This window comes from Hemitrygon akajei, chromosome 10 (genome assembly GCF_048418815.1).
Source record: "Hemitrygon akajei chromosome 10, sHemAka1.3, whole genome shotgun sequence".
In the NCBI taxonomy this organism is placed as follows: domain Eukaryota; kingdom Metazoa; phylum Chordata; class Chondrichthyes; order Myliobatiformes; family Dasyatidae; genus Hemitrygon; species Hemitrygon akajei.
In genome coordinates this window covers 155,008,468-156,138,170 of record NC_133133.1, presented here as the reverse complement: position 1 = coordinate 156,138,170, position 1,129,703 = coordinate 155,008,468, and the positions used below count along the sequence as shown (strand labels likewise).

Here is a 1,129,703-nt window from a genome sequence, read left to right as displayed (position 1 = left end):
ACATTTGCCCATGTGTGAGCATTAATGTCATCCTGCAGGGCCTCGGTCTCCAGTGCCCATGCCATTTGATCAAGACCTATCAGTATGATTTTTTAAAAAGGTACATAAGTTCCTCACTGCAGTCCCAGCAGAGAATGCTGCACTGTTACCATCTATCAGAAGGTGAAACGCTGACAGAACATTACTGCCAAATAGGCACAACAGGTACAATCCGTCTGGGTGACTTCAATGCCAGGGTAGAAAAAATGCACAAGTTCAAGAATTTAGGTATTAGTCATTTTATACAAAGCCAACAAGGTCAAACTGCAGTCATCTATATTCAGTATTAATTTTAACAACTTAAGTAAATTTGTTTTCTCTGATCAGAACTGACCAGTTTTTCTGTAGGATATCCATGTGTAATATTGGTATAGCTTTTTACTCTTCACCAGCATGACCTGACCCACTGGCATTTCTCGCAGCTCTGCATTTCACAAGTTTTCTATTTATATCATATTTATCTATAATAGCTAAACTGTAAAGAATAATTTGTTATTCTCTGTTTATCTCTGTCTTCCAAGGAAATAAATAACTTAAGCAGCTTATTATCATGGCAAGCCTGATCTCGCCCCTTAAGAGATAATCCTTTAATTCAATCCATCCTACTACCTCCACCCCACCTTCTTTGCAACCTAAAGTTAACATGTCTGCTTTCTTTTCTGACAAAATGTCTTCAGCCTAAAGCATATACTTTGTTTCTCTTTCCACAGTTGCTTGCTGACCTATTGAGTGTTTCCAGTTTATAATTGCATCTAATAGTAAATCCAGTGAAAGGAAAGTTCCAACACTGGTTTTGGGAAAATAAGTTTCCTGCAGCAGGGTGCACAACAAGTGTATGTTAGATGTTCCTTGATGATTATGTGTACATGTATGCATTCATAAATAGTCCAGTTATGTGAAGGTGCTGTGGCATTATATCCTACACACACACCTGGGTTCCTGAAGAACTTGATCCATATTTCTTTGAAAAAATCCCATTAAATATAAGAATTTTCCAATGCCACTCGAATGGTTGTTTTCGAATTCTAGAACATTGAATAAGTTCAGAGAGATAGACAAACTGGCAGGAGAAAAAAACAACTTATGCTATTTCCTTCACAAGTTCCAACTTTGCTCTTTTATTAACAAGAGAAAATCTGCAAATGCTGGAAATCCAAGCAACACACACAAAATGCTGGAGGAACTTAGCAGGCCAGGCAGCATCCATGGAAAAGAGTATAGTTGACATTTCGGCTGAGACCCTTTGGCAGGACACTACAGTCGAAGTTTCAGGCCAAGGCCCTTTCACAGGACTGAAGCTGTTCTTTTACTTTTGTTTTAAACCAAAATTGATAATTTTATGCATAAAATTAAAATAACTGATATCATTAAGGTCATAGATAAATCTGTTAAGATTTGAATTAGGGAAAGTAAACAATCTGTTTAAATTTGCCTTAAAACAGTTTTTAAAATGCTTAATCACTTTAGTTTTTGTGATGTAGAAATTGGTTTATAGATATTAGATTTTGTATATCAATGTTGATCCCTTTCATTATTGAAATACAAAATAAAGAAAACTGGTGAAATGGAAAACAATTGTTTTTCATCATTCCAACTTCTCTGAAATTAAAGAAATCAGGTTTTCAAAAAGGGCTTTAAGGCATCTTTCACTTGTATACAATGTGGCACCTTTAAGCATCATGGTATACAAATAGAAAGATGTGAACAATGTAATTGAACACAATTTCACTTCAAATGTGGAGCATGATAAGAGTCCAGCCGGAGGGCAACAATACTGCTTTGACATAGTACACTGCAGGTCTAGTCCAGGCAATGCAATGAAGGAAGTCCTGGCTATTTTCTCAATTAGTTTTTGTTCTTCAAGAGGTGTCCCAAATAAGTGGCTACTCCAATTAACCAATGGCCCAATTAACAGGAATCCACAGTACAGTATTAGCTTTCAGAATGCTCCAGAGCTCTTTACAACCAAGGAAGTAGATTGAAAGTGTAGATAAGGTTCAGCACAAATCTTTTTCAGGCTGTGCCCAGCAATTTCATGGAGATGACTATAAAAATGATCAGATCATCCCTATCATGTTGAATGCAGGAAGCAATTTAGCCAGGGAATCACAATAATCACTGTCGACTCCTTTCAAAAAAGGGGAAACTTCCTTCAACTGGGAATACAGTAGAAGACTCGGTTTAACTTTCATAAAAGTCTGATTGGCCAAACCCATCAGCATGGCAATGGCTACAGCCTAAAATTTTGTACACAAGTCACAGGAGTAGAGCTTTAACCATTCTACCTTTTGAATGAGTACCTAGAGGAAAAACTCCCAAACAGGAACATTGTTTAGGAGTCAATGCATAGCATTACGTACTAATCAAACATGAAATGAACACTCTCCACAGCTCTGAGAGGACATGACAACATTCTTCTATATAGTTCAGCTATTGTACTGGTACCCTCCAGGATTCAGTCAATGCACAGTGCTAGTATGTTTACCTCTCAAACAATACAGTGTACTAACATACAAACTGAAGCAAAAGGGTTGCTAATGAACCTTTCTAAATCAATACAAACTGTGCATCTTTGTTTTTGCAACTGTTAAGCTCAATGTGAATATGTCTATTAACAGTAAGGAATTACATACATAACTTATCTTAGCCACTGTAAATGGTCCTGTTCAAGCAATGCTTATTTTTGTTCAGTCATAGTTTAAAAGCAACAACAAAAATCACATAATACAGTTAGATGCATCTGTACATAAAGATGATAGCATTCTAGATTTTCCAGGTATATTTAAATAAATACAATACAATGTCTTGAGCAGGACAATTGGTACTGCTTTCATTATTGTCACTGTACCAAGATACAGTGGAAAGTTTTTTTCTGCATACCATCTAGTCAGATCATGCCAGTCACAAGAACATCAAGCAGCAAATAGAAAAACAGGATGGAGCATATAGTGTTGTAGCTACAAAGAAAATGCATTGGAGGTAAACAAATTAAGTGCAAAGGCCACATCGAGGTTTTTTGGGAAATCAAGAGTTCAAAAGGAGACAAATTGAATGCTAAACACGAGAAAATCTGCAAATGCTGGAAATCCAAAGAAACACACACAAAATGCTGGAGGAACTCAACAGGCCAGGCACATCTGTAGAAAAGAGTAAACAACGTTTCTTACCGATATCCTGCATCAGGATTCATAGAAACATAAAAAACCAACAGCACAATACAGGCCCTTCGGCCCACAATGCTGTGAACATGTACTTACTTTAGAAATTACATAAGGTTACCCATAGCCCTCTATTTTTCTAAGCTCCATGTACCTATCCAGGAGCCTCTTAAAAGACCCTGTCGTATCCACCTCTACCACTGCTGCCGGCAGCCCATTCCACGCACTCACCACTCTCTGCATAAAAAACTTACCCCTGACATCTCTTCTGTACCTACTTCCAAGCACCTAAAACTGTGCGCTCTCATGTTAGCCAATTCAGCGCTGGGAAAAAGCCTCTGACTATCCACACGATCAATGCCTCTCATCCTCTTATACACCTCTATCAGGTCACCTCTCATCCTCCGACGCTCCAAGGAAAAAAGGCCGAGTTCACTCAACCTATTCTCATAAGGCACGCTCCCCAATCCAGACAACAACCTCGTTATTCTCCTCTGCATCCTTTCTATAGTTTCCAGATCCTTCCTGTAGTGAGGCGACTAGAACTGAGCACAGTACTCCAAGTGGGGTCTGACCAGGGTCCTAGATAACTGGAACATTACCTCTTGCCTCTTGAACTCAATCCCACGATTAATGAAGGCCAATGCTCCGTATGCCTTCTTAACCACACAGTCAACCTGCGCAGAAGCTTTGAGCATCCTATGGTCTCGAACCTCAAGGTCCCTCTGATCCTCCACACTGCCAACAGTCTTACCATTAATACTATATTCTGCCATTATATTTGACCTTCTAAAATGAACCACCTCATACTTATCTGGGTTGAACTCCATCTGCCACTTCTCAGCCCAGTTTTGCATCCTATCAAGGTCCCACTGTACCTCTGACAGCCCTCCACACTATCCACAACACCCACGACCTTTGTGTCATCAGCAAACTTACTAACTGATCCCTCCACTTCCTCATCCAGGTCGCAAAGAAATCGCAAAAAAATCGCAAAGAAAAGGGATCCCAGAACAGATCTCTGAGGCACAACACTGGTCACAGACCTCTATGCAGAATATGACCCATCTACAACCACTCTTTGACTTCTGTGAGCAAGCCAATTCTGGATCCACAAAGCAATGTCCCCTCGGATCCCATGCCTCCTTTCTTTCTCAATAAGCCTTGCATGGGGTACCTTATCAACTGCCTTGCTGAAATCCATATACACTACATCTACTGCTCTTCCTTCATCAACGTGTTTAGTCACATCCTCAAAAAATTCAATCAAGCTCGTAAGGCACGACCTGCCTTTGACAAAACCATGCTGACTATCCCTAATCATATTATGCCTCTCCAAATGTTCATAAATCCTGCCTCTCAGGATCTTCTCCATCAACTTACCAACCACTGAGGTAAGACTCACTGGTCTATAATTTCCTGGACTATCTCTACTCCCTTTCTTGAATAAGGGAACAACATCCACAACCCTCCAATCCTCTGGAACCTCTCCCGTCCCCATTGATGATGCAAAGATCATTGCCAGAGGCTCAGCAATCTCTTCCCACACCTCCCACAGTAGCCTGGGGTACATCTCATCCAGTCCCGGCGACTTATCCAACTTGATGCTTTCCAAAAGCTCCAGCACATCCTCTTTCTTAATGTCTGTATGCTCAAGCTTTTCAATCCACTGTAAGTCATCCCTACAATCGCCAAGATCCTTTTCCACAGTGAATACTGAAGTATTATATTATTGTTATATTATTACTGAGTTAAGTATTGTATGTAATGAGTTTTTGCTACAACAAGTGTATGGGACATTGGAAAAAAAATGTTGAATTTCCCCATGGGGATGAATAAAGTATCTATCTATCTATCTATTCATTAAGTACCTCTGCTATCTCTTCCGGTTCCTTATGCACTTTTCCACTGTCACACTTGATTGGTTGTATTCTCTCAAGTCTTATCCTCTTGCTCTTCACATACTTGTAGAATGCCTTGGGGTTTTCTTTAATACTGCTTGCCAACACCTTCTGGCTCTCCTAATTTCATTTTTAAGATCCTTCCTGCTAGCCTTATAACCTTCTAGATCTTTATCATTACCTAGCTTTTTGAACCTTTTGTAAGCTTTTCTTCTTGACTAGATTTTCAACAGCCTTTGTACGCCATGGTTCCTGTACCCTACTATCCTTTTCCTGCCTCATTGGAATGTACCTATGCAGAACTCCACGCAGATATCTCCAAACATTTGCCACATTTTGCTGTACATTTCCCTGAGAACATCTGATCCCAATTTATGCTTCCAAGTTCCTGCCTGATAGCTTCATATTTTCCCTTACTCCAATTAAACACTTTCCTAACTCATCTGTTTCTATCCCTCTCCAAAGCTATGGTAAAGGAAATAGAATTGTGATCACTGTCTCCAAACTACTCTCCCATTGTGAGACCTGACACCTGACCAGGTTCATGTTCCAATACCAGATCAAGTACAGCCTCTCCTCTTGTAGGCTTATCTACATATTGTGTCAGGAAACCTTCCTGAACACACCTAACAAACTCCACCCCGTCTAAACCCCTCACTCTAGGGAGATGCCAATCAATATTTGGGAAATTAAAATCTCCCACCACGACAACCCTGGTGGGAGCAAAGACCAATACCAGTAGTTCACTCTCCACAGTTTTTGCACGGAAGTGCATTCCATCAGCATGTGGGAGTCTCAATACAATGGTTCTGGAAAGAATTCTTAGGGATAGGATTTATGAGCATTTGAAATACCATGGCCTAATTACAGAGGGCCAGCATGACTTTGTGTGGGGCAAGTCATTTCCTACTAACTCAATTGACTTATTTGACAAGGTGGTGAGGGTGAATGATTAAGGTCGAGCTGTGGATGTCGTTTACGTGGATTTAAGTAAGGCATTTGACAAGGTCTCTCATCATTTGAAAATGATTCCAGGATTGAATGGCTTGTCATATGAAGAGTGTTTGATGGCTCTGAGCCTGTATTCATTGGAATTCAGAAGAATGAGGGGTGACATCGAAACCTATTGAATGGTGAAAGGCCTTGATCGAGTGAATGTGGGAGAGGATGTTTCCTTTGGTGAGGCAGTTTAAGACCAGAGGACACACTCAGAATAGAGGAGCATCTTTTTTAGAACAGAGATGAGGAGGAATTTCTTTAGCCAGAGAGTGGTGAATCTGTGGAATTCTTTGCCACATGTGGCTGTGGAGGCCAAGTCTTTATATATATTTAAGGCAGAGGTTGATTGATTTTTGATTGAGATTGATTGGGATTTTTGATTTTGAAGGGATTGGGGCTGAGAGGAAAATTGGATCAGCCATGATGAGATAACGGAGCAGACCTGGTGGGGCAAAAGGCCTAATTCTGCTCTTATGATCTTATTGGAGGCTCATTCGAAAGATTGTGATGTATGGGATCCATGGTGAACTGGTTGTTTGGATTCAGAAATGGCTTACAGACAAAACGTAGTGATTGAAGGGATTTATTCTAGCTGGAAGCCTGCGATTAGTGGTGTTTTGCAAGGATCTCTGCTGTGACCCCCGCTGTTTGTGATGTATATAAGTGAAAATGTAGATAGGTGAGCAAGTAAGTTAGCAAATGGAACAGAGATTGGTGGTGTTGTGGATAGCGTAGATGCCCGGCAAAGAATACACTGGGATAAAGACACAAGAAATTCTGCAGATGCTGGAAATCTAAAGCAACACTTACAAAATGCTGAAGGAACTCAGGAGGTCAGGTGGCATCTCTGGAAAATAATGAACAGTCAGTGTTTCAGGTTGAGGTTCTCCTTCAGAACCAGTAAGTGAGGGGGAAGATGCCAGAATAAAAAGGTGGGGGGGGGGGGGGGGGGGGAGAAGGAGGATAGCTAGAAGGTGATGGATTAAGCCAGAAGGGTAGGAAAGATAAAGGGTTGGTGATGAAAGAATCTGATAGGAGAGGAGAGTGGACCACAGGAGAAAGGGGAGGAGGAGGAGCACCATGGGGAGGTGATAGGCAGATAAGAAGAGGTAGGAGGCCAGAGTGGGGAATCGAAGAGGGAAAGAGGAGGGGATTTTTTTTAACCAGAAGGAATTAATATTCATGCCATCAGATTGGAGGGTATCCAGGTGGAATAAAAGGTGTTGCTCCTCCAACCTTCACACGGCACAGCCAGATCCATCAGGAACTGTTAAGAGATGTTTAGGTAGGCACATGAATGTGAGGGAAATGGAAGGGTTTGAATATTGTGTAGGCAGAAGACATTAGTTTAGTTGGCCATTTGATTGCTAATTTAATGGGTAGGTTCAACATTATGGGCCAAATGGCCAGCTTGTGAGCTGTACTGTTCTATGTCCTATCACGCATCCTCTGTGATCTTTCTACAACCTTTCACGCTGTTACAAGAACCAATGTGTCTGTATCATCTGCAATTCTTTTAATTTTCAACCTGAGATGGATTTGCTTTTTCCTACTCTTCAATAACCAGTTCTCAATCCATGCTAATATAATAAGCCGATTTTCTCCTGCACTAACTTTCAACAGCATTCTGTGGGACCCTGTCAAATGCTTTGAAAGTTTAAACACAGTAGATCCACTGGTTCTCCAATAGATCAAATTTCAAATAAATTTATTATCAAAATATGTACATGTCACAAATACTAGCCAGAAATTCATCTCTGTGCAGGCATTCACAGTAGAACAAAGAAATACAATAGAAGCTGTGGAAATTTACACATAAACACTGACAGGACAACCAATGTGCAAGAGAAGACAAACTGTGCAAATAAGTAAATAAAACTGAGAAAATAAGTTGTAGAAACCTAGAAAGTGAGTCCAGGGGTTGTATTCGGTAAACAGTTCAATATTGTGGCGAGTGAAGTTGTCCACGTTGCTTCAAGAAGCTGAATTATACAATTTCTTTTTCATAAATCCACAATGACTTTGTTCAGTCCTTTTATTCTTTTCTAGATGTTCTTTATTAAGTCCTTATTCTGAATTCCAGCAAATTTCCCACCATCAATTTTAGGCAAATAGGTTAATCTCTTTCCCCCTTCTTTAACTACTAACATCACCTTTAGTATCTTCAAGCTGCAGGAGCTATTCTACAACCTTTTGACTGTGTGGTGATGATAACTCATGTACGTGCATTCAAAGATTTAAGATTCAAAGTGCATGTATTATCAAAGTGTGTATGCAATATGCAACCCTGAAACTCATCTTCCCACAGACAGTCACAAAACAAAGAAGTATGGAACCCACCTGTTCAAGAAAAATGTCAAACACCAAATCCCCCCTCCTCCCCCCACGTACAAAAAAATCACGCAAATGACAACAAAAAAAAGAGTGAAAACACAGAATATAAAACACCAGTTATAAAATCAAAAGGCATATTTCAGTTCAGTTCAGTTTAGTGCTCATTATCTGCAGGCAGCCTCAATTCAAAAGTCGCCCTAAAGTAGTAACAAAAAAATGCAACCAGACCTACAATTAGAAATAGAACACATCACAAAAACTGAATGGGAGTCCACATGTGACTAAACTTTGCTCTAGCACCATCCGCCGACCGCATCTCTATAGTCACCCTTTTAAAATTCTGGGATTCAGATTATTGCATCCTTTAGAATTTAGCATTTTTAAAGCCTCGTTAACTTACCTCATACCCTTTCTTCCCCACTGATTTATGTCAGATCCTTATTCTCTAGAGCCCTCATTTTTTGGCAGTTTTTTTTGTCTTCTTCCCTCAAGACAAACAACAAGTGTTTATATAAATTCTTTTCTTTCTTCTTCATTCTAAACTCTCAGATGTCTGAGTGAGAGGATCCACATCTGCTCCCACTAACCATTTCTTTTAAGCAGGCCGATCACAGCTCCAGCAGATCATTTATTTTTCTCATCAATTTACCTCACATTTCTCTTCCTTTTTTTATACAGCTTTCCCAAAAAAACTACTCTTCAAAATCAGATCATTCTAATGTGTGCCTGTTTTGCTCTGTATTATTGCAATCTACTGCTGTTGTAGTTTATTCTGTTTCACATATGACTATGTAACCATTCCTTCCTCTCCTCTTGGCATACAGTAATCTGCACTTTACTGTCTATTTCAATAATTATTTTCACTTCAAAAATTCTTGCAGTAAGTCTTTCTTGACAAGTGGTGATTTCACAAGCCCTAGCTCCCCAGATATCTGGACGATTAATATCAGGAAGAACATTTATCCAATGTAAACACATGAGACTCTGCAGATGCTGGAAATCCAGAGTAACACAAACACACACAAACGCTGGAGGAACTCAGCAGGCCAGGCAGCATCTATGGAAATGAATTGAGACATTCATGGTATGCATATCTGCTGCAAATTGATCCACATATTAGTTTAATATCAAAGCTTGGCTGGGGTCCATAGTTTTTGGAGTTCATTTTCCTTGTAATTTCACAGCACCAGAGGAAGCTATGCTTTGAAATGAAAATTAACCCAAAACACAATATTGCCTTTTTAACAGCAGTAGTGAAGGAGTGGCATTGTTTTAAAAAAATAATTTGATTTACATTGTTTGGGTATGCTGAATAAATAATCACAATCCTTTTAAACTCACCTGTAGGCTTGTCTATTTACTAATAAATACCTTCTCCACTGCACAAAGCTTCATATTAGCTTAAAACCTTTGTATTCAGCAACTGGAAAAAGCAAAACTTGCTTTCTAAAGTTTCAGTTGAAAATCTTCAACAGTTAATCAATATGTTAAAGTATAAAAAGCTTAACATTAATCATTTGAACATTTCAGATAAATAAGGTATTTTAACCAAAAATGCTGACCTGTGTTTGGTGAGAAATATATAGGAATTAAACAATTTGTGTACATTTTCAATACCACATATAGATTTTCTGCTGTATGGATTCACCATGAAAATTCACAACAGGCCGATGTCATTTATCACAATTTCTGAAGAACACTTTCTATTGTGCTGGAAAGATAACGTTTTAAACATTAATATTTACTTATTTATTGAGCTACAGTGCAAAGTAGGCCACTCTGGCCCTTTGAGGCCCACGGACCAGCAAACCCCCCCCCCCCACCCCCGAATTAACCTAATCATGAGACAATTTGCAACAACCCAATTAACCTATCAACCGGTAGGTATGTCTTTGGACTGTGGGAGGAAACTGGAACACCTGGAGGAGGCACACGTGGTCACGGGGAGAACATACAAAATCCTTGCAGACAGGGGCAGGAATTGAACCTTGGTCACTGAAACTGTGATGCGTTGCGCCAACCATGCTATCCTCGTGCTCTCAATTCCCAAAATATGATGCACCAAAATAAGTGAACTCGCAACATTCTAAAAGCATTATAACTAGAATGGTAGTGCAGAAGAAAATCAAAGATCAACTTACATGTCTCTTTGCTTGTGGGCAATCGATAGAGAGAACTGGTTTGGACTGCACAAAATCTATTTGTTTCTTAGTGCATACTTAGTGAACTTGGATGCATAGGTTGTCAAAGTTAAGATTCCAAGTCTCTTTCTTAAAAATCTATTGGAAATCTATGAGGAGTTTTGTGTTCCTAACAGCAAATTCCACAGAGGTTTTCTTGCTTTGCCCCCGTCTGTGACTTGTACCAGTGTGCCACAATGAAATAGCTCCCTCTGCTGACTCTGCATGCCTAACCTCATTTTGGTTTCGGAAAGAAACACTTTTTTTTGCACATTGAGCTAAAGTCTTCCACGGAACTGCATTGTACCCAGCAGAGTTCAAAATGATTCTCTGACATAATTAATCTGTACTCAAATCTTTCATTAACTTGAAGCATGAACAAAAATAATCACGTGCAACATGAGAAGTTTCAGTTTAAAGGAGGTTGTGGTACAGCTGTGTTTTGTTATCAATTTTACTGCATTTAAAACACTGCAGAACTATAATACAAACTGCATCCCAATGCATCATTTTTAGTTCTAAGAAAGCCTTAAATTAGAAGATTTTAGACTTGTGCCTTCATAAAACTTTTTGTTTTCATTATTTTTCTCACTGGGTTTACTCTTAATTTGATCATAATTTGTGCATTTTAAAACATTATAATATGATTTTAGGTGAATGAACTTACAGGTTTTTTCAACAAACCTACTGACCTCTACTATAACTAATGTCTTAAAATTTTTTTATTACAAAATGCTTTCCCATATTAGAAACTACACAACATGCTTCTTGCCTTTATTGTCCTTATCTATGTATCTATAATTAATGGAACTAGTGCAGAATCTATTGTTTGCATTTCACAGCTGAAGAGACATTTATACCTGTAAACTGAGATAGCAGCTTCCATTCACATGACAAAACAGAAAAGGGAATTACCACCTATTATTGTCTAAGCTATGTCAAGTCATGTCAAGTTTATTGGCATTTAACAACATTCATGTATATAATGTATATGCAGTAATCATAAGGGTATATAGAAATGAGACAACGTTTCTTCGAACCAGGGTGTAAAACACAATAGTACACATAACACACATAACAGACAATAACTTATGAAGGTAAGGATAAAATCTACAGATGAATCACACATAAATAACTAGCTAAAGTGCATTAGTATTAAATACTGTAAGGTATAGAACATATTAACCAGTGACACCGAATACAATGCAGCCAGGAGTTCAGAAGCCTAATGGCCTGGGGGAAGAAACTGTTTCTCTTCCTGACTGTTCCTGTTTTTATGCGTTGTCTTCTGTCTGACGGTAAGAAATCAAAGAAGATGCTGGATGGATTGGGGGGGGGGGATCTTTAATAATATTAAGGGCCCTGCATATGTGGCACTCTTGATAAATGTCCCTGATGGATGGTAGGGAGACCCTTATGATCCTCTCACAGCCCTTTATAGGCACTTCTGGTCCGATGCTCGGCTGCCCCCATACCAGATGGAGATACAACTTGTCAGGATGCTCTCGATGGTACTCCTGTAAAACACAGTTAAGATGGGGCTGGGAGCCTTGCTTGCCTCAATCTTCTTAGGAAGTGGAGATGCTGCTGTGCCTTCTTGTTCAGGGACCAGGTGAGGTCACCCGTGATGTAAACTCCAGAACTTAGTGTACTTAACTCTCCCTCTGGACATCTTAATGTACATCTCTCCACAGTGAAGCAAGGGCCATGTTAAATATGAATATATATTTGGTGTTTTATTTTTCTTATACATTTTCTCCAGATACTTTGTTGAGACCTTGGAGGGGTGTAGAAGAGGTTTACCAGGACGCTGCCTGGTTTAAAGGGCATGTACTAACATGAGAGGCTGGACAAACTTGGGTTGTTTTCATTGGAGCAGAGGAGGCTGAGGGGAGATCTGACAGACGTTTATAAGATTATGAGGGAGTATATGTTCCCCAGGGGTTGAAATTTCTAATACCAGAGGACATGCGTTGAAGGTGAGATGGGGTAGGTTTAAAGAGGATGTGAGAAGTAAGTGTTGTGGATGCCTGGAATGTGCTGCCTGGTTGGGTTAAAGAGGCAAATACATTAGATAGATAGATAGATAGATAGATACTTTATTCATCCCCATGGGGAAATTCAACTTTTTTTCCAATGTCCCATACACTTGTTGTAGCAAAACTAATTACATACAATACTTAACTCAGTAAAAAATATGATATGCATCTAAATCACTATCTCAAAAAGCATTAATAATAGCTTTTAAAAAGTTCTTAAGTCCTGGCGGTAGAATTGTAAAGCCTAATGGCATTGGGGAGTATTGATCTCTTCATCCTGTCTGAGGAGCATTGCATCGATAGTAACCTGTCGCTGAAACTGCTTCTCTGTCTCTGGATGGTGCTATGTAGAGGATGTTCAGAGTTATCCATAATTGACCGTAGCCTACTCAGCGCCCTTCGCTCAGCTACCGATGTTAAACTCTCCAGTACTTTGCCCACGACAGAGCCCGCCTTCCTTACCAGCTTATTAAGACGTGAGGCGTCCCTCTTCTTAATGCTTCCTCCCCAACACGCCACCACAAAGAAGAGGGCGCTCTCCACAACTGACCTATAGAACATCTTCAGCATCTCACTACAGACATTGAATGACGCCAACCTTCTTAGGAAGTACAGTCGACTCTGTGCCTTCTGCACAAGGCATCTGTGTTGGCAGTCCAGTCTAGCTTCTCGTCTAACTGTACTCCCAGATACTTGTAGGTCTTAACCTGCTCCACACATTCTCCATTAATGATCACTGGCTCCATATGAGGCCTAGATCTCCTAAAGTCCACCACCATCTCCTTAGTCTTGGTGATATTGAGATGCATTAGAAGCATTTAAGAGATGTTTGGATAGGCACATGAATGTGAGGAAGATGGAGGGATACGGATAGGTAAGACGGATTCGTTTTTGGGTGTTTTTAATTTACTTTTTAGCTAATTCAGCACAATATTGTGGGCTGAAGGGCCTGTTCCAGAGCTGTACTCTTCTATGTTTTATACTGGAAGATTAATTCTTCTTGGACATGGTGACTTTGGCATTGTACACACAGCAAACGAGCAAAGGTGTCTTTAGACAACAAAAACAAAATTAAACTAAGCCATTTGTCATGAATAACGTTATGGGTAGTGTTGATCACAGTGCTAACAAGGTAGATTAATCCTGCTCAACGATAATCAATTTGAGTTCCATCTGGGCCACGTGTCTCAGCTGAGGTCAGGCTCAACGTGAACAAAGAACTGAACTCCAGTTGTCAGGTGCGAGTGACTATGCTGGTTAAGGTCACATTTGTCAAATTGTATCTTCACAAAATGCTGATAAAATAATATTCATGGGGAAATGTCTCCCATAGCTGTTGTACCTAGCAAAAAGAGAGAAAAGAGAAGGCCTATGGGATGCTAGGCTTCATTAACAGGGGGATTGAGTTCAAGAGTAGAGAGGTCATGTTGCAATCTACAAATCTCTGGTGAGACTGCACTTAGAGTATTGTGTTCAATTCTGGTCACCTCATTATAGGAAGGATGTGGAAGCTATGGAGAGGGTGCAGAGGAGATTTACCAGGATGTTGCCTGGTTTGGAGAACAAGTAATATGAAGCAAGGTTAGCAGAGCTGGGACTTTTCTCTTTGGAGAGTAGAAGGATGAGAGGGGACTTGATAGAGGTCTACAAGATTATGAGAGGCATAAATAGGGTGGATAGTCAGTACCTGTTTCCCAGGGCACCAATAGCAAACACCAGAAGGCATATGTACAAAATTAAGGGAGGGAAGTTTAGGGGAGACATCAGGGGTAAATTTATTACACAGAGGGTTGTGAGTACCTGGAATGATGGTGGTGGAGGCTAAAACATTAGGGGTATTTAAGAGCCTCTTGGACAGGCACATGGATGAAAGAAAAATGGAGGGTTATGGAGTAGTGTGGGTTTAGTACCTTTTTTTAAAGGATTATTTGGGTCGGCACAACATGGAGGGCTGAAGGGTTGTAGTATTGTGCTGTAGTGTTCTATGGTTCTATGGTTCTATAACTGTGATCATTGATGGCCAAGTTTATGAGTAAGGTATCTGGGCATTCAAATCTGCTCTGTTGTTCTATAATATCTTGGCTGAGTTTTTAATTCTGCAATATGCAAGTGAAGGCAATGAACTGCTTTAGTGAAACAGTGGATGAGCTAACTGGTCCACTGTACTTTGAAAAATAATTCAAAGACCCCAGTGGAATTTGTAGAACTTAAATTCCATCAATTACATAGACATGGTCATTAGTGCTAGTTTGCAACACAATCCCATTTGGTTCCTAATGCTCTTGGAGAGGAAATTGGCCATCCAGACCCAGACTGGTGTTTGGTAACTCAAAGTCCACCACTGTGGTTGTCTCTGAAAAGTTGTAAGTTGTATGTGAGCTTAAAACGCCAAGTGGTAGAGAATCCTAAACGGACACAAGGAAAGAATAAAACCGGATGGCACCTAAATCAAATGAGGCACCAAATTCAGATCCGGCAAAATCATTTCCATTTCAGACAAACTTGCAAGGTCGTCATCACGAACATCTGGGGAATGGTGTGCCTAAATTAGGAAAGGCAGTCGACCATCTATCTGGCATAACCAACCTTACAGAATCATATGTAACTGATGCCATTTTGGACTCTTCCTGCTCTGTCTCATTAAATGTAAGCTCATTCGAGGGGTGGCACGGTGGTCCACAGGTGGGTAGGAACAGCTCGAGAAAGCCTCAGCAGTTAAGGCACCCTGAGGTTTAATGGCTTTCATGGACTATTGCAAAAGGCAGTGGGAGTTGGTAAGTATTTTTAGGCATATGAGTCTGTAGTTTTAATTTGTGCGTTCTGGCATCAAACCAAATCATAAATAATTGCATATGTACATTACTTCACTTGGTGTGGGCTAAAAGCAATTAAGATATAAATCAGAGTGGGTGAGATGTCATTCATTATAAAACAAATTTCTCTTCAGTGTAGGGAAAAAAAAATCACAGCAAAATAAAACTACCCATGAGAGTGTTATTGCTAATGTTAGTGCATTTCCCGTCAGCAGTAACTATTGAAAATGGAACATGTTGGCATTATTGTTTCAGCTTGATATAAATTTATAAAGGCTAAGAAAGAAGGCTCTCCTGATTTAGTCATTCTGCAAACATCCTGAAATCAATCAGAAGCAATAGTGTTTGCTGAATGGTAATTTACTTTTTAGTAGAGGAAGTTTATATGAAAAATAGTCCTATTTTGTTGAACATCAGCACTTTTATGCACAAGCACAAGATTGCTGTGATGATATCAAACATACCCTGCCTACTGGTTACATTAGTCTATTACTAAATTACAGCTCAACATAAACAACTTGGATTTATACAGTGTTTTTATGTAGCAAAGCATCTATGAGCTTCACATGTACATAATAGAAGAGGTTTGACGTTTGGCAAAGAAAGTGTATTATGTTAGAAATCCTGAGACTTGAGTTAACAATAGGTTTTGCAATGTATTTGTGACTTCACATTGCCAAAGTCTTCAGGAAAAGCTGGGAAAATGATATAAAGTGCCAGTTTTCTCAAGCTACATCCACATAGTCAAAATAAATGTGTATTTATTGATTTAAACAACTGGTTGGATCTTCAGATGTTGAACATTTGCAGTAAAGCATCTCTTATTTGGCGGAATCTACTTAATTTAGCTGGAAATAGCCATCCATGTGTTAAAGTCAAGGTGCTGTGCATGTATTGGCACTTAACCTTGGAAATAAATACAAAAGAAATATATTTTTCTGTTAAGTTACACAGCACAGTCACTATATCCCTCTCCATTAGGATGAGTTTGCTTTATGCTGGCATCATCTTTAAGACCCTGAACAGCGTCATGGCAAATGCAGGAGCTGGAAGTTGACTGGTACCGTGTGCAGTAGACACTTCGACTGGCCGTACAAAGAATAAGTAACTGGGGAGACATTAAATGCTGTTTCATGAAGTGTCAGCAGCGGCTGAGTTGGCAACTCTCTTATCTCTGGACAAGGAGAGAACGGGTTCAGATTCCACTCCAGATAGAGCCAATCAGGTGGATGCCGAGAGTTTCTTCTCCATCAAAGCTGCTGCCTTCTGGTTGAGGCTTCAAACTGGGCTGCCATCTACTCTCTAAGATGTATGTGAAATATCCCATGGGATTAGTCTGCAGTACAGGAAAACTAATCCCGAGATCCTGGCCGATAGTTACCCCTGAATCAATGTCACCAAATCAGAGTATCTAGTCACTTTCCTAAGTCTGGGAGTCTGTGTGGATACTTTAATTTATTGGCTCTAAAATATTTTTTAGTTATCATCAGGTTGTGAAGGACATTATGTAAAGGCAAGTCCGTCCTTTAGAATTGGCCAGGAGACGTTTTGAATAGTTAAATAGATTAGACTGATGAGACAAATGGATACAAATAGAAGTGTGTCATAAGTCCTAATGGTATGATTTGTTCTGAATATACGTGTTGGACCAGGTTTTGCTGGAGCAGGTCATTAGACGCAGTTGATTGTTTGGATTTTAAAGATTTTTTTTCCAGCAATGATCAAGACCTGGAGACAACAGTTCATTGCCTTCAACAAAAGTTACACATTGCCTGAATAAACAGGGGGATAAAAGGACCATTAGACCATGCAAGTTCAATGCTGATTCAGATACACAAAAAATAATTAGAAGGGGATAAAAACTGGATTAAGGGCGAAGAAAAGGAAGACCAAGAGGATTGCCATCATCATCATCACCTGCCATGTCATATGACATAGGTGATCATGGTCTAATTTTTCTACGGAAGGGGTTTGCCATTGCATTGTTCTGGGCAGAAGAGGATAACTTCTTGAAAAGTGGTATAATTTGATAAACTGATGGAGGTGGTCTGTATTTCACAGGGCGTGGCCTCCTCACTGGAAGCTGCTTGACGAATAGCATTCAAATCCTGTAAAATCTGGTCCAAGTTCAACTCAGTTGATTCATATTCTATTGTATAATTTCACAGTGACAGGAACAAAAAGTTCTGTGTGGTGGAAATCACAGAAATTCAACAGAATTATTTGGCCATTTGACAACATTATTCAATTAAACAATTAACTTCTACAATTCATTCTTTAACCAGCATTCACACTGTACATATTTATCCATTATGTATCAGCACTTCCAAAAACACAGATCTTCTTTCAGGGTTTGAACACCTGTGGAGGCAATTGGTGGTTGTGAATCATCTGTGTAATGATACAGAAAAGAGCTTTTCGAACGGTCAGCTGCTACTATTGGTTTCACAAGTCAGCCAAGTTAGGAAACAGATCACATTATAGTTTATTTTTAAGTCCTGATCTTTCAAACAAGATTAGAGGATTGTAATATTCTGTAAATTGGAGTTTGTAATCAAGGTCTCACACCATCTGGTGAGGATTTCCATTTCTGTCATAATCGGCCATGCTTACAGAATGAGCCAGTTGATGAAATCCTGCATTGGTCTATGTCGACAGGGTGATAACAACCTGAAAATTGGGTTGGAAAATTCACAGCCTTGTTAATATTAACATTTATGTTTATGTCCACAACTGGTCCCCAACCACTTCACTGCCGATGAAGTACAATGGATTCTGATTAACTGTTTCATCAGTTAATTGGGGCAGCAATTTATTTGAGCTAACTCTTAAAGAACAAAACCTAACTGAGAAAATACCGGGATTCCCTTCATTTATTTGGGACACTATGCTGCTTAATTGGGACAGAAGACTGTTGCCAAACAGAATCTAACTCGTGTCAGTCACATGCAGTGTGTGGCTGATAGACTCTACACCCTGTTTAGAGTTTTTGCAATATGTGTGTGCACATGTGTTCAAAAAGCAGTGATTTTTACTGATAGTTGGTGAGAAATAAGCAGTAAGACAATTCAGAACTGTTTTGTTCATTGTGTTTTCAAGTATTCAAGCTTGGAAATGCCAGTAACATCCAAGGGTGAAATGAAACAATTTCACAACTTCAATAAGTTAGGCACGACAAAGAATTTGAAGGCATTGACAATCATCTTGAATGTTACAGTGCAAATAAAGATTTGAAGGATGCAATCATTGAAAGAATTTATGAAGACAGTTCATTATCTACACTAGGTGTCTGCACTGATTATGTTCATTTACAGTCAGAAGAGTGTGACAGTGTGCAGATACACTGGATGAACTCCTCCATTGATAGTAATTGGGAATAAATACGGTTTTATAGTCCTGTAGGAGTACTGATAGTGTTCTAATTTGTTCTGTATTTCATTTATATACATAATTTGTTACATATTTAAATGGTAGTTTGTCTTTTTTTTATACCTTTTTAACGATTTCTATGAAACTTCAACTATTTGGAGCAGCTGCTTTATTGGGCCAAAATGTAACGGTCCTGATGTGTCCCAGTTAACTGGAATCCACCGCATATTTAAATATGTAGTTGTTGATATAGTGTGTAAAATGCAGTGGGTAACAACATCACCCATCATCCTAACAACAGCATTCATTTCACCCAAACACAAATGAAAACAAGTCCAAACACGAGGAAATCTCCAGATGCTGTAAATTCAAACAACACACTCAAAATGCTGGTGGAACACAGCAGGCCAGGCAGCATCTATAGGAAGAAGCACTGTCGACGTTTCGGGCCGAGAAACGAGAAACAAAGGGTCTCAGCCCGAACCGTCGACAGTGCTTCTTTCTATAGATGCTGCCTGGCCTGCTGTGTTCCACCAGCATTTTGTGTGTGTTGCTTGAAAACAAGTCCAATTCAGTTTGAGGATCCAACAGGTGGATGGTTTGTGGGTAAACTTTTTATTAATATTAACTGACCTTCCGCACACTAGATGGTGCAGTTCCAAATCAGTAACATATTCAGTGCCTGTACAGCGGGCAACACAGCATCCTGGTGACCTGAGATTATTACATTTCCTCACATACTAGTTAAAGGTAATCAGAAATCCACGTCAGCAACAAAACTAGAAAAAGGACAGCATCAACTTAGGGGAAGGTCAGTTTTGGTCTACCACTCACAACCAAACAAATAATATTTCCTTTCATTATAATAAATTCATAGTTCTATCCTTTTTGATAGCTTCCTTGCCTGCTGAGAATGAGATGATTCATTTTAAGCCAGTAGTGAGCGGCATCTCCTCTTTAGATGTAACCTCCTCTTTGCTAACATTAACACAGGAGAAGATGAAGGAACTCCTGGTCAAGCTCATACTCATCTTGTTGACCAGATGTTTTTCACACAAAATAATCAACTAGAGGAACCACAAATGAGACTGCTTCTGAAAATGTTATCCCTTATGGACCAAGAAGTGTCTATTTTGAAATGCAGTTAAATGCTCTACATTTTCCCCTCCGTCTTCTCTCTTTTTCCATTCCCCGTTCCGGTTCCATTCTCACAGCTGCCCATCACCTCTTTCTGTTGCTCCTCCTCTCTTCCTTCCTTCTATGGTCCACTGGCATCGTCTGTCAGGTTCCCACTTCAGCCCTTTACTTCATCTACCAGCTTCTTACTTCGTCTACCCTCCACCACCCAGCCACCAGTATGTTTAGCTTCTGGTTGTAAAAGTAAGTCAGTCTTCAGTTCCTAAAATGTAAATGGAAAGCAGTAATCAGCTTGAAGTTGAAAAAATATTGTCTTTCAAACAGCTTTGAAGAGACTCTGTAGAAAGTTACTGCACCTGGTTTACTGCCTCTCAAGAATGCAGTAAAAGACAATGGGTTGTTTAATTTGGCTTGCTCCAAAATAAACCAGATGACTAAATTAAATAGTTTAAGGAAGCTTGCAAACCAGATGGATAATATAATTTAGCATCTTAAATAGTTGATGTGTTTAATGTTGGGAGCTAACTCAAGGAAGTTATTTCCACAGCATTAAGCTGAAATCTATGTCTGCATAATGCTTTTAGACCACTTGTGTTAAAAGGGTATCTGAGGAAATATTGTAGGTTTCTGCAAATAGAATGAAGAGAGGCATTTTATGTTTGATGAAACCAATGTAATTCCCTGGTTAAGATTTCTATTGCTATGCTGTAGGCATTTCATTTTAGCAGTTTTCTGCAAAAGCAGTGTGTCCCGCTGGTAGAATATTTAGGTTTTGGCTAAAGCTAAGAAGACCTGCTGTCCAACTTAGGAATGTTGTGTCAACCGATCAGGATGATGGGATCTGATGAAAGTTCTAGAGAGAGAGTGGGGCAGAGAGAGATTTGTGCCGAAGTTCAGACTGTGGTGGGTGCTTTCATGCAGACCAAGAGTTTGACGCTGTGTGTAACATTATACACTGCTTTGGAAGAGACAAGCTCCAATGCTTAGGTGCACATTTAGACCAGTTTAACTGTAATGGGCCCTATTTTTTTTTCTCTCTTTTAATAACTGTTTGATAAAGCTGAAATTGGTAAATATACTTACTTTTTTAATTGTATGCGGTGTATGACCTGTTATTTCTTGCCGACCGATAATTGTGGGTGGGCAGAATTTACACAGCATTCACTCAAATCGGGGTCTCTTTAATTGGAACATCGTTGCATTCCTGTTTGGTTGCACTCCAAGTCCTACTGACCGTAGACATGTATAGTTTATGAAAGGTGGCCTTCTCACTGCTGAGTTACGTGGCTGTTAGCAGAGCTAGATAATGAGCCGAGTTTGCATATGAGCCCAGTGAGAGGGTTACATTTGTAGGGACCATTGTCCAGGGATTTCAGATGCTCTGTGACTGGCGCTTTAGAGTTGATTAAGTGGTTTGTGTGTTTCAGTCTCTGTTTAAAGCAGTGTTGGGGAAAGTGATTAAGGTACTCTATTATTAAGAATTAAGGTTTCATGTGACTCAAAGAGATTATTCGAATTCCCAATAAACTACTGCTGAGGGAGCTGAGTTCTGTAAAGGTGTTAAGGAAAATTATGCTGATTGAATGGCGTTTTGACAAATCAGCTGGTAAGGATGTTGTGTTCATCTAGACTAGCAGTGACACGACTGAAGTTTCTCTCCCTGATATGTTAGGAGACTGGAGATGTGGGACCATAATTTTAGAGACGGGGGCAGAAGGTAGCTGAGGGCGAATACTCTATGACAAGTTGTTCTCATTTCTGTGAAGTGAGAAAAAGGAGACGTTTCGTGTGAAATGTCTAATGGGTCCTTCAGCTGCTGATTTAAATTCTGAACCATTTTTGGCCATCGCATCAGTGGCTGATAAATGCCAAATACCTGATAAATACCTGTTGAGAGCCGAAGTTATCTGGAGTTAAGCTCACACCTGATGGGGAAGAAGAATATGAGGCTTGAGCTGAGCAGACATCTCAGATACTGGATGAATGGCAGTGCTCAGATAATATGAAAAAACAGAGACCGGCAGAGAGTTTGAAGGGTCTGGCAGCTGGTACGGTGAGGTTCCTAAAAGCAGAAAACCCATTAGCCAGGCCAGCTAATTACTTGCATGCTCTGAAAGATTCTTTTGGCATTGCAGAAAGTGCAGGATGTTGTTTAGGCATACATTCCCGGAGGAAGGAGAGAAGTTGCCTACATTTTCAGGCTGGAGAAACTGCCGCATTGTTTGTGCCACACAGGGGCATTCAGCTGTCTGAAAGAAATTGCTTGAAGATGGAGAAAGTTGTGAAGGGCACGCTGTCACATGACATGATTGCTTTACGTATTTCAATGCCCCGCATGATACGCCCTCCTCCATATTTTACCAACTTACTCAGAGAAGTTAGAGAAGAGGAAAACGAGATTGAGAGGTGGAACGTTTCCAAAAATTGAGTGATGTCGTCAGTTGTCGCCTCTGCTGCTAAAGTGACCCCTGATGCCACAGAGACAGAGCTTTTGAGGAATCAAGTAGAAAACCTTTGAGCTGAGCTGATTCAATGATGTCTGCTAATGTTCCAGCTAAACGTGATATGCCCATTGGGAAACCCACCCCACCTGTAGGTCTTACGATGCAGAGGAATACTGCTGACAAGGGTCTCTTGACTAGAGAGGCGACTGGTATTTTCTATTACAATTATGGAGAAGATGGACATTTCAAGCGAGACTGTGAGGGTCAAGAAAATCTTTGAAGAGTAAGTCAGCGGTTGATCAAACAGAGAAGAAAAGGGGCCAAACTATGGAGGGACACAGCAAAGGAACGGGCGGGCATTTCAGAGAGGATACGTTCCAATCAGTGTCTCAAAAGAAATACTAAAATATAAAAAAACTATTTCTGAAGGTTTAGTGGGACCAAGCTTTGATATATTCATATGGACTGAAGGTATTTATGCTTGAGCCATACTTGACACAGGTTCTCAAGTTACTTTGCATCTTTGGGAAGAGGACCAACAAAGTCCATATTAACATGGACAAGCCATTGCTCAGGGACCTCAAAAGGTGCCAATGGCGCCTAAACATGATGGTTAATTTTTGCCTGTTGGCACTCCACACAGGCTGCAGTCCAATCATGCCTATCCTTTCTACGGCCATACCAGACAAATTTTAGTGCAACCAGTTTCTGTGAGGCCTTCCAGCTTGGATGCGAGAGGACACGTTTGTGTCAAGAACAGTCCATCTCCAATTTGTGGGCATGACGGGGCGAGGGCATCCGGTTGAGACATCGCAGAAAGAAACCCCAGCTTCCCCGAACTTAAGGCCTGCGTGTTTGGATCATGTTGGGATCACCAATGTAGGTTTCTACAAATAAAACAAAATGAGACAGTTTATGTTTACTGAAACCCGTAACACATTTTATTGAACTCCAAAACCTACGCACAAAAGCACATTAAATATCCTTACATAACAATGTCATTGTGTCAGACCATCCTCTTAAAGCAAAACCCCAACTAAATGTCAGTGGTTGTGAGTTATGTACATCTCTCCCCATTACATTACCCTACAACACCATATGTGTGTGCAGTCATACAGGTGGTAGACAAGGAGCATAAATGTACAGACCAGTTCAAGCTTATAAAGAGTAGGGTCAAGCAATGTGAAAAACACTGAATGAACTAGAATCCATTCCTCCAGTTTCGATTTCTGCGACGGACAATTTGCTCCTCTGCATCATTGGCATGTCTTTTTAGTTTATAGGAATTGTACCTGTGTCTTGGGAAGGGGCTTGTGTCTTGGGGGGAGGGCTCATGTCTTGTGAGGGGGGTTGTGATTTGGAAATGTTTAAGATAGGAATCTTTTGAGTTTTAAATGTGTTTTAAGAATGTTGCTTGGATTTAAATGTGTATCGGTGAACGTAAATGAACTGTGTTTTAATCTACTTTGTAAGCTGGAAGTATCTTCTGCTTGGTAGGGAGAGGGACCAATTTGAATAGAGGGTTTTGGCAGCTCAACTCACCAAGGAGAATAAACCGGGAAGTAAACTAGCCTTTGAAGATTGGATCGTTACAGTATCATCTCCCTTTGGTGAGAGACCTCCTGGCTATTTATATCCGATAGGGCTTAAGTTCTTCGTTTGAGCTTAGAGTTTTGTGGGCAGCATCCCAAAATTACAGTATTCCTTCCCCTCCCCCACCTTCTTACTCTGGCTTCCTTTCCAGTTCTGAAGGGTCATGGTCAGAAAAATTGACTGTTTACCCTCTTCCATATATGCCGCCTGACCTGTTGAGTTCCTCCAATTCTTTGTGTGTTGCCCCTTCTGCTTTGCAGCTTTTAAAACCGGAATAACACCAAGCTCTGTCTTTACCAACTCGAAATGTACTCTGCCTCTTAACAGCCAAATTGATGCCTATCTGGAAGAAGCATTCAAGTAGTCAAATACGAAACAAGTATTTTACATCTCAACTCTATCTCCTGTCGTCTTTTTCATTTTCTTTTTGCAGTATGAACTGTCCCTTCCACCAACCTAATTGAAGCTAGGTTGACATGAAGCTGTGTATAAGCACTCAATTTCGTTCTTGCTGAGAAATCAAGCAAATTCTGTAATAGTGATGCTGTTTCCATTGTCTTTCACTGGTATCTCTTGTTCACTGTGTGCATCAATGGCTATTCACATCAATTGTCACTTCCCCTATTAAAAACTTCCGTCAGAGCAAATACTATCCACTGAGAGTGTGTAATTATGATGATCATAGGCATTTTTCCCAGAAATATATTTACAAATATCCACATTCAAGAAAGTTTTGTCAGGGAATTAAAATCAGGAGCTGCAGGACAGAAATAGGCCCTTCAGCCCATCAAGTCTGCACTGACCACCAACCACCTAATTGTACTGATCTTTCATTAATCCCTTTATTTTCATTCTCCCCACATTCCCAATATTAACCACACTAATCTACACACTAGGGACAATTTGCAGTTGCTAAGTAACCTACCAACCTGCATAACTTTGGGATGTGGGAGGGGAACCCACGTTGTCACAAGAAGAAGGTGCAAACTCAGAGACATTACCCAAGTTCAGGATAGAACCTGCATCACTGAATGCTCCATGAACGCTTTGTGGCAACAATACCCGAAAAATGAAAGTGTGTTCACAAATAATAAAAAAAAAGATTTCGATTTGTGGATCAAATGCACACAAAGTATTTTTATTTGCAGACATTTTAACAGAATTCCAGCTGGTTTGTTCCACAAAATAATCACTTTAACTTAATTGTTTAATTAAGAAATGTTTAAAATATGCTCATTTTTCTTTCTTTTGTTACGTAAGACCTGCAGAAAATACTCATTTTTCATTAAGTCTTAAAAAAATTGACATTTGAAAGAGAGAGCGAATTGTGCATTTCACAAGAGTGAACCTGTTCCACTTTGACAAAATTAACTATTCCCTTTATCCGATGGAAAATTCAGTCCTCAAAAATAATTTTAGTTTTGCAGCAAGTATGTTCAAAAAAGGAAGCGGGCTATTGAAGCCATTCACAAGAGGAGGTTGAGCGGCTGGTAGAATGGTGCGAGCATAACAACTTGAATCTTAACAGACCAAAGAAATGACTGTGGACTTTAGAAGGTGCAGGCTGACCACCCCTCCCTGCACGGACAATACAACGATCCTCTGCGGAGAGAGTCCTGGTCCCTCACTGCACCTCCTTGGTCAAGAAAGCACAGCGGCGTCTCCACTTCCAAAGGAGATTGAGGAAAGTGAGGCAGATGAGGCAACCCCTCACTCACCACGCCCAAACCTAACCAATTTTTACAGGAGCACCATCACGAGTGCCCTGACCAGCTGCATCACTGTCTGGTACAGGAGATACAAGGCGTCTGACCGCAAGCCCCTACAATAGTTAGCAAGGGCTGCTGAGAGGATCATCAGGGTCTCTCTTGTGGCCTTCAAAGATATTTATCAGGAGCTGGGCTTTTAGCATTGTCAATGACCCCTCCCATCTGTCCAGCAGTCTCTTTGACCCCCTTCCATCAGGCAGAAGGAACCATTGCATTAGGGCGAGAATTGATAGGATAGGAAACAACTTCTTAGCCCCAGACGGTAGACGACTGAACCCCCCCCCCCCCCCCGCCATCACCCAGGTTTTATCAATCATGAAGCACCAGTGTTTACTTTTTAATAAATACGCCATATTATTTGTTAGTTTGCTAGTGGTAATATTACTTTATGTGTTATGTGTGTGAGTTATATGCATTGTGTTGTGTACCTTGGTCTGGAGGAACATTGTTTCATTTGGCATTTTACAAGTATACATTTGAATGACAATAAATTAAACTTGAACGCCGAGCAACACACACAAGTGCTGGAGGAACTCAGCAGGCCAGGCAGCATCTTTGGAAAAAAGCACAGTCAGCGTCTTGGGCCGAAATCTTTCGGCAGGACTCACTTGAAATACTATTTTTATTGGATCACAGTTGGAACTAAAAAGTGGAGGAGTTAATTTTAATGATTACCAACAAGGTAAGGCTGATTTGGAAGCAATCAGATCTCTAGATATTAGTAACTGGAGTTCAGTACTTTGTTGACTGTACAGGACCTGGTTTCTGTGTGATACACACTTTCCTTAACAATGATGCCACTTCATTTTGATTTAGACCAGATCATTTAATTTATTATCATCTTCACACCTCCATACTTGTGGCCAGTAGGTTTCATTTGCTTACAATCTCAGCAAGTAAGCTGCAGAGAGTGGTAAAATCAGTCAGCTCCATCATGGATAGTAGCCTCCATTGTACCCAAGACATCTTCAAGGAGCAGTGCCTCTAAAAGGCAGCACCCATCGTTAAGGACCCCACCATCCAGGCATGCCCTCTTCTCTTTGTTACCATCAGGCAGGAGGTACAGAAGCCTGAAAGCACACACTCAGTGATTCAGGGACAGCTTCTTCCCCTCTGCCATCAGATTTCCGAGTGGACATTGAACCCATGAACACTACCTCACTAATTTATGTTGTTGCACTACTTATTTAATTTAATTATTTGACTCTATATATACACATTATTTATATTTACTGTAATTCAGTTTTTCCCTATATTATCATGTATTGCATTGTACTGCTGCCACAAAACTAACAAACTTCACGACATGTGCTGGTGATATTAAACCCGTTTCTGACTCTGATTCTATAACCCGGATTAAAGTTTCACATTGCGTTCCACCAACAACATCAGATCCAAGCAGCAATCTTCTCACTAAAACAGAACCCGAGACTTAACTCATGACACAAGGAGGAGAAGCAAGTCCTGTCCGATGGGAACTAATGCCCTCATGATAACTACCTACTCTGCTGTCCCACTCAACAACTGCAGACATCCCACCACTCCCAGAAGTTCCGGGAGTCTCCCGCATATAGATAGCGGCTCCATGATGCCTACAAGTTATATACAATATCCCAGAAATCAATTTTTTAGAGTGAGTGAGCAAGAGGGAGAGAGAGACAGACAGACAGCCAGAGTGAGTGACAGACATAGTGAGAGAGTGACAGAGAGAGCATCCTGATTGGTCTCTCTTTGTGCTAAGTAGACCAATCAGTTTTCTCTGTGGGCGGGCTTTACAGTCGACCTCTGTCTCTCTTTCATTGTCCGTCAGTTCAGTTTAGTGTCCTGCAGCGCCATGGCAGAGTGTTCCAAAAACAGAAAATATAAAACGTACTTCACCCCAGACTACACTAAAGTGTACCCCTGCCTAATAGGGGTCAAAAATAATGAGAGTGTTGCCCGCTGCACTGTTTGCAACAGTGACTTTTCTATTGCTCATGGTGGGTTAAATGACTGTAAAAGACATGTTGAGGTGAGTTTAACAGGTGTCATTCGTTCATTACCATAACTAACATTATTTAAACTAGCTGGCTAGCTGCTAAGGAGCTACTCCATTGACATCCTACGTGATGAGGCCAAACTCCCTGTAGACTTGCTTAAAGTTGTAATAGAATAAAAACACCACTCCATCATATAATATAATTAGCATTTAGCTATTATCATTGAGACTGCCAACAAAATACTCAATAAGGAATATATATATATTTGTGTGCGTGTGTAAATAGTTTGAAAATGTGATCAAATATATTGTTGTGCTCCTTCATAATCAAATGTCCTGTATACAAACACCCTTGGTGGTCGACCGGGGTGGGGGGGGAATATGGGGTTGCGGGGGGCGGAGGTGGTGCTACCTCCCTGAAATGGGTTTTTGCTGGGTGAGATGTCTGCAACTGCCACGTTTGGGGCAAGATGCAGCTTAAAATTAATATCAGCTTGTTCTTAACCAAATATGACCATTGAGACAACAAGTATTTGTTGCGGGGGGGGGGGGGGGGAAGGAATTCATCCAGTGTGGCCACTTAGGCTCTGGTTTCTGCCTTAGGTTGAATATCTTTCCCCTTAGATCAGGTGATCATAAGAACAGAAAGCGGACTACAACCTTGTCATGGGGTTTGAAGGCTTGCATGCCTCAGTGACCTGGAGAGCTATGTTGGCTGGAGTCAGGGCCTTGTATAGGGTGACCCCTGCAAAACAGGTCAAAGGGTAGATGTCATACTAAACGTGGTCCACCTGCCCTCCGGATATGGGGGCTCAGCTCAGGGCTAACTAATGTGACTGGTTATACCAAATTGTTACAGAAACGGCAATGAAGAATCCTTCTGTATCTGTGTATGATGGTATGAACAGACAGAGATGGAGGATCTTCATTGCTGCCCTAAGTTCCAGTGACATAGCAGACAGTAAGTAAATAAAAACAGCAAGGATTGACTAGAATGTTCTATAAAATTCTCTTCCTTCAGCATTTACGTGTTAACATATTTTTCTTCAAATTTAAACAAATCACAAACCTTTTCACAGAAATATTATTGAGCCAAGCCTTAGATTTTTTAAATTTATAAGTACCGGTAGTATTTTTTCATTACAATATTGATGAGCAAACGCTTGCCAGTGTAAAATACATAGGTGTATTTTGCAACAAAATATACTTTTTCAGGAAGGTGAAATGAAGCTTCATTCAGCATTTTCTCGCTTGACCTCTCAATCATTAAGAAGCCTAAGGTTTACTCCGTGTTCTGGTGGTTCTGTTTCTATTAAACTGCCAGGCTTCCGGCTTCCTATCAGGACCCCACCCTTGCTCTGATTTGAATCACCTCTCCTCCAGTTGTTCTCCTTTGCAAATTATCTCCTCCATTCCTTCCCATCAGAAAGCTCACATTTGATTTCACTCTCCCTGAAAAACTCCCTTGCACCTAATTATCCCACTCACATCACAGAATTGGATTTGGATGCTCAACTTTGTACACACGAGCCATATCAAGCAAGCTATACATTAAGGAATATACTGTAAGCCATATACTCAAGATCTAGTGGCCTTCCTTCAGAAACAAGGAACGTATTTTGAAGGAAGAAAGAGTAATATGCCTAAAGAAAGGGAGAAGTTAAACTTTGTTTTCCTACTGGAATAAAGGTTCTGCAATAACAGTATCATTTCTGGTAGCCTAGAACTTCTCGTGGAAATAAAATTGCCACTGTATGTAAATACAGGCATAGCACTAGATACTAGATGAAGCAAGAAGCCTTCAAAATGGAACGAGTGAAAAAAGCAGATGGAGAGAGTAAGCAATTTAAGGTTGACAATATACTGATTGAGAGAAGTAAGTATGCTGCTTTAGCCAATCTTGCTTGGAGGAAAAAAGTCACAAAAATGTAGATAAACATTTGACAAATTCTGATGCTTCTAAGATGTACCAGCGACACGCTCAAAATTGCAAGAAGAAGAAACAGGGGAGAAGTTCAAAATCTGAGCAAGGAATTTGGAAAGCGAACATGAAAACAAATGCGTGCGTAAGTTCGGGGTGAATGTGTCAAGCATGTTTAGAATCTGAATTACAGAATTAATTTACTCTTCCTTATGCAAATAAATACCCGGTAGTCAAATAAGGATGTGCAGGTATGGTTGGGAAGTACAGGATACAAGCAGGCCCAATCTGCAAAGGAACTTCATTTTCTTGAGTTGAGTTAAAAGTGGTAGCTTCTGACATAACTCCGGGCAAATCCAGTTTCTTGGCAACAACATGCAATATATTGAAACTACGAATGTTATGCAGTTCAGATACATTTGAGTTAATTGCTCAAGTCATTGCAATTTTGTAGCCCAATTATTCAATGAATAGGCAAGTTTTATGTTGTGGTTCCAGTCATTAGATATAAAGATTATTAATATTTTTTAAAAAGTGTTGTGAAAATGAAATAACATTGCCTATAATATTGATGCTAGAAATTTAACATTTTCCAAAGCAAAACACAAAATGTTGGAGGCACTCAGCAGGTCAGGCAACATATATAAAAATGAATAAACAATTGACATTTCAGGCCAAGACCCTACTGTAGGACTGGACAGAAAGTGGGAAAACAACAGAATAAAAAGGTGGGGGTGATGGAAAGGGGGATAGCTAGAAAGTGATAGGTGAATCCAGGTGGGTAGGAAAAGCAAAGGGCTGGTAGATGAAAGAATTGGGTAGGAGAGGAGAGTGGACAGTAGGAGAAAGGAGGAAGGAGCCCAGGGGAGCTGGTAGGCAGGTGAGAAGAGGTAAGGGACAAGGGTGGGAAATAGAAGAAGAGGGGAGGAGGAGAGAATTTTTTTTAACCGGAAGAAGAAATCAATATTCATGTCATCAGGTTGGAGGCTACCCAGAGAGAATACAAGGTGTTGCTCCTCCACCCCGAGAGTGGCCTCATCGTGCACAAGAGACTGACATGTCGGAACAGTAATGGGAATTGGAAATATAATGTTCGGCCACCGGGAAGTTCCAACATTTTCCAGTTTCCATGCAGCCTTTGCACAAGCATACCTGCTTCAAAATATCTTTATAAAATAGGTATGGTTTTGCTTGTCAGAAGTCCGTGAAATGGGTCTCATAAATGTAAACAAAAAGAATTGCTTGCACATTGAAATATCGGTTACTTTGCCCGAAGTTCTGTGTGGTCTAGACTTCAGAGCAGATGTGTCAGAAGGAAAATAAATCACCACGAACGCTTCTCAGGATAAGGATGCAGGTGATGGAAAAGCATGTGGTGCTATACCACAGCTATGCAAGCGGGGGTAATTATAATGTCAATGGCAGTCTTTCCCTGTGGGAGAGTTACTTAACAATTCATATGCTGAATAGTGGTCTGCATCAGTAGCACAGACTGAAAGACAACGCGAAGACAATCCAGGATTAGAACGGACTTCTTTTACCTTTGGCAAGGAAGAGATTTGAATGGCTTGTGAGTATCGAATGGCAGCTTCTTTGTTCATTCGCTGACCCCACATCCTTTCAACACAACCCAAAACTAGAGTAGCGCTAAAAAACTGGGACAGACAAAAGTTACAATTCAGCCCCCTGTAAGTGAAAACGAGTAACAGTGCCGAGCCCCTCCCTGAGTCTTCACATAGTCCAATGCACAGCATTGACAATAATGAGTTTCACTTTGAAAGGAGTAACATTTAGGCTGAGGGTTGGGATGAGTGAAATCAGAAATTACTGGATTTGGAGAAAATCCTCTCCAGGACCAAAAAGAAAACAGAACTGCAAACAAAGATTCAAAGTACATTTATTATGAAAGTTTGTATGCAGTATACAACCCTGAGATTCGACTTCCCACAGACAAGCACAAAATGAAGAAACACCATAGAACCTGTTCAAAGAAAACAAAACACCCAGCATACAAAAAAAAAACAAATTGTGCAAACGCAAAAAACGAGCAGTATATTAAACATCAAACCACAGAGTCCCTGAAATAGTCGAGGAATGTTCAGTTTCGTTCAGTTCAATTTAGCACTGTGTCGTTCGTTGACTACAGGCCACAGAGCTAGTCAGCCCCAACCAGAATCGCACAAAATAGCAATAAAAAATAGGAGAAACCAGAAACAGATATAACACGAACTGCAGAGTCTTCTAAAAATGAGTGCAATCCACAAACCGTGCCGATCAAAACTTGCCCAAGTCCCCTGCACCTACCTCCGGCAACAGTGGGCAAGAGAGAGAGGGAGACTCGTCAAATGCAGGTAGAAAATGCTGAAAAGCTGCTCGCATTTCGCTCTCGTCCTCTTAATTTCGATCTTGCTGGATGCTTTAATCGGCGAGTTGGTCGAGAATTGGAGCCGATCTCGGGTTCACACTCTGCCATTAGGATGCACGCTCCATTCCCAACCTCACTATCAACCAGGCCAAATTCCCTCAGACGTAGCAAAAGTGCCAGGTTGCTCAGCTGGCCCAAAAACACACTATCAAAATGTAAATTGCAGGATCCAGTCGCACACAGATTAGTAGTAGAAGTATATTAAGAGAAGTATTCACAGCAAAAAACAAACTCACAATAAACCAAAAATTGAAAACATAAAATTATCCTCAAAGAAAAGCCGAGCTGCACAGTGATCAGCTATAAACTGAATGACAATACATCACAAAGTAGAGAACAATAAACCACAAACTTCACAGAAACGAAGCCATACCATACAGAAATAAAGCACATGCTGAATGGTAATAAAGTACAACCTGCTGGGCAAAAAAAACATCGGAAACTGAATGTCCATAAATTGCAAGTTTTCCAATAAAAAGAAAGCACAGCAATAAAGGACAACCTGCTCTGCAAATGTAACGTCTTCAAGTTGCACAGAGATTCTGGAGAAAAGTGTGCCATAGTAATAAACTACAAATACTGTTATATAACACAAAGTAAAGAGCAATAAATTAAAATGAAAACAGCAACACTCTAGACCCTCAACAGCAATAGACAAAGTGCAAAACAATAAACAAACTGCGGAACAGTAATATCATCAACCACAGAGTAATAAGCCACCAAATATACAGTAATAAAACTATATCTGCACTGTAATAAATTGTATACCACACTGTAATTAAACACCATCTCTGGAGTAATAAATAACCACCATTTGCAGTCATAACCCAGTTATATAATAATTAGCTAAATAGTAAAATCACCAGTTCAGCTGTATTAAATCACTGGCTGAACACTAATAAACCACCAGCCCCACAGTAATAAACTTCCACCCATAGGGTAATGAGTCACCATCTGCACAGAAATACCAGTTGAGTGATAAATCACTAGCCACACAGTAATAAATCATCTGCACAATAATAAATCACCAGATGCATATTCACTACTCACCAACCAAAACATGGTATAAGCCACCAGCTATAGTATTATTGTCTTCATCGGGAGCTGGACAGGTTTGTAACTCCACTCTTTGGTGAGCTGGGCTCTGAGTTATCTCGGCCATCTGCTCTGCTGCAGGCCCCTCAGGCCTCCGCAGTCCATCTGAGCTGATGGCTGTGAGGGTCAAGTGAAGGATGTGTCCTTTATCGTTGTCATGTTGTTGAGTGCCTGGACCTAGGTATTTGAGAGTTCTTAATTTCATGGAGGAAGAAAGGATGAGTTGGAGAGGAAGGCAGGAAATGAATTTTTAAACAGTGGAAGATCAGAAAGCATTGTGAGATTGAGAGATTGTGAGAAACAAAAAAAGATTGGATAAGAACAACATCACTTTGAATGATCTCTGTACCATTTGTGACCACAGAGTCTGTGTTTTCTGTTCAAATGATTGCCGACACCCCCTCGAGGCTGCTGAGCCACCCTGTCCTGCCACCGTCTCCCGACCCCACCAATGATGTTCTGACAATTCCCCTGCAGTTCAGGAGAGGAATATCAGAAACTGTGCTGAAAGTGTGCGTATAATATTCTTGTTCTCATTGAAAACTGGGAGAGTGAGCAAACAGTGAGACCTGGAATACGGATGAGGGGTGGGACACATGGATGTTAGGAGGGACTGTTGACCGGCAGAGCCATCGGTAGGTGAGTGGCAAAGATACGTGATTGCAATGACTCCGTTGCTGTGAGGTGAGATTTTCCGAAGTATTCACTGCAATGACTCTTCTTGTATATGTCCAAAATAGATTAAAAAGAAAAACTATTTTTTTCCAGGAATTTATATCACTTGGTGCACAAGCAATATTGCAAACAAAGTAAGTCCCTATATAAAAATAAAATGGTATTAGTTGAGGGTTCTATTTTAAAAAGCCTGTGAAATCTCAGGTCCCCTTGCAGACACTCACCTGCCATACTGACAGTGAAACCTGCTGGGGACCATACTCTGACCATACCATGTGCTGATCGTTCTGTCCTCATACAGCAGATGGACTTGTATGCAAAACAAGTAAAATGGTACTTCAAGAGTGTTACCCACATGAAAAGATCAGTGAATATTATGTTAATCTTCATGGTTAATGGTATTTTAAAACTTAATGAACCATGTTCTCCTGGTTTTGTAGAGTTGCACTGAGCCATGTCAGGAATTGCCTTCTCTCTAATGTTCAGAGGCTCATAGAAATAAGAAGCACAAATTCTGTTGTTGCCATGTAAGTGTAGCCCATGGCACTGAAACACCATCACAAGTGGGAAAGGTATTGATCTTCATAAGCCATCCGATATCATATTCCTCCAGGGTGCAAGCTGCTCTGTACAGTTTGCACGCATGGTATACTTGTAGATCCAGGACAAGAACCTACTAGGATGTGATGGACAGAGGAGGAAATTAATGATACAAGAGGAGGTGTTGCCAAGGAAACTCTCATCTTTCAGTACTGGTGCTGCTCTGCAGTGAGAACCAAAGACAACTCTGAGGCACAGGTGAACAACTTCAGCCAGAAGCACCAACTGGACAATCCCTCAGTTTCCTCCTGACATCCCATTTTCATTTTTAAAATCTTTTTATTGGTACAAAATCTTCTACAGCTATAAAATGATACAAAACTTCAACAGATTAATATGTATACCATTAATAAAGCTGAAGGGAAAAAAAAGCTGATCGTAATATATAAAAATGGAAATTTCTTTTTCAATGAGCATTTTGGGGGAAACACACCAATAACTGCATGCTGTGGCCTAGGTACATGAATATTGGTTACAACAGTAAGTCAATAGGTACAGATTACTGTGGCAAGAGCCTCGCCTCCTGAAATCTCAAGTATTTTGCATTATCCACAGGACACAAATCACAAATGTGATGGGGTAAGTGTGTGACTTCACCTTAAGGTGGCAGCATACGTCTTTAAGGGCCCTCACCATCCGGGAAATGCCCTCTTGTTACCGGGGGAGGAGGTACCAGAGCCCAAAGACCCACTCTCAATGTTTTAGGAACAGCTTCTTCGCCTCTGCATTCAGATTTCTGAGCAGTCCATGAACTCATGAGCACCGTTTATTTATTTATTGCAATTTTTTATGACTTGCACTGAACTGGTGCACAAAACAACAAATTTCACAACATATGCCAGTGATAATAAACCTGATTCTGATTTGGAATAAACCCCACTGCATGGTCTGGCAAGAGCGCACTAGTACCATAAGAGAGGTTCACAAACCACCTCCAAATACCTGACAATGCTGCTGCCGTATGTCAAAATGCAACTGGGTACAATTTCTCCTGATGGCCGTCGCTCGGGATAGCTTGGGATATTCACATAATAACATTGAACAATATCAGAAATTTTGTCTGCCATTTTTTAAGCTTAGAAGTCCAAATGTTATGTAGGCCTTGCTGCTCACAGGCACGTCACTGGCAGAGTTGTGGGATATCCAGGGCCATGATGAAATGGATATGCTTAGAATTCGGTAGCTGTTCAGTATCACGATTATCCACCTTTAAATTGCAGAATTCTAAATCTCTTCTGTCTGCAGCAACACCATAGAAAGTATTCTCATTGAAAATATGTCTCCACCAGGACAGTGTAGTAGCCATTCCTCCACCTATAACAATTTACAGTAGAGGATGTAATTTGAACTGTTGCATCTATTCCTACTAATGTTGTCCTCTGACACTTAGGCTGAGATAGGTAAATTAGTTAACATGAGGTCATGCAAACTTATGCCAATGACAACTTTCTTCCTGTTCTTCACAATTGTGCAACGTGATATTTTACTTCCATCTTAGAGCCCCGATTAAACAGCTCATCTAAAATTAAACACCTCTTACAGTGCAGTTCTCCCCTGGAGTAGTGCACTAGACTAACACCCTACATTTTATGCTTGAAAGAGCAAAGTATGACTTGAATCCATAGCCTTCTGACTTAGAGGCAAGATGATATCAACTAGTACTAGAACTGAAACTCCTTAGTGAGTGACTGGGCTTATTAAAATGGGTGCAAAGTAAATATGGTTGCTATGTTACAAGTTGACATTGTAAATTTTTAGCAAATGATAGATAATAATGTATTTTTTAAAGTTTCCAAATACCGTGCACAGCATATTTGCTTGAATAATTGTGCCGGCTGGAATTCACAAATCAAATACTTGAATCTATGCTTAATCATTCATAATAAGATGGCCATGATGTTGCATTTATGAGCAATATTTCAAAGTGACAGTCAGGAATTCACAACATTTATGTCTTTAATGAGATAGAAAATGGTTTAGAAACCATCATGGAGGAGAAAAAAAACAATTAACAGCAAGAGATCAGAAACAAGAGGGTGATCGATATGAGTGCAGATAGAGAAGGTGGATCAGATGCAGATTTCTGCTCTCATTATTAAACCTGCAATGATCAGATTATAAATATCCACTGATATTAAACGGAAAGACCTTGAGGTTGCTTATAGGACTAAAGGAAGAAACTGGTACTAAGTGGATGGGTTCTAAAGGTCTGTGGTGCAAATGAAAAATCTTTAGACTACAGAGTTAGTAATACACAAGTTGTTGCTTCGTATGGCAGGCGTTCACACTTCTGATTGTTTTTTGTCAAGCCGCTCCTCCAGCTCATGGCCACATAGATGGACCGCGGTAAAGCCGTCTCAGATCTTGGTGAGAGTGCATGTTTGGACCAGGTGGAGGACATCCTGGGTGGGGGCACCACAGGAGAAAGTTGGGGTTTGTCAGAAGCCCCATCGGTGTAGTGTTTGCACTGTCTTGGCATGTCGACTTCTGAGTCTATTTGTGGCTATTCACTTGGCATGATCCATGATGAAGTGTGGCCCAGGAGGGGCGTATGCGAGTCTGTCCATTCAGGAGCCGTGATTGGATCGGTCTTCGTCTGGCACCTCGCACACAGACGTTCCAGCATGGGTGGCCCTGAGTTGGCATCACCTGATGGAGTCCTTGAAGCACACAAGCCTCCACAGGACGTCAACATGTTGATCTAGGTCATGGAGGAATACACAAGTAAAGCTGAAAATATGCAGTCCTAATAAATGGACAATGAACACCTGGTTCATAGAGGGTTGAAGGCCCCAAATACAGTATTAACAACTGAAAATGCTGGACATGTTGGCAGTTCAGGCCAACGTAAGGATAGTTACTGTATTGGAATCAATGACATTTGACAGGACAAGCAGAGTGAGAAAATGAGCAGGTTTGATACATAAAGTGCTGTAGGGACTCAGTAGGTCAGGCAATGGAAATGAACAAACAGTTGAAATTTTGGGGCAAGACCCTTCTTCAGAACTGGAAAGGAAGGGGGAAGATGCCAGAATAAAAAGGTGGGGGTGGGGAAGAAGGATAGCTAGCAGGTGATAGGTGAAGCCTGGTGGGTGGGAAAGGTGAAGGGCTGGAGATGAAGGAATCTGATAGGAGAGTTGAGCAGACCATAGGAGAAAGGAAATGAGGAGAGGCACCAGGGGAAGGTGATAGGCAAGTGAGAAGAGGCAAGAGAATAGCGTCGGGAATAGAAAAAGAATGTAGCGGGGAGGGATTTTTTTTTAATCCAGAAGGAGAAATCGACATTCATGCCATCAGATTGGAGGATACCCAGACGGAGTACAAGATGTTGCTCTTCCACCCGGAGCACGTTTGCTGCTGCAGTGAGAATGGGAGGCCAGAAAAGGGGGAATATCATGGTATACTGGAGACCAAGGTTGTTCGGGGAAACCACGGCTGTCGTTTGAAGAAATAACGTGTATCAAGGATGAAGGGGAAGCGGTGGATGTATTTTCAGAATGAAATCTGAAAAACACTACATCAAAAGATTAAGGGTGTAGAGGTAATTTATTTGCTTGGATAGAAAATTGGCAGGAAATAAACACAATGAATCTTCTGGCTGCCAAGATGTAATGAGTGCTGTGCCTTAGGGATTGGTATTGGGGGCTCACATTCTACAACATACAATTGAAAGCACTATAGATATACTTGTTGAAATTTCTGATAACACAAATATAGACAGAAAAGTAATATGAAAAGGACATACATGAACTACAGAGATATGGATATACTGAGTGGGTGACTAAAGACCTGACAAATGGACTATAATGTAGAAAAATGTGAAATTGGTTCCTTTTGGCAAGAAAAAGAAAAGCATATTATCTGAATAGAATTGTATAACACAGGAATAGCCATTTTGCCTGCAATGTTGTGCCAAACCAATTAAATATCTAACTAAACTCAGCTGTTCTGCCTACACAATGTCCATATCCCTCCATTCTCTGCAGATTTATATGCCTATTTGAGAGTCTTTTAAATGACTCAGTCATACTTGCCTCCTCTACTACACCTGACAACATATCCCAGACACCCCCACACATCTCCATTGAATTTACCCCCCTTACCTTAAATGCACACCCTATAGTATTGGACATCTGAATCTTGGAAAATTGATACTGGCTGTCTACTCTATCTATGTCCCTCATAATTTTATACATTTCCATCAGATCTCCTATCAGCCTCCACCACTCCAGGGAAAACAGCTCAAGTCTCTCTTTATAAAGCATGATCTCTAATCTAGAGAGCATCTTGGTAAACCTCGATATCTTTCTTATATTGGGGCAATCAGAAGTGAATGCAATACTCTAGATGCAACCTAGCCAGTATTTTATGAAGCTGCAACATAGCTTCAATATTCTCCAACTCAATGCCTTCATTACCACCCAGTCAGCCTATTTAGCCACTTAAAGGGAGAAACAGACTTGGACCCCAAGATACCTCTGTGTATCATCAGCATTAAGGATCCTGCCACTAACTGTGTAGCTACTCTTTATATTTGAACATTTGATCCCCTAAAGTACAATAACTCACACCCGCTAGGGTTAAATTTCCTCTGCCATTCCTCTATCCTTCATTGCACCTGATCTATAACCTGCTGTATCCTTTGGCAGCTTCTGAACTATCCACAACACTTCCAAACTTTATATCCCATACAGACTTACTACCCATCCTTCCATGTACCCAACCAAGTTATTAAAATGTACAAAAAACAACTGAGGTCACAGTATGGATCCCTGAAGAAAACCTCTGGCCATGGACCTCCAGCTAGATAAGTCCCATTGACTACTACCCTCTGACGTCAATGGGCAAGGTAATTCTGAATCTAAAGCAGCCAAGTTACAGTGGATCCTCTGCAGCTTCATCTGCTGGATGGAACTACCAATGAGGGACGGAAATGATGAGGAATTGAAAAGCTCTGAGATGCAGAAGGATCTCGAAATCCAAGGGCATAATTTGCAAAGGGCTAGCATGCAGGTGCAGCAAATAATCGGGAAACAAAACAGAATGGCATTTACTGTGAAGGGAAATGTATGCAAAAATAGAAGTGTGTTATGTTTCAACTAAAAAAGACATCGGTGATGCCATCTGAATAATGCAAACAGAACCGATTTCCTTATTTACGTAGTTAATACACTGGAAACAGGTCAGTTGAGGAATACTAAACTAATACGTGATTTAGATAGATTGTCTAATGAGGAAAAGTTGGAAAGGCAATACTTTCATCTACTGAAGTTTAGAAGTAGGAGGTAGGATTTGATTGAAATATAAGTGATGCACCATCAATAACTCTGAGACGTGAGTTAAGGTAGGCTTTTATTGGCTGGAAGAAAGCACAAGAAGCAAGTGACCATCACACAACATCCTGGAGACTGAGGAAGGGTCTGTGCCTCCAATCGCCTTTATACCGGGGTCTGTGGGAGGAGCCACAGGAGCAGTCAGCGGGGGGGCGTGTCCAGACAGGTATATGTAGTTCACCACAATAAGATCCTGAGGGATACTGACAGAATTGATGTTGAAAGGATGTTTTCCCTTATAAGAGAATGCAGAATCAGGGGTCACTCTTTAAAAGGAGCAAAATTAACTATGGTTCGTGAAGCCTTTTGTGTCTAGAAAACCAGCCATTCTTTCCAAATATATCCAGTCACTGACTGAAAAAAAAAATTCTCTTGTCCTGAGTTTGTGATCTTGTTGTTCTAAATATCCATCCCAACACTCCTCAGCTGGGGTAAACATCCTCTCTGCCTCCAACATATCATGTCTTCTCAGAATTTGTACATTTCATTAATATCTATTCTCATTCTTTGAAACTCTGGTGAATACAGAAGTAGTGAACACAGTCTCTCCTGTCTTGATGGTCCCTATTGTATCCTTATTTCTGGAGGAATTTCTTATAATAAAGGGCAATGTACCATTTACATTCCTAACTGCTTCTTGGCCTTGTTGGCTTTCAGTGGCCTGTGTACAAAGATTTGACTGAGTGCCAATCAGGTTGGAATTTTCTCAACCATTCAAATCTAAAAAGTGCTGGCCCTCCACTTTTCAATACATAAAGCTCCAACTTCTGTGCTTGGCCTCCAGACATCACATTCACTTTAGTTTGCCTTTGGGAGACGCTTTTTCATTTGTGTAGGTCTTTCAACATCACTGAGGTCTTCTCTAACGGTAGTTTAGAAAACAGTCTGTTGTAGTCAGCCTCTGAAATTATTGGCAAAGTTGACCTTTTGTCCAGTTACATTTTCAGTTTTACACCAGACACATCTATTGTGATCCATATGATTTTGCGATCTGCTTCAGTAATACTATGCAGTTCTAGGCACAACAGCTCACCTTTGTCAGAGTCTGTTGTCTGATTCAGTTTCACATTTGGTCACCTTATGCACTTGCTTAGTTTTGTGTTTGAAACTTCTCACTAAGGGGAGTCATTGCTCTAAAAGGAGTAGATCCATACATTACATCCACAAATTTCTTTTTACATACAGTATATTTCCCAATGCATCACCATTTGATATTTTACATTTTTCCCCTCTTCCAGAGTAGATAACTTCATGTATCTTCCTGTTGTACTGCAACTACCATGTATTCGCTCACTTAATCAATCTCCCTAAATCACCTTGATTTCTCTTTGCATCTTCCACACAACTTAACAAAATCATATTGTAAATTGCTCGGGCCCAAGCCTTGAACCCTGGATCCCTTAGAAACTCCATTAGTTATTGCCTGCAAACCCGAGAAGCACCCACTTAGTCCTACCATTGTTTTCTGTCTGCCGACCAATCCACGTCATTATCTGTATTAAGATCCAAAAGTAAAAGAATTACCAATTTAAGACAGAGATGAGATATTCGTAGGGCTCTGAATCTCCAGAACAGTCTCCCTTAAAGTGGAAGCAGAGTCTTTGAATATTTTCAGTGCAGAGGTAAATACAGTGCCTTGAAAACATATTCAGCCCCCACAACTATTTTCACATTTTACTGCCTCACCTCCTAAATTTAAATATCGTGGCGAGCATTTGGTCCATGATGATAAATGAAAAAAAGTTTATTTAACTCATCTGCCATTTTTAGCGCAACAAGCACAAATACAGACCAGGTGTGATGACGCGGGGAGAGAACTGCTCAGTCTCATATAGATGGGGCAGGTGATGATCACACACCCTAGTTACAGTCAGGATGACTCACAAACACACAAGTGAATAACTGTATAACCCAAGCTAAAATGTAGCAGTAAATGAACTTGAACATCCCACCATAAACCCACAAATACATTTTAAAACAAGAACAATAAATAGAGATGGCCACCAGGAATGCTGTGGCAAGCTGTCAACTACACGCCGCCCCCCCCACCCCCGCCACATCTGACGTGCCACACCGCCCACATCTGAAGGGTCAGCCATCCCCAGCAACCCCAGGGTCCACAACAAGGTCCAAAAGTCCTGGTGATGGTCGACACTGCTGCTTGGGGTGCTGGAACCCACTCCTCCCCCGGGGAGGCACTGTTTGGAGAGGCAAGAGGCCTAGAGTGTCACTTCCTTCCATCAGCCTCATTGGATCAGTGGTTGCCAATGGCTGATTTGGTGCCAGCCGATCCCAGTGCAGCACGACAGTCCACTGCTCAGGCAACTGCCCCTGCTATACCACATCAGAGAGGGTGGCAAGCTGCAATGCCAGGGAGTAGCTGAAGTGCTCCACCAGTGGATCACGATGTGGGTGAAGGAGGGTTGGTCCGCTTGTCAGTGATTCCTAGCCACCCGCAGACCACACCTAGCACCTGCGCCTCGAAGTTACAGTCTGGTCACTATGGAGTTCTTCAGGGGCACCAAGAACTTCTCCAAGAGAGTCTCAGTGGTGATGGTGGCGCTCTGGTCCGGGACCACGTATGCCTCTGGCCACTTAGTGAAATAGCCACAAGAATGTGGTGGTTCCCAGCATCAGGGCGGGGAAGGGGGCCCAGGATGTCCACTCCCTGTGCCCCTTCAGGACCCCACTAGGTACTGCTGCATTAGTGACTAAACTGGTGGCCCGGCCGCTTCTGGAATATGGGGCCTGGGCCACGGCCAAGAGCTCCCGGCCCAGCACATTGTGGCTCAGCGTGCAGCTGAATCACGCCACAGCACGTTCTCCTTGGTCCCCTTCCTCTGACAGCACTGCGCCGAGTCCGCTTTGCTAGCATCTGTATCAGCAATGAAGAGGCATGCCGCAGTACAGGAAAGGCTCCACAGCCTGCCTGCACCCAGGCCGGTAGAAACATCTGAGCTGCTTGCCCAATGTCTCCACAACCCCGAAATGGCCCACCGCCACCAACCCGTGCTCCGAACGCAGCACCACGGCGCGGAGCTCCCGGGGGCCACCAGCTGCAGGAGGTGACTGTCGCCAACAGGAAGCTGCCACTGGAACAGCAACCCGTCGTGCACCAGCAGTGTGCCCCACTGAGAGTATAGGGCTTTAGTCTCTGGATCCAGAGACCTCCTCTCTCCTCTGCTCCCCTCCCAATCTCAGCCATCCCGTACCCCGGGTCAGCTCAGGATCAATCACCTCCTCACTGCTGGTAGTCCATGGTGGAGAGATCAGCCGCCACCACCGCTTACCCCCAGCTCCACTCCTCGAGGCGGCAGCAGTAGCGACACTCGGTGGTCTCGCAGGGACGGCGAGAGAGGGCAACGGTGTTGCTGTGGTGTTGTATCTAAAAATCATAATCCTGGAGAGCCTCCAACCACCGCCCCAGCTGCCCCTCGGGATGGCGGAAGCTCAACGTGGTCTGTGTGAAGCAGGAACCGTCGGCTGAAGAGGTAGGGACGGAAGTGGCAGAGGGGCCTAGGCCATGGCCAAGAGCTCCCGGCGGGCAACACAATGTGGCTGAATTACGCCACAACGCGTTCTCCTTGCTCCCCCTCCTGTGACAGCACTGTGCTGAGCCCACTTTGTCAACAATGAAGAGGCACGCTGGATCGGGGTACACCGGCAATGGGGTCTGGGTGAGCGTAGCTCGGAGCCGATCTGAGGCAGCATCGCAGGTGTCTGGCCTGTAGAAGGCCTCCCCTTCTTGGTGAGCTGGTGCAGGGATATAGATGATACAGCGGGCTCTGTGAACGTGGCTGCGGCATTACGCAGGCCAAATGGCATTATTCAAAAGTGCCACAGCCCTTGAGTAATGGTGAAGGCAGTTTTGGGCCGGGCTTCTGGGGCCAGTAGCCACTGTGGAGATAGAGAGAGCCGAACCTGCGATACAGACCACGGCATCATCGATTTGGTGCAGCGGGTAAGAGCCCTTCAGGGTCACGGTGTTGAGACGAGAGCAGTCTATGCAGATTCGCCTCCAATTTCTTTCTTTCTGACTAACGCCACTGGGCAGCCCACAGGCTGAAGGAGGGCTTAGTGATGCCAGCCGCTGTCATCTCTTTGATCCGCTGCTCCACTGCCTGCCATTTGGCAAGGGCCAGGCAATGGAACTGTAGGCAGATAGGCCGGGTGTTAATGTGGTGTTAGACCAACCCCGTGCATCTGAAGTCCTCGTCCCTGGCTGCAGGGATGTCAAGTGCTGGTCCAGGAGGGCTTTCAGCCTCTGGTGCTGCTCCCGATCCAAACCCCCGCTGCTCCGCAGTCCTGCTGGAAGGTGCCGCGGCAGTGCTGCCGATGTCATCTCACCACACCCGGATATGACCCAAGTGCGGAGTGAGAGACACCGCAGCCGGTCGATAGATCACAAAACTTTAATGCAAACAGTGTGAAAGGGAAAATAAAAAATAAACACTAGGCCAAACAGGGCCTTTAACTAAAACTCTCAAATGGGAAACGAAGCCTACACTGTGGCTGAAAAAGAACACCTGATTATTAAATGAGTACCGCTAGTCTTCAGAGTCAGTTGACTCGACAGTCCAATTTCTCAGGCAAGGCCGATGCAAACAAAAGCTGAGCTCTGTCCAAGTCTCGACAAGCACTACGACGACAAGTATGGAGTTAAGTATCCTGATTAAATAATTAGCTGACACGTGCAAATTCACAAGCACAGTTGCCGTATCTACTGCGCTGCCAAATCCGTGGCTGTGACTGTCATCACGCGGTGCTGATGATGGGCACAGTGAGCTGCTCTGGGGTGGCCAGTGGTGGTTGTTGCTGCATCTGCCTGGTCCGCTTCTTGGAGCTGCCCCACCAGAGAACCACAGCTTCAGCACCGAGTTGGAGTGTTGCATCCAGCACATCCACATGGGCTCCCCAGCGGAACAGCAGGTCCAGGTCAGTGATGCAGAAATCCCGACCTCGGCTAGCCACACCGCGCTGTGTTTTTCTCCACTGCAATGCACAGCCGCCTCTTCCCTCGCATCGACAGTCACTGCTGACCACCGTTGTCGTCCACCCAGCCGGGGATGGCTAGTCCATGCCGGGGAGGACACTTGGACGGATGACGTTGATAGTTCACCCTGCGTCCACCAGTGCACGGCATCTGATGCCCTCCACCATGAGGTCCACGTACAAGCCTTGCTCTTCACCCAAATGCCCAGGAGGGTGGAGGGATGAAGTAAAGAGCAGGGAAGATAATTAGAGAAAGAGATACAGAGCTGGAGAAGGGGGAGTCCAATAGGAGAAGACAGAAGGCCATGGAAGAAAGAAAAGTGGTGAAGAACACCAGAGGGAGGCAATGGGCAGGCAAGGAGATAAGGTGAGAGAGGAAAAGGGGATGGGTCATCCCTCCCCCTCCAGGTATCACCTATCACCTTGTGTTTCTCTCTGCCCTCCTCCACCTTTTAAATCTACTCCTCATCTTTTTTTCTCCACTCCTGCCAAAGGGTTTCAGCCTGAAGCGTCAACTGTACTTTTTCTCCATAGATGCTACCTGGCCTGCTGAGTTCCTCCAGCATTTTGTATGTGTGTTGCTTGGATTTCCAGTATCTGCAGATTTTCTCTTGTTTATAAATATATTGTTTGATTAAGAATTGCTTGTTTGTTTAAATAATTAATTATGGGTTATATGTAAATGTACTTGAATAGCGTATGCCACCACATCATACATGCGCATCTCACTTAAAGTAAAAATGAAGTTAGCTACCTTACAAAGAAAATCAAAATGTACGTACACGAGTTACCCTAGCTCCCTGTTTTCCTTTAATTAGTTTAATATTTTAGAGTTACAAAACAAATGTATCGACAAGTTTTAAAGGAACCCGATATGACCTGTTGAAGCACAGCGAGACGTTTGAGTTAAAAACAAAATCGCAGCACTTTCCTTCTTCTTCAGAAGAGGAGAAACAGGCTCATAAACAGTGAGTACCGGGTGATGACAATAATAATTTTTTAAAGAGCGGAAATGGTTGGCTACATCGGAAAGATAGATGCATTCGATTGCACAAAAGATAACTGGCTGTTGCATATGGAAAGAATTGAGCAGTATTTCGAAGCAAATGAAATAGCCAATCAAAAGCAAGTGCCAATTTTGCTGAGTCCATTGAATTTGAAGGCATACAGTTGTTATGCCGTCGGCCCCCTCCTTTGTGAGAATCGCAAGAACCCTAGTCAAGGGGGGGTCAACTGACCCAAAAGAGGAAGAGACGTACTAAATAGACACAGGAAAATGGGAGAGAGAGAGAGAGAGAGACCACGTTCTCCCAAGAAGCAGAATAAAGGTGACATTGACTATTGTCTCATGGAGACCACGTGAAAAGCCCTCGGGCAAAGTGGGCTGGTTGAGAGAGAGATCGCATTACCTGCAACTTGATTGACACCTGCGATCCCGTGAAGAAGTATAAAGGAGGGTCTGAGGGGGGGGAACCCTCAGACGCACCCAGGAGACACCAAGGAAGCACGATATCGATTCCCTTGGGAGTGGGAAGCCATTTTGAAGGAAGCCACGTGCGTTAGATTCCGACTTTTGAATCTGTGGCTAGAACCAACGAAAGACTGCTTTTAACTAACAACGGGGAAGCCTGCTCCCCTGATTCCAAGGATTTGCTCTGCAAAGACAACGGGCAAGTGTTCATCTTTTCTAAATCATCTCTTTCTCTCTACAACGTGAAAACCCCAGCGGTTCCCAAAAGGGAAAAGCCTGCAAACTTCTGAGTGACTCTTTATATTTCAATTGGACTCAGTATTACCCCTAGACAACTATAGAGCTTATTTCTGATTGATTATGGTTACACCGGTGTTTTAGATTGAGTTTTGACGATGTATATGATCTGAATGTTTTGTATTAACCATACGTTTGTGCCCTTTTTGAATAAAACGTTTGAAAATAGTAGCATCCGACTCAGCTGATCCCGCTATCTTTGCTGGTAAGTTACCTGGTTACGGGGTTACGTAACACAGTCTGCATAGAAATTTACCTGCTCCAACCAAACCAGCTGGAGTGAGCTTTGCTGATATGAAAGTAATGCAGGAACAGTCAGTACAGAAGCCATTGTTGATTGCATTACGCTTTAGGTTTCAAAAGTGGAATCAAAAGGAAGGGGAGTTCATTTCAGTGTAAGTGGCTGAATTGAAGAAGTTGCCTGAGCATTGTCAGTTCAGTGATGGGCTTAATGATGCCCTGAGAGGTAATTTAGGTTGTGGAATCATAAAAGAGAGCATTCAAAAACAGCCCTAAATGAAGCAGAACTTACTTTTGAAAGAGCAGTTGAGCAGTTCAATGGAAACAGCAGACAGAGATGCAATTGGGTTGCAATCAGAAATGAAAGTGAGTGTGAACAAAATTGTGACATCTAAACAGAAACCAGCCTGGCCAAACAAATTGTGATAGTGGCTCACACACACCAGACCAATGCTGGTTTAAAGGGGATACTTGCAGAAAATGCAACAAAGAGCATCTCAGGAATACAAAAGTAAATGGACTGCACAGGACAGATAAAAAGATAAAAAGTCAATTTGCAGTTTCAGAAAAGCACTAATCTGCATGCAGCTGATGAAAAATCTGACAATGATGAGAATGATGCAGGACTGAGTAGCCTTGAGATTTAAATTGTGAAAACTGACAAGTGTCAAACAATATGGTTTACACTAGAAGTCATTAGCAAATTAATTAAAATGGAATTAGACACTGGCTCATCTGTTTCAGTCATTCTACAAAATGAGTTTGAATGGCAGTTCAAAGATATTGAACTGAAGCCTGCAGATATCCAGCTAAGAACTTATACTGGAGAAAAGATAACCACTGTGGGAATGACATTTGTAACAGTGAAATACAACAACCAACAAGCCACATTGGTAAAAATAGTAGGGCCAACATTGTGGGGTCGTGATTGGCTGAGACAACTACAACTTGATTGGAGATCCATCCACCATTTGCATGCCACATTCCCTGCAATAGGTATGAAGTTTTGCAAAGCTGTCCAGTTCCTTATACCATCCATGATAAAGTAGCCAGTGAGCTAGATCGCATGGAGGCTGAAGGAATTCTTTTCAAGTCTGAGAGGAACCCATAGTCAAGAAGAATGGGTCTGTCAGGATCTATGGAAAATTCTAAGGTCACCATCAACCCAGTACAGACAGTAGATTAGTACCCACTGCCCAGAATAGAGAATATCTTTGCACATCTTTCTGAAGGAAAACACTTCAGCAAAGTGGAGAGCTGAGGCCGACCTACATATAGAAATGGAAGAAGAGTCCAACATGTTTCTCACCATAAACGCACACTAAAAGTTTAGTTTTTGGAGTCGCGTCTGCATCCCCACTCTGGCAGAAAGCCATGAACCAGGTGTTGCAAGGCTGCCCAGCCTCTCAATGTTACCTGGATAACATTATTGTTACCAGAAAGGATAACAAGAAGCATCTCCAGAATCTCAAGGCAGTGTTAAAAAGGTTAGCAGATTGGGCTCAGAGCACAATGCAACAAGTGTGAATTCTTTAAACCAAGCATCACTTACTGTGGTCACACCATCGAAGCACAAGATTTACACAAGTGTGCTGAAAAAATATCAAGCAACGGTGGAAGCCCCAAGGCCAAAGGACATGTCAGAGTTGCGGAGCTTTCTATGATTTGTCAATTACTATCCAGGTTCCTGCCAAACCTGGCTGTTGTGCTCCACCTCTTGAACCCATTACAACAGCTCAGGAAGAAATGGCAATGGACAAAGCAGTGTGAGGTGGCTTTCCAAACTTCAAACTCAGACAGTGTATGCACACATTATGATCCACTATGTCCAATCAAGCTTGCCATACACTGTTCAGGATGCCAAAACTTCCAGAAGAAAGGTGACGAGAGCTGTCAGAACCACTTCCTACAACCACCATGGAAGTGGCCCCAGAGGCTGAGATTGTTTCACAGCCACAAGTATCTCCTGCCAAGCAGAATGGCCCCCCCCACCCCTTGTCAGGAAAGCTGTTATCCCACAAGAGTCAGAAATCCTTCACAGCGATTAAATTTTTAGGCCTGAATGGGGCAATTTAAAATTTACTATGCTGTGAATGTCATTATAGTAGCTGTATTACTGTATATGAGTTGGCGCGTGGCCTAGTGGGCAAGGCTTCAGACTAGTAACCTGAAGGTCACTGGTTCGAGCCTCAGCTGAGGTAGCGTGTTTGTGTCCTTGAGCAAGGCACTTAACAACACATTGCTCTGCGACGTCACTGGTGCCAAGCTGCCCTTCCCTTGGACAACATCGGTGGTGTGGAGAGGGGAAGGCCTGCAGCTTGGGCAACTGCCGGTCTCCCATACAACCCTGCCCAGCCCGTGCCCTGGAAACTCCAGGTGCAGATCCATGGTCTCTCGAGACCAACGGATGCCACCACAATGTAATTACTGTATATAAGTTGAGATGCAAACTTTATTGAATTAGAGTTCATAGCTATGCAGGGAGGAGTGTTGTGTCTTTAATATTTCAGTAATATTTGAGTAATATTGTAAATATATTGTTTAATTAAGCATTGTTTAAATAATTCATAATGGGTTATATGTAAAAGTACGTGAATGGCATACGTTATCATGCCGCCACGTCAAATGTGTATGCCTGTCTTAAAGTAATAACAAAGTTAGAAATGGTAAAAAAATGAAACTAGCATACATAAGTTATCTCAGCTTCGTGTTTTCCTTTTAATTAGTTTAGGGTTTTGGCATTACAAAGCATAAAAGAAAAGATGAGGTATGAAATTAAAAACATATTAAAATTGTGCTATTATTTCATTGCAATCTCATACTGAATGAATGGGGGCTATTGTGGTTGCTCTGACAACCATGAGTATAATTAGTCTTGATAAATGAAAGACAAATCAGATGCACACAGCTATGCATTTTGTTGAGGTATATTTTGGGTGACAATACAAACGCTGATGGAGGTTCTCCAGCTTGAAAGATTTGCATATTTTAGTAAATATTGTTATTTAAGCAAAGCCTTTGAAGAAAAAATGTATCAGATTATGACTTAACATAAAGCAGCATGGTGTCATGCTGATCTACTTATTTTTTTGACCGATGCTATTAAAGACATCAATAACTAGCTTAGGAGGGATGTCTCATTGTGCAAAAAATCTGAAATGTGGTTTGCCATCTTTCTTATCAGTTCAAACTGGAGGTGATTATTTTTGAGCCTGACCTTGAAAATAATCAAAATGTAACTAAAGTGCAAACTGATAAAGCCAACTGATGCATGATTAAATTAATTGGCTCAATAAGCTTTCTACTTATCAGTACAAAGAATGTAACTTCTGTGCAGTCTCCACTGTGGTTTGCAAAAAAGTCTCCTGCAAAGAAATGAGGATGGATCTTGAACTTGATATTCATTACCAAATATAATATTGGACCAGATTTTTTGTTTGAAGTAACTGTAAGGCAAATGTAATCACTGTAATTTACATGTAACATACAGTAACTCATTTAGAGGTAGTGTCATGGGGGAATACAAATCTTGCTGTCTGAGTCGCCCCGATTTTAGCTTTGAAATAGTAAGGGCTTGTTATCTGACCTCATTGAAATACAGTAAACATACATAGCTTTTTTAAAAATATTATTTACTACATATCACTTTTTTTGGCAAGGCCAACATTATTGTTTGCCTCCCATTCCCCTCAAGTTAAGAGGCATAGTAGAACAGAGTTAGAAAGAATATTGCCATATTTCCATTGTCAATAGACAATAGACAATAGGTGCAGAAGTAGACCATTCGGCCCTTCGAGCCTTCACCGCCATTTTGAGATCATGGCTGATCATCTACTATCAATACCCGGTTCCTGCCTTGTCCCCATATCCCTTGATTCCCCTATCCATAAGATACCTATCTAGCTCCTTCTTGAAAGCATCCAGAGAATTGGCCTCCACTACCTTCCGAGGCAGTGCATTCCAGACCCCCACAACTCTCTGGGAGAAGAAGTTTTTCCTTAACTCTGTCCTAAATGACCTACCCCTTATTCTCAAACCATGCCCTCTGGTACTGGACTCTCCCAGCATCTGGAACATATTTCCTGCCTCTATCTTGTCCAATCCCTTAATAATCTTATATGTTTCAATCAGATCCCCTCTCAATCTCTTTAATTCCAGCGTGTACAAGCCCAGTCTCTCTAACCTCTCTGCATAAGACAGTCCAGACATCCCAGGAATTAACCTTGTGAATCTACGCTGCACTTCCTCTACAGCCAGAATGTCCTTCCTTAACCCTGGAGACCAAAACTGTACACAATACTCCAGGTGTGGTCTCACCAGGGCTCTGTACAAATGCAAGAGGATTTCCTTGCTCTTGTACTCAATTCCCTTTGTAATAAAGGCCAACATTCCATTCGCCTTCTTCACTGCCTGCTGCACTTGCTCATTCACCTTCAGTGACTGATGAACAAGGGCTCCTAGATCTCTTTGTATTTCTCCCTTACCTAACTCTACACCGTTCAGATAATAATCTGCCTTCCTGTTCTTACTCCCAAAGTGGATAACCTCACACTTATTCACATTAAACGCCATCTGCCAAGTATCTGCCCACTCACCCAGCCTATCCAAGTCACCCTGAATTCTCCTAACATCCTCATCACATGTCACACTGCCACTCAGCTTAGTATCATCAGCAAACTTGCTGATGTTATTCTCAATGCCTTCATCTAAATTGTTGACATAAATTGTAAACAGCTGTGGTCCCAATACCGAACCCTGTGGCACCCCACTAGTCACCACCTGCCATTCCGAGAAACACCCATTCAGCGCTACCCTTTGCTTTCTATCTGCCAACCAGTTTTCTATCCATGTCAATGTCTTCCCCCCGATGCCATGAGCTTTGATTTTACCCACCAATCTCCTATGTGGGACCTTATCAAATGCCTTCTGAAAATCGAGGTACACTACATCCACTGGATCTCCCCCGTCTAACTTCCTGGTTACATCCTCGAAAAACTCCAACAGATTAGTCAAGCATGATTTACCCTTGGTAAATCCATGCTGGCTCGGCCCAATCCTATCACTGCTATCTAGATATGCCACTATTTCATCCTTAATAAAGGACTCTAGCATCTTCCCCACCACCGATGTCAGGCTGACAGGTCGATAGTTCTCTGTTTTCTCCCTCCCTCCTTTCTTAAAAAGTGGGATAACATTAGCCATTCTCCAATCCTCAGGAACTGATCCTGAATCTATGGAACATTGGAAAATGATTACCAATGCATCCGCAATTTCCAGGGCCACCTCCTTTAGTACCCTAGGATGCAGACCATCTGAACTTGGGGATTTGTCAGCCTTCAAAATTCTGTAATTCCCTATCCTTGAGCATAAGGATCTGGACATTTATCGAACATTGCATTCATAAGCGTAAGGGTGTCGGTTTTAAAGCAGGTAAGAAAAGTAACTAAGTAGCTTAGGGAGAGAATTTCAGACCCGGGGACTGACTAGCTGAAAGCACATTTGTCAGTGGTGTAGCAATTGAAAACTGGGTGATGCAAGGGGCTGGAATTAAAGGATATAGTTATCTTAGAGAGTTACAAAGCTGAAGGAAGGCTTCAAACCAAAACAGGACCAAGCACACTGAGGGATGTGACACAAAGCCGAGCACTTTAAAGTGCAGTGTCTACCCTGCAGGGTAGTCGAGTTCACTCAGAGTAGAGATCAATAGATTTCTGAGCATTACTAAAGGGTATCAAGGGACATGGGCACAGTCTAGAAAAATGGAGCCAATCTAGAAGATCATCTTTGATCTTGATGAATTGTAGAGCAGACTCTAAAAGACAAGTGGCTTACCCTTGCTCCTAATTCTTAACCAATTTTGTAAATTAAGTCATTACTTTTCACCAGACATACAAGTGGCTCATTAAAAATAGAGAATTGTCATTCAAAGGTCTTCCAGGGGTATTATTTGAGCTGAAGAGAGTGAAGCAAATTCTGCTACCTGCTGAAGGCAACGCTGATGATGTGGTCTGAACCATTGCCTCTATCAGTTGGTATTCAAATATTAGAATATTCTCACCAGTAATACTGCTTTGATTTAATAGTACAACAATTCAATATCATATAATTTACTTTTGGTTTTGTAAGATAAAAATATTTCATAATCAAACAATAGTAACTTAGTATTCGTGTCAAAGTACAGTATACCCATTCTGCTGACTAACAACAATTTCTCCATTATGAGTGACTGGCAATAGATATTCAAATCTGGTTCTAACAACATGCGGTGAATAGGTAGATAAATTACCCATTAATTTCAAATTATAGTTTATGCTTAAAAAATAAATTGTGATTGAAATTATTATAATAATGACCAGGAATCCTTATGTATAAATGTCAACAGAAAGATGTGCTTTAGTGACAAGCATGATTTCATAACTCTTACCTTAGCACTTGAAGTGACCTTAAGTACCTCTACTAAATAGGATTTAAAGTGACTTGCATCTGAACTACATTTAGAAAGAAAACAATATTTTCCTTATACATTTATTAGGCTAGATTTGCAAGGCCAGATTTATTACCAATCTCCAACAGTTTTTGCAAAGGTGGTGTTGAATGTGGTGTTATTTTTATGCTGCATTAGTAAATTTTTAAAGAATACAACATGTATTTCATCTTTTAGATTGGATGTGGTCCCAAATGATTCCAGTACCTTGGATGTGGTGATAAAGGTATACATATATGTGTCTGTTCTTCGTCATGCAGTGGTGGGTTCAGTACATCTAATTACATGATTCAAGAGATACCATTCAAATTTACAATTGCAATGAGCTGGAAGTATTGTTGATGACATTTTGAGAACATTTGCGTTCAACTCAGAACTTTGCCATTGAATATTAATCCAGTGCGCACAATCTCTACATGCTATATCTTGACCCAAATCAGGCTCCCAGGTTAATCCTGCACTTGGTTAGGAGATAGTAAATGCTAGCATTGGATCCAGTGTGCAAGCTAACCAGTGTTGGAAACATAAAGTATGTTGAAATCAATAGTAATGCCCAATACATTTAGTTACTCAATAAACACACTCAAAATGCTGGTGGAACGCAGCAGGCCAGGCAGCATCTATAGGGAGAAGCGCTATCGACGTATCAGGCTGAGACCCTTCGTCAGGACATGGGCACAGTCTAGAAAAACGGAGCCAGTCTAGAAGATCATCTATGATTGTGATGAATTGTGAGTCCTGACGAAGGGTCTCGGCCCAAAACGTCGACAGCGCTTCTCCCTATAGACGCTGCCTGGCCTGCTGCGTTCCACCAGCATTTTGTGTGTGTTGCTTGAATTTCCAGCATCTGCAGATTTCCTCGTGTTTGCCTAGTTAATCAATACTTTATTTCCAAACCATAATGGCAGCAGACACATACTGTATAACTTCATGCTATTTGACATTAAATTTGATTAATTAATATTAAATTGCAGGATTTTCCCTGTTCAATTCCATTATGAAAAATGGCTTTGCAGGTTTGAAAGGTAAATGACGGGATCCATTGATGACAAATGGGGATAAAAAGGGAAAGCTGGCTACAGATACTGGTGAACTTGGTTAGGAGATTATCTGAACTGCTAAATGCATGGGAAAAATGTTTCATTGACTGCTAACTATGAATCAGTCCATGGAGATTGTGGTACATCAGACATCTATAGTCCATTGCACAGGTCAAGAAGTTAATAAAGTAATTGAACAATATTTCAACTTGATTAATATATCATCTGAGACAACTTGCTGCAAAATGAGAATTTTCTCATAGAGTGAGAGCTGTAAATGTGTATTTTGAAGAATATAAATCAAAGCAACTTTAAAGAGACAGCTCTTGCAAAGGATATTAAACAGTCTGATCTGCTTGAGTTAATAAGATCATCATGATTTTCGCAGAATAGAACAATTAAGTTAGAAAGGTCAGGAGTTAGTGTTGAAAGTAGGATCAGGGGAGAAAGACCTTTTGCTTGAAGGTGTCAACTGTGGACAACCTCCAATGCAAGCAACACCAGAAGAACTTAAACAATGCCTTCATTGTTGGGGCAATAACCCCACAGAGCAAAATACAAGAGGAATAGAGCAGAATGTGTGCAAAACACAACTATTTCACTGTCATGATCTATCTGGATTGCACGTAAATGGAAGCTTTCCTCTGTGTCTCAGGTTGTGTGACAATACTAAACCAATACCAACTTACCGGGCGGGCCATGTACAATTCATAACAATTCTGAGTGTCAGAGCATTTTTTGGAGTGAGCACATGAAGCAAATAATTTCAACAACTGACTTCAGCCACTAGTCTTCAGTTTCGAATATAAAATGTGGAAAATTCAAGTATGAAAAAAGTGGAATTTTTTAAACTTGTGCGACGGCTTGGGAACGGCAAGCTTGTGCAGCACAGGTCGAAAGATGCGATTAAATATTCCCATTTCAGCCTCATAGAGCTGAGAATCACAAATGCTTCCAAGGTCTGTACAGGTAATAAAAATGTCTTAGTGCGATTGAATAAACTATTGCTGCTTAAAACTGATGGAAACAATGTCGATTGTGGCTGTACTTCTCACTGGATTCCACATAGGAAATGTGGCTGCAGGTACGGGATACAGGTGCATTTAAGGAAATGGGGTTTTAAACTCCCAATACCAACTATCTTGCTGGCAAACGTACAGTCTCTAGTAAATAAAATCAAAGATCTCAGAACAAAAGCGCTGTATCAGAGGAACGTTAGGACCACATGTGTCTTTTGTTTAATGGAATCTTGGTTAACCCCTTCCATGCTTGATGCAGCAATTCAGATTGACGGGTTCACTACACCCTGTCAGGTTAGGGCTGTCGAGTCTCTCAAAAGCAGAGGTGAAGGTGTTGATCAACTCTTCTTGGTGCACAAATGTATCAGTGCTGTCCCAACTCTGCTCACCAGACCTGGAATATCTCGCAATTAAGTACCAGCCACGAGAGATTTCTGCGATCATTTTTGTACTGGTGTACCTTTCACCTCAGGCCAATGTCAAACAGGTTCAGGTGGTCTGAGCCATGTGGTCAACAGGCATGAAACAGCACACCCTAATGCCTTCACCATCATTTTAACCAGGAGGAAACAATACACTGGACACTGTTACACCATTATCAAGAATGCCTACCATGCTATTCCATGCCCACACTTCAGAAAGCATATTCACCCGGCAGTATTTCTACTCCCTGGGTATAGGCAGAGACTGAAGACTGCAGCAGCAGTATTGGGGACCAAGAAGGTATGGCCAAGGGAAGCACAGGAGCACTTACAGGACTGTTTTGAATCAGTGGACTGGACTGGATTCAGGGATTCATCTTCAAATGTGGACAAGTATGCCGCAGTTGTTACTGACTTCATCTAAACCTGTGTGGATGAGTGCGTGCCTATAAAAATTTGCTGTATATTCCCAAGCCAAAAGCTGTGGATCAACCAAGAAGTACGTTGTCTGCTGAGGACTAGATCTGTGGCATTTAATATCTGGTGACCCAGGTCTGTACAGGAAAACCAGGTATGACTTGTATGACTCATTTCAAGGGCAATGAGACAATTCTGTGTGAGGTTGGAGGCAACATCGGCAGGGTTTGCAAGACATCGCTGCCTACCAGGCGAAATCCAATAGCATGAATGGCAGCAATACTTCACTACCAGATGAGCTCAATGTCTTCTATGCCCGCTTTCAAAGGGAGAATATAACTACAGCTGTGAATATCCCTGCTATACCTGATGACCCTGTGATCTCTGTCTCAGAGGCTGATGTTAGACTGTCTTTAAAGAGGGTGAACCCTCATAAGGCAGAACATCCCGATGGAGTACCTGGTAAGGCTCTGAAAACCTGTGCCAACCAATTGGCGGGAGTATTCAAGGACATTTTCAACCTCTCACTGCTACGGTTGGAAGTTCCCACTGCTTCAAAAAGGGAACAATTATACCAGTGCCTTTCTGACTATCACCCAGTAGCACTCACATCTACAGTGATGAAATACTTTGAGATGTTGGTAGCCTGAACTCCTGCCTCAGCCAGGACCTGGACCCACTGCAATTTGCATATCGCCACAATAGGTCTATGGCAGACGTAATCTCAATGGCTCTCCACACGGCTTTAGACCATCTGGACAACACAAACACCTACGTCAGGATGCTGTTCATCGACTATAGCTCAGCATTTAATACCATCATTCCCACAGTCCTGTTCAATAAGCTACAGGACCTGGGAATCTGTACCTTCCTCTGCAATTGGATCCTCGACTTCCTAACTGGAAGACCACAATCTGTGCAGATTGGTGATAATATCTTCTCCTCGCTAACAATCAACACTGACACACATCAGGGATGTGTGCTTAGCCTACAGCTCTACTCCATCTAGACCCATGACTGTGTGGCTAGGCATAGCTCGAATACCATCTATAAATTTGCTGATGATACAACCATTGTTGGTAGAATCTCAGATGGAGATGAGAGGACATACAGGAGCAAGGTATAGCAGCTATTTGAGTGGTGTCGCAGCAACAACCTTATAATGTCAGTAAGAAAAGGTAAGACGAGGGAACATGAACTAATCCTCAGAGGAATGGGATCTGAAGTGGAGAGTATGTGTAATTTCCTGGGTGTCAAGATCTCTTAGGATCCTACCTGGTCCCAACATATTGACACAGCTATAAAGAAGGCAAGACAGCAGCTGTATTTCATTAGGAGTTTGAAGAGATTTGGTTTGTCAACTAAAATAGACAAAAACTTGTAAAGATGTACAATGGAGAGCATTCTGACAGACTGCATCACTGTTTGATGTGTGTGGGGGAGGGGCAGCCTACAGCACAGAACTGAAAGAAGCTATAGAAAGTTATAAAATTAGTCAGCTTCATCTTGGGTACTATCCTCTGTAGTATCCAAGACATCTTCAAGAGCTATGTCTCAGAAAGGCAACATCCATTATTAAGGACCCCCATCACCCATAGCATGCCCTTGTCTCATTGTTACCATCAGGAAGGAGATACAGAAGCCTGAAGGCACACACTCAGTGATTCAGGAACAGCTTCTTCCCCTCTGCCATATGATTCCTAAATGGACGTTGAACCCATGAACACTACCTCAATCCTCAAAGAGTGGTGTCCGGATTTCCACATTTAATCACTTAATTGGCTGCACCAGATGTTGGAATAGCATTGGAGCATTATCAATACATCACAGGTTTCTGACCAATAATGGAGCAGATGTATTTTCAATGTAATTTTTTATTTGCCCAAGTGTCATCTCGCCCATGTGTAGAAAACTCTGATCTCAAACCTCTGCTGCCTTACAGCTATACCCATGCGTGGGGAAGGCTTCGGGAGTAAACCCTGAGGGAAAAATCTGGAGCTGGAGTCCCTAAAGCAGTCCTACATTGAATTCAATGTTGACTGGCAACTCTTGTGATGCTGCTGGTACCAAACTGTATCATTTTCTGCCGTTCCTTGAGATTCATCAGATGTGTGGAGAGGGGGAGCTTTCTACATGGGCAACAGCTTGCTCTCCACATTGTACTGCCCTGGCTTGCGTATCTAGACAGTTAGGACGCAATGTCCATGGTCAATTCTGACCAACAGAGTCCCACATCCTCACAGAATGTTCAGACGTGTACCCTGAAGCAGAGTAATAATCTCTATGGTTCAAAGGTTCATTAAAAACAAGAGAATGGCAGGATGAGCAGATCTGATTGGTGTTGCCGGGGCAGCAGGTCAGTGAAAGACTTTGCTCAAATTCTGGCATCACTGGGTGGTAGGAAACAGATAGACATGAACATAAAACTGGACTTCATCCAGCGCTGAAAGAAGAACAATTGGCCTGGTTAAAGGGGGAGTAGACTCCACTCTGGAGACCAGCGCAGAGCATGTGAACAAAGATTATGGTCAAAGGTCAGAGGTTAGTAGGGGCAGTGTAGCGTCCATAGTCGCAAACATGAGGAAATCTGCAGGTGCTGGAAATTCGAGCAACACACACAAAATGCTGGTGGAAAGCAGCAGGCCAGGCAGCATCTAAAGGAAGAAGCACTGTCGACATTTTGGGCCGAGATCCTTCGTCATGACTAACTGAAAGAAAAGATAGTAAGAGATTTGAAAGTAGGAGGGGGAGGGGAAAATGCAAAATGATAGGAGAACCCCCCCCCCACCTCAACTTACAAATCTCTTACTATCTTTTCTTTCAGTTAGTCCTGACGAAGGGTCTCAGCCCAAAATGTCGACTGTACTTCTTCTTATAGATGCTGTCTGGCCTGCTGTGTTCCACCGGCATTTTGTGTGTGTTGATAGCATCCATAGTATTATGTTTGTTCTTAGTAAAGACAAGCAGTGTGAGTAAAACTAACACGTACTTATTTACAGTGAGGACAAGAGGAACCCTATCCCCAGTGGCGTGGCAGGAAGCTGGGATGAGGGCAGACATACACGAAATGGAAGAGATGCAGATGAGGGCAGTGTTGATGGTGAAGGAAAGAAAAGCCTCATCCTGAGAGCAGATGCAGCAGAGACAGAGGAATTGAGAGATGGGGATGGCCTTTTTTACAAGAAACAGGGTGGGAAAAGTTATAGCACATGTAACCGAATGGGAAGAGGTCTGTGATGCACCATCAATAACTCTCGGAGACGTGAGGCGAAATATAGGCTTTTATTCGCTGGAAGAGAGCAGTCAGCAGCAAGAGATCCCCACACGACATCCTGGAGACTGAGGGAGGAGCCGTGCCTCCAATCGCCTTTATACAGGGGTCTGTGGGAGGAGCCACAGGAGCAGTCAGCAGGGTAAATGTAGTTCACCACAGTCTGCCCTCACCACATCCTGTTCCTCTTCTCCTCACCTACCACCCCACCAGCCTCCACATCCAGCACATAATTCTTCATAACTTCTGCCATCTCAGTGGGAACCCACCACCAAGCACATCTTTCCCTCCCACCTCCTCCCCACCACTATTTTTTGCTTTCCGCAGGAATCGCTCCCTGTGCGCCTCCCTTGTCCATTCATGGTCGAGTATACTTGGCCTTTTCACCTTGGAGTGACGGAGGATGAGAGGTGACCTAATAGAGGTGCATAAGATGATGGGAGGCATTGATTGTGTGGATAGCCAGAGGCTTTTTCCCAGGGCTGAAACGGCTAACACACGGGGGCATAATTTTAAAGTGCTTGAAAATAGATACCGAGGGGATGCCAGGGGTAATTTTTTCACACAGAGAGTGGTGGGTGTGTGGAATGCACTGCCGGTGGCGGTGATGGAAGCAGATACGATAGGGGCTTTTAAGAGCCTCTTAGATAGGTACATGGAGCTTAGAGGGCTATGTGCTAGGGAAATTCTAGGCAGAGTAGGTTACATGGTTGGCACAACATTGTGGGCTGAAGGGCCTGTAATGTGCTGTAAATTTCTATGTTCTACGTTCTACATTCATCCCTCCCCACTGATCTCCTTCCTGGCACTATCCTTGCAAGTGGAACAAGTGCTACACCTACCCCTACACCTCCTCCCATACCACCATTCAGGACCCCAAACAGTCCTTCCAGGTGGGGCAACACTTCACCTGTGATTCTGTTGGGGTGCTCCCAGTGTGGCCTCCTGTATGCAGGTGAGACCCGACGCAGATTGGGGGAACACTTGACCGAGCACCTATGCTCCGTCTGCCAGAAAAGTGGGATCTCCCAGTGGCCACCCATTTTAGAACCATAGAACGTTACAGCACAGAATCAGGTCTTTCAGCCCTTCTTGGCTGTGCTGAACCATTTTTCTGCCTAGTCCCACTGACCTGCACCTGGCCCATATCCCTCCATACACATAGAACATTTTAATTCCACTTCCCATTCCCATTCCGACATGTCAGTCCACGGCCTCCTCTACTGTCGCAATGAGGCCACATTCAGGTTGGAGGAGCAACACTTTATTTTCCAGATTCAAATACATCATAAAGGGGATGCAGTCCCCAGAAATGTTATCAATACAATGCTAGTGGTACAATAAGTAGTTTTTAATTCATTCAATAAAAGGTGAAAGGCTAATACCATAAAGATAGACAATGCAGTGGAGACAGTGGAAGAATATTTTATGATCCATAATGTTGATTATTTGTGAGGAAGAAAGAAGATTATTCACCAGTCAAGCATAATAATTTAGAACATCATTTGCAAATGTAGTCACCACAGGTTTGCTGCTGAAGAGATTCATGCAGGGAGTTTTGGGGTAACATTTCATTTGAGGTGTATAATGAGGATACCGATCCTCAGAGATGAAGGAAACTGCATCAAAATGTCCGCCAAAGATTACTTTCCAATGAGTTTATTCACAGACTGCTTCACTGTACATTTTTGCATGCATAACATTTCATGCAGATTAATAAAAAGGGATGAAATCTAAAAAAATACTGTCAACACAGGTCTTAAAATATAATTATGAGATTCAGTCTTTTTCAGTGATAGAAATGTTTAATTTTTAAAGAAGTTATGTCATATGGTCGTATCTAAGGTACTTAATATATAACATTTTCAAGCCAGGATTCATTAATGTTACTAATCACAGAATAAAACGATCAATTCACAAAATAAATTAAGTAATAGAACCATGCATCATAATGTAGTATTTCGGACATTTTTTTCTTAATACAACAGATTTTTTCACATTCGCATTGTTCAAGAATTAAATCCTGTGTCAGTTAACTGTATCATCACTGGTTCAGCAAGTAGAAAAACTAACAGATTCAATAGTTGATGAATTCTTCTCAAACAAGAGATTGCCTTTTTCACTGCAATATGCTAACTCCTATATGGAGCATTGCTTTGGGGAAATTCGTGCTCTATAATTCAATCCATTTCTTCCTGTAGTTGACAGCTGCTATTCATTTCATTGATTCCAGTCTTGTAAGGCTGTTTGCATATGAACATAATAGGTTGGCTTGCACAGTTCCATTTATCATGTAATTCACAAAACATACTCTGCATAAGATTCAAGAATCTTCCAGAGCTCCAGCAAGCATTGTTTGAATCACATTAGGTACACTCTGAGGCACCTTTCATGTGATGTAATTTTTTTCATCAGTCTCTTTAAAAAATTAGCAGTAAACTTGAACAGTGCTTGCAATTTCTTTTGGTCATTATGGATTTTAGTTGTGAGGTAGTCCAGTTACATCGCTATTGTTTGATTCTTTCGAGAAATTGAAGTGATCCATCACGAGAATCTTGATTTCTTTAACCTGTTTCCCTTCTGCTGTTATCTTTGCCAGAATGTAATCAAGCTGGTCATCCATCCTCACTGGGGAAAAAAAAAACAGAGGTAATGTTGCTGTTCTAGTTTCTATTAATCAAATTTAACTTGCTTTCATTAAGTCGAGCTAGCTATAAAAAATGATGCATAATCCAAGTATGATTGTCACCTAAAGTGAAATCCTGCTTCGGTAAAAATACACTTTGGAGATTTCACATTGCCAGGCAATTGAAATAGGAGAGCAGGTCTGAAATTAGCACAGGAACCTTATCTTAACATTGAACTTAGGCCTCTGCTCATTTCATGGCAACCGGCAAAGCCCTTTGAAAAACAAAGCACTGACCAACTTAGCAGCAGCACCTAGCTCTTGTACAGATCAGCATTAGACCTCCAGATTCAGGACTTTATTTTAACACTATCTTGAACCTATAAATCAGGCCATGAAAATTAAATTCCATTATCTTTCAGTTCATATGGAATTGTGAAAACAGATAGATCATTCCAATGAACAATTCCTCTTTTCCCACCAACTATGCACTTTTTAGGATCTTAGTCATCTGTGTATTGATCATCGTACTCACAAATTATTGATTATCTTTGTCACAGTGTCTTTAAACCTTTCCTAAGTACTGCATCCACCCAGAATCCTCCTCAAAGTATGATCCACTCTTCTTCTACAAATTGCTAGGTCCAATTCTGGCTAATTGCTCTGGTAGCATTTCATCCTCCACCCAGGAATTGTTGATACTATACCATCTCCAAGGAAGCATTTTTTTAATCTAAGTAAGGAGACCTAAAATGTATACATTCTAAGTATGGCCTGTCCAGTGGAAGTAAGATTTCCTACTCTTCAAATCCAATAAAGGCCAACATTCAAAATTCAAAGTAAATTTATTATAAAAGTATATATACCAGGGGTGATTGATAAGTTCGTGGACTAAGGTAGAAGGAGTCAATTTTAGAAAACCTAGCACATTTATTTTTCAACAAAGTCCCTTCCTACACTTAGTCCAGCGGTCGTGGAGCATATGGATCTTGGACCTCCAGAAAGTGTCCACAGCAGGGGTGATTGATAAGTTCGTAGCCTAAGGTAAAAGAAGATGAGTTATACAGCTCTTGTTACATGCACGCGCAGTTCAACTCTTTGAGTAATTATGCAGAAAGTTTGAAGTTAATAACTCATCTTCTTCTACCTTAGGCCATGAACTTATCAATCACCCCTTGTAAGTCACTATATACCACCCTGAGATTCATTTTCTTCCAGGCATTCCCAGTAGAATCAATGAAGAACTGCACATAACAAACAACCAAAGTGCAAAACACAACAAATTGTGAAAATACTTTAGAAAAACTAGACTATAATAATATGTAAGCAATGAATATTAAGAACATGAGTTGTGGTGTCCTTGAAAGTGAGTCCATAGGTTGTAGAATCAGTTCAGTATTGGGGTGAGTGAGTGACGTTAACCCCTCTGGTTCAAGAGCCTGATGGTTGTGGACAGCTCACAAAACATTCATTACTGCCTTAGTTAATTGTACCTACATGTTAACTTTGCTTTGCACTGGGATGCCTAGACATGTCCAGATAACAACTTTTATCAGTCTCGCAACATTTTACATTTTTAACTGTTGCCTATTGCTTAAATAGATTTTGTTTTTCTACTAAAGTTGATAAATTAGCATTTCCAGATGTTATACTGCACCAGCCGTTTTCTACCCATTCATCCCACTTTGTTCACCAATCATCTTGTCTATGTCTTCTCAACTTACTTTTCCACTTATCTCACACTGCACTCTGCCCTTCATCTAACACATTAATATAGCTCATACCTTCTGAAGTTCAAAGTTCAAAGTAAGATTTATTATCAGAGTACATACATTTCACCACATATAACCCTGAGATTCTTTTTCTGCGGGCATACTTAGCAAATCTATAGAACAGTGACTGGAAATAGGATCTGTAAATTGTAAACAAACTGTGCAAATGCAGATAAAAAATGAATAGCAATAAATAATGAGCATGAAATAACAAGATAAAAGAGTCTTTGAATGAGTGTAGTTATCCCCTTTTGTTCAAGAGCCTGATGGTTGAGGGGTAGTAACTGTTCTTGAAGTGTTCTGAGGTCCCAACACTGATTCTAAATGCAGCCCACTTGTTACAGCTTTCTAACCTGCCTCTTACTTAATATGATAGATAGATAGATAGATAGATACTTTATTCATCCCCATGGGGAAATTCAACTTGTTGTAGCAAAAACTAATTACATACAATACTTAACTCAGTAAAAAATATGATATGCATCTAAATCACTATCTCAAAAAGCATTAATAATAGCTTTTAAAAAGTTCTTAAGTCCTGGCGGTAGAATTGTAAAGCCTAATGGCATTGGGGAGTATTTACCTCTTCATCCTGTCTGAGGAGCATTGCATCGATAGTAACCTGTCACTGAAACTGCTTCTCTGTCTCTGGATGGTGCTATGTAGAGGATGTTCAGAGTTATCCATAATTGACCGTAGCCTACTCAGCGCCCTTCGCTCAGCTACCGATGTTAAACTCTCCAGTACTTTGCCCACGACAGAGCCCGCCTTCCTTACCAGCTTATTAAGACGTGAGGCGTCCCTCTTCTTAATGCTTCCTCCCCAACACACCACCACAAAGAAGAGGGCGCTCTCCACAACTGACCTATAGAACATCTTCAGCATCTCACTACAGACATTGAATGACGCCAACCTTCTAAGGAAGTACAGTCGACTCTGTGCCTTCCTGCACAAGGCATCTGTGTTGGCAGTCCAGTCTAGCTTCTCGTCTAACTGCACTCCCAGATACTTGTAGGTCTTAACCTGCTCCACACATTCTCCATTAATGATCACTGGCTCCATATGAGGCCTAGATCTCCTAAAGTCCACCACCATCTCCTTGGTCTTGGTGATATTGAGACGCAGGTAGTTTGAGTTGCACCATATCACAAAGTCCTGTATCAGTTTCCTATACTCCTCCTCCTGTCCATTCCTGACACACCCCACTATGTTTTCTGTCCATCAACTACTCTGTCCATTAATATGTTTTCCTCAGGCCCCTATGTGTCTCCTTGTTGAAAGATGTCTAGAAATTCAAATGTGTCATATCTACTCTGCTCCACAAGTCCTCAAAGAACTCTGACAAAATATTACATTTCCCTTTCATGAAACCATTTGACTCTGAAATGGATTCCAACATTTCTTGTTATTAGGGTAACCCTGTAATGTCTTGTTTTCTCTCTCCTTTCTTGAAAACAGTATTAAATTTGCCTTTTGCCAGTTCACCGGACCTCCCAAAATCTGAGGAATTTTAGATCACCTGGACTCTTTTAGAACTCCAGGACAAAGGGTATCAAATCGAAGGAACTTGTCCAACCTTAGTACCACTAGTTTGCTTAATACTTTGTTGCTACTGATAGAGTTTTAAGTTCCTCATAGTCATTTGCCCAAAGCCTTACATTTTTGGAATATTATGTACTTAGTGTCTTCTACTGTGAAGAAAGAATTTATTTAATGTCACACTTCTTAATTTTACATTATTCATTCTTGTGTCTCAGTTGTAAGGGGCCTTTGTGAGTTGTAAGGGGTTCTACGAGTCTGTGGTGGCCAGTGCTATCATGTTTACTGTTCTGTGCTGGGGCAACAGGCTGAGGGTAGCAGACACCAACAGAATCAACAAACTCATTCGTAAGGCCAGTGATGTTGTGGGGGTGGAACTGGACTCTCTGACGGTGGTGTCTGAAAAGAGGATGCTGTCCAAGTTGCATTCCATCTTGGACAATGACTCCCATCCACTCCATAATGTACTGGTTAGGCACAGGAGTACATTCAGCCAGAGACTCATTCCACTGAGATGTAACACTGAGCGTCATAGGAAGTCATTTCTGCCTGTGGCCATCAAACTTTACAACTCCTCCCTCGGAGTGTCAGACACCCTGAGCCAATAGGCTGGTCCTGGACTTATTTCCACTTGGCATGATTAACTTATTATTATTTAATTATTTATGGTTTTATATTGCTATATTTCTTCACTATTCTTGGTTGGTGCGGCTGTAATGAAACCCATTTTCCCTCGGGATCAATAAAGTATGTCTGTCTGTCTGTCTGTCTTTTACACTCCTTTTTATGTACTTGTCAGAAGCTGATACAACCCACTTTATTATTTTTATAGTTTATTCTCAAATACTGATGCAGACAGTCCACCCTGCAAAAACTCATTTCAGGAAGGTAGCACTCCCACCCCCTGGTCGACCTCCAAGGGTGTATGTAATACTTTGTTTAGTGACTTTGTCTAACCTATAAACCAAGTTGGGTATGTGCAGAAAATGTGACATTAAAATATGTAATTATATTATATTATATTATCATGGAGTTGTCTTTTTATTCTATAACAACTTTAAGCAAGTCTACAGGGAATTTGGCCTCATCACATAGGACATCAATAGAGTAGCTCCTTAGCTACTTAGTTTAAATAACGTTAGCTATGCTAATGAATGAATGACACCCGTTAAACTCACCTCAACATGACTTTTACATTTTAACCCACCATGGGCAATAGAAAAGTCCCTGTTGCAAACAGCGCAGCGAGCAACACTGTCATTATTTTTGAGGTCGACTGTAAAGCCCGCCCACAGAGAAAACTGATAGGTCTACTTAGCAGGAAGAGAGACCAATCAGGATGCTCTCTCTCGCTCTCGCTCTTCCTCGCCCTCTCCCTCTCAAAAAAATCGATTTTCAGGATATTGTATATAATTTGCGGGCATCAGGGGGCCGCTGTTAATATGCGGGAGACTCCCGGAACTTCTTTTTTATTTATTTATTAAATTTTAGAAATTACAAAGAATAAATGTGATATAAAATGGTAAGAAAAATAATATTAACCCTCCCCCCCTTAACCCTTATCTAAAGAAAGAAAAAAAAAGGAAAGAAGAGAAAGATTGCCTGGATATCGGAGGATCCCCACATGCTCCATGGAGTTCAAAATAATTTTAATATTTATTTTTACTTTCCCCCATTACTTTATAATTTTATCTTCAAAGGACCTATGTATTTAATCCTATCTTTTGTAAGTATGGGAACCAAATTTTCAAAAATATATCATATTCATTTCTTAGATTGTACGTAATTTTTTCAAGTGGAATACAACTATATATTTCATTATTCCAACGATCCATAGTTAAATATAAATCAGATTTCCAAGTAACTGCGATAACTTTTTTGGCTACTGCCAGTGCAATTTTTATAAATTTTTTCTGATACTTATTCAGTTTAAGTTTCGGTATTGTCCCTTCAATGTCTCCTAATAAAAATAATAGTGGACTATGTGGGAGTTGTACTCCAGTAATTTGTTCCAATAAAAGTCTTAAATTTATCCAAAATGGTTGAATTTTAAAACAAGACCAAGTAGAATGTAAAAAAGTACCAATTTCTTGATTACATCGAAAACATTGGTCAGACATATTTGAATTTAATCTATTTATTTTCTGTGGTGTTATATACCGGTATAATTGATGTAAAAAATTATATTGTATTAATCTAAGTCGAACATTTATTGTATTTCTCATACTATCAGAACATAATCTTGACCAGTTTTTTCCATCAATTTTAACATTCAAATCAGATTCCCATTTTTGTCTTGATTTATGAATTCCTGATTTAATTGTCTGTTTTTGAATCAAATTATAGATACAAGATGTAATTTTTTTATTTTTTCCTTTCTGAATTAATATTTCTATTTCACTAGGTTTTGGTATCAACATTGTTTGACCCAGCTTTTCTCATAAATTGAAAATAACAGAAAAGAGTGTTATTTGATATTTTATATTTATTTTTTAATTGATCAAACGACATCAATATACCTCCTTCAAAACAATCACCTATATATTTAATCCCCTTTTGGAATCAATTATGTAAAAGTTTATTATCCATTGTAAAAGGAATAAGCCTATTTTGAATTAAAGTTCTTTTTGCTAATAAAGATTTCTTTATCTCATCGTCCATATTTACCTTATTCCATAAATCAATCAGGTGTCTTAATATAGGAGATTCTTTTTTTCCCCGTATCCATTTGGATTCCCATTTATATATAAAATCTTCTGGTATGTTTTCTCCTATCTTATCTAGTTCTATTCTAATCCATGCCGGTTTCTCTTCATCAAAAAAAGACGCAATAAATCTAAGTTGATTTGCTTTATAATAATTCTTAAAATTTGGAAGTTGTAACCCTCCTAAATCAAATTTACATGTCAATTTTTCCAATGATATTCTTGACATCTTTCCTTTCCAAAGAAATTTCCTTACATATTTATTCAGTTCTTGAAAAAACTTCTGAGGTAATTGTATTGGTAAAGTTTGAAATAAATATTGCAATCTAGGAAATATATTCATTTTTACAGCATAAACTCTACCTATTAATGTTATTGGTAACATCATCCATTTATCAAGATCCTCTTTTATTTTTTTTAATAATGGCAAATAATTTTGTTTATATAAATTTTTTACATCATTATCAACTCTAATACCTAAATATTTTATCCCATTTATTGACCATCGAAATTGAGTTACTAATTGACATTGATTATAATTTCCTTTGGTAAGGGGTAAAATTTCACTTTTATCCCAATTTACTTTATACCCTGATACTTTCCCATATTCTTCCAATCTAAAAGATAATCTTTGCAAAGATTGCAATGGGTTTGTTAAATAAATCAAAACATCATCAGCAAATAAATTAATCTTATATTCTTCTTGATTAACTCTAAAACCCCCAATGTCTGAATCTGTTCTAATTAATTCAGCTAATGGTTCTATTGCCAATACAAATAAAGCAGGTGATAATGGGCAGCCTTGTCTAGTTGACCTCGTTAAGCAAAATGGTGTTGAAATCTGACCATTTGTAACTACTTTAGCTTGAGGATTAGTATTTAAAGTTTTAATCCATTGTATAAAAGATTTTCCTAACTCATATTTTTCCAATACCTTAAATAAAAAATCCCATTCCAATCTATCAAATGCTTTTTCTGCATCCAAAGCAACTGCCACACTCATTTCCTCTCTTTTTTGTGCCAAATGAATTATACTAAGTAACCGGGTTATATTATCCATTGATTGTTTTTAATAAAACCTGTTTGGTCCATATGTATTAATTTTGGTAAATATTTAGATATTCTATTAGATAAAATTTTTGCTAGTATTTTATAATCTGTATTCAACAAAGAAATAGGCCTATATGATGTTGGTTTTAAAGGATCTCTTTTTTTTTGGCAATACAGTTATGATCGCTGTTAAAAAGATTGTGGGAGTTTATGCATTCTTTCCACTTGGTATATTAATTCCATAAAAGAAGGAATTAATAAATCTTTAAATTTTTTATAAAATTCAGGAGGAAAACCATCTTCTCCTGGGGATTTATTACTCTGAAGTGATCCTAAAGCTTCTTCAACCTCTTTTAATGTAAAGGGCATATCTAATCCTTTCTGTTCTTCCAAATTTAATTTTGGAAGGGTTATTTGTGATAAAAATGTATCTATCTCAGCAATCTTATTTTGTGATTCTGACTGATATAGTTCAGTATAAAATTTTTTTAAAGTTTCATTAATTTCTAAAGGCTTATAAGTAACCTTATTTACACTTGTTCTAATTGCATTTATTGTTTTAGAAGCCTGTTCTGTTTTCAACTGCCAAGCAAGAATTTTATGTGATCTTTCACCTAATTCGTAATATTTCTGTTTAGTTCTCATAATTACTTTTTCTGTATGATATGTCTGGAGTATATTATATTGTAGTTTTTTATTAACAAGTTGTCTTTGTTTTTCTTCTGTCATATATCTTTGAGATTCTTTTTCTAACTTTATGATATCTTTTTCCAATTGATCTATTTCTGCTGCATATTCCTTCTTAATTTTAGATGAATAACTTATAATCTGACCCCTTAAATATGCTTTCATTGCTTCCCATAATACAATTTTATCCTCAACTGAATGTAGATTTATATCCAAAAAAAATTGAATTTGTTTTCATAAAATCACAAAAATCTTGACGTTTTAATAAAATTGAATTAAATCTCCATCTATAGATCGATTCCTCCTTATCCATCATTATCATTGTCATTATCAAAGGGGAATGATCTGACAGTATTCTTGCCTTATATTCCACACTTTTCACTCTATCTTGAATATTTTTTGATAATAAAAAAAATCAATCCTTGAGTAAGTTTTATGTCTATTTGAATAAAATGAATAATCTCTTTCTCTTGGATTAATTTTTCTCCATATATCAATCAGGTTTAAATCTTTCATTAATGATAAAGTTAGTTTTGTTACTTTTGATTTTGTAACAACTTTAGTTGACCTATCCAAAACTGGATCTAAACAAAAATTAAAATCTCCACCTATTAATATTTTATCATGTGCATCAGCCAAGTTCAAAAAAACTTCTTGTATGAATTTTGCATCATTTTCATTTGGTGCATAAATGTTCATAAAAGTCCATAATTCTGAAAAAATTTGACAATGTATAATCACATATCTCCCCACAGAATCAATTATTACATTTTGTATTTTAATTGGTAAAGATTTATTAACCAAAATTGCAACTCCTCTCGATTTTGAATTAAATGAAGCTGCAATGACATTTCCAACCCAATCTCTCTTTAATTTCTTATGTTCTGTTTCTGTTAAATGTGTTTCTTGTAAAAAAAAAAGCTATATCTCCTTTCATTTTCTTAATATATGTTAAAACTCTTTTTCTTTTACTCCCGGAACTTCTGGGAGAGGTGGGATATCTGCTGATGATTTTTCCTTAATTATAGTTATCCTTTAGTTTCTAAAATTCTTCCAATCCATAGAGCTAGGGTGCCTAATATATACTGTATATATTGCTAGGGTGCCTAAGACTTTTGCACGGTACTGTATATAGTTCAAATGTCTGCACTGTATTATTCCTAGTATCGAGTTTTCCCAACCTGTCTTGGGTAACTCATTCTTCCTTCCAATGGAATTAATTTCGTTTAAGCTTGCAATATGGGCAAGGAAATCTCCCCCTCCTCACAACTTCTTCATGTTGAACAGGTCATGAAAATACACGGGCACCTCACATACTCTGGGGGACTTCTGTGAGCATTGCCATTTGTATCATCATCATCATCTGCAAAAGATATGCACCACACACACAGCATCTCGTAACAATTCCCACCCAGATCCTTACCCTCCCTCAGCTTCTCCTAAGCCTACAATTGCTAGCACCACTGCTGCTACCTCACCACTATCTTTAGGGCAGGAAAGGTAATAAATGCTGGCCTTGCCAAAGACCCCTAAAACTAAAGTGAAAGTGAATGTGAAATTTTTGTTATGAACATGCTTCCTCAAATTATTAATAATTTCTATCTCATTACGCATAACCAGATCTGAAATAACCTCCTCCTTTGTTGTATCCACAATGTATTTTTCTCAAAAACATTTTAGAAATTTGTCCTCAACTAAGTTGATTTGGCCATTCTTACCCATGATTCCTGCACCTTCTCTGTTACACGTACCATTATCTCTTGGCTGATATTCTCAGAAACTACAGAGTAACTGTTAGTGGGATTATAGACTTACTCACTGAGGGGAAAATATACCTCTCTGAAAACAATCCACCAGATCTCGGTCTCAATTGGACAACCATTATTGTTCAACAGTCACCCCTGGTTCTAGATTCTCCAACATGAAGATGTATTCCCTCCACATTCACTCTGTCAGGGAGGCTCTGGACCTGAAATGATTCAATCAAGACAGTGTGTAATTTTGTGCAAATGCAAGCTGAACCTGTCCAACCTTTCCCCATAGGACAGCCTTCACATTCCAGGTCTCAGCAGGGTAAATGTCTCTGAACTTCTAACATACATTACCATTGTTCCTCAAGTAGGAAACCCATATAAACTATTGCACTACTCCTCTTGACCACAAGAGGAGTCACATTCATAATAATACCATTATTCTGATTACTGTATTGTTGTCTTTTCTGTAATTGTTTAAATTTTAATCCTCTCTACAGCTGCCCTCTCCCCCACCCCACCACACACACACAGTCCCACCAATCCAATGTTTAGTTTAACCTCTCAGAACTAAACTACTTCAGCATAAATAAATGAAACATCCGTTTACAGTGGCAACTTCATTTAAAATACCATTTCATTAAATTGAATCTATTCCAAATCTTAAAGAAGGTGATAATATATTGCTCTATTGGCCAGGTGCTTAGCTTGCCTTGAACAAGAGCATTTCAAGGGAGCCTGATTTCAGAAGGAAGTGAATCACTGAAGATAGGGTTTGAGGTTCCCTTAGAATTAAAGTAAAACATTTGTCCTTGGTCTTCAGAATAATTGCTTCAAATACTTGCCTTCAGCTGTTTTTTTTTAAATCAGATACCAATAATGACAGTAGTAGCTTGATATTAATTCAGAGCTCATCTGGGCAGGACATGACATGTATACATTGTCTTGGTGTCTGCTCGTGGTACAGCAAATATTTTACACATACTTGAGGGTCCAAGGGAGCCTGAATGAAGCAACCAACAATGCTGATCCTGTGCAGGTATCCCAAAATGCAAAACACTCACCAATAAAAATGATAGCAATAGCAGCAAGTACGAAGCTCACCAGCAGCAACAATATTACTACCGCAAGTAGCAACTTTTTCTTTAGCTTTGAGGGAGAACACTGATGAACGTTTTCTGTGGATTTAATTGTTGCAGGATCTGAGGGAAAAAAATAAAATGTCACTGAATAAACAATCAAGATTCATGTTATTGCCCCTTTTTCAATTTAATCATACTTTTCTTCTTTTTTTCTGACTATCTGCAGTTATCCAAGATGTTCATAAACAAATTGTCTATAATAGAATGACACCGAACTCTTCTTCCATTGCCTCCATCTTCAAACCTACTTCTTTGTTAAGAATTCCCTGTTGTGGTAGTTAATGGGTGGATCCCAGGCCACTCAGTTAGCCGCTTCCACGTGGGAGGAGTTGACATTCAGTAAAAGCAGTGTTATCAATGAAGTTCGGTTGAATAGCCTGCATGCTGCCATGCCGGTGTGCACTCTGCACTCTCCCTCATTAAGGAACCCACCACGCGCTGATGACCCCTTCTCCCAATTCCAACCCTCCTCCTTTTCTTGGGTACCCCACTCTAGATCTTCTCATCTCTAACTGTTGGTGAGACATCAACCAGCTTGGCTTCAGTGCTCCTCTCTCCTCTTCAAACCTTATCCCCTCTGAATGCACTGCCCTGCACTCTGTCCACACCAATCCCAAACTGACCATCAAACCTGTAGAAAAAGGGGATGTATTGTAGTGTGGATTGACTTCTACCTTGTTTGGGACAGTTAGCAATTCTCAGATACCTTCTCTTACTTACCCCTTGTAAAGGACGCCACACAGGACCACCAGGACATTGTCTCCAACACCAACACCTTCTCTTTTGGCTCCTCCCACTTTCTCCAAACTCAAGCTGTAGTCTTTTGTACTCACATGGGCCCAACTATGCCTGCCTTTTTGTTGGCTTTGTGGAGGAGTCCATGTTCTAAGCCTTCCCTGGTAATGTTCCCCAGATCTTTCTGTGCTACATTGATGACTGCATTGATGCAGCTTCCTGCACCCATGCTGAGCCTGTCCATTTCATCAACTTTGTCTCCACCTTCCACCCTGCCCTTAAATTCATCTTGTTCATTTCTGACCTTTCTCGATCTTGTATCCATCTCTGCAGACAAACTGTCAACTGATAATTTTATAAACCCACTGATCCCCATGGCTATCTTGACCATGTCTCTTCCCACCCTGTCACCCTGTCCCGTTTCTCAGATCTGTAGTCTTCACCGCATCTGTTCCCAGATGAAGCTTTCCTTCCAGGACATCAGAGGTCCTCCATCTTCAAAGAACAGGATTTCCCTTCCTCCACAATCAATGCTGCCCTCACCCGCATCTCCACCATTTCTCAGACATCTGCGTTCACCCCATCTTCCCACCAACTTAACAGGGAAAGAGGTCCTCTCGTCCTCACCTACCAACCCATGAACCTCTGCATCCAACACATCATTCCCCACAACTTCTGCCATCTTCAACCAAACACACCTCTACCTAACAGCCTGGCCCACACGACCCTGTTTCTGCAGGATCACTCCATCCATGATTTTCTCTTTTCGTCCCTCCCCACTAACCTCCCTCCCAGCACTTAACCCTGCAAGCAACCTAAGTGATACACATGCCCATTCACCTCCTCCCTCACCTCCATTTAGGACCCCAAACAGTCCCTTCAGGTGAGGCAACACTTCACCTGCGAATCTGTTGGGGTCACCTACTGTATCTGGTGCTGCCGATTCAGCTTCCTCTACATTGATGAGACCCAATATAATTTGGGGGATCACTTTATCAAGCACCTCCGCTCCATCCACAAAAGCAGAGTGTCCCGGTGGCCAACCATTTTAATTCCTATCCACTCCCATTCCGACATATTGATCCATGGCCTCCTCTTGTGCACGATGAGGCCACTCTCAGACTGGAGGAGCATCTTCTCATATTCCGTCTTGGTAGCCTGCAACCTGATAGCTTGAACATCAATTTCTCTAACTTCTGGTAACTTTTTCCTCCCTCCTTCCCTCTTCTTCAATTCTCCACTCTGGCCTCCTACCTGTTCTCCTCATCTGCCTATCACCTGATGACCCTCCTCCTTCCTCTTCTCCCATCCTCCATTCCTTCCCTATTACATACCTGCTTCTCCAGCCCTTTGCCTTTTCCACCTATCACCTCCCAGCTTCTTACTTCATCCCCCCCCTCCTCCTCCACCAACCTAGCTTCACCCAATCACCTTCGAGCTGTCCTCCTTCCCTTCCCAAACCCACCACCCCCCACATTTTTATTCTGGCATCTCCCCCTTCCTTTCCAGGCCTGATGAAGGGTCTCGGCCCAAAACATTGACTGTTTATTCATTTCCATAAACGCTGCCTAACCTTCTGATTTCCTCCACCATTTTGTGCGTGTTGCTCTAGATTTTCAGTATCTGCAAAATCTTGTGTGTTTATAATAGAACTTTGTACTCTCTGTAACTAATTCAATATGACAGAAGTTTGCCCAAAACTTAAGACTTCATGGCTATCTTCACCTGGTTACCCCTCCTTTTATACCCGCCCAATGTGTGGAAATAATATTCTGTGATTCTCAGATGTGAAGCTGTCTGCTTTGCCATTCTATGCATGATGAGAAATGAAATTATAGCCACCGGTGACATCACCAAACTAGTCATTTATCAAGTCAAGTCAAGTCAAGTCACTTTTTGTTGTAATTCGACCATAACAGTAAAAACGAGACAACGTTTTTCAGGACCGTGGTGCTACATGAATCAGTACAAAAACTACACTGAACTACGTAAAAACACCACAGAAAAAAAACTACACTAGACTACAGACCTACCCAGGACTGCATAAAGTGCACAAAACAGTGCAGGCATTACAATAAATAATAAACAAGACAATAGGCACTGTAGAGGGCAGTAAGTTGGTGTCAGTCCAGGCTCTGGGTGTTGAGGAGTCTGATGGCTTGGGGGAAGAAACTGTTACATAGTCTGGTTGTGAGAGCCTGAATGCTTCAGAGCCTTTTCCCAGATGGCAGAAGAGAGAAGAGTTTGTATGAGGGCTGCGTGGGGTCCTTCATAATGCTGTTTGCTTTGCAGATGCAGCGTGTAGTGTAAATATCCGTAATGGCGGGAAGAGAGACCCCGATGATCTTCTCAGCTGACCTCACTATCCGCTGCAGGATCTTGTGATCCGAGATGGTGCAATTTCCAAACCAGGCAGTGATGCAGCTGCTCAGGATGTTCTCAATCTAATTCCTGTAGAATGTGATGAGGATGGGGAGGTGGGAGATGGACTTTCCTCAGCCTTCGCAGAAAGTAGAGACGCTGCTGGGCTTTCTTTGCTATGGAGCTGGTGTTGAGGGACCAGGTGAGATTCTCCACCAGGTGAACACCAAGGAATTTGCTGCTGCTAACGATCTCTACCGAGGAGCCATTGATGTCCAGCAGGGAGTGGTCGCTCCATGCCCTCCTGAAGTCAACAACCATCTCTTTTGTTTTGTTCACATTCAAAGACAGATTGTTGACTCTGCACCAGTCCGTTAGCTGCTGCAGCTCCTCTCTGTAAGCTGACTCATTGTTCTTGCTGATGAGACGCACCACAGTCGTGTCATCGGCGAACTTGATGATGTGGTTCGAGCTGTGTGTTGCAGCACAGTCGTGGGTCAGCAGAGTGAACAGCAGTGGACTGAGCACGCAACCCTGGGGGGCCCCTGTGCTCAGTGTGATGGTGTTGGAGATGCTGCTTCCGATCCGGACTGACTGAGGTCTCCCAGTCAGGAAGTCTAGTATCCAGTTGCAGAGGGAGGTGCTCAGACCCAGTAGGCTCAGCTTTCCAATCAGTTTCTGAGGAATGATTGTGTTGAATGCTGGACTGGTCTATGAACAGCATTCGAATGTACATTATAGACAATAGACAATAGACAGTAGGTGCAGGAGTAGGCCATTCGGCCCTTCTAGCCAGCAGCGCCATTCACTGTGATCATGGCTGATCATACACAATCAGTACCCCGTTCCTGCCCTCTCCCCATATCCCTTGACCCCACTATCTATAAGAGCTCTATCTAACTCTCTCTTGAATGCATCCAGAGACTTGGCCTCCACTGCCTTCTGGGGCAGAGCATTCCACATATCCACCACTCTCTGGGTGAAAAAGTTTTTCCACATCTCTGTTCTAAATGGCCTACTCCTTATTCTTAAACTGTGGCCTCTAGTTCTGGACTCACCCATCAGCGGGAACATGCTTCCTGCCTCCAGTGTGTCCAATCCCTTAATAATCTTATATGTTTCAATCGGATCACCTCTCATCCTTCTAAATTCCAGTGTATACAAGCCCAGTCGCTCCAATCTTTCAACATATGACAGTCCCGCCATTCCGGGAATTAACCTTGTGAACCTACGCTGCACTCCCTCAATAGCAAGAATGTCCTTCCTCAAATTTGGAGACCAAAACTGCACACAATACTCCAGGTGGGGTCTCACCAGGGCCCTGTACAGCTGCAGAAGGACCTCTTTACTCCTGTACTCAATTCCTCTTGTTATAAAAGCCAGCATGCCATTAGCTTTCTTCACTGCCTGCTGTACCTGCATGCTTGCTCTCATTGACTGATGTACATGACGTTCATTAAAGTTGTAATCATGAAGTGCTGGGCATTTGCCAATAATGTCACTGGCTTCATTAGTTCTGGCATGGAAATTAGTTTTCATATTTAAGTAAAATATCACAAAAGCTTTTGTCACCAGAATGGGAATTATGGATATGTGAAACGGGTGGATCAGCTGCAATAAATATTCACTAGTTTCTGTCATGATATGTTTAGAATTATACTTGAAGCTATCATTCAAGCTTGGTAGTCCTCAAGAAAGCAAGGAGAATGAGGAGCATTTAACAAGAGACAAATACAGTTTCCATCATCATGGATTTTTCCTAACATCTCCATTAAGAATTTTAATAAGATAAAACTGTTATACCTTTCATTCGTGGATGAATATGATGTATTATTACAGCCCATATAATTCAACATTGCAACAGACGGTTTTTGCAATTTCCATAAAACTAGAATGTTTATGTTTATAAATGAAGAGTTGATTGTCTATATATCTACATATAAGTTCAAATATCTGTCTTTTCTTTATCCCAATGCATCCGACTATATTAAAAAATAGTGAACTGTGAGTGAAAGGGTTTTTGCAGCTTTTTTTAGCCTAATAATTTAGTAATAACAATTCAAATAAGATAACCAATTTCTATCAATCTCTCACAGTATCTCACAAGCTGAAACCCAATATTTCTGTTTCTAATACCTTTTTTCTCTCATAAAGTGGAGTTCAAAAAATGCAGTGGAAGTGTTTCAGGAGGACAGGGTTAGCATGAAACCGGTTGTTCCAAAAGGGGAACCTACCGAATGTTGTAAGGACTAGATAGGGTGGATATGGAGAGGATGTTTCCTATGGTGGGGGTGTCCAGAACTAGAGGGCACAGCTTCAAAATTGAGGGGCGACACTTGAGGTAAGGAGGAATTTTTTTAGCCAAAGGGTAGTAAATCTGCGGAATACACTGCCACAGACAGCTGTGGAGGTCAAGACTGTGGGTATACTTAAAGTGAAAATTGATCGTTTCCTGATTGGTCAGGGCATGAAAGGTTATAGCAAGCAGGCAGGTGTATAGGGTTGAGTGGGATCCTGGATCAGCCATGATCGAATGGTTGAGCATACTCAATGGGCTGAATGGCCTAATTCTGCTCCTATGTCTTATGGTCTTATAGGAAGAAAAGTAGGGAGATAGCCAAAGAATTTCACAAGAAATTATGCATGGGCTAGTGATAGGAATCACAATTAAAACAAAATCAGAGGGATTAACTTTATACTGTAGGTGGGGAATCTTGGCCTGCCATAAGCTAATACTGTATTAGAAATCTTACTGTGGATTTCTGTGATAATTTTTCTCTCCAGTCATTTGACATGCAGAGTGTAACTGCTTTAACCAATATAATTCCCCTGCAGCAAAATTTCCTCTTGAAGAGCCAAATATTTATTAAATATACTGCGCAAAATAAAATTAGTTGGTGCTGTTTCCTTTACAGCAGAACATTTTCCATATCAACTTGAAAGAAAAGTTGGACTCTGTATGGGGTTCTTCTTTTATGTTTGATGTTGATATTTGATTATTTGATATGTCAGCTGATTTTAATTGCTCTCATATATGTTTAAAAGCTACAGTAATTGATAGATGTAGCAATGGGACCGTTTGGGAATTTTTTTAGTTAAACAGCGATTAAACATCGATTCGAGCTGAATTTTATTCTGCAATTACTCCCTGTCTGTCCAATATTTACTTGAGCAGTGCTCGGTGCTGTTCACTGTGAAGCATCTCTTTTTCATATTTCCATAACCTTTTAACTTGGCCAGCAATCATTTCAATAAAGAGGAAGAATGTTCTATTCTAATAACATTAGGAAAATATGCAAGAAACCTCAGTACTACTGAATAAGACAGGCTCAATATATCACCAAGAATCTAAATTCCTTAAACAGTCTGATTCTTAAATACCTTGCATAATAAAATGGATGCACAAGCTGTGATTCAACAACATCTCTGAGAATGGCATTGAGATGAGTTTGTTTGAAGAGCTGCACATTTTGGGTGGTGAGGTGGAAAGAAGTCTTTACCGAAGGAGATGTAAGGTGCTCCTTCCATCTGCTAGCCTGCGGGTCACCCTCGAACAAAGTGCAGCACCTGGTTAGCTCCCACACCGATCAAAGTCATGTGAAACCATGGGAGCTGGTGGTGGATGGCCATATGGGCAGCTCCTGCATATCACCATCCCGATTACGCCAGGCAGACAATCTCTGAAGAGTATTGATCATGGCTGGGGCTCCTGTCTTGTAAAAACACAGCCCAGAAGGAGGCAATGACAAACCACAAGGAAATCTGCAGATGCTGGAAATTCAAACAACACACACAAAATGCTGGTGGAACACAGCAGGCCAGGCAGCATCTATAGGGAGAAGCACTGTTGACATTTCTGGCCGAGACCCTTCGTCAGGACAAACCACTTCAGCAGAAAATTTGCCAAAAGCAATCACGGTCATGAAAGAGAAAAAAATAAAAGCAACAGCAGAAGGGGGTCTTAGAACTCCTCAGATTAAAAACAGATGGAAGACCACGATCACCAATGTCGTACGACATGGCGCATAATGATAACCATGATGACACTGTTAAGGCATTGAGATTGTAAACTGCATTTTGCATTTTAGGTGGGGCAAAACATCTGATTTTCTGCATGTTAATTATTTCATCTCTTTTGAAGCAATGACCAAAACACAGAAGTTAAAAATGATTTTTATTTAAGAGGAGTAACTGTGACACATACCAGTTTCGGGTTGCTTCTTTTGCTCGTTATCATTCAATAATCCCCTGGTGGATGCTTCGATATTTTCAGCAGCGCTCTCACATTCCTCTGAATCTAGGAGAGTTTTACACAGCAATAATTTGACAGCAGCCAACAGATTTATATGTCATTAACTTGAATGATTTATAGAGAACTATTGTAGGAAGGCTTACTAAAGGGATAAGCAAATTAATTGAATGGCTTTGTTGTTTCTAGTAGACTGAACAGCATTTCTCATCCAATTTCTTGGCAGGGTTTCAATGAAAAGAGGAATGACATTTTATGTTCTTTTCAGGGGAATTAAGATATTTTTGTGTAATATTGGTGCTGCATGCACTTAATTCTCAGGCATTGTCAACAGAAAGGGTCCAGTGTAACAGAAAGATGGGGTTTACTGCAATCCATAACCAGCTGAACAAAGCACTTCAAAATTTTTGAGCAAACACGAGGAAATCTGCAGATGCTGGAAATTCAAACAACAACACACACAAAATGCTGGTGGAACACAGCAGGCCAGGCGGCATCTATAGGGAGAAGCCTAGTCCTGACGAAGGGTCTCGGCCCAAAACGTCGACAGCGCTTCTCCTTACAGATGCTGCCTGGCCTGCTGTGCTCCACCAGCATTTTGTGTGTGTTGTTGTCAAAATTTTTGAAGTCAGTGCCACTGGACATTAGTCATTGAGGCAGGTTACCGTTGCCATCTTGGTCACCAGGATGAGGGTGACTATCTTGAAGCCTGCAGGGACGGAGGGACGGTAGATTGTTCCAGAGTTATGAGTTTATTTAAAGAGCTACACTGCTAAATGTTGAAGATGTTTGTCAGAACCTCTGTTAAATGGGCTGCACAGTCCATCAGCACCCTACCAGGCATCTATTCAGGCCCTGCAGCTGTAGATGGGTTGACCCTGGCTACTATCTTCTTCACATCAGTTGTGGCCGGACAGAGTGCCTGCTCAGTGGATCGGGCAGAGAAAGTGACATGAGGTATGCTTGCTTGCAGAGCCCAAGATATTGTGTATAATAGTTGGGACTCCATGCAGACGGAATTCGCCAGAGTGTTGCCTGTAGTTCTAAGGAGAGATCAGACAGGCAGTGTTCATTCTCACCAAAATGTGGGAGACTGAAGGATGACATTAAAGAGATTTATAACATTATGAGGGCTAGAGATAGGACAGATAGCCAGTGTCCTGTTTTTTCAATGCAGGGGAATTTAGAATGGGAGGAAAGGCATCGGGAGATACAGTTCAGGTAAGCAAATTGGAATCATATAGATAGGCATCATTATTGACAAGGGTGAGTAAAAAGGACACATTTCTGTTCTGTGTGTCCCTATGATTCAATGAATTTAAGGGATCAGCCATCCTCCAGTTTTTTTTTTTGTCTCTGGGAACATCTTTATATAACAGCAAACCATAGACGGTATATCAAAAGCTGGTTGAATGTTTGAGGGAAGAGAACTGAGTCTGGTCCTAATCTGATCAAAGTTCCTTTTCAGGTATGCTTCCAAGCTAGATAACTGTGCTGCGGCTGAGAGTGAAAACTTAGCTTCATAAAGGTTTACAATGCCGAAGGCCAATCAGCCCATCACGTCTGCATTGTCACCTTTTGAAGTATATTTAGAATATTTACCCTTTAGTTCCCATCATAACAATTTTTCGGACCTGTAATTGTATCAACTGTAGAATTCCAAACATGATCACAAAATGGCAGATTTTGCATCATAACAACATCCAGCTTTCCAAGACACAATAGAACAAATTATTCCTGAAATAAGATTAATATGGGAAATGCAATAACAATTTGCTTAAAGCAAAATTCATGACTGGACAACCATTGAAGAGTGCAACAAAATTGTCTGCAACCAGCTGAGAGATCAAACTAAATATCTCATCTGAAGGAGCTGTGTTTGAAAGCGCAGCTCTTCTCCTTCATTCCCTTGAAGGATTGATCAGTCCTGATTTTGTTCTCTGGGGAACACAGACAGTGCAGATTGGAAACAACATCTCCCCCTCGCTGACAATCAACTCAAGCGCACCTCAAGGATGAATGCTTAGCCTGCTGCTCTACTCTCACAATACTCTTGACTGTGTGGCTAGACACAGCACCAATATCATCTATAAACTCACCACTGACACAACTGCTGTTGGCAGAATCTTAGATGGTGATGAGGAGTTGCACAGGAGGGAGAGTGATCAGCTGGTTGAGTAGTATCACGCAGCAACCTTGCCCTCAGTGTCAGTAAGACAAGGAGTTGATTGTGGACTTCAGGAAGGAGAAGTCAGGAGAGCACACACCACTCCTCATTGGCAGGTCATCATCTCCAATGATCTATCTGGGGCCAATATATTGACTCATATTGAGTTCATATCGAGTTCCAATAAGGCGTGACAGCGGCTATATTTCATTAGGAGTTTGAGGAGATTTAGTATGTCACCGACTTTTTACAGATGTACTATGGAGAGCATTCTGATCAGTTTTATTAACACATGGTGGGGAGGCTCCAATGCACAAAATTGGAAAAGCTGCAGAGGGTTTTCAGCTCAGTCATCTCGATCCTGGGTACTAGCTACCCTACCATAATGGTTATCTTCAGAAGGCTATGCCTCAAGAAGGTAGCATCCATCAATATGGAACCTCACTACCCAGAACATGCCCCCTTCCCATTACTAACATCAGGGAGTAAGTACAGGAGCCTGAAGACACGCATTCAACATTTTAGGAACAATTATTCCCCTTTGCCATCAGATTTCTGAATGCTTCATGAACCCAGGAACACTACCTCATTCTTTTGCATTACTTGCCTTTTCATATTTCTTAATGCAACTTACAGTACTTTATGTATTGCACTGTGTTGTTGCCACAAAAATAACAAATTTCATGGCATGTGCGTGATGATAAACCTGATTCTGACGTGGGTGTCTATTGTGGACTGAAAGTAGGAAGAGGGCAGGGAGAGGAGAATCACAGTTGGGAAAAGGAAAAGGGAGAGTGGTGGGGAGCAGGAAGCACCAGAAAGACATTCTGCAATGATCAATAAATCAATTGTTTGGTATAAAATGACCTTGCCTGTTGTCTCAGGGCTGGATGTGTCTGCACCCACACGCCCACCCCCCACATCCCTGGTACTCTTTCTCTGCTATCTATCCCACACCCCTCCCTTGGTTCCACCCTCATCACTCCCAACAGCATTTGCTCCTGCCAGATTTACAAACTTCCTCTCCGCTTCATATTGACAAATACAGCACTGTGCAAAAGCCTTAGGCACCCTAGCTATATACGTGACCAAGAATTTTGCACAGTACTATATATCAGTGATAATAAAACTGATTCTGATTCAGAAATTCAACTTTGGTTTTGTGGAGTAAACACTCAAAAAGTAGCTGCGCATTAAAATCTACTTTGGATATTGGAACCAAAGCATAAGCTGCTACTATATTACTGCATTGAATACAATTTCTTATTGCGGACTTCAGAAAGGGTAAGACAAGGGAATGCACATCAGTACTCGTAAGGGATCAGAAGTGGAGAGAGTGAGCAATTTCAAGCTCCTGGGTGTCAATATCTCTGAGGATCAAACTTGGACCCACATATTGATGAAGCTATAAAGAAGGCAAGTGTGGTGAACTACATATACCTGTCTGGACACGCCCCCCTGCTGACTGCTCCTGTGGCTCCTCCCACAGACCCCGGTATAAAGGCGATTGGGGGCACAGGCCCTTCCTCAGTCTCCAGGATGTCGTGTGATGGTCACTTGCTGCTTGTGCTTTCTTCCAGCCATTAAAAGCCTACCTTAACTCACGTCTCCGAGAGTTATTGATGGTGCAAGACAGCAGCTATGTTTCATTAGGAGCCTGGGGAGATTTGATATGTCACCAAAACACTCACAAATTTCTACGGATGTACTGCGGAGAGCATCACTGTCTGGTGTGGGGAGGGGGTGGGGTGTTGGGGCTACTGCACAAGATAGAAGTAAGCTGCAGAGAGTTGTAAAACTAGCCCACTCCATCATGGACACCAGGTCATCTTCAAGGAGCAATGCCTCAGAAAGAACAGCATCCATCATTAAGGACCTCCACCACCTAGGAGATGCCCTCTTCTCATTGCTACCATCAGGAAGGAGGTACAGTAGTCTGAACAGTTCAGGAACAGCTTCTTCCCCTCTGTCATCAGATTTCTAAATGGACATTGAAGCTATGAACACTACTTCACTACATTTTTTATTTCTTATTTTTTGCACTACTTATTTAACTATTATATATATACTCAGTGTAATTCATAGTTGTTCTTTTTTCTCTCTATTATCATGTATTGCATTGTACTGTTGTTGCACTTAACAAATTTCACGACATATGCCAGTGATATTAAACCTGATTCTGATTCTAGCAGGCAACCAAGCACAAATTTCTACCCTATAAGCCTCTGAATTGGGATTTGATCTCTCATGACCTACCAAATGAGTTGAGAGTTCTTTCAACTGAGCTTACACTGGGCAGTATGAAAACACTTAAGAAGATTTTTTTCAGTAATACTTACTTAAAATTGGCCCATAGGGGTCATCACAAGTATTTGTTCTGTGCAAGTTATTAATCGAGTCAACCACATAGAGTTTGCTGTCTCCATCTAAGTCAAAATCTGTTAAGTCCTTGAAACCGTTCTGCATTTTCATCTGGTGGAAAGAAGAAACTTGTATAGTATATTAATTTATAAATCTTGAGCGGTTTATTCGATTTAATACTTTGGATTTATTAAGCACATTATGTATGACTTGTAGAAAGATTCTTCTACACAAAATAATATTGAGGGGGCAACCAAGTTTCAATTAAACTTGTCAACCTGGTGTCCACAACCTTAACACAAAAAAAAGGAAACAGACTTATTTTCAAATTTAGTCAAATATACGATACCCAAAAGGCACAAAGTAGGTAACCCCAATTTCATTAACTAAATAGCAGGACGGAAGTTAAATACTTTCTAGATCAGTTGTGTTCTAAATGATCAGGACTGATGAAGGGTCTTGGCCCGAAATGTTGACAATTTACGCTTTTCCATGGATGCTGCCTGGCCTGCTGAGTTCCTCCAGCATTTTGTGTGTGTCACTTGGATTTCCAGCATCTACAGATTTTCTCAGGTTTGTGGTATTTAAGGCAGAGGTTGATAGATTCTTGATTGGTCAGGGCATGAAGGGATATGGGGAGAAGGCAGGAGATTAGGGCTGAGAGGGAAATGGAACAGCCATGATGAAATGCTGAAGCAGACTCGATACGTCAAATGGCCTAATTCTGCTCCTATATCTTACCGTCTTATTTTGTTCTTCAGTACCTCTTGTGCTCATTGTAAAAGTACTAGAGATTCTCTCCAACTGGTGTGGAGAATAGGTTTTTATCTGAGAGTTCCAATCATACATCAACAGTCACCAGAAGCCCTTGTGAAGCTTCTGAGGGAGGACTACACTCTACAATTCATAACAAACAACAAAAGCAATAAAAAAATCCTACCTGGAAAATTATACAAAAATAACTGCTTTATTAATAGTCTTCACACCTTATCCTTCTTGGCCAAACTTGTTCATTCTCTTAAGGCAGGAAGCTGAGCACATTTTGTCCCTATCCACCATCATGGTATCAGACTTAAATGGGAATACCTGTATACATCTACCTCTGACGTGTAAAATCTGGGACATATGACTGTACTAGTGTGGCCACCAATTAGTTCTGTGCTCCAGAGTTCTACAGGAGCTGGCCTATGCCCACCTAAATGCCATGATAAATTTTGAACTTTGAACCTGTATTGTCTATCATGTATTATATAGTGATTGTGTTGGCGCGTGGCCAAGTGGTTAAGGTGTTGATCTAGTGATCTGAAGGTCACTAGTTCGAGCCTTGGCTGAGGCTGCACGTGTGTCCTTGGGCAAGGCACTTAACCACACATTGGTCTGCGACGACACTGGTGCCAAGCTGTATGGGTCCTAATGCCCTTCCCTTGGACAACATCGGTGGCGTGGAGAGGGGAGACTTGCAGCTTGGGCAACTGCCGGTCTTCCATACAACCCTGCCCAGGCTTGCGCCTTGAAAACTTTCCAAGGCACAAATCCATGGTCGATCGAGACTAACGGAGGCCTACATACACATATAGTGATCAACCTATGCCCACCAGCTTTGTGCTTCAGTATTAAATTACAGTACCTTTGTTCGTTGATTTAGTATCCTGCTGTTCTTTAAGGATGTGACTCCAGAAATATATAAGTGAGGTATGGTGTGCTTGGATTTACTACTACTACTTTATTGTCACCAAACAATTGGTACTAGAGCGTACAATCATCACAACGATATTTGATTTTGCGCTTCGCACTCCCTGAAGTACAAATCAAAGAAACTATAATAAAAATTTAAATTATAAATCAAAATTAGAAAATAGAAAAGGGAAAGTAAGGTAGTGCAAGTCAGGTCCGGATATTTGGAAGGTACGGTCCAGATCTGGGTCAGGATCCGTTCAGCAGTCTTATCACAGTTGGAAAGAAGTTGTTCCCAAATCTGGGCGTACGAATCTTCAAGCTCCTGAACCTTCTCCCGGAGGGAAGAGGGACAAAAAGTGTGTTGGCTGGGTGGGTTGTGTCCTTGATTATCCTAGCAGCACTGCTCTGACAGTGTGTGGTGTAAAGTGAGTCCAAGGATGGAAGATTGGTTTGTGGATTGGCCAGGTGGAAGAGGAGGAAGGCTGATTTGGAAAATAGCGGCTGGTGGGTGACAGGTAGAAACAGATGAGGAGAGATTAAATTAAGGGTGGGGGTGGAAGGAGACAAACAAATGTTGTTGGGGAGGGAGGGGTGCTGAAAAGTGCGAAGTGGACACACAGGAGATGCAGATGGGTGGAAACTGGTAAGGAAAGTGATAAGTGAAATCAGTTAAGGAAAGGATAACAAACAGGTGGAACCTGTTGGGTTTGTACAGTAAGGATGTGATACCCAGTGGATTAAATGTGTGGGTGATGGGCAGATGGAACCAGGTTGGTGAGGCAAAACGACACGGATTCATTCATATTCTTCTGCCCAAATCAGTAGGGTGTCCTTCAGCAAGATCCACAGGGTCCTTGATGCCAACCAGAGATGTTGAGAACAAGAGATGTTTGCATCAACATCCCATTGGTTTACATAAATATTAAAGATTTTAGAGTAATTTCCAACATTTGTAAAGGAGGACTGAAATATATATGCAGGAGAGCTAGTATTTCAGCATGACATCAAAAACCTTGATAAACTTCTGTAGATGTGGAATGGAAAGTGTATTGACTGACTGCATGATGGCCTGGTATGGGAACAGCAATGCCTTTGAGTGGAAAATCCCACAAAAGGTAGTGGATTTGGCCCAGTACATCACAAGTAAAGCCCTCCCAACTACTGAGCACATCTACATGAAACGCTGTCATAGGAAAGCAGCTCACCACCCAGGCCATGCTCTTTTCTTGCTGCTGCCATCAGGTGGAAGGTGCAAGTGCCTCAGGACTCACATTGGCAGGTTCAAAGACAGTTACTACCCCTCAACAATCAGGCTCTTGAACAAAAGAGGATAACTACACTCATTTGTGTTCCCACAACCAATGATCTCACTAAAAGGATTCTTGTTATTTCATGCTGTCATTATTTATCGCTATTTATTTATACTTGCACTTGCACAGTTTGTTGTCTTCTATGCTCTTGCTCTTGACGGTTACGATTCTATAGATTTGCTGAGTATGCCCACAGGAAAAAGAATCTCGCGGTTGTATGTGGTGACATTTGTGTACTCTGATAAGTTTTACTTTCAACTTTGATTTTACTTTGAACTTTCTAATTATATACAAACTGTGTTTAAAGCTGTATATGCTTGCAGTGTTTATATCTTGTGCACATGTCTCCTCCTGTTTCATGCCACCCCCACCCCCACTCTTTTAAGGGTTGATCCTCGAGTCAGGTATTTCTAATGCAGATGAGGTACTTGTAGAGAGTACCAGTGCTGAAGCTAAAGCCTGCAGATCTGATTTTCTATACGTGAAAATTAATGGTTTTTAATCTGGTAAGGCAGGCTTGAAAACATCTTTCTGAGGCCAAACTGTTGGAGTGTGGACCCTACAAATCCCAAGATCTCATGCTTTACTGGCAAATAAAAATAAATTTGATACAAGCATACATTGTCAATTTTTAAAAAAAATATACTTTTAACACCTGTGCCATTTTTTAATCATTTATGTTTCTATGTTGCTTATTTCAAAAGGACTCTTTCGTCATTTTCCATCTACTGAACACAGCGTGTATCTTTCTGTTATCACCATTGCATCTTCAGTAGCAGTTACATATGCTGCATTAAATTAAAACATTGTCTGCATTAAGTACCTGATATTCAATATGTACAGTAAGTAGGCATATGAAACCAAAACTGAAGTTTATTATGAGACCATTGGTTTCCATACAATCAGACTATATATATCAGCTATTCTTATGTATTGACGACCACACTCATGTTACTTGTCCAGTGTGTTTTATAGGATTGCTTTTATATTTATATTTATTGTGTTTTTTATGCTGCATCTGATCCAGAGTAGCAATCGTTTTGTTCTCCTTTATACTTGCGTACTGAAGAGCGACAATAAACAATCTTACATAGAATAGTACAGCACAGTACAGGCCCTTCGGCCCACAATGTTGCGCCGACACTTAAACCCTGCCTCCCATTTAACCCCCCATCTTAAATTCCTCTATATACCTCTCTAGTAGTCTCTTAAATTTCACTAGTGTATCTGCCTCCACCACTGACTCAGGTAGTGCATTCCACGCACTAACCACTCTCTGAGTAAAAAACCTTCCTGTAATATCCCCTTTGAACTTCCCGCCCCTTACCTTAAAGCCATGTCCTCTTGTATTGAGCAGTGGTGCCCTGGGGAAGAGGCGCCTGCTGTCCACTCTGTCTATTCCTCTTAATATCTTGTACACCTCTATCATGTCTCCTCTCATCCTCCTTTTCTCCAAAGAGTACAGCCCTAGCCCCCTTAATCTCTGATCATAATGCATACACTCTAAACCAGGCAGCATCCTGGTAAATCTCCTCTGTACCTTTTGCAATGCTTCCACATCCTTCCTATAGTGAGGAAACCAGAACTGGACACAGTACTCCAAGTGTGGCCTAACCAGAGTTTTATAGAGCTGCATCATTACCTCGCGACCCTTAAACTCTATCCCTCGACTCGGCTAACCCCCCATAAGCTTTCTTAACTACCCTATCTACCTGTGAGGCAACTTTCAGGGATCTGTGGACATGTACCCCCAGATCCCTCTGCTCCTCTACACTACCAAGTATCCTGCCATTTACTTTGTACTCTGCCTTGGAGTTTGTCCTTCCAAAGTGTACCACCTCACACTTCTCTGGGTTAAACTCCATCTGCCACTTCTCAGCCCAATCTTGATCTTGAATCTTTAAAAAAAATCATTATTAGATCTAACCATCTTCTTAACAATGAAAACATCCTCACAGTTGTTCTAAAAACAATAAACATTTTTTTCCATGAAGATCATCATGGTATTAAGTTAATAACTGAAAGTAAATCAAGTTGTCATTTTTTAAATGACCTGAATGACTACCAGTAACTCAATTCCATTTGATTCAGCAGTGTCCAGCAACTACGCGTACCACTAACTTTGATCCAAATGAATTTCTATTCTTTAATTATACTTAATAATACTTTAATTATAGTTTGCAGAAATAATGAGTGTCCCAATTAAGAACACTCAAATGTATGTCATCAAATGTTTCCTGCTGATGCCAGCAGTAAAAGTTTGAGCTTAACTCGACCAGCTCTCATCTTTTGGTCTAAAATGATGAAGTCAATTAACACATTCAGTGATAAAGCGCAACCAGTGACTGTCTCTTTATAACCAAAAGTGAATAAATAGCATAAAGCTGTTAGCTGATTAGATTTTCAAACCAGCTATAGAGTTGTTACGAGTTCCGAAAATAATTTAATATTTTAAAATAAATAAAATTATCCTGCTCTAATTTCACCACCAATGCCAGAATCTCTGCTCTAAATTATATGCTTCAAGATTTTTTTTACTTCACTAATTAATTAATTTTGGTTAATTGATATCACACTGAATAACATTACACCAAATTCTCAAGTCACCGTTTAGTCTCCATGAGTTACGTGAAGGGTTATTGTAAAGCAAGTGCCTTAATTTTAGCAGTTGTTGCTGTTGCCCACTGCCACCAAAAATAAAATCTACTTACCAGGCTTTATTACAAATCGAGTAGAATTCTGTGAAGCATAAATTAAGCCACCGGGCTATTGAATGTTTTCACAGAGAAATTAGCAAGTTCAGATAATATTTTAGTTTGAACAGTGTAGTGCTTGAGCTTTGTCGAAGATTAATTTATCCCTTTCCTGAGGCAAGATTATTCTGGACAAGCCGTGAGCTTCAGTCTATCCTCACAACCTAAATATAGTTCCAACCAGTGAGTACTCGGATTTCCAGTTTAAGATATCTAATCTGATGTAGGAGTATTGACTAAGAACCATTTTTATAACATAGATCTGAGTACAACTCCTCTCTGTACATTTTCTCATTTGAAAGGATTTAAGACTAATTTCTTTAATGGTTATACCCCATTGCCTTCCTTTATCTAAAATGAAAATTTGTGAAGCACTAACAGCCCGATGTTATTTATACACAGAGGCACAAATCTGTGGATCTTTACTTAAAGGAAACATTAACCTTTCAATCTTGTTGATTGGCTCCAAAAATGATTAGAAATGGTTCTTTAACCTGCATTTACAGAAATATCCCCAAGGCTGATTTTGATGTAGATTATCAAGGAAGTCATTGAAAATATGTAAAGATACAAACTACTCAGAGATGATCAAAGCAGACCATATAGATGAAATCCAGCCTTATCATTTTATTAGTCTCACATAAGATTGTAACAGTTGAGGTTGGATAAATCTCAGTCAGCTTTTCATACATAAACCGCCAAACCTAGGCTGCAATGCATTTGCAAAACCAAAGCCAAAGTAAAATTATTATCAAAGTACATGTATGTCACCATATACTATAGAACACTACGGCACAGTACAGGCCCTTCAGCCTTCCATGTTGTGCCGACAAATATTGAGATTCATTTTCTTGCAGGAATTTACAGGAATATAACGAAATAAAATTTATGAAAAATTATACCCAGAGACTGCCAAAAGACCAATGGGCGAGTAAAGGGAAATTTTTGCAAATAATAAATAAATAAATAAATATTGAGAACATGAATTGTAGAGTCCTTGAGTCTCTTGGTTGAATGTAGGTTGAAGATCAGCAGGATCTTCAAAAAACCAAGAGCTAAAGCTGTTTTGATATATATATATATATATATACACAATGAAATGTGCATATGTGATAAACACCTTGGAAAAGTCACTTTGGGGTCAGGGTATGGCCATGGTGAATCAGCAATAAAGTATTATTAAGAATGTTCTCACGTAAAGTATTTCAAATGCTCTTAAGGATCAAGTTATCCATATCTAAGCCCTAAACATCAACTGTGCATTCCCAGCCATAGATGCTGCCTCACCTGTTGAACTCCTCCAGCTCATTGTCTGTATTGCTCTAGGTTTGCTCTATATTGCTCTTCGTCTGACGAAGGGTCTCGGCCCGAAACGTTGACAGTGCTTCTCCTTATAGATGCACTGCTGTGTTCCACCAGCATTTTGTGTGTGTTTTTGAATTTCCAGCATCTGCAGATTTCCTCGTGTTTGCGTCCTTTTCAAGGCAGTTTGTCCACCTTTGGTCCCCACCTGGCACTCAGATCTCATCTGTGGCTCCCCATAGCTGTTTGCATGCGACAGCGGCCACACTCCAGGCAACGACTTCGACAAGCCAGCTAGACCAGGTGAGGGTAGCCGACATGTCTCAAACCCTCGGTGAGATAGGGAGTTGTCTATCTCTGCATTTGAAGACAGACTCCGGCGGATTGAGTGGATGAGACCAATGGTAGGTCCAACAGTCAAGAAGACGGTCTCTGCAAGCGTCGTGGAACGCATAGAGCACAAGAAGACACAGAAAACGTCCTGGTCATCCACTGCGCCTAGTCCCATCTCCAGCCATCTCGACTCATGTCTTGCCACTGGATCCAGATGGGAATTGAACGCTGCACAACTCTCCCTCACTTAAATCCAAATCACGTGCTAGTCTCGACGCCACCGTGGTGTCGAGGTCTTCATTGACAACAATGGATGAACCAAGATGTTGTTATACCTGCCTGTTACATTTGGGAATTGTTGAATGTTGTCCTACACTGAATCTGAGTACTGGGGAGGTGCACCTGGCACTACTCCTGTCAAACACTCCAGGTCAGTCTACTGAGTAGCTGCATTGGAGATGATCCTGCAAATGTTTGGGAACTGAACCTTTCTTTGCCTTAAGAAGCAGTTTGACTTTAAATTGGTCTCCAGAGACACCCAAGGGGCATGAGAGGTCCTGTCCTTGAAATGCTTGTGAGAAGGCAAATTTGAGGTCGGGGCTTTGCATTTTGTAAAAGATGTCATCAAACTTATGATTTAATTTTTGAAATCAGTTAAAATTGATGTAAATATTAAAAATTGATATTTTAAATAATAGTATATAATTTTCAATAATGTTAAGATATAAAAAAATTTTAAATAGGGAAAAACACAGAAAACAAAATAACAGCCTCCTCTTTGCCTCGTAATCTACAAGTCTGATCATCATAGAATCAATGGGGTCTGACTGATGCAAAATCTGAGAGTCAGTTCTTTACTGCGATGACAGGAAATCCTAGCAAGACTGAGCTTTGCACCTGGACTCCAGTGGTAGATGTGACAAGAGGGCTGTATCTATCACCAAATCTGCCAAAATCCACACTCACATCTTACTCATTCTGTATATTGTTGCTTGGATGATATGTTAGCAATAACGTGGGATCCTGCCACTCAATGTTAAAGCATTTAAATCAAAGTTCAGAACTGTGTGTCACCAGGACAATTATCACTTGGTGTTTTAGTGGAAGGATTGGCATAGAGCATTCACTGTGTTCACCCAGCGCCACAGGAGACCAAATGCTTGGCCAGCCTTTATTTAAAATGCAAAGCAAATATCAACACTAATCACACTTCCCTTTAGCTAATTTGGTGTTGTTTATAGATCATCTACCTCTGAAAAGGGTTGTGCACTTCTCACATGGAAAACATTGGAGCTTGTTTTGAGTGTAACTTGTGTCCAGTGTCAGGTATTGTTATGGGTGTATGCTATGGAGGTGAAAAATGAAGAAGCTATCCTGTCCCAAAGGAGTGTTGAATCCTCTTATAGAGGCACTGTGAGTGGAAAACTTTTTGTTTGTTTCGTGGATCAAAAGTTCCCATGTACTTCAGTTTCTCCAGGGGATGAAAGTCTCTCCAATTAGTCACTTAATTGTGTGAAATAACACATGGTAATTGCAGCCTGTTAAACTACCAATTTGTGTGTCCCATCATTAACCTAATCCCTCTATTGTCTGGATTCACAGTTCACCGAGAAAGCAGGAAATAATAAGACATAAAAGAAAAACTATAGTGCTATGGATAAGAAAATTAAAAAGAAGTTAAGCACAAAAGGTGGAATCCCCAAATAATGATTTTTTTGCATTATGATACAAATTTAGTACTTTTGGATCAGCTGAGAATGAATATAGTTGCAGTTTGTTTGGTATACACACCTTTTGGGCAGCAAATGCTTGTGGCGTATCACTTACAAACGTCAATGAAATTACAGAGGGTACCTAGAACAGTTAAACTGGATTTTCTCTCATTCATTGTGTCTGGTCTAATGCTAAATCAGCAAAGAGTATTTATGGCAAAAATTCTCCATGCAGCACAAATGTTATACAGTGAATTCTATTTAACTGGGCCACCAGTTAATCAGGGCAGCTGCTTATTTGGGACAACACCTAAAGAACAAAAACTGGACGTCTCTTCATTTATTTGTGACACTACGCTGGGTGATTGAGACACGAGACTGTTGCTGAACAGTTTCTAACTAGCATCAGTCATGTGCACTTTTTTGGTCGTTAGAAACTATACCATTAGAGCGAAGTTTTTTTTAAAAAAAGCATCAGTTGCATGTGTTAGTGATCAAAAAGCAGTATTTTTCTCACTATAGTTGGCGAGAAATAATCACTAAGACAATTCATAATTGTTTTGCTCACTGTGGTTTCAAGCAGCGATGCCAGAAACGGCTAGGACTGAAAACAAAATGATTTCATTACTCTAACGAACAAGAGAAAATCTGCAGATGCTGGAAATCCAAGCAACACACACAAAATACTGGAGGGATTCAGTAGGCCAGGCAGCATCTAAGGAAAAATGTACAGTCGACGGTTCCGGACAAGACCCTTCTGCAGCACTGGGAAAAAAACGAGTAAATTTGAAAAGTGGGGGGAAGGGGAGAGAAACACAAGGCGGTAGATGAAACCGGATGGGGGAGGAATGAAGAGCTAGGAAGTTGGTGAAAATGAGGCTTTTCACATTCCCCATCCCCTTTTCCCTCTCTCACCTTATCTCCTTGCCTGCCCACCACCTACCTCTGGTCCCCCTCTCCTCTTTTCTTTCTTCCATAGCCTTTTGTCCTCTCCTATCAGACTCCCCCCCCCTTCTCTAGCCCTGTATCTCTTTCACCAATCAACTTCCCAGCTCTTTACTCCTCCCACTCCCAGTTTTACCTATCACCTTGTGTTTCTCCATCATCTTTATTTCTCCAGTCCTTCTGAAGGGTCTCAGCCCATAAAGCCAACTGTACTTTTTCCATAGGTGCTGCCTGGCCTGCATTTTGTGTTCATTACTTTAACAATTTAGTACTAGTATGAAGAATTTGAAGGTATTGGCAATCATCTTGAATATTACAATGAACATTAAGATTTGGAGTACACTTCCTTTGCTAACTATTAGGAACTAACATAGTTTTATAGTACGGTAGTATTGGTAGTGCTCTAATTTGTTCTGTATTTAATTCACATACATAATTTGCTACTCAGTTTGTCTTTTTTTATACCTTTTTAAACTACTTCCATGAAACTGCAGCTAATTGGGGCAGCCGCTTCATTGGTCCAAAACATACTGATCCCGCTGTGCCCCAATCAAATGGAATCTAGATTTTTTAAAAATTAGAATTTTTCTTACATCTCACTACAAGAGGGAATACAATTCTTTATGTTGCATCTGTCAATATGTAAAAGCAGTATGGAAGGGGAATGTGGGAGGATATTCCCAAACACTAAGATTGTAAGAATCAACTGCATATACCAATGAAAATTTTCATATGCAGTACAGGAGACAACCAAAGTCTAAAGCTTTGTTCCCACCAATTGATCCACGTGCTGACTGTTCAACGGGATCACAGTGGTCTGGAGCTTCTACTTCAAGTGCATTTGGCAATCGAAGTTAAAACTTAAGAAAGATTTCTTTTTGTTTAAAAGCAACAGCGTGCAAAATTACTTTCTTCATTAGTTCTCTCACTTCTCACCTCTAGTGACATATACAACTCTGTTGCTGAAAAATTGCATATTGTTTTAATTCAATAAAGTATTCATGGTATTTGCACCCCAGATTAGCTCATTAAATGCAATGTACGATTAATATAGCACCTTTAATGCAACAGTTATTGGATGAGGAAAAAATTCCAGATTATACCACTGAAGGAGATTACAGATCAGTAAGGGATGAAACCCCAAGGGATCATTTAAAATTGCAGCACAACTGACTGGAAGCCAAAGGAGATCACCAAGCACAAGGCTATGTGGAACAGAGATTGACACAAGTGATGGATTGAACAGCAAGCCTTTAAGCACATTTAGGTAGAGTGGAAGAACCTAATAGAAAATCAATGGAAAGTTCAAGTTGATGGTAATAAACGTGTGCTTCAGCACCGATTAGTTGAGGCAGGGTTGGAGAGAAGCAGAGTTAATTGTGAAAGGATGCAGACTTGAATATGCAGTGAATGTAAACTACAACACCTATGGTACAAGCAGTCAGGTTCACTTTCAGCCAAATACCATTAACTGGAGGGGAGAGAATTGCACAGGGACATGGACAAGTCTTTGGTGTTTTTGATTACATGACTGGACTGCACTTTTAGCATTTCTGCACTGTGTAGTGACATAATTTGACAAAACAGAAATATTGTCATCAAGATGAGATAGAGCTGAATATCATCAGTGCACTTTTTGGTTGATATTGAGATTGATGACAAGTATAAGGGGCTTAAGAATAGATTCTAAGCCAGGGCTCGGCAACCTTTTTGCCTCTGTGGGCCGGGTCGTGTATTAATGAGTGGACGGTGGGCCAAATTAATGCCATAAAAAAACATATGGGAATTATCCATTTAAATACATTTAGTTATATTTTGCCTCAAATTAATAAATAACGCATGCTAGAAAACCCCACAGGCCATAGGTTGCCTACCCATTCTAAGCAATCGTTAAAGGCCAACACCATGTATATGTAAGACTGATCAGACTGACGTCTTTATATGGTTAAGAATGAAGGGTAGTTTACTATGTTAACATATGTCCCTCATAACTTTGATACAGACTTCCAAATCATGTTTTCACAGCTAAAGCAGTTTGGAATCAAACATTTCAGGAAAAATGAACAGTTCATGAGACAGTAAGTGCTTGAGGTAAAGGATGCTAGAGTCTTTCATTACTATGAAACATGATTATCAAGTTTTGTAAAAGCTCTCCAGAAAACAACCCAAATAACTAGAAGATACAACAACCATGTTGTAATTTAACTAATAATCTTGTTCTTTTTAAATGTTGTAACAAAGCTTAGAAGAATAGTGATAGGGTGAAAGTAGAAAGCAAATGAAGAAAGCAAGGAAAAGGCATAAACGGTGTGTGAAATGTTAGTCCATCAATGCTTTGAACATAAAATACACAAGAAAGTAAGGTGTTGGACCTATTCAGGAATGAAAAGCTTTTCAGCTTCTTAGCCGAAGCTGGGAAAAAAAAACAGAATAGCCTCTTCACTTTTGCCATTAGATTTCTCAATATTCCATGAACCCAACCTCATTATTTTTGTTGACACCATTTGTAATTTATAAATTGTCATTGCTAAAAGTTTTTTTTTATATAAACACACATAACATCAGTAATAAATTATTCCAATCTGTCTGGAAGCAGAGCTGGTAAAATTCAGAATGAGCACTTTGCAAATGTGTGCACAAAAAGAGGAATGATGTTGCTAGATCATGTGAACTATTGTGAAATATTGGTTGTGGCAAACAGAAAGGGGTTTAGCGTATTTGAAGGTGAACAATTAACTGTTGTTGAAAGAAACAAGGCAGGTAATATTAGATGTTCATTTCACTCCTTCCTGGTGCAGGAGAAATGCTAACCGTCACTTACAAAGGGAGAAAGGGAAACACCAAATAATTCCAAATAGTTTACTTTCAGTAAGCAAATTATAGGAATCAATTCTAAAATAGTATTCATTTTCACTTAGAAAGACAGACTAGTCATATTTGGCACGGTCTAACTATTGATCAAACTGGAGGTCATCAAGGTAAATCAATGACTGCAGTATATTTGATCTGGTCTAAGTAGATTTGACAAGACTTCAGTTAAGACCCCACATAAGCTAATCTCAGGGGTTTCAGTAGTCAAATTGGCTCAGTCACAAGAATCAAGGGCTTAAGATTGACAGATATATTTACAACTGGAAAGCTGTCAATGAAGTTCCACAGTGCTCAGTACCAATTACTATGGATTTTGCTCATACAAAGAGAATTACATTGGAATTTAAGGTGAGGGGATATATGGAGGCAGGGTTTAAGGGTTGGCACATCACTGTGGGCCAAAGAGCCTGTACTGTGCGTACTATTCTATGCTTTAACTGTGTTCTAAATTGTTTATGCACTTTTCCACCTGTAGAATACTTGGTACTATCTGCTCAAGTAAAATGCATCTTCCCTTAAAAGTGCTAATGCTCCAGAGGATCCTGATGAAGCAGCTAGCTAGTTCACATTAGTGTGACTAGCCAACCTAGTACCTGGAGAAAGAAGCAAAACTGAAGAGGTCTAGACAGACAGATTCTTAGAGAAGTTTTAGTCTCCATTGTCAAGAATTTGCCCATCCATTTTGGGGCACCATGGTAGCTTAGAGGTTTGCATGATGCTATTACAGCTTGGGCATTCCAGAGTTCAGAGTTTGCATGCTCTCCCTATAACTGTGTGGGTTTCCTCTGGTGTTCCTGTTTCCTCCCACAGTCCAAAGACAACAGGTTATATTATTATTATTCTGCGATTAGGCTGGGGTTAAATAGGTGGGTGGGTTGCTGGGCAATGTGGCTCGTTGGGCCAGAAGAGCCTATTGCTGAGATTTTGCTGTCATTTATTGCCACTAGAGCAGGCTTCCCAACCTTTATGCCATGGACTGCTACAGACCGAAGTGTCTATGGATCCCAGGCTGGGAGCAAAAGCAGTATGAAAGGTGACGTGCAAGCCACAGATTTACTATTGCAGCTACCATTCTCCTCCATAGGAAGACAGTACACTTCATATTGAGGACAAGTTAGGTTAATTTGTTTCCAAGACCATGTAAATAGAATTTTGCTTTATTCTGAAATGAAATAAAGAGGATACCTTTTGCACCATATTAGTTTGTTTGCGAGAATATGGCAAGTGCACGTGATCCAATTGATTCACTGCACAATCGTCTGCAAGCACACCTGCTACACGCCAAGCTGCACAGCATGTACTGTTACTAACATGACTCAGTAAAATGTTTAATCCTACTGCTCTGCTGCAATTCTTGCTCCACACACTATCTTTGTTCCAAGACATGTCCTGCATGGCATGTCATTTTCTACACAAGCGTTTTAAAACATTAACACACGGATTCCAATAACTGCACACTTCCAGAGCCAAATTCCCCAATTTATTGCAAAAATTGATTAGAACAAACATTAGCTATTACATTTGGACATGAAACTAATTGTAGCATTATACAGTACCAACAGTAAATGAGTTACAGATATTTACCTACGTCAATTAAAATCACATACAATTAAGTAGCATCATTAAGCTGTGCAAATTTACAAAATAAATAAACCCAGATCTGGGTAGATAGTTAGAAGTAATTGGAAAATTATTATGACCAGATAAATACTTAAAAAGGGACGGGGGAAAGATTGATTCTCTCCCATTTGCTACACAAACAGATCAAGTATAATAGCTACACACCGCTCACAGATAAACACTTTTTGAATTTGGCAGGAATTTATATATATTCTCCAATGTCTGCTCTCTTGTCACGGAATTTGTTCCTGGCCTTCGTTCTAGCCTTGCAAATAGCAGAGTTGTAAAAGTGCTGAAAAACAGCAAATAAAAGAGCTGTAAAGCCTGTAATTGTTAGCTTTAAAAACAGTCAACACTGCATAAGTAGTATTGTTCAATATCAAATTATTACACTGATCCCAGCAATATGATTAGAAAATTTGCACACCACCTTCCACTCAAATGCTGACCTCGCAATTTCCATTTCCCCAAAGAACATTAATTGTTTGTCTTCTCATATTAAGACCTGGCCTTACCCGTTCAACTCGAGAAGTCTTGGTTGCTTTAAGAGTAGCAGCATCAAGCAAGAGTGGAGGTCCCAATTCAAAGACACTGCGCACAAATTCATTAGCCTGTTAAAGAGAAGTAGCTGTTAATTATTCCAAAATGGTTCGACCCAAGAACAATTCTTATAATCTGTACTGCAGCAATTCAAGTATATCTACATTCCATTCGTTCTCGTAAAACAGCTCCAAACACATGATACATCTAGTGAATGAATACAGCAGCAAAAAATTCTAGTATGCTTAAAAAGCCAGCACATCCTTCCCCAGTTCTATGAACTCCAAAAATAAGAGGTTCAGACAGAAACTATACAACTTTGACTCAAACTATACAAATATGCAGTCAATTGAGTTCTAAAACAGCTCAAAGTGCTGAGTCATAATGCTTTGAAAAGAATGTCACATCTGTGCCATTTCATTTGCAATTAGAAGGACTTCAACTCTGGTCATAGTCCAAAGTCCATAACTTCCACAATTCCATTCCTATCTTAACTGTGCAGTCAAGCTGCATACTTAACATCTTCCTTCTCTAAACGGGTCAAAAGCAATTTTTCATCTTCCCTTGCATGGCTTCCTGCAATAGTTTAACAGAAAGGTCATTAAGAATTACTATGGACTTCTGCCAAGCTCAAATAGCTAGTCAGTTTCCCGATGTCAGACATGCAGAGACAAGGAGAATCAATTTTAGTTAAAAAGAATGATACATGGAATATACCGCTCGAAGCAATGGCAGAGTAATACACAAAAAGTTGGAGGTACTCAGATCAGGCAGTATCTATGGAGGGGATTAAATAGCTGCCTTTTTTTTTTTAAAACCAAGAACCATACATCAGTTTTTTTGTCTTTGAGATTCATTTTTTTTACTTTAAAAGGTTGCAGTAATGAGCTGAATTTCTGCCAATTATTATTTTTAAAAAAGGCAATTTAATAACTAAAGACTGGATGAACAATATACAGTTGGCCCTCCTTATCTGCAGATTCAACCAACCGTGGATCGGGAAAACCCGGAAGTTCTCTCTCCAGCACTCATTGTTTGAGCATGTACAGACTATTTTTTCTTGTCATTATTCCCTAAACAATACAGTATAACAACTATTTACATAGCATTTACATTGTATTAGGTATTATAAGTAATCTAGAAATGACTTAAAAGTACAGGCAGTCCCCGGGTTATGAATGAGTTCCGTTCCCGAGTTCGTCTTTAAGTCGGAATTGAGGTCGGAACAAGTACATCCGATATTATTTTGCGTCAGTTAGTCAAACGTTCTTCTTAGTATATAGTACATATTTTACCTTTCTATGCCAATAAAACATTTAAGAAACATACGCATTTCAATAATTTAACCACTGCATTGCTTAGTAGCTTTCATCGGGGCCTTTCACATGCTCCATTAAAATTGTTCCGATCGTTGACCGACTGTAGCCTAACGCTTTTCCAATGACCGATGACGTTTCACCTCTTTCCAATTGCTTTAATTTTTCCACCTTATTTTCAATTGCAATCGTGATTATTTTTGTGAACAGAAATACTGCGGATTCAGAGCCTGCCGCCAGGTCCTATTGTCCTCTGCACGGAGACATGTTAAATAAAGTCCGGGGTTCCACTGGGTCCTAAAGACCACCGACTGCACTGATACATGTTAAATAAGGGACTTGAGCATCTGCGAATTTTGGTATCCGCGGGGGGGTCCCGGAACCAATACCCCTGCGGATAAGGAGGGCCGATTCCAAATACACCCAACCTACTGCACACAATTCTTACACCTCCATTAATTTTATATATAAGTGCCTCCTATTTGTGCTCCAAAAGGTAAATAAAATGCAGAAATATTGTTTCATTATATAGACATCTACTCACTTTACTCAGGTTTATTCAAAACTAAAACTGAGCAATTTGCACTCAAAAGCTGCAGTACTGGAGCTCATGTTTGAATTATGCCACGACCAGTTTCTGGTGTCTGAACAACATTTCAGTAATATGGAGGGAAGTGCTAGAAAAATCAATTTCAGTTATCAAACCACCCAGTATTTTCATCCTTAAAAACAATTTCTGTGGTAAAAGCCTACAGTAGCAGGCACTGCAGATTTTGTCTTTTAACTCAGGAAGTCCATTGCACTTCAGCATTTTCCTGCAGTAATTGCCTATCAACTGTCTAATCTCTGTGTTCAAGTTTGCAACATGCAAATTTAAAAAGGAAAAAAACTCCATTTATGTTTATTTGTGCAAAGTGGCTACCGTGCATACTCCCAAAAAAAAAAATTGGCTGTCCTAAAAACAATGCAATTATAAGTTAACACACACAAAATTCTAGAGGAACTCAACAGGCCAGGCAGCATTTACAGAAAAAGAGTAAACAGTCCACATTTTGGACAGAGACCCTTCACTAATCGACTGTTTACTGTTTTCCATTGATACTGCCTGGCCTGCCCAGTTCCTCCAGCATTTTGTGTGCATTATTTTGATCTCCAGCATCTGAAGATTTTCTCGTTTGCAATTACAAGTTATATCTTTGCTCATTTGAAACCTGCTAACCTGTAGATGGAATCTTACACCAGATGCAAGTAGCTCTTTGAAGGTTTCATATGTACGTCTTTTCACCCATGTATCAATATACATGCATTCTGGACCAAATGTAATAGTTTCAGGATCAAAGTCCCCATCCTATAAAAAACAAAAAAAATAAATAAATTGAAACAACTTGCAACATTTTGGGAGGTTGTAACGTAGACGTGCATGGCAAATTCCCAGTTTTAAGTTCAGAATTTTCAGAAAATACATAGGGCAGGAACTTAGTCAGCTTAATTGAGCATTTACATTATCTGTATAAGACAGACATCAAGTGCGAAAGTAGTTAGTCACTGATTATAATAGAGATAACCAGGATGTTACCAAAATGTGAACATTTTGTGGGGAGATTACTTTTACATAGACAGCAGTTTTCTTTAAGTTTCCACCTGTAAAAATACTCAGCGTCCAATGACATTTACTTCTAACAAAATAACAGCTTGGAAATATGTACATGCTATTTGTTTACTATGGTTACCGGATAGGAAGCACAAAAGTTAATTCAGCGCTAATATTGTTAGATAATCCATTGAAAAGCACTCTGCAGCGGATAATTGCATTCAAGTTGTAAAGCTTTCACCATTTAATACGCTTGGTAAGCCCATGAAATTAGGTTAGTGCCCAACTAGAAAATTTTTATTAAAGTGTTTAAGGATGCGTTCCACTACTGTTGAGATCATTTCTGGTACAGCACCATTCTTTGACAAATGTCTTTTTAACAACTGGAAAAGCATCCAACTCTTAACTACCACAAAGAAAGTTTTGGTAAATTTTAATTTCAGGAACCCTGGTGCTTGCATTCAATAATAAAACAAATTCTCTGCTGCCAAATAATTTAAACGCAAGTCCAAACCCCATAGATTTTTGCAAATTCTGAGAATTTTACTTAATATTGCAAAATAAGAACCACCAACCAAATGCTTTCCAAATCAGATTAAATAATTGTGAAATTAGAAAAGTTGAATAATATAAATAAAGGCAAATTCAATAATCAAAGTGGAATGGAGAAGATAGAAAGTTAGACGAAAACCAAGTTAAAAATCCCCAATAATTCAAATTTAAACTAAATGAGATACCATGTTTTTATTAATTCAATTTTAGTATCCGAGACTTTGATAATAAATTTGATATTTGCATGCAATCAATTTTCCATCTAGTTCATGCAAAGGAAATACAGAAAATTAAGACAGTAAAATTCCATTTTTATGAAGTGGTAGAACATTATTGCCACTGTTGAATAACTGAATATCTTTTCATTATTTGTTATGGAATTTGTACATGTAAGTATGACCCTCAATAGCAAATTCTAACTCACTCCTTAAAATTCCATGAGAAAATGACAAAACTCCAGAAAAAACATGGAACATTACAAGAAATATTTTAACTATTTAGTGAGAATATTACCTTTTACTGTAGATACTGTGCACTATTTAATGTGCTAGATAACGATAGACAAATAGAGTCTCTTAATATTGATGCTGATCACAGAACTAGCACTAATACCAACCCAATTCAAACTATAAATTTGACAAGTAGTGATTGTCAGAGCACAGGACAAGATAAGTCACAAAACAGACAAAGTATGAAATCTGCACCATGTGGTATAGGATTATGAAATGCATTCTCAAAAAAAAACCTCTGCTGCCCCAAATTAGAAATTCCACCAGTATGAGCTTAATTTCAGAAACAGTCATATCCTGGTTTCCTCTACTTTGTTTATAGAAATTTTTATTATTGCAGAATAAGAAACTAAAGGAAGGAGGCTGAATTAAGGAGAAATCCAAAGTTGTCATGAGTGGAAAGATGAAATTTCAAAGCCAGAAAATGAACATTTGAAAAATAAATTTACACGTGAAAAATAATTGCATTAACAATTCCAGAATTATTACCTCTACAGTCTTCAAGACATCTCTAAATACAGACCGCTGTTTCTTCCTGTCTGTTTTGGCTCGATACTTGTTACTATCTGTAGCCAGACATTTCAACTTGCAACAAAGAAGCTCCATATCTTCAAACTCAAAGTCCTGTATGGAGATATTCAACCATTAGAAAGACTTACAGTAAGGACCCTACCATTTCTGTTATAAATACTTAATGATTTAGTTATTATACAGCAATACACAATGAACTACAGAAAAAATTATTCTTGAAAGATTTTGCATCATACTGAATGATTTTTTTTAAAAAAAAGCTTTTTTGATTCAGAGTATCAAATGAGGGAACTAGAAGTGAATGCATAATTCCTGGCACTGCCATTTAGATTACGATAGTGAAGGGCAACATTTTATGGTCCATTAAGGCAAGGATAATTCAAAACGCCCAAAGCCAATTGTGCCATTCCAGCTCTTTGAAACTGCAATCCATACAAGACCCACACCCACCATTCTATGATGACACCGAATCCCACTAGTAGATTACCTTTTCATACAATGCTAGATAGGGACCAAAATTTGGACTAGGCTCACAACCTAACAGGGCATGACATGGTTTCTGGGCAGACCACTCCCTGTTAATAAGCATGGTTTGAATCTAATCAGAAGGAAGCTTTCTCCCTATGTCCACACAGAAACTCATTTGATGTGTCACACATGATTTCCAGCAATTCAAGAACACATTGCCTGCGAGGAAAGTGGGGGCTCCCACCCTAACATCAAATATTGTAACCAAGCAGCTCTGTCCTGCTGGGCCCTGTACAGATGACAAAAGCAGATGACAAAGGGTAGCTCTGACCAGCAAAAACACCATAGGATAATAGGCTTTCAATATTACAAGCTTTTTATGATTCTTTGGAAAAAAAATCAAACACCTGAAGATTATTTCACTTAAGACTAAGTGATTTAGGTATTAGTTAATCCAATTATTTTACCAAAGTCCATAGTTGATGACTAAGAGATAGAGAAAACACTTGCTTACATCATAGATATCCCTGGCCAATTCAAATAAAAGTGCCATTGTCTCTCCAGCAGCAATTCTCATATCCACGTCACCACATGAAAGAAGACAAGGAAGTTTGGGCAAATGGCTGAAATGGAAATAAAATGAGGCATTATCTTCAACAAACTAGAAATAAAAGTATCACAAACTAGATGGACAATAATAAAATTATTAATGTCATGTTTTAAATCTTTAAGATTTAAACAGTTTAACAGTTAAAGCAGTTTTGCTGGAAGATTAGCTTCCAATTTAAAATATAACCACAATTTAGAATAATGGCTTACAAGATTTACAATTTCAGTGCATAAAAACAATTCTATCACAATCCCAAATCTCATTAGCATCATTCAAATTAAAACATCCAAAAAAACCACATTTTATGGATTTTAACCAATTAACCAGAAGCTAGTATCCCCAATCTAGTGTGTGTTATCCAAGTCAAAAAAAAGCTTTCAAAAATCATTCTGCTAGAAAGCAATTAAGACATATCAACTATACATACATTTCAAATACTTTCTTCATCAATGAAGCTGGACAAATAGTTATCAGTAGTGTCCATGCTACTAATGTAGTGATATCCAATTGTGTTGTTTGGACACCAATTGTCTTATCCTGCTTCTGGTAAGATGCTGTAAAGATGCTCTCAAGGTAGGTCATTGTTAAATGCAGATCCTATTTTTTAAAAAAAGAGAAAACTATTAGTTTTAGACTTCAGTTCTGAATTTACATTCATTCTTAAAATAATCACCATGCTCACCTCAATATCATCAGCTGCAACGTAGCAACAAATAGCCAAACTTGTAGCACACTTGAAGCAAAGCAAAATTGTGTTAATATCAAAATAGTCAATTATTTCAATAAATCTTTAAGAACAAACTCTACCTACAGCTCTCCGTGACTGTACACAGACTGATTTGTCAGTAAGGATGGTCTTGAAAATGGGCCTCAGACTTTTGAAGACCTCTTCACTTTCAATGCTAGATCCCAGCTGAATGCAAAGAAGAGAAGCAACTTGGGCGGCAACACATTGTTCTTCACTTTTCCCTTTTTGTGAAAAGAGGAAAAAAACTGACTGGTAATTGATTTATAGAACAGTTGTTTCAAAAAAATTGTTCATCAAGTTAACATTATATGGACAGCTAAATTTAAATAAACTAATTGAAACATATGTATTGCATCAATACATACAAAACCAAAAATCAAGCAATATCAGAACAATTCAGCAAAGCAATACAATTGGACTTGGCATTCTAAATTCAAACACATTCAACAAATAGACCATTATTGTTCCAAGATCATCAACAATCAAGATGGGATTAGCTTAAGCAATGAGGAAACAAGATCTCCAATGTACCTTTCTTCAGACAGCGCTCAATACTGTCTGTTAGAGTCACCCTTCTTTCGAGGATAAAGTCATAAAGGAGTTTGGAAGAGAAAGCAGATTTCAATCCTTCGAGAGCAGATAGTCTGACCTTTGCACTGTAGATGCAAACATGCATTAGTTAAACATATTTTTAAAGAGATTCATCCAACAAGATCAGCAATTCCCATTCCATTAACAAATACTACTTGTACCACCAAACTCAGCTGTACAAAAAGAATTCATGTACTTCACCATAATTTGACAATTTTTAATAGAAAGGTAACAGGTTATCTTCGTGACACAAGTGAAAACCATGTATTTATCAACTGACAAAAATTATCAATAATCCAAAATGTTAGACTATTACAAATTTGAATGTCGTACTACTTAATGTAATCGTTTGGAAAGGCATTCATAGTCTAAAAGAAAAAGAGAAGTCTTTTGAAGATATGGGGAAATAATGTTTACCCCTCCACAATTTGATGTTGAAACTTAAGAGCTGGTATACTTCATTAATTATTCCTCTTCTGCTTATGGCCTTGTCATGGTGTCACAGCAATGTATCCACTGAATCTCACTAACTTCATTCAGGAGATGGGGGGGGGGGGTTAGAGAGAGAGAGAGAGAGAGAGAAGAGGAGAAAGTAGAAGCCCATTTCTTTTCAACTTCTTCCCTGGCAAATCCAATTGGCATCTAACACAATAATGAATATACAGCTCATGTTTAAGTGCCTCTGCAGCATAAAGGGGAAAAAAGAACTACTGAGTAACATCTATTTCAACTCCAAAATTGATGACTAAATCATGGTTATAAAACAATGTCTATCAAAAGAACAGTTTTTGAAGCATAGACAGTATAGTATAGATCTGAATTACCTTTTATCAAGAGTGCTGTCAATAAATCCTCTCAATTTATAGTCATAATCCTCTTGGCTTGCTTCTTCATCAAGATCTTCAACAGCTGAAAGAGATCACCTGTTTAGTCATTTGGGTCATTTAAAAATTATCTGCATTAGACAAATATGTTGAATGCATGTGTAAGATGGCCGCAATGTTTTACAATTATTGCCTCTTTTGTGTTAACTGCAAAATTTTCAATCAAAACAATTTGAGACCCACTGGGGTTGCCTCCACATTCTCAATGGAGGAGATCCAAGTGGACCAATGTTAATATACAAAATTAGAAAACTGGTTAAATTTTTTTTAAGTTGGCTCAAAAATTTAGTTCAAGTTATTAATTTGAAACTTTGTTTCAAACTGCAAGTTACATTGTCAGCATCTCAGTTATAATTGCAACAGTCATTGACAAAGATCAAGAAACAAGTAAACCCCTAGCGGTGGAGAGCTTTGGAAACTACAGGCCTAACATAACGAGTTCATAAATTATGCAAGGTGATGCTATGCAAGGAAAGCAGGTCTCAAATCCTTATTTTCCTTTGGGTGAATCAGTAGCCCTAACAACCTGTTCCACAGGTGGTAGTTAATAAAGCAATTTTGCCAATCTTGTGACTGGATTTAGTCAGTTCATGTACACCTCATTCTGAGAAAAAAAATAAACAGGAGTGTTCAGGGTCCAGAAAATCCAGTTACCAGATTTTAAAATCTACAGAGACAGGAGTTTCATAGACGTACTAGTGAGAATTCAATGGCACCTTACTTTGATCCGTTTCTGTACTATCATCAGCCAAGCTGGTAGGATCACTGAAACTGCTGCAGTGGCTCATGGTTTCAATGGATGCATCTTCATCGCTGAATGGCTGCACTGCTCGGTGCTGTCTACCTGTCAGGAGGAAATGGAAGTGATCAAGAATTGTTGCATCTACTTCAGTTGATGCTGGGTAGAAAAACAAACACACTACATTTTTATAAATTTCATCAAGTCAAATTTTATCCAACATAATACCAGAAAACCCATTTTCCTGCATTATTAAAAGCAAATAAACTCAATGCGACCTTTTTCAGACGCTGCTGTCTTCCAGTCAAACTACACAATATTGTATCAGATTACAAGAAATTACAAAACCCATATGCCATTACAAAACCTCAATTCTTGCAAATTAACATTTCTTAAACAGAAATGTCCCAATCCATTTTAATCAGACATCAATTCCTGGTACTTAAACACTTAAAAAAGTGTAGCTAAAATAACTTTCTGGGTCATGAAATGTTTGAGGTGAGCCTAGGGCAGAAGCGTCACATAAAGCAGTACAACACAAACAGAAACCTTAAGCCCACCATATTTGTGCAATGCTGCCAATCTAAACTAATCCATTTGTCTGCACATGGTCCATCATCCCAGTTCATTCACATGTCAACTAAATGCTCCTTAACATTGCTATTTTATACGCTTCTGTCATCCCCCTAGCAGGGCATTCCAGAAGCCTACCAGTCTTCTAAAAAAAACACAACTTGCCCTGTACATCTGCTCGAAGCATTCCCCTCCCCTCACCAGCTTTTGCCCTCTAGTGTTTGAGATTTCCACTTTGGGAAAAGGGCCACTTACTCAATCTGCTTGCAGTTTACACACCAATCCAAGGGAAAATACAGATGTTAAGTATTTAAAGATCTTGCCAACTTCCCATGGCTCCCTACAGAAACACCTCCCCAGGTTTTCTTGTACTTATGCACAATGCTTCGGGGTTCTACTTAATCCTCCTTTCTAAAGACATTCTGCAGCCCCCTTTAATCCTCTAATGCTCAAGTTTTTCCTGCTTTCTCATATTCCCAAGGCCTTCAGATTTCAACCCCCCCGACTAAACTTCAAATGATTGTCATCTAAACTGCCTGAAACGTAAGGACTGATTTATACTTGAGTGTCGCATCTACACCATACCCTATGCTATAGGGTGACATGCACCTCCCCAAAAAAGTACCTCACTTGTTGCAGCGATGCAGACCGCAACAACTGTAATTGGTCCACTTGCTAGCATCGCATTTCCTCCAACGCATTGCCAGTTGCTTCTTCTCCGACATGTCTGTACACCGATGCAAAATAGATAAACCAAATTGTCAAATCTACCTGCCGACATGTGGAAACATTTGACATGCATTTCCTCGTCCATGTCTCTCACAAAGTAACTCACAGTGGCATAGAAACCCCATGGCCAACTAGCGTTTTGGCGCACACCAACGCATGCTCACTACGGCGTAGAGCTACGCAGAAGTGAAAACCAGGGCTACGGCGTAGCCTATACGCACAAGTATAAACTGCCATGCTCATCTTTCATCCACACAGGAACACACTCAACCTGATCTCTAACCAGCTGGCCTTTAAAAGACTCCAACACATCAGATGTGGATTTACCCGAAGCCTCTCCCAATCTACTGCCCCCATGTTTGTGCACTGTAATTAGTGTACCCCCAACTAAACACTACCTCCTCCTACCACAAAAGGTCCAGTCTTATCCTTATCCATAACTATATCAAAATTAAGGAATTGTTACTTATCAAAATGATCAACTACCTGACAAGGATCATATCCCAATATAATCTCCACCTTCAAGTATTTCTTCAAAGATAACTTTCATAAACCTTCTTAAAGCAAAGCCCCAAATGATTCATAAATTCTGCTCAAACTCCAATTAAAGTTAGAAAACAAATTCCAGTCCCAAACATGAGCACATAAACCAGAAGGACATTACACCATAAAACCAAGGGAACAACTTGCAAAGGAACTGATCTGGCCTCAAGAAGTAGTACAGTAGTTTGTATGAACATCACTGCCTGTACACAAGCTGTGTTTTTATATATATTATTTCCAGCACCGGCTCATTTGTATTCAATATGAAGTACAGGCAGTCCCTGGGTTACAAATGAGTTCTGTTCCTGAGTCTGTCTTTAAGTCAGATTTGTACACAAGTCGAAACAAGTACATCCGGTATTATTTAGCGTCAAATGTTCGTCTTAGTATATAGTATATATTATACCTTTCTATGCATATAAAACACTTAAACGTATGTATTCCAATAATTAAACCACTGCGTTGCTTAGTAATAATTGTAGCTTTCATCAGGGCAGGGCCTTTCACATGCTCCATTATTCTCACTTTATCCTTTAAAATTGTTCCAGTCATTGACCGACTGTAGCCTAATGTTTTTCCAATAACAGATGTTTCACCTCTTTCAAAACGCTTTACTACTTCCACTTTATTTTCAATCACGATCGCTTCCCGTAAATGGAACAGAAACGCTGCGGGCAGCGGGCCTCGAGCTCTGCTGGGTCCCAAGGACCACCGCACTGAATTCCCCGGATCCTAAAGTCCATTGCACTGAGACAGGTTAAATGGGACAAGCGGGGGCTGTGCTGGGTTTGGGTATTTGATCCTCCACAATATTCTGCATGGGAATTTAAACTGGAGGTAGCAGTGTTTTTTTTTACGAGGTTGAACTGCGAGCTCGAAGTCAACCCAGCACAGATGGAGAGCGTGCTCGGAAGCAGTCTATAACTGGATCGAACTCGGGAACCTCCATTTTCAAGCCTGGCGCTGATCTCACCGCACCACCAGCCAACCGGAATGGTCTACTTCTGCACCTATTGTCTATAAGTGTTTAAACCGTGTCTTGATTAAACTTGTCCTGATGGAATTTTGTGGCTTCTGTTGGCACTCTAGTTCTGACCATCTCTGGAGACTGGCAGAGTGAGCTGTTATTTCTATCCCCCACCTGTTTACCCTTGCTGCTAAACAGTTAATTTGTGACATGTGGAAAAGTTTTTGTCCAGCTCTCAAAAGAAAGAACCCTGATAACACTTGAGTCCTCATATAGCACATTTCCTTCCAGCAGGGAGACTAGAACTCTGCATTGTATTCAGTACCAGTTTTGCAAGGTACTTACTTACAATAAGACATTAATTGTAATAAAGCTCAACCTACAGTTGCCCTTCCAAATGGCTACTCTACTTGCATGCTAACTTCATTGTTTATTATCACCATTTGCAATAACACGTTGACAGGGAAAAACTTATAGCAGCATCACAGTGATCTGTGCAACACCAAGATACCCTAGTCTAAACACAAACACTTCAATATCTCAGAATTTAAAAACTGATTTGTCCGCATTATCTTCCATTGGCAACATACTTACCTAGTTATTTTGACCACTTAATCTTCTTGTATTTCTTCCAACCCATGCTGCCACCAGCTTTGTACCACCATTACTCTTGCCTTATACACATTTGGTCCCATCATCTCAGTCAACCATAAAAATTTTAAACAGTTGTCATCCAGCATTAAACACAAAGTACACTGCAGATGCTGTGGTCAAATCAACACATACAAATAAGCTGGATGAACTCAGCAGGTCAGGCAGCATCCGTTGAAATGAGCAGTCAACGTGACAATAGACCTTGACCTTTCTTGACAATAGACTTCACCAGTTCCCCAACACCACCACACTCCTCTGGTTGGCAGAACTGATACTCACACTTAATAACTTCCCTTTTGGCTCTTCCCACTTTCTTCAGACCAAGGGTGTAGCTATGGGCACTCACAGGGGCCCCAGCTATGCCTGCCTCTTCATGGGTTATGTGGAATAGTCTATGCTCCAAATCGATACTGGTACTGCTCCCCAACTTTTCCTTTGCTACACTGACGACTACATTGGTGTTGCTTCCTGCACCCATGCTGAGCTCGTCAATTTCATTGACTTTGCCTCTAACTTTCACCCAGCCCTCAAATTCACTTGGTACATCTTGGACACTTCTCTCCCCTTTCTCCATCTCTCGGTCTCCATCTCTGGAGATAGACTGTCCACTGACATCTTCTATAAACCCACTGACTCCCATAACTACCTTGATTATACCTCTTCAGACCCTGCCAAATGTAAAAATGCTATTCCCTATTCCCAGTTCCTCCGTCTCTGCTGCATCTGTTCCCAGGATGAGGCTTTCCATTCCAGGACATCCCAAATGTCTTCTTTAAGAATCGTGGTTTCCTTTCTGCCGTCATCAAAGATGCCCTCACCCGCATCCTCTCCATTTCCCACACTTCGGCCCTCACCCTATCCTCCCGTCACCACAACAGGAACCGTGTTCCCCTTGTCCTCACCTACCACCCCACCAGCCTCCGGATCCAGCATATTATCCTCCACAACTTCCGCCACCTTCAACAGGACCCCACCACTAAGGACAACTTTCCCTCCGCGACTGCCTGGTCCACACGTCCCTCCCCACAGATCTCCCACCTGGTACTTATCCCTGTAAGCGCAAGTGCTACACCTGTCCCTACACCTCCTCTCTTATCACCATTCAGGGCCCCAAACAGTCCTTCCAGGTGAGGCAACACTTCACTTGTGAGTCTGTTGGAGTAATCTATTGCATCCGCGCGGCCTCCTCTACATCGGTGAGGCCCGATGCAGATTGGGGGACCACTTCATCGAGCACCTCCGCTCCGTCCGCAACAACAGACAGGATCTCCCGGTTGCGACCCACTTCAACTCTGCTTCACATTCCCATTCAGATATGTCCATATATGGCCTCCTCTACTGCCATGATGAGGCCAAACTCAGGTTGGAGGAGTATACTGTCTAGGTAGTCTCCAGCCCCTTGGTATGAACATCGAATTCTCCAACTTCCGGTAATTCCTTCCCTCTCCCTTCCCCCATCCCACTTTCCTCTGCCTCCTCTTCTAGCTGCCTATCACCTCTCTCATGATTCTGCCTTCTTCTACTACCCATAGTGCTTTCCCCTTAGATTCTTTCTTCACCTCTCCTGTCTATCCCCTCCCTGCTTCCCCTCCCCCACCCCTTGATCTTTCCTCTGATTGGTTTTCCACCCTCCACCCACCTTCTTTCTGAGGCCCCTGCCCCCTCCTTCTTCAGCCCTGACGAAGGGTCTCGGCCCGAAACACTGACGGCTCATTTCAACGGATGCTGCCCGAACTGCTGAGTTCATCCAGCTTGTTTGTATGTGTCCATCCAGCATTGATTCTCACAACTCATTAAAGTTTCACCAACCTAATATTGCCTACTACTTGCACTTTGTCCTCTAACACTTAATCAATGGCAAGTATTTTACTTTCAACTATACACTGTAATTTTAATAACCTGCACAGTTGCTTACCAAAGGCCTTTTCAAGGACCATTTTGTTGAATTTCCCCATGGGGATGAATAAAGTATCTATCTATCTAACTTGCTTCTCTTCGACTACAAACCTCAAAAATCAAACTACTTCTGAGATAATGTTCCTTTCTGCCGAGGTTGTTGAATGCTTCCACTTTACTATGAACATTTCACTCAATGCTGGTGTAGGTCTACCTTCAGGCGATTTTAAAAACATCTGTACACCTTTAATGGGGTTCAGACATTTTCACGGAGTAAGCAGTTGGACACTAGCCCTGCTTTTCCCCAAGGGCTTGTAAGGATGGGTAAAGAAAGCTAACAAATACATGACAAGTTGAGTTCAAAGCAATCTGATTTATTGAAATTCAGTAAGAGAAACATTCATTTCAATACCAATTGCAAAAAACAATTCACACAAAATGCTGGAGGTGTTGCTTGAATTTCCAGCATCTGCAGATTTTTCAGCAATCTGTGATTGCCTTGCAAAAAGTAATTTTTCTTTACAATACTTCAAAACTCCGTTCACTTATTAAAAAAATTAGATGTTTGTTAATATTTTATTAGAATTGGTTAAAATTTCACCTGAACCACGCCAATGTTATTTACCCTGATCAACCCATCATTCAGCTTAAGGTCGTAACTTTATCCCTCTCTTGGCCTAGTCAGGGGCATGTCGAATTCGCCTGATGAACTGTAGTCATTTTAAAAGAATTAAATGTGGGTTTAAAACTAGCTGTAACTGACTGATCGCCAGTGAAAGTGCCTAGGGAAGAGTCATTACCATGTGGAGTAACCATTACCCGCCCTGAAAGCGCCTACAATTGCCACATCCTTGCTTACATCAGCAAGGTTCGTGCCTCAGGGCCCTAACCCGAATATATACAGCGTCCAGCCACCGTGGAGCCAGGCACTTTGACCGGGTGGGCCCACATGTGGCCTGTTAGGCGGTGAATAGCCGCCGGTCGCACCATTGTCTGCCCGCCACTCGACAGGCGCCTGCTGACTCCGCTCGGCACGCCGGGAGTTGTAGTACGACCGCACCCATCCTCCCAATTAACACCGGCGCACCGTTTAAAATGAACTACAAAGACCAGAACCCATTGCTCCAGCACGCTTACTCAACATGTCCCTTCCGCTGCTCTTACCTCCACCGCCTCCCTTGTTGTTCCGCTTCTTGGATTTCGGCATTTTCCCGATTCCTTCCCCGGGAATGGCAAACGCTGCAGACGGCTACTATCCCCTCAGAATTACCGATCAGCCGATTGAAGAACACTTTTTACTGTAACGTCTTTCAGGAACCAGATGTAAATCACCAAACGGCAATAAAAAATAATAAATAATCCCAGTAGACAACGACGAACCAAAACGACTCATTTTACCACTGCATTAACTAGAGTCAGCGTAAGAGTGCCACGTCGCCTTTTATATGGCCGTGGTGACGCACGGCGCACGTAAAACGCAGGGCGAGGGGCGATGTCGGGTTTAGCCAATCAGCGCAAGGCTGTGATTCTCCGCCAGCCAGTTGGCGTCAGAGACACGTTGGCGGAAAAGAGAATGGGAATGAGTGGCGGCGAGCGTGGGAGAGTCGTGTCATTGTGCTGACCTCCCGATAGTAGTACGTGACTCAACAAATTAAGGGGGTAATTTGCAGATTTTCGCCCACTTAACGTATTAGATTAAAACGTGGAGACATTTCTCTAAAGCTGGGTAACTATAATGTCAAGTGAAGTATGGTACAAAGTGGAGCAAAGCTATATCGGCTGTTCGTATAACTAATAATGTATTCGCAAAAAGTACGTTAACTATTAACAGAGTTCCCGTTACTAAAGATCAAATGCTCCGGACTGAGTTATCAGTAATGTGGATTAGAAGGTACGAAATAAACTTAATTCTGAATTAAGATTTTATTAATCACCAGTAAAATAATCTTGACATCGTTTAATCGTTAAGAAAAATAATAAGACAACTTCATTCCTCCAGAGAAGTGGGCCATTGGGCCGGGGAATTGATGACCCCCTTCTGCAGACTGAGGAAACATTTTTTTATTCTTTCTTACTTCTCTTGTAATGTTTGTATATCTGTGCGCTTGTAATGCTACTGTGATACTGTAATTTCCTTTGGGATCAATAAAGTATCTATCTAACCATCTAAAAAAATACCAGCTGTCTTTACAAGGAGTTATTTTTGTAATTGAATGTCAAAATGATTTACTAAAGAATCTCAGCCATTCAAGTCAGTGAGATTTTTACTTACTTACTCACCCATTCGTTCCAGCCAGTGTAACAAAGCTAATTTTAAACATATGCTGCAGTTTTTGTATTACACAAATAGAAGCTTGAAAACAGATTAATAGTAAACTAAAAATGGCATTTATGCAAACCATGATGAACAGTTAATGATCGCTGAAGCAAGTGACCATGACTTTTAAACTATATTTGAGAGAAAAAAAATAGCTTATGTGTTTTGTATGAATCAACTGCCTTCAAAACTTGGACTTCTGCAACTGGATCCTCATTGGGAGACCACAGTCATTATAGATCTGTAATAGTAACTCCTCCTCTCTGACAATTAATGTAGGCACACCTCAAGGATGTGTCCTTAGCCCACTGTTCTACTGTCTCTATACTCATAACTGTGTGGCTAGACACATCTATAAATTTGCCAATAACACCACTGCTTTTGGCAGAATCTCAGACAGCAACAAGGAGTTACACAGAAGTAAGACCATATGGGGAGGAAGTACAGGAGCCTGAAGACCCATATTTAATGTTTAAACAGCGTCTTCCTTTCTGGCATCAGATTTCAGAACTGTCCATGAAACCATGAACAATATTTTCTAATTCCTCTTTTGTAATACCTACTTATTTTTGTAACTTATAGTAAATTTTACATCCCCCACTGTATTGCTGTTGCAAAACAACAAACTTCATGGCATATTTCAGTGATAATAAACCTGATTCTGATTATACATAACAATGTAGAAACTAAAATGGAAAGCATATTTAGGGAGGTGGCCGCACCACAATTTAAGCATATGATGGCAAAAAAAAAAGGACCGGGTAATCAGAGTCAACCTCACTCTCCCAACAGATTTCCATTCTGAATGCAGTTGGCTGCAGTGTGGCATTGCCATTAACTCAACTGTCTGTGTGTAGAATAAGCGAGGGAAGTTTCAAAAGCTTGGAGAAGACAGGCATGTCTGTGGCCATGGATGTAACTCCAGGATGCTATGTTACCTCTCCAGTCCCAGGGCAAGATTTACCACTGACCAGCTGCTGAGATTCCTGAGCAGGAAGGGAGGAACACCTACTGGGTCCATATTGGTACCAAAATCATAAGCAGAAAAGGGAGGAGGAAAGAGACTGATAAGCAGGTCCCCAAGCGTAGTAAACTAAAAATTATTCCTAGTGCCATGAGCCGAGGAAGGAGGATGCAGCAAATGAATTCAAAGCTGGAGAGATGGTACAGGGGGGAGGGCTTTAGATTACTGAAGCACTGGATCTGCTTCTGGGGTGGGTGAGCGTGTGCAAATCAGGTCGCACTGCAGCAAGGCTGGAACCCATACCCTTGCAGGGGGTAGGGCTAGGAGCCTAACGTTAGTGAGGACAGTTTATACCAATTTAGTGGAACGGGAACCTCAAAGGGAAATCAGGAAGGAGCGTGGAATAGTGAAGTTAGAAAAGTAGTAAGCAAGATAAATGACCAGGAAAGACAAAACTAAATTGCAAAGGGAGACTCACACAGAAAAATATTGAGACAACCACACTAAAGGTTCCGCATCCAAATCCTCCCATTATTAACTACAACTAATAGCACATTTATAAGTAAATTAGTATGATCTAATGCCATTAACAAAAAAACCTAGCTGCAGAGTGACCGAAGCTAGGAGTTGGAAGTTCCAGGTTGTTTGCATGTAGGAAGAACGTGCCAAAGGTAAAAAGAATGGTGGAGCATTAAGGGCGATCAGTGCAGTAGTGGAAAGTGATCATGGCAGGACAGATCATGATTTAAACAGAATCAATTTAGGCTGAGATAACAATAAAGGGCACAGGACAATAGGAGGCCAATGATAGCAATATCTGACATAGCATAGATCACAAATTTGTTACAGGAAGTATACAGTAATCCAGAGCCAGGGTCCCTAAGTCAGTTTGATGTTTTCAACCTCACTCTGACAAGCTGTATTGGCGCTTGCCCTTCCCTTGGACTACGTCAATGACGTGGAGAGGGGGAACCCACTGCATGGGTAACACCTGGTTCTTCAAATCTTCCCGCCCAGGCTTGCACCCTGGAGAGGACCACCAGAGGCGCAAACCCATGATCCCCTGGAATCAATGGCTGCCTACTACTGCAGTAATCATGGGAGACTTCAACCCTCATATATGATAGATCAAATTATCTGGAAGATGAAACCATAAATGTAGAGGAACCAGCTGGGGAAAAGGTTATCCTGGAACCCAGTTTGTGCAATGAGAGAAGTTTAATCGATTTTTTTTTGCCAAGGTGCCTTTGAGGAAAGGTAACTATAATATGGTGGAATTTTACACTGAGTTTGAAAGGAATGTAATTCAAAGCAAAACTGGAGTTTTACAGCTGTAGGTAGGAGAGGAGAATTGATTGCGACAGAATATTGGAACGTATATGGTGGATAGGCAAAGCTTTACACAAAAATATAGCATAACATGCCAATTACAATATTCCTTTAAGGCACAAATTCCCAAAAGGAAAATATATTCATCCATGAATAACAAGAGAAATTAATATGATGTTGAGACAAAGAAAGAGTCTTACAAAGTTAACAGAAACAGGTGTAGGCTAGAGGATTGGGCCTGGTTTAGAACTCAGCAGTGGAGAGCAAAGAAACTGATAAAGGATAGCTGGTGGATTAACAATACATGTAAAATAAGAAATAAGAACTTTAATAAGTATGCAAAAATGTAAAAACTGGTGAGGTCAAAGTGGACTCTTAGAGATTGGGGCAGGAGAATTGTAATGAGGTATTAGGAAGGAACATGAGGGAATTTTTAAGAAGTACTCGAGTTGTTGGAGATTAGATGGTGGTAATCCTTAAAGATTCAATGATCTGCATCCAAAAGTTTTGAAAGAGATGGTGGATCCACTCATTACGATCTTGCGAAGTTTGTAGATTCTGAACTTAGAATTGTGTTGTCACATTTGTTACCCTCCTAACCGTGGGAAGAAATTCAGAATCTACAAAACTTTACAAGATCAAGGTGTGGGGAGTTTTGCGTGCCTCAGGCTTGAGAAAGTGTAGACGCTGCTGTGCCTTGATTAATAAGAAGGTGCTGTGGGTCAGGTTAGATCCTCTGTTTTGAGCACACTAAAGAACTTTGTGCTCTTCACTCTCACTACGGCACTACGGCAGAGCCATCGACGTGCAATGGAGAGCGGTCGACCTGCACCCTCAGGAGATCTCTTTTGTCCACGTAGAGACTCAGGTGGTTGTTCTCACAATATTTGACATATATATTGTTGCCAGTGAGGAACTTGATAACGTGCTTTGAGCTGAATCTGGCAGTGCAGTCATGCCAGCTGAACACACAGCCCTGGGGGCCACCAGTGCTCAGTGTGACGCAGCTCGAGACACTGCTGTCAACCCGGAGTGACCGGGGTCTTTTTGTCAAGAAGTTCAAGATCCAGTTACTGAAAGGGGCGTTGAGTCCCAACAAGGCCAGTTTACCCACGAGCTTCTGAGGGATGATCATGCTAAACGCCCAGCTGAAGTCTATGGACAATGTCCTGGCATTTGAGGCATTGTTTTCTAGGTGGGACAGGACAGAGTGAAGGGCCGAAGCTACGGCATCATCAGTGGACCTGTTTGAGTGATACGTGAGTGCATGAGCACAGTAGCTGGAGAGATTGCAGAGGCATTAACAATGATCTTTCAAGAATCGATGCATTCGGATGGCTGGATAATTGCAAATGTTACTCCGCTATTTAAGAAGGGCGGGAGGCAGCAGAAAGGAACCTATAGACTTGTTAGCCTGACATCAGTGGTTGAGAAGTTGTTGCAGTCGATTGTTAGGGTTGAGATTATAGAGTATCTGGAGGCACATGACAAGACAGGCCAAAGCCAGCATGGTTACTTGAAAGGAAAACCCTGCCTGACTAACCTATTGCAATATTTTGAGGAAATTACAAGCAGGGTAGACAAAGGAGATGCAGTAGATCTGGTGTACTTGGATTTTCAGAAGGCCTTTGACAAGGTGCACATGAGGCTGCTTAGCAAAATCAGAGCCCATGGAATTACAGGGGAGTTACTAGCACGGGTGGAGCATTGGCTGATCGGCTGAAAACAGAGTGGGAATAAAGGGATCCTATTCTGGTTGGCTGCCAGTTCCCAGTGGAGTTCCACAAGGGTCGGTGTTGGGACCACTGCTTTTTACGATGTACGTCAATGATTTGGACTATGCTATTAATTGATTCATGGCTAAATGATACAAAGATAGGTGGAGGAACGGGTAGAGTTGAGGAACCAGAAAACCTGCAGAGAGACTTAGATAGTTTAGAAGAATGGGTAAAGAAGTGGCAAATGAAATACAATGTTGGAAAGTGTATGGTCATGCTCTTTGGTGGAAGAAATATAAACTGGCAGACTATTATTTAGATGGAGAGAGAATTCAAAATGCAGAGATGCATAGGGACTTGGGAGTCCTCATGCAGGATACCCTAAAGATTAACCTCCAGGTTGAGTCGGTGGTGAAGAATGTTGGCATTCATTTTTAGAGGCATAGAATATAAGAGCAGGGATGTGATGATGAGGCTCTATAAGGCACTCGTGAGACCACACTTGGAGTATTGTGTGCAGTTTTGGCATCCTTATGAGGAACATCTGGCAGCTCTTGGGCTATATTCCCTGGAGTTCAGGAGAATGAGGGGGGATCTCCTAGAAATATTCTGAATGTTAAAAGGCCCAAACAGATTAGATATGGCAAAGTTATTTCCCATGGTAGGGGAGTCTAGGACAAGAGCAAGGAGATGGTGGTGGACTTTAGGAGACCTAGGCCTCATATGGAGCCAGTGATCATTAATGGAGAATGTGTGGAGCAGGTTAAGACCTACAAGTATCTGGGAGTACAGTTAGATGAGAAGCTAGACTGGACTGCCAACACAGATGCCTTGTGCAGGAAGGCACAGAGTCGACTGTACTTCCTTAGAAGGTTGGCGTCATTCAATGTCTGTAGTGAGATGCTGAAGATGTTCTATAGGTCAGTTGTGGAGAGCGCCCTCTTCTTTGTGGTGGCGTGTTGGGGAGGCAGCATTAAGAAGAGGGACGCCTCACGTCTTAATAAGCTGGTAAGGAAGGCGGGCTCTGTCGTGGGCAAAGTACTGGAGAGTATAACATCGGTAGCTGAGCGAAGGGCGCTGAGTAGGCTACGGTCAATTATGGATAACCCTGAACATCCTCTACATAGCACCATCCAGAGACAGAGAAGCAGTTTCAGCGACAGGTTACTATCGATGCAATGCTCCTCAGACAGGATGAAGAGGTCAATACTCCCCAATGCCATTAGGCTTTACAATTCAACCGCCAGGAGTAAGATATGTTAAAGTGCCGGGGTTGATTGTATTTAATGTATCTAAGTAAACTACTTAAGAACTTTTTAAAAGCTATTATTAATGCTTTTTGAGAGAGTGATTTAGATGCATATCATATTTTTACTGAGTTAAGTATTGTATGTAATTAGTTTTGCTAAAACAAGTGTATGGGACATTGGAAAAAAATGTTGAATTTCCCCATGGGGATGAATAAAGTATCTATCTATCTATCTATCTATCTATCTAAGAGGGCACAACTTCAGGATTGAAGGACGTCCATTTAGAACAGAGATGTGGAGAAATTACTTCAGTCAGAGGCTGGTAAATCTGTGGAATTTGTTGCCACGAGCAGCTGTGGAGGCCAAGTCATTGGGTGCATTTAAGGCAGAAATAGATAGGTTCTTGATTAACCACGGCATCAAAGGGTATGGAGGAGAAAGCAGGGGAGTGGGGATGACTGGAAGAATTGGATCAGCCCATGATTTAATGGCGGAGCAGACTCGATTTTCCAAATGGCTTACTTCTGCTTCTATGTCTTACGGTCTTATAAATTTTGTTTTTTTTTATCAACAGTTGTGCACTTAGAGTCTTCAGTTGTGACTTCTAAAATAGAGATTTTCACCAGGGTACTACAGCCAATGCAAGATGATAAATGCTGTACTGTGTGGCTATCATGCACTTTGGCAGCACATTGTAATGCAGAGAATCAGCTCTTGGTTGATTCACAAGGGTACCTGGGTTGTAATCACACACAAATTACACAACTATATCTTTACTGGCAGTAATTACTATCTGCTGTAAAGGATCTGTTTAGCAATTGTACAGTTCCTGCTCTGTTTCTCAGTAGTGAGCTCTATCCCAATTAACTGGCTATTCTCCTGTGCTGTGTTCACACTACTGCCTCCCACTAATTTATTCTCGGGAGTACGGATGGGCTCGTTTATCCAAAACTCCAAGGCAACTGACCGAACCAATAAACATGTACCGGGAAAGGAAAGGTGATAAACAATCGGCATCTCTCTGTTCAACCCCAGCGTTACCTCTCTCGCACAGTCAGATAAGCAAAGGTGAGGCAGTTCCACATGAAATCTCCGAGGAAACCGTTCATTCAGGAAAAGGTAAGATGAATATTGTGAATAAAGTCTTATGGCATTACAGTCTGAAGTGTGAATGATATTTGTTAACGTTTCCACTTCACGTGTACTCAGGTCAGGCGCTGTGTGAAAAGGAACACTGTATAGCATTAAAACATACTGTAAAGAGATGGGACATGTTTCATGTGATGCGTGTGTATAAGTAATGTGTCTGGTGCACCGCATATTAATTAAATCCTAAAGATGCAGGAGAGGCCTCCTGGAGTCAATCAATATAATATTTGCAAACATTAATTCAAATTAACATGTGATTCACAGCTCAGAATTGCGAAAATCACTCACTTACACTATCAATTCTAAAATCATTTATGTCGGTGAGATATAGATTTTCAGGGTATTGAAGTTGCACTTCAACCATTGCAAAAATTGATCTGTAGAAATTAAATGATGCCTTGCAAATACAGCAAAACAACTTGTAAATAAACTAATAATACTTTTGCGCGCTATGCAAATCGTTAAACTGGTGAAGGTGTTAAACGCCTGTAGGATTAGATTAGATTAGATTAGATTCAACTTTATTGTCATTGTGCCGAGTACAGATACAAAGCCAATGAAATGCAGTTAGCATCTAACCAGAAATGCAAAGAATAGTGTTATTTACAAAATAACTGCAAATTTAAAGTAAGTGCTACAGCACACAAATAGAAAAGTACTGAGACAGTACACTATGGGTGCAATACTGCTTAGTGCTGTGATGTGAGGTTCAGCAGGGTCACAGCCTCGGAGGAAGCTCTTCCTGTGCCTGCTGGTGCGGGAGCGGAGGCTCCTGTAGCGCCTACCGGATGGTAGGGGAGCAAAAAGTCCATGGTTAGGGTGAGATGCATCCTTGATAATGCTTTTCGCCCTGCCTAGGCAGCGTTTATGGTAGATGTTCTCAATGGTGGGCAACTGGGTGCCGATACTCCACTGGGCAGTTTTCACCACCCGCTGGAGTGCTTTGCAGTCCAATACAGGACAATTACCATTCCACACTGAGATGCAGTTGATGAGTATGCTCTCAATGGTACAGCAGTAAAAGTCCATCAGTATCCTGGGACCGAGGTGAGCTTTCTTGATGCTCTGCAGGAAATAAAGGCACTGTTGCGCCTTTTTGATCAGGATGGAGGAGTTCAGGGACCAGGTGAGATCCTCGGAAATGTGGACACCAAGGAATGTGAAGCTTGATACACGCTCCACTACAGCTCTGTTGATGTAGATGGGGACGTGAGTGCGGCTCGCAGCATGCCTGAAGTTCACAATGATCTCCTTGGTCTTCTGGGTGTTAAGGGCCAGGTTGTTGTCGGCACACCACGCCAGGTGCTAGACCTCATCTCTGTAGGCCGTCTCATCATCCCCTCTGATCAGGCCAACCACTGTGGTGTCGTCTGCGAACTTGATTATGGAGTTAGAACCATGTACAGGAACGCAGTCATAGGTGAAAAGGGAGTACAGAAGAGGGCTCAGCACACAGCCTTGAGGCACACCGGTATTCAGGGTGAGAATGCAGGAGGAGAGGTTGTCTAACTTAACAGATTAGGGTCTGTTAGTCAGAAAGTCCAAGGTCCAATTGCAGAGGGACGAGCTGATACCAAGCTGGCGAAGTTTGGTGATCAGCTTGGAGGGAGTCACAGTATTGAATGCTGAACTAAAGTCAATGAACAGCATTCTGTCGTAAGAGTTGGGGCTGTCCAGGTGGGTCAGGGCAGAGTGAAGTGCCATGGAGATGGCATCCCCTGTTGACCTGTTGGTGCGATAGGATGAACAATATTTGAGAAATGCAAAGCTTTTAAAATAATATTAACGATGGTTAGATATGTAGGTAAGAGAATAAACCTCATTTAAGATAGATAATTTGTATGCCAACCTAATAACAGAAAGTGGGAATTGGAAAGAATGAATTAATCATTTAATGACAAATCTGCAGATGCTGGAAATCTAAGCAACACGCATAAAATGCTGGAGGAACTCAGCAGGCCAGGTAGCATCTATGGAAAAGATTAAACAGTCGACGTTTCGGGTCAAGGCCATTCATCAGGAATCTAGCTGATGAGTCCTGATGAAGGGTCTCGAACTGAAAAGTCCTCTATTTACTCTTTTCCATAGATGCTGTCTGGCCTGCTGAGTTCCCCTTGCATATGTTGCTAATCATTTAATGATTTCTCTCTGTGGAACCATGCTGTGAAACTTCTGATGTACGACATGGAAATATTGTTTGGATTGTTTTCCTAGTGTTACGAACCCCGTAACTGGGTCACTTACCAGCAAAGATGGAGACATCCGTTGAAATCTGATGATACTATTTTTAACAGTATTTATTAGTAAAAATACACAAAAATAATATCAATGCAAATATACAGATAATATACGTCGTCAATACTAAATCTAAAAGTGCAGGTATAATAATAATCAATAAGAAATAAGCTCTATCGTTGTCTAGGGGATAATGTATTGTCCGATGGAAATATAAAGTTCACTCAGTTCATGCAGGCTGCAGCCTTTGGGGGACCGCTGTGTTTCAATTGTTGGAGAGAGAGAGAGATTTGGCAAAAACTTGCCGGCTTTCCTTTATGATTTCCATCCGTCAGGAGTCTCGTCGTGGCCGTTCACTTGTGACCTCTCCTTTAGCTAAACCGTTCTTCCGTGATGAGCCCGCCACCCTGGCAAGGGAGGACGCACACGAGCCCCCACCGGCTTTTGCTATAAAACGCTGTCACGGGATTTCTAGCGTTTCTCCTGGTGCATCTAAAGGGGTTGTTCCCCAGACCCCTCTTTTATCCTTACTCACGAGGTCTCAGATGTCAATCAGGTTGGGATGATGCAATCCCTCAACCAGACCACTCTGGTTGTCCCCTGAGGGGCTTCAATGAATAGTACAGTACTCAATACACAATTCCATCTCCAAGAGACAATGGCCATTATCAGTGGTTCCGTTCCGCTGATGTCAGGACACATTCCCCCTGGTTGTGTATTCCGTGTGTCTCTCTCTCATTTCCTGGGTCTCAGACCCGAAATAATAGCGATCTTGCGATTCTCAAAAAGGAGGGGGGCGACTTTGTATCCTTCGGCCCCTCAGAGTTGCTTCACATTCATAACACTAGGTCAGTCTAAAAGGTGTGGTTTTTGGAAGATAAACACATGTTTTGGTTTCTAAAATGGATGCATTGTCCAAAATTCATTAAAATGAGACTGTACAAGTTTTGTCATAATATCTTTTGCAGAGTGAATGAAGCCTTTACGTAAGTAAACTACTGTATATGGAAACTAAAACTCGGTCGGAAAATTGAATAATGATGGGGAGTGGAGCAACAAAATCACGGGCAAATCAACCACAGGCTAGCCCTGAAGCTATTGAAAGTAACCAGGCGTCACCCTACTGCTCCAGTGAAAGTTTGCACAGAGCAGGGTCTGATGCTAAAAGCATCGTGCAGAAGTATGAACAGTCAGACGAGCATCAAGACCCAGTAAGGCAAGACAAGTACGATGCAGAAGAAGATGAAGAACAAGAAGAAATTGAACATTTATGCCAAAGTATTACAGAAACATCTCAAAATGTAAATAAAGTCTAAAGATACACAAAATTACGGACCTTCAACCGAATGGAAATGGTCCAACATTTGCATTCTGGTATTAATTCACCTCGCCCCTTCATCAAATCTCACCAATACATCCCTCTATTCCTTTACTGCAGCTTTCTCTAGTTCAACAAATCTATGTTGCTTTCTGCAGGTTTTCTCTACATTTATCAACAGCAAGTCAACAATAAAGACATTTCATGTCTTTTATGATAACCGTGCAGTGTGGCACTGTAGCGTAGTGATTAACACAATGCTTTACAGTACTGGCAACAATGCGGGTTCGATTCCTACTGCTGCCGGTAAAGAGTTTGTACATTGTCTCTGTGCCATGGGTTTCCTCCAGTGCTGGTAATTGTCCCATGATTTCTGGGTGGTACAACTGGATAAACATTAGAGAAACCTGACCAGGTGCCTTTGATTCTCCATGGATCAGCCATGCCAGTCAGAGGAATATGCAGCAGGAAACAGGCCTTTCAACCCAGCATATCCATGCCCCCATCCACACTAAGCCCATTTGCCTGAATCAGGTCCATTTTCTTCTAAACCTTTACTATTGTCTAAACCTGTCTAAATGTTCCTTAAACATATTGATTGTATCTGACTCCACCAGCTCCCCTGGCAGCATATTCTAGATTGCAACCACTCTCTATGTAGTAAAAAAAAACTCACCCTCAAGTCACCTTTAAAACTCCTTCTTTTATCATAACCTATGCCCTCTTTTGTATTGATACCATGGGAAAAAGATTCTGATCATCTACTCTATCTAGACCTATTAAAATTTCATATACCTTTGCGAGGTGACCACCTTGCCTTCCTTTGTTCCAGGGAAAACAAGCCTAGCCTATTCAATATCTTCCTGTAATTGAAGTCCTCCCATCCCAGGCAACAACCCGGTGAATCTCCTGTGTACTTTCTCCAGTGCAATCACATCTTCCTACAGTGTGAAAATCAGAAATGCTCACAATCCTCCAGTGTTTTGTAAAGTTTCGACACAATCTCCTGTTTTTTATTTCTTGACCTATAAGAGCAAGCATGATATTTGCATTCTTGACCACCCAATCTACTATGTTGTCACTTAGAGGGAACATTTGACTCAGAGCTCTAAGGAATGCTGATGAATAGAGGAAGAATGGGGTTCAAATCCGATTCACCTGTTCTTACGTTAATCTGCATTCCTTACTGCCCAACTATTTACTGTATTTGACTTACCTTTGTTTGACTTCCCAATATGCACATCAGCCAATGCTCCGTTTAGCTTTATATCTGATCTCCATCATTCTATAGCCTAGACCTTCCACTCTAACCACAGCCACAACAGCTTTTTGTTTAGTTTGGAATTAATATTTATTGATGAAATTATTATCTCAATTAATTGCATCATTTAACATCTAGAAATCAAAATCTACTGAATAAAGAGAAATAACAGTAATCAGTAGCAAAAGCACAAATATCACTTACCCTGAATATTTGCTTTGTATAGGCTACCAACGGACAATGTTGAATAAAGCAGTGCAGGGTGAAAACTAGCCACCCTTTCTTCAAAAGCGTTTATACTCCAATATTCTTCAAAATAAGTTGTTTACTGGGTTCTCAGAGTATTTCCATGACATAAACAATTGAAAAGTACCAGAATATTCAGAAGTAACTCTTCATTAAATTGAAAGAACAGAAAATGAGTGCAAACTGTAAAATACCACTAATAACTTTATTTTAAGAAGTTGCAAAATATTGCAAGACTATTTAAAAATTATCATATAAACATGTTTTGAATACGAAAGAGAATTTAATTGCCGAAATTTACAGTAGAAAAGCTGGCCATTCTGCACAGAACATTTACTTTCTCAACTCCGAGGAAGTTCAGAACTCCCCATGTGCCTTTCATGGAATCCAACAGTGGAACATGAACTAAGCCTGTTCTGCCTGGGGATGCAGCTTATCCTGCTGTAAAATATTTCTCTGTGATATGCAGGTTAGAACTAGTTTCACTAGTTTCACCAGAAAGCAGGTTTGGGAGGTAAACGAATGGAGCGTTTGGGTTACTCGGCATTCCAAGATAACTCGAGGTTATTATTTTCATATATATACATATGATCGCATATTTTTACGACTATGATCACTAGAGATTCCGCAGATGCTGGACTTCAGAGCCACACACACACACAAAATGCTGGAGGAACTCAGCAGGTCAGGTAACATCTATGAATAAGCAGTTGATGTTTTGTGTCAAAACCCTTCATCAGTACTAAAAAGTAAGAACGCCCATCGTTGTCTGTAAGGAGTTTGTCCATTCTCCCCATGACCGTGTGTGTTTCCTCACGCAGTCCAGAGACGTACCAGTTAGTAGGTTAATTGGCTATTGTAAATTGTTCTGTAATAGGCTCAGATTAAATCATGGGTTTGTTGGGCGGCATGACTCAAACGACAGGAAGGGACTACGCCACACTGTGGCTCAATAAATGAATAAATAAGGTTGGGGGAGGGGAAGGAGTGCAAACTGGAAGGTGAGAGATGAAACCAGGTGGGTGAGAGAGAGGGGGGATGAAATAAGAAGCTGAGAGGTGATAGGTGGAAAAACTAAAGGGTTGGAGAAGAAGGAATCCGATAGGAGAGGAGAGTGGACCATTGGAAAAAGGGAAGGAGGAGAGGCACCAGAGGGAGGGGATAGGCAGGTGAGGAAAAGAGGTAAGTGGGGAGCCAGAGTGGGGAAATGAAGAAGAGAGAAGGGGGAGGGGGAAATATTACCAGAAGTTGGAGAAATCGATGTTCATGCCATCAGGTTAGAGGCTACCTAGGATGTTGCTCCTCCAATCTGAGAGTGACTTTCTTGATTCCCCCACTAGGGCCCCTTTCTTACCTCTCCTCCTTACCTGCCAATCACCTCCCCGGTGCCCCTTCTCCTTCCATTTCTTCCATTGTCCACTCTCCCCTCCTTTCAGATTCCTTCTTCTCCAGCCCTTTAACTTTCTTCACCTATCATATATTTATAACGCGAGAATCACTTCTATTTAATTCCCATTCAAGCATTTGTTTCTAATTTTGTTGAAGTTTCCTTTTTCTGAACCAACTGGGTTGACCATATCATTTGAGAATTTTATTCATGAAGATGGAACTCTTCACACGTGCATCATGCAGGATAACAACAGGCTTTACTTCGATGAAATAAAGGTGGGAAATTTATTTTTAAGTTCAGATCTGTATTTTATTGGTATATAAAGGTACTTAATCAAGCCATGTAAATACGTATACCCCTCATTTGTAGATGTTTTATAAAAACCATTGTATTGATCAGAATATTTGAGCGTCTAAATACTTAGACACATATTTTAAGCACATGCCATAATTCCATCAGATAAACCTTATGCTTATGAAAGGAAGGAAAACAGCAGATGTTTAGTCTTTTTTTTCAAGTATTTGCTTTTAAATAATGTAATCATATCTTTACGGTTGGTCAGAAGAAGAAAGTATTTTTAATTCATTTTCGCTGTCATTTTTAGAATGGAGTTCTTGCAAATTTGAGAATGAGTGAAAGTGAATCTTAGATTAACATAAAATTTTTCCATATTTAGATAAAGTACAAGATCTGATGAACATTGGCAAGGGGAAAAGAACTCTCTACTATTCAGAACCTGCATCAAGCCTTGAACAAATTTGTAATACTATCCACACGAGTAAAAATTATGGGATGCATGCAGCTGCTACAAACTTAAATACACATATCTTGTTATATGCGGAAAAATAAACACTCATATGTGTATTCTGCACCTAAAAAGTTGTTTTTTTTTTAACAGGGATTTGTGCCATTTCCAGAAAAGTGGTATAAACATGGGAAATTTATCGACATATTGCAGGAGGTAGGCAATAGGAGTGAATGTAATTTTAATGTTATATTTATAGTAGTAGGTTGTACATCAAGCAAGGATTAATTATGAGCAAAGTATACCCTACATGCAAATGGCAGCACTTTTTTCAGTAAAATTAGTAAATGCTGCACTTGCAATTCCATTATCCTTTGTGTTTTATATTGGTCTCCTTCAGGTTTTCAGTGGTTTTGTTCTTGTGGCTGATTGGTGGGTGGGTGATCTGTTAATGTTTTTGTTAGTAAACTGGGGTTGGGGCTTTTTCTGAGTGGGGGGTGGGGATTGTTATTGTCACTGTTTTTTTCAGCAGGTAGGGGTTGGGGATTTGTTACTATTGTCGCTGATTTTTTCTGTGGGGAGGGGTTGAGGATTTGTTGCTATTGTCATTGTATTTTTCTTTGCAGAGGGGTTGGGAATTTGTTGCTATTATCACTGTTTTTTTCCTGCAGGGAGGGGTTGAGAATTTGTTGCTATTGTCAATGTTTTTTCTCTGTATGGAAGGGTTGGGGATGGGTTACTATTGTTGTGGTATTTTCTGCAGGGAGAGGTTTGGAATTTGTTGCTATTATCGCTGTTTTTCTGCAGGAAGGGACTGGGAATTTGTTGCTATTGTTGCTGTTTTTTCTGCAGGGAGGGGTTAGGAATTTGTTGCTATTGTCGCTGTTTTTTTCTTTGCAGAGGGGTTGAGAATTTATTGCTATTGTTGCTGTTTTTCTACAGGGAGGGGTTGGGGAATTGTTGCTATTGTCACTGTTTTTCTGTGGGGGAGGAGTTGGGGGATTTTGGGGTTTGCAAGTTTTGTTTCTTTTCCTGTGGGGGGGGGGGGGTGTCTTTTCTTTTGACAACTCCTGTGGTCTTTCTGTATTTCAATGCTATCGGGAGAAGATGAATATCGGAGTTGTATTGTGCATGCACACTAGACAATAAAATGTATCTTTGAATTGAAAATGCGGTAAGGTTTAGCTTCGTTTGTTACGTTACGTCGAAACGTGCAGTGAAATGTGTCTTTTGCATCAACAACCAACACCCCTTGAAGACGTGCCACAAGTGTCACCATGCTTCTGACACCAGCGTAGCATACTCACAACTTACTGACCCTCACTGATGTCTCTTTCGGAATCTGAGAGGAAACCGGAGCACCCGAAGGAAACCCATCCTTACAGACTCCGATGGGAAATGAGCCCTAATTTTCCTGTCACTGGCACTGTAAAGTGTTATGCTAGTCTCCATGCTGTTGTGCCTTTCAAGTGTCTCCAATAATAAAAAGCAATATGAATATTAATGGAATAATTGTTATAAAATTTGCATTGCTAAACTTACAGAAAATAATCTGATTATTCAATATAGTGAAATTGAAACAATAATTCAATATACTGCATATTTAAAACTTATTAAATGTTGTTACCACATGTTGTGACATATGAATACAGGAAGAGTGAATACAGGAATTCAGAATTTCTCTTGTGAAAGCACTAGTAGTAAATCGAGAAGAACAATTTGGACAATGTTGGCAAATCTGTGAGGGCTTATACCTCTGTTTTTCTAGCATCCATTCAGATCTGAAGCATACTGGAAATATAACATGCTTATCTGAAGGTGGATGGGTGAAGCGATTCAAAATAGAAAAATGGGATTTGTCATCTCACACATTCCCTAACATTTATTCCTTTGCACAATTCGACACAAGCAATACTAATGTTTTAAAGGTGTCTATTGGTCTAATGGACAACAGTCGTTTTTCAGCACAGTTTCAGTAGGGCAAGTGTTTGCAACTTGTTTAAGTGTATATTCAAAGGACAAAAAAATCTGGCATCTTATTTTGTTCTTCTGCATTCTCATCCACAATGGTCTGTGGAAATTTTTAAACCTTCTTCCTCAATGCAGGCATTCTTGTGGTATGGAACCAGTTTTTGGACATACCCTAAATATTTCAAATACTTTGATTTTGGGGAATGCTTCAGTTTTAAAGAATTGTATTTATAATGAACTTCTTATCACCTAGGGGCATTTTAAAACACTTTCCATTTGACAGGCACTTGTTATTGAAAAACAGTCAAGTGGATAGCCAAGCTACATACACAAAATGCTGGAGGAACTCAGCAAGCCAGGCAGCATCTTTGGAAAAGAGTAAACAATCAATGTTTCGAGCTGAGGCCCTTCATCAATGTCCAGCATTTTGTGTGTGTTGCTTGTATTTCCAGCACCTGAAAGTTTTCTCGTTTGAAAGTGGATAGCTAACGTGCAACCAGCAATACGCTACAAACATCAATGCGGCCAATTTGCTTTTATGCCAATCATGTCCCTTAGGATTTGGTTAAAACAATTTTGGGAGATTATAGATCAGAGGCAGTAAAACGAGGAAAGAAGAAACGTGGGTAGATAACAAGGTGAAAAGAAATTATCAAAATAAAGTAGTATAAGGCCTTGGGGAGAGCTTAAGGTAAGAATTTGACGGTGGAGAGAAAGGAGCTGTTTCTAAATCATTGAGTGTGGGTCGTCAGGCTTCTGCACCTCCTCCCTGATGGAAGTAATGAGAAAAATTTATGTCCCATATGTTGAGGGTCCTTAATCATAGATAACTGCCTATTTGAGGCACTGACCCTTGAATATGTCCTTGATGGTGGGGTATTTGCCCATGACGGAGCTGACTGGGTCCATTTGGAAAATTTACAATGATGTTGCTAAGACTTGAGGATCTGACATAGGAAAGGTTGAATAGGTTAGGACTTTATTCCCTAGAGCATAGGAGAATGGGGGGAGATTTCATAGAGGTATACAAAATTATGAGAGGTAGAGATAGGGTACATGCAAACAGGCTTTTTCCACTGAAGTTGGATGAGACCAGGACTAGAGGTCATGGGTTAAGGGTGAAAGGTGAGCTGGTTAGGGCAACACTAGGAGGAACTTCTTCACTCAGAGAATGGTGAGAGTGTGGAGCAAGCTGCCAGTGGAAGTGGTAGATTTGGGTTCAATTTCAAAATTTAAAAAGAAATTTAGATAGGTACATGGATGGGAAGGGTATGGACGCCTAAGGTCCAGGTGCAAGTCAATGGAACTAGGCAGATTAATAGCTTGTCATGGGTTAGATGGACCAAAGGGCCTCTTTCTGTGCTGTAGAGTTCTATGACTATAGTGAGATCTTGAGTGGGTGATGAGAGGAATTAGAGAATGTTGCATGAACTACAACTTACTGGATTATTGTTCATTCAATCTTACACAATTCATTGAGTGTTTGAGTCTAATGAAGGAAGTGTTTGAAAAGTTAACTTCTATGATATGGTGATGAACTTAGTAACCAGAAAGGGAAAGATGCTATAGAGTTTGACAATGGCTTTGAAGAAGGAAAAGTGACTTTGGTATCAAAAATGACGAACAAGTGAACTTAGTCGTGATTTGAGCCGGAAATTAACATTCTACAACTTTTTTCTCGGCTGAAATGGCAGCTGGGGCAATTTGATGGAATGAAAACAAGAAATACTAATGTGCTATGGATGACAAAGAACAATGCTTCAGTTTTGTTAACCTTCAGCTTGCTTGATTCATTAACAATTTACCAAAAGATGGAGAGTTGAGAATGCAGTAAAACTTTTAGGATATTGGAGAAGGCAGCAATGTAACTCCAAATTGTCAGGGTACACCTGGGAGCTAACCCTGCCCTGTAATTCCTGACGATGCAGCTCTAGGGTAGAGTGCAGAGACACAATATCCCAGGATGAATCCTTGAGCCACTTGGGAAAATACCTTGTCGGAAGAGGATGAGACATTGCTGGATCAGGATAAGTAGAATTAGAAGATAGCTGTGCTTCAGAAGAGAACAAAAAGTAAAATAATAAGAGGCAAGGAAATCAAAAAGGAGAGAATGGAACTACGTACCTTTTGTTCAGATCAAAAGTCCTTTGACTATTGCCATTGGTCTTTTCTAGGATGCTGCTTAATTCCCAGCATTTTTCTATTTCTGTTTGTCTAGTGTGGATTTGCTACTATGTGTGACTCAGCAATGAAATTACACAGGCTTGAATGAAGAGTAGTATGAAAGCAGAGAGGTGATGGCTAAAACAAAGTTCCACATTTTAGGCACTTTCTTTGTGAACAAATTGAGAAGTATAGAAATAAATGGGGCTGAGGTCCATAGCCGTGTTTGTGACATTGGAAAGATTGACAAGGCATACGTAGTCATGGAACACTGTAAGGATATCTCATAAATATGTGTCAAGGTTCATGGTAAAGTGTGCTGTGTACAATATGCACTCAGATAGAATACAGGGATTCATAACTCTCCCCTACAATTTTTAGACCATAAAATACCCTGCCACTACTGAGGTCTTTTCAGTAGGACGGCAAACTTTACTGTTCTGCTTATTGTTTACTGTTTACCCATGATGCACGTTACTGCATGCATTTTGAATTATATTTTATTAACTTATTTTTAGTATAATAGTTTGGTTTCTGTGCTGTGTGTGATATATGTAGTGTGGGTGCATTGTGGTTTGGAGGAATGTTGTTTCATTTGAGTGAGTGTGTGTAAATATAGATACACCACACACACACACACACACACACACACACACACACACACACACACAGATGACAATAAACTTGAACTTGAAAGTTAAAGATTGGAAATTATTTTGGAGACACTTCTACTCTTAACAACCAAACTATGAACCAAGTAAATTAACAGATCTGTTTTATTGATAGTATAGGTATTTAAATATATTTTTTAGTGATACAGCACGCCAACAGGCCCTGCTGGCCTAACGAGCCCGCATCGCTCAATTACACCCATGTGACCAATTAACCAACTAAGCTGTGCATCTTTGGAATATGGGAGGAAACTGGATTACCCAGAGGAAACTCACATGGTCCATGGGGAGAACATACAAACTCCTTACAGACAACAGTAGAATTGAACCTGGCACTGGTGCTTTAATCGCGTCACGCTAACTGCTACACTGCTGTGCCGCCCCATGATTTTATATTTATTCACACTTCTGATCTTCATGCATTTAAACATATTTGCACTTGAAATTCCAAAATTAGGTCATTTATGCAAAAATATTTTATTGCAGATTCCGACGTGTTCATTTGATAATGAGAGCGGTCCAAACCAGGATGAACTAACTATTACAGATGATGAACGTGCTGGAGGTCTATGGGTTCCAGGGAAAGGAATGGTCACCACATACATATTTGAAGTAAAATTATACCTATTTCATGAATCTTAATAATATTGAAATGTTGAAGACTAGAAATTGAATAAATATAATCTGTTTATCCAAATGAAAGCATCTGGTGTATTAATATTTTATGCTTCCCAAAGGAGAGAACAAAAGTTTGTAAATACTTTGACACAGATTGTGGAGCCTGGCTTATCTTGCCATTGCAGTGGGAAATGAATTTGGATTTCATCAAAAAACGTGTAGAACAAGTTCAGGTGAGCAACACTTTATGATTTATTGATGACTTAATAACTTAAAAGTGAACTGTAATCTGTAGTACCTGCTGTTGTTCCCATTGTGCTGCTATTTTAAGAAATGAGCATACTCAACTAAAAATGTTACTTTCAAAATAGTAAGTTATTTATTTTATTTAAAGATAGAGCATCAGCAGTAGAATTGAATCTGGGTTGCTGGAGCTGTAATGGTGTTATGCTAAGTACTATGTTACCATGCTGCCAGATCATACATAGTCTGAGGGACAAAATATCTACAGTATACATGTTTGTCACTTAATTTTTTTTGAAAAATAAATTTTCAGGGAGTTAGTGCAAGCTTGTCTTTGAAACCACACTGCAAAGTTACATTTTTTTACTTATTTTGAACTTGATTCTTGTGAGTGATTAATGTTCATCTGATAATATTTAGACAGAAAGCAAAAGAGGAAGGGAAGCCTACATCAGTTTGAAAGTAAGGTTTAGTTCTTTGGAAACCAGATGTAGGTAAATTTCAGTAAGTGTTGTCCTTTTCTATTTCAGGAAGACTTTTGAAATTGTACCTTATGTGCACTTAGCTCTTGAGGGAAGCTCTCGGTGTAAGTTCAAATCTAGCTATGCAACATGAGATATTAAAATGGAGTATTACTAAATAAAGTTAATTGAACTGTACATCAGAAATGAGTATAAGAGCCTTTGCTGTTTTTGGTGACTATATGTTGCCTGGAAATGGTAGTAGTAACTTTGCGGAAAGTGTGTGTAAAAGGGAGATTAGAGGGCAGGTAGTCAAACAATAGGGACAAGGCATAGTTACTGTATATAAATAAATTAGAAACACTGAAATTGAAAGCGACATATAGCACAAAGTGGAAAAAAATTATATGGAGATAAAAAAGGGGGAAATGGAAATGTCAGTCACAGATCTATGTTTGCAAATGAGACCACTGATGTTTGTAAAATATCAGATGGTGACGAGAAGGTGCATAGGAGAGAGATAGTTGGTTGGTGTGAGATAGATGCTTGAGTGCTGTTACAACACCTGCCTCAAATTCAGGGTCACCAAGACCAAGGAACTGACTATGGGCTTCAGAAAGAGGAAGGTGGGAGGACACACAATGTTCCCCCTTAACGGGTCAGCAGGGGAAAGGTGGGCAGCTATAAGTTCCTGGAAAACTGCATCTCAGAGGATCTGTTTTGGGTCCAACACATTGATGGAATCATGAAGAAGGTACACCAACCTGTAGCTATACTTCATTAGGAGGCTGAGGAGATTTGGTATGTCACCAAGGACTCTAGCAAACTGTGGAGAGCATTCTGACTGGTGTGGTAGTGCCATCGAAATGGATTGTAAGAGGTTTCAGAAGAACGCAGTCTCAGCCAGCTCCATCACGGGCACAAGCCTCCCCACCATTGAGGACATCTTCAAAGTGCAGTGTCTCAAGGAGGCGGTTTCTATCATTAAGAAATCACACCATTTTCTCATTACTATCATAAGGGAGGAAGACCCATACTCAACATGTAGGAACTGTTTTTTACTCTCTGACATCAGATTACTGAATGGTCCACGAACCCATGAACACCACCTTGGTATTCGTCTTTAGCACTATTTATTTATTTTTTATTGTAACTTACAGTAATTTGCCGTGCCTGCACTTGACTGCTGCAATAAAACAACAAATTTCATGACTTATGTCAGTGACTATAAACCGGAATCTGATTCTAACCAATCTACTATATTCTAAAAGTCAAAAAGAAAACAACTGGAGATGTTTGAAATCTGAAACAAAACCAATCAATGAAATAAGCATTTGAATCAGGAGCAGGAACCCTTACTTTTTAACAATGACACTGTAGACTGGAGGCCCATGACCCATTCCTCGTCAGGGGATCAGAGGTGGAAGGGGTCACCAACTTTAAATTCCTTGGAGTTATCATTTCAAAGGATCTGACCAGGATCCAGCTCGTAAGTGGTATTACAAAGAAGACATGGTAGTGTCTTTATTTTCTTAGAAGTTTGCACAGATTCGCACGTCATCTAAAACTTTGACAAACTTCCACGGATGTGTGGTGGAGTGCATTCTGACTGGTTGCATCACAGCCTAGTATGGGAACATCAATGCCCTGGAAACACTTACAAGTAGTGGATACAGCCCGGTCCATCACAGGTAAAGCCCTCCCCACCATTGAGCACATTTACAAGGAGCACTGTTGCAGGAAAGTCTTGGCTCTGCCACATCAAATTCCAATTCGGCTTGGCTCTTAAATCGATCAAGCCTTGGAAATTTCCACACCTCACCTTGGCTCCACTTCTGATTGCCTCCAAATTCGCTCCAGCAACTCCAGGTCAGACATGCTGCAACCATCCTGCCCCAGCAAGGCTCCAGTCACATTGCAAAAATGCCACATCATACAGATTCTGCTCGGCTCTGACAGAAAAGCCACAGACCACTGTTGGCAGTAATTGTTTACCAGAAAAAATATGAATCACTAAGTATTTATTTGGTTTTTTTTTGCTTCATCGGCCACCAGCAAGTTGTCGCTCAAACCAGTAAGTGGCAGCATCTTAAACTGAAAGGAGATTGAAGAACAGAAAAGTCAGGCTGTATATTCATAAGCATTTATAGATAGAAGGACTGTTTTAAAAAAGCATAGTTAAAATAGGGATCCTGAATTTTATAAATAAATGAATAGGGTATGAAAGCAAATGGTTCATTGTATCTGCGAAACACTGGATTGACCACAATAAGGGCAATGCATTCAGGTCAGGTTAGAGAAGCCCCTGGGGAGGATGAAGAACAAATGCAGCAGACCGAGTAAAGCTCATAAAATCATACGGAAAGAGAAACAGAATTATTGTTTCAAATCCACGACCTTTCATCAGAAAAAAGTTTCAAGGAATTGGGGGATGGAGGAAGGAAGGCTGGAGAGCTTTGGCTGATTGAGGATGTTTGTTATTTAGAAATGACACTGAGCAGAAAGTTGCTGTTGCGACTCCACTCGGCCTGCCTTCTCGTTGCCATCTGAAATTCTGCCCACAACATGGTGTCGTCAGTGAATTTATAGATGGCACTTGAGCTGTGCTTCCCACACGGTCCCGAGTGCAGAGAGAATAGAGCAGTAGGCTAAGCACACATCCTTGAGGTGCACTTGTGTTGATTGTCAGTGAGGAGGAGATGTTGTCATCAAAATGGACAGGCTGTGGTCTCACACTGAGGAATTCAGAAACCTGTTGCAGAGGGAGGTACAGAGGCCCAGCTTTTCAATTGATACTAAGGGGATGGTGGTGTGGAATGCTGAGCTGCCATGGATAAAGAGCAGCCTGACACAGGTATTGCTGACGTCCAGGAGGTCCAACACCCAGTGGAGAGCTAGTGAGATTGCATCCACTGTAGACCTGTTGTGGCTGTAGGCAAATTGCAGAGGGTCTAGGTCCTTGCTAGCAGTAGTTAATTCTAACCATGACCGACCTCTAAAAGCACTTCATCTCAGTAGATGTGAGTGCTACTGGGCAATAGTCATTGAGGCAGTTCACCCTGCTCTTCCTGGGCACTGGTATGATTGATGCCCTTTTGAAACAGGTGGGAATCTTTGACTGAACTATGAGAGATTAAAGATACCCTTGAACACTCCAGGCAGTTGGTCAGCACAGGTTTTCAGTACACTTCAAAGTACATCATCAGGGCCTGATGCCATGTGAGGGTTTCACCCTCTTGAATGATGTTTTAATGTCAGCCTTCAACACAGAGATCACAGGGTCACCACATACTGTGAGGATATTCTCCCTCTTGCAGCATGCGTAAAAGATGTTAAGCTTATTGGGGAGTGAAGTATCACATCTGATTATACTGTTAACTTTTGCCTTATGTGAAGTAATGACATTCGAACCTTGTTATAGCTGATGTGCATTCAATTGTGACTTTCTTCGCACAAAACTGCCTTTTCTTTGGTGCCAAGTTTGAGAGAGTTCATGAAGGTGGAAAGACTAGAAAAAAAAGTCTTGTTCTTAGAAGAGAAAGATGAGAGTTGATAGATTGAGACATTTAAAATTGTGATGGTTTGGACAAAGAAATGAAAGGAAATGATCTGTTTTGGTAGAAAAGTCAAATGGTATTGTTTTAAATTGCTTGGCAATCAAGGATAACATGAATAGAATTTTTTTCTGTTAGAAAGTGCTCCTGAACTTAAGTTCACTGCCTCAGTAATGTTTGTCTTTTTCATAATGGCTTTTCCTGTAAAACACTCTGGGATATGTTCCTATTAACATATAAAAACAGCATTTTCTGTTCATTAACTTTACTTGAAGTAATATCTTCCTGGGGATTTGATTTTCATGTCAGAAGACGGGCTTCCAGTCTGTAGTAGCTTTGCCCAGAAGGCAAATTTGTAAAAAAAAAAACACCCCTCAATTATTGTCACATATTTAAATCCTTGTCATAGTTGCATGTATTATAGCAATATCAGCTTATTATAAAAATGTTTCAAATTCAATACAAAATAAAATAATGACACATTTTGGCCTTTATTGAAACTTGAGGGGAACCTGCAAATGGTGGCATTTCCTCGCACGTGTGATCAGAGTTTTCAGGTTTGGGACTTGCCACTGGAATGATCCAGGCAAGCAACTGCAAAGAATTGAAGGGAGACAAAGCAAAGAAACTAGATGGAAAAAAGACCATCAAACACCCAAGGGGGAGGGGGGAGGGTGGGGGAAAATCAGAGCCGAGTAATCATTGCAGAACAGTGAGCAGAACTGGCCTGTCCTTCGCCTCTGGTCTCGACACTCTGACCTTTTCAATCTCGCCCAGCGTTTAAATCCTCGTATTGTTCCTCACTCTCGGACAGCTCTGGGGCCTAGAGCCTGTCAGGGTGATTTGGCCTGCATCCTACCTTTCCAGTTTGGCCCAGTGTTTAAATTGATCAGACATCAGGACTTCTCTCGCTCCCGCTTTTGACTGCCTCGAGCATTCCTCGCCTCCAAAGATCTCCCATCCAAGGCCATGGCAATGAACCACTGGTTGAGATGCAAAAAAAAAAAAAAAAAAAAGGGAATTTCAATCTTGTGGCCAGTTAGAGGTCTATAAAATTCTGCACTGGGGTCAATAAGGGCAATGCAAGGACCACCACGCTGGAGGGAGCTGAACTGGGAGTGAGGCCAGCAACCGTTACAGCTTGATGTTCCTGGGAGTTTCCCAGCAGGTTGGGACAAGAGGTCTGGCCTCTCCACAGTAAATGCAGCACCTCTCCCTCTTTGTCTCTTTCGGCTTGTGAGAGCCTGGTCCAGAAGTTGGGATCGGCAGCAGTCAAGGAGGAGTCCTAGCCTGGGGAATAGGAGAGGACGGAGGAGAGTCAGAGGGAAGAGTCTCTTTGGAATAATCCCCTTCATCTTCAATTCCAGTGGGAATTTGAATGGCTGTAACTTGAAGGCCAAGGAACATTATACCAGGAATCCGCAGCATACTTTGGGGTTACCCTCCATCTCTTGGGAGCTGGTAGGTGCAGCAATCCCTCACAAGTGTTGAGGGTCACTAGCTTGAACATGCTTAGAACTGGCAGCCACTTCAGCTGAACTCAGATCCTGCTTACCAGAATCAGAGAGTTTCTGGAGAGAACACAAGAAATAGGAGCAAGAGTAGGCCATCTGGCCTGTTGAGCCTGCTCTGCCATCCAATAAGATCATGGCTGATCTGGCCACGGACTCATCTCCACCTACCTGCCTTTTCCTCAGAACCCTTAATCCCCCTACTATGCAAAAATCTATCCAAACTGGTCTTAAGTTCCTCCTCATCTCCGTCCTAAATCTATTCCCCCGAATCTTGAGGCTATGTCCCCAAGTTCTAGTCTCACCTACCAGTGGAAACAACTTTCCTGCCTCTTATCTATCCCTTTCATAATTTTGTGTTTCTACAAGATCTCCTCATTCTTCTGAATTCTAGTGAGTACAGTTCTAGGCGATTCAATCTCTCCTCATAGTCTAACCTGCTCATCTCTGGAATCAACCTGGTGAATCTCCTCTGCACAACCTCCAAAGTCAGTATATCCTTCTTCAAGAAAGGAGACCAGCACTGCACACAGTACTCCAGGTACAGCCTCAACAGTACTCTTTACAGTTACAGCATAACCCCCCCCCCCACTCTTAAATTCAATTCCTCTAGCAATGAAGGCCAACATTCCATTTGCCTTCTTGATAGCCTGCTGCACCTGGCAACCAACCTGAGAGAGGTGAGCATCTCCTGAAGTATGCCTGCAAGTGCCTCCTGGTAGATCAATTTGGTTCATGATGGCTCAATCGTGCTGTAATGAGAGAAATCACAAACAGTAATAATACAAATGGCTCTCCTACAATTCTTCTTCTGACTTTAAATAGCAACTGGCAGTCCACCTTAAGGGTACATTACCACCTCCAATTGAATTGGAGTGTGGTGTAGAGAATTGGGAATTAAAACCCCAAGTATTTCATTACCAAATGAAACTAAATTACCCAAAAAACCCTATAGATTTTAAATATTGAAAGACAATATTGTGAATTAAAGTCACTTCCATAACTTAAAGTTTTTAAATGAAAACTGTCAACTCCCAAAGCTAGTAGTACAGCCCACATTTGCTTTCTTTCAACCTTATACACTTCACATTGTAAAAGAATTGTTCAACTGTTTCATAACAATGACAAAAACCTGCACATCCCAGAGTGCTGTTTTCTAACAAGGTATAAAGAATAGAATGCCCAATTCTAAGACCTCCTACAATTAGTAGCATGAGGCCTTTAAGTACAGACTTTCCATGAAGGAATATGGCAGGCAATTATTGGCAGTGTGAGTCTTAAAGGGACAGCAGCAGCACACCATACTCTGGGGGAATTGAAGCACCAAAACCTGGATGCCTGCTGCTGTTGTTCAGCCAGGACCATGACATTTTTCCATTATATTGTTGTTCTATGTCTTGTAGTGCAAAGGCATTGTGTGGTCAGGAGTTGAATCATTATGCATAGCCAGATCATGTCTCCCTCATAGTGTTGCATAGGATAGGTCTTCCAGTTTCGTCATGAGTCCCCAGATGTTCATTGGGAAGCCTTTTCAAGGTAATCTGGTCTTTGAGTGAGTTTGCTGCATCTGGACCAGATTTTTTAACTTAATAATTTTGGTACACTTGAGTGCCTTGCTAGGCCACACTGGAGAGCATTTAAGAGTTAACTATATTGGTGTGATCTGGAGACACATATACTAAATTAGTGAACCAAGTGAAAATTTGTGGCAATCCTGTAGTTTTCTGTTCATAGTTATGAAGATTAATTGTTTTTTTTACAGTTGCAAATTACTAATTTCCTCAGCTACCATTCAGGATATTGAACTTGTGTCTCTGGAGTCCGTTGATGGCGAGAAAACACATTATACTTTGGGTACTTTGAAATTTAATTTAAAACAATGCAGCCTTAGAACCTTACTCTAGGTTGGCCAAGAATAGTAAAATGCTTTAACGTGAGACAAATGAGCTCTCATCAAATCAATACTAATGAAATTGTCATAATTCTTATTTCAGGAAAGACTTCCAAGCCTGTCTGATCACCGAGAAGTTACTGCAGCCCTCAGACAATGCAACTATGATGCAGATGAAGTAATTTCCATTTTTTTAGCTATCTTTGGGGATATTCTGTTAATACCATTCAAAAGCCAAAGGGACTACAAAGATGAAAATGGCTACCGGTAAATAAAAGCTGCTGTCCTTAATTATAATCAAAGATGTTCTCTGTGCATAATATTCAATATGCAGATATCAGTCCATTGAATTCAACTATTATTGTTCTGTTCTCGTAAAATTTCTGTAAAGGATTTGAAGAAGACTATTAATTTAATGAAGATTTTTAATATTTGGTAGTTAAGTTACCATATTGAAAACATATTTACTTTTTCCATTAGAAACATTGAAATATTTTGTTTCTTATAGGGTTCACAATTTATGTATCATTTTGCATTAATAATTTGAATTTCAATTCAGTTGAGCTACCTAAAGAGCAATCATTGACAACATTTATGTGGGTTTAAGAATCTTCATAGTTGAAAAATCATTGAACAAGTATTCCTTTCTTGCCAATTTTCATATAGCTTTAAAGCACTATAATTTTTTTTGCTAAAATGTAGTTCTGGTATTTCTATTGCTAGCTCATACACATTACTATACCTAAACATTTGTCCTCAATCATTTTCTAAACCAAACCGAGAATTTGGCTTCTGTCTATGCTACAAAAATGTAAGGCTGATCTGAAATTGATATGTCTAGTACAGATGCCAATAGGCTATTTAATTACAACCATGGAGACATAGAACACTACAGCATAGAAGGAGGCTCTTTGACCCATCTAGTCAGGGCTGAACTGTTACTCTGCCTATCAACCCACATCTGGACCATAGCCCTCCATACCCCTCCCATAAATTGGAATAATTTCTTCTGCTTTAATCTCAGATTACATGATTGGCTTTATGCTAAGTTTGGACTATTTGGGATGAGCTTGGTAAAAGCTGGTCCAAACTGAAAACATCATCCATGCACTCGGATGTAATTGTGTTCTGTGGAGGCTGGTAAAACCAGGACTTTAGCCCTCATCACCAATTTATGATAAGGAAGCGGTGAAGATACAGAAGGGGAAGATGTGGGGAAAGAGCAGCATAAAGAAGTAGCAGAGCCAGAACAGACTCAACTATAAATACACCCAGCTGTCAGAATTCATCCAGGGATTAGTTTGCAAGACCAATCCTGCCCATCCTTGTACACTACCCTCCTCAGTTCTGCTATCAGAATGCCATCCTGTACTAAAACCCTTACACTCAATTGACGACATACTTAGCACCAACGCCAAATTTAGAGAGAAGATTTGCTGTTTTAGCACCCGTGTGACCAATTTGTCTTGCAAGCTCACTGTTACAGATATGTCAGTGGCTACACCTTGGCAGATGGGAGTACTTTCAGCTCTTTAGACAGAGACGGCAGGTTATTTGAAGAAGCTGTCAGCCTTCAGAGCATATTTTCTGGCTGCAGAGATGTACTGTTGGCAGGGGCGGGGCGGGAAACAGATATGTCCATTCAGCCATGTGGCATTATAATGTACACAGTTCGAGTGTGTGTCAAGTCTGACTAATTGGTGATTCCTGAAAGAGGTCCTGAGCATTCTGTATGGCTGTGCAGAAGTAAAATGGAGGAGTTTTACTCCGATTGGCCTACTCCTGCTCCTATCTCTTATGTTCTTATGAGTAATGCGAAGCTTTGAAAGCCCCCAACAACACTTGGTCCCGACACCGAGATGGCAGTGACACTGCATCTCCAGACACTGGTCTTCTGAACACTTCATAGAGGGCTAATGAGCTGCTGTAAGCGGCTGCAGCTCTTTGTGTAACGTGTCCGTGAGATGCAAGTGATAAGCTAAGGTGAGAAGAAACTTTCTGTGACATCTTTGTTTTACCCGGCCACTTGCTTCATTATGAACTTTCTACCCTTCCCATGAAGGTCAGCATGTCCTCATTCACAGTGGAGAGGGAATGCAGGTTGATACAACCTTTTTCAGGTGCTGTCTTTTTTGTTCATGCTTGGGCAATCTCCTTTTGCCAGTGGGAAGCTAATGAGCTAGTGAAAGCTTATGGCTCATTTACGTAAGAGGGTTGCAAAGTTATACAATATACCTAGCTTCATTTGCAGGGTGAGAACATTCGAGAGGATGTTTCCCATCATGGAAAAAGCTTGAACTATGTTGCATGTTGCTGAACAAATGTCACTCCCCTCTTTAAAAAGGGAGGGAGGCAAAAGCCAGGAAATTATGGACCAGATATCCTGATTTCAGTGGTTGGCAAAAAGTTAATTTCATTTTTAAAGGTGCAGTTATGGAGGCACATGATAAAATAGGTTGAAGTCAGCATCCTTTCCTTAAGGGGAAATCTTGCCTGACCAATGTGTTGGAATTCCTTGAGAAATTGACGGGTGGGATAGACAAAGGAGAGTTAGATAGATAGATAGATAGATACTTTATTCATCCCCATGGGGAAATTCAACATTTTTTCCAATGTCCCATACACTTGTTGTAGCAAAACTAATTACATACAATACTTAACTCAGTAAAAATATGATATGCATCTAAATCACTCTCTCAAAAAGCATTAATAATAGCTTTTAAAAAGTTCTTAAGTAGTTTACTTAGATACATTAAATACAATCAACCCCGGCACTTTAACATATCTTACTCCTGGCGGTTGAATTGTAAAGCCTAATGGCATTGGTGAGTATTGACCTCTTCATCCTGTCTGAGGAGCATTGCATCGATAGCAACCTGTCGCTGAAACTGCTTCTCTGTCTCTGGATGGTGCTATGTAGAGGATGTTCAGGGTTTTCCATAATTGACCGTAGCCTACTCAGTGCCCTTCGCTCAGCTACCGATGTTATACTCTCCAGTACTTTGCCCACGACAGAGCCCGCCTTCCTTACCAGCTTATTAAGACGTGAGGCGTCCCTCTTCTTAATGCTGCCTCCCCAACATGCCACCACAAAGAAGAGGGCGCTCTCCACAACTGACCTATAGAACATCTTCAGCATCTCACTACAGACATTGAATGACGCCAACCTTCTAAGGAAGTACAGTCGACTCTGTGCCTTCCTGCACAAGGCATCTGTGTTGGCAGTCCAGTCTAGCTTCTCGTCTAACTGTACTCCCAGATACTTGTAGGTCTTAACCTGCTCCACACATTCTCCATTAATGATCACTGGCTCCATATGAGGCCTAGATCTCCTAAAGTCCACCACCATCTCCTTGGTCTTGGTGATATTGAGACGCAGGTAGTTTGAGTTGCACCATATCACAAAGTCCTGTATCAGTTTCCTATACTCCTCCTCCTGTCCATTCCTGACACACCCCACTATGGCCGTGTCGTCAGCGAACTTCTGCACATGGCAGGACTCCAAATTATATTGGAAGTCTGATGTGTACAGGGTGAACAGGACCGGAGAGAGCACGGTCCCTTGCGGCGCTCCTGTGCTGCTGACCACCATGTCAGACCTACAGTCTCCCAACCGCACATACTGAGGTCTATCTGTCAAGTAGTCCACTATACAATCCACCATGTGAGAGTCTACTCCCATCTCCGTTAGTTTGTGCCTTAAGATCTTGGGCTGGATGGTGTTAAAGGCACTAGAGAAGTCCAGGAATGTAATCCTCACAGCACCACTGACCCCATCTAGGTGAGAGAGGGATTTGTGCAGCAAATATGTGATAGCATCCTCCACTCCCACCTTCTCCTTATACGCAAACTGAAGAGGATCCCGGGCGTGCCTGGTTTGTGGCCTCAGATTCTGTATTATCAGCCGCTCCATGGTCTTCATCACGTGCAACGTCAAGGCAACAGGTCTGAAGTCATTCAACTCCTTTGGTTGTGGTTTCTTCGGTACTGGGACAATACAGGATGTTTTCCACTGTCTGGGTACTCTCCTCTGCTCCAGGCTCATGTTGAAGATGCGCTGTAGTGGTTCTCCCAGCTCAGTCGCACAGGCCCTCAGTAATCGTGGGGAAACTCCATCCGGTCCTGCCGCCTTGCTGGTACAGATCTTCCTCAGTTGACCTTCCACCTGTGCAGTCGTAATCCTGGGCGTGGGCAAGGTCTCCCGTGAGTGGCTATTTTCCTGTGAGGGAAGTAAGCCTGGTGTGGAGTTCTGCGGTGAGGATGAGATTGTGCTGTTGAACCTATTGAAGAAGTTGTTCAGCTGGTTCACTTTCTCCACATCTCCACTTATGTTTGCCCCCCGCTTTGCACCGCATCCGGTGATGATCTTCATCCCATCCCACACCTCCTTCATGCTTTTTTTCTGCAGCTTTTGTTCTAGCTTCCTCCTATACTGCTCCTTTGCCCCCCTTATCTGTACTCTGAGTCCCTTCTGAACTCTTTTAAGCTCCAACCGATCACCATCTTTAAAGGCCCTCTTCTTCTGGTTTAGGAGGCCTTTGATGTGACTAGTGATCCAGGGCTTATTATTGGGATAGCAGCGAACAGTGAATGTTGTGTACTTGAATTTTCAGAAGGCCTTTGACAAGGTGCCAAACATGAGGCTGCAAAACAAGATAAGAGCCTGTGGTATTACAGGAAAGATACTAGCATGCATAGAAGATTGGCTGACTGGCAGAAGGCAAAGAGTGGGAATAAAGGGCTGCTCTGACTAGTGGTGCTCTATAGGGTTTGGAGTTGGGACACTACTTTTAATGTTATATGTTAATAGTCCAGATGACAGAATTGATGGCTTTGTGGCCTGTGGATGATATGAAGATAGGTCGAGGAGCAGGTAGGGTTGAGGAAGTAGGGAGTCTGCAGAAAAGCTGGACAGATTAGGAGAAAGGGCAAAGAGTGTCAGATAAAGTATAGTGTTCGGTCATGCACTTTGGTCGCAGAAATAAAGGCATAGACTACTTTCAAAACAGGGAGTGAATTTGGAAACCAGAGCTGTAAAGCAACTTGGGAGTCCTAGTGGTGAACTTGCAGATTGAGTCAGTAGTAAAGAGAGCAAATGCAATGTTAGCATTCATTTCGAGAGGACTTGCAAAAGCAAAGATGTAATGCTGAGGCTTTATAAGGCATTGGTCAGACCACATTTGTGAGCAGTTTTGCGCCCGATATCTAAGAAAAGATTTGTTGGTGCTTAAGAGGTTTCAGAAGAGGTTATGAAAAAGATCCTGGTGATGAAAGTGTTAATGTATGAGGGACATTTGACGGTTCAGGGCCTGTACTTGCTGGAATTGAGAAGAATGAGGGTGGAACTCTTGAATATTGAAAGACCGAGATAGAGTGCACATGGAGAGGAGTTTTCCAGATCTGGGAGAGTCCAGAGGGCACAGCCTCAGAATCAAAGGACAGAGATGAGGAGGAATTTCCTTAGCTAGAGGGAGTTGAACCTGTGGAATTCTTTGCTACAGAGGCTGTGTAGGCCAAATCATTGAATATGCTTAAAGTGGAGGCTGATAGGCTCTTGATTATAAAGATGTCAAAGGTTATGAGGGGAAGACAGGAGTATAGGATTGAGAGGGAAATGAGTCTTAATCAAATGGTGAGCAGTCTCAATGGGCCAGTTGGCCTAATTTTTCTCCTATGTCTTATAGTCTAAAAAGAGAATGCCCACTAAAGTAGATGAGAGAATTCCTTCTCTTAGAGGACCTTGGCTCTCTGTAATTCATGATCCCACACATGTAGATGTGGAAACTGAATGGTTGGACATAGAGGATTTAAGGTTATGGAATACAGATGGCAATGTAGAGCTGAGGACAACATTGCATCACCCATGATCTCATTGAATGGCTGAGCAAGCTCAAGGGCTTGCATAGCAACTGTTCCTTACAGGAGCTGGATGACCATGCGTATACTGTGTAAAGGCTGGACCACAGCTAGAATACCATGCAATGTTCTTATGATTAAACTGTATGAAGGGTGCAATCGAGAAACAGCAGAGATAAAAACATAAAATAGTGCAAGTACTGAGCAGTGCTGGTATCTATGGTGGATTAAGCAGGATTACATCAGAACTGGAAATTCTGAAAACTTATTATTTAAACTGCAGGGAGAAACTGAGAAAATAGTTAATGAACATGAGAGGGTGGAGACCAAAGAGAGAGGATGATACTGGAGGATTGGAGGAAGAATGGAGCAGAGACACCTAAACAAAATAAATGAAAATTCCAAATGTTGTGAAATACAGAAAGCAGTATTTGCTGGAAATATGTAATGTAGGAGAGGTCTAGGAAATCCCAGGTAATCAGGCAACTCTTCAGTTACATTCAAACTGACCAGGGACTGAAAACTAAAGTGCTGCAAATGATGGATATCTGAAACAGAAGCAGGAAGCACTGGAAATACTGTTCAGACCAGTCAGTATCATGGAGGGGACAACAGAACCAATTCCACCCCCCCCCCCCGGAAAGATTTGAAATGACAATTTCTTTCCTCCTCCCTCACCACAGGTAGTAACCAATCTGCCAAGCACCATCAGAATTCCCTCTTATAGCACAAATGCCCAGTTCAGTCTCAAACTGAAACAGCTTGTTATCTGAAATTGTTAAATTAGGTGTTAAACACCGAAGGCTGAAGGATGCCTCGAGTAAATCTGATATCATTCTACAAGATTACGTTGGAGTGGTGTAAGAGGACAGAGTGGGAGCAGCATGGACACAAGCACCTGGAAGCTTGCTTTACTCTGGCCAGCTGAATGAGGATGTTCTGCAAAATCATCATCCAGCCCGCATTTGTTTTTTCCCAGCACTCTGAGTTCAGTTCATTGAATGGGAAGAGGTGCACTTGAAATGCTGTTTTGCCTGTTTGTGTTCCTGGACACTGAAAAGGAGGAGATGCCATCTTGGACAATGTCTCCCATCCACTCCATAATGTACTGGTTAGGCACAGGAGTACATTCAGCCAGAGACTCATTCCACTGAGCGTCATAGGAAGTCATTCCTGCCTGTGGTCATCAAACTTTACAACTCCTCCCTCGGAGTGTCAGACACCCTGAGCCAATAGGCTGGTCCTGGACTTATTTCCACTTGGCATGATTAACTTATTATTTAATTATTTATGGTTTTATATTGCTATATTTCTACACTATTCTTGGTTGGTGCGACTATAATGAAACCGAATTTCCCTCAGGATCAATAAAGTATGTCTGTCTGTCTGACTCCTGTGGATGTGTGGGAAGGTGCCATGAGAAGATGTTGGTGGCAATAGATGAATGAACTTAGGAGTTACAGAAGGAATGCTTCATTTGGAATGCTGCAACAGAAAGAGAGGATGAGTCCAGTGATGACTTTATTTTTAACTTGGTGGGAACTATGGAGGATGACGCACTGAATGTGGAGAATGGTGGGATAGAGATTACGAAAAGGAAACACTTTCCTTGTTCTGGGTGGAAAAACATGTGTGGGAGTAGAAGTGGGAGAAAAGAAACAGGCACCGTTCAACCCCCTTCCCCTTTCCCAGTGCCCATTCCATAATATTAGTGCAGGATGTCCTATTAATGTCTTTTCCAAAAAAAATTGTTTGGGAAGGAGTAGACTCAACGCTAAATCTATTCATTTCTCATTACTCTTTGGACACATTATTCTGAAGTTCTAAAAGTTCTTCACTGTTTGCAGAATGATACATTATTGCTTTGCACAATGCAGATGGCTTTTAATTGGAGACAGTGACATCCAGGCCCAAAGAGTTACACCGCCAATAAGTTAGATAAGTCTGTAGGGATAACACATCATCTTAGTGTAGCTGTGAATACATTCAGGGAACTGCCTAACCATCTGTGCAAGTATTACCATACTGCACTGAATACAACTGCATCAAGGGATATGAAGATCAGGCAGGAAAATGAGCTTGGGATTGAAGGCCAGACGTAATTTTAATGAATGACAGAGGAGTTTTGGACCATTATCTTTTGGACTTATCTCACACCTTTGATAACATTGATATTTACTATTAAAATGTCTATTATATAGAATTGCTGAAAAGACAACTAAAGCAATGAGAATAAATACAAAGAAAACAATTATGGATGCAAATGTTTCTGCCAGAGGTCTGATAGCGCTCACTATTAATAAGGCAGAGCTCCAAAGCAATTTCAAGTGTGAGACACAAGAGAATTTAAATGCAGATGCAGAAATATTGTCGTTGAAGAGACTCCATTCTGTTGTTGGTTTCTGAAGAACTGCATTCCATCTCAGACGCTAGGAGCAACACAATATCCCTGTACATGCACACAGATATAAAGTAAAGGTGAAAGCCCTGTAAAGGACAGTGTTTTATTTCAGTCTCATACATTAGCATCTTGCAGCACGTATTATAAGCAAAATTAAATGTGCAAGGGGATATTTAACAATGATCACTTTAATGACACAATTAATATTGGGTTTAAATGCAGTCTCAATACATTTGTTTATGTTTCAATGTAAAGTTCGTGTGATTAATAATAGCTTATTTTATTTATTCTAAGCCATTTGATAGAAAGGGATATAATCATTGACAACCTACGACAGAAACTGGAACAAAGTAACACAACAGTGGAAAACCTCCATGAGAAAATCAGAGAGTTGTTGGAGGACAATTGTCAACAATCTGAAATGATTCAGCACCTTAACAGAAAAATATCAGAGCTGGAGGTTAATCATAAGGAAGCTCTTGACAGAATCGCAGCTTTGCAAAAAATATGTGGGACCTACAATTCTGTCTCGATAACACCTGGTTCATATATGGAGCCAAAGCGATTACTGGAACTTCATAAATGCACTCGTGAATTAAGTATTTCCAACAGACATCTTAGATCTATGCTAAATCATAAAATTTCAGAAATCAGTCAAACCTTAAATAAAATTATGGATCCTGTGCTAAAACTGAAAAATACTGAAGCAGCATTAACTCAAGAAACTGAAGACCTAAGGTCTTTATATAAGAAGGAAGCTCTGGAAAAAAAGTTGCTTTATAACAAACTCCAGGAGATTTGTGGAAACGTAAAAGTATTTTGTCGCTGTAGGCAAGATTCAGAGGCTCAGACCATACTGGATTTTCCTTCAGAAAACGAGATCACAGTTAATCAAAATGGAAATGTGAAAAGATTTTCCTTTCATAAAGTTTATCCTCCTTACACCACTCAGGTAAATATTCAAATTATAAAATGTGAATCATTCCCAATGGATTTCTACTCCTATCAAATGTCTTTGTTTTTAGTATTTAATTTGGGTACGCTGCCATTATAGTCATGGTCTTGAATACAGCCATTCGATAAATCAAGGTACCAACTCGGCTCTTGGCACTATGGCCACTCAATAATGCCAAATACCAATAATATGTGAAACTTGCAAAATTCAACTTTTATATACCATCAATATCTTTCAAATCTGGAAATGGAAGAAATTTACTAAAATACCATTTTCTGTTTTATGTTACTTATAAATATGGAAAATAAGTAGTGTACTTAAAGATTTTTAGCAAACATAGATATAAAAATTAAATGTAATGATATCAACAATTAACTTATTCTATTGTTTTCTAAGCTATTGACATGTGAAAACCTATTTTAGAAATAAATTTTCTAAAAGCATTCACTTAAAGTTAAGTTCAAAGTAAATTTATTATCAAAATACATGTATTTAACCGTATATAATCCTGAGATTCATTTTCTTGCAGACATTCGCAGTAAATAGAAGAAACGCAATAGAATCAGTGAAAGACCACCCCCCCAACAGGACAGTCAAACAACCAATTTACAAAAGTCCTCAAACTATGCAAATTTACAAAAATAATAAATAAATAAATAAATAAATAAATAGATAAACAAACAAACAAACAAACAATAAGTATTGAGAGCATGAGATGAAGAGTCCTTGAAAGTGAGTTCTAGTTGAGTGATGGGGCAAGAGCCTGATGGTTGAGGGGAATAACTGTTCCTGAACCCGATGCTGTAGGTCCTCAGGCTCCTCTACCTTCTGCCTGATGGTAGCAATGAGCAGGGTGTATGGCCTGGATGTTGGGGTCCTTGATGATGAATGCTCCTTTTCTGCGACAGTGCTTTGTGTAGATGTGGTATATTCTGTGACTGTTCAATAGCTGAACTGAAAGACATAACTTGTTGTCAATAAAACACACACAAAAAGATTTCATCGGTTTCTTTAGAGTAGAATCTATGAACTAGAATCTACTATCAATGAACTTTGTGTTCTTAGAATCCAAACTAATTCCAATTCTCTTTTGTTAGTTAGATAAATATTTTTGTATTCAATATCCATTATTAATGTTTATTTTTAAAATTAAAATCATTAAATGCAATAATATTTTACTGAAGTGTTATTATCACTTTAATGAGAAGATCATCAGGGTCTCTCTTCCCACCATTACGGACATTTACACTACACACTGCATCCACAAAGCAAACAGCATTATGAAGGACCCTAAGCACCCCTCATACAATCTCTTCTCCCTCCTGCCGTCTGGGAAAAGGCACCGAAGCATTCGAGCTCTCACGACCAGACTATGTAACAGTTTCTTCCCCGAAGCTATCAGACTCCTCAATACCCACAGCCTGGACTGACGCCTTACTGCCCTATTGACTTGTTTATTATTTATTGTAATGCCTGCACTGTTTTGTGCACTTTATGCAGTCCTGGGTAGGTCTGTAGTCTAGTGTAGTTTTTTTTCTGTGTTGCTTTTTTACATAGTTCAGTCTAGTTTTTGTACTGTGTCATGTAACACCATGGTTCTGAAAAACGTTGTCTCATTTTTACTATGTATTGTACCAGCAGTTATGGTCGAAATGACAATAAAAGTGACTTGACTTGACTTGACTAGTCAGTTTAGTTCACTCATTAGTTCAGTCACATCTGCTGGACTCCTGACATACAGAAAATTGGATCACTAAAAGATATCCATAATAGTGTAATGTCTTGTTGCTATCATGCTGTATACTTATGCAATGAGAAGGATCTAGTACCTGAAGAGGTAACATTGATTATTTTGCTTAATGTATTCATTTCTTGTTGAAATACATTAGGACCAAGTGTTTGAAGGGACACAACCCATCATTACATCTTGTGCAGACGGCTACAATATCTGCATTGTTGCCTATGGTCAAACAGGCTCAGGAAAGACCTACACAATGATGGGAAATGAAGGTGATCCTGGAGTGAACATAAGGTCAGCACCACCAAAGCACTTTATCGTGCAAAAACTGGGTGAATTAAGTTAATGTTATTTTTCCATGGAGAATCTTGCACTTGTAAAGATGAAATGACTCGTTCACACTTCATTTTACATAAGTACATACGCTTCAACTGGGTAACATTAAAACCTTCTGTTCATTTACTTTAGATCAATCGGGGAACTTCTTCGAATATGTCAGCAAAGAAAAAGTATCAGGTATACTATAAAGGTAAATATCATTTAAATGTTTTACTTTTAAAATATGAGTTAAAAATTTTATGAGACACTGATTTCTTCAAAGCTGTTAATTGAAGTGCTATAGTGAATCTAATTGAGGAAGTATGTATTTGCCCCATACACCATACAGGAATGGAATTTCCAATGAAGTAAGACCTGAACCACACAGACCATAAGATTATGCAGCTTTTGATCTGACTCATTTAACAGTCGGATAATCAAAAACTATAATCGAACAAATGTGCAAGGACAAAAAAAAACTTACCTATTTTTCATATTTAGTATTTTTATGAGTTTATAATGTTTATAATTGTTATTTCATCTGTTCTTGGAATTTGTTCAGCTAATCTTTCGCCAGATCGGACCAAACGGGGAATGTTTAGGAAACGAGAAAAGGAACTGAATCATTACCAATATCGCAGAAAAAATTGAAGTTGTTTAAGCTTTTTGAAAAAAATTTTGTAGAATATGAAGGTCTACAGTTTAGCTCAGAAGACAAATGTTCATTCAGTCCAGATGGAACCACAACAGACAACTATGTAGGTGTTCTTGTAAAGATGAAGTGACTCGTTCACACTTCATTTTACATAAATACACACGCTTAAGCTGGTTAACATTGGATATACTTATCCCATCTCTGATCTCGATGTTAGTCAACTCATATTGAGATCAGAACATCCCTATACATTGCGTGCCTTGAATTATACAATTGTGTATTTATGGATGAAACTAGTTTAGGCCCAGCCAGCAGGCATACACTCAAGTTCTGAGGCTGTATTGTAGAGTACAAAAAAAACACAGAAAAAAACTACACTAGACTACAGACCTACCCAGGACTGCATAAAGTGCACAAAACACTGCAGGCATTATAATAAATAAGAAACAATTCAATAGGGCAGTAAGGCGTCAGTCTGGGCTCTGGGTATTGAGGAGTCTGATAGCTTGGGGGAAGAAACTGTTACATAGTCTGGTCGTGAGAGCCCCGAATGTTACTATAAATTTGTTGGGTATTGTTAATCCAGCCAGGATATCATTTATCTGGGTCTTGTTGAGGTTGTGTCTTATTTGGCCAATCACCTAGCTGCTCACATCCACAAATTTAAGGTCATTTAAGTGACTACGGTACTTGATATTCAAGTGTCCCTTTATCACCAAAATCAACTGGTTGGTTGCTAGGGCCCACAATGCCTTCAGCTCTGCAGCTTCTCACATCAGATCTGATCCTCTTCCATTAATTATTTTAACTTCTCTTTCAGGGAACCTATCCATATCAGGATCCTTGCAGGTCTATCTCATTCACTTTGGATGTCCCAGTACCTGATCCAATTCTAAGTCATACATAAAATTGAGCTAATGTCAGTGGTGGTATTGTTAACAACTCTTCCCAGTGGTGTTCATTGTCTCTGGAGGATTATATGCACCAATCTTTGATTTACTGTAGCTTCCCTGTCATTAAACCACGTGAGAGACCCTAAGATTCAAGATCCATGGTTGTTTAAAGTCAATTCCATACACAAGTGTAAAGGAGAACAAAATAATTGCTACCATGGATCTGATGAAGCACAAAAAAAACTCACAATAAGATAAAGAACACAATAATACCAAGATACAATAAATATAAATACTTAACATTGCTTATACAGTCCTGTGCAAAAGTCCTAGGTACATGTAAAAGAATTCTGTAAAGCAAAGATGCTTTCCAAAATAATGAAATAAAAAGTTTCTAAATATCAAATTTATTTATAAAGAGCAGTAAACAGTAAAAAAGACCTAAATCAAATCAATATTTGGTGTGACCACCCTTTGCATTTACAACTGCATCAATTCTCTTTGGTACACTGTTGTGCAGTTTTATAAGAAAATCAGTTGGTGGGTTGTTCCAAACATCTTGGAGACTTGCCACAGTTCTTCTGCAAACAAACTTTGACTATCTTGCTTGCTTCTCTCTTTCTTAGTAATTCCAGACAGCCTCGATGATTTTGAGAGGCCATACCATCAGAACCACATAAAAAATCTAGGGTGCCTAAGACTTTTGTACAATACTGTATATTTACATAGATTGATTGTAGATACATAGAGTGACAGTAGGTACAGGAGTCCCCCTGGGTCTGCTTCTCTGTCTCTTTCTCCTATGGTCCACTTTCCTCTCCTATCAGATTCCTTCTTCTCCAGCCTTTCCTACCCATGTGGCTTCACCTGTCACTTCCATGCTAGCCTCCTTCCCCTCCTCCCACCCTTTCACTCTGGCATCTTCCCCTTTCCCCTTTCCTTCTCAGTCCTGAAGAATAGCCTTGGCCTGAAATGTTGATTAGTTATTCATTTCCATGGATGCTGCCTGACCTGCTGAGTTCCTCCAGCACTCTTTGTTGCATAGGAGTGTCTATACAAAGGGCAACTCTGACAGGAGTAAGTTATATTGAGAATTATGGATACAATTTTGTATTTTACATTCTCATAAAGTTGTACCACTCTTCCCAAAACAACGCTCAACTTTCAGTCTTATCATCTACTGGGGTCATTCTGGAGATCACTTACAATCACCGGCTCGTAAATTTGGGATGTGCTCTTGGGATAAGTGGAGCCAATACACAGATAATCTTGTATATCTTCCTTAACTAATTCCCTAACAGTCAAGATGGCAACCCCCTTCCCTGTTACATCTGATTTTAAGAACTGTATCTGTCTATTGCTACTGGGGGTAAGCTGGACCCGTGGTCATAGCTGTATCTCACTATCTTTTTGCCTGGTCACAGTTAGGGATTATAGAAAACACAGCAGAATATTCATACCTGATCCTGTCATCCCCCACGTCTTACTATTCATCTCAAAACCAAAGCAGTATTACTTGCAGTCCATTATCCAGTCTTGGTTGTAGAGCCATCTCTTTGCTCTGTGCCAATCAGTTCTGTTTCTTGAGTAGTGTAGGCAATATTGGTAGTTCTCCAAGCTTCCATGGTATTTATTTCCATAGATTTGTGAATCTATGACCAATGCTCCTCTGAGCATAAGTTGCAGAAACTTGTAAGATTAGTCTGCTCTGTCATGGGTCACCAGTCTTTGTAGTATCCAAGGTATCTTTAAGAAGCAGTGCCTCTTAATGGTGTCCATCATTAAGAAGCCCCACCACTCAGGACATGCCCTCTTCACACTGTTACTGTTTGGACAGAAGTACAGAAGCCTGAAGGCATGCACTCAGCGATTCAGGAACAGCTTCTCCCCCTCTGCCATCTAATTTCTGAATTGACATTGAACCCATGAACACTACCTCATTACTCTCTTTTTAAATTTCTGTTATTTTGCACTGCTTATTTTAACTTTTTTATAGAGATATATACACTTAATGTAACTTAGTCTTTTTCTCTGTATTTATTTATCATGTATTTTATTGTACTGTTGCTATAAAGTTAACAAATTTCACAACATAGGCTGATATGAAATCTGATTCTGTGCCCACTGTGGCTGTCCCTTCAGTCAGTTTCACTGCTTGTTTCATCATTCATATCCATATTGTTTCAAAATCAGCCTCTCTATGAATTAGGTATCAAAGCCTGACTATTTGAAAAATCATTTTTTACTGCATTAACCATTTAACGAGATGCTGTGCTTAAGTAACTACAAATGTCTGTAACCCACTCCTCAGTACAAGATGGTCCGTAGTTTGTTACATTCCCTGCAAGCAATTGCACTGCAGGAGTGTGATGGAATACTCGCCGCTTGTTTGGATGAATGCCGCTTCAACAACACTCACAACATAGAGGACATAATCTATCTACCCTATCTACAACCATTTAGTCACTCCACCACTGATCCCACAGTCCATACCACCTTCAGGATACACAGCAACTCTGGCACCCCATCTACTGCATGTTATCATTTGGCTTTCATTGTCAAGAATACTAACTTTTTCAATCAAAGGTAATTAATTACTGATTCTTAAACCAACTTAAACTTTTGAAGTCGGACTAATATCCATCGGCAACTTAATCCAAGAAATGTCCCACACTTATCAAAATATTGTTACATCATTCTTTTTTTTATATTTCTAAGCTAAAAACAACCTTTTCTTTTGGACTGGCGGTTTTTCTCAAAGCATCCAATTAACTTTCATGCCATACAAGTGACAAGCAATAATGATATCCAACAAGATATCCAACAAAGGCAGGATTGGATGATGCAGGTCCTGGGGTTCAGGTGTTTTAAAAGGAATAGGATGGGAGGTAGAAAGGGAGGGGGAGTGGCATTGCTGGTCAGGGATAGTATCACGGCTATAGAAAGGGAGGACGCTGCAGAAGGAGTGCCCATGGAGTCAGTCTGGGTGGAAGTCAGAAATAGGAAGGGATCAATCACTGTGCTGGGAGTAGCCTATAGGCCCCCAAATAGCCCTTGGGATACCGAGGAGCAGATAAGCAGGCAGATTTTAGAATGGAGCAGGAAATACAGGGTAGTAGTTATGGGTGATTTCAATTTCCCTCATATTGACTGGCACCTCCTGAGTGCAAGAGGGATAGATGGGGCTGAATTTGTCAGGTGTGTTCAAGAAGGATTCCTGATACAGTATGTGGACTGGCTGATGAGAGGAGAGGCTATACTGGATCTAGTTCTGGGTAATGAACCCCCTCTTGGTGGGGGAGCATTTTGGTGAGAGTGACCACAACTCCCTTCGCTTCAGCATAGCTATGGAAAGGGATAAAATCAGACGAAATGGTAAAGTGCTTAACTGGGGAAGGGCTAACTTTGAAGGGATGAGGCAGGAACTAGCGAGAGTAAATTGGAAACAGATGTTCAAAGGGGAAAGCACAGAAGTAAAGTGGGAGAAGTTTAGGGACCACCTGAGCTGGGTTCAGGTTAGGTTTGTCCCACTGAGGCAAGAAAAAAATGGTAGGAAAAGGGAACCATGGCTGACGAAACATGTGAGGCAACTCGTCAAGAGGAAAAAGGAAGCATATGTTAGATATAAGAAGCAAGAAGTAGGAGGGGCTTATGAGAAATATAAGGTAGCCAGGAAGGAGCTAAAGAAAGGACTTAGGAGAGCTCAAAGGGGGCATAAGAAGGCCTTGGGATGTAGGATTAAGGAGAACCCCAAGGCGTTCTATGCGTATGTGAAGAATAGGAGGATGACGAGAAGGAAGGTGGGACTGCTAAAAGATAAAGAGGGCAACATGTGCCTGGAGGCGGAGGAGGTTGGGGAGGTCCTAAATGAATACTTTGCTTCAGTATTCACAAGTGAAAAGGATCTTGATCAGGATGAGGTCGAAGTAGAGCAGGCCTGTGTGCTGGACAGTGTGGAGATTAAGGAAGAAGAAGTGCTGGATCTTCTTAAAAACATTAAGATTGATAAATCTCCAGGGCCGGATATGATACACCCCAGGTTGTTGTGGGAATTGAGAGAAGAGATTGCGAGAGCAATAGCCATGATCTTTGAATCCTCTTTGGCTGCAGGGGAAGTGCCGGAGGACTGGAGAATGGCAAATGTAGTTCCCTTGTTTAAAAAAGGTAATAGGGAGAAACCTGGGAACTATAGACCTGTGAGTCTTACGTCAGTGGTATGCAAACTACTGGAAAGGATTCTTAAGGATAGGATCTATGAGCATTTCGAGAAGTACAGTCTACTCATGAATAGTCAACATAGCTTTGTGAAGGGAAGATCTTGCCTCACGAACCTGATTGAGTTTTTTGAAGAGCTAACAAAAGAAATTGATGAGGGTAGGGCAGTGGATGTGGTCTACATGGACTTTAGCAAAGCATTTGACAAGGTCCCTCATGAGAGACTCATCCAGAAAGTCATGAGGCATGGGATCAGTGGAACCTTGGCTGTTTGGATTAAAAATTGGCTTATAAGTGACCTGGATGTAAAGGCAGAAGGATGGGTGAGTAAGTTTGCGGATGACACGAAGATTGGAGGAGTTGTGGACGGAGCTGTAGGTGGTCGAGGGTTACAAAAGGATATAGACAGGCTGCAGAGTTGGGCAGAAAAATGGCAGATGGCGTTCAATCCGGACAAGTGTGAGGTGATGCATTTTGGAAGGACAAACCAGAAGACTGAGTACAGGATTAATGGTCAGTTACTTAAGAGTGTGGATGAACAAAGGGATCTTGGGGTTCAAATCCATACATCCCTCAAGGTCACCGCACAGGTTGATAGGGTAGTTAAGAAGGCCTATGGGATGCTAGGCTTCATTAACAGGGAGATTGAGTTCAAGAGTAGAGAGGTCATGTTGCAACTCTACAAATCTCTGGTGAGACTGCACTTAGAATATTGTGTTCAATTCTGGTCACCTCATTATAGGAAGGATGTGGAAGCTATGGAGAGGATGCAGAGGAGATTTACCAAGATGTTGCCTGGATTGGAGAACAAGTCATATGAAGCAAGGTTAGCAGAGCTGGGACTTTTCTCTTTGGAGCGTAGAAGAATGAGAGGGGCCTTGATAGAGGTCTACAAGATTATGAGAGGCATAGATAGGGTGGATAGTCAGTACCTGTTTCCCAGAGCACCAATAGCAAACACCAGAGGGAATATGTACAAAATTAAGGGAGGGAAGTTTAGGGGAGACATCAGGGGTAAGTTTTTTTACACAGAGGGTTGTGAGTGTCTGGAATGACTTCCCAGGGATGGTGGTGGAGGCTAAAACATTAGGGGTATTTAAGAGCCTCTTGGACAGGCACATGGATGAAAGAAAAATGGAAGGTTATGGGGTAGTGTGAGTTCAGTACTTTTGTTTTTAAGGATTATATGGGTTGGCACAACATGGAGGGCTGAAGGGCCTGTACTGTGCTGTAGTGTTCTATGGTTTAAGAGGGAGTCTAGCTATTATGGTATGGACCTTCATGGCATCAGCCTCAGGGTTGACCATGGATGTTGCATTTTAGCTGAGCTGTCTAGATACACAAGCTTGGGCAATACAACATGAAGAGCAAGCTGTTGCCCATGTAGCAAGCTCCCTCTCCCCACACATCTGATGAACCCAAAGGAACGGCAGAGACTGATACCAAAGGCATTGCAGGAGTTGCCCATCAGGCTGAACTCAACGTTGGAGATGTTGCCTTAGAGGCTCCAGCTCCAGATTCTTCCCTTGGTGTTTACTCTTGAAGCCTTCCCCATGAGTGAGTATATCTGCAAGACAGCAGGGGTTTGATGTCAACTATTACACCTTGACAGTCAATGGCATTGACATCTCTGAATCAATAAGACATAGGAAAAGAATTAGGCCACTTGCCTCATTGAGTCTGCTCCACCATTCCATCATAATTTAACAAATTATATTTTCCCTTCAACCCCATTCTCCTGCCTTTTCCCCATAACCTTTGACACCATTAATCAAGAACCTATCACCCTCCACTTTAAATGTACCAAATGACTCAGCCTCCACCGCTGTCTGTGGCAATGAATTCCACAGATTTACCACTCTCAGGCTAAAGAAATTCCTTCCCATCTCTGTTCTTAAGGGAACTCCTTTTATTCTGAGTTTGTGCCTTCTGGTCTAGAACTCTCCCACTATTAGAAACATCATCTCAATGGACATTCTAGCCCTTTCAACATTTGTAGGTTTCAATGGGACCACCCCCCCCCCCCAATCTTCTAATCGCCAGTGAGTACAGGCCCAGAGCCATCAACTGCTCCTCAAATGCTAACCCTTTCATTCCTGAGATCATTCTTGTAAACCTCCCCTGGAACTTCTCCAATGCCAGCACATCTTTTCTTAGACAGGGGGCTCCAAATTCAAGTCAAGTCAAGTCAACTTTTATTGTCATTTCGACCATAACTGCTGGTACAGTGCATAGTAAAAATGAGACAACGTTTTTCAGGACCATGGTGTTACATGACACAGTACAAAAACTAGACTGAACTAATAGACTAATAAAAAAAAAACAGAGAAAGCTACACTGGACTGCATAAAGTGCACAAAAACAGTGCAGGCATTACAATAAATAATAAACAGGACAGTAGAGCAAGGTGTCAGTCCAGGCTTCGGGTATTGAGGAGTCTGATAGCTTGGGGGAAGAAACTGTTATATAGTCTCACACAATACTCACAATTGCTCACAATACTCCAAATGCAACCTGACCATTTCATTAGAATGCCTCAGCATTAAATCCTTCCTCTTACAGTACATTCTAGTCCTCTCAACATGAAAGTTAACTTTGTATTTGCCTTCTTTACAACCAACTCAACCTGGAAGATAACCTTTAGGGAATTCTGCACTGGAAACTCCCAAGTCTCTTTGCACCTCTGATTTCTGAATTTGTTTCCCATTTAGAACATAGTCTACACCTTTATTCCTTCTACCAAAGTGCATGACCATACACTTCCCTACGCTGCATTCCATCTGCCACTTCTTTGCCGATTCTCTTAATCTGTCCCAATTCTTCTGCAGTCCCCTGCTTCCTCAACTCAACTTGCTTCTCCAGCTATCTTTGTATTAACTGCAAACCTGGCTACAAAACTCTGCCATAGATGGATAAGGGAGGTAAAAGCATAGGAATATCCTTGCAATTTTGGAAATAGCTCACCAAGCCGTACATCAACCTGAGTTGGAAAGATATCACCATTCCTTCACCATTACTGGGTCAAAATCCTGAAACTTCCTCCCTAAGGACACGGTGGTATATACCTGCACCTCAAGTAGTACAGCAGTTCAAGAAAGCCGCTCGCCACCACTTTCTTAAGGGCAGTAATGACAGGCAGTTAATTGCTGGTTCAACCTGCAAAGCCCATATCCCTTGAATAAATTAATAAAAAGACCTCAAGAGACTGCAAGGTAAGAGGAAATTCTTAAGGTTTACCCTGGATGAGTGTAGTGGAACTTAAGGTATCCATGTAATCAAAATTTTGACAAAGGAGGCCCTCATAATGTGATAGAATGTACACTAGGTATGAGGTCTTTATATTCACCTTTTAGTTTGCAATCTTTTGATTTTGCAGGTATCCATGTTGGAAATATATAATGAGGCAGTACAAGATCTTTTGTCAAATCAGCCACGTGCTCAATTGGAAGTAATGACCCAGGGAAGAACTGTTGCTATCCCAGGATTAACAGAGATTGAAGTGAAAACTGAAAGTGACATCAAAAATGTAATGCAGCTTGGAAGCAAAAACAGAACAGTTGCATCCACAAAGATGAACTCTGAGAGGTACTGCCCATCTAAAATAAACGAGTTGACTATAATATCTGATACCAAAATGACAGAATATCTAAGGCCCAGGCATGAGTAATGTGATTGTTGGTAGTGATGGGAGTAGGGTAAAGTTACTGTCCAAACTTACTTTGTCACAGTCCTTCTGCAGAATTTGGCTGTCTCACTTCCTTCTGTCTTTCCAGATAATTCCAGACAGCTTCGATGATGTTGAAATCAGTGCACTGTGGAGACCATACTTCCTGAAACCATATAAAAAACCTAGGTTGCCTTAGACTTTTGCAGAGTAATGTGTATGTACAGAGATTGATTATGGATACATAAAGTGGCACTAGGTTAAGGAGTCCAATCACAAACGAGAGAAAATCTGCAGATGCTGGAAATCCAAGCAACACACACAAAATGCTGGAGGAGCTCAGCACGCCAGGCAGCATCTATGGAAAAGAGTATTGTCAATATTTCAGACTGAAACCCTTTGGCAGGACTGGAGAAAAAGAGCCGAGGAGTAGATTTAAATGTGGTGGTGGTGAAGTGGTGGGGGGGGAGAAACATGAGGTGATAGGTGAAACCTCAAAAGGGAGGGATGAGGTACAGAGCTTGGAAGTTGATAAGTGAAAGTGACAGAAGGACATGAAAGAAAGAAAAGGGGGAAGGAGCACCAGAGGGACTCAGTGGCAAGGAGATAAGGTGAGAGAAGGAAAAGGCAATGGGAAATGGTGAAGGAATGGTAGGGCATTATCAGAAGTTTGAGAAATCGATGTTCATGCCATGAGGTTGGAGGCTACCCAAATGAAATACAAGAAGTTGTTCCTCAAACCTAAGTGTGGCCTTATCACAACAGTGTAGGAGGCCATGGATAGACATATCAGAATGGGAATGGGAAGTGGAATTAAAATGGGTGGCCAGTCTCCCAGTCTACGTCAGGTCTCACCAATAGGAGAGTCTATAGGAGTGTCAATACCTAAGGTGACTCTGACAGGAATAAGTTTTATTGAGAATTATGGATACAATTTTGGGAGTTGCAAGTTTGCTATGTCTTATAACAAACAACAATTAACTCAGAGTGGATCAAAAGTTGGTATGTATTTTGCTATAGATTCCAGCATCTGTAGTCACTTGAGTCTCTAGTCTGGTATCTTAAAGTGATAGAATAGAGGGTTAGTATGTACCAATGCCGTGTACTTAAAGAGGTGCCATAATAAGAAGGCTTTTATTTCTCACTTTCTTCCGTTTACCCAAATGCATCAGGACTTGTCATAGCAGGATTAGTTATAAGATCACCACAGAAAACCAAGATCAGGTTTACTATCACCAGCATATGTAATGAAATTTGTTGTTTTTGCTGCTGCAATACATAATAGAGAAAAAAGTGAATTACAGTAAATATATGTATAACAATTAAATAAGTAGTGCAAAAATAAAAACTTCAGAAATGAAATCAGATGGCAGAGGGGAAGAAGCTGTTCCTGAATCATTGAGTGTGTGCCTTCAGGCTCCTGTACCTCCTCCCTGATGGTAGCAAAGAGAACAAGGCATGACCTGAGTGATGGGGGTCTGTAATGATTGACGCTGCCTTTTTGAGGCATTGGTCTTTGAAGATGTCCTGGGTAATGCAGAGCTAAGTGCAAATGATGGAGCTGACTAAGTTTACAACTCACTGCAGCTTATGACAATCCTGCGCAGTATCCCCCCCCCCCACCCCCAAATACCAGATCGTATAATACCAGTTATAAAGCTCTGCATGGTACATCTGTAGAAATTTGCAAGTGCCTTTGGTAACATACCAAATTTCCTCACAACATACAAGATCTACATTTTAGAAAACTCGAAAACTTGTGTATTTTTCTTTGGTCTCCAGCTCACGCTCTCACCTGATTCTCATGCTCTGGGTGAATGGAGTGGATAGCTATTCTGGGGCTAAATACCACGGCACACTCACACTATGTGACCTGGCAGGGTCAGAACAAATCTCCCAGACAGAAGCAGCTGGTCAGAGGCTTGTAGAGGCAGCTGCTATTAACAAATCCCTGGCTGCACTTGGACAGGTAAGCTCCTTTACTATTTCTTAGAATGTTATAACATTGCTTGGCAACAACTTTCTAAAATGCTGCTCACCTGATTGGATGCCTTGGATTTACTCTTTTGATCAAATGTTCATAAAATTAAAAAATGGAGTGGAGTTTTTAGATTCTAATTTAGAATTCTTTATAAAGGCAATGTAAGTTACAGTACTTTTCAGTAGTTCAAGTTTAACTGTCATTCAAACATACAGATGTACACAGCTAAACGAAACAGTGTTTCTCTGGGGCCGAAGTGCAAAACATAGTACATACTGTCACACGTAGCACACAGCATATATAGACACGATAGCACATACAGTCAAAAAATAATATCAGTTTAAGTCACTGAATGGGATGGCTTGAAGATTGTTGGTGCATGGGATGTTGTCCTGGAGCCATGTTTCCGCATGAACAAGCACAGCACAGTTCCTCATCTCGCACTGAGTCAGCCGCAGGTGAAGGCAAACCAGCTGGTCTCATGATGGGCCAGCCACAGCTGAAAGCAACCTTGCTTTTCTTCTAGAGAGCAAACACTGGAGAGCAGCACTGGCGGGAAAGCTGCCTTGTAGGGGCCAATCCCCAACCCAGAATGGATTCCAGTGAGCCTGCCACACATTTGTTCTCTCTCACATTGCCCCCTGCATCTCCTCCCCTGGGTGATTTTAACAGGTAACAGTGCAGCATGGGGGCCTGGACCATACAAAACTGAGGCCACAAAGCTCCCTTGCTGTCAGTCTCTCCAATGAATCAATGAAATAGACTGGCAGTACTTGGTGTAACCGAAGCCCATCAGGGTCTTGCAATCACAAGAAAAGTTATGTCCATTCTCTATGTTTCTATTAGTAGGAGAGTTTAAGGTCTGAGAGCACAGTTTCTGAATAAAGGAACGCCTTTTGAGAACTGAGACGGGGAGGAATTTGTTCATTCAGAGGGCGTAGTATCTGTGGAATTTGTTGCCATGGAGGTGACAGAATATGCTTTAAAGCCCAAGTTCTGAGAGAGTGTGAGATGGTGAAGCCGATCAACTGTTCACTGATTTTTAATAGGAACTGTGCAGAAATAAAGGGGAAAAACGATAAATGCCAGGCCAACAGCCTGTTAATGAGAATTTCCAATCTAAAGCTAACACCGGTATAGCGGCTCGGCAGTAGTAGTTAAACACTAAACAAATACCGCTTATGAACAGTATCACTCTGAACAGTACCTGTAGTCTTATTTCCCAGAACAGTAAACAGGGCGCGTTAACATCACTCTGCTTTTGGTCAAGTCTCGACCACAGTGAAAGGAAGGCAGTTAAATGCCACAACAATGAAACACTAATTGGCTGGAACGTGCATACCCACCAGTGTGATTGCTGAACCAGGTCTGCCTCCCGCCTGTGGCAGAGTCTGTGGTGTGACAGGGACCACTCCCCCCCCACCCAGGCACCAAAGACCTGTACTTGCCGGAAGTCTCGGATGAGAGACTTGCCTCAGATTTCATGGGCCGGAACCCAAGAATATCCCTCAGGGTCATGCCCCTCCCAATCCGCGAAATACTGGATCCTGCCCCGCACACAGCGAGATGACAGGAGACGCCGCATAGAGGGGAGCTTAGGGCGAGCAATGGAGTGGGCAGCTTTGGTGAATCGGTCCACAACCACTTGAATGGTAGTGTTTCCATCAGACAAGGGCAGAGCAGTGGTGAAATCACCATGAGGTAGGACCAGGGGCATTGAGGCGCAGAGAGAGGAGAGAGCAGACCTGTAGGGCACTAATGTATCATCTTGTTCTGGGCACATGTGTCAGAGGCAAAGTCGTGAACGTGCTCGACCCCCAAAATCAACTCGAAAAATTCCAGGGTGTGTTACATTCTTGGATGTCCAACCAGATGGGAGGAGTGACCCCATTCCAACACTGAGGCGCAGAATAGCAGGGACAAACAGCCAGATGAGCTGCCTCTCACCTGAGCCTGGTGAGTGATCCTCACCTCTGCCTCCATTCCCCAAATCAGCAGAGCAGCAATGCGCGAGTGAGGAAAGACTGGCGTCGAACTGCCGGGAGAGAGCAGCGGCCTTGGTACAGTATTGCTGCCCGGACGGTAGGTGCCGGTGAGGAAGAGCCTCTTGGCATCGCAAACGTAGGAGAGGTTCTTGTGATCTGTTCATACCAAAAGGGGGGTGCTCTACCCTCTCCGGCCAGTGTTGCCATGTTTCCTGGGCCTCCACGACAACCAGAGGTCCTCGGCTCCCGACATTGTAATTACACTCGGCAGGAGTCAAGTGACGGGAAGTAAAAGCGCTGGCGTGCGGCTGATTCTCCCCAGGAGAGCGCCGGGAGAGTACAGCTCCAATGCCGATGTCTGATGCTTCCACCTCGACAGGAAATGGGTCTGGCTGAAGCAGGGCCGGGGCAGTGGTGAAGCATTGCTTTAGTTCCGAGAGTGCTTCACTTATCCAAAGGAATCCTGCAGAGATCATCTTGGGGGCCGCGATGGAACTGAAGTGGCGATACAGTAAAAGATTGCAACGCATGAAACACCGTACCTGTTTGACCATAGATGGTTAAGGTTACCAACGGCGACTGAGAGTAAAAAGGCATCATCTACAACCTTCATTCTTCACTCACAGTGAGTCAAAGAACAAATCACACAGCAAGTCATGAATCACTTGTCATTTAAGGGCTTTTGCTGAGATGTCAATTTCATTGCAGGTAGGAGCACTGGTAAAGACCTGCAGCATCTGTAACCAGCTACTTCCACTCTACTTGCTTCCCCCCCACCCCCCCACCATCATAATTTACCCGTTTTTTAGATCCATGATCTCCGCAGCGGTGGCAGCCATGTCAAGTTGGTTTGAAGTAAAATACCCTGCTTTCCTCTGCAAATATGATGGTACTGAGCACATAGTAAACAGATAACTTTTGGCAGTACGGATGTAATTGGCAGTGAATCACTGTAACAATGTCCTAAAGCAGGAAATCTTCCAATTTTGCGTATGTTTTGGTGACACTTAACTTGTAGTAGGAGGCATTTCCTATACAAAAATAGGTAAAAATCCAATTACTAGACCATGTTCCCCTGAATGCAAAATTAGATGTAGTCTGCAAAAGTATCACCTTGACAACTCACAGTTTTATCGTGTTGCTTTCTATCACCTACATTGATATGGAACCTGGTCAAATGCACAACAGAATATTTTGGTAATGAAATGTGATGCTGCAAAAGAACATTGTAGTGTCAACATATTGATCCTATTTGAATGTTTTAGTTTAATTTTTTATACTGATTGGCCTTATCTCAAATAATTATGAGGCAGCCTACAGGGAAGAAGTCATCACCCTACACAGTGGTGTCAAGAAAACAACCTCTTTCCTCAATGTCGCAACAACAAAGGAGCTGGTTGTGGACTATGGGAGGAATGGAGACAGGCTAACCCCTATCGACATCAATGGATCTGGGGTTGACAGGGTGAACAGCTTTAAGTTCCTTGGCATAAACATCCCCGAGGATCTCACATGGTCTGTACATATCGGCTGTGTGGTGAAAAAAGGCACAACAGTGCCTCTTTCACCTCAGACAGTTGAAAAAGTTTGGTGTGGGGCCCCCAAATCCCAAGAACATTCTACAGGGGCACAATTGAGAGCATCCTGACTGGCTGCATCACTGCCTGATTTGGGAACTGCCATTCAATTGCAGGACTCTGCAGAGAGTGGCGTGGACAGCCCAGGCATCTGTAGATGTGAACTTCCCACTATTCAGGACATTTACAAAGACAGGTGTGTAAAAAGGGCCTGAAGGATCATTGGGGATCCTGGTCACCCCAAACACAATCTGTTCCAGCTGCTATCATCCGGGAAATAGTACCACAGCCTGAAAGCCAGAACCAACAGGCTCCGGGACAGCTTCTTCCACCAGGCCATCAGACTGATTAACTCATGCTGACACAACTATGTTATATTGACTATCCTGTTGTATATACTATTTATTATAAATTACTATATAGTGCTTATTTGGATGGAGAGATGACATAAAGATTTTTACTCCTCATGTACATGAAGGATGTAAGTAATAAAGTCAGTTCAATTTTCCTCTCATCTTTGTAGGTTCTTGTGGCCTTGAAGAATAATGCACTTCATATACCATTCAAAAACTCCAAACTTACACGTTTACTTCAGCCAGCTTTCAGTAGGGATGCCAAGGTAATAGGTTCATTATCTTTAATTTTATTGAATAATGTATATTAACATTCTTCTGTTCCTTTTACTTATGTTAAAAACCCTGGAAAATTAAGGAATTGATAATTTAATCGGGCTGCCCTCATGAAAATGATTCTGGGATTGAAAAGTTTGTCATGTGAGGACAGTTTGATGGTTCTGGGCCTCTATGCACTGGAATTCAGAAGAATGAGGGGTGACCCCCCATTGAAACCAATTGAATGTTGAAAGGCCTCGATAGAATGGACGATGAGAGGATGTTTCCTATAGTGGGGAAGTCCAAGACCAGAGGGCACAGCCTCAAAATAGAGGGGTGTTCTTTTAGAATGGAGATAAGGAGGACATTCTTCAGCCAGAGAGTAGTGAAACTGTAAAATTCTTTGTCATAGATGGCTGTGGATGTCAATTCATTGGGTATAATTAAGACAGAGATTGAAAGATTCTTGATTGGTCAGGGCATGAAGGAATATAGGGAGAAGGCAGGAGATTGGGGCTGAGAGGGAAAATGAATCGGCCATGATGAAACGGCAGAGCAGACTTGATGGGCCAAATGGCTTAATTCTGCTCCTATATCTTATGTGCTTTCACTATGTTTCTACTAAAAGTTTGGTGTAAAATAGTGAATTTAAGACTTATAGCTAAAGATGGCTGCCTGGGCAGTCAAGGAAGATGCACTCTGATTGGTCTGATAATAAATTAACTATGGGCCTTGATCAGTTAGTTTGAAAATAACTAGAAATGAAATGTCAACATTAATAATTTCAACAGCAATTAAAAGACAATCAGGGAACACTTCCATTGTGTAAATTCACTTTTAACTCAGAATGTTTTGGAATTTATAGGTAGTTCATATAATATATGTCTACAGAAAGCATACAGTGCTTATAAAAAATATTCAGTCCCCTTGGAGTTTTCATGTTTTATTGTTTTACAACATTGATTCACAATGGATTTAATTTGACTTTTTGGAATCTGATCGACAGAAAAAGATTTTTTTTATGTCAAGGTGAAAACAGTCTCCCCCCCCCCCCCACCCTTTAAAATGACACTTAAAATCATCACTGGTGTAGCCAATTGGTTTTAGAAATCACATAATTAGTTAAATGGAGATCTGTTTTTGGAGACCTATGTGCAGTGAAGGTGTTTCAACTGATTGAAGTAAAAATACACCTGTACCTGGAAGGTCCAAATGTTGGTGGATCAGTATCCTGGCAAAAACCACACCATGAAGACAATTTTCCAAGCAACTCCATGAAAAGGTTATTAAAAAGCACAAGTCAGGAGATGGATACAAGAAAATTTCCAAGTCATTGAATATCCCTTGGAGTATGGTTAAGACCATAAAGCATAGGAGCATAATTGGACCATTTGGCCCATTGAGTCTGCTCTGCCATTCAACCATGGCTCATTCTTTTTACCCCTCCTTACCCCACTCCTTCGCCTTCTCCCCATAACCTTTGATGCTGTGTCCAATCAAGAACCTATCAAGCTCTGCCTCAAATAGACTCAATGACTTGGCCTCCACAGCTGCCTGTGGTAACAAATTCCACAAATTCACCACCATCTAGCTAATGAAATTTCTCTGCATCTTTGTTTTAAGTGGACACCCTGCTATCCTGAGGCTGTGCCCTCTTGTCCTAGACTCCCCCATTATGGGAAACATCCTTTCCACATCTACTAAGACTAGGCCTTTCAACACTCAAAAGGTTTCAATAAGATCCCCTCCGTGTGCTTCTAAATTCCAGCGAGTACAGGCCCAGAGTTAAAAAACGTTCCTTATATGATCCTTTCATTCTCAGAATCATCCTTGTGAACCTCCTCTGAACTCTCTTCAACGCCAGCACATCTTTTCTTAAATGTGGAGCCCAACCCTGTTCACAATACTCAAGGTGAGGCTTGCTAGTGGATTATAAAAACCTCAGTATCACATCCCTGCTCTTGTATTCTGGACTTCTTGAAATAAATACTAACTTTGCTTTTGCCTTCCTCACCACTGACTCAACCTGTTAATTAACCTTTACGATATTCTGCCAAGGACTCCCAAAATCCCTTTGCATCTCAGATTTCTGGATTTTCTCCCCGTTTAGAAAATAGTCTGCACTTTCACTTATTCACCAAAGTGCATGACCATGCTTTTTTCAACATTATTATTTGTTTGCCATTTTCTTGCCCATTCTCCTAATCTGCCTAAGTCCTTCTGTAGCCTACCTGTTTCCTCAACACTACCTGCCTCCCTACCAGTCTTTGTATCATCTGTAAACTTGGCAAGAAAGCCATCTATTCCATCATCTATATCATTGATATACAGCATAAAAAGATGTGGTCCTAACGCTGACCCCTGTGGAACACCATTAGTCACTGGCAGCCAATCAGAAAAGGATCCTTTTATTCTCACTCATGACCTCCTATCAATCAGCCAATGCTCTAACCATGCCAGTAGCTTTTCTGTAATACACTGGGGTCAGGATAACTGGTCTATAATTTCCTTTCTGCTGCCTTCCTCCTTTCTTAAAGAGTGGAGTAACATTTCCAGCTTTCCGGCCCTCTAGCATGATGCTTGAGTCCTCTGATTTTTGAAAGATCATTACAAGTGCCTCCATAATCTCAATTGCAACCTCTTTCAGAACCCTAGGGTGCAGTTCATCTGGTCCGGGTGATTTAAGTAACCTTACATCTTTCAGCTTTTTGAGCACCTTCTCCCTTGTAATCGTAACTGTACTCACTTCTCTTCCCTCTCACCCTTCAACGTCTGGCACACTGCTAGTGTCTTCCACAGTGAATACTAATGCAAAATACTCATTTAGTTCTGCTATTGAAGTCAATCATCAAGAAATGGAAAGAATATGGCACAGCTGTAAATCTGCCTAGAGCAGGCTGTCCTCAAAAACTGAGTGAACATGCAAGAAGGGGATGAGTGAGGGAGGCCTATGACAGCTCTGGAGCAGTTACAAGCTTCAGTGGCTGAGATGGGAGAGACTGTGTATACAACTGTTGCCCAGGTACTTCATCAAGTCGGAGCTTTATGGAGAGTGGCAAAGTGAAAGACGCTGCTGGAGGAAAAAACTCTTATGAGATCTTGGCTAGAGTTTGCCAGAAGGCATGTGGGAGATTTTGAAGTCAGCTGGAAGAAGGTTCTATGGTCTGATGAAACCAAAATTGAGCTTTTTGTCCACCAGACCAGGTGCTATGTCTGGCACAAGCCGAACACCACACATATCATCAAAAACACACTATCCCTACCGTGAAGCACGGTGGTGGCTGCATCATGCAGGGGGGATGCTTCACTGCAGCAGGCCCTGGAAGGCTTGTGAAGGTAGAGAGTAAAATGAATGCAGCAAAATACAGGGAGATCCTAGAGGAGAACCTGATGCAGTCTGCAAGAGAACCGCGACTTGGGATAAGATTTGTTTTTCAGCAAGACAATGACCCCAAAGCTGCACCGGAATGGCTTAAAAACAAGGAAGTTAATGTCCTGGAGTGGCCCAAGTCAGAGTCCAGACCTCAATACAATTGAGAATTTGTGGCTGGACTTGAAAAGAGCTGTTCACTCACAATCCCCATGCAATCTGACAGAGCTTGAGCAGTTTTATAAAGAGGAATGGAGAAAAATTGCAGTGTCTAGATGTGCAAAGCTGCTAGAGACCTAACCACACAGACTCAAGGCTGTAATTGCTGTCAAAGGTGCATCTACTAAATACTGACTTGAAGGGTAGTCAATTGTAGTCAATACTTATGTAATCAATTGTATTGTGCTTTAAATTTTCACCTTGATGTGAAAAAGTCTTTCTCTGTTGATCGTGTCAGAAAAAAGCCAAATTAAATCTATTCTCGTTCAATGTTGCAAAACAATAAAACATGAAAACTTCTGGGGGAGGTGGGTGAATACTTTTTATAGGCATTGTATGGTTTGACCGATCAAGAGCAAAAATATTGAGCTACAACATATTGATAACTAGCTGACATGTTGACAGAGAACTGATCGTGAGTTGTATTGTGTGTCTATTTCTGGACTACTCTGTCAGCTCTGCGGCATGGAAGATGAGGCCTGGTGCAAGCCACAGAGTCTGGGAACAAATCCTTCAAGTCATCATAACCATGCTCACTACTGTCTAAACTTAGTATCCACTTTTCTAGTACTTGACTTGTACTCTTTTCTGTCATTGACATATCTGTGGTCATCTCAGAACTTATTAAATATTGCCAAAGTACCTGCTTCACCACCCACTCAGCCAGTACCTTCCAGATTTCAAACAACCTCTGGATTTACCATAAAAATCGTCCTCCAATGCTCTCCCAATCTCCTACCACTAAACCTTTGCCCGCTGGACACCTCTGTTAAGTGAAAAGTTTCTCATCATGTATTTTTCTCATAATTTTGTATACCACAGTCAAGTTCCTCCTCAGTTTTTTCTGTTTCAAAGGAAGCAAACCCAGCCCAACTAGTCTCGCCTCATAGATGAATTGCTTCAACTCAAGGACTATCTGGATGAATCTCCTCTGCATTCTCTCCAATACAGTCAACTTCTTCCTGTGGTGCAGAACTGCACATGATACTCAAGGATGACTTAATTTAAATGTTATATGCTTACATAATAACATCTTTGCTTTGATACTTTAGGCCCTCGAGTGATATCTTTTGTCTGCCTTCTTAATCCCCTATCTGCTATCTTCAGGGATCCTTGAAGATGGTCCCTCTGTTTCCCAGTAGTTCCCGAGATCCTTTCATCGTGTATATCCTAACCCCATCCCAAAATCCAAAATTTCCCATTTATTGGATTAAATTCCATTTGTATTGTTCTGCCGATCTTACCAACGCATCAATAACATTCTGTAGCTAAAGATGTGCATTTATGTTTGTAGTATCAGTTTTATATCTCCTTGAATAAATCTATATTTTTCATTTATTTAATTTATTAATCATCAGAGGCAAATGGAAATAGTGGAATTAACTTCAGATGGCACTTATGAATAGAAATATTGAAAAAAATGAGAATGAATGCAATGCTAGGATATAGATTGATTGAATGGGCTAAACCTTGGTAACTGGCATTTAATTTAGGAAAGTGTAAGGTCCTACACTTCAGAAGGAGGAATCAAAGGATGGACTACTCTCTGAGTATGCAAATGAATAAAGTTGCATTCTCATGCACAAGAAAATAAAAGTTACCCTACCTCTGTTTCTGTAAGTGAAAGAGTCTTGAACAAGGGGACATAGTGACAAGATAAGGGGGTCACTCATTTGAAAATCAGAAGGGAACTTCCTTTTGCAGAGTGCAGTGAATTCCTGGAATTACCTACTTTACGGGTCTGATGAGGCCAGAGCACCAGAGCTCCTTAATACATTTTTGAAAGAGCATGTAATTCAGAGCTATATGGACCTGGCCTGTGGCAGATCAGCCATGATAATATTGAATGATGGGACAGGCTTAAGGAACACAGTGACCTAATCATTTTGCTTTTCTCTTCTTTATAATTAAGGCACTTAAGGCAGAGATAGATAGGTTCTTGATTAGCCAGGGCATCAAAGGGTATGGGAAGAAAGCAGGGGAGTGGGGATGACTGGAAGAATTGGATCAGCCCATGATTGAATGGCAGAGCAGACTCAATGGGCCAAATGGCCTCCTTCTGCTCCTATATCTTATGGTCTTGTTATTCTGTTGTATCTCCTTAAACTCTGCATCATTTGATATACTCAGAACAGTTCATTTATAAACCAATCAAGGCCGCAATGATTTTTCTTCCAGCTGTGGGAGACCATCACGACAGTCCCTGCCTCTTTTTCCTTGTGTCTCGGTGATATATAAAGTGTTCCCACACATCTTATTGTTCCTCTGCTTTCCTTATTTTCAGATGTAGAAAGAGAATTAGTGTTACGCATTGCCTGATATTGAGCAAGAATGTCTTCAAGCTGAGCATTGAGGTCAAAACTGTACTTTGGTTGACTAAAAGTTCTATAATCTTTTCATAAGATGCATTGTATTTCCAGCCAGTTAAATAACTTTCACTAAGTAAGAACATACTTCAGGTTCAGAGTCTTTTTTCCCCAGGGTGGAAATGTCTAATACCAGAGAGCATAGCTTTAAGGCAAGTGGGTAAAGTTTAAAGAAAATATGTGAGTCAAGCTTTAAACAGAAACTGGTAGGAGCCTGGAAGACACAGCTGGGGGTAAGGGTTTGATAGAAACGGATATGAAAACCACATTTAAGAGGATTTTTGAGAGGTAAATGAACAAGCAGGGAAGGGAACAATATTGTGCAGGCACGTGGAATTAATTTAATTTAGCATTATTTAGCTTAGAAATTGTGTGCTGAAGTGCCAAATCAATGTGCCTTAAACTGATAATTAGAAACTACAGTGAACTTGTACAATGTTAACCCAAATTGACCTAGTACTTGACAGATTGTGTTTTGAGTCCCATACTCCATTCATCATCATTACTTAATTCCAATACATGTCTGTATTTTTAGCACATTGCCTGCATTGTTAAACCTATAGTTTTTCTTAGACTCAAATTTTCCAGTGTTTTACTTGCTGTTTTTTCCAAAGTGCATTCTCGACAAACCACTTATCTGAAACTGCACGGTTGCCACGAGGTTTTGTTCTTCTATCACCCATGAACTCATTGATTGCATCTCTCACTGGATAAAATTCAAATTCAAGGCATTTAAACTCTTTTCTCTTGTTTTCTAGTTTGTATTCTGTCCCTTAATCTTAAAATTGCAGTAAATCCAGTGCTCCTTCCATTGCTTTAGCTGTGGCACAACTCTCAACAATCTCAAGTTTTCTAAAATCTTTTGTTCAATTGCACCTTCCCTCCTTCACTAATTGTATTCCCAACTTTATAAGCCTACTTACAGCTTTTTGGTTATCCCCCGACTTCCACTTGGTATCTTATGTGAAAATCATTCTTCTGTTTTCTGTGCTATCAATATACAAGATTCTAGCTACCACAGATCCGCCCCTGGCCAGATTTCAGTTCTTGGACATAAGGGATTATAAAGATCGTAGTTCATTTATAGTGTCAAGCCAGAAAAGTTGTAGTAAAAAGTCAAACTGTGATAATTAGACTCTAGGTGTTTGGAATCAAACACAATATTCCTCAACACAGACAAAATGCTGGAGGAACTCAGCAGGCCAGGCAGCACCTATGGAAAAGAGTGAAGTCCTGCTGAAGGGTCTCGGCCTGAAGCATCAACTTTACTCTTTTACATAGATGCTTCTTGGCCTGCTGAGTTCCTCCAGCATTTTGTGTGTGGTGCTTGGATTTCCAGCATCTGCGGATTTTCTCGTTTGTGACAATGTTTGTCAGGTATATTTATACTCTTTACTGCTCTTTCATTTAAGATTGTGATTGATAATTTTTATTTTTACACTTCAGGTCTGCATTTTTATCAATGTTAATTCAAACATTGAGAATTTGGGAGAAACTTTGAGAACACTTCAGTTTGGGTCCTCAGTTCAGCAAGTGAGTCTTGGAAAAATCATACAGAACTGCCAAGCCCAGCAGCTGAAATAAATTGCAGAGCTCTTAATGGAAACCTGGATGGATTAAGTGCATCAAAATAACTTATAAATTGCTTGTAATTCATAAATAGCATAGGTAGAATAATAAAGAAATTTGCAGTACTACCTGTTTTTTGTTGACACTTGTAGGCCATTATGTGTTGAATCATAACGGGTTATAAATAGAATTTTCTTCAAGGACGGTGATGATTGATTTCAAAACAAACAATACTGACAAAATCCATGACCTTAATTTATTTATAAAAATATCCAGAAACAACTACCACAATATCAGAAGAACTGATGAATTTCACCAAATGGCCTCTGTACACACAAGCCCATTCCACATGTTCAATGTGTCGTCATGCCTACTGCAAAAGCAATACCAAAACATTTTCTTTTCAGCCTAACTAACTTGGGACAAAACAATAATTGTACAAATTGTTGAGATATGCAGGTTAATCCAATTTGAAGTAATTGGGTGGGAACACAGGCTGCATGTCACGTTATCTCTAGGTCAACATCGAGACAGCGAGACACAAATTGCAAAAACACATGCGCATGTTGCTATGGATCAGGGCATTTTATTGGCGACATACATGAGGTGTCACCTCATGTAGGATTGAAACAAAAGAAGAGCATTGCATTTGACAAAATGACTGTTTTAGTATTGCTGAACCAGTGGTTAGTTTTGCAGTCTCTGATTAAATGGTGAGTGTAACTGAAATACATTTCATCCATTTATCAGAAACGGATTAGCATGTAGCACATTCATTAAGCTTGTCATATTCTAAACCATAGATGCACGGCTGTGAGCTCAAATCCTGAGAGAGTGATTCAATTAAACTAGAATTGAGCAAGATTTACTAACAGTATTTGTGGCTGCATCACAATCTGAATCACAGATATTCTTCAGGGTGGTAAATCTGCCATCCTTACCTATACTAAAGCTATATATGATTCCAGGACTAGCAATGTGATTGATGTGTATCTGTCTGTTCAGGTCAGGGATATTGAACAAAGGTGGTACTTGTGACATTAACATACTATGAGTGGAAAATATTGAATATTCCAATTACCTAAGTACTGAAAAATACTACTCAAAAGCACTTTGAGCTGTTTAATGCACCGTAATTCAATGGTAATATATTCGAATTCAAGTATCTGTAATTGTAGTTTACATTGTGAATATTAAATGTAGCACTGAAAGTCAGCTTCTTTCCTATACAGTGTCTTGTCCTGGTTCCATGGATATTGGAATCAATCTGAGATATTTCCCAAAAGATCTGCACGTATAAAATACTTAAGAAGGTGAGGTTGAAAGACATCATCCCAGTTAACTCTCTCAAGCCATTTACTTCAACTTTATATTTTATTCTCCATTATTTGTGGTAGATTTAGTAATAACCCAAATTGGAGGTGTTTTGGGAACTCACACCCCTCTTTACAGCAGTGGCACCATAGTGTAAGCAGTTTTTAAGCTCATGAGAGTGCACATCTTCCACAAACTCTCATGGTCCCAGATCACATCATGCACAATCAGGAAAGGTCACCAATGCCTGTACTTTTTGAGGAAGCTGAAGGGATCTGGACTATGCGAATTGGTATTTATGAACTTCTACAGATGCACAGTAGAGAGCACCCTAACAAGCTGCATCACTGCATGATATAGAAACTCTACTCTGGTGAACGGAGGCTCTACAACAGATAGTCAAAACGGCCCAGCGCATCACCAGCTTCAGTTAACATATATACAGAAAGAGGCCAGTGTCATCATGAAGGATCGCACCCACCCTGCTCATGGTCTGTCTGTCCCACTCCCAACAGGGAGGAGGCTACATAGCATCCACACCAGGACCACCACTCGTGAAGTTACTTTCCTCAAGCAGTGAGGCTGATCAACACCTCCACCCACTAACCCACCACCAACCACAACTACTTTATCACTTACTCTCAGTCACATTATGTACAGACACTCACGTATGAGTGTCACTTTATGGACATGCAATCAACCTATGTATATAAGCTATCTTATGCATTTATATTTATTGTATTTTATTATTAGTGTGTCTTTTATTGTTTTTTTTCGGCCACTGTATCAGATCCGGAGTAATAATTATTTTGTTCTCCTTTACACTTTGTGTTCTGAAAATAACATTAAGCAATTTTAAATTTTGAACTTTCCAATACTATTAGCATTTACTGCACTAGGTGGCAGTCTATTCTTTGAATTTATGATAGTGGTATCAATCATTTCTTAAATTTAGTTTAAATATTTATTGTCCTGCGGAAGGAGTACACAGAGTAGCTGACCTTTTTAATTTAAAGCTTTCTTAAATTTTAATGCAGTATAGCTCAAGCTCTTAATATAGTTATTAATAAGGAAGAACCTTTTGCAGTGTGCATTTTTAGTCCAAAGCATATATTAAGTAATAATTTTCTTAAAATTTTGTTTTCAGTCATTCTATGTTTTCAAATTGTAGAAATTTGATGAATTCATTGGCTATTTCTTTGTGGTCCAATGTTTTTCGGCAAACAACCTGAAAAGATGCAATTTAAGACATTATACTGATCAGTAAAGACATCATGCAATAGCCCGAGCCACAGAATTTCACACTGGATCAGACCACGTTTTCAGTACTGACTTATGTTGAAAGGTGATGGTGTTGGAGAAGTGAAGAGATGGGTTGCAATTCAAATGAGTGGACTAATCGGACCTGAATGAATTTTGTAGTAAGGGCAAAACAACTAGCAAACTGCAAGGCTTATTGGTACTACCTGAGTTAACTTTCGTTCTCCAAATGGGTTTTGTCCTCCACTTCTCCTGATTTTTGTAGATTCATGTCTCAATGTTGCACAACATGTTTTTTTATCTGGAAACGTACATTAAAAGGCAGTTTAGATCAGCCAACAACTAACAGCATCAGCAGAAAGCTCATAGGTGTCACTTGGCCAAGATCATGCAGTTTTTGGTCCTCTTCAGACGAGCATTTTGAAGGTATCAGCAGCTACTGCGGAGTTACATGGGTGTAAAATGGACCAGGAAAGCAGACTGCTACAGGATGAAGGTATTATTACAGCTGCCTGGAAAGCTTCCATACCCCTGTGAGAGCATCTTTGCATTTGCATAGCAGGTTTTTGTCAATAGTATAAAACTTTTGCAAAAATTCCCAGATGGCCTGGATGTGCTTTGACTGTCAAGGGTAAAATTGTGTACTGTGTACCTGGAGGAAGTCAACAAAGTTTAACATCCTGGTAACTCATCAGCCATTTTATTTGTTAGCTGCCCGGTGTAAACGTCTCACTGAACTCTGGGATGAAGCAGTAACAATAGGCAGCAATGTCCTTTGGTATTTTTGGTTAAGCTAGACCTTCAAGGTTCAGCAGACAGCAAACCTTGTTCTGATGCAATGGATATGTGCATTTGTTTGAAATGATATATGGAACTGCTTGAGACCGTGACTTTAGGCAGTAATCTATTATTTGTGAAATTGTGGCTTATGAGCAGCTATCACAAAAGTTTGCAGTTACTTAATATAAGTAAATAATGTCATGCAAAATTAAATTTTACTTACTCTTAACTATAAAATTTACAACGCTATCTGACACAGGATGATTGTGCTGTAGGCTTTATTAAAATACAAAAACATAAGAAAGTAGCAGCAAGTGTATGCTATTTTATTTATCAAACCTGGCCCCACTCTGATCTCAACTGTGCAAGTTCTCCATAGATGCTCCTCAGACAGGATGAAGAGATCAATACTCCCCAATGCCATTCGGCTTTACAATTCAACCGCCAGGGGTAAGATATGTTAAAGTGCCGGGGTTAGGACTGAGCTTAAGTTACCATTCAATGTATTTTAGTAAACTATTTAAGAACTTTTTAAAAGCTATTTATTAATGCTTTTTGAGAGGGTGATTTTAGATGCATATCATATTATACTGAGTTAAGTATTGTATGTAATTAGTTTTGCTACAATAAGTGTATGGGACATTGGGAAAAATGTTGAATTTCCCCATGGGGATGAATAAAGTATCTATCTATCTATCTAGTCCGCAATTCCTTGATCTTTAAAAAAACTCCTTTCTAAATATCCCCAATTAGATAAATTAGCCTCAGCAACCCTCTCAGTTTTAGATGACTACCCCCTAATCTGGTAAATATATCCCATTTAAGATTCTCCAGTTAGTGGAAGCATCTCAACACCTACTCTTACAAGAACAACCCCCCCCCACCCCCACAAGTTTCAGTAAGATCAGCTCTCATTCTTTTAAAGTCCAAACAAATGGCTCTATTTTCATTTTCTTCAGTTGATTTTGAACACACATCTCATCACAGACTTACCTGATGAAACTTTTTAGCCTGCTTCCAATGCTAGTATATGCTTCTTTAAATAGAGATCACAACTATGCACAGCAATGCAAAACACTGAAATCACGACAGACACAAGGCTTGTTTTTCCTCCAAGTTTTTTTTAATTCAAAATAAATTTAAAAATCACTGCTAACTTTATGTATTAACTGTGATGTAACCTTTCAGGCAAGCACACTATCAGGTCCGATTTGTTAAATGTGGAAGACAAGATTTTAAATGGCAATTTTTAAAAAAATAAAAAGCTGGGATCAACAAATGGTAAAGTAGAGAATTCATTATCTTTTTTAATACCACATTTTTGGAACTGTAGTAAGAACACTTCAATAATGACAAAAGCACCACTTAAAAAATTATCTCAGACTAGGAGACAAATATATAAAATATAACATTATAGGGCTTAAAATATTTACTTTTACCAAATCTTTGTGGTCAATTCACACTCTGGGATAATATTCCCATTAATTATTTCTGGTTTCCATTACAGAATGCCACAGTAGAACTCAGGGTGTCACAACACAATTTGAGTACTTTTCCAACTGCAATAAAAATGACAATAATATTTTTATTACAATATAATAGATATCCATCTTAAAAAGCAGTACTGATTGACCTTTCAGGAAGAAAAGCTCCAATGATGTTAACTTCCTCACTGCTATTTCAGAACACTCCTGTAAAACGCTACACTGCATTTTTACTCCTGTTTTCTTGTGAATGTGTCAAGTATAAACCCAGCAGATGAGAATTTATACAGGTGTGCTAAGCAATAATTTCAAAATGAGATTAGAGGCTGAATTAACCTCATTTAAAAAACTATAAAAATTAAGGTAGCATTCTATTGTTTAATGTAACTCTAGTTAATTCAAGCAGCTGTTTAAAGTCTATAATTAATGTTTATGTATTATAGTCAAAGTTTATAAGATGAATTTATAGTTTGAACAGTTTATAGTCATAGAAACAAGGTTTTGACCCAAAACATTGACATTTCCTTTTTTTCCAAACAATTACTGCTCAACCAATACTTCTGTTTCATTGACTACACAAAAGCCTTTGACACAGTGAAACACCAGGTCATCATGAAAATGCTTAAAGATATTAATATCGATGAAAAAATCTAAGAATAATCAGGAACCTCTACTGGCAACAAAGTGCAGCCATACGGATAGACAATGAGATTGGTGAGTATCAGCCAATAAAGCGAGGAGTCAGACAGGGTAGTGTTCTATCACCAGACCTGCTTTCCCTGTACAGTGAAAACATCATGAGAACCATACAAAACCTACCTGGAATAAGTATAGGAGGACACAATATCAACAACCTCCGCTATGCGGATGATATAGTACTGATAGCAAACAGTGAAGTAAATTTACAGAAACTAGGATCTACCATCAACACAGAGAGCGAAAGACTTGGCCTAACCTTAAACAAAAAGAAAACTGAAGTAATGGTAATATCAAAGAAACCTAATATCCCAAACTGTAGGATCGTATTGGAAAATGAAATCCTGAAACAAGTTCACAACTTCAAGGACCTTGGATCAGGGGTAACATCTGATGGCAAATATGAAACAACATAAAAGCAAGAATAGCAATGGCAAGAACAGCATTTACAGAAATGAGAAACATCCTAACAAACAAGAAAGTAGCAATTGACATCTGCCTTAGAACTCACAGCTTCTACATTCTTCCTATATTGATGTATGGCTGCGAGTCATGGACCATCACAAATACAATGGAAAAAAGAATCAATGCAACAGAGACGTGGTTCTTCAGAAGAATGCTATGCATATCATATACGGACAGGATAACCAATGAAGAAGTTCTACAGAGAACAAAAATCAGAAAACAGCAATCAAAATTCTTTGGACACATCATGCAAAGAGAGACATTAGAACATTTAGTTGCAACTGGAAAGCTGGAAGGAAAAAGAAGCAGAAGAAGACAGAGAATGAGAATGGTAGATGGATTAACATCATGGTTAGAAACAGGGGAGGCAGCAACTACAATTCGGAGGGTCAGGGACCGTGATGGATGGAGAGACATGATCGCCCATGCCGAACGGCAAGGCACCTGATCTACTACTACTACTGAAGCTGCAAAATTTGTCTAGCACATTTTTTGTTACTTTAGGAATATGTTCTAGTATGAAGTAAACAGCTCAAAGAAGCAGTAATTTAAATTTGAAAATTTCCAGTTTTAGATTCTAGTCTTAATGAGTCTCTTTTACATTCCCACATTTTAGAATCAAGTTTTGGACAATCTGTTTTAAGTCCTATCCTTCTGTTAGTTCTGATCTTAAATTGGAAAAGAGGTGAATTCCAACCGCTTTTCACATGATATGCTAATGATTTAGATGACAGATTTGATGGTTTTGTAGCCAAGTTTGCAGACAATGCAATGGGAGGTGGAAGGGCAGGTAGTGTTGAGGAAACAGGGAGGCTGCAGGAGGACTTAGAAAATTGGTAGAATGGGCAAAGAAGTGGTAGATGGAATATAATGAAGGGAAGTGTATGGTCATACACTCTGCTGGAAAGAATGAAGGCGTAGACTATTTTCTAAACAGAGAGAAAATTCAAAAATCTGAAGTGCAAAGGGACTTGTGCTGAATTCCCTAAAGGTTATGTTGCAGGTTGATAAGGAAGGCAAATGCAATGTTAGCATTCATTTTCAGAGGACTAGAATACAAGAGCAAAGATGTGATGCTGAAGCTTTATGTGGCATTGATCAGACCACACTTGCGAGTATGGTGTGAGCATTTTTGAGTCTCTTATCTAAGAGAAGATATGCTAGCATTAGAGAGGGTCCAGAGGAGTTTAATGAAAATTATTCCAGGAATGAAAGGGTTAATGCATGAGGTGTGTTTGATGCCTCTGGACCCATTCTCACTGGAGTTTAGAAGAATGAGGGAGGATCTCATTGAATCCTATTGAATAATGAAAGGCCTGGAGTAGATGTGGTTAGAATATTTCCTACAGAGGTCGAGTGTAGGACCAGGGGGCACAGCCTCAGAACAGAGAGATGTCCATTTTGAACAGAAATGAAATGGAATCTCTTTAGCCAGAGTGTGGTGAATCTGTGGAACTCATTGTCACACACGGCTTTTGAAGCCAAGTCATTATATTTAAAATGGGGGTTGATAAGTTCTTGGTTAGTCAAGGTATTCAAAGGTTACGGGAAGAAGGCAGGCAAATGGGTTTGAGAGGGATAGTAAATCAGCCATAATGGAATGGCGGAGCAGCCAAATTAGACTGACAGACCTAATTCTGCTCTTATGTTTGATGGTCTTAAATGAGATTAGAATTGCATGTTCCATCAGGAAGCTTAGCTGCAAAGGGTAGAGAAGGACTGGTTGCATTTAATGCTTTTCACAAAGCTTTTAAGAGAAGGTATGCAGGTGCACTGATATTAAAGAACAGGATACTACCTTAAATATGTAGTAGATGTGGTTAGGATGATAAGTATGATAACTTGTCATTAGGTAAAATGCAAGGGAAAAGTACTACAGGGGCTGGCCAGGATAGGATTGACATGAGAATGCAGGGAATAGAGTCCTTCCACCATTTCAAGCATGGCATTGAGTTTTCTTTAAAGATTGTCTGCATGAACAGAATCATTTTATATGACACAAAATATTTTAGATAAGTTACATGGGGTCATGTGGGATTATTTTAATCCTCCCCATATACATTAACATATCATGTTCAATGGTGAGGGACAATGGACTGGGACTTCCTAAGCTTGAAGTTCCGATCCCCACAGAAATAATGAGGAAGTTGGACAGATTTTGGTCTCCCTCTACAGGTGTTAATGTGGAATATATAATTCTCAGATATATGAGAATCTTACTTAATGATGCCAATTTAGAAGTTCTTTTAACTCCAACTGGCTTTGATAGAAATTTCAACGTTGAAAAGCAGGGAGTTTGATACCTGGGCCTACCACATCAAGGAACATGGCTGAGTTTGCACAATTATTGGGAACAGGTTTTATTCTTCTTATATAAAGGGGGGAATTAGATCCCAGATAATGGCTTATGTGATTTGTGGGAATAGCAACGTTAATGAGATTTTTCTTTCAAGTTTCAAGAACTGCACTTTGAGGAACCATTGATATTTTAAAGTTCGTTTTTTGATGAACTCCTAAAGCAGTGGTGATTGTAATTTGTAAATAAAAAATTTGTGATTTTCAGTTTATAGTCTTTTGTGATGTTTTAATCTGGATAATATAGTTTTAAAATCTTTAATTCTCCAACACATTAAATAACCAGAACAATATTATTATTAACCAAATGGTTTGAACACTGCTGTTGCTCCTATTGGGGCTCTTCACATGACTGAATTCTTCCCATTATACATATATTTTTAAAAATATGTTTATTGTTTCTTGCATTCCATCTTCTCATAGTACACGTAGACAAACTTGTGTAAAAACTTGAGAGGGATAGCTATGCATCTACCATTGGTATCATTCATAAAAATAGTGACTTTTTAATTTGCTGGATGAGGGAGGGTGATTACTGGCTCCTGCTGCCGCAGTTGACTTAGAATACTGCTTTGCTTTAGTGCTTGCAAATCCGAAATGTCTTCTGCAACAACAGGAATGTCTATTGTTTGGTTGTCAGCCGTAGTTTCATTCTCACAGTCAGATAAAGAGCAAAGCAAAGCATCATTTTCATATGTAGGAAAATAATACCTGAAGATAGAAATAATAAATAATTTAATCTTAACAATTTTATAATAATAGCCCTAAGCATATGTAAATTCATTTTATCTATACTTTTGAGGCCACATGCACTGTGCAGAGGGAAATAATGCAAATAAAGGCCTAGGAGGCCAAGTGTATTACCACTTCAATGACACATCACAGAAAACCAGAGAGAAGTTTTAGATGTCTGGTCAATTTAATCTAACATACAGCCTTGAAGTCAACATAATTTTGTTTTTAAACATGCAGAGAAAGTTGATAACAGAAATGGAACAGAATTATTATGCACATTTTTTTCTGAAATCACCAAGTTGCTGGAGCACTTTGTCAACTTCAGCGCTGTACAAGAATGGTGCTCCTTGGCACCTACTGCAACAGGTTTAACTTATTGTCAAATGAGCCTGACTTAAGAAGAAGATCAATTTTGCAGTGAATGTCTCCAAATGAAATTACTGTTATGCAAAAAAGTGCTAAATGCTGCACCATTACTTTTATGAAAATTTTAATCACAGATATATAATGTCCTGGAAGAACTCCAGCAAAGACAGATACAATCTGACTCTTCTGCATCATGTCAATTCTATTCTAAAGCTAAATCTTCTAAATAATACTTAATGCTCATTAGCTCTTACTGCAGTCTCAGATACTTTTGCAAAGGTTACAGATCTTCAATTTTAATTCACTGCTGGTAAATTTAAGATTTTTACATATTCTAGTGATTGGACAGTAGCATAGCAGCATAATGTTTTACAGTGGCAGCAACCTAGGTTCAATTCCGTCGCTGTCTGTAAGGAGTTCGTATGTCTTCCCTGTGACCTCATGGATTTAACCCGGATGCACCCACATTACAAAGATGTAAGGGTTAGCATTAGTAAGTTGTGATGCTGGAGCACGGTGACACTTGCAGACTGCCCCAGCATATCATTGGACTGTGCTGTTCATTGAGATGTACAACGCATTTCACTGATTTTAAATGTACCTGTGACAAATAAAGCTAACCTTAGGATAGAAATCTTTACCTTAATCCTTTATCTCAAATACATTCAAAACCTTTTCTTTCAACCTGGTTTTCAGTTTATTGTTAGTTGCTCTGGATAATTTTACAGTAATTTTACAAGCATTTTTGCTATAAAATAGTTCTCTCATTTTATTTCAGCTACCCTACTGGAAAACATTAAATGCTTTGACTGATTTATTGCTAAGGTGGATAGTGTAGATTCAATATAAGTTTCCAAATTAGGAAGTTTTTATAAAGAAGAGACAAGGAAAATATTTCCATAAAAAGGAAGCCAAATAAACAAAGCCAAATAACATAATTGGGAAAAGTTCCAGAGGCAATATTTTTCCCCCTCTCAGAGCAATTTATGTCCTTGAAATACATGCCTAAAAGGTTGGAAGCACAATCAACAGCAACTTTCGAAGGGAAATTAAAACAGGAGAATTATCACACTCATTTTATTCCAAAAATCTTTAAATCTCTAAACTACCGGAATAATTTTTCAACTTTAAGGCCATGAGAGCAGAGCAAACGTGTGGAAGGAAACGTACAGCTCATTCAAGCGCTGTTAAAATGGGTCAAATGGACTTCCGAAGTAGAATTTTAAGCCAGTTTTACTCAAATCAAAACTAATTTTGATCACCCCTTGTAATCTTAATTAAAAACAGTAATCAAAATTAAGGAATGGCTTACTCAAAGTAGCCAAATGAGTGTAATTAGGATGTCAATCTCGGTGACACTAGCCTAGGAGTGAACACTAATGTTTTTCTATTTTGGCAGACTTTGTAGAGGCAGTTTTAATAGCATTGTTCCAATACTTGGAGCTGACCGCTATCTCAAGAACATACAGGAAGCCAGGAATCACTGCTATCCAATGAACCATGAGTTTTGCACCAGGCTTGAGTGCTTGAAACAATTTTTCCAGCTGTGGTGCTACATTAAATGTGATGGTAAATGTCATCATTAATAGTGCTATGCATTGAAGGTGTGCTAGAAACCCAAAGGAGAGATCTAAAGTAATACTGAACTGGAAATAGTCCACCTGTTTTAATTAATACTTACTGAGGCTGATCCCAGGCAGATCTGTCAAGCAGTGACATAATATGGTCTGTTTCCGTCATATGATTTACAACTTCTGTTTTTGAGTTGAATGCTTCTCCACACCTGTTGCATCGATGTTGGTGAATTTCTCTTCTTATAAAGTTTACTAATTTGACCTGCTGGTAGAAGTTTAATCCTACAAAAAGTGGAAATAAACTTATTGTTCTCACATATTCCGCATAAAATTGACATGGTTTGAACACCAGTTATTAAAAAAATAACAAGAGCTGTCCTCAATTTTTTGTGATTACATTTTATCTGCAGAGTGCAGCATTTTCCACCAGCTCAAAACTTTTGCTAAGGTCCCCAAGGATAAAGGTTTATTTCAATATAAATACAAAATTCAGTGTAAATGCTTGGGATTCATCAACTGTTGGGAAATAAAAACTTCAATCAAGTTGCAACTTTAACAAGCATCACAAAGTTCTGGAAGAGGAATGCTACATTGTTTTCTCCTCATCCAGTAATGCTCTAGCCAGTTTTAAGAAAAGAGCAACCTGACAAAGTAGTTAATTTAGAATTCTCTTGTCACATCCAAAGATTGTCTTACTGGTTTCTGGACATGCATTCAGTTAAAATCCCTCATGTAATTCACTGGTCATTAGCCCACACAAGCTTCATAGGCAATCTTACCAAATCCTTTAATAACTAAGGAGTTCCCAAGGGATCCTGCAATGAATTTTTGATATACAGTACTTCCAATTATACTGTTGTACCCTGAATGCAACTGTAGTTGATAAAATTACATTAGATAAATCTATAGGATTGAAATCAAGGTTTGAAGAAGTATGCCTTCTACTTCTTGATATACGTTCCTTGTGAAAAATCACAAGGAGTAAGGTTCACAAAGGTTGATTAGACCTCTTCTGCAATGAATACTGCCAAAATCCCTTTGAAGAACTTAAAAAGCAGCAAAGAATAATTTCTTTTTGTTCTCTGTAAAGGCTTCGTGAGAAAATGCTCTAGAACAGCTGTAGGCTCTAACTTTGTTACAGATTAGGAGGCACACAGAAGAGATAATGGAGTTGATGCTTCCTTGGTACTAAGCTGCCGAGGTTGTGAAGTTCAGAGTCTTTTTTAGAGAGAGTTCAGAGAAGATTCACGAGGATGATTCCTGGAACGCAGGGACTAACATATGAGTAGCGTTCGTCAGCTCTTGGATTGTATTCATTAGAGTATAGAAGAATGAGAGAGGATCTCATAGAAACATTTTGAATGTTGAAAGGGTTGGACAGAGTAGATGTGGAAAGGCTGTTTCCCTTGGTGGGTGAGTCCAGGACAAGAGGTCACAGTCTTAGAATTAGAGGGTACCCATTTAGGACAGAAATGAGGAGAATTTCTTTTAGCCAGAGGGTCGTGGATTTATGGAATTCATTGCCACATACAGCTGTGGAGGCTCAATCATTGAGGGTTTTTGAGGAGGAGATTGAAGGTATCTAATTAGTCAGGGTATCAAGGGATATGGGAAAAAAGCCGGAAATTGGAACTAGATGGGAGAATAGTTTAGCTCATGGTGGAGTGGGCCGAATGGCCCACTTCTGCTCCTTTGTCTCATGATCTTGTGAAGTGGTTGCTTGACTGACCCTAATGGACTTAAAAATCAGTGGGACTGCATTGATTTGAGACAGTGGAGTTTGTTGGTCTATTTGAGAAAGGTTGGTCATAAAACTTGAGGATTAGATTGACTTTATTTCACATTTCTAATTCCCTCATCTTCACATTTTCACTTCCTCAGCTGTTCTCCACTTGTAGGAATAAACTATTGACCAATATTCAAACAGTCAATGATCCCTTAATTACACCTCCTCCCATTCAGCCTTTAGAGAGGATTCCATTCCGTTCTCCCAGGTTTCTCCATTATATCCATTCTGACAATGCCAACTTAACCACACGTTCTGGCATGAACTAGATGGGCCAAAGGGCCTGTTTCTGGGCTGTCCTTTTCTATGACTCTATTCTTCTTTCTTCACCACTATTTCACCTATTTCTACCTCTGCCTTCCTCCCAAAACTACAATAAACATCCCTGTCCATACCTCTCACCTCATTAGACTTCAGATTCAAAGGACATACCAAAGACTTTACCATCTCTTGTGCGATGCCAGGTCTTCCTTCCCCCCTCCCCCCACGTCATTCTATATGATCAACTCCCTCTGCAACATTCTGATCTAACCCGAACATCAGCCCCAACATTTGCTCCTTTTCCTATAGCATCTTCTGATGTTTAGTCTGTCCTTGGTTATCTCATTCCAGGGCCCCAAGCAATCAGAATCAGAATCAGGTTTATTATCACCGGCATGTGATGTGAAATTTGTTAACTTAGCAGCAGCAATTCAATGCAATACATAATGTAGCAGAGAGAGAGAGAAAAAAATAAATAAAACATAATAATAAATAAACAAGTAAATCAATTACATATATGAATAGATTTTTTTAAATGTGCAAAAACAGAGATGCTATATATATATATTAAAAAAGTGAGATAGTATCCAAAGCTTCAATGTCCATTTAGGGATCAGTTGGCAGAGGGGAAGAAGCTGTTCCTGAATCGCTGAGTGTGTGCCTTCAGGCTTCTGTATCTCCTACCTGATGGTAACAGTGAGAAAAGGGCATGTCCTGGGTGGTGGAGGTCCTTAATAATGGACACTGCCTTTCTGAGACACTGCTCCCTAAAGATGACAAGGGTACTTTGTCGGCTAGTGCCCAAGATGGAGCTGATTTACAACCTTCTGCAGCTTCTTTCTGTCCTGTGCAGTAGCCCCTCCACACCAGACAGTGATGCAGCCTGTTAGAATGCTCTCCACGGTACAACTGTAGAAGTTTTTGAGTGTATTTGTTGACGTGCTAAATCTCCTCTAACGCCTAATATAGTCGTTGTTTTGCCTTCTTTATAACTACATCGATATGTTTGGACCAGGTTAGATCCTCAGAGATCTTGACACCAAGGAACTTGAAGCTGCTCACTCTCTCCACTTCTGATCCCACTTTGAGGATTTTTATGTGTTCCTTCATCTTACCCTTCCTGAAGTCCACAATCAGCTCTTCCGTCTTACTGACGTTGAGTGCCAGGTTGTTGCTGCGGCACCACTCCTGTATGCCCACCCGTCACCACCTGAGATTCGACCAACAATGGTTGTATTGTCAGCAAATTTATAGATGGTATTTGAGTTATGTCTAGCCACACAGTCATGTGTATATAGACAGTAGAGCAGCGGGCTAAGCACACACCCCTGAGATGCGCCAGTGTTGATTGTCGGCGACGAGGATATATTATCACCATTCTGCACAGACTGTGGTCTTCCAGTTAGTGAGGCAAGGATCCTATTGCAAAGGGAGGTACAGCGGCCCAGGTTCTGCAACTTCTCAATCAGGATTGTCGGTATGATGGTATTAAATGCTGAGCTATAGTTGATGAACAGCATCCTGATGTAGGTGTTTGTGTTGTCTAGGTGGCTTAAAGCCGTGTGGAGAGCTATTGAGATTGCAATGGGTCCAGGTCCTTGCTGAGGCAGGAATTCAGTCTAGTCATAACCAATCTCTCAAAGCATTTCATCACTGTTGATGTGAGTGCTACCAGGTGATAGCCATTAAGGCAGTCCACATTATTCTTCTTAGGCACTGGAATAATTGTTGCCTTTTTGAAGCAAGTGGGAACTTCCGCCTGTAGCAGTGAGAGGTTGAAAATGACCTTGAATACTCCCGCTAGTTGGTTAGCACAGGTTTTCAGTACCTTAACCAGGTACTCCATCCAGACCCTCTGCCTTGCAAGGGTTCATTCTCTTTAAAGACAGCCTAACATCGGCCTCTGAGACAGCGATCACAGGGTCATCAGGTGCAGCAAGGATCTTCACAGCTGTAGTTACGTTCTCCCTTTCAAAGTATGTATAGAAGGTGTTGAGTTCATCTGGTAGTGAAGCATCGCTGCCATTCATACTATTGAGTTCTGCTTTATAACCATATAACAATTACAGCACGGAAACAGGCCATCTCGGCCCTTCTAGTCCGTGCTGAACGCTTACTCTCACCTAGACCCACCAACCTGCACTCAGCCCATAACTCTCCATTCCTTTGTAAAGCTTTGTAGGAAGTAATGTCTTGCAGACCCTGCTAGAGTTGCCATGCATCTGATATCGCCTCCAACCTCATTCAAAATTGTCTCTTTGTATGTGGATCAAACACTTGCTCTGCATGTTGTTATGACCCCAGCCCCCTCCTTTGTGAGATTCGCAAGAGCCCTAGTCAAGGGGGGGGGTCAAATGACCCAAGAGAGAGAGGGAGACATGCTGAAGACCACGTTCCCCCGGGAAGCAGAATAAAGCGACTCTTTGACTATTGTCTCATGAAGACCATGTGTAAAGCCCTCGGGCAAAGTGGGCTGGTTGAGAGAGAGATTGACACCGGCGATCCCGTGAGGAAGTATAAAGGAGGGTCTGGGGGGGACCCTTCAGACGCACCAGGAGACACGCTAGAAATCCTGTGACAGCGTTTTGATAGCGACAGCCGGTGGTGGGGTTTGTGTGCGTCTTTTCCTTGCCTGGGATTGGCGACCCCACAACGGAAGAACGACTTAGCTACAGGGGAGGCCACCGATGAGCGTTCATTCCCCCAACAAGGCTCCGACAAACCGAACTCCTCCAGGTTGGAAAACCGGTCGGGTAACTGTTTAATCCCATCTCTCTCTCGCTTTCTAACAAAAGTGCACCAACGCGACACCACAACGACGGCAGCTGGTGGAACTGCAGTGACCGCAAAAGACTTTTAGATATCCAGTAAACAATATATATCTACATTACCCCTAGACAACGATAGAGCTTATTTCTGACTGATTATTACTATACCTGTGCTTTAGATTGAGTTGTGACGACGTATATGATCTGAATGTTTTGTATTAACCATACGTTTGTGCCCCTTTATAAATAAAAACGTTTGAAAAGAGTAGCATCAGGCTTCAGCGGACCTATCTATCTTTGCTGATAAGTCACCTGGTTACTGGGGAACGTAACAATGTACAAACTGAATGGTTGATTCGTTATGTACTTTTGTTCAGTGATATTGTGACCATGTTTCTGGTCACTTACCTCTTTAGTTCTCCATCCTACGGCCGCTCTCAACTTGACCTTCAGTTTGAACAACATCCCAGTCAAGCTCAAAAGAAACTCAAAAAGTATTCCACCTTTCAATTCAGCACAGTTGAACAACTGATGCAGGTAATGATTTTGCTGTGATATTTAATCATCCCCCGACTTGCACTGCCAAACATCTTTCCTTGTCGCACACAGACAAACCACCTCTCACCTAACCACTCTCTTTTCAAGGCAGACACCAGAATTAAATAAACATAGTAGTAGTGACAATTTTAATCAGGGGCATTTTAATATGAAAAATATCTGCCACGTCGAGGGACGTCCACAGAGCCTTGAAAGTGACAACACAGTTAGATATGGTATGGAAGGTATAAAGGATACTGGCATTTGTCTTCATTCATGGAGACACTGACTACAGAAGTAGGGAGGTTGCTCTCTAACTTTATAAAACCTTGGTTGGAACTCAGCTGGAGCATGCAGGTCTTGGAACAACACTGATTATCTACCCAATTGAAGCCTCTCATTGTACCTTATACTTCTGTCAGCTAGACCCCTGGCTTCTGACACTCTAGAGAAAACAATCCATGTTTATAGCTAATACACTCAATTCCAACATCCTGGTAAACTTCTTCTGCACCCTCCTCAAGGTCTCCACACCCTTCCTTTATAGTACTGGTGACAAGAACTGCACACAATACTCCAAATGTGGCCTAACCAAAGTTTTATACATCTGCAATACAACTTCTCAACAACTTTTATTCTCAATCCCCGACTGATCATTGAAAATACTGTAAATAAACATATAATGAGGAAATAAACAATACCTACCCATTTCAGATTTTAATTTGAGAAGGTCAAAATGATGTTCTGTCTACAAAACAGATTAGAAAAAGTTAAATATTATAAACTACAAAAGTGGGATAGAATGTAATTCTTCACATTAAAAATACAGATACAATACTAGTGAAATTCTAATTATATTTATCGTTAAACATGGAACTATAATATGAACAAAATAAATCTATGATGCAGTTTATTAGTTGTATAGTGGCTACAAATCTTTTATCGAATCAGCATTTTCTGAACCCCTGAGTAATCATTGTCATTTGCAGTGCAGTTCAGAAGCACATATTTTACAACAACCCATCAAAGCATTCTCATTTAGGTGCTAGGAGACAAACTTAGAGCCGACTCAATGGGATCTATTAAGTATTAAAATAGCACCAGAAATATAAAATTATGATTAAACAGTGTCAATGTAGCTTTATGAAATAAAAATAGAGCATGACAAATCAAAGAGAAGTTTTGGAAGTAATTGGTGGCATGGGTAAGAGGGAACCAGTAGATATGGCATATTTGGATTCTCAAATGTGCCATACAAAAGGCTTTTATACAAATTACAGGCTCTTGGGATAGAAAGCTGCACACAAACCTAAATAGAAAACTGGTTAAAGGACAGTATAATATGTCAGATTATTTTAAAGGTAAATCCAGAGAAATGCATGCCTCAATTTCTAATTTCTTTGGAGACACAAGAGGCTGCAGATGCTGTAATCTAGAACAACAATGAGGAACTCAGTGAGGCAGAATGTGTAAAAGAGAAAGGTCACCATTTCAGGTCTGAATACAGAGGGGAGACAGAAAGAATAAAGAAGTGAGGGAAGGGTGAAGCAGGGACTGGAAAGCGATAGGTGGAATGAGATGAGGAGGGTGATGATGGGCAGAAGGAGCCAGATGAAGGGACTGGAAGTTAGAGTTGCAGATGCTTAAATCTAATATGCAAGGAAAATGATAAGTGGAACCAGATAAGGGAGGGACGATGAGCAGATGGGAGTAGTTGGTGGAGGGTGTAGGCGAGTGAATGGGTGAAATGTGTGGATGATAGGCAGATGAAACCAGAAGGGGAAGGGGAACAAAACTGAGTTACAGGGACAAGTGGGGAGTTGGTTGAGACAACATAGAATTTGGAAAATTCAATGTTCAAACCTTTGAATTAAAGACCAGCCAAGAGGAATATGAGGTGTTGTTTTGCTAGTTTTCATTTAGCCACACTCTGGCAATGGAAAAGGCTAAGGACAGGCAGATTGGTGTGGGAATGGGAACTGAGATAGCAAGCCACTGGGAGCTTACGACGGCCATTGCAGACAGAGCACAGGAGTCTCAGCTTGGTCTCACCAGTGTAGAGGCCACATACAGAGCAACAATTGCAGCAGAATAGGGTGGGGGCTGTGTACGTGAACCTTTGCCTCAGCTGGAAGAGTTGTTTGGGTGTAGAGACAACAGTAGTACATCCTGCGGTTGCAGAGGAAAATGCAGAAAGACAGGGCGGGTTGGTGGAAGGGTTGAACAAACTAGAGAATCAGAGAGGGAGTGGCCTCTACAGCAAGCTGGAAGGGATCCCATTGCAGGTGGCAGAAACCAAGGGTGATGTACTGTAAGTGGAAGCCGGTAAGGTGAGAGGTGAAGAACAGTTCTCTCATTGTTGAGCAGTGAGCCTATGGCTTTCTATTCCAGGACATCTGAAATCAACAAATACAGTTTCCCCACTACTGTGGTTGATGGAGACCTCAAATGCATTTCCTCTATTTTCTGGACTTCTCCTAACCTAAGGGGGAAATCGTGAGCTGGGGTAAGGAGGATGTGAAGAAGGTAAAGTCAGGTAGTTAGCAGGGGAAAATATTGTAGATAGAGTTTGTGAAGTTGTTCATTTGGGTCAGAAAAATTTGACCCAGAGGAACAGTAAAGTCTTTATTCTAAGCATTAGCATTAAATCTTTGGAATTTTCTACCCCAGAGAACTTGCGATACTCAATCTGAGCACATCAATAATCAGATCAGTCAAACTTTGAATTCTAAAGGAAGCAAGGGAAAGGAGGATCAAGCAAGAATATAGAGCAAGGGGCAGAATTCACCTACTCCTGGAGACATACTCTTGAAGTTATTTCGCGTTTAAGAGCACAGTTGAATATGAATATGCATTAGCAATTTCTAAGAATCTTGATGAGTGTAAATCCAAATTAGTGCTAATTTATGGACAGATGGTGTGATGTGGTTTCAAATACAACAGTAAAAAACTGCAGTGTCTCACTTAGTTATCAGTGAACACAAGCTAAAACAAATCCAAACTACCAGTAATTTCCTTCACTCTTCCCAATCAATGAATGACTTCTGGTATCATCATTATATCAGTTTTGAAACTAATGTCATTTCTGACTTAAATGAGTCTGCCGTATAATGGTATTTTAGCCATTTAATAACAAAATAATAAAATTATTCACTGTGGGCTAAAATATAATAAGATACTGAAAAATAGTGAACATTTTTGAAAATAATCAACCAATCGTTTTCTTTAACTTCATTTCATTTACTTTAATTCATTTTTAAAAAATTACTTGTTCCATTTCTTTTTTGAAATGCTTTCTTTTTATGTTAGACAACAGACTAATTTATAAAGGCAGTCTGCAGACAGCTAGGCAGACTGGTTCATGCTCTTAACAAATTTTATGTCATTCTTTGCCTTAGTTTTACCTTCATGTGAAGGTGTAGTTTTTCAGTTGAATCTTTTGCTTTTTCACAGAAAAGACAAACTGCACACATTGGGTTGCCTTGCCAATCAGACCAATCACTGCAAATAGAGCATAAAAATGAGACAAGGATAAATAAACACAGGCTGAGGGAGCTCAAGAACTATGACATAAGTCTTAACATGGGGAAATGTGATGTCACTTGCTTTTGATCTGAGAAGGACAAATCGAAGTGTTTTTTCAATGGTGATTATTTTAGAGAATCAAATCATGTCTTCTAGTGTGACTCTGTGGTTTTGTGGTATACTACCTACAGGGACAGCTAAGTCTTATAATACTAAGATAATTCAAATTTATCTCTGTGCCGATCTATTCAAATTTATCTCAGAAAATTCCTAGTGCAAACTGGTGCACAATATACATGCAATAACATTTTCAAGTGGCAGCACTTCTTCCCCAGTTGGTGCTGGCCAGGTTTTTATTACATTGCTTTGGATTCTGCTGTATAAGAGCATTGCTCAGATTTTGCTGGAGGTGAAGTTATAATCTTGGTAACTCCAAGATAAATGGTCTGATGTTGCAAGAAATTTACCTGTTGCAGAAAGGATCCCAACCCATTCATGGACGGTCCCAAGCCTGGCTGTGAAAGGAGGAGGGTCGGTCATGGGACGAGCAACCCTGTACCATAAAAACACAGTGCTACAGAAACATCAACAGAAGCTCTGGGGATCTCATCCCTGAGAGAGGAAGGATCTTTGCCTAGAAGTGAAAGACTGGCTCATGGCAGTGGACGCTGCTGAGGTTTTGTTGGCAGCCTATGCCCCAGTAGAGGTGATGGGGCTTAAGAAGAAGAAAGGATTCTGCAGTTCTCCCGTTGCTTCTGTGTCAGTTGGGTAGAAAGGCAAGTGGAGAGCAGTACAAAAATGACTGCTTTGCTATTTTGAGGTTTGCTACTTCACTGACAGAAATACAATCAGAACAAAATTGTCAGCCCAAGTTTCTTGGCTGGATTTTGGTCCAAGCAAGTTATATAAATAATGGATAAAACATGTCCAAGCACAGATTTGAGTGGGAGCCCATTTTGTATATATCATGTCAAGTTGCTTTGGTCTCCAGGATATATACACACTGGAGTTTCTGTCTTGAATTTTGGACATCGAACAGCTTGAAGAACATGCTGGCTTTGAAACTGATACTGCATACTTTCCCCATTATTATAATGATTTAATATTAGGATAAGATGAATAAGTCACAGCAAATTAGGCCAATTAAAAGATCCTGGAGTGGATTAAGTCCTATCTGACACAAAGCTATCAGATGTCAGTCTTCACATCTTTATGATATAACTATCATGATTGTCATAAGGAAGTGTCCTTTACCCAAACACCTTCTGTTTCTTTATATTGACCAGTTATCTTTCAGAAAGGCCAAGGAGTGCTTATTCCCTGTCAACTCTACTCTGGTCAGCTCCCCATACAATATGCTTAAAGATCAATAACATTCATTACTGCAGCAAGGTCTTGATAACATCCAGAATTGTAACAGGCAACTGAAATGACATCCCTGTTACAGAAACATTTGGAGCAAGAGATCTTCTTTGGCTTGAAATGGAGGTCAACACTGCTGAAGCTTAAAATGTTAACAACATTAACCAGAAGCTTCCCTGGATAAAATAAACACTGAGGTCCATATAAGTTGAGCATTCTGTCAGGTAGTTTACCTCCTGACCCCTCACTGTCTGTACATGTCTAGTGATTGACTACAGCAGTGTAGAGAAACACTGCAGTTTAGCCTTCTCCAGAACAGTCCACATATTACCATTCTGGTTGGAATGCTATTAGGCTGTCTCCTTTTGAAAAAAATAGAAAACAAATAGAGGAGAAGCTCAATGCATATCTTCATAAGTTTACCAGGAATGAGAGAACGTTGGGAATTTTGTTCAAATTCATTCAATCTAAATTTCATCACAGCAATAGTGCTTAACATATTATTTACCCAACCCCCCTTAATTTGGTCTGTCATCGGCGATGTCATGTGGAACACACTGATTGTACAAAGATATCGAAATGCAGCTTAAACTTGCTGAGCCAGGAATTGTGGAAGAGACATCCAGTAATGAAAATCTTTGGCATGATGTACAATTTTATCAATATTTCTGCTGAACACAGAGTAAAATTCTAACAGCATTATCCTTGATATTGTTAAATAAAGTGTATATTAATACTGCTGGATAAAGAATAAAAGATCTTTATCAGTAAAAGTATTGATCAGCCATGTGTGGAGCTGAGAATTTCTGCATTACAGCTTATAAAGCTGATTAAACCGCAGTAAATACACCATGTGTGTGAAGTACTATTTACAGTGTTATGAATCACTATAATACTGCAATGGCTCATAATGGTTATGTTACTCCCTGATACACTTGTGGAAGGTGTAACAATTTTATGTCAGAAAAATTAAAAATACCAGGATACCACTAATTTAAACTACCGTAGTCAATGTTCTAGCAGCTCCAGGTGTTAAAATGTAGCTGCATCCCCTGCCAATTCAGGGTAAGTTGTAAGACACCTCTCCACCTTACTATGAGGGAAAATAAGCTTATATCATCAGTTGGCCACTGGCCAATGAAACAGAGATATGAATTAAAATCCCAAAGGAATCTGTAACCGATTCACATCCTTCCTTTCTCCTTAAGAAAGGATATGAGCATGAATTACTAACTTCAGATCAAGTTAAAAGATACTCTTAATAAAGAAAATTGAATAAAGTTTAAGATATCATGCACTTTCTCTAAATAAAAATAACAAAAACAAGCTGGTAATTTTGTAGTCCGTGGGCGATGAATTACAAGACTTTATTGCTGCTTTGTAAAACAACTGCAAACTATCATTTTACCACAGTAACTTTACTTAGAGTGATGACAAAAACAGTTTGAAATCAGATCACTACGTACTCATCCAGCTCTTCAATGATTTCACTGTCATCTTCGGACTGCACTTCCTCCCAGTTCTTCCCAAACTCCTGAAATAAGTCAACAAGTTTGCTCAATTCTAGGGGAAATCAAACATATTCAAGCTGTAGTAGTTAAGCTCATTCCTTTTGAAGTAGAATGATGCCCTAGAATGTTTGTGAGGATTCAGCCAATGTGCAGAGTGGCAATGCAAGTTGACCAGTCTTTTATAAATCTTTTATAAGGCTTTACTTCTGTCAGATTACTTAATACAAATAAATTGGAATGCACATCAGTGTCCTTAAATTATTTTGTGGTGCGAGGTTTATTAGACAAGTTTAAAGGAAAATTATCTATTGATTTTACAAGTATAAACTTACATTTTGTTTAGAATGGAATTCATGTAATTGCACTTGGTGAAATAGCGCAAAAGATTAGGGAAAAACAAATTTGGTGTACTGTTGTGGCAGCACCTCAGGTTTCAAATAATTGGATAAATTAAATATTTGACAGCACTAACAATTTCATTCTTTAAAAAGGGATAATTGGACCCATTTGAAGTATGCTGTTATCAATTTGTCATTATATTGCTGTAATGCAAACCAACAGCCTTCATTGGTAAGTGTAATTGTTAAACTGCAATACTTCAGACAGTTACAATAATGTTACTACATGACTTACAAATGCATTCGGACTGTTAGAGCAATGCCAAGTTCCAAACAAAGTTTAACCATTTAAAATGGCTTTTTACTACATTCACAATGCTGTCTCTGAGCAGTTTAAAATATTAGGCATAATAACCTTTCATTATTATTGCTGATGAAATGAAAAACTGACGCCACATTGACATAATGTAAACCGAGCAAAAATATGTAAGAAGTCTATTTGACACAGTTAGTGAGTGACGACAGACTAATGTCATGCATTGTAAAATCACAAGTTTAATGAACAAAACATGTTTTAGGAAGAGAATTAACAATTAGTTCTGCAAAAGAAACTCATTAGTCTTGCAGTGCAGTGCAATGTATTTGCTGAGTGACATGCCAAAGCTTGGTTGCAGCTGCCCTGAAGATCTCTACGGGCAAAGTCTACAGTCTGAGGCTCTTCTGCCATTGTACACCTTGGGGCCAGAACCTATATAGAAATTCTTGGATTGTTTGCTAAAGAAATGTTTGCAAAGGATATCATGTTGAACTAAAAAATGGTGACATAGATGTAATCTACAAGCTTTAAAAGTGTTTTTAAAACAAAATGTAGATCTGAAAAGGAAAATGATATAGAGTAAAACATAATCTTAATTAGGAGCTTTGAAGCAAACCAGTACTGAACTATACAAATTAAATGTGTTTTAGTTCAATTAATTACCATCAGAAATGTAGTCATTTTTGTAATGCAAGAAATATGACAGGCAATTTGCACGCAGAATGATCTTAAAAATGTAAGCTGAAAACAACAAAATTATGTATTTTAGTGATGTTGGCTGAGTTAGCAAGGATAATTTTCCTGCAACATCTAAATATGCACGTGACCAAACCAATGGGACTAGGGGTTGATATCTGATTGTAGCAGTAACTAGGGTGAGACGCGTGGAGCATCAACCATGCTCTGGTGTCTGGTGTGCAACTTAAAGCTGCAAGCTACTTTGAGGCAAAGGTGCTATCAACTAGCCTTATTTGAATGTTCCATGATTGCTATCATATAACTAACATGTTTGGAGCAATTCTAAACAAAATTGCTTTGATCAACACTCAAAAACATCCAGCATTTTGTGTGTGTGGCACAATTATTATGTGTTATTTGTTAGAATTTTTCTGCTATTAACTCATTTAAGAGTTTAATGCCTGGGCTAATTGGAAGAAAGAGTTGATAATTTGTCTTATATATGTGTGTGTGCTAATTGGGGAAAAAAGTCCCAATGCAGGGACTCAACCCATATTATTGAAATTTCTACCCCCTCCCCCCAAAGATGCTGCTGGATTTGCTGTTCCTCTAGCAGATTGTTTGTTGCTCCAGATTCCAACATCTGCAGTCTCTTGTGTCTGCAAATAAAACTTGCAGGTGCTGGAAGTCAGTAATAAGCAAAGATGCTGTTTACAACACAACAGATAATGAAAAGAGAAACAGAGTCACTATTTCATGACAATGGCCCTTCATCAAAGTTCAAAGTCTGGATGCAAGCATGTTTTGGCTGCAGGAATTGGGAGGGAGGAGAGAATAAAGGAAGAACTATCTCTGAATAATTGTGGATCAAAGTTGTAAAGGGAACAATTATTTCCATGTACCTATAGTATTTTACTTCTGTCTCTAACTGCAGGAAGTACTGGCAATCTCTACAACACTGACGTAGACACCTACATCTCTCCTTTTTAAAATGCAATATGTAACTAGTTACTAATCCAAAATGTTGACTGCTTCTCTCCCCATGGATGCTGCCTAAACTACTCAATAATCTCCTTTCTTCATTCCAAAGCTGCATTCCAAAGCCATACAGAAATCTTACCAGATAGTTGATAGTGTAAAATCTGTCGTACTCCTGATTTTTGGCATTGATTCTACGGTGCTGCTTCTTCCTCATATGATCTCTGAGTGTATGTTTGTCACGAAATGTTTTCTCACAATACAAACACTGCAAACTGCAAAAAGAATACATCAGTCAAGAATGCATTTGTTCCTAAATACTTAATGCACTATAAATAGGTTCAATCAATCACTACTTTACCTGAAAAATGTAAAAATTTAAATTCTTATTGTCCTGTACAGTAATTATTTCTGTGACTGTACAACTGCACTGATGTCAAGATTAAAACGATAGAAGAAAATTAATATTCAATATTTTTATTTATGTTGATTGAATACTAAAACCATGAATAGAACTTTCATGCATGAACAAGTGTCAAGTAATTCAACTGTACACAAAAAAATTATTAGAAAACTGAAGGCAATAAGAGGGGATCAAGTAATGATAATCTGTCAGACACCTTTGACAAATAGTGTGAAATAAGATTCAAGAATAAATTTGGGAAAAAATTGAACATGTCTGTCCAAGAGAAAAATTTTCTAGATTATGATAAAGAACATGAGAAACATATTTCAAACATCTGACACAAGTAGGATGGGTCAACTGGCCTCCTTGTGTACAACATCATCTGTGCGCTTTTGTTTACATTTCTGGGAAGCTATATCCTTGAACACATGGAAAACAACAGAGACAATTTCAGGCTTTCATCAACCCTTCAGCAGTATTCATTTACTACTGTAAACATGGCAATGAGAAACATGAAACATGAGTTTCAGTGGAGTTAACATATTGCCTGACATTTTCCAATTTTTAAAAAAGATGTCCAGGACAGGATGCCACGTAGGAAGAACAAAGCGGTGAACGACAAACTACCCTCCCTCTGACTGCAATATTTATTCAAGGTTGCAGTTTCACTCAGCAAGCCAAAAATAATCCAAATGGTTGAAGAGTTTTTAAATGGAGATGCAAGGATGTACAAAGAATTAATAAGTGGTAAACTAATGTTGCAGAGAGACGGGAATGCAGAGAAGGAATGGAATATCTTTGGTCAAGAGACTAAGTTTGTCCAAATGTCACAATGCCTTGAGGGCTAACTTGTTAACAAATTAAGGAAGTTGGTGACAAAAATAAATAGCAAAAGAACACATTGGTCTGACCTTCTGGGTATTCCCAGCATTCACCTTTTCCGTCTGATTTCTAGAAACTGTTATATTCTCTGTCCTAAGATACCGAACAGGAAAAACAACTCAACAGCATTCTCCCCGACAACAGCAGACATGCATAGCACCAGGGAGGTTTAACAGCAGAAGAGAGAGGGACCAGGCAAATAGCGAAGATTAAAATAAATCCTGGTTGTAAAATGTTATATATTGTAATCTTTTAACTATATGAATTCTAATGTTTTATTAAGTTTTTTCTTTGCATTACCAAAAAGTGGAGGTCTGTTTGAATATCTACTTCCATTTACATAAGCTACTGGGTAAGACCATCTTAGGGAGCAAACACGAGGAAATCTGCAGATGCTGGAAATTCAAACAACAACACACACAAAATGCTGGTGGAACACAGCAGGCCAGGCAGCATCTATAGGGAGAAGCGCTGTCGACGTTTCGGGCCGAGACGTCGACAGCGCTTCTCCCTATAGATGCTGCCTGGCCTGCAGTGTTCCACCAGAATTTTGTGTCCATCTTAGGGAGTTGTGTTTTCCCAACAGACACCTGGAAAGGTAACTCTGCCTTGAATTTTTTTTTGTAATGTAGCTTTATATTGTAACTGTCATTTACTATTTCAGCTGTTGCTGTGCTACATCTATTTATACCCACTGTGTAACCTGTGGGAAGGGTGGGATGAAGAATTCTTTTCCAAAACCTGCTGAAAGGCTGACTGCAGAAATCCTTTCTGGACGTGGTGAAACAGAAACTATTCTAACTCAAAGATGATGTTTTGAAGTTTGTGAATACTTCTAAAATATGAGTGCAATCATTTTCCTGATTTGGCAACTGATGCTGGTAAGCTTTGCTATGGATTTAACTTAAGCTTGTTTCAATTCCGTTGCAAGCTCTAAAACAAGTAAAAGCAATGACTTTTGATTAGGTGCTGGAATAGAACATAGAATAGTACAGCACATTACAGGCCCTTTGGCCCACAATGTTGTGCCGACCCTAAAACCCTGCCTCCCATATAACCCCCCCCCCACCTTAAATTCCTCCATATACCTGTCTAGTAGTCTCTTAAACTTCACTAGTATATCTGCCTCCACCACTGACTCAGGCAGTGCATTCCACGCACCAACCACTCTCTGAGTAAAAAACTGAGTAAACTCTATCCCTCGACTTATGAAAGCTAACACCCCATAAGCTTTCTTAACTACCCTATCTACCTGTGAGGCAACTTTCAGGGATCTGTGGACATGTACCCCCAGATTCCTCTGCTCCTCCACACTACCAAGTATCCTACCATTTACTTTGTACTCTGCCTTGGAGTTTGTCCTTCCAAAGTGTACCACCTCACACTTCTCTGGGTTGAACTCCATCTGCCACTTCTCAGCCCCCTTCTGCATCCTATCAATGTCTCTCTGTAATTTTCAACAATCCTTTACACTACCTACAACACCACCAACCTTTGTGTCGTCTGCTGTCTTGCCAACCCACCCTTCTACCCCCACATCCAGGTTGTTAATAAAAATCACGAAAAGTAGAGGTCCCAAAACAGATCCTTGTGGGACACCACTAGTCACAACCTTCCAAACTGAATGTACTCCCTCCACCATGACCCTCTGGCTTCTGCAGGCAAGCCAATTCTGAATCCACCTGGCCAAACTTCCCTGGATCCCATGCCTTCTGACTTTCTGAATAAGCCTACTGTGTGGAAACTTGTCAAATGCCTTACTAAAATCCATGTAGATCACATCCACTACACTACCCTCATCTATATGCCTGGTCACCTCCTCAAAGAACTCTATCAGGCTTGTCGGACACAATCTGCCCTTCATAAAGCCATGCTGACTGTCCCTAATCAGAAAAAGATTCTCTAAATGCCCATAGATCCTATCTCTAAGAATCTTTTCCAACAGCTTTCCCACCACAGACGTAAGGCGCACTGGTCTATAATTACGCTGACTATCCCTACTACCTTTTTTGAACAAGGGGACAACATTCGCCTCCATCTATAAGAAATATTTTTGTGCCTACCACAGTCAAGGAAAGAAATTAATTGTAATGTCTTGCAAGTCATATCAATGCTGAATTTGTCAGGTAATATGCTGGAAAATCCAGCTACTTGGGCACAATGGTAATTTAGGGGTATCTGGTTATATATTATGTTCACCCAGCAAAGTTCACTTGGCCGACTAAGTGTGGAATAATTTCAACAAAGCTCAGGATTCCAAAACAGAGATTGCACATTGGAAGTAAGCAGTAGAAGAAACTCAATTTTTGTACTCAAGACAAGATGTACGTTGTGATAAGTAAAACCAATCTGATCTGAGATGCTGAATAAACAAAGTTGCTTTAAGAAACAGCAAATTTCCTAAATGGAAAATGGCTTTTTGCCATATCCACAATTACTTAAATTGCTTTGTTGGTGAAAATCTCCAACTTGAATCTAAATCTGAATCAGTCTGACATGGGTGAGGATTGAAAAGGCTAATCGTAACTGCTCAAAAGTCCTTTTCATTCAACACTGTTTACAGCAGGCATATTGCAGACTGTCCACTAACCTCAAGAACAATTTGCTCTGTTAAATTTTGTGAGCAGGTAGACTACATTAGTTGATAAAAGGAGCAATATGACTTAAGTGCCCCATCCATTGTAACTGGAAACAAACTAACATCACTCAATAGTTATTTATCTTTGATTTACAAGCCTATTCAATCATATTAATAAAAAATACATACTTATCCATTTTTTTCTGCACCAAATCCAGAAACTCATTGCAGTACACGATGTTGTCTGGAAGACCCACATTGAAAGCATGATCTTTGGCCATATGATTAAAGAGAGCTGCTCTGAATGTGTATTTAAAATAAAATAATAGAATTTTAAACATTTACTATGCAAACCCATGCTAACATTGAAAAGTTATATTTGTGTTCTGAGAGTGCAGGGTAACTTCTGAAATGAAAATCAAAAAGAAAAGTAAGCACTTGTTTATCTTACCTCGCTAAGCAGCCTATTGTGCAGCACCTTGTCAAAGGCCTTCTGAAAATCCAAGTAAATTACATCCACTAACTCTCCTTTGTCCATCCTGCCTATTTCCTCAAAGAATTCCAACATAATTTTTGGGCAAGAATTCCACTTGAAACCATGCTGACTTTGGCTTATTGTATCATGTGCCCCCAAGTACTCCAAAACCTCATCCCAATTAATGGATTCCAACAGCTTCCCAACCACTCAAATCAGGCTAACTGGCCTATATGCCATCTCATAGGCATTCTACAAATTCCCTCTTGGGATCCAGCACCAACCTGATTTTCCCAATCTACATGCATATTGAAATCCCCCATGACTACTACAACATTACCATTATTACATGCCTTTTCTAATTCTCATTGTAATTTGTATCCCACATCCTGGCCACTGTTCAGAAGACTGTATATAACTTTCTTGAGGGTTTTTTGTTTAAACCCTTACAGTTTCTTAACTCTACCCACAAGAATTCTGCATTTTCTGATCCTATATCACCTCCTCTTAAGGTGATATATAGGTGATTTCATTTTCTACCAACAGAGCAACCCCACCCCCTATGCCTACAAGCCTGGCCGTCATTTCAATACAATGTGCATCCTTGGATGTTAAGCTTTCAACTCTTGATTTTCTTTCAGCCATGACTCAGTGATGGCCACCACGTCGCATCTGCCAATCTCTAAACGAGCTATGTGACCATCTACCTTATTTCGTATACTGCGCGCATTCAAATATAACACCTTCAGTCCTGTATTCATCCCCTATTCGATTTTGCCCATATCAACTTAGTCCACTGATTGTAATATTGCTCAATCATTGGCCTGTTCTTCCTCACAGTATCACTTGAATACCAACTGCCCCATCCTCAGCTCTATCAGTCCAAATTAGTTTAAACCCTCCTCAACAGCTGTAGCAAACCTGCCCACAAGATTATTGGTCTCCTAAATTCAGGAGTAACCCATCCTTTTTGTACAGGTTAAACCTTCCCCAGGAGAGATCCCAATAATCCAGAAAGCTGAAACCTTGTCCCCTGCACCACTTCTTCAGCCACTCTTTCATCTATACAATCATCCTATTCCTGCCCTGTCTAACAGGTGGTACTGGGAATAATCCAGAGATTACTACCCTAGAGGTCATTCTCTTCAGAATCTTCCCTAACTCCCTATACTCACCGTACAAGCCCTCTTCCCCCTGTATCATTTGTGTCAATGTGCACTATAATCTCTGGCTGCTCACCTTCCCTCTTGAGAACCTTCTGCAGTTGCTCTGAACCATCCTGGACTCTAGCACCTGGGAAGGAACACACCATCCTAATGTCTTTGTTGTGGCCATTGAATCCCTTGTCTGTCTCTTTAACTCTCCTATCACTATCACTCTGCCTGACTTTAATGTTTCCTGCTGAACAATGGAGCTGGCCACAGTGCCACTCATCTGGCTGTTGCTGATGTGCTCCGATAGGTCAGCCCCCCACCCCCTCAGCAATATCCAAAGGGGTGACTTGTTGCTGAGGGCAATGGTCACAGAGGAATCCTGCATTGATTGCTTATTTCCCTTGCTTCTCTTGATGGTCATCCATCAGCTATCTGAAGCCTGCACCCTAGGTATTTCCACTTCAGTAAAAGTCTCATCAATGAGGTTTTCAATGTCCTGGATGACCTTGAAAGCTTCCTGCTCAAGCTCCAGTTCCTTGATCTTTTCAGTTAGGAGCTGCAGATTGTTAATTAGAACAGTCTGCAGCTCCTGTTAATCTGACTGGCAGGAGGCAATGAGTGAGGTTGCCGGTGACGAGTGGTGTTCTGCAGGAGTCATTATTGGGACCACTTCTTTTCACATTATACGCCAATGATTTGGATGATGAAATTGACAGTTTTGTGGTGAAGCTTGCAGAAGATACGAAGATAGGTGGAGGGTCAGGTTTGTGTTGAGGAAGCAGAGAGTCTGCAGAAGGACTTCAGTTGGGAGAACGAGCAAAGAAATGGCAGATGGAATATAGTGTAGGGAAGTGTATGGTCATGCACTTTGGTAGGAGAAATAAAAGTTAAGTCTATTTTCTAAATGGGGAGAAAATTTGAAATTATATATACAAAAGGACTTAGAAGTCCTTGTGCAGGATTCCCAAAAGGTTAACTTGTAGGTGAAGTCAGTGGGACGGAAGGCAAATACAATGTTAACATTCGTTCTGAGAGCACCAGAATATAAGAGCAAGGATGTAATACTGAGACTTTATAAGACATTGGTCAGATCACTCGGAGTATTGTAAGCAGTTTTGAGCCCCATATTTAAAAAAATATATGCTGATATTGGAGAGGGTTCAGAGGAGGTTCACTAGAATGATTCTGAGAATGAAAGGATTCACATATAAGGAGTGTATGATGATTCCAAGCCTGTACTCACCGGAGTTTAGCAGACAGAAGAGGGGATTCTCACTGAAACCTATCTAATATTAAAAGGCCTAGATAGAGTGGGTGTGGAAAAGATGCTGCCTACAAGGGGTGAGTCTAGGACCAGAATAGAACATCTATTTAGAACAGAGATGAGAAGGAATTTCTTTAGCCAAAGAGTGGTGAATCTATGGAATTCATTGCCACCGATGACTGTGGAGGCCAAGTGATTGAGTATATTTAAAGCAGAGGTTGATAGGTGCTTGATTAGTCAGTGTGTCAAAGGTCAGAGAGAGTCAGAGAGAGAAGGCAGGAGATTGGGGGTAAGAAGGATAATAAATCAGCCATGATGGAATGGGAGGGTTAGGGTTAGACTAACCCTCCGTGGAGTAGACTTGATGGGCTGAATGGCTTAATTCTGCTCCTATGTCTTATGGTCTTAGATTACCAGAAGTGAAATGCTTCATGAACATAATTTCAATGATCAGTTCTTGTTCTCAGAAATTGCTAATATCCAAAAGTTTTACAATACATTAACACCAAAAATGGACACATGTGCAAAGCATGTTTAAGTTTGCTTATTAAAAGAGAAGGTTGTGGGAGGTAGGAGTTAGGAAACCACAGCACCTGAGTATTTGAGGTTGAGGATTTCTAATGCAAGAGAAAAATAAATTAGAAGTATGTGGTGATTTATACATTATTGAAGGATTAGATTTGGTCTGAGAATTCTCTCAGTAAGATTGCTCTAGATCCATTATTTCATTTGGCAAGCAATTTAATAAATTTTCATTCAAAGCTTGGCTGTAAAAGGTTATCTGTGATAAAAATTCAGAAAGTTCATCTGAATCTTCCTCTAAGCCAGAAAAATATAACTGCCTTAGAAAATACATACCTGTTTCCTGCAAATTCTTCATTACAAAACATACAGATACGATAAAAATTGTTGTCATTCCTTTCCACCTGTTGCTGTTCCAATACTTCTTCCTGTGTAAAAGGAATAGAGTTAGGAAAACCAATCCTGCCCATGCGATTTTTATTATTAAGAACACTGAGCAAATCAGGTATATTACCTTATAAAATACTTACTTAATAAATTGTACATCCTGATAGATGATATTATGTAAAGAATACCCAAGAAAAGCAATACATCAGACTGTACTCAGAAAGATCTAACTCATAGAACAAAAGAACACAGCTTTAAGATAGGAAATGACTCGATGATTCATAAGTAAGAAACAGGCATCAAAGAGTAACAGAATGAAGATGGAAGAACACAATTTTGTTAAAGTTAAGTTTTGCAGGAACTCTGAAAATTAGGAGAAACAGTGAGGTGATGGGGTGGTGCTAGTTGACAATGAGGGCTTCAAATGTTAGGTGCATATTGGTAAAGGCTGGAGTATCACCATAAAGTGGAGGGCAGGAACTGTGTAGTGGATGATAAAGGTGGCCAGAATCAGAGGACAGGACGGAACAGAAATAGAAGTTGGACTGGTGGAAATTGAAGGGATACAAGACAGGAGAGAGCAGTGAAAGTATTCCGATGATGGGTAATGAACAGCAAGTGAGAATAAATGTGATAGGAGGAGTTCCAAGTAAGTTGCAAATCTTGGAAGGCAAGCCAAGAAGATCAATCAAGATAAAGAGTCTGAAGTAATTCAAATTGAAGCCAAACATTGTAAAAGTGGTAGAGTGAGACAATAGTTATACAGTGCTATAGAAATGGACAAAATGATAGGTTTCAAGCACAACTGGGTATTACAACAGTTCACTTAGTCTCGAGTTAATCTGATAAAGGCAGGTGAAATAGATTTGTTTTCAGATGTTCAATTTGAAGAAAACTGATAACTTGATTTTTGGATATGGTCTAATTACACTCATACTTAAAATTGTGCTATCAATCTAGGGGTAGAAATGTGGTATTTCAGATGATGTTGGCAATGGGCAGAAATACTAGAAGATCATTAGAAGGCATCTCATGGCAACAGATCAGGAACAGGAGCAGAAATTGTATTTAGCGCAAGTGGTTCTCTGTCGAAACAGATGGAATGGAACTAAGCAAACATGTATGGTAAGGTTAAAAAGGGCAAATAAGCTATGATCAAACAGACTGAAATTAAAACTGTTAGAGTATTAAATTTTGATATGATGTTCAAAAATATAAAAAATAGTGAGTTTAATCTAGGATTAGACAAAATGGATACTGATGATCAGTGTGAACTTCATGAGTAAAAGTGTTTGTTTCCATGCTGCGTTTTGCTCTGTGACTCAATGGTGGATTTTGCTTCTATTACTGTTCATAGCAAGGTCCTACATGACTACACCTCTCTGCATTAAGTTAAAATGCTAGATTCTCACATATTTCTTTGACTGGCCTTTCGATATGTGCTCGTTGAAGTGTTTTTTATTCTTCCATCTCATCAAATATTGTATAACTTTATGCCGCTCCTTTAAATTTCTGGTGAAAAGCAGCACATTTGATCTAATCCCTGACACGGAAATATTTTTCAGCTTGATATTCCTTCCAAAGTTCAAGAAAATTAAAGTTTGAAGGATTATGCTTTCAGCGGAGGATGGTGTTCCCACAGAGAGTCATTTTGAAGTTCAGAAGATAAAAACAATTGCATGTTGTGGAGTGAGGGGAGATGTCAGGCTATGAATAGAGGAAACGGCAGGTGTGAGAGGAGATAAGTCCATTAAATGTGGAATAGAGGTGAAATGGAAAATAATGGATTCTAGAAAATTAGAGAGAAACGGGAGAACTGAAGTACCCGTGTGAATAGCGTCTATAAGATGATGTCTAATAAGTCCAGATGCAAGATTTAAGTGAGGAAGGTCTTTTATTTTTGGAGGGTTATTTGAAATATTCTTCAACTTCTAAAATAATTCTGACATAGTTTGATAAATGAAAGTACAGTAAAGTAGTATTTTAAGGTTTGGATTTAAGGAAAGAGGAATAAAATCTGCATTTATCAGTAATACCCACATCTTCTGAATGAATAAAATATATTTTGCAAACATGTGACAGCATTGTGTAAAGCACAACCAGTTAACTTGACCTTGCGTTCAGGGACAATCCTGAGTGCAGACAGCAGAGGCACTAAGACAACTCGGATCACCACCAGTTCATAGATGGTATATGGTATATTTTGAAAGTTAACCAAATAAATAATATTACACTAAATCTGGTGAGTTCCAAATTATGATATTTCATCACTGCAAACAGGCCATACTTAGTGAATTTTGCATTATATAAGAACATAAAAACATAAGGAATAAGAGTAGGAGTAGGACACCTGGCCTGCCAAGCTTCCTCCGCTATTCAATAAGATCATGGCTGATCTAGCCATGGACTCATCTCCACCTGCCTTTTCCCCAAGACCTTTAATTCCCCAACAATGCAAAAATCTATCCAGCCTTGTCTTAAATATATGAACTGAGGTAGCCTCTACTGCTTCTCTGAGCAGAGAATTCCACAGATTCACCACCCTCTGGTTAAAGCAGTTCCTCCTCATCTCCATCCTAAATCTACTCCGCCGAATCTTGAGGCTATGTCCCCTAGTTCAAGACTCATCTATCAGTAGAAACAACCTTCCTATCTCTATCTTATATAACCCTTTCATAATTTTATATGCTTCTATAAGATCTCCTCTCATTGTGCTGAATTCCAGCGAGTACAGTCTCACGTAACTCAATCTCTCCTCATAGTGTAATCCCTTCATCTCTGGAATCAAACTGGTGAACCTGCTCTGCAGTGCCTCCAAAGCCAGTAGATCCTTCCTCAGGTAAGGAAACAGAACTGCACGCAGGATTCCAGGTACGGCCTCACCAGTACCCTGCAGTATAACCTCCCTGCTCTTAAATTCAATCCCTCTAGCAATGAAGCCAAACATCCCATATGCCTTCTTGATAGCCTGCTGCACCTGCAAACCAACCTTTTGTGATTCATGCACAAGCACTCCCAAGTCCCTCTGCACACCAGCATGCTGCAGTTTTTTTTTACCATCTAAGTAATTATTTGCCCTTCCATTTTTCCTTCCAAAGTGGATGACGTTTCATTTACCAACATTGTACTCCATCTGCCAGGCCCTTGCCCACTCACTTAACCTATCTATATCTCTCTGCAGACTTTCCATATCCTCTGCACAATTTACTTTTCCACTCAATTTAGTATCATCAGCAAACTTGGATGCACTAGACTCGGTCCCGTCTTCTAGATCGTTAATATATATCGTGAACAGTTGTGGGCCCAGCACTGACCACTGTGGCACACCGCTCTCCACTCATTGCCAAGCAGAGTAACGCACATGTATCCCAACTCTCTGTTTTCTGTTACTTAACCAATCCTCTATCCATGATAATACATCACACCCAACTCTATGCATCCTTATCTTATGGATAACTCTTTTATATGGCACCTTATCGAATGTCTTCTGGAAATCCAAGTCAATAACGTCCACCTGTTCCCCTCTATAAACTGTGCTTGTTATATCCTCAAAGAACTCCAGTAAGTTTGTCAAACAGGACCTGCCTTTGCTGAATCCGTGCAGCGTCTGCCTGACGGATCGATTTCTTTCTAGATGCCTCACTATTTCTTCTTTAATGATAGCTTCAAGCACTTTAGCAACCAGATGTTAAACTAACTGGCCTATAGTTACCTGCCTTTTGCCTACATCCTTTTTTGAACAGTGGGATGACATTTGCCATCTTCCAATCCGCCAGTACCTGCCCAGAGTTGAGGGAAATTTGGTAAATTATCACCAAAGCCTCTACTATAACCGCTGCCATTTCTTTCAGTACCCTGCTGCATTCCATCAGGACCAGGAGACTTATCTATCCTTCAGGCCCACAAGTTTGCTCAGCACTACCTCTTTAGTAAAAGCTATTGTATCGAGGTCCTCATCTCCCATTACATTCATAACATTTCTCTTTGGCATGTTCAACATGTCCTCCACCATGAAGACCGGCTCAAAATAGCCATTCAAAGCCTTTGCCATTTCCACATTACCCAATATCAATTCCCCCTTCTTGTCCTTCAAGGGACCCACGTATTTTTGGTAATGAAATTAACTGCAGTTCAACTTTGTTTAAAATTCAAAATTCAACTCAAAAGATTTCATTCTGAAGACTATGGCAATGACTAAATATTTCAATAGAATCTTTCTGTCATCATAAGTGGCAAAGTTGCAATTATTTATGCTCACATCAGTTACCAAGCTGAGATAAGGAGAGAGAATTAAAAACAAGTTTACTGACCTCACCCAACATCTGCATGCTAGGACAGCACAGTCCCAATTTGAGGGATACTGTACAAAATGTGGGCTGAGTTTAGAAACTGGGTTACATTCAAGTTCAAGGTTAACTATCATTCAAACATGCAGCATTCAAAAATACAGCCAAACAAAACAGCATTCCTCTGGGGCCAAGATGCAAAACATAGTCATACAACTCAAGGCACATAAAGTCAAGTCAAGTCACTTTTTATTGTCATTTCGACCATAACTGCTGGTACAGTACACAGTAAAAACGAGACAATGTTTTTTCAGGACCATGGTATTACATGACACAGTACAAAAACTAGGCTGAGCGACGTAAAAAACAACACAGAAAAAAACTACACTAGACTACAGACCTACCCAGGACTGCATAAAGTGCACAAAACAGTGCAGGCATTACAATAAATAATAAACAAGCCAATAGGGCAGTAAGGTGTCAGTCCAGGCTGTGGGTATTGAGGAATCTGATAGCTTGGGGGAAGAAACTGTTACATAGTCCAGTCGTGAGAGCCCGAATGCTTCGGTGCCTTTTCCCAGATGGTAGGAGGGAAAAGAGATTGTATGAGGGGTGCGTGGGGTCCTTCATAATGCTGTTTGCTTTGCAGATGCAGTGTGTAGTGTAAATGTCTGTAATGGCGGGAAGAGAGACCCCGATGATCTTCTCATCCGACCTACTATCCGCTGCAGGGTCTTGCGATCCGAGATGGTGCAATTTCTGAACCAGGCAGTGATGCAGCTGCTCAGGATACTCTCAATACAACCCCTGTAGAATGTGATGAGGATGGGGGGGGGGGGGGGGGGGGGGGGAGATGGACTTTCCTCAGCCTTCACAGAAAGTAGAGATGCTGCTGGGCTTTCTTCGCTATGCAGCTGGTGTTGAGGGACTAGGTGAGATTCTCCGCCAGGTGAACACCAAGAAATCTGGTGCTCTTAACGATCTCTACCGAGGAGCAGTCGATGTTCAGCGGGGGAGTGGTCGTTCCGTGCCCTCCTGAAGTCAACAACCATCTCTTTTGTTTTGTTCACATTCAGAGACAGGTTGTTGGCTCTGTACCAGTCCGTTAGCCACTGCACCTCCTCTCTGTAAGCTGACTCGTCGTTCTTGCTGATGAGACCCACCACGGTCGTGTCATCGGCGAACTTGATGATGTGGTTTGAGCTGTGTGTTGCAGCACAGTCGTGGGTCAGCAGAGTGAACAGCAGTGGACTGAGCACACAGCCCTGGGGAGCCCTCGTGCTCAGTGTGATGGTGTTAGAGATGCTGCTCCTGATCCGGACTGACTGAGGTCTCCCAGTCAGGAAGACTAGGATCCAGTTGCAGAGGGAGGTGTTCAGGCCCAGTGGGCTCAGCTTTCCAATTGGTTTCTGAGGGATGATGGTGTTGAATGCTGAACTGAAGTCTATGAACAGCATTCGAACTCATGTGTTTTTTTTTATCCAGGTGGGTTGGGCCAGGTGGAGGGTGATGGCAATGGCGTCGTCTGTTGAGCGGTTGCAATGGTACGCAAACTGCAGGGGGTCCAGTGAGGGGGGGCAGTAGGGTCTTGATATGCCTCATGACGAGCCTCTCGAAGCACTTCATGATGATGGATGTGAGTGCAACAGGGCTGTAGTCATTTAGGCAGGACACTGAAGACTTCTTCGGCACGGGGACGATGGTAGCGGCCTTGAAGCACGTTGGAACGGTGGCGCTACTCAGGGAGATGTTGAAGATGTCAGTGAGAACATCTGCTAGCTGGTCTGCACATCCTCTGAGCACTCTACCAGGGATGTTGTCTGGTCCAGCAGCCTTTCGTGGGTTGACCACGAAAACACATATAATTATCATTGCAGTAAACATATAGTCACACACAAAAAAAATATAGCCCAAGTCCCTGAGTACCTTGTCCTGTAAATTGGTGGTGCATCGGATATTGTCTGTCACAACGAGCACGCAGCAGTCCAATCATCACATGCTAGTGCATCCGCAGATGAATACTAGTCAGCATGTCTTCTACCAAGTGAGCACCGGAGGGCAGCACTGACAGGAGGACCCAGCCCTCATCACAGTATTAACACATGCTGCCCCACATTGCCTCGGTCTTTTCTTCCCTGCTGGATGGCTGCACGAGGCACTGGTCTGCACAATAAGTGCAGCTCAATAAATGTTACCAATAAATGTCCAACAGGATCTTGTGATCAAAAGAAAAAATGTCCAAGACAATCATTTGCACCATTTGTTGAACTGTGCACTGCTTTGGACAGCCAGCAACATGGTACACAAGTCAGCTCCACCACTATCAAGCAACTCCCTAGAGAGGTAGACCTGCAGTACTTGACATTTTTAATATCCAGCAGTGTTTAGCAATTGTAAAAAGATGTAAATGACAAACAATTACACTGTTTTGACACAGAGAGGCCACTGGGACTGAGTGCGCCACCATCTAACCAGGAGTGGGTAATCCAACAGCTCCTTTGGTCCTTAGCATCAGAATGTTGATCCACTGTTCAAAAGTGCAGTGCTCTACCACTAATTCAATTCTGAGAGAGTACAGCATCATTTCAAGTACTTTTCTTGATGGACTAAAGCCAAAGAATCGTGGCCTAAATTAGAAGGGCCAAAGGGCCTCCTTCTACATCATAGGAAATATCCAAAGTAGTAGAGAAGCTGCATTGTTCACTTGATAACAATAACAGCAGTTAATACATTGTTACAAGCAACTCTTGGGTGCATTATAAGTTATTACATAAATGCCTTTTTGGACATGCAGCTAAGTCATCTGTATGTCAGTAGGTGCCACTACCACCTTGGAGCCAAAAGGTTGCCAGAACATGCAACAAACTGAGCATTATCTAGGCTAAAAGTAAGTGTAATACTGAAGCTCTGCTGGCTTTCTTAGGTGGATACCAAAGTCCAATGTACAACATCTATGAAAATTCGGGTAGCTTTGGCCAATATTTTGTCCCTAAATTAACAACACTAAAACATATGATCTGATCATTTGTACAAATTAGCCACTGTGTTTCCCTCATAACACTACCGTACTTCAGAGATATTCCACCTGCTGTGAAGTGCTTCACGGCACCCTGAGAAGAGCACTGACAATGCCATAAAAGTAGAAGATGCTTCCCTGATTGTATTTATACTATTTCTGAAAAGTTCCAAGATACTAATGAAAATCTCATGTTTTGTGAGTTGTGTTTCCACATTCCTATTCCCTATCCACAATGGAGCATGTGATTTTTAATCAGACCACAAACTTCAGGTCCAAAACCTAATGGATAACAGGAAATTCCTGTTATTCTGTGCTAGACATAAACAATTTGATTGAGAAATTGTTAGTTTGCTATGATGGAATGTCTCATTGTAATAAAAAAACAAAGTTACTGATTCTTACATTTTAAAATGATAGAAAGATGTAGTTTATTTTTAAAAGTTTAAGTTCATACGTGCTCCTCTACATTTTAACACAAGTTCTTACAACTGCCTCTGAACTAAAAACGGTAGCTTTGAGTTGAGTTGGAGTGCACCCAACACTTACTATAAGTATCACATGCTCATAAAGTCTGATTATAAATCTCCACAAATGCTTCCAATTCGAAGATTATGGTTTTTTTCACACTCAAATTCTAATTGTTGTAGAATACACTTTCTGGTGCTACTTGGACACGTCTTTAGTGATGAACCCGGGGTCGTTAGGTGTTTTGGGTCTTTAATCATCAGACACCCTCGCTCAGGCGACCCAGCCGGGGGGTGATCAGCCCCCAACTTGTGTCCGAGTGGCGCACTAATCCACGGATCCGCCCCCCTCCAGATCCACAGCCACCGCAAGGCCTTTACAGCAGCCTCCAGAATGTTCTTGGTGGCTCTTCTGCACGGCAGTCCTTTTATTCCAAGGAGTTTAAGAGTCCGCTGTAATGAATGGCCGGCAAAGCCCCGGCACCCAGCTTCGACTGGCTCACAGCGAGCTCTCCAGCCATTGCTCCAGCGTTCTGCAGCAAGATCTGTGTATCGTTGGCCCCTTCAATCCAGTCTTCCCAGCGTAAGTTCCAGCAGGACCACTTGCTTTGTAGACTCTGATATTAACACCATGTCCGGGCGGAGCGGAGTAGCTGCGATGTTCTCTGGGAACTTGAGCTGCCTCCCTAGGTCGACTTTGAGCTGCCAGTCTCGTGACACACACAGCTCGAACCACATCATCAAGTTCGCCGATGACACAACCGTGGTGGGCGCCTTGTTCGTACATGTCGACCATCCTACTGTATTGTTCTTCCTCCACTTCTGCTCGTATCTTGTCCTGAACCAGTTGACGCTTCTTCTTTCTGTGGGTTTTGTCGTAGCGTGGTTTTTTTTACACTCAAATTCTAAGAATTAGTATCAAGGATTTAAGGTAACAAACAATAGGACTGGGGGGGGGGGGAAATTAGATCACCACGGGTATCTGAAAAACACTGCACTCATTGGGGTATTATAAATTTCACCACACTTTAGGCAGAGTCCACAATAGCCCACAAAAAGGCACTTTGTCTAAATAACTATTCGTTGGTTTGTATGGTCTTCATTGCCTCCTGTACTTGAAGATTCTTTTGATCAAACAGAAGTTACAATATACTTTTTATATTTTGTGTAACATAAAATCAACTAGCAATTGTTTTGCAGGCAATCAATAAATGTGGGAATGAGGCTACAAAAAGACAGATAGAACAAAACCACGGTTAATAACAAAGAGATGGCAGAGAGAACAAATCATTACTTTGCTTTGATGTGTACCTAGGAAGGAAACATGATGGATGAGCAGTCAAGAGGCGAGAGAGAATGCACCGATTTACAAAGTTGATACCAGAAATGTGTATCAGGAAAAACAAACAGGATCTCTTTTCATCTGAGAAAAGTAGCTGAAAGGTGACCTAAGAGGTATTTAAGGAAAAGTTCTGACAGAGTGCGTAGATAGAATGCTTCCACTTATGAGAATAAGCATAACAAAGGCCAAAAATATAAAGAAATCTAATGGGGAATTCCCTCCAAAAGGACCACAACCTTGTCGTGGTTTGGATGTTTGTGTGGCCCAATAACCTGGAGAGCTATGCTGGCTGGAGTCAGGGTTTTGTTCTTTGGCCCTTGGTGGGGTCACCCGTGCCAAACAGGTCAAAGGTTAGAGGCCAGACTAAGTGTGGTCCACCGATCCTCCAGGTTCAGGCGTTCAGCTCAGGGTTAACAACTCTGACTTGTCAAACAAAACTTATGGAAACTGCAATTAAGAATCCTTCTATATCTGTGTGCAACAGTATTCCTGAGTCTCCACCCGGAACTTGTATGACTGACAGTAAACCTTGAGGAAGCTACTGACTTGAACAAAGAAACCATGAATGCTGTCAGAGATGGAGGACCTTCACTGCTGCCAGCAGCATAATTGGCAAAAGAAGAATAGGAAATTGAGGAAAAATAAACCTTCCTTAACTGAACATGGATGAAAAGGTAGAACTCACTAACATAATACATTGTATAGATGTATTAAAGAGGGCAAGTTGGAGGGAAGAGGGAATAAACCGTTGAGCTGATGAAGAAAAGGATCCAGGAACATTATACGAGCTGGCATTGACTGGATGGGCCAATAATCTATTTTGCACATCAATGTTGACTCTTATTTATTACGCAAACATGAGGAAATCTGCAGATGCCGGAAATTCAAACAACACACACAAAATGCTGGTGGAACACAGCAGACCAGGCAGCATCTATAAGGAGAAGCACTGTCGACGTTTAGGTTCTCTCTAGCTTATGTACACCTAACATATACACAGCCTAGGACATACAAACAAGCTGATGGGTAAGGTTTGCCAACTGCAATGGGGCTGCAGGCATCTCAGAAACATGGAAAACCTGCAGCACAATACAGGCCCTTTGGCCCACAATGCTGTGCCAAACATGTACTTACTTAGAAATTACCCAAGGTTACCTATAGCCCTCTATTTTTCTAAGCTCCATTTACCTATTAAAAAGTCTCTTATTAAAGTCTCTTAAAAGACCCTATTGTATTCGCCCCCACCACCATTGCCGCACCAGGCACTCACCACTCTCTGCATAAAAAGAACATACCCCTGACATCTCCTCCATAACTACTTCCAAGCACCTTAAAACTGTGCCCTTTCATCTTAGCCATTTCAGCCCTGGGAAAAAGCCTCTGACTATCACCATGATCAATGCCTCTCATCCTATACACCTCTATTAGGTCACCTCTCATCCTCTGTTGTGCCAAGGTCCCTCTAATCCTCCACACCTCCAAGAGTCTTACCATTAATACTATATTCTGCCAACATATTTGACCTACCAAAACGAACCACCTCACACTTATCTGGGTTGAACTCCATTTGCTACTTCTCAGCCCAGTTTTGCATCCTATCAATGTCCCACTGTAACCTCTGACAGCCCTCTACACTATCCACAACACCCCCAACCTTTCTGTCATCAGCAAATTTACTAACCGATCCCTCCATTTCCTCATCCAGGTCATTTATAAACATCACTAAGAGAAGGGTCCCAGAACAGAACCCTGAGGCACACCACTGGTCACCAACCTCCATGCAGAATATGACCCGTCTACAACCACTCTTTGCCTTCTGTAGCAAGCCAATTCTGGATCCACAAAGCAAGGTCCCCTTGGATCCCATGCCTCCTTACTTTCTCAATAAGCCTTGTATGGGATACCTTATCAAAAGCCTTGCTGAAATCCATGTACACTACATCTACTGCTCTACCTTCATCAATGTGTTTAGCTATATCCTAAAAATTCAATCAGGCTCATAAGGCACGACCATGCCTCTTCAAATGTTCATAATTCCTGCCTCTCAGGATCTTCTGCATCAGCTTACCAACCACTAAAGGCTATAACTTCCTGGGCTATCTCTACACCCATTCTTGAATAAGGGAATAACCGTCCAATCCTCCGGAACCTCTCCCATCCCCATTGATGATGCAAAGATCATTGCTAGAGGCTCAGCAATCTCTTCCCTCACCTCCCACAGTAGCCTGGGGTACATCTCATCTGGTCCCTGAGACTTATCCAACTTGATGCTTTCCAAAATCTCCAGTACCTCCTCTTTCTTAATGTTTACATGCTCAAGCTTTTCTGTCCATTGTAAGTCATCCCTACAATCACCAAGGTCCTTTTCTGTAATAAATACTGAAGCAAGGTATTCATTAAGTAACTCCACTACCTCCTCCGGTTCTATACACACTTTTCCACTGTTACATTTGACTGGTCCTATTCTCTCACGTCTTATCCTCTTGCTCTTCACTTACTTGTAGAATACCTTGCGGTTTCCCTTAATCCTGCTCGCCAAGGCCTTCTCATGGTCCCTTCTGGCTCTCCTAATTTCATTCTTTAGCTCTTTCCTGATAGCCTTATAATTTTCTAGATCTCTATCATTACCTAGTTTTTTGAACCTTTGGTAAGATTTTCTTTTCTTCTTGACGAGATTTTCAGCAGCCTTTGTGCACCATGGTTCCTGTATCCTACTATCCTTTCCCTGTCTCATTGGAATGTACCTATGCAGAACGCCATGCAAATATCCCCTGAACATTTGCCACATTTCTGCCGTACATTTCCCTGAGAACATCTGTTCCCAATTTATGCTCCCAAGTTCCTGCCTGATAGCTTCCTATTTCCCCATACTCAAATTAGTAAACGTTTTCCTGACTTGTCTGCTATCTCTCTCCAATACCATGGTAAAGGAGATAGAATTGTGATCACTATCTCCAAAATGCTCTCCCACTGAGAGACCTGACAGCTGACCAGATTCATTTCCCAATACCAGATCAAGTACAGCCTCTCCTCTTGTAGGTTTACCTACATATTGTGTCAGGAAACCTTCCTGAATACACCTAACAAACTCCACCCCATCTAAACCCCTTGCTCCTGGGAGATGCCAATCAATATTGGGGAAATTAAAATCTTCCATCATGACAACCCTGTTATTATTGCACCGTTCCAGAATCTGTCTCCCTATCTGCTCCTTGATGTCCCTGTACCTGTTGGATGGTCTAGAAAAAACATCCAGTAGAGTTGTTGACTCCTTCCTGTTTCTGACATCCACTCAGAGACTCATTAGACAATCCCTCCATGACTTTCTCCTTTTCTGCAGCCGTGACACTATCTCTAATCAGTAGTGCCACTCCCCCACCTCTTTTGCCTCCCTACCTTTTCTGAACCATCTAAAGCCTGGCTCTTTAAGTAACCACTCCTGCCCTTGAGCCATCCAAGTCTCTGTAATGGCTACAACACCATAGCTCAAAGTACTGATCCACGCTCTAAGCTCATCCGCTTCGTTCAGAATACTCCTTGCATTAAAATAGACACACCTCAAACCATTGGTCTGAGCGCATCCCTTCTCTATCACCTGCCTATCCTCCCTCTCACACTGCCTACAAGCTTCCTCTATATATTAGCCAACCGCCTCTTCCTCCCTCTCTCCAGTTCAGTTTCCACTCCCCAGCAATTCTAGTTGAAACTCTCCCCATTAGCCTTAACAAACCCCCTGCCAGAATATTGGTCACCCTTGGATTCAAGTTCAACCATCCTTATTGTACAGGTCATGCCTGCCCCAAAAGCAGTCCTAATGATCCAGAAATCTGAATCCCTGACCCCTGCTCCAATTCCTCAGCCACGCATTTATCCTCTACCTCACTCTATTCCTATACTCACTGTCGCGTGGCAAAGGCAGTAATCCTGAGATTACTAACCTTGTGGTCTTGCTTTTCAGCTTCCTTCCTAACCCCCTGTAGTCTGTTTTCAGGACCTCCACATACAACACGCTGGAGCAACTCAGCAGGTCGGGCAGCATCCGTGGAAACGAGCAGTCAACGTTTCGGGCCGAGACCCTTCGTCAGGACCAGTCCTGTGTTGCTTTGACCACAGCATCTGCAGTGTACTTAGTGTTTCAGGACCTCCTCCCTTTTCCTACCTATGATGTTGGTACCAATATGTACCATGGCCTCTGACTGTTCACCTTCCCACTTCAGGATATCTTGTGCAGGGTGGGAACACTGTGGCTATATTTGCAACTTGCAACCTGTTTCGAGTTAGACACCGTTCATAAGAATGGAACTTTTATATTTCACAAAAGTTCAAATGCACTAGCATCCAACTTCCCTGAATATTCCATCAAAAATCCAGAGTACTTAAAGAGGTGGCTGAAAACATTGTGGAGGCATTAGTAATGATCTTTCAAGAATCACTAGATTCTGGAATGGTTCTGGAAGACTGGAAAATTGCAAATGTCACCCCTCTCTTCAAGATGGGAGAGAGGCGGAAGAAAGGAAACTATATGCCAGTTAGTCTGACCTCAGTGGGTGAGAAGATATTGGAGTCAATTATTAAGGGTAAGTTCTGAGATACTTGGAGGCACATTATAAAATAAGCTGTTGTCAGCATGGTCACCTCGAGGGAAAATCTTGCCTCACAAATCTGTTGGAATTCTTTGAAGAAATAACAAGCAGGATAGACAAAGGAAAATCGGTTGATATCGCGTACTTTGATAGCCACACATGACGCTGCTTAACAAGCTATGAGCCCATGGTATTACAGAAAGATTCTAGCACAGAAAAAGCAGTAGCTGATTGGGAAGAGGCAAAGAGTGGGAATAAAGGGAGCCTTGTCTGACTGGCTACTGGTGACTAGTGGTGTTCCACAGGGGTCTGTTTTTGGACCAATTCTTTTTTCATTATATGTCAATGATTTGGATGGAATTGATGGCTTTGGAGCAACGTTTGCAGATGATATGAAGATAGCTGGAGGGGCAGGTCATTTTGAGGAAATAGACAGGCTACAGAAGGACTTAGACAGATTAGGAAAATGGGCAAAGAGCTGGCAGATGGAATATAGTGTCAGAAGTGAATGGCCATGCACTTTGCTAGAAGAAATGAAAGGACTGATTATTTTCTAACTGGAAAGAAAATACAAAATACTGAAAGCAAAGGGACTTAGGTAAAAAAGGCAAATGCAATGTTGAAACTTTATAAAGCAGTGGCAAGGCCTCACGGAGCACTGTGAGCAGGTTTGGGCCCCTTATAGAAAGGATATGCTGGAGAGAGTTCAGAGGAGGTTCACGAAAATGATTCCAGGGTTGAATTGCTTGTCATGTGAAGAGGATCTGATGGCTCTGAGCCTGTATTCACTAGAATTCTGAAGAATGAGGGGTGATCTCATTGAAAACTATCAAATGTTGAAAGGCCTTGATAGAGTCGATGTGGAGAGGATGTTTCCTATGGTAGGAGAATCTAAGAGCAGAGGACACAGCCTCAGAATACAGGATGATCCTTTTAGAACAGAGATGAGGAGGAATTTCTTTAGCCAGAATATCTGAAATTCTTAGCCACAGGCAGCTGTGGAGGCTGTCTTTATGTATATTTAGGCAGAGGTTGATAAGATTCTTGATTGGTCAGGGCATAAAGGGAAATCAAATCCTTAGAAAGAATGACATAAGATCAGAGATTTACAATTCTTAGATTTAGGGTAGTGCTAAAAAATGGAAAAGATAAAAAAATCCCTAAATGGAATTATATCCTCCAGCCAGGATGTGGGGGACAAATTACAACAGGAGAGAGAAAGGACATGTAAAAAGGGCAATGTTACAATAGTTATGGGGGATTTCAATATGCAGGTAGAATGGGAAAATCAAGTTGGTGCTGGATCCCAAGAGAAAGAATTTGTAGAATGCTTACAAGATGGCTTTTTAGAGCAGCTTGTGATTAAGCTCACTAGGGGCTGGATGTTGTGTAATGAACCAGTTTGATTAGGCAGCTTAGTGTAAACCCTTAGGAGGCAGTGATAATATGATACAATTCATCCTGCAGTTTCAGAGGGAGAAGCTAATATCAAATGCATCGGAATTACTACGCAGTATATGGAATAAGGTAGATGAACTTGCAGCAGAGTTGCAGATTGGCAGGTATGATGTAGGCATTACGGAATCATGGCTGAAAGATTATAGCTGGGAGCTTAATGTCCAAGGATATGCATTGTATCAAAAGGATAAGCAGAAGGTAGAGGGGTGGCGTTGCTCTGTTGGTAAAAAATGAAATCAAATCATTTGAAAGAGGTGACATAGGGTCAGAAGGTGCTGAATCATTGTGGGAGAGCTGGGAAACTGCAAGAGTAAAAAAAATCTAAAGGGAGTTGTGTACAGACCCCTAAACAGTAGTAAGGATGTGGTCTACAAATTACAACAGGAGATACAAAATGCATTCTAAAAGGGCAATTTTACAATAGTTATGGGGGATTTCAATCTGTAGGTAGATTGGGAAAATCAGTTTGGTGCAGGATTACAGGACGGGGAATTTTTTAGGGATACAGCGAGAAGGCAGGAGACTGGGGTGAGAGGAAAATTACAGCAGCCATGATGAATTGGCAGAGCAGACTTGATGGGCCAAACGGCCTAATTCTACTCCTGTATCTTATGGTCTTCTGGTCTACTACAGTGTAAAGGGAACAATGGAGGCATGAGAGAAGACCTGACTACAGTTGATCGGAAGGGCACACGAGCAGGGATGATGATAGAGCAACTGGAGTTTCTGGAAGCAATTTGGAAAATGTGGGAGCAGTTCGTCTCAAAGAAGCATTCTAAGGGGAGGATGAGGCAACCATGGCTGACAAGGGAAGTCAAAGAAAGCACAAAAACAAAAGAGAGTATATACAAAATAACAAGATTAGTGGGAAGCTAGAGGATTAGGAAGTTATTTAAAAACTCATAGAAAGGAACTAAAAAAGTAATAAATAAAGGAAAGATGTAATATGAAGGTAAGCTGGCTAATATAAAAGAGGATATCAAAAGTATTTTCAGTGCTGTGCAAAGGTCTTTGGCATATATATATATAGTTAGGGAGCTAAAGACGTTTGCACAATACTGAATAATTTTATGTATTGCGCTGTACTGCCACATCAAAAAGAAAAGCAATTTTCATGACATATCTGAGTGATGATAAACCTGATTCTGATATGGATCTGTCTCCACTGTGGACCGTGAGTGGGAAGGGTGTAAGGAGACTGGAGGAAGCAGGAAGCAACAAAGAGACATTTTGTAATGATCAGTAAATCAATTGTTTGGAATCAAGTGACCTTGCTTGGTGTCTCAGTGCTGGGTCTGTCTGCACTCGTGCCACTCCCCACCCTAGCGCCTGACCCAAACCCCTCCAGCAGTGCTCCACTCTTGCCATTCCCAACATCCATCTCTCCTGCCAGATATACAAACTCACTCACCAATTCACATTGACAAATACAGTACCGTGCAAAAGTCTTAGCTATGGATACAAAAATGCTGGAGAGGTAGTAATGGGTGTGAGAGAATGGCAGATAAACTCAATAAGAATTTTATGTCAGCCTTCACTGTGGAAGACACCAGCAGTACTCCAGAAATTCAAGAGTGTTAGAGTGCAGAAGTGAGTGTAGCTGCTATTACTAAAGAGAGGTGCTTGGGAAGCTGAAAGTTCTGAAGATAGACAAGTCACCTGGACAAGATTAACTACACCCCAGGGTTCTAAAAAAGTTCCTGAATAGATTGTGGAAATTAGTAGCTCTTTCAAGAATCACTAGATTCTGGAATGGTTCCGGACTATTGGAAAACTACAGAAGTCACTCCATTCTTTAAGGGAGGGAGGTAAAAGGTAAGAAATTTAAGGCCAGTTAGCCTAACTTCAGCGCTTGGCAAGATGTTAGAATCTATTATTAAGGATGAGGTTTCGGGCACATGATAAAATAGGCCAATGTTAGCATGGTTTCCTCAAGTGGAACTTTTGCCTGATAAGTCTTGTGGTAATCTTTGAGGAAATAACTGGCATAATAAACAAAGGAGAGTCAGTGCATTTTCAGAAGGCCTTTGACAAGGTGCTGCCCATGAAGATACTAAACAAGAGCCCAAGGTATTACAGGAAGGTTACTAGTCATAGAAAAGTACAGCACAGAACCCAGGCCTTTCAGCCCATCTAGTCCATGCTGAGACATTTAAACAGCCCAGTCCCAGTGACCTGCACCCAACATAGCCCTCCATGTGCCTATCCAAACTTCTCCTAAATGTTGAAAATGAGCTCGCATGCACCACTGACATGAAACTCTCACGACCTTCTGAGTGAAGAAGTTTCCCCTCATGTTCCCTTTAAACTTTTCAACTTTCACCCTTAACCCATGACTTCAACCTCCATGGAGAAAGCCTGCTTGCAATTACCTTATCTATACCCCTCCTGATTTTGTGTACCTCTATCAAATCTCCCCTCAGTCCTAACCTATTCAATCTTTCCTAATAACTCGAGTCCCCCAGTTGCAGAAACACCCTTGTAATTTTTTTCAGTACTCTTTCAACCTCACTTACGTCTTTCCTGTAGGTTGGTGACCAAAAGTGCACACAATACTCCAAATTAAGGCTCACCAGCATCTTATACAACATCAATATAACATCCCATCTCCTGTAGGTAATACCTACGTTTATGAAGGCCAATGTGCCAAAGCCTTTCTCAATGACCCCATCTACCTGTGACACCACTTTCAATGAATAACGGACCTTTTCAATCAAGATGATGCCATAACGTTCCCTCAGTCAACATCTTCCAGATAGCTCCCAAACATGTCTTTTTTATTTCTTTTACATGTGTTTTTCATATTAAATGTGTTTCTGTGATTCACAGTTTGGAGTTCATTTGAGTGATCCAGCACTTTCTTCGAGAAGATTCCGTGGCACTCAGATGGCCTTGATGCAAAGAAACTCTGAGACTGGTTGTACGCTGATGTTCGACTCCAATTCACCAGTTCAAGCGTTCATCAATCGCAGTCTAAAGCATCGAGGAAGATTCTGACATCGAGGCCAATGTGGAAGGTGAGCAAGAGTTCAGTGCTGACTGCTTTCCTTCTGATTGCTGCTGGAGAAGGAATCTGTGAGTGGCCTATCGCTGTGTGGCTTGCTGTGGCTGGTGGTAGGCCTCTCTGCCTTGTGTGGCATTCATCTCTTTGATGGATGTCAGTGATATCATAGGATGGTATCGTGGTTCTGCATTTATGGACTGGACTATTGCGTTTATGGACTTTGGACTGTTTCAGACTTATGGTTTTTTATATTCCGCGTTTTTTAATAACTGTTCCTTTTCAGTTTTGTTGTGTGAGGAGACATTCTTGGGGGTTGATGTTCTGTTGTGTTCGGCTAGCTTTTTTTTGTACAGGAGAGGGGTTGTTTTTTGGGGGTCGATGTTCCTGTTCCGTTTTGTGCAGGGAGGAGGGGGATCTGGGGGTTAATGATTAGGGTGTTTTTCTTTTTTGTGCGGGGGGCTGTAGTTGCTATGTAAACAACTTTCATGTTCTTTCTTTGTTTCGTGGCTATCTGGAGAAGACAAATTTCAGAGTTGTATATGGATACATGCTTTGATAATTTGAACCTGTATTTGCAGATCCCTTTGTTCTACGGCACTCCTCAGTCGCCTACCATTCACTGTGTAAGACCTACCCTAGTTGGTTCTCCCAATGTGCAACACCTCACACTTGTCTGCATTAAATTCCATCTGCCATTTTTCTAGCTTGTCCAGATCCTGCAAACTCTGATAGTCTTCCTTGCTGTCCACTTTACCCCTAATCTTGGTGTCAACTTCAAATTTGCTGATTCAGTTAACCACATTATCATCCAGATCATTTATATAGATGACAAACAACAAAGTACCCAGCACTGAACCCTGTGGCACTCCACCAGTCACAGAGACAACCATCTACTATCACTTTCTGTCTTCTCCCAATGTCTAATCCAATTTACTACCTCATCTTGAATGCCAAGTGAGTAAACAGTCTTGGCCAACCTCCCATGTGGGAGCTTGTCAACATGGACTTCACCAAGGCATTTGACAACATCTCATCCCTTGCCTTCATCAACTTTCCTGGTAACAACCTCGAAAAATTCTATAAGATTGGTTGGACACGACCTTCCTTGCACAAAGCCATGCTGACTATCCCTTATCATTCCTTGTCTATCTAAGTACTCATATATCTAGTCTCTTAGAATATCTTCCAATAACTTTCCCACTACTGATGTCAGGCTCACAGACCTATAGTTTCCTGTTTTTTTTTCTTAGAGACTTTCTTAAACAGCAGAACATTAGTTAGCCTCAATCCTCTGGTACCTCATCTGCTACTAAGTTTGGGTAGGTGCATGGATTTTTTTTTGAGTTTACTCAGGAGACAGACACAGATCTATAGAAGTGAGGCAAAGTAGCAGCAAGGTCATTGATTACAGGTTACAGAGGAGGAGGTGTTTAAGGCAAATTAGGGTGGATAAACCCCCAAGGCCTGACAAGGTGTTCCCTTGGACCCCGTGGGAGGCAAGTGCAGAAAATATAGGGGCCCCAGCAGAGATATTTAAATCATCCTTAGCGGCAACCAGAGCCTAGACTCTACAACTGGAGGTGATTGATAAGGGTAAAAGGGGAAATGTTTAAGGGGAACATGAGGGGAAACTTCTTCAGTTAGAGAAAGGTGAAAGTGTGAAATGAGCTACCAGCTTAAGTGGTGGATGTGATTGCGATTTCAACTTTCAAGAGAAATTTGACAGGTACATGGATGAGAGGGATATGGAGGTCTATGGTCCAGGTGCAAGCTGATGGCACTAGGCCAGGGGTGTCAAACTCATTTTAGGTCACGGGCTGGATTGAGCAAAATGCAGCTTCATGCGGGCTGGATCAGTCGGACGCGTGCGAACGCAGCTTTCGTTGCCTCCGTTTTTTCAGCCTGCTCTCATGTGTCTCAGTCTCTGCTATAACTACAAAGTGTTTCACTTTACAAATTCCATTTCTTATGAAGAAGACTGCCGAGCAAGACTGCCGAATAAACACTAAAAACCCTGAAAACCTGGTACCTGAATAAACTCAGCATTAGCCATATCATATGCCATAGGCGCTTCAATTACTGGGGCCAGCTTTAATAGTAATTAGATATTATCTTGCGGGCCAAAGATAATTCCACCGCAGGCCTTGAGTTTGACATATATGCACTAGGCAGTTCAAACAGTTGGATGGACCAACGAGCCTGTTTCTGCCCTGTAGTTTTCTATGACTAATTCTTGTTCAACTTATTAGATTGGAAGAACAAACAGCATTCATTTGACAATAATATTAGCTAGTGATTGCGCCAGGATAATTTTCTTATTTTCATGTGTTTCTTAATATAAATGCAAATTAAAGTACACTAAAATAATTGTTTAGGGATAACATTGCAGATTCACTACTCAGCTCAATCCTAATCATGCTATCTGTTGCTAGGCATGCGGTCATGCATATTACATCTAGAGTTTTCAATCTAACCTCTATTCCCCAGCTAGTATTCCTCCTTCACACATCTGCTTTCACTTACAACACAATAGTTAATGCTGCTGTCCTACATCTCCAGGGACCTGGGTTTGATCCTGATCGGTACTGGTATGGTGTTTCAACGTGATTCATTGAGTTTCTGCTGCATGCTTGGATTTCTCCCATATCTCAAATGATTTTCTTTAAATTTACTGATATTTTAATTGGCTGCAGCACATTACCCCTTGGTGTAGGTTAAGCGGGGAAAGAATCAATGGGAACATTATGGAGACAAGGAAGAAATAAGTTTCAGAATTATAGGGAAATCAGAAGGGCGAATGGGACTCCTGAGAACTGGCGTTGATCTAATTAGCAGAATAGCTTCCTTGTGTGTTGTAGTAAGTAATAAGAAATGACTTGCAAGCTGTAACCAACCTAGCTCTGAACAACAACAAGATGAATCCATCTGCCCGTTGTTGTGCCCTTTGTGCTGCAGACCACTTGATCAGGATACATCTGCAGATCTTCTATAGAATGTGGAATCAAATCAATTGAAGGGAAAAACAAATTCTTCTCATGCAGCTTGGATAAGTGATGAGGCATGTCTTGAATTGTCCAAGATCTTCAGTCACCTGTGCCGTAGACCAAGTTGCTTCTTCTCACTGTGCTTCTGGATTTAATGGTGCTCAGTTCAGCGCAGGATTCACTCAGCACGTGTGCTAATCGCAATGGAAAAGCATATGATATCCACAGGCCCACTACTTGTCAAAAACACCATTAAAATATGAGGACTGAAAACCTTTGACCAAACAAAACATGTAGTATTTTAAATTAAGCTTACACAATTCCCAACAAAGTCAAGGAATGGATTCTACTTCTGCTGGAGGTCAGAGTTGCTGCTCCAACAGAGAGTTTGCTGAGAAAACAATTCTAGCCATCAGACAACAATGTTTCTACTTTTCCACAAGCTACATAAAAGCAGTGTTCTTTCAAACAACCCTGAAGCGAAGGTTAGCTCCAAGGCCCATTCTCAGCATGGTACCTCAAACATGATACATGTGGTGAGTCACGGGAATTTGTTCTTCATCAGTTGTTTCACATTCCTTGTTCTAAAGATTACTTGCAGACACCTCCTGGTCAAGTAGACTTTGGCACTGAGGGATTCATAATGACCAAGTGGATTGAATAAGTTTGCTTGCAGAGGGAATGATTGTAGTTTACAAGTCACTAAGTGAAGACAGATGTTAGCTATGAGAAAGAACCAGATGAAGGAAGTCAAGTGGAGAGTTCTAAAAATGGTGTATACAAACATGATTACATTCAGTTGCCTCTGAATTGTATGTATAATGACCATCAGACAGGTGGGGATCATCAGCCTTGGTCAGCAGCCCACCTAGGAGAAGGAAAACTCTGATTTTAATCCTCCGCTGCCTTGTGGCCATACCCACCCATGGGAAAGGCTACGGGAGTAGGGCCCAAGAAAGAAATCCAGAGCAGGGGTCCCTAAGGCAGTTTGATGTTGCTTACAACTTCACTCTGGCAACCTCAGGGACGACACTGGTGCCAAGCTCTGTCGGCGCTTCCCCTTCCCTTGGACTACATCAGTGACGTGGAGAGGGGGAACCTACTGTGTGGGCAACAGTCGGTTCTTTAAATCTTCCTGCCCAGGTTCGCGCCCTGCAGAGGACACAGTCCACCAGAGGCGCAAACCCATAATTCCCTGGGATCAATGGCTGCCTACCTACATAATGACCAGAATCAAACTGGTCTATAGATTGCTGAATTATGCAGATTTTAAGTTCAGGTGCTTCCTCATGTTTGTTTACAGATTTGGACACAATCTCATTTTTTAACTCCCCTCCCTGGTGATGCACATAGAGGCTGTAAAAAGCACTCTTTAAAAAACTGCTGTAAATACTTTGCATTAGTCTGAATTACATAAGTATATTGTACGAAGGGTGATTGATAAGTTCGTGGCCTAAAGTAGGAGTCAATTTTAGTAAACCTAGCGCATTTATTTTTCTACATTTACACACTTAGTCCAGTGGTCATGGAGCATACGGATCCCTTCTTTGTAGAAGTCGGCGTCTTGGACCTCCAGAAGTGGTCCACAGCATGGGGTGATTGATAAGTTTGTGGCCTAAGGTGGAAGGAAATGAGTTATTAACTTCAAACTTTCTGCATTTTCACTCAGAGTTAAACTGCACGTGCATGTAACGAGAGCTGTATAACTCATCTCCTTCTACCTTTGGCCACGAACTTATCAATCACCCCTGCTGTGGACCACCTGAAGGTCCAAGACGCTCTCGTTACATGTACATGCAGTGCAACTCTGAGTGATAATGCAGAAAGTTTGAAGTTAATAACTCACCTCCTTCTACCCTAGGCCATGAACTTATCAATCACCCCTGCTGTGGACCACTTCTACAAAGGATGGATCCGTATGCTCCACGACCACTGGACTAAATGTGTGCATGTAGGAGGGGACTAGGTTGAAAAGTAAACATGCTAGGTTTTCTGAAATTGACACCTTCTAGCTTAGGCCATGAACTTATCAATCGCCCCTCGTATATTACAGACAATAATTTCCAATTAAACAAATTAAAACAAAAGTGAAGTCATAATCTATTAGTTGCACTCATAAATATAAGTATGTTTCAATGGTAACTTTTCATAAAACAATTCTAGCAATGCATTTTCTTTAAAATGTGGACTTTTTCTGTTTTTTGAATGACTGATGTCAACAATATACTGTAACACAGCCCAACTTGCAATATTTTATGCATGCCTAGATTTTTAAGAATCTGAGTCAGTTATATAATACACATTTAATTTAGATACTTCAGGTCTTAACATTTAAAAGGTATTGAAAGATTTCTGAATGCCATATGATGCCTTTTAATACAAAATCTTTTCATAACCTCAAAAAACAGCCTTTAAATAAGAATTAAGAAATACAATGATGCACTCAGTTGAATTAGACTCACTTCCCAGAAGGCAAAATACACCTTAATCTTACAACTCTTATCAATATCCAATTAACAAAAGATCCTTGGATGGCCTTGTCAAGTTATTCAATTAAACCACATTTTGATAAGCAAAACACACAAAATGCTGAAGGCACTCAGCAACAGGCCAGGCAGCATCTATGGAAAAGAGTAAACAGTTGACTTTTCTGACCTCGACCCTTCATCAGGACCAAGATGTCGACCATTCACTCTTTTCCATCGATGTTGCCAGGCCTGCTGAGTTCTTCCAACGTTTTGTCTTGTTTTGAATTTTCAGCATCTGCAGATGTTCTCTTGTTTGACATTTTTGATAATAAGTGTGAAACACGAGACACTCTTCATTGTAATCACTTACAAGTCTTTTCTGCTGAAGCTGCTCTCGAAGTACTCGGTCTTCAGGTAAAACATCGCATAGAAGGTAGTAGTCTGCTTGTTCCTCTATTAAAACAATATCAACTGTTAATAATATTATTTGAGAGCTTATTTAAAATTTCTTACCTAACATTTATAAGGGGAGTCGATAGAGGTATTTAAAATTATGAGGGGGATAGATAGAGTTGACGTGGATAGGCTTTTTCCATTGAGAGTAGGGGAGATTCAAACAAGAGGTCATGAGTTGAGAGTTAGGGGGCAAAAGTTTAAGGGTAACACGAGGGGGAATTTCTTTACTTAGAGAGTGGTAGCTGTGTGGAACGAGCTTCCCGTAGAGGTGGTAGAGGCAGGTTTGGTATTGTCTTTTAAAGTAAAATTGGATAGGTATATGGACAGGAAAGGAATGGAGGGTTATGGGCTGAGTGCGGGCCAGTGGGACTAGGTGAGAGTAAACATTCGGCACGGACTAGAAGGGCCGAGATGGCCTGTTTCCGTGCTGTAATTGTTATATGGTTATAAAGGGAGCCTTGTCTGACTGGCTACTGGTGACTAGTGGTGTTCCACAGGGATCTGTTTTTGGACCAATTCTTTTTTCATTATATGTCAATGATTTGGATGGAATTGATGGCTTTGGAGCAATGTTTGCAGATGATATGAAGATAGCTGGAGGGGCAGGTCATTTTGAGGAAATAGACAGGCTACAGAAGGACTTAGACAGATTAGGAAAATGGGCAAAGAGCTGGCAGATGGAATACAGTGTCAGAAGTGAATGGCCATGCACTTTGCTAGAAGAAATGAAAGGACTGATTATTTTCTAACTGGAAAGAAAATACAAAATACTGAAAGCAAAGGGACTTAGGTAAAAAAGGCAAATGCAATGTTGAAACTTTATAAAGCAGTGGCAAGGCCTCACGGAGCACTGTGAGCAGGTTTGGGCCCCTTATAGAAAGGATATGCTGGAGAGAGTTCAGAGGAGGTCCACGAAGATGATTCCAGGCAAAGATTGAACAAGTTAGGTCTTTATTCTTTGGAGCGTAGAAGGTTGAGCGGGGACTTGATAGAGGTATTTAAAATTATAAGGGGGATAGATAGAGTTGACGTGGATAGGCTTTTTCCATTGAGAGTAGGGGAGATACAAACAAGAGGACACGAGTTGAGAGTTAGGGGGCAAAAGTTTAAGGGTAACACGAGGCGGAATTTCTTTACTCAGAGAGTGGTAGCTGTGTGGAACGAGCTTCCAGTAGAGGTGGTAGAGGCAGGTTTGGTATTGTCTTTTAAAGTAAAATTGGATAGGTATATGGACAGGAAAGGAATGGAGGGTTATGGGCTGAGTGCGGGCCAGTGGGACTAGGTGAGAGTAAGCATTCGGCACGGACTAGAAGGGCCGAGATGGCCTGTTTCCGTGCTGTAATTGTTATATGGTTATAATCACCTGTTTCACCCTTAGTTCACGGGACTATAACCATCAACAATTTGAAAACAACTATCAATTTGAATTTGAAATTAAGTTCCCCTTAGTAAACTATTATAAACAGTAACCTACCCTCAGGACGTTGGGAGTTGGTTCTTATTACACTACAAAAGTCTGTCACTGGTTGCTCGGTAAATCTTTTTTTCCAATACAAGACGTATCTTAAAACAAACAAAACAAAATACAAGTCACGCTTCCATGAACTGCTATTTTCTTGCCACATAAAATTAAGGCTACTTTTCTTCCTAGATAATTGTGTGTGAAATTTACTTTAATTATGTGATGGCTGCTCAGAAGCTGGACTTTAAAGTTTGGATGACAGAGGTCCTCCAGATTTGATGCCCAACACCGATTAACTATGGAATGGTTAAGTCGTTACTGCAGATGTGGGCGTCTTACTCAAGATCGGGGTTCCCAGACTTTTTTATGCCACAAACTCCTTCCATTATCTGGGGGTCCTTGGACCCCAGGTTAGGAAACCCTGCTTAAGATCAATTGCAAGTGTTAATACTTTGCCAATGATGAAAACTTCATTCAAAAGTTTAACTTTTTTTCTCTTAAACAAGTGTTTTTATATTGCTTCTTTATTGTGCCATTTATATGCTCCTTCATTCTATAAAACCATTATTTATGTCAAGCAACGTGCAATTGATCACTCCCTCTCCTTAGATAAAAATGCAGACACTTAGATTATAAAACGTGCTGTATTTTATTGCAGCATCTCACAATAACCAGCATGCTCAGGGCTCTGGAAGCAGCAAATACTCTCAATTATTGGATGTTACTTCTATTAATACCCATTTTTTTTTGTGTTAGACAGTAGTACAATAAATTTAAAGTGAGTGCGGAGAACATAATCCAATGAGTTTAAAGTGGGCCAGATTCTGAACCATCAGGATTTCTGAATTATTGAATAGTGGAATATCAAGAGTTTTACTATATACTGTTTCCACTATTCAAATATGAGATACTGATCATTCTTTGTTTTCCTTAAATATATCGCATCGTGGTATTTCCTTCAATTGTGAAAACCACTTTGTTTGCTTCGATTTACCATCCTCCAGGGAATTTATTTTAAACTACTGTCTAATATAACCATCATTTTACTTAATGACATGCCTGGACAATTTGGACATTTCTTCTCCACTATTATAATCTCAGTTCAAGGCTAAATTTATATGCTACAATTTCCATATTTGTCCTTATTGTTTTCCCCTTGTTTACATCAATGCTTAAATAAAATCTAATTAGGTACAGCGAGTCATATACTGTACTTAATACGTGTATGTTCAGAATGGCCTAAGTATGACAAATATCATGACTATTTTTAAATCAGTAATTAAGATCAGATGTATTAAATCAAATAATTAAAAATAAAGGAATACATCCATCTTTCCTCCACAATCTTTATTTTGCCCTCTGTGCAACATTTAAATCTGATTTAACAAAGCATCATTGTGTGGAGTCTTCAAAGCAAACCCAGGGTTCAGAGACCACTGACATCCTGTAGAGAGCACCATTTTGGATTAGATGTCTGGCAGTAAGCCTGCACGTAAAACCAATATTAAGCACTGCAGGCAGTTGGATATTTGATAGACAACAAAAACAATTTCTGGATCCATGTCGAGAGAACAGGCAAGATATTGCTAGTATACACCAGAGCTAAAAAGCACCAACATAACAAAACTCAGTATTTCTGAAGTATCATTAGTTCATATTATTCAAATTGTTAGCTATTATGAAAGCTTACCACACCGTCAATTAGAATAGTTAATAGAATATTAAGCAATTCACACTGCAGAAAGTAAACAGGGAGAAAGAAATATGTACTATGAAGTACAGTATATTAGACATGTCAAAAGACTTTGAGGCCAAAAATTGAAGTAAATGCTCAAAACCAAGAAAATTGATTTTGTAAATTTTTTTCTTTCTTCTTTAGGCATCTGAATCTTACCTATCTATTTCGTAGGGAATGTGCTAAACAATGACTGATGAAATGAAGGAATTAAGGAAGTGGAAAATCTATAATAGAAGAGAGATGTCAAGATGTAATATTTTGCTGTTTTATAGCGAAGGGACAACTATTAAGTGAGTTGATAAGCAATCCCAGTGGCATTCTCACTATCAGATCATGTAGTGACAATTTCAATTATTGTTTCTTTTATCAGATGATTTATATCATCCTGAACCTATTCCAACTGAATTATTCCACTGTAGTGTTTTTATATTATTCTGTTGTTTAAATCGATTTTAGAAGGCTAAATAACATTACTAGTTATCTCATACATGTGCACCTATAAACTGCACAAGAAATAGAACTGCCACTTGAGTAACAGTAATGTGTTGATCACAATTGCAATTAACTCTGGAAAAGGAAATGCAATTTTGACCCACAAGAGATTTACTGCAATCTTTGAACCTATGAAACATATTTGTATCAGGCCAATGCAAATAACCAATCTTATCCATTGATCAAAGTGCCTTGCATTTCAACTCCTTTTGCAAATGTGCAATGGACATTTTACTTTTTTTTGCCACTTAAAAGAAATCCAGATTTAGTGAAAATCATTGTGGACTTCAGGAAGGTGCAGGTGAACCATCCCCCTCTGTGAATACATGGCTACTCTGTAGAGAGAGTTAAGTGCACCAAGTTCCTGAGAGTTCACATCATGGACGATCTCACCTGATTCCTTAATATCACTTCCTCACACAAGGTAGAACAGCGCCTCGAATTCCTAAGGAGACTGAGGCAAGTGAGGCTCCCACCCTCCATCTTAAGTGAATTTTATAGGAGCACTATTGCGAGCATCCTGACAAGCTGGATGGGAGCAGCAGAGCATCGGACTGGAGATCCCTATGTAGGGCTGTGAGAATGGCTGACAGGACCATAGAGGTGTCCCTGCTATCCAATGAGGACATTTATCAGGAGCACTGCGTATGCAGGATCCTTAGTGTTATCAAGAATCCCACCCATCAATCTAGCAACATCTTTGGCTTTCTACCATCAAGCAAGAGACTCTGATGCAGAAAAACAAGAACTATTAGGAGAGGAAGAAGTTCCTTCCCTCAGCCCATCAGACTTCTGAACTCTTACAGCGCATTCAAAATGTTTCCAGTTAATCTGTTCTCTACCTTCCAATATTCAATTAGTGCACTTTACTTTGTTTATGTATGCGTCTGTCAATTTTATCCTTACTTTCCCAAGTTATCGTGTGTTACATGAGTCTTATGTGTATAACTGGGCTTTGAACTCTGGTTCGGAGAAACGTCTCGAATAAACACTTCTCAGGCTTCAAGCCTAGTACAGATACCAATTATAACCGATGTTTTGAATACAAACTCTGCAATCTTCTTCAGGGATGATTATTTGAGACAGTAGTCTGTTCATGTTGTCTCATTTGATGGCATAATTAAATGACAATAAACTTGACGACTTGAAAAAACATGATGAAATCTCACTATTGTTGAGCGCATTCCTGTGCTGTCGTAATATAACCAATTTGACTATATGAATTGCTACATTCTTTTCCATTTCTATGGTCAGTAGAAATTACAAAATGTTGATGTAAGTAATTGTTGATAATATCACATAGGATGACTTAAAAAAAATTACTTGCTCAGCAGAAAAGTATGATAGCAGTATGTGTGGGAATATCCATGCGAATTTTGATTTACAGCCTCACAAACAAGAGAAAACCCGTTGATGCTGGAAATCCAAGCAACACACACAAAATGCTGGAGGAACATGGCAGGCCAGGCAGTATCTATGGAAAAGAGTGAACAGTTGACGTTTCAGGCTAAGGCTACTCAGAAGGAATACAAGGTAGCCACCAATGGCATGAACATGTATTTCTCGAACTTCCAGTAATGCCCCCCCCCCCCCCCACCTTGATCATTCCCCGTTCCATTTCCTCTCTCACCTCATCTCGTTGCCTGCCCTTCTCTCCCTCTGGTGATCCTTCCCCTTCCCTTTCTTCCATGGCCTTCTGTAATCAGATTCCCCCTTCTCCAGCCCTTTATCTCTTTCACCAATCAACTTCCCAGCTCTTTACTTCACCCCCCCACCCCGACTTCACCTATCACCTACAACCTTGTATTTTTTCCTTCCCTTCCCCTACCTTATAACCCTGAATTCTCACATTTTTTTCTCCAGTCCCGATAAAGGGTCTCGGCCCGAAAAATTGACTGTACTCTTTTCCTCGCCTGCTGAGTTCCTCCAGCATTTTGTGTGTGTGTCACTTACAGCCTCATTTTTTGGTATAATTCATAAGTCAACTTTACAAAATTTATAATCTTTAATGTACTTGCATAATTTAATATATTTTATATGCAGTGGATGCCAGTTAATTGGGATACATGGGAACCAGTACATTTTGGCCCAATTAAGTAGCTGACCCAATTAGATCAAGTTTCATTGAAATAGTTAAAAAAGTATAAAATACAAAGTACTGTTTAACTGAGTAACAAACTACGACCGTAAATGAAATACAGATGAACTAGAACACTACCAGTACAACTGGTGGTTGTAACCGATGATTACAGGAAACCTGTGTGGGAGAGCTTTCAAACTGGAAAAGCCATTCCACTTGGATAGTTCCATGTCTCCACCTCGGAAGTCTGGGTCCAGTAATATGAATAGAATGGGGGCTCTAGAATAGTTGTCTCAGGCTGCAGTGGGTGACTATGACATTTTTTGTGCATCATCACACCCTTCACTCTCCATTTGCTTTCCTGCCCGTTGGATCTCACTGTAGATTTCATCCGCTGGAGCTGACTTCGCATGCCAGAGCAGGTACGTTCCTATCCCATTGGGGTACGAGACCCGCCAGCTACCGTCACCTGGTTTAGCCCGCCTGTCAAAGCGGTGTACTAGGGTGTGGCCATGTTCACATGTAAACAGCTACTTGGAGTTACAAGTGAGAGCTGAGTGTCAGGTGGGGTCCAAAGGTAACATTCAAGATGATTGTCGATACCTTCAATTTCTTCTAATTAGTTGAAGTAGTGAAATCATTTCATTTTTACTCCCAACTGTTTCTGGCATCGCTGCTTGAAACTGCAGTGAGCGAAACAGTTACTCATTTTTTAATTCATTCCTTAAATTAAGTCTGTAATCCCTCAGCTGCCGCCCTTGCTACTGAGGGTGTCCTCACCACCCTTTTTTTATCATTATTGCCCCCTTACAGAACTTCCATCACCCCTGGGGGGAACAATACCACCTACTTTTGGGAACCACTGCCCCTGAGCTAAAATAAAGAAAAGAAAAATCAGACCTTCTAAAATCTGCAATCAGTTTCACATCGGATATCACCAGCGTGTGTTCAAGAATCATGTGCCTGAGTAAGTATTGCTTCTCTTCTGCAGGGTAACATTCTTCACAAAATATGCAAGGCAGCAGTAAGGAGGTTGAGACTTGAACAGCATTACTAGTCGGCTCCGGCAAAGAGAGAGGCTCTAAAATCCAGTCTTTGTTTTCTGAAAACAACACAAAATTAATTCTATTAGTTAACTTACTGCCACAAAGCCAGAGTTATAAAGCATGGAAACACGTCCTTCAGCGTTAACTACCTTAGCTAGTTATATTTTGCTGCCATTTAACCCTTCCATGTACCACTTCTAATTCAATCCCTCAAACCATCCAACATTGGAAAAGTTTGCAATGCTTTTAATAATATGGATTCAGTCCCATCCTCGTTGTGAAATCTATTTGAAAATTTCAGGGATGGTGGTTCATGCCATCTCCTGGTCAGTTGATCAAAAAGGGGCTGAGGGGGCACAGTAGCGCGGTGGTTAGCACAATGGTTTATGGTGCAGGCAAATGGCGTTCAATTCTCGACATTGCATGTAAGGAGTTGATGCACTCTCCCTGTGACTGCATGCGTTTTCTTCAAGTGCTCTGGTTTCCTCCCACAGTCCAAAGATGTACCAGTTAGTAGGGTAATTGGTCTTTGTAAATTATCCCGTGATTAGGCGAGGATTAAATCAGGGGATTGCTGGGCGGCTTGGCTCAACGGGCCACAAGGACCTACTCCATACTGTGTCTCAATAAATACATACAGGGGAGGAGCATGCATATATTAGGACAGGTCATTTCTTAGTACCAAACATGTCAAAGATGACTTCTAACTATAACAAGTTAGATTTTCTGAAGATATCAGTGAGAGGAAGAATATTTTTCAAAATTTGAATAAATTTGTTACATGGTTATAAAGCATTAATAATTTACTGCCCCAGATTTTGCAGTTCTAACTGCAAAACTTACCAAAGCCTATCACTATAGTAACTTTGAAATTTCTGTTAAAGTCTAATTTTGCTGTAAAATTCAGTGTTACTCCATAGAATGTATTACTTTGCATGTAATTGGGCAATTATACCAACTTTCTGCTCTACATGTGGTAATGTCTGTAACACTTTTCTTTTATTCCACCATACAAAAATCATGTATTGTCTTAACTAAAATAAAAATAACTTTTGGCCTCATTTTGCTCATATCTTCTGATGATGCTAGCACCTAAACCTCTTCCAGATAGTTCCTTTGTTCTCTCTTTGAAGAAGTTGGTAGACCCAAGTGCTCTACTTGAAATGGCATTGAACAACAATCTACATATTTGTGCACACAAAATGTGAGGGAGCTTATTATCCTACAAACCCTTAAAATATATATTATGCTGTGTATTCTGTGCCTTACTCTGTTCAAAGTACATCAGCTCCTTCACCTTTTGGCTGCATAATGAAATTATAAAACCAAGAGTCCTAAATGAAAATCATGGTTGTAATATCTAAAAACGTCTAAAATAAGATGGATGCGAATGAGAAGAAAGATCCAGTGAAAAAGATTACAGTGGTAGGTTAAATGGCTTGCTCTCAGTTCCAATTTCTAATAATTTTACCTTCAAGTTCAAAATCATTGTCATTCAACCTTACACATGAAAGCCAAACAAAACAACACTCCTCTGGACCAAGGTGCACAATACAGTACATGTACCTCACACAATACAAAGAAAGTAATGTTACCATGATAAATTAACAAATACTAAATATATTCCATGGACTGACATTTAGTGTAAGGTGCATTTGCGACACAAGTTAAAAAGTAAACTATAACGCTACTGGCACTACATCAGTGATGAGACCTGGGTGGTGTTTGGGAGTTCAGTACTCTCATGGCCTGGCTATTTCCCATCCTAACAGTCCTTGCCGTAATGCTACAGTCAATCCCTTTACTGTCAGAAGAAATATTTTATAAAATTAAATAGTTGGTATATCAATACCTATCTTTGTGACTATTAAACCTCCCCCATCCCTTCTTAGCCATTTTCTGCATTTTTCTGAAACTGAACCAGTTTTCACAACCTTGATGTCATATTTATTCTAATCCTTGGACAACACACTGTACGGCAGGGGTGTCAAACTCAAATACACAGTGGGCCAAAATTAAAAAATCGGTACAAGTCGAGGGCCGGACTGGTTCAGCATTTATTGCAAAACTTATTGAAATGAATTTATTACACATATTAACCTGGAACTAACAAAGCTTAGGTTATTGCCCACAAAAACAACATTGAACATTAAATAAATAAAAAATCAGTTGCATTTATTTCTTATGGCTTTATCTGCAGCTTTTCCGGAGTAATTTCTAATGAAAACATTTTTCCACAGGCCAACACTCTGTGATTCACACTAGTCTAAGCCAGATACTTGGCATCTCATCTTGGATGCAAGTTCATCAATGTTTGGAGTCAGGCTCTGAGCTGAGGAAATCCTCAGAATTGAGTGAAGGTGTTCATCAGAAAGACGACTCCTGTGTGATGTTTTGTTTATCTTCATCAAAGAGAACAGTTGTTCACACAGATATGTGCTGCCAAACATAGAGAGCATTTGAGCAGCTTGGGTATGCAGCTGGGGCATTGTGTCGGGAATGAAATGTAGAAACTGTGCAGCGCCCACCGAGTCATACTTTGCCTTGAGTGTGTCACTACATTGGAGTTCAATCAGCTCCATTTGTATGTTGGTTGGTGCGCTTTCCACGTCAGCTGCAAATGGATTACTGAGCAGTTCAAACCTGCTTTTTTGGGCTTCAAAGTCGGCAAATCGCCGTGTGAAGTCGGCACCAAGTATGCTAAGTTTTTCAGCAAACTTTGCACGTGGGAACACTGCGGTAGAAACCTGCTCTTTCATAGTTTGGCAACACGGAAAATGGCTCAAGTTTTCTGCGTCTCCCACAGGCGCAGCTTGGTTTTAAAAGCCCTCACTGCAGCGTACATGTCTGTGATCACACGACCTGCAGGTTGAGCGCATTGAGATGGCTCGTGATGTCACACAGAAACACCATTTCACAAAGCAACTTTTTATCCCTGTTGTGTCTTTCCCTTTGCTTTCCATGAACTGACAGATCTCCTCATGCAACTCGAAACATCTTTTCAGCGCTTTTCCTTGGCTTAACCATCGCACCTCTGTGTGATAGGGCAAATCATTATATTCTGAACCCAACTCCTCCAGAAACGACTTGAACTCGCGGTGATTCAAACCTTTGGCTCTTATTAAGTTAACTGTTCGTGTTATGGTGCTCATTATATGTTCCATTTTCAAGGCTTTGCCTCACAACGATTCCTGGTGTATGATGCAGTGATAAGCTGTCAGCTCACCTGCGCCGTTTTCCTCCCGCATCTTCTCCCGGATCCTGCCCACCAATCCACTCTTTTGACCGCACATCGCGGGCGCTCCATCTGTCGTCAGTCCCACAAGTTTATCCAAAGGCAGCCTCATTATATTTACACATCTGGATACCTCTTCAAAGAGATCTTTTCCAGTAGTTGTGCCATGCATTGATCTTAATCCCAAAAGTTCCTCTGTTACACACAGACTTGAGTCCACTCCACGAATGAAAATTGACAATTGGGCAGTATCAGAAGTGTCCCTGCTCTCATCCACAGCAAGGGAATATGCGATGAAATCTCTTCCCTTCCCCACCAGCTGTTGTTGTAGATTGGTGGCAAGCTCACGCACACGGTCAGCAACGTTGTTTCTGCTCAGGCTCACATTTGAAAATGCTTGCCTTTTATCTGGGCACACGACGTCGCAAACTTTCATCATGCAGTTTTTAACAAATTCTCCCTCGGTAAAGGGCCGGGCTGATTTACGATCTCTGCTGCCACAATAAAACTAGCCTTTACAGCAGCCTCACTTTGTGTTTTGGCTTTTGTGAACATAGCCTGCTGTGACGCCAGACTTCTTTTCAACTCTTCTACCTTCTGGAGCTTCTGTTTCTTGTCCAGATGCTTGTATTTGTTGTGGTGTTTCGTTTCATAGTGTTGTCTTACGTTATATTCTTTAATTACAGCCACACCGTCTCCGCACACAAGACAAACAGGTTTGCCCTTTATATCTGCAAACATATACTCTGCCTCCCACCGGCCTTGAAAACCCCTGTTTTCAAAGTCCACCTTTTGTTCAGCCATTTTTGGGGTGAGGGATAGCTGAAAGTTGACCACACGTGACTAGTGCCGTAAGGATGCTGATGAGAGAGTAAGGCAAGCGCGAGCAATGCACTGGCAGTGCATTGTGGGATTTGTAGTATTAGTGGTGCATGCAATATACCGGTGGGCCAGCTCTAATAGAAAAAAAATTTATTCATTAATGATATTCAGGAAATAAACCAGGGAAACCGAATAAACACTAAAAACCCTGAAAACCTGGTACCTGAATAAACTCAGCATTAGCCATATCATACGCCATAGGCGCTTCGATTACTGGGGCCAGCTTTAATAGTAATTAGATATTATCTCGCGGGCCAAAGATAATTCCACCGCGGGCCGGATTTGGCCCGCGGGCCTTGAGTTTGACATATATGCTGTACGGTAATTCAGAGAACCACATATACAAATCTCCAAAGCAATGCTCCTTCCCTGGTTGCAACCTAGCACAACCATCTTCAGTCGCTTGAATTACTTTTATTTTACTATAACATTCAATGTGTTTGCAAATGACTGCACAATATTCAATTCCAATTTCATCTCCCCAGAAAAATTAAGCAACACCCCTGAAAGTATCAAGAACTGTACAACATTCAGATATTTTCCATGCGTTAAGTAATATTCACGTTACGCAACCAGTACACAATGACAAGACCCACTTGTCTTTAGCAGCACTACCTTTGCTGAGTGACCTATCCTATTCAGCATCCTGGAGAATCATCACAATAGCGACTCAAACAGTGTGGCTGGAAAAGCAAATCAGAATCTGGGTACCCTCCAGTGAATATCTCACCATGTGTCTGACTCCGTTAGATCATTTCACCTTCTGCACGATTCAATTCACAAACCCAATGGAATACTCTCCACTTTCCAAGAAAGCAACATTATAAAAGATTGACGGCATGCAGAGCAGATTGGTTTGCTAGACTGGTACTCAAATCAGCAGTCCAAATATTTACTCCTTCCTTGACATGAGCACAAAATCCATAATCAATAAAATACTGGTGCTCTTCAAGATTAGAGAAATACTTCACAAATCACAAATATTTACCAACAGGGTATTAGGTCAGCAGGGAACTGGGGACAAAATACAGCTCACTCCAAGTCACACACCATCCTGACAGTTCACCATTGCCTTTTCAAGCCAAGTAGATCTTGCCAATATTCTAAAATTAAATGATGGAAAATAAAAGCCCATAGTCTAGATTTGACAAGCGCTTCATATATTATTTCGGGCGGTGAGGTGGAGATATGTCTCTATCAAAGGAAGTACAAGGCAATTCTTCTCTCCACTAGCTTGCAAGTCACCCCTGGGCAAGGTGTACCACATGTTTGCCCGCAATCAGGGTCACATAAGGCCATGGGAGCATATGGTGGATGGTTGTCTGAGCAGCTGGTGCACATCACAAGCCTGACGCCAAGCAGTGGTTTAATACTGAAGAGTATTGATAATGGCTGGAGTTACCCGTCCTGTAAAGATACTGCCCAGAAAAAGACAACAGCAAACCACTTACAAAGAAAAATCTGCCAAGAACCATGGTCATGGAAAGACCATGATCGTCCACGCCATGTGACATGGCACATAACGAATGAACAAACTATATTATTGACTCAGACTAGAAAGGAAAAATTATGTGAGATAATACTTGTCTGTAATTTGTTTTGTTGACTACCGTGCCATTAAAGCAAAAGACATGCTGTCAGAACACGAGGCAAGGTTAACAGGTTTCTGGAACCTTGGTTTTCATGAGGTCCTGGTTAAGAACAAGGAGGTTCATTGCAGATAATGAACTAGGAGCCACACTCACGTCCCCATCTACATCAACGGAGCTGTAGTGGAGTGTGTATCAAGCTTCAAATTCCTTGGTGTCCACATTTCCGAGGATCTCACCTGGTCCCTGAACTCCTCCATCCTGATCAAAAAGGCGCAACAGTGCCTTTACTTCCTGCAGAGCATCAAGAAAGCTCACCTCTGTCCCAGGATACTGACGGACTTTTACTGCTGTACCATTGAGAGCATACTCATCAACTGCATCTCAGTGTGGTATGGCAATTGGCCCGTATCGGATGGCAAAGCATTCCAGCGGGTGGTGAAAACTGCCCAGTTGATTATCGGCACCCAATTGCCCAACATTGAAAACATCTACCATAAACGCTGCCTGGGCAGGGCGAAAAGCATTATCAAGGATGCATCTCACCCTAAACATGGACTTTTTACTCTCCTCCCATCCGGTAGGCGCTACAGGAGCCTCCGCTCCCGCACCAGCAGGCACAGGAAGAGCTTCCTCTGAGGCTGTGATCCTGCTGAACCTCACATCACAGCACTAAGCAATATTGCACCCATATATGTACTTTTATATTTGTGTGCTATAGCACTTACTTTTTATTTGCAGTTATTTTGTAAATAACACTATTTTTTGCACTTTTGCTTAGATGCTAACTGCATTTCATTGGCTTTGTATCTGTACTTGGTACAATGACAATAAAGTTGAATCTAATCTAATCTAATGCAGGTAGAATCAAATGAGTTACTTGAGGAGTACAAGAAACACAAGAGAACACTTAAAAAGGATATCAGGAGGGCTAAAGGAAGGCATGAGGTAGCTCTAGCAGACAAGGTGAAGGAGAATCCTTGGGGCTTTTACAGATATATTAAGAACAAAAGGATGAGAGAAATCTTAAATGGATTTTTTGCATCTGTATTTCATTGGGAGACAGACACGGAGCCTACAGACGCGAGGCAATGCATCAGCGAGGTCATGCACCCTGTACAGATTACGGAAGAGGTGTTTGCTGTCTTGAGGCAAACTAGGGTGGATAAATTCACAGGGCCTGATAATGTGTTCCTTTGGACTCTGTGGGAGGCTAGTGCAGAAACTGAAGGGCCACCAGCAAGATATTTGAAACATCCTCAAGCACAGGTGAGTTGATGGAGGATTGGAGGATAGCTAATGTTGTTCTGTTCTTTAAGAAAGGCTTTAAGAATATGTCAAGAAATTACAGGCCAGTGAGCCTGACATCTGTAGGGGGAAAGTTATTGTAAGGTATTCTAATGAACCAGATATACAAGTATTTGGATAGACAGAGATAGGCATCATGGCTTTGTGCAAGGTAAGTCATGTTTAACCAATCTTATCCAGTTTTTCGAGGAAGCAACCAGGAAAATTGATGAAGCTAAGGCAGTGGATGCTTGTCTACATGGACTTTAGCAAGGTCTTTAACAAGGTCCCATATGGGAGGCTGGTCAAGAAGGTTCAGTCATTTGGCATTCAAAATGAGGTAGTAAATTGGATTAGTCATTAGCTTCAAGGAAGAAGCCAAGAGAGAAGGTAGATGGTTGCCTCTCTGATTGAAGGCCTTTGACTAGTGATGTGCCATAGGGATAGGTGCAGGTCTGGTGTTGTTTGACATCTATGTCAACGACCTTGATGATAATGCAGTAAACTGGATTTGCAGATGACACCAAGATTGAGCGCGTAGTAGACAGCAAGGAAGACTATCAAAGCCTGCAGCAGGATTTGAACCAACTGGAAAAATGTGCAGAAAATTGGTAGATGGAATTTAATGCAGTCAGCTATGAGGTGTTGCACTTTGGGAGAACCAGCCAGGGTAGGTCGTAAATGGTGAGCAGTAGGGCACTGAGAATTGTGGTAGAACACAGGGATCAGGGAATACAGACTCATAATTCCTTGAAAGTGGCATCACAGATTGATACGGTTGCAAAGAAAGCTTTTGACACACTGGCCTTCACAAATCAATGTACCAAGTATGGGATTTGGGATGTTCTAATTAAATTGTACAAGGGTGAGGCCTTATTTGAAATATTGTGTACAGATTTGGTCCTTATTTACGGGAAAAATGTAAGATTGAAAGAGTGCAGAGAAAATTTACAAGGATGTTGCTGATACCTGAGGACCTCAATCATTTTGAAAGGTTGTATAGATGAGAACTTTATTCTCTAGAATGTAGAAGTTTGATAGAGGTATACACAACTATGAGGGATAACGAATAGGGCAAATACAAGGAGGCTTTTTGCATTGAGGTTGGGTGGGTATGAGTTAGGGGTGAAAGGCGAAACGTTTAAGGGGAACATGAGGGGGAACTTCTTCACTCAGAAGGTGGTGAGAGTGTAGAATGAGCTGCCAGTACAAGTGGGTGGGTGTGGGGTTTATTTCAACATATAAGAGAAATGTGGATAGGATGGGTATGAAGGGCCAGGGTCTAGGTGTAGGTCGATTGGACTGGGCAGATTAATGGTTTGGCACAGACTAGAAGGGTCAAAGAACCTGTTTCTGTGCTGTAGTGATCTATGATTATAATACACTAGAACTTTCAACAATTCTTTTGCGGAAATCAGCTTTGAAAACTTGGTAGCAAGCAAACTTCATAAACTGCTGCAATTTAAAGAACAAAATTGAATACTTAGAAGCATATTTTAAAATCTAGATAACACTCAAATGAACTGCAGCACAGACATTGTTGAGAAATGTACCACAAAATCTTTTATCTATTATCGTTGCATCAAATATTTCAAGGATGCAAATAAGCAATTGAAAAGATAAAGCCCAAAAAAATAATGCCGGCTACACTCATGATGTCAGCCAACATCTGTGGAAAAGAAACAGACTTAATATTTCAGGTTGATGACCCTTCAGCAGAAACTTTAAGTCAGCTTGGTTAAATATGTATTACTACAAGATGTGGAAATCCAGGGGACAGGTTTCATTTTAATTGGAGGGGAACAAATATACTGGCCGGGAGGTTCACTGGTTTTACTGGGGAAGGTTTAAACCTGTTTGGAAGGAGCTGAAAACTAGAACATCAGGTCAGAAAGTAGAGCCATAGCCCTCGGGAAACCAATATATACACTCATATTTGGGAAAGAAGTGGGTGACTTCAACTTCCCTAATGTAGACTGGGACCTCCTTAGTACAAGAGGATTGTACAGGGTAGAATTTGTTAGGTGCATCCATGAGGATTTCTTAAATCAATATTAGAGATAGTCCAACAAGATGAGGAACCATATTGGACCCAGTGCTGTGTAATGAGCCATATCAGGTGACTGACCTTTCAGTGAGGGAAGAGTGATCATAATTCCTTAAGTTGTAAGATAGCTTTAGGCAAGTACAGACCTTGTAGGAATACTGTATTAAATTGAAGTCGGGTAAATTGTAAGAATATTAGGCAGTAACTAGGGGAAGTTAATTGGAAACAGCTGTTAATGGCCAGCTCCCTATTAGTGCCGATCTGCAGCAGAATCTTGGAGCCTTGATGTGAGGCTATAGCAATTTCGTATTTAGAAAAGATTAATTTGGTTGGACATTTAATTAGTGACTTAATTAGTTCGGCATAACACTGGGCTGAAGGGCCTGTTCCTGTGTTGTACTGTTCTATGTACTGCCTGATCCGGCTGAATGTTTTCAGCATTTTATGACATTTTTAAAAATAATCTAAGAAATTATTGTTTCAATAAATTGCATCAGATTTCTCCCTCTCTCATATTAACTATCCACCCTGGTTTTACAACCTTCACGTTGACCTTTAACACCAAAGTGAAGTATCAATCCTTTGTATCAACACAGTCTAAACAGTTGGGATTCCGGGATTCTCTACAAGGGCACAATCCGGATCCCCTCTTCAATGTTCTACAGGGTGAGAAAAAGAAATCAATGCGTACTGCGAGATTCAATTTAAAAGTGCAACATCTGACGCTTTCAGAAAAAGTGAAACACAAATCCCCGTAACTGTCCATTACTGACATTCACCCACGATAGTATCATGTTGTTCCCTTCCCACGACTAACAACGCCCTCACCTCCCCCCTGCCCCACCACAACTAACAAGGAACGGCTCACGTTGCACATTTTACCACCTTCGCTGGTACTTGCCGTACCCACGGCCGCCATCACGCCGCCCGGCTTATCGGTTTTACGTCACCCGTGGGAAAGCATAACAACCGGTCCGCAGCCAATTGTAGATCGAAATCGATGGAAGTAATTCGCGTCATGACCTAGGAGCCTTGTAGTTCGGTATCGCTTTGATATCGAGGCAAAGCGAACGGTCAGAACTACATCTCCCAGAAAACAGCGCGCCTTCCTCAACTGAAGAAACTACTGTTCCCAGAATTCCTTATAGTACTACCAATGCGGGACTACAGCTCCTAGCAGCCTTTGCGCCTGTAGGGTTCTTGCCTGTCCAGAGTCTGAACAATGGTCCCGTGGATAAACTGCTCAGTAACTAGGGCACGTTAGGGGACAAGTTTCATTGTTGTGCAAATATTGCATTTATCGTTTATCTGGTTCGACGATGTGGATACCTACAGACAATGAAAAATACGGTGTCGGTGAGTGTATTGCGGCTTCACTCTGCGTGATTTGAGCCCCCCGCTATTGAATTGCAATGAGTTTGAGAGAGTGCGGCTGGTGCCAGTGACTGGGGTCGATGCAGAGGCAAAGCGATGAGTCCAAAAAAGCTGAGAAGAACTGAACCGGTGTAATACGGCTTCTTTGAGGGCGCAAGCTGTTCCTCTCGTGCGTTATAATTGGGCTGCCTATTTTTAATTTTCCGTTTCTATGCTCATATTAAAAATGTCCTTGGCTCAGAGGAAGAGGGAGAAATGCTGGTTTCCCGACTGCTTTGTGCTCCCGCTACCTTTTCCTTTTTAACCTTCCGCTAACGTTTTAGCCATCGCCTCTGAGTTTTCTATCCTGCCTTTGTTTTGCTTCATTTGTTATATTTTCCATGTCTTTTAACACGCTAATCCCAATATTTCTATTGTCTTTGCAAAATAAACCTGTTTATGCGTGCAAACAAAGATTATGAATACGCATAGACACATCTCTGAAGAATACTGCCCGTTTATATCTGGCCGGGGTTTGTAGCCTTCCGATTGTCACTCTTTGTAATCTGGTTGTTTGTCCGAGTTGCGTAAAGTTTAGGGAATGATAAATTTGTAAACAGAATAACTAGGTCCGAGGGATTCCTTTTTATTAATCATTAAAAACAGATTGTGCGCGCTTCAAAAGAGAAATGGTTTGATTTTTTTTAAATCTTCCGACCGTAATAACAAAGCGGTAGGTTGGGATATTGATATTAAAACTGCTTTTAATAGCGGGTGATGGAATTTTAAAAAGAACTCTCAATAAATCACTTCACTGGCATTTTACAAATCTGAGCATCTCAGCAGAAGTTGTTCCACTGCCGCCTGTTATGAATATTTTAAACTAGCCCGAGGGCAGATCATGGAGCGCTGTTGGAATTTAGGCGGAGAGGAAAAGGTTTGCGTATGACTCTCCTCGGGATTCCTGTGAATGGGTGTCCGTTATAATTCAGAGATGACTAATTGTCAGATCAGACAGAAGTTGTCTATGTATGGTTATCAGTTCAGTTAAATCCCAATTCTGGCGCCTTTTGGAGAAACTGCCAGGGCACACCTCGAGTTAGTTTCCCCCCGCCGATCAGTGGATCGAGATTTTCCATTTCCCTCGGCGATTTGGCCAAGGTTTTGCAGCAAATCATTCTGGAATTCAAATAGAGCCGGCAGTCGATCTTTATCTCACGATTACACTCCCAGTGGAATGGATGGATTGGGAGTTGTGAGATTTACTTATCATCGCCAGGAGTGAGGTCAGCACGTCGATTGATGTGGTCATCCGAGAGGGAATGCAAAGTGATGGATGGGTTCTGTCACGCAGGTGGTCAGTCAAATTGGCATTGCGTTAAAACCTTCCTGGCTGTAAACAATTCTCGGGAGTCGCTGTGGAGAAATAAACTATTTCGGAATCAATGCGTTTTGTTATTACTGGTTACGAGTTAGCTGAGAAAGCTTTGCTGAGAATAAGTTGTTCTCGGACAAGGCGCTCGGTGACTGTGAAGGTGCATTGAAAATGTCACCGTTATTGCGAGTTGTCAGAAGGGTTTAACTAATGTTTCCGAGCTCTGGCTCACCTGAACAGAGATAGAAATGGAAACCAAAACAAGTTTCATTTTTAATCAGAACGAGAACATTTGCAGATGCTGGAAATCCAAGCAACGCGCACACAATTCTGAAGGAACTCAGCAGGTCAGGTAGCATCTAAGGGAAAGAGTAAAACAGTCGTCGTTTCGGGCCGAGACCCTTCACCAGGACTGGAGTTACTTTTAGTAATTCGTGTACATCTCACACCTCTCAATTCACTATTCTCTTTCCGTGGCGTTTGGAGACCATTTGGCGACTTTGTTTGCCTGCGTTACTGATCTCTAACAGTTTCTTCTTTAGTAAATGTTACCTGCTACAGGCCGGTTTGAAGATAACTGAGCCAATATTAGTTTCATTCTTTTCTCATTGTCTTCAAAGGGATCAACTTTCATTGGCCATTCAGCTATGGAGAGCAAACATTTTACTTGTAATGATAATGCACTTTCAGAAAAAAATTAGGTTGCAGCAGAGGGTTTGTTTTATTCGAGTGTAACTATTTGGAGAATTCATTGATATTTTTGGAATAAAACTTGAAACTGTAACATATGAAATTTAATTTTTGTGGAGAGTTGATTGCAAGATGCGGAGACATTGTGGTCTAAAGCCAGATTTAATTAATACAGAAAAGACTCTTAACATTTATTGTACTGAAACAATCAATTAAAATGTGCTATTCTGTGCACTGAAAACAAAGTTAATTGTAGAATAAACGCACATGCTGGTTGAAGCAAAACAAAAAATGCTGAGAGAAATGACAAGCCAGTCAGCTTCAGAGGAGAAAGCAGACATTTGAAATTTAGCCTCTTCATTAGAATGGTTCCGCTGAGAGCCTTGCATTTAACTGTACCCTTGGTGGATGGGGGTGGGAGGGGATGATTAAAAATTTACCAATCAGACACAAAGCCCTTTTCATTTGTCTTGCAACAGTATGATGGCAACCTGCAGGAAAACATGGATATTGTTAACTGTGAACAGCATCTTGCAGATACCCAAATGTGTAACTGCAGATCTCGAAGCTATTTGCACAGACAGGGATAAAGATGGTTAAGTCTGTAGGAGTGGAAATTTTTGTGCAAGCTTTACTTTCATGGATTTCAACAGCGGTTTTGTTTTCTAGCTGTGCATGAAATTAAAGCCTTGCAAATGCTTTATTAAGATATCTCTTTTGTGAAAATTCCTTTGATCTATGTTTACTAACAATGTTTCAGATTTGTATTTGGTTTGGGAATATCATCTGTATTGAATAGGAATAACAATAGAGGAAGTTCTATTAAAGAGAATCCGTGCTCCGGTAGGTATTTGAATTCAGCAATTGTGCAATCGGATACAGGGTTGTGAGAATTTTTTTTCAACACTTCTCAACACATTGCAGTGAGAGAATGTACTCTGATAAAGACACAAGTCTGTAGGCGTTGGAGTAACAGACGAAAAGCTGGGGGAACTCAACAAACCACGCAGCATCTAAGGAGGGAAGTAACATTCAATGTTTCCAGTCAAGACTTCATATGGACTAAAAGAAAGGGGGGAGATGGTCAGTATTTTTTTTTAAAGTGAGTGGAAGGATGTGAGCAAGAGCCAACAGTTGGGTAAATCCAGGTAAGGAGGGGGTGGGAAGCGGATCGGGATGGGGGAATAGGAACCCTGCTAGAAGCTGGGATGTGTTAAGTGGAAGTAACATTGCTGAGGATGATGAAATCTAATTGGAGAGGAAGGTAGAACATGGAAGAAAGTAAAAGAGGTGGGAGGGCAGTTTGGCATTTGGGCAGTGAAGCACAAGAGATGCCAGAAATCTAAAATGTAGCAGGAGCTCAGCAGGTCAAGTAGCATCTGTGAAGGGAATAAAACAGCAGACGTTCCGGGCCGAGCCCCTTTATCAGGACTGGGAAGGAAGAAGCCAGTATAGGAAAGTGGGGGGAGGGGGATGATGACAAGCTGGCAGGTGATAGGTGAAGCCAGGTGAGGTGAGGGGGATGGTGGGTAGGTGGGGGACAGGGGAATAAGAAACTGTTAAGTGATAGGGGGGACACGATAAAGGGCTGAAGCAGGAGGAATCTGATAAGAGAGGAATTTGGATGATGGGAAGGAGGAGGGGCAGCAGAGGGAGGTGATGGGCAGGTAAGGACAAGGTAAAGGGGAAGGAGGGAGCCACAATGGAGAAAGGAGAAATTACAAGAAGTTAGACAATTTGATGTTCGTGCTGTCAGACTGGAGGCCACCCAGCGGGAATATGAGATGTTGCTGCTCCAACTGACACAGATGCTACATCATCCCCTTCACTTCCTCCATTCAGGGCCTCAAGTGGTCCCTCCGGGTGAGGCAACGCTTCACCTGCGAGTTTGTTAGGGTCGTCTACTATTCTTGGTGTGGTCTTCTCTGCAGTGGTTTGATCCAACGTAGATGGGGGGGCTCTGTTTGGTTGAGCACCTTCGCTCTGTCCGCCACACCTGGCGGGATTTCACACTGACCATCCATTTTTATTCTCCTTCCCATTCTGACCCGGCCTCCTCTACTACCATGATGAGGCCACTCTCAGGTTGGAGGAACAGCACCTGTAACACACATCAACCAACATTTCCAAATAAGTCTTTGCTGAATTCATGCAAATTGTACATAAGTACTAATTGATCACAGAAACCTACTGGTTGAAATCCTAAACTGCTTGACATCAAAAATGTCTCTAACTTATTCTATTATTAGCCCAGCATTTCACCAGCTTAAAGATCTACTCTTCCGTTCATGTGCTGAGGAACCAGTGGAGAAATTGTCAATGATAACATCAGCTAAGCAGGATCGAAGGTTTCATCACATTTGTAATAAATGTATAGGATTGCTGAAGGTAAAACAAAATGTATGCCTTTGGTATTACTATAAAAAGCATGCTTTGTTCTGTTTATATATTCTGTACAAAATAAATAAGCAGCATTCAAGTATAGTGTGCAGCTTTTAAATAGTATTTTCATTAATGCTAACCATCTGAGGCATTGACAGCCTACTTTGAGATTATCAGCATATGGAGTTGATGGATATTTTGTTTTCTGTTGTCAGCAATTTATATTTAATAAAACTTTGCTTTTAAATCAATCTCTTACACTTCAGGATATTGAATCTATATGCTCCTTGATGTATATGTTTTACTGCAAGCAATGGGACCAGCTTGGTTGCCTTGGATGGCATAGGCAAGTTGGTCTAAAGAGCCTGTTTCTGTGCAGCAGATTCTCTGAATGGAAAATAACTGTGTGTGACTTTGGTTAACGTGGGGAGACTGATGCATGGGCAGCCACTGTACTGTTTTTATAGATCTGGGTCAGATTCCAGAATCAGAATCAGGTGTATTATCACCGGCATGTGACGTGAAATTTGTTAACCTAGCAGCAATAGTTCAATGCAATACATAATCTAGCAGAGAGAGAAAAAATAATAATAAATAAAATATAATAAGTAAACAAGAATATCAGTTACATATTTTGAATAGATTTTTTAAAATGTGCAAAAACATAAATACTATATATTGAAAAAAGTGAGGTAATGTCCAAAGCTTCAATGTTCATTTAGAAATTGGATGGCAGAGGGGAAGAAGCTGTTCCTGAATTACTGAGTGTGTGCCTTCAGGCTTCTGTATCTCCTGCCTGATGGTAACAGTGAGAAAAGGGCATGCCCTGGTGCTGGAGGTCCTTAATAATGGACGCTGCCATTCTGAGACACCACTCTCTAAAGATTGCTTGGGTACTTTGTAGGCTAGTGCCCAAGATGGAGCTGATTAGGTTTACAACCTTCTGCAGCTTCTTTTGGTCCTACTCCAGTGGCAAGGAAGACAAGTTGACTGGGGACCCTTCACTGCTGCACCTTCCTCTACCTTCACTGCTGTTGTGATGTGTCGTCACCTTGAGGTCTTTGTTGGATTGCTCTTTGTCTGCAGCCTCCCTCTTGACCTTACCACTACGAGTGATCCTGCCAGGAGCGGAAGTGCCAGGTGGTTAAGCTTAAGATGGCATCGCTCTTGGGATCTTAGGAACTGAGGAAACCACTTCACCATGACAAACTGATGGTCCTTAGAAGAATGTGCCATATGACTGTGCTATTTTGTAATTAAAGTTCCATATTTCCTGTAAATTTAGTTTTTTTTTTAGACAATTCTCATTTGATCTAAACTAATAGTACATGTATGCCATGTTATGGGGTGTTCATTTATTGGTAGGTTTTCAGGGTTAGAAATATTTCCTGAGTTATTGTTAAGAGCATACCTGGTCAAGATCAACTTGCATTACTTTGGAAAGCTTTAAATATTTGAATTATTGATACACTTCCTGAATTTTTGCTTAATTATCATCATTTTGGTGTAAAAATAATCTTCCAGCACTTCCTTTTTAGCACTTGGTTAAACATCACTTGTGGAAATAGAATATTATTTTAAGTTGTTATTTTATGATTGAAATTTCATTCAGCAAGTCCAGGCTGCCTTATCAGTCAATTCCAGTAAGTGTAGCTGGAGAAAGTTACATTTGTTTTTACTGAAATCCTTTGAACTGCTTACATAATTAAGCAGTTTTTCTTGTTAGTGTTTTATATCAAGTTGGCATAGTAAATTGCATGTCTATGGCTGAAAACTCCACATACATTGCTATTGACCACTGTTACTGGATTTCTGTCAGGAAAAATACGTAGCTACAAACAAGGTACAATTTTCAAATTTAATGTCCTTGGTCTAATGAACCAGCAATACTAATAAACCTTGCTATCATTAGGCAGTCAATAAATTTTGATTTACTAGCATTAATCAAAATCAGCTTTGAACTCTACCTCACTTTAAAAAAAATATACAGTTTTTCTGATTTTGCATGTTTTTAAAATCTATTCAATATATGTAATTGATTCACTTGTTTATTATGTTTTTTTTCTCTCTCTCTGCTAGATTGTGTATTGCATTGAACTGCTGCTGCTAAGTTTACAAATTTCACATTACATGTCAGTGATAATTAACCTGATTCTGAAGATGGTCATCATAGCTATCAAGTGAAAGCTTTAACATTATTTCACTCTTTCATTTTACTTTTGTTTGAACAGTAATTACTATTACCTTTTTGAGGAAATGGGGAGTCAAAAGAATGCAGATGAGCATGGGAGACAAATCAACATTCTGGGTTAACTTTCATGGTTGTTTTCCCATATGAGGCTCAATATAAATCTTACCAATTGAACAGGCAAATTGATTCACTTGTTTATATAATTTTATGGCACATTACTTTTCTCATGGTCTGTCTTGGTGTTCTCCGACCTGATGGCATCAATATCAATTTCTCTAAGTTAAGGTGACCAGCCCCCCCCCCCCCATTTCCCTTATCCATCCCTTGTTTTTCCTTAACCTTCTGGCCTCTGTACCCGTTCTCCATCCCCTCCTCCACTCTCATGACTTGCCCATTACTTGTACCTTCCTCCCTCTGTTTCTCCATCTTTGCCTCTTTCACTTTATTCCATGGTCCACTGTCAGGATTGCATCTTCAGCCCTTGGTCTCCTGCACCAGTCACCTCCTAGTTGTCACATCATTCCCACGTTCCCCAGCCTCTTTCACTTAATTACCTTCCCCGCCTCACCTGGATTTCCCTATCACCCACTGGCTTGTGCTGCTCCCCTTCTCCCAACCCTTTTATTCTGCCTTGTGCCCTCTTTCTTTCCAGTGCTGATGAGGGGCTTTGGCTTGAAATGTTGGCTATTCATTACTGACCATAGATGCCACCCGACATGCCAAGTTTTTCCAGCACTTTGTTTCCCATTTGTACAGTTTTGCCATCCAATTTTTTTGTATCTGCCACACAACTTGGTTTTCCCATAATTTCATGATCTTGGTAGTATAATATTGTGGTCTTGATATGGAAAATGATGTGCTCATGTCTCAAAGCCTCTATTATGTAGTCAGAGGTGTATTTGTTCATTTTTAGGTTTTAACTGAGATCCAATCAGCATGATAGCATAGAAGATAGCATGAAAATGGTTTCATTTCATTTTGGCCACTATTTGTTCCTGCAGTGATACTAATAAAACAGCTGTCCCAAATGGTATTGAGATATGCTTTGCTGTGGGGAAATTTGGGCTGTGCAGGCAGTTCATGTCATGCATGTGGATGAGGCTTTAAAAGTAAGAGAAAGGAAGTGACAGTCACGGTTTGTTTATGTGAATGCATTCATTTTACACCTATTCACTGCAAAATAAGATTTAATCTTCAGGATAGTTTACAGAGAGTTAAGTGAACAGTTTAATTGGTTGGAGGCATTTGGTTTGCCAGACCGGATGTTAGGTAGGCTATGTGTACTGAAGTTGCAACATCCTGCGAGAGTTGAACCCTTTGCCCAATATGTTAGCAATTTCAAAGACAGAGTGGTGAATGGATCGATTTTTCATCAGCACAGAGTAATGAAATCACAGAAAGAAAGGGAACTTACAGTATGTCGATGCAAATTCACATACTGTGAGAAATGTTAATAATGTAGATTTATCATAGTTAATTGAACTAAAGATGAAATTTAACTTATTTAAATGTTAAGTGAACTGTAATGTTAATTACATGTTAAGTTTTCAGTTTATATTTTTAAAGACAACATTTTCATGATAGACCCTGGATAAAACAGGCAATGAAACATTTTATGGATTAAATTTAGAACTTTGATCTTTGCCTATTAAACTCATTTTTTTCTTGGTTATATTAATTTGCATTTCCTTGTGAGTTGAAATGGGTTGTAACATTTGTTTGCCTTTTAAGCATTATGCTGTAAAGAATTTTAGCCTTGAAGCAAGGTATAATTAATTAAATTGAAAAGGATGAGCATCTTCTGAGGAGAACAGGGAGAATTGCCAAAGATGTGAGCAATTGAAATGACAAATAAAATAAACATGCTGTCCTTGTCAGAAGAATGCTGTCAAATTCATGCTTGTAAAACTATAGTTGTAAAATGGTATTTTTTTTTAAAAAATTGCTGTTAAACATTTACTGAAGTAAATGAAATTGTAATATCTGATCTTCATTGGCATGTGTTCTGCCTTTTTCCGATGGGAAATCAATGTCTTTGTGAAGTTCAGATTTGCAAAGGTTCATGGACCTATCTGACTCATTTTACAAATCATGATTTTTATTTTGCCTTGAGCAACAAAGCATATTTATAAAGTAACAAAACCTCACAGACCTGCGGGCAAAATTGCTGTATGTTGAATGTTTTGAATTAAACAAGTTGCATTCTGTTTTGATTATCGTTTGTATTTCTTGAATGTTTCAACATCAAAGTATTACTTGGAAGTTATTTGTGAAAAAAAGTATGGATCTAAAATGATGTCACTAATAATATTCTAAGGCATAGCAGTAAAAGCAAAAATAGTAAGACAACAGCTGCAAGTTCATTAATAAGATGACATGTGCATTGCATTCAATTTCATGATGAATTAAGAGGAAATTGGTATCTCAAAATCATAAATTGTACAATGGCTATGCAGACTGATGTTTAAAATTAGGAAGCAAAATGACAAAGTATGTTTAATGTTTAACTTCAGTGTAAATTATGGGTATATGTCTGGAAGAATTCAAGCTTTGAATGAAGGAAGGTCATATAGTGCAAAATTAGTCAAGCATGTATGCTGTTGATTACAATATAAAATATCAACTATCTTAAACTAGAATTGGTAGTGTGTTTTACTTGCCTTTTCATTCTTATCATGAGATGGCCAGTGCATTTCACATCTTGTATGATTGTATATGTTTATCACATATCCTCTTTCTTCTAAACACTATAGTAAAGTAGTGGTAAGGCTAATGGGGGTTTCCCTTCACTTCGTTGGGATTAAACTGCGCTCCAGTAACAACAAAATGCATGTCTTGGAGACAATTTCAGAAGTTAAAATTGTAAAGAGGAGAAAGACTCAATTAAAAGGCTTTCTTCCAAATTTCCAAATATATAATTTTATATTACCAACTAATTATGTTGTGTAATTACTGGACTGTCAAACATGATTAGTAATATTGCACTGAAACAGCTGCTTCTGAATGTTGATTATTTTAATTTCATGATTATGCCGTCATCATCTTGTAGACGAGTGCTATTTGGAGCTCCATTCCATGTGCCACATTGTACCAAGTGCAGCATACTTGAATCTATCTTTATCAAGCTTTGTGATTGTGGATTTAATCATGTTGAATCAAGATCCTAATCTTATTGCAAATTCCTCATGTTTTTGTGGTGACAGATTTGCTTTGGTAGTAGCGTTTTTGCCTCTCATTAAACTCCATACCCCAGATTTAAACACATAATCTTGGTTTATGTTTCAAAACAGTGCTGTCACTTAAATCTGAGAATCAGTCAAGGCAGTCCCTGTTCTCCTGAGAATGTTAAAGATCCTTTGTTATGCCTGAAAGAAAAGCAGAGGAAATCTGGTGTTCTATGTCAATATTTGCCTCTGGTCCAATATGATTTGTTGCTTTTGATATCTTGACATGCTGGTTGGCCACATGTTTTCTAACATCATGATGGTGACTCTACTGTTGGGTTATCATAGGTAATTAATACTGACATTAAATATTACAAGTATCTTAAAGGCATGAAATTGACCGTGATATGTAAAGTAATAGTTAAAATCTTCAGGTGGATAGTAAAAAACATACACTTGGTAAGGACTAACATGACCGGATGATGTTTCTGTGCTTTACAGCAGTTAGGTACTTCTGAAGTGTTGTCATTGTAATGTAGGAAAAAAAACTTTCAGTTTCTGTGCAGCAAGATCTGAGAAGTTGTAATGTGGCAATGGCCAAATGATTTACTTTCTGTTTTGCATGAGGATAAATTTAATCAGAAAATTGCCTTGCTGTAGTGTTGTGGCTGAGAGTTGGACAGCCACCATGTGATGTGAACTGGATAAAATTTTCATAAAGTGTACATCATGTGAAAACTAAGGTCTAACAAAATAAGTTTTCAATTTATGCCGTAGGTTTGGTGGTCATTTGATCTGAGACTTACTGCAAAATTTTCAAATTTCTAGGCTTGTGTATATTTTTCTCCACTCTTATCACTGCACAAAGACCATGTAGAATCTTGACTCTCAAATTGAAATTACATTTGCTTCAAAGCACTGTGCAAAAGCTTTGATAAACTATGCCTTTTAAATTCCTTGGGGGGGGGGGGAATGCTGAGCTTGGCTTCTAAATCCTTCAGTTTATTGTACTTGTTGCCATCTGTGACTTTCATAGGTAAAGCACCCTGTGTTAAATAGCTTTGTGTCTGGTATTCTAAATTGGGCTGATGCTCTTTCACACAAATTTTCTAAGGTGTAACAGTCACAACTCCGTAAAATTCTTCTACAATTGTCTATTTTAAGGCACAGTTTTTTAAACATCATCTACAAAGCTAATATCCAGCAGGTTTCATTTTTTATACACACCAGCAATGTAGGTGAAGTGCTTGGGAATTCAGGAGGCACATAGGATTTGAAAATGGATATTATATGATATTGTTTGGAATTGATCCAACGTGTGTTAGTTAGTTCCAACATTGCTATCAAGGGGAAAATTGGAAAGATATATGAAGGTGGAGGAGGAAAAGAGGGCAGAATTTCTGCAGCATATGATAAATTCCATAGCCACAGATTGTTAAAATATTGGGGCTCTTGGGATTATACAATGGAAAAACATGCCAGATATAGTTCAGTTATACCTGAGCCAATTGCTGTTGCTTCTTGGGCATCTCCTTAGGAAGGAGGATAACTTGTTTCTACTCCAGTTTTAAGGGTTCCAAGATGGCTAATGAGGACACAGTAAGAACCAGGTGGGAATGGGAGATGCCTGATGGAGTTAGTAGTTTGTTACGGATCCCACTCATTGTGTTGCTAATACCAGTCTTCTTGAACGTCCTGAAGCATTGCTTCTGTTTTCCGTGTCACTCCAGAAATTGGTCGATATTTTGCACTTGAATCCTCAAGGGTGAAGGTGAACGGCCGGAAGTGGTAGTGCAAATCGGCACAAATGACATCGGGAAGAAGAGGAAGGACATTCTGCAGCGGGACTTCAGAGAACTCAGAAGAAGGCTGAAAAGCAGGACTTCCAGGGTGGTTATCTCTGGTTTGGTTCCAGTTCCTTGTGCTGGAGAGAGCAGGAACCGGGAGATAATGGATCTGAATGTGTGGCTGAGGAACTAGTGCAGGAAGCAAGGATTTACATTCTTGGACCACTGGGATCTGTTTTGGGGTAGGGATGAATTGTACAAAAGGGACGGGTTGCACCTTAATAGGCAGGGGACCAGCATTCTGGCAGACAGGTTTGCCACTGCAACATGGATGTGTTTAAACTAAGTGGGGGGAGGGGAAGAACTGGAAATTTAAGGATGGACTTAAAGGGAAAATGAAAATAAATAAAGTTAAAAAGGACAACAGAATCAATGGAGTAGAAAGCACAAGAAGAGATCATACAGTATGGCCGAGTGAAATAGGAATTGATATGAATGGAGAGGGGAGTACCGAATTAAAAGTATTATATATGAATGCACGAAGTATAAGGAATAAAGTAGATGAGCTTGAGGCTCAGTTGGAAATTGGCAAGTACGATGTTGTGGGAATAACTGAGACATGGCTTCAAGTGGACAGGGCCTGGGAAATGAATATTCAAGGATATACATCTTATCGAAAGGACAGACTGACTGGCAGAGGGGGTGGGGTGGCTCTGTTGATGAGGAATGATATTCAGTCCCTTGCGAGGGAACACATAGAATCTGGGGATGTAGAATCAGTATGGATAGAACTGAGAAATTCTAAGGGTAGAAAGACCCTAATGGGAGTTATCTACAGGCCCCCAAACAGCAGTCTGGATGTAGGGTATAAGTTGAATGAAGAGTTAAAATTGGCATGTCGCAAAGGTAATGATACAGTTGTCATGGGGGATTTCAACATGCAGATAGACTGGGAGAATCAGAATGGTACTGGACCCCAAGAAAGGGAGTTTATGGAGTGCCTCCGAGATGGATTCTTAGAACAGCTTGTACTGGAGCCTACCAGGAAGAAGGCAATTCTAGATTTAGTGTTGTGCAATGAACCAGATTTGATCAGGGACCTGGAGGTAAAGGAACCATTAGGAGGTAGTGACCATAATATGATATGTTTTAACCTACAATTTGAGAAGGAGAAGGGAAAATCGGATGTGTCAGTATTACAGTTGAACAAAGGGAACTATGGAGCTATGAGGGAGGAGCTGGCCAAAGTTCAATGGAACAATACCCTAGCAGGGAAGACAGTGGAACAACAATGGCAGGATCGATTCATTCCAAAGAGAAAGAAAGATCCTAAGGGGAGTAAGGGGTGGCTGTGGCTGACAAGGGAAGTAAAGGGCAGTATAAAAACAAAAGAGAAGAAGTATAACATAGCAAAGATGAGCGGGAAACCGGAGGACTGGGAAGCTTTTAAAGAGCAACAGAAGATAACAAAAAAGGCAATATGCCAAGAAAAAATGAGGTACGAAGGTAAACTAGCCAAGAATATAAGGGAGGATAGTAAAAGCTTCTTTAGGTATGTGAATAGCAAAAAAATAGTTAAGACCAAAATTGGGCCATTGAAGACAGAAATGGGTGAATTTATTATGGGGAACAAGGAAATGGCAGATGAGTTGAACAGGTACTTTGGATCTGTCTTCACTAGGGAAGACACAAACAATCTCCCAGATGTAATAGTGGCCAAAGGAACTAGGGTAATGGATGAACTGAAGGAAATTTATATTAGGCAAGAAATGGTGTTGGATAGACTGAGTCTGAAGGCTGATAAGTCCCCGAGACCTGATGGTCTGCATCCCAGGGTACTTAAAGAGGTGGCTCTAGAAATTGTGGACGCATTGGTAATCATTTTCCAATGTTCTATAGATTCAGGAACAGTTCCTGCTGATTGGAGGGTGGCTAATGTTGTCCCACTTTTCAAGAAAGGAGGGAGAGAGAAAACAGGGAATTATAGACCGGTTAGCCTGACGTCAGTACTGGGAAAGATGCTGGAGTCAATTTATAAAAGAGGAAATTACAACACATTTGGATAGCAGTAGAAGGATCAGTCCGAGTCAGCATGGATTTATGAAGGGAAAAATCATGCTTGACTAATCTTCTGGAGTTTTTTGAGAATGTAACTATGAAAATGGACAAGGGAGAGCCAGTGGATGTAGTGTACCTGGACTTCCAGAAAGCTTTTGATAAAGTCCCACATAGGAGATTAGTGGGCAAAATTAGGGCACATGGTATTGGGGGCAGAGTACTGACATGGATTGAAAATTGGCTGGCTGACAGGAAACAAAGAGTAGCGATTAATGGGATTAACGATTCGGAATGGCAGGCTGTGACCAGTGGGGTACCGCAAGGTTTGGTGCTGGGACGGCAGCTGTTTACAATATACATTAATGATTTAGATGAAGGGATTAAAAGTAACATTAGCAAATTTACTGATGACACAAAGCTGGGTGGCAGTGTGAAATGTCAGGAGGATGTTATGAGAATGCAGAGTGACTTGGACAGGTTGGGTGAGTGGGCAAATGTATGGCAGATGCAGTTTAATGTGGATAAATGTGAGGTTATCCACTTTGGTGGCAAGAACAGGAAGGCAGATTACTATCTAAGTGGAGTCAAGTTAGGAAAAGGGGAAGTACAATGAGATCTAGGTGTTCTTGTACATTAGTCAATGAAAGCAAGCATGCAGGTACAGCAGGCAATGAAGAAAGCTAATGGCATGCTGGCCTTTATAACACGAAGAATTGAGTATAGGAGTAAAGAGGTCCTTCTGCAACTGTACAGGGCCCTGGTGAGACCCCACCTGGAGTATTGTGTGCAGATTTGGTCTCCAAATTTGAGGAAGGACATTCTTGCTATTGAGGGAGTGCAGTGTAGGTTCACAAGGTTAATTCCCGGAATAGCGGGACTGTCATATGTTGGAAGATCGGAGTGACTGGGCTTGTATACACTGGAATTTAGAAGGATGAGAGAGGATCTGATTGAAACATTTAAGATTATTAAGGGATTGGACACGCTGGAGGCAGGAAGCATGTTCCCGCTGATGGGTGAGTCCAGAACTAGAGGCCACAGTTTAAGAATAAGGGGTAGGCCATTTAGAACAGAGATGTGGAAAAACTTTTTCACCCAGAGAGTGGTGGATATGTGGAATGCTCTGCCCCAGAAGGCAGTGGAGGCCAAGTCTCTGGATGCATTCAAGAGAGAGTTAGATAGAGCTCTTATAGATAGTGGGGTCAAGGGATATGGGGAGAGGGCAGGAACGGGGTACTGATTGTGTATGATCAGCCATGATCACAGTGAATGGCAGTGCTGGCTAGAAGGGCTGAATGGCCTCCTCCTGCACCTACTGTCTATTGTCTATTGAAGAAAGCTTTAAGCCCATCCTTGAATTTTTTTCACCTTGTAATCTCTTTCATATTGAATCTGTTTAGGGAGTCTGATGGTAGGCCTGTGAACATCATGACATCTCAAAGACCCTGACTGAGTAAAGAAAGGTTTAGAGTTGGAATGTTGGTCTGGAGTAGTGTCACATAGCTGAGGATGTTGGTTTGTTATCTTCCCTTTGAAACAGATTGATTTAACTAACATTTTACTCAATCACATTAGTAAAACATTTTTTCATGTTGCCTTGTGTCAGCAATTCTTTTTTGTTCCTCTGTACTATAGAATGTGAACATTTTCTGGAAATGAAAGTGATGGGATTCTGCGCAAACCTGGAACAAACTCTTGAAAATAATACACATTCAACATAACAATTAGGCTTTCTCTGTCATGTTTAGTCCAACAGTTTTCAAACTGCAATGAACTTTGGCAGCTTCATGAACTGCTTCACCATGACCTCCTAAATCAGCATTATTTGAAATAAGCCTCGAGTTACAGTAAATGGTTTGAAGGTAAAACTGAATAGTTTGAAGAACTACAGTGCATATTCATCCTCATTTGTTAATAATAAAACTGTGTGAGACATATATCCTGCACCGATTGGTCCTCTCTAGCATTGCAATTAATATTCTTTGGCTGGTTGCAGTCACTTAAGTTCATTCTTTTTCCAAAGTACTTTGGTCGGCAAACTTGAATTCTGGATGTTGTAATACCTTGTGTTTAAAAGATGTTCAAATTCATGATTTAACAATACATTCTCAAAAGTTTCACAGTTTGCTGTTGGCAAGTGGAAAGGTGGGGGTGGGAATAATTGAATTAACGGAAGTCTTCCCTTTCTAGCCCATATATCTACTGCAAAGATGAACTGTGTAAAAGCACATGAAACATACTAAAGGAAATTTTTTCTTCTCTAGGATGATTTCTATTTGCAGCGATCTAATCTGATGATTATTACTGAAATAGAAAGCACTTTTGATTATTAAACCATTTTGTCATCCACATGATGGATAGATCTGGTGCATTACTGTATGCAAACTAAATACATTTGTATTTTGGTTACTGCCTTTCATAGAACAAAATCTGAAAGGTTAGAGATGCACAAAACACTCAGTTTTATCATGTGATGATATTAGCAGAACGTTTTAATAGTTCAGACCGATAGGAAATCAGTTGAACATTCAGGTCATCAAATATGTCACTCTGTTTTTGTTACACTACTATTGAATGGCATGTGACAGCTTGAAGGAATTTTTGTTTTTAAAATTCAGCCTAGCTGTTTCTGTTTGATTCTGTCTGCGCATCTCTAATATTACGCACTGAAAATCCCTAGTCAAACTTATACTAATTACATAAGCTTTGACGTTTAATACTGATTGGCCTAAAAGGGATTTTTAAATTAGATAGTGAGTTGGATGGTATCAGGGTGAGTTTATGTAGAGCCCTGTTTTCTTATCAGGTGAGAAAAGAAACTAGTGAACTGAAACAAAGGAAAGGTAAAGTGGGTCAGTTGTTAAGATTATTAAGCCTGATAATTTTGAAGCAACCGACATCTGGTTGAAGTAAGGTGGGCATGGGTTTGTTGGCTCATTTTAAGGCATGATAATAGCTTCTGTAATAGCAAATTGATGTCAATGTTGGGAGGGGGTCTCAAGCAATAGTCTTATTAACCTGGAAGTATGATGAAAGGTCATTGTCTGAAACAGTAATGCTATTTGTCTCTGCAGGTGCTGCCTTACTAGGGTATTTATATCATTTTGTGTTTTAATTTCAGGAAGTGCAGCTGCTTATTTTAATTTCCAAAGTTCATGTAAAATATTTAATATTTTTCCCTATTGAGTGCTTCCAATATGAAGTCCATTAACAGTACTTTCTTAAATATCATCTATTTCTGCCCCTTCTTTTCCTGCTGTACTGTTAAAATACTAATATGCATTTTTTCTTGCCTAATTCAATCCTGTAGCTGACAGAATCAATTTTAAAGATGTGATGTTGTCCCTTTCTAACCAAGTGGCATGATTCAGTCCTGTGAGAACATGAAGAAAACAGAGGCAGGACTAGTCGCACAACCCTTGAGGCCTTAAAGCTCCTGACAGATTTGATCTCCTTTTCCCTGATAAATTCTCACAAGCCTCAATTTCCCCTGTAATCAGTGTATCTTGGCTTTGAAGCCAGGTGTGTTCCATTACTTGGTAGGTATTGACCAACATATCTTTCATGCTCCTTTAATCTTTGTTCCTGCCTTTAGAAAATTTTATTTATAAGGACATCTGCCTTTTAACATTCAATTACTTTAGAAACCTACTTACAAAAACATGACTGAGATTCATTCCCCCTTACCAAACCTTGTGGCTTTTTCACCCCTATTCAGACTCCCTTTTCAACCCTTGGCTTGATAATCTGAAACTATCTATCTAAAGCAGATTATGAACAAGTTGCAAGTAGTGTTATTTGTGGAATGAAGCTTTTTCAGTGGTCAAAATAAGCAGGTATACTTTGTGAGTGATCAGTTTACAGTGGAGGGTTCAACAGTCAGGACTTAAAAAGACAAAGCATAGACCACACTGACATGGTACTGAACTAGTGAAACGTCGCCACTAATTTAAATTGCTCAGGGTCAGTGCATGCCCATGTGTACTTCCAAATATGCGGGAGTCCTGTTTCTTTCTACTCACTAATTGGATTTGATAATCAAAATCTACCTGTTCATGTTCTTGTGGCTGAAGAATGCTCCTAACTATTTCAACAGTTGTGTGATCTCAGTGGAAGTTAAAAATAACCTCTGTTCAATATTGACTTGAGTAAGCTTCTATTAATTTGCATCTTGAGCTCTTTGAATGTCATTCATGTGGTGTGGTTATCGAGCTGAAATTTCAATACTAATTGCATTAAATTTAATCTGTCTGTAACACACCAACTGTAAGGGAATTTGCTTCCTTTTTGAAGCATCTAACAAAGAATTAAAGAAATAACAATTTATGGTAATGTTTCTCCAGAGAATAATATTAGCTAGTATGAAAAAATCATATTGCATTTGTGTAGATACAGTAATCTCTATGTATTTCATTATTGTAGCTAATACCCTTTTCTGCCTTTTTTTCTTGAAAAGAGGAAAAATACAGACATTTCTAAGGTCTCTTCGTATTTCCATCAGTTGAGATTAAAGCAATTTCCTTTGAAGTGTAATATATTTTAGTTCTGGATTATTATAGTCTCCTCTGATTACCTCAGTTTTTACTTATCTGATTGCAAAGTTATTTCCAGAATCACAGTCAGGTTTATTATCTCTGATATATGTGGTGAAATTATCGTCTTGGGGCAGAAGCACAATGCAATACATTTAAAAAAAATCACAAAGTTAAAATAGGAAATATGAAAAAAATGGTGTAAAAAAAGCACAATAGTAAGGTAGTGTTACTTGCTGTTTAGAAATCTGATGGCAGGAGGGAAGAAGCTGTTCTAGAAACACTGAGTATGCATCTTCATGCTCCTGTACAACCTCCCTCATGGTGATAAAGAGAAAAGGGCATGGTCAAGGGATAGCACTTACCCCTACAAGCAGCCAAAGTGATACACCTGCCCATTCACCTCCATCTGGGGCCCCAAACAGTCCTTCCAGGTGAGGCAACATTTCACCTGTGAACCTGTTGGGGTCATCTTTTGTGTCCGGTGCAACCGATGTGGCCTCCTCTGCACTGCTGAGCCCCTTTGTAAATTGGAGGACTGCTTTGTCGTGCCCCACCACTTCATCCACCAAAAGCGGAACTTCCCGGAGGCCAAACATTTCAATTCTGATACCCATTCCTGTTTTGAAAAAAGTCTAAATTTGAAGAAATGAGAAAGAATCTAAAAAGCATGGATTGGGACAGGTTGTTCTCTGGCAAAGATGTCATAGGTAAGTAGGAGGCCTTCAAAGGAGAAATTCTGAGAGGGCAGAGTTGGTTCCTGTCTGTTTAAAGGCAAAATGAATAACAATAAGGAACCTTGGTTCTCGAGGGATATTGGAACTCTGATAAAGAAGAAGAGAGAGATGTATGACATGTATAGGAAACTGAGCAAATAAGGTACTTGAGGAGTATAAAAAGTGCAAAAAATACTTAAGAAAGAAATCAGGAGGGCTAAAAGAAGACATGAGGTAGCTTTGGCAGTCAAGGTGAAGGATTAGCCAAAGAGCTTTTACAGGTATATTACGAGCAAAAGGATAGTAAGGGATAAAATTGGTCCTTTTAAAGATCAGAGTGGTCGGCTACGTATGGAACCAAAAGAAATGGGAGAGATCTTAAATAGGTTTTTTGTGTCTGTATTTACTAAGGAAACTGGCATGGGGAGTCAATGGAAATAAGGCAAACAAGTAGTGATGGAACCTATACAAATTGAAGAGGAGGAGGTGCTTGCTATCTTGAGGCAAATCAGGGTAGATAAATCCCCAGCACCTGACAGGGTATTCCGTTGGACCTTGAAGGAGACTAGTGTTGAAATTGCAGGGGCCCTGGCAGATATACTTAAAATGTCAGTATCTACAGATGAGGTGCTGGAGGATTGGAGGATAGCTCATGTTCCGTTGTTTAAAAAAGGCTCTAAAAGTAATCCGAGAAATTATAGGCCGGTACGTTTGACGTTGGTGGTAGGTAAATTATTGGAAGGAGTACTAAGAGATAGGATCTACAAGTATTTGGATAGACAGGGACTTATAAGGGAGAGTCAGCACGGCTTTGTGTGTGGTAGGTCATGTTTAACAAACCTATTAGAGTTTTTCAAGGAGGTTACAAGGAAAGTGGATGAAGGGAAGGCAGTGGATGTTGTCTGCATGAACTTCAGTAAGGCCTTTGACAAGGTCCCGCATGGGGGAATAGTTAGGAAGATTCAGTCGCCAGGTATGCATGGTGACGTAGTAAATTGGATTAGACATTGGCTCAATGGGAGAAGCCAGAGAGTGGTAGTGGAGGATTGCTTCTCTGAGTGGAGGCCTGTGACTGGTGGTGTGCCACAGGGACCAGTGCTGGATCCATTGTTATTTGTCATTTATATCAATGATCTGGATGATTATGTGGTAAATTGGATCAGCAAACTTGCTGATGATACAAAGATTGGAGGTGTAGTGGACAGTGAGGAAGGTTTTCAAAGCTTGCAGAGGGATTTGGACCAGCTGGAAAAATGGGCTGAAAAATGGCAGATGGAGTTTAATACAGACAAGTGTGAGGTATTGCACTTTGAAAGGAACAACCAAGGTAGAACATACAAGGTAAATGGTAGGGCACTGAGGAGTGCAGTAGAACAGAGGGATCTGGGAATACAGATACATAATTGCCTAAAAATGGCATCACGGGTAGATAGGGTCATAAAGAGAGCCTTTGGTGCATTGGCCTTCATAGATCAAAGTATTGAGTATGAGCTGGAATGTTATGGTGAGGTTGTATAAGGCATTGAGGCCGAATTTGGAGTATTGTGTGCAGTTTTGGTCACCGAATTACAGGAAGGATATTAATAAGGTTGAAAGAGTGTAGAGAAGGTTTACAAGGATGTTGCTGGGACTTGAGAAACTGAATTACAGAGCAAAGTTGAATAGGTTAGGACTTTATTCCCTGGAGCGTAGAAGAATGGGGGGAGATTTGATAGAGGTTTATAAAATTATGATGGGTATAGATAGTGAATGCAAGCAGGCTTTTTCCACTGAGGCTAGGGGAGAGAAAAACCTGAGGACATGGGTTAAGGATGAAGGGGGAAAAGTTTAAAGGGAACATTGGGGGGTGGGGGGCTTCTTCACACAGAGAGTGGTGGGAGTGTGGAATGAGCTGCCAGATGAAGTGGTAAATGCGGGCTCACTTTTAACATTTAAGAAAAACTTGGACAGGTACATGGATGAGAGGTGTATGGAGGGATATGGTCCAGGTGCAGGTCAGTGGGACTAGGCGGAAAAATGGTTCGGCACAGCCAAGAAGGGCCAAAAGGTCTGTTTCTGTGCTGTAATATTCTATGGTTCTATGATATGTCAGTCTATGGCCTTCCTTGTGCCAAAATGAGGCTACTTTCAAGATGGAGGAGCAAAACCTTGTATTCCATCTGGGTAGTATCCAACCTGATGGCTCGAATATTGATTTCTCTTACACCAGTTTTTTAAAAAAAACCCTCCCCCTCCCCTCTTCCATTTATCAATAGAAAATACACTTTTGTCAGTAATGCTTATTCCAGAAATATAAACATCTTGCAGCTTGCCAATTTCTAGAGTTAATTTAAGATTTCCATTCACCATTATAAGTTGAATTCCATGAAATAAAAGATATAATTTCAGAATTAATGTGTTCAGCTGCACATTGCAGTTATAGCATAGTCTTTGCATTGTATTGTTGGATCCTGACACCATTGTGATCTAAAAGTTCTTTAGAAGTCAAGAATGATGCATGAAACATTTTGCTTATGATCATTTAATTAAATGCTACAAGAGTCAAAAAAGAACAAGCAAGAGGAGAACTAAGAAAAGACCAAGGAAAAAGCCATTGTGGGGTCTCTTACTCAGACTTGAGATAACAAACTTCACTGACAACAGTTAACCAATAATAGCCAGATTCAAGTAGTGTGACAACTGCTACTGAGAACTAAGACATTTACAGAAAAATACATAAGCAACTGTACCATAGTTCCTGGAAAATTCACTGAACAGGTGATTATACCAAAAATACAAGCACGCATAGGAAAATTAAACTACAAGAAAAATAGCAATTCTACACCCCAATCCAGTGCTCTTCATCTGAATACTTTAAACCTCCAATTGTGGCAAAGGATTTGAGTGCATCTTATTTTGTAGGATCATAGTGCTAGTGCAGGCTGTTGGCTTTCTTTCAATGCTGTAAATGTAACGGTTGTCTAACATGTATTACTGCAACTGCATCAGTGTCATATGGAAGAATATAACTAAATGCAGCTAATTTTGAATAATTTTAACTTGTGTATTGACTGTTATTGTCACTTGCAGTTTTGCAACATTACAAATCCATTATAATTTACAATTGGAGCCATCTTGCAAGGAATTGAGTCCTTTGGCCTATAATGTCCTTTCCAATCTTTTTGCCCATCTGCACTGATCCCATTTGTCTGCATTTGGTTCACAAGGTGCAATGACCTGTCTAGTCAAGTTTCTGTCTAAGTATCTCCTAACCATTGCAATGACTGATTCCACATCTGGCTCTGATAGCAAGCTCCAGGTACTAACCACTCCATTTTTTAAAAACAACTTTCTGGTCAGATCCCTTTTAAAACCTACTTGCCTTAAAACATATGGCCCTTGTTTTTGACACTACTATCAGGGGGAGAAAGATTTTGACTATCTGTTGCCTCCATGCCTTTTATAATTTTTATATGCCTCTCATAAAGTAACCCTTCAACTGCCTTTGTTCTAGAGTAAACAAGCCCAACCTATTCAGTCCCTTCCCACAAGTAAACTGCTACAATCATTAATCCCTACTACAATCTGTGTTCACTCTACTGCGACCGCACAGTAACTGAAATGCTCCCATGCACATAGCCTTAGTCGCTACTTAGCTGGAATTTAAATTTCCATTATGTTAATATAAACTTGAAACTTTACTAATATAATTTTGAAATCTCTGCTAATATAATTGTGAAATACCCTGTAATTGTGTTAGTGAATAAATTTTCTAATAAATGTATTTCGACTTTTTACGTTGAAACATTTTGGAGCTTCACTGTATTTATTTTGTCAGTGTTTCAAATGCCAACACTCTTAGAAATTGTAAAAATAAACACATTAGTAGAAGTTGGTAGCTCATTGTTAATAAATAGCTGGCCGCTGAGTGCAACTTGAAAGGTTTTCTTTGTATTGTATTTCATTGTATTCTTCAATTAATAAATAAATCAAAAGTAGGAGATTTTTCAGTTTTCATTCTAAATATTCATAATATGCATATTACCAAAGAAACATTTAAAGTAACTTGCAGTTTTCAGGCCATGAAAAAAAACATGCTCAGAGCAATAGTTGTCTGTGCAACTGTAAATAAAAACTAAATATTGCCTCTAATCCAGACAACATATCAGATGCAGTGTGGCAAAAATATGCCACATGGATTACAGCAATGTATGATTAATAATCTGTTAATTAACTTGAATGAATACTTCTGTGAAAATCCATAGCGTGCTTTTACAATTAGTGCTGTTAATCCAGATGTTTTTCATGAATACTGTACGGTTACAAAGAATGCCACAGCTATCGTGATTTCTAAAGCAAACTCTTATTTTGTGCTGAATGAAGCATCCAAGTAAAGATGCCATTTATGTCAGATTTGCTACCACATTGGATTCTCTTGAATCATTCTTAATTGAAGTTGTATTTTGCACCACTTATTTAATTTAACTATATATGTGATTGCTCAAGCTATCAGGAATATAAGCAAACTCCATACAGCTGAGTCACATATATTATCGGGTCCTCATTTCGATGCCATTCTGCAGTTTATCAGCAAACATTAATCCAACATTACTATAACCCATGACGAGATATTAGAAATTAATGTCTAATTACTGATAATAGTTCTTTGTATCTTTTGGTATCATCATTGTGTCATCTCCTCAAGTTATTACATAGATATTCTTGCTGTGAGAACATATCAGTAAGTGTAAAAGTCTAACATGATTTTATTACTTTATTATTTGGTGCTCTCCCCATAAAACTAAGTGCTCCATATGTTTTCTTAATTGCTTTTGACCATCTATTTTCACAGATAATGGTAGAGCACCCATTCTGATTTTATACTTTATTTTAATATAATGTCGTTTTAGATGAATAGATTTTTGGATATTAAGGGAATGAAAGAATTGGGATTAGTGCGATAAAGTAGCTTTGAGATTACAAAGTTCATCTATTAGCTTGTAAAATAATGTTAAGATTTTTTACTGCTCTTGCTGTAGGGTATTTCATTTAGTAGCTCTCTAAAAGCAGTATGTCCTGCTAGTAGAATGTTTTGGTTTCAGCTAAAGATGAGGGGCTATGTTGTTCATCTTTGGGTGTTGTGTCAGCCAATCAAGATGGTGGAATTGGGAGAAGGTTCTAGAGAGAGCTGGGCAGAGAGATTTATGACGGGCGTTGGTGGGGTTCATAGTCTTTTGGCGGTTGATGCAGAGAAGAGAAGACTGGGAGGGATGCCTACAGGAGTCAATCCAATGGGAAGATATGATGGCAAGGAGTACTTCGTGAGACAAAGGAGTCCAAGATGGAACGATCTACCAGTGACTGGTGATGAGAATTCAGCGCCATGAGTAGCAGTCACACCCAGCTTTTGGACAATACAGGCTCCAACGCATGTGCACATTTCGACTGGTTTAATTGTATTGGGCCCCTTTATTTTTTCTTAGTGAATACGCTTTCTTTGTAATTGCATGTGGTGCACGATCTGTTGTTTCTTGCTGACTGATAATTATGTATGGGCAGTATTTACAAAGCATCTGCTCAGACTGGGGTTCTGTTAATTGAACCTTCCTGTTTGGTTGAACCCAGTCACACTGCCCGGAGACGTATATTGTTTAAGAAAGGTGGCCTTCTCACCACTGAATTGCTTAGAGTGCTAGCAAGCCAGGTTTGCATACGAGCTCACTGAGGGGGTTACAAATAGAACAGGTATGAGATGATTGGCCTGCTGTTTCTTGCATTAAGATCTGTGTGTGGATCAACAATAGCACATTATGCATGTAGGATGCTTGTGCAAACTGATCTTTGCAAAAATATCAGCACAGCATAACTGAGTGGGAGAAGGTATCTTTGAACCCATGCGAAAGGTTAAGGGCATTTATTTACAGTAATTTGGCACTAAACCACATTAAATTATTTAAGCACTCTCTTCCCCTGAAACACTCTTCTGTACCACAGTGATACAAAACTATTCAAGGATCTCAAATCATTAAATTGTAAACCCTTCTCATCCATTCCAGTTGGTGTAAATACAGACCAGGAACTTGTAGGAAATTGCATAATTAGGATCTTACTGAGTTATTGCAGAGCATTGCTGATGATCTTCCCAGTAACTCACAAACCTATGTTAATGAATAGAATTCTTACTTGGTTTGTTAATTAAAATGGCTGTTGAAGATTGTATTTTCCACATACCAACTTAGGTTTGTGACAGACAATTTAATACCTTAAATATTAGCAGATCTCTATTGACTATGGTGTGGTGCTTCACCACGAAATAGAAGGGCAGACGTAACACGCACACAATGCTGGTGGAACGCGGCAGGTCAGGCAGCATCTATAGGGTTAACCCTAACCCTAATGCGAAGGAGTACACTCGACGTTTCGGGCCGAGACCCTTCGTCAGAACTAACTGAAAGAAGAGATAGTAAGAGATTTGAAGGTGGGAGGGGGAGATCCGAAATGATAGAAGACGGGGGGTGGGGGAGGAGGGATGAAGTTAAGAGCTGGAAAGTTGATTGGCAAAAGGGATACAGAGCTGGAGAAGGGAGAGGATCATGAGACAGGAGGTCTGGGGAGAAAGGGGGAGGGGAGCACCAGAGGAAGATGGAGAGCAGGCAAGGAGAGATTGTGAGAGACAGTGAGAGAAAAAGAAAAAAGGAGGTAAAATAAATAATAAATAAGGGATGGGGGAGGAAGTTAGAAAAATCAATGTTCATGCCATCAGGTTGGAGGCTACCCAGACAGAATATAAGGTGTTGTTCCTCTAGCCTGAGTATGGCTTCATCTTGACAGTAGAGGAGGCCATGGATTGTTATGTAGGAGCAGAGACTGTTAATATTGTTGCCACAGCTCCTCGCCAAAATGCAAAATCTCTTTGAAATCTCATATGCCAAATCCTACTTAATAATATGAAGCCGAGGGAGGGTTCTGAGGTCAGCCTTTGTCTCCTCTAAATCTTGCAAGAAAAGGAATCCTTGGGCAGATATAATCTGGCTGAGTCAATATGAGATGGCCCTTGTAAACTTTCATGTTAGTTTACTGCTTGCATGAGTTAATTTACTGTGTTACTGGAGATGAGAGAGATTTTGATTGATAAGAGTTGAGAGGAAAACTTTGAAAAATGTATTTTACTTACTAATACACAGAATAAAATGAGCCATTCTACTGATTTATTGCTGGCTCTGTCTTGAGTGGTTTCTGTAGTTATTTTTCAAGAAGTTGAGACTGCAAAAAGTACTATGGGAAGTTATAAAATCTGTTAACTTCAACAAGCAGTCTATTGTTGCAATCCCAGCTCATGCTTTTGTTCAAATAGATTACTGATAGAAGTACAATGGATTGTAGATAATTGGGCCATTGGTTAATTGGGGCAGCCGTTTTATTTGGGGCTACTCATAAATAACAAAAACTATGTTGAGAAAATAACCAGGTTTCACTTTGGTTATTTGGGATACCATGCCACTTAATTGGGTCAGGAGACCATTGCTGACTAGCGTCAGTCACGTGCATGGCTGTTAGACTCTACACCGTTCTTACAGGGATCATTTTTAAAAGGAGTCCGTTGCGTGTGTTTGTGTTGAAAAAGCTGTGACGTTTGTCATTGATGGTGAGAAGTGAGCAGTAAGACAATTCAGAACTATTTTGCTCATTGCAGTTTCAAGCACTCAGAACTGCCAGGAGTGAAAATGAAGCAATATTTCTACTTCAAGTTAGGAATTATGAAGAATTTGAAGATATTGACAATCATGAATATTAGTGTAAATGAAGATTTGATGGATATAATCGTCTAAAGCATTGTATGAAGGCAGACCATTATCTTCTCTAGGTGTCTGTATCGATTTTGTTCATTACAATCAATCCAAAGTTTCATTTAAATACATAAATTGTTACAGCAGTTTGTCTTTTTTTTAATATACCTTTTTAACTATTTCCATGAACTTTGGCTAATTAGGCAGCAGCTTAAATGGGCGAAAATGTACTGGTTGCAATGGATCCTAATTAACTGGAATCCATTGTATTCCTTGTTAAAGAGAATTTGTAAGGCAGCAACTGAACAATGCTGATCTTGAGAGATGATTCTTTGCAAGACAAACTTTGGTTCAAAGGTTCATTTATTATCAAAGTATACAACTCTGAAATTCTTCAATTCTCTGGGTAGTCATGAAAACAAGAAAGAAAAGAGAGACAGCACAATCATCAACTCGCAAATCCCATCTACCCCTGCAAAAAAAACGACCAAAAAGAGATCAGGCACATCAACACCCAAGTTCCTCCTCCCACACAAAAACTGAGCAACATGGATCAGGCACGTTGTCCCCCAAATCCCCCTCCCAGCACAAAAAAATGAACAAAATGGATCAGGCATATCAACATCCCCCGCCAAAATCCCCCTCCTTGCACAAAAAAAGCCCCGAGAAGATCGGGTGAAAAATCACTGAATAGAAAAACTATGAGTGAAAAATAGTCTATAACCCAAAGTCCACATCCAAAACGCAGAAAAAACCTGGACAATACTCTCTGTGCCTGGGCGCAGCAGCAGGCTCTCCCCTCGCTGGTACAGAACAACTGGTCAAAAGATAGGTATCTGGCACTCACCCTCTGCACTCGTGCCGTTGCTTTAATCGGCAAAATGGAGCCAAACATCAGCTTGCGCCACATCCTGCAGCCTGCCCACTATGAGGCTCACACACTGCCTCCTGGAATCCTGTTGGAGACTGCAGAGTGCTAAAACACCCAACCGATCTCCAGATTTCCATGCTCACCCTCAATGCTTTAATCAGCAAACAATAGGCATCAGCTTGGGTGCCATTTCGCTGCCTTCTTGCCATGAGGTTTGCTCATGCTGCCTCTGCCTCCTTGAATTCTCTCAGACATTGCAGAGTGCTGAGGCACCCAAGCAATCTCCAAACAGCAAGACAAGTGCTCTAACAGTTCCAGAATTATATTCAAGATGAGAAGCAAACGTAATAGTCATAAAAGAAGCAATCTATGGTTTTGTGGTCTATCCAGAAGATGTCAGCCAAAGGATTGTTGTATGCAGGTGCTATCTTGACCAATTTTTGACCAAACTTTGTAAAGTAAATTTCAAATTATCATGTTAGAATTTGGCAGTTGTGGATTTTGCTTGATGATTAGCCTCGTATTGAAAATACCAGTTATTTTTTATGAAAGTACTTAATTGAGGTGATGAATTAAATCTAAATTTATTCAACTTGCCGATTAAATAAAATCTGTACTGGACATTGTGGTGAACTACAGATACCTGTCTGGACACGCCCCTCTGCTGACTGCTCCTCCCACAGACCCCTGTATAAAGGCAGTTGGAGGCACTGCTCCCCCCCTCAGTCTCCAGGATGTTGTGTGGTCGTTTCTTGCAGCTAATAAAAGCCTGTCGTTTGCCTCCCGTCTCCGAGGGTTATTGATGGTGCATCAGACATAAAACTGAAATGTACCTTTATGAACTGGTTCTGTGTGTTGATGCCAATGAAATTGTCATGAATTTGAAGTATTTTAATAATAAAACATAAACTGATTCAGGAGATTTGTTACCATGACAGTTTCCTAGGTACAGTAGCTACATTCAGTTTTGTGCCCAATTTTTTTGTGTTATAAGTTTGTCAGTAAAAAATAATTTGCATTATTTTCCCCACTTAGCTTTTTTTGTAATATTCACAAAGAATTTTCATTATTTTTCTTAATAACTTCCCTGATTTTTCCAGATCGGCAAAGCAGGACAAAAAATGCTTACACTGTATTTGAATGTTTCCTATGTGGTTACTGCTTTGGCAGATTTACAATCACTGCACAAAGGGTAAATCATTTTCTTATATTGAACAATCCTGCTAAACTAGTACGGCATTGGAGTTTCTTCATAACATGTGCATGCAATTTGGTATGTCCTGGACTAGTGGTGGAACAGACCTTCTGGAAAGAGGAATGCTGTGTTTGAGAGGAAATAAGTTGGTAGCTTTACTCAGGAAAGGGAGGAGCCACAAACCATGACAGGAATGATTTATGAGGCAATGCTCTGGTTTTGGCAGATGTCCAGCTGCACATCTTGTATGTCCTGATGTGAATTTATAGTTGATGCTGACAATAACTATTTTTGTGTGCTTACTGTGGAGTAAAGCAGATGCTGAAAGGAAAGCGGGAACCAATATTAACTCAATATGGTTTAATTTGTTTGGAAGTAGAAGTCACCAAATGAAGGGAAATGCAAAGCAGAACAGGATGAGTTGGACTGCCTGCATGTAGGGTGCAAACAATAAAATTTGTGAGCTGCAGGCACTGAGTATTGCACAAATATACAGCAGCAAGACAGATGTGACTGAAAAAAACTGAACTTTAAATATTCCTTGCTATCAAGGATGTAACGTTCAGACTTTATAAAACACTGATGAGGCCTTGCTTGGAGTATTGTGAGCAGTTTTGGACCCCTTATTTTAAAAAGGATGTGCAGAAATTGGGGAGAGTTCAAAGGAAGTTCAAGAAAATGATTCCAGGATTGAATGGCTTGTCATATGAAGAGCGTTTGATGGCTCTGGGCCTGTATTCACTTGAATTCTGAAGAATGAGGGGTGACCTCATCGAAACATATTGAATGGTGAATAGAGTGTATGTGGAGAGGATGCTTCGTATGGTGGGAGTGTCTATGAACAGAGGACACAGCCTCAGAATAGAGGGGTGTCCTTTTAGAACCGAGATGAGGAATTTGTTTAGCCAGAGAGTAGTGAATCTATGGAATTCTTTGCCGAAGGGAGCTGTGAATGCAAAGTCATTATGTATATTTAATTCAGAAGTTGGTAGTTTCTTGATTGGTCAGGGCATGAAAGGATACAGGGAGAAGGCAGGAGATTGGGGCTGAGAGGAAAATACAATCAGCCATGATGAAATGACAGAGCAGACTCGATGGGCCAAATGGTCTAATTCTGCTTCTACATTTTTTGGTCTTACAATGTTCTTGGGAAAAATCACTTGAAGAGACTGTTATATAGTCGGTCCTCCTTGTCCACGGGGTATTGGTTCCGGGACACCCCCACCCCCCCAGATACCAAAAACGTGGATGTTCACGTCCCTTGTATAAAATGGCGTAGTATTTGCATATAACCTATCCACATCCTCCCGTATACTTAAAATCATCTCTAGATTACTTATAATACCTAATCCAATGTAATTGCTATGTAAATAGTTGTTATACTGTATTGTTTAGGGAATAATTACAAGAAAAAAAAAGTCTGTACACGAGACGCAAGATGAACAATGCTCAAACGAATGCTGAAGAGAGAACTTCTGGGTTTTCCCGATCCGTGGTTGGTTGAATCTGCGCATAAGGAGGGCGGACTGTATACCACTAAAACAGATGATAAATATGATGGTTCAAAGCCTGTTTGGTTGGAATAAAAGAAAAGGAGGAACTATCCTGTTGCTGACTGTTTACTTATAGACCACCAAAGCAGTGAGAAAGAAATAGACAACACTTGAGTAAGATTTTGGAAAGTTTCAAACATTATGACATCACAATGGGACTTGATGATTGCTTTATAGATTAGGAAGTATTTTTTAACATTGGAAGGACACCATTTGATGCATTGTTTTGAGCAATTCAATCGATGTAATGCTGAGACTTTGAGGCACTGATCAGACCACACTTGGAGTATTGTGAACAGTTTTGGGCCCCGTATCTAAGAAAGGATGTGCTGGCATTGGAGAGGGTCCAGAGGAGGTTTATGAAAATGAGCATTGGGAATGAAAGGGTTAATATAAAATACTCCTCTTATGGCTCTGGGGCTGTGCACACTGGAGTTTAGTGGAATCAGTGGGGATGGGGAGTATCTTATTGAAACGTACCAAATATTCAAAGGCTTAGATAGCATGGACGTGGAGAGAATGTTTCCAGTTGGAGGAGAGTCTAGGACCAGATGGCACAATCTCCAGAACAGAAGGACATTCCTTCAGAAAAGAGATGAGGAGGAATTAGAGGCTACCTCAGTAAATATATTTAAGACAAGATTGAATTGATTTTTTCATAGTGGGGAACTAAAAATTATGGGGAAAAGGCAGGTAGGTGGAGGTGAGTCCATGGCCAGATCAGCCATGATCTTATTGAATGGCAGAGTAGGCTCAATGGGCCAAATGGCCTACTCTGCTCCTAATTCTTGTGAATTTCTTTAGCCAGAGGGTGCTGAATCTGTGGAAATTCATTGCCACAGAGCTGTGGAGGCCAAGTTATTGGGTATATTTAAACTGGGAGTTAATAGGTTCTTTATTTGTAAGGGCATCAAAGATTATGGGGAGAAGGCAGTAGAATAGGGTTGAGAGAGAAAATAATTCAGCCATGGTTGAATGATGAAGTAGACTTGATGGGCTGAATGGCCTAATTTGCTCCTATGTCTTATCGTATTATCAGTTTCATTCCCTTACTTATTTTCCTATAGCCTGTTTTTGTTCTTCACACACCTATGAACTGTCAATTTAATTCTGATTCTCCCATCATCAAACTACACTGGGAATAATTGCACAGTAAACACTTAACCAGTACATGTCTGAAAGGTGGGAGCAGCACCTGGGAGGAAACCACACATTCCCAAGCCGCACTGAAGGTCAGGAACAAACAGAATCCTTGCTGGAGCTAGGAGGCAGCAGTACTATCTGTCGATTAATTATTTGAATTTAAAATCCACGGCCGCCATGGTGGCATTACAATCCTAATCTGTGTTGTTAGTCCATCCACTTTAGGCCAGTAACTTGACCACTGTGCCCACCACTACACTTCTGGAATGTAAGCATTAGAAGCAGAAAGGAAGGAATTTTCCAAAACGAGCTTGAGAGAATTTTCTGTATCAGTATATTTTCCCCATTATAAGGCATAATGCAGAACTCCAAAAAATGATGAAAAGCCATTGATTTACATTTTGGCTGATGACAATGATTTCAACATGGTTTCTGCTTAGTGTAATTATGGGAACCAGCGAGGAAAATGAAGGCAGGCTAATTTCACTGAGTTAAAATGGGATTTAGCCCATCCATAAATTGAGAGGAAGTGAGGAGATGGTGAATAGTCATAGGAAGCCTTCAGAATTAATTTGGATACTGGCAAGAATGAAATATTTGGTTGAAGGTAGGGGAAGCTGGAAGAACAAACATGGAAAGAGGATTCAGTTTTCACTTTCATGGTTTTATGGAAGAAGTGTGAAGTGTAGGAATTCTACGCAATTTATTGTAACAATCATTTGGACTATTTTGAAATAAGTGCCTCTTTGATGTGAACCACCTTTGTATCCCTGATATTTCCTTGTTCAGGGGCACATGGAGTGTCTTTTATCATGAAGTGCTCAGTTGGAGCATCGCTGCAGGTGTGAGCTTTCTTGTCCGAAAAGCATGCATCAAATGTCTCTCAGAGCAGAATGATACTTCTCACCTGGCACCGTCATGTTCTCATCTCTGGGCTTGCCCCCAGCAACTGTTCTGACAGATTCCTGACCCACTGCATTGAAAGTGTCTGTTCCGAGTTTACCACTGTCTTCATCCTAATTTTTTAATTTGCTGATGTCGGTTTTTGTTTCCCTTTCAATCCCAACTGCCAGTGTTCAGGCCATGCTTTCACTTCTTTGAAACAATAGGACTCTGACCCCTCTAACACAGCCCATCAGTGGAGAGGCTGCTTCCCCACACTCCAAAGGGAGGTTGAGGCAGTACTGTATCAAAGACAAAGTTGTGTCTGTGTCCCTGGTCCTCATGTAAAATAGTTTTGCAGTATCGGTTTACTCATCAAAATAGCTATTGACACACCTCAGCAGTGTACATCTAACACAATCGTCAGGATGAAGTGAATTCCCAGGCATCAAACTGAACTAAACTGACTCGTGTTATTCTCCAGTACCAAGTTAAATATGTTATGAGAATGAAATGGCGAACAGCAGGAGGAAGTTCTGAAGTTTTTTTAGATCTGTGTAAACGGTTAAAGAATGGTTAAAGGAAGGGTGATTCATCATCGAAGGAAATCTGCAGGCAGACTATGTGACAGATGTAGTGAATGAACAATATGCATCTATCTTCACAAGAGATACCACTGTCAATATCACAGTAAAAGATGTGAAATGTAGACAAGCTGAATCATTTAAGGATGAGGTTCTCCAGGTTTCTTTTCCCCCAGAAGAAAATGCTAGCATGTTCATTTGGAATGCATGCTTGATTGTTGAGGGAAGTGAGGTGAAGATAACAGAACTGACTACAACTTCTGATCCTCCTGGGAGCTCAAAGGTTAGAAATGTTACACCCCAAATGTTACTTGGTTTGCTGCAGGGGTAAGAAAGGCATTGAGAGCAAAGAGACCCAGTTACCCTGCTCAGAGCTGATAAACCTACTGTCACAAGGATCATACCCACTTGTAAAAAAAAATTATTATAAGAATTAAAATATTAATGTTTAAACTTAAAAAGAGTAAAGCACACTTGCACTCTTGTTTCCCTACATAAACAATTAAATACTTAAACCAATTTCATTAATTTGGATTAAAAAATGTTAATTTTTCCCCAGTGGTTAATTTCGCCATTGATTTCAAAGGGCTCATTATTCTTAAAGCTCCATAGTTTAAAACTGACCTTTGGTCTTAGTGTTTCTGCTGCCAAATCTGTCGGAGATTTTTGGCAAAAGATTTATCCCATTATGAAGGGGGAAGGTCAGAAATAGCAGTATATTTATGGATAATTATGTTATGGATTGCGGTATTTAGTGATAAGTTCAAGTTGCATTCATTTCATAATGTTATTGACTTAAGTGCTTTCAGGAAACTAATTTGCAGGGTTGTATAAACAACTAGGTTTTCTAAATACCTCCAACAAAAGAGAAGTGCAGAATAGAATTGGTATCAAGCAAACGTTTAATACAAAGCCGTAGGAAGAGAGCTTAATGAGATTGACAAAAGTTTCTGGGAGTATTGGAAAGGGCGAGAGAATCAGTGTATTAGGATGGGAATTCCAGAGCTTGCAGCTAAGGCAACTGAAAACACAGCTGCCAGTTGTAAAACTATGGACCTGCAGGAGAGCGGTATTGGAAACATGCAGAGATTTGGTGGCAGAAAAGGTCATAGAAAGTGTTGAAAACAAGGAAGAAACTTGTAATGTTTGAGTTTGCCAGAACAGGGATCAGATAGGAGAGCAAGCACAGGTATAGTAGGTGAATGGTACTTGTAATGAACTGAAAGAGTGAGTTCGGGAAGTTTTCTGACATGGAAATTGACCCCAAGGCACTGAAGAGGATTTTAGCAGCTGTGAATTGATGTGGTTTAAAGTTCAAAGTAAATTTATTATCAAAGTGTTAGCATATCCTACTTTGAGATGCATTTTCTTGTAGGTAGTTATAGGAAAAAAAATACAACAGAATTTTACAAAAAGCTATACCTAAATAGGCAAAGACCAATGTGCAGGAGAAGACAAATTGCAAATAAAAATAATACTGAGAGCATAAGCTGAAAAGAGTCCTTGAAAATGAATCTGTAGATCATAGAATCAGTTCAGATTAGCGGTGAGCAAAATTATACATGCCGGTTTGGGAGCCTGATGGTTGTAGGGTAATTGTTCCTTAACCTGATACTGTCAGACTTGAACGTCTGTATATCCTGTTTGATGATAGTAGTAAGAAGAGGGCATCACCTGAATTGTGGGGTCTCTGATGGATGCTGCGTTCTCGTGGTAGCGCTCTCTGTAAATGTATTAACTGGTGGGGATGGCTTTGCCCGAGTTGGGCAGAGCTGTATCCAGCATTTTCAGTTGGCTTTTCCATTCCTAGGCATTGCTATTTCCATACTGGACCACGATACAACCAGTTAGGATATCTCACTATGCATCTGTAGAAATAAGTTTTTGGTGACATGCCAGATCCATGGGAAGTTCTAAGAAAGCACAGGCTCTGTTGTACCACCTTTGTGATGATGCTTGAGCTGGTCCCAGATAGATGATCTGACAGGTCAACACCAAAAAATGTAAAGCCACTGACCCTTTCCACCTCCATTCCCCAAATGAGCACTGGCTCATGGACCTTTAGATTCTTCCCACAGTAGTTGATAATCAGCTCTTTGGTTTTGCTGATGTTGAGTGAGAGGTTGCTGTTGTGATACCATTCAATCAGATTTCCAGTTTCCCTTCCTATATGCCAATTCGTCATCACCACAGAAGCTGCCTGTGAACATGTTTATAGCCACAATAGACACAGCAGTTCAACTGATCCTTTGTGCAACACATTGCTTCATTCCAACCTTTTCCATCAGCGTGGCATCACAGCAGTTAACACCAATGCCAGTGAACACCACCTTTTGTAAAGGAATTTGAAACTATGGTCAGGAGTCCAATGTGATTAAATTACACTATTTTGTGCAATCATCGCTACCGTCAGGGAGGTGGTACCGGAACTTGATGACCCACATGCAAAGTTTTAGAACTTTGTCCCTTCTGGTGTCAATTCCTGAATGGTCCATAACCATGTGAGCATTACCTCACTGATTTATTTATTATTGTACCTTGTATTTTTTTAAAAATATCTTGCATGATGTTGCTGCCACAAGACAACAAATTCAAGATTATTTGATGTCATTTCCAATACACAAGAATAAAGGAGAATAAAATAATTGTTACTCTGGACCTGATGCAGTGACCAAAAAATAACTAATATAAAGAGCACAATAGTAAAACAAACCACAATAAATGTAAATACATAAGAGTGAGTGTGTGTGTGTGTGATTCAAATTGTTAGTATGGTCTTGACTGCATCTGTAGAGTGACATGAGTGTAGACTGCATCTGTAGAATGATGTCACTAAATTTCATGACCACACACCCAAAATGCTGGAGGAACTTGGCAGGCTGTAAGGCATCTATTGTGGGGAGCAAACAGTTAATGCCATGGGCTGAGTCTCTTCACCAGGACACCCCTTCATGATATGTGTCAGTGATAATAAAACTGATTTTGATTCTGAAGTTCAGAGGTACAGGGAAATAAGGGAAGTGTAGTGGAGCTGAAAGGATTGCTAAAAGGCTGAATACCCTTTTTCTTTTTAGTAATAAGTGAGGTTAGTTCATTCTACAAGGGTGAGAAAATATGCAAAAAGAAGTAGGTCAGTTTTCTTAGAGATTTTATTCTTGGCTCTGCTCTTGGTTAGGGAATGTAATAGCTATTTGCACTGTCTCTGTGCTGCTCTGATCAAATTCTTCAACTGAAATACAATATATTAAGTGTTATTTGTGTCAAATGTTAAACATATTGTAAGTTTTCTTCTAATGCAGGTAAACAAAAGCATTATTTGACAATAATCTTTAAACATTAGGAGTTTTATAATATGAAAATAAGATATAAAATTTTGTTTCCTAAATCTATCATTGCATATTCTGGAAACTTTTGGAACTGATTCAATGTTAGAAAACTCCAAAGAATCAGGGATGAGAAATAGCAAGGATAAATCATACTGAGAAGATGAAATGTAAACCAAATTAGTTTAAAGTTGAGGTAAATGTGGTTGGCATAGAGGTAGCTTTGAGTTATTTATCACACTGGAGTAAAATATTAGAGCACTTAATGAGCAGTGTTAGAGATTTAGAAAAAAATAACCTGCATGTGCATGTTCAGACAAAGCCCTGCTCTACATCCGTGTGAAAGGGAACTTTTGTGGGATGATGATACAGGAACCAAAGTATTTTTAGTACTGTGAAACTCCAGTGAGAATTGAGTTGTCTTACATTGCTTCTGCATGTGCGAGTAACCAAGGGAATGGAGTTGGTTTTCCTTGTGAAAGTGTGAATTAATCATCTGTGAGCTCTTGTATACTATGTGTAAATTAGCAATGCAGTCATGAGAGGTGATACTGAACCAATCTGTGTATATGCCATAATAAAACAACTGCGTAAAGTATTGAAGTTTGTATTCCAGTCCAGACTAGTTAATTTGAAATACACTGTAGTGCACAATTTTTAAGCATCAAATAAAGATGCTAATTTACACATTTTCTGCTGTTAATGTACCACCTATTAATATTCTGAGGTAGATGAATGAGTAAAAGGCTTTCAAATACTGTTTATTTCGGAATGGTAAATGCTTGATTGTATTTGTATTGATGCTTCATGGAGCAACTCAAAATGTGGCTATAAACTGAAGATAACAAGATCACCAATTTGCCTGTGTTTTGAAGTACAATTTTAAAAAAATGTTGGCATTTCTGAAGAATTAAACATCTCGGCTCCTATTTGTTTAATAAGATAATCTTTGCATTCTCATTTAGGTTGAAATGAGGTAGAACAATAGAAATCGGATTGAATCTATACAACTAAAAATTTAGTAAAATTAAATAAAAAAAAATTAAATCCAGAGTATGCCAGTTATCCAATGGGCATTAATCCCATTTGACCTACATGTCTTTAAAATGGGGTTTCCAGTTGCATAAATGATGCTATTAAATTTAAATAATGACGGATGAAGGCTAATTTTGTGATGCAGAGGCGAGGCTGAGTCAAGATGGCAGGGCCTGGGTCTGAGAGCGACGAATGACCTGAGGTTTGGGTGATGGAAGTGCCGGGCCAGATTGAAATGGTCGTGGTGTCGGGGTTGGAGGCGAAGGGCAGGCCGGTGTTCAGCTCGCTGCTCCGTGAGGTTTACTCATTGCAGCTCTGAACTGAGGCTGTAGCCTGCAACTGGATCAGCTGCAGTGATGACTGGCTTTGTGGCTGTGGACTCACTTCTGATTTTGCTCTGCATGTTGGGTGTTTGATGGTCTTTTTATCACGGTTCTATTGGGTTTCATTGTTTTGTGATTGTTGGTAAGGAGATGAATCTCAAGGTTGTATATAGTATATGAACTTCAATAGTAAAATTAAATCAAGTACTTTTAAACTTTGGGAAGCAAGAACACCAAAGTGGCCTTGCTACAAGTGAACATGATATAGGATCTGGTGATAAACCTAAGAAAATATTAAACAATAACAAAACTAAATTGTCTTTAAAAGAATAACATGGATTGAATCTATACTTTAGAACCATAGAACACTACAGCACAGTACAGGCCCTTCAGCCCTCCATGTTGTGCCGACCCATATAATCCTTAAAAAAAGTACTAAACCCACAATACCCCATAACCCTCCATTTTTCTTTCATCCATGTGCCTGTCCAAGAGGCTCTTAAATACCCCTAATGTTTTAGCCTCCACCACCATTCCTGGCAAGTCATTCCAGGCACTCACAACCCTCTGTGTTATTAAAAAAAAAACTTACCCCTGATGTCCCTAAACTTCCCTCCCTTAATTTTGTACATATGCCCTCTGGTGTTTGCTATTGGTGCCCTGGGAAACAGGTACTGACTATCCTCTATCTATGCCTCTCATAATCTTGTAGAGCTCTATCAAGTCCCCTCTCATTCTTCTACGCTCCAAAGAGAAAAGCCCCAGCTCTGCTAACCTTGCTTCATGTGACTTGTTCTCCAAACCAGGCAACATCCTGGTAAATCTCCTCTGCACCCTCTCCATAGCTTCCACATCCTTCCTATAATGAGGTGGCCAGAATGGAACACAATAAACCTTGAAACCTTGAAATTAACCTTGAAAGGCAGCCAAAAATAAAAAGCTGAGCTTTCTGTTACAATGAGAGTAAAAGACTGAAAATCTGACAGAAGTACCTGAGAGTTGGGCAAAACTACACCGGTGAATGATCTTGCATATAGCAATTTCCATAATCCTTTTGAGATTTTGTAATCTTATTGAAATTGTGTTGTCAGCATTGTTCACTGCTCTCACTTCTGTAATAAGGCAAACTTCCGTCAATGTGACATCTGGTGAATCTTATCATTGCCAACAGAAAATGTTGTCCTCAAATGGGTGAACATGCCATTTCAGATGAGACTTTTTTTTGAGAACGTTTGTTGAAAGTAATGGCACTAACTGCCATCGCTTTGCCTACGGAAGACATAGATTCTATATATCATAAACTTTTTTTTGCAGTGCAGAAGGTTTTTGAAATGGAGGTAACTTCATTTTGCTTTGTAAGTCTCTGCTCCGGAATTCCCATTGAAATCAGTGGGGCTTCTATCCTGTGCCAGGTCTGCCTTGGCACAGAATCAGGGTGGTGTTTTCTTCAGTGTAATCACAAGAACAGGCTCTGCTGTTTAACACTGTTGATTCCAGCAGCAAAGTGGGCACATTGGATTTAACTTTCTGAATCTATCTGTGATTCCTGGACTTCTGTGATCGTGCTTCAGTCTGATAAGTTTCAACAGCAAAATGCCACAGGAACTGTTGACACTGTTGATATGATTTGGCTAGTCTATCAATACCAGTATAGGTTCTTTATTCCTTTCAACAAATACCATGTACTCTTAAGTTGGACGCTGCTTTCTCTTAACTAATGCTGATCAAATCCAGTGTAGCTCATTGATCTCGGAGCTTGAGACGGAGATGAAAGACTTGTACATTCAGTACATTGATGGCGTAAAACCTGTGGTGATTTTTCAAGCATATGCTTTACAGAAAAAAATCATTAATAAATGAAAATGTGCTGAATGCCTGGTTTGATTTGCCTTCATATAAAATGAATTGAAAATGTCATACATTTTAACAGGTAATGCCCCACAAAATTGCTTCATTAGCTGTAAAGGTCAGGAATAGCATTTTTTGTGTGTTCATTGAAATTACTTGCAAGTACAGAACATCACCTGATCTCGCTTTGGGATTCTGTTATTTGAGTTCTCATTGAAGAAACCACCACCCTGATCCTGTGCCAAGTCAGACCTGGCACAGGATATGAAGAAGCTGCACTGATTTCAATGGGGATTTCACACAAAAAAAAGCATTGATGAAGTAAAAGAAAGTTGCCTTACCTCCACTAAGTAAGAGACACAATGCTGGGGCCCTGACAGAGATGTTATGCTTGAGGGCAGCTAATATTGCTCCCAAATATAAGAATGGCAGGGATGAGGCAGGAATCCATAGTCAGTTAAATCTTATGTCAGTTGTGTTTTGGTAAACTAGATCCAAAATTGTCTTGATTGTCAGAGGCTTGTGGTTAAGAGGTTGTATTTGCCCCTGGAACACTGTAGCCCACAGTATACTGCAAAGATTAGTGCTTGGACCTTTTTTGTCGAATCAGATAAACGCGTTTGCTGATGACATGAAGATTGTTGGAGTTGTAGATACTGAAGATGGTTATCCATGATACAGAGGGAAAATAGAGCAGAGCATTGGCTGATGGAATTCATAGAACATAGGACATAGAAAATCTGCAGGACATTATACAGGCCCTTCGGCCCACAATGTTGTTCCGACCGTGCAACCTACTATATAAGCTGCCGACAATTTCCCTTCTGCATAGCCCTCTATTTTTCTAAGCTCCATGTACCTATCTAAGAGTCTCTTAAAAGACCTTGTTGTATCCACCTCTACCACCTTCGCTGGCCGTGCATTCCATACACCCACTACTCTCTGTGTGAAAAAAACTTTCCTCTGACATCCCCCTTGTACCTGCTTCCCAGCACCTTAAAACTATGCCCCCTTGTGTGTTCAGCCCTGGGGGAAACCCTCTAGCTATCTGCACGGTCCATGCCTCAAATCCAGCTAATTGTCAGGTGAAGCATTTTGAGCCATGGAATACTGGCAGGACATATGCAGTGAATGGTAGGGATCTTTGAAAAAATTATGTACAGATTGACCTTTGGGTACGAGTTCATTGCTACGTAAAAATGAGGATATTGGTAGATAGAGTGAAGATGATATTTAGCTTGTTTGCCTTCATAGGCAGGGATATCGTTTACATTGATTAGATTATACTTGGAATACTTTTTGCATTTCTGGTCACTGTACCAGCAAAAAATATGTGGCATTGCTAGAAAGATTGCAGAAGAATTTCATTAGGATGCCTGAAATGGAAGGTTTTAGATACACAGAGAGATTGGATGGGCTGTTATTTTTCTCATTGGAGAACAAGGGGCAGGCAAGTGACAACAGAACTTAGAGGAGCATTGCACATTGATACTGCCATTTTGCAGGAGTCCAAAACTAGAGGAGGTAAATTTAAAGTGAGAGGAGATGTATTTAAATGAAGTTTTTCCATATGGATGGTGAGTATATGGAATAGACTGTCAGGGAAAAGGGTAGAGGCAAGTATAAATCAGTGTTTTAAAATTGGACAGGTGCATAGAGAGGAAATGAAAAGAGGGATGTTGGTAGGACAATGGGATTAGTGTAGAACGGTATCTTGGTTGGCATGGAAAAATCAGGTGGAAGGGTCTGTTGTCGTGCCGTATACCATAACTCAGTGCTTTTAATGGTTTATTTACTTTAATGTAACTTGAAGCTCTAATTACTGGATCATTTCCCGATATGATCCTGTAATGTTCAAAGTTTTTATGGATTGATTTAAGTGTCAAGACAATCCTTGCTCTCCAATTTTATGATGTCCCTGAAGTTCAGTTCTATCTCCTTAATAGTTTCAGCTTGGACCTCTGCTTCCAAGCAGCATTATCCTGGCAGTTCCAATAAACCTAATTGAGTATACCCCAGCTGTTTAAGAGGCATCTAGAGAGACCTGCCACAGACAGTTGCTTTCATTAATGTAAAAAGGAGGCAACAGTTGAACGCAGACTGTGGCTCCATAATTTAGCACCAAAGGTTGAATCTCTGGATGTGGTAGGTAAGGCAGTTTTGTAACGTGGGTAGTTGTAGAGTATGTATGCTGTGATGCTAATGCTCGTCAATGTATGCAGAGCTGATGGTCCATGACATTGTCAGTGTGCTTATTTGAAGAGTATTTCAGCTAAAACTTTCAACACTACACAGCTGCACAAGAGTAAATGGGCTGCTTCCTGCCCCTCCCCCAACACTGTTCTAAAAGGCTTATTTACTTGTTAGACATTTATTCTTTTTACTGAGTGGCTGCAGCTTCTGTTGTGCAGGTGCTTGGCTTTTCTTGAGTTTGTAAATTACTGTAGCTGAAACCTACAGGGGAATGGGTTGCCAGGTGCCAGTGGGCGGGAATCTGTACAAGTAAAGTTTGCTTTAAATTTGGACGCATTGGTGGCCATTCCTCTCTGAATATATGGAAAAAGAGTGCAGAATGAGCTTAAAGGAGAGAGGAGATGTGGAGAAGAATTATCGTTGGGAGATCATTCCAGCCTCGGGCGACGAGGAATTTAAAAAATACTTGAAATATTGAGAGGTCCTCCCAAGTTGTGCAGGGTGAAGTAGAGCAAGAATTTCTGGTTGAAGACCTTTCAACAATGTCAATAAACAAGTTTCTTTATATAGTGGAAGGGGGATGGGAGAAGAGGATAAAAAAGATCTCTGATGGGAAAGCAGGAGCCATTAAATAATAACGTGATGACATGTTTGAATTAAATTGTATTGTAATGGGACAAGTAAAGAAGATCAAATTAGAGTTAGCATACAGGGTGAATATAGTGCTTAAAATCTCAAGTGGAGATAGAAATTACTAGGATGCCTATTAGCTGATTTTTGAAATTCAATTTGGAATCTGTGAGGCAATGATGTGTATGATCACAAAGTGCTACAGTTCCTTACTCCGAGATGGGACAGTGATTTTATTTATTCAGTGTTTAATTTAGAACATTGTAATAGTCAATGTATAGTTAGTTTCTTTCCTAGCGGGATGAAATGTGCGTTGGTAAACATTTGCAGAACACAGAGTCATCAAGTACTATCCCTACCCACACCCCAGCACCCATCTGCTCTCTCTAGTCAGAGTCGCGGAGCACTAAGCACAGCAGCAGTTCCTTCAGCCCATCTAGTCTGCACCAGATCCTGTTATCCTGCCTAGTCCTATTGACCCGCACCAGGACTTAGAACCCTCCCTATCCACGTACCTATTGAAACTTCTCTTAAATGTTAACATCAAACCCATATCCACCACTTCCTCCGGCAGCTTGACGCACGCTCGCACCACCCTCTGAGCGAAGAACTTCCCCCGTGGGTTCCCCCTATTTCACTTTTCATCCTTGACCTATGGTCTCTAGTTGTAGTCTCAGCCAACCTCGGTGGGAAGAGACTGCTTGCGTTTACCCTATCTATACCCCTCATGATTTTGTGTACCTTTATCAATAATCTTCCCTCCTTCTCCTCCACTTCAGGGAATGAAGTCCTAATCCATTCGGCCTTTCCTAGAACTCAGGTCCTTCAGTCCCAGCAACAATTGTGTAAATTTTCTCTGTATTTCAATCTTATTGTATCCTTCCTGTGGGCAGGTGACCAGACTGCATATAATACTCAAATTTTGGCCTCGCCAACATCTTGGGCACCTTCAACATAATATACCAACTCCTGTACTCAGTGCATTGATTTCTGAAGGCTAATGTGCCAAACACTCTCTTTATGACTATCTACCTGTGACACTACTTTGCAGGAATTGTAGATCTGTATTCCCAGATCCCTCTGTCCTACTGCACTCCTCAATGTCTCATTAAATTCTACCCTGCTTTGTCCACCCAAAGTACAACACCTCACACTTGTCTGCAGATTCATTTGCCATTTTTTCAGCCCATTTCTCCAGCTGGTTTTGATCCCGCTGAAAGTATTGTTAGCCTTCCACACTGTCCGTTACACCCCCATTCTTGGTGTCATCTGCAAAAGTGCTGATCCAGTGTACCACATTATCATTCCGATCATTGATATTGATGACGAACAACAGACCCAGTATCAGTCCCTGGGGCACACCATTAATCCCTGTTCTCCAGTCGGAGAAGCAGCTGTCTGCTTTCTCCTCAAAGCAAATGTCAATCCAATTTAATACCTCATCCTGAACGCCAAGCGACTGAAACTTCTTGACCAGCCTCCTGTGCTGGATTTGTCAAAGGTTCATGTAGACGACATCTGTTGCCTTCATCTATATTCCTAGTAACCTCCTTGAAAAGCTCTGAAACGTTGATTAGGGTTGTCCTATGATGTCCAAATCATATTAACTATCCCTAATCGGGCCCTGTTGACCCAAATACTTATATTTCTGGTCCCTTAGGATACCTTCAAATAGTCTACCTAATGCTGACTTGCCGACTCGGTGCTGGAATCTTTGTTGAATAATGGAACGGCATTAGTCATCTTCCAGTCCTCTGGCATCTCACTCCTGCTGCAAGATGTTTTGTTTCTGCCAATTTTAGTTTTGCTTTACTCTCTGTGTTAATTTTAATTTGACCAAAGAGATGCTTTCATGACTATGACAAAACACTCTGGGAAGACCTCTGTGGGTTACAAGATTTCTTAAATAATTTGTATCCTTTTTAAAGAAGCAATTCCTAACTAAAGAGGTCACCATCTATTCCTTGGCACCTCAGAGTGCTGATGTACAGTGTCTTTTCCTACTGTTTTGCCCTGTTGCCTGTGACTTCTCGTTGGATATTTGATTCTTTCTCAGAATCTTTCTTTTTACAGTTCCTTCTTGGTGATTTTTCTGAGTCACTACCATTTTCCTGAGCTATCCCTTTCCTTTGCTTTTCTTTTGCTTGATATTATATCTTCACAATTCAGGATCAGCTTAGCCCAATCTTTATCAGGTTTAGCTACCATGAACGTGGGTCTTTCTCACAACCGGTATCACACTTCATTCTCACTGTTCTTGCTTTAGTGATGTGATTTATTCCCTGTTGTTCACAGTCTCCTTATTCACATATTTCAATTATGTAAATCAATTTTAACAATAAACCCTATAAATATACTTCAATAAATTGAAAACACATTTTAAAAACTAAGAACAATTTAAACATGTTAAACTAGTATGTTAAAGTAGCACATTTTCCCCTCCTAACTTCCAGGTTGGGAATTCCTGTTAGAAAGAGGTGGAGACTGATGCTGTGTCCAGACTAGTAGGTGTAGATTTGGAGAGGCAGATTCCGCGGCACAATCCTAGCACGATCTAGGTCTGCCTTTGATTTTCTTGGGCAGATTCATTAAATGGAGAATGTTGTGCTTCTGTTCTGGTTTTATGTATTTAGGGATACAGCATGGAACAGGCCTTTCTGGCCAAAGAACCGTACTGCCCAGCAACCCACCTATTTAGCATTAGCCTAATCACAGGACAGTCTGCAATGACCAATTAACTTATTAACCCGAATGCCTTTGGATTGTGGGCGGAAACCGGAGCACCAAAAGGAAGCTCACGCATGTTCACAATGTGGGAACCACTGTCTCCTCCATTGATTGGGCAGGTGGTGGCCAATGGAGTGGGTGGGTGCTCGTTTGTGTGACAGTATGCGCCTTCTGCTGCTTACACTCTGCTTCTCTGTTTCTTCATGGTTCTCAGCACTTTCCTGATTGATCTTTCTGCACTTTGGGTGGTTACAAAAACACAAGGAAATAAGATTGGGAGTAGGTCAATTGGCCCTCACCCCAGCCCTGCCCAAAAATGATGCTAATATTGGTTTGCTTATCCTTCCCTGAATTTCCATGATATTGTGGAGACAAGTTTGGTGGTTCATGTCCTTGTGTCTTTAGAAAGCCTGCTCCAGGTCCTTTATAAGCACTCTGGATGGTGGGTCACTGCTGCCTGCTAGATTTGAGCTAGGCCTGAAATCTTGATCATTAAATGTTCTTTTTCTCAAATAAAATAAAAGTTGAACAAATATATTGTAGGTGATGGTGGATGTTTGCCTTCAAGTGTAGGTGTCATTCATTTAGCCTCAGTACCACAACTTCAAAAACCAATGCCGAGAGCAGCACCAGTCACCGGATGTGGCCACCTTCAACCTTGCTAAAGCCTTTGACTTCATCAGTCAGGGGGTAATTCATCTGTCTACAGCAGTATGTTAACCAATGAATCAACAATGAAGACGTGTGTGAAGGAAGAATTCACCATTACTCTAATTTATTTTTCAGTCTTTCTTTCTGTCATGATGCACCTTAACTTCAGTGGACTTCCTGTGGGAATGGAACAGGTTTTGGGAACTGAAGGAAAGCAGTTGTGCCTGTGGCCAAATTCACCTGAATCTCAATAGTCAACCTTCAGTGTGCAGATTTGTGCAGGCTGAATGACTGATTTCCAAGATATCAACTCATTCACTAAAGCAAATGAGAGGATAAGCCTGACAATTAACGTCTGCAGGGACAAGGTCATCAGTCTACTTGCCCCTGCGGCCTTCTTGTAGGAAAGCATCCTGTCAAGATATTGGAAGGCACGGACCAACGCTATGTCCTGGGAGCCACCACTCAGCAAGAGCAGATATGGACAATAAAGTGGTGACTTCGGTTAGATGATGTGTCGAGTTAAGCAACAGACCTGTCATTCAGCACGCGCCTGACTTGCAACTAATCTGCTCAATGTTTAGATTTATTTGTTTGGATTTATTTATCTGGGAAGTGCTGAATACCAGCAGTTTCCAGTGGAAGCCTTGGCCACGATTTGATGCAATTATTCCAATAAAGGATTGGGGCAATGTTGAAAGCAAATAAAGAGGAATACAAGTAGAATATTTTACTCTAAAATTGGAAAATCTTGTTTGAGAAAGGTGATTTTTTTCCCGCTCCCCTCCAATTTCACACATGTTGGGTTTTGTTAATTTTATTCCTCAATGTCAGCTAGTCTGAGGTTTTGCACGATGATGCACTAGTTCACAATGCCAGTGAATTATTTGCTGCTGTAATTAATTTTTTTGGAGGATGGAAACTTGGAATAAATCTTCTGGTTATCTAACCTAATTATATCCAGTTGCATTGACAATTCTAAAATCTCATTTCTACCATTGTAAGGAGAGGCAGATGGATTGGAAAAGGACTGACAGTTTTAAACATAGTATGGCATATTGCTGGGGTCTTAAATGTGAATTTATCTTGATATCAGATAGCCTTGTGTGTCATTTGACTTTATGATGATAGCATGGTAACCATGGCCAAATCATTTCAGATTGTCAGATTGAGACAATAATGGCAGTAACTACTGAAATAGATGAAAAATATTTTTGCCTTCAATAAACACACTGTCTTCTCAATCCTTGCCTTTTAGCTCCAATAATGTGAAATTAATAAGGTCTGCAATGTTTAAAAAAAAAGGATCAATATAAATTTGAAAACTCTTAATGCGGATGTATTGCATAGCTTATTTTGGAACCAATATCTAGATTTTGTATAGATAATGTTATTTTAATTCTCTTTTGTAGACGACAAGACCATTAGACAAAGAAGCCATTCAGCCTATCAAGTTCGCTCTGTCATTTCATCACAGCTGACCCACTCCCCTCTCAACACCATTCTTTTGCTTCCTTGCATGATCTTTTATGCCTTGATTAATCAAGAACCTATCAACCTCCGCTTTAAATACCCCAGTGACCTGGCCTCCACAGCTGCCTGTGGTAACAAATTCCACAGGTTCACCGCCTTCTGGCTAAAGAAATTCCTCCTCACTTGTTCTAAATGGACAACCCTCTATTCTGAGGCTGTGGTCCTCTGGTCCTAGACACCCCCACCAGAGGAAACAACCTCTCTATTGCTGCCCTTTTTTTGTCTTGTACTATCATTTCCCTTGTTATCCTATCCTATGACAATCATTTCCATTCCTCCTTTCTGACCTTCTCTGCTTTCCATTCCTCTCCAATAGTTTTAAACCCATTATGTCCCTCATTTTATATTGACCTGAAATAAGATCTGTACCTTGAACTGAAAATTATTGCCTCGACAAATGCTGACCGACCTTCTGGGTATTTATAGCATTTTACGCTTTTAGTCATAAAGGTTGCTTGCTTATTTATCAGTCAATAGTTTTCAATGGATTTATACTTTGGCTTTTGGCTACAGTTCTAATATGTCCTCATGGGCACCAGTAGCATAAATTCTAATTTAAACAGAGCATTGACCTGTAATGATGTAGCATAGCTCCATGGAAATGCTATACAAAGCTGCCTGAACTTCTGTTGGCATGTACCTTAACGACAAAACAGGCCCATGTTTCACATAGACTTTATATCTTATTCAGAATTCACGTGTTATCTGGTGGCAGATATGGAAAAAAAACAGCAAGATGGTATTTGTTAACTTGTTGGATGTTGCATACTTGTTCTTGCAGTTTGGCTGTTATTATCTGAGCGTGGTTAACCTTGAGACTGGACCTGAGTGAGAATAGATTAACTGCATTAACCCTTCTGGAGTACTGTTTTTTTTTAAAAAGATTTTTTATCCTAATCCATATATAATTACTAATTGTTGATGTAGGTGCAGCTGTACCAGAAAGATGTCGTTATTTTAAGACCTTTATGGTCTGTGTTGATAATCCAGTAAATGTACAATTGCTCACTTCTATTGTGGTTTTTGGTGATTAAACCACGCATTTCACATGATACATATTTAATGCACTGAAGATGAGAACTGTGCCTGATTTTGTGGTGGAGGGTAATTTCCTCCCTTAAAAAAATCAATCTTGATTAGAATTTTTTCACAAGATGTTACTGACCTATGCAGACTGGGAACGAGCATTTCTCATAGATGTGGTCTGACCTGTTGAGTATTTCTAGCAATGTATATTTTTATTTTAGATTTTCACCATCTGCAGTTTTTTTTATATGTGAATATCGAAAGTGGAAATTCCCAAAGAAAGTTTAATTGAGTGTAACCTGTTGTAGAAGGGTTTGTTGAATTGTCATGCTGAGAAGGTATTTATTGATAAATGAAATGTGACGGCCCAAATTGTAACTCCTTTTATGTTGAATGGAGATCAGCAATTTGTTGTTTAATCAATCCTTGGATGTTTGTCACCAACAAGGGCAGGATCATCATCAAGATCCCATCCCCTTGATGTCCAATGACTCAACCACTGTTTGTTTTTCCACTATTAATTTCAAATAGTCACAGTAGAAGAAAAATTCTCGTAATGTGGCTATGTGAGCAGATGATAGATCTTGTGGTGATTGATTCACTAAATGAAAATCAAAAAGAAAAACTGAGAACTCTATAAAACTGAATTAAAAGCAGGAAAATACTAGAAATAGCATGGTGGGCAGTACTTGTTAAGCGATATAGAGTTAATGTTTAAGGTTCAAGTGTTGATTTGACTAAAAGTAGGGAGCTCTTAGCATTTTCTGTGTTGTAGTGACTGATTACCAATTTGTCAGAACCTTTTCAGCATTGATTAGGTGCATGTTGTGAGCATTATGGATTTCTGAACAATAGTTGTTCCAAAAGCTTGCAAAATTGTAGTTTGTTTGTTGGTAATCCATTCAGTTTCTGTCCTGAATGTTTACTCTTTCCACGAGATCTATGAAGATGATCATGAGCAATATCTGCAAAACGTACCGTAGCCAAGGTTTCTTTGACTATACACGTTCACCACCACTTTAACGGGCAAAGACAATAAAGGCTCCAAAGTGTTGCACCTTCCAGTTTTGCCTCATTATTGCACAGTCTGTCGCGTTAGTAACGTAGTACGATTCATTGATTGGCAGAGGTTCCAAATGTCAAGCTTCTTGCCTATCACTGCTGTGTAGCAGTACTGTCAAAACAACTAATGTTTCCACAATGTTATTCAAAGCCACATTCTCCAAAGGCAGGTCAACCTGAGAAACTGTTGACACTGTTGGTGATGTCCCCATCACGTAAATTCTTTACATTTAGTGCTATGTTTATGTAACACTTGCCCAACAGGCTGGTATATGTCTAGGGGAAAAGGAGATCCAGCCACTCACCAACCCCACCTCCCGTACACGCAGGTGCTGTGAGAATCAAGTTTATGCCGCGCGTACACACACCATATCAAACTCACACCAGATATCGTTATGGAATACACTTTAAAGATTTTACTAAAACTGAAAGTACTATGCAATACAGTATATATGAAGGAAAAGAAAATAAAGTAAAAGGCACCAACTTATCAAAGTTCAGTCAGTTTAGTGCACATCGTTGGAGCTCAACCATCGAACCATTCGACCCCTCGTCACTTTCCTCTGACCTCCACGTCCTTGCACCTGGGACCACCCTGGTGGTCGACCGAGCAGTGCAACGCACATCCACCTTCCTCGGCGTCTTCTTCCCGACTCCCCTGAAAAGACTGCAAAACCCCCCAAGCTCCCAGCCTCACAAGACAAAATAACATTCCCCACTGGTTAACAAATGAATACAATCCCGATATCAGCAAGTCTAAAGCTAAACAACTGTGAGAGAAAGCACTTGTACAAAGAAGCATTCCTACTCTTAACAAAACAAAGAAGCCATTTTGATTAACATACACAGTACATTGTATATTTATTTGCTGTGCTTATTGGAGATAGTTTGGATGGATTAAGCTGAATAATGTTTCCAATCCTGGTGGACAGGGACCATTAAAGTGGAGAATTTCAATAGTTCTAATGTTAACTGTGTAAATAGTAAGTGTAACCATTATAGATGGGTGACAGGGTCTCTACCAAGGGAGGAGTGAGCTGCTCCTTCCCTCCGCAAGGTGTGGCACCTGTTTAGATCCCCAATCAGGGTCACGTAAATCAATGGGAGCAGATGGTGGATGATCCTATGAGCAGCTGGTGCATATCACAAGTCCTTGTTGTACGACCACTGACACCAGGCCGACAATCTCTGAAGAGTATTGATAATGGCTGGGATCACCTGTCTTGTAATGATGCTGCCTAGAAGGAGGTGTGCCAGTAAAGTGGCAAACCACTTACGTAGAAAATTTGCAAGAACAATCATGGTCATGGACAAGACCGTGATTGCCCATGTCAATGCTACATGGTAGATGGTGTTGAAGAATCTTTATAGAGGGCATAGGATTCCTAACTTCTGTTCAGGAATACCTTTTCTGAATTGAGCTTTAAGGAATGAAACTGGGCAGTTGGAAAGCATGAGTCTAGTAATAATCAGCATTCAATTTAATTTATCACTGTTATTGCAAATGCCATTAATAAAAGGTGAAGGTTTGAATCCTGGATCACAACTAATTTTACTTGACGGAAGTGGTTTGGCAAAAATGGACTGGAAACAGCTGTCTGGATGCAAATTGGCTCTTGGGAGAATGAGAGACATCCAGGAAAGAGATTCAAAAGGTTATGGTGCCAGAGGAAAGGGTGTGATAGTCAAATCTGGAACCCTCCAGATTATGATGTGCAGAAATGTTAAGATAAAGGAAGTTCGCATGAAACAATAAGTTTAAAACAGCAGAAAGTTGACTTACAGGAAGTGAGGTGAAAGTTGAAAGGGAAATTAGAAAAGTAACAAGATGGCCTGAAAAAATATTGACAAGGAAAATCAAAGAACATCCCAAGAAAATACCTAGTACTTAAACAACAGGGGAGTAATTTTTTTTAAAAACATACAGCTCATGTGGACCAGTAAAGTTAACTAATGTGTGGAAGGGAAGGGTGTGTGGTGTGCCTTTATCAAAGGCTATGTTGAAATGGAAGAATGTTAAACATTAGAGACACAAAAGAGACTGAAGATGCAGGAAATCTGGAGCAACACATTCAAAATGTTGGAGGAAATCAGGTCGGGCAGCATTTTTGCTAGGAAATGAACAGATGACATTTTGGGCAGAGGCCTTTAGAACTTAAAAGAGGGCAGAAGCCAGAAGGAATGGTGGTAGGTGTGGGAGGAACACAAAGCTGGTGATAGGTGAGTCCAGGTGAAGGGGGAAGGCTGAAGAAGATGTAATCTGATGAGGGAGCACTGTAAACCACAAGTATAGAGAAGCAGGTAGTATTGGATAAGGAAAATTGTGTTAGTATTTTTGTAAGTGGACACATTGCTCTTTGTTAAAGTAAGCAATGGAGCAGAGGCTCTGATCATGACATTTCAATCCACACAGGCTTTAGGGAGTGCTAGAGATGGAAGACTACATCATTGTAAGGGGTGGAAAGAGCAAGTGAATCGATTACATGCCAGCTAATGTAACTTTAGTGAGTAATTTATTAGAACCAACAATGACAGGATAAAAATTATTTACAAAGGTACAATGTAATTAGGGGCAGCCAGCAGGGACTGTTTAGGGAAGACCCTTTTGACAAGTGTGATGTTTAATAAACAGGTTAATGAACGTGGTGCATTTGATGTGATTCTTGTGGGTTTCCAGAAAGTTTTTTGGCAAGATTTCAAGACAGAGGGGCAAAAAACATAAGTGTCCTTGGGATCCAAAGGGAAGTGGTAGATAAGGAGTTGGCACAGTAGTAGGAAGGGATAATATTTGATAAATATTCTAGTGACTGGAAGGCTGTTGCATGTAGGATTCCACAGGGCTCAGTACTCAGAACCTTTTGTATAAAAGTTTGGAGATGATATAATGAATCAACTATGTGGCTGTCACTGAGGAGGAAAATTAGATTACAGGAAGATGTAGATGGTTTACTCAGTTAAGCATGAAAGTTCTGATGGACTTTAATGTGGGGAAATGTGATATATATTTGGAGTAGTGAGGTCAATCAATCGGAGGACATTAAGTGGTTTAGAGAAACTAATTGATCTTACACAAACTCTTAAAGGTGTTTAAAGCTCTTCTTGAACATACAGACAGCCAAACCTCTGTCCCTGTATACTGATTACTAAATCACAAGAATGATATTGCATTGGAAGCAATATGTAAGGGTGTTGCCAAGTCTGGAAAATGTCAGCTCTGAGGAAAGCTGAGATGAGCTTAAACAAGGATTGTTTATTTTGGAGCATCAGAGCTTGAGTGTAGACCAAACTGAGTTTATAAAGCTTTAAGGGACCCAGATGGGAAACTTCCCGTTTCTGTTGGCAATGGGCTCAAAAACCAAGGGATCAAAGATTTCACATAAAGAGGAGATGAGGGAAAAATGTTAACTTAAGCGTAGAAGGGGTTTGGACCCTACTTGCTGAATTAATGTGGAAGCAGATGGATCCATGTAAGGCTGAGTACAAAGTGCTGGAAGGCATGATTAGGCGAGATAGCATTTATTGTGGATATAATAGACATAATGTCCTCTTGGGTGCTAACTCTTTTTATAATTTAATATGTAGCTGATGACAGACCTTGCTTGACTATGATGACCCAGCCTAATAACACTCATTAACTTAATATAGAGCCAAGTATCTAAGGATTGGGGAAAGCACTAAACAGCAGCTGTAAAGTATTATTGAAGGCATCATTGAAATATGAATATGCAAAATCAGGAAAATTTTAATTAGAGAGGAGTAAAAGCAAAATTAAAATGGCAGAAATCATGAGGTCCAGTGGAATGATGAGAGAGATATTTCAGCAGCTAAGTACTGGAAGGAAGAATTGGAGGAATAAACAAAAGAAAGACCTGTGATATGAGGAAGTTAGATGTTAAATGACAAACGTAGAAAAGATGTGCCTGGGGAGAGGTAAATGACAACAGCAGAATAATTTCTATTGATTTGTCTGCTTTTTTTTTAAGTTATAAAGAATGGGAGTAGTGATGTCAATCAAATTGAGTTGCATTGAATTTAAGTCTGCAATAGGTGTGTGCAAGAAGAAGTAATTTGATTGTCTGCGAAGCCAGAGGCAGAAATCATCTGCATGAATGTCATTCCCCTCCTTTTCTTTCTACTCTAAGAAATTTATTGAGATTGAAATAGTTAGTAAATTAGCTGGCTGCTGAACCAAATGTGAACTGTTCAAGCTATAATTTTCATTTCATGAAATTGTGCTAGTTTGCTGAAGATTCTGATTCATTAAGGGAATTGAAAAGGGTGATATGGCGAAATTATTTGTAGTATCAAGTAGTTCGGAGACTTTGGGATGGGAGAAGTTAAATTTATGAGAGGAAAGTCACAAAGAAGAAGATGCTGCTATGGAAAATGAAGGACTTCTAGAAATTTATGATAAAGTCTCCCAAATTGACCAATTTAAAGGTAAAGCCCAACTAACGTTGGGAAAAGGAATTGAGGAATCTAACAAAGTTGTGCTTGTATAACTAAGGTCTGTCAAAAAGTGATAGTTTTTTTGCTTTGATAAATTTTTCATATGTGTGCAAACAGTCTTTTGCTTTTTTTATTTACTTGCTTTATAAAATGCCTGTGCTTTGTGAAATAAAAGTCTTATTAATTCAAGTGCAAGTGGAGCATTCAGTGTTCTAGTGGATGCTTTACACTCAATCCATATGTGCATGTTACACTTGTTCATGCCACTATCTCCTCGTTAGTACATTGTTCAGGTTTGGGTGTATGATCAGGAGGGATGTGCAAAGATGTGGCATGCAGAAGTTAATAAAATATCTCAAAGGGAAGCTCCAGGAATATCTTACCTGGGGAGCATAAAATCTGTACAGAGAGCTATGACTTCAGAATGACTCGTATTTTGAGTAAATATTGTATTTTTGGATTTTGGTCTGTGTGTTTTTCAGGATGTTGCAATGAATTAAGATTGTTGTACCTGGAGGAGGCACCAGGTCATCAACTAATTTAATTGGTTTATTAAATTACTATTACACACTATTTCCAGCCAAAGTCTTCAGGACTGCGATCTTCAAAAGTACACATGGTCTTCTGCTGGAGGGCATTTTTCTCCATGAAATGCCTGAAAACACTTTGCTTGTCAAGTGTTCCTTCAGGATCAGGTTGAATATCACTGGCATATGTCGTCAGTGAGATGCTGTTCTGCAGCAGCAGAACATTGCGATACATAATAAAAAGCTATACATTACAAGAAGAATTATATATAAATATTAAATGAAATAAGTAGTGCAAAAATGGGGAGAAATAATGCGGTGTTGTAAATAGGTTAATTGTCCATTCAGAGATCTAGTGGTGAGGAAGAAGATGTTCCTGAAGCATTGAGTGCATGTCTTCAGGCTCCTGTTTCTCTTCATTGGTAGCAATGAGAAGAGGGCACGTCTGGGATGATGGATGCTGCCTTTTTGAGACACTGCTTTTTGAACGTGTCCTGGTTGATTGGAGGCCAGTGCCTATGCTGGAGCTGACTGAGTTTGTAACTTTCTGCAGCTTTTTTTAATATACTTTGCTATGGTCCCTCCATACCAGACAGTGATGCAGCCAGTTAGAATGCTTACATGGTACTACTGTGGAAATTTGCGAGAGTCTTTGGTGCCATACCAATTCTCCTCAAACTCCTGAATGTTATTTTGAGTCTTCAGACTCAAAATATCCAATAAGCTTGAAACAACATCTCTTTTGTCAGAAGCACACATTGTGAATGAATGTTACATTTACCTCTTTTAGGTAACCCATTCTCTGATTCCCCTTCTTTTACCTTCATGTGATTGAACTATTAAATTTCAATTTGTAACTTTTTTTTCTATCTGAAGTTAATCTTTCCCTGAATAACTCTGGTCTTCACCCTAGAGTGGCATTCCTTCAGTTGTATTCACTGGCTGAGTGCTGGTAGGTGGGACTAGGTGAGTGTAAGCATCGGCACAGACTAATAGGGCCGAGATGGCCTGTTTCCGTGCTGTAATTGTTATAGGTTATATATGACCATGACATGATAAATGCCCCCCATCATCTTACAATTAATTAAGTTCAAATGAAGGTTCCTTGACCTGAAATATTGAGCCTCTTCCTCTAAAACTGACGCTGTCTGATCTACTAGTGTTTCCACCATTCTCTGATTTTTTCTCTTTTGTTTTAGATTTCCAGCATGTTTTATTGTTTTTTTGCCACAATCTTTACAACTTTATGCACTATTCATGCCTATGGATATTTTCTTGGGATACTATCTCAATTTTTATCACAACTTTGGTGTGCTGTGGAGCTGTACATATTCTGGAGTCCTGAGGGTAAGTTTTTAAAAAAAATCAATGTTTCGAATAGTTGACTCAACAGGGAATAAAGTGATTTCAGTGTCCATTGTGGGCAAGAGGAGTCTATTGTATGTTAGGCAAATTGGTCCCCGATATTTAATTCTTGGATTCTTATTTTTACATCTGCTCGAAAAGAAGTAATTATAAATCTTTTCTTATCAAAGTGAAAGATATGTTCAAAGTTGTTATACTTCATCTGGAAAAGCTTGATAGTGCAAACAGCTGGAGAGTGTAGTTCCCAATAATCAGTGGTGACAATGGGACTTAATCCCAACCTCAAAGCAGACTTCGTCTGAACTATAGTTCCAATTAAATTTCCTACATTATCTCGTCAAATGAAATTTTCCTTTGTTCAGTGAAATCTTAAGAGCCAATTCCTTCTGTAAGAGGCCCCATTTTAAAAAAAAATTCCTGTGAGGTACAGGAACCAGAAAAATTAAACTTGTTCCCTGTTATTATAGAATAGATTCAAAATGACAACTGGAATCAAAACTATGTGAGAATCCTTGGATTCATTTGAAAAACAGGATGAGCTTCAGTTGTGAAGCTGATAAGAAATTCTGTAGACTGAAGAGAGGAAGGAGAAAAGTAATTGTAAATCTATTTTTGGAGCTGGGATCATTCAAGGCTGTACTTAATAAATTGCTGTTTGAGTAAAGTGGAAGTTTGGGGGTGAAAGCTAAGCCAATTTACACCTTCTGATGTTAACTGTGTTCTGAAAGTAAAGGCATGTAGTAATAGCCAGTTTTATGATATTTATACATATTGAAATTTTAAGTTTTTTTTTCTGAAATGAAGTTTCCACATTCTTCAGACACCAGACATACTGCTGAGTATAGCAGTGAATGAATGTACACTTGTAAGCAGTTCTCAAGCTCTTGTTTTGTATTTCTTGCACGTTATTCATTTTAGATCTATTTGGCTGAACCTCAGGATGTCTTGCTTTACTTTTATAATGTTTCTATTACCCATGCATTAATCCAGAAAATAATTAGACCATTTAAATCCACTTGCTGTAGGTTTTCTGCAGTACTGATTTTGTTGTATTTAAAAAAAAACAGCATTATCTTGAACTTAATTGTTTTATAACTTGCTCAGGAATGCTAGCTAAGCGGAGCTTGGCATTGAACGGGTTTACTGTCTGTGCGCCAAAGCATCTGAATGGGGTCAAGCCATGAGTGCTTTGCTGATTTCCTTCAGCTTGAGGTTCAAACAGATTTACAGAGCATTGGCAAGGGGGGAAAAAGTCTTGAGTTTCAGAAGGCAAGGTTTAAATATAACTTTAGATGCCAGTTGACTTGGAAATAGTTTATTGTTTGAGATTTATTTATAATTGATCTTTTGTTTTAATATTATTTTGAATCCTTTTTAGTAATCTGGATGGAGTGATGATGTAATTGATATCTTTAACAAATAGGATTATCGCTGATTTAAAGATCAGTGGAGCACAGATGCAAATCTTGCACAATATTTATGGATTTGGCCACTTGACCTTGGCCACATTAAAAGACGATTGATATTCAACTGATGTCTCACTGGGAGATGAAGGTAGTGGGAATGATGGTGGTTTGGAGAGTGAAGACCTCTCGCATTTGTAGAGTGAGTGATTTAGGTGAAATTCTTTGATTTAATTCCTGCTGAGTCTGATTCATGTTGATGTTGGTATACCTGTTAATTTGATTTTATGTAACCCAATGCGGATTTTTACAATGGAATTTCTCTCTTTGACGCCCCAGTTACATCTTGCACATCAAGCCTGCTATATCCCTTTTTAACATGTTTAGAAATCCTTCCGTCAGTGGTGGGGAAGAGAAAGCCTTTACTCTGTGCTGATTTATAGCGGACATGTGCAAACATTGGTTACTTGGTTATAGACAAAACGGAGCAAATCCATAAATATTGTGGTACCTAACTGGGTGCAAGTGAGAGACAGACACACGAGGTATACACACATTTGATTAACAAGCACTTTTGAATTCTGAGAAGTGTGTTTAGATTCTATCTGTGGCCAAAAGGCTACGAGTTATAATGCATCTGGCAAGTTTGACTTGCAAATAAATCCATTTTTCCATTTCTTTGAAAATTAAAGATGACCTGATTTGCAGAAATTTAACTTCTTCATGTTCCTCCAAATTTAAAGCACTTATCAAGAGTGCAATAAAAACAATAGTTTTGTCACGTTTGTTATGACTGTATACAATATACATTCCTTATGTGTATTGTTAATGTGAATATCTGATGAAATGAAAGAATCTTACAAAGTGTGTGTAAAATGATATAATTTTGGTAGTCCCTGACAATGAATGATTTGGCTTGTGGTTGGTTCTCAGAAAGGAAGTGTTTATTTAGAGCAGGGGTGTCAAACTCATTTTAGATCACGGGCCGGATTGAGCAAAATGCAGCTTCATGCGGGCCGGATCAGTCGGACGCGTGCGAACGCAGCTTTCGTTGCCTCCGTTTTTTCAGCCTGCTCTCATGTGTCTCAGTCTCTGCTATAACTACAAAGTGTTTCACTTTACAAATTCCGTGTCTTATGAAGAAGACTGCCGAGCAAGACTGCCGAATAAACACTAAAAACCCTGAAAACCTGGTACCTGAATAAACTCAGCATTAGCCATATCATACGCCATAGGCGCTTCGATTACTGGGGCCAGCTTTAATAGTAATTAGATATTATCTCGCGGGCCAAAGTTAATTCCACCACGGGCCTTGAGTTCGACATATATGATTTAGAGATACAGCGCAGAATAAGCCCTTCTGGATCTTTGAGCCATGCTGCCCAGCAACCCACAACAGCACCAAATTAGTCCTAACCCAATCATGGGACAATTGACCAGACAATAGTTCGTTTTTGGACTGTGAAAGGAAACCTGGAGAAACCCCACACATTCCATGGGGAGAATGTGCAAACTCCTTAAAGAGGATTAAACTGACATTGAGTGCAAGGTTGTTGCTGCGACACCACTCCACTAGCTGGTATTTCCCGCTCCTGTACACCTTCTCGTCACCATCTGAGATTTTGTCAACAGTGGTTGTATATCAGCAAATTTATAGATAGTATTTGAGCTATGCTGAGCCACTCTGTCATGGATGTAGAGACAGTAGAGCAGTGGGCTAAGCACACACCCCTGTGGTGCGCTAGTGTTGATTGTCAGTGAGGTGGAGATGTTACTACCAATCCATAGAGATTGTGGCCTCCTTGTTAGGAAGTCGAGGAACCAGTTGCAGAGGGAGATATGGAGGCTCAGGTTCTGTAGCTTTTTGATCAGGACTGTAGAAATGCTTGTGTTAAAATGCTGAACTATACTCAATGAAAGCATCCTGACAGTGTTTGTATTGTCTATTTGGTTCTAAAGTCGCATAAAGAACTATTGCGATTGCGTCTACCTTAGGCCTATTGTGGGATAGGCAAATTTTGGTGGGCCTAGGTCCTTGCTGAGGCAGGAGTAGATGTTAACCATGAACAACTTCTCAAAGAATTTATTCACCGTAATATGAGTGCTGCTGGATGATAGTCATTCAGGCAGCTCACACTACTCTTCTTGGGCAATGGTATAATTGCTGCCCTTTTGAAGCAGGTGGAAATTTCCAGCCGTATCAGTGAGAGATTGAAAATGTCTTTGAACAGCCCCACCAGTTGGTTGACACAAGTTTTCAGATCCTTACCAGGTACTTCATTGGGGTCTGTTGTCTTGCGAGGGCTCACCCTGCTTAAAGAAAGCCTGATGTCGGTCTCTGAGACAGGGATCACAGGGTCGTTGGGTGCAGCAGGGATCTTCACAGCTGTAGTTCTATTCTTCCATTCAAAACGAACATGAAAGGCATTCAGCTCATCTAGGAATGATGTTGGATTTCCCTTTGTAGGAAGTAATGGCCTGCAAATCCTGCCAGAGTTGACGTGCGTCCGATACTGCCTTCAACCTTGTTTGGAATTGTTTCTTAGCTCTTGAAATAGCCCTCTGCAAGTCGTACCTGGTTTTCTTGTACAGGCCAGGGTCGTCAGAATTAAATGCCATAGACCTAGCCCTCAGCAGTCTACGGAGCTCCTGGTTCATCCACGGCTTTTAGTCTGGGAATGTACAATAAATTTTCATAGGCGCACACTCATCCACACAGTGTTTAATGAAGTTGGTGACAACTTCAATGTACTCATCCAGATTCGGAGATGAATCCCTAAATATTGTCCAGTCCACCAATTCAAAGCAGTCCTGTAAGTGCTCCTGTGCTTCCCTTGTCAATACCTTGGTCCCCAGTATTGGTCCTGCGGTCTTCAGTCTCTGCCTATACCCAGGGAGTAGAAATACTGCTGGGTGAATATGCTTTCTGAAGTGTGGGCATGGAATAGCATGGTAGGCATTCTTGATAATGGTGTAACAGTGTCCAGTGTGTTGTTTCCTCTGGTCCTACAAGTGATTTGTTGATAATTATTCAGTGACTTTTTCAGGGTGGTCTGAAATATATATATGTTTTATTGTAATTTAATTTTTTAATATATTCCACTATACAATTGCTGCAAAATAACAAATTTCATGTTATATACCTGTTATATTAAATCTCATTATGATTCTATGCCACAATAAAATAAAAATTTCCAGAAATTTTGTAAAATTCTAGCCATCAAAGCAGAAACACAGTACTCAGCTTGCCATTTATCATGGCACATCCAGAATGCTGACAATGGGAATGGGAATTTCAAGACTTTAAGTTTTTAAAACTTATTCTGCTCTGAAATAAGAACAGAAGATGCTGAAAGCACTCAGGAGGTCAAACAGCATTTGTGGGGGAAAGATACAGTTCATGGTTCAGATCTAAAACCCTTCAGAGATCATCCTTTCTTGTTCAAATAATGCGGGATCTTTAAACTTAATTTGAAACTTTTGAGGGAAGGTAACTTAATAGCTCATACAAAATGCAGAATTGGTGATTATATCCATAGGTGTAAGCAAGAATACATTTATATTATGAGCTTCAGCCAGAGCGGCTTAGGATCCACAATTTAGCGTTGCCTGTTAGACTATTTCAAGATGAATATTTGAGTGTCAGTTGCCCTCTTGTATAAAGCTTTATTCCCCAGTTGACAAGCTTGTTTATAACGGATGTCACTTCATTGTTTTGCAAGGTTTTTTTAAATTCAAGCACGACTGGTAATGCAGTACAATTTTAAAAAAAAGGATAAATAGTTTTGCATTGTGGAGATTGACTGTTGCTACTGCACCTGCTGATACAAAGAGATAGCCTCGCAGACGTTGGAGCAAATCAATTTATAGACTTTTTGAATTGCAGTTCAATAGATGATCCAGTGTTGAAAATTCATGGAGCTACATTTTATCCTGCTGATTGTGCACCATGCTGAAGTTCTTTGAAGTCTGGGTCTTGGTTTTCAGAAAATGCTGCTCTAATCCATACCTCTCTTGAATTACAAGACTTGCTCAAGTTCCTGATTAATTTTGTATCAGTCAACCTATACATTTCTTTTAGTTTCTTTTCCTCAATTCTTAAAAAAAAAACATGATGTTGACTCATTGATTTTGGTAATGTATTTATAGCTTTTTCTTGCAGTAATGTAAATTTTGGTTGAGATTTGATCATGTGACATCCTGACATATCTTATTTGTATGCATTTCATCATTTGACCACTGCAAATGTTAATTTGTTCAGTGTATCATCCCTGATTTTATACTCTATGCATCTGTTAATAAAAGCCTGGAAGAAGCATAGAGAGTATTACCGGTAATCACTTTCGCGGCTTGTTCTCCCACTGGATGGTAGGCGCACGCAGGACTATGGTCCGGGTGAGGGTCGATGGGAGTAGGCAGATTAAATGGTTCAGCATGGACTAGGTGGGTTAAAGGGCCTGTTTCTGTGCTGTACTTCTCTGTGACTATGACTCTGTATGACCGTCGGTTTCCGTAGCTGAGGTTCACCTCCTGCACCCCTTTTAGAAAATGTTATTGCCCTTATTGCCACCATTCCTCATTCTTCCTGCCAAAATCTAACACTTCACGTTTCTCAAACACCACTGTTTCATTCATTTCTGGTGGTTGTTGTTGAGGAATTTGGAAAATCTTTCAAAAGTATCCATTAATTGACATTCGATATCTTTTTTCAGTGGTCACAAGTTGCATCTGATCCATCAATGTTGTTATGCTATTGGGCTTTAAGTTTTTTAAAATGTTATATTGATTTTTACTCAGTTTTCATGCTGAGGATGATTACTTGTCCTGAGATTAGCTATAAATAAAGACTGAACCAGTGTCTTTATATTCAAATATCTGAAGTAATCACTCGATCAGCTTACTGAGCAATTGGAGTAAAGAAAGCAGCCACAGACTTGAATGCTAAATATTAATGTCAATGAACATCAAGTTTTGCATTTTACCAATCATTAATTTTAAATGGAAAATAAAATATTGACTACTTTATAACTTCACACTTTCATGTGTAAATGTGAAACTGAGGTGGGAGGAAGTGGCATTCTTTCATTTTTCTCTGACCATTATCACTGTTTTCAGTCAACAGGATGAGCCCCTTAGAGAACAGATGGGCAGTTCTTGTTAATTTTATCTTTACCCACCTCTGTGAACATTGCTTCAGATTGATGCATATGGTAGAATTTCAAAGCTGTACAAAGAACTGATAAATATTTAACCCTCAAGTCCCCAAGGACTGATCAAGTGTAAAGTCAATTTGAGATGGCAAGTAGATTTGCATCCCACTGGCCAGGTGTGTGTCTTTTCAACAGGGTTGTTGCAAAAGCATAGTGTTTCTAAGAATTGCCTTTTATAAATTGTAACATGTAACAGGAAATTTGTGAGTTGGAAATTAGATGTCACTAACTTAATCATAGATTGATTTTTGTAACTAAAAATAAATTGCAGAATTAATGTATAACTACCTTCATCAATATGCAGAAATGTTTCCTGGTATTGCAGATAAAACCACATTATTTCCTTCTAGGGACACAAAATGTAGGTTGCTGAAGAGCTTCAACATCAAACTGCTCTCCTGAAACACTGGAGGTTCAGAAAATCTTGATTAACACACACAAAAGGGTAGAGGAGCTCAGCAAGTCAGTCAGCATCTGAGGAGAATAAGTTGTCAACATCTCTGGTTGAGACCCTTCATCAGAAATGGTCCTTCTGAATGGTCTTGGCCTGAAAAGTTGACTGCTTATTCCCCTCCATAGAAATTACTTCCCGGTTGAGCTTGGAATGGAAGGTTGTGTCTGAAGCTGAGCTTTATTTCTATTGGGCATTTATTTATTTTTCTGCTGACCAGAAGAACAAATGAACCGGTAAATGTGAATGCACCCTTCAGATATTACTTACATTTCTGAAATTAATCACGGCAACATTATTATTTTCACAGAACTATGTGATGAGAAAATTGGGATTGTTCTCACTTTATTCTTCACACAGAGAGTGGTGAATCTGTGGAATTCTCTGCCACAGGAAACAGTTGGGGCCGGTTCATTGGCTATATTTAAGAGGGAGTTAGATATGGCCCTTGTGGCTAAAGGGATCAGGGGGTATGGAGAGAAAGCAGGTACAGGGTTCTGAGTTGGACGATCAGCCATGATCATACTGAATGGCGGTGCAGCCTCGAAGGGCTGAATGGCCTACTCCTGCACCTATTTTCTATGTTTCTATGTCCTTCCTCATCCTAACATTGAGTATCAATGACAAGAATGCTGCCTGCCATTGTACTTTACAATTTTCCAGTCAATGGTATCTCACGTTTGTGTCGGCACTCAGTTTAACAACCAGAGATGTTTGACTTGCCCCTTTTCCCTCCCCTGCTGTTGATAGGTGAATTAGCTTACTGTAGTTAGTTACTGTGTACTTAGGCTAATACTAGAATGCTGTATCATTTAGTGTTTTCTGTAGTTGTTTACAGCTGTCAAAGTCCAAAGGGATCAGAAGACTTTGCACTACAATAAACAAATATCAATAATCCCAGATAGGGGTGCATTGGTATCATTTGCCTTAGGCGTAGAATTAAGTCATTCAGGTGTGTGGCTTTACACAGGGTTATTGTGAAGCAGTGTGTTTCTCAGAAATGTTTTGTATAAATAATAATGTAATAGGAAATGAGCAAATTAGAAATGATATGTTACATGATCATGGATTAATATGACGTAGAAGCAGAATTGGGCCAATCTCAGCATTCATTCATGGCTGCTTTATTTTCTTCTCAAGATCATTCTCCTGCTTTCTTCCTGTAACCGTTGATGCTCTTAGCAGTCAAGAACCCGTCAACTTCTGCTTTAAATATCCCCAATGATTTGGCCTTCACAGCTGTCTCTGTCCATGAGTCCACACATTCGCCACCCTCTGGCTAAAGAAGTTCCTCCTCATCTCTTTTCTAAAGAGCCATCTTTCTATTCTGAGGCTGCCTTCTGGTTGTAGAATCTACCACTACTAGAAACATCCCCTCTATGTCCATTCTACCGGGACATACAGTATTTGGTAGGTTTCATTCGCAAGATCATTTTCGTGAACCTCCTCTGGAGCTTCTCCAATGCCAGCACCTCCTGTGTTAGATATGGGGTCTAAAACTGCTTACCCCTCCAAAAGCAGTCTGACAAATAAAACCTCAGCATTGCATCCTTACTTTCATATTCCAGACCTCGAAATAAATACTAATATTTCATTTGTCCTCCTTTCTATCACCTCAACCTGTAAGTTAACCTTCAGGAAAATCCTACTTCCTGTCCCTCTTGCACCCCCAATTTCTGAATTCACTCCTCATTTAGAACATAGCCAATGCTTTTCCTCTTCCTACTGAAGTTCATTTCTGCACACTTCTCTACACTACATTCCATTTGACACTTCTTTGCCCAGTCTCCTAATCTGTCCGAGTCCTTCCTCAACACTACCTGCTCTTCCTCCTATCTTTATATCCTATGCAAGCTTGGTCATAAAGCCATCAATTCCATTATTCAGATAATTCACATATCATGTGAAGTAGCGGACTCAACACCGACCCCCTATGGTTACCGGCAGGCAACCAGGAAAAACCCAGTTTATTCCCACTCTAATTACCTGCCAGTTAGCCAATCTTGTCCATGTTAGTATTTTTCCTCTAGTGCCACGGGTTCTTATCTTGGTAAGCAGCCTCATGTGCGGCAACTTTTGAAAATCTAAGTAAACAAGATCCCTATCTCTCAGTTGTCTATCCTGCCTGTTATTTTCTCAAAGAATTTCAATAGATTTGTTGTGACTGGGAGAATGATTACAGGGGATGTTTTGCAAAGAGAAGGTGTCAAGGTGGGGAGGAGGAGCAAGAATCCATATTTACTGAGATGTTGAAAGAATAATTTCTCTACCTGAACTTCGAGCAATGATGTGGGACGGGTGTACTTCATTCAAGTGGCCGCATTGTCACTTACTGTAGACAAAAAAAAACTTGACTCTGGCTAGGATTGCCTTGCCTTAAGCTAGGTTACCAAAGTGACAGTAGTAGTTAATTATATTTCTGGGCTTTCCTAGGCTAGAAGTAATGATGTTTGTGGAGATGGTATACAGTATCTTGTAGTATACCATTCATTCTTGTGGAAGGGAAGTCATAGAAGTTCTCTCTTGCCAAGATCCAGAAGGAAGTCTTGCTGTGATTACAGGTGATCCCATGGTATCTGATTCCACTGTGCATAACTGTAGCAGGCAACGAGCGTCAAATCTGCACTATTCTGGAAATGAGGGGATTTCTCTTCCTCTGTATCTAGTTGATGCTGGACCATAATCCATCAGCAACATGCACTTTGCCAGTCATATTTGAATCACCATGACTAGTCAAAGATCATGACAGGACAGCCCTTGATACCAGTTGTGTTGTGAAGAAGAGGAAAGCAGAATTTCTTCATCCACTCTGGTTATTCTTGCACCCAATGTCAAAGGGTGAACCTTTTACCCATGATTCCCAATTCCCCAATAAGCAACTGTTCACTTTTTTCCTTTCCTTCTGTTATTGGTTCTGTTATAGTTCAGTTAAATGTTCTTGGTCATTTAAATAATTAATTATGGGTTTATATGTAAAAGTATGTTAATTGCATATGGCATGACACTACCATGTGATATGTGCGTGCCTTGCTTAAAGTAAAGTCGTAGTTACACCTGCATTTTGGACTCCCGATCCTCCTTTGAATTAATTCAGTGTTTTGAAGTTACAAAACATAACAATTGGCCTCCGGAAGCAAAAATAAACAAAGCCACAAAATAGCCAACACAATTAATTTTACAGATGTGAACTAATTGCCTTTTGTGCATCCCTTAGCACGTCCCTTTCATGTTTGTTAGTCTGTCCTGGTACTACCAGCCAATTCTGTAGCTCCAGATTTAGGAACTTTGACAGAACTCCGGCAGTCCTGTGCCTCTAGGCTACATGTGTTCCACATGTCATGTACTCTGTTGCTGGCTAGCTGACTGGCTCCAGAGGCATGGGTAGAATGGGTGAAATGTTGGACAATTACTGTCATCCAGAGAGAACAGCTGCTCCTTGATGTTCAGAACAATTTCCAAGAGATTTTAACGGGATTCTCCTTCCTAGCTTCCAACATCTACTGGTCTACAATCAGAATTCAGCAAAGATATAAATCAGGAGTGTCTTCTCTGCTGCTTGCCTGCTTGTATTAGTGAAGATCATCTCTGGAGTGACTGTAAATCTTTGTTCTGCTAACACATTTCCCTAACCTTGTCTGATATCTCATTCTCTTTGATCGCTCCCTCATCTAAAAACATGGTGTAACATTTTCGTTTCTGTCTGCCAAACCACAGTGACTATTCATGCATCTGCTCCATGCACGAATCATCCAAAGCTTTCCAATCCTCCCAACCAGACGCTCTCTGCTGAAGGTAATGCTGGATGTCTCAGAGTGATAACATTTGAATTACCACCCTCTTGTGATATACTCTTTCCTCTTGAAATTGGTTAAAATATGCTTGTAAGCATCTCTGATTGCTGCCTCCTCCATCTCACTCATTGTGCAGATCATTTTCTTCTTAAAACTATTCCATATGCATGGCCCCAACTCAACACAATTCATGAAAATTTACTACTGGTGTGTGCTTCTTGCAGTGACCACTTCCACAACATTTGTTCCCGCCTCAAAAGGCAGAATCCTCATCAATGACCCCCAGCACACAGGACAAGCTCTTTTCTCGTTACTATCATCAGGGAGGAACTATAGGAGCCTGAAGACGCAAACTCAGTTTTTTTTAAAAGACAGTTTCTTCCCCTCTTATCAGATTTCTGAAACAGACAATGAACCCATGAATGCTACCTCACAGTTTTGCTCTCTTTTTGCACCCACTACTTAATGTATATGCATTTCTTATTGTAATTAATAGTATGTTTTATGTATTACACTACTGCTGCTGTAAAACAACAAATTTCACAACATACAATGTCTATCAGTGATAATAAACCTGATTCTGAACCTTGTCTTCCTTTCAAGGTTCAGTGGCTGTGCCATAGTTCTCATATCATCTGATAATACTGAGGAGTAATTCAACTTTTTCAGTTGTTCAATTGTCCTGTTCAAAAATAATGTTCTTTACCACCCCTTTTCTTTAGTCTCTACTATCCTAATGAGACCCTGTAACATTTTTTAAACTGGCTAACTGGCTTGGAATATTTAACTAAGCTAATCCATTACCCTGTTACTTCAAAGCCACAGCTATATTTTTCCTTACTGTCCTTCTCCAAATCTTTTTCTCTCTGCATTTCAGCCCTCTTGCCCTGACACGCAACTTTGTGACAGATTGCAAATCAATAGGAATGTCTATTAAATTACTTCAAACTAATGAGAGATGAAACTCAGCTTTAGCTGGGGCAAATAAAGGTCAGTGGTAATTTGCCTTTCTGTTATACAGTACATCCTGATTGACTTCTCCTTTCCATTGACCTCAAGTCAAAAAATTAAATTGGGCTGGGCCTATGAACTGTGAAGAATTCATTCATGCTCATTTGCTGAATGCACTTTGGTTGAATTTTACCTCTTTTGTTTTGACAGGTTTGTATTCTTTGACGTATAAATTGCATATAAAATGGAAGGATAGATTGCAAAGCTTCCAATCTATCTATGCCTTTCAATTTTCAAGAGGTTTCAATGAGATCCCCCCCCCTCATTCTTCAAAAGCCCAATGAGTACAGGCCCAGTGCCTTGGAACATTCCTCATAGCTTAATCCTTTCTTTCTGGAGATAGTTCTTGTGAATCCCTCTAGAGCCTTTCCAACGGCAGGGCATCCTTACTTAGATTAGGGGCCGAAAACCCCAAGGGTCATGTGACCAATGCCTTATAAAGCCTCAGCGTTACATCCTTGCTTCTATGTTCTAGTCCTCTTGAAATAAATGTTAACATTGCATTTGCCTTGTTTTCCATTAACTCTACTTGCAAGGTAACCTTTAGGTAATCCTGCATGGAGACTCTCAAGACCATTTGCATCTCCAATTTCTGTATTTTCTCCCTATTTAGAAAATAGTCTGCATCTTTATTCCTTCTGCCACAGTGTGTGACCGTACACTTCCCTATATTTTATACCATCTACTGCCACTTTGCCCATTCTGTCTAAACCCTTCTGCAAGCACCCTGTCTGCCCCTCCACCTATCTTTGTATCATCTTCAAACTTAGTCACAAAGCCATAAATTCTGTCATCTGAATCATTGGCATATAATGTAAAAAGAAGCGGTACAAACAAGGATTCCTGCGGCACACTGCTAATCACCGGCAACCAACTGGAATAGTCCTCCTTTAATTCCCTCTTTTTGCTTGTCAGTTTCTATCTATGATGGCATCTTTTTTGGAATACTTTCGGCCCTTACCTTGTTTAGTAGCCTCATGTGCGGCACCTTGTCAAAGATCTTCTGAAAGTCCAAGTAAAAAGCACCTACTCACTCTCCTTTGTCAATGCTGCCTGTTATTTCCTCAAAGAATTCCAGCAGATTTATCAGGCAAGATCTCCCTTTAAGGAACCATGTTGACTTTGGCCTATTTGAACATGTGCCTCCAAATGCTCCAAAACCTTAACCATATAACAATTACAGCACAGAAACAGGCCATCTCAGTCCTTCTAGTCCGTGCTGAACGCTTACTCTCACCTAGTCCCACTGGCCCACCCTCAGCCCATAACCCTCCATTCCTTTCCTGTCCATATACCTATCCAATTTTACTTTAAATGACAATACCGAACTTGCCTCTACCACTTCTACTGGAAACTTGTTCCACAGACCTAAATTAATTTAGGTTTGAAACCTAAATTAACTAAGTTAACCTAAATTGATTCCAACATCTTCCCAACCACTGAAGTCAGGCTAAATGGTGTATAATTTCCTGTCTTTAGCCTCCATCCCTTCCTTATTAAACAATAGATTGATATCCGGAATCATTCCAGAATCTGGTGATTCTTGAAAAATCACTACTAATGCCTCCCCAGTCTTTTCAGCTACCTCTTTCAGAGCCCCAGTGTGTAATCCAATTGGTCTAGGTGACCAAATGACCTTCAAACCTTTCAGCTTCTCCTTATTAATAGAAAGTCCACTCACCTCTACCCCCGGCAATTACATTTCTGGCATAATAGGTAAGTTAAGTTCCTAAGTGAGCTAAGTTCCTTCTGTTGGATATGACGTCTGGGGTAGGGGCACTATCTGATAATCAGAGTTGTGCCTTTCCTGAAAAATGATGATATGATACATGTCTGGCCTATTCTGCCACTGATAGCAGATAAAGCTAGTTGAATTGTTGATATTAATTCTGTAATTAATAGTTATAGATAAGGAAGGGTAAGTGACATCAGGTTAACTTGTGTCCTTGAAAGATTAGCAGTAAGAAACTGTGGCGTGATGTGGTTCACTCTGGTTTCATGTGTAAGCAGGTTTATGGGACACTTCCTTCAACCAAAAGAATGGAGAAAAAGTTATTTCTTCAGAACTTCACCAAACTCTGTGCAATGCCATTGTGATGACCTCATCAGTTTGGGAACTGAGGAAGCAAAAGTACTTGCTACAAGTTTGAGGTGCAGTGATGTGTAGGCAAACACTGCATCCGTAGGCTATTTTATATACCTAATCAGTGTGTTACAGCACTGTGGGTACGTGGGCTAATGCAATTTTGCATCTTCGTATCAACTCCAACGTAAGTGGCATGAAACGGATAGATGAAAAATATAGGTACAAATGGAAAAACGTAAAAGAAATCTGAACAATATAAAGTAAGTTCAATAATCATGGAACATACATTGAAACAGCTTCCATTTTAGGAAGAATCATTTTAAAACCTGTGTGCATGTGGACTAAATTCAAATCTAAGGAACTACTGTTGCTTCAAAATAATAGACTACATATTGAATATACCATCTGTTACCCAGCATGCCCAGGAGCACAGTTATGTTAGCAGCAGTAGAAGAAATAACAAATTTAATTCCAGAATTAGTAACACTGATGAGGATAATGATGAGGGTTTTTTGTAGTAATCTACAATTGAAGTATATACATATCAGAAACATAGAGTTTAGAAAGCATAATTCTTTTAAGAAGTTTACAAAATCCAGAACACGCGGTCTATGTATTGCGGACTAAATTAAGTCATCTGCTATTTGAGACAATGCTCTTAAAAAATTCAAGTATTATACCATGCTTGAGACATGTATATTGCTAAACTGGCATAAAATTATGCCTTTGTACTTTGGAAATATCTTGCCACAATTCAAAAAGGGAGCTTAAAGGAGTAATATTGTATTGAAGCAATTGGGTATTCTTCAGGGTCAGAGCAATAATTTGTTTAGGTGCCAGCTGGTTGGTGACAGAAGGTTCACCCATGCTGTCAGCTACCAGACAGATGTGCAAGAAGCATTGACCTTGCACATTGAAGTGGGAAGGAGAAAAAGGGAATGTTTACTTTTATTGTTTTCAGTGGTGAAGGCTTGTAGCTGAGTAGGTTATCCACTCAGGTGAGTGTAAGTAGAAATAAAAAATAATGTATATATATCAATACTTAAAAAAATTATTTATTGTTTCAAATGTTTATTTAACAGGGTATGGTAATTTCACCATAACTTTAAAACTTTTGGACCGCGTTTCAGCATTAAATTGAGGAATTATTGTACTTTCAGCTTTTAAATCTTCAAAAAAGTAAGATTTGGGAGAAGACCAAGTGATAGATAACATGTTAGATCTTGGGAAGTACTGTGATGTGGATATCAATTCAAATAATGTTTGCAATATCATTTAACTTTTGTAAAACATAATTTCCTCTTTCTAGTTCCCCATTTGTCAGAGTGCATACCTATTTCATTTTTCTTGTGTTGATCTTCCATTAGTTCATATCCATAATCTCTTGTTAGTTTTTATCTATAATGTCAGTATTCTAGAGATTAAATAATGAAATGATTGTTGTTCTTGACATTGCATTACTTTGCTAATGTCTTAGCACATTCATTGGTTAATATTGTAATCAACTACTGAGTTGTATCACAATGGTAATATTTAAGAAATTCAAACTTAATAAGTAATATTAAGAATTATATGTGGCTATCATAAAATAAAACATCTGATAGTTGAGCAAATTTTTTAAAAATAAATTTTTACCTAAATATACAAGTATGTGTGATGATTACACTTGGAACAGAATTTTGCATGGAGGTAGAGAGAAGCACTTTTAGTAAGATAGAACATTTTTTTCACATTCTGGTGTCAAATCCAACTTGTCTGCTTATTCAAATCAGTCATTATTTATCAGAAAGTTAAATGTCTTTGTGTAGATCAGTATCTTTCAGGAAATAGAATAAATTATCTTCTGGTACAACTAAGAAGCCTGCAATTCAAAACTAGTTTTGAATATCTAAAACTTGCCTGTCATTATTATGCGATTCAAGAGATTTGATGAATGATTGAAATCTTGAGTAACATACACAAAATGCTGGAGGAAAGCCGAGCCCCAGCAGCAATTTATATGCAACAGTTCCTTAAAATTTTACTTTCTGGATGTAGGCCACAAAGACTAGACCAATCTAACGGACTTTCTTGAAGTACTACATCTGTGTGATGAAGGCACTATTGGCAGAACTTTACAGAAATTTGATTTGGCAATGATGGCGGAATAACAATTTATGTCCAATTTGTGATTGTTATTTTTGGATGAACTAAGGGGAGTCTTTTGAACTTGATTCTTTTCTTTTGGTACTGATTTGGGAAATACTGTGAAGGATGATTTTTTTTAAATGTTTGCTGCAGTACATGCTGCCCATCATTAAAACTGTTAGAATTGAGTAGATGAAATAACAACAATGTCTTGGATGCTGCATTATAGTTCCAGTCAGTTTTGATCCTGCGTTTTTAACATCACTCTGTGACTGTGTGGGTTTTCTCCATTTCTCTTTGTGTGCTAATGATGCGGTTTGCAAGGTTAAGTGGCTACTGCACATAGCCCTTGTGTGTTGAGTGGTAGGATTAGGGTAGGAATACTGTAAGTAGGTGGTTGATATGGATTTGGTGAACTGGTTTCCTTGCTGTATAACTCAATGACTCTAAAATGGAGGCTCTGCCCTTACACGGCTGTAGCCACCATTCTGTGTAAGTGTAATTTGTTTAGAACTTCGGTAAGTTGGGATCTCTTCTGGGGAAAGTATGACCTATCCAAAAGGAAAGGGTTACAGCTGAACCTGAAGAAGACCAATATTGTTACGGGTAGGTTTGCTAGAGGTGTTGGGGAATGTTTAAACTAATTTGGCAGGGGAAAGTGAACCGGAGTGTAGGCCTGCTGGTTTACAAGCAGTGGCAGTGTGCAGTGAGACTATCAGGAAGGACAAGCAGATGATAGGGCAAAATTGCAGTCGGTGGGATGAGTTGTAGTGTAAAGAGGGGACAAAGCTGAAAAGGGGATACAGGACTGAAGGTGTTCTATTTGAAAGCATGCATTACAGGGAATAAGGTTGATGTTCTTGTAGGGCAGTTAGAGATTGGCAGTTATGACTTTGTGGGCATCTCTGAGTCGTGACTCAGACTATCATTGTCGGGAGCTTAACCTCCATGGATATACATTGTTTCAAAAGAGCAGACAGGTAGGCAGAGGGGGTGGAGTGACTCTGTTGGTTTAAAAAATATTAGATCAAATTCTTAGAAAGAGGTGACATAGATCAGAAGATACAGAAAACTCGTGGGTAGAGTTTAAAAGACCCTGGTGGGAGTTATATACAGTCCTCAGAAACATAGCCGGGATGTGAGTTACAAACTGTAGTCGAGTCCACAGAGAATGGGAATTCTGGATTGAGTGTCTAATGAACCAGATTTGATTAGAGAGCTTAAGATAAAGGAATCATTAGGAGCCAGTGATCTTTAAGAGGAGGATATGATAGAATTCACTCTGAAACTTGAGAAGGAGAAGCTACAGTTAGATGTGACAGTGGAGTAAAGGGAATTACAGAGGCATGTGAGAGATGATGGCCAAAGTTGAATGGAAGGGAGCACTAGCTGGGATGATTGCAGAGCAGCAGTGGTTGGAGTTTATAGGAACAATTCAGAAGGTAAAGGGTAGCTGCAACCCAATGAAGAGCTATTCCAAAGGCAGGATAGCACAACTGTGACAGACGAGGGAAGTCAAAGCCAATATAAAAGCAAAAGAGCAGGGCATATGATAAAGCAAAAATGAGTGGAAAACTTTTTAAACTTATAGAAGGCCACTAGGGGGAAGGAAAGTTGAACTATGAATGTAAGCTACCCAACAATATCAAAGGGGATAACCAAAAGCTTTTTTTCAGATGTATGGACTAAAAGAGAGGCTACAGTAGATACTGGACTGCTGGAAAATGACAGTGGAGAGGTAGTAATGGGAGACAAGGAAATGGTGGGTGAACTGATTAAATATTTTGCATCCATCTTCACAGTGGAAAGACACTAGCAGTATGCTGGAAGTTCGAGAGTGTCTGGAGACAGAAGTGAGAGCAGTTGCTATTACTAGGGAGATGGCGCTTGGGAAACAAAAGATCTGAAGTTGGGCAAGTCACCTGGTCAGATGAACTACACCCCAGGGTTTAGAAAGGGGTGGCTGAAGAGTCTGGGGAGACATCAGTAATGATCCTTCAAGAATCACTAGATTCTGGAATGGTTCCAGAGGACTGAAACATTTCAAATATCACTCCACTCCTCAAGAAGGGAGAGAGGCAGAAGAAAGGAAATTATAGGCCAGATAGTCTGATCTCAGTGGTTGGGAAGAAGTAAGAGTCAATTGTTAAGGATGTGGTTTTGGGGTACTTGGAGGCACATAGACCAAAGTCAGCATAGTTTCCTTAAGGAAAAGTCTTGCCTTGTGTACTGTTCATCCAATCAAATCATTGCACAGAGTTGAAAAATGAGAAAAGAGTACAAACAGCTAAATAGAAAATGCAGTGCAGGTAAACAATGTGAACAATAATAATAAAAACATAGAAACATAGAAAACCTACAGCACAATACAGGTCCTTCAGCCCACAAAGTTGTGCCGAACATTCCCTTCCTTAGAAATTACTAGGCTTACCTATATCCCGCTAATTTTACTAAGCTCCATGTATCTATCTAAAAGCCTCCACAACAGTTGCTGGTTGCCCATTCCACGCACTCACCATTCTGAGTAAAAAGCTTACCCCTGAAATCTTCTCTGTACCCACTCCCCAGCACCTTAATCGTGTGTCCTCTTGTGGCAACCATTTTAGCCCTGGGAAAAAGCCTCTGACTATCCACACGATCAATGTCTCTCATCATCTTATACACCTCCATCAGGTTACCTCTCATCCTCCGTCTCTCCAAGGAGAAAAGGCTGAGTTCACTCAACCTATTCTCATAAAGCATGCTCCCCAATCCAGGCACCATCCTTGTAAATCTCCTCTACACCCTTTCTATGGCTTCCACATCCTTCCTGTAGTGAGGTGACCAGAACTGAGCACAGTACTCCAAGTGGGATCTGACCAGGGTCCTATATAGCTGCAACATTACCTCTTGGCTCCTAAATTCAATTCCACGATTGATGAAGGCCAATATACCGTATGCCGCCTTAACCACAGAGTCAACCTGAGTAGCTGCTTTGAGTGTCCTATGGACTCGGACCCCAAGATCCCTCTGATCCTCCACACTGCCAAGTGTCTTACCATTAATACTATATTCTGCCATCAGATTTGACCTACCAAAATGAACCTCTTCACACTTATCTGGGTTGAACTCCATCTGCCACTTCTCAGCCCAGTTTTGCATCCTATCAATGTCCCACTGTAACCTCTGACAGCCCTCCACACTATCCACAACACCTCAAACCTTTGTGTCATCAGCAACCTTACTAACCCATCCCTCCACTTCCTCATCCAGGTCATTTATAAAACTCACGAAGAGTAGGAGTCCCAGAACAGATCCCTGAGGCACTCCACTGGTGACCGACATCCATGCAGAATATGACCCGTCTACAACCACTTTGTCTTCTGTGGGCAAGCCAGTTCTGGATCCACAAAGCAATGTCCCCTTGGATCCCATGCCTCTTTACTTTCTCAATAAGCCTTGCATGGGGTACCTTATCAAATGCCTTGCTGAAATCCATATGCACTACTTCTTCCTTCATCACTGTGTTTAGTCACATCCTCAAAAAATTCAATCAGGCTGTTCAGGCACGACCTGCCCTTGACAAAGCCATGCTGACTACTCCTGATCATATTATACCTCTCCAAATGTTCATAAATCCTGCCTCTCAGGATCTTCTCCATCAACTTACCAACCACTGAGGTAAGACTCACTGGTCTATAATTTCCTGGGCTATCTCTACTCCCTTTCTTGAATAAAAGAACAACATCCGCAACCCTCCAGTCCTCTGGAACCTCTCCCGTCCCCATTGATGATGCAAAGATCCTCAGCAGAGGCTCAGCAATCTCCTCCCTCTCCTCCCACAGTAGCCTGGGGTACATCACATCCAGTCCTGATGACTTATCCAACTTGATGCTTTCTAAAAGCTCCAGCACATACTCTTTCTTAGTATCTACATGCTCAAGGTTTTCAGTCTGCTGCAAGTCATCACTACAATCACTAAGATCCTTTTCCATAGTGAATACTGAAGTAAAGTATTCATGAAGTACCTCTGCTATTTCCTCCGGTTCCATACACACTTTCCCACTGTCACACTTGATAGGTCCTATTCTTTCACGTCTTAACCTCTTTGTTGTTATCCTTTGTAAACAACAGAGGTTATAAGGTCAAAAGTCCATGAAATTTACTGAGTTCCCTGGTGTTTGTATTTAATTTGTCAAATTAAAATTTTGCAAAATTAAAAACCTATTCCTTTGCATATATGTATTTTAATAAATTTGTTTACAATTTGTAGATATAAAGGCTTTATAACCAAAGTAGGTAGTAAAATTCTGTAAGTGATTCTGTAGAAACTGTACTGCCTCCTTCATTTGGTTGGATCTTTGCTGAATTTTATTGATGGTTCCGATGGGTGGGCCAAGCTTGGCACTTGCACTACTACAGGTTTCTGTGAACCTGAGCACTGAGGCCCATTCTTGCAGGGTGCCTAGCAGTATACTGAGTACTTGGCATTTGAATCTTATATTGGGTCAGACACAGAGGATGTCCTTGGCTGCATCATTATCAATGGGGAGGTTATGCATGTGTACAGGGAGAAGGATTTGAATCAGATTTGGTTTAATGTTTTAATTATTTCTAATTGCTTTGTGTTTCCAATTATTTTTTTCTTTTGAACATTTAAAGCCGTGAATCAATTTCAATGGTACTTAAATATCTCAGAATGTTAGAAATGTTTATAAGCGACTTTAATGACTAACTCAGATGGGAAAACCCTGTCCCCAGCTCCACCTACTACGAGACCGATTTTGTAGTCAGTGTTTCTACTCTTATCTGTTTGAATCCCAATCAAAGCTCAAAGTAAATTTATTATCTAAGCACATATGTTATCATATGCAACCCTGAGATTCATTTTCTTGTAGTTAGTTGTCCATGGTGACATGTATATACTTCAATAATAAATTGACACAGACGAAGGATGAGAAGCCCAGTGATTGGCCCTCAGCATCCAGCCTATTTATGTTTGAGAATGAATAGACTGTAGTTATCACATCTGATTAGAAGGCCTTATCCAACATGATCTCATAACAAAGTGGAGTTCCTTCCTTGGAATGCTAAGCAATCTCCATTGGCGCTCTTCTCAAATTAGCCATTTGATTTCTTGAGGTCGTCCCATCCTCATCATGCAGTCTTCCACTGTTAGTCCATTGCATTTGCTGTCCTTAGTTTATGATCTTTATTAAGGATATTTGTTTTGTCTTTTGTTCTGAGCTCCCAGCCCTCCCCAAGTTTGCTTTTCAATTAAAAAAAAAAGTCTTTCAGTCTTTTAACTATAAGTATGTGGCTTCTCTAACTTTTGTGGCAGTTTTGTACATAACTTTGTGTGCTGCAGAAATGTAGTTTCACGAACTTGAAGAATATTAATTGCAGATAATCTTATTTCTGAATTTGCAGTAGTGCAGTAGTGGACTGAGTTTCAGAATTGGCATCTTCTTTTGTATTGAAAAGAATTGAATCAAGATCAGATGTCTTCCAAATTTAATTGTTTTCAATTTAATGTCAAAATGAGGAAGAGTACTTATGAAGGAATGTTTTCATTCTTTTGGACCAGCAGTGTGAGTGAGTGTAATATATAAGCTATCTTATCTATTTATAGTTATTGTTTCATGTCATTCCAATATACAAGTGTAAAGGAGAACAAAATAATTGTCACTCCAGGTCCAATGCAGCACAAAAGAAGCACAATAATAAAAAAAATCTTGAATTATCCTAATTTGTGTGAAATATTAAGTGCCAAAATATTGCCTTTGTAGAGTCATAATCATTAGAACAACACCACACAGACACCGGCCCTTTAGCCCACTGAGTCCATGCTGACAACAGTGCCCATCTAGCTAGTCCTAATTTTCTGAACTTGGCCTTTATCACTCTAACCCACCCCTCCATGTACCAATGTAAGGAAGGCCCTATCGATTGCATTCTTAGTGTAAAAAGGACTTGGGAATAATTTTTCTTTTCCTGAAGAATTAAGATACTTGAGATTGAATTGCAGACCCATTGGTGCAGCAGAAAATTGCCAATTGTAATGCAGTTTACTTCAAGCTGTCTCCTGTCCTGGAATTTATTGCCTAACAGTACCATATGTGCACTTTTGCCAGATAGGTACAGTCGTTCAAAGCATTTAGCAACAATGTTATTGGGGTAATGAATTTCTCTCCCAGAAATTCATCTTAAATTGTTTTTAGTGTGTGCATACTTAACCTGACGACAAGTTTCGTAAATATAAATTGCTGCTGTAGCTCTGTAAATTGTGCAGTTCAGTTTTGAATTGCTCATCTGCAATCACTTCTGGGACCCATTAGCTGTTGTGGGTAGTTTCTGTGGTGGAGAGTTTTCTTTGAAACAAGGGCATTTGAGAGAGATGACCTTGTAACCATTGCATTCTCCACTCTGTCAAGACCTTTCAGGTGATGGTAGTTACGCTGGTGCGATTCCTTGCTCTTAATAGCGATGACAATAATAACCACATTCTTTAGACACTATGCCAAATTAGGTAATTATTTAACTCTTTGCTCAGTTTATTACACAGGTGATTATCATCGTCATGATCTTCAAGAGGGAGAAAGAAAGACTTGAACTTGCGTTGCAAGTTTTATAATGAAAATGTATCCCAAAAAGCAAATTCAGTTTTTCCATGTTTAATTACTGCAGGTGAGGCAACACAGTTTTCAGAAAACAGGATTCCCACAAAAGAAAAGATTTATGTGTGACATAATTTAGGGTTGTCTTTGATACAGTCGGTCGAGGTGGGCCTTGTAACGCCAATGGCCTAACTATAGTCCTGGCCTCTGTTGCTCTTAGTGTGGAGTTTTCAGACTTATGTGACCACTTGGGCTTGCTCTCAATCCCAAAGATGGGTTGATAGGTTAATTGGGCATTGTAAAGTTCACCCTGGTGTGTAGATGACTGATGGAATTAGAATTGAGGGGAATATGAAGGTACGTTTTACTTAAATAGACATGATGTGTTTGTTGGGCAGCGTTGATTCACTGGCCAAAGGGCCTGTTACTATGCAGTGTGAATTTGGATGCTGGATTCTCTTCAGCATCCTGCTCAGAACTGCTGTCTTGTCAAACCCAAACTTAGAGATGAACAAGTAGGGCTAAAGTCTATTGATGCATTTATTTATTGATTGTTTGATTTGATTGAGATACAGCACGGATTAGGCCCTTCCAGCCCTTTGTGCTGCAACACCCAGCAACCTCAGATTTAACCCTGGCCTAATCACGGGACAATTTACAATGATCAATTAACCTACCAACCAGAACACCTTTGGACTGTGGGAAGAAGCCAGAGTACCTGGAGGAAACCCACACAGTCACGGGAAGAACGTACAAACCCCTCACAGACAACGGCAGGATTAATTTGTACGATTAGTTGCTCCATCTCATTATATCAAGAGATGGAGTACAACATTGGAGAAATGGTGTGTGGTTTACATTTCCAATAAAAGGGCTTTTATTTTGAGAACTAGATAGTTGGTAACTCCAGCCTACCCAGGATAACAGAAAATATGCATTTGGTTGAATAAATAAGGCAGAAAAATAAACAGTATTTTCTGAAATTTGTACTGCCAACTTTGTATGATCATTTTTTGTGTTTTAATGGTAAATTAGCTAAATAGCGTGTTTAAGCTTTATTTTCGGCTGGTATTTTCTTTGTGATATCAATCTACACAGTTTAAAATACCTTTTGTGGATCATTGCTTTTAATGGTCATCCAATTAAGGCATTCAAAGACTTGCCAAAATCCCCATGCATTGACTTTTCTCAGGTTTCTTATTGGTGATACAGCAGTAATACAGATTTAAACTCATTGAAATGTTCAGTACTGTGCAAAAGTCTTGGGCACATATATATATGTCGCACAGTTATGTATATTTGTTAAAATAGGAAGGTGGTTGGGAAACAGAAATAAGCATACTTAGCTTTGTATTAGCTTAGTTGTATGAAGACTTGGTAACAGGGAAGATATATATAATATATACTACTGTGCAACAGTCTTAGGCACATAGCTCTATATATGTGCCTCAGACTTTTGCACAGTAATGTAGAGATTTAATTTTAGGTTAAGATGATAAATATATAAAATTGTATTTCTTGTCAACTCAAGATGCTGTAAATGTGCCCCATGTAAGGAAAATAATTGTCCTTTCATTATATTTTGCATTTTAATTATGAGCAACATCTTAACTATAGTGTTCATATTTCTCTCTTTCAGTAATATCTGGCTTTCGGGGAACAGTCCCTTATGGTTTACCATTGGAAGTGGGGGACACAGTTCAAATATTAGAAAAATGTGACGGTGAGTTTGCCAATGGCACAAAATTATGGAAGGGATTGAAACATCCTTAATTGAAACTTGTGAATTCTAATTGTATATTTGGGTTGATCAAGTAATTTTATATTTGGTAGAGCAGACACAAGGGAACAAAAGCCTAGCTCCTTCTTATATTTATAATGTAATGCTCTTAATTATTGCAGAGTAGCAGTTGAGAGTTGCTGTTTCAGGCTGTTAACTCTGCAGCTGCAAAGCAAGTTCTGTTTTAAGTGTTGTCTCAAAGGCCTGTGAACAGAAGCAAGCAGTCAAACTTGTGAAGGTGATTGATTTGATTGTGAGTGCAGACAGATTTGGATCTATGGCAGTTTCCAGCTTAATGCTTTATAAACCAGCACATTAAAACAAATTCCCCGAGCTGTAATGCTGCTGAAATAACTTGTACAGGTTTTGGGCAAACAGAAAAAGAAATACAGCCTGTTAATAATATTTTATTCAGAATCAGAATCAGGTTTATTATCACCAGCGTGTGACATAAAATTTGTTAACTTAGCAGCAGTTCAATGCAGTACATAATATAGAAGAGAAAAATAAATAAAATAATAATAACAAATAAGTAAATCAATTACAGTATAAGAATATTGAATAGATTTAAAAATGTGCAAAAAACAAATACAGTATACTTAAAAAAGTGAGTTAGTGTCCATCCTGAAGTCTACAATGTCCATTTAGGAATCGGATGACAGAGGGGAAGAAGCTGTTCCTGAATCACTGAGTGTGTGCCTTCAGGCTTCTGTATCTCCTACCTGATGGTAACAGTGAGAAATGTGCATGCCCTGGGTGCTGGAGGTCCTTAATAATGGGTGTTGCCTTTCTGAGACACCGCTTCCTGAAGATGTCCTGGGTACTTTGTAGGCTAGTACCCAAGATGGAGCTGTCTAGATTTACAACCCTCTGCAGCTTCTTTCGATCCAGTGAAGTATCACCCCCCCCCCACCCCCCCTCCATACCAGACAGTGATGCAGCCTGTCAGAATGCTCTGCATGGTACATCTATAGAAGTTTGAGTGTTTTTGTTGACATGCTAAATCTCTTCAAGCTTCTCATGAAGCATAGCTGCTGTCTTGCCTTCTTTATAACTACATTGATAGGTTGGGGCCAGGTTAGATCCTCAGAGATCTTGACACCCAGGAACTTGAAACTGCTCACTCTCTCTACTTCTGTTCCCTCTGAGGATTGGTATGTGTTCCTTCATCTTACCTTCATGAAGTCCACAATCAGCTCTTTCATCTTACTGACGTTGAGTGCCAGGTTGTTGCTGTGGCACCACTTCACTAGTTGTTATATCTCACTCCTGTACGCCCTCTCATCACCATCTGAGATTCTACCAAGAATGGTCGTATCATCAACAAGTTTATAAATGGTATTTGAGCTATGCCTAGCTACACAGTCATGTGTATACAGAGAGTAGAACAGTGGGCTAAGCACACACTCCTGAGGTGCACCAGTGTTGATCATCAGCGAGGAGGATATGTTATCACCAATCTGCACAGATTGTGGCCTTCCAGTTAGGAAGTCAAAGATCCAATTGTAGAGCGAAGTACAGAGGCCCAGGTTCTGCAAATTCTCAGTGAGGATTGTAGGAATGTAGCTTCCTGACATAGGTGTTTGTATTGACCAGGTGGTCTAAGGCTGAGTGAAGAGCCATTGAGATTGTGTCTGCCATTGATCTATTGTAGCAATGGGTCCAGGTCCTTGCTGAGGCAGGAGTTCAGTCTAGTCATGACCAAACTCGCAAAGCATTTCATCACTATTGATGTGAGTGCTACTGGGAGATAGTCATTAAGGCAGCTCACATTATTCTTCTTAGGCACTGGTATAATTGTTGCCTTTTTTGAAGCAAGTGGGAACTTCTGCCTGTAGCAGTGAGGTTGAAAATATCCTTGAATACTCCAGCTCACTGGTTGGCACATGTTTTCAGAGTCTTACCAGGTACTCCGAGACCTTCTGCCTTGCAAGGGTTCATTCTCTTTAAAGACAGCCTAACATTAGCCTCTGAGACAGAGATCACAGGGTCATCGGGTGCTGCAGGGATCTTCACAGTGGTAGTTGTGTTCTCCCTTTCAAAGCTGGCATAGAAGGCGTTCAGTTCATCTGGTAGTGAAGCATTGCTGCCATTCATACTATTGGGTTTCGCTTTGTAAGAAGGAATGCCTTGCAAAACCTGCCAGAGTTGCCATGCATCTAGATGTCACCTCCAACCTCGTTCAAAATTGTCTCTTTGCCCTTGAAATAGCCCTCTGGAAATCATACCCCGTTTTCTGGTACAGACCTGGGTCACCAGACTTGAATGCCACAGATTAGCCTTCAACAGATGACGTATCTCCTGAATCATCCACTACTTTTGGTTTGGGAATGTACAGTAAGTCTTTGTAGGCAGACACCCATCCACATAGGTTTTAATGAAGTCCATAGCAACTGCAGCATACTTACCCAGGTTCGAAGATGAATCCCTGAATATAGTCCAGTCCACCAATTCAAAGCAGTCCTGTAGGAGCTTCTGTGCTTCCCTTATCCGTACCTTCTTGGTCTTCACTACTGGTGCTGCAGTCTTCAGTCTCTGCCTATACTCAGGGAGTAGAAGTACAGCCAGGTGATCAGACTTCCCGAAGTGAGGGCGTGGAATAGCACGGTAGGCATTCTTGCTGGTGATGTAGCAATGGTCCAGTGTGTTGTTTCCTCTGGTATTGCAAGTGATCTGTTGATGGTAATTGCTTAGTGATTTTTCTTTTTCATTCTAGCCTGGTTAAAATCTCCCAAAATGATGGTGAAGGCGGTGGGGTACACTGTTTCATGCATGTTGATCCCATTGCTCAGATCATCTAAAGCCTGCTTGTCATTGGCCTGAGGTAGAATGTATACTGCTACCAAAATTACCCTAGAGAACTTCTGTGGTAGGTAAAAAGGACAGCACCTAGCTGCTAGATTTTCCAGGTCTGGTGAGCAGAATTGGGACAGCACTGATATATTTGTGCACCAAGAAGAGTTGATCATGAGGCATACTCCTCCACCTCTACTTTTGAGAGACTCAGTAGATCTGTCCTGACAGTGTATAGTAAACCCATTGATCTGAATTGGTGCATCCGGTATGGAAGGATTCTGTGAAACAAAGGACACACGCAGTCATAATGACCCTCTGATTCAGCTCCCTAGCTCTGAGATCTTCGATTTTATTCACCAGAGACCGTACATTTGCCGGCAAGATGGTCGGTATAGGGTATTTAAAAATCCCCTTGTGTGATGGGGTTATGTTATCTTAAACAAATTAAATTGTTTTTTCCATGTTTTTAGTACTTGTTCTAGACTGTGCTGATTTATTGTAAATGCAAACTGCATTTGTCTGTGTATGCATCACTGTTCCTCAGAAGGTCCAAATTGAGAAGCACGAAAACGGATCCCGAAGCCAACCCTGACCCTGACGAAGGGTCTTGGCCCGAAACGTGGACAGCACTTCTCCTTTTAGATGCTGCCTGGCCTGCTGTGTTCCACCAGCATTTTGTGTGTGTTGTTTGTCTGTGTATGTTATTTTTACTCCAACTTCTGCAGCTTCTATTTCAGTTGTCTTGTAGGAAGGAAGAGACAGAGTATGGAGACAAGGTGCCTTTTCACAGTGAGCCAAGTTAGCTGAAAACTTGTTTCCAGTGATTGATACAGCTCAACTCCTGACAGACAGTAGTTTTATTAGAAGAGGTTGAAGAATGTTTTGCTTGCCTATCTTTGATGAGGGAGAAAAAGGGCAACTTGAAATACATCAACAGGTAGAAGATTGAGTTTGTGCACTCTGAACCAACGGAGTTTTTTTTTGATAGTCTTCTTTTGTGTCGTCCGTAAGGGCAGCCACTAAAAGAACATGTAAGGCTCTGTGAGCATGTGTGTAGATGGCTGGAAGTATCATCACCCAGGTGCTGAATCGGGCGACTACCATCATCAGCAGCAGTCCATCACAGGCAAAACCCTCCCCACCATTGAGCACCTCTACAAGACACACTGCCACGAGAAAGCAGCATCCATCATAAAGGACCTCCACCATCCAGTTCATGCTCATTTTGCTGGTGCCATTGGGAAGCTACAGGAGCCTTGGGTCTCATACCACCAGGATCAGGAACAGTTATTAACCTTCAACCAACAGGCTCCTGAATCAGTGTGGATAACTTCACTTACCTCAACTCTGAACTCATTCCACAGCCTATGGACTCACTTTCAAGTATTCCGCAATTCATATTCGCAGTATTATTTATTTCCTGATATATATTTTTGCACAGTTTCTTTTTGCACACTGGTTGTTCATCAGTCCTTGCTTGAGGGTAGTTTTTCTCATTGTATTTCTGTGTTGTACTTTAAATGCCTGCAAGTAAATGAATCACAAGGTGACATATATGTACTTTGAACAAAACAAAAAGAACCAGGACAGGCATCCTAGTGGATGCCATGTACATGTATGGATATCATTGTGCATTACTTGACAGGTCCTTAGAAGATGTAGTAAGAAAATTCTTTGGCAAGTCCCTGATTTTATTTCATTTTCATTTATTTTTTTCCATCGCAAACTGTATTTAATTACTGCATTCTGGTATCAAATTTCTCGTGTGTTATACTTTTGCTAAGAGCACTTGACTCAGATGGGGTAGCTGGCCAAGGACTTGAGACCTGTGCTGATCATGTGGCTGGAGTGTTCACCAGTATCTTTAACCTCTCGCTTCGGCAGTCTGATGTACCCACCTGGTTCAAGCAGGCTTCATTTATATCAGTGCTTAGCAAGAACATGGTAACCTGCTTCAGCTATTGTCCAGTAGCACTTGTCTTCACTGTGATGAAATGCTTGGAGAAGTTGGTGATGCAACGTTTCAACTCCTGCCTGAGGAGCAACTTGGATCTGCTCCAATTTGCCTACCATTGCAACAGGTCCACAGCAGATGCCATTTCATTGGCTCTTCACTCAACCGTGGAACATCTGGACGGTGAAGGTAAATATATCAGGATGCTTTTCACTGACGAACGCTCGGTATTTAGTACTATCATCCCTTCAACATGATTGGCAATGGCACCACCACCACAATCTCTGTCGGCACTGGTGCACCACGAGGTAATATGCTTAGTCCCCTGCTCTACTCACTTCATACTTATGACTGAGGTTAAGCACAGCTCCAATGCTATACAGTATTTAAGTTTGCTCACGACACCACTGTTGTTGGCCAAATCAAAGGTGGTGACGAATCAGTATTTAGGAAGAAGGTTGAAAATCTGACTAAGTGGTGCCACCATAACAACCTCTTACTCATTGTCAACAAGACCGAGGAGGTAGCTATTGACTTCAGGAGGACCAAACCAGAGGTCCATGAGCCAGTGCTCATCAGAAGGTCAGAGGTGGAGAGGGTCAGTAACTTTAAGTGCCTCAGTGTTATCATTTTAGAGGATCTGTCCTGGGTCCAGCAAGCAAGTACAGTTACAAAGAAAGCATGCCAGTGCCTTTACTTCATTAGGAGTTTATGAAGATTCAGCATGACATGTAAAACCTTCACAAACTTCTGTAGATGTGTGGAGGAGAGTATATTGACTGGCTGCATCACAGCCTGGTATGGAAACACCAAAGCCCTTGAATGTAAAATCCTACAAAAGGTAGTGGATATGGCCCAGTCCATCATAGGTAAAGCCCTCCCAAACATTGAGCACATCTACATGAGTGCTGTCTCAAAAAAGCAGCATCCATCATCAAGGATCGCCACCACTCAGGCCATGGTGTGTTCTCACTGATGCCATCAGGAAGAAGGCACAGGAGCCTCAGGACTCACAGCAGGAACAGTTCTCCCTCAGCCATCAGGCTCCTGAACCAGAGGGGATGACTTCACTCAGCTTCACTTGCCACAGCACTGAAATAGTCCCACAACCTACGGGCTCAGTTCAAGGACTCGTCATCTCATGTTCTCAATATTTATTGCTAATTTATTATTATTTCTTTTGTATTTGTACAGTTTGCTGTCTTTTGCACAATAGTTATTTATCTGTCCTGTTGAGTGTGATCTTTCATTGATTCTATTATGTTTGTTGGATTTACTGAGTATGCCCACAAGAAATCAATTCTCGGGGGGGGGGGGGGGGGGGGGGTGTGTGTGTGTGTGTGTGTGTGTGTGTGTGTGTGTGTGTGTGTGTGTGTGTGTGTGTGTGTGTGTGTGTGTGTGTGTGTGTGTGTGTGTATTTAAGAGTAAATTTACTTTGAAGATGCAAGAATTTTGGAGGATAGTGTAATAAGAGTTGAAATACATGTGCATCAAGGAATGGCAAAGAACATAGGCTAAGAAGTTGTCTTTCCCCACAGCACTGCTCGATGTATAGAATAAACAACTTTCTCATACATTCAAGTGTACAAAATAATACCATGAGCTTTAATTTCTTCATTACTTGCAATCAACAAATCAGATGCACATGGCACTGATTTTGAGAAGTTTTTCTTGTGCATGTAACAAAAAAATCTCTAAATTAAGCGTAACTTCGTTCAATTTGATCAGTGAAGGTAGACAAAAAGCACTCAAAATATGCATTAATTGCATTTTAAATGTTGGTTAATAACAAATACTTTTTGTTTAAAATGTAGACATTTTTGCTGAATTGTTACTGTATTTTTAATATGGTATAGCAATGTGTATATATATGTTCTAAAACTTTAAAAAGATCCTTTACCTAATATTTCAATCAAATATGCAGCATATTTTAAAAAAAAAATTCAACAGAAGTGCCCAAATAAAGAAAATACATCATCAGAAACTCATATGGGGTTTCACCAGGTGCTCTGCTTTCTTCCTGATTCCTAAAGACCTATTGGCTGGTAGACTAATTTATTGATATTGAATTGCCCCTTGTATAGGTGTGTTGCATGGGGAAGGAGAGGTAGGGGAGGGAGCTAATGGTATTTGAGAGAAAATAGATTACAGGGAAATAAGTGTGGAGGATGGAATTGATGGAATGAGTCAGCATGGACTGATGTTGAAATATGAAAAATGTATTAAATCATGGAGTTTAAAAGGTCTGTGCCTGAAATTTCATGATAATTTGAAGTTTGGCTACTTGTAATCACACTATACTGAAGAAATATTGCAGCATTTTAAAATTTCCCAGTTCAGGTATTTTGTTTGGCATTTTAGTGCTGCTTCAAAATATGATTCAAGGAGTAACATACACCACCTTAGAAGGCTTGCTGTACACACCATCACTACGATGATTCAATGAATTTTGATCCATATACAAGAACAAAGGGTATCTCCTCTTGCCTGTTGAATCTCCATGCTCCATCTTTGGAATGCGGAGACTGAAAAGGCCTTGCGTTATCCTGTTACAACAAATCATGGATCAAAATCCGTGAATCGTCTTGATGTTTTGCCATAGCATGTTGTGAAAGTGCCACTTCTTAGTGCCTCAGCTCAGGCAATAGGGCATTTGCTTTTCAAGTGATTATTTGCAGATACCTGTGTACCTCCACAACCTGTCAGAGGGATCATGAATTTAGCACAAAGTTTTAAGATAGAACAGTAAATGAAATAGATGAGCATAATGTTCAGGAATGAAAATAGAGAGGCATGGGACTGGGTGAGGGAAAGAAAAGGGAGAAATTAATACTTGGGAGCACGAGTAAGTCTCCAGTTGCTAAAAATCCAAAGCAACACACACAAAATGTTGGAGGAACTCAGCAGGCCATGAAACATCTGTGGAAAAGAGTAAACAGTTGACGTTTCGGGCCAAGACCCTTCATCAGCCCAGCATTTTGTGTGTTTTGCAATTAATATTTGGATTATTTTGCACTTTCATATGATCAACAATTTAAGTGAAAACATGAGGCTACGTTAGGACAAGCTAATTTTCAGTACCAGTGTGGTTCATAGGCAGTAATTAACATTTAGCACATAATAAAGAGAATCACTGCTAGCTAATCCAGGATTAATTAATTATGGCTGTGAAGTTCCTTCTTGCATCGTTCCAGCTCTGCTCGAACACTGTGTTCAGTTGATATCTACTGTGCAAGGAAAGCAACTTCATGCCCCATGCAATGAATTTCAATGAGCCAGACAATGAGACACTGTGTTCACAAAGCTAACAATGAATCCACATAGGTCACACTATACAACAACATTTCATCTGCCGTATTTACTTGCAAATGTCCCATGACTGAAGCTGCTCGAAATAAGTGCAGAAATAATGAGGTTAATAGCAAGGACCATTGTCATCGTGGGCAAATTAATGGATAATCATAATCACAAGATGTTCTGCAGATGCTGGAAATCTTGAGCAACTCCCACAAAACGCGAGAGGAACTCATCAAGTCAGGCAGCATCTGAGAATGTGAATAATCAGTTGACATTTTGGGCCAAAACCCTTCAGGAAAAATGGCTAGTATTTGCAAGGAATGCTATTGGGCAGTTTTTAAGCACTTGAAATTCTACACAGCTATGGATTCCCAAGAGAACAGTGATGTAAAATTCCTGGTCACATGTTCTGCTGACTTTTGATCAACTGTATTCCAGTCTTTTTAAAAAAACACTTCATTTTTGAATTTTCTATTTTATTCTTAGGTTGGTACAGAGGATTTGTTTTAAGAAATCCAAGCACGAAGGTACAGTATATACATCTACACAATATAATTTTGCACATAGATTATGCAACTTTGTGAATTCTGTTCAACAGTAAATGTGCTTAAGTTACTAGTTTATTGTAAAATGTTAAGATACCCTACAGCATGTCCCGGATAAATTGTCATGCTTTATTTCTGGTGTCCCTTCGTGTTAAAGAATCCATTAATACTTCCATTTATTCAGAGGGATGCAAATATTTCACTTGAGCCATAATGACTATTTTTATTTGGGCTTTCTTAAAGCTTGCATTGTAGGATTTTGATTGTTTACTGCTTCTTGCTTTAAGTGCAATATGATTGGAAAATCTCCAACTCCTTGTGAACTCCTGACATCCATTTTTACCTTGCTAGCATCTCTCCAGATCCCTACACTCTAAATTGCCCGCCGGCTCATCTGACATTCAATACATAAAACCCCTCCATCTAAGCTTAAGGGCAGAGATATTGCTTTTGGCTCCCAGTGCAAACTGAGTCTTTGTTACTGACTTTGGTCCTTAAAGACATTCATTAAAATCACTCCCATTGATCAAACCTTTGGGTTTGAGAATTGCCTAATTTCTCAATACCTGGCAATATTTCTGTGTGATGTCTGTGTCAAAGTTTGTTTAATGTAAAATTCCTTTGTTTTACTTAAAGTACCTTGAAAATGCTACAAAAATGCAAATTGTTATATATGGTGCTTTGTTTTGGAGTATATTTAGAGCTTGTGTTTTGCATTGTTATACAGAATGTAATTTTTAAGCAATTAGGGTAGCTTGAAAAATTAATATTTTTCTCATTCTTAAAGGGAATTTTCCCCGCTGCCTATATTCACTTGAAAAATGCAAATGTCAAAAACAAAGGGTAAGTTCAGCAATTCTATAGTGTGAAGGAAAGAACTGTTCACAGGCTTAATTTTCTAAATGGGTTTGGGAATATTCATATTATGATTTGCACAGTTATTAAACCAAATTGCTACTGTAATTACCCTATCATGGTATCAAGCTGCTTGCAGGAAGATATAATTAAGCTTAACTGAAGAAAATATCCTTCATAATCTGTAATTGTTCTCCAGTCATGATCAAATTGGCTGCTTACTGAAGACTGTCGTGATTTGCAATTTATGATTAATTGCTATGTAGTCCTGGAAGTACTTCCTGGTTTATTGAGTTATTAGAGTGGGGAAATATAACTACATGCATTTCTCTGTAAATGAAAGAGTATCTATAGTTGGCAATTATAATTTAATGATTCTTTGGCTAGATTGGTTGCACTTAAAGTTTGAAATATAACCGTGTTACTATTATATACCCTCTGCACATGTACGAGAAATTTACTCATCTTTGTTCACCTTATCACTATTATCTTGGACACGTACTGTTAGTTCAGTTTATAAAAGAAGCAGTTTCAACGGTGGAGAATTTCTGATTAAGGTTTGGTCCAAAACCAAGGATAGGTTGATGAGACATTTAGACTTGTGTTCTACCTTTTAGATTGCTAATTAAATATGAAGGTTTGACTGCAAGATGTACAAGATAGCTTTGCTAGTTTTTTTTCAGTATTTAGATGGAAATGTATATGTAAGTATGTTTAAACTCATTAATTTTATGTATGTGTAAATAAATAGGCAGAAAGCCTACAATCTTGCCTGTTATCTGCCTGCAACCTCCAACGGTGACCTTGCCAGCGTGAGGTTTGGAGTAATTGTACTTCTTAAAGAACTTCTGACCATTTATGTATCAGATTGTCAGGTTGGTGAACAGATGAAATGACTTGATGGCAAGTTCCTCTGTGGGGATGAAAAAGTGATACTGGGATCTCTAAACAAGAAATGTCCCATCTGTTTCACAATGCCTCCTGCCCTCTCCTTCAATTACTTTGCATTCCAAGGTTAGCCTCGTAGTTGCCCGGTTAGCACAGCTTTCATTGGTTTCCCTGTTCTCCTTCTAAGTCCATTTCTGCTGCAACCTTGGAGATGTGTGGAAGCTTGGAGTAAATAATAGTTCTTGCCAAATCAAGACATTAATTCCAATTCCACCACTGCCAGCCAGATTGCCTTCTTTGCATCACATATAGATATCAAAAGTTGCTTATTTTCAAACTAAAGCTATCATGTTATTATCCACCTTTACCTTGTATGCATGAATCTACCTGGAAATGGTATTAAATTAAAGTGCCTTGGATTTGTGCTCAAGGAAGAGTATGCATTAAACATCGGGTATGGCTCTCAGTAAGCCCACAAGTTTGACTCCTGTATCAGGACAATAAAATTTTGAAATGTTATTTTCTTTATTCATCATCCATCATCGTCAGGTGCCATGCCCAGTTTGAGCTTTGACTGCCATGGCCCACACATTCCTGTTTCAGGTCAAGTGGATCAATTCATTGGTATTCATTTCCAGTTCTCTGGCTGCTGTCTCCATCATCATTTGTCTGTGCTTTCCTCTTGCTTTCTTCCTTTCAATCTTTCCCATAATTACCGTGCATTCTAACTCCTCTTTCCTATCACATGTCCAATGAAGTTACGTTGCCTTTTCATGATCTTATACATTATTTCTCTTTTTGTGCTTGCTCTGTTCATGACATCCTTGTTAGATATTCGTTTCGTCCATGATGTTCTTTGCATCCACCTCAAAAAACACATCTCTGCTGCTTCAATTCATTTCCTCATGTTACTAGATATTGTCCAACATTCTGAGCCATATAACATAACTGAATAAACGTAACATTTTAGTACTCTGAGGCGGGTTGTCATGCCTAGTTTAGTGTTGGTCAGTATACTCTTCATTCTTGTAAAGGTGTCTTTTGCCACCTCTATTCTTCTTTTGATGTCCATGTTGCACCTGTCATCTGATGTCACCCAGTTTCCTAAGTAGCAAAAGTTCTGTACTTGTGTTATGTCTTCCCTGTTTATTCTCAGCCTGCAGATAGGATTCTCCTTCTTTTTGGATATCACCATACATTCTGTTTTTTTGCAATTGATAGACAGAGCCATTTCTGCACTTTCTTCAACAACTGTATCAACTAAGTTTTATAGTTCTTCCTCCATACTTGCAATTAACAGTGTCATCCGCATATATAAAATTATTGATGTTTTCACTGCCAAGATGACTCTTATTTTTTGTAATATTGTTTCGCTGTACACATTAAACACATCAGGGGAGAAAACACACCCTTGTCTGACGCTTCTCTTGATTTTCGTAAACTGACTCACTTCTCCATCTATACTTACAGTGGCAGTTTGTTCCCAGTACAGATTTCTGATTACACTGAAGTCTTTTGAATCTAGGATCTAGAGTTTCCTGTAATATTTCAAATAACTTATTGTGCTTCACTTTATCAAATGTTTTTGTGTAGTCGATAAAACAAACAAATCTTTTAGTGCTTGGTTAGCTCATTCTGATAGTATCCTTAAAATCAATATCGCATTTCTTGCACCTTTGTCTTTCACAAAGCCACATTGTTCTTTATCTGTTCCAATTTTGTATACCTCTATCAAATCGCCTCTCAGTCTTCTATGTTCTAAAGAATACAGTCCTAGCCTTTTCAATCTTTCCTTATTACTCAGGTCCTCCAGATGTGGCAACATCCTTGTAAATTTTCTCTGTACTTCAATTTAAAACAAGAATACCCATTACTAAATATGTAGGTTACCATTACTATAAGGATATTTTATTTTAAAAGGTTAAAGCATTTTAAGCACAACAAATAAATATATTTAATTGCTGAAGTTTTTCAAGAAAGTTGTGCTTGAGAATCATTCAAATCTGCAGACACATGCAGAAGAGATTATTTTTTGCCCATTACTTACATAAGGAAGATAAATATTTCAGTCATTCTGCACAAAAGAAGTGAAATGGCCCACTTCTTCTGTAAATTAATGTAGATAGGCGACCTTCAATTTATGACAGATCTGTTCTCTTTACAATCACAGGCAATTTGAAACAATCATTCCAACAGAAGACACAGTCATCACAGAAATGACAGGAACTTTACGAGAATGGGGGATAATGTGGAAACAGCTTTATGTGGTAACAATTTTCTTTTTTTTGTATTAAAAAAGCATATATCCTGAAATATACTTTGATAACTCCCTCCTCTGACCTCTTCTTCAGTTTAACAGTTGCAGGAATTCCAGCAGTGGAGAGTTGGTGCAGGACCCGAGGAAATTCACCCTATTTCTACCACAGAGAAATATGCTCGGATTATCAGTGTATCCACAAGCTTTGCTAGTGTTTAACAATGGGTTTTAATATTAGATGGCACATTCGCATTCTTCTCATGCGTGAACATTTTTGAGACTTGCGTAATCTTTAAGCAGACCTTAAAAATGCCGTCCATGTGTTGAACTTGACAGCAGTGGAAACAGTGGTGTAGATTTTATTGATTTTTTTTTCTCCCCCCCCCCCCCCCCATTTGTAAGTTGGCTCGGTAGTTAAATATATAATGAGCTCTGCTTTGCATCCATTATGGTTTTTTTTGTCTACATTTCTTCAAACTGTCATTTAACTTGCTGTCCTACTTCTGCTTTTACATTCTCGAAATTAAACCTGGAGAATATTGATTCATAATATTTCCTCTGCGCCAAAAGTCCTTCTGAAGGTAACCTTGCAAGAAACTTTGCCCATTTCTGAATTTTAATAATAATGTTACTGAGTTATGACCATAATGTCAAATGTGTCAGACGCCAAAGGGTATTTGAAATGAAGCCCTCAATTTTCCTTTTCACCTTGATGCTTCGAGCTTTGTAATGCATCAGAATGAGAGGAAAACACCTGGAAGTTTAGGGTCTCAAAGTTTGCTGTTCTCTCCGTAATATATTGATGTACTTGTTGAGGTACAGTGCAGAACAGGCCCTTTGAGCCATGCTGCCCAGCAACTCCCCCACGATTTAACCACAACCTAATCATGGGACAATTTACAATGGCCAGTTTGAATGCCTTTGTACTGTGGGAGGAAATGAGAGCACCTGGAGGAAACCCACACGATCATGGAGAGAACATACAAACACCTTACAAGTGGCTGTGGAAAAGGGAAAATTTATATAAAACAATGTCATGAGTAGCAAGCATAATCACAATATAGACTGTAGCTTTTATAAGGTAAAAATGCAATCTAACTCCCATCTGTCCATACCTTGAAGGGTGGCTAAATCTACTGGGGTAGGAGCATTCCTCAGCTGACTGTTGAAGTGAATGTTTACACAAAATACTCTGCAGATGCTGGGGTCAAAGCAACACGCACAACATGTTGGAGGAACTCGGCAGGTTGAGCAGCATCCGCGGAAACAAACAGTCAACATTTCGGCCCGAAACGTTGACTGTTCGTTTCCACAGATGCTGCCCGACCCGCTGAGTTCCTCCAGCGTGTTGTGCGTGAGCTGAATGTTTGGCTTCTATTTAAGGCAAACCACAATTATTGCTTGTTTTTCTTAACCTATTCTACAAAGTGAGATCTAAACATACCACAATTCGGTATGATCCTGAAGTAGCATTTATAAAATAATCAGATGAAATAAGCACATATTCAAGGAACAAAGCTACTGCATAATCTATTGTTTTATTTTTCATTTTGAGTGTGTCTGGTGTGAATCAAGTATTATTCAACACCTAAAATATTCTCTTATTAAGCTTGTATCTGCAAAGCAAGTATTCTATTATATGAAATGGAAAGACATTGAAATTAAAGACTGCAGTCCGGCAAAGAATGTTTAGATGAATTGGCATCGTAAACCATCTCACTGACGTTTTCTCAGTATCCTTGCACAAGTTCAATTAGTGAGAGGGGAAGATTTGTTCAGGTCAACTGGGTCACCTTGTGACCAGCAACTAGTTGTCAAGCAAAGCCTGTAAACAGACCATCAGCTTTCTCGCCAGAAGGTAGCATGTGTGCGGAAAATTAAATTGCAAGACAGCATGGAAAATCTGTTTAAACAAAAAGGATGGAAGGTAAACAAAGGATAATTCATTGCTTTCACTTCCTGTGCTGTGTCAGTTGTGAATTATTTTTTGCTGCGGGTTCTTTCAAATAATGCTGCTGAATCATTTGCCTCCAATGAAGGGATTAAAATGCATTAGTCTCAGCTATTAAAGTGAATAAACATAGAAGGTCAGAACACTAATATTGTCCAGCACCTGAAATAGAGATTGTACTGTATGTCACAGACTTATCCAAGGAAATAATTTTCAAATTAGATGCACACATTGAATCCAAAAGTGTCCAAAATATCTACTTCCCAACTTGCATTAATTTATACCCAATATTTACAGTCTACAGCTGCTGGAAATCAGAACTTGCTATCAATCTGGTAGATTGATTAAAAACAATTGGTTCTGAAGGGTTGTTTCCATAACAAAATATATTCCCCGGCTCCATTCTAAAATGAAATACCATGTAGAATTTTCAGCGACCGCTCTACCTTTTAAAGAAATTTCTTATTTAAATTCACGCCCCACATCCCCATGGAAACATGGCATTTCGGGTCAGGAGGACTCTGGAGAAACGCCTCAGCTACCATCTGCTACAGGCTCAGTGAGTATTTCAGTTGATCAAAAAGGATTGACAACATTTTTATTAAAGGATGCTGATCCAAAGCTACCAGTTGTTTTCTTGCTCAGTACCAGCCAAATGTGAAGCTTAATGGATTTGCTATCAGGTCAAACGAGAAACAGCAGAAGACTCTGGCGCCCAAAACCTGGAGATTTTAATTTGTGGGGCAGGTGCTGGAGCTGCCAAGCTGCAAAATGTAATTAATTTATAAAATTTTCTGCTAACTTTTAAGTTTTTTTTAAAAAAAACCTTTCTTTCTGCAATTCATTCCTCTATCCTTTTCTCTTCTCAACCCACCTCCCACATAATGAAGTTGATTTTCCCAAATTTCCTTTCTTCACAGTCCCCACCCCATACCTCCTCCTGTCTGGACTGTGCTGCTTGTGGCAGGCATTGATTTTGTAAGATCAGATATTTCCACCCTAATGTAGCACAATTTGATGCCTTAAGGCAGCGTCGGATCAGAGCCAGGGACAGTGACGTGGGCTGAATTCAAAAGCAGATCAGGATGTGTCCTTTAGCAGGGTGGGAGCATGTAGAAAATGGTTTTCCAGTGACCTTGATTATAATCAAATGAAAGTGCGTGGAATCCTATTCAGTCCAATATCCAGTTCCTGCAGCAAGAAGACCTGCACTGTCAACAACTTTGTGTTTTCAGAGAAGTCCCTGGCCATGCATCATATTTGTTCTCAATTGAATGTGTATGTAGTTTGCAAGTGACTTCAGTAAAGAGAACTTGAAATGGAAAACCTGATCACCAACAGCATTGATTAATTGACAGTTTTTTTTAAAAAAGAAAGCGGCTACATTCCAGAAAAGCGAAAGAAAAGAAAATGGTGTTAAAGATTTGTAGGGTAAATTTGTGTGCTTTGCAGATTAGGCAGTATTCATTGATGAGACGTGACTGAATTCAGGTCCACCTCATGACTGCCATGAAAATATATGCATTTCAAATGAGCGAATTAATTATCTCTCTCATGTCTTTGCTATCCTGAGGACACTTTGGGTTTTTTATTAAATTTTAGTTTGTTTTTCTCTTCAAGGCATTTAGTTTGAATTCGGGACAAATGTGATTTATGGCTAAGAATCTTTCCAAACACTCCAAGGCCATTTACTTAAATGTTTCTGCATTATTGAATCAGGAGGTTTTGTCATAATAGGCCAATTTATACGTTCACTTTTGTGAGAAAATTAAATATTTTGAATGGTTGATTTCCATAAGTTTCTCACCCCCCCCCCCCCCAACCTCACAAGTGCCTGTCTTTCAATCTCAGGAAGATGTTTTGGTTACCATCTTCAATTCTACCTGTATGTATTCGGCTTTATTTTGATTGTAAATGCAGCTCCACATCCTCTTTGTGTGTTGGTAGATCTTTCTGTATAGACCATGATGACAGTCCATGTTTTTGAAATCAACTACTTTTTAAAAGAATGTCATTTCCACAAAGCATACTTCATCTCATTTTTTTTCCCTTTTCTGACAGAAGAATGAAGGGGATTTGTTCCACCGACTGTGGCATGTGATGAATGAACTGCTTGATCTCCGTAGGCAGGTCCTTGTGGGGCATCTAACCCATGATCGGATCAAAGACGTAAAACGGCACATTACAGCCCGCCTGGATTGGGGAAATGAGTAAGCACTACCTAATGACTATGTTGGTATATAATATTTAATGTTTAATTTTATTTCACAATGATGTTCCACAGCAGCCAATAATGTAATGTGGAAGCACAAACAGGAAAGTAATATTCTAATATCAGTGCCATGCAGAAATGTTAATGCTTAGCATAATCGATTATAATTGAACCATAACATAAATATTAAATAAATAAAATTGTGGGTGAGAGCATATGTGGGGTGGGGTGACATCAGGCCAAGTAGTTTTGGAAATGAGTAAATAAAATTGCTTATAATATATCTATGTTAAAAGGATATTTAAAATCAAACACATTTTACTTATTTTTATGTTCATTGTATGAAGTGAAAGCTCTAAAATTACTAAGGATAAAGAAATCTGGCCAAATCACGTTTGGGAGTAGCTATGTAGGAGTACTGGCAAATTTCTACAATGTACCATGGAGAGCATTCTAACTGGCTGCATCGCTATCTAGTATGGGCAGGGGGGGATGGTGGGCTACTGCACAAAATCAAGATAAGCTGCAGAGAGTTGTAAACTTAGTCATCTTCATGATGGGCACTAGCCTCTATAATATCCAGGCATCTTCAAGGAAAGGCAGCATTCGTCATTAAGGACCCCTGTTACCCAGGTCGTGCCTTGTTCTCGTTGCTGCCATCAGAGAAGCAGGTACAGGAGCCTGAAGGCAAACACTTACCAATTCAGGAACAGCTTCTTCCCCTCTGCCATCCGATTTCTGAATGGACATTGAACCCATGAACAATACCTCACTACTTTTTAAAAGATTTCTCTTTTTACACTACTTATTTAATTTTACTATTTGATATATACTCCTATAATTTGCTTTTTTTCCTCTGTTATTATGTATTACATTGTATTGCTGCTGCAAAGACAAAGACAAATTTTACTACATATGGTGGTGATATAAAAATTGATTCTGGAAGGGTCATTGACTTTCTTCAGTGTATTTTCTGTTGTGTTTTAACTTAGGGAAATCTGTGTTTAAGTGAACTTCCTGTTACATTTACCTTCAAGATGGGTCATGAAGTGTTTAGCAGTCCTGAGAAAATTTCTGCAGCTGGTTTTTTTTTTGGTCACTCTTGTGAAATATCACCAAATCTTTTTATGCATCTGACATTTTACACCATCGAGTGTGGCTGCCCATCTAGCCAGCTTGCTGTATGCCCAATTAATTTACATGCAATTAAAATGCCACTTCGGGTGTAAGTGACATCTGGACAATGGAAAGAATGGTCTCTGTTTGCAAATTATTAGCATATCAGCAGCCATTTTGAATGTAAATAGTCAACTAGCCAAGGAATAAAAGCAGTAAACAGCAATGAAAGCAGATGCTATATTTATGTATGCCTTGAATGCTTTAATTTCCAAATTGGGAATGAAAGAAACACCCCACGAGCCTTTTTGTTAACTTGTGTATTTTAGTTTTAACACATTATGTAGACTTGAATTTCTGATCACTGACTCCCTTTACAACAATAGGTAATATATGGTACCAATTCATTTGGGTTTCCATGAGTTGGAAGCAGAGAAATGAAGTTTAAGATGAATCTAAAACAAAAAGCTGGAAGCGCTCAACAAGTCAAACAACACTTGTGGAAAGAGAAACTGAGTTGTTGTTTCAGGCTGAAAACTGGGAAAGTGAGAAGTTAGCCTCAACATCCAAGGAGGTGTTTCCATTATTTATGGCGCCACCTGGTTAGTAGGTAAATGAGGAAACTTTGTTCAAGGAGAGAAAAGAAATAAAGGGATTCGTTAAAGCTGCAAAATGCAGGTCAGAGGTGCGCAGAACATGTAACTAAAAGGAGAGTGTTGAAAATATGTACCAGAAGATGAGATATCATCAACAGAGAGAGTAATACTCAGTTTTTCAGGTGGATAACCATAGAACATTACAGCACAGAAACAGGCCTTTTGGCCCTTCTTGGCTGTGCCGAACCATTTTTTCTGCCTAGTCCCACTGACTTGCACCTGGGCCATATCCCTCCAAACCCCTCTCTAAACCTTACAACAGATCTAGTCATTTCTGGTGAAGCCAAACTCCTTAAGGCATGCGCCCAGGCAATAGATGAGATGCTTAGATTCAGCCTCATTGGAGGAGTGCAGGAGGGTGCCGATGGAAATTGTGATTGGGATCATAATTATTTCCGGGGTCGTTACAGAAAATCTTTCCTACCGAATGCAATAAGCATATACACCAGTTCATATCTGTGCGACAGGAGAACACGTTTCATAGTACAAAAGTCTCTTATTATTTCGTACATTATTATTGCACTGTATTGCACACTGGTAAATTACTGTGTATATTATTCTGTACTTTATTAGTTAATATTACTGTATTATATTTATTATTGCTAATTGTGTGTTTTTAAATGTTGCTGTTGTAACAATATAATTTCCCACTCGGGATCAATGAAGTACTTATTATTATTAAGTGACAAACTTTGGTAGTTTGGGGTCATTCCTGTGGAAGTGTGGTAATGCTTCGCAAAGTACTAATCAAATATAAACACAGGAAATTCTGCAGATGCTGAAAGTCCAGAGTGGCAACAAGAATGCTGGAGGAACTCAGCACTTCAGGCAGCATCAACGGAAAGGGATAGAGTCAACATTTTGGGCCATGACCATCCATTAGGACTGGAAAGGAAGGTGGAAGAAAACCGAGCAAGAAGCTGGGAGGAGGGGAAGGAGTACAAGCTAGAAGGTGATAGGTGAAGCCGGGTGAGGGAGAAGCTCACTGGGCGAGGGAAAAGGGGTGAAGAGAGAAGCTGCGAGGTGATAGATGGAAAAAGTAAAGGGCTAAACAAGGAGAAATTTAATAGGAGAGAGTGGACAATGGGAGAAAGGGAAGGAGGAGGACGACCAGAGGGAGGTGACAAGAAGATGGGTAAAAGGGATGCCAAAGTGGGTCTTCCGGTCACCGTTGACAAGACCGGAGCAGAAATAGCTGCAGATTCTCTTCAGCATATCTCCAGACACCTACTGACCAATGGCCATTCAAGGTTGAGAAAGATGTCATACCCTTCTACTGACGGCATGCAATGTTCTCAACTGTAGACCCCTGTCTAATATTTGGAGGAAGAATAGTAATTCCATGAATACTTCAACCCAAAGTACTGAAACAATTTCACCATGGTCACCCAGGCATCAGTTGAATAGAAAGTCTTGGCAAGAAGTTTTGTGTACTTGCCAGTTATTGATGACGATATCACAGCTGTATGTAGTGTACTCCTGTCTCTATGGCTACAAAGAATCCAAGTAGAGCCAATCCACAACCATGGCCTCAGCGAATCAGACATTGGAGTTGAGTACATATTGACTTTGCTAGCCCAATCTATGGGTGTACCTACTTTGCCCTAGTTGACACCTATTCCAAATGGCCAGATGTATTACCTACAAAGTCAACAATGACAGAGGCTCCAGATCTTCAGCCACTTAGAAGTTCTGGAAACGCTTGCTTCTAATGATGCCATTTAATTCAGTTCACAGCAGTTTGCTGCATTCTACCAGAACAGTGGATTTATCCACATCTGCTCACCCCCATATCATTCACAGACCAAAGGCCAAGCAGAGAGGTTTGTGGATACATTCAGACAGTTTTTGAAATCAAGAGGGGAAGGAGCATCGTCTGAGGCTCTCAATATATTCCTGCTGCCATCTCAAATTGTACCGCCTCCAGGCTTCGAGGGGATGTGTCCAGCTGAAGTGCTTTTGGGAAGAAAACTGCAGTTTTGGATGTAATGTTGCCATAGTTTCCAACATCTGAGGCAGCAGATGGTCAGATGCACAAAGACAGCCACATCGACCTTGGTCGGCGAGTGAAATCATTCAAGCCCGGATCTGCAAAATGGTCCAGCCATGATCACAGAGGGCAAAGCCACTGGATAGCAGGTCAGATTGTCAAACGAACTGGAAAGTGCTCTATGAAGTAATCATAGATGGGCATAGCTGGCTTTGCCACATCAACCAGTTGTGACCATGTCCTCCCGAAGGCTCAAGTTCATTGGGCAGATCTTCAAAAACAGAACAGCACCTTCATCTCTTCCTGGAAGGATTCGAATGACCCCAACTGAACCAACCACCAGTGGCAAACACCATTATATCAAGAAAGTGAAAGGCTGCAACCACTAAGAAGGACTAATTGTCAGCGTAAGCTGGTTCTTCCATTCCAAATCAATCCTCTGCTCAAGTCCTACAGGTAATCAACTTCCAGACGGAGGTGTTATGGCTGGCCAGAATAGTCAGCTGAAACCTATCCCAGCTGGACTTTCACTGAATGGTTGTTTTCCCAATTCAGGACTCAATTGTTCTGGGGTAAACCATTTAAATAGTTGTACTGGGGAGTGTACGTTTGAGTTGAGTTTTGAGACTGGTGTAGTTTAACTGAATAAAAGGTTATTTCAAATTCCATTTTGTTCTATTGTCTGGCTTTGGGTCTCATCAGTAGTTTTAGGAAGCGACTACAACAGTGGTCTAGGGTTAGAATGGTAGGCATTCTTAATGGTACAATACCATGCAAGAGTCTTAGAAACATATAAGTAGCTAAGGTGTCTCAGACTTTTGCACATTACTATTGTAATTTTCCGTATTGCACTGTACTGCTGACAGTGGTGATAAACCTAATTGTTATATGTGTCTCTATTGTGGACTGAGAGTAGGAAGGAGGCAGGGAGAGGGGAATTATAGTTGCAAAAAGGGGAAGGGAGCAGGAAGCACCAGAGAGTCATTCTGTAATGATCAATAAACCAATAGTTTGGAATCAAATGACCTTGCCTGGCATCTCAGGGCTGTGTGTGTCTGCAGCTGTACCACAACCCTGCTCCAACACTCCTCTGCCACCTGTCCTACGTCCCTTTGGCAGAGCTTCACCCTCACCATTCCCAACAGCTTTTGCTCCCACCAAATTTACAAACTTTTGCTCCACGCTGACAAATACAATATTGCATTAAAATCTTAGGCACCCTAGTTATGTACAAACGGTATATGTGCCTAAGATTTTTGTGCAGTACTGAATAACAGAGGGTATTGGGACCATTTGTGCTGCAAGTGTAGATACATTGATGATGATTGGACAGAGATTTCTTCAAACCAGCCTGACTTATGTCCCCACAGTGATATGAAAGACATTGGGGTAGGTTGTTCCTTGATTGTTAATCACTGTGCTCAATACTTCCTGAGTGCTTGCTTAACAGCGGCCTTTGGTATATGTAAATGTGGTCAGGATCAATGGTTGGCACTGCTACATCCACACACCATGGAAGGTTTATCATGAATCACAGACCCACCTTTTGCTCTGGTCTGTCCGATATAAAGTGAAGCCTTCAGATCTTACTGATGTGTCCTGTGTGTCTTGAGTGAGCCATGTCTCTGTTAAACACACAATGCAGCCATCTCTCATTTCCTTCTGATACACCAATCTTGCTCTTATGTTCCCAGTCTTGTTCTCCAGTGACTGTACATTTGCTAACATGATACTGGATAGAGGAAGTTTCATATCCTGACATTTCAGTCTGGGTTGGAGTCCTTCCTTCAACTTTTCCAGCCATAACAGTGTACCTTTGTCCACTGAAAATGCTGTACCTGCATACCTGAGAGTTAATAGAATGACTGAAGAGTGACTGTCTCAGCTGAAACATAAGTAAAAGGTGTTGCATAAATCCAGTATAAAGAGGCAAATCTCTTTCAACAGGAAAATGTACGCTTTGCAGTGGAAATTAAGGGCTCCTTAAGTTGAGGAAATTAAGGGAAACCCAATTTCCCTCGGGATCAACAAAGTATGTCTGTCTGAATGAGCAGAATTGGAACATTTCATCATCCAGGACACTGACCAATTGTAGTGTATTTTATCACCCTAACTGAATGTAGATACGTAAGGATTGGTCATAAGCAAGAGCATGGCTGTACAAAATTTAAAAGTGATCCATGTGTTTTGTTTATATGTGTAACTGACTGCATTGTTACATAGATAATTCCTTTTAGCCTTGAATTATTGTAAGCTAACATTGAAAATTAACCGCAATGTCCTGACTAAATATCTAAAATAAACACAGAGCTGTCATTGGGAACTGTAGGCCCTTTGTACCATCTTTCTGGCAGCAGCTGCTCTCTGTGTTCTTTCAGTCATTTAAACATTAATAGATGATATATCGATAAATGAATGAAACATCACTTTTGTTTTGAAGTGGAGATGCAGACAGGGTTGCACAATCTGTTTGTGACACAGCTGTTTTGTTGATTAGCCACTCAGTAAATTGGAATTCTTCCTCTGTGGTTCATGTCTGTTGAAATTTCCAGCATAAAATATAACATCAGTTTCCTTTTGGAAGTGGAGAGGTGGAATCAGATCACTCAAATGTCTTGACAGCCAATTAATTACCTTAAACAACATTAGTTTTATTGCCAGTGAATTTTTAGCTAAGCACAGTCAAATGTGATGGGTGGTTCAGTACAGACTGATGGGCCAATGGGTCTTTTTCTGTGCTGTGACTTTTTTAATGTATATTTTTTCCCCATGCTCAATAGATTCTTGGTTTTAACTTGTTTCTGATCAGTGTGCTGCATACTTTCCACCCAGGGGGCCACTTGAGTGGCAATGGTGCTATTGTTTTTAAAACCTCACTTAACACTACTTAGCACATTGTCTATGAATGTATTAATGAAAAGGTGTTGCACAATTTTGAATGAAGTTTATCTTGGTTTAAAAAGTATACCTTTTTAAATGTATGCCTTGCAACCTTTTAAGACTGGGTGTTTATCACAAATTCTGGCCACAATTTGAAATATATAAAAAGAGCCCTCATTTAAGATAGTAACCACTGTTCTTGGGATAGTTGCTTCCACTGTGTTGCATCGATACGCAATTTGATTCTGAAATTCTTGTTTTGTAGTTTGTTACAGCATTCCTCTAGCCAGCAAATGCCAACCGGGGTTAAATCCACATTGCTCATCAGTGGTAGTTGCTTAAATTATCACTGAATGCCATTGTTTTACAGAAGAGTTCCAATGGAAGAAGGGACTGGCATCCCAGGCATATAGTACCCACCCTCAACACACACACGAAATGCTGGAGGAACTCGGTAGGCCGATCAGCACCTATGGAAAAGAGTGTAGTTGACGGTTTGGGCCGAGACCCTTCCTCAGGACTGGAGGAAAAAGATGAGGTCTGAGTCCCGACAGAAGGTCTCGGCCCGAAATGTCGACAGTGCTTCTTCCTATAGATGCTGCCTGGCCTGCTGCGTTCCACCAGCATTTTGTGTGTGTTGCTTGAGGTCTGAGTTAGAAGATGTGGGGAGTGGAGGAAGAGACAGGAGGTGATAGGTGAAACTAGGAGGGGGGAGAGTTGAAATAAAGAGCTGGGAAGCTGATTGGTGAAAAAGATACGGGGCTGGAGAAGGGGGAATCTGATAGGAGAGGACAGAAGAGGGGAGGAGCAGCAGAGTGCAGGCAAGGAGATAAGGTGAGAGAGAAAAGGGGATGGGGAATCGTGAAGGAGGTGGGGTGGGTGGCCATTAGTGTAAATTCAAGAAATCTATGTTTATGCCATCAGGTTAGAGGTTGCTCAGACAGAATATAAAATATTGCTCCTCCAACCCGGGTTTGGACCTCATTGCAACCATGGATTGACATTTCGGAATGGGAAGTGGAATTAAAATGGCTGGCTACTGAGAGATCCTGCTTTTTCTGGCGTACGGAGCATAGGTGCTCGGCAAAGCAGTCTCTCAGTCTATGTCGGGTCTCACCCGTGGTGGTGAGGGAAGTGGTATAGCACTTGTTCTGCTTGCAAAGGTAAGCGCCAGGAGGGAGATCAATACGGAGAGATGAAGGGAGAACGGATTTGCACAGGGAGCGATCCCTACGAAAAGCAGAAAGTGGGGGTGAGGGAAATATGTGCTTGGTTGTGGGATCCCATTGGAGATGGTGGAAGTTGCGGAGAATTATGTGCTGGACATGGAGGCTGTAAGGGGGCGTTAGGTGAGAACACGAGGAACCCTGTTACTGGTGGGGTGGCGGAAGGATGATGTGAAGGTTGATCTGTATGAAATGGAAGAGATGTGGTTGAAGACAGCATTGATGGTGGAGGATGGTGTTATGTTCCCCGTAACGGGGTGGCTTACCAGCAAAGATAGAGAGGTCCGCTGAAGTCTGATGGTACTATTTTCAAACGTTTTTTATTTATAAAGGGGCACAAACGTATGGTTAATACAAAATATTCAGATCATATACGTCGTCACAACTCAATCTAAAGCACAGGTATAGTAATAATCAATCAGAAATAAGCTCTATCGTTGTCTAGGGGTAATGTATATATTGTTCGCTGTTTATCTGAAAGTCTTTTGCGGTTACTGCAATTCCACCAGCTGCCGTCTGTTGTGGTGTCGCGTTGGTGCACTTTTGTTAGAAAGAGAGAGAGAGAGATAGAGATTGAATGAAACAGTTACCCGACAGGTTTTCCAACCTGTAGGAGTTTGGTTTGTCGAAGTCTCGTTGGGGAATGGACGCTCATCTGTGGCCTCCCCTGTAGCTAAGCCGTTCTTCCGTGGTGAGGTCGCCAATCCCAGGCAAGAAAAAGACGCACACGAACCCCACCACCGGCTGTCGCTATCAAAACGCTGTCACAGGATTTCTAGCGTGTCTTCTGGTGCGTCTGAAGGGGTCCTCCCCCCCAGACCCTCCTTTATACTTCCTCACGGGATCGCCGGTGTCAATCTCTCTCTCAACCAGCCCACGTTGCCCGAGGGCTTTACACGTGGTCTTCATGAGACAATAGTCAGAGTCACTTTACTCTACTTCCCGGGGGGAACGTGGTCTTCAGCACGTCTCCCTCTCTCTCCCATTTCCTGTGTCTATTCAGCACGTCTCTCCCCCTCTTGGGTCATTGACCCCCCCCCCCCTTGACTAGGGCTCTTGCGATTCTCACAAAGGAGGGGGCTGGGATCATAACAATGGGAAGCCCCTTTCTTTGAAGGAGGAGGACATCTCCCTCAATCTGTATTGAAAAGCCTCATCCTGAGAGCTGATGCAGTGGAGGAATTGAGAGAAGGGAATTTTTACAAGTAACAAGGTGGGAAGAAGTATAGTCGAGGTATCTGTGAGAGTCAGTGGGCTTAAAATAGACATCAGTAGATAAGCTGTCTCCAGAGATGGAGACAGAGAGATTGAGAAAGAGATCGAGAATCTCCTTGCCTGTGCTCTTTGGTGCTCCTCCCCCTTTTCTTTCTTTCATGGCCTTCTGTCCTTTCCTATTAGATCTCCCCCTTTTCCAGCCCTGTATCTCTTTCACAAATCAAATTCCCAGCTCTTTACTTCACCCCTTCCCCCTCCTGGTTTCTCTATCATTTTGTCTTTTTTCCTTCCTTTCTACCTTCTAACTCTGACTCCTCATCTTTTTTTTCTCCAGTCCTGTGGAAGGGTCTCGGCCTTAAACATTGACTGTACATTTTACTAGAGATGCCTTTCGGCCTGCTGAGTTCCTCCAGCATTTTATGTCTGTTGCTTGGATTTCCAGCATCTGCAGATTTTCACTTGTTTGTTATTAGTACCCACCCGCAATTAGTTCAGGAATTTACTGTCCCCACCCAGGAACAAATTTCAATGTACTTGATTGTGTCTGATGAGGTCCTGTAATTCTTTGTGCTTCATCAGGGAGGATACCAGTTCGGAGCCATCTACCAGAGTCTGACTTGCAAATTCCATTTAGAGGAGGAATGGACTTATTGAGTTAAAGACCAGTAAGATCTTTTGTCACTGATGTCAGCCTTTCACAATAGCACAATTCCCTTTCTAATCTTGCCAACATTTTGCCCCAATGAGGAAGCAATTGGCCTTATTCCACTTCTGGGTTGTTTAGAGAAAGCTTTACTTCTGTTCTGGAGTGTTTGGTCCTGGAACAAGACCAAATAGCTTGTTTTTCTTCAATTTGTGGAAAAACAATCTTTCTATTTTGTTGGAGCTCCTGGGACTGCTATTAAAATAACTATGAGCATAATTATTTACATATAAGTGGTCAAATTTGAGTTTTGAAGTATTTGAAAGTAAATAACAAAAACTAAAACTCTTGTTTTGGTAGATATTTTTTCAATTTGAATTTTAATGCGAGAAAGAAATGATCTTCAACACTTTTCATGCATCATCAATTGAGGCTTTCAACTGAAAGACATGTTCCAGTGTGGCATTTTATTTGGAAGCATAAAACAGGCTTGTTTTTCATTTAAGTGCATTCAATTAGAGGGCCTCAAGTGGGATAAATGTAATGAAACAATATTTAATAATTTAGATTATTATTTATTTTTTTAAAGAAGATTAGTTTTAATTGTCACATGTACATTGAAACATCCAGTGAAATGTGATATTGGCGTCAACGACAGGCACAGTTCGAAGACGTACTGGGGCGGCCACCAAGAGTCACCATGCTTCTGGCGCTAACGTAGCTTGTCCACAGCTTAGTATCCCTAACCCGTACACCCATGGGAAATCCATGTGGTCACAGACAGATCGTGCAAACTCCTTACAGGCAGCGGCAGAATTGAACCCGGATTGCTGGTGCTGTAATAGCATGACACTAATCACTACGCTACCTTGCCACTCCAATTGGAGAGAGTTCCTTGTGTTTTAAAAATCACTCCCCTTGCATGATTACTACTGAAGCAGATAATAACAATCAGCAACAAGGATTAATATTGCTCAGAAGTACCTGTTCCAATCTGCAAAGGTTGCATGCAAAATGTTCATCATCAGGCCAAATTTGTAAGCATTTGTGTACAGGTGAGAAATGATTGCAATTAACTGTATGTTAGGAGCCAAAAGCAGATGAAACCTACAATGTCACCTTGTGCGTTGACAGCTGACACGATCCATGCTCCGTCATGATTTTTAAAATGTGTTTGTTTGAGGATGCAGAATTGGATCAAACCTTACGTACTTAGTTGTAGTGCTGTAGAAAATTCAGAAACTTAGCACATAAAATTAAGTTCAGAGAAATAGATCCAAATCCCACATCCCATGGTTATGTAGAACCTGCCTGAACAACTTCTTAGTACATTTCACTCCTATAAATAAATCTATTATTTGAGACCTGAACGAAATATCCAGGTAGCCATTGTGAACTTCATGTACCTGGAACAGATAGAAATTTCAACTGTCCATTTTAAAACTTGTACTTGCTGTCAGTTTATACAGCTATGATGGCCATTTCTCCCAAACACATTGCATAATATTCACAATCACTCTTTCCTCTCTTGTATGAAAGGGAGATATTAATTTAAAGGTGACCAGCAGTTAATTTGCCATTGGGCCTCAACTTCAGGTTTCCCATTGACTGGGCTGCAATCTTTGGTGGCGACCCCTGGAATTGAGGAAACTTTAGTGCTGATATGCTCTCTGCATCCTTCACCATTATGCTTGTTCCCTTCCATCCGCAGGTCTGCTTCCTTCAGGAACGGTTGGATGAAAGGCAGAGGTTAACGGTTGTTATTTAAGGATGGTGGCCACATAATTGGGTCATTGCAGTATCCCAGACAAGCCCCCCGAATATGTGACTGTGACCAAGTAACTGGAGAAACTGGATATGGAAGTCTTTATACATCATGATTATCACCATGAACAGTAATCCTTGGCGTGTTACATAATTTGGAGATGGGATATATAGGTGAAGTATTGGACATGAATGTACCAAAGCAAGAAGGAAGAGCAGTACCTGTTTTCTGGAGGGAAGATTTGCGCACAGGTTTTTACATGAGAAAACTGTTGAAATAGTCTACAGTTGGAAGCACTGTGAAATCCTTGAAACAATGATTAGCGGGCTTCAAGGAGAATGGAGCATATTAGCATCAAGCTGGGCACCTTTTTGTAGGATCTGAATCTATTCTTGCTTCCAAAGAATTAGTGTTACAAGTCTACATGTTTAGGCACAAATCCACTATCCTGTCTGAGAATGTTTCATCCCTCTACACCCTGCCAATTTCTTGTAATTGTCTGTTGGATTTCTACTCTAACTCTAGTCTTGTGCTGGGATGGAGCAGTTTGGAGCCAGGCCTTCTAAGGCCAGAGCAGTTTGAAGTTGTTTATTTGCACCCTCGTCCATTGAAAGTCAACTGTGTTCTACTGCCAACACTGAATATGCTTGAAGTATTGAGACTTGCAAGGACTAGTGGGATGGACATGGCACAATAGTTTTGTTTTGGATTTTGTATATACAGAAGATCAAAGATTAGCTTGATTTGTCACACGTATATCAAAACATGCAGTGAAATGCATCATTTACATCAAATCAAATCAGCAAAGTAAGGGTTATGTTAGACAGCCTGCAAATGTCGCCACATTTCCAGTGCCAACATAGCACACCCATGACCCACTAACCTTTATCTGTGCACCTTTGGTAGCAAATTGGAGCACCTGGAGAACACCCTCACAGCAACGGGAAGAGCAAACAATCTCCTTTGAGGCAGTGGTGGGAATTGAACCCTAATTGGGTGTCACTGGTGCTGTTTTATAGCATTGCGCTAACTGCTACAGTACTGTGCCACTCTATATATTTAAAAAAAAACCCCCGCTCTATCCAGGTAGATACCTTGGGCAATGCAGAGAAAAGGGAAGAGTGTCGGTAGAGAATTGAGGCTGCCCCTTTGGTTGTGTTGCTCAGGGATAGTCCTCTCTGGTTGCCTTCCCATATCTTCCTTTTTCTGCTCTTTGCTCTCCTAAAACTTTATTGGGCATTTTTGTGCTTTCATGTTGGTTGGGATCTTGCAGCATAGAGCAAATTACTACAAATATTGATACCCACCCAGTCAAGTGTCTGGGGTTCACCTGGTGCAGTTAAACAACAAAAACATTATTTGAGCGCAGCACTGGTCTGTTTTATAGAAGTGTGGTGTTTATTGTATATTCACTTCTATCTATTGCCAGCATAATGCGTGTTGGTCATATACACCAGCTGGAAACTGACTCACAAGAATTCAATTTAGTTATGATGCATTTGGTGGCTGCAAGCAGTTGTGGTTGAAATTGGTCATCTTTTGCCTTGGAGAAGCCTGCATTCCTTTTCAAGTCTTATTATCAATCTACCCTCAATTTATTTTGACAAGCTCATTGAATAGCAGGTATTACTGTCTTTCCTTATGCAACAGTGGAATTGAAGCTGTGAGAGATAAATGCAACCATCCCTAATCTGAATAGGATCTAGAAAGCAGACATTTGTGGCTATTTGTCTGTCACCTTGGCAACCAGTGGTTTTGCAGAGCAGTAGCATTTGTGGCTGCAGGAGGAGGCAGCTTTTGATGAGAGTATTCACCCTGTGGAGGTTGGAGTTAGAATTTCGGGGATTGTGGTGGTGGTGCCTCTTCTCTGCAAATAGTATATGGTTTGGGCAAGTGTGAAGCTCCAATTTGGCAACAACAACGTCAGTTCTGCACCACACACTGATTGACAGAGGGATCTGCCAATTCTGTAATCTCTGCAGGCATGAAAGTATGATGTCCGGTACAACACATTGCACAAAAATGCACAAATGTGCCTTGAGACCATCTCTAGTATTTAAAAATAACTTGTCTTTCAGATTCAAATTTTGAGACAATGATGTTGGAGGAGAAATGGTTTCTGTGTATTGATTTTTAAAGACTCATTTAACTCCTGTTGTGCTTTCTTTTTCTTGCCTTTTATTATAAACATTTATCAGCAAGTTGATGGAGGTTACAGAATATATTAGAGTACAAGAGTTTAAAATATCCAGGTGACGTAGCACAGTCGTAGATCATATTATTTTTGCTGCTGCTATTAATTTGACTCCTTTCCACTTTCATGCTCAGTAATTTCTCCAAATGCAATTCTCTAATGGCATGTCCTGATTGACGTCATTAAAAAGGAAATTACACTAAATTATATTTTTATTTGCAGAGTGCGTCTCATCATGGGTTTATTTCTGGAAAAAAGGTGATGAAAGTTGTAGGTGGATGTTTGAGATCTTTGTACTTGCCACAATAGAATCAGAGGAAACATATTATATAGGTCAAGAAAATGTGTTACGTGTTTAGATCACTATCACTTGATATCTGGAATGGCAGCTGACAGGAGGCCTGACTGGTGGTCTTGAAGCTGCCGTGTGCCATCTGCTGCATTTCTGTATCGTAGCAGAGGGCATATTGATGCAGCTCAAAGTGTTACCTAAAGCCTGGGATTGTTGGTTCTACAAATGTTTTGGGAATCCAAAGCTGTCGCATCTTGCACTCACAGTTCTAACCTGACACCAGATTTCTGATTTCTGGCATTTTTGCCTTTTGGATTTGGATGATTAAATTTAGGAGAGATGAGCTTTAAAGCCAGTGCAGACCTAATTTATGTCAAAAATCAGACTTAATCTTTGTGTCACAGATTTGGCGTCCTCACTCCTGTGGTCCTATGTTTATACCAGATAGGTGGTGTCTGTGAGGGCACCGTCTCCTGTGAACTGATTCTGTCATCCTAAAGGCAGAAGTGCATAGAATAGTCAAATGTGTGAGTAGCAGTTATCACAAAACATTGCAAATTAAATGGAATAGCTCTTTTGTTTAGCTTTTCATCTGAAAGGTTTTTCAGACTGATTTTTTTTGTCAGGCTAGAACTAAAAAATGTATTTAAAAATGGAATAATAGAATCAGTAAATTGGGCCAACATAGTAAATTACAGTACTAGTTTCAAATACTACACAAACTTTCCAAAACTAAATGTCCAAAAATCTTTGTTCTTTTCACTAGCTACTGGCTGATTTGTTTGGGGTGTTGATAGTTTTCATGTTGCTGTTCTGTTTTATAGATTAAAATAATAACTAGCAGGTAGATGGAATTGTAAAGCTTTTGAAAAGATATTTAGCTACCTTCAGCAGTTTGAAAACAGAACATTGGGCAAACAATCAGTCACTTCTCAATGTTCATTGCACTAAAATATTAGATTAGACACAGACTATGAAATTCTGTCGTCCTGTCACCACAAATTGCACATCTCAGTAGGGTTCATGTGTGTTACTTAAAAGGAATGTGATCTCTGTTTCAAAATTTGAGGATGGAGCTATTGGAGAATTGTGATAACTAAATATTTCTATTGACTGATTTTGGAAAGCCAGAATCCCTTACTTGCTTTTGACAACCTTTCTTTCAAAGCTTATTCCAGGCCTTAACTGGTGAGAGGATTGTCAGTGTAAGCAAAAGAATTTGCTTGATAATTTTGGGACCTTACTTGATTCCACTCCTGTAGAAGGGGGATGAGAGGAAATCTCCCCAAACTCTGCCTCTGATGTTGTTGTTCATCCTTCGGAGTCGAAGACGACCACGACTTCTGTCAGGTGGATGGTTTGTGACTGTGGGTCCGAAGGTGACTGGTGAGGCCAATCCGGGCCCTGAAAACTCACTCACATGTGGGACACATGAGGGTAAATGGAAAGTAAACCAGTAAACGTTTCTGCCATATCTGCTCTTACCAAATTATTGAACTCATTGCCCTGGGATGGAATGAAAGTTTGATAGCTTTCTTGAGTTGTTATTATTCTTGTTTTGAGCTTTAAATCTTCTGTCTTCATTTAATCTTTTTTAACTACAACTTCTAACAGAAGTCAAGCTGAGTAACTGCAGGAAATAGGGATCTTTGCTCGCTCAGTTTTACCTTCTCTGTGGTATTGCAATTTGCTGGATACTGACAGGTCAAAGAGCATGGCTGAGAATTATCCTGGAAAATCTGAAGATTCCTATTTATTTTTCTTGCCCTATCAGTTGTTGAAGAAAAAAGAAAAGCCAGTAGGATTTTGCCATTGAGCCTTCATATAAAATCCCCATTGCCTTTAATACATCTGTGCAAGTTCAATAGCTAAATATTTAATCTGCTTTAATTCTGCTTTGCTGAGGACTATTTCACAAATGTTGAACTGTAACCTCCAGCTCTTGGCATGTTCGCAGAAGTAAATGAATGTGAATTATTAGGAATGGCGTTTAGCAGGAAAATAAAGCAAACCCAATCTATAATGAAAACTGTTACTAAGCTGATTAAGATAATAGCTTATTCATAAATTACAATACATTGATGCCACACAAGTTCTCCTTTTGAATTTTCTTAGCCGTCACACTCACTGATGCAGGAAATAAATCCAAATTGATGCAAAATATTTTAAGACCCAATTTTAGAGATATTTTTGCGTCAAAATTGGTCACATATTCCTTCAATAACCATAGGCAAACCGTTTGTTTTCTATTACATCCAAGACAATTAACATTTTGCATTCAGTTACTTTAGAATTTGAAATGTGGTTTCAGCATGTATATCATAAACAAGAGAAGCACACTGCAGATGCTGGGGTCAAAGTAACACACACACACAATGCTGGAGGAACTCAGCAGGTCAGGCAGAATCTATGGGAGTGAATAAACAGTTGATGTTTCAGGCTGAGACCCTTCTACCGGACTGAAAAGAAAGGGGGAAGCGCCCTCCCTCTTCAGTCCTGACGAAGGGTCTCAGCCCAAAACATTGACTGCTTGTTTCCACGGATGCTGCCCGACCTGCTGAATTCCTCCAGCTTGTTTGTACATGTTGCTTTGACCCCAGCATCTGCAGTGTACTTTGTGTTTACCAGAATAAAAAAGATGGGGGGAGGTGAAAGAGGCTAGCTAGAAGGAGGGAGGTAAAGCCAGGTGGGTGGGAAAGGTAAAGTGCTGGAGAAGAAGGAATCTGATAGGAGAGTTGGACTGTAGGAGAAAAGGAAGGAGAAGGGGACCCAAAGGAAAGTTAATAAGCTGGTGAGAAGAGTTAAGTGGCCAGAGTGGGAAATAGAAGAAGGGGGGATGGGGTGTGGGAAAAGTTACTGGAAGTTAGAGAACTTGATATTCATACATCAGGTTGGAAGCTACCCAGACAAGAATATAAGGCGTTACTCCACCCTGAGGATGGCCTAATCTTGGCACAAGCGTGTCCAAAGCAATGTGCGAACCTTGGGCCATTTGGTTTTGTGAGCTTGTTCAAATACTCTGTTGAAATTTAGTGTTTATCAAACCCCTCTGCTCTGAGCCATCAGGCCCTGTTTTGAAATGTTAATTTGCCCAGTGTTTTAGTGAAGGAAGTTTCATACTACAGGCAACACGAGTGAATCTGCAGATGCTGGAAATAAATAAAAACACAAAATGCTGGCAGAACTCAGCAGGCCAGACAGCATCTATGGGAGGAGGTAGTGATGACGTTTCGGGCCGAAACCCTTCATCAGGAGACGTACTACTAGTACGGTCTCAATTTCTGATTTCATGTGTAAGTAACTTAGTTTTAGTTTTAATGTGCTTTTTCAGCATTCCTACAGCAGAGAAATTGGGAAGGCAGTGCTGGAAATTTGATGATGCGGTTTATCTCAGCATACACTTATTAACAATGTAATTTCAAGGAAGTAAAAGATGATAGTGGTCATTCATCCAGTCACTTTGTGTCACTCAGGAAATTTGACCGCGCATACTTCAGTATCTGACTCATTTCCTGTTTCTTTAAACACATCATGGGGAAATCAGCCTACATTGTCCTGAGAACAACCGGCATATAACAGAATGGGGATCTCCATCTATCCCATAATTAAACTTTAAAATCTACTCCCCCCCCCATTGTTTTCAAATGCACAGACCTCAATGTCCCAAATGCGTCAAGACCGCGATTTCCCAAAAGCACCTGATCCTCAAGTACTGAGTTCCTTCTGATGCCCCCAGCAGAAGCTCTGACCCTCTGATTTCTCACCACCCTTAATACAAATAGCAATATTATCTCCAACTGCTGCCCTCTCTCCATCTTTGACCCGTGTCCTACTTATCTACAAGCTCAGTTCCAGGTAGTACATTTTACCTACGTGCTATTGTTACATCAATTTACCATTGCACTGGCAAGCAGAACTATACCATTGCATATCCCCAGGCTGTGCTGTCTGCAGTGGGATTAGGCTAAAAAGATGGAGTACCATGGGTGCGTGACCTCCATCTGTGTTGCAACCTATCATTCCGTGAAGTTCTTTTTGCCCTTTGAGATCCTTGATTAGCTTAACGTTAAATCTTTTGAAATAAAAGGAATACGACACAATACAACACAAATACGACCTTAACCTTGGGTGTTTGTAATGTTTCCCTTCCAGAGATTTTCATGAGGATTGACACTGCAAACATGGGCTTTGGAAGGGATCTTTGGTGCAAAGGTTCTGCATTTGTGTGTGTTGCAATATAGAAGCAGTTGAAGATGCTTTTGATGCATTTTTGTTTTGAGATTAAATCTACAAAAATTCTAATTTGAAATAGCTCTGATTTAAATGAGAAATTAAAAGTGAATAGCTGGTTGATCTATTTCCCGCCACTCTAAGCATCTTGTGCCCTTACCTTAAATCAGTGTTAATCTTTGAGATTTGCATTTCAGAATGAGGGAAAAGGAAAGATTGCGCTGTTATTAAAATGTATGTTTTGCTGATGTTCAAAGCAACTAGTGGTGGATCATAAGTGGTAGATCCTCTTACTATCTTTTCTTTCAGTTAGTCCTGACGAAGGGTCTCGGCCTGAAATGTCGACTGTACTCCTATAGATGCTGCCTGGCCTGCTGCGTTCCACCAGCATTTTGTGTGTGTTGCTTGAATTTCCAGCATCTGCAGATTTCCCCGTGTTAGTGGTAGATCATGTCAGGGGTGAACGTTGGTTGACAAAAATTACCAGAGAGATTCCGCTTTATGTGCTGCCCTAAGCAAAGTATGCTTAGTGTGTTGCATATGTGGGACCATTGTTTGCTTACCTGCAACAAACATGCACAATTGTGTTTTTGTGTTGGTGATTCAATGTCATTTCATTTTTGAGCTGCACTTCTGTTCTTCCTGTCTGTGTTTTGATAAAGGATTGAACTTCACTAGTCTTCATTAGTTACCTTTCATTCAACAGCTTTGGTTGGTTACCAGCTGTCCTGTTTTGTTGATGTCTTGACCTCTGAGTCAGAAATCTGTGGTTTCAAATTCTGTTGGGTTGCATAATCCAGTGTAAGATTTAGTTCTGCATTTCAAATAACATGTGAAACTGCTATCCTCAGCATATTCTGGTCTATATTTATTCCTCAGGCAAAGCCCTCAGAGCAATTTACCTCTTTGATGTTTATGTGGTGCTGTGTACAAATTTGCTTGTGTTTGTTTATGTAAGAGTGACCACACTACAAAAGTAGTCTGTTGGCCCTGAAGTAGTCTGTTGGTGTCCTTGGGATGTGGATAGATACCGTTTTCCTCTTTTGCATCCTTTATCATGGTGTGTGGTAAAGTACATTCATTGTCAACATGAGGCAGTTTTCCAATCATACTAAATTGAGAAAAACATAATCACTGTGCTTGACTGGAAATTCATGGTCATCGTTAACATGGTCATTGCTGTGATGGGGAATTTTAGGAAGAGTGTATGTGTTCATGCAAGGTATTGGAGGGGAGGCAGAGAGAGACAGGCTGGCAGAGGAAAAGCACGAGAACACAGGAGACAGAAATCTAGAGTGGGATATAGGATCTGGATAAGTCACTTTTTATTTGGCAACACATTATTTGGGTATAAACCATCCTTAGCCTGGGGAATCGGTGATTAAACATGATATTACAATGCTTACTTCTGATGGTATCAGTGAGCGTCACTGACTGGAGCTGGAGCATTGGACATTCACGTTATGTTCCAACAGAACAAAGGAGAAACAGCAGATTACCTTGGAGACAGTTATCACAACATCTATTTTACAATTGGACCCTTCCTTTTATTATTTAGAAAGATTTTCATGATTGTGACCATGGAAATTTCTGACAAAAAATCACCTGCATCTCGCTACAATTCCAATATAATATTTTTAAAAGTAATAGATTATTTTCGGTTCTGGAGGCATTGTAAAATTATTTTTGATGCTGTTGGTCCCTTGTGATACTTTTCTAATGTGGCGTTAATGTTGTCTTTAGAGAACCACAGATACAGATGGAAGTGGTATGGTTCTTAATATCTAAGCTAATGTTTCACTGGAGCAATCTTAAACCAATCCCATCATCTCAGATCCTCTCCAAGGTCTCCTAGCCGAAAACGTTTTTCTGTTTTTGCATTTAATGATACTGGCCTCTATTTCAAGTCAAGCTGATTGTCATTTAATTATATTCATTCAACATGTATACTGCCAAATGAGACAGTGTTTCTCCAGACTGGGGGTAACACACATATAAGACACAATAACTTAGGAAAGTAAGACTTAAATCTACAAATGAATTTTGTATGGATAAACGGTCATGGTAGGGTACAGTACAAATTATCCGGTGACACTTTGAATGCGATGTGGCAGGAGGGTCAGGAGCCTAACGTGGGAAGAAACTGTTTCCCATCCTGACCATTTTTGTTTTTATGCATCTGAGACTCCTGCCTGATTGTAAAATGTCAAAAAACATACCGGATGGATGGGTGGGACCCTTGGTGATACAACTTCCTTTGGCAAATCATTTCATGCAGTTTCTTTTATTTTCTTAGACACAAATCTAAGCCAATACCAGTCAGTAATTCTCATTTATAACTGTCATCACTACAGAACTTCAATGATGCTGAATATCTCAATCAAAATTTCTTTTCCATTATAGTGAAAACATTAGTCTCCCTGGACAACCATGCATTTCCATCCTTGGATCCATCTTCACATCCAGATATGTTTCGGAAATATTTCCTTTAATGCTACAGGAGGAATTTCAGAAATTTAAATAGTGGCTTGCTTTTGTTTGGAAACCCCTCCCCATAGGTTAATGGCCCAAATCTGCCAACAATATTTGTATTCCGAATTTGGCCATATTTCAGGGGAATGGCAGAGAGGATATAGATTTCAGCCCAGCAGTTAATAGGGAAAGGGAAGATTGCAGACAAATGACCCTAATGCCAGTTTACCAAATGGCTTTCACTTGTCTCGACAGATTACTTAATAGATTCGGTGCTTGGTAAACATGAATGGTGCATTCAGATGCAGAGATTGAACAAGCTGCATAAGTATGTCATTAAAGCCTGTTCATCTGCCTGATAATAAACAGAACAATGACTGAAATTTATTTCAATACTGAGCGTTGCCAGAAAACGCTGAAGGTTCCAGAGATTAAAATTGCAAAATCGAGGCATTGCTCTCGAAGTTTAATTTGTGTTTTAGCTGTGATGTAACCATTGATCTTGCCTTTGGTATGTGCCTCTTGATGGTGCTTGCTGTAGTTTGCAGTGTCCCAAGCCTAATTAGTAAAATTGAGCTTTGTGCTTCATCGCTGTACTTTTAAATGTTAAGATTGTGGGCCAGCGCATCTGTTCTCTCCTAATTTTAAAGAATTGAAGAAGTGCCAAGACAGTGTATCATGCCATCTGGGCATAATTGAAAAGCAACTACACATCAAACTAGCATTATAGTGCAGCTAGTACAAACTGTAAATGGGATGAAATGCTCTTTTTATCCAGCTTTACTGTAAGAGTTTCACGTTGGAGTCTAACATGGGTGAACTACAGCTGCAGTTGACACACTACCCCTACAGCTACAGAGCAGTGAGGTTTCCTTTCACATCAGGATTTCCAGTAATGTTACATCCCTCTTCAAAACTAAGCAGCCTGCTTGTACCTTTTTAATTTGCCTGATAAAAATCCAATCTTTGAGGAGTTGTAATCTTTTCCATTAATACATTGCGAAGGCTCTCACAAATGCTGTTTCCTCACTCTGTTCAGTTCCCTTGGGTTGAACCTGACTGTTCACAGTTTCAGCATCCTATTTATTGCTGAATGTAGCTTCCAACTTAGCATTTCCCTCTTGTAACAGCATTATCTTCAACCATTGCTGCAGCTCCTACAGTCACTGTCGAAGTACCTGCTGCCTGTAGAATGATTTGCATTGTTGAGGTCATAAGGTTACACAAGTGAAAGTCTACCTTTGTTCTGCCTGATTTAACCCTTAAACGACTGAAACATTGAATGTTTAATTAGTTCTAGAAATCAGCTATGTCACCCTTGTGCTTGTTCAAAGCCCCACCTGGATTCTGACTGGTGTCACCCCCTCTCACCTGAGAAGTATTTTTGATTTATGTGTTATTAGCTACCAGCAAAGCTTCAATTTTAAATGTGCATTGATCTATCTAAATTCTCTTTATACATTGCTGCTATTCATCAACTCTGGTCCTGCAATTTCCTCATGCCATCTTGGTCTACAATGATGCTGTTAATTTCTGTAATTACAGAGTGAGACAGACTGTTCTTTTGAAGTATTTGATAAATTATATTAATCTATTGAATGTTGTTTCATCTTCCCAATAGGCAACTGGGTCTGGATCTGGTTCCAAGGAAAGAATTCAGTATGGTTGATCCTGAAGAAATCAGTGTTACAGAATTGTATAAATTGGTGAGAATCTATTTGAAAACTTAATTTATTTTTCTCTTCTGAAAGGAACTCTGGTTGAATTGAGCAGTACTGTCCCTTATTATTCTAAAGTCTTTCGGAATGTTGCTAAAGTTTGAAGTTGTGAACTGAATCAGTGAGCATCTATACATTCCTGTGCTTTAAGGAATAGGAGGGGATAGAATGGGAGTCATATTGCTGGGAAGCCAGGCTGGAACAAATGGCTACAATCCATTTTTTTAATACACATTGCTTCCTTTTCCCAGAGAAAATTAGACTACTTCACTTCAAACCCTTCATAAAATCTCAGACAACTGCAGTCCAAGCTTCACACACAAAATGCTGGTGGAACACAGCAGGCCAGGCAGCATCTATAAGGAGAAGTACTGTCGACGTTTTGGGCCGAGACCCTACGTCAGGACTAACTGAAAGGAGAGATACTAAGAGATTTGAAAGTAGTGGGGGGAGGGGGAAATGTGAAATGATAGGAGAAGACCGGAGGGGGTGGGATGAAGCTAAGAGCTAGAAAGGTGATTGGCGAAAGTGATACAGAGCTGGAGAAGGGAAAGGATCATGGGACGAAAGGCCTCGGGAGAAAGAAAGGGGGAGGGGGGAGCACCAGAGGGAGATGGCGAGCAGGCAGGGTGATGGGCAGAGAGAGAGAGAGAAAAAAAACTAACAACTAAATATGTCAGGGATGGGGTAAGAAGGGGAGGAGGGGCATTAACAGAAGTTAGAGAAGTCAATGTTCATGCCATCAGGTTGGAGGCTACCTTATGTCCCAGCCAGTATATAAGGTGTTGTTCCTCCAGCCTGAGTGTGGATTCATCTTGACAGTAGAAGAGGCCATGGATAGACATATCAGAATGGGAATGGGACGTGGAATTAAAATGTGTGGCCACTGGGAGATCCTGCTTTTTCTGGCGGACTGAGCGTAGGTGTTCAGCAATACGGTCTCCCAGTCTGCATCGGGTCTCATCAATATATAAAAGGCCACACTAGGAGTACCGGACGCAGTATAACACACCAGCCGACTCACAGGTGAAGTGTCGCCTCACCTGGAAGGACTGTCTGGGGCCTTGAATGGTGGTGAGGGAGGAAATCCAAGTTTGTCAGGTAGCTGCGGCAAATATCCACTCAGTTGTATTTTAAACATTGCTTCCTCATTCAGAAACATGAATCTGCCATGTCAGAATAGAAAGATACAATTACAAATGGGACATGTGAATATTCTGTTCAACCAGGGCATAAAAAGCTTATATTCTTAAATTATTTAATTCTTAAAATCATTTTTAATCTATTTTAAGTGTTATAAATAGATATCATATCCATCTTCTCAGCAGCTTTTTCAGTATTGAAACTTTTGAACCCTTGTTCTTGAGATATTTCACTGTGATAACTTTCATTGGTTATTTGTGTTGTCACTGGGCTTGGTTGCTGAAAGCACATTCAACCTATCAACAAGTGAATTGATAATTTTATCAAGTAGACCTGATCGTACAAGTTGTTCATTTTGAAAAAGTATCTCATCTAATTTGACTCCGTTTAGTAGGAATGATGATGGTTCAAATTATTGAGATCCATTTACAGAATCTGAAAAGTAAAAATGTTGTGAGACACAGTGTAGTAGGAGTAGGGCTGCCTCTAATCTATTTTTTCTGTACCTAATCAGCACAATAAATAGAACGGTTTAGTGGAAACTCTCAAAACTATTTGCAAATTAACAAAACAGGTATAGGTTTTTAGCATTTAGAATGATTTTTTTAACAGCAATTATTGAAGTCCAAATTTATCGAGCAAATCCTTTCTGATGCCATTAATTCAGGCTGAATTAATCATGTGAATGCTAGACAACCTGTGTGTAACACAGGGGAACATAAAATCATGGTGTCCTGCCCCTCACCTCATCATGGCACTTGGTGCTTAATTCAGAGAAAGTCGAATTGAGAAAATTACTTGTTTACTTACTGTGACTAATGCCATTGGCATTTAGGGCAGCAGTGAAGGTCTCCTCCATCTCTGTCTGTCCTTGGTCACACACAGGTATAGATGGACTCTACATTGCTACTTCTGTGACAATTTTTTTTTTGACTTGTTAGAGTTGTTAGCCCTCAGCTGAACTCCCAAACCCGGAGGACCAGTGGACCATTCTTAGTCTGGTTTCTACCCTTTGACCTGTTTGGCATGGGTGACCCTACCTAGAGTCACAGCAAAAGGCTCTGACTCTAGCCACAATAGCTGTCCGGGTCACGCAAGCCTCCAAATCCTACGATGATTCCTCTTAGAGGAATTGAGAGAATGGCACTCTTGATGTGGTGTACTTCGACGTGTAACCTTGCGTGCTATTTCCTTCTCTTTGCATGCATTGCTTATTTCTATCTTCAGAACATTTTGTTTATAAGAGGGTAAGACATTGGAGCATAGTTGGGCTATTTGGCCTATCGAGTCGAATGGAATGGTTACTGTACGAGGAACGTCTGGAGTTCAGGAGAATGGGGGGGGGGGTGGATCTCATAGAAACATTCTGAATGTTAAAAGGCCTGAACAGATTAGATATGGCAAAGTTACTTCCCATGATAGGGGAGTCTAGGACAAGAGGGCACGACTTCAGGATTGAACGACGAACATTCAGAACATATATGTGGAGAAATAACTTTACTCAGAGGGTGGTAAATCTGTGGAATTTGTTGCCATGAGTCGCTGTGGAGGCCAAGTCATTGGGTGCATTTAAAGCAGAGATAGATAGGTTCTTGATTAGCCAGAGCATCAAAGGGCTATGGGGAGAAGGCAGGGGAGTGGGGATGACTGGAAGAATTGGATCAGCCCATGATTGAATGGCAGAGCAGACTCAATGGGCTGAATGGCCTCCTTCTCCTATATCTTATGGTCCTATGAGTCTGCTTTACCACTTTTTATCATGGCTAATTTATTATCCATTTCAACCCCATTCTTCTGTCTTTTCTTAATAACTTTTGATACATTGAAAAATCAAGAACCAATTAAACTCAACTCTAAATATACTCAATGATTTGGCCTCCACAGCTGTACGTGGCAATGAATTCCACAGATTAACAACCTTCTCACTAACCCTCATCTCCTCATCTCTGTTCTAAATGGACATGCCTCTATTCTGAGGCTGTGCCCTCTGGTCCCTGACTTGGGTACAAAAGGAAACATCCACTCTAAATAGGCCATTCAATTACTGATGTGTTTCAATGAGATTCTCCTCCCCCTGCCCCCCAACTCCCATTCTTAACTTCATTGAGTACAGATATCAAATGTCTCTCATGTGTTAACCCTTACATTCCTGGAATCTTCCTTGTAAACATGCTCTGGACTGTCTCCAATGCCAGCATATCCTTTCTTAGATAAGGGCACAGAACTGCTCACAATACGCCATGCACAAGCTGACCAATGACTTAAAGCCTCAGTATTACATCCTTGCTCTGGAAATGAATGCAGGCAACCTGCAAGTTAACCTTGGGGAATCCTGCACGAGGATGCTCAAGTCTCTTTGCACCTCTGAGTTTTAAATATTCTCTCTGTTTAGAAAATAGTCTGTACCTTTATTCCTTCTACCAATCTGCATGGCCATACACTTCCCTACACTATATTCCATCTGCTAGTTCTTTGCCCATTCTCCTAATCTGTCAGATTCTTCTGCAGATTCCCTGCTTCTTCAGAACTTCAAAATCATTAACACACAACATGAAAAGAAGCAATTCCAACACCGACCCCTGCGGAGCACCACTAGTCACTGGCAGCCAACCAGAAAAGGCCACCTTGATTCCCAGTTTTTGCCTCCTGCCAGTCAGCCAATCTTCAATCCATGCAAGTTTCTTTCCTGTAATACCATGGGCTTTTGCCTTGCTAAGCAGCTTCATGTGCAGCACCTTGTCAAAGGCCTCCTGAAAGTCCAAGTAGATAACATCCACTGACTCTCCGTTGTTTACCTTGCCTGTTATTTTCTCAAAGAATTCCAACAGATTGGTCAGGCGAGTTTCCCCCTTGAAGAAACCAGACTGACTTTGGCCTATTTTATCATGTGCCTCTTAGTACCTTGAAACTTCATCCTGAATAATGGACTTCGAAATCTTCCCAACCACTGAAGTCAGGATAACTGGCCTATAATTTACTCTTTTCTGCCTCCCTCCCTTCTTGAAGAATGGAGTTTCATTTGCAATTTTTCCAGTCCTCCAGAACCATCCCACTATCATTCCAGAATTCAGTAATTCTTGAAAGCTCATTACTAATGCCTTCACATTAGTTTCAGCTCTTTCCTCTTTCAGAACCCCAGAGAGGCTATCTGGTCCAGGTGACTTATCTACTTTCGGACCTTTCAACTTCCCAAGCACCTTCCCCTTAGTAATAGCAACCACACTCACTTCTGTCCCCTGACACACTGAAATTTCTGGTATACGACTAATGTCTTCCACAGTGAAGACTGTTGCAAAATACTTATTAAGTTCATCTGCCACTTCTTTGTTCCCCATTACTACCTCTCCAAGATTTTTTTTCCAGTGATCCAATATCTACTTCCTCCTCTCTTTACTCTTTATATATCTGAAAAAAACATTTTTGTATTTGGGTTGTTTTTAAAATGTGCTTTATAGATAAATTTGACTTGACTTGTATCTTCTTTAATATTATTGGCTAGCTTGCCTACATATTGCATCTTTTTTCTCTTTATGGCTTTTTAGTTGCCTTCTGTTGGTTTTTAAAAGCTTTCCAATCTTCTAATTTCCCACTAATTTTGCTATAGTATATGCCCTCTCTTTTACTCTTGTGCTGTTTTCAACTTCTCTTGTTAGCCACAGTTGCCTTGTCCTGCCTTTAGAATACTTTATCTTTGGGATGTATCTTCCTTGTCCCTTCCGAATTGCCCCCAGAAACTCCCGCCATTGTTGTTCTGCCAACATCGCTGCTGGTATCTCCTTACAATCAACTTTGGCCAGCTCCTACCTCATTCCTGTGTAATTCCCTTTACTCCAGTTGAATACTGATGCATCAGCCTCTCCCCTTCAAACTGCAGGGTGAATTCTATCATATCATGGTCACTGTCTCCTGAGGGTTCCTGTGCCTTAAGCTCCCTAATCAAATCTGGTTCATTACTCAATGCCCAATCCAGAATTGCCTTTCCTCTAGTGGGCTCAACTACAAGCTACTAAAAAGTTAAAAGCTATCTTGTAGGCATTCTATGAAATCCCTCTTGGGATCTCTCAGCAACTTGGCTTTCCCAATCTACCTGCATATTCTGTTTTTGCATTACTGATATTAACTATTTCATTCATACATGTATACTTACTGTATTTCAGTTTTTTCCCTATATTCATCATGTATTGCATTGTCCTACTGCCACAAAGTTAACAAATTTCATGACATATGCAGGTGATATTAAACCTGATTCTGATTTTGAAATCTCCTGTGACTATCCTAACACTGCCTTTTCTGTCTCTCGTTGTAATTTGTATCCCACATCTTGGCTATTATTCAGAGGCCTGTATTTAACTCCCATTAGGGTCTTCTTACCATCGCAGATTCTTAACTCTACCCACAAGGGTATACATCTTATAATCCTATATTACCACTTTCTGTAGATTTGATTTCATCTTTTTACCAATAGACTACTCCACCCCTTATGCCTATCAGCCTGTCCTTTTGATACAATGTTGTATTCTTAGATTTTAAGCTCCCAGCCATGATCTTCTTTCAGCCACGGCTCAGTGATGCCCACAACATTGTACCTGCCAATCCCTAACTGCGCTACAAGACTATCTACTTTATTCCATATGCTGCATGCATTCAAAAAGCAACCCTCAGTCCTTTTCGATTTTTGCCCAATGTTGCACTTCAACTCATCCCACTAACTGCAATTTTTCCCCATCATTTACTTGTCATTTCTCACAGTCTTCCTACACACTGCATCAACTTGTATACCAACTGCCCTAACCTCAGCCCAATCACCATGGGTCCCACCCCCCTTGCATAATTAGTTTAAAGCCTCCCCAATATCTCTGTCAAAGCCGCCTGCAAAGATGTCGTTTTCCTTCACACTTCTGATAAATCTTGTCCATTGTCTTTTGGCCTGTTAATTTATTAGGAGTTTTCCATTAGGGGTCCTTCATGTAATACCCAACTCCTGTAAAATGAAAATGTCTTCATCTTTTCACTATCCCACTGTTCTGTTTTTATTGTCCGTTTCTTCAATACAATGCATCTAGATTCTTGCCTTAATTTAAAAATTCCTAATAGTGTTGTTTCTTTCCTGATCCACAGTCTTTACCTGTTGGTGTCAGAGCTCCACTGTTTGTATTTTAAAACTTTGTAAATCTTAATGTTTTTAGTCTGCCTTGCAGGCACAGATTTCAGCTACGTTGCAAGTTGTTGTCGTGGTGAAATAATTAGTTTTGTGCATGCAACATACACAAAATGCTGGAGCAACTCGGTAGTGCTGACAGCATCTATGGAAAAAGGTACAGGTGACATTTCAGGCCGAGACCCTTCAGCAGGACTAGAGGAAAAAAAGATGAGGAGCAGATTTACCGGGAGGGGGGGAGAGAAACTCAAGGTGATAGGTGAAACTGGGAGGGGGAGAGGTAAAGAGCTGCGAAGTTGATTGGTGAAAGAGATACAGGGCTAGAGAAGGGGGAATATAATAGGAGAGGACAGAAGGCTGTGGAAGAAAGAAAAGTTGGGAGGAGCACCAGGAACACCAGAGGGAGGTGATGGGCAGGCAAGGAGATAAGGTGAGAGAGGGAATGGGGAATGGTGAAGGTTGGGGGGGGGGGGGCCATTACCGGAAGTTCGAGAAGTCGATGTTCACACCATCAGGTTGGAGGCTGCTCAGACAGAATATAAGGTGTTGTTCCTCCTACCTGAGTGTGGCCTCACTGCGACAGTAGAGGAGGCGGCCAGTGATTGACATACCGGAATGGGAAGTGGAACTAAAATGGGTGGCCACTGGGAGATCCCTCTTCTGGCGGACGGAGTGCAGGTGCTCGGAGAAACAGTCTCCCAGTCTACGTCAGATCTCACCGATATACAGGAGGCCACAGCGGACACAGTATATGTCGCCTCACCTACAAGGACTTTTTTGAGGCCCTGAATTGTAGTGAGGGAGGTGGTGTATGGACAAGTGTAGCTCTTGTTCCGCTTGTTTTGTGCATTCGTATCTCCATAGATAGTGAAGTCTGAGTTCTATCAAAACCGGATGGGTGGCTGCTGTGTGTACAGCACATGAAGGTTGATTTAGAAAATTTTATTTTGCTCCTCTATCTGTTAAAAAAAAAACAACCTTTCTTTATCTGTTCAGCATTAGGAGGTTATTGTTCATTTGATACCTTCAAACAGGTTTGAAATGGTAAAAAGGTCAGAAAGGAATTGTAATTAACTCCCCACTGACATCTTTTTTCATTGAATGCAATGTCTGGTGCTTGACTCGGTGGGGTAGGGTGTGCAGGGCGTGTAAGTGGTTCAGGTTGGAAGTGCCATTAGACAAGAGGCTGCTTTACCTCTATAATTAATACCCTTGAGAAGTAAGTAAACCGGCCTGGTTTCTGGAGTGTTTTGTAATCATGGACATTCATGCTATTGTGCTTGTATTTCTAAATTTGGAAACAAAAGTTGCTGTGCATGGGAACTGGTGGTGAGTAACGTTGGCTGTGTTGACCATAACCATGTCTATGGGCAACACATGTATTTAGTAGAAAGTTAAAGCACTCACTTTAATCTCTGCCCTTCACTTTCAAACTTAAGGTTGAGAAAGTGTCCAGTTTGCTTCCTATTCTATCTTATGTCAATGAAGCATGTAGCTTCTCGGGGAACAAATCGTGCATCCTACTCAGACCTACACTATTCATATTGCTGGCGTGGAGGATCTCTAAATTTGTGCAGCTTTTAGCCAGATTAGCAGCATTAAGGGGGTTAACTGAAATGTGGATTGATTAACATAGGACAATTCAGTGTATCAAGATCGGGTTGAATGCATGATCGGCAGGAAAGTAAAACGTTACAGGAATCACTGGCTCAGTGAGACTGCAGCAGTTGCCTGGGGCTGCTTTTCCACATAGCTTGAACCATTTTCTCTGCTATTATGGCATCGCAGCATCTTGGTTGGTGACTGCACCTGCTGGTTTGACAATGCTGTAAAGCGATGAATGCAATATGTAGTTATGTGAGCTGGCAGTTGAGTGAGCGAGCACTTCTCCCACAGGCTGGTGGCACATTTGGGCATCACGATGTGGTCTTCCCTACCTTGGAGACTCCAAATGCGGACTAACAGTGTTGAGGTGTTTACTGGTGGTCTTAACACACCTTAACGTGGATATACCCCCAGTAAATCAAAAGAAGAAACTGAAAAGGCGGAGGTATCTGCATCATCTTTGGTCATGGGTGAAGTTCTTGAAGATGGGACGCTGGCTGAAACTGTGTGCCATGATGCTGCTGCAAGCAAGTTTTTAATTGTACCTGTAGATGGCTTTGTTGCCAAGTTTGCAGATGATACGAAGATTGGTGGAGGGGCGGGTAGTGTTGAGGAAATGGATAGGATGCAGAGAGACTGAGTCACATTCGGAGAAGGGGCAAGAAAGTGGGAAAAGGAATACAATGTTGGAAAATGCATGGTCGTGCACTTTAGTAGTAGAAATCACTGTGCAATTTTCTAAACAGGGAGATGCAAAGGGACTCGGAAGTCCTTGTGCAGAGCACCCTGAAGGTTAACTTGCAGGTCGAGTCGGTGGTGAGGAGGGGCAAGGTCCATTATTAAGGACCTCCGGCACCCAGGACATGCCCTTTTCTCACTGTTACCATCAGGTAGGAGGTACAGAAGCCTGAAGGCACACACACAGTGATTCAGGAACAGCTTCTTCCCTTCTGCCATCTGATTCCTAAATGGACATTGAACCCTTGGGCACTACCTCACTTTTTTAATATGCAGTATTTCTGTTTTTTTGCATGTTTATTTAATCTATTCAACATACGTATACTGTAATTGATTTGCTTGTTATTATTTATCACATTTTTTCTCTTCTATATTATGTATTGCATTGAACTACTGTTGCTAAGTTAACAAATTTCACATCACATGCCGGTGATAATAAACCTGATTCTGATTCTGTTAGCATTCATTTCAAGAGTTCTAGAATACAAGAGCAAGGATGAGATGCTGAGGCGCTGGTGAGGCCTCACCTTGAGTATTGTGAACAGTTTTGGGCCCCTCATCTTAGAAAAGATGTGCTGGCATTGGAGAGGGTCCAGAGGAGGTTCACAAGGATGATTCCAGGAATGAAAGGGTTATCATACAAGGAGCGTTTGATGTCTCTAGGCCTGTACTCGCTAGAGTTCAGAAGGACGAGTGGGGCATCTCATTAAAACCATTCAAATGTTGAAAGGCTTTGACAGGGTGGATGTAGAAAGGATGTTTCCCATGTTGGGAGAGTCTAGGACAAAAGGGCACAGCCTCAGGATGAAGGGGTGCCCTTTCAATACAGAGATGCAGAGGAATTTCTTTAGCCAAAGGGTGGTGAATGTGTGGAACTTGTTGCCACAGGCAGCTGTGGAGGCCAGGTCATTGGGTGTGCTTAAGGTGGAGATTGATAGGTTCTTGATTGGACATGGCATCAAAGGTTACAGGTAGAAGGCTGGGAATTGGGATTGAGGAGGAGATTAAAAAAAAATCAGCCATGATTGAATGGTGGAGCAGACTCGATGAGCCAGATGGCTAATTCTGCTCCTATGTCTTATGGTCTAAATCACTGTACTTGTGCACTTGGTATTAGTGTACTTGACCTACTGCTCTAATGCTGTACTGTTAATTAAGAAGGGCAACAAAGACAAGCCAGGGAACTATAGGCTGGTGAACCTAAAATCAGTGGTGGGATTCTGAGGAACTGGATCTACCAGTGTTTGATAGATAAGGATTGATAAGGGATAGACAGCACTATCTTGTCCATGGGAGATCATGTCTCACAAATCAGTGGATTTTTTTGGAAGAAGTAATCAAGGAGATTAATTAGGTCAAGGCAGTGGACATTGTCTATATGAGGCTTAGCAATGGATTTGGCCTAGGTCCTGCATGGAAGATTGCATGCAGACCTAGCAAAGTGAATACGTAATTGACTTGATGGTTGGAACCAGAGTTTGATGGTGGAAGATTGATTCTTTTTGGATTAGAAGGCTGCGATGAGTGGTGGCCACATGGATTTGTACTGGGTCCATTGTTTGTCATGTAAACCATTTGGGTGAGAGTGTACAACCCTCTTGTCCACACCTATCACCCCACCAGCCTCCACATCCAGCATCATCGTGGCTATCCCTCAAGGTTGAGGATGATGGTCTTCGTTCCGTTGATCTTTCACAGAGTGAAGACGCCTGTGTGTGCATTTGTTTAACGTATACTTGATGTTGCACTCCTTGAAGCACAATACTTCACAAATCAACCAACTGATTCCAGTGGCATGGAAACCACGACGATTGGAGCTGATGGATTTGTTGCAGCCTTCGTCCGCCTTCACAGCTGTTGAGTTGGAAGTAACTTCGTCCGCCTGTTCCACCGTTGAAGTCTTGGTTGGATTGTTCTTTGTCAGGGACCTCACCCTCAACCTTACCGCCGTGGGTGACCCTACCAGGAGCATAGCTCCAGACGGCATCACTCTCGGGATCTCAGGACCACACAAGCTTCTCCACCACAACAAGGTGACAATCCATGGAGAAGACGTCCAGCATATAATTCTCAAGATCCCATCACCAATCTTTCCCTCTCCACCCCTGCCCCCCACTTTCTGGTTTCCATGGGGATCGCTCCCCACGGGACTCCCTTGTCAATTCATCCTTCCCCATTGATCTCCCTCATGGCACTCATCCTTGCAAGCGGAACAAGTGCTACACCTGCTCCTACACCCCCCCCCCCCCCACTACCATTTAGGGCCCCAAGCAGTCCTGCCGGGTGAGGTGATACTTCACCTCTGAGTCTGTTGGGGTCATCTATTCTATCTAGAGTTCCCGGTGTGGTTGTCTGTACACTGGTGATACCTGATGCAGATTGGGAGACTGCTTTAAGCACTTAACGCTTCTGTTCGCCAGAAAATGCGGGATTTCCCAGTGGCCACCCATTTGAATTCCACTTCCCACTACCATTCCGACACGTCAGTCCATGCCCCCTCTTCTGTCGCGATGAGGCCAGACTCCTGTTGGAGGAACAACACCTTGTATTCCATCTGCGTAGCTTCAGACCTGATAGCATGAACATCGATTTCTCAAACTTCCAGTAATTGCCCCCCTTCATCATTCCCCATTCCCATTTTCCTTTCTCACCTTATCTCCTCCCCCTTTTCTTTTCTCCATGTTCTTCTGCCCTCTCCTATCAGATTCCCCCCTCCTTCAGCCCTGTTTCTCTTCCACCTTCTAACTCTGACCCCTCAACATTTTTCTTCAGTCCTGATGAAGGGCCTCGGCAAGAAACTTTGATGGTACTCTTTTCCGTTGATGCTGTCTGGCCTGCTTAGTTCCTCCAGCACTTTGTGTGTGTGTTGCTATTCAGAGCATGTTTGAAGAGGTTAAATTATAATAAGTAGTGTGAGGTAGAAATCCTAATAGTGGCATAGAAAGAAATGAAGTGCAACCAGTTGGAGTTCCAGTTGTGTTTTCCAGCAAGCATAATGTTATTGCTGTATTTTTTATTTTCTTAGTGAGAAATGTGCTCCAGCAAATTGTAATGACACACTTGTAGGAGAATTACCTGACATTGTTGACAAGTTGTGGATGGTGCATTCCACATAACATCTCACCCTGTCAAGATCTAATTCTTCTACAAGCCCACTATCTCTGCTGCCTCATATTTAAAAGCTTCCTCCACAGTTATCACTTGAATCAATTACTCTATGCCAACACCTCATTTCTTTCACTATCTCGTTTTCCCCTCGCAAATTGCCTCGGGATACTTTGAAGATGTTTTCTGTAACCAATAAAATTTATTTCGACCTTTGTTTCCACAGCAGAGATAATGACAGCATAAACTCTAAAGTTAGACTCTCTTTTCCTCTTGCAGTTAATTTACACCAATGTTGCCTGGAGAGTTGATTAGCAAATGCCAAGGCATGCACAAGATTAAATCAGAAGGGAAGTAACCAATGATTAATCTAGTGGTCCTGTCAATATATGATTTATTGCTGAATTGTATGCAAGCCTTTGTGTATTAATTTATTAATGGGTTGCAGTTAAAAAAATGCAAGTTGTAGTATTTGCTTTATTTGAGATTTTTAAGGTTCTTTTATCCCTTGGGGGTAAAAGCCATTCAATGATTAAACAAATATATGGAAGTAAATTTTGTTTCATAATCATAGATGTATATATTTAAAAAAAACTTCTTTTAAAAATAAAAAGCACATAATAAATGGAATGAAGAAAAAAATGAGCATTTTGCTATACAGCTTTCATTTATTTTATAACTGAGGCTGCAATTGGCATCTTTTGGAAGATACAATAATATTCTACAGGGATATTGTAGTTGTCAATTTAACTTAGTGTTATGGATATTTATATATCTTATTTTTCAGTTCAAATCATTATTTGATTTCAAAGCATTTATTATTTTCAGAATATTAATGGAAGTCTTTGTATTTGTAGTGATGTAATTAATTTATTATGGTAACTTATTAAGAGAATTTGTAATATGCTAATACTCCACACCCCATGATGACTAACGTTATCTTACAAAACTGTAACCATGATCCCACTTTACTACATAAATGCAACAAATCTACGTTAATTAGTTTTGTAGTATTGGACCTACAATCATTACATTCTTCTCTACAGGGAAGTGGTGGAGATTAACAAGTTAATATTAACTGCAAGGTGGCAGAAGTTCTAACAGGTTTTGTAATGGCTAATTAGTGTTAATCATGTCATGAATGTTCATTAATTTTGTCATTTATCAAAATAACGTCAGTTCCATGTGATTGATATTGGCCAAGAAGTAAGCAGTAAGACAACTCAGAACGGTTTTTCTCAAAACTGTGATTTCAAGCATTCAGACTTAGAGATGCCAGAAATAGCTGGGAGTGAAAATGAACTATGAAGAATTTGAAGGTATCATCTTGAATGTTACAATGAAAATGAAGATTTAGAGGATGCAGCTGTCAAAGGCATTGTATGAAGACAGACCATTATCTGATTAGGTGTCTGCATTGATTTTGTTCATTTATAGTTGATCAAAAGAACACAGCAGATGAATTCCTCCAATAACTCTTAGGAACTAATACAGTTTTATAGTACTGCAGAGATATTGGTTGTTTTCTGATTTGTTCTCTATTTAAATACATAATTTGTAACTTAGTCAGATGGGTTAGTCTTTATTATGCATTTTTAAACTATATCCGTGAATCTTAGGGTAATTGGGGCAGTTGTTTAATGGCGCCAAAATGTACAGGTCTTGATGTGTTCCAATTAACCAGAATCCACTGTAATCTAATGTATTACTTTTTTTGAGTCTGTCTGATGTTTAGCACCTAAAATATTCTCTTATTAAGCTTGTATATGAAATAAGAAGATATTGACAATAAAGACAATAACTGCAGTCCAGCAAAGAATGTTAAGACAATTCAGAACTGCTTTGCTCACTGTACTTTTAAGCATTAAGGCTCGGAAATGCTGTAAACAGCCAGGAGTAAAATAAATGATTTTACTACTTCAACAAGTTTGGAACTATGAAGAATTTGAAGATATCAACAATCACCTGGAATGTTAGAATGAAAATGAAGATCTGCAGGCTTCATTGTATGAAGGCAGTCTCTGGGCATTATCCTCTCTTGGTGTTTGCACTGATTTTGTTCATTAACGGTCAATCATAAGAACACGGCAGCATACAGTGGATGAATTCCTCCATCAATAACCAGTACACAGTTTTACAGTACTGTAGTGGTAGTGTTCTAAAATTTGTTCTGTACTTCATTTAAATACATCATTTGTTGCTCAGTTATATGATAATTTGTCTTTTTAAAAAATAAAACCTTTATAACTATTGCCATGAAACTTTTGTTAATTGGGGTGGGTGCTTAATTGGGCCAAAATGAGCTGGCCCTGATGGGTCCCAGTTAACTGGAATTCATTGTATAGGGTGAGAATTTAATAGTTTAAGTAACTTTATAATGATAAAGATTATAGAGGCATAGAGCTCTACAGCAGGGAAACAAGCCCCTCATCCCATCTAGTCTGTGCTGAAATATTATCATCCCAAGTCCCATCGACCTACACCTGGATCATAACCCTCCAAACCCCTCTCATCCATTTACTTGTCCAAATGTCTCTTAAATATTGAAATCAATCTGGCATCAACCATTTCGTTGGCAGTTCATTCCACATGCACATTATCCTCTGAGTGAAGAAGTTCCCCTTCACGTTCCCCTTAAACATTTTCCATTTCATCTTTAACCCACGACCTTTAGTTCTGGTGTCACCCAACCTCAGTGGAGTTGGGGGGAAGCCTTCTTTCTATACCCTTCATAATTTTGTAAACCTCTTAAATCTCCCCTCATTCTTCTATTCTCTAGAGAATAAAGTTCGAACCTTTTCAACATTTTCATGTAACTCAGGTCTTCAAGTCCTGACAACATCCTTGTTATCATTAATGAAACATCAAACAACCTCTATTGCGCAGAATGGGAACAATTTCATCTGATTCTAGAATATTGGAAGTTGTTATTGGACTTTGCCAGCATGTCAAATTTTTAAATTATTACTGATTTCTTCTGTGTTTCCCTTAATAGAAGGTTTATTCCATTTTTCTCCGAATTTGATACTGATTTATCGTGTTCCTCCATCTGTTCCTTTCTCTTTGATCGTAAGTCTCATCGTTCAAGAGAACAGGTGTTTCTGTTCTTTACCAGGGTTTGCCATTGACCATGCTGTAAGTGTCATAAAACATTTACTCCCACAAACTGTGATGGAACGGGATCCTAACTTAAGTTCACTGGTACATGTTGTGACATATCACACACCAGCATTTTCGAACTATTAATACATGTTAAAAATGCTATGTGAATCAGTGCAGTGTATGTTATTAATATTGTGAAAATCAAGTATTATATCTCAAAGTTGAAGCTTTGCATCTACGCCACCAGATTAGGTTCACAGTGATCTGGAGTTCTGATTTACGGGGAAACTATAGGTTTGAATGTATGTCTTTCCAAGGACAATAGAACCACATTCTTTTTGTTATATATTGTACAGCTGTAGGTGGGATTGACAGTTTTCTAATCTTGGGTTTTGTGTTTTTTAATTACTTACAGATGGAGCACAGACATCGAAAGAAGGATACCCCCATTCCAACAAGCACTCACCACCTCTTTCTTCAAATGAAAAGTTTGATGTGTGCTAATTTAGGGGAAGAACTTGAGGTCTTCTTTTCGATTTATGACAGCCGAGAGAATCAGCCCATCAGGTGATCTTATGTGGATTGGGTTTAGAAACAACAGTTGACTCTTGTATGTGATTGCAATAGATCTTGTACACTGTAAACCTGCTGTTTTGTCTGCTATTGATTTAACAGGCAGATTTCAGCAAAGGTTCTGTGAGGGGTATGACTCATTCAAACACTACCATTGAATGCCTGAAAAATGTTTGGTTTATCAGCTTTTCTTATCTACTTGCTCTAATTTCAGAGTGGAATGCAGTCTGAAACCAAGACATGGGGCACTAAAAAAAAACTATCATGAACAATGGCATTTGATTAATACATCTGAAAATCAGTTTGTCAAAAAGTATCCTAACCAATGATTATCTCCTCATATGAGAGCCTTGTTTTTTTTAACTTACCAGAAATTTGAAAAGGCTGCACAAAATTTTTAGTTGTAATGTGGTGCAATTATCAGTTTAATTATAAATTTTAAACAAAATCAGGTGTTTATGAGTGTTTTTGGACCCAGATGATTCTGCTTTATTGTAGGATCCACTTTAAGGTTTTGCTAACTTGTAATTCACAGTAAAGACTGATTTATACTTGTGCGTCGTATCTACGTTGTAGATGTCGCGTACCCTACACCGTACCTACACTGTACCCTACACAGTAGGGTGACATGTACCTCTCCAGAAAAGTTACTCATGTGTCGTAGCGACGCAGACCGCAACAGCTGTGATTGGTCTGCTTGGTAGCATCACATTTCCTCCTACGCATTTCCGGTTGCTTCTTCTCCGCCATGTCTGTACACCGATGCGAAATAGATGAACCAAATCGTCAAATCTACCTGCCGACATGCAAAAATTTTGGAAATGCATTTCTTCGTCCATGTCTCTCACAGTGGCATAGAAACCCCACCGCCAACTAGCGTTTTGGCGCACACAGACGCCTGCTTGCTACAGGGTAGAGCTACGCAGAAGTGAAAATCACGGTTATGGCGTAGGCTGCGGCATAGCCCGTACGCACGAGTATAGATCAGCCTTAACTCGATGGTAATTACTGCAGTGGAGAAAGTGACCAGTTCTTTAGACAATGGGGCATCCAATGCAGTGTTGTTGTAAGTTGTGGAAGCCTGACTTGTGCTGAGTGCAATTTATGAATGGAGTCCACTTCAGAGAGGCCTCCATCTCTGGAGCAATAAAATAATACAGTTTAATCTAGGCTTTTTAATAGTTTGTTTATTAATTTTGTTAATTCTATCAAATTTCAGAATTTTACTCATATAAAATGTCTTTTTCCTTAGATAAAAAGCCATAACCAAATGTATATCTTCCTTTTCTAAAGCTTTGATTTGCAACAGCCCCAAAAATGACTTGGCATCTTCTGAGTAATTTGAATCCAAAGGATGTCCAATAATGGCTGTTCTTATTCATATGGGAGTAGAGGACAAGTGATGATTCATCTCAAAAATATCAACTGGAAATCCATTGAGGTCTAACTATGAAGTAAATAATTTGGTGTGGTTATGTGGTTTAATAACAATTTTTCCTCATCATGTGTGAAATTAAAAGCCTTTCGTGCAGAAATCCTTAGAGCAAATTCTTAGTTAAAGTGGACTTTTAATTTATTCTGTTATTTTGGTGGTGATTTTCGTAATGCTTCATTAAATAGGATAAAGGCATTCCTGCCTTCAGAAAGCTGATTATCTAGCAGTATAATAGCATAGAATTAGACTAATTATCGGCCTGTAGTTGTCTAACATAGAAAAGTTTGGGGAGGGTTGTGAGGTTTGAAGTTTGGTTGCATAATACAAAGAAAGTGCTGCCAATCTACAGAGCAGCGTCTGTTTGGAAGATCAATACTTCATTACCATGAAACAAGGACAATGGGTCCATGCCTAACTGTGCTCGTGCATGTTGATGGCTACTGTTTCTAGATATTGCAAGTTTCTGATTTACAATCCCATACTGACGGTCAGATCTTGGCAATTGCCTCTGTCTTACATTTGCATCAAACAGCACCTGTTTGATAGCGTCGCATAGAACTGGTTTCCACAGTCAAATAGATATTGTTTAATGAAGTTTTCCAGGCTGTGGAATAGATTCCTGACTAATTTCAGAGCATGAACCATAACACACAATTAAGCAGTCCTGAAATTAAGGAATGTAGTTTGCGCCATACCACTTAGAGCAACTGTTGCCCTGGGATTAGTGGTAATAAAAAAGATAGGTTGTTTCTCCCAACTGCATCCTAGTGGTTTTGTTTTTAATACATTGCATGTTTAAATTAGGCTCCTGAATAACTGCACTGACCACCCAGACTGCGGAGTGTTGTAATGCTGTTTTAATTAAATGTGAATGTTCTTGACAAGCAATCACCAGATTTTAATATTTCAGCTCAATTTTGATACTGTTTTAATCTTGCTTTCCAATAGCCTTGATTGTAGTTTATGAGGGTTATGGGCGTCATCGGATAAAGCTGTTGTAAAAAGCTTTCGACTTCAATTTAGCTGAACATTATTGTACACTCCGAAGGTGGCCAAACACAATTGATGCAGTTTTATCACTGATAGGGCAACACATCATTTGGAGTTTCTCATGTGCCTTTTTAAACATGATCTGTAAGTGACATCTTGAAGATGGTGTTTTTCTTAAATACTTGTTTGCCGGAATTCTATCCTTAAACTTCAGACAAGCTCTCATTATGGCCTGGAAACTGAATTGGGACTCTTCTATAACCTAATAAATCATGGTGAATTGCTACTTTGCAAGATTCCAATAATCTGAGTGCCTTACGTTCTTCTGCAGATTGAGTTACTAGTGGTTATTAGTCCATATATCAGCCTTAACACTGTTGGGCCTGTAATATACTCTTACTGCATCCTTTGAATCTGCTGTCATCACTGATCTCCTTCAGTGGAGTTCTTGACATTTCCATACTTGCAATGTACTGCTTGTTTCAACCATGCTTCCCCTCCTGTGTTAATTTTGCCCCAAAATTTCCATGTTTCTAATATTTTTTGATGCTTTCTTTAACCATCCACACTAACCATAAATCTGCTGGGAATTACATCATCTTCAGGTCTGGGCTTTGTGCACGTCCTTCGATATAACCATTTAAACATTGAAACCAAAGCTTTAACTTTACCTGAAAACTTGCGCAGCTCCAATTTTCTCATTTAAGATGCTCGGTAGGTGTTCCTGCGATTGTTTTTTTTTTAACTAGATTAAAGATCCACTAGAAACAGAAGTTTTGTTGCTGACTAGCACAGAAGCAAGGATAAGGTAATGGGTAATACAAAACAATATTTCAATGGAAATCTTAGCTTACATCACTCATCACGATGTTTTGCCTCCACTCCTTTACTTTCTTTTGAGCAGGCAAATGTCAGAAATACCCAGCAGATTAGTTAGCATCGGCAGAAAGAGAGGCAGAATTAACCTTGCAGATCTTGACATTGCTCTACAAGTGGATGAAGGGAGCAAAAGTTGCAGAGAAGGGGGAGTGGTCATTTCCCTTCCCTGAAGCTAACTTCTCCCAGTTCTGATCAAAGGTCTTGACTTGGAACATTGTCTGTTTATTTCTTAACTGCCAACTGACCTGTTAAATAACTGAAATATTTTCTGTTTTTGTTTTAGATTTGCAACAACAGTTTTTATTTGCTTTTCCATTACTGTTTCCTCAGGAAGTTTGGTCAGTTTACATGCCACAAGGTCATTAATTGATTATTCAATGGAATATGTTTGGGAATATGAATTTAACCAATCGGCAAATCTTTTAGCCTAAGAGCATGGGTAGATGCAAAGATACAATATCAGGTGCAGTTGTGCATTTTGCCACAGAGGGGTGGTATTTCAGAGAACTACATAATGGGGTGTAGTTATGTTTGTTGGTGATGTATTTAGCCTTCTCATATAAGTTTGTATCCAGGAGGACTTGTATACATTTCATTCTGTATTCCACCAGATGTTCTCTCTCACACACCTGATACCATGTCATTGGAGATGAAAGAGTGAAGAATGAACTAGAAATGTCACAAGTTCTTATATTCAGATTGAACGTGCTTTGTGGAATTTCTACTTCATTCTCCACTCTTTCATTTTGCAAAGTAGTTTTCTTGCTTAAACCTGAAATCTACTCAGTTCCCTAATGACAGTTTTAAATGATCAGAGATCCTAGATAGCTGTGAAGTGTTTTCAACAGCTCTACAGAAAAGCCTAAAAACCCAGCATGAAATGTCGCATCTTAGCAATGTGCTCCATCTAGTGGGCCAGCTCAGAAATGTGGTCCAGTGAGCAAGTGATAGAAGAATATAGTGGATTCACCCGGTGAACTGAGGGACAACAGGGCCATTACATTTTGGCCCAATTAAGTGGCTGCCTCAATTAGCCAAAGTTTCATGGCAATAGTTAAAAGAGTATTAAAAAAGACAAACTGTTACAAACTATATATTTAAATAAAATGTATAACAAATTAAAACACTACCTATAGTACTATAAAACTGTAGAAGTTCCTAAGTTATCGACAGAGGAATTAACCCAGCATACGCAATGAACAAAATCAGTGCGGATACCTAGTGCAGATAATGGACTACCTTCATACATTACTATTGATGATTACATTCTCCAGATCTTCCTGTTCATTGTAACATTCAAGATGATTGTCGATACCTTCAAATTCTTCATAGTTCCTAACTTGTTGAAGTATGAAATTCTTTAATTTTCGCTCCCAGCTACTTCTGGTATTTCTGAATCTGAATGTTTGAAACCACAGTGAACAAAATAATTCTGAATTGTCTTGCTGCTTATTTCTCACTAGCTATCATGGACAAAAATCATTGATTCTTGAACACAATGCACGCAACTGAAGTTATTTAAAAATTGTTTGTTCTAAGCACGGCCAGACAATATTGTGCAACTAACCTTAGTTAGAACCTGTTTGGCAACAGTCTTGTGTCCCAATTAAGCAGCATAGGGAAGAGAATTCGGGCAATTTTCTCGATTAGTTTTTGTTCTTTAAGAGTCGTCCCATGTAAGTGTCTGCTGTGGTTGACTGGCAACCACTGTATTAGCAGAAGCCAATTCTTCAGATGCATTTTCATTCCTATTATTGCACAGGTTTTCATATAAATTCTTATTTATTCATTTATGGGATGTGGGCATCACCAGCTATGCCAGCATTTATTGCCCATCCCTAGTTGCCCTTGAGAAGGTGGTGATGAGCTGCCTTCTTGAACTGCTGCAGTCCCTGGGGTGGAGGTACACCCACAGAGCTGTTAGAGAGGGAGTTCCATGATTTTGACCCCACAACAATGAAGGGACAGTGATATATTTCCAAGTCAGGATGCTGAGTTCTTGGAGGGGATTTCCAAGTGGTGGTGTTCCCAGGTAACTGCTGTTCTTGTCTTTCTAGATGGTAGTGGCCGTGGGTCTGGAAGATGCTTCCTTAGGAGCTTTGGTGTGTTGTTGCAGTGCATCTTGTAGATAGCACACACTGTGACAACTGGTTGTTCGATGGTTGAGGGAATTGGATGCTTGTGGAAGGGGTACCAATCAAGTGGGCTGCCTTGTACTGCATAGTGCCAAGCTTCTTGAGTGTTGATGGATCTGTACTCATCCAGGCGAGTGGAGTGTATTCCATTACACTCCTGAGCTGATCCAAGTAAGAATAGGAAGAATTTTTGTTTGCCTGAATGTGTAAGCCATAGATGCTTTTTTTTAAAAATCATCCAATTAACAACGTAAACTTTTAAATGCCAGGAAGAAAGTTTAGCACCTTCTCAAGTCTGGCAAGTATCTCAACAAAAAGTAAATATGAAACATTTCAACTATCATCATTTTCTCTGATACAGTGTAAACTGAAAATTTCAAAGAAAGTTAAATTGGATACCGTGACCAAATATTTTTATGGAATGGTTGGGCCCAAGAGGCACCTAATGTGACTCTAGTAAATCAGGTTCACCAGCTATAGTCACATGCAGAAGCTAGTTGATGGAAGCCAATTGAAGTATCAGCCACACACAGTTAATTCACTGAACTGGAGCCCAAATTAGTTGCATAAAAGGCACCAAATCATGTTATTCCTCTTGGTTATCATCTACTTGGTTTTAATAGTGATATAAAGTACTTTTTCCGGGGGAGTGGATTTTGGAAGGCTAAGGCTCAAAAATGAAATTATCCCATGAAATATGTATTTGGATATTTGCCATTTCTAAAACAAAAATTTTGAATCTTGTATTTTTATTTTCAGTAGTCCACTGACTGAATATCTACAAAAACTGACTGAAAACCCAATTTATAGAAGCTTGAATTCTGCTAACATGCTGTACTTTCATGTAATCAGCCATCTGCTGTGTTTTAGCCCAGTTCTGCCATATGTCTCTGACCACTCTGTATGCCATGTGATCGTCCACATGTAGCATGTCTTTTCTGATTACAGTTCTTCAGGAAAAAGTCAATTTCGTAGATCTAACAAAAATCATTGTTTTAAAATTATTGCTTTGAATCAGGACTCTGATTTAGTTTAGCAAATATACTGTTCAGATTTATGAAAGCAGGAATTGAGATTAGTTACTTCTGGGAAATATTCTACTGCATAATTGACCTAATTTGCATAGAAACTTTGATCATATTAGCATAATGCATTCATTTTCTAAATATTTGCACATCAAGCTTCTTGGGGATTTAATTAGGATTTTTTTTAGATAGACGAGCTCATTTTTTACAATAAGATCACAAGCTAAATATAAATAACAAGGCCCAATTCAGATCTTGCATTGTCAAAGAAGATAATGATCAGGATGGTTAGTGGATTCATGAAACTTAGAGAAGAAAATGAGATGAGGAAAAATATGACAAAAGGAGTTTATTGCAGAGGGGACTAAAATCTAAATTGTCTTTGCATGGCATAAGTTTGAAGAGTGCCAAAAAGTAAGCTACCTTGATTTTCATATTCACAATGGTTGTACGCAGTTAATAGTGTAATGGCGTTCTGAGTAGAAAAAAATAAATCTCAAAGCAACAATGTCATTCTCAGATTTCAAACGATCACTGTGCAGGTCTAAGTTAGAACAATGTGACAATTCAAAAACGAAGTAAAGGCAATAGTATCCCTTGATGTTCTGATCATGGTGAGAAAATAATCCAGGTATTCCGTATATAATGCAGTAAAATTATTGGGTCATTCTATCATAGAACCATAGAACATTACAGCACAGAAACAGGCCTTTTGGCCCTTCTTGGCTGTGCTGAACCATTTTTCTGCCTAGTCCCACTGACCTGCACCTAGACCATATCCCTCCAAACCCCTCTCATCCATATACCTGTCCATGTTTTTCTTAAATGTTAGAAGTATCCTCGGGTCCCTCCAATTATTGCTGGCATTTGCCGTCAGACAGTATTAACAATAGGAGAACTGTCGATCAGCTGCTTCCTTTCCCATGTTTGATTTGATGCCATGAGACTTTGTAGGGTCTGAGTCAAAGTTGTGGACTCAACCACATAACACTGCACTATCCCCTTTGGTGGGTCTGTCCTGCCAGTGGATCAGATATAGCCAGGAATGATAGTGTGTTATCTACAAGATACAGTTCTGTAAGTGTAACAATATCAGGCTGTTTTGACCCAAATTATCAGTGATTCACGACAAGGACTTTGCAATGTTAATTGGACTGGGAATGACTATTTCATGTCGCGATTTGATACCCAGGTGATCTTTCGACTGAGCAAAAAACAAACTGCTGGTGGAACTCGATGTCTGTGGTGTGGGAAGGAAAGGAAATGTTGACATCTTGGGTTGAGACCCTGCATCTCAATCCTTATGTAGCAACAATTCCTTTGCTTCCACAGATGCTGCTCTACCTGCTGTGTTCCTCCAACAGCTTGCTTTAACTCCAGATTCCAGCATCTGCAGAATTTTGTGTCTCCGTGGGAAGTAGTGAGGTCATTATCAGCGAACACTTGTGACGAGGAAAGGTGAGAGTGGAGAGTGGAGCAATAAACTGTGATTTGTATCTCTGAAAATGGTTAAAAAAATGTTAGTATCTGGATATGATGGATTACAGTGAAACACTTTTGTCAGCACTACCTACCCATCCACCTATCTTCATATCATCTCCAGACTTTGCCACTAAGCCATCAATTCCACTATCTACATCATTGACAAACAATGTGAAAAGTAGCAGTCCCAATACTTGACCCCCCCTGTGGAACACCACTAGTCACTGGCAGCCAACCCAGAAAAGGCCCCCCTTATTCCCACTCACTGCCTCTTGCCTGACAGCCATTGCGCTAAACATGCCAGTATATTTCCTGTAACGCCATAGGAGTTTATCTTCTTAAGCACCCTCATGTGAGGCACCTTATCAAATGCTTTCTGAAAACTTAAGTAAATGAGATCCATTGTCTCTTCTCTGTCCATCTTGCTTGTCAAAACCTTAATCACTGCAGTTCACAACACTTTGACCACTTTGCTCTGCAGTGGACTTATTTTGTTCTAATTGTGTTCTTTGTTGCAAAAAGTGTGTAGTTTTTAAATCTACCGAGTGAATGATGCTTATATGATCCTGTGTGTCTGCTGTAAATATGTTTCTCCTTGAACCTGTGTACACATTATTTGTGTATGTGACTTTGAGAAACAGCTAACATTTTGGGCCTGGGACCTTTAAATCAGAACTTCTTCAGTCCCTTCCCTCAGCTGCTGTTAGACCACTGAACTTTCCAGCATTTTATGTTTTTATTTCGGATACCTAGTTTTTAAAAAAAATGTTGGTTAAAGCAGGAAATTTTGTTTGTTTTTGCAAATTTGGGCAAAATACTGATTATGGGGAGAATATTGATTCTGATTTCTCAAGCAAATATGATTCAAATGTAACATTCAGTGGTCTGATTTAAATGTGAATACTTGTCATGCTTGAACTGCTTTCTGCTTATGCTTGGGGCCATGCTGAGTGGACAAATGTGACCATAATGTTGGTTTACAGAGAAGTTCTGTATCCTGTCGAGCCATTATTGTGAATGAAACCAGTGGCCTTTTCCAGGTTGTTGTTGGCTCTGAGCAGGAATATCTTTCTTTTGCAATCTGGAAAATGCCCTTTGCATTAAGTCTGATAGTGCAAAGTAAAATGTTTTGATGAGATGACATCGGCATTCAGCGGGCCAGCTGTTTATTACTAATGAGACTTCCACTCTGACTTTGTTACTAGAATTTATAAAAATGTTGTGACTTGAAACACTGTCAATGTAAATATAATGATGCTCCAACTTGTTTCAAAGTGAAGGTTGTGGTACATTTATAATGTTAGATTAAAATGAATTATTGGAAGAAGACTAATTTTATCTAAGTGACCTACAAAGATTTAAATAAGCAAGAAAACAGAAATCAGGCAGTACTGGCAGATTGTACTGTCTTTAGGATATTCTGGAACAGCTCACTAAGACACTTCAGACATCAACTTCCAAACTCACATCCTCTACCAACTGTAGAAGGTCAGGGCAGCAAAAGCATAAGCATAACACCACCTGGAAGTTGCCCTCAAGCCACACACCATTTTGACTTCAGAATCAGAATCAGATTTATTGTCAGACTTGATTGTTGTTTTGTAGCAGCAGAACAGTGCAACGACACAAAGACATTATTAATTAAGAAACAAATAATGCAACAGAAAGGAGTAATGGGGTAGTGTTCATGGCTCTGAAAAATATATTGCCGTTCTGTCACTGTTCAATCTTACTTCTGGAACTTTGCCTAAGAGCACCTCCAGAACGGCAGTGGTTTTGAATTGGGTTTAATATCACCGGCAGATGTCTTCATTGGAGTTTGGCAGCAGTGCATTACAATACCTAGTAATAAAAACTATAAATTACAATAATTTAATTTACAAGTTTTTTGTTTGGTGCAAACTAAATTCCATATACTGTGCACTTTTTTTTCCCTTCAGTGATTTATTGTCTCTTTTGCAGTAACGTGCTTTTGTTCTGGCTTTCTGAGTGTAGCTAGTTCTGTGGACCATTCTGGGTCAGAATATGCGTAAATGTGAGGGGGACATTAGTCCGTATAAACACTCATCATTGAGCATTGCAGTTATATTTCCCCAAGTACGAAAATCAAAGTCTCAACTTATTCAACTGTCAGTAACTTACATTAATCATACAAAGCTAAAAAGTAATCTGCAATGTGAGATGATTGTCAAACTTTGAGTCCAATACTGATGCATTAAAGACAATTGAAAGAAACAAATGCAGAGAATATCAGTGTTTTCTTTAATTAAAGCAATCAAAAATTGCAACAAAACTTATGAAAATTTACCCTTGTTCCTACAGCATTTGCAAATCTGGTATTCAAAGGTGCCTCTGAGGAAGCTACAGTGCCTATAAAAAGTATTCCCCCCCCCCCCCCCCACCCATAAGTTTCTTGTTTTTTTGTTTTACAACATTGATCAGTGGACTTAATTTGGCTTTGACACTGATCAACAGAAAAAAGACGCATGTGAAAGTGAAAACAGATCTCTACAGATCCGTCAGACCTAATCCTAAGGTCCAAGGGGGAACACACCCCCAACAACCCTAGGCGCACCCTGATTAACCCTGGCACACCCCCACAAACCCAATGACTTTTGCAACAAGGAGCCAGATCCATTAAAGGCAAGTGTTGGACTTGGTTAATGAAGGCGTGGGCCAGATTAAAGTGGCAGGGTTACGTGACACTGAATCTCAAGTGACGACATCAACAAGCACAAGAGGGATGATTCGTCAACTGCCCACATTTTTAATATACAGTTTTTCTGTTTTGCATGTTTTTTAATCCATTCAATATGCATATTTATTATTATTTTCTCTGCCAGATTATGTATTGCATTGAAATACTGCTGCTAAGTCAACAAATTTCACGTCACATGCCAGTCATAATAAACCTGATTCTGACAAATTGATCTAAATTAATTACAAGTATAAAACACGATTGCACAATTACTCACTCCCTTCAAGTCAGTGTTTCGTAGATGCACCTTTGGCAGCAATTACAGCCTTGAACCTAAATGGATAGGTGTCTACCAGCTTTGCACATCTGAACATCGCAATTCTTCCCCATTCTTCTTTACAAAACTGCTCAAGCTCTGTCAGATTGCATGGGGATCGTGCGTGAACAGTCCTTTTCACATCCAGCTAGAAGTCCTCATTAGATTGAGGTCTGGACTCTGACTTGCCAATTCAGGACCTTAACTTTGTTGTTCTTAAGCTATTCCTTTACAGCTTTGGTCATTGTCTTGTTGGAAAACAAATCTTTTCCAAGTCACATCAGGTTTTCCTTCAGGATTTTCATTAGAAATGGGGATGGTACCGGAGGATTGGCATATTGCTCATGTGGTTCCATTGTTTAAAAAGGGTTCTAAGAGTAAACCTAGCAATTATAGGCCTGTCAGTTTGACGCCAATGGTGGATAAATTAATGGAAAGTATTCTTCGAGATGGTATATATAATTATCTGGATAGACAGGGTCTGATTAGGAACAGTCAACATGGATTTGCGCATCGAAAGTCATGTTTGACAAATCTTATTGAATTTTTTTGAAGAGGTTACGAGGAAATTTGACGAGGGTAAAGCAGTGGATGTTGTCTATATGGACTTAAGTAAGGCCTTTGACAAGGTTCCGCACGGAAGGTTAGTTAGGAAGGTTCACTCATTAGGTATTAATATTGAAGTAGTAAAATGGATTCAACAAGTGGCTGGATGGGAGATGCCAGAGAGTAGTGGTGGGTAACTGTTTGTCATGTGGGAGGCCAGTGACTAGTGGTGTGCCTCAGGGATCTCTACTGGGTCCAATGTTGTTTGTCATATACATTAATGATCTGGATGATGGGGTGGTAAATTGGATTAGTAAGTATGCAGATGATACTAAGGTAGGTTGCATTGTGGATAATGAAGTAGGTTTTCAAAGCTTGCAGAGAGAGTTAGGCCAGTTAGAAGAGTGGGCTGAGTGATGGCAGATGGAGTTTAATGCTGATAAGTGTGAGGTGCTACATTTTGGTAGGAATAATTCAAATAGGACATACATGGTAAATTGTAGGGCATTGAAGAATGCCATTGAAAAACAGAGTGATCTAGGAATAATGGTGCATAGTTCCCTGAAGGTGGAATCTCATGTGGATAGGGTGGTGAAGAAAGCTTTTGGTATGCTGGCCTTTATAAATCAGAGCATTGAGTATAGGAGTTGGGATGTAATGTTAAGATTGTACAAGGCATTGGTAAGGCTGAATTTGGAGTATTGTGTGCAGTTCTGGTCACCGAATTACAGGAAAGATGTCAACAAAATAGAGAGAGTACAGAGGAGATTTACTAGAATGTTACCTGGGTTTCAGCACCCAAGTTATAAGGAAAGGTTGAACAAGTTAGGTCTTTATTCTTTGGAGCGTAGAAGATTGAGGGGGGACTTGATAGAGGTATTTAAAATTATGGCGGGATAGATAGAGTTGATGTGGATAGGCTTTTTCCTTTGAGAGTAGGAGAGATTCAAACAGGAGGACATGAGTTGAGAGTTAGGGGGCAAAAGTTTAAGGGTAACACGAGGGGGAATTTCTTTACTCAGAGAGTGGTAGATGTGTGGAACGAGCTTCCAGTAGAAGTGGTAGAGGCAGGTTCAGTATTGTCATTTAAAGTAAAATTGGATAGGTATATGGACAGGAAAGGAATGGAGGGTTATGGGCTGAGTGCGGGTCGGTGGGACTAGGTGAGAGTAAGCGTCGGCATGGACTAGAAGGGCCGAGATGGCCTGTTTCCGTGCGGTAATTGTTATATGGTTATATGATTTCTCTGTATTTTGCTGCATTCATTTAAACCTCTTCTTTCACAAGCCTTCCAGGGCCAGCTACAGTGAAGCATCCCCACAGCATGATGCAGCCACCACCCAGCTTCATGGCAGGGATGGTATGTTTTTGATGATGTCTGGTGTTTGGCTTATGCCAAAAATTGCAATTGGTCTGATGGCCAAAAAGCTCAATTTTGGTTTCATCAGACTATAGAACCTTCTTCCAGCTGACTTCAGAGTCTCCCACGTGCCTTCTGGCAAACTCCAGCCAAGATTTCTTGTGAATTTTTCTCAACAGTGCCTTTCTCGTTGCCACTCTCTAATAAAGCTGCAACTGCTGAAGTACCCAAGCAACAGTTGTTGTACATGCAGTCTCTCCCATCTCAGCCACTGAACCTTATAACTCCACGTTGTTGTCATAGGTCTCTGGGTGGCCTCTTTCACCCATTCCCTTCTTAGTTTTTGAGGTTGGCCTAGTCTAGTCAGATTTACAGCTGTGCCATATTCTTTCCACTTGTTGTTGATTGACTTAACTACTCCAAGTGACATCCGGTGACCTGGAAATTTTCTTGTATCCATCTCCTGACTGACTTGTGCTTTTCAATAACCTTTACGTGGAGTTGCTTGGAGTGTTCTTTTATCTTCATGGTGGTGTTTTTGCCAGGATACTGACTCACCAGCAGCTGGATCTACCAGATAAGTGTATTTTTATTGCATCAGTTGAAACACAATGACTGCACACAGGTCTTCAAAAACAGACCTCAATTTAACTAATTAAGTGCCTTCAAAAACCAATTGGCTGCACCAGTGATGATTTGGTGTGTCATATTAAAGGGGGTGAACACTTAAGCAATCAATTATTTTGTGCTTTATATTTATAATTTAGATCACTTTGTAGAGATCTATTTTTGTTTTGACATGAAAGATTTTTTTCTGTTGATCAGTGTCAAACAAGCCAAATTAATTCTTCTGTGATTCAATGTTGTAAAACAATTAGACATGAAAACTTCCAAGGGGGCTGAATACTTTTTATAAGTACTGCATATTACAGGAAATGTATATGAGATGATGTAACTTGTGAACAAGGTTATTATTATATGCAAAGGTGTGGTAGGGCAGTGACACTGTTGGAAGGTCAGAACAGTTCAACCAACTGTTCTGTCAAAACATGTTTGTGAAGGCTGCAAATCTGCAGTCAAGTTGCATTGCATGTAAAAAAGAAAGGACATGCCACTGTGTGTTGTGCATTTGTTTGCATTATCTTTTGTGTTACTTTTTTAATGTTAAGTAGATGTAACACTTCGAACATTTATTTCTTCCATGTATTTTTTTTTGCATTTATTCCACTCCTTTGAGTCCAGCAAAGCAATTCTCAATGCAAAATGATGAGTATGAGACCTATTTATAATGTTCTGTTTTTCAACATGCCGCTAAGTGGTAATTAAGAGTTTTTCATCTTTGATGTGCTCCCCACTGCTCTGTGGCTTTACCCTTTACATTAGTATTACAAATTAACATCAAAACAAATTAAATTAGCAAATAAATTGATTTATTGCTGACTCATAAATCAGTATTTGAACTGTAAACCAAGGATGTAGCAAAGACTTTGTAAGGATTTGCCATCCAAAAAGATTTAACTTTATGAAGAGTCCCTTTATTAAATCATCTTTTCTCTTTTTGGCTGTCAGTTCAGGATTTTTGAATCTGTTTTCTATTTTCATGTTACAACTCCCTTTTTTAAACTTAAGTCCTCAAATTGTTTCTGTTTTATCAGTATTTATTTTTTAAGAAAACTGTTACCGTGGCTCCAAACAATTTTTTTTAAAGGAATCCTAATTTGCAAATCCTTGTTGGAAGAAGTTTAAGTAAAGCAACATAATATTCCTTCAGAAACTAATCAATATTATAAAGCGGACGCATGTCTTCTCACATTAATTAATGTCAACAAATGGACCTTATGCATTTGAATGTGTTCGCAGTCGAGAACATTTTGAGAAAACAGCATGAGAATAAAGGTAGCATTAGAACAATTTGTGTTTTTGGTTCTGTCATACTTGAAGAATTCTTAAGCACTGTGTAAAACAAAACTTTTTTTTATTCAGGACAGTAGAAAGCAAGTTTTTAAATATAAAGAAAGCTGTTGTTTGGAGCTTTACTATTCGGACCTGAAAGATTAGAGAATTAATCTGTGAATGGACAGGAGAAGCTTGGTTTATTGTCCTCTAGAAGAGTGAGGGTAAAGTTGATAGGATTTGACAGAGGCACTTAAGGTTGCTTTGAGACACGTACACAGGCATGTGCTTAAAACTGGATCTACGTACACCTACCCGTTCGCACCGAAATATATACAATTGCATGCACTGACAGACATGTACACATTAAGAGTAAAAATACTGTAGAAGGGTAAATACAGAAAGGTAAAAATGTAGAAGGGTGACTGACAAAAGTAGTAGAGTGAAATGTGCAATGATTTATTTGCTCATTGTTGTGTTCTGGAATGCATTGAGGACGGTGGAATTAAAACTTTTTTATAAGTTAGATATATACTTGAAGGGAAAATCTTTTCTGTGGCTTGGAAATTCAGTGGTCTAATTGAATAATTCAATAAAAATACCCATCATGGCTCCAGTGAGGTGAATGACATTGTCCTGGTTTTCTAAATTCATGTGATTGAATGTTCACCAACATTCTTGGACCAATCGATCACCATATGTTACTGGTTCTATGCCAAATTGTTTAACAGTTGAATGGATTATTTTAAGGATTTTAACCTTCTTAATATCTTTCAAAGAACAATTGTAGCAGAACACTTGTTTTGTTTCTTCTGATTTAGCGGTGGTTTATCAGTCAAAAGTTGGTGGGAGGACCGTTTTCTTCTAATTGGCTGGATAGTGGAATGATGCCAGTTATGTTACATAAAAATTGTGAAGTGTCAAAAGCTGAAAAATCCTCAATGCTATCTGCGGATGCTAATGTTATCTTTTTTTCCTTGCAGTGAAAGATTCTTTGTAAAGTTGAATAAAAATGGTTTGCCAAAATTTCCAGAGAGAATGGAAAGACAGTGCACACTTTTCATTGTAAGTACAACCAGAATTGTGTAATTAATTAGAAACAAGTTAGAAAAATATTTGTCTTCAGCATTCCTGGTTTATTGCTTTAACATGATTGCTGTCAATAAAGTATTAGACATATTGCAGACACACTCCCATTTTCTTCAGTTCTCAAAATTCTTATATTTATTATTAAGTTTGTATTTGAGTGCAGAATTTGTATTATGACCCATGCTGTTCACAATGTTGTGTTTTTAGAATGAATAAATCCATGTGATTGGTCATTTTAGCAATAACATTGTGGGTTACTACCCTTTGTAAAGCTATTTTGCAATGGTGTTATTGGTCATTATAGGGGAATGGAAAGTACTTGATGTGAAGCAGGAGCCACTTAATTTTTATACATAATATTAATAATATAAATCAGTTTGTTCATTTTCTGGAATAATTTGTTAATATTATGTATGTCATGATTCCAATTTAAGTACGCTTATGAAGAGGAAATAAGATAAATGCATGGCTTTTTATTTCTGTGCTGTGCAATAATAATATAGTAATTGGAAGAAGGCAGAAGAATGGGGTTGAGAGGAAAGATCAGCCATGAGCAAAGAGTGGTTAAGAATTGATGGGCTGAATGGCCTAATTCAGCTCCTGTATCTTGTGGTCTATAGTATAACTGAAATATTTAGAGTTTTAATATAATTTTTCATTGCATGATTCATATTTAAAATATGCAGTGATGAAGGATTTGTTATCATTTTGGTTATTTTAATGCATATAGTAACAAGTAATAAGATACCAGTGACAAAATCCGTCTCGGTTTCTTGTGATTTTGAGACTCTGCATCCGTGCAGCTTTTCTCCTTTTGCCCTGTGATGCCAATTCTTTGGAGCAGAGAAATTTAATAAAACACTATGAAGAAATTTGTCCTCAAATGTGACAATTCCTCCTCCACTTTGATAATTAGCCAAGCTTCAAGAATGCTGCCGATTACTTCTCATGAAGCAGAGTTAAATGATGTCGTTTCCCATCCTCTACTACTTACTCTCTCACATTTAACTTGATGCCAGAAGAATATGGGTCTTTAGAGGACCAAGTCCTTCATGCAGGTCCAAAAGATCAAAGGCTACCTATTGCTCTATCCCTTTGTGTTTCTCCATCACTTAACGTTCTGAAGTTCTTCTTGTTATGTCCTCTTGGATGGGATAGTCTCAGATGTTTACTGTCATCAGTATGAAAATAAATGAGGCATCATCTGGGTAGTGCCAGCTGCAAGCGCGGACAGATGGCTTGACTGAATCAACTACCCAAAGAGGTAAACCTAGGGATCTACCAAATTTAATCTCTGACTCTTTCCATCTCCCTGCTTTAGTCTTTCCTCTCCACCTCATCAATTTCTTGTCCTAGTTGGTTATGTCCTCCATCCACACTCTGCTCCTATAGCTGTCCTTACTCAGTTTCTCACCCCACAACCACCTCCACCTCTACACTCAGCTTACTTCCAGCCCCTCCAGTCAGCGGAGGATGTAAATGAGAAATGAAGCGTGGGCCCCGTGGTACAAGTTCTAATTTCATCTTTGTGAGTTGTAACAATTCACTGATAGAATATCCTTTGAAGCCTGAGAAGCTGTTTGGGTATACAACCTCACCTAATGTTACCTTCTAGGAATTGGGAAGGGTCATGAGAACCTTAAAAACAGAAAATGCACTAAACAGTCAACAGGTCAGAAAGTACATGTGCCAAGAGAAATGGTTGAAGTTTCGGGTCCAGGACCCTTCGTCACAGCAGATGAGTGTTTGTGACCCAAAATACCACATTGTTCCTCTTTCCACAGATGCTATATGACGCACTGAATTTTCTTCAGAATTTTCTGTTTTTAGTTTTCCAGCATCTGCAGTTTCTCTGTCATGGGAACTTTAATAGAGATCTGGCATGAGAACGAATATGTGAAAGATTTGAATTAATTTACTGAGAATATTTATGAATTTACAATTTTCCATTTCATGAAAGTATATGTCATGCAGGTGTTAGGTAGGTAAAATTTTAGTGTTTTTCCTTCTGTATATGAAGCTGCAATGGAAAATGTCCAACCATTTAAAATATTTCAAATCTGTTCTGCTTTCCTGTCTCTTTTCAGGATTTGGGGAGCAGCGATCTCAGAAAGGATATATACATTACTGTTCACATTATAAGACTGGGTAATATTTATTTTTATTATCCAGGTATTTTGACAATCCAAGTGTATTTCTTTTGGTATTTTTTTAAAAATGGAAATATATTTAACTCCTTCAGGTCGAATGGCAGCGGGAGAAAAGAAAAATGCTTCCAATGCACAATATCGGCGGCCATTTGGCTGTGCAGTCCTGAGCATTGCAGATTTGCTCCAAACTGAGAGGGAGAACAGAGATTCTAAAGAGGACCACATGCTTAAAGTCTACATGTACAGTAACATTTTCAGTATTTTTTTTGCTTGAAAATGATGATCAAGTGGTGAGATGCTTTACTCTAAGGGCTGCTTAAGTTATAGTTGGATTCATCTTAGTGACATGCAGGGACCTTGTTGTGCTGTGCTGCTGATGACATCAGGGGGAGATTTAAGCTGAGTAGAAGTGACCAGTCGGTTTTTGATGAGAAATTTCCTGCCTCATTTATCATCCAAGTGCAAAGCTTTGATAATTGTGGTCTGAAAGTCACCTTCCTGTTGTAAAATAAGCAAACGACATGCAGAGAAATAGCACGTATTGGCTAACCCTTGCAAACAGACCACACTTCTGGCTGTTATATGAGACATTTCACAGCAGATACCATAGCACATGGGCCAGATTGTGCTGCTGTTCACCCAGCCCTTCTCTCAATGCAGAAAGTTGAGCAAACCTGTCCTCTGAGTTGAAGTGAGCTGCTAATGGCGACTGCGTCTCTGGACCCACTTTTCATTTTATCGGTCATTAATATCAAGGCAGTAGCAGCCTTGTATCTGTTCTCTCTCTGCTTTGTATTTCATGCTGCAGGGTTTGTTACGCTAGTCACATGAGTGGGGAGGCATGGTAAAGGCAGAGGGAATAAGTCACATATTTTGCTTATTTTGTGGCAGTTTGTGGCTTGGGGTGGTGGGGGCCATATTTTTGCTGATCACTTAATATCACCGATAATGGGTTTGACTGTTTGGCACAATCATTTCATTGGAGCTGAGGGTGTGACATGCAAGTATAGCAACCCTGTGGTGGTTGTTTGCTAGCAGCAATTGATTTGTTTTGATACTTGGATTAGTCTTGTCGCTACAAAGGTTGTGGTACAGTTTTTAAAAGTCTCAGATAGCTGGAGAACTCAGACACTCCCTGCATGAAGGCCAAATGACAATATGTATATGTCACCATTTCCAGCCCTGAGATTCACTTTCTTGTGGCCATTCGCAATAAATACAAGAAGCACAATAGAATCAATGAAAGACCACTCGTATTAAGACGGACAACAATCAATGTGCAAAAGGCAACAAACTGTGCAAATATAAAAAGAAAAAGGAATAATAATAATAATAAATAAATGAGCAATAAATACCTAGAACATGAAATGAAGAGTTCTTGAAAGTGAGTCCATAGGCTGTGGGAGAAGTTCAGTGAAGGTGAGATCAACTTCAAATATTTATTAATTGGAACAAACAAGGGATGCTGGAAATAGTAAATAAATTATAACATGCTGCAAAGATAGATTAGGGGCATGCACCATTAATTTACATTTTGTATGATGAATTCACTGGGAAGTTGATCCTGCGGTTTTGAGGTGGTCAGTAAGGAATCAGGGATTTGGCCCTTGGTACAGCCAGATGCTTTCAGCATGGATCAAGCACTCAATACAAAGCCAAACTGAGAACAACTGTCAGCCTATGAGGTTAAGAAGGTGTAGCTTCTGAAATCACTCCCTTGAAACCCATTCAAATAATTTGCAGTTCAAAAGAAGTCCATAAAATTACTGGGTTAACTCTGGAACTCAGGTTTGTGGGGACAATGTGGCTGACCATTGAAGACCCAGGTAACTTGATGGAAGATGGTTGAAGGCCTGTTGTTTGATTAATGGTCGTATGTTAGGCATTGAACAGTTATAAAACTTAAACAGGGCTAATAAGGTAAGCATTTTGGGATTTGATTCACAATCATAATATCTGTTGGAAGTAACAATTAAAAGTTTCATATTGATGTAATGTTTTTTTAAAGAAAGTTTCAAGTTGAGAAGAAGTTGTGTTTCAAATTTAGTACTCGTAGGAGTAGAGGGTGGGAAGTGGGAGGAAGGTCAAAAGCATTCAGTATGAAATCTCTTTTGTCAAGGATAAACACAAGGACAATAGAAAGTCAGAATGTCTGTTGCCATGGAAACCAGGTTTTTCAGTTGTGGCATTCGTTAAAATTAAGATCTTTTATATTTCTGGATTAATAAGATTCTCATGCCTGACAAATCCTATCAATCTGATAGTTGCCTCTTACACATAGCTTGCTGCCTAACATTGTCCCTGTTTGCTCCCTGTGGGGTAAATTGATGCAGTGCATCTGGGAGTTTGTGTAGAGCTAAAGAGGAATCCCTTTTGAACTATAGGAATTCTATGAAGTGTTACGAGAATGGTTGATCGTGGCTTCACAATCTCCATAGAGATTTAAATAGTGTTCCCCTTCCCAAGGACCACACATTCTAGACCCTTGAATTCTTCGGGCATCTCTATTAGCTCCTGGCACCATCACAAACACCTGACTCTCCTGCCACCTACCTCCCTGTTCACAGTAGCAGTCAGTGCGTGCTGGTGAGGTAGGAGGAAAGTTGAGCGGTCAGAGTAAAACCGCAGACTCCACTCGGCCAGGACCTAAGATCAGCTTCAAACTTGGGTGAGACAGCAGTACAAATCAGTGCCACACAGACAGTATTTCCACAAGAAAGAAATCGGTTACTTCTGAGAGTTACTTCATGATCTCCCGGCTATGAACAAAATGCAAAATATACCCAATGGGCAGGCAGTAAGAATACATTTAGCTTCCCAATATTAAGAAGGTTATCTTAGGATATTTTAGAAATTATCATCATGATGGTAAAACAGGAAAAAATGTGGGTCAGTATCCATAAGGATTATAAATTATGGATATTTCCCAAATTGCTGCATTGAGGACCAGAGTTTATTGATCAGTCAATGGCTGCCCCTCCCCTTCTCCACCACCCATTACAAATGAAGGTCATATGAGGGTAAAATGTTCCATCACTGCTTGCCTCACCAGATCTTTTTTAACCTTACGTAGCTTTGGCAGGATAATGTCATAGATCCTGAGAATTGGTTGTCACCATTGCTGAAAATAAAGCAACACACACAAAATACTGGAGGGTTTCAGCCCAAAATGTCGACTGTACTTTTTTTCGTAGTTGCTGCCTGGCGTGCTGAGTTCCTCCAGCATTTTGTGTGTGTTGCTCGGATTTCCAGCATCTGCCGATTTTTCTCTTGTTGGTGAGAATAAGTGGTTTTTGGTTAAATTGAGCTTCCTACAGGAGAGACGAGAACATTCCAGGAAATACAAGTGTGATAACACAATTAAATCAGTCATTGTATTTCTTTCTGAAGCTTCTGTCACTTAAATGAAAATGCATACTGTTAGTACAGCCATGGTAATTGTTTCCTGCAAATTTAAGCCATTGTATTAAAAGAATGAAAGCAGAACCAGATCATTGACCATAAAACTATAAGATGTATGAGCAGAATTCGGCCATTTGGCCTACTGCATCTGCTCTTCGATTCCATCATGGCTGATATATTATCCCCCTCAAACTCATTCTCCCGCCTTCTCTCTGTAATCTTTGACACTCTGTTTCAAATATACTCAATGGTTTGGCCTCCAAGCCATCCATAGCAATAGGTTCCATAGATTCACCACCTACTGGCGAAAGAAATTCCTACTCATCTCTGTTCTAAATAGATTCACTGACTTATAGGAAACATCCTCTCCAAATCCACTCAACCTGGGTGGGCCTTTAAATATTCTATAGATTTCAATGAGATCCCCCCATCATTCTTCTAAACTCCAGCAAGTACAGGCCGAGAGCTATCAAATGCTCCTCATAAGTTAACCCTTTCATTCCAGAATCATTCTCGTAAACCTCTTCCAGACCCTCTCCAATGACAGGACATCTTTTCTAAGATGAGGAGCCCAAAGCTGCCTATGATACTCCGAGTAGTGGTCTAACCAATTCCTTATAAAGCTTCAGCATTATGTCCTTGCTCTTATGTTCTCAAAATCAATGCTAACAGATTTGTCAGCCAAAATTTCCCCTTAAAGAAACAACGCTGACTTTGGGCTAATTTATCACGTGCCTCCAAGTAACCCAAAACCTCATCCTTCACAATGAATTCCACACCTTCCCAACCACTAAAGTCTGGATAACTAGCCTATAATTTCCTTTCTTCTGCCTCCATCTCTTCCTAAACAGTGGAATGAAATTTGCAATTTTCCAGACCTCCGGAACCATTCCAGAATCTAGTGTTCCGTGAAAAATCATTACTACTGTCTTCGCAATCTCTTCAACTACCTCTTTCTGACCCTGGGGTACAGTCCATCTGGTCCAGGTGACTTGCCTACCTTCAGACCTTTCAGCTTCCCAAGCAAGCAAGACCTTTCAGCTTCCTTAGTAATAGCAACTACACTCACTTTTGTCCCGACACTCTCAAATTTTTGGCATAGTGCTAGCATCTTCCACAGTGAAGACTGACGCAAAATAATAGTTTGTCAGCAATTTTTTGCAATATTATATGTCCTCACTTTTCCTTTTATGCTGTCTTTAATTTCCCTTGTCGGCCACGGGTACCTCATCCTCCCTTTAGAAATACCTCTCCATCCTTGGGATGTATCTATTCTGCACTCCATAATGGTGTCTTTTTCATGCCAAAGAATCTCCTGTCTGCTGCCCCTAACTGTCAAGTCTCCTATCACCACCATTTCACCTTATTTACCCTTCCCTGCTGAGTCTCAGAGCTGGCCACAGTGGCTGCTGCTGCTGTGCCATGATTGGTCATCCCCTCCCGCGGTATTGAAACGGTCAGACTTTTTGCGGAGGAGAATGTCCACTGGGAATCCTGCATTACCTGCTTCCTCCTCTTTCTTCAGGTGGCCGCCTGTCTACTGTCTGAATCTTGCACTCTGGGTGTGACCACCTCAATACAAGTCTCACCTCTGAGGTTTTCAGCCACCCAGATGATCCTGAGTACACCCAGCTCCAGCACCAGTTCCTTGACCTTATCCGTCAGGAGCTGAAGGTGGGCACACTCCTGCAGGTGTGGTCATCAGGTTTAGGTCCACTGTAGGGTTAAGTAACATTTGGTACCCTGCAATCCCCCTTCTTCCAGGAGGAGCATTCCACTGCCTAAACTACCGTCCTGCCTACCCTTGTTATACCTTTGGCTCTTAATGCTTAAGCTTGATTTCTACAGCCAACTGAACAATTCTAAATGATCCAGCACCCTTACTGAAGTCTGTTGAGCTGAAGCCTGACCATTCTAAGACTGTCCCCTATAACAATGGCCAATCCTACAGTACCATGTGTTTCTACAGAGACTGTAGAAAACCTACAGCACAATACAGGCCCTTCGGCCCACAAAATTGTGCCGAACATGTCCTTACCTTAGAAGATACTAGGGTTACCTATAGCCCTCTATTTCACTAAGCTCCATGTACCTATCTAAAAGTCTCTTAAAAGACCCTATTGTATCCACCTCCACCACCGTTGCTGGCAGCCCATTCCACGCACTCACCACTCTCAGTAAAAAAAAACTTACCCCTGACAGCTCCTCTGTATCTACTCCCCAGCACCTTAAACCTGTGTCCTCTTGTGGCAACCATTTCAGCCCTGGGAAAAAGCCTCTGACTATTCACGTGATCAGTGCCTCTCATCATCTTATACACCTCTATCAGGTCACCGCTCATCCTCCATCGCTCCAAGGAGAAAAGGCCGAGTTCACTCAACCTATTCTCATAAGGCATGCTCCCCAATCCAGGCAACATCCTTCTTTCTCATTACCAGAATTTGTAGTTAAAAAGTCCAGAAAAGCATTAATTCTTTCTTCTGTACATTCTGTAGCATTCTGTGATTTGTAGCTGCTTCTGTTTAAATACTCCAGAGCCTACTTCAGATCTCTTTTAGATTAATCAGTTCCACAGTACATCATACATAAGCATGTTAATTTACAATCTGTTTCTACTTAAAATGGTAATGATGTAAGTTCATCTTGCCAAGCATTTAAAATTTTTGCACATGGTATCGTGCGAACTTTGCCTCGATCAATGCATTTTTTAAAAACACAAATAAAAATGAAAGTTTTAAAATTTCTTTTCAGGATCTCATGGGTAAAAAATGAAATTCCAGGTTTCAAGGTGTATTGGTAAATCCTATTCCTCCTTGCTTAATTGGTAGACGTTATTGGAGAAAATCAAGGATTCTCAGGGATTTCCAGACTCTTATTTAACAGTGGTGGTGCTATGCAAACGGATTACTCATTTCAAATGAAATTGTTGTAAAAAAAAAAATCTTCAGGATGGTGCCACTGAACAATGCGACCGATGGTGATGTCCTGCAGACGGTTCACAAAATACTACTACTACTACTTTAAATATGACTGTACAACTAGGCCACATGTGATTGGAACATAGGATTTACATTTTGATGATGTGTTTTTGGGCCAGTTGAGCGATCTAGTGCTTTGCTGTCTCCAAAGGAGTTTGGTGAGGTTGGGAGCAAAGTGCGCAACCTGGAAGCCTTGATTCCTGCAGATGGCGTGCAGACCCACGTTCGACACCATTGCTTCTCTCTGATTAAGCCATCAAGCAAGGTGGACGTCGATGAGGACAAGGGCAGAGGGCAGGCGGGTATTCAGTGCTGTCTACCTGAATTGGACTGCTCCTCCTCCTCCCTCGTACTAGCTGCTGTCGGAGGAAAGTGCGGGAGTCTTGGGTTGCACATTGCAAGGATTGATTGGTGAGGCTCATGGATGTGGTCTCAATATGGAGGACTTTTGATGTTCATCCTGAGATTCTGGTTACTCTCTTTGCAGTTTTTGAGCAGTTTGGGGTAATCATTGTGGACTGGGCGTTTCAGTGAGGAGTGGCTCTGCGGCCTGCCGTCAGCTATTGGTGCAGCACTGAACTGAATACTACTGGACTCCTGGGCTGATGTTTGACATTCTATGTGTTGTTCACTTGCTTTTTGCCATCTGCAGAATTTGTTCCTTTTTTTTTCATGCCTTGGGCATGTGAGGTTTTCTTGAACAAGTTCCCTGATGTTTCTTTGTTTCTTGGCTGCCTGGGAAAGGACGGATCTCAGATGTAAGATTCATTTACATGCCTTAAATTGCAAGTGTTTATTTTTGTAGGGAAGATGGGAAGGAATTTGCTTCCATGAAAATAATAGATTGGATCTTAAACTGAGACTGCTTCTTTTAACAGTGCTGTCTTCTGCTGGGCAGTGCAACTTAATTATATTTAAATTTCTGTAATGATATGAGGGATGCAGTTGATCTTCTTGCTCCACCATTAGGTGATTTGCCTTTTATGATCTTGGAGAATCCCATTGTTGGATCTCTGTTTAATTTGTGATCCTTAGGGTTCTTTTAGGAGTCAGGAATGATAAGTAATTACAGGTAGTCCCCGAGTTACAAACGTCTGACTTATGGACAACTCGTATTTACGAACCATGGAAGGAGAACGCCGTCTGCCATTTTATGTCAGATCGCAACACTGTCCGCCATTTTAAGTCATTGCCATTGACACTGTGTTGAATGTTTAACTTTGTATTTGGCTTAAATTTTTCTTAGTAAGATTCACCCTGACCCCAGCCATGCCCCCCCCCCCCCCCCTGTTCCTGTTGGCTGGTGGCACAGTGAGATCAGCGAGTTTGATCCAGTGACGGACAGCTCCCATGCCTGGTTGATGTCCATCCAGTGACTCCCGTACCATCTGTGCCGGGTTGATGTCGAGCTCGCAACTCAACCTCGTAAAAAAAAACACTGCCACCTCCAGTTTAAATACCACGTGGAATATTGTGGAGGATCAAATACCCAAACCCAGCACAGCCCCCACTTGTCCCATTTAGCCTGTCTCAGTGTGGTGGTCCTTAGGACCCAGCGGACCTCGGGAGCCGGTGGAGGTCGGGACCTGCTGCCCGCAGTGTTTCTGTCCCGTTGATGGGAAGCGATCGCGATTGAAAATAAAGTGGAAATAATAAAGCGTTTGGAAAGAGGTGAAATGCCATTGGTCACTGGAAGGCGTTAGGCTGCAGTCGGTCAACGATCGGAACAATTTTAAAGGATAACGGATAAAGTGAGAATAATGGAGCATGTGAAACGCCCTGCCCCGATGAAAGCTACAATTATTACTAAGCAACGCAGCGGTTTAATTATTGTAATACATACATTTAAGTGTTTTATATGCATAGAAATGTAAAATATATACTATATACTAAGACAAACGTTTGACGAACTGACGCTAAATAATACCGGATGTACTTGTTCCGACTTAGGTACAAATCCAACTTAAAAATGGACTCAGGAACTGAACTCGTACGTAACCCGGGGACTGCCTGTATTTCTAAGATTTCAGTTTATTTTAGAGTACAAACATACGAGTACCAAGCAAGCTAAATAAGGAGCTGAGAAATGATGCTAAGAGGTGTATAGACAAAAGAATTAGGATGGCACTTCTGAAAATCCATTACTTGTATAGATAAGAAATTCCTTAGATAAAAATGAATCAGTTAATAGGCTGCATAATGATTGCATCACATGGGCAATGAGCTAATACTCAGCTGAAGTAAAATGAGAAAGGTGACAATTGCTAGTTTAGCTGCTTTTCTGCTTGCCGCCATTGAGTGTGAAAAATACTTGAGTTTGTTTAAAAAAAAATACAAATCTTATAAAAAGTATTATTGGAAAAACAACAGTGATTTCCAATGTCACTAAAATGTACTATCGGGAAGTACAATTCTTGTTTCATGCAAAATTGAATTTATCACTGAAATTTAAATGCAATAACTTTTGTACTGTACATGGATTGAAAACTAAGTACAAATTAACACCCAGAATTCTCTGGTTTGCTGTCACATTTGAGTAGTTACTCCTGATGTTTTTTGAAGCACATTGTCTGTCCTTCAGTGAGGTCTCACCACGTAGGCCTCAAAATTGATGAAATTTTTGTCCTTAGTGTGATGACTTGAGTGAATCATTATCAAATATTTTTAAATTATTTGCGTATGGGTGCAGTTTCCACTTTCTCTTCACTATCTGCACTTGTATTGCTTCTAGGTGTAATACCGAAAGTGAGTGGTGTCAGATACATGAGAATATTATCAAGAAGCTAAATGCACGATACAATCTGACAAGTTCAAATGCTGGTAAGTGGAAAATGTTTAACATTTTGTGTCATACACAGGAGGATTTTTAATTCTGTTGGTGAGAATTGTTTCACATGACCTGCTGAACATTGGGAGCATTGCTGCTAGAATTATATAATAAATACAGTACTGATTTAGACAATTCTGTTTACTTTTGCAGTGACAGCTGTGTTGCTTCCTCCAGAGATGAAACTGTCAACATTCATGTTTATTTTCAGGAGAATGCCTATAGATTAATAACTTCTGATATATTGTCCAATCAAAACTAAATCAAACAACTTCACATGGAGTAATTATTCATAATCTGTATCTATAAATAGTAAATTACACACCTTCACCTCTCTGTCATGAAATGTAGCGATGCTGTGGATAAGTGACTCCTATTGGTGGTATGCTGAGGTATTAGATTTAAATCTGTCAAAACTTGAGCCTGAGTATTTGGAACATTTTTGATGCCGGTTCAGCCATCAAATTCCAAATCCTGGCCAAGGTACACCCTAGACCACCGTTACTAGACTAAAAGAACAAGGTCCTGAGCATCACTGGCTTTAGAGTGAGCTCAATTTGAGCCAAGCCTGAGAACGTCATTGTTTTCATACTGAACCGGAACAAAAGCAGAACCTGACAGTCTTGAAGGTCCCCACAGAATCAGTTTGGATAGCCAGGCCCCAGGTAAGGTTTGAAACCTTTTCCAGTCTTACAGGATGGAAAGTTCCCTGCCATGTTGTGCAAAGTGACTTAGGGCAATCTCAAGCTCATAATTACTATGCATTGGTGAACCCCATAAATCTGCACATTATAAGCATCCCAGGTTTACAACAGGTTGATTTCAAGGTGGCACTGGTGAAACACAGTGAAGTTTTGCATGCATCTTACGAAACTTCTAATTATACTTCTGAACTGCTCTCACTGCAACCTGCAGTAAGTTTGTAAAGCTGTAGAGCTTGTAAGTTCCTGATGAACAACGTACTTTTGAGTGCTTTAAGGAATTGGTCATTCCAAGATCTTCTGAAGGACTTGGTGGACTTTACTCACAGGGAGGGATGCAGGTGTGGCGCCTTTCAGCAGATGAAGGTACATCACTACGGCCAGAAGAGAGGGAGATGGGGAAGACTCCAAGCCAGACTGAAACGGTGGTGTGTGAAAGTTCCTCTACCCAGTATCAGTTTGGCAAATGTGCATTCTCTGGAGAGCAAGACTGAAAACCTAAGGGCAAGGTTGCAGTATTGGAGGAGAATGGGGGATCAATGTGTCCGGTGTTTCATGGAGACATTGCTCACTCAAGACACACCAGATATGTCAGTAAGACCCGAGGGCTTCTCACTGCATCAAATGGACTGGACTGCTGACTCGAAGAGGGTAAAAGGTGGGGCTTGTGGCGACCCACTTTCTGCGCAGGCGAACCGGCTCACAAATAGCCAGCGCGCGGGGGGAGACTTTGGTAATGCACCTCTGACATCATTTCCGCCCGGAGAGGGCGGGTGCTAGGGATTAAATGCCAGCGCTGCGAAGTTTGAATAAACTAGTCTCGAAACGACTTACCGACTGCCTGTTGTTATTTCAGCGCTGTGTGTAGCACATCGCTACAGGCTTTTGTTTAATGATAAACTCTTTGTGGTGCTCGGATGTAGTGGTCTTGTTGCACTCTTGCTTCCCAAATCTGGAACATCAAATGATTAATTGCTAACCATTCTACTTACCAAGAGATTTCTGCTCCGTGATCCTGACCACAATTTACATACTGCCAAAGGCCGATGTTAAGCAAGCATTCGAGTTATTGAGTACAGCGATTAGCAAACAAGAAACAGCCTACCCCTGCACCTTTCAAATAATTGTAGGGGACTTCAGTCACGCTTATGTGAAGAAATCACTGGATATTATCATCAACATATCACCTAGAGCACAAGGGGTTCCAACACACTCGGCCATTGTTATAGTACGATAAGGAATGCCTTTCATTTCATCCCGAAATATCATTTGGGGAAATCTGACCACCTGGCTATTCTCCTACCTGCATACAGGCATGGAATAAAGAGCAAGACTGCAGAGATTAAGACAGCAAAGAGGTGCTTGCAGGAGGGAGAGGAGTAGCAACAGGATTGCTTTGAGATGAGCTGTGTTCAAGGACTCATCAGAAGATCTGAAAGAACATGCCAGTATTGTCATGGACTTTATAAAGACAGCTGAGGGTTTGAACCCACAAAATCATTCAGTCTTCGCCAACCAGATGCCCTGGATAAACCAGGAGGTCTGGAATCTGCTGAGGGCCACATCAGTGGTGTTCACGTCTGGCGATCAAGTAAAATACAAGAGGTCCAGGTACGACCTTTGGAAAGCCATCTCATCTGCGAAAGAGCAATTCTGAATCCACTGAAGGATGCTCGACAGCAGTGGGAGGATCGCCTACAAATTGAAACCAAGTGACATAGGTGACAATAAGGTTTTGCTCCCAGATGAGCTCAGTGCCTTTTATTCTTGCTTTGACCATCAAAACATTAGAGGGACCTTCATAATCTCTCACAGCATGCAACCGCCCTGTGATTTCAGTCTCTGAGAGCATCCTTCAGTAAGGTGAACCCACGGAATGCATCTGGCCCAGGTGGGTACCTGGCCGAGTACGGAAGATCTGTGCTGATCAACTGGCTGGAGTGTTCATTGATATCTTGCTAACGTCTTGCTTTGGCATTCTAAAGTACAAAAGCAGGCTTCAGTTATACTGGTGCCTAAGAAGAGAGTGGTAACCTGCCTCGATGATTATTGTACTGTTGCGCTTGCGTCCACGGTGATGAAGTGTTTTGAGAGGTTGGTGATTAAACATATCAACTCCTGCCTGAGAAGTGATTTGGATCTGTTCCAGTTTGCTTACCATCACGGCAGGTCAACAAAGGTTCAAAGGTCAAGTTTAATGTCAGAGAAATGTGTACAATATACATCCTGAAATGCTTTTTGTTTGCAACACAGATGCCATTTCATTGGTTCTTCACTCAACCCTGGAACATCTGGACAGATGCATATATCAGGATGCTGTTCATTGATTACAGCTCGGCATTCAATACTGTCATCCCCTTAAAGCTAATAAGCTTCAAGACCTTGGCCTCAGTAGCTCCTTGTGTAATTGGATCCTTGATTTCCTCACTTGCAGACCCCAGTCAGTTGGGATTGGCAACAACATCTCCATAATCACCATCATCAGGTGCACCACATGACTGAGCTTAGCTCCCTGCTGTGCGTACTTTATACTTAGGACTGTGAGGCTGAGCGCAGCTCCAAAGCCATATTTATGTTTGCTGATGAAACTACTGTTGTTGTCTGAATCAAAGGTGGTGGTGAATCTTCATATGGGAGGGGGATTGAAAATCTGGCTGAGTGGTGCCATAGCAAAAACCTCTCACTCAGTGTTATCAAAACTAAAGAGTTGATTATTGCCTAAGGAGGTCCATGAGCCAGTCCTCATCATGAGATCAGCAGTGGGGGAGATCAGGAACTTTAAGTTCCTCATTGTCATAATTTCATAGGATCTGTCCTGTGTCCAGCACACCAGTGGTCACCAACCACTGGGCCGCGGGCCAGCACCGGGCCGCAAAGCATGTGCTACCAGGCTGCGAGGAAACAATATGAAACGATATGAGTCAGCTGCACCTTTCCTCATTCCCTGTCACGCCCACAGTTGAACTTGAACGCACGCGAGGTCATCAGTCGCCTAAATGCAGTGATACCCTCGTGTCAGGGATCACTGGTTGGCCTTGGGTAGCTAGCCACCTCGCGCAGCCGGCGGGAAGTGCCATCTGGAGTGTGGACAGATGGGCGCCGCCTCTAAACCTGTTTAGCACACCGAATGTTTGTGGGGAACCCGGTACTAAAATATTCACAGATGAACTAATCAGGCTCAGGGTTTCGTAAGTAGCAGAGCAGCTACCTCGCTGCAATCTACTGAGTCATCCCTTGAGACAAAGTTTTGTTGGCCGATAGATCCGACCTACCTACGGGGGGGGGGGTTGGGGGCAGGTGCGCGCCTTGTTGCACTCCTCATCGCTCGGTCAGTCACTCTCCAGACTGCGACAGCAGTGGCCCCAGCATGGGGACCTCCGGCCCTTACCTTGTCCTCTCACCCCACCTACGACCAGCCGCACCTGACCAGGGTGACTGGTGGCATGCAGACGGGAAGCTGGAGTTCGGGACCGGAGGCTGTCTAATGAAGCAACAAAGCCCTCAAAATTGCTTTGGTACCTTCAGTCCAAGCACCCTGTGCTTAAAGACAAATCCGTTGAGTTTTTGAGTGGAAAAGACGTGAGTAAGTGGGACAGAAGCAAGTGCTGATAGCCACGAAAACTAAATTTACTGGACATAAGGAACCCCCTTCGAGTATTGCTGTATTCCGGTCGTGATTAACACCCACCCCCCACCCCCCACCAGCCAGTCCGCAAGAATATTGTCAATATTAAACCGGTCCGCGGTGCATAAAAGATTGGTGACTCCTGCAGCGCATAAGTTCCAAAGAACACATGGCAGCAACTCTACTTTCTTAGAAGTTCACAAAGATTCTGCATCTCATCTTAAAACATTGATAGATGTCTATAGATGTGCATGGAGAGTATATTCACTGGTTGCACCGTGGTCTGGTTTGTAAACACCAATGCCCTTAAACAAAAAGGCGTGCAAAAAGTAGTGGATGATATGGCCCAGTCCATCACGGGGACATCTACATTTCACAGGAAAGTGGCATCTATCATCAGAGACCTTCCCTATCCAGGCCATGCTCTCTTATCATTGCTGTCATCAGGAAGGAGGAACAGGAGTGTCAGGACCCACACCACTCGATACAGGAAAAGTTATTGACAGTCTATGGATCACTTTCAAAGACTCGTCATCTCACGTTCTCAACGTTGCTTTATATTTATTCATTGTTATTATTATTATTCAGCTTTTTTGTTTCTTTGTAATTACTGTGAATGCCCCAAGGAAACAAATCTCAAGTTTGTATATGGTGATATATACTTTAATAAAAAATTTACTTTGAACTTTGCACCAGTTATGGTTAACACTCACTTTTGCACAGAGCAGGAAGAACTTCACCTTGTTTTGCTTGAGAATGCTTGGTGCAGAACTCCCAGTAGAAAAATGTGAAAAGTGCAAAATAGCTTCAAGTATTACATTGACCAATAAACCTAAGCAAAAATATTTTATTCTTTTTAAATGAGCTGAATAAGGATAGCAACACACACAAAATGCTGGTGGAACACTGCAGGCCAGGCAGCATCTATAGGGAGAAGCACTGTCGACATTTCGGGTCGAGACCCTTCGTCAAGACAGTTTGAATAAAGATAGTTTGCTACTTGAAAGGAGGCACTTTGTGAAGAAGTGCAAGGTTAATTGAGGTGCCAGACAGAGTAATAAAGCAGAAACTATTTATTATATCATTTGAAAATGGCTGATAATTTGTTCCAGAGAATGATTAACATTTAATTACAGGTTAATTGGGCCACCAGTTAATTGGGGCAGCCATTTATTTGGGGCTACTTTTAATGAAAAATAAACCTAAATCGAGAAAATAGCTGGGATTCTCTTCATTTATTTGGAAAACTGTGCTGCTAAATTGGGAGGGGAGTCTGTTGCCGAACAGTTTCTAACTGGCATCAGTCACATGCATTTGCCTGGTCATAAGACACTACACCATGCTTAGAGTGAACAGTTTTAAATAGTCTCTTACATGTGTTTGTGTTCAAAAAACAGTGATTTTTGTCACTGAAAGGTGCTGAGAAATTAACATTAAGGTAATTCAGAGCTCTTTTGCTGACTGCAGTTTCAAGCATTCAGGCTTGGAGATGCCAGAAACAGTCGGGAGTGAAGATTGAAACAATCTCACTACTTAAAAGTTCAAAGCAGGTATAAAATATACAGCCTGAAATTTGTTTGCTTACAGGCGGTCACAAAGCAAGGAACCCAAAAAAATCCCAATTTAAAAGAAAATAAGTCCAACACCCCAGTGTCGACAGAGAAAGAGGGAATAAAACACACAGAAAACAAATCACATAAGCAATAGATGTAAGCAACAACAGCGTTCCAAATCAAGTTGCGTCCTTCAGGTTAGGAAATACAAAGATTTGATGGGATTGGCAATCATTTTGAATGTTACATTGAAAATGAAGATTTGGAGGATGCAGTTGTTGAAAGCACTGAGTGAAGGCAGTCCATTTCTACTCTTGGTGTCTCTGCTAATTTTGTTCATTTACAATCAATCAAAATAAAACATGGCTGATGAATTCCTCCATCCATAACCATTAGGAATTAATACATAGCTTTATAGTACCGTGAAGATATTGTTAGTGTTCTAATTTTATTCTGTATTTCATTTCAATACATTAATTGTTACTCAGTTAAATGGTAGTTTGTCATGTTTATACCTTTCAACAATTTCCATGAAACTTCGGCTAACTGGGGCAACCACTTAATTGGGCCAAAGTGTACTGATCCCAATGTGTCCCAGTTAACTAGAATCCACTATACTATATTAAAATATTGGCCTGTTTAATTGTTGTAATGAATTTAGTGTCCAAAAATTACTAGGTTTGGGTATCTGTTGTACTTGTGTAATTGTAAACAAGGGATTTATTTCCTGTGCAGGTTTTAATCGGCCTTGAATTGATAATATCTTGATTTCACAGCTTAAAGCTGCAGGAATAGAGTGCAGCACGGAGTCCATGGTAACAATCTGAGAGCTATCATTAGTTCTCAGAAGAACTGGAATGTACTCTTTGCTTTTGTGCTGTGTATTATGCAATGGCTCTTCTAGTATTCGGTTCTGAAAATGACGTTCGGTTTTGAAGATTTTGAAGCAAAAAAAAACACCTTGTTTACAATGTTAAAAATCCTGGTGGTGTTAGATTTTTCTGTGATCATGTTGTGGCAGTAGGATTGTTTCAAATCATGTCTAACTACTGTTGCTATGCTGCGAGAGACTTTCATAACCTCCCTTGCCATCTTTAAGTATGAAGGCTCCAAATCTGTTTCTGCTCTCCCTTTACCGATGTACCAGTTAGGTACATGTTTTTGTCATGCTTCTGTCAACTCCCTAAGTGTATATGTTCCTCTTTTAAGCGCTTTTTTTTTGTTTCAACGGAAAGAAGTGCTTTAATGTGTAACTATATTAGATTCATTTGTACCAGTACTTAGAATGTAGTTGTTAAAAGTCAGTGATGTAATATATCATGCTAAGGAAAAACATTTTATTTAACCTCATAGTTGTTACTAGTTCTCATTTATTTAATGTGGTTAATATTTATTCAATGTATATAGATATCATTGTTCACCACAATAGAATTAATTAAATGTCAAAATTGCAGAGATTTGATCATGATATTCTGTTCTTTCAATAAACTTAGTCAAACCAATCCCTCCTGTGCCAGCTGGCTAACATGGTGATTATATAACACATCACCTGTCAGAGTCAATTTCTACTTTTCAGTTCATTCGATCCCTTTGTCCTGGTGCAAAATAATTTTGAAAGTGCTTGTTAAAAGTTAGTGATTAAAAAATGTATGACGTGAAGTAAGAGAAGAGTTATTGAGGTTATGGTTGATGTGATTGACAGTGAAGTTGAATAAGCCAAAGGTAGAGATCAGTCTCACAGCTGATGCACTATGGAATAGTGATGCCAAACAGCTGGTTTTGCAGTTTGTGATTTGAGTAGGTGCTTTGAAAGCAAAGGAACACCTTGGTCAGCTGTGCTTGATGACCAAAGTAATTTCAGAGTCAATAAATTCTTCAGCTTATTGAAGGGACTGAAAGGAAAGGTCATACAACAGCGGAGTAACGCAGCAAAGAAACTGGCCCTTCAGCCCACCATCTCATTGCTGACCTTGCTCATCTACACTACATTTGCCTGCATGAGTATTGTATCGTGCTGTGAATTGCATATAGAAGTGCCGTCTATATGTTTTTAACCATAGTTAGTCTATCTGATAGCACCACTTTCTCTAGCTTTCGGATTTAAACGTTTCTCTGTACAAACAGGAAAACAAAGTATCCCTCAGATCCCTTTCAAATCTTTGTATCTCACCTTGAGCTTCTTGCCTTTGATACCCCTATGAAGGGCAAAAGATTCTGATTACCCTATGAAAGGCAAAAGATTGTAACCATCTGCCATATATGACTAAACACAGCTGATGACAACACTGTTGTTGATAGAATCTCAGATGGCAACAAAGATGCATATAGGAATGAGATCGATCGGCTGGTTGAGTGTCCCTTCAAATGTTCTGTTAATTTCTTTACCACTAATATAAGACTCACTGTCTTGCAGTTACCTGGGTTGTCCTCAATGCCCTGAAAGGAACAGTAGTAGCTATCTTCCAGAATTGCACTTCTCTGGCTAACAAAGATGCAGCGTTCTCCTTCATGCCTCCAGCAGTCTCCACCATTGTTTCTCATAGATTTCTGGAATAAATATCATTAGGTGCAGGAGATGTACATTTACCCCTGCACCTATTGGAGTATAATACCTGCAGTTGAAGAACAACTTGTATTAAGAAATGCATTTATAGTGGAGGCATTATAGGTCAGAATTTTCTTTTTGCTTATTGTGATACATTTTTCAATATATTGTCAATAATTGTTAGATAAAGGATGAATCAACCAAGTGGGAACATTATATCATCATCATGTGCTTTGCAAATATCAAATTGTTTTAATAAGTGTTTTGCAGTGGGTGTAAATGCCTAAGAATTTGATTTCACCTTTTTTTCCATAACTAACACAATTTTGCATAAAATGCTAGCATTAAATTAGGTACCCTCAATAGATTGTAAAACTAGTAGCAAATGAATGTTCAGTCACTTAAATACAGTTCCATCAAGAATTGTGACAACTTGGGATTGCTTCTATCAGGTTTCCCAGCTGCTACTGTCTTGGTTAGACAACAAGCAGAGTACAGTAATCGTCCTTAAAACAGGAGCCCTGGCATTTGGATGGGACCATTGCACATTGTGGGTGTAATGAAGACACGTGGTTAGGAAGACATAGAAAGTACGTTAAAGTTCTCAAATAGAGGCAAAGGATTGTTGGTGAACGGGGTGCATACCAATAGAGAAAATCTATAGATGCCAACAAATAATTGTTTTGTATTTTCCAAAGAGGTTGGAACTGCTGGTATCAAGAGAAGGAATTCCCAGATGAGAGAAGAACAACATATCATTGGACTTGGGGGGGGAAATGGTGCTTCTGTTCCTGACCAGTTGTTTGTGTTTAACATGTAATATTTATATATCCAGTGATCATCTTCAGTCAGCTAGATTCCATCATCATCTAAAAGTCAACCTTTTGCTCCAAAGCAGTGCCACGTACACTTCTGTTGTTGCAGAATCGTCTGCCTACAGCTTCACTCTTTCACCAATGATTTCAAAAGCCTAAAAAACCCTGAATATTTGAGACCTAAATAATGAAAAATACAAACTTACCTTGCACCCTTGATGACATTTATCAGTACTGTCCCACCCTCAATGGCCGAGACGACCTGCATCCCTGTCCGTGTTTTCCTTTATGGCCTTATGTGTTTCAGCTCACTGGCTTCATGTTGACCATCAAATACCCATCCATGCTATTCCTATTTTTAACATTCTTCACATTCCAATCATCAGCTCCTACGTTCTGCTGCTTAGGTGCACATGTATCAATTCACAGTGGGCAGTTAACTTGCCTATTTGCACACGTTTGGATGTGGGAGTAAACTGGAACACTGGGGATGGGAATCCCATGTGGTCTCCACATGGACAACACCAGTGATCAGGCTTGAGCTCATCGGTGGAGCTGACAGGTAGTGTCACTACATCAACTCCAAATTTCTTTTCACCACGTTATCTGTCTCTGTATCCTTGCTGCCCTTAGAGAAATAGAAAAGTACAGCACAGAAAAAGGTCTTCGGCTCATCTTGTCTGTGCAAAGCCATTTAAACTACCTAACCCTCCATACCCCTACCTTCCATGTACAGATGCAAACCTCTCTTAAACATTGAAATTGAGCTTGAATGCACAACTTGCACTGGCAGTTCGTTCTACACTCTCATAACCCTCTGAGTGAAGAAGATTTCCCCCTCACGATCTATATTTACCAGGAACATCTAAGTCCGACAGTCCCAGTGCCAGTGCTTGCAGCTGTTCGTGCTATCTTTCAGAATGCACATTGTTAATCTCTCTACTTTGCTGCACATTTCTGAAAGTCTATTCACAGCAGGCTAACAGATTTTTTGTTTATTTATTCTAACTCAATTCCTGTTTAGTCTCTTAAAACACTGAAATTGGATATTTGAGCTGGTGCAGAAGCATATTGTTTAGTATTATGCTCTGGGATTTCTACGTTTGTGTGGAATCATTGAGATGTTCTGTTAATAGGACTTGGTTTGCTAAGAAGTTGCTAAGTTATCCCTACAAGAGCGTTCAGAGTCTCACCAAGTGAAACTACTGTATGCTGAAGGGGACTCCAGGCAATCATTCACAGACTTTATTCTAAAGATAAAAGAATCTTCTTCATAATAATACAAGACAGTTCCACTACTGTCATAGAAGATGTATTATGCAGGATGATATAATGGTTTGCAGGCTTGGTAATACATTTCTAGTTCCCCAACACCCACTTTCCTGTGTATCTAATGTCACCTTTACACTCTAGCTATTCCACGTAAACAAGCACCATGCTGAAATTCTTTGAAGCCAGGTCATATTTTTCTTAATACCGTAGTTTGAATCTGTTGATCTTGTTTCCTGGATACTCTTCAAATCTAGGTGGTGTTGCTTCGCTGCCTTCTGGCAAAATTATAAAGAAAGTCCTTCAAGCATTCCTTTGTCATCTGCAGCTTTATTGCATTCAAAGTACATTTAATAATCTCCATTGAGCAATGCATTGTAATGCAACATTTTTTTGGAATTCGTGTGGAGGGATTGTTTCAGTTATAGCTTGCCATATGGTGAGGGAGCAATAGCTGCTGTCCTCTGCTTTTCTCCCTGATGGTAACCAGCATGGGAGCTGCCTTCAAGCTGAGGCCATTGCGCTGATTCCTGCAAAAGGAGCCTTTGAGCATTTGGCTTGTTTGGCATCATTGACTTTTGGCATGAGGCAAACTCATGATGAACAAGATTATTGTAATTTTGGAGCTGATTTTGTTTTTGTAGCGGTGACATATTATAACTATATAAGTATTTAATGTGCTTGTAGATATTTCATGCATTAACGTTGATAGGGATATGTATAGCTATATGAATTAGAATCTGGAGAAGACCATTCGGCCCATCATGTCCATTTTAACATTTACTAACACCATCGTTTATCTGAATTTTATTCCATCTTTGTATTGCCATCTATTGCAGTAAATTTGTTGACTCATTAATGAATTGGTCATTGCATTAATTGGCCAGTCATTGCAAAAATTCACAATAATTGGCAATCTTAAGCCCTTAATTGGATTGTAGTCTGGTCTCTGCAGCCTGTCTTCCTTTTTCACCCTCATAGATAGGGAATGGTCGCTAGTTTAATAATTCACCAAAGATACTTAATTTAACGAAACAAGACCCGCTGCGTTGTGTTGTTTCCATTTAGGCAGTCTCTTCTAAATTTTCTAACTCCCAAACTGAGAAAAGCTGCCATTGCACAGCTCCATAACTCAGATTTGACTTGGACTCTGTGTCCTATTTCAGTGGAGTTTGCATGTTTTCCCAAGGGCCCAGTGGGTTATCTTCAGGCTACATCCACACTACGCTGGATAAATCCGTAACCGAAGCTTTTTCTCTTCGTTTTTACCCTCTGTCCACACTAAAACGGCATTTTCGTCTCCCCTCTGTCCACACTAAAACGGCGTTTTCATCTCCTGAAACCTGAGCTTTTCAAAAATGCTTTCCAGGGTGGATTTTTTTGGCAGACAGCAGCGCGCTATTTCATTGTTTTCTTGAACGCAACCTAACAATTTCAGAACAGACGGCAACGAGACTGAAGTCAGAAGAGTTAGAAATGCACTCACCAAATACTTTGACCCATAACTTACTGAATAAATAAGTATACTCACTTTGCCCTGTTTTCTGTCCTTGCTCGTATGAAGGTGGTTTACCTATTGGTGCAAGTACTTCTCTGACAATAGATGAGTAACAGCCTAATGTAACATTGTATGGAAATACAAGATAACACTGATGCAGACATGTTTTACACATTTAACGAGGTGCTTTATTAATGCAACAGAGTTGGTCAGTTTTTCAATGTTCGTCGTCAGCCGGGTCAATCTGTCCGTGAACTCCCTGTCGGTTGCCGCCGTACGCTCCAGTATTTGTTTTTTTTTAGTTTTAAGTTCTCCTGCGCGAGAGCCAACAGCTGTCCGTTGTTTTAAGTTTTCTAGTCTGTAGCTACACAAATGCACACTTTCACACTGAGATTTGACACCAAACATGTCGCTTGTTTTCAGTAGATGTGTCCTGCGCATGCCCAGCTGGAGGAGATTCGCCAAAATCTCCATTTCAATGTGGACAGAGATATTTTCAAAAACGTGTGGTGTGGATGCCTATCGTTTTTACACGAAACCAGCATTTTCAAAATTTTCCGGTCTAGTGTGGATGTAGCCGCAGATTTATAGTTTCCTCCAAAATTTTGGAAATGTATCAGTCATTTAATTGGCTGTAAATTGCTCCTGAGAGTTGATGGGCGCAAGATGGAATAGATTGTTATATAGAGAAAATGAGTGGGGGAATGGAATAGTTGAGAATGATTTGAAAGCAGATACACTCTTATGGACTAAATAGCCTCCTTTTACTTTGTAAGAAAACATGATGTTTGCAAGCCTGCAGGGGTTACAATCAGAAAGAGGGTAGCAGCAATGAAGGAAACATTTTGTCCATAAACGGTTGGGTAATATTTTCCTTGAGTCACTAATTGAGTGAAAGTTCATGGAACATCAAACACTGAAGGTATTGACCAGAATCTGGTCAATATCGAAGGTACTGAGCATCGATTTCTCGAACTTACAGTAATTGCCCCCCAGCCCCCTTCACCATTCCCCATTCCCATTTCGCTCTCTCACCTTAACTCCCTACCTGTCCATCACCCCCTCCCCTTTCTTCCATGGCCTTCTGTCCTCTCCTAGCAGATTCCTGCTTCTCCAGCCCTTTATCTCTTTCACCAATTGACTTCCCAGTTCTTTTCTTCACTCCTCCCTCTCTCCCAGTTTCACCTACCACCTACTATACTTCTTACTTCCTTCCCATCACCTCTTACACTGACTTCTGATGTCATTTTTTCCCGCTCCTGATGAAGGGTCTCGGCCCGAAATGTCGACTGTTTACTCTTTTCCACAGATGCTGCCTGGCCTGCTGAGTTCCTCCAACATTTTGTGTGTATTGCTTTGGTTTCCAGCATCTCAGATTTTCTCTTGTTTGTGATTGACCAGACTCTTGTGCTCACACTGACATATTTGCATTCATCAAACAAGTACTGGTTACCGGGGTTGCTGCCTCACATTTATGAAGGTAAATTAACCATTGTCGTTGCTTACAGAAGCTAATGTGGTTCCCACCCCCACCAACATGGGAGCCAAGCATCACTGCTAATTTTAGAATGAATTGTACTTGTATGGTGCATATTAAAATCAAATGATTGGACTTTTCATCATGTGATTGAGTTAGGAATGTAGGAATGTGAAAGAGTGGAAGTACTTGTGTTGATTGTGAGTTATTTATACTATAGCACACATCAGTATCTATCTGCATTGATTGCATTCCATATTGTACAAAATAAATCTCCTCAGTTGTCCAGAACATAGTAAGAGCAGGCATATAGATTAGCTTTACTTCACCTGTGAGAGTATTTTCCTAGGGTTTTATTCCGTAGCTAGATTTGTTAGCAGCTGAAGTTGCATTTGGCAGCCACTTGCCCGAGGCATAAAGAGAACTACCACAAAGACCTTGAGTGGCTGCATCCAGCTTTAGCTACCATCAAAGGCAATTTGATAAGCAGGCTCTTACTCTTGTGGTTGGTCATTGATCCACTGCTCTAGGGCTGCAGTGGAATTATACTGTAGAGTCAGAATCAGGTTTGTTGTCACTAACGCAAGTCATGAAATTTATAACTTCGTGGCAGCAGTACAGTGCAGTCATAGCAAAATAAGTTACAATGAAAATAAATAGTATAAAATAATACAGTATGCCAAGGTAGTGAATGGCGATTGATCTTGCAAGTAAGGAATTTGAACAGGTGCAGCTTACCAAATGGTTAATATCCATAACTGTAAGTCAATTTTGTATAGAAATGGCATTACTCAGTTCAAACTTCAGAGCAGTGTGTTGACAGGGACCATGTTGGTCTCCTTGCGCACAAGTAAATAAAGTATGTCATGAGCACAAGCTTTCAGAGTCCAGTTAATTGGCGATGGCTATCAGACAGAGGCTATTTTGTCATTTAAGGATTAATCTTGGATTGCTGTGCCCAAGATATCTTATGGATCTTCAGTTAAATGAAAATATAGCATTACTTTGATCAATCAGCAAATTTCTGTAATGTGTGTGTCAGGCCACATTCTTGGATATTTTCTCAGTCCCATAATATCATTTACTTGTGCACTGCTGCACATGTTTTATTTCCGTGTCAGTGTACGTCTCAGTGCCAGTTTCATGTAGCGGACGTACCTTGTAGAAAATGGTAAACCACAGTCTCACTTCACTTAGCACTCTTAGAATTAGGGAAACTTTTTAAAGAGTGATGTGGTTTGGATCCAGAGCCGTGTCTTTGACGGGAGTAAAGACAGCTTTCTTTGGCCCTTTCCTGTGTATTTAGTACAGAATATTTTCATAAAGTAACGAAGTCAATGGTCTCATTGCTTAATGAGGGTTGTATTAGGTTTACACATTCTTAAGCTGTAATAAATTATAAAATAAATGTAGACTTACAGATATTTGAGATTTTTTCTTGGTATACTCAATAAAATGTTGAGTGTATCATATTTTGAAATTGATTTAAACAGACCATTTTAGTTCTAAACAAAGCTGTTTGCATAGATCTGGTCAATAGCAGCATGCTTTATTTGCACTGTAGAGATTGATCAGGCCAAAGCAGAGAGCTGTTATCTTCAGTTCAAGATACGTTTGGATATAGTTCAGACTGTTAGGTTGTGTTAAGGGACTGTTAAGTATTATGTTGCTCAAATAATTACAAAGCTAAACTTAAGGGATATTGTCTTTCAAATACTTGAATTGCATTGAATAAGTGTTAACTTCGCAAGAAGGAACAATAGTCTGAAGATACAAGTAAAACACATAATTCTCACTGCTTTCCATAACAAAATAATGATTGGAGTAACTGAAGCAAGTTAATAGAAACTGTTTATTATTTTTACTGATCTTGGGCATCCATAATGTTTTGTGTTGTTATCCAGCTGATTTTAACTGTTGTTTCTTTGCAGAAGATTTTCTTCCATGAAATTTCAAACTGTTGTTTGTCTGTTTTTGGTTCAAGGTTTATCTGTGGCACTACAGCTGCTACATGGAGATATTGATCAGATCCGAAGGGAGTACCCGGTTTTGTTTACAAGAGGTGTGGCTATCACCAGAAAATTAGGCTTCTCAGATATTATAATGCCAGGTAGGTTTGAAATGCAATCCAGTGATAATCTGAAACTATTTTGTTTTCTCCACAGTGCTTTCATAGTGCAGAAATTGCAAAAAAAAACATCAGAATTTACAAATTATTTACAAGTTTTACAACTTTATTTTTAAAGACTTTGGGTTATCAAATAATTCATGTATGTAGGAATCAAAAAGGCTAATGTTATAATGGATTAAGTGCAGTCCCATTCCAGAATTTTGTACATAAAGCTGACATTTAAGAACAGTACTGAGGGAATGTTATACTGAAAGTTACACATGATCCTTAGCCCTCTATATAGTGCCTGTCTGTCCAAATGTCTCTTAAATAGTAATAGTTGCCCTATCAGTTATATCTGTTGTCATATCTGCTTCTAGTAATATCTAGTATCTAGTAATATCTACTGTCATTTCTGTATATCTGCTGTCATATCTGCTTCTACCACACCAATGTTCCAGGCACCACCACTCTCTCTGTCTTTTAAAAACAAAAATCTTCTGCTTCACAAATCTTGTTTAAAGCTTTCCTCCTCTCACCTTAAACCTATGCCCTTCAGTATTTGACATTTCTAGCCTGGAGGAGAAAGGGTATTGATGCCTCTTATGATTTTATGTACTTCTATTAGATTGCCCCTCAACCTCTAACACTCCAGAGAAAACAAACAAAATTTGACTATCCTCTTCTTACGGCTACAGCACTCCACTCTAGACAACATCCTGATAAACCTTTCCTACACCTGTCCAAAGCTTCCATATCCTTCCTGTAGTGTGGTGACCAGAAATGGGCACGGTACTCCAAACATCGCCTAACTGCTGATTTAAATAACTGCAAATGAATACTGAATTTCTATATTGAATGCCTCGATCAATGAAAGTAAGCATGCCGTATGCCACCTTTACCACCCTCTCCACACGTGCTGCCACTTTCAGGCAACTGTAGATTTGTAACATGAGATACCTCTTTACTCCAAAGGTCCTACCATTTACTGTTGCATTTGTCCTCCCAAAGTACAACACCTCACACTTGTCCAAATTAAACTGCATCTGCCATTTCTCCACTCAGCTTTTTGACTGATCTATGTTCCTTATTGGTCGACAACCTTCCTTCCTTCAGGATCGGCCTACCATATGAGGCTTGTCAACTGAAGTTGGCAAGTTTGATATAGAGCTCAGAAGGCTGTAATGTGGCCAGAGAGTTGAAGTGTTATTCCTCAAGCTTTCACTGAGCTCCGTTATAACAGTGCAGGAAGCCACAGGCAAGCCAGAGTTAGATGGAGATCTAAAATGGCAGAATCAGGAAGCTCAATTTTGCTCCTGCTGACTGAATGAAGATGTTCCACAAAGTGATCAGTCAATCGATAGAAGGCAGACAACGTTATGAGTACCGAATCCAGAACAGTAGATTGAAAGTGCAAGTGATTTGCTGCTAGGGTCCCTGGTTGCTGGGAAGAGAAGAAGTGAAAGAGTTGGGATTTCTAATCTTTATCACATTGTTATTGGGAAGATCATTTTGTGCTCAGTACTCCATTGGTCACTTTCAGTCATTTCTTCTCTTGAATAATACATTGCTGTCAAAATATTTTTTTGTAGAAAATACATTTTTGGAGAGTATCAAATACTGACCGATGGTACTTCACTTAAAAATATATGGTTGCCATGTTTTGAATGGCAAGCAAGTTTGATAGACCAAGTGAATTATTCCTGTTCCTTTTTTTTTGTGTCTTATGCTCTTATACTAACTTACTACTAAGATATTTATCCCTGATAATGCTGTATAACATTATTGACAAGCACACTTGGTTATTAATTCTCTATTAACTGATATTGTAATTATTAATTCTATATTGGCATTTAAATCCCTTCTCTGATGAGCCACCTACAGAGGTATTTTAGAATGGAGGCGTAACCTGGTGCAGTCACTGGAGTGTATTCCCAAGCACAAGTGTTAAAGAATTTATGCATCTTGGTCAGCTGTTGATAGCTTCCTTAAGGACTCCAACATTAGAACGTAATTCACAGAATATTCTGCCAATGCCTGTAATTTGCTGTTCACTGATCTAAATTTTGGCTTTTGTTTTTAGTACACCCATTGTGCTTCATCTCCTCTCAACCCAACAACTCCTTTTATCTTACCAAATCTTGTTTTCTACCTTAAAAAAACAACCAAAAAGTTTCTTTTTGAAATACTACCATGAGTAGTCACCTTTTTTTGGTGGGAATCTATCATGGCAATGATATGCAGTGTAATATAGCACATTAGGTTTTTCCTGTTTCTATTTTCTTAAAAGCATACATTTACAAACCATCTTTTACCAAGTTGTGATTATGCTGATTAATGGTCAGACCACACTTGGACCATAAGACATAGGAGCAGAATTAGGCCAATTGCCCAATTGAGTCCATGCTGCCATTCCATCATGGCAGATTTACTATCCCTCTCAATCCCATTCCCATAACCTTTGACACCTGATTAATCATGAACCTGTCAACCTCCGCTTTGAGCATACCCAATGACTTGGCCTCTACAGCCTTTTGTGGCAATGAATTCCTCACATTCATCACTCTCTAGCTAAAGAAATTCCCCCTTATCTCTGTTGTAAAGGGACACCTTTCTAATTTGAGATTGTGTCCTCTGGTGCTAGCCTCCCCCACTGTAGAAAACATCTTGTTGAATTTGTTTAATTTCACCATATTACATTTAAACCCCATCTTATATGTTGTGGCAATTTACCTTAATCTATGACATCAAAGGGGATGGCCCATGACAGCCGGTTGTAACAAATCCCAGTTGCACTCTCAACTTCATAATAAAATTGCTTCAAAATTTACTTTTCAAGTAGTATGTAACAGAAAACAAAATCATTGTTGCTGATGTTACCAAATTAAGTTGAAGTAAAAACCTTTGACGCACTGGTTAATCAACCTATGCTTTAAATATACCCAATGATCTGGCCTCCACAACTGCCAGTAGGTATGAATTCCACAGAGTCACTTCCCTCTGGCTAAAGAAATTCCTCCTCATCTCTGTTCTAAATGGATGCTCCTCTATTCTGAAGTTGTGTCCTCTGGTCTTAAACTCGCCCTCTATAGGAAACATCCTCTCCAGATCCACTTTATCAGTTTTTCGATAGATATTTGATAGATTTCAATGAGGTCTCCCCTCATCGTTCCAACCTCCAACGGGTGCAGGCAGAGCAACCAAACACTCCTCATGTGAACCATTTTGTTCCAGAATAATCTTTGCGAAACTCTTCTGGATCCCCTCCAATCCTCCAATGCCAGCACATATTTTTTTTTTAGATATGGGGCCCAAAACTGCTCGCAAGTGCAGTCTGACCAATGCCTTAAAGCCTCAGTATTACATACTTGTATTCTAGTCCTCTTGAAATGAAATATTGTGATCAATTTTGAGCCCTTTATCTAGGAAAGGATCTGCTGCCATTGGATAGAATGGCAGAGCAGACTCAAAGGGCTGATTGGCCTAATTCTGTTCCAATGCTTATGGTCGTATAAAGATCTACAAAAGAATTTTGGTTTTCAATCTGGATTTTCGTTTACAGCTTATTTTAGAACTTTTTTTTTGAAATCACTTGCCTAGTAAAGAGCCTTCCCAGATGTGATAAATTTGCTAATAGCTTGGAAATGTAGGGTTTAAAGAAAGGGATCTTATTTTAGTTTCTATTGAATATGTTAGGTACTATATCCTTTTTTGCCAATCATGGCTTTGTGAACCTTAAACTCACTTGGCTATAATAAAACCTGTTATAATTTGGGTGTAACCCTAAATGATCTCCATGCTCAAAGAACCTGCTTCCTGCACAGATTCATCATTAGCCTCTCCAGCATCTCCTGACCCCTTGGTAGAATCCAGCACACTCCTACATTCAGTCATAGCACTGGAATCACGTTGCTTATATTGTGGTGTGAACTTTTAAGAGGTAGCTACAAAGCTAGCACCTGCTGGACTACATGCTGACAGATGGGAGAAATGGGAGAGTATCAATCGGGGGCTTCCTCTGAGATTGAAAGTGCCTTTCAGCATCCAGGTGCTATCCAGGGAAACAAGGAACATTTTCATGAGAATCTCACAATGGAAGTTATTGCCTTTTGTGTAACTCTTTTAAAAAAAACACCAGAATATTCATTCAGTCAATATGAGATGACAACTTCCACCAATAGAGGGCAGTGGATTCTTGTTATCAGTAAAATATGCAAATACATTTTAATTATTACAGATCTGGGGCATATTATACTTGGGATGCATTGGAGCTATACCTCCTGACAAATTTTATCCATTGAATCTTGCATAATATGAGAGGATTTTAAAAATTCACAGAAGGTATTTATGCATTCAGAGCTCACTGGGCAAATTAACTGCATTATGTGACACAGAGCAGACAAATGTAGGTTCTGAGCTGTTAATGTAGTTGGAAAAGATTCCAGTCTTGTGGGGGTGGAATGTAATATCAGTAGGGATTTGAACTCTTGCAGCACAATATCAAGGTGGGACTATTGGCCAGTGCTTTATGGGCTGCATTCATGCCACATCAGATGCAAAATTATTTCATATCCAACAAGGAAATAGGAACTGCACTATTTATTTCCAGGTATTAAAGACTGGGAAGTTATCTTACATGGTGCAATAAGTGCAAAAAAAGATTAATGATGTAGATGCGGATAGTGAGACCCAGGGATTCTGATCTATAAAACTTAAAATATCAATTGCTCAAAACAATGATCCAAATCTTGGTAAGTGGGCTCCTTACCTGTGGCCCTGCTATGCCAGTACTGCAGTGAGTGATGCTGTAACAGCTGGTAATGCCAGCTGTAAAACATAATGGAGTTTTGTTTTTTAAATGCCTGGGTATTGTAAATAATCCTAACAAATAAAAATTGAACCAGAAACGCCCAAGGTATCTATGTTTTGTAAAATGAAACAATTAAAATAAACAATTACTTTCCCCTTTGCTTCCAAATTGACAATGTAACTAAGATCATTAAAATCAGTGGAGTTTCCATTCCCACATTAGCTCAAATCCGGTGCAGAATCAGAGAGGCAATTTCCTCTAGTTTAGGGCAGGGAAGTCTAAGTATGATGAAACCCTGTTCCTACGTACAGTGTAAAGCAAATTTTTAGGGTTCTCAATCCATCTGTCTATCCAGGCAACCACAACACTGAGCTCATTCTATAACCTATGGATTCACTTTGTAGGACTCTCCAACTCATGTTTTCAATGTCATTTATCTATCTATCTATCTATCTATCTATCGATTCCACCCCACAATTTCTCATACTTTACTCTGGTTGTCTGCCTTTGTATGTAGTTTTTCATTGATTCTGTTGTGTTTCTTTGTATGTACTGTAAATGCCCACAATAAAATGAATCTTAGGAATGTATATGGTGATGTGAGTGCTTTGATAATTGTACTTTAATCTGTGAATTTAGAACTTTGAACCGCAGGCAAGCAGCACACGAGGAAGTCTGGGTTTTGCTGTGGTTTCAAATAGCTGATCACGGTGAATTTTATTTGGAATGGTAGCAAAATTTGGCCCATTTACAGAAATGAGAGTTAGAATATTATTGAAAGCAGTATTGGAGTGAAGTAAGGGCTATGATGATACAGAATAATAACAATATCATTAGGATTTAGCACCTCATGTAAATGAGGGGCTTAAAATGGTTGAGAAAATTCAGCAGGGATTAATTGGGCTGATGGAAGCATGGCAATTCATTAATATTGAATGACTACGTAGTTATTGAGACTACTTCCACTGGAGCAGACAGTTCTGAAGAGAAACAGAGTATTGCTCCTTAAATTACCACAAATTATGCTAAAAGGAATAGTAAAATACTGTTTTCTTGTCGAGTTCATGTCAAGGTGTCAAAGCTTTAAAACTCAAGAGGCAGCAGGGTGCTTTGGAGAAACTTTACATTTTTGGATAACTTATTTTTGGAGAAAAACTAGACAATGTTGAAGATTATGTCACATGGACAGGCACAGGACAGAGTAGTTTTTAAGGAAAGGTAAGTAAACATTTGGAACAGATGCTATACGACTCTGGGGAGAATGCAGTAAATTCATTTTGCATCCAGTATGAAGTGATTCAAATATCTACCTTGCTATAAATGTATTATTTGACACGCACCAATGTTTAATAATTCATGCACAAATAATTTCACCATTTTTGTGGATGCAAAGGTCTTCTGCAACAGAACTGTTTCCCAGTTTATTGCATAGTACTCAGAACTGCACTTTACGTAAGTCATTCAGCTGCCTGAAAGGGCTTCCAGTTGGATTGTCCTTGGTCTGCATGGTTTGTTTTTCACAGCTTTTGCATTACATAACACGGAACGAGAGATGAAATGTGTGCATTAATTGAATAACCCATGACTCATATATAATTGATTATCACAATTAAATTTTTGTCTCATAAATGTCATTTATAACTGTTTTTATGAGTGATGTGCTAATGGAATGTTCCTTGAAATTCTAGAAACCAGTCTCTTTACTGAGAGTTAGAGGAAATACTTTCTGTGTTCTGGAGCTTGCCTGCCTTTGATGATGCACGGATTTGTATGACCCCCTTGTTCAGGCTCAGATGAAAATGAGAAACATAATTTTTTTTAAAGAACATTGTAATAAAATGTATTTTTTAATACAGAACTTTTTCTGTTACTCACTCAGGTGACATCAGAAATGACCTATACATAACACTGGAGCGAGGGGAATATGAGAAAGGAGGCAAGAGTGTGGCCAGGAACGTGGAAGTAACAATGTATGTTTTAGATAGCGAGGGGCAGGTATTAAAGGTAAATAAAGACTCTATCCTTACTCCTTTTTGTTCTCTTTAAACAATTTAAGCGTTATATTTTCCACAATGACCTGCTACAATAGTTATATTTTGGAAGGGGAGGATGGGAAGTGCTTTGTGTCAAGATTGATGACAATATTGGTACGAATGTGAATTGTGCCCTGGAATGGTTGGATCAACCTGTTCCCATTATCGGCTCCACAGTGGCTGCCTGTTCCTCACCAATTTTGAGAGGGGAAGCCAGGCACACAAAGATAGAAAAGTAATCAAAGAAGACGTGAACAGGTGTAGGTATTTCACCTCATCAAATCTCTTACCTTACTCATTTAGATGATGTCTAATTTAACTCCGTGTACTTGTCCAATTGTCTGCCAAAAATACATCTATTCCAACAGAACATGGCTATTAGTTTAAACAATGTTTTCAACGATGAAGATTCCCAATATTCTCTGCCTTTTAACTCTACCGTACAAATGTACTCACTGTCATTCAGTCCATTCGGCCAAGCTCCCTTGTGCTGGGCTACCCCATCCAAGGAAATAGCTTGCTGAATATTTCAATTGATCATATAGATATTTCTGTTAGATCACCTCATAAATTTCCATACTAAAACAGCACTGGCCTTGTGCATGAAAATAAACTTGTATTTTACATATTTTGGATTCTCTCATTCTAGTGAAACTCTCTATTCCCTCCAAGCCCATTAATTTCTCCCTGAGATGTGTTGAATCGAATATCTACAGGGCTGTAAATACTGGGTTATGGCTTCCATCCCTAGGTAGACCAGCGCATTTGAGATTTAAAAACCACCATTGCATTGTTATTTTTTAATTCATTTTCTGTTCTTGCCACAAGATTTCAGGTTGTTTTGTACTTCCACTCTCCATGTCTTTGCCAATTCATACTTCCATATTTTCTTCAATCCTTGCACCCATCTAGCTCTATATTGCACATAACTTAGCATGATTAATAAACTTTAATGTACAGCTTTGTTTTTTAACTTCAAAGTAGTCTGTACACACAGTGAAAAGCCATGTCTGCATTTTAAATCCCCACTGAACAGCACCAGTCACGTCCTGTACATTTGTGTGCGGATGTATCTTTCTACTATTTCAAAAATATATTTTCTTCTGTACAGCTAATACAGTTGGGATGTGTTTCTCACTGCTACATTTGTATAATTAGTTCAAGCCATGGTCTTACAATGGGTCATTGCCACATGTGTTTCTTCATTTGACAATGAAACCATGAAGCTTTTGAGAGACCATTTCACTGGGCAGTGGTGCCAAGTTGCTAGACTGTGGTCCTATCCCTTAGAGCCTTTATAGGCTACGCCAAGCTTCATTGCAACCCCAGGCACATACTGCTGCATCTTCAAACCTAGACTATTGGCGGCATTCACTTGTAAACTCCTTGCACTGCTAGATCAAAGGGTTTAGGGCAGACTGAGGGATTAGGGACAAGTTTAGGGATGACCTTCCTGTAGCAGTTGATATTTGTCTCTGTGTATGTCCATAATTGACTAGGCAATGTTACATCTGGTCAATCTTGCTGTATGCTTCCAAAACATGGACTATAACACCAGAACTCCAAAGAAACTTAGAAGCAACAGAAATGTGGTTTCTTAGAAGAATGCTGAAAATATCATATCGAGATAGGGTAACTAATGAGACAGTACTCCAACATGCCCATACAAAAAGAACTTTAATGAGAACGTTAAGTGAGAGGAAACTTAATTTCCTGGGCCACGTCATCAGAAAGGGAGAAATAGAATGCCTTACATTACAAGGCCGTATGCCCGGGAAATGCAGAAGAGGAAGGCAAAGAGGAAAATATATGGACATTGTGAAAGAACTAACAACTCTAAATGTGTGAGATATCATTGATGCTGCGAGGGATCGTTCGATGTGGAGAGCCATGATCGCCCATGCCTGTAACACACAAGGCACACGAAAAAGAAGTATGTCCATAAGAATAACCAATAGTTCACAGACTTGTCTTAAGCAACTGCTCAGTCCACAGGGAGGACTGCATCAGAGAGTCCACAGTGCTAGTCGTTCCACAGTCTTCACAAACAAAATACCAGAGGATCTCTGCAGATCTGGCAATATCTTTGGAGGGAAGTGATGTTAAGGGTCTTGGCCAGAAGTGCTGACTGTTCATTTCCCTCCAGAGATGCTCCCTGACCTGTTGAGTCCCTCAAGCATTTTATGTGTGTTGCTCAAGAGTTTCAACATCTGCAGTTACCACAAGGGCAAAATATAGTGGGACTGAGGTCCCAATGGTGTATGAAGGATCGATGGAAAGGATGCCTCTCAGTGCCAGCCAAGTGAAATCTTAGCACTCGTTTGTGAGTTCTGACACATCAGCTCTGCACTTTGCTCTTGCCTCTTGGGGAATTCCACTCTAAGCCAGTGACATCCCTGCATTTTCTGGAGTGACGGACATGTTCTGATCCTGGTAACTTCTGTGCCTTTTCTGAAAGTTTTTCTGAAACATATTCAATTTTATTAGTTCTTTAACTTATAAAGAGAAAATGGTGGAAACACTTAAGGGACCATGCTGCATCTGTGGAAAGTGAACCAAAATTTGAATACCCTTTGTCTGAAGGGGGAAGGAGGCAAAAGAAACTTGTTAAGCTTAGGGAAAGTGGGGAAGGCAGGGATGTTTCTGAAATAGTGACAATATGGATTATCTTTTAAAAAGTTTATCTGGTCATTGAATGAAAGGGATTAGGTAGAAAAATTCAGAGATATCAAAACACTAGACAAATTGATTGTATTAGTTGTGAAATACAATATTGAGCCATACAATTGGGGGTAACTTGATTTCTGTCATCCATTTATGATATTAGCTCAGATTGTTTTTTCTTTTTCTTTTACCTCTGGGAGGCTGGGATGTCTATCCTGACCTGTCGGACATGCCTTCCTGCCCAACATTTTATAAATCCTATATTCCTTATGCAAATTTGCACTCTCTAACAGCTTCTATTTCCATAATGACCAGATAAGCTTATTTACCGATTATTTTTATGGTCACCCCACTTCACCCAATTGGATATCCCCCCCCCCCCCCAGAACGCTGCAGTCTAATGAGCTTTTGTCTCCCTACAAGATCTGACAAAAGATCTTCAACCTAAAATATTAACTTTATTTATTTTCCCTGCAATGCCTCTTGGTCTTTTGAATATTTACAGCATTTTCTATTTTGATTTTAGGATTCCAGCATCAGCACATTTCAATGTTTGATTGAACTTTTTATTTCATCCTTAACATCCAATGTGAAAACAATGCAAATTAGTTGTTTAACAGAATTTTGTTGATTCCATTTATCGTGTTTCTTGCATTGGTCATATTGTGGCGAAGTTTATTGTTTGGGGAAATGTATAATTGTGGCGACCCACTTCCTAGTGCACTCGAACCGGCTCACAAATAGCCAGCGCGCCGGCACAAAGGCCAGGTCCGCAACAAAGGGACAAAAGCCTGCGGGGGTTTGTGAGTACGTGCCCCTTACAGCATCCGCGCCCGGGGAGGGCGGGATGAGGGAGGCTTTAAAGCAAGGCTGTGAAGTTCGAATAAAATCTTCTTTAATTGCAGTTTACCGACTCCGTGTCGTTATTTTAGCGCTGCGTGTAGCACACCGCTACAATATGACATTTTTGCTAACCTCTGCCTCTCAGCTAACTTTCACAAACGCTTCACGTTAGTCCTGACGAAGGGTCTCGGCCCGAAACGTCGACAGTGCTTCTCCCTATAGATGCTGCCTGGCCTGCTGTGTTCCACCAGCATTTTGTGTGCACTGTCCAGGGGAATATGTGTTCTTTGCTTTATTTCAAAGATGTTTAGTTTAATTGTATCATTTTGCTTGTTCACCTTGATTGTTTAATTACACAAGTGGATCTCTTGCCCTTTAGGGGTTTGTGTCTGTCTTTTATTGCACTGATTATTTATTTAACCATCTCCCACTGCTCATCAGTTAATAGTTCTGCCCAGTCTTTTGTGGCCAGTTTCTGGCTAATCTCACCAATATCAGCAGTACTTAAATCTCAACGCTTAGTTTAAGATTTCATTTCTCCCTCCTCAGTGTAATGCTATATATTACCACTTAGTGATCGCTGGGTGTTCCCCTGACATTGGATTATTAACTAATTAAAGTTTATTTCTAATCATTAAATCCAAAATGGAGTTCAATTATCTTAGGCAACTGTAGAATGTTAATTTTGTGTTTAATAAGATACATCATGTTACATGAATGTGGTATTTATTGTAAGCTGCTCTATAAAGGCTGATTTATACTTGTGCGTCGCATCAACGCCGTAGATAATGCGTACCCTACGCCGTACCTATGCTGTACCCTACGCCGTAGAGTGACGTGCACCTCTCCAGAAAAGTTACTTGCGCATCGCAGCGACGCAGACTGCAACAACTGCAATTGGTCCGCTTGGTAGCATCGCATTTCCGGTTGCTGCTTCTCCGCCATCTCTGTAGGCTGTGCGTACACCGGTGCGAAATAGATGAACCAAATCGTCAAATCTACCTGCCGACATGCGAAGATGTTTGAAATGCATTTCCTCGTCCATGTCTCTCATGAAGAAACTCAACACAGTGGCATAGAAACCCCACCGCCAACTAGCGTTTTAGCGCACACCAACGCATGCTCACTACAAAGTAGAGCGACACAGAAGTGAAAATCAGGGTTACAGCGTAGGCTGCGGCATAGCCTGTATGCACAAGTATAAATCAGCCTTAACTCAGTAAAAGGATTAAACAAGTAGTGACAATCAATATATTTTCATTAAAATGCCAGGAGAGCCTGTTTTATTGCTTGCTGTTCATGTTTTTTGCAACTGGTTTTCTATTGGTTGTATTTTATAAGCTGCATTTTATAAGATTGTGTTCCCATTTTATGGGCAGAAATGTACAAGCTTCACACTTCCTTGACCTTGAAAACATTTTTCCTTCCTCCCACAGGATTGTATTTCACTAGGATCTGGAGAAGTGCCAGTGAGTGAGCATCACTCATTTGTGCTTTATCACAACAATAGCCCCAGATGGGGTGAGCTGCTGAAGCTTCCTATTCCCGTGGATAAATTTCGGGGTGCACACATCCGCCTGGAATTCAGGCACTGTTCCAGTAAGCATTGTTACATCATTGACTTGCACTCTGAATAGCCCAAGTACTGTGATCATGGTGATCTGCATGTGTGAAATTAAACAACAATGTCTGATATAACGTAGCTGGCCTGCCAAAGAATCAATTAAAATATATAAAATCTCTCTGCTTATTCTTCCCTATCACATATTTCAAATTAAGGGCAATGTTTGCCAAAATAGTTTGGTAGACAAAGTTACCATTTGATTCCAAGAATAACTTGAATATCTGTTAAAGGTTGTAGGGTAACCTACACAAAGTGCCGGATGAACTCAGCAGGTCAGGTAGCGTCTGTGGAAAAAGAAACAGGCAATGTTTCAGGCTGAGACCCTTCGGGAAGGTTTCAGGAGGGTAAGGAACACAACCTGGCAGGTGATGGGTGAAGCATGGTGGGTGGGGAAGGGGTGAATGAAGTAAAAAGCTGGAAGCTGATTGGTAGAAAAGGTAAAGAGCTGAAGAAGAAGGAATCTAATAGGAGAGGAAGGTGGACAATGGGAGAAAGGGAAGGAGGAGGGGCACCAGGGAGCAGGTGAGGAAGAGGAAGAAGGGGAGCCAGATTGGGAAAGAAAAAGAGGGAAGTGGGAGGAAGAATTACTGGAAGTTTTATGTTCATGCCATCAGGTTGGAGGGTACCCGGATGGAATGTGAGGTGTTGCTCCTCCAACCTGAGAGTGGCCTCATCATGACACTAGAGAAGGCATGTCGGGAATGGGGATTGCATTGGAATTAACGGTTAACCACCAGGAAATCATGTTTGTTGTGGGTGGAGACAAGGTGTTTGACAGAATGGATTCCAGTCTTCGTCATGTCTCACCAGCTTAGAGGTTTCCAGGTGAAATGTTGACTCACCTGGAAGGACTTTGGGGCCCTGAATGGAGTTGACAGAGGAGCTGAATTTCCAGCATCTGCAGAATCTCTTGTGTTTATTATCTGTGAAAGGTTAATGGCTTATTAAATTTGTTCCAACCAGAATCAGTGGTGACCTGATTAATTATGAAATTACCTAAGATTGTATAGTGTACAATAATAGGGTGAAATGAATATGAACATTGATTTCCAAATTCAGTGAGCTAATTAGGTTATTTTCAGTTAATTTTGTGTCATTAAAATCACTTTCAGATGAGCCTGTACCTTTAAAATGAAAAGCTACAGACAAAATGTATATTGTTCACATGGCTCTTTTTAAAAATCTCCTCATTATTAGGGTGATGAAGGCTAAATGATTAGAGCCATATTTTTGTAGGTAAAACAGTGCCACTGATAATTTAAAAATAGTTAGCATGTGTACATCTATTTCCCTTGCCTATATTGACCGTAGATTTTGTTTGGAATGGAGGAAAAAAAACAGTAAAGCACAAATTCTGCTTTCACCAATGTAGCAATGATTCTTCATCTCATTTGCATCATGTTATATAGAGGGGGAGGGTGAATAATCAGTTTGGCACTTAGAAGAACTTCAAATTCTATTTTGGGAATATACCATTTTAGTCTCTCCAAATCTAAATAAAACTGCGTCCCATGATCTGTGAATGTGCTGATTTTCAAAAGGTAACTGCACGGTGAAGCTGTTCCACAACCGAACCTGGCTTTGCATTTAACAACAGCAAAATCCGTAAATGGTAGTGCTGCTGTTCTCCCAAACAAAAACAAAATAATTGACCTTTTAATACAAATCATAAATGCATTTATTATACATTTATATCAGTTACTAAACTGGGAATGGCTCTTATTCATGGTGCATTTGCCTTAATATTATTGTATCAATCATGAGTGACTTTTCACAAGATGAGTTGCATTAATCAAATGGTTCTTTCATTTATGTGGAAACGGTTTTGATACAATGCTGCTTTGGCAGGACTCAAATTATCACAATGCTGATTCGTGTTTGTGGAATGTGATGTTGTTTGCCACACGTCCTTTCTCAACCAGCATCACTACCTAAACATGCAATTAAACTATGCATCTTGGATCTGTTATCAAGTACAAGAGAAACCATGGAAATGAGATCTGAATACACTGTCGTTGATTGTGGATCAACTAATTATAAAACCCATGGAATTGCAAAGTGGATTAAAGGCTGGTTGAATTTTAGTAACAGTACTGCCCTCGAGAGAGAACATTTAAGATTTCCTGAATGATATTTGTGATCCCTGTAGGCTCCCTTATTTTTTTACCTTTATTATTTGTTATGTTTAAATAAGATTTAGACTCAATTTTCCTTGAGTATTTTTATAGTGATTTGATTTGCACAAGCATTGGCTGTTAGATCTTTCATTACAGCATTTAATTGTCCTTATTTTGTTCTCAGCAAAAGAGAAAGGAGAGAGGAAACTTTTTGGGTTCTCCTTTGTTCCACTGATGCAAGAAGATGGCAGAACATTACCAGACGGTATTCATGAGCTCTTGGTCCACAAGGTAAATTGCTCTTTGAGTTCATCTAAATAACTGGATATCAAGAGTAAGCTATCATACGTCTTTTTGCGGATTATTAAGTAGTGTATGAGACAAGGTTCTATAAATAGTCGTTTTACCTGTTTGTTTTTTTGTTGGCATAGGCTCTTTGAGCCAGTGAGCTGCAGTTGACAAAGCATTAGTCACAGCCGATCAGGCGTGGAACCATTGACTCAGTTGCTTGCTGACATCTTGTTCAATTGGTTGCTGTATGGAGCTGTTATTTTTCCCCCTAAGGCAGAGTTAGTTATTGTAGACCCATTGGCACTGGTTTGGGCAATCACCATTTCCTCAAATGCCTCTTCATAACTGTTTAACTATTTGGTAAAATCATTACTGGAAGGCACTGTTGGTGAAGTCCCAGCAAACCTGTCAGGGTTTAACATTCTAATATATCAGTTTTCCAGAACTGGTGACGTTGTGTATAGACATATAAAACCAAATGATTAATTCTATTTTATATCCCATCATACAGTTATGAGTTCCTAACCTAGGTACAGATTCATTAATAAAATGCTTACAGTACTTTTGGCTACATAGATATAAATCTGCAGTAAATGAGCTGTCTGCACGACCTGAAATGCTGCAAGTTCTCGTCAAATTTGAGAATAATGTAATACTGTAAGTTATTTTAATGCGAGTGATAAGTCAGATAAAACTCATGTTTTTATCTTGCAGTGTGAAGAAGGCACAAACTTTCAGGACCCTACTCGCTACCTCAAACTTCATTATTGTAAAGGGATCAGTCAGCCAGTTAAAGCTTCCAAGGAGACATTTTGGATCTCATCATTTCTGTGTTCCACTAAGCTCACTCAGAATGGTGAGGAGATGTTTTCCATGTGCAATAAATGGATTTTCTACTTTAAAAAATTTTCATTTGATTTTTGTGATACTTTGGGACTCAGTTTCTATCCATTGTCCGTGTGGAAAAGGTTCAAATAATGCTGAAGGGGATGATTCTAGGATTTGCAACTCCTAAGTTACATTGACTTCCCAAAGGGAAGTAGTTCTCTTTGCGAGGGACCTGTACATCATGAATGACTGAAATTGCACATTTTTGACATGCCTTGGCACACAGAGCTGTGGCTGTAAAGTTAACAGCGGCCCAATTAGCAGCGGGGGCAGATCACAGCGACAAGGTTTCTCGCAGGTCAGTGATGCTTGCTTCAAAGGAGAGCTTCATGGGTGTTTGGGCTCATTCCGGCCATCCTGTCAGTAGGAGGAGCAGAGCACAACGAATTAATGTATGGAAAGGACAAGCGGGGGCGGCCATTTTTGGTGGTAGGCCAGTGGTGAGAGTAGGAGTGTCAGGCTTTGGCTCAAAGGAAGCTTCAGGAAGTTTCTGTTAAGGTTCCCATTTTTTTTCGTCTCACTGTACCTAGTGCAGTAAATGGCCATTATGTGTTCTTCATGCTGGGCGTTGGACTCCTGGGAGACCCAGAGTCTCTCGGGGAACTACATCTGCATGAAGTGCATCTGGCTGCAGCTCCTTGACGACCGTGTTAGGGACCTGGAGCAACAGCTGGATGACCTTCGGCTTGTACGGGAGAGTGAGCACATCATTAAAGGAAAGTAGGCACCCCGAAGTTGCAGAGGCGAGTAGCTGGGTGACTGTCAGGAGATATGGAAATGTGATAGACAGTTAGGGCAGAGCACCCCTGTGCCCATTCCCCTCAGTAATAAGTATACTTTTTGGATACTGTTGTGGAGGATGGCTTCCCAGGGGAATGCCACAGAGACCAGGTTACTGGCACTGAGCATGGGTCCATGGTGTGAAAGAGGAAGAAGGAGGGACCAATAGTAATGGGGGATTCAATAGTCAGAGGAGAAGACAGGAGATTCTGTGGACATGAACGGGACACCCAGATGGTATGTTGCCTCCCTGGTGCTAGGGTCAGGGATGTCTCGGAACGTGTCCACAGAATTTTAGAGGGAGTGGGGGAGGCAGAGCTACCAGATGTTTTAGTACATATTGTTACCAATAACAGGAAGGGAATTCAAAGAGGTCCTGAAGAGAGAATTTAGAAAGCTGATAAGCAGGACCTCCAGGGTAGTAATTTCTAGCTTGCTGCCTGTGTCATGAGCTAGTGAGGGTAGAAACAGGATGATTTGGCAAGTAAGATGCGTGGCTGAAAAGCTCGTGCAGGAGGCAGGGCTTCGGGTTCTTGGATCATTGGGACCTTTATTGGCAGAGGTTACGACCTTTATAAAAGCGATAGGTTGCAACTGAACCTGAGGGAGTTCCAATATTCTCACAGCCAGGTTTGTTCGAGCTGTTGGGGAAGGTTTAAGCTAATTTGGCAGGGGGGTTGGGACCAGAGTGAAGGGATTCAAGATAGGATGGATAATGAAAAAACAAAGAAGGCATGCAGTCAGGCTGTCAGGAAGGGCAGGCAGACAATAGGACAAAATTGCAGCCAGCAGGGTAAGTATCAGTGCATTAAGAATGCAGAATCAAGAAAGGTAGCAAATACAGTACTCAAAGTGTTGTATCTCAATGCACCGAGAGAGCATAAGAAATAAGGTGGATGATCTTGTTGCACTATTAGAGATCGTCAGGTATGATGTTGTGGCCATCACTGAATCTTGGCTGAAGGATGGTTGTAGTTGGGAGCTGAATGTCCAGGGTTACACATTGTTTGGAGGGATAGGATGTTGGGCAGAGAGGTTAGCATGGTTCTGCTGGTAAGGAATGGTATCAAATCAGTAGAAAGATGTGACATAGGATTAGAAGATGTTGAATCCTTGTGGGTTGAGTTAAGAAACTGCAAGGATAAAAAGACCCTGATGGCAGTTTTATGCAGGCCTCCCAACAGTACCTGGGATGTGGGCCACAGGTTACAAAGGGAAATAGCGAAGGTGTGTCAAAAGGGCAATATTACGGTAGTCATGTGAGATTTTAACATGCAGGTAGATCGTGAAAATCAGGCTGGTAATGGATCTGAAGAGGGTGAATTTGTTGAATGCCTATGAGATGGTGTTTTAGAGCGGTTTGTCGTTGAGCCTCCTAGGGAATCATCTGTACTGGATTGGGTGTTATGTAACGAACTGGAGGCAATTAGGGAGTTTAAGGTAAAAGAAACTTTAGGAGGCAGTGATCACAATGTGATTGAGTTCAACATGAAATTTGATGGGGAGAAAGTAACGTCTGACGTCGTAGTATTTCACTGGAGTAAAGGAAAGTACAGTGGGCTGAGAGAGGAGATGAAAAAAGTAAATAGGAAGGAGGTGCTGGCAGGGATGACAGCTGAACAGCAATGCCATAAGTTTCTGAGAAAAATAAGGAAGCTGCAGGATGGATCTATTCCAAAAACAAAGAAATACACAAATGGCAAAATAGTACAACCATGGCTGACAAGGGTATTCAAAGCTAATGTAAAAGCAAAAGAGAGGGCATACAACAAATCCAAAATTAGTGGGAATACAGAGGATTGGGAAGCTTTTAAAAACCTACTGAGGGCAACTAAAAGAATCATTAGGAGGGAAAAGATGAAATATGAGAGCAAGCTAGATAGTAAAAGTTTTTACAAGTATGCAAAAACAAAAATTAAGGCCGGAGAAATAATAACAGGGAACGAGGAGATGGCTCTTGAACTAAATGAGTATTTTGCATCAGTCTTCACTGTGGAAGACACTAGCAGTGTGCCAGATGTTGAAGGGTGTGAATGTAGAGAAATGAGTGCAGTTATGATTACAAGGGAGAAGGTGCTTTAAAAGCTGAAAGACCTAAGGGTATATAAGTCACCCAGAACAGATGAACTGCACGCTAGGGTTCTGAAAAAGTTAGTGGTAGAGATTGTGGAGGCATTAGAAATGATCTTTCAAAAATCATTGGACTCTGGCGTGGTGCCAGAGGACTGGAAAATTGCAAATATCACTTCACTCTTTAAGAAAGGAGGAAGGCAGCAGAAAGGATATTATAGAGCAGTTAACCTGACCTCACTGATTGAGAAGATGTTGGTGTCAATTGTTAAGGACGAGGTTATGGAGTACTTGGTGACACAGGACAAGATAGGACAAAGTCAGCATGGTTTGATTAAGGGAAAATCTTGCTGTTTGAACCTATTGGAATTCTTTGAGGAGATTACAAGTAAGATAGATAAAGGGGATGCAGTGGGTGTTGTATATTTGGATTTTCAGAAGGCTTTTGACAAGGTGCCACACATGAAGCTGCTTCCAACTTAAGAGCCCATGGGACTACAAGAAAGTTACTAGCATGATTGGAGCATTTGCTGATTGGTAGAAGGCAGTGAGTAGGAATAAAAGGATTCTTTTTTTGGTTGGCTGCCAGCGACTAGTGGTGTTCTGCAGGGATAGGTGTTGGGACCACTTCTTTTTATGATGTATGTTTATGGAGTAGATGGCTTTGTTGCCAAGTTTGCAGATGATATGAAGATTGGTGGAGGGACAGGTAGTGTTGGGTAAACAGGTAGGCTGCAGAAAGACTTGGACAGATTAAGAGAATGGGCGAAAAGTGGTGAATGAAATACAGTGTTGGAAAATGCATGGTCATGCACTTTGGTAGAGGAAATAAATGTGAAGACTATTTTTCTAAACAGGGAGAAATCCAAAAATCTGAGATGCAAAGGGACTTGAGAGTCCTTGGTCAAAACACTCTAAAGGTTTACTTGCAGGTAGAGTCGGTGGAGAGGAAGGCAAATGGAATGTTAGCGTTCATTTCAAGAGGTCAAGAATACAGGAGCAGGGATGTGACACTGAGGCTTTATAAAGCACTGGTGAGGCCTCATCTTGAGTATTGTAAACAGTTTTTGGCTCCTCATCTAAGAAAAGATGTGCTGGCATTGGAGAGGGTTCAGAGGAGATTCACAAGGATGATACCCGGAATGAAAGGGTTATCATACAAGAAACGTTTGATAGCTTTGGATATGTACTCGCAAAAAAGGGGAAGAATGAGGGGGGGATCTCATTGAAACCATCCAAATGTTGAAAGGCCTAGACAGAGTAGATGTGGAAAGGATGTTTCCCACGGTGGGGGAGTTTAGGACAAGAGGGCACAGCTTCAGGATAGAGGAGCATCCATTTAAGATAGATGCAGAGAAATTTCTTTGCCAGAGGGTGGTGAATTTGTGGAATTTATTACCACAGGCAGCTGTGGAGGCTGGGTCGCTGGGTGTCTTTAAGGCAGAGATTGATAGGTTGTTGATTGGCCATGGCATCAAAGGTTACAGGGAGAAGGTCACGGAGTGGGGCTAAGGAGGGGAACAAAAATGGATCAGCCATGATTGAATGGCAGAGAAGACTCAATGGGCCAAATTACCCAATTCTGCTCCTGTATCTTATAGTCTTATGGTTTTAATAGCAACACAAAAACCACAAGTGGAATTTGGTTACCTGGTCTTTGTTTCCAAGCCAGTGGTCATGATATGTTTAAGCACTTGTTTTCATTTTGAGCAAATGATTCTTATGATAAACCTTTGTATTCATGTACACATTTTACAAAACACAGAATATGCCTCTGCAGTTATAAAGAAGGATGCTAAAGCCTTGAAGAGCTTGCAGGGCAGATTTATCTAAAATGTGCCGCAGATAAGGAGAGCAGTTACATGCAGAGATGTTGTGAGTGTTTCTCTTTATAACAAGGGAGGAAATATTCAAAATTGTATCAGTTTGATATAAGGAAGAAATTAAATATTCAATACTATAATAGCCTGATAGAAGGAAGTTAGAAAAAATGGTTTCTACTTGGACATGGTAGAAATTGATCTCAGTATTCAGGATATAGGGCTTGGCAAGATTAAGGGAATAGTTTGAGAGGATTGCTTAAATCAAAACTGTTATAGATTTGATGGGCAAATTGCCTACTGTGTTGTGACAGTTGTGTGATTCCACTGCAACATTAGAAACAGAAATAAACCTTATTTTCAGCCTCAGCATCAGTCCTGATGCTAAGTTCTAAGTGTCGACAATGCCCTTCCTCCCACAGATGCTGCTTGACATGCTGAGTTCCTCCAGTAGATTGCACAGCCCCAATTGCTGAAGGGTTTTTCTGTTAGTGATTATTTTCTGTCTCTTAATTCTCACTCCAGTTATCTTTTGATTACTTACACTCAACTTGCCAATTTAATATTGATTCTTTTAAATTAGGTACCATTCAATGCTGTACATCTAGTCAAAGTAAAACTGAATGGGGAGGTCCCAACTGCACAATACTGCTAATGTGGGTCAAGAATATTGGATTATGGTCATAATTACTTGGAGCACATTATGTGCATGCAGATACTGTGTGCATTAAGTGCCATTGATTCCTTCTGAAAGTACAGATTTTTCCCCTGAAGGACATATAAGCTGAAATGGAGAGGAGGAGGGATTTACTTCTATAATGCACAAACTCTTGTTCAGATAATTGTTTAGTAATTATTTCTTAGACTTCATTAGATCTGTATTGTGATAATTTAATAATGTGTATCAGTTCATTATGAAGATATGTTGCTGATGTAATTCTAAACATGAAAAAAAAGTTCTGACCTGTTGTGCAGATTGCATGATTGTAATTTGCCCAACTCACAGTATCATGCCATTTGATAAATGCCGTGGTTCCAGGATTCCAAGTGCTCCCCTGATCTGGTACCAAGAGCAGAGTGATTGCACAGAAATCAGAAAACACGGAGAGGCCTCAGCAAGTCAGGCAGCATCTATGGAAAGGAAGAGTCAATATTGGTCAGGAACCTTCATTCTGCTGTGCTGTGCTCCTCACCTTCAACCTTTTCCCATGGTTGATTTCTCTAATAACAGGGCATTAGTTTAAGACGACAGGGGCAAAGTTTAAAGGATATGTGCGCTGCAGTTTTTCTTTTTACACAGTGTGGTGGTGGAGGTAGTTATGATAGAAGCTTTTTAAACCGTGCTTAGATGGGCACATGGCTTTGCAGAGAATGGAAGTGTATGGTCCATATACAGGCAGAAGGGATTAGTGTTAATATGTATCATTGGTTTAACTAATTTGGCACGGCTTTGTGGGCTGAAGGCCTCTTCCTGTACTGTACTGCTCTTTGAATGGTATTTATGGATCTTTGTAAATGACTTGACTGACATCCAAACACTCCAAATAACTGCTTATACTATCCCAAGTACTGACTCTTTAACTGCTTGCTCTGAAAGCATACAATCATTTTTGCATGGTTCTCAGAATTTAATGTGAGCATAAAGGACTGTTTTCTATTCTGCTACATCTCTCATTTGTCTGTTTTTTCTGGCTTACTCTCGATTAGCTCAATAACTTTACTATTCATCCATAGATGCTTACACAATGGGGTTCTTCTGACCAAGGATCTCACTAACATTTGCTTCACACACTATTCCATTATGAATTCGACAAGCGGGCGACTCCTGTTGACAAACATTCACTGTTAATGCTGGAAATCTGCATGATTTTGGAAAAACATCTTTAATCTTCCCATAAAATCAATAAAGAGCATGATATTTAGGATACTATCAACTTGCTCTGATAATGTACCAAAACAGCACATTTCTATCAACTTTGCGACGTCTACTACTACATATCACTTCATTTTGCAATTGTTTTGGCACACAATCCTTTGCATACATTATTCCAACTCCTGGGGTTTCCTCCACTAGAGCAAGATGGTCACTTAGCTGCCTATTTAATCTGGGCTTTGTATTCATCCTCATAATTCTCAAATCCACCTCTGGTCAAGTACGTCACTCCTGCTATCTTGATCATCAGAGGGACCTTTGTGGAAAAAGCTGCCTGCCTCCTTTGGTATTGCTTGCCAAGACAAGTAACACCACTTTAAAAGAAAATTAAATATTAGTTAAGAACCTGCTTCATTCTTCTCCAGCTTTACATGTTCTAAAATCAAATAAGCTGTACTAACTTGGGCTCATTTATCTTTCTGTTTCATAGAACAAATCATAAAGAATGAGCTACTAATAAAGCTTCCTCTCTTTATGGCTGTCAGTACTCAACTAACAGATTGCTGATGTAAGAATATATCAAATGCTAAATGACAAGGTGCTTTCAGGTCTTAAAGGGACACTCCCATTCCAATACTGCATGAACAGAAGGCAAAAACTATAACAATAATGTAATCTGCCACCACATTGTTAGTTTCTATCAGTTATAAAGCTTTAAAAGAATGTTAAGGCTTCAGAGTTTATGTATTTGAAATTATATCAAGAAAACCTGCTGAGCATAAATTGCTGAAGAAAAATTACCCAGCAGTACTACAACTTGAATAGGCACGGTGCATCCTGAGAAATTCACTGCATTGCACATGCTCTGACTGCAGAATAGAAATGTGGTGGAAAAGCAAAGATGTCGATAAAGACATCATGCTGAAGTTTTTGGGGAACGTTCAGGTTTTTTTATTAAAACCTTATGAAATCCAAAATTGAAATTTTAGGATAAAGTATATATAATTTTAAATTGTATACCTCAGTTAAACTGTATTGAAGACAAATATTGGATTGAGAAAAGTTACATCAATGATTTTCACGAAAGCTGTTGGTATGTTCTGCGTAATCAAGCTTCCAATATGATGAGAGAAAAACCTGACAGTTCAAGTTGTACATGCTAACTTTAAAAAAAAGACAATAAAAACCTAATAGCAGTTTGGGAAGTAGCTGGTGACAAGACAGCGTGACAGACTGCAAGTAGAACTATAAAGCAGAATCATCAAAAACTCTCACCCCTAACCTTGTGATGAAGATGATTAATTGTGAAATGCACAGCATCGTAGTTGGGCTGGTAGGTGCTGGGCAATGTTTGCATCAAGTAAGTGTCAGCTGATGATTATTTGGGGAAAAAAAGTACAGTGAAGGAAGGAATTGTATAGCTTGTAGAGCTGCTGCCTCATAAGTCACAACTCAGGTTCTATCCTGACCTCTGGTGTTGTCTGAGGAGAGAACAGAAAATCTCTCTTGACTGCCTTGCTCCCCATCCCCCCCACCCCCGGCATTCTCTGTCTTCTTCCTATATCTCAAAGTTGTGCTGGTTGATATGGCACTTGGCCTTGTATGGTGCATGCACTGCTGGTGATTGAATTGGGGAGAACATGGGAAGAATACGGTCAATTATGGATAACTCTGAACATCCTCTACATAGCACCATCCAGAGACAGAGAAGCAGTTTCAGCGACAGGTTACTATCGATGCAATGCTCCTCAGACAGGATGAAGTGGTCAATACTCCCCAATGCCATTAGGCTTTACAATTCTACCGCCAGGACTTAAGAACTTTTTAAAAGCTATTATTAATGCTTTTTGAGATAGTGATTTAGATGCATATCATATTTTTTACTGAGTTAAGTATTGTATGTAATTAGTTTTGCTACAACAAGTGTATGGGACATTGGAAAAAAAGTTGAATTTCCCCATGGGGATGAATAAAGTATCTATCTATCTATCTATCTATCTATCTATCTATCTACTATGAATGGGTGTTTAGGACTTGGTTTGGACTTTGATCTGAAGGGCCAGTTTCTGGGCTGTATGGCTATGAATTGCACAATACCTCCAAGGTGATCTGATGGGTGAGGAACTTGTAAACAGCAGAAATTTATTTCCTCTTTCTGATAAAATGCAATGCTCTACTTTCTCCCTCCACAGTTGCTGCTGAGTATTTCCAGAATTTTCTCTTTACTGTGTCAAAAGAAAGCCTACAATCAATCAATGTGTGTTTATGGAAAACCAGAATAAAACTAGCATGCTTGCTTCTGACTGGAGCATATTGGAAATAATGATATTGTTTCATTATTCAACTTAGTGAAATATTTATTCATGTTTTATAAATCTTTTGCTTTTAAGGGGATTTGCTGGATTTTTTGAAATGGAGAGCCCACCCAGAAAGAATATGTGACATTCTCTCAAAATTCAAAGATATCGATGGTGCGGAAATAGTTAAGGTAGACTGCATTGTTTACATTTAATATTTTAAAGCACATTACTTAAAATGTATTTGGTTTGTTGGGTAAGCATATGTCTACAGTTTCATTTGAATGTCTCATAGTTTTTGCAAGATACACTGGATGCGTTATTTGGAATTTTGGATGAGAATTCCCAAAAGTATGGATTGAAAGTTTTTGATTCACTGGTGAGTGTTTTCAAATTTAACTTCCAATTGATTGATAAATCTATTATTGTAATTCCTTTTCAAGTTTAATATTTCCATTGCAAATTAAATTTTACATGTTCGTCCAAGCGATTGCATAGAGAAAAACAAAGTTATATTGTTCTCTTAACAATTATATTATAGTTTGCAGACAGCAGTCCTTTGTATTAAAAATTATTTAAAGTTTATTTCACTATATTGTACTGGAACACTTTGATCACTAATGCCTATGTCTTTCACAGGTTCATATCATAAATTTGCTGCAAGATATCAAGTTTCAGCATTTTAAGCCAGTTATGGATACGTACATAGAGAGTCATTTTGCCGGAGCATTAGCCTACAGGTACTATCCGATGCAGTTATACATTAACTCTTAGTCCCTTGCATTCCCACTGGGTTGTTTGTATCTGAAAATACCACATGATGTTCATTTCGGAAAACCATATCCTGCATTAAAATGAAATTGCAGTAGTCTGAAAAATTTGATTTTCCAAAAGCTCAATGCAGAGTACTGCTGATTTCTATTTGAGCTATGTTTTTAAAACAATGATTATCCAATGAGCTAAATACTTCTGTTACTGGGTTTCTCTCCTTTAGCTTTCTAATAGTTCAGCTGCAGTGGTGTCATGATAGTGAAATTAAAAGCTGCACTGAACTTTCCAAATTCGGAGATGATTTTATAAACTACAGGGCTCACATGTATAGATAGATTAGTTGGCCTGTCTTATCTGCGAACGTAATTAGATCATGAAGTCATTGTTGCTTGTCGTGAAGCGGACCTTTTGGCCTGCCACGTGCATCTCTGTGTTTACTAATCTCCCAGCACTAATCCTTGGCCTTTATCTGTTGGCAATTCAAACAATCCTCTCGATGCTTTTTAAAGCTTCTGAGAGTACATGTGTCCTCCACGCTCCAAGGCAGTATGTTTCAGATGTGAGGGGAAATAAAAGCTTCGGTATGGAATTTGTACGATCACAGGGAACAGATGCAAACTCCACAGTATGCAGCCAGCAGATCGTGGCATTCCACAGAAAAGAAGTGGCAATGCAATTTGTTGAACTTGTGTGTAATTTGGTGTCAGTGCTGTCTTGGCTGCGGTCTTGCCTGTTGAGCACAAAGTTTGTGGATCCCAATCCAGAGGCCTGAGCACAAAATCTTTCTTGTTATCGACGAAATGTTCAACTGCAAAAGGGGCTGTTGTTTTGGATGTGAGATTAAACCAAAGCCTTGGTGACATGCCCAGGTTGAAAGATTCAGTGTTGCAGTTTTGATCAGAATGAGTATTGGGTTTAATATCACCACCATGTCGTGAAATTTGTTGCCTTTGCAGCAGCGCAATGTAATACATAGTAATGGAGGAAAACTGTGTATATATATATAATGAGTGTGTATCTCTTAAATAAATAGTGCAAAAATTAAAAAAAAACAGTGAGGTAGCGTTCATGGGTTCAACATCCATTCAGAAATTGAATAGGAGAGGGGCAAAGGTTGTTCCTGAATTGTTGAGTACAGGTTTCCCCTGCTATCCGAAGGTAGAGCATTCCTATAAAATCGTTTGTAAACCGAAATGTCGTAAAGCAAAGAAGCGATTACCATTAATTTATATGGGAAAAATTTTTGAGCGTTCCCAGACCCAAAAAATAACCTACCAAATCAAACCAAATAACACAAAAAACCTAAAATAACACTAACATGTAGTAAAAGCAGGAATGATATGATAAAGACACAGCTATATAAAGTAGAAATATTGAATGTACAGTGTAGTTTCATTTATCAAAATTGGAAAGGCAGCGAGCTAAAATTGATTTGGAGAAAAAAAAGGCACGTACACGCCTACACACGTACACGCATACGCACGTACACGCCTACACACGTACACGCATACGCACGTACACGCCTACACACGTACACGCATACGCACGTACACGCTTGTGCACACAACTGCCTGCACAAGGTTTCATGGTCATGGTAGTCTTTCTCGGAGTAAACACACGTATAAAGCGGGCGTCTTTTTTTTCGTAAAAGCGAAAATCCTCTTTGGTTAGCGAAAACAGGTACTAATGTAGGTCTTTCGTAACAGCGAGCTGTCAATGCGAACATTCGGAAAACGGGGGCCACCTTTACGCTACTGTACCTCCCTTCTGACCATCGCAATGAGAACAGAGCATGTCCTGGGTGATGGGGGTCCTTAATGATGTTGCCTTTTTGAAGCATGGCTCCTTGAAGATGTCCTGGATATTATGGTGGCTAATGGCCATGATGGCGCTGACTAAGGTTGCAACTCTCTGCAACGTTTTGATCCTGTGCAGTAGTCCTCCCAAGCCAAACAGTATTGTAGCCAATTGGAATGCTCTCCTCAGTACATCTGTAGAAATTTGCAAGTATCTGCGGTGACACACCAAATCTCCTCAAACTCCTAATGAAATATAGCCACTGTTGTGCTGCCTTTGTAGCTGCATCGATATACTGGGCCCAGAATAGATCCTCAGAGATGCTGCCACCCAGAAACTTGAAATTGCTCACTCTCTCCACTTCTGATCCCTCGAGGACCGGTGTGTGTTCCCTTGTCTTACCCTTTCTGAAGTCCGTAATCAGATGATGTATGCGGACGCTGTCCTTTGTCTTGATGAAGAGTTGTCTTTCGATCGACATCCCAAAAGAAAATCAGAAGGCCAATAATGTTGGAAAAACTAAAGTTGAAACAAATCAAAATTGTGAACACTTAGCGTGTAATGTAGCATCTGTGGAATGCGAAATAGAGCCAGCTAATGCTTAAGGTAAAAGACCCTTCTCGAGAAGTGTTTCCAGTATCTTATGCTTTTATCTCCCTCCCAAAAAATAACTGGTTATTATTACATTGCTGTTGATGAAAATTTGCAGAGGTAGACTGTCACACTCAACACATTACATTGGTGCCTATACTTCCAATCTATCAGCTGTAAAGGACTTCAGGAACTCCTGCTGTCGTGAAAGATGCAATGTGCCATTTCCCCCCCCCCCCCCCCCCCTTCTGGGGTTCCAGAATGCCCACATTGAATGAATGTGGATGTATCTACATGCTGAAGGCAGCACACTGAGCTCAGGACTATGCTAAAGGAAGGTCATGAAAGCAGGAGTGAAGACAGGGGTTGTATTGAGAGCATCCTGAGCAGCTGCATCACTGCCTGGTTCGGAAATTGCACCATCTCGGATCGCAAGACCCTGCAGCGGATAGTGAGGTCAGCTGAGAAGATCATCGGGGTATCTCTTCCCACCATCATGGACATTTACACTAGACGCTGCATCTGCAAAGGAAACAGCATTATGAAGGACCCCATGCACCCCTCAAACAATCTCTTCTCCCTCCTGCCGTCTGGGAAAAGGCTCCGAAGCATTCGGGCTCTCATGACCAGACTATGTAACAGTTTCTTCCCCCAAGCTATCAGACTCCTCAATACCTGAAGCCTGGACTGACACCTTGTCCTATTGTCCTGTTTATTATTTATTGTAATGCCTGCACTGTTTTTGTGCACTTTATGCACTCAGTGTAGGTCTGTAGTCTAGTGTAGCTTTCTCTGTGTTGTTTTTTTTTACATAGTTCAGTCTGGTTTTTGTACTGTGTCATGTAACACCATGGTCCTGAAAAACATTGTCTCATTTTTACTATGCACTGTACCAGCAGTTATGGTCGAAATGACAATTAAAAGTGACTTGACTTGATACAAGATCACCATGTACTATTGCTGCTAGCATCAGTGAAATTGGTTTGAGTACAATTTCAATGTAAACAAAGCTGTAGAAACTGATCAACTTTTTATACAAATATGGAGTTTGACAGAGAAGAAAGTATGCTTTTAAGTTAATAATGATTTGTTTTTGTTAAATTGCAAATTTCTAAATGTTGCAGGGATCTTATAAAAGTACTGAAAAGATACATTGATCGTTCAATAGAAGCAGAGAGACAAGAGCATATTCAAGATGTGCTGAGGGTAAGGATTTTTACATAATTAGTGTCAATTACTCTTTTTACACTGAATACTAAAGACAAAAAGAATTTGACAAAAGCTGAAAGAAGGTTTCCGCCTTTTCAATAGTTGTGGATCAAGGGAAATTTGATGTCATACTTTTGGTACTTTTGAATACTTCGGCTGTTTACCAATGAACATTAAACTTAAAGAAATAACTTTGCCTTTGGATAACGTTTTAGGAGTACTTTAATGAGATTTTCATTCTCCTAAACATGAAAAGTACATGCAAGCCTGCCCAAGCTTCCCTCACAGAGCAAATTTGCTATCTTAGGAATCAATCTGATGAACCTTGCAGCATTCTCCTTTGTATATATCTGTTGTTGGCCAGGGAGACTGAACCAGTACATGATATTTCCATTGTCATTTTACCAGAGCCCTATGTAACTGGAGCAAGAAGTCTCTGATTTTGTAATCAGATCCTCTTGCTATAAAGATTGGAATACAACTTGCTGTCTTAATTGCTTACTGAATTTATCTATTCATTTATCATGTCTCATACATAGGTATACTCATAAATATTATTTCCCTTCAACCTATCACCATTTAGAAATATTCTACCTTTTTACATACTGAAGTGATTAACTTAACATTTTCCCTGTCCTTCTCATAACCCAGATTTCCACCTAGATTTGTATTATCAGCAAACCTCGGTATACAGCATCTCGCATGATTACCTTCCTCCAAAGCATAAAGGAGATTGGCAACTGTCAGAGCCTTGCACAGAGGCTGAATGTGTGTCAGAATCACCTGTAATATCACTGGCATATATTGTGGAAGTTGTTGTTTTGTGGCAGCAGTAGATTGCAATACCCAATACTAAAAGCTGTAAGTTACAGTAAGTATATATAAAGAAATAAAACTAAATTGAAGCAGGAATGTGAAAAGAGAGGGGGAAATACTGAGGTAGTAATCAAGGGTTCATTGCCCATTCCAAAATCTGATGGCGGGGGAGTAGCTGTTCCTGAAATGGTGGATGTGTGCATCTTCAGGCTCCTTGATGGTAGCAGTGAGAAGAGGGCATGTCCTGGGTGATGGGGGTCCTTAATGATGGATGCCTCCTTTCTGAGGCATCATCGCCTTTTGAAGGTGTCCTTGATGCTGGAGTCTCTAGTGCCCATTGATGAAACTAGCTGAGTTTACAACTTCATGCGGCTTTTTCTGATCCTGTGCAGTGGCGCCTCCATACTGTAGCGTTAATGTGACTCGGACATCGCAGTATTAAACACACACGTTTATTCACCAGACTTCCATTTTACAAAAACCTCGCGTTCTGACGTCATACGCACTCTGACCTACAAATATTCACATAATACATTACATCCCCCTTCTCAAGTTTTTTTTTTAACAATACTTTGAATTACCAAAACAATGCCTCTAGGTATGACTTTCTAACATTACAACAGCCATGACATAAACTAATAAAAATCTTAACTTCTTATACTGTATTCTACATTGTATCTTACAATACTAACAGCAGTATATTTTCTTGTACTAACATAGACTAATACACCTTTTATTTCACACCTTGGAACTTATAACATGTGTGATTTTGTCTCAAACTGTGCGAGACTGTAGGTAGATCTAGTCTCTGTATCTAGCTGGAAGTTTGACTTGTCTCACAGACCTTGTGCGATAGAACTGTGACTGTGCTTGTCCTTCAGAGTCAGTCTCTCGAGTAACCTCTGTGTCTGCATTTCCACCTCGGTCTGTCTGTGCCGAACTCTCACCGTCATTGCGTCGTGGGGTTTCGTCACGCCCCTCACTCTTGGTGTCGTTTGTTTCCATGTCTGTATCCGTGGAAATGTCCTGTGTATCTGTACGTGGAAACACCCTCTCACCTGTCTTCAGCAGATGCTTCCTGTTCCTCCTGTAGACTCTTCCATCCGGCGTGCGAACTATGAAGGATCTTGGTTGCTGATGCCTGTTCACAACCACAGCTGGCTGCCAAGTGTCTCCTCTCTGTATTCTGACATTTTCACCTATATGCAGATCTGGTAACTGTCTTGTATGTCTGTCATAGTAGCTCTTTTGCTTTATTTGCTTGTCATGTACTTGAGCATTACCTTCAGGAGTCAGTAGAGTTGTGGATATTGGCAGCTTGGACTTCAGACAACGTCCCATCAACAGCTGTGCAGGAGAGAACCCCACACCCTCAATCGGTGTGTTGCGGTATTTAAACAGAGCAATGTACGGGTCACTGTTGCTGCTTTGTGTCTTCTTGAACATGTTCTTCACAGTTTGTACAGTTCTCTCTGCTTGTCCATTAGACTGAGCATGCCCAGGACTGGAAGTAACATGTTGAAATTCCCAGCTTTCTGAAAACTCTCTAAACTCACCACTGGCATATTGTGGACCATTGTAACTGACGACAATATCTGGAATACCATGTCTTGCAAATGTCGACTTCATTGCGGTAATGACACCTTGACTGGACGTGTCACTTAACTTGGTGATTTCCGGATATTTTGAATAGTCGTCCACACAAAGCAGATATTCTGCACCATTGTAGCGAAAGAGATCTGTGCCAAGCTTCTCCCATGGTCTTCCTGGTAGTGGATGGGGAAGCAAAGGCTCTCTTGGATTGCTGTTTTTATTTTCATTACAAACAGCACACTGAGACACAATGTCCTCTATCGGAGTTGACATACCTGGCCAATAGAGAATGTCCCTTGCTCTCTCTTTACATTTCACTATCCCCAGGTGTGACTCATGAATTCTGTTGAGCATTTCCTGTCTCATTTGATTTAGTATTATGAGTTTTGCTGCTTTGAACATTAGTCCTGATGCATAGCTAATTTCCTCTTTAAATGTCCAGTATTTATGTATTTCTTTTGGAACATCTTTTCTTTCTGTTGGCCATCCATTCATTGTAATGTCTCTTAGCGTTTGCATTTCAGGATCTTCTGCAGTCGCTTTCCTGAACATGTTTATTATCAGATCTTGAGTCCATTCATCTTCAACATCCATCTCTGCATTATCAATATTCTTGATGCATACCTCCTGTTCCACTTCAATTGTTCCAATGAACATGTCACTGTTGCACTCACTCTGTTCCACAGCATGCATTTTCCTTGCTCGCTCCTGCGATTTGCACATCTTTGCAAAGTGATTTTTCTTTCTGCATAATTTGCATGTCTTACCAAAGGCTGGACATTTTCTGTATCCATGTTTATAACCACATCTGTTGCAGTTAACTTCCTTCTGATTATCCTGTGGAGCTGGCTTTGTCCTACTCTTGTCAGTTTTCACAGCTTTTATTTTGTATACTTCAGTCTCTTCATTAAGCATTTTAACCTGACTCGACGTGATCTCGCTAGCACGGCACATATCAATTGCTTTTTCCAATGTAAGCTCCGCCTCTCTCAACAGCCTGCCTCTCACATGATCATCTCGTATGCCGCATACAATCCTGTCGCGTATTAAAGAATCATGCAGTTGTCCGGACTCACAGTTTTTTGCCTTGTTCTTCAAATCTGTTACGTAGGCGTCTATAGTCTCTGTCGGTCCTTGAGCCCTCATAAAATATGTGTCGAATGTACGGTAGGTTTTTTCTCGGTTCGCAGTAATCTTGAAACTTTTTCTTCAACACTTCAATTTTATCTCGCTCACCCTCTTGGAAGGCAAATGTGTTGCAAACCTTTATTGCCTCTGCTCCAGCCACATGCAAAAACGTAGCACATTGCACCTTCTCCGTCTTGTCATCTACGCCACTAGCGGTGCAAAGCAGCTCAAACTGCTGGAGCCATACCTTCCAATTCTCAGCAATATTCCCTCGTAGGCTTAAACTCGACGGTGGCTGTAACTGTGACATCGTTTTACATGTCTTCTCTTCCTTTCCTTTCCGCTTTCTTCTGACACCATGTAGTGTTCATGTGACTCAGACACCGCAGTATTAAACACACATGTTTATTCACCAGACTTCCATTTTACAAAAACCTCGCGTTCTGACGTCATACGCACTCTGACCTACGAGTACTCACATAATACATTACACATACCAGATGGTGATGCCATGAGCTAGAATGCTCTCCACAGTACATCTGTAGAAATTTGCGAGTGCCTTTGGTCACAGTCTGAAAACAGCCTGTTTACTTCTCTGTTAGCCAATTTTCAGTCCACATCAGTAAATAATTTACAACTATCAGGCTCTTGAATCAGTTGAGGATAACTTCACTGACCTCAACTCTGAACTGATTCCATAATCTACAAGACTCACTTTCAAGGACTCTACAATTTGTGTTCTACTATTTATTTCTTGATTTGCACAACTTTTCTTTTACACCTTGGTGGTTTTCAGTCTTTGTTATGTATAGTTTTTCATAAATGCTATTATTGTATTTTATTTTCCTGTAATTGTCTGCAAGAGAATGAATCACAAGGTAGTATATGATGACATATACATACTTTGATAAATGAATTCCTTTGACTTTGACGAAATGCAAAGAACTCGAAGTATTCTTCATTTGATGCTGCCCATAAAATCTGAGCTTTTGGTATAAAAATTATAAATTTGTGTGTTCTTTCACTTTGACAATATAAGTTCTTCACTCATGTAGAAAAGTTGAGCTGCGGACTGCAAGCTAGTTTTCATACCCTGGGAATGGAAGTTAGAAATCTGTATTGTTACAACCTGAGAAACCGAAGCTGTTACGACAACGAGCAGGGTTGCCTCACCATGAGTCGATGCAAAAGTCTAGTATTACCGGAGCTTTTCTTTCATCCCTGAGCTGTGCCAATTATCAAGCTTGTTCTCAACATTACATAAGTGTGTTACCTTGTAAATGGTTGCAGATTCTAATCTGAAATACAGAATTTGATCTGAATTTCACAAATATCCCGTGTTATTCAGTATGATGAGCTGAGACATCATTCACTGAGGTTAAAGTTACCAGAGCATTAGTGGGGGCTGTTGGCAAAGGCATGGGAATGTGAAGCGTTTGGAGTGCGAGTTGAGAAAATAGAAAACTGCTGATTTGCTTGTGAGGCAGGTTGCGATAAGAACATCTTGTTGAAATATCACTTGGAGACATACTGACGTTGACATTCAATCATTCCTGACATCTGTCGCAAATTAAATATATTTTTGAGTAGTTGTCTTTGCTGACTTATAACAGTGAATGAACACAAACTGGTGATTTTTAACCAGTACAACCAAGCAGGAACATCAACAGCTACTTGGCTTTATGTAGAGAATCTCTATCAATGATGAAATGTCCCAACTGTCTTCAAAACTTTAAAATTCTATAATTTTGAGGTTCTCCGATAAGGATCTGAACTTGCATTCATTCAGGTTATCTTGGTAGGGTTTTAAATAAAAGAGTATGGATTTTCTTTTAGTTTTATTGCAACATTGTTTGTGAAATTTGATAATTAGCTTTTCTGAGTGCTTAGTGTTCCTGCAAATTTTAGTCACATAATATGCTGAAAAAGTATGTGCAGATATTAAGTGCTAATTGATTTTTGTATTTAAGGTTATTCCACAATGTATTGGCATGCACTAAGAATCACCTTGCCTAAACCCATGATGAATCCAGACAATGATAGATAGATAGATAGATACTTTATTCATCCCCATGGGGAAATTCAACATTTTTTCCAATGTCCCATACACTTGTTGAATGTGGACCTTCTGTACAATTTAAAGAACACTGAGTCACTCAGAGAATGACATTTTCATTTTTGTTGGTCGAGTTTGTGCATTGCATCAGGCTATCAGCCAGTTTATTTCACGTAGCTGCCAAGGGAGTGATTAATGCAATTTTGTAAAGGCGCCATTGCGGCTAGTACCTCCAATAAAATCAAAAAGACGAGAAAATCTGCAGATACTAGAAATGCAAAGCAACACCCACAAAATGCTGGAAGAGCTCAGCAGGTCAGGCAGCATCAGTGGAAAAAGAGTGAACAGTCGATGTCTCCGACCAAAATGTCGACTGTTTACTCTTTGTCTTTAGATGCTGCCTGGCATGCTGTGTTACCTCGTATAAAATGTTTGTTCTGGGTAATAACGCAGTTCTGCAAAGCTGCATAATATAGAAAATTTTAGAATGCCATAAAGGTGAATCCACAACTGTTGATGCAGGTATTCTGGTTTTGCTTTTTACCAGTTGACTTTTAAAATGATTAGAAATTCCAGTCATTTCACAACTTTCTATGAGCGGTTTTCTAATTCTAATTCTAGGCACAGGAATATATATTTAAGTATATTGTTCATTCTCGGAGCTTGTACACTCTTGCAACGGGTGGACAGAATGAGGAAGAATTTCGAAATAGCATTTATGAACTATTCCAGTCAGTGAGATACTTCCTTTCCATTGAGAGCCAGGGATCATCCATCATCACACAAACTCAGGTGAGTAGTTTCAGCCTTAACCCCGTATAGACTCAATATATCATATTTCGGTTTCCTTGGATGATGATTGGACACTCCCAATTTTCAGTCAGCCCGAATTTATTTTCTCCAGTTCACTGTGTTTAATAATTTAATAGAATTTGTGTAATCCAACATAATTAAAACTGTATTGGTACCAGACTAGCACATTTAATCCACTATTGGATGTTATTTAGTACTGCCCTGCCAAATTTTCAGGCCTTTGTGGAGCAAAGAAAGAACATGTAAGAAATATTATAATTCAATAAAGTATGTCTGTTTGTCAAAATTCCCTCAATCGCAACTAATTTTCTTTTATTTTATGGGTTTTTTTTAAACCATTCTGATGTATGCTAAATGAGATTTTCCGGGAATTTTGAAAAGATTCGTCAACAGAAAAATCTGCGTAAATTTCTAAGTTGCTGGTTGTGCCATGTGATGGCTGGACTACTGTGATAGTTCGAGGCCGTTCTGGCAGTCCTTTGAAGGTTGCTTCTTCAATATGGGTGCTGATACTGAAGTGATAATGAAATGGCAGCCCTGTTTACATGTTAATACCTCGCCCAGTTTTCTGCTGCATTGAAGTTGGTCTAATGGGCAATGAAGCAGACTGTAGATGGTGGCTCCTCCATTATCATCTGCTTTGTGCTAAATACATTTCAACCACCGTCTGTTATTCCGTTGCTAAATTCCAGAATGTCACCTTGTAACTTACATATATTAGGTCTCATTCTTGAAAATAATGTTTGATTTATTTACAGATTTAGCTGTTATGTGGATCTTTTGCTCGTGAAAAGATCAAATAATAAAATGCTATTATTTTTACCTTAATTTAGTAACATACTTTTTACTGTTACATATAATTTAAAAAGTAAATTTTGAAACAATTTCATTATTAAGTGGAGAGAGGGAATGGGAAATTTTTGCAATTGCCTGTCTTGTATAGTATAGGAGACATTTCCTGTGAAGTCACAGATTAAGGTAAATTGCCATAAATTATCAGATTGGGGATTAAATGAAATACGGTGAAATTAAGCAAGATGTTCCCTGTAGTGCGGGAGTTACAAGACCAGAGGACACCGCCTCAAAATAGAAGGACATTCTTTTCAAACAGAGTTCAGGAGGAATTTCTTTAACCAGACAATGATGAATTTGTGGGATTGCCACATTGCCACAAGTGGCTGTGGAGTCCAAGTTACTTGGTTATTCAAAGCAGAAGTTGATAGGTTCATGATTAGTCAGGTTATGGGAAGAAGGCAGGAGAATGAGGTTGAGAAGGGTAATAAATTGGCTGTGATGGAATGGTGAAACTAAGTGACTAAATTCTGCTTATAGTCTAAAATAAGATCAAAAGAAATGCTCTGTTTCTGTATACCTGAAATAAGAACACAAAATGCTGGGTGTACTCAGCAAGTTAGGCATTTCTGTTTGAGAGAAGAACAGGGTTAGCATTTCAGATGGACTTTCCTTTGGAACTGAATAGAATTAGAGATGGTATGCTTTTTAAGGAGGTACATTGGAACAGGAAGAAAAGAGAAAGAATGAAAAAAGTGTGGTTTGCTTTGGTGTGACTGATGTTACCTTTCTGAGGTTAACCTTTGTTTTCCAGGTATGAGAACATACCACCCTCCTTCCCTGCTCGCTTCAGAAAGGACAGAAAGCCAAGAAAACCAAATTACAGACCAGCATGACGATTCAAAGTAGCAGAAAGTAGTAAATAGCCAAGTACAGAAACAAAGTAGTTTGAAGACACTGAGAATAGCACTTGATTAATCAGCACCAACTGACCTAAACAAGAGTAGTGGTTATGATCTGGCATGATTGAGCTCCATGTTGAGTTCGTAAAGTGGGAACCTGGCTGCACTGTGGATGATAAACACAAAGTACACTGCAGATGCTGTGGTCAAATCAACACATACAAACAAGCTGGATGAACTCAGCATCCGTTGAAAGGAGCAGTCAATGTTTCGGGCCGAGACCCTTCGTCAGGACTGACGAATGAGGGGGCAGGGGCCCCATAAAGAAGGTGGGGGGAGGGTGGAAAACCAATCAGAGGAAAGATCAAGGGGTGGGGGAGGGGAAGCAAGGAGGGGATAGGCAGGAGAGGTGAAGAAGGAATCTAAGGGGAAAGCACTATGGGTAGTAGAAGAAGGCAGAATCATGAGAGAGGTGATAGGCAACTAGAAGAGGAGACAGAGTGAAAGTGGGATGCACTGTGGATGAATTGTTGACCATTGGAGCTCATTGAAATGCCCTGGGAGATGAGTGGTTGCTATGGGAATGGGATAGAGAACTAAAATTATAGATGACTGTTAGCTCAGGTATGATTGTGGACTAAATGGGGTAATTGTACAACTTTGTACTCCATGTTATGAGATCAAATCAGGATTTGTGGTAAAAAAAATATTGATTGACCTGAAACTTTAACTTTATTTTCTCTCCACAGAGATGCTGACTGATTTACTGATTTTTGGTATTTTATAATTTTTTTCATGTTTACTTTATGATACTAAGTTGAGGTGTGACAAGTAAAAACTGCCTCCAGTTAAAGTAGTGTGATGGAGTTTTGATACTCGAGTTACATTTTTATCTTTATTTTCTCCAGGCCGTTTTTCTCAGCTCCTTTCCAGCTGTATACTCAGAGCTACTGAAACTGATAGATGTGCGAGAAGTTTCGAATCTGGTTAGAGACACGTTGCGCAGCATGCCAGATATCCTACATGTGGAATATTCACTAGAAGCTGTCAAACTTCAGTGCATTGCTAAAACAGTAGAGAGCCAACTTTTTGCTAATCCCGGTAAGAGAAATGGTTGTTGCTGAATTATCTTAACTGCACATTCTCTAATCTGTTTTTAGATATATGCATTTCCAAAGAGGTATTGCAGTTAGCTAACATTATTCTTGTTGAATTAAGTGATCTAAATTCAATACACAAGCCAGTGTCCCCAGCAGGGTTTATTAAAAAGGTTTATTGAAATTTTTTAACTCAATTTAAAAGGATGGAGCAATTTCGTTATTCAAAAGGAATCATAAGCATTAAAGGGGATGAGGCTTAATGACTTTATAAGAACATAAATTGCAACTAGTAGTATAAATTTTAATTTAAAAAGCAACTGTTGCTTAACACTAACATTCATTTAACTCTGACAATTAAATGGTCTAGAATTGGTGAACTAGGTAACATTGAAGGCTAGTTCTTGGATTTCATATTTGTATAGTTTGGCAGCTTGAATTATCAAGGTAACATGATTACATTTTGTTAGTTCAAAGTCAGCCATAACTTACAAAAATTTAGTAAATGATTTGAATAATTTGTATCAGTGTATTTTGCAAATTAATTTTCGATGTTTTTTTGAATACTGAGTTGCGACTGAAGTAACTTGTTTGTCTCAGAGGAAAGTTAATTCTGGAACATGTTATGGAACTTTGCACTATCCATGCAGTTTGGAATTACAAAACAGCACAATATCAGTAGGCCATTCGGCTCACTGCATCACTGATTTTCTTCCTTGCTACACGACAGAAGTTTTGGTGTCAAGAAGCAAGATGATTAGAAAACACCAAGGTGTTTCAGAGAGTTGCACTTGACCACATAATAATAACTGCACCTCAGACACAATTGTTGTGAAGTGCTTTCAGTTGCCTCATGAGATAAGTCAAAAACTGCTCACTCTTGTTTCAAAGGTACATTTAATGTCAGAGGAATGTATACAATATACAGCCTGAAATGCTTTTTCTTTGCAACCATCCATGAAAACGGAAGGGTGCTCTCAAAGAATGAATGACAGTTAAATGTTAGAACCCCAAAGTCCCTCCAGCTCCCCTCCCACCTGCCCACCCGGGCATAAGCAGCAGCAGGCAACGATTCCTCTTACCCCAATGGCAAAAAAAACCTTCAGTATGCAAGGGTGATCAAAGCGACAGCAAAGACACAGATTTGCAGTACTCCAAAGACTACTTATTCACCCAGCATTCGACATACCACAGGCTCTCTCTCCCTAATAAGGGAGAAAGAGGTGTCTCCATTTCACAGCGAGAGGGGAGACATAACAAACAACTCGATGGTTTATGATGTTAAAAGTCAGTTGCATCGCTTTTTCCGAGCTCTATGCCCAAAGATCTTGGGTCTCTGGGCACACAGCCTTAGATCTTCCATCTCCCATGAAACATTGGTCTCTGACCTTTGATCCGCCCGTCTCCAGAGCCCTCGGAAGGCGAGTTGAGCTCTTAGACTGAGCCCTTGGCGTGTCGAATAGTGGCCAGTTGTGAAACCCCGAGAGCGGGTCCCATTCCCGCAAAGAACCGTAGTCACCGCCCGGTACACATTGCACTCACATCCATTATCATGAAGGGTTTTGAGAGGCTCGTCATGAGGCATATCAAGACCCTGCTGACCACCTCACTGGAGCCCCCACAGTTTGCGTACCGTCCCAACTGCTCAACAGACGACGCCATTGCCATCACCCTCCACCTGGCCCTAACCCACCTGGACAAAAAAGACACCTACGTTCGAATGCTGTTCATAGACTTTAGTTCAGCATTCAACACAATCATCCCTCAGAAACTGATTGGAAAGCTGAGCCTACTGAGCCTAAACACCTCCCTCTGCAACTGGATCCTAGACTTCCTGACTGGGAGACCTCAGTCAGTCCGGATTGGGAGCAGCCTCTCCAACACCATCACACTGAGTATGGGGGGCTCCCCAGGGCTGTGTGCTCAGTCCACTGCTGTTCACTCTGCTGACCCACGACTGTGCTGCAACACAGCTCGAACCACATCAAGTTCGCCGATGACACGACCATAGTGAGTCTCATCAGCAAGAATGACGAGTCAGCTTACAGAGAGGAGGTGCAGCGGCTAACGGACTGGTGGAGAGCCAACAACCTGTCTTTGAATGTGAACAAAACAGAAGAGATGGTGGTTGACTTCAGGAGGGCATGGAGCGACCACTCCCTGCTGAACATTGACGGCTCCTCGATAGAGATCGTTAAGAGCACCAGATTTCTTGGTATTCACCTGGCGAAGAATCTCACCTGGTCCCTCAACACCAGCTCCATAGCAAAGAAAGTCCAGCAGCATCTCTACTTTCTGTGAAGGCTGAGGAAAGTCCATCTCCCACCCCCAATCCTCATCACATTCTACAGGGGTTGTATTGAGAGCATCCTGAGCAGCTGCATCACTGCCTGGTTTGGAAATTGCACCATCTCGGATCGCAAGACCCTGCAGCGGATAGTGAGGTCAGCTGAGAAGATCATCAGGGTCTCTCTTCCCGCCATTACGGACATTTACACTACACGCTGCATCCGCAAAGGAAATAGCATTATGAAGGACCCCATGCACCCCTCATACAAACCCTTCTCCCTCCTGCCATCTGGGAAAAGGCACCGATGCATTCAGGTTCTCACGACCAGACTATGTAACAGTTTCTTCCCCCAAGCTATCAGACTCCTCAATACCCAGAGCCTGGACTGACACCAACTTACTGCCCTATTGGCTTGTTTATTATTTATTGTAATGCCTGCACTGTTTTGTGCACTTTATGCAGTCCTGTGTAGGTCTGTAGTCTAGTGTAGTTTTATTTTTCTGGTTTTTTTTTCCACGTAGTTCAGTCTAGTTTTTGTACTGTGTCGTGCAACACCATGGTCCTGAAAAACATTGTCTCATTTTTACTATGCACTGTACCAGCAGTTATGGTCGAAATGACAATAAAAAGTGACTTGACTTGAGTCCGCATGAAACTCCAGGTCAGGGTCTTCAAAAGAACCCTGAAAGGGAAAAATAGAGATATTAAAGATGGAAGAATAGAGCTGCTTCTGAAGATAAAAGCAAAGGAGTTGCCGTTAGGCGCCATTAATCCACCTAAGCTTCAGCATTATCTGTAGTAGAGTACTGTGGAAATTTGGATGAATTGCTGATCAGTGGGCTGAACCTGTCAATGAAAGCACAGCCAGGATTGGGATAATGTGTGAGTTCCTGATTCATTCTTGCAGTTGTTTAGAAAATTAGAATTGGTTGAGTAACATAACTCATCATCTGTATTAAGGAAAAATTATCATAATCTGGACCTGAAGGTTTGCTGCATGAATCTTTGAATAAGATGAGATAAAACTTCATTAATCCTGAAGGGAATTATTGTTGCAAGGTTGCTTAGTCAGAAATCAGAATCAGAATCAGACATTAATCGCCAAGTACCTGTGCACATACAAGGAATTTACTTCCGGCAGATGTTGTCTCTCTGCTCATAACAATAATAATGATAAATATAAATAAAAAATATATATAGATTTATACATACAGGTTGTGCAATCCAAGTAATAGTTAGCCGACAGTTAACCGGCAGTTAACTGGCAGTTAACTGTTCAGCAAAGTGACCGCAGTAGGGAAAAAACTTCTCCAGTGCCTATTAGTCTTAGTCTGGAGGGATCTGAAGCGCCTACCAGATGGAAGCAGATCAAACAGTCCGTGCGCAGGATGGGAGGAGTCCTTTATGATGTTCCCCGCCCTCTTCTTCAACCTGGAAGAATACAGGTCCACAATAGAGGGCAGGGAGGCTCCAATGATGCGCTCAGCAGTCCTCACTGTACGCTGTAGTCTGGTTCTATCCTGCTTGGTGGCGGCTCCAAACCACACAATGATGGAGGTGCACAGGACAGACTCAATGACTGCAGTGTAGAACTGCAGCAGCAATTCCTGAGGCAGAATACAATATGTAAGCATTGAGGTATGAAAGTAAAATACAGAATGTGTACTAAAAATAATAGACCAAAATACAGATATACAATGAAACTATATACTTAGATGCTTAAGGAGCAGGAGTTGCAGAGTCTATTAGCCACAGGGAGAGAGGATCTCCTGTGCCATTCGTTATGGTGGAATCAGTCTACAACTAAAGTCTACAGAGCATTGTCCATAATGCTCTGTAGCTTCTGCAGCTTCACTCAGACAGACACAACCAGTAGGGAATCCAGTTCCACCCCCAGAACGGAACCAGCCTTCCTGACGAGCTTATCGATCTTCTTGACGTTGGCTGTTCTCACCCCGCTGCCCCGACAGACTACGGCGTAGAATAGAATGCTGGCCACCATTGAGTCGTAGAACATTTGCAGCACAGTACTGCAGACGTTGAATGACCGGAGCCTCCTCAGGAAGTACAGTTGGCGCTGTTCCTTGTACAGAGCTTTTTGTCCAGACCAGTTTATTGTCTGGGTGAGTTCCTAGGTATTTATAGTCCTAGATGACTTCTTAATCCGTTCCTTTGATAGAGATGGGAATGCAGTGTTTTCACCTTCTTGAAGTCCACCGCCAACAAAATTGTTGGTGATTCAGCCCACACCACTCAACAAAATTGTCCATCTCTCTTCTGTACTCAGCCTCTTGACCCTGGCTGATACAGCCCAAACTGCTGAATTGTCCGAAAACCTCTGCAAGTGGCAGAACTCAGAGTTGTATCTAAAGTCCGAGGTGTAGACGGTGAACAGAAAGGGGACAGGTCAGTCCTCTGAGGTGTTCCTGTGCTGCTAACCACAGTATCTAAACCATAGCTCTGCAATCTCACATACTGTGGCTGTCTGGACAGGTAGTCTGTAATCCAGGACACTAGTGGAGCATCCACCTGCATTTCCATGAGCTTGCTCCTTAGTAAAGCATGTTGTATGCTGTTAAAAGCACTGGAGAAATCAAAGAACGTGATTCTCACAGTGCCGCCTGGCTCATCCAGATGGGTGTAAGCCTGTTGAAGCAGGAAGGTAATTGTGTCCTCGATTCCAATATGTGGTTGGATAACAAACTGCAGTGGGCCCAGTGATGGATATGCGATGGTCTGGAGATGTGTCAGGACCAGTCTTCCTAATGATTTCTGTGTCACTGGGTGTGGTGGGGCATGTCTTCTTGGGCACTGGAACTAGGCAGGAAGTTTTCCACAGCACAGGGACCCTCTCCAGGCTCAGGCTCAGATTAAAGGTGCAAGACTGAAAGACTGAGCCCAACTGAGTGGCGCACACCTTGATTACCCTTGGGCTGATGCTGGGCTCACAGCCTTGCCTGGGTAAGTCTGCTGAGCTCTCTCCGTACTTGCTCAGCTGTGACAGTCGGTGTGTCTTTGTTCATTGGCTTTCTGGTGTTCTTGGAGAGAGACGGAGGCCGAGGGGTGAGAGGGGAGGAGCTGGGGGTGGGAGGGGGTATTGGGTGAGTTGTAGAGGTGTAAACACAAGCCTCCTCTTCAAACCTGTTGGGGAAAATAACAGTTTAGCTTATTGGCCCTGTCCTGGTCCCCTTCAATCACCTGGTCTCTGGTCTTCTTGTACCCTGCGATCGTTTTCATACCACTCCACACATTCTGCTGAAGTTTCCTCTCCAGCTTCCTCCTGTAGCGGTCCTTGCCCTGGATGATCTTCTCCCCCAGTTCTCTCAAAACCAGCCTGATCTCCTCCTTATCACCATCTCTGAATATCCTCCTCTTCCTGTTCAGTATGGCTTTGATGTCTTTGGTGACCCAAAGTTTATTGTTTGGGGAAATGTATAATTGTGGCGACCCACTTCCTAGCGCACTCGAACCGGCTCACAAATAGCCAGCGCGCAGGCACAAAGGCCAGGTCCGCAACAAAGGCAAAAGGCCTGCGGGGGTTTGTGAGTACGTGTCCCTTAGAGCATCCGCGCCCGGGGAGGGTGGGATGAGGGAGGCTTTAAAGCAAGGCTGTGAAGTTCGAATAAAATTATCTTTGATTGCAGTTTACCGACTCCGTGTCGTTATTTTAGCGCTGTGTGTAGCACTCCGCTACATAATCCTAATTTGAACAGTGTTATCCACACAGAAGTTGATGCACCCCGTAGTGCAGTCTGCCATCGTTGTCCTCTCCGTATGGACCACAGAATGGATGGGCGGTTTCAGGAAAGGAGCGAAATCTATGCCTTTCCTTGTTTCTCACTCTGTGAGTGAGTTTATGTGTATATGTGTGCATGTAAATGTATGTGCAGTATACAGATAGAGATTATATATAATATATGTAAAAATCTACAAAATAAACTTGTTGGCATTTTAAAAACCCATAAGCAAACACAATAAACTTTAAGAAGCAATGAACAAGTTGGTATGATTGCTACAAATCAATAACCTGAAGTCACCATGTATCTATAAATAAAACATTTCATAAGCAGGCAATGAGGAATTGATGAAAATACTCCTGCTTTATTCAATCATTTTAGCTACCTTTCTGTTTGTGAATCATCTAAGGGCATTGTGTCAAATTAAGACTTCAAAACAAAGTTAACAAAAAACAAACCTTGACTTTACAGATACAAAATCATAATCTCTTTGCCATTATTCCAAACAAGAATTCAGCCTACTCCAGTCTGTCTTGCATGGATCATAGAATATAAAACATTACAGCACAATATAGGCCCTTCAGTCCAAAACATTGTACTGTCTTTCTAACCTGATTTAAGATCAATCTAACCCTTTCCACCTACATAGCCCTCCATATTTCTGTCATCCATGTGCCTATCTAAGAGTTACATAAATGCCCCAAATGTATCTGACTCTACCACCACCCCTGGCAAGGCATTCCATGCACCCACCTCTTAACCTCTGACATCCTTCCTGTACTTTCCTCCAATCACCTTAAGATTATGCCCCCTTGTGTTAGCCATAATTGTCCTAAATAGAACGTCATCTAAATTAGCTGATAGCTCTTAATAATATGAAATCCCACTTCATATGTGCTCTGACCTGCTCAAAATGTAGGTCTCACTGCTTCCCTTCTAATAAAATTTGGGGGATGCATCTTGCTGTGCAGAAAATGCTTAAGGAAGTGATTGACTCAACTAATCAAACACCTGATGTGAATCATTAGTATTATTGGAATTAAGAACTGCATCAAAGCATGGAACAAGTAGAAATCTGACACCTTTTAAACAAAAATCAGCAGAAAAAACATGAGTCTGCCACATGGTTTGGGTAAAATGTTTCTGAATATGCTGAAACAGATGTTGCAGAATGTTTAGAGAAATGTCAAGTTGTAGTGACTTTGGTGGTTTGAAAACAACGCTTGCAAACTTGGTTGAATTCTTCAAAGAGTTACCGGAGAAATTGGTGATGTATCGTTAATTTGGCCTTCAAAAAAATCTTTCTCGAAAGCTTAATTTGCAAGATTGTTCCATAATACAAAAGGGAGAAGGCAGGAGGACATGGAAAATTTGATCAATTAACAGGAAACACTCATTAACCATTTGTCTTCCAAAGCTTACAACATATAGTGAATGAAATTCAACAATGCTTTGTTGAGAAACTGGCCATTTGCTTTTTGCTGGTTTCTACTCAATCTAATGAATACTTTCTCCCATATTCCCAAAAGATGTTATCAGAGTTTGCCATTCCCATTTATTTGGTAACATGAACAATGTTATACCCTTATTTTATTAAGTATAATACTTAACTCCTGCTTCCACATGATGTAATGTTACCTATCCTTCTATCCTTCCCTTCCTAGCCTGCGTTGCCCTGTTAGTGGAATTGAACCCGAGTCATTGACTGCTACGCTACCATGTCACCTGCTATTTGATTTATTGACCACATTACACTCCCTATATCCTAAATTGTGAGAACCATTTGGGAACAACATTGAGGATGTACCTGCATTCTACAGGTATTTTAGACAGGAGTTGTATGTGCCCTGGCATGAAGGATCTGATCTTATATAGATGATCTTTGGCTTCAACTTCGCAGTGACGCTTTGCATCATTAGAAATAAAACTCAGTTATTTTTGTATCTTGTTATAATGGACATAGAATAACTGATGAAAAGCATATGTTGTAGGATTTAAAAATAGTATACAGCTGTCAATATGACCAGGAGCATGTTCTATATTCTAATTTAAACAAATAGCCTTGTTAATTCTTATGTAGAATGTTATTCTGAGTGTAAACACCAGTGGCTGGTCATGGAAGGTGGTGGACGACTGCATCTCAGAACTGCTTCAGTCTGTCAAGTGATTGTACTCCCACATGCTGCTGCATTGTGCGCAAAACGCTATTATAGCACATGAGAATAAACATGTTTGCCATTGGTCAAACACGGTTACATTAGAAGCCAATTGTGATGACACCAGTTCCTTTTGAAATACTTCCGCTTTGAAAAGGCTGTGTCCTGTTTTATGCTTCGGCTATTTCAACATGGCCCTGGAGGGAAGAGTTGGACATTACTTTTCCGGAGTACTGGTGAAGACAGGGATGTTGTCAATGAAGCTTGGTTTGATGTGGTACCAAGAAACAGGAATAGAGGTCAATGGCTCTCCCAAACCTGCTCTACCATTCAGTAAGATAATGAGATCCAATTTTGGTCTTGGATCCTTTTCCATTCTCTCCCTATCCCTCCTTGACTCCCGCAAAAAGAAAACTCCACCTCATAGTGCAGCTTTGCCGCTCTTTTCTTTGTCTGTTATTTTTATCCCACAGCAATATCAGCTTTGCTGTGTGACTATTCTAAATGGGATTAATGATGCCCATCGGTGACAAGTGCCCTATGAAAACTGGGAGTCAGTTCAGCTGCTGCTGTAATAATTGTTGAACTGGACTTGGGGTGTTTCAGTCAGCTGAATTTGCAGCCTAAAGGTGTGTTTAGAGGAGGCATCAAAACCCTCAAGTGGGAAACTTAGTATCCTTCTAAGGGTGGATTTACAGGGACAGAGTTCAGTGCTACATTTGCTTTGTAGCTGGTCAAAATGCAAAGGCTTAGTTTTCAGCCAGTGTAATAGTGATATTTACAATTGATTAAAGCACAAAAGAATGATTTACGAACTAGTGTTATTTGTGGTTTGGAGAAAGAACTTGCCTCTGAGAGTGTGGCATTTTATCAGTGCAAACCAGAACACCAGGTTATTCTGATAAATTTGTTGGGTAAAGTGGTCTAAATTGGAGGGAAATGCATTAAATTGTTGGAGTCTAGCAACAGATGAAATATTCCCCCCTCCCCCCCACAGGCTATCGTGGTGTGGTCCATTTGAGTAGTAGCATTAGATCTTGCATTTCTAAATGATGCCAAGTTAGCCTTTTGAAAGATTTGAGCTCTACACATCCAATTTCAGGAATAAGTGGTTTGTTCAGCAGGCCAAATAGTGCACAGGTGTGCCAGCAATTATGTTTACATATTGGAATTTCTGCATGAATTGAATTGCCTTTATTACTTACATCCTTCACATACGTGAGGAGTAAAAATCTTTATGTTATGTCTCTGTCTAAATGTGCAATATGTAGTAATTTGTCTCCAGTTTCTCTCTCAATGATATCTAGACTGTGGTTTGCCTCAGATCTCCAAGTAGAGCCCAGAATTGAAATACAAACTTGTGGCGATCTGGCCATTGTCTGACCTATATCACACTTTTGATCAGTCCATTTAACCATATAACCATATAACAATTACAGCACGGAAACAGGCCATCTCGGCCCTTCCATTCCGGGCCAAACACTTAATACTCACCTAGTTCCACCAACCTGCACTCAGGCCATAACCATCCATTCCTTTCCTGTCCATATACCTATCCAATGTTTTTTTAAAAAAATGACAAAATCGAACCTGACTCTATCACTTCTACTGGAAGCTCGTTCCACACAGCTACCACTCTCTGAGTAAAGAAGTTCCCCCTCGTATTGCCCCTAAACTTTTGCCCTTTAACTCTCAACTCGTGTCCTCTTGTTTGAATCTCCCCTACTCTCAATGGAAAAAGCCTATCCACATCAACTCTATCTATCCCCCTCATAATTTTAAATACCTCTATCAAGTCCTCCCTCAACCTTCTATGCTCCAAAGAATAAAGACCTAACTCGTTCAACCTTTCTCTGTAACTTAGGTGCTGAAACCCAGGTAACATTCTGGTAAATCTCCTCTGTACTCTCTCTATTTTGTTAACATCTTTCCTATAATTTGGTGACCAGAACTGTACACAATACTCCAAATTCGGCCTCACCAATGCCTTGTACAATTTTAACATTACATCCCAACTCCTATACTCAATGCTCTGATTTATAAAGGCCAGCATACCAAAAGCTTTCTTCACCACCCTATCTACATGAGATTCCACCTTCAGGGAACTATGCACCATTATTCCTAGATCACTCTGTTTTTCAATGGCATTCTTCAATGCCCTACAATTTACCATGTATGTCCTATTTGAATTATTCCTACCAAAATGTAGCACCTCACACTTATCAGCATTAAACTCCATCTGCCATCTTTCAGCCCACTCTTCTAACTGGCCTAAATCTCTCTGCAAGTTTTTATTACTTCATTATCCACAACGCCATCTATCTTAGTATCATCTGCATACTTACTAATCCAATTTACCACCCCATAATCCAGATCATAAATGTATATGACAAACATATCTTTCATTTCTAAAGAGAGTGCAGTAGCTGATAGAGTGTTAATTGAGTCAGATAATTGGTTTTACTTGTGCATTAAGTTGAACATTTTAAGCCTTTATAGTTCTTTGGTTTTCTATGCTTTTTTGATGTTTTAGAGGTATATAAACTTCCTAAGATTTTGACAAGTAACAAATCTGGGTTGTCAATATTTTCTTTCATAAGACCATAAGACATAGGAGCAGAATTAGACCATATGGTCTGTTGAGTCTGTTCTGCCATTCAATCATGGCTGATTTATTGTCCTTCTCAATTCCATTCTCTTACCTTCTCCCCATAACTTTGGACACCCTTACTCATGAAGAACCTACCAGCTGCAGCTTTAACCACACTCAATGACTTGGCCTCCACAGTTATTTGTGGCAAAGAATTCCACAGATTCACCAACCTCTACCTGAAGAAATTCCTCCTCATCTCTGTTCTAAAGGAATATCCTTCTATTCTGAAGCTATGACATCTGGTCCTCGATTCCCCTACTATAAAAACATCCTCTTCATGTCCAATCTATCTCAGCCTTTCAATATTGGATAAATTTCATTGAGATACCCTTTCATTCTTCTAAAGTCCAGCGAGTACAGGCCCAGAACCATCAAGCACTTTGGTTTCCTGGAAGGCTCTTGTAATGGAATACTATAATGCAAGTCTACCAGTTGGGCCCTTGTTACTAAGGATTTGGGTAGCAGTAGAGAGCAAATTCACATCCAGAAAACTTCATACTTACTATGTAGTGATCGGTGTGCTTGGCTAGTTGCCACTGGCAGCAACTGCTGCCCTAATCTTTCAGTACTACTGTGTGTAAAAATAAGTGGTGATCAAGTGACAATCTTACAGAGAAATTCAGCAGCATTATATACACCTTCACAAGACACATTTTAATATGCAAAATGTTTACCATGGAAAAAAAACTTCCACTCTCAATGAGAGAAGACAAATAGTACCAAATCAACAGCAATTGTAAATGTTTAGATCCCAAGCTTTGTCATGATCATCAATGTGTCAATACTACTATTTCTTGTTTATTAATGTGTTCTAGATTCTCGTTGCATTCTCCTCCCTGTGGTTCTTCATCATCTTCACATGCATTTGCAAGAACAGAAGGATCTTATTATGTGTGCACGCATCCTTAGTGCAATGTTTTGTCTCATCAAGAAGGACGGCACTGTGAGTATTGTATATACAGGGCTAACTTGCAGATTTACTTCTGAAATGGAAGTGGTACATAGGCATCGGAATGGCCTTGCTTGGTTTCTGCTTCATGAAGTAATGGCCAAGTTCAATATTTCTGTTAGAAGTTGAAATGCACTTTCTTCTTGTAAGATAAACTACTGACTCATTGAGATGCTACTTAAAAAAGCAGAGCTGAAGTTTTTACTTTCCTCCAGCAAAATGTTAAAAGGACAATAAAAGGACAGAAACTTTTATATTAGCTAACTAATCCAACTAGTCCAAACTGTTATCCAACATAATGACCCTGAGATTAACTTCTCGTTTCCTGCTTTATCCATTATTGACACAAATTGCTTCCATATCATCAGTGACATCTACAGTACCTGCTGCTAGAGTTCTCACTTTGTGTTCATCACCTTTTGTCTCAGCTATTTCCACGTTCTCGACAGTCTCACACCTCCAAGTTGGATTTCAGTTTATCCAAAATGTGGCTGCCCCTAATTCATCGTATCTCAGATCCTGCCTGCCTGTGCTTCACTTTAAAAACGAACTAACTTTCTGGGTATACAAAACGTTTGTGTCATTCAGGGTCTTATGTGATGTTTTCATCCTTAATAGCATCTGAAAGTTAACAGGTTCAAAAAATTAGAAATGCTAGACCTCTTAAGATATTACCTATACACACTGCAAACTTAATTCATAATAAAAAATGTTTGAGCACACAATCCATTGCACGGTCTCAGGCAAGGTATTCAATGTAAACTTACGTTTCCACTGAATTTGCTACTGCATTCTGTAAACAATTGTTTTTATATACTTACGCTAGAATTTATACTTCACACATTTCTTGGCTGTCCTTCAGATGAAGAGCTTAAGTATGTCTCCCTCCATTTTTATTACGTACTTGACAAGTTCCCTAGAGTACGCCTGGGCCCTTTTGCTGGTCACAGCCACAGCAGGGCTGCCCTGAAATGATGTGTTGCCAGGTATCTTGTGTTTTGTTTTTTGAGCAGTCCTGCTTCAGATTTCTCCTGGCTGCTTACCTGTTACGGAGACTTGATTAGCTGAATTAGATCTTATTGGCACAACAGATCTCGTAATATCTTAACTTGGGTCCTCTCCCAATCTCTGTCACATCTCAGTGCATATTGGGTGAAAGCCATATTTCCTGTACAATTTACTGCTATATCTCGGCACACAAGGTATCTCCGTGAAGTTATTTTTGACCTTTAGACAATGTTTTCTTTTTATTTTTGGATAAATGAACAAGAAATTTTGCCAAGCGATTAGCTAGAATTCTCAGCTGGTTGAATGTTGAAACTATTTATTACTTGTGTCTAAACTGTATTCAGTGGGCATCAATCAAGGTCCCACTGGAATGATCTGAAAAATTGTAATCAATGATTTCTTCATCTTCTCCAAGCTTGTTTGATTCGGTTACAAATTTATACAAAATACTCCAGGCAATCAATTATAATTAATTTATTAATTAATTAACTAATTAACTAAACAGCCAGTGCGATCTACTTTGCATTTGTTTCTTTCTCACATTTACCTTCATTTTTATGATTGATTGCTGATTGCCCACCCAGACATAATTGTTACTGTGATGTGTAATCCCAGAAAAATCTTCAAACCCTCCCATTTTGTCTCTTATTTAATAACATCTCTATGATAAATTGCCCATGAACTTTCTCTTTTTGACTCAGTTACCCCTATCTTCTGTTGCAAGATATCATTTTCTTTATTCATCAAATTCATTAACACTGTTCAAGTTTACTGTCATTCAGCCATACACATGTATACAGCTAAATGAGACATCATTCATCTAGAGCCAAGGTACAAATCATTGTACGTTTAATCAGACATGGCACATATAGTGTGAATCGCATTCATATAGTCACAGAATAAGTAGCATGGTTTGAAGATTCAATCATAAACAAGAGGAAATCTGCAGATGCTGGAAATCTAATCAATGCACAAATGCTAAGTTCCTCCAGAATTTTGTGTACATGGCTTGAAGATTGACAGGTTGACATGGAATGGGAGGTGCAAGTTTACTTGAGACAGTATAATGTTACCAACACTATTATAATGAAATGAGCAGTGATATAAATAAATGTAACAGCAGAAATAAAAGATGAAAGGTGACCATTGCCGGATGAGAGCGTGTCGGTGAGTTGGAGATGGGTGGGGGGTGTGCGGAGAGTGCGACAGACAAGCCGTACACATATGCTAGGTTGCATCAGGGTGTTAACAAGTCTAACAGCCTGGGGCAAGAAGTTGTTACCCAGCCTGACAGTTTTGGTTCTAAAGCTGTAGCGCAGTCTGCTTGACTGTAGGAGGTCAAACAGTTAGGATGGGAGGGGTCTTTGACAATGCCGGAGGCACTGCTTAGCAGCGATTCTGATACGTCCTGTGACCACTTCTTTCATTGCCATTTGAAAGCATACTACTACCCGCCTTCAGTGTAGCTTCTCTTTGATTCACCAATGCAATTGCAATTTAATAAATAATTACAAGATCAAATAATGAAGCTAGGTGCAACGGGATGACAATTCAGCCGTTATAGGGAGAAGTCCCTGTCCAAAAGACTGGGTCATTATCTGAGGAATTTGTTGAGTATTTAATGAAAATTTTAAAAAAAAGATGTACGCCAAGCTTTTCATCCAAAACATGACCAAGAAATCAATAGAATTTAAATTGCAGTGTATTTATATAAATATGATAGTTTACAAAATGCAATCAGAGTCAAAGTGAGAGCAAGCTTGCAGCAAATGACCCCAAGCATTACATTTAAAATGCAACTGAAACCATGTTGAAATTTAATTTTGGGCTTTATTTGTCTTTCGATTGCTATTACAGTTTCATTTTGCTGTATACTGTGTAATTATAAGATGAGTAACTCAAATTTACTATACTACATAATTATCTTGCATACGCAGTTGAATTTAACAGGGAAAAAATAATCACCTCTGTGCAGAGCTTGCAAGCAAGGTTCAAAGAATTAGAATTGTGAACCCCAAAATCTTAGCAGCTCTGATCTGCTCCTCCTCTAACTATTTCAATGGCTTGAATCTGGACAAGTCAGATCCAATAAATATATTTATGTAAAGATCTTTTTAGAAATGAAACTACTACACATCTTCCAGACCATTGTTATTTCAAGTTCAATGCTCACTGCCCTGGGAGTATTTAGGATGCATTTAACAGACCCATAGAACCTTCAGGTAATAGATGCAGTTAGGCTCATGCAAGTTGGAATATTGGCTGTACATGAATGATTTTGGCATGGTAGCTTGATATTCAGAAGGGATAACATTTCAATTCAAACTGTTCCCCCTGCCCCCACCCCAACCCTTACAAATTTATCTCCATTTCTTGGTCGGGGTCAAGGCCTTGATCTCCAAGGACGGGGTCTCTAGAGTCACCAAGTCACCTTCAGCAGAGTTCCCAAAGGAAGGTCCTTTGCCCAAGCTGGGCTTTCTCTTGTAATAGCAGCACTAAATTATTGACTGCCTCTTTCTTCGATGAACTTCGGAAGGGTCAACATTTAAAGCTGTGGCTGTGTTTGCCTGATTGTATGTCATTCTTTAAATGTTGGGAGTTACAGCATTTAAGTAAAAGAAATGGAGAGAAAACCTGATATTAGCTTGTTACGCCAATCAAATTAAACATAAGTGCCCCAGTAAATTTGTTATTTCTGTGAGCAATTGACCCTGTTGGTTACTTAGTAAAATAGATTCTTTTAGGAAGATTTCTCAAAGTTTGACCCTCTTCCCTTGTGTGAATGGGACTTTAGGTGGAGCATAGAATAGGTAGGTAGAAGATACTTTATTGGTCCCCAAGGAACTTACAGTGACACAGTAGCATTACAAGTGCACAGATAGACAAATATTAGAAGAGAAGTAAGAAAGAATAAAAGAAATAAATTACCTCAAATAGTCTAGCAGGAGGGGATCATCATTATCCCGGCTATAGGTTGACTCATTTATAGAGCCAAATGGCTGAGAGGAAGAATTACCTCATATTAACACTCTTTGGAGCAGTAAGTGCGCCTCTGTTCAGCCAGGGTGGCATGCAGAGGGTGAGAATAAATGTTTCTTACATTGATTGTGTGTAGGAATTGTACTAGCTTACTTTAATTGTAAGTTAACTGTTTAATTTAACTTTTATAATTAAAAGAAGTTCTATTGAAGATAGAACCTGAGCTACTGTCATTGTTTTTGTGTGGCCTTGTGGATTGATTCATGTTTGTTGTGTGATTGTGAAATGTCAGCACGTAAGTTGAACAATGTCATGGTGATAGTGTGGGAGTTTTATTATATCTGCATTGAATGTTAGACCAGGAGAACGGTGTTGCATGGCAGAAAGATCCATTCATTCCTCACAAAGATGCTTCTTTCCATGTGATCTACTCATATAACTTCCGACACATCATTAATCCTTGAGCAGTAAAATAAAATGTAGGCATCATAATCAGACCTTTCACCATATTATTTTCTTATTTAAACTGACTTGTATCTGACCTAAATGAGTGAAAATAAATCAATCGCTCATTAAGAAGGGACCCAAAAGATAAAATGCGTCTCATGCAACAGACTATTGTAAATGGCGTCTTTACTACACAATGTAAATTAGCTCTTTAAGCTTATTATTCAATGAGTGTTCATTTTCATTGCCGTTTTCAGACACAGTAGCGGGGGGATCGGGTTGTACTGAAGCAAAATTGCAAATGAAAATTCATCAAAATCCTATTTACTTTAAAAAGACGCAGTTTGTTGTGGCATATTAGCTTGGAGCAGAAAATAAACTGCCGGAGAGACTCGGCAGGTTGGGCAGCATCTGTGAAGGCAAAGAAATGGTCAGCATTTTGAGCTGAGATCCTGTATCAAGAATGGTCATAACCCGAATTGTTGGCTGTGGCTTTGCTTTCAGAGCTGCTGCTCGACTCGCTGACTTCCTCTCAGTTTTCTTGTTGCTCACTTCTTTGATTGAGCTGGCTTGTAAGTACAAAGTGAACTGACTTGACACCAGCTGTAATCGATGTTATCATTTAGGAGAAGACTGTTTCCGAGGAGGTGGATATGCTTGTGGACAGCTTGTTGGGTATGTTGCTGAGAACAATATTAGAAATCAGCAACAGGCCACAGCCCTCCGGACCCACAATTCGTTTGCAGTTTCAGGATGTGACTGTAAGTATATTCATCAAAAGTAATGTAGCAACAGCTAGTTCCTATAGTGTTTTTCATGCTTTAGTAGGTGTTTAAGCCTTTCATGAAAGTAGCTTAAAACTATACACTACAATTGACATTGTACACTTATCACAAAATAAATTTATTTCACTTTACAACTTTGCACTTTGGCCACCTAGTTATATACTTTTACAATTCAGACCTGTGTTGTACTGCTGTAAAATATTTCTGGTACTATTATTTTTGCAAAAAACACATACACAAGTGGATAAAACTTAACCATTTTTGTTTCAGATCTATGAAATTTATATTTTCAAAACTTTCTACCATCATGTCTGAGATAAAAGCTAGCTACAAATCATTTATATTTTGTCTGTCTTTATCTGTCTATCTACACTTCTCCCATTTCTCTCTTCCTTGTGATATGTATCCCTCCTGCTTTTCCTATACCTGTCTCTCCACTCCCCAGCCAGGTTCACATCAAATCAGGAACACCAGCTACAGTGACAGAGGAGAGATCTGCAATGCAAGAAGCCTTTGAAACTTCAGCAACCATTTAGCCTGAGAAGAAGTTTTCTTTTAGATTTGTGTGCGAACACATAAACAGGAGTGGACCACTCAGCTCCTCGAGCTTTGTCAGACGTGTCCTCAGATTGTAGCTGTTGTGCTCTTCCTGATAGCCCTGGATTCACTTGTCCAACAAAAATCTATTAAATTCGTGTTTTTCCTTTTTTTTTGAGGAGTGGGTTAATCACATTTTAGATTTCATTTTCAGTTTCTGTGCAACATTCCTTACTACTTAAATTTCAATATAGTCTAGTTTGAATTTTAACATAATGTTTTCTTGTTCTGAGTTTCCCCACCAGAATAAGTGTTATGCAGTCACAACCGTAAACATTTTCTCTAAATCTTCAGTGTTCCTTTATTCCTTAATTATTTAATTAAACAATAGGTATGCATTCATTATGTATGCAAACATCCTGGGAATGAAACCTATGGTAAAAAAGAGGCACAATAAACACTTAACAGGTCAAGTAGCGCTGATGGAAACAGTGGTAACATCAATGCGTTCTCAATAGAAGATACGTTCCCAATCTGAAACTTACTTTTAAATCTGCTACTGACTTGCCTCAGAATTTCCAGCAGTTTTGTTTTTATTGCATATTAAGAAGTACTGAAGTTGGAAAAACTCTGGAATTTAAAAAGAGTACTCGTTTTCCAATTGAAGTTCAGCACTAGATAAACCACACCAATAATTGTCTTGCTAAATCACTGTATTTCACTAATCACAACTAGTTCAAAGGTTTGCCACATAGCTCAATTACTTAATTCTTCAGTGTTGCACCTCTTTTAAAGGGTCAAAGTAAATTTATTATCAAAGTACATATATGTCGCCATATACAACCCTGAGATTCATTCCCTTTTAATTCTTTTAGTTCTCTCATAACTTCTAGATATCATTTCTTATAATTAAGCATTAACTACTCTCAATGAACTTAGCCAGGGGTTGATGTACCAAGTTTTTCTCCATGTTCCTGACTCCGTCTAACATGATCATTATTTTCCAGAGCTGTTGCTACCTTTTTATGCACTTGCTTGCATACCTCACAGGCATTGCTTTGATTTTATTGCCAAATGTGTGGCTATAAATTCTTTATTTTCCTTATCCTTACTTTCAAAATTATTTAACCTCCTACCCTTGTGATTATTAGGATAGCTGTCTCCACAGATTCTGGCATCTTTATCTACTTGTTCTGTACTCTGGGTCAGTGGGATAGTTCACAAACATTGTAAAGTTCTATCAGTTATGTTCAATTTATCAATACTAGACAAGTCACCAGTTTTCAGCCTGAAATCTGTTTCAGCTATATCTCCATGTAGCAACTGACCAGGTATCTAAATGTGAATGTGACCACTTCACATCTCAACATGTTTCTTTGTCTCCTCCTCCCCCTCACACTACACTGGTATCAGGAATTGACCTGGGTAATCTGATATTACCAATTCAAGTTGCATTTATGACAGGAGGCTATCACGATATCACATATTTATCAAGAATTTCTTAACTCAGGCACAGTTTGGTTAGGTTATAAGTAAATGGATGTACTGCATGCTACATCTGTACATTTTCACTGTACCCATCAGGTTATTTGTGAATATTTATCTCCTTCCAAAGTTTTGCATTGATCAACCTTTGGCAGAGTGTGGCCTACTAAAGAAGAAAAAAATAGTTCAACCATTTTGGGTTAGTTTGATGAATTCAAAGTTATCAGCTAAAACTTGAAAGCAAAACATGAGTAAATAATCTGGACTGGCATTTCAGTGCAATAGGGAGGGATGGCTCTGTTTGAGATAATCACATTCAAAGGACAATATTATATCAGATGGATGAAGACCATAGACCATAAAATGTAGAAGCAGAATTCGGCCATTTGGCACATTGAGTCTGCTCTGCCATTTCTTCATGGCTGATCAATCTTCCCTCTCAGCCCCAATATCCTGCCTTCTCCCTGTTTCCCTTCATGCCCTGACCAATCAAGAATCTGTCAAACTCTGCCATAAATAGATGTCGACTTGGCCTCCACAGCTGTCTGTGGCAACAAATTCCACTTACTCACCACTCTCTGGCTAAATCTATAGGTTTATCTGCGGACATTATTAAATAAAAAAGCTCTCAAGCATCTCTTAACAAACAGACTTCCTTCAAGCAATGACAAAAAGAATAACTACTTTATGTTGCAGTTTATAAGATTCTACTTTTCCCAAACATTTACCCTTCCAATCGCGTGAGGATGCAAATACACATGCCTCGTGCTGAATTAAGTCTTCTTCACATCTTATTTTTCCTAAGTTGTTTGGTTGCTTTTGCATTTAGAGCTGTTAAACACCGGAGATGATGGTATTTATCACAGGAGAAATAGACTCAAATTTCAGTATAATTAAATAAAAACTAGGAAATCCTATTAGAAATATTATCCAGTTTTACAAAAATGATCATTGAGTGAAATATAAGATAAAAACCATGCTGGAAATGCCCACTCGGTCAGGCGATATCTGTGAAGAACAAAATCAGTTACATTTCATAAGTGCTAAGCTCATAATTTGGCCACTGGGTGAAAAGTGGACACCTTCATTCTTATACTGTGATGTTCAAATAACTGCATGTTCTATTCAAATGAAAATCAATTTTGTTCATCTTTTTATGAGCATGATAAAGCAAAACAATATGAAAATAATCAAATTTGAACTAAAACATTTTAAGTCATAAATACATGTGTGTATTTCATAGTTTTCTAAATTAGCACTTTGCAGGTTACATTATAGCACATGGCAGACCCTGCACCCTTATTCTGTAAGGCAAGGAGTGAGGGGGTTCTTATGATAATGTTCAGATGGTCTTATTCTCACAGTCTTTCATTATTTTTTGACAAACTGGAAGAGACTCGGTCTCCTCCAAGTAACGAGGTCAGCTAGTGGTTCGCAAGTTACACCATAATTGGTATTTTTATTTCAGTGTCATTAATTACCTACAGGCACTCAACATGAAAGCTCTCTTGTAGATCTTGGAATCACTCTAAGATTGATACCTTCTTGATTAGTTAGTGTGTTAAAGGTTATGGGGAGAAGGCAGGAGAAAAGGCCTGGGGGGTAAAAAAATCAGCCATGATGGAATGACAGAGTAGACACGATAGGCAGAATGGCCTAAATCTGTTTCTATATCATATGATTTTATCCCCCTTGTAATTTTATATACTTCTGTTAAGAAACACCTCATCCTCCTCCGTTACAAAGATAATGAACCCAGCCTATCGAGTCTCGCAGTTATAAGATGGCACGTTTTTGAGGAGACTGTACACATTTCAGTGCTGACACTGTTATTGCCTAGATGCCTGCAGGACTGGTAACTTGTTCTGCTTCTGTTTGTTTCTGACAGGGGGAGTTTGTGGCTTGCCTGCTTGCTCTGCTCAGGCAGATGACAGATAAACATTATCAACAATTTCTGGAGCACTTCACCAGCAAAGATGATCTCAGGGTGAGTCAGCTGCACTTGTGTGAACAAATGCATTGATCTGTCAATTAGCAGAGCAGTGAATAAATACCTGAATTACTCTTTTTTTGCCTTACTGGTCTATAATAATTGCATTCACAAGTTACTTAGAATTCAAGTATATTCCTTTTCAATGTTCCTCATCAATTTGAGATATTCTTCAAATATAGAAAAACAATATTTCATTGTATGGAAGGTAAAGTGACATTGGGGAGCAGAGAGATTGAAACCACACAGAGGATACCAAGGGAGTGAAGAGGAATTTGAATGCAGTTATTTAAATAAAAGGCACAATAAAATCCCACTGAGCCCAGTCACTGCAAAGTGCTCCTCACTGATATCTGATTACATGCACAATCACACAAATATGTGGAAACAGGCTGACATAGTTCAGGCATGAAAAGCTTTCAGCCTATGGCCTGGTTAATTCCATGGCCATCTCTGGGTAAGTCCAATCTCGTCGGCATAATGGACACAGAAATTTCAGGCCTGTGACATTTAGTTAGAAAGGAATGAACAGAGTGTTCTTGTGAAAATGAGAGCTATCAGGATAAACTTTAGGAAAGAAATGCCTGCTAATTGCCATCTGTTTCCCTTCAGTTCATGAATTAATATTGCTCTGTGTTGCACTGGGTTATGAGCTGGAGATATCAACGTAGGTCATGAGCAAATCGGCAGTGCTTCTACTGATCAAAGACATGAGATAGTTCAGATCTTGGAATCTGGAACAACAAACTAAACACTGGGAGGAACTCAGCAGGACAGACAACATCTCTGGGGGGGGGGGGGTGGAGGGATGGACAGTCGATGTTTTGGGTAGCGACCCTCAGTCCAGATGCAGCAGATCAACCCAAAACATTAACTGTCCATTTCCCTCCATGGTTCCCGAGTTCTGATTTCCTCCAGCATTTTGTGTGTTGCTCCTACTGAATGACAGCTGTCTAAAATCCCGAATTACAGCTACCAGCATGGGCCCCTTGGCAGGTGGCGATATGATCACAGAGAAAAAAACATTTCCTTGTCCACTTTAGTATCTCTCTGACATTTGGCTATGATGGGTAGATTAAGTGTAACGTGGTGCTGGTGGGTGATTAGTCCTTAACTTCACCTTGGACATCCTCAATTGTTTGGCATGACCACTGATTAAACTGACTACTTGCAAGAATGGATCTAGCAGCTGTGAATCACTGTGGACAGCAGCAGAAATGTGTTCCATGATAATCGGCATCCACAATTTCTAGTGTTTCTCACTGCCCAGCAATATCGTGAAACTGGTGTTCAAATTTCTAGTATTTCTCACTCCCCAGTGACATTGTGAAGCTGGTGTTGAGTGAGAGTACACAAACTCACTCTAAGTGCGACCGAAATCAGGTGTATCTAAAAATGAGCTCACTCATTGAAACTTCAATGGACGATAACTTACATAGAATACAGTGTAAACTGTATTGTAGACAGAGCTAAATGATCCCACAAATACTATGCCATGAAAGCTTTGCATGCCTTGCCACATTCAGTCCTGAGCAGAGCTGCGTAATTAAATAATTTTATAAAAACCAATGGGATGAGAAAAGGTCCTGGTCACCACCCAACTCACGATGCTGGAGCCGAGAAAGAAAGATCAAAGGATGGTTCTGTGGCATATGGTCAACGGTAGCCTTCAGTTGTGGTGCCAAAAACACTGCTACCACTCGAGCTTTGCTAATAGAATCAGATTTCATATCACTGGCATATGTCGTCAAGTTCATTGTTTTGCAGCAGCAGTGTATTACGATACATAATAATAAAAAACTATAGATTACAATAAGAAATAGATTTTTTTTTAAAAAATAAAATTTTTGCAAATTGCAAAAAGAGAGCAAAGGAAGAAAATAAAAATAGTGAGTTAATTGTCCATTCAGAAATCTGATGGCAGAGGGGACGAAGTTGTTCCTAAACCATTGTATCCGTCTCTTCAGGCTCCTTTACCACCTCCTTGATAGTAGCAATGAGAAGAGGACCTGCCCTGGGTGGTGGGGGTCCTTAATGATGGATGTTGCCCTTTTGAGGCTTTGCCTTTTGAAAGATATTCTTGATGTCCAAGAAGAGCAGGGTGAGCTGCCTCAGTATCTGTTGCCCAGTGGCACTTGTATCCACTGTGATGAGAGGGTGATCATGGCTAGACTCAACTCCTGCCTAAGTGAGGACCTGGACCCAGTTTGTTTATTGCCACAATGGGTTTACAGTGAGTGCAATCTCACTGGCTCTCTACTTGGCCTTGGGTCACATGGGGAATAGTAATACCTACATCAGGTAGCTGTTTATTGAATACAGCTCTGCGTTCAGCACAATTATACCCTCAGTTCTAATCAAGCTCCAAATCCTGGGCCTCTGTGCCTCCCTCTGCAACCGGATCTTTGACTTCCTCACTGGGAGACCATAGTCTGTGTGGATCAGAAATAACATCTCCTGCTTGCTGACAATGGCGCACCTCAATGATGTGTGCTTCACCCACTGCTCTGTAGCCTACTCACATGATTGTGTATCTCGGCACACATCAAACAACTGAGCATGAGTGAAATGAGCAGATTTGCCCCAAGGAATTGACTGTGGACTTCAGGAACTAAGTTGAGGGAACACATGCCAGTCCTCATTTGAGGGATCAGCAGTGGAAAAGGTGAGCAGTTTCAAGTTCATGAGTGTCAACATCGATGAGGATCTATCCTGGGCCCAACAGAAAGATGCATTTACAAAGGAGGCATGACAGCGGCTATATTTCATTAGGAGCTTGTGGAGATTTGGTCTGGCACCAAAGACTCTCACAAATTTCTACAGATGTATTGCGGAGAACCTTCTTACTGAGTTGGTTGCATCACCATCTGATATGGAGAGGGCACTGCACAGGGCAGGGGGAAGAAAGCACAGAAAGTTACAAACTCAGCCAGCTTCTTCATGGGTACCAGCCTCCCAGCATCCAGGACACCTTCAAAAGGCGATTCCTCAGAAAGGCGGCATCCATCACCCAGGAAATGTCCTCTTCCCATTGCGATGATCAAGGAGGTAGAGGAGAGTGAAGACATACAATAATGATTCAGGAGCAGTTTCTTCCCCTCTGCCATGTTATTTCTGATGGACAATGAACCCATGAACACTACCTCAGTATTTTTTTCTTTCTTTTTTAAAAAATATATACTTGTTTTAATTTATAGATTTTATTATTTTGTATTACAATGTACTGTTGCCACAAAACAACAAATTTGGCGACAAATGCCAGTGATATTAAACCTGATTCTGATTCCATGATACTAATTTTGCAACTTCTGCAGCTTTTTTCAATCCTGTGCGGTGGGCCCCTCCATACCAGACTATGGTGCAACCAGTTTGAATGCTCTCCATGGTATATCTATAGAAATATGCTTGAGTCTTTGGTGACATGCCAATTCTCCTCAAACTCTGAATGAAGCCCTTGTCATGGCTTCTTTGTAACTGCATCAATATGTTGGGTCCAGAGTAGATCTTCAGAGATGTTAACACCCAGGAGCTTGACTTCCCTTTCCTGATCTCCACAGTCGATTCCTCGGTCTTGCTGATGAATCTGCTCACTTCAGTCTTGCTCAGCCTAAGTTTTGCCAGGGTTGCTCAATTCTAGTCCTCATCACATCCTTGGTCAAACAAGAAAAAAGTACTGAATTCTGTTAGGCCCTTGACATCAAGCAATATTTGCTAAGTATATTACCAAGGATCTCTGATAAAAGTTAGGTCACTTCAGAGTTAGTAGGATATAATTCGTTGAAATTAATATATATATCTTTTTTTTTAAAAGGATTTTCTGCTGCAGATTTTTACAGTGTTTAAGATTCTAACAAGGCCAGAGATGTTTCCAAAAGATTGGACGATAATGCGCTTGGTTACAAACAAGTAAGATCCATAATTTAAGATGCTTGTGGCAGTGCTTGTATGACCGTTGTATATAAGCTCTTGAGCGCTGACGTTACTTTAAACATTTTACTCTTCAGAGTTAAATGAATGAGACCAATCCTGAAATATCCAAAGTAATTATTACCTTTTGGAATTTGATATTCAAAAAATGTGGTTCCTCTTATCATAATGGAGTTTCATTTTCCTGGAATTTGCCAGGGAAAATGGACAAGAGATCTTGGCATTAAGGAGAAAGGTGGACAATACTTCTAAATTAGAGCTATTTTATAACTTCTTCCCTAGTACATATTGCAGTATTTGATTTATCCTCCTCACTATATTCTGGAACAAATCTCACAAATCAGAATCAAGAGTAAGTTCCCACTAATGAAAACTTAATGCTATAATACATGATAAATTCATTATGTGAGGTATTTCAGAGGAATCTTGTTAAAATACAATCCAATATCTGTTATTCCTGGGAATAGTGCTTTGGGGCTTCACAGTCATGAAGACATCACATTTTAGCTATCTTGTTCATCTGACCAATAAACCAAAAAATTAAGTGTGTTTGAAAATTTAAACGTGTTGTCTCTGGACTTGTTGCATACTGTAGTTGTGCCGAGGCTGTTGGCTGTGCGAGTGATTGACTTAAACATTAGTAATATACAATACTGCAAGTCCAGTTCACTGTTTCATTGTTGAGATTGATGGCGGGGGAGTTGCGTTGCCCTGGTTGTGGTGCTGACTAGGCCATCATCACGTGGGATCGCCTGTTGCAGCCATCCAGGGGAGGCAGTGTTGGGGAGAGCAGAGGTCCTTGCAGGTGCACTGGAATCTGCACTGGTTCGGGCCCTCCTGTTGGTGCCCTCCAGTGTTTGCTTGGTGCTAGTTTCCAGTGTTCGCTCGGTGCTGCCCTCCAGTGTTCGCTTAAGAGAAGAATAGTCTGTACCAGGACAGCATCGCATATACCGTTAATCTACAGGCCATGCCACTCGGGCTTGGGCAATATACTTCCCTGTGGCTGTTTGTTTTTCTGTTGTCGTACCCATGTATCCTATATGTGTTATGCGCTGTGTGCTGTTGGTAATGTTTTGCATCTTGGCCCCAGAAGGATTCTATTTTGCTTGACTATATTCATGTATGGTTGAATGATAATTAAACTTGAATTGGAATTTCATAAGGGGGGGATAATCTGCTCCGACTATTTACTGCACAGTTAAAGTTCATTCCCAGTAGTGAAATGGCTCTTTTCAAAGTCGCTGTTCATATCTCAAGCATCATTAACAGTGGTAAACACAAAGTACACTGCAGATGCTGTGGTCAAAGCAACACATACAACACACTGGAGGAACTCAGCAGGTCGGGCAGCATCCGTGGAAACGAACAGTCAGCGTTTTGCGCCGGGACCCTTCGTCAGGACTGAAGAGGGAGGGGGCAGGGGCCCTATAAAGAAGGTGGGGGGAGGGTGGGAAGGAGAAGGCTGGTAGGTGTCAGGTGAAAAACCAGTAAGGGGAAAGATCAAGGGGTGGGGGAGGGGATAGGCAGGGTAGAAGGCGGCAGAATCATGAGCGAGGAGCTGGAGGAGTTCGTCAATTCCATCGACTTTGCCTCTAACTTCCACCCAGCCTTCAAATTCACTTGGTCCATCTCGGACACTTCTCTCCCCTTTCTCGATCTCTCGGTTTCCATCTCTGGAGACAGACTGTTCACTGACATCTTCTATAAAGCCACTGACTCTCATAACTACCTTGACGATACCTCTTCCCACCCTGCCAAATGCAAAAATGCTATTCCCTATTCCCAGTTCCTCCGTTTCTGCCACATCTGCTCTCAGGATGAGGCTTTCCGTTCCAGGACATCTCAAATGTCCTCTTTCTTTAAGAATCGTGGTTTCCCTTCTGTCGTCATCAATGATGCCCTCACCCGCATCTCCTCCATTTCCCGCACTTCGGCCCTCACCCCATCCTCCCGTCACCACAACAGGGACCGAGTTCCCCTTGTCCTCACCTACCACCCCACCAGCCTCCGGATCCAGCATACTATCCTCCTCAACTTCCGCCACCTTCAACAGGACCCCATCACTAAGCACATCTTTCCCTCTCTACCCCTCTCTGCTTTTCGCAGGGATCGTTCCCTCCGTGACTGCCTGGTCCACACGTCCCTCCCCACGGATCTCCCACCTGGTACTTATCCCTGCAAGCGTAAGTGCTAAGCCTGTCTCTACACCTCCTCTCTTACCACCATTCAGGGACCCAAACAGTCCTTCCAGGTGAGGCAACACTTCACTTGTGAGTCTGTTGGGGTAATCTATTGCATCCGGTGCTCCCGGTGCGGCCTCCTCTACACCGGCGAGACCCGACGCAGATTGGGGGACCGCTTCGTCGAGCATCTCCGCTCTGTCCACAACAACAGACAGGATCTCCTGGTTGCCACCCACTTCAACTCTGCTTCACATTCCCATTCATATATGTCCATACATGGCCTCTTCTACTGCCATGATGAGGCCAAACTCAGGTTGGAGGAGCAACACCTCTTATACTGTCTGGGTAGTCTCCAGCCTCTTAGCATGAACATTGAATCCTCAAACTTCCGGTAATTCCCTCCCTCTCCCTTCCCCCATCCCAGTTTCACTCTGCCTCCTCTCCAGCTGCCTATCACCTCTCTCATGATTCTGCCACCTTCTACTACACATAGTACTTTCCCCTTAGATTCCTTCTTCACCTTTCCTGCCTATCCCCTCCCTGCTTCCCCTCCCCCACCCCTTGATCTTTCCCCTTACTGATTTTTCACCTGGCACCTTCAAGCCTTCTCCTTCCCACCTTCCCCCACCTTCTTTATAGGGCCCCTGCCCCCCCCTTCAGTCCTGATGAAGGGTCCCGGCCCGAAACATTGACTGTTCGTTTCCACGGATGCTGCCCGAACTGCTGAGTTCCTCCAGCGTATTGACAGCAGTAAACCATCTACCTTGAGCTATCAATTTACATGCAGTCTTTGTCATGTATGAACGCACATTCCTCTTCCAGAGGCATCTATGATGGACCTGCTACTTGGCACTGTGTTCATCCAACTCCTTTGTAGTTAATCCAGCCAGTGGCTCTTCCTCCTGCTCTTGCACTGCTACCCGTGATGCTCCTCAGGCACTGATTTCTGACTATTTGGAAACGTGTTTCAGCCCAAGATATTTGTGATGCCATGCAACTCCACATCATTCCTAACTGTCCCAACCCCTTCACAGTAAGTAAGCATCAGACAACTTGGCTGATGTTTACTAGAAAGGCAGAAATTCCTCCCAAGTATATTTGGGGAGCATTTCTGGTAATGAGAGACTGAATTAGTGGTCATAGGTGTATGATAGTTGCTCATAAATGAAATAGGAAATTGAGGGGTAGTCTCATTACCTCCCCCCAGGGGGGGCAGTAAGAATTTGGAACCCTGCCAAAGGGAGTAGCTGATGTGATGAATATCTGCATAAAAGGGAAGCTGGTTAATCACACAAGGTGAAAGTAATTGAAGCATTTATAAAGACAGGCTGCAACAGTGCTGAACAACGAAGCTGTTGTATGCCATATGTAATTTTATATCCTAATTGAGCCCTGTAGTCTTGTACTGTAATATCGAGTTCCTTTTAATCCAATCGACCCTAAAGTCATGGAGTTGTGAATGATACCTCTGGTCTGTGCAGCAGTTTCTTTCATGATCTCCAGCAAAGCATAGTCATCAGTCTGGAATTATGTGCTGCTCCTTTGGGCATACACTTTTCTGCATTCTTTCCTTCTAACTGTTAAGTTTTTCCCTTCATTTATCGAGTTTCCTTCAGTGTTGAATTTGGTTCCAATACCCTTTTAAATCTGGTTTTCTTATCCAAAGAGAACAACCAAAGGCTGTCCAGGGTCTTTGCAGAACTGAACTACATATCGGATACCATTTCAGTAAATCTCTTCCAGCAAAGTTTCTTCAAGATCCTAAAGATCTTACCAGCAACCAGAAGTAAATTAAACCTCCGTCCAAGATCTAAGCATTCTTTTACAAAGTTCAGACATTTATTAAAATTATTACCAAGACTTGAAGCTATTTTGACTGTTTTGGTGACCAAATTTGCTATTCACTTATTTAGAATGATACCTTCAAGATAAGTTTTGACAAATTTTATAACTGGAAATGAAACTCTGGTTGTGTCAACCTAAGTTGCCGTTATGTAGAGCAAACTAGCTACTCGCCAAAAAGTTTCTTAAGCTTGAATTTGGGTCAGCAAAGCAACTGTGTAATCTTTAGGCAGAATTTTACAGATGCATGTTCCAGATCTAGAAAGTTTACTGGAGAAGATTTACTCAGTTTGTATCCCCTGTGAAGAACTTCAGTCGTGAAATAAAAATAGAGAATGCTAAAAATTGTGCACAGATTCAACACTATCCTTGGAGAGAAAATGAGTTTACCTTTCAGGGTTCATCATATCGATCTCTCACGGAAACTACCTGACTGACCTGCGAAGCATTTCCAACGCTCTCTGTCAGGATTTCTGCTTAATCTTCCCTCTTTAACTATTGGAGCAGGAAAACAGACAATGCCATAGGAGACTTTGGATTGAGTCATGGGGAAATGAGGTGGCACCATAGCTTAGCTTTGTTAGCACAACGCTTTACAGTGCATGTGACCTGGGTTCAATTCCTACTGCTGCCTGTAAGGAGTTTGTACGTCTCACTGTGACCGCTTGGGTGATCCTGTTTCCTCTCACCTTGGTCATTGTAGCTGTCGACATGGCTCGAAGGGCTGGCAGGGCCTGTTCCATACTGTCTGTCAATAAGTATATAACATTCCTAAATATATGAAGTAGTCAAATTGGAACTAGAAAGAGAATGTACAGCTGTTGCTTAAGGGGTTGCTAAATAGTCACCCAACAAATTTGGGAAATTAATGACTTTTAAGTCAAAACTACTCTGTAGTTATACCTAGATATTTCAACAAATATAAGCACTGATTAAAATTTGAAACGTGACATGGCTGCAGCTGATTTTTTTTTTCAATGTACGCAGTTGCAAATTGAGCATGGTTTCAGATGCTGATACCTGCTTTTCTCCTCTTACAGTGTGATCATAACTACAATCCTGTATCTCTCAGATGCACTTAGAAAGAACTTTCTAAATGAAAGCTTTGACTTCAAGGTAAGGTGATTTTAATTGAATTACACTCTGTTGCCTGCTGCTTATTGGCTAATGTGCATTTGACCATTGACCCAATTTTGATTTCTGCTCTATTCAATCTAGTTCAGTTAGCTGCTGAGCAGATACTGCACTAAATAATCTTGTTTAAGGTGATTTATTCATTGTTACTGCTCCTGTGAGGAGACTTTTCAAGGCCATATTAAACTCTATTGGAAGTAATAATTCTGGGAGAACTAACAGAATTTGCAAGAGCATATTTAGCTTGCTCAGGGTGTGTGAAACTCTGCTGCAGGAGGACTGGTGTCTATTCCAAACTTGACAACCTGAATTTAATAGGAGAAAGTTTGAAGTTGGATGAGAAATCTGCCCTAAGAGCCAGGTAATTTATTTTATCTATAAATGATTCAAGAGACTTAATGAGTTACACGGGACTTGTAGATGGAGGGATGATACTTCCCCTTTTTTCTGGAATGTCTAAAAGCAGGAGGAAGGCCTCAAGGTAAGCGGTTGGCCATTCAGTACAGAATGCAAACATAAGGCAATAGGAGTAGAAGAGGGACACGTGCCTCCTCAAGATTGTCTCACCATTTAATGTGATCCCAGGCCTGATGTCCTCTTCTGTGCTGGTACCACAATGCCCTCAGTTCTCTAATTTCCTCTTTAAACGCCATCAATGAACGGGGCACCAAAATCTTGCAGGAACAGTGAACTTTAGAAGTTCCCTTGCAATAAGAAGAATGTTCTTATCGAACAGAGCATTGTGAATTCTCTCCTCACAAGGCTGTGGAGACTCTGTTGCAGAGTATGTTCAATGCAAAGATAACTGGATTTGTAGATAATGGGATTGCAAGATATGAGATCAGTACAGGAAGGTTTGAATTTCAACGAGCTCTGAGATCAGCCATTGTCATTGAATGGCAGGGCAGGCTTCTGGCCTATTCAATTTTTACTCTTATTTTAAATGTCAATGCCTTGGATTCTATTGGTGACTGGGTTTCTCAGGATTTGAGGAAATGTGGGAGCTGAAATGATGAAGAAATGGTAAAATCCAGAGATAAATGTTATTCCAGGACTATTTGGAAACAGGATTGTTTAACCTGTAGCTCCTCGAACAGAACTGCCTTCTCCAGATCTAAACACATTCAACTTCCCCAGTAATCTGCAGGTCATTCCACTCTGGCAATCTTTCAAACTCGCCTCTCGTCTCCCATTCTTCACCTCTGCTGCTTCAGATCACTGATATCATTTGAGACATCAGAACATACACAGACATCCCACCCTGCAAAAACTCATTTGAGGGAGGTAGCACCCCTGCCCCCTGCAACCCCATATCCCCCCACCCCTCCCAGTCAACCTCCAAGGGTGTATGTAATACTTTGTTTAGTGATTTTGTCTAATCTGTAAACCAAGTTGGGTATGTGCAGAAAATGTGACATTAAAAAATGCATTTATTATATTATATTATCATGAAGTCATTTTTTTATTCTGTTACAACATTAAGCAAGTCTACAGGGAGTTTGGCCTTATCATGTTGGTCATCAATAGAGTAGGTCCTTAGCAGCTACCCAGCTAGTTTAAATAACATTAGCTATGCTAATGAACGAATGACACCTGTTAAACTCACCTCAACATGTCTTTTACATTTTAACCCACCATGGGCAATAGAAAAGTCCCTGTTGCAAACAGCGCAGCGAGCAACACTCTCATTATTTTTGAGGTTGACTATAAAGCCCGCCCACAGAGAAAACTGATAGGTCTACTTAGCACGAAGAGAGACCAATCAGGTCTCACTCTCGCTCTTCCTCTCCCTCTCGGTCTCCCTCTCAAATCCGGGATATTGTATATAATTTGCGGGCATCAGGGAGCCGCTATCAATATGTGGGAGACTCATGGAACTTCCGGGAGAGGTGGATTGTCTGTATACAAACCTATGAAGCTTTGCTAACGATGCTTGCATTGGGATCTGGACCAGCTCGAAAAATGGGCTGTAAATTGGCAGATGGAATTTAATGCAGACAAGTGTAAGGTGTTGCAATTTGGGAGGACCAATCTTACACAGTGAGTGGTAGGGCTCTAAGTTGTGCGACAGAACAGAGGGATCTGGGAATACAAGCCCATAATTCATTGTAAGCGGTGTCACAGGTAGATAGGGTTATAAAGAAAGCTTTTGGCACATCGGCTTCATTGATCAAAGTACTGAATACAGGAGTTGGGATGTTGTTTTGCAGTTGTATACAATGGTGGTGAGGCTTAATTTAGACTATTGTGTGTGCAGTTTTTGTCACCTACCTACGGGAAAGATGTAAATGAGATTGAAAGAGTACAGAAAAAAATTACAAGGACGTTGCTGGGACTGAAGGACCTGAGTTATAAGGAAAGATTGAATAGGTTAGGACATTATTTCCTAGAATGCAGAAGACTGAGGAGAGATTTGATACAGGTAGACAAAATTTTTAAGGGTATAGATAGGGTAAATGCAAGCAGGCTTTTTCTGCTGAGCTTGGGTGAGACTATAACTAGACCTCATGGATTAAAGTTGAAAGGTGAGGTGGTTAAGAGGAACATGAGGGGAAACGACTTCAGTTGGAGGGTGGTCAGAGTGTGGAACAAGCCTGGCAATGCGAGTGGTGGATGAGATTTTGTTTCCTAGGTTCGAGAGAAGTTTGGGCAGGAACATGGATGGGAGGGATATGGAGGACTATGGTCCAGGTACAGGTCAGTGGGACTAGGCAGTTGAAATGGTTTGGAATGGACTAGATGGGCTGAAAGTCCTGTTTCTATGGCTCTTTGACTCTAAATAGAAATGGGCCAATAGCTGCCTCGTACCTGTCCTGCGTTCTGTAACCATGGCAGATCTGCATTTCTCCTACGACAGCCTCATCTTGACAACAGTCAGGGCTGTTCCCTGTGTTCCCCTATTGCTGCCTTGCTGGATATCTACTCAACAGTAGATAGAGTTTGTGATTATTAATTCATTATTGCCAATTTTAGACGATCATTTGGAGATGAGCAACAAGCTACCAGCATCACATTGCCACTTGATATTTGAAATATGCAAGCCTTAACAGTGCTGGTGCTTCCTGAACTGACAATGTGGCAGTTGCAAGCTAGCTGTTGACAGGTTTAATTATAAATCAAAAAAAGCAACTGCAGGAAATCAGAAGTGAAAACAGAAAATAGTGGAAATCAGCAGGTCAGGCTGTTCCAGCGGAGAGAAAACAACATTAACATTTTAGGTTGAAGACCCTTCGTTAGAACATATGGTTAATTATAACATACGCTGCTGATATATGTCAAATTCCACAAAATAGCTACATGGTAGACATGGAGTGTCAAAAGCTTAGCTTGGGGAAAAAGCAGCAGTAAATTTGGTCTCTGATATACCTGGTGCACACTGTCATATGAGAAGATATGGTGCAAAGAGTGGGGGAGGGGAGAGGCGTACTAGCAGGCTTTTATTTTGTGAGTGCACCGGTGCGATTATCTACCAAAAAGGATAAATTTATGAACTGCCTATGTTTTCCTATGGGTGTTCAACTGGTTCACTAACCACCTCTCAAGGCGTTGCTTTGCCCGTGAAGATATGAACAGTCCATGCAAATCTGCTTGTAAGCAATTCAGTAGGCAGAAGAAGTGTGTAACTCAGGCATTGGCTGTGGGCTGAGCTTATATAAACTGCTTTCACAGTGCTTTATGATGCATACCCTTTCCTGGCATTGCATGTTGTCTCCAGCATTTAACTGAAACCAATATAGCTTTACTCCTGCATTGAGTCACCCACTCACCTCAAGTGGAAGCTACTGAACTGCAGTATAATTCAAGTACTGTCTCCAGTTTCTGAGCTCACACAGAAGCAGCCATCAAAGTAGAATTTTGGCTCTTATATGGTACATGAACTTAAATATTTGGCTTCTCACAAAGCATGTATGCCTTGATTATTTTTAAGCACCATGGTGCCCAAATACCTTGCTGAATGTGAAGGTTTACTGGTCACTGAGTACATCATGCATATCATTTGTATTTTTGTGTTGAAATGAGAGTGCATAAATTTGAATACAAGAATATATCAGTAATCTCTTCATTGTGCATTTAATAAGAAGTGAGAATTTGAAAATTATTTGGGCATGGCATGGTGACGTAAACATTACTGCTTCAGTGGAGAGTAAGACACGGATAGAAATCCAAAATATGTTACTTATCCTGACTGTGTCATTAAATGAGTCATTTCCCCACAGGTAGTGATTGGAGATGATTCATTCCAGCCTGCTCTCACATTCCTAGCAGTGAAGTGGCAAAAGACCTGTAAACATGGCTCTCGACTCGTTTTCAAGCCAAAAGTGATGCAGGCTGCGGGGTGGGGGTGGGGGGGTCATAAAGAGAACCGGCAGAAAACACTTCATCTTCAGAACAGTGGTTCCCTCTTCTTTCCACTTGAAGACCTGGCCATATGCACTCTTATCCTTTCAAACTTGAGTCCAATTGACTTATTGGTGCTTTTGAAAAATGTGAGGCACACACAAGTATTTCAGTTTTGATTAGATTTTTATTGGCAGAGGCTAATGGCTGTTTGGGTAGTACATTGTCAATTATTTAGTTCGTTGGACAGAATGTCATGGTATTCAAGGCATCAAGGTTATTGAGTGGGCCAAATGCACTTTTTGCATTGCACCATTGAAGGGCATATAAAAGTGATCACCATATCTGTTGTTTCCAAAGATCGGGGGGCGGGGGGGGGGTGGGAAGATGTGATTGGAGGTCAGATTGTGTGCAAAATTAGGGTCCTTAGTCAGGCAGGACCGTGGTTCAGGGTGAGCGAGGCCTCTGTCGGTCAAGGTTGACCGTGGATTTTGCACTCTCGCTGTCTGGATACACAAGCCAGGGTCCTACGATGTGGAGAGCAAGCTGTGTTGCTCATGTAGCAAGCTCCCTCTCTCCACGCATCTGCTGAACGCAAAGGAACGGCAGAGACCGATACAGTTTGGTACCAGTGACCAATGCACCTGTGATGCATGTAGTGCTGTGCCACACCTGAAGGCCAGAAGCTGCATTTAGTTTTTCAGAGGTTATTTGAGGTGCACGACATAGGGAGCATTTAATAGTTAGTGGGAGATTGTCCCCATTATCACCCCCGCCTATAACAACCTTAAGGAACTGGGGTATTTGTGGTTCATATCACGTCTTGATCTAAGTGTGATTGTGAAGACAAAAAATGAAATTGGTAGAATGAACAATGTTGAATTCATGTTATCTGAAGGTAAGGTGATAAGTGATAAAATGTGAAAATCCTAACAGCTGTAGATGATAGAACTCTGAAATATTCAGCTAGTCGGCAGCATCTATGGAAAAAGAAATGAGTTAATATTGCAAATCAACGACTCTTCATCAGAATCAGTAGAAAGAGAAAGCAAGTTTATTCTAAGTTGCCACGAGGGTGGGGAAAGGAACAGATAAGACAAAGGGAACATCTCAAAGTGTGAGACTTGCTGCAAACATGGCTCTTTTGGATAGGAATACAAAAAAAATGTAGAATTCGATACAGAGTCTGAAAGGATCCAACGTACCCAGATGAATGAAGAGGTACTCTTCTTCAATTATATCTTACGCCTCTTTGTAACAGTGCTGAAAGGTGACAGACAGGCCAGAGTGGGAGTGGAATGGAAAATTAAAGTGATAGGCAACCAAAAGCTCATGGCTGTCCCTGTGGACGAAACACAAGTGCTCCGCAAAGCAATCTGTGTTTAGTTCCTCTAATGTGGAGGAGAGCACATTTTATGCATTACACTGGACTGGAAGATATACAAGTGCAAAAGTCGCAGATGCGTAAAATCACCCGAGCTCTGTTTGCAAAATTAGAACTATAGAGTGATTATTTAAAGTCATTAACATTATTATTAAAGTTACTATTGACATAAAGCCATTCATTTGACTGTGCCCATTATACTTGTGCCTTGTTAACCTGTCATAACTTTAGTTGCCAGTTTTCCAAACTTGCATGTTTTCGTTTGCTTGGAAATAGTTTTGACAAACTTATCAGCTGCACATTAAATATCTCAATAGGAGTGGTCCCTATAAATTATACCTTTGTACAGCCTGTACCCAGGTAATGAATTGGTTCCATTTTCATTTGCCAATAACTCAGAAAATAAACAAAATCCACAGTTTTGTAATGAGTGGCATCAAAAGCGCATAAGACTGCTGAGAAAGAATAATTACTAACGGAGGGTGAGGAGAGTTAGTTCTGCGTTTCATGGGAATTAATGTATTTATATCAGATTTTAGAATTAGTAATATTACTGTAAATAATTCAGAAGATGTGTATCTCGGCTAGTTGAAGGTTGGGTTGAGTTGTTCTCCAATCTTGACAATTTAAACGTTTTGTCACCGGGCAAGGAGACTTTGTCGCTGCTCTGTTGGTTGTGGTGTGACCTCCCACAATAATACTGAGAGCTCAATTGCACATAGGGATGTCCACGTGAGGTATTTCTACCCCAGGAATAGCCGATGTGGCATTTGATTCTATCGTAACGGGACATATCATCTAGCTCTCACAAGAAGATTCCCATGGGCGAGTGGGACCTAATAGGTTTGTTCTTTCAAAGGGGCCAGAATAGGTGTGGTAGACAAATATTAGTTTCCTGTGTGATAAGCTTAGATGATTTTGTGAGGATCCACCTGTAATTCTCCCTGTAATCTTGTTATTGTTTGGAACTGTCTAACTTTTGGTTCAAGCCATTTTACATCATAATTTTACATGTGATTTTTTTCTTGGCAAATTTTCTAGATATATTTTGTAAATCACTCCACAGTGAAATTTGAATTAAACTACCCTATAGCTTCCACTTCTTAATGATTTTAAACCCAGGCCTAATAGAAGAATTTATTTTCCACAGGTGTGGGATTCTTATTTCTATTTGGCAGTAATATTTATCAATCAGCCTTGTCTTCAGCTAGAGTTATTTTCACCATCAAAAAGGAAGAAAGTTCTGGAAAAGTAAGTTGTGTTATGAGATTCATGTACTATTTTATGCATGTTTTTAAAAGTCATAATTATGCCTACAATAAAGGCAATGGATATTTTTATTTGTTATTGTTATTTCTTGTGCGTTATCATTGATTTTCAACTCAAATTGTAGGTACGGAGACATGAGGGTGATGATGGGGTGTGAGATCTTCAGTATGTGGCAAAACCTAGGTAAAGGACAAAAGATTTGTTCTGATTTTGAATTCACATAAATGTCTGGCATAATACCAGTTGTTTACACCAATTAAGTTCTTCCTGATTATATTACAGGAGAACACAAGCTGCATTTTATCCCTGGACTGATTGGACCATTTCTTGAAGTAACTCTTGTACCTCAGGCAGACCTTCGTAATGTGATGATCCCAATTTTCCATGACATGATGGACTGGGAGCAGAGACGTACTGGAAATTTCAAACAGGTAGAATTCTATCAGTGTAATAATAAGTTGTAGTTAAAACAGGTTTTAGGCAAGTATGCAAAGTAAGGAAGGACAGGGGAGATGAAGAAAGGACAGGGATCAACATCTGTGATAGAACTGGAAGATAGGAAAGATGAAATTGCCAATAAAAGAGAATGGGGCAAGTAAAGAAGTCCAAGGCATGTCTGGAGGAGATGTGAGCACAATTAGCAGATTCATCATTGGTAACTACCGTACTATTAGATCGTAAAAGTGTTATGCTTGGAAAACTCAAATGTTGAGTTTGGGTATTTGTTAAGGTTCTGTTTGAATGATACTTTCATCACGCCCGAGTTAAACATGAATGAACCAAGTCAGGCACAGAGAAACTGGAATGTGAGTGGGGCAGAAAATTAAAGAGGCAGAATAAAGCTTTTGGTTATTCCTACAATGAAGTAGAAGTATTTCCTCAGAGCTGTTACTTCGTTTGCATTTTATTCCTCTCTAAGTAAAATAATGTTTACCTAATGCGTAAGTGTCATTATCTGGGAGCACACTGAATAAAATATTCTGCATGGGATAAATCCATTCATCATAGTAAGGGTTTCTAGAAATGCCAATATTTTAAATTTCAGTAATGTAAATATTACTTAACCTGTGAAACTTGACCATGTATATACTTCCGTGAATGATGTAAAATTGATTTGAATGTATTAGACAGAAGAATTAGCAATCCTCGAAATTTCTTAGAGAATTTGTTGTTGTGTGGTTAAGGTTGGAAGTAAGATATATGAGTGTAGTTTCTGCTTTCATACTGTGAGAGGGGGAGGATAGTGGAGGAGGTGTTTTTTTTCCCTCTGGCACGAAGGCTGCTTATGCTTATGTATTTTACTTTAGAAACCTGTTTATTTAAGTTCATTTTTCATTTGTCAAAATTCACTCAAGATGCATCTGACCATATCAGCAATCATTCACTGAAAGCTCTAATTATGTTGGAAGCTGGCTTTTAAAGTTAATTATAGAGTCGCAATGCTCTTGGGTATTCCTGCAACACAAATGGGAGCATTTTGTTTTAATATGTATTTCTTTAGGTGTAAACCCTTCATTCTTTCGCATCAAATCATGTTGTCGTCGTCACTTGACACTCAGTAATATTTTTATGGGAACCGGGAAATTGTTTTTTAAAGAAAGGATGTGCTGCAGGAGCTCGACAGATGTGGAAAGAAGTTTCAGAGAGCTCTTGGTATTTTCATTGCTGGAGCCAAGCATATTTGGGTAATTCTGGCTGGAAGGGGGGGGGGGGGGGGAATGTAGGATATTTCAACTCCATGTCAATATGTGTTAAAGGATTAATTTCAGGAAGCAGCTCCAGAAGATCCAGCTGTGCAATACTTCAGCAAATTACAACATTTCTTTATTACTTCATATGTATATGAACGTAGAATCAGCAATTATGCATTAACCAAGGAAAGGACCTCCCAGCTTGGCAATTTAATCAGTTGCCTTTGTTTTCTGTTGTGTTGGGGTTAGTTGCTTGGTAGTCATTTGAGGCTGTTTGGCCAGTTAGCCTGACCTCAGTGGCTGGGAAGATTATTATTAAGGATGAAGTTTCAAGGTACTTAGAGGCCAGTGATAAAGTATGTCATCGTGGTTTCCTTAAGGGAAAATTTTTCTTGCTTGACAAATCTGTTGGGTCTTTAAGGAAATTACAGGCAAGGAAGACAAAAGAGATTCAATGAATGTTATTTACTTGGATTTTCGGAAGACCTTTGACAAGGTGCCCCACGTGAGCCTGCAAGACAAGATAGTGCACGGTATTACAGGAAAGATACTAGCATGGATAGAAGATTGGCTAACTGGCAGAAGGCAAAGGGCGACTAGTGGTGTTCTTCAGGGGGTCAGTATTGGGACCACTTCTATTCCCGTTATATATTGGTGCTTTGGATGATGGGATTAATGGCTTTGTGGCCAAGTTTGCGGGTGATACAAAGATAGGTAAAGGGGCAGGAAGTGTTGAGGAAGCTGGGAGTCTGCGGAAGGAATTAAACAGATTAGGAGAATGGGCAAAGAAGTGGCAGATATTGTGACGAGAAGTGTATGGTCATGTACTTTGGTAGAAGGAATAAAGGTGTAGATTATTTCCTAAACGGGAGAAAAGTCAGAAGTCAGAAATACAAAGGGACTTGGGAGTCCTCGTATAGGATTCCCAAAAGGTTAAGTTAGTGGTAAAGAAGGCAAATGCAATATTAGCATTCATTTTGTGAGGACTTAAGTATAGAAGCAATGATGAGAGGGTCCTGAGGGAGTTTGCGAGAACGACCCTAGGAATAAAAGGTTTAACATATGAGGAGCATTTGATGGCTCTGGACCAGTACTCACTGGAGTTTAGAAGAATGAGGGGATTCTCATTGAAATCTGTTGAATATTGAAAGAGCTTTATAAAGTGAGTGATTCTAAGGCTAGAGGGAACTGCCTCAGAATAGAGGGACATCCATTTGGAACAGAGAAGGAGGAATTACGTTAGCAGCTGGAGGGTGGTGAATCTGGAATTCATTACCACATATGGCTCTGGAGGCCAAGTCATTGGCTATATGTAAAGCAGAAGTTGATAGGTTCTTGGTTAGTCTGTGTGTCAAAGGTTACGGGAAGAAGGCGGGAGAACAGGGTTGAGTGGGATAATAAATCAGCCATGATGGAACGGCAGAGCAGACCAGATGGGCTGAATGGCCTAATTCTGCTCCTATGTCTTATGGTTTGACCTCTGTTTTGATTGACAATCAATGACCAGGAAACCCTAATTAAGTTCAAGCTCATGTTTTGTTGGTTTTGACTGCCTTCTGAATAGATTTAATAAAGGCATGTGTAGCTTAGGGCGGCTATTGAAGATGGAGGCTGGCAGGGGAGAGGAGCTGCTCAGGAGAGGGACTTCTGTGCAGGATAACTAGATTTTCTTAAAGGAGCTTTTCTCCTCCAATGTCTGAAGTGCTTGCCTTCCAAATTATGGTCCTACATTTTTGCAGTGTCACTCAGCATAGCCACATTCCAAGTATAAACTGAAGCAAATGCAGCAAAGCCTGAAACTAACAAGGTCACCTTGACTTTAACTTTTATGCTACACACTCCTGTCAGATTCTTGTGAAGCATCTCACTATTTATAGTCTCGCATTGTGCCTCAGAGATTACCAAGGCTACTGATATTAAGACAGAATCCAATAACTCTTCAAATGGACGGAGATGCAAAAGACAACTGTGCTGCTTTCTACCATTGCAGGATTCCTCTGTGTGTCTGATTTTAGTTACAAACTATATCTCCAGCTTTCTCTGTCCTGGCCAAATATCCCAACCCATCATAATGAAATCCTCACCTCAGAATGACAGTCTGGTCACTCCTCTGTTCTCAATCCCTCACTCTCCTTCCTACCCTCTGCTGGAGCATGTATCTTAAATCGAGTTTTGTGACCTGGCATTTTATAGAAAGAAGCAACGTTGAAGGAGGTCAGTTTGCCTCTGCTAGTCTTTTAAAAGAGCCGTGCAATAAATCCCATCCTCTTGCTGTATCAGCAGTGTGTGTGGTGTCAAACGTTACCCAACTCTATTTTGGTAAAGGATCTTGTGATGTTCTGTTGTTTAAAGGTGTGATGCAAGTTTAAATTTCCACACCACATTTCAGAATAGAGAGGGATCCCACCCTCGTATCCTGTTTTCCATGCAACCATGGGCTGTACAGCACTTTTATCATTTAAAAAAAAGAAGTGCCAACTATGTAAACCCAATAGTCTCTCCTCATATACCAATAGACGCATACCATCACTACCACCAGCAGTCCAACTTTGACTCTTGTTCTCATTTGACTAAAACGCCAATATGAAATCCAGAAGAGAAAGCATATTTTTCAACTGAATTCCTCTTGAACTCAGTAATCGCACTTGTGCAATCCTTCTGTCCCATATTTGATTATTTAGTCATTCCCCCAATGTTTACAGTTCGGGGAGGCTGTGGAACTGCCACCAAGTACATTCAGTTACTAGATTCAGACAGCTTCAGGTGTCTTGTTGTCCTTTAGGGTGGCTTAACCAATTAACTGGGCGAAATTGATAAAGGGACTAGTAGCTGGGTGATGGAGGTCAGATATGTTGTTGCTTTCAAAGAGGGCAGCTTTTATGTCTCCAGCTGGGAGATGTGCTTCAGTGCTGTTACTGTTCTGTGTAAGGTTGGTGCAATGGAATTGTGACCCTCTGGAAGCATTGTCCGGAAAGCCTGGGTGAAACCAGCCCAGATAACACAGCAATAGTATGATCTGGTAGCATAGGTAGAATCCACTGTTACGTCTAACCACACGGATAGGATAACTTATAATCTCTGTATCAAAGTGAATTCCGATTTCCTCATGCCATTTCCCAGACTGGCTGACGGGGTCTACAATATACTGAGTATTTAACAATGGATCACTGTCAGTTTGCAGTGGAATATTGGTCTCTTGAAGTCTGCTTCCTCCCAGCAAAATAGGCTCATTAGTCTAAACACGAGAAAATCTGCAGAAGCTGGAAATTCAAGCAACACACACAAAATGCAGGAGGAACTCAGAAGGCCAGGCAGCATCTATGGAAAAGAGTAAAGGGTGATGAAGGGTCTCGGGCTGAAAAGTCGACTGTTTACTCTTTTCCATTGTGGCTGCCTGGCCTGTTGAGCTCCTCCAGCATTTTGTGTGTGTTGCTTGTTGTCCTAGACTGCCAAGGAACTCTAATCATCAGATGTCATTTTCTGCATGGAGGTCAGTCACCAGTGGAGTGCCTCAGAGATCTGTTCTGGGACCCTTACTCTTTGTGATTTTTATAAATGACCTGGATGAGGAAGTGGAGGGATGGGTTAGTAAGGTTTCTGATGACACAAAGGTTTGAGGTGTGGATAGTGTGGAGGGCTGTCAGGTTACAGTGGGACATTGATAGGATGCAAAACTGGGCTGAGAAGTGGCAGATGGAGTTCAACACAGTTAAGTGTGAAGTGGTTCATTTTGGTAGGTCAAATATGATGGCAGAATATAGTATTAATGGTAAGACTCTTGGCAGTGTGGAGGATCAGAGGGATCTTGGGGTCTGAGTCCATAGGATGCACAAAGCAGCTACTCAGGTTGACTCTGAGGTTAAGAAGGCACATGGCATATTGGCCTTCATCAATCATGGAATTGAATTTAGGAGCCAATAGGTAATGTTGCAGTTATATAGGACCCTGGTCAGACCCCACTTGGAGTACTGTGCTCAGTTCTGGTCACCTCACTACAGGAGGGATGTGGAAGCCATAGAACAGGTGCAGAGGAGATTTACAAGGATGTTGCCTGGATTGGGGAGAATGTCTTATGAGAATAGGTTGAGTGAACTCGGTCTTTTCTCCTTGGAGCAGCAGAGGATGAGAGGTGACCTGATAAAGGTGTACAAGATGATGAGAAGCATTGATCGTGTGGATAGTCAGAGGCTTTTTCCTAGGGCTGAAATGGTTGCCACAAGAGGACACAGGTTTAATGTGCTGGGGAGTAGGTACAGAGGAGATTTCAGAGGTAAGTTTTTTGCTCAGAGAGTAGTGACTGCATGGAATGGGCTGCCTGCAATGGTGGTGGAGGCAGATATGACAGGGTCTTTTAAGAAGCTTTTAGATAGGTACATGGAGCTTAGTAAAACAGAAGGCTATTAGGTAAGCCTAGTAATTTCGAAGGTGGGGATATGTTCGACACAACTTTGTGGGCCAAAGGGCCTGTATTGTGTTGTAGGTTTTCTATGTTTCTATGTCCTCAGCACCATGAGCACGACAATTCATCACTGGTGAGAATCCAACCTCAAAGATACACATGGTGTGTGAGCTTTCTGCAATCTGTTCAACTGCAACTCCAGCTTCAGAACGAGGAACGGAGTCTTCCTGCAGTGTTGGGTCTCCCTCATATTTTTAGCGTTAGAGAGTGAGGTGGTAAGGCAATGGTTAGCGTTGATGTGAAGCTGATGGAGAAATGGTTAGTGAACATCCGTGCAATTTGGCAGGGAACCTGATAAAGTAGCAGCAACAGAGGAAAAGAGGATAGGCTGTCAAGTATTCTGAGCGCCATCTCCTTTGAAGCTTCTTCTCACCAACAATGAATCTCCTCCTACCCATGTGACATCAGTGCTTTGCAACCTCTGCATGAAATCTGGAGCCGGTTATGTGTGATTTTATAGTACAAAGAAGAAAAGAAAGTGTGTTGGCAAGCCCAGAGAGTTGTTCAGAAAAGGTGCCTGTCATTGCTGAGCCAGTGCCATACTGTTCATAGTTTGCAAGCTGTGTGGAAAGATTGCAGTCACGGTGATTGGGAGGGAGATGATAATTATCAGTCATTGTAGAAAAATGAAGGATGGCTGTGTTTGCATTGTGTATGGTGTGGAGAAGTGAAACATATTTTGATGTTTCCAGCCATCACACTGATATCCTGAAGACCTAACCTTAAGGTATCGTCTATTCTCAGTATTGGTGGAAATGTTGCTGTGAAGATTCTGGCCATGAAGGGAGAGGAGCCTCCAAAGCCATTTCAGAGAACTTGCTTGTCCAAAAGGAACAGTCGTTAGCTTGCTTTCCTTGTACGCATTCTCTTCTGTCAGCAAGCAGAGTGCCCTCCCACTTAAAAGGCTGTGTAGTGCAAGCTGCAACCCTGAGTCATTATTATTGGGTAGACGGCATCTGCTTCATGTGAAACATTTCTGTGACATGACCCAGCAGCTGCAACACACGTCCCCATCCCCTTGGCCCATTTCTGGACACAATTGGATATCTAGGTCACGCCTGTGATTTCTCTTTGAAGTGCTGCAGAGAATAGTGGTTTTTTTTAAGCAAAAAGCTTGTTTTATTTTTCAGAAGACTTAAATAATAAATACTTATTCAATACTTATGTTTACAGGTGGAAGCAAAATTGATAGACAAGCTGGACAGTTTGATGTCGGAAGGCAGAGGTGATGAAACTTACCGGGAGTTGTTCAACAGCATGTGAGTCGTAACCTTCTTTTGCTTCTTTTACTGAAGTTGATGGTTTTTTTAGAAATGTTTTCACTTTGAGTTATTTACTGTTAGGTGTACGGTTTGCATCTCACTTCACTGGGGTCCAGATTCCTCGATGGAGGAATGCCGAAGCACCAAGTTTTGATTGCTGCTTCATGCTACAAGCCAAAGCAGGGAATTCTATCAATTTGGTGTTGAAGGAGAATTCAGAAATAAAATCATATGGACTCCAGCAGAAGAAATATTTTGTATGCTTTTGTTTTAAAGCATTTTAGGTGGCGCTCATCTTGGGTGGGAAGGACAGCTAATTCTGAGCACGGTTACCTAATGTCCAAAACAAAAATCATGCCCTCACTCCACCTTCCCCAGCAATGGGAAAGAATGGACTTGCATTTATAATTGACACTTCTGTGCTGGCAGGTATCAGAGGTGGTGCATTTTCCCAAACTCCATTGCTGGATTTTCAATTTGCATTTTGAGCCTTCTAGATGCAATTAATATATTCATACCAGCACCTTTCTCAAAGGTCTTCATAATTCCCTGCAAGTGGACTGCACCCCATAAGTTTAGGCAGCTGTTGATTTTATGCAATCTGTTATCAGGAGTGTTATATAATCTGGATTGGCACTTAGATTCCTTGTACTTCTCCCAATCACCTTGCTGTGCAAAATAATTGCTCAGTGTCATTTGAGAGATTACACTAGCCCTAACACACTTCTATATTTATAATGAGTAGAATATTTAAATTCACGAGGGGGAAATAAACACAAATTGTAAATAACTACTGTTTAGTTCATAAGGAGTTAATACTCATTTGAATATTCTGGCCCCTCTGGGCACCTCACACATTTCAACCAAGAAGTGCCTTTCTAGCAGAGGCCTGAAGGTTAGGCTCAGGAGGAGGTTTGGAATTGGAAATGGGGGAGATAATACAATGTGGAAAGACCTACCACTTACTGCTCAAATGAGAGAGGCCACTTCCCTCTTATTTGGTAGATACCAACAATAACAAGGAGATGGTCCGAACTTAATGTAAGTTGGATGATCTGGAGGCATCCCTCAGGTACAGACCCTACGTTTTTTTCAGGTCATTTGGAAACAACAAGATTCAATCTCTCCATATTTCTTTTAGAGCTGTCTGCATCTAAACTGTATTGTCAGCTCTTATTCTTAGAGCTTAGCTATATATAACTCGGGTTACTTCTGTAGGTGCTGAGGAAGCACTACTGCAGATTCACCAGTCAGTAGCACCTGGCTTCATTAATGGGCATTTTCAGCTAAAATGGGAATTTTAGGAGTTAAAGACTGTGGCCATGAATATATAAAAATGGCAGGGAGATTGAGCTTCATTACATTAGACTTCAAAATACAAAGCTGCTCAATAAAGCGTCTCATTAATCCATCATTAAATACACATGATCTGGGATTTGCTTTCTCATTGGTACCATTGGGAAGGCAGTACAGGAGCCTAAAGACCCAAGTTAGATAGATAGATAGATAGATAGATAGATACTTTATTCATCCCCATGGGGAAATTCAACTTTTTTCCAATGTCCCATACACTTGTTGTAGCAAAACTAATTACATACAATACTTAACTCAGTAAAAAAATATGATATGCATCTAAATCACTATCTCAAAAAGCATTAATAATAGCTTTTAAAAAGTTCTTAAGTCCTGGCGGTAGAATTGTAAAGCCTAATGGCATTGGGGAGTATTGACCTCTTCATCCTGTCTTCTTCCTCTTCACCATCTGATTTCTGGATGGTCCATGAATATTACTTCACTATTCCTCCTTTGCATTATTTACTTAGTGGTTTGTAGTAATATTTATGTCTTGCACAGTACCACTGGCACAACACAACACATTTTATGACATATGTTAGTGATAATAAACCTGATCCTAATACTATTCCCATCTGCTGCCAGTGGTTAAGACTGGACAACTTGTTTCCAGTGCTCTCAAGAGCAGCTCCAACTTGAAGGAGCTGAGAAATGGATGCACCTTCTTCACACTGGCACAGAGGAGAAAATCACAAGGTGGTGATGGTGCTCACCACTGTGTTAACTGTAGGGAGCACCATCACCTCCGTGTTTACTGTAGGGAGCTCCATCACCTCTGTGTGGAGGAAGACATTTTAGAGAAAAGATGGTTCTCCCCACAGTGTTAACACCTGTGCAGGAAGGCATTTTGGAAAGAGGTGGTGAAGATAGAAGGTTGCAATATCAATTAAGTGTAAAATTAGCCAATCAGTATTCAATAATTATTGATTAACATTTCAAGCAGTTATTCCTGTTCTATGCTATTATTTGTATGTGTAGTTTCAAAAACATAATACCTGTTTTACTGACTTTTTTGTGTTATGGCAGCTTTCTTCTCCACAATTCAAAAAAATATCATCTTTAGAAGAGGTTCTTCTCTCTGTTTTTTAGAGGTTATACACTCACGGAACACAGAAACAGGACCATCAGCCAATTGCATCCATACTGACCATTTTTGCCCATCTGGACTAATCCCATTTGCCCACATTAGGAACATATCCTTCTGTGCTTTGCATATTTAATTGCCCGTGTAAACACCTTTGAAACATATTGACTGTATCTGATTCAGTCACCTTTCTATGCAACATGATCCAGATATTAATCATTGTCTGCAAGGGGGGAGGGGATAAAAACTTTACTGGTCAGATTCACTTTTAAACCCCTTCAAGCCTGTGCCTTTATGACAGATTGTGACCATCTACCCTATCTGTACCTCTCATGGTCTTGTATACTCCTATCAAATCACTGCAGGGAAAATAGTCCAGCCATTCCAAACTCGTTCCCCTTCACTGAAGTTATCCAGGCAATGTTCTTCAGAACCTCCTCAGCGCTCTCTTCAGTACAATCACATACTTCATTGACAGCTATATTGTTCCACTTGCTGCTGGAGATTTTGGTAATGATTAACTCTGCTTTGAATTGCTATCAATCTCTAAATGTTACAGCCTGATTTTTTTCTTCTTCTTTTTATTTTTCTGAATTTCATGCTCTTAATAGCTAACAGTTGATTTATTTTTCACAGACACTTACTACTAATCTGCAATACCCTGAAATATCTGCACTTATCTTCCTTCAGAGGCCATGCACAAAACATTATCCTTTCCCTTTTTCTTGGATCATTTTTGCATTGTGATTTTTGCATCCCATCCTTCTGTAAATCATGTAATTTTCTGCCACCTACACCAATTCCACAACCAGGTACGTATTCTCTTCTCCACCTCTCACTGTCCTTTGCAGGGGTGTCCTCTTCTATCATACTCTGCTGGTGCTGCTGCACATCTGCTGCAAATTTACCAAGGAAGACTTATTTTGTACATTCACAGCAGATGTTTACTCATCTCTCCCACACTACCGTGCAGAGTTCCAAACAGCTATGGGCTTTCTTTTGTGCACCGATTTGACAAGCTCATGTGTTAATATGGATTAGAAAAGCCATTTAATTGACCTTTCTAAAAAAATGCTTAAGCCCCATTAAGGCATTTTAATTGATAATTTTAATTATTCCAGATTTCTCCTGACCTCCATCACCCCTGCCCCTCATCTTTGCACTATCTCACCTATTTACTGTCTTGGCTATTGTGTGCAGCACGGACTCTATAGACTTGTAGATAGAGATGTGGTAAATACAAGAGATTCTGCAGATGCTGGAAATCCAGAGTAACACATACAAAATGCTGGAGGAATTCAACAGGTTAGCCAGCAACTATGGAGATGAATAAAGAGTTGACGTTACTCTGGAGGTGTGGTAAACAGGATGGAGCATAGTAGTGGACTCTGTGAGGACATAAACTGACGGGAAGGATCAGGCAAATGGCAAACGGAGCATAATGGAGCAAATATAAAGTAATGCACCTTGAGAGAAACAGTGAGGAAAGGTTAGGTCTACAGGAATTTGGAGAACATGACAACCTGGATGAATACATAAATGTTTGAGACAGTAGTTAATGAAGCATAAGGAGATCTTGGGATTCATAAGTAGAGGAATGAAGTACAGAACCTAGAATGTGAACTTGTATAAAATACATATAGCAATAATTGTATCAATTCTAGTAACCTCATCTAAGAAAAAGATGTCAAGAGCCCAGTGAGGGGCAAGAAAGATTTACTGAAGGGTTTCAGAGAAAAGAGGGATTTTCATCGAATGATTACACGAGAGAAGTTGCCACTTTTGTACCTGAAATAAATATAGCTGAGAGGAAATCTGATAGAGGGTGATTTCAGGTTTTAAACAGGGTAAATAGAGATAGGAGCAGGAGCCATGAATTTAAAGAGAAGGTACAGGGGAGATGAGAGAGAAAGCTTCTTGGTGTTAGATATTTGTTGTGATCTGAAACTCACTGCCGGCCTCTGGCTGACTCTGCTGATTTTGCTCCATTTATCCGTAGGTTTTCAAAAGGGACTGAATTAAGAATATGAGGAGAAGCAATTTACAATGCAACAGGGAGAGCACAGGGGAATGGGACTCATGGGTTTTGTTCTACAAAAACTAGTATGAAGCTGAGTGGCCAAATGGCCTCTCCTGTGCTTTAATTATTCAATGACCTCATTCTCTGATTTGATGAGTTAATCACTCTGAAGAAATTCTCTCACATCGGCTTTAAGCTGGCCTTTTACTAAGATATGACCCTTTGGTACTTGACAGTTTTGTTTGAAGTCAGTTCCAAACTTGGCATTTTGTTCCATTTGCAATCTGAGTTTGGCAAGCTGTAAATAGTGGGTTGCCACAGGAATCAGTACTGGGCCCTTAGTTATTTGCAATTTATATTAATGACCCAGATAAAAAGACAGAGTGTAACCTATCCAAGTTTGTTGCTAATGCAAATCTGGAGGAGAAATCTTCTGTAAAGAAAATACAGAGTGCATGCAGAGGTACATAAGCAAGTTTAATGAGCGGACATGAAAGTGGAGTATAATGTGGGAAAATATGTTGCTTCCCAAAGAAAGCAAAGTCGAAATCAGGAGGACCCCCACCACCCAGGTCATGCCCTCTTCTCACTGCTGCCATCAGGAAGAAGGTACAAGAGCCTCAGGACTCACTACCAGCTTCAGGAACACTTCTTACCCCTCAACCATCAGGCTATTGAATCAATGGGGATAACTTGATTCAACTTCACTTGCACCGGTCACTGAACTATGGACTCACTTTCAAGGACTCTTCATATCCTATTCTCTATTTATTGCTTAATTATTATTATTTTCTCTTTTGTACGTGCACAGTTTGTTGTCTTTTGCACATTGGTTGTTTGTCTGTTTTGCCTGTCCTGTTGGATGCTGTCTTTCATTGATTCTATTATGATTCTTGGATTTACTGAGTATGCCCGCAAGAAAATGAAGCTCAGGGTCGTACACAGTGGCATAAATGTACTTTGATAAGAAGTTTACTTTTAAACTTTAAAGTGTTAATATTTGGGGGTATCTTGGTGTACGGCTGTAGGAGATGCAGAGAGTAAATCTGCAGGTGTAGCAAACAATTAGCAAAGCTGGTCTTTATTGGAAACTGGTTGAAGTACAAAGCCGAGGGAATGGTGCTGCAGGAGCACTGGCCTTTGATGAGACCTGCCTGGATTAGTTTGTACTTTTGGTTTTGGAGCCAAAGGAAGATGTGTTTGCACTGGAGTTAGTGAAAGGTGGATCAGATAGATTGATTCATGAGATGAGGGTCTTGTTTTACAAGGAGAAGGAGAGGAATTTTGGAATTGAGAAGCGTCTTTACTAAAGTGTGCAAAATTCTAACATGTACCAATGGGATGGAGTGCAGAATTAGGGCAGATCATTCCAGAGTAAGAGGTCAGCTATTGAGGACAAGTGAATGATTTATTTACAAGATGGAATATAAGCCTTTGGATTTTTCTGCATCAGTGGGCTGAGGAGACACAAATGTTATGTGTTTGAGATGGAGATTGATAGATTTTTCAACATAAGTAAATTGAAACACCAGGGAAGTGATTGAGGTGCAGGATCAGCTGGGATGAATGACAGTGCAACCTCAAGGAATTATTGGCCTACTATGGTTCTATTCTGGTACTGGTGTCCTTCAGCAGTAATGAAATGCATGCTACCTCCCTACCCTTTGACCTAGTATTCAGCATGTTCCTGAACAAGCTAGCTGGGGTAGCACGTTGCAGCCAAGTTCTCTTGGGCTTGTCGGTCAGGAAGTTGGGACCATTGATGTTTTTTGTGCTCAATAGCAAGTACCCACCAGGTTTTATTAAAGTTGCTAGGAGGCTGGTTTGTTTGCACAGTAGGGTTTAAGACATCTTCATGTATGGAAATAGCAAGCCTGAATCATTGGCTGCAATGTTCACAATTGGTTAGACTCAGAGCAGAAACAGCAAACCTACCCATAATGGGGAAGGGAGAGGAACATGTAGCTGTAAGGGAGAAGAGTAAGTATGATGTTTTATAATTTATTTTAATTTTTAAAATGTATAAAATCCTTCCTGGTATGGTTGTGTTTTTTTTAATTGTTTTTGAATATCAGGCATTTACAGATGTTCAATCTCTAACTGCTTTGATACTTGTTAAACCTGAGAGACTGTGGCTTAACCAGTTGTCCAATGGGTGGTACAGTGGTTCAGCAGTTAGTGCTGCTGCCTTATAATTCTGGTACAGTACTAACCTTGGGTGTTATCTGTGTGGAGTTTACCCTTCACTCCCTGTGATGATCTAAATTTCCTCTGGCTGCTCCTTGTTCCTCCCACATTGCAAAGACACACTGGCAGGTTAAAATGGATGCTAATAATTACTCTTACTGTAGGTAAATGGCTGGAAGCTCAATGGCTTTGGTGGATGGAAGGACTGTTTCCTGTATCATAAGATGCAAGTTAAAGAAAACCTGGTGATTTAATATTCCACTTAATATTGTGAAATTGTTTTACTGGGTCAGAACCAGCTTGCCTGGAAAACTTTTATTTCCCCTGGGGTACAACTCCACACACAAGGTGAAGGGCTTGTGTTTAACTATTAATGGAGCAGTGGCTGTGGGTGGAGGGCTGAGGTGCAAGCTGCAAGCTTGTTCTTAGAAACTGTTGGTCTAATGGGCTGCCATTGGTAAGGAATAAATGGAACGCAACTGGGTTGGTCATTGTCATTGTGGTCGTAGTGCTGGTCATTTTCCAGCATAGAAACAAACCCCTTGACTCAACTTGTCTGTGCTGACTAAACTAGTCCCATTTGCCCGTGTTTGGCCCAACTCACTCCAGACCTTTAATCCATGCTACCTGTCCAAATGTCTTTTAAATATTGTAACACTTCCTTTCTCTACCGCTTTTGCGGGCAGCTTGTTCCCTAGACCCTTGCCCTGTTGTGTCTACTGGACCCTTGTTGTGCTGAAATTTGTATGAGGGTATTTTGTGTTTAATAGTGGCCTGCCTTATTTACTGAGGTTGTACCTGGTTATCTAGTGCCCTGATGCCAACCTGAATGCCGTTCCCTTTGCACTGGAGGAGTCATGACCAGCAGGGTTTAAGGCTCAATGCTGAAAGATGGAATTAGGACAGGAAGCTCCTTGATTAGCACAGACCACAGAATGGTCTCCTTCCACATCATCAATTTTCATTGACCCTATGAACCAAGTTTCTTCACTATCCACACTCTGAGTACAAGCAAACACCCTCTCTCACTGCTCCTTCGGCTGAAGGACAAGTAGATGAGATGATACTGAATTTGACTGACCTTCCTATTCCGACGAGCTGCAAACTGTGAGGTGTGGCAGAGATCAGTAGCAGCAGCCTAGAATGATCCTAAGGAGAGGATACTGCAAGTGTAAGTAATCTCAACCAATGGCAGAGCAGCCCCGGGAGGCTTTTGAAAATGTGTTTGATGCCACAGGTGGTCGCAGAGTTGGATGAAGACGATATATATTTCTAAGTGTTGTTCCTTTTCCTGCTCACTGGTCTGAAAAATGATAATTTTTGTTTACTCTGAGTTTTACTAGCTCTGTTCCCAGAAACTGTGCTACATAAAGAGCCACAGTAAAAGTGGATTATTTATGCACCAAAGTCTGTGATCTTCTCTGACCTGAGCCGTGTGTCTGACTGGGCTATTGTGCCCTGGGAGACCTAAGTCACTGTCGTCTTAATCTGCTTGTAGGAGACTCGAGACATAGAAATTTAATTTGTTGCACTGCTGCGGACATGATCTAGGGTAGCTTTATGGCCGAAAATGGTGGCTGGGGACCTATTTAAATGCTAATTAAAATCTGAGGTCTAGTGTGCTAAAGCACTTGGAATTGCATGCAAAGTTGCTTTAATGCAAGTAAGCACAACTGCATAGCAACTTCAAAAAGTGAAAAGTTGTCTGAGGTAACTTAAAGGTCTCTGTTATTAACTATATTCAATCCCAGGATGTGGGCCTTGTTGTCAAGGGTGTAATTCATTGTCATTCCCTAACTGTCGTGCAGGAATTGGTGGTAAGCTGCCTCCTTTAGCCACTACAACCATGTGCTGTGCATGTGATAGGTATTGTCTCCTTCAAGCATCTGACCTCATCTTCAGTCTTCCATTTAGATTGGATGTTCATGTTCACTTTACTGCTTTAGCTGTTTATCTATCCAAATTCAGCAGTAGGATTTGTTATAACATTCTGGAGCTTCTGGAAGGAAATGAGATGATAAAAAAGATGAAGAAACAGTACTGAAGCTTGGGACTTCCCGTCAAGCCAAAATGCACAATGGCACACAAATCCTGTGATCCAATTACACGCAGTTGAGTGCCCCATTTAATAGTGCCTCTGTAATGTTCTTCTGCAGGTTGCTGCTGGGTGACTGTCTGTCCCAGTTGATGTGTTAGCAATACAGTGGATGTTGTTTGGGGAGGGGTGGGGAAGGAGTATGCATTCTGAACCCTGAAAGACAACCACATGCCTGCTTTCCAAATTGCAAACAGCTCAGCCAAATGTGGGAGAGCAATAGGAGAAGCAGGTTGGAAAGGAGTAGAAATCACTTTGTTGTTTCTTTAACACTTACCTTGCCTTATTTGTCTTGAGTGGGCAGATTTAAAATCGGGTCTTTAAATATTACTTGCAGTGATTAGCAACTCAGGTCATGAAGGAACAATTTTTGTGCTTAAGTTGAATGTTTTTGTTTCTAACAAGAATTTGTGAACAATATATGAAAGTTTTGTCATTTATTTATATGTTGCATTTAATATTTATCCAAGCAATTTTGTCAAGAGTTTTTTAGAAAATATACCAGGAAGGGGAAATAAATAGCTCATTTTCATTAATTCACAGATTCATTGTATTCCTACTGTGTTTACAATTCGAAAAAAGTATGTCATCTCTTATATAAGCCCAATATTAAGTATTTTCTGATAATAAGATGAAAATATGGGGTATTGTAATCATCAAATATAAGCTAAATAATAAAACAATTATTTAAATTACTGTAGAGTTTTGTGTCAAACATTTTAAAAGTAAATTTGCCTTTGGCAAGAGGAATTTCTAAGATTAACGTTGATTCCTTAACAGTAGCTAGACTGTGATTTGGTAGAATTGTATTTAATGAATAGTTAAAGTAAATGTTCATGTCAGCCATATAGGAGTGGTATATTCCTACTGCATATTTACTTTTCCCATAGCAATTATGCTAATTTTACTTTTTTAAAAAAAAAGCGAGCCAGTTATAATGGCAAAATAAGCAAAGAAGGTTGTAGCCATGACAACATACTTTTGACGCAGACTGCTGCTGAGGAGAATCTGTCGCTATTGCTTCTTTCATGGATAATGTACAAATTCATTTGTTTTGCCAATGCTTCCTGGATCTAGAATACCACTTTTTGGGCCTTACCCTAGGTAAGATATGGCTATAATTATATTTTTGCAGGTTTTATTGTGATGCAATATAATTAGTGAAATACAAATTAAGTGGTCTAACCTATTACAGAAATAATTATTACTGTGTGATGTGAGACATCAGCGAAATGTGATTCTGGGCTCGTGGTAGCATTGCACTTGTTTTGGATAAACCAGGTCAGAACACTGACAAATTCCTTTCTATCTGCAGCCTGCTGAAAAAAATTGAGAGAGAAACCTGGCGAGAAAGTGGTATTTCTCTAGTAGCTACTGTAACTCGCCTAATGGAAAGGTTGCTGGATTACAGGTAAGATCTGATAGCTTTTATTTCCTCTGCAGGTTCAAAATTCTAAGAGATAATAAAATTGTGTTTTTTTTAAAAAAATAGCATTCAAGCAGCAATTTAGTCTTAACTTGTGTATTCATAATAATGCGCAGGAGCTGAGATTCGTGCAGTTCTTTTGAGTAGATCACCCCTACCTATCTGTCTCATGGATTCTTGCAGTATTTTATAAATACCTAGTGTACAGTTAGAAAAACATATTTGACACTTTCTTTAAAGTGTAAAGTGTTATAGATGCATATTTTTACCAAACACAGAACAATTTTCCTTATCAGTGTGAATGTCCTCTTAGTATGCTGAAAACTGCAGGGATCATTGGTAATGTGAATAAATAGTAATTGTTTTCCATTTGCAGGGACTGCATGAAAGTGGCGGAGGTGGATGGCAAAAAGATTGGCTGTACAGTTAGCCTGTTGGTCAGTATCTTTTTAATTCCACTGCTCAATCTGGAATGAATATATTTTGTGTGTAATGGCTGTCTACCAACATTATTGAATGTTGAAGGACATTTGTACTTTAGATTCCTTTTTCAATTTAGTGGACTAGATTTCTTTCCCCCCAAGGAGTATCAACATGGTTACCTGTAAAGAAATTTAATGAACATCCTCTGCACAACTGAATTTCTGTTCACACCAGCATTATACAGGATAATACCAAACTGTGGTGTGGTGGCTTGCCTCAGCGAAGAAAATGATGTTTCACATGCAGCTAGTGCACAGAGAAAACAGCCTGTCAGACCTGATATTGATCTAGAGGGGATTAGGGAAATGGCACAAAAATGAAAAGTGTTTTTCATAACTGTTGAATGCCAATGATGCCCAGCTGTGATAATGATGCAGTTTCTGCTTGCTCAGGAGGCATATCCCATCCTACAGTCGCTCTTCTTGGTTTGTTGAATTCAAATGAGAACCCATGAACACTTTAAACTTCAGGCTTCTCTTGGTTGCAAATCTGGCATTTGTTGTGAATTTTCAAGCCGCCGGTATGTCCCACCGTTCAGAATGGATCGTGTTGCCCAGGTGACTGTTGGAAGTTCTGTCTAAAGGGAAATGTGTGGTTTGGAAATCGGCTGGCTGAAAATCCGGTGAAATTTTTAAAAATGTATTACTCCTAGATATTTATAATTCTCAAACTATCTGCATCCTGCTGTTTTGAGGAAGTAGTAGTGTGGGCCCACAACAATAAATCTGAAGGAGAAGGATAAAGGAAAATCCTTAACCGTTTAAAAGGCATAAGATCCACTAAACGTGTATTTTCCTTTACACCAGTCTGTGAACCTATCTTTAGTGAGTTGCCCTTGGTTCACATTTGCTTAATCCAGCATGGCTTTCTATTGGAACAATATACAGTACATCTACTTCATTTTCAATATTGGTGGGATGAAAGTATTGTCTCTCTGCAGGTTACAATTATACTTTCTGAAGTGGATCTCCCTTCTGCACACATATTTGTACATCTGTGCACCAATCTCAAATAATCTGGTCAGGGATGTTAGCAATATTGGAAATAAATGCCTTATGGGTGGAGCAGCATCTCTGGAGAGAGAAGCTGAACTAACATCAAAGATCAGTGACCTTTTATCAGAACTGAGGAAAGTTAGAAGTGAAACAAGTTTGTCCAGCTTCCTTTCTTGGGAATTTACAGTTTGTATTCTTTCCACTTTTCTCCATCTTCAATGCATTGTCATTGGATAAAAGGAAAAAGGATCAGCCATGATGGGATGGCAGAGCAGACTTGATGGACCAAATGGCCTAATTCTGCTTCTCTGTCTTATGGTCTCATTAACATGGAACAATGATTCTGTTTCTTCACAGATTCTCCCGGACTTAAACAGTGTATCTCGCATTTTTAATTTTTTTTTTACCTCAGCTTTCTTTATTTGCAGCACTTTGCTCTGGGACACGTGAAAGCCAGCACTAACGCTGTGCTTGTATTGCATGTAGAGGAAACTTTAATCTGTTCCTTACTGGTGCTGCTGTGGAGAACTATCATCTTTCCCCACAGTTAAACTATATCTACAAAGATATCACAACCCATGACAACAGAAAAACATACTGTCCTTTTTCCTCGCATCACCACATTCACAAGCAATCAAGCATCAATTCATAACAATGAATGTATTTATTTTTGATAAATTTCTTTTATATTTTTTTAAAGCTCAGGATTGCAATTTACAGTTGTACTTAGTCTATGCCTTTTTTCATAATCAAAATTTTTAGCAAAATCACTGCTGTTTCTCATAGCAAACCTATTTGTGCTCATTTCAACAACCACTCGAGGATTTGAGGTTATATCTATTGACCTGGATTTTGTCGGCTGAGAACGATAGAAGTTATAAATAATGTTCTGGATCTCATGATGCTGAGTTATAGGGAGGACTACAGATTTACTATGGAAATGGGATGTTCCTGACTTGTAGAAAAATCAGCATAGGGACAATTCTCAAAAATAGAACCCTTATGTAACCTGGGAATTGCTTGTACTAGTGAAAGGGCTGATAAATTGTAGTGGAAAATGCATCTCTTATTATTCTTTATATTAGTTTAATTTTTGATATTTTTTATCAGAACAGACAGACACATTCTAGCATATTGGATAGCCCAAATGTGAAATGCTGCCATTCTCCTATTTTAGTGACTATTGGAGCCTCTCAGAATATCACATTGATAATTGTTTAGAGTTAGACTTGAGCAAGAAGATCAGTAGAATGTATAGCGTTTTAATGACATGTTAATATTTTAACGAAATTGGTATCAATGTTTCCAACATTTTGTTTGAAGAAACTATGAACAGTAATGAAAGGAAGATAGTTTGTTGGACTTTGTAGATTCTTGGGTGTATGTTTCTATTAGATTCTTTTATAAACTTTTCAAAGTAAGATGTGCTTGTAACTCATTTCACATTTACTTTCAGAATTTTTATAAGACAGAAATTAATAAAGAAGAAATGTACATCCGTTACATACATAAGCTGTATGATTTGCATTTAAAGGCACAAAATTTCACAGGTATGTTATTGCTTAACTTTGAAGGCATATCTCCATTTCTCTGTACAAAAATATTCAGATGTATAGCTTCAAGATTAAGGGGAAAATGTAATTATTTTTTTAAGATCATAGACTCCAGCAGAGAATATTGATGCTGCATTTTACATAGAATAAATATTGTTCATGGAGTTTTGAACTGAAATGGCTGGTTTTCTTCTTTGGTTAAGGGTGGTATTTAAATGAAAATCATTGTTGTTTTCCATTATTGTAATGAAGCTGGTTTTGTTTGAAAGTTGCGTTTGGTGAGTTTGAATTGTATCCAAGTTGATATCTGAGGCAGTGACAGATCCTTCCCTGAAATGCAGCTGAAACTCCACTTGCAATGACGATGGAATCTTGTCCAAAGCAAAATTATTGAGATTTAAATTATACAGGGCAGCCATTTGAGGTTCGGGGAACTGGAAGCTGATCTTCAATTTGCATGTCAAAAATGTGTGATGGGGTAAAAGCAGCAAAGTTCTAGGAAGGGTAAAATTCCCTGGAGATATTAAACATGGAGGTAAGAAACGTCTGGAAGAAAGCTTTCAATAGGGTGAAATGAAGGCAGGAATTGTTAGTTGCAGAGGTGGAAATAAGCATTCTGGTTACAAACTTTGAAGCAGAATTTCTCAACAGTTCACTGGAGGAGGAAAGCATTGATGCTAACTCTCCACAGTGGTTGAAAAGTTTAATGTGCTAAATGTGTTGTCAACCCAGTGAGTAAGCAGGTGTTACTACTTTTCCTGATCAGGATTTTTGATATGCCTGTCCCACTGTTGAGAATTGTAGCTTTAACATAAACAAAATTCATGAAACCGAATAGTCCATTTCATTATTTGAGTTTTTTAACCTCCCTCTGGGTCCTTAGGAATACAACCATTTGCCATTTTATTCCTAATCCTGCTATGGCCTCTCAGGCATATCCCTCAAATAGCCTCAGTACCTTCCCTCCAGTAACCCCCCTTGACCTTTTCAATTGCCATGCTGATCACTCCCTCCATCCCATGATGACTTACCATCTTGTCAAACCCTCATCTTTCCCATACACTCACTCCAGCATCTCTGGGTGTGTGCTGCTTGTCAATTTCATCAACTGACAGGCAGAAAGTTGATGAGGCTGAATTCTTGCCATTAAATTCTGCTGGACCACTGCATCCCAGACATTACAGAGATTCCCTCCTTGCCTGGTAGCAACTCTACCATCCCATCCCACCTCCAGTGAAGTTCTTGCATTGTTAGCCTCAGCTTGCTAAAGCAGTCAGGAAAGGGGATTGCACTTTAAAAAATAATCGACCATTGTTGCAGGGAAAGTGTACAATTGAGTGGCATCAGAATATAAAAGAATATAGCGCAAGTCAGCAATTAATGTGACTGAAAGACAGTGCATTGGTACAGAGGCAGGCAAGGAAAAGAAAGAACTTGAAGACCATATGACAAGAAGAGCAGAGAAAGCAGAGGAGAAATTTCTAGAAATGTGCTGGGTAGGGCAAGGCATATAGTGATGGACCCACCAAAGGGCCTTGTGAATGTGGCATGGCACAGAAGATGGAGTGAACTGCCATCTACTTTTTGCAAGGAATCAAGATGGATGAAAGTTATTATACTGGTTGCATACATTATATGAATGGGTTAGATCTAGGCACTTGTTATTCTGGCCAAGAAATTTGTACTGAAAATGGTGATGTCATAGGATGAAAATGCGTGCAGTATTGGTGTTTCGATGGACAAATCTGAGAGGGAAAAGTGGGTAAAAGTTATATCATGTATGAAGAGTGCAGAGCTTGACTTGAAGAAGGGACTAAAGATTGCAGATGACAGAGTGACACATTTTTAGTTTTAGCCCATTGAGAAGGCACTCTATTACATAACTTGGTTACAGTTGAATTAATTTATTGATACAAAGATTTTAAATTCACTCGTAAATTACGCAGATAGTAGAGTCCTTAGCAAGTAACAACCAGTCCATTGATTAGGTCCCGTTAAAGCAAATAAATGAGAAAATAATCCATATTTATTCTAATATTTTTAGGCCTTATTGATATTTGCAGCATTTTCTATGGTGTATTTAGAAATATATTTGAAATTTTGAAGGTTTGCTACTTTTTTTAATGCACCATACTGTTTACTCTAGAACCATTTTCACGTGCCGGCAAACTGTAATTCATGATCAGGTTGTTAACCTTGTATTCATGGAGTGAAATGAGATAGTTCTTGGCCAAGTCTCCCTTAAGAGCATTGATGCTGCAATTACCTCCAGTTCTTCACATTCTTGGCTTGGTGTAATAATGCCCTGATCTTTCTCATGGGCAAAGGCTGCACAGCTTATGAGCTAAATAAACATCCTGTACATTTTTAACTAGCATATATTAACATAAGCAATTTAGATAATGTACTTTTAAAATAATTCATTGTCTAACTTAAACAATTAAACATTTTTATAAGTCAGTCTTTCTGTACCCACGATGTACCCTCTTGTACCCAGCAAATTAAAAATGCAAAAGCAACAAATTTCCCCACCTAACAGACAAAACACATCAATATTACAACCTTCATTAACTTAATTTGATATTATGAAGTGTATTTTTTGTAAGTTCACTCATGGTTTCCCATTGTTGATATTTGTTCAACTCTATTCTCTATTGCAGAAGCTGCATACACTCTGCTATTGTATGATGAGCTCTTGGAGTGGTCGGAAAGGCCACTGCGAGAATTCCTTCATTACCCAATGCAGACTGAGTGGCAGCGCAAGGAGATCCTCCATCTTACCATCATCCAGAACTTTGACAAGGGCAAAGTAAGTTCAGCAATTGCAGCCAGTGTCTGTCTGCTAAGCTTAGCTATCTGCTACTGTGCTTAAACTCGACATGCTGCGGGGCAAAGCAAATCACAGCATTCACCTGCCCCTTCTCTTTAATCCTTCCATCATTCTAAGTTCCTTCATTTGCACTTGTCTTCAGTCTCTTATGGTCTGCTGATAGAAAGAGATTTGTGATAAAATAGTATATATTTGTTTTATGGTTTAATTGTGTTGTTTCGATTCAATTGCAGCTTTTGCATATTAGTTTTTTTGCTGAAGCGGTGGTGAAAGCTGGGCTTTACAGAAGCTAACAAGACAGTTGTGCAAACTGATCATAAATTTATGCATTTAGCATGGCATTTTCATTAAATTAAATTTACATGTATTCCTGTGTAGGTGTTACAGAACCAGATTGTTATTGGCATCCAGTATGTCTCATCATCCCTACTTGATATTTTCAGCTAGGATGACTGTTCTGTTGAATGGTCAGCCTGTAATTATAGTCTGCTTTTTGCTATTATGAAGTCAGAAGTCATTGGGATTTATAACTAGAGAATTTTACGACTTGTTCACTTTCAAAAGCCAATAGCATTTAAAAATGTACTTAAATTTCAGTAAATAGAATATCTAGCAATATATTAGGCTTGAGATAAGATATGTTGTTAGTTAAAACCCTTCAAAATGTTTAACTTTGTATTTGATTTTGTGGTATTATTTATGATTTGTGGAAAAAATATTGAGTGCATGATCACACCAAGTGCTTTATTTTTGATTGCTCTTTTTACTATCGCCTAGCCTGTTAGCAGCTTCTTCAATTAAAAAAAAATCTGATTCTATCGTTTAAAGAAAGTATGTGTAACTTGTTTATTTTGAGATAATTTCTAATTTGAAATTGTTCCATCAGATGTAATTATTGGATTAGTGTGTTTTGATGTCGTTTCTTTCATATTGTATGCAGAGTTATCAATTATTTTGATCCTCAAGGTGTCTTAATTGTAATCTGCTGGCCATGAAAGCTGGCCATGTATAAGGCTGAATTTGTTTATATCATTGGCTTCATGTGTTTAAATTTGTGAGTTTAAGCTTTTGAAAAAGCACTGATTTTATTCTTATTTCATTGGTAAATCACTTGTAAGACAATTCCAATAATAATTGCAGTGTTCTTTATAAAAATATGTAATTTTGATCAAGCCCATTTTTGACTGCTTACGTAATTTAGTCCTGATTAGTTAAAACCTGGGTGAATCTAGTCAGAATGGTGGCTGTATTATTAATAATAAGTAGGGTCAATCCATTCGTAAAGTTAGTATGACTCTAGCATCAGTTTCGGATATTTGCAGGGAAGCCTGCTCCAATAGTTTGAACTGGATGATTGAATGCTTATGAATTTTAAGGCATGCATACAGTTAAATAAAACCAGCAAAATCAGAGGCGATCTTTACAATTGTTGGAAATGTTGATGTATCATTTCGACTCTGGCTTCTAATGTTCAAAAGGATGAAAATTAAAAATAAACTGGAGAAATTACTGTGAAAGAAGGGTATGGGAATCAAGTTACATGCCTGTGAAGAAGTGGTCATAACGCTTCTAGTTATGCAGGTCTTTTAGTGTAGGCTAGGCAATGGATCATTAAAACAGATAGTGTCGTTCATTTTGCCACAGCCAGGAAAAACGGGTGACTGCATCTGCCATGATGCTTCCAATTGAGTTATACTGCTTGCTGATCATCCCGGCGTGGTAACATTTCATGCAGTACCTGATGAGCATGACATACTGTGATTAGGGAGACTCTGAATGATGCTACAGCACTGTAATTAGTGAAGCCTTCACATACCATGCATACCACAGTCTGATGGCACTGCCTCCCTTTCAGAAGAGGCATCTGTGCAATCTCAAGTCATCTGCAAACTAAAAGTGTGCGTGGCTCTGTCTGTAGAGGAGGTTTTGGGATTGTTAATATTAGGCCATATATAACCTTGAGTGCAGTGTGACCTATCTTCCATGCTCCAATGAACCTTTGTTTCTGAAGTTCATAGGTTTGTGAGGATTTTGTTGAAGTGTACTATTGGAAACACAGGGAAAAGATTCATAATGCAATTTCTACTAGGTGGTCCCGGAAATGTAGGTAACAGCAGAAAATTAAAAACAATCTTCTAAAAATAGCTCACGTTCTTCATGGGATATTCTCACATTGCCACTAAAAACATACTGATTAATATTTATTATCCTAAACACACTTCATAAATTAGTGTGAACTGTGTAGTATGAAATGCACTCTAAGTCAGTGTGCACATTGTAAAAGGTGTCACTCAGCCTTGATTTTAATTTTTCAGTGGCTCAAGTCCAGCAATAAAATGTGAGCAGATCATAAGCCTTATGGAATTTTGTTGACGAACGTGGGAGGTGAATAGAAGCTCGTCTTCAGGGTATAGCAGTTTGCCTAAGCAAAACGGTCTGTTTTGTGCATTCTCCCAGGATCTTGAACTTAGTGCTTTATTGTGCCACATACTTTGGGGGACGTGGGGGTTGACCAAACCAACATTTTGCCCCCATTCCCACATTTGAAATGAAGAAGGAATCCTTGATATTCCCCTGAAATTCACTCTGAATGTTACCCTGACACAGCAGATTCTCTTTTATGAATGGAAGCAACAATGGCCTACGTTATTTGGGGAATAATAAGAGGGAAGAAAATGCACACCTGAAGTGTATTTAATAATTTCAGTAATATTTGAGTAATATTGTAAATATATTTTTTGATTAAGCATTTTTGATTCCATAATACATTACAGGTTATGTGTAAAAGTACATGAATGCCACCATGTCACAAGTGCATGTCTCACTAATGTTAAAACTAAACATGCATGAGTTACCCAGGATCCTTTTTTTTATTAGTTTAATTACAAACATAACAATCATATGTACTTCAAGGCTGTAAGCTGATCATTTCCTTAATTAGAATGATTTGACTTATACATTGAAATCATAACATTTTAGCCAAGCTTTGCGCTTGATTACAGCTCCTTTAAAATAGCATTTCTTCTTGACGTGTCTTCTTAACCTGCAACCTCACTTATATCAGAAGGTTGAACGTGTTTGCATCATCCCTTAGTTTACATGTTGGCTGCAAGTAAGGGCAAGGTAGTTGTCAGTTTGTCAATCGAGATCTCTTCACATTATGATGTTGATCATGTTCATTTCTGAAAAGTTTGGGTTCCAATTCAGCACCCATTTGCAGAGTAGCCAGATCCCAGTTGTTTCCCAGTCAAGTTCTTGAGGGTGAAATCTTTCGAGGTGATGCACAAACTTTTTTTTGTAATTCAAATTTTAATTAAACTTTAAACTTCCAAAGGTGAATAATGAATTTTGTATACCTTAATTCATTATTTGATATGGCTAGGCCATGTTCTTGAGCTAATATTTTTTTTTAAACTGTAGACTCCAGCACCTGCTGTTTTAATTTAATGTCCTTTTGCCATTTGGTGTAAATTACAGTATCCTTTTATCAAATGGCATGGTTCCACCATCAGAATCAGAATCAGGTTTAATATCACTGGCATAAGTCATGAAATGTGTTAATTTTGCAACAGACATGCAGTACAATACATAATAATAGAGAAAAATATTGAATTACATTAAGTATATTCTTTATATTATGTAGTTTAATAAGTAGTGAAAAGTAGAAATAAAAAAAAAGTAGTGAGGTAGGGAAAAAAAGTTGAATTTCCCCATGGGGATGAATAAAGTATCTATCTATCTATCTATCTATCTATCTATCTATCTATCTATCTATCTATCTATCTATCTATCTATCTATCTATCTATCTATCTATCTATCTATCTATCTATCTATCTATCTATCTATCTATCTATCTATCTATCGTTCAATGTCCATTCAGAAATTGGATGGCGGAGGGGAAGAAGCTGTACCTGAATCACTGAGTGTGTGCCTTCAGGCTTCTGTATCTCCTTCCTGTTGCTAGTAATGAGAAGAGGGCATGCCCTGGGTGGTAGGCATGGACGCCGCCTTTTTTTGAGGCATTGCTGAAAAGACTTAGTTAAACTTTTGATCGTTCTGGCATATTTGCTCGTATGGAAGTAATTTTTTTCGTTCAGGATGTGAGTATCACTAGCAAGCCCAAATTCAATAGATCTTAAACTGAGTGGTTTTCTAAACCATTAGCGAGTCAGTCTTGAAACCCTGAGTCTGGAATTGCATAACATTTTGTAAACTGTTCAACTGTTCATGCCCACTGACAGTTTTATGATCAACTTTACTGATGCCAGATCTGTAAATCTAAAACTGGTTAACCTCAACGTTTTGTTGCCTTATTGTGGTAAATGATTTGGTGTAACTTGTCATCTCACTGAAGTACGGAAACCACAAGGAAGGAAGAACATTGTTTGTGTTCTTAGTTATATCATTACTAAATTACTTTTTGCAAACAAGCTAATGATAATGGAATACTTTATTGTAGGCTCTGGGAGAGGGTGATCCGAAAGTTGTCACCAAAGTCAATGTCTTCTTGATTTAAAAAAAAAAAGGGTAAAATGGAAATGTCTCTTCGACTGGTTTTCAGGAAGAAGACTTGTATCGGATCAAAAATGTTCTTTAGCAGTCTGATTTACAGGAGGCAAGAACTGCCAATGCTAAGCCTAGGAAAAAAGTACTAAATCTACCACTGAATAATACATTCTAAACATTTGTTGGCTGTGTAACCCATGTGCTATGAAATGTGTCCAAACCTCTTTGGCATTAGAATGCAAAACAGCTGGAGGACTCAAATATCCAATGGGGAACTATTTAGAGCATAGATTCAGTTTATTACATAGGACATTTTTCTTGAAAAGCAAGATGCTATGATTGCTTTAAATTTGGAATATAAGCAGAAATTTCTCAGCAGATCAGGCAATGTCTTTGAAGACAGAAATGAGGTTACTGTTGCAGGTTTGTGACCTTGGTTAAGAGCTTATCTAGCTAGTCAATCATCAGCAATGTCCTAAAGTATTAGCAGCCTCTGTCTTGAGTGTTATGTGTCTGAAATTAAAGCAGAAAAATCCAGGCAGCAAATATAGGGAAAAAAAGGAAGTTGTCATTTTAGGGCAGCAGAAAGTTAATTGAAAGGAATGTGTTTCTCACTGCAGATTTTTGGTATATTAAGCATTTTACAATCATATGACCGAGTCTGAAACCATGGATAATGAGATTCTGAGCTTCTGTCACCAGCTGCATTCCACTTGGACATCAGTGACTTCCTATAAAATATTTTCCACACCTCAGGCAATTGGAAGGTTTTCATCTGATGATTATTGGAAACTGGAGCTGGGGTCTTGACAGACAGCAAATGTCAGGCATTTTTGCTGAACAGCATGGGAACCAGTACAACACGTCACAGGGCATGTCACTCATCCTGTGACCACACCATGAATGCACGTGGTGGTATGGTCACAAGATTACAGCTCTGCCAGCTGGTGATATGGAGGTGTGACAGAACTGTTTTGCTCTGGTGAGTGCAGTCCTCAGGATAACTTCACGTTTTCATACATAGCATCCAATATCTTTCAAAGTTAGCTCCAACTTCCAGTTGGCAGGTTCCACTGGCTGATACAGATTGTCCTTGAGTCTTCAACTGGTAGCTCTTACGAAGCAGCCCTTGAGTACAGCCAATGACTGACAATGCTGAAAGTGACTGGGGTTTTGGCACCAAAACACTCCCACCTTTGATGTTGTGCAGTTGGTTGACAGATTGGCTTCCCATTATACATCCTGGTTGATTTTGCATTCCATTGACGTGGTGGAATCTGGAGATTTTATGGTGATTTTTATCCCTTATATATGAATCTCGGTATTAATAGAGTACAAAGATGGACTTGTTTTTTTCTTTTTTAGTGCTGGGAAAATGGGATTATCCTTTGTCGTGAATTAGCAGATCAGTATGAGAGCTTCTACGATTATCGTAACCTCAGCAAGATGAGGGTAAAGTATAATTTAACTTTTAAATCCCAAAAATAAATAATGCACAGGAAGTCTGTTTAGACCAATATGATTAAAATAAAAGTGATTGTAAGCAGCTTTATTTCTATATTCTTTCAACAGATGATGGAAGCTGCTTTCTATGATAAAATAATGGACCAACAGCGTTTGGAGCCTGAATTTTTCAGAGTTGGGTTTTATGGAAAGAAATTTCCATTCTTCCTCCGAGTGAGTACCTCATATAAACTGCATGTGATCTAAAATTAGAATATTCATTTGCCAAATTTACAATGTAAATGTGCAAAGGTAATAATTAAAGTTTAGCAAATGTTTCATTTGTTAAAGTTTTTGTTAGGAAATGATGAGATTTGACAGTATAATAATTGCTGAGAGAAGAGTATTTGTCTGCATATTTGAAGTATTGCATTAATGTGACTTGTGGGATGATCAATTCTGAGTTTGATATGTAGCAGAATTGGGGGGAGGGTATGCAGTGAATGGAGATTCATAGGTATTTTCCCAAACATGAGACTTAGCTTTATAATTACTGAAATCTTTTGACCAATTTGACATGAGACGCAATTTTCCCCACATGATCTTAAAATGCAGATTCATGCTAAAAATAATCCTAACTTGCACCAATTTCAAAGCTGATGTTTTTCCACTCCTATCAACAGAAAATGATAAGCACAATAAAGATTTAATATAAGTATAAATTACAATTAGTTGTGTTTTCTTTCCAGTAATAGTATGGCCTCTCACATTGTTAATAGTTTTCAAAATGGAATTAAAAGCGCTTCCCCACATTCACCATCTTCCAAACCTTGTTAACACTAGTCAGAATTGCTGCCATTCTTGAGGGATATATTGTTCACTGTTAAAAATAATTTCTGTGACAGTTCTAGAAAAGTTTCATTGAGGCATCTGGAAGGCTTTGTGTTTGAATGTGTGCAGTACACCTCTGATTTTTTTTTATTGTCAGAGAAACATTATATGCATAAAAGAAAAACTTTAATTGACACAAATTTCACTACCAAGGGGTTAAGGAAATGGCAGATGAACTAAATAATAGTTTGTATCTGTTTTCTCTGTGGAAGATACTAGCACTATACCAAGCATTTGCATGTCAGGGGGCAAAAATGAGTGCAATTGCTATTACTAGGGAGAAGGGCTTGAGAAGCTGAAAGGTCTGAAGGTGAATGAGTCACCTGGACCAGATGGACTGCACCCCAGGGTTCTGAAAGAGGTGGCTGGGGAGTCTGTGGAGGCACTGGTAATAATCTTTCAAGAAGCATTAGGTTCTGGCATGGTTCCAGAGGACTGGAAAATTGCAAATGTCATTCTATTCTTCAAGAAGGGAGAGAGGCAGAAAGGAAATTATCAGCCAGTAAGCCTGACTTTAGTGGTTGGGAAGTTGTTGGAGTCAATTGTTAGGGATGAGCTCTCAAGGTACTTGGAAGCACCTAAGATAGGCTGTAGTCAGCCTGGTTTCCTTAAGGGAAAATCGTTCCTGGCAAATTTGTTGGAATTCTATGATGAAATAACAAGCAGGATAGACAAAAGAGAATTGCTGGATAGTGTGTACTTAGATTTTCAGAAGGCCTCGGCATTAACTTGCAATTTTCAGAATTTAACAAGGTAAGGGCCCATGAGACGTTTGGAAAGATACTGGCATAGATGGAAGACAGGTTGGTAGGAGGCAAAGAACAGGAATAAAGGGTATCCTTTTCTGGTTGGCTGTTGATGACTAGTGTTTTTCTGCATGGTTCAGTATTGGCACTGCTTTTTATGTTATATGTCAATGACTTGGATGACATGTTTACAGATGATACAAAGATAGGTGAAGGGGCAGGTAGTGTTGAGGAAGCAGAGAGGCTGCAGAAGGACATAGACAGATTAGGAAAATTGTCAAATAAGTGACAGATGGAGTACAGTACAGTGTTGGTAAGTGTACAGAGATGCACTTTGGTAGAAGGAAAAAAAAGCGTAGACTATTTTCTAAATGGGCAGAAAATTTAAAAATCCAAGGTGCAAGTGGACTTGGGGGTCAGTGTGCAGGATTCTGTTAAGGTTAACTTGCAGGTTGAGCCAATGGTGAGGAAGTGTAATGCAATGTTAACATTCATTTCAAGAGGATGAGAATATATAAGCAAAGATGTTGTGCTGAGGCCTTGTAAGGCACTGGTGAGGCCTCACTTGGAGTATCGTGAGCAGTTTTGGGTCCCTTATCTAAGAAATGATGTGCTGACATTGGAGAGGGTTCAGAGGAGGCTGATTCTGGGAATGAAGGGTTGTTGTATGAGGAGCATTTGACGGCTCTGGGCCAGTACTTGCTGGAATTTATAAGAATGAGGGGAGAATTTCATTGAAACCTATTGGATGTTGAAAGGCCTAGATAGAGTGAATATAAAGAGGATGTTTCCTGTGGTGGGAGTCGGACTAGAGGGCACAGCTTCCGAATAGAGGGGCATCCATTTATTACGGAGATGAGGATTTCCTTTCACCAGCAGGTGATGAACCCTTGGAATTTGTTGCTGCAGGTGGCTGTGGAGGCCAGATCATTGGGTGCGTTTAAGGCGGAGAATGATGGGTTCTTGATTAGTCAGAGCGTGAAAACTTATGGGGAGAAGGCAGGAGAATGGGGTCGAGCGGATAAATGGATCAACCGTGATGAAATGGTAGAGCAGACTCAATACACTAAATGGGCTACTTTTGTCCCTATCTCTTATGGTCAATAATTTTAAGAATAGCCATGAACCAAAACTAAATAAAACACTTTGTTATAACATTGCAAAGCACAACTTTGTCATGCTATGCTTATAGCAACTGGACAGCAAACACCTTAGCCTAAGATTTGGAAGCAGGGATGAAAACAAATTGACCTCTGTTTCCCAACTGAAAATTTCATGTGATGTGAAGATATGCTGCCGATGTTAAGGAATGTGTTGCCCCAAGTAACAAAACCCAGAATAAGAGAAATCTTATCCCTTTGTAAAATAATTAAACATCACGTAACCTTGGCATATTTTCTCTCAGCTACAAGGAGAGCAGCTTTGTACACAGGTCAGGCAGCTTGCCATCTCGTGACAGAGGAAACGCTGCATTGCACAGGATGTCTGAATCAAAAAGAAATAAAGATTTTTTTAGACCAAATGAAGATGTTATATTTACTTGTAACTATAGAGCAGAGATGAATGATATGATAATACTTTAAATAATCCCTTACACTTATGCTTAATGTATCTTTTAACGATGTTAACAGTTTTGTAGTCAGTTGAGCAAGGAAATGTCTAAAATTGCTATTGAATAGTGAGACAATAGTTTTGGAAATATTTTTCAGCAACTTTTGTAACTATTGTAACTCTCATTACAGTAACTAGAACGGTTTGTTGACCCTATTTGTTACTTCCATTAATGTACACAGTTAAAAATATGTATGTTTGGACAATATATTTCATTCAAAATTACTTAACTGTTCTGAGCCCCTTTGTCTGAGCACTCCAGGGATATTATTTTGCATCACTCAGAAGGAAAATACAAGAGCTCAGAAATTTACTTGTGCCCAAATTTGGTCAGCTAAATTTTGACCAAATACTAATCAGATATCACCAAACAAAAACAAAATTGGAACATCTTTGCTCTAAGATGTCATGATTTATTGTTTTTGAGAGTGTACACGTACACTTCGTCATCACTATTGGCCACTGAACCATGAGGAACGGATCAGCATAGGCTGCAGCAGTTGTGATGGGGAAGCAGCAGCAAAATGGGGAAGGGGAAATCACATGAGAGGTCGGAAATGTTAGAGGAAGGATAGGTGGGCATTCTGAGCTGTGCAGGGGGAGGGCTGTGTGGTAGGAAGTTAAGCAGATTGGAAATGACTCAAGGACTCTTTGTGTTGATGTTCAGTAAGGCAAATCATAAAGGATGAAGCAACACCTAACACAGCTTTTATTGGCAATGGCCAATAATCAACCAGCAGTAGCTGGTACAACTCTGACAGAAAGGGTGTCATATGGAACACAGTTTCTTTCAAATAACATAGACACACCTGTACATTCTATTAATTTCCCAAAATAGAATAATGCTAACTATCAACATACTGTCATTGGTCTACTCTTTGCATTTGATAATCAGCTAGTATGAACAAATAATCAATGGATATGAACTTCATCTATCCACAAACTTCCCTAACCTATATGAGCTCTTCAAGTACAGTGACCATGTTATTATTTCTGGTGTCCACTTACGACATCCTCATATCTGATGATTTTCTCCTCCTTTAAGCTGATAATTTTCTACTCAGTTCCAGGTAACTTGTGACCCCTTTCATTGTCTTACACAGCAGTAGCTAGATCATGGGGCTGGTCCTGTAACTCAAACTCTGGCTTATCTTGCACATTGTTATTGATTACAGTCTTCTTGGGTGACACATGCATGTCAATTAACTTATAAGCATCTTTTGGGACCCGCCTTCTAACTTTTCACCATATAATTCCTGTCTTGCAAAACCTTAACAATCTCTCCACAGCTCCATCTTGACAATCCCTCCATGCCCTGCTGATCAGCCAATTTCACCTTGAAGCCATTTCTCCTTTCTGCTTCCTCTTCCTGCACCCATCCCTTGCTAGTCAGTTACACCGATCTCCGTGTCTACAATCAGCCACGATTAGTGCCTCACCTGGGAACTCTTTCTTTTGGAGTCTGAAGCAATTGTGGACGAAGCCTCACAAACATTTCACCTAATGTTGCTCTTCACCCCAGAACTATGTCTCCACACTCTAGGACAACATGTGAATGGAACTCAGTATGGTGGACAAACTCAGTAAGCGTTTTGGAGTAATCTTTCAGCATTTGCAAGAAAGAGTGAGATTTAGTGAGCTCTCTAGTATCCAATACAGCCTCTGCTTTCTCTTCTTCCACCATTGCTTAATATCATACCAGCCCGAGTAGTCAATAATTCAGCTTGGCTCTCAAATAAATGCAAATATTGACCTTGCATACAAAAATGCCACACTATAAATTGGTGCAAATACACTTGTAATATGCCAAAAGCCTCTGCAGCACCAGTGTACAGTGGATTTCTGCCCTGCCAATATATGGTCTGTGTACTCAGCCCTTCCCCTTCAATGTAGGCCATCTCATATAATTGACTGCAGTTGTTTATATTACTTATAATGACCTTGAAACAGACTGAGTACGACAATTCATTTTAGTGTGTTGGGTCTTTCTGGTGTACTGCTGTAAAATGTTCCAGTAGGGAGCTGCTTATCGATTGTATGGGTGGTGACATCACAGCAATTGATCCACATCTGCCGCAACCAGCAAGTATTATTTTAACGTGCCTTCAAACCTTTGTGACCTAAGAATTTCATTAATAAGTAAATCTGACTGTATGGAATAGCACAGCAGACAGCGAATTTGTGAAACTGCTTCATACTTGTGTATGGATGTAGATTCCATGATGAAGCCATTCAGCTTATCTCCTCAAACGTTGAGACCTTGGTCTGTATATACATATGCTACTGTATGAGTTATCTCATCACTTGTCCCATTCACCAGACCATTTCTCTTAGTGCCTACTCTTATAAAGGTCTTGAAATTCCACTTCTTTGCCAATATCTTTAGCCTGAACAAATGTGTATAACCATTTTTTTCTGTCCGGTTGCATATGCTAAACCTTGTAACTCTTAATTCTGAAGGTGCTAGTTGAACTATTGCTTCAAAGCTTATACAATAGCTCTATTGAAAACATCAACTGTGGGTAATGGAGCTAATATTTTTTGGCCTAAGGCCTGAATAGTATCATTTTCTTTTTGCTAGTAAGCCGTGTTCATCTGTTCTGTGTCCTCTCTCCAGATGTCAACAATAGTACTTGTTCTTAAAGACATAACTGTGCTTATTTCACATTTAGAATGAAAGGCTGAGATACCTCTCCAGCTCACATGACATCTACAATGTCTAGCAGCTGCCATCATCACTGCGCCATCCAAAGAACCCAGCTCTCTGTTACTTCACACTTAAGTGCTTTTTGCTTCTTCCTCAAGCATCAACACCCCAAACACATTTCTATGTAGCACCTTTAAGTGCTTTTGGGTGGTTTTTGAAAAAGCAAAACTAAAGCAGGGATAGAGGTACATATAACACTTCCTTTATTAAAGTTAGTCAACCTTTAAAAGCCATATGACGTGGGTATGTAGTTTCTTTGAGAGAAGTTCTGTAGACGGCAGTGCTTGAATGGCTTCTTGACTTTTCCAATATCTAAGATCAGCACATTAAAGCTTGTACTTTTATTTTTGTTCAGAACATATTCTTCCTCACTAGTTACCTTGTGATTTGCTGAATATCACAGATGAATAATATGATGTGTTTGCATATATCACCTATATTTTATATTTTGGATTTTAATGTGTGATATAAGAACGGTCATTTAGCACATTTTATTCTTCAGCTCTTAAATTTACAAAATAATCCTGTTATCTAAATCTTGCTCTAACTTATCTTTAATTTGTTCAACAAAGACCACAGTAGAGGTCCGTAATGTGGCAACCTCACGTCTAGCCTCCTCCTCCCCCGACACTGCTCAACAGACCATTGACCATTCTTCATCTCTCTTTCCCCAGAAAATGTTCAGACTCTAGATTCCCCAACAGTCTAGGGTCTATTGGTCTCATCCTTGGATATTCTTGTTGACTGAATGTCAAGAGCCTGAAGTTCCAAAGTTCATGACTCTGAGGAAATGACTTCCTTTCTCATTATCCAGATACTTTTCGCCAGCAGATGAAACCTCTTGTCTCAATCCTGTCAACATTTTTCAGAATTTTCTTACGCTTTAATGAGATTAACTTTTAATGTAATAAACTCAAATAAATACAAGTTCTTTTATTTGATATTAGCATGCCTCTGAGTACTTCAGATATAGAGCAAAGCAGAGCGCTCCTCCGTAAGTGAAGTCCATGTTTAACATGTTTGCATATAATAATAATTTAACTAAATTATTAGTCATATAGAGGTTAAGACAGATTTCTGTTTATGAACTTGGGGTTGTCAGCTCTAAATTAATCTGTTGCTGTCTAAAGGAGGCACGAGCTTGTATGTTTTAATTTACCTCATTGCAACCTACTGGACATGTTTCCCAATTCATTTGCTGACTGAATGAGAAAGGCACCCACATTAGCCGTGATGCAACCAGTCAATATAGTTTCTACCACACATCTATTGAAGTTTGGCAGAGTTTGAAATGCTGAAGCTTTGCAAACTTCTAAGAAAGTAGAGGCAGTGCTGTGCTTCAATTATGTGCTGAACCCAGGACAGATCCTGTGAAATAATAATGCTGAGTAATTTAAGTCTGCACCTCTGATCCCTGAAAAGGACTGGCTCATGGACGTCCATATTCCTCTTCCTGTCGTCAATAACCAGCTTGCTCTTGCTGACATTGATTGAGAGGCCGTGCTTGTGGCACCACTCAGATATTTATAAGCTGATTTATCACCACCTTTGATTTGGCCAATGATGGTGATGTTGTCAGCAGACTTAAATAAGCCATTGGAGCTGTGCTTGGTCTCACAGTCATAAATATAAAGTGAGTAGAGCAGAGGGCTAGGCACACAGCCTTGTAGTGCACCTGTGCTGATGGAGATAGTGGAGGTGTTGCCAATCCGAACAGACTGGAGCCTGCAAGTGACAAAATCGAGAATCCAGTTGCTCAAAAAGATATTGAGGCCTTGGTCTTTGAGCTTATTGATTAGTTTTAAGGGGATGATAGTATTGAATGCTGAGCTGTAGTCAATGAAAAGCAACCTGATATATGTATCTTCGCTGTCCAGTTGTTCCAGGGTTGAGCGAAGAATCAATGGATTGGCATCTGCTGTTGACAATAGGCAAATTGGTGCAGATCAATATTGCTCCTTGGTTTGGAGTTGATATGTTTCATCACCAACTTCAAAGCATTTCATCACAGTAGATATAAGTGCTACCAGATGATAGTCATTGAGGCAGGTTACCACATTCTTCTTGGGCACTGGTGTACCTGTTTGAAGCAGGTGTGTTCTTCAGAGTGCCAAAGCAAGAGGTTAAAGCTATCAGAGAACACTCCAACCAGTTGACAGCACAAGTATTTGGTACTCAGCCAGGTGCACTATCTGGGCCAGATGCTTTCTGTGGATTCACCCTCCTGAAGGATGCTCTCACTTTGGCCTCAGCGACTGAAATCACAGGGTTGTTGGGAGTTTGTGAAGATGCCGCCAAGTTTTGATGGTCAAAGTGAGTATAAAAGTCATTGAGACACACATACAAAATGCCGGAGGAACTCAGCAAGCCAGACAGCATCTAAGAGTCATTGAGATCATCTGAGAGCAAAACCCTGAAGTCATCTGTGTTGCTTGGTTTCACTTTGTAGGAGCGATAGCATTTAAACCGCTCCCCCACAGCTGTTGAGCATCCTTCTGTGATTTGTTTGGTCTGGAATTCCTACTTTACGTGTAAGATGGCTTTCATGAGGTCATACCTCTAGTGTTTTACTTGGTCACCAGACCACTAGTGTGGTCCTCAGCAGATTACAGATCTCTTGTTTGATCCAGGGGTTATGATTGGAGGAGACTCTGACTGATCTTGTGGGGACTCGCTTGTCTCTGATTGTTTTTATAAAATCCATGACAACCGTTGCATATTGGTTCAGATCCTGGCCAGAACATGGCCTAGTCCACCAACTCGAAGCAATGCATGCCCATAGTCCTTCCCATGTCTTTCTCTTGCTCCACTGCATTCAGTGATACACCAGTCCCTTGCTCCTATCACATACTCAACAGGCCTTCACTCAATCACACTAGCACTGCGTTGCACTGCTTGTGTTCAAAGCAGACAGACCAGGTGCATTGGTGTTTTGGGTTTGAGTCTGGTCTGACAAAACATTTCAACTTGTGTCAGTGTGGACTGTATTATTGAACATGTAAGCTGCTCTTTATCAAAGGCAAGGGGTGTGCACCATTGCAAGTCATTTCACCTTTTCAATTAATGACTCCAAGTTGGATTGTTGTGGAAAATATTGTGGGTACTTGGATAGAAGTTGGATTGACTGTGGTTCAGATAAAATTTTATACCTCATTTGACGACAGTGCATCCTCCTCCATCTATATACTGCTAAAACTCTCATGCTCTGTCTGTCTGTTTGTGACCTCCAATTCGCGCAAATGGTGCATTACAGTGGCACTTCTTTTTGGCTAAATCGACTTAAAATGCGCTAACTTACAGAATGAGGCAAAGTTCAGGGTTATATATTCGTATAAAATTGCTCATTCGCCAAAATCAACAGCCCCGCTTTCACCCGAGAGCCGATCCACCATCATGGAAATCGGGACGCGACACCACGACACACGCACACGGCCAGCCTCACCAGCAACACCAACCAGAGCAAAAGGGCAGGGCAGCTCTATTTCGATTCTCTCAAAGGGTGCCCCAGCGGGCCACCCCGTTGTCTAGTCCTTAATATTAATGTTCAGGCACCTCGACCTTCCCTCCTCAGAATCCATTAGCGTTGTCATAAAACTTTCAAGACTTCTTTCCTACCACAATTATACGGCCGCTATAAATATTTCTTCCCAATGCTTATTATCCCTGGGGCAGTTAAGGTTGAGTATTTCAATTCCACTGGGGATGAAATACACACTAATGAAGTTCCCTGTCTCTGCAGGTTCTGTCAGTGCACATCCACAGATAGTGGCAGTTCCACCTCACCATGCCAGGCAGCTGGAGGTGTAGCAGCAAGTAATACAGATAAAGTCCTGCAAAGGGGAAAAAAAATGCAGTTAGTATTCTGTGAACAGGATTTCTTGACTTTATACTAAAGTCCTTTAAACTGTTGAGAAATCCGCAACTGAACGAGCACACTGATCTAGTTTCTTCATGCAGTCCTAACTGATCTTTCCTTTAGGACCTTGTCAATGACCAGAGCACCTCAAATGTGCAGCTGCCTTATGATGATGTAATGTTTACCATCACACTACACTCTAGCTGGGCTCAGGGAGAGGAAGAGGCATTTTAATGTTTTGAAACTGCTCAGGAGAGAGCTCACTTAAGGACGAGGTCCTTTCATGGTTTGTTGTGAACAGGGATAAAGGCTTAGCGCAAACAATAAAGTGGAGAAATGTGCTTGCTTTGTACAGCCGTTACATTGCACGTAGAAAGGGTTACCATGGAGTTGGTTTCTGCACTGGCCTCAAAACCAGAGGTGATTAACACATTCAGAATGCAGGAAGAACTCAGAAGGTTTTGTATCATTCATGAAATGGAAGAGCCTTGGCCCCAGCCCAAAACGTCGACTGCTTGTTCCTTTCCTGACCTGCCGAGTTTCTCCCACATTTTGTGTGTGTTGCTCTGGATTCCCAGCTTCTGCAGAATATCTTGTGTTTATATTTACTACATTCTGCTGTCTGCACTGCTGCAGACAAAAGAAGGGCTGAGCCTCGACTTCATGATGGTAGCGGTAACACAGTGGGAGCGCCATACGCCGTACTTTTTCCGTCCACGTGACGGCCTTCCTAGCCCGTCGCAGGTTCTGTCCAACCCAACCACTTCTCTGATTCATGGTGGATTAATCTGGCCGAGGTTTCCAAACTAACAAATGAGCCGTGTAGTGATTGAAGAACAAAGTATATAATTTTTTGCGTTTTGTTTTTCTCTGAAGTACTAGCCGGGAAAGCAAACCCGAGCTTAACGGTGTCTCAAGAATGGGCTGCTCAGGCATATATTTGAGGGGCAGTGGCACTGAAGGGCAAAGAAGCACAAGCTTATTATTACATGAGTGGAAGGTATAACTATCAGCAGGTTATTTTGTACAACAAAAGAATAGCAAACCTTTTAGGGATTTTCTGTCTTTGCAGATTATTGTGGATTTGTATTGATTTACTTACTCCTGGTTGGTAAGTGTGGTGGTGAAATTGCTTTACCTTTGTATTGTTATGACAATCACGCTCAGGCAGGTGTGTTCTTCTCCTGCCTGCTTCCTTTTTATGTGTATTTAACATAGGCTGCTCTGTCTACTGCCAGTCTGTTAAAAAACTCCTCCATTGTGCTGCCCTGTGTTAAATGCCTGTCAGATAACCACTGCCTTGTCTTTCACCCCTAACAGAACAAGGAGTTTGTTTGTCGAGGACATGATTACGAGAGATTGGAGGCTTTCCAACAGCGAATGTTGAACGAGTTCCCACATGCAATTGCTATGCAGCACGCCAACCAACCTGAAGAGACCATTTTTCAGGCCGATGCACAATGTATCCTTAGAACTGCCACTGGCCTAAAGTGGATCCCAATTAAACTTGCATGGGTTCTGGGCTAACCAGTAGTTTTCTTCAGTTTTATTAACTGTTATGTGTAAATCAGACAGATTTTTACACCAGTCAGTTTGGATGTCTCTGAAGATAAATGATTCGACTAGGGTTAAACCAGTGGGTTGCTGGCAGCATGGCTCAAAGGGCTGGAAGGGCCTATTCCCCACGCTATCTCTAAATGAATAAATATCTGGAAGTGTCTTCAATATTTATTATTTTGGAAATTACCTGATTAATGGATGCATTTTTTATTTATAGTATGTTTTACTACAGTCAGAAGTCCAATACTGCTGCTGTTCATGTTGCATGACGAGATTGCAGAAGCCTGTCAACTCAAATAGTTTTATCAACAAAAAATGATGGCAGGAACTGTCCATAGAATTATTCCTGCTCAGTGTTGTTTTGTATTCCAATATTGAACGTGCTGGCAGACTTGAGGTTATATCTGACCCACTAGCACTCCTGTTTGTTCATGGTGATCCAGGCTGGATGTGAAGGCTGATCGAATTGACCCTTGACCCCTGACCCCCCAGGACATGTCTGACAGGCACATGAGATAAATTTAAGGACAGACCCTCATTCCTGTCACTGGTGGATGCACGGATCTGAGGTTATCAATACCATCCTGAAAGTTCCTTCCCAACATGGAGTAGGAATCAGTCAGACCATCCCAAAAATCAGCTTGAATGTTGCACTTCTTTGAGAAACCTTGAATGCTTTACTTTGTGGACCTGGTCATCTTTTATTATGTCAAAGCTTGGAACAAAGAACCTGTTTCAGGAGCCAGGTGTCACAGACAAGCGATATGGTCTGTCCAGGGTAGCTGACCTTGTGTAAGAAGGGCTGTAATGATGGGAATGCTGGCCTAGGAGAGGACAGAGTCTTTCATTCTCTTATCCTTTCAGTGAACTTGGAGAGGTTTATAGAGATGGCATTGGTGATATCTTTCCAATGCCTTGAGGTGCATACTTTAGGTTGTACAAGTCCTAGAAATGCAGAGGAGGGCAGCAATCATTGTTATCTAATGGGACTATGTGTTTTGGGCCAGATCAATGATCTTGATCTTTAAATTACCCTTTGCCCCCATTGTTCAAATACTGATGGTGCACTGATGGCATTGATGAATATCTTCATTGGTGTCTGTATTCACTGAGATTAAGCTGATCCTTTTAGAATGGATCAGTTGAAATGAGACATGCTGAGCTTCTGGAGGCACAGATAGTGCCTTGTGTTTCAATAAATTCATGCAGCAAATATCTGAGTGTATTAGATATTTGAAAATGTAATCAAAGAAACAGAATATGACAAATCATAATCATTGCACTTTTTTGCTGATCTATTTGGAGGGAATTCCAAACTACAGTTGACAAGCGTGCTTTTCTTAAATCGTGCAAGGACCATGGTTTAAATTGCAGTGGTATTTGACAATCTGTGCAAAGAGTTTTAATAGGAAGCATACTGGTTATGCATGATGTATTTCACTAGTTTGCTATCCAAGGCTGAAAAAGTTGTTATTTCTAATTTGATCAGAATTGCTAAGGTCTGTGCTATTTCCTGAAAAGTGTACATTAGATCTGTTCTTAATCTGTGTATCATTACAAACATTGCAATATAAATAATACAAACAGATGGCAGGCACTTCCTGTTTGAATGACACATCATGAGATGTCATCTCTGGCAAACGAGCTTGTTAGGAATTTATGTTCCTTTACGGCTCTTTATCTTTCCCACCCCTCCCCACAATCTTACTTTTCCTCGCCCCCCTCCTCACCAAACTCCTTGCCCTTCTGTATAATAGTCCAAATAAAAAGTGATACACATTGGATCTCTCCCTCTGTCTCTCTCTCTCTCTCTCTCTCTCTCTCTCTCTCTCTCTCTCTCTCTCTCTCTCTCTCTCTCTCTCTCTCTCTCTCTCTCTCTCTCTCTCTCTCTCTCTCTCTCTCTCTCTCTCTCTGTCTCTGTCTCTGTCTCTGTCTCTGTCTCTGTCTCTGTCTCTGTCTCTCTCTCTCTCTCTCTCTCTCTCTCTCTCTCTGTCTCTGTCTCTCTCTCTCTCTCATCTGAGTCAGAGAAATGTAATTGAAGCATCAGCTTGTTACTATGTTGTTCTAACTTTGTCAAATGTCTCAGGCTGCATCACAGGAACATATGGAGTTGGAACCAAAGAACTAAAACCTTAGTCAAAGAACTTTTCAAGAAACTTTTTAAAAGGGAAGTAAATAAAAAGGGGAGATGTTTAAGAAAGGGATATCAGAGGTGAAACCTTGACAGCTGAAAAAGGAATCAACAACCAGTTCTGGAAGGAAGCCAGAGATAACTTGGAGCCAGGGGAAGTAAAAAGTATTGTATGTAATTAGTTTTGCTACAACAAGTGTATGGGACATTGGAAAAAAGTTGAATTTCCCCATGGGGATGAATAAAGTATCTATCTATCTATCTATCTATCTATCTTCTGATTGGATGGCTGCCATCTGATAGATAAGAATGGAACTAATCAAGTTTGGTCTCGTCGATCTTGATATTGTTGGGGGATATTGAAGGGTGATGATGTGCTGAATTAAAATCAAAGTCTGCAGGCTGGTCAAGAGGCTGAGAAGTGAAAGTGAAGTGTGTAATTGCGAATCCTGTGATTTGTAGCTTTGAGTAGTTTCCATACATATGACAGATGAAGAAACTCAAAGGAACTTGGACAATATCTGGATCAATAGACATGAATTATCAGGGACTTGGGAGAAGGTGCATAGGTTACCGGAAAGAGGAGTCATGGATGAATTTCATTTCATGGCGATAGTGATACTTGCAGAGTAGTGGAAGCATTTGCAGTAGCTGAGTCATTGCCTGCAAAAGTATGTAAGGAATGCAGCTGATGCAAGTGCAGGAAGGAAATCCAGGCTGTCAGTAAGGTTATGGGGGTATGACGGAATAGGCGGAGGAAGCTCTTAGACAAGGTGATCTTGAAAAGTTACGCTAGAAGATGAAAGAAAAACTAGAGAATGACCAAGTTCCATTTTTTGGGCTTCGTGGACCTTAATAGATTGGCACTAGGCGAAGTGAAGTGCTGGAGGCAACTCATTGGCTCTTGCTTTTAAAAGGGACAAAGATTTCCAGTGTGGAGCTGAATAGACTTCTGCATAGAAAAAAGTGCCAAACGTCAGGCAGCTGGGCTTTTCAAAGCACTCTTGGAAGTAACTTAATCCCTTGCCTGCCCATCTACCGAAGAACAGATGCAGAAGTAGGATGAGGATGAATAATGTGAATTACTGTTGCATTATTTTTCCTAAAGAGAGTGATAATACTGGCAATGTGAACGTTACTATCTTTTTGTGACTGGCATATTTTCAATTTACGAAACATTTTACAGTTTTATTAAATGTAATCCATGAGCAAAATTTTCTTTGCAGCAAGCATTGAGTACAAATGTTATTTATGATGAGACTTTTTTCATAAATCCTGGTTGTCACTGAAATTAGCTTGCTTTTATCAGCTTATTCTATCAGGCAAGTTAACTTACTCATATTAAAATGAAAAAATGTAAGGTGTTACTTTTTGCAATGCTGGAATAAGTTACTTTCCCCTAAGTTTTTCCCACTCTTAAAGATCGCTGTAGGTAAACCCAGCTTCATTTACATGCTCTGTCAGCAGAGCAGTTTGACAGTGAGAAATTATATTGTCATTCTTCAGGCCTCAGCAACAAAAGAAAAATATCTTTCCAAATTAACATTGCTATTGTCTTCAAGGATAAATGGCCAAATGAATTTTGTATCTAACTGCTTGAATAATTTTAATTATGCTTTATAATATTGGATTAAGTTATTATTAAATCAGTCCGCCAGTTAAATACTCAATCTATTAAGGCATGCAATTCTGTGAGCATCAAGCCTGCATTACAATTTTGAATCAACAAGGACTTATGAATCCTTAAATTTATCTTAAAAATCTGATTTTCCTTATCCCCCAAATGTAAATATTTGGGAACAGGATGCGAGTAGTAACTGGAGCTTGTGGCTCACTCTATCCATTAATTTAGTTCAACCGTGAGTCATTCAGTCTTGACTTGGTTTCATTGACCAGCAGTGGGAAAACGAATTTGTGGTTATTCGTATAAAGTAGCAAACAGCACTGGACCCATCTGATGAACCCAGTGAACCTTGGAATGTTTCTAGCTTTCCTTAAATAAAGTAAGGGCAGCCTTACCTTTTTATAGCAAAGTATATATGTCAAGGCTTCTCAGAAATAGCAGAATACTCATAATACTATTGTTTGAATTGTGCAACTCCTGGCACCATTCTGCACCCTGTTTTGGAAACTGACTCATTAGCCCCAAAACATCACAATTAAGATCGTTCATCTCTAAATCTTGCTATGGTTTTGTTCCAGCTGAAAAATATAATCATCTGAACCATTTCCCTTCATTTCACAACTAGGACAGAGTTTTTCTTTGCATTGTTTGGAAACTTTTATCAAATTCTTTCCATTTCTCTTTACATCTGTTTGATGGAACTTTAAAAGACTGCCACAAAATATTAGTAGTGGTATGTTATGGCTGCAAAATGATAAAATGAAAACTATTTTAATAAATTATGATTTGACTTTTATTGTAAAATATTGACATGCCAACAAGACTACTTGTTGAAACCCCAAACAGTAAAAATCATATCCATGTAAAGGCACTTAGCTTAATTGGGTGTAGGTCACGAACATCCATAGAAAACGTACAACTTTATTTTGAAGTCTGATGACACAGCAGTGGAACATTTTGTCACAGCTAGCTTGATTCCATCCAAACCAAAATTAAAGCAAAAAGTTAATGCCATGGTCCATAAGAAGTCCAGACAAATAAATGTATCTAGATTCTATTGCTTAGGGATGTTTGATATGTTATTTTGAAGTATTTTTCTAACATTATACATGGCTATTTTTGTATGATGTCCTCCTTACTAAGATGATATTTTCCTAGCAAATATTCCATAAAATACTTTTCAAAGGATCTTTTAGCAGCTCTTGCCCTTTTAATGTGTATGTTCAAAGTGTATGATTTTAACTAATGCTGAAACTTAATTTTAACTGTCTAGAATTCCATCACAAGCACAACCACTGAACATGCAATTTATTTCCAGTATGTCCTGTTTCATTTCAAGTGTAGTGCTTAGGTTAAATGTTTAACTTCTGAACATTTTGTTGGAACAATTTCACTATCTTTTTTCCTGTGTTCACAACTGGCAATCAATTATTCAGCTTCGAGCTATATTCTTAACTTATAACATGCAGACCTGCAGATATATGCAGTAATTCCCATTCCTGAGAATCATGATATACTGCAGAAAGAAACTATACCTGATCATATTAAGAGTTTTTATAGAGTCAACAACATCTGGCGGTTCAGATATGACAGACCATTCCACAAAGGAATCAAAGATAAAGAAAATGAGTTCAAGGTATGTCTACGTGTACAAAAACATGCAAGATTTGGAATAATGATAATTTATCATTGAGACCTTTGCTTCAATCCATGTTGCTTCAGTTTATATTAAAAAAAAGTAAGGAAATAGTTTCCACCATTTATCTGTTTCTCATTTCTTGTCAGAGTTTATGGGTTGAGCGGACGACGTTGACATTAGTTCAGAGTTTACCAGGTATTTCCCGCTGGTTTGAAGTGGATCGGCGGGAAGTGGTGAGTTCAAAGTGCTTGTTGAAAATTTGCTGACTGCAGAAATTCTGCACCTTACAAAATTGAGATTTCTTTCCATTAAATTGAACAGAAACTAAGTTATTTAAAAGTTCTTCACAGATCGTCTTGTTTGTATTTCTTTTTTTTTGTAAGGAACTTACCTAATTTGTGTAGAAAATCTGTTTCTAGGTTGAAATGAGTCCACTTGAAAATGCGATTGAGGTGCTGGAGAACAAGAACCAACAGCTGCGAACCCTGATCACCCAGTGCCAGTCAAGGCAGATGCAGAATATAAATCCCCTGACCATGTGCCTCAATGGGGTCATCGATGCAGCAGTTAATGGAGGACTTGCCAGATATCAAGAGGTAAATTTAGAAGGGTTTGGGAATTGAAGACGACCCAGGAAGTTTGAAGAAATAATTAACAAGATAGCAGATTTCCCATAAATTTACTATCAGGAATGGTAATAATACTTCAATGCTTATGATCTTAATTTTATCAAGCACTTCTTTCCTCCACGCACAATGGATTTTACCAGAGTATCCCAATGGTTAAAAGCAACTGAGAAGAGTCTGTGAATTAATTGTTAAAATTCTGAGCCTAACTCCGTAACAGAAGCATTAACTTGATTGCAAAGCCCATTTTTATCAAAATGATACACTAGAACAAAATTAAGAATGATAGGAGCATTCAACGTATAAAGTAGATTTAATGTAGAGAGATAAACATTGTTGTGTCAGATAAAGGGAAGTGAGATGATGAGCTTTCCTAAGACAGAGAGGACAGAGAAAAAATATTTGGGAAGGTACAGACCAAAGATAAAGGTAACAATTACTTCATGAACTGGCACTTGGAACAAATTGATTCAGAAACAATTTGAAATATAACAAATATAAGTAGTGTGTTTGAGGGAGAAAGGTTAGATAAGCATGTACTGTACCTAAAATTATAAATAGGAAGTCCAGAGGATTGTAACGTGCCTAATCATGAGACCAAATGCAATACACTAAATTGGATGGAATATATGTGAAGTGTTGGTTCATCTGAGAAATCTGTTGTTTCCTTGGATACCGGGGGAAAGAAAGGAAATGGGCAGATATTGCGTAATGTTGGTATTAAATGCTTACAGATAATTTTGCATTTTAATATTTACAGCTGAAGCATGCCTTTCACTAATGTGACTGTACCTTTCTTTTAATATATTAGGTTTTAAATTACTTCTATATCATTTTGTTCCTACTAGTGATTTTATAAAGTAACTGTTACATCAACAGTGTTTGTTTCCACTCTGTCACATGTATTTCCTCTGCATTCCTCTCTCTGAAAATTAAAAACATTTTTATTGTCTCACTTTTCCATTCTGACGAAAGATCCTTGATCTGAAATGTAAACTGGTTTCCTCCCTCCCCAAGGTGTTGCTTGACCTGCTTGGTCTTGCTTGGATTTGGATTTCCAATGTTGTCAGTTTTATTTTTTCCAAAAATATCGTGCTTGATAAGGTAGGAAGCACAGGTGAAATAGTCAGCCTCAAAGAGAAATTTGCTAAATACTAGAAAAGGATGTTGGAATTGGGGAAGGAGTGGGATAGGAGAGGTGCACGTTCTTCAGAACAGCCAGCTCAGATTTCATGAGCAAAATGACTTCTGCACCACTGTTCAATTGCTTTATTGCAATATCAGTCATTGGCTTGTTCATTGTCAGAAATTAATTAAAATCAACTATCCCTTTGTCCTGGAGGTACCAGGTTTACGGATCCTGTGAATTCGACCCCTCTGGGAGCAACTTTTAGCGCGCACAACTTAAATATAAATTATTACATGATGTTTTCAATGTGATGGGAAATGATAAGTCATCCAGAATTAAATTAACAATTAACAATTAGTTGTTTACAGCAAAGTCAAGCAATGGAATATCACTTACTTGAATTCAGTATTTACTGAGATCCTGTGAAACCAATTATGATGCATTCTGGGCATTAAACAACTTTAGCAAGAAGGAGTTGCCAATTCAAGTTTTAGTGCTTTTCCCTACTACAACAATCTACCAAATGTGAAAGATACTAAAACAATTAGAGCAGATGGAAGAAATTACTCTTTGTTTAAGTATCTTGGGTTTTGTTTATTGCACTTGAGGATCATCTGTCATTCTTCATGCATTGCCTGAGTGCCCTTAGTGTTGATTATGGGTTGTCTGCAGCAAACTGACAATTTACACAAGGGCATTGTGAGCGTCTCTAGGCATTTTGATTTTGCTTCCAATTTCATTGCACTGCCTGAATTTCAACAACTTGTGTTGTACTTTTATTATAATGAAACATCTCAGAGGTTCGCAGTTCAAACATAATTTCACATAAAGCCACGTGAAAAGACATTAGAATATGTATCCTAAAGCTTGGTTGATGGTTGGTTTTAAGAAATATCTCAAAGAAATAAAGTCAGGTTAAAAAAAAGTTGAGAGAAGCCATTGTGTACCACTGGGCCCTGGACGTGACTCTTACTGGTGAAGAGAAGAACATCTACCATGAATAAGAAATAAAGAGCATAAGAATCTTGACAACTTATTCAATTGGAAGGGAGAGGTTTGGAGAATAAAGGCTAAGGCAGAAAAATTGCAAAATTAAATGATAAGGATATTAAAATCAAAATATTGATGGGCTAAAACTGGATTCACAGAGATAATTCAATATTACAAGTATTTGCAGTGAAGAAGCAACAGAGCTCCCAGTCCAATAGGTACATGCTGTATTTCATGCCACACAAGCTTACTCTTCCTAAGCTCTACCAAAATTCCTTTTTCCTTTTTTGCTTGTTCCTTTATCTACCCCTTAAAGGATATTCACTATGACAATTCCTTCTGGTGATCAGTTCCATATCATATCCACCCTCAGTAAAGCTTCTTCTGAATCTCTAAACTTTTTATTTTTGACTAACTAATACCCGCAACCCCACCTTGTTGTATCCTCCATGTAGAACTTATATTTGCTGCATTGTGAACTCTCGTGGTCACTTTGCTAGCAAATTTAGTATTACGCAATGAAGACCTTCTTGACCACTAACTTGGTCTTACATGTGATTAGACTTTACTTCCACAAGGTCTACCTCAGAGGAGCGGGGAAAGAAAATTAGTTAAGATAAAGGTCAAGTGGGAAGGTGTGCAAGTTCTTGTGGAATAGAGGTCAGGGGTGGGAGCAAATTGCCTGGAATTGGATTGGTAAATTGAAGGGTTGGAGTTGGGATCACCGGGTGAAAAGCCAGTCAGGATATGGATAATTAAGTTGTGATATGTATCAGGCAGTGGATGGAAGCAGAGATATTGAAGGAAGTAAATATCTGTCAGTTGTTCCAATCACTGGTTCATTGAGAGTGTGCAATCCTTGATCAGTTAGTGGAGTTTGGAACTTGAGGGGCAGGTGGTGAGGAGAGATGCTGATGAGGTGAGGAGGGATAAAGAATTAGTTTAATGTGTCCAGGGGAGAAGGAATGCAGTGGTTATTGTATGGTTAGGTAAATTCCCAATTGTGGCCCTCTACCAACTCAGTAGCTAATCCTATTTAATTGCAGTGCAAACCTCACAGCATGAGCCACAAGTTACATAACAATGATACAATCTCACTGATACTGCGAATTTTGCATTCTCCGTGTATTAGGGGCCTCCGTGGTGCATAAAAATCACTGACCCGATATGCACCCAGCTTCCAATAGCAGTTTGAGTCATTCCACAAGTTTAAAAAAATCTTCCAAACCAGTCTTTTTTTAAAAAGAGAATAGCTTTTGCATTTTTCATTCTATCCTCTAGTTCTGATAGTGGCTGTGTATCCTTTGCATGGTCTAGAGACTAAGTTGTTCATAATATCCTCATAAGTGGTCAGAAGTTTACTTTAACTTCACTGCCTTTCACTTTGTTAAATTTAAAGCCCTCACCAATAACCCAACATCATGCAGTTTATCTGCTTTATTTGCACACACATTCCAATGAGTATTTACACTTCTAGCAAAATGTATGTACTCAGACCAATGTAAATTGAAATTCATATGCTAATTACATTTTTGTTCTCCTCGTTATTTCTGCATTTTGTCCAAGTTCTTTTTTTAACCAAGTCCCTTAATCTGATGATTTCCCCAGCATTTGTGCTTGTGAGTCCCAATACTGTTTCCTTGATGTCAGCAGGAACATAAAAGCTCCTCGCTAATTCACGTGGAGTTGTATTTCCCACATTTTGCCCAGTTTTAATAACTAGCCTTATCCACTAATCTCCCTTTTTCTCTTTACACCTGCCTGGTCTTCAATGCCTTGAGCTATTTCACATATTCTGACTTTAGTTAAGAGTCTACTGATCCAGCTTATAAAGAGTCTTTTGAAATTTTTTGCATCACCTTTTGTCTATTCTTTCTTCAAAGAATTCAAAATTTTCCGTTTCTTTTTTTCTGCTATGTTTGAACAAGAGTTCTTTTACCTTTTCTATCACTGACATTATATTAACTGGCCTGCAGTTCTCTGGACTTGTCCCATTTTCCTTTTAAATATAGAATTCCTATTAACTACCTGCCAATCCTCTGCCACTATTTGCTTTCCTAACAAGCCCTTCTACATTTATAATTATAACTTCTTAAATTTCTCAACTTCAGTTTTCAAGGCTGCTGTGCATCCAAGCCACAGATTTAATCTTCATTCTAATTTTGATTATTATATGAAATACTAACTACTTCTGACATTTCTGTCATATTACCCTGCAAAACGATACATGGTGCAGGCCTGGACATAGCGGAGTTTTGGATGACCTCAAATGTATAAAAATTACATAACCGCTGTTGAAATAGCCAGATCTAAGGTAACAAGGACACAGAGGACTGCTTCAGCAGCTGGATAGCTGTTGCATTGCCGAATACCTGTGGTTTGAATATAGAGTAATTTCTGTTTGGAGGTCCAGTGGTGCCTAACCAATGAGCTTCCACTACAGTTCGTTACTTAGCGACCCCGTTCAGATGATGGTTTTGTATGTGTCAGTATCTATGAGGAGAGGCAAGGTCGGAGGAATAGTCTGATCATTCATAAAATGCTGGAGAAAGTTAAGACCGTGCCATCCTTTTCGCTATTGTGTATCTATGCAGCATGCAATAATCGAAACGAAGGTGACACTAAATATAAATGAAGGGCCCAAACCTGGATTTAGTGGAAGAAAAGTGAATTGTTGAGTTCTACATGGCTGGAAAGTAAACATGTTGGACTATGTGAGACAGAAACCAAATCTGTTTGGAAATACTCAGCATCTATGGGAAGAGAAACAGTAGAGTCATTTCTATGGATCTGATTTTTTTAATTGACTGAACCTAGCCAGTGCGGTGGTAGTTAAGACAGCCGAATTGTCTTCTCTACTTAAGATCATCATCAAGTGGATTCATGCTGAGAAGTAGGAGAGAACAGGATTGGGCTCGGGTATAAATTTCCTACATTATTAAGAGTTTCCACACTTTATTAAGAATTTCGGTAAATTACAGACAGATTTGACCTTCTAACCTCACTGCCTGTCCATAATTATACGTTGCTATATACATGAAGATCCTTCACTACCTAATGCATTAATTTGCATAATTTATTTTCTTGCATTTTCTCCCAAGAACTGGAATTCTTGTATTTCAAGCTATTTCATAAATACTTCTCCAATTTCTTAATAAACTGACAATTATATTCGTTATTGCCAGAGTGCAAACGTCTTCTCAGCCCAGCTGCAGATTCAGGGAGGGGAATAAGAAAAGCTCGGGAAAGCTGCAATAAAACTGAAGATATCTGACTCTTCTGTTGTAGGCGTTCTTTGTGAAGGACTACATTCTCAACCACCCTGAAGATGGGGAGAAAATCTCTCGCCTGAGGGAGCTTATGTTTGAGCAGGTAATACAGATGCATGTTCCCAAATTAAAAGGTATTCATTATCAGTAGTTAATGAATATAATTAGAACCAAACTAGAATATAAAAATGACCTACATATGATCAACAAACAGATCAGAAGGTAGAAGACGGAGATTCATTTAGCCAATATAGTTCATTCTTCAAAAAGAAAACCTCTTCATTTTCTCCACTAGATTATTTAACTCTTAAAGTAAATTAAGGTTTTGCCACCAGTTACAGCCAGGAAAATTATTCCAAATCTTGTGAGCACTCTGTGGGCGAGGATGATTCATTGACATCGTTCTAAATTGTCTTTTTGCCAGTTCTAAGCTGTGTTCCTTACTATAGTATCTTGGCAGGTCTTAAAGTAGTGCTTCAGATTTGTCATGTGGCAATTAATATCTTAAACACAAGCCAGTGAGATGAACAATGAGAAAATACCATTGGATTCAATAGTGCTTATCTTGTCTGTCAAATGGAGCGATGCTGTGACCCACCAGCCACAAACTCTTCCCACCTCTACCGTGCTCATCAATCAAATCTTCAGTCAGCTAATTCCTGGTGGAGGCTAAAATAATCCCATAGCCAGTTTTGGATCAGAAACTAAATCCCTACTTCCTGTGACAATATGCTGTGAGAGATCTGCCACAAATCACTGGATGTAATTACATGTCCAGTAACTTAACAGAGTGGTTAAGTACTTTGCAGGCCTTTGCCAATGATTCATAGACATAGATTAAAATTCCTACATAACTACAAATTTAAATTTTTGATTAAATAACATTGAATTTAAAAACAGACGTTGTTAAGGTTAGCAATAAACTTGGATTGTCATAAAAATGGAGTTCTCTGATAACCTTTGGAAATGAAAATCTGACATTATTCATTCTGGCTTTTCTATTTCTCAGTCAACGATAATGTTAAGCTTAACTATACTATGTCCCGCTCGGTGGCGCAATAATATCAACGCTGGACTCCGGAGTGAAGGTTCCTGAGTTCAAATCCAAGCCGGGTTGAGCGTCGAGCTAGCAACTCGTCCTCGTAAAAACAAGAAAAGCTTGCTACGGATACACCGTCAAAAGACGGTGCCCCGATAACTCCATTGCCGAGTTAAGGGCCGTTCTTCTCTTCTGAACTATTCTATAAAATGATCTAATAAGCTCTGTATAAAATTACTGCAAAGAAATGTAATTATAAAACTGGAAGAACCATGATTTATTGAACTAGGCACTGGAATAAGATGTAGCAAAGTCTCTATAATCCAGTGGAACTTGTGAATTCCTCTGTCTGAACACCAAGGAATGCTGGTCAGGCCACAGACTGACCCAGTGTTTTACTTAACAGAATCCTGCCTTTCAGCTAACATACTAAATTCCTCTATTCTGATGCACAGGTATCACCCAGTCAGCTGTAAGTTTAGGCACCAGTGCAATGAAGGGGTGAGCATGCACTCAATATGCTCTTGCCCCTTTCCCCCTTGGGTCCCAATATTCTCTACGTATGACAAGAAAAGTAGGGACAAATGTATTTTTTCAGCCCAAGTGTCTCAAGCTGCCAGATATAAGAAGCAAGGGCTTTTCTGGGAGCCTAGACTGAACATAATTGTAACTCCTGAAGATGTTCAGTTATTTCATTTCTATCAATTTCACTCCTGTAAGTAATATTGCCAATGTGTACATCAATGAATGTTAATTGTCTTTCCTACTGAGTGAAGTGAAGTTCACAGTCAATGATGGCTACCTCCTTCACTCTTGTAGCACTTTCCAGAATTGGACAAGATGCTACAATTAGCAATAGACCCTATTTATTTATTTTCTAGAAAAACAAGTAGAAGTTACATGCAGCAACTTGGAAAAATAAAATCTTCCAGGGCTGCTATACCTTGACAGTGCAGTGCAGAAAATTCATGTGGACGTTGCACTGGTAGCTTTTCCTTACTGTTGTCTATCTAAATCTATCATTTATTACAGTCACTTAAATCTGCCTCGTATCATATGTGTACTATTCACTGAACAAAAAGGTTAGCAAATACATTTAAGATGTGAGAGCTGTTTGGTAATTTTGATATGCTACTGAAATTTTCCTCTTTACTTTTGTTCAGTGGTGCAAATCTATTGATGGTCATTTAATCACCCCAATCCTTTCAGAGTTCTTTTCAAATTCTCATGCTCATCCCTGAAAACAACAACAAATTCTGAGCACTTTAATGGAATTTGCACATCTGCAAAGATACTAGATAACTGCTATCCAGAGAGCTGTCAATGGACTTAGCTGAAGCTGTATGTTCCCACCCCCCCAACTCCTACACTTGCTGTTGGCCAGTTGATTTTAGTGCCCTGCCCATAACTACTTACCCACAGTTGTGTTGCACCTGACTTCCAAAACACGCTGGCATTAAACCAAGGAGGTCAGTAGTCAATTACCTCAAGCCAGCTTCATTGGATATGTGCAATGAGCCCTGCACCTAGATTGTCTCATAATTCTTGGCCAATACATTGAAGCCAATATATTAAAAGTAAATAAGCTAACTAGAGAAATGTAGTGAAGTACAACTCTTTAAAAATTGAAGTAAAGTTCTCGTCTTATGTGTTTCTCTGTATTAAAGGCGCATATTCTGGAGTATGGGTTGGCCGTACATGAAAAATTTGTGCCCCAAGATATGAGGCCATTGCACAAGAAGCTGGTGGATCAGTTCTATGTGATGAAGTCCAGATTGGGTCTACAGGTATGAACTCACAGTAAAAAAAACTGATCAAGTGAATTCCATCATCAGTATTCAAATATCTAACAACCCATGTGCCATTTGAATTAAATGTTGAAAATGCTGATTCATTCTGTTATATTGATGTTTAAGCAACATAGGAGTTGCCTTGATAAAATACCAGCAAGTTGCAATGAATGTGATATTGATCTTCTCTGAGGATAAGCAATGTTGTTAGTGTTGCTTATTAAAGTTGTATTTGATCCAGTACGATCAAGTTTGAGTAAGTACATGGACGGGAAGGGTATGAAGGGCTATGGTTCAGTGCAGATCAATGGAACTCGTTATTCCTCTTGTGGTGCATCGGGTGGCAACCTTGCTGTTACTTTAGCATTTTGTCTGTATTTTTCCAAGGCCAAGTTGCTAACTCGATGCACAGATGGAAAGCGTGCAAGGAGCCGGGCAGATTCAAACCTGGAACTACCCACCTCTAAGTCTGGTGCTGATGCCACTGCACCACGGCTAGGGACTAGGCAGAATAATAATGGGCCAAAGGGCCTGTTTCTGTGCTCTGGTGCTTTGACTCAATAATCCGTGCTGTGGTGTGACAGTCAGGCAGACGTCTTCTTTTATGACAATAATTTCCCCATTTGAAAGTTACATGACTTTTGTCCTTTGGCATCTATTATCTTCCAGAAATTCATAAACTGTCCACTTCAATTGATCTCTATTCCTGCTTTCATCAGTCGTGCCCAGAACATCGACTGTACTTTTTTTTCCACCATTGATGCTGCCTGGCCTGCTGAGTTCCTCCAGCATTTTGTGTGTGTGTGTGTACATGTTGTTTGGATCTCCAGCATCTGCAGATTTTCTCTTGTTTCTGTTCCTACTTTGTTTTCCTTTTGATCCTTTGGTTATGCCAAAAATAGGCAGACAATGAAGAGTAGAATATGTCAGTTTCATGAAAATTGAATTATATTCAATTGGATTGTTGCATACTATAACTTTGTAGGCTACAGGTGTGATATTCCCCTTTATTTATTACATTTATTTCTTAAAGCTTCTGCTTTGATTCTCTTCCAAGCTGCATTGGAGCACATACTTTGCAAAGGATCTCATTTACAGTAATGGTAGACAGCATGTTTTAACTGTTGGGGAGAATATGAATACCAACCACAAATGGATATCATGATCTAGGTTGGGGCTTGGGATAAAGAACATACAATTGAATAATTGTAGTCTTTTATTGAGGACAAAATTAAAATGTATTTGCTGTTAGATTGTCCAAAAATAAATGGGATAGAACCAGCATAATGCTGAGCCTTTTAGAAGGGTTCTCCTCCTTTATAATTTACCACTTCTACACTTAATCATTTCAATCCTGTGCATAGTGGCAAATGGATACATTTTGTCTGCTTCATCAGTCCTGCTCTCCTATCAATCCTCTTACATAAAAGTGAAAATAGTGGAGAATCCCAAATATTAAGCAATTGCAAACAACCTGGAATCAACGAAGTATATTAATGGGAATTGCTGGCCTCAAAGTAATCTGTGCCAAAAAAAAGTTGCCAAGTGCAAAGCAAAAATTAAGTGAATAATTAAAACAGCCTGTCCCCCACAACTATAGTTTATCTTTCAGAAATTGGATGCCTGTTTTACCTTGCTCTGATTAGCATTAATTGTGGCTAATCTGGAAACCATGAATGTGCTCAGATGACGTTATTACAAGTTTGTTTGCACACACCTGCTTGTGTTCTTTTGGAAACAGAAGCAGCAGAGGGGGGAAAAAAAAGACAACCATTAATACGGGATAAGAGCCAACGAAACATTACATCCCAGAAACTAGATGTAACTCAACCAACATCCTCATTGCTGGGTCTGCAGTGATTACTGTCTCAGTTGTACAGAAGTATGGGATTACATTTTTAATTATCTTCCAGAAGATGGGCTGCCAAGATTCGCTGACGAGCGTTGTGATCCAATTATGTATGGTATCAGGGAATTCTAGTACTTTTGTTTTTAAAATGAAGTCAAAGGAATAAACTATGTGAGGGGGAAAGCATCCTCATTCGCATGTCCTCCATTTCTCTACTAGATGGATTATTTCCCATGACACTCTTGGGGAATGCTATTTCATTTATTGACCACATTCGTTTGGGTCCGCTCCTTGAACTTGATACTGTTTAAGCAGTTTATTTGCAATGCTGAAGTTATAATTTGCATCTACAGATATGACAATAATCAAATGGCATCACAGTTAATCACTTCAGTTTTACGAAAACAAACTGTTTCAAAGTACATTTTTTATCAAAGTGTGTATACAGAATACAACTCTGAGATTCATCTTACTGTTCAGAGACATCAAACATTGTTTGGCAATTGATAAAAGGCAAATTAAAATTCAAGCCTCACTTTCTGATTTAAAACATCTACCTTACTGATTTTTGCCTTTGAAGTTTTATTTGATGCATTTATTATATTACCGCATGTCTTAAAGTCAGATCTGCTGTGAATGTCAAATTAAAAGAAAAACATCTGTTAGAAATATAAGCTGTTAGTTGATGAGTAATCTATTAAACATCAAAGTTTATTTTCCCAGAGACAGACCATTTATTTTTATGACAGAAACTTGTTTAAAGGAAGTGAAAGTATTGTTAAATTGGGAAACTGAACAAAACTGATTTAATTGCACAATCACTGAATGTCACTCTGTGAGAATGATTGTATTTTAACATTTCACTGTTGTAATTTAGAGTCTGAGATGATTTTGTATTGAGACAAAAGTGTTTTAGTTGTGGTATGGAAAAATGGAGCACATAAAAATATTGGATATTTTGGAAGGTCCTGTACACAAATTATGTGCCTTTTATAAGTGAGGTTTGTTTAAAAAAAGAAGATCCACCTGAATGAATGAGTCACCAAGCACGGAACTGGTTGAACCCAGAGACTTTGCTTATCCAAATACATTGTCGGAAATATAAGCTCTGATAGAAATGACTATATATATATTTTTTTTAACTTCTTAGATTATAGTCCCAAGGTTGAACACCATACTCTGCCTCTGAGCAATGTGAGGATGGAATTTTTATTTTCCCATCCATCTGTCAAAGGAGCCTTCACCACAGGGCTTATTTAGGTTTGTCCTGTATGCCTATGACATGGAAATGGAGGAAAAGCAAGATAAACTGAACCAGATGTGTGGCATCAGGGCTCCTTAATGGTGAAAAACCAAATAATAGAAATGTCAGAAATTTCTCAAGACATTTCTTGTATTCGGACAAAAAGAAATTCTTCTTGCAAATTAACTGACAGATGCTTTCTCAAACAAATGAGTATGAGTTTTGAACACTAGACTTCAAGACCCAACTAAATGTTGTGTGGCTGCTTAGAATTGCTGAAGATGTAGGATATTTATTGACAAAGAGGTATACTATAAATCGGATGGAGATTATAAACCAGGAAATCTGCTTTGTTTTTTTTTCTTCTTGCTTCTGTTATTAATGAACAACTTCATAGCCTTAGGTATTGATTGTGGTAGCTCTCTTCTTGGAGTTGTGCATCTTTCAGCTAAAGGTTAGGCAGCGCATAGAAAGGTGAGAATGCTAAGGAAAATACATGTCACTGTGAGATCTTTAGCTGCCTAGGTTCTTTAATGTAATGATGGAAGTCCTGAACTATGCTTGAATGGGAGAGGAGATATTATTCCTCCAAGGAAAACAAAGTTAGTGAGAAACATTCTCTCCAAAAATCTCAAAGACACCTTGTCAGCTTGCTTCCAGAGAAGCATTTTTGAATTATAATCCCGAATGTGATGTACAATTTGTGGTACTTAATTTGCATTTAGCTTCCACAAACAGCAGTGCTGCTGTCTTCCTTGTGTCCAATTTATAGAGGAGCTGTTTAATATCTCACTGGAAAGATGGCTTTCGTTTCACTGCAGTCTGACTCAAGTGCAAGCCTACTGTATCAAATTAGATATATTATGCTTCAGTCCTTTGGGTAGCATTAAAAATTTCTGATCCAGGCGGAAGGAGGCTGACAGCTGAGAAAGGGCTTCCATGGAGGGATCGCAGAGGAAGTCAGTAACAGTTTTTTCTCCAGTGCATGACCAAAATACTGTAAAGTATTCAGTGACCTCACTTGAGTTATCAAGTTAATAGTCTTCCCTCTCATTCACAGTCTGCCAGTCACCTTGACACTCATTACCACTCAGCCCACTCTTCCTCCTCCTCCTCCTCAATCTCATCCTTGCAACTACGTCTCAAACCACTGCTGCAACCTTCATTCCCCAATAGCACCTTCTATGGAACTAGCAAGTTATTTTATTCGCAATCAAAGCGTATCTGAATATTCTTCCTGTGGAGGCCAAAGTGAGTGGTAATAGTGGAGGACAGAATTGACGTATTGCTTCTAATCTCTTTTACCTTTCATTACTTCCACCACATGCTACTTGTTCTCTACATCAAGGCAAGCTGTTCTCAATGCCTGCTCCTCCTCCAGACTGAGGTATGAAATGTCAAGACAGCTTTGCTACCCAACTTTGTTGAGTCAATCTTTTTAGTCGTAGGGAATATCCAGAGGGGGGATTTTCATGTTGAGCATTGCATTCTGGCTTTCAGGAGTGTGAAGAACGTAATAGGATGCTAGAGGTGCTGGTTCTCATCTCCTACTGGTTGTGTTGTGTGAGAAGCAGATATTCTGTTTAAATACCCAGTCACTCTAAGAATCTTCATAGGGATAAAACAGGAAAGAAAGAAAGAGTGGACTTTTTTATGGCTTCATGCAGGCTCATGAAAACTGTTTCATCCAACAGGAATTTAGAAGCCAGCTTCGGGTGGTTTGCAGTAATGCCGAACATTGTGAAGCCTCTTTTGAAACTTCACACAGGTACCATTGGCCATGGTTTGCCTTTCCACATTACCTCTTCGGGTCAACGTAACCCAAGTTTTCAAGCCATTATATCAGTTATGAACTCTCTTCTCATAAAGAGTCAGTGGAAGTGCTGAGTTGCAAGAAAACAAACCTTGGTGTGTTCTTCCCAGATCTCTCTTATATTTCAGCTCAAGACTTGTATCGCTGCTTTTATGTCATGTTTATCTTCAGACTACAGGCCATGAGCCGCTGAGGGAAAAAAATTTCATTTCTACCCGTGATAGAGTACGGTAGTGAATGATGCATACAATGTGCCCACAGTAATATCTATATTCATTTTTTGCAGGAATATAATGTGCCTTGTTTATTTTCTTTCATCTTTTAACTTGAATAATCTGATAAATGTTAACTGGAGCTTGCTTAATAATTTTTCATGCTTCTTAAAACATTAATTCTACTATTGCATGCCTGGCATAGATATTATCGTTTCTTTCTGTGAAGAGTTTGTGTGTTTGTTGGCAATATGATCCTGTTGCTCGTCCTTTTGCAAAAGTACACTTGCATTGCTGCTGCTGTTGCTGATGATTTGCTTTTATCAGTTTTGATGTCGGCTAGAAATGAGTTCAATTTTCTCTCAACTGCTGGCCTGTCTTGGTCTTAATGATGCATAATTTTGGGGTATCAACTTAATCAATAGCATCAGATAAATTTTGAGTTTTCTAGATCAGTCTACTGAAAAACCAAGAAAGAAAAAGACGCGCAAGTTAAGGGCTGCTTAGGAAGGAGTGCCCATAATATGATAAAATATTACCTGAAGTCTGAAAGTGATTCAGATCGAGATAGAACCTTAAATTTAAACAAAGCATACTACGGATGTGTGAAGCATGAGTTGTTCTCAGATCTTGCTCAGTTTTGTTAGTGTTTCTAACGTCCATCACTGACTCATCACTGAACTGTTACCGTTATCTACAGACTCTTCGTCTCATGTTCTCAATATTTATGCTTATTTATTATTCAGGAATTCTTTTTTTCTCTTTTGTATCTGCACAGTCTGTTGTCTTTCACACATTGGTTGTTGCTACTATTGCGTCCTCACACTTCGATCTCTCGTTTCAATCCGCTTCTGTGATAATAGATGCAAATGTACCCTGTAAAGTGGTTCAAGACCTTGTCAGATAGAGTTACTTGGGTTTGACTTCCTACCACATCTCTTGACTTTTCTTTAAAACCTGTCTGGTAACTTTTATGGCAAGTGACTAACTGGTTTCACTTGGAGATCATCAATCATGCAATTTTTAAAATCCTCAAAGTTTGTAGTTGTTTTGTCAAAACATGTTGGGTCCATTTTGATCAGGTTTTGCTTGTCAAAAGGATTTTCCTTATCAACATATTCAGCTCAACTCTGTGTTGCTTCCTCCATCTAGTGGCTTACTGTAGTTCTCACAATTTCTCTACGCAGAACAGCAAGTCCGTCGGCTTCTGTGACATGGAGCATGTAATTGGCTTCATTCGTCTGATATGTTCTTCTGATTTGAATAATTCCCAATTGTGTACTTAATTTCCTCCATACTGCAATGACAGGGAAGGTCTTTTGGAATCACTCAAGTGAAATGATATTACTTTGTTCTGGATTCATTTTTAACTTGATATCGACAGTGAGGATTTGTTTCTCAGTCTTTTACAAACACACCTGTGGATTGCAATTCATAATGAGTTTGTACTTCAACTTATTCCATTCAGATGTATGATTCCAGCAACTCTTGTGTTCTCAAACTCTTCATGGTTTGGATGGTCTGATTTTATTTCTTTTCCATTTGGTCATTTTACTTTTCCTTTGACATTCCTCTGTATATATTTTTCAGTTATGCATCATCTATGGAAAAAAAGTTGAAGTTTCCACAAAGGTTTATAAAAACAAGGAAGTCTGCAGATGCTGGATATCCTAATTAACATTCACAAAATGCTGGAGGAACTTAGCAGGTCAGGCAGCTTCTATGGACGTTAATAGAGAGCTGATGTTTCAGGCTGAGACCCTGAAGAGACGTCGACTATCTATTCATTTCTATTGATGCTGCCTGATCTGCTGAGGTCGTCTAGCATTTTGTGAGGTTTGCCTTCCAAAAAAGATTTTTTTATTATTGGTTGTGAACTTGCTTGGTTGTTCACAGCTCCTGCCTTCCATTGACAAACAGTATCGACCTTGCTTCCAAGCTGCAGATTGATCTTGCGTTTGCCTCGGTCTTCGTCTGTTCATTTGCAGCTTCCTGTGCTCCGGTTGTATCAGTTGTCTGTACTCTGGTGAGCTCTTGCTTCTTAATGCAGGGTTTTCATTTGGTCAGGATATGCTGGGACCTAAATGAGTTGTTGCACTTGCCTTTCATCCACTTCTTTGGTTTGCATGTACTGGCTACGTCTCCAAACTTAATAAAGATAAAGATTAGCTTTATTTGCCAACATCAGTGAAATTCATCATTTGCATCAAATCAAAACTACAAGGATTATGCTGGGCAGCCCGGCACCAACGTTCCAAACTCACAACTTCCTGATCCTAACTGTATGTCTTTGGAATGTGGGAAGAAACAGGAGGACCCAGAGGAAACCCACAGGGTCGTGGGGAGAATGTACAAACTTCTTACAGACAACAGTGAGAATCAAAACCCTGATCTTGCAGCTGGTACTGTAAAGCGATGTGCTAACCTGTTCCATACTGTGATGCCATTGTAGTGAAGTGGTCAGCGGCTCATCTCGTTCCTGCTTCAGGGTTTCTAGCTCATATTGATAGATTATAATTCACCTTTAGCTTGATGTGTGCTGAATTTTTGGAAGATCTGGTGAGGATATTTACACTATGGCTCACTTATTTCATGGCTGACAGAAAAATCTAATCCTTTTTTATCTGTCCAAGAAAACATGTATCTGACCTTTTCTTCATCACTTTCAGAGAACTGCTGAATGTCATTTTATGTGCTTACTTGAATTTTCAGACCATCTCCACAAAGTGATCAGCCTCCTATTTCCTTTTGGGCTGGAACTGTGCAGCGAGTCACTGGCATTCTCTCCCTCACTTTTACATACACGTAACATGCATTTATGACAGAATAGATGTGTTTCTAAGAATCAAAATCAGCATCATGTCATTCATGTGTTTTGGAATTTTAGATTGTTAATTTATTACTTCAAGTTGACAGTCGTAAGATTCTGATCTCTGCTGCTATGTTTGTTTTAGACTTAAGGCCACATGCTGCAGTTTGTTTTGATGCAGGGTCTCCACCCCAAACTTGACTCTGATAACCCCTTCCCTCCTCAGATGCTGCTTGACTCACTGAATTCCTCCAGCAGTTTGTTCTCTTGAATCCAGACTCCAGCATCGACAGTCTCTTTTGTTGCTATATAGCAATTTGTGATTCCTGCACTGAATATAATATAGAGAGGAGTGATGTACCTTTCACAAAACAGGTCCTGATCTATTCTATGACATCTTGCTTGAAGAAAATGACATCCTTACACTTACATCTAAAACTTGTCCAAACTTCTATAGATATGTGGTGGAGAGTATATTGATCGGTTGCATTATGACCTTGTATGGAAACAATGCCCTTGATTGGAAAATCTTTGAAAAGGTAGTGGATACAGCCCATGGGTAAAGCCCTCCCCACCACTGAGCACATTTACACAGAGCACTGTCATGGGAAGGCAGCATCCGTCATCAAAGATCCCAACTACCCAAGTCATGTTCTCATCCAACTGCTGTCATCATTAAGGAGGCACAGGAGTCTCGGTTCAGGTACAGTTATTACCCCTCAACTATTAGGCTCTTAAGCCAGTGGAATAACTTTACTCAACTTCACTTGCCCTATCACTGAACGTTTAGCATAACCTATGGACACTTTGTCTCATGCTTTCAATATTTACTACTTATTTATTATTATTTATTTTTCTTTTGTATTTGCATAGTTTGTTGTCTTTTGCACATTGGTTGTTTGTCCTGTTGGGTGCAGTCTTTTATTGATTCTATTATGTTTCTAGGATTTACTGATTATGCCCGTAAGGAAATGAATCTCAGGGTTGTTTTGGTGACATATATGTACTTTGATAATAAATCTACTTTGAACTTCGAAGTTCACCATCATGGCAACAATGGAAGCTCAGCAACGTTCCTTCTCACAAGCAAGAGACATATCACAGGAATGCAAGAATAGATAACTATATATACAAGACGAATATAAAGGAATTGCTTAAGAATTGTTTTTAAGAATTTTGTATAAATAGTAGTTTTCTGGATTTGGTATTGAAGCTAACGCTGTGGTGGAATGCAAGCTTGGCCCCAAAAGGCTGGATTGAAGGAAGGCGCTGATATGTGCAGAGGGCAAATGTGCTGAGGGGACTAGAATTGGGAATTGTTCAATGCAAATGTTCAAGAAGTTAATCTCTGAGATCTGTTGGCAAGCAATGCTGGTTGTCACAGGGGCCCCTGTTCTTCATCCTCTTCGCTTCTCCTCATGGATTACTTCTAAATAAAGTAGAAATGCTCCTAGCGGTTTTCAGCGTGTGATCTAATATGTGTTGATCATTTAATGAGATGACTTGTGTACATTGATGTCTTTGTTTTTCCATAATACATAGACTCAGAATTGAATTATATAGTGCTGATTTTTTAAAAACACGTGAGGGTCCCATTTTAGCATAGAGGCATCTCAGTTCCAGTGGGATTTATTTATTTCATTTTATTTTGAGGTACAGCACAGTAACCGGCCCTTCTAGCCCAACGAGCCTGCGCCACTACATACACCAAAGTGACCAATTCACACACTAACCCGTACATCTTTGAATACGAGGAGGAAACCAACACAGTTAGAAACTCCTTGCAGTCAGCAGCAGCAATTGAACCTGGGCTACTGGCGCTGTAAAGCATTACAGTAACCGCAACACTGAAATCTCGCTGTGACTTGGCACGTAATCCTGCATGTTGGTTGATTAACATTCTTCATTTTCAAAATGGTTAGTTCATATTTTATACTTGCCTAAACTTGGTGGCTAGACTAATGTCTCGGCAAAACAGTACGGACTGTAGCCATTGGTTCCAGTTTGCCTCGAGTCTTTGTGCATCTCTAGGTTAGGTTGTAACCTTCGTCCTGTACCCAGGACAACAAATTCATTTCCAATGCACAATCACTGCAGTAAAATTGGTAAACTGGCTCAAGGTCATCCATCATTCAGTAAACCAGTTTTCATGATTCTAAATCCATCTTTATTAATAAGCAGTGCACGTGGGTTATACCTGCACTTGGAGTGGATTCCAATTTTGAGGTCATGGTGTATGCTAAGCACACAAGGTTCCACAAAACAGAAAATGTCCGTCTATCCCAATGCATCCAATCTCATTTGATCACAGCTGACGTGCTCCTCATTAAAAGTCCCATCCTCAATCTTGAATTTGTCAGTTGGATTTATTGCCCACAAGACACTGTGGCTCAGTTTTTCCAAATAAACACTAGAAACCTTCCCTTTATGATGGGTGGGGATGGAGTGGCATGCATGCTTATCAGATGCCAAACTGAAAGCAAATTGCTACCTTTGGCATTTATTTCCTGTCTTCCAAACTATTATTCAATGTTCAGAGTAAATTTGTTATCAAATCACATATATGTCACCATAACCAACCCTTGAATTCGTTTTCTTGTGGGCATTCTGAGTAAATACAAGAAATACAATAGAATCAATGAAAGACAGCCCGGACAATCAATGTTTGATGTGTTGGTGTCAAAGGGCTAAGGTATGTGCAGAAACCGTTGATTCAGACATAAATTGAAACTATATAATGAAAAAGAACTACCAACCTTCTGGAAGAATGAGTGGGAGTGTATGCATGGATTGACATTGTGTTAGAAGGAGGAGGAGAGACAATTTGCTTGACGTCTCCAAGGAGCAATTCTCCAACTTGAATGTTAACAAGAAAAACACGTTGGAACCGAGTACTTTGAAAAGGTACCTTGGTTGAATCTGTCACTTTTTGGATTGTAGCTGCAGATTTGTGTTAGGTTTGGACTGCCTGTGTGAGTCAAGGTAGCGATACCAAAGTGCCTGTACGTCAGCCTTGCTACTGGACTTATAGATATTGTCTTCATTTTGCCAGCTACAATTTCATTTGGAAAGTCAGTGAAAGAGCTGAAAATGATAGCTAGCTAGCATTTCTGCTTCATGTGGATTTCATGAGTGAGAACACAGTCTTGAGATTCCTCAGATTCTGCCCACAAGTCCAAAACCAGGTCACACCTGAAAAAAAAAGTAAGAATAAAATGAGCTGTTATTAATTACAAATTTGGAGTCTGCAATAATTCCTTTAATTATGTAAGTGATTTTACTTTTTAAAAACTTGCTGCTTAATTACTTAATTCACTTTTAATAGCCTGGTAGGCTTCTGATTGTATCAAACAACAAAGCTAGGGGAGTGATTTTGCCATCAGCCTAAAGCTTTGCAAACTATCTCAAAGGCAAGGCTTATTCCAGACAATGCACACGGCACGTACCCCTGGTAGTGTGTGGCTAGCAAAGACATTTGGGCTTGTGGACCTAACCAGCTCAGTTGAAGGCAATGGGTAATCTGAGTGGTAAGTGCTACATAGCAAAATTTCATTCTCCTGATCAAGTTGAAGAGGTCATTACTCATGTCAGCGAGTTAGACTGCCAGAAAAGTATATAAGGCGATCATTTTTTCTTTGGCGGTTTGATCAAAGAACGACTGCGCAGGTGCGTGGACGTCAGCGAGTTAGACCAGCGGAAACAGTTTAAAAAGAAGACAGCTTTATAGGGCGGGCCTCAGGCGACGGAGTAGAGGTAGACAGAGTAGGAGGGCTTTGGCTCAACAGGGCTTCGGCAATAAGGGATTGAGGCAAGGTAGGTTGCCTGTGTAGAATAGAAATAGGAAGTATGTCTGTGAGGCCTGTGTTCTGTACTGGGTGACAGATGTGGGAAGTCCAGGAGACTCTCAGCTTCCTGTAAGGCCACATCTGTGCCAGGTGCGTCGAGCTGCAGCTCTGCATTAGGAAACTGGAGCTGCAGCTCGATGATCAACAACCTTCATCTCCTCAGGGAAAGTGAGGAGGTGATAGAGAGGAGCTATAGGCAAGTAGTCATGTTGGGGCCTCAGGAGACAGATAAGTGGGTAACAGTCAGAGGGAAGGGCAAGGGTCAGGTACTAGAGAGTACCCCTGTGACTGTCCCCCTTAACAATAAGTATTCCTGTTTGAGTACTGGGGGGGATGGTCTAACTGGTGGAAGCAACTGTGATCATGCCTCTAGCACAGAGTCTGGCCCTATGGCTCAGAAGAGTAGGGAAAGGGGGAGGGCAGCAGTAATAGGGGACTCTATAGTTAGAAGGTCAGACAGGTAATTCTGTGGACACAGGAAAGAAACTCGGATGGTTGTTTGCCTCCCAGGCTCATTCACGATATCCTGAAGTGGGAAGGTGAACAGCCAGAGGTTGTGGTACATATTGGTACCAATGACATAGGTAGGAAAAGGGAAGAGGTTCTGAAAACGGACTGCAGGCAGTTAGGAAGTTGAGAAGCAGGGCCTCAAAGGTGGTAATCTCAGGATTACTGCCTATGCCACGTGACAATGAGCATAGGAATAGAGTGAGGTGGAGGATAAATGTGTGGCTGAGGGATTGGAGTGGGGGCAGGGATTCAGATTTCTGGATCATTGGGATCTCTTTTGGGGCAGGCGTGACCTGTACAAAAAGGACAGGTTGCACTTGAATCCGAGGGCGACCGATATCCTGACAGGGAGGTTTGGTAAGGCTATTGGGGAGAGCTTAAACTAGAATTGTTCGGGGGTGGGAACCAAACTGAAGAGATGGAGGAAGGGGCAGTTGGCTCACAAATAGAGAAAGCTTGGAGACGGTGCAAGAGGGAGGATAGGCAGGTGATAGAGAAGGGATGTGCTCAGACTAATGGTTTGAGATGTGTCTCTTTTAATGCAAGAAGCATCGTGAACAAAGTGGATGAGCTTAGAGAGTGGATCAGTTATGGAGCTATGATGTTGTGGCCATTGCAGAGACTTGGATGGCTCAGGGGCAGGAATGGTTACTTAGTGTGCCAGGCTTTAGATGTTGAAGAAAGGACAGGGAGGGATGCAAAAGAGATGGAGGCGTGGCACTGCTGATCAGAGATAGTATCACGGCTGCAGTCATGGAGGGATTGTCCACTGAGTCCCTGTATGTGGAAGTTAGAAACAGGAAGGGGTCAATAACTCTACTGGGTGTTTCTTATAGACCACCCAATAGTAACAGGGACATCAAGGAGCAGATAGGGAGACAGATTCTGGAAAGGAGTAATAATAACAGGGTTGTTGTGGTGGGAGATTTTAAGTTCACAAATATTGATTGGCATCTCCCTAGAGCAAGGAGTTTAGACGGGGTGGAGTTTGTTAGGTGTGTTCAGGAAGGTTTCCTGACACAATATGTAGATTAGCCTACAAGAGGAGAGGCTGTACTTGATATGGTATTGGGAAATGAACCTGATCAGGTGTCAGGTCTCTCAGTGGGAGAGAATTTTGGAGATAGTGATAACAATTCTATCTCCTTTAATTGGAGTAAGGGGAAATACGAAGCTATCAGGCAGGAACTTGGAAGTATAAATTGGGAACAGGTATTCTCAGGGAAACGTACAGGAGAAATGTGGCAAATGTTTTGGGGATATTTGAGTGACATTCTGCATAGGTACGTTTCAATGAGATAGGGTAAGGATGGTAGGGTACAGGAACCGTGGTGTACAAAGGCTGTTAAAAATCTAGTCAAGAGGAAAAGAAAAGCTTACTAAAGTTTCAAAACACCACGTAATGATAGAGATATTTCCACGTAATGGAAAGAGGATTATAAGGCTAGCAGGAAGGAGTTTAAGAATTAAATTAGGAGAGCCAGATGGGGCCACGAGAAGGCCTTGGTGAGCAGGATTAAGGAAAACCCCAAGTCATTCTACAAGCATGTGAAGAGCAAGAGGATAAGACATGAGAGAATAGGACCAATCAAGTGTGACAGTGGGAAAGTGTGTATGGAACCGGAGGAGATAGCAGAGGTACTTAATGAATACTTTGCTTCACTATTCACTATGGAAAAGAATCTTGGCAATTGTAGGGATGACTTACAGTGGATTGAAAAGCTTGAGCATATAGACATTATGAAAGAGGATGTGTTGAAGCTTTTGGAAAGCATCAAGTTGCTAAGTCTCCGGGACTGGATGAGATTTACCCCAGGCTACTCTGGGAGATGAGAGAGGAGATTGCTGAGCCTCTGGCAATGATCTTTGCATCATCAATGGGGACAAGAGAGGTTCCAGAGGATTGGAGGGTTGCAGATGTTGTTCCCTTATTCAAGAAAGTGAGTAGGGATAACCCAGGAAATTATAGACCAGTGAGTCTTACTTAAGTGGTTGGTAAGTTGATCCAAAAGATCCTGAGAGGTAGGATTTATGAACACTTGGAGAAGCATAATATGATTCGGAATAGTCAGCATGGCTTTGTCAAAGGCAGGTCGTGCCTTACAAGCCTGATTGAATTTTTTGAGGATGTGACTAAACACGTTGATGAAGGTAGAGCAGTGGATGTAGTGTATATGAATTTCAGCAAGGCATTTGATAAGGTACCCCATGCAAGGCTTATTGAGAAAGTAAGGAGGCATGGGATCCGAGGGGACATTGCTTTGTGGATCCAGAACTGGCTTGCCCACCAAGACAGAGTGGTTGTAGATGAGTCATATCCTGCATGGAGGTCAGTGAATAGTGGTATGCCTCAGGGATCTGTTATGGGACCCTTACTCTTCGTGATGTTTATAAATGGCCTGGATGAGGAAGTGGAGAGATGGGTTAGTTTATTTGCTTGATGACACAAAGGTTGGGGGTGTTTGTGGATAGTGTGGAGGGCTGTCAGAGGTTACAGTGGGACATTGATAGGATGCAAAACTGGGCTGAGAAGTGGCAGATGGAGTTCAACCCAGATAAGTGTGAGGTGGTTCATTTTGGTAGGTCAAATATGATGGCAGATATGATGATAGTGTTAATGGTAAGACTCTTGGCAATGTGGAGGATCAGAGGAGTCTTGTGGTCCAAGTCCATAGGACACTCAAATCTACTGCGCAGGTTGACTCTGTGGTTAAGCAGGCATACAGTGCATTGGCCTTCATCAACCGTGGGATTGAGTTTAAGAGCTGAGAGGTAATGTTGCAGCCATATAGGACCCTGGTCAAACCCCACTTGGAGTACTGTGCTCAGTTTTGGTCACCTCACTACAGGAAGGAAGGAGAAACTATAGAAACAGTGCAGAGGAGATTTACAAGGATGTTGCTTGGATTGGGGAGCATGCTTTATAAGAATAGGTTGAGTGAACTCGGTCTGTTCTCCTTGGAGTGACGGAGGATGAGAGGTGACCTGATAGAGGTGTATAAGATGATGAGAGGCATTGATCATGTGGATAATCAGAGGCTTTTTCCCAGGAATGAAATGGCTAGCATGAGAGGGCACAGTTTTAAGGTGCTTTTAAGTAGGTACAGAGGAGATGTCACAGTTAAGTTTTTTATGCAGAGAGTGGTGAGTGCATGGAATGGGCTGCCGACAACAGTGGTGGAGGCTGATACGATAGGATCTCTTAAGAGACTCCTGGATAGGTACATGGAGCTTAGAAAAATAGAGGGCTATGGGTAACCCTGGGTAATTTCTCAATTAAGTACATGTTCGGCACAGCATTGTGGGCCAAAGGGCCTGTATTGTGCTGTAGGTTTTCGATGTTTCCGGCAAGGTGACGTACCTTTATAAACAGATGTTAGAAAAGCAAAGCATGCATGTGCTCAGACAATGCATCCACAGTCCCTGAGTATTCTGGCGAAACTTCCTCGTACTGATCTTTCTGGTGACCTGTTGTGGTATGCAGCCTGACCATGAGGGCTTGCTCCCAAGCAATCCATTGAGTGGGAGGCGCATCCTGTGCTGTACATGAATAGCAACACCAACTACAATTTTGGAAAACATATTGCAGCTGAATTATTTTCATGAACAACCCATTCACCAAAACTTTCACAACCATCGCAGGCTCTACTTGATAATAGTGATCAATTAGAAGCCTCTATAAAATAAAATATTGCAAACCTAATTTATAAATCAAAGTAAACAATTTTGCATTTAAATGTCAACTATTTTCATTTAATCATTCTCTTTCAGGTACTGTCTTAATCTGGTGACATTTGCCACTTGCTGAGCGTTGGCTTTGATTTGCAGTGAATTATGCAGATGACTCTGGCGGATGACCTGATCAGTGCAGGGCCTTGATGGGCTGCATTTGGACTCTGTTCTGACTGGCTAATGAGTGACAGAAAGGGCACTGTTGGAATGGCTACTGTGAATCTGAAACACTGTTATACTGAGGAGCAGCATCAGATTTGTGCTCCCCGAAGCCACTGCTGACCCTTGTGAGATGTACCTCACTGCACCTCATAATCTGCCAGAGGATGGGTCACACAACTGTGACGCCCTTTGATTGCTGATATTCACAGCAATGATAGCAGTAGTCCGAGTTTATGTGTTGGAATTCTAATCTGTCACTGCAACAGGCAGATGTTGGGCATCTTGACAGACAGACAGACATACTTTATTGATCCCGAGGGAAATTGGGTTTCGTTACAGACGCACCAACCAAGAATAGTGAAGAAATATAGCAATATAAAACCATAAATAATTAAATATTAATAAGTTAATCATGCCAAGTGGAAATAAGTCCAGGACCAGCCTGTTGGCTCAGGGTGTCTGACACTCCGAGGGAGGAGTTGTAAAGTTTGATGTCCACAGGTAGGAATGACTTCCTATGACGCTCAGTGTTACATCTGGATGGAATGAGTCTCTGGCCGAATGTACTCCTGTGCCTAACAATGAAACAGTTACAGTTTTGCACAGAAATACATTAATAGCGCTGTTGTCAATCTTCTATTCTGGGTTTGATGAACTCCAAATTTTGCAGAAAGGCTAATTCCAGGTTGGAGTTGCACTCCTTAATTATTCTTGACATTGTACAGTATGCCGGCTTTTTGATGGTTCTGTTTACGCACCAAGTATTTTGTTTGTACATCCATCAACCTTCTCCGTTCAACTTCCACAACAGAACCTTCATCTAAATCATCTTCAGGTAGAACTTCTGTGTAACTTTGTCCTGAATAAAGTTGGTCCCTATACTGACCTTTTCTCTTGCCCGAGGTGTAAGTCATTGATTCTTGACATCTGGGAAGTTGTGTGGTGTCTGAGTTGGAACAAGTGATACTCCTTTAGCTTTAAACACATACAAACAAACTGGATGAACTCAGCAGATCGGGCAGCATCCGTTGAAAGGAGCAGTCAACGTTTTAGGCCGAGACCCTTCGTCAAGACTAATGACGGGAGTGGGCAGGGGCCATATAAAGAAGGTGGGGGGAGGGTGGAAGGTGCCAGGTGAAAAACCAATCAGAGGAAAGATCAAGGGGTGGGGGAGGGGAAGCAGGGAGGGGATAGGCAGGAGAGGTGAAGGAATCTAAGGGGAAAGCACTATGGGTGGTAGAAGAAGGCAGAATCATGAGAGAGGTGATAGGCAGCTAGAAGAGGAGGCAGAGTGAAAGTGGGATGGGGGAAGGGAGAGGGAGGGAATTACTGGAAGTTGGAGAATTCGATGTTCATACCAAGGGGCTGGAGACTACCCAGATGGTATATGAGGTGTTGCTCCTCCAACCGGAGTTTGGCCTCATCATGGCAGTAGAGGAGGCTATGTATGGACATATCCGAATGGGAATGTGAAGCAGAGTTGAAGTGGGTGGCAACCGGGAGATCCTGTCTGTTGTGGCAGACGGAGCGGAGGTGCTCGACGAAGCGGTCCCCCAATCTGCATCGGGTCTCACCGATGTAGAGGAGGCTGCACCGGGAGCACCGGATGCAATAGATTACCCCAACAGACTCACAAGTGAAGTGTTGCCACACCTGGAAGGACTGTTTGGGGCCCTGAATGGTGGTAAGAGAGGAGGTGTAGGGACAGGTGTAGCACTTACGCTTGCAGGGATAAGTACCAGGTGGGGAGATCTGTGGAGGGACATGTGGACCAGGCAGTCGCGGAGGGAACGATCCCTGTGAAAAGCAGAGAGGGGTAGAGAGGGAAAGATGTGCTTAGTGGTGGGGTCCTGTTGAAGGTGGCGGAAGCTGCGGAGGATAATATGCTGGATTCGGAGGCTGGTGGGGTAGTAGGTGAGGACAAGGGGAACACGGTTTCTGTTGTGATGGGAGGATAGGGTGAGGGCCGAAGTGCGGGAAGTGGAGGAGATGTGGGTGAGGGCATCATTGATGGCGGCAGAAGGGAAACCACAATTCTTAAAGAAAGAGGACATTTGGGATGTCCTGGAACAGAAAGCCTCATCCTTGGAGCAGATGCGGCAGAGACGGAGGAACTGGGAATAGGGAATAGCATTTTTACATTTGGCAGGGTCTGAAGAGGTATAATCAAGGTAGTTATGGGAGTCAGTGGGTTTATGGAAGATGTCAGTGGACAGTCTATCTCCAGAGATGGAGACTGAGAGATCAAGAAAAGGGAGAGAAGGGTCCGAGATGGACCAAGTGAATTTGAGGGCTGGGTGAAAGTTAGAGGCAAAGTCGATGAAATTGATGAGCTCAGCATGGGTGCAGGAAGCAGCATCAATGTAGTCGTCAATGTATCGAAGGAAAAGTTTGGGAGCAGTACCAGTATAGATTTGCAGCATAGACTGTTCCACATAACCATCGAAGAGGCAGGCATAGCTAGGGCCCATGCGAGTGCCCATAGCTACACCCTTGGTCTGAAGCAAGTGGGAAGAGCCGAAAGAGAAGTTATTAAGTGTGAGTACCAGTTCCGCCAGTGAGGAGTGTGGTGGTGTTGGGGAACTGGTGAGGTCTATTGTCCAGAAAGTAGTGGAGGGCTTTGAGGCCTTCTTGATGAGGAATTGAAGTGTATAAGGATTGGACATCCATGATGAAACTGAAGCGGTCGGGACCGGGGAACTGGAACCCGACCTGCTGAGTTCATCCAGCTTGTTTGTACGTGTTTATTTGACCACAGCATCTGCAGTGTACTTTGTGTTTACTCCTTTAACTTTACTCTCTGTTTGCTCACTTACCATGACCTGGAAAGGCATGAAGATGGAATCGTGAGCAGGTTTCTCTAGGGTCAGTGACAATCATTGTCCTTTTGCCTCTCACCAGAAAATCAAGTCATTTTGTCATGTTGCATGATCAGTTCTGAACAGAGAAAGCTCAACATCAGCTTTCTTTTAATAAAGATGTTAAAATGTGGTCATTTCCTTTTGGAAATGATTTGAGTAAATGCCAATGGATCAGAAAGACCCATTGTTTCAGTTAAACGTGAGAGGTACATCCAGGAAAACTATGCTGGTGACCTTTGTTAAAGTGGATGTTTCTCCACTCCAACTGACAGAAAAATACAAGGCCAAGATTTACTGTGTAAAGTATTAAGCAACTTGAGGCAAGGCTAGCTGTAGTTACGCTGTCGTGAAAGTTGCACAGAAGCATCTCATTCAATAAATAATTACTGGGATGCATTGAATGGTATTAAATTCTGATACATGCATAGAGGATAAACTAATTTTGACTTTCTGAGGAGGTTGAAGAGACCCGGATTATGCACATCATTACTCATGACATTCTGCAGATGTACGGGACAGAACGTCCTAACATCATGCTGTATCACTGCATGATATGGAAACCACACTGTGGTGGATAGGAAGGCTCGACAATGCCCAATTGCCCAGCGTCTCTCTGACACTAGCCTACCCGCCGTCAGGGACATGTATACAGAAAGCTGCAGAGAAAAGCCAGCAATATCCTGAATGATCCCACCCACCCTGCTTGTCACACTCTCATCAGGGAGGAGACTACATAGCATCCACGCCAGGACCACCAGACTCGGAAATAATTACTCTCCCCAAAACATAAAGGCTGATCAACATCACCCAGTAACCCACACCAACACCATTACTTTTTCATTTTCTCTCAGTCACCTTATTTTCACACACCCCTGTCTTGTGTTTCTTTAATCATACTATCTATATAATCTTATGTATTTATATAATTTTATTGGTGTTCTTAATCTTATGTTTTTTTTTGTGCAACAGTGGATCTGGAGTAGTAATTATTTTGTTCTCTTTTACACTTGTGCACTAGAAATGACATTCAATAATCTTGAAAATTAGTGTTTTGACTATTTCTGTCTAATTATACTTTTTAAACAATATGATGCATCTTAATGAATTCCAAGCTAACCCCCAACACAGAAAATTAACCAGTGCAAATATGAAGTTCTAATTCTCTCATGTTGGAGACTCTGAAACTAAACTCCATTTTTTTTTTACTCCCTACCTCAATTTTTCTTTCTTGGTTTCATTATTTTTCCGGCTCCCTATTTCACTCTCTATTCTTCATTGAATTCAACATTAGAAGTTCTCAGAATCGAGGTTGTTCATTGAATAGTTGCTGAGTTAAGGATGCACTTGCCCTGTAGAGGATGCTCTACTGCTTCCATTCTCACTTTCCAACATAACATTTCATAGCAATTAAATGAGTAAGAAAGCACCTAGTATATGGTGGGCAATGTTTGCCTGCCCGTAGTTTATGGGCCACGGTGCAATGTTTTTTACATTTCAAGAGTGATTCAGTAGCTGGAAAGAGGCTTATGAGATCTTGAAGCAAGGGAAACATCACATAAATTGCCATTTTTTCTTAAGTTCAAGTCCAAAGTTTCAATCAAAGTATCATTTCAGTGGGGGCAGTGGTAGTTGCAGAGTTTAACCAAGTTTGCTGACAGTATAAAGTTGGATGGAAAAGTACACTGTAACAAAACAGCAAGAGACAGCCTATGAATTGGCTTCCACTTCTTATCCCCTCTCCACCATCCCATGTTACTTCACTCCTGGTGAAGGGTTTCGGCCCAGAACGTCATCACTACCTCCTCCCATAGATGCTGTCTGGCCTGCTGAGTTCTGCCAGCATTTTGTGTTTCTATGAATTGGGGACCATTTCAGTGACTGGGCAGGAATGGGATTGATTTCCATTAACGTGGGAACTGTGGACTTGGGGATTTAGTACAAAAAATAGAAAAGAAGATGATTTTGGACAAAATGATGAATAACCAGACTCTATATTCAAAGCAATTCATACACTCTTGTGCACAGGTGTTAAAGTTGACATAATGGACAGAAAGGCATTATAAGGGTAAATCATGTATGAACCTAACTCAGAGTTGAGCTACAAAATTAGGTCTTGTGCATTTAACTATCCAGCAGTACTGTGTACTGTTTCAGTCATCTTCCTTGGGAATCTACTTGCCTTAATAGATGTGCAACAATGAATCATGAGATTCATTCCTGTCTGTAGAGGAGAAGTGAGGAGGGTTTGTCCTATGAGGAAGAATTGGTTAACACTTATCAAGTTTAGAAGACCATGTAATCTTATTGAAATGGAGATCATAATTCTGAAGCAATGAAGGTTCAGTTTCTCTTTCTGCCTCACCTGTGAGACGTTTCTAAAATTTTCTGGTTTAGTTACTCATTTACACCATCTGCAGTTCTTTGATTTTCAATACATAGAGGTGGTCTTGCTTGGTTTGATTTAAAGGAGCTTATTAAGCATAATGAATTTTACCTGCTGAGAAAGAAAAGACTGACAACCACTTTGAATGAAGTATTTTGATTGATTGCTTCACTTTTCTTCCATCATTTAGTCAACTTTGTCTGGTGTGCTATGCCCGTTGCCAATGATTCATAACAACAAGTTTCCCAAGTGCTTCCCCCCACCCCCCACTCCCCTGCCACCAACTCCCTTTGGAGTTAACTATGTTTTATTTTGAACCTTTACCAATCTGTGACAGTGCTGACAGTGAATTGTAGAAACAGAAGTGTGCCAACAGATACTAAGGTAAGGGGACAGAACAGGTGTAGGTTCATAATGTGTTAGTAGTTAAGATTCGTGAATATAACTATTCACCTTCCTTAAATGCAAAGCAAAATCTGAGATATTTACAAAGCAACAAGGAAGCATTTACGATTCTTCAGATGTATGATGTCATAAAAGGCAGCATCTAGACAATGCTGTTGTGTGTTAAATCTGGAGAGATTTGGCTTAGTTCTGAAGATCATGTATATTTTCTGCATGCAATTTCTAAGTGTACTCGTAGTTACATTGCGATTTATATCTACATTTTTTAATTGATTACGTTCTCTTCTTTGCAGGACTTCCCAGCATATTCCCGTGTGAGTCCCATACACCTAACAAACGGAAGTCCCCGTACTTGCCGAAATCCTGCCCTGGGTGCTATAAGCCCAGATGGAGCCAGAATCGTCAACAGACGCAGGTAAGATGGCACCCCAGATAATATTTTGTTTTTGAAATGAACACTTTCTCTTTAAGATTACAGTTTTACATTTTTATTCACAGTGCACAAAAGAAATGCTATGTTCTGCACATCTTAATTACCTAGGAGAGCAGGCAGTTGAAAGAGCAGCACATATAATTTTGGTATAATTATTCTTCCAGATTAAAAAGTAACAATTTAATTCTAATGCTCTGCTATTAACCCTACAGTTCTTCATCTTTTTAACCAATTTTATTTGTTTATGTATATTGGAAAAAAACATTATTTTATAATGAAGGAAGCATGGTCAAAATGCACACTTATTACTGATGAAGGTGATGATGCCTTGAATACAAACGTTTGGATACTTGCACCACAGCTAAGAAGATTCTGAGTCTTAGCATCATTCAAGCCTTCCGCCTCAAGTTCTACAGCAAAACCAACTGTATGACAGCAGTTCAGTTCCCTCCATCAGCAGAATTAGGGCCGTGGCAAGGTTAAAATTTGAAATGATTGATTTACCACTCTGAACCCATTACGATCACACTTTACCTCTACTGCTGTGAAGAAGCTTCTCGGTGCCCACCTGAGAGGGCCTCATTAATCATAGCAAATTGCAGTTTTATAATTCACTTTGTGATTCAGAGCAATTTATAGAGTTCCCTGTAAGGAGTGCATGCCATACCTCCTCTGCTCACAGCTTAGCAGTCAACAGAATGAAACTCAAAAAAATAAATCTGAATTATTTGCTTTTGACCAGGAGCAGCCACCTCTAAATAAAATGTTAGGGAATAACCTGGGAATTGTCATCCAGGTATCCATGATAATGTCCAAAAAATCCACCTCTACACTACATCTCTGAATTGACTTCCTTGCAGCCATTTTTGTAAAACATTAACCCTTTTCAGCCCCCTGGGAAATCTGTAAATCAGGTGCTTTATTAGTTTACAAGTAAATATCATCACTGTACCTGTTCAAGTGAGATGTCCAAAATGAACATATGAACTCTGATTGGCAGACGAGTGAGTTGCAGGGTAACCTTTTTGATTGTTGCAAATTTATCAAGGTATTAATCCAGATTAGGCTAAAACTAATTTCAATTCCACGAAGGAGTTTGGCCAGCACACTACTCTGTCTTTGCAGAGAAAATTAATTCTTCTAATCTCATGGTTGCCAAATGCACCCTCCCTAAACCATCACAGCTCTAAATTGCTCCAAATGTGAACTAATCACTTTCCATACTGGGCTCCCCCTTGCAAATCTGTTATGTTGTTTTCCCATGCATATTGTCTACAATCATTTTAACAATCATTCCAGATAACAACTTTCTGAGGCATTGTCTTAATTTTTTATCTGTCTGGATTTGTTCTCTATTAAGTCTCGCTTCTCCATCTCTATGGATATTTCAGCCAACATTGTGCTTACCGTCTTCTCTTCCCAGGAGGAGAACTGAGCTTCATACCACCAATGCACAGCTTCTTAAATTTTCATCTGGAAACAGACCTTTAGTGCATGTTAATTATTTTGTAATCTAATGTTACTAATATGGTAATTACAATCCTACAACTATCTGATATAGCACTGAGCCAGTTGCAGTGGAGTGCTTATGTACAGTATGAATCTTGCCATTTTAATTAGGCTCTGCTGAAAGTGGGCGAGGAATACCAGGGAGCCTCCTGATATTTAAAGACCCAATCAGAAACAAGGAAGTTTAGATTAGTGATGTAGATATTAGTTCCTTTGTTAAATTAAAATAGGTGTAATTAACATCTGTCCATACTGAAGGAGTTGCGTGTTGATGTGCTAGATATCCTTAAACATTTCAATAATTTCAGGTCGATATTTGTCTATCCTTCCCTTTTCTCTGTCTCTTCCATTTAATCCATGTCCACACGAGAAACATTGCAGTTTTGGACATCTAGAAAATTCTTCTGGTTGATACGTGAGGAAATTCACAACAGTAAAAGCAAGCGGACTCATGTCTAAGTCAATCCATTCTTAATATCCCTCGCACGCTATTCCCTTCCTCTTGATAAATTAACACATTCTAACCATCCTTTAGGAAATTCTTGAATGCTTACATCAGCTGCTGCCAATATATATAAGCAGGTGAGAAAAAAACACTGCAAATCTGAAAAATACTTGTTATTAAAATTTATCATCTAAATTCTCAATCAATAACCCGCTGTGTAAATTGAAGTGCTAAGACTCTTAACTTATTTCCATACAGCTGGGCACTAAATATCCTCACTGCAAAACGTCTAGTGTTGTAACATCAATCAAAAAGAAAAATTGAATACAGTAGTGGAGTTTTTTGTAGAATAAAGATTAGTCACTCAATAATTATTTAACTATTATTATTCCAATGTGAGATTTTGGAGAATAAAAATGATTCATTCAATGTTTATTCAATAATCATCTATTCTGTCAGTTTCAGGAACTGATCACATTTTCACTGCTAATGCTGGGATGTGTTCTGATATTTATTGCAGCCCATTAAGTTATCCAGCATTCAACAGATATTCTTCTTCATCCTTGTCATCTCAAGCATCAGCTGAAGTTAGCAACATCACCGGGCAGTCTGAAAGCTCTGATGAAGTCTTTCATATGCAGGTATATCATGTCTTCTATAAATAAAAATCACCGTAACCATTTTAGTAAACACCCTTTCATTTACGCAGGTAATCTGAGTTAGTAAAATACCTGCTATGCAATGTTGTTTCTGTAAGTCTCAGAACGTTCACAGCACTACACTTGATGAGCAGGAGCACCTTGCAGGTGAGGTAATGATAATTTGAATGAATCAGCAGCAGCTTGAATTCCATTCCCATGGAACCTCTGTAATAAAAGAATATTTGACCATATTGCACTGTAAAAATGCTTCACTCCATCAATATTTTAGAAGTTTTGGAACTCAGGACATCTTTTGATCATCTTTCTTCAGCTCAGATCCTATGATCATTCCAGTATTCAGAAACACTAAGAATGCTTAGTGTTTATGCCTGATGCATTAACACTGGGGGAAATATTAAATAAAAAGCACTCTTTTTAGACATTTCTTCTCTTTCAAATAATAAACTTGATTTTGAATTTTAATTGCTGCTTGAGTATCTTTTCTCCAGAAATATGAGCACAGTATGATGCCTGTTATAGCCTCCTATCCCTTCAACTCAACTACACTGAATTTGGATTTCCCTTCAGGCTATTTTCTGTTTTCTTTCTTATTTTCAGATATTTATCTTGAAGCATTCTGTATTCCTTCAATAATTCATAAGTGTATTCTTGAAAACAGTCATTCTAGTGAATCTCACACTTGTATGCTGCAGAAAATACTTAATGCGCTGCGAGGTACTTTTTTTTACCGTATTGTTAATAACAACATTCGTCTTGTGATTTTATACTCATTGATTTTATTTTAACAGTTCCTAAGTTTATCACTCAACCAATTTATGAGTTATCAAACACAATAGTATTTATGCTTTAAATTAAAAGTAATCTTTGTATATATTTTTAAATCTGGCTTTCATCTTTACCATCCGGATGATTTTTATCTACTTCTTAAGAATGGACTGGCTGTCCTATGTTCAGAACCAGGTATATATGCCTGCACAAGAATGGCAGCATCTGTTTTTAAGCATTGAGTTGTTTAGTAAGATAAATATATACTGCTCTAGAACAGACTCCAATAATTTCAACTGTAATTGAATGTGGCTTCATTGGCTAGAATTTCCTTGGCCAGCCAGGGCAACAGTTGTTGGTTCCAAAGAATCTCCTTCAGTTTCTGGGAGCAGCTGGTAGTATGACTTGAGATTTTATAATTCGGGGAAGGGTGGGATAAGAAATGAATGCTGCTGGAAAGGTCTGTTGCTTTCGGTAATTTAAAAGGGTAGGCAGTCTTTAAGGAGTTTCTATGTGCTGATGACACTGATAAGGTGGCAGAAGTTATTTGAACTGGCAATCTAGCAAGCTCTCAATTGTTCATTCTACTTTAATTTTCAGAATATTTTCAGCAGTGGACAAGTTGTGGGCCATTAGCACTGGTGCTTGGCCATGTAAGAAAACGGACTGTATGATTTCATTATACTATCCGTCTCAGTTGGGCCGGAAGGGTGTGTTCTGCACTGTATCTCCAAATAAATAAATTAAAATAGTGAAAGATGGCTATGAAAGTACTGGACCAAGTCTAGAAACACGTTTAACCTTGTTGAGGTCCCATCCTGGTGCTACACAACAAAAGCAATGTTGGCCCTGGAGGGACCAATGGTGGATTCAAGATCCACCTTCAAAATATTGCAAAGAAACCGAAATTCAAAATGGCCATAACCAGGAAGATGGCAGGAACCAAATCGGGTGCTAACCAGTCAGTTGTACGAAAATCTAGCCTAGCACTATGTTTCTCAGTTGCTGAATATTGAGCACTCACCTGGGAGAAAAGTGCTCACACAAACATCATCAGTATGCAGCTCAGTATTTCTATAAGAATAATCTCAGGACCCTAAAATCCACACCTGTCCAGTGGCTCCTGACAGTGAGCAGAATAGCATTCCCAGAGATCCGTAGAAGAGCAGCTTCAGCATGTATCCAAAATACATGCAACAACATTCCAGTTTGTAAACTCATTGAAAATGTTCTCCAACTTCCCGGCTCAAATCGCGAAAACCTTTCATAACCTTGAAGAAGTTTGACTCCTATGACGAACACACTAAATAGTGGCATTGCTGGCACACCAACATGCCCCACCCGGCAGAGATCTGATTGATGACCCTACCTCACTCTTACTGAGTTTTACTACCACTACCAGAAAAAAATGGACAGCCGCAAATAGACTCAGATGTTAACATCCCAAAACAGCGCAAACACTACGCCAATGGGGTGCCCAACAAACCCCAGCTTTCCTCTTGGGTGCCTCAACCCTGTATGCTCTCCACCTGGTTTAAAGATGCCCTGTCACCAAGATCTGAGACGGCTTTGCCGCGGTCCATCGATGTGGCCATGAGCTGGAGGAGCGGCTTGACAAAAGCCAATTAGGAGTGTGAAGAGAAAACCAGCCATCCGAAACAACAATACTTCTGATAGGACCCTTACACAAATAATAGCAGCATTACTGCATGTCCAATAATGAAATTATCTGAAGTGACTCACATCAAGTGCCTGGTGCAATTCCAGAGTAATACAAGACAACCCACACAAAAAAAAATCACATTTCACTCCATGCCAAATGTGTTGACAGTTGCTTAGTCCTGAGACAGTAAGCAAAATGCAAATGTAACTTTAACCTCCAGAAGTCTAATAGTTTTGACAGCAAGGTAGACCAGTGTGCACAAGACTCTGCTGCCTCTCAAGTTTTTGCTGATTACAGTACTTCTCATTCCCAAGGTAAAAGGAATGACTGCACAGAGCCCTGCTTTGCAGTGGTTGGTGACCCACACATGTCTAAGCTTTTTCCTCTCTTAGATCAGTGACTTGCATATATTGTGTTTTTATCCCTCCAAAGCAAAATATTGTCTTTAGTAATAAATGCATTGTGTACCATTTGTAGGCAAGTCCGTCTACCTCAAGCTTAAGCTCCACACATTCAGCCTCCCCGAATGTAACAAGCTCAGCTCCATCCAGTGCTAGAGGTATGTCTACTCAGTTGCCTTAACCACACTTATTTTTTTATTCAATCTGAAAGCACTAGGTCAATTTCTTTGCTGAAAGTTATAAAATGTGCAAGGCTATGATAATTGTCAAATAATTTTGAGAAAATGTTTTCTTACTATGTATTGTAGGTTCCCCACTGCTCTCTGATAAGCACAAACATACAAGAGAAAATACATGTCTTTCTCCCAGAGAACGGCCCTGCAGTGCCATTTATCCAATTTCCTTGGAGCCAGCACAGGTAAGCAGACCACGAGAAAAGGCCAGTGTCAGCACTTCTTACGAATAAGCAAGATTGCAAACACACATACTCAAACTTAATAAAGGTGAGTATTTCACGATTTTGCTAAACTGCTAATATGGATGAGTAAAGCATGTAAAGTGAAGTGGATCAACTCCATTCAGAATGAAGCGTTTAGGCCATGGCAAAGTTGTATCAGTGTCTACTTCAAAACAAATTGAAGAGAAAGACCATGTACTGTATCTTTCTTTTATTACTCCCCACTCTTCATGTCCCTGAGAAGATTCCAATTTCGTTCATTCAGAACTCCATTCTGCATAATCTTTACTTGATTAGGCTCCCCAACCAGATCTCACTCTTCACCTTTGACCCTTAGAAGTTATCAAAATGTCTACCCTCAGTAGCCCTGGCTGCTTCTTGGTCTAGCCAAAATCTTAGCTCCCTTAACTCTAAACACGGCAGACTTGAATGGACACGGAGGACAACTGGTTTAGGCACTCACCTCCTCATTTGGTTGAATCATATAAACATTGTTCGACCCTGCTGCCGTATACCAGACCAGGCCTTGTGGAAACCAAATATGACCTCTGGTTGTCCAGTGTCACCTGCCCACCTCTCAAAAAACAGTTAGTCTGGATTAACCTATTGTGATAAAGGTGCACTTTATGTTTTGAACAGAGAATAGAAAGCAGTGGACTTAGTAACAGGATGGGATGGAGGTGAAAGTTATTTGTCAATTCTGAACTGAGAACTGAACTGTAACAAGATGACGTGTGCAGACCAGTGTAAACACTGAATTGCACAGCCTTAGGATTGGCATTGGAGACCTGCCACCCCACCAGGGATAGGTTCCTCTTGTCCTCATCCACCACACCACCAGCCTCCATGTTCAACCCCTAATTCTCCATAACTTCCACCACCAATCACATCTTTTCCTCCCCCCCCCCACTTTCCCCTTTCCACAAGGATTCCTCCCTACACGATTCCCCTGTCCACTTGTTCCTCCCCACTGATCTCCCTCCTGGCACTTACCCTTGCAAGCGGGACAAGTGCTGCACCTGCCCCTACACCTCCTCCCTCACTACCATTCAGGGCCCCAAGCCGTTCTGCCAGGTGAGGGGAAACTTCAGCTGTGAGTCAGTTGGGGTCATCTGCAGTATCTGGTACTCCCGGTGTGGCCTCCTGTATATCAGTGAGACACTTGTTGAGGACCTACGCTCCATCCGCCAGAAAGAGCAGGATATTGGCACGAATGTCGATTCCTTGAACTTCTGGTAATGCCCCCACCCACGCTCGTTCACCATTCCCCATTCCTATTTCCCTCTCTCACCTTACTTCCTTACCTGCCCATCACCTCCTCCCACCTACCTTTTTTCCATGGTCTCTCTCTCCTCTCATCAGATTCCTCCTTCTCCAGCCCTGTATTATTTCTTTCACCAATCGGCTTCCCAGTTCTTTACTTCACTCCTCCCCCTCTCCCAGTTTCACCTATCGCCTACCTCCTTGTGTTTCTTCCTTCCCTCCTCCCACTTTCTTACTCAGACTCCTCATCTTTTTTTCTCCAGTCCTGCCGAAGGGTCTCGGCCTGAAGTGTTGACTGTTTACTCTTTCCCATTGATGCTGTCTGCCCTGCTGAGTTCCTCCAGCATTTTGTGTGTGCTGCTTGGATTCCCAGCATCGGCAGATTTTCTCTCGTTCATGGGTTATTTTTGTCTTGCACACAAATAAAATAATGGTGATGCTAATCACGGGTGGTAAGATGGGAATACATCTCTACCAAAAGAGGCGTAAGGCGTTCCTTCTCTCCGCTAGCCTGCAGGTCACCCTTGGGCAGGGAGTAGCACCTGCTTAGCCCCACTGAACATGGTCACATGAAGCCATGGGAGCAGGTGGTGGAAGGTCGAATGAGCAGCCGGTGCACATCACAAGATCTGGTTATACAACCACCGCCACCAGGCAGACAATCTCTGGAGAGTAATGATAACGGCTGGGGTCACCTGTCTTGTAAAGACACGGCCCAGAAGGCACTAACAAGCCACTTATGTAAAAAAAAAATGCCAATTGCCATGATCATGGGGGTCATGATTACCCACGTCATATGACACAGCACATAATAATGATGATAATGGTAACTATTGTGAAATTGACCAACTCAATTATCTTTCATATTCACAAACTTGGGACACTGCAATGCTGATTTGGTATTATTCACCTTGTGCTGCTGTCATCAAAATTGCAAAAAGTTGCAGTGTTGATTGTGACAACTACTGCTTCAGACTTTGTAGGTGTAAAATAGTAAGAAGTTTTTTGCAAGCCAGTTTTTCATATTAAAAGCAAAAACAAGCTGCTGGAGTAACTCGGCAGCTGAAGCAACATCTGTGGAAGAATCGGGATAGTCGATAGGCGTCTTGATGCTAAGTCTCAATGCAAAACATCGACTCTCCCTTTGCCTGCACCGAAGACTGACCCACTGAGTTCCTCCAGCAGCTTATTTTCATTTAGCTCCAGATTCTAGCATTTGCAATCTTGTGTTTCCATTTTAAATCTTGTCACGTGCAAATTTTTATACTCTGCAAAAGAAAAACTGATGAAGCTCAATTTTAAGTCTGCTTTTCAAAACTATCACTTGTTATCGACCAATTTTGATAAAGATAATAATTTTGTCAAATTTTACCCTACAGCATTGTTTTATTTCTTGCAGATACATTGTATTTTACACCTTTATTCAACCTATATAATCGTGCTTGAATTATCACTTCTAACGTTATTTGCAATAAATTCTTGTTGTTTAGCAGACACTTACCCAGCAAATTGGTGACTCCTGCATGCCTCGAAGTGATCCTAATTTATCTGCACCTGAGAAAGGTGGGGCTTGTGCTAATGTTTCTTATTTTACATTATTTTACAATGGTTAGCTGTTTTACTGGATTAGTCAATGGAGTACAACTTGGCCAATCTGAAATTCAAGAATAAAAATAAAAATTAGAGTACCTAACTTTGTAGGATGTATCTAAAACTATTATAGAATTTCCACTCCGCTGCTCAATTGGGGAATCACAGGATGTGGGGTTTGTGCATGTAGAGGTGTTGGTGGTGAGGCAGAAGATCATTCATAATTCTAATTAATGTTAGAGTTCTTACAAAGAGCTGAATGGCTTACTTTAAATCCTATTTCTTTCACTTTCTCCACTCTACTGGGATGTCTGTTCAATATGTTGATAGCGGTTGTGTAGAGAGTACCGTTCCCTCTAAGCTGCATGGGTGCGTGCAGAGTAACTGAAGTGTTGCCGCACTGTTGGAATTTTCTTTTATATAATGTTTATTAAAGTGCTGCACAGTCTTCAGGCCATGTAAAAATGAATAAACAAAATAATTTCCTGCTCAGGCCAATAGTTGGTCCATGCAGCTGTAAGAAAAAATATAATGTTGATAGAGTGTGTGTACCTGAAACCGGTTTTAAATATGTTTCCCCTGCTTCATCTGTCAAATTCCTTCCATTCAATTTTAAGTAATATTCTCAGATGGTTTTTCACTTTCTTATAATTGTGTATGTATATTGATATAATTACTCTGTGCGCTAAGATAAGTTTTATCAGTCTTTTCTTGAGGGAATTTAGATAATATACACATTTCTGAATGTGCAACTCTATGCTAATATAATAGAGAATTATGAATGTCATATTGCAAATAAAGGAAAAGTAGATTAGAAAATTAGATTAGTAGATGTCTTCTGGTTTGCCAAGCACTTAAATTTTAAAAGATTAAGGGAAAATTTAAGGCCTGAAAATAGCCATTTTGTCTTGATGGAATGTTAAAAGTCTCAATCACCACTCCACTCCATACTAATCTCTCCCACAGAGGCAATACAGGGCTGTGGCGGACAGCATCCCACTCCTAGAGGTAGGTATAGTCATTGAGAGTATATGACTATATAGATGCCATAGAACTGTTATTTGAAGTTGCATTCCTGCTGGACACTGATAATGGAGGAATGAGACAACAGCAAGTTCCAGTGGAATTGTTCCCAGTCTTAATCCAAATCCACCAGTCCCCGAGCCACATTTCTCCCACCCTTCACTATTTGGATCTTTCCATTTCCTTGCTCCTATTATCCAAACCAGTACCTACTGGCATAGCCCTGTATGCTCAACAACCTGATTGTTTTATAATGTTGCTCATTGTGCCAAAAAGTCACAGATTAATCAGATATTGTTAAAGCCACCAGAGACTGAAGAACACTGTTCTTTTAGTTTCCTAACTTAAAAGTGGCAGAGCCTCCAACCCCTCCCATCTTAAGTAGTCTCTGTTCTCAAGACAGGCATGGGACCATTATATCAAAGTGCTTTCTACATATTGGCAGATATTCGTATAAATATTTTCAGGATGTAGTACTAGTCAATTTACAGCTGTGATGGGCCATATTAAAATACTAGCTAATTTGCAATAGCACTTGGTATGCTGTCTTCATCAGAAAACTCTTCATAAAAGGACACTGAATAAACGTTTACCAGAAATATCCAAAAATATAGTCAAAAAGGGAAGAGATTTTTGAGGAGGAAATTCTAGAGCTATAGGATTTGGATAAACGAAGTAATGAAAAGTGAAACAAGGACAGTTAACCGTTCCAAAGTTGTCAGAATGACCTGGGGATAGAGTAAGTTAGAAATTTATAAATGGGCTACGTCCTAAAGAGATTTAAACATAAAGATAAAAAAGTTTAAGTTGACGATATTCAAATATAGGGAACCAAATAGATCAGTGTGCATCACTATGATCCACTAAAACAAATAATAACTGTAACTGTATAATAATGTAATACATTTAATTAGGGACATGTTTCACCCCACTAAACAATGCACATATTCTTTCATAGTAATGAACCCAACTCCAAGTAGTTGGAGCCTAGACAGTGGTAAGGAAGCGCGACCCTGTGTACCAGACAATGCAAGACTGGTGTCTCCTCCTGTCCCACCCAGACCAACACAGACAGGTAAAACGTCACATAGTTTAACTCCAGGTTTTGGAATCTCCAAACCATGGGTATTTTGATATAACCACTGTAAGTTAATTTTATAGAAAACTCACAGGGAAAAATACAAGTAAATACTGCTCGTAATTTAGTCCATCAAAGGCAATTTCCATGAAATTCAATTATGCTTCGCATTCATTTGCTTCGCCATAGTTTCAAGATGTTTATTAAGTGTTTCGCTGAATTTGTTGTGTGTCCTAGAGTGTATGGACTGGTGGCAGAATATCATTCTCATAACATCAATCAGAGACTTTAAAAGTACCAGATGAAGTTTATGTAATTTGGATAATTTAATTAAGTTTGTATTTTTTTTTCATTCCCATGTCCTCATGATGCAGCTTAACTTCATATCCTGTTCATAAAGACTACCTGACTCCTCTTGCAATGTTCCTGTATGATATGTACTGTAAATTCTCATCCACCCATTTGGCATCTTGATAATCACCTGTTCCAAGATACTTGGGCATGATCATTCCACCTTTTAGTCTTTAAAAAATATCAACGAGATAAAATCTGTGTTGACCAATCACTTTATGCATTTAACTTATTTATCCATTGTCTCTGGCTTTCGTGACCTTCTTTGCAATTTGTCTTTCAATGTCAAAAATTTATTATCACTGCACTTGTATTTAAATCTGCTTTTTGTCACGTCTATCCCACCATAATTATTCAGGGCTCCAAAGTTTCTTCCCACAATGCCAACCACATCCCTTAGCTCCAACTTCAGCCATAAACATTCCATTCCTCTGCCTTTGCCTTCTTAAACATCTCTTTCTTCATATAACATATAACATATAACAATCACAGCACGGAAACAGGCCATTCCGGCCCTCCTAGTCCGTGCCGAACTCTTAATCTCACCTAGTCCCACCTACCCGCACTCAGCCCATAACCCTCCACTCCTTTCCTATCCATATACCTATCCAATTTTACCTTAAATGACACAACTGATCTGGCCTCTACTACTTCTACAGGAAGCTCATTCCACACAGCTATCACTCTCTGAGTAAAGAAATACCCCCTCGTGTTTCCCTTAAACTTTTGCCCCCTAACTCTCAAATCATGTCCTCTCGTTTGAATCTCCCCTACTCTCAATGGAAACAGCCTATTTACGTCAACTCTATCTATCCCTCTCAACATTTTAAATACCTCGATCAAATCCCCCCTCAACCTTCTACGCTCCAATGAATAGAAACCTAACTTGTTCAACCTTTCTCTGTAACTTAAGTGCTGAAACCCTGGTAACATCCTAGTAAATCGTCTCTGCACTCTCTCTAATTTATTGATATCTTTCCTATAATTCGGTGACCAGAACTGTACACAATATTCCAAATTTGGCCTTACCAATGCCATTCATCCCAGCATCAATGCCTTCAGATGTTTTACCTCTATGCTCCCAATATTTTTTCTGAAAATCTCCTCTTCTGTTCTGTATCCATAAAGTTTTAAGTCATTCCAATAAAACTTCCTTTGGTTTAAATCATAGAATTGCACAGCAAAGTAACAGGCTCACCAAATCTATGCCAACCATTATGCCTATTCATCCAAACTCCGGTTGCCTGCATTAATTCCATGTCCCTCTATGCTTTATTCATTCGAAGTACTTGTCCAGATGTTCATTCCAGATGTCAATTATTATTTGTGTGAAAGTATTACATCTCAGATCCCTCTCCCTCTATTTAACTAATCTTAGACATGCATACCATGGGGGACAGACACAGCCTTTCTACCCGCTCCATGTCTTTCATTATTTTATATACCTATATGATTGTCACCATTCAGCCTCCTCTTCTCTGGAGAATACAGACCTAACTAGACAATCCTGTTGCTTCTCATAACTCAAGCTCTCTAATCCAGGCAACATACAAGTGATATTTTTTCTGTACCCTCTCAGGTTAATCGCATCTTTCCTCCAGTGTGCACACAATTCTGCAAGGGCAACCTAACCAATGTTTTGTTCAACTGCAGTGTAGTATCTCAACTTTTGTACTCAATGTCTCAGATGATAACGGCAAGCAGGCCGTATGTTTCTTCACCTTCCTACCTACCTGCATTGTCATTTCTAGGGAACTGTATATTCAGACTCGAAGGTCTTTCTTTTCAACCATTGTCTTATGACTCCAGAAAGCTCTTGGGAAAGTTTTTCTACATTGAAGACACAATATAAATGAACATTCTTTGTTGTAAGCAATCAGAGATTCAGGATGAAAACACTAATCTTAAATTAATCCCATTTTTAAATATTCCCTATAGTCTCATTAATTCCCACAAGATTCTACAACGTCTGTAGGTTCAGTACAGCTGTTATAGAGGAAAAACTTAATAAACTTGTTAAATTTGCTGCAAGCTTTTTTTTAAGGAATCACCTTATTTTTTGAGAGGTGATGAGCTATCAATGAAATCATGCAGCACTTTGAATCAGATCTTCAAATAGTCAACACATCATCAATACCATTGAAGTTATAATTCTTAAAAAAAAAGCAAAATTAAAACTCCAAGTATATGTTTATAAATAGTCATCTAGGTCCTGAATGAAGGTTTGTATCTCCAGACATTAGATATCTGGACTGCCTTTATCTCATTGTGATAATGATCTAAGCCATTCAGCTAATAAACTTGTGTGATCTTACAGGAGGTGAGGAATATCTAACAGAACCTGCTGTTTAATTCAAGGCATTTTAACTATGCACATTAAATTTCGAGGAAAATATATTCCACACAGACAGTTAAATGCTTTTGATATGGCTTTTTACTTAACAAGTACTAACTAAAAGCTAATCTGTAATCAAGAAAGGAGGATAATGAACAGTTACTACTCATTTTTCTTGTTCCCTGCTCAGTAGGATGACCAAATGGGGAGGGTGAAGGGGTTGTTGGCATGTTGATGGAATGGGGGTGAAATAGTGAAATACGTAAGCATCCAATAAAGGAAAAATGGTATACCAAAGCAGATACAACTTGCCACTATGTCCATGTGTGTTTTTAGTACTTGGAATTCTTATATACAATCAAACTGAGTAAAGTATGTTACTCCAAGAACTTGTCCTTTGTTAACTGCTTTAGATTTGTAATGAACTATGAATTACACTAATTCCTTACAGATATCATTTCTCCATTGGAAAACCAGTATTTTTTTTTTAAATTTGCTAATACAGGTTCACCTGCAAAGACATACAGATCCTTTTCTCCACAGGCATTTGATACTCCACCTGCACTTCCCAGATCTCCTCATAAGGTATGAGTTTTGATTACAAAAGAAATGTATGTATTTCAGAAGGTGCAAATAATTTAACTTAGTGCTTTGCACATCAGAAGGAAAAATGCATCACTAATTTTTAAAAAAAGAGTAAGAATGCAACTAGAAAAATAAATCAGAAGTAGGAACATGATTACACATTTTTTCTCTAAGGAGAATAAAACAGTGTGAAGGATAGCTACATATAAATTATGATTTAAAAAAGCAGTTTAATTTATTTACAGATGTATGTTTACCAAGTTTATTGATTTATCCATCCAGCTTGCCCAGGATGACACTGGTGAACCACAGCGATGTGTTTAGGCAGTTTACAAACCTTCTAAATATACTTCCTTTGAATTACACTCACTGCCGTCTGCAGCCTATAATTTCCCTTTAAGTAACATAATTTTGAATCATCTTAACAAACTAGCAATTTCACGATCTTCTGAAAGACTCTGCAGACTTGACTCGGGCACGATTCAAGTGCATGAGGGTACGTCGCTCCTGCTGACCGAGTGGGAGGAGGGGAGGACTCCAAGCCAGGCTACAACCAAGGTGCATGAAACTTCGACCCAGCATCTTGTTAGCAAATATACAGTCGCTGAAGAACAAGATTGATGACCTCCAAGGCCAAGATTGCAGTATAGCAGAGAAATAAGGAATTGCTACATTCTCTGATTCAGAGAGCCATGGCTCACTCCAGACACATCTGATACATCGGTAAGACCGAGGGCTTCTCAATACACAGGATAGATGGGAATGCTGATTTGGAGAAGGCAAAAGGTTGTTGTCCGTGTTCCATGATTGATTCTGTAGTGCTTGGATGCAATGGTCTTGCTGCAGTCTTGTTCCCCCAACCTGGAACATCAAAAGATTAAGTGCCAACTGTTCTACTTACCAAGTGAGTTCTCCTCCATGATCCGGACTACAGTTTATGTACTGCTGAAGGCCATTGTTAAACAAAAAGTTGATATATTGAAAGCCACCATCAGCAAACAAGAAACAGCTTATCCCTAAGCCTTTCAAATCATTGTTAGGGACTTCAGTCATGCTTGTTTGAAGAAATATCTGCCCCATATCATCAACATATCACCTGCAGCACCAGGGGTCCCAGTACGCTTGACCTTGTTGTACTACAATTAGAAATGCATACCATACTATGGCTGGACCATATGTCTGGAAATCTGATCACTTGGCTGTCCTCTCTCTACCTGCATACAGGTAGAGGCTAAAGATTCCACAGATGAGGACAAAAAATAGGTGGTTGCAGGAGGCAGAGGGGAGGCTGTGGGATTACTTTGAGTTGGTGGGCTAGGCCATATTCAAGGACTCTTCAGTAGATCTGAACCAGTACACCACTGTTGTCACAGACTATAAAAACATTTGTAGATAAGTGTGTTCCCACAATATCATTCAGAGTCTTCTCCAACCTGAATCCCTGGATGAACCATGAGATCTTCAATCTGCTGAGGGCTAGATCAGTGGCATTCACATTGGTGACCAAGTGAGATACAAGATGTCCAGGTATGATCTCCAGAAACCCATCTCATAAGCAAAGTTGCAATTCCAGACCAAACTTGAATCACTTAAGGATATTTGACAGGTATGGGAGGGCTTGAATGCTATCACCTCCAACAAAGTGAAACCAAGCAATATAGGTGACAATAATGGTTCACTTCCAGGTGAGCTAAATGCCTTTTTCACTCATTTTGACTGTCAAAACATGGAGGCACCTTTATGAACTCCCAGTCCCAGATGACTCTGTGATTTCAGTCTGTGAGGCTGACGTGAGAGCATCCTTCATGAGGGTGGATCCGTGGCAAGATCCAGCCCAGACAGGGTACCTGGCCAAGTATTAAAGATCTGGAGTGTTCTCTGATACCTTTGACTTTACTCTTTGGCAGCCTGAGGTACCCACCTGCTTCAAGCAGGTTTCAATTATACTGGTGCATATGAAGAAAGTGGTAACCTGCCTCAATGACTATCATCCAGTAGCACTTACTGTATATCCACTGTGATGAAATGCTTTGAGAGGTTAATGATGAAACATATGAACTTCTGTTTGAGAAGTGATTCGGATCTGCTCCAGTTTGTCTGTTGAGGACCAGCACAACAGGTCCATAGCAGATGCCATTTCATTGGCTGTTCACTCAACATTGGAACATCTGGACAGTGAGGATACACACATCAAGATGCTCTTCATTGACTACAGTTCAACATTCAATAATATCATCCCTTCAAAACTAATTAATAAGCTTCAAGACCTTGACCTCAATACCAACTTGTGTAACTGGATCCTCTTTTTCCTCACTTGCAGACCCCAATCAGTTCAATTCAAAAGAAGCATCTCCTCCACAATCTTCTTCAGCATAGGTGCACCACAGTACTGTGTGCTTAGCTCCTTGCTCTGCTTGCTTTATACTTCTGATTGAGCCTAATCACAGCTCCAATACCATATATAAATTTGCTGATGACACCAGTGTTCTTAGCTGAATCCAAGGTGATGAAGAATTAGCATATAGGAGGGAGATTGAAAATCTGGCTGAGTGGTGCCCTGAAAACAACCTGTCACTCAATGTTAGAAAGTGCTGATTACTGACTTCAGGAAGAGGAAACCAGAGGACCATTAGCCAGCCCTCATCAGGGATCAGAGGTGAAGAGGGTCAGCAACTTTAAATTCCTCTGTGTTATCATTTCAGAGGATCTGTCCTGGGTCCAGAACTTAAGTGCCATTATGAAGAAAGCATTCTATCTATGCCTGTCATAAGCTTTTAAACCTCTGTCAAATCACCCCTCAGCCTCTGCTGCTCCAGAGAAAACAACCCAAGCTTTTCCAACTTCTCATTAGAGCACATGATCTCTGATCCAGGCTGCATCCTAGTGAACCTCTTCTGCACCCTCTCCAAAGCCTCAACGTCCTTCCTATAGTGGGGTGACCAGAACTGTGTGCATTGCGCAATACTCCAATACTGACTGAACTAGTGTTTTATAAAGCTGCAACGTAGCTCCCTGACTTTTGAATCAAGACCTCAACTAATAAAGGCAAGCGTGCCATATGCCTTCTTAACTACACTATCAACCTGTGCAGCCACTTTTAGGGAGCTATGAATTTGGATCCCAGAATCCATCTGCTCATCAACACTGTTATCTTGCTATTAACAGTGTACTGTCTCATTACACTCAACTTGCTGTCTCCACCCATATCTGCAATTGATCTATATCCCACTGTATTCTTTGCCAGTCTAATGCACTATCCACAACACCACCAATCTTTATATCATCTGCAAACTTATTAACCCACCCATCTACATTTTCATCCAGGCTATTTGTATACACCAAAAAACAACAGAGGTCCCAATACAGGTCCTTCTGAAATACCATTAATCACAGACTTAAAGTTAGAGTAAGTCCCTTTGACCACTACCCTGTCTTCTATGGGCATGCCAGTTCTAAATCCAAAAGGCCAATTCACCAGATCCCATGCATCTTAATCTTCTGGATGAGCCTCCTTTGAGGGCCCGATGTCAAATTCCTTGGAGACAACAACCACAGATCTTCCTTCAGGGATCACCCTTGTCACCTCATCAAAAAACTCAAATCAAGTTAGTAAGACACGACTTGCCCTGCACAAAGGTATTCTGGCTCTCCATAATTAGGCCATAGTATTTTAAATGCTTACAAATCCTGTCTTGAAGAATTCTCTCCATTAACTTCCCTACCACTTTCTTGAGACTCACTAGTCTATAGTTTCCAGGATAACCCCGGTTTCCTTGTTGAATAATAGAACAGCATTAACTATTCACCAGTCCTCTAGGACCTCGCTTGTGGCTAGAAAGAACACAAAGATATTGGTCAAGGCTCTAGCAATGTCATCTCTTTCCTCTCTCAATAACCTCATGTACATCCCAATGAGGCTGTTAGGACATCCATGTAATGCTCTTTAAGAGACCTAACTCTACCTCCTCATTTACCTTGAAATGCCCTAGCATATTAATACACTTGACACTGATTGCCCTATCTTTCGTGTCCTTCTCCTTGGTAAATTCTAATGTAAAGTACTCATTTAGGACATCACCCATATCCTCTGCATCCAAATACATGTTCCCTCCTTTATCCTTGAGTGGCCCTACCTTCTCGCTAGTTATCCTCTTGCTCCTGATTTATGTTTTGAATCCCTTGGGCTTCTCTTTAATCCTACTTGCCAAGGACTTTTCATGGTCCCTCCAGGCTTTTCTAATTCTCTTCTTGTTCTTTTCTGACTTCTTTATAATCCGCAAGCACACTGTTTGGTTCTTGCTTCCTAAGCTTTACATACTTTTCCTTACCTTCTTGACTAAATTCATCACCTCCCTTGACATCCAAGGTTCTCTTATCCTGCCATCCTTGTCTTTCCTTCTGATTGGAACATACCTGTCCTATACTCTGAATAGATGGTCTTTAAACTACCTCCAAATGTCGGATGTGGAATTGCCCAAAACCAGCTGTTCCCAATTTACTCTGAATTCCTGCTTAATGCTCTCATAGTTTGCCCTGCTCCAATGTAATTCTCTGCTGCATGGTCCATACCTATCCTTTTCTATAGCTATCTTCAAACTTTAAGGAGTTGTGATCACTGTTCCCTAACTGCTCACCTTTTGAAAAGTTGAGCCAAGCTCATTACCTAACACCTGGTCCAGTACAGCTCCTTCTCTGTAACTACATATTGATTTACAAAACCCATCTGGATGCACCTAACAAACTCTGCCCCATCTGAACCTCTTGCATTAAGCAATTATCAGTTAACTTTAGGGAAGCTGAAGCCCCCATGATAACAACCCATTGTTTTTACACCTTTCCTTAATCTGCTTGCATTTCTGTCCCTCAATGTCCCAGTAGCTATAGGGGGGACTGTTGTACAATTCCATCAGAGTGTTTGCACCCTTCCTATATTGAGTTCTACTAATATAGACTTTGGACGAGCAGTCCATTATGTCTTCTCTGAGCAACTGTGATATTACCTTTATTAATATCTAAAATATTTCAGGTGGAATTTTAGTTTTGAAAAAAATCAACTTGGATTTCACTACTGCAGTAATTATGCTTAGTACAGCATCTACCAACATTAAGGCTAAGGTGTTGGTATGTTTATTGTTCCTGATGTAAGCATTTTTAATTTAAGCGTGTACATCAGACATTGTCTACTCTCCGTTGATTATTCTAATGCAAATCATCAAATACAGGTGTAATTAAACTCTTATATTTTAGCTGTGTGGGAAAATATTTGCAGATGCTCATCTACAAATTATTGCGCACGCCATTCTAAATAGTTAAATTATTACATGAGGTGCCACAGTCGTGTGGCGGTTAGCATGGTACTATTACAGCTCGCGACGTTCAGAAGTTCAGAGTTCAATTCCAATGCCATCTGTCAGTAGTTTGTATGTTTTCCCTATGAATGCCTTGGTTCCCTCCGAGTGCTCCAATTTCCTCCCACAGTCGAAAGACATACTGGTTGGTAGGTCATTGCAAATTGTCCTGTGATTAGGCTAGTGTTAAAATAGGTGGGTTACTGGACAGTGTGGCTCGTTAGGCCAGAAGGGCCTGTTCTGTGCTGTATCTCTAAATAAATAAATAATACTAAATACAAATTTTTTGCTTAAAAATAATGTTAAATATAAATAATTATAAAAGATTACATTTATAAAATATCAAATGCTGGACGTCCAATTACATCCACCAGCATCATCAAACAGATGTGTAAATACTTGAACATTCTGGTACAAAAAATTACCTGTATGAACCTGTACTAGGTGTTTTGAGAATGCCTTTGACTTAGTTGTATGGTGCATGAAATCTACCTTATGAGTTAATGTATTCTCTTCCTGTCCTGCAGGGTTCTGTTCAATCATTGACACCTTCACCTACCGATTATCAATCTTTGGGGCCAGTTTACAATTCTCCCGTGTTGTCTGGAAGTAGTAGCAGTGGTATCTCCTCTCTGAGCAGGGGAAGTGTAACTGAAACTACCCTGACTGATGGAACAATTACATGTACCTTCATTGGCTCTGAGGAATTAATTAAAAAGGAGAATGGAACCTTTGCTTGCATGCCACCACGGTACAACCTAGCTGAACAAAGCACTGGAACATCAAGACGTCGAGCTCCTCTACCTCATAGCCTGTCTGTTCCTGCCAGTGCAGAACCACCAGCTCTTCCTCCTAAACCCCATGTATTACGTGTACATAGGTCAGAAGGTGAAAACAGAATGGATGAAGTTCTTGTTAGACCTAGATCTCAACCTCGCAAAGTTTCACAGCTATAGAAAAGCAGAAGAAAATCATCTGTGACATTTAAAGAGACGTGCATTCTTTTCAACCTAAATGGTAATTTGACCAAGAAAATCCAGGTGGGCACCTTAAACAATTTTGACCAATTGTATGGATCCATTAGCTATAAAGATTCTGTAAATATATATTGAAATTGTTTTGCACAACAGGTCAGGATGGGGGAAAAATAAATTTGCAGCAGGTTGCCAGTGGCAAGCAATATTACTGCTATTAATATGTACACCATGCCTTTTGTTTTGGAATCATCATTCACCAGAATAACTAATGCAGAAGCAACTATGCTGTTCAACTTCTATTAACATTTTCATGATGTTCACTAAAGTTTATACACACACAGCTTATACACTCATAATGTCTTTCTCTAAAAGGAGCTGGTTATTTTATTCATGTTTCACAATTTCCTACCCCAGATCTTCTCTCTCTCACTTCATTTTTTACCATTTTGTTTAGAAATTGAATTAGTGCCCAAATGTTTGCTACAACCATCAGTTGCACATTTTCAGCAATAAATATACAATATGTTGCCCATGAGTCAAGCTGGGTATGGGACTTGGACATGATAATTGTAACTTTTGCTGTGGCCATGAAAAAGAATACAACATTCAATACAAATTATGCTTACTGTTTTTAATAAAGCTCAAAACAAATTGTCTTCAAGACTGTAAACAATAAGCAGTTCATTAGTTTTACTTGCTGATGTAACAGTTCTCACTCATTATACTTGTTCAGAACAGAAGTTCCCTGGCTGACCTTCAATTTGATTACGTAATAAAGAACGTTGCGATTAAGGCTTTAAAACAGAAAGCAACAAGACAAAATCTTAGTGAGGAACAGAATGAGAACCTGTGCAAATTGCGAGGGGCTGCAGTGTTTGGTTTAAGTATTAACACTTCATAATTAATTAATACCACTTACATTATGAGTTCACAATTGCTGCTCCATACTTTCATTTGTCATTGAATAAAGTTGCCCTTTGATTTGTACCGGGCCTCGTCTGATTAGATATACTGTTGGACTGTCCTGAACAAGATTGGGGAGGAACTGGCCATTGAAAATCATGAATGGCACATAAGTTAATAGTGACAACATTGTTACATCCTGAGCTGTGCTACTATATAATTTGGATATTGGTTAGTAGAGGCATCTACAAGCAACCTCATTTGTCCTTGGTTGTGTACCCTAAACCCAAGGTCCAATAATGCATTGTTTCATTCACAGATAAATTTTAATCTCCTTTTTAATACACAGATAAATTTTGGTTGAGCTGTACCACCCATTTGCACAGGCCGTAAGGACAAATTTCTATTACATTATGTTTAGGCTCTTTATAATTATGCCTAACATTGATGCATCAAAGAGAATTTTGACAAAAAAAAAGCAATAAACTGGACACCACCCCAATAGGTCACAAACCTCATTCAGCAAAGCCAAATTCAACAGCAAAATACTACGGGGGCTGGAAATCTAAAATAAGTACAGAAAATACTCTTCAGATTAATGAGTACTGACCAGAGTTGTTAACTTGGTTTCCCTCCAAAGATCTGTCCTTCACATGTGGATTATTTCCAACAGTTATTTTTTTACGATAATATCTTAAGTGGTTTGCATTTCAGGAAAGCAAATAATTTTTTGCTCTTGCAGCTCTTTTGTCTCACCATATTGTTAATGAAGAATCACCCAGAATTTACAGCACCAACAGATGATTCACATGAATAAGTATACACCAGTTTGGTATACTGACTTTCACTATACTTCCTTACATCCTGTTGAAAAGTACCTCCAATCCTTTCCCCACATATATTTAGATTTTGTTATAAATGGTGTTCATTTTGCACACAGTAAAGGTTCAAGCCCTAAGATGGGTACAGATTGTGTTAAGTGTTTCTTTAGGTTAATTTGCATGTTCTTTAAAAATATTACATCATGTAAGATTTTTCTGTTCTATCAAGATAACAGTTATGTCTATGTTTTTAATATGAAATGGGATTTAGCTTGGAAGGATTGTGAAGCTATTTTTTATGCTGAGGCAACAAGTTTGAAGCCTGAGTAGTCACTTGAAATGTTGTAATGTAATTGACATTACACATACTTAAGAGTTTAAGCTAAAGGTCAGCGATTTGTGCAATTTAAAAACAAAAGTTTATGAAATGTTCTGTCTTTTCCTGTTACACATTACATTACCCATTGTATTTTTCTCACCCCTAAAAGAAGAGCCTTTTATCTTTAGTTTAAAAATAATTTAATTAGATTTAGTTTAGTTTCTGTCAATCAGGTGCCTACCTGAATACTTTTAGGTTGCAAAAAGTATATTGAAGTTCTGTTCTGGTTGCAGGCTACTTTTATAAAAGGATTAGTTATTCTGGTGTCAGAGGCCTTTATCAACCCCTATATCTATTGGAGTACTTGTTCATTTAATAACAATAAACTACGGTATATTTTGACATTTTGATCTGAAGACAAATTCCAAGAGGATTCGCCAAAGTAGTTACGTGGAATTTCTTTTCAGGATTTCAAAATGTTGTTACTTATGGAAAGGATTAGTGTTTATAAGAATTGTATTACATTAAACTTAAAATGGATGATAAAAGGGCTAACTTAAACATTCATTAGAAAAGCACAAACTGTATGTCAGATGCAGAGTGGCACTGAGGCCACTATTTACCACTGCATCTTGACATGTGTAAAAGGGAAGTGAATGTTTATATCTATAAGGTATATTTCTTGGAAATTTTTCAGGCTGAAATTAATATAGAGGTAACATGTTAAAATGGGGCACAGAAGAATTTCTGTTCAATTCTCAGTAGAGTGGTTTCTGGAATGCAAGTACATGTTGAAATTATGAAGAGGATTTTTACAATATTGTATCTTTCACTAACATTAATTGTAATAGTTATATTACTATGTCATAAGAAGGAGATACTGGACCACAAACACACCTTATTAAAAATGTGCACCAGAATAATAGTTATTTTGCTTTCAGCTAAGTTGAGGCTACTTTTTTGATTTTAAAATTCTATACAGGTATTGCCATAATTTCTTTCCTAACCAGATACTCGATGTGATCGTCAGAGACTAAGATATCTAAGTAACTGCTTTGTTTCTTTTAAGTCATCTCAGTGTTAAACCACTCCCTATCACATGCTGCTATTATTGTATGTAATTGGTGTTGCATGCAACCTGTTGTCACTGATGTAGGAAATTGTAGACAATGAGAAACCTCATAGAATAATGCAAACAGCCCATTTTGTATAATTGGCACCAGGTTTATGTTGATTCAATCTACTTTTGGAACTTACTAAGTTCACCGTAACTACTTTGTACTTTCAATATCCCTAAATAAGTGACGAATCCAGTGCTCACTGCCATCTATCAAACATTGCTGAAAACTTGATTTGCATGAATCTACGTGAGCATAGCTCTGTTTTTATGCTACTACACAGAGATAGAGTACCCCATCGACAATGCCGACGTTCGCAATTCGAAGGTAGTAGGAGTGCCGATTCATTTTCGCTGATGTCAGCAGCAGCCTGTCGCACCACTCTTGTCATTTTCTGTGTTGCCACTTCAAAGAGTAATTTCCATTACTGGTGACAACATTTCTGATCGTGTAGTTAATCAGAGTCTTCACAGTGGCCTGGAAAATCCATTTCAGACACATTTGAAGTAAAACCTGATCCATTTGAAATCAGCATACAGGTATATTATGTATTGAGCCATTTGTTAGCATGTATTCTGCTTTTTGTTTTGCTCCCTATCCTGCAAAGGCCCTGTTGTTACTCACTACAGTTCAGTTACCATAGCCAAACATATTATAATATCAACAATCATGATAATCTCTGTATTGCAACCTTGAAGCTTTTGGATTGGTGTAATGATCCAAAAGTTTGGTAATGAACTCCTCCTGTTCTTCACCATAGAATTGTATCCAATTTCAACAGGCTTAATTCTTGACTGCCCTCTAAACCACAACATTGTATCAAACCCCAAATGCGGTTCAGGATGGTATCACAGTGTCACCTAATTGTTTCTTTAGCCTTTTAGTCAATAGGAGAGGTGCATCCACATTGACAAAAAGGCAAAGTGTCATCTTTCCTGTGCAATCTCTACAGAATGTAGTTGATACATCTGCATAGTACCCTTTTTTGAAAACTTGATTGAATTGACTTTATTTCAGAACCAAATTTTAGAAGTAACACTTAGCATACCTGACAAATATTTAGTATTTCCATTTCACCTGATGAACGTAGAGCATTTTTTAACCACTCACCTAATTTTGTTTCCATTCCCAGACATTCTCCTGTTGCAATGACTCGGAATTTGCCTTTCATGTGGAATTTATTCAAAATATCAAGTGCACCACTTTCCATGGTTCATGTGGGTTATCTTTTGCTCAAAGCACTTGAAACTTGTCAGGCAGAATTTACATTGCTTTTTATATACTATTTTATGCAGGAAATCTTAAATGTACTAATTAAGATCATTAGGATCTTAGTTTGTCCTGTCTGTATTCCTGCCTGCTTCTTGAATATGAATTCCCTTTGCAAACAATCCCCAAACTACTGGTGTTAATAACCTGATCACAATGGCTCACTAATCCTGAATGCCATTTCCAAACTGAAGATTATAAAACACTTTTAATAATTATTTTGAGCCCTTTGGGATCTTTTCAGAACAACCATTGCATTTGTATCGGTGAAATGAACCATTGAGTAAACCAATAATTACTTATTGCTTTTTTTCATACAATAATCTCAAGCAAACACTTTAAAATTGTCCACTGACTTGTTATTTGCTGTTTTGTACAATCATCCATGGTGAACATTGTCCTTCAATTTTGAATAGGTTATCTGCTTGGCCAAAACATAGTATTTACATCTTCCAATGAATGTTTAAGGAAATATATACAGCATATTACTATTTGGCACTAATCCAGTGCTTTGATTCACATACCATACAAAGCAATGAACTAACTGGTTCTGGTGACAATTATAAAGCTCAAAAGAGAAGTCTCAGATATTCAGGGGTCTGGTTGCTCACTGACAAGGAATAACTTTAGATATCTTTGTCTCTGAAGAAACTGAGTGCCAGTGATTTAAGTGTGACTTTGGTCATAAGCAACACAAAAATTGTAATTGTACAGAAATTAAAGATTTCTAATGTTTTAATTAGGATTGATTAAATTTGTTATTTATAAATGTAAAATACACTAATTGTAATGTTACTGCTCTATTAATTGCCCTTTTCGCGGCTGCTGTAAAAATGCATTATGGATACAAGTACTGGTATATATTAGATGTTCAGTGCAATTTTGTGTAGCAGCACTGGTAAAACTGTATGGGGAAAATCAATACATGTTCAGTTAAACTAAAACTGTATTAAAACTGCTTAGTCTGATAAAGATGAAAACAAATGCACTTTCTTTAGAGGCTCAATATATTTCAATATGTGTTTTCTCTGCTCCCTTGACCTGATTACCATACCTACTAACACTGACCAGACCCATGATCCAGAAAGCTGTTAATCATTTCTTTTCATTGAAAAAGAACCTGGATGTACCTTTGCCATAAAAGTTCTGAACATACTCTGGCCTCAGAATGCAGTGCATTTACAAATGTCTAATTCTTCAACAGTTTTATTTTGAGAAATTCCAGTTGCTTTAGGTCACCTTTGTGCATGCTGTATCCAGCTACTAGTTAGTACAAAGGGCTGCCCTAATGAGTTAAAATCATCTCCAATTTACATCATGAATGCAGATGCAACACATCTTTAATCCAATGCCTAGTTTCTGTGCAATGACTTTGTACTACAAGACATCAAAAATAATAGTATGGAAATTTTATTAAAAAAGGTAAACAGTTGGGTGAATTAAAGAGAATACAGTGTAGTGAATATTACGTTTTTAATATAAATTAAAATTCTGTAGGAGTTTTGACAAATTGAGCTTTTTAATATTCAAAGAGCAAATTATACAATGTGAATGTTGTTGCGTTGCCAAATGTTTATCTATTAAGATTGTACATAAGTTTTTATAAAAATTCAGCCATATTAACTTACAACATTGAATGTTGGAAGAACAAATTCCTAATATATGTTTAGTATTTATATGCTGTTTAGTGATGATATGTAAGCTCATAGGAATACATTAATCTTATTGAGCATTTATTAAAATGCTAGTTCTGGATTTCTCTTCAACTCTGATTCCTTTTTGCAACAAACTGAGTTATCACTTTTCGGTAATGTAATTTGTTGTCAAAGCACATGAAAGCCTAAATGACTGTATTTTATTAAAAAATGTTTGTACAATTAATTTTGCTTCCTAAATCTTGATAAGATGTCAAAATATCCAAACTGTATCAAACTTGCTTACAGTATTGTCTTGTATGATATTTTTGTATATATTCAGTACACTTGCCGAGGGTCACTGTTTTCTTATATAAATAACCATATGCAGTGTTTTGTTGGTAGCCATCAACCGTTTCCAAGCATTCTGAATGTTGTATACAAGGCTGCCAGATCATCTTTTTACGGATGAGGTTTTTGTGACGTTTTCGATAACTGATGGCACACGGTGACTATGCTAGAATATTCATGAATGAAAATAAAGAAAACATTTTATCCCCAACTTGAGTGGTGAATTTTTTTTTGTTGAAGTTATTGTGATGTGGCTGGAAATTCTTTAATTGTTTCAGTGTAAATTACTTTTTAAAATAGAGCAGTGTTAAAGTTTCTCTTTTTCTTAAAAATGAGCTTGGAACATGTATATTTGCAATATGAATATTGAAATGCAAAAATATATTCATAGACGTAAACTTTCATTTTAATATTTCAAGTAAAAGCCCCAATTAAGAAACTTACTTGACCAATAGCTTCAGATCTGATGATCATTATACACATCAGTGGTTTATTTTTTGACCTCATAGGAAAAATAAAATTGGAATGTTGTAAAATGTGTATCCAAATTAAAACTGCCCCATTCCTGCTGAATTGTGTAAATTACAATGGGGTTTCTGTTAATTTACACAGAATGCTAAATCTGATTGAAGAAAACAGAGCATTGCCAACTGCTTTTTCTTTCAGAAGCTGGGTACAATTCTGATTGTTTTCTGGTTACTGTCATATTTAGGAATAGTGAAGTTGCAACCCATAGTGATTTCACAACTGCATAACAAATGTACATCCCTTCATCTTACTCTCACACTTTCTTTTCTTTTGCCCGATACACCACTGGCATTTAGGGCAGCAGTGAAGGACCTCCATCTCTGGTGCTGTGGACAGCTTCCTTCATGTCAGTAGCTTCCTCTCGGTTTACTGTCAGTCAAGTAAGTCCCAGGTGGAGAATCAGAAATACTGTTGCACACAGATGTAAAAGGATTCTTCATTGCTGTTTCCTTAACAGTTTTGATTGACCCCTCAGGGTTGTTAGCCCTGACCTGAACCCCTGAACCTGGAGGATTGGTGGACCACTCTTAGTCTGGCCTCTACCCTTTGACCTGTTTGGCATGGGTGACCCTATCCAGAGCCCTGACTCTAGCCAGCACAGCTCTCTAGGCCATTGGGGCATGCAAGCCTCCAAACCATGACAAGGTCGTGATCCTCTGGGAGGTTACACCCAAAGAGTACCAGAAAATTAGGTTCAAGGCAGCAGAGAGCAAAAAGGTGCTTTCTTTAAAGTCCTTCCTCTGTACCTTTTCAAAAGATAAGACCCAAGGATTGTACAGCAATATAAATGTCATAGAAATAAAATAGTAAACACAAGAGATTGTGCAGATACTGAAAATCCAGAGTAACACACACAAATGCTGGGGGAACTCAGCAGGCCAGGCAGCATCGATGGAAAGAATAAACAGTTGGCATTTCAGACTGAGGCCCTTCTTCAGCATTGGAAAGGAAAAGGGAAGATGCTAAAATAAAAAGGTAGGGGAGGGTAGGAGGACTAGCTAGAATGTGACAGCTGAGGCCTGGTGGATGGGAAAGGTTAAAGGGCTAGAGAAGAAGGAATCTGATAGGAGAGGAGAGTGGACTATGAGAGAAAGGGAAGAAGGAGGGGCACCAGGGTGAGGTGATAGGTAGGTAGGGAGAAGATACAAGAGAAATGAGTGGGGAGTAAAAGAAGAGAGAAGGGGTAGAGGAATAAAGTACCAGAGGGAGAAATCTATGTTCATGCCATCAGGCTGGAAGCTGCCTAGATCGATAATGAGGTGAGAGTGGCCTCAATGTGGCAAAAGAGGAGGTTACAGAGCAACGTGTCAGAACAAGAATGGGGACAGGAATTAAAATGTTTGGACACTGGCAAATTCTGCTTATCGAGGATGGAGTGGAGGTGCTCAAAAAATCGGTCCCCAAATTTATATCGGGCCTCACCAATGTAGGGAATGTGACATTGGGAGCACTGGATAGAATAGAAAACCCCAAAAGATTCACAGATGAAGTGTTGCCTGGAAAGAAGAAAGGTAAAGGTGTGTTTGATGGTAGGATCCATTGAACATGACTGAACTTGCAGAGAATGATGTGTTGGATGCAGAAGCTCATGGGGTGGTAGGGACTCTGTCCTGGTTAGGGTGCCGGGAAGATGGGGTGAGTACAGATGTCTGGGAAATGAAGAGGATGGGGTATCAATGGTGGAGGAAGGAAAATCCTGTCCTTTGGCGTCCTCCTCCTTCACTGATGTCATGGAAAGCTTCATTCTGAGAACAGATGCAGCAGAGATGAAGGAACTGAGAAAAGGGAACAGCACCTTTTGCAGCAGACAGGATGGAAAAGAGGTATAGTCAAGATAGCCATGGGAATCGGTAAGTTTATAAAAGATGTTGGTAGACAGTTCATCTTCAGAGCTGGAGACAGAGAGATAAAGAAAAGGAAGGGAGGTGTCAGAATGGATCCAGTGAATCTAAGGGCAGGGTAGAAGTTGGAGGCGAAATTGACCAGCTCAGCATGGGTACATGGAGCAGCACCAAAGCAGTCATCAATATAATGGAGGATGAGTAGAGGAGCATTACCAGGAAAGGCTAAGAACATAGACTGTTCTACGTAGCCAATGAAAAGACAGGCAGGCTGGGACCCACGTGGCTACCCCTTGAATTTGGAGAATGTGGGAGGAATTGAAGCAGAAATTGTTGTGGGTGAGGACCAGTTCTGCCAGATGGAGTGGGGGGGGGGGGGTGGCAATGGAGGAAAACTAGGTAGGTTTTTTTTATTGAGAAAGAACTGGAGAGCTTTGAAGCCTTCTTGAAGGGGAATAGAAGTGTTTCAGGACTGGACATCCATGATGAAAATGAGGCGGCCAGGGAATTGAAAATTGTTGAGGAGATCAAGAGCATGTAAAGAGCCATGGGTGTGAGTTAGAAGGGACTGAACCAAGGAGGATAGAATGGATGTCGGTCGGAAGGCATTGAACCAAGGGATTAGAATGAACCTTTTATAATGCTCCACTCCTTGAAATGGGGTTGAAATGATCCCTTGACCAAATATAATTATAGTGTTCAAAGTTTATTCTAAGATAACTGGAAACAGATCAGGAACAAAGTACTTCTTTAAACATTAATCTAACCCCTCTCTCTTATGGTCAACTCAATGTGGATAGTCAGACTTTGTTCCACAGCAACTTGTATGATCATTATCCAAAATACTTTTACAATTAGTTTCTCTTCCCATTCCACTTTATTCTATTTTTGTAGCTTTAGGTGTTTGCATCTTCATCCACATACTTTCTCTTGGCAATATTAATTATAATTATGGAGTCAATTTGCAATACAGGTGTCTCCCACTTTACGAATGTTCACTTTACGCCACATCATTATTACAAAAGACCTACATTAGTAAACTGTTTTTGCATTACAAAGAGGATTTTCACTTTTACGAAAACTTTTCCCATATTAATGGTTCTTTGCTTTACGCCATTTCAGCTTAAGAAAGGTTTCATAGGAATGCTCTACCTTTGTAAAGGAGGGGGACACCTGTACATGTCAATGATACACAATTCCAGATCTCCATCATGGTCGCTAATTTCCAGTGCTCTTATACTTTCCAATTGTTGGTGAACACCATCCTGTTTCTGGTCAGTCATAATTTGCTCAAAATAAATTGAAAAGACTGAGATTATCTTTAGTTCCAGCTCAGTTCTTGAGCTATTCCTGCCCTTTGTCTCCTCAGACCACTTGATTTGGGTTGAACAGAGATATTATACCAAATTATACAATGATTGCAGCAAGAAAAGATGTTTTTACACCTATTGAGTCCACTGTGTCAGAGCAATTCCCTGTTCTCAACTTCTCTTTGTACCCTACTAGGCTCAATAAACTGACTAGAAAGGCTGGCTCTGTTATAGGAGTCAAATATCACTATAGGAAGGATGTGGAAGCATTGGAAAGGGTACAGAGGAGATTTACCAGGATGCTGTCTGGTTTCGAGAGTATGGATTATGATCAAAGATTAAGGGGGCTAGGGCTTTACTCTTTGGAGAGAAGGAAGATGAGAGGAGACATGATAGCAGTGTACAAGATATTAAGAGGAATAAATAGAGTGGACAGCCAGTGCCTCTTCCCCAGGGAACCACTGCTCAGTACAAGAGGAAATGGCTTTAAGGTAAGGGGAGGGAAGTTCAAGGGGGATATTAGAGGAAGGTTTTTTACTCAGAGAGTGGTTGGTGCATGGAATGCACTGCCTGAGTTAGTGGTGGAGGCAGATATACTAGTGAAGTTTAAGAGACTACTAGACAGGTATATTGTTGGAATTTAAGACGGGGGGTTATATAGGAGGCAGGGTTTGAGGGTCGGCACAACATTGTGGGCCGAAGGGCCTGTAATGTGCTGTACTATTCTATGTTCTATGTTCTAAACTGTTCACGCTGGAGGCTGTGGTAGAATAAAGGACCTTATAGAAAATCCTGGCAGTTCTAGACAATGTTTCTCACCCTCTGCATGCCATCTTGGCTGAACAGAAGAGCACTTTTAGTAACAGACTAAGACAACTGTGCTGCTCCAAAGAGCACTACACAAGGTCATTCTTACCCTTGACCGTTAGGTCTATAATGAATCAACCTATAGCCAGGGATGTGATGACCCATTCCGCCCCTCCCACATTAGATTGTTTGAGGTAACTTAATTTTTATTCTTTCTTACTTGTAGTATTTGTTTGTCTGCACACTTGTAATGCTATGGTGACATTGTAATTTCTGTTGGGATCAACAAAGTATTTATTTACCTATCTATCTAGTTCCTCTCCTCAGATTCAATGCTCTAATTGAATCCACATCAGTTATTACCCCTAGCAGGGAATTCCACACACTATTGTTTATTCTGTAATTTTTCTTGTCAATTTTGGTTCTTTTGTCAACAACCTTCATTTATACTCCCCTGATTCTTTACCCACTGCCGAATGTTTCTCTGTACATGTCCTTAATGACTTTAAATATGACCTGACCTGCTCAGTTCCTCCAGCATTTTGTGTGTGTTGCTTTGGATTACCAGCATCTGCAGACTTAGATAGATAGATAGATACTTTATTCATCCCCATGGGGAAATTCAACTTTTTTTCCAATGTCCCATACACTTGTTGTAGCAACAACAATACTTAATACTTAATAACATACAATACTTAACTCAGTAAAAAATATGATATGCATCTAAATCACTATCTCAAAAAGCATTACTAATAGCTTTTAAAAAGTTCTTAAGTCCTGGTGGTTGAATTGTAAAGCCTAATGGCATTGGGGAGTATTGACCTCTTCATCCTGTCTGAGGAGCATTGCATCGATAGTAACCTGTCGCTGAAACTGCTTCTCTGTCTCTGGATGGTGCTATGTAGAGGATGTTCAGAGTTTTCCATAATTGACCGTAGCCTACTCAGCGCCCTTCGCTCAGCTACCGATGTTAAACTCTCCAGTACTTTGCCCACGACAGAGCCCGCCTTCCTTACCAGCTTATTAAGACATGAGGCGTCCCTCTTCTTAATGCTTCCTCCCCAACACGCCACCACAAAGAAGAGGGCGCTCTCCACAACTGACCTATAGAACATCTTCAGCATCTCACTACAGACATTGAATGACGCCAATGACTTTCACGTGTTTGTGCTTACCTTGTCAGATCACTCGCAGTAACAAACAAGGCATCTCTTTTCCACCAAGGTAACTAAAGACTCTCACCACTGCAATATTTTTTGTACATTTCACTTAGTTTTTTTTTCAATAGTACACCTTTCCTAAAATGTGGCACTCAGAACTAGACACAATATTCCATTTGTGACTATACCAAACTTCATCAATATTCATCATTACTTCCTTACTCTTGAACTTCATGACTTTGTTTATAAGGCCAGGATTCATAAGCTGATAATTCTAAAAATGTATCATTAACACATTTGTCTTACAGATTGTGTTCCAGGGCAATTTTAACAAACAGAGGACTCCAGATTTTCTGCTGGTTGGCTTGTTACTGAATTTGATGCACTATTTCTTCCAGTTGTGTTGGCGCGTGGCCTAGTGGATAAGGCATCGGTCTAGTGATCTGAAGGTTTAATTCGATGTGTATATTGGAGTGTAAGTTTAGCTGAGTGTTGATTTCCAGTAGAAAAGTATCACCATAAGTATGTTTTGAAAATTTGGGAAAAACTGGTGTAATGTTATGTAATATTTTTGGATTATTACTAAGTCACAAAATCTAAGAGAGTAAAATATGGCTACTTGCATAGCATCTATTGTCTTCAAAGTCCATCTAACTTTAATAGATTTATCTATTGTTATTGATAAATGTAAAATAAATATCTATTAACAAATCTATCAATTTAGCCAATCTGACTTAATAAAAACAAACTATATTCACAAATATTTTAAAAAACTTTGGTAATTTATTGTTCTATAGTCATCACTAAAATATTTTTAGGCTTCTAAAGGACATCAGAAATACAAAATAATGGATAAAATGCATCTTGCACCCAAACATGAAGCTGTTCAGTTTTCAACTAAATTTATGAAATTAAGCAGCAGGTCAACATAATTTCGAATCAAATACCACAAAACAATTTCCAAATTATTTATAATTGATAATTTTTAAATTATCCATTTTATTTCTATTACGTATGTGGCAGTAAGGATTTTTTTTTTGTATTTTAGGACATAATTTGCTAAACTAGATCCTGGACAAAATACAATCCCCAATGAACAACCTATCGATAAAAAAATAAATAGAAGTCAAGCCATCCAGCCCTTTCAGCCTTCTCTGCTATTCTCAGTTCAATTTTCTGGCAATATTCGCATATCTCTTGATTTCTGTAGTTTCAGAAAGTGATCAGTCTTTGTTGTTTTTCATGAATACACAAAAGAATCTTCATTGCTTTCAAGTTAGAGAATTTCCAAGGTTCACCTCCCCTTGAGTGAAATGGATATTTCAAGATTAAATCCTCAAACCTGATTACCAATTAGTAGTGATTTCTAACTTGCATGCTTCTTCCAGCTGGACAAGAAAACCTTCATATAGGTAGCCATCAGCTAACTGTTCCAGAACCTGCCGGAAAACAACTGCTGCAGAAATCAAGAACAATGTGTCATTACCTGCACAACTCAACTAAATGCAGTTTGCATAGCTCATGACATATTAATTTGGATTTGCTAGCGTCTTGGCCCCTAAAAACCAATAAACACTCCAGTAAACGTTGTCGGTACTATTCCAGCACTCTAGGAGGATTGGCTGCCCCAAAACTATTTACATTAATTTAAAGTGTATCTTCCCTTGACTTTCCAGTGTTTGCAGATCGTGCACTTCCCTCTTCTGCAGCGCACCACGGACTGTTTATTCTCCTCTACAGATGCTGCCTGACTTGCTGAGATCTCCCAGCATGTTGTGCGTGTTTTGCTCAACATTTCCAGCATCTGCAGAATCGCTACAGGTTATACTGAAGTGTAGGTTTTCCTCTCAATATGCAAAGCCAGACCATGTCAGAGCGAGGTGACGCGCGCCGCAGCGGCGCGGGCACGGGGGAGGCGCGGCCCCGCGGGGTGAGTGGACGGGCGGGCGGGAGGGAGGAAGTGACGCCTCGGGGTGCTGCACGGGCAGGGTTGTTGGGCTGTTTGAAGGCGCGTGGGGCAGTGAGAGAATAGGGTCGCATCGGTTAAACGGTAAAGGACGGGGCTGGGGCGTTGGTGCCAGCAGACGCGTCGCTTTAACTTTTTAGTTTTGCCATGTGTGTTGATGGTGGGACGCGGGCCCGGCCCGGCCCTAACGCCGGTTCCCTTGCCCTCTTGCCGCCCGGGGTAGTGCGGGAGTGGAGACACCGGGACGGCCGCTTCGGTGCCCCGACGCGGCTTCATTTCCCAGTCCTTCCTTAACTCGGCTACTCCGCCTCTTGGCTCATTCTCTGAGCCACACACCCAGCTGCTCTCTGTGCTTGGCTCACCAGCTTCTCCTCTTCCCCTAACCTCACCTCGCCTCCCCGCTCCACCGTCCCACCGGCCTCTTCGACAATCCCCTCTCCCGCCCCCGCCCAACTAGACTCTGACCCTTCTGTCCTGCCCCACTGCCCACTTAGATCCACCTCCCCGCCTACTTGGCCTCTTTGATACCACCCTCCCTGCTCCTGTTTCTGCTCCACTGGGCTCTCACCCCCTTCTGCCTCTGCCCTACTGGTCTCTTTGACCACCCCCAAGCCCTGCCCCACTGGTCTCTGACCCCCCACCCCGCCTCAAAGAAGTCTATTTGCTCTACGCACTCTGGGTCTGTTACCCAGTACCAATCTCCCCAGCACTCTGGCCATATTATCCATCCCCTCAACACAATTCTGTGTCCCCTGCCTCTAATGCTACCCTGACTCTGTGCCTGATAAAGCTAACTCACTTACCTGTATCACCTGCTCTACAATTCCCTGGCGCCCCTCGGATTCTGTAGCCCTCATCTTCTGATCCATCTGCCTCTACCTCCATTAAGTACCCCCCCTCCAAACCATGCCCCGTGCTGCCATACACTACCATGACCTCCCTTCTAGGTCCACTTCTGTGCCAGTCTCCAACTCTGTTGCGCCCCCCCCCCCCCCCATCATTCAGGTGTGTCTTTGTACTTTTATGATCCCACTCCATTGTTCATCACCCACCCTTCACCTCTTTTTTTTCCTATTAATCCTATACCATTATTGCAATTAAAATAATCACTTAAATTGCATTAAACTAGATTAATTCAGTGAATGTTATAGTGTTGAATTAAAGACAAGTAAATACCTGTATGCTAATATTCAATATTTTTAAGCACAATATCCTGAAACAGTATTCTTTTAAAATTTAGTTTATTTAAGATGCCAGATAGGAATCTGTTTCTGCTATCAATACAATGGAGAAACAAATCAATAATAAAACCCATTTTACTGACAAACAATGATAGTGCATTGATCTTCTTTATGTTAGTGCAAGAAGGGATTTCAAAATGATTTGAGTAATCTCTGATGGTCCCTTAGGACTGAGGCTTATTTCCACTCTGATTTTGTGAGTTTTCAGATGATTGGTGAGGCCAGTGTTGGATCTGCAGACTTGGTGCTGATGGCCCTGTAGGTAGTTAGTGCACATAGGGCTTCCAATGCATGACTTCGCGGTTCATGCTTAAATGTTCCTCTGAGCCAGAGATTGTGGAGAGCCAATAGAAATGTTATAATTCTTCAAGAAGGCTTTGGGCATGTTCTTGAATGTTCTCTCTGTCCACTTGTTAATTTCTTCTAATCTCAGAATCTGGAACTGTTTTGGAGTCTGGTGTTGGATATGCAAATGTGTTTTGAGGAAGGTCAACTTAATTTTCCAATAATTGAATGGAACTGCAGAGAAGTCCGACTTCATTATTCTCATCAGCGTGGAAAGCTTGTAAGATGAAAGTCCAAGCAAAAACTGCAGATATTGGGAATATAAAACAAAAACAAAGTGCTGGAAATGCTTAAGAGGAACATATACAAAATGCTGGAGGAACTCAGCAGGCCAGGGAACATCTGTGGGAAAAAGTACAGTCGACATTTCGAGCCAAACCCTTGAGCAGGACTGGAGAAGAAAAACTGAGGAGTAGATTTCTCCAGTCCTGCTGAAGGGTTTTGGCCCAAAATGTTGACCATATTTTTTTTCGTAGATGCTGCATGGTCTGCTGAGTTCTTACAGCATTCTGTGTGTGTTGCCTTGATTTCCATTGTTTGGGACATGCTTAGGAGTTAAGGTTACATCCATGAGAATGTAGTAGTGTGTTTTGAAGATTACTTTGTTGTTTCTAAGGTTAGCCATCAAATTTACTTCACGAATATTGCTGCTAAAATTACGTTGTTGGTAGGCCATTGGCCATTTATTTGTGGATATTGAATAGATACAATCAATATTGTGATTGAAGTATCTTGTGGATTGGGCATATGGGGGGGGGGTGTGAAGAAACAGGACTGGAATAGAGGAACTTGTTATGTTGTTATTTTTCTTATTAGCTATTTATTATTGAAAGCCAAGTTGAAGTATTTGTGGAATGATAATGTTTTTGATAATTGAAAATACCGAATTACGCTAAGCAGTGATAATTGGGCAGACATCCTCTTCACTGAGCTAAAACAAAAATGACTAATTCAGCTGTAATCACTGATGAAAATACCTAATACTGTTGTGTATTTAAAAAAAACCTGCAATTCACTTGTGCCCAAGTTTTCTTTCCACTGTACACACTACAAATAATAACAATCAAATGGATAATTGATTGTGAGAACTCTGGAAAGATATGCGTACATGCCTTGAAACACCATTGTACAATCATAACTCTTATCAATAATATCACCGTATACATCAGTTTACACCTTTATTTGATCTCATGGCTTTAGCACTTGATTTGTACACAGCACAAACTTCATTTCATAAATGCTTTTGTGGGAACCATTAGCTTGATTCGTAGTAGTGTGTTCCTAGAGTCTGCTAGTCAGTCATATCTTGAAGTTGAAATATTAATGCCAACATTATAGTCATCACACAGTGGTGGTACTCTAAATATTTTCTAATGTTCACTGTTACTATTTAACATTCCCAACCTATGAACAGTTTATGCAGTCTAGAGTTTGCTTTAATGGGTCATAATGAATTGTATTAAAAAGTCCAATTATCTGTAACATCCAGTTCTCTCTATTACTTTATTATCCTTCAGTGATGATGGTCACAGAATTTTCAAAGTTGTGGACAGGGAGAAGAGACATAAAGGTCACTGTGTTACAAAAATAACGGAAAAAGATGAATAAGGAGATAATGTTCATGGATCGTTCTGAAATCTGATCGCGGAGAGGAAAACTGTTCTTAAAATGCCATTACCACATTGCTATTTGTAGGACTATCCTTTGTATAAAGTTCCTTCCGTTTTCTTACTTTGCAGTAGTGGCTGCATTTTAAAAGTACTTTATTGCTTTCAAAGTACTTTGAGATGTCCTGACAATTAGAAAGATGTGACGTAAAGTAAGGCTTCCTTTAATTTCAGTGCCACATTTACATTTTGATTCTGCTTCCAACTGAAGCAATTGAGAATATGATCCTCTCATTTTTTTAACAAAATACTCTTATGTTGTGAGTACATTGTGGCAGTACCTAAGCAGCGTGGGGTTATTCACAACTCAAACAAAATAGTTAGGATGCAGGCCATGGGCCAGAAACCATGCTGGAATGAGTTTTCAGCCCAGCAATGTTCAAACCTTTTTTTTAAAATACCTTTTTTATTTGTTCTAATGAAATCAAGCTATTTCAGATGTAGAGGAAATAGCATACTGTTTTGGGTATTGGAGCTCATGTCATAAAACTTTAAGGAATACATGCAACCATATTATGAACTGCAAAAAGCATTTAAAGACTCAATTATGCTCAAATGTGTACTTGCAATGTACATTCAAGGAGAAGTGGGTAAATAAGAGCATCAGTTGATCAAGAAATTTTACAGTTGGCATCTTTTAAAATTTGGATTCAGTTATAAACTCTAAAGTGAATACAAATAAATATAAAACAAAGCTGTTTGGTTAGTATGGTTGAAAGTGTGAGGTCATGTGATGAAACTTCTGGATGCTTCCAATCTGAGTTGCAAAGCATTTGAATATTTTCTTTTGATTTCCAGCCAGCTTTTGGGTGAAATTATGAGTTCTACACTTCAGAAATGTTCTTGTAGCACTAGATTAAAAATACAAATATGGGCAAAACTCTTCTGTTTGAAACTAAATACCCGTTGTTCAGTATCCTGGGTGGAGAGATGGAAGCGGGGGAGGGGGGGGGGGGTCAGTTTTGTGATGTGATGAGTAAGGTTTATCAAAAAAGGTAAGCCAGCATAAGAGAATGGAATCCTGGGGCCTTTCAGTAATTGAGTGATTTCTGTTTTCTACTAGCCTGGAGGCTCAGGCACCGAGGGATCTAGAAACAATCATTCTTTCCAAACAGATGTGAAATAGAAGCATAAAAATGATTTAAATGGAAACATAAATATTTGAAAATAAAACATCTAAAAAGTTGCTCTTGTTTACTGATGTGATCTACTGATTGACAATAAATTATTTCATATTGTGATGTTTTTGTTTTACTATATGATACCTTCACTAACCTTTGCACTTCTTTGCATTGCAGTGATATTTAGATGCTTGTTCAGATGTAGGTTGTTGCACTTGTTCTTTGTTAAGCAGTAAAACTGACAATGCTTGCAAATATATTGAAACTCACGTTATAACTTTTTGTCTTTAAAGATAATGGGACGTGGTACTAATTTTGGCAAGCGGTACCTGAAGGCCTTTGTTAGTGGTTTCTTTGTTGCTGTTCCAGTTACTGTGACATTTCTGGATCGTGTTGCCTCCATTGCAAGAGTGGAGGGTGCTTCAATGCAGGTACAGTACACAAAGTTTTTCAAGCAACAAGAATCAGGAAACAGTTACAAACCAATGAAATTTAGACATTTGCTTTGAGTAATTACTGATTATTAATTTATTTGCTGTGTAGTACACACAGAAAAGCTCTGTGATTCAGCTCATTCTACCTAATAGCAATTATGCGATTGTTTCCCTGCATTGTATCTGCCAGACCTAGCCATGAAGCACATAGGAACATAATGTGTTTTAGTTATTTTAATAGAGGAGCCAAGAGAAATAAAATCTCTGTTGAGGCTGTCAGTTATAATTGAAATTGTGGAAATGACAAAAAAGTTTGGTATGTGTATAAATGAATAAGTATTTGATTAATGTTCCACTAATATTCTGTATGTACTCCGTTCATTTGATATTTTCTACAGTTTTAATCTGATATTGTGGCATATTTTATCACTCCTGTATCTGTTCTGATATACTTTACAAACAGATAGCATTATTGCTGTCCTTTTAACTAGTATGGATCCCCCAGGACAAATTGATGACAGTTCCATCTTTGGCACTAAGGTTGCTCCCTGCAAAAATCCCATCACGTTGGTTATGTAGCAGAAGGAGAGGGATGAGAATTGATCAGTGCAAAGCTGTCCATAAAAATGTAGACAAAAAACTTTAAATGTCATTGACATTTAGAAACATTTAAATAACTATGAATTGACTAACACTTGGACCCTTGCACCTATTCTTGTCCATTCACATCAATAAACGTGCTGCTCTTGTGTCTGAGAAGGAGGAATGTGAAACATTAGATAAAATATAGACTACAACAGTGGAGCACAGGAACAGGCTTTTAGTCCCATAATGCCTCTGCTGAACGTGATGCCAAATTAAACCAATCTAATCTGACTGCACGTTATCCATTCTCTCACTAAGAGACTGAAAACATTTTGACACTTCTAAAATTTTTCTGCTAGTCATCAGCTGTCCGCATGAATTGGCCAAGATTAAATATTCTAACAACAAATCTCTGATCAGGTGGACAAAAAGCTCTTCAAACTTAACTGGAGAAGTCCATTTGTCCTCTTATGCCTGCTTTGCTCTTCAGTAATATAATGGTGTTTTATAAATTCTGCACTAAACTTTCACCATAAATATTTAAAAGGAAGAGTCAATGTCTTGAATATTCTCAGCATTTGAACCTCTGTGGTCCTCTTAATTCCAAAGATTCACTATCCTTGCCGTGAAGAAATTTCTTCCCAAGCAGGTTTGAAGGACAAGTTTGTTATTTTGAGACTGTAACTACCGATTCTGGACACTATAGCCAGAATAAACATTATCCCTGCATCTATTTTGTTAATCCCATTAGAATTTGCATAGTTTGTAATGAGATCACTAATCATTCTTCTTAACAAACACAAAACCTTTAATTCCAATCACAAACTTGAGAAAATCTGCAGATGCTGGAAATCCAAAGCAACACACACAAAATGCCGGAGGATCTCAGAAGGCCAGGCAGCATCTATCAAAAAGAGTAGTCAATGTTTTATGCCGAGACCCTTCATCAGGACTGGAAAGAAAGGGGAGAAGTCAGAGTAAGAAGGTGGAATGGGGAGGAAGAAGTACAAGGCGGTAAGTGATAGGTGAAACCAGGAGAAGGGGAGGGTGTGATTGGTGAAAGAGATAAAGGACTGGAGAAGGGAGAAACTGAGAGGAGAGGACAGAATCTTTTTTGTATCAGTCTTCACTGTGGAAGACACTAGCAGTTTGTCAGATATTGAAGGGTGTGAGGGGAGAGAAGTGAGTGCAGTTACTAACACAAGGGAGAAAGTGCTCAAAAAGCTGAAAGACCTCAGGATCAGATGAACTCCACCATAGAGTTCTGAAAGAGGTAGTGGTAGAGAGTCATTGGGCTCTGGCATGGTGCCAGAGGACTGGAAACTTGCAAATGTCACACTTTAAGAAAGGAGGAAGGCAGCAGAAAAGAAATTATAGACCAGTTAGCCTGACCTCAGTGGTTGGGAAGATGTTGGAGTCAGTTGTTAAGGATGAGGTTATGGAGTACTTGGTGACACAGGACAAGATAGGATAAAGTCAGCATGGTTTTCTTAAGGTTAAAAACTTGCTTGACAATTCATGCAGTTAAAATGATGATTTTACTAATATTTTTATATATATTTCAAAATATCCCTAATTTTTTTAACTAAGAAGTTTTTCGATCAGGTTGACCCTATTACAGGCAGTCCCTGAGTTACGAACGTCCAACTTACGGACAACTCGTACTTATGAACTGAGGAAGGAGTACGCCATCCGCCATTTTAAGTCGTTGGCGTTGTCACTGTGTTGAGTGTTTAACTTTGTATTTCGCTGAAAATTTTCTCAGTAAGATTCACCCTGACCCTGCCTCCCCCCCCCCCCAATTCCGGTTGGCTGGTGGTGCAGTCAGATCAGCACCGGGCTAGAGAATGGAGGTTCCCGAGTTCGATTTAGTGACAGACTGCTCCCGTGCCAGGTTGATGTCAATCCAGTGACTCCTGTACCATCTGTGCTGGGTTGATGTCGAGCTCGCAACTCCAACTCGTAAAAAAAACATTGACACCTCCAGTTTAAATTCCCATGCGGAATATTGTGGAGGATCAAATACCCAAACCCAGCACAGACCCCACTTGTCCCATTTAACCTGTCTCAGTGCGGTGCAGTTCAGCACCCGGGGAATTCAGTGCTGTGGTCCTTAGGACCCAGCGGACCTCGGGAGCCAGTGCAGGCCAGGACCTGCCGCCCGCAGTGTTTCTGTTCCATTGACAGGAAGCAATCGCGATTGAAAATAAAGTGGAACCACTCTTTTCTATTAGTGTATACCTCAGATAAATACTATGTGGACATTTGTGACATATATGATTATATGATATATATGTACAATGTCTGAAATACATCTTATAGAAATGTTTGTTTGATGATGAACTTCAATAAAAAAAATTACAAAAAAGAAAATAAAGTGGAAATAATAAAACGTTTGGAAAGAGGTGAAACACCATCGGTCATTGGAAAAGTGTTAGACTACAGTCGGTCAACGATCGGAACAATTTTAAAGGATAGCTGATTAAAGTGAGAATAATGGAGCATGTGAAGTGCCTTGCCCCGATGAAAGCTACAGTTATTACTAAGCAATGCAGTGGTTTAATTATTGGAACACATACGTTTCTTAAGTGTTTTATATGCATAGAAAGGTAAAATATATACTATATACTAAGACAAACGTTTGACTAACTGACGCTAAATAATACTGGATGTACTTGTTCCGACTTATGTACAAATCCGACTTAAAGACGGACTCAGGAATGGAACCCGTACGTAACTCGGAGACTGTCTGTATTTCATCATCTATAGGGAGAAGCGCTGTCGACGTTTCGGGATTTCAAATCTCTTACTATCTTTCCTTTCGGTTAGTCCTGACGAAGGGTCTCGGCCTGAAACGTCGACAGTGATCAAATCTCTTACTATCTTTCCTTTCGGTTAGTCCTGACGAAGGGTCTCGGCCCGAAACATCGACAGCGCTTCTCCCTATAGATGCTGCCTGGCCTGCTGTGTTCTACCAGCATTTTGTGTGTGTTGTTGTTTGAATTTCCAGCAAATGCAGATTTCCTCGTGTTTGGTCTGTATTTCATCTTTTGTTTGGAATAATAAAAGACCAGGAATTGGTAAATATAATTTACAAAAATTAAAAAAAAGATGGAGGTCTTGCTTTGCCTAATTTAAGAATGTATTATTAGGCTGTCAATATACGTTATATGTGTTTTTGGTTATATTGGGCTGATAGAGATGAACGACCGCCTTGGGCTGATTTGGAATTGAATGCTGTGAAACAGTTTCACTTAACCTCGTTATTAGGAGCTTTTTTACCTGTACAACTGGCCAAAATTACTAATTTAAATTCATATCCTGTGATTAAGCAGTCATTACGAATTTGGTTCCAGTTTCGTAACTTTTTAAATCTTAAAATATTTAAACTTTTTAGTTTAATTTATCAAAATTATTTATTTAAACCTTCATTAAGTGACAAACTTGTGGAATTCTTTGAGGAAATTACACGTAGGATAGATAAAGGGGATTCAGTAGATATTGTATACAGGTGTCCCCCGTTTTTTGAACGTTCGCTTTATGACACCTCGCTGTTATGAAAAACCTACATTAGTTACCTGTTTTCGCTATCAGAAGGTGTTTTCACTGTTATGAAAAAAGGCAGCGTGCGCCCCGAGCAGCCAAGCTCCTCCCCCAGAATTGCATTCTAGCTGGCATTGCATAAACACGTGCCTGTGAGAATCTGTGCTTTATGTCGATTTATTTTGTGCATTCGTTAGCAAGATGAGTTCTAAGGTATCAGAAAAGCTTAAAAGAGTGTGTAAGGGTGTTACACTTAGCGTAAAACTAAACATAATTAAGCGTTTCGATCGTGGTGAACAAAGTAAGGACATAGTGAGTTTGGCTAATGGTTTGTGGAAGTTGATGAAGATGATGTTGAAGAGGTTTTGGCATCTCCTGACCAAGAACTGAGAGATGAAGAGCTGATGAAGAGGAAAGGATAACAATTGAAGCTGAACGCAGTAGTGAATGGCGCGAAAGTGAAGTCGTCCAGGAACTGAACCTGAAGCAATTGCGTGAGATTTTCGCTGCGATTGACAACGCTGCAAAGATTGCAGAAAAGTATGACTTTAGTTTTGAAAGGGTACGTAGGTTTAGGGCATATTTGCAGTATGGTTTGAGTGCTTACAGAGAACTATATGATAGAAAAATGCGCGAGGCTAAGCAGTCAAGCATACTGTTGTATTTCAAGCCTTCCACATCAGCCACAGCAGACGACGAAAATCCACCTTCGACAGCAAGGCAGGCAGACAAAGAAGAACCTGCCTGCCCTGATGGAAACAGACAACGATGAGATGACACCCCAGTCTCCCACTACCCCAACCTCCGACGACTCAACCTAACACACCATCATCAGTGTGCTCACTGACTTCTCGATTCTGGTAAGTGAAACTACACTGCACATACATTATTTCTACTTTGTATAGGCTGTGTATTTTTATATGTTATTTGGTAGCTTCATAGCTTAAAGGTTACTGGAAAGAGTGTTCCTGCCGGGAGCGCTTGTGCCGTGTGTTTCTGCCGGGAGCGCTTGTGTGAGATTTTTGCTGCGGTGGACAGTGCTGCAATAATTGCAGCAAAGTATTCCTACATTATATAGGCTGTGTATTTATCAGATCATTCCTGCTTTTAGACCCCAAGACCATAAGACAAAGGAGCAGAAGTCAGCTATTCGGCCCATCGAGTCTGCTCCGCCATTTCATCATGAGCTGATCCAATTTCCCCTTTAGTTCCATTCCCCCGCCTTCTCACCATAATCTTTGATGCCCTGACTACTCAAATACCTATCAATCTCTGCCTTAAATACACCCAATGACTTGGCCTCCACTGCTGCCCGTGGCAACAAATTCCACAGATTCACCACCCTCTGGCTAAAAAAAGTTTTTTGCATCTCTGTTCTGAATTGGTGTCCTGCAATCCTCAAGTCATGTCCTCTCGTACTAGACTCCCCCACCATGGGAAACAACTTTGCCACATCCGCTCTGTCCATGCCTTTCAACATTCGAAATGTTTCTATGAGGTCCCCCCTCATTCTTCTAAACTCCAAGGAGTACAGTCCAAGAGCAGTCAAACGTTCCTCATATGTTAACCCTCTCATTCCTGGAATCATTCTAGTGAAACTTCTCTGAACCCTCTCCAATGTCAGCACATCCTTTCTTAAATAAGGAGCCCAAAACTGCACACAGTATTCCAAGTGATGTCTTACCAGTGCCTTATAGAGCCTCAACATCACATCCCTGCTCCTATACTCTATTCCTCTAGAAATGAGTGCCAACATTGCATTCGCCTTCTTCACCACCAACTCAACCTGGAGGTTAACCTTAAGGGTATCTTGCACGAGGACTCCCAAGTCCCGTTGCATTTCAGAACTTTGAATTCTCTCCCTATTTAAATAATAGACAATAGACAATAGGTGCAGAAGTAGACCATTCGGCCCTTTGAGCCTGCACCGCCATTTTGAGATCATGGCTGATCAACTACTATCAATACCTGGTTCCTGCCTTGTCCCCATATCCCTTGATTCCCCTATCCATAAGATACCAATCTAGCTCCTTCTTGAAAGCATCCAGAGAATTGACCTCCACTACCTTCTGAGGCAGTGCATTCCAGACCCTCACAACTCTCTGGGAGAAGAAGTTTTTCCTTAACTCTGTCCTAAATGACCTACCCCTTATTCTCAAACCATGCCCTCTGGTACTGGACTCTCCCAGCATCTGGAACATATTTCCTGCCTCTATCTTGTCCAATCCCTTAATAATCTTATATGTTTCAATCAGATCCCCTCTCAATCTCCTTAATTCCAGTGTGTACAAGCCCAGTCTCTCTAACCTCTCTGCGTAAGACAGTCCAGACATCCCAGAAATTAACCTCGTGAATCTACGCTGCACTTCCTCTACAGCCAGGATGTCCTTCCTTAACCCTGGAGACCAAAACTGTACACAATACTCCAGATGTGGTCTCACCAGGGCTCTGTACAAATGCAAGAGGATTTCCTTGCTCTTGTACTCAATTCCCTTTGTAATAAAGGCCAACATTCCATTAGCCTTCTTCACTGCCTGCTGCACTTGCTCATTCACCTTCAGTGACTGATGAACAAGGACTCCGAGATCTCTTTGTATTTCTCCCTTACCCAACTCTACACCGTTCAGATAATAATCTGCCTTCCTGTTCTTGCTCCCAAAGTGGATAACCTCACACTTACTCACATTAAACGCCATCTGCCAAGTATCTGCTCACTCACCCAGCCTATCCAAGTCACCCTGAATTCTCCTAACATCCTCATCACATGTCACACTGCCACCCAGCTTAGTATCATCAGCAAATTTGCTGATGTTATTTTCTATGCCTTCATCCAAATCGTTAACGTAAATGGTAAACAGCTGTGGTCCCAATACCGAGCCCTGTGGCACCCCACTAGTCACCACCTGCCATTCCGAGAAACACCTATTCACCGCTACCCTTTGCTTTCTATCTGCCAACCAGTTTTCTATCCATGTCAATGCCTTCCCCCCGATGCCCTGAGCTTTGATTTTACCCACCAATCTTCTATGTGGGACCTTATCAAATGCCTTCTGAAAATCGAGGTACACTGCATCCACTGGATCTCCCCCGTCTAAATTCCTGGTTACATCCTCGAAAAACTCCAATAGATTAGTCAAGCATGATTTACCCTTGGTAAATCCATGCTGGCTCGGCCCAATCCTATCACTGCTATCTAGATATGCCACTATTTCATCCTTAATAATGGACTCTAGCATCTTTCCCACCACCGATGTTAGGCTGACAGGACGATAGTTCTCTGTTTTCTCCCTCCCTCCTTTCTTAAAAAGTGGGATAACATTAGCCATTCTCCAATCCTCAGGAACTGATCCTGAATCTAAGGAACATTGGAAAATGATTACCAATGCATCCACAATTTCCAGGGCCACCTCCTTTAGTACCCTAGGGTGCAGACCATCTGGACCTGGGGATTTGTCAGCCTTCATTCCCATCAGTCTTCTCATCACCGTTTCCTTCCGAATGTCAATCTGTTTCATTTCCTCTGTTACCCTATGTCCTTGGCCCATCCATACATCTGGGAGATTGCTTGTGTCTTCCTTAGTGAAAACAGATCTAAAGTACTCATTAAATTCTCCTGCCATTTCTCTGTTTCCCATAACAATTTCACCCAATTCATTCTTCAAGGGCCCAACATTGTTCTTAACTATCTTCTTTCTCTTCACATACCTAAAAAAGCTTTTGCTATCTTCCTTTATGTTCCTGGCTAGCTTGTATTCGTACCTCATTTTTTCTCCCCGTATTGTCTTTTTAGTTAAGTTCTGTTGTTCCTTAAAAACTTCCCAATCATCTGTCCTCCCACTCACCTTAGCTCTGTCATATTTCCTTTTTTTTTAATGCTATGCAATCTCTGACTTCCTTTGTCAACCACTGTGGCCCCTTTCCCCCCTTTGAATCCTTCCTTCTCTGGGGGATGAACTGATTTTGCACCTTGTGCATTATTCCCAAGAATACCTGCCATTGCTGTTCCACTGTCTTTTCTGCTAGGCTATCCGTCCAGTCAACTTTGGCCAGGTCCTCCCTCATGGCTCCATAGTTTCCCCTGTTCATCTGCAACATTGACACCTCCGATCTGCCCTTATCCTTCTCAAATTGCAGATAAAAGCTTATCATATTATGATCACTACCTCCTAATAGCTCCTTTACTGCAAGATCGCTTATCAAATCCTGTTCATTACGTAACACTAGATCCAGAATAGTCTTGTCCGTGGTCGGCTCTCGTACAAGCTGTTCCAAGAATGCATCCCGTAGGCACTCTACAAACTCCCTATCCTGTGGTCCAGCACCAACCTGATTCTCCCAGTTCACCTGCATGTTGAAATCCCCCATAACTACTGCGACATTACCTTTGCCACATGCCAATGTTAACTCCCTAATCAACTTGCACCCAATATCCATGCCACTGTTTGGTGGCCTGTAGACAACACCCATTTGGGTCCTTTTGCCCTTACTGTTCCTCAGTTCTATCCACACAGACTCTTCTTCTCCTGACCCTATGTCCCCCCTTGCAAAGGACTGAATCTCATTCCTCACCAACAGGGCCACCCCACCCCCTCTGCCCACATTTCTGTCCCTACGATAGCACGTATACCCTTGTACATTCAATTGCCAGGTCTGATCTCCCTGCAGCCATGTCTCCGTTATCCCAACAACATCATAGTTACCCATTCGCACCTGGGCTTCAAGCTCATCCACCTTATTCCTGACACTTCGTGCATTCAGATATAGAATTTTTAACCCATTTCTCCTCTCTCTGTTTGAATCGCTGCCTATTGTGCTTAACCCAGCTCCCCGAACTCCCATCGGGCTATACGCCCCTTGAATGTTGTTGTCCTTCCTAAATTTACTTATTCTTTCTGCACATTTAACTCCATGTTCCGTCAGACCATCCCTCTGTACGTGTGTCCTCCTTATCACTTGTTCCGCCTCACCTTTCTCTACTACACACTTAATATTCCGGAACCGTGTAGTCCCCACCTGTCCTTTATTCTTCATCTCGCTATCCTCTCTCACATTCTGGATCCCTGCCCCCTGCAAATTTAGTTGAAACCCCCTGGAGAAGCACTAGCAAACTTTCCTGCAAGAATGTTAGTACCGCTCCAGTTTAGGTGTAAACCGTCCCGTCAGAACAGATCCCACCTTCCCTGGAACAAAGCCCAATTATCTAAAAACCTGAAGCCCTCCCTCCTGCACCATCCTCTCAGCCACGTATTAATCTTTATAATCCTTCTGTTCCTCGCCTCACTCGCACGTGGCACAGGTAGCAATCCTGAGATTGTTACCCTGGAGGTCCTGCTCTTCAGCTTTGCACCTAACTCCCTGAACTCCCTATGCAGGACCCCCTCACTCATCCTACCCACGTCATTGGTCCCTACATGGACCACAACATCTGGATTCTTGCCCTCCCTCTCGAGAATAACCTGCACCCGATCTGAGATGTCTCGGACTCTGGCACTAGGGAAGCAACATACCATCCAAGACTCCCGATCTTCCCCACAAAATCTCCTATCTGCCCCCCTGACTATAGAATCCCAATCAATACCGTTCTCTTCTCTTCCCTCCTCCCCTTCCTAGTCAAGGGTCCAACCTCAGTGCCAGAGACAGGACCACTGCAGCTTGTTCCTGGTAGGTCATCCCCACCAACAGTATCCAAAATGGTATACTTATTTTTGATGTGAACGGCCACAGGGGTGCTCTTCTCTCTCTCTCTGCTCCCCCTGCCTCTCTTGACTGTCACCCATTTGCCTACCTCCTGTCTTTTCAGTGTGACTGCCTCCTGATAACTCTTATCTATCTCTGCCTCTGCCTCCCGAATGATCCGTAGTTCATCCAGCTCCTGCTCCAATTCCCTAACTCGGTCTGATAGGAGCTGCAGCTGGATGCACCTATTGCAGGTGTGGTCATCCTGCAATAGTCTGCCCGTTTATTTCTTCTACCAAAGTGCATGACTGTACACTTTCCGACATTGTAATTCATTTGCCACTTCTTTGCCCATTCCCCCAATCTTTCCAAGTCTCTCTGCAGACTCTCTGTTTCCTCAGCACTACTGGCCCCTCCACCTATCTTTGTATCATCAGCAAACTTAGCCACAAAGCCATCTATTCCATAATCCAAATCATTGATATACAACGTAAAAAGAAGCGGCCCCAACATGGACTTCTGTGGAACACCACTGGTAACCAGCAGCCAACCAGAATGGGATCCCTTTATTGCCACTCTCTGTTTCCTGCCAATCAACCAACGCTCTATCCACGTATGTAACTTTCCCGTAATTCCATGGGCTCTTATCTTGTTTGGCAGCTTCATGTGTGGCACTTTGTCAAAGGCCTTCTGAAAATCCAAATACACAACATCCACTGCATCTCCCTTGTCTAGCCTACTTGTAATGTCCTCAAAAAATTGCACTAGGTTTGTCAGGCAGGATTTTCCCTTAAGGAAACCATGCTGAGTTCTGCCTATCTTGTCATATGCCTCCTGGTACTCCGTAACCTCTTCCTTGACAGTCAACTCCAACAACTTCCCAACCACCGATGTCAAGCCAACAGGTCTATAATTTCCTTTTTGCTTCCTTGTCCCCTTCTTAAATAGCGGAGTGACATTTGCAATCTTCCAGTCCTCTGGAACCAGGCCAGAATCTATCGACTTTTGAAAGATCATTGCTAATGCCTCCGCAATCTCCACTGCTACTTCCTTCAGAACACGAGGGTGCATCCCATCTGGTCCAGGAGATTTATCTACCCTTAGACTATTCAGCTTCCTGAGTACTTTCTCTGTCGTAATTGTGACTGCGCATATTTCTCTTCCCTGACACCCTTGAATGTCCGGTATATTGCTGATGTCTTCCTCAATGAAGACTGATGCAAAATACTCGTTCAGTTCCTCCGCCATCTCCTTATCTCCCATTGCAATTTCTCCAGCATCATTTTCTATCAGTCCTATATCTACTAACACCTGTCTTTTACTCTTTATATTCTTGAAAAAGCTTTTAGTATCCTCTTTGATATTATTTGCTAGCTTCCTTTCATAGTTCTTTTCTCTCTTAATGACCTTCTTAGTTTGCTTTTGTAAGCTTTTTAAAAACTTCCCAATCCTCTGTCTTCCCACTAATTTTTGCTTCCTTGTATGAACCATAGAACCATAGAACACTACAGCACAGTACAGGCCCTTCAACCCTCCATGTTGTGCCGACCCATATAATACTTTAAAAAAAGTACTAAACCCACAATACCCCATAACCCATTTTTCTTTCATCCATGTGCCTGTCCGAGAGGCTCTTAAATATCCCTAATGTTTTAGCTTCCACCACCATCCCTGAGAAGTCATTCCAGACACTCACAACCCTCTGTGTAAAAAAAACTTACCCCTGATGTCTCCCCTAAACTTCCCTCCCTTAATTTTGTACATATGCTCTCTGCTGTTTGCTATTGGTGCCCTGGGAAACAGGTACTGACTATCCACCCTATCTGTGCCTCTCATAATCTTGTAGACCTCTATCAAGTCCCCTCTCATCCTTCTACGCTCCAAAGATAAAAGTCCCAGCTCTGCCAACCTTGCTTCATATGACTTGTTCTCCAAACCAGGCAACATCCTGGTACATCTCCTCTGCACCCTCTCCATAGCTTCCACATCCTTCCTATAGTGAGGTGACCAGAATTGAACACAATACTCGAAGTGTGGTCTCAACAGAGATTTGTAGAGTTGCAACATGACCTCTCTACTCTTGAACTCAGTCTCCCTGTTAATGAAGCCTAGCATCCCATAGGCCTTCTTAACCACCCTATCAACCTGTGCAGCGACCTTGAGGAATGTATGGATTTGAACCCCAAGGTCCCTTTGTTCATCCACACTCTTAAGTAACTGACCATTAATCCTGTACTCAGTCTTCTGGTTTGTCCTTCCAAAATGCATCACCTCACACTTATCCGGATTGAACTCCATCTGCCATTTTTCTGCCCAACTCTGCAGCCTGTCTATATCCTCTTGTAACCTTCGAGCATCTACAGCTCCATCCACAACTCCTCTAATCTTCGTGTCATCTGCAAACTTACTCACCCATCCTTCCATCTCTACATCCAGGTCACTTATAAAAATCACAAATAGCAGGGGTCCCGGGACAGATCCCTGCAGCACTCCACTAGTCACCGACCTCCAGGCAGAATACTTTCCTTCCACAACTGCCCTCTGCTTTCTTCCTTTAAGCTAATTTTTTATCCAAACAGCCAAGGTTCCACTGATCCCATGCCTCATGACTTTCTGGATGAGTCTCTCGTGAAGGACCTTGTCAAGTGCTTTGCTGAAGTCCATGTAGACCACATCCACTGCCCTACCCTCATCAATTTCTTTTGTTACCTCTTCAAAAAACTCCATCAGGTTCGTGAGGCACGATCTTCCCTTCACAAAGCCATGTTGACTATCCATGAGTAGACTGTACTTCTCCAAATGCTTGTAGATCCTAACCTTAAGAATCCTTTCCAGTAGTTTGCATACCACTGACGTAAGACTCACCGGTCTATGGTTCCCAGGTTTCTCCCTATTACCTTTTTTAAACAAGGGAACTACATTTGCCATTCTCCAGTCCTCCGGCACTTCCCCTGCAGCCAAAGAGGATTCAAAGATCACAGCTCTGGATGCCCTCTGCTTTGCTTTTACTTTGGCTTTGACTTCTCTTGTCAGCCACAATTGCATCCTTTTTCCATTCGAAAATTTCTTCTTCTTTGGAATATATCTGTCTTGCACCTTCCTCACTTCTCGCATAAACTCCAGCCACTGCTGCTCTGCTGTCCTTCCTGCTAGTGTCCCTTTCCAGTCAACCTTGGCCAGTTCCTCTCTCATGCCACTGTAATTTCCTTTACTCCACTGAAATACCGACACATCGGATTTCGGCTTCTGTTTCTCAAATTTCACAGTGAACTCAATCACGTTGTGATCATTGCCTCCTAAGGGTTCCTTCACTTCCATCTCTCTAATCACCTCTGGTTCATTACACAATACCCAATCCAGTACAGCCGATCCCCTAGTGGGCTCAACAGCAAGCTATTCTAAAAAGCCATCTCGTGGACATCCTACAAATTCTTTTTCTTGAGATCCAGTGCCGACCTGATTTTCCCAATCCACTCACATGTTAAAATCCCCTACAATTATCATAACACTGCCCGTCTGGCAAGCCTTTTCTATTTCCTGTTATGATTTGTAGTCCATATCACTGCAGCTGTTTGGAGGCCTGTAGATAACTGCCATCAGGGTCCTTTTACCTCTGCGATTTCTTAGCTCAATCCATGAAGATTCTGTGCCTTCCGATCCTATGTCTCTTTCTAATGATTTAATATAATTTCTTACCATTAAAGCCACGCCACCCCCTCTGCCTACCTGCCTATCCTTCTGATACACCATGTATCCTTGGATGTTCAGTTTTACTTGGACGTTTTACTATATGTTACTGTTATTTTAGGTTTTATGTGTTATTTGGTATGATTTGGTAGGTTATTTTTTGGGTCTGCAAACGCTCACAAATTTTTCCCATATAAATAAATGGTAATTGCTTCTTCACTTTACGACATTCTGGCTTACGAACCATTTCATAGGAATGCTCTACCTTCGAATAGCGGGGGAAACCTGTATTTGGACTTTCGGAAGGCCTTTGACAAGGTGCCACAAGTAAAGCTGTTTACCAAGTTAAGAACACATGCTATTACTGGAAAGTTATTGGCATGGTTAGAGCATTGCTGATTGCTAGGAGGCAGCGAGTGGAAATAAAAGGTTCATAGAAACATAGAAAATCCACACCCCCTTACAGGTCCTTCAGCCCGCAATGTTGTGCCGACCATGGAAGGGATATATAATCAGCTCGAGATCAGGTAGAGCACAATGCTGTCTTTTTGCTCTGTCTTCCCTTGATTGTTTTGAAAAATTACTTACAAATAAGCTGCTTTATCTGATTTGCTGGCATAAGCACAGTGGATGTGACTTTGTTTACATATATTACAAGAAAATTTTACTTGACATCTTATTCCACATAGGTTTGAACATCCATTGCATTTTATTTTTGTAATTTTTTTTATTGGCCATGCAATATTTTGTTGAGAAAGATCATGATTTTTTACTTAAATGTTTGAAAAGCATTGAAGAGTGTACTAAACTATTTTTCAACTTGTCAATGTAATTGTTGTATGAACAGCTTTAATTTTAGAAATGGTTCAACAATATTCACTGACATATAATAACTGACCAGCAATTCTTAATTTTATTCCCAACTGTGAGGTGTTTCAATATCTTGCATCAAGAGATAAATCACAATCACTTGCTTTTTACCTGAGGGACAAGTGCCGGCAGATTGTAAAATCGTTTGAATGTAGTTATTATCCTTATGTATATTGCATAATTTTGATTATTTTGAATATAATCCACAATGACTCTTGCAAAGAACTGCAAGGATACTAAATATCCCCATGAAAACTATTTACTTAGGAAAGAATGGCAGATGAAACATATAATGTGTTAGAACAAAATATGATATATATTTAAAAATACACTAGTCAAAAAAGTCATAGATAAAATTGTTCGTTTTACAATTTAGGGACCTGTAATATGCATTGAATTATACAAATGATAGATAATTAATCTCCAAAATATTAAACTAGTTATTTCTAAGTATTCATCATCTTTTATACATCGAATGTGCTCAATTGTTCTCTTAATTGAAAGCAGAATTATATGTACAAAATCAAATGTACTGAAAAGTCATTGCTTAATTAAGGAAGGCTTCAGGTACAATTAGTAAATAAAGAATGAATTTTTGGTCTTGACGGATATTTTTTATTTCCAATATTGTACTTGTTTTAGCTTTAAACTTATTGACTAACATAATACAAATATTCATAGAATCAGTTGCACTACTTTTAAAAGTAACTTTCTGGAGTGTTATTTCATATAAGTTAAATAATGAGTGTTATTCAGCAGTTTAATAGCTTTATATTCTAATAGGCACTTTGATTAGAAATTAAACTTCTAAGATAATTTTATCTCTCTCCTGATCACCTGCTTTTGTAATTTGGATGTTGAATAGTAAATGCGTGCAAGTTAAATAGTGAATGAATGCTGAAGTTATTTGCTCATAAAGACTTTATGCCAGTAGACTTTGATGTATACTTCATCTTAAAAGAAATGGTGTATGGGAGAAATAATTCAATTACCAAGAACTTTTCTGTTTAGTTGGCCCGCAATCACATGGACAGATGAATTGTTGATGCTTTTCCTGCCAATCCAGGTTTTGGATTCTGATGTGTAGTTTAATTTCCTAAATGTGTCTTTATTTTTTTTACACATTAGTATCCAATCATGCTTAGTATGCATTAGTATCCATTTCATGCTTAGGTAGCTCCTAAGGTGGAAGTTTCATCTTTCTGGTTTTGCTGCTGCTGAGCTGAACATGTTGGTTGTACTGCTTTCTTACGTGTTCTACTCATGTCTATTTACTCTACTGCCCACACATCTCCTATCTCACTAGGGGCCCAAACACTCTTGCTCATAGCTGTACGGTCATTAAGGAGGTGATCCAAACCTGTCCACACTTTGGTAAATCAGACTACTGGACTGTGCTAGTTCTCCCTGGAACTGAAACGGGAGGTTCCAGTACAGAATGACAAACATGTGGGTCTGAGGAAATAGATGAGCTCCCATATGACTGCTTTTTTACACATTCAAAGACTCAGCTGTCAGGCTGGATGAGCATGTCACCACCGTCATGGTCTTTTATCAGCAAGAGTGTTGAAGACTGTGTATCAAAGAAGCCAACCCAGGTGCTCCCAAAGTAGAAACCATTGATGAACTGGGCGATTCACTCCCTACTGAAGTCTAGGACTGCAGCACTCAAATTGATTTACCTTCATAAACTATCAGAGATGCCAACAGACAATGCCCGTCTAAAACTGAATCCCAGAGTAGCTGTCAGTTATGGTGGGGCTCACAAGCTATAACGGACTACAAAACAAAATCAGACAGCATTACCAACAGCAGTTTATCTTTTCCTGATGAGCTTAATGTATTCAGTACATATCTTGAAAAGGAGATTTGAATATTGCAACCTACCTAGATAGCCTCCAATATACCCGAACCTACAGTCACAGTTGCGTGTTAGCTACTTGTTCTGCTTCAATTCCTAGACCTTGATCCAGAATTGCCTTGATCCTTGTTAGATTAAAAATCACTTTTGAAACCTACCCACTTCTTTACCTCTTCTATTACCTTCTAAACATATTATTTTGAGCAAGTAATTTTGTATGTTTGCTTCATTCATTTTAAATAAAATCTTATTTTATGTTTACTTAGGTTATATTTAATTTTAACAGTCTAATTGTGTATACTGTCATTTTACATAGATTGATAGCAATAAAGCTTAGATCCACTGCAAGTTCCTTAAAGTGGGGTCTCTGAAAGGCACATCTAATTATAATTGTTCAAGAATACAATTCTTCATGATGTAAATTACATAAGTTATTTAAAATGCTCTGTTTTATCAATTAGAGTTGTTTTGGTGTAGTTATAGCTTGAAGTCTGCAAATCAAAGAAAAAAAATGAAATATATGTTGTACCTTTCAGGTGCCCAGGATATTGCAAATGCTTCACGGTACTAAGTATAGTTACGTTCCTTATGTAACCAGAGAGGTTCAAAGTAAATTTATTATTGAAGCATGTATATGTTATCATATTATACCTTAAGATTAATTTTCTTGCAGGCAAAAATAAATACAATTTACAAGAAGTCCATAGATTTTTCCCTCCTTAAGGTGATTCCTTAAGGAATAAAGTTAGTATATTTCCCACCTTATTTCACATTTATTAACTGTTTTGTTACAAAACAATTATATTCACATGGGTTATATTTCAAATTTTGATATTTTTTATTTCTTATTTCTCAGCCATCATTAAATCCTCCTGGAGGAACTACCTGTGACATAGTGCTTTTAAACCGATGGAGTGTGAGGAACTATGAAGTACAGCGGGGCGACATCATATCTCTTGTGTGAGTAACACATCTAGTTATACATGTTTTCCTAACTTGATGAAGATTTTGAAAGTGACAGAACCAGTTTGTCTTTGTTTTGTGATTAGTTTTCGTTTAGCATACTGCTTTTTGTGCCTCACTAGAAAATATCTTACTGTTATGAAAATGATAGATTATACAAACACAAGCCTATGTTTAACTGTGCAATGGTAGTTTTTAGCTTTTTTAGTAGATTTTCCTTCCAGTGCTGTGTTTTGAGAACAAAACAATTATGAAAGTGTACAAATTAATTTTCTTTTGTAGTGTTGCATTTTTGATGGACAACATGTAAACATTTAAGTTTTACTTTTTTAAAAATTAAATTCTGTGTGTGTTGAATATATTCAGAAACAACAAGATTAGGCCTCCACATTGAAGTATTATTTGAAATTATGAAATCAATAGAAGTTGTTCTCTTCTTGATGGCTGACCAGACTTATGTTGCAAACTGCTAATGCAAGTTCTGACATTTATATGTCTAAAGCAGCTATCATGTACCTTATTGACTTGGTTGAGTTTTTTTTGCCTACTTTGAAAATATGTGTTTGAACCTCAATGCGATTGATGTTGAAGAGCTAAGACTTCAGTTAGAGAAAGCAAATTGTTTTGAGCCATTTAGCCATCATTTCTATCTTAACCAATATTACTAAATGTGGTAAAATCCAATTCTGGTGATTCAGTTATTGGCCTGAAATGATAATTCTGTTTATACTACTACAACTTTGTCAGATCTTCTGGCATTTTGTTTTTCTTTGGAATTTCAACTGGTGCAGTTTATTGCCTCAGACACCTAAAGAGATGATTGATTTACCTGATTATTTGTAGAACATTATTGGTGTATGATGATATGATTCAAGAACTTGATTTATCTTTCAGAAAACTAGATGTCCTTACATGTTTAGAAGTTCTCTTAAATATTGGGTATTTCCATCAAAAACAATTGTATCAATTTCACCAGGTTAATTTGACATTAGCCACACTGGTCAATAATTGTGTATTTAAGTCTTTGATTCAAGTGAAAATTGCAACCAGGCAATCAGAAGCATGTTTGGTTTTCATAAAAGTACCTCAAACTATGTGCAAATGGGTGAAAAGAGGTACAATATTTATAGTTTGCTTTCTGCAGAAACTCTTTGGATCTAAAATTGTGTTTGAAAGCATCATACTTTGATAATAACATATCATCTTTAATTGCTCCTAATCAGGAAAAGATAACCATAAATATATTTAGATTTAATTTTAGTAAATGTAACATTTTTATATTATCTGCTGTATTGGAGACAACATGTATGAAAGTTGTAGCTAAGAGTAAAGGTATGAGGCCCTTGAAATGAGAAAAACCAAAGCATGGTTCACTTTAGCATTAAGATATGCAGCTGTGCTGTATTTTGTCTGTATCCATGAGGACGATCATCTGGCTGAGAGTATCCACATTTCATTTGGTAAGGCACTGCTTGGTTCTGGGACCTGAGTTGACAATCACAAAAGGTGGTTGGACAAAATTCACATATTCACATTCAGATTCACAGCTGAGAAAATATTTGATAGTTGAGCTTGCTTTTCTGTCTGTCAAAGCTATTGCTTGCTATTCTCTGAATGACCCTAGTATTTGGATGTCTTTGAATCAGAATCAAATTTAATATCACTGGCATGTGTTGTGAAATTTGTTAACTATGCGGCAGCAGTACAATGCAATATATGATAATATAGAAAAAACTGAATTGCAGTGAGTGTGTGTGTATAAATATATATAAAATAGTTAAATACATAGTGCAAAAAAGTTGCTAAAAATCAAATATACATAAAAGTAGTCACAAACACCATATATAATCACTTTAATGAAAATGTTCAATCAACACAGAATTAAGCTAACTACTATTCTTGCTTCCATGTCTCCTTTCAAATTAATGAACTCATGGAGCCTGAAAGTTGGCATGAATAGATTCTATATCATAATTACTGGGAGATTCTCCATTGCTGGACACCAGTGGCAGAGAGCATCTGCAAAATTGCTAGTGGAAAACACACAGCAAGTTTGAGGTATCTCACAATAGATTTCTCAGCAAGTTGTGGTCCATTGCATCTTGGAAGTCAAAATTGTGCCAAATAAAGCAGTGCTAAAGGCATTAAAGCAAAACAATATGTATCCACTTTCAGAGTGAAACTAAGTTAATATAGTGGCAAGCTCAGTTAAGAATCAGAACATGGAACAGTACAACACAGAAACAGGCCTTTTGGCTCACAATGTTGTAACAAACCAAATAAATTAGTTATCAAATGGCCAAGTAATCAAATAATCAAAGGGCATAAATCTCTTCTGCCTACATAATGTCCATATCCTTCCATTTTCCTCTCATTCATGTGCCTGCCTAAACATTTCTTGAAAGTCCCTAATATATCTGCCTCTGCCACCACTCCAGGCAGCGCGGTCCAGGCACCTAACACTGTGTGTTTTAAAAAAAAGTTGCCCCTCATATGTCCTTTAAAATTACCCCCTCTCACTTTAAATGAATGCCCTCTGGTATTAGACCTTTCAACCCTGGGGGAGAAAAAGATGCTGTCTGTCTACTCTATCTATACCTCTTAATCTTATAAACCTCTGTCAGACTTCCTGACTAGGAGACCTCAGTCAGTCCAGATTGGGAGCAGCATCTCCAACACCATCACACTGAGCGTGGGGGCTCCCCAGGGCTGCGTGCTCAGTCCACTGCTGTTCACTCTGCTGACCCACGACTGTGCTGCAACACACAGTTTGAACCATATCATCAAGTTCGCTGATGACATGACCGTGGTGGGTCTCATCAGCAAGAACGACGAGTCAGCTTACAGAGAGGAGGTGCAGCGGCTAACGGATTGGTGCAGAGCCAACAACCTGTCTCTTAATGTAAACAAAAGAGATGATTGTTGACTTCAGGAGGGCATGGAGCGACCACTCCCCGCTGAACATCGACGGCTCCTCGGTAGAGATCGCAAAGATCACCAAATTTCTTGGTGTTCACCTGACGGAGAGTCTCACCTGGTCCCTCAACACCAGCTCCATAGTAAAGAGCGCCCAGCAGCGTCTCTACTTTTTGCGAAGGCTGAGGAAAGTCCATCTCCCACCCCCCATCCTCATCACATTCTACAGGGGTTGTATTGAGAGCATCCTGAGCAGCTGCATCACTGCCTGGTTCGGAAATTGCACCATCTTGGATCGCAAGACCCTGCAGCGGATAGTGAGGTCAGCTGAGAAGATCATCGGGGTCTCTCTTCCTGCCATCATGGACATTTACACTACACGCTGCATCTGCAAAGCAAACAGCATTATGAAGGACCCTATGCACCCCTCATACAATCTCTTCTCCCTCCTGCCGTCTGGGAAAAGGCTCCGAAGCATTTGGGCTCTCATGACCAGACTATGTAACAGTTCCTTCCCCCAAGCTATCAGACTCCTCAATACCCGAAGCCTGGACTGACACCTTGCCCTATTGTCTTGTTTATTTATTGTAATGCCTGCACTGTTTTTGTGCACTTTATGCAGTCCTGTGCAGGTCTGTAGTCTAGTGTAGCTTTCTCTGTGTTGTTTTTTTTTACGTAGTTCAGTCTAGTTTTTGTACTGTGTCATGTAACACCATGGTCCTGAAAAACATTGTCTCATTTTTACTATGTACTGTACCAGCAATTATGGTTGAAATGACAATAAAAATGACTTGACTTGACTTAACATCCTTCCTATGATGGGGTGACCAGAACTGTATACCATACTCCAGATGCAGCCTAACTAGAGCTTATTAAAGCTGTAATATAGCTTCCTGACTTTTGAACTCTATCCCTTGAGTAATAAAGGCAAGCATGCCATGTGCCTTTTTAGTCATCCTATCAAACTGTGTAGCCACTTTCAGGGAGCTATGAACTTGGACCCCAAGATCCCTCTGCTCATCAACACCGTTAAGGGTCTTGCTATTGACAGTGTACATTTGATCTATCAAGGTGCAACTCTTCACATTTGGCTGGGGGTTAAACTTAATCTGTCATTTCTCCACCAATATTTGCAACTGATCTATATCCTGCTGAATTCTTTGCCAATCATCTATGCTATCCACACCACCAATCTTTGTATCATCTGCAAACTTACTAGCCCGCCCATCTGCTTTTCATCCTAGTCATTTATATACAGCACAAGCGGCAGAAGTCCCATTACAGATCCCTGCAGAACACTGCTAATCACAGGCCCCCAGCTAAAATAAATCCTTTTGGCCACACCCTCTGTCTTCTTATGGACAAGCCATTTCTGAGTCCAAACAGCCAATTCACCATTGATTCCTTGCATCTTGATCTTTTGGATGAGCCTCCCAAGAGGGACCTTGTCAAATGTCTTACTAAAATCCATGTAAACAATCACAGTTCTATATTCATTCATTACCCTCATCAATTTGTTAAAAAACTTGCTCAAGTTAGGAAGAAAAGACTTGCCCCACACAAAGCCACACTGGCTCTCCCTAATTAGGCCATGGTTTTCCAAATGCTCATAAATCCTATCCCAAAGAATTTTCTCCAATAACTTCTCTACCATTCACGTTATTCTCACTAGTCAATAGTTTCCAGGATTATACCTGGTTACTTTCTTGAATAATGGAACAACATTAGCCCCTCACCAGTCCTCTGGGACTTTGCCTGTGGCTAGAGAGGACTCAAATTTGTTGGTCAAGTCCCCAACAGTCTCTTCTCTTGTCTCTCACAGTAACCTAGGATATATCCCATCAGGCCCTGGGACATATTAACCTTAATGCTCTTAAGAGACTCAACACTACATCCTCCTTTACCTTGAAATGTCCTAGATTATTAATACTCTCGGAATGGATCTCCCTACTCCTTCTCCTTGGTAAATACTGATATAAAGTACTTATTTAGGGACCTTGCCTACATCCTCTGCATCCAAACAGATGTTCTCCCCTTTATTATTGAGTAGTCTAATATATATATTAGAATGTCTTGGGATTCGCTTTAATTCTACTTGCCAAGGACTTTTCATGACCCCTCCTCGCTTTAATAATTTCCTTTCTTGCTTCTTTATAATCTGTAAGGACTCTGTAAATTCTAGCTTCCTAAGGTTTACATACTTTCCCTTTTTTCCTAATCCTCTGAAATCAAGAAGGGGATTTTGCACGATAGTCATACAAAATGTTCCAACTTTCATGTAATTTTGAAAAGAGTTATTTTGACATAGAATGAAAAAATCTTGGAAGTCCTCAACGGGTCAAGCACCAGAATTAACATTTCAGCTCAATGCCCCTGTGTCAGAACTGGGGAAAGTTAGAAATAATACCAGATTTAAGTTGCCAAAAAAGTGGGGGAGTTGGAAGCAGCAAGGAATAAGAAACAGTGAGGAGGGGATGGCCTGTGAGATTGTGTGATGCAAGTATAGGTGGTGGTGGTGATGGCTGAGTGAGGATGCAAGAGGAGAGAGAAAGAGAGCGACGGAGATCTGAAAAACCAGTCCAAAAAAAAGTGAAGTCTGCAATTTGTCAGGTCAAAAGTTTTGCAGTTCCTCCAACCATGTTAAACTTTCTTGGAGTGATGTGGGAGGTCAGGGATGGAGATGTTGGAGGGGAGTGGACAGTGGCACACAGACACCCCTTTGGGCTAACTAGAAATATTCTGTAAATCTGCATTCTGTTTCACCAGTGTAGAGATCACATTATTATATTGGAAGATGACAAATTAATTGTTGCTTCACCTGGAAGGAGTTTTAAAGGCCCTGGATAACAGAAAGGGAGGCAGTAGAAGGGCAGGTGTTACACCTGTGGATGGATGGAAAGGTGCCATGAGGAAGAGTGTGGGTATTGGTGGAGATGGAAAATTGAGCTTAACTATTGTGGAGGGAATTTTCCATCAAGAGTGCTGAGAGGGTTTGAGTAAGTTGTGTTTTAAATTGTGAAAGGTGTGACTTAAATTTGGAACCTCATGATGTGGGTCATGTTCTTGGTGGAAGAGAGTGATGAGAGACAGGACATAATTGTGGGAAAGGGCTCTTACTGAGTTGAATTTGATTGCATTTCTTTTCATTGGGTCTGTCTTCTGAAGTACAAATATTGTAAAACCTACATTAAATCAATGTACCTATAACATGGTGGAAAAATATTCTTCTGACTGAATCTGTCATCCTTGCATTATTAACAAAACTGTTAATTTCCGAAGTTACATTTTCATGATGTATAGTGACGCCTTGTCATATTAAGTGGGGATGTGAAAAAAATTAAATCTCTTTAAAACTTCAATTTAGAGAAAAGGTGTGTTTCTTTTATCATATTTAAACTAAATTTAATTTTCTTCTCAGATTATGTACTCCATTTGGAGATGATTATATTGATTTATATTTCTATGTAGTGAATTTAATTCAGGGTAAATATTCTTGTAATTTCCTCCATTTTTGGGTAAGAAGAACATTTGTATCTGTAGTAATGTGAATTCTCATGTGAAAATGAAAGTCTTTAATTATCCACAGGATGGCACTGTATAGCTGATTAAATAATATACCGTAGATTCCGGACTACAGAGCGCACCTGATTTTAAGCCGCTGGCTCTAATTTTAGAAATAAAATCATTTTTTTAAATGTAAAGGCCGCACCGGATTTTAGGCCGCACCGGATTTTCGGCCGCAGGTGTCCCACGTTGTAATATGAGATATTTACACAGAAAGATATTACACGTGAGGATTTTTTTAACTTTTAATTAAATCCATATGGTAACAAAAACAAATACATATTGCAAATGCTTTTTTTCGAACCGTGCCCGTACGCGGCTACTTTTAAATATACGTTGCGTATACTTCTTTACTGAACAACATTCCAATATCTCCTAACGACTGGTAAAAAATATATATACTGCAGCCTACCAGGAAAAGTTATTGATACCTTTAACTTAAAAGCAGAGTTCGCTCAGATCCAAAGCCGCTCGCGTAATCCGCTCCCCCCCTCCTTTCCGTTTCATCGCAAACGGCATTTAAAAGCAGAGTTCGCTCAGATCCAAAGCCGCTCGCGTAATGCGCTCCCCCCTCCTTTCCGTTTCATCGCAAACGGCATTTAAAAGCAGAGTTCGCTCAGATCCAAAGCCGCTCGCGTAATGCGCTCCCCCCTCCTTTCCGTTTCATCGCAAACGGCATTTAAAAGCAGAGTTCGCTCAGATCCAAAGCCGCTCGCGTAATGCGCTCCCCCCTCCTTTCCGTTTCATCGCAAACGGCATTTTCCCACAAGACACCGCGAAACCGGGTGTGTCGTCATAGCATCCCGCGATGTAGTACAGAAAACAAATATAGTTTAAACTAAGTAGGGTAGGTAGCACAATGCTTCGAGTGTTTTCCATGTTGATGAGGGTGAGTACAAATGACTGATTTACAATAATTTAATTGTGAAAGTGCGCTTGATTTATCGTACAATTTCATTGGACCTCTGTGAACTACTCATCAATTTTATTGGTCTACTGTTACGAGGCGGCATGAAAAAAACCATGCATTAGCCGCTTCGGATTATTGGCCGCAAAGTTCAAAGCTGTTCAAAATGTGGGAAAAAAGTAGCGGCTTAAAATCCGGAATCTACGGTAGTTTTAAGCAAGTAAAATAAAAACTGTTTAAAATACGCTTTTTGATGAGTTATTTTCTGATGCAGATTTTTTGAACAAAAGTTAAATTCATTGAATACCTAATATTATTATGATAGGAGAAAGATTTACTAGCACCTGCTCCCTCTCTGGGTCACTGAGGGAGTTTTGAAGGTGTAGCATGCGAGGTGGTCACTGCTGTGTTAGCAGTGCTTGGTGAATCCATTGTGGTTCACAATCAAGGCAGCTCATTTGTTGACTTAACTGGGACGGAGTATGACGATAAGAAACTGGGAAAAGAAGTTTGTGTAAATGTAAATTAAAGTTTTTTTAACTTGATTTTGCTGTACATGATTTCAATTGGATCTCTGTGTGCTGTATAACAAATACCTATTTATCCAGCAGCCACAAAGTCTTTGATAAGCAATTACTGCTTTCAAATCTGAACTAAATGAACTTTGTAAGGTTGTATGAGACTAGCCGAAGGAGTATTAAGAACTTTGAGCAAGAAATTTAAGATTTACCTGGGTGGTGCCACAGCAACCACGACTCACTCAATGTCAGCAAGCTCGAGGAGATGATTATTGACTTCAGGAGCAGGAAACCAGAGGTCCATGAGCCAGTCCTCATCAGGGGATCAGAGGTGGAGAGGGTCAGCAACTTTAACTTCCTCAATATTATCATTTCAGAGCACCTGTCCTGGGTCCAGCCATGATAAAGAAGGTACGCCAACAGCTCTACTTTCTTAGAAATTTGCATAGATTTGCCAACTGAAACATTGACAAACTTATATAGATGTGTGGGGGAAAGCACATTGACTAGTTGAATCATGGCTAGTATGGAAAAGCCTTCAAAAAGTAGTGTACATGGCCCAGTCCATCACTGGTAAAGCCCTCTCCACCACTGAGCACATCTATACGAAGCGCTGTTGCAGGAAAGCAGCATCTATCATCAAAGACCTCTACCTTCCACTCCATCCTCTCATGCTGCTATCAGGAAGAAGTTACAGGAGCCTCGGTGCCTGCACCACCAAGTTTCGGAACAATTAGTACCCCTCAACGATCTGGCTCTTGAACCAGAGGGGATAACCTCACTTGCCCTATTACTGAACTGTTTCCATAACCTATGGATATGGATGCTTTCAAGGACTCTTTATCTCATGTTGTTAATATTTATTGTTCATTTATTATTATTATTATTATTATTATTTTTATTTTTCTCTTTCTTTTTGTATTTCCTTTTTTTTTACACATCGTCTGTCCTGTTGGGTGATGTATTTCATTGATTCTATTTTGTTTCTTGTATTTACTGTGATTGCCTGCAAGAAGACGAATCTCTGGCTTGTATGGTGACATAAATGTACTTTGATTATAAATTTACTTTGACATAAGAGCAACATGCAATGAGTTTCTTCTATCTGGACATTTTGCCCTATTGTTCAATGATTCCCTAACAACATTTTTAGATCTTTGATGTAACATTATGTATGTTAAAATGTCTCTTGATATATTCCCAATTTAATCAATTTATATTTCACACATGAACTTATTTTCTTGTTCCATGTTTTAGCTTGATATATTTTGCCTTTATGAACAATTTTCACCCAAATGTCAACCTTCACTGAAAATTTATTCAATCACTTCTAGTTAAATACTCCTTCCAACATTTGCAGATGAGTGACAGTTTTAATCCTTTCCTCTGTTATCTGTGTAGAAGGTAGAGAAAGAAAGAATTGTTATTAATATCTATTCACTTTGCTCATCATATCTGCTTATGCTGATTCAAATTTTACTGATCTTTTTGTACCTTGTATCATCACTCCATATTTGGATACCATGGTTTGAAAAGTACAACCCTTTTAAGCCTTCATATTTTTCGAAGAAATAGCAGGCCCACACATTACTCTTAGATAATTTTAGAAAGTTGTATGGGGGTGTGGAACAGGAGGCAGGAGATATTCTTAAGGAAATTATGAGCTCTCATTCAGTATGCATAATTATGGTATACATTGGCACTGGAGGACAGCAAATAAAAATAAATGTTTTCAAAGTAGGCTTAACAACAAATAGTTGGTAATATTCCCTCTAAGGTGTAGTTTTGCTTGCAGTGAAAACCATCTGTAACTTTTTTATTTTTCTTTAGGAAATTGTATTTAGAATCAAATATCTTTATGTCAGTATTGTTGAAAAATCGATAGTATTGACATAATTTTCTCTACTCGGAAGTTGTAGAGCGTGCTTGGAGCTTTTATGGAAAAATAGCAGCCATTCTATAAAGGAAGAAAGGATGTCTATGTAACAGTCCTGACCGGTAATTCTTCATGTTCTCCTAATTCCCTTTCCCCCGTGTTCTTGTGGTATACCTGATTCTCATCTAAACCTTCAGCATAAACACCTCAGTTTTGCATCCACTCCGCCAGATTGTTGTTTTAGCCAGTGTGGTAATTCAGGTTCCCGGCCGTTTAGGATTGTGTATTCTAAGTTTTACTTCTGTACTGGGGTTTACCTGTGTAACTCTTGTCTCTCCGTGTCAAGATAAGTATTACAAGCCATTTGTGGGGTTGCTGCGGGGAAGTGCATTAGTGTGGGCCACAGCAGTTTGGGACAACCAACCGGATATCTGCTCTTCTTTTGCCACTTTTATCATGGAAATGAGAAAGATCTTTGACCACCCCATCCATGGTAAAGATGCCACCAATCGTCTTCTCATTCTCCACCAGGGCTCCTGCAATGTTGTGGAATATTCCGTGGAGTTCCGGATGTTAGCAGCCGACTCGGGGTAAAACGATGAGTCAGTCCAGAGGTTTTTTCGGAATGGATGAGTTGGCGGCAAGAAATGACACCAACAGCCTGGATTCCCTGATCTTCCTAGCCACCGGGTTGGACAATTGCCACTGAGAACACCATAGAGAAAGAAATGGTCATCCACCACCTTTGGCCACTCCTCGGCACTCATTACTGCCTCCTGCCAGAACAAGCCTCTCTCTTCCTTCTGCACCCCGAGTAGCTCCCAGCCCCGCCGTTTCTACCACCCCGGGAGAGGAACCCATGCAACTGGGACGGAACCGCCTTTCTCCCACTGAACAACTCTGGAGAATGAGAGCCGGTGAGTGTCTATATTGTGGCCAGTCCAGTTACTTCCTTGCCACCTGCCCCCTTCGGCCAAAAAGGGAAGGCTCACCAGTAGCAGGGGGGACCCTGGTGAGCCAGACAACATTCCCTTCCGTCCCCCAACCCCGGATGCAGCTTCAAGCCACTCTGTGTTACAACCAACAGTCCTTGCCTCTGTTAGCACTAGAGGACTCCAGTGCAAAGGGAAACTTCTTGGATGAAAACTTGGCCTTCAAAGCCGGAATTCCTCGTGAGCCTTTGTGTATCCCCCAGATGCCCAGGCACTAGACGGTAGACTTCTGGCCCAAGTCACACACTGCACAGAACCCCTGCTTCTCCTTCTCTCTGGAAACCATCGGGAACCGGTACGATTCAATTTAATTTCCTTTCCTCAAGCCCCTGTGGTTCCCTGCCACCCCTGGTTAAGCCGTCATAACCCCCACATCAACTGGCCCACCGGGAAGATAGCTGGACCTCGTACTGCCATTCCTCTTGTCTGCTCTCAGCCCTTCCCCCAGTGGAGGTCACTGCGACCTTGGCCGCCTCTGAGCCCCCTGACTTGTCCACCGTTCCTGTAGAATATCATGGTCTTGGAGAGGTGTGTAGTAAGCAACGGGCCCTTTCTCTGCCTCCACGTCACCCTTACGACTGCACGATTGACCTTCTCTCCGGAGCCTCATTACCCGCCAGTTGGCTGTATAGCCTGTCCCGTCCAGAAAGCATGCAAAGTCCCAAGATAAAGCACAAGGTGGTGAGAAAGGATCTGAAGAGGGTAATTTTGAAACAGCTCACATGTTATAAGGATAAAGTGCCAGATCTGCTTTGTAATGAGAAATCAGAAGAAAAAGAGAGTCATAAAGTAGAGTATGATCAGTCCAGATCCAAAGCTGACCTGCATATAGATATTAAAAATGAAGAAATTGTAGAAAGGAAAAAAGATATTGTATACTTCGAGTTAAAGGAATGGCATTTAGGAGAAAATGAAACAAATGGTACTGAAGTAAAATCTGAAAATACATTCTCTAAGTCAAGTGAAAAATTTGAAAATGATCAGTCTAATAATGAAGGAACTGATATAGAAAATTCCCAGTTGTATTTAGAAGAAAGCAGACTGGATACTAAGGAAATTGCACCCACTTCTCCAGGAAACATGGTGCAATTTAAAAAATTTGATAAAATCTGAAGACAAATTAGAGGAGAAATCGACTGTAGTGGATGAACCTGTTGAAGCTATACCAGTCCAAGCACAAGAGGAGGAAAGTCCAACACAATCGCAAGAAAAAACTACAAAAGTTGAAGGCAAAGCAAGAAACCTGACCACTGATGTAAGTAGCCAGAATAAACCAACCACTCATACAGCTATGAAAGTAAGCAGTCCTGAGCATTTGTCTGTAACTGAGCAAGAAAAGCGTTCACTGACTTCCACAAAAGAGAAACCAACAACTGATTTAAAGTCAGGAAAATCTCCAGCACCAGTACCAGTTACAAGATCAAGAAATCAACCATCTCCTGTGATTAAAAAAGGCGTAAAAAAGAAGCAAGTCCAGAACGCAAAAGACAACAACATAAAACTCAAGCTACCCTGATCCATGTGCAGTCATCCCTCGTTCCACGTCCCCCACGTGTTCACGTGTCAGTCAGCCCTTTGTGCCCTCCTGCTGAACCCCCTCCACCTGCCCAGATTGTCAACAATCTGGGCAAGCCTGGTGGTTAGCCTGGAGGCTTCCGTTGTCACAGTCCCGACAGTTAATTCCTCATATTCTCCTAATTCCCTTTTTCCCGTGTTCTTCCAGGCTCCTTGATTGTGGCACACCTGATTCTCATCTAAACCTGCAGCATAAATACCCTGGCTTTGCATCCACTCTTCACCAGATCGTTGTTTTAGCCAGTGTGGTAATTCACATTCCTGACTGCTTAGCATTGTGTATTCTAAATTTTACTTCAGTACCGAGGTTTACCTTTGTAACTCTGTCTCTCTATGTCAAGATAAGTGTTGCCTGCCGCCTGCCTTCTGTTTGCCGTACAACTCCAGCAATGCTCCATGTCAATATGAGAATTGTCTGCCACCTGTCTCCTGTTTGCCATTCAGCTCCAGCAACACCCTGTTTCCAAGTTGTTTTCCCTGCCTCCTGCTTTTCCGTTCACCCTCCTGTTTGCCGTTCAGCTCCAGCCACACTCACGCCCTTGTCTGCATCCTAACTCTATCTCCATGCCAGTGTCCTGCATTTGGGTTCGCCCGTTCTCTGCCACAGTCTAACCCAGAATAGCTCGACTATATCCCGTGGGTATTTCTGTGAGAGAATATATCAGATTATTTTCCACTTTTGAATAGCAGTATTGTATCTTCAGATTGATCTACAACTGTCCTGATTCCATCCAGTTTTACGGCACTGTACTTTAGGCTGGAGAATTTGCAGCCCAATTATTTCAGTGACTGAAATTCTCTTTGTTCATTTGAGACCATATTTGCTAATATTTACAATGGAGCTACTTCAGGGTACCTTATGATCGTATTGCTAGTGTGCTCTGCTAGGGGTAGACTTCCTTCTGGGGTTCACGCCAATAACATATTCTTAATTTCTATCATAGTATTATGAATACTGCAATAAATTCTCAGTAGCTTTCCCTTTCAACAAGTAGGTTGGAACCCCTTTTTATTTTTTGGCATGGCAGATCTGTAAAATCTGTATTACATTGACTGAAGAATAGAATTGGACTTCAGATGTTTGGATGCACTACTAAATTTGTAGTTTTTTTTTTATCTGTTTCAACCTAACCTGTTAAAATGTTGTTGTCAACAGACCTACTGGTTTATAGCTATTCTGTTAACATTTTATTGCAATTATATAAAATCCTATAATTCTTAATGATGTTTCAGAATAAACTTTTAAAGTTCTGCCAATTTTCCATATAAGCTGTAAGCAAGTTGCCTAAGAAATCGGTATTTGGTAGAAGCTAAAAACTCAGTCCTGAATTTGTATTTCATCTTAATGTTGCCTATTGAGATGTTCTCCCACTGTGATTACTAACTTGCAACTTGTAACGTCATATACCAGCAACTGTGCTTATTGAATATATTCATTTAAACACATCTATGCTATGACAGTCATTGTGTATTGAGCACATTGCTGCCCTGTTTTACTTTTGTTAAAATTTCTTATCTTATGTCATTTCCCTGCACTTATTGTAGCCCTGGGAGTATTATGGAACATAGGGACTTAGTACATAATTCCCTGAAAGTCAAGTCAGGGTGTGTGATGAAGAAGGGCTATGATGTGCTGGCCTTCAACCATCATGGCATTGAAAATAGAAGTTGAGATGTTTTGTTGCAGTTGTACAAGACTTTGGCAAGGTCATACATGGAGTATTCTATACAGTTTTGGTTAAACTATTAAGGAAATATGTTATTAAGCTACAAAGAGTGCAAAGAAGTTATGAAAATGTTGACAGAACTGAGTTATAGGAAAAGATTAGGCAGGGTAACGCCTTATTTTGTGGTGTGTAGAAGATGAAGGGGTGACCTTATAGAGGTGTATATTATCATGCTCTTTTCTCAGGGAAAGGGAATCAAAAACTAGAGGATATGAGTGTATGGAATACGCTTCTAGAAGAAGTTGCTAGGGTGGGTACAGTACCAACAGTTAAAGGTTATGTGGACAGGTACATGGATAGGGAAGTTTTGGAGTGATATGAACCAAACATTTATAAATGGGATTATCTTGGATGAATATCTTGGTTAGGCATGGATTGAGCTGGGGTGTAGGGCCTGTTTCCATGCTTTATTATTCTTCAGCTCTGAGTTGTGGAGGCAGACCCTGGATGACTAGTCCTCTGATATTTATCTCCATTCATATGCAAGAGACCATCTGTCCATTTCTTGGTACTTTGCTAATGATTTCAGAAGCTCTGGAGCTCAAAACATAAAGTACAGAATAGAAAGGCGTAGGACTCATACATACTTCTTGTAGCTAAGTAGCTAGTACTGTCGAAATGCTTATTTAAATAAATCTGTTTGCAGTATATTTCATTAACCAAATATTATAATTTAAGTTATCAAGAAGCTTTTTTAAACTTTGTTCAAAATATATAAAAAGTTCCAAGTGTATTTTTAATCAAAATCCGTATATATCAACATATGCAACCCTGAGATTCATTTACTTGCAGGCATACTCAATAAATCCATAGTAGAATCAGTGAAAGACCACACCAACTTGGTGATCAACAAGTGTACCAAAGACGACAAACTGTAACTACAAAAAAGGAAGAAATAATAATAAATAAGCAATAAATACAAGAACATGAGATGAAGAGTCTTTGAAAGTGAGTCCATAGGTTGTGGGAACTTTTAAGAGATTGGGCAAGTGAAGCTGAGTGAAGTTTGTCCAAGAGCCTGATGGCTGTGGGCTAATAATTGTTCCTCATTCTGGTGGTCTGAGCTCTGTGGCTCCTGTACCTTCTTCCTGATAGCAGCAGCAAGAACAGAGCATGACCTAGGTGGTGGAGGTCTCTAATGTTGGATACCGACTTACTGCGACAACGCTACGTATAGATGTGCTCAAAGGTGGAGTGGGCTTTACCCATTATGGACTGGGCTGTATCCACTACTTTTTGTAGGATTTTCTTTTCAAGGGCATTAGTGTTTTCAATCTTTTGCAGTTCGTCAATATGTTTTCCACCACACCTTTCTAGAAGTTTGTCAAAGTTTGAGATGTCATGCTAAATCTTCACAATCTCCTAAGGAAGTAGGACTGCTGCTGTGCTTTCTTCATAATTCCGCTTACGTCCTGGGCCCAGGACAGGTCCTCCAAGATGATAACACTGAGGAATTTATAGTTGCTGATCCTCTCCACCTCTGATCCCCCAATGTGGAGTGGCTCATGGACTTCTGATTTTCTCCTGAGGTTAATAATCAGCTTTTGGTCTTGCTGACCATGTGCAGTTGTTATTGTGGTACCACTCAGCCAGATTTTCAATCTCCCTTCTATATGCTAACCACCTTTGATTTGGCTTATGGCAGTGGTGTCATTTTCAAATTTGCTTAGCCACACAGACATAGGTGTAAAGTGAATAGAGCAGGGTCTAAGCATATAGCCTTGTGGTGCACATGTGCTGATGGAGATCGTGGAGGAGATGTCGTTGCCAATCCAAACTGACTGGGGTCTGCAAGTGAGGAAATTAAGGATTCTATTGCACATGGAGGCTCTGAGGCCTGGGTCTTGAAGTTTATTGATTACCGTAGATGCCGGATTATAAGCCGCTACTTTTTTCCCACGCTTTGAACAGCTTTGAACACTGCGGCTTTTACTACGGTGCGGCTAATGCATGGTTTTTTTCATGCCGCCAAAAACATTTTGCCTCGTAACAGTAGACCAATAAAATTGATGAGTAGTACACAGAGGTCCAATGAAATTGTACGATAAATCAAGCGCACTTTCACAATTAAATTATTGTAAATCAGTCATTTGTACTCACCCTCATCAACATGGAAAACACTCGAAGAAAAGCATTGTGCTGCCTTTATGGCAGTTATTTAGTTTATAATATTTTCGCTTAGTAATTCATTTGTTAGTATTTTCTAGTTAAAGTTAGAAGTGTTTTAACTATATTTGTTTTCTGTACTACATCCCGGGATGCTATGACGTCACATCCGGTTTCGCCGCGTCTTGTGGGAAATACCGGTTTGCGATAAATGGGAAGGTGGGGGCGAGCGCATTAGACCCGCGCGAGAATGCTGCTTTTAAGTTAAAGGCGATCAATAACTTTTCCTGATAGGCTGCAGTATATATATATTTTTACCAGTCGTTAGGAGATATTGGAATGTTGTTCGTGCACTGTTCAGTAAAAAAGTATACGCAACGTAATTTGTGTGTTACCGATACGTATGTATATTTAAAAGTAGCCGTGTTACAGGCACGGTTCAAAAAAAAGCATTTGCAATATGTATTTGTTTATGTTACCATACGGATTTAATTAAAAGTTAAAAAATCCTCATGTGTAATATCTTTCTGTGTAAATATCTCATATTACAACGTGGGACACCTGCGGCTTAAAATCCGGTGCGGCTTGTACAAGTACAAAATTGATTTTCTTTCTAAAATTAGAGCCTGCGGCTTTTAATCAGGTGCGCTCTGTAGTACGGAATCTACGGTAGCTTTGAGGGGATGATTGTATTGAATGCTGAACTGTAGTTGACGAGGAGCATCCTGATATATGCCTCTTGCTGTCCAGATGTTCCAGGGTTGAGTGAAGACCCAATGAGATGTCCTCTGCTGTGGACCTGTTGATCAGCAAATTGGAGTGGATCCATGTTGCTTCTCAGGCAGGAGTTAATATGTTTCATCACCGACCTCTCAAAACACTTCATCACTGTGGATATTAGTGATAGTGGACAATAGTCATTGAGACAGGTTACAACATTTTTCTGAGGTACCAGTATAAGCGAGGTCTGCTTGAAGCAGGTGGGTACCTCAGACTGCTGAAGTGAGATGTTAAAGATATCAGTGAATACTGCAGCCAGTTGATCAACAAAGGTCTTTAGTACTTGACAAGGTACCTTGTTTGGGCATGATGCTTTTTGTGGGCTCACCCTCCTGAAGGCTGCTTGTGTGTCTGTCTCAGAGACTGAAATCACAGGATCATTGGAGCTTGGGAGTTTGTGATTGTTCCTCCATGTTTTGATGTCAGAGCGAGCATAGAAAGTGTTGACCTTCTCTAGAAGCAAAGCTGTGTTGTCACCTATGTTGCTTGATTTTATCTTTCAAAGAGGCGATAGCGTTCAAGCCCTGTTACAGATGTTAAGCATCCTTTGTTGATTGAAGTTTAGTCTGGAATTGCCACTTAGCACATGACGTGGCTTTCCGGAGATCGTACCTGGACCTCTTGTAACATTCTTGATCACCGGACTTGAATGCCTCTGATTTGGCTCTTAGCAGATTGCGAATCTCATGGTTTATCCAAGGCTTCTGGTTGGGGAAGATTCTGAATGATTTTTTGGGGACATAGAAACATAGAAAATAGGTGCAGGAGTAGGCCATTCGGCCCTTCGAGCCTGCACTGCCATTCAGTATGATCATGGCTGATCATCCAACTCAGAACCCTGTACCTGCTTTCTCTCCATACCCCCGATCCCTTTAGCCACAAAGGCCATATCTAACTTCCTCTTAAATATAGCCAATGAACTGGCCTCAACTGTTTCCTGTGTCCTCTGGGACACACTCGTCCACAACTGTTTTAATAAAATTTGTGATAACCATGGTGTATTAATTCAGATCCACAGATGTGAATTGTGGAAGAGCACAAATTTTAATAATTCTGTAGATTTATCAAGTTTAAAAAAAAAACCAAGTGAAAAATACATTCAGTACAATTCATCACTGTTTAATTTCATAATTGAACTTTGTCTTCCCAGTATCTCACAAGACCTTTCAGTTTTTCTCTTTTGAAGAATTGCTCTTTATCTCTTGAATTCAACCATGACACATCCTTTAAAAGGCTTCTTCAGTATTTGTTCTGCTGCCTTTTTGAGACAAAAAGCTTTATGTACCTTATGTTCTGTCTTCTGGCTTTTGAACGTTTCACTGTAGAAACAATTTGCCTTTATCAATTTGATAAACTATTCATAACCAAAGAACCTTCATTTGTGGAACTATCCAAGCCCTGTTCTCAGAACAAAACAAACCCTGATTACTTGGGGGTTTTCTCATAATGTGAGTTCTTGGTGGTTAGAATTAATCTTGCAATTTGTCAATGCTATTATTCAAAAGGAGTATAGGTTCAGATTCTATCATTAGTTGCAAAGAAGTGACCTTTGCCATTCTCAAAGCTGTTACAAAATTTTTATTGGCTTCTGAACTGTGACATGTTTTCACTAGGTACGTAAGTCATTCAAGGAATATATAATGTACATGCCAAATTGAAGAATACTCAACTGAATGACTCATGAGTCATAATCAGATATTATACATCAGGTATTAATCAAATGTAAAAAAATGAAATAAGGATTTTGGATTGAAGATGAGAAGAAAAGAAAGCAAAGAATAAATATAACACAGCATTTTAAAATATTAAAACACATAAAACTGCCAGAAAGTTGTTTTGTCTACATTTTAAATTCACTAGTCCTGATTACACTTACCTGAAGTTTTCATCATATTTAGTGGCAACTGGTGGAAGTAGAATAGCTTGCATCAATTTTTTACTGAGCCAGTTGTAATAGTAATACTGGAAATTTGAATCACTAGTGTTGTATTTCTGCAATTAACTACACCAGTGTGCTGCCTGGAGGTCAGTCCGGAATAATAGTGAAGCAATCTAATCCTTGTTCCTCTCAATAAAAATATTCGTTCTATGATTAATATGAATTGTGCACAGATAAACCGTTATTCAAGTTTTATGTAGAATGGGATATACTTAACAACTGTTAACAGCAGTCAGATTCAGCCGTTACATTGTATGCTTTCCTTCTGGGCAAGAACAAAATATAAAGTATTCTCCTGGAGCCAAGGAATTATATTTCCTACTTACTGATTTAATTGCTAACAATTTTCTGAGTCATTTTTAAAAAATTGATTCTTGGAATGGGATTTAGTTTTTGAAAAGGATGAATTGCTAGCGCATTTTTATCTGGTAAAATATCTACTTTCTGTACATTTCTCACAGAATTTATGCATAAAGTAACTCATATCATGCTTCTAGCTCAGTAAGTTACAAAGAAATTGAGCTTAGCAGTTACATAGGTCACTACCTGGAATGCAGATATGCTCAATGTAGCCACAGATTTTGTAAAAATATATTCAAAGCAATCAGTTTAATTGACTCAAAACAACAGAATAAAAATAGGTTTGTTATCACTGACTTATATAATGTGAAGTGGTGTTTTGTGGCAGCCATACAATGCAAAGATATTAATTTACAAAATTATTATAAATTACAAAATAAATATGCAAAAGATAAAGTAGTATTCATAGGATCATGGACTGTTCAGAAATCTGATGTTGGAGGAGAAAAACTGGCTCTTAAGTTATTGACTATGTCTTCAAGCTCCTGTACCTCCTCCCCACTGGTAGGAATGAGAAGAGGGAATGCCCCAGGTGATTAGAGTCCTTCATTATGGAAGCCTCCTTCTTGAGACACTGCCTCTTGAAGATGTCCTTGATGGCAGTTTGTTCTCTTGATGGAGCTAGGTGAGTCTACAACCATCCACAGCTTTTTGCTATCCTGTGCATTGGATACTCCATACCAGGCTGTGATATAACCAGCCAGAATGCTTTCTTGTATACATCTATTGAAATTTGCAAGAGTGTTTGGTGACATACCATATATCAAACCCTAATGAAATAGAGCTGTAGCTGTGCTTTCTTTATGATTGCATCAGTACGTTGGGCTCAGGACAGCTCTTCCAAGATATCGACATCCAGGACCTTAAAGCTACTCACCCTTTCCACCACGGACCCTCAATGATGACTGGTGTGTGTTTTCCTGTCTTCCCTTTTCTGAACTCCTTGGTCTTGCAGATGTTGAGTGAGGTTGTTGTGAACTATCTCACCATCTGATACTTTACCAACAATAGTGGTGTTCTCTGGCATTGAACTGTGTTTAGCCACATAGTCATGAATGTAGAGAGAGTAGACCAATGGGCCAAGTATGCTTCCTTGAAGTGCATCTGTGCTGATTGTCAATGACTATGTCATAATGTGTCAAATGTGGGATATTATATTGAATGATTTGTAAGTGACAGTAATTGGGCTTGGTTGCTACATGACAGTAAGACAGGGGTCACCAACCTTTTTTGCACCACTGACCAGTTTAATATTGACAATATTCTTGCGGACCGGCCAATGGAAGGGGTGGGGAGTGTTAATCATGACCAGAATATAGGTGATAAGTCAACTATAAGTCACTTACAAGTGGCCAATGTACTCAATTTTGTTTCCAAAAGGGTTTATCTAATGAATTTAATATTAAACACACAGCACATATTTTCCTCGCATGAATATAGTGATAAGTTAATTATAAGACACTTATAAGTCAATGGCATCATAACATTTTAAGTAACGTTTGGATATTAAACACACAGCTCATTTTTCCCACGTATGAACATATAAAATCATTGCAACACATCAATATCGCTGCATCAATGGGAACCCTGGGCTTGTTTCCCTGCAACAAGACGGTCCCATCAAGGGATGATGGGAGACAGCAATACTCAAAGGGGGTTCCTTATGTCCAGTCTATTCTGCAATTTAGTTTTTGTTGCATTCATTGCAGAAAACCCCGCTTCGCAGAGATATGATGTTGGAAATGGAAGCAACGTTTTCAGTGCTTTCGTGGCTATCTCAGGATACTCAGCCTTGACTTTGATCCAGAATGCTGGCAGAGATGTACTGTCAAACATACTTTTCAACCCACCGTCATTTGCAAGCTCAAGGAGTTGATCATCTTCCCGTGCTGACATGGATGATTCACCGGGGACATTCACAAATGAGTCACGGACCCATTCCTTTGCAGGTCTTGGGTCATTTATGGTTGGGAAGTAACGCTTGAATTCTGTTGACAGCGAAGATAGGTGATCACGCACCAGCTGTGAGAAGGATGGCGCAGCCTCAGTCTCTCCCAAAATCCCAGCTAATGTTGGGAACATGTCTGTTATGCCCCTGTCCACTCACCGTTCCCACAGTTCCAGTTTGGCTTTGAAAGCGGGCACTTTATCTGCCAACTTGAAGACTGTTGTCATTCTCCCCTGAAGTGACAAATTGAGTTCATTGAGCAGGTTGAAGATGTCACACAGGTAAGTGAGTTTTGCTGTCCACTCCTTGTCACTAAAGTGTGCTGCCAGTGACGACTTTTTTCCTGAAAGAAATCTCTGTAGCGGCTCTCCTAACTCAAAAATCCTGGCCAGGGCTCTCCCCCTTGATAGCCACCTGACTTCAATGTGTAAGAGAAGGCGTTTGTACTTTGCATCCATTTCCTCGCAAAGCTGCTCAAACAGATGTGAGTTAAGAGCTTTTGCTTTGATGTGATTGATAACTTCAACAACATTACTCAATACACTGTTAAGATCAGGTGACATTCTTTGGCTAGCCAGCATTTCCCTGTGTACTGTGTGTAGACTGGAATTCAGGAGCAACCTCTTTGACTCGGGTAGTGAAACCAGACAGCCGCCCAGTCATAGCTGCAGCCCTGTCTGTGCATATTCCAACACAGAATGACCAGTCCAGTTTGCCTGACATGTAGTCATTCAAGACTTGAATAGTTCTGCCCCAGTTGTGTTAGTTAGCAGCGGCAGTGCACACAACAAAGCCTCGTGCACATCGTCTTGAAATATATATCGCACATATATATATGCAACAAAGCAGTATTGCCTTGTTGTTGACATCGGTAGACTCGTCGACCTGGATAGCATACCATAGTGACTCGTTAAGCCGTTTCAACAGCTGTGCTTCGATGTCCTCTGCTATGTCATCGATTCTCCTTGAAACTATGGTAGCTAAAAGAGAAACCTGTGCCATCTTGTTAGCTGCAGCTTCTCCCAACAGTTCACGGCACATGTTCTTGGCAGCAGGCAGAATCAATTCTTCACCAACAGTGAAAGGCTTCTTAGCCTTAGCGATACGGCTAGCCACTAAGTACGACGCTCTCAGAGCAGCAGCATTTATGTAGGTGGTGGCCGTCAGCACTTGCTTCTGTCCCACTTACTCACGTTTTTTCTGCTCAAAAAACTCAACGGTTTGTCTTAAGTGCAGGGTGCTTAGCCTCAAAATGCCGAAGCCGTTTTGAGGGCTTCATTGCCTTATTAGACAGCTTGTCTCCACATATAACACACAGGGGGCTTGGAGCATGCGAGCCACCGGTCGCACTAAAGCCATATTTTATGTATAACTCATCGTATTTTCTGTTGAAGGAAGCTTTCTCTTTTTTTGAAGTCTCGGCCTCAGCTGTCTCTGAGTTATCATCATCGTTAGGCCTTTTATGTCCCCTACCACCTCTTCCAAAGAAACCCTCAAGTGACGATTGTTTTTTACTCATCAAGTAGTTGTAGGTTAATGATGATGACCTCACATTGGTAATGACCTCGCGTGCGTTCAAGTTCAACAGTGGTCATGACAGGGAATGAGGAAAGGTGCAGCTGACCCATATCATTTCATATTGCTAAATCATATCGTTTCCTCGGGGCCCAGTGGTTGGGGACCACTGCATAAGTGATCTAATTTGAAGCATGTAAGTGAAACTATCAAATAAAAGAAGAAATAAAATTTCTAAAAGAGACTATAGCATAGTGTCCCAATCAAAGGAAGGTAGTTCCTTGAAATATAGGATTTGGAGGCTCTTTACACAAAACTTCACTGTTTAATTTAATTATTCAGCCTCATTGACTGATACAGAGTTGCCCATAGAAATCTGGTGTATACTATATATACGCTATAATTAAGTAGTGACAAGAGGGAAAATTATTCTTAGTCATTGAGATTCATAAGACAGTATTTCCATTTAGGTAATTATTTAAATTCGAACTATCCATATAGCAGCAATCTCCCTTGGCTGCAAAATAATTTTCATAAATCTTGAACACCTTAAACCCTTTTCATTTTCTCATGTGTTACTGAATTAGCACCCAAACCTGATTCTATAAAGTTGTCATCTGGTAAGAGTATAGTTATTAAATGTGGGTTTCTTTTAATGATAACAAAGGCTTCCTGGCATTCTATAAACTAAGCAAATTGAATTAACCAGTTAGTAGAACTGCATTAATGGCATACTTTTAAATGATTGCACTTTGCCGATTCAATAAAATATGATTACTTTATGTTAGGCACCAGCAGCAATAGACCACAACCTGAGTCAAGTTTTAATGTTAAACAAATATTTTTTATTAGTATCTACCCAAAGTACAGAAGGTTACACAAACTACTCTGCTAAACAGAAGTTAACAATGTTATGCATTTGTGGCTCCCAAACCATCGGGTTTAGGGACAGTTCTTAAAGTCTTAAGATGGCAAACTAGAAAGTTCCAGTCATCCATGGAATAGGTGAGAGGAGAAACTTGTAAATCCACATTAAAATGTAACGACCAGGCGTCCATGAAGTATTCCAAAGGTTCCACGCTAGGAAAACAAGGTAACAGTCACAGAAGATCTCAGCCGATGAGTAGAGTTTTAATATCCATGTAGAGATATCACAAAGTGACAGTCACGGAATACTCCTTACCACAGAGTACTCCAGGAATCCACGTATGGATCGTACAAAGTGACAGTCACGTATCCAATATGCACTGTGTGCCACTAATCAACCCAATCCTTTGGGCATGGGAAAGTATCAAACTTCACCTATTACTGTAGCGAGCTCCAAAGTCTTAACTCTTTCTCTCTCGAATGTCCCAGTAATCTGTCCTCATTTCGTTATACTGACGTCATCCACCCACCCTGTCTAGGCGTTTAAAGTGACGCTCACAGAAACGTTGACCCGTAACATTTATTACTGCAGATAGTTTCCTAAAATTCAGTTTATTTTCTTCATGCTGTTTCTTTTCTCAAGAACTGATTTTAGTTTGGAGCAGTCAGTTTTGGGATTAGAAGGATACCTGCTGCAGATCTTTGAAGTTGTTTACTATGGAAATAGTTCCTCAACATTGTTGCATAGACAGACAATGCAACAGCTGGAAATCAAACACGTTCATTGATATTGAAATACATTACAATAGCTGAGAAGTTAGTATCTTCAGTTGAAACAATCCTTGGCTGGTGTGAAATGTCTATAAAAAGCCACAAATATTTTCCAGTATCCAGAAGTTAGAGCCAGTATGTGTTCACATTTTTGTCTTTTAACAGAAAGTATTACAAGTGATTCATTTGAGTCATTAGGTCTTCAATGTTATCTCATGACAGTTGTTGGAAATCCAAAGCAACACATGCAAAATGCTGGAGGAACTCAACAGGTCAGGCAGCATCTATGGAAATGAAACAATCGGCATTTGAGGCCAAGTCCCTTCTTCAGGACTGGAAGGGAAAGGAGAAGGTGTCAGAATAAAAATGTGGCGGGTGGGGCAGGATGCTAGCTGGAAGGTGGTAAGTGAAGCCAGGCAGGTGAGAAAGGTAAAGGCCTGGAGAAGAAGGAATCTGATAGGAAAGGAGAAAGGGAAGGAGGAGGGAACCCAAGGGGAGGTGATAAGCAGGCGAGAAAAAGTAAAAGGCCAGAGTAGGGAAGAAGGGAGGGGGAGGAAATTTTTTTGTGGGAAAAAAAATTATAATGCTGAGGTATGCCATCAATCTCATTTTAATCAATAATAAAATTGGGTATAATTTTCTGAATATATTTGCCTTTCTGGATGATGCTTGGCACACATGGTGGGAACAGTTTTCCATCTCTCATTGTGATGCTACTAATCCAGTTTTGTCAGAAACTAAAATGGACAATTCACTCAATAAATTGTGGCCTTTTTATTCTGACACATTGCCACATGCCAATTCAAGAATTTAAAAAAAGCTCCTTTGGTAAAGTCATATATTTAAATACTTCTTGGTTTCCTTATGTTATATTTCTTTAGTCATAGAACATAGAAAATGGTACAGCACATGAAGAATATGTGCCATTTTTCTGTCCAGCCTCATTTTCATTAGTTGCTCTCTCAAGCAGCCTGTTTACTTGTTTCAGGCAGCACTGCTGAAACAGGCACTTTGTTGCAAACTCCATCATGGGAAGAAATTAGTGGTGAATAGAGGGAAAAAAATTAAAAAGTTCCTCGAAGAAATGCAACACGCCACTGACTCTCAGGAATCTCTGGCCCAGGACAACTTGAAGGTGAGATGCAATATTCAGCATGGTCTTGGGAACTGCAGAATATTTTTAATGGAAGGAATTTACCACCTTTTAGACTACAGGCCTTGGCCAAAAATCTGAGGTTTCCACATTGACCTCATTAGGCACAAACACAGAATGTAAGTCATTTTAAATTGTGAGAGACTGCCTTAGAAGGTGTATTTTTAAGAGCTTGGCACACAACATGTTAGTGAAATCCAGCTGTCAAAATCAGTTAATTCTCCTAGAAAACCAGTGCAGAATTAAGGCATCCTTCTGAGAGATTCCAACAGGTGTATGTATATATCATCTTTTAATACACATCTGAGACATTGCATAAGAGGGAGAGGATCTTGTTTATTTTCCTTGTTTATGTGCCAAGTTAAGTTTAATGGTTAATCTTACTTTCACATTTGCTCATTATTAAGATCTGAGCACAGAATAATTAGCAAGATTTTTATCCATTATGTCCAATCAGTTTTGTTCCAAAATGATGGGGACATAATAGATAAAAGTGAAGTGGGTTGAAGAGATGTTGAAAACCAAAAAGGTGAAGGAGAGAACTGCAGGATTTCATTTGTCATGCCTCATTGTTGTTGAATGTTCCCACTGTGAGGCGTAAGATTTCTGAATGGTCCATGAATACTACCTCACTATTCGTCTTTCACATTATCTATCTATTTATTTATTTATTTATTTATTTATTTTCATTGTAAGTTATAGTCTATTTTTATGTCTTACATTGTATTGCTGCTACAAAACAACACATTTCATGACATATATTGTGATAATAAACCTGAGTCTGATTCTGATCCCTCGAGCTTTGGGCCAACAGCGTATGCATCTCTTCCAACTATGACTTCCACAAGTTCATCTTTCTTCTTCCCTTACTTACAACTCTTCTCATCCACAATGATCAAGGTTTACTTTTATCCTCTTCTATCTGCACACCATTCTCTTGTTGATCTTTGCACTGAGCAGGAGCTGTTGTTACTCCATTACATCACTGTGGTTCACAATGTTGTGCTTGACAACTGAAACAAAAACTGCATCCATACGTTAATGTTTTCCAGATGTTGGCCAGAGAAACTTGGACAAAAGCTGCAGATATGTTGAAGTGTTCTGATGTTTCAACTTTCATTTCCTTGTGAATTATTCTCTCCCACCTGCCAATCATTTCCCATTGATTCCACATTAGGGAAACTTACAGCAACCAATTGATGAGACAGTCTGCATGTCTTTCATATGTTGAAGCAAACTGGAACACCTGGGAATGTGAGAGTGGGAAAACACACTCACATTCTATACAAGCAACATTAAGACTGCAGGATGGGGTTAGCAGCATTAACTGTTGTCTGTTTGTTCAAAAATGTAATTCAATTGTAGAAATAATTGCACAAACTAAATTAAAATTCTCACTTGACCATTTAGTTTGCTGTATGAATTTTAAAGTTCTGAAACGATTCACCCTTCCTGTCCTGTCTGTACTTTTGAAGCTTACTGAAAGCGTGCCAAGGGAAATTTCTTCCGTTTATGAAATACAATGTATTAAGAAACTAATCCTTTTTGCAAATTATCTTGAAAATCTTAGGTCTAACTTTTACAAGAAATATCAAAGTTGTTGAATAGAAGCCAGGTCAACTTGAGATATACGCCTGATGGACTTGGTGTGTTAACATGGGTTAAGTGAGCCACATTACATAAGCACTGGGTGAATTCTAATGAATAGATAATGAGGAGGAATGAGGAATGAAGAAGAATATTGACAATTAATGTTAAATGCTGCCTCAAGTTGTGAAGTTGTACACTTGACCAGGCTTAAACCAGAAGTTGAACCAAAGGATACTAACAAATTGATCAGTTTGATGTATTTAGATCATTAAATCATTTTCTATCTTTCATCTAAAGAATTACATCTTTGAAGGTGTTAAGGAAATGGTTTATAAGTCTGTATTTCCCACAGTTTTTCGACGATCTTTACATGGAAGATAGCTGCTTAAAGCTTTGGCATTTACTATTCTGCAGCAGATTTTATCCATATGGTAATTACGTTTCCAAGTTCAAAGTAAATTTATGATCGAAGTTTATATGAGTCACCATATACATACAACCCTTACAGGCATACTCAATAAATCCAATAACCATAATAGAATTAATGAAAGACTGCACGAACAGGGTGAACAACTAGTATGCAAAAGACAAAAAACTGTGGAATTACAAAAGAAATAATAATAAATAAACAATAAATATCAAGAACATGAGACAAAGAGTCCTTGAAAATGAGTCTGTAGTTCAGTGATAGGGTGAGTGAAGCTATCCCCTCTGGATCAGGAGTCTGATGGCTGAGGGGTAAGAACTGTTCCTGAACCTGGTGGTGTAAGTCCCGAGGCTCTTGTACCACTTTCCTGATAGCAGTAGTGAGAAGAAAGCATGACCTAGATATAAATGGGGGGGGGGGGGGGGGTCCCTGATAGTGGATGATGCATTCCTGCAACAGTGCTCTGTATAGATGCTTTCAATGGCAGGGTAGGCTTTACTTCTGATAGACTGGACTGTATCCACCACTTTTTGTAGGATTTTCCGTTCAAGAGCGTTGGTGCTTCCAAACCAAGCTGTGATGCAGTCAGTCAATATACTCTCCACCATGTATTCACTGTATAGAAAGTTTTAGATATCATGCTGAATCTATACAAACTCCTAAGGAAGTAGAAGTGTTGCCAAGCTTTCTTTGTAATTGCATTTATATGTTGGGCCTAGAACAAGTCCTCTGAAATAACAATACAGAGGAACTTTTGGCTCCTGACTGTCTCCACCTCTGATAACCCGATGAGGAGTGGCTCGTGGATCTCTGGTGTCCTTCTCTTGAATTCAGTAATAAGCTTCTTGGTCTTGCTGACATTGAGTAAGAGGTTGCTGTGGCAACACTCAGCCAAATTTCAATCTCTCCTATATGCTGATTTGTGAACACCTTTGATTTGGCCTATTCAGTGGTGTAATCGGCAAACTTAAATATGGTGTGTGCTTGCCAGGAGTTGATGTTTAATCATCAACCTCTCAAAACACATCATCACGGTTGATGTAAGTGCTACTGGATGATAGTCATTGAGACAGTTACCATGTTCTTCTGAGGTGTCGATATAAGTGAAGCCTGCTTGAAGCAGGTGGGTACCTTAGTCTGCCAAAGCAAGAGGTTAAAGATTTTAGGGAACACTTCAGCCAGTTGATCAGCACAGGTCTTTAGTACTCAGCCAGGTACCACATCAGGGATGGATGCTTTCTGTGGGTTCACCTTCTTGAAGGATGCTCTCACATTGGCCTTAGAGACTTAAATCACCAGATCATCAGGTGCTGAGGGAGTTTGTGATGGTTCCTCCGTTCTATGACTGTCAAAATGAGCATAGAAGGCATTGAGCTCATTTGGAAGTGAAGCCCTGTTGTCACCTATGTTGCTTGATTTCACTTTCTAAGAGGTGATAGCATTCAAACCACCTCAGCTGTTGAGTTTCATTTATTGATTCAAGTTTAGAGGGAGTAGGTGAGAAGGGGTAGATTTAGGGGGGATGTGAGGGTAAGTTTTTTTACTCAGAGAGTTGCCTGGAAAGTGCTGCCTGGTGTGGTTGTAGAGGCAAATACATTATACATTAGAGGCTTTTAAGAGATGTTTGGAATGGCATATGGATGTAAGGAAGATGGCTGGATATGGACATAGTGTAGGTAGGAGGGATTAGTTTTGGATGTTTTTGATTTACTTTTTTAGCTGGTTTGGAATAATGTTGTGGACCAAATGGCCTGTTCCTGTGCTGTATTCTTCTATGCTTTAAGTTTAGTCCAGAATTGCCACTTCACCCATGAAATGGCTTTCCAGAGATCGAACCTGGACCTCTTGTAACTTCCTTAGTTGGCAGGCTTGAATGCCTCTAATCAGGCCCTCAGCAGATTGTGGATCACATGGTTCATCCAGGGCTTCTGGTTGGGGAAGACTCTGGATGATTGTTTTGTATGTTCTGTGACAACTGTCATTTATGCATTCAGGTCCACAGATGAGTCCTTGAACATGGCCCAGTCCACTGACTTGAAACAATCCTGTAGCCACTGCTCTGTTTCCTGCAACCTCCTCTTTGTTGTCCTTGCTCTTTAGACTCTATATGTCTTTAGACTCTTAGTCTTTATGCAGGGAGGAGAAGTATAGCCAATTGTTCAGATCTCCCGAAGTGCAGTTATGGTATTCCTTATCTTAGTATCTTAGTGTCTAGTCTGTTGGGACCTCTGGTGCTACAGGTTATATGCTGATAATTATTGGGCAGAGATTTCTTTAAGGAAACCTGATTGAAATCCTCAACTATGATTTGAAATGTGTCAAGGTGGACTGTTTCTTGTTTGGTGACAGCACCATGTGGTATCTGAAGTGCCTGATTACAGTCGGCTGATGGTGGTATTTAAACTGCAGTCCCAATCATGAAGGAGAACTGTCTTGGTAAATAGAATAGTCGGCATTTGATCATTAGGTATTCAAGGTTGGGGGAATAAGAGTTTGTCAAAACTGTCACATCGGAGCACCACAGAGAGATTACAGGAAGCGCACAGCTCCATCTTTTGCCTTTTTTGAATCAGCAGTTTGGTAAATCCTGTGTATCGAGAAGCTGTATTGCTATATCTGGTATACTCGGAATAAGCCATGTATCAGTAAAACACAGAACACAACAATTCCTTATTTCCCTTTGATACAGCAATCTTGCCCTTGGGTCTTCTATTTTGTTCTCCAGCAACTGCACATTAGCTAATGAGATGCTAGGTAGAGGGGGCCCTCATCCCTCTGCATTTCAGCCTGGCTTGGATAATCCCCGCTCCCCCCCCACCCAATCCACTTTACTTATGGCAATGGCGGTGAAACTTCATCTGCTTAAATGTACCATCCCTGCTTGCTTGAGGGGTAAGTTTGCTGAGCCCCTCAGAAGATCATGAAATCTGTAGGTCATAAAGTTGATTTAAAAGAACATTGCTTGAAGGGAAATTGCATGCTTCAGATTGCAGTGAGAATAATTGAAAAGAGATGTATTTAGAAGTTTACAGTGAAAAGTGTCTAATAGTGACTCTCGTTTGAGAATTTGGAAGCACAGTGTGCAGCTTGTAGAACTTCTGCCTCATAGTCCCGGAGACCTCAGTTCAATCCTGCTCTCTAGTGCTGAATGTATGAAGTTTGGAGGTACTTCCTGCTACCATGTGGATTTACTCTGGATTCATCAGTTTCCTCCTACATTCCTGGAACATGTGGGTTGTGAAGTTAATTGATGATTATAACCTGCCCCTACTGAGTAGATGATATGGTGGGGTGGTAATGAGGGGTTAAATTTTTGAGAATGTTGGGATAAAAATTAAATACAGTACTGATTAGTAGGCCTCCGTTAGTCTTGATAGACCATGGATTTGCACCTTGGAAAGTTTCCAGGGCATAAGCCTGGGCAAGGTTTTTTTTGTATGGAAGACCGGCAGTTGCCCAAGCTGCAAGTCTCCCCTCTCCACGCCACCAATGTTGTCCAAGGGAAGGGCATTAGGACCCATACAGCTTGGCACCGCTGTTGTCACAGAGCAATGTGTAGTTAAAGTGCCTTGCTCAAGGATGCACACGCAGCCTCAGCCAAGGCTCGAACTATCGACCTTCAGATAACTAGATGAATGCCTTAACCACTTAGCCACACGCCAACACTGATTAGTATATGATTAGTGTGAATGGTGGTTGCTGAGTGGTGCAAACTTGGCAGACTAAAGGGCCTGTTTCCAGCTTTGTCCCTGTGACTCTAATCATAAGATTACATTTAATATTACATAGCATTGAGATTGACAAGTGAGTTTTGGAAATTGTTGTCTAGAACCATGTCGCAGGTTGGATTATTAAAATTTAAAATGGAAAATTAAAATGTAGTGTTAAAATGCATCAGTGGTTGGTAATCATTATTCTCACGCGGCTTTAGTGTGATATTTTGAACAGTAGTCTCAGCAAAGCTGTAATCAAAAGATGATGAGATCTGCACTGATGTATCATTCAACATTTTCAGGTATTCGTTCAGTATGACCTTGTCATTGATAGCACCATGTTCACATGTTGTGTGATATACATTGATAGTGTTTTTATATAGTCTGTGATTGAAATTACAGGATTTTCATAAATAAATTAATCATCTTCTTCAGTCAGCAAACAGAAAATCATTGGTCATTGACCTGAAGTGTTAACTCTGTGCCTCTTTCACCAAGGCTATTGGACCTGCTGAGAAGCTCAAATATTCCCTGTTTTTATATCAGATTTTCAGCATCTGCATTATTTGACCTTAGTTGCCTCTGTGCTTCTATGCAAGTTATAAGTTTTATAACTGGGAATCAAATTTTTAATCAGTTCCTTATGATTGAACCTGCTTTTATCTTCTCTATATTGATTCTTACTCTCTCTCTTTCTCTGTCTCATCACTCCTTTCTGCCTTGGAAACTATTGTTACGAATTTAGTTTATATTCAGAACCATCTCTTGGGAATAGTGATCTGGGTCAACTGCTTTGGCTTAAAAGCAATTTTCATTCACAAGAGTGAATAGAAAGTCAAGATTGTTGATGAATGTGGTGAACCAGAAAGTTGCTTGGTAAACAAAGTAATAAAATGTGAAAAATTATAGTAGGAAGCAGGAAATTTATTTTAACTATTTTCAAGAATGGTTTTAAATGCAGCTATTGAATCAGGGAAATAATTTAAGCTTCTTTCATATGTTCTCAGTGGCTTTAGTTAAAAGAGGCAGTTAAATTGATTAACTGCCTGTGGGGAAAATGTTCACAGATTAATGAGTAAATGGTTGTATTAAGATGCTGACATCATAAATATCAAAGGCATTTAAATTTATACACATGAATTTATTGTTGTTCAATATTCATCATTGTCAACAAAAATGTATCCTATTATCTCAATACTTCTATTTTAACACCATTGTTTTACCAATGATAAAACTATATGGTGTGCATTAAAGTAAATCAAACTGCTATATGTTCGTAGCATATTACTGACTTAATGTAATTGTATGTAGATTTGTAAAAGTTTTGTTGAATCCTTCTACACACAAAGATCAATAACATTGAAACGTCCGCATTATCACTATTCAGTAATGAGAAGGGGTGCCAATAAAAAGGTATAGGCCAAACGCAATCAAATGGTACTAGTTCAGACAGGCATCTTGTTGCCATGGACAGGTTGAGCTGAAAGGTGCTTCCATGCTGTTAACTTTATAACGCCAAAGCTCAATATGTTGTGTGCAATGTTTCCTGCATATGTTATTTCAAACTGTTGTATTCTGGACAACATGAAGTTTTGTTAATCGTTTTATTTTAAATCATAAATTGTGACTACTGTAGTATTTACATGTAGATATTCTTGATTATGAGTTAGAAACTAATCTTAATACAACGTATGACCCTTTCCATAGCAAGTGTCATTTAATAGGATGGATAATGATTTCCTGCTCCCTTGCTATTGATTTTTGTTTGCATACTTATTTGTTATCAGAATGTTGCACTGCTAATTCTGTGTCTGAACACACACACTGCACAAATTAGTCAAACACCTGCAGAATGGACATTTTCACACAATTTTGCAAAGCAAATTTTATTTGGATAAGACTGCTAATCTCTGGTGTCATGTATTGAAATGATAAGGTCAGTTAATGTAGTTTGAAACTCGTAAACCACGGTGATCATGTCACCAGTCTGGGACAGAACAACACGTGATGTGAGGGAGTATGAAAGTGAAACTGAGAACTGAAACAAAGTTCAGAGCATGAAATGTCAGGTCGTAATATATACACTATCTAATTAAGTACTAGGATAGGTTGCAAATACACAAGAGGGGCAATGAGGATATGGACTTTGGAAGTAAGTTTAATGTTAGTTGATGAGATTGGAGAACTCCAGGATCCAACACTTCCAATGTTTTACAGAGCTAGCTACGCTAGTTCTGAGATGGACACAGTAGCTCAACTCATTTGAACTTTATGCTGACGGTAAAGGACTATGGATGATAACACAACAGATAATACAAAACAAAGAAGGAGAGCACTACTTTTGCACCTTGCAGGATCAGATGTGTGGGATATATTCTCAACATGACCATGGGACAAGTCACAGAAGATGCAGCAGCAGTAGATTTGCTAAATGCTTACTTCATTCCCCAGGTCAACACTACGTTTGCCTGGCAGCATTTACATCAGTTTGCCCAAAAACAAAATGAGATGGTTCAATAGTTCTCCACTCGCCTTCGGCAAGCAGCAAAAGACTGTGATTTTTGAATCGACAGACAACCAAATCAGGGATGCCATGCTGTGGAAAATATAACTCAGCCTTTGTGCGGAGAGAACTATTGGAGAATATGCAGGGCCTAGCACTTTTCCACAGAAATAGTAGCACAATATGAAAAAGTAGAGGAACACTTGTCAGCCATGTTACTCCAGAGACTACGTGCCGTGTTTCACATCATGAGGACACAACACATGGTAAAAAGACAGAGGGGAAAAAGAAAGTCTACTAATACAAATGAAAGGAAATGCTACAGAACTGGAAACACAGATCACCCAGGCAGAGACCCAAAGTGCCTAGCTCGTAGACAGATATGCAGAAAGTGCACTTCGGAAAGGACCACTTTGCAAAAATGTGCCTGACAAAAGGATTAAAGATACAAAAAGTTGACAATGTTGAGGATAAAGAGAAGGAATTTGCATTTGTTGTTAATGAGAGAGTCATCTGAAAAAAATACTTTTTGTGTAGGGGATGTAAATCTGTGCATGCTAGTAGATTCAGGAGCCAGAATTAATATACTGGATGAAAATGTGTGGGAAAAATTTAAGTCAGAGAAGATAAAGTGCCATTCATATATTCCTTTGCAGAAGAGAAAGCTGTACCCATATTCATCTAGCACATCACTGGAGGTTGAGGGGGTGTTTGAATGTGAAAGAAGTATTGGAAACAGAACAGACTAGGCAGCTGTGAATGGAGCTGTGGTATTTAGCAAACTGGACTTGAAATGGGCCAATCACCAGCTAGAACTAACTACTGAATCTAGAGATATAACCACATTTGCTGTGCATAATGGGGTGTATAGATACAAAAGAGTAATACTTGGAGTGTCTACAGCCGGTGAGCAGTACCAGCATGAGATAGCAAATGAACTAGCTGGAATTGAAGGAGTTGAGAACACCTCAGTTGATGTGGTTGTACATGCGCCTAACCAACAACTGCATAATGAGAGACTGCATGCTTTCTTAAAGAGACTCAGAATGTGGACTGACACTGAAGCCAGAGAAATGTCAGTTCAACATGTACAGACTAGTTTTCATGGGAATTCTCTTGTCACAGAAAGGCATCTGACCAACTGAGAGAGCACAAGCAGTAATGTAGGCTTGTGAACCACAAAACACCACAGAAGTGAGGAGTTTCTTCAGTTTTGTTGGCTGCAGCAGCAGAATCCTACCACTGTTTGCAACTTTGTCAGAACTTTGAAATGATTGACCAGGAAGGACACCCAGTTCAAGTTTGGAAAAGAACAAAAACAAGTGTTCAAGGTCCTAAAAGAGGAGCTAGCAAGAGCGAGTACATTGATCTATTTTGATGAAGATGTGGCAACTGAAGTAATAGCAGATACCAGCCCAATCGGACTAGGGGCAGCACTCATTCAAAAACAAAATGAAGAAATGGTACCTGCCGTTGTCTCACAGACTGTAAATGAAAATACTCATAGAGCAAGAAGCATTAGCACTAGTATGGGCCTGTGAAAGACTACATCCTTAATTGTAGGGGGAGAAAATTTGACTGATCACAGATCACAAACCTTTAGAGATGATTTACAGCCCAAGATCTAAACCACGTGCACGCATAGAGCAGTGGATTTTCAGATTGCAACCATATGACTACAGAGTCATACACATGCCAGGAAAACAGAACATTGCAGACCCACTGTTGAGACTACGGGGAGAGAATGCTCAAAAAGAGAAACACAAGCATGATTCAGAGGAATATGTCAGGTTCATAGCTGTGAATGCTATACCTAAAGCCCTGACAAAATGAGAGGTCGAGAGAGCTACAGATCCAGAGCTACAGGAGATGCGTAAAGCCATCATGAATAGACACTGAGAACTGTAAGGCATATGCTCCCATTGCAAATGAACTGTGTGTAGTGGGTCATCTTATCCTCAGAGGGACACAGGTTGTGTTATCTAAAGCCTTGCATACAGGGGCACTTGCCCCAGCTCATGAAAGACACTTGGGAATCATTGGTACAAAACAGCATCTCAGAACCAAGGTTTGGTGGGCTGGTATGGATAAAGCAGCTGCAAAATACTGCAAAACCTGCCACTGATGTCTTTGCCTACTGACACAACTGATCGAGAGATGACGCAATAGCCACTGCTCTAAATACTGTCCTTACGTATCTGGAAAAGAAGGATGCTTATGTGAGAATGCTGTTCTTGGACTATAGTTCAGCATTTAACACCATAGTTTCATCCAGACTCAACAAGAAGCTCAGAGACCTCAGCCTTGACGCTGCCTTGTGCAGCTGGATCCTGGACTTTCTGTCAGATCGCCAGCAGGTTGTAAGAGTGGGCTCCTTTACCTCCAACCCTCTGACTCTTAATTTAGGAGCCCCTCAGGGCTGCAAACTGAGTCCTTTCCTTTACTCCCTGTATACCCATGAATGTATTAGCTCTAATCTGCTAATTAAATTTGCTGACAACATTACATTGATTGGCCTTATCTCAAACAATAACAAGGAGCCCTACAGGGAAGAAGTCATCACTCTGACACAGTGATGTCAAGAAAACAACCTCTCTCTCAATGTTGTAAAAGCAAAGGAGCTGTTGTGGATTACAGGAGGAATGGAGAAGAGCTAACCCCTATTGATATCAGTAGATCTGGGGTTGAGAGAGTAAGCAGGCTTTAAGTTCCTCGGCATCCACATCACCGAGGACCTCACGTGATGTGTACACACCAGCTGTGTAGTGAAAATGGTGTTACAGTGCCTCTTTCACCTCGGGCAGTTGAAGGAATTTGGTATGGGCCCCCAAATCCTAAAAACTTTCTACAGGGGCACAGTTGAGAGCATCCTGACTGGCTACATCACTGCTTGGTATGGGAATTGTACCTCCCTTAATCACAGGACAACGCAGAGAGTGTTGAGGACAGCCCAGCGCATCTGTAGTTGTGAACTTCCCACGATTCAGGACATTTACAAGGATAGGTGTGTGAAAAGGGCCAGTAGGATCATTGGGGGCCCGAGTCACCCCAACCACAATCTATTCAAGCTGCTACCATCCGGGAGATGGTACCGCAGCATTAAAGCCAGGGCCAACAGGCTCCGGGACAGCTTCTTTCACCAGGCCATCAGACTGATGAACTCACGCTGATTTGAGTATACTCTATATTACATTGACTGTTGTATTTATTATAAACTATTATAAATTACTATGATTGCACATTGCACATTTAGACAGAGATGTAAAGATTTTTACTCCTCATCTATGTGAAGGATGTAAGCAATAAAGTCAATTCAATTCAAAACTGTATCTAGACCTGATCTTCCAGAGCCATTAAAACTGATACTGTTACCGGTTGGTCCATGGCAGGAGGTAGCTATTGATTAGTTTGGACCATTGTCAACAAACCATTCCATTCTAGTAGTAGTTGATTACTACAGTTGATTTTATGAATATGACTTTTATGTCTACAACTACAGAGAGTTTTTGACAGTCTGCAGAACATTTTTTGTAGACATGGACTGCCCATGTCTATCAAATAAGATTATGGACCTCAATTCAGATCTGAACAGTTCAAGGAATATTGTGAGAGTAATGGAATTAAACACTTGGAAAAAAAAACAAAGCCAAAGTAGGCTCAGGCAAGTGGTGAAGTGGAATGCCAAAATGCATCACTGATAAAAAGGATTAGGATTGTTTAAATTTAAGGACTTGACTGGAAACATGAACTGAGAAAGTATGTGACTGTGTACAGATGTGTGGAACTTATTACTACAGGGAAAAGTCCTGCTGAACTTCTCTACAATTACAGAGTGAGGGGGAGGTTACCAGACATCAAAGATGTGCACACTACAGAATTGGAAGTATGAAATCAGGATGCAGAACAAAAAGGAAAGTGCAAGCTGTGTGCAGATTATCACAGATGAGCAAAAGAGAGTACTGTAAAAGTTGGGGACGCTGGGTTTATCCAGCAAGGAAAAAGTGGACAAATTCACTACACCATTCAACACAACACCACAGGGGTGGTGAGGAAAACAGGAAATCAAGTGGTAGTTGAATCTCCAACTGGAATGTAGTATGCAAGAAGCACAACATGTAGTAAGTTCAACACAAGAGAGACTTTTGACAAGCAGGAGGAAATTCAAGGATTGACAATGGGATTCTGGGACAGGAGGACAATATGTTGGATAGTTATGAAAAAACTCACGTTCGCAGTAAGCAAAAGCCATTGCCAGACATTGAAAGCAAAGAATAACTAGTAGAGATACCTCAAGGGGTAGGAAAACAACCTCTGAAATTTAATGATTTTGTATCGAAGTGGAGCTTTATGTTGTGGGGTTTGAAACAATGAAAACTGTTGTAAGTTGAAAATGAAGTTTTCAGTTCCAGAGTTATCATTAAGTTGAAACAAAAAATATGTTGGTGATAGTCATGCATAGTAGAGAATATGCGTTGAATTGAAATGGTTAAATTTGTGAGTTGAATGAGTTCTAAAACATTGAAGTTCATTTCTCAGGAAAGGAGGGATGTCGTGTTGAAACGGAAAGGTCAGTTAATGTAGTTTGACACTTGTCACAACACGTGACGTGAGTGAGATGGAAGCGAGACTGAGAAATAAAGACGTTCAGAACATGAAATGTCAAATCATGATGTATATATTATTTAATTAATGACTAAGATAGACTGCAAATAAACAACATTCTTTGTTCTCTCTTGCTTCTGTAGCTTTCTTGGTTGTTACGCCTTGGTATTGCAAGTACCCCTGTACATAATTTCCAGATATTAGGTATTATAAGTAATCTAGAAATGACTTAAAAGTACAGGTAGTCCCCCGGGTTAGAATGAGTTCCATTCCTGAGTCCGTCTTTAAGTCGGATTTGAAGTCAGAACAGGTACTTCCAGTATTATTTAGCGTCAGTTAGTAAAGTTTTTCTTAGTATATATTTTACCTTTCTATGCATATAAAACACTTAAGAAACATACATATTTCAATAATTAAACCACTGCGTTGCTTAGTAATAATTGTAGCTTTCATCGGGGCAGGGCCTTTCACACGCTCCATTAAAATTGTTCCGATTGTTGACTGACTGTAGTCTAACGCTTTTCCAGTGACCGATGGTGTTTCACCTCTTTCCGATCGCTTTATTACTTCCACGTTATTTTCAATCGCGATCGTGATTATTTTCATGAACAGAAACAATGCAGATTTAGAGCGCAGCCGCTGGGTCCCAATGTCCACTGCACTGATACATATTAAATAAAGTCCGGGGTTCCGCTGGGTCCTAAAGACCACCGCTCTGTGACATGTTAAATAAGGGACTTGAGCATCCGCGTTTTTTTGGTATCCACGGGGGGTATCAGAACCAATCCCCTGCATATAAGGAGGGCCGACTGTACTTGGCAATTTCTTTGTAGGACCATTGAAGAAGTTAAGGTGATTTTCATTGGTCTATTTAATTCAATGACAAAATGCTTTGTTGCTTAACAATGTGATTAAAACTGCAATTAGCACTCAATTATGTTTTAATTATCTGAAATGTCTTAGTATCACGTGAATTTGGCTGAATTATTGAAACCTCTAACTTTGTTCTGCTTTGTGAAAAGGGAGAGTAATGTGAAATAAAATAATACATTAAATTTAACACAATTGTTCAGCTAGATTTTAATAAAATGCCATTCAGTGAAAGGTGATACAAGCCCTTTATTGCATAATCTCCTCTGGAATGACTGGTCTATTAATATTTTGAGTAACTGCTGCAAATCTGCTAGTGTATTTACAAACTGCATATCAATTCTGCCTGCAGAGCTTCCTTGACAGGATTGTATATGGAAATCTACTTTTGTAGCTTTTGTAGGCGGTGTGACTGCTCAGGTCATTTGTGATGACTGGCTGTTCTGGGACTAGTACTCCTAGAAAACAGTAATGTTGTTAAAGATGGACTAACTATTAGCAGTAGAACTTTTTTTGTATACTTTGTCTTTAATGCCAAAGGACTTCTTGGGAATTTTGTAGTCAGTGGAATAAATTTTGAAGTACTGTTGCCATTGCATGAGGTGGGGGAGGGGTGGGGTGGATGTCACAGGTCATTTGCATACAGGTTCTCAGAAATAGCCCTGTGATAATGATCAAATAATCTTTATCATCTGTTGAAGATAATTATCTACCAAGGTACAGGAATTATCTCCCTTGCAGAGAGGTCTATTTTCTCTACATAAGGGAATGGAAGGTCTTGGTTTATGAGGCCTTCCATTAGTTTGGGTCGACCATGGATATTGTGTTGTAGCTGTTTAAATGAAATGCAAACCAGTGTGCAAGCCAGGGCAGTATAACCATAAGATACTTCTCCCACATATCCTTTCATGTCCTGACTAAAGAATCTATCAACCTCTGCCTTAAATATACATAAAAACTTGGTCCACAGCTGCCTGTGGCAAAGAATTCCACAGACTCACCACTCTCTGGCTAAAGAAATTCCTCCTCATCTCTGTTCTAAAAGGATGCCCCTCCATTCTGAGGTTGTGTCCTTTGGTCTTAGACTCTTTCACCACAGGAAACATCCTATCCACATCCACTCTATCGAGACCTTTCAACATTCAATAGGTTTCAATGAGGTCACCTATCATTCTTTTAAATTGTTGTGAATACAGGTCCAGAGCCATCAAACACTCTTCATATGACAAACCATTCAATCCTGGAATCGTTTTTGTGAACTCTCTCCAGTTTTAGCAAATTGTTTCTAAGATAAGGGCACAAAACTGATCACAATACTCCAGGTTTGGCCTCACTTGTGCTTTATAAAGTTTCAACATTACATCCTTGCTCTTGAAAAGAATGCTAGCATTGCATTTGCCTTCTTCAACACAGACTAAACCTGCAAATTAACCTTTAGGGAATCCTGCACAAGGACTCCCAAGTCCCTTTGCACCTCAGACTTTTGGATTTACTCTCCATTTAGAAAATAGTTAACCTTGCACTTCTTCTACCAAAGTGCATAACCATATAGTTTGTGACACTGCATTCTGCTACCAATTTCCGGTAATTCCCTCCCCCTCCCCCTTCCCCTATCCCAGGTCCCTCTCTGCCTCTCTCCCCTTTCAACTTTCTGCTTTTTTATCTCTACAGTTCTTTCATGCTCATCCCCTCCCCCTCCCCCCTTTATCTTTCCTCTGATTGGTTCTCCACCTGGCACCTCTGGGCCCTACCCCCTCCCCTATCTCTATTACTGGGCTTCGGCTCTCTCTTCCCCCCCCCCCCCCCCATTCCTGATGAAGGCTCTCGGCCTGAAACATTGGCTACTCTTTTCTCACGGATGCTGCCTGACCTCCTGAGTTCTTCCAGCATTGTGTATGTATTCTTACAATTTTTCAGTCTTCCAGAACCATTCCAGAATCTAGAGATTCTTGAAAGATCATTTCTAATGCCTCCATGATCTCTTCAGCCACCTCTTTCAGAATCCTGGAGTGTACACCATCTGGTCCAGGTGACTTATCTTCCTTCAGACCTTTCAGTTTGCCAAGAACGTTCTCTCTAGTTATGGTAACTTCACACACGTCATGACCCCTGACACCCGCTAATGTCTTCCACAGCGAAGACTGACACAAAATACTTATTCAGTTCTTCCATTATTTCATTTTTCCCCTTTACTATCTCTCCAGCATATCCACTCTTGCCTCTCCTTTACACTTTATGTATCTGAATAAACTTTTGGTATCCTCTTTAATATTACTGTCTAGCTTACTTTCCTTTTCCATCTTTACCTTAATGACTTTTATTAGTTGCTTTCTGTTGGTTTTTAAAAGCTTCCCAATCTTCTAACTTCCCTCTAATTTTTTCTCTATTATATGTCCTCTCTTTGGCTTTTATGTTGGCTTTGACTTCTCTTGTTAGTCATCGCTGTGTCATCTTTCCTTTAGAATACTTCTTTCTCTTTGGGATGTATATATCCTGTGCCTTCCAAATTACTTACAGAAATTTCAGCTATTGTTGCTCTGCCGTCTTCCCTGTGAGTGATACAGAGAACAAGCTGTTGTCCATGCAGCAGGCTCCCCTTCTCCGTGCAGCTGATGTATCTAAAGGAGTGGCAGAGTTTGGCACCAGCAGCATCGCAGGAGTTGTCAGTCAGCACTGAGCTCAACCTTGGACGGCCTTAGGGACTCTAGCTCCAGATTTTTCCTTGGGGTTTATTCCCAAAAGCTTTCCCATGAGTGGGTATTGCAGCAAGGCAGCAGAGGTTTAGGTTCAGAGTTTTCCTTTTACAAGAAGAGCTGCCAACCATGGCTGACGAGTCCCATCTACCCAAAGCAACTAGTTTTAAGGTGCCGGTAACCCACCTTTGACTCTTCTTCTGTCAATAGAAATAGTTCCACTGGGCTTAGTAGCTAAGTTTCATCTGAAGGCTGGACTGATTGTCAGAGGTTATTTGAGATGTATGCTATTGGGAGCATTTAGTAGGGAGTGGGAGGTCATCTTCACTACCTCCTCCGGCAATGACAACTTTAAGGAACCAGTCTTAGTTTAGGATTTTATCAAACTGGAGGTACTTCTAACAATGCAGCACTCAATAGTGCTCAAATCTTGAATTAACACCCTTCAACTCAAAGTTTTGAGTGTAACCAGTTTGAGTAGGCAGGTTAAAGCCATTTTCACCAGTCTCCATAACAGCATTGCTTCCTTACCATCAACACTATTTCCCTCTTTGACAGCTGAATCAGACTGATGACAATTCTGTTGTTTTGTCTGAGCCCAAATATTCAAATCACAGTTAGTATCAAAGGATGAATAAATTTTACACCTTGAAATTTGTCTGCCTACTGGCAGCCACAAAGCAAGAAACCTGAATAACCCGATTTTTAAAAAAAGACCAAAAACCACTGTGCAGAGAATGAGAGAGACAAAAGCAACACACATACAATTTTGTAACTCACGGTTCGGCTAGTGGCTTAATCTAGGGGAAGACAGCACTCTGTCCGGCCAAACTTAAGAAATCTTCTTTGGGTGGATGTGTCCCCTGTTACAACTCAGTACCATGAAATAACAAACAGTATACAATATGCAATTAAATGATTTAGCTTTATAATTCTTAATTTGACTATATGGTTAGTTAAGAAACAAAAAAAAAGAGGGCCTGTTCTCATGAAACAGTCTAATGTGCAACGTTGGAGCTCACGCTTTTTGGTTACTTATTCCCTGTCAAACTCCTCCGAGCATAGCTGACCCTCAGACCCACACCCCTCCTCCATTCTGTCCAGCGGTCTATCAACTCTCTCCGTGTTGCCTTTATGGCATTTGTTTAGTTTATAATATTTTCGCTTAGTAATTCGTTTGTTAGCATTTTTTAGTTAAAGTTAGGATTGTTTAAAGTAAATTCGTTGTCTGTGATATATCGCGGCATGCAATGACGTCACATCCGGTTTCGCCGCGTCTTGTGGGAAAATACCGGTTTGGAGAAACGGGAAGGAGGGGGCTCACATGTGCGAGATCAGCGCAAGAAAAGTTGTCTTCTATGCATTAGAAGCATAGTGAAGCAACGCCGTAAGTTCATGAGATAATCGATATGTTGAATTAAAATGTTAACGCTGATTCTGTTAAAAGTAACGATGGTCGATAAGGTTTATGTTTTCGTTAGTTAAAGAGTTGCGGATACCGTAGATTCCGGATTATAAGCCGCTACTTTTTTCCCACATTTTGAACAGCTTTGAACTCTGCGGCCTATAATCCAGAGCGGCTAATACATGGTTTTTTTTCATGCCGCCTCGTAAACATTTTGCCTCGTAACAGTAGACCAATAAAATTGATGAGTAGTTCACAGAGGTCCAATGAAATTGTACGATAAATCAAGCGCACTTTCACAATTAAATTATTGTAAATCAGTCATTTGTACTCACCCTCATCAACATGGAAAATACTCGAAGCAAGACCCGAGCGCGTCAGACCCGATTAGACCCGATCGCAATGCGCAAGCGTCAGACCCGATTAGACCCGAGCGCATTGCGCAAGCGTCAGACCCGATTAGACCCGATCGCAATGCGCAAGCGTCAGACCCGATTAGACCCGAGCGCATTGCGCAAGCGCGTCAGACCCGATTAGACCCGATCGCATTGCGCAAGCGTGTCAGACCCGATTAGACCCGATCGCAATGCGCAAGCGTCAGACCCGATTAGACCCGATCGCATTGCGCAAGCGTGTCAGACCCGATTAGACCCGATCGCAATGCGCAAGCGTCAGACCCGATTAGACCCAATCGCATTGCGCAAGCGTCAGACCCGATTAGACCCGATCGCATTGCGCAAGCGTGTCAGACCCGATTAGACCCGATCGCAATGCGCAAGCGTCAGACCCGATTAGACCCGATCGCATTGCGCAAGCGTCAGACCCGATTAGACCCGATCGAAAACGCTGCTTTTAAGTTAAAGTCGATCAATAACTTTTCCTGGTAGGCTGCAATATATATATTTTTACCAGTCGCTAGGAGATATTGGAATGTTGTTCGTGCTGTTCAGTAAAAAAGTATATGCAACGTAATTTGTGTTACCGATACGTATGTATATTTAAAAGTAGCGGTGCGGCCTAAAATCCGGTGCGGCCTTTACAATTAAAAAATTGATTTTATTTCTAAAATTAGAGCCTGCGGCTAATAATCAGGTGCGCTCTGTAGTCCGGAATCTACGGTAGTTTGTGTTGAAGTGTATTTAAAGCAGTCAATGGCGTAAGATTCTGACTGTATGCTGCATTTTAATGTAATGTAGTTGTTGTAGTTTACTTTTGCAAGTATTTACGATGTAAATGTGATATCAAGAAGGAAACAAATACTGTACAAATCTTGTATTGTTTTGTCAACAGTTTTCATCATACGTTAATGTGGAAGAGTGAACAGTAAACGGTTAATCTTACTGTGATCCTGTTTTCATTGACAACGGTTTATCTCGGTGTTTAGTTCAGCGTTCCCTTACACCTGAGCGAGAACACTACAGTGAAAAGGCGGCATTATCAGGTGTTTCAAGTGCTGCAATGACAACTCGATCCAGCATCAAGTCGTTGCCATCCAGCGACAGGGGCAGTAGGGCATCATCAAGTAAGGCCGCCCATGCAAGAGCTAAAGCAGAATCCGCCAAGGTGCGAGTGCGCTACGCCAAACAAGAAGCAAAATTGAAGATGGAAGCGGCTGCCAGAGAAGCCGAAAACCAGAAGGCAGAGGCCGCCAGAGAAATGGAAAAGGCTGCCAGAGAAGCCGAAAACCAGTTGGAAAGGGCAAGGATAGCGTCAGAGTTAGAAGTGCTGATGCTAGAACGAGAAGCAGAAGCTGCCAGGGTGGAAGCAGAGTTCATAGAAGATGCTGAAGGAATGCATGATCTGGTTGACGTAAAATCTACTTCAGAAAAGATCAAATTGGAACGCACAAGTGACTATGTCGAATCTCAAATAGACTGGAAGATTCGTTCTTCCTCCCCATACTTGTTTGATAACGTCCCATGTCATGAGGAGTCTCAGAGAGGCCCGATTGCATCACATCCATCCAAGGAAGACAATTTACCCTTGCAACTCCGCGATGAATTCAAGAATGAAAGGGCTGATGACAAGTACTTCTCGACACCAAACTTACCAGATTTGGCGAGAAGAGAGGCAAAGACCGAATTCAGAACAGCAAATTCCATAACAGATGTACGCCCTCAGTCGTATACCTGCCGACATATTTCCCCAGCCCGCATGCCACTTGCAGTCGAAGGCACGGTATTTAGCACGACGGGATCTCGTCACTTCAGGACTATACCAGTTCGAGGATAAACCTGAAAATTACCGTGCATGGTACTCCACATTCACGAACAGGTGAGACGCATACGCTCAGTGTACATCAACAACCCCAAGCTAGCCTTAAGCAAAGCAAGGGAGAGACTTCGGGAGGGCTATGCGGCCCCCGAAATTATTGAAGCGGCGCTATACCAACGTCTGGGAAATTTTCCTAAGGTGTCAGCCAAGGACCACATTAAGTTAAGGGAGCTCGGACATTTACTCATGGAGATTCAAGGCGCCAAAGAAGATGGCTACTCAACTGGTCTAGTATACCTAGATACTCCATCCGGGATTAGACAAATCGTGGACAAACTTCCATTTGGGCTGCAGGACAGGTGGGTGTCTGTTGCCTCAGAGTACAAGGAAGACCACAAAGGTCGATTTCCTCCCTTTGAGTATTTCACTAGGTTTGTGTGCAAGGAGGCGAAGAAGTGAAACGACCCTAGCCTCATGGGTCCAGGAAGCAGTACAATTTACACCAAGCCAGATAAATCCTCTTCGAATAATTTCAACATTAATAAACCCGTCTCAGTGCTTAAGACTGAAGCCTTTACAACTAACAACGACCCTAGCAAGAATTGTCCATTGCATAACAAACCCCATCCCCTCAAAAAATGCAGAACGTTTAGGGAAAAACCCCTTGAAGAGAGGGTGGCCCTTCTCAAGGAGAAAAGAATATGTTTTAAATGCTGTTCCTCGACCTCTCACTTTGCTAGAGAGTGTACGATCACCGTGAAGTGCCCGGAATGTAATAACACTAATCACGATGGGGCCATGCATCCTGGCCCGTTACCGCAAACTGACAACGCTCCTTCACCCCCACAACAGGACGGCGGGGAGGGAGAAGCTCACTCCAGGACAACTGTTGTCAGCTCGAGCTGTACAGAAGTTTGCGGTCAAGCTCAGTCAAGCCATTCTTGTTCAAAGATCTGCCTCACTAAGGTATACCCTAAGGGAGCCAAAGACAAGGCCATCAAAGACTATGTAATTCTGGATGATCAGAGCAATCGCTCACTAGTCAGTCCAGAGTTCTTTAACTTGTTCCACATTGAGAGTAATCAGTTCCCATACTACCTTAGAACTTGTTCGGGCAGTGTGGAAACTTATGGAAGGAAGGCAGAAGGCTTCCAGCTCGAGTCCCTGGATGGTAAAGTCGTCATCTGTCTCCCTCCACTCTTAGAGTGCAATGAAATCTTGAATAACCGCACTGAGATCCCGACGCCAAGTGCAGTGCTACACCAGCCACATCTCCACCACATTGCCAAGCACATCCCAGAACTGGATTCAAAAGCAGAAATACTCCTGCTGTTAGGAAGAGATGTTCTTCGGGTGCACAAGGTTAGGCAGCAGGTTAATGGACCACACGACGCCCCCTTTGCGCAATGCCTGGATCTGGGCTGGGTGGTGATAGGAGAGGTGTGTCCTGGCAATGTTCACAAACCGACGGTTAACACACTCAAGACCAATATGCTAGAGAGTGGCCGCCAGTCAATTTTTCAACCCCGCACAAGTGTCATGTGTATTAAGGAAGCACGGCAAGGCTTTAACAAATGTAAAGTAACTGACGAGACGCTGGGTCAGTCAGTCTTCGCTCAAACTGAGCATGATAATAAACTTGCTCCATCAGCTCAAGAAGCCATTTTCTTAAAAACAAAAGACACCAAGGTCTTCAGAGATGAAGCAAGTAATTGGGTCGTCCCACTACCTTTCAGAGAACCACGCCAGTGCTTGCCAAACAACAAAGAGCAGGCCGTCAAGCGGTTCACGTCCTTGCAAAAAACCCCAAAAAGGAAACCTGAGATGCAGCAACGCACCCGATTGACCCATGAGGTACTGTGCACACTAATGGCAGAGGTCACAGCCATTATAAACACACGACCACTCCTACCTGTGTCTTCTGACCCGGAAAACCCCTTCATACTCTCGCCATCAATGCTCCTTACGCAGAAGGCAGGAGCCCCCCCCCTCCACCAGGGGACTTCTCTGATAAGGATTTGTACACAAAGCAATGGAGACAGGTCCAGGCTCTGGCAAATCAGTTCTGGTCTCGTTGGAGACAGGAATATCTACCTTTGTTGCAACACAGACAAAAGTGGACAGAACCCTGCAGGAATCTTCAAGTTGAAGATTTAGTCCTGCTCAGGGACAAGCAAACCGCTCGCAACAACTGGCCAATGGCCAGAATCACTGCCACATTCCCTAGTAGGGATGGACATGTCAGGAAGGCCGAGTTGAAAACTACCGACCAAGGCGATGTGAAAATTTACCAAAGGCCAGCTACAGAAGTCATTCTACTTCTACCTAACGACTGATTTAGAGACTGAAGTTTTGTATTATGTTCACTGTGACCTTACGAAGGTCAAGCGGGGAGTGTGTTGCCTTTATGGCATTTGTTTAGTTTATAATATTTTTGCTTAGTAATTCGTTTGTTAGCATTTTTTAGTTAAAGTTAGGATTGTTTAAAGTAAATTCGTTGTCTGTGATATATCGCGGCATGCGATGACGTCACATCCGGTTTCGCCGCGTCTTGTGGGAAAAACCGGTTTGGAGAAACGGGAAGGAGGGGGCTCACATGTGCGAGATCAGCGCAAGAAAAGTTGTCTTCTACGCATTAGAAACATAGTGAAGCAACGCTGTAAGTTCATGAAATAATCGATATGTTGAATTAAAATGTTAACGCTGATTCTGTTAAAAGTAACGACGGTCGATAAGGTTTATGTTTTCGTTAGTTAAAGAGTTGCGGATAGTTTGTGTTGAAGTGTATTTAAAGCAGTCAATGGCGTAAGTAGATTCTGACTGTATGCTGCATTTTAATGTAATGTAGTTGTAGTTTACTTTTGCAAGTATTTACGATGTAAATGTGATATCAAGAAGGAAACAAATACTGTACAAATCTTGTATTGTTTTGTCAACAGTTTTCACCATACGTTAATGTGGAAGAGTGAACAGTAAACGGTTAATCTTACTGTGATCCTGTTTTCATTGACAACGGTTTATCTCGGTGTTTAGTTCAGCGTTCCCTTACACCTGAGCGAGAACACTACACTCTCCATTCGCATTTTCTCTCCTCATCTCTCCCTGCAAAAGACTGCAAAATCCCTGCTCCCAGACCCACAAGAAAGAACATCCCACGCATTGGCTAGCCTACGTTCCAAAGACCCTGTTATCTCTAGTCATAACCCAAACATTGCTGCTACAGAGAAACCTTTACCTTATCACTGAAACATTACAGAGAGGCTATTGTATTAGCAGTGAAACCTTACAGTGCGTTACACTCTCTCTCCCCCCCCCCCCCATCAAATTTAGTCATGTCCTCATGACATTGAGATAATTTGCCATCCCCTCCTCCAAAACACAAAGTCCAATCCAGGTGTAAAAGGCAGTGACATAGCTCCCCAAAATGGTAGGAGTCACACTCTGTTCCCCTGGTGCTACGTAGGCCAGCCTATCTGGTGGTCTCCTAATTCTCTGAGACCTCCATACCCCCTCACCTAACTCTTCAGGTTCAGACACTACTAGCGATACTTCCAGTCTACCTGGCAAGGCCTCCCCCAACCTATCACTTGTGCTGAACTGCAACTTGGACCCCTTTGTCCCATGGCCAAGCCCCACTTCATCCCTTGCAGGCTCCTGCTGCAACCCAAGCTGTCCACAGATAGCCTCCATTCCACCCCCCCCCCCCCCCCACCACTTCACCTGACTCAGCGGGAGAAGAGCTGGAACTCTCTTCCTCAACCAATGGGGAGTTAGCAAAAGGCAGTATATACCACCATCTAGGGCCTCATCCTCCGAATCAGTATCCCTCTCGGGTGGGGGCCAGCTTAACCTCTCCTGCTGTGGGCGTTTCCGCAGAGTCCTCTTACCAGGTGTAGGCTCCAAGTCGGGCTGTAGGCCTACCTGCACCTCTTGTCCCAGGTGGTTCCAATGGAGAATCTTGACAGGCCCATTCCTCTGGTTTCACCCGGAAAACTGGTAGGTTTGGCATTTGGCTCTCCACAACATAGGGCTTAGGCGCCCAGCGGTCCACCAACTTATGTTTCCCAAGTAGCCCCAAATTCGTTATGGGGACCCGGTCTCCCAGGAGGAGTTGGGAGAATCTCACCTTTTGATCATACCTCCTCTTATTACTTGATTCTGCTTGGCAGCCGTGACCCCAGCTAATTCATAAGCCCTTTTCAGCTCTCTCTCGTGTCAGACATATACTTCAGATAAGTCTTCGGTGGTAAGTTGCCCTTATCAGTCCCAAAACAAAGGTCACTGGGCAACCTCGCCTTGCGCCCAAACATCAGATAATATGGCAAGTACCCCGTAGCTTCATTTTGGGTACAGTTGTAACTGTGGGCCAGATGTCCAATATGTTGACTCCACCTGTTCTTCTTACTGATCTCCAAGGTCCCCAGCAGGTCTAGCAAGGTCTGATTAAACCTCTCGGGTTGGGGATCGCCCTGTGGATGATGGGGTGTGGTCCTCGACTTCTCGACTCCAAGCATGCCCAGTAACTCATGGATGAGTCTGCTCTTGAAATCCCATCCCTGATCACTATATATCCACCTGGGAAGGCCATAATAAATGAAGTGCTTCTCCCATAACACTTTGGCCACCGTGGATGCCCTCTGGTCCTTGGTGGGAAAAGCCTGCGCATATCTGGTATAGTAGTCCATGATGTCTAAGACATTCGCTGTTTGCGTTCTATGGACAGGAAATCCATACACTTCAGGTCTAGGGGCCCTGCACTCTGCAAATGGGACAAGGGAACTGCCTGCCTAGGCAGCGTTTTTCACTGTATGCATCGAATGCATGACTTGCAATGTTCTTCAACCTCCAACTTCATTCAGGGCCAGTAAAACCTCTGAGCAATCCATAGGTCTTTTCGATCCCCAAATGTCCAGAATCATCATGAAGTGACTTCAGCACAATCCTTCAATGATTCTCCAGCAGAACCAGCTGGCAAGGCCGAGGTCGGTCCGGAGGTAACATGACCCGGTATAGGATCTGGTTCTGCAACTCCATCCGAGGCCATTCTCTCAGTAATGGGGCCACCGAGCGTGTTTTGTCTTCACTGCCTGAGCCATGTCTCCCATTTCGGCCGCTGACCAAATGATACCGATGCCCAGGTCGTCTCGCTGAGCAGCTGTCATTTCCCCAGAACTCAATTCTGGCAGCTGATTTGCCTTCAGAGCAGTCAGGTTACAGTGAACTTGGGGAATGGCATCATCAGAAGCACCCAATTGATCCACCGCTCGATCCTGCCCCTTCTTTCCCTCTGCCTTCATGATGACGGCATCAGCTGCCAGCAGCCCTCCCACATTGTACGTCCCCTTAGGGCATCCACCCCCTCCATCGGCTCCATCATATGAGGGGGTCACACCTGCTGATAAAGCTGAAACATCTCCGTTCTCAACTTTGCCACAATCTGCTGTACCGCTGCCTAGGGTAGGCTATCTGTGGTCACTTCACTGCAGGGGACCGCCACCGAGGACTGTACCCTGCTGATGGAGGCCTCCTGCACCTCTGACATGTTCTCCTCTTCCTGTACCTCTCTGATCAGCTCAACAAAAGATGGAGGCTGTCTTATGAAACTGTCGGAGACCTCAATTAATCAGGTCCTGGGACTGGGTGCCCCTGGCTATTTTGTCCATTCTTAACTGATCCTGATGCCTGAATGATCACTCTGCACTGCAAGAAAATTAGCTGCCTCTAGTATTTTCTGAAACCCCACCATGAGCTCCATTGGGCTTCTTGTTAAGCCAAAAGCATTGACCAGTATTTGCATGTATTTGACAGCTGTTGCTATGAGATACCGCAACCTGACGGCTCTCACAATGTCAGTAGCCCGCCCACTTAAACTTTCAACCAATCTCTGTCGCTTTACATCATCAGAGCACTGCCACTCATTAACAACTGCTCCACCCAAGCCTCGTACTCCTCTTCCCCTTTAGGGGTGGGCATTATTCCAGAGAATAGGCTACCATAGCAGGGACTTTGAACCTGGGCATTTTTCCATTTATTTGCCAGAGAGGTAAAGACAGATACTAACTCAGAATTCTCTCTCTTCACCGGGGCACATGGACTAATTAGACATTCGAAGTCGGACCACTCCTTCCCCTCACTACTCAGAAAAGATACAACCCCGTCTTTGAAATTTCCACCCCCAGTTACTGTTATGTCAGCGCTGGTCTGCATTAAAATGAGAGCAGCACCCGCCATTTTATCAAATCTCTGCCCACAATCACAACTTTAACAGCACTTAACAGGCGAATTAACAATTTATCCGGAGTACGAATATTGACCTCACTGGTTCAATGCTCAGGGTAATCATGCAGCATCCAACAAAATCAATCCCGAACGATACCCCCACAATTGTAACTCTCAGTTTGTCTAGCGGCTTAATCTCAGGGAAGATAGCCCTTGACCCGGCCAAACTTAAGAAATGTTGTTTGGGTGGATGCTGCGCAATGTGTCTCCTGTTACAACTCAGTACCACGAAATAACAAACAGTACACAATTGGCAATTAAACGATTTAGCTTTAAAATTCTTAATTTGACTCTATGGTTGGTAAAGAAGCAAGAAAAAGAAAGGGGCCCATTCTCATGAAACAGTCTAAAGTGCAATGTTGGAGCTCACAGTTCTGGTCATTTGTTCCTCGTCGACCTTCTCCAAGTGTAGCCAACCCTTGGACCCTCGCTCCTCCTCCACTCTATCTGGCGGCCTACCAACTCTCTCCCTTCACGTCTTCTCTCCTCATCTCTCTCTGGCAAAAGACCACAAAATCCCTGCTCCCAGACCCACAAGAAAGAACAACATCCCACTCATTGGCTGACCTACATTCCAAAGCCCCCATTATCTCTAGTCATAACACAAACATTGCTGTTACAGAGAAACCATTACCTTATCCGTGAAACATTACAGAGAGGCCACTATATTAGCAGTGAAACTTTACACCACGTTATGCAATCAATAGAAGCAAGCCAATAACATCCCTGAGCCAGACTGCTTTCCAGATTTGATCCAGGAGCAGCTGGTAGGCCCAAGCCAAGCCTCGGTCCCCAGTTCATCAAATCAGCAGGGAAGAAATGCACACAAGCTGTATCAGTTCACAGTCTTAGCACCACGGAAAAAGGAATGAACATTTGCGGGGGAGTGAACAAAATCAACCCGACCATCATCTCCAAGCACTAATGGGCAGGAGCAGAATGAGCAACAAATCCACACTAACATTTTGATGACACATGACTAAGCTGCAGTTGGATAGGCAGGGATTATCAATCAGGCTTTGTATGGTGATTATCCATCTTGGAAGTCTGCAGCCAGTTGTGTAGCATAAGGACAAGTAGTGGGATTTTTACTGTTTGTTATATTTAGTGGTGATTTGGATGAGAATGTAGGAACTATAATTAGTGAATTCATAGATGAGACTAAAATAGGTAGTGTTGACTGTGAAGGGTATAGAATAATATTGATAAAATAGGCAGAGCAACGATGGATGGTATTTAGTCCTGAAAAATGTGAAATGATAAGATTTTGGGGAGTACTGAAGAGCTGAGGCATCCCTAGAGATGGTAGCACCTGTAGCTAAACTTTAAGAGCATATATGGAATATTTGCTTTCAATAGCCATGGCACAGAATATACAAGCAAGCAATGCAGAATACAACCAGCACTCTAAAACTGGGTTACTGGAATATTGTGTCCAAATTAAAGGAGGGATATGAGAATGCAGAGAAGTCCGTCAGGATGTTTTCTAGGATAGAAGGAATGTATAGGTGGAATCTGAAGAGGGGGGTGGTTGCTTAATAGAAACAAGATTATAAGTGGTAGAATATGGGTGGATAGTAGGAATCTTCTCCCATAGCAGATCTGTGTGAAAGTGGAGGACATGCATTTACAGCAAGGGATAAGAGGTTTAGGAGGGTTCTAAGGATGATTTTTTTCACCCAGAGAATGGCTAGAAACTGGAAAGCACCAGGGAGCTGATTTAGGCAGAAGCATTTAAGTTGTTAAACAAGCACAAGCCCTGTATACAGGAGTGAGTGAGTGTGTATGTATAGGTTTGCAGGGCTACAGTGCAAGTACTGGAAAATTGAATCAGTATAGATGAGTATGGTATAGTTTAGATGGGTACGGCCTGGATGTTGGAGAAGAAGCCAGCCGAGGTGTTAAAGGAGCTGTCGGGATATTGAGAACGAAGACTGTTGAGATGTCGAAGAGGCCCACTGGAATGTTGGAGGAGCCAGTTTGGGTATGGAGGAGCTGACCAGGTTGAAGACTGTGTTGCTGCTCGCTACATGGAAACATCGAAGTTGGTGCAGTTTAGCCCTGGGAAATTGTCTTGGACATTTCACTTGCTAACTGGCTATAACTGACTATAGTTAACTGGCCTATAGTTATCCCCCTTTTACCCACATCCTTTGAGAAACAGTGGCATGATGTGCTGCACGCATTCTAGCCTGCCTTGTCCCACTGACCTGTGTTTGTTGAATTACATTATGTCCCAGTTAAGCAATTATCCTGCGTAAAAAAAAAAAATTAACTTGCTTTTCAGTTTCCTCAATAGTATCAAAACTGTGAGATAGATGAGCTAGTTCTATCCATTAATATATTGAGCAACTGCAGCAGACTACACCATCTTTAATGGCATTATCTTTTGCTGCCAAACCCCTAAACGCCAGAATTCCTTCCTTAAACTTCTCTATACCTTTACCTCTTTATTCTTTTTCCCTCTCAAAGATATATCTTAAAACCTATTGGTCCAACTAAGACCACTCTAGTTTTTTTTTGTCATAATCAAGTATAGTTTGGCACAATATTCTTAGGAAGTGCTTCAGGACACTTTGCTTTATTAAAGGTACATTTGAACAAGTTGTTATTGTTGCGATAACACAAAGGCATGATGCCATCATGATTTAAGGTCAAAACTGAAGAACTCCTGCAGGAGATTTTATATTTATGGGAATGCTACTGAGCTATTCATTATTTTGACAGCGTGCCTACTTGATTTGAAACAGGTTTGGTGAAAGATTGCAAGTGAGCCAGATCTAATAACTTTCAGTTTTGCATGCAAAATTTGGTTATGTATTACCCTAGAGTACTTGGGAAGGAATCTAGTTATATAGATTGTTGAATTTCTGGCTTCTAGCTAGTATCTAAGTGGGATTATAAAATAGGCTTTGATGTATTGCTCTGCAGATAGAAGGTTTGTACTGGGACTACAGTTGGAACTTTGATTAAATCTAAATACTCCTTAGTTAACACAGTAAATGTAGAAAATAAAAACTAGGTGTCAGCCTTGCCACCCTGTGAGTTTACTCTACTACTCAAGGTTCAGGGCTGATTGATCCTTGATGTCAATTTCATTTCTCTGCTTGATTTCCCTATAACCTTTGATTCATCTGTGGTGCAAAAAAATCTGTGTCAGCCTTGAATATACTTAATGATTTAGGATCCTCGTCTCATTCTTAAGTGTTTAATTCCTATTCTTAGATCGTCTGGTTCTGGTCTCTCCTCCCGGGCAGACACCACATAAAATGTTTGACTATGTTTCACTGTCATCACCTGTCATTCTTCTAAACTCCAGAAGATTTAAGTCCTTTGCTTACTTTTTGCTCATAAGGTGGAGGTGACCATTCTTATTGGTTCTTAATTACTTGCTGATATAGCTGCAAGCCACCTTTCTGTGTTTCTTGAACAAGGACACCAATATTTCTTAAAATGTTAATAATGCACTTATTACATCATTTAATTCATACTTTCCCTTTCTATCTTGGTACCCAAGTCCTCACATTATTTCTTCACATTATACTGCATTTGCTATCTTTTTGCCCAGTCAATAAGCCTGAACAGATCCCTCTGCCAGCCCTTATAACCTCCTTGTGGCTTCCTTTTTCACATGTCTGTGTATCATGAGAAAAGTTGAATAAATTATACTTTGTCCCTTCACCTCGGTCATTAATGTACATTGTTCAGAGATGAGTCCAGAGACACACGACTAATTGACTAGTCTATTTTTATAACATTAACTGTTAATCAATTCTCTGTTTGTACTGATCTGTTGCTCTCAACACCAATAGGCTTTATGTGGCAGATTAGAGAACGTTTTATGAAAATAAAAATATAGATCTATTACAACCACAAGACAACACACACAAACTGCTGGAGGAACTCAGTAAGCTAGGCAACATCTATGGAAAAGAGTAAACAGTGGACATTTCGGGCTGAGACCCTTAAGCAAGATTGGAAAGAGAGAAAAGTCAGAGTAAGAAGGTAGGGGATTGGAGGAAGAAGTGGTAGTTGAAAGGGGGAGAGGATGAAGTAAAGAGCTGGGAAGTGTGTGTTGCTACAGAACCTATTAATTCTTCCTTTATCAATCCTGTTAATTTCATTCTCAAAGGAGTATAATAAGCATAACCATCAACCATATTGACTCTGTCTAAATGTTGTCCTTTTCCTTACTATTTCCTTAATAATGACATTTGCTACTTCCTTGCCTTGATTGGGCTAACTTTGTGTTCCCTTCGTGAGAGGTGGAAATGGGTAAGGCTGGCCAACAAGGCTCTGCTGAAGTTGTATAGGCCAATCCCCTGTACAGTGGGTATAATGGATTACAGGAACATTGATGAACTCCAACTATACCATCAACTTCAGAGGACGATGGAGACTGGAGGTTATTGATGGCCTATGCTGCACCTGGCAAGTACCAATGCTCACTCTTTCTGCACCTGTGGGCTGAAGTAAAAACAATTAAAATCTTCTGTCATTGGGTGTGGATGACCTTCCTAAAGCAGCAAATTCTAAGATGAAGCAAAGATCAGCAGCAGCAGCATCTGTTGAATTGATGTTGACTCCATGAATAAAATGATGAAAGAAAAATCGAGAGCTATGGAGGAAGGAACTGTTACATTTATCTTGGAGTAGATTAATAGGTCACTACAATATCATGGGCTGAGGGGCCTGTACTGTACTATGTTCCAGGAAACAAAGAATGAATGTGAATCTGCCCTCAGTCAGCAAAGTGCTTTAGGGATATGTGAGGTGCTGAATTTGGGATTGCATGAGATCATAGGCAAGGTTTTCAGGATGTGTTGATATTTTAAATAATATCAAAGCCAAGTTTCTTAGAGTTGGATGTTCTGCGAGTAAACAGGAAATATAATCTTTTTTTCAGATTGATGAAGTTAAAATCATGCTTGTCACACTGTTGTTGATGCCATTTGGAGAACTTTTATACTGGAAGATAGGTGCTAGTACACACCAAAAGCATGCCAAAAATTGAACAAAGAACAATAAAATATCCAGAAATATGTATGTTACCTCAGATTAAATGAACTTTCAAACTTTGGATATAAATTATGCAAAGAATTACCTTAATTGCTTTTCAGGGTAATTTATTTCATTTGGTGTCCATTTGCTAATTTGATATTAGCTATTTTAATGGGCAACACCTTTTTAATTTCCTCTACCATAATGCAGGCCTCATTTGGCATTGTAACACTTAGGATGAAAGTTATATTTTTTCTTCATGAATAGAATCAGGGTTAATATCATTGCCATATTTCCTGAAAGAGCAAAAAAGAAGAAAATAATCATTTAGTATGCGTGGGTTCATTGTCTATTCAGAAATTTGATGGTGGAGGAGCAGATGGTATCAATGAGAAGTGGGCATGTCCTACATGATGAGGGTCTTCAATGATGAATGCCAATCTTTGAGTCATCGCCTTTTGAAGATGTCCTTGGTGCTAGGGGGGCTATTGCCTATGATGGAGCTGGTTGAGTTTACAACTTTCTACAACTTTTATACAGTTCTGTACAGTGTCCCCTCCATACCAGATGGTGATGCAACCAGTTAACATGTTCTCCATGGTATATCTGTAGAAATTTGTGAGAGTCTTTGGTGAAATGTCAAGTCTCCTCAAAATCCTAATGAATGTAGCCACTCTCATGTCTTCTTTATAATTGCATCAATGTGCTTGACGCAGGATAAATGTTCAAGGATGTTGACACCCAGGAACTTGAAGCTGCTCACCCTTTCCACTGCTAATCCCTCAATGAATACTGGTGTGTGTTCTTTTGACTTTCCTTTCCTGAAGCCAACCCACAATCAATTCCTTGTTCTTACTAATGTTCACTGCAAGGTTGTTGTTGCAACACTACTCACTTAGCTAATCTGACTCACTTCTGTATGCTTCCACATCATCATTGGTAATTTTGCCAACAATGGTTGTGTCCGCAAATTTATGGAAGGCATTTGAGCTGAGCCTAGGCACACAGTCATGGGTGTAGAGAGACTCGAGCAGTGGGCTAAGCATGCATTCTTGAGGTGTGCTGTTGTTGATTGTCAGTGAGGGGATGTTATTTCTGATCTGCAGAAATTGTGGTGGTTTCCTGATGAGTAAGTCAAGGATTCAATTGCAAAGGGAGATACAGAGACCGAAGTTTTGGAGCTTGTTTATTAGTACTGAGAGTATGATGATGTTGAATGCTGAACTGTAATCAATACACAGTAGCCTGATATGATCAATGTCAAGCTTTACAATAACTTAATCAACTTCTGAAATCTTGATGCCACTAGGACAAAGGGGTATATTTAAGAGAGATGTGATTTGGAATAATAAGCAATGTAGTTAGCTGAGTTGAAAGTCGAGTTGTCATACGCACAAATATATGCATGGGTGCAATAAAAAAGCTTACTTGCAGCAGGATCACAGGCATGTAGCATTGGAGTCACAACATTTACAAGAAAGCATTAAGTATGTTTTCCAGAATTGTACAAGAAATATGTAATTATAAAATTAGAACAAAAAAACAACAAATGCAAAATGCTGGTGGAATGCAGCATCTACAGTAAGAAGTACAGTCAAAGTTTTGGGCTGAGACCCTTTGTCAGGACTAACTGAAAGAAGAGATAGTAAGAGATTTGAAAGTGGGAGGGGGAGATGGAGATCCAAATTGGTAGGAGAAGACAGGAGGGGGAGGGATGAAACTAAGAGCAGGAAAGTTGATTGGCAAAAGGGATACACAACTGGAGAAGGGAAAGGATCATGGGACAGGAGGTCTAGGGAGAAAGAAAGGGGGAGGGGAGCACCAGAGGGAGATGGAGAACAGTCAAGGAGTGATTGTGAGAGAAAAGAGAGAGAAAAAGAAAAAAAGGGAGGAAATAATAAATAAATGAATGAATGAATAAATAAGGGATGGGGTAAGAAGGGGAGGAGGGGCATTAACGGAAATTAGAGAAATCCATGTTCATGCCATCAGGATGGAGGCTACCCAGACGGAATATAAGGTGGTGTTCCTCCAACCTGAGTGTGGCTTCATCTTGACAGTAGAGGAGGCTGTAGATAGACAAATCAGAGTGGGATTGGGATGTGGAATTAATAACAAAGTCCACTTAGTACAAAGTGGTCATAATGTTACTATACTGAGATAGTGAGTAGGGTTTTGCTGGTTGGTTCAAAAACTGAATGGTTGAAGAATCTGTTCTTAATCCTGGTGGTGCAGGACAATAGTTTTGTGTACCTGCTGATGGTAGTTGTGCAGAGCTGTATGCCCTGATGGTGGGGATCTTATTGACTACAGATGTTGCCATGTCTTGATGGCTTGTTTTCCCTTATTCTAGAATTACTCAGCTGGCACTTCATCGTTGTTACCTCTGTCATGTGCTGCCACTGGCATGTTCTCCTGGACTACTCATTGATCTAATATTGAGTGAGGGACATACCAGATCATGAGGTAGATTGTGTAATCTTGTTTTTTGTGGCTGCGGATGTTCTACAGCACTTTTTTGTTACCCACCTTTGAGTTGTCAGATTTGTTCTGACTCTGTCTCATTTAGCATGTCTATAATTCCATACAGCTCAATATCCTTGGTGTGAAGGTGGACTTTTTTCCACAGAGACTGTGCCAGTGTGACAGATACATCTGGTACATGTAGATTGATGGTCAAAATTAATTAAGTTACTTTGTTCATGCTCTGTTCAGTTCTACTTGTAACTTTTCAACAATTGAAACAGTATATGCTTGCATGCAGCACAACTTGAAGAACATAGAGGCAACTGGCAAATAACATTTGAACACAAATGTACCTGCAAATGATGATATCTAATAAGTTGTGCTTAAACTTTGATTTTCATTTGTATTATCTTTGTGAAGTCATCTACCATTGATACCCTGGGACTAAACATTGACCAGCTGGCTGAAATATTGCCAAACAGATAAATAACGTCGACTAAGTTGAGGCTGTAATCCTGTAGTGAATAACTTCCTGACACACCAAAGCCTTTCCACTTAAGTTAATACTCTCCACAGCACCAATAACATGGAGGAAAGACAGGGCAACACATTTGACAAGCATTTCATCACCCACTATAGATTCTCTGCACTACTGTGGGTGCACAATGTGGCTGCATGTGGTTAACCTCAAGAAACATAGAAACATAGAAATCTATGGTACATTACAGGCCCTTCGGCCCACAATGTTATGCTGACCATGTAACCTACTCTAGAAACTGACAATCTACTTTAGAATTTCCCTACAGCATAGCTCTCTATTTTTCTAAGCTCCATGTACCTACCTAAGAGTTTCTTAAAAGACCCAATTGCATATGCCTCTACCACCTTCGCTGGCAGCACATTCCACATACCCACCACTCTCTGTGTGGAAAAACTTAACTCTAAAACCCCCTTGTACCTACTTCCAAGCACCTTAAAGCTATGCTCCCTAGTGTTAGCCATTTCAGCCCAAGGAAAAAGGCTGTGGCTATCTGCACCAGGTGCATCGAGCTGTAGCTCCTTAGGGACCGCGTTAAGGAACTGGAGCTGTAGCTCGATGGCCTTAGTCTGGTTAGGGGAGGTGAGGAGGTGATAGAGTGGAGCTATAGACAAGTAGTCACACTGGGGTCTCAGGAGACAGATAATTGGGTACCAGTCAGGAGAGGGAAGGGCAAGAGTCAGATACTAGAGAGTACCCCTGTGACTGTTCCCCTTATCAATAAGTACTTCTGTTTGTGTACTGTTGGGGGGATGGCATGCCTGGGGGAAGCAACAGTGGCCACACCTCTAGACAGAGTCTGACCCTCTGGCTCAGAAGGGCAGGGAAAGGAAGAAGGCAGCAGTAATAGAGGACTCTATTGTTAGGGGGTCAGACAGGCGATTTTCTGGACGCAGGAAAGAAAATGGATGGTACTCTGCCTCCCAGGGACCAGGGTCTGGGATGTTTCTGATCGCATCCACGATATGCTGAAGTGGGAAGATGAACAGCCAGAGGTCATGGTACATATTTGTACCAGTGACATAGGCAGGAAAAGGGAGGAGGTCCTGAAAACAGACTACAGGAAGTTAGGAAGAAAGCTGAGAAGCAGGACCTCAAAGGTAGTAATCTCGGGATTACTGCCTGTGCCACGCAACAGTAAATATAGGAATAGAGTGAGGTGGAGGGTAAATGCCTGGTTGAGGGATTGGAGCAGGGGGCAGGGATTCAGATTTCTGCATCATTGGGGCAGGGAGGTTTGCCAAGGCTATTTGGGAGAGTTTAAACTAGAATTGCTGGGGGGTGGGAACCAAACTGAAGAGATGGAGGAAGGGGCAATTGGCTCACAAATAGTGAAAGCTTGGAGACAGTGCGAAAGGGAAGATAGGTAGGTGATAAAGAAGGGATATGCTCAGACCGATGGTTTGAGATGTGTCTCTTTTAATACAAGAAGCATCATGAACAAAGCGAATGAGCTTAGAGCATGGATCAGTACTTGGAGCTATGATGTTGTGGCCATTACAGAGACTTGGATGGCTCAGGGGCAGAGTCCGTCACAATAGACATGACCTCCCGGTTGCCACCCACTTCAACTCTGCCTCTCATTCCCATCTAGATATGTCCATACATGGCCTCCTCTACTGCCATGATGAGGCCAAACTCAGGTTGGAGGAGCAACACCTCATCTACCATCTGGGTAGCCTCCAGCCTGGTGGTATGAACGTTGAATTCTCCAATTTCCGGTAATTCCCTCCCCCTCCCCCTTCCCCTATCCCAGGTCCCTCTCTGCCTCTCTCCCCTTTCAACTTTCTGCTTCTTTATCTCTACAGTTCTTTCATGCTTATCTCCTCCCCCTCCCCCCTTTATCTTTCCTCTGATTGGTTTTCCACCTGGCACCTCTGAGCCCTACCCCCTCCCCTATCTCTATTACTGGGCTTCGGCCCTCTCTTCCCCACCATTCCTGATGAAGCGTCTCGGCCTGAAACGTTGGCTACTCTTTTCTCACGGATGCTGCCTGACCTGCTGAGTTCTTCCAGCGTTGTGTACGTATGCCATATGAGAATAATTTGAGTGAACTCTGCCTTTTCTCCTTGGAGCGGCGGAGGATGAGCAGTGACATGATAGAGGTGTATAAGATGATGGGAGGCATTGATCATGTGGATAGTCAGAGACTTTTTCCTAGGACTGAAATGGCTAACCTGAGAGGGCACAGTTTTAAGGTGCTTTGAAGTAGGTACAGAGGACATGTCAGGGGTAAGTTTTTTACATAGAGTGGTGAGCACGTCGAATAGTCTGCCAGCAACAGTAGAGGAGCCGGATATGATAGGGTCTTTTAAGAGACTCCTGGATAGGTACGTGTAGCTTAGGAAAATAGAGGGCTATGGGTAACCCTAGATAACTTCTAAAGTGAGTACATGTTTGGCACAGCATTGTGGGCCAAAGGGCCTGTATTGCGCTGTAGGTTTTCGATGTTTCTATCCACACGATGATTGCCTCTCATCATCTTATACACCTCTATGAGGTCACCTCTCACCCTCCGCTGCTCCAAGGAGAAAAGGCAGAATTCATTGAACCTATTCTCATAAGGCATGTTCCCTAATTCAGGCAACATCCTTGTAAATCTTCTCTGCACTCTCTCTATAGTATCCACAACCTTCCTGTAATGACCTGACCAGAATTGAACACAGCACTCCAAGTGAGGTCTAACTAAGGTCTTATATAGCTATAACATTACCTCACGACTCTTGAACTCAACCCTATAGCCAATAAGCCAAATGCCTTCTTAACAACATTGTCAACCTGCGCAGCAGCTTTTAGTGTCCTATGGCCATGGACGATGAGCTCTCGCTGATCCTCCACACTGCCAAGAGTCTTACCATTAATACTATATTCTGTTTTCAAATTTGACCTACTGAAATGAACCACTTCATACTTATCGGTTTGAACTGCGTTTGCCACTTCTCAACCCAGTTCTGCATCCTATTGATGTCCTGCTGTAACCTTTGACAACCCTCCAGATTATCCACAACACCCCCAATTTATGCGGCATCAGCAAACTTACTAACCCCCCCCCCCCACTACTTCTTCCAGGTCATTTATAAAAATCACAAAGAGGAGGGGTCCCAGAACAGATCCCTGTGGGACACCACTGGTCACCATGCTCCATGCAGAATATGAACCATCCACAAGCACTGTTTGGCTTCTGTGGGCAAGTCAGTTCTGGATCCACAAAGCAAGGTCTGCTTAGATCCATGCCTCATTACTTTATGAATGAGCCTTGCATGGGGAACATTATCAAATGGCTTACTGAAATCCATATACACTACATCCACTGCTCTACCTTCATCAATATGTTTTGTTACATCCTTAAAGTATTCATTTAGGATCATAAGGCATGACCTACCCTTGACAAAGCCTTGCTGACTATCCCTAATCAGATTAGCCCTCTCCAAATGTTCATATATCCTACCTCTCAGGATCTTCTCCAATAACTTGCCCACCACTGAAGTAAGATTCACTGGTCTATAATTTCCTGGGTTATCTCTACTCCCTTTCTGTTGTAAACTTTCGATCTACCCAATGCAAAGACACCACGTACTATGGTGAATGGAACTTTAACTCTTTATTAGTAGCAAGCTACCAGAGAGAACCTTCCTTAAGCACTCTTGGAGGCTACATTGGAGGTCTCTGGTTTCTAAAGTAAATGCAACTCTTTAATACCCATGCAGTCACGTACACTGGATATATGTGGGTTCAACCCCCTTGATTTTCTGTACAGATGGATATTGTTAACTTATCAGCCATAAGTTGTTCGTGTAACAGCTTAACTGCCCCTATGTGTGGATACAGCCAGACACAAGCTTACCACTCAGAGCCTCCTACCCTTGAAACAGGCATTCCTTTTAATGCTTATCTTGCAAGTGCTATACTAAGTACAAAGCAGGGTATTTCTCTTACAGCAATTAATCAAGCAATGATACAAGTTGCTTTTAAGCAAGACTGAAGTTAAACACAGGTCACATACTAGGAATAATATCACCCACTCAGCTTATCTTGCAAGAATACTTTGTGCTTCTATACTTTCTGCAAAGTCTTAGCCGCTATGACCCTTACAAAATAGCCAGGGTCACAGGAGACTTGAGATGCTAACTCCCTAAACATCTCATTCCCTCCTTTTATCATTCCATGATAATACATTCAGAGTGGGGCAGAAAATGAAATTCTTAGCTGAAGCAGGCACACCTTGCAACATATATTAATACAAGCTAACAACACACACATTGCAATAAGAGCAATTAAAACTGTAATAAGCCCATGTAGCAAATAGGAACCTCCTAACAGCCAACCTAACCACCCATCACCTGGTTTGGGACCTTGCCTGAAGTCATCTAATTGTTTCTTAATAGACTGAATAGCATGCATTATATTATATAGCAAACACGAGGAAATCTGCAGGTGCTGGAAATTCAAACAACACACACAAAATGCTGGTGGAACACAGCAGGCTAGGCAGCATCTATAAGGAGAAGCACTGTCGACGTTTCGGGCCGAGACCCTTCGTCAGGACTAACTGAAAGGAAAGATAGTAAGAGATTTGAAAGTAGTGGGGGGAGGGGGAAATGCGAAATGATAGGAGAAGACCGGAGGGAGTGGGATGAAGCTAAGAGCTGGAAAGGTGATTGGTGAAAGTGATACAGAGCTGGAGAAGGGAAAGGATCATGGGACGGGAGGCACAGGGAGAAAGAAAGGGGGAGGGGGGAGCACCAGAGGGAGATGGAGAACAGGCAGAGTGATGGGCAGAGAGAGAGAAAAAAAACAAACAACTAAATATGTCAGGGATGGGGTAAGAAGGGGAAGAGGGGCATTAATGGAAGTTAGAGAAGTCAATGTTCATGCCATCAGGTTGGAGGCTACCCAGACAGTATATAAAGTGTTGTTCCTCCAACCTGAGTGTGGCTTCATCTTGACAGTCAAGAACATCTCCTATCGTTGTATACAAGTTCTACACATTGCCCTATTGTCCCCTGCCAGAACCTGCCTGGCCTTCCTATGCAGGGGGCGTCTGAGGTATCAGTGGTGTACAGACTCTTAGGGTTCCATCCCGAGGTGGCTACAAACAAGGCTTCTACTGATTGGGCAAGCCGATAACACACAATATGGTTACCATATGGGTTTTATAGAACAGATTTTTCTCTAGAGCAATCATCGTAAAGGTGATGGTAATGATAAAGAGTCCAACATCGGTGACAATGCAACTGTTGCTCGATATGCAGTACCTCACACAACTTCTTATTTATCCTTCCTACAAAGTAAGAAGGAAACAGCATTTCCTTGTTCAACATTGCTGAACAAGGAAACAACATTTGCAATCTTCCAATCCTCCGGTACTTCTCCTGTCCCTATTGATGATGCAAAGATCATAGCCAAAGGCTCAACAATCTCCTCCCTTGCTTCCCACAGTAGCCTGGGGTACATCTCATCCTATCCCAGTGGTTTCTCTAACTTAGTACCTTTCAAAAGCTCCTGCACATCCTCTTTCTTACTGTCTATGCACTCAAGTGTTTCAGTCTGCTGTAAGTTATCGCCACAATTGCCAAGGTCTTTTAATGCACTGCATTTCCCCACCTTGACTATTGTAACAAAACCTCCTGAATCTTTAACCTGTTCCTCCAAAGGAGCAGGTACATGTGTGTAACACCATCGTTTCCTCTCTAAGTTGTATATCATACTGATTTGCAGATATACTGTCTTCATAATCTTTGGATCACAGTTCTGGAACTCAATACTCAACACCATTGTGAGAATATATTAACTAGAGCAACTGCAGCCTTTCAAGAAGGTTATTGAAGGTGGCATTTAAGAATGTGCAATACATGCTGGCTCCTCCATACTGAACAAAGAGTAAGTAAAATAATTAGGAAATATTGAATGTCTGCACCAAGGAAATAACATTTTTTTTGCCTGAGCTCCAATGACAGGATGCTGACAAAACTTCCAAGTTTTGAGTTAATGACTGGAGCTCAAACTTGCTGCATTCCCTTCCAGTTATTCAGTGGCTTCTATCCCAAATCTGTGGCAATGAATTCCACAGATTCACCACTCTTGGCTAAAGAAATTCCTCCTGAGCTCCATTCTAAAAGAATGCCCCTCTATTCTGTGGCTGTGTCCTCTTGTCTTAGATATCCCCACCATAGGAAATATCCTATCCACATCCACTCTATCAAGCCCTTTCAACTTTCATTGAGGTCTCACCTCATTCTTTTGAATTCAAGTGAGTAGAGGCCTGGAGCTATCAAATGCTCCTCACATAACATGCCTTTAAATACTGGAATAATTTTTGTGAACTTCTTTTGAACCCTTTCCAATGTCAGCACATCGTTTGTTAGATAAAGGGTTCAGAGCTGCTCACGATACTCCAAGTGAGGCCTCACTAATGCTTTATAAAATCTCAACATTAAATCCTTGCTTTTATATTCTAGTCCTCTTGAAATAAATGCTAACATCGCAATTGCCTTCCTCCCAACTGACCCAACCTGTAATTTAACCTTTTGGGATTCCTGCACGAGGACTCCCAACTCACTTTACACCTTAGGTTTTTAGAAGTTTCTCTCCATTTGGAAAACATTCCACAATATTTCATTCAGAAAATCGTCTCTGCTTTTACTTCTACCAAAAGTGCATTACCATACACTTCCTCACACTGTATTACATCTGCCATTTCTTTGCCATTTTCCTGGTCTGTCTGTTTTGTTGCCTCTCTACTTCCTCAAAATCTCCTGGCCCTCCACCTATCAGTGTGGTCAGTGATCAGTAATCTTTCACCAGTAATGTTCTTACAATAGGCCATTGACCTGAAAGTTAACATTGTTTTTCTTTGCACAGATGTTGTGTCATTTGCTGAGTATTTTTGGTATTTTGTTATCTAGGATCTCTAGCAGCTCTAATGAATTTGCTTTTAGTTTTGTCCAAAATTACTCCTCCTATAGATGGATGGTAGATATATCAGAGTGGAATGGAGTTGAGTGTGTGGTACAGAATGGGTTACAGGGAATGGAATTGATAAGGTTATTGACTTAGCTAGCACAGACTTGGTGGGTTGAATGGTCTCACATGTTATGAGAAATATGAATCACAGCCTATTAATTCTTACACGTCATAATTTATGAGTCGTTTATGCCACTGTTTTATTTTTAAAATTATGTTATATGTACACTCAAGGGAAAATTTGTATTGTGTAAGATTTCAGGAAATAAGTTGATCAATTTTTGCTTGAGAGAACAATTTGCAGTCAAGACACTGAATAAATTCTCTCCCTTTCTTTAAAAAATCACTATTTGATTTATATCTACTCAAACAGATGTTTGACACCTCAATGCTATGTTGCACTGGGAAAAAGTATCATCTCTGCATATGACATGAAATTATATAGAATTTACAGCATAGAAATAAACTGTGCAATTGTTGATGCATATTTTTTAGCCTTCTTCCACCTCTGTTCAAGTAACTCATCTTTTTATTTCTTTTATCTTCCCTTCCTTTAAATACTTTTAAGCTGTTTGATCTAATAACTTCTTGTGGTAGTTTGTTAGTTTAATCAACCTGTCGTATCAGGCGATTTGTGCATATCTCTCTGTAGGTCTAGAACCTACAACCTTCTAATTCTGCATTGAGAGCCAAGTTGACAAGTAGAAAGAACAAAAAAAATGAAATATTATTGTTTATTTTTTGTTTTAGTAATAGCAAACTTTGGTTGCCTGAACCAGTGTGTGAAAATTTCATTTTTATTAACAAACCTGCAATATATGAGCTGTGCATTGCCTTGCCTTCATAAGGATTGTCACTTTCTGATTTAGTAAAGGATAACCTTATTATTAAATAATATATATGTATACATTTGTATTCAAAGCCTAATTTATTTCCAGGTGAACCAGTGGAATCTGTAATGCTTTTAGGGCAAAATATACTAGAACAAACCAATTTCATTTGTTTGAAATGTTATATTCTTCACTTCCATCCATTTGTTATATGACACAAGTATCAATTGTATTTCAAACATTCAAAATAATTTCATAATTCTGTTTTGGAATCAACAGGAAATAAATTGAGTAGCCAGCAAATGGTATTCTCAGCAGTTTCTGTGGAAACATGTAATCCACTCTGTGACTACAGGTAGACTCGTTCTGCCAACTTCTGTAGGCGTAACAAGAAGACTTGGGCAAAGACTTTGCCAACAACATTCAAAAAGGAAGTGACTCTGCCGTTGTTTTAGTCACTTCTGTCACCTTTGTTTTTGTAGAGGGTAATGATCTTGGCATCCCTGATATCCTGTGGTACAGCTCCTTCCTGCCAGCACAGATAAGGACTTTAGACAGTGCAGTAGAGTAGTCATGCAGTGCTTGATCAGGTTTGTGAGAATCCCATCATTGCCTGGTGCCTTCCCTTAGGCCAAGCTGCCCTCTGGATATGGCGGTCTTCTTTTTAAACTTTTCCCGCTCTACTGGCTGACGTCACGCACCTGCACAGTCTTTCCTCACTTTTACCCTGAGTAGTAAAACTGCCTTCGCTCTGGAAATCCTTAGCCATTCACTCGCAGCCTTCTTCCTCTGTTGAACTTCTAGCAACCTTGAGGATCAGTATGTTCCTCTCTATTGGTGAATGCTTATACTCAGCTAGGGCAACATAATTTGGCTTCTATGACAGGGGTAATCTCATTGGATTGGGCTTAGAGCAAATTGAGGTCTTCTTTGCAAAGGGAGCTAAGGCTTTGCTGTAGATGGTATTAAGCAGAAGTTTCTATTTCTCTGTGACAGAATTTCCAGATTGCTGGGTGCTCAGTTCTTTCTCCAAGGACTTGACAAATTGCTCCAACAGGTTTGGATGAGGCACCTTGCTGGCTTCAAACTTGCTCTGGATGTATGAGTTGGTGATAATAGATTATGATAGGTGCAGAGCTCTAGCAATTACGGTCCACTCTTGTTCATCTTGCCAAGTCCAAACTGACCTAGGCAGGAGGGCCATGAGTCATGATCTGCACCCACTCTGGCATTGAAGTCACCCAGGAGAACATTATATTCCTTGCTGGGAGTATTCATGGTGGTAGCCACAAGGTTCTGATGAAACTCATCCTTTGCCTCAGATGTAGTGCACAGCATGTGAGCGTACTCACTGGCAAGAGTAACGGGACCTTCGGTGATGTTGAAGCAAAGAGTAAGAAGTTGCTCAGATCCATTGGCTGGTTTTGCCATCTTCAGCATTGTGTTCCTCACTGCGAAACACCTTTTCAGCAGCCATCGCTGAGCTGTGGGCCAGCAGTCTGTGCTCTAGAGATAGTGCTGTTTGTTTGCAAAGATATTCTTTTAACTTCAGACTGATTATTGCTTGCAATTTGCAATAAGAGCTGAAGCTTCCAGCAAGGTTTCTGTAAAAAGTAAAATGAGGAGAGTTAAATTTATGCATGTTTGTAATGTAGGCAAATCGATGTATTTTGTGCCAAAGAAAATGCAGACAATATATATTCCCTCCAAGAGCATTGACTTTGGTTGTGCAGCATACTAAGGAATGGGATAGAGGTCATCAGCAACAGCTGAAATGAAACTGAAACAAGGTTACTGAGAGCTAACACTTCTGGTAATTCCCCCCCCCTCCCCCCCATCATTTCCCTTTCTTGTTTCCCTCTGTCACTTTATCTTCTTACCTGCCTATCACCTATCTCTGGTGCTCCTCTCCTTTCCCTTGCTTCCATGGTCTTCTGCCCTCTCCTATCAGTTTCCCCTTCTCCAATCCTTTATCTCTTTCACTAATCAACTTTCCAGGTCTTTACTCATCCCTGCCCCCTCCCAATTTTACCTATCACCAACTGCTTTGTACTTCTTCCTCCCCCACCCCCATCATCTTACTCTAACTTCTCATCTTTTTTTCCAGTCCTGATGAAGAGTCTTAGCTCAAAACATTGACTGTTCACTCTTCTTCATAGAGTGAACAGTCCATAGCCTGACCAGCTGAGTTCCTCCAGCAGTTTGTGTGGGTTACTGAGAGTGTTATGACTTTGTGTTTTGCAGACAAAGTAGTTCAGGCAGATATGTGAGATTGTGATGTGAGATTGCTGGCATTCACAGATCTTAGTGAGGACAGAGAATGGGGTTTGAATGTTGGCCCTATAAATAGCCCAGTTTCTGGAGAAACTAGATTCGTAAAAACTTATTATTCTATGAGCAAATTTTATTTTCCAAATTTTTAAGTCAAATTGATATGCTGTTGTCATCAATTGGAGATATCTATACACTGGAAAAGGGGTACTAATGCAAATGAACATTCCACCGAAAATTTTACTCAGATGCACCATTGGTCACAGACTTACTGAATTGGGTGCAGTATTGCTGTACTTTCAACTAAAATGTTTTTGTTGGGAGTTGAGTAAACAATTTTTTTACTTCTTGCAAACCTTTGGTGTAGTTTTTAAGTATGTAATTGTTTACCCAAGCAAACATAACTTATGGCATAAATTACCTACTAGTTTGGATATAACCATCAGCATTACTGACATAATTGTTTCTCATGAGAAAGGAAGTTTACAACTGGGTGAGAAGGATTGATTTTACTCTTGAGAAGAACTGGTACAGACACAATGAGGTGAGTGGCTTTCTTCCATAAGTTTCGACAGACTGGAGCAAATTCAAATGAAAGAAAATGGATGGGATGGGGTGCAAAAAGGCTGAAAAGCTGTGAGAAGCATGGATTGGATGAAATGGGGTCTGTAAAGTTATGTGTAGGGTTTCAGCTAAGATGTTTTTTGTGGTGAATCTGTGGAATTACTTTCCACAGATGCCTGTGGTGGCCAAGAGGAGGTTGATAAGTTCTTCATTAGTAAGGGCATCAAAGGTTGCGAGGAGAATGGGGTTGAGGGGGAAAATATAGTAGCCATGACCAAAAAAACAATCAGACTTGATGGGCCAAATGGCCTAATTCTGTTCCTATGTCTTATGGTCTTATAGTCTTTGGGTTTTGTGTTTAAGCAGTTGAATAGAAATTATGTGTTTTGGCAACTGAAATTATTCAGTGAAAATTGAGATCAAGGCCCAAGCAGAACAATTAGAATATTTTGAACTATCAAAGATGGTGTAAGATGTTTAGGGAGCTATTATAATATGATAAAAGTAGAAAATCTTGGGGCAAATTTTCAGTGGACAAATTGGCACACTGGGAATATAATTTGCAGTGTATATTACCAATCTAGTAATTGCAGAAAACTCGTATATGTGTAATGTATTGCTCTCCAGTGATCTGTTATATACAAAATATACTATATAGACATCCACAGCATAGTAAATTTTAAATTATTTCACTCATGCCTAAATATTTAATCACTCTGGAGGATTTCTTACTCTTGTAGCATAACGTCTTTTTTGTCAAGGGACTGCGGGTGCTCACTCTGCTTGACAGGTGAGACTAGCGGCTGTGAACCAATCTCAGGTTTTGGGGCCTCCTCCGTGGTGATTGTAGGAGTTGTCTCTGAGACTGCTGGAGGTGGTTTGGAAAGCTCTGGACCCCTTTCTGCTCTCCTTAACTGATGAATGTGTCATCTCCAGATGACATCAGATGCATAGCAGACTGGTCCAGTTGTCTTCTTAATCTTTGCAAGTGCCTATGTTTGATTGCCTCTGTAGTCCATCTCTGGGACTGCTTGGTTGTTTGAGGAGCCCTCAATTTGTCTCAGCAATTTGACTTAATACTCCTTTTGAGATTGGGTGAGTTTTTGGCTGTGGAGTGTGCTGCATTGTGGTATGCAAGGAGGAAAACAGCGAGCTTCAGGTTCAGTGAAGTGTGTTCTGGTTGCATTCTTTAGACTCTGGACTCTGGACTAACCTTTCCACTAAGCCATTTGTAGCTGGATGGTAAGGTGCAGATGTAATATGTCTTAGTTCATTCATTTTCCGGAAAGACTGAAACTCTTCTGCAATCAAACTGTTTCATTGTCGCTGGCTAAGTGTTCTGGAGCAGCAATCCTTGAGAAGAAACAACAAAGTTTATCACTAGATAAAACCTTGAGATTAATTTTCTTGTGGACAGACTCAATAAATCCATAATATAATAGTAACCATAATAGAATTGATTAAAGATGGAGGATGAGAGGTGACCAGGTAGAGGTGTATAAGATGATGAGAGGCATTCATTGTGTGGCTAACCAGAGGCTTTTTCCTAGGGCTGAAAAAGCTAATACAAGGGGACATAGTTTTAAGGTGCTTGTAAGTAGGTACAAGGGGATGTCAGAGTTAAGTTACTTTTACACAAAAGTGGTGGGTGTGTGGAATGCACTACCAATGACATTGGTAAAGGCGAATACAAAGGGGACTTCTAAGTGACTCTTGGATAGGTACATGGAGCTTAGAAAAGTAGAGGGCAATGCAGTTAGGAAATTCTAGGCAGTTTATAGAGTCGGTTACATGGTTGGCACAACATTGTGGGCCGAAGGGGCTGTAATGTGCTCAAGATTTCTATGATTCTATGAAAGACTGCACCAACATGAGTGTTCAACCAGTGTGCAAAAGACAACAAACTGTGCAAATACATAAAGAAAGAAATAAAAAATAAATAAGCAATAAATAATGAGAACATGAGATGAAGAATCAGTGAAAGTGATCTCATAGATTGTGGGAAGAATTCAATGATGGAGCAAGTGAAGTTATTCCCTTTGGCTCAAGAGGCTGATAGTTGAGGGATAATAACTGTTCTTGAACCTGGTGCTGTGAAGCCTAAGATTTCTCTACTTCTTCCTGATGGTAGCAGTGAGAAGAGAGCATGACCTTGGTGGTGGGGGGTCGCTGATATGCATGCTGCTTTCCTGTGATAACACTTGGTGTAGATGTGTTCAATGGAGAAGAGGGCTTTATTTGTGCTACTACTTGTGTCCACTACTTATTGTAGGTTTTTCCTGTTGAAGAGCATTGGTGTTTCCATTCCAGGCTGTGGTCCAGCCAGTCAATAACTTTTCACAACACATTTGTGAAAAAGTGTATACAAAATTATGAGGGATATTACAGGCTAAATATAGACAGGCTTTTTCCAATGAGGTTGGGTGAGACTACATCTAGAGGTCATGGGCTAAGGGTGAAACGTGAAATGCTCAAATGAAACATGAGGGGGATCTGCTGCAGGTTGATGGGACTATGCAGTTTAAATAGTTTGGTATGGACTAGATGGACTGAATGGCCTGTTTCTGTGCTGTGTTTTTCTATGACTCTATGTAAGATTGTCAAAGATTTAGTTGTTGTGCTGAACCTTCACAACTTCTAATGAAGTGAAGGTGCTACTGTGCATTCATTGTAATTGCACTTATATGCTGGGCCCAGGACAGGTCTTCCAAAATGATAACCTCTCCACCTCTGATCCTCCAGTGAGGACTGGCTCATAAACCTGGACTCATCAATGGTGTTCATGGGTTGTGGAGGCTATCAGGAACACTTCTAGCCACTTTGTAGCTGGTTCCACTACTATCAAGGAATTTGTGCTTATTAGCGGTCTGGAAAAATCAACATGAATCCTCTGCTAGGGCAATGCAGGCCATTCCCGGGGATGGAGAGGTGCTGCTCTTGGCATCTTCTGGACATGTTGAGTTCCTGAACAATACATAGCAAGTTGCTCAATCTGCTGACCTATCCCAGGCCACCAGGCAAAATTTCAAGCCAATACTTTGACCATACCTAGATGACCTGCATTGTAACTCCTGCTACACTTTAACTCTCAGCTTGGATGGTATAACATCTCTCAATCCCCACATAAGGCAACCCCTGTCAAGGGCAAGTTCAATCTGGAGCTGGTAAAATAGGGGAATTGGAATTTCTGCTGCATATTCCAGCCAGTTTGGGTTGCCATGTAGACCTGTGACAGTGTGGGGTCTTGTCTGATTTCCCTTTAGATCATCAATGCCATAATAGGGCGACTTGTTAATTTACAACAAGGACAATATGTCAAGAGGAGAGGGTTCTCTTTTGTAAATTTTTCAGTTATTTCCTTTTTGAAGAGTAAATGGGGCAATGGATCACCATTTCCATGACTATTTGTAAACTTGATTTTGATTTTGTATTTGTGTCCTCTGAGAAACAGAATCTATCTCTACATTCATGCTGCTGCTGTTAGTAGAACACCCTTTTGTAGATTGAAAATGGACATCAGTGGCTGACTATCAGTAATGAGGGTAAACTCTCTCCCATACAGGTACTGGATGAAAAGCTTTACATCCCAAACCAGACTCAAGGTTTCTCTGTCAACCTGTGCATAATTTTTCTCTGTAGTGGCAATGGAATGTGAAACAAAGTCTATGGGGCATTCACTTCCATTGTTCATAGCATGTGACATGACTATACCTATACCGTAAGGTGCAGTATCACAAGCAAGCTTCATTGGACGATGTGGACTATAATGTGTGAGTACAATGTCTGATGTCACCATTTCCTTTGCCTTTTGTAAAGCCAACTCACACTGCTTCGTTCATTGCCATTTCTTCTCAATCTGTACTGAGTACGTGGCGGAGCACAGTGGCCAGGTTTGGCAGGAACCTGTTAAGGTAATTGACAAATCCTAAAAAGGACCTTAACTGTGACACACATCCTTTGGCATTGAGGTATCCACCACTGCTTGAATTTTCCCATCATACTTGTGTAAATCTTGTGTACCAGTGGTATGAGGCTTGGTATAAAGAATTCACACTTGCTGCATTGTGCTTTAAGCCCAGAATCTGCTCATTTTTTTTTAACACTTGCATGAGATTTTGGTGATGTTCCTTGTCATCCTCATCAGTAACAATGATATCATCGAGGTAATGCTGAGTGCTTGGGCAGCCTTGCAGCACATGCTCCATAGCTTTTGCCAGAGTGCACGTGCAGATGCTACTCTAAAATATAGTAATAAGCACTTTGTGAATGTTTATGGTGAGAAACACTTTGGATTCTTCTTCTATCTCCATCTGTAGGTAGGCTTCAGGTAAGTCCACTTCCTTTGCTGAAGTGTTTCCCTCCAGAAAGGTGTGCAAAGGTATCCTCTATCCTGGGCAGACAGTATTAATCTATTTTCAGTATTGGGTTGATGATAACATTAAAGTCAACACAGATCCAGACTGACCCATCCTTGTTGACTGTTGGGACCACTGGTGTTGCCCATGGACTCCACTCATCCTTGCAAAGAATTCCTTCAGCATCCATGCGATCCAGCTCACTGGCTACTTTATCCCTAGAGAGGCGTTGCAAAACTTGAGTGTGGCATTTTCATTTAACACTATTTTACCCTCGATATGTTTGAGTTTTCCAATACCATCTTTGAACACTGCTGTGGCGTCATCCATTACCTTTTGCTTTCAGTTGACTGTTGCAGGGGATGTGGCATGCAAGTGGTGGATAGAACTCCTATCAAATTTTAATTGTCTCAGCCACTCATAGCCCCCAAGGTGCCTGCCCTCTTGTTTTTATCACATACAAGCCCAATGTAGCTTGTTGGTTGTTGTATTTCACTGTTATGAATATTATTCCCACAGTGGTTATCTTTTCTCCAATCTAAGTTCTTAGTTGGATATCTGCAGGCTTAAGTTCAGTATCTTTGAAATGCCATTCAAACTCATTTTGTGAAGTGATTGAAACAGCTGAGCCAGTATCCCATTTCATTTTAATTAATTTGCTTTTCACTTCTGGTGTAAACCATATTGCTTATGTCTTCTATTAGTTTTCACAATTGTAAATCTCAAGGCTACTCAGTCCCGCATCACTCTCATCATTATCAGATTTTGCTCTTTTTGAAATTACAACTTGACTGTTTATCCTTTTCTCTTCTCTGCAGCCCATTTATTTTTATCTGCCTAACATGCTCTTTATATGTGTCCTACTTTGTTGCATTTTCTGCAAGTTTCAACTTTAAACCTATATTGGTTTATTGTATTTGAACCGGTGCCACTGAAGTAACACAATTTGTTTGGCCAGACTGCTTTCTGATTTAGATGATGCACTCAGTCAGGAATAAAAGTGAGCAACTCAATTGTGTCTTTGGCTGCTGTTTCTATTGATTTAGCAATTTCAACTGTTCTCCTAAACTTGAGTTCTACCTTCAGTTAGGAGATGTTTTTGAATGCTTTCTTGTAAGATTCCACAAACCAAGCGATCTGTCAATGCATCATTAAGCTCATCACTGAATTGAGAATGCTTGGACAATTTTGTCAATGTAGTCACATAAGCTACAATGGACTCCACTTCCTTTTGATTCTGCTTATGAGGCCTAAAGAACTCTTCAAACAATGATGTTTTTTTGTTCTAGATATTCGTGCATTTCATTCACAATATCTGCTCAGCTCATTTTGGCAGGTTTGGTTGAAGCTTTTAAACTTCTGAGCAAACAGTATGCTTTTCTACCTATGCACTCAGCAACAATAGCACTTGTTTTTCAATGGCTTTTTCATTTGCTTCAAGATACTGCGCAATTTGTTCAGTATACATCATCCAGTTATCTCTTTCAACACGTGAATATCGTCCGTTTTGTCCCTTTTTTTACTCGCACATCGAACATCTCTCCCCTTCTGAAGAAAAACAGGTGGGTAGTTATCTTGTGTTCATTTTAAACCTTCCTCATCATTACTGTGACATTTTGTAACTCCAGAAACTAATCAAAAGAAAAACATTGAAGCTGGGAAATGGGTCTGCATAGTTTTACTTTCCTTTTCTTTAGTGAGGCCTTTACATATGACACGGTGGTATAATAATGTATGCCATTGATGTACTTTGTATATTTAACCCATAATGAATTATGTAAACAAACGGTTAATGCTTCAGGTGAAAGTCCTGCATTCGGATTAAGAGTGAAAAGCCAAGGGTGATCACTGCCAGTTAAGATGGTGCCTGTGTACAACTCTCAAATGATCAACATCTTCTGGATAGACCAATAGATCATTTATTTCACTTGTCTTTTACATCTGTTTTTCATCTTGAATGTGATTCTGGAACTGTTGGAGCCGGTGATTTGTAGTTTGGAGATTGTTTAGGTGTTCCAGTGCTCTGCAGTCTCCATGAGGATTCCGGGAGGCACTGAGCGCAAACTTCGTTACAAGGAGATTGCCTGGCAGTGAGCCAATGTTCCGTTGTTCACTGATTAAAGCGAAGAGGGAGATTAAAGCATCAAGGCAGATGTGGAGGGTGAGCGCCGGCTGCCTGCATTTCGATCACTGGTGAGATTGCTGTGCTACCAGGGAGGGGAGGCTCCCTTTTGATCACTGGTGAGATTGCTGTGCTGCCAGGGAGGGGAGACTCCCTTTTGATCACTGGTGAGATTGCTGTGCTGCCAGGGAGGGGAGACTCCCTTTTGATCACTGGTGGGATTGCTCTGCTACCAGGGAGGGGAGGCTCCCTTTTGATCACTGGTGAGATTGCTGTGCTACCAGGGAGGGGAGGCTCCCTTTTGATCACTGGTGGGATCGCTCTGCTACTAGGGAGGGGAGACTCCCTTTTGATCACTGGTGGGATTACTCTGCTACCAGGGAGGGGAGACTCCCTTTTGATCACTGGTGAGATTGCTGTGCTACCAGGGAGGGGAGGCTCCCTTTTGATCACTGGTGAGATTGCTGTGCTACCAGGGAGGGGAGGCTCCCTTTTGATCACTGGTGAGATTGCTGTGCTACCAGGGAGGGGAGACTCCCTTTTGATCACTGGTGGGATCGCTCTGCTACTAGGGAGGGGAGACTCCCTTTTGATCACTGGTGGGATTACTCTGCTGCCGGAGAGGGAAGCTTGTGTGGCCTGGCCTGACGCTATGATAGGAGAATATTAGTCAGGCTTTCTGTGTTTGGGATATGGACTTGGAGTATGGACTATTTGTTTTTTATATTCTGTGTTGTTCATCCAGTCTTTCTCATTTTCTTTGGGTGGGGGAGAGAGATTTGGGGTTGATGTGCCTGTTCGTTTTTGTTTGTTTTTTGTGCAGGGGGTGGGATTTGGGGGTTGACTATCGTGCTGTCGTTCTTTTCTTTCTTGGTTTCGTGGCTATCTGGAGAAGGAGAATTTCAGAATTATATACTTAGATAATAACTGAACCTTTGAACCTTTCTTTCTACCTTTTAGACACCAACCAGAGCTGATTGGAGGACCAATTATGGAGGGGGGAGGGTGAAGGATGACAGGAATATTAAGTTGGGTAGCAAGGTAGAAGTGGGTAGTAGAGGCAGGTGGATAATAGATGGAGGCTGACAAAACATTTGGTAGATGAAGCAAAGTGGGGGAAGGGAGAGTGGAGGTGGAGCCAGAGATAGCTGCCCTGGATGATAAACAAAGGGTACCAGTGTTGAAATCTGTACCTGGAATCTTGCTCTACTTTAATCCTTCCTCATTTTGCACTGTCAAAAATGTACATAATGACAGAAAAAGTACATGTCATTTGTAGGAGCATTTGAAATGGAATAAAAGTCCAATCTTCCCTGAATCAGTGGTGTCATAAAAATCAAATGTAGGGTATGTTTTCAATTCTGTTTCTGTCTTTTTTTTTAAAGTAGAACACAGCAATCCATTATCTCTAGATGTTATTAGTGTATTCTAATTTACCACAAAATAATTTATGGGTGTTTTATTCAATTCGTGTCAGAGTTTTTTTTAAACGATGTGAAGCTGTTGATCCTTCCCCTATGGCTGAGTGGAGGTAGGCCACAGTTTAAGAATAAGGGGTAGGCCATTTAGAACAGAGGTGTGGAAAAACTTTTTCACCCAGAGAGTGGTGGATATGTGGAATGCTCTGCCCCAGAAGACTGTGGAGGCCAAGTCTCTGGATGCATTCAAGAGAGAGTTAGATAGAGCTCTTATAGATAGCGGGGTCAAGGGATATGGGGAGAGGGCAGGAACGGGGTACTGATTGTGTATGATCAGCCATGATCACAGTGAATGGCGGTGCTGGCTAGAAGGGCCGAATGGCCTACTCCTGCACCTATTGTCTATCATCTATTGTCTTGTAAATCATGCAGACATTGATTTTAATTAAGATATTTTTATAAAGATAATGTAAGTAGGTTTGTAATGCTGCATTGACATGTAAGAGTTGATTTTCTATGCAGAAGTCTTTTTGGTTATATGTAAGGTGACCTTGGAAGCATTTCATCTGAAAGTTTAATCAATTCAATTGCATTTCAATTTGGAGGGTAATCACAGTGTTGTTAAGATTGAATTATATTTCTATTTTAATTAAAAATCAGACAATATTTCTGGAAGTATTTTTTATCAGTTGAAAGACACGTGAATGTTGATATATTTCCATAGACAAGTTTGTTTTGTGCTTAATGTTTTGTTTTGTTCTAGTAAGTGTACAATTATTCTATTGAGATTTATTAAATTTATGTTAGCTATATTAGTCTCTTTTGATCTATAAGTAACCAGATAGACCAGGTAAAACCAATGTTGGAACTTTTTCAGAGGATACGATCATCACTGGCAAAGCCTATATGTATTTCACATTCCTAACTGCATTTGAAAAAGTGGCCTTTAACTAGAACAGTTTGTGCAACCAGTGGATGAATAAAATGGAGCATTTGAAGTGGGCTATTTTGTCCTGAATGGCATCAAGCTTCTTGAGTGTTGCTGGAGCTGCACTCATCCAAGCAAGTATCACATTCTCAGTTCATGTCTCAGTGACTCACCAAAGATTTCTCAGCTTTTGATCAGCCCTTGAAGCTTCAATGTTTATGTGGCTGGTTCAGGTACATCTCTGGTCAGTGTCACTCATAGAATATTGTTGATAATGTATTTGCAATTGAATGTTAAAAATATTAAACTTAATATAATTTCAAATTTTTTAATGGCATTTTGGCTTTTGTGTTCATGTCAGCACATGGAATAATCCCATCAATTCCATTGTGCTCTTATTTCCCTACAAAACTTCCTCTTGCACACTTGCACAACATCCTCCCTATGATTCTTCTCCATGCTCCTATTGGCAGAGATAATTTTTGTTATGTTTTGTAATTGCAAATACTAATCAAAAGAAAAACATGAGAGCCAGGGATAAACATATCTACTTTATTTTACTTTAGTAAGGCGATCACATATGACATATGCCGTTCATGTTCTTTTTACATATAACTCATGATGATTATGTAAACAAAGAATGCTTAAGTACTATGTTTACAATATTACTGAAATATTAAATGCACCTCAATTTGTAGTAACAAAGCAACTTATCATCCAGCAATTGAAGTTGGGTAATTGGGCTGTGGTGCAGCAGCAGTACCTGCTTGTAAAGAGAGGGTTAAAAACAGATCTTTTTATTTGGAATGGAGTTTTCCATTTACTGTACATAAGGAGCAAGCCTGTTAGTTAGAAACGTAGAGCACAAGTTCTTGATTCATTCATGAGGTATTGGAGTATACAGATATAAACTATTAAGGGAATGTGATAATGGTTTCTTTTTCAAGGATGAACATTTCAGTTGGCAATGTATAGTGTTGACTAATGAGATTTTTGGAAACAAGCGAGACTTGTTCAGTGGGAGTGTAGAATCCTCCCTATACATCTATTAAGAAATAATTAATTTTAGAATTGTAGGTGACTGGTATGCGTAGGTTAGAAAAGAAGTGCAGGATTTCTTGATTAGTGTGAATAGTGAGCAAGCTCATTGGACTTCTGTCTTCAGACCAGAATCATGACTGGTGCCAAGAACATCTGAGTGTCTCTAGGGCAGTCATCGTATATTGGAGTCCTCGACAAGCAGAAGGGTGTGAGACTTAGTACTGTATTAATTATTATATAGTCTGTTTTATTATCCTTTGCATCACTTAACTAGAAGAGTGTGGGACTTGTTCTTTTATCAATTATTTTACACAATGTTTTAGACTTAGTGATCTATGTATATTTTTATGTTTTTTTGTTTATCACTTATTATACTCTAATAAGCAACTTCAGAGTGTTCCTTATCCTTCATTGATCTGAATTCTTGAAGCCTGCTTATCATTCCCTTACACTGCTACATCTCCCTATTCCTTTTAGGGTCATAATATCACTCATTTCTCAACTCAAACATGAATGTTGTTAGGTCTTGCAGCTATTCTGCTTCATTTTCAGAAGAGATGCATGTAGAATCGAACACACTTCAATAATCAGCAACATTCCTAACATGGCGTTCTGAGGAACTCCTGCTGCTATTGCAATTAGTAAGTAAAATATATTTTAGATTTTTCTGTGTGTTTCGAGAGAAGGCTTTGTTGCACTATTTATACAGGTGACAATACCTTTCTAAAAGAACAGGAAACTAATATTTTTTTTTACTTAACCCTGAATCATTCTAAACAAAATAAACTCTGAAGTAATTTTTACAAAATGTACCACACCCTTCATAGTTTGTCATTGAACGTTTAGTGTTATATTTTGTTCGGACTTCTGCATTTCATAATTTTGCTTAATTATAAATTAACCACAGTTTCATCTCTCAGCGTTACAAATAAATTCGATAATAGAGTGTGACACTACTTAAGTTTAATCAACAAATTACCAAAAATCAGATAATTGCTCATGTTTTGGCAAATTTGGATTGTGAAAAACTACAGATTCAGATTGTAAAGGAAATTACTTTTATAATAAAAACTTGCTAAAGAATGAGTTGGGAAGCAGTTCTGCAAAAAATCATAAATTGAACCTAGGGAAATAAACTTTTCTCAATGTGCAATTAGACATAGTTTGAATCAGCATGAATTAGCACTTTTAAGAACATCAATGGTTATTTTACCCTGATGTGGATGACTTAGTTTTATAGTCATTGATGAATTCTAATTTGATGAATATTCTCAGTGCAGGAGGTCATGAGGCACATTCTATGTCTTTGCTCAGAAGCAAGTTTCCTAAGAGAATAAATCTGATGTGTAAATGCCAACGACTGCTGCCTTTTTCTAATTCCACAAATACATTTACGTGAATTAGTGATGCTGATCTGTAATTTAATGCTGATAATATGTTAATTATGCTTTTTAATCGGTTGCTGGACAAGTACTAGCAATTTTATTAGAATTTTAGTACCAAATTTAACTGGCACCTGTTAAGGGGATAGCCAGGCAGAAACAGAATTATTCTATTCATCAGTTTGCTTCCATTAAGCAAAACCCATTGGTACTGATTTAAAGGCATTGGGAATCAATTGGTGCTGAAGAAAATGCCCTCTGTAATTGATCATCTCCATCACACACATTCCAATTAACTGACATTCAGAGTAATTATAACATAGCAATATGTGCAGAAAATGTGTCTGCTTTCAAAGTGCCCTTCATGCATTATGCATTTTGAAGGTAATTAATCTGACTAAGCTATGAACATGTATCTTGGACTATATATATGTAGTCAGTGATTTTTTTTGTAGTCCACCCACTTTTTCAACATAATATGCAGTGAGTACTGGCATTTGAATTTAAATTGGTAAATTGTATAAGTAGTGTTTACACATTTCATTCTGATGTGATTGTGTACAGTGCTTATTCTCTTTATCACAGAAAATTGTAATCTAAGATATTGTTGATATATGTGTGATTATTATCCCATTAGATTATTCCTCTATTCAGGTGAACATGCTAATATGCTCCCTTTGTAGTCATCAAAAAATTCATATTTTGGAACTCAAAAATAAGATAGATACTTCGAGTGTTCCCAGCATTTCTTTCTTTTTAATTTTTAAATATTCTTGTTGAATTTGGATGGATATATATATATATATATATATATATATATATATTGTGTGTGTGTGTGTGTGTGTGTGTGTGTGTGTGTGTATATATATTTATATTATATATATATATAAATAAATAAGGGTAGAGAGAGAGAGAAAGAACGAGAGAGAACAACTTAAAAATACTTTAAAATTTGTTCAAACTGGTATTCCAAGTGTGATTTTATGTTATTGTTAATGTCATAACAGAAGCAAAAATTTTTTTTGATATCTTGCCACTTTACTACCTCGCTGATTTTGGTTTAACAATATCTCACCCTTATAATGTATTATAGCTTTGCCCATTACTCATAACTGTTTTGCAGGAACACAATTTAGTTACTTAAGTACTTAAACATGAATAAAATTAAAAAAAGATGTAATTTAAAAGAACATATAAAGAAGTATTTCTATGTTCTACAGTGAAATTTCAGAACACTTGTCACCTAATCTTCAGATCAGTAGATAAACCAGGCCTGCAAAGTATAACCCTCTTAGCTGTGCCAAGTGACATTCAGTCCATTATAGTCAACTGTTAGATGACTGGAAGTATTGTAACAGACATACATTCAACATTCATCCTCTAGCACCATGAGATGCACGATGTAACTGAGAACAAACATACTTCCTATGACATTTAGCAATGTTAACAATCTGCACAGAAAACCATTTCTCCAGACATCCTACCTGTTTAACAATATTCAGATCATTAAGTTGCATACAGTATTTAGTCACATTAATGTCAACTTCAGGATATCATTTATAGATAGTACTTCCATTGATGGGTCCAGATACCATTCCTAATCTGCATATCATTTATTTGTATGAATTGATGGCATTGAATGCCCATTTTCATTTTGCCTTTGAACTTATGAACTAATAATTATTATTCTAGATGTTGTATACACTTGTTGTCTTTATTTGAAATGATTTCTTCAACTTACGCACTCATGACCTATCACATTATTGTTGCATCAGACTGAAGAATTACAAATACAAAGTATTGTAGTTGTGGCAGCAAGAGGTCTACTCTTAACAACTTGGAATGCAAATCTACCACGGCCTGACAAATATTCCATGTACATAAAAAGCACAAAGGTAACCAACTGATTCACTGAGCCTTTTCTATTCATGCATGCAGCCTTGTGCTTACCTTAAGTAGCTCTAATGCTCATTCCTGTGAGATTCTACCACTGGTGATTGGCTTCCATGCAGTGAATTACTTTTCACAAATAGCATCTGCTTATTAGGTAAATAGGGACAGGGTGAAGCATACAACAAAGCACTGAAATAAATGATCACATTGTTTTTCATTATTTGTTGAGTGAGTGAATAATGTTGGAAAATAGAATTTAATTCTTTATCAAATAAAACAATTGGATTTTGTAAGGACCTCATTGGCTAAAGCACAGCATCTTAGCTGTTGCAAGATTCTCTTATTCTGCACTTGAAGACTATATAAATCTTGGAATAAAGATTGATTGCAAATTCATTAACTTCAGCAGTGGCTTTGTTACCTAACCATTAACTAAACATCAAAAGGGAATGTTAATTTCAAGATTCAAGATTGTTTATTGTCATTGATACAATTGTTGCTTCAGATCCAATGCATCACAAAAAAAGCATAAAGAATACAAAAATAAATAAATATACATATAAAAATAAACATTTTAAAATGTAATATACAATTAACTGTATATACATAAAATTAGCTTGGATTATATGTACATTAAGTGATGCTAGGTGCAGAAGTGTCTGTACATAGGGTGATTCTGAGAGGAAGTGATAAAGGGATAAACAGACTGTAGGCAAGAGGAACTTTTCCAGGTAGCGGCAGGGCATATGAAAACAGGGCAATGATTGTGTCAGTGTAGGCATGAGATGTGAAGTGGCAGTGCATGAGGAGACAAAGGGTACTGAGGGACCATGGAGAGGAGTGGATGTAGGGATGGTGGGGTGGGTTAATAAATGCAGCTGTTGATCAGCTTAGGTGAAGTAATTGTTTTTGTGACAAGTGGTTCTGGTGTGGATGCTCTGTAGCCTCTTCCCTGATGGGAGTGGGCAAACAGTCCATAGGTAGGGTGGGTGGGATTCTTCATGATATTGCTGGCCTTCTTCTGGCTGGTGCAGGTGATGTGTTGGGCAGTTTTAACTACCCTTTGTAGAGTTCTCCTGCCCACTACAATGCGGTTTCCATATCAGACGGTGATGCAGCATGCTAGGATGCTCTCAACTGCACATCTGTAGGAGGTTATGAGTATTGATGTGCATAGACATCAGTCTCCTTAGAAATTAGAAGTGTGGATGAGCTTTCTTAACTATGGACGTGTGTTCTGGGACCATGCGATGTTTTGCGAGATGTACACTCCCAGGAGTTTGAAACTGCTTGCAGTTGAGATGTATTATGCTTATATGCATAAGTCTGTTGTTGGTCTTTTGTTGATCATGCCATGAGGTTGGTGTTAACTGAGGGATAACTTTTATCAGCTGTTGACCAATCTTTTTGATTGGTCATTGAATAATGCAGATTCTGCAGCAAGGGGAGACACTGATTAAGTACCTGTACATACCTGAACATTAAATGATTAACAGAATCTTCTACTCACCAAGAGCAAGATAAGCATATCTTTTGGACACTTAGTTTATTTTATTAATCTTTTCTTGCCAGTAAACTGTTAGTTATCTCATAGTGCTTTGCTCCAAAATTTCATTCACAATGATTGCCTTTTTTTTTAGCAAAACATTAGATTCTGTGGAACTATTTGCAACCCTTAGCTGTGTCTGACAATGAGTTGCATTTGTCAGACAGTTGCACCATTGTGGTATGTTGGTTCTGGGCTGGGAAAATCGTAGGTTGACAACAGTTAGGTTTGAGAAACAGGCTAGCAGTTGGAGAACAGCAAGTCATGTTGTTATTGAAGAAGAGGAACACAAGTTCTTTGATCCAAGATGGCAGCGCAACGCAGCTTGCTGCGGCCACTCCGGAACTGATTATCTGTTATTTTTGAAGTGGGGTGCCATGTGCAGTCATAATCGATTGGAAACGGACGTGGAAGCACGGAGAAACATCGGGAAATTCCAGGAAGACCTTCTTCGTTGCTGCTGCTGCTGTGAGGTCAAGGACTCTGCTGGGAAGAACAGACCCCCAGGCCTCGGGGTCGTGTTGCCGATGGCTGTTGGCAGGGCTGTCTTAATACGCTCGACAGAGGATGGAGCTCGGAGAAGCTGTGCCGGAGGGGATGGTCGTCGGCTTGGAGGTTCGACGGACTCAGGTCACTTTCGGTGTGTGCTGTGTCTCCGAGGCTGGTTTCGATGGAGCTTTTGTTGTGTGCTGCATCTGTGAGGCTGAGTCGGGTGGCGCCTTGGAAGTCCATAGCGGGGGTATTCCCTTCTGCCGCCGGCGTGGGCAGATCTGATTTCTTTTGAATTTACAGTCCTTTAACATCTTGGACTATTTTTACTGTGCCCATAGTATTTTTTTTTTATCAATTATGCTATTGTTTGCACTGTTGTAACTATATGTTGTAGTTATGTGGTTTTGTGCAGGTCTTGTACCTTTAGTTTTTGGTCTTGTTTGTCTGGTGGATTTGGAGCTCCTTTCTAGGGAACACGCTAGATGGTAGCGCGATATTAATACGCAGCAGTCTCTCTGAACTCTGGATTGGGGATTGCCAAAAGTTATGTAGATTTTCTGGTGTAGTCTGTTTTGTCATTTGCTTTTGTGATATCATTCTGGGGGAACGTTGTCTCATTTTTTAACTGCGTTGCATTTGTGTTTTCTAAATGACAATAAACTGAATCTGAATCTGACAAGTGCTTTGACTACCCCTACAAAAAGCAATTTAAAATCTAATGTTTCATTGGCTGTATCACACAGTGGGTGGAGCATGATTAGGGCATGTTTCGCTCCATTGTTTACAAAATTAGCTGTCCAAGTTTTGCATATTACCATCACGGAGGGTACATGCTACATTCCACCTGAAACAAATGGGCAATTCAGCCCCACAGAGGTTTGTTCGTTCCAGGATCAAACAAGGAGATAAATGTTGTTGTGTCACATTTTTGATGCTATTATCTGATTTTTCTCTAGCTAAACCCGTAAAATTCACAGCATTAACTTTGAAACAGTTAACTTGAGATAAGCCAAGATGGAGCTGACTAGATTTACAACCTTCTGCAACTTCTTCTGGTCCTGTGCAGTAGTCTCTCCATACCAAACAGCAATGCAGCTGTCAGAATGCTCTCCATGGTACAACTATAGTCGTTTTTGAGTGTATTTGTTGATATCCCAAATCTCTTCAAACTCCTAATAAACTATAGTCACTATCTTGCCTTCTTTATAACTACATCGATATGTTGGGACCAGGTTAGATCCTCAGAGATCTTGACACTCAGGAAATTGAAGCTGCTCACTCTCTCCACTTCTGATCCCTCTATGAGGATTGTTATGTGTTCCTTCTTTCATCTTACCTGTCCTGAAGTCCACAATCAGCTCTTTTGTCTTACTGACATTGAGTGCCAGGTTGTTGCTGCGATGCCACTCCACTAGTTGGCATATCTCATTCCTGTATGCCCTCTTGTCTCCACCTGAGATTCTACCAACAATGGTTGTATCATCAGCAAATTTATAGAAGGTATTTGAGCTATGCCTAGCCACACAGTCATGGGTATATAGAGAGTAGAGCAGTGGAATAAGCACACACCCTGAGGTGCGCCAGTGTTGATCGTCAACAAGGAGGATACGTTATCACCAATCCGCACAGATTGTGGTCTTCCGGTTAGGAAGTCGAGGATCCAATTGCAGATGGAGGTACAGAGGCCCAGATTCTGCAACTTCTCAATCAGGATTGTGTGAATGATGGTATTAAATGCTGAGCTTTAGTCGATGAGCAGCATCCTGATGTAGGTGTTTGTGTTGTCTAGGTGGTCTAAAGCCGTGTGGAGAGCCATTGAGATTGTGTCTGCCATTGACCTATTGTGGCGATAAGCAAATTGCAATGAGTCCAGGTCCTTGCTGAGGCAGGAGTTCAGTCTTGTCATGACCAACCCACAGGTGAGCTACAGGGCTGGAATTTAATCTGTGATCTAGTTGTATTGGTACATTGTACAGCTACATGTGAACTGATACAGATATAAAAAGTAATGAAGTTTGTGAATTAGAAACTGAAATATGCTGCCTCTTTGTAAAAAAATGCTTCATCTGTCGAAAACCCCTCAGCAATGACAAACCTGACTAATACATGAATGTCTTTAAGGCAGAGATGGATAGCCCCTTTAATGAGTTGAAAGGTACTGTAACTGGTTAGAGATGAGAATGAAAACTTGCGGTTACATTCAAATTAGCCATGGTTATCTTAAATAGCAGAGGAGGTGTGAGGGGCTAGCAGCGTAATCTGTCCTATATCTGTTTTTGTTTGTATCTTTGACTGTGTTGGTAACATCAGTGATTCGGAATTGCAGTCTTAAACAAAAGTATGGCTATTTTAGAAGCAGCACCAAAAATAACCACCTCAAGTAAATTTGGGTACAGTGTTGTTGAGCACCTTTGTTCCTTCTGCAAAAAGTGGAATTTCCTGATGGCCAACCATTTTAATTCCAGTCCCCATTACTGCTCCAACCAGAGAGTCTGTGACCTCTTTTACTGCAGAGTTGGGGAACACTACCTTATATTCTATCAAGGTAGCCTCCAACCGGATGGCATAAACATTGATTTCTTTTTCCGATTAAAAAAAATCCCTCCTCTCTTTTCTTCTATTCCCCACTTTAGCCTCTTATTGCTTCTCCTCACCTGTCTATCACCTCCCTCTGATGCCCCTTCTTCTTCCCTTTCTGCCATGGTTTACTCTCCTATCAGATTCCTTCTTCTCCAGTCCTTCAGTTCCTCACCCACCTGGCTTCAACTATCACCTTATAGTAATTCTCCTCCCCCTCCCCCCACCTTTTTATTCTGGCATCCTCCTCCTTCCTTTCCAGTCCTGAAGAAGAGTGTTGGCCTGAAACGTGGACTAATTATTCATTTCCAGAGATGCTGCTTGACCTGCTGAGTTCCTCCAGCATTTTGTGTGTGTAGCTCTGGATTTCCAGCAACTCCAGAGTAGCTTGTGTTTATAATTTCACATGATTTCAAATAGTTATTTAGTTTTTTGCTCTGTTATAATATTTGTCAGTGAAGGAAATGTAAATAAATATGTATATTAATATGAGACCTTCAGTATCTATTGCATGAATCCTGTAAATTCTGTCAACTGCCAGTATGCCTACCCATTCATTCCACTGGGTGCCACGTTGCAATGATTTAAATGGCAGTACCATGTCATGTCATTTGATTTCAAAGTTCAAAGTAAATCTTAATATGAATTGGGGTATAATAGGTAGCTAATCATCGATTTTACTGAGCAGTGCAGAGTAAATATTTCAAGAAATCACAAAATTATGGTTGTAGTAATTTTCTCCTTAATTCCTTGGGGCATTTACCCTGTGATTTTGATGCATGACTATCATAATACAAATCTCTAAGAAAACCCATGCTATTGTGTTGTCCTTTTGGTTTTGTATTCTAAATAGCTGTTCACATGATGACATGCAAGAACAACATTAGCAACAAAAGAACATTATTGATTGTTTGTAACTCGATTTGGTGATATTCCATGGTTTAATGTCTTTATTAGTTCACATGCAAAGTATTCCCAACATCCATTAAATCCAGAAATGTGTTTATAATTGGAAGTAGAATGTGAAAAAGGAATGGATATTAGTATTATGGTATTACTGGCAGCAAATAATAGCCATGTTAATTTTGGCAATCAAGAGAAATTAATGATAAGTGCCTTCACTGCAATTAGTGATTAGATTCTTGATATGTTTGGTCATGCATGCGTAGTATTTGGAAGGTGACTTGATTGAATTTTTAAAAGTGTATTTGAGTATACTAGATGAAAAAGTCAGGACTAAGTAATAATAAAATTGGTGTATGTACCTGATGTACATGAGAAAACCAATCAAGATCCTAAATAATTCATGGGAAGAAGATGAGAAACTGCTGCACAGTTTAGTTGACACTAAATCATCTAACCTAATCTATCAGATTTAGAATACACCAACTCATCTCAATTTGATCATATGTAATGTTGATATCAGCAAATTCAGGATAATGTCATTAATGAAATATTAATGCAATTGGGTTCATAAAGCTTGAATTCTTTGAAAGTAATCACATGGTTTCTTTAAAATTCCTCTATATTCCCTTATAAACTATAGTTCTGTCCCAGGAGGACTGTCTGAAAACATTAAAATATGTGTACCTATTATGTCCATTTGAAAATTCCTGCTTAAAGAGCTACATTGGTGCAATCTACTTAAATTAATCTGGTAAATTTGTCAACTGGTTTTCAAAGCTATCACATTACATGGTAATAGGTATTCAGGATTTTTTTTAACAAAGCACGTAGAGAGTTTTGACGTAGCAACAAAAATGTGCTTGTCATCCTTGATTAAAATGGACCTGCCAATGTCATCCTATTTTTGGCTGCTGTGTTTAACAGGACTTCTCAGTAAATCACCCCTATCAAACAGTTTAAATTGAAATCTGACAAATGGAAGATTCATGAATGAGTCAGCATTTTGAGACTGCTTTGAATGAGTCGCATGGGCTGCTGAAGGCATATAGTGATGGTGGCTATCACATTTTACATAACTCAATTGATTCAGTAACCTGATTCAAGACACTGGAAGAATCCTTACATTTTAAATAGTTTGATCCCTGAAGCGAAATAAAATAAGCTTTAAAATGGACATTATCCTTCCAATTACAGTATAGTTAAAGAATCTTTTTTTCCCCCATTTACTCACAGATCAATCCCTCCATTGAATTAGGCTACTTTGGTAGGGCAGAGATTTTGCTTTATCTGCATTGATACATGCAGTGACATGCTTCATTTGTGTCAACACCCAGCAGAGTTTGAGGATGCTCCAAGCTCAGTGCTTAAGAGTTACCATGCTCTGCCACCAACATAGCATGCCCACAACTTGCTAAACCTGACCTGTACATCTTTGGAATGTGGAGGAAACCGGAGCACCCAGTGGAAACCCACATGGTTATGTGGAGAACGTACAAACTCCCTACAGACAGCAGCGGGAATTGAACAGTGATTGCTGTTGCTGTAAAGCATTATGCAAGCCACTATGCTACCTTGCTGTCCCTTATGTTAAACTCAAAATGCTGAATGAATATTTACACCAGTGTTTGGCATTCTCAAGCATAAAAGTGCTAACAGAATCAAAGGTACAGTGGAGTCATTGAGAGAGATGCATTACTGACAGTGGTGCTGTGCCAGGAATCTAGCAGAAAATCTTGCCCTTGCTGCTGCAGCAGAAGCCTCAAGGGAAGCCTTGCCTTCCCTGGCATTGCACACTGCTTTGGAACTGTGACACACCTCCATCATAAATTGCCTCAGCTGAATATGCAGTGACTTCCTTTGGGGGTTTGTGTTGGAAAACCAGAGTGAGTGGTACACTTACTCAGCAGAGAGATTTGGGGTTTCACTACTGCACCCTGGCTGACATAGTGTACAGCAGGTTTCTAGTGGGATCCACCAGCACTTGTTCCACTTGTTGGTAAATTACCCGGAACTTAGTCTTCTACATCATTTATAAGAACTTCCTCCTTCCCCCCTCCCCATCCCTCTATGGGTTGAGGCACCAAGGTAGCATAGCAGTTAGCATGACACTATCACAGAGCTCGGAGTTCACTTCTAGTGTCCTCTGTAAGAAGTTTCTATGTTCTTCCTATAAGAACATGAGTTTCCTCTGGGTGCTCCGGTTTCTTCCCACAGTCCAGTGACATACCAGTTTGTAGGTTAATTGGTCATTGTAAATTGGCTAGGGTTAAATAGGTGGGTTGCTGAGCGCTGCAGCTTATTGGGCCAGAAGGGCTGTTCCATGTTGTCTCTCTAACTAAATAAAATAAAAATGTAGGAAAACAATGAGGAATGATAAACACAAGGGGTTCTGCAGAGTTTGGAAATCCAGATCAACCCCGACCATGCTGTTGGAGGAACTCAGCTGGTCAGGCAGCATCAATGCAAATGAATAAACAGACAACATTTTGGGCTGAGACCCTTCTTCAGGACTGGAAAGGAAGGAGGAAGACACCAGAATAAAAAAGGTAGTGGGAGGGGAAAGAGATAGGAAGAACTGGAAGGAGATAGGTGAAGCCAGGTGGTTAGGAAAGGGCAAAGAGTCAGAGGGCAGCAGAGATCACAGAGGGGGAGCAGTGAGAGAGGATCTCACTGAACTCCTGTCAGAGATTTAAACTTCTTTAGGGTAGACATCTCTCAAAGAGACTTCGCAGTGGAGCAGCAAATCATGAACTCAAGAGTTTCTTCAGAATGAGACTACAGCTGCCATCACAGTCAACAGGTGGCAATAATGGAGACCATGTGATCTGTGCTGGGAGAGTAGTGAACCTGATATCTCAGTGCTGAGCATCCATACTGCTCACTATGACCTGCCCAAAGCCAGCTCTCACTGGCAGCCCTATGCACTGAGTCATGAACGATTCAATGCCTGGTGAACAGTAATAGATGGTAGGGGCTCACAAAAAGCTTAGTGCCAGGTTCTTGATGCATTTGTGGGGATGATAGAAATTTACACTAGGTTCTCAGCATAGCAGGATCCAGCACGAAAAATATAATCTTTGAAGCACAGGGGAGTACTTGTGAGTGTTTGGATCGGACGGCTAGGGGAGCTATGCTGAAGTGCTCTGTAAGGCACCAGTATATTGGAAAATCTAGGTTTCAAGAATTGCTTTATATAGTGATTACACCTCTCTTTTAAATATCCGCTTCGCATGCTATATAGTCTGGGTGGATCTTGCCAGTTGTAGTTAATGGTAATGCTTGCAGAGCAGCTCAGGGAATGAGTTAATTTGGTGGAAAGGTAATATCTCTGTTCATGTCTGCAGTTCAAAATATTAGTTATCCATCCCAAACTCCTCTTGTCAGGTAGTTTTCATGGTACATCATCGCTCTGAACATGGTATTTTGGTGTCTGTTGTGCAGTGCAGAAGTTTTCTTTCTTGCATGTAAAATAGCAGTGAAGGTGAAGAATCCTGGTGACTTATATGTTGCAATCCAAAAGGATTTGCATTAACAAATTTATTAAAATCATAAAATTCCTTTGAAGGGATAGCTACTATTAGATCTAGCCATCAAATGTATTAGAGTTATCCATTCAAAAATGATATCCCATAAAATTCAGATGCTGCTTTTTGTTTGGGGACAATAAGGTAGCTATTTATTGCTGGTAAATGAATTCAAGAATACACTGAGGTATTTGACAACAACATAAAACTTTGGCAAGCAGTAGATGCTTTGTGAATTAAGTACTTCAGTAAAATGGAAAGCAGTAACTGTTTTAGTTGTATGTCCAGCACAAAAAAAGTGCAGAACAAGTTTTATGCGGGTGTGTTGTTATTTTTACAAATATTTTAAAGTGAATAGGGGCCATGTGAGTTATGGTTTGCTTGTTGGCACTCATTGCCTTGAATTAGATACTTGTGGGTTGAAGTTACATTAAAAAAAAATGTAGTCCAATACTTTGAAGTTATAGTTAAGTGATGGGGTCTCATCTAGTTCACTGTCTTTTCCTAGAGAATATAACATTATTGTTAATGACAACTCACAGGCAAGGGCAAACACTTAGATTTTCCATTGTAGCTCTAGGGGCTTGAGAAGATGGGGAAGAGAGATGTATTTCATTCATTGGAGTGCAGAGGACTTCTCTGCACACAGTAAAGTGGTTTTGGGAGGAGGCAGCAGCTAAGCTGAAGTTTAAAGAAATGGATAAATTGGTTCAAGAACTTTAATGGCTTCATACATCAAATCCTATCTCTATCCCAATGCTCTTCTAGCTTCCCACATTGCTTTTGCAATGCACTCCCAACATTTATCCTCCAATGTTCTCTGTTGGTACAGTTTGAGATCTAATATTCAAGTATTCCATCAGACTCTTGTACAATTACCATTGGCTTCACAATGTATTTGTGAGACCAATTGATAATTCTAGTTATTTATCCAGGACAGATACATTATTCAACTAAAATTCATGACAGTGCCATGAATTTTGCAGGAGGATGTGACACACAATCAGTGGCAGTAGTGGTCTACCAGTGGGGATTGAGGGAAAGGAAGCATATCTCCTGAAACTTATTCTTTGTAGAGGAGAATTGCTGGTCCTTGAGCAACAATAAAACATAAGTTATTTGGTCAGTAATCCACAACTGAGCAACTAAAGAGCAATGTAGACAGTAGAAAATCTCATTCAATTGACAATTGTAGCCAGCAGTTGAAGGGTTAGTTAGGAGTTGGAGGTGGATTGCCATCTGTCATGAGTGCCTTGTCAATTACCAAGGGTGATATTGTTCAAGTAGAAGTAGCATGGCCTGAAGCAGGCTTTCCTGAAGAAGGCATCATTGGCCTTCCCCAAGAACACCTAGAAGGTCACTTTCTATGGTAACAGTATGGACAAACTTATGTAGAAGACAGACGCTAAGGGAATACAAAAGTGTTGTTATTGGATGTACAGTTTGAAATTTTACTTGGTGTGATCTAATATTTTGGTTTTATGATCCATCAATTACCAATATTATCTGCAAATTTTTGAAGATGGTATAGGATCTATATTAGAATGGGGAACTCAGATTGTGTTCTTTTAAATCACAATTTAATAAGTTATTTTCTGTCCCTTATTCACCTCCGCCTCCCTTATCCTATTTTCCTCATGCACTGTCTTCATTTCCTTCTCCAGCGTTAGTCACTGCATTAATGCCAAAATAACAGGCTACCATAATTTGAAGATCTACTCTGCAGGGAAATATAAAACACATACAGAGTAGACCAGGAGCAAAAATGTTATTTTAATGTGTAGGAAGTTGCTCCATCAAGTTCCTAGATCCTTGTAACTTAATCCAGTGTACAAAAGCTATCAAACAGATCTTAAACCACAGTCACATAGCTATGACCATGAAGCAAGGATTAACCAATGCAGAGGTCCACTCCCAGTGCCAATGAGAAAAATAATCTGTAGAATGGTTGCAAAAAATTATGAACAATCACTTTATTAACTGATTAAAGCAATATTGATATAAAATTTAACTCGCACTCCCTCAAATATAAATGCATACATTGAGACATCAACAATTCATTAAGAACTGTTGAGATGGAGCAGATGATATTGGTCCAGGTTTTAAGTTCAACATTCAAAGTAAAATTTATTATCAGAGTACATACATGTCAAGACATACAACCTGATGATTCTTTTTTGCAGGCATACTTAGCAAGTCTATAGAACAGTAACTATAAACAGAATCTGTAAATTGTAAACATCAAGAATTATAAACTGTAAACAAGCTGCAAATGCAGATAATAAATAACTAACAAAAAATGATGAGCATGAAATAACAACATAAAAGAGTCCTTAAATTAGTGTAATTATCCCCTTTGGTTCAAGAGCTTGATGGTTGAGGGGTAGTAATAGTTCTTGACCCTGGTGGTGTGAATCCTGAGGCTCTTGTACTTTTATCTGATGGCAGCATCGATCATTTGAAAAATTTTGAGGAATCCAGAAAATATAAAAGTTTTAGTCCCATGCAAGTGACAAAAGTCATTTGACACATGGAGAGGAGGGTATTAGAGGGATATGGAGTTAAATACAAGCAAATGGGGCTAGCATGGTGGGCACTCAGGTCATTATGAAGGAATTGGGCTGGAAGGACTATTTCCATCTGATATTAACCCAATGACTCTGTGACTAAATCCATGCAATGCATTTGGAAATGGCAACAAAATACTGGAGTCAATAATCAGAATTATACTTGAATCCATTGAGCTGTACAGCACCAGACAGGTCATTTAGCCAATGATGTTGTGCTAATCTTGATGCCAGTTTATATTAAATATTGGTCCCCTGTATATCACTTGCATTCCTCCATTCCCTTCAATTTCATGTGCCTATCTAAAATCCACTTAAATTCCACCAAATTGCCTTATTCTACTACTACCCCTGGTAATTTATTTCAGACACCTACCACTCTTTGTGTAGAAAAGAATCTTGCCTATCAAGTTACTTTTGAACAACTCCCTTTTAACCTAAAATGTGCATCTTCTGGTGTTTGGTATTCTAAATCTGGGGAGCAGATTTTGACCGTCTACCCTATTGTTGCCTCTCATAAGTTATAATACCTCTATCAGGTTCCCCACAGCCTCTGACACTCTAAGGAGAACAACCCCCATTGTCCAACCTTGTCTTTATAGTTCATTCTCTTTAATCCAAGCATCATCCTGGTAAAATTCTGCACCTTTTCCACAGTTTCCATATTCTTCATATATGGGAAGACCAAAACTACAAACTAATACTCGGAAGTGTGGTCAACCTATGGTTTTACCTGGCTGCAACATGACATCCTTACTCTTGTATTCAACACTCCTACCAATGAAGACAAGTATTCCAAGCACCTTCTTTACTGCTTTATCCAATTACATAGCTACTTACAGCAAATTATAGACCTGGATTCCAAGATCCTCCTGTATTGCAGTGTTATCAAGAGAACTGCCATCAACTGTATATTCTCCTTATCCATCTGAGCTCACAAAATGCAACACATCATACTTGTCAGGTCTAAACTCCAACAGCTATTGTTTGCCCATATTTGTAACTGATCTACATTCCATTGTATTCTTTGACAATCCTTGCCACTGTCCAGAATGCTGAACTCACCACTGAGAACATTTACAAGGACTGCTGCCACAAGAGCACAGCATCCAAGATTAAGAACTCCGACCATCTTCTCGCTGCTACCATCGGGAAGGAGGTGCAGGAGCCTGAGCTCCCACACTCCCAGGTTCAGAAATAGTTATTATTCTTCAACCATCTGGCTCTTGAATCAGTGTGGTTAACTTCATTCACTTCAACAGTAAACTAATTTCTTAATCTATGGACTCAATTTCAAGGACTCTACAACTCATATTTTCAATATTTTTTGTATTTGTACAGTTTGTCTTTTTTGCACATTGATTTTTTTGTCTGTCTTTGTAGTTTTTCATTGATTCTGTTGTGTTTCTTTGTATCTAGTGTGAAATGCCTGCAAGAAAATGCATCTCAGGGTAGTATATGGTAACATATATGGACTTTGATAGTAAATTTAGTTTGAACTTTTGAACAACTCCACCATTCTGTGTTATCTGCAGTACATTTTCATTGCAAATCTTTGATATGTATCACAAGCACTAAGCCATTCGGTAATGATGCTCCTAAGTTACTCTTGAACATATATTTCCCATACAGTACATACATGACACAATTTTAAACATATTGCTTGCAAGTGTATTTACCATTCTCTAAAGCAGATATACGAGGGGTGATTGATAAGTTTGTGGCCTAAGGTAGAAGGAGTCAATTTTAGAAAACCTAGCACATTTATTTTTCAGCATAGTCCCATCCTACATTTACACATCTAGTCCAGCGGTTGTGGAGCATACGGATCTTGGACCTCCAGGAAGTATCCACAGCGGGGGGGGGGGGGGGGTGATTGATAAGTTTGTGGCCTAAAGTAGAATGAGATGTGTTATACAGCTCTCATTGCATGCCCTTGCAGTTCAACTCTTTGAGTGATAATGCAGAAAGATTCAAGTTAATAACTCATCTCCTTCTACCTTAGGCCACAAATTTATCAATCACCCTTGATGAGTTAACTTCAAGCTTTCTGCATAATCATTCAGAGTTGAATTGCATGTGCATGTAACGAGAGCTGTATAACTCATCTCCTTCTACCTTAGGCCATGAACTTATTAATCACCCATCTGTGGACACTTTCTGGAGGTCCAAGATCTGTATGCTCCATGACTGCTGGACTAAGTGTGTAACTGTAGGAGGGGACTATGTTGAAAAATAAATGTGTAAGGTTTTCTAAAATTGACTCCTTCTACCTTAGGCCACGAACTTATCAATCACCCCTCGTATAATGTGACATGAATAACAGTTTTTCTAAAACAAAACTTTAAGCAGGAAATTGGAAGTGCACCAGAGAACACCATTGTGAAGTTTGGTTTTGTTGAGAGATCTGTAGTTAGTTCTGGTTTGAATTGAATAGTTATGCAAACCTTTCTAATATTCTGAAACCTACATAAGTGTATGAAAGTTGGAGGGATACAAAGCCTTGGAATGCAAAATTGGTTGTCTAGATATTGCTCCTGATAATATTGCTGTATTTAGATAGTGATTGAGAAATTTGTATTTAGCATCTTTTTTTTTGGCCCACATGAGAGTCCTGAATTGATCAGTTTCCGGTAATGTATTGTGGGCACAGCTTGATTTATTGCGTATAGAGTAGGCAATTGGTGATGCCAGCTGATATGATTTGGTGCTTGTATTGTCAACTTGCATAAATGCACCTAGTACATTATGTGAATCATGAACTGTAATTATTCGAGGAATCTGTTGTTAACAGGCCTAAAGAATTGTGCTAGATATTTTGAAAATTCTACGGGAATGCATGTTGCCTTTTACTCTGAACAATTTCCCCATGTTTTGTTGTCTTGACAAACTTTGAAAGGTTAACATAATCTCATTGTGGAATAGATTTATCACTTACCTTGGGTAACTTTGTTTTCTTTGCAACTAATATGATTGCTTCAATTAAAGCGAAAAATGATTTTGTTATCAAATCCCTAAGTGAGAGGATAGTCTAACATAACTTAATTTTATTGATACCAACATACTGTTATAATTAAAGGTAATATGCATAATTAATTACTATTTTGTTATATTGTGTGCACCTGAACTATTTACTGCTTGACATTTGTAACTTTTAAATTCTGAGTCTAATATTCTCTTTGCTCAGAAACATGCTGAGTTAGTAATTACTTTCAGTAAAATATTATTTAATTACAGGTATGAAGTGACACTTTATACAATACATTCAAAGGCAAATTTGTAAGAAAACATTTCTCTCTCCTAAGGTGTGTAAAGCACCAGTTGTATAATAATATGTAGTGATCCTGAGGGTTAGAAAGAAATACAACATCCATTATGAATAGGATCTTCACACCTGCACAAGTTAATTCAAGAATTTATATTTGTTAGTATTTTGAAATATCTACAGAATTTTATGAGCTAATATTTTAACTCTGGCGCCAACTCTAAACACTGTGGCCACCATCAGTTCTAAATAATATGAGTTATTTCAAATTTTGGTTCTTAAACTTTAGGAAGAATTTTTGCCTTCTCTTTTAGTTCTTAATTAATCTTCCTTGTATAGGAAGCACCTACAATTTGGCAGTTCTTTTCAGAAGTATTGGCATTTCCAAGTGAAATCTGGACTATTGTGTTATTATACCCATTGTTTACCCCTTCCAATATTATCTGATATCAGCAGAACAGTATTGTTTGTTGTTTCTCCTTTTTCAACTGCCTTTCATACTTTGCTTGTATTGGAAAGTAATAAATAATACTGCACTCAAAGATGAAAACTCAACATTTTAAAACATAACATTCTCATTTGAACCACACTTTGCATTGACTACTTAATTAAAAGCAAAACATGAGTAAATTGTGGATATCTTGCAAACTATAAGATTAACTTGCAGCCCACATTTATTCTTGTTTCTATGTACTTTTTAAATTCATCTAATAAGATTCAATACAATAAAAGCTATACAAGTAATATGCAAATACGGTGTTGGATCTTCAAAGTGTCATAGTCTACTGTGGAGGCAGAATGCTGGCATAGTTGAGAAAAAATAAGAAAGCATGAAATCCATACCAGAATATATCATAGTTATCTGCTCCTTGTCACAACATTTACTATAAATACAAGTCTACTTTCTGTAGTGTCAGCTGGGACATTGCTACAACAGTGTTGTAATCTTTAAGATCCCGCAAATCTTTTGATTTTTTTTGATCACTTCTATCTGTTGTTCAGCATTTCATAGGAATTTTACTTGGACAATGGTGTGTAGAAAATAATCTGCAGTTATTTTAGGATATAGTCTTCAACATCATTGCAAAATTATCATTTCACTGTGTACTAGGGGTAAGGTATAAACGAGTTACACTAATTTCACCTCTGTAACTTCATATATTGCTGCCCTTACCTCAGCTTGTCTTCTTTAAAAACGCCACCCTACCTTTGTTATCTGCGGTCCTCCAACTGATCAGGTTGGAGTCTACCAGCCAGTATATAAGGTGTTGTTTCTCCAACCTGAGTTTGGATTCATTTTGGCGGTCCACCAGAGAAAGCAGAATCTCCCAGTGGCCACACATTTTAATTCCACGTCCCATTCCCATTCTGATATGTCTATCCATGGCCTCCTCTACTGTCAAAATGAATCCAAACTCAGGTTGGAGGAACAACACCTTATATACTGGCTGGGTAGCCTCCAACCTGATGGTATGAACATTGACTTCTCTAACTTCCGTTAATGCCCCTCCTCCCCTTCTTACCCCATCCCTGACATATTTAGATGTTTGTCTGTTCTCTATCTCCCTCTGGTGCTTAACCCCCCCACCCCCTTTCTTTCTCCCGAGGTCTCCCGTCCCATGATCCTTTCCCTTCTCCAGCTCGGTATCACTTTCACCGATCACCTTTCCAGCTCTTAGCTTCATCCCACCCCCTGCGGTCTTCTCCTATCATTTTGCATTTCCCCCTCCCCCCTCTACTTTCAAATCTCTTACTATCTTTCCTTTCGGTTAGTCCTGACGAAGGGTCTCGGCCGGAAACGTCGACAGTGCTTCTCCTTATAGATGCTGCCTGGCCTGCTGTGTTCCACCAGCATTTTGTGTGTGTTTGAATTTCCAGCATCTGCAGATTTCCTCGTGTTTGAAATGTAACTTCTTGCTTGTTTTTTCGTAATTGTATTGTACCACAAGATGTGCCAGAATTGTAGAGTTATTTGCAGATCTTGTCAGAAGTATTTTAAATCAGAATATCATGAGTATGATATTGTGTCTTTCCATTCTATTCATTTAAAATATAATAACATCAGAAAACATTTTAATTATATTATGACTGCTGTGATTTTGAATGAGCTACACAGACACTGTAGCTGCAGATGTGACTGTTTTTCAGTAAAAGCAGACATCCAGAGAAGACCTGTTGGTAGAACCTTTAGAAGTCATAGAATCATACAGCATGGAAGTAAGTCCTTTGTCCTAACCTTGTGAAGAATCTCTTAAACCCAAAGTACATTGTGTTTTGATTCCCTGTAAGATAAAAGATGTCAGGTGATTAAATACTCTTTTAGTATTTACAGTTATACTGTATTTTTGAGTTCTAAAGTTTGGGTGTAAGAAAATAGTTCTATGGAATTACATATTAAAGATAGGAACATTAAGCACCTTTTTTGAAACAAAGTAGTTCACAAAAGCGGAGATTGATAGGGTTTTGATTGGCCACATAATCAAAGGTTATGGGGAGAAGGCTGGGGAGTGGGCTGAGGAGGGGGGGAAAAAAGGAATCAGCCATGATTGAATGGTGTAGCAGACTCGATGGGCCAAATGGCCTAATTCTGCTCCATTGTCTTATGGAATGGCCACCTGATGGTAGGTAGAACATCAAACTACTACCTAAAAGAGTGAGCTTGGAAGGATAGGTCACTGTATGTAGTTGTTGACAGACCACAATGTAGAAGCTGGAGCACTGACCCAATGACATGATTGGGACCAACTGTGGCAGCTGGGTAATTAAAATTCAGGTGATTAATTAGATCTGAGATACAAAGAGAAGTAACAAGTATTGGTAATGTTCATCATGGAAGCAAATCTGCCACCCTTACCTAAACGTGTTGCTAAGCCAAGAGCATTGTGGCTGACATTTACTTGCTCCTTCAGTTCAGGAGTTATTTGGGATAGACAATAGATGCCAGATTTACTTGTGATGTCCACATCCTGCACGTAACCCACACCAAACATGGCAGATGACAGGTGAAGCAGCATTTACTACACCACATAACATATGAGGACATGACATGAAGGGCATCCCACACTGATGAGGCAGACAGAGGACCTTTCTATCAACCCTGGAGGACTTTGCATTAAAGTGAAGCTCATAGAGTCTGGATAATTATTTAATAGTTCTTTTCTTTCTGTTTTTCATTATTAAAGAGCACCAACAATGCCCACTCCTTTCAACTAATTCAACCATGTCTTAATTGACCTGGAAATTATGTGTACACAAATGTGTATGTGCATATGTGTTTAACTTAAAAATGATGCTAATGAGATAATAATGTATTTTTAAAGTAATGTAGGTGTTACGAATGTGCCACAACTCTGAGGGGCCGAAGGGTACAAAGTCACCCCCTCCTTTTTGAGAATCGCAAGATCGCTATTAATTCGGGTCTGGGACCCAGGAAATGAGAGAGAGACACGCAGAATCCACAAGGGTTGGAATGTGTCCTGGCCTCAGCAAAACAAAAACCCCTGATAATGGCTATTGTCTCTTGGAGACGGAATTGTGTATTGAGTACTGTACTATTCATTGAAGCCCTCAGGAGACGACCAGAGTGGGCTGGTTGAGGGATTGCATCATCCCAACCTGATTGACATCTGAGACCCCGTGAATAAGGATAAAAGAGGGTCTGGGGAACAACCCCTTTAGACGCACCAGGAGAAACGCTAGAAATCCCGTGACAGCGTTTAATAGTGACAGCCGGTGGGGGGCTCGTGTGCGTCCTTCCCTTGCCTGGGATTGGCGGCCTCACCATGGAAGAACGGCTTTAGCTAAAGGAGAGGCCACAAGTGAACGGCCACACCAACGGGACTCCCGACGGATCGAAATCATAAAAGGAAAAGCTGGCAAGTTTTTGTCCCAAAAATCTCTCTCTCTCTCTCCAACCATTGAAGACCCAGCGGTCCCCAAAGGCTGCAGCCTGCATGAACTGAGTGACTTTTATATTTCCATCGGACAATACATTATCCCCTAGACAACGATAGAGCTATTTCTTATTGATTATTATTATACCCGCACTTTTAGATTTAGTATTGATGACGTATATTATCTGTATGTTTGCATTGATATTATTTTTGTGTATTTTTACTAATAAATACTGTTAAAAATAGTACCATCAGACTTCAACGGACCTCTCTATCTTTGCTGGTAAGTGACCCAGTTACGGGGTTCATAACATAGGAAACACACAAATCAATCAGCCTCTAAAGCATTGTGACTGGCCAGGACCCCCTTGGAGGGAGACTCCACGGGTGTCCCAGCAGGAAGGGGGAGTTGGGAAACTTAGAGGAGACCCAGTGAGGGAACGGCCTGGAGTCTCTGGAAAAACACATTCCCAGCAATGTGCCACAGGACCCCCGAGAGGAAAAGACCCTATCCCAGAAGTATTGGTGGGACCCCGATCCAGTGTGTCAATCTGATAGAGGGAAGAGATGCAAAAGCCGTACTCGACACTGGGTCGCAGGTCACGCTACTGTACCAGTTGTTCTACAATCAGTATTTGTTGCATTTACCCTTGACGCCCTTCAGTGCCCTGGAAATTTGGGGTATCAGTGCTGGTGATGACCCATACAATGGTTGTTTGCCCGTGAGGAGTTCCTGGAGGCTGAGGTAGGAGTGTCTGAGGCTCATGAGGCCTTGATGCTGGTTTGCCCGGACCCAGTTGCGACTGGAGGTGTGTCAATTCTGGTAGGAACCAACACCCCTATTGTGTGGAGACTCCTGGGGGCCTGCAAGGAGTAGGCGGGTGAGGACTTTTTGGAGATCCTGTCAGTGCACCCACTGTTTCAAGCTGCCTTTAAGGAAGTGTGTGGTTGCACAGGGCGGGACATGGCATTGGAAAGAGGAACTGTATGGTGTGACCAGTCAAAGCCCAGGGTGATACGACCCGGTGAAGTAGCAAGAGTGATGGGGATCCCCAGGTACTCCGGAATGCCTAAGGGTGAAGCCTTTTTAGTGGACACCCCGGAAGATCTCAAGGGGGAATCGAGATTCCCGGCTGGGGTGCTGGTGAGACCCAAGCTGCAGCAGATCTCGGTGGTACAGGCACGCCGGATGGTGGTGATCGTCAGGAACACCACGCAATGGGACGTCACTTTTAAACGAGGGATGCACCTGGCGCATTTGTTCCCGGTGACGGTGATGCATAGTGCCTCTGTGAGGCTCGCTGGGGGAGGGCCATTGGAAAACAGGGATAAGTTGACCGCTGGGGCTTTTAACTTTGGGATCTTGCCTGTGCCAGAGAGTTGGAAATGAGGATGGTGGAGAAGATGTTGACACTGAAAGATGTTTTTTCTCTAGGCGAGTTTGATGTGGGCTGTTCCAGGAGCACTCGCCACACTGACTAAGGATACCCCGTTTCGAGAAAGGTCACGGCGACTGGCCCCTGCAGACGTGGAGGATGTGCGGCAGCATTTGTGTAAGTTGAAGGAAGTTGGGATCATTATGGAGCCCTTCTACGTCCCCGATGGTCATGGCCAGGAAGAAAAACAGGAAGATTCGTATGTGTGTGGACTATAGGACTCTGAATAGCCGCACCGTCCCTGACCAGTATAGGGTCCCCAGGATCAAAGATGCACTGGCCTGTCTGAGTGGGGTGAAGTGGTTCAGCTTGTTGGATTTGAGGAGTGGATATTGCCAGATCCTGATGAGTGAGGCGGATAAGAAGAAGGCAGCCTTTGTATGCCCTCTGGGATTTTACCAGTTTGAAAGGCTGCCCCAGGGCATATCAGGGGTCCCTGCCACTTTCCAGAGTGTCATGGACAAGACTGGGGGGGGGGGGGGGGATATGAGCTTGCTTGAAGTGCTGACATATTTGGACAACCTGATAGTATTTGGATCCACCTTGGAAGAACACAAAGTACAAAAGGTGCTCAACCGGCTGGCTGAGGCCCCAGACTGTGAGCGCTCTGTGCTCGTTCTTGGGGTTCTGTGGATTCTACCGGAGATACTACACCAAGGTGAGCCATCCCTTGAACCACCTTCTGCATGGCTACCCTCCTCTGGGACAGAAAGGGAAAGGGAGGAGAGGACGGGAGGCTGGAGAATATTTGAACCCATCAGAGACCAGTAACCTGCTCTCTTGGCACTCCTCTGGGATGTTATGCCCCACAACACTATCCAAAATGGTATACTTATTATTTAGGGGAATGACCACAAGAATGCACTGCACTAATTGTTTATTCAACGTCCCATTCTTTCTCCTGACAGTCACCCAGCTACTTGCCTCCTGCAGCTTAGGAATGACTACTTCCCTGTAACTCTGATTGGTGATTTCCTCACTCTACTGTCAAAGCTAAAGGTCATCCAGCTGCTACCCTATATCCCTAACATGGTCTTCAAGGAGTTGCAGCCGGATGCACTTCATGCAGATATAGTTCCCTGGGAGACTCTTGATCTCCCAGGACTCCAACATCTAGCATGAAGAACACACACAATGGCCATTTAAATGACTCGAAGAGAAAAGGGAAACTTAACAGAATCTTACCCAGTTTACCCAGGGCTAATACCTCTTCTGAGCTGAAGCCTCATTTGAGCCAAAGCCCGACACTCCCACTCTCACCACTGGTTGACACCCAACAATGGTCGCTCCGTTTGTCCCTTTTGTACTTTTATTTATTCCTCTCTGCACTGCTGCTGCTGCTGATTGGGCTGCTGGAATGACACTGAATGCTGCAAAGCTCTCCTTTCCAACGAGCACCACCTATCTGTGAGAAGCCTTCTCACTGTGCGCAGCTCCCACACCTGATTGGACTGCTGGAATGACACTGGAATGAAACTCTTCCTTTAACCTTCTTGCATGGCTACTCATCAACCTATGAGCTGTTTATTCTAGCATATTACTTCATGATATTCTGGTCAAATGCAGCAGAAAAATTAAAATCCATTACTAAAATAACAATTCACAAATTAACATAAAATGAAAAACATGTCTGTGGTGTAGATGGAAAACCATTTTGGAACTTTTTGAAATGATACTTTTCTGTTCTCATGAATTGAGCTTGCGTTGTCCATGAGCTACAGTTCTTCATTTGGAAATGGCATAAACAATAGCAGATAAGAAATCTACAGATGCTGGAAATCTTAGCAACACAGAAAATGCTGGAGGAACTCAGCGGGCTAGGTAGGATCTATGGAAAAGAGTAGAGTTGATGTTTTGGGCTGAGACCCTTCAGCAGGGCTGGAGAAAAAAAAAAGATGAGGAGTTGACTTAAAAGATGGGGGGAGGGAGGGAGAAACACAAGGTGATAGGTGAAACTGGTTCGGGGAGGGGGAGGTAAAAGGCTGGGAAATTGATTAGTGAAAGAAATACAGGGCTGGAGAAGGGGTGTCAGGAGAGGGCAGAAGGCATGGAAGAAAGAAAGGGAGGGGGGAGAGGAACACCAGAGGGAAGTGATAGGCAAGCAAGGAAACAAGGTGAGAGTGGGGGGGGGGGGGGGCGGGCGGAAGCTTGAGAAATTGATGTTCATGCCGTCAGGTTGGAGGCTACCCAGATGGAATATAAGGTGGTGCTCCTCCAACCTGAATGTGGCCTCATCATGACAGTGGAGGAGGCCACGGATAGACATATGGGAATGGGAAATGGAATTAAAATAAGTGGCCACTGGGAGATATTGCTTTTTCTGGCAGATGGAGCGTAGGTGCTTGGTGAAGTGGTCTCTTAATCTATGTCAGATCTCACCAGAGGAGGCCACGCTGTGAGCACTGGACACAGTATATGACCACAACAGACCTACAGGTGAAGTGTCACCTCACTTGGAAGTAGAGTTTGGGCTCTGAATTGTAGTGAGGGAGGAGGTGTAGGGGCAGGTGTAACACTTGTTCCGCTTGCAAGATGTGCTAGGAGGGACGAATGGACAAGGGAGTTGGGGGGGGGGGGGGAGAGATGAGCTTGGTGGAGGGATCCTGTTGGAATTGGCGGAAGTCACGGAGAATTATGTGCTGGACGTGGAGGCTGGTGGGGTGGTAGGTGAGGACAAGAGAAACCCTATGCGCTAACCCTAACAATAGTGGATGTAGTATGTTTCACGCATTAAATTAGATTTTATGTCTAATACTAATCGCCAACAGTGCTGGAGCTTAATTTCCTTATGTATCCATTCCATTTTTAAATTGGGAGCCATCTTCGAATTTTGCATGTTGTAATTTTTCTGTTTTTCAAAAGAAAACCAGATTCAGATTAAGATTGTTCTCTCATTGATAGGCATCTGTGAAATAGTTGTAAAACTAATTCACGCAATTAAGTCAATAAATATAAAATCTAATATAGGTATGTGGCACTTTACATATTAATTGCATGTAAAATTTCACATCCTCCGAAATCAATTCAACAAGCAAAGCATAACAGTTGCATTTCTACATGATCATTTGTACCTGATGTTTTTTTTAAGAAACTGTTTCAAGACTAGATAATTAATGTATGGCACTTTTCCAGGAAAAAGGGGGCACTGGCTAAAAACTCAATTTAATTTTAGCCCTGCTTTACTCTTGATCAAATAAGAGTATAGGTGATCTTTTTTCAGAATAGAAAATACATAACCGCAGAACTGAGAAAAATTGAAGCTGATTCTTGTTTGAATTTAGGATGATAATCATTGTAGTATTATTTAAGTACATTTTGTCCCATTAATGTTAACCTGACAGCAGTGTGTTTATGTGAGGATTAAACATGACCCCCCCACATATCTAAAATGATCCTGAAAATTTTAGTTAAAGAGTTTCTCCCAGAAAGCACCTCAATTGCTTGATCTTACATTGATATTAGATCCTTGTGGAATACATGTCATTATTTTTGATATAAATTATTTTGAAAAGGAAGTCCGAGTGGATGCACAATGGTATTTGAATTAGAAACTTCTTATAACATCTCAACTAAGTATCTCAAGGAGATTTGTGGAACAGGAGAGATTTATAATTCATGTATACTGAAGTGTAGAGCACAACAGCTGTGAAATTATGTTGAACCTGTATGAGAGATTTGTTTGGCATCAGTAGAATATTGTATCAATTTCTAGCCACCACATTTTAAAAAGAATGTTAAGTACAGTATATGCCTGAGGTTCAGGAAATTTATTAGAATAACTAACAAGGGATTTCAGTTATTAGGTTAAATCAAAAAGGTGTGGTTGTTTCATTTGAGCAGAACAACTTAGGAGGATATTTAACTGAAGTCTTCAAGTGCATAAGGGTTTTAGATAAAATGCATAAGAGAAAATTTTCCTGCTAATGGATAGCTCAAGGAACAGGGACATAGATGAAAACATTTGGACAAAAGAGTGAGTGAGTGTGTGTGTGTGTGTGTGTGTGTGTGTGTGTGTGTGTGTGTGTGTGTGTGTGTGTGTGTGTGTGTGTGTGTGTGTGTGTGTGTGTGTGTGTGTGTGTGTGTGTGTGTGTGTGTGTGTGTGTGTGTGTGTAGGAAAAACTTTTCTATGTAGAGAGTGATTATGATCTGGTATTTATGAGCTGGAAATGTTATAGAAACAGTCGTGGAAAATCACTTGAGCAAGAATAATTTGCAGAACTATAGGGAAAGAGTGGATTAAATGAATCAACAATGTCTCAGTGGGCTCATTGGCCTCCTTCTGTACCATGATTCCAGAAGACTGCATAATCAGGTGCCACTATATGTTAGCAAACACAAGAAAGAAGGAGTTGTGGTAGGCTGAAAAGGATCAGGGTTTAAAGTGAGAAAATGGGCAGCATAGGATTGGAACAAGTAAATCTACAAACATTGTAAATGTAACAGAAGTGAAGGTAAGTGTTTCAGCGGCCAATTCAGTAATATTGTCCAAATCTACTCCTGCCAGTCCATCTGCATTTAGCAGTTGAGATTTACATGTCATCTGCTTTTAAAGGCTATTACTAAGAGAATCTGAATGAGCACTTTTCTTCCATATATCTCTTTAAAATCTGCAACCATAACCTTTAAAGAGCATTTTTTTGCTTTCGGAAGTGAAGTAACATTTACAGTCCTTGAAAGTATCTATTGTTCACTTTAGCATTTGCAGTAAGCTAGGGATTGCAAAAAGTTTAATTTTCAATATTTTATGAGTAATTTTTGCATTAAAATTAATGTCACAACCTTAGAATGATGCTTTCTGAAGAAACTAAAAAAACAATTTGCATCTTTGCTAAAATGATATTATTCTGTAGTTTCAATATTATGACCTAAATTCTCTCATTTTATTTTGTAGAGCCTAAAACTGTCATCGTTCCTTTAGCAATTATAAAAATGATTGACAATACACTCTCAATACCAAAATTATTTGCAGAACAAGTTGCCAAAACTTTGTTTAGATGCAATTGAATTGGTTTAATTCATAATTAGAGGTAGTCATGACAAGTACACTAGCAGTTTAGAAGATATTGGAAAGATTAGAATATATTGAAACTCTGCATTGTCTCAATTCCCAAGGCATTATCCCACAGAAGCAACTCAGTGATTTTTACAGTCTGATTTGAGCAAAACTGCCTTCTACCGATTGGTTATTCAGCAGAACCTGTGCTGATTTACAGTGCCTGAAATACAATTAGTAATGAAGGGGCCAAGTGATTCCTATCAGAGACCAAATATCAACCAATTCATTAGTAGTGCTAGAAGTGAATCAAAAGCCATATATAGTGCATCTACAATAACTGATTCTCTTATCAGTTATAACTCACAGGGAGAAGCTTTTAAACATGAGAACATGTATTAAAAAGGGAAGAGAGATGAGACTCAGATAAAGCTTTGGTTAGGTAGCCCATGAGTAACAGAATAGACTCGAAATTATATGTTAATAGCAACAAATCCTCTTCTGTAATGAAACAACATGCTCATTTGCTTGGCCTACTTGCAGTAAAATGTGTAATGTACTGTGTTCGAGTCCAGAATTCATAAGAGTATCAGGAATGGAAAAGGTCTTTTGTATTGCTTACCTGCTCCTAATATATTTTTTCGTCAATGTCAAATTCTTGCTGCTTTTTACTGTTTCCAAATCCCTCTCAGCCCTCAAGCTTCCTATCCTTATCCTCTTTTCATTTAATCCTGCCTTCACCGCAGTTCCACGACATCCTTTGTTGGATCTGATGCTTCAAGAAAATACTTTTATCCATCTATTTGGGCATCAAATATCACAAACTTCAACAAATCCTGAATTCTAATATGTGCAGTATTTTGAGCTCTTTTTTTAACCTTTTTTTCCATCCCCATTTCTTTTGTCAAGAGATTTCAACAGAGAATGGAAACTTTCTCCCATCTTTATAATTCCTGATCCACTTGGATTTTTTCTATATTTCAATCTGTTCATCGCAACTTCTCATTGACCATTCTCAGCTTTTTACTGCCACCCTAATCTATCCTTGTCTCATCTTGCATGGCTCTTCTCACTGAGGACCTGCTGAAAAAGGCAGTGCTGATGTTTAATGAACTAACCTGCACCATGGAGATTGAAATCTCCTCATATATCCCTTCGGACTATCACCCACCACTGAACATAGATCTCTACCTCCTTGCTGAGGTTTGTATCAGAACTCTGCTGGTTGACTCACCCTTTTGTACTTTGTTGTTATACAGAAGTTATTTCTTTCCACCACAATCAATTTTTCTCCCAGTTTACTCTTTACATCTGTGATACCTCAATAGTTCGACAGCTTCGAAATTTCTAATCCCAACTATTTCATTTCCATCATATAGACTATCCAATCCCTCTGCACATCCATCCCAACTGTAATGGCTTGATGGCCTTTACTACTTCTTTGAATAGAGATCTAACCCTCCACCGATTACCCCTTCACTTGACTGAATTAATTCCACATTGCAAATCTTTTCCTTTAAGTCCACTCACTTCCTCCAAATGATCACCAAATTTTCAGTAATATATATAGGTTCAAGCTGTGTCCATCATTTTGAGAGACTCATGGAACAATCCTTCTTTCAGACCTATTCAGCCCCCTCTCTCGCTTTTTTCCAGTACATTGATGACTCTTTTGGTATTGTTTCCTGCTCTCAAAGAAAAATGGAAGATGTCTTACCTTTCCCAATTTCCACAGTTTTCTCATTTTCATAATTTCCATCTCTGACTCTTCCTTTTTCTATCGCAACATGTTCATCCCAGGGATAAATTAGTGATCAATATCTATTGCAAACTCTCAGACTCGTTCGACTGTTAACTCTTCATTTCCTTTGTACCTGCTTTCTGGAAAGATTATTATATTCTGCAAGTTTCTCTTTCATATCTGTTCTGGTGGTGAAAGTTTCTGGCACACTGCTTCTGACTTTTTTTTTCCTTAATTGTGTCTTCTCCTTTCATATGTATGATTCTCTGATCCCCATCTTTGTCCCAATAATCTTCATATTTAATGGATCATCCTCGTGAATTTTTGGTGCTTTCAACATGACATACAGTGTCTATAAAAAGTATTAAACCCACATGGAAGTTTTCATGTTTTATTGTTTTACAACATTGAATCACAGTGGATGACTTTTTTAACACTGATCAGCAGAAAAAGCCTCTTTCGTCTCAAAAGTGAAAACAGATCTCTTCAAAGTGATTTAAATTAATTACAAATATAAAACACAACATAATTGCATAAGTATTCACCTCATTCAAATCAGTCCATGTGCTCTACTGTTCTGTGTTTAATGTTTCATGAGTCAACTCCAGCATAAAGCAGATGTGCGGGCTGTTCAAGAGTGTGACTGACACTAGTGAGACTGGATAGATTATGAGCCATTCAAATTCATAACAAGCAGAACAGAATATCACTCATGTCTCTGAATTTTGAATATCCTTTTTCAGCTTTCCCTCTTGTTCTTATTATTTGCAGATTGTGTTATCTTTATGTCTAATTCTAGTTTCAGCCTTGGCTACTCAAAGTTAAGTTTTCTGCTCAGAGCTGGTAGCTAAATTGCAGCTGTGATAATTTAGGATAGGGGTGTCATTGAATTATCTTGAGTCAACAAGTCACAGTCTTGTTGAGTGCCTCAAAGTGTACTCGTCAATTAGGCCTTATCTGCACAATGAGTAAGTGCATCTTTTCTGTAATTTCATTTCTAATAAAATAAAGAGCTAATTTGACAGTGATTAATAAGCAATAAACATTTTTGAATTTTATTTAGCTTGAAATTACTGTGAGCCTGTGTCATAGTATAAGCTGTTGTCTACTGTTTAATGTCTGTAAAAGCCACAGAATCACACCAGGCTACATGATTTATGAAATAAAGAAAAATGGATAATGCAGCCCCAATATTAAGAAGTATTTTATAGGTAACCTACAGGCACACAGGCAATTTATCAAATTTGTATTGCACATTTTATTGAAACAAGATGAGAACTCTTGTGACAGTTGATGGAAGAAATAATCTTTACTGCCCAGACTGTCATGTATTGTGTCATAAAATTTTCTTGTTAGAGATGTTTTTTTTCCATCGAGTATGGAATTGTTAACTAAGTTGTAAAACTTTTATTGTGTTTGAAGGCAAAAGCTCATGGACTGTAATCAATAATTAGCAGTTTACTATCCAAACTGTTTGATTCACTTTCTGCCCTAGAAAAATAAATCAATTTTATTTATTTAGTCCTTTGTGAGCATTTCCAGGATAATATTTTGAAAGAAATTGAACTTCAAACCACAAGATTATATTATCATTCCATCCAAAGTAGTTTGTTTTAAACATGCTTAGTAGAAAAATAATTTGGAGAAAAGACTTCAACGTCCTTTCATTTAATTAAGTTTTCAGTTAGATTCACAGTGTCCACATACAGCCGGTGACATCTATGCGACAGTTTTGCCCATCTACTCTAATCCCATTTGCCTGAATTAGATCTATATCCTTCTCGGTTTTGCCTATTCAAGTGCCTGTTTAAATGCCCCGCAAACATTATTATTGTAAATGCATTCTCCCATCTTCTCTGGCAGCACGATGTCAATCACTCAGTTCAATCACTCAGTTCACCCATCTGATCCCCTTAAATCCCTTCCTTTCACCTTAATCTTATGCCCTTGTTTTAGATATCCCTGCCATGGGAAGAAAGATTCTGAATCTTTATCCGTGCTTCTTAAATTTTATATATCATCATTTGGTGCTCTCTCAGCCTCCTTCACCCCAGAGAAAATAAGCACAGCCGATCCATTCTCTCTCTCAAATTCCTCCAATCCATCAGCATCTTGGTGAATCTCCTCTATGACATCACATCCTTCGTATCGTGTAGTGACGAGAATGCACATGGTAATCTAATCTTATCAATGTAAAGTTGCAATATAACCTCTCGAATGTTATGTTTTGTGCCCCAACCTACGAAGGCATGCATATGACATGCCTTTACTGCCTTATCTACTTGTGATGCCACTTCTAGCTTTGAATCCTGTGATCTCTCGATTTATTAGTTAAGCTGTAATATTGCACTGCTAAAGTCTATTTAACATTCTGATTAATTATTAATTATGTAGAATAGCAAAATGAAATGTAAAGCATTGGAGAAATTGAAAATTTGAAGATTAAATAAAACAAAAGCTGGAGATAACCAACATATTAGCAAACACTCTCGGAAAAAGGGTAATTACATTTAAGATCATTGATCTTTTATTGGAGAATGAATCATAACGCACAGTACGAAGCCCCTTGGCCTTCTTTGTCTATGCCAGCCATGAAATTCTAATGCAACAAGAGACTGTAGCCTTTAATGCAATAGTAGCAACAACCTTCAACTCCCTTTTAAACATCTTAGTCTTTCCCTAAACCTCTACTTTAGATATCTTTGCTCTGGGATGACGTTAGGACTTAAAAAGTTTAAAAAAAAATGAAGTCATGAGTTTCTACTTGTACAGTCAATTTCCAAAACTGGAATTTTTCCACAGTCCATGAAATACTATTCAGGTGTTGTCACTCAACTGTATATGAAACACTGCTGTCAATTTGGAAATGGTTATGATTGAGTAATCTGTTTCAGATATTAGTGCAGCATCTGTTTAATCTCATTTTCCTGAAATCATAGGCAGCATCCATTTCCTCAAGCTGATTGTAAAATCCAAGCCAATTTGCTGCTAGGGAAGGGTAATCCATTTTCTAAGGAAATCTGTTTGACCTGAATACTTATTAATTAAGAGCTGTACAGGTTTCCAAACCTGCTTTTGTCTTATGTATAGCGATTCTGTTAATTATTTATAATGATGAATGATAAGCCGTAGAGGTATTGCATTATTTCAGAATTAATGGGTTATTGTGTCTTTCCTACTTGAGCCAAATATAGTCTCAATGATTAAAAGCAGCAATATTATGTGCAAAATACCAAGGGAGTATTATCAGAAACTGAGCCATGTGTTTTTAATTTTTTTCCCTTTTCCCAAAACAAAATCCAATGACAAATTACTTTTATTGGTTTATTCACATGTGGTATCTGATACATAATTCCATAAATCACTGTGTACTTTAATGATGCAGCAGTTTTGAAAGTCAGCAGTTTTGAGCATATCAATGCTTGCTGTGGTGTTTTGGTTTGAAGATGAAACTATTGGACATTTTCTATTGTCATTGTATTTAAAACCCAATTAATGTTTATTTCTTTGTTGCAAATATGGTGCTGTGAACAAGATTTACTTTCAATCTGAATCTTAACACTAGGGATATTTTGGAATTAGAAGGCGGCTTTTTTATTCAAAGGTGCTGAGGAGCTACACTCCTATAAATTCAAAGGCTTTTGAACACGTTTGTGTTGCTCCATCAGGCAACATACAGAACAAGCTGGGGCTTACAGAAAAATAGTATAAAGTGATGGAACTAATATTGTAAATTATCAGTGTTGTAAATAAAAGATGAAAAAATGCATGTTATTAATTTAGTAATTGAAATATAAATTATAGTGCATTAATTAACTATAAACTATTGAAAATTATTTTTCTTTACATAAGTTTAAGAAATTGTTAATGAAAATTGGAATACAATAGAATATCTATAATGAGAGGTTATTGACTTGAACTATTTATATTAGCATAGATGTTGGCTGAATTGCTGATAATTTCTACATTTTGTGTTTGTATTAATGCAACTAATATTTGGTGAATGAAAGTTCATGCAAATGATCTTAATTTCAAAAACTTTGAAAACTGTAAATAATTTTGTTAAAACCACATCCTCCAAGGCAGTTGTTCGATTGCAAAAAAAAATACTGCTGGAGGAACTTAGCGGGTCAGGCAGTATTTATGAAGGGAAGTGGACAGTTTGATATTTTGGGTCAAACCCCATCATCTGGAGGAGTTATTTCCTATTTTCCTTGCACAGCGCAGTGTTCACTCTGAATTTTGTAGTAATCTTGATATTGAGCTCAACAGCTTAATCAAAGAACATAAAGCAAGCCCAAAATCTCTTTAAACTCATATGGTTTAGCTTTAAGACTTTGCTTTTATCAGCTGAATATCTCGGAAAGGAATCAGTTAACATTATCATAAAATGTTGGAGGATCTTAACACTCCTGCATTTGTGTACATTGCTGCGGATTTCCAGCATCTGCAGAATCTCTTGTGTTTACAGTTTAACATTATTATGTTAAAGGCTATCCTATTAGAAAAATAATATATCATATTTTTGAACAAAGCTGTACCAGCCTGTCTGTGTTTATGTCTTAGGATGCTGATGTGTTCAAATTATACCTTACAATACAAAGTAAGTCTTTCAGTTGCTGACCAAATCAATCCAAAGCTGATTTCAATACCTCATTCTCTACCAAGGTTTTCTGCTGGTTCAAATACTAATCCAGACTTTTTTTCCCCTCTGTCAGTTGCAATTCACACTCTAGCAATGGATTTAATGATATAACAGTCATTTATGTAATTATTTCCTATTTCATTTATTCTTTTCTCAGTTGTAGTTGAATATTCATATCCCATCATTGACTCCCTAATTTTATGACTTTTCTTTATTCATTCTATCTAAACTCCTTTCATTACTATCTCTTGTTTGGTTCTCTTAAATTCATAATTCCTGGCATCATTCAATGCTACGTGTTCCAAAATTATTTCATATCTTTATGTGGCATCTTATTAAAGACCCTGTGAGAGTCCAAATACACAGTACCACTGATTTCCCCCTTTTCTGTTCTGCAAGTTATAATTTTGAGACAATTCAGTAGATTCACCATGCATGCTTCCCTGCCCTCCCCATAAATCCTTACAGATTTTGCCTAACTGATTATTATCAATTTCTAAGTGTTGTATTATTACATTCTTAGTATTGGATTTCAGCATTCAGGATCAGGTTTAATATCATTGGCATATGTCATGAAATTTGTTGTTTTGTGGCAGCAATGCATTGCATTACAAAATAATAAGAACTATAAATTACAATAGGTACTGTATATATAAAAAAGTAAATTAAATGAGTAGTGCAAAAAGCCAGGGGAAAAATACTGAGGTAGTGTCCACGGGTTCATCGCCTGTTTAGATGGCAGAGGGAAAGAAGCTGTTCCTAAAACATTGAGTGTATGTGTGTGTGTCTTTAGGTTCCTGTACCACCACCTTGAGAGGAGGTCATGTCCTGGATGATGGGGGTCCTTAATGGGGGGGACGCATGGGTGGTAGGTGATGGTTTTACTCCTACTGTTATGCTAACAGGTGTATATTTCCTCATTTTTATTCTCAAACATTTCTTAAATATTATGATTACATTTGCTCCTTTTCAGTCTCTGTTAACAATTTAGGAATCTACTATATATTGAAAGATGACATCCAGTACATTGATGTAGTTGTCTCTTCCTAAACCTTGGGTTAAAAGTCATGATGTCTTGGAGATTTGATAGCTGACTATAAACACTTCTAGGTGGTTACCTAGTTAACTGGAAAACCAGTAGGCACATTGTTCAAATATTTGCTTGCTTGCCACTGCAAATGAAATAACAAAAGTTGAGAAAATGTAACAATAAAACAACCCTGATTAAGCAAAGTCACACACTGTAAGTACTATTCTATATTCTAAAACAACAAAGACAACTTTATTTAGCTTAAGGTTTGATGCACCATCAATAACTCACTCTGAGACGTAAAAGCGAGGTACCGGCTTTTATTGACTGGAAGAAGGAACAAGCAGTGAGTGACCACCATACTACATCCTGGAGACTGAGAGGCCGGGCTCAGACCTCCATCACCTTTATACAGGGGTCTGTGGGAGGAGCCACAGGAGCAGTCATCAGGGGCGTGTCCAGACAGGTATATGTAGTTCACCACAAGGTTGTAAACTGCTGAGTGTTGCCAAAATGCTGCAATAAATCCTTGTTTCAGTGTCTTTTTTAAAACTGGAATTATGTTTGTAATCAATATAGTATATTTGCACATTAATTATAATGTGCAAATACCAATGCATAGTATGTCCTTGATTTATAAGTTTTTACTCAATAGCAAATTGTACAGAAATGTCACCCATAACTTCAAAATATTCTAGCAGTGTTGAAGATTGCAAGCCATCTAAGAAATCATGAAGTATATAACTTTTAATACTAAGCTGGATGTGATTGATAGAAATGAAAAGGGTGTGCTTTGTCCGACATCAGTCCTACATTGGCATTGATGGCACAAATGGAGATGGATAAAATTGCCTGGAATATTTTCCCTGGAAACACTCATCATGTGTTATAGAGGGCAGGGAAGTTATATTGGGGAAAATTAGAAATGGGCAAGTACATGTATTTTTTTTTAATGCAAATCAGCATAATAGTTTGGGGAGAGACAGCATTAGGAACATAAGAAGACTACTTAGTAAGATCATATTTTATTGCAATCTCATTATTCCCACCTATTTGCTGCCATTTTTCAACCTCTTGCATGTCAAGAATCTTCCTCAAAACTGATTTGTCTTCCACTGCAATTTGAAAAGGAGAATTCCAAGGTTTCGTGATCCAGTGGAATAACCCTGTCTCTACTAGAGAATGTACTTATCCTGTCAAGATCCTTCTGGTTTGTATATCTTTCACTTAGTAAGTAGCCTGAACATTGAACTCTGAAATGCAGTCAATGTTCTTACATTGAAACTAAAGGGAAATGTCTTTTCAATTTCCAGATCTTCACTTAATAAAACTTTTTTTTCTCTAGAATGCAAACCTCTCAAGGCTGGAGTCAATGTTCTGTTCCTCAAAAGTTGCCACTCACTGTGTTTTGTTTCTGTGGTTATCCATTTGCCAACTACTCTGAAACATGTAGGTTTTATGCTGTCCACACTAATTAGGTGTGAAATTGTTTGGTTTTCCATCATAGAGGAGATACACTTATGGGCTCCGCATTCTGCCTTCTGTGAGACTTGTGGCCATTGAATTCTGCCCTGCAATATATTGTACTCTCTATTGCTCTTGAATCAAGTACACTATGGAATTTTGACTGTTACAGCAATTTACTTTTAATTTTTCATTTATGTATCCCCTTAGACTTTCCAGAGTGAACTTTTTAAGATAGTCAGAGGAGCAAAGTGGGAATTAAAAATTAATCCATCTATAGATGCAAAATCCAACAGCCAAATGATACTGAACAGTACCAAGAAAAAAAGAGTTCTTTAGGGTAGAAAATGTATAATTACTTCCTGTAGGTGTTTACAGGATAAGACATTTAAATTAAACAACTTATCTTAAGGGATCATCCAAGTGATTATTTCAGTATCACAAAAATAAAAGTTACTGACAGGCTAAAGGACCAGAAAACAATTAAGTTCAGGGTGGATGTAGGATAGGGACTAAGCTGAAATCTAAAGAAAGTTGACAGCGATGATAAGATGGTCCATTATGAGCCTGGATGATAAAACTTGTAGATAATTAAGGTGCTTGTAAGTAGATACAAGGGGATATCAGAGTTAAGTTTTTTTTTACACAAAAGTGGTGGGTGTGTGGAATGCACTGCCAATGACATTGGTGGAGGTGGATACAAAGGGGCCTTTTGAGTGACTCTTGGGTAGGTACATGGAGCTTAGGAAAATAGAGGGCAATGCGGTAGGAAAATTCTAGGCAGTTTCTAGAGTAGGTTACATGTTTGGCACAACATTGTGGGCTGAAAGGGATGTAATGTGCTCTAGATTTCTATGATTCTATGAAAACAAGTGAATATGGTGCTAGTCTTCCAAAAAAGGACCAAATAAATCTCTGTAATTACTGGTCTTTGATCAATAATGAACAAAAGTGATGCATAAAAGAGAACTGGTAAATGCCTGTCAGTGGATAAATAAAAATATTTGATAATACCTCCTTTAAATGCTTGGCTCATGCTTCAGATTCACAAGACCAAGGAGATGGTGGTGGACTTTAGGAGATCTAGGCCTCATATGGAGCCAGTGATCATTAATGGAGAATGTGTGGAGCAGGTTAAGACCTACAAGTATCTGGGAGTACAGTTAGACGAGAAGCTAGACTGGACTGCCAACACAGATGCCTTGTGCAGGAAGGCACAGAGTCGACTGTACTTCCTAAGAAGGTTGGCGTCATTCAATGTCTGTAGTGAGATGCTGAAGATGTTCTATAGGTCAGTTGTGGAGAGCGCCCTCTTCTTTGTGGTGGCGTGTTGGGGAGGAAGCATTAAGAAGAGGGACGCCTCACGTCTTAATAAGCTGGTAAGGAAGGCGGGCTCTGTCGTGGGCAAAGTACTGGAGAGTTTAACATCGGTAGCTGAGCGAAGGGCGCTGAGTAGGCTACGGTCAATTATGGAAAACTCTGAACATCCTCTACATAGCACCATCCAGAGACAGAGAAGCAGTTTCAGTGACAGGTTACTATCGATGCAATGCTCCTCAGACAGGATGAAGAGGTCAATACTCCCCAATGCCATTAGGCTTTACAATTCAACCGCCAGGACTTAAGAACTTTTTAAAAGCTATTATTAATGCTTTTTGAGATAGTGATTTAGATGCATATCATATTTTTTACTGAGTTAAGTATTGTATGTAATTAGTTTTGCTACAACAAGTGTATGGGACATTGGAAAAAAAGTTGAATTTCCCCATGGGGATGAATAAAGTATCTATCTATCTGATAACTATGTTTACACTCTCACTTGCATTTAATATATGTTTGTCAAGGATAGTTTTGATTTCAATGGCAACCATTCTCACTTGACCTTTGACTTCATTTATCTGTGTTTGCAACAAGACTTGTCCTGAAGTTCGGTGCCATGTTGTCCTGACAAGACTCAAATGGTGACAAAAAAAAAACACTTGATGGCTTTCCATCACTTCACTGAATTGAATTTGTCCAGCTTTTAGTGGACAGGCATACTTGGAAACTTTTGCACATTGCAGGTTGATGCTTGTATTTCAACTGTACTGAAGCACGTAGCCTGGTGGTATTGATATTTGAAGACCAGTCTACAGCAATAAAGCTGAGATATTGTAGAGTCTTTAGTTATTGTAACAGTGTAAGATTTCTTTCCCTGTGGGTCATAAGTAAAGCAGATGTGACAATGCAGCAATCTGGTAGTTTCATTGTCACCGTGACTGATAGTTGCTTTCTTATTTCTGACTTATTTAGTTAAATGAATTTTAAGTACATAAGTTTTCTTGATAATATTTGAGCATAGCCTTTTGATCATTTACCCTAGATTACTGGATCAATAGTATAAGCATCTTCATTTGCAATAATACCAAACAAGGCAGTAAGGGGATTTTGGTCAAATTGGACCCTAAAAAGTTGTGAGAAGGTATGGAATATTTCCCGCCAAAACTTTTCAATTTTAGGGCAAAACCAAAACGTATGAATTAAAGGCATCAGCAGAGTTGCATTTATTACAAAGTGGAGAAACATTCGGATAAAAACTGGACAGCTTCTGTTTAGAAACGTAAGCTCTGTGAACCACTTTAAATTGTAGAAGAGAATGACAAGCACAGAAAGATGATTTATTAACCCGTTTAAGAATTTTATTCCATCTGTCATCAGAAATCTGACAATTTAGGTCATCCTCCCAAGCTTTTTTAATTTTATCTAAAAAGTCTTGTCTAGAATCAATCAACAAGTTATAGATACCAGTAATAGAACCATTAACAAAAGGTTTTAGATTTAAAAGATTGTCTAGTAAATTTTTATCAGGACCTATAGGAAAAGTAGTTAACCTACAGGTTTTAGTTTTTACCTTTCTTTTAGCAAGAAGAGCAATCTTGCTTAAATGGAAGGAGTCTACCCCTCCTACACATCTTCAATGGCTACGTGATATTATGTCTTATTTAAATTTAGAAAAGATCCGCTGCTCAGTCTTAAATTCGAAACAATCTTTTTATGATATCTGGGAGCCTTTCCTGAATTACTTTTCCAATTTATGAAGTTTAACAGTGCACAGACTTTTATGTATATTTTTATCTTCTCTTCTTAAGCAAATATGGATTTTTTTCTAATTATCCATTATCATCCAGCAGCTTTTTTCTTTGGTAGTTGGTAGGGGGTTGACTTTTTTATATATAAAAAAAAGTATAAGCATATCTTTGAAAAATAAGTTGGAAAAAAGTGCCCTTTTGGTTGTGCTGAGTACGTGGAAGAGGTTACCTAAATACGTTGTTTGAAAAGTAACGTGAATTTTTCTAAGTACTGCAGTATATAAATTATCATGTAAGCAAGTCATCCTTGATCCTGAGGGATTACCAAATAAATAAAAAAAGATAAAACAAGCACTATTTTATTAGGAAACATGGCAACTAATTTGCACACTCTGAGGTCCTTGTCACAACAAAGAAAATTAATGACTGTTTATCTAAATTCAAAACACTGCAGATGTCAGAACTATGAAACAAAACAGAAAATGCAGAAAATACTCAATAGGACAAGCAGCATCAATGAAGAGAGAAAATGAGTTGAAGTCCCAGGTTGATGATCATTTAATTGAACCCTGAATTTTCTCAGGAAACTAGCAGAGGCCTCTGGTGTTTTTTTAAAAAAATACGTACTACCCTTAATGCCCATATAAATAAATGGATCTGGTCCTACTTTAATATTTTCTCTGATACACTGTACCTGTGAGAATACAACCATATTGCAATTAAATGTCAAACCAAGATTATGTGCTCAAAACTTGGAATGAATCCTGGAATGAAAATACTGACTAATACTTTTCAGGGCAGGTTTCTGAGGATGAAAGGTCTAAGATTCATTACTAATGTGTATACTTCATGATGAAGTAAGTCTATTTGAGAAATAAGACCTGTACTTTGTTGTTAACCCAGTGTTCTATGAAAAGCAAATTAATAAATCTCACAAATACAGTATCTGATGAAACATAACATATTTTCTCACTCTTTCCATGGTGATTGAGTTTTACTCAGGTGAGATTTATTAATAGACCTGCCACTGAAACTAAGGAACAGATGCTAGCTAATTAACAGTATGAATACTGCACCATTGCACCCCTTTCATTACCTTTATACCCTAAGCAGCAAGCATCTGCTTCCTACTGTAATAACAAAGATCAGCTTTATCAACAATTCCATGTACAAACTTCAATGGCCTTTTTTATTTCAGAATATTAATACAAAGTTTGGCAGTTGATTTATGATAATATTATTATTATTATTTAGAATTTCTACATGGTTTTTACAGCCAACTGTACTTGTAAGGAATGTTCATTCTTAATATCACAGAAATTTCATTGTTCAGAAACTGCCAAATTGAGATCTCTTGGCAATTGTATCCATTTACTATATGCTACTGTCAGCTCTGTTGGCGCATGGCCAAGTGGTTAAGGTGTTCGTCTAGTGATCTGAAGGTCGCTAGTTCGAGCCTTGGCTGAGGTTTCGTGTGTGCACTTAACCACACATTGCTCCGTGATGACACCGGTGACAAGCTGTATGGGTCCTAATGCCCTTCCCTTTATCGGTGTTTAACATTGGTGGCATGGAGAGGGGAGACTTGCGGCTTGGGCAATTGCCGGTCTTCCATTAAAAAAAAAACCTTTCCAAGGCGCAAATCCATGGTCTATTGAGACTAACGGAGGCCTACACACTGTCCGCTATTGGTGAAAGCTATATACTCTTGTAATCAAGTCTTCTTCCTCAACACTATTGTCTTTTAAATTCATTTATGTCTTTCTTCACAAGGATGGAATTGTAAGCTTATATCATCTTGGTTCCATCAGAGCTGTCCAACACTATCACATGAAAAGTATTAGCTTTGTGTATTAGCTCAGATTTATTATTTATTTACTCCATGTGCCCATTCTGAGTATAGGAAACATAATGAAATGAAATTTAATTGCATAGTCATTTTCTTCATGCTGTTTGGGAGGCCCACATATGTATTTCCTCATAGCAATACCCAATGTAGTAAAGCCAGTTTTAATAGAATTTCATTGCTTTGGTGTGATGTTGTGTCAAAAAACTCTCAAAGTTAATTCCCTGATTAATGTTGTTACTGTTTCATATTGTACTCTAAAACTTGGAATGAATCCTCATAATAACTAACAAAGTATCAAAACTTTCATCCAGGAAGTCATGAGGCATGGGATAAGTGGAACCTTGGCTGTTTGGATTAAAAATTGGCTTAAAGGAAGAAAGCAGAGGGTAGTTATGGAAGGAAAGTATTCTGCCCGGAGGTCGGTAACTAGTGGAGTGTCACAGGGATCTGTCCTGGGACCCCTGCTGTTTTTGATTTTTATAAATTACCTGGATGTACAGGTGGAAGCATGGGTGAGTAAGTTTCTGGATGACACGAAGATTGGAGGAGTTGTGGATGGAGCTATAGGTGGTCAAAGGTTACAAGAGGATATAGACAGGCTGCAGAGTTGGGCAGAAAAATGGCAAATGGAGTTCAATCCGGACAAGTGTGAGGTGATGCATTTTGGAAGGACAAACCAGAAGACTTGAGTACAGGATTAATGGTCAGTTACTTAAGAGTGTGGATGAACAAAGGGACCTTGGGGTTCAAATCCATACATCCCTCAAGGTCACCGCACAGGTTGATAGGGCAGTTAAGAAGGCCTATGGGATGCTAGGCTTCATTAACAGGGGGATTGAGTTCAAGAGTAGAGAGGTCATGTTGCAACTCTACAAATCTCTGGTGAGACCACACTTAGAGTATTGTGTTCAGTTCTGGTCACCTCATTATAGGAAGGAAGTGGAAGCTATGGAGAGGGTGCAGAGGAGATTTATCAGGATGTTGCCTGGTTTGGAGAACAAGTCATATGAAGCAATGTCAGCAGAGCTGGGACTTTTCTCTTTGGAGCGTAGAAGAATGAGAGGGGACTTGATAGAGGTCTACAAGATTATGAGAGGCATAGAAAGGGTGGATAGTCAGTACCTGTTTCCCAGGGCACCAATAGCAAACAGCAGAGAGCATATGTACAAAATTAAGGGAGGGAAGTTTAGGGGAGACATCAGGGGTAAGTTTTTTACATGGAGGGTTGTGTGTGCCTGGAATGACTTGCCAGGGATGGTGGTGGAGGCTAAAACATTAGGGGTATTTAAGAGCCACTTGGACAGGCACAGGGATGAAAGAAAAATAGAGGGTTATGGGGTAGTGTGGGTTTAGTACTTTTTTTAAGGATTATATGGGTCAGCACAACATGGAGGGCTGAAGGGCCTGTACTGTGCTGTAGTGTTCTATGGTTAAGTATTTACCTTTTTGATATTGGAAATATATGGCTTGAAATAAGGCTTTTCAGATCATTGTGCTCATGCTGTTCATAGTAGAACTATTTAGGCTACTCCCACTTTACAGCTCTTTGACCATAGTCTTTAGATTGCAATATTTCAAGTGTCCATCAGGAATATTTAATATGTGATAATGTTTTCTGCTTACCACCCTCCTCTCTTACCATTGTCTACATCACCACTAATTGAAAAAGTATTTCCTCCACTCTTTTGTAATCCTGCTGTGTACCTGTGCTACTTGATTGGCCACTATCATAAGGAAAATACCACCATTACATTCACCTTGTCTTGGCCTCCCTTAGTTTTATGCACCTTGATCAAATTTTTCTTCAGCCTTCTCTTTCTCCTAAAGAAATTAGCTCCAGCTTGGCCAGTTTCTCCTCATAACTATAATTCTGCAGCTGAGACAGAATCCACCTATACCTCCATGGCATCCAGCCTCATGTTATCACATCCTTCCTGGGGTGTAATACCAGACCTTTACACAGCACATTAGAAAAGAGTCAATTGCTGTTATATTTCATTTCTCATCCAATAGAGATGTCTTTGTAGGTACTTTGTTAACCTGCCGTATTAACTTCAGGGATCTACAAAACATACTCCTAAGACTTTCTGCCCTCACCTGGAGCCAAATCACCTCATGTGGTGTCAGATTGTTTTGATTTCAGTATCCCATATTCATTGTTCATTCACTTGTCAATTTTTTTTACAATCACTAATATCTATCCCTCACATTTATCTCAGTTGAATTCTATTTGCTAATGTTAGGCCCTTAAGAGCATTAATATCTTGTATTTCTGCATGTGCTTCCTGTAAAATTTAATTGAAAGCACTACTTTGAAAGATTTTTCAAATTATTTACCATGTTGAAGATGCTATATGAATTTTATTTGTTGATGCACTGCATTTTTAAAGCAACTCAGAAGTCTCCAGAGTTCATTTGCTGAACATTGTTGATTAGCAGTTCACAACAGGTTTTTTGAAAAATTATCAACAATTGATTAAGAATTATCTTTTTAAATTATAAACTTATTTTGTGGGATCATGATTCTTTAAAAGACAGCACATTAGATTTAGGTTTTTAAACTTGAAATCATATTAATGTAAATTACATTTTCACAAATGTTCTTTCTATTCACTCTTGTATTTTGAAACATTATATAATATGACACTATAAAACCAACATTTTGTGGTGCACTTAGCTTCTCTCAAACATTTGAAGCATGTTTTGAATAATCTGTCTTAAGGTTTTGTGGGTTATTTTATGCAGATTTTAAACTTCAGATAGTTTGGACCAATATTCAGATTTTAAGTTTCTGTTAGTTAAGTTACCCGCTGTGAATATTGTGTGCACTCATCTGAGCCACTTGTTCAAGGGGATCAGCAATATGCATACACTCTCTTTGCAGTGCCAGCAGTTGTAGAACTGTTATTAATTATGAATGCACACACACTTGTTGCCTCGTAATTAAAATTTTTCCTGCTTTTTTATTTGATTAATTTTGCTTGTTTGATCCATCAAAGCTTTTAAGATGCACTTATTGCAAAGTAATTTGTAACCACCCTCTTCATCACTTGCTTCTCTGGTAAAGTAGCTGACTACTACAGAGCACTGCAATACATGATGGCACGTAGTCTCTAGGACCGTGTCAAATCAGCAACATTCAAGTATAAGGCTAAATTAATAACTAAGGTATTCATGGGGTCACAGCCTTGCCTGATTCAGCACTCACCCTCTGCAGGTCTAGCAATAAACAGGAATATTTCATTTTACTGAATTTCTAATTCAAGGATCGTTACAGTTCCTCCAATTTCACTTCAGCTGAGATCAATCAAAAGAAAAGGAGATCTTTGTGCATGTATCTCAGAAATCTAATCGTTTGTTATTATTATATTGGACCTCTTCATTAATCAATCTGTAAAGGCTATCAGATAATACACCTAAACCTTCCTTCATATCATTTTTACCCACATCATATTTGTAAGCTACCCTGTTTAGTTCATCTAAGCCCCTACTGGTATTCAACTGTTTCCCGAAACTTAGTTCTTTTAATGGCTTGTCCTCATGTAAGTAATAATCAGGCATGCTGGGTGATGGGCACACATTCTTGAAATGTACTTTTCTGGTATCATTCCATGTGGAGTTGGTAAAAGAATTGAGAACAGTCTATGCAGACAAGCTCTTTCCTGTAACAATAAGCCATAAAATACATTTGCTGGTGGCCCAGCAAGGATGGAATGCCTGCTGAAATGTACAAGGCACTCAGCAAGGAATCACTTGAGGCTTTCCACAGCACCCTGACTAGCATTTGGGAAGAAGAAGAGATGCTGCCTGACCTCAGAGACGCAACGATAATTGCCCTCTACAAAAATAAAGGTCCAAGGACCAACTGTGGGAACTACAGAGGCATCTCACTATTTTCCATTGCCAGAAAAATCCTCGCCCACATCATCCTCAACAGACTGATTCCAACAGTGTCAGAAGAGAACTTTCCCGAGTCGCAATGCGGCTTTCGTCCCGAACGCAGCACTGGCGACATGATCTTCGCAGTGAGCCAGATACAGGAGAAGTGCCTGGAACAGAACATAACCTTTGTCCTCATTGATCTGACGAAGGCGTTTGACACGGTCAACAGAAACGCGCTGTAGATAATCTTTAGAAAGCTTGGTTGCCCGCAGAAATTCACTCCACTCATCCACCTGCTCCATGATGGCATGACAGGAGAAGTGTTCTCAGGTGATTCCCCATCTGAGACTTTCAACATTTCAAATGGCGTGAAGCAAGGGTGCACTCTAGTACCAGTGCTCTTCATCTTATTCTTCACCCAAATGCTGAAGCATGCTGTTAAGGACCTAGACCTGGGTATTTACATATCACCTAGACGGTTCAATGTTTGGCCTGAGACGCCTTGCTGCAAAGACCAAAACGATGAGGAGGCTCATTACTGAAGCCCTGTTTGCTGATGACTGTGCCCTCATGGCCCACCAGGAGAACCACCTGCAGACAATTGTCGACAAGTTCTCCGCAGCCTAAAAGCTGTTCGATTTGACAATCAGGCTCGGTAAGACACAAGTTCTCCTACAACCTGCACCAAACATTCACCCTCCTCAGCTCGACGGCACTGTCCTGAAGAATGTGGAGAGCTTCAAGTATCTAGGAAGCACCATCTCCGGTGACAGATCCCTTGACAAAGAGATCATAGCAAAAATCTAGAAAGCCAGCCAGGCACTTGGGAAACTCTGTGTCAAAGTTCTGGAGCACAAGGACATTCAGTTTACAACCAAGCTCAAGGTGTACAAGGCTGTGGTCCTCACCTCTCCCCTGTACGACTGCGAAACCTGGACCCTGTACTGCAGGCACATCAAACAGCTGGAGAAGTTTCACATGCGCTCACTGTGGTCGATCATGAGGATTTGATGGCAGGACCGAATCACCAACCAGGAAGTCCTTGACAGAGCCAACAGCACAAGTATTGAGGCAAGGATCCTCCAGGCCCAGCTATGCTGGACTGGCCATGTAATCCACATGGGCGAAACAAGAATCCCCAGGCAGCTGCTCTACAGTGAGCTTGAGCATGGCAGTCACAATCAGGGTTGTCCTAAAAAAAGATTCAAAGACAATTTGAAATCATACATCAAATGGGCAGACCTCCAGCCTCGACAACTTGACGAGTCCTCAGCTGACAGGGATGCGTGACGTGCCCTGACCAGAAAAGCTGCATCTGACTTTGAGGATGATTGAAATCAGCGCCTTACAGCAGCACGAGACCGATGCGACAAAGCACCTGTTCTGACAACCGCCATTCCATGTCCAACCTGCAGCCACATGTGTGCTTTGGCCTTGGGCCTCCGAAGCCACATGCATATCCACAGATGACTGCACAATGTTTAGTCTTCATCAGACTCTGAGAGACAACCACCACCACCATATATACTGTACTTCTCAATAATATTTTTTAAAAACTCAGAATTCACTACTGCATTAGATGTTGAAATTGATGTTAGTTACTGCAATATCTGTCCCACTGTGAGCAGCATGCTTACTACTGGAAACCACACTCTGAATTCACCCACCTTTAAGCCAAGCAATAGCCTTTTCAACACAGTTAAAGGCAAAATTCAGGGAATTTAATGCAACCCCATTCCCAACTCTCTAAAAATACAGTGAACTATTAATTGGGCTACTGGTTAATCAGTGTACCCACTTATTTGGTACTTATAAAGTCCCCATTTCTGACATTGTATGGTCATTACTGAAGATAGTTGGATAGCAGAAGATAGTTGGGCATATTACACCACTATGAAGAACTCCAGATCTTGAATGTTCAATCTTCATCTGTCATATAGGATTCAAGTCCAAATATCTGGATAATTATCCAAGCTTCTGGAAACAAATCTGGCTATTTAATGTAACACAGTGCAATTGTATCTTGACTGTGGAAAATGATACTGCTGAATTCCATAAAGAAACAGATAAAATAGAGACAGAGTGACTGTAAAATAGGGTGAATTTGTATCACAAAATATCAGAAGATTTGCAGTACAAATGAGGGCATTCAACCCTTGCATCTATTCCGACTAAGCAAAGAACTACTTCTCCTAAGTCACGCTTCCCAGCTTTTGGTCATTGAGCCCATAATAATCAGCCCACATTCCGGCTCTTGGTTTTGACTTCCATTGTTCACATGTTCATTCTGTTCATCAATAAAAATGAAAACAGTTCTGTTTCTGTCAGTCCTTATGTTCATCGTGTAGTATGGTGACTGGAATTATACTGAGTACTCTTGTGTAAAGTGCAGTTCCACCACACCCTCCTTACTGTCATGCACAATATCTCAGCCAATAAAGGCAATATTGCATTTGTTTCATATCTACCCTTTCTAGCTGTCCTCCTTATGTGTTTAGTGGATGCACATCTAAAGATACTTATGTTCTTCTACATTAGTGATTCCCAATGGGGGCGGTACCACTCGCTCAAGGGGGTAGTTACGTGTCCTAAAGAGGCATTAGGGGAAATAGTAGTTGTCGGGGCCATTCAAGATTCTTGGAGGGCAGTAAGTGCCACCCTAACTTGAGGCAGGAGACCGACTGACCCATAGTAGAGCAGATATTTCCACAAAAAAAAAGGATGAGGCACTGCAACACATGAAGAACGATAGCTCTGCAGGTGGTGAGCACTGGTCATCACAACGTGTCTGAAACTTGGCAATCTCATCTGACCTTACCAACCAAACAGTCATAATTGAGGATGCATAAATTTGCAACCATTGTGCCTAGCAGTTCCCCTTGACTTGCAGCACATAATGAGTTCATACAGTTTAACAGTTGATAAGTCAAGTATATATACCATCTCAACTTTCTTTACAGCTCTTTGGAAAACAGGTCACGTAATGTCATCATACTGGCAGAACCAAACGGTGAAATAGAGCCAATCAGTGAATCTGCTGACACCGATGATTCGCCTGGAGGTGTTTAAAGTCACCTTGGCTTTATATATGTGGACAAGAAGCATCTTTGGGGATTATGAAACCTTATGTGATTGGTCAATCCCGCTAACTGGGATAGTATAAAGGTAGCTTGCCGAGCTCCAGCTCTATCCTGACTAACAATCAGAACAAAGGGAGCAGGAAAGACCATTTAACGGATGTTATGCAGGGATAGTTAGGGTATTACACCTGAGTGAATTTTGTTGAGAAGCTGGATAGCTACAGGAAGGAAGATTTGGTGATGACATATAGTCATGGTGGTCATGGACTTGTAATGTCTCCCTGATGGCAATTTGGTGAATAGGTGACTGCTAGAGTGTGGGGAATCAGCAGGGTTTTTTTTTCAGCTCTTTTCTTCACTCTGGCGATGAACAGGTCAGAATCAGATTAGAATTATTATCACTGGTATGTGACGTGAAATTTGTTAACTTAGCAGCAGCAGTTCAATGCAATACATAATATAGAGAAAAAAACAAATAAAGAGATATATTGTGAATTAAGTGACGTGGTAAGATATCAGATGAGCAAAAGGGTTACAGAAAAGAATGCTGAAGCTAGGAAACAAAGATCAAACAAAACAAGCAAAGAGGGAAATGGTTTTCTGGAACGCCTTCCATTTTTGATAAACACTTTCTATCCCTGAGTAAACAGTGTGTACCCGTCTTTGCAGGTATCCTGAAATTTTAGAAATTTGCTTGAACATATCTGTATGTTGACTGATGTAGATGATCAGGCAAAATTGAATTTTCAGTCTGTCTTGTCTTTTAAAATTGAGTTGACAGTGTTAGATTCATTGACTCTGAGGAGGCTTTTATTGCATGTTATAATTGAATGCTCAATCACTATAAAGCAAATTATTCAGCTGGCTGTGGATTCTGTTGATGTGACAGTTATATAAAGCCTAGTTGCTGCAATGAGTTGGTAAGGGGAAATAGAATTGTCTACAGTATACAGCACTGCTGTTACTTTTAAGACAAAACCAATATTTGCAGCTGGGATTTTTTTGGGAATCCTCATTTGCCATTTCTCGTACATGCTCAGGTTCACTGCATGAGGGACAGCAAATATTATCCCAAGCATTTGTTAATTGACTACTTATCTGATGTCACTTTGAAACAGTACTTTATAATTCTGCTCTTCTGTTTTTAATGGTGTAATATTTTTGTAGGCCATCTGCCTACTGTTCATAATCCAGATAAAAACTTCAATTTTCTGTGATCCATAATATAATAATTACAGTTTCTGTGCCCCACATAGGGCAATATGCAATTATCTTGATATGTATAAAGGTAATTTAATAAAATAACTACCCAAAGATACAACTTTTAGATTAAAAGGCACACCTTTATTAGCAGCCATACTTGATTGTAAATCCACTGAAGGGGATTTTGATCTAACATGGCATTTCATTTGCTTAACTCCCTGTATTTTTCCTGACTTCTACTCTACATTTCTGAGTTTCATTTTGTTAACTCTTTCACTCTGAAATCGGAAACAATTTAATATTAGTCAGTATTGATACAATTGTTTGTTCTGTACTCAAATCAATCAAGATGTCTCATTCTTGTGTTGCGACAATGGATGACAGAATAGCACAGCTCAGGCCCTTCAGCCCATGATGTTGTGCCAACATTTTAATCTACTCAAAGATCAACCTAACCCTTCCCTGCCATATAATCCTTCATTGAATTATCTACGTTAAGCCTCAGATGCTCAGGACAACCCCACTTGCCCACTCCCAGGTTCAAAACTTTTGTAAAGTAATATTTGTTAATTAAGGGTTAACAGATAATATTGAAAATTCAAGTGCCATTTGTGAAAGTGAAACATTTAACTAAGATTGGAGTTTCTGGACCATCTGTAATAGAGCACTTTAGTGTCCTAGCGATTTAATTTTAGGGCCAACCTTTATCTTTCAGTCTGCTTCACTAAATAGCATGTCAAGTATCTAATCCTAGTGTGTGTAGGGGAAACACTCTTTTTCTCTACAAAAGCATTACACCCTGGAATGTTGGAATAGCTATGAAGTATATATGAAGTTGTAAATGGCACAGATACTCATGCTGCAGTTTTGACTTCAGTTCCAAGTGTAAAATATTATGTTTTATTTTAACCCTGAGTCCAGTTGTTTCACTACAGTTACCACAATGCAGTCCAAGTATGTTCTGCTGACAAAAGGCAGGAAAAATATCTCTGGCTTGTTACCCCCTGATCTGCCTACTTTTAAATCATCAGCAAATTCAATGACAATGCTAACAAGTTACAATTGTTCTCCTGTCTCCAGTTGGAGCTTGATCTAGCTCACATTATAGTCTTGGATGAAACATAGACCAAAGAATTGAATTCCATAAATTCTTATCTCAGGGTTCTATTCATCAATACTAAATAGGATGTTTACAGCACAAGCCCTACCCTTGTTCTCCTCCCCTTTTCAAAAAAACGAACAACATCTTGCACTTATTAAGATTTTACATAACTGAAGTCACACACATGAAGCAAATCATACCACTTGTTGGATTTGTATCCTAGACAAAGGAAGATGGTTGTAGTTGTTGGGGGTTATTTATCCCAGTTCCTGGACATCATGCTGGACTTCCTCAGGTCAATGTCCTACACTTACACGTCTTTCACTATTTCATCAGTTTCCTTCCTTCCATCATGAGATCAGATTTGGGGATGTTCACTGAGAAGTGGACAACATTCAGTTCCATTCATAACCAAATGAAACAGCCTATGCCAGCATGTAGCAAAATCTAGACAAGATTAATTCATAGGCTGAAAGGTTGCAAGTAACACTGCTAGTGCAAAGTCTCAAGCAATGGTCATCTGCCACTTACTACTTCCTTTGATATTCAATAGTATCACCATAGCTGAGGCCTTTACAGACAATGTCCTGAAGGTCACCTTTGACCAGAAACTGAACTAGGTGAGTCTCATACAGTTAGGCTGTAAGAGCAGATCACAGGCTAGGTATTCCATGGCTAGTGATTCACTTATTGCTCTCCTGGCATCCTAAGACTGTTCTGCCATCTACAAAGCACAAGTCTGCATTTGCCAGGGTAAGTTGCAGCTTTAACAACACAGAGTCCTGACATCATTTTGGACAAAGCAACTCGTCTGGCAGGCTACTCACTACTGTAAACATTAATTCCTTCACCATCAGTTTCCCATCTAGGAAATGCTACTATGACAACACTCTCCAAATCTCCAATCTCTGCCACCAAAAAGGACAAGGGCAGCTGTATGGGAATATCACCCACCTATAGAGCTCTCTCAAATCTTTGACCATCAGAAATGGAAAAATATGTTCAATCCTTCATCAGTACCAGGTCAAAATCTTAGAACCCTACTCAAAGTCACTGTGGGAGTAATTGTACTAGAACGATTACAACAGTTCAAAAATGTTGCTTGTCACAATAATCTCAAGAGGAATAACAGATAGACATACATTCTGGTCCTGCTGGCATTGCCCATATAAAAAAAAATAGGTGATTGAATCAGAAAGCATCCTGGACAGATATTAATGCAATATTTAAATTAATGAACTTCATGACTCAGCATTGTTCTTGTTTGGTCTCATTCTCTCTTTAGTAAAATTAATAGATGTCTGTGTGGGATCTTTTGAAAAATGGTTCTGTATATACATTGACTCTGGTAAACGATAGACTTTGTTTAGTCAGTCATATGTAATGAGATTTTTATTCCAGTAATTTTTGCATTCAGTAGAGCTCTACTTTTCAATTCAGGGTTTATAGTATGATGATACATGAACAGGTACAATTTATGGAATGGAAGAGCCTGAATAACCAGATTCTATGATGCATGAGCTTACTCTCTGTAGAATAACTGAGTAATATTTGCATCATTTGTATAATTTGAGAAATGTTTCTTTTTATTATTATGCATGACATATAAAATGGGCAAAATAATGTTGAAGTACATTGATTAACAGAAGAGTACTTAGTTTCTGGGATACCTTTGGATACAAGATTTGGCAATTGCATAAATGTGTCTTCCTGCTGATGAAATTAATAATAAGAAGCTTTATTCAAAGAAGTATTGATTTATTCTGAAACCAGCTCTTGGTGGTATAGCACAACATCAAATTAAATGTAATGTTTTAATGATCTTGGTTTTGTGGAAATCTGTGAGCGATGATTTCATAATACAGCAGAAATATTTAATATGTTCTGATCAATAAATATTGAAAAAATAGGTTGTATTGTACAACATTTAAAGATTATGTAACCCTCAGGTTCTATCGGCTGAATTAGTCTAGGGAAGACAATCTCTGGCCCCACCAAATGTATGAGATTGAGTTGCAAAACCACCTGTTTGTGTGGATGCTGTGTGATGTGTTATCCTGTTACAAATCAGTACCACGAAATAACAGACAGTACATCATATGGAATTAAACAACTTAGCTTTATAATTCTTAATTTGACTAAAGGGTTAGTAAAGAAAACAAAATGAAAAGGGCCCATTTCAATGAAACAGTCTAATGTGCACAAGATGGAGCTCACATTTTCCCTTCCATTGGTCCTCCATCGATTTTCCCGGGCGTCGTCGACTCCTGGCCCCACTCCAAGTCCACTCCGTCCAGCTGTCTACAACCTCTCGTTTCTGGCACCTTATCTCTTCATCTTGCACCAAACAAAAGACCCGGATCACCTTGGTCACAGACATACAAGAAAAAGACACTCCCTTCATTGGACTGTGCACTTTCCAAAGCCCCCATTATTTCTAGCAATAACACAAACACTGCTGCTACAGAAAAACCATTACATTAGCAGTGCTTCTACAGAAAGACCATTACATTAGTAGAGGAACCTTTCCCAGGGTGTTACAATTATTTCAAGCACAAATGCAGTCATATTTAGCTAGAGAATCTGACTTCACTTCCACCATTCCATAGTGCAATCCATTGTGCTATAAAAATGATTTCTTGTATTACTTTTGGTTCCTTTGTTAGTTGCCCTCATTTTATATCCCTTGTCCTTGACCCTTATGCCAATCCGAGCATTCTCTAACTTTCTATGTTTTTTCTAGTCTCCTCAAGAATAACCCCAGTATTTTTATTCTATCCTCACAAATATAGTCATTCATTACTAGAACCATTTCATTAAATCCCTTCTATACACTCTCCAAAGCCTTCAAATCTTTCTTAAAGTATGTTTTCTACAATCTTTTAATTGTGCTCAACATTTTATTTAGTTTCCATGTGACTTCCTTGTTCTTGTGTTCTATGCCTCTTTTTATTAAGCCCAGAATCCCATAGTTTTGCCCCTTTGTCAATTGGTTCTGAATCCCTTTTAGAAATATCCTGTTTTGTTTTGCATCTTCTCATTCTACTATCCGAAATGTAGTGCTTCACATTTTTCAGCATATAATTTCACCTTCCACCTATCAGCACTTTTCACTTAGCTTTCTTGATCTACCTAAAGTCCCTACTACAGTCCCATTTATTCCATGGCTTTCAATCTTGATGATGTCGATTGAGTGCCTTCTGAAAGTTCATTTAGACTACATTTCCCTCATTAGTCTTCCATTACTTTGTGGTAAAACTATCAATTTAGGTAACATGATTAACCTTCTACAAATCCAGGCCAGCTTTCTTTAATTGGTTAGCCAAGTTAATTCTGATTCTGTCCTTAATTATTGTTCCAGAACTTTCCCAGCACCGAGTGGGACCGTTCTATATATAATGGTGTTAAGCCTGTAGGAGCCATGTTATCTATTTTCTGTCTGCCGGTATTGTATTTTATGTTGCGTGTTTTTATAATGAGTTGTAGTGATCTGTCATGTGGGTTTTGGGCGTGGTAAAACTAAATGAGTATAGTCACGTGCTCAACCTTTGTGCTGTTAGTTTAGTTAGAGGGGGAATGGATATATTTTGTTGAATGCTAATTTCACTATTGCTGTGCTAGTTTGCAAGCTTTTGCCATTTTTTATCATTCGTCTTTGTCGCTCGTCTTAGCTGCTTTAGTAATAATGGATTGAAAGTACTTTTCTCTGCTTGGAACTGAGTTATTTGGAAGTGTGTTACATGGTGTTAATTCCCTCACACAGTCTCTGAGTGTTTTTGGCTTGTCTTTCAAGAAGCCACTGCAATCCGTAAACCTTTGCTTGGCCAAGAAAGTAACATTTGCAATCCTAAGTTATAGCTGTAGAAGCTCTGGGTATTGGAGGGGTTAAGGCCAGACCTCTATAATTTTCTTTCTTCCTTGTTTGTCCCATTTAATACACAGCTTAGCCCATCTGGAACCTCCTGTATCAATTTGAAATTCTGTAGAAATTCAGCTACATTTTCCTTTGCTGAGACTCCAGTAACATCTTCACATCTTTGGAGCCATGGATTCCTTTGATCAGTGTGAAGTTTGCACTCCTTTGCCCCAATGATAGGTGGACTTTCACTGAGCCTGTCATTGTACTCCTATGATGAGATGAATTAAATAGTAAATTGTCTCCTGTAAATTGCCCCTTGGTGTAGGTAAGTGATAAATGTATCAAAGGGAATCAACAGGCATTTTACTGAGAATAAGGAGTAGAGATACAGGGGAAAAAAGTAGTGAGAGTGGCACATGAAGGATTAGCGTTAGGCTCTCACTGATTTATACTAATGACGTGTAGGATGTAAAGTATTCAAATTGGCAGATGACATGAAGCTAGGTGGGAGGGCTTGTTGTGATCTGGATATTTGTACACTGTACAGATTAAGTGAGTGGGTGAAAACATGGCAAATAGAGTTTTAACATTGGAACGTATTAGGTCATTCTCTTTGGTAAGGGAAATCTAAAGGCAGACTATTATCTAAATGGAGAGACACTATAGATGATCCAAGTACAGAATCCTTGGGCATGAGTTGCAAAAAGTTGTCAAAGTTACAGAAAGTGGTTAGGAAGTCAAATGGCAAATTACCCTTTATTGTAAGAGTGCTGGAGTTTAGAAATAGAGAAGATGAAGATCTGCTACAATTGTACAGGTTACCAGTGATAGCACATACAGATGACTGAAAGTAATTTTGATCCCCTTATTTAAGAAAAGATATACTAGCACTGAAGAGACTTGCTTGGTTAAGTTCTGAAAAAATATGGTTAATCAAGTATGAAAAGTTATAGATATATATTCCTGAAAGTTTAGTAAAATGTAGGATTGTCTAATTGAAATGTATATGACTTTTGAGGGGACATGACAGATAGATGTAATGTTTTAAAAATGTCTTGAACAAGAAGCTATGGTGAGAAAATTGGGAGGTGTGTGTTTGGGGGGGGGGATGTCAGGGGTCAATTAAAACATGGTGCATAGGAATTTCTCACACAAAATGGTAAATCTCTGGAATTTTGTATCCTGGAGAGTTGTGGAGGCTAAATTATAGTAGATATTAAATGAGAGCTTCAATATATTTTTGAAAAATTGGAGAATTTAGGACTAAGGTAGATTAGCAAAGATTATATTGAATGGTAGGGCAAGCTTGAGGTGGTATGTGACCTACCTTGCTCCTGCTTCCTTGATTCCTATCTTTTCATACTTTGTTAAACATTATGACTTCATTATAGCTATTTTCTAGATGTTCCTTCATTACTTCCTGTGCTACTTAACCTTGGTCAATTTCAGTACCACCCCTTTCTTGTTGAGCCAGAAACACAGATCAAGAGCATAATGAAACATACCCTGTTGTCAATACCGATGGACTTTTGCACACCTCTGTAAAATACCTGTGAATTTGCTTGTCAATATTCTTCCTATTACTTTAGGTATAAATACCATTTGATATTAGTCCATGTGGTTCCTTAAGCAGTCTGAATATTGTCTGTACATATTTTCACTCATCGTCAGAATTTAAGAGCACCATATCAGATGATGGGGTATTCTTGTTTGGTTGTTTGAACAAATTTAATTGGTCTTTGTTTTTAGTCTTTTGATAATTTATCACTTGTTACTCCATAACCAAAATGTTAATATTACAAGATGTTATCAGTTTCCAGCACTTTCTTGATGATGCTGGAGAATTTGATGAATTTGTCAAGGTATTTCACCTAAAATAGAGAATTTTTAAAAAATTTATGCTCCCTGCTGCCAATATGTTACCTGTTGTAGTTAGGATGGATGAGCTAAGTCCTTCAACATCCTTTCTGCTGTTTGTCTTTCATTTGGCTGTCTGTTGGTAGACTGCATTCTTGGTTAATTTCCAGGTGTAATGGGACATTCAGTTGTTTGATCTTCAGACCAAGGAGTAGCATTATTGGCACCTCTTCCACCAAAGCAACATGGTGTATTGCACTTAGTTGCCAGACGTGTCTGCTTCAGAATCTATTTGTTTGGAAATAAGACACACCCTGAGAACAAGCTTTACATCACGTTGGTGCTTCTCACACTACAGCTTTGCAAAGGCAGCAAGAAAATCCACTTACAACATTCATGCCCTCCTCATACTGCTTTATGGTTGTCAGTGCAGTGAGATGGTTATCTTCAACCGTTAGAAAAATACTTCATATTTACATAAATGAGCTCATTACTAACTCTCATTTCTGCCATCAATCAACACAGCCAGGAGTCTCTAATTCCTTAATGATATTTTTGGCAGCTGCTAGAGAAATCATAGCCTTGCATACCATCGTTGGCATACTGTTATGTGGATGGAGCTCACCTTGGAAAACCTCAGGATTGAGATGATGTGTACAATTGGGGGTTACATTAAAATCCACCATTTTGACCTGTAATTACTATACAAAATAGAGTAGGATAGAGTCCTGTGGAGTTTGCAACACCTTGATTCATAATTAGCAACTGATAGAAAATACTTAATTTGCAAACTTCATTTGGAAAAACATTTAAAAATAGTTATATTTGAACACTACTTCAACCAACTAGCAAACTTTGACCAGCTGGTAAAGCCCTAATCACTACAGTTTAGCAGCCATGGTGATCACTTTGTACTGAAATGCCTTGAGTTTGCTTAAAAATCTGATATTACTGCTCCATCTGAGGATGAGAGTGGGGGCTGTAGGAATGATGAGCAATGGAACTGTGGTATTGTGCTTTTGGGAGCCTTTCAAAAGAGCAGAGAGAAGAGAAATGTAGTGTAATTTGGGGTAATATAGTCAAGGGAATAGACACAATGTTCTGATTTGCAAGGGTTGAGAGTCTGCCTGATGCCTGAGTTCATGACATCTCATCTGACCTGCATGGGAATTTGAAGTGGGAAGGATAAGATCCGGTTGTTGTGGTGCATATGATACCAATAATATAGGAAGAACAAAGAAAGAGGTTCTGTTGAGGGAATTTGAGTGTTTGGGGATTAAATTAAAATACAAATCTAAAAAGTTAAGGATCTCTACAGTGTAACCCGAGTCATGTGAAAATTGGCAGTTTTATTAAAATGAGAATGCTAAACGTGTGGCTGAAAGATTGGTATGGGAGAAGTGGGGCTGAATTTGTGGAACATTGACACCAGAATTGGGGAAGGAGGGAATTGTTCTTATGAGATGGGCTCCACCTGAACCATGCTCAGACCAGTTTCTAGACGAATAGAATAGCCAGGGCTTGGCAAAGTTTGGATAAAGTGAAATGGAGGGAGAGTGCAGGAGGGGTTACTGAACTCCCCTGCACCAGAGAAATCATCTGGACCAGATGGATTAAGACTCAGGGTAATGAAAGAGGTAGCTAAAGAGATTATGGGTTTTTTTCTTAGTGATGTTTCAAGATTTTGGTTGGCTGCCAGTTACTGGTAGTATTCCTGAGAAAGTCAGCATTGGGTCCACTGCTTTTCATTTTATATATTAATAATCTGGATGATGGAATTGATGGTTCTGTGGCTTTGTAGCCTTGTGGCCAAATTTGCAGATGATACAACGAAAGCTGAAGGGACAGGAGGTGTTGTAGGGAGTTTGCAGGGAGTCTGCTCATACATCTGTGGTTTAAAAGAGGCTTTTTTTGTAATTGTGTTCATTCTTGTAAAATTTTGTGTAATTTATGATTAATTTATGTTTTTCTTGTGAATGTTGCTTATATGATGCTATGTACCTATGGCACTGTTGCATGTTTATCATTGTGTCTGTGCTTGTGCATTTGACAATAAACTCAATTTTAACTTCGTCTGTTTTGAACTTGAACTATTAGCCAAGCTATTAGATTGCAGCTTTTGTCAAAATATATAAAGAAAGACAAAAATTAGAGCTATTTATGCTGATGTATTAACTCACAGAATATTCCTCACATTAGGATCTTGTCACTAGTTAATCATCCGTCTGGAAATATGCAGCTTAGTCCTTAGCTTCCTATGATGAATAAGTCTTGGTCAGAGCTGAGAAAACATACCTTGTATTACTTTAGTATGTTCTTTCATTTTAAAAGTGGATTCTTTTTTTTTACTGTCGGTTACTATTTGGTATGTGTAAACAGATACTTGGCTTTTCCTGAAGGTAGAAATAAGGACAAATCCCAATAGACTTCATTTGTTAATATTGTGAGCTTAATGTAGCTGGTGTGTAATAGCCTAGTACATTGAAATCTCCTCCTAATTTCAAATCATGAAATGTAAATTTTAATTATATTGCATCAGCAGTAGCTAACCAGAATTTTAAAATGTTTGCAGCAGCAGTAGTTGACTTTTATAAATACAGTATGGTAGCTGAAAGCAAGAATGTCTTGCAGCTGCCAGAACGTTCAGGGCCATTGCCTGAAAGAGGTTTCTGCTCATACTGCAGAATAAAAAATTGTGGAAAGAAAGACACTGAAAAAGAAATCAGAAGTGACCCTAAGGCTTATGATTAAAACAGATAAACCTACTACAAAATTGACATTTCACTTGAGAAGCTTATCAAATACAATGTATTAAATTGTAGCACCTTTCATTCTTCCTTCAGGAGTCAATTTAACTTATAATTCCTCCAGACAGTACAGCTGCTATAAAAGAAAATAACTTTAGCTTGAATCACACACATTAACTGGCTGGGCTTGTTTTCCTTGGAGCAGGGGAAAATGAGATGAGGATCTGACAGAAGTGTACAAAATTATGAGAGCATGAGTATGCTAGATAGTTGAGACCTCTCACATAGCAGAGAAGCCTAAATCTAGAGGACCTAGACTTAGGGAAATGAATAATAAGTTTAGAGAGGTTCTAAGTGTAACTCTGGCTATGGTTAATGGCTTATGGCCAGGCCAAACTTAAGAAATCTCGTTTGGGTGGATGCTGCGCAATGTGTCCCTGTTACAAATCAGTACCCTGAAATAATAAACAGTACACAATATGTGATTAAATGATTAAGCTTTATAATTCTTACTTTGACTATATGGTCAGTAAAGAAATGAAAAAAAGGAAAAAAAAGGGCCTAATCTTATTAAACAGTCTGTTGCACATTGTTGGAGCTCACTGATAAGCTGATCGTCCACCATTGATCTCCTTCGATCGTTGCTGCCCTTCAGACCCTCGCTCCAGATCCACCCCGTCCGGCAGTCTACCAACTCTCTCTATTCACATCTTCTCTCCTTATCTCTCCCTGGCAAAAGACTGCAAAAATCTCTCTTCCAGCTCACAAGAAAGAACAACGGCATTCCAACCTCATTATCTTTAGTCATAACCCAAACATTGCTGCTACAGAGAAATCATTACATTATCAGTGAAACCTTACAGCATATTACACTCTCCCCCCACCAAATTTAGTCATGTCCTCATGACGTTGAGATAATTTGCCAACCCTTCCTGCAAAACACAAAGCCCAATCCAGGTGTAAAAGGCAGTGACATAGCTTCCCAATACAGTAGGGGCCACACTCTGTTCCCCTGGTGCTACGTAGGCCAATCTATCCAGTGGTCTCCTAATTCTCTGAGACCTCCACACCCCATTTTCTAACTCTTCGGGTTCCAACACTACAGGGGATACTTCCGGTCTACTTGGCAAGGCCTCCCCTGATCTATCACTCATGCCCACCTGCAACTTGGAGCCCTCTGTTCTGTGATCAAACCCTGTTTCCTCCCCTGCAGAATCTCGCTGCAACCCAGGCTGCCCACAGATAGCCCCCCGCCCCCCCACTTCACCTGTCTCAATGGGAGGAGGGCCGGGGGTCTCTTCATAAATCACTGGGGAGTTAGCGAAAGGCAGCATATACCACACATCCAGGTCCTCATCCTCCAAATCAGTATCAATGACCATCTCTGCTGAGGTACCCTGGGGGCTCACTCTCCTTCTGGCGTGACACCATATGGGGGGGGGGGGGTCACACCCGCTGATAACAGCCAACGTATCTCTGTTCTCAACTCTGCCATAGTCTCCTCTACCACTCCCTGGGGTAGGCTATCTGTGGTCACTTCAAGCAAGGGACTACTACCGAGGACTGTACCCTGCTGATGGAGTCCTTTCGCGCCTCTGCCGCGTTCTCCTTTCTGATCACCTCAACAAAAGATGGGGGGGGGGGTGCGTCTTACGAGACAGTCGGAGACCCCAAGCAGTCAGGTCATGGGACTGGGCACCCTGGCTATCTGGTCCATTCTGAACTGATCCACCTCAGCCACCTGAATGGCAGCTCTGCGCTACAAGCAATTTAGCTGCCACTGTAGCCGAAAAATAAAAGCAGAAAGCTTCACCCTCTTCTCCTGATGCATGTTCTGAAACCCCACCATGAGCTCCATTGGGCTTCCAGTCGGGCTAAAGCATTGTCCAGTGCTTGCAGATAATTGACAGCTGTCACCACGGGAGATTTCAACCTGATGGTTCTCACAACGTCAGCAGCCCGTCCATTCAAACTTTCAAACAATTTCTGTCACTTTTCATCATCAGAACACTGCCATTCATCTAACAACTGAGAGGTCCACTCTTCCCAAGTCTCATACTCCTCCTCCCCTGTCGGGGTGGGCGTTATTCCAGAGAACAGGTGGAGCCTGCCATAGCTGGGACTTTGAATCTGATTTTTTTCATCTATTCGCCAGAGAAGTAGGGGCAGATACTAACTCAGAATTCTCACTCTTCACCGGGGGACATGGACTAGTTAGACATTCCAAATCCGACCACTCTTTCCCCTCACTCCTCAGAAATCAGAGAAACCTGTCTTTGAAATCTCCACCCCCAGCTACTGCTACCTTAGCGCTGGTCTGCATTAAAACGAGACGTGCCAGCCATTTTATCAAACCTCCGCCTACAGTTACAACTTCAACAGTGCTTAACAGTGGAATTAACAATTTATCCAGAGTACAAATATCTGCCCCACTGGTTCATTGCTCAGGGTAATCACACAGCATCCAATGGAATCAATCCCAAATGTAACCCCCACAATTGTATCTGTCATTTTGGCTAGTGGCTTAATATAGGGGGTGATAGCCCCTGGCCTGGCCAAACTTAAGAAATCTCGTTGGATGGATGCTGCGCAATGTGTCCCCTGTTACAAATCAGTACCCTGAAATAACAAACAGTGCACAACAAGCGATTAAGTGATTAAGCTTTATAAATTTTACTTTGACTATATAGTTAGTAAAAGAAATGAAAAAAATGAAAAGTAGGACCCAATTTTATTAAACAGCCTTGCGCAATGTTGGAGCTCACTGATAAGCCATTCGTCCACCATTGACCTCCTCCGATCGTCACTGCCCTTCGGACCCTCGCTCCGTCCACCCCATCAGGCAGTCTACCAACTCTCTCTATTCGCATCTTCTCTCCTCACCTCTCTCTGGCAAAAAAACGCAACAATCTCTCTTCCAGCTCACAAGAAAGAACAACAGAATTCCTAACCCCGTTATCTCTAGTCATAAGTCAAACATTGCTGCTACAGAGAAACCATTACATTATTAGTGAAACCTTACAGCATGTTACAGAAGTTAAAACGTTTTTACCCAGAAGGGTATTGGAATTTGGAATGCAGTACCTGAAAGAGTGATGAGGGCAGAAACTTTCACAACATTTAAGAAATATGTGAACAAGCACTTGAATTGCCGAGGTATACAGTAGAAAGGATCAGTATCGACTGGGAGTTGATAATTGGCATGATGTGGTGAACCAAAGAGCTATTTCTGTCCTATATGAATTATAAATCAATGAATGTATGTCCAGTAGTATAATTAATATAGATAAAATATGAATTAAAGAAAGGCTACTTAAAGTGTTGTTCTTATGCCACTTTTTTGAGTTTCTACATTGATTTTAAATTCTTTCTGACAAGCTGAAGAACAGTACATGGCTACCTCCGCAGGGGCGGACATCACTGTAGCCTCAGGCTTTGGTCAATCAGGGGTGTAATGCATTGGGCAATATTGGCACTACCTTCCCTAAAGTGAAATCTAAAGCATTTTTCTGGTCCATTTACTAAGAATATTCATTCATCTACACAGCTGTGGCTACATGTAATTCGTCTAATAGCACACTGTTTAAATTCTAGTGAAAAGCTTTTAACCCCAATTATTTGGACTATTTAATAATATAAAACTTTATTTAAGATTACAGAAAAACTACTTTAATCAGCATTAGTTTATCATTTTCTCTTTTGTTTTAATAATTTGTGTAAATTATATTAGATCTGTTGTTTTTGAAGGAATAAATGGTGCAACAGTTGAATGAATCACATTTGACAGATATGTCAATTATGTAGTTGATTTATCAGATTTAATTTAAAGCCTTAGGGTCACTTAGTTTTCCTTACAGTAATTTTCTTTCCATCCATGTTCATCTTCTCCCACACATACCTATTTCTCCACAGCCACTACCCATTCTTTGTACATTTGTTACATTGTACTATGAATTATAAACAGAACTACAAATAGCTATCTGGGACAAAATTTGAATCACCCTATATGCTTTCCATTGACGTATGTACTTTTTAATAATCCACAAATGTCGACCTGTCAGATGGTGCCACCTGATCCAAAATGGCAAGGACTTATGAGAAATAATTCTGACATATGAGCTGACCATGGAACAGTTCACCCACTGTGACAGAAGAGAAATTCTGAAAGTCAGCATAGCCATATCCCAAGGATTTGTTCATTCTCAACAAATTTAGAATGCTTCTGTAATATTCCTGACATACAGAAGTAATTAATAATTGTTACAAATCAATTCAATCATTTAAAAAGTTAGGGAAATGAAAACAAATAATTTAAAATCAATTACAACTTTTAAACAGTTAACTTAAAAATGTAAGTTATTGTGTACTTGCCTTCGTGCTGTTTCTCCACTTTAATGTATCATATGCAGATTCTCCAAAGTGACAGGAATAGGTTTGTACTCTGTTGCTGCACAAAGCTGGAGATCTGTGCATTGCCTGAAGCTCATTTGCAAGACCAGAATAATTACAATTTAAATAATTTTACAGTTTAAATGTTTGACTTGTATGGTAGCATGTTATCTATATTTGCAGTTCAAGCCTTTCCAGAAATGATCATAAAACTCAAAGTGTCATTGCTTCCAGTACTGAGGAGAGTGGCTCTGTGGGAAGTGCACTATTCCCTGAGGTATTGTCTTTTGGATAAGATAGTAAATTGAATTCAAGCCCCCCTCCCCTTTCAGGCTGTGCAATAGATCCATTAGGATAATTGTGATAATAAACAGGGGTGGTCTCTCTGATACACTGACCAAGAAGCAGCTGGCCATTATCACACCGTAATATGTGGGACATTTTGTGCAAAATTGATTGCCAGGTTTTTTGCATCCCACTGTGTTTCACATATATGAATATAATGTACTGAAAATATTTTCATTCAATCTGCCAACAACTCCAGTATTTTGAATTTGAACAGTTTAAAAGTGCCAAGTAAGCTTAAATTTTGTTTGATAATAACAGAAAAGACCCTGTGGAATCACTTGCAGTTCTTGAATGTAAAGCAATAAGAGCATGTGACAGTAGGCTATATTGTTAATTTTTAATCATCGTTAAGATGCTATTTCAGTAAGTTTCTTCTATAAAAAATAGTATGAAAAAACTGCAGGAGGTGGGGGTGGTTGAATGTGAAGGCAGAAAAAAGATTGATAAATAGATATCAATATCTATCATAAATCAAGCAATGCAGGTGGGTGCAAGTCATCGCACACAAGAAGAGCAATTCAGCAACATACATTCTCTAGCTTTGAAATATATAAGAATGAGGCTCAGAGTATCTAGTAGTCTAAGCAAATCAAATGCCATTGAGGACAGCTATCGATAAAACCAATCTAAGGTTGAGTTACTGTATGTAGTCAAAACCTTCAAATGCAAGCCTGAGGAAGATGCAGTATGAAAGTAGAATGAAATTTAAAGGTAAGATTGCACCCTGGAGTTATAGGCTGAAGGAAGTTTAGAACCAAAATAGATTTAAAATTGTTTTAGACATTGCTTGGACAGGATTCCATGACTTTTGTAAAAGATATCTGTCGGCAGGCCACTTGCGTATTCACTCTTTCATGAGTTGACATTTAAAATGAGATGATTAGGAAGCATATTTATATTGGCAGTCACTAATACAGATTTACTGAAATTTACGTTTATATTGGTTTTCACATTTTGATCAAATAACTTCAAAGCTTTGAGTCTTTTTCTTGCTATTGAATTATGCTTTGTGCTCTAAGGTTGGTATTCAGTTGTTTCCAGGTTCATTGTGATATTTATCACTTGAATTAATCTATTGGCTTTCCTCCCCACTCTTTTGACTTGAGTCTCAAATGAACTTTCATTCCAATATGTTGTTCTAGGAACCAGAACATTGTATGCATAATATGAATTTGAGAATATTCTTACTTGATTCCATATATATACTTTAACAGAAAAGTCATCCCGAGGACATTTTTTTTTCTATTGATAAGTTCTACCTGAATTGCTTGAATGTTTCCTGCAGATTTTATGATTTATTTTAATTGCATCTGGATTCATGATACTTTACTAGAATCTTGTTACATTGTATATTGGCACCTGCAGGATGTATATAAACATGCTTTGACTTGATTTGCAGAAACTTGAGATTAAAGGAAATTCATGCCAAACAGTTGCCTGTTTGAGTGTCATTTGTGATTATTCATTAGAATGTATGGTTTATATCACATATTTCAGAAAGGTACTGTGAATTATACTCTGGTGTGACGAGTACACTGTGTTTCTAAGTTTGAATCTAATGCTGTTTTGAGTAATGGATACAATGACAGAATCATTTGTTCATTTCTAATGTAACATCTCCAAAGTCCCTGGGGTAATACGTATATTTTTGGCATTCAATTACAGACCTTTGTAGTCTCACTAGCTCTAGGCATCATATATCTGTCAAGTTCAAAATTATTACCTGTTTTGGAAAAAGAGCTCTGCTTGAGAAATTTAAAGGTGAGCCACTCCATACTGTACACCAAGCCTCTCCATACTGTACACCAAGCCTCCAGTGTGCTCAATTGTTATGTTACTGAACCAGTTACATTCCTGGTTATCAATGAGGCCAAGGGATGATTTCAGTTGATTAAGGTGAAGGTAATGCTGTTGAATGTCAAGGGATGCTGCTCAGACAAACTGCCTTATTGAAGACAGTCATTACCTGCCAACTATATGAAGTGAAAGCTTGTTACTTTTTATCAGGCTGAACCTGAATGTTATCCAGGTTTTGCTATGGCAAGCTCAGTATGCTTCATTATCTGAGAAGTAAATCTAACTGAATGTTGTATAATTATTAATGAGCACCCCTCTTTCTGATCTTGTAATGAATAAAGGATCATCCTTGAAGCAACTGCAGCTGTTTGGGAAGAGGAGATTGCCCTGATAATATCCTCCTAACAATCATAACCAACTCTCTTTATGCTATATATCACTACACTAACTGGAGAGTCTTTTATGTTGATTACTGTGACTTAAATTTTATTATAGTTCTGTGATGCCTCATTAGGTCAATTGCTGCCCTGCTTATATCTGGAATTCAACTATTTTGCCTGTGCCTAGAATGTGATAAAATCTGGAACTAGATGGTCTTGGCAGAACCCTAAATCTGCTTGAGTGATCAGTTTATTGGTAAGTGAGTGCCATTTGATAACACTGCTAATGCCATACAGTATTCTATCACTTCAGAAGGATGGTAATTAATCAGTTTGGATTTGATATTTTTGTGGACAGAATGTAAAAGTGTAAATACAATTTTATACTGCCATCTAGATCCCAGTTGATCTAGTAACTGTAGTGGAACTACTTGGTAAAAGGTCTGACTCATCCTGAAGCTCAAGTTTTCAGCACTGGAAGCAGAATATTGTCTGGACATATGTGTGGCCTGTGATGTTTTTGCAGCAGATGGTGATGGAATAATACTTTGAGTCTCCTGATGATTTGTAGTAGTTTATGGATGTCCAAACACAGTTGTCTGAGCAACATTATCATAACTCATGTATTTGTGTCTGTAAGTAAGTGGACCAGTTGTATTTCCCTTCGTATTGGACCTCTCACCACTGTTGCAGGTCCAACCTGGAATCTGATTTATTCAATAATAAACCAGCTCAGCTAATAGTGGTACTACCAAGTCACTCTTACTGATAGATTTAAAAAGCTCTCATATACAGAACAATTCTTGCACCATTTTACAGATTGTGTTTCTTGGGCCCTTGCTACTTTTGGCACATATTAACCACTTAAACTCATATGTGGTTGACAGTCAGAAGAAACCCTTAAACTAAAGTAACATGTATCTGGTTGGCTGGGTGGAAAAATGGTAAATTGATTGTATGGATGTAGCAGTGTACTTGGGAGGGTGCAATAAGACAAGGGAATACACAAACATTGGAGTACACTGAAAGATATGGCTGAACAGGGGGATCTTGTAATGTAAACTATAAAATTTTAGTGACATAGAGCAATTATATGGTTGAGAAGTAACACATAATCTCTTGATAATGAATGTGTCATACAATACAAATCCAGGGAGGTTATATTAGACAATATTTAAATCAAATCTTGTGTACTGCATGCGGTTTTAGTAACCCCATTGCATGTGATTGCATTGGGAGAGTGCAGAGCAGATTACTGAAGATTTTGCTAGTTAAGGAAACTTTAACAGTGAGTAAAGATTGAAAGGCTGGTCTTGTTTTTGGAGCAGAGATAAGAGTGGTAACTTAATTGAGGTGTATAAAAATTACAGGATGTTTAGGCAGACTAATAGGAAGGGCCTGTTTCCCTGAGCAGAAAGTTTAAAAAGCAGAAAGCATAGATTGAAATTAAATAGTAGAAAGATGAAAGGAGAGATGAGGAAACATCAGCCCCCACCAGAGAGTGATTGGCATTTAGATCTCATTACCTGAAAGAGTGGAAGAAGCAAGACCTTCCATTGGGTTTAAAAAGTACTTAAATTTACACTTGAAGAATCTTTATCTGCAGGGCCATGGACTTTGTGTACAAAGACAGGTTTAATCTGGGAAACATTTCCAACTGTTATGTGGCAAACAATTTCCCTCTTGTAAATTTTCCATAAATGATGTGTATACATTTCAAATGAGACCGACTTGAATTAAGAGGGTTTGCTGCAAATGCTTGTGGAGATCACTATGGCCTGTCTAGGCATATGTATCTAATAATTATATTATCCAAATGTGGGAACATTTTGTGAGGCAAATATTTATACATATTTGACATTTCATAGTCAGTTATAAAAATTTGACATCCATCAGGTTTTGCCAGCTCATTTCATTTTACCTCTCCATAAATAACTTGCTTACATTTTCTCTGTCTTTGAGGATAGTTGCACTAGCAGCAGCAACATCCCAAAGAATCTCACTTTACTGAAATCGATTGAAATTTGTGTTACAGCCTGACACATTATTTCCTCCATTCTTGTCACATTTCATTAAATGCAGCTAACTATACAGAAAAAAATGGTCACAAAATAGTCTTGCTTTGTGCCTCATCTTGCTGGACTTTTTGCCCTTTGGCCCACAATGCTGTCTCAAACATGTACTTACTTTAGAAGTTACCTAAGGTTACCCATTGCCCTCTATTTTTATAAGCTCCACGTACCTATCCAAGAGTCTCTTAAAAGAGCCTATTGTATCCACCTCCACCACTGTCACCGACAGCCCATTCTACACACCCACCACTCTCTGTGTTTTAAAAAAACTTATCCCTAACATCTCTGTACCTACTTCCAAGCACCTGAAAACTGTGCCTTCTCGTGTTAGCCATTTCAACCCTGTGAAAAAGCCTCTGACTATCCACACAATCAGTGCCTTTCATCATCTTATACACCTCTATCAGGTCACCTCTCAACCTCCATCGCTCCAAGGAGAAAAGGCCAAGTTCACTCAACCTATTCCATAAGGCATGCTCCCCAATCCAGGCAACATCCTTGTAAATCTCCTCTGCACCCTTTCTATAGTTTCCACATTCTTCCTTTTAGTGAGGTGACCAGAGCTGAGCACAGCACTCCAAGTGGGGTCTGACCGGGGTCCTATATAGCTGTAACATTACCTATCAGCTCTTGAACTCAATCCCATGGTTGATGAAGGCCAATGTACCATATGCCTTCTTAACCACACAGTCAACCTATGGACTTGGACCCCAAGATCCCTCTGATCTTCCACACTGCCAAGAATCTTACCATTAATACTATATTCTGCCATCATATTTGACCTACCAAACTGTACCACCTTATACTTATCTGGGTTGAACTCCATCTGCCACTTCTCAGCCCAGTTTTGCATCCTGTTGAAGTCCCACTGTAACCTCTGATAGCCCTCTACACTATCCACAACACCCCCAACCTTTGTGTCAATCTTATCACAATAACATTCCCCTTCCAGTTTGATCACTCAACAGACTGCGCAGCATAGCTCTACTAATACTAGTATACTAATATTAGTATACTGTGATATTGTTTGGTTGAATTGTGATAATGTTATTTGAGTTGAGATGAAACCTTTCATTAGATCACTGCCTTTTTTTATTGTTGTGGGTGTGCAATGCAGAAAGTAGGTAAGAGGAAATAAGCAATAGGATTCAGTTTTCTCCACCGTTTTCAAATTGAGAGAGAAGAGAGAAGAAGAACGTGAGTTGAACGTGAGTTGGAAAATGGAACAAATTGAGGAGAGGTTAATAAGGAAGTCCAAAAATAAGTACATACGAACATGAAGAAACTCAACACACTGGCATAGAAACCCCACCGCCAACTTGCGTTTTGGTGGTGAATTGCAGAGTGACGCAGACACACCAACACACAAGTATAAATGCTCACAATGGCGTAGGCCACTAGCGATGGCTATGGCGTAGAGCCTACGCAGAAGTATAAATCAGCCTTTAGGCTAAGAATGAAGAACACAGTACTGTTAAAGATTAGAGGCTTATTTTAGTACTGAATTGACTGAAGTCTTATGGAATTAGCACATGCCCTTTTTGCAAATAAATTCTATATTCAGTCAGTTCAGGAATCATTGCTTAACATAAGATAGTGCCTTGAAGGAATCCATGGATTAACCTGAGAAATCAAGAATGTGCTTTATAAAAAGAATAAGTACGTAAATCCCAATCAGGATTCATAAAAATATAAATATACTGTAGGAAATGTGACTGGTGGATGGGGAGGTAAAGAAATTACTGCTTCCCACATCTCAGGTATCATTTCATCTCTGTATACCACCCTGTTATAAATCACTAGGAGACATAATCTGATCAGTTTTCATGCCTTTACAGATCTGGCTAAACTAAAAGAAAAGTTTTTTTAATAGAGTTATTCTAGCAGGTCACAAGTGTCTTGACAAATTGAAATGATCACAAAATGCATTGTTCTAACTAGAATTATGTGTGCTGATAATCTCAATATTTACAAACTACATCAATGCGATGGTTTGCTAAGAAGTGATTAAAACTTTGTTAGAATTCAAATATTCATAATATTGCAAATTAAACCAAATGTTTAACTGTACTGTAGAAGCCAGACTCTTGCTGGTTCCCCATTATCTCTCCCAGTGATCCACTTACTACATCCCTGTGACTCACCTTGCCAATAATTTCTATCTCCTTTGCAATTTTAAAAAACGATTCACTTTGTCCCCTTTTGTCCACTTTGCATCAATCACCCTTGCTGCTTTGAAAAACATTGGATCCTCTCTCTGATCAGAGGTTTGTATTTGAATTCCATTCAACACTTAATGAATGAAAGATGTACCTAGGACCATGTGAAGTTCCCAAGGCTAATCTTCTGCTGTGTACCAGATTTGCACATTGTTTGAACTATTTTCTGTCTGGACCGTTTAATTTTCCCACACCAGTCAATGTGGGAATGCTAATCCAATGAGTATTCAGATTTTGTGGAGTGACATTCATGTGCAAATTGGAAATGGGTTTCAACTCATTCACTACTAAGTTACTGCAGCAACATTATTATAGCTTTTTAGGTCCTGTACACTCTAATTGTAACTTGTTAACACATCCAATTCTTTCATGTTACTGGGATTTCTTTTTTTACGTAGTGGGTTATTTGCCATCAAAGAAAATGTGCTTTGATTTTGTTATCTATAAGCTTAGTGGATCAATATTATTCTGTAAATATGGTATGTTGTTTGTTCATTGTGTTATAAATTAGCAGTTTTCTAAGCCTACAGAAATAAAAAATTGCCATGCGAATTGACACTACTTAACCACAACGACTAATGTTTCCCAAAGTAGAATTTGCATTTAGAGTCAGAAAGTATGAAGCCTCTTTTTGCTTGGATGGCAGTTTTACAGTTGTGGAGAGCGCCCTCTTCTTTGTGGTGGCGTGTTGGGGAGGAAGCATTAAGAAGAGGGACGCCTCACGTCTTAATAAGCTGATAAGGAAGGCGGGCTCTGTCGTGGGCAAAGTACTGGAGAGTTTAACATCGGTAGCTGAGCGAAGAGCGCTGAGTAGGCTACGGTCAATTATGGATAACTCTGAACATCCTCTACATAGCACCATCCAGAGACAGAGAAGCAGTTTCAACGACAGGTTACTATCGATGCAATGCTCCTCAGACAGGATGAAGAGGTCAATACTCCCCAATGCCATTAGGCTTTACAATTCTACCGCCAGGACTTAAGAACTTTTTAAAAGCTATTATTAATGCTTTTTGAGATAGTGATTTAGATGTATATCATATTTTTTTACTGAGTTAAGTATTGTATGTAATTAGTTTTGCTACAACAAGTGTATGGGACATTGGAAAAAAGTTGAATTTCCCCATGGGGATGAATAAAGTATCTATCTATCTATCTATCTATCTATCTATCTATCTATCTATCTATCTATCTATCTATCTATCTATCTATCTATCTATCTATCTATCTATCTATCTATCTATCTATCTATCTATCTATCTATCTATCTATCTACTGTAAGAGAAGAGATTTATTAGAGGCGATTCCTTTGAAACTTACGAAATTGTTATAGGATTCAACTTGGCAAATGTATGGAAGATGAGGCCCTACTAAGAAATCTAGAATCAGAGGTCTCCGAATAAGGTGTAGACTACTTGGAATGAGATAAGGAGAACATTCTTCATACAGATGGTGGTGAACTTTGCAATTCTTTACCCAGTAGAGCTGCAGAGGTTCGGTTAGCTCAATACAAAAATCGATGGTTTGCTGGATAAGATGGGTATCGGGGGTTATGAGGGTATTGTAGGGAAGTCATGGCAGAACAACAGAGATCTTAATGAATGGCAGAGTAGGCTTGAAGGGCCAAATGGTCTTCTAGAGCTAAGTATCTTGTTTTCATTTCCAATTTGTAGAAGTTATCCCTCTTCCATACCCCTGTAAGTGCCAAATTCTATAATGGTCCACTGATTTTAAGGAGTTGGATACTTCTGGCAGCTAATGCACCTGATTCTTAATTTTTCTGTGAGCTTTCTAATTATTGAATATTATTGAAGTCTTTCAAATCCTGTATTATTTTTGATACCACCCTCTCCCTCTATCGATCACACACCACATGTTGGGAACTACTGCTTCAGAGAATTAAGCAACCATAAAGATTTTATATATTTTTCTTGGAACAGCCTATTTGCCATTAATCATACTAAATGACTGATCGTTTGAAGATTTGTAATTCCAAATTTAAAATTGATACTAACTTCCTAGTTACACTAAAAACCCTTATGAAAAGCAGTATGTCATGAAGTCACAAAAAGGTGCTGTATGAATACAAGTTCTTTCAGCTTTCAGGGGATACAGAAATAGAACGCAAGCAGTTAGCTCTGAAGGCATATGGAGTAAAGTTGGCCTTTTCATACTCTCTGTGTTAAAATTAATTTGTTAATGCACTCTTGTCAGGGTATTCACATTCTTTCATTCACCCACCCTCTTGTCAGGGTATTCACATTGTCATGGTAACAGTTGGCCAATAAACCACTATAGACATGTCAACTATGCACCTGATGTGCCTTTAGTGTTGCTCTATTATGCCATTTTCTGTTAACAGTTTTGGCTTTGACTCATTTTATGCTATGGGTCATACTTATCTTATTCTGATATTATTGTGATGTTATGCAATGAAGAGAGATTTGGGTGTGTTATTCCCATAATGAAAGTGAGATTTCCTGAACATAAGCTATTGTTATATATTGTAGGAAATGATGTTTATATAAAACAAGGTGCTGTTTTATAGTGCTAACTATTAGTTGTGGACCATGGAAGAAACAAATACATTGCAAAAGAGTAGTATGTGGAAATGTATGGTAATAAGGGAGGTAGCTTCAGGAGGGAAACTGTGTGTGAGAGAAAATGATTATTAGAGATTTACAATACTATATATTGAAGCTTAGGCTTCACTATAAATCCATTGATTTGCACAATTTAACAAATATTGTGGAGTGTCAATTTCCTGTTTTTAAGTGTAGACTTAGAGTATTCATTCCCTAAAGGGTGATTTGAATCTCAGTATTTTGGCACAACTGAAGTAATGCAACACCGGTGTTTGTAGCCTCAGTGTAAAACTGTTAGGTGAATGCTTCCTAGGACAGCATAGTTCAGTTTAGCAGAGGTGAAAATGACAGTTTGCTGTCTCTATAAGTGCCTGTCAGATCCCATGGTCGGATGTTTACATCATTTCACATTTTTGATTTTGATTTCCAGAACCTAAAGTAATTTTAAAACTTTTTAAAATCAGAATGCATTAAAAGGAAATTCTGGTATGCATCAAATATATGTAATTAGTCATTTCTGTAGGCTTTAAAATATGTATAATCATGAATTTCAAAAATGGTCATGATCCTTGTAACTAGAGCTTTACTGAATTTTTGAATTAATGGATTGAAGTTTCCATGATCAGAACCATGTGTCTTATGACTAAAACATCAGTAATTGGAAATAATGGAAATGGGATTAAATATTAAAATGCCTTCTCACAATATTTTCTATTACGTAGTTGCATTGCTCATTAATTAAAAATAAGTAGATGAATTAAAATCTCTCCATTTTGCTCTAGCTTGTTGAAAGATAATATTCTAATTATCTTATATCTTTAAGTGTATTGATTTTCAGAACAATGATTTTATAAATTTTATAAATCATTGTCCTATGACTTGTATTGTGATGATACTTAAAATGAAAAGCAAATTTTAATTGACACCATACAAATTAGATTAGTCCGTCACATATTGGGATGTTTTCACTTGGTACTGTTACAGTGATGTCCTAAATCTGCTCTTACCTCATTTGAAACAGCACATTTTAGCTAGGTAAAGGTGCAACCAATCACTACACTTGACAGATGTTGTCTTTTTCTCCAGTAGCATGTAAATATAGTTAATTGGAGGATTCTAATTTGAAATTTGAACACCTAAATCTGATATAAGATTATTCTTACATCAAAAGTTGCATAATTCTCGGTTAAAGCACTAGTTGATTTTCAACTACTGTTGTCCCATTTTGCAATATACCGTAATTTGAGAGAGAGTGGGATAAGAAAACAAAATAAATTGCAGCATTTCCACTGGAAGCCCAGCTGTTGTGTTTCCTCATCTGCACAGCTGCCAGCAACGGACTAGAGCCCAGTGAATACTGAACTGAAGATCCAATGAAGTGATTAGGGTCCAGAGAGTGTGAATGTCAGTACTCCCAACATGATATCCTATATCTGCTTACAGATCATATGGAACAGCTTGTTTAAGAACAACATAAAGATGGATTCATCAACCAATTATATTTTTGTGAACACATGATGGATATCTTCATTTTCACAGTTTTGACAATGGCTGAACTTCTTAAGTGGCCAATGTTTTACTTCTAGATAAAAAGACTCCTTTGCACATTTCTACATGTGTACAGTGGGGAGCATTTTGGCAGTTGCATCACCAACTAGTATGGAGATTCCAATGTGGAGGGTTGTAGACTTAGCTAACTCCACCATAGGCACTACCTCCCCTGACAGTGAGGGCATCTTCAAGATCTTATTGTTATTACCATCAGGGAGGGGATACAAGAGCTTGAAGGTCCATACTCAATATTTTATGAACAGCTTCTTCCCCTTTGCCATCAAATTTCTGAAAGGTTTGTGAACCCTTGAACTCTTAGCAATTTTTTTTGGCAACATGGTAATGTTTATATCCTGCACTGTACTGTACAGGGTACTGCTTTTGCAAAACAAAAAAATTCATAACATATGTCAGTTACAGTAAACCTTATTGTAATTCTGGATAGTGGAAACTAAGCACCAGGTCAGAAGTTAACATAGAGCTCCAGTTAGAAAAGGATTATAGAGACAGAGAGGTTGCAGACATCACTGTCTTCACAGTTTGATGAATAGACTGAGCATTACAAGTCTGTATTTCTCAGCCATTGCTCATTGCCATGAACTTTGCTGCTGTTTTCTTCCACTCTGTAACTGGGGACATCCACATTATCAGTCAATTTGCAGCTCACTCTTGCATTAACCAGATGATTGGTGCTATGTTTTTGACAGCAATTTGTTTTATCACTATCCCTGTGGCCAAGCAGGAGTAGCAGAATATATGTGTGTGCAGATTATGAATTCTTGAAGGAATCACCGACAGCACACAAATAGCCAGGTAAGCTCCTACTAATGATTTCATTGTTTTTGAGAAATGATCAATTTGTCAATGATTATCATTATGAAAGTCTTTGCCAACTTTTCTAGTAGTTGTCATGATTTTGTTAACTTTCAGCAATCCTCCATTTTAAAAGCAGATACAATTTGTAATGACTCATCTCAGATGCCCGTGCTTCCCAGATGCAACTAGATCCATGTGCCAGTTGGAACTCTCAGTTGACAGACTATTGGAGTACCCAAGTACAGTTTCTCCTGCCTAGCCAAGTCAGATGGTTTCCTTCACTGTTGTCCATAGGCATTATCTGCTATCATAGTGGTCTTAATATCAGCAGGAGAGATGAAGCACTCCAGTGGTTCAGATGAAGGCACCCGAGATATCTATGATCAACAGCCTATTGAAGGTCAGGTTTGAGACAGATTCCTACTGCAGTTCACCACATATATTGGTTAAGTTCATTGCTAAAATAATGAGATATCTCACTCCAAACTCCAGTTTTAACCCAAATGAATTTGAAGAGAGCAGTGTTTTTTCAGTTAATGAAACTGAATGTTCTGCTATTCCACAGTGTTGCTGAATTTTCTTTTGTAAGTTTGGCTGTGCATATTTTTTTCAACCTATTGTGTGCTGCATGCATTGGATTAATGTTGTTCATGGCCTGGCCATCTGTATGCCCTTTTGCTTCCCATACTGTTATCCTGAAGAGAACAGGCTAATGGGAGATGGTTATCATTATATGAACATGTACGTGCACACTTATTAAGTAGGAAAGTAAGCCTCAGTTGTGTCATTTCAGTCAAACTGTTAAAACATGTTTATGTACATAAAAATGTGCAGTTTTCGACCCAGTAACACTCATCCAATAAATACTGCATTAAATAAACCTCATATAAGACAGCTTGTCACCACTAGCAAGATTGCTCCCAAGATTCCAATATAAGTGATCACAGTTCCATTTACAAAGTGATTAAAACCACAAGTCAACAATTTAAGAAGACTTAATGGTATCTTCTGAGCTGTATGTTGCTTTCAGCTGACACATCAAGTCTCAGTGTTGAACTGATATAATAAATCAGTTTTCAAATGTTCAATTTCCTTCCCTGTAGTATATGAGTGACTACACTTACTTTGAAATTGGAAACCTTCAGAATTATCTCCATTTCAACAAATCCTCCTGCTGTGCATGAAATTTGACAATGGTTTATGATTACAAGGTGAAACAATATGGTAATTTTGAGCCAAGGAAGATAGTTTTTCCATTTTTCTTAAGTCCGGAAATAATACCAAGCAAAACTGTATTTTGTTCTACAAAGGTATAAATTAAGTGCACAACAAATATTCTTCAATGAGTTAATTGTGCAGTACTTGGTTTGGGGAATGAGAATATAAATCAAGTTTTAGTTTTGTTGCAGGTGTGTGTTGAGAAACAGCTTAAATGTACTCTGCTAGAGGGATCGAGTTTCTAAAAATTAATGAACCAAGATTAACAGAACTGTGTGTTATGAGTAATTACCTTTATGAATTAGCCAGATTTTTGAAGATTTACCCTCACAGCAGGAAGACTTCCTGCAGCTAGGAAACACTATAATACAGGAATGGAGATAACAGCTTTCTGTATCCAGTTGGCATGTTTTTTCTTCTCTTGTGTTTTGCCTTTGTTGTATTACGAACAGCATGCCAGCTATTTCCACACATTCGGGACTCCAGATGGTGAGAATGTTGAAATATATGGTACTAAGCAGAGTGATTTATTTCATAGAATATTGGAGGTTCCAGGAGGTCTAACTGAGTATTGAGTTAATCTGACATCAGGAATGTCATAGCACTACAGTGTTGTGCAAAAGAAGTCACCAGCTTAACTAAAGGTGAGCACTTGCCAACATCACTTAAACCAAATGCATAAGTATTGTGAGAAGCATTTTGAGTTTATCAGAACTGTTGATGCAGCTGCTTTTCCAGTATGAGCTGCTTCCTTCTGCTGATGCAGGGTTTCAACCCAAAATGTCGACAATTCTTCTCCCCTAACAGATGCTTCTCAGTCCACTGAGTTCTTTGAGCAGATTGTTTTTGCTCCAAGTTCCAGAATCTACAGGCTCTTTTATCCTTTTTCCCCACTTGCCTGAAATGAATAATCTGATTGGATGAGCAGACCATGGTGACAATACATATTTCTAGTATTTTCACATATTAATAAGTATTAATAAAAACTCTTGCATCATATTTTTTCAATTAGCTGCTAAAAGGATAGCCATCTCTCTTATTTAGTAGTGCCTGAGGATCAAGGATGACTTGCTTCCATTCTGGTCTTATGTGTGTTCTGAGATGGCTAATGAGGCACAATGATGGGCACAATGTCACCATGGCTGACAGTGCAGGTGGGTGAGTTGTTTATGAGGTGCTGTACTCATTTCACTGTTTCAACAGGACTTCTGTGTACTCTCTGTATGACCTCAAGATTTTCAATGCTCTGTCTCCAGTGTAAGCGAGTGAGAATGTAGCTTTTCTTCAAGGAAGCTTATCTTCAAGTTGTTTTTCAGTACAACTCATAATCTCCAAACATGAATGAGCTCAGAAAAGAATGAGTGTTTAGGAGTTAAATGAAGTAGGTTGCTCAGCATAGCTGATTGAGTGTAACTAGGGATTCAGTGCTGGGGCTGTTAACCTGGGAGAGGATTCTGTCGTTAGCTCACTTATCCTGTGAATTTGATGGACTTTGTAGATACAGAGTAGGTAGTATTTGTACAGTGCCTTAAGATGCCTGTTGTAGGTAGTCTATCTTCTAGAAAAATATTAGTGGGATCACTGCTATCAGGTAAACCATGAGTTTTATACAAGGTCTGAGGCCTTGATCTTCAAACACTCTTTTTCATAATCAACCAAGGGCTGCTGTTGTCAATTAAAAACCATACCAGACAATGCCTTACTTATCAACTGTACTTCTTGATTAATCATGATTGATTCAAACAGTTCAGAGATTCACTACATAATTTCAAACAATACTTACTAACTCTATAGTTCCACAATTCTTTTAGTTTACTTACACAATTCTTTAGTTTACATTCACGACTTCCAATATCCTTTACATGAATCCATATATTACTTACTCTTGATGAAGATGTCCCGTGTTTGATCTTTGTGAGAACTTCTCAGGGTCGTCTTCTTCAGTGGTTGGTCTCCAGGGTCACTGCTAGCTGCTCATCTCATATGTCAGCTATCTTATCCATTTCTTTCCCTACCTCCCAAACATTTATTGCCTTAAAATATCCTAAATTTGAATCCTTATCCATATGAGCATGTGTTTCCTGAACTTCTTCAATTTGCTGATGGTACTATCCTACAATTTTATGCATTTGGTTTCTAACTTAAAATGTTTATTTGAAATTTGTATTCTGTCAAATGACCCCTTTCACAGGAACTCAGGTGCCAAACACAGCTTGTCCTGTCTACTGGATACTTCAGTGTGGGATGTGTGTACAAGCAGAGCTATAAAATTGTCTCAGCTATGTTGAGACCAATTGAGACTGACCAGGTGTCAATTGTATGAGCTTCCTTTACTGTACCCTTTTATTCCCTGGTTTCCAGTACCTCTTTATGGGTGGCCGAATATCATCGTAAACCTAATGAGATACTTGACATCACTTTGGCTGCTAGACTGTACTGGAACATTAATGGAAGTGGTGAATTCTGTCTCTGATGTCAACCTTTGTTGAGAGGTAGTTTCAAGATATGGAAAGTGATGTGTGGTCTCTTTGTGGACCTTTATTGTAATAGGGATATGTGGTGCATTGGAAGCAGGTAGGTAGAGAGTCTTGATATTGTGAAGGTTGAGTATGTGCCATCCTCTTGTATGCTTTCGTGACTGAGTCAAAAATGTCTTTCAGCTCAGCCTCTAAGTTAATGTAAACAAAAGAATCAGGTATATTTTCACTGGCATCTGTCATGAAATTTGTTAACTTTAGCAGCAGCAGTAGAATGCAATACATGATAATATAGAAAGAAAACAAGTAAATCAATTACAGTAAGTATATATATGTAAATTGAATAGATTAAAAATAGTGCAAAACAAATATATTTTTTTAAAAAAGAAAAAAGTGAGGTACTGTTCATGAGTTTAGTGTCCATTCAGAAATCATATGGCAGAGGGGAAGAAGCTATTTCTGAATCATTGAGTGTGTGCCTTCAGGCTTCTGTAGCTCCTTCCTGACAGTAACAATGAGAAGGGGCATGCAATGGGTGATGGGGGTCCTTAATAAAGGATGTCATCTTCCTGAGGCACCACTCCTAGAACTGACTAATTTTACAATTTTCTCTAGCTTCTTTAAGTCCTGTGCAGTAGCCTCCCATCCCCCCATACCAAACAGTGATGCAGCCTGTCAGAATACTCTCCACTGTACATCTGTAGAAGTTTTTGAGTGTTTTGGGTGACAAACCAAATCTCTTCAAACTCCTAATGAAATATAGCTGCTGTCTAGCCTTCTTTATAGCTGCATCAATATGTTGGGACCAGATTAGATCCTCAGAGATCTTGACACCTCTCAACTATCTGGTATATCTCGCTCTTGTACACACTATCATTTTCATCTGAGATTCTACCAACAATGGTTGTATCAGCAGAAAATTTATAGATGGTTATTGAACTATACCTAGCCACATAGTCATGGATGTAGAGGGAGTAGAGCAGTGGGCTAAGCACACACCCCTGATATACAACAGTGTTGATCATCAGCGAGGGGGAGATATTATCACCAATCCTCACAGATTGTGGTTTTCAGGTTATGAAGTTGAGGATCCAATTGCAGAAGGAAGTACTGAGGCCAGGTTCTGTAACTTATTGATCAGGATTGTGGGAATGATGGTGTGAAACACTGAATTGTAGTCAATAAGCAGCATCTTGACATAGGTGTTTGTATTGTCCATGTGATCCATGTAAAGAGCCCTTGAGATTGTGTCTGCATAGACATATTATGGCAATAGGCAAGTTGCATTGGGTCCAGATCCTTGCTGAGGCAGCAGTTTATTCTAGCCATACCAACCTCTCAAAGCATTTCATCACTGGATGATAGTTATTAAGGCAGCTCATACTACTGATCTTATATTAAGTATAATTATTGCCTTTTTGAAGTAGTTGGGAACTTCCAGCTGTAGCAGTGACAGGTTGAAAATGTCCTTGAATACTCTCAGCAGTTAGTTGGCACAAGTTTTCAGATCTTTACCAAGTACTCCATTGGGACCTGCTGTCTTGTGAGGGTTCACTCTCCCTAAAGGGTCCTTTTCATGCTGCAACTTAGCTACTGGAGGTTCAGGTGTCCTTGGTGCTGGCATTGAATCAGCATAGGTCAGATGGTCTTCCATTAAATCTGAACATTAGTTCCCCTCCCTTAAGATGTTTGAGGTGAAGTGAAATCTTGATCTCTAACACTTGTAGTAACTGAAAATACTAGCATTTATCTGGCACGGAGAGTTTCTCAGGTGTGCTCTGTTCTCAAAATGCAGCACAAATCATCTGCAAAACAATAGATGGTATTGCTACAGTGCTATGGACCTGCACCAGGATAAAGATGAAAACATGTTTGTTGCCAATATTCACAAATAGTTGTTCTGTAATAGACTCTTTGTTTAATATCATGACGTGCATGCTATTTGAAGTTGAGTATGTTCCACAGTTCCTCCCAGCTGATAGAGTCAAAGACTTTAGTAAATTGCAAAAGGTCATGTACATTAGCTGGTGCTGTTCCCTGCATTTTCCTTGGAGTTGTCACACTACATCATGTCCTCTGAATCTCTAAATGGACGGAATCTGCATTGTAATTCAGGGAACAGTTCTTTAGCCCCAGGGAGCATGTGTATGAAGAAGAACCTGGTTACGATTTTCCCTGTGGCAGATCTCTATGTGCTTATCAGTCAGACTTGTTTCTTTTCTTGAAGAGCATTTCTGAGGTCTTTGATCTATCATTATTTTTCCAAAAGTAGATAATGGTGCTGTGGATTTGCACCAGAAGCATTTCATCGCTGTGCTTCCCTGCTATTAGATTTCTGAACCTGTCAACTCTTTTACACCACCACATTCTCATATTCTTAATTCTACATCTCTCAATTGTTCCATTACTGTTGCTTAAGCATTTGTTTTTCACTACTTCAGATTACATGACAATCGTTCTACCATTCTTCTGCTTTGCACTCATTGAGTATTTATTGTTAGTGTTTATTTTTACCATATACAGTGAATTCCAGTTAATTGGTCTACTGGTTATTGATGCAGTCACCTACTGGGACAACTCTTAATGAACAGAAATGAATCAGGGATCCCTTTGTTTATTTGGGATACTATGCAGCTTAACTGAAGCAGGGGATTGTTGCCAAACAGTTTCTAAATAGCGTCAATCGTGTGTCCTTGTGTGGCTCTTAGACACTACTCCATGCTTAGATCTAACAGTTTTTAAATAGTGTCAGTTGCGCTTTTGTATCCAAAAAGTAGTTATATTTGCCACTGATAGTTGGCAAGAAATAAGCAGTAAGACATTTCAGAACTGTTTTGCTCACTGCAGTTTCAAGCATTTGGGCTTGGAGATGCCAGAAATAATCAGGAGTGAAAATGAAATGATTTCATGACTTCAAGATTGGAACTATGAATCATCTTGAATGTTACAATGAAAATGAAGATTTATAAGATACAGTCTTTAATCATTGTTTGAAGGCAGTCTGTTGTCTGCACTTGTCAATAATTATTACAAACTAATACACAGTTTTATAGTACTGTGGTGGTATTGATTGTGTTTTAATTTGTTCTGTATTTTATTTAAGAACATAATTTGTTACTCAATTAAATGGTAGTTTGTCTTTTTTATACCTTTTGAACTATTTCTATGAAACTTCAGCTAATTGGCACAGCTGCTTAATTGGGCCAAAATGTACAAGCCCCAATGTGTCCCAGTTAACTGGAATCCACAGTATACTGTTTACTCTATGAGTTCCATGTGAACAAGGAATTTCATTGCACCCTAGTATCCATTGCAGTAAAGTAATCCAATCTAATCTAGATATATTTTTGGAATTCCTGTTCCCATATATTTAATAAGTCACCTTTATTCACCCTGCCTGATTCTGGAACTTTACAGTGAATAAACTTGTTGAACAATTTTTTTCTCTTTCAAGAGTTATATTTTATAAAAAGTTAGAATTCAGGTTGATGACTTTTCATCAAAACTGACTGAATCAGATTAACAATATTACCATCTTTTAAATGCTGGCCTCCTGTATCCTTCATACTAGATTCTTGCATTTACTTTAGATGCATATTAGGCTTCTTCAGTTACAAGATTCCTGATTGTTGTCAGATGTTTGTAATGATTGAAAACTTGCATGTTTTTTATAAAAAATGTTCTGGAAGATTTCATCCGATACATTGATCATTTCTGCTGCCACTTTGAAAAATCTGGGATGGTGTCCATCAGTGTTAGGTTTCTTGGCAGCTTATAGTCCCATTAGTTTGCCTGGCACTGTTTCTCCAATGAGAATTAATTGTTTTATATTCCTCCCTCAATTTTGCTCCCTGTCTTTCTGCTGTATTGAGATGCTTCTATGTCTTCTGATCTGGCGCCGGATACAAAATAATTGTTCAAAGTTTCTATTTTCTTGTTCCCTATTTTAATTTTTTTATATATATAAAACATTGCCTTATTTTTTGCCAAAACACAAAATGCTGGAAGTATTGCAGCATATTGTGTGTTTAGCCTTGGATTCCCAGCATCTGCAGATTTTCTCATATTTGTCTCATTTTGTCCGTGACTAGCAGTTACCTGAACTACTTGCAGACTTTGATATGAAAGATGTAGAACTATCCAACAATACTGATAGTTCATTCTCTCTAAGCTATGGGCATAAGAATTCTATCTCCCCATCTTACGTGCAGCCCATTCCCAATTTTTTATTTGCCTTCTCAATCTGATCCCACTGTTTGGAATTAATCGGTAAGACAAGTAAGGGTTTGAAATATATATTATCCTGAGAATGTTATGTACATAACAATAACAAATAACCAAAGTGTACCCTCATTAGGAAATACTGGGTGACTTCCTACTACCTCAACCCTAGGCGTGAGTACATGTATGAAATTATTGCCTCATTTAACGTTGTAACCAATTTGTCCTAAACAATGAATTATTTATGGACTTTAACATTGTAAAATATTCCAAGATGCTTTACCAGACACTTCTCAAATAACAGCTTGTGCCTTTCAGGGCGTACTGCCTCTAAAGGCATGTTCATTTTGTATGCATTTTGCTTTGTGTAACCATCACTTTCTGTTTGTAAACTTTTTTTACATCATTTCCTGTGCGGGTTCATTTGAACTTCAACTTGGAGCAAACACAGTAGAACAATGTCCATCTCCATCTACGGTATTTGCCCTTGAAACAATAATATCTTTTCATAAAGTTTTCTCATTAAAAACACAGAAGAAAGCTTCTGGCTCTGGTGATTTTTGAGAAGGTATTGAAATCCCTGCATAGCTTTGTAGGCAATGCACTGTGAGCGCAATAAACTAGTTGGTACTTCATAAACTGAATCTAAATTCACAGTTTTCTTTCAGTTTATTCAAAATCCTTTCTGAACTAAATAGGGGAAATTGTATATTACAATGCTCCTTGCAACTCAGTTTATTGTGATGTTTGGGCAGATAACTGATTTTAGTAGAGAAACGAATCAGTGTGAAAAATTAATGGTAGCTTTGGAAAAATACACAATGACATAAGCAGGTGATGAGAAAATGTTAATGGTATTTAACATGTAATTAAAGAGCTGGGATGCAAGGCAAATAGCTCCTGTCAAAGTGACTATTTGCATTTTAACAAGTATTCTGAATGTGCTGGCCATTAACCAAGACTTCAGCGTAAAATGTGTTCCTTCATGGGAATGGTGTGCATGGAGTGCATATTAATATGAAAATGACAGAGCCGGTATGAAAAAAAAAACAACCATCTATTGAGCAGAACTGATAAGAGTTTGGTAACTCTCATCACCAGAATCAATAAACCCATGTTTCCCAAGCAGATATTAAAATGCAGCCTCATGGAAATTTATGAATATATGTTTATATTTTGGCAAAGCTTGAAATATGACAGAATTGCTTAAAGTGTAATAGAGAAGTCCATTAAAAGCAAAAATGAAGTCTGCTCTGATGGAAGAACATTTTCCTGACCTATTAATGCCTTTTCTCTCTCTATAGATGCTGACTGCTTTAATGGATATTCATCAGTTTGTTGTATACATTAGAAAAGTGCATGAGATGACCTTACTGAGACAGGGTTATATCATAAAAAAATGGGTTAAACTAGATTATATCAGCATATAGTTTGTGTGTTTTGGAAAGATTTAAAGTAAATAATGATGTGAAAAAGCCAAGGGTATTGATTATGGTCTGTCTAGTATTGAATAAATACACTCAAAAGATCAAAGTAAATTTATTATCTAAGTAATGGCGAAAAACTAGAAGTAGTGGACATTCAAAGAGAGTTGTTCTAGTTCATTAATTGTCATGAACATGTATTGTAGCAATCAGATAGGTCCACTAAAGATGCAATTTAAACTACAATTAACAAGAGTCCTTGATAGTCCTGGAGTAGAAAGTGTTTTTCTGGTTAACATAGAAAGTATTACTGGTCATGGAGAGAATGCAGCTTAAGTTTGACAGAATGGCCCCTAAACTCAAGGAGTTAAATTGCTTGGAAAGTTTCTATAAACACAGGTTGTAATCCTGAGAAGAAAATGTTTGATTTGATTTTAAAGATATTATGGGAACTGATAATGATAAATCATTCCACTACTTTGGGAATGCAGGGTTGAAGGTCATTGTTTAAAATTTTGCTCCTGAAAAGCTGTGCCTTTCAGGAAAGAATTTGAGAAACACCTTACACATGTAAAGTGATAAAAATTTAAAGACCATAAGATATAGGAGCAGAGGTAGGCCATTTGGCCCATCGAGTCTGCTCTGCCATTTAATCACGGCTGATCCAATTCTTCCAGTCATCCCAACTCCCCTGCCTTCTCCCCATACCCTTTGATGTCCTGGTTAATCAAGAACCTAGCTATCCCTACCTTAAATGGACCCATTGACTTGGCCTCCACAGCTGCTTGTGGCAACAAATTTCACAGATTTACCACCCTATGACTAATGTTATTTCTCCACGTCTCTGTTCAAAAATGAACATCCTTCAATCCTGAAGTAGTGCCCTCTTGTCCTAGGCTCCCCTACCATGGAAAATAACTTTGCCATATCTAATCTGTTCAGGCCTTTTAGCATTCAGAATGTTTCCATGAGATCCCCCCACATTCTCCTGAACTCCAGGGATAACAGCCCAAGAGCTGCCAAATTCCTGGAATCATTCTCGTGGATCTTCTTTGAACCCTCTCCAATGTCAGTATATCCTTTCTAAAATAAGGAGCCCAAAACTGCATACAAAATGTCGTGTGGTCTCACGAGTGCCTTGTAGAGCCTCAACATCACATCCCTGCTCTTATATTCTCTATCTCTAGAAATGAATGCCAACATTGCATGCACCTTCTTCATCATCGACTCAGCCTGGAGGTTTACCTTTAGGGTATCCTGCACAAGGGCTCCCAAGTCCCTTTGTATCTCTGCATTTTGAATTCTCTCTCTATCTAAATAATAGATTTATTTCAATAATATATTTATTTCTTCCATCATAGTGCAAGCCCATACACTTTCCAATATTGTATTTCATTTGCCACTTCTTTGCCCATTGCCCTAAACTATCTAAGTCTCTCTACAGGCTCTCTGTTTCCTCAACACTACCTGCTCCTCTACTTATCTTTGTATCATTGGCAAATTTAGCCATAAATCCGTTAATCACATAGTCCAAATCATTGACATACATTGTAGTAGGCAGCGGTCCCAACACTGACTCCTGTGGAACTCCACTGGTAACCGGCAGCCAGCCAGACTAGGATCCCTTTATTCCCACTCTCTGCTTTCTGCCGGTCAACCAGTGCACCCATGCTAGTAGCTTCCCTGTAATACAATGGGCTCTGATCTTGCTAAGCAGTCTTCTGTGCGGCACCTCATCAAAGGCCTTCTGAAAATCCAAGTACACCACATCCACTGCGTCTCTTTTGTCTACCCTGCTTGTAATTTCCTCAAAAAATTGCAATAGGTTATTCAAGCAGGATCTTCTGTTCAGGAAACCTTGCTGTCTTTGGCCTATCTTGTCATGTGCCTCCAGGTACTCTATAATCTCATCCCTAACTATCGATTCCAACAACTTTCCAACCACTGATGTCAGGCTAACAGGCTAAGTTTCCTTTCTGCTGCTTCCCACCATTCTTAAATAGTGAAGTAACATTTGCAATTTTCCAGTCATTGGGCACAATGGCAGAATCTATCGATTCTTGAAAGATCATTGTTAATGCCTTTGCAATCTCTCCAGCTACTTCCTTCAGAACCTGAAGGTGCATTCCATCAGCTCCATGAGATCATCCACCCTCAGACCATTAAGCTTCTTGAGCACCTTCTCAGTCATAATTTTCACTGCACATACTTCACTTCCCTGACATTCTCAAATGTTTGGTATACTGCAGATGTCTTCCACTGTGAAGACATGCAAAATACGCATTCAGTTCCTCTGCTATCTCTGCGTCTCTCGTTACAATATCTCCAGCGTCATTTCTATTGGCCCTATATCTACCCACAACTTTCTTTTACCCTTTATATACTTAAAAAAGCTTTTAATATCTTCTTTGATACTAGTCATCAGTTTCCTTTCATAATCCATCTTTTCCTTCCTAATGACCTTCTTACTTACATTCTGCAAATTTTTAAAAGCTTCCCAAGATTGCTTCAAAGTGTTCTTCTGCAGATTCAATTCAAACTTGGTTAATTGTTAATTTTAAATCTGAGCTTGATAAATTTTTCTTAACTATCTGTATTAAAGGAATATGGGTATAAGATGTTTGGTCACTATTGAGCCATGAACTTATTACAGATCAAGAGACTAAATGCATATTCTTATTTGATCAGGATGACTTTTAAAAAATTGGGTAAGCCAAGCTGTTGAGAAATGCAGAAAGGAATTATTTATACGTAAGTGCATTGTCAATCGCATTTTTAAATGGACCCACAGAGTAAAGAGTTTTCATTCTAGCACTTTTCTGTGAATGTTGTTTACCTGCATTTTGTGTATCCCAATTTCAGTTTTCCAGCATCTAAAGTTTTATTTTGTCTGGTTTGGCTTACTGCAGAGATATTTACTTAAGCACTGACAAGAATTCTCTAACCTGCAGGAAAGGCAAAATGAATAAATATGTGATGATCATAGGTTAATAATTATTTATTTGTTAAAACATAATTGCATATTCAATCAAAATAATATAAGTTTAATGTATTTGTAGCACATGCATTGCCAGAGTCATTTTACTGTTTATTACTTTAAGTACCACATGGCAGGTACAGTAGCATGCAAAAGTTTGGGCACCCCGGTCAAAATTTCTGTCACTGTGAATAGTTAAGTGAGTAGAAGATGAACTGATCTCCAAAAGCCATAAAGTTAAATATAAAACATTCTTTTCAACATTTTAAGCAAGATTACTCTATTATTTTTGTTTTGTACAATTATAGAGTGAAAAAAAAAGAAAGGAGCAGCATGCAAAAGTTTGGGCACCCCAAGAGATTTGAGCTCTCAGCTAATTTTTACCAGACCTTATTTAGCTTGTTAGGGCTATGGCTTGTTCACAATCATCGTTAGGAAAGGGCAAGTGATGCAAATTTCAAAGCTTTATCAATACCCTGACTCCTGAAACCTTGTCCCAGCAATCACGGGCTCCCCAAAATGGCAGTTAACAGGAGCGGTGGAGGCCAAGTTGAAGTCTGGAAGACCAAGAAAACTTTCCGAGAGAACTGCTGATAGGATTGCTATAAGGATAAATCAAAACCCCAATTTGACTGCAAAAGACCTTCAGGAAGATTTGGCGGACTCTGAAGTGGTGGTGCACTGTTCTATTGTGCAGCGACACCTGCACAAATATGACCTTCATGGGAGAGTCATCAGAAGAAAACCTTTCCAGCGTTCTCACCACAAAATTCAGCATCAGAAGTTTGCAAAAGGAACATCTAAACAAGTCTGATGCATTTTGGAAACAAGTCCTGTGGACTGATGAAGTTAAAAATAGAACTTTTTGGCTGCAATGAGCAAAGGTATGTTTGGAGAAAAAAGGGTGCAGAATTTCATGAAAAGAACACCTCTCCAACTGTTAAGCACGGGGGTGGATCGATCATGCTTTGGGCTTGTGTTGCAGCCAGTGGCATGGGGAACACTTTCACTGGTAGAGGGAAGAATGAATTCAATTAAATACCAGCAAATTCTGGAAGCAAACATCACACCATCTGTAAAAAAAAGCTGAAGATGAAAAGAAGATGTCTTCTAATGGCTTCTACAACAGGATAATGATAGTAAACACTCCTCAAAATCCACAATGGACAACCCCAAGAGGCACAAGCTGAAGGTTTTGCCATGGCCCTCATGGTCCCTCGACCTAAACATCATTGAAAATCTGTGGATAGACCACAAAAGAGCAGTGCATGCAAGACGGCCCAGGAATCTCACAGAACTAGAAGCCTTTTGCAATGAAGAATGGATGAAAATCCCCCAAACAAGATTTGAAAGACTCTTAGCTGGTTATAGAAAGCGTTTACAAGCTGTGATACTTGCCAAAGGGGGTATTACTAAGTACTGACCATGCAGGGTGCCCAAACTTTTGCTTTGGGCCCTTTTTCTTTTTTGTTATTTTGAAACTGTGAAAGATGGAAATAAAAAAGTAATCTTGCATAATGTATTAAAGAAATGTGTCATCTTTCACTTTATGCCTTTTGGAAGTCAGGTCATCTTTTACTCACTTAGCTATTCACAGTAACAGAAATTTTGGCCAGGAATGCCCAAACTTTTGCATGCCGCTGTATATTTCCAATCTATGCTGTTTCTAATAAGTTGCATCTTTTCTCTTTAAGGCTCACAGATGGCTTACAAATTCTGCTGTAAAATAATAATCTATTAAATACTCGTCTCCAGAGATCAATTTCCATCTCTCTCCGCAAAGTGTGATTTTTATTTTTTAGCTGCTGTCTGTTTGCATCAATAGAGGCAAGATTGAATAAAATTGTCAGGAACTTCTGGTATCCACATAGAGTTAAATACATAGAAGCTGCTGTCAATGTTGCACTTCTTCTCCACAGGGTGTTCTGTTGCAATTTTCACAGATGGAAACTGTACAGAAATCAATGTTGTGGTGTGAGCTTGGACTAATTCCCCACTGTCCTTGCTCCAAAAACAGATGGAAAATTAGAACTTGTAGAGTCAGGTGTAACTTACTTATTTTAATACTGTAACAACTAATAAATACTACTGAACATACTGAACTAATACATACACCTGAACATTAAATTTGTAAGTTTGAAGTCCCGATCAGAACAAAATTATTTTTCCAGATTTTTACAAAATGTTATTTTAAGCTTTTCTGTTTTTCTATGTTATATTTATTGCAATGCATAGGTCCCAGTTATTATTTTGCATTTGTAAAATGAATAGAGATATTTTATAGTTCCTGTTCATTTATTTTATCTTGGGCAAACTCAGTATCTCAGTGTAAGTTCCATTGTTTAATTGTTTGAAGCCTGCCCTTGCTTCCTTACCTGCAAACAGACATCACTATAGTAGAATTAAAACTTAAGAGTAGAGGAGTGGCAATATTTACTGATGTCTACTGATGGCTTTCTTGCGAAGAAGGCGCTGGTGAGACACAGCGATGCTTTGACGGCAGTGAACAAAACTACTAACAATTCTACTCAATACTATAAGCTTTTTTGGGACTATGACCACTGCAATCCACAGCCTGTAATTTTCCACTGGGAGTTGTACTTTTGAACTGTCTGTGCAACCTGGTGTTTTTGTAGTATCCTGAAATATTTGGTGAACTGGCCTCTCAAGAATCTAGGTATGACCACGACAGCCATTGCTGGAGTGGACTTGGGGCCAGACTGAATCAGTGGCTCCCGGGCCTAAGAGCAGATGAGGATACAAGGTTTGCCAGATTTAACTGCCAAGCCAGTTTATAAAGGTTTAAGGCATTGAGGCTGAGGACTAACCGGTGTTCAGGTCACTACTCTGGGAAGCTTTACTCACGTTTGCACTGAACTGACTCTGCAGCCATTAGCACTCACCTCAACACTGAACCTGCCTTTGTAGCTGTGGCTGTGGATTTACTTTGTGGTTCATGTTCTGTAGGTTGTTTATTTGTGTTTTTTTTATTGTTTGCATGATTTGCTCTTTTTTTGATGACAACTGTGTTTGTGGTGTGGGGTTTTTCATGAATTCTATTCTATTTCTTTGTTTTGTGGCTGCCTGCAAGAAGATGAATCCCAAGGCTGTACATGGATTTTTGGGACTATGACCACTGCCATTTATTGATAGTAAATGTACATTGAACTTTAAATATTTGGTCAGTTATATGTGTTATTGAATTCATGATCAGTAACTATAGCTACTCAGCTGCTGCTCACAGCAAAATTAGGGGTGCTGTTACTTTGTAGAGTATTTTAGTACTTGCAAACTTAATAACTGTCACTTTGAAGCACGTCTCTCCACGTCCTCCATTGCCTCAAAATTACAATTTTTTTCGGTAATTGTTATTGAATTAAATTTATCCTCTTTTCTATTACACCCATTACAGTCTTCAGGAGAACATAAGCATGTAAGATATAGAAATGGGAATAGGTCATTTAGTCCCTTATACTGCGCTGATGTTCAATAAGATCATGGCTGATCTTTCACAAAGGAATCTGCAGATGCTGGAAATCTTGAGCAACACACACAGACTCCTGGAGGAATTCAGCAAGTTAGGTAGCATCTATGGAGGAGAATAAACAGATATTGTTTCAAGCCAAGAGCCTTCATCGGGACTGAAAAGGAAGGTGGCAGAAGCCAGAATAAGAAGATGGAAGGATAGAAATGAGTACAAGCTAACAGTTGATAGGTGAGAGCAGGTGAGCAGGAAGGTGAGTGGGTGAGAAAAGGGAATGAAATAAGAAGATGAGATGTGGTAAGTGGAAGAGATAAAAGACTGAGGAAGTTTGGTCTCTTGACAGTGGAGGAGGTCATGAACAGACACGTCAGAATGGTAATGGGAGGTTGAATTGAAGTGGGTAGCCACCAGGAGTTCTTTTGCACCAGACAGTGAAAGGTGCTTTACCAGTGGTCCCCCAATTTTCCCCTCTGGCTGAGTCTTCACTCAGTTCTACTTTCCTGCATTTAGTTCATATTTCTTGGCTCCCTTGATACCTTGAAGTATTATTGTTCTCTGAAAGCAATAGTACATCAAACATTAGTACAGACATGGTTTTAAGATTAAGGTATTAAACAATATTATTAAATTAAAAGTATTAAACAATATTAAATAAAGAATCTAGAATTGCAGTAGAAGATCAATTATCTAACTTCAAATAGACAAAAAATAATGGCTGAGTAAGAATTAAACTAATTTTGTAAATAACTTAAATATGTTTTTTGCTTTCCACTTGCTCATGAATATTTTACTATTGGTCTGTATATGAACTTATGTTACTCCTTTAAAACTAATCTTGTTCTTTTTTTTCAACATGATTGATAACTTCTCAGGAATTTTCAAATTGGCTCCATGATCCAAATGGAATTTTTATTTACCCCAGTGAAAATTTTCAGGGCGTGTATTATGAATTTCAAGTAATCAAGTATTAATAAAATATGGTTTTTCATATAGAAACTGACCAGACTATATAGCATTTTTTAAGTTTCAATATTCCTCCTACTTACCTGTAAGCAATAAACTTGCAACATTATATTATGTATGCTGTTGGAGACTGAGCTTCACTCTATTTTCTTTTTTACCATACTTTAAGTTTAAGTAGATAAAAGGATTAGTACTTCATATTATGTATTGTGAACATGAAAATAAGAGATGCAATGGTTTTCTCATTCTTAGTTCATGATGATATGTTAATTACTTAATACTTTTACCAAGTTTGACTTCAAATGCAGAATTTTCTGATGTGATCTGTTTTTCACTTTTACAAAGAGACACAGCATTGTTTAAAAATAATTTCCTTAAGTTTAAACTAGGCAACATTCATTAATCTCAGGATTTATTCAACAAAAGTCATAGGCCATTTTACTTGTTGGTCACCTCTTATGTAATCTTAAGAGAGTTACAAGCCCTTCAGTCCAATTATTTGTCAACAGCCATCAACCACCTGCTTACACTAATCCTAAATTACTCCCATTTCTTTATTCCCCACATCTCCCCCAGGTCCTACCACACCCTGACATGTTAGGGGCAGCTTCTAGTGGCAAATTAACCAACCAACCTGCATGTCTTTGGTTATGTGGGAGGAAATTGGAGCACCCAGAGAAATATCACACAGTCACAGGAAGAACATGATGCACACTGACAGCATTTCAGTCTGCGAATTTGTCTGCAATATTTGATATAGCTAAAATACTGTAATAAGAAGGGGATGGATACTACAGTACTGGGATAGTGATTTTAATTAGATATGTAAATGTTTCTAGTTTATATATTCATGATTATTAACTATGTTCAGATTCAGTATTTCCTCCAATGAGAAATGAGGGCCAATTCTTGGAAATTGTAACCTTTGAATGTGATGAATATAACTTGATACTTGCTGTTAATTATCGGAACTTGTACTATTTCTTTATGGATTATTTATTCAATGTTCCTACCATTCATCTTCTATAATAATCTCAAAGCAAGTTGTAGACTATATTTATAGCTTTCATGTACAGAACTGGCACAATCTGTACTTCACTGGACATTAGGTTCAAGACTTGGTTCAAATTACTTTGATTCATGGTCTTGATTTATTGTGAAATTCAGTCATTTTGAATATAGCATGGTGGACATTATTTTTGATGAAGTAACCCGCAGTTGGTTAAGAGACTAAAATTTAAGATGCTTTGCTGAATATTTATACAGGGGTTTCTGTTAATGAAGCAATAGTTATAAATGTATTGTGTATTTTTAATATATGATATTCCTTGATGTTTAATTAATAAGAGGAACCGTATTTGAGAGAATCTAGTAAGAATTGTTTCTTGTCTTTTCAGCTTAGAGACATCATTCGCCTCACAATTACATCATGACTAGCTGGTAAATTGGTTTACTGTTGTCACGTGCTGAGATACAGTGGAAAATTTATCTTGAGTACCTGACACATAGATCAATTCATTATAACAGTACATTGGGGTAGTACAAGATAAAACAATAACAATGCAGATGAAGTGTTAACAGAGTGAAAGTGCAGTTCAGGAAGACTATAAGGTGTAAGGCATAACAAGATTGTGAGTTCAAGGGTCTATTTTATCAATCTAGGAAAACATTCAATAGTCTTATTTTTATTTATTGAGAGCAGAATAAGCCCCTCAAGCCCTTCGAGCTGCACCACCCATCATCCCCTGATTTTACCCTAGCCTGATCACAATTTACAATGATCAATTAACCTACTAACCGATATGTCTTTGGACTGTGAGAAGAAACCGGAATACCTGGAGGAGACCCATGTGGTTATGGGGAGTACATACAAAAACCTTATAACAGAGGGATAGAAACTGACCTTGAAACTGGTAGTATGTGCTTTCATAATTTTGTATCTTCTTCCTAATGGGGTGACTGGGGCTTTGATTATGGTGGCTGCTTTACTGAGGCACTGAGAAGTGTAGACAAAGTCCATGGAGGCGAGGGTGGTTCCTGTGATGTGCTGAGCTGTGTCTACAATTCTGTGCGCTTTCTTGCAGTCCTGGCCATATCAAGCTGTGATGCATCCAGACAGGATGCTTTCCATGGTGCATTGGTAACAGTTGGTGAGGGTCAGAGGAGACATGGCCAATTTCTCTAGCCTCCTGAGGCTGTAGAGGTGCTGGTCAGCTTTTGTAGCTGTGGTTGAACCAGAAAGGCTATTGGTGATGCTCATTCTTAGAAACTTGAAGCTTTCAATCCTTAATTGAAGAAGAAAATTAGTAGTTTTTATCACTCAAGCAAAACATTGCTTCCTAATTTCCTTCCTGAATCATATTTTATTGCTACTCCAACCAATAGAAGTAATTTCTCTGCAGGCCCCCTATCAAATTCTTTCATCAATTTATATATTGGGAGCTTGAACGTCCAAGGTGACACGTTATATTGGAGGGATAGGAAGGTAGGCAGAGGGGATGGTGTGGCTCTGTTGATAAAGATTGGCATCAAATCAGAAGAAAGATGTGACATAGAATCGGAAGACGTTGGATCCTTGTGGGTTGAGTTAAGAGACTGCAAGGGTAAAAGGGCTTCAATGGCAGATATATACAGGCCTCCCAACAGTGGCTGGGAGGTGGACCACAGGTTACAAAAGGAAATTTTGTTAAAAAAGTGAGTCAAAAAGGCAATGTTATGGTAGTCATGGGAGATTTTAATATGCAGGTCAATTGGGAAAATCAGGTTGGTAATAGATCTCAAGAGAGTGAGTTTGTTGAATGCCTAAGAGATAGCTTTTAGAGTAATTTGTCATTGAGACTACTAGGGGATCAGCTATACTGGATTTGGTGTTATGTAATGAACCGGAGGCAATTAGGGAGCTTAAAGTAAAAGAACCCTCAGGAACCAGTGATCACAATATGATTGTGTTCAACTTGAAATTTGATAGGGAGAAAGTAAAATCTGATGTAGCAGTATTTCAGTGGAGTAAGGGAAATTACAGTGATATGAGAGAGGAGTTGGCCAAAGTAAATTGGAACGGGCTGCTGGCAGGGATGTCAGCAGAGCAGCAATGGTGTGTGTTTGGGAAAAATGAGGAAGGTGCAGGATATATATATATTCCAAAAATGAAGAAGTACTTAAGTGGTAAAAATAGTACAACCGTGGCTGACAAGGGAAGTCAAAGCTATTGTAAAAGCAAAAGAAAGGGCATACAACAAAGCAAAAATTAGTGGTAAGGTAGAGGATTGGAAAGTTTTTAAAAACCTATAGAGAACAACTAAACAAATTATTAGAAGGGAAAAGATGAAATATGAAAGCAAGCTAGCAAATGATATCAAAATGAATAGTAAAAGTTTTTTCAAGTATGTTAAAAATGGAGGAGAAATGAGAGTGGATATAGGATTGCTAGAAAATAAGGCAAGAGAAATAATATCAAGGTGCAAAGAGATGGCTAATGAACTAAATGAGCATTTGTGTCAGTCTTCACTGTGGAAGACACCACAAATATGCCTGGTGTTGTAGTGTGTGAAGGATAGAAAGTGGGTGCAGTTACTATTACAAGAGAGAAGGTTCTCAAAAAGCTGAAAGACCTAAAGGTGCATAAGTCACTCGGACCAGAGGAACTGCACCCTAGGATTCTGAAAAAGGTAGCATTAGAGTTTGTGGTGTCATTAGAAATGATCTTTCAAAAATCATTGGCCTCTGGCATGGTGCCAGAGGATTGGAAAATTGCAAATGTTACTTCACTCTTTAAGAAAGGAGGAAGGCAGCAGAAAGGAAATTATAGACCGGTTAGCCTGACCTCAGTGGTTGGGAAGATGTTAGATCAATTGTTAAGGATAAGGTGATGGAGTACTTGCTGACACAGGACAAGATAGTACAAAGTCAACATGGTTTCCTTCAGGGAAAATCCTGTCTGACAAACCTGTTGGAATTCTTTCAGGAGATTACAAGTAGGATAGATAAAGGGGATGCAGTGGATATTGTATATTTGGACTTTCAGAAAGCCTTTGTCAAGGTGCCATAGATGAGGTACCAAGTTAAGAGCCCATGGTATTACAGAAAAGTTACTAACATGGTTAGAGCATTGGCTAATTGGTAGGAGGCATTGAGTGGGAATAAAAGAATCCTTTTCTGTTTGGTTGCCAGTAACCAATGGTATTCCAAAGAGGTTGGTGTTGGGACCACTGCTTTTTATGCTGTATATAAAGGATTTAGATGATGGAATAGATGGTTTTGTTGCCAAGTTTGCATATGATAGGAAGATTGATGGAGGGGCAGGTAGTGTTGAGAAAACAGGTAAGATGCAGAAGGACTTAGACAGATGAGGAGAATGGGCAAGAAAGTTGTAAATGAAATACAATGTTGGAAAATGCAAGGTTGTGTACTTTGTAGTAGAAATAAATGTGATACATGGAGAAAATCCAGGAATCTGAGAAGCAGAGGGAATTCTGCTCCTATGTCTTATGGTTTTGTATCCCAATTAGATCATGGATCAGCTATCGATGTTCAATGGAGTAGAAGACAAATTATGCAACTTGTTCTCATAATTTGTCCTTCTAAACTTCAAGAGCATTCTGATAGAGGAATTATGTCAGTGCTATAGATGAAAATCTAATATAATGCAACACAAAACTTACCTCTATTTAAAAATTACCAGGCAATCTATTTATTCTCTGTTTAGACATCCTTTCTGTAGTCTCTTATACAATGTGCATATTTGATGATGTATGCATATCCATCTTTCTCCGATTTTCTCTGCACACTCCTCCTGCTTGCATTATGTAAGTGTTTATTTCATGAAAATGTCGATCCATGACTTTTCAAATAAATTGAATGTGGAAAATGATGAATGTTTATTCAGATCCATTGGGATTTGCAAAATTTGGTGGATATCATGCGACAAATAGAGTCTGAACCTAACACTGGAAAGGACACGGCCGTGATTATAGAAGGCTAAACATACATAATAAAAATCAACATTTTTTTTGTTGCTGTGTTTTTTATGTGCAAAATATGTGCTTATCTTGTGTGGAACAAGCATTCGGGATCTTGTATGCTTGAGTACTCATTCTGCATAAGATAAGCTGACTTAAAGGAATAAATCATTAAACCACAATAACCTACTTTAACTTCTTACAATTCACGCTATCCATATTCCAGTAGCCAATGAATCCAAAATAAATAGATAATATTCACCTTCCTTTGAGGCAATCATCAGTTTTTTGGCAAATAGTAATTAGTATGCATTTGTCAGTCTTGCTATTAGTCATTCAGATCAGAATTATTATATTTACATATCACATAACCAAGTAAAAAAGATTAGACTTTTTCAAAATCGGAACTTTTACATATCGAAGAGTCAATGGATATCGAAAATATGCAAATATTATTTAAGACAAAATATTGATAATGTGGTACAAGAGGTGTAATGATATATATCTCAGTTAAAACATTTTTCACACCCTGTGAGAATCGCAGCACAACTTCTATTAAGTAGGAATAGATCTTAACAGAATTGTCAGTGGTTGTTTAAGAAATATTGCACTCATTAGGTGTAGGAAAGAATCAGAATCAAAATTAAGTTTAATATCACCAGCATATGTCATGAAATTTGTTAACTTTGTGGCAGCAGTACAGTGCAACATATGATAAATATAGAAAAAAACCTGAACTACAGTAATTGTATATATGTATATTAAATAGTTCCATTAAAATTAGTAGTGCTACAACAGAAACTTTTAAAGAAGTAGAGAGTTAGTGTTCATGGGTTCAATGTCCATTTGGAAATTGGATGGCAGAAGGGAAGAAGCTGTTCCTAAGTTTGCTAAGTGTGTGCCTTCAGGCTCTGTACCTCCTTCCTGATGTTAACAATGTGAAGAGGACATGTCCTGGGTGTTAGCGGTTCTTAATGATGGACGCAACCTTTTTGAGGCACCACTCCTTGAAGATGTCTTAGATATTATGGAGGCCAGTACCCATGATGGAGCTGAATAATTTTACAACTTTTTGCAGCTTACTTTGATCCTGTGCAGTAGCACCCTCATACCAGATGGTGATACAGCCAGTCAGAATGATCTCCCTAGTACATCTGTAGAAACTTAAAACAGACATCCAGAGGTGCACCAGTGTTGATTGTCAGTGAGGTGGAAATGTTATTACCAATCAGCACAGATTGTGGTCTTCCAGTTTGGAAGTCGAGGATCCAGTTGTAGAAAAGAGAGTGAAGGGTTTGAGTAGTAAAAAATTAGGGATCGTTTTCAGATATTTTGGAAATTACTTAGTGGTAGAAGATGGTGTTTTGAAAATAGAGAAATCATAGTCCTTCTCCACCATCCTGTCATCCTGTTTTGAAACTTTAAGGGGATTGTAGATGTAGACCTGTTGGTCTTGCTACTCATCCTTTCTTAGTACCCTATTATATTACTATATATAGCCTACCCTATCTGACTTCTGAAAAATTATATCTGACAATGCTCTGCCCAACCTTATTATCTGATCTAGATTGTACTGTCGCTTTAAACAAGTTTTATCTGCAACATCTCCATTTTTTGTTTCAGCCATAGACTTGCTAATCGAACCTTATACATTCACATAAATGTCATCAGTATATAACATCAACAACAAAGGTCTCAGCACTAATCTCATATGAACATTGAAAGATTGTAGTCAGCATATGCTATTTCCAGTGTATCAGTGGCTTAAAAGTTATTTTGGCATTAGCAAGAAATTAACAATACTGGATTCCAAGATATTTTACAGCCTGCCACTAAAACTTCCAAATTGGCATCCAAAATGTAGGTATCTTACAAAAATGCTTGTTCTGGTATTGGTAGAAGGACTTAATGTTGATTCAAATTTTAGATTAACAAAATTATTATTTTAAAGCTTTTCTAGAACTTGATTCTCACTCAAGTGCTGTTTATCTTCAGTTTCTTTAATGCTTTTTAATGTCGTAAATATGGTACACGAAAATCCTGTCATTGATGTGCTTGAATGTGCATAAAACCCAATTAGAAATATATTGTTGTAGCCCACATTTCTCCACTGATCTATGCCGATTTGTGGTAATACTTACAGCTATGTTCTAGTGAATTGGCAGGGAATGATGTAGAGCACATTTTCAATTTTACGTCCAAGGCCTGTGTGCACAGCTCAATAGCAGTTAATTTTTGTGGCTAGCAACCGAAAATATTTCAAAAGCTGTATTATTTTTTTCATTGAGGAGGCATTGAACGAACTTGGATTGTTATTTCTGAAAATTTAGAGATTGAGAGGGATAGAAGTAAATACAATTATGAGAGGTATAATTACCTTCCTGTCAGATTAAACTTGTCTGGCCATTCTCTTCTGACCCCTCTCAGTAACAAGGCATTTTCACCCATAGAACTGTCTCTCACTGGTTGTTTTTTTTTGTTTTACATAAAACAGTCTCCAGAGTTTACATGAAATGGTATGTGAAAATCCCAGGAGATCGGCAGTTTCTGAGATCACTCCAACTGACACCAACAATCATTCCATAGTCAAAGAGACTCAGATCACATTTGTTCCTCATTTTGATGTTTAGCTTGAACAATAACTGAACTTCTTGGCCATGTCTGCATGCTTTTACGCATTAAGTTACTGCCACATGATTGGCTAATTAAATATTTGCATTATGAAGACGTGTTGAGGTGCACTTAATAAAGTGACCACTGAGTATACAAAAGACAACAATTATTTGATTCAAATGCACAACAGATAAATGTATGTTGTTATTTCCAGCAGCGGCATTATTAGAGTATTTAGATTGTAAATGCAGCTTTAAAACTTAGCATAAGTATAACGTTTCGATTGTGGACTGTAGAAAGTGAAAAATGAAGCAACAGTTCCCCTCTATGATACAATAAAAACATATCAAGACAATCATTTTACCTTTCAAAATGGAAGTTCTGCCTTACCAGGCCAATCCCTACGCTAGAGAATGGATCAATCTGCTTTGTTTAGTGATTATCATATACTCAATCTATTTTCTCATCTCAAATTGCTCCATGTTAACTTTTTTTCATTTGCCATATCAGCTTTGGGATACACAATTGCTGGCCATTATCAATGATGTTTTAGAGCAGTTAAATCTCAAAGATAATACTACAGGATTTTCTGTAGTTTGGAAGATTGATGCCACAGCAGTCTTAGTATCTTGATAAATGATTGGTAGCTATGAGTTATGATTGGCAGCTCCACAGCAAAGCAATGTCCATCCAAATCTCCCCTTCTGGGACATACCCAAGATTGAATTAGCAGAGCCCGCAGTGCTCCACTTTTTCCTTTTACAACTCTACTGTGAAGACCTTTGCTAACTTGCTCGTGCTTAGTTTTCATATGTGAATTGTGTGATCTGGGTATCCCAAGCAGTGTCAACATTTATTGCCGATCCTTAATTGCCCTGGAAAACTTCACCTTCTTAAACCACCACATCTGGCCTAGGGAAGGTAATTCCACAGTGTTGTTTGCAAGACAGTCCCAGGATTGAGGTAGTTTCAATGAATGAAAGTGATGTTTCCACTGGACGAACATTAACAAGGAGATTGGATAACAGTCCTGTGATTTAACCTCTTTCTGAAAGGTAAGTTTTAGAAATCCAGAAGGATTAACCTTTCAAGTATAAAGATCGAGCTTCAGAAATCGCATGAACTGGTGGATTAATCTTTTAAAAATAGCATTTACTTCATGTAAAAAAGCTATGTATTACTTGAATATAAACCAACATGACCTAAAAAAGTCATGGATGAATTACATGAACATTTTCAAGTGGAATGAGCTTGCTTGACTGTAGCTTGACTGTAATATTTTTGTAACTAACCACTCTTTTCTGCATAAAAGGTTTTGGTTTGCAAACAAGTTAGAAACCTCAAGAAGTAGTTCAGGATTTCTCGTATTAATGTGGTCTATTCTGATGGTTAAGACCATTGTCCCATTAGTACATGTCCTTGTGTTGTTTGAACGTATTTCCTCATTAATATTTTAAAATTGCAATCAATATAGATAAAACCAGAGGGCAGCAAGTTAAGGTGTACATTCGTATGGACCAGTAAACTCTAGTATAATTTATTTAGTTTCATGGTATTGCACACCTTAAGTATTACCCTCTGGTAGGCAAGTAATACTTCTTATTAGACATAACATAATAATTGGCTGAATTATCTAAGGAGGTAGAAAAACCTTTGGCTGTCATTGAACTTCATTGCAAAAGGTAGAGTTACCTTTCGTAACCAATTCAGAAAATTTGCAGTACATTTGAAAGGAACTATATACAAAATGAGCAAAAGGCAAGCAAGAAAAATGCCAGGATACTGGAAGTGGAGGGATTTTGCAATACATGCCACACTCCTCTACAATTATTTAGTAGATAAATAAAGTGGCACAGATGGTTAAATGGGAAGTTTTATTTCTTAAATTTGCCATTCTGTATTAGTACGGAAGTCTTCTTGAAATGGAGTAAATTATTAGTGAAAACAAAATAATTTTAATTGTAAGCTCAGTAGGCCAAGCAGCATGTGCAGAAAGAGATTTGAATTACTGTTTCAGATTGAAAACCCTTTATCAGAACTGAGACAGTGGATGGGGTGAGGAGAATAACAAGTTAATTTTAATTTTCAGAGAGGGTGGAGAGGATGGATAGTTTAAAAAGACTACCTGATAAGATGTTATAGAGCAGTTTGGATAATTGATAATGAGTTAGTAGCGAGCAAAAGGAAGATGAAAACATAAAGGAACATATAAAATGCAACTCCAAGCCTGAAACCAAAGATGAATATTGAAAGTATCCAGCAGACAGAAAAAGGTGAGTTAATATTACAGATAGGTAATCTTACAGCAAAAAAAAAAGCTTCTCACATACTTTCTGCAATTAAAAATTAACTTATTTTCCCTGTTCTGATGAAGGGCATTAACTCAGTTCATTTCTCTGCAGTTACTGCCTCACCTGCAGAAATTTTCCAGCATTTTCTGTTTTTATTTCCAATTTCTTGCATTTGCAGTTTATTGATTTTCAGTTGCATAAACCATTACTTATGCCATCACAGACTGGAGTTTACAGCCTGGTCACTGCACAATTGCTGAGATATAGAGCTGCTAGAATGGGTAAAGAAGATTAATGAGGATGTTACTAGGACTGGAAGATTTTAGTTCTGAGTAGATTTTGCAAATTTGGATTGTTTTCTTCAGAACAGGTGATAGTGAGGGAAGGACCAAATGGTGCATAAAATTGCATCCAGAGGATGTAGAGAGGAAGGAATTATCTTCAACATCAATCAAGGAGCAAGTAATCAAAGTAATTTGTCCGAATTGTTTTCCACCCAGCTAGTAGTAGGGTTGAGAAATCATTACCTGAAAAAAGGTGGGATGTCATTATACCTGTATATAAAATGACTTGAATGTACACTATCATAAGCTTCAAGGTTGTAGATCAAAACTAGTAAGTGGGATGAGGCATTGAAGATGCCCTTCAGCTGCCATGATCATGCAGAAATGAATCATTTATTTCTTTGCAATTGATTTCTATGATTCTATATTCAATGACTTGGCATTTAGATGTAAATGTATGAAATAACCCTATAGGCTTTAATTCTAATAGTGTTCCCACAGTCAGATTAACTATTAATGGATTTTGAATGTCTCATGAATGTCATGTACACATATTGAATTTATCTGATAGTTTTCACATCTGATGAAACCTGTAGATGTGGCTTGGCAGCATGTGTAAACATTTCCATGGATGGCACTTATCAGTCCCACCACGTGATGGCCTTATGTTTGGAAGGTCCGGAGCTGTGCAGGACTGCGCCAGGTTCATTCAGGAAGTTGCTACCTGACAGTAAGCATAGTTCTAGTGAGCAAGTGTAGATGTTTATCACAGCCACTGAATGTGTGTGTTTTTTAAACGGCTACAAATATTACTATATGAGAACTGATTCATAGATTTTCATCTTGTTTTATAAAATTGATCTTAAGAATAATTTAAACATTAATACATTTATGAAGTCAATAGTTTGTGTTTCTCTCTTTTTGAGGAACATTCAGGCCACAGAAAATGCAGCAGAAAGGATCTTTTTATCTTGCGACCTTCCATTGGTGTACTTGAGGTCTGCTGATGAGCCTCTTCTTATTCTTAAAATAAATCTATAAATTCTGGAATTAAGTATTATGTAGCTTATTGTACATTTTATTGTAAAAGCTATATTATAAAATCACATAGATAAGCAACAATATAAGCACTTTCTAAAGATTAATTTTCTTGATTATAGGATCTTCTGTTTATGGATGCAAGAAATAAATTAACTTTGGAGAAGTGTTCTGAATTTCTATGTAAAGGGAGAATTTTTAAATTAGTCCAGTTAAAATTTACTGAAATTCATTTTATTTAGTATTGCAACTTTTCTTAAGACACCCACCATTTTATTTTCTCTTTGGTTAAGAAATGTTGGTCTGTAACTAAAACATTGTCAATCCATCACTAAACTAAAGGATAAAGGCCTAGAAATTCTTTCAAACAACTTACTAATAAAGAGCTGTGCAGTTGAACATCAGCTTGCTTTTCAGTGCATAAGTAATCTTTTTCTCTGGCATAGAACTTAGCCAAATGATGGGCTAAGTCTGAGTTCAAATCTCAGTTGAATTTATTTAAAATCAGAATGTAAGCCAAGATAAGTCGTGACAGAAGAACTTTCTCCAGGTACAGTTAAGTCAGACTCTGATTACCAGCATGCTGGATTTGCTTGTGGCTCAGTGCATCTGCTTGTGGTCAGTATATTTGTGGTATTATATTTCATTGCTGTTTGAGTCTGTGGTAATCTACAAGGAATGGTGCTGGAAAAATAAGAAAGAAGCATTGCAAGAATGGAGTAGATTATATAGTGATGATGTTATAAACTCAATTATACAATGTTTAAGTGCCTTGAAATGAAAACAGATGTTTCCTTATGCCTGTGAAATTCTTGTAGTAAGTGACGCATATTTGTTCAAATAAAGAAAATTGCTCTTCATTTTATACTTAATTGGTGAAGTTTGTTTCAAGGTATTTGCAAATATGTAGAGACCAGGGGTATCTTTAAAGCAAATATAAGGAGATTCTTAATGGAAGCTGCAGCAGTGGCAGAAGCTGATTTCATATGGATCAGGTATTTTATAGAAAAATATGTTTTGTTAAAAATAAAAATAGTTTGAGAGCACCATCAAGTCTCACTACTGTCCTAAAGAATCTTTTAAAAATGTTTCTTTCAATGTATTACCATCAAATTTTACAATAATTTTCCCATAAGCCAACATCTCATGTATAAGAAAATTACACAGCCTAGCCCATCCATATATATTTTAACAAAATACTTAGGTTATTACCAAAAGAATTGGGAGTCCAGTACAACCAAAAATTCAAGAGTTGAGAGTAGGTTATGGAGGCAATCGTGATTTGATGCTAAGTATCAGACAGCCAGTTCATTGTGAGGAGAGTGACTGGTTCAGGATTTGGCTGCAGTTTGTTTGAAAGGAGCTTTGCCAATCACTGGTTGGAAGAGGTGGGAAGAGTTCAGAAGGGGTTGTGTGTTGCTCAGAATCATGAAAGTTGGGCATAATTTAAAAAATCAAAGTCTGGAATGAATTTTTCAGAGTGAGTTCACTCAGGGGAAAGCTTCTGCAATATATGAATGTTTCACATAAAAGACACTGCCAGACTGGAGACATTGGCAATGTCTCTTTAACTAATGATGCCATTCTTAAAAGCAACCAGTGACCTGAAACACTAATACCCCTGCTTTTTTCTCAAGTTATTGGCCAATCTGTAGAGCAGATGGAATAGTGTAACCCAGATTTTGATTTATAGGAAGTTCCTTTCTGTAAAATCTTTCATTGTTTCAGAATGTTTTTTATGTTTTTTTTTATTTTGCAGGTTTCTTTGTATTGATTTAATTTTATTTGGAATAGATGGTTAATAGTTAATTCTGTACTTTTTTGCTGTTGAAAGTACATTAGAAATGTATTGTAAGTAAAGGAGAAGCTTCAAGACTGGTAAATTTCTATTAAGTAAAGATATTAAAGGAAATGAGCGGTATTGGGGGTCAATGATGATCTCATTCAATGGCAAAACTGACCAGTGGCTAACTTGCTAACAGTTGCTGCATTTCTAGTGCACTGGTGTTCATTGCTATGATGAGTGTGTAGTCAGACAAAAGGTGTTATTTAATAATATAGCTACTTTGGCCAAATGGCAATTTGCAAAGAATCCAACTGCATGGGTTATGATAGGAAACTCCTTTTTACAAGTTCACTGCAATGGTAAACTATTGTTAATCTACTGGAGTCCTGGTGGATTTTAAATTCTAATAAAAAATTTACTCTTTCTAGTGTTAATGGAACTTTTAATTTTGGGGGAGGGGTTGAAACCAAATATAGATCAGATTAGTTGCTTGCTTAAATTTTAGCATTTTTAATTGGTTTGTATTCATAACGTTATTCTTTTGACTTTTTTCCCTTGCCTTTCAGTTTCCCTTTCCTTCCCAATTACTTGCTTTCCCTGCGCAATTACTCATGTGAGAGAAATAAGCTGCTGGAAGTATGGACAATGCTACCATGTTGTGCTGTCAGAGATCAACAGGGATTTTGAGGCAAAATGTCAAACTTATGTACACAACATTCCATTTATTCATTCTCTAGGTTTTGTTAAAATATACATCAGGTGCTGGCCTGAGGGAAAGGAGGTTGTGTGCTGTAGAAAGCTTAAATTAATGCAAAAAGGCATTGAATAGGCAAACACTGATCTGACCTAACAGTCTATTATATGCCTGACTTTCTGAGGGAACCACCAAATGTCTACATTCTGCTGGAAATCGGAATCATTGATGCATACTTGTAAGGTAGCATTGAGCTGCACCAGCTTTGTGTATCTTTAAATTCTCTTCCAGTTCACCTTTTTTAAAGTTCAACTGTAATAGACTATTTCTAATTTTAGGCTGTTGTATATTTTTGCATTTTAACTTTAGTTAGCTCTGTGTCTGAAGTGCACAGAAATGAATCAACTCTGCCCATCTGTTAGCTAAATACAAAGAGTGCATGCACTCTCACTGTATAAGGTGACATTGAAATTACCCACTCCAGGGAGCAAATCAACAATTTCTGCTTAGAAATAGGAGTTTAACACAGATTATCTGCAGAGAGGACTGTTATATCTCCAAAACCTGTCCATATAGGAGTTGGGACATCAATGCCAATCTTGGCATTTATGGACAACTGAAATTGTCCTTAAACTGAGGAAGCATAACAGTCAACAGAATTGATAGACAAATCAGTAAATTCATGATTGATCCTTGACAACTTTTCATTTATTAATTTTACATCATGTTGGTATAGTTAAGAATGGGAATTTGAATCATATATGCCATATCTCTGCTCTCTATCCACACCCTTGATGCCTTTTGGGAATAGTCATCTATCTTAAATATGAGGGGTGATTGATAAGTTCGTGGCCTAAGGTAGAAGGAGTTCACTTTAGAAAACTTAGCACATTTATTTTTCAACATAGTCTCCTCCTATATTTACACACTTAGTCCAGTGGTCATGGAGCATACGGATCATGGACCTCCAGAAAGAGTTCACTGATTGATAAGTTCATGGCCTATGGTAGATGGAGATGAGTTATACATCTCTTGTTACATGCACATGCAGGTCAGCTATTTGAGTGATTATGCAGAAAGTTTTAAGTTAATAACTCATCTCCTTCTACCTTAGGCCATGAACTTATCTATCACCCCTGCTGTGGACACTTTCTGGAAGTCCAAGATCCCAATGCTCCACGACTGCTGGACTAAGTGTGTAAATGTAGGAGGGGACTATGTTGAAAAATAAATGTGCTAGGTTTTCTAAAATTGACTCCTTCTACCTTAGGCCACAAACTTAGCAATCACCCCTCGTGTATTCACTGATTTGCCCTCTACAGTCTTGATGGTTCAGAATTTCACAGGGCCACCAGCACCTGGGTGAAGAAATTTCTTAAATTATCACTGTCTAGAGTCTGTGACCCCTGATTCTAGACCACTCCATCTCCAGTCAAGGGAAATACCTTACTGTGCATGCGAACTATCAATGAATTTTTTTTTCTCTGTTTCAGCGGGATCTCCTCCCATTTGTTTAAACTCTGGTGAATACATGTTGTTCCAAATTCTCTTTGAACAACAGGCTTAATGACATAGGAACCATTCTAGAGAAACATGTAGCAAAAATGAGCTGCTGGAAGAACTTTGTGTCCAGTAGCATCTGGAGAAGGAAATGGGCAGTCAACATTTCAGCACAAAACCCTTCATCCGGACTGAAAGAGTTGAGGGTAGGTAGCCAATATAAAGAGGTGATGGTTACAAGCAAGAGTGATTCCGCCCTTTAAAATGACACATCAAATCATCACTGGTGCAGCCAATTGGTTTTAGAAGTCACATGATTAATTAAATGGAAATCTGTTTTTGGAGACCTGTATTTCAACTTGCTGTAGTAAAAATACACCTAGTCAGTATCCTGGGAGAAACTACACCATGAAGACAAAACAACACTCCAACCAACTCTGCGAAAAGGTTATTGAAAAACACAGTTTAGGAGATGAATACAAGAAAATTACCAAGTCACTGAATAACCCTTGGAGTAAAGTCAATCATCAAGAAATGGAAAGAAAATGGCACAGCTGTAAATCTGCCTAGAACTGGCTATCCTCAAAAAAATGAGTGACAATGCAAGAAGGGGTCTAGTGAGGAAGGCTACCAAGAGACTTGTGACAACTCTGGAGGAGTTGTAAGCTTCAGTGGCTGAGCTGTGAGAGACTGCACGTATGACAACTGTTGCCTGGTTGCTTCTCCAGTCACAACTTTATGAGAGAGTGGCAAAGAGAAAGCCACTTTTGGAAAAAAAAAACACACACATGAAATCTCAGCTAGAGTTTGCCAGAAGGCATGTGGGCGACTCTGAAGTCAGCTGGAAGAAGGTTTTATGATCTGATGAAACCAAAATTGAGCTTTTTGGCCATCAGACTATACACTATATTTGGCCTAAGCCAAACACCACACATTATCAAAAACACACCATCCCTACTGTGATGCATGATGGTGACTTCTTCATGCTGTGGGGATGTTTCAGTGCAGCAGGCCCAAGAAGGCTTGTGAAGGTAGAGGGTAAAATGAATGCAGCAAAATACAGAGAAATCCTGAAGGAAAACCTGATACAGTCTGCAAGAGAATTCGACTTGGGAGAAGATTTGTTTTTCCTGCAAGACAATAACCCCAAGCATAAAGCCAAAGCTACATAGGAATGGCTTAAAAACAACAAGATTAATATGCTGGAGTGGCCAAGTCCAGACCTCAATTGAATTGAAAATTTGTGGTGGGACTTGTAAAGGGCTCTTCCCTCACACTCCTCATGGAATCTGACAGCGCTTGAGCAGTTTTCTAAAGAAGAATAGGGAAAAATTACATTGTCCAGATGTGCAAAGTTGATAGAGACCTATCCATGCAGACTCAAGGCTATAATTGCTGCCAAAGTTGCATCTACTAAATACTGATCTGAAGTGGCTGAAAACTTATGTAATCAATTATTTTGTGTTTTATATTTGTTATTACTTTAGCTCACTTTGTAGAGGCCTGTTTTCACTTTGACACAAAGTGTCTTTTTCTGTTGATCAGTGTCAATAAAAGCCAAATTAAATCCACTGTAATTCAATATGGTAAAACAATAAAACACGAAAACTTCCAAGAGGGAGTGAGTACTTTTTATAGGCACTATAGTTTTGGTAACGTTCTAATTTATTCTGTATTTCATTCAAATATATATTTTGTTAACTCAGTTAAGTGGTAGTTTGTCTTTTTTATACCTTTTTAATTGTTTCCATGAAACTTTGGCTAATTGGGGCAGCTGCTTAATTGGGCCAAGATGATCCTGAGGTGGCCCAATTAAGAGTGTGTGTGTGTGTGTGTGTGTGTGTGTGTGTGTGTGTGTGTGTGTGTGTGTGTGTGTGTGTGTGTGTGTGTGTGTGTGTGTGTGTGTGTGTGTGTGTGTGTGTGTGTAAGTAATGTAAAACACCAACAATGATCTGGGACTTCTGACTCTATGCTGTCACTGCCACTGGGGCTCCCAGTCTATCTCCAAGGAATCCTATTTTCAGTGCTGGTATGGATTGTCTCTGTTCTACTCCAGTAGATTACCACTGCTGAACTATGATAAGGAATTCCTATCATTCCTTTCCTAAACCGTATTTTGGCAAGTCAGAGCATTTGGCTGTACTCCTATATATAGGCAGAGCCTAAAAAGTAAGGCTCCAGAGATTCAGATGTAGTCACGGGAAGCCTCTAGGATTGTTTTGTCATTGAACAAGGCTGAGTTTAAGCACTCATCTGAGTGACTACACCAGGGTTGTGACAGACTTTGTTAAAACAGTTGTAGATGAGTGTCTCCTCAAAATCATTTCCAATCAGAAGCCCTGAAAGAACCATGAAATCTGGAAGCTGCTGAGGGCCAGATCAGAGGCATTCAAGTCTGGAGATCAAGAAAGCTACAAGACTTCCAGGTATGATCTCCAGAAAGCCATCTCATGGAAATTCCAGACTAAACCAATGGTAATACTGAGGGGAGAGTTATGTGCCAGATGGTGGGGATCCTTAATGATGGATGCCACTTTCCTGAGTCACCACATTTTCAAGATATCCTCAATCATGGGGAGGGTTGTGCTGGTTGAGTCTATAACCCTCTGCAGTCTCTTTCGATTCTCAGGGAGGAGGTACAGGAGCCTGAAGACCCACACTCTATGATTCAGAAACATCTTCCCCCTTGTTGTCAGATTAATCAAAAGTGAATGAACTCATGAACACCATTTAATTATTCCTTTTTTGAACTATTTATTTATTTTGTAATATAGTAATTCTGTGTCTTTGCACTGTACAGCTGCCACAAAGCAACATATAGAACAGTCATAATAAACCTGATTCTAAATCCACTGAACACCATTAGTAGCTTTGATTTTGGAATGTATCAGGTATTATATCAGAGGTTACAATGGAAAATAAAAGCTTATGTGCAAGAAATAACATATTGGCATGGATAGAAAATTGTCTTATGAGGAAAGGGAATTCTAATCTTCACTGGATTTTAGAAGAGAGAGAGAGGACTGCTAAGATTTGAAGTGGGTCTTGACAGATTAGATGTGGAGAAGATGCTTCCAATTGTGGAACAAGCAAGAGCCAAAGGTCATTCTTTAATAAAATTGGTCAGAGATGAGGTATAACTTTTTGTTCAGAATGTCATGAGTCTTTGGAACTTTTACTTTATCAATGTACAGAAAGATGCCATTTAGCTGATAAACTTTACGCCTGTTCTAAAAGAGCAATCCCATCAGTCTCCTTCTCCTCCTCACTTCCCTCTAGCCTTGCAACTTATTCTTTTTTTCATGCCAATTAACTCCCATTCTTGATTCTTTTGTCACTCATATGCACTGAGTTAATTTACAGTCACCATTTCATTCAGCGTGTATGTGGAATGTGGCATGTAACCAGAACACCTGGCAGCAACCCATGGGGACGATACTTAAACTTCATGCAGTATCTATTCGGGCTGTGTCACCCTGCCAGCCCTTCCTCAAAGAGCAGTGAATGCAGAGATTTGAAATCTTTTAGCTAAATTATGAAAGATACTGAGGTAAAAAATTACCACAGACAGATGAGAATACAGAGCAGAGGTTAACTGTTACATCAGCAGTGATCTTATTGAGTGGTGGAATAGATTTAAGGGACTGAGGGCCTAATCCTAATTAACTAACGTAACAAAACTAGGGTAGCTAAATAATTTTTCATTTTATTTGAGGGCATTTTTGTCCCTACTTTTTTATTCCTCTATTTGTTGTTGGCTCTTACAGAATATAGTTCCATATTTGTCAGCCTATTAAGTGACCACATATGCTGCCTGGAATGAATTTGGTGCAGTTGAGGTGATACCATTTTATTAACAAGAGGTACGCTGCTGCTTTAAATAAACTTTTTTTTATAATAAACTAGTGTGCTTCTTGCACCCTTTGAGCTGTGCTAAAAATAAAAGGCAATTCCATCCTGTTTTGACATGTTCTGTTCCGACATATCGGTCCAAGGCCTCCTCTTGTGCCAAGATGAGGCTACCCACAGGGTGGAGGAACAGCACCTTATATTCTTTCTGGGTAGACTCCAATCTGATGGGATGAATACCAATTTCTAAACCAGTAACAAAGGTTATTCCCTCCTCCTTCCTCTTCTTTGATTCTCCACTCTAGCCTCTTACCTCTTCTCACCTGCCAATCACCTCCCCCTGGGTTCCTTCCTCCTTCCCTTTCTCCTATGGTCCACTCTCTTCTTCTGTCAGATTCTTTCTTCTTCAGCCCTTTATCTTTCCAATCCATCGGGCTTCACTTATCACATTCGATTTAGCCTGCTTCTCCCTCATCTTTTTATTCTGGCACCTTCCCCCTTCCTTGTCAATCCTGAAGAAGATCTCAGCTTGAAAGGTCAACTGATTATTCATTTCCATAGATGCTGCCTGACTTGCTGCGTTCCTCCAGCATTTTGTGTGTGTTGCTTTGGATTTCCAGCATCTGCAAACTTTCTAGTGTTTACAAGATATTTTCTGCTAGCACCTTACCATTTATGTCTGCTTCACTGCATTTTCAATTTAGTCCTTGGTTTTTCCCATCTCTTATCTTTATTTACATTATGTATTTCCATTTACTCTTTGTTCTATTGGTCTGTAATTCTTTATCTACTTTCTTGTCCACTCTAATATGTGTTGTTGTGTACTTTAGGGATGGATACACATTGAGACTTGTATCATGCAGCTTAATAGTGTTTGTGAGTTGCTACGAAAAATGCCGAGATCTGTGTGGGGTAGGCACATAACTGAAATGCCATCTATCTTTAGCTTATAATAATTGGTAAGTGCTGCAAATAAAGGGACCATTGAATGTACTAAGATTTCCAAAAGGTGTTTGATCTCATATCACATCAAAGGTTATTATAGAGATTAAAAGTTTTTGGTGTAGGAGATAATGTATTGGAATGAACAGAAATTTGGCTGATCAGCAAAAATCAGAAAATAGTCATAAATGCACCTTTTCTGGTTGTAGCAATATGTATGTCTTGAGAATCAGTGCTGGATTCTCAATTTATATAAATGACCTGGATGGAAGTACCAAATTAATTGTTGTTAAATTTCCTGTTGACTCAGAGGTAGGTAGGAAAATAAATGGCGAAGACAGTGTAAGCGAGCTACAAAAGGATTTTATAAGGTTAAATGAGTTGTAGAGTTCTGAGTCTGTGCCTGGTTCACAAAGCAGTATGCAGATACAGCAAGTGATTAGGAAGGCTAACATTCATGAATTTATTAGGGGAACTGAATACAAAAATAGGGAGATTATGATTCATTTAATAGGTGAGAAGGCCACTTATAGGGAGTTGTACCACAAGAGGTGTTAAATCTAGAAGAGAGAAACTTAAGGAAAATATGGACCTCCATAAAGCCATTTCAAATACTCAGAGAAAGCCTTGTCAGCTGGATAAGAAGCTGACTTGTTTTTTTTTACAGTAAATGATATCTGATTGTGAGTTTCACTTGCTTTTATTGTTCATTTGTGAAATGGCGAGTTTTTTTGATTTGCAAAGCGTTGCAGCGTAAGGTAGTAAATTGTATCTCTAGGCATGTAAGAAGCCGAATAAGTTGAATGAGCATTGTTTGTTTCATTTTTATTGAAGTAGTTCAATTTTCTGTGATATTTATTAGCTTGCTGTGATTGTCTTAGATTTGGTGCCTTTTGTTTTATTCATAGAAATGATACATCCAACCATGTATCTCTTGTACCTTTTGAACTTTTGCCATTAAAAACAAGTCAGAAGGAGAAGGGAAGGCAAGAGATATGTGAACAAGTTCCTGCTGACCTGTTCAGTGCCTATGTTGTGATAGGTTGTATTTTAAATCTCATAGCTTTGACAAATCGCTTAACTCTGAATGCTTTGACCAAGGTGCTGAAATCTGTAGTGATGTATGAGCAAATCTGCCTGATAAATTCTCATGTCAAGTTGTGAGCAATGGTAATTTATCAATTTTGTGATTTATCAATTCTGCAAATTTTATTTTTGGAGTGGTTTTGGAAAACATATTAGCATTTTACAAATACAGATTCTTTAGAATTATTGTTCCTTGAAAGATAAAAACTTATATTTTAAAGTCATCATGTCTCTGAATAGTTCTCTGAAAACATAACCTGGGTAGAAGACTACTAAACTCCCTGCCACCATCCAGGTCTCATCACATATGAAGCATCAGTTGCATTATACTGTTTACTTTTTAACTTGTGTCGTATATGCACCTTATCATTTGTTAATTTATTTGTGGTAATATTACTTTATGTGTTATGTGTGTGAGTTATATGTACTGTTTAGTGCACCATGGTCTGGAGGAATGTTGTCTTGTTTGCCAGTATGCGCGTTCCGTTGAATGACAATAGATTTGAACTTAAATTATTTCTAAAAAAAATTGAATATCAGCTCCTAAAAATGAAATGTGGGAAATATTTGTGCTTTTGTAAAGAGATGGTTAACAGATGCTTGAGTATTCTGCTGTTTGAGCTAGTGTACAGCGAGGTGATTGAAATTGAAATGAGTTTGAAATATGGTTGAACTTCAGTTAATGAAAAAAATCGAATACTTCATCTCACCTTAATAATAATAGAAAAAGCCTGAAGTTGACTATTAGTTCAGGGCCATGCGTCAATTAGATGAAACTGAAATCCATTTTTAGCTCTTTTATGTTTGTTTTAAGTTCTTGTAGCTTATAACACACCTTCAGATCAGAAAAGCAATATTTTGAACACTTTAAAAGTCAACCAGACATAATCGTGAGTTTATTCAAAATTGTTCATCTTACTTCCAAAAAAGTCAATTTCACATTTATTTTACTCGTTTAGAGATCTAGTCTAACGGATTGCATCCATTCAGCAACGCCACAAGTGACATTCTATTTTTAACTGCCCAGCTTCTAAACACCTGCCAACTAAAGTATTGAGTTAAATGGAAAAGGAGGTATTGCTCAGAAACCACTAGTACAGTCCACTACTGTTACACATTACATAATTAAATACAGAAAAATGCTTTTAGCCTTGACCAAGCATCAGTGTACCATTGTACCGTATCTTCTTGACTGAAGTGAGCAGTTTCACATTAACAGAGTAAATGTTGGGTTGTTACAACTCATACTGGGTGGTGAGTGTTTCTTTCTCTTCCCATTCTTTAAGGAGCTAGACCCTCACCAATCCACCTTATTAGTGTTGGTGCATGTCTTTTCATCATATTAAAAATGCACTGAGTAGGAGACCATGTTTCTCCCATTCCCTATACGTTAGCACTGTGAACAGGATCTGTGCTTTTTGTGTTCTTTTGTATCCAACATTTAAAAGCAGTCCAGTTACAACTGGCTTTTTATTTTACATTTGTTGTACAAAGAAAAATTATGAACAGTTTGCTGATACATCTATTACAGTGCCTTTAAGTTCCAGTGGTCCATCCTTTGTTTTATTTTTGTCCCAAAGATTTATAAGTGGAGGATAAAATTTGTTCAAGGGAAATGTTGCTTTATTCTGTACGTACTTTTCTAAATGACTGTGCCCAAAATTGTATTTCTTCCAAGTCACACAGAAATAGAGACATGCCATGCTAATAGCGCCAAAGATGGCACCAAGGGCAGCCATAAATGTTGAGGTTGTACTTGTGCTGCTTGAGTTTACTGCTAAAACTATTCCTTTCGTTGTGACATTGAGGCATTTCTTTTCCGTTTCTTGTTTGATGTTAATTATATGAATACATACCTCATACTCAGTTGATGGATTCAAATGTGTTAAGTTATATATATGTGTATCTGTTGGAACTCTGGCTGTGTAAGTAACTTCGGGATTATCGAAATCCATTTTGGCAGACCATTTAATATTAGATGACACACTATTTGAAACAGCCTTCCAGGTCACCACAATAGAATGTGCTGCAACTTCTTTTATTCCAATATTCATTGTCTCATTTATGGATGGTGGAAATGATCCATTCACTGTTAGGATAACTGATCTCAAATCTGCTCCAACCAGATTATGCGCGACACAAGTATATAAGCCTGCTTCCTTGTGGCTTATGTTAAAAATTGCCAGTGTTCCTTCAAGGTATACATTGTATTTATCAGTTGCAGTGTTAGGAAGAAGTTTATTACCCGAAGGTGTGATCCAGTAAATTTCAGGTTCTGGCTGTCCTGTAGCTCGACAGTGTAGGGTTGTGGAGCTCCCGCTGTTCAAGTTTATTTCAGAAGGAAAACATTCTGCAGCTATTAATGGAAGGCACATATCTGTCATTTCTCTGAAAGGAATTTCTCGAACATGCTGACCTTTGAACTCTGGTGGGTCAAAACAAAATAAAGACTGTGGCTCCATAAATCGAATATGTGTTTTATTCATGTTAATCCAACGAATGACGCAATCACATCTGATTGGATTACTGTGGATGCTGACTTCCTGCAATTTGGGCAAAGATTCCACTGTATCCCTGTAGAGGGCACTTAGTGCATTACTGTTTAGCATTAACGTTTCAAGCTGGGGTGCTCTGTAAAATGCATTTGGATGAATATATGAAAGTTTTGGATTGTTTGTAGCTTCAATTTTTGTTAGTTCAGGCAAATTATCAAGGGCAAGGCAGTCGATAGAAACCAATTCTGCCATGTTATTAATGCCCAACTCTTTCAAGTGCAACATATTTCTGAAATCGCCTTGTTGTATTCTCTGAATAGGGTTTTTATTCAAATCCAAAAACTTGAGATTAGGGACTTTTTGAAGAGCTTCATTGGGAACTCTGATAAGTCTGTTGTCATAAAAAGAAATGCTTTCCAAGTTGTTCAGACCAATCAAAGTATTTTCCCCCAATTCCGAGAGTTCCATTCCAGCTAACACCAGACTCCGCAGATTATTGAGGGGTTTGAAGCTCAGGTCTTGAATTTGAGAAATAGGGTTTTCTCCGATTGTTAGAATCTCTAAACTCGGAATAGCTTCAAACCATTTGCTTTTAATCGTGGACAGCTGATTAGAATTCAGATGGAGTCGGAGGAGATTATCAAGCCCTGTAAATGCTCCTGATGAAATGCTGGAAATCTGATTATGATTAACATAAAGTTCCTGTAGATTGCTGAGCCCAAGCAAGCCACTGTCAGGCAACTCATGGAGCTTATTTTCTTCTAAGTGCAGAGAGAGTAGTCGAAGCATCTTTCCTAGGTTAATGTCACGGATAGCTAAAAAGTTGTTTTGGGATAAGTCTATCTCTGTAAGGTTGGTCAAGTAGTCTATTTTGTTCTTGATTTTTGAAATATTATTACTTTGCAGCAACAAAACCTGTGTCTCAGCTGGTAATATTTGTGGCAGTACTACCAGATTTAAATCATTGCAGTCTGTTGTAGGAACTTCCATATAAGTGGATCTTGGTGTGAACCATGGTCTGATTTCACAAATGCATAACATTGGACAGTCCATATTTCTCCCTACAGTTTGCATTATTGCAGTTACTATTAATCCTAGAAAAAAATAAGCACTGAATGATGCATCCTTCATCTTGGATTGGTTCCCTCTACACAGTAATAATTCTTTTAAAGTTTTCGTAATTACTGCTGTTAAGCTTAATCACCAGATCATCTATTACCAAGTACTCAACATCTGCAATCACATGTATTCCAGGTGAATGGCTGGTTCCCCGTTGTTTCAATGACCTTGTCCAAAAATGCCAGGCACATTGAGCGTATGAATGCTGTTTGACCTTTTGTGAAGAGTATTTGATGAACTAGGATGAAACCTTGCAGACTTTTGGGAGATTAAGCACATTATTTATTTTCCTGTTATCTGTCCACTTTTCTTGAATGTCCTTTAGAATGAGCGGAATTGCCTACGAAAAAAAACATTTTTTCCATCAGATGACGTATAGTCATATACAAAAGCACAAGGTTCATTTATGATAATGCCTGAATACCTATTTACACTATAAGTTTTGGAAAGAAAGCTGGAATTTAAGTTGTAAAATACTAATCTAAAGTAAATCCAGTTTGTGCCAGGATTAACTGCATCTCAATTAACATTTCAAAATACTCACAGACTCTCAATTATTTGAAATTATGTGTTAACTTGTGATAGAAAAATATAGTTTGTACTCAGTCTTATAGTATTTTGTTCCTGAATTTGCTATAGTGACAGCTTCCTAACTTTTTATTTTGGAATGCATATTGTTTCAATTTAAGCAGAATTCTAGATCATAAAACAAACCAATGATACTATTACACAGGGCCATTCCATCCAAAATAGTACTCTTCCTAAATAGTGTAGGATCATGTTCTAGACAGGCTGTCTATACTGTACATAATTATATATCAAACATTTGGCAAGGGATTTTTTTTATGTTTCTCTGAGCTACTGACATTTGACCAGAGTTTTTGCTGTCATGAAATGTTAACAAAATATAGAAATTTGGCTCTGAAGTGCACAACATCTTATAGAACACAGAATGAAAATTCACATTTGAGTTTCATTTTATAAAGAGACAAAGCATTAACAATCAAGTGGTGAACTCTTGGTCAGAATTACATATGAAACAACTGTTTTAATGGGATAATAGACATGAACAATGTGTTACTGGAATTAGCAAGAAACACACATGAAACTTATGTCATTTTTGGTGCTTTTTTAATTAAACAGTGGGCAATCTAACCCTCTTAAATAATTCATACACTGTTCAAGTGAAAATCAGATGCATTCTATATCAGGAAAATTCTCCACTCCATTGGTTTACAAACAGAGTGGTAAGGGGAAGTGATACCCTTTTATGGTTCTGGCCCTTTATACAACAAACAACCAATTTCCCTTTAACTGTGCCACAGAACATCTGCTACCTATATATTACTAATCTTCTATCCATGCTAGTATCTTTCCTATAATACTGTAAACTCTTATCTTATTTAGCAGCCTCACATTATCCCTCAGTTCATTGTCCTCACTGTCTGTAATTTGCTCCTGGTTTAAAATTACCATTTTCATGTTTGCACTCAAAGCTCAGAACCATGTGTACTATCACCAGCATACGTCATGAAATTTGTTGTTTTGTGGCAGCAGTAGTATATTGCAATAGATAGTAATAACAACTATAAATTACAATAAGAAGAATATATTAAAATAAATAAGTAGTGCAAAAAACATCAAACAGGCCATAACAGCCCAAGTAAAGGCACCCCTTCCTTTCACTCCCCTACTAATTCACAGAAGCATTTTTTGTACCATTTACAAGATTCACTACAGTACCTTGCTAAGACTCCTTTGAATGCCCCTTCTAAACAAACAATCTCTATCAGCTGGAAGATCAAAGGTAGCAAAAGCATGGGAACCACCACCACCTGAAAGTTGTCTTCCAGGCCACACACCATCCTGACTTGGGAATTTATCACCATTTGTTCAGTCCCTAATACCATTGTGAACATACTTAAACCTAAGGACTGCAGCATTTCAAGAAGGCAACTCATCACCACCATCTCAATGGAAACTAGAGAAAGGCAAATAAATTGCTGGCCATGAATGAATATTTCAAAAGAAATGCTTGGTCATTGTTTATCCCTACACTAGCTATTCAACATTAAGGGAATTTTTCAGGGTCTTCCAAATCTAGCCTGACTTGTCACCCACTTTCTTACAATTGTGCTGTGGCCCAGTGGTGCGGAATGTTATCCCGAACAATTTGTTCAGCTCTCCTATCTTTAAGGTACTCCTTATTTTCACTTGTTGTATCATTGCATTATTTGGCCATGTATCACAATTGGTCTGATAACATTTTGGTCAGAAACTTGAGCAAATTTATTTTAGTGAAGACATTGCAAAGTTGCAATTTCTTAAAAGTACAGAACTCCACCTGCTTTTTGACTATCACTGATAATGTGTAATGAGTGGTCTCTTTGTAAAGGAACCAGTTATTTAATGTTATAACATGAAAAGACAGAGATAGGAAGGGCTGGTCATCAAAAGAATTCTGCAGTAGTTGTTTTACCTGAGAATCTATTTATAAATGTACTGGTTTGTGAAGAAAACAATATTTGATCTTCTCTTGAACATTATTACTTTTGAATCTATTGTCTTCTGGTCGTATGTTGTAACTTAACAACTGAAGGAGGAGTATTCAAGATTCTTGAGGCACTTTGTAGAGATGCTAAGCCATGAATTTCTGAGTGAGGTTGTCAAAATCATCTCAAAAAATATTTTGAAGCAGTTTTTTAAAGAAATAGTTTCAGAGAAGTAAAGCAGAGTCACTGAATACGTAGTTGGTTATTAAAAGTGAAGTGAGGACTAAAAGTGGAGGACCAAAGTTCTGGAAGCAATTGAAGAGGTAGAGAAATGTGAGCTAGTGCTAGAATTTGAGACTGAGAATAAAGATATTGAAGTAATTTGTTTGGAGAACTAGACATTTATGGAAATCAATGATGACAGGAGTAATGGGTAAATATAATTTGAAACTGAGTGTAATGAGATAAATTTTGCTTGTTGTACTACTCTTGTCATTTAGGAAAGTTTTAACCAGGAGTAAAGTGATAGAGCAAAAATCCCATCACCAATGAGATGATAGAGTTTCCATTGGCTTAAAGACATCCATAAATTATGTGAAATTGCTATACACCAGGTTAGGCTGCCATTTTTTTTCTCTCGCTGCAGATTTGAGGGAATGATTTCTAGTCAATGAAGTAACTCACTGTTGCCCAAGCATAAGATGACTTAGTGAAATGAAACTACATCATTGTAATTTAATGAGATTACTATCGTGTTTAATTTTTGTTGCCAAATTGAAACTTAAATTTTTGATTTGTACCCGATGTTGTCTTCACCAATTTACATGTGGCAGGTGCATCCATACATGAGAACATTGGTAGTTGTGACCACCATACATCCTCAAACTAGTCTTCTTTACACTAAGAATACCCTCTGTTGTGTTATGTGGCACAACAAATGTGCTAAATGGATTAAGCTCAGAAGAGATATAGCAAGTCACTATTGGGCCTGCATGAGGTACTGTGGACCAGCAGCATAAAAAGAATGTACTCTACCACAGGCTGCTTTTATTCTACTATTATTGTGCAGCCAGGGGATCTACTCTTGTTGAATAAGGAATGAGGAAGAGTTGTGGCAGCATTTTAATGCCATCATAAAACTCATGTCAGTAGGCATCAAGGTGAAAATGTAGTGTTTGGAATTGTACCTTGCACAAGGTTGCAGTTGTTGGAAATCAGTCATCCTAGCCTCAAGACATCAGTGCAGGAGTTCATCGGGCTACTGGTTCGAGTACAAACATCTGCTTCTTCATCAATGATCTTTCTTCCATGACAAGGTCAGAAGAGGGGATATTCACTGATAATTGCACAATATTAATTTCTATTCACAACTCCTCAGCAAATGAAGCTGCCCATCAATGCAGCAAGACCTAGGCAATATTTTGGCCATAAGAACTAGGCAATAGTCTCCAACAGAAAATATTCTTGTTGCCAACCCTTGAAATTCACTGGCATTACCGCCACTGTGTCTCCTACCAACCACGTCTTGAAAAGCCACTCTTGGTCAAAAGCTAAACTAGACCAGCCACTTAAATACCATGTGTATGACTGCAGGTCAAAGGCTTGGTGAATGACTCTCTTCCCTGTACCAAAATGTCTTTTTACTATCTACATTAACACAAGTCAGCTGTGTGATGGAACACCATCTCTTTGTACGAGTAGCAACAAATTTCAGCACCATCCAGGACAAGGCAGCCCAATTCATTGGCATCATCAAACAATCTAAACACTTATTCCCTCCACTACCAAAACCACACTGCTTTTACTTGCCCAGGATTCTCTGACAGTACCACCAAAGGCCACCATGTTAGATAAGGGCAACTGATGTATGAGGATCTGCAGGTTCTCCCTTAAATGCACACATTCTCACTTAGAACTATGAAGCTTGACCCTCCATCATCCCTGGATCTAAATTATGGATTTCTCGATCCCTCTCCCCCTTCTCTTTCTCTCCCCCTCTTCTCTTTCTCTCCTCTCTCCCCCTCGTCTCTCTCCACCTCTCTCTCTGCCCCCTCCCTCCCCCACCCCCTCTCCCCTCTCTCTCTCTCAACCCCATCTCTCTCCTGCCTCTCCCACCTCTCTCTCTCTCCTCCACCCCCCATCTCCTCCCTCTCTCCCCCCTCACTCCCCTCCCTTACCTACAGCATTATGGATAATCTTCACTAGAAGGCGGCTCAACACCTACTGAAGGACAATAAATTCTGACTAGCTATGTCCAGAGCCAAAAATTAATTTTTATAAGCCCAGTAATTAATATTTTGACCACTTATAACTACAATCTTGCCCATAGAGGGTATCTTCTTTCATATGTTGAACAGCCATCAAGAATATCACCAGTTATCAATTCACATTGTTAGCACTTTGTTGTGGTTGCTATGCAGCAAATAGGCAACCTACAGTAATAATTCACAGTGCTAGTAATTGTATAAATAAATTGGTATTTCAATTTCTGCCATTGGAATTTGATGTGCAATACATCAGTTTAAAATCTACAAATGTCTAGACAAATAACAATAAGGTCAAAATGTGTATTTGGGCTAATTAAGTCTATCAAAGAAGTCTGAAACTTCACAAGCTGCAGTATCGAGACAGCAAAAAATAAAATGAGCTTTCTTTAAGAATGTACATATGGTGTTGAAACAATATCCTGCTGCAGTAGTACAGTCAGATTGTGATTTCATCGTCAAGGATGAGCCTAATTGTAACTGTAGAAAGTGAGGATGAAAAGAAAATTGAGAACATTTGAAATAATCAAAGCAATACAAAATAAAATGGCATGCCTTTGGGTGTGTACTAAAATGAAATGACAAAAGAATGGTTAAACATGCCACAAATGAATATACAAATAAGTTGAATATCTTCAGCAGCAATAAAATAAGTAGGATTGTGCCCAAGGAAATGATCTTTTGTACATGTTCTATCACACCTGATCTTCAAACAATTAGCTCTCTCCCTACCCACAGCTTCCCTTTCTGTTCTAGCATTGTACATTTACTAAGCAGCTACAATTGTTAAATATAAAAGCTTACAACATTGTACTCCAACTTTGTTTTTCACTGTGTTATGGTAGTAAGCACTGAGAATAGTAGGTGCTCTATTTCTGAGCCCTTCAACTAAGTAAACAGAAAATAACCCTGTACGAGATTTTTAAATATTAGGGTAGCATGGCCAATGAAAACTTTACACTTCTAAAATAAGACTTCTGTTGGAAAATAACATGCAGCAAGATAGAATTGCACTGTCCATTGGCATTATGACATAGTAATTAGAGTTATTACTTTTAGTCATGACATCTAGAGTGTTTGCTCCTTCATAATGTGGAAGTGACAGCCATTCATTATTAACAAAAGCAATTTGATCAAGGACCTGGTGATTAAAAACTTTGGGACAATTTTCTTTTAAATAAGCATCTTTCCTGGGATTAATTTTCAGTTCCTACCTTGAACTTCAGCTTGAAACGTACCAGACTGAAGAAGACCTATACGTTGGGCAGGAAGGATCCCACACAGATTCAGGAACAGTTCTTGCCTTACAGCCATCAGACTCACGAACTAGTATCAATAACTTCAGTTATGATACTTTGAACTGATTCTGTGATTTACAGATTAATTTGCAAGGACTCTTTACAACTTATATTATTTTAGTTTTTTTTATTTGCACAAGTTTGCCTTTTGGACATTAGTTGTTTGTCAGTCTGTTGGCATATGTATATAGTTTTAGTAAAATTATATTGTATTTCTATAAATGCTAGCAAGAAAATGAATCTGAGAGTAGCAGATGGTTCCATACAGTGTATGTTCTTTGATAATAAACTTACTTTGAACTGAGTTATGGAAATTTATCTGATATTATCCGTATCACATTCTCTCACGGATATTATTAATATGATAATGCCGCATTATCTCCATTATTGCCTTTATCCTGCTTAGTTATTTATTCACAACAATCCTTCCTGTTGCAGAATCTGCAATTACATCAAACATGTTGAGCCTAATTATACTGGCCAGAATTAAAGCCAGTAGGCTGTCTATACTTGCTTCACATACCCTGGTCTGATATGGGAGGCCTGTTTATGACAGGGCCACAGTTGGAGCCTTGTTCCTAAAATAACCCTGTCAATTAAAAAGTTGTGGAATGCTTTGGCAACTGTAAAAGTTGCAATTGATGTTGATAGTTCTTGAATATCTGACATCAGATCCATTTGAAAATCTGTGAATATTAAAGCCAATTATTTTGTAAAATGCTGAAAAAAATCAAAAATTAAGTTTAACTGAAGATGGATAAATAATTAAAACTAAACTAAAACTAAGTATTTACTCTAAGTAATTTCTTTACCATCAAATTTTTTCCTACATTCCCCATTGAAATCAAAAGGATTCTTGGGCCCTTGTAATAGGACGATTGGAACCCGCTGTTGGTCCTCAAGAGCATAGCCCAGCAGATTTAGCCCTTTGTCACCGTTAGCACATTACAGGGTATGCTTGGAATTCTGGGTCTTATTGCAGTTTTAACAGCTGACTGCTGGTTAAAGTCAACTTCATATTGTCCATGAATCTTTATTTTTAAATAAACAGGCACCACTTTCCATGACGTTTACTGTGAAAAATGCAAACATGGGTACTCATGTACTAAACTTTAAAAAAAATTGTTTCCAGAATCAGGTGTAATTAATTTTAAGTAGTTATTAGACATCAGGCAATACAAGAATAGAGTTATGGAGCTGATTTTGTTCAACGAAGTCTTGCCCATGTTTCTTATTAAAAATTCAAAGTAACTTTATTAGCAAAGTACATATATGTTACCATGTACTGCTCTGAGATTGATTTTCTTGCAGGCATACTCAATAAATCCACAAGAGAATAATAACTGTAGAAGAATCAACTTGAAAGACTGCACCATCTTGGTGGTCCAACCAGTGTGCAAAAGCCAACAAACTGTGCAAATACAAAAAAAAATAATGATCAATAAATAAGCAATAAATATTGAGAAAATTAGATGGAGTCAAAGAGTCCTTAAAAGATGTAAATAAATAAATTTTGAATTAACTTCAGTATTTTCAAACCTATCATGTTATGATTAAAAGCACAGAGCTAAAGTTTGACATGGAAAATGTAAATAAAAAGCAAAACTTGTACTGTACTTGCACCTTATGCAGCTCAGTTATATTATTGTGGATTATTTTAATGGATTGGTCAAGATAGCTGGATGTCATATACAAGATATTAACACTTCCTTCCCTACCCATTCCAAACACACAAGAAGAGTCACAATCTTTGGATGTATATTCTAAATAACTGACCTTGTAAACCTTTCTTCACCATATGTCATGTGGCATTTCTCAACATAGGTGTTAGTAAAGTGGTTACTTGCTGTCTGCAAAAGGTCTAAAATTGTTTTGCCTGAGATGGAGGGAATATTCCAGGACATACATAACTATTCTTGCTTCTGATCCCTGTTTTCTAGAAAAAAAAGCTACCCATTAATAGCAATTGCCATATTCTACCAAGTACAGGAATATTGTTTTTTATTGAATGGAGGAGTACCTTCAAGGGCCTCTTGACTTTAAAAAAATAAATATCTTATTTCTTATGCCACAGATCAGATTCAGAAAATTTGCCTCTGGATGACAAAACTAAAAGTCTTAAGGTTTATGTCTTCATTCTCTTTTAAACATGTAATTAGTGAGAAGTTTTGTAATGTTGGACTATTAATCATAAGTATTTGTTCAGTGGAGTGTGGGCCATATTGCCAGAACTAATGAATGTGTAATCTCAGTAAGATGGAAAAAGTAGAGCAAAAACATAAAAAAGGACTAGTGAAAAACAAACCTTCATAGGAATCATGATACGTGAAGAGGGAATTCAACTCTAAGCTCTGTAGGATGTGAACAAATGATAGGTTAAATGTTGCTGTTCAATTCTTTGCTAAAGATTAAATCTATTGTACATAAAGGTGTGACTTGCAGCAATGGAATGTTTGCTGAAGAGAAAAGCGCTTGCTGAAAGCATTAGGGTTACTGTCAAAAGAGGTACAGTATTGGAGAATTTTTTTCCCAAAGCATCTACAATCTTCCACCTCAGCTTCAGCCCCTGCGAATTTTGATTCTGGCATATTTAGAGCAACATTTTAGCAGATTTTGAACAATCCATAATTGTAGTTTTTAAGTAATAAATCATAATTCTAAATGGGCACAAAATGGCACATTGAGCTAAATAGCTAATGATTCAAAAGAAAGAAACTGGATTCTAAACTTTAACTATTTAGCTGTCACTGAATTCCATTTGTTAAAATTACTTCTCTATCACACTGGCCCAAAACAAATTGAAGGCAGGTGGAGTGGATGGGTTAGGTTAGTAGATTGAGGATGTTCTGATTATGATATATAAACAAGATATTTTCACATCTGTTCAGGAGGGATACCACTAAAAATAATGGTTGACATAAATAAATTTGAACTTTACAACTGAATTCAGAATAGGAGAAATAATAAAACATTAATTTTCCTTTCCTCCTAAATGCTGATCAATGACTTTAAAGCTTTTTTTTGCTTCTTCAGACCTTTAAAATGTGATAATAAAAATCACTGCTGCTTTAAGTAGCTACAATTTAGTTAGAACCTGCTGATTATTTAAAATAAACAGCCAGCCTTATCAATTATGACAATCTCCTGGTCTGTGTGTAGCTAATCTGATTCTTTGATGCCTTCAATCCCAGATTAAAAAGAGTTTCCTTGTGAAATGCTGACAAGCTGATACATGAGCTGAAAAGCTGACTGCAATGGCTGGCATGTAAGAAGGTATCAGCTCTAAGCAGCCAACAGTGTAACCATGGCAACATTCTGGACATACAGAAAGCATTTCCTATTTCAGGAAAGGTAAATTATACAGAAGCTATGAAAACTGGTAAACTGAAAGATTGCATTCTTTTTGTGATGATCAATAGCTCATCGGTTTGGCAAGCATCCAGCGAATAAAAGATGGTGGGGGAAAAATATTCCAGTCTTCACTGGTATTCTTGCTTTCTGTCCTAGCTTTACACATGTTCCTTGCAGGAATATTCAGTTTAATAGTCTGTGCAACAGCAATAATTTCCCCCTTGAGACAAAAGGTAAATAGAAAGCATTGAGCAGTTAATATTTGGTATACCACAGAAGTACACTGTTGCTCTTAACCAATCTCAGTGTCATATGTGTGATGTGTTCAATTAATTATTGTTGAATTTCTGGTTAAAAGTGGAAGTGTAGCAAACAATGCATCCATAAGCAGATATAGTAGAAACGTAAAATAAAAAAATACAAGGGGTGACTGATAAGTTCATGGCCTAAGGTAGAAAGAGTTAATTTTAGAAAACCTAGCACATTTATTTTTCAACATAGTCTCCTCCTACATTTACACATTTAGTCCAGTGGTCGTGGAGCATAAGGATCTTGGACCTCCAGAAAGTGTCCACAGCAGGGGTGATTGATAAGTTAGTGGCCTAAGGTAGAAGGAGATGAGTTACTAACTTCAAACCTGCATAATCACTCAAAGACTCGACTTGCATTTGCATGTTAGGAGAGCTGTATAACTCATCTCCTTCTACATTAGGCCACTAACTTATCAATCACCCATCTGTGGACACTTTATGGAGGTCCAAGATCTGTATGTTCCATGACCACTGGACTAAGTGTGTAAATGTAGGAGGGGACTATGTTGAAAAATAAATGTGTTAGGTTTTCTAAAATTGACTCCTTCTACCTTAGGCCACAAACTTAGCAATCACCCCTTGTACATTAGTGAGAACTCCATATGGAAAATGAAAGTTTTATTCCTTGTAATGAGGTCTGATTCAGTAGCTTTTAACTCTAAAGTAGGATGTAAACAGTGGTTGCTTGCATTTAACTTAGATTCAGGATATCTTAACAGGGCCATTTTATGAAGGCATGTTGAAAATCCCTCCCCCTTACCAGCAATGGGATTATTACTGCAATTTTCTCTCTTCCCTTACAAAGGTAGTTGTCCCTGTATATTCTAAGGAGCTACACTTGCCACCCAATGTTTAGATAGAGCCACATTGCTAGGAGCTAATAAATAAGTAAAAGTAGCAACAAACACTGTTCTTTTGCTGCCAGTAGGTACAAGGTTTATTGTTGTTTCCAAAAAATTGTTGTTTCATCAACGTGGTAAGGCATTTTAATTCTGCTGCACTGGTATTTGTTTTTGCTAAGGCTGTAAAACTGCAGCCCCTATCATCACAGTACCTAACTTCCTGCTGCTGAGGAAAGCAGCCAATGTAATCAAGAACCTTTCCTACCTCGGTTGTTCTGCCTTCTCCCCTCTCCTGGTTAGGAGGAGGATACAAAAGCTTGATTCCAAGCACCACCAGCCTCAAGAACACTTTCTGTCCCACTATGGTCAACTCTTGATTGGACCTCTCATATGCTAAAAGATGGAATCTTGATCTCCCTATTTCATCAGGCCTTTGCAATGTATTTGTCTACCTGTACTGATCTTTCTCTGTAACTGTAACATTATATTCTGCATTGTTTTCTACAACCTTGATGTGCTTGGGTATGGATGTATCTGTCTAGATGACAAGGAAGTAAAAGCTTTTTATGTATCTCAGTACACTTATCATCACTAATAAACCAAAACTTTTGTATCAAAGTTAGAAATTAATAAGAATCAGCTATTGATTTTACATTAAGTATGTATCTTTTCTAATCTAAAGTGTATGTAATAATAAAACATACAGGATAATTGCAATTCCCAGAAGATTTAGGACGGTACACAGTCTAAACAGTCTCATTGTAGGAATTAAGCATGTATGTCTTCTAAACTTTGCTAATCATGAAACTAATCATCAACAAGAATGTATAATGGCTCAAGTTCTGCTCTGGTAATCTGGTTAACTTGTGTTCAAGCAGTAAAATCATGAGTAGTGAAGAATCAGGATTTTTATGACATTTTCAAAAGGCCAGTTGGATGGATCATTACAGAACAGCTTTACACTAGGCTGTGTCTACATCTATCCCTTCAGCCTAAAAGTGTCTTGTTTAACACATTTGGTTCTGTTACAGAATTAGTCACTTGGGGTGATTTATATAAATCTCAAAATTCAAATATCCTGCAATGGTGATTAAATCTGCATGATTCTGCAACTTACTAATTGTAAACTCATTGAAATCAAAAGAGGACACCTTTAGGTTGGGGTAAACGTGCAGAATGATGGCACAGGAAAAAGACAAATCAGCTTGTCAAGTTTATGTTGACTCATGGTAGAGTAATTCATTCAGTTCCATCCCTTTGCTTTTTTCCTTTTGGTCTTATGGTTGATTCAGTTTCCATCACCCTTATAAACATTGTGTTTAAGATCATAACTACTTATGAATGGAAACATTTTTCCTCCTATCACCCTTGTGACATTTTTCCCGGTTTCTTAACCTGTGCTTCCTGTCTGCGAATTCTCACTAATAGAAACAATTTCCCCTTTTTGTTACTCAATCCAAATCAGTATTCACCTCATACATCTTTATCAAATCTGTCCAACTTTCTTTACTGAAAGAATTTCTCCAGTCTAACCTTACAAATGTATCCCTCAACACTGGAGTGTTCTGGTAAATCTTTTCTGCATCCTTTCATGGGTCTTCATTTCCTTCCTTAAGTTAGGTGACTAAAGTGGATAAAGTACTACCTTCATGGTGTTTAATGAATTTTCACATAGCTTTTCTGTTTTGCTACTTTTATGCCTCAATTTATGAATGGAAGGATCCCTTATGGTTTGCTAATTATTCTTTCTACAAATCTGATCATTTTCAACAATGTATGTAGATACACTCAGGTTCTTCTGCACCATTAGCCTCTACTGTCTCTCCTTAATTCTTTCTGCCAAAGCATATCACATTTCTCTAATTATCTGCCACATTTCTGCCCATTTTGCCTTTCGATAGTATGGTCTATTACTGTTTGCCACAGAAAAATCTTCATAAAAACTAATATGACAGGATTATTGCTAACTGCCAGATGTAAATGACCCACCTAGCTGTTTGTTTATAGAATGAATAATATATTGCTTGTTCCTCCTTTTAACCCTAGTTCAAAACTGATTAGCAGTGAATGAGGTAAATGTGTAGATCACATGATTTGTTTTATATATCAAAACATATGTAATGCAACAATAATTTTAGAATTTCACAATAGCAGTCTCAAGAATATTTCTTATTACAGTACTTAATATCTACTTTTAATTGTAATGTATAATGCAACTCTGGACAGATAACAATGGTATCGCAGTGGTAGAAGATGATTGGTATCTCATAATTAGGGTTGTTTCACATCCAATCAGTCTGCATATTTCATGCATCAGTTGATACGGAGAGAGGACATTGTTTTCTGATGGAAAATCCTTTTCAGTTAGGATAAGCTGAACATTGTTGCTTGTCACCAAAGCAACAGAGAAGGAAAGCAAGACAAGCAGGAAGGGAGAGACACAAAGTGTCTTGTGCCTTGGCACTTTCTGTTTCCACATCAACAGTTAGAGAGCTGACGATGAAAATAAAAATGCAGCAGTTACATTAAACCATGCCCCGTTGCTTATAAAGCAAGCAGTGCACTTCACTGCACCATTTTTATCAACTGTAAGTATTTTCAAAGCACACTTGTTGCCCACAATAGCCTTTTTAAAGCACAATAAAAAACTACTTTACGATCTTTCCCTATGCAGCCATTTTAACAATATCACTTCTATAGCCTTGTAAACCCATCTACAAAAGGAAAAGAAAGATGTAACACCATGCTGGCCTTCTGCAATGCAATTTGACAATGTTTCACACTTAAGAAATCTTGCCTATTGCTTTCAGAAATGAATTTATACATTGGAACTTGATGGAGAAATTATATTTTTATAATAGTAGCCAATCTATTGATTTTGATGTAATTTGACAGAGAAAAAAATCAATGTCATTGTCCTCTTCTTGGTATATAACACAGCATTGCATCTAACCTGTTAAATTATTTTTCTATTTTAAATTAAATCCAGAAATTACTTAAAGGATTAGCAAAGATGCATATTATTACTAAATATTTCTTCAGGGTTAATTTTAAAGTGCTATTGGATCTGCTGTTTGCATTGATTCATTTGTTATGAGGTGTTATCGCCGGAGGGAAGGAAATCTGAAGCTGCAGGAATGCCTTTTGTTGTAACATTCAAATGAACAACTTTAGTGCATTGAACCAAAAATGGAATGGGTAATTGTGAATGATGGGTTAGTGGCATTGATTGTCCACAATCCCAGTGCCTTTGCTCTAGATAATCAGCAAGAAATTTTGCAGTCAATGTAACTCTGTGGGCTCGCAATAAAGAGAAATCATAGGAAGGCTAATAAGAATCAAATGCTTCTTTATGGCTCTCCTACTGCTTAGTGTATTTTAAAATGCTTTATTATATTATTTAAGCTAAAAATGATTTAAAAAATAAACCTGCTTGCTGTCAATAGTGGCTCAGTCTTCTTCCATTCTAATAGAACCAGGATAACCACTTGTATTTCATCAACGGAAGAGAAGGCATATGCTACTCAGTTAATAATTTCCTCGCTAGGAAAATCTATTCTGATTTATTATGACATAAGCAATTATCATACAAAATAATTCTGAAGGAAAACTACTTCATGGACTGCTAACAAAAATGTTGTGAAATGTAAAAGAAAATCAAGTTTTCTTTAAAGTATGGGAGCAATGGCTGGCACTATTGGATAACTGTCCTCTATCATCAGTAATAGCTAGATTCAGGGCTTCCTCTCTAAAGATCTTTATGCATTATCAAAATGGACATGTTGTGTGTAGTAATGCCTGTATTGTCAAATTAAGCTGTTAGAATGATTGATATGTGATTTGAACTGCTGATCTACTATTGGTGAACAGAGTGCAAAACTGCAGACTGTGAAAAACGAATGGCTCTTGAAATTAATGCTGAAGAAAAACAGAATTTATACTTTAATAATTCTTTTTTTTATTGTATACCATAAAGATTCCCCTGGGACATGGGCAGTTGATTTGCATAACACATTTTTGACATGATTAAAATGGGATCAGATTGGATTGGGCTTTAGTTTTCTGATGGATGCTAGTTGAAGCTGCTAGTTGAAGCTGCTTCACAATTGTTCCATGATGATATTTTTATGGAACTCAAATGCTGGATACCCTGTCTATGTTTAAAAATCAGATTTTAGTAGGATTAAGCATAGAGGTTTTTGATCTTTCTGCATATTTAGAAAACTTGCAGATTATGTATTTTTCACATTGCCAAACTCTGTTCTACATCACACACAATTCACAGAGTTTAGTTCCAACATAACAAAGAGCAAGTTAAACAGAAGTAGCAATTGTTGCACTGAGACTTTTACAATGAGATAAAAGGCGATATTTGCTTGCAATGTTACTTGCAACAATTATTTGAAGAAAATGCACAACATTTTCAGCTTTCTGGCTATCTAACCTTAAGTTTTTCAATAACCTGTTTCTAGGTTTCCTCCAGCCCTCAACTGCAGTAAAGGTTAGGCAGTTACATTGCTGATTAGTCAGAGGGATCAGATTGTGTGCAAATTGGCTGCTGCATTTCTTCTCCTCCCCACTATAATTTCCTTTCCACCAGTAATTCATTGTTTAGTAAATTATTTAAAATTGTGCTAATGTGAAAAAGAGAATCTAGTTATTTGCTATAAATAATACATAAATCAGTGAAGATTGAAACTTATTCAGTAATAGGAAGTTGGAACAGTAAATAATTGTGTTTCTATTAAGTAAGGGCTGGTAGTTCAATTTTGCAACATTGGGTTGGCTTCATTGGTATTGGCTGCTCCTGTAAACATTCTTAAGTATCTAACTCTTAGGAAAACTAACTCACTTTCCTGTATCTATTTGTGTCAGTGTGAGGCTTGGGAATGTAAATTTATAACCTCATAATGAAGTTAAGTGAAATTCTATTTCCTTAAAAAATACACAAGCATTTACTTTTTAAATGTATGACATGACACAAGGCGAACTGTGGCAATTTTATCTAACTAGTGTTAGGTTATTTAAATATTACACTTGGCATTCAACTCATGAGTTATATAGTCTAACTTCATCTGGTGTGTTTATTTCGATGAAAGTTTCATTTCTGATCATGCACTCAAATGGTTCAAAATGATTTAATAGAAACAGAATCATGGCTGAACAAAGATCACAGCTGAGACCCAAACATCCCAGGATACACATCCTATCGAAAAGATAGGCAGCTGGGCACAGGGGTGGGATGGCTCTTAGTTTAAAAAAAATGAAATCAAATCCTTAGCAAGAAGTGACACAGAATAAAAAGATGTAAAATCCCTGTGAGTTGAGTTAAGAAACTGCAAAAGTAAAAAGACCCTCACGAGAATTAAATACAAACCTCCGAATGGTAGCCAGAATATTCAAGGTAAATTTATTATCCAAGTACATGTATATCACCTTGTATTACCTTGAGATTCATCTTCTTGCAAGCATTCACAATAGAACAGAGAAATATAATACAATTAAAACTACACACAAAGACTGACAATCAATGAGCAAATAAACAAATAAATAAATAACACTGAGAGCATGAGTCTTTGAAAGTGAGTCCATAGGTTGTAGAATCAATTCAGAGTTGAGGTGAGTGAAATTATTCACGCTGGTTCAGGTTTGAAGGATAATAACTGTTCCTGAATTTGGTAGTGTGGGACATAAGGCTCCTGTACTTCCCTCCTAATGGCAGCAGGAAGAAAAGAGGATGGCCTGGATTGTAGGGTTCCTTGATGATGAATACTGCTTTCTTGTGCACTACTCCTTGTTAGATGTGTTTAATGATGGGGGGGGGGGGTGCTTTATAGATAAACTGGAATAGATTGTGCTGTGTTCACCACTTGTTTTGTAGGATTTTCTGTTCATGGGCAGTGGTGCTTCCATACCAGGCAGTGTTGCAACCAATTAAAATACACTTTACTGTATTTCTACAGAAGTTTGCCAAAGTTTTAGATGGCAAGCCAAATCTGCACAAACTTCTAAGACAGTAGAGGCATTGTTGTGCCTTCTTTGTGAAGTCAAGGAATTTAAAGTTATGGACCCTCCTCACCTTCAGTCTCTTAATGAGGACTGGCTCATGGACTTACAGTTTCTTCTTCTTGAGTTAATAATCAGCTCTTTGTTTTTCTGATGTTGAGTGAGCAGGTGTTGTTGTGGCACAATTCAACCATTTCAATCTCCCTCCTATTTGCTGATCCGCCACAACCTTTGATTCGGCTAACAACAGTGGTGTTGCCAGCAAACTTAAAAATATGTTTAGAGTTGTATTTAGCCACATCATAAGTATGCAAGTGTTGTGGGTTACAAACTACAACTGAAGATCAAAATGGAATGTAAGAAAGACAACATTATAGAGATCATGGGGGCAATCAAAATGCAGGTAGAATGGAAAAATCAAGTTGACAATCGATCCCAAGAGAAGGAATTTGTAGAATGCCTATGATAAGCCTTGTTAGAGACAAGAAAAGGCACCTTTGGATTTGGTGTTGTGCAGTGAACCAGATTTGATTAGGGAGCTTAAGGAAAAGGAACTCAAGAGGGAGAGATCATAATATAGTTCACCCACAGTTTGAGAGGAAAGAATTAAAATTGGATGTATTGTTAATACAGTTGAATAAACTGTAAACTGATTGGGAAGCTTAAAAAAAATCAACAGAAGAATGTGAAGACATCAGCAGCATTCCAGAAACTTGAAGAAGTCATGGGAAAAAAGTGAGTATTATGAAGGACAGGGTGCTTGGCAAGGGAGAGAAAAGACATGAAATTACGGGCCAATTAGTTGACTTCATTAGTTTTCAAGATGTTAGAGTATTTTATTAAGAATGTTGTTTCAGGGTACTTGGAGGCACATGATAAAATAGGAAGAGATCAGCATAGTTTCCTTGAAAGGAAATTCTACCAGACTGATCTGATGGAATTCTTTGAGGAAATAACCAGCAGGATAAACAAAAGAGAGCCAGTAGATGTTGTTTACTTGGATTTTCAGAAGGCCTTTGACAATATTAGAGGAAAGGTACTAGCATGGATAGAAATAAGAGAGAATCTGAGATGCTATAAACCCAAGCAACACACGCAAAATGCTGGAGGTGTTAATGATCTGGATGATGAAATAGATAGCTTTGAGGCCAATTTGCAGATGATACAGAAATAGGTGGAGGATCAGTAGAGTTGAGGTAGCAGAGTGTTTTCAGAAGAACTTGGACAAGTTGGTAGAATGCAAAGTAGTGACAAATGGAACATAGTGTAGGGAAATGTATGCCCATGCACTTAAGCAGAAGGTTAAAAGTGTAAACTATTTTCTAAATGGGGAGAAAATTCAGAAACCAGAGGTGCAAAGGGACTTGAGCGTCCTTGTGTGGGATTCCAAAAAAGTTAACTTGCAGGTTGAGTTGATGGTAAGAAAAGCAAATACAATGTCAGCATTAATTTCAAGAGGTCTAGGATATAAAAGCAAGGATGTAACTCCAAGTCTTTATAAAGCATAGGTCAGACCACACTTGGAGTATTGGGAGCAGTTTTGGAGAGGGTCCAGAGATTGAAGTTTAATTTGCTAGAAGGTGTTGAATCTGGAATCCATTGCCCCAGATAGTTATGGAGGCCAAGTCTTGGGTATATTTAATGTGGAGGTTGATATGTTTTTTATTAGTAAGGGTGTCAATGGTTACAGGAAGAAGGCAGGAGAATGGGTTTGAAAGGAATAACACATCAGTCATGATAAAATGGCAGAAAGGACATGATGACTAAATTACATAATTCTGCTCATGTCATATGGTGTTACTGATTTATACAGTAGCTGCAACATTACTTAGTAAATCAAGACAAAACAAATTAATGATGGCAGAGCAATGGATGTGATGCATATGGATTTTAGTAAGGCTTTTGACAAGGCTCCCCATGGAAGATTCATTCAATAAATCACGAGGCATAGATTCACTTGGTAACGTCAAACTTGAAGGCAGTGTACAATATTAATAGCAAGCTTCTTAGCAGTGTGGAGGAACATAAGGAACTTGGGGTCCAAATCCTTAGATCCCTCAAAGTCATCTTATAGTATGGTATGGTGTGTTGGCCTTCAATAGTCAGGGGATTGAGTTCAGGGCTGTGGGGTAATGCTGCAGGTCTACAGAACTCTGCTTAGAGAATACTAGGGGTATTATATTTGGTTCTGGTTGCCTCATTGTAGGAAGGATGTGGAAGCTTTAGAGAGGATGCAGAGGAGATTTACCAGGATGCTGTCTGGATTAGAGAACACATCTTATGAGTAAAGATTGAGTGCTCTTGGGTAATCTGCTTTTGGAGTGAAGGAGGATGAAAAGTGACTTGAAAGATTACAATAAGCATAGATTGAATAGCCTTATTCCCAGGGCCGTAATGGCTAATACCAGAGGACATCCTTTTAAGGTGAGTAAAGGAAGGTTTAGGGAGATGTCAGAGGTAGGTTTTTCACATAGACAGTGGTAAATGCTTGAAATACATTGCAGAGAGTGGTCATAAAGTCGGTTATGACTCTTAGCAAATGGATTAAAGCAAAATGAAAAGTTATGAGCTATGTAGGATGGAAAGGACAGGTTGTTCATGGAGGAGATTAGAAGATCAGAGACCTCAGATGTACCACTGCTCCATCCCCCCGCCCCACAATCATCCTCAACACGGCTGTGCGCTGAACCCACTGCTGTACACTCTGCTCACACGTGACTGCATGGCCAAACATATGAATAATCTTCTTGTCAAGTTCACCAATGACATGATAGTGGTGAGGCTCATCACCAATAACAATGAGACAGCCTACAGCGAGGAGGTGGAAGAGATTGAGGCTAAGCAGATAACCTTTCCCTCAGTGTCAACAAGGCAAAGGAGATGGTTATCAACTTCAGGAGAACTTGCACCACCCTCCTGACCTTTACTTCAGCAACAGAGCTATGGAAATTGCAAGAAGTTTCAAACCGCTAGGAGTGCACATCTCTCATGGTCCCAGATCACATCCTTCACAGTCAGGCATGCTCACCAAAGCCTCTGCTATACTCATGTTGTTCTACAGATGCATCCTGACATGCTGCATCACTTCACAGCAGGGAAACTGCACTGCGGCAGACAGGAGGGCTCCACAATGGGTAGTCAAAACTTCCCAACACATCACCAGCATTAGTCTACCTACCATCAGGTGCTGGAAAAGGGCCAGTAGCATCATGAAGGAATTCACCCACCCTGCTATCCCACTGTCTATCCCACTCCCATCAGGGAGGAGGCTATGTAGTTTCCACACCTGGACCACCAGACTCAAAAACATTACTTTCCCCAAGCAGTAAGGCACATCAACACCTCCACTCATTAACCCACCCCTCCATGCCCCAACCACCAACACTTTATCATTTCCTGTCAGTCAACTTATGTAGAGACACTTCTGTGCCTAGCATCTATTATGTATATAAACTATCTTATGTATTTATATTTATTGTTTTCTTATTATTGTATTTTTGGTGCTGCATCAGATCCAGAATAACAGTTATTACATTCTCCTTTATACTTGTGTACAGGAAATGACAAATTGAACAATAGCCTGGGCTAGAGGGCTCATACTGTGCTGTACTGTTCTTTGTTCTATTAAAGGCTTATTTGAGACTATGCAAACAGTTCATTGTTGTGATTTTTGTCTTAAAACCAATTGCTACCTTTTAATCTTGCAGTGGTTGTAGGAGTTACAAAGATTTTGTAAGTAGTTAAAAAGATAGCAAAATTTTTGCCCATTAACAAGAAGTATTTAAATATTGAAGAACAAGTGGTAATCAGATAGTGAGAAGAATATTGGATTTCAATACACCACTGCCCAGATATAGGTAGTTTTCTAATGTAATTTTTATTACTAATTCAATTCTTAGGGAAATTATTTATTACCAAAGCAGATGTTGTTGGAAATCAGCAGGCCAGGCAGCATTTTGTGAGTGTTGCTTGAATTTCCAGCATCTGCAGATTTCCTCGTGTTTGTTGTTGGAAATACTATCTTTGAGATTGAATAGATTTTGGTTGTAAATGATTAACTTCTGCATCTGGAAGAGGTATAATGAAAATAGCAGGGTGTTAGTTTTGAGTTTAAGGTACATTGATCAGATGTATAGAGATTTTGCCAGTAGGAACCAGGTGTAGCATTTAGACTGGTCTTTATCTTCACTTTTGCCAGCAATCAAGTCAAAATACTTACTCTGGATTTTTGTGTCAAGGGATGTCCCAGGAAAGAGACTGGACAAATCTGAGGGAAATGTAACATAGGACTTCAGAAGAAGCAGGTTATGGATAAAGCGTAATCAAGGGAAGCTTGCAGCATTAGAAGCAGCCATTTGGATATTATGTCACTGGTGGGCAGAAAGAGGTATCCAAATGAATTACACCTTCCACCAGTAGGTCCATAATCTAGCACATCACAGTTCATCAGATACAGGCCCAAGGACTGTTTAAAACATAATAAGAGTTCTTGCCACTCTTACCCTCTTAGTCAGTGAATTCCAGACCATTTTCATCCTTTGGGTGAAATCCATTTACTTCACATCTTTTATAAATTGCTTTAAATCTATGCCCTGTGTGTTTTCATTCTTTCCATATACCTTACTAGACCTGACACATATACTTCTATTTATTCTCCTCTCATTTTCCTGGTTCAATAAAAAGAACCCTAACTTATTCAACTTTGCCTCACAGTTGAAGTTTCCAGTTTTATCATCATCCTGGTAAACTTCTGAATATGCATTGTTCACACTTCTAGCACAATCCCACTGCTCTTTTCTCCTTGACTAATAGGAATAGACCCAATCTGCCTTCTTTTGATCACTTTATTGCTCTGTCCTACTACCTTTTTTAAGATTTCTGGACAATCATTCCAAAGTCCATTTGTTTCTTTACATTCCCAGCCAATTCTTCACCCTACTTTTGTGCAACTATAATTTAACGTAACTCTTAAAATATACAGAAAATACAGTAAGACCATATAAAACAGGACAACAGCAGCCCTATCTGTGTACTCCCAAAATGCAACATATTAATAAAAGGACTATTTAGCAATGTTTTATACCAGCAGTTACTCACCAATACATGACAAACCTTTCCTTTAGTTGTGCTGTACCAGGGCCATGGAGCTGCTTCATTGCTGATTCAAAATATTGGAACTTACTCACATCATTGTGGAAGAACTGCACTGTACTCTATGCCCAACATTACATTCTAAGGGCAGTTAGAAATGACAAAAAATGACAGCTTGCTTCTGATATCCCAAGAATGAATGAAAACCAATCTTGATTCCTGACAACGTATTTCACATAGCACCATTAGTTTTTCTAACGTGTTACAGAAAGAAGTATGCCAAGAGATCCATCCTTGATTGGCAGTTCTGAAATGTGCAATATAGTCTAGTTAACACATTGATCCCTTTCAGTGATTCCAGATGCTAAAAAAAATTAATGACTTGTAGTTTTCCTTTTAATATATGATCTTGAAACAAATTTTAACTGGTAATATGATAATTATTGACATTAACAATAATTTTATCTTATGTTGCATGGAGACATTTGGTACAATAAATGATAAGCAACCAAAAATTAATCATCTTTACTTGATGCCTATTTCTGTACTGATTGATGAAAGATGTATATTTCTTAACCATGTTAGTTTTAAAACATGACTTAGTCTATTTTGTACCAAAATTAAGTAAAACATTAATAAGTAAAATCATACAAAATTTTGTGTTACAAAACACAAATCCTAAATTCCACACTATTATAAAATAAATATTAGATTAAACTGTAACTGGATATTTTCTTTTACAGGTGCTTAGTGTCAAATGATTAGGACAAAATGTCAATGTGTCATTGCTGTCAGAATTTCATGACTGAACTGAATTTTGTGGGTTTTCCATGATACAAGTAGCCACGTAAAACTATTAAATGTGATTTGAAAGCATAATTTTGGCATTATAAAACAGATAAAAGCTGAAACGCTGTGTTTTTGTTACAATTTTAAATAGGTTGGCTTCAGAATTCAGGCATTATTCATGTGTTCACTAAAGCATGGAAAGAAAAAAAAAAAATATTTTTGTAATCTCACATTCAGCTAACCATCTGTAAAATTAGCTGGGGTAAATGAGGTTTCTATTGTGAGATTGGAAGGTATCTGCTAGTAGATTAGAAACCAGGTACATATAGCACTTCCCCTTGGTCCCAACAATTTTTAACTATTTAGGTACTTTTCTTTCTTTTCCAATTACTATTCTACTTTTCTAGAGCCCATGCTCTTTTCTCATTCCTACCATCGGGCAGGAAGTACAGAAGCCATATGACTCATGCTACCAAGTTCAGGAACAGTACCTGTGGTAATATCCACATACTTAGATAATAAATTTACTTTGAACTTTGTACTTTCCTGCTTGACTTTATTTTAATTTGGAACTGACCCACACTTGAAGGTGTTTAACATGGAGATAATCTTGTATTTCTGTCACACAGACAGAACAGTTGGTGCTCAAAGTTTCAATTATCTTCTCTACTTTTAGAAATTGCATTGTAATAGTGGTCAATATAATACATAAAGACTCTATGCTAGTGCACAGAAAAGTTAACAATAACTGTTTTCAATAATATTAATTAACTAATACTCAACTGTCCCAGACTAGGGAAGAAATTCTACTTTCTGTATGCCAATAGCTTTCTCAGACCTGTGATACGTTTAATAACACCTGCACTAAATTTTATATCTTGCAAAAAGCAATTAATTACTAATTCTCTGTGAGAATCATGGAGAATCACTGTGAGAAATGACAAACATTTGCTTCAATGTTACCAAATCTTACAAAACAATTTCATACATTATTTTAGCTGTGGCAAATCATTCAATCTTCTTTATAACATTCCTTGTTTGCATGTTTTAATTTCTAATTTCTGAATGGCACTATCAGAAATCCTGCTAAAAACAAAACTACATATTCATATACTACTATATTCTTTAAATCTGTTTGTAACAGCATGATGCATCTGATCTCTTGATCTACCTAGCTCCCATTTCTTTTCTCTCCTCCTTCCTCTCCATCTGCCCTTCTCCAACACACTTGTCCCACTGGCTTCCTTCCCCCACCACTCCTTGTGTCCTCTCCATATTTCTCTCCTTATTCTATGCTCCACCTTCCTCTCTTATCAGATTCCTATCATCGTCATTCCTTTGTCATTTCTGCCTCTCATCTCCCAGCATCTGGCATGATTCCCACATCTGTTTATCAGCCCCTCACCTGATAACATCTATCATCTACATCTTTTTCTCCATCATTTACCTCCACAGTTTTCTTCCTGCTTCCCCCCTCTATCTCTAGATGAAAGGTCTCAACCTGAAACATCAAAAGACAATGCCTCAAAAAAGTGGCATCCATCATTAAGACTCCTCATCACCCAGGACATGTCCTCTTTTCATTGCTGCCATCAAGGAAGATGTACAGGAGCCTGAAGACACATACTCAACATTTTAGTAACAACAACTTCTCCTGCGACATCAGATTTCTTAATGGACACTGAACCCATGTACATACCTCACTTTTGCCCTCATTTTACACTATGTACTTTATAAAATGAAAGCTAAATTTTTTTATTTTTTATATATAAAATAATTTATAGTTTTCTTTATATACTACAATATACTTCTGCTGCAAAACAGCAAATTTCACAAATATGCCAGTGATATTGAACCTGATTCTGATTCAAACGTCCATTTCCCTTTATTGATGCTGCCTGTCTTACTGAGTTTCTCCAGCTTTTAATATGTTGCTGCACATTCCAGCATCTGCAGTCTCTTGGACGTCCTCAGCTTATTATAACAATAACACCTTCTTCTTTAGCAATAAGCTGAACTGAATTATCATTTAAAAGGCACACCAAAGCAAGTTTAACAAATATAAAATATTAAGTGCATATATACTCCATGAACCATAAATGTGCCGCTAAACTAGATTTAAGTTTTACTAAATTCCAGTGAATTTGCATATATGTAATGTATTAGTAGCTTCCCTTTCTCAAGGGCAATGGACTTTGCCCTTATCTCTTTCTCCCAGGGTGATACAAACTGAAGAACAGTTCTTCCCTTAGCCTTTTATCTTCTGGTTGAACCCCACAGCATTGCATTTCTTCACTATACCTTTTAATGCTAATTCTAGTTCATAGCTTTATATAGTGCAGTACTTAACAAATAAGTGCATTAATAACCAGATTGTAACTAAGTTTGTTATCAAAAATCAGAACTAATAAACTGAATAGCTAAAAGCAAAATAAGTATCAAGAAAATTGAGACCACTTTCATCAAGTCCTTCACCATGACAGATTCAGTCAATCATAGCAAGATTACATTTGTCCACCTCAACCCTTGCTATCATATTCCTGCATTCCACTCATTTTTAATAAGTATTTAAAAATTTACACCTAATACACTGATTTTTCTGCATTAATGGTCAGAAAGAGTTCCCAATTTAATCCTGTCTTCTATCAGTAAGTCTATATAGCTGTAAGATAACAAAGAAATACAACCCTAACAAAATTCTACAAATGTACAATTATTTGTAACCTATGGATTATGTTATTTTAATACACTCCATTGCATTCTCTCATTTTCCACCTTAAAGTTCTATCTGTACAAAACTTGGCACATATCCTTGTTTCAACTATTTGCACATTATCCTGTGTCCTTGCAAATCTGTGCCAGCACCTAATCACACAATGAATTGTATTCACAATCCTTGCCTTGGATGTCACTGGGTTTCTTTCACAAAAACACCAATTCTGTTCTGACTGCAGAAGTACTGCCAATGATTTCTTGGCTGCTCATCTATTTTACCATGTGAGATCTAACAGTGGTTCAGGAACCTGTACCAACTTGCAGCACACAATAGCTGAGTTTGAGAAGATAATTGCAGGGTGGTGGGGCCTACTGACAAAATTGGACATTTTGCAATTCATGTGTTTGTCACTTAAATCAGTTGACCAAATTAACCATTATAACTGAAAAATGTCTGTAGCCTTTGCAAATAGATGTAGCAAAAGAACCAAAATAAATTACTGAATTTTTATTCACATCAGCTTTTATTCTTAAATCTAATGATTGGGCTGTATCAACAAAATCACAAGTCTTGAGTGGGATGAGAAAGCTTGAACCAATAGATTAGCTCCTTTTGGATCATAAATTCAGTAAATTCTGCAGTTGCTGGAATATCAGAGCAACACACAAAAAATGCTGGAGGAAAGAACTCAGCAGGTTAGGCAGCATCTGTGGAGGGGAATAAACAGACAATGTTTCAGGACAAGACCCCTCAAGATGCTGCCTGATCTGCTGGATTCCTACAGCATTTTGTGTTTATTGTTTTGAATCATATGTTTTACAGACTGATAAGTAGTCCTTCCTTCTGGCAGGAATTAACAGATCTTGTAAGTAACCATTTCTGTCAGATGTTATACCGTAGCTGTTCTGACAGAATGTCTCCTCGCTGATGATCAACACTGGTGCACCTCAGTGGTGCGTGCTTAGCCCACTGCTGTACTCTCTATATACCCATGCCTGTGTGGCTAGGCATAGCTTAAATACAATCTATAACTTTGCTGACGATACAACCATTGTTGGTAGAATCTCAGGTGGTGATGAGAGGACATACAAGAGTGAGATATGCCAACTAGTGGAGTGGTGTCACAGCAACAACCCAGCACTCAACGTCAGTAAGACGAAAGAGCTGATTATGAACTTCAGGAAGGGTAAGATGAAGGAACACATACCAATCTTCATAGAGGGATCAGAAGTGGAGAGAATGAGCAGTTTCTAGTTCCTGGGTGTCAAGATCTCTGAGCATCTAACCTGGTCCCAACATATCAATGCAGTTATAAAGGCAAGACAGCGGCTATACTTTATTAGGGGTTTGAAGAGATTTGCTATGTCAACACATACACTCAAAAACTTCTATAGATGTACTGTGGAGAGCACTCTGACAGTCTGCATCACTCTGTGGTATGTGGAGGCTACTGCACAGGACCAATAGAAGCTGTGGAGGGTTGTAAAGTTAGCCAGCTCCATCTTAGGTACTAGCCTGCAAAGTACCTAGGACATCTTCAAGGACCAGTGTCTCAGAAAGGCAGTGTCCATTTTTAAGGACCTCCAGCACCCAGGGCATGCCCTTTTCTCACTGTTACCATCAGGTAGGAGGTACAGAAGCCTCTAGGCACACACTCAGCGATTCAGGAACAGCTTATTCCCCTTTGCCATCCGATTCCTAGATGGACATTGAACCCTTGGACACTACCTCACTTTAAAAAAAAAATATTTTTTTGCACAATTTTTAATCTATTCAATATATGTATATTGTATAAAGTATACTGAATATACTGAATAAGATTTACTTATTATTACTACAGTATAATTATTTTTCTTCTATATTATGTATTGCATTGAACTGCTGCTGCTATGTTAACAAATTTCACGTTACATGCCGGTGATAATAACCTGATTCTGATTTGATTCTGAATAGTGCATTTTTGCCCTTGTTTTCAAGTTTACATGATCCACTGTGCTAAGCAAAAAAAAAGGCATAACCTATTGACTGCAAGAACCATGGGTGCAACAGTAATGGCTTCTATGTCCTCTGTTGTTTAAAACTCAAATGACAATTAGCAAATCTGTTGAAATAATGCTTGAAAATGTCGTTTTTCTGTGTGGGGAGTTAAGATGCCTTTAGATACTGAAGCTAATGTTGAACTTTGTAGATATTCAGAAGGCCTGTATTGACTTGCACTGGACTAATTTTTGATTTTGTTAGATGGAACAAGGAATGTAGTAAGAACCTTTCAAGTCACAACATGAAGCACCATTAATTTTTGTTCAGAGTCTCACACAATCAACTAGATGGAGCTTCTCGTTCTCAATTTGGACTTGAGATCTGCAACAAGGACCAAGTAAAGTACAAGTTTAATCTAAGTCAATCAATCTTAGGTTTCTCTTTGTATTCAACAGAATACAATGTAGATACTATTGTGCAACTATGGGATATTCTATTATGGCACAGGCCTGCTGGAATGAATGCTCTGGCTGGATGGTACATGTATAGTAAATGTTTTGTGAAATTCACAGCAAATGTTCTCTGTGAAGATCAGGGGACATTTTACAAATAAAGTTATTTGCATGCGGGCAAGTTTGTAACTTGAACAGTTAGCTTGACCTAGGGCATTGTTTGCACATTGGAAAGTGTTCTCATTGAAATTTCATTCCAAAGAGCTACAGCTTGGCAGATCGATGCTACTACCTGTCTTTGGACTCAAAGCAGACAAGATTCTCTTTTTTGAACATATACCTCTAAGAGAATTATGAATGAAAATGAAAGATCAAAAAAGACACACATCTACTTTTAAGTACTGTATCCTTTGTTCTTCAAACTCATTTCTTTCTCACTTATTATAGATACAAGACTCTTACATCAGCTTATGATCTTCTATTTTTAGTGACTTCCCATTTAGATTTTCTGCATCATGTTGAAAGCAACTCTCATTTGAACGCAGTGGGCTACCGTGCTTCATTTCCCGAAATACCTACCGCACTGGTTACCACTTTGGAAGGCAATTAATATAATTTTATTTAAAATTTCTCTTGTGTTTTGTAAAGATGCTTACATTTACTTTATTAGAATGTAAAAGGAGAAACTGCAAATAGAATACAACAGTTCAGTAATCCTTCAGTTTAGCTTTCAGATTATACTCTTAGTATTTATGTATTTATAGGGAATTGTAAACCATAGAACTTTTTGTCATCAAGATAGGATAATGTTATTTGCAGAAACTCATCTGCTATATTAGTGAAAGGAAGAGTAAGAGTAAGGAAAATTATTGCAGTGGGTATCTTTTCTGTTGCTTTAGGGTCATTAACAATTTATTGAAGGACAAATAATAAATTAACCTTCAGTTCTACGGGAGTGCTAAGGAATATCATTAAACATGATTTTATCTTTGATGTTGCAAGCTCTGCATTTTGACAATTTTAAATTGAAATTATAGCTATTATACTCAAAGTAATAATTAAAGTTAAGTTGCAGTTACACCTGTTAGTGAGTTCAGTTTTACAATTCAGCAGACCCATATTTTGTGTGTTTTGCCTGATTTCCAGCATTGTCAGATTTTCTCTTGTTCCAGCTTTACAATTAACTATTTCAATATCAATTGTACAAATATTCTATAATCCAAAATTGGAAAAGCCATCAGTACTTTGCACATCATGTAGCACTGTGTTCAAAAATATTCACCTTTTTGGATTAATAATTTAGAAACATAGCAGGCCAGGCAGCAACTGTGGAGAGGAAAAGACAAACTTTGTTTTCTGCCTCTCCCAGTTCTGATGAAGAGTTATGATCTCAAACATTAACTTTGGTTCTATTTCCGCAAACATTTTCTGACCTGCTGAGTGTTTCTGCAGTTTTGTTTTTATTTCAACCGTTCAGTTAGAAATTAGTATGCACGTCATTCATTTTTACTTTGTTGTTTTTGCTCAGTATTTAGGGGCCATACTAATTTTGGAAATAAATAAATTCATTATTGACCCAACAGCTCTGTGTTTCCTCACACATTATTATTGAAGGTTTCCTCACTGCTATCAGAGCTGGGAAGTCTTCTGGCCAGTAGAATGAGAATCTGTATGATCATTCAAAGACTAGCTCATGGACATCATGCTAAACATTTGCAGTGTTGATGATGCAGGTTAAGAATAATTGCCACAAATTTCATTCCCAGTTTTTAGTATTAAATGCAGTAAATAAATCTTCAATATTTACAACATTGAATTCATGTGACATAAGAAAGAACATAAAATAAACTAATGGGTATCAGCTAATTATACCCACCCTCCCCCCTACACATGTACCAGCTCATCCATTTAAAAAGATTGAGGCAAATCTAATTTTAACCTGAACATTGCTTTCCTGTCTTTACCCTATATTCAACTCCCTTGTAGTCTATATGTCTGTCAGTTTCCACTTTGAATATATTCAGTGACTCCACCCACTCAGTGGAGGATGCCAAAGAATCTTAACAGTTTGAGAGATTAATCTCTCTATTTGGAGTCTTTGCCCCCTAAATTCTACTGACTATCGCAACTCCACTTCCCTCCCCATCCTCTAGGCATTCACCCAATCAATCTTCCTGTAGGTTTCAAAAAGATCTTTTTCTTATTTTTCCACACTCCAATGAGCATGGGTCTAGTCTACAGAGGCTTTCTTAATACAATATCCCATGAATCAATGAATCTTCTCTGCATTACCTCCTATGCAAGTACGGTCTCCTTTAAAAATGGAGACCAAGACTGTGAGCGTAGTTTCCTCTATTTACATTCTACACACATTCTGCAGCAAAAGCCAGCTTTCTATTAGTGTTCCTAATTAGCTGCTGTACCTGCATGCTAACCCTTTGTATTTTATGCTGTAGTATTTACAGATCTCTTTGTACATCTTTGTTTTGTAGTATCACTCCATTTGAATAACTTGTCCAGTCATTTGTATGGACAGTTTAGATAATTTTGTTCTTCTGAATATTCAATCAATTACTTGAAAATGTATATAGCCATAAAAGGTAAAACTTTAACTATAAAATGCTGAAACAAAATGGAAAATTGCAACTTTGAATGTACTGGTGTTGACCTTTGGAATACATATAATCTTTAGTAATTTGGCATTGATTTTCATTTTTGTCTTTTGTTATTTTCTACCTCCCAAGTGTTCTCCATTTCAACCCACATTGAGTCTTCTAGTGCTGTTCATTTAAATCACTAGGAGGTGTATGATAATAAAGAATGTTGATTTTCTGCTTTTTTTTACTCTCTGGAGAAGTGTCTTCACCAGTCCATCAAGTTGGCATGAAGAATTCATAAAATGAGACTTTTTAATGGGAATCAGGATTTTATTATTTGACATTAGATGTTAGTCCAGTGACGGAGAGTACTACCAAATCCTACATTAATTCTTAGTGTTCCAATTTTAATAATTGCAACTTTTTTCTACAAAATGCTTTCTAATTGGTGGCTGCAACTTTTTGAATATACTATATATATAATTTTATAAACATTTAATAGTGAAAACATGGCCAGTATGCTGTTGAAAGCACAGCATTAACTCTGAGTGATGGCTTATCAATCAATATTGCTCACAATTCCATTTTGGCTTTTGCCACATTTTCCTTCTATTATCTATTTGGTTAAGGCTATCATTTCCCTGCAGCATCCTTCTTTTTCTAGTCACGTTTCACAAGGCATTATGAAGAAAAAAAATGACATCCCATATTACCTTAAATTACTATTCTGAACTTTAGTCCTACTAAAATCACAGAACTCTACAAAATAGGAAATTATCCTTAACCTTTTGAGTCTTCAAAATTGGTGTTTATACTACTATTCACTGTGCTTCATAGTTGAACCATTTTTGTTTTAATTGAAGGTGTAGTGCAGATGACATACTGACATCAATTCATCAATCCAATTCAAAATGTAATTAGAACATAGGAAAGAAGAGCAGGAGTAAACCTTCTGGCCCTTTGATCTTGCTCTGCATAGCTGATCAGCACCATTTCCCAATATTATCACACATCTCTTGATTCCCTTAATGTCAAGAAATCTGTCAAACTGAGTTTAAAATCAACCAGTTCTCCTGGGTAGTGAAACCCAAAGGTTCAACATTGTCTGAATGAAGACTTCTTCATCTCCTTCCTAAACAATCAACCTCTGGTTGTCATGCACACTTCTTTTGTACTAGACCCATCAATCAAGAAACAATAACCTCTGCATCTTGCCTTTTGGTTACCAAAGGAAAAGTGTTTTTTTTGTATGATGAACACAAGACCTTTCAATTTAAAGCTCTGTTTCTGTGGTGAAATAAACTTGTACAACTTTAGTAATTGTTACAATGCTTTGAAGAACGGACAACATAGAAAATATGATCAAACCACAGGTGAATAAAAGAATGTACTACTTTTTTCTCTTCCAAACTGATGAACAAAATAAATTTAATCATATCCTGTAAAATCAAACTTATGTACAAATATTATTAATTTTAGCCATAACAGCTGTTGTTTCAGCTACTTGAAAGTGTGTGAAATGTCTTACAAAATATCATACCCTTATTGCAAAGTATCAAATACCTGCCCAATGCAACACACACAAAATGCTGGAGGAATTCAGCAGGCCAGGCAGCATCTATGGAAAATGAGACCCTCCCTGAAATAGAGACTATTTACTCTTTTCCATAGATGCTGCCTGGCTGCCTAAATTCCTCCAGCATTTTGTGTGTGTTGCTTTGGATTTCCAGCATCTATAGATTTTCATATGTTTCAAATACCTGCCTCTTCATTCTTCAACTGGGCATTATGTTGAAAATTAGGAGTTTTCTCTTTTGAGATTCAGAGATCTGATTTGATGTCCCAGTGTAAAACATGGTGAATGAATGATCTAGCTTTATAGAAAAAAATAAATTTGTTTGAAGGGTATTTTCAAGGGTATGCTAATTTGCTGAATTATAGTCTGTTACTTGAACACGAGTAAATGCAATGATCCTTTCCTGCTCTTTCCTTCTCAACTTTCCTACAAGATTGTTTTCCTACTGTTTCAAGTGGAGAGAACTTACTGGGTTGTTTAGCTTCCTGGGTTGTTTTGCTCGTTCTGACTTTGCTTGACACTATGAATACATTGGACTGCCATATCATCTAGAGGACTTTTCCTTACCAGGAAGATTATTTGATCAACCAGAAGAGTTAAATTAAAAAGTAAATGTTCTTCTGACCACAGTATGAATAAAAGAAAACTTCACAAAAGACATCATGAGTGCAAAGAAAATGAGTACAGTTAAAAGATGCAAAGTGGATAAGGGATAAACAAGTTCCTTTCAGTAATAAACAGTAACTGTACCCCATTTACATACATTGAACTATAATGATTATGGCCAATTGTTTGCTCATTTTGTTAAATCAGTGCACTGAAACTAATAAGTTGTTGAATAATTACACCAATGCAGTTCTATCAGTTCCAACAGTATATGAACATTAAAAAAATGCAGGTGCTAGAAACATAAATTAACAAATAGAAAATGCTGGAAGCTTTCAGCAGGTCTAGCAGCATCTGTGGAAAGAGAAATAACATTAATAATTCAGACTGAAGATGGGGGTCATGATCATCATCAGGGTCACGCTCTGTTCTCACTGCTGCTATCAGGAAGAAGGAAAAGGAGCTTCAGGAATCACACCACCAAGTTCAGGAGCAGTTATTACCCCTGAACCATCAGGCTATTGAACCAAAGGGGATAACTTCACTCACCTTCATTTGCACCATCATTGAAATGTTCCCACAACCTATGAACTCAGTTTCAAAGACTCTTCATCTCATGTTCTTGATATTTATTGCTTATTTATTGATTTGTATTATTTCTTTATTTTTGTATTTGCACAGTTTGTTTTCTTTTACACATGGTTGAATGCCCAAGTTGGTGTAGTCTTTCATTCATCCTAATATGGTTATTATTCTATTGTGGATTTGAGTATGTCCGTAAGAAAATGAATCTCAGGGTTGTGTATGACAGATATGTACTTCAAATATAAATTTACTTTGAACTTCTGAATTACGATGCTGAGAGGATATGTACTTGCTTTGAGGTAGTTCAGAGAAGGGGTACAAGGGGTGGTTGAGAAGGTTAGGCCTATACACACTAGTGTTTAAAGGAATGAGAGATGATCTTATTGAAACATACATGATGTTTTTTTGGGACAACACAAAAAGCTGAAATGAAATTAATGGGTCAGGCAACATCTATGGAGGGAAGTACACAGCCATCATTTCAATTTGAGATCCTTTAACTGGACTTGCCTCAGTCCAAATGAAGGGTCTCAACCAATCCTGTTGACTATTTATTTCATTCTATGCCTGTCTGAACCATTGAATTCCATTAGCTTCTTGTGTGTTGCTCCATATTTTAGCATCTGCAGCCTCCTGTGCTTCCGTGATTCTTTGAAGGATTGACAGAGTACATGTTGAGAGACAGGCATAGTTTTAGAATGAAACAAGATAGAGGTGAGAAAGAATTTCTCCAGAAAAGAGAACAAATCTTTAGATTTCTCTACTCTTAGAGAGCTATGAAGGCTGACTATATTCATGGAGATGGTCAAGGTTTTTGGATCCTGGTAGGTTTGGGGGTTTATATGAAAAGGCAAGAAAATGGTGCTGAAGCTAAGCAAAAATCAACTGTGATTTCATTGAAAGGCAGAGCAGGTTCAAGAGATGATGTGGCCTTCTGCTCCTTTTTTTTGTGGACTTTTGAGAAATCATTGCAAGGTTTGATTAATAAAGCTTTTATTTTGCTTTAATTACTGAAAAAATGGTATTACATTCCATGACTCAAGAAATTTCAAAGCAACATATCTCAAAGCCTATAAATGTTATATTTCTAGTTAGGTGTCAGCTTTACTTGTTAAGTGGGACAATGGATTGTAACGGTTGTTAAGATGATGATGCAGAACATTATTTCCTGCTGTTAGAATGATGCTGTGATCATGGTGCTAACACAATTAATCACATTTAGTGCAGTGAGATCATAAAATCTAGGTTTATCAAGATGAAAATTCATCAAATTATATCTTGAATAGGCTGTTCAACTAAAAATAAATGTAATATATACTAAATATTGGTTCTTAAGGTTTTTATAGCCTCAGGTAGTAATGGGAATAAGCTCCCACTACCTATTAAGTGCTTCCAATGATGTGCATCTCAAATAGCTTCTGATAACCAAGCCCAGCTTCTGGCCTTCATGTATGGCTTAGCTACTAAGTCCAGTGGACCCATTTCTACTGACAGAAGAAGGAACAAAGGTGGGTTATTGATGCCTTAAAACCAGTTGCTTTGGGTAGATGGGTTTTTTCAGTCATGGTTAGTTGGCAGCTCAAATAGGAGAAGGAAAACGAATTTCAAACCTCTGCTGTCTTGCATGGGGAAGGTTTCAGGAGTAAACCATGAGGGGAAAAGTCAGGAGCTGGAGTCCCTAAGGCAGTTCTACATTGAGTTCAACACTGTCTGGCAACTCCTGCAACACCACTGGTGCCAAACTGTATTGGTCTCTGTCGTTCCTTTGGAATCATCAGCTATGTGAATTAGAGGAGCCTGCTACATGGGCAACAGCTTGCTCTCAACATCATACTACCCTGGCTTGCATATTACCTACACAGTTGGAACATAACATCCATGGTTGACCCCAACCAATGGACTGTCTCAATACGGAGGTTTCACAATTATATACGATTTATTGCATATGCATTGTATTTCTAATGAAACATAAAAATCTTTAAAATAGTTTATAGAATCTCTCACTATATATAGTTTAGATAAAGTTTTCTAATGTAAGTTTTACTTCTGGAAAACAGAATAGATTATTTGGTGACAGGTTTTCATATCGTAGTAATATCACACCAGGTAAGGGTCTGATATGTATGAATTGTTGGGTTAGATGAAATTGGTTGTGGCTTATAATTAGAATGGAAAGCTCCAGTATTCAACTACCCACTGATAAGTTTATTTTTCATACAACCTTGCCATATGAGCAAAGTGCCAGATATGATCACATCTCTCTCTTCACACAATGCTGTAATCTATGTGGCGACTAATAACAGAGGCCAACTATTTGGTCAGCACAGGTCAACTGAGAGACTAAGGTGAAAAGAATTATAAATTCAGTCTCCACTTAAAACTCCTTTATTTTAATGTTCTTTAATTACTTATTAGTCTTGTAATATTTCTCCAAAGATTTTGTATAAGTTTGTGATTTGTAAATGTGTTTCCGAACACCTAAATGTTCATATATTTTTGTCTTGATTAAGAACATTTTTGAAATCATATTAAATTTATTAATTAACCTGGCTTTGCCCTAAGCACTGCTTAATATTGAGGGCTGTGGTAATGGACCTGCAGCAGCATGCTGGCTGAAACTCAGTTGGAACATATTGCCTTCAAGATTAGGAGACCTGGTACCATTGAGACCATGTATTATTGCTGGTTTAGAACAGAGATGGAGGAGACAAGGTGTTGTGGGTCAAATCGAGCATAATTAGTGATTGGTAACCAGTGGTGTTCCACGGGGATATATTCTGGGACTCTTGCTCTTTAAGATTTTAATAAATTACCCAGATGAGGAATTGGAAGGATGGGTCAGTAAGTTTTCAGATGACATGGTAGTTGATGGTGTTATCGATGGTGAGGAAGGATATTATAGCTTACAACAGGATAAAACAGGATGTAGAGCTGGGCAGAGAATTGGAAGATGGAGTTCAATCCAGCAAAGTGTGAAGTTCAAATTAAATTTATGTCACTATATATTACTCTTGCAGGGATTCACAGTGGATGCAAAGGAATACAATGAAATCAATGAAAAACTACACACAAACAAAAATGGACAAACAGCCAATGCATAAGACAAAGTATGCAAATACAAAAATAACAAACAAACAAACAAATAAATAAATAGTTAGATAGATAATATTGAGAACATGAGTTGTAGACTCCTTGAAAGTGAGTCCTTGGGTTCTGGAATCAATTCAGTATTACAGTGTTTGAAGTTATCCATGGACTTGAAGGTAGAATACAAGGTTAATGCCAGGATTCTTAGCAGTGAGGAGGAACAGAGGGATCTTAGGGTCCAAGACAACACAACCCTTATAGCGGCCATGAAATTTTTGGAGTAGTTAAGAAGGTGTCTGGTGTGTTGGTATTCATGAGTCAGGGTTTGAGTACAAGGTCCACGAGATAATGTTGCAATCTCCATAAAACTCTGGTTAGGCCATTCTTAGAATGCTGCGCTCATTTCTGGTCAACTCATTATAGGAAGGATGTGGAGGTTTTGGAGGGGGTGCAGAGGAGGTTTATAAGGATTTTGTGTCGATTAAAGAACAAGTCTTATGAGGAAAGGTTGAGTAAGCTTGTGTTTTTTCTCTTTAGACTGAAGGAGGATGAAGTGACTTGGAGGTTTTTAAGATTATGAGACTCACAGATAGTGGACAAGCAAGCTCCTTTTCCCCAGGACAGCAGTGGGCAATACCTGAGGACATTCATTCAAGTTGATTAGAGAAAGGTTTAGGAGAGATATGGGCTATGCAGGAGGGAAGGGTTAGCTTGATCGTGTAGTAGGTTTATATAGGTGAGTGCAACATTGTGGGCCAAAGGATCTGTACTGTGTTGTACTGTTCTATATTCTATGATTAAGCTTATAATGAGTATTGCAAATCTAAGACAAACCAATATCCTAGCATTTACTCATTAACAGTAACTGACCTGTTAACTACATTGACCTAGAACTGAAATTCAGGCGTGATTATGAAACATAGAAGCATCACTCAGGCAGTTACTAAGGACTTGTCTTATAAATTTAGAAACCACTGATTTTGTGCAGATAAACAAGGATTTCTAACTGTCACTGCTCATTTCCCTTAGGAATTTCAGTACTGCTCTTTCAGAGAAGTGGAATCACTGTGCTTATAGAAATAAATTGCTCAGACTTTCTTCATTCAACCATTCAACTCAGCACGAGACCCTGAAAATGTCAATGTGCACTGTTAATTTGTAAATCATAAAAACTGCTTTGCAAGCATTTTATAAAATCAAAATTACACTGGTGGCAGAAAATTTTACAAATAATTGATATTTTCTGTATGTTCTAGAAGGAAGATACTGACTGAATCATGGTATTTTGCAACTAGTGGGAAAATATTCAAACAATTAATATTTTGGCATTTACCTGCTTCCATGAAACAAGCAAATTCATAACAAAAGTTCTCCTCCACAGTGGAAAACTCATTAGACAAAAATAGCTTGTTTGGAAAAGTTGCCTCTTACTTTTCTTGTGAAGTATCCTGGGAGCTTTTATTCTGTTGAAAGTATTTCATACATGCAAATTGTTGTTGTTCTTCCTGAGCAACTAATTAACAGGTTTTGACTTGGATGCCCCTTCTATAAGAGTTATTAATTCTTAACAAGTTTTCTGTATTTTTCCTAGTTGACATGTTCTTCATTTGTTCCCCCTTTGGTACGTTTTGTTCTTTGTCAAATATTTGGTGATACTTAAATCATTACTTCTCTTTTAAAAAGGACTCAGCATAGTTTCACAAAGGAGGAGCCTGCTTTAACTGCTTTTCCATTGTCTTTGGAACTTGCATTTATTCTATGCAAGTGATGAAGGGCATGACAAAGGAAAATACACTTCCGTAGGTTTCAGCAACTTGCATTTGGAATTGAATGGAACTTTTGTTTCTCTTCAAAACTGCCATCATCATCCTTTTGGTTTCCTATACAAATTAATCTTAAAAAGCCATGTTCTTTGCATTATTAAGGCATATTTCTACATTTAAAACATTGCTTACTTCTTTCCTCACTTTACTGACCTGTCAAGTAACTCCAGCAATCACCTTCCTGGCTTTTTGATTTCCAGCATGCATCAAATTTTCCACCAAAACGTTGTACATAGATTACTGAGATTCTATTTTGCCTTCAAATTTCTTGTCATAGTTACTAATCCCATTATATTCCCACTCTCTGTGAACCCCTGAAGCCTTACTTTCTTCTTTGTATATCAACACCTAACCTCTGATCTCAAAAGTAAGCCACCCTTTATACTTTTTAAGGGTGCTAGTCTCGCTGTCTGTTAGTCTCTCCCTAAAGCCTTTCACTCAGCTGCTGCTTTCCCTGCCCTTGAAACCCTCATCAAAACCATTGTTTCAATTCTGCTTTATTTTGTCTTATGAAATTTCTTGGCAAACATTTCTCCCTATCAAATATGTTCAGTATTATGCTGCTACATGAATCTAAAATATTTTTGTATAGGATGTGCTTAGACGTTACAATTCCTGTAAATGCTAAACAATATGTTTCGTGGCCATTATTGGAGATATTGGATTGACATATGACAGTAATTTAGGGAAATTAAGGGTTATGGGGAAAAGGCAGGTAGATGGAGCTGAGTTTATGGACAGATCAGCCATGATCTTATTGAATGGCAGGGCAGGCGCAATGGGCTGGATGGCCTACTCATGCTCCTATTTCTTATGTTCTTATGTGATGCAATGTCCTTCTACCAACACCAAATACTATTTCATTTACATGGCTGCTTTGGTATCAACTTTGGAGCAGCAATATACAAATGTGCAATAAATGTTAAGTGCCTAGTGCTATACATCCAGAACTTTGTACTAGTGATATGACAAATACAAACTTATTTTTCTGCATTAGTTCCTTGGCTAGAAAGTTTTAAGAGAAGCAAAGGAACAGTGAGCCAATTATCATTAGGTATAATATAGGTAATTGGTGAGAAAATCACGTTAATTATAGTAACCATCAGCTTTACTATTCAGTTAGCATAAAGCTTAATGAATCAGGTATGAAGACTGTAATTGCATAGAAAGGACAGAAATTGAACCTTTGAGCAAACTGATGAAAACAGTGCATTGATATCAAGCTTTTGGATGTTACACTTATTCTGTACTCCAATGTTTTCTCTGCAAGGCCCTCCAGTTTCACTGGAAGGATGAACAGAGCCAACATCCTGTATCTCAACACTGATACCTTAGTTACACAAGTCAGCTCCATTAAGCAAAGCAAGTTATCTGCATACTAAAGCATGTTCTATTCTAAGCTTGGTCACAAAAAGAAATTGCCATATGGACAGAGAAAAAGACTAAATCTCTCTTGAAAAAAAATCCAACATCCCTGGGGATCTTGGGAATCCTGGTTCTTGAACACTCAAAGATGATATTGAGTTCCTATTCCATTCATGTAAAACAAACAGAAGCTTTGATAAATATCAGAACATTGCACTACTCTAAAGTAGCCCAATTAAATGTTTGCCCCATCAAGCACTTTCAGAACTATTTTCAAAAGCATCTGCACTACTCTCAGTGACATATCTCAGAACTGTAGAACAATCAGCCCTAAGGTACCATGTGAGAATTACTCCAATGTTCCCAGTTTTTGTTTCAAATCAATACCATTTGCAGTTTTAACATTGGCTTCTTTTCCCCTTGCATGTATTTTCATTTGCTTGTCTCTCTGTTTTCCTTTGGATTTATAGAATAAAAACACGCCAGGAAAGCAAATGAAAACAGTTTCCACAATCAATATGGTAGGGAGAATATTTTGCTATATTAAAATTATCTTGCACCTTTTAACGTTTAATATCTTTGGTTTCCAAGTTTATTTTCTCCCATTCATTTTTGTGTCATTTCCAAGTTTAATTCACCCTCTGCCTCATTATTTAAATTTCTCTTCAATTATCATCTTTATACTTTTTATTTCTCTCTTTCCTTGTTTCTTTCTTTACAGCTTCTCTGGCTCTTGCTCAACTTTCATGATTGACACCAGCCTTGTGCACTATATGATGTGCGAACCTGATGGCCTCTGTTCTCAGTGTTATAAAACGTGAAGTTGACACAGCTAGGAAAGTGTATTTGGTCTTGTTCCTGTTGTTGTGAATGGGTTTATTTATGGCAGTTTCACTACATAATGTATAAGAATGTTGTCTTGGAAACAAATACAAGTAATTGTTAATTGCTGGCATTTTTAATTAATTCATTTCTAAACACTGTCAAAATGAATGTTTTCTGTTGTCTACATATGATAAGAAGACATTATAACACATAGAATACTAAAATGCTAATCGTCCTAGGAATACTTACTCGTCTTTACTCGTGAAGCAGTGTAAATTTGAACAACCAGAGTAATTTATGGCTTTGTGTGGTTTATAAGGATATGCTCAAGTTAACCCAAAGTGACTCATCTTATTCAGCCTCCTGGGAATGGCATGACCTTTGTTCGGAAAAACTTCTTTCATTCCACTAACATCTATCACTATTGCAGGGTAGTGCCTGTAATGAGAGTGTTTGTCTTTTCATTAAGTGTGACACTTTTTCTTCAAATTTGGATTTTTTAATTCTTTTGACAGCCAGGTTTCATTTTGAAATGTCATTTTTTTGCACATAAATTGTGCAAAAATGCCCTTGCCTGATCATTCATCATTAATTCATATTTACTTCCATATATCAAACTCAAATAGTTCTTTGTCAAATCTGATATTGCTACATTTTACCAAGTGTCCACTTGTGCCAATTAACCCTGTTTTCATTTCAAATGGTGCATGTGAAATGTAAGCAGGAATGCATCCTGCTCACAATTTTTGTTGTGGAGATTGTTAACATGAACTTGTTGAATTTAATCATATAGATAGAGTTTAATAACCTGTCATGCTAATTGTGTATCCCTTTTAGTTTTTGTGTGCAGGGATACTATTGTGTTAGAATGTTAGTTTCAAATCTGGTTGGGGAGCCATAACATTTTACAGTTATTCTTATCATTAGTTAAGAAGGAACTGCTAGGATAGATCTTCTATTCCAAGCAGTTTCCACTAGTACGTATTTCAAAAAGAGCACACAGAAGAGAAGGTGGTTTTACAGCATTTATCCGTTGCTGTTAATTTTGGAAGAGTTGTTCTGATTAAGCAGATATAGTTAAAGTGGGCACTCAATGAATTTATTTTAAATAAAAAGGATTTAACTGAATTTGATGATACATTCCAAAAACTTATTCCTTTACATTATGTGCATGGTACAGATGACTATCTTGGAAGTTCATGTAACCTCAGTGAAATAAAGTTAATACTATATTGAGTAATTAAATCACAACAACTTAATTTCAAATTGCTGTAAACACCACAAGTTGATCTAAAAAGAAATTACTGATTCTGGGCTTGAGGCTTGAGAAAGCAAAGATGTAATTAAATATTGTGAAATTTATGTCTCTTAAAACACTAGTTCTTTTATTGATGAATTATGATACCTTACAAGGATAGGTTAAATTTCATTTGTTTTTGCTTCTTTACTGAATGTTGCTAATGTTTTGCCTTTACTTTCTTTAGTATAGCTACAATGTTTTTCAAGTATTACTACTAATTTAGCTTCATAATCTGCAGCCTTTTTGTCTGGGGAATTAAATTTGGTTAAAGAATTTCATATTTTGCTGTGATTATGGTGTTTTGGAAGATGGTAGGTAGTGTCCAGTTGGAAAGCAGTTTCCCATTGAAGTATTTCTACATAATCATTTCTCAGCTGTCAGCAGAAGAGCTGTCTTTCAGTTGTTACAGCATAATGACAATAGGCAATAACTTACTGCCATGTGTATACTACTCCTACTGTTCGCATGTGTACAGTCAATGATAACAATTACAGAAGCATCAGTGCTGTCCTGCTTTTTGCATTCTATAAGTATTTAAAACATTAAACAAAATGGTTTGGATGATAGTGAAGCCTTGTTGATAATCTCGGAACCACAATGGCTGTGGTTCATTAATGTAAAAAGACAACTAACATTGCTTTGCATCCTTTCCAGGAACTGTAATGATGTATAAAATGTTGATTTGTACTTTATGTAATTTCCCTGTCGAGATTTCCCTGCAGCACTAAGGGGCTACAAATTTAGGAGAAAAGCTGATCCAGTGCAATCTAATTAGAACTAACGGCAGAAAGGCAATGTCCTTATGCTGATTATAGACCTACTCAAACAATGTTCTTCCTTTTAATTATTTAGTTGTGGGAAAGAACAATACTGCAGCATATTATTGATACTTTTAGGTGTTAAGGGAATGAATAGACATAAGGAGTGTGCAGGAAAGTGATGCTGAGGTTGATCAGCCATGGTGTTGAATGGCAGAATAGGGATGAGGGGTTGCATGTCAAACTCCAGCTTCTTACCACTTAAGTCCTTATATATTTTTATCACCAGTTTATTTATGAGAAAACAAAGACACTTTTGTACATTGTAATGCATCATAATGTCTCTTGACAAAATGCACACAAGAAAAATGACATATGCTATGAAAAGCTATTTAAAATCTTCCCTATTTTGATCTTTTTTCATTATCAGTGGAAGTCACAAGTGGTTGGTGTATGCAGTGTTATTCACACTTAACATATCCCTCTGCTAAATGTGTTTGTAATCAGATTTTAAAACTGCCCGATTTTTTTGGTTTTAAAGATGATCAGTAACCAACTGACTATGAAGTCAAATAAAATGTTAAAAAGGTTTTTGTAATAAGCTAATCTTGCTTCAGTGCCCTGAAGGGTTTTGTTGATACCAAGAACAGGATCAGAGGCTTTAACCCTAGTCCATCATTTAAAAAATGTTGCCTGCCCATATTGATTTCTAGTAAAATCAGACAGTTGGGTATTCGTGCTACAGCTTTTTTTTACACTGTAATGTTTAGCTATATGAAAGCCCCAGTTATCTTTGGCACCATCCGTACATTGACTGTGTTTTCTTAATTTTAATTTCAGTGTTGCATTTTGTTATTTGAGTGAGAGAAATTGTTTTTTCATACCATTGCAAATAAAGTCTCAGAACTTTACACATTCCAAATTGTCATAACACTTTTGATTGGGAGGGGGATCCAGAAGAGCAGAGTTTAATGGACGTAGCACACATTCGCTGTACGCATGTTTTAGTATTGAGAATATGAGGAATAAGGTGCAAAACAGAATTCAGCATGAAGCATCAAAGTTACAAAAAAAATCAGCTTACCTTAGTATCCTCACACATCTATCTCAGTTTGCTTGTTTTCTTTTGCGCTTGTGATCGAGGGTTTGTTTTAAATACTATTGGTTTCCATAAACATGTATTCTGCTCTCCGATAAGCAGCAATATTTGAGCTGTATTCTAACAATAAGCATCTGTTAGCGTTGTTTGCAATCTGCTGTCTAACCGAGACTGACAATCCAGTGTATGAAAATACTGCTAAGCTCCTTTATATTTCCCCTCGATTCCAGAGTCCTTAGTGGTGCATGCTTCACACTATCAGTTGTCACATTGACATCGCACTGCCTGCTCAGCGGTCATTAATAACTGAACACCCTCCACTCCCCAGAGAGGAGCCAATGATTTCCTTGAGCCAAGGTGTATCCTTTGCAACTGCTCGAGTCTGGTTGGATGAAATAACTTGTCTATCACGTGGCAGAGCTGCTGAAGACCGGATAAAAGGAGCAAGTGTTTAGGTTTTCCTTTGTATCTTTGCTAGCTGCTCTGTTCACATTCAGGAATACAACAGCGACACGTCCTGATAACATCACTGCTGTCAGCGTTTAGCACAACACTTGGGCGCTTTTGATTTTAATCAATGAAAGTAACTCAGTTTTAACTCTGAAAATGCTATAAGGCTTTCCTTAAAACTATTTATTTTGATGTAATTCATCTCAGAGGACAGCACGCCGCACTATGTGATGAGACAGTGACTGAAGCGATTCTTCACCACCTTCAATCCACCATAGACAGGTGCTTAAACCCCGGCACATTGCACTTTCAGTCTGTGCTTAGCTTAAAGACAAAATTATATTCGTATTTCTTACGACATTAATTTGTTCATAGTTTAAGCACCTAGCATCTTCAAATGTTTACAGCTTGAGCCTCCTAACACCTTGTTGCGCCAGGATTGCGATTTTAACAGATATTTCGAGTTACAAAGTGATATACAAGAGCATTTGTTTAATATTTTTATTAATCCAAATTTATAAACTCTAGCTTGGAATTATACAGCTCAAGCACCTCTGCCGGTGATGAAAAATTAATTCTCAGCATGAAATTTTGGAATCACAATGCTGTAGAAGTGTGTGATATGAATTGAAATAAAGATCACACCTCGACATAAAAGACAGACCACTGTAAATGTTAGTGAGAGTGAAGTAGTCATATGGTGGTGTAAACCAGGTAGAATCAGCTGGAGTTTGAGCAATTGGAGCCCCTGATGTCTTTGTTACTCTTTCATCACACACTTTTCAATTTGAGAATTCCAGTTGTCTTTGTAGAGATGTGGGGGAAGGAGGGGAGCATTGAGCTGTTCATACAATTTATTAAATCAACAGGCAATGTTATTTAAATCTGCACTTTTACAAATTACAGTTTAATCTGATTGTGATAATATGGGTTTAACGGGGAAAATTTGCATAGAGTAAGATCCTTACCTCCAGCCTCCTCCTCCACACCTAGCCTTTGTTTCTGGTTCTGACAGAACTACCAGAGTGTATTGTGATTTGGTTGATACCTTCATCTTGTCATTCTTCAAATAAGTGTCACCACTGTTGCCAATTTATCAATATTAGGAACAAATTGTTATGGTTGGTCTCAAGAGATGATGTGTATCTGCCTCAATGGTCACTGTCAATTTTAAATCTTTAAAATATATATTAGATTCCCTTCTGTCTCTAAAATGTGAGAAGCAATGGTAGGATAAATTACTTCTTAATAAGGATTATTTATTTACAACACCCAGAGCAACTGTAATAGAGTATGACAAGAATTATTTAAATATTGTGAAAAAGCTAAAATTCCCATATTTAACTGTGACACACAGCAGAAACTAGGTTTGTAGTACCCACTTTTGGTCAGTTTGATTGGCTCCAAAATGATATTTTTTGAACATGTGCACTTTTGTAAAATAATTTGTGATGGACGCCATCTTGGTGTGGGCCTTAGCATGAGTGGAGGTACACAGAACAAACAGGTTATAAAGTAAGAAAAACAAATGCAAAGCTGAGGTGATGACAAAGCTGGCATTTTGGAGCTCAACACTCTAGTCATTGCCGTGTGTTAACATCACATGGCTTAACATGTGTTCAGCAGCAGGAAGGTACACCCCCACTGGCAATGCTTAAAGGAATGATCCATTATTATAGGCTAGTTGCTGATTGATTTTCTTCAGCTATTGTTACAATTCTACTAGAGTTTGATGCTTTATATAGTTGTTTCATTTGCAGAAATCTACAGGGAGTGGAATGGTAGCTGCATAGGGAAGTTATGCTGACATCTAATCTACTGCAAAAATCCGTTGCTCCCACACTAAGACAAAATAGTAGGCATTCCATATGTAGTGTAGTGTATTGTATCTGAGGGAATAAGAAGAGTCACAGATACACAGCACACAGAAATGTGGCCCTTTAGTCCACTGAGTTCATGCCAACCACTAAACACCAATTTACACTGATCTTGCACACATCCCCTTTTATTCTCTCATTCTCAATATCCACACCCCCAGCAATGATGATACTGCTCACCTACACATGAAGGGGAATTTTACAGTAACCTACCAATCCAGTTGTTTTAACAGAAACTCTGAGCTTGAAAAACTGGGAAAACAAGGAAGCTGAGCGAGTTTCTCTGAGATACCTGTGCTACCAAAAGTACATGCTTGACAACTCAACTGTGAGCACAACTCTTTAATGACATCAAGAAGAATGAAATGCATTTATGCAACACCTTTTAACATAAAGATCAGACATAGAGTTAATGAATCAAAAGCTTGGTCAGAGAGATGTTTTAACAGATGGAAGAGAGAAGCTCTGAGATTTGGGGAGGCAGTTACAGAGCCTGTGGCCTTCGCAGCTGAATGATGGAGCAATTAAATGCAGGGATGATCAAGAGAGCAAAATTGATTTAGTGTTGTCTCAAGGGATCGTGGACTGTGAAAAGTATAGAGACAAGATTTGGAAACAGAGATGCCAATTCTTAATCAGGAACTAATTTTAATTACTGAGCACATAGTAATCCTGAGTGAAATTTGGTGTGAGGTGGGAAATTGGCAGTTATGTTTCAGATGGGCTGAAGGAAAAACAAGGACAGCTAGAGAGACATGGATTGGCCATCTTAGCAAAGCCAATGGTTAAAAGTTCAAATTTCATATTGGAATTAATTATGATCCGAAGATTGCATCATGGTTAGCATAATACTTTACCTTGCCAGTTGTAAGTTCTGGATTCAATTCATGTTACTGTCTGTAAGGAGCTTCCATTTACTCCCTGTGACTGCATGTGTTTCCTCCAGTTGCTCGGGATTACTCCCACATTCCAAAGACGGATGAGTAAGTTGCAGGCATGCTAAGTTGGTGCCAGAATCGTGGTGACACTTGCAGACTGCCTTCAGCACACCCTTGGTCTGCGTTGGTTAACGATGCAAACAGCGTATGCTTCGATGTATGTACATATGACACATACATCTAATGAATCTAAAGTATATAGCTGACAGTGAGCGAATGAAAACTAATGACAATATCTTCCATTGAAATGAATGCTGACATTGTATTTCCTTTCCTTATCATCAACTCAACCTGCAAATTAACCTTTTGGGAATTCTGCACAAAGATTCCCAAGATCCTTTGCACCTCTGATTTCTAAATTTGCTCTCCTTTTAGAAAATAGTTTACATCTTTATTCCTTCTACCACAGTGCATGACCATTGATTTGATGAGGGGCTGCATTTGAACAGGAAACCATCAGAAGCTGTTGGTCATAACATGGAAAAATGAAAAGAATGTAACTAGAGAAGTGCAGTCTAAGCAACAAGAGGCACTGGACGGGAATGATGAGACAAACTATGCTGTCAATTGGAAAGAGGTTGCGAAGGATGAAACACAGAAACAAATATTTTCAGTGATATTTATCATATCGACATTGGTATATGAATTGAGACTTTAATGAATGTCTCACAGTAGGATTCCAGGAAATCGAAGCATGTATTTGAATAGGTATAGTGTATGAGGGACTTTGAAGTAAAAAGGGAGCTCGACAATGGAGCAATAGATTGCACACTCCCTGTCTTCCTTCAGCTTTTTTTTATGTTAGTGACCCTTCCTGCCCTTTATCTGAAATCGAAAATTTCAGCAATCTTTCTTCCACATGTTCAATTCTTCCTCTTCCTTCCTTCTTTTTTCTTCATTTCCACACCAGGATTCACTAGCAAAACACATTCACTATAATGCCCAAATCCACAGTTGTCTTGAAAATATTACCTCTAATAATAATTCCTCCAAGTTTTCCATTTTTTCATCCCTATTTTTCTCTTTCTAACATAACTGTTCTGAAGATACCATCTTCTATTGCAGTTTTCTTCTTCTAGTTGAGGATTCTCCTTCACCACACGTGATAAGTCTTCAACCTTGTCCTTTCCATTTCCCAGATTTGTTCTTTTATCCTCTATCTTTCCTTCCAGTGCCAAGGTGGGGTTCCTCTTGTCCTTACCTTCTACTTCAAAAGCCACCACATTCACTGTATTTTTCTCCACTCTCTTTGACACCTGCTGGGCTGTGCTAACACTGTACATCATCTCCCCTTGTTTTCTAGCATTTCAAAGGAACCATCATTGCTGGAATATGTTGATTCATCCATTTATTTCTACCAATACCTACTCTGCTTCCCACAAGATCATGCCCTACAGGTAATGCAACTCTCAGTTTCTAATAAAATCTCCTCCAGGTTTCTACTAACGAGTCCCTTTCTGGGTGAAGCAGCAATGTACTGAATTTGCTGCTAATGATGTGGTCTCCTCTAAAACAGGGAGACCAAGTGCATTTTGAGTTACGGAGCAGAATTATGCAGGTACAGCATTCTGTAGGTGACAAGTTGAATCAGTTTCATGTGGTAGCGTGTCACTTTGCTGACTGCATGTTTGATACAGAGGCCAACAAGGTTTCTGAAGTGACTTTTGTGGAAATGTGTTCCTGACCTGCTTAAGTCATCGGTCTGCACTCATGCTCAGTATCCTACATATTGTAAAAAAGCTTAATATATATTCAAAGAATAGTACATCATCTGGCAAGACCCATCACAACTCTCCATCTTGAACAATTGCAGAGAATTTCCAGCTTTTTTAAAATTTCAGTTTCAGCTTTCTTGGATCCACGATGTTTCGTTTAGTAATGTCAGACACTAATTCTGCTCCTCCTATTTAAACATAAATAGAAAATGTTTAAATCTTTACATCCTGTTAGAAATTTTTTTTGATTGTACCATGATCCCATTTTGTCATTTAATCTCCCTTTCCTTCCACCCTCTCACAGACATTCCCTTTGTCCTCTCCTGGCATTTCCCCTTTTCTCTGCTTCTTAAAACCTGTTTATCTCTTTTTTTTGTCTCCAGTTCTGGTGTAAGCTTATTTTTCTGATGCATTAAATCTATCTGTCCTTGCATGGATGTTGCCTGACCAAAGTATTTTTTAGAACTTTCTTTAATCCTTTTTGAGTGTCAGTTTGAATCCTGTTTATTGGGGATTTTTGACAGATGAGCCAGCTGAGTACTGTCTAATTAGTGATGCACTTCCTGGAATATGATATTTGAAGAGGCATTCACTGATTTAATCAGTCATATGTGTCATTGACCTTTTGGCCTTCTGGTCTTCAAGGCTTGAGTTTATTGTTGAGGTGAAAGTTCATCTGCTTCAGCAGTTTGTGAGCAATTGTCTTCATGGCTTCGGGTTACCCTGAAATTTCCAGCTATCTCTGCTTTGCACTTCCTTTACCAAAGTTGCCATTGCATTTTAAACAATATAGAACAGCACAGCACAGTACAGCCTTTCGACCCACGATGTTGTGCCTACCCTAAGATCAATCTAACTCTTCCCTACTTCATAGCCTTCCATTTTTCTATCATGAATGTGTATATCTACATTTCTTAAATGCCCCAAAATGTATCTGTGTCTACCACCACCCTTGGCAGGATGTTCCATGCACCCACCACCATCTGTGTAAAGAATTTACCTCTGAGATACCCCTCCCCATACTTTCCTCCAGTCACCTTCAAATGATGCCCCATTGTGTTAGCCATTTCCTCCCTGGGAAAAGTCACTGGCTTTCTGGTTTCTCATTTCTCACTGCTTCACTAGTGAGATTAACTTTTCGAAGGCCACGGTCATTGTTCTAAACACAAGGCACCATTGCCGTCTTTAGATAGGGTAGACTGCCCTTAACACAAGCTGGCACTCGCACTTGGTTACAAGCTAATATGTGATATTGACTTATTGTCTGCCTTGCAATCTATAGACATTGTCTAATCATACATCATGATCCTTTATTCAATGATTGTGGAATTCAATCTCATCGAAGTTGTCTTGATACTATAGATTGCCTTTCAGAATTTTGGTACTGAATGAGACATGTTTCCAGGTAAATTTCAAATGTAGACTGTGAATGAATGAGTCATTATAAAGAAACAAAGTTCCAAAGGCAGTAAAGAAGGATTTAAAAACAGCAGCTAAAACTTCATTTAACTAGTAACAGGGTAATTATTATACACGAGAGCTTTTTGTATTACTCAATTGGCTTCTTTATTAGAAGCATCAACCCATTCTCAAGGACATTAAAACGGGAATCCAACTTACATGGTCTGTGTTTTTATGCCAGCTACTTGACATTAGTTCTACTGTCTTTGATGTAAATCTGGCAACAGTCTGTTAGTCTAACAGCAATATGAGCTGATTCCTCTCTTATCATTAGTTCTCTTTTACTTTCCCCTATCGTCTATAAAATCATAGATTTGAGTATACCTTCACATTGGGTATGCTGATGCCACTTGGTGTGAGTGAAATCTGCTAATCCATATTCATGGTATGAACTCAGCCTTTCCCTAGGATGGTTGATTGGCATTGGTATAAAGTGTAAATGACTAGAGAAAGCAAGATGTGCTTGTATTTTTTAAGTTGAGATGAATGCAGAATGCATTCAGCATAACGTGTCAGATGCACATGAGCCAGTACTTTGCGTTAACTACACAGATTTTTCTGCAATAATAATAACAAGGTTATGATCGTCACTCATGGTTCTTTCAAGGCAAATCTGATAGTAACATTCAGCTTTTGCAATAAGCAAAAATCCAGATGATGCTGAGAGAAACCTCCTGCCTGTCCACAGGGTGTGCTGTTGCAGTCCTTGGCAAATGATTGCTCTGGAGATCATTAACAAGTCTCACGTACCTGTATAATTCTACAGTTGGAAATTCAGTAATGGTACTTCAAAGATTGGGTGAATTTTAATGGCATAATATAATGATAATAATTTAATTTATTTGGGTTTAATGAAATTTTTTAATACATAGAATTTAATTCCTCTTAGGAAACTGAAATGTACAGGTACATTAAAATATTGGTTTAGCTTCTGCTTGCCTCTTTTTTGTATTTCCCAGTTTTCATTTTGATTGAAACATTTAAATGTAATTTAAATTTCTAACTCTTTATTTCCTGCTTTGGGCTAGATGGCTCATCATAGGTCTATTTTGTTCAAGAGCTTCGCTGTTGCTTTCCTGCTGATAGATATTCTGCTTGCCATATAGGAAACAAACATACTAGGATTATTTTAAAATATCAAAACATTGAACTGTGATCAAGATCAGCAATTTACTCATCTTGTTTATAGTGCAGTATTGATAGTTCATCAGATAATATGATCTTATCCATCACTCATCTGAAGTGATCAGTACAGTTGATTCAGGTTAATTGGGACATAACAGGACCTGTATATTTTGGCCCAATTAAGTGGTGCCAAAGTTTATTAGCCAAAGTTTCATGAAAGTTGGTAACGGTAATAGGTATAAAAAAAGACAAACTACCATTCAACTAATTATGTATTTGTGTATTTAAATGAAATGCAGAATTAGGACGCTATCAATACCACTATGTAATATAAAACTGCATTTGTTTCTAATAGTTATCATAAAAGGAATTCATCCAGTGTACACTGTCATGTTCTTTTGATAGACTGTAAATGAATAAAATCAGTGCAGACACCTAGTGCAGATAATGGACTGTCTTAATACAATTTTTAACAATTGTATCCTCCAAATCTTCATTTTCATTGCAACATTTAAGATGATTGTTGATACCTTCAAATTCTTCACATTCTCACTCCTTGTCGTTTCTGGCATCTCCAAGCCTGAATAGAAACATAGAAACATAGAAAATAGGTGCAGGAGTAGGACATTCAGCCCTTCGAGCCTGCACCACCATTCAGTATGATCATGGCTGATCGTCCAACTCAAAGCCCTGTACCTGCTTTCTCTCCATACCCCCGATCCCTTTAGCCACAAGGGCCATATCTAACTTCCTCTTAAATATAGCCAATGAACCGGCCTGAACTGTTTCCTGTGGCAGAGAATTCCACAGATTCACCACTCTCTGTGCGAAGAAGTTTTTCCTCATCTCGGTCCTAAAAGGCTTCCCCTTTATCCTTAAACTGTGACCCCTCGTTCTGGACTTCCCCAACATTGGAAACAATCTTCCTCATCTAGCCTATCCAATCCCTTTAGAATTTTATACGTTTCAATAAGATCCCCCCTCAATCTTCTAAATTCCAGTGAGTATAAGCCTAGTTGATCCAGTCTTTCTTCATATGAAAGTCCTGCCATCCCGGGAATCAATCTGGTGAACCTTCTTTGTACTCCTTCTATGGCAAGAATGTCTTTCCTCAAATTAGAGGACCAAAACTGCACAAAATACTCCAGGTGCGGTCTCACCAAGGCCTTGTACAACTGCAGTAGAACCTCCCTGCTCCTGTACTCAGATCCTTTTGCTATGAATGCCAACATACCATTTGCCTTTTTCACCGCCTGCTGTATCCACATGCCCACCTTCAATGACTGGTGTGCAATGACACCCAGGTCTCGTTGCACCTCCCCTTTTCCTAATCGGCCACCGTTCAGATAATAATCTGTTTTCCTGTTCTTGCAACCAAAGTGGATAACCTCACATTTATCCACATTAAATTGCATCTGCCATGAATTTGCCCACTCACCTTACCTATCAAAGTCACCCTGCATACTCTTAGCATCCTCCTCACAGCTAACACCGCCGCCCAGCTTCGTGTCATCCGCAAACTTGGAGATGCTGCATTTAATTCCCTCATCTAAATCATTAATATATATTGTAAACAACTGGGGTCCCAGCACTGAGCCTTGCGGTACCCCACTAGTCACTGCCTGCCATTCTGAAAGGTCCTGTTTACTCCCACTCTTTGCTTCTTGTCTGCCAACCAATTCTCTATCCACATCAATACCATACCCCCAATACCGTGTGCAATACCCAATACACTAATCTCCTGTGTGGGACCTTGTCAAAAGCCTTTTGAAAATCTAAATATACCACATCCACTGGCTCTCCCCATCCACTCTACTAGTTACATCTTCAAAAAATTCTATAAGGTTCGTCAGACATGATTTTCCTTTCACAAACCCATGCTGATTTTGTCCGATGATTTCACCTCTTTCCAAATGTGCTGTTATCACATCTTTGATAACCGACTCTAGCATTTTCCCCATCACCGATGTCAGACTAGCCGGTCTATAATTCCCTGGTTTCTCTCTCCCTCCTTTTTTAAAAAGTGGGGTTACATTAGCCACCCTCCAATCCTCAGGAACTAATCCAGAATCTAAGGAGTTTTGAAAAATTATCACTAATGCATCCACTATTTCCTGGGCTACTTCCTTAAGCACTCTGGGATGCAGACCATCTGGCCCTGGGGATTTATCTGCCTTTAATCCCTTCAATTTACCTAACACCACTTCCCTACTAACATGTATTTCCCTCAGATCCTCCATCTCACTAGACCCTCGGTCCCTTACTATTTCCGGAAGATTATATATGTCCTCCTTAGTGAAGACAGAACCAAAGTAGTTATTCAATTGGTCTGCCATGTCTTTGTTCCCTATGATCAATTCACCTGTTTCTGACTGTAAAGGACCTACATTTGTCTTGACCAATCTTTTTCTTTTCACGTATCTATAAAAGCTTTTACAGTCAGTTTTTATGTTCCCTGCCAGCTTTCTCTCATAATCTTTTTCCCCTTTCCTAATTAAGCCCTTTGACCTCCTCTGCTGGTCTCTGAATTTCTCCCAGTCTTCAGGTGTGCCACAAAACTGCAGTGAGCAAAATATTTCTGAATTGTCTTACTGCTTATTTCTCACCAACTATCAGTGACAAAATTAACTGCTTTTTTGACACAAGCATATACAATTGAGCTCTTTGAAAACGGTTTGTTCTAAGCACGGTATTCTGTCTAATGTCCACTTAAGTCCACGTGTCTGGTGCTAGTTAGAAACTGTTCAGCCCCAATTAAGTGCCATAGTCTCCTAAATAAACAAAGGGGATCTCAGCTACTTTCTTGATTAATTTTTGTTCTTTAACGGTTGTTCCAAATATGCAGCGGCCCAATTAACCAATGGCCCAATTAATTAGAATCCACTGTATTTGGTTCCTTGCAGTTATGGATACCAAAATGGCTCCCTAATGTTCTTTCTTACTTGCCTAGCTTGTACATTTCCTGAAACCCACCAATGAGATTAACTGCATGGCAATAAAAGCTGGACTATAAATGCTGGCCTTGTCAGTGATGCCTGTGGAACTAATTTTCTGACAAATCTGAAGCTGAGTTGGTTGTCATATGCACAAGCATACTTCAGCAACATCACCAGCATACAGCATAAGCAGTATTCACAAGCAGGACCTAAATTAAGTTATACACAATGTTTTATGTCTATTGACTTATCCTTTTAATAAATGTCAGCTTACGTATTATTAATAATGAAGGTTCTGTTCAGGGGCTCAGAATAGTGACATCACTGGAGGATTTGATTGATAGCTAAAGGTTTACAAAAAAAAGGTGATGAGTAAACCAAATCTTAACCAATTTCTGCAGCAAGATCCAGATACAGTTTATTGTCATTTAGAAAACACAAATGCAATGCAGTTAAAAAATTAGACAACGTTCCTCCAGAATGTTATCACAAAAACGCATGACAAAACAGACTACACCAGAAAATCCACGTAACATTTGACAATCCCCAATCCAAAGTCCGGAGAGGCTGCTGCGTATTAATATTGTGCTACCACCTTAGCGCGTTCCCCGGAAAGGAGCTCCATTTCCACCAGACAAACAAGACCAAAAACTAAAGCTACAAGACCTGCACAAAACCACATAGTTACCACATATAGTTACGACAGTGCAAGCAATAGCACAATTGATAAAAAACAGACCATGGGCACAGTAAAAATAGTCCAAAGATGTTAAAAGACTATAACTTCGAAAGAAACCACCACACAGTTTCTAGAAGTCCTCAGGGTCCCAATAGACTTGTCATCTCATGCCGGCAGCAGAAGGGAATACCCCCGCTATGGACTTCCATACTTCCATATGGACGCAGCATACAATAAAAGCGCCGCCGGACCCAGCCTCGCAGACACAGCACACAGTGAAAGCGACCTGATCGCAGCAGACTCTGAATCCGTCGAACCTCTGAGCCTCCGACCATCCCCTCCGGCACAGCTTCTCCGAGCACCATCCGCTGCCAACGGCCATCGGCAACGTGACCCTGAGGACTGGGGGCCTGTTCTTCCCAGCAGAGACCCGGACCTCACAGCAGCAGCAGCAACGAAGAAGGCCTTCCTGGAGATTTTCAGATGTTCCTCCGTGCTCCCACGTCTGTTTTTCATCCGATTATGATTGCGCACGGCACCCCGCTTCACAAATAACAGATAATCAGCTCTGGAGTGGCTGCTGCAAGCTGCGTCACGCTGCCATCTTGGATGATCAATACAGTTAGTTACAGTTAGTACAGATAGTACAGTTTTCATTAATTCTTGATAAAATATGTTAAGTATAAAGATACTCACTTTTATTTTTACTTGCTCCACTAACTTCTGACATAACCTGATGTCGTAATTTGTTTGATTATCTTGCGTCATTCTTTGAGATGTTAAAGCACTATATAAATATAAAAGCTACTAAAGGGATATACGGTAAAAGCTTTTAACAATGATACCACAGATCACCATTGAATGATAAAACAGGTCAAGTGGCTGAATGACCTACTCTTGTTTGATGTAGTAGAATTTTGTCATCTTTTAAGAAAATAATAAATTATGTTTTCTTGTGGTATTATATGTCCTGTCTGCGGCATTGTGTTTTTCCATCTTGATTCATTTCCTCTCAAGGCAGTGGAACATCTGATATGGTGTTACAATAAAAATAACAAGTGCATCGTTACTGAAAATACTTCAAGGGAATATTTGCAGAGTTCTCAATCAAGTCCACTCCCTTGAATGGATATGAAAGGCGATGCCACATTCCTGTCACATGAGAGAGTTTTCTCATCATGAGAGGTAGATGTCTCCAGTACACATACTCCTGTACTGGAACTCATATAAAGGATTTTGAACACAATGATGTTGTATTCTAGGGTGTAGGTAGTGATGGCAGGACTAAAATATATCATGCCTGAAAAGCTGTTGAAAAAGCATCCTTGTGTATTGGAGTCTTTCTGATGAAGCTACTTGGGCAGTGCTGCTGGGAGGAGACTTCCAGGAAGTAGAGTCAATAACGCTGAAGGGCAGCTGATATATTTCCATGTCTATATGGTAGGAGATGTGAAGGAGAATGAAAGTAATAATGTACACCTGCTGCCCTTGTCTTGGAAGAAGTCACAGGTCTGTGAGATTCTGCCAAATGAGGGTTGCTCTAGACCTTCTGCAAGCAGTATATATCTTCACAAGGACTCTTATGAAGCACAATATGTTATACTTCTTTAAGGTAATCAATTTAATATGGGAAATGCTCCAATATTTCACCACCCCATCATTTTCTGCCTCCACTCTCTCTGCCAGCTGCAAAAATCAGTTTAACAATGACTTGTTTAGTTCAATCTGACTCATCTGAGACAGAATTGATCTCTTGCAGCATAATGTGTGTTGACAACTGTGGGCTAGAATCAGTATGTGATTGTCATGGTATATTTGCAAAATTTTAATCAAGGTTCCACATTAATAAACACATCCCTTTCCTTGGTGGTCAAGATGAACCTGATCTATGAAAGACAATATAAGGAAAGGCAGCCGGTCAATGATGGTTTTGAGGAGGTAGATTTTTAACAAGCTCCCAGTAGCTGAGTAATAATTGCATGCCTACTAGCATATTTCTTCATCTATGAACATGCTTCAGTGCCTTTCCATGAAGTGGTTATACTCTTACTTATGTTTCCTCCCAAAACATATTACCTTGCATTCTTGTTCATCGACTGTTTACTCGTGGCTGATGCTACTGTGATAGTAATTGTTTAATTTACCCTACAATTTTTGTAACAAAGCTGCCATGTTGGCAAATATTTTATGTCTGTAATAATGATATTTAGAGCTGATAAAATTACAATGTGAACTTGATTAGAATTTCTACAGTTTGATGTGGAATTTCAGAAGTTATGGTAAGCGATATCCTGCTCTTTCACGTGTTGTTCTTTTGTATCCTCCAGCATAACTCTTCAGAACGCAGTTAATTGATGAAAACTTCTACTTACCATTCTTGCAGTAAGTTGTTAAACTTTGTTGCAAGATATGTAACTACACCTCCAAACACAGAAAGAAAATTAACAAATTAAACACTTTAATTATTTTTTAAAAAGAAAAGCAAACAGAAAATACTTCTTACTATCTGTTTAATTGTCTCAAAGACATGTTATTTCACATGTCATCGAACAATCCACTAGTGGCTTGATCCATTAACTCCCACCTTACATCAGCACGTTCTGTGTTTGTTTATTGTACCTCCAGTTGTTCATCTTTAAGTTTTCAGTTTTGAGGAAGACTTTGACTTTAAGTGTGTCTATTTTTCTTTTCTCTTTATGTGCGCATACTGTTTCTGTTGTATATTTCCCAAATGCTCTGTTTCAGAATCTGAGATGATCTTTCTTGTCTTAGCTATTTAGTGAATTAAAGTGCATAGCCATTGGGAAAAACTGGAATTATCTTTTAATTACTGTCATATTTTGTTGAGTAATATGACTAGTTATGTATGTTAACTAAAATTCAATTGCATGAACTATTTTCATTAATTATAGCAGTTTTGATCTGCTTATGATTGCAAATAGTGGGCCAAATGAAAATACAGTATTTGGTTGTTGCATGATATCTGATGCATACAAACAAAATCAATCTTCACTCTCAGGAGATGTATAGGACAACAATTTGTATCAGTTTTAAAATCTGAAGTGGTGTTTATTTTGTTGTATTGGGAAGTGAGAGATTTTGAATATATAGCATCAATATACATTATGCATATGTTGTGTAGTGTATGTTCAGGGATACAGTCTCATACTGCTATGACTTAGTTTCCTTTCTTCAGGGTTTAGGTTGTCTTGAAATGTATTGCTTTGGAACTGAGAGGGCCCAAAGTTGATTCATTGGTTTCCTTTGCATGCAGTTAATATTTAGATGGTCCTTGCACCTCAAAGGATTTTGATGGAGGTAATCAACAACTCCACCCTTAAGTCATATACTTCTCTCTGATGCATGAGTCCCTGGAGCCAAATACATGAGCAATATATGCCATAGCCTGAAAATATAGCTCCCTTGCTTGAGAGGACGTTACAAACTTAAAAAGATATAAATTAACACAGGCCATCTGGTGCATGCTAAACCTCAAGCACTGATCTTTGTGATTCCATTACTTACACTGTGTATGGGTATAAGGTTTTTCCTGTAGCAGTCCATCTCAGTGCAACCAAATGACCAAAGTCTAATCAATATCACAGAATTTACCCATCAAAAAGAAGCTTCATTTTCTTCTAAACAGTATTACATCACTGCCATGTCGAGCAAGAAGAAAGATTGCAATAGCTGATTAAGATAATGAAATATTATTAATATGGAAAATTACAGAAGCTAACTTTGGTTGGAGCTTTTTTTCTGAATTAACTGTTTCATGCTATTGTCATTTTTCTCATCACTGAGATTGAAAAGAAAGTTCTGGGGATAGAATAAATTTCTGTAAGTCCTGATTTAGATGAATATACCTGTACCAGTGTGGCCAGAGCTAACTAACATTTCTAAAACTGTTGAATTACTGTGATTGTTGAATGGCTAACTAGCCAAAGAATGGGCCAAAACAAACTCATTTTATACTGGTATTTCAGAACCGATCTTGCTTATGTGAATAGAAATTTGTTTCCTGGGTCAGGGTCCTCATGTTTTGTAAAACACACACAGGCCAAATCACTCTGGCATCTGTGCTAATGCAATAGGAGGTAGATACACACTGCCAGCCAAATGCTTTCATGCCTAACCTTCTGCTCAACTGCTGAACTCAGTACAGAATCCATTAGTAAACCTAAGACCTTGCTGGATAGCTACGGTGGTGTAGTCTCCAATTCAATTCAACATACAGGGCTGCAAAAGTGTTAGTCTCTGTGTTGGGATCATATAGAATGGAGGCAAACTGACCTTAATATTCCACATATTGATTAAACATTCACCCAATCTATATAACTAAAGTTGCTCAGTTTTTGAGGATCTACATGTTGAAAGCAATTTTAATTTTGCTTGAAAGCATTTGCTTCATCATCACAATGAGACAGTTCCACAGAGTGAATCCGAGGAACTGCAGATGCTCTAATCTGGAGCAACACACAATCTGCTGCAGGAACTCAGTGGGTCATGCTGCATCAGTGGGAAGAAAAGGATTGTCGACATTCTGGGTCAAAATCCTGCATCAGGACTGAGAGCGGAGATGGCCAGCATAGAGAGGAGAAAGGGAGTGATATGAAAGGATACCAAGGCAATTAGTGAGTGAAGGAGAGAGGGAGTGTAAGATGAGGCAGGCAGTGCTAGGTAGGGGAGATGAGTGAAGGTGGAGTTTGAAGACTGTAGCAGGTGAATGATAGAGGCAAATGAAGTAAAATAAAAAAGCAACAGATGGAGTAAAGTGGGGGGAGGGGAGTATGAGGATGGGAAACAGCTGCTAGAGGGAGATAAGCAGGTGCACAATACACCATCAGAGCTGGATTCAGATGATTCCATAGAGTAATCTAATCAGCATGGTAATCTAATATTTAGAAAAGTTATGGTAAGATATTTTGGCATAATGTGCTGTGGCCTGTTTTTTTCCTACACAATTTGCATTTACTTCTCTGAACTGTCATTTAAAATTTTAATCAGAATCAGAACCAGGTTTATTATCACTGACATATGTCATGAAATGTGTTGTTCAGTGGCAGCAGTACAGTTCAAGAAATAAAAATAACTTTAAATAGTACAGAAGTGGATGAATGGATTAATGGGCCATTCAGAAATCTGATAGAAGAGGGGAGGAAAGTGTTCCTACAACATTGAGTGTACATTTTTAGGCTCCTGTATCTCCTCCCCAATGGTTATAATGAGGAAACGGCAAAGCTCTTGTGCCTTGTCTGCTCGTCCTTCTCCACTATTCACCCTCCAGGCACTTAATCCCTGCAACTATACTGGGTATTACACCTTTCCCTGCATCTCCCCCCTTGCCACTATTCAGGGCTCTGAACTGCCCTCCCAGCTGAGGCAGTGCTTCACATGCAAATCCATTGTTGCTGTTTATTGTATGTAGTGCTTTTGCTTTGGTCTCCTCTACATCAGTGAGACGATGCAAACTGGGAAATCTCTTCATTGAGCACCTTCACTCCATCTGCCACCACAGCCAGCATCTCCCAGTGGCCAACTATTTTCATTTCACTTCCTATTCCCACATTGACGTATCTGTCCATGGCCTCCTCCCCTGCCACATTGAAGCCAGACACAGATTAGGAGATCAACACCCCACATCCCATTTTGGTAGTCTCTAACCTGATGGCACGAACATCGATTTCTTTAATTTTCAGTAACCACTCTCCTTTGTTCCCACCCCCAACTTTTTCAATTATCTCTGTGGTCTGTTAATTCTTCTTTATCCCCTCCCCCATCCTCTTGGCCTACTTGTCACTTTCACCACCCTCCCTCTGGTTCCCCATCTCCCTCTCTTTATTCCATGGTCTACTGTTGTCTACTATCAGATTCTTTCTTCAGCTCTTTGCCATCCTTACCTAGCACCTCCTAGCTTCTCACATTGTTTGCTTTTCCCCCCTACCCCATAATGCTGGCTCCCCCTCACCTGCATTCACCTATCATTTGCCAGCTCATGTTCCTCCCTGTTTTGGCTCCATTCCTCTTTCTTTCTAGTCTTGATGAAGGGCCTCAGCCAGAAACGTTGACTGTCTATTTTGCTCCATAGATGCTGCCTGATCCACTGGGTTCCTACTGTATTTTGTATATGTTGCTTCAGATTTCTAACTTCTACAGTCTCCCTTGTGTCTCCATGTCCTGGGTGGTGAGGGTCCTTAATGATGGATGCCACCTTCTTCAGGCACCACTTCGTGAAGATGTCCTTTCATGATGGGAAGGGTTTTGCCCAGATCTAGTTAAATGGATAAAAAATTATTTCTAGCAGAATGTAATGTGTGCATTTATTTGAAAGGTTTTACTGACAGTAAAGAAAAGATTCTTGAGTCTTTTCAACATTGTTGGAACTTCTGAATTTTGCTGCTATTATTGCATTTTCTTAGCAAAATTTGATTCTTTCGTAGAAAACAGTACTTACTCATATTATTAATGCCACCTTGAATTCTAGCTTTATATTGGTGCATCTGAGTGTTTGTACATTTTTTAATTCATTTGCCATTAACCCCATTGAATAATGGAGGACCCAGGAACGGCACTTCTCTGGACTTGCTAATTCCTTTTTCAAATTGTTACTTCAGACTGTAACCTTTGAACAAGTAGTATGATTCAAAGTCTCCTGGAATAATGTGTTTGCTGAATAGGAAGATGGAAAGTGACATTAAATTGGTGACCTGCCAAAAAAGCTGTAAAGAGCATCAGTGTGCAACAGGTTAATGAATATAGCCTCACAAATAGAGAATCATGTGAGCATTATCTCACAAAAGCTATTCTATCCTTGAATTGCTTTTAACAATGAACCATCTTGGAAGCATATTTTATTTTGCCTTAATATTGAATTGCTGCAGAACAGAAAGAAGAATGCATTGACAAATAGAATGTGCCCGTATGTCTAACAATGTACTTCCTGAAGCCCCTGTTGTTAGTTTTCTTTTCACTTTTGTCTGCTACTTCTGGAATGCTTGGTAAGTTGAAAGAAGCTTTGCGAATACATTTTTCTCTTAAGTAAGCCATTATGATTTTGTAAATGTCTTAAAAAGTACCCTTAAGACCATTCTGATATAATGCTTTATATGTGTGCACTTTGTAGCTCAGTTGGTGCTGTCTTGCAGCTCTAGATATTAAGCCAAGATCCTGAGCTTAGGTGCTTTATGTGTAAAGATTGCACATGTTCCCAGTAACTTGGTTTCCTGCAGGTGCTTTGGTTTCCTTCTTCAGCATATAAGGTAGGCTAATTAGCTATAGTAACTATACTTCAGTGAATGTTGGTGACAGACACTATCAATGGGGAGTTTATAGAAATATAAAAGAGAGAATAAGTTGTAGGCACCAGGTTAAATTCAAATATGTCGGACCAATATTTTCGATGTAATCAAGAAATTGGTACTTTTTTACATTCTACTTGGTTTTGTTTTAAAATTCAACCATTTTGGGTAAATTTAAGACTTTTATTGGAACAAATTACTGGAGTACAACTCCCACATAGTCCACTATTATTTTTATTAGGAGACATTGAAGGGACAATACCAAAACTTAAATTGAGTAAGTATCAGAAAAAATTTATAAAAATTGCACTGGCAGTAGCCAAAAAAGTTATCGCAGTTACTTGGAAATCTGATTTATATTTAACTATGGATCGTTGGAATAATGAAATACATAGTTGTATTCCACTTGAAAAAATTACGTACAATCTAAGAAATGAATATGATATATTTTTGAAAATTTGGTTCCCATACTTACAAAAGATAGGATTAAACACATAGATCCTTTGAAGATAAAATTATAAAGTAATGGGGGAAAGTAAAAATAAATATTAAAATTATTTTGAACTCCATGGAGCATGTGGGGATCCTCCGATATCCAGGCAATCTTTCTCTTCTTTCCTTTTTTTTTCTTTCTTTAGATAAGGGTTAGGGGGGGGAAGGGTTAAGGGGAGGGGGAGGGTTAATATTATTTTTCTTACTATTTTATATCACATTTATTCTTTGTAATTTCTAAAATTTAATAAATAAATAATAAAAAAATTAAGTTGTAGGCACCAGGGAAATGAGATTCACTGGGAGCTGGCATGTGGCTGATGGGATGAATAACCACTTTGTACTTTGTTATGTTAAAGATAAAAACAAGTACGGGAAATGGACGACTAAAAGAGGAAAGTGACAAAGAACAAGGTGGTTGTGAACCTATATGAAACACTAGTTAGGCTACAATTAGTATACTATGCTCAGTTTTGGTTCCTGCACTTTGGAAAGGATTTGAAGGCCAGAGAGAATGGTTTCAGGAATGAGAAATTTTAATCACAAGAAAAGGTAATGAGACTAAGGTTTTTATCCTTACAATTGGGTAAATTGAGAGGAGATTTGATGTAGGTGCACCAAATTATAATCCTTTATCAGAGAAGAGATCTGAATAAGTTATTTGGCTGCTTCGAAAGCCTCAAGAGCAAGTGATGGTTGAATCTAGAGGAAATTGATGGAGTAGGTTTGGGGAATATCACTGGGGGAGTAGGATTGCACTGTGGATCAGCATAAACTTGATGGGTCAAATGTTCTGTGCTTTAAGTAGATATGGCTACAGGACCACAGAATTCTGATTTAAAGTGATTAATGGAAATCCAGACAAGCAGAGGAATAAATTGTTTAACTCAATGAGCAGTAATAATTTGGAATGCAATGCCTGAAAGTGTGGCAGATGCTGGTTTAATTTTGCTGGATAAATATTTTAAAGGAAAATGCAATACTTTGGGGGAAAACTTGTGAAGAGGATTGACTAGATAGTTTTCTCAAAAGCCTGCACACATTCTCAATTTCTGAATGGTCTATTAAACAATGTTACTAAGTTGTTAAACCAGTTGAAAACAATAGGCTTCTGTGCATATTGTCAGATTATGTGTTCCTATATTGCATATATCTGGGTCAGTTCAAGCACATTGAATATACAAAATACAATGGAAAGAAAGTTTAATCAATCTTGCACTTCAACTGTACTGCCAACTTCATTCAGTTTCTCTGCCAAATATGGACTGAAACGGTGTAATCCCTATAACAAAATTAATAATTGTTAGGCATTTGTTATTGAAAATGTAAATTTTTCCTCTTTAAATCTATTATATGACAACTAATATTGGATGACTATAAATTTCTCCAATTAAGAATTGAAATGACCGAAACTTTACTTCAGTCAATAACCAGCCACCGCATTTTCTCTGTCTCTGCCACATCTGCTCTCAGGAATGAGGTTTTACATTCCAGAATGAAGGAGCTGTCCTTCTTCTTCAAAGAAAGGGGCTTCCCTTCCTCCACCATCAATGCTGTCCTCAACCACATCTCTTCCATTTCGCACACATCTACCCTCACCCCATCCACCTGCCAGCCCACCAGGGATAAGGTTCCTTTTGACCTCACCTACCACCCCACCATCCTCTGCGTTCAGCACATAATTCTTTGTAACCTCCACCATCTCCAATGGGATCCCACTACCAAGCACATCTTTCCCACTCTCCCAATTTCTGCTTTCCACAGCGATTACTCCCTGGGTGACTCCCTTGTCCATTTGTCCACTGACCTCCCTCCTGGTACTTACCTGTGCAAGCAGAATAAGTGCTACACCTGCCCTTACACCTCCTCCCTCACTGCTATTCAGGGCCCCAAACAGTCCTACCAGGTGAGGTGACACTGCACCTGTGAGACAGTTGGGACCATCCACTGTACCTGGTGCTCTCAGTGTATATAGGTGAGACCCAATGTAGATTGGAAGTCTGCTTTGCCAAGCACCTACACTCCGTCTACCAGAAAAAGTGGGATCTCCCACTGGCCACCCATTTTACTTCCATTTCCCATTTCCATTCTGACATGTCAATTCTTGGCCTTCTCTACATAGAAACATAGAAAACCTACAGCACAATACAGGCCCTTCGGCCCATAATACTGTGCCAAATGTACTTAGGTTAGAAATTACTAAGGTTACCCAGAGCCCTCTATTTCTCTAAGCTCCATGTCCCTAACCAGGAGCCTCTTAAAAGACCCTAACGTATCCATCTCCACCACATTCGCCAGCAGCCCATTCCAAGCACTCACCACTCTCTGTGTAAAAGGCTTACCCCGATTTATACCTACTTCCAAGCACCTTAAAACTGTGCCCTCTCATGTTAGCTATTTCGGCCCTGGGAAAAAGCCTCTGACTAGCCACATGATCAATGCCTCTCATCATCTTATACACCCCTATCAGGTCACCTCTCATCCTCTGTCGTTCCAAGGAGAAAAGGCCAAGTTCACTCAACCTATTCTCATAAGGCATGCTCCCAAATCTAGACAACATCCTTGTAAATCTCCTCTGCACCCTTTATATAGTTTCCACATCCTTCCTGTAGTGAGGTGACCAGAACTGAGCATAGTACTCCAAGTGGTGTCTGACCGGGGTTCTATATAGCTGTAACATTACCTCTCTGATCTTGAACTCAATCCCACAGTTGGTGAACGCCAATGCACCGTATTGCTTTCTTAACCACAGAGTCAACCTGCACAGCGGGTTTGAGTGTCCTATGGATACAGACCCCAATATCCCTCTGTCTCTCCACACTGCCAAGAATCTTACAATTAATACTATATTCTGCCATCATATTTGACCTACCAAAATGAACCACCTTGCATTAACTGGGTTGCACTCCATCTGCCACTTCTCAGCCCAGTTTTGCATCCTATCAATGTCCCGCTGTAACCTCTGACAGCCTTCCACACTATCCACAACACCTCCAACCTTTGTGTCATCAGCAAATTTACTAAACCATCACTCCACTTCCTCATCCAGGTCATTTATAAAAATCATGAAGAGAAGAGGTCCCAGAACAGATCCCTGAGGGACACCACTGGTCACCACCCTCCATGCAGAATATGACCCATCTACAACCCTTGCCTTCTGTGGGCAAGCCAATTCTGGATCCACAAAGCAAGGTCTCCTTGGATCCCATATCTCCTTACTTTCTCAATAAGCCTTGCATGGGGTATCTTATCAAATGCCTTGCTGAAATCCATATAAACTACATCCACTGCTCTACCTTCATCAATGTGTTTAGTCACATCCTCAAAACATCCATTCAGGCTAGTAAGGCACAACCTGCCTTTGACAAAGCCATGCTGACTATTCCTAATTATATTTTGCCTTTTCAAATGTTCATAAATCCTGCTTCTCAGGATCTTCTGCATGAATTTACCAACCACTGAAGTAAGACGCTCTGGTCTATAATTTCCTGGGCTATCTTTACTCCCTTTCTTGGGAGCAACATCTGTAACCCTCCAATCCTGTGGACCTCTCTCATCCCCATTGATGATGCAAAGATCATTGCCAGAGGCTCAGCAATCTCCTCCCTTGCCTCCCACAATAGCCTAGGGTACATCTCATCTGGTCCCAGAGACTTATCCAATTTAATGCTTTCCAAAAGCTCCAGCACATCCTCTTTCTTAATGTCTATATGCTCAAGCTTTTCAGTCCGCTGTAAGTTATCCCTACAATCGCCAAGGTCCTTTTCTGTAGTGATGACTGAAGCAAAGTATTCATTAAGTACTTCCGCTATCTCCTCCAGTTCCATACACACTTTCCCACTGTCACATTTGATTGGTCCTATTCTCTCATGTCTTATCCTCTTGCTCTTCACATATTTGTAGAATGCCTTGAGGTTATTTTTAATCCTGGTCTCCAGGCCTTCTCGTGGCCCCTTCTGGCCCTCCTAATTTCATTCTTAAGCTCCTTCCTGCTAGCCTTATAATTTTCCAGACCTCGATCATTACCTAGTTTTTTGAACCTTTTGTAAGCTTTTCTTTTCTTCTTGATCAGATTTTCAACAGCCTTTGTACACCATGGTTCTTTTACCCTACCATCCTTTCCCTGTCTCATTGAAACGTACCTATACAGAACATCACATAAATATCCCCTGAACATTTGCCACATTTCTGCCGTACATTTCCCTGAGAACATCTGTTCCCAATTTATGCTTCCAAGTTCCTGCCTGATAGCTTCATATTTCCCCTTACTCCAATTAAACACTTTCCTAACTTATCTGTTCCTATCCCTCTCCAATGCTATGGTAAAGGATATGGAATTGTGATCACTATCTCCAAAATCCTCTCCCACTGAGAGACCTGACACCTGTCCAGGTTCATTTCCCAGTACCAGATCAAGTAGCCTCTCCGGACTCTGGATTGGGGATTGCCAAACGTTATGTGGATTTTCTGGTGTGGTCTGTTTTGTCATATGCTTTTGTGATATCATTCTGGAGGAACATTGTCTCATTTTTTAACTGCATTGCATTTGTGGTTTCTAAATGACAATAAACTGAATCTGAATCTGAAGCACAGCCTCTCCTCTTGCAGGCTTATTTAAATATTGTGTCAGGAAACCTTTCTGAGCACACCTAACAAACTTCAACCCATCTAAACCCCTTGCTCTAGGGAGATGCCATTCAGTATTTGGGAAATTAAACTCTCCTGCCATGACAATCCTGTTATTAATACACCTTTCCAGAATCTGTCTCCCTCGATGTTCCTCGATGTCCCTGTTACTATTGGGTGGTCTGTAAAAAAAAAAACACCCAGTAGAGTTAGTGACCCATTGCTGTTCCTGACTTCCACCACCCAGAGACTCAGTAGACAATCCCTCCATGACTTCCTCCTTTTCTGCTGCCGTGACACTATATCTGATCAGCAGCGCCATGCTCCCACCTCTTTTGCCTCGCTCCCTGTCCTTTCTGAAACATCTAAAGCCTGGCACTCTCAGTAGCCATTCCTGCCCCTGAGCCATCCAAGTCTCTGTAATGGCCACAACATCATAGCTCCAAGTACTGATCCATGCTTTAAGTTCACCCGTTTTATTCATGATACTCCTTGCATTAAAATAGACACATCTCAAGCCATCAGTCTGAGCACATCCCTTCTCTATCACCTGCCTATCCTCCCTCTCACATTGTCTACAAGCTTTCTCAATTTGTGAGCCAACCATTCTTTCCAACGTCACTTCAGTTCATTTCCACCATCCCCCCTCCCCCCCAGTGAATCTAGTTTAAACTCTCCCCAATAACATTAGCAAAGCTCCCTGCCAAGATATTGGTCTCCCGCAGATTCAAGTGCAACCCATTTTTTTTGTATAGGTCACTCCTGCCCTAATGATCCAGAAATTTGAATCCCTGCACCCTGCTCCAATCCTTCAGTCGCGCATTTATCATCCACCTAACTCTTCCTATACTGACTGTCGCATGGCACAGGCAATAATCCTGAGAATTCTACCTTTGAGGTCCTGCTTCTCAACTTCCTTCCTAACTCCCTGTGGTCTGTTTTCAGGACCTTCTCCCATTTCCTATCTAAGTCGTTGGTACCAATATGTACCACAACCTCTGGCTGTTCATCTTCCCACTTCAGGATGTCATGGATGCGATCAAAAACATCCCGGACACTGGCATCTGGGATGTAAACTGCCATCTGCGTTTCTTTCCTGTGTCCATGGAATCATCTCTCTGACCGCCTATTGCTTTGAGGCCACACTCAGGTTGGAGGAGCAACACCTTATATTCTGCTTGGGTAGCCTCCAACCTAATGTCATGAACATTGATTTTTCGCACTTCTGGTAATGCCACCTGCCCCCCTTCACCATTCCCCATTCCCTTTTCCCTCTGTCACTATATCTCCTTACCTGTCATCACCTCCCTCTGGTACTCTCCCCCTTTTCTTTTGTCCATGGCCTTCTGTCCCCTCCTAACAGATTCCCCCTTCTCCAACCCTGTATCTCTTTCACCAATGAACTTCCCAGCTCTTTACTTCATCCCTCCCCGCTCCTGGTATCACATCACCTTGTGTTTCTTCCTCCTGTCCCCCCACCTTCTAACTTTGACTCCTTATGTTTTTTTTCTCCAGAGCTGATGAAAGGTCTCGGCCTGAAATATGGAATATACTCTTTTCCGCAGATGTTGCCTAGCCTGCTGAGTTCCTCCAGCATTTTATGTGTGCTGTTTGGATTTCCAACATCTGCTGATTTTCTCATGTTTGTGACTAGCCACCACTTTCCTTCTGTCTCTGAAAACTATCTAAAACTGGGTGAAGTTACAGAGAATCTTGACTTGAAGTATTTGATTTCATATCCATGAACACTATGATCATCAATTGTCACTTTGGTGTTATGGCCAGCTCCACTCTTGCCCACTTTTTAAAATTTTCAACTGTGTCTTCCAATCTCTTCAGCTGTGTCCATCTCAACAATTCTTTCCAAACTTATAACCCTCTGAATTACCTGTGCCTCTGAAATCCTGGCCTTCTGCTCATCATTGGTTTGAAACATTTCACTTTTGGGAGCTGTACTTTCAGTTATCAAGGACCTCCATTCTTGAAATTCCTCTCTGAAACCCAACACTTCTCTCGTTCCCTTTTCAATTAGCTGTGTAAGTCTTTTCTAATGTTTTCTTCTGTGGCTCGGTATCATTTTATTTTGGTTGGCCGTGCTCCTGCTTTAGACATTGTTACGGGGTTAAAGGTACGGTACTGTAGAAATGATAGTTTTTTGGAAAAAGCCTTTGCACAGTAGATTAGAAAGAAGATTTTTTTTTTAAAGCATCTTGAGTCACACTGAGTTTGGCTGGCTTTTGCAGCAGATTTGGAGAATCAAAATTTTGGGGAATGCCTCTTAGATCTAGTGCTATATGAGATCTGTTACAGGAACTGAGACCTCATTGATAGCAAAGGTGATTGTAATTGAAAGTAGAGGATAATTTGGAGCTTTAGGTATTTTAGTTTATTTTTATATCTTAGATTTTAAATGTCTTTAATTACTTCAATTTTAATTGTTTTTAAAATGTTTGATCTATTGTTATCAATGACTGTTTTTGAAAAGCCCATGTCTCAATTTTGTCTGCAATCAATAGGTGTTAGTACCATACCCCACGATCCCATCCAAGATCCATTTAGGAGTATTGCTGGACTTAAGGGTAGACTGTTCACCCAGATGTAGATAAGTGCAGGAATGAGTGGACAGTAAGCAGTGATTCTTGGCAGACATCCAGCCAAGCATGATCAAGCCCCTTGGTAAATGCAACTCTCAGAAGAAGCTGTGCTACCTGTCAAAGGTGTTTTACAAATTTTAGTTTCAAGTAAAATAGAATTTACCCAGTCTATTGTCACATTTAGTTAGCTTTCTATTATATGTTTAATTATTTAGGATTTGCTTTTAATACTGATGGTATGAATAGAACTGGAAGATTGAATAAAGCCACACTGATTTCCACTTATGCAGGGAAATAGAATAAGAGAAATAGAAATTTCTAAGTAAAAATATGCCTCGGGGTTCAATTGAGGTTGATAAACCATTTGACCTTTTCTCTTATAGTTAGTGGCATTTGAACCACTTGATGTTCTGGGCTTGATTAAAATAAAAATCTTCACAAACATATCGTGGCTTCCTTTCACTGAGCTGCTGTACTGCTGTTATTAAAACTGTAAAGGATTTTAGAATTACCATTTACATTCTTGCTATATCCACTTGCAAAAGAAAATTTAAGATTAAAATGTTTTTTCTCACAATGTTTTTCTCCAATTTTATTGCTGCCATTTCACACTAACAAGTTAATAATACTCTACAGAAAATGAATAAACTTCCAACAGGAGAAATGCAATGGCCTGAAGAAAAGTGCACCTCATCTGTTTAAATTATAAGGTGGTAATTTATTTTAATCTTGTGCACAAATGGATAGATATTAAATATTAAGGGAATAATGATCATCCATAAGCATACTGAATGGTGGAGTGAATATGAAGAACCAAATGGTCCTCTCAAGCTTCTATTTCTTATGTTCTATTTTGCTACAATTCGAAGTGTGTTTAAAATGTCTAGAAAGTGGATTGCCCTATGTTTTCAGTTCTGTAACACCAATGCAGAATAAACTGTTGTTGGAAGTGCTGGACTGCAATCATGTTAGACGCTACATTTGATTTTCAGCTTCTGTCTTTGAACTTTTTTGTCTTCTAAGACATGAGAAAATCCGCAGATGCTGGAATTCAAAATGCTGGAGGAACTCAGCAGGCCAGGCAGCGTCTATAGAAAAGAGTCAGCCGTCGAAGTTTCGGGCAGAGACCCTTTGTCAGGCTGTTCGTTTGTCTTCTGTTTTCTACAACTGGTTTCTTATCTCTAGTAATAATTTATTGTTTGTAACAGTCTTCACAGTGTTGCTGCAATGGCAGGTAGTTTGTTTGTGCTCCTTTGGAGCTGTAAGGCAAAGGAGAGCAGCAAAGTTGACAAGGCAACAGAATAATCTGGAATGAGGGCGAACATTATGATGTAGATCAAAACCATAGTTGATTATCAGTGGGAATTTTTACTACATAGAAGCATCAAATCATTTGATGCATTTACTTCCCAAGTGGGCTGTCATCAAACTGTGTCCATTGCTTTGAATATGGGCATGCATCACACTGTTCAAGACCTGTCAATGTCACCATGTACATTAAACCTTATAGAATGGGTGCCTTCAGTCGACAGCAGGTGACATTTTTCAGTTTACTGACCACTGTTGTATTAAGGAGGTCTCTGAGGCTATCAGTGTCATCCTTTCTATTGGGCAGAGCAAAGCAAAGCAGATAACAACAATTTTACATTGAGTGTTTGTATCACTGGACTGACGTCTTTCTGCTTAGTGAGAAATTTCACTTCCTCGTATCTGACCTGTTTGTGACTACTGGTATGAGAGAGATCCCTCGGTATGAGAGAGAGATAGGGATTGCCAGGAGTTCACTCTGGACAAGTATGGGCATAGAGCTATTGTGATTTCTTATAGATAACACTTTGTAAATATTTGTATTTTTCTTTTCACTATTTTTACTCATTTTTCTAAGTTTGAGTTTTGCCGCGCCTAGTAAATGCCCCTGCACTTAAGTGCTGAGCAACTCCAGCCATTCTTTCTTTGGTCACAACCCACATTTCTAACATTCACCATGGGCTCATGAGAAACTAGCATGGATCTAATGTACAGCATTATACTGTTGGATTTTCCAGTACACACTATCTAGCCTTATACATTGAGTATAACTGAGATCTAGTTATCAATTGCGTAAAGTGTCTGTTCCTTGTAATCAAATGGTTTTATGCATTGTCCTTATTGTGCTTGAAACTGTTGTCTGGGAATTAATGAGTCACCTTCCTCAATATGTAAAGATGTTTGAAATTTCAAAAAATAGTTCCTTTAGATGATTGATTTGCAGTGGGCTGAATCATCTAATAACTAGCAAACTGCCTGGATTTAGTGGATACATACTGTACTCGCTGGAGTTTAGGAAAATGAGGGGAATCTCATTGAAACTTATTGAATATTGAAAGGCCCAGATAGAGTGGACGTGGAGAAGATGTTTTCCTACGGGCACAGCCACCGAATAGAAGGATGCTTCTTTAGAATAGGGCTGAGGAAGAATTTCTTTAGCCAGAAGGGGGTGAATCTGTGGAATATATTGCCACAGATAGCTTTGAAGGGCAAAACATTTGGAGTATTTAAAGTGGAGATTGATAGTAAGGGCATCAAAGGTTATGAGGAGAAAGCAGAAAATGGGCTTGAGAGGGATAATAAAAGCATGATGGAATGCTGGAGCAGACACCATGGGCCAATAGGCCTAATTCTGCTCCTATGTCTTATGGTCTAATTTACTTTGATAAATGTGCATAAATTTAGAAGCCGGAAGAGTAAACATAGGTGGATACTTTATTGATCCCAAAGGAAATTCCAGCGTTGCAGTAGCATCACAAGTGCACAGATATACAAATATACAAATATTAGAAGAGAATTAAGAAAGAATTTAAAAAATTACCTAAGCAGTCTAACAGGTTATCACTTCCCTGGCTATTGGTTGACTTATTATAGAGCCTGAAGGCCGAGGGTAAGAATGACCTCATACTGTATAGCACTCTTTGGAGCAGCGTTGTTGTCTTAGTCTATTGCTAAGAGTGCTCCTCTTTTTAGCCAAGGTGGAATGCAGAGGGTGAGAAACATTTGTCCAGAATTACCAGCATTTTCCGTAGGGTCCTTTGTTCTATCACAGTTTCTGTAGTGTCCAGTTTGACTCCTATAGTAAAGCCAGACTTTCTAATCAGCTTATTGACTGTGTTGGCATTATCCATGTGGATGCCATTGCCCCAGCACACCACTGCATAGAGGATTGCACTGGCGACAACAGACTGGCAGAACCTGTGAGAGAGAGGCCTGCATACTCCAAAGCTCCTCAGTCTCCTCAGGAAGTAGAGGCGACTCTGGCCCTTCTTGTACACAGCCTCTGTGTTGGTGCTCCACTCAAGTCTGTCAACCAGGTGCACACCCAGGTACCTGTAGGTCCTCACCACTTCCACGTCCTCATCATGATTAGTAACAGAGAGCAATGCAGGCTTTGTCTTCCTAAAGTACATCACCATCTCCTTTCTCTTAGAAATGTTGAGCTGCAGATGATTCAGCTTACACCATGACAAAATCCTCTACCAGGACCCTGCATTCGTCCTCCCATCTTCCCTTTATACACCCAACTATTTTTGAGTCATCAGAGAATTTCTGCAGATGACATCACTCAGTGTTGTATCTAAAGTCTGAGGTATTCAGGATAAACAGGAAGGGAGCCAATACAGTCTACTTTGTGGCCCCAGTGCTGCTTACAGCCATTTCTGGCACACAGCTCTGAAGCAACACATACAGTGGTCTGCTAGTCAGGTAGTCCATTATCCAGGATACAAAGAAAGTGACCCAACACATCCTTTTTGAGATGTGGGGTCCAAAACTGTTGACAATATGCCAAGTGCAGTCTGACTAGTGTCTTATAAAGCCTCCACATTATCTCCTTGCTTTTCTATTCTATTCCCCTTGAAATAAATGTCACCATTGCATCTGCCATCTTTACCACAGACTCAATCTGTTAATTAAACTTGGGGGTCTCGCACAAGGACCCTGATGTCCCCCTGCACCTCTGATGTTTGAACCTTCTCCCCATTTAGATAATAGTCTGAATTATTGTTCTTTTTACCAAAATGAATTATCATACATTTCCCAATATTGTATTCCATCATTCACTTTTTTGCCCATTCTTAAGTTCTGCTGCAACCACATTGCTTCCTCAGCATTACCTACCCCTCCGTCTATCTTTGTATCATTGCAAACTTTGCCACAAAGCCTTCAATTCCATCATCTAAATCATTGACAAACAATGTGAAAAGTGGCAGTCCCAATACTGATCCCTAAGGTACACCACTAGTCACTAGCAGCCAGCCAGAAAAGGCCTGGTTTATTCCCACTCACTGCCTCCTGGCTGTCAGCCTTTCCTCTATCTATGCCAGTATCTTTCCTGTAACACCATAGGATTTTATCTTGTTGAACGTTTTCCTCATTTTTCCCAGAAACTCTCTCCATTGCTGCTCTGCTGACATCCTTGCTAGCATCTCCTTCCAATTTACTTTGGCCAACTCCTCTCATACAACTGTAATTTCTCTTACTCCACTGAAATACTGCTATGTCAGACTTTATTTTCCCCCTATCAAATTTCAAATTGAACTCTATTATATTGTGATCACTCACTCCTAATTGTTTCTTTACCTTCAGCTCCCTAATCATGTCTGGTTCATTCCTTAACACCCAGTCCAGTATATAGCTGATCACCTAGTAGGCGCAACAACACACTGTTCTAAAAAGCCATCTCATAGGCATTCAACAAGTTCACGCTCTTAAGATCCATTACCAATCTGATTTTCCCAATCCACCAACATGTTAAAATCTCCCATGACTATCATAACATTGCCCTTTGACATGCTTTTTCTATTTCCCATTGTAATCTGTAGTCCACATCCCAACTACTGTTTGGAGGCCTGTGTATAACTGGCATCAGGGACCTTTAACCCTTGCAGTTTCTTACTCTTCTCATAAGAATGCAACAGCTTCTGATCATATGTCACATCTTGCTAATGATTTGATGCTATTCTTTACCAGCAGAACCATGCCACCCCCTCTGCCTCTTTCCTATCCCTCTGCTACAATGTGTAACCTTAGACATTCAGCTCCCAACCTCAACCATCCTTCAGCCAAGATTCAGTGATGGTCACAACATCATACCCGACAATCTGTAATAGTGCAACAAGATCCACCTTATTTCTGATACACTGTACATTGAGATATAACTTTTGAGTACCATATTTACTACCATTTTTGGTTCTGCATCCCTAATGCTCTGATACTCACCCTGCTGGCTGCAATTTTGTCCAATCAATTGCCTGCCTTTCCTGACAGTCTCACTGCATGCTGTCTTTGCTTTTTTACCATCCATCCTATCCTGAAGCCCTTCACTCCAGTTCCCATCCACCTGCCAAATTAGTTTAAACCCTCCCCAACAGCTCTAACAAACCTGCCCATGAGATTATTGGTCCCCCTTGGGTTAAGGTGCAACCTGTTAATTTTGTGCAGGTCATGCCTCCCCCCAGAAGAGATCCCAGTGATCCATGAACCTGAAGCCCTGCCCCAGCACCAGCATCTAATTCAACCTCTGGCATATTTTTGAACTTCTGGTGTACTTTTGCATGAACAACATCCCCATATTCAGGGATGAAGTAATTGTTTGCATTGTGGCAGTTCTCATCATCCTATTTTTTTGTGCCTTTTTCACATTCTTCCACCAAAAGAATATCTCGCACTTCTTCAACATGGCCAATGCAGGGCAGGGATTGCACGGTGCATTGGGGCTTCCTGATATCACATAAACTATTAAGTAAATTCAAGCCATGCCATTTATTCCTAAAACATTGTATTGTTATTTTTTTCTCACGAAATGAGTCATTGGTGCTGTCAGTGCACAAGCATTGCTAGTGGACAGAAGTAGATAAATATTACAATTGGTTATAAATAGGCCTGTGTTCACTTCCTAGAGTAGCATTGCACTTCCTGCAAAAAGCAATAGTTAACTTTTCCAGTTAATGGTATTCTGTTTTTCATTGAAACAAAATTGTTTAAGATTTTGTACGTTAAGGAAGTCGTAGAGAAAGTGCAAATGTTAATAGACACTGCCATCATTACAACAGTGTTATGCAATATTTTGTTAATACAAGCAAATTGATATAACTACTATTTAAAATTATGATTGAACTCATCTGGATGAGGACTTCATAGCTTTGAATATTGTGGAATTGTGGAATTAATCTTGCAGTATTGAACACCAGAATGTAGAATTTGAGTCTGGCAATCCAGGTCTGTACCAGTAACCCAAGTGGGATTTGCAGAGGGCTTTTTCAAGGGCAAAGAGACTATTTCGAACGAGGTTGGAGGCGACATCAGATGTACGACAACCCTGGCAGGGTTTGCAAGACATTACTTCCTACAAAGCAAAACCCAGTAGCATGAATGGCAGTGATGCTTCGCTACCAGATGAAGTCAATGCCTTCTATGCCCGCTTTGAAAGGGAGAATATAACTGCAGCTGTGAAGATCCCTGCTGCACTTGATGACTCTGTGATCTCTGTCTCAGAGGCTGATGTTCGGCTGTCTTTAAAGAGGGTGAACCCTGGTAAGGCGGAAGGACCCAGTGAAGTACCTGGTAAGGCTCTGAAAACCTGTGCCAACCAACTGGCGGGAGTATTCAAAGACATTTTCAACCTCTCACTGCTACGGGCAGAAGTTCCCACTTGCTTCAAAAAGGTAACAATAATAGCAATGCCTAATAAGAACACTGTGGGCTGCCATAATGACTATCGCTCAGTAGTACTCATATCTATAGTGATGAAATGCTTTGAGAAGTTGGTCGTGAGTAGACTGAACTCCTGCCTCAGCAAGGACCTGGACCCATTAAAATTTGCCTGTAGCCACAATAGGTCAACAGCAGACCCAATCTTAATGGCTGTCCACGTGGCTTTAGACCACCTGGAGAACACAAAACAGCTATGTCAGCATGCTGTTCATTGACTATAGCTCAGTGTTTAACACCATCATTCCCACAATCTTGATTAAGAAGTTACAGAACCTGGGCCTCTGTAATTGGATCCTGAACTTCCTAACCGGAATACCATAATCTGTGCAGATTGATGATAATGTATCCTCCTCACTGATGATCAACACTGGTGCACCTCAGGAATATGTGCTTAACCCACTGCTCCACAGTCTGCAGTAAGACAAAGAGGACTTCAGGAAGTGTAAGACGAAGGAACACATACAAATCCTCATAGAGGGATCAGAAGTGAAGAGGTTGAGCAGTTTCAATTTCCTGGGTGTCAAGATCTCTGCGGATCTAACCTGGTCCCAACATATCGATGTAGTTATAAAGAAGGCAAGACAGTGGCTATACTTTATTAGGAGTTTAAAAAAATTGGGTATGTCAACAAATATACTCAAAAACTTCTATAGATGTACTGTGTAGAGCATTCTGACAGGTTGCATCACTGTCTGGTATTGGGGGTGGGGGGCTACTGCACAGGACTGGAAGAAGCTGCAGAGGGTTGTAAATTTAGTCAGTTCCATCTTAGGTACTAGATTACAAAGTACTCAGGACACCTTCAAAGAGTGGTGTCTCAGAAAGGCAGTGTCCATTATTAAGGACCTCCAGCACCCAGGACATGCCCTCTTCTTACTCTTACCATTAGGTAGGAGGTATAGAAGCCTGAAGGCACACACTCAGCGATTCAAGAACAGCTTCCTCCCCTCGGCCATCTGATTCCTAAATGGACATTGAAACCTTGAACACTACCTCACTTTTTTAATACGAACTGTTTCTGTTTTTTGCACGATTTTTAATCTATTCAATATACGTATACTGTTATTGATTGATTTACTTATTTTTCTATATTATGTATTACATTGAACTGCTGCTGCTAATTTAACAAATTTCACAACACATGCCAGTAATAATAAACTTGATTCTGAACTCAGCAAAACCAAGCAAATTGCCTCATTGTAATGTCATGAAATCAACAGTGTTTTTACCATCTATTTTTGCTGCAGTTCTGATGAAATTCAATGGAAATATTTCAATATTTTAGGTATCAAACAAAATAGAACTAATCTTTACAAATATATCCAGAACAGTAATTTCATTTACAATATAGATGTGTAATCATGTAAGTACAGAAATTAACAATTAAGTTGTTTCCCTGTTATGGAAATTGGGTTCACGGAGGAGAGAGTACCGAGTTTTGGGTTCTAGGCTTTTGCGGCGACTAATAAACTTTATTCAAAAGTATTGTGCTCCAGACTGCAAAAAAATCATGTGTGGAAGCGCTCATTATTGTAACAATAATTAATCATGCCAACATTATCCAGAATGCTTGTACTGGCTTTTATGTTACCCAGTTATTTAACTCAAAACTTTTGCGTAACTCAGAATAAATTATTCAAAATTATTTAAAGTGACAGCATAATCCTACCATGTTTAAATGTAAATGTGGTATTTATCTTTGTAACGTCTATCTGTACATGAAAGCTTGAGCACTCTTCAATACAGTAGGTAGAATTATTTCATTGCAGCATCATGTGTAAGTGGCCTAATGACTTTCTCTCTCAGAACAAAATGTGAATTATTGTAAAGATCGAAACAATGCTCTCCTCGGTAATGGAGGTACAAACGTACTTAATATTTTCTCTCAAGTAATTATGTTGCTTAGTGAACAGAAATCTCACATGCCATGCTATCAGAATTTGAATGAGTTTACAGTCTCCTCTCTCTCTCTGGCTATCCATCAAATAGGATGATGATGGTTCCTTTCAGTCAGTTAGTGGGGTTTGATATGTGTGTCCTGGAGTGGCTGTACAGACCAATCCTTGACAGGCACTGCTTGCCACATACTTGGCAAGTGAAGCCTGGAGGGGCAGCAGGGGCAGAAGCTCTGTTGTGGCGCTTCCTGTGCCTTTCCTCTATTGCCTCTTTGAGCTTGTTCTCAGCAGTGTCCACACCTTTTCTGATGGTGTCCCTCCACTGTGAGCGATCTTGAGCCAGATCCTCCCATGTTGATGGGGCAGTGTCAGCTTTCTTGAGGCTCCTGTGCAGAACATCCTTGTACCATAGTCGCTGGCCTCCTCTTTTTCGGGTACCACTGGACTGTTGGCCGTACACGATGTCCTTGGGCAGTCTCCCGTCAGGCATTCTGACAACGTGTCCTGCTCAGTGCAGTTGGGCTGACATCACCAAGGTTGAAACTGCTGGCATTCTAGCTCGAGAGAGGACCTTGGTATTGGAGACCTTGTCTCACCAGGTGATGTTCGTCAGAGAATGTAGGTGATGCTGCTGCAGTTGGTCAAGCTGGCGTAAGTGACTCTGATATGGGCACCTCGTCTCACATCTGTATAGCAAGACTGATATGACAATGGCCCTGTTACCTTGCACTTGGTGGCCAACCTGATGTAGATGATTTTCAAACTATTTGGAAATACTTGGAATAGTCGACCATGGAATCGAATTCTCATCCACTGATTGAAGAGTCACAACATAAATTACTCAAAGTTTATTGGGATATTTTTATCATTAAATTGGATTTTTTTTTGACAAAAGAAATGAGATCTGTGTATATATAGATAAATTGATCAAAAGTAGTAGGATTATACACCAAAAGGAAAGAACAATTGCTTACCCTTTCAGCCTATGTAAATCTCATATCATTTTGTTCATATTTAAGAATTTTTTAGTGCACATTCTGCTCATTTATATCAGGTTACATTTTGCCATTGTTGCAAGTTTTGCAAGGTATTGCTTCCTTCCTTGATGCAATGCCAAAATTACTGGTCTGTGGCTGTCTCATCTGTGTTACCATTGTTCTGGCTGGTACAGATTGAGTACTCTTTATCCAAAATCTGAAATATCAATTTTTTTTTTGAGCACTGACATGACGTCACAAATGAAAAATTCCACAAGGTGTTGGGAAACTTCCCAGCAAATGCACAGATCTCTGCACTACAGACAGTTCTGAGAAGTGACCTCAGATATGCAATGAACAGAAGTTAATAAAAAATTGAAAAACAGTGTATTAAGTGAAAAATGCAGGTCTCAATTGTGTGTCATCAGTTTTGGAGTGAACATATGTCACTTAACGGTATGCTAACCATGAAACAAGCAAAGATCTATCACGATAAACAGGAAATTAAAGGTAATGGTGAATATTCAGCAGGCTGGTTGCGGAAATTTAAGAAAAGGTATGGCATTATAATTTTAAAGCATCTGCTGATCACAGAACATAAGAAATAGGAGCAGGAGTAGGCCATCCAGCCCATCGAGCCTGTCCTGCCATTCAATAAGATCATGGCTGATCTGTCTGTAAACTCAGCTCCATCTACGTGCCTTTTCCCCATAACCCTTAATTCCCTACTATGTAAAAATCTACCTAACTGTATCTTAAATATATTTAGTGAAGAAGCCTCAACTGCTTCCCTAGGCAGAGAATTCCACGGATTCACCACTCTCTGGGAAAAACAGTTTCTCATCTCCGTCCTAAATCTTCTCCCCAGAATTAGGTTACATTAGATTGTGAGGACACTCAGTCCTCGTTTATTGTCATTTAGTAATGCATGCATTAAGACATAATTACCAGAAATGTAACACCAGAACATGTCTTTTTTGCTGATTGTTTTTTTAACTTACATAAAACCTTAAAAAAAAGTTTAATACAAATACAGTGTGCTATAACCTTTTAATCAAAACAAGGTATTGTAGGTTGAGACTGAAAACCTGCCGTTATTTGTTGTTGTTCCACAGCTGATTCAGATATTCTCCTGATCCTGGTTTTGTTACCCTACATGCATTATATTTTCATTATACTAATAGTATGTAATAATTTTTACTCTTAAGTACATATGTGTGATGAGCAAGTATAAGACAAAGAGTGCTTACTTGTAGCACATAAGTTCAGAGTCAGAAATAATGGCGATCTCAAGCTATCTCATTCATATATTCCAAAATCTGAAAAAATCCCAAATCCAAAACACTTCTGGGCCCAAGCATTTTTGATAAGGGGTGCTTCCAAGAATGACTATGGATGAGTATTTTCTCCTTCATTGATTGAGCAGGAAAATCCAAAATTCATATATATGTATTATTGCCTGTGGTTGTGATTACGATTCAAGACAAGAGTCCAATATGGTTCCTTCTTTCATTCCAGGGAGTTGAAGCCAATCACTTGAACAGCTCTAAAGTCCAGCTGACTTCGATCAGTGTCCCAGTAATTTGTTCAGTGCATGGGTCGGTGGATAACTGCAGTTAGCCAGCAGTTAATACAATTGCTTTTTCTGAATGATACGCTGTCTGAATGCATGATCCATTTAATCAATCTGTTCTGAGTAAGATATTTTCGAATACCTAGCATCTTCATTTATTTTATTTTCATTCACGGTAGTGAGTGAGCTATGCATAGATTAGATGCAATAAATGATTATAAGTACAGTGAATTCCAGTTCATTTGGACACATTAGGACCAGTACATTTTTGGCCAATTAAGCGGATGCCCAAATAGCTGAAGTTTTATAGGAATAGTTAAAAAGGCATGAAAGAGAGAAACTACCGTTTAAGTGAGTAACAAATCATATATATAAGTGAAGTACAGAACAAGTTAGAACACTACTAATGTTCCTACAGTACCATAAAACTATGATCTAGTTCCTAATAGTAATTGACAGAGGAATTCATCTGGTGTACACTGCTGTGTTGTTTTGATTAATTGTGAATGAACAAAATCAGAGCAGACACCTAGTGCACACAATGGACTGCCTCTGTACAATAACTGCACCCCCCCCCCAAATCTTCACTTTCATTGTAACATTTAAGATGATTGTTGATACCTTGTTGAAGTAGTGAAATTGTTTCATTTTCACTCCTGTTTCTGTCATGGGAGGTTCTACTGCAGTTGTTCAAGGCCTTGGTGAGACCGCACCTAGAGTATTGTGTGCTGTTTTGGTCCCCTTATCTGAGGAAAGACATTCTTGCCATAGAGGGAGTACAAAGAAAGTTCACCAGATTGATTCCTGGGATGGCAGGACTTTCATATGAAGGAAGACTGGATCGACTAGGCTTATACTCACTGGAATTTAGAAGATTGAGGGGGGATCTTATTGAAACGTATAAAATTCTAAAGGGATTGGACAGGCTAGATTCAGGAAGATTGTTTCCGATGTTGGGGAAGTCCAGAACGAGGGGTCACAATTTAAGGATAAAGGGGAAGCCTTTTAGGACCGAGATGAGGAAAAACTTCTTCGCACAGAGAGTGGTGAATCTGTGGAATTCTCTGCCACAGGAAACAGTTGAGGCTGGTTCTTGGCTATATTTACGAGGAAGTTAGATATGGCCCTTGTGGCTAAAGGGATCAGGGGGTATGGAGAGAAAGCAGGTACAGGGTTCTAAGTTGAATGATCAGCCATGATCATACTGAATGGCGGTGCAGGCTCGAAGGGACGAATGGCCTACTCCTGCACCTATTTTCTATGTTTCTATCTCCAAGCCTGAATGCTTGAAACCACAATGAACAAAACAGTTTTGAATTGTCTTACTGCTTATTTCTCTCCAACTATAAGTGACAAAAGTCACTGCATTTTGAACACAAACACATGCAAATGATACTATTTAAAAAATGTCTGCTGTAAACATGCTGTAATATCTAACAGCCACACATGCACGTGACTGATGCTAGTGAGAAATTGTTTGGCAGCAGTCTTCTGTCCCAATTAAGCAGCAGCGTGTCCCAAATAAATTAAGGAACTGTGGCTATTTTCTCGATTAATTTTTTTGTTCTTTCGGAATTGTCCCAAATAAGCAGCTGCTCCGTTAACCATTAACCAGAATCCACGTTGCAATGTAACACATACAAAATAGTGGAGGAACTCAGTAGGTCGGGCAGTTTCTATAGAAAGGAAGAGGCAATTGACATTTTGGGCTGGGACCCTTCATCGGGACTGTTAGTATAAATACAATTACAATTTTTATAGGGTACCAAACTCAAGAGTATTCTATGTAAAATCTAGAAATGTTTAGATGTGCTTTGTTCTTTAATCAACATAGGATTATTGGTATTCAGCATTAACCTGGTCGTTATAACCTAATAATTAACTTCACATTGAATTTATGGGAAAAGCAGCCTGCTGGTGCAGCAATAAATTGTAATCTTTTCAATGAATTATGGATACTTTAACTATTTCTGAATAGTGATGGGCTCTCACATCTCTGCTTATGTCAATTCAGATCTAAAAGCACAGCATCCTCACATTGCACTAACTTGTTACCAGAATAATTACTTTTTAAATATTTACCTGAATTTGATATTAGGAACTCTCATTTCTCAAAGTTTCTTCACAAAGCTGAGAGATCTGTCAGCTCTGTTCAGTTAAATAGAGTATCTCCCAATGGTGAATTACTATATTTAATAATAAATGCTTTTCCCAATCTAGATCGCTGATTGAGCCTCTTGTTAAAGTAGTGAACTGGCCAAGTGTTAAATAAAAAATTGATGACTGATAATTTGAATGGCCCTGAGGCTTCTTTTAGATGTTGACTAATTCAGAAAGCATGCAGATATCCCAATAAATGATTAAAATTTCATAGCCCAGAAAAAGCTGGTGTCCGCGAAGAAGCCATGATTTATAGATGAGAACAAAGTTGGGTCACAGATTTGGTAACTATAAAGCTGCTCACTATCACTGCCACTTTGCATTACTATATGATGTGTTAAATATTCACAAATAAAATGAGAAGATTTTAAATAATTTTAATTACAAAGTCAGTTGAGTTAACTCAAGAAATAGGAAAGGAAATATACCATCCTAATAATGCAATCATTGAATCACTCCAATCACTCTCTTTGACCTCCCTAAAGTATAAGTACATTTTAAGGGTCATCTGGATATTTAAGATAGGAAGGTTGACTGCAATGTACTGATTAAAAGAAGTTGCTTGATTAGAAAATGAGGAATGCTATAGCACTTTAGGTCACCTTTGGAGAACTGTGCTTTAATAGAGATAGGTTTCATTCCTTCCAGTGCAAATGAGAATATATAAACCCTTACCATGAAATGAGAACATTTACCATTTTTCTGTCAATGACAGTATGAAATAGTCCATAGTTTGTTCTAGTAATCAAAGTGATGTCTCCCCACTTCACTCTGAAGATGCAATTCATCTGTTGAAGAGCTCCCTCTACATTTTAATTTCTGCAGATCTATTTTTCTATGCCATCTGCTTATGATAGTAATAGCAGATTTTGCAGTTGGCCAGTGAGACTGCATCATATTCACACAGTAGCCAAAGTAACTGCTGCAGAAAGATATATATTTTATTCACCGGGCGGCTTTTAACCTAAGGGCTCCCAACCTTTTTTATGCCATGGACCCCTACCATTAACAAAGTGATCCATATTGAGAGCTGCTGATTTAAAGAGAGTAAAATGTGATCATTGTTACTTGGTGATCAGTCAGCATCTCTGAGAAAGACTGAAAATCTGGCTGCTGGTGCCACAACAACAACATGTTACAGAATGTCTGCAAGACCAAGGAGCTGGTTATTGATTTCAGGAGGAGGAAATCAGAGGTCCATGAGCCAGTCCGCTTTGGCAGATCAGAGGTGCAGAGTGTCAGCAACTTTAGACCATAGAGCAGAAGGTACTGGAGCAGAAACATTGAGTCTGCTCCACCATTTCATCATGGCTGCTCCAATTTTCTTCTGAGCCCCAATCACCTACCTTCTTCCTTAAGTATACATAAAAACTTGCCAGTGGCAAAGAATGCCATGGATACACCACTCTCTGGCTGTAGAAGTTCTTCCACAACTCTGTTCTAAAAGGGCACCCTTCTATTCTGAGGCTATGTCCTCTGGTTTTACTCTCCCACCATAGGAAGTATCCTCTCCACATTCACTCAATCAAGGCCTTTCACCATTCAATAGTTTTCAATGAGGTCACCCCTCATTCTTCTGAATTCTAGTTAATACTGGCCCAGAGCCATCAAACACTTCCCCTTATGACAAGCCATCCAATCTTGGAATAATTTTTGTGAACCTTCTTTGAACCCTTACCAATTTCAACACATCCTTTCTAAGGTAAGGGATTGTAAACTGCTCATAATACTCCATGTGATGTCTTACCAGTGTTTTATAAAGTCTCAGCTTTACATCCTTACTTTTATATTCTAGTCCTTTTTAAATTAATGCTAACATCATATTTGCCTTCCTCACCACCAACTCAACCTGCAAATTAACCATTGGGGAATCCTGCACAAGAACTCTTAGTCCCTTTGGCCTCAGATTTTTGTATTTTCACTCCATTTAGAAAATAGTAAACCCTTTCATTTCAAGACCATGCACTTCCTGACACTGTATTCCATTCTCCTAATCTGTCTAAGTCCTTTAGTAGCCTCTCTAGTTCATCAAAACTACCTGTCCCTCCACCTATCTTCATATTGTCTGCAAACTTTGCAACAAAGTCATCAATACCATCATCCAAATCATTTGTATATAACATAAAAAGAATCAGTCCCAACTCAGACCCCTGTGGAACACCACTAGTCACCGGCAGCCAACCAGAAAAGGCTCCCTTTCTTCCCTCTCTTTGCCTCTTGCCAATCAGCCTCTGCTTTATCCATACCAGAATCTTTCCCCTAATACCACGGGTTCATAGCTTGTTAAGCAGCCTCATGAGTCCACCTTTTCAAAGGCCTTCTGAAAATCCAAGTACACAACATAAACCAACTCACCATTTTCTATCCTGCTTGTTATTTCTTCAAAAAATTCCAACAGATTTGTCAGGTAAGATTTTTCCTTGAAGAAACAATGCTGACTACTGTCTATTTTATCATGTGCTTCCAAGTACCCTAAGACCTTATTCTTAATAATTGGCTCCAACATCTTCCCAACCACTGAGGTCAGACTAACTGACCCATAACTTCCTTTATTCTGCCTCTCTCCCTTCTTGGAGAGTGAAGTGACATTTGCGATATTCCAGCCTTCCGGTACTGTTGCAGAATCTAGGGATTCTTGAAAGATCATTACTTATGTCTCCACAAACTCTTCAGCCACTTTTTTCAGAACCCTGCAGTGTACACTATCTGGTCCAGGTGATTTATCTAGCTTCAGACCTTTCAACTTTCCAAAAACCTTCTCTCCAGTAATGGTAATTTCACTCACTTCATGACCCCTGCATCCTGGAACTTCCACCAAACTACCAGTGTCTTACTCAGTAAAGACGAATGCATAAGACATATTCAGTTTATACGCCATTACCTTGTCTCCTTTTCTACCTCTCCAGCATAGTTTTCCAGTAGTCTGATATCCACTCTTGCCTCTCTTTTATACTTTTATGTATCTGAAGAAACTTTTGGTATCCTCTTTCATGTTATTGGCTAGCTTACTTTTGTATTCCATCTTTACCTTCTTAATGACTTTTTTAGTTGCCTTCTGTTGGTTTTGAAAAGCTTCTCAATCCTCGAACTTCCAACTTATTTTTGCTATTTAACTTCCTTGGCATAAGCATTCTGGAAGACCTGTTTTTAAATGTGCTAGCATTCGGAATAAGGTGGGTGAACTTGTGGCACAATTAAAGATTGGTTGGTATGATGTTGTGGGTATCACTGAGTCGTGGCTGAAAGAAGGCCTTGGTTGGGAGTTGAACATGAAAGGATATACTTATTTTTTGAAAGGACAAGCAGGAAGGCATTGTCAGTGGTGTGTCTCTGTTGGTAAGAGATGTAATTACTCCTTTAGAAAGAGGTGACACAGGTTCAGAGAATGTTGAATCTTTGTGGGTGGAGTTAAGAAACTACAAGGTTAAAAAATCATTATGGAAATCAAATATAGGCCTCCAAATCGTAGCCAATATATGGGGTTGATATTGCAAAGGTACCTGGAAAAGGCATGTAACAAGGGTAATGTCACAATTGTCATATGAGACTTCAGTATGAAAGGGAATGGGAAAATGAGGTTGGTGAAAGTATTTTTTGAATGCCTATGAGATGGGTTTTTAGAGCAGCTTGTGCTTGTGCCTAATTGGGGAAGGGCTGTCTTAAATTTAGTGTTATGTAATAACCTGGATTTTATTAGGGAACTTAATGTGAGGGAACTCTCAGGAGGTAGTGATCATAATATAATTGAATTCATACTGCAATTTGAGAAGGAGAAGCATAACTCACATGTATCAGTATTACAATGGAATAAAGGGAATTACAGAGGCATGAGAGAGGAGCCTGCCCAGGTGGTTTGGAGGAGGATAATGGCGGGGATGACAGTAGAGCAGAGATGGCAGAAGTTTCTGGGAATAGTTCACAAAGCACAGGACAGATATGTCCTACAGAAGTTGTTCTTAAATGGCAGGGGTAGGCAACCGTGGTAAGTTTTTAAAATCCAGCAAAAGGCAACTAAAAAGCCATAAGAATGGAAAAAATGAAATATAAGGACAAACTAGGCAATAATATAAAGCAGGATACTAAAAGTTAGTTCAGTTATATAAAGAGTGAAAGAGAGGTGAGAGTTGATATTAGACCTCTGGAAAATGATGCTGCTGAGGTAGTAATGGGGGATAAAGGAATGGCAGATGAACTTAATAAATACTTTGCTTCAGTCTTTACTGTGGAAGATACTAGCAGTGTGCCATAGGCAGAAGTTGATATGTTTCATCACTGGCCTCCCAAAGCACTTCATCACAGTGGATGTAAGAGCTACTGGACGATGGTCATTGAGGTATTTTACTATGTTCTTTTTAAACACTGGTTTAATTGAAGCCTGCTTGAAGCAGATGGGTACCTCAGTCTGGCGAAGCGAGAAGTTAAAGATATCAGTGAACGTAGCACAGGTCTTCAGTACCTGGCTAGGTCTGGGCCGGATGTTTCCATGGGTTCACCTTTCTGAAGGTGCTCGCATGTCAGCCTCAGAGACTGAAATCACAGGGTCATGTGGGGCTGTGGGAGTTGGTGAAGGTTCCTCCATGTTTTGACAGTTAAAGCTCATCTGGGAGCAAAGCCTTGTTGTCACCTGTGTTGCTTGGTTTCACTTTATAAGAGGTGATAGCATTCAAGCTCTCCTACAGCTGTTGAGCATTCTTTTGTGATTCAAGTTTGGTCTGGAATTGCCACTTCACACCTGAGATGGTTTTCCAGAGATCAAATCTGGACCTCTTGTATTTTACTTGGTCGTCAGACTAGAATGCCATTGATCTGGCCCTCAATAGATTGTGGATATAATGGTTTATCCAGGGCTTCAGGCTTTGGAAGATTCTAATGACTTTGTGGGGTCACACTTGTCTACAATTGTGTTTACAAGGTCCAGGACAACTATGATGTACTTGTTTAACAACCATTGTGTTTTCATTCTACATTTCTAACTCATCCATAATCCAGGAAAAATATAAATAGAAAAGAAATAGGCCAATTCAGGGAGAAAAAAAGATCCTGGAATCCTCCAAAACTTTGTTATGAGCCACCAATATCTCATGCTTTGATACTATCATTATTGCTGTATTAATTAAATATTGTAGTGGTTATTCAAAACCATTTTATAATTATGAGTCAAATTCAGTTGTAATTTGCTACTTTAGCGAGGCCTAATCGAATGAATAATTTTTAGGGTACAAGGATGTGACATCAATTCTGAGGCGTTCTGTTGGTTGGGGTTGGCCATGGATGCTGCATCCTAGCTGTCACCATCAGTCGATACACAAGCCAGTTCATTCCGATCCTGAGAGCACGCTGTTGCCCATGCAGCAGGCTTCCCTTTTCCATGCAGCTGATTAATCCAAAGGAACAGCAGAGACCAACACAGTTTGGCACCAGCAGCATCGCAGGAATTGTCAGTCAGGTTTGAACTCAACATAAGGTCTCCAGCTCCGGATTTTTCCTCAGGGATTACTCCCAAAGCCTCGCTAATGAGTGGGTATAGCTGCAGAGGTTTGAGATCAGAGTTTCTGTCTCCTAGATGAGCTGCCAACCACCCTGATGAGCCCCATCTACCTGAAGCGACTGGTTTTAAGATGCCAGTAACCCACCTTTGTCCCTTCTCCTATCAGTAGAAACATATCAGCCTGGCTTAGTAGCTTTGCCAAACGTGAAGGCCAGGAGCAGGACATAGTTGTCAGAAACTACTTAAGACTCATCCTTGGGAGCACTTAAAAGGTAGCAAGATTTTATCGCCACTTCTATTTGCCCCTGTCTATGACAACCATCACTTCTCATGCCCTCAATAAGAGTGTAATGCCAGGTTCTGCCAATTACTGGGAAAACAGACTTGTATATAGGAAAAGAAAAGGTTTATTAATAATTTTGGTAAAGGGTATTCTGCTGAGGATTTTTTTAGGTGTTTATAAAAGCTACTTATTCACAGCAGAGCTGTAAATAGAACCTACTAAAAAGATTACTGTGAGAACATAATGAAGTTTGGTTTGAAATTCTTTCACTGTTTCTTTAAAAAGAAGATGTAAATATTTAATTTTAGAACTTTTCACTGATTTTTCTAACACTATTGAAAGAATTAGTTCAGTGATTCATGGTTATTTTCTTGTGTCATTCAAGAACATCAAGTGCCTGCATTATTCAATGGAGATGAAAACAGGACAAAGGAAGTGCAAAAAAAAAGTTGGTTTTAGAAAGACACATTGAATGTCTCTGTTGTTCGGGATCGACCATTGTTGTTGTGTCCCAGCTGTCTATGTGATAAACAAGCCAGTATACAAACCAGGGCAATGTAACATAGAGAACAAGCTCATACCCATGTAGAAATCTTCCCCTCTTCAGGCAGCTAATGAATGCAAAGGAACAGCAGAGACCAACAGAGTTTGGCACCAGTGCTGTTGCTGGAGTGTTGAACTTAATGTAGGGTGGCCTTTGGAACTCTAGCTCCAGATTTTTCATCAGGATTTACTCCCGAAGCCTTCCACATAAGTGTGTATAGCCACAAGGCAGCAGAGATCTGAAATCAGAGTTTTCCTTCTCCTAGGTGAGCTGCCAACCACAGCTGACCAGCCCCACCTGCCCAGAACAACTGGGGTTAAGGCACCAGTAACCTTGCACCTTTCAGTAGAAATGATTCCACCGGGCTTAGTGGCTAAGCCACCCATGAAGACCAGAAGGTAGACTTGGTTGTCAGAGACTATTTGAGATGCAGGCTATTGGGACCATTTAATAGGCAATGGGAGCTTATCCCTACCTTCACCCTCAGCTATAACAACTTTGAACCGAAAAGAGATATTATACTTTAACTAAAGCCTTAATCACTCTCCACTTGAAATATTGACGTTTTTTTCTCTTTGAAGCTTTCTTTCCCTCTGCTTTTTCAACTTTCTCAGATTTGTTTAAAGTCTGCTGGAGATCTGATGAATTCTCCTTTGCACCATTATATCCTCCCTCTTTGTAAAGGCCATCAAGCTGAAAATCAGCTGTTTTTTCCGCAGTTGCTGCCTGATCTGCTGAGCATTCCACTATTCTATTTTTGTATCTTCCATTCAGCCTGATCTGATGTAATATGCCATTTTGCACAGAACGTTTAAATGCAAATATATGTACATTTATTGAAATGCAGAGCATATGTAAGAAACCAGTGATTCTCATCTGAAACACAAAGCCAAGGATTTTGCATAACTGTTGGTGTGCTGCCACTTACAAAATGCTATAATGAATGCTATCATTTTGTGGAAGCAAAAATTTGCAGATACTTAAAATCAGAAAGAGTAAATGCAGGAGGCACTCAGGAGATAAGACAGCATTATGTTCGGCATTTACCATTCTCTCTATTTCTTTGATGCCTCTCATAATCCTTAGTTGTGTTTCTGGTTGCATACAAAGCCAATTATCGAACAGATTATGCACTTCATCTTTCTTGAAAGGCTGCTGAATAAATGGAAACATATTTAATTTAACCAAGATTTGTTTTTATATTGGTTCTAAATTATGTATCTGGATTCATTGGGCATTGATAGTTAATTGTTTATCATTCCAGCTCTAAGTTTAGGCATTGAAAGTGTTTTATACAGGATCACAACATAAGTTATAGTCGTAGATTCATAGAGAAATACAGCACAGAATCAGGCCCTTTTGCCTGTCTAGTCCGTGCCAAACCATTTAAGCTGCCTTCTCCCATTGATCTGCGCTGGGACCATAGCCCTCCATACCCCTACCATCCATGTACCTATCCAAAATCTCTTAAGTTTTGAAATCGAGCTCACATGCACCACTATCACTCCAACTCATTCCATGTTCTCACAATCCTCTGAGTGAAGGTTTCCCTCTTTTTCCCCTTAAACTTTACACCTTCCACCCTTAGCACATGACCTCTGGTTGTAGTTCCGCCTAACTCCAGTGGAAAAAGCCTGCTTGCATTTACCCTATCTATACCCCTCATAATTTTGTATACCTCTAACAAATCTCCCCTCTATATTTAATGTTCCAGGGAATGAAGTCCTAACCTATTCAATCTTTCCTTATAACTTAGGTCCTTAAGTCCCAGCAACATCCTTGTAAATTTTCTCTCATTTTTTTCTACCTTATTTACATCTTTCCTGTAGGTAGGTGGCCAATACTGCACACAATACTGCAAATGAAGTCTCACCAATGTCCTACACAAATTCAACTGAACATCCCATCTCCTGTACTCAATACTTTGGATTATGACCCCATTTAAATGACAGCACTTTCAATGAAGTGTGGACCTGCACTTCTCAGTGACCTGCTATTCACTATCTAAGACCTGTTCTGGTTGGTCCTACCAAAGTGCAAAACCTTGGACTTGTCTGCATTAAATTCCATCTGCTATTTTTCCAGCTAGTCCAGATCCCACTGCAAGCTCTGATACTCTTCTTTGCTACCTAGTACACCCTCAGTCTTGGTGTCATCTGCAAATTTGCTGATCCAGTTAGCCACATTATCATCTAGATCATAATTGACAAACAATGGACCCAGCACTGATTCCTGTGGCACTCCACTAGTCATAGTCTTCCAGTCAGAGAGGCAACCATCTACTACAATTCTCTGGCTTCTCCCACAAAGCTAATGTCTAATCCAATTTACTACCTCATCTTGAATGCTGAGCGATTGAACCTTCTTGACCATCCTCCCATGCCGAACCTCATCAAATGCCTTGCTAAAGTCCATGTAGACAATATCCACTGCATTATCTTCATCAATTTTACCGATACCTTCTTTGAAATGCCTTTCTTTGAAAAATATTGTTTTTGAAATGACCTACCAGCCATAAAGCCATGCTTATTGTCCCCAATCAGTCCAGGTCTATCCAAATACTCATATATCCAGTCCCTCAGAATAGCTTACGGTAACTTTCCCATTATTGATGTCAAGCTCACTGGCCTATAATTTCCTGGTTTACTTTTAGATCTTTTCTTAAACAGTAGAACAACATTAGTTATCCTACAATCCTCCAGTACCTCACATATTGCGAGTGATGATATAAGTATCAACACTAGGATCCAGCAATTTCTGCACTTGCTTCCCGCAGGCTCCAAGAAAACACCTTGTCAGGCCCTAGGGATTTATCCAGCCTAATTTCCCTCAAGGCAGGAAACAACTCCTCCTCTATAATCTGTATAGAGTCCATGAAGTCAATGCTACTTTGCCTCACTTATATAGACTCTATGCCCAGCTCCTGAATAAATACAGGTACAAAAAAATCCTTTTAAGATCTTCCCCATTTCTTTTGGCTCTGTGCATGAATTACCTTTCTGATCTTCTAGAGCATCAACTTTGTTCCTTGCAATCCTTTAGCTCTTAGCATATCCGTAGAATCCGTTAAGATTCTCCTTCACCTTTTCTGCTAGGGCAACCTCATGCCTTCTTATAGCCATCCTGATTTCCTTCTTAAGTGTTCTCTTGCATTTCTAATACTCCATAAATACTTCATTAGTTCCTACCTGCTATGCCCCTTCTTTTTTTCTTAACCAGAGCCTTAATATCTTTTGAAAATCAAGGTTCGCTAAACCTGTTATCTTTACCTTCTATTCTGACAGGCATATACAAGCTTTGCACTCTCAAAATTTCACTTTTGAAGGCTTCTAACTTACCAGGTATACCTTTGCCAGAAAACATCCTGTCTCATTCTACACTTGCCAGATCCTTTATGATACCATCAAAATTGATCTTTTTCCAATTTAGAATCTCAACCTGTGGACCAGATCTATTTTTTTCAACATTCCCTAATAACAGATGAAATATCACACATTCTCTTATTGGGATTTCTACATACTGATTAAGGAAACTTTCCTGAGCAGGTTTGACAAACTCTTTCCCATCTGGTCCTTTTACAGTATGGGAGGCCCAGTCAATATGTGGAAAGTTAAAAGAATTAACATAGTCAAACCTTTTTTATTCCTCAGTTCCATCCATAATGCTTCACTAGACGAGATTTCCAGTCTGTGCTGACTGAGCATTGCCATGACATTTTCCCTGACTATGAACAGTACCACTCCTCCTTTAATCCCTCCTGCTCTGTTGTGTCAAAACAAAGGGACTCTGAAATATTGAGTGGCCATTCCTGTCCTTCCTGCAACCAAATATTACTAATGGCTAGAATATCATAATCCCATGTATTGATCCATGCCCTGAGCTCATCTGCCTTTCCTATGATACTTCTTGCATTGAAATATATACAGCTTGGGACATTAGTCACACCATGCTAAATCTTCTGATTCCTGATTCCTGGCTTTGTCTGAGGTCTTAACAACATCTGTTCCCACAACCTCTCAACTATCTGTTTGGGCACTCTTGACTCCCGTTACTTCCTATCCCCCCTGCAACTCTAGTTTAACCCCTCCTCCCACCCCTGTGCAACACTAGCAAACCATCCTGCTAGGATATTAGTCCCTTTCCAGTTCAGGCGTAAACTATTTCTTCTGTATAGGTCCCACATTCCCTAGAAGAGAACCCAATGATCTGAAAATCTGATGCCCACCCTCCTATACCAACTCCTGAGCAACATGTTCAATGTTCCTTTTTTTGGCCTCACCAGCACATGGCATGGGTAGCAATCCTGAGATCACAACCCTAGAGGTCCTGCCCTTTAACTTAGCACCTAAAGCTCTGCACTCACTTTGAAAAACTTTGTCATTCTTCCTACCATGTCATTGGTACCTACATGGACCATGACATCTGGCTGTCCATCCTCCCACTTAAGAATGCAGAGGACTCAATCCGAGATATTCCGGACCCTGGTACCTGGGAGGCAAGACACCTTCTGGGAATCTCGTTCTTATCTACAGGACATCCTTTCTGTTCCCTAAGCTAATGAATTCTCTATCACCACAATTTGCCTCTTCTCTCCCCTCCACTTCTTCCCTTTGGAGTCACAGAGCCAGACTCAATGCCCATTTTCCTGGTCCTGCACCTTGGGTGTAACGACACTTCTATATGTCCTATCTATCACCCCTCAGTCTGCTGAATCATCCAGAGTTCATCCAGTTCCAGCTCCAACTCCTTAACATGAAGTATTAGAAACTGCAACTGGATACACTTCTCCCAAGTGCAGTCATCAGGGACACTGGAGCTCACCTTACCTTCTCGCATTCAGCAAGAGGAGTATTCCACTATCCTGCCTGGCATCACTACTATTCTAACTGAGCAAATATAAAGAGGTAAAAACAGTAAATAAACTGGGGAAAATCTACCTGCAGCTTTTCACTTCCCCTCACACAAACCTCTCCTTGTTGAAGCCTTGAAGAGCTAAAGCCTCAAATCCCCATTCTAACATTGTGCCCTCCAACAATGGTCACTCCCAACAATGGCTGCTCCACTTGCCACTGCCTTATTTTAATTTGTTCTTGCCAATCAATTCCAGTCACTGACTGGCTGCTGTTGGAAACACCCAGCTGCCACGAGTCGATGCCTTATGTGCTCAATTGGCAAATCTGCGTGAGCTACATCTTCTCACACTTCAGATCTTCGACTGGCCACTGCTCAAAAAGTTGTAACATCTTGTTCAATAGTTGACGCAACATTTTAAATGATTAGGGCATTTTATTGCATTTTAGTTAGTATGACTGTGAGTTTTATTTTGATCTTAAAATATTTTCTGAACTGCATTACTTTATGCAACATGTCTGCAAATAGAGTTCATGACATTCCTTTCTCCAGCTGAATATTCCTGCTGTACTAATGGAGTCTGATGTCCCGGCCGAAAATGAGTCAGAAGATTGAATAGAAGTATTCTTAAATAGTGCAATTTTAAATTGTGGGGACTTTACGTTGTTTAATTGACAAAGATCTTGGTTTAACTTCAGTAGAATCAATCTGTTCTTGGTTTTCACTGGCAAAATACAGATGTCACTTTTGTCAGAAGCTAAATGTACAATCTTTTTTAAAAATGTATCACTTTATTAAAGGTGAGGCTGGTAAATAGGTCACTAAGATTGGTAAAGAAAATAATAAAATTCATAGAGAAGACAAGTTAATATTTATAATCCTCTACAGCAGCTCTGAGTTAACCTTCTGAAAAGCTGGGGTGCAGAGAGCAGAAAAATGTAAGTATAATATCTAATCTGTATTAAATTGGAGGCGTTCAGTAAAGTTAACAGAAAGCAGTCTGTAGAATTGACTATCCTAATTAATTATAGGTTAAGGATGGTAAATTAGGCATGATTGCTGTTCCTGATCCCTATCCTAGGTCTCTTACTGAAAACCTGTACATGTGGTTATCAGATGGGGTCATGATTTACTCAACTCTGATACATTCTGCAATCTAATAATCTGAGTGTTAAAAGGTTCATAAAATGATAAAGAGCACTTAAGTGAGCTATCACGCATTATTCATGCATATGAAACTAGACAGTTTTGTTCCGAAAGAAAATGAATGCTTTTTCGGAAGTCAAAAATGAATGGCAGGAAGCTCTGAGTACCCAGTTCATATCTTGTTGCTTGAACTCAGCATGTCATACTATGGAAATAAGAATTAATCTAGCTATAAAATTATATGTATTTTCCTGGGACATGGATATTGTGTATTCCCAGGGCATCCCATAATGCCTTTTGTGTTTCTCCCCTCTTCAACATCAGTCATTGAAACCCTTGTGTCTAAGACTAGTGTTTACAATGTTGTAAGCGGCTGGAAACCTGCAATTTAAGCCTTGCCCATGCCAGTACTCTCACTCTTTATTGGGAAAGATGTGCTGTACCTCAATGGTCATAGAGAAAGTTGTATCAAACCTTAAATCCTTCAAATATACCCAAGAAAATGCATTAGGTGCATTGAAAAAACATTATAGCCCACCTTGCAATCAAGGAGTTGACCATTACCAGTTGCTCAGTCAGAGGTAGGGAGAATCCTTTAATTTTGTTTATAATGACACTTTATATTTTCATATATTCCTTATGACGTGGAGGCCATTAAGTCTATAACAGTTGTCAGATCATACCTTTGAGTCATTCCTCCATTTACTTTTCTATAATCTGTTTTCTCACTTGCCTATCTGCTTCCCCTGATTCTCTTGGCCCACTTCTACATAAAAGGACACACCTGTATTCTAAGACCAGAGGGGTATCCTTTTAGAACAGAGATGAGGAAAAATTTCTTTAGCAGGCCAAGTCTTTATGTATATTTAGGCAGAGGTTAATAGATTCTTGATTGGTCAGGGCATGAAGGGATATGGGGAGAAGGCAAGAGATCGGGGCAGAGAAGAAAATTGGATCAGCCATGATGAAATGGCAGATCAAACTCAATGGGCCAAAAGGCCTAATTCTGCTTATATATTTTATGGTCTTATTAAGGATATTATACAAAGACTAATTGACCTGCCAGCATATCTTTGGGATTTGGGAGGCAAATGAAGGAAACCACATGATCACAGGGGAATGTACAAACTCTACTTGAGGTCAAGGTCGAAGCCTGGTCACCAGAGGCTGCTGTGCCAAGGTGCCATCCATTTAAATGCTCTCCTAAGCAAATATGTAAGCTGTCACATATACAATATGCATAGAAATTGCGCTATAGAGCCAATGGAACTGGAAAAAAATTACTTCATGAAGGTTGCCCCACATAGAAAAGTAGGTACCTTTCACAGATCAAAGACATAGAAGAAAATACTATTTACTTATAGTTGAGAGGGTGCCGTCAGAAGTTCTGTAACTTGAGTTCCTGTGTTTCCATCCTATTACACATGTAAAAGCTGACTATTTAGCACAGAATTGTGAGGCTCTAATTGGAAGGATAAAAGATAGAGGATGCTGGAAATACTCAGCGAGTCAGTGGGAATAATAAATAAGTGGTTGGTTCTAAGACAAAGTGGAAAAGTTGGTTGTTTAATGTTGTTACATTTGGTTGGGTTTTATTGTAACAGGCCAGACAGAGAATTAAGACATTTGATTGAAAGTGCAATGGAGAGCTCAAGTTACAGGCAACAAGAAACTCAGTGTCCCCCTTATGGACTGAATGTGCATATTCTCCAAAACAGTCACCCAATGTATTTTTGGTTTTTTCCCAATGTACAAGATTCTACATAATGAGTATCAAATATAATACACACTGATTTGGATGGGATATTCATGAACTGCTGTTTGAGGGAAGGGAAGGTTTAAAATGGAAAGAGTTGCACTTCCTGCTGTTACATGGGAATGATTCATGAGAAGGGAAGGAGAGCATGTTTGTGGAGAGGTGATAGTGAACCAGAGCAACAATGAAGGAATGCTGAAAGGTGAGAATAAGGAAACAAATGTCTATCACATTTTATTTGAAAGATCTAGGCCAATAATTATAAAACAGTAGGCAAGTAAATAGAGCATTGATTAATACAGCAGAAGCTTACAGATAAAGCCAATAAACAATTTCTAATTGTGTACTTAAAAACTGCAGAAAACCCTACCAATAATAAAGTAAAATGTAATTATTCAGAACCAGGTTTAATATCGCTGGCATTTGTCATGAAATTTGTTGTTTTACGGCAGCAGTACATTGCAATACATAATAATAAAGTACCTAAATTACAATAAGAAATTGATTTAAAAATTAAATTAAATAAGTAGTGCAAAAAGGGAGCAAAAATAATATTGAGCTAGTGTACATGGGTTCTTTGTCCATTCAGAAATCTGATGGTGGAGGGGAAGAAACTGTTTTTAACATGTGTGTCTTCAGCCTCCTGTACCTCCTCCTTGATGATAGCATAGAGAAAATATCCTGTGTGATGAGCATTCTTGGTGATGGATGTTGCCTTTTTGAGGCATCGCCTTTTGAATATTTTTGTGAAACCTTCTTTGCCCACAGTGTACAGTTTGCATACGTATTCCATAAAATAAGATTATTTCCACCAAAAATGTGGAAAAAGCAGGATTAGAAAATGGCTTGAGCAAATCGAGAGAAATGCCAAGCCCCCATTCATGAAGAGGACATGTACTGAAGATCTGTTCATCAGCCCCTGTCATTTTTCCCTCCCATGCCTAGATAATCGAGTGCAGACCGTGGTTTGAAATAAGATTAAATCATTTCGATCATTGTCACCATTTGAACTACATAATTGTTGGAAAGCAGCATTTCATTTTAGCCAGGAATCGCAGATGCTTTACAGCTGACCTATTAGTAACTCCAGAAGTGATTTACCATTATAAGCCTTACACAGCTCAAATATTTTTACTTGAATTTGGAAAACAAAATTTCTATCATTTTGGTTGCCATAGTTCAGCGGACTACTTAATGGTCCTGATTGCTTTGAAGTTGCTAAATTCTGAGCACAGAAAGAAATAATGAAATGTAATTTACCAAATTATTGAAGATCAATAATATCAAGAGTCATTAGAAAAGTGATTTGGATGCGACACAAGGGGATAGTGATGTGCCTGTAATGATTTTTCAAAATAACAAATTAAATAACTAAAATTACTTTTTTAAATGAAAGAGTAAATGATTGGTTAAGTAGGTTGCAACTTATACAAAAGAAAGGAAAATGCATGTTTGAATCAATAATGTTAAATAACAAATAAGTACCTTTAAAGAAGGAAGAGTTTTGCAGTGATTTTTTTCAGCAGTTCGTTTCCTCTGCAAGTTCCATTCCCAACATACTGTTAAAATGGTGGAACAAGGATCAGAGTTTGTGAAGATATTAATGAAAAATAATTAATTGGGCATTAAACTGGAATGCTAGGAAGTTAATAAAGCGCCAACCCCAAGTAAAATCTATCAGAGTGCATTAAAATGAAAGAAGATGGGAATGCACTTCGAAATTTTGCTTACCTCATTGGATATTGGCATGATGCGAGAGAACTCAAAAGCAGCTGATGTAACTTCTAATTATCAAAAGTTGTAAATATTATTTTGGAGTTACAATCCTATTAAACAGGTTTGTGAGTCTACCGTATTGAAAACAATTGTTTAGCTTCTTGGCATGTACCAACCAATGTATGATCACAGATAACATAATGATGTACTGTATAAGAATTAAAAGTATTGGCATGTAATTTAGGAAACCTGTAACAGATTTCTTCAGGTAGGCACTGGTGAGCATAGATAAGCTAATATCATAAATGAGCTCAGGGGATATAATTGTAAATGTAACGTTGGCATACGATGTTATGTGAGGCCTAGATAAATAAATAGGAGCAACTGTTTTCCTTAGCAAAAGGTCCAAAACCACATAGAGTTAAAGGATCAGAAGTGCATCAAGGAGCATAATTTTCACTCCGAAGTGATAAAGGTCTGGCACTCCCTGCAGAAAGGGAGTGGGGACAGAATAAATAATCCCATTTAAAAATATCCTTTTAGAGGTAATACCTGCAAGACTATGAACCTGGGATTATCTTTTTTTGTGTATATCACAAACTTGCCCTAGTTCTACTGTGAAAAGAATCGGTACAGTAAAAGAATATTTACCCTGCTATGGGTAGGCAAGAGATGGAATTGTACAGTGTGCCAAAACGGACATCCAATTAAAGCAAATCTCATTTACTGTGTTGTAAACCATGGATCTGTAATGGATTTATGTTTCTGGTTTTGCAGTTTACATGTTCATTATCACTACCCTTGTGCTGCAACATTGATTTCACTTGATCAGTACACTCTTGGCTGAAGTGCATCTTAGTGTTTACTGGAGTTATAAAAAACTTCTGTATAATGCCAACAGTTAATTTATCTGATAGAACTTTACTTGATCATGATTGGGTAGCTTAAAATGTCTGGCAAGATGTGTGTTTTTGAGAGAATGGTGGAGAGGTAGAAACCTTTTTCTATGGTGCATAGTGTCAGTGACCCACGAGGCCAAAGATCATTCGTTGGGCACTCTGAAATTAAAATGCAGGCCTGAAATGCTGAATCTAGAATTGTACAAACAGGGGAAGAACCAGTCAATTTGAACCCTCCTGTGTGGTCTGTTAATATAAGGAAAATAAAGAGAAAAATAAGGTGGTCAACTTCATCAATGGACATTGAAGACAAGGAGTGGATGTCATGTGGGTCTTCCTGTGCTGAAATGCTAAAAGGTAGCCACAGGTTACTAGACAGACAGAATCTATATGGATTCTAAACTTGATGAAGAGAATACTACTGGTGAAGATCCATTTTCTTAAACAGCAGAAAATTATTAAATGAACTAAGTATAAATTTCACATTCTTCTGTTTCTTTTACATGGTCCTTTTTAAAATGAATGACACATGAAATTCAGTGTACATAGAGGGAAAATTATTTATGAGCGTTTGCAAACTAGGCTTGAAACTGTTTAAAGTTATATACAGTAAATGGAAATGAAAGCTGTTATTGTGGTCCACGATGTGCAGGATGGTCATGTTTTTGAAATATATTGATTTATAGTTTAAACAAAAAGCCATAAACATTGCATTGGTTTGTTCTTATATGTTGTCAAAAGTACTTTGGGTTTATTTGGATCATAAGAGCATAAGACGTCGGAGCATACTTAGGCCACTCAACCCAGCGTGTTTGCTCTGCCATTCCATCATGGCTCATTTATTATCCCATTGTCAATTCCATTCACCTGCCTTATCCCCATAACCTCTGATACCTGGACCAATCAGGAACATATCAATCTCTGTTTTAAATATATTCAAAGACTTGGCCTCCACAGCTATTAGTGGTAATGAATTTTACAGACTCACTACCCTCTTGCTCAAGAAATTTCTCCTCCTCTCTGTTCTAAGTCAACATCCCTCTATTCTGAGGCTGTGTCCTCTAGTCCTAGACTCACCCACTATAGCAGACATCCTCCCCACATCAACTCTATGTAGGCCTGTCAATATTCAATAGGTTTCAATGAGATCTCCTCTCATTCTTCTAAACTCCAGCAAAACTCCCTGCAGTTTGTGTACCATCCCAATCGCTCAACAGATGACGCCATTGCCACCACCCTCCACATGGCCCTAACCCACCTGGACAAAAAAGACACATAAGTTCGGATGCTATTCATAGACTTCAGTTCAGCATTCAACACAATCATCCCTCAGAAACTGATTGGAAAGCTGAGCCTACTGGGCCTGAACACCTCCCTCTGCAACTGGATCCTAGACTTCCTGACTGGGAGACCTCTGTCAATCTGGATCGGGAGCAGCATCTCCAACACTATCACACTGAGCATGGGGGCTCCCCAGGGTTGCGTGCTCAGTCCACTGCTGTTCACTCTGCTGACCCACGACTGTGCTGCAACACACAGCTCAAACCATATCATCAAGTTCGCCGATGACATGACCCTGGTGGGTCTCATCAGCAAGAATAACGAGTCAGCTTACAGAGAGGAGGTGCAGTGGCTAACGGACTGGTGCAGAGCCAACAACCTGTCTCTTAATGTGAACAAAACAAAAGAGGTGGTTGTTGACTTCAGGAGGGCACGGAGCGACCACTCCCTGCTGAACATCGACGGCTCCTCGGTAGAGATCATAAAGAGCACCAAATTTCTTGGTGTTCACCTGACAGAGAATATCACCTGGTCCCTCAACACCAGCTCCATAGCAAAGAAAGCCCAGCAGCGTCTCTACTTTTTGTGAAGGCTGAGGAAAGTCCATTTCCCACCCGCCCCATCCTCATCGCATTCTACAGGGGTTGTATTGAGAGTATCCTGAGCAGCTGCATCACTGCCTGGTTCGGAAATTGCACCATCTCGGATCGCAAGACCCTGCAGTGGATAGTGAGGTTAGCTGAGAAGATCATCGGGGTCTCTCTTCCCGCCATCACGGACATTTACACTACACGCTGCATCCGCAAATTAAACAGCATTATGAAGGACCCCATGCACCCCTCATACAATCTCTTCTCCCTTCTGCCATCTGGGAAAAGGCTCCGAAGCATTCGGGCTCTCACGACCAGACTATGTAACAGTTTCTTCGCTCAAGCTATCAGACTCCTCAATATCCAGAGCCTGGACTGACACCTTGCCCTATTGTCCTGTTTATTATTTATTGTAATGCTTGCACTGTTTTGTGCAGTTTATGCAGTCCTGTGTAGGTCTGTAGTCTAGTGTAGCTTTCTCCGTGTTTTTTTTTGTGTAGTTCAGTCTAGTTTTTGTACTGTGTCATGTAACACCATGGTCCTGAAAAACGTTGTCTCATTTTTACTATGTACTGTACCAGCAGTGATGGTCAGAATGACAATAAAAATGACTTAATTTGACTACAGACCTAGGGCCATCATAAACACCTCATATATTAACCCTTTTATTGCTGGAATAATTCTTGTGAACCTCCTCTGAATGCTGTCCATTGCCATCATGCCGTTTCTTAGATAAGAAGCCGAATGCTGCTCATAATACTCCATGTGCTCTGACCAATGATTATAAAAGCTTATAAAATCCAACAAAATGGCTTTTTAAAGCTTATGTGCAGCTTTTTAAATCCCACAAAAGACAAGAGGGCAAGCTGGTCGATAATATAAAGCAGGGTACTAAAAGAATTTTTAGTTATATGAAGAGTAAAGAGGAGGTGAGAGTTGATATTGGATCACTGGAAAATGATGCTAGTGAGATTAGCATTATTGGGAGACAAAGAAATGGCAGATGAACTTAATAAGTTCTTTGCTTCAGTCTTTACTGTGGAAGAAATTAGCTGTTTGCCAGGGGTCCACGAGTGTCAGAGTGCAGAAGTGAGTGCCGTTGCTATTACAAAGGTAAAAGAGCTAGGCAAATTGGAAGGTTTTAAGGTGGATAAGTCACTTGGACCAGATGGACTATATCCCAGAGTCCAGAAAGGGTTAGTGAAGGAATAACGGATGCATTGGTCATGATCTTTCAAGAATCACTTGATGTCCCGGAGGAGTGGGAAATTGCGAATGTCACTGCACTCTTTAAAATGAAGGAGACAAAAGAGAGGAAATTATAAGCCAGTTAGCTTGACCTCAGTTGGTTGGGAATGTGTTGGAGTCTATTACTAAGGACAAGGTTTCAGGATACTTGGAAACTAATGATAAAATAAGTCAAATTCAACATGGCTTTTCTAAAGGGATATCTTGCCTGACAAATCTGTTAGAATTCTTCGAGGCAGTAACAAGCAGAGTAGACAAAGGAGAGGCAGTGGATGTCACTTATTTAGATTTTCTGAAGGCTTCATATGATAAGGTGCCTCATATGAGGCTGCTTAACAAGATAAAATCCTATGGTGTTACACATAAGATACTGGCATGGATAAAAGAATGGTTGACAGGCAGGAGGCAGTGAGTGGGAATAAAGGGGGCCTTTTCTGGTTGGCTGCGAGCGACTATTGGTGTTCCTGAGCGGTCAGTATTGAGACCACTACTTTTCACATCATTTGTCAATGATTTAGATTATGAAATTGATGGCTTTGTGGCAAAGTTTGCCAATGATACGAAGGTAGATGGAGGCATAAGTAGTGCTGAGGAAGCAATGCAATTGCACCAGGGCTTAGACAAATTGGAAGAATGGGCAAAAAAGTGGCAGATGGAATACAGTGTTGGGAAATGTATGATAATGCATTTTGATAAAAGGAATAACAGTGTAGACTATTATCTGGGGGGGGGAGAGAAATTTCAACATAAGGGGTTGCAAAGGGAATTGGGAGCCCATCCCTCATCTGACTGTCACCCAGGTACTTGCTCCCTAAAACTTAGGGATGACTACCTCCCTGTTACTTCCATCTAACACCCCTTATCTTCCCATATGAACCAAAGGTCATCGAGCTTCATCTCCAGTTCCCTAACACAGTCTATAAGAAGCTGTAGCTCAATGCACTTTGTGCAGATGGAGCTTTCATCTTAGGATAGCCGTATCGCAGATGACAAACCTTTTGATGGTTGTATAGCTCTGCCGAAGCTCATTGATTTGGATTGTGGTGATCATCTTTTTAAAGCAGAAATTTGTTCTTCAAAAATTTCCATGCACTTATTTTATGCAATTAATGTTTTAAATAATGCACTACTTTGACTGGAAAATTATGTGAGCTTTTATTACAATTACCTCATCGTCTCTAGCATTGATCTATCTACATTAATTGATGCATTTAGCTTTAAAATTAAAGAAAAATGAACAATAATTAAGCTCAGTTTATAGAATACCTGATTTAAGATCATTCTAAATAAGCTGAAATTCAATTTTATGCTTGAGTATTCTAAAATGTGTTTGTTTCATAATATATAGGGCTTTCAGTTTAATGAACCTTAATAATGCATGGAATTATATAATTTATAAGTACTCAGCTTTACCAGGGCAGTTGGGAAGTACTGAGTTTTACACCATTGATGCACTTCCATCGTGATCTTATTTATTTCCCTTGTATTCTTAGTCTCTGGCTCCTAAGTATTATTCTTAATTATATTTGACCCATTGGGAAAAAAAATTAAATCATTTGGCTCTTTGCTGAAGTTTTAATTTGCAGATCTCCATTTATATACTGTCAAAAGCAGCTCATGCTTGTAATTTTCCTATCTTGCTCACCACCTTGACCATGCCAGTGGGAGGACAAATGTAATTAGAGGGCTGGCAATTCTCCTTTGAGATAGGGAGAAGATGTGGGTGAGTTACACTTGGATACAAGTTATATACACCCTTGCAGTTTTTGAGTAGCAATGACAGCTGAGTAACAAGCTGGCATCTTGAATAGGCAGTGACTCAGGCTGTGAACCAAAGTGGGTTGGGAATGATTGCTTTCAAAGCATAGACTATTTTGTTTGCTTTACTGATTGACAGAAATCACTTTGGGTGCAGAAAGACTAATTTTCAATGCAGAATTTATAACACCCCGATGTTCGAACTCATGTGTCATTCATTTTCTGATGTGGTATAAATCCATTTTGGCCTTTTGCAAAGATGAAATCATGATAGAAAACGATTTCAACCTAGGCTTATAGAAATTTTTTTTCTAATGAAAACCAGATGAGAATGTGAGCCCATTATATGTATTGCATGCTGACTGGTACTAATTTCAAGACACTTAAATGTTCTGGGGGAGATAAAAGCTGTCGATATATCAGTAAGTGATTTAGATACTCAACTTAGGTATCGATTTTAACCGACGTTTAATTGACAGACTCTGCCATCTTCATCAGAGTTGATGTCTGGGCATGTCTAATCTGATGGTATTTATACCCCAGTTGTCTGTCCCTCCTGATTGGTTAGTCTTTATCAGTCAGGTTTCTGCTGCCCCACCTAGCTTTCAATCAAATTCCAGTTCTTACTTGGAGTGAGACCTTTGTCTTTGTTAAAATAGTTTTCCTCTAGTTTTATTTTAATGACTTTCTTCATCGAGCAGTCCTGAAAGCCGTTGGCATGGCACAGTATTTTTGTGCCATTGAAGTCAATCCTGTGGCCATCACAAGTGCAATATTCTGGTACCACCGATTTTTCTGGGTAATCCAAACGCATACACCCCCTGTGCTCCTTGATGAGCGTTTCCACTGTGTGTCCTGTCTGGCAGATGTATGCTGCTCCGTATTCACAGTGAATCCTGTAAACACCAGCTGTTCTGAGTCCCAGGTTATCTTTGACCCACATAATCTGTGATTTGAGTTTCCTGTGGATGGTATAGGTCTAGTGTTTCTTCAGGATTAACTTCGGCAACATAAAACCCGTGTGTTGTCCACTGGCTTTTGGGACCTCCTGGTGAAGGCGCTGAACACCCACTTGCCTTCAGCTCTCCTTCCATTCTCATGATGAGGCCTCCTGTACCAAATATGCAGTCTCTAAAAAATAAGATCGGCAATCTCAGGGCAAGGCTGCTGTATCAGAGGCAGATGAGGCAGCTCTTAGTTGTTTGTTGCACTGGATGCACTGATACGACTGAAAGGTTTTACAATTTCGATAATAGATTGAACCATAAACTCTGGTAAGGAACTCATATGGGTATAATTGCGAAGAAAGCGCGACAGTACTCTACTCCTTCAGGAGTCTGAGGAGATTTGGCATGTTTTCAAAAACCTTGGCAAACTTCTATAGACGTTTGGTGGAAAGTGCGCTGATTGGCTGCATTACGGCCTGGTATGGGAACTCTAATGCCTTTGTGCAGAAGTTCCAACAAAGGTTAATGGATTCAACCCAGTACATTATGTGTAAAACCCTCTCAACCATTGAGCAAACGTACATGGAACGTTGCCATAGAAAAGCAGCATACGTTATCAAAGATCTTCACCACCCAGGCCATGTTCTTTTCTCACTACTGCGGTCAGCTACCTCAGGACTCGTACCATCAGGTTAAAGAACAGTTAATGCCCACAACTATCAGGTTCTTGAACAAAAGGGGATAACTATACTCATTTAAGGACTCTTTTATTTTGTTATTTCATGCTCGTTATTTATTGTTATTTAGTTATTATCTGTATTTTGTTTATTTACTGTTTACAGTTCCTGATGTTTACAGTTTACAGATCCTGTTTACAGTTACTGTTCTATAGATTTGCTGTTTGCTAACAGAAAAAAAATCTCAGGGTGGTATGTGGTGAGATGTATGTACTCTGATAATTAATTTTACTTTGAACTTTGTATTCTGGTGCACCTTCCAAATATTTTGCCAAGTATGAATTTCTGATGCAAAGCCATTGCAGTGAAATCATCGTCACTTAGTAAAAAGTAATGTAAGTCTTTACCTTAAGAACCAGAGAAAATACATGGGATTACAGATTGCAGCATTAAGTGTTTGTCTTCGAGCAGCTTTCCGATGCATTAAAAGCTGATGTATTTTGTTATCATTCAATACACGTTCTGATACATTATATTAAATTTATATTGTACAAATTCAGTTTTTGCTGTGCAAAAAGCACAATTTTACTTTTTCCTAGGATAGCTGTTGAAAACTGAAAGAAGTATCATAAAATCAAAAGAGCCAGACTTATAGTTAATATGTAAGATGAACCAGAAAGTGCCCCCGATTGTCTGTAATGTTAATCATTTTCTCCAGGAACATGGTACTGTACATCTATATATAAGCAACATTTTCTTTCTGATTGCCATTCTTTTACAACCTAAAATAGACATGGCCAGTCCTGATGAAGGATCTCAGGTCGAAACATTGACTATTTATTCATTTCCACATATGCTGCCTGACCTGCTGAGTTCCTCCACCATTTTGTGTGTGTTGCTATGGCACTGTCAAATCACCTTTTTGTGGATGGCTACTTCACTGAAATTTCCTCCAGTTATGTGCTCTTTGTACAAGACAATTTAAGGCCATAGCTGTAACTAAAGCAGGAACCAATGGTACCAACCACAGCTAGACACAAAACTTATGTCCTGCTTAAGAGATTTACACATTACCAATGAATGAATGAATGAATGAATATCTTTGGAGCTCCTCAGTTCATTCCTGTGACTAGACTGGTTTTTAGTCCAAATGATTTAACAATTCCAGTCAATAAAAGATATGTAAAAATACAGTAGTATGTTAAAAACAAAATGGGAAATTTAGTCTCATGTTGGCATGGTTTTCATTTAAGATTTATGGTTCAGCTATGGCCTGGAAAATTTGACATGGAATTTTTCAGAACTAAATTTGAAAGAGTAAATGGGATTTGAAACAATCAGAGGGACTGACCATCTTATTCCTGTACAGGTGGTTTATCTAACCATTTGACTGACTTACAAAGTTAAGAAAGGTTGGAAAACAGTGTATACAGAATCTATCATTCGCCATAGTAGACTAGATATAAGATTTGCAACCCTGTCATACATAGCTGTGAATGATGGTGAACATTAAGAATGATAACAGTAGAAAGATACTTCATAAACCCTCCCCAGTTGCAATAAAGGGTAAGAAAGATGGGGTAACAATCCTCACAAGAAGTGCCATGTAAATTACCCTTGTCAGTCTCTTCCCCATTTCCCAAACATCATAGAAGTTAACCTTCATCCAGTTTGATTCATTCAGTATGATTTCAAAAGATGGCTAGAGAATTGATACAGCAAAGGCTATGGTCTTTGACAGCATCTTTACTGTGTTATTTGATGTGCTTCAGAATTAACTACACTCTAGCCAATCTGTTTCACTACAACAGAACTCTAGGATGTCCTAGTATCTACTAAAATAGGAAAATTTAATCTGCCCAATTAGCATACTCTCAGTCATTATAAGAGCATTGAAAATGTTACCAACAATTTTGTTAAGCTGAACTGTTTCAGCTTATCACCAAGACACGTTAGTGATGGATATGATTAAAACTTTGGTCCAAAGGTAAACTAAAGATATTAATGGTATGTGACATCAAGACAGCATTTTACAAACTGAAATCTGTGTCAGATGTGTAGATATTTAAGATGATAGAACTATGCTCCATTCTATTCATAACTTCTCATGGTCCTGTCCCTATAGTTCAAGAATCCAAAACCTGGATGATATCACATTAAGTTAATAAGGGTAAGTTAATGTAATGCAGCACAGGTACTGTGCAAGGTTTATCTCCAGTAAGAGAGATTGCAACCACTTTCACTTGGGATTCAATGGGATTAATATTTCTAAATCCACTCCACCACCATTACTTTAGTCATTATTGACTGGAAATGAAGCTGAAATGGCCACAAACTCAGTGGTAAGAAGAGCAGATCAAAGGTTGGGTATTCAGAGGAAAATAACTAACTTTCTGACTCTTCTGATACTAAGAGAGATAGGGAATACTTAAAATGTTTGAGTGTAGCATTAACAATCTTGGAAAAAACTTAATGCCAGAACAAAGTAGCTAAATCAATTGCCACCCCATTAAAACAATTCTCATTCTATTATTGATGTGTTGTGGTTTGCCAGTGGTTTCTTCACCAAATCTTGTGCCCAATTTCAAATTTCTACCAACTAGTAGGATGAGCAATAGCACACCCAGCTGCATATTCCCCAGTAAGTCAGAACCATCCTGACTTGGAAGTATGTTGCTGATCTTTCACTGCCACTGTACCAAAATCTTGGGCACTCTACGAAGAGACTCATCACTGGGCTCCAGCAGTTTAAAAAGGCAAGTCAGCTTTACATTCACAAGACCAAATACAGATTGGCAATAAATCAGGATCTGATTAGAGATATTAATGTTACATAAGCAAATTAAGACTGTTTCTATTCAAAAAATATAAAGCATAGTGATTTTTTGTTTGGATTGGAATTTTATAAATCAAGAAATGTAATAAAATGCATTAATTTGTATTAGGCTATAATATTCTTAAAATCAGCCAAATCTATTGAATGTCATTATAATTATTGTAATTTACAGTATTAAGCAATCTATGGGGTTAATTATTCTGGTACTTAAAGTGACCAAATCAGGTAATACATTAAATTAAGTAATTATTCCTAGCCATTTAAAGGATTAAACTATTAATCTTTCATAATATTGTGGAACATTACTTGAAATTACATATAACTGATGTTCCATATTAGATATTAAATCACCTTTAAACAAAGGTCTCAAAAATGAAGGCAATGAAATGTATTTTAAAGTGGCATAATTATGATGTTTTTAAATATTCTGAACAAAATTTAATTTTGCTATTTTCGATTAACCATATCTCTATGGATGAAATCATATTAGATCCAGTCTACCCATCTTTCTCTGGTATTTCAAGATTCAGAACACTGATTCAGCTGGTCTTCTGGACACATATGCCCCCTTGAAGTGGGCTTCATGTCACTAGCAGGCCCTTTAGTTGAATGCCACCAGACCATCTTAGCAAAAGACTTTATTGAAATTTTAATCTAAACATGAACTGAAGAGATGACATCAGGACATTATTTTATCAAGTGTGACATCAGGGAGACCTATATAAATTAAACTGAATGAATGCAATGATGTTTAAAACAGACGAAAGTAATTTAACATTAAAATGAGTAACCCAGATATTTATTAGTGCTTTTTTATTTTCGATCGGATTGATGAACTTATTTAAATAATGGTAAGCAGCCAGCCATGACTTAAACAGTTGAGTTAACAGATTCCAATTGTATCCATTTCCTCACCATACAATGTAGACACTCTACCATTGCCTTTGGCTGTAGAGTGGGAAGTCAGGTACAATGGCATCTGACTGCTAGCTAATCTTTGCCTAACATGCAAAGAAATCCAAGACAATCTATGCCAGGGGTGTCAAACTCATTTTAGGTCACGGGCCGGATTGAGCAAAATGCAGCTTCATGCGGGCCGGATCAGTCGGACGCGTGCGAACGCAGCTTTCGTTGCCTCCGTTTTTTCAGCCTGCTCTCATGTGTCTCAGTCTCTGCTATAACTACAAAGTGTTTCACTTTACAAATTCCGTTTCTTATGAAGAAGACTGCCGAATAAACACTAAAAACCCTGAAAACCTGGTACCTGAATAAACTCAGCATTAGCCATATCATACGCCATAGGCGCTTGGATTACTGGGGCCAGCTTTAATAGTAATTAGATATTATCTCGTGGGCCAAAGATAATTCCACCACGGGCCGGATTTGGCCCGTGGGCCTTGAGTTTGACATATATGATCTATGCTGTGAGAAGTTTTTACTCGGCTATTCTTCACTATCATTTCCAGTATGGATACTGTAGGTCCAGTTGTGTTATTTCTCAATTATTAGAGTCCAGCACAATTTACATGACTTTATTGATTATATTTAATGCAGTGATACTTGTTGAAAATTGTCGTTCATTGTATACCTTACCATCTATTACCTTCCTCCTTTCAATTCTCATAAAATGTACAAAGCAATTTGATAATTAGCAGAAGAGGACAACAGAAGAATTTAATATGCCATACTTAATGTAAGAAGTGGTATCAAATCTGTGAAGTATTGAACCTGGCAAGCCTTGAGTATATACTGCTTTAAAATCATTTTTGAAAATTTAGTGGAAGACTAGGTATTAATTTGAGAAAGATTGAAGTAAAACACCACATTTTGTGTATTTTATTACTTCTAGAATAAAGAATTCCATTCTTTCTTTCTAATTAAATTTTAATTAACATGGAACAAAGCTAGAGCTGTGAATCATGAAGTCTAATAACAAAGAAGGAAGCTATTCATCCCATTATGCATGTGCCAAATCTTTATAAGAGTGGTTCACTTTGTCTTCATCACTTGCTTTTACCTCATTGTCATTCAAATTTTCCCTCAGAGTATACAATCGATATTCCTTGAAAATTTCTATTCCACCCCACCCCCTTTTTCCAAATCGTAACTACTTTGCAAAAAAAATTGCTTTGTTATGCCTGAGTTCTTTTGTATCTTTGGTTACCTATGCAGAATAAATAATAAGGAAAAAAAGTGTGAATCACAAGAAAGCAAGAATTAAAAATAAAAGAAAATGGTTTTGCCAACTCTGAAAATATAATTCACTGTTTTTGTGTTTCTGATGATTGCTTCAGAACGACAAGATTATAATGTCAGATATAAAGCTTAAACAAGCTAAATCTTCCAGTCAGGGAAAAAATTATTTCCTCAACAAAACCATTTCCTCTCTCAGCCCGGCACAGGGTGCCTGTGTACAAGTTGGCAGCCCTACCTAAGGTTATTAATTTATTTGACCTTAAATTCTGTAAGTGATTATTTAAATAATAAATAAATTGTAGAAATTGTTAAAATCAAATATCAATTGATGATGTAATCAAATGTGTACAGATACCATTAATATAATAAACTGTGGCAAGCATACAGTGATCTATTATTCTGAAATCTGTAATTAACCTGGCCAGTCCCTGAATCTAGGTACATGGATTGTGATGTATGATTGTTGCCTTTGATGCAGTTGGCGAGATTACACTGTTACCATTATTAATGCATTGCTGAAAAATTGTTTAATTTAGCAAAGGGCCAAGAATGCGAGTGAACTGCACATCTCTCCTAAAAGGAGAGTGAATTGTGGCTAAAGCACATAATGGAAGGGTGGCAACAGTCACTCTGACCAGGAAAGTAATGGTGCTACATGAGAACATGTGAAGAGGAGGAAGTGCTGCCCTGGGGAGCATTGAACAAAGGAGAGACATAATTGGATAATGGAGAACTAAGAATTTTCTGAAGCAACAGACACAAAACACTGGAGGAACTCAGTAAGTCAGGCAGCATATATGGAAAAGAGTAAACAGTTGACATTTTAAGCTGAGACCCTTCTTCAGGACTGAAAAAGAAAGGGGGAAGATGCCAGAGTAAAAAGGTGGGGAGAGGGGAAAGAGAATAGCTGGCAGCTAATACGTAGGTGAAACCAGGTGAGTAGGAAAGGTAAAGGGCTGGAAAGGAAGGAATCTGTTAGGAGAGGAGAATGGACCATGGGAGAAGGGAAGAAGGAAGGGCACCAAGGGGAGGAGATAGGCATGTGAGGAGAAGAGATAAGAGGCCACAGTGGGGAATAGAAGAAAGCAGAAGAAGAAAACTGTTTTTACTAGAAGGTAAAATCGCTTTTCATACCATCAAGTTGGAGGTTACCCAAACAGAATTTGAGGTGTTGCTTCTTCACCTAAGGGTGGCCTCGTCATGGCAAGAAAGGAGGCTGTTGACTGACAACTCAGAATGGCCACAAGGAAAATTCTGCATTTAGCGGATAGAGCAGAGGTGCTCAAGAAAGCGGTCCCCCAATTTACGTTGTATTTCACCAGTACAGAGGCCACATTGGGAGCACCAGATACTGTAACCGGTCCCAACAGATTCACAGGAGAAGTGTTGCCTCAGCTGGAAGGACTGTTTGGGGCTCTGAATGGAGGTAAAGGAGGAGGTAAATGTGCAGATGTAGCATTTTGGTCGCTTGCAGGGATACGTGCCTGGAGGGAAATTAGTGGGGAGGGATGAATGGGAAAGGGAGGATCATGGAGGGAGCTATCCTTGCCGAAAGTGAGAGGGATAAAGATGTGTTCAGTGATAGAATCCTGTTGAAGATGGTGGAATCATGGATTATGATGTGTTGAATGTGAAGGTTTTTGGAATGGTAGATAAGGACAAGAGGAACTCTATCCCTGGCAGCGGGAAGATGGAGAAAGTGTGTATGTCCAGGTAATAGAGGAGATGTGGGTCAGGGCAGCATCCATGATGGAGGAAAGGAAACCCCGTTCTTTGAAGAAAGAGGATATTTCTGATATCCTGGAAAGGAAAGCCTCATCCTGGGAACAGATGCAGCAGAGAAAGACTGAGAAAAGGGAATACCATTTTTACAGGAGACGGAGTGGGAAGAAGTATTTTAAAATGTCGACTGATTATTCATTTCCATAGATGCTGCCTGACCTACATAGTTCCTCCAGCATTTTGTGTCTCTGGATTTCTAGCAGCTGCAGAACTCGCTTGAGTTTAAAATTTTCCAAAGTTAGTATAGAGATCTCTGTGAGTCATCCAGCGCTGTGACCGGGCTACAGTACTAAAGAAGTTCAGTTATCACTAATGAATGCTCAAGGTCAATGAATGGATCTTCCCATGGCATTTTACAACATTTGTACCACTAGCCTCAGCCACTTTAACAACATGTAGCCAGCAGCAACCAAAGCCACCAGGAAGGACAAGGCAGCAACTCCACTACCTGCAGTGATCTTCCACATCAAACATAATCTTAATTTGCTTAAAAATGGAGAAATGTTGTCGAAAAACTTGTGATGTCTTTTCTAGCCTTGGTCTAAATAAGTACATTTTCCTTATCTTTCCTCTCCTCTGATTCTTTTTCTGTCTTCAGCATTTATATACTTAATTATGTGTTGTCAATTTACTGATATGAAGGAATGCTTTTAATTATATTAATTATGAAGAGAGACTGCTCCCCCTATCCTGGTCATTTTAGAGTACCATTCAACATTAGGCTTTACTGTTCCTGTTTTATTCAGTTGTGCATGGTGTGTACTACATCATATTGTGTAATGTAATATGTTACATCTTACTGATTTGATAGTTCACTGATCATATGGTTAGTGTTTGACATGCATATTAAAGGTAGTGTAAATTATACAATGTTGTCAACTTTATTTTCATAAGTGTAAACAAACTAAAAGTCACATTTCACATTTATACAGTAGGAACTCCAATAGCAATCTATGTTGAAAACAGTTCAATTCGAAATCATCTACATATTCAGCAAATGATACCTCTAGTCCAAGTTAGTGCAATCTTTCATTGATTCTTTTATGGTTATTATTCTATTATGGATTTATTTCATATGCCCACAAGAAAATGAATCTCAAGGTTGTATATGGTGACATATATGTACTTTAATAATACATTTACTTGGAACATCAGTCCTTTTACTCCAAGTTTTCGTATCATGCTCTTTTCATCCTCCTCATGCCATCTCCTGAATTTGCTGCTTAATGCTGGGATGTGACTTCAGATGTCAACCTTACAATCCTTCAGTTTGATTCATTAAAGGGATGGAAAGTTACTCTAGTTTGCCTAGTCCCCAGGAATATTATCAGCTTGTGCTTGTAGAAACTTCATCATGAGAAATGTAAATCAAAACAACCAATGCCAGGCTAACCTACATGACTTGAAATGATACATTAAAGTCCAATTAAAATATCAAGTAGCAAATTATTATTCAATAACTGGATTAAATTTAAACAGCCTTTTCTTAGGGATTCTTATATAAACAAAGATTGTGCTGCACATATGAACAACAAAAGCACATTTAAGTAACTGAACAGCAGCTCATGCAATTTCAATAAAGTTCTTACCTAACTGTTGAATGCTATTTCTAGGTGAAACTGAGAGAGAATCTTGAGCAAATGGATTAAAATTAAATTTGCTTTCTAGCTGAGTTTTTTTCTTTTATAATTAAAAATTATACCTCTACACAACCTTTAATAATCATTTCTATGCCTTATATTGTCCAATATTTGTTTTTCATATATGTAGCCACTAAGTTATTATTGAGACATTATGGATTGCTGGATCGTTTGAATTGAATTACTTAAAGAACAATTTCTCCAATTTATACTCTTTATGTTCCACTGCAGTGATTTCTTGTTGAAATGTTGAATTTTATGACAAATATTTTTAATTAATTGAATATCTATAGTTCATGGCTCACAGGATCTTAAATGCTTTAAAATATGGAAATGCTTATCTTTGAAAGGAAATCTGAGATTCTCCACGTGTCCCATCTTTAACCATTTTCTTGATTTACAAACGTAGTTTATCACAATACTTGGAAGTTATTTCAAAAGCTTCATGGAACTTAACTGTGATTGATATGCCATGGCAAGGAGCACAGCAGCTCCCATATGGCTTTAATGGTCTTTATTTCTGTTTTAAAATTTCGGTGAGTTCCCAGTGACGTGGTAGAGGGCATAACAGATTGTGTAACTTTGTCCTTTTTATTTCAGGTCACCCAGAAACCCAGAACAGAAAATAATCAAACGAGTGATTGCCCTTGAAGGAGATATTATCAAGTAAGTTTTTTTTGGTGCTGTAATGACTAGGTTCTTTGGATTTCACTTACATATGACAGTTAATCATGTACAAAAGCACAGCAGAATGTTCATTCTGAATTCTTGTGATTGTCATGGTGACACATTGAGAAGGTGCTATTACTGTGCTACTTCCCTAACAAAGAAAGAATTGTTTTCCATGTTCTTATCGCTGAATTCTGCTCTGATTTACTGCTACTAAAATTCTAAAGAGCAGATTCTCCCCCTGGCAGTGATAATATATTGCCTGCCTATTTAATAGTTGGTTTTGCATGCTAGGTAAATATGCTCGCAAAGTGACATTTATCATAAATCTTACATTAAAATAGTGTGGCTCTGCAATTTTGCATTGCAAGGTGATCTTGAAATGAAAGTCCAAATGGCTGGCTGTAGCAGAACTAATAGAGTTTTGAAATTGATCACCCTAGTGGTTATGAGATTTAAATGAGAGATGGACTGAAAATGAGTTACTTTTATCATTATTCGTTTATTCTTATGTTGGCTCTTCTCAGGTTAGGTTGGAGTACATTAGATTCATCTATAAAGTAACATTGTTTTGAAATAGAATTGATAAACATTTCATATATAGATCTTGTGCTACATTTTCTTGTTTTGTTTTATATTATTAAAATGCAAAATGAGCTATTGAAGTGTGTATTATTTAGGAGCTGACCTGTCTTGAAGACCAATCTTTAAACTATTGATGTAAAGTTCTGTAGCATTTCTGATAGACTGAGTACATTATGATTGGATCTTCTCACCTAGAATAAACAGATTCAAAGATGACAGCTCATTTTGGGGGATAAAAAAGTGGCTGATGACTTTTGAAATAATAACAGAAAATCTGGTCATTAGTAAAAGCAAGCCAGTATCTGTAAATTATATATTAGGTACACCATGCTTTATAAGAATTATGGTATATAGAAGCAAGTATTTTTGTAAGGTTTCATAAAATTCAAGGGAAATAGAGGAAAAAAATTAGAAAAAGTATATGCCAAACACATTAAGTATCTAAAGAGAGTTATTTGTAGACTTGTTATTATTTTACCAGTTCTACCTCTATCCTCTGTCTAATGGATCGATCTGTATGAACAGTATGCAAGATAAAGCTTTTTGCTGTACCTCAGTACCTGACAATAAACCAATTCTGATTCCAATTTCTGTTTCTTTTTTAAAAGTTCATTATAAATTGATAAACGTCATGACTAACATAATATGAAGGACTCCACATTATGTGATATAAAGTATTACAAAGGACTACAAAAAGCATTTATTTAGCAATACAACACAGAGTAACCCCTCTTGCCCTTCAACCCACATTGCCCCATCAACTCCTGACAAACCCTATTAACCTTTATAATGATCAATTAATCTACCCAATACCTTTTTTGGATTATGGAAAAAATTGGATGACCTGGGGAAAGCCTCCATGGGGAGGACATACAGACTCCTTACAGGTGGTGCTGGAATTGAGCTCTGAACTTGAGAACGCCCCGAGCTGTAATAGTATCACGCTAATTGCTACCCTACTGTGATGTGAAACAGGAAATGTTGTGAAACATTGTGCATTTTCATAATATCCCTTTGTGCACTGATATAATATAATCATCAAGGGATTCTCAGCTGCCTCTTTGACATATGCCTGACATATACCTCCCTTTTTCTGACAGAGTCTCAATAGACCAAAGGACAAGTTAGTGGTGGGAATGTTACTGGGATATACTGGAATGTTACCTTTGACCTTTGATATAGGATGTACCTGTATTTGGAGAGGCAAGGACTGATTAGAGATGGTCAACGTGGCTTTGCATAATGGAAATCATTTGTCATGAATTTGATTGAGTTTTTTTTAAAGGGTGACTGAGAGAATGGCCAAGGGCAAAGTGATAGGTGTTGCCTATATGGACTTTAACAGGGTCTTTGTCACGATCCCACTTGTTCGGCTGGTTTGGAAGATTAGTTCTTATGGATCCACAGTTAGCCAATTATATACAAAATTAGTTTGCTGTCAGACATCAGTGGATGCTAGTGGAATGTTGTTGTTCAGACTGTTAGCTTGTGACCAACAATGTGCTACTGGCTTTGATGCTGGATTCACTGTTGCATATAATCTATATGAATGATTTGGATGATAATATATGTGGCATATTTAGTCAGTTTGTTGCTGACCTCAAAATTTATGGTATAGTGGCAGTGAAGATGTTATCTAAAATTACAATTAGATCTAGCTCATTGGGAAAATGGGCCAAGAAATTTCAGATGGAATTTAGCTTAGAAAGTGCAGTGTTGCATTTGGGAAGTTAAACCAGGTCAGGACTTTCACAATAAATGGCAAGGTCCTGAAGAGTGATGTAGAAAAGAGAGAGCTAGGGGTTACAAGTACAGAGTTCCCTGAAAGTGTTGAGACAGGTTGGCAGGGTGGATGAAGAAGTTGTCTTCATCAGTCAGGCCACTGAAAATTTGAATGTCGTGTTACAATTGAACAAGGTATAGATGAGATCACACTTGGATTATTGTGTGCATTTCTGGTTGCCTGGATACAATAAGCATATCATTAAACTAGAAAGGGCGCAAATAAGATTCACAAGGATATAATGAACTGGAGCGCTTGTGTTATAAGGACAGACTGGAGAAAAGGAAGCTGAGGGGCAACCTCATAGGGGTATATAATCTCATGAGGGGCAAAGATAATGTGTATGTTCACAATCTTTTTCTTGGAGTTGGATATAGACTTAAGGTGAGAGGAGACAGATTTAAAGTGGAGCTGAGGAACAGGTTTTTCACAAGGTGGTAGGTATATGGAACAAGCTGTCATATAGAGGTACAATTACAATGTTTAGGAAATGTTTTAACAGGTACAGATCCATCCTAAGGTTAATATAGGGTTTTGTTCCTGTGAATTGTTTGTAAACAAATAGTTTTCAATTTGCAAATACTTCTGGGAACTGAGTTCCCAGGTGGTAGAAAATGGCTGCAGCCACACAGTAACCATTTGTTTGTGTAGGCTCTACATATTTGGGTATTTGTCCGTTGGGGAGGACCTCTACATGGACAGGAAAGGTTTAGTGGAATAAGGGTGAAATGCAGGAAAATAGGACTAGCTCATCTTGATATGGACAAATTGAGCCAAATGGCCTGTTTTCATGCCGCACAACTCTATGACTCTGCTGTATAGGATGTCTCAGCTTTAGTTGTACTTGGTAACTTTCTTATTTGTTCAAAGAATGCTGGGGATGCAGAGGCTGAATCAGCATTTAGTTGCCTTTCCCTAATTTCTCTTAAGAAGGTGCTTTCTTGAACTCCTGTAGTCCTTGAATTGTGAGTAAACCCCCATTGCTACTAGGAAGAGGGTTTCAGGATTTTGACGTAACAACCATGAAGTATTTCTTTGTCAGTGTGCTATGTGGCAATCCCCAGGTGGTGGTGTACCCTAGCTTTAATTACTGATGTCCTTCTAGTTGGAGGAGGTTGGGGGTTTGAAAGATGTTGTCTGAAGAGTCTTGGTGAATTGCTGTGGTGAATCCAGCAGATGGTACAAACTGCTACAAACTGAAGATGTGTTCTGGTGCAGTGAGTGAGTGAGTGGTTATGGATAAGGTACCTATAAAGCTTATCCTGTATGGTGTTAAGCTTCTTGAGTTTTGCTGAAGCTGCAGTCATTCAGGCAAATGGAGAGCATTCCATTTGACGAGCTTTGTAGATGGTGGACGGGCTTTGGGGAGTTATGAGTTGAGTTACTCTTTACACGATATTGATAGTGGGTGGACTCAGTGATGATACTGCCATTGATAGGAGCAATAATTGGATTTGCTCTTGTTGAATATCATTCCCCAGCAGATGTGTGGCACCTATCAGCCCAGGTTTGGATACTGTGCAAGCCTTGTTGCATTTGGATATGGACTGGTTGATTTTCTAAGGAGTCTCAAATGGTACTGATCATCGTGCAATCATCACCTCTGACCTTACAGTGAAGGAAGGTCACTGATGAAGCAGCTGACAGTAGTTGGGCCTAGGAAACTAACCTGCGTAACTGCTACAGAGATTACTTATGACCGAGATGATTGTCCTCCAGCCATGACAGCCATTTTCTGTTGTGATATGTGTGATTCCAACTACTACGCATTTTCACCCTGATTCCCATTGGCTCCAGTTTAACTAGCACCCCTTGATGCCCAACTTTAATTTTCCCCTCTTCAGCGTTTAGAAGATGCTTATTTCCATTCATCTAACCTTTCATGAGAAAAACAATCTATGGCCCCTGTGTTCTTTCCAATCTCATTCATTCTCATGTAATGGGACTCCTAGCCAACCAGCATTTTCAATGAAAACCCATACCTTTCAGCTTATGACAATACATTGGGACTAAGTACATAATGTCAGCAGGTTGAATGTAGAGGTGGAACATCCTATCATTTTAAGATTAAGACTTAGTTTCCAGTGTTCTCATCAAGCTTCAAAAAATTGAAGAACTATCCACAATTAATTTATATTAGGAGATACTAAAGGGCATAAAGTACTGCTACTCTACTATTCCTAAAATAAGAGCCAACAAATTGAAATCTCATTGTTAAACCCAGAACCCATAAAAATGTCTAAAAATTACTGTACAAGTACATTTCCTATCTGTTTTGGAGGTCTATTTAACTTGCTAAGATAAAATTATGGTTCAGTAGGAATCAGTGAAGGAAAATGAGAAAGGAAATACAATTACTCTTTTCCTGTACCTTTACAGGAACCATAGAAACTTATGCAGATATCCTTGCCTCCCTGACCTCACAGCACAGCCAACTGACTTATCTCCATTCCCCTTTTCTCCTGGTAAGATGATAGCATGCTTGGTTGTGGTGGCCTCTCGGGTCCATCAAAAGGCGCAAGTGTTTGAAATAAACATTTTATTGTGATCACAAGATTCTGATAGATGTTGCTAAAGCAAAATACTGCAAGAACAGTTCATTGGTGAGATGGATGACAGGAGCTGCATGGACCCGGCCCTTATGCCGTGGCATCACCTATTATAGCAAAGCAGAAGAGGAGGTGCTGGAGGTGGTGTGTGAGAGAACAGAGGCCTGCTGCTAGAATCCATCCAAGGTTGAGGGTAGAACCCTTTGGTGCTGCTCTCCAGTGCTTGCCTCCTGTGAGTCTAGCTGGATTGCCTTCATTTGCGGTTATTGGAGATGAGCAACTGTTGCGTGTGTGTTCTTGCAGAAACATGTCTCCAGGCAACATTCCTCAATCTTAAGGCCATGCCACTCAGGGACTTGTGATAATATTATTTTAGGACCGTATGCGCCATTGTAAGCAGGAGTCGATTTTGCTCCATGGTGGTAATATCCATGGCACTGAGGCTATGAAGATTGCCTTAACTGCTGTTCTCCATGCCTGATAATATGATTAACTAATAAGTGAGGCTTTGAGCCTATTCCGGGATGCACAAGGCTTCGGATCGGAGGACTCATTTTTGATTTGGAATTTGAATTGTTTGTTTGATATGTTTTTTTTTCTTCCTCTTGGGTTTTTTACTTTGTGGCTACCTGTGAGAAAGCAAATCTCAAGGTTGTATAATTTATACATTCTTTGGTAATAAATTAATCTTGAATCTTGCATACTCTGTGTGTGACTGTATGTACAGTGTTTTGTACCTTTGCCCCAGAGGAATGCTGTTTATTTTACCCATTACACATGTGTATGCTTGAATGACAACTAAACTTCAACTTGAACTTAAACTTGATAAGGTAGTAGATGCAAATTGCTGGAACTGAACTGCAGCTGGTCCAAGATTCTGCTAATAGAGGAGGGTTGATACTAGTGGATCAACTACCTGTCACATTTTCTTTTACAGATTTGAAGCTCAGTGATCAGTCTCTCTTTCCTTCTGTTCCCTATTACTAATGTTCATTGTTTAATCCCAGATAGAGGCAAAACCAGACTGCCAGTACTTGTTAATATCAACTCCTCTCATCTCAGTGTTCCATTATATGTTCTACTGCAGGACATTTCATTTCTGCTTCATTTAAGACTCACTAAATTGGAAAATTAGTGTCAATGAAAAGACTCAACTTGTTCTCTTTCAGATCATGCCAGTTGAAGGGAACCATACCTTAATTTCATTACCTTAGTAGCAATATAAGATTAAATACCTTGATTATACCTCTTCCCACCCTGCTTCCTGTAAAAATATTATTCCCTTTTTTCAGTTCCTTCATCTCCACTGCATCTGTTCCCAGGATGTGGCTTTTGTTTCCAGGAGAGCAGAGATGCCCTTCTTCCTCCTCCAAGGAATGGGGTTTCCTGTCCTCCATCATTAATGCTGCCCCCATTGGCATCTGCTCCATTGCCCGGAAATCTGTGATCTCCCCATCATTCCGCTGTCTTAACAGTGGTAAGAGTTCCTTTTGTCCTTACCTACCACCCCATGAGTATCTACATCTGACACATTATTCTCTGCAACTTCCACCATCTCCAAAGGGATCCTAAACCAAACATAACTTTACCTCCCCCATCTCTCCACTTTCCAAAGGGATCACTCCCTCTATCATTCACTTCTTCATTCTTCCTTCCAGCTGATCTCCCTCCTGGCCAAAGTGTTACCTGCACTTGCCTATTCACTTCCTCCCTCACCTCCATTCAAGGCCCCCAAACAGTTCTTCCAGGTGAGGTAACACTTCACCTGTGAATCTGCTGGGGTTGTCCCTTGTGTCTGGTGCTCCTGGTGCTGCCCTCTCTACATTGGTGAGACCCGTTGTAAATGGGGGGTCCGCTTCATTGAGCACCTCTGCCTCATCTGCTAAAAGCCGAACTTCCTGTCGGCCAAACATTTTAATTCCCATTCCCATTCCTGTTCCCATAGGTCCTCTTGTGCAGTGTTGAGGCCAACCTCAAGGTGGAGCGACAACACCTTATATTCCTTCTAGGTAGCCTCCAACCTGATGGCAGGAATATTGATTTCTACTTTCAGTTAAAAACATTTCCCTCATCCTCCCCTCTTCTAATCCCCACCCTCCAGGCTTCACCTATCACTTTCTAGTTGGCTGAGTTCTCAACTTTCTGCAGCTTTTTCCAGTCCTGTGCAGTAGCAAATGCTGATGCAATCGGTTAGAATATGGTACATGTGAGCGCCGCTGGATGACAGTCATTGAGGTAGCTGATCTTGCTCCTCTTGGGCACTGGTATGATTGTCACCCTTTAGAAGCAGGCGGGAACCTCTGACTGTAGCAGTGAGAGACTGAAGATTATCTTGAACACTCCTGTTTTTCAAAGCCCTGTCAGGTACACCATCAGTGCCTGATATTTTATGAGGATTCACCATCTTAAAAGATGTTATGATGTTTTCCTCTGAGACAGAGCCACCAGATGCTCCATGTGTTCGCACAGGTATAGTATTCTCCTTCTCAAAACATGCATAAAAGGCATTGAGCTCATCTGGGAGTGGGGCATCACAGCCATTCATGATGTTTGGCTTTGCTTTGTAGGAAGTAATGGCCTGCTATCCCTGCCAGAGCTGATGTGTATCCAATCCCATCTCTAACCTCTATCAGAATTATTTTTTGCTCTTAAACTAGTTTCCTGCAGACTACAGATCTCCTGTTTCATCCATGGCTTTTGGTTTGGATATGTCTGGTATGTTCTCAAAGGCACATACTTATCCACGCAGATCTCCATGAAGTCGGTGACAACTGCGGTGAATTCGTTCAGATTTGAAGATGAATCCCTAAATATTGTCCAGTCCACTGACTCGAAGCAGTCCTGTAAGTGCTCCTCCGCCACCTTTGATCATACTTTCTTGGCCTTCACCACTGGTGCTGCAGTCTTTAGTCTCTGCCTATATGCTGGAAGTAGGTGATCGCACTTTACAAAATGTCACTTAGGATTACACGATAAATGTTCTTGATGGTGGTGTAACAATGGTAAAGTGTGTTGGCTCTTCAGGCTCCACAGGTGATACGTTGCTGGTATTAGTTCAGAGACTTCTTCAAGCTGGGCTGGTTGAAATTTCCTACAATGAGAGGGAGAGCGTCAGGGCGTGCTGTTCCGTGCTTGCTGATTTCAGAGCTGAGCTTCTCCAGTGTCTGCCTGACGTTGATTTGAGATGGAATGTACTCCACTACCAGGATGACGGTGGAGTATAACACCTTCAGCAGATGAAAAGGACAGCACTTCACCAATAGATGTTCCAGGGCAAGTGAGCAGGAGCAGATTTGAGACAGGACCGCCATGTCTATGCACCAAATGAGTTAATCATAAAGCATACTCGAGCTCATCTGCCTTTAAAAGTCTAAGATGTCCTATCTTTTTGGAGAATGGTGAAGCCATCGAGCTGCAGTACTATGTCCAAAATAGCAAATGTTAGCTATGTTCCTGTAAAGCAGTCCCCGATGCCTCTGATACTGCAATCTTGCTCTGAGGTCTTCGGTTTTATTTTCCTGAGACTGTACATTTGCCTGCAGTATAGCCAGGAGTAGAAGTCTAAAGCCTCTGCATTTCAATCATAAGGCATAGGAGCAGAATTAGTCCATCTGGCCCATCAAGTCTGCTCCACCATTCAATCATGGCTGATCCTTTTTTCTTATCTCCTCCTCAACCCAGTTCCTGGCCTTCTTCCCGTAACCTTTGGTGCCGTGTCCGTCACACCTGTAGAGTAGTGCGGCATCCTCATTTCATTTTTCATAAAGGGGAACTGCATTTGCAACTCAAGTCTGCTGTCTGAGGTTCATCAATTTTGAATTTTGATAGATTTTTAAACATGTTAAACAGTGCAGCTTACTGAAATACCCATGGCTGTGTCTGTGTATTTCTGCTGTGGTAGTCCTGAATGGAAATATTTGATGATTCCCATTGCAGCTGCACACAAGAAGTTGCCACTTAATAGCAACATCTTGCGAAATATCCCATCAGAACAAGGATGATGAGGAGGATTTTCTTCAGCCAAAAGGGTAGTGAATCTTTAGAATTTATTGCCACAGACAGGTGTGGAGGCCAAATCATTTGGTATATTTAAATCGGAGGTGGGTAGATTTTTGATTAGTAAGGATATAAAGGTTATGCTATGAAGACAGGTGAATGGGGTTGACAGGGATAATAAATCAGCCATGATGGAATGGTGCAGAGAATTCAATAGAGCAAATGGCCTAATGGTGGTCCCCTGTAAAATACAATAAAATGTTAACCCCACAACCAACCCAGTTATGGCCTTACACTTTACTGTCTGCCCGCACTGCACCTTCTCAGTAATCTGTAACACCTGATACTGCATTCTGTTATTACTTTGTGTTGTACTATCGCAATTTACTGTTGTAAAGAAATTATCTATATTGATGACTGGACCAGCTGGAAAAACATGAAACATGCAAGTTACTTTTTTCATTACACCTGGAATATCTAGCAGTTAAGTGTCGTCCTTTTTACCTACCACGGGCGTTCTCTGGGGTCATTTTGGTAGTGGTATACATTCCACCTCAATATCAGTCAGGCTTTAGATGATCAGAGCAACGGGATCAATATGCATGAAATAGTGCATCCTAACGCCTTCACCATTGTCTTGGGAGGTTTTAATCAGGCCAGTCTGAAAAAATCACTAAGCAATTACCATCAACAGATCATTTACAATACTAGAGGAAACAACACTGTAGTGTTCTCGCTCAGGTGTAAGGGAACGCTGAACTAAACACCGAGGTAAACCGTTGTCAATGAAAACAGGGTCACAGTAAGATTAACCGTTTACTGTTCACTCTTCCACATTATCATATGGTGAAAACTGTTGACAAACCAATACAAGATTTGTACAGTATTTGTTTCCTTCTTGATATCACATTTACATCGTGAATACTTGCAAAAGTAAAACTACAACTACATTACATTAAAGTGCAGCATACAGTCAGAATCTACTTACACCATTGACTGCTTTAAATAGACTTTAACACAAACTATCCGCAACTCTTTAACTAACGAAAACATAAACCTTATCAACCGTCGTTACTTTTAACGGAATCAGCGTTAACATTTTAATTCAACATATCGATTAACTCATGAACTTACGGCGTTGCTTCACTGTGTTTCTAATGTGTAGAGAGACAACTTTTCTTGCGCTGATCTCACACATGTGAGCCCCCTCCTTCCTGTTTCTCCAAACCGGTATTTTCCCACAAGACGCGGCGAAACCGGATGTGACGTCATCGCATGCCGCAATATATCACAGGCAACGAATTTACTTTAAACAATCCTAACTTCAACTAGAAAATGCTAACAAATGAATTACTAAGCAAAAATATTATAAACTAAACAAATGCCATAAAGGCAACACAAACACACTAGACCATTGCTACACCACCATCAAGAATGTCTACCATGCTATGTCACGCCCTCACTTTGTAAAGTCTGATCACCTGGCTGTATTTCTACTCCATGAGTATAGGCAGAGACTGAAGACTGCAGCACCAGTAGTGAGAACCAAGTAGGTATGGACAAGGAAAGCACAGGAGCACCTACAGGACTGCTTTGAATCAGTGGACAGGACTGTATTCAAGGATTCATCTTCGAACCTGGATGAGTGTGCTGCAGTTGTTACTGACTTCATTAAAACCTGTGTGGATGAGTGTATCCCTACAAAGACTTACTGTACATTCTCAAACCAAAAGCCGTGGATGAACCAGGAAGTATGTTGACTACTGAAGGCCAGACCTGTGGCATTCAAGTCTGGCGACCCAGACCTGTACCAGAAAGCCGGATATGATTTGCAGAGGGGTATTTCAAGGGTGAAGAGAGAGTTTCGAATGAGATTGGAGATGACATTGGATGCACGGCAACTCAAGCAGGGTTTACAATGCTTCACTACCAGATGAACTCAATGCCTTCTTTGCCCTCTTTGAAAGGGAGAACACAACTACAGCTGTGAAGATCCCTGCTGGACCTGATGACCCTGTGATCTCTGTCTCAGAGGATGATGTTAGGCTGTCTTTAAAGAGAGTGAGTCCTTGTAAGGTGGAAGGTTCAGATGGAGTACCTGGTAAGGCTCTGAAAAGATGTGCCAACGAACTGGCAGGAATATTCAAGGACATTTTCAACCTCTCACTGCTACAGGCAGAAGTTCCCACTTGCTTTAAAAAGGCAACAATTATAACAGTGCCTAAGAAGATTAATGTGAGCTGCCTTAATGACTATCGCCTGGTAGCACTTACATCTACAGTGATGAAATGCTTTGAGAGGTTGGTCATGACTAGACTGAACTTCTGCCTCAGCAAGGACCTGGACCCATTGCAATTTGCCTATCACCACAGTAGGTCAACAGCAGATGCAATCTCAATGGCTCTTCGCACAGCCTTAGACCACCTGGACAATACAAACACCTATGTCAGGATGCTGTTCATCAATTATAGCTCAGCATTTAATAACATCATTCCCACAATCCTAATTGAGAATTTGCAGAATCTGGGCCTCTGTACCTCCCTCTGCAATTGGATCCTCGACTTCCTAACTGGAAGACCACAATCTGTGCAGATTGGTGATAACATATCCTCTTTGCTGAGGATCAACTCTGGTGCACCTCAGGTGTATGTGCTTAGCCCACTGCTCTACACATGACTGTGTGACTAGATATAGCTCATATACCATCTATAAATTTGGTGATGTACAACCTTTGTTGGTAAAATCTCAGGTGGTGACAAGAGAGCGTACAAGAGTGAGATATGCCAACTAGTGGAGTGGTGCTGCAGCAACAACCTGGAACTCAACGTCAGTAAGACGAAAGAGCTGATTGTGGACTTCAGGAAGGGTAAGACGAAGGAACACATACCAATCCTCAGAGGGATCAGAAGTGGAGAGAGTGAGCAGTTTCAAGTTCCTGTGTGTCAAGATCTCTGAGGATCTAACCTGGTCCCAACATATTGATGTAGTTATAAAGAAGGCAAGACAATGGCTGCACTTCATTAGGAGTTTGAAGAGATTTGGCATGTCAACAAATACTCTGAAAAACTTCTGTAGATGTACCGTGTAAGACATTCTGACCAGCAGCATCACTGTCTGGTATGGGGGGACTACTGCACAGGACCGAAAGAAGCTGCAGAGGGTTGTAAATCTAGTCAGCTCCATCTTGGGTACTAGCCTACAAAGTACCCAGGGCATCTTCAAGGGGCCGTGTCTCAGAAAGGCAGCATCCATTAAGGACCTCCAGCTCCCAGGGCCTCAGGTTACCATCAGGTGGGGGGTACAGAAGCCTGAAGGCACACACTCAGCAATTCAGGAATAGCTTGTTGCCCTCTGTCATCCGATTCCTAAATGGACTATGAACCCTTGGACTCTATCTTACTTTTTTTAATATACAGTATTTCTGTTTTTTGCGCATTTTTTAAATCTATTCAATATACCTATACTGTACTGGATTTACTTATTTATCATGATTATTATTTTATTTATTATTTTTTTCTCTTCTATATTTTCTCTTTTATATATACAGTAAAAGATATATAATTTTTTATATATCTTTAAAAAAATCCAACCACGCATCTGGCATATTTCTGGAGGAAAACAAATGAAAACTAGGCAATTTTGAAGATAGTGAACTGTGGATAGAATGCATCTAATGTCCTGGAGAAAGTTTAAAGAAGGTTTACAGAGGAATACTAGGGGGGTGCATGTTAGAAAAGTATGGATAGACTGTATTATCTTGTGATCTTGTGATACAGGGTTGAAGGTCATATAACAGAAATTTTAAAATGAAGTGTTTTGATAAAATAAATGAAGAAAAAATGTTTGTGCTGGTTGAAAGAGCATGTCTGGAGGCTATAATTATAAATTAACCACTTCAACATCTGACAGGAAATTCAGAACAAATTAATTCATTCAATGTGTTTTGAGAGTGTGGAACTTGGCACCATAGGCATTAGTTAAAGCAAATACAAGAAGGGAAGCTGGATGAGTATGGGAGGGAGAAGAAAGACTGAATTACACTGATGAATTTAGAGAAGAGGTTGGGTCAAAGTGACTGACCTATTTGTGTGCCATGTATTCAGTGAAATCCCTTGTAATTCCTACATCAATAAAAATGACCTTGATTAAAGCCACAAGCTAACACATAGTGAAGTAAGTATTAGCTGTGAAACCACTTTGCAGTATATCTTGTTCTCAGTCTTTATGTATTTGCACATCTCCAGGACAAAACATCTCAGCATTTAAGTTTATTTATTTATATATATATATATCTTCAAGTTAACACTGCTGACATTTCACAGTGGTAAATATAGGGCCGGAGATATTAAATTTCTACAATGTGCTCAAGTGGTAATGTTAACTGAATCTTAACCAAAGTAGTGAAATGTGTGTGCTTTTAATGAGATACTTTAAATATTTAGTTTTTTATACAAGTTCAAATATTTTTGTATCTTTAACTATTGTAATTTGGAATATTCAGAGAATGATATTAAACACACTTTTCTACATTGACTATCATATTATTTATTGTGATGTTTTGCTGACAGATTCTATTGTATTATATGGATTTTGGCCTGAAATTTTCAGTATGTCCAGGACTGATCAGCTTCATGTATCAATTTAGAAATTAGGTCCTAAAATATTAATTAGAGAGAAATAATACTAGAATAATTACTCTGGGATATGTGCTCCAAAATTCAATATCTTTTTAAATTAGATTGCCTAACAACTTCATCATATCATTTATAAATATCTATATAATTTCCATATAATTTCTCTAGGGAAAATTGACTTTAGATAAAATCCATGGAATGAATAATTTCATAATTTCCAGGTTGTCAAGAAGTCTTTCCATTTGCCACATGCAGAATGCAGCACAAGGAGAGGTGTCAGTGAGGCAGTAAAGAAAGGAAACACCCTAAACTGCCCAGATTTGTGAACTGGAACATCGAAGGTGTATTTTGTTTCATCTTGGGTTATTATAATTTTGTGATTGAAATAGTGTTCAAATCACTTTACTTCATGTGATCAATATTTGGGGAAGGTCTACATATCAGTTCAGCCTTCCCCAGAGTATGACAGTTCTCACAAGATGTTGTAAATTGACTGATTTTAAACCAGCTACAATGTCAGTACAAAATAATGATATCTAAGGTAATCCCCATATTCAGGTATGTACCCATATTGATAATGGCCTGATGATCTGGGTCATTCTCCAGGACAAAAGAACTTGAAATTCCAGACCCTGACTGTTTTAGATCCTGTTAAATACACATATTCATGTTAAGGTTTGTTATGTGAATAGTGTAGAACAGTTAATTGAATTGTGTGGAGAGAGGTGAGATTGCAATACAAAAATGGTCTAAATTGTGGAGGTGATGATTGGTCATCACCCTGTTCTTTTAGGTTTCTGTTATTCAGACTTATTAGACAAAGTGTTACTGCAGATCCTTATTCTGAGAAACCCATCAGCGAATTTCATCAGAACATTTTGTTTTCTTTAGTGATGTGCTTTGGATTTACTCAATCCACTTGTAGATTGTGATGTCCAGTTTGAGCCAGCCTGAGCAGAAATAATCAGCAGGTCAGGCAGCATCTATGGAAAAAAAAAGTACAGTCAACTTTTCAGGCCAAAATCCTTCAGCTGGACTTACAACTATCAACCCAATTAAAGTTGCCCTTAGCTGAGAAACTAAGCAGTCAGTCGATGAGTACGTAATATTGTACACAGATGAATTGATTGACTTTGCAGCTGTAGTAAAACATGTGAATGACCTGTACGATTTAAGCATATTGCCTTCACTCAACTGCAGGGTGACCCACAAAGGATTTAATTCCAATCTCAAATCAGTTATTGGATGGTGAATACTCTATAGTGCTTATCAAAATAAGGACATAACTGGAGATTTCCCTCATGCATTAAAAACTAAAGCCTGATCTTCATCCTTTGCAGCAACCAGTTTAAGAACAGAAAATGAACAATAGGAGCAGGAGTATGCCAGTTGATCCTTACACCTACTTAGCCATTCAATAAAGTCATGGTTGAGCACTTGTCTCTCTGTCACTTTCTTCTACGAACCCCATTTCCCTTAGTCCCAAAAGCGCATTAATTTCATGACAGAACTTTCACAATCTCCTCAAATTGAGAATTCCAAAAAAATCACAAATTTCTGGTAAGCAATTCCTTCTTATCTTAGTCCTTCATAGTCAATTCCTTATATTGCATCTGGATATGCTAAGTTAAAACATCATCCCTGTCACAGCTATTAAGGATGCTACTTAATTTTTCCCATGCTGATGTTTGGTCTAAACAACAACTGAACCTCTTGACCATGTCTGCATGCTTTTATCCATTGAGTTGCTGCCACATGACTGGCTGATTAGATATTTACCTAACTGAACAGGTATACAGGTGTATCTAATACAGTGGCCACTGAGTATATGTTTCATTGAGATTACCTTTCATTCTTTAGATTTTAAGCTCAGTTTCCACATAGGAAAATCTCTCTGTTGCAAAAATCAACCTGGCGAACCTATTTTCTGCAGCCTCTAACCTTCCTTCGGTAGGAGAAACAGAACTATCCAAATTATTCCATGTGTAAGATCATGAGTTACCCACATTATCCAATATTTTTCCTTTTGCCATATTTATAGAGGTTTTTACAGTCTGATTTTATTCTAATTTCATTATTAACACCTTGGTCTTCCTTTACTGAATTTTGAGAATTTCCCAATCTGTTGGCTTGCTATATTCTCTGGTAACATCATAAGCCTTTTTCTTTGATCTAATAACTATCATTAACTTTTTGGCTAAGATTGGACCATTCGTTTCCTTTGCAACTTTGTAACTTAAAGTTTTTAAATTACACATTAGTTAGTTACACATTATTCATTGGTTAATGTAGCTTCTTAATCTACCATAGCAAAATCATGTCTGAAACTTTGTCATTTAACCGAAGGAAAGTTAAGACCATAGTTTCAAATTAAACTACGGTAAACTATTTTCAGTCTTCTATCATATGGTAGCTCTTCCCCAAAGGAAGTATCAGATTTTAAAATAGTTGTTACTCTCATTGTTTCCTAAACATATTAATCACAAAAAAATTCATATACAATGGCATGCAAAAGTTTGGGCACCCCGGTCAAAATTTCTGTTACTGTGAATAGTTAAGTGAGTAGAAGATGAACTGATCTCCAAAAGTCATAAAATTAAAGATGAAATGTTCTTTTCAACATTTTAAGCAAGATTAGTGTATTATTTTTGTTTTGTACAATTTTAGAGTGAAAAAAAGGAAAGGAGCACCATGCAAAAGTTTGGGCACCCCAAAAGATTTGAGCTCTGAGATAACTTTTACCAAGGTCTCAGACCTTAATTAACTTGTTAGGGCTATGGCTTGTTCAGAGTCATTGTTAGGAAAGGCCAGGTGATGCAAATTTCAAAGCTTTATACATACCCTGACTCTTCAAACCTTGTCCCAACAATCAGCAGCCATGGGCTCCTCTAAGCAGCTGCCTAGCACTCTGAAAATTAAAATAAATGATGCCCACAAAGCAGGACAAGGCTACAAGAAGATAGAAAAGTGTTTTCAGGTAGCCGTTTCCTCAGTTCGTAATGTAATTAAGAAATGGGAGTTAACAGGAATGGTGGAGGTCAAGTCGAGGTCTGGAAGACCAAGAAAACTTTCCAAGAGAACTGCTGGTAGGATCGCTAGAAAGGCAAATCAAAACCCCCGTTTGACTGCAAAAGACCTTCAGGAAGATTTAGCAGACTGTGGAGTGGTGGTGCACTGTTCTACTGTGCAGCATCACCTGCACAAATATGACCTTCATGGACGAGTCATCAGAAGAAAACCTTTCCTGTGTCCTCACCAGAAAATTCAGCATCAGAAGTTTGCAAAGGAACATCTAAACAAGCCTGATGCATTTTGGAAACAAGTCCTGTGGACTGATGAAGTTAAAATAGAACTTTTTGGCCGCAATGAGCAAAGGTATGTTTGGAGAAAAAAGGGTGCAGAATTTCATGAAAAGAACACCTCTCCAATTGTTAAGCACAGGGGTGGATCGATCATGCTTTGGGCTTGTGTTGTAGCAAGTGGCACGGGGAGCATTTCACTGGTAGAGGAAAGAATGAATTCAATTAAATACCAGCAAATTCTGGAAGCAAACATCACACTGTCTGTAAAAAAGCTAAAAATGAAAAGAGGATGGCTTTTACAACAGGTTAATGATCCTAAACACACCTCAAAATCCACAATGGACTATCTTAAGAGGCACAAGCTGAAGGTTTTGCCATGGCCCTCACAGTCCCCCAACCTAAACATCATCGAAAATCTGTGGATAGACCTCAAAAGAGCAGTGCTTGCAAGATGACCCAAGAATCTCACAGAATTAGAAGCCTTTTGCAAGGAAGATTAGGTGAAAATCCCCCAGACAAGAATTGAAAGACTCTTAGCTGGCTACAGAAAGGGTTTACAAGCTATGATACTTGCCAAAGGGTGTGTTACTAAGTACTGACCATGCAGGGTGCCCAAACTTTTGCTTCAGGCCCTTTTCCTTTTTCTTTTTTGTTATTTTGAAATTGTGAAAGATGGAAATAAAAAAGTAATCTTGCTTAAAATATTAAAGATATGTGCCATCTTTAACATTATGCCTTTTGGAAATCAGGTCATCTTTTACTTGCTTAGCTATTCACAGTAACAGAAATTTTGACCAGGGGTGCCCAAACTTTTGCATGCCACTGTATATTCCATGAACTTGATCTCCACTTTATTACTGCAAATTTAATTTGCTGAGTTCGTACTTAGATTAATGTCCTCATGATTATTTTTACACGTGCCTCCAATTTTTGAATTATACATTGCCCTATACTATTAATGCACCTTTGGACCAGTCTTTTCTGCCCCAGTTTTTCTCAGCTTTACATAAACTAATTCTACTTATTAATTTTATTTTGAGCTAAGACCATTTCCCTCCACAGCCTATCCTTTTTCTCAGTGCTAAGCTTCTTACCCATTTAGTCTACCTCTGCTCATTTTTATCTATTCTGGAATATGTAATTCCCATCTTTGGTCATGTTTGTAACTTTATCTCCATTTATCATTGCATTTTGTGTATTTGCATTATAAGCTCTGCTTGCTCATCTGACTTTATCTTTTAAGTATCCTTCCCTCTGTGTACTTCCCCAGTGTGAACGAATTTTCAACTGCCCAGAGGCCATAAATTTCTCTTCCCAACCTCTGGGACTTCCTATATTTGTCTCTTCCCTTAAAAATAATTTGCAAAGCTGACTTTTTCCTCAAGTTTCTTAGTTTGTTGGGGGTTATGGTGGAGACAGCAAACTATATTTATATAGTCAATAGAAAGGTGAGTCACTGGCTAGAAGAACAATAAAAGAATTGAGGTAATAACTTAGATGATTTCAACTGTAAATATGCTTATACAGAATTGAACGTCAGTTAATGTTGCAGAGCAGGATTAGGAATCCTGATGATAAAGTAGTTCTGTGGCCACTGGTTCATCTGGCAGTCAACACAATGATTGTGTCCTCAGGGTGAGCAGAGGAAAAGAAGTGGTGAGTATTATATTCATCAAACCTTAAAACAGTGAATCACAAGTCTGATAGCACTATGCATATTATTTTCTATTTTCCCATTTTTGGCTGTAGCTTTCCTTCCATTTATTGTTGAAATATATTCCTCTGTCCAAGAAGACATTCTCATCTTTAACAAACAGTTCACTCGACATTCTAAGAGAGCATTTTTATTTTATGGAAAAGGCTAGAACCAGAAGGCATGGTCTCAGAATGAAGGCCCTGTTACAGTGTTGAATCACAGTAAAAAATAGAAGAGTATGGGGCCATCCAGTTAAAACTGAAATGAATAATTTATATGCTCGGAAAGTTGTGAATATTCTGAATTCTTAACCACAGATAGCTGTAGGGAAAGTGTCTTGGGTATATTTAAAGTTGAAATAGATTTTTAATCAGTGAGATATTTCAGGGCCATGGAGATCAAGCAAGGAAATGGTCAAGCTAGGAATATGCTAGAATACTCTCCACTAATCCGGAAGAGTGCAGTTTCAACTATACTCACGAGAATTGACACCATATAGGACATAGCTGCCTTCTTGTTTGTCACCCCATCCACAACTATTCACTCACTCCACCAGCAACACGCATTAGTAATACATTAGGAAAACTCATCATAGTACCGCCTGCAGATTTCCTGTAACAGCTCACCAAGTCTCTTAGAGAGCACCTTCCAAACCCACAATCTTCCCCAGCTAGAAAGACAAGGGCAGCTAAAAGCTATAAAGTTACATGTTACTGTGTTAGACAGCTCTTGTTCTCTCTTTGATAGACACTGGCTTGTGCTTGGAGAGTCGTAAGACCCAAGTAGAATGGCAGCAGTAAGAAGAGAAATTGCTTCAGGAAATTCTTGAATTTTTTCTGTCAATAAACCTACAGCGCATTGTGAAGTAATCTATTACCCTGCCTTGTAAAAGTATTCAGCCCGTCAACGCTTTGTTCACATAAATGAGTATTACAACCAGGGGTTTTGAGCAATTTAATTGAGATTTTTTATTTCTGAATAATATGCTCCTTTTTCACAGTAGAGGCCAAACACCAGGGAAAATTGTAAAGCATGAAACATAGAAATTAAAAAACTAAAATGTCAGAAGTTCAAAAGTATTCATCCCCCTTTGCTCAGTACTAAGCTCAATCATCTCTCACAGCTATTGCAGTCAGTAGTCTTTTTTTGATGTCTCTATTAGCTTTGTACAATATGATGGAGCAAGACTTGCCTATTCCTTCTTGAAAATTTGTACTGTACAAACTGTGCTAGGTTAGTTGGGGAGTAGCAACGTGCAGTAATCTTGAGATCTTGCCAGAGATGTTCGATTGGGTTGAGGTCAGGATTCTTAACTGGGTGGCTCAAGGATATCAAGTTTCTTAATTTGAAGCCACTTCATGATTGCTCTGACAGTGTGATTTTGGGGCGTTGTCCTGCTGAAAGGTGAATTTCCTCCCCAATGTAATCTTTCTAGCAGAGGCTAGTACGTTTTTTATCCAGGAGCTCTCTGTATTTAGCAGGATTCAACTTCCCATCAATTCCAAAGATTTCCAGTCCTTGCTGATAAAAAGCAACCCCACAACATTTTGCTATCTTTACCATACTTTACATTAGAGATATTACTTGACTGATGCACAGTGTTAGATTTACACCACATATATCGCTTAATGTTGAAGCTAAAAAGTTTCACTTTAGTCTCATCTGATCACAAGAACTTCTTCCACATAGAAACATAGAAAACCTATAGCACAATACAGCCCCTTTGGCCCACGATGCTATGTCGAACATGTACTTATTTTAGAAATTACCTAGAGTTACCCATAGTCCTCTATTTTTCTAAGCTCCATGTACCTATCCAGGAGACTCTTAAAAGACCCTATTGTATCTGCCTCCACCTCCTGGCCGGCAGCCCATTCCCCGTACTCACCATCCTCTGCTTAAAAAAACTTGCCCCTGACATCTCCTCTGTACATACTTCCAAACACCTTAAAACTGTGGCCTCTCATGTTAGCCATTTCAGCCCTGGGAAAAAGCCTCTGAATATCCAGACGATTAATGCCTCTCATCATCTTATACACCTCTATTAGGTCACCTTTCATCCTCCGTTGCTCCAAGGAGAAAAGGCTGAGTTCACTCAACCTATTCTCATAGGACATGCTCCCCAATCCAGGTAACATCCTTGTAAATCTCCTCTGCACCCTTTCTATAGTTTCCACATCCTTCCTGTGGTGAGGTGACCAGAACTGAGCAAGTGGGGTCTGACCACTTATATCTGTAACATTACCTCTCAGCTCTTAAAACTCAATCCCATGTTTAATGAAGGCAAACACACTACATGCCTTCTTAACCACAGAGTCAACCTGTGCAGCAGCTTTGAGCGTCCTATGGACTTGGACCCCATGATCCCTCTGATCCTCCATACTGCCAAGAGTCTTACCTTTAATACTATATTCTGCCATCATATTTGACCTACCAAAATGAACCACCTCACATTTATCTGGGTTGAACTCCATCTGCCACTTCTCAGCCCAGTTTTGCATTTTATCGATGATCTGCTGTAACCTCTGACAGCCCTCCACAGTATCCACAACACCCCCAACCTTTGTGTCATCAACAAATTTATTAACCGATACCTCCAGTTCCACATCCAGGTCATTTATAATAATCACGAAGAGAAGGGGTCCCATAACAGATCCCTGAGGCACACCACTGGTCACCAACCTCCATGCAGAATATGACCCATCTACAGCCACTGTTTGCCTTCTTGTGGGTAAGCCAATTCTGGATCCACAAAGCAAGGTCCCCTTGGATCCCATGCCTCCTTACTTTTTCAATAAGCCTTGCATGGGGTACCTTATCAAATGCCTTGCTGAAATCCATATACACTGCACCTACTGCTCTAACTTCTTCAACGTGTTTACTCACATCCTCAAAAAATTCAATCAGGCTTGTAAGACATTACCTGCCTTTGACAAAGCCATGCTGACTATTCCTAATAATATAATGCCTCTCTGAATGTTCGTAAATCCTGCTTCTTAGGATCTTTTCCATCAACTTACCAACCACAGAAGTAAGACTCACTGATCTATAATTTCCTGGGCTATCTCTACTCCCTTTCGTGAATAAGGGAACAACATCTGCAACCCTCCAATCCTCTGGAACCTCTCCTGTCCTCATTGATGATGCAAAGATCATTGCCAGAGGCTCAGAAATTTCCTCCCTTGCCTCCTACGGTAGCCTGGGGTATATCTCATCTGGTCCCAGTGACTTATCCAACTTGATGCTTTCCAAAAGCTCCAGCACATCCTCTTTCTTAATGCCTATGTGCTCAAGCTTTCCAATCCACTGTAGGTCATCCCTACAATCACCAAGGTCCTTTTCTGTCGTGAATACTGAAGCAAAATATTCATTAAGTACCTCCATCATCTTCTCCGGTTCCATACACACTTTTCCACTGTCACACTTGATTAGTCCTATTCTCTCACGTCTTATCCTCTTGCTCTTCACATACTTGTAGAATGACTTGGGGTTTTCCTTAATCCTGCTCGCCAAGGCCTTCTCATGGCCCCTTCTGGCTCTCCTAATTTTATTCTTAAGCTCCTTCCTGCTGGGCTTATAATTGTCTAGATCTCTATCATTACCTAATTTTTTGAACCTTTCATAAGCTTTTCTTTTCTTCTTGACTAAATTTTTAACAGCCTTTGTACACCACAGTTCTTGTACCCTGCCATCCTTTTCCTGTCTCATTGTAATGTACCTATGCAGTATGTCACGCAAATATCCACTGAACATTTGCCACATTACTGCTGTACATTTCCCTGAGAACATCTGTTCCCAATTTATACTTCCAAGTTCCTGCCTGATAGCTTCATATTTCCCCTTACTCCAATTAAACACTTTCCTAACCTGTCTGTTCCTAACCCTCTTCAATGCTATGGTAAAGGAGATAGAATTGTGATCTCTATCTCCAAAATGCTCTCCACTGAAAGACCTGTCACCAGACCAGGTTCATTTCCCAATACCAGATCAAGTACAGCCTCTCCTCTTGTAGGCTTATCTACATATTGTGTCAGGAAACTTTCCTGAATGCACTTAACAAACTCCACCCCATCTATACTCCTTGCTCTAGTGAGATGCCAATCAATATTTGGGAAATTAAAACTTCCCACCACAACAACCCTGTAATTATTACAACTTTCCAGAATCTATCTCCCTATCTGCTCCTCAATATCCCTGTTACTATTAGAGGTCTATAAAAAACACCCAGTAGAGCTATTGACCCCTTCCTGTTCCTAACTTCCACCCACAGAGACTCAGTGGACAATCCGACCATGACTTCCTCCTTTTCTGCAGCAGTGACGCTGTCTCTGATCAACAGTGCCACGCCCCCACTTCTTTTGCTTCCCTCTCTATTCTTTCTGAAACATCTAAAGCCTGGCTCTCTAGATAGATAGATACTTTATTCATCCCCATGGGGAAATTCAACATTTTTTCCAATGTCCCATACACTTGTTTTAGCAAAACTAATTACATACAATACTTAACTCAGTAAAAATATGATATGCATCTAAATCACTCTCTCAAAAAGCATTAATAATAGCTAAGTAACCATTTCTGCCCTTGAGCCATCCAAGTCTCTGAAATGGCCACAATAGATAGATAGATAGATAGATACTTTATTCATCCCCATGGGGAAATTCAACTATTTTTCCAATGTCCCATACACTTGTTGTAGCAAAACTAATTACATACAATACTTAACTCAGTAAAAAATATGATATGCATCTAAATCACTATCTCAAAAAGCATTAATAATAGCTTTTAAAAAGTTCTTAAGTCCTGGTAGTAGAATTGTAAAGCCTAATGGCATTGGGGAGTATTGACCTCTTCATCCTGTCTGAGGAGCATTGCATCGATAGTAACCTGTCGCTGAAACTGTTTCTCTGTCTCTGGATGGTGCTATGTAGAGGATGTTCAGAGTTATCTATAATTGACCGTAGCCTACTCAGCGCCCTTCGCTCAGCTACCGATGTTAAACTCTCGAGTACTTTGCCCACGACAGAGCCCGCCTTCCTTACCAGCTTATTAACACGTGAGGCGTCCCTCTTCTTAATGCTTCCTCCCCAACACGCCACCACAAAGAAGAGGGCGCTCTCCACAACTGACCTATAGAACATCTTCAGCATCTCACTACAGACATTGAATGACGCCAACCTTCTTAGGAAGTACAGTCGACTCTGTGCCTTCCTGCACAAGGCATCTGTGTTGGCAGTCCAGTCTAGCTTCTCGTCTAACTGTACTCCCAGATACTTGTAGGTCTTAACCTGCTCCACACATTCTCCATTAATGATCACTGGCTCCATATGAGGCCTAGATCTCCTAAAGTCCACCACCATCTCCTTGGTACTTGGTATCTCCAAGTACTGATCCACTCCCTAAGCTCATCTGCTTTGATCATGATGTTCTTTGCATTAGAATAGACACATCTCAAACCATCAGTCTGTGCACATCCCTTCTCTATCACCTGCCTATTCTCCCTCTCACACTGTCTCCAGACTTTCTCTATTTGTGAGCCAACAGTCCCTTCCTCCATCTCTTCAGTTTGGTTCCCATCCCCCCGGCAATTCTAGTTTAAGCTCTCCCCAAGAGGCTTGGCAAACCTCCCTGCCAGGATATTGGTCCCCCTCGGATTCAAGTGCAACCTGTCCTTTTTGTACAGGTCACGCCTGCCCCAAAAGAGATCTCAATGATACAGAAATCTGAATCCCTGCCCCCTGCTCCAATCCCTGTGCCACGCATTTATCCTCCACCTCATTCTATTCCTATACTCACTGTTGTGTGGTACAGGCAATAATCCTAAAATTACTATCTTTGAGATCCTGCTTCTCAACTTCCTTCCTAACTCCCTGTAGTCTGTTTTCAGGACCTCCTCCCTTTTCCTGCCTATGTCATTGGTACCAATATGTATCATGACCTCTAGATGTTCACCTTCCCACTTCAGGATATCGTGGATGTGATCTGAAACTTCCTGGACCCTGGCATCTGGGAGGCTAAGTACCATCCGTGTTTCTCTCCTGCGTCCACAGAATTGCCTGTCTGAACCCCTTACTGTAGAGTCTCCTATCACTGCTGTCATCCTCTTCCTTTCCGTTCCCTTCTGAGGCACAGGGCCGGACTCTGTGCCAATGGTGCAGCCACTGTTGCTTCCCCCAGGTAGGCCCCTCCCCAAAAGTACTCAAACAGGAGTACTTATTGTTAAGGGGGTCAGCCACTGGGGTTTTCTCTAGTATCTGACTCTTGCCCTTCCCTCTCCTGACTGTTACCCACTTATCTATTTCCCAAGGCCCACTGCGGTGTGACTACATGCCTATAGCTCCTCTCTATCACCTCCTCACTTTCCCTGATCAGATGAAGGTTGTCGAGCTGCAGCTCCAGTTCCTTAACACAGTCCCTAAGGAGCTGCAACTTGATGCACCTGGCGCAGATGTGGCCGTGCGGGAGGTTGGGAGTCTCCCGGACTTTCCACATCTGACACCCACTACAGAACACCCGCTTCACAGACATACTTCTTATTCCTATTCTTCACAAGAAACTTACATCTTTACAGTATCTTCTAAATGACCTAGTGCAAAGTCTTTACAGGCAAGGATATGCTTCTTTTTATCCAGGGGTTCTTCCTTGACACTCTTCCATAAATACCCTTTTTTGTGCAAGGTTTTAGAATTTATGGAGCCATGAACTTCATCTCCAGTTGCAGCCACTAACTTCTGCAGCTCAGTCAGAGTGACTGTTGGTGTCACAGTAGTCTCTCTTACAAGTGGCATACTTCTCTGTTGACAAAAGTTAGAGGGGTTGCCTGACCCAGGCAGTGTGGCTGTGGTTTTATATTTTTTCTGCTTTTTCATGGTGGGCTACACTGAGCTCTGAAGTATGTTCAGTGCCTCTGAGATGGCCTTGTACTCTTCCCCAGATTTGTGCTTCTGTATTATCATTTCCTTGACAGCCTTTTGTCTTCAGTTTGATTAGGTCTGTTGAAAATCTACCAGACTGTTGGACCTTACAGAGAGAGGGGTATTTATGCAGGTGATTTTTCAGTTTTCTACATCAACAAATAGGATGAGTTGGTAACATTACAAAGGAGATTAATACATTTTCAACCTCACAATTTTGATTTTTAATTTTTAGTAAATTGTTAACAGGGTCTGGAATATTTATTTTGATTTGGCATGATGCAATATGTTTTCTAGCTCAAAAAATCCTACTTCAATATATTTTAAATTTAGAAAATGAGACCGTAAAATGTGCAAATATTTGTGGGAACTGAATACTTTATATATGATGAACAACTGTATGTTAAATGTGCTTAAAAATTCTTAAGCTTCTGTGAATAAAATGTTTATAGAATAAATTCAAAAAACTGAAGAGATATTGAAAGCAATAATAAACTTTAAGTAACAGAAAAGAAAGTTTAGAATGTGATATCAGAAAATCAGATCATGAATTGCAGAAGGTAATAATGTGCCATAATTTGCTGTGAAAATATCTATGTGCAAATGTTACAGTAATTCAGTGTTACTGTGACTCAACATATGTATAGAATGGATATGAGAAACAAGAGATGTTAAAGTGGTTAAGTTTGGATGATGAATGAAAGGGTTAATGGACAACTGTGATGATCAACTATGTAGCATTCTTTTGTGACTGTTACTAAACAGTCCATTAGGATAGCAGTCTCATGTGATTAGCGTAGATCACTTAGCAATGTTCAAGAGACTTTGTAATTTACTCTATTGTTATTAATCAAACAGTTTTTCTCATTGCAGTACCAATGTTGACCATGAAATCTAATCAGAAACTTGACTAGAAATTAAGTAGAAATCTCAGTTGTAGCAAGAATGATCATTGAACAATATGTTCTTGATGGTTAACTGACAATGTCATAGTGATTGTGTCTCTTACAATTTGATTAAAAGAAGTAGATAATTGGTCAGTATCTACCATTACAGTTAGATAAAAACTGAAGACAGGAAACGTGCTTCTGCAATTTCTTTTCCCACAATTGACATATAAGCTTAATGATATTGTAGCGGTGTGCTACACGCAGCGCTGAAATAACGACACGTCGTCGATGAGCTGCAGTTGCAAAAGAGATTTATTCGAACTTAGCGGCCTCGCTTTAAAGCCTTCCTGATCCCGCCCTCCCCGGGCGGGAATGCTATAGGGGGGCACGTATTCACAGTCCCGTCCCACGCGCGGGCTTTTCCCCTTGCTGGTGTAGCAGACTTGGCGCCCTTTTTGGGACCAGCCTCAATGCCGGCGCACGCCGATTTGTGAGCCAGTTCGAGTGCACTAGGAAGTGGGTCGCCACAATATCATCATAATCATATATGTCAATCTGATAATTAACAATCCTATATGATTGATTTCCTTTGATTAACTTCTGTATGATATTTGTGGCTTTTGGGTGAAAAAAGTGTTTAAGAGAAACAGCAACATACACAAAACACCTTATATTCCGTCTGAGTAGCCTCAAACCTGATGGCATGAACATCGATTTCTTGAAAATCTGGTAATTGCCCCCCCCCCCCCCCCCCACCATTTCCCCCATTCCCTTTATCCTCTCAACTTATTTTCTTAGTACTTATACATCTTGTAGGTACTTTTCTTTATATTTTGCTAAGTTTACAATTCATGAGCATGATAAGGATGGTGCATCTTTCCTTTTTTCCTATGTTCTTCTACCCTCTCCTATTGAATCCCCCTTCTCCAGCCCTTTCCACCTATCAACTTCCCAAATTCTTACTTTACTCCTCCCCCTCTCAGTTTTGCCTATTACCTACCACCTTGTACTTCTTCCTTCCCCCCATCACCTTCTAACTCTAACTCCTCATCTTTTTTTCCAGTCCCGATGAAGGGTCTCAGCCCAAAATACCAACTATTTACTCCAGCATTTTGTGTGTGTTGCCTGGATTTCCAACATCTACAGATTCTCTCTTGTTTGAGCACTCAGTTGGATGGAATAGACTAGACTCTTTCTATGCACGTGTCTGGAAACTTTAAGAGGACACCTTTTCAATTTCTACATTACAGTTTTATGCTAATATTCCAATAAAACACTTATAAATCAAGAATGTTAAAAGAATTGCAGTAGCTGCCCAAAATAAACTCGGGTTCTGTCAGATCTGAGTTGCAATGTAGCATTATTTTGAATTGAATTAAATTGACATCATTTCTTACATCCATCACATATGTGAGGAGTAAAAATCTTTATGTTACATCTCTGTCTAGCTGTGCAATGTGCGATCATAAAATTTATTATAATATATAATAAATAGAACAATCAATGTAACATAGAAATACACTCAAATCAGCGTGAGTTAATCAGTCTGATGGCCTGGTGGAAGTTGTCCTGGAACCTGTTGGTTCTGGCTTTTATGCTGTGGTACCATTTTCTGGATGGTAGCAGCTGGAATAGATTGTGATTGGGGAGACCCGGGTCCCTAATGATCCTTTGGGCCCTTTTACCACATCTGTCTTTGTAAATGTCTTGAATCATGGGGAATTCACAACTACAGATGCGCTGGGCTGTCCGCACCACTCTCTGCAAAACCCTGTGATTAAGGGAGGTACAGTTCCCATACCAGGCAGTGATGCAGCCAGTCAGGATGCTCTCAATTGTGCCCCTGGAGAAAGTTCTTAGGATTTGGGGGTCCATACCAAACTTCCTCAACCGTCTGAGGTGAAAGAGGCACTGCTGTGCCTTTTTTACCAGCAGCTGGTGTGTACAGACCACGTGATGTAGGAGGTGATGTGGAAGCTGTTTACCCTTAACCCCAAACACGAGGAAATCTGCAGATGCTGGAAATTCAAACAACAACATACACAAAATGCTGGTGGAATGCAGCAGCATTTTGTGTGTGTTACCCTTAACCCCAGATCCATTGATGTAAATAGGGGTTAGCCCATCTCCATTTCTCCTGTAATCCAAATCCAGCTCCTTTGTTTTTGAGGCCATTGAGGAATGAGGTTGTATTCTTGACACCACTGTGTCAGGGAGATGACTTCTTCCCTATAGGCCACCTTGTTATTGTTTCAGATTAGGCCAACCAATGTAGTGTCATCAGCAAATTTAATTAGCAGATTAGAACTGTGGGTGGCGACACAGTCATGGGTATACAGGGAGTAAAGGAGGGGACTTAGTACACAGCCCTGGGGGGCTTGTGTTCAGAGTCAGAGGGGTGAAAGTGAGGGAGCCCACTCTTACAACCTGCCGGCGATCTGACAGGAAGTCCAGGATCCAGCTATACAAGGCAGGGTCAAGACAAGATTTCTGAGCTTCCTGTCAAGCCTGGATGGAATTATGGTGTTGAATGCTGAACTGTAGTCCAAGAACAGCATTCTCACATAAGCTTCCCTCTTCTTCAGCATGTGTAAAGACCGTATGTAGAGCAGTGGCTATTGTGTCGCCTGTTGATCAATTGCGTTGGTAGGCAAATTGTAGGGGGTCCAGTGTGGGTGGTAGCAAGCTGCAGATGTAATCTTTGACCAACCTTTCAAAGCATTTGCTTATTATTGAGATGAGTGCAACAGGACACCAGTCATTCAGGCATGCATGTTACCTTGGCTTTTTTGGTACAGGGACAATGGTGGATAACATGAAGCAGGAGGGCACTCTACACTGGGAAAGGGAGAGATTAAAAATGTCTGTGAACACACCTGCTAGTTATGCTGTGCATATCCTGAGTACTCATCCTGGGATGCTGTCCCTTGCGACTATCCACTCATTGGGAACATCTGCATACTTCAGCCTCAGAGATGACTAGTAATATTGGTAATTAGGTTCATGAATCTCACTGCATTTTAGGCTTTCAAAATCAATCTTACTAAATTTTGACTTTATGATTTACAAGACATGACAAGCATCCCTTAGCCAAGTAACTTTATTCAGATTTTATATTTCTTGTCTCAACAAGTACTGTCAGTATGCTTACCACTATGATATATCATTACAATATTTTCAAATCACATGAACTATTCCAGTCATGTATCCTCAACCTCATTCGTAGTACAAACGTTCCTCAGGTAGTCCAGCTGTGGAGAATTTGTTTTCTCAACATGACTAACTATATCACCACAAACTGGTGGAGGAACTTACCAAGCCAGGCAGCATCTATGATGTTTTGATGTTTTGAGCCAAGACCCTGTATCAGAACTGGAAAGGAAGGGGGCAGAAATCAGAATAAGAAACTGAAGGAAGGGAGAGCAGTACAAGCCAGCAGATGAAAGGTGAGAACTGGTGAGGGAGGAGCTGTTCGGGTGGGAGAGGGGGGAATAAAGTAGGAAGCTGCAAGTGATATGTGGAAGACTTAAAGGGCTAAAGAAGAAGGAATCTAATAGAGGAGGACAGTGGACCATGGAAGAGAGGGAAAAAAAGAGTGGAACCAGAGTGAGGTTATGGGTATGTGAGTAGAAGAGAAGGAGTGAGAGGGTTACCAGAAAAGGGAGAAGGAGTGGGGGGGGGGGGGGGGAGAAATTGCCAGAGGTTAGAGAAATTGGTGTTTAGGTCATCAGGATTGATACTACCCAGACAGAATATGAGTATCTTCCTCCAACGTGAGTTTGGATTCATCATGGGAGTCAAGGAAGCAATGAGGGATCGAAAGTTAAATCAAAATGGGTAGCCACCAGGAGATCTTGCCATTTGTGGCAGACAGAGCAAAGGTGCTTGACAAAACAGTCCCCCAGTCTGTGTCGGGTCTTACTGATGTGGAGAATCTCTTGTGTTTATGATTAGCTCATTGCCTTCTTGAACTGCAGTATGGCTGCCTCTTGCCACTGAACCAATGGTCTTACCAAATACTGTTTATCTTCATGGTCCATTGCTTTGGGCACCTGATCATTTCTCCATTCCTCTTTCTAAACTTGCACCCTCCTGAACTAGATGCACCATCTTTATCATACTGAATTGTACACTCAGCAAAATATAAAGGAAATTTATTAAAGATGCATCATACATACGAGCATTCAAAGCACAAAGAACCATCAGTCATAACATTCAATGATTATCTTTTCAGAAAATAGTGAATATTCTTATAGTTTAGAATTGAAAACTTAAAAATGTTAGATTCCTTGTTGTAACATTGGTAAAGCCTATCAATTCTGATGTGAGGAATTTTGTTTTTGATAAGTTCTAGGGCGTAGTTTTATATTGTTTCCTTGTGATTTATAAACTGGCTTCCAAGGAAATTCTGTAGTCTTTCCGAGCTGTACATTTTATGTCAAATGTTTTTGGTTTTGTTTAAATATTTGGAGTACCGGAGATCATTTCCAGAGCCTCAGTTTCAGGTAATTACTCCAAAATGATGGCATAATTATAATGTAATTGTAACACTATGCCAAATGGCAGACATTTCTCACAGAATATGAAGATTTATTTGCAGTGGGATAGAGGAGGTTATAATTGGAAGCCATAAAATAACGGGCAGAATGGCTTCCTTCTGGGCCATAATGTTTCTTTGAGTCTGAACCTTTATATTCTGCTGTCACAGAGTACTTATTCTTTTCTGAAAGACTAAGTGTTGGATGCTTCAAGTAACTATTCTTTCTGGAATTGAATGAACTATAGTTATACTAATATTTCAATAGGAAGAAAATACATTGTTAAATTTGTATGTATTTTTGTGCTTTTCCTTTCATCATCTAGAAAGTGTTACTCCATTTCAATTCAGTATCGTCTGAAAACAGTTCAAAATTCATTGGAGTCCAGATCATTTCAACTTGCTTCAAAGCATGTGCTCTTACCTTTGTGTATTACTAGGTACTTTACATTATGTTTTGATGAGTGTGCTAATCATGTGAATGGTGCATAATTTATGGAACCATGCCAATTTGTGAATCTTTCTCTTCTTACTTTCTGAACAGCTGGGGCCAGGTGAAGTTAGATGGTGCTGACTGAACCTCTTAATGGGGCAGTGTTCTTCAATGTAACCAGTGGTGAAGATCAGTCCACAAGGCATGGTTTGGAAAGCCAGCACTGTTGGGTACAGCTGACTCATCTTTCAGACATACTCTAGATGTCATGGTGGAAAAGAGAGAGGTCCTTAACTCATGGGTGTCCTGATAGAGTCATGCAGCCGTGGAGATAGCAAATAATGTAAATACCAAGAATGAAACCTACAAACATGGGCTTGATGTTGTGGAAAACTTCAGTGATGTTGATGAAAGTGTGAAGTCCCATTTTCCAATGATTGTACCACTAACTTATGCATGGCTCCATGCATTACACCCCATCTCTCATCTCTGTGAATCATGAATAATAATTAATGCACCTCTCACTTTCTTACCTCATGACCACAACTCATATCTTCACACATTGCCAGTTGACACCAGATGACACGTAAATGATGATAAAAAAGAACTTATCTTGAAGGCAAACCTGTACATGGTTGTTCCCATACACCTGCTGTCCTCAGAGGTTGAAGAGGCTTATGTCAGCTATAGCCACCCTCATCATGCAGTAGTCAAAAATGAACATAGTATTCAGAATATTATGTGTAGTAATAATGAAATAAGTTCCTTTTTATGATGTCAGGTTTCTTGCTTGTTTTGGCAGTGCTGTCAGTTATCAAGTGCTGAGATTTCTACTTTGCACCAAATCTGCATTATCAATGGTGGATTTGCCTTGAGGAGTCAGCTGTTCTGTTACAGAATTTCCAAACTATGGTGTGCACTTTCAGTCATGGTAATTATGTGGCTGGTTCAATTTCTAGTGAGTTGTGACCTTAAGATGTAGTTGATTAGGGATTCGGAACTGGTAAAACCATTGAATGTCAGGCAAAAGCAATGGGGCATTCTCTTCTTAAAGCTGATGATGCTGTGAGGTGAATGTTACCAGCCACTTATCAGCTCAGTCCTGAATTTTGTCCAGATTGTACTGCTTGCAAATTCTCTTTGCTTCATTCTCTGGGTAATGAAGTATTAATATAGTATTAATGGCAAGACTCTTCGCAGTGTGGAGGGTCAGAGGGATCTTGGGGTATGAATCCATAGGACGCTCAAAGCAGCTGCGCAGGTTGACTCTGTGGTTAAGAAGGCGTACAGTGTATTGACCTTCATCAATCATGGAATTGAATTTAGGAGCTGCGAGGTAATGTTGCAGCTATATAGGACCCTGGTCAGACCCCACTTGGAGTACTTAGTTCATTTCTGGTTGCCTCACTACAGGAAGGATGTAGAAGCCTTTGAAAGGGTGCAGAGTAGATTTACAAGGATGTTGCCTGGATTGGGGAGTGTGCCTTATGAGAATCGGTTGAGTGAACTCGACCTTTTCTCCTTGGAGTGAAGGAGGATGAGAGGTGACCTGATAGAGGTGTACAAGATGATGAGAGGCATTGATTGTGTGGATAGTCAGAGGCTTTTTCCTAGGGCTGAAATGATTGCCACAAGAGGACACAGGTTTAAGGTGCTGAGGAGTAGGTACAGAAGAGATGTCAGGGGTAAATTTTTTACTCAGACAGTGGTGAGTGCGTGTAATGGGCTGCTGGCAATGGTGGTGGAAGCAGAAATGATAGGGTCTTTTAAGAGGCTTTTAGATAGGTATATGGAGTTTAGTAAAATAGAGGGCTGTAGGTAAGCCTAGTAATTTATAGGGTAGGGACATGTTCGGCACAACTTTGGGGGCCGAAGGGCCTGTATTGTGCTGTAGGTTTTCTATGTTTCTATATTTTAATAGCAAGTTACCATAAGCTAATTTAAAATTCTCTTCCTGCCAACATGGATAACTGGGGCATTGACCTTATTCTCCTCCTTCTCCTTCTCCATCTTCTCTCCATTTTCCTTTCCCTTTTCTACCTTTGCTTGCATGTGCTGAAACTACATGATTTCCAGGTTGTAAAATACATAATATTCTGCCAAGCAGTGTTCACTACCATACTCTTTCAAGAAACTGGCACACAAGAAATTTGATAACTCCCTGAATAGTATTGGTTTGTTTTCCATTTTTGTCCTGATTTCTCCTTTGATAAGCTGTGACATTTTGATATTCTCCCTCTCTTTCATAACTCATGCATACCTCTGGCAAGTTCTTACCCCTTATCTTCTTGCTTTGTATTTTTTCTGGTCCTCTCTTTTGATTCATCTCTTTCTTTTCCTCTTCTTTCTCTTGTTTACGTATATGGAACAAGTAGGAAATTGTAAAGTTCCTGAAGTCTCAGCAGTGTGGAAGGGATTAAGTTTTTACTGTGTAATTGGCCAAAATGTAATATGTGCTTAGCTCTTCAATTTGGTTTTTGAGTCATCTGAATAAAATCATCTGAATAAGTAAGCTCTTCAACTGATTGCCCTATTTACTTTTGCATTGTAAATGTGCCCAAGAGCATCTTTACTGCTTACTAAATTGCAAAATGCAATGCAGTTTGTTTTATCAAAACTGCAGGAAGATAGAGCTCTGAATAGGGAGAGCAAGTCTAAATTACAGGATAGGGTTTAGGAAGGGTTGCAGTGATTCTACATGTACTGTACTTTAATGCTTTACAATAAATATTGCTTTACAAGTTATATAACTCTTACTACAGTGGGACTTAGAAATGTAACTGACTGGCCTTTCATGCTGACAAGGTACTTGAAAACTGATAGAAGGTTAGCTTTGATGTGTAAGACTTCAGAGAAAGGGCACATTTGATTTAATCTTTTCATCTTTCACTGCATTGCGTTTGACAGCCTTTTGCTCATTGTGACTATAGGTTACATTTGCATCATGAAAGTGGGTCTCCACGCTGTTCTTAATGGCACATCATAAACTATGGTTAGGCTTACTGTACTATATATTTGAAAGTCAAAATGAAAGTGACCATAACCTTTAATTGAACTACAATTGGCAAGCTAGACAGGAATTATACTTCAGTAGATCTTGTATGACATCTGTCCATGTACTTGCTATTAAATGAAAATCACAATGCATGTTATTTTTATTTAAAAAGGCCGAGTAATATGGACATGTTACACTTTTCACTATACACCCCATGTCTGAAAGTCATAGGGCTGATTATACCAGCAGATATTTGAACCAGTACTTCAAGCTAAGAATCACCGTTGTGCATCCAATTGAATTCTAACATCACTTATGCATATGATATACAGTGCTGCTTTGGAATTAGGTAATATTTTTCCAAAGAACATGCATCATCAGCCACTCCCAGAACAATCATATTTTTCTAGCTCAACACAGGCAATTCATCTTTGATTTTTATTAAAACCTAGCTGCTCTCTTTAGCCTGTGGATACTTTGCTCCCAGGACAGCTCTTTTTGCAGTGCTGCCTTGCAACCCACCTCTTCCAATTACTTAGACTTTCTCTGGTTTTTGCCCCCTCTTTTGTTTCTAGTCATACTGGGAGCCCAGTGGAAAAACATAATTGATAAAAATATTTGAAAATGTGTCTTTGACCAAGAACTCAGGTTTCTTCAATGTTTACAATTCAACTTTACAACCACACAAACCACAACAAATATTCCTCAGTATCAACAATTAAGGATTCAAGAGGTAATACGTACCAAAGGATCTGGCTAGGGCTGGTTAGGAGAATTATTTTTACTCTTTCCTTTACATTATTTATGCAGTGTGATGTGTCACACTGGATAAGGATAATGTCACCAAGCTTAAATGCATGATATACACTGCTGCACATACTTTGTAGAGCACAGTAATATTGCAGTCATGATTGGTAATCAGCATTGTATATCACAAGTCTCTAAAGATGGCGCTATATTTTGTCAGCTGTTTCAGCTTCAGGGCTCATTGTAGTCTTGTCCGTACAAAGAAGTAAAAGTGTAATAATAAAATGGCACCTGAATATTTCTCCAGTGCATTCTTAAACCTCATACATTTATAATCATGATTACCTCTGTGACTTTCAGGTATCTGGAGCTAAAATGTAGTTCTTATTTTTATTGATCAGATCTAACTATGGCATAAGATCATAAAATATAGGAGCAGAATTAGGCCATTTGCCCATTGAGTCTGCTCTTCCATTTCATCATGACTGATCCAATTTTCCTCTCAGCCCCAATCTCCTGCCTTCTCCTTGTATCCCTTCATGCCCTGAGCAATCAAGAATCTATCAACATTTTGTCTTAAATATACATAAAGACTTGGCCTCTACAGCTGCCTGTGGCAAAGAATTCTACAGATTCACCACTCTCTGACTAAAGAAATTCCGTTCTAAAATGACACCCTTCTATTCTGAGGTTGTGCCTTCTGGTCTTAGACTCTCCCATCACATCCACTCTATCAAGGCCTTTTTACCATTCGATAAGTTTCAGTGAAGTCACCCCTCATTCTTTTGTATTCTGGTGAATACAGACCCAGAGCCATCAATTGCTCTTCATATGACAGGACATTCAATCTTGCAATCATTTTTGTGAACCTTCTTTGAAGCCTCTCCAGTTTCAGCACCTTCTTTCTAAGATAAGGGGCCCAAAACTGCTCAGAATATTCTAACCTCACCAGTGTTTCATAAAGTCTCAACAATACATCCTTGCTTTTATGTTCTAATCTTCTTGAAATGAACGCTAACATTGCCTTTGCCTTCCTCACCACAGACTCAACCTGTAAATTAACCTTTAAGGAATCCTGTACAAGGATTCCCAAGTCCCTATGCGCCTCAGTTTTTTGTATTTTCTGTCTATTTAGAAGTCAATCCTTTAATTTTTTTCTATCAGAGTCCATGACCATACACTTCCCGACACTCTATTCCATCTGTATTTCTGAAAATCTAAGTATACAACATCATCCGATTCTCCTTTGTTTATCCTGCTTGTTATTTCTTCAAAGAATTGCAACAGATTTGTCAGGTAAGATTTCCCCTTGAGACAACAACGTGGACTACGGCCTATTTTATCATGTGCCTCCAAGTACCCTAAGACATCATCCTTAATGATTGACTCCAATATCTTTCCAACCACTGAGGTCAGACTAACTGGCCTATAATTTCCTTCCTTCTGCATCTCGCCCTTCTTGAAGAGTGGAGTAGCATTTGCAATTTTTCAGTCTCCAGGAACTATTCCAGAATCCAGTGATTCTTGAAAGATCACTACTAATGCCTTCATGATCTCCTCACCCACCTTTTTCAGAACCCTGGGGTGTACACCATCTGTTCCAGATAACTTACCTGCCTTCAGACCTTTCAGTTTCCCAAGAACCTTCTCTCCAGTTATGGTAACTTCACACACTTCATGACCCCTGACACCTGGAACTTTCACCCTACTGCTAGTGCCTTCCACAGTGAAGACTAAAGCAAAATACTTATTCAGTTCATCTGCCATTTTGTTGTTTCCCGTTACTCTCCAGCATTGTTTTCCAGTGGTCCGATATCCACTCTTGCCTCACTTTTACACTTTATATATCTGAAGAAACTTTTGGTATCCTCTTTAATATTATCGGCTAGCTTGCTTTGGAATTCTATTTTTACCTTCTTAATGACTTTTTTTAGTTGTCTTCTGTTGGTTTTTAAAAGCTTCCCAATCCCCAAACTTCCCACTAATTTTTGCTCAATTATATGCCCTCTCTTCAGCTTTTATGTTGGCTTTGACTTCTTTCGTTAACCATGGTTGTGTCATCTTACATATAGAATACTTCTTCCTCTTTGGGATGTATATATCCTGTGCCCTCTGAATTGCTTCCAGAAATTCCAGCCATTGCTGCTCTACCATCATCCCTGCCAGTGTTCTCTTCCAATTAATTCTGGCCAACTTCTCTCTCATGCCTCTGTAACTTCCTTTACTCCACTGTAATATTGATATATCTGACGTTAACTGCTTCTTCTCAGATTTAGGGTGAATTCAATCATATTATGATCACTTATCCCTAAGAGTTCATTTACCTTAAGCTCTCTAATCAATTCAGTGTTCATTGCATCAACATTGAATCCAGAATAGCTGATCCCCTTGTGGGCTTAACCATGAGCTGCTCTAAAAAGCCATCTCATAGGCATTTGAGAAATTCCCCGTCCTGGAATCTAGTACCAACCTGATTTTCCAATCCACCTGCATATTGAAATGCCTCATGACTATTGTAACATTGCCCTTTTGGCATGTAATTTGTAGGCCACATGCTTACTACTGTTTGGCGGTCTGTGTACATCTCCCATCAAGGTCTTTTTACCCTTGCAGTTCCTTAGCTCTATCCTCAATAATTCAATACTTTTGGACCTTGTGTCACCTCTTTTTCATGATTTGACTTAATCTTTCACCAACAGAGCATCACCTCCCCTTCTGCCTTCCTGCTTGTCCTTTCAATACAATATGTATCCTTGGACATTAAGCTCCCAGCTATAATCTTCTTTCAGCCATAATTCCGTGATGCTACCCTGTCCAGATAACATATAATGATTGCATTCTACTTTGTTAGCTTCTATCCAACCTTTTGATGATTTGACGTGTATTGTTGCACATATTAGTATAAAACTTATGAAATATCCTTTCATCTCCCTCACTCTTCATTACTTCACTATTCTTCCTGAAAAACATATATGACTATTTTTCCATTTTACATACAACATATCATGCTTGGCATTACATTTCATCTTTGTTTTGCTCCTATGAATATTTTTTGCAACTTTTAATTTCTTCCAGTTCCAGTGCCCCTTCTAGTTCCATTACTGGCAAATTTTCCTTAAGTTTCTGAATCTAAATCTCATCCTGGGTTCAACTTTTTTTTCTTCAACAATAATTTCACAAATCAAAGGCAATTATTTTGCATCACTTGAAAAGTGGAGATTATTTTGTAAATGTATTAAACTTTCCATTAACAATCATTAGAACACAGATTCCTGAAAGGAAATATTGAAAAGTAACTATATTAAAAATCTTTAAGTTAGAGTATGGTTTGATTGCGTAGATGTTTAGATGTTTCCACTAGGGCTATATTTAGATAATCATAAATAGGTAGCAGTGGGACTTCAGCAAAAACTTATTTATCCTTAATATAGTAAGAACTAAGAACCATTAATATAGTTGTTTGGAACTTCACCTTGATATATTACAGCATTGTCTACATTTTCTATGAAAATAAGAAATTTGCCGATGCTCATAACCACAGAAGGTGGTGGAAACACCCAGTTAATCAAGTAGCATCTCTGGAAAGAGAATCAGATTTAATGTAAAATCTGAACTGAAAAAAGAGAAAATAGTTTGTGGGAATTGCTATTGGGGGTGGTTGAATAGAACAAAGGGAGTATCTCTGAGAGGATGAGGGCAACATTGCACATGTATGACCTGTGGTAGAACTGGCCAGTTCTGATACAGCCAAAGACAAGTTAACTGAAGTTGTTAACTGTTATTATTGTTACGTACCCCGTAACTGGGTCACTTACCAGCAAAGATAGGGAGGTCCGTTGAAGTCTGATGATACTATTTTTAACAGTATTTATTGATAATTATACACAACAAGAATATCAATGCAAACACATAGATAATATACATCGTCAATAATAAATCTAAAAGCGCGGGTATAATAATAATCAATAAGAAATAGCTCTATCGTTGTCTAGGGGATAATGTATTGTCCGATGGGAATATAAAAGTCACTCAAGTTCATTCAGGCTGCAGCTTTTGGTTGGAGAGAGAGAGACGGATTTTTACAACTTGCCAGTTTGTCCTTTTTATGATGTCGATCCTTCGAAATGTCATCGGTGGTGGTTTCTCCTTTTAGCTAAAGCCGTTCTTCCATGGTAAGGCCCCAATCCTGGCAACGGGAAAGGACACATGTGGGCCCTCCACCGGCTGTCGCTATTAAACGCTGTCACGGGATTTCTAGCATTTCTCCTGGTGCGTCTAAAGGGGTTGTTCCCCAGACCTTCTTTTATCCTTACTCACGGGGTCTCAGATGTCAATCAGGTTGGAATGATGCCATCCCTCAACCAGCCCACTTTGGTCATTCCCTGAGGGCTTCAAATAAATAGTACTGTACTCAATACACAATTCCGTCTCCAAGAGACAATGGCCGTTTTCCGTGGCTTTGTATCGCTGAGGGGCCAGGACATTCCAAACCCCTTGTGGATTCTGCGTGTCTCTCTCTCATTTCCTGGGACCCAGACCTGCATTAATAGCGATCTTGTGATTCTCAAAAAGGAGGGGGCTACTTTGTACCCTTCGGCCCCTCAGAGTTGGGGCACAGTCGTAACATTATTAACTGTGAAATAGTGCAAAAAGACCAAATGGAAGCTAAGATTTTGTTTCTCAAGCTTGCTATACAACGCAGAAGATCAAAGTGAGAGGAAAATGGAGAATTAAATTGGGAAGCAACAGGAAAATAGGAGTCGTCCCTGTGGATTTAACTGCAGGTGCTCTGTAATGTGCTCACTTAATCTGCATTAGGTTTTTCTGACATTATGGAGACCACTTTTGAGCAATGGTTGGATACCTAGCTACTGGAAAGAGGTGGACTGATGAGTGTTAACTCTCCTGTGGTTGAATGGGTAGGTGTTATGGATGTGGAAATGACCTGTGGAAATAAAAGAATGGACCAGAGAGTCACAGAGTGAAGCAGGATAGAAGAAAAAGAGGTTTCTGGTGGAGGCATTTTTTTTTAAGGTAATAATAATTGTGAGGATGAGTATGGCGGCTTGTGAAGGGGAGAATTTAGGCAACACTGTCCATGCTCTGTCCATAGAACTAAGTCAACATGGACCCTCTCTTGATTAAGTCAAGAAGGTGAACAAAGAATATTGGTTAGAAGCTGGAATTATTGGACAACAATCGGTGGATTTCTGGTGCTGTGCTAAAATGAATTTTAACGTAGTGAACAACAAAGTTCTTGACCCTTACACAGTTTCTGCTGCTGTGCTGAAAGGGAATTTAACATAGTGAACAACAAATTTCTACACCCATGCACAGTTTCTGCTGTTGTCTAAAAAGCTGAGTTTAGCAGTAAACCCTTAGGGAATATCCATCACAATGAATGGCAGGCACAGAAGGTGAGTCCAGATACAAACAACAAGATACAGCAAATTACCTGAAGTAATTTGGCCTGTCCCCTAAAACCCTCACTAATTTTTATAGGTGCACCATAGAAAGCATTCTTCTAGGGTGCATCACAACCTGGTATGGAAGTTGTCCTGTCCAAGACTGGAAGAAGCTGCAGCAGAACGTGAACATAGCCCAGCACATCACACAAACTAATCTTCCATCCTTGGACTCACTTTACACCACACACTGTCTGAACAGTGCTGCCTGGATAATCAAGAACAAAACCCACGCAGCCAACACACTTTTTGTCCCACTTCCCTCCGGGAGAAGGTTCAGGAGCATGAAGATTCGTACGGCCAGATTTGGGAACAGCTTCTTTCCAACTGTGATAAGACTGCTGAACAGATCCTGACCTGGACCTGGACTGTACCTTCCAAATATCCAGACCTGACTTGCACTTCCTTACTTCCCCTTTTCTATTTTCTGATTATGATTTATAATTTAAATTTTTATTATGTTTACTTTGATTTGTACTTCAGGGAGTGCAAAGCACAGAATCAAATATCGCTGTGATGATTGTACGCTCTAGTATCAATTGTTTGGTGACAATAAAGTAAAGTAAAGTAAGTTGGGTAATTGATGTTGCATCCTGTAGGCTGTAACGAGACCAGAAGAGATCACTGCATTTGCATTAGGTTTCTCCAGTGTCAGGGAAAACCACATTGTAAGGAACAAAGGAAGGAATTTACCTTAGCCTCCACCTCATCTCACGGAAACCTCTTAAACCAAAGTCACTGCTGCCCATTCTCACGGTGGCTTCATAACTTACTTTTATTGGCCCTTGCCTAATAACTCGAGCACTCTCAAGTTCCACAAAAAGTCCCAACGAGCCAAGCTCACTTCTTAAATCTAGTGCTTAAGCTGCACAAGCAACTGTCCCTGTGACCACAAGTGTCGTAGAAAGTTCCGAAAGGCCCTTCTTGCTTTTGTAACATCCATAGGATATAGGTCCAGGATTAGGCCATTTGGCCCATTGAGTCTGTTCCACCATTCCACCACCATGGCTGATTTATTATCCCTCTCTACCCTTTCTCCTACTTTCTCTCTGTAACCTTTGGCGACCCTACTAATTAAGAACATATCAACCTCCGCTTTAAGTATACTGTAACACTTACCCAACAGGCTGGTATATGTCTAGGGGAAAAGGAGATCCAGCCACTCACCAACCCCACCTCCCGTACACGCAGGTGCTGTGAGAATCAAGTTTATGCCGCGCACACACACACAATATCAAACTCACACCAGATATTGTTATGGAATACACTTTAAAGATTTTACTAAAACTAAAAGAGTACTATGCAATACAGTATATATGAAGGAAAAGAAAATAAAGCAAAAGGCGCCAACTTATCAAAGTTCAGTCAGTTTAGTGCACATCGTTGGAGCTCAACCATCGACCCATTCGACCCCTCGTCACTTGCCTCCGACCTCCACGTCCTCGCACCTGGGACCACCCCGGGTGGTTGACCGAGCAGTGCAGCACACGTCCACCTTCCTCAGCGTCTCCTTCCCGCCTCCCCTCAAAAGACCACGAAACCCCCCAAGCTCCCAGCCCCACAAGACAAAATAACATTCCCCATTGGTTAACAAATGAATACAATCCCCATATCAGCAAGTCCAAAGCTAAACAACTGCGAGAAAAAAACACTTATTAGACATAAAAGCATTCCTACTCTAGCAAACCAAAGAAGCCATTTTGATTACATACACAGTACATTGTACAATACTAATAATTTATTCTCCACGGCCATCTGTCACAATGGATTCCAAACAATACAAAACAACTGACTAATGATGTTCATCCTCATCTCTGTTCTAAAGGGACATCCTTCTATTCTGAGGCTTCTATGCTTTCCCACTATAGGAAACATCCTCTCTACATACACTAGGCCTTCCCACATTTAATAGTTTTCAATGAGATTCTCCTCATTCTTCTAAACTCCAGCAAATCCAGGCTCAGAGCCATCAAAAATTCCTTATACATTAACCCTTTTATTCCTTGAAACATTTTCATGAAACTACTCTGGACACTCTCCAATGGCAGCATATCTTTTCTTAGATAAAGAGTGCAAACTAGTCACAGCAACTCCAAGTGCAGCCTGACTAATGCCTTATAAAGCCTCAACATTACATCATTGCTTGTATATTGTAGTGCTCTTGAAATGAATGCTAACATTGCATTTGCCTTCTTTACCACTAATTTAACTTGCAAGTTAACCTTTAAGGAATCTTCCACAAGGACACCTAAATCCCTTTGCACCTCTGATTTCAGAATGTTCTCTCTGTTTAGAAAATAGACTATGCCTTTATTCCTTCTATCAAAGTATCTGACCATACATTTCCCAACACTATATTCCATCTGCCACTTGTTTGTCCATTCCCCTAATCTGTCTAATTCCTTCTGCAGACTCCTTGCTTCCTCAACACTATCTTCATACCTTCTTACAAACTTCGACACAAAGTAATCAATTCTGCCATCCAAATCATTGATATATAATGTGAAAAGAAGCAGTTAAAACACTGTGGAACACCAATAGTCACTGGTAGCCAACCAGAGAAGGCTCCCTTTATTCCCACTCTTTTTCTTTTGCCAGTCAGTTAATCTTCAATCCATGCTCATATCTTTCCTGTAGTACCATGGGCTCTTATCTTGTTTACCAGCCTCATCTGTGGCACCCTGTCAAAAGCCTTCTGAAAATCCAAGTAAACGATATCCCCTGACTCTCCTTTGTCTATCCTGCTTATCATTTTCTCAAAGAATTCCGACAGATTTGTCAGCCAAGATTCCCCCTTAAGGAACCCATGCTGTCTTTGGCCTATTTTACCAAGTGGCTTGAAGTACCCCAAATACTCGTCTTTAATAATGGACTTCAACAACTTCCCAACTACTGAAGTTGGGCTAACTGGCTATTCTTTTTTCTGCTTCCCACCCTTAAAGAGTGGAGTAACATTTCTAATTTTCCAGTCCACTGGAACCACTCCAGAATCTAGAGATTCTTGAATTCCTCCACTACTCATACTATCACAATCTCTTCAGCTACCTCTTTCAAAACCCTGGATTGTTGCCCATCTGGTCCAGTGACTTACCTTCAGAGATTTTAGCTTCACAAGCACCTTCTCCTTAGTAATAGCAACTATCCTCACTTTTGCCCACAAAACTCTTGAATTTCTGGCACGTTACAGGTGCACAAAATAGATAGTAATTTTGTCCACTATTTTTCGTCCCCCATTACTATCTCACCAACATTATTTTCCAGTGGTCCGATGTCCATTCTTGCCTCTTTTTTATTGTTTCTATATCTAAAAAATTTCAGTATCCTCTTTTATATTATTGGCTAGTTTTCTTTAATATTTCATCTTTTCTCTCCATGTTGCTTTTGCTTGCCTTTTGTTGGTTTTTAAAAGATTTCCAATTCTCTAACCTCCCACTAAATGTTGCTATATTATATGCCCTCTCTTTTGCTTATCATCCACTTATGACATTAGCTCTGGACTTGTGTCTGTGGTATACTTTGTACAATAACAGTATATTAAGTTCAGTACAGAGCCTATTATTAATTCAATGTTCCAAAACATCTGCATCATGCAGAGCCCTCCAACTTTGCTGGCATATAATAGATGATAGAAAGCAAGAACAGATATAGCTGTGAACAAAGATTTTTGTGGTGTTAATTGTTTGGCATACAGAATTCTTGATGTTTATTACTGAAATTAATTCGGCATTTGGGAGACACATGTTCAAATGGTATCTCAAATTTCACTTTACCAAGCCTTTAAAATGTAACGCTTACTGGGGTGAGTGTTAATTTCTATAAATTCTTTCCATTTTATTTTTAATGGATCTCTTTTTGCAATCTTCATTTGTGCTCTTCCAAGGACTTTTAGACCTATATTATTTTTGTCTTTGACCTTTCTTATAAAATCAAATCTTAATAAATAACAAACTGCAGAAGAAACCCAGTGGGAGGTTTTGTACTTATCACCTGGGAGCTGTACATTGCCAGAGCAGAGCAAAGAAAATAAAGTTTGTAGCAAGGATTGCACGATGGGAATAGAACCTATCAGGTTTTCTTTCCATTAATTTGAGTGGAAGGGAAAAGAACAGGTCACATGGGTGTTTCTCTGGACCAGACTTTCCTTTCTGCAGTCTTCCAGGTGATGTTTAATGCTCAAGGGATGACGAGTACGCCCACTTCACTGTTCAGCCATTTCCAGTTTACCAATTATATTTGCTAAATGTGAAATCCAGCAGATGCCCCAGTACCCCACACCATATGCTGTGTTAACAAGCAATCATGTGAAATTTTACTTTCAGCTTACAATATTTCTGCTTCCTTACACTTGTGCTCATTACCTCTTTTTCTCAATCTTCACATTTCTTATATGTTTCCAATTAATGTTGCATTGGCCTTATCACTGCAAACTCTTTGAATTATTTCAGCAGTTTCTCCATGCCTTATTATTCTTTAGATATGGTATTAAAAATCCACAATTTTTTTCCCTGTTTTGGAAATTGCAACCAGTTCCTCTGCCAATGAAAATGCTGGCTCAGAGAAAACTCTCTAATGTGTCGTGTATTTGCCTGTGGAAAACCTATTACTACTCTGCCTTCCAGCTTGAGTTAAGTTCCAGGGCACTTTAGCAAAACATGTAGAAGAAGTACTCCATACATTGTGTGTTTATTTCTGTCTTTAAAGGTTTAAATTGTTGAAGAAACTGCTGAGGTTGATTTTTTTTTAATGCTAAAATTCTTGGGTAAACATAATACGTAAATACTTATACCCCAACAGATACAATTGCATTCTTTGTATTTCACAGCATTCTCCCAAATCATAAGAACCTTCTACAGGGGCACAATTGAGAGCATTTTGACTGGCTGCATCACTGCTTGAAATGGGAACTGTGCCTCCCTTAATTGCAGGATTTTGCAGAGAGTAGTGCAGACAGCCCAGTGCATCTGTAGTTGTGAACTTCCCATGATTCAGGACATTTACAACATTGGGGACCCAAGTCACCCCAACCACAATCTATTCCAGCTGCTACCATCCGGGAAGCGGTACCACAGCATAAAAGCCAGAACCAACAGGCTGTAGGTTAGCTTCTTCTACCAGGCCATCAACTGATTAACTCACACTGATTTGAGTGTATTTCTATGTTACATTGACTGTTCTATTTATTATAAATTACTATGATTGCACATTGCTCATTTAGATGGAGATGTAACGTAAAGATTTTTACTCCTCATGTATGTGAAGGATGTAAGAAATAAAGTCAATTCAATTCAATTCATTTTGTTTATATTATTTCAGATAATTCATCAGCATCTCCCCTCTACATCCTCTGCAAATCTAATTGTTGCTATTACTTAATCTCTTTACTGTTATTCCGTACTGCTCTGTTATCTCTGTCACTTAACCTATCTGCCTTTCACATTATTACATATCTTCCTTTCAGTTATCTCTTCCATTTCTCTGCATTTTCTTAATTATTTCATTTCTAACTAAAGCACATTTTAAATTAAATTTAATATGAATATTTTACATTTATTTTCTGAGTCCAAAACTATTACAACTCTGCAAAACATTAAATGCACTTATATATACTACTTGTATAATTTCTTGTTGCTTTAATAACAATCTACATAATACAGTAATAGCATGTGTAGATTCTTTTTACTTCAAATAGGATGTGGCCATCACAGCTCCAAAGGTAACTGCCCTTGAGAAAATGGTGCTGAGCTGCCTTATGTAGATTCGATGCCTAGCTTCATGATGCTTCTGAATTGTACTTCTAATGCAAATAGGAGTCTGAAAATTTTAATTTTTGATAACTTGAGTTTTATTTTTAGATTAAGAAGTTAAACTGATCCATTTGCAGATTTTAAATTGATGATACATACTTAATTTTTAAAAATCTTTTTACTTTCAAACTTCATTACAAAATCAGCATACAGAAATATGATTGCTAATGAAAATGTTCCACAGAAAAGATCTGCAGACTAAAACTGACATTTGTAGAGTACCTATCAGGAAAGTGTTTAGTTATCCAAGGGTGCTGGAAAATCAGAAGACAATCCTGCTTCAACCACAAATGGGAAAAGTGCAGAGCTTGGAGCATACCCTTTCCATTGGGGAAATGGTGACCAATTCCATTTAAGCACCTTTGGACCCAGTCATAATGCAATGACTGCTGGCTGGTGCCTTGGCTTCCATTACTGTCAGGGCGGGAGGATGGTATCTCAGGAGAAAATGACAGCAGCAGCCAGATCAGTGGAGCCATGACTGGCTCTCTTGTAAAGCAAGGTAAACCAAGCACATGGCCAGCATAGTGGTAGGGGACTCTCACCAGTGACACAGACTGATGTTTCTGTTGCAGTGAACAAGACTCCAGGATGATATGTTTCCTCCCTAATGCCAGGCCCAATGATATCTCTGGGTGGCACAGAACTTCTTAAAAGGCTGTGTAAGTGGCCACAGTCTGTCCTCTAAATTAGTATTAATGATATAGGCAAGAAGAGAGATGAGGTCCTACAAAGAGAATTAAGGGAGTTAAGTACAAAGTTTAAAAAAGCAGGGCCTGTAGAATTGCAATCTTGGGATTATTCCCTGTGCTACATGATCATAGTGTTGTCACGTGGCTTAGTGGATAATGTATCGGTCTAGTGATCTGAAGGTCACTGGTTCGAGCCTCAGCTGAGGCAGCGTGTTGTGTCCTTGAGCAAGGCACTTAACAATACATTGCTCTGCGACAACACCGGTGCCAAGCTGCTTGGGTCCTAGTGACCTTCCCTTGGACAACATCGGTGGCGTGGAGAGGGGAAGGCCTGCAGTTTGGGCAACTGCCAGTCTCCCGTACAACCCTGCCCAGGCCTGCGCCCTGGAAACCTTCCAAGGCACAAATCCATGATCTCACGAGACTAACGGATACCTATTATTATTACATGATCATGAAACCAAAAAATAGGAAGATAGTACAAACAGGAAGAAATAAGAAAATAGGCTTCAGGTGCATGTATTATTGGGTGGTACTTGTATCAGGTGGTACCTGTACAAGTGAGATGCTTTTCAAGTGCTACTTCGGAGGATTGCTAGGGACAGGACTGGTCCAGAGGTTTAATATCTAAATTGGGGCATGGTGAATTTTGATGGTACTAGACAGGAGATTGATTGGAGGGCAAAGGGACATCTGGCAAGTGGGAGGCATTTAAAAGTGAGATGTGGACCTCTTGCAAGTGGGCCTTTTAAAAGTGATATAAGGAGTGCTCAAAGTCTACATGTTTCTGTTAAAGTGAAGAGCAAGGCTGGCAGGAACACTGAGCCCTGAATGGTAGGCTGTATTAAGTCCTAGGCCAGGAAATAGGAGGTGTGGATCAGGTGCAGGCAGCTGGGGCCAAGTGAATTCCTGAAGGGGTACAGGGGATGAAGCAGTATTCTCAAGAAGTAATGGCCACAAGAACTCCATGTTTACCAGCAGCAGAGTTTAGAAGAGAGAATCCAACCCTAACTTAAATCATGCCATTTCTTGGAAACTGTCATATGTTCTCAAAATACTTCACTTCTCTTCAAACCAAGTCTCCTTTAAATCAATGATAATTTCATTGCCTCTATTTTCACAGAATGTGCAATTCCAGGTCTCCGTGGTCAGAGTAATTACTCCCATGGTTCCATTCTAGTAGCAGTATAGAGGACAGCAGGTTTGCACTAATTCCATTTGTTGACTGGATGAATCTGCTTAATGTCCAGCGATAACCATTCTGGCAAGATGGATTTATCAGCTCCATAATACAGGCTGTTGAACAAAACAGAACCTATTAGAACCATTACATTCAACCAAAAGTTCAGTTCTCCCTAGATACAATAATATCCTGCTTTAACCACTTTCTGAAGGACAATTACAGAAGGGCAATAAATGCTGGCCTTGAAAGTAATGTCCACATCACATATATGGAAAGAGATAAAAATGAGGACCATTTTTCTTTCATGAATTTATGTTTTAAATTGAAGACGAGCATAGGGATTGGATTTTGCTTGATGCATGTTGCTTGCTATGGTACATTGCTAGCAAATGGCCCTTAGGCATATTATATGGTCACTTTGATACTCTGAATCATTTATCACTTTAAAAATTATCTGCCTGATATTTGTGCGCAGACTTTTCATGCCTTCAGCAAAGATACCTCAGAAAATGAAAGCTGTGCTTTTTATCACTTTTTGAAATCCTCTAGTCAGGCATCTATTCCATCATTGTTCATGAAGTTGGGTTTAACAGGTTAGTACCAATGTTCATATATTTATAAGAAATAATTTGATGTTGCTATTTTGTGGATCTTCTATGCTGTACTTTTCTCACATTGTTTTCATGATAGAAAGGCAGTCTTAATCCATATAATTTGAGTTAAATGAGAATCAATAAATATATTATTCAAGCAAAGTAATGTAAGCAAGTTAAGAAAATAAAGTTGAGTGGTCATTAGGTAAATTGAGAATGCATGGATTCAAGTCCAACCATGAGCTCATCTTTGACCGGATTTCTTTAAGAGACAAGAATTGTTAAGAGCATCAGTGAGTCTGAAGAAGGTAGCTATATTCCAAAAGTTTTATTGAATTCTCTTAAAGAGATCATCAGGAATTAGTAGTGGTATACTAAGGGCAAAAGTATTTTATTTTATTTGCTTCATTGTCATTACCCTAATTACAATGATTTGGTTTTAGATTAAAGACCTGTGCTATCACTTAGACCTTAGAATCAATGTTCTGAAATACATGAGTGAAATTCTATGCTACAACTTTTTAAGACTACTATCTCATCCACCTCAACAATTTGGCGTTGGGCATACAGCATCTGAATGGCAAAAACTTCACATTCTGCATTGATTTTCCCATGAATAGTAAGATGAAAACCTTTTCATAAGATCTTCGGGTGAAGTGTTTATTTTCACTAGAATACATACATTGTATTTACATACACTAACCTACCCATCTCTGAGGAGAGTTTATGCAAATACCAGCAGGATAATTGCTATAAACAAGAGAATATCTGCAGATGCTGGAAATCCAAGCAGCACACACAAAATACTAGATGAAGGCTTTCGGCCTGAAATGTCGATTGTACTCTTTTCCATTGATACTGCCTGGCCTGCTGAGTTCCTCCAGCATTTTGAGTGTGTTAGTTGCTATAAAATTCAGTTTAATCTGCATAAATATAACAATTAAGAGAATTAGGGTTTTGCTGCAAATTTTTCATTAGGTTGTTATCACCAAGGAACTTTTTTTTAATGTTGGTTATCAAATTTAAACTCAGATTTTACAGTTAAAGTAAGATGACTAATTCTATTTTCCTGATCCTACTAACCAAATTTTAATAGAATTTATTTCTATGTATTGGTGAAACTAATACACCACAAAAATTCAGGTGCCTTAAGAAAACCTACAGTATTTAGGCCCTAATTAAACTTGTCTAGCTTTGTTGAATAGGCTGGATTAATTTCATTCCTAACACCAGGAGCTCTATTCTGGTATCTGTCTTGAGAAAGGATTGCTAGGTAGACAAAGGAGTTAAGGATATTTTCAAAATCTCCTTTAAAAAGAATGCAGCATTCCCATCAACTCTCAGAAATTCCTGGCCTCTGAATGCTCAGAGCGGAAATAAATATTTTGGCAGGTATGGTGAACCTGCTGCATCATGTGTGCAGGGAAGCTCTGTGTGAACAACAGAAGGAGCACTCATCACAAACCGTCCACCTGGCCCGTTGAGCACCAGCTGCCCCATCTAGGATCCATGCATTGTTCTTGTATGTCACCACAGAAAACTGTCCCACAAACTGGGATGGAAACAAAACATCCTCAATTCAATGGGACTGCTGGAATGAAGAAGTTAGATGAATCAGCTAGGATCTTAAATTCGCATCTGAAATGCTAGTTGCTCTGTTAGATTATCCATCCCCATCTAAAATAAAAGCAATAATTCAATTTATACATTTATTTGTTTGTTTGTTTGTTTATTTAGAGATACAGTTCAGGACAGGCTCAACAAGCCACACTGCCCAGCAGCCCACCTAATTTGCCTAAACACAAGACAATTTACAATGACCAATTAACTTACTAATCATTATGGTTTTGGAATATGGGAGGAAACCAGAGCACCCGGAGGAAACCCGCATGCCCTCCGGAAGGCTGTACAGACATCGTCAGAATTCTGACGTCCTGAGCTGTAATAATGTTGCACTACCATAGCAACCCAATTGCTTAGATGTAATCAATCGTCATATTACTGGCTTCTGTTATACAGAATCTATAGTGATTTTTCAACCGAATAAGAGCTGATTTGATGAGTAAATTGGGCTAGATGTAATGACCTCCATCTTCCAGGACAGGTTGGATGATTCTCAGTACTCTTGGAACCTTTGATAGGCTTTGTCTCCTGAGCATCATTTAAAAAAAACATTAATTCCAGTTGATAAGTGGTCATTTGTCTTGTTATCTGAACATCATAAGGGGGCAGACGTATGCAGCTTTCATTTGCCCATCATCTTCAATGGGTAGTGATGTCATCAAAATAACGTAATGTTTAGTTTGCTAATTAAACTCATTTAAATTGATTAACTCCTGTCTGAGGGGGGGTATAAATAAACAGGCATGTGTTGAATCATTATAAGCAGAAATTCATTTAAACAAATAATAGTTTACAGCTGAGAAATGCACAACTAAGAACAAGATTCAGGCTGATCATTCAGTTCAGAAAATGCAAAATCAGTGCTCCATTCTGTAACTGAAATGAACACAAGATGAATTCCAAAGCAATGTTATAAAAACATGAAATGAGGGAATCTCTTGTATTTTATCAGCAAATGTATAATAATGTTCTGCTGTATCAATTAGTATTCTGATGCGAAAATTGATCTGATTTTCTCTAAAGCTGCGAAATCCAATTGCTGTCAAGAAAACACGGAGTGAGGTCAGAATTTTAAAGTCATGGAATCACACAACAAGGAAATATTCCCTAAGGCCCACAATGTCCAAGCCAATCACCAAGTACCTGTATCTCATATTAATCTCACTTACCAGCACTTGGTTCATATCTTTCTATGTCTTCGTGATTCAAGTGTCCATCCATATACTACTTAAATGCTGTGGGAGATTTTGACTTCATCAGCACACAGTGATACTGCTAGTCCAAGCCCTTGCTTTTGTTTCTTTTATTATTGTGAATGGATACCTTTGTTAAAGAAAATCTGGTACATGTGCTATGTTTATTCATTTTAGTCTTGATAAGTTCCTTGAGTTTCCCTTCATTTTTATAAACTTATCAGTGTGACAGTAATTTGTAGAGGAGATGTTAAGAAATGGATGAATAATAGATGTGGTTTAACTAAATCAAGCAAAAAAATAAATATTAAGATTTGATTTTTATTACTTTTTGATGTCTGAAATTATTTAGTGATTGAGCAATAATATTTTAACAGAACACTGATATGTTTTCCTGATCTGAACTACAGACATCCTGTTATTGTGCTTTAAAAATACATAGTCGCTGAAGAATAGCATTGTATTCATTATATTTTATAGAACTATGGGATACAGGAACAGATACATCAAAATTCCCAGTGGGCATTTGTGGATCGAAGGAGATCATCATGGTCATAGCTTTGACAGTAATGTTTTTGGACCTGTAAGTCTATCTTCTTTTCCCCTTCTCTTTGACTGGTATGTTAAACTAATGTACAGGCAAATACCAAAGTTATTAAGCAACAAGAGGAAGTAATTTTGCAAATTATTCGATTTATTTTCTCAGATAATGCATACATACTTCAAACTCAGTGTGTTTTAATGGGCATGGAATTATGATGAAATTATGTACTGTATTTTCATTTGATTCTTTAATGTGTTTCTATGATGTGTAAAAAGATATTACAGAAATCATCAAACAAGTAAGTGTACTTCACTACTAATGCTTAGTTCCTAAAACACTAATAATTACATAAACAAATTGAGTATTAGGAAACTTACACTGGAGAAAAACACATTGATCTGCAAATTTCTTGCAGGTTATATTTATCAGGGAATTATTCAAGGATCAAGGATCAGCACGATTCTGTGATTTTCTCAATAGGATAATCAGGAAAGAATAACCTGCCTTTTAAAAATAAGTGCTAAATATTAGTAAAAGCTGTTGTCTAGCAATTTATCACTTACTTTATACAACATGGATTCTTGAATACTCACAGACAGTGTCCTACTTCACTTATAAATTTCTGGCTTACCTACTTTCAAGTTTGTTTGTATCAGATTTGTCACATTTTAGTCCTTAGATAGAATTTAATTCTTCAAACAGGTTTTGGGAAATTAACATTAAGGTCTCTACATTTTCCTCCGGACTTGGATTTATGATTCTTCCAATTGGATATATGTGGTATGTTGGGTTGTTTCCTATCATGAATGTGTGCAGAATAGTTAAAAGAAAATTATAACTTTAATACTTACCATATACAAGAGTCATATGCAATATTGTACTGGTAAAAACAACTACCAGGAAGTCACATGCAAAGGTTTCTTTTTGCTTATCAGCTCTGATAAGTCAGGTGTTGGGTTGGATGTTCAGTCTTGTTGTCTAGCACAAAGATGAGTTTTTATCTGCACAACTACTCCTTACTAAAATTGTTATTAGTTTGCACTTCTACGGCATCAGATGGCTCCATCTGTTAGTTAGATCAAGTGCTGGCAAAATACTTAATCATGCCTTTGTTGCCAAAAGACTTGACTATTCCAACATTATCCTGGCTATCCTCTCATCTTCTATCTTGCCTAAACCTGCACTAATTCAAACCTCTGCCTTCATTTAAACTTATTCCAAGTTCATCTATTACTACACTGACTCTGGATGATTAGCTAGATTATAAAATCTCATCCTTGTTTATATGACCTTCCATGGCCAACCTGGTATGAGCCATCATCAAGTTTCGTTCCCATCTGTCTTGTGATCTGTAACAGCCCTATCAACTCTGTTAAATCTTTTCACTTCCTTGATTCTGACCTCTTGTATTCTTCTGATATTATTCACTCCACCAGAGGTGATTGTAATTTCTGTTATTTCTTACACTCTGCAATTTTCTTCCTAAGGCTCTTAACTTAAAATTATGAAGGGTAGTGAATGAAACCAGTCTGGTGACAAATGGCAACAAACTAGAGGCTACTGTATTTGTTACTAGGCTTGAGTCTGCTCGTCTTCCAATGTTTCACTCTGTGTTGGCTGTCCATCATTTCCAATGATGAAATTTGTCTGTGCAGCTCATCAATTGTGCTTTCTGAGGTGGCTCTGCTGTCCGATTCTAGAAAGGCATGAATGTTGACAGTGAGGGCAGGTAAAATGTCCGGCCACTATTGGAGTGACTGATGTGGCCATTTTTCTCCACTCTTGAGCAGTGACCGGATCTGCACGGCAACTATTCTCGAAGTTGTTGGAGGCTCATCTGTCCAGGGCATGCCATCCAGTCCAGTCCTGAGCACTCTGCTCAGTCTGCTTTGGTGCAATGTCAGTATGCATGAAACTGGTTTTCACACAGTCCTTGAACCTCTTATCATGTCAACACCCATCTCTTCTTGAGGGTATCAGTGATGCCATAGTTGTTTATACTCCATCATGTGGGGAACTCAGTTTTCTTTCCCTTTCTCTCCTATTTTCCTGGTGCCTCCTAGCTATTGATATTTAGTCACCCTATACTCCGAAGTCACATCATGTTACTTATTTCAAGCATTTTTGATTCCATTGAGAAGTAGATGCTGTGCCCATACCCCCTTCCCCTCTACCTTTCCACATCCCCTTAGCTCTTTGCCAATTCTAAACTACTGCTATTACAAAAGCTAAGCTCTAATTTTGCAGCCTTAAAATAATTAGATTGCAAAATTAAATTGGTTGTGCCATGTTCTCTTCTTGCTACTAGCATCGGGCAGGAGGTTAAGTTCCACGCACCAGATTCAGGAACAGTTATTACCCTGCAACCATCAGGCTCTTGAAATGGCATGGTGTTTAGGCAGGGTTGATAGGCTCTTGATTAGTCAGGATATGAAGGTTTATGGGGAGAAGGCAGGAAATTGGGCTGAGAGGGAAAATTGTTCAGGCAGGAAAATGGATGAGAGGAAAATGATGAAATGGCGGAGCAGACTCGATGACCAAATGTCCTAATTGTACTCCTATATCTTATGGTTTATGGTCCTATAACTTCACACAGCACAACTCTGGACTAATTCTAGAACCTACAGACTCATCTTCAAGGACTCTTTACAACTTATGTTCTCAGTGTTTATTTTTGTTTGTGCATTGGTTGTTTGTCAATCTTTGTGTCTGGTTTTTCATAGGTTCTATTGTATTTCTTTATTTTTCCTGTAAATGCCTGCAAAAAATGAATCTCAAGATAGTATATGGTAACATTTTCATACTTTGATAATAAATTTAATTTGAACTTTGAATTCTGACAATTAATAAGTTGGATAGTGTTTTTTTGTCTTTTGTTGAACTTGCTTTCAATTGCACCAGAAGTTTTCCCTCTGTTATTGAATGCAATGCTTAATGAATACAGATACTATGTCACCTCTGTAAAAAAAAACCACTTAACATTATAGCTGGAAAGACACATTTGGATTTGTGCTAACCAACAGCAACACAGTCTGCTCATATCTCATTTTAAATATTATAGCTTAAAGTTTAAGAGCAGGAAAGTAAAATGGCTTCCTGAAAGATTTTGGCTGTTTGGATTAATACTAGTATTAGGATTATTTTTTATCATTACAATAGCATTTTATGCCATGATTTGCTCAAAATTTTCAAAAGTTCCAACAGGATAATTGACATGATCAGGTTTTAATCTTTTATAGTATTACTTATTTAATGAGAAGTAATGGAATAATGATCTTGCACTGAAATGCTTTGAAGGCTTTCAAGTTATTAATTTGCTGTATCCAATTAGAAGATATAATGTTTTGCACTTTAGAATGTGTTATAACTTTTAAAATCTGTTAAGAGCAACATAGTAATTTGTATCTTGATTAAATATATTTTCATGTGAAAAGTAATTTACTTATTTGATTAACAATGGCCTGGAAATAGTAGTCATTGCCAAAAGGATATCTGCCTTTCATCACACTATAACAACTGACAGACACTCTCTTTGAGATGTAGGAGAGAATCATCTTAAGGCAGATCATCTATGATCAGAAAGCTGACTGATCTTGCTGGTCATACTGGCTTGGGAACATGCTATTTCTACTATCTAATATTGTTGTGGATGTATCAGAAAAATGGTCAGAGAAGAGGAACTGAAGTAAAATGCTGTTAGAAGCAGAAAGAGCATTAGCAATGCAGGAGTAGGAGAGAAAAAGGAGACCTTATGAAGACAAATGTGGCAGAGTACATAGCAAGTTTGCATTTAGATAACAACAGAATTAGAAGGGCGGATCGATCACATCAGTACAGAGTAAACAGTGGCAGGAAATTGAGCATGTTCCAGTATTTATGCTTTATTCTTAATCCTCAAGACAATATCATCATAGCAAAAAAAAAAGATGATGACCTGTAACATGGTGATTATGGCATCTACAGTGGACTTGAATCAATGCTACTGGAAAGAGCGGTCAACTGGATATCTTGTTTATTATCATTTTTAAACTTTTTAAGATTCCTGCCATTGCTGAACACCAGAAATGGGGCCAATATGAGATGGTACATTTGGAGAGAACAAATAAGGCTAAGGTATGTAAAATGACTTTGGTGCACATGTACAAGGATAGCTGAAGCACAGTCAGATAGGTTGGTTACAAAGTTATGCAGAGAGGATGAAGAGGAGATGGACCAAGATGCTACCCAGGTTTAAATAACAGACCAGCTCAAAGTTTGATATAGCTCTGCTAAGAACTGTAGCTCCCCAAGAACAATTTAAGGATTGAATGTGATGAATCTCCATTCTAGCAGAATGGTCTTCTGCATTTCATCTGGCAACATGGTTTTAGATAGATAGATAGATAGATAGGTAGATACTTTATTCATCCCCATGGGGAAATTCAACTTTTTTTTCCAATGTCCCATACACTTGTTGTAGCAAAACTACTTACATACAATACTTAACTCAGTAAAAAAAATATGATATGCATCTAAATCACTATCTCAAAAAGCATTAATAATAGCTTTTAAAAAGTTCTTTAGTTGTATGCATACTGCCTCAGTGGTAGCTTACTTGCTTTTGGTTACATACAATTGAAGTCAGAAGTTTACATGCACCTTAGCCAAATACATTTAAACTCAGTTTTTCACAATTCCTGACAGTTAATCCTAGAAAATTGTGTACAGTTCTGGTCACCGAATTACAGGAAAGTTGTCAACAAAATAGAGAGAGTACAGAAGAGATTTACTAGAATGTTACCTGGGTTTCAGCACCTGAGTTACAGGGAAAGGTTGAACAAGTTAGGTCTTTATTCTTTGGAGCATAGAAGGTTGAGGGGGAACTTGATAGAGGTATTTAAAATTATGAGGGGGATAGATAGAGTTGACGTGGATAGGCTTTTTCCATTGAGAGTAGGGGAGATTCAAACAAGAGGACATGAGTTGAGAGTTAAGGGGCAAAAGTTTAGGGGTAACACGAGGGGGAACTTCTTTACTCAGAGAGTGGTAGTTGTGTAGAACGAGCTTCCATTAGAAGCGGTAGAGGCAGGTTCGATTTTGTCGAAAAAGGGGGGAGGGTTAAGGGGAGGGGGGAGGGTCAATATTAATTTTTCACTATTCTAATATTCGATTCATTTTATGTAATTCTCTTAAAAATTTAATAAATAAATAAATAGAAATTGGATAGGTATATGGACAGGACAGGAATGGAGGGTTATGGGCTGAATGCAGGTTGGTGGGACTAGGAGAGAGTAAGCGTTCGGCACGGACTAGAAGAGCAGAGATGGCCTGTTTCTGTGCTGTAATTGTTATATGGTTATATAAAACATTCCCTGTCTTAAGTCAGTTAGGATCACTACTTTATTTTAAGAATGTGAAATGTCAGAATAATAGTAGAATGATTTATTTCAGCTTTTATTTCTTTCATCACATTCCCAGTGGGTCAGGAGCTTACATACACTTAGGTTGAAGTCATTAAAACTCATTGCTTAACCACTCCACAGATGTCATATTAGCAATCTATAGTTTTGGCAAGACGTGGAGGACATCTACTTTGTGCATGACACGAGTAATTTTTCCAATAATTGTTTACAGACAGATTATTTCACTTTTAATTGACTATATCGCAATTCCAGTGGGTCAGAAGTTTACAAACTAAATCAAAAGAAATCAGCCAAGACCTCAGAAAAAAAAAAATTGTGGACCTCCACAAGTCTGGTTCATCCTTGGGAGCAATTTCCAAACACCTGAAGGTACCACGTTCATCTGTACAAACAATAGTATACAAGAATAAGCACCATGGGACCACGCAGCTGTCATACTGCTCAGGAAGGAGACGCATTCTGTCTCCTAGAGATGAACGTACTTTGGAGTGAGAAGTGCAAATCAATCCCAGAACAACAGCAAAGGAAGATGCTGGAGTAAACAGGTAGCCAAGTATCTATATCCACAGTAAAACGAGTCCTATATTGACATAACCTGAAAGGCTGCTCAGCAAGGAAGAAGCCACTGCTCCAAAACCACCGTAAAAAAGCCAGACTACAGTTTGCAAGTGCACATGGGGACAAAGATCTTACTTTTTGGAGAAATGTCCTCTGGTCTGATGAAACAAAAATTGAACTGTTTGTCCATAATGACCATCGTTATGTTTGGAGGAAAAAGGGTGAGGCTTGCAAGCCGAAGAACACCATCCCAACCGTGAAGCATGGGGGTGGCAGCATCATGTTGTGGGGGTGTTTTGCTGCAGGAGGGACTGGTGCACTTCACAAATAGATGGCATCATGAGGAAGGAAAATTATGTGGATATATTGAAGCAACATCTCAAAACATCAGCCAGGAAGTTAAAGCTCGGTCACAAATGGGTCTTCTGAATATACAATGACCCCAAGTATACCTCTAAAGTTGAGGCAAAATTGCTTAAGGACAACAAAGTCAAGCTATTAGAGTGGCCATCACAAAGCCCTGACCTCAATACGATAGAAAATTTGTGGGCAGAACTGAAAAAGCGTGTGCGAGCAAAGAGGCCTACAAACCTGACTCAGTTACACCAGTTCTGTCTGGAGGAATGGAACCAATTCCAGCAACTTATTGTGAGAAGCTTGTGGAAGGCTACCCAAAATGTTTGACCCAAGTTAAACAATTTAAAGGCAATGCTACCAAATACTAACAAAGTGTATGTAAACTTCTAACCCACTGGGAATGTAATGAAAGAAATAAAAGCTGAAATAAATCATTCTCTCTACTATTATTCTGACATTCCACATTCTTAAAATAAAGTAGTGATCCTATCTGACCTAAGACAGGGAATGTTTTCTAGGATTAAATGTCAGGAATTGTGAAAAACTGAGTTTAAATGTATTTGGCTAAGGTGTATGTAAACTTCTGACTTCAGCTGTACATAAGACTGAACCTGTAGAAGCAGTGTGATTTCAAGCAAAGAATTGTTCATGATATCTACATTGGGCTCCACGGAGGGGCTTGGAGATCGTTTCTTCCATGTTGCTTCTCATCTACTGCATTTAGTGGTAGCTTACCAACCATTTTACTCTATCCATAACAGCTTTATCATGAAAGTATCCCAATAGTGGCCTTCATCCAGTACAGTTGTGTGGACCCATGCTCTGGCAAACCTTCTTTACATCTGCTTCCAGACTGAAGCACTTCGCTGCCTGTTGTATCTGTCCATGACGTGAATTGGCCTGGTTATTCTGCTCATCCGTTATGGTACTTGTCTCTGAGTTATTGCTTGTAATTGTGAGCCATTTTGTTGTCATCGTCCCTCTTCTCCCTCCAGTAACCTATCTCATTCCTCCTGATTCTCATGTTCCCTGTATGTTTCCTCTGGGGAGGGGGAAGCAGGTGGTCCATCCTGGAATCTGGAAACCTGCAAAAAAGAAGCTGGAGTTATCAGCTGCAGCCAAAATATATTGACAATGACACAGCATCACAAATGGTAACAAGGGTCTGGCCTGTTGATCAAATAAAAGAGTATATAATAATCAAAATAATATACTGTGAGCCTGTTGTGTAGCATACTTGCTCTTGAGGTAGCTTGGGGCTTGATGTCCCCTCCCCAATTGGTACAGTTATCTGCCTCATTAAGAGTCAAGCACTGAACTCATAAGAGTCTTCCTCTAATGTGAGTTGCCTTTCTCCTACTCCTTGCTGTCTTTGACATTCTGGAGATGCAACTGAACATTGACCATAGTCCCTTTGAAGATTTGACTTCTGTGTAGAAGCAGAGTTGGGCTGTAGGAATGGTGGTTAGGATAACAACAGTGGGTGAGGGGTGTGTTAGATGAAAGTGGGGTTGCATATCTGCACACACAAGTGTAAACACGAAAGAATGTTATGAATGTTGATCTAGAACTCACCTTGATACGTGGTAAGATCAGAAATTATTTAGAAGGATTACTCTATAGTTCAAAGTTCAAAGTAAATTTATTATCAAAGTACATACAGTATATGTCACCATATTCAACTATTCCTCACTGATACCTTTTGCCAGATACTTTCACTCAGTGCCCTAGTGTGTCTAGTTTCCTCATACACTCCACTTCCCTGCAGTATACAGGATATCCCTCCTGTTTGCTACCTACAGTAGCAGGACGTCTGAGTTCCTTTGAGAGAATCACTGTGCTTTCTTCTTCTCCCCAGCATCCTCCCTGCTGATCATGGTAGTTATTGTATGTATTGTTAATTACTGACTGCAATGAAGGTTGTGTCTTGTTGGGCTGATGCTCTTCTATTATTGTTGAGCTATGAAGTGACAACAGGTGTATGTTAGAGAACTGTGCAACACAACACAAGTTTCATACTAAGCAAATGCTGATTCCTACATCTCTCTGGCCAATTTCAGGATTTTTGCATGGCCTTACACGATGATAGCACTAAATGCGACAGCGGTATAGTCCAACAAATAAAGGAGTGAAGTACAATTTTTAAGCTTTCATTTGTAATAGAGGCAACATCAGACTACTGATGTTCTAGTAACATTGCATCAAGACCACAGGTAATGTACATATACTTGTCAAAGTTCGTACTTTTAAAGCTAATTTGACATTATGTTTAAGGCTTAAGTCTGACAGAGAATATAAACATCACTTGTACTGTATATCATTATTCGAGTGCCTCAAGTTTAATTTCACCATGGCATTGCAGTTTCACTCCTTCTTGCCGTAATGCAGCTGTCACACCTCATCTAACTGATTTGCCTTCCATGCTCACAGTGATTTCTAGTGTCTGCTGGGCTACTTCCCAGCTCCTTTTCCTGAATGTCGTGGAGTCCATAGACACAGGATTTGTTCGGACATTCATGCCTATAATTTAATTTGCATAACTATCACAGCATTCCTGTCAGGGATTGTTCTAAATGAGGTAAAATTTCCCAACATACCAATATTTGCAAAACCAAAGTCAGTTTGTCAGACAAGGTTTCAACTTTTAAAAACTTTTATAAAGCACATTATATCAGGACTGTGCATGAAGAAATGTCAGGTTAACATTTCATATCTCACTAGATGGTCACAGATTAAAAACACTAGTCCCCAGATAAAAACACCGGCCTCCCACCTTGTCTGCATTTGTGCCTCCTTGACCTGCTGCACGTTTTTATTTTAGAAACTCTTTGCAAGAAGCTTCGTTCTTTAGAACTAATTAATTCCATTCTGATGTTGCAAGGTCAATGTGAATTGATGGTACACAACCTCAGTGTTCAGCTCCACCCTAATTTGAGTATTAAATTCTACATCCATCCCACAACCAGAACTGCTTGCTTCATATTCTGTGGTGTTAACTACTATATCCTGTCTGTTACCACATGCATTCAAACCCTAAATCATTTTTTATTCACCTTATTTTTTATTTCTCCCACACGCTCTCCGAAACCACATTTATATCTTATCTTTCTCTTATTTGCTAGCTTCTTAAATCCTTCACAGCTATCACCCTTCATCTCCTCAACTGATTAAATATTTCCAGACAGACCAGTTGAATCTATCAACTGTCCCCTGGCTCTATCACCTCTAGTTCTTTGATGGTCTTCAAAATAAGCAGGATAACAATCCTCTACCACACAGATGGGAGCTGCTTTCACGGTAAAATTTTACATTAAATAATGTTGGCTTACAATATAGTTCATGCATTGACATCGAGATCAAAGTCTTCACTCAAGGTTCAAGTTTGAGCCCTTACTAAATTTTAGGCAACTTGTTAATGGTTCACTGTAAGTTCATAGAGTGACATTGGCTGAATCCAGTCAATGTGTAATATTTGTTCTATCTGAAAATCTTTAATAATTATTTACATTAGGTTCTCATTGAGTTCTCTTGTAATCATTTTCATATTTTTTGTACCAGAAAATTGAATTACCTTCATTCATTTCTCCAGTTGCCAAATAAAGATTATTGAAATCTCTGTGCAGATCTGAATGGAATGCTTGATTTTATTTAAACTGAAACCGAGATTCACAGGAAATCCCAGAAGTTCCTCTGTCAAGTAAAGAGGGATATAGAGAACTCAGTGATGAAGTAGTGAAGTGAAATGGACAGACATTAAGCCCTGATGGGGCTCTCATTGATATATCTTACTGAGAGTTTTAAATAATGGATAGTACGGGCAACAGAGAAGAACTGTTACATCTACGCTGATCATTCTCACAGGAGAGCTAGATGGATGTTGAGTTATATCCATGGAATTCCAATGATATCAGGCTAAATAAAAACATTTCCTGAGCCATTATATATAGAACAAAATCTTTGAGAAATGTCACCCTTCAGAAAAAAAATGTAGAATGTTTAACTTCTAGTTGAGAGGCAGATCTTAAGATGATATAATTCTTACATTGTATTCAAATTAGATTATACTCTATTTATTATTATTTACAAGATTTGCACCTTTCAATCAATAAGATTATCATATTTACTTTTAAGACCATGAAAGAAGTTGGATACATATTGTGTTAATGATATTCCATCTACATTTGTTTAATTACCAATGTTATAAATGCAAGCTTGGCTGATGATGAGCGTAAGAGTTTTTGCACAATGTGTTCTTGGCAGCTTTTTAATTTTAATTGGTAGTGGTAGCAATTAGTGTCACTTAATCTAGAGCAGATCACATTGAAGCCAGCATGACAAGATAGAACTACTCAATTTAAAAGATTCCTCAAATGAGACAATATAATAAATTGTTAATTTTACATGGAATTTTCTGGAAATGGGCATATCGGTCAGCTTGAAGGGCAAAGAGCAATTATGTTAAGTAAGCATATTTTGTTACGTGCTTTCATTTCTGCTGATTATATCCAATTTGAAGTTAATTTTACAATCTATAGAGTATTGCTGATGTTACCAGATCTGCCTGTTCCACAAAAGAAATGAAAATATCAAGTTTTCTTGCCAGTTCGATGTACTCAAAGGATGTAGATCCTGGTATGTAAATCCAGAGCAATTGGTCAAGAAGTGACAGCAGGGAAGGTGGCCATGTATGTGATACTTGAATTATGTTTACATATATTCAACTAAAAACTAGCTTATTAAATTTATCACTTGGATTACATATAAATTAGTTAGATATAAAGTCAAGCTGTTGAGCAGTCAAAATTAATTATAAGTTTTTAAAGTTTTAATTCGTCTGTAAAGCAATGATATAAGATCAACTGTTCGAATGGCCTGGAGGAAAAGGAAAGAAGGAGAGAAGGAGATTGCAGGTGGGGTAGGGATGGAGAGAGATATGCAGAAAGGACAGGGTAGAAAGAAGTGGGGGAGAGTGAGGGAGCAGCAAAAGACAGTGAGTGAAGGGTGGGGTTTGAAGTGTCAGGGTGGAGGCAGCGAATCTGGCAGTGAGAATCAGTGGGAGGTGTTTGGTGAGGAGAAGCCATTGTCTGTGGCAACATGTAAGGTTCTGGTGCAGGATCTCAACCCAAATCATCGATAGTTCCTTTCCTGCCATAAATGCTGTCCAACCATCTGAGTTCCTCTACCAGTTTGTTTTTCTTGCTCCAGATTCCAGCATCTGCAGTATCTTCTGGCCCCGTTAGTCATAGCTTATCATCTGTTTTGAGAAATGCAGATGTCAATCATACCTACCAACTTTCAGCTTTGTCAATATCATTGAGGCTACCTGAGAAAGTGAAGAAACACTGCAGACAGGAAAATAATGTATCATAAGACTTGGAATCCATAACTCCATATGTTTTCATTGGAATAAATTGTGCAAAGAATAGTGGGAATTCCATAAATTATTTAAAGTGATAAAGATCTATATTGTTAAAATTTAGAAGTAATCAGGTCAAAGTTCAAAGTACATTTCTTATCAAAGTATGTGTACTATATACAACTTTGAGATTCGTCTTCTAACCGGCAGCTATAAAGCAAATAAAACCAATAGACCCATTAAAAAGTAACACATACTACAAAGATTGTCAAATACCCAATATCTGAAAAAAAAAGAAATCATACAAACAATAAAAAATAATCAAAAAAACAGAGAACATGTACTGAACCGCAGAGTCCACAGCCATGAAGCCAGTTCATTGCTGCGGCCAGTCAAGGAGCCCGTTGGTTGCAGGCCAGAGCCGCAGTGTTCAGCACAGAGGTGAGTAAAGCTTGCAGAGCAGCGAGCTGAACACTGACCTGTTCCTCACCACCATCCCCCCCCCCCACCGACCTTTTCAGTCTGGCCTGGTGTTTAAATCGCTCAAACATTAGCTCATTCCTCACTCTTGGTCCAGGCCCTGTCCCTTTGATTAGCCCCAAGTCCAATCCAGCAATGTCAAACATCGGTTCGTTTCTCACTTTTAGGCCCAGGCTCTGTCCCTTCAATCAGGCCCCAAGTCCACTCTAGCAATGTCAAACATTGGCTTGTTCCTCACTCTTGATCCAGGCCCTGTCCCTTTGATCAGCTCCAAGTCCACTCTAACCATGTCAAACATTGGCTCGTTTCTCGCACTTAGGCCTGGGCCCTGCCACTTCGATCACTATATAAAGCATAAGTGCAACAGCTTATAATCTTATGTGCTGTTCTGACTGTTTATTCTAGAAGGGAAACTACTTCTATTTAAAGATTTTAGAAGCAAGCAACCAGAAAGATTAAAAGAATGGAGGAATTCCAATATTAATTCAATGTATTCATATCTATTTACTGATATAGGAAACATATACTGTTGTAATATTTTTGATCCTTTATGATTTTAAAAGAAACTAAATTTAAACGATATAGATTATGAACTTTCCCAGAGCAGTTCAATCAGAAGACTTGGTCTGTCCTTGGAAAATGTAGAAACCAAGAAAATATAAGCATTAGTAGGCCATTCAGTTCTTCAGGTTTTCTCCACCATTCAACACAATGTTGGATGTTTGTTCACTTCAGTACCTGTTCCCATGTTTTTCCCATAGCTCTTGATCACAGCACTCTGAAATATAGCTATTTATATTTAAAGATCTCTGATGATCTCTAACCTGGTCCCAACACATTGATGTAGTCATAAAGAAGGCAAGACAGCAGCTATATTTTATTAGGAGTTTGAAGTGATTTGGCATGTCAACAAATACACTCAAAAACTTCTATAGCTGTATCATGGAGAGCATTCTGACAGGCTGCATCACTGTCTGGTATGGAGGGGCTACTGCACAGGACTGTGGTAAACTATGTATACCTGTCTGGACACACCCCTCTGCTGACTGCTCCTGTAGCTCCTCCCACAGACCCCTGTATAAAGGCGATTGGAGACACTGCTCCTCCTTCAATCTCCAGGATGTTGTGTGGTGGTCTCTTGCCACTATTCGTACTCCCTTTTGCTGCTAATAAAAGCCTATCGTTCACCTCCCGTCTCCGAGAGTTATTGATGGTGCATCAAGGACCAAAAGAAGCTGCAGAAGGTTGTAAATCTAGTCAGCTCCATCTTGGGCACTAGCCTACAAAGTACACAGGACATCTTTAGGGAGCGGTGCCTCAGAAAGGCAGCATCCATTATTAAGGACCTCCAGCACCAGGGCATGCCCTTTTCTCACTGTTACCATCAGGTAGGAGATACAGAAGCCTGAAGGCACACACTCAGTGATTCAGGAACAGCTTCTTCCCCCCATCATCCAATTTCTGAATGGACTTTGAAGCTTTGGACACTGCCTCACTTTTTTAAATATACGGTATTTCTGTTTTTGCAAATTTTTTAAGTAATCTATTCAATATACATAATTGATTTACTTGTTTATTTATTATTATGTTTTATTATTATTATTATTTTCTTCTCTCTCTGCTAGATTAAGTATTGCATTGAACTGCTGCTGATAAGTTAACAAATTTCATGTCACATGCCGGTGATAATAAATCTGATTCTGATTCTTTTGAGAATGTATTTGATGATGTATGCAAAGATGCATACATCCGGGTGCTTTTTATTGACTACATCTTAACATTGAATACTGATGCACCATCAATAACTCTCTCGGAGACGGGAAGCAAATGATAGGCTTTTATTAGCTGCAAGAGACCACGATTAGTGGCAAGAGACCACCACACAACATCCTGGAGACTGAGGGAGGAGCAGTGCCTCCAACTGCCTTTATACAGGGGTCTGTGGGAGGAGCCACAGGAGCAGTCAGCAGAGGGGCATGTCCAGACAGGTATATGTAGTTCACCACAAATACCTTTATCCCCTCCAAACTAATCAATAAGCTTCAAGACCTTGGCCTCAATAACTCCTTATGCATTTGGATCTTTGATATCCTCACTTGCAGACCCAAAGTCAGTATGGATTGGCTGTGTGCTTAGCCCCCTGCTCTGTTTGCTTGATTCTTATGACTGTGTGGTTAGGCATAGCTCCAAAGCCATATTCAAGTTTGCTGACAACACCACTGCCGTAGGGCAAATTAAAGGTGGTGACAAATCACCATATAGGAGGGAGATTGAAAATCTGACTGACTGGTGCCATAACAACAAGCTCCTAGGAGGAGGAAACCAGAGGTCCATGAGCCAGTCCTCTTCAGAGGTGGACAGGGTCAGCAACTTTAAATTCCTCAGTGTTATTATATCAGAGGACCTGTCTTGGGCCCAGCACATAAATGCAATTACGAAGAAAGCATGGCAGCACCTCTACTTGCTTGGGAGTTTACAAAGATTCAGCATGACATCTAAAACTTTGACAAACTTATATGGATGTGCAGTGGAGAGTATATTAACTAGCTGCATCACAGCCTGGCATGGAAACACCAATGCTCTTGAATGGAAAATGCTACAAAAAGTCGTGAATATGGCCCAGTCCATCTCAGGTAAAAGTCTCTCCACTATTGAGCATATCTACACTAAGCGTTGTCACTGGAAAGCAGCATTCATCATCAGGGACCCATACCGTCCAGGACATGCTCTCTTCTCACTGCTGCCATCAGGAAGGAGGTACAGAAACCTCAGGACTCATGTCATCAGGTTCATGAACAGTTATAACCCCTCAACCGTCAGTCTCTTGAACTGAAGGGGATAACTTTGTCTCATCATTGAAATGTTCCCACAACCAACAGACACTTCATCCTGTGTTCTTGATATTTACTTATTATTCTTATTTCTTTCTTTTATATTCGCACAGTTTACTGCCTTTTGCACACTGATTGAATGCCCAAGTTGGTGCATTCTTTCATTGATTCTATTATGGTTATTATTCTAATATGGATTTATTGAGTATTCCTGCATGAAAATGAACCTCAGGGTTATATATGATGACATGTATGTACTTGGATAATAAATTTACTTTGAACTTTCCATTGCCTTCTGTGGTCGAGAGTTCAATACAACACAATATATTCATCACCCCCGGATGAAGAAATATCTTCTGATCTTCTAAATTGTGGGCCACATACCCTGAAGCCCCAAGAACATCCTCCCTCTGTTTGATCCAATTCAAATTACCGTAGATTCCGGACTACAGAGCGCACCTGATTAAAAGCCGCTGGCTCTAATTTTAGAAAGAAAATCAATTTTTTACTTGTACAGGCCGCACCGGATTTTCGGCCGCAGGTGTCCCACGTTGTAATATGAGATATTTACACAGAAAGATATTACACGTGAGGATTTTTTAACTTTTAATTAAATCCATATGGTAACATAAACAAATACATATTGCAAATGCTTTTTTTCGAACCGTGCCTGTAACGCGGCTACTTTTAAATATACTTTGCGTATACTTTTTTACTGAACAACATTCCAATATCTCCTAACGACTGGTAAAATATATATATACTGCAGCCTACCAGGAAGAGTTATTGATCGCCTTTAACTTAAAAGCAGCGTTTTGGCTCCGCCACTCGCCCCCCGCCGTCCCGTTTATCGCAAACGGCATTTTTCCCACAAGACGCGGCGAAACCGGGTGTGACGTCATAGCATCCCGCGATGTAGTACAGAAAACAAATATAGTTAAAACTCTTCTAACTTTAACTAGAAAATGAATTACTAAGCGAAAATATTATAAACTAAATAACTGCCATAAAGGCAGCACAATGCTTTTCTTCGAGTGTTTTCCATGTTGATGAGGGTGAGTACAAATGACTGATTTACAATAATTTAATTGTGAAAGTGCGCTTGATTTATCGTACAATTTCATTGGACCTCTGTGAACTACTCATCAATTTTATTGGTCTACTGTTACGAGGCAAAATGTTTTTGGCGGCATGAAAAAATCATGTATTAGCCGCACCGTATTAAAGGCCGCAGAGTTCAAAGCTGTTCAAAATGTGGGAAAAAAGTAGCGGCTTATAATCCGACATCTACGGTATATAGTCTCCTGTGAATGTGGGCCAAACTGACTCAATCTCTCTTTGTATATCAGCCTGACCAGTCCCAGGCTAGTAATTCTTTAGATTAATAGGCCAAAACCACACACAAAATTTCAGATGGAGTCTCAACAAGGAAATGTACAATTGCAGCAAGACATCCTTGCTTCTCTAACTCAAACCCACTTAAGTTGAAAGTGAAAGTACTATTTACCTTCCAGTCTGGTTACTATAGCAAAGCACTTGCTATGGGTGATTGGTGTGAAGGGCCACTAAGAGTCTTCACATGTTCCTTTTTCCCAACCTAAAAATAACAAATCAACTTACTGTTTTTAAAACTACAGCACATTGAGTAACTTCAACATTTATCCACATTAAAATGCATCTGCTACACATTTGCCCACTCATTCAATTTTTTCTAATTCATTCTGGGGCCTCATTGTTCACATTCTATGGTACTTCAGCTTTGTAGCCTCTGACTGCCTGGAGCTGTTACATTTATTGAAGAATTCATTTATACATATTGTGAATAGCTGGGACCCATGCACCGGTCCCTATGACATTCCACCTGAAAAATGACTTGTGTATTTTAGCTCTCCATTCCTGTCTGTTGAGCGGGCCATTACATTACTCTCAACTGCACGTTATTTAATTGTATTCACTAATTTGTTATGTGGAATCACATCAGAAGCTTTATGTAAAGCCAAATTCATCACCTCCAATGGTTCTGTCTTGTCTGTTCTGCTGGTTTGAGCCTCACAATGTTCTTGTGTATCTGCAAAGCATGATTTTCCTTTCCATACTGCCTTTGTCCAATCACTTTAATGCTTTGCAATGTTCTATTATTACATACTTTATAATAGATTCTAATATTTTTGCCACTATTCATCTTAGGCTTAGAGTTTGAAATTGCCAGGCAACATTTTCCACCCTCCAATCTGCAGAAAATGCTCCAAAGACAAAAGAATTTTGTGAGATGACCACCAATGCAGCCAATGATTCCAGGCATCTTGGAAATTTATAAATCTCCAGGCTCAATCATTTCCTTAGCACTGTTTCTGCACCAATGCTTATTTCCTTTCTCTAAAAACTTGGAATTGTTGTAACTCATATATACATTCTATAAATTCCATAAATATAATCCTTTGCTTATTCACCTCTAGCCCATTTAGTAATGTTTCCTGATCTGTCACAACGAACTCCCAGAGAAAGCCACGTTTCAATGAAGCATAGCACAGAGCAGACTGCCAGTTCCCTCTGATAGAGCAGGCTTGTCCTCGGGTCCTCAGTTTTAATTCTGCAGCAACTGCTCATTTGCCAGCAAGTTTCTGGGTAGAGGAGGCCTCATCTTTCAGCGTATCAGCCTGGCTTGGAGTCTCACAACCCTCCCCCCACTCCCTCACTTTTGGCCGTGGCAATGAACCTTTGACCTCTTAAAGGTCCAGTGTCTGTCTGGTCCGCCAGCTACTTCAGTTGATCGTGAGATATGAAGGTCGTTGAGCTGATTTAAAAGTTCATTGCTTAGAAGGAGGTTACATTCTGCAGACTGCAGTGTGAGGAATTCAAAAGAGGTCTATTTAAGAGGAATTTTGGAACAATTTTCTGCAGCCCACACAGAACATCGATAATAATCACCGGTGCCATTTTTACCAACCTCTAAGTTTCCAATTTATGTTATGTCCATTAAAAAAATATTTGAATTCCCAAACACTAATTTTTACACTTTAATCATTATTTCTCTTTTTTTACCTCAATGCAGTGCATTATATGACAGGTTCCAACAGCTTGCCTCCAAGAATATTAACCCCTAATGATAACTATTTACTTTACAAAGTTCAGGGTTCAGATGCCATTATTGTTCCTTTGCTCTTTCTATCTCTTTGTTATAACCTGCCAGTTTCTCTAATAGGCCACATACCCAGAGTCGCTGTCCTATTGATCAACATCCGATAGCCTCTCTGTTCCCGGACAGAATTAAATCACAGCTGCTAGCTGAACAAGGATGTGTATGTAATGTCAATTATGTGCAACTGAACTTTGTGGCTGCTTTGTTCCTGCAAAAATAATGTGAGTGAATATCCATTTGTGAAGTATCAAATGCATTTTTATCTTCAAAATTACTTCCAGTCGAATATAAAATAGTTACTATATTCAGACATTGTTTAGCATTGTTTCGACATTGCTTCACATCATGAATGCATTTATGCAATTTACAAATATATATATACAAAACATGAGTTAGTCATACCAGGTTAGTGAAAACCTGGCCAGCAGGAGCCACCTCTGCTCTTCAAGACTGCTTTGAGCACACTGACTGGCACATGTTCAGGGAGGCTGCAACCGATGGCAACTCTACCAACTTAGAGGAGTACACAGCATCAGTGACCAGCTACATCAGCAAGTGCATTGATGATGTTACTCTGTCCAAGACCATCACTATACATACTAACCAGAAGCCACGGATGACCGTGGAGGTGCGTGCACTGCTGAGGACCCATGACTCCGCCTTCAGAGCAGGTGACAAGGCAGCCCTAACAACAGCAAGGGCCAAACTGTCCCGGGCCACCAGAGGGGCAAAGCGTGCACACGCCCAGCAAATCCACAGCTAATTCCAGGACAGTGGTGACACACGGCACATGTGGAAGGGCATCCAGGATATCACCAATCACAGGACAACATCACCTGACTGTGTGGGTGATGCCTCCCTCCCAGATGCACTGAATAACTTATATGCCTGTTTTGAGGTGGAAAATGATGTGGTAGCAAGGAAGTCCACCCCTCATACAAATGACCAGGTGCTGTGTCTCACTGTGGCCAATGTAAGAAGAACCCTGTGCAGGTTCAACCCACGGAAGGCTGCTGGACCAGACAACATCCCTGGTAGAGTGCTCAGAGGATGTGAAGACCAGCTAGCAGATGTTCTCACTGACATCTTCAACATCTCCCTGAGCAGCGCCACCGTTCCAATGTGTTTCAAGGGCGCCACCATCGTCCCTGTGCCGAAGAAGTCTTCAGTGTCCTGCCTAAATGACTATCGCCCTGTTGCACTTACATCCATCATCATGAAGTGTTTAAAGAGGCTCGTCATGAGGCATATCAAGACCCTGCTGCACCCCTCACTCGACCCCCTGCAATTTGCAGTCCCAACCACTCAACAGACGATGCCAATGCCATCACCCTCCACCTGGCTCTAACCCACCTGGACAAAAAAGACACATAAGTAGGGATGCTGTTCATAGACTTCAGTTGAGCATTCAACACAATCATCCCTCAGAAACTGATTGGAAAGCTAAGCCTACTGGGCCTGAACACCCCCCTCTGCAACTGGATCCTAGACTTCCTGACTGGGAGACCTCAGTCAGTCCGGATCGGGAGCAGCATCTCCAACACCATCACACTGAGCACAGGGGCTCCCCAGGTTTGCATGCTCAGTCCACTGCTGTTCACTCTGCTGACCCATGACTGTGCTGCAACACACAGCTCGAACCATATCATCAAGTTTGCCGATGACACGACCGTGGTGGGTCTCATCAGCAAGAACGACAAGTCAGTTTACAGAGAGGAGGTGCAGCGGCGAACGGACTGGTGCAGAGCCAACAACCTGTCTCTGAATGTGAACACGGAGCAACCAATCCCCGCTGAACATTGACGGCTCTTCGGTAGAGATAGTTAAAAGCACCAAATTTCTTGGTGTTCACCTGGCGGAGAATCTCACCTGGTCCCTCAACACCAGCTCCATAGCAAAGAAAGCCCAGCAGCGTCTCTACTTTCTGCGAACGCTGAGGAAAGTCCATCTCCCATCCCCCATCCTCATCACATTCTACAGGGGTTGTATTGAGAGCATCCTGAGCAGCTGCATCACTGCCTGGTTTGGAAATTGCACCATCTTGGATCGCAAGACCCTGCAGCAGATAGTGAGGTCAGCTGAGAAGATCATCGGGGTCTCTCTTCCCGCCATTACGGACATTTACACTACACGCTGCATCCGCAAAGCAAACAGCATTATGAAGGACCCTATGCACCCCTCATACAAACTCTTTTCCCTCCTGCCGTCTGGGAAAAGGCATCGAAGCATTTGGGCTCTCACGACCAGACTATGTAACAGTTTCTTCGCTCAAGCTATCAGACTCCTCAATATCCAGAGCCTGGACTGACACCAACTTACTGCCCTATTGTCTTGTTTATTATTTATTGTAATGCCTGCACTGTTTTGTGCACTTTATGCAGTCCTGGGTAGGTCTGTGGTCTAGTGTAGTTTTCTTTTCTGTGTGTTTTTACATAGTTCAGTCTAGTTCTTGTACTGTGTCATGTAACACCATGGTCCTGAAAATATTGTCTCATTTTTACTATGTACTGTAACAGCAGTTGTGGTCAAAATGAGAATAAAAAGTGACTTGACTTGACTTGACTTGACTTAAAAGCAGATTTCAAATGCATAAAAAGTACAATGACATCTCCGCTGAATTGATAGAAATAGACTAACGTATTCACACTTAATGTTCAGATGAGAACTGTTTGGTTTTGATAGTTCTTGGTTGAAGAGAATGGCTATGGTGATTACTACATCAGTATTCAGCTTGTAGTCGGGAAATCTTTCAGTATTATAAATGTCTGAAATTAGCTTCTACATTAGTAGGTAGGAGATAAACGCCTCCTGGAATGCAAGACAATATGGTGGCTTTTCAGTGATGCATTAATTCAGTAATTAATTGTGCGTCACAGGTAGTCAACGTGTAGTTATATTATCATTAGCTTTTGCATTCATGATAATACCCTGGAGAATTGACTTCAGACTCTTCAGTTGTGTGCTTTGAAAGGAAACCAAGTTATATATATTACTTTTCTGAGTGGCTTGTGAAATGTTAAAAATGATATTGTGTTTATGTACAATGTTTTAAAAAATATAATTCAGACATTTTATTGGGGTTGCACTTTATTTTAATAGAAGCTATTTTTATTCAGTTGATATGAAAATGTATTAATTTTTATTTGCTTATATGGTAATTTGTCTCAAGAAGGAAATACTGTTCTCATGCCCACACACAATGCAAAACAGTAGCCTTGAAAAAAGACTTGTGAAGAATAATACATTACGATACCTTATTTTTTCATCAATTTTATCTTTGCTAGGCAGCATATTTTGAATTTATGGAATTCTGTTTATTACAATGGTAAATGTAATGTGTTTATTGATGAATTGATTAGGGATATACTGTTAGGGAAATGCATGTTACCATCACTGGTTCAAATAGGGTAAGCAGAGGGAAGCTGTTCCTATTGGTGGATGATTCAGTGCTATAGATAAATAGAATTAATATAAATGGCAAGCAGTGCAAGATGTAAGGAAGAGACTTAGTTTACATAAAGGGTGACTGTGGTCTGGAACTCACTTTCTGTGGAGGTGCTGAGAGCAGAACTGAACAGGGCTTTCAAGAGGGAATTGTCTCAAAACTTCAGAGAAATTTGTCTGGAGAAAGTGAAATGAGAGAAATGAATGAAACTGATCAGTCCACTCTACTGAAAGATGAATGGCCTTCTCCAGTGCTGTAACAACTCTGTGTTCTGGAATAGAGATTTAACAATGGCATCATTTTATGATTTGGGAAACTTACTTGGAAGAATGCAGATTTGCACAATTCTAGAATTAGAAATGCACTTCTGCACTTGAATAAAAATAAAAGAGAAGTATAACATAGCAAAGATGAGCGGGAAGCCAGAGGATTGGGAAACTTTTAAAGAGCAACAGAAGATAACTAAAAAGGCAATACGGGGAGAAAAGATGAGGTACGAAGGTAAGCTAGCCAAGAATATAAAGGAGGATAGTAAAAGCTTCTTTAGGTATGTGAAGAGGAAAAAATTAGCTAAGACCAAAGTTGGGCCCTTGAAGACAGAAACAGGTGAATTTATTATGGGGAACAAGGAAATGGCAGACAAGTTGAACAGGTACTTTGGATCTGTCTTCACTAAGGAAGACACAAACAATCTTCCAGATGTAATAGTGGCCAGAGGACCTAGGATAATGGAGGAACTGAAGGAAATTCACATTAGGCAGAAAACGGTGTTGGGTAGACTGATGGGACTGAAAGCTGATAAATCCCCAGGGTCTGCATCCCAGGGTATTTAAGGTGGTGGCTCTAGAAATCATGGATGCATTGGTAATCATTTTCCAATGTTCTATAGATTTAGGATCAGTTCCTGTGGATTGGAGGGTAGCTAATTTTATCCCATTTTTTTAAGAAAGGAGGGAGAGAGAAAACAGGGAATTATAGACCAGTTAGCCTGACATCAGTGGTGGGGAAGATGCTGGAGTCAATTATAAAAGATGAAATAGTGGCACATTTGGATAGCAGTAACAGGATTAGTCCAAGTCAGCATGGATTTACAAAGGGGAAATCATGCTTGACTAATCTTCTGGAATTTTTTGAGGATGTAACTATGAAAATGGACAAGGGAGAGCCAGTGGATGGAGTGTTCCAGGACTTACAGAAAGCCTTAGATAAGGTCACACATAGGAGATTAGTGAGTAAAATTAGAGCACATGGTATTGGGGTAGGGTATTGACATGGATAGAAAATTGGTTGGCAGACAGGAAGCAAAGAGTAGGGATTAACAGGTCCCTTTCAGAATGGGAGGCAGTGACTAGTGGGGTACCACATGTCTCGGTGCTGGGACCACAGCTATTTATAATATACATTAATGATTTAGATGAAGGGATTAAAAGTAACATCAGCAAATTTGCAGATGACGCAAAGCTGGGTGGCAGTGTGAAATGTGAGGAGGATATTATGAGAATGCAGGGTGACTTGGCCAGGTTGGGTGAGTGGGCAGATACATGGCAGATGCAGTTTAATGTGGATAAATGTGAGGTTATCCACTTTGGTGGCAAGAACAGGAAGGCAGATTACTATCTGAATGGTGTCAAGTTAGGAAAAGGAGAAGTACAACGAGATCTAGGTGTCCTTGTACATCAGTCACTGAAAGTAAGCATGTAGGTACAGCAGGCAGTGGAGAAAACTAATGGCATGTTGGCCTTCATAACAAGGGGAGTTGAGTATAGGAGCAAAGAGGTCCTTCTGTAGTTGTACAGGGCCCCGGTGAGACCACAGCTGGAGTATTGTGTGAAGTTTTGGTCTCCAAATTTGAGGAAGGACATTTTTGCTATTGAGGTAGTGCAGCGTAGGTTCACAAGGTTAATTCCCAGGATGGTGGGACTGTCATATTTTGAAAGATTGGAGCGACTGGGCTTGTATACACTGGAATTTAGAGGGATGAAAGGGGATCTGATTGAAACATATAAGATTATTAAGGGATTGGACACGCTAGAGGCAGGAAACATGTTCCCGATGTTGGGAGAGTCCAGAACCAGAGGCCACAGTTTAAGAATAAGAGGTAGGCCATTTAGAATGGAGTTGAGGAAAAACTTTTTCACCCAGAGAATTGTGGATCTGTGGATTGCTTTGCCCCAGAAGGCAGTGGAGGCCAATTCTCTGGATGCTTTCAAGAAAGAGTTAGATAGAGCTCTTAAAGATAGTGGAGTCAAGGGATATGTGGTGAAGGCAGGAACGGGGTACTGATTGTGGATGATCAGCCATGATCACAGTGGTTGGTGGTGCTGGCTCGAAGAGCCGAATGGCCTACTCCTGCACCTATTGTCTATTGTCAACATACATCCAAAACAGGAACAAAATAATCAAAAATGGACTTGTCCTGATTCCATTATGTTTTGATGAAGATGAATGAGTTTTGAGAAAATTAGCAGTAGCTAATGTTAACAAACGTATAAACAGGATGAAGAATTGTAGGTATCGGAGATACAATGACAGAAATCTGCAGAATACTGTCGAGCCTAATGGTATGGTCCACGTATTCCCAAATATTAGATAGGCTATTCTCTAAGAATAGTTCATGATGACAAATAACATTCTAGTACAGAAACTATAAAAGGAAACATACAAGGATACATTTTGCAATATATTGTAGCTGACTTGTGTAAGTTCTCTGCACTAAAGTTACCCTGTTATTGCCTAATATCCAAATTCATTGAACTCAACTATTTATCAATTCTGGAGTGGAAGTTTGCAGTACCATGGCCCAAATGTTATCATGTCCTCTATCATGTCCTCAAATGTATTTTATGTATTTCATAGTTTCAATTGCATGAAATTAAGACTATAAGACACAGAAGCAGAATTAGGCCATTTAGCCAATCGTGTTTGCTCCACCATTTCATCATGGCTGATCCCGGATCCAACTCAACCCCAAACACTCGCCTTCTCGCATTATCCTTTGATGCCCTGATTGATCAGGAAATGATAAACTTCCACCTTAATTATACACATGGACTTGACCTTCACTGCAGTTGGTGGCAGAGCATTCCACAGATTCACTACTCTAATTAAAAAAATTCCTCCTTACCTCTGTTCTAAAGGGTTGCTTCTCAATTTTGAGGCTGTGCCCTCTAGTTCTGGATACCGCGCCAGAGGAATCATGCTCTCCACATCCACCCTATCTAGTCCTTTCAACATTCGGTAGGTTTCATTAGATTTCACCCACCCCCTCCGTATTCTTCTAAATTCCAGTGAGTCCAGGCCTAAAGCTGCCAAATGCTCTTAATATGTTAACCCCTTCATTCCTTCATTCTCAGAATCATCCTTGTGAACCTCTGGACTCTCTCCAATGACAATATATCCTTTCTGAGATATGTGACCCAAAACTGTTGACAACACTCCAAGTGTGGCCTGACTAGTGACTTATAAAGGGTCAGCATTATCTCCTTGCTTTTGTGTTCTATTCCCCTTCAAATAGATACCATCATTGCATTTGCCTTCTTTACCACAGACTCAAGCTGTAAATGAACCTTCTGGGTGTTTTCCACAGGGACTCCTAACTCCCTCTGCACCTCTGAAGTTTAAACCTTCTCCCCATTTGGATAATAGTTTGTACTATTGTTCCTTTTACCAAAATATATTGTCATACATTTCCCAACACTGTATTCCATCTGCCACTTTTTTGCCAATTCGTGCAATTTGTCTAAGTCCTGCTAAAATCGCATAGCTACCTCAGCACTATTTCCCCTTCCACCTATCTTTGTATCAGCTGCAAACTTTGCCAAAAAGCCATAATTCTATTATTATGAATAGATGGAATATAGTATTGGGAAATGTATGACGATATATTTTGGTAAATTTCTTAATTCCACCCACAAAGATTTGACATTCTCTGACCCGAAGTCACCTCTTTCTAAAGATGTAGTTCCTTCTCTTGATGGGTGTAACAAAAACGTAAGGACAGACAAGCCAGTGATTGGGTACAAATGCAGACTTACTTGTATTGAAAGGACAGGCAGGAAAGCATAGGCAGTGGGGTGCATCTGAGCCACACCACCGCCTATGCCATCCTGCCTGTCTTTTAGGTACAAAGTACATTGTTTGATGTTAAGCTCCCAACTATGGCCTTCTTTCAGCCACGACTCAGTGATGCCCACAGCTCAGTTTACTGACCAGTCTCTAATTGTGCCATGAGTTTGTCCACCTTATTCCGAATGCACATTTAAATCAGCACCTTCAGTCCTGCAATCTTCACCTTTTTGAATTTTGCCTCTGTGGTACATTTTAACTCTTTGCTCTCTCTGCATTTGCACCCAATCATTGGCTTGTCCTTTCTTACTTTCATGTTGCACCCATCATCTACTTGAAAACCTTCTGGCTCATCTTCAGCTCTATCATACTATTCCCCTGCCATATTAGTTTAAACCACTTCCAACAGCTCTAGTAAATCAGCCCACAAGAATATAGGTACAGAGGAGATGTCAGGGGTAAGTTTTTTACAAAGAGAGTGGTGAGTGCGTGGAAGGGGCTGCCGGTGACAGTGGTGGAGGCGGATACGATAGGGTCTTTTAAGAGACTCCTGGACCGGTACATGGAGCTCAGAAAAATAGAGGGCTATGGGTACCCCTAGGTAATTTCTAAGGTAAGGACATGCTCGGCACAGCTTTGTGGGCCGAAGGGCCTGTATTGTACTGTAGGTTTTCTATGTTTCTAATATTGGTCCTCCTCGAATTCAAGTGCAACCCATTGCTTTTGTACAGGTCCCACCTGTCCCAAAGAAGGTTCCAATTGTATGGAAATCTGAATCCCTGCTCCCTACTCCCATTCTTCAGCCACATATTTATCTATAAAACCTTATTCTATTCAGCTTATTCCTCTCCTCACTGTCATGTAGCACAGACAGCAATCCTGACGTTACTACTCTGAGGTCCAGCTTCTCAGCTTTGTGTATTCTTTTTTCAGATCCTCTTCCCTCTTTCTTCTTATGTCATTAGTACCGATAAGTACTACGATTTCTGGATGCTCACCCTCCCATTCAGGATATCGTGGACACGTCCAGAAGCATCTCAGACCCTGGATCCTGGGAGGCAGAGGCAAACAACCATCTGTATTTCCTTTGCTTGACCACAGAATCGCCTGTCTGACCCCCTAACTATAGAATCCCCGATTACTGCTGCCTTCTTTCTTTCCCTACCCATCTGAGCCACAGGGCCAGACTCAGTGCCTGAGGCTCAGCTGTTGCTTCCCCCAGGTAGGTTGCTCAACCCCCCCCAACAGTACTCAAATGGATTACTTATTGTTGAGGGGAACGGCCACAGCGGTACTCTCCACTATCTGACATTCTTCCTTCCCTCTCCTCATAGTCGCCCATTTATCTGTCCCCTGTAACCTTGGGGTGACTTCCTACCTATAGCTCCTGTCTATCATTGCTTCACTTTCCCTAACAAGCCGAAGGTCATCAAGCTGCATCAAATCTGTTTTTACACTTGCGTCATTGGTTATGAGAATATTCATAGATTCTTTCTCCTTCCTTTTGGTGTTTAGCTCTCAGTGGGACTGCAGAGCATTGAATTGATCTGTTTGCTGTGGACTTTCTTATCTCCGGATATAGAATGCTGCTTCTGCTGCTATGCATGCATATAGTCCTGTGTTATAACTTATCCATGTTGACACTCTATTTTGTGGTACACATGGTGCTGTGATCTAGAGTGAACAAAGGTTGGCTTTTTGATTTGATGGTTATGACAGAATCAGGACGATGAGGTTACAGATCTTGGTGAAGTTCAGTTTTGTTGCTACCTGCAGTCAAATGTTTATAGACTGTTAGTAAATGAATTGTGATCATTTACTATGATCTCAGAAAACAAAATTATAATAATGAATAACTACCTCCATGTGATTAACTGGTTTCCATACATCCTGTATGGGAATCTTTTTTATTATTTTGTATACAAAATTATGAGGGGTATAGACAGGGTAAATGCAAGCAAGCCTTCTCCACTGCAGTTGGGTGTAACTACAACTAGAGGTTATGGATTAAGAGTAAAAGGTGAAATGAGGTAGAGCCTCTTCATTCAGAGAGCAGTGATGGTATGGAATGAGCTGCCAGTGAAGTAGTGGATGCGGGTTGGCGCATGCATGGGAGGGGTATGGAAGGCTATGGTCCTGGTGTAGTTTGATGGAACTAGGCAGATTTCTCTGCTGTAGTGTTCTATGGCTCTATGATTCTTTCTTGGAACAGAAATTATTATCAAATTAATATCAATAAAAGGAAACTGAAAGAATCCAGAAAATTCAAGAAAACATAATCCAACTGCCTCCTGATTCAAATACGGTAGGTTGTTGTGAAGCGCACACAGATGAAAATCTTCTGGTATTTTGGTATTGGTCTATTTTAGTTTTACGGTTGGATGAAACATGGATGTTCTTTCTTTAGTAAAATTTGTAATTGCCTTTCTTGGAAAAAATTAATCAAGTGTCAGTAGATGAAGTGGTTCACCATATTATTCAATTTTGATCACCATGATAAACCGTATTTATCAAGATGTGGTTATGTACTGCCAAAGCTTAAATATTTTACCAAGATAGAATTGACTTTGGCAGAAATTTGCCCGTGTTTTCCCGTTGCTACTCTCCAGTATTTTTATTCTAATAGTTTTCCATCTAGGGCCAACCCTGAGTGCAAACACTAATCTGAGAGTTCAGTAGATGATGGAATGAGCTGACCTATGAAACAAAGAACATAGGGCATAGAACAGTACAGCACATTATAGGCCCTTTGGCCCACAATGTTGTGCCGACCCTCAAACCCTGCCTCCCATATAGCCCCCCCACCTTAAATTCCTCCATATATCTGTCTAGTAGTCTCTTAAACTTCACTAGTGTATCTGCCTCCACCACTGACTCAGGCAGTGCATTCCACGCACCAACCACTCTGAGTGAAAAACCTTCCTCTAATATCCTCCTTGAACATTCCTCCCCTTACCTTAAAGCCATTCCTCTTGTACTGAGCAGTGGTGCCCTGGGGAAGAGGCGCTGGCTGTCCACTCTGTCTATTCCTCTTTTAGCTAACACCAACAATACAATAGTCACTTATTAGCATTATCACTTATTATCTGTTGTTGTGTATACCTTAAGTTTCCTGTGTTGCAGACTGAAAATGAAAAGTTAATATTTTGGTGCAGTGTTTTAAACATCACTTTATAATGCTAGATGATATGCCTAATATCATTTAAAGTGACATCTATTATTGTTTAGAGGACTAAAAGCTGTTGGAATTAATACAGTGAGATACGTTAAGTAGGTCTCTATCAAGGCGCCTTGTGAAGTCACTTGTAAATATTTTTCTTTAAAATCAAAGAAGACTTTGTATAAATAAGTAACTGATATTTTCCATAAGACGATAAGACATACAAGCAGAACTTGGCCATCAGCCTATCGAGTCAGCTCCACCATTTGATCATAGCTGCTTTATTTTCCCTTTCAATCACATTCTCCTGCATTCTGTCCATAACCTTTGATAACCCTTACTAATCAAGAACCTATCAACATCCACTTTAAATATACCCAGTGATTTAGCTTCCACAGCTGTCCAGCAATGAATTCTACAAATTCACCACCCTCTGGCAAAATAAATTCCTCCTCATCTCTGTTCTAAAAGAGTGCCCTTGTATACACTGGACTTTAGAAGGATGAGAGGTGATCTGATTGAAACATATAAGATTATTAAGGGATTGGACACACTGGAGGCAGGAAGCATGTTCCCGCTGATGGGTGAGTCCAGAACTAGAGGCCACAGTTTAAGAATAAGGGGTAGGCCATTTAGAACAGAGATGTGGAAAAACTTTTTCACCCAGAGAGTGGTGGATATGTGGAATGCTCTGCCCCAGAAGACTGTGGAGGCCAAGTCTCTGGATGCATTCAAGAGAGAGTTAGATAGAGCTCTTATAGATAGCGGGGTCAAGGGATATGGGGAGAGGGCAGGAACGGGATACTGATTGTGTATGATCAGCCATGATCACAGTGAATGGCGGTGCTGGCTAGAAGGGCCGAATGGCCTACTCCTGCACCTACTGTCTATTGTCTATTCTGAGGCTGTGCCGTCTGGTCATAGACTTTCTCAGTGCTGGAAACATCCTCTCCATGTCCACTCCATCTATGCTTTTAATATACAGTAGGTTTCAATGAGATCTCCCTTAATTCTTCTAAATTCCAATGAGTACAGGCACAGAGCCTCAAACACTCCCGATACATTAACTCTTTAATTTCTGGATTCATTACGTGAAATTCCTCTGGATTCTCACCAGTGCCAGCACATCCTTTCTTAGATATGGGGCTCAAAACTGCTCACATTACTCCAGATGTGGTTTGACCAATACCTTATAAAGACTCAACGCTATATCCTTGCTTTGATATTTTAATCCTCTTTGTTATCGTTGATGCTTAATTTAGAATGATAACTTCAATGGTATTGACAATAATTTTCACCATAGACCTTTTTTCTTTTACTTGATGACTCTTCTCCTTTGTCTTTTCTCGAATACATTGGCTCAAAGCTAGGATGCAGTCGGTGGTCTTCTTTTCATTCGATTCCTCACTGGAGAAGGATTATGTGTATGACCCTTAACAGCCTGTTTTTCTGTAGAACATCAGAGTCTAATCCAGTTCACTTCTGACAGCCAACCCCCATCTTCCATCTGAAAGATAATTGCAAGTCTAATTGTATTATCAATATAACAAACCTACCTGAGATTAGCTAGATAGCAGAGAACTGAAATTAGTTGAAATTGAGAATATTATTTTTCCAAAGTTTAGCTATATTTTCATGAAGATTACATTTGAAAAATCATAAATAATCCACTCTGTGAACAAGTATCAAGTTCAAGTTGAAGTTCCAGTTTATTGTCATATGACTGTACATACATACAACCAAATGAAACAACATTCCTCTGGACCACAGTGCACCCACAGAACATATATCACATACAGCACATAAAGCAAAATACTATCACAATTAGTTAATAAAATATAATTCAAAAGACATGTAATGTGCTACCCAGGTAAACAGTACAGTGAAAAGTCCTAGTGACAAGACCTTGGTGATGGTAGAGTATTCATACTCTGAGTCTCAGAGACTGAAGCAACAAGCTATTACCTAGTCTGGCAGTCCTAGTCCTGATGCTTCTGCACCTCCTTCCTGATGGTAGTGGGCCAAAGAGATTTTGGGGTGGGCGGTAGGGATCCTCAACAATGCTTTTGGCCCTTCGTATACAACACTCCCAGTAAATGTCACAAATGAGGGGGGGAGAGGGAAGGATCCCCCAATGATCCTCTTAGAGGTTTTTACTACCTCTGGAGGATCTTGCAGTCTGATGCCTCGCAGCTTCTGTACTACACAATGACTCAGCCAGCCAAGACACTCTTGATGGTGCTCCTGTGGGAAGTTGTGGAGAGCCTTGCTTGCACATCTCAATCTTCTCAATAAGTCTCGGCACTGCTGTGCCTTCTTGACTAATGAGGTGATGATGTGGGTCCAGGTTAAATCTTCCATTATGTGCACACCAAGGAAATGCTGTACTCTTCAGCTTCTCCACAACAGAGCCATCGATATGCAATGGAGAGCAGTTGACCTGTGCATTCCTGAAGTCCACAATCATCTCTTTTGTCTTGTCCACGTTGAGACTCAGGTTGTTCTTCTCAAACAATTTAACAAGCCTCTGTACCTCCTCATTGTATGCTGATGCACTGTTGCTGATGAGGCCAGCCACTTCTATTATCATCAATCTTGATATGCAGTTTGAGCCAGATCTGGCAATGTAGTCACGAGTCAGCAGTGTGAAAAACAGTAGGCCGAGCTCACAGCCCAAGGGGGCACCAGTGCTCAGTGTGATGGAGCTGGAGCTTGAGATGTTGCTGCCAACTCGGACTGACTGTATTCTGTTAAGCACCACAAAGCTGTTTCTCCTTCAGAGTAATTCAAATTGAATTTGTTTCTATGTAGTGGGTGTGTTGATTCTTTGAGGAAACCTATCTTCACTGTCTTATATGAGCCACATTTTTTGGTATAAAAGCACCTGATATAAGTAGATACATATCCTAACAGAAGATACTAAGATAAAGTGTATTTAATTCCACATGCACACAGACATTAATCTCTCTTATGGGAGAATTTATTTTGTTTTATTTAGCGATATAGCACAGAGAAAGCCCTCCTGGCCCTTCGAGCCATGCTGCCCCAGCAACCCCCAACAAACCTAATTAATCCTAGCCTAATCAGGAAACAATTTACAATGACCAATTAACTTACCAGTAATTCTTTGGACTGTGGGAGGAAACTGGAGCAGCTGGGGAAATCCCTCTCATTCCACAGGAAGGATGTACAGACTCCGTACAGATGGTGCCAGAATTGAACTCCAAACTTCGGAATGGCCCAAGCTGTAATAGTGTTGTGCTAACCGCTATGACGCTGTGGCAAATTCTGCTTGTTTTAAGTGAAACTGACAATATTTCTCTGCATTGGTGCAAAGCACAGGATTTCCTTGTGCATATGTGTTCTAAACATCCTGACTATTTCCCCACTGAGCTCCAACATCAGGTTTATCAACTAGTCCAGCAATGGCAGCAATTCCTTAGTATCCCAGAGAGATTAGCTCTGGTGTAGGAACAATAGCCTCAGAATTTGATTGAGTTTGCATGTTTTCTTATCCACAGATTGTGCAAAAGTTAACTCACTGAAAGTAACGCCATCAATTCTTTCCTGGGGAAATCACTTATATTACAAACTTTGACAGGATACCTCTGTGCATTATTCATGTATTAATCCACTTTTCTGGCATCAGATATGCATATAATGATGTCACTATTCATACAATGACCATTTCTACATTTACATAAATTGGACCTCAAAGGTAAAACCCGTGATCGTTGTAGAACAGCCTAAGAACAACTAGAAACATATCATGTTGCCTCTATTTTGTTTAAAGCCATGGATATTGACTAGGGGTGGGGGGTTGTGAATGGTGGGATGCTGAGCAGGAGCAGGTCATAGAATAAAGCATTAGCCAGCAAGACCAATTCTAGTTTTGGTTCTAAATTGGATTAGAGATTGGCTTTATGGGAGAAGCCAGGGAGTGATAGTAAATGGTTTTCTCTCTGACTGGTGGAGTGCCATGGGGATCAATGCTGGGTCTGTTGTTGTTTGTCCAGCATTGATCTGGATGATAATGTGGTTAACTAGATTTACAGATAATACCAAGATTGTTGGTGTAGTGACAGCAAGGGAAGATATCATGGCTTGCAGTGGGATCTGGACTAAGTGTGAAAATGGGCTGAAAAAGGCCAATGAAGTTTAGAGTAGACAAGTGTTGCATTTCAGTAGGACCAACCAGGGAATACCTAACACAGTGAACGGTAGGGCACTGAGGAATGTGGTAAAACAAAGGGATCTGGGAGTACAGGTCCATAATTCATTCAAAGTGGTGTTCCAGCTAGAAAGAACCCTAGCTGGCTGCTTTTGGCACATTAGCCTTAATAAATCAGAATACTGAGTACGGGAGATGGGAGTTAATTGAAGTTGTATAAGATATCAGTGTGGCCTAATTTGGAGTATTGTGTGCAGTGTTGGTCATCTACCTACAGGAAAGATGTAAAGAAGGTTGAAAGAGTACAGAGAAATTTTATAAGGATCTTGCTGGGTCTGGAAGACCTGAGTCATAAGGAAAGGTTGAATAGGTTAGAAGTTTATTCCTTGGAAAATGAAAGACTAAGAGAAGATTTGTTAGAAATTTACAAAATTATGAGGGGTGTAGATAGGGTAAATGCAAGTAGGCTTTCTCCACTGACGTTGGGTGGGGCTGCAACCAGAGGTCATTAGAGTGTGGAATGAACTGCCAATGCAAGTGGTGCGTGCAAGCTCAGTTTCAACGGTTAAGAGAAGTTTGGAGAGATATCTGGGTGGGAAGACTATGGAGGGCTATGGTCCTGGTGCAGGTCGATGGGAGTAGGCAGTTTAAATTATTTGGCATGGGCAAGATGGGCCAAAGGGTGTATTTCTCTGCTGTATATTTCTGTGACTAGCAATCAGGATAGCCAGGATATCAGTCACAGTAGTGGTCGCCTACCCATCAATTGCGATCGACAGGTCGATCTTTGTGACTTTCCCAGTAGATCCCGAAAAAAATGAAAAATAAATACACAAATACTGTTGAGAGATTGTTTCTAGGTTGTGGGGTTTTAGTTCCATTCTTTCTGCCCAGTGCGCATGCGTGTAGCTCCCCCGCCACGCACTACACTGTGTACTTCAGTGGTCCCCAACCACTGGGCTGCGAGGAAACAATATGAAACGATATGAGTCAGTTGCACCTTTCCTCATTCCCTGTCACGCCCACTGTTGAACTTGAACGCATGTGAGGTCATCAGTCGCCTAAACGCAGTAATACCCCAGCGCCAGGGATCACTGGTTGGCCTCGGGTAACCAGCTGCCTCGTGCGGCTGGCGAGAAGTGCCATTGCTATTGGCCTAGAGCGCAGATAGATGGGCGCTGCCTCTAAACCTGTTTAGCACACCGAATGTTCGTGGGGAACCTGGTGCTAAAATATTCGCAGACGACCTAATTCGGGCTCAGGCTTTCGTAAGTAGCAGAGCAGCTACCTCGCTGCGATCTACTGAAAGTCATCCCTCGAGCCAAAATTTTGTTGGCTGATAGATCCTACCTACCTACAAGGGGGGTGGGCGCGCTCCCTGCCGCACTCCTCGCTCGCTCGGTCGCTCTCTTCAGACTGCGACCGCCGTGGCCCCGGCACGGGGCCCTCCAGCCCTTACTTTGTCCTCTCACCCCACCACGACCAGCCGCACCTGGCCAAGGCATCTGGTGGCGGGCGGGCGGGCGGGAGGCTGGAGTTCGGGCTGGAGGCTGTCTAATGAGGCAATGAAGCACTCGAAACTGCTTCGGTACCTTGAGTCCAAGCACCCTGCACTTAAAGATAAACCTGTTGAGTTTTTTCAGTGGAAAATACTCAGTATTCCAGGATACCAATGGTACAGGTGTGACTTGAGAATGTTCTACAACACTTGGAGATTTTTTTATTGTACCATTGTGGAGTTATCTTCACTGCCACAGAATCTCTTTTCTGTCCTTTTAATTACTCCTGTCCTGTCATTTGCAGTTCTCTTTGACTCCACCTTCCCCGAAGTGTATCAGAGCCATTTGTGTACCAGACTTGGCAGTGGCTGCTTGCCTCTGAAAGCCCCCCATACCCCAGGCAAAATTGTTGTTTCTGACATATATGGCCAGAGGGGTATCCTGCACTCCCTGCTGATCCTCTTCAGCTGGCCTAGTGGCCACCTAACTTCTTGCTGATTGTACTTCAGCATGACCACCTCACTAAAGCTCCTATCTCTGATGCTCTCCTCATAATGGAAATCACTCAACAAAGCAAAGTTTTAGAACCACATTGCTGTGATCCCTGGTGGTCACAGTCAGGTTGTTGGAAGGTTGCTCATTTTCCCTTTGGATCTGCACAGATTTCACCACTCCTGCTAAAGTGACATGTCCTATCTCTGCTCCTGGCAGAAGGTTCTACTCATAATTGGCATCTCTCTGCTCATGATCTCCTGATGTGCAGCTTCTCTTTGTTCCTGCAGGTCACCAGGTTGCTCATATGCAGCATCCCCTTGGACCTGGAGAGCTACAAGGGTTGTTCAGTGTGAGGGGCAATCTGTTCAAGAAGCCATCTCATCATTCAACAACAACATTGAGTTGTTCCCCAGTGGCATATCTCTGGTCATTCGGCTGTCAGACTGCTTCTATATTGCTAAAACTAGCCTGCTAGCTGGGTCTGCACCTGACTCTCCCGAAGCAGAAAGAGTCTTTATGTCTTCCACAGCAACAATATAATGGGACCATCTGATCTACAGAAAAGCCAACATGACATCCAAAGTAGGGGTCACTGTCACTTATTTCTGAAAAACCATCTGTCAGAAAATTTCCAAGTAGTTTCTGGAGTCTCCGAGCCTCCCGGACGTCCACATCTGCGCCAGGTGCGCCGAACTGCAGCTCCTGAGGAACCGAGTTAGGGAACTGGAGATGCAGCTCGATGACCTTCGCCTGGTCAGGGAGAGTGAGGAGGTGATAGAGAGGAGTTACAGGCAGGTGGTCACTCCGGGGCCACGGGAGGCAGATAGGTGGGTCACGGTCAGGAAGGGGAAGGGGCAGGTACTAGAGAGTACCCCAGTGGCTGTACCCCTTGACATAAGTACTCATGTTTGAGTACTGTTGGGGGGGACCACCTACCTGGAGGAAGTGACAGTGGCCGGGCCTCCGGCACAGAGGACGGCCCTGTAGCTCAGAAGGGTAGGGATAGAAGAAAGAGGACCATAGTAATAGGGGACTCGATAGTCAGGGGTTCAGACAGGCGGTTCTGTGGAGGTGATCGGGAGTCCCGGATTGCCTCCCTGGTGCCAGGGTCCGGGACGTTTCTGATCGCGTCCAAGATATCCTGAAGTGGGAGGGTGAGGAGCCAGAGGTCGTGGTACATGTAGGTACCAATGACATAGGTAGGAAAGGGGAAGAGGTCCTGAAACGAGAGTATAGGGAGTTAGGAAGGCAGTTAAGAAGAAGGACCGCAAAGGTAGTAATCTCGGGATTACTGCCTGTGCCACGCGACAGTGAGAGTAGGAATGGAATTAGGTGGAGGATGAATGCGTGGCTGTGGGATTGGAGCAGGGGGCAGGGATTCAAGGGACCTCTTCTGGGGCAGGCGTGACCTGTTCAAGAAGGACGGGTTACACTGGAATCTTGGGGGGACCAATATCCTAGCGGGGAGGTTTGCTAGGGCTACAGGGCAGACTTTAAACTAGTAAGATGGGGGGGCGGAAATCAATTTGAGGAAACTATGGGAGAGGAGGTTAGTTCACCAGTAGAGCAAGTAAGTAGACAGTGTGTGAGGGAGGAAAGGCAGGTGATGGAGAAGGGATGCGCTCAGCCCGAAGATGTAGGGGAGAAGAAAGAAAAGGATAATAAATTTGAATGCATTGCTAGGGATGAAAAGAGAGGATGAGGTGGAGAGTATCTTAAATGTATCTATTTTATTGCTAGGAGCATTGTAAGAAAGGTGGATGAGCTTAAAGCGTGGATTGATACCTGGAATTATGATGTTGTAGCTATTAGTGAAACATGGTTGCAGGAAGGGTGTGATTGGCAACTAAATATTCCTGGATTTAGTTGCTTCAGGTGTGATAGAGTAGGAGGGGCCAGAGGAGGAGGTGTTGCATTGCTTGTCTGAGAAAATCTTATGGCGGTGCTTTGGAAGGATAGATTAGAGAGCTCCTCTAGGGAGACTATTTGCGTGGAATTGAGGAATGGGAAAGGTGTAGTAACACTGATAGGAGTGTATTATAGGCCACCTAATGGGGAGCGTGAGTTGGAAGAGCAAATGTGTAAGGAGATAGCAGATATTTGTAGTAAACACAAGGTGGTGATTGTGGGAGATTTTAATTTTCCACACATAGATTGGGAAGCTCATTCTGTAAAAGGGCTGGATGGTTTAGAGTTTGTGAAATGTGTGCAGGATAGTTTTTTGCAACAATACATAGAAGTACCAACTAGAGATGGGGCAGTGTTGGATCTCCTGTTAGGGAATGCGATAGGTCAGATGACAGATGTATGTGTTGGGGAGTACTTCGGGTCCAGTGATCACAATAGCATTAGCTTCAATATAATTATGGAGAAGGACAGGACTGGACCTAGAGTTGAGATTTTTGATTGGAGAAAGGCTAACTTTGAGGAGATGCGCAGGGATTTAGAGAGAGTGGATTGGGTCAAGTTATTTTATGGGAAGGATGTAATAGAGAAATGGAGGTCATTTAAGGGTGAAATTATGAGGGTACAGAATCTTTATGTTCCTGTTCGGTTGAAAGAAAAGGTTAAAGGTTTGAAAGCGCCATGGTTTTCAAGGGATATTAGAAACTTGGTTCGAAAAAAGAGGGATGTCTACAATAGATATAGGCAGCATGGAGTAAAGGAATTGCTCGAGGAATATAAAGAATGTAAAAGGAAACTTAAGAAAGAGATTAGAAAGGCTAAAAGAAGTTACGAGTTTGGTTTGGCAAATAAGGTGGAAGTAAATCCGAAAGGCTTCTACAGTTATATTAAAAGCAAGAGGATAGTGAGGGATAAAATTGGTCCCTTAGAGAATCAGGGTGGTCAGCTATGTGTGGAGCCGAGGGAGATGGGAGAGATTTTGAACGATTTCTTCTCTTCGGTATTCACTAAGGAGAAGGATATTGAATGGTGTAAGGTGTGGGAAACAAGTAAGGAAGTTATGGAACCTATGACAATTAAAGAGGTGGAAGTACTGGCGCTTTTAAGAAATTTAAAAGTGGATAAATCTCCGGGTCCTGACAGGATATTCCCCAGGACCTTGAGGGAAGTTTGTGTAGAGATAGCAGGAGCTCTGACGGAGATCTTTCAGATGTCATTAGAAACGGGGATTGTACTGGAGGATTGGCGTATTGCTCATGTGGTTCCATTGTTTAAAAAGGGTTCTAGAAGTAAGCCTGGCAATTATAGACCTGTCAGTTTGACATCAGTGGTGGGTAAATTAATGGAAAGTATTCTTAGAGATAGCATTTATAATTATCTGGATAGACAGGATCTGATTAGGAGTAGCCAGCATGGATTTGTGCGTGGAAGGTCATGTTTGACAAACCTTATTGAATTTTTTGAAGTAGTTACGAGGAATGTTGACGAGGGTAAGGCAGTGGATGTAGTCTATATGGACTTCAGCAAGGCCTTTGACAAGGTTCCATATGGAAGGTTAGTTAAGAAGGTTCAGTCGTTAGGTATTAATGCTGGAGTAATAAAATGGATTCAACAGTGGCTAGATGGGAGATGCCAGAGAGTAGTGGTGGATAATTGTTTATCGGGATGGAGGCCGGTGACTAGCAGGGTGCCTCAGGGATCTGTTTTGGGCCCAATGTTGTTTGTAATATACATAAATGATCTGGATGATGGGGTGGTAAATTGGATTAGTAAGTATGCTGATGATACTAAGGTAGGAGGTGTTGTGGATAATGAGGTGGGTTTTCAAAGCTTGCAGGGAGATTTATGCCAGTTAGAAGAATGGGCTGAACGTTGGCAGATGGAGTTTAATGCTGAGAAGTGTGAGGTTCTACATTTTGGCAGGAATAATCCAAATAGAACATACAGGGTAAATGGTAGGGCATTGAGGAATGCAGTGGAACAGAGAGATCTAGGAATTACAGTGCATAGTTCCCTGAAGGTGGAGTCTCATGTAGATAGGGTGGTGAAGAAGGCTTTTGGAATGCTGGCCTTTATAAATCAGAGCATTGAGTACAGAAGTTGGGATGTAATGTTAAAATTATACAAGGCATTGGTAAGGCCAAATTTGGAATATTGTGTACAGTTCTGGTCACCGAATTATAGGAAAGATATCAATAAATTAGAGAGAGTGCAAAGACGATTTACTAGGATGTTACCTGGGTTTCAGCACTTAAGTTACAGAGAAAGGTTGAACAAGTTAGGTCTCTATTCATTGGAGCATAGAAGGTTGAGGGGGGATTTGATCGAGGTATTTAAAATTTTGAGAGGGATAGATAGAGTTGACGTGAATAGGCTGTTTCCATTGAGAGTAGGGGAGATTCAAACGAGAGGACATGATTTGAGAGTTAGGGGGCAAAAGTTTAAGGGAAACACGAGGGGGTATTTCTTTACTCAGAGAGTGATAGTTGTGTGGAATGAGCTTCCTGTAGAAGTAGTAGAGGCCAGTTCAGTTGTGTCATTTAAGGTAAAATTGGATAGGTATATGGACAGGAAAGGAGTGGAGGATTATGGGCTGAGTGCGGGTAGGTGGGACTAGGTGAGATTAAGAGTTCGGCACGGACTAGGAGGGCCGGAATGGCCTGTTTCCGTGCTGTGATTGTTATATGGTTATATATAGTTAAGGATATCCACACTCATGTAGAAGTCCTGAACTTTGTCCCAGTGCAGAAATAATAGTTCTGCTTGAGCCTCATGTCTGACGATTAATTTTAGACCAATGGATCTTTCCTGCACAGTAAAAATTACCTAACAAAATGCCAAGATTAAATCTTCACATGGACAGTAAAATTGTATTTATGGCAGCACAGATTTCACTGCACAGAAGTTTAACCTGTGAATGATACTTTGATATCTATCTCTTTTGTTCTTCTGGAATAATCAAACATGCATGAATCCTGAGTCTCATAGTTTGATCCTGGCTGTAATAAAGTTTCATTTGTTTCCTGTTCTTCAGCTTTGTTGGTGCTAGTTCTCAATAAATTAGCTTCCTGCACATCTGGCAACACCAATTTTACTGAATTTTCTAAGGTATTTTTTAACTAATTTACTAAGCCTGGGATGTGTTTATTTTTAAGTAGGTGGTTTTACAAGACTGCATTGAAGACTTGTCAACAATTGCGTAAGCTTGACCAAGTAACAAACAATTTGATTCGCCTTAGGATTAAAGAGAAGAGATTCACTAGTATGGATGCCAAACTTCCAGAATCTAGTTTTCATAACTATTAGAATAAAATATGCCTAATCAAAGTTTAGCAGCACCTTCTGGTTTTTAAACGTGCCATAGTACCTAATCATAGAATCTAATCTTTGTTTTCAATAGTGATATTCTGATCAATTTAGAGAAGCGATGGCTTTTTACATTTTCTTACATTAAGGTATGGCTGTAAACATTAAACTCCTATAAAGAATGTGACCACAATAACCATTTTTAAAACTAAAGTTTGATTGGAATAAAAAATTTTATCATATTCAGTACATACCCTGAACCAACAAAAATAAACTGGGCAAAATCCATGGTATGTTCACAATTTTGGTTATGTTAATGTTTGCTGTCCAAGTTGCCTTTGAAATGATCTGAGAATTTTTGAACTGTCAAGTTAACGTACTTATTCCTTGGGTGGCTGAATACTGCATGATGAAAAACATTTCCCAGCAAGCCACATCCCCTCCAGCTTCTTTTTATTATTGTTCCACATCTATTACTGAAAATGGTCTAATATTCCATTGAGAATACAATAAAATTGAAAGCTGTAAACGTGGTATTCCCTAAAAGGAATTGACACTAACTAGATGACAAACCAAACATCAGCATACCATAGATTTGATGTATGTCTTCAGGTATTATTTTCAAGTATATTATGTGATGTTTAATGATTCAGTTTAACTATATGAGTCTCACAGTGACTTTAGAGGAGATGTTAATCTATCTGGCCCCTACTGTGTCAAGCAGAAAGTTATTAGTTATTTTTCCCGCTTTCTTGTTATTTCCAGCAGATCAAAAGTTAACATAGCGTGCCAACATTTGAAATGGATCTTGCATAAATGATAGCCGTTCTTTGCATTTTGTGCTGTCCGGGAGCTATCATGTGAATAAGATTGTGACATTTTTATTGTATTGTACAATACCATCAATGGTGTTTCAATTTCTGCCTTCAGTGTTTGCATTTAAACCCAATGAAGTGACAATTTGCATGCTAGCAATGAATTAAGTTCTATAGCCACAATCTGCTGGGAGAATCTCAGCAGCTGGAGCAGCATTGGGGAGAGGGGTGTACGGGTGGGTGGGGGCAGGACAGAGAGGAATTGCCAATGTTTGGTTTCAGAGGCTGCATCAGGACTGAGTTGGAGAGGGAAAATGGCCAGTATAAGGAGTAGAAGGGGAGGGATGAGATAGGGGCCAGTAGGTGATTGGTGGACTGAGGAAGGGTAAAGGCTAACAGACAGATAGTTGGCAAAGAGGAAGGGCTGAGTTGAAAGACAGACCAGTTGAATGATGGGTGGAAACAAGCAAAGAAGAAAAAGGGCACATGGAGACAGGTGGGAAGGTAAAAGTGGAGACAGTTAGGGCAGAAAACAAAGGCTACCAATGCTAAAGAAGGAAAGTGATATGGGGAGCCATTAAGAGAGAAAGGTATTAAATAGTTAAAATGTGTGGGTGGTTGGAACCAAGAGGAGGTGGGCAAAATGTGCGCTGTGGTCTGGAGGGTCTACAGGAAGTGTAACAAAAGTGGGAGGACCAGAGAAGGGTACTCTGCAAATTGATTATCTACTCTTTGCTTGCTGATGTAGAGAGGCTATGTTGGGAGCACCAAAGGCAGTAGACAGTGAGTATGGAGGTGCACCTAAATGTCTGCCTCACCTGGAAGGACTGTTTAGGTCTCTGGATTGTAGTGAGGAAGGAAGTATAAGGACAATTGTTGTACTCCACCAGTTGCGTAAAAATGCGCCAAGGGTCAAGGAGAGGTGGAAGGGGAGGGATGAGTGGACTAAGGAGTTACGGAGGCAGTGGTCCTTGTGGAGTTTTGACTGGTGGTGGGAACTCATTGCAGCTGGCAAAAATCATGAAGCATAATGCACTGGATGCAGAGGTTCATAGGGTGAAAGGTGAGGACCAGGGAAACTCTATCTCTGTTTTGTTTGGATGGAGATGGAGTGAGAGCAGAAATCTAAGAAATGGAGGAAATATGAGAGAGGGCTCCTGCCACAGCTGTAGGGAAGCCTTGTTTCCTGAAAAAGGGAGGCAGTTTCAGATGTTCTGGACTGGAAGGTCTCATCTGGAGCATGGAATATTAGTTAAGCAATAGATGCTAGCTATTAACTGCAAGATGAAATGTAACTACTTCAAATATGACTGGACCAAATCATAGACAATGCTCAAAAATTGATTCCTAATTCAAACTTCTCAAAGCATTTACAGAGACTTCAGTAACTATTTTTGGAAGAATTTCAAATTTAATTTCTGGAACTGATGTAAACAGCATTGTAAACAGATTTGTAATTTGTGGATTGTGGACCTGGCATATTCTATTGGTTGATTGATGTTGCATAAACTGGAGTTGGGGAGATTGGATAGATTGTTGTAAGTTATCTTTCATTTTACCCATTTGGCTCATTAATAAGGGAAGAAGATCTACCAATGTTACTCATTCTGGACCATATATGACTTCAGATCACCAATGTGGTTGACTGTTTATGGCCACAGGAGGGCAATTGGGAAAGGGCAATAAGTGCAGTCATTGATAATAATGTTCACATAGAGTGAGAAACTAATTTTAAAATCTTGCAACAGGATCAACTTCTCTCCAAAAAAATTAACAGATGCAGGCAAACGCCTGGGGGACATTTTAATTGCCATTTGTCTGTGCATCGTATTAGATTTTTTTTCCTTTGCTGCCATCAGTGCTTGTTATGTAATACTGTTTCCTTGAATAAGTCTGAACATGTTATAGAGACCCGAGAGAAGATTCAAATAAGATTTGCTGGAATGATGCCAGAACTGAGTTTGTATTATCAGAAGGACAGTAGGTATAGTCAGAGTCTTTTCTCAGCAAAGGAGAAGACTGATAGAGGTCTTAAGTTTATGAAAGGATTTAATGGGATGGACGTTGTGAAAATGTTTCCAAACATGAACAAGAAATGTTTCTGTAACTAGAAAAATACAATAAAATCCAATTGGAAATTCAAAAGAAACTTCCTTGAACAAAGAATGGTTAGAAGGTGAAATAGGTTGCTGGAGGCAATGGTTAATTCAAATATATATTTTTCTGTGCTGCATATACTTTGTACTTTGAAGCAAAAGTTGTACAAAATTCTACATATGGGATTGCATTTTCCATCAGTAATTCCTTTCACAATTTAAAAAATATAATTCAAAGTACTTCTCCTAAAATGAATATTGTATGCATGGCGAGGAGGTTGCAATTTCAGTGTTGGTGAAAGATAAGCAGCGTCAGAAGTATAGGGGCAGTTATGGATGGCATTTTGTATCATACTCCTTGAAGTCAATACAATGGAAATTGGGGAAAATATCTCACAAGCAACCAACCAACCCAGTGCTAACAATTGTACCTTTCTTCTTCCTCTTCACCCACTGCTGGAGTACAAATCTCCTAGATATTCATTCTTAAGACTTAACAACAGTAGAAATCTGAAAATTACATAAATTATTTTTTGAATGAGTTCCCTTTTTCTCTTTGATTTGATACAGAATATCTTGTATTAAGAATATTGAACATTTACCAATATTTCTCAACAGCTGCTCTTTCAAATTGATATTTCTGTTTATTCATTATTAGAGACATTTAAGTTTCCTGTGAAAGGCTCCTAGCTTTCATAGTTTGAATAGCTTAATTTGCCATCTAGAAATTGTCATACAGGAACTTCAAAAGATAATGCAAAAGTCCAAGAGTTCTGGCTTCTTTTGTAAGTATTTAGAGCTTTATTATGAAAGGAAGATACCGAGGAAAGTGAGAAATTTTGGCACATATTGCAACATAGCACTATATCATTTTTCACTAACTAATCATGAGTGTTTCCTGGTCAGAACCTATAGTTGTACTATTTTGTTATACTATGAATGCTTTGTATTTCTGCTTTTAGCTTTTCTTATGCAGTTCTTCCTGTTACATTTTGTCCAACTATATAATTTAGTTGAGCATTAATTAACCATCCTCAACAATACTTAAGATTTGAACTAACTTTATTTACTATCGTTATGAAGTAGATGGGGGTGGGGAAGCAGTGAAACCTCAACTAAAGTTTTAGACAGATACTGAAATCTCATTTTTTATTTGGTGGGCCAGATTGTGTTTCTCTTCAATCAGCAATCCTGTAGAAAAACTGCCAACTAACTGCTTTGAGCACATCAGTGCAATCTGGAACTCAGCAGCACTGAAGTACAGAATGCACCAGAAGACTTAACAAGTAATTTAACCTCCTCCATACCCTCCTCCAGCAAACTTGGAATATTTCATAGTGCTGCATAATGAAAATGGGTATCAACAGAAATTGTTGTTAGTTGATTTCTCTTCATAGGTGTTGTCTGACCCACTGAATTCCTCCAGCATTTTGTGCATTGCTCCAGATCTCTCGCCTGGAGCAATGCACAAGACTGGAGATCTCACTAGTGGCTCCATAATGCCCTAAGCTGAGGGGCCAGAAATACTTCACATTTGGACCTTCACCTTTATGCCAACTGTACCTGATGCCTCAAGCACAGTCACATTAATTTGTTTAGGGTGGGTAACCTTAATGAAAACCTGCTTCCTTCATGGTGGGAAGGATTCTCCATGCCCTGATGGAGATGACTGAGCCTACAACCTTCTGCAACCCAATGCAATTCTGTGCATTGGAAGCTCCATAGTAGACTATGATGCACCCAGTCAGAATGCTGTCCTCCCTGCGTCAGTCGAAATTTGCAAGGGTCTTTGCTGACATATCCAAATCTGCTTAAACTCCTAATGAAGTAGAACTGCTGGTGTGCCTTCTTTGTGATTGCATCAATATGTTGGGCCCAGATTAGATCCTCTGAGATATTCACATTGAAGCTGCTCACCCTCACCTCTGTTGACACTCTAAGTGAAGACTTGCTGCCTGTGTGTGTGTGTGTGTGTGTGTGTGTGTGTGTGTAACAGTAGAATGTAACTTATAGAAAATGTTATAAGTTTGAGTTATCAGGTGTAAGTGACTCACTGCAAGATTCCCTGTTTCTTATCACCACAATATTTATGTTGTTGGTCCATTTTACTGGTTAGTGGTTATCTCAAGGATGTAGATTTCTTATGACTTGATATTGAGTGTGACTTGAATGTCAGAGATAGATGATTAGTCTTTAGACGTACTCATTGTCTGCCACTTTTATGGCACAAATGGTCACCCAATGCCTGAATGGCTTCTTTCTGTATATATATCCTCGATGGCATGGAAGCTGGCTGCAGTGATTTATTAGGCAGTTTTGACTACCTGTTGTAGAGCTTTCCTGTTGCTCTGCAGTTTCCTTACCAAGCAGTGATCCCAACTTGTTAGGATGCTCTCTGCTGTGCATCTGTAAAATGATATGAGTATGGATGTGCGAAGGCCAGCTGTCTTCAGCAAATAGAGGTGTTGGTGAGCTTTCCTAACTATGTAGGATGTGTTCTGAGATTATGAGAGGTTGTGTGAGATGTGCACTTCCATGAGTTTGAAACTGCTTGTAGTTTCCACTGCTGTGCCACTGATATAAAGGAGGGGAGGGGTGAGCGGTACGTGTTCTCCTAAAGTCGATAACCATCTCCTTTGTCTTGTTGACATTAAAGAAGAGGTTAATCACCTGGGACCAGGCCTCGAGCTCTTCCACCTCTTCTCTGTAAGCCATCTCAGCATTGTTGATGATGAGCCCTACTTGACAATGTGAATGCTTAGGTGTTTGACCATTCCGTCATGTGTGAGCAGAATGTACACCAATAGGCTCAGCAAACAGCATGGGAGAGGGGCCTATGTTGTGAATGATGGGAAGGGAGGAACGGTTGTGCATCCTGCCCATCTGAGGTCTGTTCTTTTGGAAGTCCATCATTCTGTTGCACAGTGGTCTATTTAGACTGAAGAGGAGGAGTTTGTTCACCAGGATCTGTGTGATAATAATGTTGAATGCCAAACTGAAACCTAAGGGCCAGCATTCTGACATATGTTGATGATTTCTGTGTATGTCAGGGTAGGTACTTGACAGATGCTGGCATCTATTGTAAAGTAACAGATTAAGCATCGTGCAGTCATCATTGAATATCTCTACTTCTGAGATTATGATGGAAGTTTTTGATGGAACAGCTAAAGATAGCTAGGTAGTTAGGCCTAGGACAGTGCAGTAAAGAGGTTCTGGGATAAATTACCTTAAACACAAGTTGCTGAGGCAATACTCTAGATAACTTTGAATCTGGCTTCTTAGCGTTGTACTAGCCATAGCTTCAAGTGCATCCCCATTGAGTTAAATCAGGTCACTGAGTTTCATTTTAAAAATAAATTTAAGTAAGTTTTTTATTTGTATTTGAAAAGTTAAATATATATTCAAATCAATAAAAACTTACTTAAACTTGTCTGTTAAATGAAGCTTATCATTGCTGGGACCAGGATCAAGGTAAGAGTTCGCATTGGAGAAGTACATTCCAGTGCCTTATGTCAAGGCTATGGGTCTTGTGGTAAAGCTATCAGTGTGTGAGAGTTGTACAAAGCTAACAAATGGAGAAAGATTAGCAAATTTTGTGGCATAGACTTTATGCCATCTGTCATAAAAGTGAGTTTTTGCACTATTCATTAGAACCCCTAATTCCTTTTGCTGAGTGTAACTGACAGAATTCCCACAGCAACAGCCTAATGTTTGTATTAGTAACAGCTTAATTTTTGATTTGCTCCTTCAGAGTGTACTGAACCCTTGCTTTATATTTGGATTCCTTGGGAAATCTTTTCTTGTGCCATTAGGTAAACAAACTGATTTCATAAAATAATCGCATGAAACAATATTCAAAGCTGAAACACATCAAAATACATTTTGACAGGGATTAGAAGGAAATATTATCCAGGATTATATGAAGTTTGCAATAAATGGAACTTTAAAAATTGGCAGTACTCGCTGATTTGCATTTCCTTTGTTCTGCTGGAGCATTTCTGAACTCATTCTGGTTGCCTCGTGTGTTTTTCCCAAGAACAGGGATTTTCAGCAGAAATGCTCCACTAACTTTATTCTGTTTAACTCATTTTTACTATAATATATAAATTCAGAAGGAATAAATCCCGCAAGCAATGATTGAGTGACATTCTATTTTCAAGGAGAATAAAGGTGTGGATTTCTTTCCATTTGCAGAGAGAAGCACCAAAGGACTTGATTTCTTGGGAGTAGCCAGATGGCTGATGTAAAATAAATTTGCCAGTAACCCTGTGAGCATATGATTTGTGATGTTGCAGAAAACTAGCAAAGCAGCATACTGTTCCGAGGTTCTGCAGAGGAAAATCATATGTAATGGGTGGAGTGAAAGGTGATTACTGCTGATCAGACTGAAAATGATACAATTCTTTTATGCCACTCTGCACAAATTATAATTTTAAACTGTTCTTTAAAATAAGGGCTAGCACCATATCTTGTATTGAGAATGTGTAAATCTCTGTTATCATCCCATAGAAATCATTGTATTGCCAATAGAATCCAGTATGGTATGGTAGCGTGATGGTTAGCATAACGTTTTACAGCGCCTGCTGTAAGATTGAGGTTCAATTTCCATCACTGTATGTAAGGAGTTTGTACATTCTTCCCATGGCCATCTGGGTTTCCTTTAGCAGCCCTGGTTTCCTCCCACATTCCAAAGATGTATGAGTTAGGGTTAATGAGTTGTGGGCACACTACGATAGCGACCCTTGCCCCCACACGGTCTTGACACAAGTAACACGTTTCGCTGTATGTTTCGATGTCCACGTGATAAATAAAGCTAATCTAATCTGTAATCCGGCCTGAACTCTGTCAGCAGGCAGCTGAAGCATTACTGTTGGTTATCAGATGAAGACTGCCAAGGCATTCAGAGAGGACGGTTAAAAGAGGCAAATGCACTGACATTAACTAAAGGTTAAAAGTTAAGTAAGAGTAAATGAAAGTAAATGCAATAAAATGTTAATGTTTTTATTGATATTTCATATTTAATGGCTTAAAGATCTTATATTACCTCCATTAGAAAATCTAACATCAATATAGCAGAATGCTAATGTGCATCTCCTTCCTCATTTAGTTAAGCACCAATTAGCTTAAATGCATAATTCACTTATTTGAGAGTTCTGTCCAAATAAAATAAAATAAAATTCAATTGAACTATCAGCAGAAGCAATGCATACTCAAATTTATACTAAATGTTGTGTTTCTTATGTGAATGCTGTTTGGTTGCTGATATTTCTGATAAACAATAAAGGGCATAATTGACTTGTTTTGCCTTGTCAGAATCAGAAACAGATTTATTATCACTGACATATGACATAAAATCTGTTGTTTAGCGGCTGCAGGGTAGTACAAAGACATAAAAATCAATAAATTACAAAAAATAAATATATCGTTTAAAAAAGGAATAGCAAGGTAGTGTTCCAATCACTGCAGACGTTACTCTTTTCCAAAGATGCTGCCTGGCCTGCTGAAATCCTCCAGGATTTTGTGTGTGTACTAAGTTAGTGTTCATGGGTTCACAGACTTTTTCAGAAATCTGATGGTAGAAGCTGTCCTAAATTGCTGAGTGTAAGTCTTCAGACTCCTCCCTGATTGTAGTAACAAGAAGAGGGAATGTCTGGATGGTGAGAGTCCTTGGTGATGGATGTTGCCTTCTTGTGGCATTGCATCTTGAAGATGTCCTTGATGGTGGATAGGGTTGCGACCATGTTAGAACTGGTGGAGTCTATAACCCTCTGCAGCAACTCTGGAGGCTCCATACCAGGCAGTGTTGCAACCAGTCTGCGCCGTACACCTGTAGACATTTGTTTGATTCTTTGATAACATACCAAATCCCCTCAAACTACTGGCATGCCTTCTTCATTATTGCATCAATGTGCTGGATAGATCCTCTGAGATGCCCAGAGTATGAGTAATATATTGCTTGATTGTTTTCAGAAACAGTTTTACTGTATGTTCCAATTGTTTTATTAATTATTCATTTAAAAGAGAAAATAACTAATCACAATGCATACTAAAAATGTAAACATGTGAGTAACTGAAAGCATAAGAATTGTACTTGTACTCACAAGGACCCTCTTTCAGTAGTATGTGTTTGCCAAGGGATAGTTGTTTGAAAATTTCATCTGCACAGGAAATGTAAACATGCAGATATCTGGGGGGATCTTCACAGAGGATAGAAATTCAGAATTAGATCCTAAAACAATGCATTCAAGTAGCTCAGTAACTAATCAGTAGCAGCATGATTCTATCACCAAGGTTTTTATCAATACCCTTATTTCATTTCCATTTGAAAATTCAATGCCACCATAGTAAGGTTAATACAATCAAAGCTTAAGTACATCGCTCTTCTCTTTCTTTCTAATCTATTTGTACAAAACTGACTGAAAAAAAAGTCATAAGGTGTGATCAACAAAGGAGGCTAATAATCATGAGAGCCAAGTTTATAACTATCATCAAAAATATTATGGCTGTACCGTGTTTGAAGCAGCACCTTAAAATTAAATGCCTCTGCTAAATCTACATGATATGCTAAACAAAGTTTTAGACAGAGCAAGACAATCCAACAGCCATGGTATCAGTTCAAATCTCAGCAGGTGAAGAAGTATTTACGGAAAGGCATAAACCATCGATGTTTCAGGCTGACACCGTTCATCAGATCTGCAGTCTTACCATATCCAAACTCTTATTGTCCATGTGGAGAGTTAAATGAATATGGGAAAGAGGAGGCTCTGAGATACCCCTGTCTTTGATAACGTAGGCCCCAGTACGTGAATGCAAATGACAAGGCTGAAATGTTTAAAACTATCCACACCTGGGTGTGCTAGTAATTAGTTCACCTTGGCTTCCTTTTGAAATATCAGCACGTTGTTCAGCTGTTCAATTCATTCAGTTTGATTATAAAAAGGATTTACCGTAGATTCCGGACTACAGAGCGCACCTGATTAAAAGCCGCTGGCTCTAATTTTAGAAATAAAATCAATTTTTTAATTGTAAAGGCCGCACCGGATCTTCGGCCGCAGGTGTCCCACGTTGTAATATGAGATATTTACACAGAAAGATATTACACGTGAGGATTTTTTAACTTTTAATTAAATCCATATGGTAACAAAAACAAATACATATTGCAAATGCTTTTTTTCGAACCGTGCCCGTAACGCGGCTACTTTTAAATATACGTTGCGTATACTTCTTTACTGAACAACATTCCAATATCTCCTAACGACTGGTAAAAAATATATATACTGCAGCCTACCAGGAAAAGTTATTGATCGCCTTTAACTTAAAAGCAGCGTTTTCGCTCCGCCGCTCGACCCCCTCCTTTCCGTTTATCGCAAACAGCATTTTTCCCACAAGACACCGCGAAACCGGGTGTGACGTCATAGCATCCCGCGATGTAGTACAGAAAACAAATATAGTTAAAACTCTTCTAACTTTAACTAGAAAATGAATTACTAAGCGAAAATATTATAAACTAAATAACTGCCATAAGGCAGCACAATGCTTCGAGTGTTTTCCATGTTGATGAGGGTGAGTACAAATGACTGATTTACAATAATTTAATTGTGAAAGTGCGCTTGATTTATCGTACAATTTCATTGGACCTCTGTGAACTACTCATCAATTTTATTGGTCTACTGTTATGAGGCAAAATGTTTACGAGGCGGCATGAAAAAAATCATGTATTAGCCGCTCCGTATTAAAGGCCGCAAAGTTCAAAGCTGTTCAAAATGTGGGAAAAAAGTAGCGGCTTAAAATCCGGAATCTACGGTACTTAACACCTTGTGTGAACAAAGGTCCTGGGGTGCAACTGCATTTCCAACACCAGCATCCACCTGATAAAGTGGGAATTTGCTAGTTATACCCTGTCTCTAATCCTTAATAATACCAGAACTCCTATACTCTTATAGAGAAGTACAGCACAGAAATAGGCCCTTTGACCCATCTAGTCAATGCCGAAAGCACTTAAACTGCCCACTTCCATCAACCTGCTCTCCATACCTCTGTTATCCATGTATCTTCCCAAGTGTCATTTAAACATTGAAATCAAGCTCACATGCACCAGTTGTGCGGGCAGCTCAATCCGTACTCTCATGACCCTCGTGTTCCATTTAAACTTTTCACCTTTCACCCTTAATACATGACTTCTGGATGTAGTCCCACCCAACCTCAGTGGAAAAAGTCTGCTAGCATCTACTGTATCTATTCCCTTAATAATTTTGTAAACCTCTATCAAATCTTCTCTCAATCTTCTATGTTCTAAGGAATAAAGTCCTAACCTTTTCAATCTTTCGTTATAATTTAGGTCCTCTAGACACGGCAACTTACTTGTTAATTTTCTCTGTACTCTTTCAATCTTATTTATATCTTTCCTATAGGTAGCTGACTAGAACTACACACAATACTCAAAATTAGGCCTCTCCAATGTCTTATACAACTTAGTCATGACATCCCATCTCTTGTACTCAATATATTGATTTATGAAGGCCAAAGTGACAAAAGCTTTCTTTATTACTTGTGATGCCACTTTCAATGAATTATGGACCTGTATTCCCAGATCCTTTTGTTCTACCACACTCTTCAGTGCCCTATCGTTTCTGTGTAAGACCTACCCTGGTTGGTCCTACCAAAGTGCAACTCCTCACACGTCTGCATTAAATTCCATCTGCCATTTCTCAGCCCATTTTTCTAACTCATCCCAGATCCCTCTGCAAGCCATGATAGCTTTCCTTGCTGTCCACTATACCCCCAATCTTAGTGCCATCCGCAAATTTGCTGATCCAGTTAACCACACTATCATCCAAATCATTGATATAGATGACAAACAACAATCGACCCAGCACCAAGCCCTTCAGCACACCACTAGTCGCAGGCTTCCAGTCAGAGAGGCAGCCATCTAGTACGACTCTCTGGCTTCTCCCACAAAGCCAATGTCTTATCCAATTTACTACCTCATCTTGAATGTCGAGCAATTGAACCCTCTTGTCCAACCTCCCATGTGGGACCTTATCAAATGCCTTGTTAAAGTCCATTTAGACAGCATCTACTGCCTTGCCTTCATCCATTTTCTTGGTAGCTTTATCAGCCAATATACCTGTTCCATTTTTGATCAATTTTGTTGTGCGGGGGGAGGGGCTGGGAGTCGGGGGTTAATGATTGTGCTGCTGTTGTTTTTCTTTCATAGTTCTTAGTTTCATAGCTATCTGGAGAAAAATTTCAGAGTTGTACACTTTGATAATAAATGAACCCTTTGAACCTTTGAACTCTATAAGAATGGTTATACATGACCTACCACACACGAAGCCACGTTGACTATCCTGGATCAGTCCATGTTTATCCAAATATATATTCCGTCCATTAGAATACCTTCCAATGACTTTCCCACAACTGATGTTAGAGTCACTGACCTCTAAGTTCCTGGTTTATATTTGGAGCATTTTTAAAACCAGAACAACATTTATGTGAATATTAGTAAAGTTACTATTTCAAAGTGTTTCCAAAACACATTGCAGTATTTCTGTTTTCCCACCCACGATAAAAAAAATTCATTCACCCAAAAAGAAGGAATTCACTAGCGAATGGATAGCATGACATTTGTCAATGGAAAACAAACCATCAAATGATGTTATTTGATTCATGCGCAGAAAGAACAAGGGAGCTAAGAAGGTCTGAGTCCCAGGTGGTCTATTTTTGGATAGATTTGAAGCAGTACTTCGCCTTCAATTTACTCATGATCTGTTTATGTAAATAGAATACATTTGGAGAGTATGCTTGCAGTATGAATTTACACTCAGTGGCCACTTTATTAGCTCCAACTGTGCACAGGCTCATTAATGCAAATATATAATCAACTAATCATTTGGTAGGTCCTCAATGCATAAAAGCATGCATAACATGTCAAGCCTTGAATTTGATGGGTACTCTGCTCCCATTGGATGGGAGCAGAAGACCACAAACATATACTTAGTAACCACTTTATTAGATGTAGGAGGGACTTAATAAAGTACCGGTAGCTGCTGGGTGTATTTCCTCATATACAATGAAATTTTCTGTTACTATGAGAGCATTACCTTGTGGAAGGTGTTTTCCTTCTATTTAGACTCTGCAGGGAGTTCCTCAGTAGATGGAACCTGAACACTGGTACCCACTTTGTACTGAAACTTCATGGCAAAATGCATAGTGAGCCAAGGAGGAGAACGGTGGGAATTATTTCATCTGCAGCATTCAGTAACACTTCTGTGGCTAATCTGCCATGACAGGAAATTTTTACTGATTCTCGTAAGGAGATAAAAGATAACAGATAATCTGACAATATCACATGGGAATTTTACTGTATCATAACTAGAGGGAGTCATTGGTTTTCATTTTGTTTCATTTTGACTTAAAAAATTGAAAACTCAACAAGCCTCCTGTTTGCTGTGGGAATTGTAAGTGCACTTTTCAAGTGTCTCATGCTGATGTGTACAAAGGAAAAGATCAGCAACAATTAATATGGGACTCTTACACTTGACACAGGAGAAATTATATTGGGAAAGATATTGTAGAAAAATTCAGCAACCATTTTAAATAGACAATAGACAGTAGGTGCAGGAGTAGGCCATTCGGCCCTTCTAGCCAGCACCACCATTCACTGTGATCATGGCTGATCATACACAATCAGTACCCAGTTCCTGCCCTCTCCCCATATCCCTTGACCCCTCTATCTATAAGAGCTCTATCTAACTCTCTCTTGAATGCATCCAGAGACTTGGCCTCCACTGCCTTCTGGGGCAGAGCATTCCACATATCCACCACTCTCTGGGTGAAAAAGTTTTTCCGCATCTCTGTTCTAAATGGCCTACCCCTTATTCTTAAACTGTGGCCTCTAGTTCTGGACTCACCCATCAGCGGGAACATGCTTCCTGCCTCCAGTGTGTCCAATCCCTTAATAATCTTATATGTTTCAATCAGATCCCTCTCATCCTTCTAAATTCCAGTGTATACAAGCCCAGTCGCTCCAATCTTTCAACATATGACAGTCCCGCCATCCCGGGAATTAACCTTGTGAACCTACGCTGCACTCCCTCAATAGCAAGAATGTCCTTCCTCAAATTTGGAGACCAAAACTGCACACAATACTCCAGGTGGGGTCTCACCAGGGCCCTGTACAGCTGCAGAAGGACCTCTTTACTCCTATACTCAATTCCTCTTGTTATAAAAGCCAGCATGCCATTAGCTTTCTTCACTGCCTGCTGTACCTGCATGCTTGCTTTCATTGAATGATGTACAAGAACACCTAGATTTCATTGTACTTCCCCTTTTCCTAACTTGACTCCATTTAGATAGTAATCTGCCTTCCTGTTCTTGCCACCAAAGTGGATAACCTCACATTTATCCACATTAAACTGCAGCTGCCAAACATTTGCCCACTCACCCAACCTGTCCAAGTCACCCTGCATTCTCATAACATCCTCCTGACATTTCACACTGCCACCCAGCTTTGTGTCATCAGCAAATTTGCTAATGTTACTTTTAATCCCTTCATCTAAATCATTAATGTATATTGTAAACAGCTGCGGTCCCAGCACCGAACCTTGTGGTACCCCACTGGTCACAGCCTGCCATTCCGAAAGGGACCCGTTAATCACTACTCTTTGTTTCCCGTCAGCCAGCCAATTTTTAATCCATGTCAGTACTCTGCCCCCAATACCATGTGCCCTAATTTTGCCCACTAATCTCCTATGTGGGACTTTATCAAAAGCTTTCTAGAAGTCCAGGTTCACTACATCCACTGGCTCTCCCTTGTCCATTTTCATAGTTACATCCTCAAAAAACTCCAGAAGATTAGTCAAGCATGATTTTCCCTTCATAAATCCATGCTGACTCAGACTGATCCTTCTACTGCTATCCAAATGTGTCGTAATTTCCTCTTTTATAATTGACTCCAGCATCTTTCCCACCACTGACGTCAGGCTAACCGGTCTATAATTCCCTGTTTTCTCTCTCCCTCCTTTCTTGAAAAGTGGGACAACATTAGCCACCCTCCAATCAGCAGGAACTGTTCCTGAATCTGTAGAACATTGGAAAATGATTACCAATGCATCCACAATTTCTAGAGCCACCTCTTTAAGTACCCTGGGGTGCAGACCATCAGGTCCCGGGGACTTATCAGCCTTCAGACTCAACAGTCTATCCAACACCGTTTCTTGCCTAATATAAATTTCCTTCAGTTCATCCTTTACCTTAGTTCCTTTGGCCACTATTACATCTGGGAGATTGTTTGTGTCTTCCCTAGTGAAGACAGATCCAAAGTACCTGTTCAACTCATCTGCCATTTCCTTGTTCCCCATAATAAGTTCACCCGTTTCTGTCTTCAATGGCCCAATTTTGGTCTTAACTATTTTTTTGCTATTCACATACCTAAAGAAGCTTTTGCTATCCTCCTTTATATTCTTGGCTAGTTTACCTTCGTACCTCATTTTTTCTTGGCATTATTGCCTTTTTTGTTATCTTCTGTTGCTCTTTAAAAGCTTCCCAATCCTCCGGTTTCCCGCTCATCTTTGCTATGTTATACTTCTTCTCTTTTATTTTTATACTGCCCTTTACTTCCCTCGTCAGCCACGGCTGTCCCTTACTCCCCTTAGGATCTTTCTTCCTCTTTGGAATGAACCGATCCTGCACCTTCTGCATTATTCCCAGAAATACCTGCCATTGTTGTTCCACTGTCTTCCCTGCTAGGGTATTGTTCCATTGAATTTTGGCCAGCTCCTCCCTCATAGCTCCATAGTTCCCTTTGTTCAACTGTAATACTGACACATCCGATTTTCCCTTCTCCTTCTCAAATTGTAGGTTAAAACATATCATATTATGGTCACTACCTCCTAATGGTTCCTTTACCTCCAGGTCCCTGATCAAATCCGGTTCATTGCACAACACTAAATCTAGAATTGCCTTCTCCCTGGTAGGCTCCAGTACAAGCTGTTCTAAGAATCCATCTCAGAGGCACTCCACAAACTCCCTTTCTTGGGGTCCAGTACCATTCTGATTCTCCCAGTCTACCTGCATGTTGAAATCCCTCATGACAACTCTATCATTATCTTTGTGACATGCCAATTTTAACTCTTCATTCAACTTACACCCTACATCCAGACTGCTGTTTGGGGGCCTGTAGATAACTCCCATTAGGGTCTTTCTACCCTTAGAATTTCTCAGTTCTATCCATACTGACTCTACATCCCCAGATTCTATGTCCCCCCTCGCAAAGGACTGAATATCATTCCTCACCAACAGAGCCACCCCACCCCCTCTGCCAGTCAGTCTGTCCTTTCAATAAGATGTATATCCTTGAATATTCATTTCCCAGGCCCTGTCCGCTTGAAGCCATGTCTCAGTTATTCCCACAACATCGTACTTGCCAATTTCCAACTGAGCCTCAAGCTCATCTACTTTATTCCTTATACTTTGTGCATTCATATATAATACTTTTAATTTGGTACTCCCCTCTCCTTTCATATCAATTCCTATTTCACTTGGCCATACTGTATGATCTCTTCTTGAGCTTTCTACTCCATTGATTCTGTTGTCCTTTTTAACTTTATTTTCATTTTCCCTTTAACTCCATCCTTATATTTCCAGTTCATCCCCTCCCCCCCACTACTTAGTTTAAACACATCCGTGTTGCAGTGGCAATTGCTGGTCCCCCGCCTATTAAGGTGCAACCCGTCCCTTTTGTACAATTCATCCCTACCCCAAAACAGATCCCAGTGGTCCAAGAATGTAAATCCTTGCTTCCTGCACCAGTTCCTCAGCCACACATTCAGATCCATTATCTCCCTGTTCCTGCCCTCTCCAGCACAAGGAACTGGAAGCAAACCAGAGATAACCACCCTGGAAGTCCTGCTTTTCAGCCTTCTTCTGAGTTCTCTGAAGTCCCGCAGCAGAATGTCCTTCCTCTTCTTCCCGATGTCATTTGTGCCGACATGCACTACCACTTCCGGTTGTTCACCTTCACCCTTGAGGATTCCCTGCAATCGGTCCGTGATGTCCTGGATCCTAGCACCAGGGAGGCAACACACCATCCTTAAATCTCCCCTGTTGCTGCAGAAACCTCTTTCCATACCTCTTACTATGGAGTCCCCTACTACCACGGCTCTTCCTGATGTCTGACTCCTCGGCTCTGCTTCTGCACCAATTTTCGGCTCGCAGACCTGTCCGCCTCTCAGACTGACAGTATCTTCTGTCCTGACAGCTTCCAAGAAGGTGAACCTGTTTATGAGAGGTACATCCCCTGGGGTCTCCTGTACTTCAAGCATCCTTTCCTTCCTCATTGTCGCCCCCTTTCTCTCTTCCAGTATCCTCGGTGTAACGACCTCACTGTAGGTCCTGTCCAGAAAACTTTTGTTTTCGCGGATAAACCTGAGGTCATCCAGTTCTTTCTTCAGTGTTGCAACATGCTCCTTCAGAAGCTGAATCTGGACACACTTTCCACAACTGTAGCAGCCGGGGGCACCATCAGTGTCCCTGACTTCCCACATCATGCACGTAGCACACTGGATCAGCTTAGCGGTCATGTCTTCACCCTCTGCAAATCTACCTCTAAGGAGTTGAATTTTCCCTGGCTAAAGTTTCAACGATTCAGCTTCAAAATAAAGAGTGGCATTCAGTACAGAGATGAGAAGTTGCTTCTTCACTCAGGGGAAGGAGAATCTTTGGAATTCTCTATCTTAGGTGGTTATGAAGGATTTGACACCATGCAAAGATTGTTCGATTCTTAGGTACTAAATGAATCAACAGATGAGTGAGTAACAAAAAATGAATAAAAGATCAGCCATCATTTTGTTGAATGGTACACATAATCCTATTAATAATTATTTTATTTTTCATTTAGTACATCCTAAAAATAGGAAGCCAGTAATGTCAGTCCCCACCCAACATCATTTGATGTCTGATCTACCGATTGAGGTTATATCCAACCACTCAATAATGAGAGAAAAGGGGGAACTACAGTTAAATTTGTGTAATATCTGTGGCTGTGAGAATGCAATGCTAAAATCAATCATTTTGCTTGTGGTGCTGAGCAAATAAAATATCATAGTATAGTTTTGGAGAGCCAGCTTGTAAAAGTGAACTCTTGCATGATAAATAGTATATGGGTATGTGAAGAGCAGGGTTGATTAATGAGAACCTATAGATATTATGTATTGAAATGGGTCAGTTGCAACCAGGCAGACTTTTAATGGTGTGGAGGTTCAACTTTTTACTGTCTATAGCAATGATCAATAAAAGAGCAGAGTATAATGTATCCAGGTTTGCTGATTATAAGTCATAGAAAAGTAAATTCTGAATAGACTAAAACTAAATATAACCATAGTAAAAAAAATGCCAAAAAGGTATCTGATGGAAGATGTGTTTTTCTATTTAAATCAGATGAACATAAGGACTGAATATTCAACATAAGGTAACAACACTCGTCAATTTTCATTTGCAAAAGACTCTTGGTATATTGGCATTCAAAGAAAGTAGGCAAGAGGTAGCTATAGCAAGAGATTAGTAAGGCAAATAATGTGTTTGTCTTTATTCAAAGGGAATGGAGAATTGGGTGTCTTCCTGCAATTGCTTTCTTTTGTAAGACCATATTTGGAGTACTCTATATCAAAGGAATCTGCAGAAATTTGAAACTCGTTTTTGGAAACTGCATTTGATGCTAGGAGGTCAGTCAGTTAATCATTTCTAACCTTAAGCCAACAGATTTTTCATTCTGCAGAGGTCTACGTTTTCCCCCCAAAAATTGCCTGTTTGAAAATCCATGGAATTCTCCACTTCAGAGTCACATTTATATTTGAGATCAGTGAATGTTGCAAATCAATTGAGCCAAGCAATATGGAGATCAGATGGAATGAGTTACAGGGTCATTTATGATTTGAACAGTGGCGTAAGGGGTAATTTAAATGTTGGGATGAAGTTACAAATTAGGTTAAGGTAGCCAAGGAAAATATGAAAACAACAGTGACAAATAAAATCAAAGTCCATTGATGTTTTATAGTTAAAGTGAAAATCTAAGTAGAGAGTAAAACTTGTTGGGAATAAGAAGAGTTATCCAGTGTATAGCCAGCTAATGGCGAAGTGGCATCAGCGCTGGACTTCCTGAATTCGAATCCAGCCGGCTCCCTTGCATGCTGCTCATCCGTGCTGGGTTAAGAGCTGGTGATCTCTTTAAAAAAAAACTCACCCGACAGAAGGCAAAGACAAACCACTGCTGTAATTTGCCACGTACATGATTTCCCAATATGTCAGAAGTGGCGTGAAGGGAAATCGTCTGCCATTTGGAAATTCCAGATGTGACCTACTGACTACGATCCAGTGAATGGATGTAGAAGACGCAGTTAGAGTTTTTCAGGAATATTTCACAGGTAGCTTCACGAGAGGAAGTGAAGTCAATAATGTAGTTAATGTAACTGCTGTCGGATAAATCCATAAAGTGAACAAGGCAGGTCAGTAGTTAAAACGATGTTTTCCTTTATTAACTGAGCTGTAGAATATTACAGCAGAGAGATAAATATTGGAGATGTAGTTAACACTTTTGCAGCTTGAATATCATGTACAGTTCTGGTCACCACATTACAAAAAAGATGTGATTCCACTACATAAAAGTTTATAAAGGATGTTGCCAGGGCTGGTTAATTTTAGCTCTGAGGGAAGATAAGATAGTCTGCTGTTATTTTAGGCTGCAAGGGGATTTAATTAAGGTAAAATAATTATAAGGGTCCAATGGAGGTATCGGCAGATATCGAGAGAGGAACAGAAATGTAGACTGAGTTAAAGGGCAAAATCATTTTGAACGGCAGAGTAGGTTCATAAGACCAAGTGGCTGAATTCTATTATTTTTCTTTGTTCCTCTGGTGAGAAATTGCAGAACTCTGAGATGCAAAAGGATCTGTATTTTCTAATGCAGGTTTTGCAATGGACTTGATACAGGTTTGGTAAATAATTTGGAGAGATAGCAGAATGTCATTGTTTATTATGAGGCAAATTAATTACAAAAGCAGGAAGATTATGCTTATATTGGACATTGCTGAAACCACACGTCCTGTGCACAGTATTGATTTCCTATAAAGAGTATTCGTTACCCTTGGAAGTTTTCATGTTTTATTGTTTTACAACTTGAATCACAGTGGATATAATTTGGCTTTTTTTGACACTGATCAACAGGAAAAGACTCTTCATGTCAAAGTGAAAACAGACCTCTACAAAGTCATCTAAATTAATTACAAATATAAAACGCATAACAATTGATTGCATAAGTATTCAACTCCTTCAGGTCAGTATTTAGTAGATGCACCTTTGGCAGCAATTACAGCCTTGAGTCTGGGGATAGATTTCTATCAGCTTTGCACATCTGGACACTGCAACTTTTGCCCACTCTTCTTTACAAAACTACTCAAGCTCTGTCAGTTTGTATGGATATCATGAGTGAACAGCTCTTTACAAGTCCAGCCACAAATTCTCAGTTGCATTGTGGTCTGAACTCTGACTTGGCCACTCCAGCACATTAACTTTGTTGCATTTAAGTGATTCCTTTGTAGCTTTGGCTTTATGCTTTGGATCATTGTCTTGCTGGAAAACAAATCTTCTCTTAAGTTGCAATTCTCTTGCAGACTGCATCAGGTTTTCCTCCAGGATTTCCCTGTATTTTGCTGCATTCATTTTACCCACCACCTTCACAAGCCTTCCAGGGCCTACTGCAGTGTAGCATCCCCACAGCATGATGCAGCTACCGCCATGATAGCCAAAAAGCTCAATTTTGATTTAATCAGACCATAGAACCTTCTTTCAGCAGACTTCAGAGTCTCCCACATGCCTTCTGGCAAACTCTAGCCGAAATTTCATGGGAGAATTTTTCAACAGTGGCGTTCTCTTGGCCACTTTCCCATAAATCTGCACCCGAGCAACAGTTGTTGTTTTTGCTGTCTCTCCCATCTTAGCCTCTGAAGCTTGTAACTCCTCCAGAGTTGTCATAGGTCTCGGTGGCCTCCCTCACGAGTTCCCTTCTTACACGGTCACTCAGTTTTTGAAGATGGCTTGCTCTAGGCTGTGCCATATTCTTTGCATTTCTTGATGATTGACTTAACTGTACTCCAAGGGATATTTAGTGACTTGGAAGTTTTCTTCTATCCATCTCCTGACTTGTGTTTTTCAATAACCTTTTGATGGAATTTCTTGGAGTGTCTGTTTATTGTCATTTTGTTGTTTTTGCCAGGATACTGACTCACCAGCAGTTGGATCTTTCAGATACAAGTGTATTTTTATGACAATCAATTGAAACACCTTCACTGCACACAGGTCTCCAAAAACAGATCTCCATTTAACTAATTATGTAACTTATAAAGCCAATGCTGCACTAGTGATGATTTGGTGTGTCATACTAAAGGGGGGTGAATACTTATGCAATCAACTATTTTGTTTTTACGTTTGTAATTAATATAGATCGCTTTGTGGATATCTGTTTTCACTTTGAGACAATGAGTCTTTTTCTGTTGATCAGTGTCAAAAAAGCCAAATTAAATCTACTGTGATTCAATGTTGTAAAACAATAAAACATGAAAGCTTCTAAGGGGGGAGGTGAATACTTTATGTAAGGATGTAAATGCATTTGAAAAAGTTCAGACAAGATTTACTTGAGACATCTGGAATAGTCAGATTGTCTTGTGAGGAACTAATAGACAGGCAAAGTTTGTATCTGCCTGAGTTTAGAAGAGTGAGAGACAACTTGATTCATAAGTGATACAGCTTCAGGAGTTTTGGCATGTTGAAAATGGAGAGAATTTGACTTCTTTTGGGAAATTCTAGAACTAGGAGGTGAATGGCAAAAATAAGGGGTTGCCCATTAAAGGCAGAGATGAAGTGATTTTCTTCCCACTCATTTCAACAGTCATAAATCTTTAAAAGTCTTTTCCTCAGAGAACAATGGATGCTGAATCTTGTATATTTTTTATAGCAGAGGTGAATAGATTTATCACAAGCAAGGGGGTGAAAGGTTACTGGGCAAATCAGATTAGTCACAATCTTATTCAGTGACGTATCATACTGGAATGATCAATGCATTCAACTTGTACGTTGTGGCCCACAATGTTGTGCCAAACCAAATAAGTTAATAATCAAATGGCCAACTAAACTAATCCCAGTGCCTACACAATGTCCATATCCTATTTTCCTCATATTCATCTGTCTATCTAAATGTCTCTTAAGAGCACCTAACATACTGACCTCTACCACCACCCCAGGCAACGCATTCCGGGCAACCACCACACTTTGTGTAAAAAAAACCTAGCCTCTTACACCTCCTTTGAAATTACCTCCTCTCAAACTTAAATACATCCCTCTGTATCATACATTTCAATGATGGGAAAAAGATATTGTCTGTTTATATCTGTAGAAAGCTGTGTGCTGAGCCCTCTTCTGTACTCCCTTTTCACCTATGACTGCATTTCTGTACATGGTTCTAACTCCATAATCAAGTTCGCAGACAACACCATGGTGGTTGGCTTGATCAGAGGGGATGATGAGACGGCCTACAGGGATGAGGTCCAGCACTTGGCTGCATGGTGTGCCAACAACAACCTGGCCCTTAACACACAGAAGACCAAGGAGATCATTGTGAACTTCAGGCATGCTGGGAGCCACACTCATGTCCCCATCTACATGAATGGAGCTGTAGTGGAGCATGTATCAAACTTCCAATTCCTTGGTGTCCACATTTCCAATGATCTCACCTGGTCCCTGAACTCCTCCATCCTGATCAAAAAGGTGCAAAAGCACCTTTATTTCCTGCAGAGCATCAAGAAAGCTCACCTCTGCCCCAGGATACTGACGGACTTTTACTGCTGTACCATTGAGAGCATACTCACCAACTGCACCTCAGTGTGATATGGCAATTGTCCCGTATCGGACCGCAAAGCACTCCAGCGGGTGGTGAAAACTGCCCAGTAGATTATTGGCACCCAGTCGCCCACCATTGAGAATATCTACTATAAATGCTGCCTGGGCAGGGCGAAAAGCATTATCAAGGATGCATCTTTTTACTCTGGACTTTTTACCACGGACTTTTTACTCTCCTCCCATCCGGTAGGCACTACAGGAGCCTCCACTCCTGCACCAGCAGGCACAAGAAGAGCTTCTTCCCTGAGGCTGTGACCCTGCTGAACCTCATATCACAGCGCTAAGCAGTATTGCACCCATATTGTATCATCTCAGTACTTTTATATTTGTATACTGTAGCATTTACTTTTTATTTGTGGTTAGTTTGCAAATAACACTATTCTTTTCCACTTCTGGTTAGATGCTAACTGCATTTCATTGGCTTTGTATCTGTACTCGACACAATGACAATATAGTTGAATCTAATCTAATCTAAATCTATTCTTCTCATTATCTTATAAACCTCTATCAGGTCTTCCCTCATCCTCAGTTGCTCCAGAGAAAACAGAGCAAGTTTGTCTAACCTCTCCTGGTATATGTACAGAGATTTGTTTACACACCTCCAGAAAGAAGTACTATTTTGTTGAAAATTGAGTTAACCAGAGTGAAATTGTGCCTCCTTGGGAAATCTGTCTCCTCATTTTTCCATCAGATTTTCATACTCACTACATGTTTTTCCAATGTAAAACTTCCACAAAAGATGTCAGCAGTCATGCAGCTTGAAAATTTATCCAGAAGTGTGATTTTTTACCTTGTGAAAATAAATAAAATTTGTTAGAGTTTACATTGAGTAAAAATTCAGCTCAAATCATATACTATTACTAAGGAAGCTGAACAGATTTTTGTTACAAAAGTAGCTTTGACAGTTGAATTACACCAACTTCCAAAAGGCGTCTAAAATCACATAACTTATTATTTGTAAAGTTGCACTGTATTGTCCTCAGTGAATAATGTCATTGAATAAAAGACATCAACCTTCTATGCATAAGTCCCAACAAACTGTCATCTCAGTCTGAATTGACTGAACCACAGATGAAAAGAGTTAAATCATGAAAACAAGGTAATTTCTCACATGTAGGGAGGGAAATGGGGGCCAAGTATAGCAGCTGATTCCAAAGCTGTGCTATAAAGGCTCGGAGCGGGTCAGCCACAAGTCCACAGTTGAGATTGGTATAGGGAACAGTAGAACCCTTATAATGGGTAATAACCTACAGAGAGCTTAATTCAATATTTTCGAAAGATTGAGTTTCAGACTAACTGGCAGACCCTAGTGGAAATATATATATATATTCTCATGATAAAATGCAGTGGTATGTGGGAAGAATCTGAGTTTGCTTCATATTTATCAAAAGGTTCTAGGGAATTTATATAAATAGAATTAAGAAAATATTGTCATTATGAGTATTGAACAGAACAATTGGAATGGAATCATTGAACTTTATAGATGGCCATATGGTCTGTTTCTCCTATCTTCAGTTTGGAAAAGAGTACTCCACATTGTCACTTTGTGAAGCATAACCCTGTAAGTTTCTCAGTGTTAAGTACCTATCAGCTCCTTTCTAAAATAGTCAGATCACTCCACCTTTCAAGTTGAGCACCATGCACCTTTATTACTCTACAACTGACAGAATATCCTCCTCACTTTATCCTTTACTTTTGGGCAGAATTTAGTGTGAAGCCTGATCAAGACCTATCAAAAAAAAAACAACTGCTATGAAATTTCCAATTTACATAGGGACTGCCTGCTTTTCCTAATAGATCTTGTCCATTGGAACTTCTGCACTTAATATAGTGTACAGTATCTGTATATACAACATGAGGCTAATTCAAAGTAGATTGTTTTTGTAATTTACAGTGTAATGGACGTAACAAAGTAGTGGCACTAAACAAGAAATCAATATACTTATCTCTACATATTAAAAATGGTTTAAGCAGTGAGAAGCATAACAACTATAAAATTGTTCAATCAGCACAATTTACTTAATTGGCTTTAAACTCACAACATGCCTCATTGTGTTTTGGCTCTTTAACAGATTTTGCAGCAGTGACAGTTACACCCAATAATACATCTCCAAGTTATGAACATAACATTTAAATCCTGCTGGTGCTGTGACAAGTGTGATGTCACGATCTGCATGAATTTCAAATGCTGCAGCAAACATGGAACAGTGAATTGTGGATAACATTCTGTTGAAGTGTTGCCAAATAGACCTTGCACCACAGTAGTCAGCAGAAGTAGTTCTTGTAGCTTAACAAAGTAAACAAAATCCTTTCTTGTTTCCTTGCCTAATACCTTGGCAGAGATGTGTGATTTCAGAGTATGGATGCTGGGGAGAAGGTAACAAGAAGAAAATGCAAATCAGTATTTGCAATTCCTTTTAATTTTTCCACAGCTGCACCATTTTTGCACATCAGCATAATCCATAGCGATGATGGAATTTGTGTATACTCAGAACCTGAAACAAAATAGAGATACTGGAAAGGTAGTGCAGGTTAATGTCTATGAAACATAAAAACACAGGTCAGTGATTCATACTGAATGTATCATTCCCCTGAAGGACTACACTGAAGATTTACATTTCTCCTCAGAAGTGCTCTACTGGCTTCTGTCTTTTCAATATTCTTCACTAGTGATGCTGAAGCACCATTTGCCCAAAGTTAGAAGATTTAGAATCCCCCTCTCTGTTTGTTTAGAGGGGCAGATGATTGTCTTATTTTGTGACACTTTATATACTCCTTCCAGGATCTGTGTACTGCCAGTAGGTGACAACAGTGTTAGGAGCAAAATGGCATGCAGAAGGAACCCACAATGGATTACATCATATATAAATCTTCAATGAAACTACACTGACTCATTATATCTCTTGCCATTTATGTACTGATAGTGGACCAAGAATTTCTTAGTACAGTGATTAAACATGCCAATATGTACAGATGCTGACCTCTCTGTGCACCAGAGTAAAATATATTGGAAAAGAGAAAGAAACACTGCTTACATTATTGTTTTAACATCTGTCCAAAGGTTCAACGATTCATTTATTAAAGTGTACAACTCTGAAATTCTTCTCCTCCAGATAGCCACGAAACCAAGAAAGAAAAGAATGGCAGCATGATTATCAACCCCCAAATCCCAGCTCCCCACACAAAAGATGAACAAAAATGGAACAGGCACATCAACCCCTAAGTCCCCTCTCCCCGCACAGAAAGAAACAAAAAACACAAAATATAAAAAAAGACTGAAAAAAGTCTATTGTCCAAGAAAAAGTCCTTACTCATAACTATTATGACTCTCAATCCTAATTTAAAAGGCTAGAGAATAAAATGTCAATCACTTATTTTAATTTCATCAATGTACATATCAAAATTAGATTGAGATATGTGATCTAGCAAGCCTAATACAAAAAAAGCTAATTGGTAATGTATAATACACTGTTGCAACTATTGATTCCTTTTGCTATAGTTAATTTATATTTGTAAATAAAATTAATTAAAATATTTCTTATACTTTATGACAAAAGAACTGATAGTTTTATTTATAAAACTTGGGAGAGTATAATTATTTTGTGTGATGAATTAGATTAATTAAATATAAACCATAAATTGTTAATCATAAACACAAGAGATTCTGCAGAAGCTGATGAAGGGTCTTGGCCCAAAACATTGACAGTTTATTTCTCTCCATAGATGCTGACTGATCCACTGAGTTCCTTAAGCATTTTGTGTGTGTTGCTATAAACTGTTAATTTCTAGATAATATCTTCAAATCTTAAAAGTTATAAATATTACAGTTATGTAGCTTGGAGAATATAGCTTTGGGTAATGTAGCTGTGATAATAACTAAAACACATGCCTGTGAAATATGTTAATTCTGAATATATTCTTTGGAGATCTCTCTAAAAATAGAGTAAGAATCTATTTAAATGTTTAAGAACCAGCCAAATGTGACTTACATTATAGATTTGCAGATCAGGTTTTATAGAATTGATTGAATGCAGTGTAAATTTGAACCTGCTTGGCTTTCTCTTCTTCAACCAGTTTGCAGAGGCAGCAGAAGTGGAAAGCAACTTGGGGACAAGGATTAATTTGTCTGTATTACCCTTAGCAAATTTGTTAGAAGCTTCCTTACCTCTGAATCAGGAGGTGGTGAATTCCAGTCCCACCTTAAGAGACTTGAGCACATAATCGAGCTGCGTCTCCAATGCAGCGCTGAGGTGTGCGACAGATGTTAAAATAAGGCCCCATCTATCTTTTATAGGCTGGAAGTTTTCTGTTATTTACTACTACCATCAGTTACTAATCTGAAAATCATTTTTGAAACATCTACAGTAAACCCGGGAACATCCATCAAGGATTCCTGTTGTTGTGACATCCATGTCTACGTAATGGTCACAATGTCATAATTTCATGTACTAACCCATACTTAAATTCATCACCCATGTTCCTGATACTTCTTGCATTCAAATAGATATATTTCAACCTATCTAACTGACTGCAATTTTGCCCTATTGCTTATCCTTTCTCACAGTCTCTCTAACTGCTCCATCTACCTTTCTACCAAATGCCCCATTCTGCTTTTTAACTTCCTACCTAGATCCCAAAATTAACTCTTTAGGATCTCATCCCTTTTCCTATCTATGTAATTGCTGCTAATATGACTTCTACATACTCACCCCCCCTCACCCCTTAAGAATGCTGTGGACTCAAATTGATATGTCCTTGACCCTGGCATCTGGAAGGCAACATACCATCTGTCACATCTGCAAAATCTGCTGTCTTTTCCCCTAATAAGATCATAAGATATAGGAGCAGAAGTAGGCTATTCGGCCCTTTGAGTCTGCTCCACAATTCAATCATGGGCTGATCCAATTCTTCCAGTCATCCTCGCTCCCCTGCCTCCTCCCCATCCCCTTTGATGCCCTGGCTAATCAAGAATCTATCTATCTCTGCCTTAAATGTACCCAATGACTTGGCGTCCATAGATTTACCATCCTCTGACAAGTAATTTTGTAGAGTCATAGAATCTTAGAAATCTATAGCACAATACAGACCCTTGGGCCCACAATGTTGTGCCGAGCATGGAACCTACTCTAGAAACTGCCTAGAATTTCCCTGCTGCATTGCCCTCTATTTTATTAAGCTCCATGTGCCTATCTAAGATTCTCTTAGCTTTTCTAAATGGATGTCCTTCAATCCTGAAGTCGTGCCCTCCTGTCCTAGAATCCCCTACCATGGGAAATAACTTTGACATATCTAATCTGTTCAGGCCTTTTAACATTCAGAATGTTTCTATGAGATCCCCCCTCATTCTCCTGAACTCCAGGGAATATAGCCCAAGTGCTGCCAAATGTTCTTCATACAGTAACCCTTTCATTCCTGGAATCATTCTCGTGAATCTTCTCTGAACCCTCTCCAATGTCAGTATATCCTTTCTAAAATAAGGAACCTAATACTGCACACAATACTCCAAGTGTAGTCTCACGAGTGCCTTATAGAGCCTCAACATCACATTTCAGCTCTTATATTCTATACCTCTAGAAATGAATGCCAACATGGCAGTCACCTTTTTTCACTACCGATTCAACCTGGAAGTTAACTTATAGGGTATCCTGCACAAGGACTCCCAAGTCCCTTTGCATCTCTGCATTTTGAATTCTCTCCCCATCTAAATAATAGTTTGTCTGTTTATTTCTTCGACCAAAGTGCATAACCATACACTTTCCAGCATTGTATTTCATTTGCCTAATGAAACTTCTTTCACCACCACTCTCCTTCCCCCTTTCTTCTGAGCCACTAAGCCAAAGACCAGGTCACAGCAGCCTTCCCTTGGTAGGTTCCCCCCCCCCCCCCCGCCCCACGCACAACTGTATCCAAAGTATTAAATTTGTTATTGAAGGGGAACAATCACTGGGGTACTCTGCAGTTATCTGCCTGTTCCCTTTCCCTCTTCGGACAATCACCTAGCTACCTGACTCCTGCAACTCAGGGATGACTATCTCTCTGAAGCTCCCAAATGAGCCAAAGTTCATCCAGCTCCAGCTCGGTACTGTAACCCAGCCTGTAAGGAGCTGCATGCAGATGCACTTCTCATAGATGTAGCAATCAGCAAGATTGGAGGTCAACATCTTTGTTCTTCACCCCAAAGACATGTTGAAAATTGAACAAAGCACATCTGGCGCATTCAGAGGTCAACAGAATATACACTGACAATGAATTGACAGTGAGACGTGTACAATAATCTCACCAAATAAGAATTTACATTTAAACATACTTATAAATATTTTTCTCTGATACTTTAGTGAGTGGTGTTATTCTATCATCCGCATGTTTATATTTTGAATGTATTATTTCTGTATCTAATTTAGATATCAGTTTATTAGAACCACCACACTGTCAGTGTGTTATAATCCAATAATAGCAGATTTATTGAGCCTGAATTTTCACTCCAATTCTGAAACTTGGTTCCTGTGAATTGTAATGAAAATTGTAGCAATTTGACCAACCATTCGGTTTCAATCGGATCTTGGGTAATGATCCTTGTCTGGTTTCAGTGATGATTTTGACAGTAAATCCCAGCATTACTGTTAATTTCCAGTGCTATCAATTACTGGTCGTTAGTGAAATTTGTCATGGTGTTTGCTTTTGCAGTTACTGTGGCATATAATTCAGAAAGTTTCTGCCCCTTGTTTACAATGCAATTTTTATTTAGACTTTGAGAAAGATTATCAATTATTTGGTACTTGAATGCATCTCAGAGCACTTTGGTGAAACACTTTTGGAGTGTGAGTACTTGCTCATAATTTGATATCCACCAGCCAAAGTAGCTTTCATAATGCACAGCATGGCATTTTATTTTAATTCTGTTGATGTCAGTGTACTGAGGATAATTCCCTTACAGTAGTTGAATGGAATGTTTTTTTACCCGTCTGAGATCAAGAGGAGTAGGAAAGGGACACATAGAGTGGCATAATAGAATTTAGGATCACTGGATAGAGAAACAAAATCAGCACTTCAAATGACCTTTCATTAGAAGTAGAAAAAGTCAAAATTCAAATGTGTTGTAGGAAAGAGGGAGAAGTGGAGAAGGCTGTGGGATTGTCTATCCAAAGTCTGATTTTTGACCATACATTGAAGATGCTCACTGATTTTGATTGACCTTATTTTATTTGCTTTTGACGTTCCTTCAAAATTACAGGTCACTAAGATTACGCTCATGAGGAACATTTAGATGGACTTAAATGTGTCTCTTCAACTGCTTTCAAAAATCACATGCAATCTAGTGATAAAGATCAGAATGCAGGAGTCAGGAGAGCAGGACAAATGATAGGGAGAAGTACTGACGCAGCGACAGAAAGTCAGCAGACAGAAGAATAGAATTTATGATATAGATAGTCCTGGTGTTTAAATTTGTATTCTTTTCATGTCAGAACCACAAAATATGAACTGTGAAAACCATATCTTTGATTTATAGATTGATTTATGACCTTTACAAATGTTAGTCTCCTTTGAGAAATATAACTGTACCATTGCTATTATACTACTTGCAAGGTAATATGAAAATAATTAACTTGCAAATACATTAATAAAATATAATGTTTTCAATTTGTAGATGACAAAATATAATACTTAAAGCAGCTAAATTTTAATGCTAGTCTTTTAAAAAGGTTGACATATAATGCTGAATTTAGTAAGTAGATGATACATATCCAGTCAGTAAGAATCATTTGTAAGCAGCCATTTTGTTATGGTGAGCTGAAACAGCCATTGCCTATAGGTCAGCTGACAACCAATCCCAGGCTCACTGTCACTTGTTGGTCAATATTCCTATCAACATCGCAAATGTTTTAGGATAAACCGTTTAAGTAATTATGCTTTGGGATGTACAGTTGAGTTTGAGATTTTTGTAATTGTGTGGTCCTACTGAATAAAGGTTTATTTCAAGTTCTGGCTTTCCTCTGTCTCCTGGCTTTGGGGTTTCATCAGTAGTTATAGGAGAGTAAACACATCGCTTGTTTTACCAGATATCTTGTGAACTTGCATCTCTTCAACACCTCCCAGGAGGATTGCTGGATTTTTGTCACTGTTCCAAACTGGCTGTGACCTTGACCCTTTCGCTGGGATGAGGATCATTAGATGACTGGTCAAGATTGCAATACGCTTTCCCCCCATGAAAAGCAGGATCACTGTTGCCAAGACATGCTGCAGTTGCTCAAAGGAAGTCAAGGGGCAGTGTAAGTTGTTTGGATAACCCCTAAATTGGTGTGGAGTATTTATCTGACAAATGGGCTCCTTCCCCTCCAGATGTGACCCTACTAACCCACAACAATGCTCTCTGTGCATTGCCGCCCATTTCATGGTACAGTGTATCACAGGAGTGGGGAAAGCTACGTTTCCAGCTGGGAGCATGAAATAAAGTAGGCAGCTGTAAAATCTCACTTACCCTGGTCTTTCCACTATTTCCACTGTCATAGAGTGCAAGGATAGGAACAATCCAAGCCATAGGTTGTAATAAATAACTAAGTGCCTTAGGGCCTCTTTGTAATTAAATCTTACTAATTGTGTGGCAAAGGAAATAAAAAGTAAGGATATTTATATGTGATTGTTATTTCTGTTCCTTCCATTGATTCTAATCAATTATGACTATTTTCCTTCAACGTTACAAATAAAAGGACCAGTGTCATGCAAATACTTCATATAATAAATCCTGGCATCAATGGTATGTCTGACATTTGTAGAGGTTGTTTAACAGCTTTATACTCTTCTGGTGTCTGCTTTTTCGGGCTGTTCGTACAACTGTCTGCTGAGTTCAAGGGCAAAGTTGTCACCAATTTCAGATGATGCTGGAATGCACAAACAAGGTTAGTCATGCAATCATCTCTGGTCTGGCTAATCAACATCACATGCCTGAGGACCCTGATTTTAAATTGCTGGCATGGCGAGATCTGAGAACTACCAATTTTCATTAGGCAATTTTCAAGGGTAACCATACTTCTAAGTTTTTAATCTGTATCACTGACATTGACTAATAGGTACTGGAGAAGTTTTTTTCCCTACTGCGGTCACTTTGCTGAACAGTTAACTGCCGGTTAACTGTCGGCTAACTATTACTTGGATTGCACTACCTGTATGTATAATCTATATTTTCATTTATATTTATCATTATTATTGTTATGAGCAGAGAGACAACATCTGCCGGAAGTAAATTCCTTGTATGTGCACAGGTACTTGGCGATTAAAGTCTGATTCTGATTCTGATTCTGATTGAGCTTCTAGTGGTTTATCAATTAGTGTTCACTCATTCTGCTAGGTGAGGGGAGTCTTAAATTCAACACCTTAAACTATCCTCATCCTGCGTCAGCTCTCCCTGATAAACATTCCTCTTGATCTCACCATTCCATTCTCCTTAAAGTGAATTCATTTTCATCAAATTGCATTTTGCTCCATAATAACTCAGATTTGTTGATTAGAATATTGTAGATTGCATTCAAGGAACACTTCTAAAAGATGTATCTTGTTCAGTGAATAAAACCCAATGATATTTGCAAGTTAAATGATCAACCATTTGTCCGCATAAGCAGCTGCAGTGTTTAACTATAATACACTGATCAAATAGAAAGCAATGAATTAGAAGCTTACCTGGAAATAATTCAATAATTATTTTATGCTCCTCCCAACCACCCTTTGGCAAACTATGAGTTATTTGAAAACATGAATTATTTAATAGAAATAGGCACAACTTGGGGAACTGGGATAGAAATTGGATGAGCAACACACACAAAATGCTGGAGGAACTCAGCAGGCTAGTTTGGAAAAGAGTAAACAGTCAACGTTTCAGGCTGAGCCCCTTCATCAGATTTTCTCATGTTTGTAGAAATTGGATTAGCTATTCAGAACTAAAATTTTACCAGCTTTTAATCTTTTGCTGAGATAGAGACCAACAACTTTGGAAGTGCCCATTTCATAAACAGTGGAATGTCCTATGTTATATATGTTTATGCTTCTAATGTATGTTCTGAACCATCAATGAGCTATTCTGGACAAAATTTATGAAGGAAACTGTTTAGGAATAGGTATGTAGTCTTCCTGTAGAACTTGGCATGTTTAAAAATCACTCAGGTTCTGCAACTTTTGAGAGAGTAAACAGCTTTAAGTTCCTTGGCATTCATGTCACCGAGGACCACACGTAGTCTGTACACACCAGCTGTGTGGTGAAAACGCATATCAGCACCTCTTTCACCTCAGATGGTTGAGGAAGTTTGGTATAGGCCCCAAAATCCAAAGAGTTTTCTACAGGGGCACAACTGAGAGCATACTGATTGGCTGCATCACTGCCTGGTATGGGAACTGTACCTCCCTTAATCACAGGACTCTGCAGAGTGGTGTGGATAGCCCAGGATATCTGTAGTTGTGAACTTCCCATGCTTCAGTACATTTACAAGGACTGGTGTGTAAAAAGGGCATTGGGAACCCGAGTCAGCCCAACCACAATCTATTCCAGCTGCTACCATCTGGAAAATGGTACCGCAGCATAAAAGCCAGGACCAACAGGCTCAGGAATAGCTACTTCCACCAGGCCATCAGGCTGATGAACTCACGTTGATTTGAGTGTACTCTATGTTACATTGACTGTTCTATTTATTATAAATTACAATGATTGCACATTGGACATTTAAACAGAGATGTAACGTAAAGATTTTTACTCCTCATGTATGTGAAGGATGTAAGAAATAGTCAATTGAATTCAATTCAACTTTTCGGTAATTTCTTGTAGTTTAAAACAATGGTACAGCCAGAAGTTGCAGGTAGTGATAGGCCACTTGCATTCATAGTTGACCATTCAGGTAAGTTCAAACACCCCTATTTATAATTCCCACTGTATCATCCAGCAGGCTGATCCTAAATGACAAGGTCTTAAGTTGCAAAGGGCCATGTTTATTGCAGTGCTGCAGTGTTGACAAACAGATAGTCAAAACAAACTCCTTCCACTTAAATGCTGAAGAAACTGACAGCTGGCTACCTACAGCATTTATTAAATCTGTCAAGGACATGAAATGCATATTAATGTCCCTGATAGATAAACAACTAAAAGTGATAAAACAACCCAAAATAATGACTAAAAATAAATTAAAATGCAAGTAAAATTAATAAGCAACTAAAAATAAATTAAAATGCAAGTAAAATTAATAAGCAATATACTTACTTTTGTCCTTTGCATCCATCCCTCTCTACTGAAATGAATGTAATTGCAGTTCCTGTGTTAGGATAACCTGACACAGATTCAACAGTTAGGTTCCCTGACAGAAGTGTTAGGGAACTAAACCAAGTTTACATTTTACCATCGTGTCAAGACAGATTTGGGTAAATTCCTTTGTGGCTTGGGATTCCTGCCTTCCAAATACTTATAGGGCCAAATGCCGGCAGTTTAATTCAGAACAATGCCATTTCTTACTAAGATCTGATCCTACATTCAAAGTTCAAAGTACATTTATTATCAAAGTATAAATACATTATACAACCTTGAGATTTGACTCCTTACAGGCAGCCACAAAACAAGAAACCCAAAAGAACCCGTAAAAAGGGACTGACAAACACCCAATATGCAGAGAAAGAGAAAAACACAATAAAATAAGTAAATATCATTTGAAAAGCTTCAACAAATATTTGCCCTGTAGAGGGTTAAATGTGTTTTTTTTTAATTGTTCCAGGGAAAAAAATTAAAACCAATATAGAAATAGAATACATTCTCTTGTAGAGTTACTCATTGAGATGTATTGAAAACATACTTTATCACTTGTTTACAGCTCCAGCTGGGCTTGGGTAGAAATGTTATAGTCACTGAAATTGTATTTCATTCTGCTTTAGAAACCCATATTTTATTTCCATGTTTCCTTGTATAACAGTTGTAAAATTTAGGTCAAAAAGAGCATATTCAAGTGTCAAGTGCCAAGTAATTTTTAGTCTAAGATTTGAAAGAGCAGCTCCACCTCAAAATTTATAATCTGCTTGTCTCCTGAGTCTGATGAATAGATTTACAGGAGCTGAATTACCCATTTTTGTCTCTTTTAACAAAAAGTAAAAGGCCAGTGCTGAGATGCTATCTTTGCTTCACATCTACTTTCTTCCAAAAAAAACAAAAGACAATACATTTCAGTACATGAAATCTTGATTTATTATTCCCTGTTTTATGAGAAAATATAGCACATCTGTTCCAATTTTGACATATTTATGGTTTTAGAGCTTTGAAATGCACTGAAAACCATGATGATAATTGACAATTTAATTGCATAATAGTGTAAACAAATTCTTTCATTTGGGCCTCCTGCTTCTGTTAGTAACTTAAACTAATTAAATGGGAACTGCAGTACTCTGAAGAGCCTTCTAACCATACTGACAGCTGCGCTCTTCAATTACTTCAAAGCCTGTCATCTGTTCTATCTAAATTGGTGAACTGTACAAAGGAATATATCATTTTTTAAAACAGTTTTCGTACAGCAGCAGTAAAGCAAGAGGCACATTTTGCCACGGACCTTCGCTTCTATGATTCCTCAACAGATCATTGCTGTTATTTCATTTGTATACAGGTCCTGGGATAGTACATTCTTCAGCACACTATATAAAAATATAGTCCGTGCTAAATATCTGAGTAACTATCTGTTTAAAAAAAAGACTGCTGGGAACATTCACTAAGCCAGGCAGCATCTGTAATGAAGGAAGCAGACTTAAAGTATCGCACACAAAATGCTGGAGGAACCAGCAGGTCAAGTACCGTAGATTCCGGATTTTAAGCCGCTACTTTTTTCCCACATTTTGAACAGCTTTGAACTTTGCGGCCAATAATCCGAAGCGGCTAATGCAAGGTTTTTTTCATGCCGCCTCGTAAACATTTTGCCTCGTAACAGTAGACCAATAAAATTGATGAGTAGTTCACAGAGGTCCAATGAAATTGTACGATAAATCAAGCGCACTTTCACAATTAAATTATTGTAAATCAGTCATTTGTACTCACCCTCATCAACATGGAAAACACTCGAAGCATTGTGCTACCTACCCTACTTAGTTTAAACTATATTTGTTTTCTGTACTACATCGCGGGATGCTATGACGTCACACCCGGTTTCGCGGCGTCTTGTGGGAAAATGCCGTTTGCGATGAAACGGGACGGAGGGGGGAGCGGATTCCGCGAGCGGCTTTGGATCCGAGCGAAATCTGCTTTTAAATGCCGTCTGCGATGAAACGGGACGGAGGGGGGAGCGGATTCCGCGAGCGGCTTTGGATCCGAGCGAAATCTGCTTTTAAATGCCGTCTGCGATGAAACGGAAAGGAGGGGGGGAGCGGATTCCGCGAGCGGCTTTGGATCCGAGCGAAATCTGCTTTTAAGTTAAAGGTATCAATAACTTTTCCTGGTAGGCTGCAGTATATATATTTTTTACCAGTCGTTAGGAGATATTGGAATGTTGTTCAGTAAAGAAGTATACGCAACGTATATTTAAAAGTAGCCGCGTACGGGCACGGTTCGAAAAAAAGCATTTGCAATATGTATTTGTTTTTGTTACCATATGGATTTAATTAAAAGTTAAAAAAATCCTCACGTGTAATATCTTTCTGTGTAAATATCTCATATTACAACGTGGGACACCTGCGGCCGAAAATCCGGTGCGGCCTAAAATCCGGTGCGGCCTTTACATTTAAAAAAATGATTTTATTTCTAAAATTAGTGCCAGCGGCTTAAAATCAGGTGCGCTCTGTAGTCCGGAATCTACGGTAACATCTATGGAAAAAACTAAACAGTCAACGTTTCAAGCCTCGACCCTTCTTAAAGTATGATTTCAATAGATTACTAACCTAAAACATAAATTCTGTATTTCTTTTCACAGTTACTGCTTGACTTGCTGGGTACAGTATTCCCAGAATTTTCCATTTTAAATTTTGATTTCCAGTGCATGTATTGATGTATTTGAATTATGAATTGCTGGATAATATTGAATCCTGTGCATTGGATACAATCAATCAGAATGGTCTCTACTGTACATACTGTACGTATAGAAATTTGGTGATACCGAATCTCCAACTCCTAATATCGTAGAACCACTGGCATGCTTTTCTCAGCATTGCATCAATGTGATGATCCTAGGATAGATCCTCAGTAACATAATGCCCAGTAACTTGAAGCTACTCAGCCTTTCCACACCTAACTCCTCAGTGAGGACTGGTATGTGTTCTCCGATTTCCGTTTCCTGAAGTCCATAATCAAATCTTTGGTTTTGTTGGTATTGATGCCAGGTTTTGTGAGGGCATACCCTCCCTGTCATCAAAGACATCTTCAAGCCATCATAGCTGTTCTTTTCTTTCTTAATTTCGTGGCTGTCTGGAGAAGAAGAATTTCAAAGTTGTATACTTTGATAATAAGTAAACCTTTGAACCTTTGAAGAGGTGATGCCTCAAGAAGGTATCAATAAAGACATTCAACATCCAGGACATGCCCTCTTCTCATTACTACCATCATGCCGGAGGTACAGCAACCCGAAGACCCACACTCAAGGAACAACTTCTTCCCCTTCACCATCAGATTTCTCAACAGTTCATGAACATTACCTCATTTTCATCCTTTTTCTACTATTCAAATTTCAAAGTAAATTTATTATCAAAGTACACATAGGTCACTATATACAATCCTGAGATTTATTTACTTTTATAATTTATAGTAATTTTTATGTATTGCACTGTACTGCTGCTGCAAAACAACAAACTTCACTACATATGTCAGTGATAATAAACTTAATTCTCATTCTCCCAGTAATGTCCAACTTTATGTAACTGATATTTAGTTAAATAAGCATATCAAAGGATTTGGAGTTAAGAAAAATACTGTTAGAGGACTTAAGGTGCAGATCAGCAGTGATTCACTTCAGGCAGAGGAGGCTTGAAAGCCTATTCATGCTCTATGGGTTGTTCCTTTGATGTTCTAGTGCAGGGGTGTCAAACTCATTTTAGGTCACGGGCCGGATCAGTCGGACGCGTGCGAACGCAGCTTTCGTTGCCTCCGTTTTTTCAGCCTGCTCTCATGTGTCTCAGTCTCTGCTATAACTACAAAGTGTTTCACTTTACAAATTCCGTTTCTTATGAAGAAGACTGCCGAATAAACACTAAAAACCCTGAAAACCTGGTACCTGAATAAACTCAGCATTAACCATATCATACGCCATAGGCGCTTCGATTACTGGGGCCAGCTTTAATAGTAATTAGATATTATCTCGCAGGCCAAAGATAATTCCACCGCAGGCCGGATTTGGCCCGCGGGCCTTGAGTTTGACATATATGATCTAGTGGAAGCCACCTTTGTAAGTAGTATCATTTCTGGTGAAAAAACATCAAGATATTCATTTTACATTCCATTTCTAATTGCCATCAGATTAATCAAAGGAGTACTGCAACTTGATAAATACAACTTTATTCTTTTGAATTACCTACAGATGGTGTGGATGCTACACATGTTGTATATGTGATAATTTCTGAAGAAATTACATCATCCAGTTTGGTTTCAGTATCATAACATATTTGTGGATTAATTTGACAATTTTCTCAATTTGGGAAATCAGCAACTCTTCCCTGCTAAGTGCCTGAAAAGATCCAATAAGTGTGTGCAGTGATTAATTTACAGATCTAACAGAGTTTTGGTTTGTCAATCCAGAGCCTTGATTTCAAATTCCATCATGGCAGATGGGGAACTTAAATTAAAATAGTTAAATTAATCTGTAATTAAAGTTGGCCTTTGTAAATTATTGGATTGTTGTCAAAAAAAATCAATCAATAATGTACTTCAAAGGAGGAGGTCTTAAGGTCTTTAAGAGATTCCAGCTCCACCAATGATGCTGAGTCATAACTGCCTCCTTGGTTCAGTGCCAATTGGGGATGTACAATAAATTCTTAAATTGCAGATCAAAAAATCTCTATGCTTTAGGTGTTTTATGCATGTAATAACTGAAACCACGTGAAGCACAGAGCTCCTCCAGCTCAAAGCCATTTCTGATAATCACACCAGGCTGCAAACAGCCTTCCCTCCATCCTACCCAGCCAACTGGATACATAGGACACTACCTTAAAGATGCCTTATGGTGACATTTTTGGAACTTGGATCATCATTTAGGCAAACAACAGTGGGGATGAGGCAACTGAAATGAGGCCTGAGGTCTTATTTTGGGTCCAGATTAAGGTCAAGTTGCAGCCTTCTTGACCTAGAAAGAACCCTGATGGTTTTACTCCATTGCCTTTAAAATGGAAAGGATTATCAGGTTAACTTTGCAGAAATAACTTGGTAAATCAGATGAAAGAGTATCCAAAGGCATTTTATACATTCATTAAAAAAAGAATGTTAACCAGGGAACGGGCTAGACCACTCAAGGGCATGGGAGGGAAACTATTCCTAGAACACAGGAAATAGACAAGCTATATACTTCACATCTGTATTCACCAAGAGGAAGCCTGTGGAAGTTAATGACATCAGGAAGACATTTGCTGATATTCCATGGTATATTGATATCAACAGAGAGGTTCTTGGGGCTTTTGAAGAACATTAAAATGGTTAAGTCCCCAGGGCCTGATGAGGACTTATCCATCTAAATGTTCTTCAAGAGTCCTGATGAAGGGTCGTGGCCTGTAACATCAACTGTTCATTTCCCTTGATAGATGCTGCCTGACCAGTTAAGTTCTTTCAGCATTTTTATATGTGCTAATAGAATCTATCCCAGGTTATTCAGAGAGGTAAGCATGAGATTTCTGGAGCCTTGTCAGAGATCTGTATCCTCTTTAGCCACGGATAAGCCTGGAGAATAGCCTGTTTCTTTGTTTAAGAAAGACAATAGAAGCAAACCAGAAAATTATAAGCCTACTCACCTGGAGAGGGTTTACTCTCATCTAGAAAATCATAGATTTAGTAGGCATAATCAGCATGGCTTTGTGTAGGTAGGTCACATCTTAACAGACTTGATTGAGTTTGTTGAGGCAGAGGCAAAGATGAATGATAAGTGTACGGCAGTGGATGTTGTCTGTGTGGACTTGATTAAAGCTTGTGACAAAGTCCATTATAATAGGCTGATCTGGAAGATTAAAGTACTGGGGACCAAGTGAGATCTGGTAGATTGAATTCAAAATTGTCCTGGCCACAGAAGACCAAGGGTAGTGGTGGAGGAATTCCACAATAATTGAAGGAACTCTGAGTAGTGAGGAAGGGAGTCGAAGAAATCAGCAGAATATAGACCAGTTGGTAATGATGGCAGAGAAATGGCTGCTGGAGTTTAATCCAGACAACTATGAGGTATTGCACTTTGGGAGATCAAATGTAAGAGGAAAGTACAGATCTTGGGATTCAAGTACACAGCTCCCTGAAAGCTGCAACGTAAGTAAATGGGGCGAAGAAGAAAGTGTTTGGCATTGGTTATGGTGTAGAGTATAAAAGTCAGACATTGCATTTATACAAAACTTTATTTAGGCCACATCTGGAGTGTTGTGTGCAGCTTCGGTTGCCTCGTTGCAGGAAGTTTGATGTTGATTTACACAGCAATTTTTTTTTACACAGATGCCTGTAACTCACTGCCAGGAGAAGTGTTGAAACATGTGGTAGCAACTTTTAAGAGGCATTTAGATAGGCATGAACAGTAAGGAACTGAGGGATACAGATCACATGCAGGGAAATGTGTAGTTTAAATCTAGTCAGCACAGACTTTCTGGGCCGAAGGACCTGTCATTGCGCTGGTACTGTCCTATGTTCTGAAGTGACTAGGTTTTTAAATATAAACTAGTATTTATTGTTACAAAAGAAGTACAAGGTTAAAATATCAGTTTATTTTTCCAGTTATGCAATATAATTTTACAGATCTCAACTACTTACTTACTTTTGTTTTTTTATTAACACCAAATTACAATGCAGTCTGAGATGCTTTAAATTCAGAGGCTCCAGTTTGATTGTCATGCAGATTAATACTGTCAGACCCAGGAGATGAATGATACATTCTACATTTCTTCATTCTTGTTTCAAGGACAATTTACCCCCTGCAGATATTACTGATGTTTTAAATTACCTTAATGTGTCAGATTGGATAATTTGCTAATGCAGTGTGATAATTTTCACCCAAGGCTCTATTGTGTGCAATGGTTGACCAGACTCTGTCATTCACCACACAATTATGCATAAATGTAAAGCTAATTTTGAAATTGCTGTGAGGATTTACATTGACCATATTTGCAGTTCATTCCTTGAGCAGCAAATGTTACTGCTCTTATGTTAACCATTCCCTTTGCCAGCATTTGCTGTCAATTTGAATGCAATTCGAGTTACAGAATGAATTAGTCAATCTTAGGTATTAAATCAAGCAGAACTTCACAGTAAATTTCAAATTGTATCAAAAGTATTCAAAGACTGGTAAAAAGCAGGGAGCTGTTTACTAATCGATATTGCATCAAATAATGTGTTTAGTCACCCATATATAGAATCTGTTAAATCAAAAAACATTTATTCAAATGAATGATTATGTATCCCTACTGGTGGTAAATATGTCATTTTAATGTTTTGTGATCATCATTATGCTAACTAAGATCAAAGATTTCAATCTAAGGAACAAACATTATTTTCAACTTTTGATACGTAGGGTTCATGCTAAGTGCTCAAAACACTGTAGGGTGGCATGGCAGTGTAGCCCTTCGCATATAACTTTACAGCACTAGCTGTCACCAATAGGAGCTCGATTCCTGCCACTGTCTGTGAGGAGCTTGTAAGTTCTCTACCTGACCGCGTGGATTTCCTCCCACATTCCAAAGATGTACAGTAGTGTTAGTAAGTTGTGGGCATACTATCATGGCGCTGGAAGTGTGGCGACATTTGAGAGCTTCCCAGCACAATCCTCGCTGATTTGATTTGACACAAACAGCGCTTTTCACTGTATGTTTCTCTTGATGTACATGTGACAAAGTTTATCTTTGTCTTTAGTAACATGTTGTGACCATGTTTTAACAAGGCTGAAGTTTCAGTTTCTGTGTGTCTATTGCCATCTTTCAGTACTGCTGGTGTTCAGTGCCACTTGATAGTGGTGGTTTTATGCTGTGATTAATATGCTCTGTGATTCTAAGGTTATTTTGTTAAGACGTTGCTGATGCCTGTGTATCAATTGTCCGCTCTGGGTTTAATTTCCACTCCAGATTCTTGAACATGTGATAATTCCATTGAGGTTGTGTTCCAGTATCACTATCTTCCAGTTGCAGCATAACTTCAAGATGTGGTCTGATCTGACAAATGAGTGGATGGAATTCCATGCCTTTAGATGACGTAATGCTGGGCTTCTTCCAGAAGCTGTGGCCAACATCTAGATTTCAGCTAATACCTAAAAAGGTGATTTGTCCAGATCATCATTTATGGGAGCTCAAGCTGATTTGCTTCACTGAATTTTCATGTTATTTTATAAAACATAGTGTAGCTCTTCAGGATGTCCTGAGATTCTGAAAGGTATATAAATGTGAGTCTGGTAGAGTGTGACTATTTTCTTTTTAACAGTATGAGTCACTTTTAAACTGTACCTCAAAGGTAAAGGGAAAGTGCTACCATCACGCTTGTGGCAATATAACTAATAACCTTTAGTGACAGCTATGGCACAGTTAGACATATGCAAGCAGTCTCTATTGCAGTAGTAGTCCCTACCCACGTGCCCAGTCTATTAAATCTATTCACTGTAAGAAGTAAACAAGGTCGAAGAGGGGACACATGGCAGGGGGAGAAAAATCCAACAGTTAAGTAATTTGAAAAACTGTTTCCTTTCTTGACCTTGTTCTTTTCAAGATGCTTACTTTAAGATGTTACCCCTCTGTTGAAGAGCTTGTCCTCTGCCTCTCTCATTATAGCCTTCGGCACTCATCTGGAAGCCTACCTTGCTGAATTCCACAACCTGTTTGTGAAGCCTGGCTAAATTACCCCACTCTTCCCAGAATAACTGGGGCTCAAGCTGCTGTCATCAGGAATACCAGTTCCTTGCTCACCAATGTGATCTTAAGGCTTTAGCTCTTTGAGGCTTAAGTCAGAGAAAGCAAAAGAAAAGAAAAACACTTTGTTAACTTTTTTTCTCCTTCCCTTCTTTATATCTGATCAGTTAGGACAGTACATATGCTAATCAAGATAGTGGAATGCTTCTCTTGGAGGATGTGTGAAGGCAGAGAGACCTCCAGTGTCCCTGATAGCTACAACTGTGAGAAGTGCATCCAGATACAGCTGCAGTGCTGGTAAGGGATTCATTAATTAGAGGAATGAACAAGAAGTTCTATAGGTGAGAACGAGTTTCCCGGATGGTATGTTGCCTCCTCGGTGCCAGGGCCTGGGATCCTCAATGTTCTTAAGTGGGAGAGTGAACGGCCAGAGGTTGTGGACCATGTAGGTACCAATAACGTGGGAAGGACAACTGATTAGGCTCTGCATAGGGAATTCAGGGTGTTAGGTGCTAAGTTAAAGGGCAGGAGCTCCAGGGTTGTGATCTCAGGATTGCTACCCATGCCACATGCTAGTGAAGCCAGAACTAGGAAGATAATACAATTTAATATGTAGCTAAGGATTTGGTGTAGGAGGAAGGGCATAAGATTTTTGGATCATTGGCCTTTCTTTCAGGGAAGGTGAGACCTGTACAGAAGAGACAGTTTGCACCTGAACTGGAGGGGGACAAATATCCTAGCAGGAAGATTTGTTAATGTTGCATGGTGGAGTTTAAACTAGAGTTCAGGGGAATAGGAACCAGAGTGCCAGAACAGTCAATGGAGAGGTTGTGGAGGCAGATGTTGTTAAGACCTCAGACAAAGGCAGGAATCAGAAAATTGAGCATGGTGAGACCAGTGTCCTGAGCTGCATATATTTCAAAGCAAGGAGTATCGAATGAAAGGCGGATAATAGCACTGAAGATGAGGGATCTGGTTTACAAACACAGGCGATGTGTATTCAGGAGAGACTGTTGATAGGGCAAAATTTCAGTCAACAGGGTGTTGCAATGTAAAAGGAAGACAAAATCGAAAAGGGTGTATACAGGACTGAAGGGATTATATTTGAATGCACACAGTATATGGTATAAGGTAGATGAATAAGGTAGGACTGTTGCACATAGACAGATATGATGTTGCAGGCATCATTGAAGCATGGCTGAAAGCAGATTATAGCCGGGACCTTAATGTCTGAGGATACACATTGTATCGAAAGGATAGGCAGGAAAGCAGATGAGGTGGTGTTGCTCTGTTGGTAAAAAAAATCAAGTTATTAGAAAGAGATGACATAGGGTCAGAAGGTGTTGAAACATTGTTGATAGAGCTAAGGAACTGCATGTAAAACGATACTGATGTGATTTGTATACAGACCCCAAACAGTAGTAAGGGTGTGACCTACAACTGGGGATTTCAATACGTAGGTAGATTGGGAACAGCAGGTTGGCACTGGATTTCAAGAGGGGTATTTCTAGAATGCCTGTGAGATGACTTTTTAGAGCAGCTCATGGTTGAGCCCACTAGAGGATCAGCTATTCTGGATTGGGTGTTGTGCAATGAAACAGAATTGATTAGAGAGCTTAAGGTAAAAGAATCCTTTGGGGCAAGTGATCATAACATGATCGAATTTACCCTGAAATTTGAGAAGGAGAAGCTAAAGTCAGATGTATCAGTATTTCGGTAGAGTAAAGGGAATTACAAAAACATAAGAGAGGAGTTGACAAGAATTGACTGGAAAAGAACACTGGCAGGGATGACAACAGCAATGGTTGGAATTTCTGGAAGCAATTTGGAAGGGGCAGGATATATACATCCCAAATAGGAAGAAGTATTCTACAGGCAAGATGACACAACCAAGGCTAACCAGAGAAGTCAAAGCCAACATAAAAGCCAAAGAGAGGGCATATAATACAGCAAAAAATAGTGGGAAGTTAGAGGATTGGGACGTTTTTAAAAACCAACAGAATGCAACTAAAAGAAGTCATTAAGAAGGAAAAGAAGGTATACAAAAGTAAGCTTCCCAATAAGATTCAACAGTATACCAAAAGTTTCTTCAGATAGATAAAGTGTAAAAGAGAAGCAATAGAGGATATTGGACCACTGGAAAACAATGCTGGAGAGGTAGTAAAGAGGGACAAGGAAATGGCAGGTGAACTAATTAAGTATCTTGCACCAGTCTTCGCTGTGCAAGACACCAGCAGTATGGTAGAAGTTCCAGGTGTCAGGTGTCATAAAGTGTGTAAAGTACCATTACTAGAGAGAAGATTCTTGGGAAACTGAAAGGTCTGAAAGTAGTTAAGTCAGCTGGATCAGATGATGTACACTCCAGGGTTCTAAAAGAGATAGCTGAAGTGATTGTGGAGGCATTAGGAATGATCTTTCAGGAACCACTATATTCTGGAATGGTTCTGGAAGACGGGAGGATTGCAAATGTAAAGAAGGGTGAGAGGTAGAAAAAAAGGAAGCTGCAAGTTAGTTAGTCTGCCCTCAGTGATTGGAAAGATGTTGGAGTCGACTGTTAAGGATGCAGTCTCAGGGTACTTGGAGAAACATGATAAAATAGGCTGTAGTCAACATGATTTCTTCAAGGAAAAGTCTTTTCTGACAATTCTATTGGAATTCTTTGAAGAAGTAACAAGCAGGATAGAGAGAGGAGAACTGGTTGATGTTGTGTACTTGGATTTTCAGAAAGCCTTTGACAAGATGCCACATATGAGGCTGCTTAACAAGCTACAAGCCCATGGTATTACAGGAAAGATAAACCAATGACTAATTAGCAGGAAGCAAAGAGTGGAAATAAAGGGACCCTTTGTTGGATAACTGCCGGTGACTAGTGGTGTTCCACAGGGGTCTGTGTTGGAATTGGTTTTAGTTTATATATCAATCATTAGGATGCTGTAATTGATGGCTTTGTTGCAAAGCTTGCAAATGACATGAAGATTGGTGGAGGGGCAGGTGGTTTTGAGGAAGTAGAGAGGCTGCAGAAGGACTTAGACAGATTAAGAGAATGGGTGAAGAAGTGGCATATCAAATACAGTGTCAGGTAGTGTATTCTCATGCACTATGGTAGAAGAAATCAAAGGGTTGACTTTTTTCTAAATGGACAGAAAATACTAAAAAATTGAGATGAAAAGGGACTTGGGAGTCCTTGTGCGGTTAATTTGCAGCTTGATTCTGTGATGATGAAGGCAAGTGCAATGTTAGCATTCATTTCAAGAGAATGAGAATATAAAAGCAAGGAAGTAATGTTGAAACTTTATAAAGCACTGGTGAGGCCTTACTTGGAGTATCGTGAGTAGTTTTGGGCCCTTTATCTTAGAGCTGAAACTGGAGAGTGATCAAAGCAAATTCACAAAAATGATTTGAGAATTGTCATATGAATAGTGTTTGATGGTCCTGGGCTTGTATTTACAAGAATTCAGAAGAATGAGGGGTGACCTCATTGAAACCCATCGAATGGTGAAAGACCTTGACAGAATGGATGTAGAGAGGATGTTTCCTGTGGTGGGAGGGTCTACGACTAGAGGACATAGCCTTAGAATAGAGGGGTGTCATTTTAGAATGGAGATGAGGAGGAATTTCTTTAGTGAGAGCAGTAAATCTGTGGAATTCTTTGCCACAGGCAGTTGTGGAGGTTAAGTATTTATGCATCCTTAAAGTAGAGATTGATAGATTCTTGATTGGTCAGGGCATGAAAGGATTCAGGGAGAGGCAGGAGATTGAGGCTGAGAGGAAAATTGGATCTGCTATGGTGTAATGGTGGAGCAGAGTTGATGAGCCAAATGGCCTAATTCTTATATATTATGTCTTATGGTTTTATGGTCATTACCTAACTTGACAAGCCACCTCTCCCTACGGGCTTCGGTTTTGAAATGCTATGCCAGAGTTATGCAACCAATTTAAATGTAATTTTATTGTCATTAATTTTGTGCTGCACAAATATTTCTATAATTGTCTCCTGCTTTCCTGAAGCTTCTGTACCTTTAATGCTTCTCTTTACAGTTGTAAAGCAGCAATGAAGATTGTAACATGGACTTGCATTAAATCATTCCTGAACTTTAATTGCTGACAGTTTTGGAAAAAAAAATCTGTTCTATATAATCTTGAGTTAAAAGAGTATAAGAATGCTTTTATTAATTGCAGATTAAGTGATATTGCTCAAATCAATGTAAAGGAGCTTTTGTCAAGACCAAAAGACCATAAGACACAGGAGCAGAATTAAGCCATTTGGCCCATTGAGTCGGCTCTGGCATTCAATCATGGCTGGCTGATCCTTTTTTTCTCCTCCTCAGCTCCATTTCTCAGCCTTCTCCCATAGCCTTTGATGCCATGTCCAATCAAGAATCTATCAATTTCTGTCTTAGATACACCCAATGACCTGGCCTCCACAGCTGCGCGAGCCCTCTTGTCCTAGACTCTCCCACCATGGGAAACATCCTTTCCACATATACTCTGTTTAGTCCTTTCAACATTCAAAAGGTTTCAATGAAATCCCCCCCTCATTCTTCTAAATTTCAGCAAGTACAGACCCAAAGCCATCAAACGTTCCTCCTATGATAATCCTGGTCCATCTGGTATCAAGAGTGGAAGCTGATAAATTGTTATTACAGCATAATGTAAAACAGTCTTTTTGATCATTTCCATTTATAAATTTGGTTTGGAATATCTGGGGAATAGTGACTTTTATTATTATGTTTGACCAAGTGGGTCAAAAGAGAAGGTAAAGTGTGGATAAATAGCCAACTGAAGCTTGTTGATGTGGGTCAGTGCGCCAGTGCTCATTCGAGTATCACAGGTGGAGAGGGTCAGTAACTTTAAATTCCTGGGCATTATATCAGAGGATCTGCCCTAGACCAGCACGTGTGTGCTTCTTTAAAGAAAGCACAGCAGCACCTTTACTTTCTTAGAAGTTTGTTCAGCTTCAGCATGTCATCTAAAACCTGGTTTCGTTATGGCCTGGTATGGAAACAACAGTGCCTAAGAATGGAAAAGTTTCAAGGAGTACTGCATACTGCCCAGTTCATCATAGGAAAAGCCCTCCTCACCATTGAGCACAGCTATAAAGAGTGCTGATATAAGAAAGCAGTATCCATAATCAATGTCCCCCACCATCCAGGCCTTGCTCTCTTCTCACTGCTGCCATGGGGAAAGAGGAATAGGAGCCTTAGGTCCCATACCACCAGATTCAAGAACAATTACCCTTCAACCATCAATGTGGACAACTTTACTCACCACAACACTGAACTGATGACTGAACATAACCCATGGCCTCACTTTCAAGGACTCTGCAACTCATTTTCTCAGCATTATTTATTTACTTATTGCTAAATATTTGAACAGATTGTCTTCTTTTTCACATTGGTTCAGTGTTTGTGTATGGTTTTTCATTGATTCTATATTATTTCTTTGTTCTACTGTGAACGTCTGCAAGAAAATGAATCTCGGGATAGTATTTGGTGACATTTGCATACTTTGATAATACATTTACTTTGAAGTTTTGTTCATCCCTGGAAAGGCATAAAGGAGGTGTTTAGGTCATGTCATCCCTTCTCTTTCTCTTTTACTCCTTCTGCCTATCTGCACGACATGACAGACCTTGCATGATGATAAGATACAACAAACCACTGTAACTTCTGATGGCCATTCTGCTGAGAACTGTTGGGCTCCCCCAGATAGTTTCTGCTCTAATTCGTGTTTCAGAAGCCAATGTCTGCTCGATCAGATTTTGTACACTGCCATTGTTTTCAATGCATGCAGCACATACTGTGCATTGGAGCCCTCAGTCAGCTCATAAGCTGGTAGCTTCTGTCACCATGAAACTACCACGTGGTTTGCCACAGTGCCTCAAAGCCAGCTAGCATGGTGGGCTACAGCAGGTTTAGCAAAGAAGCTGGGTATAATCCACTATGTCCGGACATAAGGCTGGATGTTAAGCTCAGTTTTGGTACAAGACAACATTGATTTGTGGCACTTGTTAGGTTACTCCACTCTACCATGGAGAACCTAGATTTCACAAGCTCTCACCACCTACTGTTCTCTCAGAAAAAAAATTATTGCAATATTCACCATGGCAGCTCTTGGCAAAATGGGCCTTGCCCTGTACTGTACTTAAAATACATATGTGCGGCAACAGCTGGCAGATTTTACGGAGAATATCATTATGGAAGTTTAGATGGATCGAGTATTGTTTCCCACCAAGGTTCAGCAATAGAATTCTTTCCTGAGCAAACTGGAAAACTTGGCACCCTTCTTCTTTGCCCCTTCCACTCCACCCTCCCTCAGCAGTTCACCCTGGTCTATTTATTCTCTGATAATTCTCCCAGTTATGTTGCATGCCAAGTGGAATTCCTATTAATGCACGCATGTCTAGGAACAACTGTTCTGTGCAGGAATTTCAAATTCACCAAAAGAAGTTCCTTCAGCACCTATCGCACTATTCCTTGTGCGCAAAATAACCATAGAAAGCACCAAACTGGCAGAATCATAGTAGCAGCTCGTAGAAATCAACTAACCTGCAAGTAGGGGATGACTGCTTTAAGTAATGCCTGTGGGGTTCCCTCCAGCTGCTGAACATTAACCAAGCTGTGCAAAGTTAGTTAAAGCACTAAGTGATAAATGGCACCAAATACGTGATAATCTGCCTGCTCTGCATAGCTGCCGCTGGGTGTTCATTACATACCTGTCAATGTCATCACCTGGATGACATCCAGCTTAGTTCATCCCCCAAAAATGTGTATGAATACTCTAAAAAGCGGATGCTGCCTTCTCTCCTGATAAGTAAGTTTGTGGCCTAAGGTAGAAGGAGTCAATTTTAGAAAACCTAGCATATTTATTTTTCAACATAGTCCCCTCCTACATTTACACATTTAGTCCAGTGGTTGTGGAGCATACGGATCCCTTCTTTGTAGAAGTGGTTCAGGGGTGATTGATAAGTTCGTGGCCGAAGGTAGAAGGAGATGAGTTATACAGCTCTCGTTACATGCACGTGCAGGTCAACTCTTTGAGTGAAAATATTAAAAGTTTGAAGTTAGTAACTCATCTCCTTCTACCTTATTGATTCTCCTTTTAGGCTTCTAATGCAGTTAAGACATTCAACTGTCCTTGTGACTACCCTTCCACTAATATGTTACCCTCATATTTGTAGCCTTAAATATGATAGTATTTTCAGAAATTTCATGATTTTTTCATATATTCTTCAATTTTCTTCACATTCCTAATTCAGATATTTTTCATGTAACAGTGATGTAAATAAGACAGCTGTTTCATTTTAAATCTCTGACATCAGGTTTATATGTCCAGTGAGATCAAAGGCTGGCATTGTGTTCCAGGAACGGTCTTTCAGACAGGCTGCCTGAGGCCCTCCTGCAATAAAAATCAGCTCCACCCCTACAAAGCCAGTTAGATGTGTGTACTCAATTTGTTCATGATCTGCAGTAAGGCAGTGGACTTTATTCCAGAAAATCCCACCCAATATGAATTTTCTATTTTACCATACCTACTTATGAAATTTACTGCAACACACATAATAGAGGAACTCAGCAGGTCCAGTAGCGCTTATGAAGGGAAAGGAAAGGGGGGACGGAGGACAGAATAAAAACTGGGTGAAAAGAAAGGAATACAAGCTTGCAGGTGATAGATGAGACCAGGAAGTGGGGGGGGGGGGGGGGGGGGAGAGGATGGGTGGGTTGCTATGTGGAACTGTCCATGTTCCAAGACTATACCAGTAACTCTCCCCAATACTTACTCTACTATTCTGATGACTGTATTGGTATTGCTTCCTGCACCCATGCTGAGTTACTCAATTTCATCCACTTTGCCTCCAACTTTCACCCTTCCTTTAAATTTACTTTGTCCATCTCTGACACCCCTTGATCTCTCTCTGAATCCATCTCCGGAGACAGATTATCTACCAAAATCTTTTACAAACTTATTGATTCCCGCAGTCATCTTACCTATACTTATTCCTTTCTCTCAATTCCTCCACCTCCACTGTATCTGTTCTCTAGGTGAGGCTTTCCATTCCAGAATGTCCAAGATGTTGTCTTTTTTTCAGAAAATGAAGCTTCCCTTCCTGCACAATCTATGCTTCCCTCACCTGCACCCCCCCCCCCCCCGTTGGCCAGATGTCTGCCCTCACCCCTAACCGTCCGTGACATAACTGAGAGAGAGTTTCCCTTGTCCTCACCTACCATCACATGAGCCTCCATATCTAGCACATCATTCTCCACAATTGCACGATTTCTGCCCTTCTCCAACGGGATCCTACCACTAGCCACATCTCCCCCCTCCCCCACCTCAGCTTTCAATAGAAGACCATGCCCTTATCCACTCGTCACTCCATACAAACCTCCCTCGTGGCACTTACCCCTGCAACTGTGACAACTGCTACACCTGTCTTATGTCTCCTCCCTCCCCTCACACCCTAAGCAGTCCATCCAGGTTATCTGTGAGTCTGCCAGGATCACTTATTGTATTTGGTGCTGCTGGTGTAACCTCCTCTACATTGGTGAGATCTGACACAGATAGGGGTAAACTGCTTCATTGAGCCTCTTCACTCCTGTCTGCAGCACCATCCAGCATCTCCTGGTGGGCACCCATTTCAATTCTGAAATGCCTGCCTATGACAGGGTTCGCAACCTGGAGTCCATGGGATAGAAAAAGTTCAGAACCCCTGCTAATGCCTCCTCTACTGCCACAATGTGGCCAAATACAGGTTGGAGGAGCAAACACTTCATTCTGTTTGAAATGGCATGAACATCGATGTCTCTAACTTACAGTAACCTCTTTCTTCTGTCTCCCATCCTGCCTTTTTGTTTCCCCACCATTGTGGCCCTCTCACCCCTCCTCTTCTCCACCCCCCCCCATAACTCACCCATCACCTCCCTCTGGTTCCCCCACCTCCTCCTTTTTATTCCATGGTCCTCTCCCATCAGCTTCCTCCTCCTTCAGCCCTTTACCTCTTCCACCTATCACCTTCTATTTTCTCACGTTATCTCCCTACCCCCATCCACCTTCCTTCACCTGTACTTGGATTCAGCTATCACCTGCCAATATACTCCTCCCCTCCACTCTTATTCTAGCTTCTGCCTCCTTTCCTGTCTTGATGAAAGGTCCTGACCTAAAATTTCAACTGTTTATTTCCCTCCTGAGATGCTGCCTGTTAAGCATTTAAAGTGATGCTGAGTTCGTCCATCACTTTAAATGTACTTCACAAGAATTCCAGCATCTCTAGAATATCTTGTGTCTATGCAATTTATTATCCCTGAGAATTTAATTGTGGGCTTTCTTGCTTAACTGAAAATTGAAGACAGTTGTTAAGCAGTGTCTGCCGCCTTCCTTCTCAGTCTTGAAGAAGGCCTAAAACGTCAACTGTTTATTCATTTCCATAGATGCTGCTTGACCTGCTGAGTTCCTCCAGCATTTTGTGTCTGTTGCTTTGGATTTCCAGCATCTGTAAACTTCCTATTGTTTACGTTAAGTAGTGTTGCACTATTTTGAGTTTGAATGAAGGAGTGGCAAAAATGTTAAAGCAGGGAGGAATGAGTCTTGGGGCTGAACTGTTTGTGGAATGATACTGATGAAGTCCTGGAGTAACTGTGATATAGTAAGTAGATGTTTAATCTGGTTGATGGAATGTAGGTCTAGTGAACAGCTTTATTCTGGAATGGGGGAGAGTTTTCTGTTACTTTGTGATATGTTTTGCACTGTTGGACAGATTTAGGGAGGTCATACCATGAGCACACTGATCTGGTTACTTCTGGTGGCCACAGCTGTGCTTAATCTAATTGAATTTTGGTCATTAGCTTCACATGGTTGATAGGGAGCTGGTGAGGATAATGCCATTGAATAGAGATGCTTGGTGCTGCTTAGCACAAACAATGATAGTATTAGGGAGAAAGAAGTGGATGTTTTCCTGCTGGAAGTGTTTCAAAGATGTTTCCTGCTACTTATCAGTCCCAAGCTTGGATATTGGTAAAGCCTTGTTATGTGTGGACACAATTTCATTCTCATGGGATTACAAATGAAATGAACTCCAAGATCATGGTTGAATTACTTCACTGAGAACCAATGGAATTGGTTATGTCATTCACAAAGCAGAGGAAATGAATAAACTTAGGATGTTGTACTCAGCTAGTCCTGGAGTTGAATTCCAAAAACCACAACCATTTTTTTTGTGCTACATATGACACCAGCCAGTACCCCCCCCCCCCCCCCACCACCACCACCTTCCCTTTGATTCTGGCTATATTGAAGATTCTTGGTGCCATGAGTGGCCAGATGCTGCCTTGAATTGGCCACTCCATCTACAGTTCTAGAGTTCAGCCTTTGTGCCAGTTGGATAAAGGTTTTAGTGATACTTGAAACATAATAGAACTTGGCAGAAACCAATCTGAATATCAATAAGCAGATTATTGGAAGTCTCACTCCATTCAGCCATATAGCAATTTCTTTGATTATATTGCTGCTGATTGAGAGCAGACAGATGGAGCAATGATTAGTCAGATTTATCACACTAAATGATAGTTTCCCCCCTCCCTCCCAAATGTAACTGGACAGAATGTGCTTGTCTTTTGCCAACAATGAAAAAGAGAACCACAAAAGAGGTTCTGACCAACTGATCTAGCCCACCATAGAGTCAGAGAAATTTCAAGAAATGGTCAACACATTGTATCGATGCCAGAAAATCGCACCTTCCAGCACTTAGTCTGCACACTGAGTCAGCTAGTTAAAATGTGAAAAGGGGTTATACCTCTACCATCATTTCAGGCAGTGAATTAGTCTTCCTACAATGTCTGTGAAAAATCTATAGCCCTCATCTCTCACCATACTATTAACTTAAAGGCTATAAAATCTGGTTTAGGTCATTCCTATTTACTCTTATCAAGGTCCTCCATAATTTTATACTGATCAATTACGTCTCTGTTCAACCACTCCATTTCAAAGAAAACAACCCCAGCTTATCTAATAATTTATTATAGCTGAATCTGTGAAGTCCTGGTAACCACCTGCACTCTCTGCAGTGTAATCACGGCTCTCCTGTAATGTGACTAGAAGTATATGCAAACCTTCATATTAGGCAGATCCTTGGGATAAAACTGAACAACTTCCCCTCTAGTTTGTTGGGTTCTGAGGTAACTAATAAGGATAATGTGGGAGCTACAGGTTCTTGCACGTATATGACAGGAGATGCCGAATGGGATGGGTAATTTGAAAGTTGGTGTTTCCTCCTGCCTTTTATGCAGAGTTTTCTTCTGCTCCTAATCCATGGGCCTGGCATTCTCTATACCATCCTAAATGTTCCATCTCTACTTTGAGCAGCTGTGGCCCAAAATTAGAGAGACTTTGAATACACCTTTGAATTTTTCCCTCCATTCATCTGGTAATTCTTACCATGACAGAGTGCAGAATAAAGATGCCATTTCAAGGGTTTGGTGTAGGCATGCAAGCTCTGCATCCTGCCCCAACAGAGCCAACTGAATGAAGAGAATATTCAAGCCATGGATTAATCTGGATTGTACACTGTACTAGCATAACCTGTATACTCTCTTATTTATTTGCTTCTGATAATAAAGGACAAAATACCATATGGCTTTTGGATATGCTATTCACCTGTCCTGCCATCTTTAGAGAAGTGCAGACCCATACTCCAAAAGCACTCAGTTCCAGCACAACATTCAATAGCCTCCCATTTATTGTTGGTGTTTTGGACCTTCTTGAATGCATTACTTACAATTTCTCTGGATTAAATTCCACTTGTCAAATTTCTTCCTAGTTATTATTGATGAGCATGAGTGTGATTATAATTTTTCTATGGATCTTATGATGTTTTGAGAAAGTCTTCACTTATAGGCTTTGACCAATCATATCTTATTCAACAGAACCATTGCAATTTGCCTATCACCACAATAAGTCAATGGCAGATGCAATCTCCTCAATGGCCCTTCACACGGCTTTAGACCACCTGGATAACACAAACACCTGCGTCAGGATGCTGTTCATCAACTAAAGCTCAGCATTTAACACCATCATTCCCACAATCCTGATTGAGAAGTTGCAGAACCTGGGCCTCTGTACCTCCCCCTGCAATTGGATCCTCGACTTCCTAACCGGAAGACCACAATCTGTGTGGATTGGTGATAACATATCCTCTTCACTGATGATCAACACTGGGACACCTCTTGAGTGCTTAGCCCACTGCTCTACTCCCTACATACCCATGACTGTGTGGCAAGACATAGTTCAAGTACCATCTATTAGCAGATTTGGTGTTGATACAACCATTGTTGGTAGAATCTCAGATGGTGACGAGAGGGCGTACAGGAGTGAGATATGCCAACTAGTGGAGTGGTGTCGCAACAACAACCTGGCACTCAATGTCAGTAAGACGAAAGAGCTGTTTGTGGACTTCAGGAAGGGTAAGACGAAGGAACACATACCAATCCTCAGAGGGATCAGAAGTGGAGAGAGTGAGCAGTTTCAAGTTCCTGGGTGTCAAGATCTCTGAGGATCTAACCTGGTCCCAACATATCAATGCAGTTATAAAGAAAGCAAGACAGCAACTATACTTCATTAGAAGTTTGAAGAGATTTGGCATGTCAACAAATATACTTAAAAACTTCTATAGATGTACTGTGGAGAGCATTTTGACAGGCTGCATCACTGTCTGGTATGGGATGAGGAGGGGTGCTACTGCACAGGACCAAAAGAAGCTGCAGAGGGTTGTAAATTTAGTTGGCTTCATCTTGGGTACTAACCTACAAGTACCCAGGACATCTTCAAGAAGTGGTGTCTCAGAAAGGCAGTGTCCATTATTAAGGACCTCCAACACCCAGCGCATTCCCTTTTCTCACTGTTACCATCAGGAAGGAGATACAGAAGCCTGAAGGCACACACTCAGTGATTCAGGAACAGCTTCTTCCCCTCTGCCATCTGATTCCTAGATAGGCATTGTACCCTTGGACACTACCTCACTTTTTAAATATATATTCTGTTTTCTTGCACGATTTTTAATTAATTTATTTATTATTATTATTTTATTTTGGGTTTTTTCCTTCTATATTATGTACAGTATTGCATTGAACTACTGCTGCAAAGTTAACAAATTTCATGACACATGCCAGTGATCATAAACCTGATTTTGATTCTGAGAAAATGCATTGTGCAAACTTAGCATTAAAAATAACGGATGGAATTGTGCTCAGCCCAGACTCTGCCTCTCTCCTACACAATCCCTGCAGCTGCACCAACCTATGTATTGAAGCACCATGTTTCTAATGGACTGCAGACCTCAGCCGCACCTATCCCTCAAAGTGGAGGGGCCACAGACCACACTTCAAGTGACAGATTGTTGTCCAGACTCCAGCTTGTGCCATCAAAGACATTTTCACCAGTTTATATTTATATGTGATATTAAAGATTTATAATTATCATTGAAATAAATAAATATAAATATTTAAAAATGATACATTTATTGATAAGATGGTTCTATTTCATAGAAATGAATTGAAACCAATGAAACTATTTAAACAACAGGCTGCATCACATAAGCCATCCATTGCTGGCATAGAATTCAGGAGTCAGCTATGAAGTAGAATCACCCCTCACCTCACGTTGCCTGTGATTCACCCAATGTCACATTGCTGAGTCCAGCAGTGGAACAGGACTGTATTCCTGACTTCTGTGCTACAATACCCCAGTGCAGGTCAAAAGCATTCTAGCACCTCAATAAAAGTTTTCTTCTGGACTGTTGGTCCCTTGATAGGAAAAGCATAATCAAAGATAAAAATGTTACTGTAACATGTAATATTTTACAGCTGAGACTCGAACTATCGACCTTCAGATCACTAGACCAATGCGTTATCCACACGTCAACACATTTGGGAAGGTGGATGAATATTTTTGAAAGTGTAAATTTTTTTTCCTCATTTCCTGATCTTCATTTTTTTAACTCTTGTTCATGTCTGAAAACCCCATACCACTATATATAATGGAAAAGAGCAAAGGAAGAATATTTATAAAGTTATTTTATACATTATAGCTGGCATTTCTCTGTCTTGGAGGACAGTGGGTGATGATCATCATTATCACAAGCCTGGGTGGAAGGTACAGAGATCCTGAGATGCCCACTCATCAAGATCCCCCTCTCAGCTTCACCAGGGTAATCCAAAGAAAAGGTTATGAAGCAATACGTTTGGCACCAGCTTGGCTGCAGGAGCTGCCTGATGGATGATCAATGTCACAAAGGTTGGGGGTGTTCTGGATAGTGTGGAGGGCTGTCAGAGGTTATAGCGGGACATCAATAGGATGCAAAACTGGGCTGAGAAATGGCAGATGGAGTTCAACCCAGTTAAATATGAGGTGGTTCATTTTGGTAGGTCAAACATGATGGCAGAATATAGTATTAATGGTAAGACCCTTGGCAGTGTGGAGGATCAGAGGGAACTTGGGGTCCAAGTCCATAGGACACTCAAAGCTGCTACGCAGGTTGACTGTGTGGTTAAGAAGGCATTGGTCTTTATCAACCATGGGATTGAGTTTAAGAGCCGAGAGGACCCTGGTCAGATTTACAAGGATGTTGCCTGGACTGGGGAGCATGCCCTATGTCAGGGCCTATGAGAATAGGTTGAGGGAACTTGGCCTTCTCTCCTTGGATCGATGGAAAATGAGAGGTGACCTGACAGAGGTGTATAAGATGATGAGAGGCTTTGATCGTGTGGATAGTCAAAGGCTCTTTTTTTCCCAGGGCTGAAATGGCTAACATGAGAGGGCACAGTTTTAAGGTACTTGGAAGTAGATACAGAGGAGATGTCAGGGGCAAGTTCTTTTTATGCAGAGAGTGGTCAGTATGTGGAATGGGCTGCTGGTGATGGTGGTGGAGGCGGATACAATAGGGTTGTTTAAGAGATTCCAGGATAGGTAGGTACATGAAGCTTAGAAAAATAGAAGGCTATGGGTAATCCTAGGTAATTTCTAAAATAAGTACATGTTCAGCACAGCATCATGGGCCAAAGTTCCTGTATTGTGCTGTAGGCTTTCTATGTTTCTATGACATCCACCAGTTTTAGGGTCACCACTCCGGATTGGCTTTCTGGGTTTACTCCTGTAGCCTTCGTCTCTCCCGGGGCTACCCACAAGGCAATGGGGCTATTTACCCATAGCTGGGGATCAGGTTCACGAGTGCCAGGGCATGTCCACACACCAGTGGATCTGTATGCTACGTGTGCAGGAGCCAGACCTCCTCCCCGTCGTCTGTAGTTCAACCTGAGTCCGAAAGGAGTTCAGTTTCCATGTGTCGCCAGCAAGGAGGCACTACATGAGGCTTGTTGTTGGAGAAGCTATTTACTGGCAGGGAGAGACTTACACATTCAGCTCTCATTTTCACAAGACTGCTAGCCAGCGATGGGAGCTGAAAGTGAGAGCAACAACCACTACCCACTACACTACCACACTAGACGCATCACAACAACCATTTTGACACCTTTGTACATTATATATAGACTGTAAAAGGAGATTAGTTTATGCAACTTGCTACCATGTGTAATAGTTGAGGTGAAAGGTATGGATGCATTGAGATGAATCAAGGGTACCTTAAGGGAGTAAGGAAAGGGAACTTACAGAGCTGGATGTGGAAAAGTAGAGGCACCTTCAGCACAGAAGCACTGGTACAGTGACCTTGTAGTTCAAAAGCTAGTGATACCCATACATTTCTCTCTCTCTCTCTCTCTCTCTCTCTCTCTCTCTCTCTCTCTCTTCGTGTGTTTATGTGTGTGTATAGTTCAGTTCTGTCGCATTCTGTAAGGAGACTGTACATCCTCCTCATGGAATGCATGTGTTTTCTTTAGCTGCTCCATTTTCCTCCCACAGTCTTAAAGCATACCCATTAGTAGATTAATTGATTATTTTAAATTGTCCCATGATTAGTCTGGGGTAGATCTGGGTTTTCTGGAGTACTACAGCTCAGAGATGGAATGGCCTGTTTCATGCTGTATCTGTATGTTGAAGTGTTAAATCATTTTATTTTCACTCCTGGCCATTTTTGACATTTCCAACCCTAAATGTTTGAAACTGCGGTGAGCAAAACAGTTCTGAATATATATATATATATATATATATATATATGTACATTCACCTTTCAATGCATCTAATGGCATTGATTACTGATTGATGCAGAAAAAATATGCCAAATTCAATCACTGGTCCTTGCTAACCTAGTTAGTCTTAAAGCTTTGATGAAATTGAGTTAAAGGAAGTAAAGATCATTGTGACCTTCTAGCCCTGAAAACTATGTATTAATCTTTACTGGAAAGAGCCTAACAGATGTTGGATAATTACTGTGATCTTGTGCCCTTTTGTATAGATTGCTGGTACTGAACAAATTGGGATAATCAATAATTCAGAATAGAGCCAACATTTTGAGAACAAAGTGAAAGATCAAACTGATTTGGCAACCAGGCTGAGAGAAAAAAACTCAAACAAAACCCTCAAAAACTAATTGCCTTTCATAACAATATCAGCAGACTGATGTTTCAATTTCGAAGGTTTCAGATGGCAAGAGATAAATAAAACTTTAAAACTGTGTTAAGTTGCTCTTAATACAGTTGTCCTATCTAACCATAGCAACTTCAGAGAAGACAATATTAGCTTCTTGATAGTTAATAACTTAATGTCAATATGTATTCCAGCTAAGTGTACAGTTTCCTTCACAATTATTTCTTCATTTACTCCTACTGTTAATCTTGAGGTTGAATATTTTATATTTTAACCTTCTAGTTGGGTGAGTGAGGAAGACAATTTTCTTCCTTTCTTTTTGTCATATAAAGCACCATCACCATCCTGTAGTTAATTTGCTAATGCTACTGATCAGAAATAGGTGTAACTGGCAAAGAAATGGTCCTCTGTTTAATAGTGTTGCCATTATTTAAAACCTCTGCATAGCAAATTGCTATAAGTAGGAATTCAAACCAGCGGTTAGGCTTTGTGAGGACAAAATGAATAATTGCGATCCTTTTAACTAATCATATGAAAGTGTAGTTTATGGTCAATGCTCAACCTGAAACAAAGTAGAACAACATATTTGATGTAAATTTAATTTCACAAAGTGAAATGCAGAGTAGGGACAAAGGGATTAAAAAGAACAGAGATATAGAAAAACTTCTTGAAAAATAAATTGAAGATCTCCAACAAATAAAAGCAAAGCAATGGAACATATATACCAAACACGAGGAAATCTGCAGATGCTGGAAATTCAAGCAACACACACAAAATGCTGGTGGAACGCAGCAGGCCAGTCAGCATCTATAAGAAGAAGCACTGTCGACGTTTCAGGCCAAGACCCTTCATTAGGACTAACTGAAAGAAAAGATAGTAAGAGATTTGAAAGTGGGGGGAGGGGGAAATCCAAAATGATAGGAGAAGACAGGAGGGGGTGGGGTGAAGCTAAGAGCTGGAAAGGTGATTGGCAAAAGGGATACAGAGCTGGAGAAGGGAAAGGATCATGGTACGGGAGGCCTAGGGAGAAAGAAAGGGGGAGGGGAGCACCAGAGGGAGATGGAGAACAGGCAAAGAGTGATGGGCAGAGAGAGAAAAAAAAGGAGTGGGGAAATAAATAAATCAGGGATGGGGTAAGAAGGGGAGGAGGGGCATTAACGGAAGTTAGGGAAATCAATGGAACATTGATTGACAAATCTTATTGAATTTTTTGAAGAGGTTACAAGAAAAGTTGACGAGGGTAAAGCAGTGGATGTTGTCTATATGGACTTCAGTAAGGCCTTTGACAAGGTTCCGCACAGAAGGTTAGTTAGGAAGGTTCAATTGTTAGGTATTAATATTGAAGTAGTAAAATGGATTCAACAGTGGCTGGATGGGAGATGCCAGAGAGTAGTGGTGGATAACTGTTTGTCAGGTTGGAGGCCGGTGATTAGTGGTGTGCCTCAGGGATCTGTACTGGGTCCAATATTGTTTGTCATATACATTAATGATCTGGATGATGGGGTGGTAAATTGGATTGGTAAGTATGCAGATGATACTAAGATAGCTGGTGTTGTGGATAATGAAGTAGGTTTTCAAAGTTTGCAGAGAGATTTAGGCCAGTTAGAAGAGTGGGCTGAGCGATGGCAGATGGAATTTAATGCTGATAAGTGTGAGGTGCTACATTTTGTTAGGAATAATCCAAATAGGACATACATGGTAAATGGTAGGGCATTGAAGAATGCAGTAGAACAGAGTGATCTAGGAATAATGGTGCATAGTTCCCTGAAGGTGGAATCTCATGTGGATAGGGTGGTGAAGAAAGCTTTTGGTATGTTGGCCTTTATAAATCAGAGCATTGAGTATAGGAGTGGGGATGTAATGTTAAAATTGTACAAGGCATTGGTAAGGCCAAATTTGGAGTATTGTGTACAGTTCTGGTCACCGAATAATAGAAAAGATGTCAACAAAATAGAGAGAGTACCGAGAAGATTTACTAGAATATTACCTGGGTTTCAGCACCTAAATTACAGGCAAAGATTGAACAAGTTAGGTCTTTATTCTTTGGAGCATAGAAGGTTGAGGGAGGATTTGATATTTAAAATTATGAGGGGGATAGATAGAGTTGACATGGATAGGCTTTTTCCATTGAGAGTAGGGGAGATTCAAACAAGAGGACATGAGTTGAGACTTAGGGGGCAAAAGCTTAAGGGTAACATGAGGGGGAATTTTACTCAGAGAGTGGTAGCTGTGTGGAATGAGCTTCCAGTAGAAGTAGTAGAGGCAGGTTTGGTATTGTCATTTAAAGCAAAATTGGATAGGTATATGGACAGGAAAGGAATGGAGGATTATGGGCTGAGTGCGGGTCAATGGGACTAGGCGAGAGTATGCGTTTGGCACGGACTAGAAGCGCTGAGATGGCCTGTTTCCGTGCTGTAATTGTTATATGGTTATATATACCAGTTGATCTTTGGTGCCCGAACAGTTGTTGTAATTAAAATTTGTCATAGTCTTAAAAAAAACATGATTGAGATAGAAATGGAGAAGTACTAACTTTCTACAGTATCAGCACAAAATCTTCTTGTCATTTTTTACATTTGGACAAAGAGCCGGATCCTGAAATGCCGTTTTTTACTTTGTGAGCTCACAGTAGTGTGTCATATCTTGGAATGCAACTTCTGAAATTGCTCTCTAAGAAAGATGATTCATCAGCCTCATCACCATTATTTTATCAGTCTGTGCAGATTTGATGTAAACAATTGAGCTGAGCTTTGTATTTTTACCTAACAGGTTGTAGCAAATTTTGGACCATGTTCCCTTCACAAGGCATATCAAGCCTGTAATGTTCATTATGTAGCCAGCAATCGGTTTGTTACAAATTTTGGGATCATGTCTCAGGCTCACTATCCAGACATTCCTATAAACATACAGTACTCCATATCTTTTAAGATCACATAAAGAATTTAAGTTGAAAAGTTAATTTTGTTTCTCTTTCTTTGTTTGTGGGTGATGTCTGTCCCCTCTCATGATATTTGCAACTTTATACACAGACAGCCAGTGGCATCAATCAGCATTTAAATGGACTTTGTCCCTTTAGAATTCATTAGAGGAATTGCGTGGCCCTGCCAGAAAAAGTTTAAAACTTGTAAGCCTGTGTCCACCAAAGCAGAAGCCTCCTGACATTCTCAGATGCTACTTTTTTCAAATGATAGTAATCGTACCCTGCACCCATCCTCTGGTAAAGACGAGTAAATTTGCGCTTTCAAAACCCATGAAGCAGAATTCAAAGAGTGCTTGCTTAAAAATTAATTGTGTTATAGGACCAGTATGTCATTATGATGTTTGCATTGACTGGAGAAGATAATTAAGGCAAAAAAAGTGAGAAAGAAACAAGCCTGTATCAGTAAACCTGGACAATGCTGATTGAGAAGCAACTGAAGAGTCTAATGTGATAAAGATGATCCATTTAATATCAAATGCAATTGCAATTACTTTGGTTGAATTATGCAGAGCAAGGCGGCATAATCTGAAAGGCTGTGGTTGTTTGAGTAAATTGACACTTACTTAAATTGATTTTTGCTAGGTAAGGGCATCGGGGTAAGGGAATACAACTGGGTAAATTTCCTATTGTCAGTTAACTATTGTCATCCTTCACAATGATCGAGTAGGAAATAATTGAAGTCTGTGCTCTTGGGTTAAGGACTTGAAAACATTACAGGGTCTCACACTAGCTTGCTTTCCCTCCTGAAGTGCAACAAGGGTCACATTAGCTTTGGTTTTGAAGTCCCTACCATTGATCACTGTCCCAACTCTCCCGGTCAAATTTAGTTGGTTGCCGGCACAGGCAAAATGTGATCCTAGTGTCCAGAATCTGTTGAACTAGACTATCATGAGCAACTGTTTAGGTGAGAATGTTTTGTTGGAATTAGTAGAAAAGATGTATTTTTATATTCTTGTAAATAACACAACGAAAAGGTGAAAAGTATAAATATGAAATGTGCCATTTTGTAATTTCTGACTCAGTTGAATTAGAGTATCTACATTGCATCTGTTCAGCAGCATAATGCAATTTTAGAAATGCAAATGTAAGATGTTAGGTCTCAACCAATTAACCATATAAAAATTCATATTATAGAACATTCTAGAAATTCAATTTGCAAGAAACTATTACTCCACTGTATTAATTTATGCTGTCTCATTGATCATGTGTGTTGAAATCTATTTTGCATTATGATCAAATTTCCAGAGTTAAAATTAAACAGATGAAATTGAAACTGTTAAGATTAGTACCAGGCTAATTTTTCATTAATTATATTTCAATTAAACATTAATATAATGAGCAATGAAAAAGTGTATAGCATTTCAGCAACAAAGTGAAAGATAAATGCATGGTAATTTGCTGCATTTGCAGATTTCCTCAAATATGAAAATAATTTTGCCTCATATCCATCAGTATCTGAAGATTTCATGGATATTAAATGGGGGCTATTTATTTGATAGTGTCTACCACAAAACAGCCTCCACCACTTTTCCTTGCCCATATATTTCCTCCCCTAACCCTGGAACTACACTTTGTACCCTGCATTGTTTAATCTGTTCATGGGATTCCTTTCACTTAGCATCTTAACAAGTTGCTGGCCACCCCATTTCCTTCTGATGCCCGATGATATTTTGCATGATTTCTTCCCCAGATCAAGTCCCTTGCTTCGCAAAATTGCCATCAATCCCCAAGGAAAACCCATGAACCTTCTATCATTGCAAATTACTATCCCTTTTCAATCCCTAATGCTTTTTCACCCTCCAAACTGATGATCATCTTACCAGTATTTACCTCCTGGGACTCAGACCATCATTTTTTATCTCCACGCATTTCTCGATTCCTCTGCAATTTCTTTAACATTATACCTCAGCATTGATTGTCCACCTGAGTGGTAGTGTTGTTACCTGATTCCACATTCATAAAATAACTTTGTACTGAGTTTTTACCCCTCCTTCAAAGGAAATTTACTCTGTCATGGCATTTAATAATTCTGTAAATCTTCTCCATTTCCATTCATTGCATTATATCCTTCTTGTAATGCAGTAACAGAACTGAATGCCGTACAAATGGTTGTTGAACAAATTATTGTTTGTAATTCCAATAGAACCATCTTAAGCATTGAAAGGAAGTGTTTTGACTTTCTAACTGCTGTGAATGCCTATTGCGCTGTCTTTCAGGATCTAGAGAGTTTTTCTGAAAGGTCTCTCTGAAGCCTCACTTTTCACAATATTCCTCTCATTCAATCTGTTGCATTTCCTGAAAGTAAAATCTCACACTTCATGGTATTAAATTCCATTTACCACTTTTTCTGCCCAATCAACCAGGCTATTTTTAATCTGACTGGAGTCAAAAGCTGTCCTCTTCCCTTTAAATTGCATAAGCAATTGTTGTATTATCAGTAAACTCCTTTATCATGCCTCCTAAATTTTAGTCTAAATGATTAGTACATTCAAGGACCAAATACTGAATCCCCTAGAAACAAAGTTACAAAAGTACTGGCCAATTGTCATCCTCTGCATGTGTCTTTACTTTTCTTTTAACAATATGATATGTTGATCTCCCTTCCTCCTTGCAACCTTTAAATCCCAACCAGTCTTCTCACACTCTTGTTCAGCCCTCTTCAGACTTATTACTGTTAAGCATCTGACCTAATTCTGCCTCCTGAATACTGTCCCACACTGCTACTTCTAGGACCCTCACCCCCTCGCTACCATCACAGCAACTCCAAAACCTACCACTGCCTCCAAGACTCTGCTTCCATCCCTCTGGATCTTCTAGGTTCTACTCTCCTTAAATCTATCACTGCTTTTTGGGAAACCTGCTCTCTGTCATTGTCATCTTGAGAAACTTGTTCATATTCTTTTGGTGCTACCAAGACCTTAGTAGTAGAGTGCCACCACATCCTTACTGGAACCTGGCCTTCTATTGCCTAATTCTACTCCCATTCACTCCAACCTTTGAGTTTAAAGAATAAGTACAACAACATCGGTTTCCATCTGCCCACCATTTTGCAGCTTGTTAGCATCAATACCAACCTGCAGGCTGAAATAAGATTGTATTTACATAGTATTAAAATATAACAAAGCATCTAATACAAAAAATTGATAGTCACACAAAACTGAATTGTGAAACCCAACTTCTGTGTAGACTGTTTTTATTCAGATTCAGATTCAGATTATTGTAATTTAGAAACCACAAATGCAATGCAGTTAAAAAATGAGACAACGTTCCCCCAGAATGATATCACAAAACCATATGACAAAACAGACTACACCAGAAAATCCACGTAACGTTTGGCAATCCCCAATCCAGAGTCTGGAGAGGCTGCTGCGTATTAATATCATTGCTACCGTCTAGTGTGTTCCCCGGAAAGAAGCTCCAAATCCACCAGACAAAACAAGACCAAAAACTAAATCTACAAGACCTGCACAAAACCACATAATTACAACATATAGTTACAACAGTGCAAACAATAGCATAATTGATTAAAAACAGACTATGGGCACAGTAAAAATAGTCCAAGATGTTAAAGGACTGTAAGTTCAAAAGAAATCACCACACAGTTTCCACAAGTCCCCAGGGTCCCAACAGACTCGCCATCCCACGCCGGCGGCAGAAGGGAATACCTCCGCTATGGACTTCCAAGGCGCCGCCGACTCAGCCTTGCAGACGCAGCACACAATGGAAGCTCTGTCGAAACCAGCCTCGCAGATGCAGCACACACCAAAAGCGACCTGAGTCCATCGAAAGGACTCCGAGTCCATCGAACCTCCAAGCCGACGACCATCCCCTCCGGCACAGCTTCTCCGAGCACCATCCTCTGCCAAGCGTATTAAGACGGCCCCGCCAACGCGACCCCGAGGACTGGGGGCCTGTTCTTCCCAGCAGAGTCCCGGACCTCACAGCAGCAGTAGCAATGAAGAAGGTCTTCCTGGAATTTCCCAATGTTTCTCCGTGCTTCCACATCCGTTTTCAATCAGTTATGATTGCACACGTCACCCCACTTCACAAATAACAGATAATCATTTCCGGAGTGGCCGCTGCAAGCTGCATCGTGCCGCCATCTTGGATCAGGAAAATATATATATTTTATATATTAAAAGAAGAGTAACTTTAGCATTTCCTTCGTAATATTGGAAATTCCTTTGGCAAAACGTCTGGAGAAATCACATGCTTCGTACCTTTAATGTTGGATGAATGTCTTAGAAGTGCTAATACATAAGAAACCATAAAGAGTAATCTTAATTTTCAGTATTCTTTGGTTAAACTGTGTAATGCCATTTTTGTTTTGATTACATTATAATCCAATCCATATTCCAGAAGTTTGCCCAAGATAGTGAAAGCTAATTCGTGTTCTTCACAGTTTCCTGTATAAATTTTGCTGAAAGGATATTTTTGAAAGTCACTTCAATGTCATGCTGCATGTTGGAGTAGTGCAGGACTAATCTCCTTTGCATTAATATGTTTACACTACAAAAGGTAATCTGAATTGTCATTAATCTAAAATGACATCAGATTATAAGTGTAATTGGGAACATGACTAATTACAAATATCCTTGAGGCAGAATTTAGTGGTTGTCATACTTGTGGACTTCGGTTTATTTTGCAAAATGATGATCTGCATGGAATAACTACGTAGATTTCTCTATCTCTTGTTGTTCAGAGAACGACAGGTACAATGTTTTTTACACAATCATCCAGTATGGTGTGAACTACAGAGATGTAGGAACTTTAGCACACACAATTATTACTCTGGTACAAAGTGATCATAAAGTGAAACCAAGATGATTGGCTGGATTTCTGTTCCTTCCCCTACCAAGTATTTCAACTCTGTTTCAGTTTGAAGCCTGGCCTTAAAAGTGTTGAAGCCAAATTGCTGACCCAAAACTCAGCAATAAAATCAACTGAATCTCTGACAAACAATTGTTCTTAGTGAGATATACATTCATATTAGATTTTCAACAATAAACTGGATGGGAGAATGAGAGTGGGAAGAGTAGTGTTCTGTTTTTGTTGTTTCAGATCAGGTATTTCATTGGTTCCAGGAGGAATAAAGTATACCCAGGAGTTATTGTAAAGCAATAATCTCATCAAAATTTCTTACACAATATAATAAACTGCACAAAGAAATGAGATTTTATAACCAATATGTTAACATCATTCAAAGTTGAATCTGCAGTTATTTGTCAATTTTAAGCTCTTTAAATGTTTCAATATAGATTTAATGTAATATTCCTGGGGGTAATTCTAATAAGGATGAAAAGTCTGATAGGCTGGGTTTCACAGTGTCTATAAAATAACTTGGAAACTTTTAAAATACTGTGTAAAATATGGATTTATTTTGTATCATCAGCCTAATAAAGCACTTATGTCCAAACATGAATCAGTAAGTTCCTTTGAGGCTAAGCTAATTGTATGGATGTGGTGGTTGTGCATCATACTTCCCAGAACTTAGATGTATGTCTGCAGTATAATTACAGTTTAATACATAGATCTTACCTTCTATGTAATATCTTTAGTAGATGAGATTTTTTTTAGTGTTTCTGCTTGATCTGATTAGTATCAGGCTGTGCCATGTTAGGACTTCCCACTAGTAGGACCAATCTGAAAAATAATGACTGTGATAAGTTAACTCCAGACACATTGAATAACAGTTTTTAATTGCTTCAATAAAGTAATCATTTCAAATAGAAATGGCAAATTGGGAAAATTGCAGCTGCATAATAATTGGAATTTTAACATTAATTCTGGTGGGTTAGAAATTGACTGTAACAGTATAGTCAAGTAATAAACTAAATACAAAAGCATTATTTAAATTGATATTTATAAATGGTTAAAATATATGGATTGAGATGATTGCCAAATACATTCATTCTGAAAATATAGTTTTATTTATTACTGAACAACTAGAACAGCAAATTGTGTAAAATACCCAAAAATGTTGATGAGGTCTAAAACCTGATGACTGTGCCATCTTTGCTAACCTCAGTTAAAACATGCAAGCAAAAAAAAATCCACCACATCCCACTAGGCTTATGTCCTCCCAGATTTCTGGAGAAACTTCTCTTTTAGGTAAAGCAAATAATAATAGCATTAGGCAACTGTAATCTAACTTTTAAAGGACAGAATCTACGCAACAAATATTTTCTTCATATGGCAACAAACTCCAGAAAATGAAAGCACATGCTGCTGTGAGATTGAATGCTCGTTTGGGGTAAATTTTGACTAGGTACTAAAAACAGAATCAGAGACATCATTGCAAGGCAGGAGCCATTTGAAAAGAACAAATCTCATTGGATTTGAATCATAATATGAAGTAGCAAGTGAGAGAGAGATTGTTGGAAGCAAGAGCCATCTGAAAAGCACAAGTCTCATTGGGAGTATGTTTTATTTCAGACAATAAAAAGAAGGGAGGTTAAGTGGAACGGGCCATTGTTAGAGTGGCCATTGTTGGAGTGGGCCAGTGTTAGATTAAGAAGCTTTGCCTCACCAGGTACCAGCGAGAACAGGCTTAAGCCAGCATAGGTGGAGGTTTTAAATAAGTTTCTAGTACTTTGTTCTCTATTTCTTTGTCTATAAGTACATAGCTAATCCACAGAGAACTGGTCCAGAGTTAGTGGTATGTTCTTTGTATGAGATGTGGGAACTGTGGGAAACTTCGTCTTCCTGATAACTACATCTCTATGAAGTGCATTGAGCTGCAGCTCCTTAGGGACCTTGTTAAAAAACTAGAGCTGCTGCTGGATGACCTTTGGATTGTATGGGAGAATGAGGAGGTGATAGATAGGAGGTACAGGGAGATAGTCACTCCTAAGATGCAGGAGACAGGCACCTGGCTGTCTGGAGAAGAATCAACAGCCTGTGCAGAGTACCCCTGTGACTGTACTCCTCAACAATAAATATTCCACTTTCAATACTGTTGGAGAGGGCAGGGTGACCGGCCTGGGGGAAGCTGCAGCAACTGGGTCTCTGGAAGTGAGATTGGCTCTGTGGTTCAGAAAGGAAGTGGGAGAGAAGAGAAGTGCAGTAGTGTTAAGGGATTCCATAGCTAAAGGAGTAGATAGAAGCTTCTGTGGATGTGAAAATGAAACCTAGATGGTATTTTTCCTCCCAGGTGCCAGCGTCAGGGATGTTTTGGATCGAGTCCACAGCATTCTAAAAGGGGGAGGGTGAACAGCCAGAAGTCGTTGTACATATTAGTGCCAGTGACATAGGTAGGAAAATGGAGGAGGTCCTGAAGAGAGAATATAGAGAGTTAGGTGGAAAGCTGAAAAGCAGGAGCTCCAAGGTAGTAACCTTAGGATTGCTGCTTGTGTCATGCACCAGTGAGGGTAAGAAGGGTAAGAATGAGGGTAAGTATGATTTAGCAGATGAATGTGGCTGAGAAATTGGTACAAGGGGCAGGGTTTCAAGTTTCTGGATCGAGATGTCTTCTGAGGAAGATATGACCTGTACAAAAAGGATGGTTATACCAGTAGATGCAGTGTGTATAAGGCTGTCAGGAAGGACAAGCAGGTGGTAGGGCAAAATTGTGGTCAGTAGGATGAATTAAAGTGTAACATCAGAACAAAATTGAAAAGAGTAATGAATACAGGACTGAAGGTATTATATTTGATTCAGTGCAGTACATGGAATAAAGTAGATGATTAGGCAGTTAAAGATTGGTAGGTACGACATTGTGGGCAGCATTGAATCGTGGCTGAAAGGAGATTATATTTGGAAACCTAAGTTGCGAGGATACATATTGTATCAAAAGTGTAGGCAGGTAGGCAAAGGGCGTGGGGTAGCTCTGTTGGGCAAAATGAAACCAAATACTTACAAAGAGGTGACATAGGATCAAAAGATGTAGAATCCTTATGGATAGAGTTGAGGAACTGCAAAGGTTGATGGGAGTTATATCCAAAGGTGTGGAATTACAACAATGGGAGATGTAAAAAGGGCAATGTTACAGTACTGATGGGGGATTTCAATATGCAGGTGGACTGAGAAAATCAGGTTGGTACTGTATAAGAGAGGGAATTTGTCGAATGCCTATGAGATGGCTTTTAGAGCAGCTTGTGGTTGAGCAGCTTGGGAAAGGCAATTCTGCATTGGGTGATGTGTAATGAAACAAATTTGATTAGGAAGCATAAGGTAAAGGAACCCTTAGGAGACGGTGATCATAAAATGATAGAATTCACCCTGCAGTTTGAAAGGGAGATGCATCAGTATTCCAATGAAGTAAAGGAAGTTACTTCATTTCTTCTGAGGCAGGAGAGAGAAACTGACCAAAGTTGATTCAAAGCAGACACTAGCAGGGGTGTCAGCAGAACAGGAATGACAGGAGATTTTGGGGGCAATTTGAAAGGCATAGGATAGATTCATCCCAAAAATGAAGTATTCAAAAAGGGAGGCTGAGGCACCATGGCTGACAAGGGAAGTCAAAGACAACAGCATAACGGGAAAGAAGGGGCATATAGCAAAGGAAAAAAATAGTGGAAATTTAGAGGAATGGGAAGATTTGGGGAAAAAAAGCAATTAAAAAACCTATAAGGAGAAAAAAGATGAAATAAGAAGGAATGCTAGCCAAGAATATAAAAGACAATACCAAAATATTTTTAGGACATTTATAGAGTAAAAGAGAGGTCAGGTTGGATATTGGCAATGAAGATATAGTAATGGGGGAGAAAGAAATGGTGAACAAGCTTAATAAATCTATCTTAACTATGGAAGACACTAGCAGTATGCCAGAAATTCAAGAGTTTCAGGGGCAGAAGTGAGTGTATTTGCTCTCACTAAAGAGACGGTGCTTTGGAAGTTGAATGGTCTGAAGGTAGATAAGTCACCTGGACCATATAAACAACACCTCAAAGTTCTAAAAGAAGTAGCTGAAGAGATTGTAAAGGCAGTAGTAATGATATTTCAAGAATTACTAGAATAATTCCAGAGGACTGGAAAATTGCAAATGTCACTCCATTCTTTTAGAATGGACAGAGATAGAAGAAAGAAAATCATAAGACACTAAGATATAGAAGCAGAATTAGGCCTTTTGACCTATTGAGTCTGCTCCGGCATTTCATCATGGCTGATCCAATTTTCCTCTCAGCCCCAGTCACCTGCCTTCTCCCCCATATCCCTTTATGCCCTGAGCAATCAACCTCTGCCTCAAATATACATAAAAGCTTGGCCTGTGGCAAAGCATTTCACAGATTCACCACTCTTTGGCTAAAGAAATTACTCCTTATCTCTGTTCTAAAAGGATGCCACTCTATTCTGAGGCTGTGTTCTCTGGTCTTAGACTCTCTCATCAAAGGATACATTCTCTCCACATCCATTCTACCATGGCCTTTCATCATTCAGTAGCTTCAATGAGGTCACCCCTCCTTCTTCTGAATTCCAGTGAATTATAGGCCAGTTAGCCTGACTTTAGTGGTTGGGAAGATGTTAGAGGGTGAAGCTTTAAAGAACATGGAGGCACATGATAAAATAGGCCAAATTCAGCATGATTTCCTTAAGGGGAAATCTTGCATGATAAATCTGTTAGAATTCTCTGAGGAAATACTGGGTAGGATAGACAAAGGTGAGCCAGTGGATGTTGTTTAATTGGATTTTCAGAAGGCCTTTGACAAGATGCCACAAATGAAGTTGCTTAGCAAAGGCCCATGGTATTACTGGAAAGATACTAGCATGGATAGTAGATTGGCTGACTGGCAGGAAGCAAAGAGTGGGAATAAAGGGGCTTTTTCTAGTTGACTGCCAGTGACTAGTGGTGTTCTGCAGGGGTCAGTGTTGTGACCACTTCTTTTCACATAATATGTCAATGATTTGCTTGATAGCTTTATGCCCAAGTTTGCAGACAGTGCGAAGATAGTTGGAGGAGCAGGTATTGTTCAAGAAGCAGGGAGTCTGCAGAAGAACTTAGGTAAATTGGGTGAAGGGAAAAGAAGTGGCATATATCAAGGAGTAGTAAATTAAGGCAACTGGACTTGCTGTGTTGTCTAGAATTGTTTAAAGGTATAGCAATCACATGAGGGTCATTAAGAATTGTAGAGGTAATGAGAGGGTCATTAGTCTTATCTTTGCATGATTAGAGGCGTGAACTGGTGTGGAGGGTAGAGATGGTCTACATCCCAGGGTACACCAGGGTAGAGATGTTAGACCTGTACTGTAAGTAGCTGATAGGTGGTGTCGTACCCCACCCGCTCTGTTCAGAAATAGATTTTTCAGTTTGACAAAGGTGGCTTCTTTAACCCCTCTTTCAACCTCATGTGATTGTAAAAACACAAAAAAACAGACCGGGTGTTAAGACCTGGGGAGAGAACCCATTCAGTTACGTACAGACAGGGGAGATGATTATTACACATCTAGTTACTGTCAGGGTGACCCACAAACACACAAGCAAATAACTATATAACCCAAGCTAATATGCAACAATGAATGGACTGGAACATCCAACCATAATCCCACAAACACGTTTTAACACAAAAACAATAAATAGCACTGGCCACTAGGAATGCTGGGGTGGGCTGTTGAGCATGCCCCTGGAGTGCCACAATATGATTACAGCTTGTAGAAGCTACTTAAACATCAGTGGTGTTGGCTAGGGTGTAGGCTACCTGTGTCTGCACATGAAAATCTGAAAAAAAGGAACAAAAGAACTCTGATTTGAGGCTTGATTTTATGGCGTCTTCTTATGCAGAAACTGGCAATTAGAATTAGCAGTTGTAAAATTTTAAGAGCAATTTGTGGGCAATTCATGCCAAGTCTTTGCAGCCATTTAAACATTTACTAACATTGCACTTGAAACAATCCACAAGGATAACCATACTTTTTTAAATGGATTATTCATTAGAAGTTTGCACCATGTGTGTTTGAAGGCCATTAAGAAATCCTAAAATTGAATTGGACTTCTTGCATGCAACAAAATTAATACGTTCTAAAAAAAGAATGTATTTTTATGTTAACTATCAAATGAATTGCTGTACACAATTTAATTATTTGCCAATTTAATAATTTATGAACTAGCTTGTGGAAAATTATTTTAAAATAAATGTTGAATCCTTGTGGGTTGAGTTAAGAAATTGCAAGGATTAAAGGACCCTGAGGGCAGTTTTATACAGGCCTCTCAACTGTAGCTGGGATGTAGACCACAGATTACAACAGGAAATAGAAAAGGCGTGTCAAAAGGGCAATGTTATAATAGTCATGGGCAATTTCAACATCCAGGTCAGTTGGAGAAATCGGGATCTCAAGAGAGTGAATTTGTTGAATGCCTACAAGATAGGTTTTTAGAGCAAATAAAAACCACAAAATTCTGGCAGAACTCAGCAGGCCAGACAGCATCTATGGGAGGAGGTAATAACGACATTTTGGGCCGGAACCCTTCATCAGGAGTGAAGTAACATGGGATGGTCAAGGGGGGATAAGAAGTGGGGGGAGGGATAAAGTAGAGACCTGGGAAGTGATAGGCTGGAGGGAAATGGGCTAGGGGGAAGGTGGAGAATTATGGGAAATAAAAGAGAAAGAAAGGTAGGGCTGGGGGGAGAGATTATAGTGAGGGGGGAAAAAGAGAGGGAAAGAGAACCAGACTAAAATAATAGATAGGGATGGGGGTAAGGGTGGGGGGCAGGGGTATCAATGGAGGTCAGTGAGTTGGATGTTCATGCCGGCAGGAAGGAGGCTACCTAGGCGGGAGATAAGGTATTCCCTGGGGTCAACTGGGGTGATGTACTGTATCCGGTGCTTCCGATGTGGCCATTTATACATTGGGGAGACCCGCCACAGACTGGGAGACCGTTTCGCCGAACACCGGCGCTCGGTCCTCCAGCAGTGGCGGTATCTCCCTGTGGCCACACACTTCAATTCCACAAACCACTCCCACTCTGACATGTCTGTCCATGGCCTCCTCTACCGTCAAGATGAGGCCACACGCAGGTCGATGGAGCAATACCTTATCTTCCGCCTAGGTAGCCTCCTTCCTGCCGGCATGAACATCCAACTCATTGACCTCCGTTGATACCCCTGCCCCCCACCCTTACCCCCATCCCTATCTATTATTTTAGTCTGGTTCTCTTTCTCTCTCTTTTCCCCCCTCACTATAATCTCTCCCCCCAGTCCACCCTTTCTTTCTCTTTTATTTCCCATAATTCTCCATCTTTCCCCTAGCCCACTTCCCTCCAGCCTATCACTTCCCAGCTCTCTACTTTTTACCTCCCCCCACTTCTTATCCCCCCCTCGACCATCCCATGTTACTTCACTCCTGATGAAGGGTTTCGGCCTGAAACATCGTTATTACCTCCTCCCATAGATGCTGTCTGGCCTGCTGAGTTCTGCCAGCATTTTGTGTTTTTTATTTATTTCCAGCATCTGCAGATTCACTCGTGTTGGCTTTTTAGATTAGTTTGTCATTGAGCCTTCTAGGGATCAGCTGTACTGGATTTGGTGTTATGTAATGAACCAGAGGTGATTAGGGAACTTAAGGTAAAAGAACTCTGTAGAGACAGTGATCACAATATGACTGAGTTCAACGTGAAGTTTGATAGAGTGAAAGTAAAGTCTGATGTAGTAGTATTTCAGAGGAGTAAAGGAAATTATGGTGGTATGAGAGAGGAGTTGGCCAAAGTAAATTGGAAAGAGATGTTGGCAGGGATGACAGCAGAGCAGCAATGGTGTGAGTTTCTAGGAAAAATGAAGAAGATCCAGGATAGATGTATTCCAAAAACAAAGAGATACTCAAATGGCAAAATAGTACAACCGTGGCTGACAAGGGAAGACAAAGCTGATGTAAAAGCAAAAGAGAGGGCATGCAACAAAGCAAAAATTAGTGGGAAGACAGGAGATTGGGAAGATTTTAAAACCCTACAGAGAGCAAATAAAAGAATCATTAGGAGGGAAAAGATGAAATATGAAAGCAAACAATATCAAAGTGGATAGTAAAAGCTTTTTTAAGTATGTTATAAATAAAAGAGAGATGAGTGCATATAGGGGCTAGAGAAATAATAACAAGTGACAAGGAAATGGCAGATGAACTAAATGAATATTTTGCATCAGTCTTCATGGTGAGAGACACCAGCAGTGTGCCAGATGTTGAAGGGTGTGAGGGAAGCAAAGTGAGTGCAGTTACTATTACAGAAGGAGAAGGAGCTCGAGAAGCTGAAAGACCTAAGGGTACATCGAACACTCAGATGAAATGAACTGCACCCTAGGGTTCTGAAAGATGTAGTGGTAGAGATAATGGAGGCATCAGTAATGATATTTCAAAATTTATTGGACTCTGGCGTCATTCCAGAGGACTGGAAAGTTGCAAGTGTCACTCCTCTCTTTAAGAGAAAAGGAGGAAGGCAGCAGAAAGAAAAATATAGACCTGTTAACCTGACCTCAGTGGTTGGGAAGATATTGAAGTCAGCTCTTAAGGATAAGGTTATGGAGAACTTTCTAACACAGGACAAGATAGGACAAAGTCAGCATGGTTTCCTTAAGGGAACATCTTGCCTGACAAACCTGTAGAAATTCTTTGAGGAGATTACACGTAGGATAGATAAAGGGGATGTAGTGGATGTTGTATATTTGGACTTTCAGAAGGCTTTTGACAAGGTGCCACACACGAGCCTGCTTGTCAAATTATGAGCCCATGGCATTACAGGAAAGTTCCTGGCATGGTTAGACCATTGGCTGATTGGTAGGAGGCAGCGAGTGGGAATAAAAGTATCCTTTTCTGGTTGGCTGCCAGTGACTAGTGGTATTCTGTAAGGATTGCTGTGGGCCCGCTTCTTATGCTGTATATCAGCAATTTAGATGATGGAATAGATGGCTTTGTTGCCAAGTTTACAGATGAAACGAAGATTGGTGGAGGGGCAGGTAGTGTTGAGGAAACAGGTAGGCTGCAGAAGGACTTAGACAGATTAGGAGAATGGGCAAGAAAGTGGCAAATGAAATACAATGTTGGAAAATACACGGTCATGCACTTTGTAGTAGAAATAAATGTGCAGACTATTTTCTAAATGGAGAGAAGTTCCCACAATCTGAGATGCAGAGGGACTTGGAAGTCCTTGTGCAGAACACCATAGGGTTATTGCAGGTAAAGTAGGTGGTGAGGAAGGCAAATACAATGTTAGCATTCATTTCAAGAGGACTAGAATACAAGAGCAGGGATGTCATACTGAAGCTTCATAAGGCACTTGTGATGCCTCATCTTGAGTATTGTGAACAGTTTTGGGCTCCTTATCTCAGAAGAGATATGCTGGCATTGGAGAGGGTTCAGAGGAGAGTCACAAGGATGATTCTGGGAATGAAAGGGTTACCATATGAAGAACATTTGATAGCTCTGTGTTTGTACTTGCTGGAATTTAGAAGGATGGGGGGGTGGGGGGGGGAATCTCATTGAAGCCTTTTGAATGTTGAAAGGCCTAGACTGGATAGAAGTGGAAAGGATGTTTCCCATGTTGGCGGAGTCTAGGACAAGAGGACACAGCCTCAGGATAGAGGGATGTCCATTTAAAACAGAGATGCGGATAAATTTCTTTAGCCTAAGGGTGGTAAATATGTGGAATTTATTACCACAGGCAGCTCTTGTGGCCAGGTTGTTGGGTGTATTTAAGGCAGAGCTTGATAGGTTGTTGATTGGACATAGCATCAAAGATTATGGGGAAAAGGCTGGGGATTGAGGCTGAGGAGGGGAAAAAAGCATCAGCCATGATTAAATGGTAGAGCAGAATCGATGGCCCAAATGGCCTAATTTTGCTCCTATGTCTTATCATCTAATCAGTAAGGTGCAATTCTAGGAGCCCTTTAAAGCAAAGGCCACAATTACAGCCCAAGCAGGACTACTAGAGCAATGCAATGTTACTGTGACTACTTTGAGTTATACATTTTCTCTTTTACAGGCTTCTCTTGGACTGGTTCATGCCCGTGCTTCACACATCATCTGGCCTCCAAGTCGTTGGATGAAGTTACAAGCACAACTGCCTGAGAGACGCAGACCTCTGATGTCTCAGGATGATGAATGGGTCGATGAAGCAGATGGCTGATAGAAGCAAGATTCCAGCACAATCAACAAGCTGTTGTTCTAATCGTGAAAGTGCTTTGTAACTTTTCATTACATTGCACATTTCACACACATGAAATTTCTAAAGCTAAGAAATACTTCTATAGCGTACTCTATCACACAGAACAGGTTTATGTGATTTTTCCTACTGTTTGGGTTGTATTTTTTGCCAATCTTGAATATACCTGGTTTTTGAGCCGGATCTCTGAATTTATAAAGAAATGTCAATGAAAATTTATTCCAATAAATCCCAATAACACCAGATCCTTTTTATCCAGTTAAGCATTTAGAAAATATTTGACGACATTGATATTATGTTAAGATTAGGGCCTGGAAATTCCTGGGCCCACTTTTCAGCATATCTGTGGAAGAGTAGAATCTTGAAATTATGGTCTGGAACCTATTATTTACTGTGGCAGATTGAGTTAATTCATGCTTGAAAGAGCTGCTTTTCTTGACATTCAAATCAATGGAAACATGTTTATAATCTTCAGCTGTTCCAATTTGCAAGCTCTGACTGAAAAGGACTAGTCCTTGTATATACCCCAAAGACTATTGCTGAACTCAGCCAGTATAGGTAACAGATCTCATGATGCAGGGGAAGTAGATGGAAGATCTAGTACACATGTAGGAACCAGCTAGATAGCATTGAAATTGTGCCCAAATTTCTTCTCTGACAATTGTTATTTCTTTAGTGCCTAGACGTTTTTAGGTTATGAGGTTATAACAGCAGTGATCTTTCACTTGTGAACCTTTGGCCTAAACCCACCTTAAATCCAGAAAATGATTATCATCTCTTCCTCTGCCACCCCATACACAAATAATCTGAAATGTTTGAGCTCAAACTTGTTTCTCTTAGCTGCCTGCCGATTACCCCACATTTAAAAACATTGACATGAAGAGGACAGGTAGTACACTAATCAGGTACACTATTGCCCACGACAAGGGTAATGTTGATTATATTGGTGATGTCTCTTTGACATGTCTTTTGTAAATAGTTATCTTTGAAGTTTAAGAGGATGGGGACTACTGTTGTCAGTTAAACTTATCACTCACTACCTAGATTGAAATCTTGATTTACAGCCATCTTTCCTCAGACAGCCAAAGGCTGAGCTTGTGCCATAGAGACAATAGTGAATTTTCCCATTGATGTCCTCCCACATTGAAAGGTAATATGATATAAATATTGATCCACATTTTCCAGGGTCTAGAGCTTTATTGCAGTGGAGGAAGTTTAATTTTTTTGTGGATAGTATGTGTAAAGCCAAGTCATCACTGAGTAACTCCAAGGAAATTCTCTGTTTTACAGTATATCCCAATATTCTGTTAATTAAACAGATAATACATTAAATATATAAATGTGATTTTGTCAACTTGTACACCTGAAGTAGATTTTACTATTTTTTGATTTGTGTCTTACTTCAAGGAAAATAAATGAACATTTTCAGTTTCTCAACAGCTTAGAAAATTAAAACTTTAAAATACAGAATTTTATCTAAAAGAACTCAAAATGATCACTTTTGATGTTTACTTCATGATAACTCTGAAGGTTAATTTTACCAAAGAGATTCACAAAGTATTATTTTTCAACCAAAAAAAAAAAATCCTGATCTGCTTCTGAATGTGAATAACATGTAAAACTGCTTGGAAGCTGTCAGGTTTTACCGTATTTAGTTTAAACAGTAATTTTGTTTGTTATGAGTAGGTTTGTTGATTTCATCTTTTCTATATTTTAGGTTGTATAAATACAATTTACTTCTATTTTTATTCAAGGCTTAAAACAAACTTTCCTCTTCCCATCTGCTAAATGCTTCAGCAGAATTTCAACACTTATTAAGATGGTATTTAATGCAGACAGGAATGAATATCCCTTTGATCCCTGTAGTTTAAGCTGGCAGTCATTTTAGCAACAGGAAAGGAAATAGCATTCAGGATTATAGGGATTCATTGTCCAACAATCTAAAAGTGTACATATCAGATGATTACATAATGGTGTTCCATGGGGTCTGTGCATGTGCCAAACAAAGATACTATTTCAGCCATGTTAACACTAAAAAAGGTATTCCAAAACAAATCCCATTTTAAAAATTAATACCCTTAAGAAGCATATGTGACAAAACATTGATAGAACCATATCTCAAATACACACAAAATGTTGGAGGAACTCAGCAAATCAGGGCAGATTCAGTACAGGGGAATAAGCAATCAGTGGTTTAGACTGATGAAAGGTCTTGGCCTGAAACGTCGACTGTTTATTCCCCTCTACTGATGCTGCTTAACCTGCTGAGTGCCTTCAGCATATTATGTGTGTGTTGCTCTAGATTTCTGGCATCTGTAACATCTCTTGTGATTATCTCAAATAATTCTTTCAATGTGGTGGCTACTCAATGTGCAGCAGTTGAACCACAGAAGTTATGTGGTACTCCAAGTACTTTAAAAAAAATTGTTGCTATCATATTTCAAATTAAAAATAGTTATGGATGGAGTACCAAATCATTAAAAAAAAGGCAAGGCAAATAGTTGTATTCGAATAGATCTAGGATAGTTGTGTGCACTTTTTTTCTCCATCAACCACATAAATATACACAATCAAAATATTAGGTTGAATATTTGGAAGGTTATGGGATAGATAAAGTACTATAAGAAATAGGTTTGATGGCCAAACTATTGGATTGTATACTCTGCAGTGTTACTTGAACACCGCTTATACTACATCTCGCTTTAGTTGCTGACTGAAGATGAGAAAAACATGCAACAACTGCAGTTCGGCTTCACTGGAGAAGAGCATCTGGTGTGAACAAATTGTGTGTAAACCTAAAGTGTGCTTATCAGCTCAAGGAAGGATAACTGTAAAGGCAGACGAAGCAATACTGTGAGAGCAGAACTAGAATTGAGCCATAATTATGGTCCTTTCAAAAATGAGAGATGTATAATTGGCAATTAAAATGCTACCTCAAAGGCAAATTACAATTTCTTTTAAATGGCATGATAGTAGTGAGTAGAAATGTGAAAAAAGATGAGCACAAACAAGGCATTCTCTATGAAGACGTGATATTGAATAAAATATGAAGTCTACTTTGATTTCAGAATTGTTAAAGGCATTCTATCCCTTATTAATCCTGAAGTGCTCTGAACCAAGAAGTTCTTAGAGAAATTATCTTTATCAGTTCTTCTGTTGTGCTGTTACAGTTATTTTTATATTTTTATCAATAGTATTTTCAAAATAATTTTGCATTCCTTTTGATAATTCAGTGGTCTGGTGTTGGGGTTCCAGTTCATGAAAACAGAAATTCCTTTATTTTTAAGCACAGAGTATAAAAACCAACATGTCAATGAGATACACATGATATGCATAAATCTGTTGAAAAAAATAAAACGTGAAAATATTTGATTGAATTGTACAATATTTTGCTTTTGTTTCCTTTGAGCAAATTGCAATTTGCCACAAATATTTCTAATTGTATAGAAATATACACAATAAACTAACTGGAGCAAAAATCTTGCAGATCATGTGGCCTGAGGAGGTGAGGAATGGTGGGTAGTGGGGTTAAACTTTCAGTCTAGTGTCTTCTTTCATCAGAACTGGAAAAGTGAGAAATCAAATGGTTAATTTGCAGAGAAATGGCGAGAACAAAGAGAATGTCTATGATAGGCTGCAACATAATCACCTTACAAAAAAAAACCGCAACATTTGGAAACAGAAATGGAAAATGAGAAAAACTGACACAGAATGCTACAGCAAATCCATGGAGTGAAAGGGGGGGGGGGGGGGTAGAAATAGGCTTACCTGAAATTGTTTTAACGCAGAATATAGAACAATACAAAACTGGAACAGGCCACAGCAGAGGGCAGGCAGCATCTATGGAAAAGAGTAAACCTGAAACATTGACTGTTTACTCTTTTCCATAGATGCTGGCCGGCCTGCTGAGTTCCTCCAGCATTGTGTCTGTTTTGCTTGGATTTCCAGCATCTGCAGATTTTTCTCTTGTTCGTGGAACATTCCATTTGGCCCATGATGTCTGCACCGAACACAGTACCAAATTAAGCTAAATCTCTTCTGCTTCTACACAATTGATATTGCTCCATTCCCTGCACATTGATGTGTCTATCTAAAAGCTTCTTAACAGCTACTATTGTAGCTGCTTCTACCTCCTTGGCAGTCCAAAAATTTCCCACAAATCTCCTTTAAACTTTCAACCTTTTACCTTAAATGTATGTCCTCTATTACTTGACATTACTATCCCAGGAAAGAGTTTCTGACTGTCTACCCTGTTTTTACAAGAATCACCCCTTGTAATAATGATCACTGAGGCACAGAGAATCTGTATTTACTAAGTAACTTGTATTGTCTCAACATGGGTTCACAAGCCAACTACCTGTATGCACTCCTCTAGAATCCCTGATCCTCCATGAACAGTCAATGAAGAGATAAGGTATTACCCAGGAAAACAGTCAGCATTGGCCAAGCATTCCTCATGGTTCTGATCTTCATGTGTTCTTGGGGTCTTCCTTATCCATGATGGTTGGTCTCTGGTTGCTGGAGAGTTAACACCCCTGTGTGTTTGGAGCTCCTGACTATAATATTTTTCTTTATCAGTTGAATTGGTGGATCTCCATCCCATTGGCTCAAGGTCACCTGACCTACCTGGGTCACACACTGAAATACTTGTAAAGACCAGCTGCAGAAGTATTGAGACCATGATCACATGGTCAGCTGCAGTGGCTGGGGCACGTGATAAGGATGCCCCTATGTCAGCTACCCCACTTGTGGGTCCAGGATAGGACTGTATAGTCATCAAAGACCTCACCGGTAAAGGAGTAGACGTCGTCATCGGATTTCGATGGACTTTACTGGTTCTAGTCCAGGGCTACAACCAACATTGTTTCATGGTTCTGCCCACCCCAGCCTCATGTATTTGTGTCTTTCAACTCTGACTGGTCCAAACTAGTTAAATGAGGTGACCCAGACATAATCTAATGAGATTACAGATTGCTTCTTTGATAGGTCTGGCATTTTACCAAATAAGTAGCTATTTATCTGAGAATGGTCTCAGGTTTAGCAGCTCATTACATGAATCTCCTTGTGTCCACATTGAGTTGCTCTGATTAGATTATCCCAGAGCTAGGATGAATTTAGAGTCCACACTCTTTACATAACAAATAGTTGCTTGCCTGAGAATGGTCTCAGTTTTACCTGAGGCTCCTTTTGTCCATATTCAATTGCTCTGATTAGAATATCCCAGAGCATGTATCAGTTCAGAGTCCACAAAATGAAGGGGGGGGGGTGACAAAGACAATTGGCTTGTCTGTTTCCTCTGTCCTTAATTCAACTCATTGTAGACTAGTTTCTTGACCAACACAGCTGCCACTCTCTGTCCATGTCTGTAACTGATCTATATCCTGCTGTATCATTTGGTAATTTTAACTGTTCACAACTCCAGCAATCCCTGTTTTGTCTGTAAACATAGTAACCCACTGGGTCGTCCAGTTCATTCAAGATTGTTTAACGTAGTTTCTAGTACATAAATAAAAGGAAAACAAAATGATTGTTACTCTGGATCTGATGCTGCACAAAAAAACACAAGAAGATAAAAAATACAATAATTTAAAAAATAAATAGAAATACAAAAGATAACTTATATACATTGATTGTTAATTCATAAAAGTCAAGTCAAGTCAACTTTTATTGTCATTTTGACCATAACTGCTGGTACAGTGCATAGTAAAAATGAGACAACGTTTTTCAGGACCATGGTCTTACATGGCACAGTACAAAAACTAGACTGAACTAAGTAATAAAAAAAACACAGAAAGCTATACTAGACTACAGATCTACACTGTACTGCATAAACTGCACAATAACAGTACCGGCATTACAATAAATAATAAACAGGACAGTAGGGCAAGGTGTCAGTCCAGGCTTCGGGTATGGAGGAGTCTGATAGCTTGGGGGAAGAAACTGTTATATAGTCTGGTCGTGAGAGCCCGAATGCTTCGGAGCCTTTTCCCAGACAGCAGGAGGGGGAAGAGATTGTATGACGGGTGCATGGGGTCCTTCATAATGCTGTTTCCTTTGCGGATGCAGCGTGTAGTGTAAATGTCCGTGATGGCGGGAAGAGAGACTCCGATGATCTCAGCTGACCTCACTATCCGCTGCACTATGACACAAAATGACACTAAACCCAGGAATCACTGAACATAAAGTGACTCTGACATAAAAGGATAAAATAGTGTTCATGGGGGAGGGCTGTGAATGGATAGAGTTAGTGGGTGGAGGTGCTGATCAACCTTATTGCTTGGGGAAAGTAATTGTTTTTGAGTTCAGTGTTCATGGCTTGAATGTGAAATAGCCTCCTCCCTGATGGGAGAGGGACAAACAGTTCATGAGCAGGGTAGGTGGGATCCTTCATGTTGTTTCTGGCCCTTTTCCACCAACTTTCTGCAAATACTGAATGTCTTTGATGGCAGGTAGGCTGGTGCCAGTGATATGTTGTGCAGTTTTGACAATTTACTGCAGTGCAGTTTTCATACCATGCAATGATGCAGTACATTAGGATGCTCTCTGCTGTGCATTTGTAGAAGAATGTGAGTATAGATGTAACTCTCTTCAGCCTCCATAGAAATTAGAGGCTTGGTAAGCTTTTCTGATTGTGTAGAATGCGTCCTAGGACCATGAGAAGTTCCGTGAGATATGCAATCCCAGGAGTTTGAACCTGCTTGCAATTTCTATTTCTGTGCCACCGAAGTAAACGGATGTGAAGGGTGGGAGTTCTCCTGAAGTCGATAACTTTCTCCTTTGCCTTGTTGATTTTGAAGAAGTTATATGCCTGGCACCAGACCTCAGGCTCTTCCACCTCCTCTCTCTAGGCCATTCTCACTACTGTTATTTCATCAGTGGACTTGACAATGTGATTACTCAGTTGATAGACCAGATAGTCATGCATGATCAGAGTGTACAGCAGTGGCCTCAGCACACAGCCCATGTTGAGGATGATGGGGAAGTGTGTTGGGCAATATATGAGACTGAAGGCAATGAGGATAAACCAGTAGCTCAGCGTCACCCTTAGACTACTACACCCCAGACTGTGCGCCATTTCTCCACTCTCCAGCACTTCTGATCCAACTTGATCCTTCATTCCATCCTGCTACTTATGGTCGACACATTCATTACAAACTAGCATGCAAAATTGACTGTCTGAAATTTTCCCTCTGTGTTCCATTCATTAAAGACCAACCCTGACTTAGATCTCAAACCTGCAAACAAGGATGGTGTTATAGTTTAGTGAATTAACTGCTACCGAGTGGATATCCAGTGCCAGATTTCAGCCCTATGCCTCTCAATGGATCATGATCCAGCCACCAACCATCTGACCATCCCTTTTAAGCTGTTCTTTGACTTTAGTTCCTTAGAAGATCCTTCCTCCATTGCATGACCCAGAGCTGCACGACATGCTTCTACCTCTTAGCCAGGATCACCAACAGGACTATTCCTCCAGACCCTTTTTTTCAGCCTGTTCTTAGACCAAAGAACTTAATTCTTCCTACTTTGATCCTACACTTTCTCCACTTGTCCACTGACATCCTTGTTGCTTCTGATACCCTCCAGCATTTTGATAGTTTCCAGATCCCTGGTACCAAATAACTCATCTTCACAACAGACATCAAATCTCACAATGCCTCAATAGTCTGATAGTCTTATTTTTTCCTTGGATAGAGGTCTAGCTAAATCCTTACTGAAACTGACCTGGAGTAAATGGCTGTATTCAAATGCATGGTTATGGAAATTTGTACGGATTAAGGCATTCATATGTTTTTTGTTGATTACATGCTACAGTTTTATTTCAAGACCTGTCTATCAGTTTTCTTTCTGTTGCATTGATGACTGAATTGGTGCTGCTTCCTGCAATTGTACAAAATTCAAAATATTCATTAACTTTAATGCAAATTTATATCCTGCTCTCAAGTTTAGATGTCTATGTCTGATTATATCATCTTTCTTGACATCTATCTCAGCTACCAATATTCATCCATTAAAATTCCACTGATTCCCACAGCTACCTAGTACGTCCCCCACTCTGTATCCTGAAAGTCTCCATTCCATGCTCCAAATTTCTCCATCTCTTACTGGATTCTTAACTACTTCTCCTCACTCCTACTCCCCTCTCAATCAGATTGAGGATAGGGTTCCCTCTTTCTCCATCCCACCAGCCTCCACATAAAATAGATAATCCTTCATAATTTGCTATATCACCACCAGGATACCACCACGAGACACACCTTTCCTTTCAGCATCCTAAAGGAAATGTTCCATCAAAGGTCTTACCTTGCAGCTACATCAACCACTCATCTGTCTCACAGCACCTCTTTCCCATGCAACCAGAGATATAACATCTCCCCAGTTCCCTCTTCCCATGATCCACCAATCTTAACATCCCTTACAGGTTAAGTAGAGATTCACAACAATTTCTGATTTAGTATATATTACATCCATTATTCTTAATATTGTCTCCTCTATATTAGAGAAACCAAACACAGATTGGGTAGCTACTTTGTAGACCAAGTTTGTTCAGTCCATAAGGCAACCCTAGGATTCTAGTGCCATGTAATTTTAGTTCTTTGTCCTACTCCTACACTGACCTTTCTGTCTTCATTCTGAAAGTAAGCTTGAGCAACAGCACTTCATCTTCCATTTGAATACCTTACAACTATTGGACTTGATACTGAAGTTTGAAAAGATTCTGGTAATCCCTTTATTTCTCTCTTTCAGTGGCTTGCCTGTACCTTCCTTATCCAACTTATTTTGTGTTTTTCTCCTGTCTCCAAATGCAATTTTTATAGTCATTGTTACCTTGACAACATTGGTTTGCATCATATCACAAACATTCCCTCTGTTCTCTTTGCTTTTTCCATTTCTGTAACTTAAATTACGCCCGTGTTCTCACTTTTCCAGTGAAGGGTCTTGACCAGATTATGTTGATCTGTCCACTTATGGTTCCTGACCTGAGGCATTCAGCATTTTATGGTTTATAAATAAATATTTCATCGAGCTAATCTATACAGCATAATGTACTTTTGTACAGTTCAATTTCCTTATTTGTTCTACATCCTTCAAATATGGTAAACTCATATTTAGCCACAAATAACTACGTACACTACAATTATTGTAAATGCTCGTGATTATTTAAAATAGAAAACCAACTAGTCTATTCTAAGTGAAGCAATATATCACACTCTGAAGTATTGACCATTCTAACTGACCATCAGTTTTCACTTCTTGCTATCCTTACTTGACACACAATCAATCAATAACAATCTTGAAGTTTTCAATTAACATTGACCACAACCTTTTGATCGGTGTCTACAACTGTACACGTTGGAAAAAATGTTTAGTCCTAGCAGGTTGAGCTCATATGATGTACTTCTCCTGCATTTCTCCAAAGAATATTATATCCATTTATCATTTTAAACAGCTCAATTCTATTGCTCTATGACCTTACTCACTCATGGGAATTTAAGCCATAAACATGCAGTCAGCCCTTAAAATAGTTTATGCCTTGTCATGCTGGTCAGGGTAATGCAACCTCTACAGAATTTACTTATTGCTCTAAACTGAATGTAGTATTAAATCGGGGATCCATCCAAGATAAAGATCTTTAATGATTTTATTTTTGATCACATTTGCAATTGTGACTTTGCACTCTGCAGTTTGAGAGATACTACTAAGATTTGCTGAACAGAATGAACATAGAATGGTACAGCCCATTGGCCAACAACATTGTGCTGATCTTTTAACCTACTCTAAGATCATTCTAACCCTCCGCCCCCCATAGCACTCCATTTATCTTTCATCCATGTGCCTGTCTGAAAGTCAATTAAATATCCCTAATGCATCTGCCTCCACCACCACCTATGACAGCTGTTTCACGCATCCACCACATTCTGTATAAAAAAAATTGACCTCTGGCATCTCCTTTATTCTTTCCTTCAGTCACCTTAATAAAATTATGCCCCCTCATATTATTCATATTGGCTCAGGAAAAAGTCTTTGGCTGTCTATCTTTGCCTCTTATAATCTTGTACACCTCTATCAAGTCACCTCACATCTTCCTTCACTCCAAAGAGAAAAGCCCTAGCTCA

The 1,129,703-nt window shown here is 39.7% G+C and overlaps 6 protein-coding genes across 22 annotated transcripts; 3 read left to right on the top strand and 3 right to left on the bottom strand.

Annotated features, from left to right (window-relative positions):
* Window positions 1-98,961: 98,961 nt before the first annotated feature.
* Window positions 98,962-114,996, bottom strand: ifrd1 (interferon-related developmental regulator 1). The gene is made up of 12 exons (XM_073059464.1): window positions 114,729-114,996; window positions 108,185-108,307; window positions 107,404-107,488; window positions 106,520-106,644; window positions 106,052-106,209; window positions 105,923-105,973; window positions 105,668-105,837; window positions 105,145-105,253; window positions 104,121-104,255; window positions 102,199-102,327; window positions 99,639-99,734; window positions 98,962-99,415 (listed from the first exon to the last, which is right to left on the bottom strand). The coding sequence occupies exons 1-12, from the start codon at window positions 114,769-114,771 to the stop codon at window positions 99,326-99,328; spliced, it is 1,314 nt and encodes a 437-aa protein (XP_072915565.1). The 5' UTR covers window positions 114,772-114,996; the 3' UTR covers window positions 98,962-99,325.
* Window positions 114,997-128,874: 13,878 nt separating this feature from the next.
* On the top strand, window positions 128,875-176,993 carry LOC140734125 (kinesin-like protein klp-3). The gene is made up of 12 exons (XM_073057704.1): window positions 128,875-129,016; window positions 129,640-129,702; window positions 134,778-134,903; window positions 135,029-135,142; window positions 142,673-142,836; window positions 151,121-151,778; window positions 153,671-153,813; window positions 153,988-154,048; window positions 162,977-163,185; window positions 165,047-165,233; window positions 169,331-169,426; window positions 176,820-176,993. The coding sequence occupies exons 1-12, from the start codon at window positions 128,978-128,980 to the stop codon at window positions 176,955-176,957; spliced, it is 1,998 nt and encodes a 665-aa protein (XP_072913805.1). The 5' UTR covers window positions 128,875-128,977; the 3' UTR covers window positions 176,958-176,993.
* Window positions 176,994-181,578: 4,585 nt separating this feature from the next.
* Window positions 181,579-250,587, bottom strand: znf277 (zinc finger protein 277). 2 transcript variants are annotated; one of them, XM_073059461.1, is made up of 12 exons: window positions 250,507-250,587; window positions 240,436-240,637; window positions 235,238-235,326; window positions 233,678-233,760; window positions 209,649-209,740; window positions 206,087-206,197; window positions 202,174-202,306; window positions 199,677-199,744; window positions 196,728-196,824; window positions 194,029-194,071; window positions 188,079-188,253; window positions 181,579-186,007 (listed from the first exon to the last, which is right to left on the bottom strand). In XM_073059461.1, exons 1-12 carry the CDS (start codon window positions 250,538-250,540, stop codon window positions 185,803-185,805), a joined length of 1,332 nt encoding a protein of 443 aa, XP_072915562.1. In that variant the 5' UTR covers window positions 250,541-250,587; the 3' UTR covers window positions 181,579-185,802. The 2 variants fall into 2 exon arrangements, with proteins under 2 accessions (XP_072915562.1, XP_072915564.1); XM_073059463.1 differs by having other exon boundaries at window positions 250,490-250,554.
* Window positions 250,588-250,823: 236 nt separating this feature from the next.
* Window positions 250,824-607,483, top strand: LOC140734855 (dedicator of cytokinesis protein 4-like). 9 transcript variants are annotated; one of them, XM_073059453.1, is made up of 54 exons: window positions 250,824-250,977; window positions 330,870-330,953; window positions 339,544-339,584; window positions 340,390-340,445; window positions 343,516-343,612; window positions 347,615-347,763; window positions 370,066-370,150; window positions 385,429-385,580; window positions 401,329-401,410; window positions 403,522-403,582; window positions 403,677-403,824; window positions 412,696-412,784; window positions 428,259-428,384; window positions 435,074-435,198; window positions 440,171-440,333; window positions 442,660-442,766; window positions 443,481-443,622; window positions 452,588-452,685; window positions 452,790-452,873; window positions 453,134-453,234; window positions 456,778-456,859; window positions 463,077-463,247; window positions 465,871-466,063; window positions 477,711-477,838; window positions 482,905-483,039; window positions 486,974-487,072; window positions 490,887-490,981; window positions 496,068-496,143; window positions 503,034-503,134; window positions 503,277-503,335; window positions 503,435-503,583; window positions 510,476-510,561; window positions 520,381-520,407; window positions 520,619-520,714; window positions 521,106-521,166; window positions 523,664-523,757; window positions 526,421-526,569; window positions 532,463-532,549; window positions 532,670-532,774; window positions 543,672-543,813; window positions 549,136-549,302; window positions 549,452-549,538; window positions 549,725-549,901; window positions 555,339-555,422; window positions 558,026-558,145; window positions 580,266-580,387; window positions 582,880-583,000; window positions 585,927-586,008; window positions 586,159-586,268; window positions 589,064-589,133; window positions 590,127-590,168; window positions 591,142-591,258; window positions 594,453-594,532; window positions 600,408-607,483. In XM_073059453.1, the coding sequence occupies exons 1-54, from the start codon at window positions 250,941-250,943 to the stop codon at window positions 600,834-600,836; spliced, it is 5,970 nt and encodes a 1,989-aa protein (XP_072915554.1). In that variant the 5' UTR covers window positions 250,824-250,940; the 3' UTR covers window positions 600,837-607,483. The 9 variants fall into 9 exon arrangements, with proteins under 9 accessions (XP_072915554.1, XP_072915553.1, XP_072915555.1 ...); XM_073059452.1 differs by having other exon boundaries at window positions 589,061-589,133; XM_073059454.1 differs by lacking the exon at window positions 520,381-520,407 and having other exon boundaries at window positions 589,061-589,133.
* Window positions 607,484-614,705: 7,222 nt separating this feature from the next.
* On the top strand, window positions 614,706-1,119,828 carry immp2l (inner mitochondrial membrane peptidase subunit 2). 5 transcript variants are annotated; one of them, XM_073059446.1, is made up of 7 exons: window positions 614,708-614,848; window positions 619,552-619,689; window positions 636,771-636,874; window positions 949,753-949,818; window positions 1,001,913-1,002,015; window positions 1,006,015-1,006,089; window positions 1,119,406-1,119,828. In XM_073059446.1, the coding sequence occupies exons 1-7, from the start codon at window positions 614,771-614,773 to the stop codon at window positions 1,119,547-1,119,549; spliced, it is 708 nt and encodes a 235-aa protein (XP_072915547.1). In that variant the 5' UTR covers window positions 614,708-614,770; the 3' UTR covers window positions 1,119,550-1,119,828. The 5 variants fall into 5 exon arrangements, with proteins under 5 accessions (XP_072915552.1, XP_072915551.1, XP_072915547.1 ...); XM_073059449.1 differs by lacking the exon at window positions 614,708-614,848 and adding an exon at window positions 614,871-614,968; XM_073059448.1 differs by lacking the exon at window positions 1,006,015-1,006,089 and having other exon boundaries at window positions 614,710-614,848.
* On the bottom strand, window positions 770,874-878,325 carry LOC140734853 (leucine-rich repeat neuronal protein 3-like). 4 transcript variants are annotated; one of them, XR_012100631.1, is made up of 4 exons: window positions 877,960-878,325; window positions 812,010-812,391; window positions 774,505-774,726; window positions 770,874-771,087 (listed from the first exon to the last, which is right to left on the bottom strand). XR_012100631.1 is itself a non-coding variant. In XM_073059444.1 (2 exons), exon 2 carries the CDS (start codon window positions 834,771-834,773, stop codon window positions 832,647-832,649), a length of 2,127 nt encoding a protein of 708 aa, XP_072915545.1. In that variant the 5' UTR covers window positions 834,774-835,101; window positions 877,960-878,325; the 3' UTR covers window positions 831,519-832,646. The 4 variants fall into 4 exon arrangements, 2 of the variants coding, with proteins under 2 accessions (XP_072915545.1, XP_072915546.1); XR_012100632.1 differs by having other exon boundaries at window positions 770,874-771,059; XM_073059444.1 differs by lacking the exons at window positions 770,874-771,087; window positions 774,505-774,726; window positions 812,010-812,391 and adding an exon at window positions 831,519-835,101.
* Window positions 1,119,829-1,129,703: the final 9,875 nt, after the last annotated feature.

What these genes read in the sequence shown, in the direction of transcription:
- znf277 (XM_073059461.1), bottom strand. Translation starts at nt 250,540, where the DNA reads ATGGCGGCCGTGGGTACGGCAAGTACCAGCGAAG. An exon ending in AGCTTCAGCAGAAAAGACTT is followed by an intron (nt 209,741 to 233,677) that starts GTAAGTGATTAC and finishes CCTTTTACACAG; the next exon opens with GAAGAAGTATTGGAACAGCA. An exon ending in GTGCAGAAAAAAATGGATAA is followed by an intron (nt 202,307 to 206,086) that starts GTATGTATTTTT and finishes TTCTTTTTGCAG; the next exon opens with TTTGCAGTGTTTGTATTGTG.
- LOC140734853 (XM_073059444.1), bottom strand. Translation starts at nt 834,773, where the DNA reads ATGAAGGATGCATCATTCAGTGCTTATTTTTTTCTAGGATTAATAGTA.
- LOC140734855 (XM_073059452.1), top strand. Translation starts at nt 250,941, where the DNA reads ATGTGGATACCTACAGACAATGAAAAATACGGTGTCG. An exon ending in TGTGGAAACAGCTTTATGTG is followed by an intron (nt 343,613 to 347,614) that starts GTAACAATTTTC and finishes CTTTTCTGACAG; the next exon opens with AAGAATGAAGGGGATTTGTT. An exon ending in AGGAAGAAAGTTCTGGAAAA is followed by an intron (nt 503,135 to 503,276) that starts GTAAGTTGTGTT and finishes CTCAAATTGTAG; the next exon opens with GTACGGAGACATGAGGGTGA.
- LOC140734125 (XM_073057704.1), top strand. Translation starts at nt 128,978, where the DNA reads ATGCAGGATAACAACAGGCTTTACTTCGATGAAATAAAG. An exon ending in TTATCGACATATTGCAGGAG is followed by an intron (nt 129,703 to 134,777) that starts GTAGGCAATAGG and finishes ATTTTATTGCAG; the next exon opens with ATTCCGACGTGTTCATTTGA. An exon ending in CCCTGGCTGCACTTGGACAG is followed by an intron (nt 165,234 to 169,330) that starts GTAAGCTCCTTT and finishes TCATCTTTGTAG; the next exon opens with GTTCTTGTGGCCTTGAAGAA.
- immp2l (XM_073059446.1), top strand. Translation starts at nt 614,771, where the DNA reads ATGCAAAGCCAGACCATGTCAGAGCGAGGTGACGCGCGCCGCAGCGGC. An exon ending in GGGAGGCGCGGCCCCGCGGG is followed by an intron (nt 614,849 to 619,551) that starts GTGAGTGGACGG and finishes TTGTCTTTAAAG; the next exon opens with ATAATGGGACGTGGTACTAA. An exon ending in GGCGACATCATATCTCTTGT is followed by an intron (nt 636,875 to 949,752) that starts GTGAGTAACACA and finishes TTTTTATTTCAG; the next exon opens with GTCACCCAGAAACCCAGAAC.
- ifrd1 (XM_073059464.1), bottom strand. Translation starts at nt 114,771, where the DNA reads ATGCCGAAATCCAAGAAGCGGAACAACAAGGGAGGCGGTGGAG. An exon ending in ATGAAGAAAGTATTTGAAAT is followed by an intron (nt 105,254 to 105,667) that starts GTATGTATAGTT and finishes TTTCCATTTCAG; the next exon opens with CCATTTGCCCAAACTTCCTT. An exon ending in TGGCCAGGGATATCTATGAT is followed by an intron (nt 104,256 to 105,144) that starts GTAAGCAAGTGT and finishes ATCTCCATACAG; the next exon opens with GACTTTGAGTTTGAAGATAT.